General features: G+C 41.0%; 6 protein-coding genes, 4 long non-coding RNA genes and 4 pseudogenes across 65 annotated transcripts in view; 6 read left to right on the top strand and 8 right to left on the bottom strand.

Moving 5' to 3' along the window:
• Nucleotides 1-37,854, bottom strand: part of TCF7L2 (transcription factor 7 like 2) — a 198,607-nt gene extending 160,753 nt beyond the window's left edge. For 20 of the 33 annotated variants that reach the window (XM_041745003.1, XM_041745006.1, XM_041745004.1 and 17 more), the window contains exons 1-4: nucleotides 37,550-37,854; nucleotides 37,174-37,240; nucleotides 36,840-36,964; nucleotides 24,741-24,809 (exon numbers count right to left, since the gene is read on the bottom strand). In XM_041745003.1, the coding sequence (XP_041600937.1) occupies nucleotides 24,741-24,809; nucleotides 36,840-36,964; nucleotides 37,174-37,240; nucleotides 37,550-37,738 (450 nt within the window). In that variant the 5' untranslated portion in view covers nucleotides 37,739-37,854. The remainder of the gene's footprint in view (nucleotides 1-24,740; nucleotides 24,810-36,839; nucleotides 36,965-37,173; nucleotides 37,241-37,549) is intronic. The other 13 variants (XM_041745010.1, XM_041745012.1, XM_041745013.1 and 10 more) reach the window with 1 other exon arrangement.
• A 73,558-nt stretch (nucleotides 37,855-111,412) lies between these two features.
• Nucleotides 111,413-112,444, bottom strand: LOC121476794 (annotated as a pseudogene).
• Nucleotides 112,445-157,780: 45,336 nt separating this feature from the next.
• VTI1A (vesicle transport through interaction with t-SNAREs 1A) lies at nucleotides 157,781-506,782 on the bottom strand. Of its 10 annotated transcripts, none has more exons than XM_041745792.1 (9): nucleotides 506,512-506,781; nucleotides 494,895-494,953; nucleotides 490,035-490,145; nucleotides 427,446-427,523; nucleotides 420,987-421,007; nucleotides 416,194-416,278; nucleotides 302,071-302,141; nucleotides 301,353-301,414; nucleotides 157,781-161,156 (listed from the first exon to the last, which is right to left on the bottom strand). In XM_041745792.1, exons 1-9 carry the CDS (start codon nucleotides 506,603-506,605, stop codon nucleotides 161,063-161,065), a joined length of 675 nt encoding a protein of 224 aa, XP_041601726.1. In that variant the 5' UTR covers nucleotides 506,606-506,781; the 3' UTR covers nucleotides 157,781-161,062. The 10 variants fall into 10 exon arrangements, with proteins under 10 accessions (XP_041601726.1, XP_041601731.1, XP_041601728.1 ...); XM_041745797.1 differs by having other exon boundaries at nucleotides 301,342-301,414; XM_041745791.1 differs by lacking the exon at nucleotides 157,781-161,156 and adding an exon at nucleotides 210,923-211,690 and having other exon boundaries at nucleotides 506,512-506,782.
• Nucleotides 429,418-453,706, top strand: LOC121482866 (annotated as a pseudogene).
• A 259-nt stretch (nucleotides 506,783-507,041) lies between the features above and the next one.
• Nucleotides 507,042-523,369, top strand: ZDHHC6 (zinc finger DHHC-type palmitoyltransferase 6). 3 transcript variants are annotated; one of them, XM_041742452.1, is made up of 11 exons: nucleotides 507,042-507,295; nucleotides 508,337-508,818; nucleotides 510,361-510,452; nucleotides 511,675-511,834; nucleotides 513,490-513,651; nucleotides 515,281-515,334; nucleotides 519,631-519,798; nucleotides 520,808-520,849; nucleotides 521,536-521,681; nucleotides 521,772-521,818; nucleotides 522,743-523,364. In XM_041742452.1, exons 2-11 carry the CDS (start codon nucleotides 508,552-508,554, stop codon nucleotides 522,844-522,846), a joined length of 1,242 nt encoding a protein of 413 aa, XP_041598386.1. In that variant the 5' UTR covers nucleotides 507,042-507,295; nucleotides 508,337-508,551; the 3' UTR covers nucleotides 522,847-523,364. The 3 variants fall into 3 exon arrangements, with proteins under 3 accessions (XP_041598386.1, XP_041598387.1, XP_041598388.1); XM_041742453.1 differs by having other exon boundaries at nucleotides 507,042-507,231; XM_041742454.1 differs by lacking the exon at nucleotides 507,042-507,295 and having other exon boundaries at nucleotides 508,772-508,818; nucleotides 511,767-511,834; nucleotides 522,743-523,369.
• A 1,214-nt stretch (nucleotides 523,370-524,583) lies between these two features.
• Nucleotides 524,584-566,319, bottom strand: ACSL5 (acyl-CoA synthetase long chain family member 5). Of its 2 annotated transcripts, none has more exons than XM_041742451.1 (22): nucleotides 566,159-566,319; nucleotides 549,010-549,194; nucleotides 546,190-546,298; nucleotides 541,756-541,820; nucleotides 541,537-541,638; nucleotides 539,635-539,734; nucleotides 538,457-538,635; nucleotides 537,660-537,692; nucleotides 537,510-537,561; nucleotides 536,644-536,717; nucleotides 535,962-536,039; nucleotides 534,718-534,852; nucleotides 531,935-532,069; nucleotides 531,320-531,415; nucleotides 529,228-529,300; nucleotides 528,865-528,953; nucleotides 528,581-528,697; nucleotides 527,411-527,554; nucleotides 526,663-526,764; nucleotides 526,083-526,154; nucleotides 525,571-525,717; nucleotides 524,584-524,861 (listed from the first exon to the last, which is right to left on the bottom strand). In XM_041742451.1, the coding sequence occupies exons 2-21, from the start codon at nucleotides 549,163-549,165 to the stop codon at nucleotides 525,577-525,579; spliced, it is 2,052 nt and encodes a 683-aa protein (XP_041598385.1). In that variant the 5' UTR covers nucleotides 549,166-549,194; nucleotides 566,159-566,319; the 3' UTR covers nucleotides 524,584-524,861; nucleotides 525,571-525,576. The 2 variants fall into 2 exon arrangements, with proteins under 2 accessions (XP_041598385.1, XP_041598381.1); XM_041742447.1 differs by lacking the exon at nucleotides 566,159-566,319 and adding an exon at nucleotides 563,328-563,569.
• An 11,374-nt stretch (nucleotides 566,320-577,693) lies between these two features.
• LOC121476803 lies at nucleotides 577,694-624,603 on the top strand (annotated as a pseudogene).
• Nucleotides 624,604-626,359: 1,756 nt separating this feature from the next.
• Nucleotides 626,360-654,320, bottom strand: TECTB (tectorin beta). Of its 3 annotated transcripts, none has more exons than XM_041746237.1 (11): nucleotides 654,074-654,320; nucleotides 644,753-644,917; nucleotides 643,807-643,997; nucleotides 642,394-642,536; nucleotides 642,216-642,318; nucleotides 636,352-636,455; nucleotides 636,131-636,214; nucleotides 632,062-632,224; nucleotides 630,516-630,588; nucleotides 629,293-629,325; nucleotides 626,360-628,129 (listed from the first exon to the last, which is right to left on the bottom strand). In XM_041746237.1, exons 2-11 carry the CDS (start codon nucleotides 644,826-644,828, stop codon nucleotides 628,080-628,082), a joined length of 1,020 nt encoding a protein of 339 aa, XP_041602171.1. In that variant the 5' UTR covers nucleotides 644,829-644,917; nucleotides 654,074-654,320; the 3' UTR covers nucleotides 626,360-628,079. The 3 variants fall into 3 exon arrangements, with proteins under 3 accessions (XP_041602171.1, XP_041602170.1, XP_041602172.1); XM_041746236.1 differs by lacking the exon at nucleotides 654,074-654,320 and adding an exon at nucleotides 645,073-645,384; XM_041746238.1 differs by lacking the exon at nucleotides 654,074-654,320 and adding an exon at nucleotides 645,073-645,312 and having other exon boundaries at nucleotides 642,216-642,288.
• LOC121485620 lies at nucleotides 632,162-667,310 on the top strand. 2 transcript variants are annotated; one of them, XR_005986332.1, is made up of 4 exons: nucleotides 632,162-632,283; nucleotides 664,645-664,886; nucleotides 665,213-665,353; nucleotides 666,050-667,310. It is a non-coding gene; the product is annotated as an uncharacterized LOC121485620 (long non-coding RNA). The 2 variants fall into 2 exon arrangements; XR_005986331.1 differs by having other exon boundaries at nucleotides 665,213-665,291.
• Nucleotides 667,311-680,898: 13,588 nt separating this feature from the next.
• On the top strand, nucleotides 680,899-743,646 carry GPAM (glycerol-3-phosphate acyltransferase, mitochondrial). 9 transcript variants are annotated; one of them, XM_041746226.1, is made up of 23 exons: nucleotides 706,071-706,606; nucleotides 706,895-706,973; nucleotides 707,285-707,306; nucleotides 708,139-708,269; nucleotides 709,394-709,516; nucleotides 712,849-712,922; nucleotides 715,610-715,723; nucleotides 717,641-717,787; nucleotides 718,756-718,852; nucleotides 719,503-719,639; nucleotides 721,934-722,033; nucleotides 722,549-722,761; nucleotides 726,611-726,724; nucleotides 727,993-728,078; nucleotides 729,493-729,608; nucleotides 731,519-731,589; nucleotides 733,182-733,446; nucleotides 733,999-734,141; nucleotides 735,470-735,547; nucleotides 736,180-736,320; nucleotides 737,598-737,787; nucleotides 739,094-739,152; nucleotides 739,836-743,646. In XM_041746226.1, the coding sequence occupies exons 1-23, from the start codon at nucleotides 706,149-706,151 to the stop codon at nucleotides 739,950-739,952; spliced, it is 3,075 nt and encodes a 1,024-aa protein (XP_041602160.1). In that variant the 5' UTR covers nucleotides 706,071-706,148; the 3' UTR covers nucleotides 739,953-743,646. The 9 variants fall into 9 exon arrangements, with proteins under 9 accessions (XP_041602164.1, XP_041602165.1, XP_041602166.1 ...); XM_041746225.1 differs by having other exon boundaries at nucleotides 706,072-706,606; nucleotides 707,282-707,306; XM_041746230.1 differs by lacking the exons at nucleotides 706,071-706,606; nucleotides 707,285-707,306 and adding an exon at nucleotides 680,899-681,113.
• LOC121485621 lies at nucleotides 688,861-707,275 on the bottom strand. The gene is made up of 3 exons (XR_005986333.1): nucleotides 707,093-707,275; nucleotides 694,000-694,094; nucleotides 688,861-690,991 (listed from the first exon to the last, which is right to left on the bottom strand). It is a non-coding gene; the product is annotated as an uncharacterized LOC121485621 (long non-coding RNA).
• Nucleotides 743,647-747,954: 4,308 nt separating the features above from the next.
• LOC121480079 lies at nucleotides 747,955-962,759 on the top strand. Its single transcript, XR_005984891.1, has 6 exons — nucleotides 747,955-748,048; nucleotides 849,481-849,603; nucleotides 850,888-850,981; nucleotides 852,676-852,842; nucleotides 944,793-944,840; nucleotides 961,671-962,759. It is a non-coding gene; the product is annotated as an uncharacterized LOC121480079 (long non-coding RNA).
• On the bottom strand, nucleotides 817,250-848,981 carry LOC121480084. The gene is made up of 3 exons (XR_005984892.1): nucleotides 848,875-848,981; nucleotides 822,185-822,318; nucleotides 817,250-817,368 (listed from the first exon to the last, which is right to left on the bottom strand). It is a non-coding gene; the product is annotated as an uncharacterized LOC121480084 (long non-coding RNA).
• Nucleotides 962,760-1,052,656: 89,897 nt separating the features above from the next.
• LOC121476813 lies at nucleotides 1,052,657-1,056,246 on the bottom strand (annotated as a pseudogene).
• Between the last annotated feature and the right edge of the window lie 97,187 nt (nucleotides 1,056,247-1,153,433).

Raw genomic sequence — 1,153,433 nt, forward strand, 5'->3', positions numbered from 1 at the left:
AGGCAATCTTTTTACTGTCTCTGGCAAACAAGTCACATTTTATTCTCTTGCCCAAGACAGCTAGCACATCACAGAATCCAAGGTTTTAAGTTTGATAGTCCCTCAAAAAGTTAAACACAGTTATCAGAGAAGTCAGCAATTCCACTCATTAGTACACATCCAGGATCAATGAAAAAGTCCACACAAAAATTTATGAATGATTAAACAAAATGTGGTACATCCATATGATGAAACATTATTTGGTCATAATAAGATATGAAGGGACACCTGGACGGCTCAGTAGTTGAGTGTCTGCCTTGGACTCAGGTCGTGGTCCCAGGGTCCTGGGATCGAGTCCTGTATCAGGCTCCCCCGCAGGGAACCTGCTTATTTCTCTGCCTCTTTCTGTGTCTCTCGTGAATAAATAAATAAAATCTTAAAAAAAAAAAAAAACAGAAATAAAGCATTGACACATGCTAAAACATGGCTGAACCACAAAAACATCATGCTGAGACGCCAGACACAAAAATTTTATGATTCCATGTATATGAAATGTCAAGAATATATTTTATGATTCCACATATAAGAAATGTCAAAAATAGGCAAATCTACAGCAACTGCCAGGAACTCAGGGGAGGAGAAGATGAGGAGTGACTGCTAACGGGCAGAGGGTTTATTCTGGGGTGTGATGAAAATGTTCTGGAATTAGACAGTGTTGACGATCACATAACTCTGTGAATATACTGAAAATCACTAAACTGTACACTCTAAATAAGAGAACTGTACAGTTTGTAAATAGCTCAACAGAGCTACTGCACTCAAAAAGAATCTGAGGTTTTACTCACAAGAGCTTGAGAAGCAGTGGGTGTGATTTTGCTGGGCCCCTTCTTGTGACTAGTACCCATGTGCCAACACCATGTGCAAAGCCCTCAGGAGGATGACTTACAGGCAGCTTCAAGTCAAGCTGTACCCAGGGGAACCTCACAATCTACGTTCAGGGCCGATGCAGGGTGTTAAGCAGGAGACAATATGTGGCAAAAACCATTTTTACGAGTGTGTTAATAAAGACATGTTCCTAGGTGCCACCCCAGAAGATCCCAATTCAGTAAATGGGGTGGGGTGGGGGTGGGGACACATGATAAATCTCAGTTTTTAACAAGGTAAGAGTTCCTTGATTAAGAAAGTCTGAGAAATGCTAAAAATGTAACAGAGAACCGAACTTTATTCCAGAATCTCAGAAAGAGATCAACTCAGAAACTGATTCTCCAGGAGAGGCCTCCGGGGCCGGAACAGAAGCCCGGAGTCCTGCTCGAGATGCTCCAAGCACCTCCCATCGGCGTCCGAGGACTCCTCCCTGGAGCTCAAAACCTTTGGCAAAGACAATGCAGTCTTAGCGCCCAAGCAGCATCTAGGTCCCATCGGCCTCCCATCGGCCTCCCATCGGCCTCCCATCGGCCTCGTGGGGCAGGCTGCACTTCTTTTGATTCCAGAAATGTTAGCCCAGCGCCCAGGCGATTGGCAGGGAGCTGGAACTCGAACCCAGGAATCCCAACGCCCACAGATTCTCACCTCCAACTCCAACAAAGGTCTCTTTGTTGGGTCTGGGTGTCTCCCGGAGGGCATGTTTCCCTCCCAGGGCTGGGGAGAGGAGGCGAGGGTGGTGTGTGGAATGGAATCCGTGCCACCGACGTGCATTCCCCGGTCCCCAGGTTGCCCAATCACACCGCCCGCGGGGACGGATGGGCAGCCGTTCCCTGGACTTGGCACCGGGCGGCCAGGAGGGAGCCGGGCCCCGCCCACCGGGCCTCGCTGCACCCCGTGTCCCAGCCCGACCAACAGGCCGCCCGGGTCCGCATCCTGCCAGGGCAACAGAGCCCGGAATGAACAACGGGGCTCTTGTTCAGACACGTTTTTTAGCCAGTGAGGTTACCCTCTAGAAATACTTCTGAATAAATACATCGGCCAGCCCCTCCTGAGGTCTATGCTGGGCCCTGCCATGGCACCGTGCCAGCCCCGGGGCCCTGCCAATCACCTCTGTCCTGTGGCCCGCTCCACCCTCACGGTGAGGTATCCTCTGGATCCTGGAGGCAGAATCCACAGGCTCCCAAGCGTGGGGCCAGGAGGCAGAGAGCTGGAGGCCAGGGGATCACAGCAAGCCCTTCTGCTAGCAGGCACAGAGAAGGGGAAGCCCACCATGGCTGAACAGCCTGATAAGAGGCCTTCACCATCAAGGCAACCCACCCCATCTCCGCTCCAGAGGCCATGCAGCCCTGGCTGGGTGACGGGACCACCCCAAAGAGAGATTGCAGTCCCTGCAGTGGTAGCTCAGCCTGAACACTTCACCGTGCGGTTCTTCCTCCCCTGGGGGAGGAGTACCCAGCTTTCTGAACCACCTAGGAGCCTCACACAGTATACAGGGATGTGCACACCACTACCAAGGTCTCTGTAGCATCCCCACTTCCCAGACAGGGAAACTGGGAACTTACCCAGTGGGTGCTGAGATTAGCTAAGTGGCCACAGCTCTTGTGTCCCCAATTAGACATGTGATCTCTATCTGGCAAGAAGGAATCCAGAACCTGAGGGTTTCGAGGGCCACAGAGATCACCTTGATGGGAGAGTTATATATAAGAAGCTGCAAAGGCAGGTCTGAACTATAAAAACACAGGATTCAGACACTGGCCCAAAAGACAGTTGAATGGTCTCAGAGTTAAAGCCTGTCTGGTAACATTGTCTTCCCCAGAGCGCTTCCATCAAACCATGCCCCTTTCAGGGCTCAAAACTACCCACTGAGATGAGTATGGAATATTATTCCCATTTTAAAGGTGGGAAATAGACTTGGAGACCTAAAGAAGTATAGGAAGCTGATGAGTTCATTTTTACCATCCCTTCGGATCCTGAGATTGTTTATATGCCCAAAAAATTAACAGATGGAGATGTGTGGCAGGGAAAAGATGGGGGAAATGAATTTTACAAACCTGAACTACACTGACATTTGATGGATATAATTAAAAGTTACCCTTCAAGCAAGAGGAAAAAAATAAATATATTCGTGTCTAATCTGAGTTACCCTGGGATCTGCAGGACAACCACTAATAAAACACACCAGTCCCCCATTGCTATGTGTCTGATTCCATGGAGAAATAACTCTCTGTTAGCCATGTGCAGGAGTCTTGAGAGGCAGGCAATTGTCTTTATATTATTAACAGTAATAGGAACACACTACCAGGAATAATCATTTCTGCATCATGCCAACCTGAACCTTCATTTCACTGTATGAGCTGCTGGGCATCAAAGCCAACAAATTCGCAGAAATGCTCAGGGAAGGAAGGAGGGGGAAGAGAAGAAAGCCCAGCCTTCTGCCCACCACCATCCCCCTCCCCATCCATTAGAAAACCTATTCCTAAATAAATAATGAGAGAGCCCAATCTGCAAAATATACCACAGTCCCAGGTGAGCAGAAAACCCCAAAACATCATCCCCCCCAAAAAAATTTTAGACCTCCATCTCCCAATTCATCCACCACACCTCGGTTCATATTAAATGAAATGCTAGCATGCTGCTGTGTTTTAAAACAGTGTCCGAGAAGGTAGAAAAGGTTACCCACAGCAAGCAAGGACTGCCATCCTCACCATAGCAACGCGCCTATTTATAATATGGTCTACCTGCATCAAAGGGTTGTACAAGACACTCAAGGCAAGGCTAGTGCTACATCCAAGCCCGAAGATGAAGCTGGAAACTCTCATGAGCACGGCAATGAAACACTTCCAATTACATTACATGCCACAATTATTAGCATTGACTATCATTTTTTTCTCTCTCTCTACTCCATTAAGAGTAAAGGAGAAAATGAATTTAGACAGTTTGGAGGACATATAGAAACCCAGCATGGGACTTTCTAAAAGTGCTGTGGCTATTTTTTTTTTAATGGTTAACCCCAGAGGCAGAGACAGGAAGGAGAGGTTGCGAAGAAGAGCCACACATGAGGTGGCTGACTCGCCCCTGGCAGCAGGCGCACACAGCCTGGTAAGGTGCCCGCTGGTTCACAGGCAAGGCCTCCGCCACTCACCCTGGGGAAGAAATTCCAGAGCAGCCCAGACCCAGATATACACTGGACCTGGATTGTGGAGGGGAAAAAAGAGGCTTTCCCTTAGAAGGGAGCACAGGTGCCCACAATCGATCCCTTGCACGCAAGGCCACAGAGGGATCAATTCTCATTCGCCCTCCAAGGCCGTGTTAGAACTTTAAAAGAGAAACCCAACTAGCATCCCAACAGCAGGCTCCTTGTTTCCATGTCAGTACAGCAAGTGTACAGCCCACCAGGGCCCTGGCATCAGGCAAAGCCCAGATTCAAACCCCAGGGTGGCCACTTACCAGCCATGTACCCTTGCGCAAGTTCCTAACTTTCCTTTAGTTTCCTTAGCTGTATTATGGGGATGATATAGAAAGTTGCTGTGAGCTAAGTTTAAAACCTAGGGGTGCCTGAGTGGCTCAGTTGGTTAAGTGTCTGCCTTTAGCTCAGGTTATGATCCCAATATCCTGGGGTTGACCCCTGAATCCAGCTTCCCTGCTCAGCAGGGAACTTGCTCTTCTCCCTCTCCTGCTCCCCCTGCTTGTGCTCAGTCTCTTTCTCTCTGTCAAATAAATAAATAAAATCTTTTTTAAAAAAAAAGTTAACAAATCTATAGAATTTTCTAGAAACTGGCACTTAGCAAGAGCCCAACAAACAACATCTATTCTTTTTTTCTTTTGATACCATCAAGGTTCTTTCTGGAGCAATGATGCTAAATAAACAAAACATAAGTCCCCACAGATAACAGATCCACAAGAATACCTTAAAAATGAAGTACTCCCCACCCTTAACCCACAGGCCATGGAATAATGCTAGCCCCATTTCATAGCTGGAAAAATTGAGGCTAGACTCATATGTACACCAGGAATAATGCAAAGGTTCAAAACTGGTAGACCTGGAGGAGGTTGAGAGTAGCAGGGGGTGAGCAGCCTACAGGAACCATTAATGGGAGCACAAGAAGAGTGATCCGCTGTGTTTTTATTCAGTCAAATGCAAGAAAGACAAAAAAGCATCCCTTCGACCAAGGTGAGTGGCACATAAGACAGATGGCTCCACAGTTCTGGACACCCTCGTCTGCTGAGTATTTTCTTTTCCCAACAGACTGTACATTCCTACAGGTCAGTGACTATGTCACTGTACCTAAGCACCTCCAGAGCAAAAGAGGCATTACAGACCCTACATAAATATTCGATTCTGTGTAATGGGTTTGGGGCAAAAATAGCTTTGACTCCCTGGTATCTCCTCCAAAGTGGTTTTTTTATAAAAAAGCAAAACAGGGGATCCCTGGGTGGCGCAGCGGTTTGGCGCCTGCCTTTGGCCCAGGGCGCGATCCTGGAGACCGGGGATCGAATCCCACGTCAGGCTCCCGGTGCATGGAGCCTGCTTCTTCCTCTGCCTGTGTCTCTGCCTATCTCTCTCTCTCTCTCTCTCTCTCTGTGACTATCATAAATAAATTAAAAAAAAAAAAAAAAGCAAAACAGGTAGTATCATTTAATTTCATTATTACAACAATCCTTTGAAGGAAATAGTTTAACTCTGCCTAATTTACAGACAAGCAAACAGGGGATCAGGGAAGCACTTGTTCAAGCTCATACTAAGTCACAAAATAGCAAAGCCAGGATTCAAACATGGGTAAGAATCAAGCCCTTAACCACTTCCTTATTCTTGGTATTTCTCTTGATAGATCATATACAACCAGCAGAGTTCTTAGCTACAAACAGATGCTCAGTTGAGTATGTTTTAAGTAAAAACCCCAAAGAAACACCTGCACCCCAATGTTTATAGCAGCAACGTCCACAATAGCCAAACTGTGGAAGGAGCCTCAGTGTCCACTGATAGATGAATGGATAAAGAAAATGTGGTCTATATATACAATGGAATTTTACTCAGCCATTAGAAATGACAAATACCCACCATTTGCTTCAATGTGGATGGAACTGAGTGAAGTAAGTCAATCAGAGAAGGACAAACATTATATGGTCTCATTCATTTGGGGAATATAAAAAATAGTGAAAGGGAATAAAGGGGAAAGGAGAGAAAATGAGTGGGAAATATCAGAGAGGGAGACAGAACATAAGAGACTCCTAACTCTAGGAAACGAACACGGGGTGGTAATGGAAAGGGAGGTGGGCGAGGGGTGGGGTGACTGGGTGATGGGCACTGAGGAGGGCACTTGATGGGATGAGCACTGGGTGATATGCTATATGTTAGCAAATTGAACTCCAATAAAAAATAATAATAATAATTTTAAAAACCCAAAGAAATGGACAACTCAGGTTGTAGCTTCCAGTGCTCACAAAACCCTAGATCAGCCATAGCTGACAATGCTTCAACTTAGCTCTGCAAACTACGTGAGTAAATTCCTTGCTTGTAGACATTTTGGGAAAAGAATTCAGCACAGGTCTTCACCCACCAATCTCTGCAAGAAAAAGCCCAGAAGCGAAACCAATGACGTGAAATGGGCTGGACCTGAGATGCTGAGGTTCAGGTATTAAATCATGCCACACCAGAAATTTCCAAACCAGGGATCCAGCATCACCAGAGAAAAGAGAGCAGGAGGGCAATGCAGCACCCACCTGGGCGGAGTTTCTCAACCATGATAGCTTCTCAAAATCTTCCCAGGGAGGAGTGGAGGCCTCAAGAAAGGGAGGTACGAAGAAAATGCTCTAATACATCCTCTTAACCACAGCCCGAGCATTTCTCCACCAGAGAGAAACACCAAGTGCAACAACAGTGACTTCTAAGTGTGCAGGCCGATTATAGCTTTACTTTCAAAAGAGCTTTGATTGATCTTTTTTGATAGACCTGAAATAAATTAAACTAGATTGACTCACTTGAGAATGGACTCTAATCCCTTAGTCAGATCCCGGAGAACTCAAACCAAACCAGCTGTTAATTTAGGCTTTATAAGATAAAGCATGAGAAATCCAAGTTGATGTACCCCAGAGCAAAGCTTACATCATCTCTGTAAGCAATCAACTTACTGCTTCTTTTAGGAACTAATCAGTTCTTGGGTAAGTGGGTGCCAAGTCTGTATTCTCAGAGCGAAACTAGCTCAAAGAAAGGAAGAAAGGCAAGAGAGGAAGAGAGAACCCGAGAAACACTGACTGACTCACTCCTCGAACAAGCTCAGAAGCAGCCCAAGACATTTCCATTTTACTTTCTGCAAGTCATCAGTCCTGTGCTCCAAAAGGGCATGGCTTGACCAGAGCCTAACCACCAAGTGAGAGAAAGCACTAACACTCCTAATATTTCTTTTTAAAAGGTGGGGAGCAGAATTACCTAGAAAATATCCCCCACTACTTTTTTATTCCTCCATCTTTGAAGATCACACTGTCCCCTTTATCTCTGCTTCTGGGTGCCTTTGATTTGAATATAGGAAACCCAAGGCTTTCAAGTGGCAGCTGCCCATGGCACTAATAGAGTTAATAAGCACTGCATACCCACGAGTGTGCATGCGCACGCGCACACACACACACACACACTACAGGCTTCTTCCCAAGCTAAACTCTGCTCACTCACAGGCAGCCCTCCCAACTTTCACTAGCATGTTTTGGAAAGGGATTCAGGTCTTCATCCCTAAAGAAGGTGGGCATTCACCTTCAAGGAACCTCACCCACTGCCTCACCCCAGGAGGCTCCAACACAGTGCCTCCCCTTCTGGGGGCGGGGGGCGGGGGGGGGGGGACCAAGACTCCCAGCCTCTCCCTCCTAAAGAATGATGTTTCATAGATCACTCTGTTTACCGAACATAAGGGGATCAAGAATTGAAATCCAATTTAAGGAATTATGGTGCCTTCAGACTGTTTTTCCTCAACGATGAAAAAAGACAGGCATGTTGTTTCTGGAATGAAGCCAGAAGAAACTGATCCTCGTAGTAATACCAGGGAAAAAAAAAAAATCAATGTGTTTATATATGTATTGGGGGGAGGGGATAGCTAAAAACACGAGTTAAAGTCTGAGTAGCAACGAATTTGTCCCCTTCCACGAAAGGATGCTCAAGTTCGTTTCGGTCTTATTTTGGTATCTATCAGACAAGTGGAATATGGTTCATCTCTTACTGCTTCTGAGAAGAGGAAATTTAACCAGAGAAGATAAAACCAAAACCAACCACAGAGTCCTTCCACTTGCCTTCACTAGTAGCAAAATGGACAAAGTACCAGCAACCCTTTCAACTTGCTAGGATTACACGTCATTCCCCTTTATATACAACCACTGCTGCTCTATCCTCCACACACGCTACTGTGTGTCGGGGTGATCATGTAGGCTATCCCCATTAATCCTCTGAGACTGGCTTTACGCCCATTTTACAGAGAAAACTAAGACTCAGGGAGGTTATGTAAGTGGCCAAGGTCCCATATGCAAGTCATGGGTGTGACTCGAGAGCCCAGGAGCATCTAACATCAGTGTCGGGGCTCCGATCCATCACCCAAGAAGGCCCCCTTGTCACATCAAAAACTTTCAACTCCAAACAAAAGAGCACTTTTGTGGCTGCTAATGGGTCCCACTGCTGCACACATCCTGTGGAGGCATTTCACAGATGGGCACACTGAGACCAGAGAGCATGGTACCTACAAGCAGGGAATTTAGTAACTGACCTAGCCGTGTTCCGAGCTTCCGGGCCCCTAACTGTCATTATTAAGCATCATCCTCAACCTTAATTAATTGTGCCCCACTGCCAACCCCAAAGGCAAAGTCCTCCCCAGGGAAAAAGGCCTCATCTCACCATCCACTACCTGGAGGAAATAGTTTTGTCAGGGGCGGGGTGGAGGACCTAAAAGGGGGATGACACGGTTAGATAAAGTCAATTAAGATATTTCTAATACGTGTGGACAAAATCATCACTTCGTGGAACTAACCAATTAAAAAGGGACAGCACTGCTCTTGCCAAAAGCCACGCCACCAGCCAGGATGCCCAGGACAAACTGCAGTGGAGAGGAGAGAAACTGTAAACACCTGCCACAGCCTAAGGCCACTGAACAGCTACAAAGGTCCGGCCATGCCAACAAAAATACCAAAGCTTTCTGATTAACAAAGGCGGCTAAAATACAGTGCTTTTTTTTAAGGGGGGGAGCAGGGGGGCGTGGAGGAGTGGCGGGGTGTAATCATGCCAGCCCATTGTTTTGCACCTCCCAAAGCCAAACAGGGCAGTGAGGATTTAAAAAAAAAAAAAAAAAAAGTCCACTGATGAAGACCGCTTTCTGCCTCATTTATCATTCCATCTCTTTGCCTGTTGCCCCCCCACCCCCCTGCCCCAGAAGCTCAAGAAAGCTGGCAAGAAACACAGACCAACTCCAAGCACTGTTTTCATGCAGCCTCCTGCAAAGGACGGAGGTCCAGACCGCACCTTCTGGAACCAGGGGGTGTTAAAGGTCCTGGGGCTGCCGTCAAGTCCCCTGGGAAAATCAGTGCCGCATCTTCACCACCACTGCGAGTCAATCACGGAGCAGGAGCTCCAGGCTGCATCGCGGGTGCCCACGTGGAGGTGTGAACTGGCCCGCCCTGGCCGTCCCCTACCTGATTTCTCAGGGGGGGCCTAGGGGGGGCGCACGGGGAGGCCCAGAGAGCTGGCCTGAGTGGTGGGCACAGGCGTGCCTGCAAAGACCCGGCCCTTCCTCCTCCCCCGGTGCGGCTCTCCGGCAGTGAGCTTCCGATCACAGGTTCCCAAGGTCTCCTGGCCCCAGGAACCCACTAGCTGTTCGGCTTTGAGGCAAATTGGGAGGAGGAGGGGCTGTTACACGCTTATTACAAATGCAGACAAACAATAGCCTGGCCACAGCAGCCCGAGGAAATTCCCTCATAAAGAAAGAAGTAAGTGTTATTAGGTCTGCGAGCCAGGAGCCAGCCCTCTGCCTTTCAAACACCAAAGCGGACGCCTTTTAAATCTTTTTTTTTTTTTTTAATGAAGTTCTAAGCAATAGAAATGCGACCAAAGAAGAGAGCAGACACTACATATAACTAAAAGGCCACAAATTCCTGTCTTGCTGTCACTAATTTCATGCCCATCAGAAGCTGAGTCCAGTCTCCCGCATTGGTTTTTGTCTTGTCCCCCCGGGGAGATAAATTATGTCACAACAAACTCTTTCCCCCCAACACTCTTCAAAAGGTGCCCTGGCCTCCTGATTCGGCCCACTAGCTCACAGGAGAAACTGGATTATTGGGGGCAGCGGGGGGTGGGGGGGGGGTGTCAGGAGATGGAAAAGAAATAAATGCATGAAAAAATACACCGCTTGTCAGTTTGGCAAGAAGGGAATGACAGTGTCGTCGGGGTGACCAGCTGCCCCCGTCTCCCAGGAGCTGCCCGGTTTCCCAGGACATCCTTTTGGTAAGAGGAAGAACACCACTCACACCTTCCTCCCAAACCCAGCACTGGGCAAACTAACCCCCTCCCGCCTAGCCTCCCAATAACCCGCCCAGAAGGCACGTCCTATTAGTAAGCCCATTTTTCACAGATGAGAAAACGGAGGCACAGAGCAATTAAGTAATCTGCACAATTTAAACTTTTCAGCTTTACATAAAAGAAAAAAGTGATGGAAATCAAATACTGGAATAAAGAAAAAGTTCATACTTTATGGGGAAATTCTGACCTGGAAAGTAGTTAATGAGCAAAAAAAAAAAAAAAATTCCTGCCAAAGGAGATGACAGGAGAGCAAGAGAATGAGGGCAAATACACGGAACAGGAAGATCAATCACAAGTTGGTCTAGATGTTTCCAAAATAGTCCTTAGAGGCATTATGTAAGTAACACAGAAAGAGAGAGAAGAAACCCCAGGTGGGGGAGCGTGTGACAGCTGAGGATTCAGGACAAGAACAATGACAATGGCCCTGCAGCACCTCACCAGGGATCTGACCACGCAAGACATCCACCAGCTCCACGGTCCCTGGGAATGGTGTCCCAGGGCTCCCTCTCCTCGCACTTCCGTGGGCCAGGAGCCTAGGCTACTCTGCTTCCCAAGCAGCCAAACTCATGAGCTGTGATGGCAAATGGAAACCACAAACCATGAACCAAAGCAGAAGTCAGACCCAAAGATAAAAATCCACTCACACGGAAAAAGAAATGATAACAGAACCACGGAGGCTAAAATCAAAACCATATCTGCTTTGCATGTGGCATGTGGTTTGTGTGTACTTTCTCCACGTCGGGTTGTCGGTTCCTGGCCACATGTAAGTCACGGTGGGGCTCCTTTCTCTATGGTGCAAACCGGGACCTGCAGAGGATCATCTTGTCCAAAAACCCCAAGAAGGGTGGAAGAAGGAAATCCCAAACAAATCTCAACTTACTACTATTAAATACCAGTTGGGGATGGCAGGGGCGCCCAACCCAATCTACAAAAGCAACACGTTTGGTGCTTTTTCCTAAACTATCCCAAGATGACAAAATCAGGTCAGGAGTAGCATGCTTGTGGAGGAATGACAAGTAAACTGACATTTATTTTCTGATGGAGATAAACTGGCAAAATTAACCCAACTGAAAAGCTACCAAAGAAAAACAGCTTTTTTTTGGCGGGAGGGAGGAGGAAGGGAAGTTCTCTCCCAAGGAAAGAGCCCTACCATATTACTGAAGCCTATTCCTCACTAGAGAATTCAAGCACTGAGTGCCAATTCTTCAGAAACAAATGGTTTCACAAAGCAGGTCTTCTGTGGGGAGACATTTGTCATCTGCTTTCACTCACCATTATGAAAACGTGACAACAGTGACAGGTTCTTTAAAAAAACACAAAACAAACTAGGGTGCATAAAGCACGCTGGGAGTTTGGTAAACATGTCCTTTAGCTGAGAAGCTTTTCCAAACCTTCCTTCTAGATTCTCTTTGGAGAAAAATGTCTGTGTACCCTAGGTCAATGAGTTTTTTAGAATGAACAGGGAAACTCTTGGCTTCTTCAGCAATGATTAAGAAATAAAAGCTGCTGGATTACCGAATAAAAACTAAGCAACTGAAGACCAGAAGGAAGGAAGAGGGGAGGTTTGGTTTTGATTTTAAGGATAAGAATTAGGTTCAGAGCTTTATGAGTCCTGAAACACTTCTGAATTGAGTCTTATAGATTCCATACATCAATAAAGCCCTTATCTAGAACTTGATACCATAGGGAAGCTAATTTTTTTTAATTCTACAGAAAATAATTTATTTTAAGCTAAAAAGTTGATACTATCTCACTATTTGATGTAGGTCTTTTGCTATATGTTTATTACCTCTTAGGATCTAATCAAAAGGATTAGATTCTCTTTGCAGAAATTCCTCTTTGCACACATTCCTTGCAAGATTTTGCTCTGCTATAATACCAGAAGGTAACAAGTCAATCAAGAAGGCACCCCTCCAAAGCCCTGAAGAACCCTAACACATACAGGTCATTCTACCCACAAAGTGGATGCCTTCTTTTCCGTTAGGATCTGTTCTCCAGAAATCCCCATATTCACTGCCTGTTCAATTCACATGGTCTATACCCCAAGCTCAGGAGTATAAATCTGAACCACACAAGGCAGAGCCCCCATAAAACCCATGGGCCACAAGAGATGCTCCTTCTTTCAAAGCAAAGATCTTCAGGTTCAGAAGCGCTTCCCAGTGTTTCTTCTAGGTTCCAGTTTAATTACATTACTTCCTTGTTCTGAACTGGAGGTCGACCATCAGGCAGGTCAAATTGAGGGCTAAATGTGCTGGTGGTTTTTCTGGCAAGGATAGATTAAATTATCCCAAAGTGTTTTTTACCTAGTTTCTACTGGTAAACTAGATTAGAATATTCAGATTCTCAGAATTCAGTGTTGAACCATTACTGGAAAGTCTTAATTGTTTTATTATCATCCCTTTAATGGTTTTTCAACTGAGTTGAAAGTTGGAGAAAGCCAGAAAGTAAAATCCTAACAAATCTGCTTCTAGGAGAAAAGATTTGCCTGGAGTAGACAAAAAAAAAAAAAAAAAAAACCGTACACCACAAGCCCATACAATGAACTGTACCCCAATTACAGGGAAAAACTCAGGGCTGTAACCTCGATTCACGCCCAGCATTCCCAATGGTTAGATTTATGGGCATTGGGGGCAAAAGTGCATAACCATGAATTTCTTGGCGGTTCACTGCCAAGTTCCTCGTGCACTCCAGTCTTTAGATTCTCTTTTCAACAAGCCAAGTCTCCGAATCCAGTCCAGTCCACAAAAGAAAAGAAAGGAAATGCCCAAGCCAAAAGGAAAAAACAAACAAACAAACAAACCGACAACAGCTCATGAGGGGGTTTTATCAGCTCCTTCCAAAATAAAAGGAAGCTAGAGTCTTCTAAAAACATCCTTGGCTAAGCCAACAATATAGAAGCCATAATAAAAAGTAAAATCATAACTTTTCACATAAAACTGTAAAATTCCTGGGAATGCAAACTCCCAGGAACTGACCTCATGAAACTGGGGTCCTAAGGTCCTTACACATCCTAATGAGTCTGAGGTGTGGGAAATACCAGCATTTAGCCCTGAAAGTCACTTCTCTAAAGTTCAATGTTTTCATTCATCTAATCAGTGTATATAAACCACCTACTACATGCAAAGCTAGGTCACCCCTCCCAAAGCTATTTAAAAAAAAAAAAAAATTGACAAAACCTTCCACTCTCTTCCAAATACACATAATATTATATATTATATATTTCAGAATAATCAGCCCCTCTTAACTGCTTTCTGATAGAGAATCAAATGCCCCAAGATTATCAATTTAAATGTAGCTGCCCCTTTTCTCTCTCTCCCTCTTTGCAATCCTCATTAAGCAAAAATAAAAAGCATTTCCTAGGCCTCCTGTCACAAGGCTTGGAAAAACCCAGAAGGGTATCTGGGATGGAAATACAGAAGAGGAACCTCAAATTTCCTTCATGTTTTGGACCGTCAGTAGCATTTAGGGAAAACACCTCCTTCATTTCTGCTTCATGTGCTTTCCTTATTGGTTCATTTACACAGCGCCGCTCTCCTAGCAGCACTTAGTACATCGTTTTGTCATTTCTGCTCCCCCCCACCATTAGCGCAGGCTCCTGAGCCGACACCCCAGCTGCCTCCCCGGGGCGGCAGGCAGCCCAGGCGCATCCCCTTCCCCCAGGTGGTCCCCCCTTTGACTAATGTTCACCAACACTCATACATCATTCCCAAATTGGTCCAAATGAATTAAACACAGCTCTGCTTAACATTACGAGATTTAAATGGATTTTCTCTCTACAGGTCTGCCCCATAATTGGGTTTATCCATCTTGTTGAAGTACAGTTTACACTTGCTAACATCACGCCAATTCAAGCTACATTTTCTGCTCCAGTGGCAGGAGCAAGGCAGATTTGTCATCGGATCATAACAGGTAATTCAAACAACAATTAGTTTGATGACGGCCCGTATGTCAATGTCTGCTCCCCAGCAGCCCGGCTCACACCCGATGTTCTCTGTTCCTCAAGATGAATTGTCTTCACAATTCTTCAATTTCAATCATCAACAATGCTTCCCAAATCAACTCAGAAACTTTGACACGAGACTCTCTTACCGACAGGGTAGCCTCACCAAAGCCCTGGTGAAAAGAATCCCCCAGTCCCCCTAGGCTGGGCTGCCAACACACATACACACACACACACACACACACACACACACACATTCTCAAGTCTTGGACAGTTTCTGATTTCCAATCAAAGCTATTTATTTATTTGGGTCCATTTGATATATATTACTTATTATTGTGTACAAAAGATAATAAGCATATATATATATGATATATAATATTTATTATTCCAGGAGGTACAAGGTTTCAGAACAAAAAAATAAATTTGCTTGTGTAGGATCATCCATCCACAAGTAGGAAAACACTTGTTTAAGTTTTTTGAAGTTGCCTGCAGGAATTAATGACAGTCGTCATATTCTGAGAAAACATGGTATGATCCAAGGACACTACTCATCCTTTAAAAAAAAAGCTAATATTGCTTTTAAAAACCAACTAACCTCCAAGCATTTTGAAAATTAGAAAACAATCATATGAATGTTTTACATATTTATATATATTTATTATACATGTTTTAATATATCTTTATATAATATTTATAGGATTTATATTATAGAACATACCATAAATTATTTATTATTATTTATATATGTTTAAAAATCTAGAACAGTCCAACCGTGGTTAACCATTATTTGAATGGTGCCATAGTCATTAACAAAAGGTGCAAATTGATGCAATGATGGAGAGCTGAGATCAGGCTAGGAGATACCAGGGAAGAAAACAAAAGGGTTGAAGGTCTATCTCAAATTATTTCATTGTGTACAAAAGATAATAAGCATATATATATATATAATATATATTACTTATTATGTATATAACTGCCCATCATGTTATGGAGGGGCTATTAAGAGAAAAATGCAAAAAGCTGCCCCTAATACACAGCCACCCAAGCCACTTATGTCCTCTGTTCCCTTTCTGCCCTCAGTGTGCATTATTTAAACACACTCACACCCCTAGTTGTACACCTACAATGTCCCAGGCACATGTGCAAGGTGCTCTAGGGACAGGAAGATGAGAAAGACACAATCTCAGAAGGGCTTATATTCTAGTCAAATGTTACAAGGACCAAGCAGAATTTTTAAGTGACATAAAAGAAATGCAAACAGCAAACAACAGGAGTCATAAATCTTTGTTACCCAGCAAAGATAGTGCAGGTTATCAAATTTATCATGTGTGATGTTTCTGACAGGAAGTAAAAAATATACAATGCGTGTCGGGCGAAGGCACATTCTAAATCTGCCAACAAGTGCCTCACACTTGGTAAAAACAGCAGCTTGTATTTATCAAGTGCTCTTGTCTGCGCCATTGCCCTGCCCACCTCACTACATGCCTATATCTCATTCCATTTCTCAACAACCTTCAGCAAACAGGTTACTACCATGATCCCCATTTTACAGATTAGGAAACCGAGGCTTGGCTGAGCCAGGACTCTAATCCTGGTTATGGGACTCCAGAAGAAAGAGCTGAACCCACCTACCACCTCTTATACCTGGTCCATTTAAAATGGAAAGGTAGGAGATCCCTGAGCGGTTTAGCTCCTGCCTTCAGCCCAAGGAGTGATCCTGGAGTCCCGGGATCAAATCCTACATCAGGCTCCCTGCATGGAGCCTGCTTCTCCCTCTGCCTATGTCTCTGCCCCTCTCTCTCTCTCTCTCTCTCTCTCTCTCTCTCTCTCTCTGTCTCTCATGAATAAATAAATAAAATCTTTTAAAAAATAAATAAATAAAATGCAAAGGTACTGCTACTATGGCCTTAGAAGCAGGGCGCACACTTCAAACTGTTGCACTAAATGAGTGGTTCTCAACAGGTTTGGGGGGCAGGGATCTGGACCCCCAGGGGACATCTGGCAACGTCTACAGACATTCTTCTTAGGTGCTAGTGGCGTGAAGACATTAGAGGCCAGGAATGATGCTGCACACACATCCTACAACCCACAGGGCAGACCCCTGTTGAGACAAGAACCTTCTGGCCCAAGTAGCCACTGATGCTGAGGTGGAGAGACATTGCACTAAGCCATCCCATCTCATCCACTCCCACTACTAGCCAGCAGGCAGACACACCCATTCCCAGTCCAGGCCTCAATGGGTGGAGAATCTGGCATAACCGAGTATTGTTCTAGATGCACTCCTTAAAACCAGAGGTTTTATGAAGATACTTCAAAGAGTACACAAATGTTTGATTCTAATATTTCTTTTTATAACATGATATAGACATAAAGCTATATAGTACATGCACCGGAGCTTTTACACTTTTTTTTTTTTAATTTCAATATATTATTCACTAAATTTTAAGCACACTATGAGCCACTCAAGAGTTTTGGTAGAAACTTCAGGGGCAATGGGCTGCTGCCCTGTTGGTTTAATTGAAGAATGTGCTGAGATTTCCATGTAAACTGTAAAAAAAAAAAAAATGCAACCACTTATCTGTCCAATCAGGATTTGATACCATGCCACCAAACCAAATTCCAGAGACAAATTAAGTGCTAAGCTTGATAAGCCTGCATATGTGAGCCACAACCCACTTAGAAATTTCTGTGCTTTGGAGCACCTGGTGGCTCAGTGGGTTAAGCACCTGACTTTGGCTCATGATCTCGGCTCATGATCTCAGCTCATGATCTTGGGGCCCTGCTCAGTAGAGTCTGCTTCACCTTCTCCCACTCCCTCTGCTTGGCTCTCTCTCCTCCTCTCTCTCCCTCCCAAATAAATAAATAAATAAATAATCATTTTTTAAAAAGAAGAAGAAGAAATTTCTGTGCTTCACTAAACAGCCTTATGATTCTCAGGAGCTTTTTAAAAAGCATGTATTATAAAATGCAACCTCTAAAATAAAGTTCCTAAGAACATAGAACCAGCTGACTGCCACAGATCAGACTCTATATCCTCGCTATGGCCCCTGAGAGGCACACACAAGGCTGACAGAACAGGTGAGTTCTTTAGGTATTGTTCTAGTCAAGGACGACTACCAGACACTCTCTCTGCATCCTTACCAGCCCGCGTACAAACCACACAGGCTGGGCCCCAAGTGCTATGATGTAGTGGAGAATGAACAGATACAAATATCTCAACCCCTACAAATACAATGATACAATTAGAACAGTTAGAAGTTAAAAAAGGATATAAGTGAAAGCCTAAAACAAGATTGTTGTCTCTTATCTGGCAAACGTAATACAATTGCTGTGGGTTTAAAGGAGCCAGTAACTTCTTGAATGACAGACACACAACCACGCTGGGCTCCTGGATTCTCATCTTGGCCCTGTCTCCACAAGATGGGGACCTCAGATGAACAGTAACTTCTTGAATGACAGACACACAACCACGCTGGGCTCCTGGATTCTCATCTTGGCCCTGTCTCCACCAAGTTGTGGGACCTCAGATGAACCAATCACCTCTTTGCACCTCATTTTCATTACCCTTCAAAAGAGACTCTAGGGACGCCTGGGTGGCTCAGTCGGTTAAGCATCCCACTGGGTTTCAGCTCAGGGCATGATCTCGGGATCATGAGACTGGGGGCAGTGGGGGGGGGGGGAGTCTGCTCAAGATTCTTTCCCCTCCCTCTCCCCTCCTCCTCTGTTCCCCCCTGCTTATGCTCTCTCTCCCACTCACTCTCAAATAAGTAAAATCTTCTTTGAAAAAAAGAAATAATAATAAAATCACCTGGGAAGCTTGTTTGTAACAGGAATGCCCAAGCCCTACCTCCTAAAGATCCCAATCCAGGAGGCCTGGAGCGGAGCCCGGGCCTGACCACTGTTTATACCGCTCCCCCAGGGGCCATGATGTGCAACCAGGGACCGGGCAGTGGAGCCCGAGCCCGGCGCTATCTCAATGTCTCTCATGAATAAATAAATAAATAAAAATCTTAAAAAAATTAAAAAATAAAAGAATAAAACATCCGTAGGGATCTTGGGTGGCTTAGCGGTTGAGCCTCTCTCTGTCTTTGGCTCAGGACCTGATCCCGGGGTTCTGGGATCGAGTTCCACATCAGGCTCCCTGCATGGAGCCTGCTTCTCCCTCTGCCTGTGTCTCTGCCTCTGTCTCTCATGAAAAAAAAAATCTTAAAAAAATTAAAAAATAAAAGAATAAAACATCCGTAGGGATCTTGGGTGGCTTAGCGGTTGAGCCTCTCTCTGTCTTTGGCTCAGGACCTGATCCCGGGGTTCTGGGATCGAGTTCCACATCAGGCTCCCTATGAGGAGCGTCTTCTCCCTCTGCCTGTGTCTCTGCCTCTGTCTCTCTGTCTCTCATGAATAAATAAATAAATAAATAAATAAAAATCTTAAAAAAATTAAAAAATAAAAGAATAAAACATCCGTAGGGATCTTGGGTGGCATCTAAGCATTCTCACTCAAAATGAGAAAAAGTTATCCCAACTGAGTACTTGGCCAGACCTCAATTTTAGGCTGGCACTGAGCAGCCAATAAATGATCAACTGATTGATTTCAAAAGACTCTACGGCAGCAATTCCCAAACTTAAATAGGCTGAAAATTAGAACTCTGATTAACAATACAATTCCCAGACTGCAACCAAGCCAACCAAGTCAGACGAAGGAAAACGGGGTGCTTACAAATCAGTATTTTAAAAATCCGTAGCCAGGGATCCTTGGGTGGCTCAGCGGTTTAGCTCCTGCCTTCAGCCCAGGGCATGATCCTGGAGACCCGGGATCGAGTCCCACATCAGGCTCCCTGCATGGAGCCTGCTTCTCCCTCTGCCTGTGTCTCTGCCTCTGTCTCTCTGTCTCTCATGAAAAAAAAAAAATCTTAAAAAAATTAAAAAATAAAAGAATAAAACATCCGTAGGGATCTTGGGTGGCTTAGCGGTTGAGCCTCTCTCTGTCTTTGGCTCAGGACCTGATCCCGGGGTTCTGGGATCGAGTTCCACATCAGGCTCCCTATGAGGAGCGTCTTCTCCCTCTGCCTGTGTCTCTGCCTCTGTCTCTCATGAATAAATAAATAAAATCTTAAAAAATAAATAGATAAATAAATAAATAAAACATCCCTAGATTTTAAGCTCCATGAGAACAAGGGGTTTTTATCCATTTTGTTCTCCGACAAATTCTGCAGGGGCCTACCACACAGTAGATGCACAATAAATATTTCTGAATGAATGAATGAATGAATAAACATTCTGAGGCAGGGACTTCAATTAGACAATTAGGCTACAGCTGGAGCAAGTGAATGAAGCGTCTGAATGAACTGACTGGCATCCAGAAGCTTTGTCAAACTACCCTGGTGAAATGACATCTGTGACACTATCATTCTCCCAGCCACACATATGCGCACGCACACTTCACTCCTTGTGGAAAAGGGATGTCAAATCTCCCAGCTAGGTGGGCCAGTGGCACTGAGGGAAAATTGAGGAAGTGACTATACTAAGAACTATGGTTGTTTCTGGGAGTCCCCTCAGGTAACGCTGCCCCTGAGCCGAGAAAGCGAATCCTCGTGAGAACTGAAAGGCCATGGAACCTGTGGCAAGAGGCGAGGCAGAGAACACAAGAGACCACCACCAAATTGGGTAGAATTGGGTTAGCCCTTGCAAACATCCTGGCCAAATCCACTGATACTAACCTCCAGCCATTTTTACCTCAAATGCCAAGAGTCTACCTGGACGAGGAGATGGGCTGCAACCCACAGTACCTCTGGAATCAGCAATTCTAAGACATGGACAAGACTAAAGATCAAGTGCGCATCCAGGAATAAGGGGCCAGTATGGGGCCAGGACACTCCGCAGTTTCTACCCTTCCCTCCTGGACTCCAGAAAGCACGCAGGCCCCAGAGAACAGTCCTTGGGGCCATATGGAGTCATGGCAGGTGAGTTCTAAGACCAAGCAGAAGGGATATGCTTTGGTAAAGCTCAGATGGGACTTGCAAGCCTGAGGACAAGAGGCAAGCAACACCCACTGCAAAGTCTCCACCGCTCAGCTGTGTAAACAAATAAAATGGTCCATTTCTCCTGGAGCCTCTCCTAGTTGTCTTTGCACAGGCACATAAGCTGGTGCATGTGCACGCGCGCACACACACATGCGGGTGCGCGCACACACAGACCACTTCACATCTTAAAAGAAAAACAACCAAGAAAGGTCTACACAGTTTGTTTTTGCTGTGTGTGGAGTTATTTTTTCCTAAATCACATCTGACTTGGTGTTAAAACATCAACCTTTGGCCAAAATACTCTTAAAACAAAGGCTTAATTGGTTCTGAAGTAGCCCTTCTGAAAACCAAGGGAAATCTCTTCTGTGGGTCTTGACCTTGATTACAACACTGCTCTTGGGGCTGGAATAATGATGAGTGGAGGAGTCTCAGAAGAGCTGTCTTCAGGGAGGCAACAGGGATGCCTAAACATTCATCCACATTCTCTGGAAGACATCTGCAATGTGTGGGTCACCTCTGCATTCAGCCTGCAAAATCTTCCCAGGTTAATGGAGACAGTGGGAAGAGTTCCTAGGAACGGAGGCCAAAAGCCAAATGGCTGTGTGAAGGCAAACTGGCCTTTGACCACACCTAGCTCATTTTACTGCTCCCCCCCTGTGTATCACTCACATACCTACAACCACTCTGCCAGGGCACTTCAGTGAGGACGCTTGAAATCCGGCATTCAAAGCTCTCTCAAAAGATCGATGCAAAGCTAAATACACATGTTACCCCATGTCTCTCCAAGGCCACTCTTAGATATGAAGAACAGAAACGGACACACAGATTTCTCCAAAAGATGGGGGTGAGAATGTTACTAGGACCTTATTTATAATAGCAGAAAACTGGAGGCAATCCAAAAATCCAATAACTCAGAAAGGATGTGTGCATTGTGTCATACTCCTAGTAGAATACTAATGGCCATAAAAAGAGCAAACTATTGCTATACACAATAGCAGGAATATAACTCAGACATAATGCTGAGTGGGGCCAGACATGAGACAATCCATTCTGCACAATCCCATTTCAATGAAGCTTAAAAAAAAACAGGCAAAACTAATCAATGGCAAAAGATAAAACTATTCCATGGTGAGATTTGGAGGGGGGTGGGTAGATGACTGGGAAGGGAGGGGAACAAGTGAGACGTCTGGGAGATTGGTACTACCCCCTCAGGGACCAGCGAACTACAGTTGGTGGGCCAAATCCAGCCACTGCCTGACTTTATAAATAAAGTTTTATTAAGACAAGTCCACATCTATTCCTGTAAGTATAATTTTTAATTGCTTTTGTACCACAATGGCAAAGTTGAGTAGCTGCCATAGACATTATATGGCCTGCAAAGCCCAAAATATTTATTATCTGGCCCTTTACAGAAAAAGTGTTCCAACTCCACTCTATATATTGGTCACGATGATAGTTTCACACATGTTCACATGTGTAAAAGTTCATCCACCTCTCCACTAAAGATCTGTGTACTGTGCTATGCTTCCATTGTACTTCAATAAAACTTTTTAAAAGTCAGTAGAGCTAAATAACTATGCTTTTTTTAAGGCCTGTTAATTATCATTCCAGTTATACGTGTGTTAACCACTTAGGGAGGATATGGCCATTTGTGCTACTCTTGTCTTTTCGAAGCTGAGAGGACTTAGGAGATTGTCAAAAGCCAGGAAGATCCCAAAACAGCAATGAATATTGTGTCCGAACTTTTCACAGGAATAGGACGTGGCTACAGAATGGCTCGGAGGCCATTCATATAAATGGTGAACTTGGCCAAGACCTGAGATTACAGGAGATGGGAAGGGAAAGGGGGTATGGATCTCATGTGATGCAAGGTGTCATACTACTTCAGGTTATTTTAGGATATAGCTTAGAAGAGCAACAAGCTCAGCTCATATTAAAATACAGTATTTATTCAGGTTAAGCAGTTTTAAGTTTCCAGGGAAAGAAAATTCTGCCCCAACAATCACATCACATGTAAGTCTTATGCGGAGAATGACGCAAATGGATGTCAGCTGTACTCTACTCCAAAGTAGCACCATCCTCATCTCTATCCCCCACATTGCAGTCAGGTTGCCACATGCATTGGGAATAATTTTTATTGTGTCTGGGGTTTCCCCTCCTCTCCCTTTGCTTCTTCTGGTTTTTGCCATTTATCCTTTGATGATTAAACTAAAATTACAGCTAGATGCCATCTGGCTTGGCCTCCTTCTGGTCTAGCAGAGATTGGGGGAGAATGAACTCTGAGAACATGCCGGTGCTGGGTCTCTAATAAAATGTCTCTCTGTTTGCCCACATGGGCATCAAGCCTTAGCAAACAGAGGCAGAAGAGAACAATACCACCTGTTCATGGAGGGATGGTAATGGTCTCAGTCCTCCAAACAATGAGGCCTGTAATTCACTCCATCTTCCTCCCGAGAAAGAGCTTCACATGGCCTGCATGGTGCCAGGTGGTTTCGGAGAAAGACGACCTGCTCAGTCTAACAAGGGACGCTTCAGCAGCGGGTGTAAAGACACAACAGCTGCTCTGGTCTCGGCTGGTCTCCCAGTGACATGGCCCCAGCCAGCCTTTCCACACCAAGATAGGGATCACTATGCTATTCAACCTCAACAATTCCCACACCCCGGGCAACAGGATTTTCCAGCACTCCTCGAGACATAGCAGGCCTCAGGACACTTGCCTGTTGCATCCATCCACTCATCAAGATTTGGGGTTTGGGCTCATGCCCCAACCAAGCCCTGAGTCTGAACCAGTTTCTGTGGGGCAAGACTCACGATGCCACTAGTCAAAAGGAAGAAGGGTCTGCCAGGAAGTGTGCCAGCAAGAACAACTGCAGCATCTAGTTCAAGAACATCAGGCTTGAAAATATCTGGGACTGAGAGGGTAAAAATCAAGATAGCACTTTCCTCACCTAAAAGACATAGAGGTCAGCAGCACACTGCAGAAGTAAACAAGATATTTTAAAAAGAAGTTGCTGTTGCCTTGAAATAAGTACAAAAACAGGAGGGATCCACCAAATAAAAATGTCTGCTGAGTCATACTTTTCAATGGGGCAAGAATTCACAGCTTAGGTGGGGCACAGGGCTGCTTCAAAGTCTTATCCAGGAAGGTACAGATTTGAAACAGCAGAACTACCAAGATGCAACGTGGCTAGAGTCTGGTCAGACCACACACACACACACACACACACACACACACACAAACACACACACACAAGCTATCTGCCAGGAATGACTACAAGATAGGATTCAACGGAACAAGAGGAATTATTCAACCAACTGACATCAACTTCCAAGGAGAGAAGACCTAGAGCCAGAGCTCAACATCACAGCAACAGGTTTCAAAAGCCTCTCTTCAAAGGGTTAAACCAGAACACTCAAGAAGTTTCGGTACCATTAGTTACACCCTGAGTAACATCCATCCTGGCAAAGCCAGGCAAGGCAGACAGACGAAAATCGTATTAGTCTGCTCTCCCTCCACTCCTGCATGCTGCTGGCATCAGTTCAGTTCTGAGTCTATATTAGTCCGTGATTTGTTTAGCCTTTGGATTTAAGAGAATGGAAGTACTACGTGAGCAGGAAACAGGACACTCATCAGAAGCTGGGACCTGTCACCTCTCCCTTCCAGCACTTTTAATGACATATATCAACAGGTCCAAGAGAAATCAACATTTCAGGACAATCAGGTCAAAAGTGATATTCTTAGCACCACTTAACATGATTTGGATCCACAGGAAGCAACTCTCTGGCTGTCACACAGCCTCCTCTCCCTCCCCTCGGCTAAATTCTTCCAGTTCAGCTTGCCACTTCATCTTACTTCCAACTGAAGATTCTTCCCTGAGCCAAAAACAAGAGCCAAGCTAGGGTATATGTGCCCATCACGCCTGATCAAGAAACTTAACAAAAAACACACGCTCCTCTTTCTCTCCAAATCTTTAAATCATTTTTGCAGCATTTCTGCTCATTTCTTTGTTTCCCACCCTCCGCCCAGTGAATCAGCCACCACAAGCACCATCATCACCATCACCACCATCACCATCATCACCACCATCGTCATCATCACCACCAGCATCATCGCCACCAACATCACCATCATCCCCATCACCACCACCACCATCATCATCATCACCACCATCATCCCCATCACCACCATCATCCCCATCGCCAACATCATCCCCCATCACCACCACCATCATCATCATCATCATCTAGATTGGGGGAAGGGACAGAGAATAAAAGACACAAGAGACCTACATATTGACAATTCAAGCTTCAGGATCTCTTGCATTTCCTACCTGAATTGCAATCTGGTGTTCAATCGTTTTGTACGCAGAGTAATGTGTGCTCCCGGACTGAAAATGGAGCTGTAGAAAGAAACCAAATCAAAGCGTTCTGCTTATGTCACAAACTACAAGAAAACATCTTAAGCAGTTTATGAATAGCAGACAAACCTTCCTAGATTGAACTGCAGCCTTGGCATTCAATCAAGACCTGTGTATTTTTATTTGTTGCTATGGATAAGATGATCGTAATAATCTAAGGTAAAGTTTAAAAAAAAAAAAAAAAAGCACCTATTCAATAAGCAAAAAGGGAGGGGGAGGGAGCCAGGAGTGAGAATCAATGACATGAAAAGGAAAGACGGATGCCCATTAAAACATACAGGAAGCCAGTGTGCTGAGCAGGATGCTGCGGAAAAATTAACTGTGTGCTGCAAAAAGTCATCAGAATTGCGACACGTAGGCAAGAGGAAAGGTTGTGAGAAAGGATTCTGAGAAGCCACAAGACTGTAACAGGTACAAGCTCCCCACAGTTCTAACAACTGGGCTCTTGCCCCTAAACGCAATTCTATTTTGGGGAAAAATAAATGTGCCAGGCAGAAGCCAGGGGCCACCCAAAGCCTTATACATTCTTTGGCAATGACTAAGGTATCAGTCCCAGGACATCTCTACAGCCTGCACTCTAGGAATCCACACTTCCCCAAAGAGGGAGCCAACCACTGCCAAAGTGGCCCCTGGCTCCCCTACACTCTCCACAACAGAAAGTGAGGTCTCTCTTGGGCCTGTCCCTCGGAAGCCCTACAGATCCCCCACCCAAGAGATGGGTGTTGCCAAATACAACGGAATACTGAGATCCCTCACCAAGTTCTCTTCTTCCCAAACAATACTTGTTAATCTTAGGATCCTATAGATGGGGAAAACAAACACCATCTAATTTATTTTATAAACGATACAACAATCACTAAAGAATCTCAACAATATGGGAAAATGCATTTCAATTTGCACTATATGAACACGAATGAGAAGGAATTAGATGGTCCTGGGAAATCACTCCCCCTTCCCCACATGGCAACAGGCATCCATTGCGATTCCACACCACTGCTATTACTGCTCCTGTCCTACTGCTGTTGCCAGAACACTTCTCTGTTACTGAACAAAATGTAACCTAGCTTGCAAGGGGGCTTCAGATCCAATTATTTTGTATCTTGGTCCTTGCATGAAAAATCATTCAAGTCCACACGGGCTTTGGGGGACGGGGGGGGGGGGGGGGGGGGGGGACAAAAAGAAAAAAGAAAGAAAGAAATTCATAAGAACTTTTGAACCAACTGAAAACAAACACAAAACAGAAGTAATCAAATTTTTTAAAAAAGGTCTAAATTTATATTGCTCAAGTCCCCACTTTAGCATACAATGGGCTCTGAGATCATTTTATCTGTTCCAAATAAACAACCAAAATACTGCCTATATACAAGTCAGCTTGCCCCCAAAGCTTATTAATCAAGGTTAAAAGGGGGAACAACACAAATGAGGCCAAAAACACATTTTTTTTCTTTTACCTGTCAAAGCAGAGTGATTGAATCACTGAATCAAGCTCCCTAAAACAACGGCAAGATGTACACAGAGCAAGTGAAGATGAGCCCACCCCCTCACAGCCCCCACCCACTCAGAAGCAGTTCATCTAAGTGAATCTTGGAAAAAGAAAGATGAATTTGCGCCCTTTGCCCCCCTGTCCTCTCTGTGAAAACTGCCAGTCACTAAACAGTGATTGCACTAATTTCTGTGACAATTCCACATCGTCTTAAAACAATGTTTGTGCTAGGAAAGTTTGGAATTCTTGGCTAGAGAGCAGCTCTTGGGGGGGGGGGGGCATGTTCCTCCTTCTAAGTCGAGAGGCAACAGTAACAAGTTGTCCCCCTTTTCAGCAGGGTTTTATTCTCCTCTTTTCCAACTGCCTGATTCAGAGCTTAATGGAAACTTGTCCAAGCTTTTCTTCCCACAAACCCTGCAGAGCCCCTAGGCAATCTGTACTCAGGGTAACCACAGGAATCTTAGATTGTCAATTAAAATTGAATGGACACCTGATAACTATGTATATGTCGTGGAAACAAAATTTCATATAATCACAGTCTTATGAATAAATTAATGAAACTGTGGCTAATCCAAACTCAATTTTCACTTGTCCGGTTCCATTCTTAATCCTTGAGTCCAATCACCACCCGGACAACACAATCCCAGAGAGAATGCCGCAATTAAAACAGTAAAAATGCAGCTGCAAGGTCCTTAAGGATCTAGTTGGACAAAGTTAACACACACACACACACACACACACACACACACCCCATTCTAATACTACCAAGCAATGTAACTTTCCTCCTCAGGTGTCCAGCCACATGGAACAACCTGGACCAGCTCATAAATATACACTAAACAAGCTCCAATCAGATCTTCACTGCCAGCCAGCAACCACTGTGTTGGGAGAGATCCGGAGCTAAACTTCCCCCAGCTACACTGACAAAGACTTACAATTTTCTCGTTTCTCCTTTGGGTTTCCACCCCCTCTTTTCTCAAATACTGTTTTCTTAAACATACACTTCAACTGCTTTTTTGCTTCCCAATAAAACACAAAGATGCCTTGTTCGTTATAGTCTAGCTTTTTAAGACAAAGACAAAATACAAGGACCCAGTAAAAACTTGGCATTCTGGACTGGAGCAAGAATTCATTTATCTCTCTGTAAAAATCTCTAAGGAAGGAAAGAACAAGAGATTTTTTTTTTCCTTTTTCTTTTTCTTTTTCTTTTTCAGAAGAGGAGGGGAGGTTCTGAGACCCAGCATGAGGCGGCCACCTAAGGTTCATCTGAGTTTCAGAGTCAGGCTCCCACATGCCTCCACCCCTAGGACCGCCCTGCTCCTGGTCACCTGCAACACTCTGCGTCACTTCCTTCGCCAGCGACTGTAGCTGTAACCCCATGGGCATGCAATGCGCCCTCAGCATGGTGCCTCCCTGGAGCATCCTGGGTCATCACCAAATGAGAACTCCAGGGTACTTTTCATTTAATTCCTTCCCAATGAAACTTTCAACAAAATAAACCTTCCCTTCCTGTGTGCTTGTTTACAATGGCCAAGCCCACCCACCCATTCGAACACCCCCAGATGATCTGGCCCTCACTTGTCCAGAGGAAGAATCATGAAGATGTGATTGACACGGGCTTGCACAATTCCCCAGCAATTAAAAAACCAACAATTTACAATGAACTGCTTCCCATATTATTACCATATCTAGATGTCTCTTGTTTTATTTCTAATCACTACCACTGGCCCTTAATTTGATGTTTCAGATCCAAGACATCAGAGATTTCCAGAGAGAGAGAAAGAAAAACCACTTTTTCAACCGCAGAGATCTCATCCTCAAAGGTATAAGTAAAAACCCTGTGTTGGTTTTTCCAATACTCCGTGAACGTATGATGACGTTCAATTCCTTATACCTCTTCATTCCACTAAATTGCGAAGAGGTGGAGCATATGCTTTATGTTCAGTTTTTATGAATCACCTGGATTTCTTTTTTATTTAAAGAAAAGAACCCAGATTAATTCCCCTTTTAAAAGGTTTTGGTTTGGGGGATTTAGGGTCTACTTTTACGCTGTAGCTACTACCATGAGCCACCTGAAGTTTAATTTCCATGTCATTAGCTTAAAAGACAGAATTTTGCTGTCATTAGTACATCTAAGACTTTTTCTTAGGTCATCAGTCACTGTTCAGGACAGAGACAGCATCTCTAGTCCTATGCTGTGAACCTCTTAGATCTAATGGAAAATGAACTTCTGATCAGAACTTTGGGTTACTGCAGCCTTTTCAAAAAAGTGCTAAGGGGGCCTCTGACTTCCCCAGGGAAGGCAAAACCAGTACTGACTGGTAGGTATGCCGGCTTAAACAGTCCTCCCCAGATCTAGACACCGAACACTTGTACCATCCTAAAACAACAACTTAACAAAGGCATCCCCTTTTCACTTCCTGGCATTCTCCTTCAGAAATTCTGCTGCAACAAAACGCATGCCTCTAGACACAAGAACAATCTCTCCTACTGTCTCGATGTTCCATCCAAGGTCTATTTACCCTCATTAATTTTTCTTTTCTTTTCCTCAACCTGAAACCATCAGCTATGAGTCAGAGAATGATCATTAACTTTTACAGCTTCCATACACATCCACCTACTCACATTTGGGGAAAGAAGACTTGCAACATTGCCTGAGACCAAAATCTTCCATGAAAGAAAAGGGGGGGGGGGGGTGGAAATCACTTCAAGAAAGCTATAGATGTAGGTCTATGGGGGGTGGGGGTAGGGGGTTACATTCACTGTTTTTCCACTTGGTACTGCAATCTGGTGCAAAAATAAAATAAAACTTCAACTTGGTTACAGTGATAGGCATTTCTGGGCTGATTTCTGAAGAAAAACGAGAAGATTTTCTTCAAACAGCAAAACATAATTAAAGTTCTTAAACTGGGGGGAAGGGGCGGGGTGGGGGGCGAGATGAAGTGAATCAAGTTTCCTGCTCTTGTACGAAACACATTTCTAGCGTATAAAAACACGTGGGCTAAGGTGCTGAGACATGTTCCTAACACAGCATTTTTCATTAAAAGTTGCTACATTAACACTCTTAAAATGATGCCCTATCATTACTCCACTTAGCAGTCACAGCTCTGCAACTCATAACGAATTAATTTGCATTAATGTGGGTTTCATGTGTCCTTCCCTGGGTATGCCATTGTGATTTGGGCTTAATAAAACTGACAAGACAGTAACATAGTGCCTTTTATTTCACTTTCCAAAACAAACCAACCCACCCGAAGACCCACACAAATCCTCCCGATTTTTTAAGCATTTTGCTAATATATTTAGTACATCATAATTGGCCCAGCACGCAGGGACCTAGTTATCTTCTCAGTAAATATTTATAGCATCATTCTTTCCCATTCATTCTGCATTTTCTTGGAGAATCTCACTGTAGCCTACATCTGCAATTCATTGACTTTACAATTTACCACATGTTGGGATGGGAGAGGTCCTAGCTCCATTTGAATCACTACACAAATATGCAAGTGATTTATCGGTTTCAAACTGAAGGCTGCAAGAGAAGGGACTCCACTTTTCCTGAACATTACTTCTTCTGGCAGACCATGAACAATTACAGTTCGTACTAATTAAGCTCTGTAAATGTGCTGTGCCCTGCTAATGCCTACCAGGCCTCAAATTTATTTTCATGATGCCAAACTTTAGTGAGCAATTTTAACTCCTTCAGAGCTGATCCCACTAATAATAGACCTTCTTGCCCCCATAAACAGAACTGTTTGGGGCTACTTCACGACAAAAAAAAAAAAAAAAGAAAAGAAAAGAAGAAGAAGAAGAAAATATAACAGGCTGAATGACCAGCCCGAAATCAGATGTGCCTAAGGAAGAAAAACCTATCCTGGGAAAACCGAAGAACACCACGGCTGATAACCCGTTCATAGATCCCACAGCCCCATCTTTGTAATGAGCTGTTAAGGGATTCATATCTGTCCCTGAGGGCTAGTAAGTTTCTGCATTCCATTGATTAGAAAATAAAACCTTTCAGCCTCAGTCTTTAAATTTGGGCTGGGTGGAGGGAAGAATCCGGCCAGAAATGACAAAGCCATCAGCCCCCTTTCAAGACTTACCTATGCACCTCACAAACCCACTCCCCCTTTGCCATGTGGTCCCTTTGTAACAGACACACTGGAACAGCCCACTTTTTAAAAAATAAATTAAAATCGTCAGGATAATTGGCCCCCCCTCTCTCTCATCGGGGTCTCAACCACAGATGCCCCACCCCTAGACCCTCATACAAATAACTGATATGAAACATATCTGTTGCTAGATAGAGCATTTTAGGTGAGGAATGGATTGGAGCTACTCTATGCTGAGCAAAGCAATAGGTTTTCACAGCAAACCCCCCCCCCCATGGTACTCTCACTTCTCATAAGAAACTTCCAATTCCCAATTTCAACCAAGCCATTCCCCCGAGCGCAATTTTTTTCCCATCCTCTCATATTTTTTCTAGACTTTCTTAAACAAGCATTTATGCTGCCTCCCTGGTTACTTTTCTGTTAACTCCCCCCAGATAATAGTGCACTTTTCCCAAATGAGTGGCTTTCTCATCCCCAATGAAACCTGGAACTTTTTTTTTTCTTATCCATTAAATTCCTTTAATCAACTCTCCTCACCCACCCAACTTTTTTTTTTTTTTTAAACCCTCACAGTAACTAGTGTACTATGCAACGTGCGTATCTGCCCTTCCAGCTCAGTGGAACATCATATAAATTAAAGAGCCATCTCTCGTATCAGGTTTCTTTAAGTGTTCTGGGAAATATGCACAATATAGGCAACACAGTCCAGGGGGAAGGAAAAAAAAAAAAAAAGAATGAAAGAGAGAATGAGAAAGGAAGAAAGAAAAGGAAAAAGGAGAAACCAGAGGACAAGGAGAAAGATGCAAACAGCTAGAGCAACTTTGCTTTTGAAAAAGGCATTTGTGCAGAGCCCCCACTGAATTTCCATCCCTGAAAGTGCTCTTTATAAATGTGTATAACAATAGCCTAGAGGAAAAAGTACAAGTCAGCTGCCAAAGGAGAGGGTGTCTGTCTCAGTAAGCTCAGATTGTAGAGGTGGGGGTCACGGAAGGGGGAGGGCAGCATCTGAGATGGGCTCCCCCCCCACCCTGCCCCCCCATCTCCCTGCTTATAATTAGTGAGAGAAATCTGAGCTACTGCCAATGTCTGCGGACCTTGAATATTATAAGGCCAACGTGGCGTCAAATATCTTAACATTCATAAGTGTTATGGGCTGTAAATAAAGCCTGTGGATTTATGACCCGGTGGCGCTTGCCAGCAAAGGACTGGGGCACATTTCTTTCAGCAGACCTGTCGAGGTGCAAGTTTGCCTTTGGTTGTAAAATTAACCATTTCCTTCACAAATGTGCTCAATTATAAGTCAGAGCTGAAGATTTACTTACACGGGTGCCAATATTCCCTCGCAGGAGAGACTCAGACGCCCACATTACACACCCCTTCAAAAAGAAAAGCCTCCAAGAATTGATTTGCCCCTCCTTTCAAAACTTCTGAAATGTGTCACCTTAGAACAGTTATAAACGTGGGTTACAGATATTATCTAAGGCCACTTACCAAGAGTAAAAAGCTTACACCTACCTCCTTGGAAAGTGCTTATTTATTTGGCAGCTCCAAGGTTTAAAAAACAAAACAAAACCAGAAAAGGAATAAATCACTCCTTGCCTGCAGCCCCGTCCCTTCCCCCAATATAATGTCATCTACTTCCTGTGTAGGAGAGAGCTTCGGCTAAATCCAGGTTGTCTCATACTTAACTGCCAATAAACCAACTTCCACATAACTTCCAGACAGCTGGGGAAGAGGTCCTCGGAGTTTTAGTCATGGTCCAGAAACACGCGTCCACACAAAAATTTGCAGCTGTCCTTTCTCTACAGTGCATTTTTAATGTGATTCGGGGGCCCCTGTTGTGAAACATCTGACAAAATGTAAAATCCTCTTAGATACCTTCTCCTTTACCCACTGTGCATGTGTAAGAGAAGTTGCACCCGGATTTCTCAACCAAGGAAAATCTAGGCACTTTTTGCATGCACACAAGCACCTCGTGGGATGTGTGGAGGCATTCAAAACCCGCAAAGGCTTCTACTGTAATCTTTGAAAGCACAGCCTCTGGTGCAACTATTAAAATGCTAGTTTTCTAAAGCAAATATTTTTTTAATGGCGCGCAGAACTGCAGTTATCCTGCGCTGCGAACAGAACAGCATTCTTGATTTGCCAGCCCCCGGAAACCTTCCTGTAACTTTTTCACAGCTTGCTAAGAAACAGAAAGCTGACCAGCTTCCAGCAGTGACTCTAAATGAAATCCGTATCAGTAAAACTAAAATCAAGGTGGAAAACTCCTGGCAAGAACCGGGATTGTCTGCCTCCAAATCTTTTCTCAATCAGATAGGGGGCATCAGTAAAAGCTACTTCCCTTAAGCAGTCCAAAGTTTCCAAAAACACTTCTTCCAGATAAGCACTTCAGCCCCCCCCACTGCCTAATAGCTTGTTTCTGGGGGTTTCAGAAAGCTTTAATTTCAACAAACTGCAAAGCGCTGGCATATTAAATTTATAATCATTAAAATATGACTTATGGGGTGAATGTTGAGCCCATAATCCATACTGCAGACATTAAACCCCAACCTATAAAGATTAGCACAGAATTAATACTGTTGCACTGAGATTGGAATCTAAACATGTTCGCCATAAATATTTCTGAAGGAGATGAAAAACAATTAGCATAAATACCAAAGAAGGGCAAGAACACCTGTTCTTTTTCAGGGCGATAAGCATTTTATTGTTCTCTATTTAAAATGTAATGACCTGTGTAATTACAGTAATATTACATTGTTATGTAGGGGCTTGGAATGTCACACTTTGAAAAGTGTTGTCAAAACAATCAGGGGTAAAGGTGGGGGGTGGGGGGACAAGCAGGGAAGGACCACCATTAACCCTTCACACTCTAAGGTCTAAATCTTTTGTATTAGAAAGGATTATGTTGTTTGAGTGAGGAAAAAAACATCCATTTTTCACAAGCCAGAAAGAGAAGTTGTTTGCCGGGCTAAATAAAACCCCCAATGAATAGGCCCCTCTCGGTTTCTTTTAAATGCTGGATTCCAAGTTCAAAAATGAATTCAAGATGCTTATTTATTTGTTCAACCTAGTAGCAAACAGCTCAGTTAAAAAGCAACTAACTTTGGGATAAAAGGGAGATGTGAGAGCTCTAATAATCAAGTCCTAAAAAGAAATCTCAAACCTAACAAGAATCCCGACCACCCTATTCCTACTTGTCCTTTGGCAAGAGGGAGAAAGAACCGTGAAACTACTTTTTCCTATCAACTTTAATATGGTAACAATACTCTTATCTTTAGTATACAAATGTTACCACAGTTCTAATATTTGCTGTTCTATCACTTCCCATCAACTTCACTAGATCTCTCTCCCTAATGTAGTTTTGTATTCGAATCTGTCTTTTTAAAAGCCATTCCTATTACTGTATCAAAGACTAAATTAATGTTATGCAGAGAGCCTTGTCGTTTTAAAATAAAATTATTACTATCGAGCTTTATGGCGTCTTTGGCAATTAAAGCATTATTCTTGAGATAATGTATTATTCATCATAGCTGATTTAACGATACTCCTCAATTCTTTACATTCTTAAATAGAAAAGCAGGAATCAGGGATCCAAAGAGTTGGCTTTTTTAAAGGATGCAGCTGCTCACAGGTACACTAATAAGGAACAGAAACCGTAGCAAAAACACCACCACCAAGGAGGGTCGGGTATAGAAGAAAGCATACAGCTAGTTTGTCTTTACACCTTGCCCTCAAAAACACACTCTATGAAGCACTGAGAATTTCAGATGAGCATGAAAAGACCCCTATCTTGCCTATAGATGCCCTCGGCAGCTGTATCAAATCTGGAATTGCAAGCCGGCCCTCTGATCGAAGACGTCAGGAGTGACACGCAACAGCCTCCCGTCCCCATTTCCATCGCTCTGCTTACTGGCCTAAATAAATAACTTTAATTTTGGAGCACAGAGCCTAACCCAGGTAACAGGGAGCAAGGAGGAAGGGGCAGTTACACACAAAGATGTCTGTTGGTGTTTGACATGCAAATCTCAAAACTGCCTACTGAGTTCAGAAATGTCCTCTCCTACTCAATCTGATGTCACAGCACAAGGCCACCCGCTACGTCCACAATTAAAATAACTAGAGCGGTCTATTCCTATAATGCCCACAAAGGGGACCGAGGGTTGGGAGCCTTCCTTTTCGCACCGGGAAATCATTTATGTGCCTTTAACAATTTCCCTGTTTCCTAATTACAGCACAGCACAACTGTGTTCAAGTTTTAGGCGACAGTATGGCAAGACTGCCAGCGGGTCAGACCCGGAGTTTGCAAAAGACTCAAGAAGGCCAAGAAGCCCGCCATCAAGGCTCAACATTCAGATGGCCTTTCTGATGGCGAAGTGGGTTTTTTTAAATAATACCAGGGAGGAATCCATCGAAGGGGGAGGGGAGGAGAGTAGGAAATTCTCAGGGTTACTCTGGAATGCGGCTTGGTCGGGTTGGTTGGGACACAAACCCTCTGATTCTGAGCCGAATGCTCCGGTTTTAAGATGAGCTCTACTAGGAAACCGGACAGAGCCTCTCCCTGCAGCTGCAACCCCACAGCCCGGCCCCTGCGGCCTGCGAGCGGGCCCTGCAGGAGGAGGTCGGGCTGAACCGCTCGACCAGCTTCCCAAGCCTGCAGAAGCCTGGGTACAGGGAAGGAGGGGGGTGGGGGGGGGAATAATTATTTCTCTTTCCTAGCCATAAAAACTGACCGGTCTAGCATGCCCTTGCCCTTTTTTGCCAGGGCCCAAAAAACAAGTAAAACCTGATAGTTAATATTTTAATGCTTAAAAACACTTGTAGATCGGATCGGCTCCCGACCGGCAAAGCCCTCGGCCATGAGCACCGAATCCACGGCTGCTGAACACTGGATACGTGATTTCAAATTGCTACCTCGAGTTACCGAAAAATACAGGAGTCGTGTGTGTAAATAAGGAGTGGGGGCGGGGGGGAGTGGGGGGAACCAAAACCAGAAAAGGTGCAAAATGACAATCCCGGGAAACCCGGCACGAATGTCCAGAGGGTTGCTTCCAGAGATTGGCAATCCAGGCTTTTTAGAGAAGGGTGGGGTTGGGGGCCTGGAGGGGAGGTGGTGGAAGGGGGGGCAGCTTGGGGGAGGGGCTCAGGGCGAGGGCAGGGGGCAGAGGCCGGTGGGGACAGGGGATGCGCCCTATTACCGAGCGTCGGGGGTGGGCGCGGAACGCAAGCTGCTGCGGGGAAGCACCCGGCGCCGCCCTGGGGGCCCCCAAAGTTGGGTGTCCCGCGAGCGGCAGCCCAGTCCCGTGAGGGGGGGCGCCCCGGGCCGCCCTGACCCTCCGCACGCCCTCGGGGCCGGCAAACCCTAGTCTCCGCTGCCCCAGGGCCCGCTGAGGGCCTTCTTGGAAGCTGGCGAACGCAGACCCGGCTCTAAACCCCGAGGCACCAAAATTCCCTAGAAATGCATCGAATCCGCTCGGAGGAGGCCCTGCCCGGCTGCACACACGCCGAGGGGCCGGTCGCAGGGGCCTCCCCGCTCCGCGCGGCCCGGGAGAGCCCGCAGCCAGCGCGCCGGGCCGCCGAGCCCGCCACCGCGCCCAGGGCCCCCCGAGCGTGCAGGGGCGCCGGTCTGGGGAGCGTGACCTTGGGGGGGGAGGGGAGGGGAGGGGAGGGGAGGGGGCTGCGAGCCAGCGAGCGCCACCGGAAAGCTCCGTAAAGAAGCAGCCGGGAGGGAGCCGGGGCGCTCCTGCAGGGCCCCGGGCTCCGCGCGCTCCCCGCTCCCCGGTCCGACGCCTGCGGGGCCACCGCGGCCCGCCCCGCGCGCAGGGCGCAGCCCGGCCCCGGCCCCCGGCCCCCGGCCCCCGGCCCCCGGCCCCGGGCCCCGGCGGCGGCAGCCAAGGGGTTAACCGGGGAAAACCCAAGACGCCACCGAAGAGGGAAGGAAGAGAGAGGGAGAGAGAGGGAGAGGCGCAAAGAAAGAGCCACACAGGCATCTTCCCAGGGTGAGGAGACAAACGCCACCGCCGCGGGGGGAGGGGGCATCGGAGCGCAAAAAAAAAAAAAAAAAAAAAAGTTCCCTTCTCCTCTCCTCGCCCCTGCCCCCCGCCCCCGCCCGCCCAACAAAGCCCTGCGCGGAAAGAAAGGTCTCCCCGACAGCACGAGGCAGCAAACTGAAAGCAAGAACATGGCGAAGTGCAAACAAATCCAGTCCACAAAAGGCAGAAAAGTTTGGAGAGTTTCGGGCTGCCTGGGCCGCGAGCGGGGGAGGGGCGGCGGGAGGGGGAGGGGAGGGGGAGGGGGAGGGAGGAGCGGGGGGGCGGGGAGGGAGCGGGGAGGGCGGGGGAGGGGCAGGGCCGGGCCGGGCAGGGGCCGCATGCGGGGCCGGGCGGGCGGGCGGGGGCCGCGCGCGGAGGCACTTACGGTTCGGGCGGTGGGCGAGAGCGATCCGTTGGGGAGGTAGGGGCTCGTCAGGTCGGGGATCATGATGAAGGGGTAGCCGGGGTACGGCGGCCCCTTAAAGAGCCCTCCATCTTGCCTCTTGGCCGCTAACATGGCGGGGCGGCCGCGCCGAGCGGGAGAGAGCGGGAGAAACTTTTTAGAAAGTGCCCGGAGCCGCCGCGCGCCCCGGCAGGGCCGGCGCGGGGCCGGGCCGAGCGGGGCGCGGGGCGCGGGCGGGCGGGCGCGGGGCGCGGGGGCAGGCGCGGGGCGCGGGCGCGGGGGCAGGCGCGGGGCGCGGGGCGCGGGGCGTACTCACCTTCTTCCAAACTTTCCCGGGATTTATCTCGGAAACTTTCGGAGCGAGGCGGAGGCCGTCTTTCCGCCTTCCCGGAGGGGTGGAGGTGGGGAGGGCGAGGGGCAAACGCCACGCAGAGGGGGTGGGGGGAGAGGGGGGACAGGGCCGGAGGGGTGGGGGGTCCGGGGCGGGGGGCAGAGAAAACAGGGTTACAAGTGTGCGCGGTGCTGCCCGGCCCCGCCGCCCGCCCGCCCGCCCGCCCGCCCCGCGCGCCCGGCCCCGCGGCGCCCCGGCCCCGGCCCCGCCGCCCGCCCGCCCGCCGCCCGCCCTCCCGGCTCCGCGCCGCCCGGCCCGGGGACGGGCTCCGGACCCCGGCAGCCCGGGGGGCTTCTCCTACCTCGGAGTCGGAGGAGCTGTTTTGATTCGTTTCTGACTCATTGACTAGAGACGACTTGACATCAGCTAAATCCCTCTCTGCCGAGGAGTTCTCGGAGCTCTTCTCCTCCTGCTCGCCCTCGTCTTTGAAGGAAATCAGCTCGTCGTTGGCGCCTAGGTCATCTCCTCCACCGCCGTTCAGCTGCGGCATTTTTTTTTTCACCCACGAGCAGCAATTTTGGAAGAAAAATGAAGGGAGGAAGAAAAGCCAAAAAAAAAAAATAATAATAATAATAATACCCCCGAAAAAGTTTTGCTTCCCTCCCCCCCCAAAAAAAAAAAAATGTTGCAAGAAAAAGACGAGTCCAAGGTGAACTTTTTTTTTTTTTTTTCCTCCTGCTTTGGGGTCTTTTTCTTCTGGGGAGGGGAAAGAGGGAGAAGGGGAGGGGAAAAGGGGGGGAGATCTTCTGCACGCGTGAGTTTGGGTTTCTTTTTTCTCTCGTTCCCAAGGATCCGATCAATGTGCAAAAAAATAATAAATAAAAAAAGGGGGGTAAAAAAAAAAAAAAAACACACCAACAACAACAAGAAGTCAGATATAAAGAGCAAGGGGGGGGAAGCCGAAGATACAGGAGGAGCTCGTGCCGCTCGGATTTGAGTGAGTTGAAGTTAGACTGGGAGCTTTTCAGTTCAAAGGCGGCGCTGATTGACAGATAGAAAAAGGGGGATCGAAATCCGGAGGAACGGAGTAGTCTGGGAGCGGAGATTATTGACAGGGCGAGAGGAACACACTCGCTTAATGAGATGCCGGGGGGCGGGGCCGGCCGGGTGACGTGTGCATAAATAAACAGGCGGGGTGGGCGGGGCGGGGGCGGCTAACAATGATCCTTTCGGGCGCCGGGAGAGGGAGAGGGAGGGGAGGGGAGGGGAGGGGAGGGGAGGGGGGAGGCGGAGGGAGGAGTGTGCAGGGGGAGAGGCCTGCGCTGAGTGGGTGCGAGCCCGCGAGTCGGCGAGGGTACGGGGCTCGCTCCGGGAGGGGGCGGCTGGGGAAGGACAATGCGGAGGGGGAGAGGAGGGGAAGGGGAAGGGGGTGGCGACCGAGGCAGGAATCCGAGCCGAGGAAGGCGGAAGGAAAGCCCACTTGGGGGGCGGGGATGGGGAGAGGCCCAGAAAAAGTGCACTTTGGAAATATTAGAAATAAGTCTTAAGGAAGGGGTGGGGGGAGGAGGAGGAGGAGGAGAGTACTGTGGGGGGTGGGGGTGGAGGTGGGGGGGGACGGGAGGGGGTGCTTAGTGGTTAATCCAGCAGTGAAATCAGCCACCCCTGGGCGGGGATCTAACAGAAGTGGTCAAAAAGAAAGATCAACCCTCCACTTTTCAGAGAGCTTGGGGAAGTGGGGAGCTGGGCAAAGTTCCTGGTCATCTGCAGTGAAAGAAACTATTAGCCCACGAGGTCTCCCCTCCCCTTTTTGTTTATTAATAGCAAGTCATTTCGTTAAATCTAAATCTCACCAGAATAAATATACCAAGATGACATGTTATCCAAAAAGACAATCAAATAACTGTAGTGTGTGTCAGGGGCATTAAAAATATCCTTAAGGAAAATTACGTGGTTCTTTTTCGATGTAAAGTGTGGTGGTTGGGTTTTTTTTCTTTTTTTTTTTTTTTTTTTCCCCTTTGGTAACTGACGTTGGAGGTGGTAGGAAATGAGCTAGGATTCAAAGTCCTTTCTGCCTTTGGAGGTGAAAAGTTTGGGCGTTAACACCGCCAGGGAAAATAAAACTGAAAGTTCACCAACCCCTGGGGATCAGTGGTACTGGAGTCTTTCTCCAAGGGGGTGTGAAATGAAATCCCCAAAAGACTGGCCAAATAATCAAGATGTAGATGGCTCTGGCAGGAAATTGCTAACCAAGCTGATGCTGAAAGAGCTCAGGGAGGAGGTGGAAAGCCTGGGGTTTGAGGCAGGTATTGTTGTTTTTAGGCACTCGCCTGGGGAGCAGATTTGCTACAAAATGGGGAACAGAATTATGTTAAAGAAGAAAAGGCCTGACTCCCAAAACGTAGTCTTCCTGGGTGATGGAGCAGGAACACTCATTTTCTTGCAAATATCCAATGAGAAGTGGACCAGAAACTACAACATGAAAAGGAGGACCAAAAAAAAAAAAAAAAAAAAGAAAAGAAAGAAAAGAAATCAATAGGAGTTAGCAAATTATCAGTTAGGAACAGTGCGTGATGTACTAAATTATCCCGCCAATCCCTAAAAAAAACTCACATACGTTCCAACTGGCCCATCAGTACCTAAGGTTTCTAAAAGAAAGCAAATTTACCATGTAATATTTAGAGAGTTTGGGTTTCAGCAAAACTGTTTTATAGGCTAAGGTCTCAGAAAGAAGACTACTAAAAATAATGATACCAAGATTGACAAGGCCAATGAATTCCCCTGCACTGGGAAAAATTCACAACCACATTAGCACACTAAAGAGTGAAGATGCAGGCAAAATAATATGGGAGGGGGGCCTACGGAGGAGAATCACTGTAACTCCCAACTTTAATATTAATCAGAAAAATCAGAAGTACAGTGAGAAGGAGCCAGAAAAGAAGTAAAACAAATGTGTACATTTAATCAGACAGGATTGCATAGGATACAAAGCACAGGGCTAATTAGTCTCAGCAGGTAGGACTAACCTTCAGACTTCATAAATAAATAAGGCGGGCACAGTTTCTAAGAGGGAGAGTGGAGACAGAAAGGGGATTATTTCAAGACACCGAGTAAAAACATGAAGAATGAAATGCTTCACTGTTAAATCCATGTACAAATGGATTTAACAGTTTCCTTTTCGTAGGTCTTTTCACTTGGTTGCCTTTAGATTTACACATTTAGCGAATGACCATAGCTTTTCACACTTGCTAATTGTCACCTGCATACCTAGTGTGCCTGAGTCTGTCTGTGTACAGCGTAGACTTTCCTAAAGCCTGTGTTAAGGGCTTATTTACTTAAACTGGAACACATTCATAGTAACTCAATTTTATGGCAATTTCTTTGTCCTGTGCGGTGGTATTTTTTTTTTTTAATCTAACCCTGATCTGAATTAAGTTGGCTAATGAGGTCTTCTATGTCCTCTATAGGACTACCTGGATAATAAAAGCTCATAAATATACGGAATGGAAATTTTAAGGCATGAACTTATTGTTTTTAATGTCCTGGCCTGCATTTTTTAGCATATGTAAATACCAAGGGCTTTCTTCCAATGATTAGTAACCTCATCCATTTTGGCATATCCTTAATATTTCTCATTCAAAGGAAACTCTTGAATCTTTCCTTCTTTAAATCTCTGACTTAATTATGCAATTAAAAGTTATTCTATGATAGCACACGTGCCACATCTAATTTCATTGCTTCGTGCCATTAAAAGGCTTGGGGAGACCCGCGAGATCTGTAGAGGGTCAATGACCCCCAAGCCTCTGAAAGGGCTTCAGGTGATGCCCGGATGGGAGGTGGGAGAGGGAGAGGATGTGGGATTGCAGTTAGCAAAAAAATCAGGGTAATACAATACATTTTTTTTAAAGTCAGGTTGGCTCACAATGCGGACATGTATTCTATAGATTTGGTGTGAAATCTTAAACAACAGTTGGCTTGTGTCCAGGTGCTGAGGCAACTTCTCTCTCCAGATACTGATGACTCCCGGTTTACGGGACCATGAGTTCTGCCCAGATGGCAAGGGGTTCGAAGAACACCAGGAGGGAACCAGACCCCTTCTGACTTTGGCCTGAGCCAAGGGGTTTTTGCATATTGGGAGGCAGGCAGGGGAGGGGAAAAGCTGTGACCTCTTCCTTTGGTGCCCATTCCCGGGGCCAGCCCAGGTCCTGAACTCTAAGGAGGCCATGCCTCAGCCTCTGTCTCTTCCTGCTTCTCCTCACCTGCTGCACTTCTGCATCTTCACTCCTCTGCTTTCTCCTCCCTTCCAGCTGTCCCCCTATTAAATCCCTATGGGCACGTGTTGATATTGGTAGTCTGCATTTTACCTTGAAAATAAAGTGAACAGGTCACCTTTCCCAGGGATATTTCCTTCTCCATCCCCGCTGGGGGGGTTGCGAAAAGGAGATTTCAGCCGATATAAATCATTCTTCGGGCGTTGGTTCCACATGCGGGAGCCACGGTGGAATGGGGGTACCCTCCAGCATACGGGAATGTGCTTGATGGGGGGGGGATGGCGGAAATTGGCCAACTGTTACCTGTGTCCTCTTAGAACTGTCTCACCTGGCAGATGAGGTGGTTGGACTGGTATGTCCCTGGGTCCTTCTTCAACACTCAAGGGGCTCATGATTCCATAGTTTTAGCCCACACCCCAGCTATGCTAAGAAGTTCACCAGCACACCAGCAGGGGACAAAGCATGTTGGAAGTTTGGCTTTGGAATTTGGGAAAGACAAGGATAGTCTGCTCAGATTCATCAGAGGTGGAGAATACATGTTGACAAGCACCCGCAGCTCCCCCAATCACTCAGCCAGATTCCACTAGATGACCCTGGACGGTGACTTGTACATGTATGCGGTGTGTATATGTGTTCCATGTGATTTTTTTTTTTTCCTTAAAGATCCGGGTTCCAAGATGGATGATCTGTTACCCACTGTGTTGGACTTATCTATGCAGGGAGCGTGCTGACTGAGGGAAGCCAAAAAAAGAATCTGAAAACATAAGGAAGCTATAAAATGGGGAAATGTTTTGAAGCCAAAGTCCTGCTTCCACTGTGAGATTTTCTGTTTGCTTTTTGTTCTGCGTGGGTGATGGTTCCTTATTTGGACCTTGAGGAAAGCTACTCCCTTAGCCAACATAGGAACACTCAAAATTGGACACCTCTGAGAGTTTTCAATTTTAGCAGGAGGAAGGGGTAGGCACAAAAGGGCCACTTCACAGGCATCCTTTTATTTTTCCCCAATGATCCTGTCAAGGGACATGGAAAGGCACATACCCTCCTCTTGAAACCCTGAGGAACACTATTCTGTTCTGGCATTTTTCTGCAGCGCCTGGCTTGATCACCTTGCTTCAGCTAATGACAGGTTTGGGTAATAAAGTGACAATAATGCCTGATGATCCAAGGGTTAATGGGGAGATGTATGCATTTGTACAGAGTTTCATCATCTGCCTTCATAAGCTGATCACTACCGCTATAGGCATTTGTGACAGGAGCAGCCTTTCGAAAGACATCAGTCCTCCATAAATATACCTTTCTTATTGACAAGATGTCTTTTAACCCTAATAGTAATGGAAGAAGGCCAATAAATGAAACATTTACTGCATAACTTGCCTTATTTTGGGGTGGTGTACGATTCCTTTCTAGCCGTCTCTAGAAGATGTTTTCAGCCTAATTTGCTCCCTAGAAATTTCGCTTGCTACAGTTATACGTCTATGACGTTTTATTGCCTGAAGCCAAGTCTGCATAAGAACTTTCTTAAGATATACTTATCCTAATGCCAGGCTACAGGAACTGGGCTGCTTTATGCTGAATTATTTGTGCTACCCTGATATACAGGATAGAGACTTCCCGATAGTCGTTGCCATAGGGTAGGTCTAAATGTTTCTGAGAAGGGGGGGGAAAGGCAGAAAAAGGTGAAAAAAGTTTCATCTAGGTTGATTTGTAGAAGTCCTTAGAATTAATAATTGGGTCTGTATTTAACATATTAAAATGCCTGAGGTTTTCTTTTCTTTCTCTCTCTCTTTTTTAAATAGCTTCAGTGACCCTATCCTTTCTTACAAAGCATCCTTGCTGGCCCAAGCCCATTGTTATGTTCGGAAATGTCACGCATATCCAAGCACCTTCCACAAAAACGTGGCCACTTTAAACTGAGGCAAAGACAATGTCGGCCAGCATGCAGCAATCTCACAAGGTGGTTTACATCTGATCAAGGGACAGAGCAGGTGAAATTTCAGGAAAGGACAATACCATTGTTCCCCTTGTAACTTATCTAGGTGTAGGCTGGCACACCTGCTTCTGGCCAAGAGCATCATGGGATAAAGGAGGTGAAGGGAGACTTCCAGATCCAGAGTGTGAAGACTTCATTCAGCCTGGGTACCCCAACCTCCCCCCAGGAATCTACAAACAGCTTCGAGCCCTCGTGTGTCCTTGAGGAAGGACTAAATCTCCGTTGATCGAATCCCTTGAGACTGGACTGGAATCAGCTCCCCTTCCTTCTCCCTTACAAAAACCCCAGTCGTTTCTGTAAATTCCAATGATATTCATGGATTACGTTTCCTAATGAAACTTTCATTTGAACAGGGAAAAGGAAGAAGGATAAATGATGAGTTCCGTGGTCCAGAGTGAGTTTGGATTGCAGTATAGACGACAGCCTGCAGCACAAGGTTCAGCCGGAGAGAGGTTTTCCGGTTGACTGTCATCTTGAGCAAACTCCGTTTCTTGGTAGCCTGAGGGCACACTGTAAATACCTAGAGCAGGAGGGAAGGCATTAATCGTTATTTCTTAAAGGTTCCAGGATGCCAAGAGTGAGAGGTTATAATGACCTCAAAACCCCATAAGAAGCACAGGTGCCCCTCCTAGCAACCCCTGGCTGAGAAACGTGGTCTTTCTCTATGTGTGTGTACCCCGGACACTGATTCTCCCACCCTTTCTAGCGATGGTCCGGGTTCTTGACATCTGTTGGTAGCACAGGCATAAACATTTCTTGCTCCTACCCAGCCGAGGGCTCTGCTCCTGGAGACACCCAAGTCCTGGGAGAAACCCAGGGAAGAGCCAGCAGGGGCCCCACCCACTCTCCCTTCTCTTTCCTGCGGGCGTTCATGGGGGCAGGAAGCCTTGTGAGTGATGGTGCCTATATATGCCTGTCAGACCTTCCTAGCTCTGCAAGGCCCTGCCACCCGCCCCCCACTGCCGACGGCCAAGGTGATGACTATCTAGAAGCCTGATGGGCATTTCTTAGGGAAGGATCTGCTGTCAGTGACTTTCAGCCTTCTGTTCTTTGGAGGAACCTTGCCTACCCTTCTGTAAGAGAAGCATCTTTCTAATGTGATCTGGCTGTTCATGTTATTTTTTTTTTTTTTTTTTTTTTGCTGGCTAAAAAACAACATGTACTGTAGAGTTCTTTTTTTAAAAGTGAAATTGCTCATTAAAAATACTTGAAAGGATGTGCTCCAAAATGTCAACAGCACTTTCTTTTCTAGACATGGAATTTTGACTTTCATTCTTATGCTTTTTTTATACTATCTGGTTTTGTTTGGTTTTGACAACTGGGCACAGGTTATTTGCACAATCACAAAGGAAAGTAATGCTTTTTTTCCCCGCTTTTCAGAAGTAAATGCCTTGACTTTCCTTCTCCTCTCTTGTATGCATTCCAACCCCCTCAAACTGGGGATATTTCAAGGTAGTTGTTGCTGACATTGCATCTAATATATCACTTTGAACCTCTGTTTGTCAAATTTACTCTCAAAGAGACTATGTCAAAGCACATGTATGATAAAAGATTCCATTTCATGCCTTTAATTTGAAAATTAAGTATTAACCCCATCTGGGTGTGCCTGGGTGGCTCAGTTGGTTGAGTGTCGGATTCTTGATTTCAGCTCAGGTCATGATATGGGGGTCCTGAGATAGAGCTCCACATTGGGCTCTGTGCTCATCAAAAAGTCTGCTAGAGGGGATCCCTGGGTGGCTCAGCAGTTCAGCACCTGCCTTTGGAGTCCCAGGATCGAGTCCCACGTCGGGCTCCCGGCATGGAGTCTGTTTCTCCCTCCTCCTGTGTCTCTGCCTCTCTCCCTATCTGTCTATGTCTATCATAAATAAATAAATAAATCTTAAAAAAAAAAAGTCTGCTAGAGATTCTCTTTCCCTCTCTTTCTGCCCCTCCCCCCTTGCAAGCACATACATGTGCACTCCCCCAGATAAATAAATAAATAAATAAATAAATAAATAAATAAATAAATAACCCCATTCACCCAAAAGGTGCTCAGAGACCTGCCTGCAGGTTTCATAGTGGTGGCATCCTCTGTTCATTAAAGGGGACGGTCTTTCTACAACCTTTTCTCATATATTGTCTTACTTGCTGCTCACAACACCTTGTGAGGTAGAGGGCAAATATAATTAACCCACTTGACAGGTAAGGAAACTGAGAGTCCAAGAGGTGCAGGCTGACCAAGCATCCCATGGCTGGTGATAGCCAGGCCAAGACTGGAATTCAAGTTTCCTGATTCCCAAGTCCAGGTCTTTTTTTGCCACTGGCTCCTGGGTCAACCCAACAACAGAATTAGCCTCACGATTTTTCTGTGATATATTGGGGTTATAAAGAGGATCTTGGCAAAATATAAATAGTTTCCTTTAATGTAGAACTCACACCCAGCCCTCAGCTACACTGTGAAGTGGATAACATTTGTCCTCAAGCCTACACACACACACACAGACGCACGCACGCACACACACTTATGCTTCTGGGATGTCCAGGGCTCTCTCCTCAACTTATCCCATTCCTTATACTCCCGACCCCAAAACAGTGCCAGGGTTTGTCACCCTGGGCTCTGATGATGTATCGGACTGAATAATTATTTGTTGTATGGCACTGTCCTGTATGTTGTTGGATATTGAACAGCATCTCTGGTTGTTATCCACTAGTTGACATTGGCACTGCCTACTCAGTTTTAACAGTATAAAATGTCTCCAGAAATTGCCATATGTCCCCTGAGGGTGGAAGGTATGGAGCAAAATCACCCCCAGTGGAGAACCACTGCTCTATACCAAACTCCCTCTCTGGAAGGAATATGATCAACTCAGTCATTTTAGTAAGTCAATTCTCTGAGCATCTCTGCCTTCCTCTAGTTAACCAGGGGCTGGCTCAGAATAGCCTGGGGAGTTTCTCTACACCAGGGCACTTCTACTCCCTGGTGAAAACCTATGCCCCTCACAAGAGGACATCTTGGTCTTTCCAGAAGGGTTTAAATCTTGGCTCTGCCATGTCTAAATGTGAGCCCTGGGGCCCACCTAAAAGTTGTCCTGACTCTCTTTACTCAACTAGAAAGTGGGGACATAAGACCTACATCTGCATGTTATTATTAGGATCCCATGAAGTAAAATGTCAAATTGCCTTGATCACAGAGGCCTTCAGTCAAGGGCAGATTTTGTTTCCTACCCCCTATGTCCAGATGGAGATCAAATGCCTGGATTCAGCACCGAACTGGCACCATAAGAGGGCTCAGGACGCCTCAGCTCTAAGTGTTATTCTATCCCTCCTAATCAAAGGTAGCTGGATTGTACAGAGAAGAAACACTTGCAGTCAAAACAATGGAATGGTGGCTTGCTTTTTTTTTCTTTTAAGATTTTATTTATTCATTCATGAGAGACACACACAGAGACAGAGACAGAGAGAGAGAGAGAGAGGCAGAGACACAGGCAGAGGGAGAAGCAGGCCCCACGCAGGGAGCCCAGGACCACGCCCTGGGCCGAAGGTGAAGGCAGGCACTAAACCACTGAGCCACCCAGGGATCCCTGAATGGTGGCTTTCAAACCAAAGATAAGCTGGACAATTGCAGGGAAGACTTTTTAGGATCTCTCTGTGGTGCTATCCATCTGGAGGGGCAGCCCCTCCATAAGAGTGTCCCCAGTCACCCTCCTCTCTCTGTCCCTTCAAGCAAATCCCTACCACCCATTAAGGAAGGGCAGCAGGACAGATTTCAGAAACCCCCCAAGGCCATCTCCATTGTCTGGTGATTTAATAACACGCAGCCCTTTGTAAACACTAATTAAGCTAGAGCACCGCCCCTGGATCAGGGAGGCCTGCCACCCTCTCACCCCAGGCTCTTTCTTTCAGAAGGGAGGCCATGGAGAGGTGGCCCCCCAGAAGTGGTGTGCCTAGGGCTGGCTAGAGAAGAAAGAAAGGAGGAAGCCAGGTCAAAAGGGAAGAAGAGGAATTCCAGGTGAAAGGACTTCAGGTGTTCGGTACAGTCAAGGCTGTTACTGGCTACTCTGGACTGGAGCATCTCTTTCAGATCAGAGGCTCTGCTAGGTCTTCCATTTCTTAGAGAATGGTGTTAGAGACCCCTCTGAGAATCCCAAGCTAGCTTCAAGGCTTTCTCACCTGCTCACACTAAATATTGTGCAAATACAGGGCACTTGGGTGGCTCAGTTGGTTAAGCAGCTGACTTTAGCTCAGATCATCTTAGGGTCTTGGAATCGAGCCCTGCATTGGGCTTCATAGTCACCAGGGAGTCTCTTTCTCCTCTCTCTGCCTCTGCCTCTTTGCCTGGTCTTACACACTCTCTCTCTCTCTTTCAATAAATAAAAATCTAAAAAAATTTTTTTGCATATACAGTTGACCCTTGAACAATGCAAGGGGTAAGGGGCACTGACCTCCCACGCCCAATAGAAAATGCACATTTAACTTTTGGTTCCCCCCAAACTAACTACTGACCAGAAGTACTTACTGGTACTTCTGACTGGTATACTGGTATACTGACTACTATTGACCAGAAGCCTTACTGATAACATAAAGTCAGTTAACACATATTTTGTACGTTATGTGTATTGTATACTGTATTCTTACAATAAAGTAAGCTAGAAAAAAGAAAATGTTATTAAGAAAGCTATAAGGAGAGGTGCCTGGGTGGTACAGTCAGTTAGTTAATTGTCCGACTCTTGGTTTTGGCTCAGGTCGTGATCTTAGGTCATGAATTTGAGACCCATGACCATTCTGGGCTCAGTGCAGAGTCTACTTAGAATTTCTCTCTCCTTCTCCCTCTGCTCCTCCTCCGCAGACCCCTCACGCTCACACATGTTTGTGTTCTTGATTTATCTGAGAGAGAGATTGAGATCAAGAGCGGGGGGGTGGGGGGTGGGGGTGGCGGTGAGTAGGGGGCAGAGGGAGAGGGAAAGGCAGAGGCAGCCTCCCTTCTGAGCAGGGAGCCCATTGCCAGGCTGGATCCCAGGACCCCAGGATGATAACGTGAACTGAAGGCAGACACTTAACTGGCTGAGCCACCCAGGCACCCCTCAATAAATAAAGCTTTAAAAAAAAGAAAGAAAGCTATAAGGAAAAGAAAATACATTTACAGTCCTGTACTGTAAAAAAAAAATTCACAACTAAGTGGACCCATGTTGTTCAATGGTCAACAGTCCTCTCTGAACTTCTTATTAAAATTTCCTGCCCTAAAGAATTGTAAGTCAAGTCTGACATTTATTGAGCCTTTTACGGTTTTAGGAGCCCTTTGCAACAGGCAAGCAGGAGGATGAGGAGGTGAACCACGTGGGTTCTAGAATGATGGGTGTGAACCTGGCAGAGCCACTCACCAGCTGGGTTGCCTGGAACGAGGTATCTCACCTCTCAGCACTTCCGCTTCCTCTTGCACAAAGGGCAGGTAGTAGGATAGGTCTTATTAAAATGATTTCTAGGGCACCTGGGTGGCTCGGTTGGTTGGGCGTCTGCCTTCAGCCCAGGTCATGGTCCCAAGGTCCTGAGATGAGTCCCGCTTCAGGAACCCTGCCCAGCGAGGAGCCCACTTCTCCCTCTCCTTTTGCCTGCTACTCTGCCTGCTTGTGCTCACTCTCTCTCTCACTCTCTGTTGGATAAATAATAAAATCTTTAAAAATATGATTTCTGTTTTACAGATGAAGAAGAAACCAAGACTTGGAAAAAGTGGACTAGAAATGGTATGATTTGAACCCAGGACTCCTTTCATAAATTATTCCAGTAAAACTTTTAAAACTTTCTGTTGAAGGACAACATTCATAAAGTAAAGTACACAAATCATAAAATTCACCTTGCTAAATTCTTACTAATGGATACACCCATGTAACTACCATCTAGATTAGGATAATAGGATATTATCAAAACCACAGAAGCCATCCACATGTGCCCTCCAAGTCAATATCCTCCAATGGAGGGTTGCCAGATTTAGCCAATAAAAATAGTGCCTAGGACGTACTTAAAATAAAAGATTATTTGCTTTTGGGGAACCTGGGTGGCTCAGTAGGTTAAGCGGCTGCCTTCAGCTCAGGTCATGATCCCAGAGTCCTGGGATTGAGCCCTATGTCTGGCTCCCTGCTCAGCAGGGAATCTGTTTCTCCCTCTCCCCCTCCCTCCCCACCTCCCAGCTCATGCTCTGTCTCTCTCTCACTGTCTCTCTCAAATAAATAAACATAATCTTTAAAAAATTATTTGCTTTTAATCTGAAATTCAAATTTAGCTGGGTGGGCTGTATTTTATCTGGCAATCCTACCTCAAAAGCAACCACTAGTCTTACTTTCATGATTCTAGATTAGCTTTGCCTCTTGTATGTCCTAGAAGTGGAATCATATAGTATGCACTCTTTTGTTTCTGGCTTCTTTTGTTTAACAGGTGCATGAGATTCAACAACGAAGCAGGAGCATTCGGTACTCAGCCAGCAGCCTGGGATCGGGGACATGGACGCCCTCTTGGTACACGCCTGAGGGTCATGGCCAGAGCCTGCTTGCTAGCCCCAACTCAAGAGGGTCCTTCTGGACCTGGGAATGGACCACCACGGTGACCTACAAGAGGAAGCCCTTCTAACCAGCCCTCATCTGCTACCTGAGCTCTGGCCCCATGGTGGCCATGGTCTGGGAGGGCCCCAATGTGGTCTGCTCCTCGAGGGCCACGATAGGACACGCTGACTCAGCTGAGGCTGCCTCCAGCGCCATCATGAGGATGTCAGCATCCACCTCAGCAAGAGTATCGTCTATACCAGTGACTCCATGAAGGAGGCTCAGAGGAGATCCAGCTATGGTTCCAGAACAATGAACTAGTGGACAGGGCAGATGGACACTACCAGAGCAGCATCCGCCCAGCCTGAGCACTCAGGCTGCCCTCAGCCACCCCAGAAGCCACCCAGGATCAACTACCTTTGTTGACAAGGACTTGAGCCCACACCTATGGTCTGCCCATCTGTCCCAGACTACCTCCCTGTCCACTTTTTAAATGCCTTTAGTATCCTAAGCCAGCATGAAATAGGACAAAATCCTTTCTGTACCCAAGTGCCAAACAATCTTTGGGGTATCTACAAAAGTCTGTAGTATGACCTCCTCTCCCCCGAAGGGAGGAACCCAGACATTAAATTCACTGTATTGTGCAGGGGGGTGGATCTCTCATTAAAGTTTCTGCCATCTCTGAGGTAGGGAAAAGGACTTTATGCAAACTTGTAAGAGTTTGAGAGTTTAAATAAAGCTTACCCTCTTTCTCTCTCTCCCCCTCTCTCTCACACACACAAACAACAACATTTTAGCCACAATTCTTTTTCATTACTATACAATATTTTACTATATACAATGGAAAACACATTTATTTTTTTTAAGATTTCATTTTTAAGTAATCTCTACACCCAACATGGACTTGAACTCACAACCCTGAGTTCAAGAGTTACATATTCCACATCTGAGCCAGCCTAGCACCCCATCTACAGTGGAAAACAAATTTGTGACATGTAATCAATGTAAGTTTATTCATCATATATTGTAAATATATACATATACAATGAATATGAACTTTTAGGTTGTTGCTAGCCAAGATAAGGAGGGGTACTATAAATATTCTTGTACATGTTTTTTGTTAATATATGAATGCCTCTTTACTAGGTATACACCTAAGGGTAACATTTCTGTGACATCAGGGTATACATCTGTTCAGCTTTAATAGACAGTACCAAATTTCTCCAAATTTGTTGAACCAATATATTTGAGAATGCCCAAAAAGATCCATCTGCATCACTTGGTATTGTCAATTTCCTCCCTTTTATGGTTTGAATTTGCATTTCCCTCATAACTCGTCTTTTCACATGCTTATTGATGATTTAGATGTCTTCTTTAGTAAGATGCTTGTTTAAGACTTACCCATTTAAAAAAAATGGCATGTCTTTTCTTATTGATTTGTAAGAATTCTTTACATATTGTAGATATAAGACCATTGTCAAACACAGGTTTTGTAAATATCTTCTGCCTATCTGTGGCTTGTTTTTCATTCTCATAATGGTACATTTGGATGGACAGAAGCTTTTAACTTATATGAGTATTACTTTTGTGTGTGTGCTGTTTAAGAAATCTTGACCTCTCCCAAGGTCATAAAGATATCCTCCTATGTTACCTTCTAAAAGCATTTTCATTTTATTATTCCCATTTAGAGTTACTGGGCCTATTTCTTTGTCTATCGTATGTAAAATCCAATTAATTTAAAAATTATTTCCCAGCTTCATAATCCTACAGAACATATGTTCATAATTGCTAATATCTTCATTAGATAGTTCCTTTCAATCCAATAAAGAATCACTAAGTATATTCCCATGTGCCAGGGCATTGTGCTTAATCTAAGAATTTAAAATTTGAACTCAGGACTCAGGTGGTAATTTTCTCAGAGCTCCTAGTCTAGTGTATGATCTGTCCAGATCCACCTATGCCTCCTGCCTCCACCCACCATGTCTCTCTCCATAGATTCCCTTTAGGGGCAAAGTTCACTCAGATTTGCATCTAAGGCTGGGGCTTGATGCTTGTCCTCCAGAGTCTGGGCAGAAGATGTAGCGCATACTTGCAAGAGTTAGTCCTTTGCCAGCTGGAGGTTCAAAGAGAGAGCCTGAAACCTGGATCATTTGTGAGTTGCAGGTCCCTGTGCCAAGTAAGAGCCTACATTCCAGCCAAGTCAGTGGTGGCAAAGATCCATTGTCCAGTCACTTGGATTGGCTCAAAAATGCTTGGAGCAGCTAAAATATCAGTAACAGGAGAAATGATAAATATGAATGATTTGTGGTAGCTCATCGCATCCTAACTATTCTGCTTTGCTGGCCTCACTAGTTCTTCCCATCAATCATCAATCACATAACTAACACCCAGCTACCAATTCTTAGACTGGGGAAGGTGGTCAGTAAAGGAATAGCAGCCTCTACCTCAATTCCAGGGTCTTTTTTCCTTTGGAGACTTATGAAGCTGGTCCAGAACATAAACCTTTAACATAAACAAGCCCAGCCCAAGACCCTTGTATCTTAGACTCCTTGTGTCTTAGGACTGTCTTTGGGGATTAGAGCTCCTTACCTGGTTCTTCCTGGCCCCGACCACCTCAAATTAGAGTATCCCACCCTCCCCAGGAAGTCCCACCCTCCAAAATTGTCCCACCCTACAACATTGATGGCTATCATCCCAGACAAAACGGATCACAACTTCCGCAAGAGATGGAGTCTAGACCTTGTAGGGAAAGGGGCCTTACTCTTTCATTTTTCCTGGTATTTTTTCTCCACTTTCTTTCACCAGCTTACTTCCCAATCCCTCCAGCAAAAACCCTGAGATACTCAGATGATGCTTCTCTACCTAGTACTTTCTTCTCAAAGGAAGTCTTCCTGGGTGGCAGATAGCCTTTTCCTAAATAAAGGGAAGATTACAAGAATAAGGGGTCAAAGGCACAGAATTGAAATGCAAATGTGGGTTCTTAACTCTTGATGTATTTTTAAAAAGTAAGGAAAGACTGAGTTAGATTTTTCTGAGAACACTTTAAACATGAAGAGAAGGACTCCTGACTGGGTCATTTGGTAAACCATTGGACTCTTGATCTTGGGGTCGTGAGTTCAAGCCCCCATGTTGGGGTAGAGATGACTTTTTAAAAAAGTTTGGTAGTGCCCGTAGATGATGGCTAAAAGTTGAATAAAGATTTTTAAATAAATAAATAAAATGTACCAAGAATCTCTAGCAGTACTGGTGTGTGTTTTTGATTTGATGGAGGGACAGCAAGGTGAGCTCCTGTGATGACCAGGCTGGAGGCAGGAAGGAACCTTTACTGGACCTTGTAAGGAGGGCAGTTGAGTGGTGCAAGACCAAACGGTATTCTCTGAGCCAACAGAAGGAGCCTGGAAGAAGATCACAGACTACTGGGAGGCGGGCCTCCAGGGTGGCCTGACCATGAATGGGGCAGGGAAATAGTCCAATCCTTGTTGCAGGCCAAATACAGGCATTTAAAGGGAATTAGGGCTCCTATGAGCAGCACGAGGGAAAACTGAGTTAACTGTGCTCTACGCTCCAAAGCTAGCAGCTCCCACTGGGAACTCAACAGGAAAGACCTGACCCCTTCAGAGACAAAGGACTCAGGAGGGCTGAGTCCTATGATCACGGCTCATAGAAGGTGCTGGAACCAAAGGGGACTGTTCTCTCCATACCAAAGCCAAGGGGCCCCTGGCAACTCCAGGCTCTATTTAACTCTGCTCTACTTAATTTCCTCAAGATAAAGTGCCCACACTGTGGACTTCAGGCTTGCTTTCTCTGGAAGCAGCTGGGGGTGGCCTTTATTAAGGAAATGTTTCCTCTCTGACATAGGAATGGCTCTGAGGAGGGAACCCAAGGCTGGCGATCTATTCTGGAGGTGAAGCCAAGGGGGTGGAGTGAGCATGTCCCATGTACCCTCCTAAAGAAGCATGCTACTTATTCCCAGGGCTCAGGCCTTTATTATTATTATTATTATTATTATTATTATTATTATTATTATTCCCTAAGGCCATCAACTCTATTGAGAAAAGAAAGAGAAAACTGCTGAATGCTATTTTTGGAAAGAGTTCTCCATACTGAACTGAGTCTCCTACCCCAGGTGGATCCCAAAGTCTTCCCAGGGGTTTCTGATGTGCACATAATCCAGGGGTTTGTGTACTTTGAGGCAAAACATTGTGTCTTTATTCTTACTGAGCTCTCACTGAAATTCAGTATTTCCTTCTATTATCAGTGTGGGCAACAAACCGTAATAGTAGTATAGTACCGTAACCTTTAAAAAAAATTAACTTCATATCTAAACATTCCTAATTATTTCAATTGTTACAAGCGTATATTATTTATAATATGGGAATATGAATAGTAAAATATAATTTCTATATATATATTTTAAAGATTTTGTTTATTTATTCATGAGAGACATACGGAGAGAGGCAGAGACATAGGCAGAGGGAGAAGCAGGCTCCTCGCAGGGAGCCTGATCCCAGGACTCGATCCCAGGATGCCTGGATCATGACCTGAGCCAAAGGCAGACCCTCAACCACTGAGCCACCCAGGCGTCCCATAAAATATAATTTATAAAACCAAAAATCTATAATTCTCCAAACAACTGCTAGGCCCAAATGTATTTCCCATATTACATAAACAAACTTGCACAATATAAGAAGGTCGAGAAATCACCTAATCCACATTTGAGGATGAGGCTAACCTTAATCCCCAAGCCAAAACTAGACAATGGTAAAGGGACAAGGCATAAAAATTAAACTTGAGCTCTTCTAGCATGCCTGCTCCAGTGATGATGATGTGAATGAGACTCAGTTTCTCTCTCCATCTCTTGGTTTTGCTTCCTTAGTGTTGGCCACGGTAACTTTAACACTCCTGGAAATCACAGATTTTTTTTTAAAAGATTTTAATTATTCATTTGAGAGAGAGACAGAGAGAGCATAAGCAGGGGGGAGAGGGAGAGAGAGAAGGAAAAGCAGACTCCTCCCTGAGCCAGGAGCCCAATGCGGGACTCAATCCCAGGACCCAGAGATCACGACCTGAGCCAAAGGCAGTTGCTTTATCATCTGAGCCACCCAGGCACCCCAATCACAGATACTTTTATGTCATATTATGACAATTATGAAACCCTCAAAATATCATTTATATTCATCATTAATTCTAAATCACAATAGTTCTTAGACTTGCCTTAAGAAACACTTAAAGTGATTATATCACAAATTGTTTTTAAAAATATTGTGATAGCTGTATTTCCTTTTTTTTTGATAGCTGTATTTCAATATAATTGGACTCTTATAATCCTATGTGTTTTTTCAGCTTGTTTTTTATTTTTAACATCTTTATTGAGGTATGACTGAGCATATGATAAGCTACCTGTATTTAGAGTGTACAGTTGATAAATTTTGACATAAATCTACATTGGTGAAACCACCACCACAATGAAAATAATGACCTTGTCTAGTGCCTACTATGGTTTCTTCATGTCCATTTGGAATTCCTCCCTCCCACCCCTCCTCAGACCCCAAGCTTCAAGGAAATCTAGTTCACCTTTTCTAGAACTTTATGTAAATAAAGTTACATAGTGTGTACTCTTATTTTTAAATTATGCTCTTTTTATTCAGCATAATTATTTTGAGATTCATCTACACTGCTTTGTCTATCACTTGTTCGTTGTTTTTTTTTTTTTTTTCCTGAGTGGTATTACATTGTGCAGTTAAACATTAATTGTTTATCCATTCACCTGCTGATGGGCCTTCCTGTTGCTTCCTGTTCCTGGCTATCACAAATGAAGCTCCACTGAACATTGGTTTATAAGTCTTAGCGTGGATATAGGCTCTCATCCCTAAAGATTGTTTATTGATTTATTTGAGAGAGAGAGAGAGAGAGCAGAGTGAGAGAGAACACAAATAGGGGAAAGGGGCAGAGAGAGAGGGAGAAGCAGACTCCCCTTCACGCAGGGAGCCTCATGCGGGGCTTGATCCTAGGACCTCTGGATCATAACTCAAGCAGAAGGCAGACACCCAACCGACTGAGCCATTCAGGCACCCCTAGGCTCTCAGTTCTCTTAGGTAATCACCTGCAGGTGGAACAGCTAAGTCAAATAGGAAGTTTGCGTTTCACTTCACAAGAAATGGTCAGACTTTTTTCCAAAGTGTTTGTAGCACTTACGCTCCCATGGGCCATTGCTCCACTTCCTCATCAATACCTGATGTGGTCAGTCTTTTTAATTTTAGGAGTTCTAAGAGATGTGAGGTGGTAACTCACTGTGGTCTTGCTTTGTACTTCCTAGTGACTGGTGGTAGTGAGCTTCTCATATGCTTATTTACAATCTAGATACCTTCTTTGGTGATGAGTCTGCTCAAAGGTTCTGCTCATTTTCTGTTGGTTTGCCTGTTTTATTATTGAGTTTTGATATATTCTTGATATAAGTCCTTTATCAGATATTGATTGAAAAATGCTTTTTTCCCATGTTTGGTTTGCTCTTTCATCCTTTTGTCAGTGTTTTTGGAAGAGTAGAAGGTCTTCACTTGATAAAGTCCCAGCTTATCAATTTTTGTGCGTATGTGGATTATCTTTTCAGTATCAGATCTAAGTCATCTTTGCCTAACCAGGGGTCACAAAGATTTTTTTCCTGTGCTTTCTTCTAGAAGTTCTACAGTTTTAGGTTTAACATACAGGTCTGTGACCCATTTTGCGTTAATGTTTTCTATAAAGTGCAAGCAAGGTATAGATCTAAATTCTTTTCTTTTTTTTTTTTTTTTTCATATAGATGTCCAATTGCTCTGGCACCATTTGCTGAAAAGATTATGCTTTTTCCACTGAATTGCTTTTGCATTTTTGTGGAAATGTTTGATTATATATGTATGAGTCTATTTCTGAACCTTCTATTCCCTTCCATTGACCTATTTATCTACCTTTACATACCAAGACAATACCATATTGTCTTGATTACTGTAGCTTTCTTCTAGAAATCTCGAGGTCAGATAGTGTTACTCCTCTAACTTTGTTCTGTTTTTAAAAAAGTTGCTTTTGCTTTTCTTAGTCTTTTGTACTTTCATATGAATTTTAAAAGCAGCTTGTTGATTTCTATGAAACAGCCTCCCAGGATTTGAATAGGGATTGCACTGGATCAAGGGATTCACAAACTTTTTCTGTAGAGGGCCAAATAGTAAATATTTTAGACCATGCAGTCTCTGTTGCAACTACTCAACTCTGCCATTGTAGCATGAAAGCAGCCATAGCCAACACAGAAACGTAGGAGTATGGCTGCGTTCCAATAAAACGCTATTTATAAAAACAGGTGGTGGGCTGGATTTGGCCCACAGGCTATGGTTTGCCTATCTCTGCTATAGATCAGTTTGGGGACAACTGACATCATAACAAAATGGAGTCTTCTTACCCATGAACATAGTCAATTCCTCCATTTATTTAGACCTTCTTTAATTTTTAAAAAATAGACTTTAATTTTTAGAATATCCTAGATGTACAAGAGAATTGAGAAGTTAGTACAGAGATCTCCATATACTGTGTATCATTTCCTCTCTTATTAATGTCTTACATTATTATGATACATTTTTACAATTAATGAACCAATATTAATATAAAATTATTAGCTGAAATCTGTAGTTTATTTAGATATTCTTAGTTTTTAGCTAATGTCCTTTTTCTGTTCTGGAATCATATCTAGGATATCACATTATATTTAGTTACCATGTCTCCTTAGATTCCTCTTGGACATGACGATTTCTCGAATATTCTGTGTTTTTGAGAAAGTCTTGGTCAAATATTTTGGAGGATACCCCACCATTGGAATTTTTCTGATGCCTTTCTTACAAGACTAGAGAAATAGAGGGGTACTTGGGTAGCTTGATGGGTGGACGTCTGCCTTCAGCTCAGGTCATGATCTATCTAGGTCCTGGGATTGAGGCCTACCTTGGGCTCCTGGCTCAGCAGGGAATCTGCTTCTCCCTCTCTCCTCTGTTCATGATCTCTCTTTGTCTCTTTTCTCTTTCAAATAAATAGATAAAATCTTAAAAAAAAAAAAACTGGAAAAATGGGTTATTAGAAGGAAAACCACAGTGGTAAAGTGCCGTCTTAATGGCATCATATCAAATGTACATATATCAACATGATTTGTGACTATTGATATCAATCTTGATTTTCTGGCTGAGATGGGTTGTCAGGTTTCTTCATTGTCGAGTTACCCTCTTTTTTTTTTTTTCATCTTTCTATACTACACACTTTTGTTTTTGTTTAAAATTTTGTTAGCATATTTTAAAGTAAACTCTACCTCTAACATGGGGCTCAAACTCATGATCCCAAGATCAAGTCACATGCTCTACCAACTGTGCCAGCTAGGTGCAAGTGCCACTACACTGTACACTTTTGGAGGAGGTCACTACATGCAACTCATACCTAAGGAATGAGAAGTTAGAACTTCTCTAATTTATATTAACACATTTTGTGAATTTTAGTGCACAACTTTTGTCAGATGTATCCCTAATATTTTTCATTCGATGTTAGTCCAAAAACTACATTTTCATGCTATTGTAAATGTTATTTTTACAGTTTCAATTTCCAGTTCTTTGTTAATATGTAAAAATACAGTTGTGAAATGATTCTATTTCTAGTAGTATTCTTTGCTCCTAAATCTACTCCGATGCTAATTTAGCTGCTCCTTAAAAAAAAAAAAAAAAAATTTTTTTTTTTAATTTGAGAGGGAGAGAGAGAGAGAGAGCATGAATGGGGTGGAGGGGCAAAGGGAGAGAGAGAAGTGGGTTCCCCACTGAGCAAGAACCCATTCCTGGGCTTGATTCCAGGACCCAGGATCACAACCTGAGCTGAAGGCAGACACCCAACCGACTGAGTGAACCAAGTGCCCCTAATTTAGCTACTCCTAAAAGTAGAGATTCATGTATTTGTTGTTGTTGTTGTTTTTAAAGATTTTATTATTTATTTATTTATTCATGAGAGACACAGAGAGCGAGAGAGAGGCAGAGACACAGGCAGAAGGAGAAGCAGGCTCCATGCAGGGAGCCTGATGTGGGACTCAATCCTGGGTCTCCAGGATCACACCCCGGGCTAAAGGCAGTGCTAAACCGCTGAGCCACCCGGGCTGCCCAAGAGATTCATGTATTTGATTCACATTAGCATTGTATATCTTTTTCAATTCTTTTGCTTTTAAACTGTGTCTTTATACTTATTTTTTTTTAAGATTTTATTCATTTATTCATGAGAGACACACAGAGAGAGAGAAAGAGAGAGGCAGAGACACAAGTAGAGGGAGAAGCAGGCTCCATGCAGGAAGACAGATGTGGAACTCGATCCCAGGACTCTAGGATCACACCCCAGGCCAAAGGCAGGCGCCAAATCACTGAGCCACCCAGGGATCCCTGTGTCTTTATATTTAAAGTCATATCTTATAGGCATCATATAGATAAGACTTGCTTTCTTATGCAATCTGACAATCTTTGCCTTTTGATCAGAGTGTTTAGACCATTTATGTCTAATGTGGGTATTGCTATTTTTGGATTTAAATTTACCATCTTGCTATTTGTTTTCCATGTTATATCTATTCTTTGTTCCCTTTTTCTGTTTTTCACTTTATTTTCAATTAAAAGGATATTTTAATGGTTCCATTTTATCATTTATGTTAGCTTATTAACTATAACTTTTGTTATATTATTTGGATGGTTGCCTTAGGGTTTTTAAAAAAAATTTTTTTAAAATACTTATTTATTTATTTGAGAGAGAGAGCATGCTAGAAGGGGAAGGGGAAGAGGGAGAGGGAGAGAAGAAAGAATCTCAAGCAGACTCCCTACTGAGTATGGAGTCCAACATGGGGCTCAATCTCATGACCCTGAGATCATGACCTGAGCTAAAATGAAGAGTCAGATGCTTAATTGACTGAGCCATCCAGGTGCTCCTGCCTTAAGGTTTATAGCATATACCTTTAATATATCACAGTCTTCCTTCAAGTGATATTATTTTTCTTTACCTATGGTGTGAGAAACTTACAATAATATACTTCTATTTTTCTTCATCCAGCCTTTGTGTTACTGTTGTCTTATATTTTACTACCACATATATTATAAACACCACAACACACTTAGTATTTTTGCTTTAAATAATATCTTCTAAAAATATTTAAATAATAAAGAAGACATCTTATATTTACCCGTGCTATTAACATTTCTAGTACTCTTTATTCTTTTGTGTAGATCTGGATTTCCAGCCGATAATTTTTCTTCTTCCTCAGGGGCTTCCTTTAATATTTCTTGTACTATAGGTATCCTAGTAATAAATTCTTCCAAATTTTGTACATCTAAAAAAGGCCTGTTTTACTTTTGATTTTGTTCTTTTATTATTTTTTAAAGATTTTATTTATTTATTCATGAGAGACACAGAGACAGAGAGGCAGAGACACGGCAGAGGGAGAAGCAGGCTCCACGCAGGGAACCCGATGTGGGACTCCATCCCGGGTCTCCAGGATCACACCCTGGGCTGAAGGTGGCGCTAAACCGCTGAGCCACCCAGGGATCCCTACTCATGATTTTGAAAGATACTTTTGCTGAGTATAAATTTCTAAGTTGCCAGCTGTGGGTTGGTTTTATGTTTTGTTTCAGTAGAAACACAGATTTTAGAATTTTCTTTAGGACAGTCCACTATCTTCAAGTTCATATTGTCTTCCACAAGAATTCTCCTGTAATCCTTATCTTTGTTCCTATGTGTATAATGTCTTTTAAGTATGGCTACTTTAAATTTTTCTTTTATCACTGATTTTAAGCAATATTATTAAGATATGCTCTGGTAGTGTATATTTATTCAGGTTTCTTGTTGGGCTTGTTGAACTTCTTAGATCTTTAGGTTTATATTTTTTAAATTAAATTTGAAAGATTTTTGGACCATTATTTCTCCACATTTTTTGTTCTTTGTTACCCCAGTCACATATTTTGGGGACTATATGAGGTTGTCTTATAGCTCAATGATGCTATATATATATATGTGTGTATATATATATATATATATATATATATATATATATATATATATATTTAGCTCCATGCCCAGTGTGGAGCTTGAACTCATGACCATGAGATCAAGCCCTGAACTGAGATCAAGAGTCAGATGCTTAACAAAATGAGTCACCTAGGTCCTCTATCATCAGCATCATTTCTAAGTCAGTTTTGATCGATCTTCATATGCATTATGGGTTTTATTTTCCTTTTTCTTTGCATGCTAGTAACTTTTTACCACACACTAAACATTATGAATTTTATTCCTTTGGGTACTGGATATTTTTGTATACTTGTAAGCATTCTAAGTACTCATGAACTTTGTTCTGGAACATGGTTAAATTGCTTGGAATCAGTTTGATTATTTTTAAATCTTATTTTTAAGGCTTGTTGAATGGGATCAGAATAGCATTTAGATTAGAACTAAATTTTCCCAACTATTGAGACAAAACCATTCTGAGTACTCTCCCTGATAACCTGTGGATTTTGAGGTTTTTAGTCTGGTTGATGAGAAGAGGAACCATTCCTGACCCTGTGTGATCTCTAAGAATTGTTCCCTCTAGGCCATCTAGGTGTTTCTTTTCTTGCCTGGCACAGTTTCTTCATACAAGTGTTCTGACTAGTACTCAGTTGAAGACCCTCTCCAGGTCTCTAGAGTTTTCTCTTTGTGAAGTACTCTCTCTTCGATATTCTGCTTTACAAACTCTAGCTGCCTTGGCCTCCCCTTTCTCTCAGCTTCTTCTCCTTGACTCAGGGAGACCAGCAGCTCCCTGTCCTGGCACATAGTTTGGAAACTCTCCAGGCAATCACAGTGCTCACCTACTTTGTTTCCCATCTGTCAGGGGTCACTGCTTTCTGTTGCCTGATACTCAATGTTTTGAAAACTATTGTTTCACATACTGTATCTAGCTTTTTATTTATTTCAGGCAAAAGGATAAATCTAATCCTTATTTTAATATTCATCAGCAGTGGGACTTTGCAATCAGTTGTATATATTTTATTTAATGCATTAAAAAAAAATAGACTCTGAAAAGGTATCCATACCCTTTACCAGATGGCCAGAGGGGATGAGAACATGAAAAAAGGTGAAGAACCTCTGCTCGGTACCTCAGGTACTAGTTCATATTTTTTAAAGTTATCTCTGTGCCCAATGGGGGTGGAGGGGTGGGAGCTTGAACTCATGACCCTGAGCCAGTCAGGCACCCCATTACTTTTTTTTTTAACCTTTCCCCATTCTGTGTGCATAGATTTTGTCTGGGACAGATGGGACAAGGTCTGCATTGCTTTTAGGCCTTCAGGAGTTGGTGTCCAAGTATGAATGGGAGCATGAGCATGTTCTTCGGAAGGACTGGGCTCATGGGCTTCTCCCTGGAATAGGTGCAGGAGGAACCTGATTTCTGCTCTGCTCCACGTTGGTTGTGTTTTTGTTGCTTCTTGCAGAGAGATTTGTAAATCTGCATGCTGTGGGCAAATGTGTTATGGAGTTTTAATTTCACTTCAAAACTGGTTATGAAACTTTTTTCTTTCCCCATGCCCCTCCTGGAAGCCCTTCCCACCCTGTTACAGGCTCTGCCCCATTTCCCCCTCCTCCATAATTAGGGTTTATGCTTCCTGAACCTGAAAGCCTTTGCCTGGTGAAGGAATCTATGTGCACCCTAGCAGAGCATGTTTTGTTAATCCTGGTGCAAAGTCAGAACAGGTTGGAGGTCTCTCTTGCTTGACTGACAAGGGAGCTGAAGGTAGGGCTGGCTCCCACCTGGAAACTATTCATTAGTCCTGTATTTTTTTTTAAGATTTTATTTTATTTTATTCATGAGAGACAGAGAAAGAGAGAGAGAGAGAGAGAGAGAAAGAGAGAGAGAGAGAGGCAGGCAGAGACACAGGCAGAGAAGCAAGCTCCATGCAGGGAGCCTGACATGGGACTCAATCCCAGGACTCCAGGATCATGCCCTGGGCTGAAGGCGGCACTAAACCACTGAACCACCAGAGCTGCCCTGTACTTTTTTTAAAAGATTTTTATTTATTTATTCATGTGAGACAGAGAGAGGCAGAGACACGGGCAGAAGAAGCAGGCTCCACCCAGGAGCCTGATGTGGGACTCAATCCCAGAACCCCGGGATCACATCCTGAACGGAAGACAGATGCTCAACTGCTGAGCCACCCAGGTGTCCCATTAGTCCTGTATTTTGCCTGGAATTCCAAGTCTCCCTGAATTTCTTTTGGAAGACTAGAACTATCTGAGCTGCTCTAAAGAGACAAATGAAATGAACTCATTAGCATTTGTAAGCAGATCCATGGGAGCCAGGCAGAAGAGATTCATTCTATAGAGATTAACCCTAACACCTTCTCCAATGGAGCTAAACTGCTACTCTAGCATCAAACTCAGAAACATCTTTCTCTCTTTCTCTCTTCTTACCTGAATTTAATAGTTCTGCCCCAGGGGTAACACAGCCATCAGCAAATCATAGCCCAGGATAAGGGACTCCAAAATCCAGCCTTTGGCATCTGTGCATTTTTTTCATTCAGTAAATTTATGAGCATCTGCTGTATCCCAGTCCCTATACTAGCCACCGATGATAGGGCGATGAGCAAAACCAAACCCTACAGTTCCTCTTTATGTGGGGCTTACCATCTAACTGAGAGATAAACACTGGTGTGCATGTGTGTGTCTGTCCACATACACATCTACGTATGTATGTGTATAAATATATTTATATATACATACACAGATATATAATTATACACATATATAAAATATAACTGGGACAAGAATCAGAAATCATAAACTAGGGGAACTGACGTGGTCAGGGAGTTTGGGAAGTCTTCCCTGAAGAAATGATGACTCATTTGAGATACAAGGGAGGGGTAGGCTTTAATTAGAGGAAGAACGGAAGGGAAGTTGCAGGTAGAGGAAACAGAATGTGCAAAGGCCCTGTGGCCTGAGGAAGCAGGTGTGTGTGTCAGATTGTATTTTTTTAAATTTATTTATGATAGTCACACAGAGAGAAAGAGAGAGAGGCAGAGACATAGGCAGAGGGAGAAGCAGGCTCCATGCACCAGGAGCATGATGTGGGATTCGATCCCAGGTCTCCAGGATCGGGCCCTGGGCCAAAGGCAGGCACTAAACTGCTGTGCCACCCAGGGATCCCTCAGATTGTATTTTTTAATGATGACTGCATCACTATGGGATATCTCACAGCTCTTCTTACAATGTGATCCTGATACTCATCCATGAAAATGTGAGGTCTACATTTCTTCTTAAATTTCAATGGGCCTGCAACTACAACAGAGGCAAGGCCATATGACTTTCACAACTAAATCTAAAAATCTTCCACCTGGCCCCCTTGGGGCCTAGCCACCATGCTGTCAGGCAGCCATGCAGCCACATGGAAAGTCCCAGCTGATGACCCAGCTGGCAAAGGGTGTCACCCTCCAAACATGTGAGTAAATGAGACTTCAGATGATTTGAACCTCTGAAGCTGATGTCAAGTGGAACAGAGATGAATTGTCTCTACCAGGCTCTGACCAAATTGTATGCTTATGAGCAAAATTAAATATTGTCATTGTTTTAAGCCACTTAGTATCGGAGTGGTTTGGATAACAGTATGTATGGGGAACTATGAGAAGGTCAGTGGAAAAGAGCACAGACTACTGGGAGTACCACTCTGCCAACTAAGAACAGAAAAGGGAGTAAATGCTAGATCCAAAACTTGCTAGAAGCCCAATGACACTACAACAGGCACCCTTTCAGAGCACACAAAGACATGGGGACAAATGGCTTGGCAATTGGAGTGAAGGCTGGATTTCAGCCCTTACTCACTTCTCATCCAAACACTTTTGATCACTGCACACCTATACAACTATACTTTGGGCCCTGTCTAGATCATATAAGGCCTCTGAAGCTGAGTTTAGGGATTTTGGTCTTCATTTTAGAAGCAATGGGGAACCAGGTAAAGTGACCAGAAAAGTGATTCTTATCACTTAAGTTCAGAAGCTCCCAAGGGACTTCCATAGCTGCCATCTATAGATTTCAATTTCCATTCCAAGGTAGAAAATGGGGCCAGAAAAGTCAGCCTCCCTGTTCTTCAATATTTCTCTTCTATAAAGGTGGAGATAATTTCTACCTACATACTAATCCCAGTTTTGGCCTAACAGAATAATTAAAAGACAGCTCACAGAGATAATCACACTAAAACTTAGTCCCTTTTCCTTTTTAAGCTCTCCATTCTCTTGGCTTGGTTCTGACCCAGTGTTTCAGATACTTTGGATCTGGGTTTCTCCTCTTATCTTTGCATCCTCCTTCCCCTCATTCTGTTTCCTGTTACTGATAACTAGGAGAATGACCTACAGCATCCCCCAAGAACATGGTCAAGCTCTGAGCCATGCATGACCAGTACCCTCCTACATGGTGAGCCATGTGCAGAACAAAGGATAAGATGAATTAATCATGGGGTGTGTGGTAGAAGCTTTTGGCTTTCTGCACAATGCATTCTTTCCTATCTTTTGGGATAAGAACAACCTGATTTTATTCCCCTTTACTTAAATGATTACAGCTTATCAGAAGGGTTGGACTTCTCTTAGAGCCAGAACTTTGAAGCTTGATTGACCCAAACAAATTATGGCGATCTCATCCTTCTTACCAAATGAATGGTTTGGACTTGAACCAAGAAGATGTGAAGGAAACTCTTCTGGGGAGCCTCTCCGAAAGATTTCTTTGCTCATGAGAAGGAATACAAGAGCTTGGAGGATGCTCCCATTTTCACAAGATTTCTAGAACTGTAGCTGCCATCTTGAGATTATGAGGGAATCTTACCTAAGAGGATTAGTTAACAGGCTAAGGATAATAAAATGAAAAGATGGAAAGACCTGCTTCCATCAACAAAACTAAAAGACAGCCTACAGAATGGGAGAAGATAATTGCAAATTTCATATCAGATAAAGGACTAGTATCCAAGACCTATAAAGAACTCATCAAACTTGACACTCAAAAAAACAAACAATCCAGTCAAGAAATGGACAGAAGACATGAACAGACATTTCGCCAAAGAGGACCTACACATGGTCAACAAGCACATGAAAAAAATGCTCCACATCACTTGCCGTCAGGGAAATACAAGTCATATCCACAATAAGGATACCACTTTACACTGGTAAGAATGACTAAAATTAACAAGACAGGAAACAACAAATGTTGGCGAGGAAGTGGAGAAAGGGGAACCCTCTTGTTGGTGGGAATGTAAGCTGGTGAAGCCACCCTAGAAAACAGTGTGGAGGTTCCTCAAGAAGTTAAAAATAGAACTATTCCACAACCCAGCAATTGCACTACTGGGCATTTATCTAAAAGATACAGATGTAGTGAAACAATGGAACACCTGCACCCCAATGTTCATAGCAGCAATGCCCACAGTAGTCAAACTGTGGAAAGAGCCACAGTGTCTTTTGACAGATGAATGGATAAAGAAGATGTGGTCTATATATACAAAGGAATATCACTCAGCCATCAAAAAGGATGAATACTGACGTGGATAGAACTGCAGGGTATTGTGCTGAATGAAATAAGTCAGTCAGAGAAAGACAATCATCATATGGTTTCACTCATATGTGGAATATAAGAAATAGTGAAAAGGACCATAAAGGAAAGAAGGGAAACTGAGTGATGACAAAATTAAAGAGGAGGACGAGCCATGAGAGACTCTGTACTCTGGCAAACAAACAAAGGGTTGCAGATGGGGAGGAGGGTAGAAGGATAGGGTGACTGGGTGACAAGTTCTAAGGAAGGCACATGATGAGATGAGCACTGGGTGTTATACTATATGTTGGCAAATTAAATCTAAATAAAAATAAATAAATAAATAAAAGATAATAAAAATAAATGACTGAAGTCATTGAATAAAAATGAATAAATGAATAAATGAAATGAAAAAATGAATAAATTCCTTGAAGATGTCATTGAGCAATTAAATTACCAACCCTGAAGTCATTCTAACTCCAATTGGTTTGTTATATAAGGTAATAAAAGATCTTATTGTTTAAGGCATTTCATGTAAATTTCATATTGCTTTTGACTAAAACATCCTAAACTGATCATCTCCTTTTGTTGTGAAATCCAGATCATATACTTAGATTTTTCTTCTGCCTCTGAGCAGATGAGGAAGACACCTTAATATTATAAGCACCTACTGTGTGTCAGACATTATGCTAAATGCTTCCCATTTAATCTTTACTTTAAGTTACTTCATGGGTTTTATTAATTCTTTAATGCTTTTTCCACCAAGAGATGGGGTTGTTCTTTCACAACTGATCTTTTTGCTTATATTTAATACATAAAGTTTCGGGATCCCTGGGTGGCGCAGCGGTTTAGCGCCTGCCTTTGGCCCAGGGTGTGATCCTGGAGACCCGGGATCGAATCCCACGTCGGGCTCCCGGTGCATGGAGCCTGCTTCTCCGTCTGCCTATGTCTCTGCCTCTCTCTCTCTCACTATCATAAATAAATAAAAATTTAAAAAAATACATAAAGTTTCATAATCACTGAGCTCAACAATAATTTGTGAAGTATGCATAAATAATGGCAATCTGATTTTTCTCTTAAATACAATGATTCGTTTATATATATATAAAAGGTGGGATCTATGTCTCTCTCTTTTGGATCTGGGTAGTTATGAGTATTTTAACCAACATAACACAGTGAAAGTCGCAGTCTTAAGTTGCACAGCTTTCTCTTCGTTCATTAGAGCAATGTAAGAAGTTCGATTATCCTTCACCATGCTGAAAGTCCTTTGGTTGACAATGCCAGCAGAGGCTAGCCTGCCAATCATCCTTGCTAAGGCTCCAGACATGTGATGATGTCATCAAGAACTTCCAGAGCAGCCTACCAGTCACCTATATACCACCAAGTGACCTCAATTGATGCCACATGGAACAGAAGAATCGCCAAGCCATGTCCTGCCTAGAATTGCAAGATATAATAAAATGGGTTTTGTTTTAAGCTACTACATCATTGAGATGCCTAGTTGTATAGCAATAATCAGCATAAGATTGGCTTCATGACTTTTTCTTTACAGATAGGAATAACTAAACCAAAGCTCAGGCCATTAAGTAGTGGAAGCAGGATTCAATCTCAGTTTGTCTAGCTCCAAAGCCTAGACTCTTCCCAATACACTGTAATGCCTGGATCTTTCCTTGATATTCAAGCACCAACCCTGGCCTTTTCTCTGTTTTGACTTCTGGTTCACAGTCTGGCTTCATTAGCTAGACTTATGGTTCCTACACTGGCACTTCTTTCTACACTGTTAGACTTTCCAGCTTATACCATTCATTTTGTCCTTCTCTATCAGCCTAATCAGTGGTGTGGCCATTGCTGCCTGCCCACTGGTACTCCTATGTCCTCCTGGGCTCCTCCATTGTCTTCCAAGCTCAATCCCTGCCAGATGTAAAGTGCCATGCTCTTCATTTAAACCACACAACTTTAGTGAGGGTCTGTTCAACTGCAGATACTCTGATGGGTACTTGGGAGGTAAACACAGCATTCAACCTCAAAGAGGATGGAATATAGAAGTCTTACATTTGATTTGTTAACAGAGGCACGCATGTAGAAACATCTAGGTGGACACTGTGTTCTTTCAAAGGAAGTAAGACATTCATTCCAGAGTTGTGACATGTTCCACACCTCCCTAAATACTCATCAGTTGTCATTAGTTTTGTCTTATTTAACATATGAAAGGCATTTCTGGCCTCTGTCCCTAGCCTGGTTCAGACGTGGCTCTGGAGACCCTCGGATTGTTCTTCTTCCCTCTCTGAAAGAGTAAAACTTGGTCACCACTGAAGAATTTGAAAACATGCAGTGCTGGTAATCAGGACAACCTTTGCTTTCTCCATAACTCTCATGGGTTTCCTTTGTGTTTCTTCTTTTGTCCTTATCTGTTCTTTCATCTATGTTACTCACTGCCTGTGCTTATCCCACTGGGATCTTGAGTCCTTGGGCCTTCAGGGATAAAAAACTAGTTGGTCCTCGGGTGGCCTCAAGACACTGACCAAACAAATCCTCAAGCTCACATTTCCTTTGTGCCCCCTTCACCAGTTAGTACAGGAAACTAGAGGCCTTCTGGGACCAAGAGAGTCTAATAAGACCAGACTCAGAGCTACACCGAATGTTTTGAGTAGAAGTGGGCACATTTTATTTTATAATTCCTGTGGATGAAAGGAATGGAAAAAGAAGATAAACACACACTGGCCCAGCTCTACCATCTTACCAGTGGGATGACTCTGAAGAAGATTCTTAACTTTTCTGATCCTCAGTTTCCTTTTTGTAACATGGGGATTATAACCATATCTACCTCACACACTGTTGTGAGGATGCAAGAAACTCGTACAAGGCAGCCATGAACCACAGTGCCTCACGTGGCAGAGGCTGAATGAATGAAAGCCATTAATCATTATCATCATCACATCCTCATGGTTGTTTCCACCTTCCTACAACATGCCCTCTCAGTGCCTTGAATGGTTTCTATCCTGCACTCGTGAACAAAAGGGGTTAACTCCTAGAAGGCACCTTCTATTTCCTGGTAAAATGCAGCTCTGAAAGCCTGGATCAAATGACTCTAGGGTTTTCCTTTCCAAACCAGTGGTTAGGGGCTCTGACTGCCCCACCTGCCCCCAAAGGGGTGGGAGCATGTTCAAGAAGGAGCCAGGTGGAACTGGATTTTCTTCCCCTGTTGCTTTAGCATGATTTGTCTCATGGTCCTTTGTTCTCCCAAACAAAGCCGAAGGAAAACTTGCCCAGCTTGTAAATACTACGGCTACAAACTCAGGCAGTGGTATTGTGCTCAGCACGTCCACCTGAGAAGTGCACAGAGCATGCCCCTATCCCCCCTACCCTTGCCTGAGAAGGAATGAATGAAATGAGTGAGTGGATACGCAGAACGCAGGTGAGGCCACTTTTTAGTCCTAGGCAATCACTTCATCCCCCTAAGAGGCTAAACCTTGGGTCCCCTTCTCTCCTCCTTCCTTTTCCCTTCTGTCTCCCCCATTTCCTACCTTGGTCAGTAGGGACTTCCCTACTATTTCCCCTAGGCCTGGAAAATAGATCTATTCAAAGTAAAAAAAAAAAAAATTGGACGGGGACCTTGAGGATTATGCGGGAGATCTCGGGCTACCTCATGCATCACCCTGACTTCATCAGCCTCTGCATAAACTTTGGAGGAATGCAGCTGGTGTAGGAGGCAGCCTCCTTTCTTAGACTGAAGCCTTGGATGGTTAATGGAAGGCAGATAATAGAGGGTTCTTATATATCAATTAAACTTTAGACAAAGCCTTTCCATCTCTATTGAGGACTCACGTCTGGGGCCTGAGAGATTAGAATATTAGGAAAGAACTGTCAAAAAAATGCATCAAGCTGGCTTGTTCTACAGCCAGGTATTTATTTGTCAGAAAAAGAAAAAAAAAATCTCAGCAGGCAAGCGGTCAGAGATAGTGGACATTGCTTTGGTTTGAGAAAGCTCTGGCTTAAGCTGCTTCCTGGATGTGGATAACATAATAGGCTTTGGGGAACATATTTAGTTGCTACCCTCGGTCCCCACCCCCACTTTTGGTAGCAGCTCTAGATGTGAATTATGCAGTTCTGGATTGGTATGTTAAGGACTTCAGTGATCTCTTCCAGTGTCTTTGCAACATCGGAGCCATCTTCTTTATGCTTAGGGCTAGATGGCTCATCATGTATGGAAACATCCTCCTCCTTTTGAATAAAAATAAAAACAGCCAAATTAAGAAGTCTGGTTAGCATTTGGCCAGAAAAAAATGTTAGCTGGGAATCTCAAACTGCAGATCCTTCCATCCTATGAAATGACTTCAATGATAGGACTGCATATTTTTAGTTTTCAAAATATTTTCATATTTGGTCTTTGAGGTAAGGATAGGAATTAAAAGTCTCCTTTTAATTATGATACGCATTAGTGCCATTTATAAAAAAGGAGACTGAAGTCTAAAAAGCAAATGGGGTTTCTCCATGGGAATCTAAATGCAGGAATAGGATTCCATTGTGGCAAAATACAAGTGTACTAAAAAGAGATTTTCACTTTGTTTTTTTCAAAGGGTAGTTGTGGCTATAAAAATCACCTGAAAGGCCTTGGCCTTTACCCTTAGAAATTCAGATCTGGTGGGGCTGGGATGGGGTGCAGAGCCTTGCACATTTTGTGAGTTCCCTCCATTGATTCTCAGGCAGGTTCCTTGGACCATATGTGGAGAGAGGTATATACTAGGCTTATTCTTTTCCAGAATGATGAGGTCAAATCAAGAATATTTAGTTTCGGGGCATCTGGGTGGCTCAGTTAGTAGAATCTCTGACTCTTGATTTCAGTTCAGGTCATGATCTCCAGGGTCTTGGGATCAAGCTCTGCATCAGGTTCCTAGATTAGCAAGGAGTCTGGTTGAGATCCTCTCTCTCCTTCTGCCTCTACCCCTTCCCCCTACACATTTTCTCTCTAAAATAAATAAAATCTTTTAAAAAAAGATTCATTTGAGACAGAGAGAGGCAGAGACTTAGGCAAAGGGAGCAGCACGCTCCCTACAGGGAGCCCAATGTGGGACTCGATCCCAGGACTCTGGGATCGTATCCTGAGCTGTAGGCAGACCCTCAACCTCTGAGCCACCAAGGCGTCCCTCCTTCTTCTTGTTCTTGTTATTCTTATTCTTCCTTTAAAGATTTTATTTATTTAAATAAATCAATCTAAAAAAAAAAAAAAAAGGATATTTAGTCTCCTCTTGGGGTGCCTGGCTGGCTCAATCAGTAGAGCATACAACTCTTAATCTTGGGATTGTGAGGTCAAGTGCCACATTGGGCATAGAACTCACTTTAGAAAGTCAATAAATACAGAAACATTTTTTAAAAACGAATATTGAGTCTCATTGTCTCCAGGGCAATAAAGCCATCTCTGAAGATCAAAACTTGCTAATTCCTGAGATTTTTCTGGCAAATTGTAGGTAGTGAGCCTCCCTCCCCAAGCTCTAGGTAAACCCAAACTTCAGCAATATCCCATCGTATTGTCTGCCAGGGAAGAAGTGAATCAGAGCCGAAAAGCCAGGGCGCCCTCCGTTCAGGGAACATTTACAAACATACTCTTAAGAATTCCACGCTGAACAACTGAAATTTCAGACCGGGAATTGAAATATTGAGACTTATCATGAGCAAATGACTGTCTGAATTCTTTTTTACTAGTTATGCTGGAAATTCTACTGCCAGATGTCTATTTTCAGCAAGTAATTGTGAACTCTAGAAAGTTTAAGCTGCTTGTATGATATGAGTTACTAATTTACTAGATCAATTACCAAAGGGTTATGGTGGTCAGTCAAGAGAAATATGACAGCTAAATTCCGCTCTGACTCAAGCCAGACATTTTTGCAGAAATCATTTCTAAGAGCCTGAGAAACTCTGCAGTTTCACTTTCACTGATTCTTAAGTCCCTTCTCAATTATTCTGGGAGGATGGTTGCTGATCATCAGCCGCTGTTGCAACTCTGTTTTAATAGTTACTTTAAATCATAGTTACTATGTTCTCAGTTGTGGTTTTAATGTACTTAAAATGGCAGCTATATAATGAAAAGAGGTAACAATTCACAACCAGGGCTTAATACCAGAATCACCTATGGAGCTTTTAGAAAAATCCAGATGCTAGTGACCCACCCCAGACCTAGTGACTCAGAATCTCATGGGATGGAGTCTGGGTGTGTTTGTTTATTTGTCCTTTTTTTTTTAAAGCTTCCCCAGAGTGTATACCCCACCCCCATCTCCACCCTTAAGAACTTAAGATATGTTTTTGTGCTTCTCGTAATAAAATCTGCCATTTGTGACACCCTCTCACGTGCTGGGGACTTTGGCTATAACACATCTAATTGTTCCAATAACACTGTAGGCTAGCAAAATTATTACTTTGTGCTTATTACCAAGGAGGCCCCTAAAAGTTTAAGCAAGTTGTCCTAAATCATGGAGGTATTTTTGTCCCCAAATCCATTTTTCTTCTATGTGAAAATCCATCACTACCTTGAGACTCAGGGCTCAGCAAGGTGAATTCCTTTGCTCAGTAGAGTAGAGGATACATTTGTGGAATTTTTTTTTTTTTTTTCTGAAAAATATCTCACTTCCATCCTTCCTCCTTCTTCCTATCCTTTAGGTCTTGGCTTAGATAGCATTTCCATCTGAAATGTTCTGGCCCAATTCTCCTTTGTGCCCTCCATGAGCTCTGTACTGGACCTGACACTGTACTGCAGCTGTTTCTTTATCTATATCTCTCCCCAGACGATCTCCACCCAGAGCACAGATATCCAGACTTACCACTATATCTTTACCTACTCACCTTGCTGAGTACCTAGCTCATACTATGTACTCAATAAATATTCATTGAAATAATGGATGAATGGGTAGATGGATATGTGGGTGGATGGATGGATGGATGGATGGATGGGTGGCTGATTGGGGACTGAATTAACTGGCAATGGCAGCAAGAGAGCAAAAAGGTGAACTGATTCATGAGCATGACTAAAATAACTGAAATTCTTTGAATAGGAGAATCACTAAAAAAAAAAAAAAAAAAAATGGGAATCCTGTTAGTAAAATGAGTGAAGACTCAGAGCAAACAATTTTTTTTTTTCTGAGAGAGAAAGAGAGAGAGAAAGAGAGAGAGAATGTGTGTGAGCTGGGGGAGGAGCAGAGGGGAGAGGGAGACTCTTAAGGAGGCTTCATGCTCAATGCAAAGCCCAGTGAGGGGCTCTACCTCACAGCCCTGAGATCATGACCTGAGGCTAAATCGAGATTTGGATGTTTGACCGACTGAGCCACCCAGGTAGCCCAGATAATTTTTGATATTAAACATAAATAAGCTGCCTCATGCTCCCAGAGGAATATATAAGTTGCAAACAAATGAATGAATGATTGAACCCACATATTGTTCTTGCTCAGTAGTGACAATAATGCCACCTTGGTTTCTAGACAATCTCTTTTTCCTCCAAGGAGGTTAAATCACTTGGTGAAGGGCAAGGTTTGTTACTTCCCATTTCAAAGAACTTTCTCAACTATCTGGTTATTCCAAGTGTTTCAAAAGAAGAAAGGATGAAGGGAGAATAAAGATCATCTGTATGGCAAAGTAGGAAGCTTGTTCACCCTATTGCTTCATGATGGATCATATAAAGAGAAAAGATTTTGAAATAATGGCAGGTCTTCAAGAGTAACAAATGGTATCTTAGAAAACAAAGCAAAAACAATAACAGCATAATACAGCAAGGAAGGCCGCATAAATGCAGAGGAAAGGAGCGTAAAGAGCTCTGGATATTGGAGAAGGAAGCTCCTTGGAGCCATTGCTCTAGGACTTGGATAATCTGTATCAAAAGAAAAGCTTTATGATATTTTGGGCAGATCTTCAAGAGTAATAAAAGGCAAATTAAGGAATAAACTTCACTGGATGTTTTACTATATATTGGCAAATTGAATAAAATATTTTTAAAAAAGAAACAAAATTCAACGCATACACACACAACCCCTACCTCAACGCCATCTTCATTTCCCCTCCCCCTCCTCTTTGTAAATTCTGTATAGCAAGGAGTCCAATGTAAGATTAAAACTACTTTGAACATTACAGTAAATACCAGGCCCCCCCAAACCAGAACATTTTCTTCCTCATTATCACCTCATTAAGATGCCCCTAAGGCCCTCACTCTTTATATGATGATATCATGCAAGGAACAGGTCCTGTATGCCTGCGATGAAGCATGACTGATATTTAAGACCAACAGCTCAAGAGCCTTTGATTGCTTTTGTGTTTATTCAGAATGGCACTTTTATGTGGGGCCATAAAGTAGTGAATTTCCTATACAGAGCTGAGAGTGTGTGAGTTGGGGCAGGTGGTGTAGCGTAGGTGAGCCATGAGACTGCTCTCCGAGTCCGGCCACCAGACTCAGGCAAGAGACTGTATAACTTCCCAGTACATGGCTGTGCCCATGTTGCCAAATCCCATAGCCACTTCTGAGATATGGAAAGGAGGAGGAAGTGATGTCAATAAGGAAAAAGACAGATAAAAGCAAATTGTCCCTGACAAATCATGAGTCATATACCTTTTAACCAGCTAATTCTGAGAAAGGCAAGCCATTGTTACTTGAATTTAACCTCTGAGATTCCAAACACAGGGCGACTTAGGAGGTGGGACTTTATGTGGCAATAGAAAGATTATCAGCTGTATAAATATACTCTGCACACAGGACCCCCACCCCTACCCTCCCTTCCCACCACCCACTTTTGGCCATGAGCTCAAACTCATCTGCCATTTTGGCTTTTGGAAGAAAGTCAGAAGAACAGGTGCTACTCCAAATTGAGCGACTATACCACCTCATCTCCATTTGGGGATGTGGATAATGATTTCTCAGTCCTACCAACACCGCTATCTAAATATAGCTTTAATATCCCATTGGACTAGATTGTAGCTCCTACCTCTTCTTTTCTTTCTTTCTTTCTTTCTTTTTTTTTTTTTTTTAAGATTTTACTTATTTATTCATGAGAGACACAGAGAGAGAGAGAGGCAGAGACACAGGCAGAGGGAGAAGCAGGCTCCATGCAGGGAGCCTGATGTGGGACTCGATCCCGGGACCCCAGGATCACACCCTGGGCTAAAGGCCGGCGTTAAACTACTGAGCCACCCAGGGATCCCCTGGATTTCTCAATCTTTCAACCAGGATTCAAAACCCAACATGGCACCAGACTCTTCCAAGGCAGGGGTAGAATGTAATGGTCCTGAGCAGCTGTGGGGAGCCAAGGAACAAGGGCCCAGGTGGGCTGCTGTGGATTGGGACTGAGAGACCAAAGGGCTACCGAGGGACCACAGGAAATCTTGACCCCCACCCAGCTGGTTCCCTTTCACTGTGCTGAGCCCCCACCTCTGGGGGAGCCAGACACAGAGTAACAGCTCAGTGACCTGAACCAGGTGCCAATTTTCAACTCCATCCTTTTCTTGCTTCTCAAATTGCAGCATTTAATGAGGTAAAACATCAGATTACAGAGAACTTTTAAAAAATTTTTTAATGAGAATTCAGGGAAGTTTCTGGGTGAGCTGAGAAGTATGAGAGTCTTTAACCTCCGTTCAGCAGCCTGCCCTTTATTAACATTTTCCCTCCTACTGTTGCTCACAAAACTGCACTTTCTCAAGCAAGTTCACCATTTGGTGTTTGGATCTGGTTATAGCCAGACGGTGCGTATCACCGTTACAGCATACAAATCAGCTGGAGCTTGATTGAGGGACCAGAGGACTCTTCAGGGTAAGTGCAGCGGGGAAGGGAGGTGCTCTGCGAGTGGAAATGCGGCTGCTCACGTGGCCGTGGAGGCTGGCGGCGGGCACCCCTCCCCGTGTGTCATGATGGGTGGGGGATTGTGGCCGTGGAGACCCGGTCTTCGGATAGATGAGCCCGAGTGTCTTCCATAAATCCCACTCAGAGTGGCTTTCTGACTTTCCGCAAGGTCAACCCCTTATTTTGCTCTCTTCCCTGGGGACGGATGACAGTGGTAAAATGGGTGGAAGGAGAAGCAGTAAGGACCTCGACAGAGCACTACCTCCCCCCACCCCATGTACTCCTCTTTGTAAGCAACCAGGGGACAGAAACAGAAAACTGAATTCCCTAAAGCCACAGATTGTTAGAACTGGAAGTCCCCGCAGAGCCATCTGGAGTGGACACCTGCTATTCCCGCCTTCCTGGCCTCCCTCCTCACTTCTTTTACTCACTCTGGTTTTCTTTGGGAAACTTGCTCTCTGGCACCCTCTGACCTTTGGATGGGGCTGACCTACCCCCTGGTTCCCAGGGCTTGGCCCATAATGCAGCCCTGACCAATGGGCATATTCAGATCCTCTAATTCCAGTGATTCATTTAGGATGGGCACATAGCTCTAACCAGTCCAGTGAGGTTGTTTTGTTTTGTTTTTGTTATTGTTTTTGAACTATTGGGATAGAAAAGCCCTGTTTCTGATGGAATCGCTGGACATAAGGATCATGTCAGGCTGCAATTCCTGGAGTCTCCACACAGAGCGAGCATGCCTGAATAGAAGAGTGTGAAGAAGAGACCAAATCATAGGAGCTTTCATGAAACCCTGGATCCAGCTGTACCTGAAGTCAAACTTATCTCTGACCTTTTCAGTGTGCGAGCCCCCCCCAAAATCCAGGTTTTGGCTTAAGCCTGTTTGAGCTTGTTGTCTTTCCTTTGTAATCAAAAGAGCCATGGCTAATACACCATCTGGCTCTTTGATTCTGCAAACCAAAATCAGGAAGTGGCTTGCCCAAGGTCTCGTGGTCAGGGATAGACCTGGATTAGCATCTAAGCCCCCTGATGTCCACTCCAGGGCTCTTTCACAGTTTTTCTTCCCGTTTGAGGCAGCACAGCACAGTTATTCTAGATTTGTTGGAATCCCAGTAACAAAGTTTTAGGAGACTTTGGTGGCAAGGCTCTCCTATGATTGGCAGGGACTGGCCTCTGCAGATCTGACTGTTCAGTTGAGGCAGTTATGATTCCTGCACCATCTCAGGGGATTCCACAAGCATAGCTCAGACACACCGCCCTCAATCTTTCTTCTTTTGATGGGGAGGACAGTTCATTAGACGAGCATCCTGATACATGGGGTTCACCATCCTGAGGTTCACCACCCCACACGGATATGGCTGGCTGTTAACATGTTGACATAGGTCCATCTTGATTGGTGAAGGGCCCCTGCCTTGAGCTCCCAGAGGGCCTCGTGCTGCTGCCATTACAGGGTTAACGTCTGGATTATGGGGAAGGGCCTTCAAATCCTATTCCAGCACTGGTACCAGAGTCTGTTCTGAATTTATTTTGAATTTTAGCTCTGTACATACACACATGCACAGCCCAAGAGGGAAACACAAGAAAGAAAAGTCACAATCTGTTTCTCCTCATAGAAAGGGGACTCCTGCAATGGTTTTAACAGTTTTTTGGTGCCTTCTCATCTGTCCCCATAGAGATATTGGCTCATGGTGGTGGTTTTATAAGGAAATGAGTATTGGGGATGACTTGGTGGCTCAGCAGTTGAGTGTCTGCCTTTGGCTCAAGTCATGATCCTGGAGTCCCGGGATTGAGTCCCACATCAGGCTCCCTGTAGGGATCCTGCCTATGTCTCTGCCTCTCTTTCTATGTCTCTCAGGAATAAATAAAGTCTTAATTTTTTTTTAATTTTTTTTATTTATTTATGATAGTCACAGAGTGAGAGAGAGAGAGAGAGAGGGGCAGAGACATAGGCAGAGGGAGAAGCAGGCTCCATGCACCGGGAGCCTGACGTGGGATTCGATCCCGGGTCTCCAGGATCGCGCCCTGGGTCAAAGGCAGGCGCTAAACCGCTGCGCCACCTAGGGATCCCCCAAATAAAGTCTTTAAAAAAGAAAAGGAAATGAGTATTGGACCAGGAAAGAGTATGCCGGGATTCTAATCCCAGCTCTAGCCCCAAACCCGTGTGGACCCAACCCAACTTTTCTCTGCCTCGTGCATTAGGAATCTGAAGGCAATGCCTGCTGGCCCCTCTCCTGGGATGCTGCCATGATTCTTAAAAAGCACCGATGAATGGGTCATCATTATCTTGTTTTAAAGAGTCAGTTTTATAGGGGTTCCTGGGTGGCTCAGTCAGTGTGGTAGGTCTGGCTCCGCTCGGTCATGATCTCAGGGTCCTGGGATTGAGGCCTGCATCCAGCTCCCTCCTTGGAAGGAGTCTACTTCTCCCTCTCCCTCTGCCCTTTCCGCTACTCCTGCTCTTGCTCTCTCTCAAATAAATAAATAAAATCGGGCAGCCCCGGTGGCGCAGTGGTTTAGTGCCACCTGCAGCCCGGGGTGTGATCCTGGAGACCTGGGATCAAGTCCCATGTCAGGCCTCCTGCATGGAGCCTGCTTCTCCCTCTGCATGGAGCCTGCTTCTCCCTCTGTCTCTGCCTCTCTCTCGTTCTCTCTGAATAAATAAATAAATCTTTTAAAAAAATAAATAAATAAAATCTTTTTTTTTAAGAGTCAGTTTTAGTTAACATCTCTTGAGTGTGTGCTATGGGCCAGGCACAGGTGAGGCACAGGCATTGGGCCTTGACACGTATGGGCTCATTCAGTTCTCCCCTCTGGGAGGCGGCCACTGCGCCATCACTACGTGCAGGTGAGGAAGCTAAAACCGACAGCGGTTCAGTTACTCCAGGCTTACACAGGACATGCTGCCACCCTTGAGGCCACCTACCACAATGGGAGTGGCTTGGGCTTGGGAATTGGAACCTCCCCCACAACCCTGGGTTCAAGTCCTGGTTCTGTGGTTTGTAGGGTCTGTGCTAAGTTTCCTTTTCTTTTTAAAGAGATTTTACTTACTTATTTGAGAAAGAGAAAGAGAGAGAGAGCACAAACAGGGGGAAGGAGAGGGACAAGCAGACTCCACGCCAAGCACGGAGCCGGATGCAGGGCTCAATCCCATGACCCTGAGATCATGACCTAAGCCAAAAATCAAGAGTCAGATGCTTAACTGGCTGAGCCACCCCGGTGCCCCACTAAGTTTCCTTTTCTGTAAAACAAGAATATTAATAGTAACTACTGGCTACAGTAGTGGATTAACTGGATTAACTGAAATAAGACCAAGGGTTGCCAGATTTAACAATCGAAACCAAACAAACAGCATACCCAGTTAAATTGGAATTTCAGATAAACAGTGAATTTTTTCTTAAAAAAGCATAAGTTGGGGATCCCTGGGTGGCTCAGCAGTTTAGTGCCTGCCTTCCGCCCAGGGTGTGATCCTGGAGTCCTAGGATTGAGTCCCACATCGGGCTCTCTGAGTGGAGCCTGCTTCTCCCTCTGCCTGTGTCTCTGCCTCTCTCTCTGTGTGTCTCTCAGGAATAAATAAATAAAATCTTAAAAAAAAAAAAGAAGCATAAGTATGTCCCATGCCATTTTAGGTATATACTTATAATGAAAAACTATTTATTACTTATCGACAACTTAGATTTAACTGGGTGGCCTGGATTTTAGTTGGCAACCTGCATAAGAGCTGCTTAGCATGGTGCCCGGCCTATAAGGAATATCAAGAAATGGTAGGTGTTCCCTTGGGGACCTGAGTTCTGAACGAAGGTTTGGTGGGATTGGGGAGTGACAGATGCAGGGAGGGCCAGACTGGGAGGCTCTAAGTCACCAGCACTGGTCTTGGACCTCAGTGACTGTTTCTGGAGGCTGATGAGAAGCCTAGAGCAGACATAGGCTGCTGGAGAAATGAGACTTTGATGCAGAGCCCTTTGGCCTTCATCTCAGTTCTGGTCCCTGCTGGGCTTATAGTCCCCACCTACATGACCCGGTGTGCTGTCTGGGGCCGACCCAAGGGACTGGGCCAAGCCCGCACCTGGGGTCCCCACCAGCTCCCTGTAACTCTGCTCCCTGTAGAGGCCAGTGCTGCTTCCATGCTAATAGTTCTCAGGGGCTCCCTGGTCTGGGAAGACAGTGTGTCCCCAGCTTCAGAGCATCCTGGAAGCTCTGGGGTCATTCTGCCACAGTCACACAGTGAAGAAGAGAAAGTGAAATAACAAAACCCCCAAACACCCAGAGCTCTCCAGAAAAGGGAACAAAGCGAGGGAAGAAAGAAAATAGTCCTGAAGTGAAGGTTTGCACCAAGTCATGCCGGGTTTAAGGAACCTGACCCAGCAGAGACTGGAGTCACCAGACAATGATGATGCCGGTGCTTTACCTGAGCACTGTTCGTCTGACATCCAGCACCTTCCAGGCCCTCACTTCCTGGACCAGGCAGCTCTTTAGGGGTAATACCGACTCCCAAGGCCTCCCTGGTAGGCACACGCTGTGGCCAGGTCCTCTTAACCACCTCACTGGGTCAGCTTGCGAAGCCAGGGGAAGGCCTTGTACTGCTCACTCCCTCAACTCACAGCTTCACTTCAGTTTGGCTTCAGAACATAGTCATAAAGAGCACAGACTTTTAAGATAGACTGAAGTTTGAATTCTGGCCTTGCCACTCTTTGTGTTTCAGGGCCAGTGTGTTAACCTCCCCAGGCCTCAGTTTCCTCAGCTGGAGGATCTACTCCCCCCTCCTGCCTTGTTGGGTCATTGGAGGAAGCAGCCAGCAGATCACAGCCGGCTGCCTCCTGAGCACCTGGAGATGCTGCAACCAAAGCGTGGAGTGTGGCCTGGTCCCTGCAGGCATGTGGTCAATGGCAGCTCCTCCGACTGCCACACTGAGCCCTCCTGGGGTGCCCAGAAGCTTGGGAGATACGGATCCAGGTGGCAGGAGTCCCCACCCTGGGAGGTTTTACAGTTTGGATGGGAGGCATACCATGAGATCCTTCGAGAAAAAGACATAACTACTTTCCTGTAATTAAACTGCAGAGCCTGGGATTTGGAATGGAGATGGCGTGGCCTGGGGTCTGCGTGGGGAGAGTGCGGTGCTGGGCACTGGCAGAGATGAGTGGGGTAGGGGCTGGGTGACTTAAAGAAGATGCTAGGCCACTGGCCCCATGAGGAACCTACAGTCTGGAAAGCCAGCCACTCTTGTCTCAGTTTTTTTTGGCCAGCATTTTTTGGTGGAGGATCCCAAACCATGTCAGGAATGGCTTGAGCCATTCTTCCTCACCCATCGACAACATTCCAAGTAACCATGCAATGGCTGCCCAAAACCACGGCCTTCTCCCGGCGGGTCAGGGAGCCCAGAACCTTCTCTGCCCCCACCCATGAGCACAGCTTTTGCGGATGTTCCCACCACCTGCTCACCAAGCCCTGCCTCCCCACCTTCCAGTGACACTAGGTGAGGGCTGCCGAGGAGCTGCAGACGGGGTTGTGCTGCCAAGCCGCTTCCAGTCTAACCAGGGGAGACAGAGCTCAGCTTCCCATCGTTTCTCAGTCAGGTGATGTGTGCAGTTAAATCATTTCTTGGAGGCATTCAAGAGGATGGTAGTCTCGCACTTTCCAGATGTTTCTGCGATGATTGGAACAGTTCGGTAGAGATCACAATGGTGTTTTTTTTTCTTCTTCATGTGCATCATTTCTGGTGAGTCACCTGGTCATCTAGTGAGAAAGGGCAGGAGGTATTGCTGTTTTAATCCCCACGTAGCAGACAGGAAACTGAGTTTCAGAGAAGCAAAGTGCTGTGCCCTGGGTCACCAGGGGGAACGTGAAGTGTACCTCCTCTGCATAATCATCAAGCCCACCACGTCCCTCCTGGAAAGCAGGGCCTGTTCTATACAGATCTGTCCTTGTCCTGCTGCCTATGTTTTATACAGTGGTGTGCTGGTAAATGCTTAACAACTGGCTCTCAGGGAAGAAGAAAAATCCCTGATTTGCAGTGTTTGCCCATTTCTGTAGTGTAAATACTCACGGAGACCAAATTCAAGCTACCCCTGTGATATCAGCCACTTGCAAAACTCCTGAACATTTAATAATTGGCTCTTATAAGCCAGTAGGAGCTGGCCCAGCATGCTGGTGTGCACAGAGTGCCTTACATAGAACGGAACTAAGACACACTGATGAGGTCAGTGATTACAATGTTCCTCAATCCTTCCGAATTCAAATGCTCTAGGAGAGGGGGCGCCTGAGTGGCTCAGTTGGTTGAGCATCTGCCTTAGCCTCAGGTCATGATCCCAGGGTCCTGGGGTCAAGGCCCTGTCCTGGGTTCTCTGCTCTGCTGGGAGTCTGCTTGTCCCTCTCCCTCTGGCCTCCTCCTTGCTCCTGTGTGCTGTCTCTCTCAGATAAATAAATAAAATCTTTGAAAAAAACACCCTGGGAGCCCCCTGTGTACACTGAAGGAAGGATGGGGTTCGGAGGGCTTCCATCCCCACTGTGGACGGTTTCCCAGAGGTCAAGTACTGTGATTGGTTGGAGGCCCCCGGTGCTGGCAGAGAAGGAAGGAGGCCGATCTGGAGAAGGAGAGAAGGAATATGAGTGAGAAGAAGAGAACAGGAGAGAGAGAGAAGACAGCAGCAAGAAAGGAAGAATGACAGGAAAGGCAGGGGGAATGGCAGGAGGAGGGAAGGGGCCCAGACCCAGGAGATGGGGAGCAGCGCTCCGGGTGGATGCTCCTGGCAGGTGCTGGCGTGGGAGGGCATGGGAGACGCTCAGCAAACACTGCGGTGCTGGGATCCCGACCTCATCTCCCAGGGAGATCCCGAGATCTGTGAAAGCGGAGACTCTACCCTTCATTTCTGCATCCGCGGTACAACTGCCTCCAAGTGCTCACAGATATTACTTAGCATTCTCACTACAGTTTTGCAAGGCAGAAAACAGAGGCTTGGCAGATCCAGTAAATTATTCAAACTTACCCAGCCATAGAGTGACGGGGTCAGGATTCAGACTCTGCTCTTGTATGCTACTTCTGGAAGGATCTGACATCTTCAGGCAAATGAATGGTGAATGGTCTTCACACCCAGAGACCTCTCCATTCTCCTTCTTTTCCATAGCACACATTTTTCATTTGGCAAATTAGAACCTCAGTACATCGTCACAAGCCTGTAACCTGGATTCTCCAAACCCTGAAGCATGCGCGCTGGATATTAACCCACTGGGATTAGGAAACGATGAAACTTCCTAAGATAACATCTTCGTTCTGTAGAGCATGCAGTGGACACGGGGGTAGGGAGGGAGCAGATGCACTTCTGGATTTTGCCATTGTGGGGTTCATTGCACATTATTACTCCCTGACAACCCTGCGAGAGGGGATATTGCCACCCCCTTTACTGGGGAAACAGGCTCCTGTAGGGTGAGTCATCTGCTGCTGTAGTTAAGCCCCATCCCCCAAAGGCAGATCCCAAGACAAGGACTTGGGAGGAGGCAGTTTCCTTGGAAGGTGATCCCAGGAAGCTGGAGTGAGAAAGGTTGCAGGCACTACTCTGGGCAAGTGGGGCTCAATCCTGCTGGGGCCCCTGGGAGCAAGCATGTGCCCAGAATCATTGCAGACCCCCAAAGGATAAGAGAGCTGAGATATTTCTCTACCTACCTGTCCCTCTTCAGGGATGCCTTCTTCTTATATATTTTTTAAAGATTTTATTTATTTATTCATGAGAGACACAGAGTGAGGGGGCAGAGACATAGGCAGAGAGAGGAGCAAGCTCCATACAGGGAGCCCAATGTGGGACTCAATCCCGGAACTCTGGGATCACACCCTGAGCCAAAGGCAGAGGCTCAACTGCTGAGCCACCCAGGCATCCCTCAAGGATGCCTTCTTTGCAAGGGCTAAATCCAGAACTCCCTGGTTGTCCCGCACTAGGCTGAGAAGCTCCCTTGGTTCCAGGGAAAGCCCTCCGGTCACCAAGCAGAGAGAGGCCCCACGCACTCGAGGCGGGAGATGGTCGGGACACACGCTTGAAGAGGAGCCTGGACATCGTGGCGAATGCTTGTTCAAGGTCATGCTGAGAGCTCAAGGAACCAAACTAAGATCCAACTCAGGCCTGCTGCTTGCCAAAACTCTTTATTTTTCTGTGACACCAAACACTTCGGACCAGTTAATTAGGAGGCCGAATCCGCAGATCCTGGAGGTGGGCTGGGTGGGCTGCTGAGGAACAGTAGGGTGTCAAAGAGGAGTCCCCGGGTTCCGGCTGATTGAACTTGGTAGCGAGGGCTCATTGTGTGGGAGACAGGATGCAGGTCCCAAGGGCTACCACGCTGGATGTTCACAGGCGTAATCTAGCTGCTCGGGGCACCTTCATTCCGGCCACATTGGTTTCCTTTTAAAAATCCAATCTCTTTATTTTATAGCCCAAATCTCCAGGCAAGAACAATAAGACCAACACAAGAAGCAAGTCCACAAAAGCCCCATGGGAGGGGAATGAGCTAAGAATACAGGCCTTCCCAGGGCCACCCAAGCCCCTTTTGAAGCACACAGAATAACAAAATACCCAAAACAAAACAATATGAAACACACACACACACAAACCAACAAAAGTCAGGGATTCTGTTTCTCAAGGCTCCTTAACCAGTGATGGTGCTGGGACCCATTTTAAATGGTGCTGTTTGTTTAAGAGACAAGCAGGTGCTCTCTTCTCTTATTCACACCACAAACAAAGCCATATCCTGGCCTAGGCTGCTGGGGACAGCCACAGCCATTAGTAGTAAGGGAACCAAGGGAAGGGAAAGCTCAGCTAAACTTTCAGTGTTGAAAAGGTTTTGTTTCAGTTAAAAAAAAAAAAAAAGTTGTTTCTTCTTGGCAAAGCCACTGGATTGAAATCTGACTGGACTCTGTAGCCAAATAAAAATAGGGAAAATTGAAATCTTAGGGAAGGCAATGCCAGGTGTGGCGGATCCCATGACTTCCTTGTCCAGGCTGGCTCCTCTGTCGTCTGCCCTCACCTGTCCTCACAGGTTGGCATTATGAGCTATGGGCCTGGGGTTCCTTGTTGGGAAGGATATCCGGGATCACCTGAGGGACAAGTCCTCTTGTCTTGTTTGAAGGAGCAGAAAGTAGGCCCAAAGATTTGGCATTTCCTGACTTCTCAGGAGAGAAGGAACTGGTCATATAAATCACTTCAGGTACTCCCAAGCCACAATGTGCCTACTCCCCAGAGTGAAGTCTTCTTATGAGAGCCAGAGGCATGAAGAGTGTGTTCTTGGCCAGAGACAGAGCCAGGTTCCAATCCCAGCTGCTTTTTAACCTTGTGACCTGGGGTGACTTTTCCTCTTTGAGTCCCAGTTTTCTCATCTGTAAACCGGAGATGATAGTACCTACCTCACAGGATTGTTTTGAGGCCTAGGCAAGAAGATGGGAGTTGTATAGTGGTTTGCAAATACTGTGAGCTCAGGATCCCTTTGCACACTTAAAAATTATTGAGTCACTGTTGAAAACCAGAATTCAACTGAGTAAATTTTGGAGATCTTACTGGCTTTATTCAATGGTTCATGAATAGGGGAGCATCACATCTAGCAGATGGAAAGGAGCTCCAAGGAGCTGTACAAAGTGAAAGACGTTTATAGGCAGAAGGGAGTGGGAACAGGAAGTTATACTAGCACAAAGTGGATTGGCTGTGGCAAGGCCACCTTCCTTTGGGGGATGGGCAGGGTCTATTAGGCAGATTACCTCACTAGTTCTGATCAAGTTATTTTTTTTTTTAAGATGTATTTATTTATTTTAGAGAGAGAGAGAGAGAGAGCAGTAGGGAAGGGCAGGGTAAGAGGGAGAGAATCTCAAGCAGACTCCCTATTGAGCACAGAGCCCAATGTGTGGCTCTATCTCATGACCCTGAGATCATGACCTGAGCCAAATCAAGAGTCGGATGCTTAACTGACTGAGCCGCCCAGGTACCCCTGACCAGGTTATTCTTGATCAACTCATTTAAGATTCCATTTCTGGAGGACAGCCCGGGTGACTCACCAGTTTAGCACCTGCCTTTGGCCCAGGGCTTGATCCTGGAGTCCTGGGATCGAGTCCCACGTCGGGCTCCTTGCATGGAGCCTGCTTCTCCCTCTGCCTGTGTCTCTGCCTCTGTGTGTGTGTGTGTCTCTCTCATGAATAAATACATGAAATCTAGAAAACAAAAAATAAAAGGATTCCATTCCTGGGAGAGGCCAGGACTGTAATTAAGGTAGGCCTTGGTTTGGTGATGTAGGGCTTAGCATAAGTAACTCCATTTTGGGCCTATTGTCTTGTTTTTAACAACCCCAAAGACTTCACTTTTGAAAATTCTAAAATGTACATTCCCTTGGCCATTAGAGTGAAGACATCAACATGTATTCTATATTTTCTGGAAATTTCTATTATCTACTTAAGAGAGAATGAGAGTTTAGAAAAAGTAAATAATGTTTTAGTAAAATTGTGGAGATATTATGAAATAGTTTTGACTTTATAGACCCCCCTGAAAGAGTCTCTGGGACTTTTAGAACCACCTTCCTAGTGCCTATGAAGACCACAACCATGAGTCATGTGGTGTAGGCTGGTGCATATATGTTGTGTAGAGCAAGCTGGAAGAAGAGGCAGCCTGGCGGGCCTCTGAGGGCTCCCTCTTGAATCCTGTTGCCAGGTCCTGGAGAGCAGAGATTTCCTCTCAACTACTAAAGCCTCAGTTTCCTCTCACGTGCAACAGGAATAGCATTTGCTATGAGAATGAAATGACCTGTGTGAGAAGGGCTAGTTGTGCCAAGGAAAAGGGATATTATCAATCCACATGTTTACTGAGAAGATCTCCCTCAGTTGGCTAAATCCAGCACATCACTTTAGTTGACTTCATAAGGATGGTTGCATTTGGACACTTGGTGCTTGACTTAAGAAGGCAGGAGTGGGATGTATGGCACTGGCCCTGAACTTGCCCTGCTCCTTGGTGTGAAGGGTCTTGTACTGTCTTCCACAGTCGAGGTGGCTCATCACCTACTTTGTTCCAATGATTGACCCACAATAGTGGGGCTACTTCTCTCTTCATTGCCCCTCATCTCTGGCTCCCAAGAAGAGCTCAGCCACTCTAATCCTGCATCCACAGGTCTGCTTTCTAGGCCTGCTCTGCTCTTAACCTGCATCTGTGGTCTCTTCTCCCTGGGCATGAGTTGCCATCTGTCAGGTGACTTGTAGGCCTCCAAGGGCTGAGGCTTTTCTGGTCCTGATGGGGGTGAGAGGTGTTGTCAATAGCACCTACTATGTACTCAACAGCATGAGGAAAGGCCCCTGTTCCCAGTGCAATTGCCAGCACTTAGAATACGAGGAGGGCAGGGGCCATGAGGGAGTAAATAAGTAAGAGAAGCAAGACTCACACTTCTGAAAATGAAAGCCAACCCCTGAACCCCTGGAATGATAATGATGAAATTCACCATCACCTTTGTCATGTGCTGACCTTTTATGAAGCACCACACTGTGTTGCTACATGTCCCAGGAGTCAGCAACATTTTTTGGAAAGGGCTAGAGAGTAAATATTTTAGGCTTTGGGGGCCATATAATCTCTGCTGCAACTTCTCAACTCTGCCTTTGTAGCATGAAAACAGCAATCAACTATAAGTAATATATGGGCATGACTTTTTTCAATAAAACTTTATTTAAAAAAAAACAAGTAGCAGCTGGATTTGGCCCGCGGGCCATACTTTGCTGACCTTTGACAAATACTGTGTCTAATCTTGGCACAGACTCTGCGAAAGTACTTCTGTTGATTCCATTTTATAGCTAACTGGCTCAGAGAAGTTGAGTAAGGTGTGTAAAGTCACACAGCAGGGGATGGCCAAATCAGAATGGAAACCCAGATTTGATTCCAAAACTGACGCTTCTGATACCCTGACTTGTGACCAGCTCTTGGTGGCTTTGCAAAATCCTGTGGTGGGGAGTCCTCAAGCAGACAGATGAGAGAGGCTAGAGTCCCACTCTCTGGCCCTGGGCCTTCAGAGAGAAGGCTCAAGGCCTCTACCCATTGTCATCAGACATCACTGTCTTCCCATGAAGAAGACCACAGCTGGGGTGACAGCTATTGCATGGCCAGCATGACTCTGCTGGAACTGGTCTTGGCATCAGCACCCTGGCGCCCAGTTAAACTTTTGACTTTCTAAATTAGAGAAGTTGAAAGTTCTGTCCAGGCCTTTTTTTTTTTTTTTTTTTTTGAGGGAGATATTTTTTGTTGTTAATTATTTACCAGAAATGGGTCTCTCTCTGTCTCTCACAGTCTCTATCCCTGGCTCCCTCCCTCCAGCCGCTCCTGGAATTGTCTCCCCTCACTACCATTTAACACTGTGTTAAGAGGCATTCAGGGGCTTCTCTTCCCAGACAAAGGAAGGGCGAAGCGTGCGCAGGGAGAGAGGTGGGGGCCCGTGAAAGCCTTTCTCTGCAGAAGTTGCTTCCTATTGGCCCCCGCCAGCTCCCCTTGCATCTGATGTATAATTTAGCAATCCGTTTTCTCCCACCCAGCTCCATCTGTTATCTACGGGTATTTATCGACTTCTTCACCCAAGGAGCTGCTTGAGAAGGGTGGGGAAGGCTTGGAGAAGGTTTGCAGCCCCATTGTCAGGGAGGTTAAACATTAAGTTGGACTCAAAGTTTGCTCTCTACCCCCACTTCCCTTAAATTCCGCCCTCAAAGTCCCTTTTGGCCACACCTCCTGGCCAAACTGTGAGGTGCTAATGACCTGATTTACATCTGTGTAAATCCGAGCTTTGGGGCCCTAATGAGGTCTGAAATGAATGGAACCGCCCTGGCTAGCTGGCTGGGCCAGCGGGTGGAGACACCATGGAGCGGAAATCCAGCTGTTGCTTGCCCAATACAAACCCTGGCAGAAGCCCACAGAACAGATCTCCAGATCCAAACCCTTGTCACTGAGGCAGCAAGGGAAGGGTTGAGTGAGAGGACAGTGATCCAGACCCCAGGTCTTTCCTCCAGTTCCCAGGGTACAGGGGCCCAGCCCAGGACCAGGCATAATGAATAGCTTCAGCCAGGCCCCTTCCCCCAAGGTGGCTGTGACAGTGACTATTCACCTCGTTCTAAGCAGGACCACTGAGCATCCACCTCAGTCCAGCACTTTGGGGATAGGATCCCTCTCCTCCCACTAAGGAGCTGGAGGGAGGGGAAGGAGGTCCAGCCCCAGGCTGTTCCCAGGGCCCAGGTGCTCACCTTGGCTTCAAGTCAAATTGATGGAGACTTTAGTTTCTTCTCGCAGCTTCCTTACTCTTGGGATGACCTTGAGAAAGTCACCCAACCTTCCTCAGCCTCATTTTCTCATCTGTAAGGTGGAGCAGAAGGGGGGGGGGGTCTGTCTCTGTCCTGGAGTTTTGGGAAGGCTTCACGGGCCTGTACGGGCGAGCACTTTGTGTGAGCCTGGCACGAAGTTGTGTGATCACTCTATGCATTTATTTCTAAGTGGTTGGTACTGAAGGCAAACAGAGGTGGAGGGAAGATTGAGAAAAGAATAAGGTCTGAGAAAAAGGGGACTTGAGAATTTTGAGAATCCCTTTGGGCAGAGGCCATTGCAGAGCTGCCATCATCAGGTGTCTTATTGGGGGCATGCCCTGGGTTTGATCTCCCAGAGATCAGGTTTCTCATCTGCAAAACGGGAGTTGAGGGGGATGCTTAGTCTCCTGCCTGTAGGTTTTGAGGCCAGGTAAAGAGTGTGGGAGGGCTTGGGAACCTATAAATCCTTTGTGGATTTGTTAAGGGCATCAAGGTACCATTGATTGCAGTGCGCTCCTGATAATAACAAAGGTGCTAGTGATGGTAACAGCCCATGAGACGAGGTGTCCAGGGGTAGGGTTGCACCTTCTGTGTCACCCTCAACTTTCTCCCCGGAGCAAACACATGTGAGGGACTCAGGATACAACTGCACACATGCAGCTGAACCAAATCTGTGTGATGGGCCGGCCTCACTTGTAGGGCTAGATAAGCAGCCTCACAGAAACAGGGGCCAATCTCACTCTTGTCCCCAGGCGGGACTGTTCCTCCTCAGTGACCAGCTGAGTGCCTGGTGCCTTGTAGGTGTTTGGTCAATGTTGACTCCTTGGTTGAAAAAAATGAATGGCTGAACAAGTCATATTTGCTGTTACCAATTCAGTCCCCCAGAAGAATCCTCTGTTACACATTTTCAAAGAATAGTACTCCTTTCTTGCCACCTGCCTGTCCTTCTCTCGAATCTATATATTTTTAATCACTCTGGGGGAATATGGTGGTTATTGCAACTGATTGATTGGATAATCTTTTGTTTTGTTCCTTCTTCTGTGAGTGGAAGCCAAACCACTGAAAAGAATGATCAGCGAAATGTGTAGCTGTCTGAACGCTGAACACTGTCTGAAGTGCAGTCATGATGGTTAGCTCTCTGTATGTCCTGAGAATTCTAATTAATTCCTCAATTTTTTAAACTTTCATTTCAGAAATTTTATATGTCAATGCACATATTAAAAATATATATTTAGAAAATATATAGGGAGGTATAATTGACATACTATATATCATTTTCAGCTGTATACCAGTCATTCGATATTTGCATATACTGTGAAATGATCACAATAGTCTAGTTATCTGTCACCACACAATCACAAAAAATTTTTCTTTTTTTTTTTTTTTAATTAAGTCAGGTCTTTTTTTTTTTAATTTTTATTTATTTATGATAGAGAGAGAGAGAGAGAGGCAGAGACATAGGCAGAGGGAGAAGCAGGCTCCATGCACCGGGAGCCTGACGTGGGACTCGATCCCGGGTCTCCAGGATCGCGCCCTGGGCCAAAGGCAGGCGCTAAACTGCTGCGCCACCGAGGGATCCCACAAAAGATTTTTCTTTCTTTTTCCTGTGTGAGGCCTTTTTTTTTTTTTCTTAAAGATTTTTATTTATTTATTCATGAGAGACACAGAGAGAGAGGCAGAGACACAGGCAGAGGGAGGAGTGGGCTCCATGCAGGGAGCCTGACGTGGGACTTGATCTCAGGTCTCCAGGATTTCCTGTGTGAAGACTTTTAAGATTTACTCTCTTAGCAACTTTCAATATATACAATATGGTATTATTAACCAAAGTCACTATGCTGTATATTACATCCCTATGACTTAATTATTTTATAACTGGAAATTTGTACCTTTTGACCCCCTTCACTTATTTCATTTTCTCCACCCATCGTCCCTCCCCTCCTGGCAACTATCTATCTGTTCTGCGTATCTACGAGCTTGGCATTTTTTCCCCCAGAGTCCACATATAAGTAAGATCATATACAGTATTTGTCTTTCTCTGCTTGACTAATTTCACTTAGCATAATGCCTTCAAGGTCTATACATGTTATTGCAAATGGCAAGATTCCATTCTTTTTCATGGCTGAATAGTACCTCATCCTATATGTATACCACATCTTCTCTACCCATTCATTCACTAGTGGACATTTAGGTTGTTTCCATATCTTGATTATTGTAAATAATGCTGCAGTGAGCATGGAGGTACATATATCTTTTTGAGTTAGTGTTTTCATTTTTTTCAGATAAATACCCAGAAGTAGAATTGTTGGATCATACAGTATTCCTATTTTTAATTTTTTGAGGAACCTCTACACTGTTTTCCACAGTGGCTGTACCAGTTTACATCCCCACCAAAAGTGTATGAGGGCTCCCTTTCTCCACATCCTTCCAGACACTTGCTATTTTTTGATTTTTGGATACTAGCCATTCTAACAGGGGTGAGTTGATATTCCATTGTGGTTTTGATTGGCATTTCCCAGATGATTAATGAGGCTGAGAATCTTTTCATGTGCCTGCTGGACATTTGTGTCTTCTTTGGGAAAAATATCTATTTAGACCTTCTGCCCATTTTAAAATCAGATTGTTTTTGTTTTTGTTTTTTTGCTGTTGACTTATAGGAGTTCTTTATGTATTTTGGATATTAATCCCTTATCAGATACATCATTTACAGATATTTTCTCCCATTTAGTAGGTTGCCTTTTTGCTCCTCTCTTCTTTTTTTTTTTTTTAAATTTTTTATTTATTTATGATAGTCACACAGAGAGAGATAGAGAGGCAGAGATACAGGCAGAGGGAGAAGCAGGCTCCATGCACCGGGAGCCTGACGTGGGATTCGATCCCAGGTCTCCAGGATCGCGTCCTGGGCCAAAGGCAGGCGCCAAACCGCTGCGCCACCCAGGGATCCCGCTCCTCTCTTCTATAGAAAAATTATTCATTCATTCTTGCCAGTTTTTCTGATGGTTCTAAAAATGGCCACCAATACTTTGATCCTCCTTCTGTTGTCCCTCCCTTGTGGATCTGGGCAGCTAGTGACTGCTTTGCCCAGAAGTCCAGGCCATATGGGGACACTGCAGACAGCTCTGGGCAGCATATTCTCAGGTCATCCAAATCTTCAAGCATTGCAGTTGAGATGCCAGATGTGTGAACAATGAAGTCCCAGATCTGTTCTAGTTACCCTGGCCCAGTCTTCCAGCTGAATTCTAAATAGTGTGGAAAGGGGATTGACCATCCCTTCTGTGTTTGCTGAATGCTTGACCACAGACTCTGTGAGCACAATAAAATGGTGTGGTTTTACTGGGCTATGGTAGTGTGGTTGGGGTGATTTGCAATAGTAGTTGGAATGTTGGTAGCTTGTCTGTCTTCTACCCTAAGATATAAACTCTCTGAGGACAGAATCCATGTCTGGTTTTGCTGGCTCCTCTATCAGATCTGGGGCTAGGGTGAGGTGAACTGATGCCTAAGGCACAAGATTTAAGGAGGCATTCACTTTCAGGGTACAGAAAGTGCAGGGGAAGCATCTGAGAATGAGTGCCTCCTTAAACATAGTGCCTCAGGCCACCTCTGTCTAGGTCCTCATCTCTAGAGAGTAGCAGAGTGCTGGCCCACAGTAGGCACCCAATAAATATTGAGTAGATGAATGAATGAATGAATGAAATGGACTCTGAAATAGTAGCTTCCTTAGAGCAATAACAGAAAGAATAGCCACTAGATTTGGAATCAGATGGTCATGGGTTTGAATCCCAGTGTTGCTGCTCATTAGCCACAGATCCTTGAGCAAGTCACTTAGCTTCTCTGGGCCTGCGGGTAATAACACCGTCCTGGAGATTATTGTGAAGAGTAAGTGAAATTACATGTATGTAAAGTGCCTGGCATGTATGGGGCACTCAATACATGTCATTTCCCTTCTGCCTCCCTCCTGCCTTAAAGTAGGCAAAAAAAAAAAAAAAAAAAAAATCAGTGTTTTCACGAAATCACACCATGGAAACTCTGCTGTGCAACATTCCTGAGCCGCAGGGAGTCATGGTTTAGAAACCCTAATTTTGCTCCATTAGGAGGTTTGTTTTCATCTGTTTGCCTTTTTTTTTTCTTAGCTGAAAGGCAATATGTGTAGTAGTTAGAATCACAGGAGTAGGAGAGATAGCTAGGTTTGAGTTGAAATCCTAACTCCCGACTTTTATGTAACTTTCCTGAAGCCACTCAACCTGAACCCCAGTCTCCTCACATAGTAGCCTCAAGTAAGTAAAATCCCAGTGGCTAAATGAAATAAAAATTTACTTTACGATCATATTGTAGTACAACGCAGGAATATTTGGCAGGTGGCCTTTCACCTGGAGCATGCTTCGCTAACTCAAGCTCTTTCCATTTTATGGCTCCACTGTCCTCTAGGCCTTGAGGCAATTGGCTGGATCCTCTCTGTTGCCAGAAAAGAAGACAGAAGGGTGCAGGGGAGGTGTTTTATAGGCATGGCCAGAAGTGCACGTACTACCCTCTCTTGCATTCCACTGGGGAGAACTCAATTACATGATATATCCAACTGCTAGGAAATCTGGGAAATGTGGTCTAGCTGAGTGCCAAGGAGGGACAGGATAATTCACAGCAAACTCTGCAGCATCTCACTGTTCAATGAAACAAATCACTGAGGGGGTCATTGGAAGATTTAAGATATACGTAGAGTGCTTAGTCCAGATCCTGCCCCAGAGTAAGTGCTCATAAATGGCTGCTATTTGGGTCACCATTCACAGTGGCCAGTGCCATTCTTTATCGACTGCGTTACACCAGAAGTATGCCACCAGAGTGTGCTAGGGTGACTTTGCTTCCTGGAGCCACATGAAGATACCCTACTTCATTATTAATAAACATGGAGCACATCCTAGGCTGGGGTCCATAGGAGATGAAAATAAACAAAAACTAATCCTTCTGCTCAGAGAGCTGATTCTCACTTATTGTGAGTGATGGACTTGGGCTCAATGCTCAGTATACAAGCAAAATATATTAAGTGTCCAGACGGAAATATGACTTAATTCTAGCTACTGGGAATGGAGAAGCCATTAGAGGATGCGACCTTTGAGTCACACCGTGAAGGTTTCCAAAGGGTGAGATGACAAGAAGAGGCATTCTAAGGGAAGGGTCTGGAGTGAGAAAGACACAGACAGAGGAAAGATCAGAGACAGTTTGGGGAGCAGCAAATAATTCAAGTGGTGGCAACATGGTATGTGGATATTGTGAGAAGTAACGTGGGTAAGGCAGGTGGGAATGTACACAGTGGGCGTGCAAGCCATGACAAGCAAGGCTGGCTGTGTTCCATGGGTGATGGGGAGCTATCAATAGTTTATGGTTCACGGCAGTGTGAATTTGACTTTGGCAATGGGTAAAGTTTCTCACAGCTATTACTTTGTCCTTATCACATCCTTGAGAGTTGAGTGAGACAGGTACTATATTTTCATTTACAGATTAAAAAAAAAAAAACAGATAAAAAACTGCCTAGCCTACTGTCACAGAGTTAGTAAATGATTTCATCTGTAAAATCAGTGGGTTGTACTGGAGACTCTTTAACATCCTCTCATTCTGTATCAGTCAGGTTTTTGTTCAGTAATGCTGCATGACAAATGGCTCCTAAGTCTCAATAGCTTACCACAACAAATATCTATATTTCTAGCTCATGGTCATATGAGTCGGCCAACATAGCTTGCTTCAGGCAGTGGTTTGACTGGGCTCGGCTCTAGGCCCTGGGTTAGATCTAGGTTTGCGCCATCATGTCTCTTATTCTCCTTGGGCAGGTGGCTTCCCAGGGCATGATCTTTTCATGACATGTGGCAGAAACAAAAGCTGACAAGCCAGATGCACATATGCATTTAGTCCTATTAATGCCATATCCATGTTAGCTAAACCAGTGGTTTAGCCCCGCCTTAGGGTACAGAGAGGTAATGGGCTTCCTATGAAAGCACAGAAGGGAGATTGTAATTCTATAGAAGGGAGAGTGAGAAGAATTGGGGAAGATACTCTCATTGATCACTCTCATTGTTAATGCCCAGTGACTTTAAGTGGGAGAGCCCACCATTCTACTACATGGCTCGGGAATTGGCGGTGAGAATCAAGAATGGGCCGCAGTACAAATGGGCATGTGGTGGGTTCCCATTAAACTCATGTAAGTTCTAAGAACTCGGCTACAACGGAGAGAGTGACAGAAAGTGTGTGCAATGTAAATGGCGTAGCTGATTGCATTTCCTTGGGTAGGCCTGTGCTCCCTGGGTCAGAGGCTGCCCCTAGGGTGAACGTGTCACCACACTGAAGATGGAAGCCAGCATTTTGTGCAACCCGGCCCTTAGATGCATCTGAACACAGTGATCTGTCCCTGTGGGAGGAAAGGAGGGAACGTAGATTGTGCTGGGTTTATTGAAACAAAGCTCTACTGCACACTTTGAGAATGATTTCGGGGATTTTCACGGTGACAAAGACCACAGTCGAAGCCTCGCTGTGTGCTGGGATCTGGGCAGAGGTTGGCAGTTAATCACAAAAAAATCAGCCAGAATAAGAAATCTTTATAAAACAACACATGTACACTAAACACTTTTAATTATTCAAACATAATAAATGTCCATTTTCTTTGCCAATCTTTTGATGTAGGACTGAGGTTTTATGGAGGTAGGAGTCGTTCTTTCTAGTTCCAGCTTCTCTTTCTTGCCCAAGACAGAGGTACATCATTTCTAATTTCCCAGTTGTGGTTTTCTTGAAGTGAAATCTTAGAGACACTTGCAAAATAATCAGAAGGCAAGAATCCTCGAGGATTTTTAGGTTTTATTTACCCCAATCTTGTATATTGTCTCACTTGCACTTATTATTTTTCCTCTCAATTTTATGGAGGAATAATTTACATATAATCAATGGCCTCTAGTTACAATGCACAGCTCAATGAGTTTTAACAGTTGCATAGTTTTCTATAGCTGTGAAGCCACCATCAAGATGTAAAGCATTTCCATCACCCCTAAAAGATTCCTTAATTTTAAGGTTTTTTTTTTTTTTTTTAGCAGCTTGCCTTTATCTTTCCAAAGCATTCACTTAATTTTCATAGAAAACCACAATGCTCTCTTTTCTTACTTCTCTTTCACTGATTCCTGTATTTTTTAATTAAACTGAGGGACTGCAATGTAGCATCAGAAACAGGTTTGGGTACAAACCGGGTGCACTCACGGTAAGCATCAGCCTCAGCCAGGGAAGCAAATGTGCATGGACACCCTGGCGAGTAGCCTAGTAATCTTGAGCATTCAGAGGACCACGGGCACATAGACCCCGGGATGAGATGTTTTACAGAGGGCAGGAGGAGTAGCCGATAGGTCAGAGGCAGTTAGGGGAGGCTGACTAGGGAGTCTTGTCTCAGTGCTGAAGACACAGTGACCTGTTCCTGTGGGAGGACAGGACATACTGTTGTTCAGTTTGCATACTGCTCAAGATGCCTGCTTACAGGGTAAGTGGGCAATAAAATCCTGTTTGAGCTTCTCTTCCCAAGCCTTGTGATCTGCTGCAGATTATTCTGTCCAGAGGAGGCATCTTTTTTCTAGTCCAGAAAGGAGTAAAGTGGGCGCCTTTTTCTAATTTGTGCCAAGGCCCTATAGAGGCTTGCAGCTGTTCTACTCCCCTCCACCAGTGACTTTGACCTTAACACTGATCTTACAACTTGGCCAGCAAATAAGATGAGGCTTCACTTATCATGATGGTCATCACCCTCTATGAACCTGAAATCACAATGTGTGGGGTTCCTCAACATCACTTCATGAAGTGAAGTGTCATGATGTGATGTTGTGTCACATGAAGTGACATCACTTCATGTCCAAACAAGGACCCACGAGTGTTCGGGCTCCTGGGGTTATCCTTCTGGAATAATGACTTACTCCACTCAGGTCAGGTTACTGCCTGACGTGGGGACTCTCTGGACCCCAGCTCCCTTCTGATAGGAGTGCTGTAGCTCTGCAATAGAGTGCTGTAGCTCCCGGTTAAATTTGACAGCTTCTAGGAGATTCTGTAAGGTTCAGCCCCAGATCAAGGTTTTTTTCATCATAGCCCCATTGTCTGGATAAATCTGCTGCATCTAATTTTTGTTGTTGTTCATATTTATTTCCAGCTTCTGAACCTGAATGTCTTCTGAACACATTACTCTGTGGTGGGATCTGGGCAGAGGTTTCATACTCATCTGCACTGTGGTGAGGAAAAGCAGAGGGGTCAAGAATCCTGCCCCAGTCTCCTGCGTTAAGGCAATGGTCATTTAAATGTTAACTAGAATTTCTTCAGTTAACCCAATTCATACTGCCTTAAGCAAAAAGGGAATTAATAATCAGCTCAGGTCATTGGGAGCCAACTGTGAACTTCAGGCATAGCTGGATCCAGGGGTTCAAGTTATGTCAGCAGGACTCAGTTGTTGTTTCATTGTGCTTTCCTGGGGATTTCTTCTTCTCAGGCGGGCTCTTACCACCTCGTGGCAAAGTGACTGACCCCCAGCAGTACGAGGCCCTTCTGCTTAAAACCTCAGTGGGAAACTGCACTGTCTTTTGGAAGGGTTCTGAAAAATAAATCATGAGATGGGCTCTGATTGGCCAGTTGGGGTCGTGTGTCTCATCCCTGGGGCAAGGATAGGGTCAGCGTCATGTGAATGGACTGAATGGGATTCTTACAGAATGCGGGTGGGGTTGTCCCCAAAGAGATGTTGCCCTAGAGAAACAATAATGCCCACCACCCTCACAATACATGTGTGCACATACACACACAGAGAGACGCACACAAGGATACACACATACCCACGTACACACATACACTATACTTGGCCAGGAGATTTTAAGCTCTTGAATTTACCCAAACACACACATTAATTGGGATTATTCCTTGTTATTTATTGCAAACACATGTCTCACCCTCTTATACACGAGCACCAGCAGGAAGGATTAGCTCTGCCATTTGAAACATCCAACTGTTACCTTCTTTCAGAAATCAAAAGCCAAATTACCTTCCTTTTATTAATCATCTCTTTTCTTACAAGATTTCACCTTTTGTTTTTCTGCACTTTACAAGGAGACGGTGTGTTTTTATGCTGTGTGTAGATCTTGGCGGTTAATGGAACCCTTTGATTTTTAAGTAAGAGTGAGTCCTGCATGCGCAGACGAGGCGCCAATAGGCTGGGGACGGTACCCTAGGTTCATGCCTTCCCCCAGAGCTGGATTGGAAGGATTGGATTGAAACTTTAAACATTTTGAGCAATACCTAGAATATGTATAATTTATAAGCCACACACCGTTGGCTGTCAAATAGGCGATTGATCTGACTCGGATCTTGTTAATTATCTTCCACATACATTACGCCTTAACAGATCTTCAGTATACTGTGTATCAATATTAATAAGATTATAAAACACTATTGATAATTAGGAACAGAAGACACCAGGCCTTTGATTCTAGCTGTTACAAATGCCCCTGCCTCTCTCTAGATTAGAAAGCGGCCACTTTCCATTTAATAATATCAGATCAGAACATCCATGTCCTAAAGTGGGTTATTAGGAGATGGCTCAGGTTTGCACCGGGATGTAAGGGGCTATTTGAAAATGAGTCCAGGATCAGCACTGATGTGTGAGAAATTTGTGTCACCTGTCTCCAGGAGGCCTAATAGGGTGGGAGGAGTTTAAGGGGGAGCTGTGCCCCCTTTGATCAGCTAAATTCCTCATTTTCTTTGTCCGGAAAAATCAGATTGGTTTGGTTTTGCAGGATTTTCACCAGGATGGCATTTTATCTTGATTTCTTTAGCTGGATGAAAGGGGCCCCATTGGGAAGACAGAGAAGATGCTGGTGAGGTTCAAGGCGAATTTTGAGCCCATCCCATTTTGGATAGCACTTTATTTTCTATTTTCTCTCTTTGGAAGATCCTCATCTTTTATGTTTTTGTTGGGTTCACATACTCATTAACATCAAACAGGCAGATCTGCCACCAACTAGGAAAATGCAAGCAATTTCACATATAAATAGAGAACATTGAAGCTCAGGTGCTGGGGCCAGGGATCCTCCCTAGGGGTCTCTCACCTGGCAGGCGAGCGGCTGGAGGGAGGCATGGAAGGATGCAGAAGGGACACACGGACAGACTCCGAGCAGCCTGTCCTAATGTGTGTGATCAGGACTCCCAGGCTTGGGTGTACATAAGAATCCCTGGGGGTGTCTATTCAATACTCATAATCCCTGGACATCTGTGCGCTTAATAGACTCCCCAGTGATTCTGAAACTAAATGGGACTTCTAGTCCAGCTATTCTTATCATTTATGATTCTCTCACTTGCAAATGATAGAAAACTCTATCCAGACTGTTTTAATAAAAGAATGGCAGTTCACTGGCTCTTGTCACAGACAGGAAATAATCTGGTTTCTGATGGAGCCAGGGACAGCTCAGACCATATTTCCATTTCTCAGCTCTAGCTCTCTGGTTTGGTTCCCTTCTTAGGTAGACTCTATCACAAGATCACAAGACGGCTGCCGTGGTTCCTGACCTCACACCCTCTAACCCCACCATTAGAGGCTCTCTGTATCTCTTCCAGAAAACTCCATAAAGGTGATGTGGTTGTCTCTCTTACTGGGCCCCAGGATCAGCCCCATATCTCTCACTCTGAGTTTGTTACCTGTGCATACCTCAGCCAGTCATTATGACTGCGGGTGGGTTAGGCTTATTAGGCTTAAACCCCTTAACCTGTGGGTGAATTCAGCTTACTCTAACCACACAGCTGAGAGTAGAAGAGAGTTGCATCTCCAAAGGAACGTTAGGCACGTTTCCCAGAAGGAGGGAAAATCTATCCTGCAAAGTCAAGTACAGAGGTCCACCATCTGCATCTTCCGAGTGACACTGGCGTGCCGTGAAGTTGCCCCCTTGATTCCTACTTCATCTTCTGGAAGCCTCTGCTTGAATAATTGCAGTCTCAGAGAGCTCACTGCTTGTACCCTCTGCCCCCTTAATCTTCAAACAATGCCCTAGAATAAGCTATTTGGAGTTCCATCTTAAAGATGCATAGAGCATCATTAAAAATGGTCCCTCCGCACATCCACTTTGGGTATTCAGCACTTGGTAGCTGGCTGTCATACTTACATCCTCTGATAACCCTATCTGGACACTCATTTATTGGGAGGTGCAGAGAGATGTGTATTTCTACTGATTTTCTGAATTTGTCCACTGGGACAAATCTCAAGGACCGCTCAGTGCACATTATTGTCAAGGAACAATCTTCTGGCAATCAAATTAGGTTTTTTTCCCCAAACAATAATAAAAAACCCACTATGTTCTAGTCTCAGAAATGTGCTTACTTATTACATTCTCCCAAAGAGGGATTTAAGGTGATTTAGAAAAATATATACCTGGCTAATAAGGCGAAACACAGATAAAGACACAAGAGCAAGGGAAGAAAGAAATAGGATACGATAACGAGAGGATGTCAGAAGCAAAATTGACATGTTGTACGGACAATATTACCTACGGGTGGTTTTATTTAATTTTTTAAAGGATTTATTTATTTATTTGAGAGAGAGAGAGAGAGAAGAAGCGAGAGCATGAGAGTGGGGGCAGGCTAGACAGAGAGGGAGAGAGGGAGAATCTTGAGCAGACTCCAAGCTGAGCTTGAAGCCCCTCTCAGGGCTCAACCAGGGGCTCGATCCCATGACCCTGAGATCATGACCTGAGCCAGAACCAAGAGTCAGATGCTCAACCAAATGAGCCACCGGTGCCCCACTGCAGGTGGTTTTAAATGTAAACTTCCTGATAACTAAAGCAAAGAGGTGACCATGCTGAGTTGCAAGATTCACCTTGTCAGGGAGGAGGATGTATCAGTTAAGGCCTCAGGTAGCTCAAGACTAGTTTGGGTTCTTTCTCATCCTAGCTGTATGGCTCTGGACACCCTATCTACCAGCTCTTGGCCTCAGTTTTCTCATCTGAAAACTGAGGTTAATATTCTAGAAGTCCATACTGGCATAAATGAATAATTAAAGATATAAATGAAAAGAAGCAGAAGAAGGGTCTTCCCTGGAGTAGAATTCCAATCCTCAGTATAGAAGGAAATAAAGAGAGAATCAGTTTTTGGCAAATATCACAGTAGTAATTGTTTTCAAGCAAAGAGCATCAATTGATGCTAAAATGAGTAAGCCAAAGTATGATAAAAACTTGGATAATTATATAGCCTCAAAGTACTTCTCCACATGATATATTTTTTTCAAGTTTTATTTATTTAAATGATCTTTACACCCAGCATGGGTCTCGAACTCACAACCCTGAGATGAAGAGTCACACATTTCTCTGACTGAGCCAGCCAGGTACCCCTCCCTAAATGATATTTTTTAATTACAAAGGGAAAAATTGCTAACTTTGTGGTAGCAAAATCCGGCAGATTATCACTTCACCTGCTGATCAAAGCTGACATTCCCAATAATGAGATATATTGACATCATATATTGAATGCCCAATAAGATGCATAGCATTTCATGATTTTCTTGCCCAAAAGATGTAACCCAGATCTAGTCTTGAAACACCAATTCCGATGGAGGGATATTCTACAGGTAACTAACTAGCCAATAGTCTTCAAGAAAAATATTAAGTCTCCAACTAATGTGAGCTTCATTTGTATCTTTTTCCCACCTTACATGTGTTACAACTGTGTGTCAGCTTCAGCTTCATTGTATTTAAAAAGAAAAAAAAGTCCATAAAAGACAAAGAAAGGAGGAACTGTCTCAGGTGAAAGGAAACCAGACACATGACAACTAAACCCAACACGAGATCCCAGATCCTGTGCCAGAAAAAAAGTACAGTAGTGGTATAATTGGTGAAATCTGAATAAGGCTTGTAGATTAGTTAATGGGATTGTATCAGTGTTGATCTCCTGGTTTTGACTATTTTGTTATGGTTACTGGAGATGTTAACCTTGGGGGGCCTTTGGTAGAAGAGACGCAGAGATTCTTTATATTCATTTTGCAACTTTTCTGTAAGTCTGAATTTATTTCAAAATGTAAAGTTAAAAAAAAATGTAAAGGGGGTGTTAATAGTCGATGGTCCCTAAGAGTGTGAGGGTGATAAGCACAGATGGGGCTTAACTTCATTCTTTGAGCAGTGAGAGCTCTGCCCACGTTCACTCTTGTTAGAGTTATTATCTGTGGGAACTCTGCAGGGCAGGAGGGTGAATTATTCATGGCTGCACCCTGGAGGAGCTGGTCAGGATGACCGGTGGGTATGCAAACAATCAGGCCGTAACTCTAAGTGCTAACAGAGGTCAAGGCTCAACATTTTAGGTGTCTTTCTTCTGCTCAGGTGGGAAGTGCACACCATTAGAGCAGAGGGGTTTGCTCCAGGCTGGACAGCCAGAGCTGCCTTCGGATTCTACAACCTTTCACCCCTCACCAGGGAGTCCCTGAGCCAGCCTGAAACCCGCACTTAGGGACCAGTGAATTCTTTTATGTGGACAGCTTACGTGGTGAGAAAAATTGAGGCCGTGGGCAGGGAGCCATTGGTGGCAGGTCATGAGTCTCGGGCTTGGCTGTCTTCTTGGACAGCTTGGACAGCAGCTTGGCTGCTGCCCGATTTCTAGGTGTGGCTTCTGGGGGCTGAGTGGACGTCGGAGGGCTGGGGCTCACCGTGCACTTTGGAATAAAGGCCTGAATGAGTGAGAATGATAGCCATACACACCTCCTGAATCCAGTGCTTTTAGCAAGGCCGTGACTGGAAATTCAGGCCTCAGAAAGGAGAGACGGGAAGGGGTACAGGGAGAGGGGACAGACACTGGTGTGAATGAGTTTTGGCAGGTGAGGAAGCTGTAAAGCCTTCCCCGCATCCATTCCTGAAGGGGTTCCAGGAGGGCTTGGCAGGAGGAGGGGCTGGTTTGATGGGTTGGAATCCCATATTTGTTCACCAGAGCTGGGCAGTGACGGGATGCTTGTGTGTCCCCTGTCAGCTGCAAGGCCCCATAGCACCACAAGAATCACAAGGCCCTGGAAATGCTTGCAGAATTTTGGGCATTTTCTCTTCTATGGAGAGAAAAATTTTAACATAGTTTTTAACGTAATTCTTCAAGGGCTATGTGACTTCTGCCCCCCAAAAGTTAAGATATAGTACCTACCCTAGAGGGGAAAAGCCCAAACTTAATCTAACTGGTCAGTTGTGATGGAAGCTTCTTCTTCTTTTTTTAAAAAATATTTTATTTATTTATTCCTGAGAGACACAGAGAGGCAGAGACGCAGGCAGAGATGCAGGTAGAGGGAGAAGCAGGCTCCCTCTGGGGAACCTGATGCAGGACTTGATCCTAGGACCCTGGGATCATGGCCTGAGCCAAAGGTAGACACTTAACCACTGAGCCACCTAGGTGTCCCTGGAAGCTTCCTTAAAAAAAAACATTATTTGAGAGAGAGAGCAGGCACACAGGGGGAGGGGCAGAGAGAGACAGAGAGAGAGAGAGGGAGGAAGGGAGAGAGAATCCCAAGCAAACTCCACACTGAGCGCAGAGCCAGACATGGGTCTGCTCAATCTCATACCCCTGAGATCATGACCTGAGTTGAAACCAAGAGTCAGTTGCTTAACTGGCTGAGCTACCCGGGAGCTCCACGAGGGAAGCTTTTACACAGTTTATTCTGAGTCCTGTTCTTTCTAGAGGTAGGCCTGCAGAACAGAGTAGAACCTACAGTTAAAGGATTCGGTAGAGGAGATGTTTTGCTGAATAGTGAGGACAACAGAGAAAGTTGTCTAAAATCTTAGAAAATCCAATCTCTCTGTGGTGTTAGACGTTAGGACTGCTCTTTCCTTCAAAGCACAAAGGTTTGTAGCTTCAGGATCCTCTGTCCACCCAGATGCCCCACAGAAGCCTGTACCCGGTTCTCTCTAGCACCTCACCCCCACCACTGAAACCAGTCTGGCCTAGGTCACAAATGTTGTCAAATCCAATGGACACTTTTTGTCCTTGTCTTGTTTAACATGTTCACATCATCAGGTGCTGTTATGTTTGTTCCCTTCTTTTTTTTTTTTAATATTTTATTTATTCATGAGAGAGAGAGAGAGAGAGAGAGGCAGAGACACAGGCAGAGGGATAAGCAGGCTCCATGCAGGGAGCCCGACTTGGGATTCAACCCGGGGTCCCCAGGATCACACCCTGGGCTGAAGGCGGCGTTAAACTGCTGAACCACCGGGTCCGCCCGGTTTCCTTATTTTCAAACTACTCTTCCCTTGGCATTCCTTAGAAAAATTCACTGAACGTAACAAAAGGCTCAGCTCAAGCTTGCGTAAATAACAAAGAGGGTTTATCAGCTCATGAATCAAAGGATCAGCGGTAAGTGGTCTTCAGGTACAGTTTGATAAATGATAAATAAAGCTTTCATATCCAAGGGGGAGAAGGAATCTATCTTTGCTCTAAATGGACTGCCCTGAACCAATTGCTATGGCCAGGAGAATGCCATATGCCGTTTGGCTTACGCCTGTGCCACTTCCCCCAATTACTATCGCGAGGGCCTGAAATTAGCCCTGCGGCTAGGGATGAGGGGGATCCCATCTACAGTACAAGGCTGAGGGGCAGAATGGATAAGGGAGAGATGATCAAAAGGCCCCACATGCCATGGCTCTTCTTGTTTCTATTTCACATCTGCTCCTTATTGGCCCTGCAACTCCTCCTCCTCTTCTACGCATCTTCTAAATACCTAGCCCATGTTGAACCTCCCATCATAGGTTCTTGAGTTCCTTGTACTTATCCTATCAGATTACTCACACGTTTTGTTTGTTGACTGATAACTCACTTCCTCATCAGTCTAAGGTCCACGAGGGTAGAGGGCATGTGTGTACTGTTCACCTTGTCATGAGTTATAAGGTCTATAGCAGAGGCCAGGCTCAAAACACATCTGTGTTCAGTAAGGACAGGGGTACCTACTATTCTAAGTGATTTCTTTTTCTTTCTTTTTTTTTTTTTTTAACTAAGTGATTTCCTTACTGAAGTTGGTAATACATCGACATCAGAGCCCTTGTGGATGATGCCCTTGAGTTGTACAGGGCAAAGCCCGTGTGCCCAGGCACGGCAGCCCAAGTAGAGTGGTGTCATTTCCAAACAATGGCGGAAGACATCCAATCCCAAAAGATACAGCTCTCCCCAGAAAAACTGTTACTTACTAGCCACATCTTTCCTAAAATCACCAAACAGCAATACTCTTGGGGTTTAGTTTTATAATTAGCATCAAGTGTCAAAAATACAGGTTGGCCAGCATTCTCCACCAGGAAAGAGCCAACCGTCAAGGATGTGAAATAATTACTTCAATTGACAATTCTAAGATAATTTATCACCACTAATGTAGAAAACATTCTGCCTTTTCCAAAGCATTTGCATGAAGATGGCAGGTGCTTTGGGAGGAATTCCCTTGGTTGAGGCAGCTCCAGCAAGTGAAAAGTGACTTCATTTAAAAAGGTGAATTTAGGGGAATTATTTGCTTTATGAAATCATGCTTCACTTTATAAAAATATTTCCCTCCAACATCTAGACCATGTTAGCACATTAATAACATGAGATCATTTTATAAAAATAGTGATGGCCTCATCACTTTTAGGGGGCACTCCTGTGATGGGGATGATGAGTGTAGGGATTGGGAAATGTTTACAGACCAGGACGAGACTTCAGCTGTTATTAGCAAGGACTCTTTGTCTCCAATCAGATCTATATTCTAGTAACTCAAAGTGTTACCAGCTGAAACCTCCTGAGGCTCCCAGGAGACAGCTGTGGGGCAGAGATGCCATCGTGGATTTCACAAGAGGGAGGGAAATCCCGGCTCTGAGAGACTGTGTGACTCATCCAAGGTCACCAGCAAGTCAGTGGGCAGGCTTGGGGCCCTCCCTGCTGGCAACCCTGCCCTAGCGTGCTGCGGATTTTTCAAAGCTCAAAAGTTCCTTCCTCGAGAAGCTCAATTCCCCTCCCCTTGAGTGTAGGTTCAACACTAAGGGATAGAAAATGGAAAGGGAAATGTAGGAAGAGAGAGAAATGTAGGAAGAAAATGGAAAGGTTTTGAGCCTGGCCTCTGCTATTTATGAGAAACCTCATAAATCCCACCTTACTGAATGGTAACACCAAGGGTAACGTCACCAGTAATCAGATAATCGCTGTCATGTGCCCCTGAATACGATGCAGTGAAAGGCACCTCATCTCTATAATATTCTTCTCAAACCCTGTAATTTCAGTTTAATTATGAGAAAACATCAGTCAACCCTAAATGGAGGGACATTCTACAAAATATCCGACCACCGCTCTTCAAAAGTGTCAAGGTCATAGAAGTCAAGGAAAGGCTGTGACACACTGTCACACACTGGAAGGGACCAAGGAGACATGAAGCACGAAAAGTACTGTGGGATCCTGGTGACGCTGGAACAGAAGACTGGCATTAGTGGGAAAAACTGGGGAAATCCGAATGTCTGTTGTTTTGTTAGTAGTATTGTAGCAGTGCTCACATCTTAGTTTTGATAGTGTACCATGGTTATATAAGGAGGTAATATTAGAGGAAACTGGAAAAGGAATTTGTACTATCTTTGTGACTTTTCCATAAATCTAAGATTTTATTTTCAAACAAATTTGTTTCTGTTTTTAAAGTCCGGAGGTAGGGATCCCCGGGTGGCACAACAGTTTGGCGCCTGCCTTTGGCCCAGGGCGCGATCCTGGAGACCCGGGATCGAATCCCACATCGGGCTCCCGGTGCATGGAGCCTGCTTCTCCCTCTGCCTGTGTCTCTGCCTCTCTCTCTCTCTCTCTCTCTCTGTGACTGTCATAAATAAATAAAAATTAAAAAAAAAATAAAGTCCGGAGGTAATTTAGATGTTCAATCCTCCCATATTTTTTCCTTTTGGGAAGAGGGTGGGGGCAGCATCATGGCTGGGGTGCATTTGGCCAGTCTGAGAAGTATTGACTTCTTCTGGGGAAAGAGCTGCATCACATTCCCTAAATTCTACAGAATGCCACACCACCCACCCTGTCTTCTGAGATTAGCCCAGCTGCCTATTGGAGTACGACAGTGCCCGGGAACGTTGAGGAGGCTCAGCCAGACAGCTGGGCCAGCAGAACCAGGGAGGAGAATGAACACAGAGTCTCTGTAGATGCAGGACTCAGGATGCTTCTCAGAGTGATTTTCAAGACTTAGGGAATTTCATGATTAAAGAATATAAAGTTAATCAGGGTCTATTAATCCCACTTTTCAGTATGCATACATTATGGTCAAAAGGAAAGGAGTGGAGCTCAAGAGTTTTGGGGTTCTATGGGGGGAAAATCAAAGTTTCTTGCCCACCCAGCGAGTCTCTAAAGATGGCCACTATCTAATTTCTTCTTGTTAGATAGTGCACACAGCTCAACCCATCACTGGGTGGGGGCTCTTTTCGCCTATCCTTCAATCTGAGTTGGCTTTTGAATTGCTTTGGCCAATAGAATGTGCCAGAAGCGATGTTGTACTGATTCTAGGTCTAGCCTTTAAGAGTCTGGCAGCTTCTGCTTTTTCTCTGGAAGCCAGCTCTGACACCCCAAGACCACCATGCCATGAAGCAACCTGAGTTAACCAGGGGAGAGGCCAGATAGATAAACAAAGAGTTCCACACATATGACTGAAAACTTGAATCTTCCAGCTCAGTTCAGCTGATGCCAAAAAAAGCCGAAGAATCGCCCTGCTGATCCCACTTGATTCACAGAATCACGGGAAATAATAAAACATTGTTCTTGTAAACCACTAATCTTCGGGTTGATTTGTCATGCAGCAATGGATAACTGAACACTCGCTGATGTGCTTTTTTCCTTTTTATTAAACTTTTACACTTGTTCTCATACATTTCAATGCTTCTTTAAACTTAAGAAATCAGAATAAAAGGAAAGGTATGCCTCATTTATATAAGGTTGTGAAATATTTTAGACAGGTGTTAAATAAGGAATTGGATACCAGACTGCGTTACTTCTCAGCTCTTATCCCCCATCGCCTTCCCATTGCACTCTGGATAAAAGCTATCCATATGCCTGGCAAGACCTCATATGACCTGTTCCCTATCCCTTGCCTCCCTGACCTCAACCTCTACCACTTATTGCCTTTGATATTCCTTGAATACCAAGGGCACGGTGCACATGAGGGCCTTTGTATTTGCTGTTCCTTGTCCCCAGAATGTTCTCCTCCTAGGTATGTTCATGACTTGCTCCTTCCTGCCTTCAAGTCCTTACTCAAATGATACCTTGTTAATGAAGTCTTTCCAAACCTGATTGGAAATCGCTACCCTCCCCTTCCCTGACTCTCCTACCCCTGCCTTGAATTTTTCTCTCTTCCATAGCACTTAAGGCCACTTAGCATAATATATATTAATATTCAACTTATTTGTGGTCATCTCTCTTCAGTAGAGCTTCAACTCCAAGAGAGGTTTTTGCTTGTTTCTTGTACTGTTAGAAACCCAGAACTTAAAGCAGGCTCCATGCCAAACATGGGGCTTGAACTCATGACCCTGAGATCCAGACCTGAGTTGAGATCAAGAGTCAAAAGCTCAACCGACTGAGCCACTCAGGCTCCCCCAGAAACTCAGAATTTAAAACTGTGAGTGGCACAAAGTTGACACTCATTAAATTTTCATTGGATGGATGAATGAATTTTTCTAAAACCCAAAACCTCCAATCTGGGTGATTGTAGGCTGATGTGTAAAGGACAGCCTCACTTCCTGGCAATGCATGACATCGTTGTTCAGCTTTATTAGACAGGAGGGAGCCACAAGACTAGTTAGGAGAACCACAAGCCAGAGGTCAGCTAACTTTTTCTCTAAAAAGCCAGATAGTAAATATTTTAGGTTACGTGGGCCATACAGCCTGTATTGCAAACGGTCCTGTCATTGTAGTGTGAAATTGGCCACAGGCAAGGGGCAAATGTATGAGTGTTACTTATATTGTGATAAAACCGTACTTCTGGGCACTGAAATTTGAGTTTAATTTTATGTGTCACAAAATATTACCTTTTAAAACTTTTTTTCAACAATTCAAAATGTAAAAACCGTTCTGGGCTTGCAGGTCATGTAAAAATAGATGGTGGACCAGATTTGGGCTACAGTTTGCTGACCGATGCTATTAACAATCTCCAAGTGACTCAAAGTGTGGGAGAGGAATTCAATTTCCAGGGAGACCAGCCAGAAGATTATTCATTTTTAAAGGAGTATTATTTGTAATATGACTTCATGAATATTCATAGTGATTTTTGCATTCTAGGCACTTTTATAGCCAATATGCCTGGATGAGAAAGCACAGGGCAGTAGCCAAGGAAGAGACAATCTTCAGGCTGGATATGCCAAATCCGCTAACATCTTCATACTTGCTTCCTCTGAGAAAGAGACGGCCCCATGTGGGAGGAAGCAAGGGCAGGCCACCACATAGAGTGACCCAGGAATCAGGCTGATAAGGTGCTAAGGCTGTGAGTTTGTTTCTTGTGTGGGTCAGTTAGCTCTTGACTGGCTCCAGGCCTATTGTCTCGTGTAGGCTGGAAAGGTGGGCAGGGGGGAAATCTCACTCAATGGCTTTCTGACCACAGGAGAGGGGAGCCATTTTGCTAATCAAAACATCTGATGGTCTTCATATCTCTGGGCATGGTGCTGGCCTGTTGTGACCTCGGGAGGTGTACTGTGGGAAGGACAGGGACAAAAGATGACAAAATGTCCCTTTGTACTGAGAAGGAGCATTTTATTTATTTATTTATTTATTTATTTATTTATTTATTTATTTTTAAAGATTTTATTTATTTATTCACTCATGAGAGACATACAGGGAGAGAGAGAGGCAGAGACACAAGCAGAGGGAGGAGCAGGCTCCATGCAGGGAGCCTGACGTGGGACTTGATCCCGGGTCTCCAGGATCACACCCCGGACTGAAGGTGGCACTAAACCGCTGAGCCACCGGGGCTGCCCGGAGAAGGAGCATTTTAGAAAAAAGTTTTAGAATGAAAAATTCCAAACATATACAGAAGTAGAGAACAAAGTGAAATGAGCCCCCAGGTACCCAATCACCCAGCTTCAAGGGCTGTCAGCTCAGAGCCAGACTTGTTTCATCCATAGCCCAACCCTAGATGACGGGAGTAAATTCCAGATACCATGTCATTTCATTAGGTAAAGGCATTTTAATTACACAGGAATTCATTATTTAGAATTCCAAAACTACTCAAAATTTATTTAGAAAAATGAAAAAGTAAGCAAAAGAGAAAAGCAATAAAAATAATCCATACTTTTACGACCAAGAGGTAATCATTGTTAAATGTTTTTCCTTCCACATTCTAAGAAACAAAAAAGTATCTTACTATAGATAGGCTTTGGAACTTGGTTTTGCTCTTTCCTTTTTTTTTTTTTTTAAGATTTTATTTATTTATTCATGACAGAGAGAGAGAGAGAGAGAGAGAGAGAGAGAGAGGCAAAGACACAGGCAGAGGGAGAAGCAGGCTCCATGCAGGGAGCCTGACGTGGGACTTGATCCCAGGTCTCTAGGATCACATCCCATGCTGAAGGCGGCGCTAAACCGCTGAGCCACCGGGGCTGCCCGGTTTTGCTCTTTCTTGATATAGCTATGACACATCTTTCCATACTAATAAATATACATCTGCCTTATAGTTATTTTGTTGTTTCTTTGGCTGTGTATGTATACTTTATTGATGGTACATGCCAAGGTAGGGCTACCCAAGGCTCTCTCTTTCTTCAGGGAGTCTGGGATGGAAGCTGTGGAGGTTGGGAGATTCTCAGCATGTTGGAGGATGAATTGGGGCAGGGACTTCCCAGCAGCTGAGGGCCTCTCTCTTCCTCTTGCTCTTGCTGGGGTTGGTGGTCCACAGGGCTCTTACTCCTTGAAGGCCATGTGGACCATAAAGTTGCTGTAGCCAAATTCATTGTCATACCAGGAAATGAGCTTGAAGAAGTAGTCACTGAGGGCAATGCCAGTCCCAACATCAAAGGTGGGCGAGTGGGTGTCACTGTTAAAGACTCAGGAGACCACCTGGTCCTCAGTGTACCCCAGGATGCCCTTTAGGGGACCCTCCAATGCCTGCTTCACCACTTTCTTGATGTCATCATATTTGGCAACTTTCTCCAGGCAGCAGGTCAGATCCATGACCGATATATTGGAGGTGGGGACATGGAAGACCATGCCATTGAGCTCCCCATTCAGCTCAGGGATGAGCTTGTCTACAACCTTGGCAGAAGCAGGAATGATGTTCTGGGCAGCCCCTTGGCCATCACACCACAACTTCCCAAAGGGGCTGTCCATGGTCTTCTGGGTGGCAGTGATGGCATGGACTGTAGTCATGAGTCTCTCCACAATGCTGAAGTTGTCATGCATGACTTTGGCAAGAGGGGCCAAGCAGTTGGTGGCAAAGGAGGCATTGCTGACAACCTTGAGGGAGTTGTCATACTTCTCATGGTTCACGCCCATCAGAAACATGGGGGTGTCAGCAGAAGCGGCAGAGATGATGACCCTCTTGACCCCACCCTCCAAGTGAGCTTCAGCCTTCTCCATGGTGGTGAAGACCCAAGTGGATCCCACAACATAGCACTAGCATCACCACATTTAATGTTGGTGAGATCTCACTCCTGGAAGGTGGAGATGGGCTTTCCATTGCTGATAAGTTTCCTGTTCTCAGCCTGGACTATGCTGTGGAAATTGTAGAGGGTGGAATCATACCAGAACATGTGGACCATGTAGTTGAGCCATGTAGTTGAGATCAATGAAGGGGCCATTTATGGTGACAATATCCACTTTGCCAGATTTAAAAGTGGTCCCGGTGACCAGGTGCCCCATATGGTCAAATCCATTTACCCTGACCTTCTCCATCATGTCTCAGGGATGTGGCTGGCACTGCATCAGAAGATGCTGCTATCTATCTGTTGGATGGGGAGGAGAAAGCATTATTGTTCTTAATGGCTCTGTATGTATCCATTATGTAGCTCTTCCTTAGCCTTTTTTTAAAAAAAGTTTTTTTTTTATTAGTTCATAAGAGACACACAGAGAGAGGCAGAGACATAGAGGGAGAAGCAGGCTCCCAGCAAGGAGCCTGATGTGAGACATGATCCTAGGACCCCGGGATCATGACCCGAGCTAAAGGCAGATGCTCAACCACTGAGCCACCTAGGCACCCTGCTCTTCCTTAGTCTTAAAACCTTGTCCTTATTGGTGTGCATTTAGGTTAACTTAAACTTTTGCTGTTATAATTATTTTGTAATAAACATTTTTGACTAGATATCCTGTATACTTGCTTGATCATTTCCCTTGGATAAATTACTAGCATTCCTAGGGCAAAGGGCATTCACATATTTAAACATTTTTTAATTTATTATTTATGATCATCACAGAGAGAGAGAGAGAGAGGCAGAGACACAGGCAGAGGGAGAAGCAGGCTCCATGCTCCGGGAGCCCAACGTGGGATTCGATCCTGGGTCTCCAGGATCACGCCCTGGGCCAAAGGCAGGCGCCAAACCGCTGTGCTACCCAGGGATCCCTAAACATTTTTTTAAGATTTCATTTATTTATTCATGAGAGACAGAGAGAGAGAGAGAGAGAGAGGGAGAGAAAGAGAGAGAGAGAGAGAGAGAGAGAGAGAGGTAGAAAGAGAAGCAGGATCCATGCAGGGAGCCTGATGTGGGACTCGATCCCAGGTCTCTAGGATCACGCCCTGGGCTGAAGGCGGCGCTAAACCGCTGAGCCACCTGGGCTGCTCTAAACATTTTTTAAAAGATTTTATTTATTAATTTCAGAGAGAGAGTGAGAGAGCACATTGCACACACACACAAGTGGGAGGAGGGGCAGAGGGAAAGGGAGACTCTCAAGTAGATTCTCCACTGAGTGCAGAGCCAGACAAAGGGCTCAATCCCACCACCCTGAGATCATGACCCAAACCAAAATGAAGAGTCAGATGCCCAACCAACTGAGCTAGCTAGGCATCCGTTAAAGATTTTTATTCATATTGCTGAGATGCTTACTAGATGCTTTCTAGTAAGGTGACACTAAGGCCATACCAGGTAAACCAGGAATGCGTAAGAAGCCCATTTGCGACATCCTTCCCAGCACCAAGCATTAACATTCTTCTAACCTTTACCAATCTGATAGGTTGAAATTGTACCTTGTCATTTTAATTTGTATTTCTTTGATTACTAGGGAAGCTAACTATTTTGAAAATGTTGATTGGTCAAGTTTTCAGATTTCTTTCTTCCTTTTTTATTTTTTAAGATTGTATTTATTAATGAGACACACACACACACACACACACACACACACACACACACACACATAGAGGCAGAGTCACAGGCAGAGGGAGAAGCAGGCTCCATGCAGGAAGCCTGACTTGGGACTTGATTCCAGGTCTCCAGGATCAGACCCTGGGCTGAAGGAGGCGCTAAACTGCTGAGCCACTTGGGCCACTCTCATATTTATTTCTTAATTTTACTATGGAAATTTTTAAAAATTTAAAAATGTAAACTAAAAGACAATCCCAGGTAGCCGTAATCCACTTCAACATTTATGACACATGGTCTGTCTTGCTTCACTTATATCATCCTCCTTCCTCTTCACATACAAGAATATGACAGATTATTTAAAATCAAATATCAAACATCGTATTCATTGTAAATTTTCAGTATAGACATTAAATGTAGAGGATTATTTGTTATTAACATAACCAGGATATGATCATCAAACTTAAAAATAACAAATGGGGTGCCTGGGTAGCCCAGTTAGTTGAGTGTCCAACTCTTGATCTCTGTCTGCATCTTGATTTTGGGGTCATGGGTTCAGGGCACACATTGGGCTCCAGGCTCGGTGTGGAGCCTCCTTAAATAAATAAAATAAGAATAACAATAATTTGTTAATATACCAGCAAGAAGCTAATGTTCAGAAATCTCTAAGTGTTTCATGATTGTTTATTTTTTAAGAGTTGGTTTATTTGAGTGAGGATCCATATGAGGTCTACACATTTACACGTCGTTGATATGTCTTTTAAATCTCTGCCTCTCTTTTTTATTTTTATTTTTTAAAATGGGCTCCAATCCAGCATGAAGTCTAAGACAGGGCCCAAACCCTGAGATCAAGACTTGGACTGAGTTCAAGAGACTGAGCCACCCAGGTGCCCCTATCTTTTTCATTATTTAATTAAATTTTATCTTATTTTATTTTTTAAGTAAACTCTGACCCAGGTGTGAGGCTTGAACTCACAATGCCAAGATCAAGAATTGCATGCTCTACCGATTGAGCCATCCAGGCACCCCTCTTTTTTATTTGGCCTGAAATTCACCTACCATACAATTAACCATTTTAAAGTGTATAATGCAGTAGCATTTAGTGTATTCACAATGCTGTGCAACTATGACTTATGTGAGGACATAAGTCTATGTGGTTTGATATTTTACTTATAGTGACTATCTTCATTTAGCACTAGTGGCACATCAAAATCATATTTTTTTGTAACTGAAAAAGTTACAACTTTAGTATATATTTAGTCTCTTTTTTTAAAGATTTTATTTATTTGAGAGACAGAGCACTCACAGGAGCAGGGGAGGGGGCCAGAGGGAGAGGGAGAAGCAGAGAGGGAGGGAGCCCAGTGGGTGGGGTGCGGTAGGGGGGTTCCATCCCAGGACCTTAAGATCATTCCCTGAGCCAAGGACAGATGCTTAACTGGCTGAGCCACCCAGGTGCCCCTACTCTTTTCTTTTTAAGGTTGCTTTTGAAATGTTGGCATTGTGTTAACAATCCTCACTGAAGCAGTAAAATAAAGCCATATATTGAAATTACAAGTATCGGTGTAGACATTCTACAGAAAAGACCACACTGTTGATGGAGAAGTCCTGGTTAATCATAACCTCAACAATTTATTGGGCAGATAAAGGCTTAACATGCTGTAAAAGCAGAACTTTCAAAGAAGTCCTGCAAAGCCTGAGTCTCTCTATAATTACACACAAGATAACAATGACTCCAGGGCTGCTTTTTTTCCATTAGGTCTGGTTAAGGCACGGTACCACCTTCTGTCACCAGACTGAGTTCTGGGACAGCCTTGGAGGCATGCTCAGCGCCCCTGGGATGCCTCGCCTTCCCCCCGCCCTCCTCCTTGAAATGATGCCTCTTGTCTCAGGTGTGTCTTCAGAGACCCCATGAAGCATTTTTCAGTAAAGAGGGATTGATTAGAAACTGTGCATCATTTCAAGGCAAGAAATGACCCGGAGATTCAGTAACCAAGGCAGTTACCCTCTCTTCTTCACTGGTGGTGGCCCGGTCTGCTTTCTGCTTTCTCTGTTATTCCTTCTTTGAGGCTGTATGATCCCATGTGCGTCTCAGCTGCTTGTTTATTTCTCTTCGCTCGTTCATCAGCGTTCCTGCATCCCAATCACTTGCCCAGGGTTCCCTGATGGGTGCTACAAAAACGGCAGCCTCCATCCCTGTGTCTGTGTGACCTGTCAGCTCAGCTCCCCAAAGAGAGCTGATCTGTTCTCAATGCTTCACATCCAAGTTCCTGCGGGAGACAACCTGATGAGCTCAGTTTGGATTAATGGCTGGAGGTAGGGTGGGATCGCCAGGTACCAGGGCTTTGTCTCCAGGGTGTCTGTATCCACAGATCACCTATCAGGAAGAGCCTGTAGGAAGTAGGTGTGGGATAGGAAGGAAATGACTGGCATCTCTAGTCCAAGGCACAAGGAAGGACTCCGTGGTAGCTGGACAGATGCCCTCCTCCTTCATGATTCCTTGGTAATTAGGTCGGCCACCTTTTTACCACTGAGAACCATCCTGCCAACGTGTTGGACCCAAAGGTCTTTCCTACTGTCCACATTCTTCCTTCTGCTTGGATTGTCTCTTTTTTCATTTAACATTTGGTCTGATTGACCTCTCATCTTTTAATAAAATAAGTTCTGGTCTCATCTCCTCCAGGAAGCTGTCCTGATGCCCTCCAGATTAGGTGGTTTGAACCACTTTGGTATTCACCTGGTCACTGGGGCAGGGCTCACTTAATGCACTGTATTTATTTATTTTTAAGATTATTTATTTATTTATTCATGAGAGACACAGAGAGAGAGAGGCAGAGACACAGGGAGAGGGAGAAGCAGGCTCCATGCAGGAGCCTGACGTGGGACTCGATCTCGGGTCCCCAGGATCATACCCTGGGCTGAAGGCAGCGCTAAACTGCTGGGCCACTGGGGCTGCCCTAATGCGCTATATTTAAATGATGTCTTTCTGCATCTGTTTCGTTTACTTGACTATAAACTCTTGAGGATGGGGGCTCTGGGTGGCTCAGTCAGTTAAGCATCTGACTCTTGATGTCAGCTCAGGTCATGATCTTTGGGTCATGGGATTGAGACCCGTGTTGGGCTCCATGCTCAGTGGAGAGTCGGCTTGCCCCTCTCCTCTGCGCCTGCCCCTGCTCTCTCTCTCTAGTAAGTAAGTTAAGTAAGTAAGTAAGTAAATAAATAAATAAAATCTGTACAAAAAAAACCCCTTGACGATGAAGTTATGTATCTATGTACCTTTTTCCTCTTGAAGACTGAACAGCATGGCAATGAAAGCAAAGGCATTGAAACTATACAGACTAGGGTTCAAATTCCAGGGTTGACACTTGTTATCTAGGTGACCTGGGACAAGCATTCAGCTTCTTTATGTCTCAATGTCCTCATCCAAAAAATGGGGCATAGCGATTGACAGAAAGCTATAGTGTGGTTGGGACTCTTACATGAGAGGCCACAGGGCTTAGATATCATAAAGGCTCCATAAATGGTGCCTTTTTATTGTGCATAAACATTTGCCTACAACCAGAGAGATGTTAGCTGTTGTGCAAGTCACAGTGGGGAACATACAAAGATGAGTAAAGATACAGGCTTACTCTGTAGGAACTCACACCTAATAGAGGAGGGTCGGGTGATAAGAAGCAACTCTACCCTGTGTTCTTTGGTCCTGAAGTTCTACCATGGAAGTGTCTTTGGCATAGACATCTTTGATTTGGCTAAAGCCTCCCTCTAACATATAGGAAACCAGGATCCCAACCCAGCCACGATATCTGTCATCCTGCAAGCATCTTTAAGGATTAGAGATCCAAGTAACAGACACCAGAAGATCTGCAGAGTGTAGACAGTGCAGAGTCCCCTGAAGCCTCACTTCCATCAGGCAAGCTTCCCATGTCACATCCCATGACATGCTGGCCACTTATGACACTTTCCTTATTCAGGATCATCCTTAGCTTTCGAATATAGTAGGGAGGTGGCGAGACTCCACCAAATCTTCCACAAGGTCAGAACCATATTGTTCTCGAAAGGAAAATGCAACACTCCTCTTTCCCTATTTTCAGTTTCAAGATTTGGCCTATTTAAAATGAGACTGCCCTTTGCCTGCCTTGCATTCATTACAACACTTAATTTTAGACTTGGGGATGTGGTGAATGAAGCTGAAGGGGTATTTTTGTGGTCTCCAGGAGGTGCCCCCTGGTTCTCGGAGGGGAGACCAAGGCCGAGCCTTCTCAAGTCTCCACCTTCTCGCCCCCAACCTTCACAACATCCCATGTGCTCCATCAGCATATGGCTTGGTCTCTCTGCTTTCTGCTTTATCTGGAAAACAAGTTCTGGCAGGAGTTGGCTCCTCCTTTTCCCATCTGGGGGGTCTCCTATAGAAAAGGCCCACTTAACCATGTTCATAGATCCCCAATAACCACCCCGCTTGACTTGGTGGTTACAAGACTTGCTAAGGGCTATCATTACAGCAACCACAATTTCTAAACCCATTATCAGAACTTCAGAGCCGAGGTCTGGGAAAAGGGGGCAGACCCTATGAAATGGAGTCATACCTGGGAAAACAGGACATGTCCAGGCAAATGTGGAGATAAGATGTTGAGCTTTGGGAAAGCAAGGAAAGAAACAATCCATTCCAAGAAAAGCCAGAAATAGTAAAAAACATCTAATTGAAAACAGGCTTCCCAATGTACATAAAGATAATTGGTCCAGTCAGGGTCCTGGGGCAGCTCTGGGGCTCCTGAGGAATTGCCAAATGTGAGCACTGACTTTCCAGTAAATCAACCAGCATTTGCTCTTTTAACTATAATAACAGTTACCATTTACTGAGGACATAGCATGAATAGGGCACAGTGCTAAAGGTTTTATCTGTCCTATATCATTGAAGTGTGGATACTAAGGTGGCAAAATGTTTTATCTGTCGTCCGTGCATCCATACATCCACCCATCCGTCCATCCAGCAAGCATTTATTGAGCAAGTGCTAAGTCTACAAGAGGCCAGTGAACAGACGCCCACCTTCCCACTCCTACAGTGACTGGGGGAGGCCCATGTACCGACAAATAGCCGCAGCACAATGTACTCACATAACAGGAGCTGGTTTTTCCAGGAATCTGCCAAGAGCCCTCACTTCCAGCCCCACCTCCCACCTTGAGAGCCAGAAATTAAAACGCATTCATTAATGCCATCTTAAAGTCCCAAACAGCCCTCTGCTTCAAGTGGTAATAAATATTTCATGCCCAATTGTGCTGCGTTCCTCACTGTGTTTATTAAATGGAGTTTCTCATAATTCCAGTTATTCATTTTAATAGGTCAGGCCTTGGCTGTGATTTAAACAGACCGCTGAGGAAACAGCCATGGTTAAACACGGTAACAATATGGATTATTAATTTAATTGGCCGGCTATTACTTGTGTGGACTCAGAGCTAACACATTTCGTTCAGTCTCTGGTGGCCCATAAACTGCAAAGGTCGTGACTTCAACATCCAGAAGAATGGGAACGAGGAATTGAGGTTGAGATTAGGAGGAAAACTTTCACAGCAGCGTGGAGGAGACCGCGTGGGGCAGCGGGGGGCTTGCTGGAGGCAGGGCGGGGGCAAAGGGGATTCGTTTGTCGGCTTCTCATTAGAGCTTCTTGAGCGAACACTGCCTGGCTTGGCAACTCGCTGCCAGGAGCCAGGTTCTCGCTCAGATTCCTGAAAGGGCCAAACCCTCAGCTCTGGTGACGGGAGCACCACAAACCCAGTAAGGCCTCGCCTCTCTTCTGGATGCCCGAAGGAATCCAGGGAAGGGCTGCGTGCCACGCAACAAAGGCAAGCGAGGAGGCAGGGGGGTGGAGGGGCTGCCAGTACGGCCAGTTCCTCGACGTCCTCCAGCTTCTCAGACATCAGAGCTATGAGTTATTGATTTCCTCCTATGCAGAAGGCTCTGTGAGCTTTCTAGGTGCCACCCAAGGTCTGCAGGGGCCCCCAGGACCCTGAGATCTGAATGAGATCAGTGTGGACCTGCACCCCACGACCCGTGGAGGACCAAAGCCCTGCCTGAGGGTCTACAGATTTCCAGGTGAGCCTCACTTCTCTGTCTCAGGTTCCCACTTCTTCAGCTGGATCGGTTCCATTGACAGATATACAGTCCCCCCCTCCACTGGATTGATCCCATTATGAAATGCAGCCCCTTCCTTGATTTCTGCTACAAACCCCACTGGCTCTAAGCACATACGGGAGTGGGGAGACTTAGCTGAGGATTTTGCCAGGAGCACAGGGTCTGTGTCATTCCAGCCCAAACACCGGGATGAGGACGGTCTTGTACGGTAAAGGCCTTCCTGCGCTCTGTGTGCTGAGATGGTTTCATGGGCTGCCCTATGTTTGGAAGTTTCCAGATTTGTGTTGTCTGGCTGATATTTATCTCTGTTCCTCATCGCCTTCCCCTAGGAGGGTGGTTCTTAACCTGGTATCCACCTACTTCCAAGGTGTTCTGTGGGGTCTGGAAACTTGGATGGGAGGAAAGGACATCTTTTTGATAATCTCTGGCTGAATTTTGGTATTTCCTGCCCCTGAGAGTAGGAAACAAATCCAAAGTATTAGCAGTACCTGTGACTTTGTCACCATGAGAAATCCAGATACGCTTCTATTGCAGTACAGTTAATGCAGATCTTGAAATGGCATCCGTACTCTACTTTGACATGATGTTAGTTATTTGACTGCCCCTAGACTGTAGAATATCACCGTGCTCCTGTCTGCAGACATTTAGGAGTCGTAACTTGTCAACTCTGGAGCAACTCGGAACCCTAGCAGTTCAGCCACCCAATGGTGGTGTTGGGGGCACCTGGGTGGCTCATTGGTTGAGCATCTGCCTTTGGCTCAGGGCGTGATCCTGGAGTCTGGTGATTGAGTCCTGCATTGTGCTCCCCGCATGAAGCCTGCTTCTCCCTCTGCCTCTGTCTCTACCTCTCTCTATGTCTCTCACGAATAAATAAAACCCTTAAAAAATGGCAGAGTTCTGTGTTCCCACAATTGGAGATTAATTCCATAAACTTCGGAGGACTCAGGTGTTCCTTGTGGAGGAAGCTGTGGACTTAAAATAATTTTGCAACAACTTCTCTTTGTGAATTGACCGTTGGAACCATCAAAATTAAAAACAAAATCAATTGAGTGTCCAACATGACGTGTGCGTTACTCTTTCCAAGACAAGCATGCCACACTGGCCAGGATCAAGCCAAGAAACAACGATCATAGGAATATGTCTTTAAAAATAAAATGTGAGTTAATGTTAACTATTTTCAATATATGGCTTTGTTATTGAAATGTGCTAAAGCAGCACTAAATTACCCTACTACAATTAAAAAGTATTTTGATAATTGCATTCTAATATAATTGGCTTCCTTTCCATCTTATATATTTTGTTTCAGAAATTTACAAATATTAATCTAAGAAGGGGTTCATAACCTTCCCTGGGTGGCCAATGGGGTCCCTGGCACCAACAGTATAGGAATTCAAACATTTTTTCCCCAACTATCATGCACAGCAATTCAGCTGCTTTAGTGCACCCGACATCAGTAACGTTGGCCCTTCTCTGAGAAAGATCCAGTCTGTGGCTGTGCTGGCCATCTCTTCCCCATTCACCTTCACGCGCCCCATCTGCTCCCTGGATCCTCACCATTATCAGTCCTCATGTGCTGCTGAGGAAAACAGAGGAAGAGTGACTGGATGTCTGCTTCTCATATTTGGAACCATCAAGCCAGTCATCTAGTAGCAGGAAGACAGTGTCATGTTCACCAGCATGTGACCAAGACATAGGAGAACGGACCTGAAGTTTAGAAGCCAGAGTTTGTCTAGCAGGGTTGTGTCAGTGTCCTAGTTCCCCTCCTTGTCTCAAGACTTGATGGCTTTTATAGTTCTTAGATTCGAGGTGGGGAATAAACCTCTGAAATGTATTATCCCAGTAGAAAGGCTCGGGCTGCATTGTTAGCAGGGAAAGAAGGTTGGGTTGAGCATTATATCAGATGTACGGCTGGTGCTGCCACACAGAAGCTCCCAACACATTGTTGCATTAATGAGCAGGCGAATACGTGACTGAGGGAAGGAACGATTGACAAAAATTACTCAGGAAAGGCAGACACTAGGAGGGAGAAGTCTAAGGAGCATTAGCCCTAAGGATTCTGGAGCCTAGTCTCCTCTGTGTGTGTGTGTGTGTGTGTGTGTGTGTGTGTGTGTGTGTGTGAAATCAGATTACAATAAACACCACAAATATCTTTTTTTTTTTTAAAGATTTTATGTATTTATTCATGAGAGACACAGAGAGAGAGAGAGGCAGAGACACAGGCAGAGGGAGAAGCAGGCTCCATGCAGGGAGCCCGATGTGGGACTCGATCCCGGGTCTCCAGGATCACACCCCATAACGCAACGCTAAACCACTGCGCCACCGGGACTGCCCAACACCACAAATATCTTGGGAAGAAAAAAAGTCAGAGATGTGATGTGTATCGTTTCTTTCTTTTTCTTCTGTGCTCAGTTCAATGCCTCTCTATAGGTTCTTTTTTTTTCTACTGATGTACAATTGACATATAACATTATGTTAGCTTTAGGTGCACAATGTAAGGATTCAATACTTGTACATATTGGTTTTTTTAAGATTTATTTTTATTTATTTATGATAGACAGAGAGAGAGAGAGAGAGAGAGAGAGAGAGAGAGGCAGAGACACAGGCAGAGGGAGAAGCAGACTCCATGCCGGGAGCCCGATGTGGGACTCGATTCCAGGTCTCCAGGATCGCGCCCTGGGCCAAAGGCAGGCGCGAAACCGCTGAGCCACCCAGGGATCCCCTACATATTGTGAAATGATCACAATAAATCTAGTTAACATCTGTCACCCTACATAGTTATAATTTCTTTCTTGTGATGAGAACTTTTAGGATCTACTCTTAGCAACTTTCAAATATGCAATACAGAATTATTAACTATAGTCACCAGGCTATACATTACACACCCTCATGATGTACTTATAGCTGGAAATTAGTACCTTTTGATGTCTCTCCCCATTTTGCCCGCCCATCACCCTGCACCATTTCTTTTAATCCCAAGAGAAACCCTACAAAGTGTCACAATGCATGGCATTTCTACCATCTTGCTGCCGCCCCAGCAGACTGCTGCTGGTGGTCTTTGCACTTGTCACTCGCCATACTGTCTGTACAGCCAGCTCCGTGTAGGGGGACGAATGGGGCATTTGGCTTCAGGGCAGAGACCACCAGCCAATGTGCTGACTCTGTAGGGTGGAGGTGGGAAGTGGGGCAGAGAGACGCCTCCAGTTTCAGCAGAGACTGAGTTTGGAGGACGGGGAGTCTGGGCAGAATGAAAGAGAGGCCTCTCTGCATCTCACAGGGACAGATAGGATACAGGATGGCTTGTCTGTGGACACAGACTCTAATGCATATCTTACAAAGATGTGTGAAATGGGTTCGGACCCCCACAAAGAAGGAAGGACCTGCTTTCCTCTTGCTGAGACCCTCATCCCCGCCGAGATGGTCTTGATGATACACTGCAGGTCTCTGGAAAAATCAAGCTTGGCAGCTGCTTTTCTGAGATTGTAAGGGATCCTGTGTGTGTGTGTGTGTGTGTGTGTGTGTGTAGGGGGGTCAGGAGTGGGAGGGAGGCTAGCTCTAGCAGATCACCTTTCAACAGGATGGACTTTGAAGACAGGGGTGGTAGTAGATTAGGATTGTCACCTGCCTCCACCTGCCGCCAAGACTGTGGTTGAGAACCTTCTCAGGATACTCACTGGGGGCTCTCAGGCTGGAGGAGGAGACTGCTATTAAGATGGCTTGCCAGCACCTCTTCCATTCCAACTGCATTCTATTCTGGCTACACAAGACAAATCTGTGTCCCCTGTGCCACCTGTGGGGTGCCACCATGAGCTGCCCACAATGATGGGATAAGCCTCACAAGCAGCAGCAGAAGCACCATCTTAAAAACCTCCATGGAGGGGCATCTGGGTGGCTCAGTCAGTTAAGTAGCTGCCTTGGGCTCAGGTTCCCGGGATCGAGCCCCGCATCGGGCTTCCTCCTCAGTGGGGATCCTGCTTCTCCCTCTTCCTCTGCTCCTCCCCCTGCATGTGCTCTCTCTCTCTCTTTCTAATAAAGAAATAAAATATTAAAAAATAAAAAAAAATAAAAATAAAAGAAAAGCTCCATGGAGCCATGGACCCAGGAGGTGCCTGGGGCTGAGCAGTGATCCTCCACAACATCTTCCTCAGGCAACTCAAATCCTCATTAAAGGTTTCTTTACTCACACACAGAAAAGAAAAGAAAAGAAAAGAAAAGAAAAGAAAAGAAAAGAAAAGAAAAGAAAAGAAAAGAAAGAAAGGGAGCATGTTTATCTCTAAAAATTCTTCCAGAGTGGGACTAGAGGCAGTGTCCTTAAATGGGAAACCATTCCCAAATTCATAGAGATGGTTCTCCATATTGTTGCTTCAGCAGTGATGACTAATGAATCCAAGGCTGAGCAAAGAATTTTTGAGTTCTTATTATGGGCTGGGCAGAGAGGGGCATCCACAAATGAATCCACAGTGCCTTTGCCCTGCACAGGGAGATCCCAGGTGAGCCAAGGAACCAGGCAATCTCAGCCCAAGCTCTGTCAACAGGTCTTTGAATGTATGCGCTGCCATCTGTGTGGCCTTGTCACCTGATGTCTTAGGAGAAAGGTCCCCATTTCCTATGGCCTAGACTACTGGCATGGCCATGCCAGTCTCTCAGTCACAGGCTTTAGAAAGACTGGGTTTGGACATCTCCAGGTGTTTATTTGGTTTTTCCTATTTCTTGGTTTTTAATTGGTTTCAGATGTGAGTACCCAATAGAGGCCCTGAATAAATAAAACAGATCATAAAATATGGCCAAGCAAAATGGGCGTGAGTAATCCCAGAGTGCATGGAAATGCACTTCCAGAAAGGCTCATAAATAATGAGGTGGAAACAGTAGTCTATTTTCTCTTTAATGGAAAGCCAATTAGGAACCCTCTCTGGACTGGGGAGAAAGAGCCAGGTTCCTTTGTTCTGTAATGAGGAGGTGGCTGTGGGGTGGGTGAGGGGAAGCCACTCAGTTTGCCAGAACAGGGCAGAGAGAACACCATGGTCACTTGGAAATTTGCAGACCCTCAGGCAGGGCTTTGGTCCTCCACAGGTCTTGGGGTGCAGGTCCGGATTGATCTCAGGGCCTGCTGGGGATGACAGGGCAGGAGGTTCAAGGCCTGGGCTTCCCATCCCATCTCCAGCTTCTCCAATTCCTTCCCAGGTGAACTAGGAAGATCTCTAGGCCCAAGGTGTTGGGAAAAAGACCCAGCAGGACTCTTTGGAGGCCCAATGCACAACGTCTGTCACAGTGCTTCCACGAAGAATGTTGTAGATGATCTCACTCTACTGAGGCAGAGGAAATGTCCCATCCCCCACCCTACAGAGGTGGAAATTCAGAACCAGAGAGGAGATGCCACTTTCCAAAGCCTTCCCGGCTGAGCAGTAGAACTGGAAATCAGTTCTCTTTCCTCTTCATGATCTCTGGGTGGCTGGTGGCTGCCTGGTGACTGGGGGGGGGGGGGTCCTGGTGGGCTTCCCCCCAGGAGTATGGGAGACACAGTGGAGCACAGGTTTCCCAGTCATATCAATCTGGGTGAGATTCTTTACTCTATTCCTTATAGCCATGTGACCTTGGTCAGGTTTCTTAATGGTTAAGCCTGATTCTGCATTTATAAGGTAAAGCTGATGAAGTTAGTTCCTACCTATGTGAAGCAATAAGCAGCAATGATAGCACTAGCAGTTGTTATTTTAAGAAGACTCTTTGGACTAGCCAGTGGGTTCCCCATGGAGTCCACCGTGGGCTGGGGAGCATCACTAGTTAGCTCCCACTCTCTTATAGAGACACCACTCTCTGGGGACTGGCTCGGTGTTACACAAGGACCCAAGGAGACAGCCGGGCATGTCCAGCCACATCTAGCTCCAGGCTCATGCTGACCAGGGCAGAGGATGCTTGCTGAGTCTTCTTGGAGGATGGAAGCATCTTCAGTGCCCACCAATAGTGAGTCACCATGGGAAACAGCAGGCCCCTCAAAGCCAAGTCTGCTTGTGCATATGTTCTGAAAATAGAATTGGTTGCAGGTTTATGGAGGGAGAAATCTACCAAGCATAGCAGCACTTTTGTTTGGCAAAGACCACAGCCAGAGAATCGGATGTCTTCATCCCTCATGATAAGTTTTTTCAAAATTTTGTTTCTCCCTCATTGAAATGGGTAAGCCACTGCTCATCCTTTGGTGACAGCCTAAGGTATTCCTTGAAAGGCAGAGAGGTCAAGTAGAACATGAGGTCTCCAGAGACTTCGCCATTGATGCTTGCCACTGGCCACTTGTGGAATGGGGGCAGGTTCCATCATCGTTGGAAGGTTATTTGTTCCACTGGGAAGGAGGGATGAAATCTTTGTGGAACACCCATGACGGAGTAGGTGCATTGGCCCTCACCCCATGGCAGGTGTGCTGGTATCTCCATTATACAGATGCAGAACCTGGAGCTCGAGGAGGTTATATAACTTCCCCAGAATGGAGCCCTGCATTGCCTGGAGTTTGAGGGTTGCAGCAACCGAAACTCATTCTTAAAAAACCCAAGGAAAACCTAAGCATGCTGGCCATGAAGGACAAAGATGAGTTCTACCTTGGGGCTGGAAGTAGTAGGAGCAGACTGACAAGCTCACTGGGGGCTGTAGGCAAGAGAATGAGCTCCAGCTCGTCACCCCACTCCAAACCTACCCTCTTGGAAGAGATAGTCTCATGGGTTTGGACAGGTCACCTGGCCATGCCCTGGGCAGAGAGGACCATGCCACTTTGAAAGTCCCATGCAGACTGGAGGAGTAATCTCCCAGGGAAAAGCTGGGGTGCTGTTATCAAAGGCAGGGGAAGCAACACTGTGCTGGCTTGGTCAAAGCAGGTGTCCATTGGTCAAAGTAGGTGAGTGGTAAAGTGGGAGTCAAGCCAGTAAGCCAAGGCCTCTGAGGGCTGCCCATCATGCCCGCACGCCAGCCCTCCACCTCCACTGGTCCTCACTTCTCTGTCCAGGCTTTCGGCTTCCTCTTTAGTGGGCCCCGTGATGTTGGCACTGCCTGGGAAGGGTTCATGCCCTGCTGGAGAGGAAATCTCCACCGAGGGCAGTGTAGAGGGAAGTGAAAGACATACAGTGACAATTTAAGAGCAAGAGAGTGCCATGGAGAAGTGGGAAGGGCCTGTGGCTTTCTCAACGTGGGAAAATGATAAAGCACCAGGGAGTTGTGTGGGGGATGGGGGAACAGACAGGGACCAAGTGCAAGGAAGAATCGGAGGTAGGCCCTGTTGGGATGATCTCCTGTTAACCAGAAGCCGAAGTAGATTTACCTGCCACTTAAGAGTATACGAGGTGTCTTATATTGTAAAACATTTCATCAATAAGAGGGTTAAGTTAGACATCATGGGTGTAAAGAAGTGCAGAAGAGGACAGATATAACCAAAACCTGTTATTTGGGAAGTTTGAAATTTCGTTCAGAGCTTCCTGGCCGCTAAGGCAAAAAGGGAAACGTGATGGGTTATATAATTCTCATTGTCTCCCTAAAAGGAAGTGAATCTGCAAGTCAGAAAACACAACGTTTCTCCTAAGTTATAAAAAGAAATTAACCCGGTGGGACATTACATATCCAATGGCCAGATTTTCTACTGTCATTTTACTGAGCATGAAAAACATGATTTCTAAGCCCATTATCATGTGAATTGTTGAGAAAAGTAGAGTGTTCCCATCAGGTTTTCCTCTCAAGGCTGGAAAGATTCGCAGAGGTTTTTGCATTCAGATGCCCCTCTCTGCCTCCACCGGCGGCACTCCCACTCCCACCCACTCCCACCCACTCCCACCCACTCCCACCGGCGCCCGCACACAATCCAGGGCTGATTGGTCCTAGGTCCTCTCCGGGGGGCTGGTCCCTGGCAGGCTGTGGCTCCCACCTGTCCTCCTGGGTTAGGCCTGGAGGGACACTGGAGGGAGACGGGATGGGGTAAGGGAGGGCCCCATCTGCTGCTGACAGAGACATCCTTTCCTCCGTGGCTCTCAGACAGACCCTTGTGGATGCAGCTTCGCCCAGACTCCCTGGCTCCCTCTGTCCACCTGGCTCCCCACCCCAATTCCTCCGGCCCAGGGCACTGCTGGCTTCCTGGCTGCTTATCAGGAGCTGGACCCAATGCCCCCTGGCCGGCTTTCAGCTCTTGCATCTCCTGCAAAGCCATTTCTGACATTCAAGCCCGCCTGCTGTCAGTACCTGAGTGGCCTCTGTTTCCTGGGTGGACCCTGCGGGCACGCTCACTGCCTGGTGGCCCAGCCCCAAGCCAGAGACATTCCAAGAAGGGGGCTCCTTACTTCCCAGTTCGGGCAGCCTATTTCATCTTGAAGGCAGGGCCACCTGAAGGGAACGCTTCAGCAGGGGCCTGGCACGTGGGTAGGGCCAGGATGAAAGAAGGGGGTAGGGAGAGCTGCTAGGAGGGGAAGAGATGTCCAAAGGTCTGTCATTTGTAGTGAGTGCGGCACAGTCATAGGACCCCGTGCCCTCTGTCCAGTTGGTACAGAGGCTGTGTTTATCCAGCAGAGATGTTTTCAGTAACATCACAGCTCGGGGGCGTGGGGAACCCAGGCAAGGAGCAGTTGAGGCCCAAGCCCTCAGGGAACACCCTGAAATGATTCTGTCCAACACACTGGGGGTTTTAGCACTGAGCCACAACTTCCCCAAATGCCACCCCAGCCCCAATCCCTGAATATATGACAGATTCCTTGGTCTGCCCTAGTTTCTATTTGCAAATGCAGTCATTCATCTTAAGGCCTTTCTTCTACAAAAAAGTGAGATGCAGGAGGCCCAGCCCTCCATACGGGAGGAGCCTCAGGCCCACGACGCTGTGACAAGCCTGACTCAGGAGGTTGGAAGAAAATGCTCAGTGGAAGTGCGGGTTCCTTTGGAACTATTGGCATTCTCCAGAAAGTTGGAGAAAAGGGCAGATGCAGGTTTCGTAGGGCACGGAGCCAGGCTTGGCTTCATGGGTGTGCCACCGGGGTATGCACACGGGGCCCCGTGGTGCTCCCGAGGGCCCCGAGCCTGGTTTAACGCTCTGCTGTCACCATCCTGAAATTCCTCATCACTCTGCACAAAGGACTGCAGGTAATTTTGCACTCAGTTTGACATGAAACAAAAACAACACAAAACGAGTGAAATAAAATGAGGCACCAGGCCTTGGAGGGCACCCTGAAGAAGCTGAAGTTCCATTAGCTTCACAGAAACCCCACCTGCGCTAGAGGGTAGGGGCAGGACTGGCTGCGGAGTCCTGGGGCCCGGTGGATGGGGGTGTCAAGTGGACCCATCTTTGCTTCCCACTTTTTCTTTCACCGGGAGACTCCGCTTTGTTCTGAATTAGGAGTTTAGCTTTAGGCTGTGTGGTTTGGGTTTTTTGTTTTGTTTTGTTTTGTTTTTTTAAAGGGTCCCATGACTCACGTAGTTTGAAAACCACTAGTTAAGACAAACCACATCACACCAGGCTTTTTGTTGCAGGGGAACTGTCTTATTTCAGAGGGCCCCAGGTGACCCGCTGACCCGGGGTGTCTCCAAAAGCCAGGTAATAATAGGCCGTGCTCTAATCTGAGGAGACTCTGCTGTATTTGCAGAGAGCTTTGAAATGTTCTGGGAAAAGGGCTGATCAGATGTGCAAGGTATTATATTCACGGAGAGAAAAACCCTCCCAACTCTTTATAAAATGGATTAAGCCAGTTTCTAAGGGCTGCAGGTCTGTGTGATCTTAATCCTGCTCCTTACTCCTGATCCTCCACCTTCCTCCTTTGTTTCCAGGATATGTACCTTCCCGGGCGAGGGCTGGGATGCCTTCCGGGGCAGCCCCCTCCCTCGGTGGCTCTCCCCAGGGGAAGAACGGGGGGCTACCCTTGCCCTCGCACCCACCCCGCCAGGGCTTCCTTTTTCCGTGGGCACATTTCACATTCACGTGCTCTGATCCGATGGTCGGACCCCGAACAAGATATGGTAATTATGCTATTGTGCATTCAGTGACTCAGACCAGAGCAGCAGATGGGAAAAGTTGTGGATCGCAACCCCACGCGATATTTGACAGAGTATCAGTCAAATACAGTTCACCCGGCATCATGTTTCTGCCGGTGCCTCTTAGCTAACGCTAATTTAAAGTGGCAAGATTGACATCTGCTCTTTTCAAAGGGGTAGTGCCTACCTCAGGGCTGCCCCCACCAGTGGATGCCCAGCCAGAGCCCTCCATGGTCAAAGGGTTCTCTGAGGGGCACCCACTATAGACCAGGAGACTTGAGCCACCGCTCAAGACCCACGTTGGTCAACCTGCTGGTGCTTCGGTCTGTTTACTCTGTTGAGTAAGGGAAGGGGTTGCCATGGGCACCAGCTTCCTAGGGAGGCCATCTCCAGAGATGGGGGTCTCAGAACCGAAAACTCGGCCGCAGGCAGAGAGAACCACACTGGGGGATGAACGCCCTTGCGTGAAGACAATGTAGAAGCTTCTCCAGCAGGTGGAGGGGCCCTGAGCCAGCACCACCACCACCACTTGGGAGTCTCATCTCCCAAGATCTCATCTCCCATCTCCCGTTACAGCTGCCAACGACCAGCTTCGGATGTGTTGTTTTCTATTTCTTCTTCCTTGGTTCCGTCGATGCACCAAGACCCAGAGAAAAATACAACTTCTGCAGCTGGTCAATCTGACTGGCACTTGTGACGTCTAAGGTTGCTTCATGCCAGGGCCCCAGTGGGTGCTGTCATCTTCAAAGCTGATGATGAATCCGAGAGCTCAGCTCCACCCAGCATCGAATCAACACACTGTCTGTTGGAAGTTGAGCGTGGAAAGCTGGCTTTGTTCTTCTACCTCTGAGTCAGGTAGGCCCATCCACAAACCGCGGGCTGCCAACCATTGAAGGTATGCCCCCACCCTTTGCCCTAGTGAACTCTCCAATTTACCCTTCAAAACCTATCTCGTTGGTCACCACCTCCTGCGAGGCTTCCTGGACCGCCCCAGAAATTGTCACTGCCTTCCTCCCCAGAGCGGTGTCTGGGCTCTGTATACACCTCTGTTTCTGTGCTGATCACACGACATCACAACCACTCTTTTTCTTTTCTTAGTTGCTTTCCCGGCTGTAGTCGCCAAGCCTTGGTAAATAAATGTTTACTGAATTAAACAACGGAATTTTTTTTTTTTTTAAACAACGGAATTTTAATTGAATAAGGTAATAGTTCAATTGGTCTTATCCACACTAAATGTATGATTTCATGTAACTACTGTGATATACTTCTCCAGCTTATGGAGAACATGATCACTTCTTGCTTGTTCTCAGTGATTTCTCATGACACCCCTTATATATGAGAAGTCTCCTCTGAGGCCCCCTCTTTCTCCAGGGTTTGATCAGGATCATTTACCCAAACACCCAAACTCTTCATTTTGACTTTCCCAGGGCTGAGGTGACTTTTCCTGGACTTCCTGTCCACTGATTTACCTGGGACTCTCCAGATATATCAGAGGGATCCAAGAAATGGTGGTCTTCAAAAAGGAAGAGGTTGTGGTCTGAGGTTTTTTTTTTCTTTCCAGGAAGTTTTTTTGCTCTTTTGCAAATTTGCTTACTTTTTTTTTTTTTTAAAGATTTTATTTATTTATTAATGAGAGAGAGAGAGAGAGAGAGAGAGAGAGCAAGTGGCAGAGACAGGAGCAGGCTCCATGCAGGGAGCTTGACGTGGGACTCGATCCCAGGTCTCCAGGATCAGGCCCTGGGCTGAAGGCAGTGCAAAACCACTGAGCCACCCAGGCTGCCCCAAATTTGCCTACTTCACCCCCAGTAACCAGCCCTGCATCCCAAGAGGTGTGATATGGGGAGGGACCAGCAGGGCAGTGGCTGCCTCCTTGACTTATATATGCCCCTCCTGTGACTCATTCCTGAATAGTAAGTCCTGGCCCCAAGATGGCTTGTTGTGCCCATCTGCAGTCATACAAATGGTTGGTGAGATTTTTAACTTCCTCTACATTGTTCATCCAAGACAAATGTGTTTGATCCCTGTCCTCAGAGTGCTGCCATTCTCATGTTGGGGGAAATCTGAGAAAATGGAAGTATCAGCTCTTTCTGCTTGTTCTAGCCTCACCCCCGCTTTGCAAAGCAAGGTCTTGGAGCATAAAGGGTATGAAGAGATCCTTTGGCCTGTGCGTTTGGGGATTGACTGGCCCCATGGTCACGGCAACCCTAAGATCAGGGCATCTTCTGTGAGTGATGGCACGAGGTGGGGGCTCTATGCCTGCAACTGTCCCAGAGTCATCTGGGGCTTTCAGGTTATAAGGTAACATAGTGACAGATTTCAAAGATTTGGAAGGCCATTATCCTGTTCACCGCAGTCATAAAAGTGGGGGGGAGGGCCTGAGAAGGCCACGAAAATCACCAGGGAAGACTGTGAGCCATCCAGGACCTGCCAGGACCCAAGGAAAATTGGGGTTGGGCCCTAAGATGCAGGAACAATACTGGGTGGGGACTCAGGACAAATACCATTTATTTAATGTCACCCATGTATTTTCATATACCCCAGGCCTCTGTGACATGGGGGAAGCAGCACGAGGACTCTGTTACCTCATGGATCCTGCTCTTCCCGGTCTGCTGGGATGCGAACAGGTCACCCTGGAGAAGTCCGTGTCACCTTGAGAGTCTGGACAACCTCTCCCTCTTTCTGGGGCTCAGCCACTTCGATGAAAGGGCAGGACTGTGCTGCAAAGATTTGCCACCTTTTGATAAACACAAAACTCTAACTTTCCTGAAGGTTTGTATTATGCAGAACTAGGAATTCGTTCTTGTTTTTCAAACATAAAATGATAAAGCATAGGCTTTTGCAAACTATACCTCCCAGAGAGCCCAATAAGATATGTCAACTAGTGAGACCCCCTGAACCAAAGAATATCTAAGGTCTCTTCTTAATTAGACTTTCTAGAACAGCACTGTTCAATACAGAAGCCACTAGCCAATGTAGCTTTACATTTAAATTATGAATTCATTTCCTCAGTCACACTGGCCACATTTCAAAGCTCAATTGCCACATGGTATTACACAGCACAAATGGGTTCCATTGGACATCATCAAGGCAAGTTCTATTGGACAGTGTTTTAGTATCAATAATGTATGCTTGTGCCCACCCTCCCATTACTCCTGCTTGGGCAAGACTGAGTCACTTCCCCAGGTTAATGAGGTGTCCATTTCTTTCTTTTTAAAAATTAATTAAAATGAGAGTGAGTGAGAAAAAGGGGCAGAGGGAGAGAAAGAGAATCCCAAGCAGACTTCATGCTGGGTGCCCAGACTGAAGCAGGGCTTGATCTCAGGACCCTGGGATCATGACCTGAGCCAAATCAAGAGTGTGATGCTCAACTGGCTGAGCTACCCAGGCACCCCAGTCAGGTGTCCATTTCTATAATTTGTGACTTACTATGGCCCTCAGAGGGGATTGTGTTTTAAGAGGAGACCAGGAAAGCTCTGGTAATACAACGCACGCTTCAGTATCTGGGGAAAGACTCCCAAAGTGAATGGAAAACGGTGTGGAAGATGATTTGCTTATTTTAGAAGGTTAAACTTTCCCGCCCTTGAGACAAGGTCCTTCATGCCAGGCTCTGCCTCATGCTCTCTACTCTTCTCCAGAAAGGACACCAAGGTCCGCACTCCTGCCCTCTGGGGAGCAGCTCCAGGGTGAACCTGGAGCTAGGGAGAAGGGAAATGTCCTCAACTTCCCTTCCTATTACACTGAGGCACCTCCTCCTGTCCTGCCCCAGACCCTCTGACTCCAAGGGGCTCTCAGAAAGGCGGGGCGCCCTTTCTCCTGTGGGCAGGTCACTGTGCCCTCTGGCAAGAGGGATGCCGAAGCACATGTTAGTTCTGAGAGCTCTTCTCCAGAGCCAGGCATTAGTGAAATGCAGACAGGCTCTTTTGGTGGGGGAACTGGGGACCCACAGAGTAAGTGAGGCAGGGGCATTTGGGGACCACAAGCCCCATCCCCCTCTTGGGGCCGAAGCCAACCTGGACCAACCAATGGAAGAAGGGGATCCTCTCAGGCTCCAGCCAGTCAGCAGGTGCAGTGTGCACACGCTCAGTCCTAGCCTGGCTGTGCCCTGCTCAGGGCTGGGACAGGAGGGCTTCAGTCGAGGCTCTTCTATGAGGCGGGTCAGCACCTCACTGGCGCCTGGACTGACACCGGGCAGGCTCTGCTGGTGGGGTGGGCAGGGTTCCAGCCGCTTCCTTCTCAAGCCAAGCCCCCTGGCCCAGGAGGACCCCACAGAGCAGGGGCAGAAAAGTGGGCTCTACCCACAGTCTTCAAACGAGCCACCCTGGGCTCTCCGCAAACCTGTCCCTTTGCCTCCAGCAGGGAATAATGAAAACGAACTTGTCATTTTCCTGAATGGACATATTTTTTGGCTGACTCAGACTCTTCTAGAGCTAGTATTAGTGGGAACTAAGTGAAACTTCAGCAGGAAGAGGAACAAAAGGGCTCTTATTCCCCAAGATGGAACTCCAAAGTACAATTTGAGCAGAAAAACCTATTTGAACAGTTCCTCCTGTCTTAAAACAACAACAACAACAAAAAATTTAAAAAACCACAAACCATAAAAAACCAGATAGTAATTGCGGTGTCATTAAAAACAGTGACAACTCAAAGCAGCATGTTCCCATTTCTCCAAATATTGCACTACAACGTATGGTAAGGGAAAAGCCGAGTACCTCTCGACTCCAGGATGTCAAGTTCTGAATTTTCTATGGTTCAACGTGTTTTTCAGCTATAATGAGAAGAGCACCAGATTTTGGGAAAGGGGGGAAATGACATATTGATTTTATTTTCCCCTGCTCTTCTACATGACCTCACAGCATCTCATAGTGACAAGAACCAGGCTTCAAGTTTGGTTTCAACTTCAGCCCAAGTTTGGAAGTTAAGATGGAGACTTTGCAATTCTGATCTTTGGCAGAGAGGGGATGGAGAAGAAAAGACAAAAGGAGGTGGGGAGAGAGAAGGGGCTGGTGTTTGCGGAGACAGGCAAACCAAGACATCTGCAGGTAACCCTCAGGGAGGACCTGTCCAGAGGTTTGCAAGTCTTTTATTGATTTGTCTGTCCATTTAGCAAGCAGGACTGCCACCCCCCTTTCCTCAAGTGACATCTTAAGCCAAAGCACAATATCTAAAACTGATGAAAGTAAAGTGCCTCCCAGAGCACCTTGCCTTGGCTTTCCTCCAAACCTCCTCCTCTGAACACTCTAGGCTTTTAAATACACCATCAGCAAACCACAGATCTAAGCCAACTCCTGAACATGAGGATGAGGAAGCCAAGGTGCAGAGAGGGGAGCTAAATCACTGGAGAAGAGATGGAAGCTTCCTCCAAGATGATTGTGGTAAAGACCTGGTAGAGACGGACCTAGAAACTTACGAATGAAGTGAGGTGGGGGGCAGAGGTTAATAGTGGGGGGTGGTGGTGAAAGAGCTGACTATGAGATGACCTTGAGGGGCTGACTGTGTGGATTGTGCAGAGCATGGTTCCAGGAGGCTGGAGGCTCCAGAGGTTCCCCATGTCCCTTCCTTACTCCTCACCAGCTCTTCCAACTCCTGTGTCCTCCACACATAGATGGTTACAGCTTATACATTCATCGGAGGGAGAAAGGAACTTTAGAAAGTCTTCCAATGGCTGGGGGTGCGGGGGGTGCATAACTGGTTAGGCATCCATCTCTTGGTTTCAGCTCAGGTTGTGATCTCAGGGGCGTGGGATCGAGTCATGGGGATCTGTGCTGAGCATGGAGTCTGCTTAAGATTCTCTCTCCCTCTGCCCCTACCCCCCCCCCACTGTGTGTCTCTCTCTCTGTCTACAATAAATAAATTAATTAAAAAAAGAAAGTCTTCCGATCATTAATTTAGAGCACCATTGCAAATTTGTTGCATGCGATTTCCACTTTCCTTCTACGCCCATGACAGGCATTGCTAATCAATCACAGCACCTTTCCCTGCTGAGCGTAGATACAACCTCCAAATTGTTTCCAACGCAGCACTGCAGATCGCCATCACCAATTAATCAAGAGCTGGCTCTGAGGGTGAGGTTTCTTTGCTTACCCTGGTTTGTGGATGTGTAAACAAGTGTATCGTCTCTTGTGCCCTGACATCATGGCCACACACTTCGACAGCCTGCATGTCAGAAGCTTGGAACTGCATTTCTTAGGATCCTTTTCCCTATATAACTTCAAGTTAGAGTCCGCCAATGAGGCATTCCTGCAAGAATTGGGAGGTGGGGGAGAACTGCTGGCATTCTCTGGTGACGGATGCAGCTAGATGCCTGGGCCAAGCTCAGACTTGAGAATTGCATGCTGGGGTGCCACAGGCTGCTGGGGATGGTGGTGGCGGCAACTGCTGACATTCTGGGTCCTTTGCAGCTTCCTAGGCAGCTCCTGTCTCTGGTGGCTGCTGGCCTGACTTTTGCTCCCTGGGCCCTTCCAGCAACCATGCAAGTCTCCAATTCCCTGTAGTTGAGCCCTTCCTACTTGAAATACCTCAGTGGTTTCTGTTTTCCTGATGACCCCCCCGACCCCCCCATGACTGCAATAATATTCACACTTTGAGGACGAGGAACAGAACCCGGCAGCAAGATAGATATTCCCCACCTTGCTAAACACGAAAGTCAGGTTCTTGTTGAGTTTAACCTTTATTGTTTTCTATACTATTTCTGTGGTCCACGGGTGCAGGATGCAGAAAAGGAAGCAATGGGAGAGAGGGTTCCAAAGAATCAGAATAAGGCAGCCCGGGTGGCTCAGTGGTTTAGCGCCGCCTTCAGCCCAGGGCCTGATCCTGGAGACCTGGGTTCGAGTCCCACGTCGGGCTCCCTGCTTGGAGCCTGCTTCTCTCTCTGCCTGTGTCTCTGCCTCTCTCTCTCTCTGTCTCTCATGAATAAATGAATAAAATCTTGAAAAAATATACTTAAAAAAAAAACAACAACAAAGAATCAGAATAGTGGCATCACAGAATTTGGAGCTGGCAGGACCTTCATTTATATCGAAGCATATGGGCCCTCTTCATTTGACTGATGGGAAAAACCGGCCAGGAGAGGAGAGTAGTAGCCAGTTCATCTCAGAGCTGGGGCTAGAATCTAGGTCTGCTGACCTGACCCCAGGCTCTCAAACAAGGTGACTCATGCGAGTTTGCAAGGAAGGCCCAGCCAGGCTGCCATCACCCCGCAGCAGGCCGCAGGCCGGCCACTTTGATGTGAGGTGGGAAACACCTGGCTGCAAAGGGAAGCCGAGGTGAGCGCAGTGACTGCACGTGCGTTTTCTACTCTGCCGGGGGAGGGGAGCGCAGCCTGGGGCGGGTCTCGTGACAGCACGTGACAGCAGAACAGGAGAACCTCCCTGCCCTAACCTGAACCGTGCCGAGGTTCTGGCTGCTAACAGGCAGCTCATCTTAAAGACAGCCCTGTCCCTGCGTCTGTGTCCGATCGTTGGGAAGCATGTCCTGGAATCAGAAGGAACTGTGTTGCTCTCCTGCCCTCGCCCGCTTGCCTCCCCGTTGGCTCTGGGGCTGTGGCTCTATCCCATCAGATTCCGGGTGGCCAGCCACCTCTTAGCAGAGGAGGAGTTTTGGGGAAGCAGGAAGGCAGCAGAACGACACTTGGGCAACTGTGCCCCAAACCGTGGGTGCCGCGGGGGTGTTGTCGAATCCTGGGTGCTGGCACGGCCCCTGGACGCTCTATCCTTTCCAAGGCTGCTGCCTCTGAACATGGCTGGGGCTGCCACGGGTACTTCGGGAATGAATTCTTCACCCACTTTCTATTTTGAGTTGCCAGCTCCAGATTCATTATCTGCTTGGGGCATCTGGCCTCTCCAGATGCCCACTTTTCCCTGACCTCTGGCAGCTGACGGGGTCCTCTAATGGGCTCTGATGCTGGATGCTACACGGCCAGTGCCCGTTTCAGCTTCCATCTTTGTGCTGTGGCTTCAGAGGCCCCCCCTTCTCTCAATGTAGCACCACTTGTACCCAAATGCCTGAAAGCACACATTAATGGGGTTTCTCGGGACTTAGTGCTTTGCCTCTTATTAAAATATAAAAACGAAGTCTCTATTGGGGCACCTGGGTGGCTCAGTCTGTTAAGTATCTGCCTTCTGCTCAGGTCATGAGCCCAGGGTCCTGGGATCGAGTCTTGTGTCGGGCTCTCTGCTAGGGGGGAGTCTGCTTCTCCCTCTACCCCTCCCCCCCTACTCATTCTCTCTCTCTCTCTCTCTTTTTCAAATAAATAAGTAAATAAAATCTTTAAAACAAACAAACAAAAAAGACTAAGTCTCTATTGCTTTCTCCTCAGTGTGAATGAACAGCGAGTGGATTATTTTCCAGAACACCCCAGTTGAGCCCTCTCACATGGGAGAGACATGGGATGCTGCACATGGGATGCTGCACTAATTTTTTGTGCACTGGGGTTCATGGTGGAATGTCACCCACTCCATCAGCCCTCAGGGAAACGACACTTGCTTCCCTAGGGGGGGTACCCAGGTGGGGAGATGCTCCCCGCTGTGGCCCCGGGGTCCTCCAGCTTGTCTTTCCTTCCCCTGGGAAAGTCCTGGGGTGAAGCCTGCCCCACCGAGGCAGCAGACTCAGTTCAGGGGGATGTGCCCACACAGTTCCTGAACCCTGGGTAACTCGGTCTGGCAGCCACACGTGCCCATTGTCACCACCACTCTCGGCTGCCAGTTTCTGTTTACGGCACATTTCCTAGGTGCCAGGCGGTGTGCTAAGCATCCAACCCAAATTAGCTTGTTTAATCTTCCCCACTTCACAAGAAGACAACTGTTGCCTAAGCTACGCAGCCAGCCCAAAGCGGAGATTTGAACCCAGGCAAACCCCATTCTCTCCCTACTGTCCCAGGCTCTTACCCCCTGAAGGTAGCCCCCTCCCCAACTCTCTGCACACTGTACACAAGGACATAGGAAATCATCTCAGGTTCACTTGCCCCACAAGGCAGACGTCCCACGACACCGATTGTCGCAGCACCCGGACTGCCTGGCTACTCGGGGTTCCGAGACACGCTCTCGGGCAGGCAGCAGGGTGGCAGGTGTCTCAGTGGACGGAGCAGGAGGGACAGAACCTCGCCGAGGTTTACCCATTAAGTGCTGGGAAGGCTCTTGGAGCATTTCACACATTTGCACCGTGGAAGTAAACGAACCAACCGAATGAGAAAAGCAAGGCTACTTATTCTGAGCTTTACTACAGCAAGGGAGTCAGCCCCCGTCGTTTGCCCTCTGGCAGGGACTCAAGGGCAGGCAGAGGAGTGGGAAAGCTTCCCCGTGGAAAGAGGGAAGCTTCGAGTGGGCTCTGGTTGGAGGCCGCCGGCCGGGCTGCCCAGAAGCACGCGAGGCGTCCCGGGCGGTTGGTGAGGGATGTGTTGGGCTTTCCCCGACTGGCCCTTAGTTGGGATCAGGGACGACAGCTAGAGAGGCTGCCGGTGACTAGCTGAGTCCTGGCTGTTGGGGCTGACGGTACAGACGAGCCCCGTGGATTGTCACTGCAGGCAGCGGCCTGGCCTCCCGGGCGGGTGAGGGGGCGCTGCGCACTGTGGGTCACAGTCCTCTTTCTACCTGTGGTCGGGCCATCGTGCCTTTGGCTTTTCCTTCTCTGCCCACTTAATCCTCACGCAGCCCATCCTACTGCTGGGGAAACTGAGCCCCAAGGACGTGAAGCCTGACCTCCGTGAGCCGCAGGGGCAGGTGAAGCCAGGCCCCCCTGACCCCTGATCCCATGTCTGTCCCTGTCTACCCCATCCCTGCGCACCAGCCAGTGACCCTACGGACATGGATCCGATGCCTCGGTCCTTGGCTTCCGGCCCCCCACCCAGGGTTACAGCCCACAGATTCGGTCCCACCCACCTACCTCAGCACCCCCGCCCCGGGCTCCCCCAGGCCCTGTTCCAGCCTCCCCAGACCCCACTTCTCTCACCTCGGTCAGGGGTCGGGGACGGAGCTTTGCTCTCACCTTTCCCCCTGCCTGCCACCCCTTTCCGGGTTCTCAGCATCCTTCAGGACCCAGTGCCAGCATCACCACCTGTACCCTAAACAGCCGCCTCTGCAGGTCAGGACCCTGTCACCCCTTTGTGGGACCTCTCACAACCTGAAGCAACAGGAGCCCTCAGTGTGGCGTCTCCCCCCGCCCCCCCACCAGACTGAAAACCCCACCTGGGAACTGACTTACCCTGTTCGGTTCTCTGTGTCTGGTCCGTAGTAGGTGCTCAATAAACACCTCGTGACGAAATCCATGAGTCTTTGGCTCCTTCCTCCCATGGCTGCTCTTCATATTCCCAAGACAGTGCTCCGGCTCCCTCCCCGACCTGTGACCAAGGAAAAGGGTCACATCAGAGCCAGCCTTGTGCTGCGACTGCGGGGGCTGCCCGTGGCCCCTCACTTTGGGGTGAGCCAGGTAGTGACCAGCAAGCAGCCCCCCAGGGAGGACTGGGTGTGCTTCCAACAGCAGGCGCCCGAAGTAACCGAGGGTCATAAAGATCCTGCAAATCCCGGTGACAGTCTTCCAAAGTCGGGGTTTCCAGCCTCCCTGTGTCGCAGTCCCTGAAGTGAGGCTCGGGGACACCACTGGAGCCATCTGAAGGGCCTGGCTCGTGAGGCCGAGCTGGGATTTAGCCGGGATCTTCCTGACGCTGGAGACTGGGCCTCTGCCTGACGCCTGGAAGCAGAGGAACTCCCGGGGGTCAGGGGCCTGCTCGTCCTCGCCCGGCCTGCCCCTCCGGGTCTTCCATCCTCTGCTCCCATCCCTGCCCTGGAAGCTCGTTTCAACTCGCTGTCACCTGGTGGGGGGCCAAAGGGGTGCTGAGCCCCTCCCCGCTCCCACCCTTCCGGCTGCATGTTGCTATGAGGTGGGCGCCTACAGGTGGTTTTAACAAAATATTGGACGCATTAAATACAAACTAGTTGAGGAAAGAAAATCTACACTATGGGATTGTTCCCAACTGTAATCTTTACAACATATATGACATAACCTTGTGCAATTTTATAAGCACTTTTTATTTTTCAGTGACTCCAGTGGGTACCATATCCTGGTGTTCGCTCAGCCTGTCTATGCAGGAGGCTCAGCTCCCAGGTCCCTGGGGCTCCCAGCAGCTGTTTGCGGGGGGCTCTGGCTCTGACTCTAGGAAGACCCCAGGCTAGGCCAGGGCCTCCTTGGGGCTTGGGTCCCCTAAGTGGGCCTCACCGAGAGCAGAATGGACAGGGCAAGGAGGGGTTCTGGCTTTGGAGGCTTTGCCCAGCCCTCTTGGGTTTGTCCTGCCCGGGGCAGGGCTGCTCCAGTGGCCACGGGGACAGCCAAAGAGCCAGCCCCCGGCCGAGGAAGAAGCACTCGGTGCCATGGTCAGGTTGCTCAACCGCATGCCTGAGCCTTAGCACCGCACGGACTTGGTCTCTTCATGCTGTGTGACTTCAGCCTCAGACCATGTCGTGGCCCGGGCTGGGGGCTCCCTGATGCACCCCCACCTCTGCCACCTTCTCTACTGCCATCCTCACATGGCTTAATTTCTTGATGCCCCTGAGACAAACCGAATTCGGGTGTCTGTTCTGACCCTGCTATTTGGAAGACAAAACCTAAACTCCACAAAGCCCCTGCAAAGCCCCCAAATGTGACTTCAGGATTATCTGTGGCTGGGAATTACCTACACATCTCTAGGGACATGGCGATGACAGAGCTGCTTGTCCTGTGTCCCCAAGACCAGCAGCTGCTCCCAGGGAGCCATTCTGCTCACAGCCTTGCAGGCCAAGCCCTCCCATTTTGCAGATCAGTAGACTGAGACCCAGAGAGAGCAGCTGGCTCAGGGGCCTGTGGCTGCGGTGGAGCAGCAGCAGGACCCAGGATGTCTGAGGCCCAGGGTGGAGCTCTCTCCATGATGGCCAGCGGCTCTGATGTAGAAGTACCAGGTGGGGTCCCCTCACCGACACCTGGAAGTCAACAGAGTTGCCTTCAGTGACAGAGGTGTTTTTGACATTTTCAACCATCCCTGTTCCAAACCTTCCACCTTCAGCTTCTTGATCTCTTTGACTCTTCCAGCAGCAAACTTTCTCTGAGACCCTCATTCCCCTGGAGGTGGCAATGACAGAGCCACCGATCGGAGTACGGTTTCTCCTCTCACCCAGGGGACAAAGCCAGGATGGTGGAGTCCCCGCATCAGCCTCAAACCACTGATTCCCACGACCCCTTTGATGTCTCTTCTATCCAAAGTCAAGTGCACTTCATCTTGCAACTGAAATCTGACTCCATTTTATGTCAACTGCGGGGTGGGGGGGGGGGCGGGAGAAGACAGACCCAAGTCATGCTATGCGTGGCCCGATTCCAAACCTGGAGCCTTGCTGGTTTGTGCTGACGTCACCCAACCGAGATTTGATGTGAAACTGCAAGAGAGAGCCCGGGGGTGGGGTGATGCTCGCTGTGAGGAGCCAGGGGAGGAAAGGTGAAGTTCTGTTTTGTAATATTGGAGAAGGGAGCCCGTGGGCACGGGACCGAAAGTCAGCAAACCGCTGTTCTGTTCTTGGCTCAGCAATCAGCACGCTGGGTGGCCTTGGGCAGGTCACTTCCCCCCTTTGAGCCTCAGTTTCCTGATTTTATAAAACCAATTGGAGGATCTCCAAGCTCCTTTCAGTTCTAAAGAGCCCCTGAGTCTAGCTCATTCCTTGGCCACGGGTGAAGAAATGAAAGACCCAGTTTTGTTTCGGAACTTGGGCTCCTCAGCACTTCCCAGTTGGGGCTGGGAACAGGACCAGACGCTCACCTACCAGGAGAACGGGCCAGCAGCCTGGGCTGTTGGAAGCCTCACCCGAGCCGAGGGGCGCAGGGGGTGGGGTTGGGGGGTGGGACAGGAGCCCCGGTCCTGCTACCCCAGGGCCGGGATCAGTGCCCCAGCATCGATGTGGATTCGGGCTGGAGCTTCAAGCTTCTGGAGGCTCCAGCATCATTAGATGCTGCTTTTGATCAATGGAAAACAAGGAAGGCAACAAATAATAACATCCATTTGCTGGCAATTCCAGTCGTTTGTGGCATTTAATTAGCATAATTGACCTGAACCGGACCTTTCTCTCCACCTGAATTCAAAAATACATCACTGCTCCCCCACCCCACTACATCTGAGAAATTTTCTTTTTTTTTTTTTAATGAGGTTTTAACTAAAGCCCAATATCAAAAAACCATCTAATACTTTTATCTCATTGAAGACATTTGATGCTTATTAAAATATTATTGCTTTAAGGCTTATTTTGATTTTTTGCCCAAGAGTGTATGCAGAGCCTTGCTACTCAGATAATAACAAAGAACCCTTAAACATGAAGAAAACACATGAAAGGTAATATGTTCCCCATTAGTCCCAGTATCATTTCCCCAGGATTACTGCTTTCCAAATATAGCATTAGTTTAAAAATAAAAAGCCGTTTACAGTAATGGGACACTTGCTACTACTTTGGAGCATATGGCCCTCCAAGGGACTTGCACAACAGCTTCATTAAGAGGGATTGCAGGGGAGCCTTTAAAAAACCCCCCAGCAGGTCTGCTCAAAGGCCCCCCCACAGGCCACCTACCCTCACCCAAGACCTATGTTGAACCAGCCTCTTATTCTTCTCCCAGAACTGCTTTTCTCGATGTATTGTTTCTTCCAAATGTTTTTGGGGAGTTGACAAGTAATCAGTTGGGCACCACCCAACAAACACCACCACCCAACTCCTCTCCTGGGAGGAGAAGTGACATCCTGGAACTCTGCATTCCGGTCTCACAAGTGGAAGAGAGTGTGGCTGCCATCCATGGGGAAGGGGTCCTCTTGGATGTGGGGGTGCCTCTTGTTCTGGGACGCCGAGGGGAAGGAAACTCCAGATGGGAAGATTTAAGTCATTCAGGGAGCAGGCATGTCACGTGCACAGGTCTGGTTTCTTTGACCCAGACATCTAGAATTTTTTGGGCCAAGGATATCTCAGATCCATTTTCAGCGGCATGGGCTAATCTAGCTAAGGGACAGAACAGTCATGTACACAGAAGGGCTCTCTCAAGTGCAGTGAGGGCCACTCCGATCTGCTTCCACGGGCTGGCCTGTGTCGAGCACCCACCGGAAGCTGCCAGCCTGCGGAGGGCCCCTGAAGAGACTCATGTTACACGTTTGCTATTTTGGTCCAACAATGCAGGCCCCTTCCGGTTTTGGGAGCTGGGCTCCTGGCACTCATCAAGTACCCAGCTTCGAGAGGCCTCAGAGAGCCAGGGAACGAGCTTCCAGCTTGAAGGGAGGGAGAAACTCTCCTGGTTTTAAATCCCCAACCAAATGCCAACCATATCTTGTTGTCAGCGGACACGGGCAAGATCAAGAGGGAACCATGGAAGAGAATGGGGAGGTGGTAACAAGAGCAAAAACTTATTGCCCTGAAGCTTGCATTCTCTCTGGAGGCAGGTGGCACTGCCCATCGGGTAGGGGGCTCTGCTCCACCTTGTCCCCAGGGAGTGTCCTTGCACGCAGCCAGTTACAAGCTGGGCCAGGGGTTGGAGGCGGTGTCTACGTCTACTTTGGACGGTCAGAATTTGGATCTCATGGTCTGACCTCAACTCATTACCGCTCCCGATGCTCTAAATTCCTCCTCTGGGCCAAGAGTTGCTCATTCCCCTTTGCACTCCTAGCCCAGGGGCTGGCACAGGGCCCGCAGCCACCTAGAACCGACAGTGGGCATCAGTCTCATGAAAAGGCCAGAGGCCTTGAGGGCGGAGCCAGCCCTCGGTTGGTTGCCTCAGGAGAACTGTGACAACTGCTTCTATTTACAGGGCACTTACCGCCGTCCAGGTTCAGAGCTGAGTGCCTTACACGGTTCTCTCATTCAACCCCGACACCCCCACCCTGACCCAGGGTAACCTTGCCAGGCCTCACTTGCAGGGAAGGGAACTAGGATGTGGGGAGGTGGATGGACTTGCTTGAACTCACATAGCTAGTGTGCGAGGCAGCAGCCTGGCTCCTGCGCCGGGGCCTTGGCCACCGCGCTCACCATCTCTCTCACCTGTCCTGGGCTCACGGTGTGGCATCCCCAACGGGGCCTCCAAAGCCCCTTGGAGGGGTAACAGGCGGAGTCAATCCCTTTGGAATAATGCTTACCTTGGTGTCACTGCGTTTTTCTAGGGACTCTCCTTCCCTGGGAGATGATCACATCGTGGGAATTAAATGTGCGACCAGTGGGCGGTGGAAGGAGCAGGGGCCGACTGGCCCCTGGGGAGGGGCTGGGAGGGCCTCCAGGTAGAGAAGGTGGCACTCACAGGAGTGTGTGGGGCCTGGGGACATAGTGGGCCGGGCAAGTAGATCGTATCCCCCAAATCCACTCTTATTGTGGATCAGAGGCTGCGGGGAAAGTGGGGTTGAAGAGGATTCTGAGGACGCCAGAGAGCCAGCATCAATTATCAATGTCAGCCAGGAGCGTGGGAGGAAGGAAGCGACCTCCTGCCACATGCTTGTCATCCCTGGCATCAGGTATGCTTAGAGGACAGTAACACGTGTTAGCTCTTTTGACCTCCTGACAGATTCCTGATTTGGGGGTGAAGGGGAGGGGAATGCACTGCTATTTATTAATTTCCCTTTCGTGGACGATCTCCTGCGCCCTCGGACTCACCAGGTGCTGATGTCAGCAGGTTTCCCGCATCTTTTCCTCCAGGACCATGAAGGGCCAGAGCCGGGCTGCCAGCCCTGCAGGGGAGGCGGTGGGTGCCGCGGTCACAGGAGGGCCCGGGCAGCGGGGGCGCCTCCGCAGAGCTCCAAGGCCTGAGAAGACCCGCCTGTCCCCTGCATTTCAAACGGGTTCCAGCGGCCACTGCTGGGAGGTGCCCCAATTCTGCCGAGTAAGGCCTATTTCCGACTCTGTTCACCTGTAATGAGTGAGCTGCTCCGGGAAGCATTACCATATGGACTTGGGGGCTGCCACGTAAGGCAAGAGGACAATCTGAAAGCCAGAGGTTATGACTTTTGATCGAAGCGTTGGCTTTGAAATATTTAAAACTCCCTTGGAACCAACCTGGGTCAGTGCTGTCCTTCACTCTTCTGAGAAAGAGAAAAAGTCAGTCCGGAAGGAAGGAGGCTCTGGGCCGCGTGGCAGGCTGCGAGATCTGGGGGGGCCTTGGGCTCCAGCGGAAGAAGTGCCGGTGGGAGCCCGAGTGCACGCAGGTGCCGGGGCTCAGGGGGGCTACCGGCCCCCAGGGCCTAAGTTCCACAGGGTCCCTCTCCAGCCAGGGCAGGAGCCCCGGCCCGCTGGAGGCAGAAGGAGACTTCCCAGGCCCCTGGTTCTTTTCGTTTCCCGCGGTGTGTCTCCCCACGTCGTGAGGGTCATCTGGCCCACCAGCGTGGAAGGCTTCGGAGGTTCTGAACTTGCCCCACATCAAATATGCCCCCTCCTCTGCTCCGGAGAAACCCCCCCGCCACCCTGCCACAGACTCAGAGGGCATTCGATTGTCTAGAACACTTCAAACAGCCCAACTCTCCCTTGTAAAAGTTTTATAAGAAAATCACCGAAGACCAGAAGAGCTCCCCTTCCCCTCTCCTCCTCCTTCAGTCTCAGACCCCAGCCGATATTCTGGATTCCCACACTTTGGTGTCGGCCGTGGGCGAGAGCGTGGGGCTGGCGGGCGGGCGGCGCTGCAGATCGCGGCCCCCGGATCATTACGCTTTCAGGCCATGGCTTGTGGGATCTAGTGATTTGGACATATTTTATTTAACCAGCTTAGTAAAAGGTAATATTCAGCAGCTGTGATCTATAGCAGAATTACAATTTTCAGGGTCAAGGAGGGATTTTGATATTAGGAGGTTGGGCGGAATTGCTATGAAATCTCATGAGCTGTCTTTAAAAATAAATGAGAAAATAGGTTATCCAAGAGTCATTGTAAGGGAAAAATCAATAGGCAGTGTCTATTCACTTGGGTTATCAAAATCCTTGAAATTTGAACAAAAGTTTCACGTTTAGTGTACTGTAGGTTTTGAAATATCAGCGCTGGAGGCTCAGTGGGTACAAATTCATGGTGCTGTGCATCCAAACGAGGCAGGCCTTGCGAAGCCGCTCGGCGGCCTCCTAGGACGGGCGTGTGTCTTGGTGACCGACTAGGATGGCCAAGAGGAGACTCCCGAGGAAAACCGTTTGGTCCATGGCAGGTGGCCCCCCTGGAAACACCCTGGACCCCCACGCTGCCAGGAGTAGGTGTGCCCGGGGGCCAGCGCCAGGGCGGGTCCCATGTGTCCTCTCGCCCACACCAGTCCACAGCATCTCTGCCCCCAGGTGGGAACAAATGACAATTTAATAGGGAGCTTCCTGGTGGTGAAATTCTGATTGAGCTGGCCATCTGGACTGACAGAAGTTGCCTTCATTCATTCATTCATTCATTCATTCATTCATTCTTAATCAATAGTTTGTGTGTGTGTGTGTGTCTCAAATGCGTCTTTCGGCTTTGCGCAGCGGCAGGCAGTATCACAGCCAACAAGCTCTCTCAAGGTGCCATCATTGCTAACTAAAACCTTTTCTCCACTGTGTCTTCCAGGACGGCCTACCCTTGGCACTGACCAGGCTCTCAGCAGCCCAAGCCTCGGAGGCTGACCCCTCCTGGAGTCCCACTCTCCAGGCCTCCCCCTGACTTAATCCCTATGGCAGGTGACCGCCAGGTAACTGCTGGGTCTCCCTCACCGGCCTGTGAGCTCTGGGCAGGGCAGGCTCTGGGTGGCCGTTCAGTGCTGTTTTCCAGTCCCTGTGGCCATGTCTGACATTCAGTGTTAAAAAATAATTTGACAATGGAGGCACCTGGGTGGCTCAGTGGTTGAATGTCTGCCTTTGGCTCAGGTTGCAATCCCAGGGTCTTGGGATCGAGTCCCACGTCAGGCTCCCTGCAGGAAGCCTATTTCTCCCTCTGCCTATGTCTATGCTTCTCTCTGTGTGTCTCTTATGAATAAACAAATCTTTAAAAAAAAAAAAAAAGAAAACATTTTTTTAAATGAAAAAAATCTTTTTAATGAATGAAGACAACGAATATCTTCCCTTTACTATTATTAATATAAGGCATTCCTAAGGAATTTTAAGGCCATAATTATGAGCAATCTTTAAAGAAAACAAAACAAAAACACCCTAGACTCCCCACTCTCCATGTTTGTCCACCACGATGTTACAGAGCAGCTCATCTTATCAAGATGAGGCGGTTGGTGATGGCTTATCACATGCCGGGTGGTGCTTTCCATGGGTTACCTAATGGAATCTTCAAATCAGTCCTTGGGGTGGTGGGTGGGTATTTCCCCTATTTTACAGTCAAGGAAACAGAGGCTTCGTGAAGAGATGGGTAGATTATTCCAACTCACCAATGAGAGAAGCAGGGCTCACATCCAGATGTGTCGTCACCCTGCAAAGCCATCTCTGGGGCAATTAAAGAAGATGGTGGGCGGGGGAGGGGGTATTCAAAAGCAACCTTGAACATGATCCTTTCAAGTTCCATCATTAAAACAAAAAATGACAGGGTCTATATTCACACTACAGAAATTGTAGCAAGTACTGAAGATTTATAACTCCCCTTTATTTAGAAAGGGAATGAAAGTAAGATAAATAATTCAACTGCACAGGGTGGGAATAGCAGATGTTGGATTTAGGCATTTTATTTAACTCATCAAATAATACAAGTTGGTTCAGGAAACAACAATCAACACATATTACTTGTACTAACGATTTGTAGACCCACATTTCCAAGAAATGTAATGAAAATAAATTACTTTGTGGAATACAGCAAATAAATATATATATATTTTTTTAAACAAAAAATAACCCTATGAATAATAGGGGGTGGGGAAGTGAGGTTATGGGGAGGGAGACCTCGCGGAGCTTTGGGAAGTTGGATCTTGAAACAAATGCCTGAATGAGATGAAGGAATAGCACGGGTTAATGACAATTAACAACCAACGTTCTAACTCCTTTCCCTGGTCCCCTCGGTTTTAGGAGCAATTTCTCCCCATCCCCGAGACAGGCTCCGAGCACCGCTCCTGACTCGCACCGTCTGCGTGATCCAGATAATGTAATCGCAGCATCATTAGGAACCATGAAATCGCAATTCCCCGGGGAAGGAGCGCTGGCGTTCAGTTCCGCACGGAAGAGCCATTAATTAGCAGATTTCAGTTTAAAGTGACTATGTACTACACGGGTTCTAATCCCACTCTGGAGCAGCTCTCAGGCCTAATGAATTAGCTGGGGGAAGTTGAGCTGTAGCCGGAACACACCACTCAAAAGGAAATGAAGTGAAATAAGATAAACTTAAAACTGCAAAACTTGGGATCCCTGGGTGGCGCAGCGGTTTGGCGCCTGCCTTTGGCCCAGGGCGCGATCCTGGAGACCCGGGATCGAATCCCACATCGGGCTCCCGGTGCATGGAGCCTGCTTCTCCCTCTGCCTGTGTCTCTGCCTCTCTCTCTCTCTGTGACTATCATAAAATAAATAAAAAATTAAAAAAAAAAAAATTAAAAAAAAAAAACTGCAAAACTTTAAAATGATCAAGAGATCATCCACTATTCGGGAAAAGCTGTAGAAGAAGCCAGATGGGGTGTGGGGGGGGGTGTCATCCAAATTCTCTTCTCTTGAAATGGCACTGCTGAGTATGCTGTTTAATATCCAGACTCCACCTGAGGCTAATTGATCTAAATGGACTCATTCATTCATTCATTCGTTCGTTCATGCCATTCATCCCTCACTTATGTTCTCTTAAAGTAATAGCGCTTTTATAGCAGATGACAGGTTGCTATTTTGGACACATTCATCCCCGACAGTTGAGTCCTCAGACATCGGGCAAGGCAGGTTGAAAGTTGCACTTGGAACCTCCATGACAGTGGCTTGGGGAATGCTTCTGAAATGGAGACACCCTCTACCTGGAAGTATGAGTGGAATCAGGATTTTTACCATTCTCGAGAAGATGATCCCTCAAGCCAAACCTGCTTGGCACATATACTCCTCCGTGCTGGACACTTTGTACTGAGCTCTGCAATTCTGGCCTCACTGTTAATTTAAGGGGTGAATGCAGAGATCAATGACCAGTCTTTGCACGCTGGCCCCAGCCCTTGGGTTGGCTGACATCTTTCCATTTCACAGCTTGCTGAGATTCCAGATATAGGGGTTATACTGTCTGTACGCCAGGGAGGACAGTGGGTGGCTCTTAGACGGGTGCTTCAGTCCCTACGACGCAATACCAGGGACAATACCTGGAGGACAGACCGACTTGTCGATGGTTAAACCTACAGGAGAGGGGCTGAACTCCTTTTTAAGAAAGCAGGGCCCTGTTCCAAGGCCAAGGGTTGGCACCACACACTGGTTTCTAAAACTCATTCGTGGGTTTTATCCAAGCGCATCTTCATATTGTGCCTGTGAGCAAGGGAGGAGCAAGCGCAAAGTTAATGGTCTGGTTTCCTGATAGGGGAATGGGTGCCCCAGAGGGAAAGTGACTCACCCCGCAAGACCGGCTCCACAATTGGTGAGATCCGAAGCAAAATGAAAATACGGAGCCCCTGAAAATGCTTTTTGCATTTCTTCCCTGGTCTCCGTCTCTTGTCACAGTATTTTAAAATTTCTAGTTCGTGTCTTCCAAGTAAAGACAAAACTTTAAATTACTAGCCCGAATTTTACTTTTTATTTTTATACAGCACAATGCCAGGTTTAAAGGCAAATATCAGAATATTTACGTGTGTGGAATCACCAGTTACACAACATATTTTTGGCTTGTTTCAAGAAAGTGCCTCAACCTGGCCAGAAGAGACAAGCTGGGAAGTTGGAAGAAGGAAGAGAGGGTTCCCCCAGGCATACGGGTGCTCTCAGGGGGAGGCCAGCCCCTCAGGGTGCTGGTCCCTGCCTTGTGACTTGGGCATGCACTCGCCCTCCAGCCTGGTGGTCAGGCTCCCTTCCTTCCCAGTGGCTGGACAGACAGTTGTGCCGCAGGCCTGGGTCAGGACGTCAAGAGAGGCATCTCCCTCTTCTGCGGGGTCCCTGCTCCAATCCTCAGCAGATGGGCAACCCCGGGGGGTGAGTCCCCCACCAAATGTGCCCCGGATGCTGCCAGCAGAGGGCAGGGACTGAGGCTGCCACACCCCACCCCAAGATGCTGCGGGCTGCACATGTCCAAACCTTGACCCTTCCCATGCCTTGACCCTTCCCATGCCTTCACATGCAGGCTGTGTGGAGGTTGGAATGGAAAGGCCGAGTGGAACTGAGACTCTGGGGAGCTGAGAATCAGACCCCAGAAGCAGGGAGGTGGTGGGAGGCAGGACTGCATGGTCAAGGCTCCAAGCTCCCTGTTCATGCTCCACTGTCTCACTGGACTTCATTTACAAAATGCAATTATAAAGGTAACATTATCATGAGTTTCAAGACAGCGACTGTACAGCATTGAACCCCAGTGTGGGGCCCTTCTGAATGTGGGGTCACATGTGTGACTGCACTGGTCACAAGCCCGTGCCACCAGTCCTGCCTCCGAGACCACTCAGAAGCTCAGCACACCCAATCTCCTGCTCTTCTAGGTGGTTCTCCATGCCAGGGGCTGCCAGCTTACCCCAGGGCCTTTGGCCCTTGCACTATTAGGAACATTCCCTTTTCACTGGTGTGAATGACTGGAGGCTGGAGTTGGCAGATGCCTACCTTCCTGAGCCTTTCCAACCAACTTTCCCATCTGCCCGGAGAGGAACTGAAGCCCCGAGCAGGCTGTGACTCGTTACTGTGAGGCCACTTGTCAGGTTGGTGGTCTAGGGCTCTGTGCATCTCAGGCCTGGAAGGTGCCAGAACTTGGGAAAAGAGCAAAGCCTCCCTGCCTGGCTCTTCCTGGGTGGGAACACACCGCCGCCACAGCCACCAGAGAACTTGGGAAAAGAGCAAAGCCTCCCTGCCTGGCTCTTCCTGGGTGGGAACACACCGCCGCCACAGCCACCAGAGGCTGGAGCATTCTAGGGCCTCCCCAACTCTGAAGCAGCATCGCCTGAGCATCATGGGCAGCTGAGGTGTTTGCCCGAGACCTCTGTGGGCTCTGTGTCGGGGCAGCGGGACTCCAATTCTTACTTAGTTGTTTCTCACAAGATTCTGTTGCTAGTGGATGTGAGTAAAAATGCCTCTCCCAGGGGACATTCGTAGCTCAGCTGACGGGACACCCAGGGTGTCCTCTTCCAGTTCCTCAAGAGAGAAAAGATCTGACATTTAGGGAAAAAATGATCACAGCCAACAGGGAGGGAACCGAGGCTTTCTGTGCATGTTGCTTTAAAAAGCATGTAATGGAGGAATGTTAGCCCCGTGGTGTGAAGGCCACCGCTACCAAAGAGGCCCCGTGGCTGGGCCGTGGCTTCCAGAACGTGGTGCAGTTTGAGCTACACCTTGAGCGGAGGAGGGAAGCTCAAGCAGAGGCTGCAGACCTGGAGTCCACGCCTGGACCCACCACCCATTTGTAGGGCGGTCTCCAGCAAAGATTCGTTCCCTCTCTGAACCCCATCTCCCCTCTGAGCCAGCGGGTGGGCCAAAGGTCCCTAGAGCCTGCACACCTAGAGGGTTCTGGGAACCTGAGCCCATCCACCTGGTTGGCTTTTGCCATCCAAACCGGTGGCCAGCATGGAACTCAAGGGACGCCGGTCCCACATTTCCTCATTTCAAATCCCCCTCCCCCTGGCTCTCCGTCCCCTGTGGGGAGCTCAGGGAGGCCCATCCGGGGGCCAGGACCCCGTGGCAGCCTTTGCCGGGATGCCCAGGCTCCTCCTGTCCCCAGATCAAAGTTTCTCCACTGTCTGGGGGCTGGTGGTGGGGGGAGGGTGACCCATCAGCCTCGTGCCCCAATCTGGATTCTGCTTCTATTTTCCCCTTTCTGCATGGGGGACAGAGAGAGAAGAAGGAGAGAGAAGCCTTTGAAAAATGTCTCCTGCTCCATCGCTCAGCAATTCACCTCGCCGCCGAGCCCACTGACACTCCCGTGGTGCGCCTCTTAGCCACTCGGCAACTTTTTTCCCTTTTATGATATTTTGGGTTTCTGATTGCCTGCCAAGTTGAACCTTTATCATTTAATAAGCAGAAAAAAGAAAGAAAGAAAAAAGAAAAAGGGGAAAAAAAAAAGCCCTCCAAGTCAGTCCCAATCTAAAGGGTCCCCATTCCTGTCCCCTGCCTCTCGGGGGCAGGTCCTAGATACGGAGCCAGTGCTCATGGGGACTCAACCACTTGCAGGCAAATGTCAATGCCACGCTACTCCAATGGGGCCATTTTGCACACGTTGTGGTGGAAACTGCAAGGAGGAACGAACACACAGCACTGGAGGGCTTTGCAAGGATTCGTGGAGGTGGGGCGTCCGGGGCAGCGCCGGGAGGTGGCGGAGGCGTGGGCAGCGCAGCTTGATCCCCAGCCCCTGAGAGTGACCTGCCTGAGAGCAGTTAGCAGTCAGGGCTCTGGGAACCAAGACAGCTTTCCCGCCTGCAGCCCCCAGGGCGATGGGACTGTCCTACTTGTTTTCTTACCTAGCGCATCTTTGGGGCCTGGAACACGGTGGGCAGCCCGTAAGTATTTTTTGAGTAGACGAATAAATCTGATTACACCTCTCGTACTTCAAACAGGGAAAGGCTTGTTTGTTTAGAAGTCTTGTCGGGGACACGGATGAGCCCACGAAGCCCCTAGCTCTCCTCGCTCTGAGGATTCTTGGCAGGGGAGAGGGGGATGTGGACGAACAGGAGATACAAATCAGGCGGAGACAGTCTCCAGAGTCACACTGTCCCTGCTGTGCTGAGACGCTGGATGGGGCAGCACGGGGAGGGGCTGCTGGGGCATAAACAATCAGTTTTGGGCTCTTCCCCAAATGCCTTAGCCTCATCACCTCAGCAGGGCTGGGGGAGGGGGTAGGCTGGAACAGCTCCCCAAGGAAAGCAGTTGGCTGGAACCCACTGTCTACTGTTCTAACTACCCCTCCACCCTTCACCTTCCTGCCCTGTCTCCTTCTCCTCCTTGGCAAGGGCACTGCTGTGGGATGTGCCAGGGGAACCCCACCCAGTTATTCTGCCTTGGCAGAGCCCATGTGTCCTCTGACCTGAGTGCTCATGGGCCCCGGGCTAGGGTGTGTGTGGGCTTCTATGGCAAGGCTGTGCCCCCCATAACCCATTCGTGACCCAAAAGGGCAGCTGGTCCTGGAAGACACCCCCAAGGAGCTGGTCCCAGGCAACAAAGGTCTCCTTTCCTTCTATCCCTTCTCCCAAAGACTACTAAGCTGCTCCTTGCCATGGTAGGTCTTTCTTCCCCCAAATCCAATTCTGCCCTCAGGAAACAATCAGACAGTTTATCTGAGGGATCAGTGGTTCATGGGATTGAAGCCGACCAAGAGGAAAAAGAATCTGCATTTTTTTCCAGGTCTCAGGGGCAGAAACCAAAGGAGTGGTCCGTTAAAGGTGGGATTTCAGGTCTCCACCAGCTCACAGGGTGTTACTGTGCAGAGACCTGGCTCATCTTTCAAGTGTACAAGGCTCAGTGGGCCAAGGCCTGGGCCACCTCCTGTGTCCAGAAGAGATGGGAACAAGGAAGGGGAGAGTGTGTTTGGAGCCTCACAGTGGGGGGCTGGTGGGCTTCAGGCCCCGCACATTTAGCAACCTATGGCTGATGCTTCTCTCTGAATTTGACAACAACCCCATTCCCCAAAGATGGGATGGATTCTGGCCACATTCTCGGCTCCTCTCTCTTCTGATGATGTTAAGACAGAAAATTAACAGGACCACGCAGGACGGCATGCCAAGGTGCTTAGCCTGATGCTGGGCATGCAGTAGGCCTCCGTGTCAGCTGAGCGTGCCTCTGTGGCCTGGCTCTTTGGCAGAACCTTCTGGAGAGAAGCTGGAGCCTGAGGATGTATTTCATTCTCAACTCTGTGGGGCTTCATGCAAAAAAACATTTCTCTCCAACTCAGGTACTTTTCTTGGCAAAAGAAGTTAAAAACAAAAAAGTTGAGGCAACAAAGCAGCCCTGAGCTGGAGATGGGCCCTGCTCCCCCCATTACTGTCCCCTCCTGAGCACACCTGCGGGGGGAGAAGGTGGGGGCTGCGCTGAACGATGCTGTCCTGCCCCCAGGAAAAGTCCAGGCAGCTCTCAGTGGAGCCGTGTGTGCAGTGGATCAATATGGGCTTCGGGGCCGCTGAGCTATTATTCACGCCAAAGGGCCTTGTTTGGATGAAGGGAAGGGGGGGTGCACGAGTTCACAGAATCACAGTCTAGAGCTCTGCTGCTTGGCACTTCCCCCTCTCTCTGTGATGCCTTCGTTATTTATGTAGCACGAGTAATGAGGTGATTCAGGATGAGGAAGTGCTTTTCCCACAGCATGCTGGGAGCTCCTTGAGGCATGACAACAGGGCATGTGTGTGATTTGGGCCGGGGTCCTGGGAGATACGCACCCTGTCTTTCCAGTCCTATGGCTCCTCCTGAAGGGGACCAATAATGGGCTGAGGGTGGCATAAAGTGGGTCCTAACATCTGGGCCCTTCCTTCTTGACTATCTCCTGGGACGAGTCCCACTAACCACTTCCTGTCCCCTGGTGCTGGGAATCCATCCTTAACCCCTCCACCATCTGCTCCTCACCTCCTCACACATTCCCAACCCACCTGTCCAGTCAGTTTGGGTTTGTCCCACCATCTTGTTTTTGCCCTACTTGCCTCTGGTAAGGGGGCTTTGGAACATTCACCTAATTACTGACCTAGAATCCTAACGAACATGGGCAGCTTCTCTCCTCACTCCCTGTATCTTCCCTCCTCTACACAGTAGAGGGTGCTGACCCTGCTTCCATCACCTACTTCAGGACCCTATACCCAGCCTTGGCTCCAATCACACGCACTATCCTCCTGCCTGCGCCTGGCCACTCGTGTTTATCTTATAATGTCTCCCTTCTTGGGTGACAGTGCCCGTGGCTTTCAGAATTTCTCTGAGCTGTCCACATAGACACCTGCCCCATTTTTAAAAGGCTGACACCTTGTCTGAGAGCTACCTGACTTGTCACAAAATGGGGATGCCCCCTGGCAGGCACTACTGGTTTGAGCCCAACGGGTTGCAGGCAAAGCCACATAAGCAAGGTTTCCTGGAGTTTAGTTTAAGGTTAGTGAATTAGAGCATAGGACAAGGTCAAGTCTGATGGTTGGCGGCTCACCTCAGGCAACCAGTGTCTCTGGGAGTCAGACTGGGGATGGCTTTCCACAAAGTCTTCCTTCCTGTTGGAAAAATAACTCTGAGCATATCTCTTGCTGAGGTGCGGAGTCCCTTCCAAAGGTGGCAAGTTGTCACCTTTGTGGCTAATTTGGAACACACTGAAATGGAGGCTTGAGAGTCCCCAAGACCCTGGTGTGTGTGCCATTCCTATGAAGCTTAGGGCAGGCCTCGCTCGGCTCACACCTGCTTGACCCACCCCTCCTGTGCCGCAGCTTCTGCTGGACCGTCTGTCCTTGGGTGGGTGATGCTGAGAGATGGTGGCTGAGCAAGGGACATGCGCCATCTCTCCCCTCCACATCCATGGAGTGGCTGTCCAAGGGGTCTATCTTTCTGGGGCTGGGTGGATGGGAGTAAAGCAGGTTGGCAGAAAAGTACTCCTTGTTCCCTGGTATTGGCCAGAACACCCCAGCCCTGAGGTACCAATGAACCAGGCCTCTGAGAACGGCTTCCACAGCTCTGTGAAACTCATCGAATCAAACAGGGTGACCAGGTGCAGCCAGCTCTTCCGGCATGGACACCACCACTGACTTCACACCTGGGATGCTGCTGATGACAACGACAGGGATGATGATGATGTTGGAGCTTTTCCCCTCAAGCTCAGAGCCCATGGAAAAGCTGATGGTTTCACCAATGGCAAGTCACAGGAAGGAAAAAAGACAGGAGGTCAAGCCCAGCAAGGCACCGGTCCTATTGTCTACTAGGGAGGCACTGTTCGCAATGAGCTCGCCGACTCCACAGAGATGCCCCATCACACCCTCCCACACCAGCCTCCTGGACACACAAGTATCCCTTTAAGAAATCCCTACTTACTCTCCAGACCACAGTCCTCCAACCACACACTCAGCAGACGGAGGAGACAAGTGGGCCAGAGACAGGGGACTCACAGAGGTTCCTTTGAAACCAGTCCCAGCCACAACCAACCAACAGTCCTTGGCTCTGGATGTGCGTTTCTCCCAGGAAAGCCACCTCCACTCCCGGGGACCGAGTGCCCCACTAGGCTAGCAGTTCAAACCAACACGACGAGGAAATCATTGCTCGGAGTTAATTCTCAACTACGTAGACAAACGGCTATAAATATTTATGACGGGAAATTTCATTATTTAAAAATTCGGCTCTAAATTTCCGGCGAACTCCATGAAGAATGCCTGCTGAACAGGTTGCAAATTAAGAACAATTATTTTTCTCCTCTGCATTTGAATAGAACTTACAGCTAAAGTCATTTAAAGGGGTTAACATCAACCTTAATTAAATATTAAAGTGTGCCTGTACCTGCCGCTATTGTTGCCCCTTCGAATAAGATATAACCTATTTTTGACAAGTTTTCATCTTTCTCTGTGGAAGACGCTACATGAAATCAAATCAGTGGCAAAGAGGAGAGTAATGAATAATCTATTTCATATTCCAACAGTACCCAGAGCTCGGGAGCGGAAAAATATTCAGGCGGATGATGGCAAGAGGCTGCTCGGGTACCACCTGACCCAGCTGATGTTTAAATAATAATAATAATAATAAAGAGCGATAAACAAACCATTAGCCCTTCGCAGTTGCTTAATGCAATTTGTTAATGAACGTAACGGTGGGGACGAATAATGAAAGAAAATAAAAACGTCTAAACAGGCGCCAAGTTGCTGGCGATGCGCAATTATTTCCTTGTCAAGTTTTTATGATTTAATGAGCCCCTCTGGGACTGACGCCTGTCAGTCAGTCGTGACTTTTTGACACCATTACAACTTCAAATACAGCAGCAGGCAGGCTGTTTTCCTCGGATTTGAAATACTGAAATGATCTGACAGTTTTAAAGAAAAGAGGTGCAAAAAAAAAAAAAAAAAAAGGAGAGAGGGAGAGAAAGACAGTTGCTTTCCTTTCTTTCTTTTCCACCCCCGTCCCTTCTTCTACGGGGTGGATAATCTCGGGATGCTGTTTGGTAATGAAAATCCAATCACCGAGGTCATTATCTGATGAGGTTTTGGGAACAGGCAGGCTTTTTTTTTTTTCCCCCCTCTTTATTTCTTTACTTAATGATAACCCTCAATGGGCCTGCCCCGCATGGGACGGCCAGAGCCGCACAATTTTGTTCACCATTAATTTCAGCCTTTGAAGCTCAGGGCTCAGAAGCAGTAGCAAAGCAAACCCCCCACCAAGCTGGTTCCAAAATAAGACAATCCAGCCTGCCTTAAACAGAATAGCAAATGGCCTCCCAGCCCAGGCCTGGCGGCTGACGTCAAGCCCAGTGCATCTGCAGGCATTCGCCTTCAACACGGAACATTTAAAACTCTTTACAACTTAAGAGACTTTAATTAAATTGCTTTTGATTCCGGAGCAGGATAGCAGCCGCTTTTATTTATTCGGTCAGGGAGACTGTTTAGTCTGCATGAATTTTATATGGCCAAGGCTTCCTCCTCCTCTTCTTCCTCCGCGTCTTCGTCTTCACCCCCTCCCCACCCCATCTTCCCATGGAACATCCTTTTTAGCACAGGTGCCCAGCTGTAGAAATATTCATTGATCAAAGTCTACATGCTAAGTTCCTAGAACCTTTCACGGATCTAGGACCTGCTTCGCATTGGTGGGCTTCATCCCTTCCCTGGTGGAGCAGGGAAGGGGGGAGAAAAATGTGCCTCTTCTACTGGGTTTCCTTTGCATTTCTCCTCCGACATCCATCCGCCAGGGCCAGGCAGGAGTTCGGGGGACTTCAGATCAGCTTCTGACAAAGCGCTCACTATTCGGGTCTTGGGGGGCGGGTGGTCACTCTCAAGGTGGGTTTGATGGGGCCGTTAGGCCAAGGGTTATCTATCTGTTCAGCTTCTCTCACTCTCGAGGTTGAATTGGGGCAAAATCTCAGGTAAGAGCCTGATAAAGAGATAGAACTGGAAAGAAAAAGCCATCGAGAGGTGAGCAGTGCACTCCCTCCCCATTTCATCTACTTCAACATGAACACAAGGTTTTAGTGAAATATTTAGGAGCCAGCGGGTTTGAATGATCAGATCAACCTGGCTTGCTGGGTGGCCTTGGGAAGAGGCGTGAGGTGTAGGCAGAGAGCTGGTTATACACTTTAGCTAAGATCAACAGTTTCAAAAGAAGCCACCGGAGAGGCTGGTGTAATACTTCCCTGCCATTAGTGTTTCGGAACAAGAAGGAGGTTGTTTGTTTGTTTCCTCCTTTTTAATGGTTTCTCCTATGTGTTCAGCATGTACAGAATTCCGTTCTTGGAATAAAAGAATCTTGCTGAGATAGATCCCTTAAGCTGATAGGAAAATGAGCACTGCCTTCCCAACTCCTTCACTGTCCTGCTTTGCTCTGCCAAAATCCCCGTACCATCCCTGCGAGGTAAAGGCTGCAGCTCTATTTACACAATACTAAATGATTTATCTGGACACATGCAGGCCCTGGCCTGTTTCGCTAAGTACGATTTCTCTGGTGGATTTTGCCATTCTGCATTTCCTCTCTAAGCCATAATGGTTCTTTTCTGAGTTGGGGAAAAAAAAAAAAAATAAAGTGCTGCATCCAGGTGATCTCAGTCTACGGGCACAGGTGGTTAGCATTTTTTATGAAGGGAACAGGTTTGCTTTTCAGGGATTCGAAGCTTCCAATTATATTCAAAAGATGGTACGGACCTTGTAAGTGCCTACGAAGTCTTAAGAAAAACACATTTTGCTTTCTGACTAGGGGGAAAATGACCTCAGCTTGGGGCAGCTTTAAGCCTGATCATAAACGAACTCATTTTGAACGCAATTCCCCGTTACCTCGGACAGAAAGAAACCAAAGGAAATCACAAAGCACGTCAGAGGTTTGAATGCACAGTGAACTCAGGAAGGCTGTGCTAACATTTTTTTTCTGCAGAAAATCCAAGCCGTCCTTTGTAACACGCTGCAACCCCTTGTTCTTTTAAAGGAGGTTAGTGAACATTTTCCATAAAGTTTATTTCTAGTGGATCATCCTATAGGATTCTACCATATTTATAACCACATTTGAAATTTCACACTGATGGACTCGTGTTCTTGCTCTTCCTGAAATATTCATGTTCTCTTTACATACTGGGATGGATGTGGAGAGAACCTTGTCAGACCTTTTGCATGTATGAGGGCTGCTTTTGGCAGTGCAGATATTAAAACCGAAAGGATACAGAGATGCTTACACAGGTCAAGGGAGAGGAGGTCACAATTAAATATCGTGCCAGGGCTCACTTTGCCAGCAAATTCTGGGGACTAGGGGATTTGGGGAAGGTAAGGAAATATTTCATGTAGCCAGTAATCAAAGTTGTGAAAAGTGGATCTTGGGCAGGCTCAGCAAAAATATTCTTGGCTGTAAAAAAAAAAATTTATGCACAGAAAAACAGAGAAAGTGCTAAGTCAATTTCCTGCACAACTGACATTAAATATCCACCTTTTCAATGAAAGCACTCAGGCAGGTAGACTATATTCATTATGCCGGGGTAGGAACAGGGCTGGTTTGCTGGAGCCGGTCACTGGCTCTGGCTCCTGTTTTTCTCTGCATTTTTATCCTTGGACATCACAGAAGGGCAATTTGGTGACAAGAGATGTGTGACAAACAGCACAGACCATCAGATGCCCCACAGCTGACTCATCATGCCCTATCCCAAACCGTGACCCTTGACATGTCCACAGGGCAAGCAAGAATGTCACCAAGGCTATTTTGGTTAGTAGATGAAATCACCAAAAGGCAAATAAACATTCACCTTCCCTTATAAAAAAACAAATCTGGGTGAAGACAAACCTAGGAAAGGAAACCGACCCACATGCAAACAGGAATAGAAAATATTTTTACACTCTTTGCACTTCAGCTGAACAGTGGTGAAAAGAGGGAGGGTCATTCAGGGCCTGTCAGCGCAAAAGAATGATTCATGTGACCATTTTGTCTTAATTACTCAGAACAAGCCGATGTTGCTGTTTATCAGGGAGGAGCAGATCCATCAGTATCTTCTGACAGAAAAAGTGATCGCCATCAGGATGGTGACGACCAGGATGATGGCCAAGATGACGACCAGGATGCGGTTCTGGATGATTCTAGGAAAGAGCAAAGGAAAAATAAAATTCACACAGATAAACGAAGGGTTTTCTGACAAAGGCCACCGAAGACCAAGTTGGCTAATCAAATGATGGCTTCACAGGTGGGGGTAGGGAGCCCAGTGTGGGGCTCATGTGTGCATGTGTGTTTTGCGCACAGACACACACACACACACACACACACACTCGCGTGTGAGCTTTTGGTTCTACAAACGATCCACGAATGACTCCACAGTGCCTGTCACACGGCACCCGGAGAAATGCTTACTGCAAAGCTAAAGCAAATCAAATGGCTTTCCGGGCTCGGGGTACCATGTAGTAATCTTTAAGCGATCAAGGGCCCCATGTGAGCTTCTCTTTTTAATTTAAAATGTGAGACAAGCCTCATTTTTTTGCGGTGTTTCCTGTTAAAGTAAAAGACTCCAAGGAAACATATGTCAGTAAGGTACTTACCTGTACAAAAATACCCGGGGAAAAGTGAAAGAGAGATTTAGGAAGAAAAGGACAGGATTAAGAAGCAAGTGTCAACCTTGCAGCTCAGGCTGTGAAACCGTCATCTGTCACCGGGGCTCACTGCTCTGTTACGCCAGGAGGAAACGTTACATTTGTTCCGTAACAAAAAGAGATGGAAATGAGAAATTGCACCAAGAACCCGAATGCCTCATGTGCTTGGGTTGGTGGGCCCTCACTCTGGGGATCCCAGCCCCCATCAGTTCTGGCTCTGCCAAATGCTGCTGGGGAACCGGGGAGTCAGGAGGAGAACAGGACTGGAGACTTGCCTCTGAGATGCCTGCAGAGTTTCTGATGAAGTTGCCTCCTAAGGTGTTAGCTCATTCTGAGAAAAGAGACTGACCCCCAGAATGCTTTGTTGAGCTAGTCCAAGGGAACCCAAGTGAAGTGGCCTTGCCCACACTCCTCCCGCAGAACCAACCATATGGTGATGGAAGGGCTGGTCTGGCCAGCTGTCTAGGTGCCTCACACCCCACAGCAAACCCCATCCACCTGTCCTGCAAATAGTGAGGAGGAAAAGGTCTGCTGTCTTAGTCTCACAGGGACCCTGCCCTGTTTTGTATCTCTGCAAAGAAATCTCTGCAGGGTGTTGGCAGATTTTTCTAGCTTCTGGATGAGTTGCTTTCTCGGAAGGAAGGCGACATCCTTGTGGCTTCAGCTGGAATCCTCCTCGCCCACCCCCTTCTTCTCCAAACCTAAATGGATGGATGGAGACGGTCGCATCAGACAAGCCCACTCCCTGGTGGCCCCCTGGAAGGACTAGCTCCCTCTCCTCCTGACAGGTTACAAAATGATCACATTTGCTGACACGTCTTCCGCAAAACTGCTTTAGTGCCTGTGTCCACTTTCCTCGAAGGAGATGAATGATTCGCTCGGTCCTCATTTATCACGTAGGGCTCAGCTAAGATCTGTCTCCTTTATTTCTTCCCTTCTCCACTAGAAAGGCTGTGCCCTGACATTAATTCTTCTGCAATGACAGCTAATTCAGACTTAACAGGCCATATTTACTCAGGAGGCAGGGAGAGTCTCTGTCCCCAAAATAAATAAATAAAAACAGGACTTCATGGCTTGTTAAAGTGAGGCTAATTATGAACACTGATCGGTGCTACTTGGTGGCTTGATTTAAAACCCAAATTGATTTTTTCCCCTTTTCTCTGGAAGGGGCAGAAGTCTTCAGAACAGTCTCGACACGTCCTGTTTGCCCAAGTCACTGTCACAATCTCTATTTACCACAGTCATCCACGTCAGCCTTGCAAAGGAAATCAGCCAAATTGAAACTCAGCAGTGAAACAGATTAAAAGCATGAAAACTCTTTAAAATTCTGCCTTAAGTAATATACGGTAGTGTGTCTCTTGGTTGACAACCATTTTATTTGTGGGTTGAGGGCCCCAAGGCATCCGTGATGCTAATTTATAAAGGATTAACTGTGGGTGTTACTTGTTTAATCTGAAGCATGGTTAGAAAAATGAATACACAGGAATCCCTAAATCCTCAGCTCTTTCCTGGTCTTCCTAATTGGGCTTCCCTCATCTCAAGGCAAAGAGGGGTACGGTTCACCCAAGATCATTCTTAACAGGTTCTATCTTTAATTCGCTCAGCACACAACCGATCCCAGGACAGCCTGACCTCTCCGCTGGGTCACAGACACTCAGGAAAACTGCAGTGTCCACGCCCTCCTTGGTGTGTCCAGAGCCTAGAGCCTTCTCCTCTGCAGCCCCAGCATATGGCACAGTTGCTGGCACCCAGCACTTGGAGGAGACCCATCCAAAGGATCATAATGAAAGAATGCAGCTCCTGTAATTGTAATCCTTCCATTCAACAGTGAATGGAGAAGACATCTGTGCAAACTCAGTTTGCAGGAAAATCTCAGCGAGTCTGTGTAGATAAGGCTGAAGTTAAAAGTTGAAGTAAACCCCGTAAAGATGGAACTTAATGCCATATGCCTTCTCAGAGCACTACTGGGTCTTCCCCCTGAAGGTAAGAGAAGGAATGATTCTCACGGCAATGAAAGAGGTGGGCAGGAGAGAGTACTTGCTTTCCAACCAAGGGCTGGCAGATATTTAGGACAGAGGGTACAGAAGGGCAAAAACAAAAAAAAAGAAAAAGAAAAAGAATAAAATTACAAAGAACTGGAGCAGGGATTAGAAGTAAGCTTGACTCAGGTCAAGCAACCCAGCTTTGGACCTCAAAGGTGTTAGGTTGATATGTACCTCTAAGGACCAGAAAAGGGAGCTGCTGGGGCCCTTGAATGGATAGGAACAGGCCAGCCTGGAGCAGGGGAAACAAAGGCTGGCATTGGTGGGCCCCATCTGTGAGGGAACCTGGAGGACAGTCGCGGCCACGGGCTGCTGGCAGGTATTGCTGTAGGCAAAGCAGAAAGGAATGCAGAGTTCGCAGAGAAGCCAGGAGAGGGGTTCCCAGCTAGTGAGCCAGAGAAGGAACTTTGGGGAAGCCCAAAGTAACTTCTTTCTAACTTTGGGCAAAGGGGACTTTACGTTCAACTAGGTCTGCAGCAAGCTGTCTTAATCTCCCTTTTGAAAATGCAAAGTGTGTTTACTCAGTAAATAATTTAAGAAAGAATATACACTTGAAAGAAGACATCCATTGAAACAGCCAGGCGAAATTGCCTCCGGGCAAAAACTTGTGCATTTGCATGCTGCATTCTATTAAGTGAGCACACTGTGGCTTTAAAAGAATGCGGAGCCAAATTAAAAGGAATGTGGGCCCGAAACATCAAGGATTCTCCAAGTTTACATTATGAATCACAGTGCTGTTGATACAAGATGAATTAACCATTTACTTTGAGGCTGAACTCACAAAGTACTATTGAAAATACTGATCCCCGCGTGGAACCCTGGGAGCGGCTAATCTTTCCATTGCCAGTCTCCTCCCCCTCTGGAAACAAGCTCCTGCGTGTGGCAGCGGAATCAGAGGAGCCTGGTCAGGCAGGGCGGGGCACCTGGCGGGCTCTCCCTCCTGCTTGAGAAGCCCAGGAATTCCACGTCGCAGGAGGCGTCACCAGCACTCGGGTGGCCTCTACTTCTAGGCACGACCCGCCCTCACCTGTCCCTTGAGGTCAGGCGTGGCAATGTGACTCGGTGTTGGTCAATGAAATGTGAGCAAGGGGCCCTGGCTGCCACTTCCGTGCCAGGTGGAGGCACCTGACTTCCAGTGTCGGACTCTCCGGTTGGCTCTTCCCCTGCTGTTCTGACCCAGGAGGCTGGGTGTTCCAGGGGTGCAGTTACAGGACAGGGGACACTGCGTCTGCCTGGATCCCTGAGTCACTGCCTGGAGCATCACTGTCCTGGACACTCCCCTGGACTCACAGCAGACTCGTAGCAAGGCAGTGAAACATGGCTCTAATGAGGTGAGACGCAGGCATGTGCCTCAAGCCAGTCCAACAATCTCAGAAGCTTTGCCGTGAACGCTGAGTCACCTGGATCCTGTGGTGTGTGGGTGTCAGTTCTGGATCCGCTGCAGCCATTTTGTTCCCATGAGGAAGCCAGACTAACGAAGCAGCTGACCCACGGAGGACGGCGCAGTCAAAGGAGCGGCGGAGACGGAACCCGGGCCTGAAAACACAGTGAACCTCCCTATCAAACCGCCCTTCCTCTAGACTTTGAGTTATATGAGAAACTAAATTAACTGAATTTTTCGAGTCTTTTTGAGTTAGGCCTTCTGTTATTTGAGACCTTAAAGCAATTTTAGGTTGATACACCCTAATTCCCAAACCAAGTCCTTGATCTAAAGCATATTTTCTCCTTCTTCTAAGAAGAATTTCCTGACCATGCTCTCATTCTTGTACTTCCCCTTGCATCCCTTATCACACGGTTTTATGATTCTCTGTTTCTCTGCAGGTTTCTCCAATAAAAAGTAGACCTTCTAGGGTTTGACGCTCCTTTGTCTTTTGTATTCCTAGTGTCTAAAGCAGAGGTTGGCATGGATGTTGTCAAAAAATGCCTGCTGAATGCACGAACGAGAGACTCTAGCTACATAAGCTCCCCCGAAGGTTCATGTAGTCTGCTTCCTGCTTTCCAAGGGCTGCTTGTAGACAAGCACAGCCTTAGGAGTTAGCTGTTAGCCACCCTCCCATTAAGGATGCCAGCAGTGTCCCAACGCTTTTACAAGCCTGCATTCATTAGCCGGAGAGTGCACGACACTCCGTAGGTTCACTGCCCCGTCCTGCACATGCTTTCCTGCCTGGCCAGCCAGGCCTGAATAATGATGCCCCACCTCTGGGATCTGACCGAACAGTAACAACTGGTGGAACAATTAGCAATCATGAGAGCGTGGGGTAAACTGTGCAAAGGAGTCCATATCCGAGCCTCTCTGGGAAGTTCGCAAAACATGGGCCAAGGGAAAGGCTCGCCAAGTTCTAGCTCAACTTTGATGTTAGTAGTCACCAGAAAGAAATGAAAAAAGGAATAGGGGGAAACGGTTCAGTGCCATCAGCCTCTAACACTCACTTTAGTTTGAGGCATTATCTTCAAAGGCCAATACAGGCCTTGCCTCCAAGCCAATTCTGCTTGCCTCCATGCTAGAGCTATATGGTTCTTATAAATGCCCCTTGAAAATGCCCATCCAGGTTCTTCTGTGTCCTGCACCTTTGGGAAGAATCCTGCCTCACCCCAGGAGTCAGGTAGGGCTGATCCCACTCTCTGATTCCACAGGGAGACATATGACCCAGGCAGGCTCAGCTAGTTACAGCTCTCTACCCCTTGCACAAGTGTTTGTTAAGGAATTGGTTGGCTTGCCACCCAAGCCAGAGAGACCTCCGGGGACTTTTTTCTTGGAAAATCAAGTAAAAGGTAATCTCTTTACTGGGATTGACTACAGGGACCATGGGAGCCTAGAACAGCTGGAGGCCATTCTTGTCACCATGCAGGATGGGAACCTGCCTGAAGGATGCCAACACAGAGGGACATGGAATCCAGAGATGAAGAAAAGAGATGGATCCTGAACAGCATTCTTTGGACCCTTGGATCCCGCTGTGTGCCTGAGACCTGAAGAGTCACATTTAAACTTTCTAGTTATAGAAGCCAAACAATTCCCTTTTGTGAGCAAGTTTGGTTGAGGCTTCTCTCACGTTCAACCATTACAGGTTGAAACTGTATTGATGTCAATAGTGTCCCTTCCAACCCCACCCCATTCAGGTCCACCCGGAACCTCAGGAGACCTTATGTGGAAATAGGGTCTCTGCGGATATAATCTGTTGAGGATTTTTTAAAAAAGATTTTATTTATTTATTCATGAGAGACACACAGAGAGAGGCAGAGACACAGGCAGAGGGAGAAGCAGGCTCCATGCAGGGAGCCCAATGCGGGACAGGATCCCAGGTCCCCAGGATCATGACCAGGGCAGAAGGCCATGCTAAACCGCTGAGCCACTTGGGCTGCCCTCTGTTGAGGATCTTAAGGCAAAATCATCTTGGAGGTAGGTTGGGCCCTAGATCCAATGACTGGTGTGCTTATAAGAAGACGGGACACAGAAAGATGCAGGGAGAGAGGCCATGTAAGACTGGTAGCAGAGGTCAGAGATGCAGCTAGATAGAGCCGAGGAATGCCTGGGGCCATAGAATCTGGGACAGGTAAGGAAGGATTCTCTGGAGCCCTCAGAAGGAACATGGCCGTGCTGACTCCTTGATTTCAGACCTCAAGCCTCCAAAACTGTGACAGAATAAATTTCTGTTGTTTTCAGTCACTCAGTTGGTGGTACTTTGCTCTGAAAGTGCCAGGACACAAATACGTGGACTTCTTAGATCCAGAACGGGATATGGACCTGGTCACCCATCTTGGGTTGGCCTTTCTGATGACTTTTCTCTACCTTCTTTCCCCTGGCTGCATGACACATTCACTTTGGAACTGTACAAAGTCTTCCTATGTACTGAGGACAGGACAGTCCCAGCCCTGGTTCCCTGGAAGCTCTGACCATAGCTGTGGGGCTCATAATCTTCAGGAGCTATTGGTTCTTTCCTCTCAAAATGAGAATTTCCACTCATGAATCAAGCAGGCAGCTGCCCAAAGCCTCGTGAAATGAAGCTTCATGTCCCTGAGGGGACATGTCTCACAGGACTCTTGCCTCTGGGATAAGACATTTAAAATAGGAGGAAAAACCAGATGTCATCTCTAGGTCAACTTGCTAAGCCATTGTCCACCATTCATAGTCTACATTTACTGCCCTAAGTTTAGGAGATGTGGGTTATCTGGGAGCCCTGAGCACACAGGGCACAGGAGAATACGTCCTGATAGGTGGAGAAGTAGTTCTGGCAAGTAGCTCTGGCACTTGCTCTGGCAAGGAACCGACGAGATAGGGACGTGTGTCTGTGCCCTAACACACCCACCGAGGTGAGATCCTGAGTGAGGGTCAGAGTAGCTAACCCCATTTCCAAATTTCCACTTAGTTCAACAGGGATAAGCGAATGCTGTCTGTAAAGGACCAGAGAGTAACTACTACTTTACTAGAGCTGCCATAACAAGGGAACACAGTCTGGGGGCTTACAGAACCAAATTGTATCGTCTCACACTTCTGGAAGCTGGGAGCTGGGGATCACGGGGTTGGCAGGTTGGTTCCACCTAAGGCTATGAGTGAGCCTCTCCCTGGCTTCTGTACTGTCAATATTTGAGGTTCCTTGGATTGTAGATGCATCACCCTAATCTCTGCCTTCATCCTCACATGAACCCCTCCCTGTATATCTGCCCAAAAGAGGAATCTTTTTAGAAGGACACTAGTCATACCTCATGAGGGGATCATGGCTCCCGTATGCCTCATTTTACCCAGTAACATCAGCAAAGACCCCACTTCCAAATAAGGTCACATTCTGAGCTACTGGGGGTTAGGGATTCATCATACGAATGTGGGGGGCCAGGAGGTCCGGGGAGAACACAGTCCAGCTCATGACAGTAATGTTTTAGGCTCTGTGGGCCCTATGGTCTCCGTTGCAACTGCTAGCTTTGCCTTTTGTAGTGCCAAGGCAGCCCTAGACAATGAGAGTGTGCAAGTATCACTGTGTGCCAAGAAAACTAGGAAGTTTTCGGAAACTAGAATTTGAAACTAGTTATTCGGAAACTAGAATTTGAATTTCATATAGTTTTCCTGTGTCGAAAAAATTATTTTGATTTTTTTCCCCATCATTTAAAAATGTAAGATGATTCTGACTCCACAGGCCATACAAAAACAGGCAATGGGCTAGATTTGGCCTTCTCTACCCTGGTTTGCTCACTCATGGTCTGAAAGCTAAAAGCCAGGTAAGGCTGGCCCTCATCTTCTGGAGAACAAGGTGGTCCTCAGGCCACGCACAGACGGATATGGCAGGTCTGGCCAAGTCCTGCTGAAGAAAAAAGGGATCACGCAGTCCCTGCCCAGTGGGAGCTTAGGGTGTCACAATGAGCAATTACAGAAGCCTGACAACAAAGGTGTCATTAGAGCAATGCCAGCGCGGGACAGTTTGTTGTGTGCCCACAATCCTGGATTCGCCAGGGGTGACCTGGAGCAACACTCCATGACACCTGGGTTTCAGTTTCTTCCTAAGCAAAATCAGCCAGCTCCATAACCACCCCAGGGAGAGAGGATTAACTCATTAAAGATTATAAAGCACTTTGAAAACGTAAAGCCCTTGACATGCATGCAGTTGGCATATAATTCTGTGAAAGAGGATGCCATTTCAGGAAAGGTGAGAGGCAGGAGAAAGCTGCCTGGGAAACTTCCAGAGGCTGGTTGGGAAGGTGGAGGCAGCAGTCCAGGAAGCCTCTGCCATCAAGCCCCACCAGGCTTCTCGTTCCCCCAGGCCTGGCATCCATCAGGGCCTCGTGGTGACACTCCCATCCAGCCACCCCCGCCCCCAGCAGGGCTACTTTCTCTCTGAGGTGGGGTCCCATTGGCTGGCTCGGGAATCCCTTCCCGGCCTGGGAAGGCAGCCAGCGAGTACCTGTCAGAGCCCACCGGTAAGACCCAACGGTTTTGATCAGGGATCTGCAGTCACAGCGCACTCTTTGTTGCCAAATGTGGACCGCAAGTTTCAGCCTGGGCACCAAAGGCCACTGCCATTCGGAATATGGACTTGACCATGGCAAGGGGCCTGAGGGTGGCTTTGCTGGCCACTGGGCTTTCAGACAGAACCAAAGAGTTTAGAAGGAACTGGAGAGGAAGGAAAGAATGATGCTCTAGAAACGCGCACTCTACTTAATCCCTTGCAGGTTTGCAGACTGCTAGAGGGGGCGCACGTCTCCACACCCTGGTCGAGATTCTTCTTTTTAGAATGGAGGACCCTGTGGCTGGGGAAGGGACCTGCCCAAGGCCGACCATCTCGGGGGTGGGGGTGGGGTGGGGAGGTGGGCAGCTGGGTCTTCAGACCCCCAGGTCCATTCTGGGTTCACAGTAATGCTCAGGCTCATCCAAGTGGCCCGTGCCACCACGGTGACGGCACACAATGGCCATTCGCAGGCATGCTGCTGCTTGTGAATTCAAGGAGAACAGAGGTTCCCACACTCCAGGCTGAAGCCAAAGCGAGAAGAGAGGAGCAACAGGGAAGACTCCTTCTCCCTGAAAACTCGATGACTCAAATGGAAGGACTTCCTGTTCCTCCGAGATTGTGTCCTTTCTACTGCTTTGGGGTTCAAATGTCCTTCATCTTATGGTGTGATGGTGATAGTAGGTGGCAATGACCCAATGACCTTATTTGGACATTGGAAATATACTCTCTCCTTGGAAATTATTCTCTTCTACTTGGCAAAATAAAAAGTGGATAATCCTCTATCCTGTTTTTAAAAAGAAGAAGTCTCAATCCGAGAAATGTGAAAGTTTTTGAACCTGGGAACTAGACAATCCCCCCTACCGGTCCCCCAGCTGGACTCTGGCACTCCTGGTGCTAGTGGACAGCGGCCCCATCGGGAACTGGCCACAGACACAGCCACGCCACGCCAGCAGCCTGTACTGACTGGGTATGTACTCCAGGCCAGGGGCTGTTCTGGCATCTTTATACTCTGCTGAACCTTCACAACAATCCCATGGGGTAGAAGCTCATCCTCACTTTCACCAAGTACTCCGATCACCCCTCCTAGTATATCTTCCACCCCTGCAGGACACCCCAATAATACAGTGGTTATTCATAGAACCCGTGTGTCTTGGGTTCTCCACCAGATTCTTCTTGGTTGTTTGAAGGGCAAGTCTTTGACATCTTCATCTTTATATTCTACTCCATAGACACAGTAATTGGGTATGCGGGTTAATTTTGTTGAAAATGCAGAACGCTAATTAACCAAAGTCAACTCTTCTTCATGCCTGGTGTAAACGCACAGGAAATTATGGAGATAACGTTCATTTTTCATCAGTAGCATATTGTCAGCTTTCTTCGCTCTCAGGCCCGTTGGCTGTTGTCCTTTCTGCCTCTCTCTGCTGGGTAAATGCATCATCACTGGATCCCTCACTGGACTCGGGGACAAAGGGAATGGCAATCGTTTTCTGGGGGGCTGGTCACCCATGACTGCCCATCGCCCAGTGACCTCGGACCACGTGATTTTTTATGATGTCTTCATCACCTATCATACAGATGAGGGAATATGCTACAGGAAGACGCCAGGTCTGCGGAAGATTTAATTTAATGCATCTGTTGGAATAGAGTGCCTGACAGAAAAGAAAATCAGGCGGGAGAATCAGCTAGACTCACGGTATGATCCTGGGAAAGGACTAAAGGTCTCTTCATCCATGAAATGTAATAAAGGAATCTCTCCCAAGTATTCTCTGCATGGGGTGTGGGCAGCCATGTACTTCCAGACAGTCTTAAAAAGGCAAGGTGACTTTTTGTGGTCTTGGATGCTTACTGCATGTGTGATGTCATTTAATTCTCACAATGATCCTGATTTATGAGAACCCAGATTTGGTGGCTCAGGCCCACCGGGGGAGGAGGGCAGACCCACTCCCCATGTGGCCCTGGTAAAGTTCTCAGCGCAAGGCAGACTATCATGATGTCAGGCCAGGATGATGCCCCCTTCCCAGCCCCCAGTTTCAGCTGCTCCTGTCCCACCCCTTACCCACTCCTGTTGGAGTGCCCCGAGGTTTCCCACTCCTGCTGGACCCTGCCCTGGCCCCACCAGGGCTCCTGGCGGAGGGCTCCTCACCCTTTCACCCTCCAGAGAAACTGTGGGCACAACAGCTGAAGCTGATCAGCTACCTTCATTTCTGGAGCCAAACTGTCTGGATTTGCATCCAGGATCTGCCACATACCAACTGTGCAGGTTGCTTCATTACCTCTCTGAGATTAAGTCCTTTTGACTGCTTTAGTGTGAAAATGTTCTTATTTTATGATGTGATGGTGATAGTAGGTGGCCGTGTTTCCCCCAGTGTCCTTACATGGACATCAGAAATGTACTCTCTCTTACCTGGCAAAACAGAAAGCGGACAATCTCCTTTGGCCCTCTAGTTAAAAAAGAAAAACAGAAGTACGAATACAAGGAATCTGAAAGTTCCAAAGAACCAATGTTTCAGTTTCCTCACTAGAAAAAAGTGGGGCTGGGGTGCCTGGGTGGCTCAGTTGGTTAAGTGTCTGCCTTTGTGAGCCCCTCACATACCTAACATACTCTTGACTGTGAAAAGAGAGAACTTTAATATACTGAAAAAACATGCCAGGGATGCCTGGGTGGCTCAGTGGTTGAGCATCTGCCTTTGACTCAGGGTGTGATCCTGGGGTCCGGGATCGAGTCCCACATCGGGCTCACTGCAGGGAGCCTGCTTCTCCCTCTATGTTTCTGCCTCTTTCTCTCTGTGTCTCACATGAATAAATAAAATCTTTTTAAAAAAACAAAAAAACATACCAGTAATCACAAACTCTTGTATGCTTAATGTTTGAAGCAAGCTCAACCACGTTTATAAGAAATATTTATGATTACAGGCCTTTAAAAAGAAATATTTCTTTGACACGAAGTCACAAAGCACATAATTAACCCATGGTGATTATTGAGTCTCCCATAGCTCGTAGAGGTGTTGCTCACTGATAATTTTAGCTCAGAGAAGATTTTTCAGTAAAATCACCAAAGACTCATTCCAAATCAACCACAAATAGACATGCACAGAAGTCTGAAAATATTTCATCATTCTCTTCACCTGTATGGAATATTTCTGACACACTTGGTACTGGTTCCTTTGGGGGATGCAAAATAATAAAGTCTATCTCTATGTTTAATAAAAAGCTTACTTAAAAAAAAAAGAGAAGTGTCTGCCTTTGGTTCAGGTCAGGATCTCAGGGTCCTGGGATGGAGCCCTGCATCGGGCTCCCTGCTCAGTGGGGAGTCTGCTTTTCCCTCTGCCTGCCCCTCCCCTGCGTGCACACACACACACACACACACACACACACACTCTCTCTCTCTCTCTCTCTCTGTCAAATAAATAAATAAAATCTTTTTAAAAAGTGGGACTAATAATAGCAGCACCTCAATGAATGACATGAATAAATAGATGAGGTAATTCAACGTGAAGTGCTGTAAGGCCAGTGCTCGGTAGCAGTAAGAGCTCAGTAAATAGCTGTAAGAATCGTTATTATTCCAGTCCTATTATCACTCACAGGTCTCCCCACAGTGGGCTGCTCCCCCTCCCCTTGAAGCGGTCGACTGCCCCCCACTTCAGGAAAGCTGACCGACTCCTGAAGGGCACACCCTGGTGCTGACTCTGATTAGCTTGCCTGGTGGGGTCCGGGCAGAGCCACTGTCCTGGAAGCCCCCCACCTTCGGCAGCTACTCAGCTACCCAGGAGGGGGGAGGCTGCCCTTCCCAGCTCTGGGAGTCTCCCCGGGAACACCCCGTCACAAGGCAAGATGGCTCTTCTGAGACGTGGCTGGTTGAGATCACTCTGGTGGAGACGCAGCGGCCTTGGCTCTAGTGATGGGCTCTGACACTGTTTCCCTGCAAGATACGACGTTAGATACTTATCTCCTAATTGTTATGGATTTACACCTTTCTTCTTTCTCGATGTCAGGAGGAAGAAATATTTTGGCAGAGGTTTATCAGCCACCTGCATCTCTGTCAACTCTTGAGAGATGTGGTTCCAATTTCTAGATTATAACATCAGGACCTCTTGTCTTGTCCAGATTTGGTTCTGTGGCAAGCCGAATGGGATGTCTTAATCGTTTCCCACTGTGCCCGTCCCGAGGCTGCCTCTCCTTAGGTCCTCTTCTCGTCCCTCTATGGCTTTTCTCGGCATCCCAGGGAGGCTGGCTCCTGCCGCCATGCCCACCCCTGGTGGCTGGCTTCCCGCTGCATTCAGCCCCTGGGAGGCACCAAGGGTGGGAGGGGGATGAGCAGGGGTCGGGGTGGGGGGGGGAAGGTGGGGAGAGAAGCCATGGTATTCTCTCCTTTCTTTCTCTGCCTTCTCAGCAGCTCTGTCTCCACTGCGGCTCCGAACAGATAGGCCTCCGCGCTTCCAGCGTCCATCGGGTGACCCCAGTTCTGGACTCCCGGTGTCCTGATCTGCCCCCCGTCCCTCCCTTCCAGGCAAGGGACCTCCTGCCGATGCTAGTCCCTGGGCTACTCTGTCTTCCTGGTGGGAGAGTACATGACGCCCCCAGCAGCGTGGGCACTGACCGTTCAAACTTACTCGTCCTTCACAATCCTTTACCTTAAACTCCTCTCACCTTCCCCAAAGCAGTATTAATCATTTCAGAGCAGGTGAACTCCAGGTTAAGAAGGCTTCCTCTGAAGGCTTATTAATGATAAGCAGAATGCTTGACTCATAATTCTTCAGTAGGAGGGGGGAAGAGGGTGGAGTGGGGTGACGATCAGATGGCCGGATACCAAGGTTTGTGCCAGGCAAAGCCATGTCACCTGCTGGCCTGAAAACGCGTGTTCTTCTTCTCTCTAACTAAAGAAGGAAGTCCTGCGGGGAGGTGGGGGGATATCCAGCCCGAGGGCCGTGGGCATCAGGAGTGGGAAGTGGGGGAGCAGGAGTGCTGGCTCTTTTTCTCAATCGAGCGGGCTGCTCCTGATTGCTATAGGACTCATCGTGGGCTCCGTGCAGCCGAGGCTTCTGATTTGCCAAGAGAAGTCAGCCATTGTGTTCTTTCTGTGAAGTCTGCCCCAAGTTTTAATTATTGGCAACGGAGGAAAAGTTTTCCAAAACACTGGGTGGCCAAACAAAGCACATCTGTCTGTGGGGCAGAGAGGGCCTGTGGGTCTTCAGTCTGTGACCTCTGACTGGTTATTAAAGAACAATTTAAAAGGAAGGGGGTGGGTGGATGAAAGCATCCTGGCCTACCACCGTACTGGGGATTCCCTCGGAGGCCCTCCTGACCCCGCAGAAGTGTGAAGCTCAGCCTCGAGAGGAGCAGAAACACCACGGGCAACACTGAGTGTGTTCAACTTAGCCCACAACCGACTCCTAACTACCGGGTCAAAGGCCAGCGAGAGGTCAACAGAAGCCATAAACCAGCTTGTGTCTGCCTTGTGGACCTCTCACAAGGTGATGAAAACCCAAATCTGCAGCCCCCTTGGCCTTCGCAGTCTGCACCATGCACCGAAGAGCCCAGCTGGTGATTCCCAAGGAGGACGGCACACGTCTGACACCAACGTCTCTTACAAGGCAGTAGGCTTGTGAGGGGAAACTGAGCCGTCTCTATTGGAGGGTAAGTGGCAAGGAGAGATTTGCAATCTACTGAGTGATTCTGTGAAAAACAAGTAAACATGCCTCAGTTTCCCCATTTCTAAAATGGTAGTAACTACATGTGACCCAAGTGCTCCTGGGGATGGATGCTAAGGATTCTCTTTGTGGACTTGATAAAAACAAGGAAAATAAATTGCTGGGGAGTAGTGTGGCCTTTGAACATGTTCTCAGGCTCTTTATTTCACTGCGATATGTAGCAAAACCAACCCTTAGTTCCGAGGGTTCTTTCCGGAGCTGACCCCAAAAGGAGTCTGAATGTTACAAAGAAGGAGCTGCTTTTTTTCCTCACTCATCCTTTGGAGGGTCTGCCCTCAAGCCCCTCGGCCTTAATTTCTCAAAAGCAGATGGCGAAATCCAACCCCTTAACTGGCCACTAGACAACACGAGGGAGCCTCATTACCAACATGAGGTGGTGCCCTTCCAGGGTCTTCCCAGGGGGCACGACCCCAAGGTCCCCCTCTGAGCATCTGTCAGAAGTCCAGCAGAGAGAAACAGCGTTGAGTGAGGAGCCTAATGAATGGGGTCCACCTCTCCCCGAGACACCAGGGTCTCTCCCCCGGAGCAGCGGAGCCCCTGGGAGTCCACCTGTATGGTGCCGATTAGGTTCGCACACGCGCTCTCACCTGTGCTTGGCGCTTCCACAGAGGAACAGTAAGAAGCAGCCCTGTGGAACTCACACTTCCTGTAAGGATGCCCTTGAACATGGTGTTTATTGCCCTAAACAGCGTGTATCCCTGCAATGAGGTCCCACGGGAAGGTGTTCTCGCTCGTCGGGGTAGGGGAAAGAGCTATGTTTTTATCTTATGGGTATTGACTCATGTAACTGAAACCATCTCCCTCTTCAAGTTGGCTGCCAGGATGCCTCGAGATAAACCTGCGGCCCACCTCTCACAAATGAGTAGGCTATTCCAAGTTTGTATACTGACCTCACTCCTGACTTCATTTCGTATATAGAAAACCTATTGAATATATTTAGGTAATTTGCCATAAACCCTTTTGGGACCAGACAAGACAGGTTTGCACATAGGCATGGAAGACCTAAGAAAACGAGAGGAATTCATGTCCTCATGGGTTGGCTACCTTAATGATTCTGGCTTTATTTTTCCTCCTATCCCCAAACAATCCTGTATCGTGTGATACTTGGAAAAGCGAGTTAGCACGTTTACCAGAACAGGATATTTCCATTTTCCCCCTTGAATCTCCTTTCGTGGCCAGCACAGGGCGATTTCCAGAATGAACCCAAACTTGGGACTTGGGGCCCCTGGGTTCCTCGGTAGTCAAGTGCGGTGGATCGTGGGTCCCCTTTGTTCGGGGATTTATTTCACTTGTCTTAACGACATGGACCTCTTTTGTGAAAACTGAAGGCGTTCCAGCAAGTGTTGGCTGCAAAGACACTAGCCGAAATGTTACCACGGTCACGGCTCTTCCTTGAACAATCTAAAGCATATTTCTCTCTGTATATATTTGGTTTTTCAGATGCTTTAAAGCCTGGAAAACAATCATAGCTAAGGCCATTTCTGAGATGGCACTAAAAGAACCTACTCGGAGACAGATAAAAATAATGAGAATCTTTCTGTCAGGAAAGATTTAGAAAATATCACTGGCATTATTAAAATTTAATTTTTTACTCGGCTTTTTGGTTCCCCTTTCCGGTGATAATGAGCAGGACTGCACACCTCCGCCTTGCTAGTACTTGTTTTGTGCAATAAATTCAGCCTTCCAGTCTGAAGACATTTCAGACAACAGTTTTGACTGCTATAGGCTTATTTTTTACCCTGTGCTGTGCTTTGAGTCTTCCTATAAAAACCAGTTCATGAGATAATTTTCCACAAGGCCGGTGGAACTAATAAAAATCAATTTTGCCCAACTGGTTCAGAGAAATCTTGGGAATAGCAAAGGCAGAACCGCAAAAAAGGAAAAAAAAAAGAAAAGAATCAATGTATTCACTAATGGTTTACTTGATAGAGAACTATCAAATTAGCTGACAGGAGATGCTTGGCTGTAAGAATTTTCCTTTCGGCCTGAACAGAACACCTTTTAAGAGTCTAGGAGAAGCTTTTCTTCCCAGTGGTTGAAGATACTCGAGAGTAGTAATTCTGAGCTGCCCATGCCTTGGGTGACAACAATCCTGATTTCAAGCCTGACAGACGGTGGCCTCTGCTGAAGTCTCGTCGGACCCTCTGGTCTTGTGAATGGTTGGGTGGAGTTTTATACAACTTGCTCCAAGGCCACAAGATCAGTGGGCTAGGGACCCAGTGCACTCAAGTACGTCAGGTTCTTGAGACAACCTCATTGTACCTCCACCATGACCACCCATCCGACCCCCTGTTTTGGCTTCCTGCCAAGGAAAGTGCGAGTCCCAAGGGGCACCTCTTTTATAATCTGGAAACAAGAGCAGAGTGTGGTGGCCTGGAGAATACATTCTCTAAAACGCATGCCTTAACTAACCACCTATATTTCATTAGCTTGTGGTAATAGTTGATATGTCTAAAACAAATGGCAAGCCTTTGTGCAGGGGGAAAAAAAAGACTGGAAGGAAATGTAGCCAAGTGTTAACAGTGTTTGTATGTAACAGGTGGTAGGTGTTTTCTTTCTATATGTATTTCTCTTTTTCTGTGCCTACTACTATTTAAGCACTTTACACAAGTTATTTATTTTTTTAAGATTGTATTTATTCATGACAGAGAGAGAGGCAGAGACACAGGCAGAGAGAGAAGCAGGCCCCCCACAGGGAGCCCGATGTGGAACTCCATCCCCAGACCGGGATCATGCCCTGAGCCAAAGGCAGACGCCCAACCACTGAGCCACCCAGGCGTCCCCACAAGTTCTTTTATTTAATTCTCCTAACAAATCTATGACAAAGGTATCAGTGTTCTCATTTTCTAAAGGGGGAAACTGAGGCTCACGAAGGTGATTTGCCCATGATCACACAGCAAGTCAGTGGCAAAGCTGGTATTTAAAGTCAGGCCTGATTTCAAAGACCACATATCGTACATGGTGCAAAGAGCAATCACTGGCATTATGTTGCATCCTACATTCTAGCTAACTTTGCATTTATGAATAAAATCAGGAGTAACAACATCTGTTCTTTTTTTTTTTGCCTACCTTATAGGTTCTTGTGATGTTCAAATTAGATCATGCATGTAAAAAACAGAAAATGCAAAGTTCTGCTCAAAGGACTATGGTGATGTGATAATATTTCATATAACAATGGTGTTGAGAGTTGCCACAAATGCTACTTAGATACTGATAATTTTCAAAGAAAAAAATACACTAAAATAGAATTAATACTAAAAACACATTGAACAAATTAGTTCTTAATGATTCCAAAGGCATAAGAGGATCTTGAACTATCCCACTCCCCTTGAAGACCACCAATTTTCTTGCCCATAATATATTAGCTAAAAAGCAAAGGTTGTAAATAGTAGGTATGTTATGACCCCAATTTTGCAAAAAGGAAAATACATATATAAGCTTAAAGTAATGATCGCGGCTAGGTACTGGGATCAGACAGATTTTTTAAAAATCTTGCATTTTCCAAATAGGTTTCTGCAATGAATATGCACTAATTTTGCAATCAGAAAAAAAAAAACATTCAGTCACAACATACATATACAAGAACATCACCTTCCTCCTTGGATATTATTGTAAAATAAATTCTGAGCTTTGCAATTGTTCGAATTCTGGTGAAATAAAAGTTGATTTGGAATGCATTTCAATCCTTAAAATGAGGAGTGTAGACACCTCATTTTCTTTACACAAGTCGGGCTCAGTCTCTTGAGAGCTTTTGCCACATGCAACTTGACTGTGAATCATCAGGGGTCAAGAAACAAGAGGCAACCCAGTGCAGTCAGAGAAAAAGAAAACCTGCTTGGGATTGCCATGATGTTGATAGGACCGTAGTGCCTGGTCTGATTTCTAGAATGACTTGATCATCTGCATGGGGCTCTGGAGGGGACAGGCCTCTGGTCCAAGCACACTAGCAATAGCTTAGCAGAAAAGTGTCACCCGGTTTGGCAAAACAAGGCCCAGTTCAGATTTCAAGCAGTGCCACCAAGGAAGCTATTTTTAAGTATCTAATTGCATTTGTAGCATCTGGCATTTTGCACGCTCCATTTTTATGACTTCAGCATGATACATGTTCCCTAAGACAAACAAACAAAAGACAGATTAAGTGTGGGACACTGGAGTCATGTCGAATAGTCCCAGTACAGAAATACTATAATATGCCCTAGAGATTATTCCAGGGCCAAATAAAACATTACCCAATGTATAGAGCTGCAGAACGAGGACTACTTAGCAGCTGAGGAGAACAGGGATTTACTTCATTTATTAGGCCAGTACACAGCTTCAGATGCTAACGCACACTGATAGGAAATGCCAACATTTCAACTTAAATCAAGACTAGAGCCCAGAACATCGACACTTTGCCTTTCAGCAGAAGATCACAAACGGCACAAATCTGGGTTTCTTGTACTAATTGGGGAGGTTTTCTAATTTGCTTATGATATCTGCCTCATGTCGAGCTAATCTTCCTCCAGTTACCTCCTAACACTGTCTGAAATAATCCGCTTACTACTGGTCTGTCTGCAGCACTTTGTATCAAATAACCCTGGCTCCCTGCACACGGCGGCGGCAGCAGAAGGCAGCGGCGGCCCCGGCCCCGGGCTTCGGCATCTCGGAGTGCGGGCCCGGGACCTCGGACGCCTGGGTGGGCAGGAGCGGGGGGCGAGGCCCAAGGGTGCAGAGGGCCTTGCGAGGAAGCCCGAGTGATGCCATGCATGCTACACAGCACTCATTAACAACCGAGAAAACAACTGTTTTGAAAAGGCTGCGACAGAAAATTTTGCTTTCCCAGACAGGCAGGCGGAATATTTCGGGGTGCTCAGCAGTCTATGTCCTTATTATTATCAACATCCCAACTTGGTCGAAGAAAAACTTTTCCCTAAATAGAGCACCCCCACCCCCCGGCCCCCACCATCCACCATCCTTTTTTTTTTTTTTTTTTTAAGATTATTTATTTATTTATTCATGAGAGATGCACAGAGAGAGGAAGAGACACAGGCAGAGGGAGAAGCAGGCTCCACGCAGGGAGCCCAACGTGGGACTCGATCCTGGGACTCCAGGATCACACCTTGGGCCCCTGGGCTGAAGGCGGCGCTAAACCTCTGAGCCACCCGGGCTGCCCCTCACCATCCTTTGTAAAAAAGCTCATGTAAACAATGATACAACAAGGAGGCTTCCCTGATCCAGGGCAGGCAGTGACATTTCAGTAGTATCACTGCCCTGATCTTGACCCAGTTTTAATGTGTTAGATTTTTAAAAGGATTTTAGGGAGAGAGATGTTTTAATTTTCACAAAGCAGAAGGGGCTTTGAATTCTCACACTCATCAAATGCTACATGCATGTGTGTCGGAATCCCCGCAAACAAAATCCACACTGGGCTGTGGTGCGCAAAGTGGTGCGGAAAGCATGGTGCAAAGTGGTGTGCAAAGCATCCCAGGTGAGCACAGCTGTGTGACCTTAGGCAGAAGGTTGGCTCCTTCTGGGCCCCCATGTACCTAGCAAAGGGCTAGGTGTGGGGGGCGTGCAAGGACTGAGGGGGTTCTAAGATTCCTTCTGCCACTAAGAGTCTACAGCCATTGATGAAAAGGTTCTTGCTCTTCTTATGTGTCCATTCTAAACAAGCAGACCCCGCATCTCTTTCCCCCTTCTATGCAACACATATTTGCAGACATTTTCCTTGCATTTTCAGAGGGGACCGAAGAGGAAAAAAGTTATACTGTTTAATCCTACTTTATAGGAGTTTGCTCTTTTATTAGAAGACAGACCCAGAACAGTGATCAGTAAGGTATACGCACCCAAAGTGGGGGAGAGGAGGTGGGGGGGGGGGAGAGGAAGGAAAAAAGGCTGCCTTCAAGTGCCTTGTGGAAATGTATAAAACAAGCAGCGAGATAGTCCTTTGCCAAACACCGTCATAAATTTTTTATTTGGCAGCTAACATTCTCACTAGTTTTCTTGGCAGCAATTGGGACCTTTAGCAAGAAAGGTGCAGGAGAAAAATACCTTGTTTAGAGATGTTTTCAACACTTTCTGGGATTTTTCAGAACTTCTGCCTGCAGCACATTTTTACAACTATAGTCTCCAATCACCCGACGAGTGGGTGGTGGGGTTTAAACTTTTTTCTTTAAAAAAAAAAAAAGAATATACAGAGAAAAAGGGAACAAGCAGTGCTACCCCCCTCTGGCCTTCCACTGAGCCCATCTTTCTTATTTTTCATGGTAGGTATTTCTGATATCTAAGCTCTTAGTCTTCTCTGTCTAGACAAAAAACAGAAAATAATATCAGGATGTACCTTTTGTTGGGCCTGATACTATCTATATTGTATTCCCAGATGACGGAGATAAATGAAAGTGAAACAAGCTGACGACTAGCCCATTTTTCTTCAACAGTTCTGTCAAAAACAGGTCCCGCCTGTTGCCTTTGGGTCAGTTAATGGGCAAAGAGCTGCCCTGGTTTCACAGCCAATGTAAGCCCATGTAGATAAGACTGCAGCAGTCAAACTCTTGATGGTGGGATGGGTGGAATGAAAGGATGAGGTCTTTCATTACAAGCAGATCCTATATACTTTATACAAAGACATACTTTATTTGCTGTTTAAAGATTTTAAAGTAATTTCTACGTGTCACGTGGGGCTTGAACTCACAACCCTGAAATCAAGAGTTGCATGCTCTACCTACTGAGGCAAGCTGGCACCCCACAAAACACACTTTATACAGACCAGCAAAATTCCTTGTACTGGGGTACTTCCGGCTACGAGTGAAGGGGTCAGCAAATTCACTCTTCCCAAAACAAGGATAAAACTAAACCATTGTTAAAAAAGAATCCTCTCAGTTCTCTGGATAATGACCAAAGGCAAAAAAAGAAATTGAGAAGTGTTTATTCATAGAAAGCTGGAAGAACTTTGTGTAAGAACATCCCCACTTCTTCCCCTAGCTTAGTTGGCTAGAATAATGGTTTTATCAGGGTGGGGCTGCCAGAGAAGGCTGACTGCACTTGGAGCAGAAGGCGAAACCCGTGCCCAGTGGCACGTTCAGTAAAAGCAGCAAACTTGATAGGGAAATACAGAAGGGAAAACCCAGAGTGTTTTGTTTTGTTTTAAAGGATTTTATTTATTTATTTGAGACAAGCAGGGGGAGGGGCAAAGAGAGAGCAGGGAGCAGACTCCCAGCTGAACAGGGGGCCAGATGTGGAGCTTGATCCCAGGACCTTGGGATCATGACCTGAGCCAAAGGCAGATGCTTAACCAGCTGAGCCACCCAGGCACTCCAAAGCCCAGAATTCTGCTGGCCTGAGGTTGCAGTTCTGGTTTGGTGAGTGATAGATCAACCAAAAATGTGGAAGAGGGATCCTGGGAATGAGAGAGCCATAAAGTGCCAGATAAGCTCTCCGCATATCTCCTGTTGATCGACAAAGTACGTGCATGTGTTGGGGAGATCTGAGGGACCCCAGTAAAAAGTCAAAGCCAAGGCAGGTTTGAGAACAGGCTGAACTTCGAATGTTTTCCTCAACCCACATATAGATCACTTGCCAGAGGACAGAAGACTTACGGGCTCAAGGTTTTTGAACACAACCCTTTCTCAATCATTGGCTGGCCACTAAGCTATGCACATAAAGGAGCAAACCCTAGGAAGTCAGGCTCATAAAATAAAAATAAGAAATAAAAAACAAACAGAAAAGCAACAACAGAGCAGACTGCAGGGGAGAAGGATCCTGCAGATTATGTTCAGGCAAGCTGTTTAAAAATATCAGAACCCTGAGCTGTTACAATATATCATCTAAAATGTTTAGTTTTCAACAAAAAATTATGACATGACAAAGAAAGAAAAAAGCGTGATCTATATTCAGGAGAATAAAAGCAGTCAATACAAACTGATTCTGAGTAGGCTCTGATGTTGGATTTAGCAGACAAAGACTTCAAAGCAGCTATTATAAACATTCAAAGAATTAAAGATACTGTTTAAAGAATGAAAAGAAATTATGATGATAATGCTTCAACAAATAGGGAATCGTAGCAGAGAAAGAGGAACTCTAAAAAGGTTCTAGAGTTGAAAAATACATAAATCACATGAACAGGAGTTAGCGAATCTGAACATGGCTCAATAGAAATCATACAATCTGAAGACTAGAAAGAAAAAAAAGATGGAAGAAAAGTGATTATGAGACAGCCTCAAAGACTTGTGTGACAAATAATAAGCAGACTAACATATGTGCAATGGGTGTCCCAGAAGGAGAAGGAAGAGAGAAGGTGGTAGAAAAATACATTCAAAGAAATAATGGCTTAAAGAGAAAATCCTGAAAGCAGCAAAGCAAAAATAACTCATTATGTATAGGCAAACAAGAGTATGATAAATAGCTGACTTCTCATCAGAAACAACAGAGGGAGAATACACTGGAACAACATATTTAAAGTGGTAGAAAGGGGAGGGGTGGGGGTAATCTGTCTACCAAGAATTCTATATCTAGCAATATTATCCAGCAAACATGAAAGTGACCAAAGATATTTATAGAGAAGCAAAGAATGAGAAAGATTTGTTGTTGTTGTTTTTTGTCAGCAGACTTGTCTTACAAGAAATACTACATGAAGTCCTTTAGGCTGAAGGACAATGACCCCAGATAGTAACTCAATTCCACAGAAAGAAATGAACACTGGAAATGGTAAATATTTGGGTAAATATAAAAGAGTGCATAGCTATATATGTTCTTTTTGTTCTCTTAATTTCTTTAAAAAAATTTAATATTTTAATATTGTGAGGTTTATAACATACATAGATATGACAGTTATAGTACAAAGGAAAAGGGAAGAAACTGGCTGTATTGGAAAAGAGTTGCTAAATTTTATTAGGATTAAGTCAGTAAGAAGTTGAAGGAGATTGTGAAAAGTTGGGATATATATTGCAATTCTTAGGGCAAAGACTAAGAAAATAATAACCACAAATGTAGTTTAAAAATCAGCAGATAATTAAAGTGGTATACAAAAAATATCTATTTTAAAACAGAAAGCAGGAAAGGGGAGAAAAAGACATGATGCATATGGGAAAGACAGCAAAATAGGAGACATAAATCCAATAAGATCAAAAATTGTACAAATGCTATAGGACTAAATACTCCAATCAAATGGCAGACTGTCAGACAGAATAAAAAAAATTCAACTTTATGCTGTCTACAAGAGACACACTTCAGATTCAAAAGCACATGTCAGTTGAAAGTTAAAGGTATATATACCATGCAAATAGAAACCATAAGAGAATTGGGGTATCTACACTAATATCAAACAAATAGACTTTAGGACAAGAAATATTCCTAAAGACAAAGAGAGACATTACATAATAAATACGAAAGGGCCAATGCACTAGGAAGATATGGCAATTACAAACATATACATACCTAACAACCAATTCCTAAAACAGATGAGGCACAAATTGACAGATGAAAGGAGAAAGTTCAATAATTATACTTGAAGATTTCAATACTCCTTTCAAAAAACTGATAGAAGGGGTGTCTGGGTGGCTCCATTGGTTAAGCACTAACTCTTGAGCTCAGCTCTGGTCTTGATCTCAGGGACATGAGTTCAAGCTCTGATTTGGGCCCAAGCTGAGCATGGAGCCTACTTAAAAAGTCCAAAAAATTACTGAGAGAATAACTACACACAAAAAATCAGTAAAGATAAAGAAGGCTTCAACACTATCAGCCAACTTGACCTAATTAACATTTCTAGAACACTCCGTTCGATGACAGCAGAATACACGTTCTTTTCAAAACCACACGGAATATTCCCTTGCATAGACCACATATATGCCATAAAACAAGTCTCAGTAAACTGAAAAGAACTAAAATGATAAAAGGTGTGTTCTCCAATCACAAGAGGACTAAATTAGAAATTGGCCACAAAAGAAAGTAATTTGGGAAATTCCCAAATATTAGAGAATTAAGTAACATACTTCTAATGAACCTGAGTCAAACGAGAAATTACAATGGAAATTAGAAAATGTTTTGAAATGAATGAAAACAAAACTGAATGATTTCCTCCTAGGGTTAGAATTGAGGCAAGAATGTCTGCTCTTACTGCTACTGTTCAACTTTCTACTGGAGGTTCTAGCTAATTCAGTCAGGCATGAAATTGAAATAAAAGGCATCTTGACTGGAAAGGAAGAAATAAAATTATTTTCACGTAGAGATGACATATTGCTATATGTAGAGAATCCTAAGGAGTCTACAAAAAGCTACTAGAACTAGTAAATACAGCAAGATTGTAAGACATAAGAACAATATAATTTTTTTTAGATTTGATTTATTTATTCATGAGAGATACAAAGAGAGAGGTAGAGACATAGAGGGATAACAATATAATTTTTTTTAGATTTTATTTATTTATTCATGAGAGATACAAAGAGAGAGGTAGAGACATAGGCAGAGAGATACAAAGAGAGAGGATAAGACATAGGCAGAGGGATAAGCTCCCTACAAGGAGCCTGAGGTGGGACTCGATCCCAGGAGCCCAGGATCACTACCTGAGCCAAAGGCAGACACTCAACCACTGAGCCACCCAGTGTCCCCCAATATCCAAAAATTAATTGTATTTCTATATACCAGCAATGAATAGTGTGCAAATGAAATTAAGAAAATTTAATTGATGACAGGATCAAAAAGAATAATAAAATTTAGGAATAACTTTATCGGGGATGCCTGGGTGGCTCAGAGGTTTAGCGCCTGCCTTTGGCCCAGGGTGTGATTCTGGAGTCCTGGGATCAAGTCCCACATCAGGCTCCCGGCATAGAGCTTGCTTCTCCCTCCTCCTGTGTTCTCTGCCCGCCCCCCTCTCTCTCTCTGTCTATAATAAATAAATAAATAAATCTTAAAAAAAAAAAGGAATAACTTTATCAAAATAAGTATAAAACCTGTACACTGAAATCTATAAAATATTGCTGAGAAAAATTAAAGATCTAAACAAATAGAGAACAAGTTCATGTTCATGCCCTGGAAAATACAATATTGTTAATTAAGATGGCAATTCAACGTAAGCCTTATTAGATCTTAGCAGGCTTTTTTTTTTTTTTTTGGTGGGATTTGAAAATGAATCCTAAATATATATATATATATATATATATATATATATATATATATCCTATATATATATATATGTGAAAAGAACTAGAATGGCCAAAACAATTTTAAAAATAATAAATTAGAGGCTTCCATTACTGGATTTCAAACTTACCATAAAGCTATAGTAATTAAGGCAGTGTAGTATTTATTGGTGTCAGGACAAACACATAGATTAATGGAACAAGATAGAAATCTCAGAATTAAACCTTTACATCGATCAATTCGTTTTTGACAAAGGATCCAAAGCAATTCCAAAGATGCTACGAGAAGTGGATGTCTATATTTTGAAAAAAATGAACTTTGACCATTTTCCAAACTATCCACAAAAATTCAGAATGGAACATAGACTTGAATATAACAGCTAAAACTATTAAACTTTTAGAAGAAAACCTAGAAGAAAATCCTTGTCACTTTGGGATAGGCAAAGTTTTCTTAAGTAAGACACTAAAAGCATGATCCATAAAACAAAGAATTGATAAATCGACTTCCCCAAATTTAGAAGCTTTTATTTTTAAAAAATTCACCATTATGAAAATAGAAAGGCATAGAAAGGCAAGCTGTAGGCTGAGGGAGAGTATCTGCAAATCATGTATCTAGTAAAGAACTTGTGTCCAGAAGCATAAAAATAAAAACTCTCAAAATCCAATACTAAGACAAACAACTCCATTAAAAATTGATACAATTAGAAAAGAGCTAAATAGACATTTCACCAAAGACTATATACCAATGGCTAAAAAGCATATGAAAAAAATGATCAACCTCATAAGTCATTAAGAAAATGCAAATTAGGGCAGCCCTGGTGGCGCAGAGGTTTAGCGCCGCCTGCAGCCCGGGGTGTGATCCTGGAGTCGGAGTCCCATGTTGGGCTCCCTGCATGGAGCCTGCTTCTCCCTCTGCCTGTGTCTCTGCCTCTCTCTCTTTCTCTGTCTCTCATGAATAAATAAATAAAATCTTAAAAAAAAAAAAAAGAAAATGCAAATTAAAATGAGAGAGCATAACACATCCATTGAATGGGTTTAATCAAAAAGACTGACACTACTGCGGACATGGAGTCCTGGCACTCTGCAGGTAAGAACGTAAAATGGTACATGTGCTTTGCAAAAACAGTTGGCAGTTAAAAGGACGGGGAGCACCTGGGTGGTTCAGTGGTTGAGTTTCTTCCTTGAGCTCAGGTCGTGATCCTAGGGCCCTGGGATCAAGTTCTGCATCAGGCTCCCTGCAGGGAGCCTGTTTCTCCCTCTGCCTATGTCTCTGCCTTTCTCTCATGAATAAATAAAATCTTTAAAAAAATGTAAACATAATACATACTATATGTTTGTATACTGATTGATCCTACTCCCAAGCATCACCCAAAGGAAATGGAAAAGTATTTCTACACAAATGCCTATAGGCAAAGGTTCATAGCAACATATTCATAATAGCCCCAAACTCAAAACAATTCAAGGGTCTACCAGTTGGTGAATGGATAAACAAAATGTGATACAGGCATACAATGGAATAATACTCAGCAATAAAAAGTAGCAAATGACGGATACACGCTACAATAGGGATGAACCTCAAAAACATTAGGCTACGCAAAAGAGGCTAGACATAAAAGATATTGTCTTGTGTGATTCCATCCTTAGGAAATATCTAGAAATTGGATCAGTGATTGCCTGGGGCTGGGAGCAGGAGCAACATTGACTCAATGCAAACAGCCATGAAGGACTTTGGGATGATAGAAATATTTTTAAAATAGATTATGGTGATGGTTGCACAACTCTATAAAGTTACTATAAATCATTGAACCGAATGGGTAAATTTCATAGCTTATGAATGATACCCCAATACACTTGTTAAACAGAAAGTCCATACGTCTGTGTTTCAGGGCAGATGGTGTACTAGTGTAGTAAAGGCAACCTTCCAGGCTGAAGTAGCCCACCCTCCTGTCTCCCCTTTTAGTAATGGCAGCCTCTTTATTTATTCCAGTCTGTAATTGGTTCCTTGGCTGCCTCCTTTATCAAGTGGGAAGTGCACAAGAGCGAGGTTCAAGCCTGCATTGGTCTTTGTTGTGGCCCATTACTTATTCTACTGCTTGACACATTATAGGTAGCAATAAATATCTGATGAGTAGATGAATGATGTTGAGAAAGAGGAGAAATATTTGAATTTTCATTAAAAAAATCAACACATGTTTGCCTGGATTGTTTACCAATATCTTTATCATGGAATCTTACTCATTTCAGCAAAATTCCCCTATCAACATATCAGGCATTATGTGCTTGATACTAGCGAATGAGATTAATCAGAGCTGGTTTGTGTTCTCAAGAAACTCATGGCTTAGTGGAAAACAAGACATGGCATTCTGACATCTGAGGAACATGAGTGGTGTGGCTCAGCCTATAGGAAATGTGGAGAAAAGGGGCAGAGAACCAAGGGTTACCTTGTGGCTACAAGGTAAACTGTTTCATAGCTCAGGACTTCTGCCTCCTTTACTCAGATCAGTGTGGTTTTGTAAATATCAGCCATATTTTAGGGCATGATTCTCAAAATGTGTTTCAGGGGCCTCTTCACGGGTTCCATGAAGTTAAAACCATTTTTGTAGTAATACTAAGACGTTATTTGCTGTCTCTGCATTCCTTCTCTCAGGAGTGTACAGAGGAGTTTTCTAGAGGTTCCACATCACAACTGACATCACAGCAGATTGAATGCAGAAGCACCTATGAGACTCCAGCTGTCCTCCATTAAGCCAGACATTAAAGAGATTTTCAATAACATAAAACAATGCCCCCTTCTCCCTAATTTTGTTTTAGAAAATAGTTATTTTTCATAAAAATTTGTGTTCATATGTGATCAGTTGATTATCATGATTTAAAAATGACTTAGTAAATACTTAAATTTTTGTTTCAATTTTTAATATAAAAAATATTAAAATCTTTAAAAAAAAAAAAAGGGCAGCCTGGGTGGCTCAGCGGTTTAGCGCCGCCTTCAGCCCAGGGCCTGATCCTGGAGCCCCGGGATCGAGTCCCACATCGGGCTCCCTGCATGGAGCCTGCTTCTCCCTCTGCCTGTGTCTCTGCCTCTCTCTGTGTGTGTCTCTCATGAATAAATAAATAAAATCTTTAAAAAATATATTGATTGAAGTAACCCATACAAAGAAGGACTTTTTGGGGGCTCCCAATAATTTTTAAGAGTGTAAAAGTGTCCTGAGACTTAAAAGTTTGAGACCTGCTGTTCTATGGGGAAGCAGAGGGGAGGGATTTGGACACTTTATTTATAGAATCCATCAGACTGGACACCGAAAGATAATTGATAGGGCATAAGTGAGAGCCACTGAGGGCCATGGACACTTACAAAGATATACAGAATTAGTTCATTGGAGAATCCTGAGGATGTCGGTACTAGGTCAGACCTCAAAACGCAGGTTGGGGGCACACCGGCCCAGTGGTCTGTTTATCCCAGCTCTCAAAATTGTGCAAGTGCACTGTGGTAGCAAATACTTTAGCACTTTAAGCAAAGCAGTTCAAGAGAACAGTAAATTACCTGAAGTTAGTGACTTATAATGACATATTTCACCCATTGGTGAGATATTGATAAGTGGAAGAGAATGTGGCAAGGCAGAAAAATGTGGATCAGGTTATGCTAAAAGACAAGAGAAGGCAGCCTCTAAAGAATGGAAGATGACACAATATGAGGTTGAGAATGTGAGCCCTGCAGCTGGACTGCCTGGGTCTGATCCTGGCTCTCTGCCACTCTTGAGCTGTGTAAGCCTGGACAAAGTCCTTTCCTCTTTGGGCTTCAGGATGCTACCAATACCTATCATATTGGGTTGTAGTGAGGATTAAGTGAGATAAGCCATAAAAAGGGATTAAGCCATAGTGACCACTATAAAAGTAAAGAGTTGATATTATTATTTCCATAATCATTATCCTGTGTATGTGTGTGTGTGTGTGTGTGTGTGTTTTGTCTTTTTTAGATTTTCTTTTTAAATTTATGTTAGAGAGAGAGTGCGGGTGGGTGGGGAAGAGCAGAGGGAGAGAGAATCTCAAGCAGACTCCCTGTTAACCGCAGAGCCCAATGCAGGGCTCAATCTCACGACTCTGTTATCGTGACCTGAGTCGGATCAAGAGTTGGATGCTTGAACCGACTCAGCCATCGAGGCACCCCTGTCTTGTATAGTTTCAAGGGAAGGTCTTATAAATCAGAGCTGCCTTTGTAGGGGAGGGGGTACTTCCATGGTCATTGTGCTGACAAAACCTTTCAGGAAAGTGGCAGCCTCTGGGAAGGCACTTGGGGCACCCTAGTGAGTTTCTCATGCCCATCTACCACACTCATGGACCTCTGCCCCTGTTCCTTACCTCTCCCACCACTACTGAGTCTTGCTTAGCTATCCCACTGGCATGTGTGGGAAAACATTAATGGCCATGCTTACATTCAGGGCCGCAGAGGTCCTTCTCTGTGTAAGTTTACAGTGGAAAACAAGGGAAAGACTAAATTCCAAAGCCAACAGGGGCCAAGGGATCTGCCTACATCTTGGGTTTTGCCATGATGTGAAAACACATGGCTTCAGAGTGTAACATGAACAGCCCTGAGATCTCTCCAGGGTGGAATCTATGTTTTCAGCTATGCAGAAATACTTACAACGAACCTTTAAAAAAGTCAGTGGGAGGGTGTGTTAAATGAAAATCAAGATAACCTTTCTCAGGCATGCTTTCCCTATAAAACTCCAAAATCTTGCCTTTTGGAGGAGACGAAGAGTTGGAGAAACGCCTTAAAACAGGAAGCGTCTATTTTTCTGCAACCTCACTTGAGTTGGGCGCTCTTGGGAAGGGGAGGTTTGCCATTTGTAGACAAGAATGAAGTCTTTTGTGAACAGCCTAAGTACACCACTGACTTGCTTTAAAAAGTGTCAAAGGCTATTTTCGGAGAACATGTGGTTCGCTGTGCCAAGCTGAAACGTTGACTTCTCGCCCGATTTAGCATTAAAACATTAGAACTTACAATTAAGACTCCTCTGTTTACGCCAAATGAGTTTGTCAACAGGCTGCAAATATACTTCTGTTATCATAATGAAACCAAGAAATGGGCGGGGGCGGGGTCTCACTGCTGCAAGGCCATGCTGAAAAGCACTTCAGAACACTGAAATTTGAGCTGCCCTATCCTATAGGCAACTTCTCCCCCCCCCCCCCCCCCCAAGAGCCAAGAGCCGGATGCTGGGTGTAGCTACGTTAGTGCATAATAGGTTTATTCTCATTCACAAAATAGTAATTACTTTATGGTTCCAAAGTAAAACTAGTGTAAGAAATACACCGGCAGATTTGCTACAGATGTGGTCTCTGACACGTACACACTATTAATCACACGGTAAGATTTGAACATTATAAAGTACAAGGCGGACAACCATTAAGTTCAAGGTCTGGACTGATAAAAAAGAGAGAGAGAGGAGAAAAAGGATTAGCATGCCCACGTCTGCCATTGCATTTGAACATATCGCTTTAAAAGATATCATTTATCTCTTTCCCCGACTTTGCCCCATTTTATTTCAAGGTTGGTCTGCCTTTTGTTTGGCTCCTTTCACTCGGACCCAGATGACAGGTCTCGGGAAAAGTGCAGCCCTTCGGCGGTCCGGCTCGCTCGCTGGCCTGGGACAGGAATGTGCTTGTTTGGCATTTGCTCAGGAGAACCAAGACTCCCCGGACACCGGGGCCCGGGGGAGCGGGGCGCACGTGCGGGCCGGCCCGGCACCCCAGCCCCTGCAGGCCTTTGTCACCACCTGCCGCAAGGGTTAGGGTGGCCACGGTAATTATGCCAAGGCCATGCATTACTCTGACAAAGTAATCCATCAAATAATTTCTCACAATTTCAATTCACCCTTCGAATTTTCCTTACCTCCAAAGCCAGCTGGATATTATATTACTGAAGCTGTTGAAAGGGTGGAACACTAGCCATGGAGCCAAAGGCCACGGCAACTATGCGATGCATAAATTTTTATTGTTTGCTCAGTATTGAAATCTCATTAGGGTCCATAATTCATCTGAACACCGTGAACATTTACATCTGTGGATCATGAGAACTTAGAAGGAATGTACACCTTTGGCTAACTTGTTTTTAGAGGAGGCAGTGTGTGTGTGTGTGTGTGTGTGTGCGCGCACGAGCGTGTGTGCGTGCACATATACTCATATGTTTTTAGTCCTTGAACAGCTGTGGTTTAAATATCCCTTACTCAAACCAATTTCCAACCTGAATTTAAATATCCCAAAGTTGTTTTCATTTGGCAGCTTTTAGACAAAGACTCAGTTCTCCTCGAGTCCAGCTTAATCAATGTTGGAAAATCCCACTCATTGCACATGGGCCTTAATACAGCTCTGCTGTGTTAATTACATCAGAATTATCCCAAAGATTACACGCCTTTCATTCGATGTATATGTGTTTTTGTCTTCACTTAACTGTGGCTTCAAAATCCACTCGAGAGAGAAAATACAATCGTGACTGTTTGTGGGTTCTAAGGATGTTCAGATTTGTGCCCACATTTTTTTGGGGGGGGGTGCATGTCTACTTATGGATCTTTCCTACCAAGTTCAACCCTTTGATCTGGCAGGTTTTTCATTTACAAGGCTCTTAGCAGCTCCATGAACACCATATTTTGAAGGTGACAATCACAGAATCACAGAGTCAGAATTGGAAGGGCAAGGGGCCTTCAGGGCCATCGAGCCAGGCCAGCCCCTCTCCTGAGCCACGACAACACCCCTGACAAGTGGTCCTTCAGGAATGCATTCATTTTTGGAATGAACTATGGCAGCAGCTGAAAGGCTCTTAGCAAACACTCCCTAGCAGTTCAGGGCAGAGATGAAGAATACTGTGTCCGATGAGAAGTCCAGAGGGAATTTAGGTAGACCAAATGTAATTACCCAGACTGGCATCTGGCAAGGGCGCCAGCTTTCACAGCCCCACCATAATTCCGGCTGATGGCAGTGACACCTTCTGATGAGAGCCTTGTCCGCTGCAAGCTGCTCTTTAGCAGGACTTCACTAATACGCTGTGACGGGAAAAATCGGATACAGATGTTTTCACTCAGAAGGTTTTGGAAATGCTAAAGTCCTATCTTCTCCTCAAGGAGAAAGGGCATGCACTTCCACTCAGGAAAAAAAGCCAAAGGGCCTTCACACAGGGGCCAGCCTGATCCAGGCCTCAGTGCAACCTCCTTTTCCGGGGACTCTCCAAGTCAGTGCTAGGCTCACTGTCCCACCCTCAGGGGGGCTTTGGCAGACTCAGCGCTCAACTGCCTACAGCTGGTGAAGTGGCCCTGGCCACACAGGGGTGGGAAGGCCCGGGAGCCGGGCGACTGGAAGTTATGTGGCTCACGTGCAGTGCACATGTCTGTCTACTCTGGGGCCAAAGGCAAGCCCTGGGTCTGGAGATGCAGTGATGAGCAAAATCGAACAGGTGCCTGCCTTCATGGAGCTTACAGACTTTATACCAAAGCAGCCACACTCACCCAGTATATTGTGTCAAACTGTAAGTAGCACAAAACTGGGCAGTGCTACAAAAGGAGAAGACCCAAACCTCTGAGAGGCTCACGTCACTTGGGACTTCTAGGAAAGCAGATGCTGAAATGGAGTTAGGAGTGAAAAAAGTTTATTGAATGGTAACACCTGTGGAAGATAGGTGGGGAAGGAAGCAAGACTGGGGGATGAGGGGAGAGGCTCCATCATGCAGATCTGACACCAATGATAGCAAAGGAGAACATCACATCACATGCAGATGTGACCATTTCCACCAACCCAGAAGAGCTCTGGGGGTAAAGCCGACTCCATTCCATTAAAGGAAGTCCATGGTGGGCCTAAATACCTTGGACCTGGGGCCTCCACTGTGCTCAGTCCGTGGCTGGGGGGGCTGCCTAGAAAGAGGCTGCCTCAGTTCTGATGATGAGCTGGGTACCTGCAAGTGCGAACACCTCGAGCAAGCACATTCCTGGAAGCTGGCTGCCTGCACTCTTATGGCTGCTTATGGGATGGAGCTCATCTAGGGGCCCAGAGAGGGCTTCCCTAAGGCAGCAATGATGCTGACTTGAGAACTTTATAATGCACTGGGTTAATAAGAAGGGGAGGAAGAGGGTGTACATGGGAAAATGACTCCAGGCAGGGGCACAGCATGTGCAAAGGTCCTTTATCTGGAGTGGCATCTGATGGGACCAAGAGAAGGCAGTGTGTCCAGGGAGGAGAAGGATGGAAGGAGGTGAGAGCCCAGGGGGAGGCAGAGATCATACCGTGCTGGCCTCGTGGATCATCATCATAAGGATTTGGTTTTCTATTTGCGAAGCGGCTCTGAGGAAGTTACTAATTTTACTGACATTTGGTTTCCTAATCTGTAAAATGGGAACAACGATATATGCTTTGTAAACTTAATGTGAGAAATCGAGTGAGATTATACATATTGAGCTTTTAATCTAGTACCTGGTACACAGAAACACTTGGGAAATGTTGGGTATTACAGAAAACATAACTGGAAATGCCTTTTTTTTTTTTTTATTTATTTATGATAGTCACAGAGAGATAGAGAGAGAGGCAGAGACACAGGCAGAGGGAGAAGCAGGCTCCATGCACCAGGAGCCTGATGTGGGATTCGATCCCGGGTCTCCAGGATCGCGCCCTGGGCCAAAGGCAGGCGCCAAACCGCTGCGCCACCCAGGGATCCCCTGGAAATGCCTTTTGAAAGAAGGCAAAGGAGAAATATGGACTTACTTTTGTATTTTATTTTCAAAGGTTTGAAAGTTTTAATCTGAAATAATGTGCATGCATTTGAACAAACTATGAGCTAAATCACTCAATTTCCTCTCCACCAAAAGCATGGTGTTACCTCAACCCTCAATTAATGGAATTCCAGGCATACAAATAAGCTTAGAATTAAACAATTACCATTGGCAATTCAGAGATGGATGAGTAATAAATAGCTTGTAACAGAAAACAAGTCCATGAGAAATCCAAAGAACAGGGGAGCTTTTAGGTGGAAATAGCACGTTATAAATGAGGATGTGGCTACATAGAGTATGACAGCTCCTCTACAACAGTAATATTGAAAATATAGATATCTTCTCCAATCTCACCTGTTTATGGGAGTTATCCTTCAGATATCTATTTTCAGATGATTCCAGACCATAACATGCAGGAAATGAAATCACAAAGTGATGAAAGATGAATGCTGGCTGTAGTTGCTGAGGCCGACTTGATTGTCACAGAAAATTTTTTCCTAGATGGTCATTTTTTTTTTTTTTTTAAGTATTTGAGCATGTGCTAACAGACTAAGGAATATTCTCTAAATTCATGTCCAGATGATCTGAACCGGCTAAAAATAAGTCGAGCCCCTACACTATTGGCCTTGAATGTATATGAGTTTGGAATAAGCTGCCTGATGGGGCGAGAAGGAGACAATCTCTTAAGGAGATGCATTTACCATAGACTTGTTTCCTGGGTGGCCGTTAGCAAAAGCACTGGTCATTTCACGACTGTAATGCCCCTGCCATGCCTGTTGCTGTGTCAAAATCCGCCTCCCCTTAAAACATAAATCCCTGCAGCCGCTGTTTTATGAACTCACACATGACTCCCTTTGACTTCTTGGCATCTAGCAAATACGCAAAGCTCTCATTCTCCTCTGTTTATCCCCTGGTATATTCCGCCTGAGATGATTCTGACTACCGCTGACACTTAGAGGAGTGAATGGCAGTGAAAATATCTGGCCTCCACTCGCGGAAACCTTGAGATGAGATGCTGGGTTAGTCTCATGCAAAAGAACTGCAAGTGTGCGTGTTCTTTGGTGATTTCCCTCTTTCCCCTGTTTAAGCGGTGATAAAGCAAACGTGAGGTTTCCACAGCCACCCAAACAAAAACATCTTCTTTGAAAATTTGAAAGTATTCCACACATCAACTTAGATTATCATTTTTCCCCCCCTAAGCTCCTGAACTTCTCTTGCATATTTCTTTCCTGTGCCAAAGCTTATCAACTCTGAGGTCATCTTGATTTGTCAAAAACTGCTTGGATCACAGGGTTGAGCCTAAGCAGATTGGACAGGAATTTCTTCATTCAGACCAAGAAAAGTCTGATGAGAAAGTTACTTACGTCTCCCAGCGGAGGAAGGAGTGGCCCACCTTTTCTCCTAGGTTGTGTGTCAGTATTGACTAAACTTTCAAAACAATTTTTTTTTTTTTTCAGAGGGACTGCTACCCGATGGAATTACTCCATGCTCTGAACCTTTCATTACAGTGAGTCATACTGCAAGTAATTTTTAAAAACCCTCCCTAGTTTTCTTTTTTGCTATAGATTTGCCAAGAATTCTTTCAGTAAAATAGGAGTTAACAGGGGGAAAAATACCCAACCACCCTTTTAGTTCTCTACAGAATAATTAAATCTGTTTAAAAATATAAGATATGGTGGCAGTAGGAGATTCTGTGCAAGACTTGTACTCAGTGTAGCCTGGGTCACATGAGGGTTTGTGGTTATTTGTGGGTAACTGGTTCACACAGCCACGTGTGACAAGCTGGGTCTTGGGAGGTCGGGAGACCCGTTAGTGCTGGCCACCTCTGGGAACCTGTCCCATGACTTTCCAGTCCTCCCCGGGCGGAAATGGGTTTTCTACAATGGGGATGGCAAGGAGTCTTCCAGAGGCAAAAGACAGGCACTGATGTGGACTTCGATTTTGCTTTCTGTAATTTAAAACCCAGTCAGCCGTATGAAAATGGTTTTTAAAATCAAGTTGGGGCAGCCTCTGTGGCCCAGCGGTTTAGTGCCGCCTTCAGCCCAGGGCGTGATCCTGGAGACCCGGGATCGAGTCCCACATCGGGCTCCCTGCGTGGAGCCTGCTTCTCCCTCTGCCTGTGTCTCTGCCTCTCTCTCTCGTGTCTCTCATGAATAAATAAATAAAATCTTAAAAAAAAATAAAATCAAGTGCAACTCGAGATTTGGAAGCAAGAAAGTGACAATTATGTGACTTCTGCAGAGGTGACAGTAGCTCCTGCCTAGATGGTGAATGTTGAGCGTATGGTGGAGTGTGAGAGGCCATATCACCCCACCCAAACGGCCGGCCGGATGGACGGATGCGCGACAGACAGCAGCCGTGAGAGAACCTGTCCCCTCCTAAGCACCCTGTTTCCGGGACACACGCAGAACAGGCCCTCCCGCGCTAGCCCAGGACCCGCGTGGGCGCTCCTTTGCACCAGCCCTGCCTCTGAGCTCCCCGAGGTTGCAGCAGATGTTAAAAACTCAAGTTGAAACCTTTAAGCTGTAATGAAGGAGTTCACAGGGTTCATAATCCCAGTACCCCACCCCGATTCTCCAGCGATCCCGCTGAAATCTTTCAAACGGTCCTCAGCACTAACACGGTGCATGCAGCGCGTGTTGAACACGCCGATCTGCCCATGATTACCCTCGGCTGCTGTAAAACAATCTCACTCCTCGAGTGAATGCAGGCTGCAGCAACAATGGTGTTATTGACTTGTTGCTCCGGCTCTATTTAGTTATTACCCTCGGGGCCACAATCAATAGACTTTGCACCAAGTCAGCCTAATAAATCCCAGGCTCTCACTGGAGGTTTGCCAGGAACGGCAAGAAAATCTATGGCAGGGAAACTCTTAGAGTGCAAAGAGAGAAAGCTGCACTGACAGCTGTATAAATTAATTAACAAGGAACTGTTTATTCTTCTAAAAGATCAGATTGCACATTTATCATCATTGAAGAAGTCACAGATAGACTATCACGAAATTATCTGGTAATATAAAAAACTCCCACAAATTTGGATGAGCACACAAAAGAGAGACCTGTATTCTATGGCAACTTGTTTCCGTCTTTATCATATTTTCATCTACTCGGCTTGTAAATTTGCTTTCTTTGCACTAGTTCTGGTCAGCCTATCGTTTCCGGCTCACTTGGACAAGCGCAGTCAGCCTTGATAATTCTTTAAGCTTGTAGCTGAAACAGTCAACACAATAAAAATAACATGTTGATCATTAACATTGTTGTGTTCTGGGGTTTGGGGTTTTTTTTTTTTTTTTTTTTTTTTCCTTTTCTGTTTTTCCCCCTGCCGTCAGGAATTTGAATCTGGCTTGTAATGCAACAGCGGAGGGAAAAATGCTTTAGGTGATACAAACACTAAGAGGTCACGGAAGTAAATGCCAGGTTATTTCAGATCATCGTAAAAGAGTTCTAGAACAGTTCTCCTTACTTCATAAGCAAATGGTGTGAAGATTCAGTGGCAAGGATCCAGGATTCTGCTGCTTTAAGACACTTTGAACTGAGCTTGGGCCAGCCTAGTTACGAGACTATCTTCTTCCATAGATTGAAAGCAAATGTAAGTGATCAATGGGGCCCGTGGAGCTTATTTGCTACCGCAGTAGTACCTTCTAGAATCCTTACAGAAACTTTCCTTTTCCCAATTCTGTCTATGCTATTACAGAACCCGTAGCTTGACAGAAAAAAAAAAAAAGTCTTTTTAAATGCTGAGCGATTTTAGTTTTTAAATTCAAGGGTGAGAGTGTTAGAAATGGTCTTTAAACAGAATCACAACGTCCTACCTCAAATATCACTCAGCAGATTGGCCAACGTTTGGTGAAAGTCTATTAGCTACAAGGCACTGAAGCAGCCATTGACTGGCTGTGACACAGGCATCATTGTTCCCAGGCGTGGAAAGCTTATTTCATTGCTTCGGTCTAGCCTGGGATATGTCAGCCCTACTGCATGTTAACACACTCCTGTGAACACAAAAGGGCACAGCAGCCCCCTCAAACACGTACCCTTTAACTTGACAGGCCCTCAGGAGATGGAGGGGGGGGGCAACATGCGCACACATGAAACCCGTTTTATTGTGGGACTGCTAATTGTGTTGTCCCAATAATTTATTGCCTCTTATAAATGGTTTCCAGGTAATAAGAGTTAATTGACTCAAGAGACTTTCATCCATTGCAATTATCTCCTAATATCGTCCATTAGGCTCATGTACTTTCTATTAATCAGGTCAAATGTATCACCTGAATAGATGCATTAAAAAAAAAAAGTGGTGGAACTTGAAGTCATCATCCCAAACTTATTTCTAAATATGCTCACAAAAAGTTGTTCATCCTCAGATGAGTGGAGTACCCTCCACACAATCTGGCCTTGAGCTTGGAAAGTAGGTAGAACCACAGGCCTCCAAAGCACACCTGCTTTACTCCTACCTCATTCTTCACGAGAAGCCCAAGGTTCAGAAGGGGAAGTGGTGGTTCTGGGGAGCCCTTGCATGGTCAGTGGCAGAGGCAGGCCTAGGTCATAGATTTCTCGCCATCTTTTTCTTACATTCTCCAGTTTTGACTGAGAGAGAATATAAGTATGAGAATAACCCGTCGCCAAACAGAGATGTAGGGGAGTGTCTCCTAGCCCACGTACCTCTGCCTCAGCCTATTTCTGCTTCCCTCTCCCCAGGAAAATAGCTCCTGAGCTATGCTACCGTGCCCTCAGCTCCAGACCTGAACACCCAGCCTCTTTTTGTGATGCCCTCTCTGATACGCTCCACATTGAAATATTTCAACGCCAGGTTCCATGGCCTTAGGGCCCAAGAGCATGTGCACCAGGTTCCTAGCTCTGTTGCTACTCATGGCCTTGCCTCAGCCAAGTCATTCCTTGTCTCTGAGATTTAGTTGTTTTCTTTTCCCAAGTGAGGGAGTTGGACAGAAGATTTCTAAGATTTCTTATCAGCTCTAACATCCTAGGATTCATGCCAAAGGCCACTCATGGGTTTTCATGCCTTGTCATGTCTGCATAGCTCTTCCGACTGCTCCCAGTGTCTTCATGTCCACTAGCTTTCTGCGGCTTGCCCCAGGTAAGATAGTAGATTCTGGTAATGACACTATGCCTTAACCCATGGGCAAGACACCGCTGGAAGGAATTTCAAGCCCAGCGGGGAAAAAATCTCAATTCACACTCTGAAGATCCCTCTTGGTCCTTTCTTCACAACATGCAGGCTATGCCAGATGGGCTGCCACTAGATCTTACAGCTGCAAGTTTTCTTTCCAAGTAACTGTCTCTTGCCAGGCACTGGGGGCATTACTTGCAATAGTGAAATAGGTTGAGCCCTGGGCACCTTCCAAGCACATCTTCTGCCAAGTTGAGGTGTGTCTACACATCATTCTTTTCTTTTGGTTTCTTTTTTTAATAAATATTTTATTTGTTTATTTGAGAGAGAGCGTGCACATGAGTGGGAGGAGGAGCAGAAGGGGAAGGAGAGGGACAAGCAGACTCCATGCTGAGCATGGACCCCAATCCAGGACTCAATCCCAGGACCCCAAGATCATGGTCTGAGCTGAAACCAAGAGTTAGACACTCAACCGATTGAGCCACCTGGTGCCCCAGCATCATTCTCTTTCAGTGGTTAATGCTGTGGATAGAGGAATGGGGCTGGCACTGGATAGTTTGTGGGGTGGGTTTGTGCCTCTGGAATTTGCTACTATATGGGGTTCTAAGGTTCTGGCCTTGATGATCTGAAGTAGCAAACACATAGTTAGCTTTTAGCTTGATCGACGGTGAAAAAGAGGAGAAGAATATGACAGTAAGCAAACATCCTTTGTGCAGAAACTGGATACCAGGTACTGTGGGCTTTTCCATACATAACTGTTTTCCTTAACTCATTCAATAATATTGGAAGCTGGGCAGCCCAGGTGGCTCAGTGGTTTAGCGCCGCCTTTGGCCCAGGGCCTGATCCTGGAGACCCAGGATTGAGTCCCACATTGGGCTCCCTGCATGGACCCTGCTTCTCTCTCTGCCTGTGTCTCTGCCTCTTTCTCTATGTCTCTCATGAATAAATAAATAAAATCTTAAAAAAATAATATCGGAAGCTTTATATCATTCCACTTTAGACATGAGAAAACTAAGGCTCAGAGAGGTTAAGTGACTTGTCTAAGGTCACAAATGTAGCCAGGAATCAGCTCTTAGTCTTTTGACAGAAAGGTCAGAAAGGTCAGTTCTCTTTCTGTAACACCCTACTTCTGCCTCAAAGGCCTGGAGATGGTAAGAGACAAGTATGAGTTAAGGTGATTAAATCACTACCTCATTGGTTGTTTTTATATCCAATTAATAGGCTCACTTTATGAGCTATAGAGATATATTCTATGGTTTCCAGCCTAGAACTTCTGAGATGAAGTGGCTCTCCTGTTGTGAAAGTTGACTCTGCCCATCCTGCTCTGATTGGCCAGTGGACTTCCAAGGTAGACTGGGCTGAGGCGTGTCTTAGTGGATGACCACATCGTCCCACAGTTCTTTTTCTTCCTTCACAAACACAGTTGTATAACTGGACATCCATATGCAAAAAAAGAAAGTAGGACCCTTACCTCACACCATATACAAACAATTCAAAAGTGGATCAAAGACCTAAATGCAAAGCCAAAACTATAAAACTCTTAGAAGAAAACACAGAAGTCAATCTTTGTGACCTTGGATTTATTAATAGATTCTTGGATAGGATACCAAAACCAAAAAGAAATAGACTATACTTCATCAAAATGAAATACTTTTGTGCTTCAAAGGACACTATCAGGAAAGTAAAAAGAGAACTCATAGAATGGGAGAAAATATTTATAAATCATATAGTTGATAAGCGACTTCTATCTAGACCTTACGAAGAACTCTTACCACTCACTAATTGATTGATTTTGAAAATAAATTTCAAAATGGGGAAAGAATCCGAGTAGACATTTTTCTAAAGAAAATATGCAAATAACCAATAAACACATGGCAAGATCAATAGTCATCAGGGAAATGCAAATCCAAACCACAATGAGATACCACTTCATACTCATGAGTACGGCTAGAATAAAAAAGTCAGATAATAATAAGTATTGGTGAGGATAAGGAGAAATCAAACCTTCTTATGCTGTTGTGGGAATATAAAATAGTACAGCTGCTTTGGAAAATAGTTTGGCAGGTCCTCAAAAAGTTAAAACTGGAATTACCCTTTGACTCAGCATTCTGCTCCTAGGTCTGTACCCTAGAGAAATGAAAACATATGTGCGCACAAAAACTCGTACATGAACGTTCATAGCAGCATTATTCACAATAGTCCCAAAGTGGAAAAAACTCCAATGCCCATCATCTGATGACCGGATAAACAAAATGTTATTCCGCCATTAAGAAGAATGACCTACTGACACAGGCTACAGCATGGCTGGAGCTTGAAAACATGCTGAGTGAAAGAAGCCAGTCCCAAAGTATCATTGAAGATATGATTCCATTTCTATGAAATGTCCAGAATAGTCCTTAGAGAAAAGAGGTTAATGGTTGCTAAGGGCTGGGGAACAGTGACATTGGGGAGTGCTGGCTAAATGTGAAGGGGCTTCTTTACAAGGTGATAAAATTGCGCTGATGGTTGCACATATCTGTAATGTACAAAAAGCCACTGAATCACGTATTTTAAAAGGGCGAATTGTGGGGTATGTGAATTATCTCTGAAAAAACTCCCTGAAACAACCCCAAACTTGACTATACCTTAGGAACTGCTCTTGTGGTGCAGCACCTTTGCTGTGTAGCAGCCAAATCCTACCCCACATGCCTTACCGGCTCCGACGGTCTGCCCCACTTGGGCAGGTGTGCTGCTCATTTCGAAAGTGCCTTGTCCATTCACCCTCTGAGGACAGAGAGAAGGAGCTCAGTGCCAGGCCCTATGGGAAGTGCTGTGCAGAGGTTACATCATCTTACAACTGCTCCCCATGATAGGTACTATTCCTAGTTCCACCTAAACATGGGGAAACTGGAGTTTAGGTAACCTGATCCAAGGTCACACAGCTAGTGATGGCAGCAACTGGATCTGAACTCGAGTGCATCTGACTCCAGAATTGGGCACATGGGGGCCTTGGCTATGTATGAACACGTGACATTGTCCTGGTGGTGGTAGTGGGGGTTATGCGTGCACTTACAGAAGCCCCCCCGCTTCCCTTTGCAGCCTGGGGGATCTTGAAGGCTTCTCCATTCTAATTTGCCCAGTGCTTCCTGGGAGAGCTAGAAACATCTTTCGAGAGAAGTCCTATCCATCCTGTTTATTCCTAAAACAAGTTATTTAAAACCGGAGGGGGTTCGTTTTCCCCTGCAGCAGTTATAGCTGACACTTTGAACCCATCTTTACACGTATTTGTTTCTGAAAACCAGTTTGTTTGTGGTTAGGAAAGAACATCATTGAATTTTAAGGAGTTATTTCTATAAACATGTGGCAGAAGTAGGATGTTACGAGATTTAACGATGGAATTAATTTTCTTTTTAACAAACATTTGGAGTTAATTACTCCTGTTCATGAGGCTGCATCTTTTAGCCAAATTTTTGTTTTCATGTCAAACCAGAAGACTCACTATACAAGTTAACACTTTGATGCAGTGTGCCCACCTCTGCCATTAACTTGTGGTGTGACTGTAGGCCAGTCACTTGCCTCCGTGGGTGCCAGCACCCTACTGGAGTCCAATAATTGTGGAGTATCATTGTCAAACACGTAACATGAGTGGGTTAGATCAGATCAGAGGTTGCCAACTGGCAGCCTGTGGCCAGATCCCACCTGCCAGATGTGTTGGTTTGGCCTGCTCAGTTTTTAATTAAAAAAATTTTTTTTTTCTTTTCTTGCCAATCTTTGCAAATGGGGAGATTTATAATCTAGAATTCAGGCATTCTGGAAAACCCAGAAGACTGGCCTCAGTAGACCCACTTTCCCCCACTGCAGTGGTGGAATGGATCCTAAGAAGCTTTTTTGGTGGGGCACATATGCACTGGTTTCCTCATCACTTCCTGGCTTGTTTTACTCACCTATGATACCCATTCGGTACCTATGGGCACTAGTTATGCCCCCTCTGAACTGGATCCTTCCTCTGGTTCCTACCTTCTCTCTCAGGCTATGCTGTAAGCTTTGTAGGGTTCCAACAGGAAGGTAAAAATGAGGTGAGACACCAGGACCTCGCTATATGCTTTTCTAAATACCATGCAGAGGAATGGGACACAGAGATTGGTGCCCATAGCCCAAGGCAAGAAAAGCCCTAGCGGATACCACTTTGGCTCTCATGCTTGACACCACACCTACAGCCAGAACCTCACGAGACACCTGAAGGGCTTTTGGCTCTAACCACCCCTCTCCCTTGCTCGGGCCCTCCAGCTCTTGGATGGGCGTGCACCCATGTATAAACCAGGAGGCTGCTGTTGGCAAGTCTAGCTCACTAAAGAGGAGAAGACAGGGAAATTCCATGGTTTCATCTAACATTCCAAATGGACTTGGATTCCAAGTCAACTCATTTCCTTCCTTATGAGAACTGGAGACAAACAGGTCCTGCAGTTTAACCAACAAAGCCTTTCTCGACACCGTCGGAGGAAGCGTGGGTCTTTCCGTGCACACAGAGGCCTTGCTTCCCAGGCACCCCGTAATGAGGCCCCCACGAGGGTCGCACCCCGTGCGGACACAGGCAGGGCCTGCGTCTGTATTCTCAAGTCAGCAGGGCGGCGGGGGCTGATTTGGATTTTCTTCTGACTGGTGGATCTAATTAATTGCAAATTTCAGCTCTCCCTACTTCACACAGAAATGATTTGGAGTGTGAATGTTACTTCTCTTTTCTGGCCCTCCTCGTTTTTTCTTTTAAGAAATGAATAATTGTCAGTCCTACAAGGCCAGAATTACTTCCTAATGTGATTTTTTTTTAACTTCTTATTTTGAAATAATTCCAAACTTAACAGGAAAGTTGCAAGAACAATAAAATGAGCTCCTATGCACTTCGCCGAGATTTACTGATCGTTATTATTTTGCCCCATAAGCTTTTCCATTCTCTCTCTCTGCATAAATGCATATTTCATTGGGGACCACTGGAGAGTCAGCTGCAGACCATCATACCCCTCTATGTTACCAGACACATTTACCCACGTCAGGAAATTTGCCAGTGGTATGAGACTCACACTGAATTGGCAGCCTGCATTCTAATCCTGCCACCTGTCCCCATAATGTCCTTTATGGCTCCCCTGCCACTCTCACCCCTGCCCCCAGGACTCAGTCTAGGGTCACTCACTGCCTCTAAGCTGTCTAGTTTTCAGGTCCCTTTGACCTCCTTTAATCTGAAATCCTAAACGTGGTTTTAAAGATGTGGCACCAGAGAACCAGAACACACAGAGGAAGGCGATGGGAACAAGCAAGAAAAAGAAAAAAAAAACCTCCCTAAATGTCATGGCAAACAGGTCAGTGGGGGAATCCCGAGCGGTCCCTTAGGCTTCAGCAGTTTCTCCAGGAAGTGCATTATTTGCTTACAGTCGACAAGGAAGACTTGTGGAGTTCAGAGTCTTCCATTTTGGTCTTGTGCTTTCCTCCAGAGACAACTGCCATGTCCTGCTCTAATCGCCCTAAAGCCTCTCCAGAAAGAGCTCTGTAGAGCCTAATTACATTGCCAGGGTGGTAGAGGAACTTCCCCCCAGCCTTGTGTCTCACAAAGCATCTAAATCACGCCATTATACCACAACAATGGATTCTCACACTCGTCAGGCAATTTGTTTTAATTATGTAAATCACTTCATTCTCTTTTCAAATATCTGCAGGGAGCTGCAAGCCGCTGCAGGTCAAAATAGGATGTGGAATACGTGGGGTAGGGACAGAGAGGGGCGGAGGGAGGCCTGGCTTGGTCCTGATGGTCCCTTATCATATGGTGTTGGGGTGCAGGGGGAGAGTGGGGCACCGAAGTCCCAGAAAAGGTACCAAGATGCAAGGGTGAAGTAATGTGGAGTCAGCCCTCGGTGACAAAAGCACACGGCACAGAGCATGGTGATATATTTTATTGGCACCTCTGGGGAGAGCAGGACCCCAACAGGTGCCGTGTCTTTGTCCTGCCACACACTCTGAAGCTGCCCCATGCACTACTGCTGAGCCAGGTTCAATAAAAAGAGAATCAGGAGTCACCCAAACACCAAGTTCACCTCTCCAAGGTCAGCCTCCAAGATCACCCTCTCCAGCCTACTGATAAGACTGGGTCCTGGGAAGGGGCTGAGTGTCTAGAACATTCTAGATTTCACACCATCTAACCACGTCTTGGATGGAGTTAGTGTTTTAAGTAAGTAGGTTAAATGTCCCCTGGATCTGCAAGCAATTTTTTAAATTATTATTTTTTTTAATCGTAACTAAGAAAATTGGGAGAATACAGAGAGCCAGAGGAAAAGAAGGAGGGGAAGGAGGAAGGAAGAGAGGGAGGAGGGCAGGCAGTCAGGCTCCTTTAGTTGAATACCTCGAAACAAATGTATTTAACATTATAGGATATTTGCTTCCATTGTTCCAGCAAACTCCACACTGTCATTATTAGTTTATGCCTCCCTGTTCTCAGGACTAGGACAAATATATTTTGTATAACACACTAGACAGTTTTCTCTATTGTGCTTTTAATCTGACAGCTTGTACTTCATACTCAGCACTTCCTTCCTTTGAGGCCGGGAGCCTGCGGTTAAGGTCTGCTGCCCCCAGGTGAAGAAAGGACTTGGGAGGCAGGAGAGCCAAATGGTCAAGAGTATGGGTTCTGTGGTCAGATCATCCGGATTCAAATCCCCAAATCATGTCTTATTACTTGTATGATCTTCGGGCCTTGGTTTTACCACCTGGAACATGACATGATAAAAGGTCTTACCCCAAATGTTGGTGTGAGAATTAAAATGAGATGATTCCTATAAAGAGTTTAGCACAGTACCCGGCATATAGTAACACTCAGTACATCTTCGCTACTACTACTACTATTATTACAACATGGTTTGAAAAGTCAGTCTTAAGCCACAGATTAAGAAGCTGATAGATTTCCCTTCTCAAGAATAAAAGTTCAAATGGCTAAGAAATTAGTAGCTTAAAAGCTCTGTTTAAGGGCATGTAATACATACGGAGCAAGACCTAACACACACCTGAATGCAGCGCTGCTACTCCTTTCTCACTGAACCACAACTGGTGTGAATCTTGTCCTGTTGCCTTTTTCTCTTTATGGCTTCCAAAAAAGAAATCTTGGCTTCCACCTCATTCAATGTAACTGCCACTAAACCAGGCTCACAGCACCTCGACATACTTATACCTACTTAGAATATCTATACGATCTCAGGTCTCTTTTCCCTTATGGAACAGGTTAATGAAGAAGCATACGGGACATATTTTGCAGGACCTTTTATTAGAAAGCTACCCCTACCCTCTTCTTTATGACAGCAATCACGGGAGAGGTTCGAGCACTCTTTGTTAATCTGAAGCAGCTATTTTTCTCTCTTCTTTTGAAGGGCACTAACACTTTCTTCTTTCCAATGGGAATTTGGGTCCTGGTTTTTCTCCTGTTAATTTGATGGCAAGGGTTTCCTCTTCAGGTGAGGCTGCCTGGAGCAACCAGCAGGTAAGAATCAGATACCAGCTGCTTCCAGAAACAGCCTCTTTCTAACTATTAGGTCTAAAATTGTATTTGAACCTAAGTTTATGAACCAGCTTTTAATGGAATTTAGTAAGGCTTAGAAACAGAAATGTCAAGTAACTGTAATAAGACTGTTTATCTTTGAAAGCACCAGTTTTTCATTCTTTATGGTCATTTACACCCTTGATATGTTGCTTATAGTCAATATTCTAAAAAAATATTTTATTTATTTATTCATGAGAGACAGAGAGAGAGAGAGAGAGAGAGAGACAGTAGGAAGAGGGAGAAGCAGACTCCCTGCAGGGAGCCCAATGCAGGACTTGATCCCAGGACCCTGGGATCATGACCTGAGCCAAAGGCAGACGCTCAACCACTGAGCCACCCGGGGTCCCTCAAGTACTGCTTCACCAGGAAATCTGCCTTGGTCTCCCTGTTCAGGAGAAATCTCTAGACCAGAGGTTCTCCAAAAGTGCTATCTAGACCAGCGCCATCAGCACAACCTGGGGTCTCCTTAGAAATGCAAATTCCAGGCTCACCTCAAACCTACTGAATCAGAAACTCTGGGGTTAGGGTCCAGCAATCTATGCTTTTTACAAGCCCTCCAGGTGGTACGGATGCCTGCTGAAGTCTGAGAATCACTTGCTGATAGAGTTCTGTTGCACTTTGAAGCCCTCCTACATGGCATCCATGACAATTACACTCTCATATCTGGGTGATTATGTGGCTAACGTCTGTTCCCCCACTGAACTCGGCATGGACTGTGTCATTCTTGCCCACCATTGTTTCCCCAGGACCAAGCAGTGCTCAGCACATAGCAGGTGCTCAGTTAAGTATTTTTCAATCAACTAACAAAATATGTAGAGGTTACCTTTAAAAGGACAAATACTGGGATCCCTGGGTGGCGCAGCGGTTTGGCGCCTGCCTTTGGCCCAGGGTGCGATCCTGGAGACCCGGGATCGAATCCCATGTCGGGCTCCCAGTGCATGGAGCCTGCTTCTCCCTCTGCTTGTGTCTCTGCCTCTCTCTCTCTCTCTCTCTGTGACTATCATAAATAAATAAAAAATAAAAAAAATTAAAAGGACAAATATTATAATAGAAGATATGGGTTAAAGACATAAACAGGTACTTTTAAAAAGAAATGAAAGTGGCAAGTATTTTAACATGCTCAATCTCAACGACTAAGTGGAGAAACTGGTAAGCAGTGCGACACCATTTCCTCCATACCTACTAGGCTAGTGAAGGTGAAAAGTGAATTATGACACCAGCCAGGACAGGGGAATAATCGTTGTTGTGGGCATGTGCATTTGTGCAGCTTTTCTCAGCCACAGTTTGCCATCATTTTGAAAACCGAAAATGACCCAACAACGCCACCCTTAGTTGTGAACTCTAAGGAGGTATTAGAAAATGTGTGCATAGATATACAGATGTAGAGGAGTGTACACTGTAACCCTGTAAATAACCATAATTTTGAAATAATGCAAATGTTCCTCAATAGGCATTTGTACAAGCAAATTGCAGTGCCCTTAAAACTCCAAATGCCATGCAGCTGATAAAAAGGATGATGCTGAGATGAATAATTGATGTGGAACAATGATCATAATATTTAGTAAAAAACAAAAAGCTCAATGAAAAGTTGGTATCTATATAAGTACGTATCCCGAGAAAAATGTCTAGATGTATATTCAGCAAAAGGTTTTCAACAGTGATGAAAAGTGATCTTTATGTTTCTTATAATTTTCTAATATTTTAAATACATTACTCTATATAATATAAAAACTTAAAATAGAACATTTTAAACACCAAGTTCAGCTTAAGCAAAATTAACTAGGAAGATAAAGCAGTTCTGTAAAAACAGAACTAGGTAATTCTCAAAATATGACTCTTTTGCACTATTCACGGTTCTGGATTAGCCATGCCACAAGCCTCCTCCATTCCTACAATCAGAGTTGCCTACAGCTGGCTACGATGATCAACACATCAGGTACTAGAGGCACTGATTGGGATTAAGTAGCTGGTGATTGACAGCACACATGCACAGAGTCCAAGAATTTCTGGCACAGAAGAGGAAACATCCCTAGCCTTAACTAAGAATTCCTGATGGTGCCATATCCCTGGAGGCTGAGTACCATCCCCAGCACTGCATCATGGGCATCTATGGGGAACCTCTAAGTAACTCCCAACAATGCTGGAGATGCTGTTACTGACAGACATGGCTGCAGCATTTACACATTCACTTTTCTTTTCTTTTTTTCTTTTCTTTTCTTTCTTTTCTTTTTTCTTTTCTTCTTTTCTTTTCTCTCTCTCTCTCTTTCTCTCTTTCTTTCTTTCTTTCTTTCTTTCTTTCTTTCTTTCTTTCTTTCTTTCTTTCTTTCTTTCTTTCTTTCTTTCTTTTTTAAGACCTTATTTATTTATTCATGAGAGACACAGAGAGACAGGCAGAGATATAGGCAGAGGGAGGAGCAGGCCCCATACAGGGAGCCCGATGTGGGACTTGATCCCACGATCCTGGGATCATGCTCTGAACCAAGGGCAGATGATACCCAACTGCTGAGCCAGCCAGGTGTCCCTAGACATCTTTCCTTCTGTCTTTCCCTTGAACCATACACAGCCTTTTTTTTTTTTTTTTAAGATTTTATTTATTTATTTGAGAGAAAGTGAGCAGGAGAGAGAGGGAGAGAGAATCTGAAGCAGACTTCATGCTGAGCGCAGAGCCTGATGCAGGGCTCAATCTCAGGATCATGAGATCATGACCTGAGCCAAGACCAGAAGCTGGATGCTCAACCGACAGAGCCACCCAGGTGCCCCAAACCATACACATTCTTGGCATGCTGTTTCTCAGAAAGGGTTCTATGACATGGACGAAATGAATGGACAGTGAGATGGTTACAAAAGCCATGCACAGATGTCTGATTGGCACCCAGTTCATGACATGTTCTTGGGTATCATACAACAGTAGGTGGCAAGAAAAGTGGGGATGGAAGTCAAAGGCAGAAACTCAATCATCTTGTAGCATATATATATTTTTAAAGATTTTATTTATTCATGAGAGATGGAGAGAGAGAGAGAGAGAGAGAGGCAGAGGGAGAAGCAGGCTCCATGCAGGGAGCCTGATGCAGCACTCGATCCTGGGTCTCCAGGATCATGCCCTGGGCTGAAGGCAGCGCTAAACCGTTGAGCCAACCAGGCTGCCCTCTTGTAGCACACTTTGACAAAACAACATCTGAGAGCTATTTTGAGAGGTTTCGGGATAAAATAGGTTCTAAAGAAAGAGAACTTAATATAATGCCTCCAACTCCCAAACATGGGACTGTAAAGTCCCATAACCAGGGAAGCAGTGTCCTAACTACCACCAGAACATTAAGTTCACTTAGTGAAGTTACAAAGCAGAGTAACATTGCTCTTAGTACAAACATGCAGGAAAAATAGCAAGAACTCTGCAGGTGGAGCGCGTATAATTATGCTTGGACGTGAGACTTGCAGCAAGGGCCAGTGCTGTATTTCAAGTCGACCAAGAGGCCACATGCTCAGCCATTCATTCTCTACTAACCAAAGTGGCACCGCTAATGGGTTTTGGAGTCCCATGCCAAGTGGCAGGCACTGTCTGGGTACAGAGTTTTCAGTGCCTGAAGACAGCAGTGGAGGCTACATAGAACGTCCTCCAGTTGTGACTCCTAATTCCTTTTTTTTTTAAAACTAGCCTTCCCCCAGATCTTTTGGTTGTGAGGAGCTGGATCAGTGATATTTTAATGTCTCGATCCATCACACATGTGTGAGACTTGGTCCTGAAGCTTCAGGGATACTGCTGTCCAGGCAAGGCACATCATCAATTCTGGGAGCGGCCGGCAGTGCAAAGCAGCCCTGTTTTCAAGTAAAAATGTTCATTTTCAGTCAGTGATAGCTTCATATTCATCAACTCTTCCCCAAGTAGATATTAATGAGAAATCTGTATATTGGGGAACTAATGATTGCATATCCTTTGCATAATTACAATGACCTGAAAGTGCTTTCAAAATGCCAAATTAGCTGACTAAAATTTGTCCCATTTAAGTTATAAATCCTAATTCAAATCTCCTGCCCAAATATGCTTGCAGAACCTCACTATATTTAAAGATGGATTTAGAGAGCTCAAAAAGCACTCAGTGCTTAATACAGGGCCAAAGTCATTTCAAATTCACTTTAAGAAGCCTTCTCTGTGGCTCCCATTCCAATCTGTAGGAACCTCCCTTTGTCTTCCTGTTTCTGGATTGTTATCTGCTTTCCATTTCAGAAAATTAAAAAAAAAAAAAAAAAAAAAAGGAAAGCTTTCAGTCTAATTTTGTCTAACTTCATTCCTGATTTCACTTTCTTGTTCTTTTTTCCCCCTACCATTTACACCTTGCGGCCATGGAGGTGCATGTGGGAACACTGGCTGCAGTATGATGGGCTCAAGCACACTCCGTGAGTGGAGTCACAGCAAGTGTGCCCACAGCCCTTCAAGCCAGATGGAAGACCAACAGCATCCATACCAGTGGTTGGCTACTGCCTTGCTAAAATCACATAACTCAGCTGGCACCAGAACTTTCTGATCCATTTTATTTACAAGAGACTTTAAATAGCATCTACTAAGTCAAACTATAATGTACCTAGTGCAACATACTGTCAAAGAACAGCCATTTAACTTTCTGGGGGAGGAAGGCATAATACTGTACAGGGCTGGAGTAAATCAATTCATTGTAAAAAGAATTTATTGAGATCACAGAGTAGATACCCAGAAAATGAAGTAAGATAGTTTCTTATTGAGCAGCCCACGTGGCTCAGCGGTTTAGTGATACCTTCAGTCCAGGGTGTGATTCTGGAGACGCAGGATCGAGTCCCGCATCGGGCTCCCTGCATGGAGCCTGCTTCTCCCTCTGCCTGTGTCTCTGCCTCTCTCTCTCTCTCTGGTCTCTCATAAGTAAATAAATAAAATTGTGAAAAAAAAAAAAAGCACATCTCTGCTAAAAAAAAAGATAGTTTCTTATAACATGAATGAAACTATCACATGGGTACATACATATATATTTAGAGATATATACATAGTACATCTAATATATTTAATTCACAAATATATTTAATATATATATATATATATATATAGAGAGAGAGAGAGAGAGAGAGAGAGAGAGAGAAAGAGGGAGAGGAGGAGAAGGAGGGAAGGAAGGAGGAAGGGAGAGGCCAACTATCAAGGGTAATAAATACAGCAACAGAATCAACAATTTCAAGACTCAATTGTGTAGGATCGAACTTATTTTTCTAGCTTATAGGATTAAAACTGGATTTCAACCTAGAGGTAACACATTGCATTGACATTAAGAATAATGTCAGGCTGTGTAAATATTTTTTTAAAAGAATACATGGCATTATTAGCCAGAGTAAGACATAACTGTTATGTTTGAGGAAAGAAAGCCTTTATTTGTTCCCTATACAATCATAACTCAATCAACCAAACAAGGTCCCCCCCCCCCCCCACCTCAAGCCACCATTATAATGGCAGTTTTGTGTAAGCTCCTTGTTTGTACAAAAGCCTGACGATATAGTCTTGAGGGGTAATCCTAAAGCTGTTAGACCGAAATTAAAACAAATCTTACCGGTAGATCTGGGTTTTAAAAAGACAGCTCTGTTTAAGAGGGCCATGCTGATTATACCAGAAGATAAGCTCCACACAATCTAAGGGTGATCACTTGAGCAAACATGGGCATGGCATTGTAATTTTCTAGTTTTTCGCCCTACAGAAGAGCAAAGATCTCACAATCACTTTGTTTAAAAAAAAAAAAAAGAGAAGCAGATTTCTCAAGACTTGCAGTCATGGCACACATAAGCCTGAGCAAGAAATTGACTTTATCTTGTTCTTTGACTTTAAAAAGAAAGAAAGAAAAATTAATGCTCACATGTAAAACTGGGTCACCTATCACTAAAGCAGAGCCAGACTGACAAGGAAGGACATTATCTCCTATTTCTGCATTCTTAAATCAAATGGGAACTTAATCACTATTATGGATCAACAAACCTTTGGATTGTTTCCAACTTTTTGGTTTTTCTTAAAATAAAATCTCCTATCTGTTCCCACTCCAACTCATGCATACCAGTCATCAACATGCCACAAGTGTCCTGCATTGTGATGGTCTCAGCACCACCTTTTGAGATTTTATTTTATTTTTTAAAAGATTTTATTTATTCATTCATAAGAGAGAGAGAGAGAGAGAGAGAGAGAGAGAGAGAGATATGCAGAGACACAGGCAGAGGGAGAAGCAGGCTCCATGCAGGGAGCCTGATGTGGGACTCGATCCTGGGACTCCAGGATCATGCCCTGGGCTGAAGGCAGCGCTAAACCGCTGAGCCACCTGGGCTGCCCGAGATTTTAAATAGAACTACTAAAAACCACAAAGCATTGGGGTGCCTCAGTGGTTCAGTCGACTCTTGGTTTCTGCTCAGGTCATTATCTCAGGGTCCTGGGATCAAGCCCTGAGTCAGGCTCTGTGCTCAGTGTGGAGTCTGCTTGAGATTCTCTCTCTCTGCTCTTCCACCCACTTGTGTGTGCGCCTGTGCATGTGCGCTCTCAATCTCTCAAATAAGCAAATCTTAAAAAAAAAAAAAAAAAGAAAAAAAACCCCAAAAACTGCACAGCAAATATTTCTCCCTCCCTAGATTCTACTTCTTCATGTGGACTTCTATGGATTTTTCCTTTTTTATATCTTCATTATCTCTCTTTATTTCTGCCTCTTTTCAACCCAGCCTTAGAAGGTTCCAGTATTTTTTGTGCTGCTTTCTATATTCCACCTCTCAAAACTGCATTTTTGTTTTGCTTGAGTACAGCATCCACATTCAGTCACCAAGCACTTTGAGAATACCTGGAGTAGAGTAGACCCTGGCAATGCACCCCGAGTCTTCTGACCTGGGCAGCACTGGTGTTGGAACAGTGAGGAAATGGGGTGCCATTAGTGGCAATGGGAGTTTGGGGGTGGCGACAGGTGGGAGCTTCCGTGGGAGTAGAGAAGCATGAAGTTCCTTTGAATCTGCTTCTTGAACCAATAAAACAAAATTCCTTCATACTTTGTGTAGGTGTTATGGTTGACTGGGAGGATGCCCTGAATTCAAATGGCTCTTTGCAAGCTTGAGACGGGAGAAAAGAAGCCTTTTTGAGAAGTGTTTTGCAGTTGAACTGTGTCCGTTGTCTGTTTCCAACAAAAATACTTTCTAACACAGTGTCACTAAATGTTGGTTCAGCAGTGCATGTGAACGAACTTAATACACTAGGGAAAACAAGAAATGGATTTTATTAAGTTTATTAGCAGCTAAAAACACGATACTTCAACAGTGGGAGGAAAGTGATCCACCCACACAATTTGAGAGGAATGAACATTTGGCTTTAACTACAGCTAATATGTGAAACCTAAAACCTAGTTTTCCATCTAAAGACCTTTGGGGTCCATTTTTACACTACCTTGATCAAACCAGGAATTAAAGTTCAAGCTGGCTCCCCCAGTCCTGGAGGGTACTGGTGTTTCTCCAGTCACACCTCTTCACGTCAGCATTTCCTCAGGCTTATCTTTCCCTCCCACCTTAGCTTAACTTGGCTCCCAACCAAGGATGCATTTCTACCAATCAGTGGCCACGGCTCCCCTCTCGTGCCAGGAGGCCTAGGGAAGCAGAGTAGGCACTGGCGGAAGGCATGGTAGGGGTCACGGCAAGAGCCTTGCAGGGTCACTGAGCTCTGAGGCCACTCTGCAAAACAGAGTCTCAGTCAAGACAAAAAGCTAAGGAGGGAGGCCTACATGCTGCTCATGTTCTAAAGAATGGCACACGTGGACAATAAGAGCAGCTACCAGACATGCCTGGGAAACTGATCTTGGGTTGGGCTCAGCGCTTCTGTCTTGGGTCTTCATTTAATCCTCACAAACCCTCTTGGAGGAATGTCTTATCACCATTTTCTTTTGACAGGTGAGGGAACAGGCTCAGTGAGCAAAGTGACTTGCCCGAGGCCAAACAGTGGTGACTGTGGGGCCCAGGTCTGTCCTGAGCCCTTGTGCTTGACTACTGGGTGCCCAGCATCACGACTGCGACCTGCACTTGCTCTTGTGTCTTTGGATCTTGGACCCCCTGTGCTGGAATCACTTCGATGCCTGTTTCCAAAAATTCAGGTTCCTGGGCCCTACCCCACAGGTTTTGATCTCACAGGTCTGGAATGGGGTCCAGGAATCTTTTTTTTTTTTTTTTTTTCCAGGAATCTTTTGAACTTGCATCCCAGGTGGTTCTGAAGCAGAGAAATATTTATGGATTACTGAACTAGAGGTGTAGTGTAGACGTGGGTGATGGACGCTGCCAGGACTGAGCTGATGGGAAAAAGAGGTGCTCCTTACAGATGCTCAGGAGAAAATGCAAGCTGGGGTTTTGAGATAATCCACACTAATACAGGACTCTAAAAAACTGGACCACCCTGCCTTCCCTATGAGCCTTCCTGTCGGGCTAAGCTCCCCAGTGAGCAACTTGTTCTCCAGATTTATTCAGTGTGGGTCCCCTACTTTGTATTGTGTAGTCTTCCTTTATTTTATAGGTGGTTATTGCATAAATACTATTTGCACATAACTGTGGGCATATAAAATGTGACAATTCTTACACACAAAGCAACTCAGGGCAGTATTATTTATAATGGTGAAAACCTGTAAACAAACGAATTGTCCAGCAGTCGAAGATTAGTTAAACAGTACAGACATTTTAAACAGTGCTTTGAAGCATATTCAATGGTATGGAAAATGTTGGAGTGGAAAAAGCAAAAAATTATGCTATTTATATAACTTTGTAAAAAAAAAAAAAAAAAAAGACCAGCAAAATAAAACCAAAAGATTGGAGGGATACAGATCTAAATGTCAGAGTGGGTATCTCTGGGTGGTCAGACTACAGCTGATTTTGTTTTTCTTTTTATATTATTCTGCATGTGACTAATTTTCATCAAGAAACAGTATTTTCATATTAAAAATGCCATTAAAGAACAGCAGCAGGAAAGAAAGAGAAAAAGCGAAAGCAAAAGGGAGAGACACTGCTTTTCCTTAAGGAGCTTAAATTATAATGTATTGTGCAAAGCGAGCAAGGTATGTCTGGAGTAGTAACTCCCACCCTGAGCTCCCACCATACCTTCCCCTTCCCCTCCTGGCTCTGGTCGGGTAGCAATTCTATCTCACTGACTGCCCGACCGACTGCCTCTCTGCTAGATGGTGAGGGTGGGGGCCGTGTCCTCCTCGGTCACCCCCCCACCCCACCCCTGTCCCCATGGCTCCTAGCAGAGCACCCACACATGACTGCCTCTCAATACCTTTTTTTTTTTTCTTTTCTTTTTGCATCATGAATGGATGACTTGGTCTCACTTCCCCAGCTAACGGTGTCCAGAGGGCAGGGCTCACATCACGTAGAATATTTCTGAATTTGCCGCGAACACCAGTGTTGGGCATATAGTAGGTGCTTAATAAAGACTCGCTTGTCTGTCGGGGACTGTATCAAAAGGAAGCATGCCCGCTGAGAGGAGCCAGCCTGCTGAATGCCTCCCCCAGAGTTCAGGCGCCACTCCAGGGTGAGTGGAAGCCAGCCTGCCTAAGTGCCGCGTGGAACTGAATAGCTGATTTTGTTTGCCGGGAGAAGCCCAGCAAACGAGGTAGCCCCGGATCTTTATCTGCAAAAGCAGTCATGCCTTAACACACTGCTCCACCCTACCCCTTTTGGAAAAAGATTGATAAGCATAATGATGATGTTTTAATGAGCTTAATTGCACATTCCTTATGTTCTTGCAGAGTTGCCAACCAGCTACTTCAACATCCAGCAGTTTACTTGTAATAACTTTCCCCCTTTCTCTATGCCAGGGAGCATAATTATTCCTGCGGTAATCCTGTAGTTCGGCTCGCTCTCTCTCAATCTCTCCCTCTCTCTCCCTCCCCTCCCCTCCCCTCGCTCTCACTTTTTCTTGCTGCTTTTCCCCTTTCTGGGAATTAGTCTAAATGGGCATCTTTGAAAGGAGGGTGGCAGGCTGCTTTTGGTACAGTACTTACCAAGAACCCTTTCATCAAAGAAGCCCTTGTGAGCATGCTCTGGACGTGGGCCAATCAGATCATCTCCCTGTCTGTTTCTGAAGCGAAGCTGACCCTGGTATGCAAGTCAAGCCCGAGTCTGCAGACAGGCTGACTGCACTCCTAGGCCAACCTGTCTTAGCTGACTGAAAAAATGCTGAAGGGAAATTACCTGTTTGGCTCCAGACGGAATTAACATTTTTTTAATACATACACACAAGTATGTTTATTATTTTTTGTTTAAAAGCGTTTGCCTATCTAATATATTCATTAATGTTATCTGGTCAGTGCTTGAAACATTTTGAAATATGTGCAAATGCAATAAGGCTACAATGCCTGGAGGCAAAATAAGATGAATTTTCCAATTAAGTGACAGAAAAACTGTTTGGGGATTAACGAATGGCCGTTCCGTAATCTGTTTATGGGCGCTGCTCTGTGCAGGGACGTTGGGTCCACCTGCAGACCCTGGTGGGTTAGGAGGGCCGGGATGCTGAGTGCTTCGGCCCCTGCATGCCCCTTCTTCAGACCTCACTCCGCCTTAGATCAAGTCCTGAGGGTAGCCGACCCCAGCCTTGGCAGACCCTAGCCCCTCCTCAAGCAGCTCATCTGCCTAGAGTCCACTTTCTCAAACACACATCTTCCTGTCACAGGTGCTAAAGATATGGTGCAGAATTTTAAGTAAACTAATCTGTGCAAAGTCCCAGAAACTCCAACCTTCCTTAACACTCCCCCTGCCCCCCCCATTATCTTATGAACACATTTTTGACATTTCTAGATAATTCCAGAAAAGGTCGTAATTGAGAACTATATTTCATAGTTGCTATTTGAGAAAAAGTACTAACCCATTTCTTCCTTCCTGCACTCATTCTAGAGTATTGCTTTCTTATTCCTCTGAAAACGCAGGTTTGTAGGGGGCGCACCTGCCTGCTGGCCACTGGGCCAGCTCCAGCATGTCAAGATGCAAAAGGCAGAACTTTCTCGCCCTCAAGGGCAGGGTCTGGACACCTCTACTCCTGGTATCTCCAGAGTTAGTTTGGATGCTAAAAAAATAATGATAATTTTATATTACTGAAGTGTTAACAGTGGCACAATACACAGGTGATAGAATTACTGTGCCATGTATTTTTTTTTTTTTTCTTGGTGCTTTTCAGAACTTTCCCAAATTTCTACAGTGAACTTTTACTTTTGTAGATATAAAATAAGCTATTAAAAAGAAACTTCTTGGGAGCACTGAACAGGCACATTCCTGAATTATATGGAGTCGACTTCGGGACAACAGGCCAGGCAACATCCAGTAGTGGTAGAAAGGGGTCTGAATCAGAAAGGGGGAATTTTAACGAGCAGGGCAGCTTGAGAGTCACAGCTGGCTGGGCTAAGTTCCTGGAGTGTTAAATCAAGTAATAACAAAAATATGACTGTGTTTTACATATGAGATTTCATAACTTCCTGAGAAGTAAACAGTCCCTTCCCCCTTGGTTGTTCCCTCCTAAGGAATGTCTACGTTCTTGCCTTTGGCTCAAATTTTCCCTAAGTTTTCTTTGTCTACGCAGAAGTGCAATGCCCCAAACAGAATGCCAGGCCTATTTTCTCTGTTGGCCCAGCTTGTGTGTTTATACAATAACAGGGCTTCGTCAAGCAGCAGGAAGATGTTTGTGTGCTCCATCTCTCCCTGGCTTCTAGAGCCCCACCTGTGCTGTGTACAGAATTCTTGTTACAGCTTCGGTCCTGGGAGGCACCTGTGGAAATTCTCTGATGGTCTGATTCACCCTGACCTAAAGGGTTTCTTCCTTGGGAGGGTTTTCTCCCTCTTTTACTATTCCCAGGAAGTCATAGATAGAGGCTCAAATTGAGGCTTTTGCATCCGTAAGAGAAAGAAATGTCAAATTATTTTCATATAAATATACTCACAGAGAAGATTCTTGCTTGCTCCTGGCTACTTCAAGGCTGGGTAGGCAGAAGAGAAATCAGGGATGGGGTGAGGGAGTCTATTTTTGCCCTTACCCAGTCTCTTTTCCCATACCAAGGGCAAATAGCTAATTTTCATCACCAAATTGTATTTCTGAACTACCAATGAAAAAACTGATGGAAAAAATTCCTTGCAAATAGTGCATGGCATGCTATGAAACTATTAGATAAGAGTAATTATAGGTTTGGTCTCAACAGCAAGCAATTACTCTGGAGGGGAAATGCCCACTTTTTAAGCAGAATAAACTCTTTCTAGGATTTGCCTCCTGTCTACCATCCTAAGGACAGTAACTCTGAAAAAAACAAATAAACAAAAACCTCACGAAAACCAAACCCAAACCAACATCAACCCAAATCATTCCCCTTCCAAAGTTGAGAAAAGTGCCTTGGGATGTCTGCTCTTCTGGTATGGGATTAAGGGTTGTATTGTTATGATATTCAAAAAGTGAAGATTCTTGGTGATTTCTCCCATGTATATAAACCTGGTGAGGGGATTCTCTCTGCAAATAGAAGTTGTAAGTCTAACAACTGCTAATACGTTTTGGTCTGCATATGTTATAAGTAGAATGTCCGTACAGTGCAATCTTCTTAGGACAGTATATTTTTATCTAATCTACCTTTTTAAAAGGTGATTTTTTTCCCCCAACATATAATTAAATTTGCTTTATATAAGAGACTTCCTATAAAAACTCATGTACAGAATCAGGAAAATATCCTTTTGCAGGCCACATGTCTTTCTGAAAAGTAAAATATGGTTTTAGTGTCCATAAATCAAAGATCTTTATCATACAAAAAAAAAAAAAAAAAAAGAGGACGGGACTTCTGAGTGTCTCAGTGGTTGAGTGCCTGCCTTTACACCCAGGGTGTGATCCTGGAGTCCCGGGATCGAGTCCCACATAGGGCTCCCTGCATGGTGCCTGCTTCTCTCTGGCTATGTCTCTGCTTTTCTCTGTGTGTCTCTCATGAATAATAAATAAAATCTTTAAAAAAAAAAGGAGGAGGCTAAGTGGGCCGTGGTAGGGAGGGGGGAGTCCCTATAAGTGAAATGAAGGATGAAGAAGAAGCCTGTATAGTACTCAAACCCCATTACTGCCCTGCAATGGGTTTTAAGGAGGTAAACAGCAGAACACCAACCAGGCACCACAGTTCTTGCCCCACACTAATACTGGTGTGGGATAGTCCCATATAGAAAACAATCCATGATTTATATGTGGAGGAGCTATTCTTCACCTCAAGCAAACAGGCTGCCGTAGCAGGGAAGAAATACACTTTATTGGGTATTTTTCAGAAGCATATTCCCACTGAGGGAGAATCATACCTTCAGCATGTTCAAAGATTTATCAGATAGCATAAAGGTCAGAAAGTATTAGAGCAACAGAAATGCAGTAGATGAACTGTGGGAGTTATTCTTTTAGCAACTGCAGCTGGTGAGATGGAGACCTCTCTGTAATTAGGATACTAACTCTGTTTCAGAGTAGTCCATGTGTAATGAAGAAGGGACATGGGAGAGGATCAGAAGACAAAATAGAGTCTGTGTGATGACAAAGGAGGAGACTCTGGTTAGAGCCAGTCTGGGCTCAGCCCTGGTAGCTCCTGACCCTGGATTTCATCCCAGCTCAATGGGCAGGATTTGGTAATTAACCTGCAACCTCCTCATAACTGTACTGTATGGCTTCTCCATACCTGTCTCCTGTTCATGGTTGTTTATGTTACCTATGCATAGTTATGTCTATACTGTGACTTTGGTTCCCCTCAACCTGCGAAAAGAGACCCGTCTTCTCCCTGAGTGCTGAATTAAAAGAACTCTTTAGTTGTGGTTAAGGAGATGTACCTGGCATTTGCTGCTAATGGCTACAGGTGGTTGTAGGCAGCACAGAATGCTGCCGAACCTCTGCCCACTCTACTAATGTGAAAACTCATCGATGAGCAAAGGAAGGGCTGTCAACTGCAAGGGTTTAAATATCCTAAAATGACTACATGGACAATGAGAGTAGAGATCAACTCCTCAATTTCGCAGGTGTGTGCTATGAAATTCATCCTTTCCTGTGACTTGCTTTTGAGTCCCAGACATTTCTTCATTTTATCAGACAGAAAGACGAGTTTAGTTCTTTTATCGATCTTACGTAAAAAGGTGACTATAATTGCCTCCAATGAGACTCTAAATTTTAGAAGAAATGGCCAATATCTTAAACGATGTCTTAAATGGTCTCCCATCATGTCTAACAGGGCCAGAACAGTTTTACAATTGCCCCTCCTTCTCTCCCAGGATCATCTGAAGGTAAGACAATATACCTCTAACTGTTTCTTGAGTTATTTGGAAGAGAATGTTCTGTAAGTCCAAGGAATGCTAGGATTTCTATGCTTCCACAAAGACTTTTATTGGATTCACAGGGATAATTAACGTGTTCCTCTGCCCCTCTCACTGCCTATCAGGATCTCTCTTTACCTCTTAAAATGTTGTTAATATTCTCTCAAGGTGCACACTTCACTGCCACATATAAAATTGCTTAATGCTAATGAAATTGCAAAAGGCTTTGCCCTAACAATTTCAATCATACTATTAAATGTAATTAATGAAATATGAGACAAAAGGAATAGTTCCCGGAATTCAGCCTAGGTATATCTAGGGCAGAACATCTGCAAATATTTGAGGCCATGTGTTCCAGCAGGAGGTACTTGGGCTAATCGTTCTTAGAGCAAAAAAATCTTGCGGCCAAGAGGATTTGTATTAGAAGTGTTTAGGTACAACCAATCAGGCATTCTTTTGATGGTGCCGTTAAAGGGGCTCTAGGAAATCACCCCAGGGAGGCAGCAGGATGGACAGAAAGCAGCGGTTGACCTGCCAGTTGTCTAAAAACGGTGAGCTGAAGGCCACATGCATGTCAGCGGACCACAAACACTCAGGCATGCTGCTCTTGCCTCCTACCTAGCCTTCTTCCTAAGGTGCAGGCTACGTTGCTGGGTACCATCTCCCTTCCAGGCGGTCTTTGGTGAACATCACATATGGATTTCAACGAGATACCAATGCTTTTGAGAAGAAGAGCCTGGTGCTTCCAGGACCGGCCTGGCACATTGCTGCCTGGCCCAAGTCTTACTACTTACTAAAGAGCAATGCCCCTGCAGAGTTACCTGTTCAAAACTGGCATGTGGTAGGAACGGTCCTTACCCTGTTTGGGATTTGGCTGTCTCTCACTGGGAACAACACAGTTCTGAAATTAGCTTTCTTTACAGTCCGGGCAGAAAGCAAATTACTGTGTTTTGTTCGTCTTAGTTGGTGTTTGAAAAAAGTGTGGATGGAATGCTTTAAGATAGGCCATATGCACCTTGGTTTACCCCAAGCCCTCCACTTCCTATTGTGTAACATCAGCTAGGCTCACCCTTGCACATTTACATGACCCACCTGCTCCCACTGGCGTCTGACCTCTATTCTAGAAGCAATGATGTGCCTTGCGGCATCTTTTCTTAGTAATTATAAATATTACTGTCTTCTCTTTATGCGATTATCTAAGCAGCTGGGAGTTAATTATTAAGCACCTACTGTGTGCCTGCAATGCTAGATGCAGGACACTCTCTGAGAGAGAAGTGAGGATACTTTCTGTCTTCTAGAAGCTTGCTCTCTTGTTCATGCCCTGGCATGTCAGTACTCTCTCTGCTAAAAATACAGACTGCATTCCCAGCAAACCTTCCCTGAGTCCTTACGCAGAAAGTGACCACAATCTCAATTCTTTCCTCTCCCCTCAAAAGATAAGCTCCTTACACCACACATGAGTTTAAGCATTGACATTATTCAACAGGACTACGAAGACTTAGGTATTCATATTTACAGTCCAGGCAGGGAAAAGAGGGGGAAAACCAACCCAAATCTAGGAGGTAATAGAAAAAGAAGAGAACAAAACACACGTTAATACACTCACTCTTAAAAATAGGGGAAAACCAACTGGGAAACTTTCATTTTCTTCTTGGATGTCTATTAAAAAAAATCCCATGTGACACGTGTATCTATGGAAACCTTCGTTATCTCAAAGATAGTGAGGTACTAAAGGCCGTTGTTGCCATGGAACAAGCAGTATTTGCTTTTTATTCTATTGCACAATATCTAATTACAGAGACCCTGATAAAATTATGCATTCCTAAGCACAAATTAAGGCCATTCTACAGGAGCCTCCATGCACATACTTTATTTGTCAAATTTCATTAAAAACAAAAATCAGGGATGACTCTGCAGAGTCTTAGGGATAAGAAGACTAACTAGATTCAGCCCCTTCCAAGATGGAAATTCTCAGAAACCTGTAGCTGGGGCTGTTGTAGGGTCCCAGGTGAAAGGGCAGTTCACTTGGATTATTCTCCCATGAAAGCCCAAGTGAGAACTCTAATGCCGCCTTTCCCACTGGACTGTTGCACAGGACACAGATTTAAAAATCATTCTCTTTGTTTCCTTTTGGAATACAATAATCAATTTACTGGCACGGAAGGAAGACTGTGCTGCTCTTTTAAAAAGATAACCTGTTACAGATACAATTGGTACTCCTTCTGCAGTAGGAATGCTTCTGTCCATGGCTTTATACTTTTACTATATACTTATACTTCTCTAAACATGTGTACTATTTTTTAACATAGCTCTATATGTAGCACTTCGAAAATTGGGCAGGTTAGTTTCAAGATGCATGTGTGTACATGTGTGTAGAATTCATTTAATTGTTGTGTATTTTATCATATTGATCCCCCCCCTCCTCTCATTGCTGAACATTCTTGTTGCTTTTCAATTTCTGCTCTTCCAGTGTTGCAACGAACATCCTAATAACTAACAAGCTAGTCCTACCACTGCCTCTGCCATTTCCCTTATCCTGTCCTTCTTCTGGAACAAGTGGATTGCAGGATACTTCATCCTCTGGTACACTACCTTCTGTCCATTGTTAGTACCTATAAGGATTTCTCTTAAAGTCTTCAGATTGGAGTATACTTAATTTTAAGAGAACCAGTTTCCAGATCCCTAACTCCCATATGTGTTATCTGCTGAAACCAAACTTTTGAGAACATCCCTGATGTAAAAACCTCCATAATGGCAAATAAAGAGGCCATGTGCACTTGTTCTGGAAGTAGCTACTTCTCTAGTTAGGGAATAGAGATCCAGGCTGGAGTTTTGAGTTTCCTCCTGTTTACACATATTCCTGGTAAGAGTGAAGCATGATGTTTTAGCTTGTGTTGCAATGGTCTGAATTTAGATATATTGTCAATTGGTGCAAATTTTGACAATTTTTGCTCACTGAAAATATAGTGACTTCACCTTTCCCATCTCTCAACTTATCTTTAGAGAATATAACTTTCCTTAGTCACGTGCAGACAAAGCAAAGAGAGCATCAGGGGGATATATTGATAGCAGCAGCACCTTATGTTCATCTTGTGACAACTTTGCAGAGGGGCTTGAAGCTCTATGCTCTAACATCTACCTAAGTCCTCTCTTCTAGCTACCCATCTACCCTGGAATCAGAACTTAGAAGTGACCCAGTTGTCCCAGGGACATGTACTAACATTTATTAAAATTAAAAAATAAAAAGAAGTCTGACTTGTTCTATCAGAAAATGAGTCTACTTTGGTGGTTTTGACAGTGAAGACTGGTTTTGCTAATTGGGTTATCCAGTGCACATTTCCATAATTTGAGGAAGAGAAATCTGTTGCTCCAAGTTTTTTTTTTTTCTTTTTAAAATTTATTTTATTTATTTGAGAGAGAGAGACAGCAGGAGCAAGTGGGGTAAGGGGCAGAGAGAGAGGGAGAATCTCAAGCAGATTCCCCACTGAGTGCAGAGCCCAATAGGGAGCGGGAGGTGAGGGCCTTGATCTCAGGACCCTGAGCCCATATCAAGAGTCAGCTACTTAACTGACTGAGCTGCCCAGGTGCCCTGATCCCAAGGTTTTTATACGAATATATTTAAAGCATAAAAGTGTTTTCTAAAAAACAAAAAACAAAAAATTCTATGGGCAAAGATGGATTGATGTGAACAACAATTTGATTTTCCCCAACTTTTCCCAAGTATATTTAGTGAAATAAATTACCTCAAGGAGAAAATGAGTAACAAGTATCATCCATGTGAAATACTTGTACATGTGTACAAGAACAAATGTACCCAGAACATTTCTTGCTTTCAGAATAAGCAATAAAGAATTTGCTGGGCAATCTCCCTGCATCTCTGCTATGGAATATAAGTCTGGAAAAAAGTTGATTGGCTCAGGTAATATGATAACATGGATTACTATAGATGAGTTACCAACTACAGGAATAAAATAGTTTATTTACCTATTTTTCTTTCCTTTCTTTCTTTCTTTCTTTCTTTCTTTCTTTTTTTTTTTTTTGCTTTTTAAGTTTTTATTTTAATTCTAATTAGTTAACATATGGTGTTATATTAGTCTCAGATATACAATATAGTGAGTAATTCAACACTTCCATATATCACCTGGTACTCATGAGAGGTGCACTCCCTAATCCCCATCACCTTAAAATAATCTATTTAAATAGTTCTTTTATTGCTATACACTGGGAATCTAACCAGCTAAGAATAAAGGGCATCACCTCTACTGGTAATCGGTCTTCTCAGTACAATTCTCAAATGCAACCCCAAATCGGATCACTGGATGACAAACTGACATGAAGTACATAGGATGTACCGTGGAAGGTACCTATCTGCTTGGGTGATGTTGCCCTGAGGCCGGCATGTCAGCAGTGATGGCGGAAGGAGTGTCTTTGAAGGAATCATAGTGCTGGTTTCACCATGACTAGCTGAGTAATCTGCAGTAGGTCACTTCCTCTCCCCGGGCCTCAGTTTCCCCAAGTATAAAATGATGGGGCTGGAGCACATATTCTCCTGAGGTTCCCTCATGTCATCTTGGCCTTGGCCCATCATGTCTTCTCCAATGTGTCTACGAGCCCTAGAGCAGTACTTCCCCCAGGACCGTTGGTCTGAGTCTTGAATTGTCAGCATACCCATACCCTACCTACAGCTGGACCATGTGATTATGGCTTCCCTTCCTGAGAACTTGTAAAAACCTTCCTGGCAGAGATTTTAGGTATAAATGGGTAACATACTGATTCAGTCCCTAAGATACAACCTCAGGTACCTCACAGTAACCTGAGTTTGCCAGAAAGAAGCAGCCGCACTCTCTTTAATCCTCATTGAGAGCTTCCTTTTACAGAACCTGGGCTTCCTAACAGGGGTGAAGAAGAATCAAACATAGATCAGTGCTTTCAGGGATCAATAAATATTTATTTTGCTCCCTTGCCAATGTTCTTATGTTTTATTCTAGATACCCTAAGAGAAAAAAAATTAGCTAATAAGGGTATTTGTGGCAGATGATACAAATAGCCCTTGTTTGCTGTTCACATATTATAGGGTAATGTTCAGAGAGTTTCTCAAAGCATGCCCTCTCCTCTGGGAACTGTTTGGGGAGGTGGGGTCAGAGTGAGCAGGGAGGTAGCAATAGGATGACATGGATCTCTCTGTGTACAACAGAGCAGGTAAGTTTGCAGGCTCCAAGTCAGCTGCCTTGGTTCAAATCTGGCTTTGGGCACTTGCTGGCTGTGTGGCTGGGCTGGCTAAGTGATTGACTCTCTCTGAGCCTCATTTCCTCCATCTGTAAATTGAAACAGCCTCATTGGGTTCTTGTGAGGATGGCATGAAATACAAAATGAAAACACACCCAACCTAGGGATGAGCAGAGTAAGGACTGAAGTATTATTTTTACTATATTTTAATCCTGGCATGCCTTCGATTTCAGGCATCTTTGAAAGTGATTCCACTGACTTATTTAGCAGAAAAATCCAGCAGATAAGCAGTCAAAGCTGTCATTCATCACAGTAATTAACACTGAATTTTCTTTCTCCCTCGGAATTTTTTTCCATTATAAAATGGAAAGCCAAATCAAATTTGCTCAGCTAATTTTGGCCTGAGAGGTATACTTAGGATGCTCAACATTTGCCTTACAGGTCAGGCTTATCGGTTCACACTTGTTAGTGTGAAAAACTCCTTTCCTATCACTGCTTCTGCCACTTCCCTTATCCTGTCTTTCTTCTGGAACAAGTGGACTTGCAAGACACTTTACCCTATGATTTGGCAAACACACTTGTTCTGAGAGAGAGTTCCGCCTATGTGCATGACAGAGGGCTACAGACGTTGGAAGGTTTATCGGAGAAAACCTTTCTTCTGCAGGTGCCAGGGCATGGAGAGCAGGACCTCTGTTGGCTGTCCCCTTTCTAATTGGGACTGTCCCACCATTTCCGAACTATGGCTCTTAGGACACCAGAATAAACGTAAGAGGATGGTACTATATTTATCAGCCCTTTGGACAGACTGAAAAATATGCCTACTGAATGAGGAGCAGCATGACTTTTAGGACATGGTTGGATAGAGGCAGCGAGTTTGTTTAATACAGAGTTATCTAAAATTCTCTGAAATTATCATGATAAAATTTGTTTCACGCAGAAATTCCAGAGTCTTAAAAGAAGTTGGCCCATGGATGATTAGGAATAGAGCAAATCTGTTTCAAGATTTGGAGGCCCGTTTTTTTATATAATAAATGTTGAGTAATGTCCATATGCTATAAGCTGGCATACAGAAAGGAAAGGTTTTGCAAAATAAGACTTGAATTGATACAATTCAGTTGGTAAGAGTTTGTCCTCTAAAGACTGGGTTCAAATCCTAGTTCTGTCACTTGCTACCAGAATGACCTTGAACACGTTTCCTGTGAAGTGAATATAGCTCCTCATTCCTTTCCTGTCTTCTGGGTCAGCCCCTCACTTGTTTAGGCTCCTCCCAAGGCCCTAGAAATACGTTCACTGGGTCAAATATCTTGTGCAATACGTAAAAATAAGATATATTAACTGTAATCCATCCATTAACCATTTCTTTCTGCTCTCTCTCTTACGTTGAGTAGCACTGGAGTGCCGTGGGCATTTCTGGGATCCAGCTGTGGGGAGGTTGAGTTGGAAATAATCTACTTTGGATGAAGTGCAAGTCATCTTCATGTTTTTTTGCAGTCATCTCCATGTTTCACTGCTAGCTGTCCTGGGCTGCTAACGGCCAACTCGTCTAGTGTTAAGACATGGGCCAGGGCCCAAGGTCATACCATGACATGAACATCTTAGAGGTCCTGGTCCCAGAGATATGTGAGGAGTAGAGGAAAAAAAAATATGGGGCCAGAAGCTAGTCTATGGGAAAAAATTACAAATCCTACAGCTCATATCTGGGAAAGAAGTGAGAAAAAAAGTGTTTGATAATAATTTAAAAAGCTTATATGATATTACTAATTTTGAGCTATGAAGAAAAAAAGAGACTTTCAAAATACTTTTAATAATAATTAACAGGTTTAGCTCAAGCGTGTTAGAGGGAAGAGCAAAGTATCTTTCTATTTTCTTCATAGAAAATGCTAGTATGCAATAATTGTTATATGAAGAAACAACCAACAAATATGCAGCTAAATACATACAGAAAAAAGAATTGCAAATGTCTATCAGTCAGATAATAAAATTATGTGATTTTTCTGGACTTTGTGGTGTTTTTTTAAAAAGTTTTGTTGTGGGGATGCCTGGGTGACTCAGTCAGTTAAGCTTCTGCCTTCAGCTTCAGTCATGATCTTGGGGTCTTGGGATTAAGTTTCCTACCGGGCTCCTTGCTCACCGGGGAGCCTTCTTCTCCCTCTGCCAGCTGCTCCCCCTGCTTGTGCTCACTCTCCCTCTCTCTCTCTGATAAATAAAATCTTTAAAAAAGTGCTATTGTGTTTTCTTTTCTTGATCCAAACAAGCACTATCTTTCATAACTAATTTTGAACTTTATCTCTCTACAGCAGGGTATCCCAGACTGTATGAGCCACAGACCCCACAGGATGTGGGTCTGCCCCTTGCTATCTCACAGCTTCTCTGCCATGGCAAGAAAGTGGAGGAAGCTCAGCTGGAAGGGGTGGAGAAACCAGGCAGTGCAGGTAATTCTGAGGCTCAGGTAATGATCTACACAAGAGAAAATGTGAGCTTGATGTTGGTTTCCTCTGCAATGTACAACGGACATTTGTCTTCCTGCTATGAGGCTGACCACATAAACTGTCCCTTCTGAAGGTTGAAGATAATTGAACATCAGTGATTTCTTATGGATCAAATATTTGGAATAAAAAAATTCAATCCAATGAAAGAAAAGTACATTTTCCCTCCATGAACATCATCTTGCTTGCCTCTCACAGGGCAGTTCTCAATATTTTATCTGGATTTCTTCAAAGTGCTGCAGTCTTGGTCTTTATAATCTTTTCCTGAGGTCGAACAGGGGCTTCCTTTGTATTTGCGAAATATTAATTCTTAACCTTGTGCCAAGAAGGGTGTCTGCTATATTATATCCTGTATTTTTTTCCTTTCTGAAATATTTGATTAAAAATATGAAATAGGGGCACCTGGGTGGCTCAGTCAGGTGAGTGTCTGACTCTTGGTTTTGGCTCAGGTCATGATCTTGGCGTCATGGGATTGAGCTCCTCATCGGGCTCCACTCTCAGTGGGGAGTTTGCTGGAGATTCTCTCTCTCTCTCTCTCTCTCTCTCCTTTTCCCTCTGCCTTTTCCCCTGCTCATGTGCACATGCTTTGTCTCTTTCAAAACAAATACATAAATCTCTAAGAAAAACAAAGGTAAAATAGATGAGGTGAAATAGATAAAGGGGATTAAGAGGTATAAACTTTTAGTTATAAATGAAATAAGTCACGGAGACGAAAAACAAGTATAGCATAGGAAATAGTAATATTGTAACAATGTTGTATGTGACAGATGATGACTATACTTAATGTGGTGAGCACTGAGGGATGTATAGAATTGTCGAATTGATATGTAGGAAGAAAATGTATATACCAGAAGTCTTATTTTTTATTTTTAAAGAGAGTATTCCCTTGAGAGAGAAAATTGACAGGCAGCAGAAACTTCTCTGTTCTACTGGGGTGGGCAGATCATGAAACTGGGGCTTGCCATGCAGAGTTTAAAGCCAAACCTCAGGAGATCCTGACTTTCCACAAGCAGTGAGGGCTCCCCCTGCCCCATACGTCCATCTAACAGGGTGCCGGCCAGCTGGGGCAGAAGTGAAATGGCTCAGAAACAGGAGCTGAGGATGTTGTTGTTAATAGTTAATAGTTAGTGAGTATTGACAACTTGCAATGAGAAGCCACATGGCAGGACAGATTAGCTCCAGCCCTTGTCCAAGCACACAGCCAGCCAGAAAGTGGATGGCAATCCTTTTGTTACAAATACCTACGGACAACTGAGTGAAATAGTGAAATAAATAAGAAGATTACTAAGTGAGTCATCTCTGGCAAGTAGTAAACATTTTCAGGTTGATGAGCTTCATATTATATAAGAGTTAATGTGAAAGAAGATGATTTATAATGGGTCTGCACATTGTTTCAGAGGAACGTTCATGGACTTGATGGCGGGGATGGTAAATTTAACCTCTGAGTCCTAATAATGTTCTGTTTTACAGATGAGCTCAAGGCTTGTCATATTCTAGACCTGGAAAGCATAAATGGTATTATCTTTGTATATACAAATAAAAATCAATTCATTTTCCAAATGCTTAACTCATTCAGGAAGAGACACACACGAATAGATCTCAGCTAAATCAACAATGTTAGCAAAGCTTTTTTCACTTATCAAATCAGGATATATTAGGTTCAATAAAGGTACTTGACTTATAAATCTACAAATAAACAGTTATTTTCCTAAGCAGCATTTTGATTTATCATCTGAAACTACATTTCCTGTTTGTTTATAATGGCTTTTTGTAACTTGCCCCTTAAACAGAGGGATGTAGTACATCTGTAAACAAAAATATCTCAATAAACTATATTTTCTACATGATGAAAGGACTACATCTTCTTCCTGTGAAAATGATCACAGAACAGAAATGCTAACTAGAAACATTTTCTCCATAGTATTTTTGAAGGAACACCAGAGACTATATTTGTTTATAGACTTAACTGCCTGAGAAAACACTAGAACACCAGATTTAAGCCTACTAGTTATTTACTGCAAACCATCTAGCAGCTTCCACTCCTGGAACATTTCTGGCTATGTGTGGAATCACTTTTCAAATCTACCAGGCTATTTCATACTAGAGGGGGTAAGACAATTTTGGGTTTCTTATGCCCTGTGAATACAGCCATATCTTGAAACAGTTTCAGGCTCCCCCAACTCCTGTCCCCTAGCAACTCTGATAATCTGACCTGGCTAGGAAGGCTCGGAAGCTAGGGTTCCCTATCAAGCTGTTTACTTAACACATGTCACATCTAAAATAAGGATTGCTTTAGCTAAAAAAGCAAGTCATTTATAAGTGTGCATTTATAAGGGCAAAAGTCAAGGCAACTGTGCAAACCACTTGTCAACTTATTTAGAGGAAATTGTGTAATCAACTTAACATACCAGTTAGCCTTTACCTGCAAGGTCAAGCTCAGAGTTCCTGTATGTCACCACACTGGCCTATTAATCACTCTGCAGGAAATTCCACATTTTTCTTTAGATTAAACTATAGAAAGTGGAGTAGAGAAAATAGAGAGGATTTCTTTGCTTTTTCTGACTTGGTTGCTGTTTCATGATTTAAATTTTGTTTTATTTGCTTGCTACAGAATTTAAAATAGGTTCAAAATGATAAATTTCAATATGCATTGCTAAACGGAGTTTTATCGTACAAAGGTAAATCTAGGTATTTGATGGCTGGGTGCCAACTTATTGCTGTAGATTCCAAGTAGAGATAGAAAGCGTTGACACTGTTGAACAAGTAACAGATCTTTCATTCCCGAAAAGAAAAAAAAGGATATAAGCTATTAAATTTAAAACCATTTCCCCTTCTTTCTTGTGCTGCCAAAGAAGCTCAGATATGTGATTTCTGAAGATATCCTAATTTGGAGCATGATTTTCTAAGAAAAAAAAAAAACACCTACAAACACCTTTTAAAAATTTTACTTAAAAAAGTCTTTAGTTTGCCTTCATTTTATTTTTTTTTAATATTTTTTTTAATTTTTATTTATTTATTTATGATAGTCACACAGAGAGAGAGAGAGAGAGAGAGACAGAGAGAGAGAGAGAGAGGCAGAGACACAGGCAGAGGGAGAAGCAGGCCCCATGCACCAGGAGCCCGATGTGGGACTCGATCCCGGGTCTCCAGGATCGCGCCCTGGGCCAAAGGCAGGCGCCAAACTGCTGTGCCACCCAGGGATCCCAGTTTACCTTCATTTAAAACAGATTTATTAAGGGTTAAATCATACACCATACAGTTTACCATACAGAATATTAAATTCAATGGTTTTCAGTATACTTGACAAGTTGTACAACTACCACCACAATCAAGTTTAGAAATTTTTCCTCAGTCTAGAAGGAAATCCTATACCCAGTAGTAGTCACTCTTCATTTTCCATCAATCCCTCTAGTTCTAGGCAACTAGTAATCTACTTTCTGTCTCTACAGATTTTGGACATTTCATACAAATGGATTCATACAACACATGGTCTTTTGTGACTGGCTTCTTTTACTCAGCATGTTTTCAAGGCTTCATTCCTTTTTATGGCTGAATAATATGCTGCATTTCATTTATCCACTTATAAGTTGATGGACATTTGGGTTGTTTCTACTTCCTGCTGTTTTTTTTTAAAAGATTTTATTTATTTATTCATGAGAGACACACACACACACACACACACACACACAGAGGCAGAGACACAGGCAGAGGGAGAAGCAGGCTCCATGCAGGGAGCCTGACATGGGACTTGATCCTGGGACTCCAAGATTATGCCCTGGGCCAAAGGCAGGCGCCAAACCTCTGAGCCACCCAGGGATCCCCTACTTCCTGCTATTATGGATAATGTTACCATGAATATTCACATACCAGTTTTTATGTGAATGTGTATTTTCATTTCTCTTGAGTATATATACCTGGGAACAGAAATCCTGGATCATATGACAGTTCTATTTTTACTGTTTTCTAAAGCGGCCACATCTTTTTTACATTCTTATAAGCAGGGCAGGAGGCTTCTGATGTCTCCATATCCTTGTCAACACTTGTTATTGTCTTTTTAATTTTATCCATCTAGCAGGTATGAAGTGATATCTCACTGTAGTTCAAATATTGTTTAAAGAAAATGTTCACTAAAAATTTCTGCATTGTTTTCCCACCACCAGTACTATGAATGCCACCTGTTCTATGGTTGTGGTATCTTAGATGACAGACAGGATGGAAGGATGTACAGGAAACAGAAAGCTCAAAAGAAGATAGCCCAGAGACTTTGGATGATCAGGGTCTTATCTTGAATCTACATTGTTCTGAATTTCCACACATTTATTTATTTATTTTTTTCCACACATTTAAAAACACAAAATGATGAAAACATTACCAAAGGCCATTCAAACGTATAACTTCTTTTGTTGTTGTTTGGCACTTTCTTTGCATGACTTACTTTAGAAGAACAAATTAAGTCTTAATTGCAATGTGTAATTTTTTAAAAAAATTATTAATTTTGCTTCTGAAGAGCCATCTGTAGCTACTGTGCTATTTGAATAGCTTCCATGCTTACATTTCCACTTTCTAGGGGGCTTGGACCCAGCAACAAGGAAGATAATCCTCCTTTGTGGACATTCCCACAGTTAACTCCACTCACATCTGGATGTCAGTTCAATAGTCCACTGTTATTCAAACAATTTGTAATCACACATACTGTGTGTCAGCTAACAAGCCAGGGTGTATGGCTTTTCAGTACGCCGTAGCATGCAGCACGCACAATTTACAAATAAAATAAAAATCTACAGTAAAGACAACGGCACATTCTTTGTTGGACAGCTGAGTAAAAAGAGCGTCTCTGTTGAAAGACAAGACATCACTTGTTATTTTGACGGTAAATGAAAAGAGGTCCAGAAAACCATATTTCATCTGTTAAGTCTCTTAACATGGGAAAGTCCCATATCTGTAGCAATGAATAATCTAGGGCCATATGTTTCTCTAAGCTGGGCTTGAAGCAGGGATGGCCAACCACCAGCAGTACGAAATGCAGCTGATGAAATTCGACAGCCTTATCCCCCTAAGTCATGGTAGACTGGGGAGAACAGGAAGATGGACATCCTCATCACGGTCAATTGTTTTTCTCATTACTTTCAGCTGCGAGGATGTAGGGAGGGAGGAACTGAGTTTAGCTCCTCAAGTGGCTGAGTAACAGTTTTGGAAACAAAGGGTCTGATAAGGCCAGAGGAAGTGAGGTTGAGCTTGTCCTGAGAAAAAAAAGGGCTGGAGAGAGTCTTTCCACACGCACAGCCACTAAGACCCCAGACATGTAATGACAAGGTGGCAGAAATAGCTTGCCGATGACCGATCATCGTGGAACACGAAGGTGTTGGAAAATGCAAGCAGGGGTGCAGCTGTGCAACATTCCACCTGCCCCTGGCTGATTGGCGGCACAGTGGCCTCTGCCCCCAAGGGGCTGCCTATGTCACTGGGAATCCAGAGCCCAATCAGAGCAAGTTCAGGCTTTGGAACACACAGTGAGGCACCACTGTGGGCTAAGTTGGCTAGGTCATTGCTTCATTCCCTGTTCATAAGGACACAGGGACCAGATGATAAAGCATTTCTTATCCATGAGGTTTTGTTCCCCAGGCCTTCCCCACTGGCTTTTTGCCCATGATGCCATAACTTGACTCCTAGGCTCTGCTGAAAGCTTCTTAGTAGAGGACAGCCCCAAGTCCAAGGTAAACACAGTTCTGTCATATTGCAAACTCAACAACCTTGTAAGAAAATAACCATTATGATCCAGGTGGCTCATGAGAGGAAGAAACTGTCACTACTTAATCAGGATCGGGAGAAAAGATTCGTTTCATATTGAATTTCACATGTTTTGATAACCCTCCCTCCGTGAAATATCAATGCCTTTAATATTTGAGGTGTCTAGCCATCCCCCCCACCCCCACCAGCCCAGTTCATCAGGCATTCATGGAGAACCTACTAAGTGCCAAGAACTATGCGGGATTCTGGAGCTTTAAGAAAAAGGGAACATAATACCTGCCCTCAAGGTTCTCACAGCCCCAGGGGAGAGCCATGTCAGCAGAAGAACCTATAACATGAACTGATAAATGTGAGATCAAGGAGAATGAGGAGGCTGTTCTGGAAAGAACGGTTGTTCTGCCTGAGGGCCTGGGAGAGCTCCAAAGAGAAGGCACCACTTCAGCTGGGTCTCGCAAGATGAGTGAGCTCTCTCTAGATGAGGAGAGGTGCACGAAGAACAGAACATCAGTGACCACTCTGCCTTCCATGGTCCAACTCAGCCCTCCACCCCCCGGAAGACAATAACTCAGACTGGCTAGATATCAGGTGAGGAATCGAAATCCCTCCCATACCCCATTCTCAGCATCCAATCACCCCAACAACTGGTGAGGGAAAGAACTGGTTTGTGATGCAGTGAATAATCTAAAGCTCATTAACCAGATAGAACATTAATCTTGATCTCTGGACATTTGTGAACTTGTAGGGGGGCCTACACATCCATGTCTGGATTGGTCTGCTGGGAACAGAGCTCCATCTTGAGCTCTCTCCCTCACAGACACTGGAAGGCAATGATTCCATAGTTCAGGTATCAAACCAACAATAAACAGGAAAAACAAAAAGAATGGCAAGAAAAGTGACCTAGCAACAGAAAATCAATTTGTAATTTTTTTTTTTTGATCCCCAGAAGTATGTCCTGAAAGGGTAGGCGGCCACAGACAGCTTTAATTTACCAGATTACTGTAGGTCCCAGTGACCTTGCCAGTCATCTTCACATGGATGGAGTGCTCTTGTTCTATTTTGGAGGTACCACTGTGTTTCCCACATAGAGGCTTTGCCTGGAGATCACAGAGCTAGATTGAGACCTTACGTGCCGTCCCTGCCACCCCCTGGGAATGTAGGCTCCTTGCTCACAATATACCTAAAATACTGCATGCCCCTGTCTAAGGCATCCCAGGGAACAGAAGATGGGAAAGAGACTTTCAAAATTCAGCCCTATTATTTTGCTAGAACATTTTCTTTCAGTTCACTTTTTATCATTTTTTAGTTATCTCCTTATGGGACAAAATGAATAATCCAAATCTCATTGGCATTTCTCTGTTTTAAAATAATTGTCAACTATTGAGCAGGTTTCTCTTTTGATCATGATAGAATCATAGAGCTCCAGGGGCCAGACAAGTCCTCTAAAACCACAGCACACTTGATGCTATCTCCCCTATGATAAGCATCCTTGCCAAATATTTAGGAACTGTATGTATGAATACCTTCACCAACATCATCTCGCTACTCATTTTCCATTCAGGGCAGCTCTCTCAGAAAGTTTTCTTAATTTATGCCACAATATTGTTCCAGTAATTTCCACCCACTGGTCCTAGGTCAAGCCTTGGGGCCACAGAGACAGATCTCATCATTTTTCTGTAGAGCAAACCCTTGTTAAAGTTGAAGAGGATTCATTATGGGACCCTCGTCACCATTTCTCACCTCTGAATTCATCCCAAACTGGAGAGATGTCTCCAACTTTGGAATTTTTAAAAAAGATTTTATTTATTTATTTGAGAAAGAGAGTGACAGAGAGCACAAGCTGGGGGAAGGGGAGAGAGAGAGAAGGAAAAGCACCCCACTGAACAGGGAGCCCAATGTGGGACTTGATCCCAGCACCCTCGGATCATGACCTGAGCTGAAAGCAGATGGTTAACCAACTGAGCCACCCGGGTACACCCTGCAACTCTGGAATTTAGAATAGGCTTTGGCTTTTTATCAAAGGAGCTGCTTTTAGAGTCATGCCCTTACTAGGATGCAATTTGTCTTACCTCTGCTGCTTGTCCCAACCAACATAGCTTTATTCCTTCATTCACCCCTTTATTTTAGCTATTCATCCATCTACTCATCTACCCATCCACCATCTACTCACCCACCCACCCATCCACCCATCCATCTACCCATCCATCTAGTACTTATTGAGAACTCACCATGTGTTAGGTACTATTCAGGGTTATAGTGGTGAAGATAAAAAGGGTGTCTGTCCTTGCATAGATTGTAAGCCAGTGAAGGCATCTCGAAATAATCAAGGAAATAAATGAAGGAGAATGAATTATGATATATTAGGTAAAGTGGACAGGAAAAGTCTTTTTGAGGAGTGACATTAAACTGAACATGGGGCAGCCTGGGTGGCTCAGTGGTTTAAGCGCCTGCCCTCCGCCCAGGGCGTGACCCTGGGGACCCACGATCGAATCCGACGTAAGGCTCCCTGCATGGAGCCGCTCCTCCCTCTGCCTGTGTCTCTGCCTCTCTCTCTCTCTCTCTCTCTCTGTGTCTATCATGAATAAATAAATAAAATCTTTAAAAAACAAAAAAATAAAAAAAAAATAAACTGAAACATGAAGGAAAAAGAAGGAGCCAAGGGCTGGCAGAGAAAAAGCAGTAGAAGATGGAGTCTAAGAGGTATGGAAGGGTGTGTGTATATTTATACAACTATCTATCTATATCTGTTTTACATATTTTAGATATATATTTAAATATATATATATATAAATAACATATTTAACTTCATGGCTCAATACATATTATATATATTTAAAAATACACAAATATATATAAATATATATCTTACATATATATTTATATATATTTAACTTCATGATTCAAATAGAGTCCTTTATAAATTCAACCTTACCTGCTCATAGCAATAGCAAATCAAATTCGTTGATCCCTGTCTCTCTGTGGTCCATGAATACTATTTGTTGCTTTTCTCCATAATTTCAATTAAGGAGGTCTTGTAATATGTTAGTGAAGTGCCATAGGGGACTCAATGACCAGACTGACAAAGTATTAATTTCAACTAAATTACAGGATTCTTGAGTAGTCAAGGAAGAACAGTGTATTTAAATGAAAAGCCAATTCACATAACTTAAGAACAGGCTTTATGTGTTCTAACCAATTACACCTCCTCTTCTAGTTTTTAACAGCTTTGCTTATGAAGCCCATATTGAAAATTAAATGTTTATTACCATTTTTTGAAGGTGAGGTATAGAACTTGGCAAAGTATTGATTAATAACTTGTGGATGGCTGGTGTAAAGAAACCCGTTCTGAACCCCGCTGTAAACAATGCATCAGCAGAGTGTTTCAGCTATTTGTAGGCTCAGAGCTTGCCAATTTGTAATTAGTTGCAGATTTTCAATTACTTCTCAGCAAACAAAATAGTTTTATTTGCATTGTTTACTTGGCATTTAGTTTTAAAAGAATCCAATTGATTATTTTTGAAGACAGATGACTTTGGAGGGTTGGAATAAAATAAATAGATAAATTTTTGAGTAGCCCTACATCTGTATTTTTGTTTTGAGTGATGTCAGGGTACAGAACTTGGCCTAAATTCAATCAACTCTATCACACAATCCCAAAATGCCTCCTGTGCAATTTGTCAAAAAGATTTTTGGCAACTGCATATAAAACTCTTGAGATTTGTAATGAAGAACATAATCTGGGGGGGGGGGGGAGCAAAGTTGCATTTTCTGCTAATTGAAACTGGTAAACCACTGTGGGCAAGTTTAAATTCAATAGAAGATCAAAACAATTACTATTTTAACTGTTAGTCCATGTTGCTTTCTCATCAGAGTGTTTCTAGCCATAACTTGGGGCTCCTTGTGGGTCTGTAACTTTTTCTTTGAGGAAGAAAATTCAAATCATTCAAGAAAACATATATTGAGGGGATCCCTGGATGGCTCAGTGGTTTAGCGCCTGCCTTTGGCCCAGGGTGTGAGCCTGGAGTCCCAGGATCAAGTCCCACATCGGGCTCCCTGCGTGGAACCGGCTTCTCCCTCTGCCTGTGTCTCTGACTCTCCTTCTTTCTCTGTCTCTCATGAATAAATAAATAAAATCTTAAAAAAAAAGAAAACATTTATTGAGGACCTACATAGTGGTTGGTGCTAGAGATACCACCAAATGAGTAAAACAAGACTTCTGCCTTCAAGATCAGAGGCTAGTGAGGAAGGGACAGAGATTTACAAAGAACTCTCATTAAGGGCTGGTTATGCTAAGTATATGATAAATGAAAGGCCATGGGATTAAGAAGAAAGGGGGAATTCATTCTGACTAGCGGATCCAGAAAGGTAAGAAGGTAAAATGCAATAGATGGTGAAGGAAGGATGGATTTTCAGAGTTGTGGGGAGAAGAAGGACCAGGCTGTGTATAAGGAGAGAGAGAACAGGCTGAATAAAGAGCAATTGTGCACCTTGTTCAGAGAGCCAGGGGCTGGCTCATGTGGTTGGACAGATATGCACCATGTGAGGATGGCAATGAAGGTGAAAGAAGTGGAGGGACAGCTGTGGACAGCCTTGGGCAACACTGTAAGAAGCTTGACTGCTAATATGAAGGTGGTGAGGAGCAGGGAAAAGCACTGAGCAGGGCAGTGGCAGGACCAGATGGGTCTGTGCTTGAGAAAGACTAGCTGGGGAATGAACAGTGTCTGCAAACAGGGTACAGGCTGAAAGAAAATAAATGAGAATTGATTTGAGGTATTCTGGATGTAGACTCAACCGAACTTAGAGAGTAAGTAGACACTAGTATGAAAGAAAGAGGACGGGTCCAAGCTGATTCTCAGGCTTCCACGGATGGTAACAACATTATCCAGCACAGAACATGAAGAGGAATCATTTTGATGGGGCAAGTATCACACACACACACACACACACACACACACACACCCCTCAGAAAATGTCAAGGTAAAACAAATATGCAAATCTCAAAAACATGCTACATAAAAGAACAGTCATAAAAGGTCATACATCCTATGATTCTATTTATATAAAATATCCAAGAGAGCTAAATCTATAGAGATGGGGCTGGGGTAATTTCCTTTTGGGTAATGAAATGATTTGGAACCCGAGAGAGATGAGGGTTGCATAGCATGGTGAATGTACTGAATAACATGAAGTGATACACTTTATAATGGTTACTTTTACGCTACATAAATTTTATACAAAAAAAAGAAAGATAATAGGAAAACCAAAACCAAAACCGAACCCAGAAAACATCAAGGCAGGCCATGGCACCCCCGTGTTCCAGAGTTGCACATACCAAACATCTCCTCTTAGACATAAGTGAGACCAACACAGAAAGAAGCATAAGGGAAGGCGTGTTAATGCCCCTTCACTGAGAATAATCGTGTTTGGTTCCTGGTGGACACACTCCTTCCTACCCATTATTATGCACATTTTCCTTGGCAGGCCTGGGCTGACAGCACTGGGAATGTTTAATTGGCAAGAGCCTTATTCCTTGTAGGTATATCTTGTATTTGGGGACCATCCGCCTTTACTTTGTCAAACTCTGGCTGACCTGGTAATGTGAGTAGTCAATCTGTCATGTGGGAGACATGTTAGGGGGAGTGGGGGAGGGACAAAGATGCAAAGCACATAGAGAGAGGAGCATGTAGGTCAGGAAACAGTAAGGAAAACTTTCTGGCATTCATACTGGTCATCAGTAGCCCCGGGGGAATAAAGGGCTCCCTGATGCTCAGTGCATCATCAGGAAGATTAATTAACATTTGTAAAGGCCACACACAATGTGAAAGGCCCAGTAATGGATCTCCAAAAGCTGGAGTCCCTGTATTCCAGAAGGGTCATGAAACAAGGAGTGGAAAATATTCCCTAGAAGACAGAGCTGGGTGACCTCGGCCATGAAGAACATTGCAAAGAAACGACTGGGCTTGTCTGGGATTCTCTTCATTCTCAAGTTGAATCTGATCTGACAGATGTGGTGAGTAATTAAGCCCTCGTCCATTCAGAGTCTGAATGCCTGCACTGCGCGGAGAATGGGGCAGGAATAATGAGAGGCGCAGCCCCTCCGGGACTATTCAGGAGTGCTTGAATTTGCATGGTCACATGAACCCGAAGGAAGTGGATTATGCTGGCCCAGCCAGGAAGTGGAGACCGCCAAAGCTTTCTGATTTGCATAAATCAGAGGGCTGGAAGGCAGAGGCTGGAGGGTTCTCAAAGGAGGCCAGGTGTAGCTGCCTTTCCTCGAACCCAGCACATTTCTGTAGCTAGACGCCTTCTCACAAACATTGCCCAGGTCATATAAGGCGTGATGTCATTTGCTCAAGTTTCCTCAACAGGTAGCATTAAGTTTCAAAAAAATGCGACTTTCACAGGCAAAGTTGCTGCACAGTCTTCTAATGAACACATTCTTTTAATCACCTTGAATTAAAGGTGATTTGGAAAGGGGTAATGCATTTTATTATGATTACTGTTGTCAAATAATTTCTAATTGTGTGACAAGGTGCTTAAGTGAAGAATTGTTTATGGCTTTAAAAAACAGTTAATGCCTCTCAAAAAAGGATTACTGCCTTTTTAAGTTTCAAATGAAGGCTACCAATTAATTAATCCATTTACATAAAAATGTCTTGGATCAGCTACCTGCAAAGATAAAGGATGAAATCTATCCTCTAATTGGAAAAAGAAAGACTGCTATATATGGTAATAAACATATATAAGTACTCTACAAAAAGCAAATAGAAATAATTAATTAAAGCTGAAGTGCCAAAATGTTCATTTTATTCTATACAATATTAAAAATGGTGGTAATGTGATGTACTTTATTGAATAACTTTGTTCTAAAATGGCTTTCCACCTACACTGTTTTACTCAGGCTTTTTCTTTTTAAATTTTTTATTGAAGTCATGCCAAATTACACGATGGTTTTAGAGACTGGAGGTAAATCTCCCTTCAGCCCCCGGCCCCCCAGCATGTAGCTAACTTTGTATTATCTCCCAGATTCACAGACATCAGCCAACCAAGATCGGTGAGAGCATTCAAACCTTGCTCACTTGGGTTCTGCACGAGTCCTCCACTTGATACAAACAGTCATTACAGACCCAGAATGGAACAAAGAAGGCAGATATTTACTAGTGAAAAACCGAAGTTCCTTAATCACCTTAATATATATAATCAAACGGAAATTATACATTACCCAGACTAATTATATATAATTTCTCGGCATTAGGTATAAATTATTCAGACTATATCAAGGGAGAAAAAAATAAAAAAGATTCTTCTTCGTAGCAGAATTTTCATTGTAAAATAGATCTTGCAGCAAATCCCCGCGTTCTGGTATCTCTTCTTAAGTCTTTGATGACTTGTTTCCCTCCACTTTTTCCAAGCCCAGGCTGTGCTGCCCTTCCTGAAGTTGGACTTGGTCTTTTCATGATCACTTCCTGGACTGATGAACATGTGGTACTGGAGTAAAATGTTGAGAAGAAAAGTGTAGAGGTGAAGAGAGAGAAAAGAGGACACAATAAAAAAGGGGAGCGGAAGGAGAAAGAAGGAAAAAGAGGGGAAAATGAGGAGGAAAGGGAGACTGAAGATTAAGATAATCTGAAAGGTACAAATTGTGATAAACAGGAAGGAGGAACGCTCAGTGTCAGAGACTGGTACGAGACAAACTGCCAGTGTGGACAGGTCACCTGTCAAAGGGACTCCACGTGTTGGTGAGCAGGCAGGACGTGACACCCAGCATCCTGGCTTCGCACCATCCCTCGCTCTAAGTGAAATTAAAGGGACCTCTCATGGTCACCCTTTTTGGACTGACCAGTTCAAGCCACAAGGTGACTATCAATTGGCAGGGCCCTCTCTCTGCTTTATACAGGCAAGAATCACCACCAACCTCCAGGAGATGCATTCTCACGAGTAGAAGTGGAAAACTTGAGTTCTAGCAGCCTTTAAGAGATGCAGAGACATGAGGGTCACACAACAGAGGAAATCCATGGTTTACTGGTGGCTGTAATCTCTCTCCCTTGACAAGCCCATTTCCACCTCTAAAAAGAACTCAGACCGTTCATGTATTCTTCTGAGGAGCTCAATGTGATCTGTACCAGTGGCCAGCATTATTTTCATGCCATGTTGGTGAGAAATATGCCCTCTCTTATTGTCAGTGGGACCCAGGGCTAGAGAAGCTAAATGACTCATCCCAGGTGAAGCTGCTGGGGAGAGAGGTCATCATGCTGGGGCTCCTGGATTTGAGGTCGGTATGCCCGGCCCTTGGCCCTGGAACCTTCTGGGGGAGTATCAGGTTTGCTACCCACAAAGAAGGTTAGAGGAACTCTAGAATCATGCCCAGACATGACCCTTGGCAGTACCATTGCATCCCTGAGGAGACACAAGTCCCTTCTCTAAGTCTTTGTAGAGAGCATTTTATAGGTTACACCAAGGGTGTCCAGCCCACAATCTGACAATTTTCAAATAGAGTGCTGACCTGACTGTATTTTAATTGCTGCACGTCCCCATCAATGACAATGTGCTACACCATAGGAGGTGCTGATCCTTCATTGCTTGCACTGTAAAAGGATATTTTTGTATAGATCCCTTGGAAGTGCTCATCAATCTGTGCCATATTTCCTGCTACTTCTGTTGGATAGGCTCAGTTTCATGGAGGGAAAGTCTTCCTAAGATTCTACGCAGAGATATAGAACTTCTTTACCTCACAGAGCCTTAGTTTCTTCATTTGCAAAACTGAGACAATTCCTACCTTTCAGGCTTGTCGATACTTAACGATAAGCACATTGCTTGGCACAAAAAAAGACCCACAACAAGTGGTGATTATCACAATTATTATCACAGGAAAAGAAGTGTAAGTGGTTGTAGAAGGCTATGAGAACAGCTTTATTTTCCAATTTTTTTTCCCCAGAGATTTAAACTGTTCAAGTCTGTTTGCATTTTTTTTTTTTTAGTCTCTGCTGATATCAACGCATTATTTAAAGAGTGTTAGAAAAGTTAATCCAAGAGAAACATACACTTGGTGTCACTGACCTCTTTAAGTGACACTTTTGTCATTAATTATTACCTTTCAGTGATAGTGCTGCGGCCAGCTTCCATTCCCTCTGATGAATTCTAGGATAAAAAAGTAGTTTGGAACCTTTCTAGTTAAGGAGCATAGGAGCCTCTCTTTTAAACTTCTAAGAAAAAAAGAAAAGCAAAAAAAACCAAAAAAAAAAACAAAAAAAAAAACCAACCCATAAACAAACCCTCAAAACCCAAACAAACAAAAAATCCCCTACAGATCAGCTAATTGTTAAGGCTAAGAAGTTAGACCAGCTTGGCCACTTATAAGCGACATGATCTGAGTAAGCTGTTGCCTTACTTACTTATGAAATCATAAAACATTTATCTCTTGGGTATATTAAAGGCTTTTAAAATCCACTAACATAAAGTGCTTAGCCTATGCCTGGTACATAGATGCACTCAATAAATGGTTACCATAATCATGTTACTATCAGTAACCATAAAACTTCCATGGAACAGTCAGGGCATTGGTGCAGGAAACATTTATTGGTAGGGATTATTGTGAACACTAGGGGTAACTGAAGCTCCCACCTACCCCAAATTCTCCCCTCTGTTTATACAAAGAGTGATTCTGTTTCTTTTCTTCCATTTCAGGAAATTCATTCATACTTGAAAATAGTCATTAGGCTGAGCCTTGTGTGTGATGTATGTGTTTAAAAAATGTGGTGGTGACACCTGGGGTTATCAGTCTTTTTATTTGTGGAGACAAAGGTCATATCAGACTTGAGCGATTGTGCGTTTCTGGGCACATGTACTGTGGGCGAACTCCTTTATCCCCCTCGGTATCCTGTGCACGGTAAATAGGACAAAATTTTCTTTGGAGGGGGGGGGTCTCTCTTTAATGAGATAGAGCAAACATGAGTTATTTAGAAAGGATGTTAAACAGCAAAGTTATTTCCAGAAACTTCTAGTTCACTTAATAATTGTTGATAAATAGAAACCACTTGTCACTGCGTAGCATATGCCCATACACCGTCTACTACCCATTTCACTGATTGTGTGAGACAGCCTCAATTTTTCTTCTTCAGTTACCATTAGCAGATAGTATTTCTAATTCTCCTCAACTGAAAGGAAGGGAGGAAGGAAGAAAGGAAGGAATGGAAAAAGAAAGAAATCTGTCTCTAATTCAAGCAGGGTCTGGATCCACAGAATCTGAGAGGTTGTCCTGTGGTAAAATCCCTTTCTCTGGTAAGGCAGACAGCTGGTGATTTCCAGTTCACGCTGCCTCCTCTGCAGCCTGTGTCACCAACGCACCACGTGGTGTCAGGGCCCCTGCAGAGTGCACCAAGGCTTGCTGGGAGTGTGGCGTGGAGTCTGGTGGTGCCGGGAATGAGGAGGGTGGGCAAGGGCTGGTCTGTTCTCAGGCCAGGAGTCTTGAGAGCTAAAGGTGACTTTTCACAAGCCCAGTTTTTAAAGACAAGATTTTGGAGTTCTTCAAAGAGTGGATTTTACTAATCCTGGATCCACGGGGAAGATAGATAGAAGGTATGGGAGAAGGGAAAAACTGGGCAGGGAATACATTACTATTTTTTTTTTTCCTTTCCTTTCTAAAATCTTATTCTGGAGGTTAAATACATTATTTTCTTCCCCTCATTACTGGTATTATATTTGAGACCACTCTAATTTTTTCTGCCCTGAAAATGGATCACATTTGTTACTGACTTGTTAGTTAATTCACACACCCTTTACACTGAAACAGAAACCATCTCAAAGGCCTCACAGCTTCTGTGAGGACCAGCTACTTAATGTTACTCTACTTATCTCATGTTCTGGGAGACTATTCAGTGAACAATGACTGCTTATAATTTATTTCCTATCATACTTTCTTTAAGTAGGGAACTCCAACTTCTTAGGAATTATAGGAATTCCCTTCCCCCCCCTACCGCCCCAGGGTATCATTAGGAAAAGAAAGTGCCTTCTCTCTTTGGAGAGCTGTTTTGCTCAGTTGTGTCTTTATTCAGTTAAGACTTCCTGAATGCCTACTGTGTGCCCTGTTCTAGATAAGCTTTAGAGAGGTAGCCAATGGACAAATCCAAAGCAAGTACCAACATAATCACAGGCTAAATCAACATGGTAGTAAGCTGGGTTAAAGTATTCTAGGTTTCACTGCTGTTGCCTATTACATCATCATGAGATGAAGTACCGGTTTTTGCTTTAGTTTTTAATTTCCAACCGTTGGGAACTGGTAAGGGGTCCTAGTCACATGACAAGCATGCAGCTCCTGCCACATGCAACTCACCAAGTGCACTCAACAGCATCCAAAATGGCTTATGTCCTGTTCAATGAGACAACTCTACTGCTTGGACGTTGTAGCAATGCCAAGTTGCTACAAATGTTTTTATTTATTTATTTTTAAAGATTTATTTATTTATTTGAGAGAGAGAGAGAGAGAGAGAGAGAGAGAAAGAGAGTGTGTGAGCACATGCGTGAGCCAGGGAAAAGAAAGAGAATGTCTAGGCATATTCCCACTGAGCAGGGAGCATGATATGGGGCTCAGCCTCACAAGCCATGAGATCAGGACCTGAGCTGAATCCAAGAGTCGGATGCTTAACTGACTGAACCACTCAGACACACCTGCTATAAATCTTTTTAAATGCTTACTCTCTACTTCTATACTTAAGATGTCATGGACTGACACCAAATAGTTCATGGACTGGCATGAAGAGGAGTTCTAGACCAAAGGATTAATAATGTTCACTGGAGTGATTTAAAGCTGCCACCATTGGTTCTAGCTATGTGCCTTCTTACTTGGACTTCTGACCCACCTCCAAATCCTGCTGCTTCCAAAAACCAATGCAAATAGAGACCTAGTCTGTGAAAACATATTTAACTTCAAGAGAATTTGAATTCCTCGAAGCCAGTGAAATTGTCTACCGAATTTCGTGTGTATGTATCTTCTTCTACAAAGTCCATGGTTTTCATCATATGTTCCAATGGGTATGTGGCCTAGAAATGGTTAAGAGAAGCTAATGCCTCAATACTTTTTCATTACCTGGCAACTCTAGTTACAAATTTCAACATGCAACCACCTGTGCTTCCCTGGGAAACACACTCACCTGAGGGGACTGTTCATTTAACGAAGGCTCTAGTGAGTGGGCTAACCATTTCCCTGGTGTTTCAAAACACTATTGTTCTGCATTAAAAAACAGACTGGATTTGTCTACCAAAGATTTGAGTAGTGACAGGAGGTTAACTTTCTTGAAAAAATAATTTAAAATAATCTGTTAAAAGAAAGGGTATCAGAAAAAAAAGAAAAAGAAAAAAAAAGAAAGGGTATCAGTATTCCTCAGCATTATGGAAGTATCCCCCACACTGGTGTCTTAGAAGGTTGGGGGCAAATAAGACATCCAGCTTAGAAGGGGGATGAAATTGTAGAGTGAGGCGGGTGGGTCTGATTGGAGGAGAGGTGAGCATTGGCTGTTATAAGTGATGGAGGACAGAGTATCCAGGTGGAACCAGATGCCATAGAGGTCAGGAGCAAGGAGATAACCGGGAGGATGAAGTCACCATTACGTTTTAAGAAGGAATCTTCTTCTAGTGCTCAGACTGTGGAAAGGAACTAAGATTCCTTACAGAAATGTTTCAGCCAGGAACTCCCCATATCTTATTCTGCCAGAAAAGAAGACTAGGGGAATTATATTAAAAGGTGACTAGAGGCAACTAGAAGGGGCTCCTGTTGATCAAAGACGGGACATTTGAGCATCAAAAAGAATAATGACTACAATGGACTGATGTAAATGAGATAAAAGATCCAAGTGTTTATAATAATATTTAATGACAAATTAACAAGCCTCTTTAGTCACTTTCAGAGGTTGTTGGTGTAATTTAGTGTTTTGAAAATTGGTAAATAAATGGAAAGAAGCATTTATGCTGCTTTTCTTGTATGGACTATATTTCAGAAAAACCAAAAAGCTGATATAAGTTCTTCTGTATGGAAAAAATAGCTAATAAATGCAGACAGAAGGATAAAAATCACCATTTATAACCCCTGTGGATGCATACAGTGATATCAATGTTTGCTGGTTGCTAAAACTATTGGGTTAATTGGTTGACAGAGAATTTCATAATGGATGAATCAGGCTAAGCATACCGGAGCCTACTGATCAATCTTGATATTAATAAAAGTTGTTCTGTGCCTCCTAACCTGATGGTGCACAGGTATCCTGAATCTCACTAAGTTTTTAAATAATGACTCATTTATAGAAACTATGGAGAAGAGAAGAACATGCTGAACAGCACAAGGAAAGTGCACAGGCCAGATATACAATTATGAAAAGTTTTACAGGACAATCCTCTGATTTTCTTCAACAAATACAGTAAAAACTGGAGGAGGCTCTATAATAGGTCAAAAGACAATTAAGAATGGATCGGCCAAATGCAACAGATGCACCTTGTTTGGACCCTGATTTACACTGCCCAACTATGTGGGGACATCTGTGAAACAATTAGGGAAAATTTGAACCTGGACAGATTACTATTATCATTATTAATAAATTATTATTAGAGTCTGGTAGGTGTGGTAAGAGTATTGTGGTTAGGTTTTTAAGAAGTTATGGTATATCAACTAGAGTTACAAACTTTAATATTTACAGGTAAAATCAGATATCTGGGACTTGCTTAAAAATACTCTAGCACAAAAGCAAAGAAAATAAGAATGGTCATATGTTGGTAACTGTAAAAGCTAGGTGTTGGGGAACACAGACTTCACGACACTATGTTATCAGGGTATGTGTATGTGTACATGTGTGAGAGAGTAAACTACTGTAATGAAAAAAAATTTTTTTTTTAAAGAGAATCTCAGAAAATAAAGGCAGGCAAGCTGATGAAAAATGCAACGCTTATCTTTTGAGTCTTTGAATTCAGGCCCATACTTGCCCCAGCCCTGGGGTCTGTGGAAGGGTGAGCACAGGTCACAGGGGGGAGTTCAGTCTCATTGGTCTCTGTGGGGCAGGGTTACTAGGTGCGTGGGAACTCATGGGGAGAGAGCAAGCGTGCTGAATCCACAATCCTCAACAGAGGCTGAGGCAGCTTTCTGATTGGTGGGAGGGAAGGAGACGGTCAGGATCTACTCTGGGAGAGGCAAGCAAGAGGATCCCAGCCACGGTCTAGCGTCCTCTTTAACCTCATTCCCAGAGCAAATCCAAAACAAGTACCAACAGAACATGCCATCTGGAATTCTATAATGCACTCCTGGCAACAGGCCATGGCAAGCAACCCTCAGAATTGTAGACGATTGGCATATTTAAAGGCCACACACATCTTTTCTTCAACCCTCTGACTATCCTCTTGTATGTTATTAATGTGTTTAAATAACTGTAATAAATTTGGACTTGGAAGGAGTTTGGTCAGAGGCAATAATACCAAACTTGATACACAAATGACCTACTGGGACCTGTAATATCTCCATGCCAGCTTTTTTCAATTAAATGACCACAACTAGCAAACAACTATTAACATGGGGACTGTGTGGGATACAAAGATATGCAGTGTCTGCAATGGTGAGCCACAAAATGCTTGTAGGAGAAAAGGGAAAAAAAACAGTTTCTCATATAAGTTCTTGAGACAAAGATGTTATTCAGCTTTACAGTCCTTTGAGCTCCTCCCAGGAATATTCCACCAATTTCCACAATTGCAATTGGAGGCTGTGTGCTAAAGAACCTGTAATATCCATATAATGTCCACACTTGTCCTAAACCCAGAGTCAGAGAGAGTCAGAGACTCTTGCTACTGTACCCTTGGTGACAAGAGCTACCTCAAATTACTCCTTTATCAACTGAAAATGAAAAAGAAACTGTCTGATTGTGCTCTTTAATTTTTCTCTGGGGCTATCCCACATATTCAAATTGTGTTTACTTTTTGCATGATTAGTCCAGGACACTGGTCTACTAAGCTATCGCTTCTTATTCAATAGCAACCACGCTTTCTGAACCACAGATCCAATCATTCAGCAGGGGGCAGGCCATTGAAACTGAGATTGTCCTGAGGATTCAGGAGGTCAATCTGCCATATTATAGTGCATGCTGGACCCAACCATCCAAGAGAAAGTCAGCATGACCCATCAGTCTAGGCCCCTGGGCTGGAAGAGTCCATTCCTAATACAGAATTAAGAGGTGGATAGAACTGCGGAGCTTATCTGGTTTAAGCCTCAGCTTCTTGCAGAAAACCTGACACAAAACATTCTACAGCTCACCCTTAACTCACGATGGGGTTACATCCCAATAAACCTATTGTAAGTTGGAAATATTGTAAGTCAAATAAGCATTTATCACACCTAACCTACTGAACCTCATAGCATAGTTTAGGGTATCTTAAATGTGCTCAGAAGGCTGACATTAGCCTACAGTTGGACAAAATCAACTAATACAAAGCCCACTTTACAATAAAGTATAAATAATATGTCTTGTGATTTATTGTAAACAAAATCATCAAACGCAAGCCTATACTAGAATAAAAAATAAATAATATGTTGACTATGTCATGTGACTTCTTGAATACTGAACTAAAAGTGAAGGACAGAGCGGTTATATCAGTACAGGATGGTTCTAAGTTTATCAGTTGTTTACCGTCATGGTTGCATTGCTGATTGGGAGCCACCCCCGCCCACCATCATGAGAGAGTTTCCTATGGCATATCTCTGGCCTGAAAAAAGATCCAAATTCAAAATATGGTTTCTACCGAATGCATATTGCTGTTGCACCATCATGAAATTGAAAAATCTAAGTCAAACCATCATAAGCTGGGGACCCTCTGTACTTCATTGGGAAGTTCTGAATCTGAGGAAGCACACTGTTAATGTTGCAGCAAAGAGTCCTTAGTTTATAAGAAAGGTCAAGTCCTGTTTGAAGTCCTGTACAGGATGAAATATTTCTTCAATGGATACTCAGCCCATATCCCTACAGGACTCCTGCCACTATTGCTCCTACTACAACTGACAACAGAACAATGATGATGATGGTAATTGTAATGTCAAGTATGTAGAGTCTTTATTTTCTTTTGGGTCTTTACCTTAACATTTATCTTTTTTTTTTTAGTCTTTTATTTTTTATTTTTTTATAAATTTATTTTTTATTGGTGTTCAATTTGCCAACATATAGAATAACACCCAGTGCTCATCCCATCAAGTGCCCACCTCAGTGCCCATCACTCAGTCACCCCCACCCCCCGCCCACCTTCCCTTCCACCACCCCTACCTAGTTCGTTTCCCAGAGTTAGGAGTCTCTTATGTTCTGTCTCCCTTTCTAATATTTCCCACTCATTTTTTCTCCTTTCCCCTTTATTCCCTTTCACTATTTTTTATATTCCCCAAATGAATGAGACCATATAATGTTTGTCCTTCTCTGATTGACTTATTTCGCTCAGCATAATACCCTCCAGTTCCTTCCACGTCGAAGCAAATTTAACCTTTATCTTATAAGTACTATTATTACCACCACTTTTAAAACCTGAAAAATAACTTGTTTGAAGTCACAAAACTAGTTAGTGGACAAGGCCAGACTGGCTCAAGAGGAGTAGTGTGACCCATTATGAGATACTGCCTCTTATCATACCTATGAACATTGGCTTTGAATTAATAATCTGAATTCTAAACTGGACCTGAATTACAAAAGCAAATTCCAGATTTTACCTGAGCTCATGCTCAGACCAGACTAGTTCTTAACTCTGGTTCCAAGTAAGAATTGTGTGCAGAGCCTGGGTGGCTCAGCGGTTGAGCATCTGCCTTTGGCTCAGGGCATGATCCCGGGGTCCTGGGATCGAGTCCTGCAAAAGACTCCCTGCAGGGAGCCTGCTTCTCCCTCTGCCTGTGTCTCTGCCTCTCTGTTTGTGTCTCTCATAAATAAATAAACTCTTAAGAAAAAAAAAAAGAAAAAAAGGAAATTGAAAAGGAATTGCCTGGAGAGCTGTTAAGAAATACTGATGCTGGGAACATACCCTTAGAGATTCGTGTTCATTGGTCCAGGGTGGGGCGTGGTCATCTGTATTTTTAAAAAGTTCTCCAGGTGATTCTCACATTCAACCAGAGCTGAGAACCACTGGATGAGACTGAAGTGCTTTGCAAAAGTAAAAAATACATTTGGCATTGCCGCATACCTTCTCCTCCCTCTTTGATTGTCGCAAAGGACAGTGGTGTATTAAAGGCTTTTATTACTTACTTGAATATGGAACCCTTGTACACAGTGTCTACAAATATAGATGGGAACTGCTGTTCTAACCATTTGGAAACCAGTAATTTAGGTTAATAAATTTGGCATCTCTCTTTTAAACACAAAACTTGGCACCTTTAATGTCTAGGATGAGGATTTATCAGAGCAAAAGTCTCTTTCTTCAATGAGGATACAGAGGCACCTGGGTGACTCAGTCAGGTAAGCATCTGCCTTTGGATCAGGTCATGATCCCAAGGTTCTAGGATCAAGCCCCACATCAGGCTCCCTGCTCAGCCAGGAGTTTGCTTTTCCCTCTGTCTCTGCTGTTCCCTCCACTTATGCTCTCTCTCTGGCTTGCTCTCTCTCTCTCTCTCTCTCTCTCTCAAATAAGTAAACAAAGAAATAAACAAATGAGGACACAGAAGATCCTTAGGCCAGCTTATTCTTTTAACTAAAAACAAAGATCTACCATCTCATAGTCGAAAGGAACCTTTAATACCACCTAATTTCTCTTGGAAACACACACACACACACACACACACACACACACACACACACACCCCAATGCAGAAATCCTTTCTAGAGCATTCTCCCAGATGGTCATTTAGCTCTAGCCTGAACAGTTCAATGACAAGAGACCTCACTCCTTCACAAGACAACACACTGCATTGTTGGGCAGATCAAGTCTTCTTTATATGGGCTCCAAATTGCCTCCCTATAACTTGTACTTGTTCATAGCCCTGTTGTTATCTGGAATAATGGTATAAAGTCTCTTTTTCTTTCAAATGAGTGTCCTTCAGCACATCATTAAGGCAGAGCATGGTACACTGGAGGGAACACAGGACTATGTAGGAGCCAAGCCACCCGGGATGTGAGATGGAGGTTTGCCTCAGACTTTATATTTTAGCAAATGAAGCATTTCAGGCCTTAGTGTCATTGTGGGTAGGAAAAATACATAAAAACAAAGACAACAGAAAACTTGTTTTGTATAATTATAAGCCTCAAATTAGAAGTCTAAGTGAAATGCTTTGTAACTAAAAAGCACTCTATGTTATTGTATTAATAAATACTTTAAATTATTGTGTTTTTTATACTGGACAATTCTTCTGTCATTTGAAACATATATTCTCTTTCCAAAGTTACATATATTGGATTTGCTAAATAGTTATATTAATGATGGTGAGTGAGTGCTCCATGATGCCACCTATCTGTTACTTGTGTTGGTGATCCAGTGATCAGAAATAAAAGCTGTCCAAGCCGGAAAGGGTCACAAGGTGCTAATGCTGTCTTTTAGTCGGCTGGCAGAGCAAAACAAAGAGAAGTCTGGACTTGAAATCAGAAGGTCTGGGTTAGAATCTGCCTTTTACTAGCTAGGTGCCATGAACACATCAGTTTAACCGGTTTCCCCACACATATAAGTGGAGGATGATAATAATGATCTAACATGCACTACTCTTAGGATAAAATAAAGCGAAATACGTGCAGTATTCAACAATAAACACTGTTGATTCTAATTTCAGAGCATTATACCATTGTTATTTTTTCAAATGAGTGAGAAACCATCAGAAAAGTGTATTATATGGGGATCCCTGAGGGGCTCAGTGGTTTAACACCTGCCCTCAGCCCAGGGCGTGATCCTGGAGATCCAGGATCAAGTCCCACATCAGGCTCCCTGCATGGAGCCTGCTTCTCCCTCTGCCTGTGTCTCTGCCTCTCTCTCTCTCTCTCTCTCTCTCTCTGTCTCTCATGAATAAATAAATAGAATCTTAAAAAAAAGAGAAAAGTGTATTATAGTCTCTCTAAAGTATATGGGGACGCTCAGTTACCTGGATTCCATCGGGACAGAGTTCTTAATTTGTAAAATGAATTAATTGGACAAGCTGATCTTTCAGCCCTTTTCTAGGTATGGTCTGGGGCCACCAATATCCTTACTGCAAATCAAACTGAAAAAAGTTTCAGAAGTAAATTGATTCCTGAGATCAATCCAGTTATTCCACAATCCCCAAATACTTCCGCTGTGAAAGCCACGTCTTCAATTTGCAAATGTGTTTGAAAACGACTCCCCTTAGGAAGATATATTTGTTTCCAACTTAGTTCTGCTAGCCACATTCCTGAGGTGAGGTACCGGAATATTAAAAAAAGTCAACAGAAACAGACGTTTCTCCAAAGAAGAAATACGAGTGGTGAATAACCACACAAAAAGAAGCTGGACATCTTAGCCACCAGGGAAATGGAAATCAAAACCACAATGGGATATTCTCACACCCACTGGGATAACAGTAATCAAAAAGACAGACAATAACAAGTGTTGGCGAGGATGTGAAGAAATTGGAACCCTTGCACATTGCTGGTGGGGGTAAAAAACAGTCCAGCTACTTGAGAGAACAGTTTGGCAGTTCTTCAAAATGTTAGCGCAGAGTAGTATCCTATGACCCAGCCATCCTACTCTTAGGTGTGCAGCTAGGAGAAATGAAAACATATGTCCACACAAAAAACCTGGATGTGAATGCCCATAACAGCATAATTCATCATGTCTATCAGTTGATAAGTGGATAAATAAAGTGCACATATTCATACAACGGAATATTAGTCAGCAATAAAAAGATATGTAGTACTGATCAACGCTGCAACATGGATGAGCTTTGAAAACCTTATGCTCAGTGAAAGAAGCCAGACACAGAAGACCGCATATTGTATGACTCCATTTATATGAAATGTCCGAGTAGCCAAATCCATAGAGACAGAAAGTAGATTAGTGGTTGTCAGGGGTCGGGGAGGGGAGGCTAGAGGGGCAGAGAGTAACTGCTAATGGATACCAGATTTATTTTTGGGGTGATGAAAATGTTCTAAAATTGAGTGTGGTGATGGCTGCACGACTCAGTGAATACACCAAAAGCCACTGAACTGTACACTTTAAATGGGTGAATTGTAGGATACGTAAATTATATCTCAATAAAGCTGTTACAAGACTCAATAGAAACACGTAATCATAAAATTACAAGGATCAAGGATCAACTCAATTTAAATCAAAGTGCAAAGAACATGTGTGTTTGTGTAAAGTATTTTCTGTGGATAATTGCTTGGTATGTTCAATTGCTTGAAACCCATTTTTGCATTTGGATCATTTTTCAAGGAGGAGCTGAAATTTAAGGAAGTAAAATAGAATAAACAAGGCTATTGTGGCATAAAAAATATATTTCTTTTATTTTACTACCTAGGATTGACTCAGCAGTGTAAAATGCCATTTAAAAAAAGAATGACAAAGTTTGAATGAGAAAATGTATTTCATCGTGGAAGATAAAAGTCTTTCCTTCTCTACAGTGAATACAGGTAATTTCAGAAGCAGCGGCTCCTAATTATTCACTGTTGAAAAGCTAAAAAAAGGTTCATATTGAAAACAGTGACCTCCAGTTTGCTCCGTGAATGAAGGCAGACACAAATTCTCATTTTCCTAGAATCCTGGTTGATAACTGAGTTGGGAAAAGCATGCATTTCTTCATTACAGTGCAGTCGACTGTTCATTTAAATAACAATACGCTGCATAAAAGTCACAAAAGCATTATCTAGCAGTTCCACTGTGTTGAAATGCATTATTAGTACTAACAATGCCAAGTAGAGTAAATAAATGACTGTCTTCTTATTTTCAGCATTATTCCTGATTACTTAGCTTTATGAAAGGGTAGCATTATTATTAGCGGTGCATTCGACACCTTGGTCAACATTATTTGCTTGGATAACTCTTGAACTGGAAGGGATTTTAAAATAGAGCTATGTTTTTTTCTAGGTTATCCAAGAGCGGAAAAAACCTCCAATCCAGTGCTTATGTATCATACATTTTTAACAGAAAATATTTGAAGAACTCAACTTCTGTTCACCATATATGTGTGAAAAGTGGAATTAAAGCCCTCATTAAAGACAGCACACTTGCAATACTACTTATTTAAAAATGTAAAATTTACATCAATAGTTTAACTTTACATCAGAAGATTTCCTACCAAGAACATGCTAATGCTTCCATTTTTAAAGTTCCTTGAGCCCAAAGTCTGGGCCGTTTTTTTTTTTTCTTCTTCCTTTTTTTCACTCCCTGAAATACGCAGTACTCTACAAGATGCCACCGACTAAACTTGTTATGAGAGCACCATCAATCGTCCAAGTGCATGCCAAATAAAAGGAGAGATTTCAAATTGTTCACTTGCGAGTCTCTAGTCTGCCTTGGTTAGATGAAAAGAGGCATCTCAGTTAAAGATCTGAGCCATATTAGGTGTTTACAGTGCCTGATCGGAGTACAGCTCCTCTCAAGATGGGGTCACAGAATATAAGCTTATAAAGCGTTATCATTTCGTGGGGAGTACACTGCACACCAGGGTGATTGACTCTTGTCCAGGAAATGGAAGTTTTTGGGTTTGTGCAAATGCACTTAAGTCTTATCTTTTGGTGTGGGAAGGGAGCAAGAACAGTTGCAGGAAATGACAATGTGTGAATTAATATTCAGGTAAAGGATTATGTGAACAGAGGGAAAGATTCTTGAAGAGTGTGTCACACGTGGTATTCTCTAAAATTGGTCACAATGGTATTTCCAATCCTACTGGTTTTCCACAACTTCGCCATCCCTGCATCATGAGATGCCATCTATGTCTCACTCCACTGAAACCTGGTGGACCCTGGTGACTATCTTACTCATCTTCAGGGCCCTGTGCATCTGAGCCGGAGACCACCATGCTGTGAGGTAACCCAAACTAGCTCATGCAGACAGACTGGGTGGCTTGAGACAATGAACAGAGAAAGGGCATAATGTCAGCCAGTCCCTAGCTGCCCTGGGATCTCATCTCTTCCCAACTGCTGGAGCTCCGGGCTCTGTCTGCAGACAGTGTCATGAGAGACCGGGGTTAGGACACTTGGCCAAACTGCTCCTTACTTCCTGACCCATAGGAACTGTGAATTACGTTGACTGTTGTTCTAAGCCACCGTCTTTTGGGGTGATTGGTTACAGAGCAGGAGATAGATAGCTGAGAGAGAAGAGAAGGACACTCATTACACGGAGGGTGTATCTGAAGCCAAGTCTTTCAAAGTATGACCTCTAGACATGCAGATAAAAACTCCCTGTATAGGGATCCCTGGGTGGCGCAGCGGTTTGGCGCCTGCCTTTGGCCCAGGGCGCGATCCTGGAGACCCGGGATCGAGTCCCACATCAGGCTCCCGGTGCATGGAGCCTGCTTCCCCCTCTGCCTGTGTCTGCCTCTCTCTCTCCCTCTGTGACTATCATAAATAAATAAAAATTAATAAAAAAAAAAACTCCCTGTATATCAACAAGTGAGGCCCCAATTTGGTCATGATTCAGAGCTTATTAAACTCCTCTGCGGTGGGTCAGTGTCCCCACAGTGGAAGCTCTAGGTATTCCAGAGAGTGGCAGAGCGTGAGCAGTGTGAAGAAACTTGCCTTGAACCCCGATTTATGCAGCAAGCATGGTCCTCCTGTCTACGTTTGCTCAGGGGTCCCGACAGTGGTGGGCAGGGAAGTGATAGCCTCTCTAAGGTACCCATTGGCACAATCACTGATTCCCACTTGCCTTTAGTGCTGGAATAAAATTGGACAGTTTGTAGCTCCTGGGCACATGTTATTTTAACACCTCCATGTGTCTGTTTTCTCGTTTGCCTAACTCACGCTTAAGTCTTCAGAACCCAGGCCAGGCGTCAACTCTAGAAGTCCAACAAGGGCTGAGAACTGCTCATGTACATCTATTGTATGATTGCATCTGCCACATTAAAAAGTTATGAATCTATTAAATAGATTAATTGATTATTACTCAACTAAGAGATACATAGTATCTGTCACATTAAAATTTATTATACAAATTCTTATTCAGGTGTGTTTTCTCACTAGATTGTATATATTAAGAAAGAGATACAAATTATTTACATTTGTATCTTTACCACATAAAGCCTGCCTTGTCACAATAGCTGGTGCTCCTATATGTTTGTGGACATGAACAACTAAAGATAAGCTGGCTTCAAAGGACCCATTTGGTGACAATGTCTCCAGGCATTTCAAACATCTTGCGTTCTTCTCTGATCTCATTTGGAAATCTCTCTGTCTGGTAAATTCCCAGGAGACCACTTCATCAGAATTTCATTCATGGCACTTCCCCTCATCTTCGACCCTTGTCCTCCAAAGCCTTCTTTCTATCTGAGAACCATCTCTTTACCTTGGACCATACTTACGTGTATTCCTACTAGATCTGCCTTCTAGATGGTCTACTCCATGGTGGTGGGTGCCCATCCCTAGCATCAGGAACAGCACTTCACATGCTCGGGGTGGGTTTGGGAAACAGTGCATCTCCCTTGTCTTGGGATACTTTTACAAAGTCATAACTGCCTCTGTCGTCTCTTCCCTGGGGTTAGCAACTTTGCCTCCAATGAGTCTGGAAATGTACTAGTCTTAGATATGTTCAACAGGTGATATCAAGATGCACTCCAATGATTTAAGGACAACCTGCCAAAGTCCTCAGAAGCTGACTGCGCCCTTGAAGTAGGTCATCCTCGGGAGCAGTTGCTTTTCATCTACCCAGCAGGTGTGTGTCATCAAATAAATATCTTAAAATGTCTTCCAGCCAGGAACAAATACCTCGCAGGGAAAGGAAGTACATAGGCTCACTGGCTGGAGGTCCACATGGAGAGCATGAAATGCCTTTTTTCAAATATACAAAAAATGATATTTTTATTAAGCACACAAGTCCACCCTCCTGTTTACTGTTCCCTTGTCTATTTTCTTGCCTTATGTCCCTGACTCCCAACTAAAAAGCTTCTGAAAGAAACTAGTCTCAATTTTTAAGCTTCATTTATGAAGGTTTTAACAAAGAGGATCCATCAAACCTGGTACCACAGAGTACATTTTCCCCCCTCAGAAAACTATGATTTTAATAATAATCATAATAATAGGTAGGCAAGCTTGGCTCACTTGGGATTATCTCTCCTACTTCCTGCCTTTTTTTTAGTGTTTAAATTAGTCATTAGTGTTATCTTCCTTCTTTTTTTGCTGAGAGATTCAGGAGATATTAAAATTCAGTAATTAGTGGTATTTCATTTTTGTAAGATTAGATTTTATAAAATAGTATGACAATTTGTTCCTGAATATTCTTGAGCCTACCCAATCACTACTTCTACAAGCCAATTAGCAAGTATCACTGGACCCAAATATTTAAAAAAATATTACAAGAAAATACAAGCCTGTGGTTTAACCCTGACTTCAAAGTTATGGGAACAGCTTAGAAGAGGAAATATTTGGGCTCAATGTGGATAAGTTTTGGCTTTAATTTTATGCACATTACTTATAACTTCCAAAGCCAAAAATAATTCTAAGAACCATGAACACAATGCACATCATGTGAGATTGAAAAGGTTGGCTCATAATTATTTCAAGATGAATTGTGTAGACCACTACATATTTTTTTTTTTTACTCACATGAAGGTTATTCACTAATAATAATGTTGGATTTTGTTAGATCAGTGTTTTCTGAACTCACTGTTTTCTACAAACTCATACCATTTTCCTGACCTTACCTGAGCATCACCTGAGCTAGTATTTACGTAACTGTTTTCTTTATGTCAATTTTAAGTTAGCCTTTTAAAGAAGAAAAATACCACCTCATCTCAAGCAATAATGGCAGTAAAACTATGGGTCTGATGGCTTCTTCAATTTGTTCTTTTAGATAAAAAAGGGGTAAAGTAAAAGTTGCCTCTCTCAGGAGAGGCATAGTAGTTGATCTTTTCATTTGATAAATATTTATTAAGTACCTACTATGTGCCAAGCCTTCTGCATATGCTGGGTTGACAGCAGCAAACAAAACTAGGTTCCTGCTGTCATGGGGTTTATACACTACAGGGGGAGATGGCAATAAACCAACAAGTATATAATATGATCCTTTTTTTTTTTTTAAGATTTTATTTATTTATTCATCAGAGACAGAGAGAGAGAGAGAGAGAGAGAGAGAGAGAGAGAGAGAGAGGCAGAGACACAGGCAGAGGGAGAAGCAGGCTCCATGCCGGGAGCCCGATGTGGGACTCAATCCGGGGTCTCCAGGATCAGGCCCTCGCCGAAGGTGGTACTAAACCGCTGAGCCACCCGGGCTGCCCTATAATGTGATTCTAGGTATATGTGCTATGTGCTCTGAAGCAAGATGAAGCCAGGGGAAAGGCACAGAGTGGTGAAGAGGGTATTTGAGCAAAAATCCAACACAGCCTGGAAAACAGTGGTCTAGTCTGAGCAGAGATAAAGTTCTAGAGAGTTCATCATTTTACCCATCTCCATTTCTACTCCTCTTATAAAACTCAGCTATGCCCCAAAACTCAATTGCAGCATATTAAGACTGCTTTTTCCAGTAGCGGAGATCACTGTGTCTCCTAGGCTGAGAGTTTTCACTGGGGAATGCCTTTCTGGGACATGGCTGTCCTGGCAGGGGTTGCAGGGGGAGATTCAGGACATCAGAGGGGACGATGGTGCTGGGGAGGGAAAAACGGGAGGAAGTAGCTGGGCTGGAGAGCACCAAAGACCTCTTTGGCCATTCTGCTATTCTGTCTGCGGTCTTAGGGTAGCAATCTCCATGTGCCTTAAGGAAATTATTTCATAGGCCAACCTCAGCACATGTATGTGAGTAGTTTGGGGCCACTATGGCACTTTCCCCTCATATAGGGTGAGAGGAGCTGGGAAACATGAGCCTTATACTTTCTTCAAACACCGATTCTCCAGTTATTGAGTGAAAACATTAGTGGTGATCTACATGGAAAGTATGAATAGAAGCAAAGTCTGATTTTTAAGCAGACATTTTAGTTCAACCACATACATTACTTATGTTCCTTGGAGGCTGACTGCGTGATGAGAACCCAGCAGGTATCAGGTTTCGGGCAAGGAGAGCTGAGCTCTTAAGGCTGAAGGACAGGAGAAGCTGCAGTCCTGGCTGAGACTTGATAGCTGTGTGACTTTGAGCAAGTTACTGAACTTTCTAAGCCTCAGTTTTCTCATCTGTAAAAGAAAATAATAATGCCTCCCTTATAGGTTTGCTCGGAGTGTTAAATGAGATGAAATTATGTAATGGTTATGCAGCACTTAGCACGTAAGTGCTCTTACAATAGATGGCAGTTACGATGACAACAGCAATCAGGAGGATAATGATGATTAAGAAATCATACGCAAGGCGCTTTGGTTTGTAAACCGAGAGGAAAAGCCCTGGCTTTGATATTCCTAAGAGGTTTCAGCAATAAGGGATGGTACTGTAGGTGAAGACTAGTCCTCTGCTAGGCCGGCGAGCCTGGCAGCACAGTGGTCAGGCAACACAGGCATGAGGGAGGAAGGAGTCACCCACGTGGACCATGGCCCAACATGCAATCTCAGGGGGTTTAGAATGGGATGGGTAGTGGGGGCCACTGCAGGCAGTCTCAAGTAGGCATGGAAACAGGAGAAGGAGCTCCCTAGAGCTAGGACTGGGGCCCTAGATCAGGAACAGAAGATGGGAGAGGTCAGTGGAATGTGTCCCTTGCACGTGGGGCTGGTTTCAGAGGCCTCCTCATGGTAGCTGTGGCACTTGTTCCATTGAATTTTAAAGGTGCTCAACATGTCACCCCGAATTTAAAAACAACAGGAGAGCACGCGTCCTGATGGTCTGAATTCATTAAATCTGCACACAGCGCAATGAGATGTTATGTCATCAAAATGCCTTGGACCTGTACCAGCCTCCATCTGTGACAGAAACAAATCAGTTTGTGTTTGGGGGAGGATGTAGTGGAATTGAAACAAGTGGAAATCCAAGTTGGACAAATCTGTCCTGTGTGAGGTTTTCCCTAATGGGTCCCATGTTGTGCTGAGTACAGCTTCTTTGGGAAGGGAAATGACTTTCTACTCAGTTTCACACGAATCCCTTCCTCAATATTTATTTTTTCCTTTCTTTCTCTCTGGGTGATAATTGAATTGGATTTATGTCATTGATACATGTCTATGTGTTTGTGATACAATGTTTTATATAACATAGCAGGATTATATCATTTAGTTGACAGGTAATTATTAAGTCCTACTGTGTGTCCAGCAGAGAAATCTCTTTAAGAAGGTAAGCATTCCCAGGAAGACTTTACTTTTTGTATTCCACAGTCATGAGCTTTTGCCAAGAATACATGAAAGGCCTCCACTTTGCTTCTATACTGGTCCAGTGAGAGGAGAAATGCAAGAATAAACTTCTAGTTACCGAGTGACCAGACCAATATAAATGTGACACCTACAACTTTCTGCCTGGTGAGGGAGGGTGAGTGAAGACACTCAGGCATGATGTACCTGAAGTAGGTATAGCAGCTTATGAGGCATGAGCAGAAAAGTAGAGCCAGGGGATCCAGGCTGGAGGACTAATTTAGTCCCTTGTCCAAATATTGAAGGAGTAGTAAGGGGCTTCAGATTTCTCCTTGAATGGCCATGAGGCTTGAGCAAGCAATGCTTCTAAGTGTTTTCTACCTCCCTGAGACTAAGTACTAGCTATCTTCAGCTGAAGAATGGATACAGAATTGATTAGGATAAAGAGAGACAAAGATTAAAACAGAGAACCTCACGGAGGCAAATGGATTCTGGGGCGGGCTGAGATGGTGCCTGCTCTGTGGGTTTCTCTCAAGCTGTAGCTTCAGTGTGTTTGGGAAACTCATTTTCTGTTGTTCCAGAGGACAGTCTATGTATGAGCTGCTGGCGACTCAACAGTCATCACTTTGTTGGCTTATTTTCCATCCTGTCCTCCTCAGAATTCAAGTGGTTTACACGAACACACACCCGTGGTGTCTGGAAGGTCACTGGGCTTGGGCTTGGCCAGCTCTGGTTCCGCTTACTCACTGTATGACCCGAGAGCAACCGTGAAGCTCCCCACGCCTGCGGACAGGGCACATGGGAGTGATTAGCCAATAAGAGTTTGCTGTGCAAATGTCAGGGGTGATTTTATTAGTAGCAGCAATGCTTTTCATCTAATAGGCTAAATGGTGAACAAACATAACTATGAAAACAATGCATGAAGACTGGCCTACACTGACCTTAACCGTAGAAAGTTTTTCTCAGAGTAAGCAAAGCCATGGTCTGGCCCTAAGAAACAGTACATTTGTTAACCTGAAAATACTCCAAATGACTCCATCGTAAGGGCTATTCTGCACAATCTGATGATTTGGGATTTCGTCAAATTAATGTCACTAGATATGCCTTATAATTAGGATAAAATATTTGAAAAGTTTTAAAAATGAGGCTATTCATTAACTCATTGATTTTTCCTACAGATTTAGAGCCTGAATTTAAATGATACCCAAAAATATAACTAGGTGTGCTCAAAGAGAGAACTGGTTGTGAGTCCTTAAATGGAATGCAGGAGTTTAAAATGCTATTACTATTCAGATTCTCTGAGAACATTAAAACTGCCCATTAAATGAAAACCTAATAATTGGCCCTACTGAATTGTGACATTTTGTAACCTGTTCAGAAATGCAGAAAATTGTGGAAGAAAAATTCTTTTGAGGCAGAATTTGATTTGCAATGTAATATTATTCCAAAAGCCAAGGTCCCCATGCTCATACACACAAAAGAACAACAAGGTAGACTGACTAACAAAGCTGAGGAAGACTCTGGAAATCAGAGCAAAGGCATATGGCTCAAGAGTCTTCTGGTAAGTTATGTGACTAGTCTGGAAAAAAATCAGCAGGCATGGCATGAGCTCAGAGTAAATTTCAACATGGTACTGACTTCTCTTTGGGCATTACTTGAAGATATAACCAAGACAGGCCATTTTTGTTCTTTCATATAGGCCATCACAACTTTTAAACTTACTCTGCAGTATCACTAAATAAATAAAATGTAAGGACATTAACTGGGGGAGAGTCAATGGCTTCAAATCAGAAGTTTAAAAATTCTCATGGGCCAATGGTTAACAAGCAACCTTCAAGGTGCAGGGAACTGTGTCCAATGCTCTCAAGAGTCAAATATGAGAGACATGTTCCTTGCTCTCAAGGAGCTTACAATGTAGTAGGGTGGATGAGACAGGTTCTGACATCAAGAAGATACAGGCATGCTAGATACACCAACAGGAGCAGTACAATCAAAGCACCATGGAGCCCATCTTGTTGGAGGGATCCAGAGCATGTGGTCTCCTCTCTTGGAGGACAGAGCATGGAGACATGACTCTGAAAGATGGGTAGGGTTTTGATGAGGGAGATGGAGGGTAAATGTCTAGGCAGGAGGATTGGCATGAGACATGTCTGGAGATTGGCAGGGGGAGTTCAGTCTGGCTGGAATGCAGGTGAGGAGAGGGCAGGGTAGCTGGGAAGAACATAAATGGAAAACAGAGTCTGTCCAAGGCACCAAGGGCACAGTTCTGTCTGAAGACAGACACTGTTAGGGGCACTGGAAACTAGGGCAGAAGTCTTCATTCATAAACTCTTTATCCATGAAAATGTCAGGCTCCAACTTTTTGTACTGAGGCATCTGTCAGCAAAGCAAGCAGATGCTGACAGAAGAGGAGGCCCTCCAAAAGGAACTCATTATTGGGAAGAATTGGTAATTAAAGGGGACGAAGACAGAATAATCAGGAATTTAAAAGGAGGAAGGTGAGTGGGGTAAGGGAGAAAATGTGCTGGAGAGAAGGTGGTCCAGTCAGGAACACAATGGAAACGACAGAGGAGGAGGATGAACAGAGGTCCCTCTCATCACCTCAGCGTCCCAGGCTAATCCCTAAGAAAATTTACTACAGAAATCTGAGGGCCAGCAAGCTGGTGGTCTAGAAAGCCACTGGTGACCATGGAGACAGAACAAACTTGCTAGCTATGGGTTTCCACCCATACATGGACAATTGCTCTCTGCATTCCGATGAAGGGAACTGTAAGAAACATCATTTTAGGAAAATGATTAATGTTAAGGGGAAATGACTAAGTGGAAAAGCCTACAAAATAGATATGTGTACAGCAAGATTTCTGTAGAAGTGTGATGAGTAGCACTTAGTGGCGTATTCGGCCATCAGAGGCTAGATCACTGAAGGTGAAAATATTTGAAAAATGTCACGTCATCAGAAATTTTTATTATTATTTGGGATATTCAGTGACTCCCTTTGTTGGAAGTACTGTGTAATGCTTCTATTAGTATGCAGAACACCTCCCTTTTGAAATATCTCTAATAAGAAGAACAGCCCAAACAAAGGATCTTCTGGAAGGATCTTCTTCTAGCATGGCATCAAACATTACAGACGAGTGTTTCCACTTTTACCACTTCTAGGAAAACAGTCCCCTATGTAAGGGATACATGGGGCCATACTTGAAGAACACAAATATTCCCAAACTTACACCCGCTCTCATAATCAATGTAACTTGTTTACACAGCCTTGTTACTCCACTTATCTAAATATGCCCATGTATAAACTATGAGAACTCTGCAACTGTGCATGGTGGAAGCCCAGTCTTTTTCAAAATACAAATGTTTCTGGGTTCTTGTGCATTTCAACAAACCCATACTAATACACATACCCTGCATACACTACAGTTTTACTCTGTTTTGCATGTGAGATTATATATTTAATAAATCTGGCTAATACAGTGGCGGGGTGAGTCCATTTATAGAAGAGAGAAACCATGATTCTTCATGTTTAACTTTTTGAATGTTATCAAGATAGTAGTGTCTAACAGAAAAGAAAGAAAGAACTTTCTTTGGCGTGAAGAATGTTATCAATCGTTTACCTAAATAAACTTCACCAGGAATAGGGGTGAAAAAGTGGACTACAGACTTAGACTTAATAAAGTGCTACAAGGATTGTAGCTTGCTAATTTTGGTTTGATGCTTTATAGCTGAAGGTCGAAAAAAGCACTACAAGGCAATTTCATGATCCAAAGAGACTTTTACAGTTTATAAGTGAAACTCAAAAAAATAATTCTGACAGATTCTATATTCTTTATGTTAAAATACATCATCTGCCAACTTAGGGCAATGACTTTAAATTTTTTATCCACAGTAAGTCATAGGCAGGTTTCTAAACCTGCAAATGTCAATGAAATATTTAATTGTCTCTATGTAAAATATGCCTAGAAAAAAAAGGAAGGAAGAAACATGTATGAAAGTGTTAACAATGGTTCAATTGATGATGAGGTTATAGAGAATTTTATCTTATTCTCTACACCTTTCTGAAGTTTCAAGATAGTCAACAAAAAATATGCAATTACATTTTTAAGAATTTAAAAATTATGAACAGTTCAGCTAACTCACCTTTTTTTTAGGTATAAGGAAACTATACAAAACTGAAATAGTCTGAAGCCTATTTTAAGCATGTGGGAGCAACCTGACAAATGGCCTTGTGGACATGAAGAAAATTTCTAGTATTTAGAGCAACGTTGGGCTGCTGGTCTGTTTCTGGGATACAGATGCATGAAGCACATGAAAGATGGCGCAGCAGTGGATTGGCAACTTAAAGCCCAGGTTTCCTCAGCACATGGATCAGTTGTGGTTCACATGCTGCCATACACGGGGTGCAGGCAGATATTCTAGAGGAACTGCAGTGGTAAAGCTTCCAACCAAAATCTTTTCCTGGTGACTGATATATATGGAGGTAACAGCTTTATCTGTCTTCTTAATTTAGAGATTGTTTCCTTTCAATTTAGTCTGCAGGGCAAAACACTGAAAGTACAGAGACCGAAGTAGGGGAGCCTTACTAAGAGCTCTCCGCCATCTGAAACAGGCACTGATGGCATAGGCACACCAGTTATTTAATTAGCACACATTGATTAATTTAACCTCATGTAACCACTGTCTTCTGCTACTGCTAATTTTATTTTTGAAGTTAAATGAAATAAAGTAGCTGAAGAGTAATTAAATGTGTCCAGTCCCTTCATCCCTATGGCTATAATGACTGGGTAGCCCTCCACCGCTGAGGTTTTCTGAGAAGATGTTGGAAAAGCTTTGAAACAACTCAAAGGAATATTCTCAGGAGGTGGTGACTTCACATTAAAAACCCTAATATGAATGGGCCTGTTAGCACACTTTTCCTTAACTAACTAATTTGCTCTGGAAAGAAATACTGGGCTATACTTGTTATAACCTGTCTAACATGGAAGGTAGTAGGTAGAGGATAGAGGCATAGATGCAGGTTAGCAGCGGTTTGAAGCTTTAAAGAAACAAACACAAAAAATGAGAGAACTTTTTGCAAACAGACTACAGACTTACTCAAAGATAACCAGATTAATGTGGAGCTGTTCCAGATGAAGCCCTGCCTGCTTGGTCTCTTCTTCTTCCTTGGCAACCTTAAGATGGGTGGGCCAACTTTTAGGGTTCCTTGAAACACAATTTGGGAATCACTACTTCACAGCATCCCTCGGGGGATGAGGTGTGTGGTAACTGCACATTGGCTCATTCTATAGAGACGTGGATCCCTTTTAGCAGCTCTCTTTGACTGCAAAGGCTAGAAAGCTGAGAACTATATTTTTGAGATTCTCTTGCAACCAGGCTCCAGATATGGTTCTGGTTTTATGAGGCAGATGGTGCAAAATTTGGAAAGTAGATGTGAGCAATATGAGGCAGTTGCATGGGAGGAGACAGGTACCTGTGGTGAGACAGAGTGTGTGTGTGTGTGTGTGTGTGTGTGTGTGTGTGTGTATGTGCACGTGTTCATGTGCATGCACATTCATGCACACAGGGGAGGGGACTGCATTTGTTTTTTTGTGGGACAGTTTTGGCAGAGACTACAGAGTCTAATTCCTGCATCGCAGATGCCATGTGCTGGAAGACTACTGCAGTGAGCTCTCTTGGGTGGTTGGGTTGACTCTTCTGCTGTTGCTGTGTAGCATTCAAAAAGCTTCACTGGTTTTCCCAAAGAGTTTATAAGCTACTTTAGCAAATCTCTTTCTGTTTAAGTTAGATAGATGATTTTATCCTCCTGAATCTAAGACTCTTAAACCAATACAGCGTCTAAAAATAGACCCCAATTATCGCACAGTCTCACATGGGGCATCTTCAGTATCATCCCATGTTTGTCTCTCTACTGAACGTAACACTATTTTATTTTCATTTTAAAAAAAGATTTGTTTGTTTATTTGGCAAGGGGGATGAGGGCAAGAAGGGCAGAGGGAGAGCGAGAATCTCAAGTAGACTCCCGCTGAGAGCAGAGCCGGATGCAGGGCTTGATCCCACGACACTGAGATCACAACCTGAGCTGAAATCAAGAGTTGGATGCTTAACTGACTGAGCCACCCAAGCCCCCCTATTTTTATCTTGTAGATACTAAATAAATACTGGTTAAATCACATCTCTATAGCCATAGCATTGTGCTGGACTAACTGTAACATTATTCAGCTCCTTATTAGACAGTAAGATAAAGCTGAAATGATATATGTAAGAGACCCCTCAGTGATAAAGGAGTTGAACCTGTAATTGTTAACTATGTTCACTTCTCTGGGCACAGAAAGCAAGGCATTAGAAGCAACGGTCTTGACTTCCTGTCATTTAAAGGGGAAGACAGAAACGAGCCCAAAGCGATCTTTTAAGATATAATAGAGAAAACAGGAATATAATATTGTTATGATAATTAAAACGAACCTGAATTTGGTCACTAAAGAATGTCGTGCTTAAATTTCTATGTCTTATTGAAAAATAAGAAAAAAGGGAAAGAAAAGCTGGGCCCTTTACCTTAAAAAAATATATTGTCAGCATGGGGTCATATATATATAAATATTATCTAAGTATTTGATTACTGACAGCACAACTAGCTTCTTCATTGAGGAAAGACTATTTGAAAGGACTTCTCCTTCCCTCGATTCATACACAACCTTTATTTCATTTTCTATAAGTGGTTAGACAAAGGGTCAAATGATAACTTTAAATATTTAAACTGGTCAATGACAGTCAAGCAGTTAGATATTTCTCTAGTTTATTGTTAAATATGGATTGCCTTAGAGGTAACCTCAGGTACACTGCAAGGCTTCCTAATGAGTTATTAGTTATGAAACTATGAAGTAATTCTGAATTTTAAATAAGATGGAAGAACAGACTGGGGTACAACAAATTAAAGGCACCATAATTATGCAATATCATGAGATGTAGTAGATAGTCACACTATGCATATATCAAAAAATACATTAATAAACTGAACATATTAATAAAAAGCTAAGTCTGGCCCTTCAAGACCTCAACACTAATTGGAAAGGATTTTGACAGAACATCTTGAATAACTTCCATTATCAGTTTTGGCAAGCTATTTTCAGCTACCTAAATAACGATTATTTCTACACTCCACAGTGCATCTCTTAAAATCTAAGATCTGAAAATATCATTAGTGAGGATGAGTGAAGTAGCTAATGTTCAAATGCCACAACCTGAATTTGAATTTATTAGTGTGATGTAAAAGATATGTGTTTCATTTCATTTTCCTATAGTTTACTTTTATAGTGTCCACTTCAAGTCTATTTGCAATTATATATTGTACGTTAATTAAACATTATGCATCATATTACAAATTCTGGCAATCTTTTTAAGATCATACATTCTGATCACGTTAAAAACCCTCCCAAAGTCTGATGATATAATAGATTTAATTCTTAAAGAAAACATTTCGTAGCAGGGACAGATTAACCTCACAATGAAAACAAACACATTAGTGGCAGATATTGGTGAGAAAGTTATAAAAGGTAAATTTTATCTAGAATAGCTTACTCCTATAATTAAGACACAGTTTTTATCACTTTTCTCTTTGTTGTTGGAAACAAAGCCATTGACTTAAAAAAAAAAAAAGAACATCAGATCACTGTTTAGTTTAAAATAAAGTTCTAGGGCTGTCTGGCTGGTTCAGTTAGTAGGGCATGTGATTCATGATTTCGGGGCCATGAGTTCAAGTCCTACGTTGAGTGTAGAGCTTACTTAAAAAAATTATAAAAATTTAAAAAGTGTCTAGCCAAAAAGGAAGTCCAATTAATTAATACACCTGTTTTAGGAATATGGTTTATTAAGTCTATAAAAAAAATAAGGCAGGTGTGTGACACCCAAATGCCTCTAACTATTCATGATTTAATATTAGATTTGGTTCAACTAAAGATCCCCCCTTGAGGTGAAATGTCTGCTATGTGTATCTTTTTCATAGATGGCCATAGGCACTCTGTTATTTGAAGGATATTATTTTGTGAATACCTAGATTTTAACTCTCACTAAAATGGGAGCCTTGCTTGCTCAATAAATATGGGACTTGCCGCCAGCTCATGAAGTTAGATATATCAGAAAAAGAAGGAAGAGATTGCAGCTCGAGTTGACTATTGTATCCCTACCCCCATCCCAATTCCCCTAGACAAGGAGGTCTTTACTTCCTGGTTCTTTTAGTTGGGAGTCTTGACTCATGGACTTCTAATGCTCTCGTTTCCTTTTCTCAGTGGAACGAAAACCCTCATACAGCATACGCATGATCACGCTGCAATAGTATAAATTAAGTTTATGAATGATGTCCTTCACTTATTGCCCCTTTCTCTCACACAGTGATATTTGTAACTCACTAGCTATAGGACTTCCAAAGCTGAGTGATTTGTAATGTAATATTTCTTGAATCTCCAGAGTAATTTCAGCATTAGTTACAAATAAAAGTTGGCTCTCTGCATCTCTTAACCTTGGGAACATGAACCTTTAAGACTTGGAGATCAAATACCAACATTCCCCTAGGACTGCTGTGCACATCTGCATTTCTGGACATAGGACTTTTTTTGTTCCCAATCAAGTATAATCTCACTTCATAACTTCTAACTTTTGGCTCAATGCTACCTAGATTTCCAGGCAAGCAAAGAAATGAAGCCTGAGGATTTTGTGCTCAGCGGTTTGGAAATCTGGCAAATGCTACATTAAAATGCAAGTATTTGATCCTGAACCTCAACATAGTGAAATGTAGTTAAAATACAAAGAAACCAAAGTGAGGCTTTACATATTCCAAATCTGCACCTGTATTTTGATGTTGCCAGGTATTTTTGTACTAAGAATTCTGTGTTCGGGGCAAAATGGAATGAAGAGTCCCCCAAATTTTCCTCTGGGATCTTCCAGCCATTCAAATTAATCACTAATTCCTGCTTCATCTTCAAGTCAGGCATCCAAGGGTTGCTATTCCTGGCTGATTTTGTTCTGTGTTTAAATAGTCTGATTGTTAGTCTCTGCATCTGGGTCCAAACCAATTTAACATGGAAAGTTAGTTCAAGGATTCCAGTCACCTTTAAGTTACCTTTAAAGCCAGCTATGAAGATAGCTTGAGTTATTAATATACAATAATGAAAAATGCCTTTCTGACTCACCAAACTCAAGGGTTTATATGGTTTCCTTAATATCGACCTTTAGGATACAGTCAATGGGGATCCCTGGGTGGCGCAGCGGTTTGGCGCCTGCCTTTGGCCCAGGGCGCGATCCTGGAAACCTGGGATCGAATCCCACGTCGGGCTCCCGGTGCATGGAGCCTGCTTCTCCCTCTGCCTGTGTCTCTGCCTCTCTCTCTCTCTCTGTGTGACTATCATAAATAATAAATAAAAATTAAAAAAAAAAGATTTAAGATACAGTCAATGAAATAGAATTTATTTTCAAATAATTTAATTTAGCATCCATCCTGAAAGTCACAGAATTTAATTGATTCTTATATTCAGATAATTGTGAGCACAGGTTACACATAAAAGAAAATTTCCATGAAAATTTAGCTGGGCAGCACATTTTATAGTCCTGAATGTCATTACGGTGCTGGTATAGAAGAACTGTGGATTCAGTTTACAAATGCTCTCAAACAATAGCCATAACTTTTATTTCTTGCTATGTTTATCCACCGTATAATAATGTTAAAAATGAAAAAAAAAAAAACAACCCAAATAATCACACAGCAGCATAATCAGGAATGATTAGGGGAGGAATTTACTTCAACCAAAGCTGACTTCTACAATAGCTGTTGTTTGTCTATGGATTCATTTATTATTGTTGGTTGAGAGCCAGTATGAGTAATGGTTAAAAGTATGGATTTTATCTGGAAACAGCTTGTGTTCAAATTCTAGTTCTGCTACTTATTAGTTCTTTGACTCCAGGTGAGTTAATTATGCTTTTTTAGGCCTCAGTTTCTTCCCCTGTCAAATCAGTTGTAAATATCAGGAGAGGATGATTTATTATAGAGTACATTGTATATGGCTGGCTTATAGTTCTCTCTTAATAAATGGAAGCTATTTCTCATTTGTCAGTATATTTCCTCTTCTGTAAGCTCTTTGATGGGAAGGGCTATTTCCGGTACTTATTTGTACATCATACAGAACTTAGCCTTGTAACACGATAGGAAAAACACTGACTTAGCTGTCAGCAGATCAGCATTCAACATCTAACCTTGCTACTTACTAGCTATGAGATTTTTGGCAGAGGTATGATGATGTATATGTCTTAGTTTGCCTACCTGTGAACTGGGGAGAATGTTTTACCTTATAGTGTTCTGAGAAGAATCTAAAATATGTGGCTAAAAGATATTTTATATACTGTAGCATTCTGTTTAAATATAGGCTATTGTCACTATTTTATTCTACTTGGATTAAGATCTACTATTCTTGAGCACTTACTATGTGGTAGATACTGTATAAGTGATTTATAAGTGTTGTGTCCCTTAATCTTTATAAACAATTCAGTAAGGTCTGTTCCACCATTCTTCCCATTTTACAAATGAGGAATCCTAAGCTTGACTCCAACCTGAGCAGTCTGGCTCTGAAACATCACTCTAAACTACTGTCACAGAGCAAGTCCGAGAAATTTAGGAAAACAAGCCAACCTTTTCTGAATCCACCAATGGTAGGTTTAGGTGGTTGGAGTGAAGAGGAGACAGTCACCTTGCCTAGGGTGATAGCAGATACCACAAGGAAAAAGAGGAGAGAGAATTCAAACCATCAGACTCATGGCCAGAGTTTTTCCACTTATGTTTAGATTTCTGCAACACAAATAACCTGTTCTGGTATGTATATTTTCAACTCTACTGAAATTACCAAGTAAGGCTAAAGGGGGGGGGGGGGCGGGGGAAATCACCTCAATTCTACATCTGGCTGTGAGTAAACCTTCGGAGCTCGGGGGGTTGAGAATATATAAGTGGACTGGCCAGGGTGGAAAATAATACTTTGCGACATGATACACCCGTTGCTGAAAAGCCACGACTCAGGGGTAACGGTAGACACAAATGACCATGGTGGTGGTCACCTCCGTGAGGATTCTCTTCTCAGACAGACTGAGGAAACCCAGAGTGGAGGTCATCTAGCAGAAAGAGCTGTTACTTTACCAGGTACCAGTCTTTGGCTGGCCACCAACCAATGAACTGCTAGAGAACGAGACCCAAGACAATACTCTGCCTGTGTTCAACAATGAGTGCACGAAGGGTGTCAAAGCATGTGTTTAAGCATATGTGAACAAAGAACATAAAGATGTGTGAGACGGGTGTTAAAACATCAGTTCAAACATGTGTTTAACCATGTGTGAGCAAAAGGGTGTTAAGCCATGTGGTAAAGCAAGTGTTAGAGCATATTCTATTACAAATGTTTCTCATTTGGGAGCTTAAATTATTTTCTGCCTAATCCAGTGTTGCTAAGCAATAGTTCTGTGTTGTCCTAACTTAACACAATAAGTTATTAAACTGAAAAAAAATTGAAGTTAGAATTCTTTCTTCCTGTCTTGGTTTCATCACGAAGAATTTACATCTATAGTTTTCAATAAACACAGTGGTGGTGTTCTGCTAGCGTAAGCAAAAACTGGGATAATGCTACATATGCAGGAAGGCAGCAGCCAGACACTGGGGTAAAGCACGCTCTGTGTGGGAAGACAAATACACAGTGTTTGGAGGAGACAGTGGGGTATCATTCTAATCTTAAAGTTTGATAAGCCGCGTGGTTCACTGACTTGGGGTGACTGTCTCATCGAGGGAAACTTGCCACAGCCAGGTTCTGCTTTTTGTTTTCATTTTTGAATATATAAAAAAGGCTGCTCTAGAGAACAGAGATACTGACAGTTCTTATTGGCAATAAAATGTGATAGAGACCAACTTTAAGGTTCCTCTGACATTATTTGCTAAATATATTAACTTATGAATCTACAATGCAACTGGAAGCTTCCATTCCAAAGCAAATGAATCTTCTTAAAGTATGAATACACAGTCCTGGATGTTACTTTAAAAAGAACGAAAGTAGATAAAAATCAGAATGTGCTATTGATGCCTTTCTGTAGGGTAAAGAAAAAGAGCTGAAAACAAATGTACATATACCAACAGAGATAAAAAAAAATTTCAAGTAGCTATCTTATTTCTTATTATGAAACAAAGCCATAAACTAAATAAGCTAGTAAACCTATTTAAGCCCACTCATTTCTCTGTTGGGAGCGGACATATAATCAAATATTCTTTTTTAAACATACTAAAAAAAAAAAAAACAGAAGAAGAGCAAAAGATCTGCAAGTTTGTGCTTAAATTCCATTTCCTATGCAGTAAATTAATATGGCTCTTTCTGCTTCACTAGAACTATTTGTGTGTAAATGCTATTTGATTACACCTAGGAAAATACTTTTGATCATTCTTGAATAAAGAAAAATCGATATAGCCATTAAAATCAAAATATTGCCTTCCCAATCACCTTTTGCCTCAAGATCACGGAATGTTTTGTTGAAACAAAAATTGGCAAGAGAGAAACAAACAATTAAAGCTAGTGTCTTCTATCAGCCACCCTTGCAGCAAAGGTCATAGGATTTTTGAATACTTCTCTCTGCCTGTTTGCTTGTTGTCACTTAATGATTTGTTCATGTAGTTCCGTATGTACCCAAGAAAATACAATTCCTCAGCGGGAAAAAGCGTAGTCTCTGGGTGTTGTGACCTGACTCTTTGCTTCAACAACTTCCAGAGTATACACTGACAAAGTGGTGATTATTATTTTTTCTTCTGGGAGATGCAGCCCAAATAGAGAAAACTAAGGACACAGGAAGGAAACACTAGTGGAAGGCTTTGCAGAGGCTCTCTTAATTTGTGTTTAGTCATTTAATTGTCGACCAAAACAAATGCGCCGATGGGCAAATTCATTATAGCAATCCCGCATTTCTGCATTAGTAAGGCATTTTCACTTTTACTTATTTATTTATTTATTAAAAAAAAAGATTTTATTTATTTATTCATGAGAGTCGCAGAGAGAGAGGGGCAGAGACACAGGCAGAGGGAGAAGCAGGCTCCATGCAGGGAGCCTGACGTGGGACTCGATCCCGGGTCTCCAGGATCATGCCCTGAGCCAAAGGCAGGCGCCCAACCACTGAGCCACCCAGGCATCCCGGCATTTCAGTTTTAATGGTGCAAAACGAATACAGAAGGCAGACCCTTTATTTTTTGTCCCTACTAAATCCACCCTGATAGCAGAAGCTATTTCACTGAGGTTAGTCTCCAAATGCATGTAAGTCAGGCTCAGGAATAACTTCTGCAAAATTAGAAAACATCCATAAATCTCATGAGCTGATGGAAAAAACTATAAATGGGTACGCTTTGGGATCCTCAGAACCCGCTGGAATTGTCAGTCAAGTTCAGTTAATGGGAAGCTCCCTGTCGACAGCCAAACAAGCATGCAAACACATCCTACTTTGTAGAAAACGGAACAAGACAAATGGCCCTGTTGCAGATATAGCCTTGAGATAATGCTTTTGAATTTCTCTAGAGGTGCCCATCTGAATACATATAATCATTTTGCCTAATTACATTTTCCTCTAGATATGGACTACTCAATAAACAGAACACACTGGGGGCAAGTAAGGGTGAGGGGCTCTTTCTGTATAAACAGAACACACTGGGGGCAAGTAAGGATGAAGGGCTCTTTCTGTAAAAACTCTTCCCTAGAGTACGCCATACAATGTTAGGTAGACTAACGTGGCGCAAAGTAATTCTTGCCTAACAATTTGGCCTTTCAATCAAATTTTTCAAAAGGCAGCAGAAATGATCAGAAAAGTAATTTTAGCCTCTTCCGCTTTCTATTTGAAGTGACCATCATTAACCTCAGTGGGCGGGTCACGTGCGGAGGGAAAGGACTCTTGAAGGAGTAAGTTTTCCCAGTTTTACAATCACTGGGCGTTTTGCTCTCATGGGCTGTCGGGTGAAGGGAAGTGCTGGCCCAAGGCATCTTCAGGGTCTCTGCTCCCTACCTCAAGCTCTGGGCCTTTACTGGAATAAACCTGCCAGAGTTTCTAAATGGTGCAGGGAGGAACTCTCTATCCTAAACTGGAACCATATTTGCAAGTGTGTGTTTAAAGTAAGTTAGACTTTCACAATGTCCCAAATCGAGACTGGGCAATTGCCTCTTGAGGTTGGCACCACTTCCCTTTTTATGAACAAAACAACCTCAGCAATTATGGGAAAAAAGCAAAAGCAATGCAAATAAGCCAACAAATCCATTTATCTTTTCCACCTTAAACATTAAAAAATATAGATTTTTTTTAAAGGCTTAGGAAAATTAGACGCCTTTTATAATAGGTTTCACTTCTTATGTCTCTTTCTTCTACATACTATGCTTCTGACTACAGCTTACAGAATCAACCCCAAATTAGAAATCGTGAACTTTTAAAATACTTTATATAATTAAATGCAAATGCTTCAGTCTGAAATGACAGCAGTAAATACCATGTAGGAAAGTTCAAGGTAGGTACCATTTAAGATAAATATTTCTTTAAATTGCAAGTTTTCATTTTTGGAAACTAATGGAAAGACAGACCTCAAAAAACTCATGTGTTGCATTTCCCATATAATTTAAAGATAATTCAATGAGTGGAAGATAGATTTGTAATTTATTCAGCGTTGACTTTGCAACATTTGCTTTCTGAGATCAACTCAGATTATTTTTAAGAAATGGAATCATCAAACTTTCTTTATAGGAGATTAGAAGCAAAAACTTAGCTCCCCAAAATGAGACTAACTCTGTCATCCACAGGCATGCTTCCAGACAGAGAGTTTTCTCCTAAATGTGTTCTCTTCCAGATCTTTACGGAAATGCAGGGCAAGATATATGTAAACCCAAGTCATAACTCACTTGATTCTTTTGTTTGATAGTTCCTTCATTTATTCATTCATTCCCCCACCGTTTCCTTCATGCAAATACTTCCTGAGTGTCCATTCTGTCCCAGGAGCTAGCAAAGCACAGAGGTGGTAAAGCCTAGTAAGTTCCAGTCCCTGCCCTTGAGCAGCAAAAGGGTTGTGGGTGCCATAGAATAAATCAGGCAAGTCTGACACTGAGCTATGGGGTGAGGGCTGGGGGATGGAGGTGGGAGGGGAGAGTTGACATTAAAATAGATAAGCTATTTTAAGTTTGTAAATCAGGAATGCCTAGTTGCTCAGCAGGACAGGAACTGAAGAGCACATGTGATCCCTGCGAGACTCTGCAGGTACACAGCGCCTGTGGGTCAGAGTATCGCTTAGGTCTCCAAGGGTGGCACTCAGGAAAAAGTAAGCATGGTACTTGGAATTCACTTTTTGAACTTTCTCTGGGGATAATTTGATCATTGCTTTTTCAATCACCATTTTCTACTTGGAAACTTCCTCTTGACGTTCTTTACGTTTTCCATAGTTGCCTTGAGCCTTGTGTCAGGTTAAGTTTTTATTTGAAAAAAATCACGTATAATTTTAACTCACTTGACATTAAAATTGTCTACAGTTTTAAATTCTCCTTAACTTGAAGGGAATTGAATGAATGGCACTTCTGTCATTTTTAAAAAAAGTTCTAGGAGACAGGAAGACACACATCACTTCACTTATACATGTTTTGGTACTTCCTCTTGTTTTTATTCCATGTCTGAGTGCTTAAGTATCAGAGGTTAGGAATCAAAGTGAGAGAATATAGAAAATATTTCTATTTGCTAATGATATTTCACTTGTGATAGTGAGAGCAACATTTATTCATCAAACATTTATTGAGTGTATATTATGCACCAGGCACCAGGCTTACTGACATGGTGATACAGAGATGAAAGCCAGTCTTCTCTCCAGGGACTAGTGGTCTAGTGGAGGAGATGGGCAGGGACCCGACGAGTACAGCACAGCAAGGGTTCCCACAGTGCTATGTGCAGACTGCTGGAGATTTGAAAGCTCATTTTAGGTAGGACAAAGATGATTATTTTTTTATTTTAAATATTCGTAACCACTCAACGTTTTATTTAGGATATTAAGTTATGCACTTAGTATATAAAAAAACATAACTAGCACATTCAAATCATGATTATATGGGTAATTCTCTGTGAAATAGAGCTAAAGAAGGAATTTAAGATTAAGCAAGAGTGTGCCAACTTAAAGAAAAATAGCAGTAGAGGTATTAGATGGGTAGGGCCAAGACCAAAACTATGATGGTACTACTCAAGTCACTGAAGTTTGGGAAATAATGAAGATCAATGTGGGTAAATCGAAAAGGATGCCATTTTACAAGGGTTGGAACCCTCACTGTATGTTCCCTGGCCTGAAATAAGATGCCATGAAAAAGGCATATACTTCTAGGAGAGCACAGGGAAGAGAAGAGCACTAATATGGCCTGCGGGATTCAGAGGGGTTTCCAGAAAGAGGAGACTAAGGATGAGAAGAAGTTATGCTGAGAGCAGTATTAGGGTCCTTTGTATGTAGAATGGTTGAATCTTAAGTTTGGATGGAACCTTAGGGATCATCTGTTATACTGTCTGTAATTAACTATAAAATACTTCTGTATAGATAGCCTGACAGATATGTGTGTATTAGTTAGTTTTAATCCATACCCTGGGGGTAGTCAGTTTATAATTGAAGTGGCCTAATGGGAATACACACTTCAGGGGTGTTTAGTTCACATTTAAAAGACTAACGAAAGGCCACATTCCAGAGGCAGCTACTACAAGTATCTTTATCTTATTAATTAGTTACTCTTAATTAGCATAACTAATAATTATTAATGAGGGCATTAGAAATGGCATTGAAGCTATGTGGAAGGGCTAGAACTATTGTCCTTGGCACTCCCACAGCCTGCATGGAAAGGGCATTAGAATCTAGTGACCCTGGAATGGTGTTTTCGACTCCGGATTCTGACTGAGTCATTTAGAGGAGTCTTTCATCTGACTCTGACTAGATTAGCCAAGTCTTGTTGCTAGAATATTCTATCTGCCTCTAGCTATCCTTTCTGGCAAGTTGCTGTCAATGCACTCTCGTATCAGGGCAGAGGACAGGGACATCATTGGGCCCATAGGACAATCTTGTCCTATGGTGGTTTTTGTGCCTGCTTGCAAACACATGCTTCTAGACATGCAGAATTCAGAGATTTGCCTGAGATTTGCCTTCATCTTGACATATTACTTGGGAAGCAGGCATACCTTCCAACCACCTCCATCTCATCTGTCTCCAACTGTAGCCACTGTCTACCATGAAAAACCTAGTAATTATGAAAGACCAAATTTACTAGAGTCAGATCTAAGCTAAACTTGCTGTCTCAGAGAGATTAAGGGATTTTCCCAAGGTCACACAGCTCGTTAGTGATAGAGCTAAGTTTAGGATATAGGGCTCCTTGTTAAAATCTTCCGGGCCAACCAATGGTTGTTGACTAGGGATGCTCACCCCAATCATCTGCAGAATTTTTAAACCATGCACATGCTCACATCCAGCCCAGAAGAATGTGACTATAGAAGATCTGGCAGTAGGGGCACAAGTTTCTATGTTTTCTAAAAATCTGTGCAAGTTACTCTCTGATGTACACACACAAACACACACATACAAGTGAGAATCCCTGGACTATCCTATGATACTAATAAGTACGAAATGTGAACGAGGTATTGCATAATTTGTATGGACCTGGCCGTGTGCCGCGTACTTGGCATGCTCTGTATTATTTTATTTATTTATTTATTATCTTAAAGTAATCTCTATACTCAATGTAGGGCTTGAACTCACGACCTTGAGATCAAGAGTTAGGTGCTCCACCAACTGAGCCAGCCAGGTACCTCTGTATTATTATAACAAATCACTGAATAAGATATCCTTAGCATTTTGCAGACGTAGAAGTTCATGCTGAGAGAAGTAAATTGTCCAAAGTGACAGCTTGTAAGTGGCAAGACTGAATTCAACTCAGATTTGCCTTTTCCACCAATCTGCTCTTAGCCATGATGCCCTGCCATGCACCATGGGACATAAAATTGCTGGGGAGAATTTCTAAGGTAGGGGTAATAGACCCACGGGTGAGAGGAGGATGACATAAATGAGCAAAATGGATCATACAGGAACTGTGGTGAACTGGAGACCATGTACCTCTCTAAAGGGGTCTGAATTTGTATGTATGTATGTATGTATGTATGTATTTGGGGGGGGGGAGAGAGAGAGAGAGAGAGAGAGAGAATAAGCATAAACAGGAGGAGCAGCAGGCAGAGGGAGAGGGAGAACCAGGCTCCCTGCTTGATGTGGGGCTTGATCCACAGAACCTTGGGATCACGACCTGAGCAGAAGGCGGGTGCCTAACCGACTGAGCCACTCAGGTACCCCTGGGCTCTGAGTTTTAATTGTTGACAGTTATTTTGAATGTTTTAAGAATAACTATGCAGAGCAACTGGAACTCTCACACATTGTTATGGGAAGGCAAAATGGGTCAGCCACTTTGGAAAGGTTCTTAAAAAATTAAACATATACTTAACTTATGACACAGTAATCCTACTCTTAGATATTTACCCAAGAGAAATAAAAATCTAAGTCCACAAAAAGATGTGTACACAAATACATATAGTGCCCTTATTTATATTAGTTCCAAACTGGAAGCAACCTATACCTTCATAAACTGGTGAATGGATAAATAAATTCTATTAAATCTCAACTCAGGTGTATAACCTAGCCACTAAAAGGAATGAAACAGAAACACACAATGACATAGATGAATTTCAAAAGCTCTATGCTGGTGAAAGAAGGTATATGCAAAAGACAAAATACTGTAGAATTCCATTTACATGAAATTCTAGAGAAGGCAAAACTTAACTGTGAGAAAGCAGATCAGTGGCTGCCTGTGACAGGTAGGAGAGAAGGGAACTGGGAGCAAAGGGCCCGGAGGAAACTCTCTAGAGCAGGAGCCCCGTTCTGTCCTGATGCATGTATTGTGCAGGTTACACAAGTGCATACCGTGACTCAAACTCATCGAACTCTAAATGTGTGAATTCTGCTATATGTAAGTAACACCTACTAACTCAATTTAAAAAACAAAACAAAACTGTAGACCACAAAAAAGAAAAGGAAAAAGTTCTGCTGGCCACTTGCAGGCCACAGCTGATAGTTTTCAATCTCTCGTCTCAGTAGAGAGATTCCGTTTTAGCTGCCCTCCGCTGCCCCCCACCCCCCAACCAAGGAAATACAAAAGATGACAAGAAGTCATCCATCATTCTCCCCAGGCTGGGCTACGGAAAACCGGTGAAGTTGTGTTCATCCCTTCCTCCTCTTCTCCTCTTTCATCAGGTGCAAAATGCTTCCATGCTGCCCCCTGGCTGTCTGGCACCTCCTACCACGGCACCTTTGCCTCCTTTGGAGGCAGCTCCAAAACCACCCTTCCCTTCAGCCCGCCTCCCAACCTCCTTTACTCAGAGGCTACTCCTCAGTGCTCTGTGCGCGGCCAAGGCAAGCTTCACTGGTTGGCACACCACCAAGCAGGTGCCACGACTGATACTGATTAAGTCACCACATCGGTACTGGCATTTGACAAAGACAATGCATGAAATCCTAAGATGAGTGCAGTTATTCCTTCTCAGTCAGTTAGGGAATACTTTGGGGAAAGGGGGCTATTTCTGGAACCTTCAACATTTATCTCCACCACACAGTGGCCTGCCTGCTTTGTTTATACATACGCTTTGTCACCAACATTATCATGAACCACCTTTAAATGAATATATGTAAGACATCTATGTGGATAGTATAGAAGGGTATGAGGACACCTCAGTAGTATTTATCAAAACTCACAGTGTTCCTGAGGTGCCTCGATGGCTTAGTTGGTGAAGCATCTGCCTTCAGCTCAGGTCATGATCCTGGGGTCCTGGGATCAAGCCCTGTCGCATCAGTCTCCCTGCTCAGGGGGAGCCTGCTTCTCCTTTTCCTGCTTGCCCCTTGCTCTTTCTCTCTCTCTCTCATAAATAAAGAAAATTTTTAAAAAATCCCCTTACAGTGCTCTTAAATACCAGGTTGGGGAACTCTAAGTCATAGGAGAGTGAGCCCTTCTGTTTTCTGAAAAACCAATGAATACCAGCCCTATGCTGTTGGGCTTTCCTGAACCTTTACAAATGTCCTAATCACTTGATTAAAAAAGACAAGATAACAACAATATCAAATTGAACACAGTAGCACAAGCTATCACGTGAAGTTAAAAAGAAAAAGGCAGAACTTAATATTTGTATTAATGCCACATAAAGAAAAATGTTAACATATGAATAAACACTAAAAAAAAGAAGAAAAGATAATTGTAGGTGTATTGGGTTATGAGTGATTTTTTTCATTTTCTTTTAAAATATGTTTTCTTTTCCTTGATAATATTATTGATGTAATAAATACAAATCGAAGAAGAAAAAGAAATCACCCAGGCTGGATCACAGCTAGCACAGTGTGCTGACCTGTCACCCATTAGTTAATGTCTGTTGACTGTTCACACGTCCTTCTCCTTATAGATTTGAAGGTGAAGGCATTTTGTAGCAGAAACATGTCAGTTATATGCAAGAATTTTATCAACCCTTTAGTCAATGTTGATGAGGACAGTAGCTTCTTTTAAGGCTGGCTGCTAACCATCCCCATTTGCAAGTGGAAATGATAAAATCCAGAGAACCTGATTAACAAGGCAGGTGTGTACCCAGAAAGAGCCTCAGTGCCAGAGATGACTTTAACTTGGAAAAAAAATTAAAATGATATCTTGGCAAGACACATGGTTAATATCTCTTTCCCCAGGAACACCTGGATGGCTCAGCGGTTGAGTGTCTGCCTTCCAGCCCAGGGCGTGATCCTGGGATCCAGGATCGAGTCCCACATCTGGCTCCCTGCATGGAGCCTGCTTCTCCCTCTGCCGATGTCTCTGCCTCTCTCTTTCTGTGTATCTCATGAATAAATAAATAAATAAATCTTTAAAAAAAAGCCTTTTCCCCAAAACAAAACTGAATTAAAAATTTTAAGTCCTATCAAAACAAAATTGTTGCTTTTAAAACAAACAAGCAAACAAACAAACAAAAAAGGTAGCACCATGCCTAGGCCAGTTTCAGGCAATGTAATGAAGTTTGATTTCAGGCCATCCAGACTCTGATACATGATCTAAAATCCTCCAGGATCTAGCTCTGCTTTACCCCTATGCCAGCCTATTCTTAGAGAAGAATCTGGCTATGTCCTACTGGTGCCCACACAGCATCTGAAGAGACAGCCAAGCCTAATGATTAAGAGAACAAGCTCTACAGGAAGGATTCCTGGGCACTGGCTCAGAATGGTATTTCTGATGGCGAGGGGCTCCGAAGGAAAAATCCTACCAGCAGGATTTGGTGGAGTAGGTCCATTCTGCGTTCACATAGAGCTACCTGTACTTGCAAAACCTTTCAGAATCCTTAGGAAAACAATGGAAGGAGAAAATAAGACCTTTGAGACCAAACTCATCAGTGGATTACATGAAAGCTATGAAAAAACATGGCCTTTTAATAAGGTTTGTTCAGCCTAGAGCACATGGTAGGTGTTCAATAAGGAATAATGATGGTGAGAAAAGATGGACCATAGGTTTTCAGGCCATTATGACTCTGCCAAGCTTTCATCTCCCCAGTGGAGAGTAAAGATGGGAAGCAGATGACAGCTGGACACAACTGCAAACATGTTGTGAGGTGACCCACATTCTACTGTTGAAAGGCGAACATCAGAAAACTAAAGGCAAAAATCATAAAGTTGACAATAAAGAGCTGATTTGAATGATCTTCCATGCCTGCCTTGCAAGATGCTACCTCCCTATTCATTCTCTTTCCTCAGCCTGGAATCCCTTTTAGCTTTGCCTGGACAAATGTTAGCCCTCCTTCAAGGGCGATCACACATGCCATGTCATCTAGGATACCCATCTTGATTACTCCAAGCTGCCAATAATCTCGAGACTCTGGGAACTGTGCACTGAGGTTTCTGATCACCACATGTCTTGAGTTAGTACTTCCACACTCCTTATCTCTTTCTGATTAGGGACTGAATTTTCTGAAGGCAAGACTCATCCGACATCCCTACATACCCAGAAAAGTTCCTCTCACATGTTCATGGAGTAAATTATCACTTTCCTAATAAGTGGTTCCCAGGGTAGAAGCTTTTATAGGGGAAAAGAGTTCCTGTAGGTAAGTTGTCATTATTGTTGGAAATTAGACTTTTCCACATGAGGAACACAGAAGAGAAATGAGGGGTAGGGAAATGTGTGAGGATGCCTGGTCTAGGGTAGATGGGCTTGTATGAGGCTGTCATGATGTTGAGCACAGGCAGTCATGCCTTGTCTACAAGATGCATCAGTCATCTCCATCAGTGAATAGAGATGCCACAGCGGACTTTCCCAGGCAGTATTTGGAATGACCCCCTAAATCCTGCCTTACTATATTACTGAGAGGGACACTTAAACGTCAAAGAAGATTCATCTAAAGAAACTGGCACGTGGGATTTCATTTTCCCTAAGGCTTCTATGCCTTGTGTCAGTAAATCATCAATAATTAAATAGCAACAGTTAAAACAAGACCACCCAGGCATACAGGCCCAAGGGTTGAGCTACAGAAATGGTTTATATGGTCCCCTTATCTAGGGCAATTTTAAAGATCACTCACAGTCTCCAGTTTAAAATGGTGCCTGGTTGATGGCTCCTGATGTTGCATCTATCAAAGTACCCATTAAACTGGGATGAAAAAATACAAGACAATGATAATTTACAACACCAAAACTGACTGAAAACCAATCATAAATTGCCAGAGCCTGGAAGGATTTTCTACCACTACAGAAAAACGAATAGGGATGAAATATGTAACAGTAGTCCACCCTCCACAAAGTCTGCTACTAGATTAAAAAAAAATGCAATGTCTGTAAAAAGCAGAAACTGAGCAGTTGTCTCTCTTATGAGTGGATGTTGCAGCTTAGGAGCTATTTGGACTGCCATATTCATTCCTCTTTCTCCATGCTCTCTGCATCTTGTTTTCTTTCTACAGCCACTAAGAAACTAGAGGTCCCAGGAAGATAATAAATCAACATTGAAAAGCAATATGATGGGTATGGTGTAACACACTGAATGCTGGGAAGTGTGCTCTTCCTTAGTAAAGTGTGCCTGTGTGGGGTGGTGGAGGAGAAGACAGTTGCACATCCAAGGGCTGGACATTTCTCCTGCCAGAGTCATGGAGCACGGGAAAGGAGAATTTCCATTTCATTCCCATAAAATCTGGAGACAAAGGACTATCACTAGACAGAGCCGAACATAAAAAGCTGCCATCCATTTGCAGATTCAAGAAGAGGTTTTCAAAAGTAACAAACCAAATAAAAACTCAAAAACAACATGAGGACGATGGAAAAAAGATCCTACAGAACAAGGGAAAGGAAACGATATTTTAAGAGTCAGAGCAAGAACGTGATTCTTTATAGATTTCTATATATCATACTTATCCTGAAAAAGTTCCTTGAGGTATATATCCCTGCTGACCACAAAACTAGATTAAGATGAGAGACGCAAGAATGCCAAAGTCATAAATGAGAGAAACATTTATTCTCTTCAGGGATACTGCCTTGAGAAATTAATATAATCTATGAATGCAGACACAGCATTAGTGTACAGCAAGAGTTAGAAAAAACCTACACATTTAACATAAAGGAAATAATCCTATGAGAGAATATTATGCAACCATTATAAATAAGAATTATAAAGAGTTTTTCATGGCATGGGAAAATGCTTTCATATAATCTTAATGTAAAGAGTGGGAGGATATAAAATGGTGTATATTGTATGATCTCAATTATATAAATAAAATACACAGGAAAATACATAGAAAAAGCTTGGAATGAAATATGCCAAAACTTTATAGTTGCTACATGTCACCACTGTAATTATAGATGGCTTTCTCCCTGTTTCTTGATAAATTTCTTTTCCTACAAAATAAGAGGTTTTTAAAACTTTTATTATTAGAAAAGACTTTTTAATTAGGAAAAATATAATCATGAAGACAACGTGGAAACAAATATGTATAAGACATAATATTAAGTGAGAAAAGCAACATAATAATCTGTGGGGATCATGCCTGAAAGAAGGGAACACCTGTAATCAAAGAGGGTAGTTTGTTTCAAGGCGGAGGAATAAAGTATGATTTAAAAAATTTTTTAACTTTATTATTACTATTTTGTGTTTTATAGCAAAAAATCTGACTTCAAAAGAGTGCGCTGAAAAAAATATGTTAGTCATGTCCTCAGAGTGGTGGCATTACAGAAAAGAAACATTTCTGAGGCCAGCAACTACTTTAGATCTAGCCACAATTTCCCAAAGATTACTCAGGTTCACTATCATGTTCCAAACAATTACTATTATCACAGCTTAGGCTAAGCCCTTGAGGACAGGGCCCTTTTCTGGCTTACACTCTAGACAGAGTGCTCACAAAATATTTGGTGATGAGCAAATGAATAAAAGAAAGAAAGAAAGGCTGTACACCACTTCATAGGTACAGCCTTTGGTAAAAAAGGTTTTTTGCATTCATTCAGTTTTTAGAGTATCTCCAATGTTGAAAACTATAAAGATGCTTTGCTTCAAGGATACTCATCATTCATCATAGATTACATGCTCCATGGAAATCCACTTGGAGCCAAAACCTGGTGCCATATTTTTATTTCTCTTTTTCCATTTCAAAAGAAAAAGCTGTAGTTGATTCTAATTTTCCTGCAGGCAGAAGGAAGGGGAACTTTTTATGTATGTGAAAGAATGGCACCCCCCCAGCCACCTGAGGACAGTTCCTCCCAGGAACACCTGTTTGCTCCAATTGAAGCCTGTCCAAATTGAGTCCTGGGGATCGGGAGCTTGCTCTTCAAATGTCCCATCATTCTACAATATTTATTCCCCACCTGTTTGATGGCCATGATAGCTTGGGAATGCTCCAGCCAGGGAAAGCTGTTTCTTGGCCCTGACATAGCAGAGCTAACAGCAGCTAATGTTCACCCAGAATCTGGTCTGGATCCAGTTGCCCCAGAATTTAAAAATGCCTTTCCCCCCCTTCTCCTTTTCATACTCTACCAGGCTTAGCAAAATTTCTTAAGGAAGAAGAGGTAAATAATTTTTCATCTTCATACCAACATGTTGCAAAACCAAGTTATACCTTTCACTCTTTCTTTCTTAAATCTGATTTTTGGGTTTTCCACTCCTAGGCATATTGAATAGGTGCCCAAGAGTAAAAATGAAGATTAGTAAATTATTTTCTCCAGTAAGATAACTATTAAAATCCAGAAGGTAAAACGTAATAAAGACAATCTTAAGCACATAATTTAACATGTAATTCGGGGAAAGGAAAAGATGCCACATCAAACTCCAATTATAATAGTGAAATAATGTTTTATTTAAAACATCTAGCCATGAGAAAACTGTACGTTTGAAAAGCTTACATAAAGCCTTATAAAATAAGAGACCTTTTATCTCCTCCACATCCATGAGAGCTTGAAAATACTTTACCTATGCAATTTCAAGGCACATAAAAACCTCAGTGAATAAATAAAATGTTCTTTTTTTGCTTTATACAGAAGCTTTAAAAATTATCCATATAAATAGCTTGGCCTTGAACAAACAGATTAAAAGACCTAACAGGCTATGGTTTCAGATCATGTATACAGAATAGAAAATGAAAGCTTTCCTTTATTGGCTGGGCAAGTTTTCCACTAACTAAATTTCTATAAGCCCATTTGATGAGAAAAGTTTAATTGGAATATATGAAAAAATTCAGTGTTTTAAAGTGATACACTTTATTTTTAATCAAATAATATGCCACAATAAAAAGTCACTGTACTCTGCCAATATTCTTTGTATCTATTCGTATAATAGTCAACACACAGTATAATTTCAAAGGTCTTAAAATTTTATAAATATGTGATTTTAGTCAAGTGCATGAAAATTTTCAATATCTTTCTAAAACTGGGTACAACATGTGAAGAAATTTTTCAAAATTGTTTAGAAATCAGATTATTTAGGTGATTTCAAGCTTGTGTTATTTGCCTGAAGAAAATCTTAAACTTCATTACACTTAAAAAAAAATTCTCAATGAGTCTTTGGATCATACTTATTTTCTGAGCAGGCGCAGTTACAAGATGTTGGTTAACTTCCTACGTGCCCTCAACATGGCAGAGGCCAAACAGATCTAACAACAACCTCCAACATTCTAATTCTGTTGCTGGGAGTTACAACCTTAATGCTGCCATAGAAAGGGAAAGAGCAAACCCCACACGTGGGTTGAGAATTGAGCAGTAACTTTCAGGCCCGGACACCTGCCACCTCTTCTATAAAGTCTCTCTAATCACAGGCCCCAGGGATTTCTCCTTCCTGTCCTGGCATACTGCATTTATCTTTCACTTATATACAGCACAAGTTACTATGTATTGTTGTTTCTTAAAGATATTGAACTACCTGGGAGTAGAGTTCTAAGCTTATTGAATCTCCAATGCTAACACATTCCTTTGACACAGGAAACGTTAAATATTTGCTTTTGAAGATGCTGCTGTTGCTGTTACTGCTAAAATGCTGCTAAGAACATGGCTTCTGTCACTAAAACCAGGACTGTGGGCCAAGTTCTGCCCCATTTGGGTGGAATGACTTTGGGCAAGACTCAACTATGGCAGGTCTTATAACGGCCACAGTTGACTTATAAGAAAGACAACAGTGGCAATACCAATCCACAGAGTTCTTTTCAAGATTATATTAAATGAAATAATGTATTATGAATAGGCCCTAAAAATCATAAGGCCCTCTATAAATTTTAATGTGCTGTGATCATCTTTCAGGACATATTTTTGATACATGATCTGATTTCCTGGGGGAGTTATCCTGCCAAGTCTCTTGTTGAATTTTGTGGAAACTTCAAAATAAGTGTTTCTTATAGGTCAATGCATTTCTAATACTTGAAAATAGCAAAGTAATTAAGAGGTATTTAGTGAGAGAATTGTACATAGTTCTATAACCATGTCTCATTTCTCAATTCTTTGGAGTTAGTTGTGGATTCTTGAAAATTTTGTGAAAAATCCCCAGAAAGATACATATGCACACATATGCAAACATTTTCAGAAAATTCTGATGGTTCAGAGACTCTGGGAAGCCCATCCCAGGAGACAGGCCACTGCCCTGTGGCTTGAGACAGAGAGTGTGGTTTCATGAGAATACCTAGGGACCTGATTCAAACACCTTTAACTGATTTGGGGATTAAAAAAGCTGATAGTTTTTTCTTCCTCAGTGTAAAATCATTAAGGTATCAGAAGCAGAAAGCAGAGTCTCTTTTTTCCTAAGTAAACGATAATTTTATAGCAGACTACAGTGCTGTTCTTTCATAAATTCCAAGCCTCTTCAATTCTCTCTGTAAATTTTTGGTAAAATTTAACATTCTGTCATTTTCTCCATTGATATCCGCACTTTAGTTCCAAAGTTCTTTACATAACTTTGCAAAGAAGTCACTAGCTTTTTAAATAGGGCATTGAGGTTAAAAAAAAAAAAAAAATGATGATGTCTCCTCTCCTTTCAGCTTCTATCTTGTCCCAAAACATAAGGGACAATTTAAAATAAAAACTGAAAACAACTTCAATTAATACCAGCAAGGTGGCCAACTTCTGCAGCTTAAGAAATATTTTAATTACACTTTTGGATATTGACTATATTTCTTCACAGTGTTTTTTTGTTTTGTTTTGTTTTTTTCCTTTTGAAAGCAAAGAATTCTTTCTTAATACCTAGATGACAAACTCTCAAGATGTACACAGTTGTTTCTTATTATGGCTTCCCTGGAAAACATTTCTGGGAAAGCACAATTCCCAGCCACTTACTTTGTTTACAACAGACAAAACTGCTTGTGTGGTATAAATAGGAGTCTGTCCTTAAATGCTGCTGAAAAATAAAATGCAGCCATGAAAAGGAGCCATTTCCTGCCTCAAAGGTGGCTTAAAAAAATTCTTCGCTACTTTAGGAACAGCACCAAAGCATAAATAATAATTATCAATCACCACACAATAAAAGACTAATTTTACCAAAAAAAAAAAAAAAAAAAAAAAAGTGGGGTGGGAGAGGGAGAGAGAGAGAGAGAGAGAGAAAGAAACAACAAGCTACATATTCCAGAGATGCCCTCAGAATTGTCAGCACTGGAAGGTTTTCTTATCCCGCAAGATTATGAAACCCCTTCTTGTCCTCCTGCATTTGTGATGTATATCTATAACTCGTTCTTGTTTGTGCAGATAAGCCTTGCCTTGTCTCCCTAACTGCACTTTCAAAAGAAGATTCACAGTTGTTTGACTTTTGATCTGGGTAGCAGCTAGCTCGACCACCTGCACTGTACATGAGCTGTTACTGAGCCCGCTTTGTCCCATCTTCCAACACAGCAAGCCTTTTAAAATTGATGTGTGAATACACTAATTTACAATGTGAGCGTTCAAACAAAAAAATATGGTGGTGGTTGTGGTGGTGGTGGTGGCGGCGGTGGCGGCAGTGGCAGCAGCAGAAGGGGGACGTTTGTGAAGAGAGAAGCCCTGACACTTGCTTTATAAAGTTCAGATATTGTTCACTGCCTCTGGCATTTAATGAAACAGATGGCCAGAGGCCTCCCTCAACTTACAATGGAGCAGACAGTGGTGTAAGGGTGCGGGGGCCTGGCATCGTAAAATGTTGTTTGGGGATGGTATATGTTAATAAATAGCCATTTACAAGGGGGGCCGAGGGCTCCATTACTTGTTTATAAGGAAGGCCTAGGGGCTCCTTGCTTCGAGTTAACAGCTCAAGGCTGCGTTCAAAGAAGGCATTGATGGTGAAGGTGAAGTGCAACCTTTACATTCTACATCATGCTAAAGAATGGCATGTATCCCAGGGACGAAAGGAAAAATCATAAAAGAAAAGTAGTTCAGGAATTAGGTCAAATTGTGGCTCACAACTGAGGAAAATATAAGGTGCTTTTCTATTGTGATGAAATAATGGGCAGAAATATTCTGTTACTGTGACGTTACTTATTTTCTCTTTCAATGAGCATGTTTACATTTTTGTGAAAGTGCAACAGATAAAAACATGCAGGGTTTCAACTAAATTATACCCATGTGAACCTACATAGCAACTGTGAAGCTATTCTGGACCATTCTTCCAAGGATCATTCCACTGATCAGGCCTCTGCCAGGGTAACGTGACCTGGGGCTAAACTTGACAAGGTTCCTGACTGAGACTGACTTACAGTCCAGAGCTGAGGACACTGAGCAGAACCAGATATACAGAAACTTCTCATTCCCTTCAAGGTGAGGATGTGCCCGGGAACTGTCACCACCACCCCAAAACCATTCCTTCCAGGGCCAGTCTCTGTGGCAAGAAAGGCTATACTTGGCCTCAGCGGAAGGTTACTTTTACCTTATAAAACACCTGACAGTGTTTCCTGCTTTGCTTTCAGCTAGGACATTCCCCGCCTGTCTGGATATCTGCACAGAAGTGCATTCAAAGTCTATGCTTTGGCGGTACTAAAGGGATTCCTTGGTTCTGTTTCATTTCTCTCTCACTTGGATTTCCGCCCCTATTTGTTTCAGCTGGTTGCACAATGTGGTGGGGAGCTCTATAAAATCCTTTGAGGGATGAGGTAGGGGATGAAAAAGGTCTAGAAGAAAATTAAGACGTGTAAGATGTAGAACTACAATAGACACAATGCAAAGCAGATGTTAAGGCCTCGTAGGAAGTACAAACTACTGTGAAGAATCAGGGCCAGGACAGATCATTTCTGGATGAGAGACTGATAAAGGCTTGACAGACAGAGTGGTATTCCAGGTGAGATACAGAGTACAGATCAAAGTTTATCTAGAACATTCTGAAGATACTATCTGTTGTTTTTGCCTGCCCACTATCTATTCCCCTTTCCTGCAAAAGCTCCTGCATTTTTCTGAGGAAACTATGCTTTGTCCATTCTCAGACTGAGTGTCCATCCTCTGCAGGAGATCCCAGGTCTAAAATGACCAATTGTAGATGAATGGGATTTTTACCCAACCAGAGCCAAATCAGAACCAGCAGCAAGACTCCATGCTATGACTTCTATTGGAGCTACTGGAGGAGGGAAATGGCTGTGTTCAGCGGGTGTTATAGAGGGGGCCAGCAAAAATGGTGTCCATGAAAAGAAACCCATACACAAGACAGCCGGGTTGGGAGATGGAGAACGAGAGACCCAGTCCTGATTCTGCTCTTGGAACCTTAGATTCCACTGTGTTTGAAGTTGCTTCTGCCCTGGAACCATTTGGTTACATGTGGCAATATATTTCCTTTTTGTGGCTTATGGCTACTTGTTTCAGGTTTCTGTCACTTTCATCCAGAAGATTCCTGCCTATAATAGGGAGGAGAAGGAGTATATTCAGGAGGAAGTAACAGAAGAAGCAAAATATAGGATTAGTGAAGGGTTAGGGCTAACTTTGGAGATGAGAGGTAATGACCTTTAGTAGGGGCATGGGTCTATCCAATGGGAGTAGGAGCAAAGGAAGCTAGAATGTTCACTGAAAGACCTTAGGGATTAGACTAAGGAGGAAATGTGTCAGCAGATAGTGGGAAACCACAGGGGGATTTAAAGCAGGGAGGAAACAGCACTAGTTTGGCACTCTGGGAGATAAACTGGCCAATAGTATTAGGAACATAAGAGGAGAAGAGGCAATAGAGACCACCCAAGAGGCTCCCTCTCTAAACAGTCTAAAGAGAGGGATGGAGAGGGATGGACTGTCATTTGGGAAGGAGTGAGCTTGCAGGGTCTTCCTGCTCTGGACAGTCCTGTGAGTACTAGGGGGAAGACCAAGCAGCACTGCTGAGTGAAGGTTACAACATGGGGAGGGAGGCATATTTTTATTTTTATTATTACTGATTTTTAATTTTATAAAAATTACTGGGGGAAATATGGCAGTGGAAGAAAGATAATTTAAATGTATCCATTTGAGGGACACGTGGGTGGCTCAGTGGTTGAGCCTCTACCTTTGGCTCAGGGCGTGATCCTGGGGTTCCGGGACTGAGTCCCATATTGGGCTCCCTGGGAGGAGCCTGCTTCTCCCTCTGCCTGTGTCTCTGCCTCTCTGTGTCTCTCATGAATAAATAAATAAAATCTTTACCAAAAAAAAAAAAAAAACAACCCATATCCATTTGAAATTCATCAACCTAAAATAACTATTAATTAACCATTTGATTTTAGTCTTTGCCCCCCAGGCTATTTTTTAAAGCAATGATGATAATAATCAATATTTCAGCATTTATTGAAACCTTACTATGCAACAGACTCTGTTGTATTTTACATGTATTGACTCATGTAACCCTCATAATAATTTATGAGATACAGACTCTTGTTTTCCTTATTTTATAGATGGGGAAACTGAGGTATAATAAGTGGGTTTCCTGCCAAAAGTTAATAGCTAGAAACTGGCAGAGCCTGTGTGGCTGCAGAGGCTATCTCTCCTCTATGGAGGTATATGCCTCTTGATGCGTATGCAGGAATTTCATTTTGAATAATTAAACAAAATGGGGGGATTGCTTTATCCAGTGAAGATAAGGCCCCAGTGAAATAAGGTTAGACATAAAATTTCCTCACCATGATACTTGCAGAATGCTGGAGGTAAGGGAGATTAAAGATTCATCTTTGCACAGTGCTATTGGTTCTGGCTAATGCCCCACAGTCTATGGTCAAAAATAAATCTTAAGGGACTCCTTAAAAACACCCCTCCCCGCCCCGGGACACCATTGGTACACTACAGTTTTTGTGTCTAAAAGACCAGACCAAGTGCCTTCAGGCCCATCTTAACTAGTGGGATCTGGTCAGGCTGGCTCACTGCTTTCTAGAACAACTAATTGTCTGCTCATCCAGAAAGGTTGTCTATCTGTGAGGCATAGTAGGAAAAAACAGATGCTAGAGGCACACCACTTATGTATAGCTGAATGACACCTAATAATAGTTGCTTATTTCTTAAAATGGGAGTGATAATCTCTGTCTCCTAGGGTTGTCATGAAGATGAAATAAGATAATGTATAGTAAGTGCTTAGAACAACGCCTGCTACCTAGGATCTATCGGTCAGAGTATACGTAGTAGTGTTTTTGTTAATAAAAGACACAGTAGAGTGCAGAATAATAGATCTTAAAATTCTGACTTTCCCAGAGCAGTATAATGTGGGGGGAGGGGACAAGGTAGGACCACTGATGCAGGAAGCCAATGTGTCTTACCAACTGTCTGTTTTTTCATTTGCTCTAACAATCGACTTCTAAAGGAAGTGGTTCACTACCACACTTATTTCACAGAAGAAATGGAATTATAATACAGATAGCATGTGACGTTAACAATTTGTGTAATGAAAACTCATCAGTTTGTACTCTTCCCATCCCAGCACTAGTTAGTGAAAACTGGCTCTGGAACCTTTTGGCACAGTGCATTCAAAAGAGCGAGCCAAGTGCACATCCTATTTCTGTGCCTTTCTTATGTATGTAACTATCGGCAGTTTACTAAGCATAGGTATTCTCATCTGGAAAATGGGAATGTGATACTTTCTCCACAAGCTTCTTAAAGACTGAATTAGATAATGTGGGCAAAGTATAGTTAGGGTCAAACACACTTAGGGCAGCTGGCAGAGCTGTCACTGACAGATAACCCCAGATGCTGTGTTTAAATGTCTGACACAGGACCAAAATTCTATGTTTTGAGCAATGAGACTGTTGTCAAAGAGAAACACATATAAAGAAATCCAATGCTGTGCTTTGGTTTGGTAAAAGCACCATCCAGGTCAGCCTTGAAAAGGGCATAGGACAAAGTCAATGAGTTAAGTGAATAGTAATACATTTACTCACATAAAAAGAAATAAGATTTTTTTTCTTAAATTCTCATTGTGGCATTATTCTAATCTCAGATCCTCAATCTGTTAAGTCTAAAGAATCTGCAGCAAATTCAATTATTTTATTCTTGAACGAATATGCACTTGATAAAAAGCTGAAGAATATCTTGGAGGTTAGGATTGCACTATATTAATTTCAGGTCAGGGCCTATGTTCAACGCTTGTAAAAACAGGCCAAGAAAGGGGGAACAACAGGGATAAACAGAGAAAAGCAAAAAAGGAAGAAAAGTGAAAATGTAAATGTTAAAGATACTGCAAGGTAAGACATACTTTTCAGTGCATAAAAATTGAGTATATTTTCAAGGACATCTTTCTTACAAGCCCTGAAAACTCTCCACTGTCGAATTTTTAGACATTATAAAAAGAATAATTAAAATACAATAAAGTGTTTTTTTCTTTCTTTCTTTCTTTCTTTTTTTTTTTTTTTTAAGATTTTATTTATTCATGAGAGACACAGAGAGAGAGAGAGAGGCAGAGACACAGACAGAGGAGAAGCAGGCCCATGCATGGAGCCTGATGTGGGACTCGATCCCGGGACTCCAGGATAACGCCCTGGGTGGAAGGCAGGTGCCAAACCGCTGAGCCACCCAGGGATCCCCCAATAAAGTATTTCTTGAGCAAAAGGACGGGGTGAGGGGAGCAAGAATTTTCAAAGATTAAAAAAAATCTAGTTGTAGCATATTTCTTTAAGATACATTTAAACAAATACATTTTTAAAATACATTTTAAAATACATTTAAGATACATTTAAACTAAAAATATTTGTGTTTCCAAGGCTTATAATGGTCTTGCATTGGTATTTCTGGTATACCTTACTTTTGCAAATCATTTTGACAGTATATTTAAATTTTCTAGATGTTTCACCTGTCATTCTACCAAAGCAACAAAACCATGTTTAAAATGTAAAATGTGATAGCAATGATAGGTGGCAATTATTCCCCAGACTGACTCAGAGATAGCTGTAACAAAAATACAAGTATAAAATAAGAACCTATGAATAGTGCTAGCAAGGGCAGCTGCCTTTAATACTATTTGGTTTGTTTATCTTATAGATCGGTTACCAAAGGCCTCTCACCAGCAACTTGCTTAAACAAGTTACTACATGCATGCTGGAAGGATAAACAAGAATTCACTTTTTGAAGGAAACATTCTGATTTTTTTAAATTAAAAATTAAAAAAAAATGATTTAAAACAGTGGGGGCACATATAGGTCGTGTGTGGGAGAGAGGAAATTGTTTGATATTAAGGTAATCATATGGGAAGAGATGTTAAAAAACGTTTTGAAAAAGCTGTTTTAAAAGAAATGCTGTTTCTTTTCGTAAGCCTTTTGCCAGCACCTAATATGCAGTCAATGAGCCAGCATAACGCGTCCTCCAAATTTATGTCGGAGGAGATCTCAAATCATAACTTTGTTATATTCCTAGGAAATCCTTCAGATACTTTTAGAAATAAATATACCATTACTGATAAATTATTCATTCAGAGGTTAAAAAAAAAAAAGAATCATGAGGTCTTTTGTTTTCTGACTGAAATCTTGCAAAGTTCTATTTTCATTTTCACTGGCCGCCCGCTCTGTCTACTCTAAGAAGACTTCCCAGTCAGCTGTACAGGAAATAATATGCATATAACACACGCAAATATACAAAGAGCAACATGTGAGCCGCTCAGTGCTGTTTATGATGCTTTAAGACAAGCAGTTGTAATAATCACATTTTGTGAGAGTCAATGAAAAATTCATTTCTTTGGCTCCAGTCACCACATGAATGGCCATTTGTTTCATGACCATTTTCATTATTATCTGAATAGCACTTTATTCCAAACTCTGTCCACAGAGTCAGGAAATGAGTAGTTTGTCCCTAGCTAGTTCTCCATCTTCTGTCAAGACAGAAGAAAAATTACTTTCCAGGGAATTAGCGATATCTGTGTTTTGATGTCAAGTTTCCCCATTATAATTTCAAATGGGCCAATTTTCTCCTTTGCTTTCTTCCTCTTGGCAATATAGTATGGTTCCATAAAGAATTATTTATTTATTTATTTATTTATTTATTTATTTATTTATTTATTTATTTATTTTGGTTGCATCTGCGGCTATCTCACTAAACTGGACATGCCCCCAGTACTTTTTGCATGTTTAGTTCCTTTCAGAGCTTATTTATGAATCTATAAATCATCTCCTGCATCTCTAAACCTTTGAAACACATTGGTTTTATAGCTACTTAAATGATATTTCCTATTGGTTGTTCTCCTCACACCCATTTTAATGACTAGTAAGCATTCACTGGAGTTGCAGAATCTTCGAGAACTTCCTTGAGAATTAGGTAATTTTAGGAATTCCCCCAGGACTTTCTTCTTTCTATTTTTTTAGAGAGAGCACATGAGTAGGGGTAGGGGGAGAGAGCAAGGGAGAATCTTAAGCAGGTTCCACACCTTGGGTGGAGCCTGACGCAGGGCTTGACCTCACGACCCTGAGACCACGACCTGAGCCAAAATCAAGAGTCGGACACTTAACTGACTGAGCCACCCAGGTGCCCCTACTTAGCTCATTTTTATTTCCCTATCTGTTTTTGGTCTTACAGATAATCAGGTCGGTTCATACACAGACTTTGGTACTGATAGGACACAAGTTTCACCTGTCTTCACAACAGACTAATCAAAACAAATAAAATGACCCAAATGAGGGGACCATGGCATGCTATTTCTTTTTTTTTTTTTTTAAGATTTTATTTATTTATTCATGAGAGACAGAGAGAGAGAGAGAGAGAGAGAGAGAGAAAGGCAGAGACACAGGCAGAGGGAGGAGCAGGCTCCATGCAGGAAGCCTGACATGGGACTCAATCCCGGGTCGTTCAATATACAAAATTAAAAACACTCTAAATTTAAAAAATGAAAAATAGTCAGCAACCTTTCTTTTAAATAAATTCATTCCACGGTTTAGTATATTGTAGAATATTCTCAGTCATACAGAATCTATCATGAAACTCAATAAGCTTATGTCGTGTGGAGGTAAACATCTACACTGCACAAAGAGGATATTAATTTCTTTTAATTCATTTGTGAAGGTGACAGATGGGTGTGTAGTTCAATATTATACCTTGACTTAAATCAGACACAATTATTGACACATGATGGAGCTAGGCAGTTTTGGAAAGAGAATGTGAACTCTCTTTCTGAAGGAAAAATCTCACCAGTGCTGGAAGGGAATGCCATGTGAATGGGAGGGATATAACAGACGAAGCAAAATCAGAGCATTAAATTAAAGACTTTGGTACATAAAAGCTGGCTCCGTTTCTCTAGAGACTGGTTTTCCAGGGAATAATAAAAACAATGAAGTGAAGAAGTTGATAAAATATTTTTGCCTTTTCCCAAGTCCAAAATAAATTGTATGTCATGTGGGATAGTAATTAGAAACTGAACAAAACCACCACCTGCATGCGGCTCCCCAGAGACTCAGTCAGGTTACAGCACTGATTAAGAGTATCTGGATACCTTGGCTGATACTAAGATCCCAGTTGAGCCCTATAAAAAATACAATCACCAATATGCACCAGAGGGCCTAAGCCTTGGCTCACCATAGCAAGGTGATGTCCACCTGGGGGTTTTTATTTCTGTTCATACCCTCATCAGATCCCAAAAGGAAATGAGTCAGTGATTGACTGAGTCTGCCTACAAAGAGGACCCCAAGTAGATTTCAGCGGAGTAACTTCCCTCTGTAGGCTTATGAAGCAGGCGCGTTAGTACGATTGCCCTACAGAAAGCCCAGTCAAAGGTTGCAGGAGTGTTTGTGCTTCACCTTCTCTAAATGACTTGCAAATTTATTCAAACACAATATGAGGAGATGCTTTATTTGTTGAAATAACTGTCTGCAGTGTCCTGCACAAAAGGGTGAGGTACATCAAGCAGAAACATGGACAGAAATACATTGGTTTAGAAACTCATAAATCCTTATTTGAATCTGCCAACCTGAAAGCCATACAGAGCCCGAACAAACTATTTTTCCTAAATGCTACATCTGATTAAGCCATACCATTAAATGACAGCTGAACTTTAACATTAATATGATATTATTTAAATAACCGCATGATTTTTTTTACACTAAAAATGATGAATGATTTCTGGACAGCTCAATTGACATAAAGCAGAAGGACTCTTTAATGAGATTTGACAAAATGGAGACATATGCAGAATATTCGTTACAGCTCACATCGCAGGGGCCCTCCCAGGGAAGCAATAGAGGACTTTTTTCCTTTTTTTTTTTCTTTTTTATTGTCTATAAGCACTGAAGCATTCCTTTCAATTGCCACTTCTGTGTGGATTTTGAGTGTTTCTAGATCATTTACATATTATTCTTAAGCAGAGAATTTGGTGGCTTATGGTTCTGAATCGGCACTGTGCCCGTAGGAAAAGCAGGGGCATGTGGAGTTAGGTCAGTGTTAGTTGGAGGTGTCTCAGGAACTCCAGGCTCGCTACTGATCAGCCTGATAGAGACCAAGTAACTATCTACTGCTTGTGCCATCCATCGCTAATGCAGCAAAAACACTTCTAAGAAATTATCATATACAGATACCTGAGTAGAGATGATTTTCCTTACTCTAAAACAGTTGTCTCTACAGTATCAGTGCTAAAAGATTTCTTCTGTAAAATTCCAATTAAGCTATTCTAGAGGCGATTCTTGACATTCCTCATTCACATTTCCAGCTACAGTCCCAAACTGAAGGTTATGCTAGATGATAATCTTATTTGGTAGATACTGAATGTAAGAAAGTACCATGCTAGATATCCTAAGTAAAAAATGGCTCTGATTTTCAGAACAATGAAAACATTTCTTACTTCCCCCTTGAAAAATACAGAATATAGTGTATTACCCAGGCATTCATTTATTTTCACTTACTTTCCCAAATATCTTCCATCAGTCAAAGGTTAATTAACACACATAAAACACTGACATTTGTTTGCTCGCACATGTGAATTCAGATTCTTTAGATAATATTTAAATTTTAAAAATCATCTTTAAATATATATAAAATTGAAATATTTCCCCAAACAGCATCTCTTAAGGAAATTAAATGAAAACAAGGCAACAGAGAGAGAGCACAGCTAATACCCGCAGGCCCGCATTCCTTCTATAAGAAGGAGGCTATCGAAATAGAAAATAAAATCGGTCTGTTCCTGCCATGGGGACTTCCTCGGGCTATGAAAAAAGACTTCATGTCTAACCCTAATTTTTTCCATAGCTTGAGGTAACCCCCCTAGCTCAAACCTTCTCTCTAATCTAAGCTACTCAGTATGTGTCTCTGTCCAAACAAGAGTTAATATCAGTGCTCTGTTATTTCAAAAGGGTCTTGACCCAGGGTACTAAGAGCAGAGGCTTGCATGCCTAGAATATGGCCAGTTGCAACTAGATGAAAAACTGTCGTTTCAAAAAAGGGAGAGAGAGGAAGATAGGTCCCTACCTTGCTCTTACCTTCGCAACATCCCTGTCAGAACCCTGGAGCTTTTCCCCAAGTTAGCATCTGTTTCCCGAAGCTAGGAGGAGAAAAGGAACGTTAAAACAAAACTTCGTGCAGTTGGATCATTTTGCAAATGCACTGGCAAGCAGTAATTGTTTTTCATGGATGGAAATCCAATTAATAATAGATACTTAAATATATTAAAATACATTGTGACACCTACACAATCTCTGAAAATACTTAGATTTAAGAAATTACATGTAATAGATGATCCCAGGAGCATTAAACTGGATACTTGAACTAGCTATAAAAGCATGTCTCTTAGGCTGACAATGCTGAATATACATCTCGTAATTAAAATCCAATTTTGAATGCGTGAAGTCCTAGATACATGAACGGAAATGAAGTAAACTGAGGGAGGATGAGACATCACTATCTTTACAGCTTTCACTCTGTAAGACTTGACATACTCCAAAGTCTGACCTTCTCAGTTATAGAGCTAAATAAAATATCTACCTGGGGGCATTCAAGGATGGGGAAAGAGTCAGCTTCTTTCTCCATTCCACTCTTTTTCTTCTCCCCTTACTCGACATCCCTCAACTACCCTTGCCATTTTTATACACACTTACATCTATGTCATCACTACTGTCTTTGGATGTGCTGAAGGCCTTTTGTTTTATGTCTTATCATTTACTGAATTTATGAAAAGAATTTTGTATCCCTTCTACTTACTCGTTCACGTGCACGCTGTATCTTTTCTCTGTCATGACTGAGGTTTTCCAACATCTCCTGGCCAATTTGCTCTATCGAAAAGGAAATGTGAGTGAGGAAGGGTGGCTTTTGGTGTAAGTGGAAACAAACTCTAGGAGTACCACGATGGCAGTGGCATAGACTTCATGTTTAATAAGTGTACATTACATATCGGACACATAGTTCTTATACATGAAAAATATTTTTAAAGTATTTAATAAATTTACCTATATATCTTAGATATGATTAGATGGGATTTACAATTCAACCTATAGAACATAACCGACAAGGCAGTGATGATTGAGAGGTGATACGACTTGCCGAAGGCCACCTCAGCATATTTGTTATCCGCCAAGATGAGAAGCCCAGGTCCAATGGTCTTCCAATAATTTTATCATTACATAGGAATCTAGTCTCTGGTTTTGCAGGTTACAACTAATGTTAATGATTCTACTCTACCTCCCCCACTTTATTATTGCACTGCTTTGCGTATGTAGGCAAACCTCCAGTTAGAACAATTTTGATTTTAATGTATTCGTCCCATATACAGTCCTCAGAATCTCAACTACTGCAGCTTATTGCTAGTGGAACTCTCTCTAGGCTTTTGCTCTCTTGGAGCAAGGGCTCTGTTAGTGTGTTCTTAGCTGCTGTGGATACTTGAGTCAGGATGAGGTGCACTTCACACATGGCTGAGGAAAGCTCAAGCTGCAAACAGAACTTCCATTTATACAGGAATAGGCAGGTTAGAACATTCATTAAAAAGCACACTGCTGAGTTCCGATGAGGTTTTCCTCTGCCGTGATCATCCCATTTGGTTGGTACTGGTTGGCTCTCCTTCTTTTACAAGACTCTAGGTATGTCCTAACCTGACAAATATTCAGCTGCCTTGAATTAATTTTTTTTTCAGACTCATTCTCCATCACCTGGGAGGTACCTTATTCTATAATAGAAAAATGACAAATCTGACACACTTGTAATACTGGAAACCTATCTGACTACCAGGTATCTACATTTCTTTTTTTTTTTTTTTCCTTTTGTATTGTCTCTTTACCTACAACCTATACAACAACTATCTCTGGCTTATAAATTTATTGCAACACTCCACAAGCATCTATTACAATGATAGCAAATAATTTAATGAAATCATTAGGAAGTCACCATGGTAGTTATTTGGCTCATGGATGTATACCAACAAACTTTTCGGAGGAACATCCTAAAAACTGTGGAGCAGTGGTTAGGCCATATTGAGAGCTTAGATTGGGAACTCACACTGTGTGAGCCTAATCCTCAGTGCTGACGCTTACTGGCTGTGTGACGTTGCATATGTTACCTAGCTTCATTTTGCCTTAGTTCTTTACTTCTAAAATGGAAAGAAGATTATTCTATGTCAAGGGGCTGTGGTAAAGGTTAAATAATTCAGTTAGAATACTTAACACAGTGACTTGCCTATAGCAATAATAAGCATTTGTTGAATGATGATGAATGATATTAAGAACCAATGGACTGTTCCCCCCCCCATCCTAGGGGATTGGGCCCCCTCCCATCCTAGGTCTGCCACAACCCACTGGAACTGGGTATCACAAGATAAAAGATCTGTCCTACCTTTCTCACAAAATTGTTGCTATAGTCAAATGAAATTAACCTAAGTAAAAATGTTTTGAAAGCTATAGGATACCATACAAATGCATGTAATTGCATAATACATGGGAATCAATGCACTTAGTAAAAAATCATATGTTGTGGACATGACCAGTAAGGAAGATCAAGCCCCTGCATTCATGAACTTTTGTGCTAATAGTGAAGATTTGGCAGCCAAAGGGGCAAATGCTTTGTTTTTCATGGCATATCAGAAAAAGGACTGTATATTCCGTTCATGATAAAAAAAATTCTAGTAATAAAAAATGCTCAAATGCAATAGCATAAATGTATTTTGGTACCTATATAAACTCCAAAAATTCTTTCCAGTGGAGTACCTCCCTAGTTTAGTGTCATCTCTCAGACAGATGTTAGCTTTTTATTAATTCTATTAAATATATTCTAAAGGTAATTTGGATAAGATATGTGGCTCCCAGTAGAGGCACCAAAAAAGTAGAAGATGATACCAATAATGAAGAAGGAAAAAACAACTAGAGTAGAATATTTCTTTTTTGCATATGAACTACAATATTCAATTTTATCACACTGTTAAGTATCACACTGACTTCCTTTAAGCAACATAATTAAGCAATCTTAATTCATTTTAGCTCAAAATCTCTAATATTTAGAGACACCATTAATACTCTAATTACTTCAGCAAAATACCACTTCTATATTATTTTCTCCTATCAAGATTAACAGTATTAAAACAAATAATTTTAAACAAATAGGAAATAGATTATCATTTTGCCTGTCACCAGCATCATGTTTCCAGTAAATGTTTGTGGAAGGAACCAAGGAGAGATTGAAATAAAGTACATGAAAGGAGTAGATAAAGTGCATGAAAGGTTTGTGATCTGCTCTTGCTCTAAAATCATATCCAGTGTGGCACGGGAGAAGTCAACATTGGAATGCAGGTAACAGATCCACAATTCTAACAGGTTTGCTAGGGGAAAAACTATTCTGAATGGATCCATAGTCTGCTACTGAAGGAATCAATAGAACAAGCAGTAAAGAGCTCAGGTCTTTCCAGTTGTTAAATCACTCCCTCAATCTCCTTGTCTCTTGGGAAATATCTCAGCATCTGAAGTCCTAACGCATCTGGCAAGAGAAGAGATATTGCCAAGAGTGCACACTTCTTGGTCTTAATACGCAGATATCATCCGTTTGTTGGAAACAGAATTCTTTTTTTCATTTCTTACTTGCTACCTTCAGATTTAATGCCCCAATAAAGCAAACTCCAGGCCAAGCATATAAGAAATGCTCACACTCTTAGAATGAAAGGAAAAATTCATGCAAACAAAGTTCTGTATGTTTTTTTCATTATGTGTTCCCCTACTCCAATCAAAACAAAACAAGACAAAATTGGAAAGGATTATTTTTTTTAAAACAGACTATCCTTAAAATAGTATTAGATATTTAGGGATAATTTTATTTAAAAAATTAGTAATACTTTTAGGTTTACTTTTTTTGAATAATTTAACTGAAGATGTAAGCACACACCGAACTCCAATAAAGAAAAAACACAATCTCGTAGGTCTAAACTAGTGTATGTGATACTCCCAGTCCAGAGTTTTTAGCTCTTTAAATACTCACAGTGCCTTTAGAATGGGAAACAGCCATGCTATCTCCACTGAAATAACTTGAGAAATCATAAATTTTATAAATACTGCATTTGTTGACTGTGAGGATCTTCTTGAGAGTAAGAAACAATGAAAAGCATAAAAGAAAATCAAAACTGATGCCGTATGCTGGAATTCTACATGTCAGTGTGAGCATGACAAATGAATTCCTGGAAAGGAAAGTTCCTTCCTGCTCTTCTTCTATCCTTCCCACGGGGGTCCTGGGAATTATCCTGGGAGTACAGCATTCAAACTCACTGAGTTTTTGTTTTCACATTATCCAGAATGAATCATATCCTTGGTCTAGGGCCCTTTATTAAAGGGTTACAAACTGCAAAATGCATTTCGGCTAACATTTCCTCTCCTTTTCAATATATTTGGGGTGGGGTTGGGAGATATATACCAGGCATTCTACACTTTCCTGCGAAGAAGCAGGAAACTACAAATCCAGCAAGATACTTCCTGAAGGACTGGCCTGGCATCACAAAAGATAAGACTTAGTTTGAGGAGCCGGTACCATGGAAAGCATCATTGCTCTTCATTCAAAATAATAATGTCACTTGAACCATCATAAAGCCAACATGGATGAACTTTAACAAATAATTATTGGGCTTGTATTTTGGAGATGAATAGATTAAAATATTTTTCATAGGAAGGCAGAACTGACTGAGGCTCACATCATGTTAGAATACAAACATGACTGAAAGGGAAGGAGCCTCAAATATGATTAATCAGAAAACATTCCATTGGTAAATTCAAAGTATCAAAAAATTGTAGGCATTATGCTATAAATAGTACACTCACCAGAAAAAAAAATATTTTTTATCACACTTAAATTGAACTCTCTTATTAAGGATGTGGTTCCTAGCGAATTATTTTAAAAAGTGAAGACATCCAGTCGAGCCTTCTTTAATGAACTAAGTTTATTTTTTCTGGCACTCAAAACTTTATTAGCAATTTTAGTAACAGGTAAAGGGTATTCATAATTATCCAGCTATTGTGCATATAGTGACTTCACTGAAGTGCAAGACTGCATGGAAATACTGTAAAAGAGCTATTTTTTGAAGCATGTGCTTTCATATGCATGCTGCAGAACACTAACGTGACAATTGAAAAATACAAGGTAATATTTCCTAATAACTTGAAGTACTGAATTTTGGACCTGACTTCGGAACTTCTGGCCACCAGATCTAATAAAAGTATTGCTTTCGGAAAGCAAAGAGAGTCACACATAGCCTTCCCAGGAGGGAGTAGCTCATGGAGTGGTTGGTTAAGCCATTCTTTGGCATCTAGCACACCTTCTCAGACAGTGATTCTGGTATCATGCCCTGAGAGGGGGTAGGTTATCCACAGTATTTTTAAAAAAATATTTCATTTATTTATTCATGAGAGACAGAGAGGGCAGAGGGAGAAGCAGGCTCCATGCACAGAGCCCGACATGGGACTCGATCCTGCGTCTCCAGGATCACGCCCTGGGCCGAAGTCAGTGCCAAACCACTGAGCCACCTGGGCTGCCCGGTTATCCACAGTATTGATGTTACTCAGATATGAGGAGTATTTTGAATTCCTGACGCCTAGAAAAGTAACAATGGAAAAGATAGTTCTTTCACCAACTTTCATTATTTGACAATTCAAGACACGTGAGGAACTTCTGCTTTCAGTTAGGATGTAGAAAGATGTAAATGACTCTCCCAGAAACAAGAAAAACTTGTGTGGGAGAAGTGTGATGTGTGTAAGGAAGCTCTGATAGATTTTAGAGAGAAACTAGTACCTCATGTGTGAGCAAGGAGCTATGGCAATGTTCATACCTAGGGTGAATGCCTCAGTTAAGCACAGGACTGCCATTCAGAGACTTCTCAAGGATGAAGAGAATACCTTATAAAAATGTAGGTGTACAGGACAGAATGAAATCTGGATGAGCTATAAACATAGAAATAAATTGCTTGGTCTGGTAACTCTCCTTCAATCTCTAAATTTGCCAAGGAAGAGGCAGTAGAGAAGGGGCTGGTAAGTAAAAAGAAAAATCACACATTCTTACATATTCTTGTGGTGCTTATATTTTGAGACACTGGGAAAGTTAAGCCCAAATATGAACCCAAATTATGGAAAACTACAGACCAATTCACTCCAGATCAAGTATTGATAATATTAAAAAAAAAAAAAAAAAAGCAGCCAAGACACAGGTTGAGGATGCACTCATCTCAGATAAATCCAATCTAATTAGAGATTCAGCTTAACGCCAAGTCACTTAATTTTGGAACGAATCTGATCACACCCTTAATCAAATATAAGATAAAGTGCTCTCAGAGAAAAATAAATTTAGACACTACTGTTCTTTTTCACTGTGTCTAGAATACTACACACATTCCATGGCATGCAAAAAAAATAGAGGGGGAAGGAGAATAAAAAAGTGAAAACACAGCCTATGTAAGTAGACTAACAGATGGCTTATTTATTAGAGTTAGCAGATAAAGATTTGAAAACAAGTATCATACTGGTGTTAAAAAATTTCTTGGGGGCAGCCTGGGTGGCTCAGCGGTTTAGCGCTGCCTTCAGCTCAGGGCGTGATCTTGGAGACCCCACATCGAGTCCCACCTCAGGCTCCCTGCATGGAGCCTGCTGCTCCCTCTGCTTGTCTCTGCCTCTCTCTCTCTCTTTCTCTTTCTCTCTCTCCCTCTCATGAATAAATAAATAAAATCTTAAAAAAAAAGTTTCTTGGAAAAGGTAAGCATAATAGGCGAAGAGAGGGGTTTTTTAGGAAAGAAGTGGAAACTCTAAAAAGGAACCAGGGCAGCCCTGGTGGTGCAGCGGTTTAGCGCCGCCTGCAGCCCAGGGTGTGATCCTGGACACCAGGGATGGAGTCCCACGCTGGGCTCCCTACATGGAGTCTGCTTCTCCCTCTGCCTGTGTCTCTGCCTCTCTTTCTCTTTCTGTGTCTCCCATGAATAAATTAATAAAATCTTAAAAAAAAAAATAAAAAGGAACCAAATGAAATTCGAGAATGAAAAAATAAAGCTTCTGAAACCAGTTTTCTGGATGGACCCAAGAGAGTATCATTTACTACACAAGAAAGAGTCCTTGAACTTGAAGATGGGTTAACAGAAATTATCTAAAGGAGGAAATGAAGTCTGAAAAAAAAAAAAAAGGACAGAGCATTAACAATAACAAAAGATAATAACAAGTGGTTTTAAACACATATAATTAGATTCCCAGAAAATGAGATTCCCAGAGACAAACAACAGGATAGAAGAAATAACAGTCAAAACTTTTCAAACTTTATTTTAAAAAAGTCAATCCATAGATCAAAGTAGTTCAAGCAAGATAAATCTTGCTGAGCAATCTCTGAGCAAGATAAATACAAAGACAACCACACCTTGTCACATCATCATCAAATTTCTAGAAACTAAAGATAAATAAAAAATCTTATAAGCAGCCAGAGGGGACAAAACAACATGTAGTAATGGTAAGTATGAGGGTTGAATCTTCATCAGAAAACAATGCAAGAAGATACTGAAGCAACATCCCAAAGTGGCGGGGGGTGGGGGGTGGGGAGGGAAGGCAGGGGGGTAGGGCAAAGTCATCTTACTCATCTGTAATCAGTGAGAATGTCCTTTAAGAGTAAGGTTAAGGGGTGCCTGAGTGGTGCAGTCAGTTAAGTGTCTGCCTTTGGCTCAGGTCATGATCCCGGGGTCAATCGAGTCCCACACTGGGTTCCCTACTCAGTGGGGATCCTGCTTCTCCTTCTCCCTTTGTCCCCACTGCTCATGCTCTCTCTTTCTCTCACTCTCTCGCTCTCTATCTCAAATAAATAAAATCTTTGAAAAAAAAAGTAAGGTTAAATAAAGATAATTATAGATAATTTAAAACTGGGAGAATCATCCAGAAGAACTGAACTACAAGAAGTGTTAAAGGAAATTCTTCAGGCTGAAGGGAAATGATAATGGATGGAAATCTGGATCTACAGAACTCAGATTCAAATAAAGTAAAAATAACAATATATATAGAATTAAATATATGAAAACCAGAGCACAAAGGATGAAGAGTAGGAAAACAGGAGTATACTGTTGACTGGTTTTGAAGTTATATGTGAAGCACACTGATAAATTAGCAATGAAAACTGTAATCCCTGAGCTTCTCTGTTCAAGATGGTACCCACTAGCCACATGGAACTATTTATATATTAAAATTAAATTTAAAATTCAGTTCCTCTCTAGCACTAGTCACATTTCCAGTGCTTAGTAATCACACGTGGCTAATAGTTATTATGCTAGAGAAGACAAATATCTCTAGAAGAGTGTTCCAGATCCCCCTGTATTTAGGACTCCCTTAAAAGAAAATAAAAGAAGTGGCCATTTGAGCTTTAATTTAGGTAAAGCACTTCCCTTCTCTGGGCCTCAGTTTCCTTAAAGGCAAAATGACCATCTTGGGCTGGGTATTCTTCAGTGCCCCTTGTGGCTGTGAAATATCAGAACTCAATGATTCTGTAGAATCTTAACGCCTCTTTTTCTCTATAGAACATGTAAACAAACTGAAGCACAAGGCCCAAATCAGGCCCACAGAGGTATTTCCATCCCCAGGGCACACCTCCCACTCTGGCAATGTTAAGAAAGAAAGAAAGAAAGAAAAGAAAAGAAAAAGAAAGAAAGAAAGAAAGAAAGAAAGAAAGAAAGAAAGAAAGAAAGAAAGAAAAGAAAAGAAAAGAAAAAGAAAGAAAGAAGAAAGAAAGAAGAAATAAAGAAAGAAAGAAAGAAAGAAAGAAAGAAAAGAAAACATGAAACAATTCGAACTTGAATGCTTTTAAGCATGTCATACACTCTCCAGATTGCCCAAGTCTGTTAACAGTGGACTGCTTCATACAGTAGCCTGCTGGGCCTCTGAGGACATTCGAATTTACTATGTAGTATAAAATATTTACAAGCACTTGGATGATGACATTATTAGAGAAAACTATACATTCATATAAACTGAAGGTAAACTTATGCATTCTTCATAGACATACAGCAAAAGATGTACATGGCCTAGCTTTCTTTCTCTTTTCCTTTCTTAGCAATTATGATTTAAGATTATCTCCTTAGCAGGTGAGTATATTTTCTACTTTGCTTTAAGATGATCCAATCTATCATTAAGCAATTAAAAAATCATCAGCACTACTTTCATTGAAGTCATAGTAGCGGAACCTCCCCTTAGTTACCTGGTTTGCTGCAGATAATTAACAAACACTATTCCCAGAGCCCTTAGACATCAGTCAATGAAGCTGTGCCACCAATAATGATGCTCTGGAATGAGCAGGTACTGGGTAAACTGAACTTGTTAAACAAAAGGAGCCATGTTAATTACAGCTTCATTCAAAAACGAGAATGAATCTGTTCTATTCTATGAAACAAGACCAGAGCAGCAGGAAGGACATACCCTTTTCACAATTCAATAAAGAATGTAAAAGCCAGGAGATGAAGCAGCAGAAAACCTGAATGGGCAAAATTGTCAAAACACATTCCAAAGGCTCACTTGTGGAATTTGCCAAACATGTATTTACTTAGCAGACAAGAGAGACCTGTTCAGCATCAGCCAGATCTCTAGGTTGAATGAATTACTCAAAGAAAACCCCAAAAGTGCTGTAAACTATGACAAGTGACTAGAAAGTAATTAGAAAGCCTTTTTAGAAATCATTATGGGCAGAGTTAATCACTATCTATACCCTTTGTGAACTACACATGCTTCTATCACTGAATGTATAACATTCTAATTATCCGCTTATTCAGAAGTCACTACTGGGTACACTGCAGAGCTTGTGTGGCCAGCAAATATATTTTGCTTTTAGGGAACACTGTTTAAGCACTTCTGAACTGGTTGGCGACAAAACATTTTTTTTAAACAGGAGATTTCATATAAAAAGCTGGCCTTCCAGTCTCTTTTGAAATTTGGAATACATGGCAACACTGAGTCCCCACTCCCAAATGGTCAACTGGCTGGGACTGAGATACGGCTACCCCCTGTAGAAGAGCCGGGTACCATGGAGCTTGCCACCTTCCCATCTGACCTGTTTCACTCATTTATGTTCCAACTTTGCTGCTATGGAATCTGAGTTTGTGACTCCTTGCTTATATATTCTTTCTTCCCCATTAGATTATAACCTTCTCTAAAGATGAGGCCATTTCTTATTCCTCTTAGTCTCTCCAGCATTTTCAGAGGCCATGCCTGACATATATGCAGGTGCGCAGAAAATTTTTGTTTGTGGGAGCCACTGAGCTTGAAAATACAGCTGCCTTCTATAAATTTATAGTAATAGATATACAGATTTTTAGAAGTATGAGCCTTAAAAGTAACGGCACAGATGAACAAACGAGGGTACAGGGATTTGGGGGTGGAGATCATCCAGGTCAGATCGCTAATTATCAACAAAGCTGCAACTGTGGCCCAAGCCTCCTGAGTCTTATGTCACTGATCTTTGCAGCACTAAATAAATAAATAAATAAATAAATAAATAAATAATAAAATTTAAAATGTCCAGTCTAAAATGCATTACAACGTGGGGGATAAGGAATTGTAATACTTTAGTATACTTTTAAACTGTCAGTGTCTCTGGCTGATGTATGGAATTTTTTTCTTTTTTAAAGATTTTATTTATTTATCCATGAGAGACACAGAGAGAGAGAGAGAGAGAGAGGCAGAGACACAGGCAGAGGGAGAAGCAGGCTCCATGCAGGAGCCCGACGTGGGACTTGATCCCGGGTCTCCAGGATCATGCCCTGGACCGAAGGTGGCGCTAAACCGCTGAGCCACCCGGGCTGCCCCTGAGCCACCCGGGCTGCCCTGGAATTGTTGAATGACTACATTGTATACCTTGAAACTAATATAACACTGTATGTTAATGATCCTGGGATTTTTTTAAAAAAGACTTTATTTATTTATTCATGAGAGACACACACACAGAGAGAGGTAGAGACACAGGCAGAAGGAGAAGCAGGCTCCGTGCAGGGAGCCTGACGTGGGACTCGATCCCAAGTCTCCAGGATCATGCCCTTGGCTGAAGGCGGCACTAAACTGCTGAGCCACCTGGGCTGCCCTGATCCTGGGATTTAAAAAAAAAAAAAAAAAAAAAGTAAAAAATTAAAATGTCAGTGCCCAAGAAAGGCCTTTCCAATAGCTTGGGCAAGAGTGGGACAGGAGATAGTCTCTACATTTCTTGAACATCATTCCCACATAAGAACCATAGCACTCGGGATCCCTGGGTGGCGCAGCGGTTTGGCGCCTGCCTTTGCCCCAGGGCGCGATCCTGGAGACCCGGGATCGGATCCCACGTCAGGCTCCCGGTGCATGGAGCCTGCTTCTCCCTCTGCCTGTGTCTCTGCCCCTCTCTCTCTCTCTCTGTGACTATCATAAATAAATAAAAAAAATTAAAAAAAAAAAAAAAAAGAACCATAGCACTCAACAGGGAAATGTGCTGTGATTTCATGGTCTTGACTGAAATAACTTTCTATTCTTTGCGAATTATACAAACAGCAAAAGTGTATTATAATTATCCAAACCTTTTGGCTTCACTATATTCTTGTTTTTTTTAAAAAAAATAAGGGGCCAATTCTCATACAGAATTGTAAAATGTCCATACCACTGACCCTTTCTCTTCTCGCTATTCACATTGGCAAGTGAATTGGTTACTCTTAACAAATGAACCTCGGAGGTGGAAAATTTAATATATTTAAATTGCTCATTCTTGCTGTGAAAAGCAGGTAATTGGGAGATGACATTCCAATCCCCGCTGCCCCCCCCCCACACCCACACAAGTACACATTTATGGAATAAAACATATTTACTTGGCTTCAGACCTATGTTCAGAAAGAGAACACTTCACTCACTGTTCTGGAATGGACTCAGGAGCAGATAAAATCACAGAAGCTCAATCGTCATATGTGAATGAAAGATACTAGAATTTTTGGCTCTGCCATTCCTTTTCTTGATATATTTTTTTTTTTCCTGGTCTTAATTTTATCCTTAGTTTGAATTGAAGCTAAAAGGGAAAGATGGCCTGAATGACGGAATCACTTCTCTCCTGATTCGGGTATGTGGCAGCAGATTCATGTTAATATATAAATATACACATAATAGACAAGCATAGTTTTGATGTTCAGATTAAACACTAACAATTACTTAAGTCACACCAATTTGAAATATGAACTGGCTTCTCTCACTTAGCTTAATGATTCCAAGTTTCATTCATGTTGTGGCAGGTATCATTTATTTTCATGGTTAACTATTACTCCATTGTACAGATAAACCACATTTTTTTAACCCAATCATCCACTGACGGATATTTGGGATATTTCTACCTTTTGGCTACTGTGAATAGCACTGCTATGAACACTCATGTACAGCATTTCTATGACTATCTGTTCTGGGTATATGCCTAGGAGAGGAATTGCTGGACCATATGGTAATTCTGTTTAACCTTTTGAGGAACCCAAAACTGTTTTCCACAGTGGCTATACCATTTCATCCTCAAACTAGCAATGCACGAGGGCTCCAAATTCTCCCTGGCCACACTTACTATATTTGATTTTTAAAACTTATAGCCTTCACATCTCATTGTAGTTTTGATTTGTACTTTCCTAATGACTAATGATGTTGAGTGTCTTTTCATGTGCTTGGCCATTTGTGGATCTTTTTTAGAGAAAAGTCTACTCAAATCCTCTGTCCATTTTTAAGCTGGCTTGTCTTTTGGTTGTGGAAGTTATGAGAGCATTTTATATATTCTGGATACTAGACCCTTATCAGATATGTGATGTGTAAATATATTCATTCTCTCATTGTGTAGGTGTCTTTTCACTCTGATAGTCTTTTGATGTTCAAAAGTTTTAAACTTAACTGAAGTACAATTTATCTATTTTTTGTTGTTGTCGCTTGTGCTTTTGGTGTCATATATAGGAATCCATTGCCAAATCCAGGCCATAAAGATTTACCCATATGTGTTCTTCTAAGAATTTCATAGTTTTGGTTTTCACACTTAGGTCTTTGATACACTTTGATTTAATTTTTTAAATTTCTGGTATGAGGTAGGAGGCTGCACAGTTATTTTTGATTCACAGAAAATATTCACCTGGAAAAAGTTATCTTCTTATATATCTTACATCTAATTTATACCCTAACTTAAAAGCCTGGACCGATGTTTTCATTGATTTATAAATTAAAATGTTATATTTTGTACAATATTTCTTCACATCTTGACCCTTCTGAACACACTGAAAGCAGACACATAGGTTAAAAGTAGGAGGAGAGAGCATGAATATATCAGATAAATGAAAAAAGAAAGTTATTAAATCTGAAGTAGCACAGGACAATAGGTACAGGCAGAGACAAGGCCTTGAACATTAATGCTGGTGAATTTTAGCATTAAGAAAAACAAAGTTTTTATCAAAACCCCCTGATCAACATTCAAGAAATATCAGGTTGGAAACCATGTTGGAAATTTATGGGGAAAAACAAAGCAAGTGAGACGACTGGCATTAAAAGAGGCTTAGAAATTAAAGAAACGATTAAGGTTTGGAAATACAACTTCAGAGGGATAAAATCAGTTTCTTTTAATTTTCAACAAAGTGTCATTTCTGCTACCCACATATCTAGTCCTGAGAGCAAAGTCAACAAACATATGCCATATGGCTGCCACTCTTTGATACCAAACACCTGGAAGATATTAATCAATCACATTGCCCCTGAACATGCCTTATAACTACCTCTCTCTTCACAACGCTCCAGGCAATCAACTCCAATTGATCAGAGTGGGCACAGGGGATAAGACCTACTTGCTATCCTGGATCTATAGCATTGGGGTCTTTTTTCAATTGACAACAGAGAATACCCACTTTTCAGCTTTCAGCTAGTGCTTTCATTCTTAAATTTTCTGCCATTTATTTCTTTCAAAAGCCTGAGGATGATGACTATAATTTAAAGGGGATGGTCAATGGCAATCTGGTAGTGTGTGTCTCTGTTTCTGGACTAGACACGTTTATGGAACTTTTAATAAACAGAGTTGTGTTTAGGCCTCATTCTAGGCTGACTAAATTAGAATCCTTGGAAATGGGGTTCAAAATATATTATTAAAAATTTCTAGAAGTCACGTTTAACTCTTTGTTAAGGACAGGCAGCTCTTATTTTTCAACATTCTCTAGTGCTACATATCTGGCTCCAATATAGAATTTACCCCTTCAACTTTGGGTCTTTGATACTTATGAGATTTACTTAAATTATGAAACAAGGGATATTTCTACGCTATTTTAGTTAAGCTGATTTCAAGAATAGGATTCATTGCATTTCTTGGTTTGTTTTAAAGACCACCCCCACACTTCCTCTCCTTTCTGATTAAATTTTTTTTAACGGTACAGGAAATAATTCATTTTGTACTATGGAAAATATAAACTATGTAATCCAACATACTTTCTTCTTTGGCCTGAATCCTAGGAAGCTCTGCGTGAGTTTAACCCTTAATTGTTAGAGCATTGCTCTAGGATTTCTTCATAGAATGAATTCCTCCTCTTGCTCTCCACCCCTACCCAAATCTTCCCTTTAATTCTTGGCTTCTATCTTCTCCCTTGAGTTATTTTTTTCTGCTCTTGGTATACTTGTCTGATCTTTTATGGTAAGACTCTTTTTGTGTGTGTGTGAAAGAAGGTGGGTCAGAGATCAATCATAAACACATCTAAGCCATATTGTTAACACACAAATTCCTAGACCCCACACCCATAGTTTCTAATTCAGTAGGTCTGGAGTGGGGCCCAAGAAGTTGCTTTCCAACAAGTCCCCAGATGCTGCTGGTTCCCTAGAGCTATGCTTTGAGAACAACGATTCTAGAGTAGAAATCTGCAAGGGCCCTTCAGCCAATCTAGCTCACGGCCCGTTTTTGTAAATAAAGTTTAAGTGAAACATATACAAACACACGGAAGTAATCCAGAGCAATCTATAGATGACTCTAAAACCTAAGGGGGAGAATTTTTACTATATCATGAAGCAGCCAAAAAGATAGATACATTTTATTCCTGAATAACTCCAAAGCAGAAAGGCCCTGCACTTTAGATGCTGATATTTAGAGAGATAGAAATTAATGAAACTCAAGATAAGGTAATCAGTGAACAAAAAGAGGATGGATGGTTTTATAGTATATTCTAGCAGAGTTTTAAGGTAATGTGACCTTAGTATTATTTCTCAACTTGAGATGTATAGCTGATAAAAGATCCAAACTGAGCTTAAATTAGTCTTCCTAAAAAAATAAAAGATAAATGAGGGAGTTAAAGATTCCCTAATATTTATGCTATCCTTCTGACATTAAAGAAAAGGCTAAATAAATATGGATTTGGATAATCTAACTCATCAGATGGTAACTGCTGGTCAATGTCAGGTGAAGAACAGTTGAAAATCATTCAATTTTGTAAACTGAAATATCAGTTTGACCTTAGAAGGATAGTATATAACGAAGCGTGCACTTAGAGACTTCTTTTAGTAAAACTCCTTAAAAAATAGTTTTACTATTGTTTGCCTTTCTTAGCAAGCACTGTGACACTGGGAGTTTCTAAAATATGGAATAAAACAAAGCCACTATTGTTTTTAAATACAATAGAGAATTTATTAGGCTTCATCGGCAAGGCTGTATATTGAACTTATTAGCATAATTCTAAGTAGATTTTTAAATTATATCTCAATAGGCTCTGTTAGGGAACCACTAAAATTGAGTCCTTTACCAAACTTCCGTGTAAGAGTATTAACAAGTTGAGATAGGATTTTTTTTGGGGGAAAAAGGCATGCAGGTTTAAACCCTTGGTGATGAAAAATGACTTCATTCATTCAATATATACCCAACAAAAGTTTATTGCTTACAGGCTGTGTGTAAAATACTGCAATGAATGTTTCCCTCTAGGGAAAGTTTTTTATTTTGGGCTACTATTTATTGACTGCTTCGTTATATGCCAGACACTGTGCTAAGCACCTGACAGATACTGCATTTAATCTTCACAACCACCATATGAAGTAGATTATTATTAACCCCTTCTACAGACAAGGAATCTGAAGCTCAGAGAGTTTACATAATTTGCCCAAGGTTCAAATCAGTATTCAAAACTCATGTCTGCACATCCAGCAACTGCTTAATAAGAATTAACCCTTTTGAAACTAGACTTGGAAAAAAACAAACCAAACCAAACTAAACCACAAAAACCATGTCTGATTGATCCCTAAGTTGATGGTTGTGGCCACTGGCATACATGTGCTTTCACCACCCCATAAAAGGCCAACATCACAGGCATTATGGCCTCACAATATGGAGCAACACTTTGGACAAACAGAACAAAAAGGGAAGCTAGACATTTTATGGCTTCCTGAATGTCATAAATCAATTACAAGGATGAGAATATAAGGACAAATGAAAAAAATTAAAAATGACTCCTACTTGAAAGGAAAAAAAGCAAGATGGGTTTTCTAAGGCTCAAGAACCTCACATATGGTATAGTTCCCAGCTGGCTTCTTTTTCCAGCTCTTTCTTTCCCCCGCCACTTCAGGATTTCCAGCTCCTCTCCAGGACCGTGTGCATTTTGTTCTTGGTGAGACGTGCAGTGACTGCATACACATGGAGACAACAGTGACTGCTGATGTAAAGAACATGCATTTCTGAGGACTGGACTATCTCTCTGGTCTGTTTCCACCACCAGTCTACCTGCACTGCCTTGTGAATATCTTTACAGTGTTACTCATGAGGGTGGTAGGCTTTGATTTCACTGAGCATTGTCTAACTCAAGTTCAGACACTGCACTAAGTAAGCACCAGCTCAACCATACTTCCAAGCCCCTTCATATCAGCTTTGATTCACAGAGTTGGTGGGTTTTTTTCCTACCTGAACCAAATAAATATCCATCAGTATACAATTATCCACATTCTACTACACTCCATGGTAAATGTCCTTCTGGGAGTTGTAGCAATTTTTCAATAGTGAAAAAGCAAAGAACTGTGCTCCTTTTCCATTCCTGGCTGAGGCCAGGGTTCGAAGGTTTTAGGAAAAATTTGAGTAATAGCCCTATTGCTAAAAATTTTCCTGTAATAAAGCAGGAATGGAGAAACTAGATCTTCCCAACTCTCTTTTCTTTCTTGGAGGAACCATTCTTGGAAGTGGAAGTCCAAAGTCCATTTATTTATTTATTTATTTATTTATTTATTTATTTATTTTTTATTTATTTATTTTTGATATAAATCTGCTTTCAAACAATTTTAAACATTATTATTGTTACTACTATTATTGTATTTATTTTTTAAAGATTTTATTTATTTATTAGAGAGAGAGAGAGTGAGAGAGCACAAGGAGGGCTAGTGGCAGGTGGCAGAGGGAGAATTCCTGGGAGAGCAAGGAGCCGATGCGGGGGTCAATCCCAGGACCCTGGGATTGTGACCTGAGCAGAAGGTAGATGCTTAACCGACTAAGCCACCCAGATACCCCAACTCCTATTGTTATTTAATATAGACATCTATTTCATCAAAAAGAAACGGATTATTAACTACTAAAGTCGCCAAAAGAGGATGCCAATGTCTTTTCTACTCAATTTAGACACTGAGATACTACAAACTATTTTGTATGATTATAATCTCATCTGAAAACTTAAGCATAAAAGAAACTCTGAAGTCGGAGCTGCTCTCCTATGTCGACCTTCTAGCGCTAAGGAGGACTTCATCCCAAATATAGCTGAGCACAACAGACTAACTGGCCTTGAATGTTGCTTCAGCCACAGAGCAGTACTTAAAATTATGTTCAGTATGAAGAGAAGAAACATGGGTTAGAAAGTCAAGCTTAGCGGAAACCCAAGAAAATATCTTCTATCTATTTAGTGTAAGCCAAACTTCAGGAGGGCTATGTTCAGTTTTGGAAATCTTCACTGGGAGGACATATTTAATGTGATGGCAGATGGCTTTTCCTTTTGTAGCCATATTTGAATTTACAGAGACAATATTTGAAGAGGATTATAAGAGCATCTAAAACCTCTTCTAGCAGAGATTGTATCTTGTATATCTTCCTCCCTCCTCTGTGTAGAGCATGTTGCAGAGCCCATAGTAGGCACTAAATAAATATTATACATGATGTCATGTAATAAGCCACACTTCAGATTATCCCTATCAATCCAGTTTTGGGGACTGATATACCTTGAGAACCCAGATGATGCCTAAGTATAATGAAACTTCTTTTCTTTTCCACACAAACAGAAAGCTCCGGAAGCTGGTGAACAGCTCAGCAACCTAAAAATGGCTGTGCAGAGCACTCTTTGAATACGAATTAGCAGTGGGGAATGGCAGCATATTTATGAGGTCTCTTGCCGGGTCCTTTCCTCCTGTGAATGCTGTATAATTCATTGCGCGCGCCCTGACCCCAGTGCGCTCCTGTTCTGACAAATCATACTTGATTAAGACAAATCTTTATTAGTTAGCTAGTCAACTTCCCCATTTATCACTGGCAAATCCCATTCTCCTCTTCAGGTGCAGGAAAAGTGACTGAAGCCTTAAAAAAAAAAACAAAAACCCACACACCCAAACATCTAAATACAAATAAAATGTGTGTTATACAGCAAGTAAAACCATAAGTCTCAAAGTCTTAATAGATGATTAAACATAGTATTTAATAGGTATAATATTATATCCACTGACAAACTCCGATCCATTACACATTTCACCCAGGCTGAAGAATTGTTAATTAGAGATTTTTATCTGCTACTAAACTCTTGTTTGAAAGCAAATGCCATCTTTTAAAAAAATGTATTACAAAGTTAGAAGCTCAAAATCCTGGGGAAAAAAAAAAAGAAAGAAAGAGGGAAAAAAGGACTGCTGAGTAGAGAGAATGTTTAAGGCTCCTACTAAAAGAATAACAACAACAAATCTTTAAAAAGTGAGACAGAATAAGGCAGCATGAATTCAAAATTATTCTTGATTCTTCAGTACCATAGGAAAATGCATTTCTTTTTGAACTGTCTGCAATGTTTTCATGAACTTCAATGTTGGTTACCCTAAAGAGGATTTAAGGTGTTTATAGTGGATGATGCTCATTTTAGAGTCTGGTGCATTGAGTCTGGTGCCAGAACTGTTCTCAGAAACCTGACGATGAAGCCCTCAGTAACAAAGAAGCATGCCATGTCCTAGGACTGCCACTAAATATAATAAATAGCATCTTTCGACAAGTTTCAAAAATTCTCTAGTTTCACAGAGGTAGGAGTTGGCACAAACCATTAACTTTCTTCCCTTAGTGAGAGCAAGATGGAATGAGAATGATATGGTTTGAGCTGATTTTCATTTCTCGTATTTTTACTCTTACACCCTGATTCCCATGAAGGTGGAAAATCTTTTTACTTTTCCCTAAGGAGCTCCATGTTAATTCAGATGTGTAATTTCTACAGAGATTAGCTCATTGTTCCCTTTAAAAAAGAGAGACAATGTGTAATATTGGAATTATTTTACAAAAAGTTCCTATGTGAGATCTTAAATATTCTGCATTAGCAATAAAAGAATCTACATGTAACTTCTGAGGAAAACCCATTTTTAGTCTTGACAATTTTAATGAAATGCCAGCTAATACCATATAGTATACATATCATACTTTACCTTATGGATGCCTTTAAGTGTTAAATGGAAAGTAACATTCGAAAATATTTTGGATGTTGGGGCTGCCTTATGTTTGCCAAAATCTCCCATTCAGAAAATGTGGATACATCTTGATAAATGAGGTCAGAGCTTGGTATGAGAGACTTCAAAAGAACACCTAATACAGTGGGAAATGGTGTGTTGATGATTTTATAAGCAGACTGTCTCTGATTGTATCTATGGATTCAGAAGGGAATCACACCTAAACATTCCCTCCCCCACTCTACAGGTCTTTTATCACAATCTCAAAGCACTGAAAAATACTCCAAAAGTGAAAATTGCCATGGTCACATTGGAGAATCTTTATTTCATTTGAGAGTAGGATAGAGAGTGAAGTAGTTTACAATATGCCCACAGTGGGAAAGGGAAAGTCTGTATATCACTTTCATATGTCCATGGATGCCCCATCCATTTTTTTCTTAGAAATCTTGAACTCTCCCAGAAAGATGAAACAATTTGCCCATGGAGACAAATTTGACACCTGAGGTAGGATGAGACTTCAGTTCAATAAACATTATTGAGAGCCAATTATGTGGCAGGCATTGTGAAGATAGAAAGAAAAATAAAGCATGCCCCCAGTAAGCAGCAGCTCATGCTTCTGTGGGGTAGAATGATAGGAGAATCACCACCCCTAGAGTAAAGCATAAGACATTGCACATACAAGTGCTAAACAGATGAATGTGCCAAATGTGCTATATCAATTAATTTGTTCATTGTCTTTGCATGTCTCCAAGAATCCACATTTCACAACTTCCACCCCAGGATTCCCCCAATCCACCATAATTATCTACCTCACAATGATGTGGATATGTTTTGACATAATTTAAAAAAAAATTAGTGTCTACTGACCACCTAACTGTAACTGATGTTATACTGTGCAACATAATTCTTTCCAAATCTTAGAAGACAAAGGTAAGGACCTGTGGAAATGCTGATTCCTATTTTATTTTTTCACTGTAGCTTCAGATTCAGAACAAATAGAATACTTATAGGAAAGTAACTGTAAACAATAAATGTTGAAAATAATTGTTTGGGTAAGTTGGTTAATCTAAAAGAAAGGTTTTATTTCTAGCAGTATTTGCAGGTAAAATATTGAAAGCCATCTGGTCCAGCTACCCCTACTTATAAACACACACACATATATATATATATATATATATATATATATATATATATATATATTACCCAGTGGCACATAAATCAAAGTGGATGATAAAAAGACAGTATGTTCTCCTACCCTCTATTTCAGGCATCTACTCAACTCTCCATCTCTGGCATCAGGTAACCAAGAAGCATTGGTGTTGTTTTTTTTCTACATAATGCCTGGAACATAATAGATGCTTAGTATATACTTCCTGGATGGATGGATGGATGGATGGATGGATGGATGGCTAAATAGATGAATGGTGGGAAGTCAAGAGAAACAAAGTAGGAGTTCAAAGAAAAGTAAAAAGTAGAGAACATTAAAAGTTAGCCATAAAAAGGCTAAAAGGATAAAGGTGGTAGAGACTCATTTAGAGAGCTAGACACTGATCAACAGAATCCTAGAGTCCACAGAGATTTAGAAGTTATTTATTGGGGGTTGGATTAGTTGACCTGGAGAAAAGCAATTTTTCTAAATGCTTTCTCAGGCAGAGCTCGGATTAGAATCCAGACTTCTTAATTCTTCATTTCATATCCTATGTAACACATAATACACAAGCAGAAAGTTCAAGACCATGTAATCAGTGTGGACTCTTTCTTATTAGAGTCAATGAATGGCCCTGGGGCATGGCTCCTTAAAATAGCCCTATCACTTCTGCAATCGTGGATGAAATGCTAGGGAGGCAGATTTCCACCAAGGAGAATCCCACACAGCACTGGTCTAACTCATCATTTTAGTGATGCTATCTAAAACTAGCCAGAAATACCAAATATACATCCATTTATACCCTATAATGAGTAACTGGGTCAAGACAGGTGGCAGAGGGGACAGGAAATGTACCTTTACCTTATACTTCACTTATTTAGATTTTATTTAATTTTGACAAAATAATTCAAGTAGGTTACATACTCAGCTATTGTGAACTGATTACTCATTCATTTAACAAATATTTACTTTGTGCTTATTACACACCCAACAGGCACAGGAATAAAAACCCAAGCATGCCATTGGATGATCACAGTGAGATGTTAGGTGAACACTGGTTCTTTAAATGTTAAAGTTAAGAACATTTAATATTATAAAATCCTCTTGCAAACAACACACAAAAAATTAAAATCTTTGGCTGAACAGTTTGAGGTTATTACTCATCTATACATTTTAATGAGATAGTTTCATATGATGAGTGCTTTCAACTTGCAAGCACATTCCTAGAAAGCAAAAATAAATATCAAGTAATTGCACTGTTGTGTTGTTATGTCTAACTACTCCTGAAATCAAACTAGTTCTCACCACAGAGTAATTTTGCTATTGTGTTTAAGGTTGGTAAGTCAGTATCATCAGATATTCTAATGCAAAGACTCAATAGAGAAACCCAATTCTGCTGCAAATTTTCAGAATGTGTTAAAATTGATGTCAATGTCTCAGTAATTTCGCAGTTTAAAAAACAGTTAGAAATGTAATGACTACACTACACTTGATTAAAGCATTTACAGCTCTAATCAAAAACTGACAGCAAGATCAAAGATGTTAACTTAAATCTCTCTTCTAATTATGTTTAAAATGCCACACCTCAGGCCTGTCTCTCCTCTTCTTTTTCAAACCAAATTCTGCTTAAGAAAGATCTAACACTTCTTAACAGTTCATTATCCAATAAAACTATTCAAAGCTTAAAAGCAATCTACACAATTAGTCAGGACCTCAGGGAGTCCACCGGTAGTCTTTATTACAGGACTTCATATTAAAACACCTTAATTATATTTGTCAAATGGATTTCATTAAAACCCATCGTCACTTTAATTTTCATATTTTGACAGTGCTGGCATAGGCATTATTACCACCTGCCAGGCTAGGAACTACAACAAAATTGTCAAATTCCTTCAAATCCTAAGCAGTTTCTTTTGTACCTGACTGATAGCTTTCCCTATATGGGGAATCTATCACAATTAGGAGAATTAAAATACTCCTACTTAAATTTGACTCTGAATATATATGTTTCTTGCAGGTGCAGGGAAAACAAACTACATCCGTGCCGGGTTGCCAGGTGCACTTTGCAGAGAGGGTGATGCACATACTTTGCAGTGTATCTGAATAGCAAAGCCCAGACATCAAACAGAATGCACTATGATTCAATCACATCAAAACCATCAGGACTTGAAAGCTAGGACATTTTTTTTTACCTCCTATTCATTATGCTGCCATATTTCATAAAATATACGGTGTTTCTGGCCATTCACTTGAGATTCAATTGTATTTTCATTTGCCACTGCGATTTAGACTATTGAAATAGCAAATGGAAAAAATACATGCATCCCTTTCTTTTCAGCTAGGCAGTGTTCAATGTCAACAGAGATACAATGTTTATAGCACTGCCCTAATTTAGTTAGTTATGCAACTTTAGTAAAATGAAGATGTGTACACTAATAAGCAAAGCATTTTTGTCTGTTTTTCTCTTGATTTTCTAAGTCTTTGGTAGCATACACAATACAGAAAGAGAATTCCTCAATGATACTCCCTTTAGATTGTGCACATAAAATTCTATTTTTCAAGTGTCTAAGATAGAACAGGAATAGCAAAAAAGGATAGACTTTTTTTTTTTTTTTTTAACCTAACAGACTCATAAGATATAACAAAGGAGAGAGGTTTCTGGCCTATGTCTAACACACTTCAGGGCTTTGTACAATGGTCTCAAGAGTAATAATCACCTTGCATTATGAATACTTTAAATCACAGTAAATGATCTTGGACTATTTTCAGTAAAGCTGGAGTTTTAAAGATTTACTTATAAAATCACAAGATATTTAAAACATTATAAATGACCACTGACTTAAATGTCTCAAAATGTAATATAATAGAGAAAACATGCTCAGAGAATTATGCATAGGGGAAATACATTTAAATACAGTTCCAATGTCATCACTGCCTAGAAGCCTTTCACGATCAACTTTGCTGGCAATGCTTCTCCTAGCACTGGACTCAGATCAATTCATTATCTGTACCACTATTATGGCACATATCCCAAGGCTTGGGATTTTGTTCTATGCCCAGAGCCTAGTAGAGTGTCTGGTACTGTGCACAAATTGTACATCTATCAAACAATGACTGACCATGCTCATGCCTATCTCCCCTCCCAGACTGTAAGGAACTCCCCTGTGACAGGGAAAATCTCAATATCATTCACTCCCCCAACCCGTATGATTTCTTATAAATGGTAAGTTATTTGGTATCTCTATCTCCATATAGATAGGATCTATCTACGTAGATATACAGAAATAGATGTATAGACAGTACATTTATGAGTATGTGTATGAGCCACTCTAGTGAATTCTGTTGAAATTTATAGAAAAGCTCCAAAATTCCTAAATTAAAAAATATCCAGATCATCAACTCCTTTAAAATTTTTATCAACTGTCACTATAATCTTGAACCACAAATCCTTGACATTTGCTTCATCTTTTCCTTGTTGATCCTTGAGCACCTCTGCTTGGGATGGCTGATAGCTGGTGGAACTATTGAAGTAGATGGGTCAGAGGAACAATTTAGACATTCTGCAGTGGGAATCAGAGTTCTTTTCCAAAGAGCTCCTCATGCTGCTTGAACGTACATTCCATTGCAACCAGTCAATAATTTATTTGAAGCCATTATTATTAATAATCACAGAACACATGGATTTTTCTCATTAGGAAAAAAATTGGAACAATCTAGTATTTTAGAAATGTTCCTAGAGGGACACTTCAAAAATGAGGCCAGATGCGGTCTACGTTCTGGAATATTTGAAGTTTATTTGATATAAATAGAGGCCTACAGAAACCCTGCTGACACAAAAGTCACAAGGCACATATAAGTTTATAAATACTGCATTTATTACATTTTAAATGCAATACATGTTAACTTGGTGCTCCAAGAGTGATTGTGATTATTTGAAAACATTTCTGTCTTTCCACGGTGCTATCAATTTCTGCTCAGTGGAACCTTGGCTCTGGTCATTCACAAAGGCTAACATGGTTTCTTTCTCTTTGTTGTGTGTTTGTGTTCAAAGGGGTGCAAGCAAGGGAGTTGGCTTGTAGATGAAAAACTCTACCCGATTTACACAATGGATTGATACAGGGATGGGTCAAATGTGGTTTGTAAAAGTGAGCACTTTGGGCAACACATAAAATAGAACCTGACGTCTGGGTAATCTAGGGCTCCCACTGGAGAGGGATCACGGAAATGGGGAAGGAGCATCTGGAAAGGACAGGGACACTAAGGGTGAGGAGTAGAGAAGACCATTTGTGGGAGAGCTCCTGCAAGTGGGGCTCTGGTATGGAGGCTGGGACCCATTTGGTATGAAGGCTGGGCCACTGCTTTCTGAAATTTCTGCCCAGGACCGACCATGTTTACATCCTCCAGATGGCTAGGTCATGTCCCTTCTTATGCCCACATGGTTATGTACATCATCACTTGATTGCCTGCTATGACCTCTGCAAGTTCCTTCCAGTCCCTCGGTTGCTGAGCTCATGAGCCCTGGGGAGAGTCCTCAACCTTTCTAAATCAGGCAAAATAAGGAAAGTGACTATCATGGCTTTTTTTCTTATCAGCAGTAAGCATGGCGTATTTGAGCGATGGGGTAGTAGGGAGGTAATGTGGGACATATGGGATCATGAGAGCCTGCAGGAAGACTGGAAGGAGAGTTGCAAAGGCTTTCGAACAGCATGATCAGAGAGAGAGCCTGAAGTGCCCAACTGACAGCTCTACGAGCCTGTGTAGATATTGCTTTTTCCAACAGGAGAAAAATCCGTGACTTTTGCTGTTTTCTTCCCCCTCCTTGCAGAATGATTACCTTGAAAAAAAACCTATCGCTTTCTCTGTAATAGTCAGAAGACAACAAAGCAGTACTTACTATTCTTTTGAAGTTATACAAAAACAGCCAATGAGACTATACGCCTGATTGTCCACCGTCGGCTAGAAACTAAGAGTTTGCCTTCATCTTGAGTATCTGGATGCTAAACCACAGCATTCATCAACATCTTTCAGAGCCCAGACAATGAATGACACCAAGATCTGTTTCTGGAATGAGCATCATATTTTGCATTCAGACTGCCCTCAGGGCTACTACTCTCTTATACACAAAGGAATACTGATTGTCTTTAAATAAAACAATGACTGAGTAATTCAATTGTTGATGGGCCAATATTAAAATGCTTTTGCTATATTTTTCTTTTGGGACTCAACATTGTAGCCCTAATGCAGGGCACTAATAAAGGCAAGCAAATCACTTACGAAGTAGAACTAGATCCACTTAAAGATTTATCTACAGAAGCATGAGTGTGTGTGCATGTGTTTTCTTAGAGGGCTGAGATCCTCCCTACTGACCTCAGGCTCTACAAGGGCTGATCCCCAAAAGAGCTGGTCCACTGATTCTAAAGCAGAGGTGGTGGTGGTGGGAGCATGGGGCAAGCTATGGGCAAAATAAAATTTTAGTCAGGTTTATAGACTGCTATGATTCTGGATAAATGGGGAAGTTTCTCATTATTCTCTCTCTTTTTTTTTTTAAAGATTTTATTTATTTATTCATGAGAGACAGTGAGAGAGAGAGAGGCAGAGACATAGGCAGAGGGAGAAGCAGGCTCCACGCAGGGAGCCCGATGTGGGACTGGATCCCAGGACTCTAGGACCACACCCTGGGCCAAAGGCAGGCGCTAAACCACTGAGCCGCCCAGGGATCCCCTGATTATTCTCTTTTTTAAGCTCACTGGTTTTATTCCTAAAACAGTAGGACTTTATGCTTTATAGGTAGATAATATTTTCATGGCATTGGTAGATATCATTATTTAAAGATACATTAATGTGACATTTTTAGCATCTCTGTAGTGTACATGCAACGTAAGCACAAAATAAATAGTTTATAATATGATAAATTCTCAAATGGCCATTTAAAAATAAAAACTGTTTAAGAGATATTCTTATATTCTATGAACTTAATTCTTTGGGTAAAGAAAAATAATTTCATCTTTTTATTTTAACTCCAAATGGCCCTTTGATTATTACTCTTCAAAGTCCCCAGCTGAAGGTGGATGGCAATGATTATTCCTAATTTCCTGGTGAAGAAAAGCTGCACAAAGGAGTTCAATTACTTTTCCATTGTCATAAGTGAGGAACGGAATCATGAAATGATACTTTGTCCCCTGGTCTATGTTTTAGTCTTCAAAGCAGAAAGCTAGCACAAACCATACTGGAAATATGTGCAGTGTCTGGAAATTTGTTACATTTTAGCCTAACGTGGAGAGTTGGTGAGGATTTCAAATAAACCTTTCCTTTTCATAGCAAAAGCAGAGTATTACACTAAGCTAACCTTTGCTTTTTACAAAAATTCCCATATTCTGTATATATTTTTTCAATGTCAATAAGTTTCTTATATTCCCACATGAATTTAGAGGTAAACAGAATTGCTGCCAGGGCTTCAGTGTTTTCAAACTCTTAAGTCAAAAAATGTCATAGAATGTCAGCTCTTGAACATTTCAGTGAATAAGGAAGTTCTTTGCATATGCATATTTATTAAATTTCATTAATAAGTCAGCCATGTAACTTCCAGGTATGAGTATGCCAAAATGATGATGTTCATATGAGGAGGGAAATATAAACATGTTCAAAGATCTACCCATTTTGAAATGTTTAAAACACCACTGTTATAGAATAACTATCCAATTAGCAATTGTCTATGTGACTCATCAAAAGAATAAACATCAGAAAATCAAAGTCTCTAAGTCCAAAGGCTCAGTACTTAAATAATCTTTTGCTTTTTATAATCATGTCAACTTTGATTATGCATTTTTAATTGTCAATGAAATTTGGTAATAGAAAGGGAAAGCCTTAATTGAAATGCTTGTAAAATCCTCTTACTTGGAGAGTTTGTGTGAGTTGATTAATTAAGAGACTTTCACAGTTTTCATATTGATTGCCTTTGTGTTTCTGAACTTCCTGTCTGTTGCTCATGTGCAGAGTAGAAGTAAGAAATCCTGGAGGTAACAAGATGTAGGATTTCTGGAGACAGGTTTCCACTTTGATAAATTGAGTGGTTCCTCCTCCTCTCTTTTTCGAAGTATTTCTCTGTTATCCCATTTTTTTTTTTTTATTTTTTTTTTTGTTATCCCATTTTGTAGAAAGGAATAGCCTTTTATAAGCTGACACTTTTGCTTCGGTGGCATAATTTCACCAAATGTTCTTAGGAGGTAAGATCTAGTATAGTATTTATTTATTGCATTACATTTGAAAAATAGAACTAGAAAACAAACAAGCAAGCTTGTTTTGCTAGGACTAAGACAAAAGGAAATGCTAGTATCTCTATACTAGATCTCTGTAGTAGAAAATATTAAAGAAATTGGTATTTTCTGCCTATATTTGGGTGTTGAAGTACATTGGTGCTATAATTTTCCAAAGATCCTGAGAAAAAGAAAGGTTTACCACCAATCTACCTACAACAAAGTTAAATATTTCCCTACAGTATCACTGGAAAGTATTTTATGGAATTTTACATAACAAGTTATATTTCAAAATAATGAAAACAAAATTGATTTTTGGTATTTTTGATTAGTCTTTCCTCCTCCCGTAAAATATTTAGGAAGGCATGGTAAGATAAAATAACTAAATATTTAGGGTGTTGCCACAAGGTAAAAGAAATTTTTAGGATGCCATTGTAAGATAAACTTAAAAATTTTCTGGTTTGTTTGTTTAGGAATTTTTTCCCTATAGCAAGACAAGATACTTCTCTCTTCTTTTGAACATTTCAGCATATTTGTCCAGCATTATTTTTTCATTCTCTTTTATCCCCGGGGCTCTCAATGTTTAAATAGCTCCCTCCCATGTAAAGCTTTGCACCGATATCGATCAGCCTAGGCTGGAAGTTACTATGAGGCATTTTCAATAATCAGCCCAGCTGTTCAGAGAGCTTCTTGAATATAACCCTTAGGTAAACAGCATAATACACTGAGAACTCTCTGCCAGCAACCAGCCCTTCTTGGCAATCTCAAAGATTGCTATTAATGCTTCACTAAACAAAGAACTTAATTCTGATTTTAACAATGGAGGCTAAAGGGTAATTCAAACAAATCCCATCTTTGATTCACATATGTAGAAACTATAAGGGGTCCCCCCCCACCCCGCCTACATGCTTGCATATCTGATTAATTCGAAAGCCCATGTGCCAAGTAAACCATTTTTATAGGACCGAAAAGCAACTGCATGCAAGGCAATTTTTTAGTATTACCATTTTACTCCTTAATCCTCACATTCAGATTTAAGTTTATTCTCTTAGATCTTTTAGGGCAATTATATTATCTACCTTTATGTAATGTACAGCAAAGAAATAAAGATGCAATTATTTATACTTTTACATTACTTTTTAATTTCCTCTTTCCTTAAGACTTAAATGCTAAAGAGAAAGAGAAACTTTTACAAAGCACTTCTGATTGTGATTCCCTGCTGACATGCAACAAGGGAACCTTAAAGGAAGCACAAAAAAAAAAAAAAAAAGACACTATATATAAAGTATAATGTAAAAATAGTGTTAGGTAGCCATGCAGTGAAACCCATAATGTTCACACCCTTCAGTGGGTGAAGAATAAACATCATAAAAGTAAACAGCATTCCAAAATAGATGGCACCTATAAAGTCTTGTGAGTCCCCAGACTGTTTTGCTTTTAGAAAAAGAAAACAAAACCAAATAGAAGTTAGGTATAAACAATTCCTAATGTTGCTATTGGAACCACTCAAAAAGACTTGCAGTTCATTATTTAAGTCAAATTAAACATATTTGTTTGGTTAAGGCTATTCTGAGATGTGGTGGTCACAGAGGTCTCTAGGTTCTGGAAGAATAGACTAGTCTTCTGATAAATAAGAGATTTGAAATGTTTCCTCTGGTTTCTGACCCACCCCAAATAGCATATCCATGACAGTAAATCAGAATGACCTGATTTTCGTTGGTTTGTTTTGTTATTGTTGGTTGTTTTCCCTTTATTTGGGGAGAAAAGAATTGTTCTATAGCATTTGATTTATATCTACTGTGCCCTGTGGTAGTATGACAAAGAACAAAAGACACAGTCTCTTCCCTTCAAATTTGTTTGAAAAGATGGGACTCTGCACCCACCTCAACATACTAATGGCAGAAAAAATTGCTGACCAATTACAACAGGTACAAATAACAATATTAAGTAACATTAGTTGTAATTGTGCATCCCTTCACAAAGTCCTGATACTGAAAACAAACAAAAAAGGAAATGCACCAGCTGGTTAGCTCAAGATTCTTGGTCTACAGGAAACTACTACAAAGAGCTCTCCTTGGTCTATAGGACACTACTACATAGAGCTGGCCTGGACTTGATAGCTATCCACCCATAGGTGAATCTATGCAGCCTGCCGATTGGGAGCAAAGCACTTCTCCTGGATCTTTCTCTCTTGCAGGTGCCTATAAGTGTTGGCAATTTGAGTTTTTACTTTGTATTTCTTCCCCACATTCTCCAAAATATCTTTGAGACTCTCATTCTCTTCCATAGCTTTAAAATATCACCCTCACTTCTATGCCTTCCTATTTCCTGTTACATGCTAGACACTTCAGCCTGGTTGTCTCAACAGCTCCTTACATTCAACGGGCATAAAACAAAAATCCTGTCTTCTCGCTATGTGCCTCTTTCTCTTAGCTATCGGCAGGCAAATCCAGGGGGTCTTCCAGGACCGACACCTATCAATTCATTTGGAATCTTCCTTCCTTTTGTTTCCCACATGGAACCCGGCACCAGATCTTTTCAAATCTATCTTGAATGTATCTCTCAAATTTGTTTCTTCTTTTTCGTTGCTGCCATTGTAACCTCTCACCCAGACTCATGTCTCCTTCCTGAATTGTCCCTGTTGTCTCCAATCAGCCATACCTCTTGATTGCTTAATCTCCCTAAACCACCAGACTCCACCTGCTCAGAATGCTTTATATGCTTACCAAGCAAAATCCAAGGAATAAGCTGGCATTCAGAATGGTTCAGAATCGAGGCCTAAATACTTTCAGACTTCTCTTCCAATTCTCTCTGGCACAGAATTGAGCTTCTAGCCCAGGGTTTTCCACCTTGGCACCTATTGACATTTAGGGCTGGATCATTCTTCATTTGATCTTAGCCAAAAGGCCAAGAAGTGACGGGCTGGATAATTCTTTGCTGGAGGGGAGGGTCTGGGTCTGTCCCATGTATTGCAGGATGTTCAGCAGCATTCCTGGTCTCTAATGACTAGGTGCCAGTATCAGCCCCTCTTCCCGAGTTGTGATGACCAAAAATGTCTCCAGATATTGCCAAATGTCCCCAGGGGACAGCTTCATTCTCTGAGGCTTCTCTGCTTGCCTATCTCAAAGGACAAGGAAGCCACATAGCAAACTTTGACCACTCCATCTAGGGTCCACCCTTCAGAGAAACAAGCAGGCAGACTGTGGGGGGAGGCAAGGGGCATGCATAGTAAATGGATGACAAACTTAATGAAAAGCAGACAGACTAGTGTAAGAATGCCTAAATGCCTTTTAGAAATGGTAGGTATATAAAACAGTCATAAGCAAGTGAACCACAAGGAAAAGAAGGTGGAAGATTGAGAGTCAAAAAAGATAATTACATGGAAAAATTTTTAAAAGATTTTATTTATTTATTCATGAGAGACACACAGAGGGAGAGAGAGGCAGAGACACAGGCAGAGAGAGGAACAGGCTCCATGCAGGGAGCCCGACGCGGGATTCAATCCCGCGTCTCCAGGATCACACCCTGGGCTGAAAGCAGGCGCTAAACTGCTGAGCCACTCAGGGATCCCACATTTTGGTTTTAAAAGGGAGAAAACATGAAATTTGTGCATTGGTGTAAAATGGAGTGTGTGTGTGTGTGTGTGTGTGTGTGTGTGTGTGTGTGTGTAGTTATTGGGAGGGAATGGTATGCTATTGATAAACTTTGGAGAAAGAAACCATCTGTACTTAAAGGTGAGGTGACTTAAAACTTGAGGCACAATCCAAAGCAAGAATTAAATAGCTCAATGTGGTGTAGTCAACACCATATGAGAAGGTGCCTCTGGGGCACCACACACTGCTGCTAGAAACACCAACCCAAAAATGGACAATCAGGATCTCAAAAGAGAGGAGGCATCCACAGGATCTCTATAGGACCAGCCTAGTTCCTCAGCCTTGAACCAATGTGGTCTTGCCACAGGCAAGGAAAATGTTGCACTCTTGCACAAAGTCGATTCCAAATGCATAAGCCTCCGGAGCATATTTCTTATGAAATGAAAATGGAGAAAAAATAAAGACTGAGTAATAAAAGCATGAGTACAACACTAATTTTCAAGTAGCCAGTCTTGCAAAAATACTTGCAAGTAAAAGGGAAGAAATCCCCATGACTCTGGAAAAAGGTATCTATACCACTAACAAAGGAAGCCCGAAAGAGACTTTTTTTTTTCAAATATTGTTTGACTGTAGTCTTTTTTTTTTTTTTTTTTTCTTTTCCTCTTTTGCTAATTAATGGTATACTCTATGGTGGATCCTGACATTCTGGTTTTTATTTTGGCCTAGAACCATCTTGATAATGCTACTCAAATAAATTAATTGATTGAATGGCTAGTTGTACACTTTTACGCCCAAGAAATCATGGGGAAATTGGGAGGCCCAGGAACAGGGGTAAAATGGGAAAGACATGTACTAGTGTTTGGCTAGAGTCAGGCAAACTCTCTCAGTGACACATTTACAATCCCAGTGTTCTCTGAATGGGGGAATATTACTTTCTGGGATAGTGTCTTTTTCCTCACTACTATTTTCCACTAATCTCTTCTCTGACTTCCTTTCTGGCTGCTCAAATATCCTGTGGTATTGTCCCCACTCTTGTGCTTTGCCTCCTGTCTCCTTATAGTGTTTGAAGATCGAGTGTCCTTTCTCAGCAGGTAGAGTGGGGTCCTATTTTGTAGTCACATGCTGACATGGGGTGAAAAGATATTATGGGAACTACAAGTTTTCCAAGATGCTTGAAAGAGGACAGTCAGCAGTCCTCACCTGTAAAATGGAGAATTCAGAGGTTGCCTCATAGGCTTCTAGTCAGACAGAAGCAGAGAATTTATTTACAGGGCTTGGCTTAGTGCCTGGCACATAGGAAGCACTCAATAAATGTTAGTTAATAGTCTTTGTACTCTTATTATGTAAGTCCTATAACTCCTCATGACCTACAATATGCTCTGGAAGATGCTGAAGACCTAGAAAAGCAGCTTTCATTCCCATCAAACCTTTTTATTTATTTATTTTTTTTATTTTTTTATTTTTCCATCAAACCTTTTTATAACAAATATTTTTTCCCATGCCCCCTTATCCTCTTGAAATGGAATTTGGAGCTAATATAACCAATGGACACAGATAATTTAAAAAATAATCAATTGGGCAGCCTGGGTGGCACAGCAGTTTAGCGTTGCCTTCAGCCCAGGGCGTGATCCTGGAGACCCGGTATCGAGTCCCACGTCAGGCTCCCTGCATGCTTCTCCCTCTGCCTGTGTCTCTGCCTCTCTCTCTCTCTCTCTCTCTCTCTCTCTCTCTCTGTGTGTGTGTCTCTCATGAATAAATAAATAAAAACTTAAAAAAATAAATTAATTAAAAAAATAAAAAAATCAATATAATGCCCTACCTGCAAAATAAGGAAAATATACAGGAAAGCAATAAGATGTATCTCTGTATGTAAATGTGCAGGCACTGCTATACCAGTGGATATAGCATATGCTTGTATTCATATGTAAAGTTAACCAAATGTGACAGGTACACATGCAAACCAATACTCATACCACCTAATGGTGACTCAAATACAACAAGTGGCATTGCCATGAACGCATCCAAGCTTCCCATCTGCTCCTCGTTTCCTAGTCTTCTGTGCTTTGGAGGGACTATATGTTTGTTCTGGTCACTGGGCTATAGATGTGCCTCATTCTTGGGCAAAAGCATGGAGGAGCTGGTGTGCAAGCCCCTTCCACTCCTGCCTGAGATGGCTGAGGACAATCCCCATGGTGGAATTAGTCTTTGGACTTCTGATTAACCATGAGCAGAGCATGCTGCCAATACATGATGCACTTGTAGCATAAACAAAAAATAAACTCTATTGTGTTAAGGCACCAGGATTTCTAGGCTAATTTGTTTCTACAGCATAGCTCTGTATCCCTTAATTGTGAGCAACTATTTTCAAATATGCCCTGGTTTTACACAATTGTTGTATACCTGGAAAATTAATGGATGAGAAAACTCTGTAAAAGTTACTGTGTTTTTAATATTGGAAACTAGGTTCAGATAATTATAAACAGTGTTTTCACCTACTTAAATGACCAGTAGGATAGTTGAGAGTTTGTGTAAACCAGGGACTGTGTTGAGAAGGAATGTCCAGTGCACTGTAGAACACTTATTATCCTTTTTTTTCATCATTGGGATAACCAAAATGGACCTGCATGGGTTCAAAATTTTCCCTGGATACCCCTAGGCCAGTAATCTAGGGATAAGATCAACATGGACTCAACTAGCAAAGCTGTGCATAGTGGAGTCTCATCAATGAGTGGTTCATAGATTATTGGATCTTAGATATTGGATGATACGCCATAAGATATAAAAAATATTAGTAAAAATATTAGCAAAAGAAAGGGGTTCTCTAGTCATAGCTTGGGGAATGGAAGGCTAAAGAGTAGAGTGTTTCAGAGTCTTTAGGGCAAGGAGTACTGCAACTCTCCATTAGGGAGAGACAGCAAGCACTATTCCCCACACTTCTTTGAGCAGTCAGGCCTTTTGTTCCAGAGCTTCCTGCAGAACTCAGATTCAAAAGAATATGCAGTCTCCCCTTTCCAGATGAGCACACCAAGACCCAGGGAAAGTGGAGGCTTATGTCAAGTTTTCAGTGAGGTAGTACCAGTGCTAGACCTAGAACCTCACCTAAAAATCAATATTCTCAACTATAAAAAGAACCACAAAAAAATTCTCAACGAATATTCTCAACCATTAAGTGAGATATATGCTCCCATGTGGAGGAACCTCAAAAACATTACATGAAGTGGAAGAGGCCAGACACAATTGGTCACATATCATATGACTCCATTTGTATGAAGAGACGAGTCTACAGAGACATGAAGAATGCTGCCTGCCAGGGGCTGATAGAGCATGGAAAGGGGAACAAGTGCTTAACGGATATGGGAGTTTCCTTTTTGGGCAATGAAAAATATTCTGGAAAGGGGATCCCTGGGTGGCTCAGCGATTTAGTGCCTGCCTTTGGCCTGGGCATGGTCCTAGAGTCCTGGAATGGAGTCCAGCATCGGGCTCCCTGCATGGGGCCTGCTTCTCCCTCTGCCTGTGTCTCTGCCCCACCCCCCCTGTGTGTGTATGTGTCTCTCATTGATGAATAAATAAAAATCTTTAAAATCTTAAAAAAAAAAAAAAACAAGAAAAATATTCTGGAAATAGATAACGGTGGTGGCTACCTAACTCTGTGAATGTACTAAATGCCATGGTTTGTATACTTTAAAATGGTTAATGTTTATGGTAAAATGGTAAAATGGTTTATGTTATGTGACTTTCATTAAAAATGAATAAATAGACAAGGTTAAGAAAAAATACTCTTTTCTCTATACTATGCTCTTATCAATTTGAGTTCTCCAATATACTAGAAAATAGCATAGCAGTATGATCTTTTCCATATGCTTTCTCATATTGTTACAAATATTATTTTATTACTTTTCTTTTTTTTTTTGGTTATTGTGTAAGGAAGTGGATGCCATAAACCTACAGTGAATAGAATTTTATGGGGATTGATTATAGGCTGAAAAAGATAATTCAGCTACTTTGAATGGGATAGAGTGGTTTTTCTATCCATTAGCTACTACAAGCTAGAGTCTGTGTTCTGCAGAATAGAAATATTAGGGCACTGGAGTCAGATGAACAGAGGTTCAAATCCTGACTTCATTACTTCATAGCCATACAGTTACAGCAATCTATTCAAATTCTCTGAGCTTCAATTTCCTCATGTGATACGGAACAGTAATACCTACAACACAGAGACACTGCATTGAGTTAATTGCAATGACATAGGAAAAATGTCTAGAACAGAACCTGAATCCGTAATATGAAATCAATCCAAGTTCTAGTACCTCCAAGTGTGTTACTTTCCTGGGGACCATATCAGTGGTGCCTAAAATTTCCTTCAGCCAGCCAGAGAGGTGCCCCAATCCAGGCCAGGGATTTTCTTTCTGAAGTTGAAGACATAGTCAGCTCCAGGAAAGAATTTCAGAGTGAAGATTTTCTTTGTTCTTTGACTCCATGGGATGCTCTGTTGTACTGTGCACATCAGAAAGTGGGAGTATTGGGCAGAATATATTATGCATATGCATGTGTTTATAAAATAACAAGGATCTCTAGAAGGGAACCCTACACATAATCAAGTCTGTCAGAAGAAAGACTCTCTGGAACCTTCATCTTTTGATCAATTGGGAACTAAGTGGGCATTTTAAGGAAAAACAAACACCTTTAGGCACAATTAATATGCTTTTTTAATACACTATGGTTCCTTTCTTCTCTACTCAGTTTTAATAGTATAAAATGGTGTCTTAGAAAAAATATTGAAAAGGTTATCTTCATTTTAAAATAATCTGGTAGTCACACAATGGTACACTGTACTACACAGGAGGACTTATGAATTGCATATGGTAGATTTGGGAGATTTGGTTCAGAGGAGGACGGAGCACACTGAAGGCTAGTAGATTTACCTGCATCCCAACCACCAAACTGTTTGGTACTGTTATCCAGTTTTACAAAAAATAGGCAGTTACTAACTCCAGTCACTGGAACTCAGCAAACTTAATTCAACATTGCTTAAGCCATTCTGGGAAACTGAGAAGCAAATTAAAACATTTTCATTACTTAACTGCTGTAACAGAACCTCCTTTCCAAATAACAATTCCTGCGTTTAATAAACATCCACTCCCAAAACACAGAATGTGTTACACTGGCCCATCATGGGCTATGCAGGAGCCTGAAGACAAGAAGCCATCTTCTAAGGGAAGCCGATCTGGAGAGATGGTGAGTTAGCTCCAATTTTTCCAAGATTCTGTTTGTTTTTAATTCCAAGATGAGGGAAAACACAAATACGCTTCCAGTTAAAAGTCAGCTCTTCTCCCAGGTTTAGTAGTGGTGAAACAGAGAACAAGAAGAATGAAGGGCATAGGATAAATCATGTGGGAGGAAATTCTTTTTTAAAAAAAATATAAAACAAGTTCCCTCAGGGCCTAGAAATAAAGAGAAGGAGGGGCATAAGAGAACATTCTGGCACCCTGTCCCCAAAAAAGGATGTGAATCATGGGCTCAAAGGCTCCCCACATGTAGATAGACCCAAAACCAAGATGACAGCCCCTGGGCAAGTGTCCAGGGGTTCTGAGTGTTGCACTGATGTCACCTGCCATGCCAGAAGCCATTCACTTGGTGATCTGCAAGGTGTGTCTATTCAATTGACAACATAGAGAAAGTCTGCTGGGTTATTCATCATAAAGTGAGTAACTAGCAACAGAAATATGAGACATAACTAACTAACTAACTAACTAACTAACTAACTAACTAACTAACTAAATGACAGTTAATGGGTCTGTTCCCAGGTACATTAAAGAGGGGTAACCCAAAATGAAAACTCAAACCTAAAAAAATAAAAGCTAAAACATGTGCATTGAAAGAAGGAAATTAAAAAAAGAAAAACTGGCAAGATTATTTCTGGGTGATAGTCTTATCTGAATTTTATAATTATGGAAAAATTTTAATAAGAAAATTTTACGTTTAAAAGAAAAATATAGTTTGAATCAAATACTTTGGGCTCAACAAACAACATAAAAGCAGCAGCACTGAAGAAGAATTGGATGATCCAATATTAAAAAAAACAGTCATAAAAATAAAACAACCCAAATGGATCCCAGTGAGTACTGAGAACCAGTCCCTAGGCAGTAGGCTGAATAACTTAAGAAATGGAAAAACAGTAAAAATATGGTCTTTTATGATAAAGACATGATTTAGAATTCTTTGATGACCCAATTTAAAGTTAAAAATGATTAAGTGGCTTTTACCTCTACATGTAAAATGAGTACTATATACTTTTGTGCCCCAAGGTCTGGTTCTTGTATACCCAAACAGTAATTCTGTACTTGACTGATATGATCTAGATACTTAAAATAATCTCACTGTGCAACAGAACTAGAATACTAATCCTGTAATACCTACATATCAAGATTATGATCCATAAAATTTCAAGTGGTATTGCTGGTAATGGTAAAATGTAAAAAACAAAAAAGTCCAATCAAATGTGTAGTATTAAATTAAGGCATAGATGTAGTGTGGAATACTAAGCAATCACTAAAAAAGAGTAATTCAGATTCATATAAACAAACACTGGATATATGTATACAAATTATCACTGAATTGAAAAAACAAGGCACAGGATGGTATGTGTAACATAATTTTATGTTGTTGAAAGAAGGAAGTGTGATTTTGCACAGGTAATCCAGGAAGAACTCGGCCTTCTCTTCTCCTTGCTGTCTCTTTTCCTTCTGGACTCTTGCCTAAAAGTCACCTTGGAGAGGCTTGCCCTGACCACCAAATCTGAAGCAGAACCCCCTGAAATTGTCTACCTTTATCCTACTGGATTTTTCTTTATAGTATGCATTACATTTTTATTGATTTATTGTTCTATCTCCCTATTAGAATACAGGTTTTGTGAGAAGGAACACCTCATCTGTTTGCCATTGTTGTTTTCTCAGTACCAGTTCGTGGTACACAGTAGATGCTCAAATATTTGTTGACTGAATGTACAAACAAATGTAAATATATATATATACACACATACACACAGATATATGTATATATACTTATACATATAAATATATACTTACTTACAAATAAAATGCATAAATATATAGAAAAATCTCAAAGCACATATACCAACTATTAACGGTGGTTACTCTTGGGAATGGGAGAGGGACAGGTCGATAGGTAGGGAGGAGGGATCTTTTACTTTTTATATTATATGCTTCTATCTTGTTTGGATAATTTGCAATAAGGATGAATTATGTTATCATAAAAAATATGAAGAAAATTTTCATATAAGGACCAGGGTTTGTAGAACCTGGATAAATTGCTTTAAAATATGTCTAGTGATTACACTTAGTTATCCAGTTTCTCAGCTGGACTGATCAACTGAAGATATTTTAATCAGATACAATTTCAATCTTTTTACTTTAGGCAGTGGTTCTCAAACTATAGTGTGCATGGAATCTTCTGTCCAGTTTGTTTAAAATATAGACTCTCAAGGCCTATCCCCAGAGATTCTGCATAGGGGTTGTGGTAGCAGGAATTTCCATTAAAAAAAATTTCACCCAAGGTGACTAACTCAAAGTTCACCATTTGAGAAACTGGCTCAAGATAGAGTTGAGACAGGGAAGATGGAATCAACATATATTTAATGAGGACCGATTATCTGCCAGGCAATTGTGGTTAATTAACATTAGATAAGTTTAATTAATTGGTTGTTAGTGGATGAGTATTTCAGCTGGTTGCATTTGCAACTAATTGGTAAGTGGTTAAACACTATAACAATTTGAATAGAATAAAATACCTTGGAAGTAAAATGTTACAATGCTGGTTTTGTGGTTCCACTTGTGTGAATTTTTTTTTTTTAAGATTTTATTCATCTATTCATGAGAGACAGAAAGAGAGAGGCAGAGGGAGAAGTAGGCTCCCTGCAGAGGAGGGATGCAGAACTTGATCCCAGGACCCCGAGATCCAACCCAAGCCAAAGGAAGACACCCAACCGACTGAGCCAATCAGGCGCCCCCATTTTTGTGACTTTTTAAGTAATCTTAGAGCTAATAAAATGATTACATTATGCTTTTATCTATATATCGGGATGGCAAATACAAGGTATCCGAAAACAAAGGCCAGAGCATATCCCCACCGCACAGTAACAGTAGTAGACTACCAGTTAGTTCTAGCTCTTTTTGACCACCACATATGTACCTTCACTAGGGACTCAGGTTTCTTATTAAAAACTGCTAGAGTTGAACCAGATGGCTACAAGATCTCTTGTGGCTCTATCAATCTATTTTCCCAATGTAAACACAGACCAGCTTTTCCTTTGTGTTACACAGGATACTTCGGTGAAAGGTGCCTCCATACATAAGGACTGCAGATGCATTCCCAGTCTTTTAAACTCATGCACACAGCATAACACAAAACACAAATATAGGTATATACATAAGAGTTTTCAATACAAAACAAAACAACAACAACAAAAAAGAGTTTTCAATATACCTAACTGCAACTCCAATACGCGTTTAGCCTTTATTCTATGATAAAATACCCATTACAGCAAACAATTTCAAGAGCTTAAGTGAAAAATAACTTTGGGATGACTTGGTGAAAAAGGTATCAGAAACTGTTGACTTAGAGACCTAAAATATAATGACAGCAGGAGAAAACTGGTGTTCTGAGGCCATGAAGTTCTGAGTCCATTTTAAGTACCCTAAGATGGTGTCTGGACTTCTCATCTTTGAAGAAGATGAGAATGTATAAGTATGATAAGTGCTATCATACTTATCATACTTATACTTCCTTTACAAGGATCTATCCCAGTAGGAATGTTTCATAAAAAAAAAACATAAAAATGACAAGGTATATTAAACAAATGGACAAACACACCCAGTTCCCAGGAATCCTAGAGATCTTGAGGTAAAATGAATCACCAGCAAATACATCAGCATCCACGAAGGTATCAAAATAACATCTTGAGAACAAGGAGACACAAGTGCTCAGTTCATACGTTTTCCCCTTCACATTTCATTCTAGACTGGTCAGGGGGCTCAAACGGCTCTGCTGCCAGAATAATCCATATTCCATTTAGCGCTGCTGCTGCTAGAGAGGAACGAAATGAAAGAAAGGGGATGCCTCAAGAGGACGGCAGAGAACAAGATCACAAGGACGCTGACTGCTAATTAGCAACATATTATAAATATGGGCAAATGCACTAGTCTTTCGACTTGTGAGCCCCTAAGTTCATGTCTTAGATGGAAGTGAAAATGTGTTTGTCAGTACCATGCTGGTCTCTTTTCTCGAAAGATGACGGACAACAAGGAGCTGGGCGGAGGGCCGGTGTACACAGATGTGTTGCTGCAGTAGCTGCCACCTTGGCAGCAGAGGCTGCGTCTGACCAGGGCCGTTCTCTCCTCCCTAAGCAACTTGTTTATCATCGGTTCTTACAATCTGAAAACAATCTGTTCTTTCAGCAGGGTCAGTTTTCCCCTCTTTCCCCGAACAGTGCCTAGATTGTTCATCAGCAACTGAGAGCCCTTGCTAGTAGTATTTTGGAGTCTCTCCTGAAGCATTGAAGATTTTGTCTGAGTCAGAGGAACCCTGCAGGAATGGATTATAAGGCACCTCCGGGCTTGGGTACTAAGTCCCAGTGTCTTTTGGGAAGCAGAATTCAATTTATAGCCCCAGTCTCTTGCTCTAAGACCTGTCGGAGAGAACATCCCCTTGGCTACACAGGAGCCCACCCCATAGCTGTTTAAGATGATGGGATCCAAAGAGAGTTCTTGGCCAGGAGGCTGAAGATAATGCTGAGGCATCAAGTGGTCCAAAGGAAAGAAAAGATTCAGAGAGTTCTATTTTGTTTTTTCTTTTTTAAAGAGCTATTTTAATACTGTTTAGAAGAAAGAAAAATATATCTACATACACACACATACACACACACTTTGGCTTTTTTGGACTGCTCTAATAAAATGGGAACATGGTGTTTTTAGCTTTCTCTTAAAAGCCTCTAGCCTGTCTCTTTCCTGCTGGATTTACAATGCTAAAAAGCAAAATCCCAGAAACCTATTTCTGTTTACTTAAGAAGGATAAAGTGTTACCCCAAAACAGAGGGGCCTTTTACAGAGATTGGAAAACAAATGGTTTAAGAGCATTAAGATCTACATATCTCTCATGCCAGCACATTTAAGGTCATCAATCAAACATAATCCTGAACATACGAGGTGCAAAAGTGCTAAAAAGGCCCCATTAAAATCCAAGCCTTTTCAGGTGTACCACCCAATCCTGAGAGTTATATACAAGGCAGAAACAGCTCTAGTTTATACACACAATACCATTAGGGACAATTTATCATGTCTTTAAAAGTGATCTATGGTACATTGTGAAATTGCTTATTAACTCCAGAAATAACAAACCCAGCTTGTGTTAATGCACTTGAATACCCAGAATTGGAATTTTGAAAACTTAAGCTAGAACCTATTCATATTTACAGCTTAAACTTTCTATTAATCTATCCCCTAAGTTGTATTTCAGATTTTTAAACTCATAATTTTCAAATTTTCAACTTGCATTAGATACTAGAGCTATCTTAGCAAAAGTTAAAAAATGTTTGAAATGGATTTGCTTTACCAAATGCCTAAGAAAGCAAAGACTATGCAATCAGATGCACTCTGGGTAAAAATCCAAATTATAAGACTTAAAATTTTATCTTTCAAATCTTATTTTTTTTAAATGCTGCCAACCTGCACTTACTTCCTGATTTTCTTTAGTCTATTATAAAGAAATGTTTGTGACTGCCCGTAGCCCTGACTCATCCAAACTTCGTTACACCTTTTTTTTTTAAAGGTACTTTTTGTTCTGTAAATATAAGATTTCATATGTAAAAATAGCACTCTTAGTCTGTATTAAGATCCACCAAAGCTAAAACTGTAGAAGTAAGTAAAAGACAGAGGAAGCTCGAAAACAGGACAGACCTTGCTGTATCTGAGTGTGCTTCATGCTCATTAATGTTAAACTTTATGATGTTCCTCGACTTATGATGGGGTTGTTTTAATAAACTCATTGTAAGTTGAAAATATTGTAAGTTGAAAAATCCATTTAATACACCTGCTGTACCAAACTTGTTAGCTTACCCTAGTCTACCTTAAACATGCTTAGAACACTTACATTAGCCTACAGTTGGGCAAAAGCATCTAACACAAAGCCTATTTTATAATAAAGTGTTGAACATCACATATGGTTTATTGAATACTAAACTGAAGGTGAAAAACATAATGGTTGTAGGCTTATTGGCTGTGGCTAATGGGGAGCTGTGGCCATAACTGTCCAGCATCATGAGAAAGGATTGAACAGCATATGGCTGGCCAGGGAAAAGACTCAAGTTCAAAATTCCAAGTACAGTTTCTACTGAACGATAATTGCTTTCCCACCATCATGAAGTAAAAAAACTGTAAGTCAAATCATCTTAAGTCAGGGACCAACTGTATATTCTGAGGCCCCTTTGGTCAGCACAGGTCCTGGCTTCTGGGTTGACTTTCAGGTTTATCAATTAGCTTACAACATGGTATTGGTACAATTCTGTGCTCATATTCTGATGACAACTGTATGTTTCTGTATTAGATGATTGACTACCTACACACAGAAAATATCACCTTTTGTGTTTCTTGGAATGCTGACCCTGTAGCACAATGAGAACCAGAGCTAACTGAACAGCCGGTTCTCTTTGTCTTGACTCTCGCATCGGAGAAATGCTCTTCTTCAAGTGCTCATTCAGCAAACAAGCACTGATACTATGAAGTCAAGAGCTATGCTAGATGCTCCACCTACTAAATGTACACCATATTTAAGGAACACAGAGCCAGAAAATGGAGGCAAGTGTGCACAAAAAGTATAATGTATCCAGGGATTCTGTAGTGGTCAGTTCCACGTGGAAGAGCGTGTGTCAGGAAAGCTGTTGCACTGTGGTTGATTAAGGATTTAGGGCTACAGGCCATCTCTGGAACAGCCAAGGGAGAGCATTTATTTTAAAAGACCCCGAAAAGGCATGGTCCAGAACCAGTTAGGTTAAGATATATTGTGGAAGATACGCATGAATCTAGGCAGTAGCAGAATGTGGTGGAATGGTTTGCAGGTTAGGGGAACTAGGATTCACTTTTTGGCTCTTGGTCTGTGAATTTAAAGTATTCAACTTTCCCTTTTCATCTGAAAAATGGGCACAGCAATGTCTATTTCATAAGGATGTTGTGGAGACTATAGATATAAACACACTTAGAAAGTGTGCCTTACTCCAATATTTCTCCAATCTTGTTTTGTGAGATGTTCGCTTCTCAGACCATTAATATGCTAATGTCTAACCTGACTCTTTAAGAGAGGGGTGCAGCATATAGCATTGCATACAGACACTTGACTATGAAGCCTTCCTTTGGCAGAACACCTACTTCCACAGGGGGAAACACTTGGGAAACAGTGCCCTAAGTCTTCAAATATATATCTACTTGAAGTTTATAAGTGAATATCAGAACACTTATTTGAAATTACCAAAACAAGAGAATGAGACAGAATAGATAATTTTCCAATAAATTTCAGCTGTGGTCAGCAAATAGCAACCAACTGGGTTTCTGAAACTCTCTATTCGTAGTATAGGTAAAACCCACAATGCCCTATATGGAATTAAGCCCTGGCCTACAATCAAAGGCTTCTGACATTGGCCCTGGCCCATTACATGCAGTACTGTCCATCTGTACCCCTAACTTCACTTCTAAGGTACTCGTGCTCCAGGACACCAACTTTCCCTAAGTATCTCTTATTTCTCCTGTTTCTCTCCATGGCTCAAAATTCCATTCACAAAGCATCCCCTCACTCTCTCCAGTCTGTCTGTCCAAGTCCAACTTTTCCTTGAAAGCAAGGTTTAAAATTGACCCCAACCAGAAGTCTTCTGATTTTTCACCAGTGGAATCCATTTCTTCCTCCCCTATAAACCAATGATAAGTGGTCTGCGCCTCCGTTGTAGCTATCAGCCTGGCAAGCCAGCCTTCCGCAGAGCCTGGCTGCATCTTCCTCCTATCTCAATGCCTGGTACGATGTATTACACATAAATGAAAAAAAAATGCTTATTGGATCAAATGGCTTCAATGTTCTAATCAGTAATAGTAAGAGCACAAAGAGTAAGAGATTATATTATCCCAATAATGAAATACAAATTCTATTAAAGTCCAATAAGAATTAGGTGAAAGGAACAACACGCACTGTTAATGTTACATATGGTCACTTACCAGGCCTAAAAACAGTGTGCTCTTACCTATCAGAGAGGTTTCCACACTATTGCCAGAATTATTTTTGTGGAGAGTTTTAAAAGTCCTGGGAATACTTCCAGATTGTTGTTGAACAGTTTTAAAATGAAAATACAGTCCAGGGGGTTGAGGCTCTCCACCTCATCCCCTGCCCCCCAGCCGCTTGGATGTCCACATTTCTGATGCAGGATGTCCTTTCAGTGATGCCCTTCCCCAGCTGGTGTCTCCTTCCCCTCCACTTCTAACTTCCATCCTCCCCACCTGATGATCCCTCCACTCATGAGTTGGCAAACAAACCACTTTTATTGTCAGGAATAAGGTATGAAAGACCCCTGCACTTTTTATCCCAAGCCTTACTAACAAGGAAGGAAGTTAATTAAAGTCTCATCTAGCAGACATTCTTCCCCCAGCTGTGTCTAGTCATGAGCAGAATGATGATTATGTGCATCTGGGCAAAACATTAAAGAGGAATGCTCTGTCAAAATTAGGTATGGTTTGGAAATAAGAAACAAACATAGTCTGTATATTCTGTAGAAGCAATATTAAAACAGCACCAGGCCAGCTCTGTAGCTTGGGTGCCTGCAAGGTGGAGACAGGGAGTGGTTCAAAGAAGAGCTATGAGGATGTCAGGCCAGTTCCTGAGATGAGACCGTAAGATCCTTGAGCACAGGACCCACATTGGCTCCAGCCCTGGGAAGCTCCCCCATCCCCAAGCGCTTGTGCTTGCACAGGTGCTTGGGTCAGAGGAACTATCCTCATTAGCATATCTGCCCTATTTTCACGTATTTCTTTCCACTAAACCCCCTTCTACTGCTTCTCCCAAAAGAACAATTTCATTCCAGATGCAATGGATTGGCTCAGACCATGCATACACTTATCCCTTCAATTGTGGGAACCAGGTGGAAAAAACGAACAACAAAACTAGTTTAGTTTCATGTGATATAATCCTTATGACAATTTTCTGAACCCACTGCATGGTATATATTAGTTTTTTAAAAAACAAAGAACAACAAATACTCTGTTTACTAATGTGTCCGGCATTATTCCAGAGGATCTATTTACCTTTCCTTAGAGATTCTCCTAGACATTTACTTGTGATCTGACAGCTGATTAGTATTTGGCTCAGTGTCAATAGTGGGTTGTGCTAAGAAAGTTCACTTCCATCACTTCAGTGTAGTTCACTAACCTATCCCTCCAACCTCACCTCCTCTCAGCCAGCCAAGCTGGACTACCCACATCGGCCATTGTGCTTTCTCACCTTCCCACTATTTATGTTGGATGTCCTAATAATATTCAATCAAGGTAGACTCAGAAATGCGTGGTAGACTCTGTATGCCCTTGACCCCAGCACCCCACCCATGTTTTGCATATTTTAGCTATCAATATTTTAAGGCTCAACTGGAAAATCATGTTATTTCCCAAATCTAAGTCATAAATATATAATTTTACAATACTTTTTTAGAGTATTGTAAACCTAAATTTGCATTTAGGTTTAATTTCTTGGTTCACTTTCCTTCTTGTATCTTAGATCTTCCTTCTGGAGTCATTTTCCTTCCTTCTGAGTATTTCTTTTAAGAAGTTCCTTTAGTGAAAATCCACAGATGGATTTTCTCTCTCAGTCTCTGTTTACTTAAAATGTTGTTCTTTTCTTAATATGGAAAGATACTTTGCTGGGATGACAATTCTAAGCTGGTAGTTATTTTTCTCTTACAACTTGGAAGACAGTAGTATACCGTTTTACCACTTTGATTCTTGAGATGCCTACTTTCAATCTAACTTGTCTTTTGTTTACAGGTGATGTGTCTTTACCTCTGGCTCCTTTTACTTCTTGCTGGTTCTAGTGTTCTGCCATTTTGCTACAACGTGTCTAGATGTGAAGTTTTTTGTATTTATTTTGGTTGGTATATATTGTGTATTTGTGGATTTAAGTCTTTTGCCAGATGTGAAAATTCTTAGCTGTTATATTCAAATATTGCTCCTCTAACTTCTCTTTCTGGAACTCTGATGTTTTCTAGGTCTTTTCATTAGATCTTACAGGACTCAAAAGTTCCCTCATGTTCTCCATATCATTTTCTCTCTGTGCTCAGTCCTGCATAATTTCTTTGAATATATTTTCCACTTCACTAGTTGTCTCTTCAGCTTTGTTTAATCTGTTTTAACACTCATTCACCCAAATTTTAATTTCAAAAAGTTCTAGCCAGTTCTTTATGATCATATTGTTTCATATTCCTTGATCATTTAAAAATTCCATTTTTATTTTTCTGTAAATATTATATATACATTCCTATTTATATTCTATGTTGATAACTCCAATATTTGAGAACCATGGGGGGAGGTCAAAATGCATTGTTTGCTGACTCCCACTTACAGGAATGCTTTTTTCTTTGTGTGTTTGGTAAATTTTTTATTATAAGCTCATATTTTGTTAAATTTAACCTGTAGGAATCCAGACAGCCTAATTTAAGGATGTTCTAGAAAAAAAAAATTATTTACTTTTGCTGGAAGCCAGCAGGTGTGATTTACCCAGGACTATTCTAACCCTTTCAATTGTCCTGGTTACATAGAGTTCCAAGGTTAGCTATCCCACTCTGTGTGTGTGTGTGTGTGTGTGTGTGTATTTGCATGTGTGTGTGCACTCTGCCATCCTGGGTTCCCAAGTGCAGTCCTGGTGTTTGCATTTAGTCCCTAGGCATCTTAGATTTTCTGCTTCACTTTTGCTCACTGCTCTTTGTTCCGGTTTTAGCTTACTAGTTCATTGAAAATACTTCAATGCATCAAAATCATATGTTTTAATTCATCTCATATCCAATTATGTCATAGATTCAGATACCTCATCTGTCTCAACTAATGTAGCTTTTTGTTTGTTTAGTTCAAAAGTTCTGAGGTTTGAGCATTCAATAAGATCACTACCATTAGTTTCATTGTTTTCTAATGGTATGCATTTTACTTTTAATTTACAAAACAGTAGGCTGTTATAGAGTGGCAAGGCATCAAAGTGATTATTTAACACAGCTTTCCCTAAGGTAGGCACTGTTGGTATTTTGCTCAGGATGATCCTCCCTCTGTTGTGACTGTCCCAAATACTTTATGGCAGTTAACATCCCTGGCCTCTACCTGCAAAGACAGGTAATTGAAATGATTAGAAACACCAATCATTTCCAATAGTTTTCTAGGTTGAGAACTTTGATGGTTAATCCTTCCATTTTACAGATGGAAAATGTCTGCTTTTAAGATAAAGGATAAAACCTAGAGATGAACCATGACGAGACTACATGGGATCTAGCTCTAATCTCTGTCTCTAGGCTCATTCCATCGCACTGTCTTTCAGTTCCTTGGTGTGCTGTACTCCTTCCTGCTGCAGAGTCTTTGCATTTGGCTCTTTCTTCTGCCTGGTGGCCTATTCCCATCTCCAACCCTTTTCCACTCACTTGGCCTACTCACTCCTACTCATCTTCCCGATCACACGTCAAATGTTGCTTATTTAGGAAAAGTTCACTGACCCCCCGAGACTAGGATCAGAAATCTCATTTTCTATGCTTTAATAGCCCTCTGGATTCCTATCAAGCCACTTAATACAGTTTAAAATTTACATATTGTAGCAACTGTTAAGTCCATGCGGGTAGAAACACCTCTTTTGTTCAACACTGATTCATCTGTACTTAACAAGTGACTGCTATATAACAGAGGTTTGAAAATATTTGTTAAACACACAAACAACCTAAAAAGTCATTGACGTGTGGCCCATCCAAACAAGAAGGAGTGTGATCTCTAGGAAAAATTAAAGACTCCATTGACAATATCCACCAGGACCTTAGGTGCAAAAGAAATATTTCTAAATACTAATTTATATTGCCTTTTTGCTGCCATCTCTTCTCCAAATGGAAATCTCTCAATCTAGAGTATCTCAGAAAAAAAACTTTTCCTTGCTAAACTACTGTGGCAGTTGATTCTTGCAAACAATGTCTCACTCAAGATGTTCAATAACTTCACATTTAATGCATAAATATTTCCTCCAGAAAGTCAATATCATGGACTGCCACACTGTCTTATTGGAAATCCTTAGCCTATTGCCAATATGAACTTTCAATAATTATGGATTTTTAAGTTTTTCAGTTAATAATTTCAACAATGATCCATTTGCCATATATTCTGGAAATGTGAATCCCATTATCTACCTACTCCAACCGTTTTCTTGAATTGATCCATCAATATGATTCTATTTAAAAGTTACTTATCTGTGCTGGTTGTGTACTTATGAAATAAAAATACCCCCATACTTTTTTGTCTGTATTCTCATCCGTGACACTGACCTTACTTTCCACTCACTGTGAACCCCTTCCGATGCCACAGACCTCATGAGATTTACACTGTGTGATCCTTTTATACCATGCCTTGTGACCAACATCTGACAACAGTCTCTTCAATTGATTTGACTTTACACACTGACCAAGCCTATAAAATTTCCATAAATCTTCAAGATGCCCAACTATCTCAAAGTCTCCTAGTCTTTTTTCTTAAAAGATGATTTATTTATTCACGAGTGACACAAAGAGAAAGGCAGTGACACAGGCAGAGAAGCAGACTTCCTGCAGAGAGCCAGATGTGGGACTTGATCCCAGAATCCCAGGATCACAACCTGAGCCGAAGACAAATGCTCAATCACTGAGCCATCCAGGTGCCCCTGTCTCCTAGTCTTTTAAAGCACATAAGAGCTCTTTGGATTCTCTATAGTTATCCAGAGGAAAGAGAAGAAAATTTCTCTCAAAGACTCCTATTTTTTGAGGATGCCCTCCAAAAGATAATTTCTCATGAGACTAACTTGGTCAACCATCCACTCAGAATATTGAAGCCATGGGTGGTCTTTTTGTTTTTTCCCATCAACTTACGGTAAACCACAAAATAGTGAACCAAATATAAACTATTGCTGTCTGCACTTTTTTTTTCCCCCTTCAAGTGTAGTAAGGTTTCATTCTACTCTTAAAAAAAGCAAACTGCCACCCCCTTAGATGACAAGCGCATGAGTAAGCAAAACAGGTTGTGGAGAGAGAAGAGAAATATTTCATCATTTTGATAAAGCTGGACGCCAGTGCCCTAGCACTCTTAAAAGGCCTGAAGAAACCTTGCTTCCTAAGACTCGAGACCAGGCCTGGCACAGGTACAAAATGTCAGGGAGGGTTGCCTATAATTCCCTCCCTTAAATAACAAACTCCAGTGTTAGCTGAGCATATTTCCATGAGTTAAATCCGCTTTGGGGAGCCTACATAGAGGGGTTATTTCCCCTAAAAACCATTTCTCTTTGTATAAAGCTAAAAAACCAGGAACGTATTTTCACCAAATGAAACATGGACTTCGAGAGAGAGTTGAATGGAAAAAAAAAAAAAAATGGGAGGAAAAAATGGAACAACAAAAAGAGCTGGTTAACAGGAGGCTATTGCATTTCCCCAGCAAGCACTATGAGTTTAATTGAGGCTGACGCATGACAGACTCGCGTGTCCGGTAGCGCCCGGGCCCGACTGAAGCTGCTGACAGAGGGTAAATGGCGCACGGCGGCGGGGCCTGCCCTGGCCTGGCATGGCGGCCGAAGTGCGCAGAGCCTGTCAGGAGGTAGCAGGAGGGCTAATGAAGGGCAGCCCTTGGTTTTAAAATTCTTCTCACTTAGTTTTGGATCAGACTCTACACCAGAAAGCCTTCGCAACCTTTTAGTGCTCAGTTAAGGATATGTGACACTTATTTAAAAATTAATGCATTCTAATCAATTTCAAGTTAGACAGCAAAGAGTCTGCAAAAGAGGGGAGGCCAAAAGAGAAGGCAGAAGGAGAAGAGAAATAAAGCGAGAGAGAGAATGAGCTCTATAAATATGGAAGGAGGTAGAAGGCACGAGAAATATGGCGTAAGGGGTACCTAGGTGCTTTTGGACATCTTTGTAGAAAGAATTTTGTAGTGATAGGCATGCCAACAGAAGAAGGCAGTGGGGGAGTAGTGGTGGTGGATAAAGCAGCCTTTGTATATTTTCCCAATAGTATACAAAGTCCAGGAACCAAAGAGTGAAAAGACAAATGCAAAAAGAAATTTTAACATTTGTAAAAAAACCCCACAAATGTAACTTAAAAAAAAAACGCAACTGTTTTCCCCCCTGACCACCACAAGATTACTGTATATCCCATTATTAAAACATTTTCTCCATTGCCGCATGGTGGGGAGTCTTCTGAAATGACTGAATATACATATCGAATATGTGCCTTAATAGAAATGGTAATATTCATGTACCCAATTGAATAAATATCAAAGAAAAATTATCACTTGTTTTAAGTATCCAGGCATGCAAGCCTAAGTCTAGCTTTCCCGTTTTATTTATACTATTGCCAATATAGGAAAGTGCTTAATTACAATATTATTATTTATGTGTTCTAGGTACTGGAAAATCACACATACGTAATCCACATTTTATTACTTAGAAAAGACTTAAGAAGGTGTTTGCCATTTTAGTGTAAGTAGTGGAAGGTAGAAAGAAATTATCAAATTCATTTAATGAAGATCACAGTTTAAAACTGAAAACTCTGTCACCTTGTTTTCTATTATCCTAACTAAAACCAAATGTGCCTTTCTAGACCTTTCTAGAGATAAATTCCTACCTAACTAGATTGGCTCTCAATAACAGAATATGAGAATACACTCATTTATAGTCACATGAAAATCCTGATACCTGTTTTTCAAGCTCATGACAAAATTGCCTTTTTTTAAAGGAATTTGTGAATCCATAGGTTTGTACCCCCCAAAAAAGAACCTTTAATAATTATCTTTCTCTATAAATAAGCTTTACCAAAAATGACCAGTTTGTCATATTTTAAAATAAGCTTTTTTTTTTGTTTTGTTTTCTAGATTTGTTTTTTACAAATTCGAAAGATATCAATTTAGGGTGTTGACATTAAAATTTAATTATTTTTCCATGACCTCATCTTGATTGCCTCTGAGTAACTCAAAAAGCTATTTAAAGAATCTCATACTCACCTTTATAACATGCATTGAGAAAGCTCATACACATGTAGAATTTATACAAATGACCAAAATAGCTTGCTGAATTACCAGGGAGCTTTTAGGGAATTTACATACTGGAAGCATGGGCAACCAATCAGAACTTCTAATCCTTTCACAAGTTATTTGCTCAATAGCACGATAATGAAAACAATGAAGAGGAATGGCAATAGAGTGTAGCAAATAAAGCTCACAGACACACTTTTTATTCTGTTTTACTTATGTCTGACAAGAGATCTTATTTGTAATTCATTCCTAGAACCACTGGGCTTCAGCCAAAGCAAGTAACATTACTCCATTACTGTTTCTTATTGAAGATTAGTTTTTGTCAGTGTCACCATGCGGGGACAGCTTTCATTACAAATGGCTGGGATTAAAAGCAGTCCTAGGTTTCTTTACGGTTAGCATAAAGCAATCTAGGAGGAGGTTAGAGTCAGCCATATGGAGAAAGTAGTAAAAATCAATCTGATGACAACTGACATTTTCATTTCATTTGTTTGCTGGACAGTCTAGATAGTCTAGATGCATCCTATAGTTTAGAGATAAAAAAAATTCTTGAATAGGCATTTTGTCTAAAGTGCTAGATGGCAATGAGCTATCGAAGCCAAGTAAAAGAAATGTCAATACAAACAATGTTTCCTTTTGGTTAGAATTATTTTATTAGTTAAATTGTAATATCAGAGTCAGTTATCTAAGAAATTTGGGTAGGAGATAAAAATTGGACCGGATGACTTCAAAGATCCCTTCCAAAGCGAGGATTCTTTGGGTTTATGCCACAGTTTGTTTGGTGTTTTTGGCATGGGAGATGCCCCTGAAAGGCAAACGAGAAAACGAGGCTCAGGAGATTATTGATTTGGGGCTTTTACCTAGAGCATCAACTGTAATCACTGGACCTTTTGATGCTCTTAGGGACCCTGCTGGGGCTGCCTGTGTTTTCCAGAGGCTTAGCCACAGAGCAGACCTATGGGACAGTCTTGAAAAAACGTGAAAACAAAATGACTAGAAAACTATGCATTTTCTGAGGATTTTAACCAGAACAAGACCAGTTAAATGTGATGCTATATGTTGTATGCCTGAAACTAATGTAACATGGTGTGGCAACTACACTCAAGTTAAATGAATGAATGAATGAATGAATGAATGAATGAATGAATGACATATACATACAAATAAAATGAAATAGAATAAACTTGGGCAGCCCGGGTGGCTCAGCGGTTTAGTGCTGCCTCCAGCCCAGGGTGTGATCCTGGAGTCCCGGGATCGATTCCCACATCCGGCTCCGTGCATGGAGCCTGCTTCTCCCTCTGCCTGTGTCTCTGCCTCTCTCTCTTTCTCTCTGTGTTTCTCATGAATAAATAAAATCTTAAAAAAAAAAGAAATAGAATAAACTGATGCTTCATGTACATAATAAGCATTTATTTGGTCTAGCACCTCTCAAGGCAACAAATTTTTATAAGTTCAGTATCTGTGAAGGGATCAGGTTTGTCCTTCTTTCCTGTGTGTTTCCAAATATTTTACGTAAAAGCGGGGGTATGGTCTTCTAAAATGCCTAGGAATAAACTCATTATTTCATGATAATATGGCTAACTTTCTCCATCTTTTCACAAGTGAGATTCACAGTCCCTTGCAGGACAGAGTGACCTGCCAAAGGACTGCCAGGACCTTCACCAGCAAGCCCCCTCTGTGTGGACCCGGGACCATCGTTCAGTGGAGCACCAATGAATCTGCCAAATAAAACTCGTTTGACTCACCAACACAATTTCACTTTTTTTTCATGGAGGGGTGACAATGTGGCAGGGAGAGCTGAGTATTAAATAAATGCTTAAGATAATTGTATGATGACAGAATATTCAAAAGACTTGAAGAATTAGGACGTCTGATACTCTTTTTTTGGAAGATTTTATTTATTCATGAGAGACACAGAGAGAGGCGGAGACACAGGTAGAGGGAGAAGCAGGCTCCATGCAGGGAGCCCAATGTGGGGTTCGATCCCGGACCCTGGGATCATGCCCTGGGCCGAAGGCAGATGCTCAACCGCTGAGCCACCCAGGCGACTCAGGACATCTCATTCTTAAAATGAGAAACATGGCTTCTATGCAGAGTCATGTAACTACTTAGTAAAGTCTACCATATTATCATCTATCTTTTTAAGATTTATTATTGGCCTACTATACTCCAAGTATTAGATTCAGGAAAGGGATTTTATTTATCTATTTATTTTGAAGTTTATTTACTTAAGTAAGCTCTACACCCAATGTGGCGCTTGAACTCACAGCCCTGAGATCAAGAGTCACATGCTCTTCCAACTTGAGCCATCCAGGCATCCCAGATTCAGGAAGGGCATTTTAAAAATTAATAAGATATGACCCCATCCTCACAGAGTTTACATTCAAATTATTTTGTTTTTTTTTCAACATTACTATACCTGTAATTATTTCATAGCTATTCTTACACATCCCAAAAGACATTTTTGTATATTTCTAGTAATCTTCTTCTAAAGCTGAGGCCATCTTAAGTAATTTAACCATTTAAAATGCTTGTTCAATTTTACTTGCTTCCTTTACTTAGCATAAGTTTTTATTTTAATGAATTCTCTTTCATAGAGCAAAAATATACCTCATCACTTAATCCCTCCCCAAAGCATATACCAAGTTTTTCAGGAGCATTAAGCAGCATAGTAAAAGAGGAACTTCTTAAAATTTACTGATATATAAATAAATTAGGATCCACTAAATCTTTATCATAACCATATATCTCACCAAAAAAAAATTCCGATGAGAATTTTTTCTATAGATTTTTCTTCCAAGCCCAATTTTACTAGTTAACCTAGTTAAAATGGTTTCTAAAGTACAAATATTTAACCAAAGGCATAGTGACTGCAAAAGCTGCTAATCTCCTGATAGCTACACCAACCGACAAACGCTAATTAAAATGCAAAAGGAGTGAAAATGCATCCTGGTCACTTAACATCAGTTTCCAAGCAATGTGCAAAGAGTAGAATAAGAAACCAGAGGTGTTAAAGATTTTATTTTTCTGACCAAGAAAGGTCAGATATAGTGCATCAGAATGCTGCATCTTAAGAAAATCATTATTTTAATGCTGAGATCCTAGTGAATAGAATAGTTTTCAAATATTAAAATCTCTGTGGTAGGCTCTGACCTCAGAATAACAAGAAAATGACAGGCGCTTATTTTTCCACATATAAAAATGACACTTATTGTAAGGTCATTATATAAAAGGCCTATTTCCCCTTCGTGAAATAAATAATTATACCACTGATTCAATATGCTTGCCAGCATGTCTACATGTGGTTTAAGTGGTTATTTCAATCACCTAAATATAGAAAAGAACTAATACCTACAAACTTAAAAACTATGGTCCAAGTGGCCCGTAGCCTTTGTGTATCATTTTTCCCCGGGGTAAATCACTTTCACTGCTTCCTCAAGAACCCCACAAGTATTCTATTTATACCCATGGTGCTTTACTGATCACATCCAGAGGACCGGGTGTACTGTGCTTTAAAAAGTAAACAGTTGGTTAAACAGACAGGTGACCGTATTGTAAATGATGCTGGAGTATTGTCTAATTCTGCCAGAAGGATGCTTCTTTAAGAAATCCTAAAAGAGGTTAAAGTAAAAATGTTCAAAGGAAGGAGGTATGAGGTGACTGTATTACAGAAGTGGTTTACGACAGAGTGCTGTGGAAGCCAGCCTTCAACATGCCCCCCAGAGACTCCCACTGCCTGGTATGTATTCCCTGTACAGTCCCCCTCCCACATTGTATCAGGGTTGGTCTATGTGATCAATAGAATACTGCAGATTACTGCAGGATACTGCAATACTCTCTTGGATCACTTGATTTGGCAGGAGTCAGTATACTCACTCATGGAGAGGCTCCAAGGTGGAGTGAAACCCTGAGGTCTCCAGATAGCGGCCATGAGAGACACTAGAAGCAGATTTTCCAGCCCCAGCCAAGCTTTCTGATTACTGAGGCTCTATGCGGGGGTGTGGGCAGCAGGACTTGGTGAAGAAGGGGAGACTCAAGCTCGTAGGTAAGATTTAGATCAGAGCAGCACACAATGACCCAAAGAGTACATGTAACCTGCAGATGAGTTTTGTTTGGCTCACACAGTGTTCTAAAAATCGGCAATTTCAATGAGAATATCTGAATTTCTAGCTTTGCTTGAGAAGCTGGACCATTTCATAACCTCAGATTCACTCTCATCACAGCTACCCCATCTAGGGACATGATACATGCTCGTCTCCACCATGCCCCTTTGTCCTATGCCTGGTCTACATTACTCATTTCCTTAACCTGTCAGATCCTTCTAAGTAAGCATTATTGATGAGGTAAGAATTATGTGGGACTGCAAATGCAGGCTGCACATGACTAGGTAAGGAGTAAGTCTTGGCTCTACTGTCTTTACCCTATCTGTCTTGCACACATGTATTTCCTTAGTGGCCCCAGATATTTGAGTTACAGACTCCTGATGTGGATAGATGGAGATGTGAGTATCTAGTATATATAGAACTGTCTCTGGAGGTAGGCAGGTCCATGCAATTAAAGACAGCATGCTTGGGGCACCTGGGTGGCTCAGTCGGTTAACATCCAATTCTTGATTTTGGCTCAGGTCATGATCTCAGGGTTATGAGATTGAGCCCCACATCAGGTTCCATACTCAGCACAGAGTCTACTGGAGATTTTCTCTCTCCCCCTCCCTCTGCTCTTCCCCTCGCTCTCTCTCTGCCTAAAATAAATAAATTAAAAAAGCAGCATACTTGGCTAGTGGCTAAGAAGTAGATGATCCTACTTCTTGGATCGGGGCGGGGGGGAAAGCTATGATCCTGTCCTTTGTCTCCTGCCTGGAAAAGTGGAAGAAACCAATTTTCCTTTCTTCCTCTACCTCCTAGATTACTTGTTTACACTCCTGTATTTTCTTTTCCCTTCCAACGCTATTCCTAGTGTACATGATGACCCAGCCTTCTCTGGGTAAATATGTCAGGGTGAAAGGAGGAGAAGGAGACACTGCATGGACTGTTCCGTCTGTCACCCCCAAGAGCCAGGCCTGCACTTGTCACACTCCTGGGTATGAGGTGAACTGGAAGGGGTAAAATAAAAACATGAGGAAGGTGGAGTTTGAGTGTGGTGAAAGATCAGGTTGGAAAGGCAGCTGAGCAAGTCTCTGGGGGTCAGGAACACAACCAAGACCAAAAATAACCTAGCTCCAATGGGGGGAAATGTTATAGGATATTCTAAAAGGAATTTCAATCCCCAATTGACTTGGGGATTTTTTTCCTCACACAAATTTTCAGAAGAGACTCATCACAAGAGAGGTATAATTTCTAAATGAATAGATGGACACTGTTATATATTTAACTAGCAAATTAATTCAAAATCAACAAACTTCTATGAACTTCTATGTACTTGGAAACAATGTCCATTTTGACACATTTTAACCTTATCCTAAGTGAGAAGACTATCTCATTTACTTAGACAAGGTCGTTTCATAAATTAAACAGGAAGCATCAGAAATGTGATGTTTTATAGCTCTTTGGCTTTTAACTTTCACATAGTATTTTTTTCCTAAAATTCATTCCTTTGTTCTCTAGAAATAGCCTGATATACAGTAATATACCCAAACAGCTCCATAAGAAAGAGGTGATATGTAGAACCAGACTGAAATCTAGAAGCAACATAATCAGTAATTTCTGTGTATATAGGAATGTCAAATTATCTGAAAGCCTCAAAGGCAGATCCATGGACTGTGAGGAGGCAAACATATATAAACACTATGAAGCCCTTTCAACCAGAATGCCAGATTTCCTCTTTTCTTGAATTTTCCAGTTTACCATGTTAATATTCATAGGCAATTCCCACTTGCAGAAATACTGCATCTGGTGGAATGCCAGTTTAGCAAGATGCTCTGTAAAGAAAGAGCTTGTGATCACATCAATCTGGGAGCACTGCCTTAGTCCTGTATTTGTTTGAATTTGAGAAATAATGGGAAGGAAAATGTTGAAGACACTGTCCATCATATCCCATGGCATTCCTGTTGTGAGAGCCCATGAAAAGAATGGCATATAGAACTCAGGGTTAAGAAGAGCCGTGCTTTCCCAAACCAACTGGTAAGTTTTATCTTTTGGTTACTTTGACTCTTATAATTGGTCAGACTTTCATCTTTGGCCAACAGAAAGTTCAGAGGCAAATTTATAATAACCCACTTCTCATTAACAATAAGGCATTACAGAGTGCATTTCTGACCAACTTCACTTTGTGATTATTTTCTCTTTGTCCTAATTTTCTTTAATCCTGTTGCACTTTACATTCTTTCTAGAAGCAAGAGAAAGCACAAGTGGAAAGAGAGGAAGATAGGAGAGCAGAGAGAAAGAAAGAGGGGGAGAAAATGAGATAGAAAAATAGACCATCACAATTTACTTAGATCCTACTTTGTGTTAAGTGTTGTTCTAGCTCTTTACATGTATGAATTTTAACATTTTACATGTATTACTCTTTTTTTTAAAGATGTATTTATTTATTTGAGATAGAGAGAGCATGCACACATGAGTGGGTGGAGACACAGGAGAGGGAGAGAGGGAATCTCCTGATGTGGGTGGGGCATGATCCCTCAACACTGAGACCATGACCTGAGCCAAAACCAAGAGTAAGATGCTCAAATGACTAAGCCACCAAGGCATCTCTATATGTATAACTCTTTCCCTGGGTGGCTCAGTGATTGAGAGTCTGCCTCGGCTCAGGGTGTGATCCCAGGGTCCAGGATCCTTGCGAGGAGCCTGCTTCTTCCTCTGCATGTGTTTTTGCCTCTCTCCCTCTCTCTGTGTCTCTCATGGATAAATAAATAAAATCTTAAAAAAAAAAAAAAAAGAGGCATAACGAGATGGGATAATTCCCTTAACCTAGCATGGTTGGTAGAGGCAATGCTTGGATTCAAACCCAGTCAGGCAGGCTCCAGAGCATCTCCTCTGCAAAATTAATGGATAGATTAAAGGGTTTAGTCTTCACTCTGTACTGGTTTACTCTTATCCTTGAATCTTTGGTTAACTTGCAGACCAAAAAAAATAATTTTTTAAGATTTATTTATTTATTTATTTATTTGAGAGAGAAAGAGAGAGAGAGAGAAAGAGAATGAATGAATGAGTGGGGAGCAGGGCTGGAGGAGCAGAGGGAAAGAATCTCAAGCAGACTCTCCATTGAGCACAGAGCCCAACAAGGGGATTGAACCCAAAACCCTGAGACTATGACCTGAGCCAAAATCAAGAGTTAGATGCTTACCTGACTGAGCCACCCAGAAGCCCCAAAATGAGTCTATTTCCAAAGCATGTTGAGAACCCCAATCCTAAATGACGGCCCAGTAAGCAAAGGGAGATGCTACAGGGAAACCGGGAGGCAGGGCTTGACTTAATTGTTTTTAAGAGGATGAACTCATGAAGGTTTTACACTTCTTTTTGTGTGTGGTCAAATTTCAACAGTAACTGTTTTTCTCCTTTATAGGTAACCAGACATATAACTGGGCCTTGTATGTCTGGCAGCGTGGAGAGTGTAGGTGAAGTGGAAGGTTAGGGGCAGGAAGGCCGTGATAGGAAACTATTCTTGTTTATCACTTACTGAGCTAGTCTGAAGACATAATATCCCTCTGACTATCTAAGAAATCTGTGAGCATCTTATGTAAAGAGAAGGGATTCTGGAGACTCCTAAGATATATTGTGAGAGCCAACGTGTAAATAAGTCAGTTTGAAGTAAAACAGCATCTAGTTCCTATGGGGGAAAGATCCGAATGAGACAAATCTTGGCAACTAAGAAAAATACTATTGGTATTGAAATGGATTAAAACCAGGCCAAGCCAAAAACACAATGAAATGAAATAAAATAGTGACTTTTTATACTCAGAAATAAAGACAATGAATGCTATTGAAAAGTTAAACAAAATCCTCCACACTTCTGCTGTACATCAGTGGCCAAAAACAGCCCTACACCTTTAGGACCAAAAGACTTCTGTGGGACAAATGTTCCTCAAAGCCTTTGTGGTATTAAGAAAAGGGCTCTTAATCTCATTACACTGTCAACAAGTTCCCAGTTAATCAGTGTCCACATTCATTTGGGGTTAGCCTGTTATACTTATGCTTGCAATTAAATTGCCACAAGGTCCAAATCAGCTTAAGAGTCGTTTTTTTCCCCCCTGGTATGGCTGACTTACCAGCACGGCAGTACAACCTGGGTAAAATATATCATAATTAATTACCAGAAGCCTGAAGAGAACCCATTTCATGAGTCTGCATAGTGTATTTAATGGATTAAAAATAAAATACTATTAACAATAAATACTCCTGACCCCAAATAACTATTTAGTTGGCATTAAAAATGTTTCAATTGTGTAATAGGTTTTTAAAAAATTAAGCAGTGCATTTGCTTAGCAGACTGTGTGAACAATATTATCAAGTAGTTCTATGTGACCAGATGATTTTTAAAATTGATCCTTGATATCTTTCTTCCACAAAGGTGCTTCTCTAAAGCCTAGTCAATCAGGAAAAAAAATCACCCAAATAAATGTTTACAAAATTAACATAAATATTGATGTGAACTAGCTTGAACTCTGCTGTTTTACTGTTTGACATTTGACCACAATTTCCCAGCTTATGCATCCCTTATAAACATATGTTGGTAGTTGCTTCCTAAAGGCTGCCTGTTAGTAAAAACTCTTAATTGTAAGTCTACAGGAATGTCTTATAAATCCATTAGCCCCAATATTTCTGTATTAAAGACATAACAATTCGAGTTTCACATTTATTTGAAGCATTTCAAAATTTGTTATCAGGAGGTATTAGGACTATTTTAGCATTTAAAGGATTTCAGAATTAAAGATAAACATTCCACGATTAACGATCAATCCGAGGGAAGGCTTTGATAAGTCTCCATCCTCCTTAACTTTTTGAGTATTATTCTTTAAGCCTTGGGTCGCCTCAGCTGAATTTCACCAAACTTTTGCATATCAATTGCTCATTTTCAGCAATATCCAGGCTATGCCCCTTGCCATTTGTGGACCTGCCTAAGCAAAAGATTTGAGAAAAAAAAATTTTTCATTCGCTCAATGAACATTAAATCCTGGGCACTGGGCAAGGTTGAGGTCAAAGGGTGAATAAGACCTAGTCCCTGGTATAATTACTCTTAATTAGGAAAGGAATATGTTAGAATTAATGATTTAATTTCCACTTTTGACATTCCACTGCTCGTGTTAACTTTAGAAATGTTCACATTAAAAAACGCAGTTTATGAGATGGTCTACTATTTGAGTAACTGTCATATGAAGAACAAATGCCTGAAGTTTTTCAGTTCTTCCCATTCTTAATGGCCTGTAAGCCCAGCAATCGGAAGAATGTGACTCAGACTCCATCCACATGCTTTCTTTAGAATTTACGGAAATGCACTGTCTTTATCTATATGTGAATAGTTCTAAGCCACCAAAGGACCCTAGTTATGATAATTTGTGCTCTATCAAAACTGAAACCCAATTTCAAATGTGTTTGTATATTCAATTTCCCAAAGGCCTTGAGAAGAATTACTTCTATAAAGGCTAAAATGTGGACGATTCTCATTAATTCATAATGATACCTTACAGCACATGTCACTTCCCTTTTCTTGCCTTATTGAGGATATCTGATGCAGACAATACTTGTTTTATGGTTGAAATACTGGTGAGTTCCTATACTTATCAGCTTAAAGGTCAAGGGTTATGCTGGTTAGTCACACTTAAGAACACAAACAGGACAGATCCACTTCCTAGGATGAGGCATTGGACAAGTAATAAAATTGACCAAATACCAGAGAAACCGTAAATAAAGAGTGTTGACAAAATGTGGAGTGAGTACCTGCTTGGTATCTAGTAAGTTAGGCCAGATCCATTTAGAAGTTTCCTTCTGGAAACAGATTTTAAATACAATAAATACAGCAAATAATTTTGAGTCAAAATTTTAGTCCAGACATTCCGAATATTAGCAAAATTGTTTATGCATAGCAGACATGCCAACTGGTTTTAATGAACATCAATATTTACTATCATTGGGGTATTATTGACTCTGGTTTCTTGTTGGTCAATATTTTCCTTTAGAAAAGCATCTTGGACTTTCCTTCCTCTGTACCTCTGTTTAGGTGGTTCTTTCACCCAGAATGCCTTTTCGTTAAGTTCCACTAAGTAGTACTCACTGTCCAAAACCCAGGCCAAACTTCACCTCTCCTTTCATGAAGGTTTTCCTAATCTAGCAACTAGATATGAATGCTCTTTTCTTGGACTCCCATAGAACTATGCTTTCAACATGATTACAGTATTTAGAGTCACTCTAAGTTATACTTGTCAGCCTAACATTTATTGAAATTCACCTTTATTAGACTGTAAAGGCCTTGAAAGTAAACCAGGGATTGTACTTTATTCATCATTGCCTATTCAGAAGCCTTAGCATAAGGAATCGTACACAGCAGATGAAATATTTGTACCTACATACCCATACTCTAGATGAAACAGTGCAAATAAATGCCATAATGTAATTCTCACCAAACACTAATTTTAAAGTTGTAAACATTCATTCATTCATCCATTCATGATTTTTTAAACATTCATCTTTTGCCAGGCACTATGTTAGGAGCTAGAGACTTAGCATAGAATAAAACAGACCTACTCTCCTTTAAGACTTTACATTCTGATGGTAAAAAACACAATAAACAAACATGGACTATGAGGTCAGTAGTGATGTGTAGAATAAGGCAAAAATGAAGATAGTATTTTAGACAGGGTACTTAGGAATGAGCTTTCTGAGGAGGCCACACTTGAATGAAGTGAGTGTGAGTCATGTGAATATCTGGGAGAAGAGCTTCTGGGCAGAAGAAATAGTAAAACAGAGACCCTGGGACAAGGACATACTAGGCATTTTTGAGGAACACACAAAAAGGAGAAGTAGAAATTATAGTTAGAGGAAAAAGTGGCCAGATAATAGAAGGCCTCCTGGACCACACGAAGTACAGACTGGAATTTATGATCGGAGGGTTACTTAATCTTCAAAGCATCACTCTGGCCACTAATAAGGACCAAAAAGATTATGCTGGGGTACTTGTAGAAGGGGGAGCAATTAGGAGGTTACTATGACAGTGCAGGGTGGAGGTGCGGGTATAGCCTGGATCAGAGTGCAAACAATAGTGTAGAGACAACTGGTCAGACTTGGAATATTCTTTGAAGATAGAGCCTCTAGGATTTGCTGATAGATTGGATATGAGGCTTGAGATAGAGGGAGGAATCCAACCTGTCTCCAGGGGTTTGGTTTGAACAACTAACTGAAAGTTGTTACCTTAACCAAGATGGAAGAGATGGGGTGGGAGAAGGTAGGGTGGTGGGGAAGGGAGGGTTCTATTCTGGACACATGAAGCTTGAGCCAACAAACAGCATCAGTTGGACATGCTGAGTAGGTAGCTAGATATATGTCTGCACTTGGAGATATAAATGTGAAATTTGTGGGAATATAGCTGCAATCTATGAATACATATATATGCTTTTGAGGCTACAAGGTTAAAATTAACTGGTATACTTTTAAGCCCACTTAAAACCTATTAAGGCACACTGAATTTTAAAAATAAAGTTACTTTAATCTGTTGCCTACCACATCAACAGTTGACCCTAATCCCAAAGGCATAAATAAGCATGCACATTTTGGGCAAACTTTAATCATAAAAAAGAATAAAGTATATTCTACCATGAATATTTCAGCAAATAGTCATGTGAAGGAACATGAATGTTTAATTTAGACATCACCTCTGTCACTGTATGTTAGATAGCATGTCTGTGATTTCCTCTGGAAATTCCAAAATGCAGTCAAGTTTTTCCATGTATGACTTAAAGTAATATTTCCCCACTATACAGCTATACTTTTCTTTTTTTAATTCCTCATCCCCTAGTCCCAAGCTGTACACAGAATGCTTAAAAGAATAAAAATCCTTAAAATTTTATTAAATTAAAAAAAGTTTATATTCTCCTGGCCAGCTTTGTGCCATAGACTCAAATGGAAAAGCCAGCCCAATACAGGTACCTATTCATTGTATATCATACATACACGTGGCAAAAACAAAGATATGGGGAGACATGAAAACTCACCATTTTCCCCCTTAAATAAAATTAGGTAATTCTGCCCATATGTACAATTCCCCCAAAGAAATTCTCCTTACTTATTTTCAAGTGAGGCTGTTAATAAGAAGGAAAAAAAAATGAATGGAAAATTTGCCTGTCCCAATTATGATTCGTCAACCCAAAAGATACAATCTATAATCTATGTTAGGAAGGAAATAAAAAGCGAAGAGAGGAGATAGTTCCTGGTCACCAGACGGGGAGTGGTTGCAACGGGACTCCTCAGTCTCTCTGCTGATTCATTGCTGGACCAATCTTTTAAAAACACAGTAGATTATTGCTGCTATAACCAAATTACCAAAAACTTAATGGTTTAAAAGGACACAAATTTATTTTCAAAAATTGGAAGCCAGAAGTCTGATATGGATCTCCCTGGACCCAAATCAAAGTTTTGTCAGGGTCGTGTTCTTTGTGGAGGCTCTAGGGAAGAATCTGTTTCCTAGTTTTTTCCAGCTTCTAGAAGTCATCTGCACTCCTTGGCTTACGGTGCCTCCCTCCATCCTCAAAGTGAGTACCCCACTATCTTCAAACCCCTCCCTGTCTGACCTCTGCTTCTATCATCACCTTCTCTGCCTCGGATACTCCTACCCACCTCTTGTAAAGACCCTATGATTCCATTGAGACCACCAAACAATCCAGGATGATCTTCCTATCTCATGATCATACACATTTGCAAGGTTCCTTTTGCCATGAAGATCACATATTCACAGGACATATTGGGGGAGAAGGGCAATATTCTAACTGCCACACATTGTTTTCAAATATTTAATTTCTCAGAAATGTTTTGCAACCACGGTGGTTAATAATTAGGGTTCTGGAGTCAGCCAGCCATGGATTTAAAATTTGCTTCATTACCCACCCAGCTGTGTGTGTGACCTTGGGCATGATTCTTAATTTCTCTAAACCTTAGTTTCTGATTTTATAAATGAGGAAAATAATAGTATCTACTTCATAATGATAATCCGATAATGAATGCCAAACACATAGCATGATTAATTTTTGAAATATTTACTTGAGTTAATCTCTATGTGCCAGGCCCTGTGCTGGGATATTATTATTCTTTTTTAGTACAGAACGAAGTCTCTATTACTGAAAGCACTCCACAAAGGCTTTCTCCTCCAGTGCTGATTGGCGGTCTACTTACTGGCATTCACCATTTACTGCTTTTTGTCCTGATATTTAACTTCTCATTTACATACAGACATACGCACATATATACTGGAGAACAATATCTACCTGGCTCTATTTAAAAATGAGTAATAAAGTCAACCCAACTTGACTTTCCAACACTCAACCAACACCATGGGGAGTCGCATTTTGGAAGCCTGCTTCTCTAGCCTATTATGCTCTTACCCTAATCAGACCCCTCCCTGTGACCTTACTGTAGCCTCACTGATCTGTGAATCCCACCCTGCTAGCTGCTTCTCATTTCAGTCCTTTTCAGGCATTAAAATCTTGGTTTTTCACAGTGGCTCTGACCTCTTGTCTCTCATCCTAGTTTCTTGGAGAAGTTTCTAGATGAGTGGCTCCTGTTTTGGGTGCAGATCTTCACAACACAGTCAAAGAGTGACTGGTATGTTTTGAAGAAATGGTGAATGGAAATGAGTAAGGGAAAGAAGGAACAGAGTAGACTCTTACTGCAATCCAGTCTTGTTATTGCTAAGTCATATATAATGTAGGTTGATTCTTTCATCTCGAAAATAAAATCATTTCACAAAAGCAAAGCCAGAGAAAACCAGATAAGCCTAATTCACAAATGAATATGTAGCAGGCCTTTCCTTACATACCAGCATTACCAAGAGGGTGGACAGTATATAGGAAATCAATCATGAGTCCAGGTTATTTAAAAGAATGGGAGCTTTTCCATCTGACACCTAATGGCGACAGCAATAATACAAAATAAGCTTTTAAAAATTGTTCCCCATTGTTCTCCATTATTTGGGGCTTTGATGTATCCTACATTATGAGCTATCAAAGCAAGGCAATACATCCAAGGGAGGGAACACCACTAATGAAGGAAACATTAAAAGGTTATGCTTTCTCTCCATTACTTTTGTCTTCTTTGCAAATGGTTTTAAAGGTCATTTTAAAAATAGCCTGCGAGGCTACAAAGGCCTCTAAATATTTAAATAACACAATGCAGTTTATTTTTACATAGTGTTCTAAATGGACATCACAAAATGCTTCACAGAAATGTCAGTCAAAGGCTAAAGAGAATAGAAAGGTACATTTGAAGACGAAAAAGAAGGAAAACAATGGTTCAGCAGAGAAGGAAGAGGCCTTTCAATAAGTGGTACATAAACTAGTTGCATACATGAAAATGCAACCATACAGTTTGGATAATTTGAGAGACCTAAGAGACCAATGACAGAAAAGGGTTAAACTGGAGACAGTCCAAAATCTAGGTGTCAGAATTTATTGCAGGAAACTTGAGTATTGGTTTTGGATCTTTGAATGCTAGTCTGATAACGTTCCTCTGAAGAAAGCGACCAGAGTTTTTTGTTTTTTGTTTTTGTTTTGTTTTGTTTTGTGAACATTTACTATGTGCCAGGCCCTAGGCTCAGGCTCAGTATTTTTTTTTTAAGATTTTTATATATTTATTTGATAGAGAGACCGAGAGACAGAGATAGCAAGAGAGAGATCACGAGTGGGGAGAGGAGAGGAAGCATGCTCCTTATAGCAGGGAGCTTGCTGGAAGGCTTAATCCCAGGACTCTGGGATCATGACCTGAGCCAAAGGCAGATGCTTCACTGACTGAGCCACCCAGGTGCACCTAGGCTCAGTATTTTTTGTTACCTTACATTTAGTCCTCACAGGTTGGGTTATCCCTGGAATACCTATAGGCAGAGAAACAGATCCCTAGAGGTTCAATTAATTCTCACAGGTAATAGTAAGTGGTAGTGTCTCTTCCAGATCTGTCTCATTCTCAAACCTCCAATTCAAGTTAGCTTCAAAGAATGAGAACCAGATAACAACCCAAGAAGCAAAACCATAAAGGAATTAGAAAGAAAATATGAGTTTGTTTTTGATCTCACTTATGGCAGGGACAGCTTCTCTGAGCAGAAATTCAAAGGGAAATATAATAAAAAAAAAGAAAAATTTCATCATATCAAATTTAAAATTTCAGTACTTCAAGAACAGAAGAAAAAGCCTACTGACAAATTTGAAAAAAGTATGCCACAAACATGACACACAAAACAGTTACTAGAAGAGCTCTTATGTAAATCAAGAAGAAAACCACAAACAGATCAACAGAAAAAAATTAACTTTCAAAGAAAAAAATAAGCAAAAGAATTACAACGATTAATAAACATAAGAGAAAATATCAGCCTTACTAGTGATGAAGAAATGCAACAAAAACCACAAACACATTTTCGCTCAGTGTGAGTGAAGGTTTAGGAAAGAAAAATTAAACCATTTATAGCTTTATAGAGGACAGTTTGTTATTACATATTAAAAAATCATGAAAAGGGGTGCTTGGGTGGTGCCGCTGGTTGAACATCTGACTCTTGGTTTTGGCTCAGGTTATGATCTCAGAGTCCTGGGATTGAGCCCTGCACAGGGCTCTGTACTCAGCATGTAGTCTGCTTGAGAATCTCTCTCTCCTGCTCTCTTCCCTTCCCACTTGTGCTGTCTCTATCAAATAAATAATAATAAATAAATAAAATCTTTAAAAAAATCATGAAAATATTTATGTTCTTTGGCCTAACAATTCCACGCTTAGGAATATACTATTAAGAAAAAAACAGAAATTTATGTAAGGAATTATGAACAAATATTCCTATGCAACATCAGAATAGTAAAAAATTAGAATGTCAGAATGTCCAGTAATAGTGGTCTGGTTAAATAAATTTATGGTATGCTCACAGGATGCAGTTGCAGACAGACATTAATTTATATTTCTCAACAGAACATTTGATGATATGGAAAAGACTTCATATTCTATTAATTTTTTAAAAGTAGGCTTCAAGAAAGTTATCTGTATTTTAGGGGTTACTAACCTAAACACTTACAGAGAATAGTAACAAATGCACAATGATACACAACCACGTTTTTAAAAGGGCAGTCACATGTCCTGTATAAATGGTTCACATAGACATGCATCCACCAGCCTGTGACCCTTGAATATTTGCCAAAAAATATTTAGAATGGTTGGGGGATTATGAGTAAGTTTTACTCTCTTCTGTGTGATTTTCTACTTTTCCTAAACTTTTTGTACAGAAAAAAAAACCCAGATTCCACTTTTTTTTAAAAAAATTATTTATTTACTTATTTACTTTTTAAGAGAAAGAGCAAGAGAGAGTGTGAGCAAGCATGGGGGATACACATAGGAAGAAGGGGAGAGATTACCTTAGGCAGGCTCCTTGCCCAGTATGGAGCCCAACCTGGGACTCAATCTCATGACCCTGAGATCATGAACTGAGCCAAAATCAAGAGTTAGACACTTAACCAACTGAGTCACCCAGGTACCCCAACCTTTTATAATAATCACTTTTATAATCAGAAAAATTCTAAAAAATGTCATGGAAAAAAAAAAAAGGACAATCCACCCCAGCCTGCTTTTAGACAGACCTACTGATCCCAACCCACTGGGAGGAGGCTTTTTCTGCCCTATTTGAAGGGCTCCCTCTGCAGAAGGGGACTTCACTGTCTGTACTTCACAAGCCTGTCTATCCTCTGACCATGACACCTGAAAATGCACTAAAAATGCCAAAGTAGGGGTTCTCAGTCTTCACTAGCATCAGAAGTAGCCAAGGAGCTTTTAAAAATATTGTTGCTTACACCTCACCCTGGAGATTCTGATTCAATTGGTCTGGGATGGGGCCCAAACATTAATAATATGTAAAAGCTCTTCAGTTGATTCTAATATTGAGCCAGGGTTGAAAATTCCCCATCTGACCTCAAGTCTTCAGACTGCAGCCTCATTTCACTTCTCACATTTCATGTCTCACTGCATCCTTTAAGAAGATGCAAAAGACCATTCTCACTCTTGATATAAGACGTTCATCCTTATCTCTAATCTATTTGAAATTGCTGCTACGCAGTCTCTCCTTTAAGCTGAATCAATCCGAATTGTTTCTTTTTTCCAATACCATATAATCATTCCTTTGACAAACACTTGAATAGAAAGTACTACACCCCAGTACTATAACCCTTTTCTTCCTGGCACTTAACCAAGTCTAATTTTAGGTTTACCTTTTGGATTAATATTTTCCTTTACTCCAGTGGACTGTCAGCTCCACGAGGGGAAGAGCAACACCTGGTTTTATTTTCCATATGGCCCCATAATTTATAGACTGAGTATCTGTATGTGGGCACCATGTCTATCTGTTTGTAGATTCTCTGAGGATGGCATTCAGAATGCAATATTTATGGACTGGGAACCTGCTGCATACAAATACTATGTGAAATAATATGTCGATATAAACCAAAACACAGACTCCAAGTGCTACGATTTAGTAGGGAAGAATTGAAGGCAAACAGCTAAATGCAACACCAAGCCTAGTGAAGAAATGCCGTCAAAGAGGCCCAAACCCAACAGTATCCACAGATGGAAGAGTGACTTTTGATTGGGACTTCCATGGAAGCCTTCATGGAGGAAATGCCATTTGAGTTAAACCTTAGAGGATGAACGGATAATTAGAAAGGATGAAGAAAGGGCATTTGCTGTGATAACAAATTACATCAAACTTAAAACAACACAAATTTGTTATTTCACGGTTTTTAAAAAAGATTTACTTATTTTAGAGAGAGAGCACGTGAGCAAGCGGAGGGGCAGAGGGAGAAGGAAAGAGAATCTTTTTTTTTTTTTTTTTTTTTTATGATAGTCACAGAGAGAGAGAGAGAGAGAGGCAGAGACACAGGCAGAGGGAGAAGCAGGCTCCATGCACTGGGAGCCTGATGTGGGATTCGATCCCGGGTCTCCAGGATCGCGCCCTGGGCCAAAGGCAGGCGCCAAACCGCTGCGCCACCCAGCGATCCCAAGGAAAGAGAATCTTAAACAGGCTTCACCCTCAGCATGGAGCTGGACTCAGGGCTTGATCCCACAACCCTGAGAGCATGACCTGAACCCAAATCAAGAGTCGGACGCTCAACCGAGTCCCCCAAGTACCCCTATTATCTCACAGTTCTAAGGGTGAGAGGTCCAGATGGGAATGACTACTTCTTTTGGTCTGTATCCTATAAGGCCAAAATCAAGGTATTGCCTGGGCTGTGTTCACTTCTGGAGGTTCTGGAGATGAATCCACTTTGAAACTCATTCAGGTGGTTGGCCAAATTCAGTTCCTTGCTGTTATATGACTGGGGTCCCTGTTTCTCTGTTGCCTACCAGCCAGAGATCTCTCTCAGCCCCTATCTGTACTCCTCATCGCTTTGCCCACTCCACCTTAAGACAGCAAAGGTACTCAGAGTCCTCCTTACAATTTGAATCTCTTCAGCATCTCCTTCAGCTTAATCTCTCCTGCCTCTAATCAGAGAAAGTTCTTTAAAGAGTTCATGTGATTAGACTGGCTCACCAGGTTGAAGAAACTCTCCCTATCTTAACTTCTGTAACCTTAATTGCCTCTGCAACGTCTCTTTTTTCATGTATTATAAAATATTCTCAGGTTCCAGAGATTGGGCAATGGACATGTTTGGAGGCCATTTTGTCCACCAAATAATGTGCAGGGTAGTCCGCATGATATGGTTGGAGCATAGATGTTGAGAGATAAGGTGAAGGAGCTCCAGGGCTCAAATACCAGGCTGAAATGTCTGGATTTTTATCTTGCCAGTAAGAGGCAGTAAAGATTCTGAGAAGGTAAACTTCATAGTCTAAGCAATATGAAATTGTTTTTGAAAGCTAACTCTTGTAACATAATTCTGAGGAAACAATAGAAAACTTGGCTCTTGTGGTTTATATGCTCCTACCATCAAAGCCTGAAACAGAGATACCTTTGCTGAAGTGAATTCTTCCTCAAGTTGGGGCTGTCTTTCTATACACTTAGTATTCTGGCTGAATCTTCTGTTCCTGTCTCCAATCTCTGGTCTAAGGCAAAAAATAAGTTTTATATATTTATATATATGCCCAGTACTTGACTTTCCCCTTTAGAACTCTCATTTATTAAATATGCCTTTCCATTATTAGCACTGAATAAGGAAAAAATTCTTAGTATCAATTCACCCATATACAAGTTTTTGAGCAGCTACCAACTTGCATATCACACTCAACATCAAGAAACATGGCTAGGACTCAAAATAACTCTAATGGAGATTTGGGTAAAAACATCTGAGTGGAAAAGTAAGCTAGGTTCAGTTGCTGAGTTCATATTCTAAGTACAAAAATATTGTGTCATGAAAACTAGAGATCTCCACTTAAATAGCACCCTAACATTAAGGTTTGGCCCTTCAATCCCTATACACATTAAATCTATAAAAAGGAAGAAAACTATAAATCACCAAGTTTAAGGAAATGCACATTGCAATTGTCATGAAATAAATTCGGGCTTTTGTAACATAAAATTTTCTCTCTTCTGACTTAATACTCTTGTGTGTTGTAATATTTTCTGGTCAAGAATGCAGATTCTGATGTCAGATTGCTAGTTTAAATCCCTGTTCTACCATATTCCAGTAGTGCTACGTTTGGTGAATTACTAAACTCCCTGTAGCCTCCTCACAATGGGGACAAAAGTATAAGAGAGTTGTTGCGAAGACTTCATACATGTAAAGCACTTACAACAATGTCTACACGTAGTGAGTGCTTGACAAATGTTAGCTATTATCATGATTATTATTTTTAGATGTCAGATGTTACTCTCTGCAATCCATTTCCCTTCCTCTACCCCCCCAAATTAAGAGAAGAGAGGTTTTAGTTTTATGAAAACCAACCAGTTCTCAGACACCATAAGGCAAACAAAATAGTTCTCTTAAAAGCAAAGATCTTCAACATTTGCACTTTCATTTTTATAAAACTTTGAAAAGAAAAAAAAGATGATAAGGAAGCCAAGAGTAGAAATCTGTAAAAAAAAAAAAAAAAAAAAAAAAGCGGTTATAGGAAACTGCACCAATGCTTTCCACTGAAATAAATACTTCCATCTCTGCCAGGAACTGTGTTCTGCAAGTGAGTGAAGGTGTCAGGAGAGGTAAGAAAGCTGGACAAAGCCTGGAATAAAGGAGCGATGTTATTAAACACACTCATGACACAGTGATGACGTGCATGCAAGGTAATGCTGCCAGTTGAGAGAAAGTGTTGAACACACATTATGGTGCATGAAAGCCCCACACAATGATGGCCTATATGAGGGACGCGGACTTACAAAGCTAATATAACTTAGTTTCACGCCTTTCTACTCCCCACTACTTTCTACCCACAGTTCTAAGGCAGGCTCAGGGAAGAGTGAAACATGGCCTCATCCTTCTTTATGCTCTCTATTTGTAAGGGGGTATTGTCATTCATTTCAAAAGAAATTGAAGAGTAGCTCCATACTGAATAGAGAAACCTAATTTTCAAACCTGTTACAACATAATATTATCAGTCTTTCACTGAATGACTTCAAACATTCAACAAGTAGTACTTGCCATGAACATGCTATCCGGAAGTAATACTCTGAAATTTATTATATTTACTACTTTTAGTACTGATTTGCTTTAGACATTAGTGGTGGGTTTTTTTTCAAAAGGAAAAAATAAAGCCCTTCATAATGATACTGCCTAAATTACAAATGTACTATATTTACTACTTTTAGTACTGATTTGCCTTAGAAATCAGTCTTTTTTCTTTAAAAAGAAAAAAAAAAAACAACCCTTCATAGTGATACAGCTTAAATTACAACTATTTTAGATGAAATGGGAAAACTATATTTATTGCTTTTTGCTCCAAAGCCACTCATATTTCCATATATATTTCTGTCGCTTGTCTACTTTTTCCTTTCATACAATTAAATTCAATGTAGAAATGGCGAATGCACAATCGCAGCTTAGTTCACGTTAGAAGACACTGCATAAGCTCCTTTAAAAGCTCCGTAAAGTTTTCTTTACACAATTTTCCTGCCTAAATCCACCTCATTTTTCTTTCATGACATCACAGCAGCAGTGGTTTTTAATTTCATTTCAGTGGGAAAGACTTGGCTTTTAAACCTTATTTTACTAAAACCAACAAAGCATGAGTTCAGGATAAACACACACACATATACACACACATACACACCCTTCTCCTGATTAAAACAATGCATTAAGAATGTAAGAAACCATCAGAAGCACTTAAAATAGTTCAGGAATTTGGAGGGAGGGGGAGAAGAAAGGAAGTCTAAAAGTCATTTTCTTTCTGTCTTAACATCGAGGGGAAAATAACCTTCAAAAAAATCCCATTACGTTTTTGTAATACATTTTTATAATTCCGGTTATGCCCCTCAGAATCTAATTCTGAGTATTAGTGGCATTTTTACATTTACTAATTAATCCATTCAAATTATGGGGAGACCCCAGATAATGTGCTCACTCCATTTAGTTCTTTAAGAAATGCAACTTAATATAAGAAGTAAATTTTCAACATTTTCTGCCAAGGTATATTTTGATATCAGATTTCAGGGAATTCCATTTAATGCATCCACTTCACATGTTCTCCTTCATCAAAAGCTTTATCTTTTTTTCTTTTTTTCCTCTTCAATAATGTACAACAGTTAGAGCTAAGAACTTTTCTCTCGATTTTCTTTCCAATTCCTTCCCCTTAGTCACACTCATTCTCTGAGCCAGTCCCAGCTCTTACTTTGGTATTGTTTAACTCTCCTATATCTATGCCATCAACTCCTGAGAACATACATTGTACACCTCTGAAGTTTCCACAGTAACTACTGCAATGGTGTGTACATGGCAAGTATCTGTGAAATGAATCTTTGGAAAATAGTGTTCACTCAGAACATTTATAGACTGAAGGAACCTTGAATACGCTTTTGGAAATGCCAGAAATAGAAAAATAGTATTTTCCCACAAATTTTATTTACTTGAAGTATTCTTGAAACAACTGATTTTAATACCTATCAAGAGGATTCGTATTCCATATATAGCATCAGGACTTATTGAAACATAGGACATCCTCCTCAGATCCTAAATCTCATGCCTAAGAAAGTCAGACAAACAAATGACAATGTGAACTTATACATATAAATGGATGGTGCTAGAACAAGCTAAGTTTATGGATATGGAATTTCTGAGTTTAAAATTTCAAGGTCCCTGAAAGAATAAAACATGTTTGCTGCTAAAAACCACTGGCCATTTTTAGACAACTAAATCACCAGTGGTTACCCTAAAACTAAGTGCCATAATAATAGGATGTGCAAAATGGAGATGTTGGAAATGAGAAATTGTGAATTTGTTTACTTTGGTCTTTTTTACCATGGCTATGAGAGTAACTATTTTGACTTCCGACTCTGTTAACCACAATTGTTTCTAAGGAGATTGGCGAGAGGAGGGAAGGCAGAAAAAAAATGACAGGAATGAAGAAAAAGGAAAAGATGAAGGAGGGGAAAAAAAGAGATCAGAAAGTTAATGTCAAAGACTGGTAATAAAATTATTCCTTCTTTTTGAGATTTTAGGTCAGATCCCATCGCAACATTACCCATTGTCTTATCTGGATGAAGAACTAGCATGTCTGTGTTAAAAAGAATTGCTTAATTCAGAGCCCTGTAGGAAAACAATGTTTTTTTTTTTTTTTTGTACCTATTACATTCACTTATTCATTTCTGACTAATAATGTAAAAACTTCTGCTTCCCATCATAATTATTTTATTGTCATGATTAGCAGTTCTAAGAAATAGCCTTAAAAAAGTGGTTTATTTCTCATTTTAAAATGAAATGAGTTTATGCCGATAACACGAAAGGTCCAGAATAAATAGCAACTGAGGAGCACAGAGCTTCCTTGAATGCTTTTTTGGCTGTGAAAAAGAATGTTGCCACAAAAATCTGTTTTGCATCATCTAAATGCTTGAAACAAGAACACATAATTTAGAAGAAGAAGAAAAAAAAAAACCGGTGGCAGCCACTTAGCCATAAAGAGCAAAGTCGTGTTAGAAATAGCTTTCCTGTGATATTTTGGTACATTTCTTGGTTTTTTCAGCAATCGACGTAATTATGCGGTTGGAGAGGGCAGTGTTTATCCACATTACCATTTATACACTGTATACAAACAGAGGACTTGACTCCAACAGTCTGATGAGCACACGGGTTTGCGGCCACATCCTTGACCTCAGCCACTGAGGAAACCCAGGTGGTTTTATCAGACAGAAGTGTGATCCTTAAGCTAGAGAGTATTGATCTCTGACTCTGCTTCTGTCTGTCCAAAACACCCAGTGCTTTTTCTGCTTGAGTGCTACGTTACAGTTGTGGAATACTGTTTATATGCAGTGTGTCAACATGCTAATTCATTCCATAGTTACTGACATTATAATGCAGCAGCGGGGGAGGGCGTGTGACACAACCCCCTGAAAATCCATAATCTTTTGTTGTTTTTGTACAGCTTGATGCCAGAAATAAATGCCTATATCTTTCTCCTTGGCCACTCTGAAAACTTGGGGATAATTTCTAGGAAGCAGAAAAAGGAAACTTCTGCCTATTAGAATATTCAAGCTTATCAAATCATTGCATATGTTAGGATGACTATAAATGCTAACTTCATTGTACAGAAAGTTCTCTTGTGAAAATGACATTCTTTTTCAGTTAAAAATGTTCATATGTCAAAACTAGTGCAAAGAAAAGTAACAAGCTGTAATAGCTGTTCTACACAGCAAAGTACAAAATCATGTTTTAAATATACAACTGCATCTACTCAGCTGGCACCCTTCTAAGTGGCACACCCGCTTCATTGGGCTGATGGCCAAAGAGCTGCATGAGTGATTCAGAACAGTGGCACACCTCGCCCATTCACACATGTCTAGTACTGTCTGCAACACTATTTACACAAGTTAAGAGACATGAATTGACATTTTGTAGCATACATTTTCTTCTGTGTGGCCCTTTATTAAAACTGGGCTGGCTCCCAGTAGCATTATATAGTCTACATAAGTTTAATAATGGACCCAGTTCATGTAGCCCATGCTATTAAAATGATTTGTGGGACAAAATACTAATACTTCATTCCATGATAAGATTCTGGAATCTTAGGACAAATTTACACAATTCAGTTTCCAGAACACTGTCAACTATCATTACAAATATATCATGGTTACTTTGTTCCAGGATACTGTAGAATTAAATGTACTGTATGTATATACCATAGTGTGTGTGTGTGTGTGTTTATCTATCTACACACACACACACACACACACACACGGAGAGAGTGTGAAAATATCATCCCAACTCACTGCATATAAGAAGGCTATGGAACCTCCCTGATTCTGTTTCCTTCTCTGTTGAATGGGGATAGTAATTCTTTGAATACTCCATAGGTTGGTACAAAGATTAAATGAGGAAATGCTTATAAAGAGTCTAGCACAGGGGCCGGCCCGTAAGAAGAATTCAATATCTAAAACCTGAGAAGAGCAGTTTGTTGTCAGTCATCACTTGAATTGGGACAGTAAAGCAAGCAAAAGATGGTGGAGGAAGTTGCTGCTTCCAGCGGCACATCCTGTCCTATACCTGGCATCACAGGTATACTATATCTGACATTATAAAGAGATGATGCATGGCAGTCAACTTGGTGTCCTTCCAGAAGGGAACCCAAGACACATTATTTGGAGATACTAAAGTCATCTTGGCATGTTTGATCCTTTTTATTGTGCTTTCACTCATTCCCTCTCGAGTATTTCTCAGTATTGTCTGGAGAAACAGCCTGACATCACAAGTTTTTGAGGTAAGGAGAAAATAAGGTTCCTAAATTCTTACCATTCATTTCTATTACCTATTCTGATGCCAAAGTTCAGCCTTAATTACTCTTTTAGTATGCCAGAATTTTCAGACTAGTAGCAAAACCACCCATGATAGTAAGTAATACTAAGGAGAAGAGAAAAAATAATAGAAGGCCAGGGACATACATTCTTCCTGAACCCACAGTAATATGCTCTTGAAATACTGTTACGGACTATAAACAAATGGTTTTCCCAAACTTTAGTGCATTTGGCCCCTATGCCAGTTAGATCTGAACTTTGACACAGTATGTTTTTACATATAGGGGAAGAAAAGAGTACATTATATGTGACTGCCATACCACAAGGCAATGCTGACTATTTTGAAAAGGAGCTCTTTTGGCAGTGGGAGAAAGTGTTGGCAATGTGCACCCACATAACCCGTCTGTCACTTTAAGAGCCGAAATAGGAAAACCTGTACCATTTTTGTACTTTTGTTCATTCTTTTCAACTCATTCGAAGTTGCCCCCTGGGAGTTAGCCCTCCACCAAAAGTCTCTTTCAGTACACAACTAGCTCTCTCTATTAAGCGTACCCACCCCTACTCTGCTATAACACTGCTTCCTTTGTACTTGCCTGGTGAACTGACCAGCCATCCAGTACAATGGCCACAATGACTAAATTACACTGCCTGTCACTGCCTTTTGTATCACACCTCTAACAGGTGCCATTACCATGATAGGCAAATTGTAATAATCCATTCACAGCATCCACTGCCTTAATAATGTATTTTTTTTTATTTTACATAATCTGTGTGTGAATACCACAAGGCATTTGAATAGTTAGTAAATACATGAGGCTGAAAGACTGAACCGCATGGAATGCAGCCACAAACAAAGGCGCTTAGGACAACAGACCTGAATGCAACCACATTCCTGATAAAGCGGATAGACACATAAATATATCCAATGGAGAAATGGCCTCTGGATTTGAAGGTTTTCGAAAAATCAAATTTAGGGAACTGAGAGGGTGACAAACAAGACATTACCAAACTCAAGTTGTTATCCCAGGCTTAAAACTACATATGGCGCCTAGGTGAGTAGAGTCTCTTGTTATCATCGGCACCAGGTCCAAGAAATGCAAGAGAATCACAAAATCACGAGTTGAGCCCTGGGAACTCTGCTCCAAATCCCTGCTTACCGTTTTACCATCTCCCCTCCCCTCCTGTATCTCTCTGAGATGTACACCTACATGCACCTAGGACATGAAACATGAAACCATTGAATTGTTTTGTAAAGTTTACAGAATGGCTCCGGTGGATGCATATAAATAAGTGCGAGTATGTGTCTTAACAGAAATGCCCCCTTCCTGAGCATCACAGTCAGTGGCAAACTTGAGTGGGCTCCTGATTAAGGCTTAGTGGGCCTTCTTTGCCTAGAGGTTGTAACAGCTAAGAGACACTCATGGGTATCACTCAAAGTCTGGTCCATGATGGTGGTCATGGCCTCATAGAAGATTCATGTTCACGGTATAACAATGTCTACACTTTTGAAGTGACTAAAACACTTTCAAATTAAAAGGCACTAAGCAAGTGTAAGATGGCATCATTATTATGGATTGATAATTCAGAATACTTGACCAAGTCCAAGTATTGCCTTGTTGAGTCCTAACAACTGAAAGAAGAGTTTTTGAATTTCTCCACTAAAGTTGTTTTTGAACCTCCCAGTTTAAAAAAAGCCACTACTTTCATACCACCTAAAAGACACAACCATGCCTTCAAAGGTCTCACAATTAGCTGTGTAATCAGGAGAACCAGAGAAGTCTTCACAATCAAGAGGACCGACAGGTGTTGGCTCTACAATATGTCAAAGACAAGAGTAAGGGAGGACATCGTGAAGCTGCATTTGCATATGAAGCACACTATTTTCACTTAGATTGTATATTATAGACTCCAATTGTGGTGTAGAGCATTTTGCATATTTGGTTTCTTCTTCCACAAATTAAGTTATCAATCTAAAGTGCCTATGGCAGGAGGGACTAATAGAGATTAAAAAGAATTTTTTTTTTAAAATGGAGATTATAAAGGTGGCTAGATTTTCTCCTTCCCCAGTTTGAGTTCTCTTCAACTCTACCATCTATGAGGATACCTCAGGAAATAATACTTGCTAATATAAACATTCAATCCCTGATCTATAGATCTCTATAAATCTACAAGCGGATGAATGGAAATTCCAGACTTTATACGACATCATCATCATTTATTAAGAGCTTACTAAATGCCCTGCATTATGTAAAGATTTTGCATGATCACATCTCATCCTTCTACCCAAGCTACAAAGTAGGTACTATTATTATTTCAATCTTGCAAATTAGAAAAGTGAGGCTGAGAGCCTAAGCAATTTGCCCAAGGTGATTTTTATCAGAGGTACCAATAGAAAACAGATCACATAATCAAATTGGGTAATTTAAGCAGATTACAATAAAGAGACTATTTAAAAGTGTGGGAAACCACAAGCCCTGGCACATTAGCCTGGGGCAAGTAATAGTGGGCAGGTTACCACCCCTAGGCTTGAAGATGGGAGGAGAGAAAGTGGTTACCAACACTGAAAGAAAGGGCCATGTAGACAGAATGATGCAGCCAGCCCACTACAATCCCACAGGAAGAGAGCCAGGATAATTTATACCCCAACCCTATTCTCCTCCCAGTGTTCTATGTTCTGCTGGTGCTCCCCGCTGGGTGAACTTAACTGGAACCCAGAGGGCAAGAAAGCTCATTGGTGTGGTCTATTCAGAGTCAGTCATCCAAAGAACAAAGCAGAGTGGATGTGGGGAAGGCAAACTTAGGTCCAGAGTGGTCACACTGTATAAATGTTAGTCGGGCTCAGATTTGAATCCAAATCTATTGCTATTAGCCATCAGGCTACCAACTGCTTCTAGGATGACATGTATGTATCTAATTCTGGTACATAGTTATTCCCAAGTCTTCTATTTTTAAAATCTCTTGCAATTCTCAAACTCTCCATTCACCCAACTGGATTCCCACATTCCTTCTCTTCCCTCTTGGTTCTCTGTGCACACTGTGTGTCAATCACCCAAGGCCCCCCTTTTCTTCCTGTCCATCACTGTGATTTGGCCTCCCATTGCCTCCCCATCTGCCTACCTCCCACAGTTCGCCATTTCAACTTTGCACTCACTACTACCCTACAATCACTCCCCTTTGTTCTCCTGTCATTCCTACTCTGCCAGTTCTCAACAGGCATCAACTTTCCACTGTTTGCTTTCTTGGCTCCTACTCCTGGTCTGCCAGGCAATCCTGAGGAGGCCTGTGAAATCATACCAGTGAATTCATGCTCCCAGAACTCAGCTGGGCTCCTGCATAGTTCAGTCATTTCTGACCTACTCATGTTGAGTCTCCTTGACATTTCCTACAACCATTTGTTCTAAACCTTTTCTACACTCTTCCTAAGACCTTGACTCTGTCCTTCACCTTCAGGGAGTAATTTGGTTACTTGTCTGGAATCATGGTGATCCTTCCAAAGTTCCTTCCTTTCTAACTCAACATTATTCAGAATCCATTCTAAACTTCCTTTTTCTTCATCTCTGCTTCTGAGGAAGTGTTTCTCCTTTCTAAGGTTACATCTTCAACTTATGCTATTGGTTCCATCCCTCTGCACGTCTTCGGGGCCTTAAAATGATCAACTATTGTCCTTCATGATGGCAACAATAGTTCTCCGTCAGTTCCTACCTCGAGGTCCCAAAACATGTTCAGGGCTAACTTGACCTTAAGGAAAAACAATTCTGATCCTTATGAAGAATCACCTTTTTATTTCTCTACTCACTTTTTCTAAAAAGCAAAGTCTGCAATTAATACCCCCCCACCACTGCCGCCCCCACTACTCAAGCTCTTGTAATTCTCAAAACCACCATTTCTTGTCTGTTTAAATACTCTCCAGGTCTTCTGAACTATTTGATTATTCTAAGTTACTTTTCTTCCTTGAAAAATCACTCCTTTGGCTTCCATGAAACTGTACTGCATAGAGTCATCCACTAATCCTTTTCAGTTACTTTCTCTGACTCCTCTTTGTCCCACAGAATGTAGACTTTCCTCGGCGTTCTAAGGCTCTTTTCTTCTGCATAAATGTTCTCTTGGTGATCTTATTTATCCCCCTGGTTTAAATGTGCTTCCATAAAGTAGTATTTATGAGATAAAACTTTAAGTGGAACATGAACTGACATTTTTTTTATTTGGATACTTTGTTTAATCTGACCTTGGATAGCATACATTGTAAGAAGCACCAGCACCATTTTTTAATATACTACTTAGAAAATGGCTCTCTTATCACTTAGTATTTTTTATTTTATATTCTTATTCAAAGAGTTCTTTCAGATTACTCACTTATAGAGATTCTCTTATATACCACACACCATTCTTGTGTATTCAAAGAGGAAAATGTAGACAAAACAAATGAGTTTTGGTTCTCCTAAAATTTTCTGTGTCCAACTCTTTATGAACCAATTTTAAACTTCTAGGCAACAATATTCTCCCAGCCATCAAGAGTACCAGGAACACAGCATTTCTTAAATGTCTTCAACTATTCTCTCTAGGAGTCTCTTCTATGTTGCCAATACTCATTCTGCAAGTTTCCACGTTAGTGTTTCTTGATTGTACTGGACAGTAAGGTTTTCAGACAACAAATAAAATTTACATTTTTTTCTCTAAAGATCTTTCAGTGGTTTGTTGACTGAAATGTTGAGATTGCAGGTTTTTACTCATGCCATTGGGACTAACAACCATGATTGCTCATGTGTTGGCAATGACAAGTAGATCACCACTACAGTTTGTAAGACGTCATCAACTGTAAAACACCCTAAGTTCAGAAATGTTAAAGTGTGAAAGGATGTACATCTTACAATCATGAAATATAGTAACTACATATTTATTTCAATGAGTATCCTAAAAACCGCACCTATTACATGAAACCAAAGATTTCACAGATATTAGTGTTTAGAATGGGGCGGCTATACTTTAAAAAGTCAATAAATAAATATATATATAGTATATTTTAAAATATTAAATAAATAAGAGTGTAAGTATTGTTCAAACATGGCAAAAAGCTTATAAATAGGCCTCAAGTAGCTAAGGTTTAGAATACAGAGGCTTAAATCATCATCACTTCATGGATGACTTATGTTTATATATCCAACTCTAACTTTATTCCTAACTTCAATTTTCAGATTGCAATAGCCAGATCAAAGACGTTACGTGGGCACCTTGTTGATATCTTGAACTCAGTATCTTTTCCCTAAAACCTATTCCTCCTCCTGATTTTCCTTTACTGTTAATTGCACACACTCCATTTGGAAAATGTAATATAAGAACATTTTCATGTTCTGTGGGTTCCGAAGTTTGTATTTTGAGAATGGCACAGTTCTGAAGCTATTAAATATGAGTGCTGCCCACACACCAGCATAGTACATCGTACCTATTAGGTACTTAGAAATGATCTGATAATTAAATGCATGCTCTAATAGCATGTATGTAGAACACATATAGGAAAAGCCACTGAAAATAGAAATGGGTAGTTTGGGTCCTTTTAGAAGAGATAGAATAGGAATGGACAAAGGAGAAACATACAGAATGAACAGAGAAAAATCCTTAAGGAAACCATGACAGGTTTACATTTCCTGTACAATAAACAGATAATTATAAACTATTCACTTTAAGGGAGACATCATCTAAAATAAGGTAATAGTATTAATTGAACAGAACAACATAAAGGCTTAAAAATATGAAGTCTATTTGGCAAAATTGCTTAAATGGCTCCAGTACTGCCTAGAAAATAAGGCAATGAAATAATTTTATGAATGTATCATTGTAAATAACAGGAAAAAGAGAATGCCATCCTTCAAGTTATATAGTAAACATTAATTAATTTCATAAAGTAAAAGATAATTTAGTTCTGTAATTACTTTAAAAAATTTCTAATTTAAGTGAAGGTGATATTAATTTAACTGAACTAGGAAATGAAACCAGCATGATTCCCTGGAGGGCACACACAACAGGGACGAAGAGGAACCAAACATTCTTGAAAACAGGATCAACGTGAACAAACATTTACTGAAGAAGGAAGAAAAGCACTGTACTTCTGGCTGTTATCAAAACCCACTCTTGCAAAGAGATGACAAATATCAATGATATTTAAATCCACATGAAGAATATCTTGATTTGTACATTTATAAAAACATCTACAAATATTATAATGAAAAGATCCGGAAATGAGACCTGTATCAGAAAATCAGACACTGAAAATGAGCCACAGAAACACTACCAACTTGCATCAGTTTGCAGTGCCAGGGGAAACACATCATTAGGTGAGGGAAAGCAAGAGGAGTTTTAGGCTGTGAAATCTCAAGAGAGAAATCAATCATTCATTCCACAGATATTTATTTAGTGCCTACTATTAGCACCAAAGAGAGACACAGTAGTGAGCAAACCATACAAGGTCCCTGTGGTCATGGAAATTGCATGTTAGTGAAGCAAAGTACAATAGTGACCTGGAATCTGGATCTTTCCTTTGCCATTCACTGGTTGTGTAAACATAGTCAAGTCACTTCACACATCACAGCCTCAATTCTTTTATCTGTTAAAATGGAATGGGTGAGCTGAATCATTTCAGGGAGAAAATGCATATATCAGGGTTTAATACTGGGGTCCACCATTCAAACAAGTCAGCAATAGAATCTTGGACCAGCCGAGCCAAATTCATCTAGCATTTTCCTTTGTACATCTGGAAATTTCTGTAATTAGACCAGGACACTGAAGCCTTTCCTGATGCAGTACTCGCCCTCTACACTCTGCTCACTGATTTGCTTGTCTTGCCTGTTTGATTCATGCTCTTACCAGGGCCTCATATAGTACTTGTCACTTAATTTATTTGATTTTTGAACTCAAATTTCTGCGAAATGATGATTTAGAATACACAATAATTTAGAGTATTGTAATATAAGTAACTAAGATAAAATGGAATAAAACTACAGTATTTACTAGGAACCTCAGAGATCTATGAGGATAAAAGGTTACATTCAGAAAAATAATTAACGCTTTAACAATTTATTCTATTGTATGTTGAAGCTTCTGGAAAGCACTATTAAAGTACAAAACCAAAGTTAAAGTAGAGCCTGGCATTAGTTCTAGTTCATTTAAAAAAAAAAGAAACCAGAGAAGGAAAGCAGTTTTACTGTTTATTGGAATAAGACTTACTGCCTCCCTTCAGACAATCTGTTGTTCTGAAGGACCCTCTCACAGAGCGTGTGCATACCTCTACTACCATGTGTTTTCAATGCATTACTGCTTGCTAGAAATATGGGGATCTCCAGGAGAAGTGGGAGGAACTGGAGAGTGGATGGCCTTTCTAAAGCCACACAAACATACATGGTGAAGTCGGAATTAAAATTTGAATCTCTGTGATTCTATGGTCTCTCCACTTCCATGATACTGCCTCCCAGGTAGGTAGGGGAGATAGCAGCTGAGTGAATCTCCTTTGTGGTATTTTATTACCTTTTCATTTCTTGGGGTCGAATATTTTCATCAAACATATTGTTCTTTTATGTCTAATGATGAAACAATTTTATGGATATAGTTTTCATGAATATGGCTTTTTCCCAATAAACACATCCTCTGTCATCAGCAAGTGTTGTAGAACCATTGAGTGCAGGATACTGGGCAGGAAAAGGGGGTGAGAAAGAGGTCTAAGGCTTAGTCTTCACTCTCAAGGTGCTTAGAGTAGTTCAGGTACTGGGGAAGATAGCACACAAGGTGAACATGTACACAGCTAGTGAGCATTAAGGGCCATGGACGCAATTCTCACTCCAGGACATTCACTTTGGGCTCAATATCGGCTCCAATTGCATCTGTTTGGCCAGCACAGTGTTTTAAAACACCGAATGTTTTTAGGTGAGGGCATGCTCCCTCAAGTTCAGCCATAGTAGGCCCAACTCACTATATTACATGTGTGAACCTAGTGTTTGGGTCCATCATCCCTAATAAACTTAGTACTATAGGGGTTGGGTACCAACTCATTATCTAGTCTTGTGGTTAAACGAGGCATTTTAGGAAAGAGAACTTTCCAGATATTTAAAAGTGATTTAACTTCAAGCAACAAATACTTTGATTAAGTAATAAGAATCTTCTAAAAGACATGATTAGCATACACTTCATTGTCTCCTTAAACAAAGGATAGAGAATATTTCCATTTTTTATTGATTTAAAGTTATTACTATAAGTAGCCATTATTTGATTAGTTAAGGATGGTTTTATGACCCTTTTTTAATGGTAATTCTCTTATTTCCTGGTGTCTATCCTCCTTACTTTCATTTAACCCTTCTGTTGAGGGCTGAGAAAAAAAAAAGCAAACAATGAAAGAACTATAAAAACAAACCTTTTCAAGGATTTAGCTGTAGGAGTAACATCAACAATGCCCACTACCACTAATCCTTTTCACTGAGAGCTTACTAGGTACACAAAAATGCTATCATTACCTGCATTTAACTGATGTTTGAAACTCAGGCACAGGGAGATCACTTTTCCCAAAGTCACACAGCTAGGAAAGTAGTAGGGCAGGACCTAACCTGAAGTCTCATTCAAGGACATGCTCTCAACCATCACCGTATAATGGATGTTTTTGTTGTGGAGTTTTTAAAGGCATCCTCACATATCTTTCCAAGGTTATTGTTGTCCCCGAGAGAAGAATAGTTTTCAAGATGGATCACTGGATGTGTGTGATATTTACTAGTCTTTTCTTTGGAGTATAAGCACGGAAAGAATAAACATGATAGGGACGATATTTTATTTTATTTTTTAAAAAGATTTTATTTCTTTATTCATGACAGAGAGAGAGAGAGAGAGAGAGAGAGAGAGAGAGAGGCAGAGACACAGGCAGAGGCAGAAGCAGGCTCCACGCAAAGAACCGGATGTGGGACTTGATCCCCAGACTCCGGGATCACACCCTGAGCCAAAGGCAGACATTCAACCACTGAGCTACCCAAGCGTCCCAGGACGATATTTTAAATGCAGCTTAGGACAACCATAAAGTAGAATGGGGAATCAAGAGGCCCTGAATCTCTAATATCTACAAGTTACTTGTCATTTTGAATAAGCCACTTGGTCCTTCAACTTCAATTTCCTCATATGTGAAATAAAGATAAATACCCAAATACTACAACTAGAAAGCTTTGAGGATTAGGATAATATAGGGAATACCACAGTACAGTACCAGCACACAGAAGATGCTTGATAAATATTAGTTGCATCGGTTGCTGATTTTCTCATCTGTACAGTGAGGATAACAATACTCATAAAATTATTTTAGAGTTAAATGAAATAATCTATGTAAACTCTTTAACACAGTGCCTGGCACACAGTAACTGCTTAATTAACGTTTGCCACTGCTGTTAATATTAGCTTATTATTTGTTAACTCTCTCACCTCAGTTCATTCAGCAAAAACTAGGAAGGAGAAATGTGGAAGAATTCGGAGATAGATAATAATTTCAATGAGATAAAACATGCTGACTTCCTTTACTGGCACCAGAAGTTGGTGAGAAAATGAACACGAAAAGTCAGCTGGCATTTGAACCTCTTCAGAGAAATGCTGCACACAGAGATAGTCAGGTTGCTATATGAACACCACTTCACTTTCAAATTTAAACTTTATTGAAGTGCTTTTATCTCTTCATTTAAAGGTGTTACCTTTTTGCTTATGTCTCAAAATGTGAGTCAATATTCACTGAACCTTTAATCTGAGCATACTGTGTACTAATTTACCAACTGAACATTACAATTTCCAATATTCAAAAGATTACAAATTCCAGGCTCAATCTATACCAACGGAATGCCAAGATTGGGCTTTCTTTTATTTCCTGCATTTTTTTTTTTCTAGGAAGTCTTGCCTTGCTTTGCCATAGGGTAAAAATGAAGAAAACAGGGAAACTGACCTTAAATATGCGACCTTCAGGCAGCCATTGGTTTCTGAAGTTAAAAAAAAAATTGTGTACAGTTTAGAGTTTGTTGGATTTCCAGATATATGCCCCGATCTCATTTTTTGCAAAAGGTAATTTTATATTTTAAAATGATGGCTGCTCAAGGCAATATTTCACTTCATATTTTATTTTATTTTAAGATTTTTATTTATTTATTCATGAGAGACACAGAGAGGCAGAGACATGGGCAGAGGGAGAAACAGGCTCCCTGCAGGGAGCTCGATGTTAGACTCGATCCCAGGACCTTGGGGTCACGCCTTGAGCTGAAGGCAGACACTCAACCATAGAGCCACCCAGGCCTTCCTCACTTCGTATTTTAAAAAGGACCAAAAAATAGACAAGCTATATAATTGTACAAGATACCGTATAGTAGTCTTTTAAAGAAGAATCCCCCTTAATTAAGTCTTTGAGTGTTTGAGCACCAAAATGTGGGGTATTAGTGGTACTAAATGGACACTTTGAACAGAAAAGACAATTCTCTAGAGAAAAACAGACTTCACAGGCAGGCACAAGCATTTCAAAGCACAGGTTCTCCGAGTTTCATATATGCTTCATCCATGAAAGCAGGGCACTCAGAAGTTAGTATGCTTCAGAAGCACCCGAAGTTCTTAGAAGTGAAAGTCTGGGCCACACCCCCAGAGATCTGGATCTAGTCATTTAGCATTGGGGCAAGCAGCTGCATTGTTAGTAAGCACTCAGTGATACTGATGTGGGTTTTTACCCACTTTCTGAAGCATGTTCACAGTAACATCATATCACCACCTTCCAAAGTGTTCCCTGGATGCCGTCTCCGCTAGTCAGTTCTCAGGCTCACCAATGTACTCATACCTGCCAGCAGCATTATAGATAATTCTGCTATGGGAGTTGGCTCAGGGAGAGGGCAAAATACCAACCTCTGTCTTCAAAGTATTAACTCAAGAGATGTCCCAAGATGCCTTTCCATTCTGTTTTCTACACTAGAAGTCAATCGGGATAATTAAACACTTTATCTTTAGCATGTGATAACGAAAAAAAGATGGGCCTTCATTTAGATTGGGTACTTCTCTGGATCTCAGGCTTTTTATCTGTGAAATGGGAATGATAGCACTTACCTTCTAAGATAATTGTGAAGATCAAATGAAGTGTATGCTTAGCACTCAATAAATGGTTGTTCTCCTTCTCAACAAATCTCTTATTAGGGTTTCTAGAAAGCATATAATTAACCTATTTGAGTTTTACCTCTTGAGTGGGCCTGCTCCATGGCAGAAAAGCAGCCAAAAGTGCAGAGGTAGTCAAAGGAGAGTTACAGGAAGCAGGAGGAGAAGCATGAAGCCTTGATAATCCTCAAATTGAGTAAACAATATAAGTAAGTAAAATATGACCATTTAAATGAGTTTCAAGGAGAGAGCATAATTGTACGTGGTCATTTTTAGCTGTTGGGTGGTTGCTATAGGATAAGATTGGGACCTTATTTAGAACTCTCCAACCTTTCAAAGGAAAATCATTTGCCATCATTTGGTAAATAATTGTCTTGGCTCCACACCTGGAGCTCAGCTACACAGAGCTACTAATATGAAAAGCAGCTCCATCACATCTTGTTGTGTGTAATTCCTTCTGGGATTTGTAATTTGGTGCCTATATTTGAAACCGTACACTTTTCCCCCCACTCCGTCCACAGTATCTTAACATGTATGGCATATTTCTCGACATTTCAGTTTCAGCTGCTCTGAAACAGCTATGAAATAACACCTGGGGACCCAGGTGAATTTGGGGTACATTACATAGCCTTATTTTAAGTGAGATGAGCAGAAATATAATCGCCAAATAGCGAAAATCTATCTAGTCATTTTCAAATATAGTAACATAAACAAAGGCCAATCTAGTCCCGTGTACTACCTCGGTGTGTGCTGTTTAAGTGTTAATTCTGATTACTCCTTTTCAATTAAAATAATCTTCCTTTCCAGAAAGATCCATATAATCTCAGGTCATTAACAGAAAGACATATCATTAACATGTCTATGTTCTATCATACCTTTTAGAATAATTGTTATTCTTGGATTTGGACAGGTTACCCATGTAGCACTTACTGAGTATCTCAAATCAGACCACAGAGGTATTCTACAAGTAACAGACTAATGATATCAATTTATCCAACTTGGCAGATACCCAATGCAAAGTTTTTAAGTTACAAGAAGAATCATCTTCCCCCAATTATACTGCTAATGCTTTGATACCATTGTGCACTCTCAGACAAAAATTTGATTACATGAAATACACAAAGATATAAAATACGTGTTAACCTAATGCTGTAAATTTCAAATCACTGTTAACCCTAAAATGTTTATTTGATATCACAGACTTATTTTTCATAATAGAATTAAGATGATATAAATATAAGCAATAATAAGTTTTCACATCATACTATTCTCAGTAATGAGAAATAGAACTGTGTGCCCAGATTTCATTCATTTATGAATGCACAAAATGGTGAAAATCATACTCCTAACAAACCACATTTTATAAAGTAAATGACACAATAAACTATGAAAATGGGATTTTGCAAAAACATGTTGCAACACATTAAGAATCGATTTTTAGGGCAGCCCGGGTGGCTCAGTGGTTTGGTGCCGCCTTCGACCCAAGGCATGATCCTAGAAACCCAGGATCGAGTCCCACGTCAGGCTCCCTGCATGGAGCCTGCTTCTCCCTCGGCTTGTGTCTCTGCCTCGCTCTCTCTCTCTCTTTCGCTCATGAATAAATAAATAAATAAAATATTTTTTTTTAAAAAGACTCAATTTTTACTAGCTATAAGATTTTTTTCTCTTATGATAAACTTAGATATTATGTCCAAATTGGCTGTAGGTTAGCCTCAGTATAAATTAACGCTGGAGAAGACCTCCCCAACACAGAACTGGTTGAGGAACATACTTTTATAAACTCTTCCCTGAAGATTCACGTATGAAGTCATGGGGTGTTCAGAAGGAGGTGGCGTTTATGAGCAGGAGCATGTAGGGGCCTGCATGCTGCAGATCCAAGCAAGAGCCACACTTGGCAACAGCACTAACAGTTTTGGAACTTGTGCTTTATGTTAACTAAATATTAGATTTTCAATCACAAACTTCTCCACTACTAGCAGAGAGAGAAGATACTGACTGCACTTTTCTCAATAAGTCTCTCTACTAAATACAAAGCAATGTTTAAACAAGATGTATTTATGCCAAGAAACAGTCCCAGAGAGCTCCCCTTTCAGAATGTACAGATCTACAAAATGCCAAGATCAAAGAATGACGTTGTACCCTACACACAAAGTTTCGTTTTCTTACATATTTAACAAAAGTACTTGATTATACTTAAAATTTATGTTCCAATATATAAAAGTAAAGAAACATCTAGGTTAAAATGCAATATAGTTGTAAATATTATTTCAATCAATTATTTTAAAGTATTCTTAAATCAAAGGGTAAACATATAATAAAGACATTGCTATAGTCTTTTATATGTCTGCTAGTCCCAATATTAATGGAAATTAGTGTATTCATAATAACAAACTAGTTCTTAATTTAGATTTTTTGAACAGTTTCTTATATTCCATCAGAGAAGATATTGATTTTGACTTCACAAATTTCTCATGCAGATATGGAAGTTAAAATAGATTTTGTTATTCATTTTGAGTAAGACTTTAATGTAAAATTTCTCAGCATACATTTATGTTAATTATATTTGACGCTTCAAAGTTATTTTAAATAGTGTATCTTTTAAATTATAATAAATTTTAAATAATCTTCAGTCATATAAAAATACTACAATGACCCCACATACTTAAATGAAACATTGAATTCTTCTAGATTTATGTTTTTCTTATATATTTTCTAATGTCTGTGGGATGTAATAAATAAAACTTAAAGAGTGTGTTTTTAAAAAGCATTAAATTTAAAATTATTAGGAATTATCTTAAAAGATCCCAAACTGTTTGACAGGTATATCAAAATATGCTTCTTTTTTCTGTGTTAATTTTGGTAACAAACATTTAAAAAGCTTTCAACCAGTCACTCTCATCTACTCTGCATTTTCATTTCTACGTAAAGCAGGCAGCACAGGAAATATTCCTTTAACTAGTGGCTCAATGGCGCAGCCTATGTGTAGAAAAGTATAACACCACATTAACTGGTGTGCACACTACAGTCAGTAGTAGTGTAAGTTATAAATAGGGTTTAAAAATACAATATAGTTTTTAAAAATGAGAGCTCTTATGAAAGAATTCAGTTCCTATTGCATAACTGCTATTTGTGAAACTAAAGTAAATCAAGAAGAAATATAAATAGAACATAGTCTTTTCATTAATCATGAAACATTATACTTTTTAATTGACTTTTACACAGCCTCTAAATAGATTTAAAAATGTTCTATATCCTTTACTGTCAAAACTCTAAAGAAGTATGGTGTTTTGTGGCTGAACTAATATTTCCATAGTGTTTTCTGTCAGGTTAACTATGACACTGTGATTTGTAATCTCTTTAAAATAGTTACTTTCCCCAAAAAGAGACTAAATATATACATTGAAAATTTTAAATCAGAAACAGGATTTCAACTTAGCAATTGTATTAGGCTTATTAATTTTATGGTGTAGGAAGGCTAAATAAAACCTGTTCTGCTACCTCATGTATAAACTTGATAAACACGTTACCTCCCATAAATCTCCTTCAATCAACACATCCTATGGGTCTCCATCCAAACATAGAGGGGGAGCTGTTTCTCTTTAAGGCAGCGCATAATGATCATCTCGGACAACTTTTTTAACATTAACATACAATGAGTAAAAAATATATATGTATGTATACACATGAAAATTTTAACTAGCTTATCTCCTCAAAAAAATAAAAACAAGAAAAGAAAAGAAAAGGAAAGAAAAAAAAAATCATTGACAAAGACCCATAGCTACTAGTAAAGTCTGAAAAATCAATGAAACCGTTTTTGGACATGTAACAAAAGCCAGCATCCCATTTTACACAATTAATGCGCCTTTTATTTTTTGTGAGCATTTCCTTTAAAAAGCCAAGAGCCATCATCTAGGGAAGTCCTTTCTATATGCCCCCAACTTTTCTCCCTTCATGCAGAGCTGGCTGCTAATCCTAGGAGAAAAGAACTGTGTTCGAAATTTGCACCCACTCCTCTTCCGTATTAGTTTTTTTTTTTTTTTAAAGGAATGACCCTATAAATTTACTCAAGTTGTTAAGAAGTGCAGTAACTCAGACAGCCTCTGTGGCAAAGTGAGTGCAATCAGAAAAACTGTTTTAGTGGCATTACAACTTAATCATTTTAACTTCACAATATGAGAGGTTTTAAAAAAGTGTACTTCAATCACGCAGCAGAGGTCTGATCAATTTGACATCGACTATAGAAAACTGAACTCACAGTGAAGAAAAGCACAATGCACTGAAAAATTATTTCTATTAGGTTCACTCTTACTTCATCTTTTCTTTCTATTGCTTTTGGTACAAACAGATCAACAAAGTGCTGAACAAAATTAAAACAAAAGCCACTTAAATGTTTATTTTTTCAGTCACTGCCAAATGATTTAATTCTGAAAGCTCTTTTCATTCCATAAAAGTTATGATTGCATTCTTTTTTTCTCCCCCAAGGTCAGATTTGTCAATTAAAAAGAAAAAAAACAAACAAACTAGTTTCAGGATGAAACTGGAATTCTTTTCCACTCACTGTTATTTCACTAACCACACAGGTCAGATAGTTCTTAGTATTTTAGTAGATGTTTTAAAACAAACTTTACGATGGCTAATGTTTAAAACTCTACTGTAAATGTACTGACAATTTACAAAGCTGAGAACCAGAGTGATATCTTACACCTCACCATGGAAAATGACTTATTGCCCAAAAACCACTCACAGATATTCCCATGCAGAGGAGTCAGTCCATATCGAAGGGGTTATTCTGCTTTGAAATAGAGATACGTATATCCTAAGAATAACCCCATGGAACAAATTAAAATTAAATTTGCCAGCAGTTTCTACTTCAGTAGTTTCTGAACTTAATTGTGTAAAAATATCTTGGTGCTGATTTGACGTTAATAAATTAAGACCATTAGAGATAGTCTTTCATTGTTGGCCTTCAACAATTGTCAATGACACTGTTTTCTGTTTGCATTTCCTCAAGCGTGTTAATGTATCTTTGTTTAGGCTCGCAAGTCGACCGGTCAATGTAAACACAGTCAATGAAACATCAGTACTGGAAGACAAGTCTACGGAGAGGACCTATGGAAAGACTATTGGTCTATTGCCAAGTATGTAGTTAGGCAACAGCACTGAAAGGCTACTTTAAAAAATTTTTTTATATGATGAATAAATTACGCTTTAAAAAATTCTCAAAATTCTTTGTTTTGCATACAAAGTCCATCCAGGATGGAGGTGGTCTGCAAGTTGAACTTAGTGCAATGTGGGTTATAGTCTTTGTTTGCAGTCTTAACTGGGGATTGTACCTTAGCTACCGCAGTTCAAGCGTAAAAATACTTTGTCTGTAATACTATATACTGTTGCCAGTGACCCTCTAAATCCTTGAACCAACTGTGTCTTCTGGTGTCACAGAAGATAATGCCAATTTATTGCAATGTGTGGCTTTTTTAACTGATTAAAATTAAGCCGTAAACACGTGACAATGGAATTAGCACATTTAGAGAGTCTGTTTTCCCACATCCCATTTTGCGCTATTGCGGCTGGTCCCGGCAACTCTACGCGGGTGCAATTTTAATGACTTTGCTCGGTTTTGATGTTCTTATGAAAAAAGCACTGCTTGGTGTTTGTGGAGAAGGTAGATATGGGGGCTGAAGAGCTGCGATTGGGAACATGGTGACATCGTTTCTGTTTTCCGATAGGATCGGTGTCATTTTCCTCTCAGCGATAAGACACCTCCACTGACAGTGCCCGATTAGGGAAAATTTTATTATAAAATTCACTTTTATTGAATGAGGATAGAGTGATAAACAGTTCAGCCTCAGGGAAGGAATAGGAACAGATTTCCTCCCTTTGCAAATTCCACCTTTTCCCTCTTCTCTTTCTCTCCCTTAAAGAGACGATTGTGTTTTAGTTATTATTAATGGTACAAAAGAGCTCCCTACAACATGTGATTGCTATGATAAAACTAGCTGAATCAAGAGACACTTAGATGTTGTTATAAAAGAAAATCTATTTTATATAGTTATATATATGCATACGCGCGGCGTGCACACACACACACACATACACACACACATCCTAAAAACTGCCATCTAAATCCTACTTCTGGAAGTTACCTGGTATTCGTTACTTAGGAAAAATATAACATCCTAAAAGAAAATCAAACTGAGGTACTACTGACTCTATTGTCCTAAATATGCTCAATTTTACTTACTCTCAGAAATAAACATTTGTTAAGCAGAATTGCAAGGTAAATATAAAGAAACAGAAGATCTTGGCCCTCTAATTCATGAACAAATACTAATGCATCAAGGAAGAATATGACAAAAATAACCACATTTGTTTTAAAATAATAAAACATTATTGCTTTTGAATTTTGGTAGTTTAATGATGATACTTTAAACCTCCAGTGTCCAGCAGTTATGTCTGTTTACTCCTGATAAACCAGGACTATTATGTATGACAACTATTTGAAAGGTCATCTGAGAAGCTGAAAAATAAGCACTTGATGTAATTTATTTTTTTAAAAATTGTTTTTCCCAAAGAAAAATTCATCAAATCACTCAGAATACTCCTCTGCCTTATGAAATAAAAAAATAGTGTCTCAGGGCTAAGCATGTCTAGTGATGTTGGTAAATTCTGGTACATTATAAATAAAGTTCAGTGATAGATTTTTATACTTTGGGTGTGTGTGTGAAATGTTGATGATAAAAACAACTCAAAACATATTCTTTATTGATGGAAAATACTTCTGAGGGGCAAATAAGAGATAGTAGTCTTTAGTTTATAATATTCTTCCAAATATTTCAAGGGTATCCCTAAATTTTCTCATTAAAGGCTTTTTTTTTTCAAGAATGCTTTTTCAAATGCTAATTATAAGCATGATCTATTTTGGTGTACAATTCCCTATATTATTCAAATAGATTTTTTTCAGTTACAGTGATCAGAGAATCATATTAAAATATCTTATTCCCTTTAGAGTTAAGCTTCTAAATTTGCCCCCAAAAAGCCATTCTCCAAAATCATTGCTATGAACTGAAGATGCTTACAGCTGAAAGTTGAATAATTTAAGTATTTATCTTTATAAGCAGCAAACAAGAAACAGTTACATGCTTTGCTCATCACATAATAAAGAGGAAAACTGAGGCTTACACAGCAACAAAGCCACTATTAGCAAATGCTCCTTAGTCCAAGCCATTTCTTCCCATACTTGATTCAGGGTCTCAGTGAAACAAACATTATATCCAAAGTCATGATGAGTCCACGTTATTATACTGCAACCTAACTTCACTATTAATTTTGTAGCCTAGAAACAATGACCACAGTGAACTTAGGAAATTATAACTGGTAAATAGTGGAGAAAAACAAAGCTTAACAACTAAAGTACGTAGTGAATGAAAAAGGGAATCCAGACTCATTATTGGCTTAAAATCTTTACCACCAAATGCTTATTCATGGGTACGCACCAGCTGCATGGTGGATTGGCTTAAGTAAGGTATACTTTTCTTAATTATCACTTTGCTGAGTAAAATGTAATGTTTTTTTAATGTGCAAAATGTTATTTTGGCGAGAACTACTTGAATGTAGTAAGAATTTCAACGCAATGAGAGACAGATAGAACTAATTCCTAAGATGTCACAAAGCCACAGTAGATCTCCTTGAAAGCGGTCTGGGAAGAGGCTATGATTATTGTAATGTTTAAAGGTTAGTGAGGAACTTTGGAAATAAGCATTTTTCTTTGTAATGAAAAACGAGCTGTCCAATTCTTTCAGTTACTCAACAAAATGCCCCTCAGGAAGCTTCCATTCTTGTGCAGAAGTGAGTTATGGATTATCCTTATTTACAGTCAATGCTATGAGGGAGGAGTCTGATAAGACAGGAGGGCAAAGCTGCTTTAAATGGAGTGGTCAGTAGAATCTTCTCTGAAAAAGTAATATTAAACTAGAAACCTAAACAATGAGAAGGTGCTTACAGAGAAGAGAGATACACAGTATCCAAAATGTGAATGTACCAATATATATGTTTTTAAAAGGTGTTTCTAGAAAGTTGCATCTTAACTTTTATGAAAAAAATCAGTGAGCATTCTAAAGACTTTATTGTTATTAACATAAATCCAGTAATAAAATGTCTTCAGGCAAAGAATTCTGAGTAGAAAATCTGTATATATTAAAATACACCACTGACTGTAATTTTTCCAATTAAAAAGGCACCTCAAGACCATACTTTCTTTAAAACAGACTCATCATGGCCAGTTACCCCTATCTGGGTCACTAGAGAACCAATGACAAAGTAGTTTGTTTGTTTTTTACTCTCCTATGTCTTACATGCTGTACCCATTTCTTGGGGTACCCATGAGCACATTCACACACATATGCATGCCACACACATCTATGTATTAATGTGCCTACTCTGGCAAATCAGTGCTGTATAAAATGGAATACCTTTTTCACTTCAGACACTATTACGAGTCCTGTTTTCATCTACTCAAATTTTTGTTTTTCTCACAGGACCCTCAGCAGAGGCATCCAAGTCTGGGGAGCATGAATGTTTTTCTGTTCTCTGACCAGCAACATCTAGAATGGCTGTGTGGATCTGTGTGTTCTGAATTCACATTTTATTGATATAAGCACCAGTCTTTCCTAAGAGGGCTGCCTGATTGGTTAGTGGAAAATGGATGGAATGAAGGGAGGAATAGCTGATAAAGAGATAATCCACTGTGGCACCATGGCCATGCAGGATTGTGGCACTCGGGGGTGCATGCAGGGTTGGGGGAAAGGACGAAGGGCTCCTTTCTGTTGTTGCATTTGAAGTAGGAAGGAGGCCTGCAGTGAGCAAACTTCAGATGTAAAGAACAAAAGGCCAGGTTTTCCCCTTACACCATCGCTCTACCTTTTTCTCAACACTGACTAGATGATGAGGTCTCAAGCTGAAGCCCTACAGAATTCCATTTTGACAGCCTATATTCATTAGTCAAGTTTATCTTCCAGACATATTTTTATTCTGTATAAAACAATTCAAATGAAGCAACATTGCCCATCCATAGTTGGGGAACATTTAGAAGTATCTCCATTCTTTACAGATGGATCAGGGTACATCAGTATATCCAATATATGTCATATGTTCATCCAAAATCTTAAATCATTTTAAAAAAGAAAACAAAAAACTTGTGGTCAATAAATATGAATATCACATTTGTCAATTTGACATTTTTCCCCCTGTTCCTCTAAAGGAATAATTTGGAGAGGAAGGTACTTCCTAAGCTGATGGTGGATCTGAGGATGCCAGTTACGGGAGCACTTAAGCGCCCATTGGCACAGCAAGATTCAAAGCCCTGGTAGGCTTCAAAGAAACACTTTTTTTTTCTTCTTCTAGAACTCTTTGCTTTCTAGTAAAGCTGCAACCACAATGTTCTCTCTCTTAATGCCACCATAAAAAATCAAAACACTTTAAAACAAATTGATGTACTCTTTAATACAGTCATCACATCATCACAGGACCCTTGCACCCTGCGTGGCGACAACCGTGGGGATGCATACCACACATCTCTCTCTTTGTTGCCTGCTTCAATGCTTAAAGAAAAATGGAGAGAGAGTGTGTGTCTCTCAATCGAGATATGGGCACCTTTGATTGACAAGACCTAATCAGCTTATCTCTACACTAATAGAGTTGGGGCCTGTGGAGCTGGTATATGCCCAGCACCGAGTGAACTTTCCCTAGCCCAAGCCTTACCGGCCAGGTCTCAGGCTCTGCTTCTCAAAACTGATACAAATCAGTTCTTAATGGGTTATTTTCATCTTGATAAACCTCCATAGTCTTCATTCATGATGGCATTAGAGTCAGTTCAGCTGGATGAATTGTCTAAAGTGATGGTTACATGATAAGCCTATGGTACGAATTCATATATATTGACTCAATAAGCTATCTCTTCCAAGCTGCCTGTAGGAAGGAACTTCTTCTGAATTATTATTCATTTTTTAGGTTGCTATTCATTGAAGGGAATGGCTTCTTTTTAATTAAAAAATGACAGGATCCTATGCATATTAGGTAACAAGCAGATCCCTTTAATAATTTCTGCTGCCTAATACTATTAGAAGATGCTCAATTCCTTGGGATGGAGCCAATGCTGACACAACCATAATCTGTCTCTACCATTCCAGAATCTTGTGACACTAATTTGCTCATCTCAGACACCCACTAAACATGTCTTGATTAATTGGTGGGAAAAAAAGAACATAAGGCCAGGAAACACACACATGAACCAGAGTTTTTGGGGGTGGGAGAGGGTGCATACACACAAGCATGTACACACACTTCAAGTTTACTTGTAGAAAGTTCTCTGAAACTAAGGACTTTCCACATAATTTAAGAACAATGCCTTTATTCTTATCTGTTTGCAATTGCTATGTAAAGGCAAAACTCAAGCCCTGAGGTATAAATAAAGTTAATAAAGGACCAGATACTTCTTCAACTACACAATGGAGACCTGGAACAGAAGTTCCTCTTTACATGTGCCACAGTGAGAGTGTAATACACCGTGTACATTTTGATCTTAACTTTCATATGCAGTTATCCAAAGAGAGAGAGAGGGTCACTGGATAAAGCAAGCTTCATAGAAAGAACTCCAGTAGCGGAGAGACTTTTTGAAATGATAACAATTTCCCAAGAATGAAAAAAATATATATAAATTTGTCCCTTTCACCATACATAAATGGTCATTAAAACCATTCAGTAATGCTACTTCCAAACTGCAATTTACCTTAAGTCTTATAATCACTTGTATAAAATGAGACAATTTTAAAACACATCCCAAAATGAAGTTTTCTACAGATTATAGAAAATCTTGAGCAATATTTTTTTCATTCAGATTGTGGTCTTCATGCTGTAATTGCCTTATACAAAATCCACTCCAGCCTTATCATTCAATATTATCTTCACTGCTGAACATCGGAAGATAATTTTGCAATAAAATTTAATTTACAGAGCTTATTTTCCACTAATCTCCTAGCAGAGGAAAAATGAAACATGCCAAGGTACACACTCCAAGCTATGACCCTAATAGTATTTTTTATTTCTGGAATAGTAAGACCCCAAACATATCAGTTTTATCATATTGAAATGCTGGCATATTTTAATTGTCATAACTTTGTATCCAAGAAAAGGAAATAGGCTATTAGGACCATGTATGAAAATAAGCCTCTTCAAGTGATAAAGTCCCCCTGGGGAAAGCTTTTTTTCCATAAGAAAGGAAATACTTAATATAAAAATATGAGGCTGGTAAAGGTATTTTATTTCAAACTATTAATATGCCAGCAATAGTCAACAATACTTGAGATTTTTAAATAAAAAATTAAATCTACTAGCGATAAATAGGGACTGGATATCAAGATTCAGTTTCCTGTATAAAATGACAAAGGTAAGCTTGTCACCTCTAAGGCTCATTCATTCCAGCTCTCAAATTTAAAATCTTAAAGGTATAGATGCCATGCGAACTTTAGAAGAGTAAATTAATAGTTGAAAGTTTACTTCTACAGGCCATTTGGCCTCTATTTATCATTTATATCCTAGAAATCCTTCATCTTTTGAATAAAGCTCTTTTTTTAAATAAATATTGAGAACTCCATGACAATGAACTAATATCACAAAAGAGTGTAAGATATAAGCCAATCCTGTCACTCAAAAATGAAATAGCTTCATTTTTTGTACTGCTGCAAAATACTGAAAGGATTCTTATTAAAACTCAAATTCTTCACCAAAATGGTTACATATTTTTTAAAAAGATTAATTACCATTAATGAGTGAGAGATTAGTGCTTTAAGCCTGGAATGAATGAGACTACCACTTCCTAAACCAGATTTAAATCTCTCTGCCTCTTTTTAAAGTTGTATCATAACAAGGCCAAAGTGATACTGAATCATTTATGAGGTTTTTAGAGTTGAAATATCAGAGTCATATATGTGCAGAAGTATTGTTCTGACATTTGAATTTCAGCAATAGGCAATTCTGAGACATTTCAAGTTATGCAAAACTTGACATTTCCATGTTAATATACAAAACAATGATGATGTGAAAAGCCACTTCTCTACCAATACTTAAAACTTAAACACTTAATAAAACTTTAGAAGCATAGGCCTCTAAAATTCAAACCCACACAAGAAGTACTTATAAAAGCTTTCAATGTTTATCCATATAAAAAGTACCTGCTGAACATTCATCTGCATTGATCTTTTTTATTTATACTTTTATGGAAAAGCAGAAAACATTATTAATTGCTTTTCAGACCACTTATTTCCAATTTAACTTTCTCTCGTTCCTCATATATACACGTCAGACTATTCCTGTCATGAGCTATAGATCATTTGAATTGCTTCTAGAGTGCTAAAAACTACATTAAATAAAATACAATTAAGTACATTTCACTTTCCTGAACAGCATGAATCTCAGCCAGCTGTAATTTTATAAGAAACTGAAATGAACCACTCACGAATGCCCACCATGCCCAATGATTATCTCCTTAAACACCAAAACTAAAATGTTTTGACAAGATGATCTCTTGGTAGAAACAGTAAAGACATTTTTTTTTAAAAGGCTGAAATAAGTAAGGTAATAATGAAGAACAAAATGTATAACATTTTCAAGCTGCAAATTAACAAGCAGATATTGACTTTTCTTTGAGGTCAATAACAGCTCTTATTGATCTAAAAAGTTAATACCCACTAAGGTCAATATAAGATCTCAAGGGTCAACAAATCTGGATTCGAACTTCCACTTTCTTTCACATATAAATATTGCTGAAATGGGTACAATTGTGTGTGGAGAAATCAAGAAACATCACTATGATGCTGGAATAAACCAAAGAAGTATAGTTCTAAAAGTCAGTCACTGTAGAATTTTCAGACATTGACCTTAGATGCAAATCCTAGTATTATACAATTTGGAGAGAGAAACAAAAATAATAGGAAAATTATGTTTTTACAACTGTTTTGTCTCTTCGTGGTATGGACATATGGAATCTCTTTCTTTTTCTTTCTCTAGCTGTATGTTTTGAGAAATTATGATGTGAAATGACTTTCAAGAATATATTTGAGGCATTTTTAAATCTAGGTATTTTTTTTTAGCTTTAAAATTAAACAGTAACATTTTGGGAGATTCAAACTGGAAAAATTACCATCTTACTATTCTTACAAAACTGTTTCTATTGTCATCGTATAGTCTGTTTTGTTTTTCTTAACGGAAAAAGAAAAAAGTATAGACTGTCATTCTTGTAATAAGCAAAATGGTCTACTCCCTGCACATCATAAACAGGGCACATGCAGATGAACCACATGAACACTGGGACCATGTCCCAATAATGTATCTTTTACTTCCTGAAGCTATAAAATAAAGTGATTTATTAGTCTGATCTTTTTTGATAGCCAAATAAAAGTTCACATTGTTCTTTTAAGAATGACTAGAAGCATTGAGGGAGGGAGAGCAAAGAAAGGGGAGCAAACATTCCTGGGGCATTTCCAGTGCCACAATCTGAGCCAGATGCTTTAAACAGACATGGGTTCTGTCAATTACTGGGAAGGCCCTGTTATTGACACTGGTGATATAAAAGTTCAAAAGGAGAGGCCAGGTCTGCAGCAGTGGCAATATTATACTATGGCTATTGAGCAAATATGAAGACCACTATGATTACAATGTACTTAAGGAAAAAAAAGTAAACTCATTTTAGGACAGTTTTAGATTTGCAGAAAAATTACAATAGTATAAAGAGTTCCCATATACTTAACACCTACTTTCTCATAATATTAACCTCTTACATTACTATAGATTTGCCACAGTTAATGAACTAATATTGGTAAGTATTATCAATTAATGTCCACATTTTCTTCATAGTTCCCTCATTTATGTCTAATGTCCTCAGACGTTTGTCTGATGCTTCAGGATCCCACCCAGGCTAGCAAAGTTACATTTAGTTACCATGTCTCCTTAGGTTCCTCTCAGCTCTGACAGTTTGCACTATTCTTTAAGCACATACTTTAGAAGTGGTATAATAAATAAATTTGCTGACTTGTGTCTATTGTCAACACATGGATGAAAATACATGCAGCAGAAGTATCTTTTTTTACAGATCTAAGGAATATAAATTTGAGAAGTGAACAGAGATAAATGCTTGGTAGAAAAGAAAGCAAATGATATTGACTCTTTACTGTGTCTATTAACAGAATATACGTAAGAGAGAAAATGTCATTTGTCACAAATTCTCGAAGATCACATGCACTGACCTGACCCATAAGCCATCTCCTCCTCCACCTCTCCCCATTATGTTCTACTAGCCAGGGTTTTAACTGATTGGATTATGAGGAAGTAAAGTGGGCAAGGAATACCTGATATGGCAGAGGGTAAGCTCCTCGTCTATACTGGTACAAAGTAGTGATTAGAAAGTGGTTATCCAGTTGGAAGTAGAGGTCCTAGCCCCCTCACATTTTGGTGGCACAATCCAACGAGTCCTTGCCAGTGGAATGTATGCAAAATCAATGTGTGTCACTTGGTGCCTATGGAGCTTTAAAAGCAGGAGTGCCTTCTTCTCCACTCTCTCTTTGCCTGGTTGCTGGCAAAATGTAGAGGACTCAAAAGCCTCTAAGTGGGGCAGAGCCACAAAGTGGGAGAAGCCTGGTTTTCTGAAACATTGCCTGAAAGGCCATCTGCTCACCAGGAAGGAACACTTACGCTGGATGTTCCCAAGAGTGAGCAATAAGTTTTACTACCTCCAGTCACTTGGGCATTGGGTTTTATTTGTCACAGCAGTTGGAGTTATTATATAAAGTAGCACAGGTGGAAACTACCATTTCTGAATACCTATGATGAACTGAACATGCAATGAGTGTTTTATAAGGTTTACCTCACTTAAATCTCAGAACAACCTCAGAACAATCTAGAAGACCTGCAAAGATTTTGTAGATTAGGAAATGAAAGGCTAAGGAATTTACCCAAGTTCTCCTGGCAAAATATGTGGTAGAACCAAGATTTGAACTTGTCTAGTTACGAAGCTCCATGAACATTCCATTTTGCTTCACTTCAGGTGAAAGACAGGTGATCTGACTTGATTCTTGGATTACAAAATAATTCTTCCGCATTTTATATGCATGAGTATTTTTAGCCTCAAAGGAGAGCAAAAATTGTACACATGTTCTCCTTACTTTTTATATGGTAGATAGGAAGTCCTCATCTACAAGGGGTGGGGATGAGGCAATTACTTGGCTTAAATGTATTAACATTTTCCAGATCAAGACGATGTTATACAAAAATACAGGATGTTATACAAAGATACACTTCACCTTTGTAACCTGCTGATACTCTTACAGTGTTTAATTTGAGCACAGTCCAACAACACAGGGAGGGCAAGAAAGAACTGTTGCTCCATGAGGTATATAGTTAACAAAGAGAGAACAGAAGGACTGACTTGTTCTCACAACAGTCTGAATTTAAAGAACTATATGGGGTGTGCATTCTACAGGAAGCCCAAGTAGGAAGAAAAATGAAACACTGTACCTTGCACACAGCAATAAAAATGAGGGGTCTCATTGTAGTAAGAGAATTCACAGCTGGCAGGCAATATCAGGGAGGCAATAAGATATTTGGTCCATCTTCATGCTTAGCTTATAGGGTCATAGTGTTTGTTTTTTTTTTAAAGGTCTCTTTTTTATATTAACAAAGTCACTCCAGTCAATTTCTTTAACTCAACCTACATGAAAAATTTGGATGACATTGTAAAAGTTCTATGCTAACACCAGTGAAAAAAATTGGTGCATCCTTTAAATTTGTGTAGCTTTCTTATTATGACAGTTTTGTTTGCTTGTTTCTTTGTTTAAATAATAGGCCTTAATCATCAACAAGTCACTGCATAGAGCATTGAACATTATAGATAATTATTAGATAATTTATAGACATTCAAATGAGGATGAAGGAAACAAAATACTGATTCCTTCATTAAACCAAATGAAACTTAATATCCACTCTGGCTGGTAAAAATAGATAGCAATAGTATTCAGGGGAACAGTCTACTAAGTCTGAACAAATAATTTCCATTTCAGATAAATTAATTTATCGATTGATAAAATGAGATAACAGATATAAAAGTAGTCTGAAAATTTCAAAGTAGATTATACAATGTTATTCTTAATATTAGCATTATTATTTTCAGCACATAATACAAGGTTAAAAACTACTAAAGTTTATAATTCAAAGCATTAAGAAACTTCGTAATGTACTAAAAAATAATTACACATCTGACAATTAGAATGGATAGGCTAATTGGCAGGATTACTGTGAAATAATAAAAAGTTTGAGGGAAAATGTTTTTAAAACAAATGTTATCACTTTCAAGTATACTTAATAACTAAGATGAATGTTAGCTATGTCATAGGACACACTGTAGAAGTCTTCATAAGCCACATATTTGCCCTGAAGCCTGATTTTGCTCATGCTTTACCCACTTCATCTTGCTCACTCTGCATTCTCTGTATTTATTCTATAAGATCCACCTTTCCCAACACAATGAAATGGACTTAATTACTCCCTGCCTTGCTTTTAAAACAAAATGTCCCCGTAGATGTTTTGCCAAGATATTTCCCCTTATGAAAGAAACTTTGTACTCTAAGTGCCTAGGACAGTGCCAGGGTCTGCTTCTTTCTAAATTACATAAAAACCATTTTTCCTTTCGGGTGAGTTGAGTATCTCCCCTATCCTACTCCCAAATACAATATTGCTAATAATATTAATTTAAGTCAGTATTTCCTTGCTCTTTTAGAGATCAGCTTAGCTTAGTCCAGGTCTAATGAACCCTAATTCTAATTTCTTAGGACTCCAATAATTGTTTTCTGAACAAATGTAAAGGCTCCAGTGCGCTCTTTTCCATACTACAAATAGCACTGGGAAAGGAAATAAAGAAAATTAGCTCCATTTTAAAGGTGTACTTTATGTGGACATAAATATCAACCTTTCAATGTGGACTGGAACCATAGGCAATTGATCGTGATGGGACTACCAACATGGAGGGTAATGGGAGGATTACTCAACAACATGCTTGGTTTTCCTCTGAAAGGAACAGTCTTCAAAAAGCTTCCTTGTCTGGCTTTAGGGTGGTTTCGTCTCTCTAAATAAATAGATATTTATTTAACTATGACTTAGAGTTTATACCTCAAGATGCAAAAGGGCAACATAGTGCCATACATGAATGATGACCCACCATGACAGTCTCTTTGATAATAACTTGACTTGGAAAAATATATTCTTCAATAAAAAAATTATTTTTTAATGTTGACTTTGTTCTCTTACGGCAACGCTGGAAAACATTGTAGCCCAACAGGAAATACAGGCGAAAGCTTCAAATGTAGAGCACACACAAAAAAGACATTTTAAAAGCTCATGTCCATCAAGTTTCCCACTTGATATAAGTCGTACACAAAGTCTTAGTCCAATGTGAACCCATGCTGTGAAAATTCTGTAGCACCCACCTCAGAAAATTCTGTTAAATACATAAACACCGCTGAAAAGAAAACTTCTGGGCACTAGAAGTCAGACTCAAAGGGAAAATAAACCTGATTAAAAAAAATCCCAAGGAAAGTTATATAAGTACAGTGCAACAAGGTCATAAGCTTAACCGTCCTTCACTGTAATATTTGAAAGTAAATTGGCATTTTAGCGATCTGCTTTGGTCGTCATTCTTTTTCTCAACTCACAGAGATGCAACAGAATAAGAATGGCTTCACGTGTATCTTACAAACCAAATGGAAAAGTGATAGGCATTATGGGGTAAGACACCTTTAAAAATGAGTATAATACTTTTTAATGGATTAAAAATGAACCTATGAATTCACTTGGACCACCTAAGGAGAAGGTTCTCCAAATAGGGAAAAAATGACAACCTTTTCTTACTACTATGGAGCTCACCAATATTTCAGAGAACCTCACAAAGTAAATTTAAGTGTAACTTGAAAATGTTCTTCAAGAGCTTCACCCAAATGACAACCTCCTCTGTTCTTTTCAGAGCAAAACCACAGCTTTTTGAGACGTAAGACTTTAATAGGGTTGTAATTATAAAGTAAGTGATAACTACACATTAAAAGTGATTATTTTACCACCGGGTAAAAACTCTTATAAACTCACAGGACATGGTCAAGTAATTCTTATTGGCATTTTTAAAAATGCATTTTTAAGCAAAGGTATCTTTATGATTCTGAAAGTATAACCACATACTCCACCAGCCAAAATAATGAATAGAGAAACTTCTTTCTAGCAATCATTTTTTCTGTCAAAAAGTTTAACATTTCTACAGGAAAATATTTTCTCTAATATATATACATACGCACTTGGATAAAATAGATGGTTAGGATCAACCCAAATTTATAATCCCACATTCTGTTCCTATACTGTAGAACAACATAAAGTGTTAATTTGATATTGTTGCAATAATGTGGACATAGCAATGCCTTTCTAAGTTCCAATCTGTGCCTAAACAAAATACTTAAGTTAAAAATCAGAATCAGTGTTTATAGGCATAACATTGTGTACTCAGATAACCCAGGACTAGGATATCTTGTTTTTCTAGTTCTGCATCCCTGAAGCATCTGACACTCAGCAGAGCTCAATGAAATCTTGTTGAAAACGTGAAATACAATGTGTACCTTCTTTTATATAATGTATATCACTCCCACTAATATTACCGAATCTGAAATTTATTCTTCTCCCAACTGATAACAGCTCTAAGAGCAAGAAACATACAGTTAATACCTTTTGGATCTATTTTCCCAGAAGTCTTATAAATGGCGTACTAGTAAATGGAGAGAGAGAGAAAAAAAACAACTTTCTTTTATTTTGTGCAGGAGATATATTTGCTCAGTTTCAAGCTAGCTTAAAACTAGCTTGAAACTTCAAAAATAGTTTTATGTACTACATTGTATTATTGTGCATTGTTTTACCCATCAATCTTCCTGTAGATGATAAAGTAATACATTCAATGATTTATATTTCTGAATAAAATTATTACACTGTACCCAGCAATGAACACCCAAAATATTTCTTGAAAAGAAGGGAAGAGTAGAGGAAGGAGAAAAAGAGAAGAAAGAGGTTAATATGAATGATGAGGAAGAGGTAGAAGAGTAGGGAAATGTCAGCAGACATGGGAAAAACTAAAATGATATAGAAAATGACTGCCTTCAGTTTGATAAAAACCTTGTTTCACTAGATACTTCCAAGACTGATTAAAATTTCAAAATGAGTTCTATAGTGAGTTGATCAAAATATAATAATAAGGTGAGTTGAAAGACAGTATCAAGAACCAAAAGACAGAATGTGATAAAGCTGCAGTATTGTGGTCTTATACTTTGTAATGCTCCTATAACCCCATGAAACTCTCTGGAAAACTCCATCAGGAGTTCAGCCAAGACTCTGAGACAATTAAAGATACAAAGGAAGGGACTTTATTATCTTAAATGCATTTGTTCTAATTCTTTTAAAAGTTTCAAACATGAAACACATCTTGCTTGACTTTTAAAAAGGTAAGCTGATACTTGATTGCTTTTCTTATATGAACTCTTAAAAAAAAGATGTAGGCAAAGAGGAGAAACAGTGGTGTACATAAGATACCCTATCCTCATGAAAATGCTATAAGTCTAAGAATTATTTGTTTTCCAGAAGAAAAAAAAAGTATTCCATATGTTTCTCTGGCTTACTCTATTAGGTCAAATAAATTCGGATTTTGGTAAGATATAATCAAAAAGCAAAAACAATCAACACATCAAGTAAAACAGGCCTGTGGAAGTATATTCCTAAAATGGGGAATATTTGCAGCTTAAAATTAGGTTAACTATTACAGAGAACTGAAATATTGAAATTGAAGTAAAATCTATTTTTTTAAATTAAAAAAATTTGTAAGGGGTATAAACTTTGGGAAAAGGGTACAAAATTTCAGTTGTAAAATGAATATGGCCTGAGGATCTAACAATGGTGATCATAGTTGATAACACCATATAGTGTTATCATAACTGGAACTTGCTATGAGAGCAGAATTTAAATGTTTTTACAACGAGAGAGAGAGAGAGAGAGAGAGAGAGAGAGAGAGAGAGAGAAACACACAAGAGTCTTCATAGAAGAAGAAAAAGAAGAAAGAAAGAAAAAGAAGAAGAAAAAGAATGGCACTCCCAAGAAAACCCTTAAACATATATGGAAGAACCCGTTATATCATTTCTACAACAAATAAGGATTAGATAGAAAATATTTCTTTTATGAAAATAACATAAATACATAACATGTGTATTGTGGTTACTCAGAAAATCTATCTTTGCATTTCCCTAATGAAATAAGACACACAGGAAATTGTGATAAATGTATCACTTTTTTAAAAAATGTAAGTAGTGCTCAATATAGGGAAAAACATAGGAGTTTTAATAATTATTTACCTTACTTTGTTTAGGAAAATGTGAGTAGGCATTACTTGGCAACTAGAATAGCTAGTAACCTATCCGGTAACCCAAAAGAGACTCATTATGCCACCAGTATTAACAGACACACCATATGGATTACTTCATAGGGATTGTAGGTGTTAACTATACATGGCTAGCTGCCTAAGTTTCTGCATACATGTTCAGATATGTATATCTACACATGTATAGGAGATTCAGTGACATGACCTTTATTCAGTTTAAACAGACACAGACTAACTGCTAACCCTGGAGAATGGATATCTAATTAAATTTTGATTTAATCTTGGCTGATCTTGTTAAAATGCAGATTCTGACTCAGTAGATGTGAAGTGGGACCCAAGATTCTACATTTCTAACAAGCTCCCTGGGGATGTTGCTGGTCCTGATCCCCACTTTGGGTAGTAAGGAACTAACCCATTACTCTTTACACCAATAGAAAATTAAACAAAGTAGTAATATATGTTTACATTCAGAACCTACCTAAAGTGAAGATTTCTAGAGAAAAAGACACGATACTTTGATGAGATAATTTACAAAATCTTTCTACATACATTATTTAATTCATGCCTCTCATAAACTCTAGGAAATAGGTATGATAATCATAATTTTTCAAATGAAATATTATCACAAACCTGGTTTTAAGCACAGATTTATAATTGCAGTGGCCATCACCAACAGCCCAGTGAACTGGCCGTTGTCTAATGTAAAGTCCAACCAGGTGTAAGGACTAGTAAGTCTCTATTTGAGGGGGGCGTGATATCCTTAAGGAAGAATCTTTGGAATCTCATGCCAATTGTTTAGGAAATTAAGGACAAATTTCAAGCTCCTTGCTCCTGAATGGCTTTAAAAATGATTTATAATTTCCTTGTTTCCATTACTTTGCCACTCTACCCCTATAATCCCTGATTTCCACAACACAGATCAAGCCACTTGTCTGCTGAAAGCTCTCCAATGGCATCATACTCTAAGAGTCAAATTCAGGCTCCATCCCATGCTCTGGGACCCCAGAGAATCTGTACTTTACCTGGCTCTGACCTAATCATGTACGATACCCCCTTGTTGACTCTGATGCAGCCATATGGGTCTTCTTTCCATATGCCTGAATACCCCAAACACCTTTTCATTTTAGAGGCCTTGTGTTTACTTTTCCCTCTTGGAATCCTCTGCTCCAAATCTGCTTATTGATGGCACCTTTGTACTGTTCAAGACTCAGGTTGCAAAGCACCTCTCTGGGAGGTCTTTCCTGACTAGCTAGTCTAAAGTAGCCTTCATCAGTAACTTTTTAATACCCTGCTTAATTTTGCCACTATCTTAACTGTACTAGTCTATTCATTCATTAATTTAACAAAATTTCTGTCTCATTTTGCCCCCAAGTCCTATCCCCATACATAAGCTGCTTGGGAACAGGGACCTTGGCTATCTTGATTACTACTGTATCACAGCACATGGCACACAGTTTCCAATAGTAGTTTCAGAAAAAATTATGTGAAAGGAAGTTAATAGATGTGAGAAAATGACGTATTTTTACTACAACAGATCAGCTTGGAAAACCTAGGTATGTTAGACCCATTCATATCTAAGTTTTGTCTATTGGTTAAGGGCATGAAGTCAGATAGTCTAACTATACCATTTCCTAACTTGGTTGTAAAAGTGGGCAAATAACTTAATCTCTCTGTACCCATTTTCCCATTTGTAAAATGAGAAGAGTAATGACCACACAGGGTTGTGGTGGGGACTAAAGAGATACTGAAGGTAGAGGATTGAGAACAGTGTGTGACCCATGTTAAGTGCTCAATAAACATTGCATCATTTCTCCATTAGGTCCAATCACTAGTCCACGGCGAGGAACCTACAAAGGTGGATGGAGCACGTTTTCTTCACACCAGGAAGCTGGCAGAGGTCGAGCACCTTGTTGTAAGAGATCAATGACCAAAATGAAACACCAGAGCTAGGTGGCTTGAAGTGAGAAGGAGTGCTGACTCATAAGGCTTGGATACTCAGAGATGGCAGGAGCAAAGTTCATAATTGGTATAGGCTACTCTTCAAAGATGTGAGGCTACTAACTGTAGACAAACACTCTTATGGTTCCAGAGATGTACTAGCAGGTGCCCTGGGCCTACTTAAGGTACAGGGTAGAATACTTAGGACTATCTTAAACTATCTGCTTACCTGTTGAAAGGAGAGAGTGAGCCTTGTATTTCTGCACTTGTATAATTTCTCTTTCAACCTATTTTGTTTATTAATCATATAGTTTCCATTAGTTTTGTGCCTGTTGTAATTCTGGTATAATTTGCTTCAGAGGAAAGAAAAATCATCATTTCAGAATAAAGGGCAGATGACCCAGAGTTTTAAGTATAAAGTCCCTGACGTCAAACAAAATGGTTATCTCCACAGCTAAGAGTCATCCCTGACTATTAGTAGTAAATGAAGAAAAGGAAGAGTCACTTTCTATGCACATATTTTAGAATAAGAACTTATAGGAAATGCCAAACTGGGTCAAGCCAATGGCTCATACAACTGCCACAGTGTTTGGTCTTTGATGGTCACTCTCAAGGAAGTCTGTTAACAGGTCTGATAATTGTCCCTCTTGATGCCAGTCTTAGATTAAAATGTCCTACCAATAGCTCTTTAGTTTAATATCATATACTCTTTCCTCTGTCTCTTCTTTTCTAGATAGAGCTATCTAATTAACTGGTCATCTCATCAATTTTCTCAAAAAGGAAGGGATTGGAAAGAAATTTGATAGGCATTAAACTCAATATATATCAAGGTGTAAATGGCACATGGAAATAATCATGTATTTTCTCTCAAACCAAAAGCATTCTGGACATGTGTCCCTCTGCTGAGAAGCAGTTCCTAAAGAGACAGTAACTGCCAATCAAACTTTTAAGAACATAAAAAATATTTCAAGAACTTTAGAAGATGAATTTCATTATTTGCTAGGAAGACACTAGTGGTTAAACTAATATGCTTTCTATGCTGTTTACATATAATTGATTTTATATAATAATCAAACTCTTTTATATTTGCCAATAATAGCTATCAAGTAAATGAATAGAAAAGTTTACAGATTTTTGTCAAAACCTCTTGCCAGTAATTTTGAAAGATGAGCACTTTTGCTGACAATAACATAAAAATGTTGACTTTTACAGAGCCATCTCTACTTTCTAAAGAACCTAAATATATATACATGACCTCATTTTACTTTATAACAACCTTAGGAGATACATAGAGTCTGGTGTCAGGTTTACATTTTGCAAATACAAAAATGTACACAGAGAGGTTAAGTGATTTCTCAAAGTCACACAGCTGATTAATTACCAGGCCAAATAATAGAGTTGCTCTCTCTTTCTCCAATTTAGTCCATCACACAGTATTTTCCTAGATTTTGTGGACAAGTAAAATTTCAAAAAACATTTTAGAAGACCCAAATAGGGTTGTCAATTTTGTTATTTTTCCAGAGAGAGGGAAAAATAAATATATAACTTCTACCTGCTATTTATATCATATCATAAAACTATCTTGTCTTTTATCACCCCAAAATAGGAGAAACATCATCTTAGGAAAAGTGCAGTCCTTTTAATTAATAAAATTTGCCTTATGAGAAAGTTACTATTTTGTCATTTTTTTCTCATTCTGCTATTACCCACAACTCCTGCTGCGGTCTAAGAACTATTTATTAGACCAATACTTGTAAACCATTTCCCTCTTTTGTGCTGTTTCAAGTCTTACTAGCTTTTCTACTTCGTTTGCTCCTTGCATTTCATAGTCTTTAACAAAAAGAAACCAATATGTGCCAAGTTTTTCCTTTTGAAAGATATTGTTCTTCTACTAATATCTTAACAAAAATTATTAGCATCACATATTTAATCCCAGTCAAAACAGAGGGCTGTTGGCTGACCAGGTATGACCAGGCTGAGGGCTAACAAGGAAACAGGAAATGCATAAACAACATAGGACCTGTTACAGTAACATCCCCCCCTCCCCATATTACTTTGATAAGAAGCAAGGACAAGACAAAGGCTTTCTGCCTGGCTTCTCATTTCTCATTCCACTTCCAAACTCATCCAAGAAAATGTGATGGCTCTTGTCTATGCAAAGGCTGTACCATATCTTTCTTTACTTCCACAAAGCCCGCCATGTTCCTTCTTCCAGACTTGGTTTTATAGTCTGCAATAATTTCCCAAGCCTTATATGACAAATAGATATTTAATTTTACAAAACTTTATAAACTACCATTGTATTCTACCAAAGGGATGGAGGTTGGTTTTGGGAACACTCTTAAAGTGACATTTTCCATGTTGACTATATTGATAAGCTGATGTGAATGTGATGTTTTAGTACACATCAAAAGGAATAACCATCAAATCCCATTCAATCTTATCATCTTGATCAATGCAGTATCTGTGATCTTCTTTGATGACTTCCTTAAGCTTTGGGAGGGAAATATATGAATGGTACAGTGAAAGAGAAAAGGTAGCCCAATCCGACAAATCAAGCCCTGTGATCAAGTGTGAAAGCAAGAATATCCCCAACCCAACCAAGTCCCATGTAGAAAGAGGCTCACCAATAGGATGGTTTGTCAAAGAAAGTCCCTTAATGTTTGGCTAAAGACTACATTCTCCAAGGATGTCAAAGTAACATTTTCTAAAAAATCCTTAAATATATACAAATTTCGACCATAATAAAACTTTTTTCTATAAATAGAGAAAGATAAATGCCTATATATCACCAAATGATCACAGATTCATAATATTTTTATTTGTGTAGTTTTATGGTATACAAAATATTTTTAGCATATGGTATCATTTCTTAGGAATATTCTGAGACAGGTGATATTATTTCCATCTACTGAAGAAGAAGCTGAGACTCAGGCATTGTGTGATGTGTTCAAGGTCTCACCAATAAGAGCTAGAACCCAAGTCTGGTCTTTTGACTTCATGTTCAGGGCTCTTTCTGTTACTGACATTCTTAACCAAGACAGTGACTTCTAAAGGTGAGCCCAGGCACAAAAAAGAACAAATGAAAGCTGGCTTTTATTCCAATCAGGGCAGAAAGCCAATCTATTAATAATGTCAGAATGAAGGGCTGCCCACACTGTTAAAGAATCTGGAGGGGTCACAGTTTTCTTTAGGTTCTTCACTATTACTACAATGCCAATGCCATTTGTGTTCTTCCTATTCAGTTCCTTAGAACTCATCACATAGTAAGCCAGTATAGGACAGCCATGAGCTCAGGGCAAGAGAAAACATCAGCCATTCACAAAAAAAATCATTTGGAATAATTTTCATTATACCTGTTCTTCCAAAAAAAAAAACCAAACATTTTTATGATGCTAAATTTAAAATATTTAAAATTTAAAATATTTAAAATGGAGTTATTGCTAACCACCTATTTCTGTGGCTTATATACAGGGCAAGAACTATCTGAACTACGTAAAATAAATTTTTATACAATCTATACTTCACTAAACAAAACAAAAAACATAAATTATACAAATCGGATGACTATGCAAGATTAATAGATATTTATTTACTGTGTAAAAATACACAGTTGTTGCATAAAATGTTTATAATGAAAAAGCTTGTCCATTTTAAGTATAGACAAGTCTTAGAAGTCAAATTAGGGCTGTATTTTCTGAAATTAATAACTAGTATTAACTCAAACCAAAAGTTTGGACAATTATTAAGTAATGCTATTAAGATTATCATGAACATTAGTCTTGCTGCTTATTATGACTCTTCTTTTTCCATATCTTTTTCCTATCTTATGATTTTTAAAAAACAGAATCATTAGGAATCATTTTCAACACCAGGGCACATAAGGTAAGGTAGATACTGTTATTTCTTTGCCCCCAGCTCACATCATTTAGACTGATTAAAATGTTAATTTTTCCATATGTGAAGAAATGTAAAGGAGCAAACAACTGGAGACTGCACCGTGTGCTAGCAATCATTGCGGGTGGGTAAACTGACAACATGTAACTGCATATTAAGACAAATGTAGAATTTAGACAAAGTATTCCATCTCTTTTCAGATGTATACTTTTAAACCTCAGGAACTGTTTTCAGTAGATGTCATGCCTTTTAACTTGAAAAAAGATAAGCGCAAATAAGCTCCCAATTGTCTCCCCAATATGTAAACCACATCTCGGGCTGCTGTCTCTGCTACTCCTTTGAAGTTTCCCTGAAATGTCATGTGTTGTGAAGACTGCTGTGCATAAGCAAGACAATTTGCTCACTCTCAGAATTCTTACCGGTTTCCACTGCTATTTGGTATCCAGCCTCTAGTCTCCGAGATGACCTTTCCAGCCTCTCTGTGTTATCGAGCAGATGTGCCCTCTGAAAAAGAAAAAGGGAAAAAAATCAGACGGCCGTCTACAATGTTCTTTTTTTGCCTTAAAAAAAATTAATGTCTTCTTATGTCCTATCACTTCTGGGGCGGGGGGAGATACTATGCATTATAGATAATTTTTAGCAAATCTCCTATGGGCAGATTTCCAATCAATCAATTGTGTACGGATCATCCAGTTTTTTGTTTTAAAAGGCAGATTCATGTTGTATGTGGTCACATGAATCGTATTCCCAAACACTGACAAATGTACGAAGACGAGAGCCAACTGGATCTTTCCTGTTTCAGCAGAGTAGATGTATGAGACACTTGCATAGATTTATGATCCTTATTTTGTATTTATTTTTTATAAAATGCCATCATTAAAAAAACTCATTTGCTCCTTTGATTCCTGCAGATAGTAAATTTTAAACAGAAACTTTATTTTCAAGAGAATGCTCCAATTTTGGATGTGTGGCAAGATGCCATATAGAACAACATTTGCTACTAGAACAGAATATTAAACAGCAGATTTGGTTTTAAGACAACTCGGGGCAACCACCAAGAAACAAGAGAAACACATTTCTGCCTGCACACAGATACACAAAAATGTGAGTTAGTTCCAAATATAGGACACTAGATTGAAGGTGAACTTTTGACTCCTCTTGTTTTAGACTGAACTAAAATGATAATAATTATATGTACTCTTTTATGCTATATTTGATGGGGAAATGAAAGGATTTTCCCGTAATTCTCCATGTCTCAACTTTCTTTTCTACACTGAGGCTGATTTTTTGGTTTTGTTTTTTTATCCATAGTGATCAGTCACTCGATCAGTCAGGTTGACCAACATATTCATAAACTAATCATAGCTGTGAATGAGTAAGAATGTATGCATGCACATGTGAATGTGTGTGTGTGTACAGATGCACATACGTCTGGATACTAGAAATAGATGAATATGTGTATCTGTATATTTCTGTGTGTGTACACGCATACATGTATTTGTATAAATTAGTACTCCCCCTCCCCCCCAAATCAGTTTTGGTATCTGGTCAAACGGTAAGAAAAAAATGCAGCCACAACTCCTATAACTTTGTGTTGTTGACAGATGTCATTTAAAATCGAAGAAATGCTTTCTAATAATAATAAAAAAGGAGGTGCCACACATATTATCTGAGTGGCTGTCGAGCGAAACGATCTACCTTGCTCTAATGAGCCCCCATGGATCGTGGAGATGCAAGCTGTATTGACATGCACACTTAAGCTAATACACCTAGACCAGTGCCTCCAAGCTCTAGCAGCCAGGGATGCTGACAGACTATCTCGCTTCCATCTTCAAAGAAAGGAAGTGATTAGTATGTTATCATTACCATTCAAAACGTGATTTCCTTATTCCCTCCCGGCATAGGTGACACATCTGAGATGCGGCCAGACGTTGGAGGCAGCTAAAGCCACATCAAAGCTTTCCTTGAAAATTTTTTTTGGGGGGAAGGGCCTGGGGGGGGCGGGGGGGGGGGGGAAGAATCATTAAAACAATGCATTTCGAACAGAGAGATAGGACCTGATGTGAAGGTCAGGAAAGCTGCAACAACAGTCTATAATAATTAATAGAGTTGTCTAATATACAGTGGAGAAATTAAGAGAAAAGCTGCCCCTCCCTCTACAAAAAAAAAAAAAAACTAAATAAATAAAAGGGAGGAAGGAAGGAATGCTTATATCATGAAAACGCTAAATCACTGAAGGCTGTAATTGAGAAAAAGAAAAGCAAGAGGAGCTCTCTGTGTTTGGTATACATGACTATTTTTAAATAAAATTAAACACTTCACTCAGCTTATCAAAAATAGCTTTCTTCCTCCTAATTTTCTCTATACGCATGTTTTAGGAGTAGGGAGTATTCTTCCCTTCTCTGAATATTGTTCTCTACTCTAACAAAGGACTTAATTTCAAACTGGTAATTCTCATAAAAATATATCACATTTGTGAAATCAAGAGTAAATCTAAATTGGAATTCTGAATAACAGAACAAAAATTTTGGGCTCATTTTCATATTGGATGAAATCCCTATATTAAAAGAAAACACTTAGCTACTGTAGAATTAAAAAAAAAATCAAAGATCAATACTGGGAATGGACAGTCTAATTATATGATAATAGATGGTGTAAGAAACAAAGCATTTAAATGTAAAATGATTCTTGGAATTCCACGAAGGGGAGCCAAAGCGGATTATTAAGTGTATGGCTCTAACGGGGAGCAAAATTTCTAAAAGATTGTTTTTTAAAAAAAGATATCTTCCTAAATAATGGAAGCAACTCTTCTTCAGGACAGTTTATCAGAGCAAATCTGCACACAAGAGGACTACCAGTTTACCAGCAAGCTTTCCAGCAGGACCCCACTTTGTATTTTGGAACCTCTTCACTTAAGTCAAGCTAAAATCAAGTTCTTGTAACAGCTGTGCTATTTACATTGTTCCCTTAGTTGTGCATTGCCCTGGTCTCTGAAAATGAAAGGAAATACACTACAGTAGCAGCTGATGCTTTCAACTTGCCCCCACACTCCATCCCAAACTCATTCTCTCACCCTCTCCTCAGCCCTTTCAAAGCAGGTAAGTGAAGCTGTGCAGGAGCTTCAGACAGAGCTCCACTTGCATGAGGAGCTGTGCAATGTGGCGAACTGGAGATGCAGGATTCAGCACAGCCAACACCAGTTCAGCTGCCTGTGCACACTAGCCTGCCTCCAAGCATGCCCCGTTCCCAGAACTGAGCCAGGAAAGAGCATCACAAGAAAGGGATGGGGCACACTCTGTATCCAAACACAACCTAACATCCTATTTTGAAGCAGACTAGTGCCTGTGTTCCTAGAAGAGGTACAAGGAAGAAATCTGGGGTACACTCACTGTTCGATTACTATTTGAATCCTGGCTGAGAAACAATCTCTTTTGAGCAAACCATATACCAATGCACTGCCATCATCATAATCTATTTTACAAATATTGATGCTATATACATATCAAAGACTGTTAAAAGAATATTCCAGAGTATATTATTCTATTAGTTGAATGATTTAATTCTTCCAAGTACAATTCCATTCCGGGTTATAGTTTTGGAAACACGCAGCCCAGAGCCATTATTGATGAAACGGTTGCTATAGGCACAACAAAAGAATTAAGCCAAAAACGATGATAAAACTGTATTTTACAAGAAATGCAGACGTGAGGTTTTCAGCTTTTAGAATTAAGATTTCTAAGTCCATACAATTCAGCTTAACAAAAATAAATCTGTCAAAAACGCCGATTGTAATAAGGCCTAATATTTTATTAATTATATTCACTAAATTCAGGAGAAAAGCTTCGTGTAGTTTCTTCATATAGAGGTTTGTGCGTCTATTGTTAGTTCCATTAAGATTTGAAAACATATTATTTACCTAAGCATGAGTATACACAAATACACATAAAGCAGATATTCTGGCTTGCAGGAAAATAATGTTGAGTATCACTCACCTCAGGAATGATCTTATACAACAAAACTACAATTGATTATATTCACTTAGCATATACATCTGCTATCATAAAAAAACACAAAAATGTTGGAGGCTAAGGGTTTTATATATTTTCACCCTTTATTTTATATATCATTATTACTTTTACTAAGAGAGGACATCAATGGAGTATCTTAAGTCAAAAGGGTTGGTGAAAACCACTGTCTACAAGCCTCTCATTTAGCATTCATGTCACCTATAGAATGATGACATACTAATAAAAAAAAATTCTAGGAAAATCTCAATCAATGCAGTCAGTCTAAACTCAAAAATAATTCGTAGTACTCTTTATAAGCAATTAGCTTTCAAATTGCAATACAGGCCATTATTTTATGTCCTAATATAAAAGCAACAAAACTCAACCTCACTAAGCAAAAAAAAAAAAGAAAAAAAAGTAACCCTAATTAAAAAAAAAACACACAACAATATAGAAAACAAGGCCAGAATCATTCAGCATCCCTCATTGATACAGGGATAAAATGATAAACTTTGCTGTAAATATTTGCTGGGACACAAAAAAGTCCAGAGCTGCATTATAAAACAGGCCAGCAACTCAGGAAAATGAGAACTCACTTGGGTGCTATTTCCTACAAAAAGGAAAGTGTTTAACAATGAGGAGAGCTTTGGCTATTCTTAAGTATCTGTGTACACAGTCTAGTAGAGCATTTATAACATATGTGTGTTTCTCTAAAAGGAAAACAGATTCGTGGTTCTTGTGTTGAACCTAAGAATTTTGGGTGAGGGAAAAGAGTATATTTAAAAAAAATTTCAGTAAATTGGAATGTCCGGGGGAAAAAACATTTTAATCACATTGACTTCTTTGAGAAACCAATACAAATAAAATAAACCTGAAGTTAGTCTACATTAACATTAAAACTACACTTGGATAAAGTTTTAAGATATCCTTTTATTTTTCCTTCCTTTTTTGGCCTTTAAAATATGAATTTTCTCCGGATGCCAACCAACAACAACGATCACTGTGATAAGCATGATTAGGGTTTACTTGTTTTTTAAAAGATAGTCAGCAGAGAACATTGCTAGCCATATAATCAATATTTTTGCTATGTGTAAATTTTCCTGGAAAAAATGAACCCAAAGATCTTACTTCAGATTTGGAAACTCAATTTTATAGGAAAAAGCAGAATTAAAAAAAAAAAAAAAAGCAAGCTAGGAAGTACTCACCTCTTCACGTAATTTTATCAACTGCAACATGAATGCACAAAAAAAAAAGATAAAAAGGAAAGAAATGGCAGGAAGGAAAGATCAGTTGTGTGACAGGATACAGAATTAACATTGACAATTTATCTGTTTACATGTTTAGCATTTAAAAATCACAGACAAACACATTAAAAGAACCTAAACATAGACTACATGCAGAGTTTTTTGAACGAATAAAGATCACTTTCTCACACTGTCACATTAAACAAAGAGAATAGTGTGAAATTCTCTTTTAAAGTACATCTAAGACACCATCATGAAATAAAGGGGAACGGCTTCATAGAAGTCTATATTATAAAGAAAGAAAACAAGTTTACTGTTCCTCTCTTCTAAGAATGTACCACTGAAGAGGTTTTGTATATACAAGTTTTCAGGATGTTTCTCTATTTTGAATCTTGACAACTGATTTCAGATTTTACCTACAAATGAAAATGATTAATAGTTCATGCTTTTGTCCCAATAAATGTTTAAAACAAATAATTATGTTAGTTAATACCATACATGGGCCCACTCTAGTAATAGGATTGTATTTGTATTATTTTAATTGGGAATAAAGCATGCCAAGGGAGACAATATTCAAGACATAGTACCCAAATATTTCACTATCTTTATAAATATTGTGTGTATCAGTGTTAGTTTCTAGGATTTGTTTTGCTTAAGAGGCTACTGAAATCATGCGGTGTTTTTGTTTTTAATTTTTGAAGTTTCTTCATTTTTCAATTTTCATCTTGTAAACCAGGTCATCTCAAAGCCATGAGCTATGCTATGAGCTCTCCTACTTCATTTGTACTGCTGTCTATTCTCACTGAAGTCACACCAAAAAAACACTCTTTACTTGTAAGTAAATTCCCTATGATAATGTTTTAATTCTCCTATGCAGAACATTTTTTACTTGCCTTAAATATAACAGATAAAATATGTTACTTAATTCTTTAGAAACTGGAAAATGGATATATAACCATATATCTGACTCATTCTTTGTGTGTGTGTGTGTGTGCGTGCACTGGGGGTATGTATATGTTTCACAGTATTTTAAATCAAATATCATTGTGTAGTTGAGATGACTGCCATAGTTTCTGCAATGAACAGAAACTGAAACCTATATTGTGAAAGACTATAAACCACATTCTAGGTCTGAAATTTGCATCCTCAGCATTTCAGGTCTACAACTGATAATTTTTAAACATCCAAATATCTGTAACATCTGTTATAATACTTGACATATACAGGCCAATAAATTAAACTACTGCTTTGGGAGAAAACATGCCATAAATTGCTCACTATAAGTCTCTCTAAAAGTTTCATGTTTACTATTAGTCCTGCTTTCTCAATGCTTAATGCTGTTTTTGTCTTCAATTCAAGGAAGGCAGTATGCATTCCAGCTCATTCTGTTATTTATTACATGAAAAGTATTTCAAGTACAAAGAATGAGATTTCAAAATCGTTATGAATCTTTTAGAGAAAGGGTACAGAATCTATTACATAATGTCTCACAATGCATTTAGTGGAAATGAAACTTTTAATACTGTCCTTTCAAAATGTACAGGAAGATGTAATTATTTTTAATTAATATACTCATTCTCTCAGCAACCATCCAGTGTCTATGAGTCAAGCATCCTGTTTCATGTGAAAAGTTACCATTCTTCCCAAGAATAAGTAAAATTTTAAACTAAAATACCTGGCTTATCATATATAGGAATCTTTCTCTGTGCTATCTGAACATCATGGGAGAAAAAGGCAAACATTAATTCTCAGAAAGAGACGATCTGGGAATTGATCGCACAGCTATCTTTTCTTTCTGGGGGCACCATTCTTCAGTTGACTATGATACTTAAAGGGCCAAAGTTTAAAACTACTCCTCAGCAATTGAGACCATTTGGGGCATGCCACCCTGCCATAATCAATGAGTGTTTAAAAATGCTACCCATTTGTTTTTTCAATAGGTTCCAAACAAAAAACGTTCTATCTTGTTTGTGCTGCATGGCTGCATTCAAGCTCTACACCGGATTTGTAGCTAAGCTAGGTAATGGGGAGGGGTTTTAATCTTCATCTTCTTCTTTTTTTTTTTTTTTTTCTTTTTCGTTAGGCTGGGAGTTTTCATTCAAGTAAACAAAAGATGGTCTATTTTTGAAAATTAACAATGCTTAGACTAGACTGAAAGTAGTGATTTCGTATTTTATTGAGTTACTAGCTCCATCATAGGCGACTTGAAAATGTGCCATGCCACCATGTTGAGTTATGATAATCAACATCTTTTTTGAAACAAAGATGGTTTTTTTTTTTTTCCTCTCCCCCAATGCAGAATTTGATACAAGAGGTAATCTGTTCCTTTGTGGGCTGAAAAAAAATCTGGTTTACGCTGGTTTGAACCAGTGGAATCTCTTGTGGTTAAGCCTTCTGCTGTGGCTAAAATCAAAACTGCACTGCAGCGCATGTGAGGGTTCATGCGCGAGCCTGTGTGTGTGAGGGGTGTCACGTGACCCCCAGAACTACCGATTTTAAAAAAAAAAAAAAAGCTGATAACGCCACTGCCGTCTCTGTCCGCATACAGATAACGAATAAATGCTGAACTCTATTAAACGCCCTTTACACATTATCGTGGGTCGAACACACAATTTTCTGAACTTATGATGACAGTCTATTTATTTTGCTATAAACCCTCAGCACGTAACGAACAGATTTGTGCCTGGTAATGATCTGCTCTGCCAGGGCTATATGAAATGATACCGACCTTCTTTAGATCTTGGGGAATTAAATTGACCGACTTCACCCCCTGGTCTGTGGCTGAAGTTTGACACACTTTATGCACAGCAAGCCCAAATCGGAACTTAAGAGAACCTCGCATTAAAAAAAATTAAGCAATCGTATCTGCTAAATGTTGCTACGCCACAAAATTTTCGGCACGTTTAGGAATATCCTACTCCTTAGACACGGATTTGAACCTTCTATTTAGGATTTACTAAAATTTCATTTACTCACATTTATTCACCGATCAGTAATTTTGCGTACGGAAACTGAGAGACCATTAGTAGGGTTCAAACGTAAGAGTCTGGAACATTTTATGCGCCCCATCATCAGACTCCACTATATGAAGGGGATTAGGGGATTTAATTCGGTAAGATTTTTTTTTCCTTTCCTGAGAATGATTTTCATGAAACTAAATCAAGGTAACAATTATTAAAGTTTCCACTCAAATACAGCACTGCTACATTTCAAAAACGCAACTCTCTCAGGGAATTACAATGTTGCCATATGGAATGGAAAACATGGTATTTTAAAATAATAGAATGATAATGCCTAAGACAATAGTCCTTGGAAAGCTGATGACCCAACAATACTCGAATGTGCAATGTAGGTAATTTTGTCCCTTCTTTGTAAATGAGGGATGAGCTATATTTGATTGTATGAAATGGATATGAATCAGAAATGAATTTATACAAAGCAATTAATTTGGAATTAAATGAAACTGTGTACTGTATGAGGGACGTTAAAGATGCACTTGAAAAATTCTTAATTGCTGAAATCTTGACATTTCTAATCATGTCAGAAATGTTTATATAAGAGTAAATTAATATACTTTATAGTTAATTGGCAGATTATGTGCCTAACAGATTTTAGATGCCTAAAAAAAAAAGCATTATAAATGACCAGAATGAGAAATAATAGCTATGGCATTCACATTTGCCTAAATCTCTACAAAGAAGCCACTATAAGGAGGATGTGTATGTTGCATCGAAAATAACTAGTCAGCAGTTAGTTTATTTGACCTATTTGCAACCATTGTTATAATTCTTTATTATTTCCCTTTTCTGATATATATATTTTTAAGTTGAGATATATCCCAATTTCAGTGAAACATATATTTTGGTTTCATTTTATTTATCTCCAAGTTTTCTCTGTTTATTAAAAGTTTATCTTAAATATTACATAGCTATAAAGTTCTAAAAATTTATCAACAATTAACTTGAAGATAAACTTAGTTGTGGGCAGAAAATATTTTCTTATGTAAATTATAGGTAATCCTACCCTGAAAAAAAACAAAAAACAAAACTATCTTCTCAGCCCCTGAGCTACAAAAATTAATACATAAAGAGCAAACTTAAAATCTTTTCTTCCTTTAAAGAAAGGGCTTCTGTTTTGATTCCATAGTCTGACTGAATACTGATGCAGAATAAAGAGTAATTCTCAAGTGACCATTCCTGGCTAAGGGATGTGGTTTAGTTTGAGGGATTTTAATTCCTATATTATGATAAAAAGCCTCAAAACAAAATTTAATGATTTCATTATGGAATAAAAATTTTGTTATGGTTGGCGACAAGATATCCAAAAAGTTAAGTGTGGTCTCTTTGAACTTTCAAACCTAATTCAAATTTTGGACTGAAAAGTTCACATAACTAATAATCTAACAGTTACACTGTCTCATGACTATAATTTATCATATTCTATTTATTGAAGTGACAGCTCCTTACAACTAAACTTCAGGTTCTCCAAGCACATTCAGAATTTGTAAGTTTGATTTATACAAGTCCAGAGGAAATCTCTGCGTAATCACTTTAAAGTGACAGGAATATAATTTGAAAAATTCAGAAAATACGAACTCTATCTATTTTTGTGGAATATTTTTCTTTAGGCATAAAAAATCATACTTATATGTACATGAGGCAAATGTTTTAGGCACATAAAATGTCCATTAAGAGAAGTGAACATGCCTTAAAAAAAAAAAAAAGGGATCCCTGTCAGAGTACTACAACATCTATTAGAATAAAGGAGTCTGAGTTAGACAGGAACACCCCTTCCTTTCTATTTCCTCTATATTAAGCAGTAGTTTCAAATGAGGGAAAGATCTATAGCTTTCTAGAGAATTGACATGGGAACTCTGCATTCACTTTTTTTTTTGCAAAAAAGAGAATACTTTTTTTTGTAGTAAAGATATGAAATAAAATTATGATTCACTCATTCAAGAGACATGAACAATCTAAATCACACTTAAAATAGGAAGAAAATATTTTTCCTCTCATTCTCGTGTTATTTAACCTATTATGAGTAAGACTCTTTATCCCATCAGCCTTTTATGTTTGATGTGCTCCTTATTTTTCTTCCCCTTAGCTGTTCTCACATTTCAATCAGAAAAGCTGAAATCCCAAGTCAAATCTTAACATGTTTACATGTCTAAACTCAAGCTGATGACATTCAAATGGTGGATGAGGTGAGATATTTCCAAAATCAAATATAATCAGCTGAGTGATTCTTCTCCTCCCCCCATCCTTTTTTTTTTTGGGGGGGGGTGGATGGCTGGGAGCCTTAATCACATAAACAACATCCCATTTATAATATTTACATTAGAGTAGATAGTAATAAAGTTTTAGCATATATAGACTTAAAATATAATCTATTTGAAATGTTAAATACAATTATACAAGTCTTATAATGTGTATCAATATGTTTTACCATCTTATTAAAATTTTGGTTTACTCAATGAATGATTTATGCTCATTTTTATTTAGGCAGAGTAGAGACCTTTACAATACTTGTCAAAGGAATATTAATAAACACGTTCAGGTCTTGCTTCTGAAGTTCCCATCATTTACTTTCTCTAAAAGTGTCAAAGAGATAAGTCTCTAGGGTTGTTTGAGACATTTTAAAAGTCATCTCTACACGGAGGTTCTTAAAACATTTTTTTAAGTCATATATATTATCTACAAGAATTAATGAAGTCTGCAGTATTAATTCAAAGAAAGAAGTGGGACATTAATTAGACTCATGACACTGCTGTGTGATCCAATGAGAACTGACAGCCAAGTTGTAAGGCCCTTTTAAGAAGAAATTGTATCTTATTTTTGGCCTATGCAGATCTTAAACTGTAGAAAGACTTTTCCTATTATTATTATTATTTGACAGAGGCAGGACCTCTCTCTGAGTATCTAAGTTCCACACTGGTGCTCACAATTTGCATTTTGGTGAATGTATTTTAAGAAGCCCCACAATAGGAGACCGAGCTGCCCTGTTGAATTTTGAAAGCTTACTTTCATTTGTTTTGCTGCAAGTGTTGATTTAATTATACTGCATTATTATCAAAGCTGCATTATGTACTGTTTTATTCCTTTTACATGTGTTTGAGGTGAAGACCTTGGCTTTGTCTGCAAACAGTGTGTTTCAAGTTATTCCTTAAGTACTAAATAATAAAGAAAAGAGAAGAAAAGATTTTTTTAAAAGATAGCAGACAGTGATCACAAGGTAAAGGGTTAAATGTAAGATCTCCAAGAAACATTTTGAAGTTGATTAAGACTCCAGCTTTGCATTAAACAGTATCGCTTCCACATGAGTTGCTGCTAATACTGTTAAGGAGCAGCTTGAGAGCCCAGTATGCCAGTGACCTCCTTCACCCTCCAGCCACCCACCGGGCCTTCCTGATTAGCATTCTACCTGGTTCTCTGAGGAATTCCCATCATCCCCTAGGAGCTCATTCCGTACTTCGTCACTGTAGGCGATCCGTGACCTTTTCTATAAAACAAAACAAAAAGGGAGAGAGCGAGATGAACGTTAGAAAGTAAAGGCTTCGAAGCATTATTGGTATCAAGGCTGATCATTTCAAACCTCGAGAGCCCCCTAATGGAAACCTATTTGCTAAGATCTGCCGAGCAAAGTTGTGTAAAGTTCTTGAACTTGAGAAGTTTGATGTAAATTAGAAGTTTTTCAAATGCCAGTAATGAAAGAAAAATCTGCATTATGTAAGTACTCCATTAATATTCACAAGTGGATCAGAACTGGTATATTATTCCATATGTAGTCATTCAAATAAGACCACTGAACTGAAGGAGATATAGCTGTCTAGCTGTATATTGGCAAAACTCACCAGATTGTAATTAAAACAAGTGTATATTGAGGTCTTTAAAATTGTGGCAGGAAATGAACTATATAATATAGGTCTTTTAAAATCTCTAATTCTAGGATAATATTATGACTCCAACTGGAATGCCTGGAAAACAGTTCATCTGTATTGCCTGCATTATCGTAATGTTACTAGGCAGAAAGAGATGGAACTTAAAAGTCCATCCTCTTTCCAAACAGTAACTTAAATGTCCCTAAGCCCTCCTCAAATAATGGCCTAAGGAAAAGAAATGCGTGTGTGTGTGTGTGTTAAAATAAATTAAATTTCCCAATCCCAGTAAATAAAGGCAAGTGGGCTGAGTCAACCTTTCTCAATCCCAGTAAATAAAGACAAGTGGGCTATGAGTCAACACTTCACTCAGTGAAATTTTGTTTTATAAGAAATCGACCTTGACCTGTTAAGTCAGAGGGACATGTCTATAAGCAATTCATGACTTATCTAAATGTCCACACATTTGGAAAAGCTAAAGGCTCTGAAAGTTAGTTATGAAGCTAGAGTGCCATCCTCAGATCCTCCTTCAGCATCACCCTTTCAGATCCAAATGCAGATTTACAGGTTACTTTGCTGCCTTTTCTGCTTCTGAACTAAGCAAAAAAGAGTCAATTTTAAAATGGCAGCTGGGAAATAGTAATCTTTTCTCACTTGCAGACTATAGTTTAGGCCTTAAAATTTCGTACTTGTTCAACTATGATCTGAAAAATTATTGTAGTTTAAAAAGGACTCTTCATAATCCTTGAGCAGAAGTCAACAAGATTTTTAATTAGATTTTTATACTAGTAAGTAACACCGCTTTGCTACATAGAGATCATAATATCTTAAATGTAAAAATCACACTAAAATTTAAAAGGCCTTTTGACAAGAAAACCACATAGATTTTGAATCATTTTAAAGTTGCAGGCTTTTTCAACTGGGGTTCCTTATCTGAACCACAAAACAGAAAATTATTTCAGTGACTGTTTTCTCAATCTCCCAAGGATGGCACATAAGAGAGAATTTAGTTCATTACATAGAATAGAAGCCTAAGGGCACTAGGGTTTAACTCTCTGGTAGAATTTAGCTGAAAAAAGGCTGACTGGAGTGTAAATAATAATAAACAAATCTAGACATCCCTTTATTTTTTCAGAAAAACAAATCAATCTCATGGAATTCTACAGATCACTTTGGTTAAACTGAAACTAGAACCTGTTCTCATTCTACCATGCAAAATTTCCTCCTCACTTTATTGACCTCTGAATACACTCAGGAAAAAAATGCAAACATTGCAAAATGTTTCAGTACAAAGGAGATGATGGCATCCTTCTCTGCCCTAAATCTCTACCCCAAGCCCCCTTCTCTGCTGCAGTTGTATCTCTTGTACCTTAGCAAACGCAGCAAATAGATAAATAAAACCAACAGTGTTGCAGAGGACAAGGTAGCAAAGTTAAGTCATTAGCCTGGGGTCAGTAATGACATCTATATCACATGTCTTAACAATTCAAGAGTGAACCAACTCATTCGGTCGTGAACATGCCAGACTTTTTACCACCACAAACAGCATATATTAAGCCTGCTCCTCTTACTGTATTTACTGAAGCTACTATTAATTATTTCTATAGACTTCATACAGAATGTGTATTGAAAAATGCTAAACTGCAAGGTCAGTATCCCTCATGGCCTTACAACAATATTTAGATCAAGCCAAACCTTTCTTTTGCCCATTTGGAGATCCCCACTACAGTAGTCTCAAACTAGCAAAGCAAAAGTATTTTATAGCATTAAAGGAAATGAGAACCTTTAAACAGGCTGTGGTATCAGAGCTGCCTTTTTAATTATTCATTTCATCACTATGGGAGACTAAAACATTCCACAGTATGCAAGAATATCATATGGAGATTGTTTTTGTTTTTCCCCCTTTCACCAAAATACCAACAAATTGGCATAGATTGTTCAATTACATTATATTCTTATTTTGATTTACTAAACTTCAAAAGAAGAAGAAAATTACAAACATGTATCCCTAAATATCTAATCTTGTTTTGGTGAGAATCCATTGCTTTTGAAAACCAGCAATTAAGAGTGTACATGCTCAGCAACAGAGAACTAAGGATTTATCCACAGTTGAAGGGTGGTCTCTATAAATGTCAGTCCTTACTATTGGGATGGTAAAAACTGGTCATTTGGATGGCTTTCTGGATGTAATTAAGAAAATGATATGCTGAGTTTATAAAATGTTCTCTGATTAAACTAACTTCTCTTAAAGAATTAAAAAAACCCTCATTTCAAATATCAGAAATAGTTTCTCTTGAAAATGACACAATTGATGCAGAAAATTGAACTCTTTACACTGGAGTATCATTTTACAATTAAAAAAAAACAAGACTTTGTTTTATTAAGAGTTATATTTAAATGCCTAACATTGGCATTTTCTTTTAATTTTTTTTGTGGTTTGAAATTTTAAGTAAGCTGATTGTAATCAGCCATAATTTAGACTGCAAGATCATCACTAAACTGACTGAATACCAAAAAAAGGCAAATTCCTTTGAATGACAAACTGCTTATTTTATTGATAATTTCCCTCCAAAACATTAATAAATAATTTTACCTTTTGTGGAATTTTTAATAACCCCACTCTCCATTACTAAGTATTATGTATATTTTAATTCAGCTGACTGGAAGTTAATGAAACTGAAACATCAACTGTATCTTCATAAAGTAACTAAAATATTTTTACTTTATTATCAACTGTATAAAATCTGTATTTTAGCCAAATGCAAGCATGAGAATTTGAGCTGGAAATGTCACACACTCAGCTACAGTTTGAAGGAACCCAATTCATAATGCATTTTATAAATAGTTAATGACTTCTATACATAAGCTAACCAGGCAAATCAAGAAATTGTCAACATTTTTAGTCTTAGTTGTCAGTTACCACTGTCTACTGGTGCTTTATATGTGGCTTCTGGAGAAGACAGAAGCTCTATGCAGTTTGTAATCTATTGCAATTTCAGGTCTGTACCATAAGGGTGGAAAGCTTCGACTGACAATATTTGCCCACCGCCCCCCCCCACATGCGCACACACGCGCGTGTGCGCGCGCATACACACACACACTCACAGTTTAAATACAACAGCACTCCTCACTTTTAGTTATGTGTTTTTGTAGAGCTTATTCCTTCTAACTTATACTAAACTTAGACAGACTAGACATAGTTGGGCAGAAAAATCTACAGACTGTATATGAGCTCTAGAAAATATACAGCAAGTTAACAATTGACTGTTAACCCTAAAAAGTTAGGCACACAAAGTTTCAAGGGCTATTTTAAACTGATGACAGAAGTGAGTTCTTCATTATGAAAGTGAGGATTTCAGATTCCAAACAGTTTTCACTTAGTATATGGATACTGATTGGCTGATTTTGCACACTGATTGGCTGATTTTCTTAAAGCCAAGTTCAAACAGATACACTTGCCCAGTTCTGTCTGGAAATTTGGCTTGAAACAATCTGTCTACTTGACCCAAGCCTTAGTATTTCCCAACTGAACTGAATATGTTTCTGGATAGGCACTGCTAGACTAGAAACAAAACGAATTAACCTAGCTGAAACTAATTAAGAACTGTGATCTGTGATGCAGCCTTCTATATGATTCTACATGTGAGATAGGGTACACATAGCCAGAATGAGGATTCTACAATCCACCACTCACATAAGCATAACAATGCAGTTAGTTTATTACTAAAGCATATATGAGAATTTAATTTCCACAGCGTGCACATGGCAAAGCAATTGCTTAAATTGCCTCACCTGGGAATTTAATACAATGTTATCATCAGACCAGCCACATTGTAAATAGATTTATAATGCTTTCCATGTGCTGCACTCTGTTGCATATGAATTAAGTAATGATCTGGTATTACAATAAAATCAGCTAGTTCCCACACCTGGCAGACAGGATATTTCACTAAATTAATACCCATACAGCTACATCACAAGGCATGGGAGAGGAAACCATCTCTAAGGCATTTGACTTGAGCTTTACATGGGAGGCAAAGACTCCATGGCTGTGTAGAATGTCACTATGTTGAATGGGCTGCTCAAGACAATCTGTTTCTAACATCTGTATCGCAGAATTAAGACTTTCTCATTCGCATTCAATTTTGGCCTAATTTTCTTCATTCAGTACTTTAATTACTAATCAGCAATCCGCAACATTCACAAACACTAAGAAAGCCCTTTATTCTAATCTATGTGCTGCAGACAGCCAAATAATTGATACAAAGTGCAGTACGGTTTTGGTAAGTAATGAAAGAACAGCTTGTCCTACTTCCTAATCAAATTGGTCTATAGAAGAAATGGTTAATAGATTTCTCCATAGGTCTAAAACAAATTACTCAGTCTGGCCAGACTTTTCCATTGCTTCTACCATGTCTTTCAATCTCCATATATTTAATAGTGCCCAAAGTTACCAGGTGATTAGAAACTGTTATGCTTTCATAGCCAAAGAATTTAACTGGTCTAAAGAATTTAACTGCTCCTGTTACAATTAACACTTTGGGATATCTTACAGAATACCATGAAATTATATTTATTAGCCAGTCATATAATTGCTGGCATTCATTTCTTACTGAATTCTAGCTGGTTCAAATTAAATAATATCATACTTCTCTAATGCCCAGATGGCATTTTCTAAAATGCATCTATCTTTGGCACAAAGCATTCCATTTTTAACCTCACTTCTATTTCTCCATGACCAATTTCAGCTTTTCATACACACTCCACCCCTGACCCAAGACTTAAAAAAGCTCATCAATCCAGGACAGGAAACTTACATTTTGGAGGAAAAAAAAAAAGGAAGTTATGAAATTTTGTTCATCACAGTGCTCATTGTGCCACATTAATTTCTAGCAAAAAAAAAAAAAAGATTTATGATTAAAACATACCATAGTACATGATCTAGGTAAAGGCAAAGTATACTATTAGGTAAATGTTAGATTCTTGGAAAGTAGTTAGGATAAAAAAGCACAGGCCACTGAGCAAAAAGAATGGAGATAACATTTCAGTATGTGATCTTGGTCAAATTATGTTTTCTGAATATCACTTTCTTCAATATATAAAAATGGCAGCAATATTTATTTCTTGGGGCTGTTGTGTGAATTTAAATATTATAAACAAATGGAAACCAATAATACCTTGAATGTGATAACCTTGCAAAGGATGTTCAACTAAATATTAGTAATATTGGAAAAGATGCAATAAAACCAGTACACATACATGGCTGAGAGTACAAATTAATGTACCTTTCCTAGAAAAAGATATGCCAATACATATCAAAAATAACTTTTAAAAGTTCCTGCTATTGGGGTGCCTGGGTAGCTCAGTTAAGTGTCTGCCTTCTGCTCAGGTCATGATCCCAGGGTGCTGGGATCAAGCCCCACATCAGGCTCCCTGTTCAGTGCAGAATCTGATTCTCCCTCTTTTTCTGCCTCTCCCTCTGCTTGTGCTCTCTCCCTCTCTCAAATAAATACATAAAATCTTAAAAAAAAAAAAGTTAACATTATTTAAGTCAGTAAGTCTACTATATTGTTTTGCCCAATTCCCTGTTTTGTGATGCTACCATTTTTGGATGACTTTCAGTGGGAAAAACTTTACTGCATTTCTTTAATGTTATTAGAGAAAGTAGGTTCCAATCTGTTTCTTCTAAGTAATCATTCCACTAAACATGGCTTGCTTCTGCTCAAGGGACTGTTTAGAGTTAAAGGTCAAGCTTATTCGCTGGAAAGTGCACAGGCCACATGTCACCAATATTGTAGCATTCATAAAGGGAAAGCACACTTTCTATCTATCATAAACTCATGGCCAATGGACCATATGCAAGCCACCAGAAAGAAAATACTAACATGCCCTGCTGCTAGCTACCAACAGTTGGAAAAGCAGGTTAAAGTGAGAATACTGAAAGAATCCATTGTTCTTAGTATGTAATACCAGGAAAAGGTATTTAAATATTTTTTTTGAAAAAGACTAATGTCTTTCTAGCATAATCACTTTCACTTCTTATTTTTGCTTATACTTTCAAAAACATTTTACATGTTTGAAGTGGATATTTATGTTTGGGCTGTAAATAATGAGTTAGATTATACACACTTTTATTTTTAAAAATTTATCTATAACATCACATGTGAATATTTATATGCATATAATGAGGTTATATGTGTGTGTGTGTGTGTGTATATATATATACACACACACACATATACATACAGGCTCACACAAACCCATATGCAATCCATATGGAATAATAAGTCTATTTGTGTTTCACAATGCTAGAATAGACCTTTATTTATACTAGGAACTCTGACCACATTGCTGCTACATCATTTAATGATTTGCAAAAGAGAGCCCAGAAATCATGTAACTGTACTTCTTCATTTCCTCCTCCAGCAATTCTAAACTTAAGCCTACAATTTAAGTTTAGCGCGTTGGTGCTTCGAAATGCAATGTGAGTTAGTTAGTATCATGGCCTCGCTTGCATATGCGTGTATTTTATGGCTTTCACATTGCTATTGAACACAGTGTGGCTTTGCCATAAATCATGTTAGCTTGTCAATCAATAATTTAGTTACTTCATTCAGAAAATCAGCTCATGATAGAATGCCCAGATGTTGTTGTCAACATCTGGAATAGTGTAAGTTTTCAGTGGAGGAAATCTAATTTTTAAAAATCTTTCTGAATATAAAATAAAATCACTCTATAGACTATCTTTGAAATAAAATGTCAAATGTTTATTGTTTTGTTTGATAATAACTTATACATACCCTACGCACTCCCACTGGAAAAATGATACTCTGATAAATGAATGCTATATAACATATGCTTTATTTGTATTTTTAAAAGAATTACTGAAACAAAGTACACAAATTACATAATTAAGTTGTATGTTGATTTCCCTACATAATCTGCTAAGCATTAGGAACAAAAAGCAATTGTTCACTGAAAGTCTGTCCATAGCCATAATTTCATGTGGTCTAGATCTCCAAGAGCAAATGATCTCAATAAAGAACTAAGATATCTCAAGAAAGAACAGAATCTTGACAGTGACATGAGGCATCATCTGGGCCAGCCTACCATATTTAGAGATGAGGAGTTTGAAGTCAGATGAGTGATCTCCCCAAGGCCACATATTTGAGAAAGACTAGGCAAAAGAAAGATGGAATCTATTTCCCAATGTCAGTGCTCTTTTTACTTTACCACATCATCTTTCATATTACAAAACCACTGTGGCAGGCTGAGGCCGTCCTACTGCTCCTTCCCCAAGGCAGGTTTGGCTGCACCATTCATCTGGTTCTAGGAATTGATCACCAACTATAAAGTTGATCAGTTTATAGATTTTGTTTCTTGTCACCCTCCTCCAAAATAAATAAACAAAAAGCAAGCCTTTACTTATACACTGTTGTCAACATCTGGAATCTTGACAACAATAAATTTGGAAGTTCAAGGGTGATGAATGCTTAAGGCAGAATATTTTATATCATAGAATAAAATGTCTGATCTGAGGGTGAGTCACAACCACACTTATGGGTGTAACTTAGATATGTTTCAAGACTAATCTTCAAAGGCTCCACCATAAAGCAACAATAATCTACCCAGATGGCAGGAGAGGAGCTGCACTAGTTATTAAAATGTGTTAAGAACTGCCTCCTTACCCATGGGATCTGGTGACTCCCTATACAGTTACTCTACAATTTTAGATTGGAACCAGCCATCTCACGGGCAAATAATTTTTACAATATTTTTTCCCTAATACTTGCTTTTGAACCCATGTTGTGACAGATTCTTTATTATAGTATATGCTGTGTTGTAGCGAGGTTACAGTTCTCATAATTTATAGATGCCTTTTCATGCTTTATGAATATGGCTAATAAAACTGTGATGCTCAGGCAATAAAACTAAATTTTTTAAGCCCAAGTTCTCTATGGAAACATTCTGAAGATTACTTCCCTATCAGGGTGACCCCAAACTATGAAGTATAATAAATATAAATATTCATACCTGATTCATAAACAACATGTTACTCCTATAAGAATCTCCATCTTCAGTTGAATAGAATAAAATCCTGCCTACTAAGGCAAAGGCTTTGCTTCATCAGCTGAATGTTTCTTTTATATCATCAGTGTGTCACTTTGCACTGGTTCTTTCCTTTAAGGATATAAACATTCTTAAGTGTATCCAGCTTTATATATTTCAAAATGTTATTTCAGCCAGTACTACACTCCCCATCTAATACCCAACCTCTTCTTCATCCTTCCCTTCCTGGCCAAGCTTCTTGAAGGAGTATTCCATGAACATCAATGCCACTTATTACGCCCCAGCCCCTTCTCAACTTAAAACTTGATGCTTTCCTGCCATGCCACAGGATTCTCTAGGATCACCAGTATCTTCCTCGTTGACAAAATCATTAGCCATGTTTTCTAAGTAAACTTTTGAAGTTTTAGAATAGTTACAGAATTATAAAAAAATTACAAAGATAGTAGAGTCCCCATGTAACCCACACTTAGTTTCCCCTATTATTAACACCTTACTTTAATATGATACAATTGTCATAGTTAATGGATCAATACTTCATTATTACACATTATTATTAACTAAAGTACATACTTTTTCCAGGTTTCCTTAATACTTTTTTTTTTCTGTTCCAGATACCATCTAGAATTCCATGTTACATTTACTAGTCATGTGTTCTTAGGATCCTTTTGGCTGTGACAATTTCTCAGACTTTCCTTGTTTCTGATGATTTTGAAAGTTTTGAAGAGGACTGGCCAGGTGTTTTGTAGAATGTCCCTCAACTGGGATCTTTCTGATGTTCTTCTGACTAGACTGTGGTAGTGTTTTTTGGAGGAAGACTCAAGAGGTAAAGTGCCATTTTCATCAGATCATATCAAGGTACATACTATCAATATGACTTATCACTATTGATGTTGATGTTGGTACCAGACTGAAGTAGTGTTTGTCATGTTTCTCTACTGAGAAGTAACTCTTTTCCCTCTTCTGTACTGCACTTACTATGTGCAGCCCACACTTAAGAGTGGGGAGTTATGCTCAATGTCCTTTCAGAGAGGAGTATCTTCATAACTCATTTGGCAATCTTCTGTATGAAAGATGTGTCTCTTCAATCATTATTCAGTAATTTGTTGATATCTGTATGGACTTATGTATATTTATTTTACTTTGACTTATAGTCTAATACTACATCATTAGTTTTGTTGCTCAAATTGGTGCACCAACTTTGGCTCCAATGGCCACCTTTCAGACATCTTCACATTTGACCTCTTGATAGCATCTGACACTGTTGCCCACTTTCTCCTTAGCAGTTACAGCACTGTCTTCCTTAGGAATTCCTCCCACCCTTCTGGTCTCTCCTTCTCAGTGTCCTTCATTATAACTTCTCTCTTTGTCCGGATAGGTCTTCATCCTTAGATCTATTCTCACTCATCTAAATGATCTTATTTTTACCCAGTGTTTTAACTATCACCTAGAAGCTGGCAAAGAGAGACATATTCTCTGCAAATTCTTCTTACCAATCTAATTCCCATTGGGCACCTTAGAAAACCTGAAGGCATCTCAGACTAAGCACAGACACAGTGGGGCATTTTCTTTCTCTTACGCTGGCTCCTCCTTATGTTTTCCCTAGTTTGATGTATGGTATTACCAGGCACACAGTCTCCCCAGATAAGAACCTAAAAATTATTCCCAAATCCACTACATCACCAAGCACTATGGATTATTTTTCAGAATATCTACAACTGGACCTCTTAGCCCTACTTCCAGGGTGTCTGTTACCTTATGAACTAGTCACAGCTCTTTCTTTATAACTGTTGTTAGCACATATTTCATCCTTCTTTTTATATATGAATTATATTTGAGGGATATCTGCGTGGTAAGCCTGACATATTTTAAGGCAGAGGTAAGCCAAAAGGTACAAATTCTCAGTTCCTCATCTTAGGAACTAAAGGAGACCCCCTTTAAACCTATCTCTTGCAGAATATCAAAGCTCCAAAGGAATCACTGTCTAAAGATATTTCAGAAGAGAAAATGTTAAAATAGAAAGCAAATACATTTGACAAAAGCCAATACAGGTATCCCCTGCTTTTGGAAAACTCACATTATGCCACTTTACTTAAAGGCCTATGTTAGTAACTGTTTTTGCTAGCTGGAAGAAATCTGAAGAGGATTTTTACTTTTACAAAAAAAAAAAAAAGTGAAAAGCGAAAATGACAGCGTTTGTTTCTCAGTGAACCATGAGGAAGGCAGCTCCCCCCAAAGCAGTGAAAGTGGCCCCACTTGGCTCCCTCCCTAGGAACAGCACTCAGCATCTCAGCATCAGGCTGCCAGGGTTCTGAACTGTGTCTGTCAGCATCTGTGCTTTATCTCAATTTATTTTGTGTGTCCATTAGCAAGATGTGTCTAAGGTATCAGCAAAGCATACGAGAGGTTATTCTTTGGGTCTGGGAATGTTAAAAAATCTTGCCATATAACAATAATAACTGTTTCTTTGCTTTTTTACATCATTTCGGCTTACGAAAGCTTTCACAGGAACACTCAACTTTCTGATAACAGGGGAAACCTGGATACCATGGGAAAATGCTAGGCAACAGACCTCTCGCCAACTTTATAGGTCCATACCATATTTCTCTTTAATTTCAAATATAGCCATATCTCATATGAGCTATTTTTTTTTGTTCTCCTCAGTTAGATATTCCCATTTTTTATTATGTGGAAGCTAAAAGACCACTGTTTCAAACGAGATGATGTGCATGCATATATCTCCTTTGTTTGTCTGATTTGTGTACCTCAGGAATATGGATTACTTCTGTTATCTGCATGAAGAAGCTCTGCTACAAGAAGCCTGGCATTCAGTTAGCTTTTATCTCTGAGACCCCAAATTGTACTGTTAGGCCACAGAGGGCACTTATCTAGATTGAACTGTCATACAAATAGATTTTTGTCAGCCATTCAATTTGTATTGGGGAACACGCCAACAAAAACAAAACCTGGCAATTTAAAACAACAAACCTATCCTCTACTGACAGGAACAAATTGCTGTATTTCAAATGAATAAGAATTATTATAGATCGTACATGTTGCATGTGGGTGCTACAGAAGGAAAAATATTCTTGAGACTAATTCTGTCCAGTTTTTCTGGCAGTGGTCTAGCATAAAGCAAGCATACAGTCAACTTAATACTAATAAGCACACAAGAAAAAAAACCTAACAGACAGGAATTACATGTTATCAGAGGAGAATGAGGCTTTCTAATAAAATTTCAGGTCAAAATTCAGTGGCTACATGAAAAAGGCAATATTGTACTGTATTTTGACTTTGTTCTCTGAGCTATGGTCCTTCTGGGAATATAGGTAGCACCTCTGCCACAAAATATTCAATTTGAGTAGTAAGACCACATTCCTCCTGAGCCTAAATTGATTCCGGCTCTATGTCTTCAACATGTATTGAAAACTTTACAGAACTGACTTCACCATAATTATACCTCTTCCATATCTCAGACGATTTGGAAAAATATTCAGTCCATGTATTAAAAGCTGGTTTTAGTCTCAGATAATAAAGATACTGATAAATTACATCAGTGAAAATATATAATAAAATTTTCACAACTTGAAAAAAATTTCAATTTGTTTATCAGTATCTAAACCAGTTTTACCCCTTCTCCTATTATTTGTGTTTGACTTGAATTTCATTCCCTTTTTTATAAGCTGCATCTTCATTTTGAACTTATGCAACTACTCCTTCAGTGAACTCCAGTCTTAGATTTGTGGAATTATAAACTACTGTGAGGGAAATAAGCAAACATGAAAATTCATCCCTGTGAATCAACATCAAGATGAAACAGAAAATATTCAAACAAATATTTACATTTAAAAAAGTTTTCTTTAATAAAAATAATGTCACTAGAATTTGGCACTACAAAATTCTGTAACATGTCACATGATGAAGCTATAATATTATATATTGTGGCAATAGGTGCCGGTGTCAAGTCTTCAGACTTTATTAAAGCACAATCTGAAAAAATAGTATACTCCAGACACAAGGCATGAAAAGGACCTCATGAATGGTAGTTAAAATAGATAACAGGATAAAAACAAGGTGAAATATAATAGTTCAAGTTGCCTCTACATTTTGGTAAATAATAGAGCTATCTGAGAAAAAATATTTTTACTTTGAAGAAAGGTATAAAATTATATTACTTTAAAAATATGAACAGATGCATGATGTATGCAACTACTTTCAAATGGTTCAGGAAACAGACATATGTAGAGCATAAAAGATCAGTAGAGAAAGCATATACAAATGATAAAGCAAATGGGACAAAATGCTGATAGGTAAATCTAGGTAAAGAATATATGTATGTTCTTTGTACTATTCTTTACACTTTTCTTTAAACTCTTTTGAACGTGAGATTATTTCCAAATTAAAAGTTTAAAATTATTAAAAAGTACGAAAAGATAAGTGGGGGAAAAAGTGTAGAGGCTCTTGATAAGCAATTTTTCTACAACTAGTTAAATGTATGAGATTAATTAAATGTCCAAATAAATCCTTGATTAGATATATAATTATTCAAGTTAATAAAAAAATATGGTCAAAATCAGACAACTTAAACTATTAATTTTTACCATATATGATGGGGTTTTCCTTTTTTCCAGTAAAAAAAAAAAACTTTATTGGCTAGTTTTAAATTAGCAACATCTTTTTTTTTTTTTTTGTATGTAGTTCACCTATTAGAATGGACTGAATTTAAATCATCCACAGTCAGAGAAATTCAAAGCTATCAAGTTAATAATAACAGAATATTACCTACCATTTAAAACAGTTTGGCAATAAAATCCAATTCTTTTTTTCCTTCTGAATTAGAAATTTTGAGTCAATCATTCTAAAGTTGGTTGCTTGATAGTAAGAAATGACTTATTATTTTTTTTTTAAATAAAAACACCTAGAGGAACCTAATACAAATCTTACAGGAGTGTTTGCAGTAACTAAAGATCTTGTGCCATGCTATTAGGTCATTCTCTAACATTCTTGAAGAGCACACACATTCTCAGATAGTTAGACATGTACCTGCTAAACTTTGACTTGATTTGGCAACCAAGGTATTGTTGATCTAATTTTGAGTGTGATGGCCCTGGACAGGGAATGAATGCAATTCTATGCCCTGAAAAGAACACAGTCAATTTTGGTGCTCTATAAATATGCAATCATAATAGAACCTTAGGGCTAAAAGGGACCTTGAGAGGTCCTCCAGTCTGCCTTGCTCCCTCATATCATCCTGCTCTAAATGTATCTTATAAAAACCTACAGAAGGAGGTGCCTTAACTTTCACCAATTAGGTTTACCAACAGTCACTGGCTACTGTCAGGAACTAATTCCCTACATTAAACTCAAATGTATGGCACTATAGTTATACATACAGTACAGACCAACAACACCTGCTGCCCATACTTGGCAAGACAGTTCTTCACAGACTTGAAGACACTTAAAAACTCCACAACTTTCCATCATGGAAAATGATCGTGGGACCTTTCTTTATCTGTCTTGTTTTCTTCCAACTTTTTTCCATTCTTTTTAATCATCTGGAGGGCCCACCTAGAATTTTCTCTGAGTTATCTTTAGGAACGGTAGCCCTAATTGCACCCAGAGGTGGACATTAGTAGATTCTTCCAAAGTCTAATATGAACCAATGTGTACCATATCTTGTTGATGATATGTTAAGTTGAGGAGGTCACTCTTTTTTCATTTTCCCCTTATTTCTACTCTGAATACACTTAATATTCTTTACACATATTAATTTTTATTTGAGTTTGGGGCTACTTTCTGTTACTCTTATTTTCTTGTCTTTTGAAGAAACAATATGTTAAATCAGAGAGACCTCCAATTCGGGCATCTGATGAGTCTGGATTCAAATTCCAGCTTTGTCCTTTTCCAGTTGTGATTTTACTAAGCAAGTTTTTGAGTCCCTATGCACTTCAGGTCAAATCGAGATTAAGTTTATGAAACAGCTAGTACAGTGTTTAGCATGGAGTAGGCATTAAAGAAGAATAACTGCTCTGATAATAATAATAATTATTATTTTTTAACTCTGTTTTTTTTAAAGATTTATTTATTTATGATAGACATAGAGAGAGGGGCAGAGACAGGAGGAGGGAGAAGCAGGCTCCATGCCGGGAGCCCGACATGGGACTCGATCCCAGGACTCCAGGATCGCCCCGTGGCCAAAGGCAGGCGCTAAACCGCTGAGCCACCCAGGGATCCAATAATTATTATTATTGAGAATGCCAGCAAGTCTATTTCTCCAGTGTATAAAACTCTGGGTTTGCTGCTTCAGCTCTTTAAGATGACCTCACACACCTATGGCCCAGCATGGCTGGGTCAGTTCTGCTCCCAGTTGTCACATGAACTCCTGATATAAAGACGTGATTGCTATTCCATTCCAGTTCCTTCTGGCTCCTGGGACTCAATTTTGCCTCTTATTTTTGGCCTTTTTTTCTTTTGACTCTTTTTATACTTATATCTGAACTTAAGTTCCTCTGCTTTGAGCCTTAATGTTTTCTGAGCATTTAGGTTCCAACCCATTCTTTTGCTCTGTCTCTAGAAGAGAAAATACCTGTTTATGTTATTCCAAGCTCTAAAAAGAATTCAGGCAGTATTACAAGATAGAAGCTTCAAAGATAATGCACTTCATTATCAGCACATTATTTAGCATTATGAGTCTAACATGATTTAAATCCCAGGTTTGCTATTTATTATATGTGTGACTGCAGAGAGGGTGTCTAACCTTTCTGAGTTTCCATCTGCACATCTGCATAAGAAAAATAAAAACACTTTGTTGTAATGATTACATGGGACTTGCAATAAGAACACTGCTGCATAAGTTAACAGGTGCCTTCTAAGTCATCATTTTCCCTCTCCTTCCCCTCTACGATGGAGTGAGTGTGTGGGTGGGTGGGCAAGAAGAAAGAACAAATATACTCTGAATTCTCTATGCTTGGCAAAACTAGAAACCAGGTATTACTCATAGATCGAAAATATGTGGAGAGCTGTCCAAAAGCAGGTGAGGTCACGCAGAGCCACTTGGTAGAGGGTGACAAAATCTATGAAGGTTAAGGGGTCTCAACAATAGCTGAGCTCAACAGGCACCAGCCAACATATACTGCCTAAAGGTGGGAGACTCATTCTGAAGCATAAAATCTATATGCTTTGTTTGAAACAATAGGTGTGGGGACAAGTGTAAGTGGGTCACTGGCAGAGGCTTTCCCAGACATAGTATGTTCAAAGAAGCATTAGAAGCAGTGGTAATTAAAGAATAACATAGGACTTCAGTTTCCTAAAGAATATAGTAGGTTAGAAGACTATTGTTTTCACCTTAACAAACAAAGCAAGCTGGAGAAGTGACAAAAATCATCATTTTAAAAATCACCCAAGGGTAACATTCCAGAAAATCATGAGCATTTCATAATAAAGAAGAGACCTATGGCTGTTCTTATTCCTGGAGGGGTAGAACAAGCCTCCACAGATACATGTAAGAAGAAAATGGCCAAACTTCTAACAAACCTTTAGGGTTTGTATCAGGGCTGGCAAAACACATTAGGATTTTTTTTTATAAATTTATTTTTTATTGGTGTTCAATTTGCCAACATATAGAATAACACCCAGGGCTCATCCCATCAAGTGCCCACCTCAGGGCCTGTCACCCAGTCACCCCCACCCCCCACCCACCTCCCCTTCCACCACCCCTAGTTCGTTTCCCAGAGTTAGGAGTTTTTCATGTTCTGTCTCCCTTTCTGATATTTCCCACTCATTTTTTCTCCTTTCCCCTTTATTCCCTTTCACTATTTTTTTTTATTCCCCAAATGAATGAGACCATATAATGTTTGTCCTTCTCCGATTGACTTATTTCACTCAGCATATTACCCTCCAGTTCCATCCACGTCGAAGCAAATGGTGGGTATTTGTCATTTCTAATGGCCGAGTAATATTCCATTGTATACATAAACCACATCTTCTTTATCCATTCATCTTTCGATGGACACCAAGGCTCCTTCCACAGTTTGTCAATTGTGGACATTGCTGCTATAAACATCGGGGTGTAGGTGTCCCGGTGTTTCATTGCATCTGTTAGGATTTCAATGATCCTGAGCCACAGAATGAGGTATAAGGTTCACTAACCAATGTTTTCATATGAGTCATCACTGAGTACCCAGGACATGATAGAGCTGCTGAGAGATGTTTCCCTAGGCTATGCAAGGCTTCCTCAAATCTAAAGCAGCTGACCCTCTGAAAGTAGGATGTAAGGCAGCAGAGCTTAGAGAAGTCCATGCTAAGTACTCTGAGATCTTGGATATGTAGGATAGGGATAGGGAAAGACAACTGATAGAAACCTAACAGGCATTGCAGCATTTTAGCCACCAAAGGTTGGAATGGGAGAGGGGAACAGCAGTGCTGACAGAAAATGCTCTGAGGCATTCTGGGTCTTCAAAGAGTGTAAACCCACTAATTTCCTAAGGCTTAGTTTAAGTAGAAAAGAGAGAAATCTCCAAAGATATAGAAAGTCAAGATAGGACTGGAGAGCAAAGACAACTCCCCAGAGAGTCAAAAAGTTAGCAATGGGGCTATAAAATAGCAGAGCAAGATCCCACAAACCAAAAAGATGGAGATTTGGCTGAAGAGCAAAATGAGATCTTGGAAATTCACCAGTGCTCAAAGCTCAAGATCTGCTGACAGGAAAGGCTTAACTACAGCCTTAAAATGTGAATTAAACTGAAATTGCAAAAAATAAAGGGCCCACATACTGCCCAATTATATAGGTCAGATTGACTTAGCCACTCCACCATAGAAGCCTGAAAGAAAAGGGAGTGTTTTTGTTTGTTTTGCGTGTTTTATTTTTTGATAAAATTTTACTTTGCTCTCTATTACTCTTTTATTTAAAATATCCAGCACACATTCAAAAATGACAAGACACATGAAAAAGCAAGAGAATGTGACCCATGGTCACACACCCAGAGATGATCCGTGTATTCGGATTATCACACAAGGACTTTAAAATAACTATGGTAAAAATGCTAAGGGGTATGGTAGAAAATATGGACAATACACATGAAGAGATGGGGAATTTCAGTAGAGGAAGAGAGACTATAAAAATGAACCAAATATATAAAAATGATAACACAAAAATGTAGTATCATTAAATAATTAAAATGATACCATTAAAATCACTTAAGAACTGGAAACAGCAAAGGAAAGGACCCATAAAGTTAACAGGAGGTCAATGAAAAGTATCCGAACCAAAACACAAAGATACAAAAAGTGAAAAAAGCAAAGCAAAGCAAAGCACACAAGAACTGTGGCATAATATTAAATGACCTAATATATTTGTAATTAGAGTTAAAAAAGGAAAATAGAGAAAGTGGGGCAGTAGAAATATTTAAATAAATAATGGGGGAATCCCTGGATGGCTCAGCGGTTTAGTCCCTGCCTTTGGCCCAGGGCGTGGTCCTGGAGTCCTGGGATCAAGTCCCACATTGGGCTCCCTGTGTGGAGCCTGCTTCTCTCTCTGCCTATGTCTCTGCCTCTCTCTCTCTCTCTCTCTCTCTCTCTCTCATGAATAAATAAATAAAATCTTTAAAAAAATAATGACTGAAAACTTTATAAAACTGATGAAAGAGATCACCACATAGGTCCAGCAAGCTCAATGAATCACCAGCAAGTTCACACCTGCTACAAAGAAACCACACCTAGGTACAATATAATTAAACTGTCTGCTGAAACACAAAGATAAACAGCAAATCTTAAAAGCAGCCATAGGATAAGAGAACATTCATCACATAGAGAGTGAAGGTAACATAAATGATGGACAACTCACCAGAAACAATGGAGGCCAGAAGATAATAAAATTATACCTTTAAAGTGTAGAAAGGTAGGAAAATAAACAAATCTGTCAAACCAAGAGTCAATGTCCAGTGAAAATATTATTTAAAGCTGATGGTGAAATAAAGACTTTTTTTTCCCAGATAGATAAAAGCAGAAATAATTCATCTCTGGAAGAATTGCCCAAATGGATATGCTAAGATGAGTTCTTCAGACTGAAGAGATAAGACACCAAATAGAAATTATGAATTGCATGAAGTAAAAAGAGCCCTAACAAGTAAATACCTGGGTAGATATAAAAGACTTCTTCTAAGTATATGTCATGAGTCTCATAGGATATGTAGAAGTAAAATATAAAACAAGGGTACAAAGGGTGGGGGGGAATTCTACTATGTAAGGTCTTAACATTATCCATGACAAAATATGATATTGTTTGAAAGCAGACTGTAGTAACTTAAAGATACACACTGTACACTCTTATAGGAACCACTAAAAAATATCACAAAGAAGTATACTTAAAAATTTAATACAGGAGATAGAACATAATATTAGAAACTATGTGATTTGTGATTTACTCTAAAGAAAGTAAGAGGGACACCTGGGTGGTTCAGTGGTTTATGCCTGCCTTTGGCACAGGGCATGATGCTGGAGTCTCGGGATAGAGTTCCACATCAGGCTCCCTGCATGGAGCTTGCTTCTCCCTCTGCCTATGTCACTATCTCTCTCTCTCTCTCTCTCTCTCTCCCTGTGTCTCTCATAAATAAATAAAATCTTTTTAAAAAAATAAAGAAAGAAAAAAATAAAGATAGAAGGTAAGAAATAAGGATCAAAGGAACAAAGAACAAGTACAGTATATAAGTCACATGTCAAACATATGTCACATACATGTCAAGTATACCTCAATAAAGCTGTTTTATAAAAAAAGAAAAAAAAAGTGAGCATTAATACTACTGTTACTTAACATTTTACTGAATATATGAGCAAACATAATTAGACCAGCTAAAAGTATAAAATTGAAGAAAAAACCATTATTACTTACAAATGATATAATTGTATATCTCAAAAATTCAAGAGACTCAGCTGAAATTGCAAACAGTAAGTGAATAAGAGAGCAAGCTGAAATATTAAAATACAGGAAACAATTCATATACACAAATGACAACTAGTTAGAAGATCTAATGGAAGAAAGGGACAAATTTAAGATAAAAATATAAAAGATAAAACAACCAGGAATAATTTTACCTTAATTCATTTATAATCCTAAGGTGAAAAATCCTTTCTAACTATGATTCTAAATATAGAATAATAAAAGACAGATGATTTTGACCACGTAAAAGAAGTATTTTTGAATGGCAAAATATAAACAAAGATAGAATAAATTTAGTGTTTACTTATTAGTCTAAAGACAAACTATAAACTAAAAAGAAAAAAGAAAAAACAAATTGTATTTTGAACAATGGGTTAATCTTCAAGATATACCAGGCAGACCTTGCAGATATTGTGGGTTTGGTTCCAGACCACCACAATAAAGCAAATATTGCAAATATAAAGTGATTCGAATTAATTTTTTGGTTTCCTAGTGCATATAAAAGTTATGTTTACACTATCTTGTAGTCTATTAAATGTGCAGTAGCATTATGTCTAGAAAAAAAGTACATATCTTCATTTACAAATGTTGCTAAAACATGCTTACCAGCATCTAAGCTTTCAACAAGTCATAATCACTAATCACTGATCATCATAGGAAATATAATAATAATGACAAGGTTGAAATATTCAGTTAGTATTGAGAATTACCAAAATGTGGCATAGAGACACAAAGTGAGCAAATGCTGTTGGAAAAATCGCACCAACAGAGTAAAATTGCACCAAAAGAGTTACTCGATATAGTTTCCACAAACTTTTGATTTATAAAAAACACAGTATCCGTGAAGCACAATAAAATGAGGCATGGTTGTATCAAGAATTCTTAGAAGTTAATATGAAAAAGAGCAACGATCACCAGTCCTCCCCCTCTCCCCAAATAAACTGGCAAAGGGTAAAAACAGTTCCTGAAAACATTCCATTTCACTTATGAGAAAAGTTTAATGAAAACTACATTAAGCTACCCCTTTACTTCTATCAATTTGACCAAAATCCAGAAGTCTGATACTCAATGTGGTAAGTGAAAATTCATTTTATGAGTAACCTCTCATGTACTGCTATGGGGAGTGTCAACTGAGACCTCTCCCATAAAGGACAGTGTGAAAGGATTATCAATATTGCCAACACGCACTCTCTTCAAAGAAGTAATTGTTTTCTTCTTTGCCCACATGAAAAATGACAAAGTTCAGTGTCATTCACTGCAGAACCACATGCAATACCAAAACCCATCTACACAGGATTGATTAAATAAATCTAGTACATTCATACAATGGAACACACTATTCAGGTATTAAAAAACAAAAAAAAGAATGAATGACTTTTTTACATATTGCTCTCCAAGATCAACTGAAGAGTGAAGAGAGCAAGGTGTATAACAGTATGTACCGTTTAGGTTGTCTTTTGTTTGGCATGCCATCTTGTCGTTATTTAAAGGGGGAGGGAAAAGAATATACATTTGTATTTGCTTGTATATACAGAAAGAAAAGCTGAAAAGATATACGAGGAATTAATAACAGCAGTTCCCTGAGTTAGGGATTGAAGGGGAGGTGGAATGAGGAACTGAGACAGGCAAACACAGGAAAAAGGAAGAATTTTCTCTGTGTAAATGATAATCATCTTTATCAGTCAGTTCCACAATCTCCAGTATCTGCTGGGTAAAAGGTTTCCAACAATGCAACAAAGAACTTCAGGTTATATTTTTAGGACTTTTTGGCAACTGCCCGTGAATATTTTACCAGGATAGTTTAAATAATTGGGACATTTTAGGCATGAGATTAAGAAAAGTTCTCCAAATAGTGAGAACTTCTGCAGCATGGAGAAGTTTCCCACAGGAAAAAAGAAAGAATCACCATGTTTGACTCCATTGAGTGAAGTGGCTTGGGCAGAATGCTAAACACTGTGCCACAGGGTGCAATCAAACACTGGCCTATGGAAGAAGGAATATGTGATCCAGTAAATGTTGCCATCCATAATCTCTGTAGCTCTTGGACATCAAACTTATATGCATGGATAAAAGAAGAAATGGAAACTGAAGACCCAAGGCAGAACAATATAAATGCACTATTTCACATGGATAACAAGAAATAAGACTTTCAAAACCAAGCAATTAAGTGATAAAGGATGATTTCTATCACACAGGCCAGAAGAGTTAAACATTAATATAAGGGCTGTCCTCTTAAAGTGTCCCTCCAAACCATGATTCTGTTAGTGGAAGAAAACTTGGAAAATTTATTTAAAGAAAACATTTAATTGATATGAAAAATTTAAGTTTTAGGTTTCACTAGTTAAAATATTAGCACCTTATCAAATGGGAATCCTCTACCTTCTTAGGAAAAAAAAAATAGGCAACACGAAAATTTGTTTGCTTTCTTTCAGGAATGAGAGAAAGCCAAGGCAATTTAAATTTAAAGCATACTTCAAACTTCCATAAAATCTCTGTTTTGTTTGTTCCTGAGGAACCAAGATATAAAAACATAAAAATTAGTTGCTTGCAGGATACCAACATTAGAAATAGAATAATGGGAAAGAAGTTGAGTTAGCTGTGTTAAAAGAAACAAAAGAAGTAGGTTTAATTCTAAGCTACCAATAAAAAAGCACATATAGTTAAATTAGAGTTTATATTTTCTGGAAAAGGTCACGATCTCCCTATTCCTGAGCAAGCTGTAGACATTTGATTCCAGGGACTAGAGCCAATGTTAATAAAGCAAGATCATGCTATTGATTACAAACAGAACTTGTGGAGAAAATGAAGACAGATATATACAAGTTTAGTCTCACTTTTAGGAAAATAACTAAAAATACATGACCTGATGACAATAGGTCAGCAGTTATGTTCATAGGAAATTAACACATATGAAAATCATATACAGCCATCCTTCTAACATTCCACATTTATCGAATTGATTAACCACTCAATTCCATTTGATTTATGGACATTTTGTTTTTTTTTTTTTTTAAATAAGGATTATTGAGTTGGAGGTCATAGATATAAATAAATACTAACCACTGACTTATCTAGGACAGGTAAAAAAAATTATACTAGATTAAAAAAAAAAAGGTAAGGATTCTAGGATACCTGAACAGATACATATTTTGCTACTTAAGTTCAAGGCTGGCTAATAACATTATGTTTATTTGTAAAATAGCAAAGAGGATATACAACTGTAGAAGTTGGAAGACATAAAATCATAGAAGCTGAAGAAAATATCTGCTTTAAAGTTGCCACTTACAAACCTATCATCAACACGACTCCAAACTCATGCAATATCTTTTAAGAAAGCTATATTTTACTTAAGACATTATTTTAGAAAACAAGATACTTCTAATCCCCAACCAAAAAAAAAAATCTTACTATTCAATTTACAAGTAAATTTTTCATGTAAAAGTTCTAGATTTCTGAGGAAAAGGATAACCAGCCAAAAAAAAAATTGTTTTTAATCAGTTACTAAATCACAGAGTATTTGAAAAATGTGATTATTAATATAATACTTAAAAAACAAAGTATGTTAAAATATTGATCAGGAAAGAAAAGAATTTTAGAAGTAATATTTACTACTTCTTTCATTTTCTCTTTTTTTTTTGTAAATAACTTTTAAGGACCCTAATTTAGAATTTTCCATAAGAGAGAACAGAAAGATGTACAGTTCTTAAAATAGTTTACCATAGAAGACCAGAAATATTTGAATTAATTATAAAACTGAATATGTTATAATGACATAAAATAAGGATTGCTATAGTTTTTTAGAAAAAAGTTCAATTAATAAAGTCACAAAGTTTTACTGAGAATCTCATGCTCAGGCCAAAGAAGATAACAAATCTAAATAAGACTACAGGCATGGAGTTCTGCACCATTCACCAATTATTTCATTCATTTCTGAATTTATTTAACATTTTTTAACAACACTACATGCCAGGTATTCCATTATTAACAAAGCAGATTCCTGGACTGTGGACTTCTCAAGGACATCAGAGGAGGCAGCCATGAAGACAAATAACTATTGTTATATGTAAGTATAAACTTGTACTATAAAAGGGAGATTTATATTAGTACAGTGGAAGAAAGGAAGCAACTAGTCTGGTTTGATCAGGTCAAGAATGGCTTTACAAAGGTGCTCTGTAACCTGGGGCTTACATGATGAATAGTTTATCAAATGGAAAAGAAGAAAGGATAACCATTGCAAAACAAAGAAATAGCATACATATAATAATTAAAGCCCCAGTCTATGGTGCATGACACCATAGACTGGGGTACTTTGACACGTCTGGACAGAGGGTGAAAGGGGAAGAACTGTTAGAAAGAACAGAAGGGGAGGGATCATCATATGAGGCCTTGACAATCATAATCAAAAGTTCAAAGCTGAACAGCGTGTAAGTTTTTTCTCTAAGATCAGAAATAAGGCAAACGTGTCTACTCTCACCACTTCTATTCAACAGAGTACTGGAAGTCCTCACCAGAGTAGTTAGGTTAAGAAAAAGAAGTAAGAACAATCCAAATTGGAAAGGAAGAAGTAAAATTGTCTCTGTTTGCAGACATGATGTTATATATAGAAAACCCTAAAAAATCCATGAAAAAAAACTGTTAGAATTAATAAATTCAGTAAAGGTTCAGGATACAAAATCAACATACAGAAATCAGTTGTGTTCTATCCATGAACAAACTACCTGAAGAGAAAATCAAGAAAACAATCCCATTTATAATAGCACCGAAGATAATAAAAATCCTTGTATGCTGAAAACTATAAAACATTGATGAAAGAAATTTTCTTTTAAAGATTTTATTTATTTATTCATGAGAGACAGAGAGAGGCAGAGACACAGACAGAGGGAGAAGCAGGCTCCCTGCAGGGAGCCCGATGCAGGACTTGATCCTGGGACCTGGGGATCATGCTCAGCCACTGAGCCACCCAAGCATCCCTGATGAAAGAAATGAAAGAAGAAACAAACAAATGGAGAGACATCCCATGTCCACAGATTGAGATAATTCAATTTTTTTTTCTTTTAAAAGAGAGAGAGAGAGAGAGAGAAGGCGGGGGGGGGGGGGCAGGGCACCTGTGCATGCGTGCTGGGGTAGGAGGGCAGGCGGGAGGGGTAGGGGGAGAGGGATAGAAAGAATGTTAAATAGGCTCCACACCCAGCACAGAGCCCCATGTGGGGCTATCTCACAACCCTGAGATCATGACCTGAGCCAAAATCAAGAATTGGACACTTAACTGACTGAGCCACCCAGGGACCCCAAGAATTAATATATATATATATTTTTAGAATTAATATATTTTAACTGTCCCTGCTCCCCTAAATCATCTACAGATCTAACACAATTCCTATCAAAGTCCCAATGGCGGCTTTCACCTGGAGGTGGAGAAGATTGGCCTATAGGAATAATCACCAAAACCCACAAAGGAGACCGGGCCTTGGGCTCACAGAGAAAGAGAAGAAGAAGGTGATCAAAGAACCAGAGACTCAATAGTCCGTTTTAAACAGTGACAATTATTTCACTGAAGTCTGTCCCACAAGAGCCACACCCCTCTCAAAGAGTATGGTTCTAAGGCAGGTATCTGAGATGCCTCTAGTAAAGAAAAAGAAGGGCCACAGGACCCTCTGTAAGGAGCACCTAGAACCTGAAACCGTGTTATGTGCTAGGTGGAGAGAGAAGTTATCCAGCCCCAGGAAGCAGTCTCTTGGCTCATCTGAATTCCTAGGTGGGGAGAAGAAACAGAAAAGGTAGTCTTTACAGCCTCTGGCCATGTCCCCTGGCTCCAGGGTGCAAACCTCCTTGGACCCCAGGCATCACAGGAGGGTGACCAGAGTTGGCAAGAAGCCCAAAAATCACAACAAGAAGAAAAAGGCCCAGGAGGCTGTAGCCTCCTCTGCCAGGGACCCTTGGTTCTGTGAGTCTGGGGATGCTCAGTATGCTTATTTAGTAGGGAAGAATGGTAAGAAGCAGGTGGCCTCAGGTCAGAAATGGAAGCAGGGGAGCCCCAGGGAATATACTGTGAAGATGAATAAGAAAAAGAAAATCCACCAGAGGGGAGACATCTCCCTAGGGCACCTTGAGCTCTCCAAGACCATGAAGAGCATTTCTCAGAAAGAAAATAAGAAGCAGCCAATCCAAGTGGAGGCTCCAGAATACATCCCAATAGGACAGAACCCCAAATCCCTGGCAAAGAAGAAAAGGAAGTCCAAGGAAAAGGCAGAGTAGCCAAGCACTGAAAAGCTGGCTCTGAAGAGGAGGAGAGAGAAGAAGAAAGAGAGGAGAGTAGCAGGAGAACCCTGGGAAGAGGAGGTGGTGCTGAAAAAGAAAGGCAACACACACACCCACCCACACACACACACACACACACACACACACACACAGGCGTGCAGAGACCAGGTGAGGCGAAGGCCTTGCAAGAAGAAATTAATGGTGTGGCAGTCATGAAGGAAGCTTCAGGAGTTAGGAAGGGGATAAGAACTCAGTTCGGCCAGGGGGATACTGCTGGGTTTGAAAAGGAAACAGACATTTTTCAAACTTATGGGTGGCTTTAAGAATGTGTCCCCTTCATTCAGCTGCCCCTCTAACATGACTGGAAGGCCCACCTTGGCTCTCAACAAGAAGGTGGCTGCCAGTCTGCAGCAGAACCTGCAGCAGGACTACGACTGGGCCATAAGCTGGCAGTAAGATCAGGGTGCTGGCCTTGGCTCCTCCATCCCCCCAGACAAAATCTTTTATGTTGATAGGAGTACTTCCAAGTCAATCAAGTTTAAAGATTAATCTGTACTGTCTTGTCCTTCAAAAGCAGCTAGAATAGCTTTTATTATTCAGTTATACAGATGAAAGCATCTGACAGTTGTCTCTCATCAAACCTCTGTAGAGATTAAGGAAAACTATGCCCATGTGCTTGGATGTACTGGGGTCAGGGAAGCTCATGTGTCAGAAGCCAAGAGAACATGTGAGTGGCTAGTACCTACTATCTGCTTTGTGAAGCATTCTATTCCTGTTTGAAGACATCAGCATACATAAAGAGCTAAATTGGTTGAGTACTTAGTAAGTGCCAGGTACATACTAATGTGTTTCCCTTGCATTAGTGTATATAATCTGAATAATTACAAAATAGATGCTATTATGATCCTCATCTTACCAATGAGGAAACTGATTGGGGATGAAGTAATAACATTGCCCAGGTTCACCCAAGAAAAATCCTAATGGCACTTTTTACAGAAAGAGAATAAAACAATCCTATAATCCATATGGAATTGTAAAAGGCCTCAAATAGCCAAATCATTCTTGAGAAAGATTAAAGTGGAGACACCACACTTCTTAGTTTCTTTTTTTTTTTTTTTTTAAGATTTTATTTATTTATTCATTAGAGACAGAGAGAGAGAGGCAGAGACACAGGCAGAGGGAGAAGCAGGCTCCATGCAGGGAGCCTGATGTGGGACTCAATCCCGGGACCCCAGGACCATACCCCGGGCCGAAGGCGGGTGCTCAACCGCTGAGACACCCAGGAATCCCCTAGTTTCTAAATATATATATATAAAGCTACAGTAATCAAAATGGTATGATACTGACAAAAAGATAGACATATTGACCAATGGAACAGAACAGAAAGTCCAGAATAAATCCACACACATATGGTCAACTGATCTTTTGGCAAGTTATCAAGAATACCCAATGGGGAAAGGATCCACCAGCAAAATAACATTGGTCCCTTATTATACATCATACACAAAATCAACTCAAAATGGATTAAAGACTTAAATGTAAGATCTGAAATCACAAAACACACACACAAAAGAAAACATAGGGGAAAAGCTTCATGACATTGATCGTGGCAATGATTTCTTAGAGGAAATAATCAACAGACTGAAAAGGCAATCCATGGAATGGGAGAAAATATTTCCAACTCATATATCTAAAAAAGGAAGCTGAAAAGCTCAATAGTTTTAAAAAACTAAATATTTTTTTAAAAAATGCAAGCTCAGCTGTAGCTGTTTCCAAAATGCTAGATCTCCTGGAATTTTCAAAGAAATATGAAATTTGGGTGTTTTTGTGATCTCTCTCAATGTTTTAATGTTGGCATCCAATTTCAATATATCAAAAACACTGGGGAGGCAAACGATTTCTTTTAGCTGGATCAGATTCTTTGTGACCTCCTATAAGTATTGGAAAGTCACAAAAATAGAAGTTTGATCTAATCAGATTTACTTTTTTTTTTTTTTTGAAAGTTTCCTCTAGACTCAAAGTGGAAAATAGTCCAGAGAAGAACTAGAGTGAAGGCAGAAATTGCAGGCTTGATCTTTAGGGTTAAGAAAGAGACCATGTGGTCCTCAATGAACAGAACAACAGTGAGGATGGAGGGGAGAGAAAATGTAGAATCCATGGGACTTAGTGACAATTAGATGTGAGGTCAAGGCCAAGAAAGAAATATGAAGGGTCTCCCAGGTTTCTCATGTAGATAACTAAGTAGATGGTATATTCACCAGCATAACCAATATAAGCATTAACCAGTATAATGAAGGCACGAAGAGAAACAGATTTTGAAGGAAAGACAGTAAGTTTAATGAATTTAGGTTGGAACACTGTATCTGAATATCTGTAAAACTGGAACAGATGCAATAGATAATTGAAAAGAAAATGGTACAGTGCTACAATGTGAAAGTCTGAGCTACAGACATGATTTTGAAATCATCAATGTATAGGCATTAATAGAAGCCATGGGCATACATAAAATTAACCAGAGAGAATACAGAGATGACAAGTCAAAACAACAGTGACCTGAAAACACAAAAATTAAGGGGAAGACAGGAAAAGAAAACCCAATGAAGGAAATAGGTAAAAGCCAGGAAGAAACCAAGGAAGTATGGTGTCAAAGAAATTAGTTTCAAGAAGATGGGAGTAAAAAAAAAAAAAAGAAGATGGGAATAAAGGCGTGTGGGTGGCTCAGTCGATTTAAGTCTGACTTTGGCTCAGGTCATGATCTCAGAATCCTGAGATAGAGCCCCAAGCTGGGCTCCATGCTCAGCAGGGAGTCTGCTTCTCCCTATCCCACCTCCCCCCCATGCTTACTCTCTCTTTCAAATAGATCTTTTTAAAAAAAAAAAGAAGAAGAAGACAGGGGACACCTGGGTGGCTCAGTGGTTGAGCGCCTCTCTTCGGCCCAGAGTGTGATCCTGGAGTCCCAGGATCAAGTCCCACATCGGGCTCCCTGCATGGAACCTGCTTCTCCCTCTGCCTGTGTCTCTGCCTCTGTGTCTATCATGAATAAATAAAATCTTAAGGAAAAAAAAAAGAAGAAGATGGGAGTGAATCAAATGCTACATAGAAGGAAGACAAGTATGATAAATACTAGAAAGGGACCTCAGAAACAGGTCACATGTGACGTCAGCAAAAAAGTTTCAGAGGTATGAAATCTATCATAGGTGAAAGCAATGAAAAAATAACACACTCAAACTTTTCCTTACACATATTTTTAAAATGCAGTATCTCCCTTTCTCTAAATGTCGGAATATTTGTACAGTATAGACACAAGATAAGGCCACTTCCCAAAAGTTGGTTATTTCTTCATCTACTTTAAACCTTTCCTGACATCTAGCAGATGAATGATTGATTGTACCACCAGGTCCATCCCATTCTCTTTGGACAACACTCTACTGGATAACATTTTAGTCCCGGTGGTGAAAATAGAATAATTTCTATTTAGGGTAGGGACACTTAGGAAAGGAGACATTTGTTAAAGTGACAGGCTACCTGAATAGAACACCTACCACCTGAAGCAACAGCATTCCTAAGAAAATTGTTCATCTGAATATATAATAACCCTTGGAAGTCACATGAGAAAAAAAAGTGGTGGTCAAAACTCCAACAGCAAACAGAGGTCTACTCAATCTTTATTTGACTTGAGCCCCCTATGAATAAACTCAAAAATAGCCAATTGGGATGAATAAATCCCACAAGCTTTATTTGTTCTTTTCTGTCTGGTTTAAATATATTTGTAAGTTAGTCATATTAGTAATTTTGCTCCCATAGTCACAGCGTATTTTATAATGTTCCCCTAAAAAAAGCATTTTACAAAAGTACTGCATTCATTGGTGGGGGTGAGAAGGGAAGGGGGTTATTTAATGTGTGCTTGGATCCTGCCAGTAAATCAAGAGAGAAAATACCCATTTTCACTAAAATAAACCACCTCAAACAATCTTAAAGAATAAAATATCAGTATCATTAACATTTTATAAATCATCCCAAAACAGCACTTCAGAATTATAAGACTCTTTAAGAATAACTTAACCTCTTCCCCTTACAGATGACAAAAATGCAAATTATGGTCTAATGAAATAGAAAGAGCAGTTCCTTGGTCATTATAAATCCAGTTGACAAAGACCTGTCTCAGCTAAAACTCAAGTTGACTCTGAATGCTTGGACAGAAAGCATTTATATATATAGTACATAATCCAGTGGAGGAAGGACACACCAAGTAACATCAAATGTTCTGAATCATACTAGAAATTATTTAGGGATGATCAATTATATTATTTTATGATATTTAATATAAACAATAACTGAAAATGATGGTTTAAGTGATTTCTTGGCTTACAAGCCACAAATTTTAGGAGAGGATAATCAAATACCATATATAAAACTGACACTAGGGTGTTTTTCTGTATGTTGGTAAATTGAACACCAATAAAAATTAATTTATTAAAAAAATAAAAAAATAAAAAATAAATAAAACTGACACTAGTTTATGTGAGACTCTACATTAGAAATAAACTTTAACCTATTTACATATTCATCTAAATCGATTATCCAGAGCTAGAAAACACAATGCTGGTAAACTGTGCAATCAATAATTAAATGGTGTTACTACACTGGACAAACATGTGACTTAGAGGTTTACAACTAAGAAGTTGTTTCTCTTGGGGATTTTGGCCTAATTTAAATTATGCTTTAATCTGGAATTGAGGAGGTACTATTTAAAAACCAACCTAATTTATGTTTAAAAAAATAATAGCTAATATATCTTTTGAACTTACTATGTATCAAACATTGTTCTAACAGCTGTGTGTGTATGTGTGTGTGTGTGTGTGAATTCACTCTTCATGACAATCCCACTAGTAACAATAGTAGACACTACTGTTATTCCCATTTTGCAGATATGAAAACTGAGGCAGAAAGATTAAAAAGTAAAACATTTAAATTCAAACATTTAGTTTCAGTAAGAACTTAAAACCAGGCTAAGCTTCTAAAAAGTAAATCACTTTCTATAATGAATCTGCTCGCATTTACTCAAAGAGTTTTTTCTATTACTACCCTTCTTCCTCTATTGCTAAAGAAAGAATAGCCAAAATGTTTTGTGTTGTGTTTTGTCTTTAATTTTTAAAGCCACTTGTTTTAAACATTGGTCCAACTGGCAGCTGTATTGGTTGGAAATAAAATAAGTGTAAATAAGTGCTAAAAAAATTTGTAAGTGGTTATGACTACATATAAATGCTTTCTCAAACACTCATAATAACTTAGGTTCTTAGCTGAAACAGTCCTTTGTTAGTGGCACAGCCAGGATCGTACTGACCAAAAAAATTGTAGCATCCATTTTATCAATCTGAATTATCATGACCATTTAAATGATTTAAAATTAGCTAATAAATATCTGTTTAAGTAAAATGAACTTAATATTGCATTTGTTTAAGAAAGCAATAACTTCACTTCAATGATCTTCATACACAAACATTTCAATGATTATGGTTGAGAGTGACCAAGTCAGGCTTTAAAGGGATTTGCTAAATCTTAGTTCCTGCTACTCAAGCCACAAGTTTTTTCAAGGTCAATAGTGACTGTCATGCTGACAATCTAGTGGGCACTCTTTCATGTCTTCATTTTACTCAACTTCTCAACAGTATTCAATCTGGTTGAAATGTCCTCTTTTTTTAGTCTCTTCTGTAGAAATGATCTGGCTTTACTTCTACCTCACCAGCTGAGCTTTTTTTTCCTAATTCAATTCAAATCATTCTATATTTGAGCTCTAAATGCTATAATTGCTGTGAGCTTGGTCAGGAACCCTCTTCCATCACTCTCTTCTCTCCTTAAGTATTCTCATCTATTTCTAAGGCTTTAAATACTATCTATATGCTGATGTCAAAATAGATCTAACTCAATTTCTCTTTTGAACTCAAACTTGGTATTTCCAAGTGACTATTTAATTTCCCCACTGGGATGTCTCATAGGTATCTTGACTTTAAAACATCTGAGAGTGAATTACTGATTCTATAACCATTCTCCCACTAAACAAAGAAACAAGAAGTGACTTGTCCTACACTAGTCTTCCCCAACTCATTAGGTAGCTAGAAACTTGGGAGTTTATTCTTGGTTCCTTCTTGAGAAATAGTCATAGATTAAACAAATTAAGGAATCTCTCTCTGAAACAGAGAAAGCAAGTGAGGTAAAGTATTAACAGTTATTGAATTTAAGAAGAGGAACATAAGTGATCATTATACTCTTCTTTCAACTTTTCTCTATACTTGAAAACTTTGAGAAAAAAAATTTAAGTTATAGAAAAAAGGGCTTTGGTAAATTATTATCTTCAATAAAATAAACCACTGGCACATAGCCCATTACTGAGTTAATAGTCTTTTCTGTTTTTTGTTTTTGTTTTTGTTTTTTTAAGAGAGAGGGTAGGAGGAGAAGGAGGGAAGGGGAGAGAAAGAGAGAATCTCAAGCAGACTCCACACCCAGCATGGAACCCAACATGGGTCTTGATCCTGCAACCCTGAGATCATGACCTAAGCCGAAATCAAGAGTCAGAGGCCCAACCAACTGAGTCACCCAGGCACCCCAATGAGCTACTGTCCTTAAAGCAGAAGCACTGTGACTGAACACTCAGGCCTCTTCACTGCATCTAGAAAGATCAGCTTGTGAGTTTCATATATTTTAGAAAATTACTGAGACCTTAAGAGCCATTTACTCAGTATTAGGAAAAAACAAAGAACCCCTCAAAAACAAACAAAAAAACCCCAAAACTCTGATTCTTAGCTTCCCACACTTATTGCCAAATTTTATTTTAGCCTAGCAATATTAGTCTGGAAAATAATGCAGAAAATGGCCATGAGTTTAAATTTTTTAAAAAGCTGGTGAAGGGAAATTGAGAGCTTCAAATATTTATTATAAAAGGAAGGAAAAAATCTAAAAAGAAATCTGTTACCTCAGGAAGCTAGAAAGAAAAGAACAAGGGATACCTAAAGTAGAAAAAAAAGGCAATAATGAAGATCAAAGCAGAAATCAATGAAACAGAAAACAGATAAAATAATCAAAATCAAAGAAGCCAAAGATTATTTCTTTAAAGAGATCTAAAAATTGATAAGCTTTTATCCTGGCTAAGGAAAAAGGAAATACAAAATTACCAAAATCAGGAATGAAAGATGAGACATTGTCACAGACCCTACAAAAAGTAAAAGAATTATAAGAGAATATTATGAAGAACTTATGCCAACAAATTATGAAATTTAGATGAAGTGGACAAATTGTTAGAAAGACATAAATTTTAAAACCTGACTTAAAAAGAAAGAGAAATAGGTCTATAACAAGTAAATAAATTAGTAAAAGGATATTTCTAGAAAGAAAAGCCCAGTCCTGTTGCCTTTACTGATGAATTCCATCAAACATTTAAGGAAATAAACAACCTATACAATGACATTTACAAAGGTGAAAACAGTTCTCAATTCATTCTATAGGACCAATACTACAATGATGCCAAAGCCAGGCAAAGGTATGGCAAAAGGTAGACCAATATTCCTCATAAACATAGATATAAAAATTCTTAACACAGTGTGAGTAAGCTAAGTCTGGCAGCACATTAAAAATATAATATGACAAAGTGTAATTTATCCCAAGAATATAAAACTGGTTTAACACCTAAAAATCAATTAAGGTCTTATATGAATATAATACAGGACAAAAACCATACAATTATCTCAGTAGACAAAGAAATAGTATTTGACAAGCTCCAACACTTATTTATAATACAGACTGAAAGCAAACAAGAAATTAAAGGGAAATTTCTCTACCTGATAAAGAATATTTATAGAACAGCTGCAGCTAATATCAACCTAGTGGTGATAATCTTAATGCTTTTCCCCCTAAAAGCAAGACAAGCAAATCCATTCTCACTACTTCTATTCAACATTGTACTGGAGTTTTAAGTCAGTGCAAAAAGGTAAGTTAATTAATCAATGAATTCGGTACACATATTGGAAAGAAGTAAAATTGTCTTTATTCACAGATGACATGACCTTTAGTGTAGAGAATCTAAAAGACTCCACAAAGAAAATTAATTATTAAGTGAGTTTAGCCAAGTTGCAGGATACAAGACCAATATACAAAAATCAAGTGTATTTCCACATATGACCAATGAGCAAACCAAAAATAAAATTAAGGAAAAAATTCATTCGCAATAGCATCAAAAAGAATAAAATTCTTAGAAATAAGTTTAACAAAATAAGTACAAGATAGATCTTATACTGAAAACTGTTAAAACATTGCTGAGAAATTAAAGAATATACAAATAAAAAGATTGGAAGACTCAATGTTGCTTAAATAGTAACTTCCTCCATATTGATCTATATTGAATCTATTTAATGAATCCCTATCAAAATCTCAGCAAACTTTTTCATAGAAATTCACAGTTGATTCTTGAAGTTATATAATATAATGATATTAATATAATATAATATTAATAAATTTAAAATATAATATAATAAATATAATAGTTAAAAATATAAAACTTCTAGAAAAAAATCTTTGTATCCTTTGGTTGGGCAAAGATTTGTGACATACAATACCAAAAGCACAATCCACTAAAAAAATTAATAAGTGTAACTTTATCAGAATTTAAAACTTTCATACTTCAAAACACATCATTAAGAAAATGAAAAGGCAAGCCACACACTGGGAGAAAATATTTGCAAACCATATATCTGATGAAGGACTTGCATCCAGAATACACAAAAAACTCAATCATCAGAAGACAACCTAAATAAAAAATGGGCAAAAGATTTGAAAACACATTTGACCAAAGATATAGAAATATCTAATAAGCACATAAAAATGCTTAACACCATTAGTTATTAGGGAAATGCAAATTAAAATACAATGAGATGTTTTTACATATCCCGTAGATGACTTCAAACAAAAATATCAACTACTGACCAGAATATGGAGAAATTGAAACCTTCATACACTGCTGGTAGGAATATAAAATGATACAATCTCTTCAGAAACAGTTTCTTAAAAAGTATGTATTTACCATAAGATGCAGGAATTCTACTTCTAGGTAGTTTCCCAAGAAAAATGAAAATATGTGTCCACATATGTGGATTTTCACAGCAGCAGAGTCAGAATAGTATAAACTGCAATTAATCCAATGGATAAAATGTGTTACATATTCATACACTAGAATATTACTCAGTAATAAGACAAACTATTGATAATACTAGAATATAGATGGACCTCAAAAATCTTTTGGTAAAAAAAAAAAAGCTATATATAGATAAAGCAGATCAGTGGTTGCATGGGATTGGGAGTTGGAAGGAGGCTGGCTACAAATGGGCATGAGGGAATCTCTAGGAAGTGTTATAAAACTGGATTGTGGTAATGGTTGCACAACTGCATAAATGTCCTAAAAAACACTGAATTGTATATTTACAATGAAAAATTTTATAATATGCAATTATACCTCCATAAGTCTGTTTTTAAAAAAGAAGCTGGACTGTAAGGATATAAACTTCTAAGAAAAAAAAATCTAAAATTGTCTCAAAAAAATAATACTGGTTAACTGGAAATTGCCTACCACATAGAATTTCTGAGACTATAAAAGGCTCTTAAAATGTCAAAATCTCCTCCTACATTTTATATGAGTTTTGTTGTTGTTAGTCTTCTGGAAACACTTGAGTGTCCACATTCTATTATGTATCATATCCCTATTTTTAATGGAAGAAATAAAATCTGTCAGTCTCTTAGCTTCTTGTATATTGAGGGCCAACATTTTGGACCTGCTCTAAAGATCTTCTATACTCCTTATTAGAAAGAGAATAGGTAAGGGAAAGGTTGAGGTTATAGAAGCTTTCTTGATGGTGGGGAGCCTATGGAATAAGAAAGAGCTTCATTTAGAAGCATTAAATCCAGGGCACCAGTTCTTAATCCTGAATGAACACTGGAATAACTTGGAGAGCTTTAAAAATCCCTGTGCCTTGGCTGTACCTAGACCAAGGGGATCCAGGTAGAAGTATTTTCTAATGTTCTCCAGGTGTGTTCAGCCAAAGTTGAGAACCACTAGTCTGGAAGAGGTGGAGGCTCAAGAACCTTTATGTTCATGACCAACTGTCTTCTGGGAATGTGGTCTGAAACAGTTGCAGTTTCATATGGTAGCCACCAGCCATGTGTGATTACTGAGCACTTGAAATACGGATAGTCAGAACTGAAATATGCTCTTTTTGTAAAATATGCACTGGATTTTGAAGACTTAGTAAAAAAAAAAAAAGAATGCAAAAAATATCACTAATAATTTTAAACATGTATTGCATATTGAAATAATATTTTGTTTGGATCTATTGGGTTAAATAAAATATATTACTAAAGCTAACTTTACCTCTTTTCTTTTTTGTGTGATTACTAGGAAATTTGAAGTTACATATGTGGCTACAATAATATTTTTATTGGACACTGCTGATAATCATTCTTAAAAAGAATCATAAGATCTCAGAGATGAAATCACCTAGTTCAGTTCCTTCATTTTACAGCTAAGGAAACTGAGACCTAGAGAAAGTGGCCCTACAACACACAGCTAGAAAGTGACATAGCAGAGATTAGTCAGGTCCCCTGACTCCTGCTGTCTATGGCTATTTCCATCACACTTCCTCAAGGATTGTTAAAACAAAAGTGCTCTATCATCTCCTCCCAAAATAGAATGTTTAATTTAATCAACTGGTACTGAAATATGTACTTTTTATAGAGTGCCTTTTTTCCCTCTAGGATGTTCTATGTAAGTCTCATGCCTACAACTTCTGACTTTGGTGCCATACATCCAATGCACTACTCTTGGTGTCATAAAATAAACCAAGAAAAATATAAAAAGATCAAATCTCACATTCTACTTTATACTAGGAAAGGTTACATGTCAAAGGGCACTTGCAGAAATACCATAAAAATAAACTTAAGGGAAAGAAATTGGTAGGGGAGGGCAGGCAGGGGGGTTGAAACACAATGAAAATAATACTTTGTGTTCCTATTTTAAGTGCCTTTCTCAATGCTATATGCATAGCAGCTAGAGGCAAGCTGGAAAGCCGCCAGGTCCTGGCTGCCAGCAAAAATTTTGTCACCTCCTTTGAACATCTGAAGTATGTTTACCCAATAGATTTCATTAAATTACACTTCCATTAGGAAGCATACAATGTTGATACTCATCTCAAAGATCAAAGGGATCGCTAAGAGGCATGTCATCCTGCTCCCCAGCTGATTGCTATTTCTGGGCCAATCAAGGAAAGGAGCCAGAACAATACTTAGTTAAAAAAAAAATTGTAGCATCTCCCCAAGGACTATAGACTAAGAATCTGCAGCCCCATTATCAAAATGAGCATATCATTAATGACAATACTCATACAGTGAGTTATTTTAATACAACTCCTACACAACAAACAAGCTGGATTTGGGTCATTAGCTGAATTTGTAAAGCAGTATTTCTGAAGGCTGAAAAACTCTTTAGTAAAAATCTAAAGTTTAGAAAATGGAGAAGGTCCCATTTACAAATGCAAGAGACAGATTCCAGTTTTTATTAATTTCATTGTGGTTCTAAATAAACCAACAGGTAAGCCAGATTGGAGATGGTTAATTTAATTACTGACAGGTTGTAAGATATTTTTTTTTCTCATCTCACTAATTTTTTTGATGGGAGATTTAAAGAAACACCAGAAGTGCATTTTTTTTTTTTTGAAGGTAAAACTATTCCATCTTGGAATCCAACAACCTATCTTGAAAACATTTAACTTGGAGGAAGGGACACTAATTTCAAAGAATATAAAATTTGGCCATGGAAAATTAGAAAATAACACAAGTCATTTCAACTGGAAATAGAAATATTTAATGTTGGTTTAATAGAAAGATTTAAAAATATATATATATGATACTGAGAAACATCTACAAATCCCCAGTCTTTTATTTGATGTTAGAAAAGGTAGTTCAGCAATAGCTCAATGTTCTAAGCCTGATTTCAGGTAGTGGAAACTCTTCTCTAGCAATTTTATTGTGGCAAATGTAGTAATTTGCCCAAAATGGGATGAAAGAGGCAAGGTTCAGGCAAGTATACTTTCTACTTAAGTCTTTTTACAAGCTCTGGTGGCAAGTGACCCATCTATAGCCACAACCCGGATTTCAGCTGTCCTCTTTCAACGTGTAGTCAGCCTCTTGGTTGCCCATATTTGACACATCGTATGAACTCTAATTATCTATCTTTTGCAATTAATCATCTGACAATTACATTTCCTGTACTTATAAGCATCCAGCTGGGAACTGAGTTTTATTCTGAGAGAGAGAGAAAAAAAGGATTCAGGTTTCTAACAAATTACTTCTAATTAACCAGAACCTTTTTTAGTCATCACAATGTAAAGATGCCTACAGCTAGTGAAAGAATTTATTGTTTTGCATTCTTAATGATACTTTAAATTTTCATTTAAATTTCCCCAAAAGGCAGTTTGGGAAATGCACTGCACTAACTTTAGTTAAACAAACATTCTGTTTGGCAATACACAAAGAATGGGGGAAAAGAAAGAATTTCTAAGGAAAAGGAACTTGCAGCATGACCAGAAAGGGCAACCAACAAAATTAAATAAAGCAGAGATTCAAGGTGTACGTCTTCAAAGTGGGAGATACAAGCTATTTCCCAGTAAGTCCAGGAATTGGCAGAGCTGAGTCATACAAACGTTAGAGCTGGAAGGGACTCTAGGGATCATCTATTCCAGTGGCTCTCAAAGTATGATCTTAGGTGCCAGCTTCAGCAACCACCTGGAACTCTTTAGAAATTCAAACCCCCAGATCCTTGCAGGGCCCCACCGATGCCTTCTGAATCAGAAGCACTCGGGTGGGCACAGCAATCAGCTGTCCAGGTGATTCTCACCTCTGGTCTACTTTAGAAACTCTTGATAGTCTAACCACTTTGCTGCCTAGATGAGGAAACTGAATGTGGAGATTAGAGGCCAAAGTTAATGCACAAGGACAAAATTAAAGAATGATCTTGAGGAACTTACTATCATCTTTCATTTTTATTAAAAAGAAAATCTCTGTTAGTATCTAAACTATAATACTGTGGCCTAGATAACTTCTGGGACTACTGATCCTTGAGATCCCCAGCAGCTCTTTCCTCTCACAATATACTTAGCTCTTGAGCTCCTGGGACCGAAACACATAGACATTCCTAGAGTATTGGTTACAATGTTCCCTAAAACATAACATTCCACAAATACTAAACTAACAAGAAATGAAGACGAGAGAGAGGAGGAAGCCAGGGTCTTACATGACTTTAAACCAAAAAACCAGACAGCTGCAAATATAGCACTTGGAAGACAGTGTTATAATGCAAAGAACACTGGATACAGAATCAAAGTATCCTTTGGTTACTCACTCTTGCTCAGCCAATCACCTTGGGCAAGCTACATTGTACCTCTGGCTGGGGATGTGGCTCCTTATCTCTTAATACCTACTCTGCAGGGCTTCTGAAAAGATAAAATGTACACTGTCCTTAACACAGCTTTTGGTACTGAATCAGCACTCAATAAATGGTAGTCCCTTCTTTCTCTTCTCTTTCAATTTATAGAGGATGCAGATAGAAAGTCACATTCCCAGCTTTCTTGATTTGTGTTCTGAGAGGCTCTATCTAGCTCCATTCTTGAAATTCATGGTTCTGTCCAGACATGGACTTGTTCTCCATTACCCTCAGCCCTGTTTCTCTCCAATTCTCTCTACCAGATATCCAGAAAAGCATTGAAGGGCTCATGGGTTTTTTTTTTTAATATTTCAGAAAGATTAATAGTGATCATATACTTACTATTACAAGACTACACAGCTCAATTAAAACATCAAGTTGAGTTTTTTGTTTTTTTTTTTTTTTTCTTCTTCTTGGCCTGGAATATATGAACGTAGTTCTCTCATACTTATTTAGCAAACCTTGACTTTTCTCATATATTTAAGATCCCCCTTTGTTAATTAAAAAAAAAAGTAAGGAAATCAACACTCTCTTAATAAGTGTTCTTAATTTGGTTTCCCTGGTGGAGAAAAGACTGGGAAACATTAACCTAATGGCTTTATTTTAAAGATTTACATGGGAATTACTTGGAACTAACTCTGGTCTGTGGAAACATAATCTCCCAGGGGGAATCCTTGACTTGTGGTTGTTTTTCGTTTGTTTTGTTTTGTTTGTTTTTAAGTGCCACAAAGATTTTGATTGAGCATTCCTGGTCCTTAACTACTGCTAACCTGTACTATCTTCAATACTAGAAAAGGAGGAGCCATAATCCTGACTTCCGACTGTGACTGTCAGCTGCCCAAATGGACAAAGATGAAGGCAAAGGCAGTTGGGGTTGGGTAATGCACACTGAATTTAAAATTATGGATGCCAATCTGTGAACAGAAAGGTCCTTCTACACTCACCAGTGAGAAAGTGGTATATTTTCAGAAACAAAGGAAGAACTCAGAAAATTTCTAGTAACTTAAGAAAGATGGTAAACACAAACCCCGCAGGGTATTTTAAAACAAATACTGTTCCTTAGGGTATAAGGCTAAAGTTATGTATTGTGATTATTTTATTTTGTGTTTTAAGTGCAGAACATTATTGGATTGCTTGGGATATAAGTATGAAAATGTACTATTTTAAAGGAAAAACTTCACTTTCTTAGAAACCAATGGGCATAATTACACTGTTAAGTAACACCTCTGAGTCTGGTTCTGGGTTGATATGGGATAGCAAAGTCCTATATTTTAACCACGAGGAATACAGGCATTTTACCCAAAGTTAGAAATGCTCCATGTTGTAATGTACATCTCATAATACAGTCCAACTTGGTTTCTTCACCCACTTACTTCATACATTCATTCACAAATATTTATTTAGAATTGAGAGACTTTTGCACAGTATGATAACAGTTCTTATTCTAAAATAGCAAACAATGTAGTTAGAGTGACAAGACTAATTGCACATGGGAAAAAAGCAAACTGTAAGGCAGCATAAAGTTTAGCTGGCAGGACGGTGGACAAAACAATCAGAAACATGTTAGAGTTCCACTGGAAATAAGTGTTCTGACAATATCACAGTATTCCTTCAGTTTTGAAATGTGACTCAATACATCAAATCACCATCTAAATAGTTCTTTGAAACTTCTTTGTATGGCCACCAGCCTTTATTCCTGAGCCATCTACACAGGCAGAAAATTAAGGATTGGACCTATTACTACCAAAATATTTCTACAGACTTAAGTTAAATTTTGAGATGAAGGCCAATTTTTAAGCTAAATTATGTGAAAAAGCAATTTTTCCCTTTTAGATGAATTTATTACAAAAGATACATAAGGTAGAAGAGATTGTATCAGGTCAGAAAGACTAGCTGGAGCAATAATTTTTGAATCATATACTAAAGGCCATTGGGTGGGAAGCAGGAGGAGAAAATCCTGGACAAAACAGCACATAAATCAGCTATGTGAGAATACATGAATGAGTTGCACATAGCAATAACTCAAACATTAATTTGATTATGGGAAGCAAATACAGGCAATTTCAGCTTCTGAAATGATGAAGCTTAGAAATTAGGGAGAATTAGGAATGAAATGAATGCTAGAATGTGAAATTTGGATTTGACCCAATTGGCAATGAGAAGCCCTTGTATGCTCTTCAAAGAAGCAACATGGGAGAAACCCCACACCTCTTTTTACAAGTCCAACTCTATCATAGTGTTTCTCAATCCAGATGCACAGCATTTATAAAATATATATGCTTACACAATCATTATTATTCTGAGGTCACCTCGCCCCTTTAAAAAGTATTATCTCTGATATTTTACTGTTTTACCAGTAAAAGACACACACAATGCACTGAAGAACAGATTTAATGTGGTAATATCCAAAATATGATGCTATAAACAGAAGAATATGGATATGGAAATACAGAAATGATATGACCTAGAGATTGGCCATGGAGTTTAGAAAAAAGGCCTATGTGTAGGTTCAGAAACTATGGTATCTGAGTCTTTAATCTGAGCATGTTATTACGAGAAATATTATGGGTTATTTGCTTTTTCGGTACCTGCATATTCTTTGCACTTGTGACATTACTGCATGCAATCACTATGATCCAACTTACTATCTTGGATTTAAAAGTGTCTAAGACTCAGATTTCCAATTTGGATAGCCTGTAAGCATAAGACTACTCTTTCAAAGACCGAGAGGGTAAACAAGAAAAGGATACCCCACAAAAGGGCACACTATAAGAATTTTCTGACATGTCTTTTCCATATGTTTTCTAAAAATACATTTCCCAAAACATTTTTATGATACGTTATTTCATGCTTAGGCAGGTAGAACAGGGATTGTTACTCTCATTTTACAAATGAAGAAGGGATGACCCTAAAAGGTAGGAGACCTGCAAAAACTCTCAAAGGCCAATGGTGGCCAAGACAGGATGGATGGATGGATTGATTGATTGATTGATTTTTAAAGATTTTATTTATTTATTCATGAGAGACACAGAGAGAGAGGCAGAGACATATGCAGAGGGAGAAGCAGGCTCCCCGTAGGGAGCCGGATGTGGGACTTGATCCTGGGACTCCAGGATCATGCCCTGAGCCTAAGGCAGATGCTCAACCACTGAGCCACCCAGGCATCCCCCAAGGAAGAATTTAAATCCAGGCCTCCTGACTCAAATATCCAGTGCTCTTTCCAGCACACTCCAGTGCTGTCCCATATGAGCCTCTATAAGTCAAGTTAAGTGCTACACGACACTCTCAACTGTTAGATCTTAGCACAGACATAAGTGGCCAAGTGTTATAAGAAATGCTTTAATTTAAAGTATCTATGGAGTAGAAGGGGGATTCATAACGCTTTTCTCAGACTCTCTTACTAACCCAAAATACTTTGTATAGGTGGATAAAAGGATGCTATGAAAAGATTCAAGAGAAAAAAAAATAGAAAAGATTCAAGAGATAGGAAATAAACATGGACAGTAACATAAAGAATTAGAAAAATAAATACATCTTGCAGTTGCATTGTTTCAGTAGGAGCACTACAGAGAAAAGCCCTCAAGAGTAAATCTTACGGCAGTGTCTGCTTTCGGCGGAACATGAAACAGGAGTGGAAACAGGCTAAAAAATAATAAAAACTTTGAAAAAAGTTAAAAGATGCATGTAACTTAAAACTAACATCTTTTTCTACACCGAAAGGTTAAATTGTGAGGTTGACATTTGCATTTGTTATGTTGTCAACGCTTCCTGTCTATCGACATGTGTACAAACAATATCTAAAGATGTCATCTGCATATTTATACCAAAGGAGCTTATGAACAGGACCTGTCAGTATATTTTAACACCCTTCCAGAACATCAGCTTTCATCAGATATAAACACAACATGTTTAATTTATTAGTTTGGTCTTAATATAAAAAGTTGGCAATCATATGTCACTATAACTATTGATAAGGTAAATATGGACTACAGGAAAATGTCAAAAAGTTATTGAAATGTTTGCTGAAATACTACATCAAATTGTATTTATCAGCTCTTCTCTGCCAATGAATATGTCATATTTTCCTACACATGGCCATTCCTGAGATGTATGCAATGGAGCATTTCAGAAACTTCATTCTTGAAGCATCTTAATTCCCAGGTATGAGAAATTTAAAAGGAGTCAGAACACAGGAAACACACACTGTAACACATGGTGTTATTATTTTACTTCACTAGACAGAAATTGTGCTCAGAGAACAATTCATACTAGATGTAACTGTTTGGTTAGAAGACTTGTGTTTTGTGTTCTTGTCACTTACTATGATGTTTAAAACTGTGAATTCTTAAATTGAATTCAATAGACACTTATGGAACACCTACTATGTACTACATTTTTTTTGAATACGTGAGAAAACATGAAAAGTACAAGACCCAGACTCCTCTCTTAAAGATCTTACAATTTAGTTGGAGTAATAAAAAGTAAGTAAAAATCAATAAATCATTTCAGCACTGACATGGAAACAGTGTGTAGGTTGGTACAGGTTATAAACATATATACCAAGGCAAACGGGAAGTGAATAAAATCTATCATGATAGGAAAAATGATTACAAAAGACCTCACAAGGGAAGTGGATAAAGGGCTAAGGGTTATAGAAACAGAATATATTGATATGAGACTAATAGATTAAATTGAGCCAAAAGTTTCAATGCATACTTATTATACCAAACTGCATATAAAATAGTTTTAAAGCAATCTGAAAACTTTCACCAGTCTTGAAATACCAAGCATTCCAATTTTCAAAGTTGTTCAACAACACAGCTCACGGACCCTAGGGAGCACAGAGGTTGCCCCCTGTATATCTGAGCTAAAGAAGGAGAGACACAATGACTTGCCCAGTGGCACTCAGCTAGTTAGTTTCAGAGCTGACACCCAAAGCCAGAGCTCTAGACCTTTAATCCAATGTAATTTCCATTGCATCATACTGCTTCTCTTGGTTAACAGCCTGTCTGAAATAAATGAACATTGGTTAGCGAACCAAATTTTCTTTAAACTCTATACATTGGAATTTGCAGACTATAGTGATTCTTTAAAGATAAATGTCACAAAGTGGTATGATTTAGTAGCTTTAGAATCAGATAGATTTGATTTCAAGTCCTGGATCCAAATTATGAGACCTTGGGAAAGTGTCCTAGCTTTTCCTAACCTTGTATGTCTGGATTATAAACTGGCTGGGCAGATTAAATGATACATAACATGATGTCTAGCTTGTTACAAGTCATCAATTATTCTTCTCTAATCCTCTCCAGTCCTCATCAGTGATCCTTCTAGACTGAGGAGTTTTCAATCAGCAGTAATTTTGCCTCAAGGGGATATGTGGAATACCTAGAAACATATTTTGACTGTCATGACTAGAGTGGGGTGGCGGTGGTCTACAGGCATTTGGTAGGTAAAGGCCAGAGATGTTGCTAGACATCCTACAAAGCAGAGGGCAGCTTTCCCTCACCCCAATAAAAAATTACCCAGCCCCAAATTTCCATAGTACTGAGGTTGAGGATTTCTGTTCTAGACCAAAGAAAAGGACTACCCATTACCACTAGTGTTCTGTTAGAAAAGAGATCATGGGATCCCTGGGTGGCGCAGCGGTTTGGCACCTGCCTTTGGCCCAGGGTGCGATCCTGGAGACCCGGGATCGAATCCCACGTCGGGCTCCCGGTGCATGGAGCCTGCTTCTCCCTCTGCCTATGTCTCTGCCTCTCTCTCTCTCTCTCTCTGTGTGTGTGACTATCATAAATAAATAAAAATTTTAAAAAAAGAGATCATATCTTTTCTGCCCCCAAAGAGAAGCCTCCTAACTTCAGCAAAGTAGCAAAATCAAATTAGAAACATATCAGATCCCTAAGCTGGGGTACATAGAGTACAAAACTACAATTGCATTAATATTCCTTGCTATATGGAGTCTTCTATTTGCATGTGATGAATCTGCATGCAGATCTAGATTTCCAGAGACATGGAAAGATAATTTCCTTAGAATCTCCTTGAGGGAGTAACAATTAGTTAAAAAGAAATTTCTGAATCTTGATGAATCTCTCGCTCTCTCTCTCTAACTGGAGGACTGGAAAATTCTTCAGGCAAATCTGAACTTAATGACAACGTGAGTTTGTACTTTGAGATCTTTCTTAGTACTACCTGGATTCCAAAAAGATATTCAGCGTATCAGGATATAGCAGGAACAAGCAGATCATTGCATGAGTCCCAGCAAATGGGCACCCAAGGCAGTTGCTGCCGGCATCCTTGCCCTTCTGGTACATACCTGGGCCTTTCCCACCCTTTCTCTTACACTTTTATTTTCGACTCCTTCTTTCCCTTCTCTCTTTTTCTTTCTGCTGTCTATGCCTCTTATCACTTCCCAGTGACAGTTGTTTAGCCCTACTCATAGCAGAACTCAAGAGACAAAATGCTTGATTCAGTGGCAAGGTTTCAATGATGCTTCCTGTGAGATAGGAAGGAGATAGAACCATGTGTGTATTTTAATTTGCACTCTCTAGATGCTACACCTACAGAAAAAAAAATTTCACCGAGGTAGTATTGGAAAAGCCTTCATTTTGAAAAACATTACCAAGGGCTCAAGAAATATGGTTGCTCATAATCAATTTACTAATTTTTAAAAACAGTGTTTCTAATTTTGCTGGATTTAAAATCATTACTCTTTGGAGTGAAAAGTGAACTCTTCATACAAAGGGGCTATTGTAAATGAATTTGGTCTTGGAGATTTCTCTCAGAAAAATTCCACAATATGGTATATTTTTAAGTATCAGTGTGAGCTACAGTGCCATCTATGGCCATCTGAATTGGAAAGCATGGTTTTGCTACTTTGACAATCTCCGAAGACTAGGAAGACAGAAGGCCCTCTCCCCTACAAAATGCCCTGACAAAAATCTTGGCCCAAATCTGTATTTTCAAGACACATGGAAAGATTATTTCCTTAGAATCTACCCGAGGGGGTAATAATCAGCTAAAAAGACATATATTTGTGAATCGTATGATATAAACATTTTGAAATTATATACTTTCATGATGATAATCTGACTGTGGAGCCTATAGCAAAACAATATACCCATAAACCAAGATTCATCAATCAATTCCCTATGTTTAAAAAAAAACTGATAAAATAAGAATTATTTTAAGAAATAGATTTTAAGATAATAATTTAAGACACAAGAGTATTTTTTTCTAATCTGAGTCTTTTTTGACTACGGTTCAAAAATAGTTTAAAAGTTATTTCATAATCAAAAACTCTAAATACCATTTGACATGATGATCATAAGATTTAAGCTGATATCATAAGCTATGGGTTATATAAAATTAGAAATTTTTCAACCTGGCCACAAAAGGAACTTCAATTTTCCCCCTAAACAAGAGAAATCCTCTAGTAATTCTACTATCAAGTTGTAAGTTATTTTCCCCACACCAATGCACAGCTATCATCATTTGGAACCAAGTAGATTTTCTCTTTCTTTCTGTTCCAAATTCACTCGGCTTACTGCCAAGAGAAAATACAGACACAAGGGAGGCAAAGAGCAATTCTGTTAAGATCAATGAAGATGTTGGCCATAACAGAATCCTATTTATCCATCACATCCGTACTTCTTTTTCTGATTAGAGATTACTAGCAATTTCTTGACAATTCTTGTACAAAATTAAGTTACAATCAGTCTTGCAAGACTTCACAAGGGAAGGAAAAAAACACATAGTTTTTCCTGCTAAATCTAAAAACAATACACACACACACACACACACACACACACACCCTTTATAACTATTTCGTTCTTAAAAGGAGTTTTAATATGCCTATTTCCAAAGCAGTTAAAAGTGAATATTTATAGACAAAATATTCACATAAAGATGTTCTATTGGCACTGGCTTAAGAGGTCAAAGAACAGTCTACTTAGTAGTATAAAATTAAGGGCCAAGGGTTTTGTTTTGCTCTAAGCTCAAATGAAAATTTAAAATGCAAATTTTGCCACCTAGGGAGAAAAATTATGCTATGCTATGCTCTGGTTATGGCTTCATGCAATGGCTTCTCTGTTTTCCCCAAATAAAAGCTATCATAGCACGTAACTTTAAACCAAAAGGAAATTAATTTTTAAGCAATTTCTTAATTGATACAAAAGAAATGTGGGTAACTATTACTGTTAGATACTGAATTTGCCAACTTAAAAAAAATGTATGTAAAGTAAAAGCACTGAAGATTTGGGGGAAAAAATGAAAGTAAGTTAAAATGGCACTGCAACTCTCATGAAAGAAGAGTTTCAACGTTTCACAGTACTTACATTGGAAGTACCTGGTACTTCCAAACTGAATCAATCCTGCTTCTCTCACATTCCTTCTCATCCTTCAAGTCTCAGTTTGGGTGTGATCTGCTTGTGGCACCTTCATTTCCAAACAAACACACAGGTTGGACTCCCCTCCCTGAAAGCACACCCTTTCACACATGATCCCTTCAGAGCCTCTCCAATTTCACTTACCACATTATTATAAAGACTGTGAACTTCTTGAAAAATATGTCTTACTCATCTTTTGACCACTTCCTCAATGCTTGACACATAATAAATACTAAGTACATGTAAATTGTTTATAGTAATCTATACCAAAACAACAGATTGTTCAAAGCTACCAAAATTCAAACTAACTTTAATGAAGAGGACAGAAAGAACAATAGCTTGAAAGTTCTCTTCCTCAGCTTCCTCATTTGTTCTTTATTTAGTTTCAATATTTATTTATGTAAGTCATCTCTATGCTCAAAATGGGACTCGAATTCACAACCCCAAGATCAAGAGTTACATGCTCTTCTGACTGAGCCAGCCAGGTGCCCCCTCATTTGTTCTTTAGTTTGAAATTAATTCTAGTATTATTTGCTTTACTAGTGAGAATTTGATTTAAAAAATTTTAGCTCCCACCATATACTTCCTAGTTGTGTACTATCCTGCCTTATATATTTGGGTGTATTCTAAACCAAATTCTCAGTATATGACAACTTTTGGAACTTTTAAATTATAAAGCTATTTGGTTGTCTTTAGGCATGCTAAAGTCAATTCTTTGTTGCTCTTAATGACAAAATTTAACAGATACTATAGAATCTTCCCCCTTCTCCTCCTCAATGCTGATATGTATGTTACACCAGTGACGTAACAATGCAAAAATAGTGATTTCTGATAGTTTCTGGGAAATAAATCAGTTATCAGAAATTAGGGAAAGAATGAGAAGGAAATCCAAAGTAAATAACTTAACATGTATTTTTAACTCTAGATGAAAAACTCAGCATAACCATAACTCTAATTAGTAATATGATACATATAATAAAGTAATATAAAATTATATGTACTACCATAATTCTTCTACCTTTAATTCTCAATCTCCTACTACACAGCCAAAGAGAAACTGCCTGTATAGACTAATTTCTAAGATTTTCTTTTTTACAAAACAAAATGCACTAGAATATAAAAGCAATGAAACTTAGGTCATATCTGAGAATAAGATGGAAGATTTCAAGTCTCTGTCCTTTGTATAGATGGCAGTTAGTCCACTGAAGCACTGAGAAAGAAGGTTTACATGTTTAGAATACTCAAGGAATCTTCTGGCTTTACCATACCTTACCTCTAAACTCTTTAATTATAGGATTACTACTTATGCACAGCAAAGTCACTGACTAAAAATCAGCGCTGTTCTCAAAGTCTGTCTCAGTTCTTATTTTATTTGACATTCATGTTTACCGATTAGGTAGGCAGAACTGATATGATGATCTAAATTTGCAGTATGCAACTGCAGCATAGGATGAATATGCCACGTCTGAGGTCTCAAGCCTCCAGTTCCTGGGCTGTTCTCACAATTTCACACTTCCTCTTCTGACGAAGTAGTCCGTGACCAAATTTAGCTAGCACACAATATTAGAAAAATATGGGATGGACCATTTCTAACAAACGTCTAACAATATATACATGATTTTTTTGAAGTGTAAATAGAGCCGTCAAATAGGGGCCTTGGATCAGACAGCATTTGAAATGAATAGCACTGAATCATGTTCTTTAAAAAATGGAGAAAAAGAAAAATTTAAGCTTCACTGAAATGAGATAGAATATAATCTATAAGATTCTAACTGTGGAGATAGTTTTCTCCTAAGCTTCACTTTAAAAAGCACATATAAGCTTTCTAAGCTTCACTTTAAAAAGCATGTATAAATAACACAACCTTAGTCTTACTTTGGTTGAAATGTATTTGGAGACTAGGTTTATATAAAAAGATCAAAATAAGAAGACAATGAGACAAAAAATGTCAGTCATTCAATATGCAAAGATGCAATGCTCCATTACGAAAGTCAGAGCATCAGGTAAAAAATTTAGAAGAGATTAGCAAAGGGTTCTCTTATTTTAAAGTACAGAATACATTTTTCAGAAACTCATTTCATTTATATAATCAGACATTTCACACCAAGGCCAATGCTATGCAATGTAACTTTCCAAACCATAAACTCTGATACTCACTCCGTTTTAAGAATGCAATTACAGGTCACATTCTTCATAACCAATAATAGAAATCTCCTTCTTCTTTTTTCTCCTTTTTTTTTAAAATTATTTTTTATTTTAGTGTAGGGGTAAACGGCAGAGGGAGAGGGAGAAAGAGTCTCAAGGGAATCCGTGCTGAGCTCAGAGCCCAATGCGGGTCTCAATCCCTGAGAAAATGACCTGAGCCAAAACTAAGAGTCAGATGCTCAGCCAACTGTGCCACACAGGTACCCCGAAATCTCCATTTTCATAGTAGATTTCTAAGTCCTGGACAGAGATAATTTGTTTTAAACCACAATGAACAGAACCAAATGGAGAATGAGAAAATTTGGATATTTCCTTAGAATCTTCTGTGATGGAGATTGACCTGGAGCAGCTTTTGTGAATTTGCAGACATGAGAAGCCTCAAGAATTAATAAAATGCACTGAGGATAGAGTTCCATCTCTTGATGTTCCCCAATTTGACCACACTTAAGCATTTCAGAGAGATTTCTAGAAAAGCTTTTAATCCATTGTCTTATGAACTTATTAAAAGAAAAGCCAAAAAGAACAATTTGACTCCAAATTTGTTATTTGTTTTTATTCTTAAATATGATTCTTCCATTTTGGGAAACTAAAACATACAAAGTTAAACAAAACAATCTAAGCGAAAAAATGAGACCATCTCTACGCATTGTCCATTTCCTGGTAGGCTTTCAAGGACTTGGAATCAAGAGGAAAAAACATCTTTGGTTGAAATCTCTTGTAGCCCCATTTTAACTTGTACAGGAAAGCTTACGGTAGTTGACATGGCAAAGCTCTTCAACTACTATTACACAGTTTAAAACCTTTTACCCTAGAGATCACTTCTGGCTCATCTTCATCACCAGCAGCTCAATGCACCTAAAAGCAATATGCTAAGTGCCTAATCTGTTTTAAGTTTTGTTCTGAATCTCACAGGTGTAGAACTAGATAAAAGACAATAAGAATGGCATAAAGAGCAACTGAAGATTCACGGAGAAAGAAGTAAGTAAAAGTCAGAAAGAACCACCATGTGTCATTCCCAGTTGCTAATTTACTTCAATGTAGCAAAGCACAAAAGTGACACACTTGATTTGAGTATTTTTGTAACCCTAGGGCTTAGGTAGGAAACTTCTAGTTCAGGCAGTGGTGTTACATAATGCAATTGTGAATTTCAAGATTCCCTAGAACATAAACTTTAAGAGAGTGATGAACATGTGGGTAATAGTCCTGTGGGGAGCCATGACGTGGAAGCTTTAGGGTACTCCAGACCACCACTACCAGAGCATCACTGTACCACTTCCATGTGTGCCATTTACCAGCAGAGTGACGGGCAAGCACTTTGATAAAAAAGCATTTCATTTAAAAATCAATTACCTACTTTTCTTTCCAAGAAAAGCATACCATACATGAAAAATGAGAATGACTCAGAGGCAAAACCAAGTAAAAGACCTGTCTTTTAAACTACTTAGTGCTTTTTCCAGAGAATTAAACAGGTTCCACAACTCTTGATAACACAGCCTCTGACCGTATATTTACAGAATATCAGACTCTTTTTGACCACGGGGCAGTTTATAAGCAACCAGTAAAAAGTTTACTATTTAGAGGCAAACAATTTAACATTAAAACAGAGCTGGCTTTTTGACGATGGCAATTAGCTTCTTCATGTTCCAAACACCAAATAACATTTTCCCATTAATTTTTAAACCAATGTGGCTTTAACTTAAAATAAACTGTACATCAAAAGAATGGAAAATAAACAGCCAGGAACACAATTTGACGAATTGGATTTATTTAGTTTATTTATCTAAACAGGGACCATTGGATCTCTTTAATAGGCTGACAGTTGCACTGGGCTGGTTAATAAAACATTCAACAGTGTCTTCAGCCAATATAGAAATGCAAATCCCATCAGAAATATTTTATTCATGAGGCAGTAATTTCAGTTACCACCAGTTCCCTTAAAAAAAAAAAAAAAAAGGCACTCTGCAAATAAACAGTGCCATCTAGTGACTAACAATGAAGCCAAATTTGCCACGGGTTTGTGATTAATCTTTCAAAAATCTTACCTGTTTTTTTTTTTTTTTTTTACCTTTCCTCTGTATCTCTTAGGTAAGATCAAAGAGGCATGGCAAAACAAGCACACAACAGAAAAGCTGATAATAATTTGTGAAGTCATTTAAAAAGGATTATAAGCAGAGACAACTACATTAAAACCAATATTCTTTTTGTTTTAAAGCAGTTTAGCATTGTAAAATATACATTTCATCTGCTTAGAAAACTCAAACTGCTAGAAATGCCTTATATCATGACAAAAATTTGCTCCTTCTGCCATAAAATGGCATTATAACTTTAATTTCAATGATTTAAAAAAATTCATAAGTTTAGGTAAGAAAAAACATTCCAACAAAATTGCAAAGTCCAATCAGAGATCTGACACCAATTAAATAACCTACACACAGAGAATGTGTGAGTGTACACACACATACATGTATTTGTACCAGTACACACTTCAACTTGGTGAATCACTATAGTGGATGTGGAAGTTATTTTTGCAGGTCATCCAGCTCTACAGGAGCTAAAGACAATGATCTCAAGCCCAAAACAGTCATCATAAAAAAAAAAAAAAGGCACACTGGAAGAAAGTGTCCAGAGCTTCCGAAGTTGAGAAAATCTGTTAAGACCAACTTCAAATTCAGTACATAAGACCAATGATAAGATATTTAATGCACACTACTGTTCCATTCAAGTATATATGGTGTGGAGAAGGGTCAAGAACATGAACCTTTTACAGCATTTAGATTAAGAGGCCAGAGTGACATATATGTTCAGATCAGCCCCCTTCTGGCATCACTACAGCCAAAAATAGACTTTCGTTTCTTCCCAATCTGGTGGGTCCATTTCCTGTGTCAGCCTCTGGAATTATTAGAGGCTTCATGAGCAGAAGATTTACCAGGGTCAATGCCTGAAATGAGAATCCTACAAACAAAGAAGGCTATTTGCCTGATGATTTTTTTTTTTTTTTTTTTTTTTTACAGTTTTACCCAGCAGGGCCTTAGGAACAATGGTCTTAGGAAATAACTACAAACAAGGAAAATCACATATGTGCACATAAATGCAGTATTACTTTCTCCCTTAAGGACCAAGTCATATCAAGATAACTAAAATCCTGTGATTAAGAAATACTGAAAAGGTAAAATGGGTTTGGTTTTAAACCAGATATGGAGAGGCATGAATATCTGCTTACCTTACCAATATTAATATATCTTCCATAGAAGAGTAACTTAAAACAAGATCTCAGTTGTATCTAATTTTAGAGTTGTAAAATCTCCATAATGGCAGGTAACAGTATCTTTCTCATGTAATTGTGCATTAAATAAGCAATGTATTTTAAGTTGTTAGGCCTGGTTGGCCTATGATTTTATTTCTTATCACATTCTAACACAGAGAAGATATGGAGAAAGTACAACAAAAATGATCTAAGGAGTCCCAATAAAAATGTAATTCCAATGGATATTTATTTTAAAAAAATAGCTAAAATAATTCCAAGGAATATTTATTAAAAAATAAAAGCCATTATATTGTTGAAACCCTTTGACTTGGTAATTTGCCCTCTGAGAAATGACCCTGATAAAATAATCCTGTTCTAATATGTTCATCATGGCACAAGTTATAAAGGGAATAAATGGAAATATATTATAATTCAACAAAAGATGAACTAGTATCACTGACTGAAATATTATGCACCCACTAAAATGATTCTGAATTTATAGAGTTGAAAAATACCAATGTTAGAATTTTGTGTTAAAAATAAGGTGGAAAAAAATAAGGTGGAAAAAGCATGGGTTGAGAAACATCATTATTATGTAAAATAAAACAATAAATTATGCAAGGGAGATGGGAAGGGAGGAGGACTAAAAAAAACAAATCAAAATGTAAAATGTGGATCTTTGGGGGAATAAGGATAAGTGATTTTTTTTTCTTCTTTCTACTCGTCTTTATTTTCAGAATATTTTTGAATGAGCAGGTATTATTTTTACAGAGAATCAAACAACAAATCTAATTAAAATTGTTTTAAATAAATCATATTTATTAATTGCATATAGTAGAAGTAAATTGCTTTTCTGGAATGGTTCTGTCCACTTTGGCTGTCTAATTTCCTTCTAGAATGTACTTATGTTCCTGCAAGGAGGATACGTTGATGCTATAATTACAACATATTACCACTGACACTATTTAAATCTCTAAAACATGATTTCATGGTTTTCTATAGCTTCCACAGAATAGAAGTAAAATATCCCAGGGAGTCATAAGAACAGAAAAGATAAAATGTAAACAGAAGCATCAAGTTCTTGACCTTTCAACAAAAATCAAAATTTAAAAGAGTTCAGCTTTCTCATTTGCACTTCTTTAGTCTGTCTTAGACTTAAAAAAAAAAATAGAATACGGCTACTGGCTTCACTCATAAACTCAGACACTCAAGTTGTCCATTCACCTGTTAAAAGAGAGAGTGCAGGTAGTAGCAGTAAAAGCTTCAAGCTGTTCCACAACATCCTTTGAACCCTGACCTAAGGGACCAACTCCGATAGTCTGCAGGTAGTTGGGTTTCTAGGACCATTCAGCCTCACTGCTGAGACTGTCAATAGAAGTGCCATTCTCTGATGTAGACAGCTTTGCACTAGGAGCTGGTCTAACAATCACATCACATAGTCTGCCAAACAGGAAAAGGACAGCATTCGGTCGCCAATGACCTGGGATAGAAGTGAACTTGAGACGGGGGCTAAAAAGCTCTACTTCTAACATTCATTACAATCAGTTCCTCCACCCCAAATGCTGTGTGCGTGCATCCGTCTTCAAGGAAGTTCAGCTTTGTTACAAGAAAAAAGATCATGCAACTACACAAATATACCACAAGATGGCGCTAGCACCACAGTACAATAGCAGATGGAAAAGGCGTTCACCGCCCATGTCCTCACCTAACTTTTGGAACCTATCCTGGTACATCATGTACTTGTTCCTTCTTTTTCTACTTATGAGACTTGGTCAAACATTTTATAAAGTGTGAGGACTCTTTTGTAGGCGTTTTTTGTTTGATTAATTTTATTTTCTTAAGAAACAAACAATAATCTTAAACTTGAAAAACCCTCTACTAGTATTCCTCCCTTTGGGTTGGTTTGTTTTCCTAGAATATCCTGACATGACTCTGCTCTAGCTAACCTTACGTGAATATTGAGGAAAGAAATGACCAGATCAATGTAAAAATATGAATTCTAATTTTAAAAGTGTTTTCAGGGATCCCTGGGTGGCGCAGTGGTTTGGCGCCTGCCTTTGGCCCAGGGCGCGATCCTGGAGACCCGGGATCGAATCCCACATCAGGCTCCCGGTGCATGGAGCCTGCTTCTCCCTCTGCCTGTGTCTCTGCCTCTCTCTCTCTCTCTGTGACTATCATAAATAAATAAAAATTTAAAAAAAAAAGTGTTTTCAAATACATGAAGAGGGTGTTAAATTGATTTCTTATGGAAATGTGAAATTGGAGATGGGGGATTGCAAAGGATCATGGAGAAAACATAAGAAAGTGTGTTTAGACGATGTGATTCTGGCCCTGGCTCTAATGACAGTATGACTTGGGCAGCCCGGTGGCTCAGCGGTTTAGCGCCTGCCTTCAGGGTGTGATCCTGGAGACCTGGGATCGAGTCCCGCATTGGGCTCCTTGCATGAAGCCTGCTTCTCCCTCTGCCTATGTCTCTGCCTCTTTCTCTCTGTGTGTGTCTCTCATGAATAAATAAATAAAATCTTTAAAACAAAAATAACAGTGTGACTTTAAGGTAAGTCATTTGGTCTTCCTCGTCGTCTTGCATTTCCTCATCTAAAAATGAGATGCCTAGATTCTAATTTCTCAGGACCTAACATTCCTAGCTTCCAATGAGACCCTAAGAAGCCAAAAATGAACACCAGGAGGCTACAAGAGGCTAAATGTTCAGGATAATGGAGACAGGCGAATGAACAGAATCATCAGGAATACCAACAATATAAAAAGGAACACAATGATGACAATTGCCTTCCCTTAAACTTCCCACAACTATGAATACAAATTATAACCAGAATTTTAAATTCCTTTAAGTAGTTATTTTCTCAGTTACAAAGTAAAACCTATGATATGAGTCGTTATAAACAGGAGACTATTATTTATTTTCAGATGCATTATTTGCTAAATACTAATAAACACTAAAAATACACTGAATTTTTATGCCAGTCATGACAGAGCAATTGGTACAAGACTAATCCTCCCACTCTAAACGACTATAAAAATGGACAAAATGTATGTAATGATTGTTTTCAAAAACTACAATAGGCAGTGTAGAATTATAATCCTTTGGGGCAGGAGAAACACTTGAAATGAGCCTTACAGTTGCTGTGGTTCTCAGCCTATAGGTACCTTTCAGACTACAGCATGGGGAGGTAGAGCCCAAATGGAGCATAGCATGCCACTGGGCCTAAGAGGCAGACACTGGAATTTGGGATTGAGATGGAGAGAATTTAGCAGGCTAATATAGAGAAGGGAGCTACACAGAAAAGGGGCTCCAGAAATCTATAAAGAGGTGAAAATGAATATATGGTTGAAAATGAATTTGCATATGCAGAGGGCAAGATCCCACAGAGAACAGGTATTGGGGAGCTATGGATGGCATGGAGTTTCTGAAGGGCAGCCAGACAGAGAGACAGAATTCTGACCAAACATAAGGTAGAGAGGTCACTGAATGCTCTAGTCACTCAAGTGGAAACCAAGAAGAACCATACCTCAAAAGTAGGTCTACTCTAGACATGTCCCAAAACATCTTAACAATAGGCCTTGAGAGGATCAATCTAAATTGATAGTAAGTTACCTGCCTGCCCAAATAAAGCTCAACATTCTCAAAGGAGTGCCTGGCTAGCTCAGTCAGGAGAACATGTAACCATTGATCTCAGGGTTGTGAGTTTAAGCCCCATGCTAGGCATAAAGCTTACTTAAAAAAAAAAAAAGAAAAAAATTCTCTAAAACATGCATTTTCATCAGAGGTGATATCATACCACAAAGGCAAAAATTGATTCTTGGGAGGATGTAGATTTTTAGATATCAGAAAGACACAGGGCTCTCCAAAGGGTCATAGTATGTACAGATCTACAATATGTCTATAGTGTTAAAATTTCATGAGGGTGGGAGGAGGAAGGGGCAATTTTTAAAAAATAAATTTATTTTTTATTGGTGTTCAATTTACCAACATACAGAATAACACCCAGTGCTCATCCCGTCAAGTGCCCCCCTCAGTGCCCATCACCCATTCACCCCCACCCCCCACCCTCCTCCCCTTCCACCAGCCCTAGTTCATTTCCCAGAGTTAGGAGTCTTTATGTTCTGTCTCCCTTTCTGATATTTCCCACACATTTCTTCTCCCTTCCCTTATATTCCCTTTCACTATTATTTATATTCAGGAAGGGGCAATTGAAAAAAAAAGTCCAAAAAGGTTCCTTAGGGGGAGATAATGAAGAAAAGGTTGAGAATGCACTGCTCTAAAGGAAACCAACAAAATCTAGGCTTTTAACAATGTATGATCCACAGTACCAAGCATATGATAATAAAATTCCTAGATATGTGAAGAAGCAATGGAACAGAACAGAAAGCCTACAAGCTGACCTGGATATTATTCAGCTGGCAATGAGCACTCTATAGGACATTGTGGAACAATGTGACATATTCAGATCAGTGTGTTAGAAAGATAATTCGAGACTGGTGCAGAGGGTGGTTTAGCACAGGAGAAGAATTAGGAGGAGGAAAGGCTACTACAAACATTGAGATGGAAAAATATGAAAGCTTCCAGTAATGGAGATGAAAGTGAGAGATAAGTTGCAGGATTGCTAATTCTCAGTGATCAACTGGATGTGCAAAGTGATGGAGAGGAAGAAATTAAATATAACTTGGAAGTGACTAGAATTTGTCAAATTAAGTGTTTGTGTTTAAGGAACTGTGGAGTAAAGTAAGTAGTAAGAACTATGAATCTAGATCTATAGAGGTCTGGGTTAGAAATGCAGGTTGGTATAGAAGTGGTCATTGAAGCCACAGGAGTGGATGATGCCACACACAATAAGATAGTGGGAGTAAGTGGAGAAGCCTGAAGAATCCAGTTGTCTCCAATAAAAACGTATTCAGTGTCAAAAAAAAAAAAAAAAAAAAAAAAAAAGAATCCAGTTGTCTGAGGAACAGGCAGAGGAGGAGGAGGGACCAAGAAAAGAAAACAAGTAGACAAAGAAAGAAGTATCCAGCCGTCCTCTGCCCTTCTTCATTGGTACAAAAATCCCCCAAAGTCTCAGTGTTACAAAGGGAACAGCACATCTGCTTCATTTGCAATAAATGTTGCAAATGAGACATGAAGGACCATCTGTGCTATATTTCTTGGGGTTCAATGTTTCTAGGTGTATCACCATTAGAAAATGATCAAATATCTTTAAGAAGATATTCTTCATTCCCTTAAAAACAAAAGAAATATAAAAAGGATATACAAATCAAAAAGGAATTATGTAAATATTTTCTATATTCTGTTCAAATATCTCAGGCGATGGGGTACAGGAAAGTGAGGGAAGCTTTTAGAGAATCAAAGGACCACCCACTTCTCGAAGGCCCCCAATGGCTTCTCAACCAAACAGAGTAAAAGCCAAGGTCTTCATCATACCCATGATGCCCTTGTAGATCTTTCTTCTGCCTCCCTCTGTAAACCTTTTCCTTTTTCACTCACACCACAGAGAACATCCTAGCAAAAACAGCCACAACCACTGTGCTAGCCACTCTTACCCATTTACTTACTTTACTGTCATTTATAGCACTCATCACTACCTGAAATTATGATATATATGTATTTGTTTATTTGTTTTTTGTCTTCCCCACTAGGATTTAAATCCCATGAGAACAAGAACTTTATCTTAATTACAGCTTTTTCCAAGCACTGAGGGCAGTGTCTCACACACAGCCAGGCTTGAGAATGAGGATGTGCTGAATGGCATCCAGAATCAACTGGCACCTCTTGGTTCTATCATGTGTAAAATGGGGAGAGTCATCCACATTGACTCTGTTTACTCTTCATACAATGAAATGAAGTGGTGTATGTTAGAGCACTTTATAAACCGTAAGTCACAGGGCGCCTGAATGGCTCAGTCATTAAGCATCTGCCTTTGGCTCAGGTCAGGATCCCAGGGTCCTGGCATAGAGCCCTGCGTCAGGCTCCTTGCTCAGCAGGGAAGTCTGCCTCTCCCTCCCCCACTGCCCCTCCCCTTGCTCATTCGCGCTCTCTCTCTCTCTCTCTCTCTCTCTCTCTCTCTATCTCTCATTCACTCTTTCAAATAAATGAAATCTTAAAACTCTAAGTCACTATACCATGGAAGGTGGGGGCTGATAGTGGTAAAGCATGCTTTCTGACACAGGAGAAGAAAGTTTGCTAACAATTATACACATAAACACATGAATTTTTAATGATAGCCTGGAGAATAAATGTTCAGATCATAGTCACTGGTTCCATTTTCCTTTAGAACAGAAAATATGCCTCAGAAATACTTACCCAAGCATACAATATTCAAAAGGACTCTAGCCAGATTATATTCCTTAGGAGACAAAAAAAAAAAAACTGAAGATTGAGCTAATTGACTTATAAGCAATAGAAGGGATTTAATTTCTGAAAAAAAAAAATAGGAAGATTAAAACTACATTCAGTGTTATGAGCTGAATTGTGTCTACCTCAATTCATATGTTGAGGGACTAACTCTTGCACCTCAGAAAGTGAATGCATTTGGAGGAGAGTTAACTGAGTTACAACAATGCCATTAGGTCATTGGGCTCTAATCCAATGTGACCGGTCTCCTTACAAGAAGAAGAAATCTTTCGATGGACACCGAGGCTCCTTCCACAGTTTGGCTATTGTGGACATTGCTGCTATAAACATCGGGGTGCAGGTGTCCCGGCGTTGCATTGCATCTGCATCTCTGGGAAACGAACTAGGGGTGATGGAAGGGGAGGAGGGCGGGGGGTGGGGGTGAATTGGTGACGGGCACTTAGGGGGGCACTTGACGGGATGAGCACTGGGTGTTATCCTGTATGTTGGCAAATTGAACACCAATAAAAAATAAACTTATTATTAAAAAATTAAAATAAAATAAGATAAAATAAAATAATGAAATCTAAAAGATTAAAAAAAAAGAAGAAGAAGAAGAAATCAAAACAAAGACACAAGCAGAGAGAAGACCATGTGAAGACCCAAGGAGAAGATGGGCATCTCCAAGCCAAAGCGAAAAGCCTCAGAAGAAACCAACCCTACTGATTTCTTGATCCTAGACTCTCAGCCTCTAGAACTATGAGAAAATAAATTTCTGTTGTTTAAACCATCTGGTCTGTGGTACTTTATTATGGCAGCCCCTACAAACTAATAGAGTTAGTGATTTTAAAAACCAAGAAATAAATCTTTAATAAAGGCATTTCACAAAGATGAGGTTAGCAAACTTAAACGACCCTCATAAATACTTTACTTTCATCATTTAAATTGAAACATTAGGGGATCCCTGGGTGGCTCAGTGGTTGAGCACCTGCCCTTCAGCCCAGGGCATGATCCTGGAGTCCTGGGATCGAGTCCCACATCGGGTTCCCTGCATGGAGCCTGCTTTTCCTTCTGCCTGCGTCTCTGCCTCTCTCTCTATGTGTCTCTCATGAATAAATAAATAAATTTTTTAAATAAATTGAAACATTAATTTTTATTTTAATTGTCTAAGTATAAATTTGAGTTGTCAAGTTCTCAAATCAATTTAATTTTCTCACTATATCTAATATTCTTGCTAAGAGAACCCACCTTTCACAAAGCAGTTAGAGAAGGTTTTATCTAGCACAGAGCACAGGAGCTAGGCAATTATATTTCTTTTTTTCTTTTCCAACATTTTTTTTTCAAATCTATTCATGAGAGACAGAAAGAGAGAGGCAGAGACATAGGTAGAGGGAGAAGCAGGCTTCCTGCAGGGAACCTGATGCAGGACTCGATCCCAGGACTCCGGGATCATGCCCTGAGCCAAAGGCAGATGCTCAATCGCTGAGCCACCCAGGCATCCCACATTTCACTTCTGAATTTAGGACCATTGTGGATTCCAATTTTTTATTTTTTAATTAATAGAAACACAATTTATTTTTTTATTTTTATTTTTTTTAGAAACACAATTTAAAAGGCAATTGCATCAGAGTCACAGACAGAGCCTATCTCAACTTCATAGGAAAATATCCATCTAAATATAAAATAAACATGCATAACTACAAATCACCCTATCTCCAGATCCTAGGGGGATTTCTACTAGGTCTGGTAGCACCATAGCCTAGAGGCTCAGCCTCTGTAAGTGAAACACCTAAGGCAGGAAGAGAGGCAGAAAGATCTTATAAATTCTTGAATTTCTTTACAAATTTGGACTCCAGGGTCAGAAATAAAATTGATTCACACACCAAGACATGACTCCTCCATAACTTACAGGTAAAGCTCAGATCTTTCTTCACCTGTATCTTCTTTTTTTTTCAAGTAGTAAAATATACATAATATAAAATTTGCCATCTGAACCATTTTTAAGTGTACAGTTTAATAGTGTTAAATATATTCACATGTTGAGCAACAAATCTCCAGAACCTTTCGTCGTACAAAACTGAAACTTTATACTCATTAAACCGCCTATTTCTCCCTCTCTCCAGTCTCTTGCACCTGCCATTCTATTTTCTGTCTCTTAAATTTGCCTACTCAATGTACATAACATAAATGGAATCATATACTATTTGTCTTTTGTGACTGGCTTATTTCACTTAGTGTAATGTTCTCAAGCATATCATGTTATGCCATGTCATAGCATATGTTAGAATTTCCACCATTTTTAAGGCTGAGTAATACCCCGTCATATGCATGTATCATATTTTGTTTATTCATTCATCTGTTGCTGGACACTTGCGTTGCCTCCATCTTTTGGTATCGTGAGTCATGCTGCTATGGACGTGGGTGTGAAAATATAAAAACTCTGCTTTCAATTCTTTGGGATATACACCCAGAAGTGGAATTGCTCAGCTCTATCTTTTATACACCTACTACTTGCTAATTACTAACAATTTCAACATTATATGTTTAAATCTATATACTTAGATTTGCTATGAAGTAGGTAGAGTTGAAAGTCAGACATATAGGAAGAGAAAGCTAAATATTCTCATGGGGCAACTGGTATAAAGGACCACTTGTATAAACTATTAATTGAATCCCTTTTGTCCTTTTGGTGGGAGGAGTGTAACGTATCCTTTAAAGACTGTAATAGAGTCCATAGTGTCTAGCCCAGGAAAAAAGTGCACATAGAAATGGACATCCAAAAATACCTATATAATTTCAGGACATTCATGGGCTCCTGAAGTCCATCTATGAACACTGCATCAGAAAGGCTGCCAACTAAGAAAGGCCCAAAATTGAGTTTCAAATCTGTAATAATTGTTAAGTATCAACAAATACTATTTAAACTCAGAGGACAACCTGCTTTGGATCTGTAAGTCATGAATCCAACATACTTCATATTCCATCATTAGCTAGCTCTTCAAGTATTTTTAGCCCCCACCCCCACACTCCGAGCCATAAACAACAAAAGCCAGGCCTATGTCTTACACCAGCTCCTAGAGATCATGCATGTCAGGCTAACTGAGGCATGTGAAGGAAACAATAGAAAACAAGGTGAAAACTCAGTTGAGAGACTGGTAAATATCAAAGGGTGAAATCTGACTCACAAAATCTGTTTCAAGTTTGCCCATTTCTTGCTTGTAGCTTCGCATCCTGTTGCTGTACATTCCTCGACTTTGAGGTGGTATCTCTCGGACTTCCAGATCCATCTGTTCAAGCTGGCAGGGTAAAAGGAAAATGTGACTTCAACCATATGTTTATACTTCATTTGGCCAGACATTTAGAGCTGAAAGGATTTAATCCCAATTTCTCGTTTTACACCTGTGGGGCCAGGCAGAGAGAGCTAGTTGCCCATGATCAAGTAATATTGGGGCTGCTTCTGTGCTTCACTTTTGCACTCAGGAACAAATAGTTCCTGAGTGCTTGCTAGTGACATGCAGAGTGTAAAAGCACTCATGTTGTCAAGAATGGTTGTTGTTGTTGTTGTTTTAAATATGTATCAATTCAAACATTCTCAAATATAACAACTTTAATACCTTTAGTGTGTCCTATCCTTCAATCCAACCCCACCTGGTTTGGTCTTCTGGCCCCAAGCCACCAGGACTAAAGGAACATTAAAAAAACCAAACCATTTATTTCTACCCTTAATCTATAAAATGTCAGCCCAGCCTTAGTTATTTGGTAAAAATTCTTCTGGAAATTCTTTTCTGATTAGGAAATCACATGCCAACCAATATGTGATCTCAACCTCTAGCCTAACTCCTAACTTTATAACCATGTTGACATGGCATTAAATGGAAACAGTAATCTGCTAAATTATACAAAGCTCACTGAAATCATAGCAGCATACTTTTCAATAATCTGGAATTAATAACACTTTGGATAGAACACATGCACATTTAATAAGAGGCAATACAGAAATAGTGTGATGGTAAAGAACATAGGCTTTTGGGATCCCTGGGTGGCGCAGCAGTTTGGCGTCTGCCTTTGGCCCAGGGCATGATCCTGGATACCTGGGATCGAATCCCACGTCAGGCTCCCGGTGCATGGAGCCTGCTTCTCCCTCTGCCTATGTCTCTGCCTCTCTCTCTCTCTCTGTGTGACTATCATAAATAAAAAAAAATAAAAAGAAAAAAAAAGAAAAAGAAATAAAAAAATTTAAAAAAAGAACATAGGCTTTCAAGTCAGACGCCTGCGTCCACATGATAGGCTCCACTATGTACTCGTTGTGCAGCCTCGGACAGGTTTATTAACTCCTCTGGGCCTTACTTTTCTCATTTCTAAAAATAGTATGTCTTTTGTAGGACAGCTGTAAAGATTATATGTTCTAATTCCTCTAATGTGCTTACAACAGTGTCTCTTGCTTGGTAATCACTGGATGAATGTTAATAATAGTAGAGATGATTACTGATGATGCTGAAGAAATACACCAAGTACAGATACAAGGTATTAGAGGCAGCTTATTTATAACTGGCATTGAAAAATAAAAACCACCACCAACAGCAATTTGGCTCAGGCCATGTCAAATAAACTCACATCCAAAAATGCTGCTATATATTTTACCTTTTAAAGCATTCTAATGAATTACTTGCATGACTAACTAATAAAACTCTTACTTGTCCAGCGTTAGAGACTGAATAACAATAGTAGCTCTCAGATAAACCATGTTTCAATTCACAGGCCTTAATTTTTATTAAAGAGAGAGAGAGAAAAAGAGTGAGAGAGAGAGAGATTGAATTAGCCTTGATTTAAACAGTGACTACTTTATATGATTACCATGTCTCAACAAAAATGTGAAGCACCAATAAATTAAACAGTTACTCAGAAAGGTAATTTTTAAAATACTTCTCTGAGGGTGTCTGGGTGGCTCAGTCAGTTGGGCATCTACCTTCGGCTCTGGTCATGATCACGGGGTCCAGTGATTGAGCCCCATGTTGGGCTCCCTGCTCCCTGGGGAGTCTACTTTTCCCTCCGCCTCTGTCCCCCACCCCGTGCACTCTAACAAAAAAAAAGTTTTAAAAATTTTAAAAAAAAATTCTCTGAAATCATCATTAAGTACCTACTTCTAACAAGATGAGCAGGATTATCCAAGTAACTGCCTAAGTACATATAAGTGAAAATCTGAGCGTTAACTACACTTCTGCTTATAGCACTTTATAAACACACTGAAAACAAAATTAAAAGCAGATAAGAAAGAAAAAAAGGAAACACACTACAAGCAATTTCAATGAAACCAGAAATACGGCTAACATGAACATGTTTTGTGTTGTTACAACATTCAGACAGCCAACATGAAGCGGGAGACATGGTAATCACAAGACAGTGTCCGAGAGATTAATACAAAGCAGTTGTTTGGCAGAAATACAAGTAATCCTAATAAGTGAAATAAAAAAGAAGTTTTTCTGCCACGATCCTCATCCAAAGGAGAAGATGTAATGCAATAAACAGTGTCCTTAACAAGGATGTCATCGAAATTAAGTAAATCAGCTGTCTGATCATTTTAAACAAGTAGAAACACATATCTTAGAACTTTGGTGTTGGTCATGACTGGGGATGACTTCAAGCTCCATGAGGGTCTAAATATGTTTTACATTTCTTGGTACAGTAAAATCTTGGTTATTAGGAAATCAGCTTTCTAACATCATTGAGTACACTGATGGCTCAACAAGCCAAAACACAAGATTCTTTTTTTTTTTTTTAAGATTTTATTTATTTATTCTTGAGAGACAGAGACAGAGAGAGAGAGGCAGAGACACAGGCAGAGGGAGAAGCAGGCTCCATGCAGGGAGCCCGACGTGGGACTCGATCCTGGGACTCCAGGATCATGCCCCGGGCCAAAGGCAGGTGCTAAAGTGCTGAGTCACCCGGGCTGCCCCAAAACCAGATTCTGAGGCAAAAGAACTGCTCCTGGGAACTCAGCAACAATATAAGAGGTCAACTCAAGATCCAAACAACTGTACTGTACTATTTATGGTCATCTTGCCAGCCAGAAGGAAGGAGTGTCCTGACCGGCAGCGCTGGTCTCTAGAGGTCAGTCTTTTTACGTCAAGGCCAGGAAGCATGAGAGAATATAGTTGAATATAGAAAGAACAGAAAGTAAGGGGAAAAGCATTTGCTAAAAGGGAGAAACTTTCAAAAGTGAGGCAAACATTTGAAGCAGAGGAGTTGGAAGCAAAGCTGCCAGGGCAACAGCACTGCAGATGAGATGTTGATCTTGGGGGCATAGAGGTCATGCGACATTTTGACAGCTAGAAAAGAGCCAGTGACAAAGAGCAGTGGCAGCAGCTTGCTACCTTGGCCCTCAGAGTCACAGAGTGAAGTTGGGCACTCTGCTGTGCTATGGGGAATGACAGCCACCTATTTCTTCAGACCCCCTAAAGTGGCAGCTCCTTGTGTATGACCCTGTTAACAAAAGTCAGTCAGTCAAATAAGCTTGGAAATGCTCCACACTTTATATACCTCCTATGAATCTCCTTCTTAGAGATTCATAATGCCTCTCAGCCTCTTTAAGGGGCCAAGAAGATTCTGTAGCAAAAAAACAACTGAAAAATATGCCAACCTCCAATTCTATTTAAGCTAGTCAGTTTCCCAAACTTACTTGAACTAGTAACAGCAGTCACAAGAAACACACTTAGGGAACTGTTCTAGTACATAAGTAAGTACATACCAAAGGAACACCATGCAGTGCCCTTCAGTATTTAGGAAAGCAACATTCTTACTCAGGACCATGATGCAGTAGCAAGCAGAGTCGTACTTGTGATACTTGGCTTTAAAACCGAATAGTGGACAGAACATGAGAGACTCCTAATTCTGGGAAACGAACTAGGGGTGGTAGAAAGGGAGGTGGGTGGGGGGTGGGGGTGACTGGGTGACGGGCACTGAAGGGGGCACTTGATGGGATGAGCACTGGGTGTTATTCTATATGTTGGCAAATTGAACACCAATAAAAAATAAATTTATATATATAAAAAAAAAACAGTGGGACATAAAACCTTTTAATATTCTTTGTTCCCTGATTTGCAAATCTGTTTATATCAGAAAGTCATGGATGAGTTTACCATATTTAAATACAAGCCCGCAATCCACCATTTGCTGGTGTGGGACTTCAAAGTTACTTAATCTTTCTAGTCCTCGGTTTCCCCATCTACAAAATGGGGGCAATAAAAGCACTGAGAATCCCTCCTCCATGGGTCTCTCACGCTCCCACATGTCTTGCTGGATGTGCCAAGAATGCAAGGCCCTGACAGCTCCTTTCTCAAGCCATTTCTCAGGGTTGTATTCACACAGAGCAACCCTAGGGGAGGAAATCCTGCGTCCCTCTGGGACAAACAGCAAGCTTGCTCACAGGCTGCTACGAAGCTCAGGGCATTTCCCAGGCTCCAGGTTCCATCCCTAGCAGGTATTCTGCTGTGTTAGGCAGTCTTCCCAGTGAACCTGCGTCACCCTGTGGGAATTGGGGCTCAGGAACCTTGGAAGCACCTTCTGTTGTCGTAGAATTCTTTTGTCTCTGATCTAGAAATCTCCTATCTTCCGCCAACATCAATGTGGCAAGCATACCTGTTACAAAGCAAGTACGGGAACATCTCAGATCCTTAACACTTTCTGATGAATAGCATTTGTCTCACAGGCCTTGTGTGAAAATTAAATATTATAAAGCAAGTAGTATGCTTAACCCAATGTTTGGTACTCAGTATGCTTTTAACAAGCTTGAGCTATTTCCAGCTACTATGAAAAGTATTACAAAGGAATAAAAATTAAAAGTAGACCTTTAATGAATCACCTTTATTAAGAAGAATAAAATCCCAAGAAACTGTTAATTCTCTTCAATTTAACTGGTGAAGTCCAAATTATAAAATGCTAATCAGAAATGTTTCACAGTTCTGCATAAAATAAAACAGGCTAGAGCAAGGCGTCAGCAGAAATGGCTCTGGTTGTAAGTTAAAACACATGACCAAGTCTGTACCTACCAGTTCTCTTGCTTCTTCGAGCTGTTTCTCCACATTTGCAACCATTTGCTTCTTCTCATCTGAAACAAAAAATCAATACCAAGGAATTGCTAAGAATACAAGTAAATTTAAATGAAAACTTCTATTTTTATATACCTTTTCCTTTCTGGTCAGAGTAGAGAATTACCACATCAGGCAAATGACTGGATCATTCTTTGGTGGGTTAGGAACCACTTTATCCCACTGATGTGGAGATATATAATATATAATCCTACGGGGGATCCCTGGGTGGCGCAGCGGTTTGGCGCCTGCCTTTGGCCCAGGGCGTGATCCTGGAGACCCGGGATCGAGTCCCACATCGGGCTTCCGGTGCATGGAGCCTGCTTCTCCCTCTGCCTGTGTCCCTGCCTCTCTCTCTCTCTCTGTGACTATCATAAATAAATAAAAATTAAAAAATATATATATATATAATCCTACGGAGTACCTAATTATGAAAAGATGCCATAATATTTCCAAGAGAAAACAAAAAATTAGTTTGTCTTTAGGAGAAACTGTATCAACTGCAGCAGATTCAGTGCTTGCACGAGAAGTGTTCAGAGTCATGAGTTTAATAAACTGTGAATAAATGACTTATGAATACAATTTTTTAAAAAAGGTTTTATTTATTTATTCATGAGAGACACAGGCAGAGGGAGAAGCAGGCTCCCTGAAAGAAGCCCTATGTGGGACTTGATTCTGGATCCCAGGATCACTCCCTGAGCCAAAGGCAGATGCTCAACCACTGAGCCACCCAGGCGTCCCTTATGAATACAATTTAAAAGTCACATGGGTTAAATGTGTGATGGGTTAAGGAGTGTACTTGCAAAGATGAGCACTAGGTGCTGAATGTACGTGATGAATCACTAAATTCTACACACAATACTAATAGTACATTGTATATTAACTAACTGGAATTTAAATAAAAACTTGGGGAAAAAAGTCACATACCACAACAATTCCTGAAAATGGGCATGATCTTACGATCCTTTAAAAGACTGTAGTTTGATTAAGAATTTAGGGTAATATAAAAAAAAAGAATTGGGTGTAATGAGGGTCACCTGGGTGGCTCAGTCAGTTAAGTGTCTGCCTTATGTTCAGGTCATGATCTGAGGATCTTAGGATCAGCCCCACGTCAGGCTCCCTGCTTGGCAGGAGACTGCTTCGCCCTCTCCTCCCCACTTGCACTCTCTGCTGCTATCTTTGTCTCTTTCAAACAAATACATAAAATCTTAAAAAAAAAAAAAAAAGAATTGGGTGTAATGGAAGAAATATTTGAAGTCAGGACTATTGATTCTAAACCCAAAGTCACTACTTACTTGCTGGTTATGGGATCCTGAACTAGAAACTTTTTTTCTGAGACTCAGTTGGTACTTCCTAAAATGGACATTTAAAATGTCTAACTCTTTCTAGCTCAAAAAGCTGATGCAAGTAAAATTACTTTTAAAATTATGAAGTGCTCTTGGCAGGATGAGCACTGGGTGTTATATGTTGGCAACTTGAACTCCAATAAAAAAATTGAAAAAAATAAATAAAATTATGAAGTGCTAAGTAGTTTATTCAAGTTCTACCACTATTAAGTTATAACCCAATTGTAGTTACCTTTCCTGGGAGAGACATGTTCCAGCAGGTTTTTCCAGTTTTATTCAGAAAACTTCTCACTCCCATTCCAAAACAATCAGTCCATTTATTCAGAGACTACACGTAAGTTTTGTGCTAAGCAAACATATTGACCATTTATGGTTTTATGTCTAGCACCCTTCTTTTCTCAGGCAATAACCCAATTTTTTTGAGGCTCTCCTCTCCACCAAGGAGGTGATTGAGAGATGCAATCTCTTTTTATGACCTGTTCCTTTGGTCATAGTGACTTAGCAAAGCACGGGTTTCTCCCAGGCTGAATCAATCCCAGTAGCTCAATACCTCTTGCCACATTGGTCTGGTGGGTAGAAGTGGAATAGGCATATAACTCAGGTAGACCAATCAAAATCCTAGAGCAACAGCAAAGTCTTTTCCTCTCTTTTGGTAGAGTTATGACGACGTCAGTCTAGAAGCTCTTGGCATCCATTGTTCTAGCTATAAGGAGAGCCATCTTATAGTGGTTAAGAATGAAGTCTATATTGAGAAAGAAACAAAGCTGAGGGATAGGTAGGTAAGTAGATAGATTTAGTTTCTCATTCCAGATAACTCTGAAACAGGTTTTGCTTGACTTTATCATGATTTGTTTTCTTAAACTAACAGATTTCTTTATTTAAAGTTAGGTTTTTGGGGTGCTTGGTGGTACGGTCAGTAAAACATCTGACTCTTGGTTTTTGGCTTGAATCATGATCTCAGGGTCTTAAGATCAAGCCCCACATCGAGCCCTGTGCTCAATGTGGAGTCTGATTAAGACTCTCTCTCCCTCTCCCTTTGCCCCTCCCCACTGCATGCACTATTTCTCATAAATAAATAAATTAACAAACAAGTAAATAAATAAAAATAAATCTTTAAAGTTAGGTTTCTGTGAACCTAATGATGATCAACTAATACAACAAACTAGATTAGTCATGAAGCTTGAAATGAGTATAATATTCAGGAGATGACTAGCTCTTCAGAAGGCTAGACAATACTGAACCCCTAATTTATTTGCTCCTGGTACACGTCAATCTGTCCAACATCTCCACACGTTATAGCAGAGCACACTGTTTTTAAGCCAGAGCAGAATACGAAATAAGACAAGCCCATCTTGGACCAAGAGTGAGATTATGCATTTACACAGTGGAAGGAACATCTGTTTCCTGTAAGGTGTTCAGTTGTTAGGAAAGTCCATGCTGGACCTCCAAGACTAATAAGCACCAGTTTTTCTCATAAACAAAACAAAACAGAGGAAGAAGCTTTCCTTGTCCTGTATTTGCCTTTGTTACCAATTTCTCTCTCTTCTATCCACAGTCATGTTTTCCTTCCTCATCTCCCCATTTCCTCCCAGTAATCTCACTCTCACCGTCAGCCCACTGAAATGACTCTAAATCTGATGACTTTTCCTTTGCCCAAACCAATGCACATTCTCTGGTCCTACTTTCAATTAATCTTGTAACATCTGACATTCTGTTCCTCCCATCCTATCACTTTTTCCGCTCCTGGCTTCCAGGAGACTGATTTTCTGATCCTCTCTCACACTCACTTCTGACTCAGGGTCCTCTGCCAGCATCCTTTGCTTCCATTTATCCTCCAACCTGTCGGTATTCCTGGGAGTTCAGACTATGATCCATGTCCCTAGACAATTTCATCCACTCCCATTTTTAAGCTGTCATATTATACATTTATGATCCCAAGTCTTTATCTCTAATCCTGATATATTTCCAGGACCCAAGACCTTTAATCCCAATGCCTATGCCCAACTCCACTGTGACTGCCTGGCAAACTGCTATGCAAAACTTGCTTCAGAAATCATCACCTCTTCGAAGCCTTTCCTAATCCAACAAGAGAGTTAGCCACTCTTTCTTACAGAAAACACCAACAACTCCTATCTAATTTCGATAATTTATCTCTTACATATACAGGTCTGATTCATCTTCTAGGTTGGGGGTTTTAATCATGTCTAAATTATCTTTATAGTCCTAAAATCTAGCACTGAGACTGTCGTATTTTTATTTATTTTTTCATGGGAGACACACACACAGACAGAGAGAGACAGAGAGGCAGAGACATAGGCAGAGGGAGAAGCAGGCTCCTTGCGGGGAGCTGGATGCGGGACTTGATCCCCAAATTCTAGGATCATGACCTGAGCCAAAGGCAGACACTCAACCACTGAGCCTCCCAGGCACCCTATATGATCAGTTCTTGAAAAATGATGGTTAATTGAATAAACAATGTAGGACGGTAAAAACATTTACAAAAGAAGTTATGCTGCCAACCACCTTGCTTTCCCTGTCTTCATACTTGCTCCTCTCTACCACTTAATCTTACTAAAAGGTGGCTTTGATTGCATCACTTGAGCCCAGCAGTGAAGGTCCTCCACATTCCAGATCCAACAACCTTTTTAACTTTATTTCCAACTACTACCTTTCCAGTGTGCATGCTACACGCTAACCAGACAGACTATTCATTATTAGCCAAACACCACCCCCACCCTCTCTCTCTCCCTTATTCCTGCTAACTTTTTGTTTTAAGCTACCATTTAGGGTTCTTTGGTTGAATTGATTCTGGCTAACCTAAGCCAAAAAATGGAATTTATTAGAAAGATAGTTGTTAGAATTAGAGGGGGAATCTTATTAGAATAAAATGGAGTGGCTCATAGAGTCAATTTTAAAAATGAGCCCCCAGATTCAGAAAGGACAGTTCCTAGGGTGGCTCGGGGTACTAAGGAAGCAGGAACTCACTGACAGTCACTGCAAAAGGAGAGTCTTGAGCAGCAATGCCATGCTCTCTTCTTGGTTCAGTCTGCCCAAAATTTGAATTCCAGCAAACATTCTCTGAATATGTGCACATTGACCTGAATTGGGCACAGCAGCGGCCTGTCAGTTCCACCAAGACTGGGTTTAGGTAGTTTCTCACTGGAAAACTAAGGTGCTGCTCTCAGAAGACAGCATAGAGGCTTCTGGAGAGTCCAAAACAATAGATACTCACCACACCCACTTAACATACCTTTCCCCATTTTTGTCTGCTAAATCCTATCTCTCCTCAAGGTGATTTCCTGGGACAGATCTTATCTCCTCTGAATTCCCAGACCTCTAGTGGCTCTGATGGTCACGAGAAGGTGCTTTCTGTACTTTCCCCCTCACCTTCATTTTCAGCTCCTTGGAGGCAGGGATCACTCTTGACATAGCTCTGTCCTAACTCTGAATTTAGCCCTCTCCAGTGTTCCGCACGTTAAGAGAAGAACGAAAAGGTTATGATTTAGGAGGAAAGCATGAATGAGGAAGAAGGAAAAGTGACTGACTGAATGAGATGACCTTGGAAATAATCTTTCAACATTAAGTTTTGGCAGCCTTCTAGCACTATTCCTATGTAATTTCCAAGAGAGCTTCATGCTTTCCACACCAAATGTCATCCCCTTTACAAATGGCACGTTCCTAGGACTCAGAACTCCATAACTAACAGCTATCATTATTTTCACAGGGCTGTGTGTTGAACATTAGCACAGCCAATCCTCAAAACGGCCCTTTAGAAATACCAGTATTATCCCATTCTCAGGCAAGTACATAAACACAGAGTGATTAATTTCTCCAAAGTTAAACAGCTAATAAATTGCAGAGTTGGAATTCCAACAAGGTCTGCTGCCCAGAACTGAGCTCTTAACCTCTGATGTACTATATAAAATACACTAAACAAATTTCATCACCTTTTTTTTTTTTTTTTTTGGCAAATGGACTTGACGAATGCTGGTATACACATAAGTCTTTGCAGAGTATGATCTCTTCTTGTGCACTCAATATTAACAGAAGTGTTTAGTGCTATACAAACAAATCTACATAGCATGTTTTGTTAGTATTAAAAGAAGTGCTTAGTTAGCCTTGTACCCACCATCCCTCATAAAGTAGTATAAGTGTCAGAGCTAACTTGAATTCACTTACAGATACCTGTCTTTATGCAATGTAGATACTTTGAGATAAAATAGCAGAAGAAACTACGTACTGGGAACTGTGGAGTAAAACCACTAATAGAGGACCTTTTAAATTAGAGAACTTAAAAATGGATATATTACTAATGCTACACTATATAGCATGGTAGAAAATGATCAATACTGAAACAAAGCCATTCTAGAATGATCTATATAATAATGGATCAGAGCTGGTGATAGCAATATGAACTCCTGTTTAGCTTATATCTGTAAGCTTACATATACAAATACTTATTAATATGTATATGTACATATTTACTGTACACATGTACTTCCTTATCTGTCAGCTCAGAGGGACTAGAAGCAATAATACTCCAATAGCAATGAGTGTACCTTGTATCCAGATCTTGTTTTATTAAAGATTTTTTAAGGGGGGGGGGGCTGTGAGAGAGGGAGAGAAAAGAATCCCAAGCAGGCTCCACACTCAACATGGAGGCTGACATGGGGCTTGAGCTCATGACCTTGAGATCATGACCTGAGAGGCAATCAAGAATCAGACTCTTAAAGCCACCCATATGCTCCTATATCTTGGGGTTTTTTGTTCATTTGTTAAATATTTTATTTATTTGAGAGAGAGAGAGAGAGAGAGAGAAAGAGAAAAGCAGAGGGAGCAGCAGGCAGAGGAAGAAGCAGTCTCCCCGCTGAGCAGGGAGCCCAAAGTGGGGCTCAATCCCAGGACCCTGGGAGCATGACCTGAGGTGAAGGCAGATGCTTAACCAACTGAGTCACCCACGTGCCCCTAGATCTTGGTTTCTAACACCATTTCACAATAAATGGGAGTACGACTTGTAGAAATGACTGACTGTGGGACTGGAATAGGGAAAATACAAGATGCTATTGGAATATCTTATAATATTAGAAAGTAAGAAAGGGCTAAAAAGGAAAAACAAAAAAACCAAAAACCAAACCTGAAATGATAGGGGTGTATCAAAGGACACAGAAGCCAGCTAAAAGGGCTTCCAAAGGTTAAAGCTGGAATAATTTGAGCAACAAAATAAAGTAGTATTGGAATATAATACAAAGAATAAAATATCATGAATCCATGGATATAAATGACCAAGTAAATGAAGAACAGACAATATCTCCTCTATAAAGAATTCCAAATGATTTACACAGATGTTAAACTTTCAAGGAGGTAAAATGTGATCCCAACTCCTGTGTGGGCTATGCATAGGATTTTCTTCCAAAGAGTATGGAAAAGAGGCAAAAGAATAACTTTACAGTGGAGAAACCTGACAAACACTACCTTGGCCAGGCGATCAGTTAATTAGCATCAGTAGTGAGCGATTAAGTTATGTTATAGTATATTTTTGATATGTGATAAAAAAAAATAGTGTTTTATTTCTGTGATCTTCTTCCCCCAATCCTATAACTCATTCTGATCATGAGAAAAATATCAGGCAAATCCCAACCAAGGAATATTCTATAATATATCCTACTACTACTCCTCTAAACTGAAGTCTAGAGAAAAGCCTTAGAAAACTGTCATAGCTAAGAAGAACATAAGGAAGCATAACTGCTAAATGTTTTGTAGTATCCTGACTGGATCCTAGAATACTGAAAGGACATTAGATAAAATAAACAGATAAACAAACATAAGGAAATCTAAACAAATATGGACTTCATTTAATTATAATATATCAGTAGGGGTTCACTGGCTGCAACAACAAATGTATCATAGTAATATATGATGTTATCAATAGAGGAAACAAGGCACTGGATATGTAGGGGTTCTCTGTATTATCTTTGCGATTTTTCTATAAATCTATACCTGTTCTGAAATTAAAAGTTATTTTTAAAAAAATCAATGAAGGCATTATCAGCTTAATTACATTGTTGAAGGAGGAGCAGTCCCTCTGGGAGAAGAGTGTGGGAATGGGATTAAAGTATGTCAATTGAATTACTGCGCACCTAAATTCTTGAATTAGGACTGGAACCATCTCTTCAACTCTAACTCTCTAGAACAACAGAAATGTAATGCATGCAAGTCACATGTGTAATTTTAAATATTCTAGCATCTACATTTTAAAAAGTAAAAAGGAACAAATAAAATTAATGTTAATATATGCACATTAAGTTTTAATAATCTAGCTCCATATATCCAAAATATTATCATTTCATTCTGTATCCACATTTCAAGCACTCAGATACATGTGGATATTACAGCTCCAAAGCCACATACAAACGCAAACCACAATATTCATAAGTAAAAGCGGACTTTTCTGAATTCTCCCACCTACAACTACTACAACTACAAATGCAAGAGAAAATTATGGAACATTTACAGCTTCTTCCATTCATGGCTATGCCTAGATAGTCTCCAAAAGCCTTCAAGGATTGACATAACTAATGCGAGAGACTTGAGCATTTTCTTCCAGAAAGGACACCTGTCTTGCCTCACAACTTTCTCTCTTCTGCCTCCGTCCTTGATATCCTGAGTTCAAAGTTCAATTCCATTTCATATCCAAAAAACCCTGATCACTCATATCCTTTCAAATGTAGGCATTCAGCAAGAGAGATCCACCTAACTCTAGTCTAGGCAGAAAAGGAAGCAAGAATTGAGGTCCAAGTTTCCTTTAAGAGTTCAATTAATATCACAGTCTGTGAAGCTGGGTCCTGACTAACTCTACCACCTGTTGTCTTCAGCAGTGGGAAGAATACTGCTAATAGCTAATTTATTCTGCACATTTTCTGGGAAGAAAATTGTGCTAGTGTGTTCCAGGCTTTCTTCCATTTGATTTTTTTACAACACTGTAAGGTTGAAGCAATTATCTCCTCTCCTGAACTTAAAGATGAAGGAAGCAGGCTTAGAGAGGCCAAGTGATTTGCCCAAGATTGCACATCTAGTAAGCAGCAGAGCAGAGATTCTAAACAGATCCGATGTCACGTGTGAATCTTACAAGTGGTAGGAGTCACAAAAGACCATTATTCTCTCTGTAAATGAAGTAAGCAAATAATTGCAGAAGAACATTTAAGATTCTTGGGGGTGCCTGCTTGATGTAATGGAACCTCTGCAAAATATCCCCCATTTAGAATTCTTCACCAAAGGAAAAAGAACTTCATAATTAGTATTAGTTATGGTTTGCACCCACCCATTTTCTTGACTTTACCACAGAACTCTAATCACTAAAATTAAATTTCAAATACAGTGCCATAAGAATACTACCTAAGAAGGGACTGATTTGTTTCATTAATCCAGGTACTAAAATTAGTTAAATTCAAACACTTCAGTTTAAGAGCAAAGTCTTTTTATTGCTTAAAACATGTCACAGAATAATAAAATTTCTTTTTTCAAATGAAGTTTTAAGATACTCAATCTTTTCTATTCTCTCTGGTGATAACACTTTAATACATCATACATGCACAGCAGAGATTGAAGTTCATTATAATCAATCCTACTCACTCTACTTCAATTTAAATAAGTTAATAAGTTGGAGAAAGAACCACTCTGGCTGCAAAGTTTGGTCCAATTTTGAACTTCTCAACTCAAGTAAATTATAGTTTATCTCCTCTAGGTCAATCACTAATGCTATTCAGAAAGAGATTATAATTACTTTTAATTATACTTTTTAAATGGTGGTACATATTGTTAGTCCACAGACCTATATCTGAAATTCATAACGACATGGATATACTTTTCATTCATCCTTTTCTATTTATCAATTAGAAACAGATTATAAAGGGAGCAAGCATAAGTAACTATTAACAGGGAAACTACTACATTTTTAAAGAATTACTGTCATTCAATTAGTCAAATCAGTAAGCATTTTTCCATTGCCAGCTAAACAGTCTTCCTTCAATTCCACTGAAGCTCCTATGTTTGGGCTTTACATTATACCAGATGCAAGGCAAGTCAAGCCTTTATTTTTAAGGCACTTAAAGGTTTCCTTCTATATAGTAAGAATGGTTACATTAAAACATAAAGACAAGAAAAAAATCAACTGTAACAAAATCTGTTTTCTTAGAAACAGGTTTTACAACTTTGCACCCATGGATGACTTTGTTACTTTATATAAAACATCTTCCCAGTACAAAAATCTACTAGCCCAAATAGAAAATGCTTCTCTTTTAAAACTGTTACAATTAAAAATGAACAAAAATCCAACTGAAATCACAAGTCCTGAAACTCTGGGACTCAAGTCAAAGGAAGAAGTCTCCAGCAACCAGGATAATAAAAATCAAGATGGTCTTGGGCAGTGGAGAAAGGCAGAACTGAAGAGAAGAGGCGAGGTGATGTATCATGAAGTGATGAGGCCATCAGCTATTTTCTCCACAAAAATCTCTGAGGCAGCAGAGCTCGGTGATATATGCTACCTTGGTTTTCTCCTCCTGTTCCCTCACTTGGGCTCATAAACCTCTTTAAGACATCATCCACCTCTCCAGAACTAACTGGGACTTCAGGAGATGAGTGGGGTGTAAGTTCAGAGATCCTGGTTTCAAGCAAATGTCCCTATTAATAGAAAATAGGTGAGGGAAGGGGAAAGAAAAACAAATAAAGGAAGAAAATTATTTATAAACACGCACGTTTGGGGGAAGTAGGGAAAGGGAAATAGGAATGTCAACTTAGGTCCTGCAGAGGTTACTGCTGACATCAAGGATTGACTAACGAGGTGGGAAACAGGAAGCTGCCCACCAGTTCACAGATCAGTGAGCATCCCCTTTTCTACGCACTACACCCCAGAGCCAGGTAGGCCCAAATCCAGACGATGGTTCAATTTCCTTAACAAAACTAAGCTAAAAGTAATAATCCTATCTGTAGCTAACCACTCAAGTTAAATCTGTATTTAGGGAAAGATAAATCCTAAAACAGTGTCTCACATAACAAAGAAATTACCAAATGTCATATTCATCTGTTCATTTACTTAAACATTTTTTCTGAGCCCTTTCTAGGTAAATGCCAAGTTGACAGTTGAGCATGGAAAGTAAGTTATGCTAAAACACAAAAGCAAGGGGAGCCTGGGTGGCTCAGCTGGTTAAGTGTCTGCCTTCAACTCAGGTCATGATCCCAGGTGCTGGGATGGAGCCCTTTGGCAGGCGGCTCCCTGCTCGGGGGTGAGTCTTCTCCTTCTCCCTCTGTCCTTTGCCCCTGTGCCCATGCTCTAATAAATAAATAAATGAATAAATAAATAAATACATAATAAAATATTTTTAAAAATTTAAAAACCCACAAAAAAATCAAAATCAAGAACAGTTATAGGTAGGATACGTGGAATTTTTAAAGCGAGAAAAACTGTACCAGGTGTTACAGAAAATTGGGTTACGGTCTCCCAAGAAGGATGAGAAATAAGAAGTGGGGTGGAGGGGTGTGAAAGATACTAATGATTTATAGCAGCTTGCACCAAAACAGGGCTTTTCGTATGTTAAATCATTTAATCTCCACAACTCCACGAGAGAGACTGGCTAGCTCTCCCCTACTGACCGAGAAGGAGAAAGCTGGGAGAGGTTTAAGAAACTTTCCTTTTTTTTTTTTTTTTTTTAATGAAGAAACTTATCCTAAGTGCCCCGACTTTCAAGTGACAGAGCTGGGATCCGAATCCTGGCACCGTGGCTCCTAACCGGCCTGTTCTGCCGCCTGGGATACCATCATGGCTAACAAAACAACAGGACTGTGTATTGCAGACCCATGATCTTTTTTTTTTTTTTTTTTCCTCAATTTTTTTTTTTTTTTTTGGACCCATGATCTTGATGCATTCACTCGCTCCGTTTGAAAACTCGCATCTCCCTTTCACAAATGAAACAAAAAACGACACGAAAACCGAGGACTCCGAGAAACGAGCCCAAGGTAGTGCAAGGGACGAGGCGGTGAGGCGCGGACGCCAGCCCAGGAGGCTCTTCCCGGCGCTCCTCGAGCCAGCCCGGACGGTCCCTTCACCCTGCAGCGAGGGCAGCTGCGTCGCTCCGGGAGGGCCCCGGCACCACCTGGCGCCTTAGAGACGCCCCCCCCGCCCCGCCCCCGAGCCGCGGCGCCCCCGGGGCCACCCCCGCCCGCCGGGTCAGGGCTCTCACCAGGTGGGAGTCGGGGGACCCTCGCAATCTTGCCGGTGATCTCTGCCGTGAGCACCGCGAAGTCCTGCTCGTAGCCTTCGAAGTCGGAGGACATGGCGGCTCCGGAGTGACGGCCCCGGGCCGGAGCCCAGGTCGTGGCAGGGGCCACGCGGGACAGAGGAACGCGGTGTCAGGACCCCGGGAGGCGGCCTCGCGAGCAGAGCGGGGAGAACCGGGGACAGCTCCCAACCCGGCCGCTTCCTGGTTGTTCGTCGCAATCACAGTCCCCCCCGGAATTTGCCTTGGGTGCGTTGTTTTTTGTCCGCTCGGGCTTCAAGATTTAAAAATTCGCGAAAGAATAGCACTTCTATTACTGCCCCCCCCACCAAGAAGCTTTCGGAAACCTGAGGATTCTTGGGGGGGAGTCACTGGAAGCTTTTTTTTTGGGGGGGGGGGGCTTCTATCTCCTGAAAATCAGCTCCCGGTCCCCAAGCTCTAAGTCGCAGGAACTTGCTTCCCGAGGGAAGTCTGATGCGGCGAACCTCCCGGAAGTGGCTGTCGCGGGGACCGCGCACTGGGCGGGAGCGGGAGAGCAGCGGCCAGAGCGCCGGCTGGGGAGACGCGCTGGCGGCGCGGCGGGCTCCGCGCTGCAGCCCCGGACAACCGAGATCTGCTTTACTGCTTGCGCGGGCCTGACTTTCCCATGACGGAGTTGTCCGCGGAGGAGAAGACCTGTTCCGGGTGAGCCCAGGCCGCCCCGGAAATGCGATGGCCGAGGAGCGGGTACCGAGGACCAGGCTGAGAGGTGGGAGTCCAGGCAAGGGATGGAATTATGATCCGGGCGGTATTCGCCCCCCACCCGAGTGAGCCCGGAAGCTCCAGAAGGTGGAAACCAACCACGCTGGGCGGGATGCTTGTCCCCCGAGCGAGAACTTGGAAGCGCCCTGTTCTGCGGCGCCGGCGGGAAATTGAGGCTCGAGGCAGTGGCATCTGTTGCGCGAAGGTCCTTACGACCCTGTAGCCGAGATCTTCCCCCCGATCCACGGCTGCCCAGCCCGACTACCCGGCCACGGGTCTTCCGGCGCCCTGCATCCTGCCTTTCCTGTCCCTCGCTCCGGAGGCACTTCCTCATCGTGTTTTGTTTTGTTTTGTTTTTTCTCCCCCCCCCCCCCAAATATTTTCTTTCGTGTTCATCCTCCTGTGTTCCTCGAGCCCCGTCTCCTCCCCTCCTTTCACTCCGTCTTTGCTTTCACTCGCTCGCCTCTTAACCTTTGGCCCAAATAGACCCTTAAGTTGGTGTTTTGGCGCGAGCCCAGGCTGACGCGTAGACCGTGTCGGGCTCCTCCTACCTGACGAAGGGAGCCTCGGTTGTTGGAGGCTGTTTGAGACTTCGTGAAAGGATTTCAGCGACTTGGTTCGTAGTGTAGGTTCAGCTGTTACTTGTGAGCTTGGTGCAAGCACGTAGCCTCCTCTCCGGGCCAGATTTCTTTTTCTTCGGTGCAGGAAGCCATTGATTCCATCAACCCTCAAGCCCTCTGCTCCAGCTCTAAAACTCTTGGGTCTCCTCCCACCATTCACTGAACGCCGGACAAGCACTGTTCCCCTGATAAATTGGAGACAAAGGCATAAAAACAACTGCTTTAGAACCAAGTATCCAGTTTATTTACCGTTCAGACTTGAGCCCTACATTGGATCAGATAAAAATGATTCTCTTTGGCATTTGATGAGGCGCTGGTCCCATAGCAGTGCGTTTGTGGGATGCTTTGGTTTAGGTGGTTATGGGCGTTAAATGTAATACAAATTTTTTTTTTCTTTTAACTGAACTTTCTCATTTTGTTTTCTTTAGGTTGGGTTTCGAGCCAAGACCCTGGATTCTCCTAGTTAACATTAAAGAGCTCTGAGGGTGTACCCGTGAAAATGGCGTGATCTGCATTGGCCTCCCACAGTTTGAAGGCATGGCAGTTAAGGAACACACGTGGACTCGTGGCACATGGAAATGTGTGCACAGAAAAAGGAAATCTATGATTTTCTAAAAGTAGGAAGGCATTCTTCCTTACCAAAATGGATACATTCTGCTCAGTTATCAAGTTTGAAAATCTCCAAGAACTAAAGAGACTGTGTCACTGGGGTCCCATCATAGCCCTCGGTGTTATAGCAATATGTTCCACAATGGCCATGATTGACTCTGTGTTGTGGTATTGGCCTTTACATACAACTGGAGGAAGCGTGAATTTCATTATGTTGATAAACTGGACTGTCATGATTCTTTATAACTACTTCAATGCCATGTTTATTGGTCCTGGCTTTGTCCCTTTGGGGTGGAAACCGGTAAGAAAAAGATCCTTTAAGATAAGGAACTCTAATGATAATCATATATTTAGTTTATGGTTTATCTACTAACCAATAATATCAGACACAGCCTTCTTTTTGCCTTGGTGGAGGTTAAGCATATTATTCGAATTACTGATCATTTAAAGCTCAAAGTGTTTATTTTGTATCTGTTGGAAAGTATTAATCTAAATTAGTATTTCCCAGCAGAGTTTTAGTGAATACTTGTCCTGCATTAAAAGGAATAAAAAAGAAGAAGAAGAAGAAGAAGAAGAAGAAGAAGAAGAAGGCGGCTGTTGAATCAATAGTTCTAAATTTAAGAAATAATGCATGTCATGCACCTCTTAAAATTTCACAATGCAGTTTGGCTCTAGGATCTTTTTTCATGTAATACATTAACAGCCCTCAGAACTGAGAAAAACTCTTTAGAAATTGCTGGCTTAAATCGTAAGATTTTAAAACCATAACATTAGGAAGTACAGTATGAATCAATTTATGACTTTTTAAAAATTATAGAAAATTTAATGAATTTCCATATTGCTTGCTGAGGACTACCACCTGATAGCTTGTTAGAAATGCAGAATCTTGGTCCCTACTGCAGACCTAGAAATCAGAATCAGCATTTAACAAAATCCCTACATGATTCTTAGGTACATTAATGTTGAAGAAACACTTAGGAGTGTACTATTTAAAGTGGGTACAGAGATGAGTAAGACAATTTCATATTCTGAAAAACCTTGTAATTGCAGAAAGAAATCATGGCACTTGTATAAGTAACTAAACTATAGAAAAGAATGAGATGAACGCTGTTGAAGCTAGAAGGACCTGATCTTTTTCAGCTGTGGACCTGAGGGAGGAGTGGAAATTTCCGTGGATGGGGAAGAAGGCATTTCAAGTTATTGGTGGTGGAAGCGTATGACCAGATGTAACAGGTTATGTAGTGCCAATAAGGCTGAAACAAAGGCAGATTTTGGAAGGCCTTAAATGCATGAAGCCATAGGGAGGTATGAGAGGTTTTCAAGTCAAGCTCTGACCTAATCAGAGTTGTGTTGTAGGAATATTATTCTGACAATAGACAGTTTGGATTAGAGAGGAACTACAGTAAAGGAAAGTAGTTCGAAGTGATTAAAATAGTGTAAGAGAAATTTCCTAAAGAGTATCAGCTCTGGTGTTTACATCCCCACTGCAAAATACCTGCTACATGGTCAGCTACCTTTTTCCTGAACTCCTCCTGTTCTACTTAGAGTTTGGAAAGATAGGACTAGTTACACTCAGGAGCAGTGGGTTTAAGCGGAGCATGGGGAAGCGAAATTAAAAATGACTTGGGTAATTGGAAGAGCGATGCAGCTGTTACCAGAAACTCAAGGTTTAAAAATATTTCAGCTCAAATAAAAGGGCTGGAAACGCAGTTAGAATTCCATCCTTATCCCCACCCCCATAAAACAAAATCAAACCGTACCAAAGCATTTATTCATAAGACTTGACATGTTATTACTTAGGATCAGATATCTGATGTATTTCTGTTTATATTTTGCTACTAAGGAAAATTCTCAGGATAGCATGTACCTCCAGTATTGTAAAGTCTGCCAAGCATACAAGGCACCACGGTCACATCACTGCAGGAAGTGTAACAGGTACTGTCTTTGCTCCTCACTGGGGACTGATCAACTTTGTTATTGGTCTTCTGTTCTTTTTACCACATCAGTCTTAGTTTTAGTCTCTACAAGGTGGCTTCTTTATGAAAAAAAAAAAAAAAAAAAGTTGTCAAAATACTTGTGTCCATATCTCCATTTTATCCTTAAGTCATCAATTTTGATAATATATAATCCCCACCTTTTTTGTTATAAGTGAAAAGATTTTATTTATTTATTTATTTATTTATTTATTTATTTATTTTGGAAAAATACACATTTACTTTGCTCCATGCCCTCCAAGAATAAAAAGTTATGCCTTCATGTGTTTCCTAGATCAGGATTAGTTGTGCTTGTCTCCTGTCATCTTGACTAGCTTTAGAATTGTTCTGAGCCTAAATTATAAGACCTGCCCTTTCTGTTATTTACGTTGACTAACATTTACATTTTATACAAATCTAATAGATGAATTCAGGTGCATGTTATCACAAGTGTTTAACAAAAAACTTAAAGGGGAGAAAATTGAGTCACTATAAGAAATATGAAATAAACTAGAACGTTTTTAAACACCCAGCTATTCCACTGATTAATAAGAAATTTGTGTTGAGAATGTTTGAGGTTTAAGAAAACCATTTGTGGCAAATAAAGTTTGGTATGAGGCCAAGAAATTTTCTTATAGCAACAAGGGAAGGAAGTTCAGTAATACTTTGCTTGTTATACCTCATCTTATATTCCATAGTTAGCTTGCTTAGCTCAGAGAATCCACATCTAAAGGATGAGAACAGGAAGGAAGGAAGTTACAAGGTCTGCTGGGTCCCATCAACCCCAGGGGAGATTTAGAAGTGATTTTCTTGAGTCTCTGTTGTATTCCACTTCAGTCACTGCATTTCAGAGCTAGAGGAAGACCGGGAACCCACACATATTTATAATGAACCTCTCAGCGGGCCTCCTGACTTCTTTAAATAAACTCACTTGTAGCAGACATCTCTTTCTCAGAAGCTGTTACAAAGCCTCACTTTTCTTGTGCTGTTTAGAATTTAAAAGAAGTCATGGTTCAGAGTTATTTAAAAACTCATAAAGACTTTGCTTTCTGTTCCATGGAGTATAATTCCTCTGTGACTCATGAACATGCTGGATTCCTATTTGCTTGATCTTCTGAAGACCAAAGTTATTTAAAGTAGATTGGATTTTCTGCCTCATGTTTAATGTAAATTTTTCTTGTTAGATGTGTGATGAAGATGGACCATCACTGTCCTTGGATCAACAACTGTTGTGGTTACCAAAATCATGCTTCGTTCACACTGTTTCTCCTTTTAGCACCACTGGGTTGTATTCATGCTGCCTTCATTTTTGTTATGACTATGTATACACAGCTTTATAATCGGGTAAGTGACAGTGTTTGTTATAAAACCATTCATGCCAAATTAAATGGTAGTTATTTTTAAGAAGTCCCTTTTGGAAATATGATTTCTCTGAATTAGGTGGGGAAATAGAACTCTGTTTTACCTATATATGAATTTCTTTTTAAAAAAAGCATTAAACTTTAATTTTTAAAAAGATTTTATTTATTTATTTATTTATTTATTTATTTGTTTGTTTGTTTATTTATTTATTTATTTATGAGCCAGAGCATGGGGGCGGGGGGGGAGGCAGAGGGAGAAGCAGACTTGCTGCTGAGTAGGGAGCCTGAGGTGGGACTCAATCCCAGGACCCTGAGATCATGACCTGAGCTGAAGGCAGATGCTTTACTGAGCTACCCAGGTGCCCCAAAATGTAATTTTTAAGATGAGGAAAATTACTTTGTTTTGGAAACTTATCTTACTAGCTGTAGTTGAAGTTGGTAATATTTTATTGCTATATATAAAATTTATTAGATTTTACATTTTGTACCTATGATAAGAATAATTAGAGGGAAAAAAAGGAACAAAAAGAAAAAGACAACACTAATATTTTATATTTCCATCTAATTTATGAGGCAAGTTGTAGTTCTTTTGTTCACTTCTAATTCCAATGTCTGGGGAGGTGGCTCTTGAAGCAGATGCATGTCCCAAAATATCCTCAAGGAGATTAGGTTGACTTATGGGCAAGTTGTCCGCAGATAAAGTTCAGAGGTTACAAATTCAATCCCTAAAGAGGCTTGGTGAGTAAATGAGTTTCCCAGGGACTGTGGCCTCTGGAGAACACATGCCTTTCACAGGTGGGATAACCCATATTCACCTGATCCAGTTTCTCATGTTAGAAAATCTAGTCCAGTAATACTAAGTCTTCTAGTTTTTCAGGGAAACTCAGAAAATCTGGACTTTTTTAGTATCTCCTGCCTTTTTTTTTTTCTTTTTAAGATTTTATTTATTTATTCATGTAAGACACAGAGAGAGGGAGAGGCAGACACAGGCAGAGGGAGAAGCAGGCTCCATGCAGGGAGCCCGATGTGGGACTTGATGCTGGGACTCTGGGATCATGCCCTGGGCTGAAGGCAGATGCTCAACTGCTGAGCCACCCAGGCATCCCTATCTCCTACCTTTTAAATTTTGGGACCTGGCTGAATATTTTAAAACATATTACATATCAGCCAGTAGGCATCAATAGGCCATATTTGGCTGCATTTTGCCAATTTGTAACCTCTGGTTGTGCCACATAAGGGAAGAAGCAAGGAATTCTAAGCTCTTTTTGTTTCTTTTGTTCCAGTGGAAGATTCCTGTAGATATTGAAAAGCAAGGAAAAGATGGATGACACAGTTACAATTTAGATTAATGTCTAGTCCTATTCATGCATATTGTTAGTGAATTATGCCTTATGCTTTCTGAGGGGAAATAATTAAGAACAAAAAAAGTAACATTTGAAAATAACTAAGAATGATATCCTCCATATCAGTAGGAGTTCAAGCCCCAGTATTAATTAGAAGGAAATTAGAAATTCATTTGCTTTTAGCCACAGTTTCAGGTTATCATTTGTTGCTCTTTTTTGATCAAGTTGTTTAAATGTTCCAGTAGTCTGAACATTTACATAAACTGAGTATTTCAAGTGTGTGTTGTTTTTGTAGCTCTCCTTTGGGTGGAACACGGTAAAGATTGATATGAGTGCAGCCCGGAGAGATCCCCTTCCAATTATTCCCTTTGGATTAGCAGCATTTGCCGCCACCTTGTTTGCCTTGGGATTAGCTTTAGGAACAACCATAGCTGTTGGGATGTTGTTTTTTATCCAGGTAAGTTTCTTGGTTAACTCTAGCTAAAAGTTGTCAACTTTCAAGCTGCTTATAATGAGAAAGAGATAAAGCCTGCATTAGAAATGAAAATTATTGTTACCTGTTCCATCTAGGTAACTAATCTCTGTACTAGTCAGGTAATTTTGAAATAACTTCACCAGAATTTCCAGATAATTTATTTAATTTTTAATATGTTATCTTAGAGTTATATACCACTTTATAGTGGAGAAAGCTCTCCTCACATTTATAGTCTCTTGATCTTCACATCAATCCCCAGAAAGAGCGGAAGAGGAGTATTTTCCCTTCCTTACAGCTGAGTCTTTGAATCACAGAAAGGTGAAATGACTTAGCCCAGGATTACCCACTAATGTATTCAGTAGATGTAATTATTAATGCCATTTTATAATAGCATGTATTTAATCATCATCCTTATAATATAGCCAATGTTTATTGAGCACTTATTATGTACAAGACACTGTTTAGGGACATCACATGTAGTTCATTTTATTTCAATAACAACCCTATGGTACAGGTGCTATTTAATGCCTATTCTGGTGAACAACTGCTAATTTCTGAGGCTACAATAATGAAAATGAAGAGTCTGGCCCCCAGAGAAGTCACAATTAGCAGTAAACAGTTAATTCTGGCTCATGTGTGCATCATAGGTTTATGTACAAAGTGCTGTGAGAACACAGAGGAGGAGAATGTGACCCTTGAAGAGATCACAAAACAGTTATGACTTATTTCATTCACTTAATTAGCTTGTTCATGAATTGAAGGCCTGCTGTGGGCCAAGTGTTATGCTCGACCCTAGGAATGTGATGAAGACTCCTTGCACCTGAGTGTTTGTACTGTGTCACACTGCCTCTGGACACAGCCAGACTGAAAGGAAAGGCAGACCTCGCATAGAATCAGAAATGCTGGCTTCAGGACCCTTGTGCATCACCCCACTCTTATAAATTAAAACTCTTTGTTTTTAAAATATGCTGGTTTTGGCTATACTTCATGTTTTTCTATTAGCCTGGGATCAAATTTTTTGAAAAAAACTCCCCGAATGCCTCTAATTAATAATCACATTAGAAGTAAACTAAAACCCTGTGGTGTAAATGGCCCCATTAGTGGAATTTGTTATAGCTAGGAGAATTGATTAATAGAATCAAGACTGAATATATTCAGTTTTTGAGGCAAACAGAATATCTGGGTTGACTGAGATACTTTCTTAAATAAATTAATCATAAACTTAAGGTTAATTAAAGATAATGATAAGACATCTTAATAGCAAAGTGTACAAGTACTGATTAAATGGATTATACCAATGTTTTATTAATACTCTGGAAAACTTATTCAGAAGATAGCACTTAAAACATGAAGCTTTATTAAAATAGTGGATTCAGATTTGATTATGGATTGCCATAATCATCTTGTGGAAAGGCATTGTAGTTCAGGGCTTCAGAACAAAGACTTGAGAGTCAGATGGACCACACCCTGAGTGTGTTACTTAACCTTTGGTATCCTGGTCTCTTCATCAGTAGAATGGAGCAATAAAAACTCTCATAGGGTTACTATGAAGATGATAATCTTAACCAAAGTTTCATCATAAAATTTTACTGTTTATCATTTAATTTTCAGATGAAAATAATTCTCAGAAACAAAACTTCTATTGAATCATGGATTGAAGAAAAGGTAAATTTTAATAATTGTTTCTTTAATCTCAATAAAGATTAGTTCATAGGCCAGATTAACTAATAAATACCCACAAGTGAAAACTTCACTGTCAGATGGCTTTCTTAAGTCATTTGCTTCCCACATAAAAGGTAAATATAGGAAAGAAATATTTTGATTCATTCTTGGTTTAATATAATGCCCACAGAAATTTGCTTCTCATTCACCCCGAGTTGCTGAAGATGCCTAAGCCATACATTAAACCATTTGGCCATTATTTCTCAGATTAGGGGTGAAGACAGGCTATTTGGAAAGGAACCTCACTCCTACCAAGGTGCCATCAAGTTTTTTTCAGTGCTTTATAAGCCATATCAGATTGGGCTTATTATTGTTACCTGTTCCATGTATAGCTTGCTACAGACCTCACAACCTTTAAACGCACTCCATCCTATCTTGTGATTCTATTGTAAAAAGTCAATCTGACTACTTTGCTCCCTGCTTGAAGCTTCTCAGAGCTTCACCATCACTGTAGCAGGGGTTACAAACTCAAGTGCCTGCAGGGGGCCAGGGAGATAACTTCGGTGACGAGCTAGCCTGTGTACTAAAGCTGCCTCGCAGATGAAGTTGGCTGTTGTCATAGAAGTATTTTCTCTTCCTTACAGGTGAGTCTTTGAATCACAGAAAGGTGAAATGACTTAACCCAGGATTACCCACTAATATCTTCACTAGATGTAATTATTAATGCCATTTTATAATAGCATTGGTGGGTACTCACCCAGTATTGTGAAATCATCTAATTCTTTTTCTAGAAAAGTAATAGATCTGGATTTCTTTGACATCTCTTTTCTGTTTATAAATATTAGCGAGCAATTCAAATTAACAAAAATCTTTGGGGGCCAAATAAAACACACCAGTAGGACATATTTAGCCCCTTGGCAGCCAGTCTGTGAACTTTAATTTACAGCAGTAGGTTCTCAAACTTTTTGGTCTCAGGAACCTTTTTACATTCTCAGAACTGTTAAGGACACTAAAGAGCTTTTGTTAATGTGTATAATGTCCACCGGTGATTGCCATATTTTCTGAGAAGAATTTTGAAGATTTATTATTTCATTTAAAAATAACAAACCCATTATATGTTTTAAAAAAGCGTGTTTTTAAAAATTATATTTTTCAAAGTAAAAAATAAGAGTGGCATTGTTTTATAATTTTACAAATCTCTTTAATATCTGACTTAACAGAAGACAGTTGGATTCTCACATCTCCTGCATTCAATCTGTTGAGATATGTTGCTTTGATTGAAGTATATGAAGAAAATCCAGCCTCACACAGATAAGTAGGTAGAAAAGGAGAGAGTATTTCAATAGGCTTTTTAGTTAATAGTGAATGTTCTTTGATACTACATGAAAACTTAATAAGTGATAGTTTTGAAAGGTTAGTTGCATGTGAGATGTAAAGCTGTATCAGTAAACATTTTGTAGTCTTTTACATTTCAGTCCATCAGGACATCTTGCTCTTTGAATGGACTTTTTTTTTTTAGTATTTTATTTATTTATTCATGAGAGACACAGAGAGAGAGAGGCAGAGACACAGAGGCAGAAAGCAGGCTCCATACAGGGAGCCCGATGCGGGACTCAATCCCGGATCTCCAGGATCACGCCCTGGGCTGAAGGCAGTGCTAAACCACTGAGCCACCTGGGCTGCCCTTTTTTTTTTTAAACTCACATATGACTTTATAACATCAGGTATTGGTTATTTGGAAAATACAAAAATACAGTTTTATAGGGTTATTCAGATTTTCCAGATGTTGACACATTCATTCATATCACTACCAATTTTATGGGGGAAGATCTTTAGATTTTGGAAAACTGTCAAGCTCATAGTGGTGGATATAAATTTTCCAAAATTCTAATTTTCACTTGAAAGTCTTAGTTTTTTTTTTTTGAAAGTCTTAGTTTTTTATTGGCAACCAATAGTTGTTTATGTTGAAGTAACAGCTTGACTTCATTTTTGAGAAAATTTCTGCCTAATATTGAAGTTTCAATAACCTTAGTTTTATTACTCATTTTTTCAAGTAAAATTAGCATTATATAAAAACAGCTGGATACCCAGCATTTGTGAGTTCACAGCTCAAACACATGTATTCCTTGAGATAAGCACTTTGGCATACTTTATGTGTATTCCTATCTTGTCACACAGAATACTGAAAGGACATCTACTTGAGAGTTGAGATTTAGTAAAAATCATAATTTTTATTGCATCAAGGACATTCTTATGTTTCTTATGTAAAACTTTGTTTTTTGTTTTTTTTTGAGTTATGAGTATGTGTAATGGTGAAGAATACAATATCTACTTACACAAAGTGGTGCCACCACCTTGATTTCTGCTTAAGGTACTAGCAGTTTCACCCACTCTTGCAAATGTCAATGCAATGAAAAAGACAAATAACATCTTAGTATTAAAATGAAAGTTGTTTGACTTTGTTGAACTTCAAGAAAAGGTCTTGGGGACTGGAAGAGCTGTGCAGAGCATGCTTTGAGAACCACTGATACACATTTAAGTCCAAGCTCCTTAGCTTATACATAATTAAATCCTTCATGTCTTCCCTGTTTTTTTGCCTGATTTCTTCTGCCTCAAGACTTAGTTTAGGTGTCATTTCTTCTGAAGAACCTTCCTTGAATCTTCGTAGATTAGCTAAGTAGTTTTTTTTTTTGTCTTTCCCATAGCACCTTTTGTTCACCTCTGTTCCCCACCCCCCCTTTTTTTTTCTCTTTTTTGAGAGTGTGAGCAGGGGGACGGGGAGAGGGAGAGAGAGAATCCTGAGAAGGCTCAACACTCAAGCAAGAACCTGATGCAGGGCTCAATCTTAAAGCCCTGAGATCAGGACCTGAGCTGAAATCACGAGTCAGATGCTTAACTGACTGAACCACCCAGGTGCCTCACCTTTTAACACAGTATTAATAGAATCCCCCCAGCTTCGCTGAGTGCTTCTCTTAGGCAGAGACCAGGGCTCAGTCATTTTTGTAAACAACTCTTATCCTTACCACTATTCCTTTGTTAATAGGCTAGATCTCTGTTCTTTGAGACTCTTGTCCATTTTGAAGACTCTGAAACTTTTGTTTATTAAAAGGGAAAATAAATTATCCTTTACTGTTTGTGGGGACTTACAGTTTAGTAGATTCATACGCACATAGTTTGATAATAGTTTTAATCGAATTAACATCAATATTACTTTATAAGTAATTGCAAGAGGCCTTTCCCTAAGATATTGTCCCCTGATAAAAAATATTTCAAGGTATAATTTCTAGTTAGCATAATATATCATGATTAGATTAATAATTTTTTTTCTAATAACCAAGGCTCTTCGTAAAGTGCCATACCAAATCTAGAAGTTTATTTTAAAACTGGCACTCTGTTGCTGACTAAAAAGTACAAGTGATTATATTAACTTAATAGAAAATTCATCAAAATTAGGCACTAAAATTTATACAAATTTTAATTATACAAATTTTACAAATGTACAACTGGGTTTGTACACTCATGGGAGGAATAAATAAATAATGTATCTTTATACCACTAGGTGTCAGTGGAACTAAAGAAATTCTAAGCCAGTGTATCTCCTTACGTTTTTAAAGTGATCAATTTAAATGTCTAGAATTTATGCAACCTGAATATTTATATATATATATTCATAAAATGTACATACAAATACATGCATAAGTGAGTATATATACACGTGTAATGGCATAAAAAACTGAAAGAAGATCTACACATTTCTGCTAGTTTTTTAAAAAAATAATTTTCAGAAAATGATGACTCCCCTCATACCTCTTTACCTGGCCATTCCCACAGATGTTTTTGCACCCAAGAAACAAGTGCTGCCTTCTGGATCACCCCTGAAATAGTTCCTTTCATCCTGAATAAACTCTTGCTTTTTCTTAAATCTTTTTATCAACATCCCTTCTTTCCACCTGGATTCTTTTATTAGCTGAATGACCAAGAACAGTGAGGATTTGTTATATGTGGAATAAAGCTATTTTTTAATTTATTCAAGAATGCTTGTTCCTGAATAAGCCCACCTAGACATTTCCTGAATGACCTCATACGAGATTGGTGTTGAATAGCAAGTTCCTCTTACGTGATGGTAAATTTTGTCTATCTCTTTTATGTACACTGACACTACAACAAGGAGGTAGCATTTTTAGGAGTGATACAAATCTGAGGACTAAATGTATATTACTATCAAGACTGTCAATAATATATCACTTAAAGCCCTTCAAGGCAGAGACATCTACCATCTTACCTCTTTGTTACCCACAGGCTAAGGATCGAATTCAATATTACCAACTAGATGAAGTCTTTGTTTTTCCCTATGATATGGGAAGTCGATGGAAGAACTTTAAACAGGTATTCACATGGTCAGGGGTCCCTGAAGGAGATGGACTAGCATGGCCAGTAAGAGAAGACTGTCACCAGTACAGCTTAACAGTAAGTGTTTCTGTTCAGATAATCTTTCTGTCTTCCTTCTTCCCCTTAAGTTTCCCTTAACTCAGATGACATTTTATAGTAAAATAAGTCATAACATTTTTTTCAGTTTGGCAAAAATAAATCTAAGTTAACAATCCTAAAGCACTCCATATATCCTCTCTTTTTCTTTAAATCTCTCTGTAATTCTCCATACATGTGAGATAAAGTCCTGATCCCTTCACTTAGTTATAAAATCTGGCCTAAAGCTGCCTCCAACTACTTCCTAATGGAAATCACCCTTTCCAGTCCGCCTGGTTTCCTCAGTGAACTCCCTGTGCAATCTTGCACCTGCCTCTGTCTATGCTGGTTTTTCTGTCTTGTATTACCTCTTCTCTATAGGAAATTATCAAGGCCGGTGTCAGCCCCTCCTCGTCTGGATGTGGCCCTTAACTATGTGCCACTGTATGGCACACATGAGGTCTCATATTTTCATTTAATTCTTATATCTAATATCTTTAATTTGACAAGATTCTAGTACAGAGACCATGAGTTATCTTGATTTCCCCTACTGTATCTAATATAGTACCATTTAATAAATTGTTGCTGAATAAGTAAAGTGAGTTGAAATGATTTTTAGTGGAGACTTGCAGATGAATTTTGCAGTCTGTCTACCTTGTCTATAAGGAATCTGAATGTCTGGGTCATCTTCACCTTCAGGACTAGCCTAGAAGCCCCATGAGGGCAGTGAGCACATCTCCCTCTTCCCTGGGCCATAGCAAATGCTCAGTGAGTATACATAGATTAAAACAGTAGAATACGGAGAAGAAAGCCCCATGTCAGCTCCAACTCTCAATCATAGTGCCTACTTTTCTGAAAAAAACAAAAACAAAAAACAAAACATGTGGCCTTTGAATTGTCAGCACTGTGAAATGCTGGAAAATTGGGAGTTTGTCATGTCACTGTGATACAGTAAATGGCACAAGGCTGTTTTCAACACTAAGATAACATTTTTTCTTATGTCTCCAAACAGATTGAACAGTTGAAACAAAAAGCAGATAAAAGAGTCAGAAGTGTAAGTCATATTTTTTGCAATTATACTAGTTTCTTTTCCTTTTGTCAGGCTCTATACTTCTGTGTAGTTTTCAAAATTGCCTTTGTGTAGAAGCCAACTGTTGGCTTTTATTAAATAATATTTCTTAGTATAACCGTTGAAATTTGATACAATTCACTTTTGTTTTCTTTTAAATAGTTTAGACTGGAGGTTTAGAGGGAATGTAGTCCGCTTATATTGCCAACAGGAAAGTAATTATCCTCAATATAGCACATTAGTGTGAAACTCATCCTTAGACTTCTGCTGTACAATATGATGGCCACTAGCCGCATGTGGCTATTTAAATTTAAAGTAATTAAAATTAAATAAAAAATTCACTTCCTTGGTTGCACTGGCCACATTAGAAGTGTTCAATAGCTACATGTGTCTAGGGGCTACCACATTGGATACCACAAATATGGGACATTTCTGTCATTGCAGAAAGTTCTGCTGGACAGCACTGCTCTAGAACTTAATTCTTAGCTATGTGCTTAAAATGCAGGGTAAGAAAAGCCTGGAAAACTAGAAACATCAATTGCCTCCTATAAAGGAACTGGGAGGGAAAGACTTGTCACCTGATACTTTGGATCTGCCTTTAACAACTTAAATTCAAATTTACAGAAATTAAGGGGTAAATGTTAAATTGTTTTTCTGATTACTGATGACAGGTGCGGTATAGAGTAATAGAGGATTACAGTGGTGCCTGCTGTCCTTTGAATAAAGGAATCAAAACCTTCTTCACCAGCCCATGCACTGAGGAGCCTCGAATAAGGCTACAGAAAGGGGAATTCATTTTAGCCACAAGAGGGTTACGGTGAGTTGTAGGAAGTACTGAATTTCTTCTTTAATGATGAAATTAGCATCTAACCTAAAAAAATTAATTTTAATCTTTTAAATATTTCAGATACTGGTTGTATGGAGATAAAATTCTTGATGATGCCTCTGTAGAAGGTATGGAAATGGAAAGAAATGTTTAATAGACAAGGTTGCTAATAATTCCAAATTTTGCAGGAATAACTCTTATAAACACAATCCGTGTCACATGCATTAGGGCACATAATAGACACATCATCAAGCAAGAAAAAAAGACTTCTTATAGAAGTGCTTCACTTGTGATATTGAAGTCCCCAATAGCCCTTACTTACATTTCATTGGTGAGGAAACTGAAATGTAGAGAGACTGAGCACTTTGCCCGAGACCACACTAAAAACAGGTAGAGCCAGGGCTCCAATCCAAGAAGCCTGGCTCTAGAACCTGTACAGTAAACCCCTCTGCCATACAGTCCCTCTGTGAATGAATATTCCCATGAAGTTATTATGGAAACTAATGGATTTGAAATTGAGTCTTCAATTTTTTTTTTTTTTTTTAAGTTTTAGGATTGTTCTTTCTTAAAGCAAAGATTAATCCCAGATGCTTTTTCTAAAACACTGGGTTAACCGTGAATTAACCCCATATAACTGCTTAGGCAACCTGTTAGAAAAAAAACCTACATGTTAGTAAAAAACCTAAGAAGGAAATTCACAGAGGCTGCAGGGAGGTGGTTCCCTGGAACAGATAAAGTATGACATTGGGCCCAGAACACCACAAGCATGCATGTGCAAGTGAATACCCATATTGAGAAGTCCGTCCCCTCCAGCTCTACTTCAGGTTGTTCTGAATCACATAAGCACTTTTCCAGATAATGACATTTGGGAAATACTGGTTTTTTAGCTTGTGAGATAGCATTTTAAAACTTTTTTTTTCTCAAATTGTAAAAGATGGCAAAGGGAAAAAGTAAAGCAGAACTAAAAGCTTATTGATTTGAATAGGACTTATAGGGCTCAGCGGTATCATTGTTGTAAAGCTATTTCACGTCAGTTTCATTTCCTCCATCAGGTGTCTCACGAATCAGAGGCTGGTTCCCTAGAAACTGTGTGGAGAAGTGTCCCTGTGATGCTGAAACAGATCAAGCCCCAGAGGGCGAGAAGAAAAATAGATAGCCACTGTTATAGTAAAATTACTCTTTAAATCCTCTCCATTACTTGAAAATTGTACATATTACTACAGAATTATGCAATGACCCTACTCTGGGCAAGGTGTTCTTTTCTTCAAAGGTGCCCTAGTGCCATAATCTAAATATTTTTATTACCATTTTGAAATGGAGAAGCCATTCTGCACATGCCTTTGAACTTCTGCCCCCTCTTTGCCACCTCTTCCTCTCCTCAAAAGGAAAAACACTTCACCCAAGTAAGTCAGTTGCATTTTCTCTAGGATTTTTTTTATGCTGTGCACACTATGGACCTCACCTGCAGATAGAGTTCCCCCGTTTGCCAGGAGCATCTGCATGTGATGCTTTTATCTTGTTTCCCCCTCAGTTGATATTTCTTATATAATATTCTAGATACTATAGAACATAATAAGATTCAATATAAGCTTAAATTTTATTACCTGTCTTTTAATAATGCAAATTTTTGTCAAATCAAATAAAGATCAATGGATGTTCTATATAAATCCAGTTTTTACTTAAAGCCTCTTTCTTTGGGTTGACTAAAAAGATTTATCTTCATTCTTTCTGGAAAAACTGCTCTACTACTTGTGAAAAATCGGCATCTTTAATCATGAGTCTTAAGGTATTCAGTAAATGAATTAATGGCATATTGAGATCACAGCATTCTGGGAGACTTTCAACCTAGCGAGCTTCAGCTAGTCATGTACACTTGAATCTCTCAAAGCCCGAAACTCATGCAAAGGGAAGGATCTAAGCTGGAGGATTTGGATGCTTAACGTTGGGCTTGTCCAAACACAAGTAGAATGAGAGGAGTCACCTCCTCCCATACTAATTCTTTCCAAGGCAGGGAACTTGAGCTTTTGGAGGGTTGTAACAGTTAACGTTAAGGGAAGGGCACTTGGCGATTTAGCAGTATATGAAACATGACTCTGTCCCCTTCTGGTGATAGGTGGGGAGGTAGACAGCAGCAAAATATGCATCAGATGGAGTCATGGATTATGAAGAAAGCAGGTAAGATGGTCTGATGGAAGTGACCTTTGAAGCAGTTGAAGGGATAAGTCACGTGCCTCCGGGAGTAGCTGCGTCTTAGAAGAGAAGAGCCAGAACAGGCAGGAATGTGCCTGGCACCTTTGAGGAATAGGAAGGCAGCCAGTGTGGTTTAGTTGGAGGGAGGGAGTAGGAGAGGAGGCCAAGGAGGTGATAGGAGCTAGACCATGGAGGGACCCTGTAAGTTAATTCTTGCCTTCCCTTTGTTTCAGATACCCAAGAATAGACATTTCTTCAGTTTTTCTGGGCTCAGGGTGTAGAAGGACCATCCAGGAATGTTCTCCTTACTTCCAATTAGAGGACAGAAAGAAACACCATTCAAGACGAGAGCAACAAAGATGGTAAAGGAGGAAACTGAATAGTGTGCTTGGTTGGAGTTTAGGCTCAGCTGGTATTTGTTTTAATATTCACAGCTGGGGGATGAGAAGGTCTGGTCCTCTCCACATTGCCTTCAATAGCCACCAATCTTAGTTGTGTACTAGAATCACCTAGGGGCCTTTTAACAATCCCTATGCCCAGGCTACATTTCAGCCAGAACGCACCCAGTCATTTCTCGGATCTCTGTATACCCCTCCAGTGACTCCAGTCTGGGAGCCACTGGATTACTTGATTGCTAAGTGGTCTTCATCTAAGGCGGATTCTGATTCTTATCATAGTCTGTGAGGACACACACACCACAGTGTACATATTTGCAGTAGTTTATTTTAAAGACTTTACAAGTGGAAGCAACGTTTGTTGTCTGGGGGTAAGGCATGGAGGGAACTGGAGTCCAGCAGAGAAGAGATCAGTTAGTTCCTTCCCAGAAGACAATCCTGTTGTGGACGTTTCATGCTTGCCCATTGGTCTTTTATTCCCAGTTCAGATTATTTTTCCCACAGTTCTAGCTAGCTTCATTTACGGAAAAGTGCACTTGACGTGAGTTTAAACTCCTTCCCCCAGAGCTTCCGGCTCAGCAGCAAACTGTAAGGAAAAGATTTACAGATACTGCTGTAGATTAAACACTTAATGAACATTCTTTTTGGACATGTTATAGACCTCACTTTTTAATTCTCCCAAGTCAGAAAAACTAGTGAGTTTAGGAAATGTTCAGTATAATCAAACTTGCCTTCTGTAGACATGTTCGTGTACACAGAAATTAGTTTCACAGATATGATTGATATTAGTAATAGGTTAAAAGTTGATTAAAAATTTCAGTGGTTTTGAGGAATAGTTAGAAAACATGAATTATAATCAGCTTTTTAAAACTTAAAGGTCTCGTAATTTAACCCTTGGAAAGCTTAAGGGTTGGGACTGTGAATAAGGTAGGCTTACTGTAAAACAGCAAGGAAGAAGTCACTCTGGGCTCGTTAGTGAGTCACTTAAAGGTTAGAAGTTATGAGGAAGGGGCAAAGAATAACAAATGGACCTTGAAGAAAGGCATGTTGAAGACCTAAAAACCTAAATATCAGCAACATTTAAGATGGGAAGGACAAGATTTATTTAGTTCAGGGCCAAGCTTTTACATATAACTCTCACAATATTTTTTAAAAAGACTCCAGACTATGGTTTTTATTAATTTAGTAGGTAAAATAAAAAACAGGAGAAACGACAGAAAATGAACAGAAAATTCATTTTTAATACATGTTCCTACAAGGCAGGCTCCCTCTGAGCCCCCTCCAGCTCTAAGTACCTTGATCTACTCCTGGATGTTCTCATACAGGCTGTTGATTTGAGTTCGAAAGTACTTGGAAAGCTCTCCCCGCTTTGCTTTCAGTGTTGGTGTCAAGAGTCCATTTTCAATGGAAAATGGCTCTAGTTGAAGAAAGATGTTTTTGACCTGGAAGAGAAGATGCACACATACATACACGTTTATTAGTGATTCAGACTTCTTTGTAGAGCCCTCTGCATGCCATGTAAAGAAGTTGATACAAGTGGGATTGATGAAGTGGGAGGATAGACAACAGTAATGCATGCCCATTTCCCCAAACTGATAATTTGGGAAAGAAGTGAGAATGGATAATAAATGGCAAAAAGAGGATTGTACAAGTAAGTATAAAAGGTCATTGCCATTTGTACTTAATGAGTTAATGGTACAAAATCTCAAATCAATACCTTGGGAATTACATTGAAACTCTATTTTAAATGCAAACATTAAAACTTTAGTATGACTTGAGAGACCAGGATTACATCAGTAGTACATACCTGTTCAAAGGACTTAAGACCACCGTCTTTCCCAACTTTCTGCAAGTCTTCTAAAATGGCTTCCCTTACATTCTAAAAATACAACACACAACCTAAAGCATGGCTGGTTTGAAAAAAAAGACCAAATGAAAGGCTAAGCATGAAACAATTCAAAATGCCTACAAAAGCTCATCAGGGTAAAAGCCAGATATAGGCATATGTATGTACAAGCATGTCTAATGCTTAATATAGCTCCAAAAAAAAAATAATGAGAAGGAAAGGCAAATCTAAATGTTAACAGGGATATTTTCCTCTGAATGACATTTTTTGAATCTCTATTCTCCAATTTTTTCCCCCATAATGAACATACTATAAAAAGAAGAGAGGGTTTTGTTTTTGTTGTTTCTTTTTAACTTCCCATTCTATCCTCCAGTCAAATAAAACCAGTCAATCTATTTCAGCTGCAGCCACCTATCCCAAGTGCCAGAAAAGTCTGTTCTTCAAGAGAGGAAGGCATGATTCATGCTTAAGTTGGTGAGGCCTCTGCTCTCCCACAATGGGCCCCATGGGTGTGCATAGAACTTTCTTGGGCAAGACTTACATTGTTTTTGCACAGTTCTTCGAGGGAGCCTTTAACCCCAAGTTTGGCTACAAATGAGGGCAGTACTTCTGGGTCAGGAACCACCACTCCCACTAAGGAGGACTATAGAAAGGAAACAAGGCATGAGGGCATGTGAGAGCTGAGATTGTGGTGTCCCACAACAGATGAAGACACCAGGATTCTATCTTTGTGGTAGGTACTTCACAAGACCTCAATTCAATACAGTGTCTTTTATATCCTTATACATTCTTTTCTCACCATGTGTTTCAAACCCTTATGGAATTCTGATTCCATTTTCCTACTCAATATATTTTTACAAAAATGTTCTACTAAATTTGATGATTCAATAGGAAATGATGTTCAGCGTTAAGCCTAAAGCATCTCTGTTCTTTTTCCAACCCCTACACACTCCCCAAAAGTTAAGTGTAAGCACAATATGTACAAAATAGTTTATTGTGCCAGAGGAATTCCCACTGTACTGGGAACTAAGTGTGACATGAGGACCTTTGTTACTAAATTGTTACCCTTTAGAAGAACCATTGTAACAATTCCATTGACTTGTTCACAGACTCCATCATAATTTTTTTTTTATAACCTATGTATTGTCTTGAGGATTGGAGTGTGACTTCACTTCTTTGGTTTTATAAGCTCAAATCTCATCCTCAACCCACCTATACATGTTTCTTGTAGCTACAGGAACCAGCATGGCCTGTCCCTGAAAATGGCTATCGTTAATATAGTATATTACCCGTAAGCTGTCCCCGTGCACAAAAATTTGTGACACTGGTCTACTCCTGATGTAGATATTTTCTATCTTCTCTGGGGCAATGTATTCTCCTTGGGCCAGCTTGAAAATGTTCTTTTTACGGTCAATGATCTTCAGAGTTCCATTCTATGGGAAACAGATAACAGTATCAGTGTTTTTGAGCCCTATGGGTGAGGTCAGTGGCAAAGTCACAGGTATTTTCCTTCTGTAAACTTCATCCCTCTAGAGACTTTTGAGCACGCTTTCATTTCTCTTTGTTGGCTTTGGGGAAAGAGAAAGGGAGCAGCTTCCAGCAAGAACCTGTCTATACTGTTTTGTCCTTTTGGAGAGTCATTATGGAGCCTCAGAAAGCATCCCCAGGACCTTCTAAAGTTGTAGAAATGATTGCCTCATCCAGGGAAGAAACTTGGCAGCTCTGAATTTCCAATTACTTAATTTCCAATTATTCCATTTCCAGAACTCTCAGGAATAGGGAAGGAGTTATCTTTACTAAGACTTTGAATTAGTTAGATCTCCCCTCTCCTTGACTCCCTTTTATGTATCAGTCCTCTTAAATCCTGAAGCAGGCTAAGGTAGCTTCACTGTCCTAATGCTAACCAAGCAAGTCAATAATTGTGCTTGGTAGGGCTGACCAGCTACCAGAGGTCATTTGCGGCTTCATTTCTCTGAGTTAATTGGTCCAAGGGCTTAGGTTCTTAGTGATTTGAATTGTAGAACTGGGACAAATGGCAAATACAAGCCACATGATCACACCTCTGAAGTAGGACAATAGGATGAACCAACCATGGAACCATCAAGAAGGCTGACACCAGAAATCATCCTTCAATTCAGCCTAACGGATATTATCTGGAAGTGACTAATAAGGCTTGGCCCTCTCTAACTCTAGTGTGGAAACTTACTCAGAATTACATTTTTGGTCCATGAAAGAGCTGGGACTAGACCACAGATCTCCCACCTAAGTTCTTCAGCTGTATTATTCTCCTCCTTATAGTATGAAGATGCCACAAGCCATGTAGGATACAGATAGGATACAGACCCAACCCTTCCAGCTGCCTCATCTAATTAATCTACTTGCATCTCTGCCCATCTTGCATATTATAATCTTTTCAATCCAACAGCAGAAGCTCCTAGAAATTTTGAAGAAGCACCCACCGGGAGCCAACGACCAATGTCTCCTGTGTGAAGCCAGCCATCCTCATCCAGAGCTTCCTTGGTTTTCTCAGGATCCTTCAGGTATCCTTTGAACACATTGCTGCCCTTGATGCAGATCTGCACAAGAAAGCAGAGGATGGTTAAGAGTGGCAAAGATTGCACCTCCCAGCAGGGGCACTTCAAGGCAAACCCAAGTCTGCTCACATCACAGCTACGTGCTCTTTGTGACATAAACATCTCTACCGTGATTGTCTGGGCATGACTACAGAGTATAATCTACCCACCTCTCCTTCATTGTTCACTGAAAAGTAGTTCATGTCAGGTACATCTTCTAGCTTCACATGATTGCAAGCCAGGGGGACTCCAACATGCCCTAGAATACACCACATTGAATCAGCTGAGGAACCACAAAACAATGATAATTCCAGGCACGTTTGTGAGATATTTATGGATTGACTCTAAAAGAAAAAGACTGAAAAGCTACCTGATGTCAATGCTGGATAGCCAAGATAGAAACGTCTGGACTGAAACTTGAGTTTGGCATTTGTCACACTTGTCCAAAGCAGTGAGGTCATCTAACCTAAACCCCAGTTCAGTTAGAACCCTTCTCCCAACCGCTGCATCTGCCCAGTAGGTGGAGAACCTACCTGATGTCCAGTCCCCAGGTGATGTAAATGTACAGCCAGCAGTGCATTCTGTTTGACCATAAGCTTCAAACACCTGGGGAAACAAAAGAAGGGTTTGAGACTTAAGAGAAAGCATGAGGTGTGGTAACAAGGCCCAATGGCAAGACATGAGGAAAGCAAGATCTCAGGGTTAGAAAATACTTGGTGTCCTAATTCCTCTGACCCACACCTGAGCTGTAAAATCTCTACAACTTGGATGCAGTCGAAAACCAAAAGGCTCCAGAGATGGAGCAAAGTATAGAAATTTCTACTGTACCTTCAGGAAAGGTAGCATTTCAAGTTGAGCCTGGGCAAATGGAGCACTTCTGAAGGCACTAAGGAAGTGAGCAGTGTTTTTTGTTTGTTTTCTGGAGGGCGGGGGGTTGGTTTTTTTTTGTTGTTGCTTTTTAAGGAAAATAGCTTCAGCTGTGATATAGAACAGGAGTTGGCAGGCTTTTTCTTTACAGGACCAGATAGTAAATATTTTCAGTTTTGTGAGCCTCTGGGCTCTGAGTCACTTAGCCAATGTAGCACAAAAGCAGCTGTAGACATCATGTAAATGATTGGGTATGGCTATGTTCCACCAAAATGTCACTTCCAAAAAGAGGCAACTGGCCAGATTTGGCCTGAGCTGTGGTTTGCCAGCCCCTGGTATAGAGTATCGATAACCTTGACTGGAGACAAGCTGGTGGGGCAAACAGGTCGCATCAACTACTGCAGTGGGGTAGGGGCTGTGATAGGCAGACTTTGTAGAGATGGAGAAGGTGGTGTTTCTGGGAAGGGTGTGGCAACAGAACCTACTGATCCACTGGCTTTAGGGGCTAAGAGAAATGAAAGTCTGAAGAATGGCCAAGAGGGTGCTAATTTGAAAGAGTAGAGGACCTCTGACCTTGGCATCAGTTCAGAATCTTTTTTGATGGTGGATATACCTAAGGGGACTCTGTGAGGACAGGTCATCTATTTCATGCTGTGCATGTTGGTCAAATGGATGAACTAGTTAGCAATCTGAGGGAGAAAATCGAGAATTTCCATGCCCAAGTACCTGTACGCAATTTCATATGGAATAGAGACTTCATTGGAAAAAAGTAAAACCATAAGATTCTCAGAAAACATGAATGACAGCAGCCTTATGGAATATTGGAGTCAGGGCGTCCTGGGTAAGCAATTCAAAAACCACAAATAAAGATTAATCAGTGTGGTGAAATAAACGTTTGAAACTTTTAATATAGCAATATACAAGGCAAAAAGATGAGATTAGGAAAAATATTTCTAACAAGACAAAGATTAATATTATTACTATATGAAAAAAAATTTAAAAATATTATTACTATATGAACTCTTGGAAACAATGTGAAAAATAACCAAATTCTCATCGAGCCATTTTTCTATAAGAAAGTAATAGAGTAATTCATGGAAGAAATACAAGTGCCAATAAGTGATAGAAAAAATGGTCGGTGTTAATAAAAGAAACAAAACTGCAGTGAGATTTTTCACGTATCTGGTTGGTTAAGATTTAAATGACTGAGAAAGCCTGACACTGGCAAGAATGTGGGGAAAGAAGATTGCATGCATTTTTTGCAGCAATGTATAAAAAAGACAAGATCTTTCTGGAGGGAAGTGTGATAATCTACATTAACTTAAAAAGAAAATTCCTACATTTTGGCCCAGTAATGCCTACTTGCAGTGATTTCAATACCCAAGTTGATAATTGCATAAATGTAAAGGATATACAAATATCCTGATCACTTCGCTGATTATAATAGAGAAAAAATAGCAACTTAAGTGTTGATCAGTAGGGGACTAGTTACTTAGGTACATCCAATAATATACTGCAAAACCATTAAAATGATGTAGATCTTGATTTGACCAGGACCAATCTTGATGGGATGTGGTTTAACAAGTATTTTAGACCTGATGCCAGTTGATATAAAGGTTTCTATACACAGATGCATAAAGAAGGATTATAGGATTATTTTCTCTTGATTTCATTTTTTAAAGGGTGTCTTCATTTTTTAAAGAGTGAGATTTGTGCCCAAGTGAAATAAGCTATCTTCAAAGAAGATACTTGGCTTACCGGACATCCCAGTGCTGCCCGGAGGAACATCAGGACTGGAGAAGAGATGGGGGCGGCTCCAGTGACCACAAAGTTTATTCTCCCTCCAAGGGTGGCCTGTGCAGTAGAAACAAAAGAACTGTTGAAATCTCTTCCCTTGGCTTCCATTTCCTCCACTGCTAAATGGATAGAACAGCCTAACCAGTGTTTTGTTTTGTTTTGTTTTTTAATAAGAATTAAACTAGTTAGTTTACAAAGCACTTAGAATAGGGCCTAACATTGAGAAACACCACTCAAAATGTTAGCTGCTATTGTTGCCATCATCTGTAGCTGGCACTATACCTGCAGTTTTTAAAAAGTTCCTCAGATAATGCATATTCTCAGGCCCTTCACATCATTACATATATTCTCAACAGACCACCTACGAGAATAAGAGTATGTGCTAGAACTTGAGTAAAATCTATATTTTACTTTTTGACCAATTTCCTTCAGTGACAAAATTGTCCAAGAGAGATCTCAAAAAGTAAGTAAACACCATTAAAGAGACATTCAGCCATCAGAGAAAAGGCAAAGTATGATAAGCTATAAGGAAGCCCAGATATTTGCCTGGCTCTGTCCAGGCCCCAACCAGCCTACCTGGATCTTTGCAAAGATGAGCTTGTCCCAAATACTGTCACGCCTGATGATACCCTTTTTCACTTCATTGAATTTACAGGAAATAGCCAAGTTCAATAAGAACTTCTTCAAGGGTGTCTTGGCTTCATTTTGTACCTGTAAGATGATAGCTCCTCTTAGTTAGAAACCTATTGGATACTCACCAAAGCCATTTATCAGTGAGCAAGAGTGACTTCTTGCTTCACAAAGAAGTGACTTTCATTCATGAACTGGGTGCTAAATAATGATGATTCCACCAAACTATGGCCACACTAAGACATAAGTGTACTGAGTATATATGTATGGAGATTTCTTGTCCTTGGCAAACAACTTTGACAACTGAGAAAAGCATATCCTCAAAATGTTGTCAATATCTGCCTACCAAAGTCACCTAAGAATACTAGATTAAAAAAAAAAAAAAAAGCTCAATGGGTAATACCTTTTGGGCTTTTGAGTTAATAGATCAAAGACCTAGGGATTTGATTTTTTTTTTTTTAAACAAGCACCACCTCCCCTGACCCCCACAATACCTGATGCTTATATACATTAAGTTTAGAGAAAAACCACTTTTCTCCATAATTAAAGCTCCTTTAGCCATACCATACAAAACCCAACAGACTTTCCCACTTATTTCTTCCCTTTGGGCTTATTCTGACACCATTTTTACCAGCTCACATTATTTCACCAGACTCCTGTACTTTTGCCTCACTGACTAATCAACCATGCACCTGCCAAAGGAGAGCTTCAAGTACTACTTGAAATCCCCCCTTACTTCTAAAATTAAATCCTGAGCCCCATATTCTGGTCTTTGGGACTCCATCCTATTGGAAGTCAGATTAAAGGAAAGCAAAGTTCTTTTCCAGTTCAAAATGGGGAGAGAACTCGCTAGCCATATTCCATATTTATACTTCCATTTCTGAGTATATAGCTAGATGGAACTGTTCATTCTCACCCCCTAATGCCAACTGTGCTGTCAGCTCTAGGCATCTACTCGTGCCTATACCATCATTTTACCAATGTCTCACCAGCTTTCTTCAAGATTTACACTCAAATGTTGCTAGAATCCTGTCATTCCTGATAAGTGTTTCAACCTTAAGAGATTTATCTTCAATTATTTACAAGACAGCTCCTCCTAATAAGTCACTGACAAGAGCTGGAATTTGGAGCCTCACACTAATAAAGCCCTCCATTTTTAAAATAAGTGGCAGAAGTAAACTCTATGTTAAGTATCACCATATCACAAAAAATTATCAGAAGTAAAAATGTCTGGGGAGCCTGCTGGTCCAGTTGGTTAAGCATCTGACTCTTGGTTTCTGCTCAGGTCATGATCTCCGGGTCATGAGATCGTGCCCTGAATTAGGCTCCATACTTGGTGTGGAGTCTGCTTGAAATTCTCTCTCCCTCTCCTCTGTTCCTCCTGCTCATGCTCTCTCTCACAAATAATAAATCTTTTTAAAAAAATAAAAGTAAAAATGTCTAACAACATGAACAAAAACCATAACAACCACCAAATAATTCCATAGCATGTTGAGAGCTACTAGGATTGTGAACAGTTCTGTTAAAAACAGCACTTTCAATGTCTCAGGGTCATCCGTGCTCTAGAATGCTGTCTGTCCCATCATTGAAGTCCCAGCATAGTATCTTAAGATTCACAAGTGTGAAGGAGAGAGCTAGAACTCATGGGTGGAGTCCAAAGCATGTGAAGAGTGGCCACATGTTACTTCCTCGGGGCCTCAGGGCTCCTAGGTCTATGGAATTATAAGACGATCAAACACATGCTTAAGAGCCTGGGCTCTATTACTATTTTGCCTGGGTTCATATCCCAGTTACATGGGCTCCTTGGAAAGATTAGACAATCCAAGACTTGGGTGAGAAACATACAAGATAATATTGGGACATGTTATGTCACAAGCAGGGAAGCTATCAGAAACTACCAGGGTTATATCAAAAGGACACGTGAACAGCTTGATGGAGCTCCCAGCTTCCATGGTGGGACAATTTGGAGATCACAAAGAATGACTGAAATGGATTAAGCATAAAATTATGCAAATCACAGTTCATAATATTAAAAGGAAAAAATCTCAGTCATTTGAGAAGATCACTGGGGCACCAATTCATTATTCTGAAGATTGATAAATAAAGGGAAAGAGTATTTGTCATGTTTTTATGGAAGAATCTCAGCTAATGAATGCAAGAGAAGTGACTAAGTTAGAAAAATCACCATGTTGTAGACTGTAATGAAAAGCAGAGCAGTGATCAATCTAACTACTTTGTGACAATATGACTTTGGCCCAACCCTTTACTGAATGTCACTCTGGTCAAGTTGTTTTGTTTTGTTTTTTAATCTCTGAGGTTCAGTCTCAATAATAAGTGTAGATGTGATTTCCTATGTTTTTATGAGGATTCAATGACAGAACACATATGAAATGCTGACCGTGGGACCTGGTACCTCATTAAGAAGTTCAATAGTCAGTAGGTATGATGAAATTAAAGTAACCCCTCAGTGACTCAGCTTAATTTTGAGGGGCTCCCTAAGTCTCTTAATTGAGCTCTTTCTCCAGATCTGGTCCAAGTGATCATATCCAGATGAAAGGGGTTTCATTTATGATGTTTTTTCACAGTTGCCATTTGTGAATGTGGCCATAAGTGGATGCTTGTAGGGAGTGGGGGGTGGAAGTAGAAAAAATTTCTTAGAAAGATGGAGTCCCTCAGAGCCTTAGTTAGGCTTAATCTCAGGGCCAGCCCAGCAGAACCAAGGTTGGTACCTTATCATAGATCCTGTTGAGTAGTCGAGGCACAGAAGGAAAAAGTGTGGGCTTTAGAGTTTTCAGGTCCTCAGGTAGCAACCGAATATCTCCTTGGAAGAAACCAACTCTGGCACCACAAGAATATATAACAGCCTAAAAGCAAAACCAGAGAACAGGGTTCAGAGCCAAAGGTCCACTAAAGTTAGGGCCTGTCTTGGACAGAATTGAGGAACGAGGTTGACATTCATGGGCACTTCTCTCTGGATAGCACCTCCCCCACAAACATTAGATGCCCAGAATTCTGGCAGCCTAACCCCAAGACAGGTTGGAAACTCACTGCTGCTGGGGTGGCAGGACAGGTAAGACCAGCCGTGAGACTTAGGGCCCAGCCTACTCCACCTACAGCTCGGAGGGACAGTCTGAGAGCTGTCCTTTGTAAGAGAGGGTTCATTACGTAGCACTAAGGAAAACACTGCCAGTCAAACTGCAGCATGCCTACAATTGCAAGACCATCTCAGTTTCAGAGGTGTTAAAATGTGAAAAAAAAATGTGCTTATTAGAATTGATATTTTATTCATCAGATGTCAATACTTTAGCCCAACTGAACTGAATTGTTGATTTTGGCACTTCACACGTCCACAGATAAACTGGTTGAAGTGGTATTTAAATGGGTAGCAGAGAGGGGATTTTCCACTCTTACAACCACACATGTTTTTGGAAAGCCAACACTACTTTCAGTTCTCAGAACAGCTTCAGAGCTGCCTGGAAAGCCTGGAATCTACTCACAGAAAGGCGGCTCTCTGGCACACACACAACCCTGAGCAGCTCTACCTCACGACACTGAACATCCTACTTATCAGATGCTCCTTCTCTGTCCTTCCGTGGTTAACTTCCCGTTCTCTAACTCGAGATCTTTTTTTAAAAAATCCTAACCAAAGTAAAATTTAAAAGACAAAACAGTGTTTCCTATCTTGGCTCCAAATTAAGAGTGGATAGTAAGCCCCTGGGTAGGACTTCACCATTCCCAGGCACGCCGTGGGAAAGCAGGAGCAAGCATTTGTCCTGCTGGACATACACAGACATGGTGAGAAAGGCTTTGCGGCAAGTTAGGAGTAATGCTGGACTCAGCTGTGCCAGCTCCCTGCCTACTGGTTTCCCATTAGAGAAAGGACTGGAAATGTGTAGCTGCCTTTGGAATAAACATGGAACTCGCAAGTCAAGACCACCTTTTCACATATGTGCTGGGAACCTAGGACACTCACCTGTACAATCCTCTCAAACATATGAGCCAAGGGCAGGTAGGATATGGTCACATCTTCAGGGGTGGGCTTGAAAGTATACTGTAGATTAGAACAAGGAGGAGACATTGTGTTAATGCCAACTTTCTCTTCCAAAGGAGACTTAAAAGTAACTCCCATTAACTATAGTTAATAATACTGTATTGCATATCTGCAAGTTAGTAAGTGAGCAGATCTTAAACATTCTCATCACAAGAAAAAAAACTATAGCTATGTGTGATAATGGATGTTAGATTTATTGTGGGAACCATTTTGCAACATATATATGGAATCATTATGTTGTGTATCTGAAATTAATATAGTGTTATGTTAATTGTATCTCAAAATTTTTTCTTTAATTTTAAAAAACTGCTCCTTCCCAGGACTGCCACACCCAGTTGTACAGGTGGTGCACTGTATAACTCTGAGAGGTGCCCCTTAATTTCACTGAGTGTAGAGATGTGCAGTGATTCTAAAAGGCCAAGGCTTGAAAATGCACAGTCCTCTGGACAAAGATACACCACTATTTGTCCCTTCTTCAGGCCTTTATCATGAGTTTTGTTTTTGTTTTGTTTTGTGTTAGTCTCTGACTCCTCTTACATCAGGATTAAAATCTTATGACAGATTTACATTTTAATGAAGACCTCTTTGACAATTGACCACTGACCTCCATACATTTGAGGAAAGAAGAAACATTTGAAATAATATTTTGATGGGTCAGCATGGCTCCTTTAGGGTCACCTGTAGGAAACAGGACATGGAGAGAAAGATCCTTTAGATAACTAATAGGTAGCTTTTGGCTATGAAAGAAGAAGATGTGTTCAATTGGTTCTGTTCCCAAGAGCCAAGAGTTTCTCCTGTCACTGTGCCCTTTTATGAATGCTATAGGACTCTGTTTATAAATGATTAATGCACCCAGAGACACTACTGCTGACACCTTTATTAGCCTTCTACTACCACAGAGGGTAACAGCCACAATCTCAGATTGCAACAGTCAAAAACAAAAATCCAAATAATTTCATCTTGTGCAGTTTTTAAGACTTCAGACCTAACTATATTACCTAACTATCTCATCATGAACGGGTACAATGGACAGGAGGATGTGACTCTAGGTCATCATGGGCCATTATCAAAAGCTATTAGGAGTTTTAATAGAAAAGTAATGGCTGGGATAGGGTAAGGCACACACTGATCTGTGTAGAACTATCCCTGGGTCACCTTGATTGAGTGAAACTATTCTGGTGGTGTCAGGTTGATAGAGCGGGGGCTTGGAGAAGAAAGTTGACTTCGTGATGCCATCTGAATGGCTCCTGAAATCCATACCATGTAAACACCTCCCAGTGTGTTCAATGAAATGTACTTGCTTATACTTAGGTTTTTCTATTGGGCATCCATACTCAAAAGCTCTAGGTTATGAGATCCTAAGGATAGGGTTCATTATAGGATATATTTACCAGCCCACCAGTGCTCAGTGACTCAAGCTATGTGTTTTAACCAACCAGGGGCCTCTGGGACAGCTTCATGCACACTGACCTGTGGTCCCACTAGTGAAGCAGATGATACTCAGGTCTTCTGGTCTAGGAGGCTAGAGAGGGGAAGCACAAGGGTTAACTTACCAAGAGCTTTGGGAATTGAACAGGGCAAGACTGACATTTGAGCAGAAAAAAAAAAAAAAAAACTTACCACAGGTTTTCTGAAGTTCTCTTTGCCTAGATTCTACATGAATAGGAAGCCAAGAAAGGAGGTCATTAGTTATGATGGAAAGACATACGACAAACACCGCCCTCTCTCTTCTCTATGCAAACACCTCACTTTTATGTGATAGAACCAAAATTCTAACCTAGATCAGACCTGGAAGCCAACATTCCAGCACAGAGGAAGCCTGAGGGAGGAGCATAAATTTTCTCTAGGACGTCAATCTCAAGAGGGTAGATTCCAGATGTCCAAACTCCCCATTGTACTTCTGAGGTCTAGTCATTTAGAACCATTACTAAATCTTTCTGAATAACAGAAATAGTTGACATTGCATGGTTTACTACATACCAATCACTATTTGGAACACTTTATATAGATGAACTCATGTAACTCTTTACGACCCATCTGCGAGGTGGGGACTATTTCAGCCTCATTTTAGAGAGGGGAAGAGGGAGACGTGGAGCACCTTGCCTAAGGTCACCTAATAGATGTAGAGCTGGAATACAAACCCTGCAACCTGACTCCAAGACCTCTATATATCTATCAATATGGATAGATCCTCTGCTTAGAAGTCTGTTCCCATTGGCCACAGACCCTCTCCTCTGACATGGCTTCTGAATCATTTTAGGGACATTATTCTCAAAGCTTCACAGCATGAGTCTCATGGACTCCTCTCCTGCCACTGCAGGCAGACAACAGCCTGTGCTCTCATGTAGATGTCCTGAGTGTATATCCCCTGGTGTCAGGCCAGCCTTCAAGCCACTAGTTGAATTTAAAGCCCATACCTCCGCATCAAACAGAGATAAGATCTCAATTCCACTTTTCTCTGCTCTTTGCTTCAGGTCATCCTCAAAGGGATCCATGAGGATGATCATTTTCAGGCCCGGGGTGAGGCCCTTCTCCGCATTCTCTATCAGGGTTGATGCCTTTTGGGGAGTATCACAGATCACTGTGGCGATATCAGCTGAAAGCAAAAACAGAGCTGGAGGTCACCTCCTTGCTCTACTAGGTACCTGACTGCCTTGCAAGGAGGGAGAGATTTTTTTTTTTTTTTTGAAAATTTCAAAGCTAGTGGGTACCCAAAGGAGATTACACCTGCAAATCAGGTGTATAATGTGCAAAACCTGAAGCAATTCCATCAATAATAAATGAACTTAATCAAAACAGAAGCACATAGTTTGCATGCGTGCTGCCCAGACAGTTTACAGTTTCTAGAATAACGAAATTCCTTTTGCTAAAAAATACTGACAACACACATGGATCACTCAGGTATGGTCCTGTTAATGTGTTTTCTGTTGGGAAGGGAAGTAGGGCGTAGAAGGAAAAAGAAGGGACAAATGGGATTTTAGCAGACAGGCATTTTATGATTCTATATGTTAGCATGTTTTTTTGATACTTGTTTATAAAAATGTAAAACTTCTGATTGTGTCTATAGTCCCAATGGGTCTACTCACTTCCCCTACAAGTTCTGGGACAGAAAGTAAGATTTTAGATATGTGAACGGGCTGTTACTTGACCACTGAACTTGTCCTTGTTTCTCTAACAATGGTAATTTTTTCTACAAATCCACCATGGACATTGGTACATGCTGGCTAATTGTACTGACTTGAATTTACAACAACAGGAAATGAAATCAGTGGTTTCATAGTGATTTAGTCAATTAAATGACTTAGTCACCCACTCTATGACCAATTATCCAGTGTGGCCAAAGTAAGCTGTGTTATCTCTAGACTCTATTGTCATGCTATGCCACCTTGAGCATTTCATTGAGCCTTTTATCTGTGAATATCCCTGCTTGGCCTTTTTGTAATTTCCTTGTAAATTATATCCTTGGCACTCCAAGATAGGAAAGACTTCAGCAAATTCTGGCCATAGCATTCCAAGTTGGCTAACACAAGCAGATGTTGAGGAATTACACAGCATTAAAACAAAATCAAGTTATAATTTAATAGCAAAGTTTTACCCTTGTTGACAATGTATATGATGGCTTCTGCTCCCAAGGTATCATACAGGGGGACGGCTACCATGGAGTATGTGTAACAAGCCAACTCGGAGATGATCCACTGTATAGAGAAAAGCTCAAGTAAGGACTAAAGAATGCTTTGAAAAGGAAGAGTATTACTTCAATCATTCAGCCAATAAATGCTTATTTGATGCCTTTGTGTTAAAAGAAATCACCTGGGGGCCCTAGAGACTTCCACTGCTAATGTGATAGAGAACATTTAAATCAGGGAAATAAGCTAAGCACAGATGATTGCAATACAAAGGACCAAAATACAAAGGTAGAGCGTGGTAAGTTCTATCCATAAAAGGTATAGAAACCACTAGTTATAAGGATATTTTTCTTAGGTGGGGTGTAGGAGGGGCAGAAGAAGAGGAAGAGAGAGTCCGTGGAACCCGACATGGGGCTTGATCTCACAACCCTGAGATCATGATCTGAGCCCAAATCAAGAGTTGAATGCTCAAATGACCAATCTACCCAGGGCCCCAACTTTAAAGAGGTGTAAGAAGGGAGAAAACTCTTTTGGGGAGGGGTCGTAAAGGCATCTGGGACTGCTCTGGGGAAAGTGACGGAAATTGGGCAGGGCTTTGAAGGACTGGTAAGATTTGGTCATGAAGATGGAGGCAGAGCAGGCATTCGGAGAAGAAGGAAGCAGATGAAGAAAGGATAGTACAACATCACTGTGTATACATCAAGAGGCATGAGGAATAATACAAAACAAATTGGAAAGATGATCAGAACCTGCTAACAGTGGGCCTTAGGTGTCCGTCTAGATGTCATGTGCTGAACTGTGCAACCCCCAACCTTATAGTCATGTTGAAACCCTAACCCCCAATGTGACTGCTTTTGGATATCTCTTTTTAGAGGCCTTTAAAGAGGTAATTAAGGTTAAATAAAGTCATATAGATGGGGTCCTGATCTGATATGACTGGTGTCCTTATAAGGAGAGGAAGAGGCACCAGGGATGACAGAGGAAAGGCCATGTGAGGACTCACTTTGAAGGAGCCACTTGCCAGCCAAGAATAGAGGCCTCAGTAGAAACCAAACCTGCTGACATCTTGATCTTGGATTTCTAGCCTCCAGAACCATGAGAAAATAAATTTCCATTGTTGAAGCCACCCTGTCTGTGGTATTTTGTTATGGCAGCCCAAGGAGATGAATAGACTAGGTTTGGCATTAAGTTCCTAAACTAGAATCAAGGATATCTCTTCTTATTGAGGCCGGGTGGTCACAAAGGTGGATTATGTAGATTTGCCTAAAAGTGCATCTGGTGCGCTCTCAGGTCTTTGGTGAAGCAACTATCTCTAGGGAGCATAGGACATCCAACTACTCTGAAGCATACAAAGGCTTTGTCTAAGTATATTGGTCTAATGACTTAACTAAAGCTTAATTCCAATCATCTCAATGTCTAAAATCTGCTTTAAATCCCTGTGGAAAGATGGGGACAGCCAGTCTCAGTAGCAATGGGTACCTTGTTTGACAAGTTCAAATACAGCATGTAAGTTCCAATTCTAATACAAATGCCTCTTCCTTTCTACAATATCCACAAGCTATCCACAATAGCCCCACACAGCCTTCTTATTTTCCTCATACAACAAAGAGACTGAGTTAAAGTGAATCATTATGGGCTAGGAAATAAGAGAAATCCAGTTACCAGCTTAGAGCACTAAGCATTCAAGCAGGGATTAAGGAGGCCCTTGAGCTGTAACTCTTTACAGGAGGACAATATTTAAAGGATAGCAGGGCTTTAAATAGTTTTGGTAAGTCATCATCAGCAGGTGTCAGAGTGCTGATTTGGGGGTGGGGTTTAAGTCTTTAGACCTAGCCTTGACTTATTTCTGGAGTTCACTTGAGCATGGTTACCTCTGGCCTATTCTGAGCAAAGATGCCAACAGCTTGGTCTGATGATGGCTCATATCCTTTATGCAAGAGACAGGAGCCCAGGTACTCTGCGCGATCAGACACCTATGAGAGAGACAGAAGGGGAGGGGGGGGGGAAGCAGTCAAGACCTCAAAGAGACCAAATAACCCAGAATACCACATTAACAAAAGAATCTATCCCAAACCATGGGCATGACTTACCTGCCTGTAGGACAGCCATTTGTAGGGCTGGTTTGGTTTTCTATATCCCAAACAAGGCCCGTTGTCTAAAAATGTAATATTGAAAGAAAAATCAGTGCCAGCTGCAAATCCTTTGGTAATCATAGAAGGTAAAAAGAGATTAGGAAGAGACAAGGAACAAAGGAGGAGAAATTCAGTAAAGATGTGAGCCTCTCTTATGTGTCAAGGAAAGTCAAAGGCAGTAAGGACTCCATTCTCAAAGACAGAGTCTTACAAACTACATCCGAAACATTTAGGAAATGCATTGAAACATTCAGAGTGGTTCGATATTGGAATATGTGACCTCCATGGTTAACAGGCATTTGGAGAAAACCAGGAGTATGAACTACCCACATGATGTGAACAAGTAAAAGCCCATAAGTAAACACAAACAGCCTATGTCAAATGATAATCTTAGATTGAGCTTCCTTATAATAAAAGAAATGTATGCTCATAAAAAATGTAGAAAAAAATCAAAATATGAGTTGTCAATGATTTTATCACCTAAACACTATTATTAACACTGATATTGATTTTCATAGTTTCTTTGTATAGTTTTACAGGATTATGCTCATTCCAAAGATATATCCTGGATCCTACTTTCTTCCTCCATTTGATATAAAAATTCCCATGTTATTATTTCTTTTCTGTATAGATTTCAGTGGCCTTTTATGGCCAATGGAGGAAGGGCACTGTTGCAATGACTTTGTTTCATTGTGGGTATTAAGATTGTTTCCAAGCTTGACACTTGAAATAATGCTCTGATAAATATTTCCAAATTGCTAATTTCAAATTCAGAACATTTCTTAGGATAGAGTCTCTGAAATGAAATACCATGATGCAGAGCAGTTGTGAGAATGGAATTTTCTCCCATCAGCACCACGTCAAGCAGTAGTCATTCAATAGTATCTTTTTCATATGCCTCCTGGTTTGCTAAGTTTAAAAAGTCAGTACTTTTGTCTAAGTTTCTTTAACAGCTATAAAAGTGGGACCTTTTCCCTTGTTTCATTTACTCTCTCAAATCACTTGTTAATGTAATTTGCCTGTTTATATGAGAATGTCTCCTGAGATACTGAGGCTCATAAGCAACTCCAGGAACATATACATACTTGTGCGCACACACACACACACACAAGTATGCACTTGTACGCACACACATAAGCATTTGCCTTCAACATATTTACAATTGTGTCATACATTTGACAATCAAAGAACTAGACTCCTGAAGAGCTAAAGTTTAGGAACTCCACTTACTAGAATAAATAGTAATGTCAACCATGAGAGCCATGGCAATGGTGGTGTTAGGTTAGGGTGTAGCACTAACTGAGAAATTCCCACATCTAAACCAGAGTGAGATGGAGTTATCAACAGAAAAGTAGAAGGTAAGGAAAATTCTATCTAGAGGATCTAGTCAAATGGCTAGAGGGATTCAGGTCTTGCCAAAAGGTAGCATTCTGAGGCAGAATTCAAGAGTAAATCAGTGAACTTCCAATCTGAGTGACAGAAAAAAAGGGAAAGAAAGCTGGAAAGATAGAACCACTCTGATTAAAGAAGTATTTTTAAAATGAATGAGGAGGGCAGCCCGAGTGGCACTGCGGTTTGGTGCAGCCTTCAGCCCAGGGCGTGATCTTGGAGACCCAGGATCCAGTCCCACATCGGGTTCCCTGCATGGAGCCTGCTTCTCCCTCTGCCTGTGCCTCTGCCTCTCTCTCTCTCTCTCTCTCTCTCTCTCTCTGTCTGTCTCTCATGAATAAATAAATAAAATCTTTAAAAAAATGAATGAGGAGACTGTCCACAGGAAATGTTAGGACACTTTCTCTCTGCTGGAACAGCTGCATGAAATCTCAAGAAGCCAGGTCTCACACTGAAACTTCCCCAGAGGCAAGACAAGTCCTGCTTCAGAGGTGTTCACAACCACCGCTCCATCCCAGAGAATGTACTTCTGGCGGTCTACCACTGCAAGCACTGGTCTTAATACTCCTTACTAGTGATAGCTACCACTGTTGGAATATTCCCTGTACACCATAACCAACTGTTGTTATCCCTACTAAGCATTATGATGGACTGGGGCAGTTTCTTCAAGCTCACCCAGTAAGAAATGGCAGCAAAAAAATTATACATACTAATAACTAAAGATGAAAATTCTAGCAGAGGCCCATGGTCAAGGAACAAGTCAAATAATTGGCCCTAAGGGGCACCAACCAAAGTCTCATTAAACTCTGTCCCCTAGTCAGCTTCAGGCTATTTAGCCAAAGTCCTGCCCAGGCAACAGCCTAGCCTTTGATTAACTTACTCAACTCAGTTCTCTGTTCTAAGGTGTGGCTATCTACAAAGAGCCCACTGGCTAACTTCTTGGCAAAATTGCTGCCCTAAGCAGAAGAGTTGAAACTCTGGCCTGCAGAACCCCTGAGAAGCTTTGTTCAAGATTCAGATTCCTAGGACTCACTGTGTGGCAATATGATCCACTGCAACAAGGTGGAGTGAGAGGATCTATATTTTAAACATTATCCATAGATGATTCTCAACATAGGCCATCTATTGGGTAGAGATTAAAAGTATATGTTAGGGTTGGGGCACCTGAGTGGCTCAGTCGGTTAAGCATTCGACTCTTGATTTCAGCTCAGGGCATGATCTCAGAGTTATGAGACTGAACCCTGCATCAGGCAGGGCATGGAGTCTGCTTAAGAGTCTCTGTCTCCCTCTGCCCCTCTGTCTCTCTCTCTCCCTCTCTAAAAAATTTGTTTTAGAAAAGGTATATGTAGGGCTGATTTATTCAATTCCATCTGGGACCAGACCTATCATTTTTCTTTCTCATGCCTGCCTACAGGAGAGGCCATTTTAACTTCATCTGTTTAGTTGTAATTCAGTATTGAAAAACATATTCTAACTGAAGAATCTTAAATGCCATGTAATATGTGTTCAATGGCTTGTTTCTAGTTACAATGACAATGGGATAAAGAAAGCAACGAAGAAAATTTTGAAAAACAGAAAATTCCAAAGGAAAGTCTGTTATTTCAGCCATATGGTATCTTCAGTTGTAGAAAAGTAAGAAACTAATTGTTGTTTGGGGCTTTGTTATTTGCATGGAAGCCTAAAGTAGTACTGATTTGGAGCCAGAAATACCAAGTAGTCCCCTTTGGAGCCTTGGCATAGTTTTCTTTACAAGAAAACTTTCTTTGTCTGGAGAAGCAACTACTTTTATAAAGCACTTAGGAGCTGAGCAAAAATAGAACAACCGAGTCAGAAATATTTCAGTATCAGCTGCAACATTTTCTAATGCCGTCACCTTTGGAATGTTCCTGAACCTTTGAGTTTTTATTTCCTCATTTTAAAAAATAGAGGCAATAATAACTAATCCTTAAGGGTTAGGGGAAGTTAAGCAGCTAGGATGTATGTAGTGCCTGTTGCATAGTTTGCACTTGAGAGGAGTTGGCTATTAAATATTGTCATAGCTAAAGGGCAGAGGGGATAAGAAATCACATAGGCAGGGGCACCTGGGTAGCTCAGCCAGTTAAGCATCTGCCTTTGGCTCAAGTCATGATCCCGGGGTCCAGGGATCAAGCTCCACATCAGGTTCCCTGCTTGGTGGGGAGTCTGCTTCTCCCTCCCTCCCTCCCTCCCTCCCACTCATGCCCTTGTCTCACTCTCTTGCTCTCAAATAAGTAAATAAAATCTTTAGAAAACAAAAAGTACATAAGCAAATCTATGTCTGGACAGAGTGTCACAAGAAAAAAAAAAGATGTAGGGAGAAGTATAAGCTGGCTGATTTTGAAAGGAAACTAGTGCACCTTGAGTTATGTTCAGTAACACAGATATAAGTAGTGAGCCTTGATGTATATGTAGGGCTGATTAGCCTTGATGTTCCAAATGGACCTACCAAAGTCCATGTGGTGGCCTTTCCAAGGAAGTCCAAAAGTCATTGCCTTCTGTGATACTAGAGTGTTGACGTGGACCAGTACTGGGGTCAAGGACAAGGTTAGAGGTTAGGAGCCCTGAATGCTAATTTAGGCTCATATTCTGCATCTGTAAATGCAGAATTGCATTTATGAAAGTTCTATTTCTAAACAAATCTAGTGTACCTGTGAGTTAATCAAAATACTTTCCTACATATTATTGTTAGCTCTTTACCAACTAGCTGGGGAAGCTTTCCTCGTGTTAAGTAAGGAATAGATCCAGAGAGGCAGAGTGATTTTGCACAAAGTCACACAGCTGGAAATAGAAGAGCTAGGCTTCAAACTCGAGTCTGTCTTACCCTGTTTCCAACACCCATTCTGATACTGTATGCTACGTCCTCTGCATTTTGTATGTCTGCATTTAGACTACCACTGGGGTTTAAGAAATGAGATAGGGAAGAACAGGTATGTAACAAGACCCCATCTTGGTCTTCTTGTAGCCAAATTAGGCTGCCAAGCTTACCAGACACAGCAAGTCCTCTTTGGAAAATTTCATACATTGTCTTGACATCTGAGTAGTAGTAACACAGTGGGTCATTGGTCTTCTGGCCAGCACTCTTCCGTGCCCCTCCCTAAGACACAAGATCAAGTTTAGGCCAGGCCTGAGTCTCTCCCACCCTTTCCAAACTCTCATGGATTGAATTGAAGAGACCATAAATACTGAACATTAAGGTCACAGGAATTATCTCTTTATTATTCAATCAATTTTTAAATCCCCCAATTGTAGTATCTCAACATTATAGAAACCCAGTGAATGTCACAGTTATGTTTTTGGCAATTTTCCCCAACCCCTATAGGTGTATATGCATACACATGTGGAGGGAGGAGAGATAATATTATATTTTATGTTTAAAAAAAATCATACCAAGTTTCATCATCTACCAAATGCACACTATATTCCAGCACTATAAATGCAAAGTGAGTTAAGACAAAATCCTTGTCCATCAGCATCTCATTAATGAATCTTTGGAGTGGAGGTGAAGTGAAAAGGGAAAACCTACAACTATAATATTGTGATGATATAGGAAGATGCGTGATGCTACCCATTCTGTATTAAGTAGAAAGGTGGTAAAGAAAGAATACTTAATAAGGACTTTGAAGATAAGTAAGAATTTACCAAAAAGTTATAGTTTGGTAGAGGGGAGGGAAAGAAGGAACAATTCAGAGTGAAGGAACAGCCTGAATAAAGACACAGAGGTGAAAGACACATTGCAGAGTCTGGTGGGTGGTCTCTGTCCTGCAGAGAGCAGGGTATTAGAGAAAGAGATAGTGAATAGTGCTGTGCCTAGAAATGTCAGCTGGAACCACAGGATCAGGCCCTGATGAGGATCCTGGAGCAGCAAGAAGAGCTACAAGCGTGGTCCAACCCTCACACAAGTTAGTCTAGAGGGGACCCAGGCAAATAAAACACTCAAAAATGTAAGTTACTATAGAGATAATGGCTAAAAAAGTGCTGGGTAACACATGAGGCTGTAACAAGAGATCTAGCTTAGTCTAGAGCATCAGAGAAGATTTCCATATGTCACATTAAGTCGAGGTGTCAACAATAAAGTTCCCTGTCTAGTAACAGAAGACAGGGTTTTATTGTTTGTTTACACAGATGGACCTAAGAAGAAGGAAGAAGGAGGGATTATTCAGACTCAGTTTTAGGCAACTGGATGAGAAGAGAAGCATTTAACTGAGATAGAGCAGGAGGGGAAATAGGAAAGTTTGTGTAAGGGAGAAGATATGCAATAAAGAGACTTGTTGAGCTTGAGTGTCACTGAGATGGTCTAGGGCTGGGGAGAGTTCAGAATTAGAAAGCCAGATTCGAGTGTCATAAATGTTTAGGTACAATTTCATGTCATGAAAGAGGAAGGATTTTCTCAGCTAGGAAGATTTCACAGGGGTGGGCAGAATGTAATCTAGGGCCAGATCTGGCTTGTCATCTCTTTTCACAAATAAAGTTTTATTGGAACATAGCATGTTCATTCACTTACATATTCTCTGCTACTTTCATGTTACAGCAGCAGAGTTGGCTAGCTGCAACAGACTCCAGATGGCCTGCCAAGTCTGAGCTACTCACCATGTGGCCTTTAAAGCACATGTTGGCCAACCCTTGCTTTAGAGGAATCGAGGTGGTGAGACTGAAACGCTAGACAAGGGGGGGAAAGAAGCTCAGTGACAAAGACCACCTTGAAATTAGAAAGAAATCTCATTGAAGGACATTATGAAGGACAAAAAGAAATTTTAAGAAAGAAGAATTCTCAAGTCATTTGAGAGGAAAGCTGGAGGAGAAGTCATTGAATTTCAAGGTTACATGATGGGTGACCCAGAGAAGTTTGGGGAAGATGGTACCAGCAAAAGTCAGATCTCAGTGGGTTGAAGTTCAGGAAAGGAAATCGACAGGGCACTCTTAAAGAACTGTACTGGAAAAAGGGAAGACTGAAAGGAGGTGGTGGTCTGAAGCAGCGGATCAGCAGCATAGGAAGATGCCCGTGAAGAACATGCAGACAACGTCTAAATAAAAGTGTTGGTGGTGGAGAGTGGACGTAACATGGAGTAAGAGTCCCGAGTAGAGGGAAGAAGCTCTTGAAAAGATCAGAAGGGGTTAGCCTTATAAAGGAGCAGAAACACTTTCTTCTCTGAAAAGGATTGAACATACAAAAATGATGAGAACATTCTGGGAACTTTCCCTTTGCTCAGAGATGTAGAAAGCTGTGTGATTTGCTGAAAGTCAGGGAACTGAGAGGGAAAATCCCACTTCAACTTCTGCCAGTTTTCAGAATGGATAGTAACTCGAAGCCAGAATTTAACTCAAGGAAATAACTTCTTTATCATTCTCAGATATTGGGTATCTCAATGAGAACATTCTCCTACCCCCAAAGCACTGGCTCTGTCATCTAGAACATAGGTCAGCGAGATTTTTCTGTAAAGGGTTAGACAGTAAAAACTTTGTGCTCTGTGGAACACATATGAACTGTTTTTCTTTCTTCTTATATATATATATTTTTTATCACTTCTCTTTAAAAGTATAAAAAAACACTCTTAGCTTCCTCGTTGTGCAAAAAGTAAAAGGTGGATTTTGCCCACGGGCTCTAGTTTACCAATCCCGATCTAGATTACTGGCATCATAAACTCTAGCTGTGGTGGTTTCATTTTTCTTACAAAGCCAAGTGTGCCAGTGATCAAAGTGTAAATTTATAGGATTTGCTGGCGATCATGAACCTAAAAGGCTAACTTTCTCACCCTATATCCCATCCTCCTCATGAGTTCTCCCAAGGTAGAGGATTGGTTTGGTTACCTCAATTCCCACCGACTGGTTGTCCAAATCCACAAAAGGCAAGACGGGCTGAGGTCTATTGATCAGCCACAGGAAGATGGCAGCTCCAAAGGTCAGGATGCAGATTAGTGCCGGGGTTGGAAGTGGGGAAAACAAGAAGTTAAAGATAAAAAGCATCTTTGTGAGTAGCAGCAGGAAGTTCAGGCCTTTAAAAAGAAAAAAAAAAAAGGAAAGAAAAAAGTTAGAGGAAATGGCTGAAATTTTTACTCGATAGTTGTGTTTACAAAAGGACACACACACACACACCCCCAAAGTCTAACCCTCCAAAAAGCAGGGTTGGACCTCTCTAGCAGCAGAGTTTCTCTCACTGTTGACTTTAGCAATGTTGAAAATAATAGCTTTCTCCACTCCTGCGACTTGACTGTCCTCCCACAGTGGAGGGAGAGAGGAAAGGCAGAAAGTATCAAAGGAAACAAGTTAATCATTTCCCAGACAATTTTATGGAATGACTGCCCTTTTAATTGGGGCCCACAGGGCCTAGAGGAAACCTTTCTGGCTCCAGCCTAAGCTGGTAGTCAGAGGAGGGCCCTCTAGAGACCTTCACCTGTCCAGGCCAACCAGGGGGAAGGAGGGGTTGTTTGGCTTGGATTTCTCTAGTACAAAGCAGAGAAGGGAACATCTGGAGAGGTGACTCAACAGAGTTTAAAAATCAAGCATTCTGTATGAAGGACATTTCCTGCTGACCAGATAGGCCTCATGCATTGCTTTCTTTTTTGAAGCATCGGGAGAGTCTCAGAGAGCAACAGCATCTCACTTTGCTATGTCCAATGCCCTCTCCTCCAGGGAGCCAAGAGAAACCATTTTTACCAGAGGCAACGTCCACCATGTTCACAGAAAAGGTGCTAGAGAATGGACCCAGCACATGGTAGCAAGTGAGCATTAAAGATTTAGGCCAGGAAGAGATCTCAAGGAACTGAAACCACAAAGGTTTTCCCCAACCCAGCTTTTCTTGTAGTTTCCAGCCAAGGCAAGCTTTGAACTGCTCTGGTAGCAGGAACTAGTGTTTGGGCAGGTCCTAGGAACTTCGGCTGAGGCCATCTCTTCCAACTCTTGCCCTGGACAGCTTTCAGACCAGGCTGTTTGCATGGATCATGGAGTTCCATCCAACCAATGTCATGAAGTAGCATTTTAGAGATGAGAAGAATTGAAGCTCCCAGGGGTAAAGTAACTTGTCCAAGGTCACGCACCACTTCCCACTGCTGCTTCCCCGTTGAAATCTATAAAACCACTACTCCTCTTTCCTCAGGAGTCTAGTTATAGAGTTCAGGGAGACCAAACCTGCCTGGAACCTTTGCGTAACAGCAAAGGAAATTCAGAGTTTGCATTCTTCAGAGTTTACCACGATGCCCTACAGAACAAGATCTCAGAGATGAGGCCAAACTTTCCCACTTAAAAATCAAGAGAGCAAAGCATACTCAGTACAAAGTTTGATCTGATCAAGATCCTAGTTGCCCTGAGAACTTTGGGGCAGCTGCCATCAGCTGGCATCTGGAACTTTCTCCAAGAAGACAAACACTTCACCTTAACAAAGGCTATGGAGTCTGGTAATCATGTCAGTCATCTTGGCATTCTTCTGCTCCCTGACAGGTTATTACTTGAATTTGGAGCAATCCCTTTCCATTTTATGGAGGAAAGCTGAACTTCCAAACACTGGGATGACTGGCCCCCACTCCTTGGTTTCTTCCACATTGTGTTTAGGGGAAGAAAAAGAAGACACAACAAAAACAAAAGCGAGGCCCCATAGGTGCTGGGTTACCTTACAACTGGTGCTATTGTGACCATCTGCCAGGATTCTGAGAGCTGAGATTTTTTTAAATCAAGCCTTATCCGGATTTGTAGGGTCAAGTGGCACATCCAAGAGTCAGAATGTGTTCAAGAGCCAGCCAGGTAGAACTTTGTTGTTCCCAGATGGGGAACGGGGTGTCCCAGGGAAAATTGTGAAATTGGCAGAGTGGGGAGCAGCACCCAGAGGAAGAGGGACCTAATTTGTGCTTGGCCGTCCTACGCACCCCCAGCTTGAGACACTGCCCCCCATCCTGGAGTATCTTCTGATCTAGAATTCTCTCCTCTGTCTTAATCACACCTTCAAATTAAGAGATTCTTAACCTTTACTCACTTTCTCAGCTAAGGGAAGAAATTGTTGACCTAAGGATTTTGGCTTTTTTCTTACAGAGAGCAGATTTACATTTTAACCAGAGACTTTACAAACAATTTTTCAATTTTTTCAATTTTTTCAAGGATCTAAAGGTGAAATTTCTGCTTGAGGTAGCAGTGTGGGACCAGGGAGGAGGGAGGTTGAAAGCCTGGCAAGTAGCACAAGGGGAGGGGAGGAGAGAGAGAGAGAACCCAGGATCAGTCTAAGGGCAACACCTGCCGTCACCCCTCTCTGACTGTTAGCACTTTGTAATGTGAGCCCATGATCACCAGATTAGATTTTTTTTCTCCCTAGAAAACCTAGAACACTGGATTTTTGTAAAACCTCAATTTTAACTATTGGCTCAAGTAGTAGGTCTGGTATGGGACAAACAAAAAGATATCTGGCTTAATCTGGACCATGGTGTGTCAACTCTTGAGCCCTCCTTTTAGACACACTGCAGTTGCACCTCCCGCAAACGGAAGAGATGGATCCTTTGTTACAAACGAGAAGGGTAGTTATAAATGTGAAGACGGTGGTTTCAGGAGAATGAAATACCTTGCTTATGCTGGCAAGGGATTTTATTTGCAGAAGACACTGAAGGATGTGTCTATTTGTCAACTGAAAGAGCTTACTCACTTTGTTTGCTATGGCAAATCACCAAGCCAGTTCAAACAGGATTAGTGCAGAATTTCAGACGGTTCCTCTCTGCTGCCTCACATTTTTTAAAAATTGAGGTAAAATTCACAGAAGACTAAATTAACCAATTTAAAATGTACAATTTAGCAGTATTCGGCACATTCATGATGTTGTACAACCATCGCCTCTAGTTAGGTCCACGACATTCTCAACCCCGAAAGAAAACCAAGTGCCCGCTTATTCCCTCCTCCCGCCACCCCCACAGCCCCTGGCAACCACTAATTTACTTTATTTCAATTTGAATAATTGAAGAATTTGTTCTTACAAATTCTTAATATTTCATATAAATGGAAACCTGTAACAGTGACTTTCTGTGTCTGACTTTTCTCACTAAGCATAATATTTGCAAGGTTTATCCATGTTGTAGCACATATCAGTGCTACACTTCTTATGGCTAAGTAAATATTCCACTATATGGAGAGACAGTTTACTGATGCATTCACCGGCTGATAGATATTGGGGTTGTTTCCACATTTAGGCTATGGTGACCAGTGCTATCTATGAACATTTGTATACAGACTTTGTTTTGAATGCCAATTTTCAGTTCTTTGAGGTAAATATGTAGGAGTGTGTGTAATTACTGGGTCACATGGTAATTTTGCATTTAACCTTTTGAAGAACCACCAAATTGTTTTCCACAGTGGCTGTACCATTTTGCATCCCAAACAACAACACAGGGTGTTCTGATTTCTCTATATCTCCACCAACACTTGCTATTTTCTGGGTTTGTTGTTTTGTTTTGTTTTGTTTTTGTTTGTTTTGTTTTGGATAATATCTATCCTAATAGATCTGAAATGGCACCTCATTGTGGTTTTGATTTGCATTTCCCTAATTGCTAATGATGTTGAGAGTCTTGTCATGTGCTTGGTGATCCTTTGTATTTCTTCTGTGAAGAAAGGTCTATTATAGTCCTTTGCTCATTTTTAAATTGGGAGATTTGTCTTTTTGTTGTTGAGCTGTAAGAGTTCTTTATATATATGGATGCTAGACCCTCCTCATATACATAATCTGCAAATATTTTCTTCCATTCTATAGTCTTTTTACTATCTTGATAGCTTTTTAAAAAAAGATTTTGTTTATTCATGAGAGACACACACAGAGAGGCAGAGACATGGTCAGAGAGAGTAGCAGGCTTCCTGTGGGGAGCCCAGTGTAGGACTTGATCCCAGGATCATGACCTGAACTGAAGGCAGACGCTCAACCATTGAGCCACCCAGGCATCCCTCGATCACCTTTTTTATACATACACACAATTTCAACCTCATCATGCTAGTACCAGAGACGATTTGCAACCACATATCATGTAACTCTCTCACTGTTTAGCTAGGAGAAGCTGAGGGCCCAAGAGATGGTAAAACTTTTTGGGCTCTACCACTACTGGACTGGGAAGCTCTCGTTAGCCCTCTAACCTTTAGAATCTGCTAACACTTCCAGATATGCTCAAGTAAATGAGAAGAGAAACCACTGTCTCTTTTGTCATGTGTCCAATGTCACTCAGATTACAGTTCTGGTTTGGTCATTTCATGGGACCTCCTGCAAGCAGTTGATGTGGTGGCATTTCCTCGTCCCTTTACACTACTATTTGGAAAAAAAAATGAGGTAGAGAAAAGTATCATGGCAGTAAGGATGTGTTACACTGTACATGGGAGCTCCTCTTCCAGATCATCTACAGGTGGATGAGCAAGCCATACTACACATTAGGATGGCCCCATGTGGAAAGCTTCCTTCACTTTTTGATATAGTGATAGGGACACACCACAGCCCCACACAACAGGATGTCCATTTGTCCCCAGTCCTTCCCCAGGATTCACTCCAGGGCCCCCCTCCTCTGTGGTAGGTAGTCCCTCATCTACTAGTTTCTAACACATTTAATTCCCAAGCTAGATGAAGGATGCCTTCTGCCTTAACACCTGCTTTCCAACTCCCAGGACCGCGATACCTAGGTTTGGACCTTCCTATATTCAGCTCTGAGTTTTGCTCCTCTGAGGATTTGGGTTACCATTTCTTCATTAGGTCTCATTTTCTTTGAATGAAGTTCTTTAGATGGACCCTTGGACTACTCTAGTTTTTGGTCAACTATATTTATTGCTATAAAATCTTTCAGGCTATCCCTTTAGCCTACAAATAATGTTTGTTTTATAGCCCCTTTCCTTTCAGAAATTTATTTTTCTACATGTATTCAGCTCTCCAACCATAAGTCAATTCCCTTAGAGCTTCTGTATATGTTCTTCCCCTTCCTAAAAGACTATTCCCCAGATTTGAAATGGTTGTGCCTTGCTTATAACCTGGGCCTCAACTCAAATGTCACTTCCTCAAAAACTCACTCTCTCTGATTATCCTATTTAAATATCACCCTTTCCACTCCAATCACTATCACAGAAACTTGTGTTCTCTTTTCTATGACGCTGTTCACTTTCTGAAATAGTCCTGGTCCCTTATCATCCATGGCCCCCACTGAACTGATATTCTAATTAGAACAGAGATTTTTGTTTTGTTCACCACTGTGTCTCTAATGCCTCTACCAGGTCAGGCACATAGCTTACCATCAGTAGTTGTTGAATAAATGACCAGTTTTCTGGTACAGAATTGTCTGTTTCAAATACTCTGTTAACCCATATTTCCCTTAGTAAAATTTCCCACCCCCAAGCTCCCAAATCTTAAATCATCAAAAATCACTCTGACCAATCTTGAGATGGGTACTTCTAAATCAAACTTCTACTTTGGCACAGTATTGGATTAGGGATGGTAGGGAGTGAAGAGGATGTGTTTCTAACACAAATCAAAGACTACTCAGAATGAGTATACTCCTCTGTGTTTGAAAGAATCTATAGGATGAATCTTATCAAATGAAGTCATCTACAGTAGTAAGTGAGCAGGAAACCCAGCCTAGAAATAAATAATTGTGGTTACCCTAGGTTTCTGGAATTCAAAGAACAATAAGACAAATTATCTTTGCTTTTAGGCCAGGAGAACTATTTTCTGTGCAATAATGAGATATAAATTTCAATTATGAACTTTTGGGAGGAACAATCTACTTTCTAAAAAGTGATATACTAATTTAAATTTAATTGGTTTCCCTGTTCCCTTACATGTATGGACTCATTCTGTGGTGATAGAGAGCTCATTAAAAGAGAGACCACAGTCACCAAGTTCTTATCCAATTTGTTAACACACTCTTCTGTACTGAATGACTTGCTTTCTCCTAGAGACTAGGTCCCAAGGCTTCACAACTCATAATGACTCCAGAGGGGCTTGTGTGTGATTTAGAAGGCTGTGTATGAAGGTTTTGCCTTCTTGATTGGGTTTTAAGTCACCAGCCCAGCCCCCCTAGATTCCTGCCACCCTCAACTTAGGAAACCTCCATCTCTATTCTTAACCACATAGTCAATAGTTCTAGAAAAATTGCAAAGTAATGGTAAAAGGTTAAAAGAACATTATGAACTGACAGTTTTATGAATATAACCTTTTCCTTAACATGCAATGTAGAAGCCATGAAATAATTCAGTAAAGTGGCCAGTTACTAAATCAGTAGCCAGAAAATCAATAGCTTTCCTTAACTTCATTTAAATAACTAATTCAAAAATAATGGGGAAAATGTCATTCAAAATTGCATATTAAGAAAAAAATGTGTAAACACTTTGTTTAAAAAGTTTAGATCTTAGGGACATAAGAAGGTTTGAAAATTCCAAATACATACTCAAAGCAGTCAAGAGGACTCCATATTCCTAAGTGTGTCTATACATTTAATGCGACTCTAATAAAGACCAATGGGAATTAAAAAGCCAATTCTAAAGCTCACCCAGAAAAATAAAGCTTATTAAAAAGAGTCAGAAAATTTTTGAAAAATAACAGGAATTGCGGAGGGAGGACAGTTAAACATTACCAAATTTGCTTCCATAATGCTAGGGTAGTTTTCTATTGGACAAAACTATGTTACAAAATCATCTTGAAACTCCTAGTGGATGTATTATTATATACTAAATTGCATTTCAAATAAAGATAGATTTTTTTCATTTAAATAAGAGTATAGAGGGACGTCTGGGTGGCTCAGTGGTTGAGCATCTGCCTTTGGCTGAAGTTGTGATCCCAGGGTTCTGGGATGGAGTCCCGCATCAGGCTCCTCATGAGGAGTCTGCTTCTCCCTCTGCCTATGTCTCTGCCTCTCTCTCTGTCTCACATGAATAAATAAATAAAATCTTTAAAAAAAAGAGTATAGAGACAGCTGGCTAGCCATTCAGAGAAAAGACATGAAGTCAATTACTATCTTACTCCCACAACAAAAATAGTTAAACGGTGGGTCAAAGACTGAAATATGGAACAATGACAACCATGAGTATTTGGAGATAAAAAGTATGAGGGATTCTTTTTATTTTTTATTTTTTATTTTTTTTTTTTTTAGGGATTCTTTTTATAATCATGGCACAAGGAAGACTCAAGAAAGACACAAAATCTAGAAGTGATAAATGAAAACATTGGCAAGTTTGAACACATAAAATTTTTAAAAACATTTGCCCTGCAGGAAAGGTACCAGAGACAAAGATAAACTGGGACATGTATCAAGTACTTTGCCTGTCTAAAGAGCTCATTTCCTCAAAAGGAATGCTTCGAAGTCAATGAAAAACAAAACACAACACAAAACAAAACAAAAAGCAAATGTCATGACCAGAACATTCACAGCAAAACAGATTATTTATGGTTGCAGAAAGACATTCATCTTTGCTTGTAGTTTAAAAAATGCAAATTTAAAGGAAACGTCATCTCCTCATCCATAAGATTAGCAATGATGAAAGAGTGTAAAGTGCACTCTTAACCAGAGAAACATAAATTTGGTGAGGCCTCCTTCAAGATATGCCTTTTTCCTTCTACCACAATTTAAAATCTGTGCCCTTTGACATAATGACCCTACTATTAACTTCTCCTGGAGAAAAACATCAGTTCAGTGAAATATATCACAAATGGCTGTGTAAGGTACTGGTTTGGGATGTGGGCTCTGAGTCAGATTACTTGGGCTCATACCCTACGTGATCATCTTCTGTCTGACCTGGGTTAGAAAACCTCTCTGTGGTTTCTCATCTGCAAAAAAACAATGATAATATCTATCCCAGAATTAAAGGAGTTAATATGCCTGTAAAATACTTGTAGTAGTGCCTGTTGGATAGGCTAAGGCATTAGTTATCATGTTCATCATCATTACATCTATAGGATTGTTTATAATGCCAGAGACCAAGAAAGATCCCCTTGGTGGAGTAGCCAAATAAATTATAACATGTCTACACAATGGTACTCTTGGCAGGTATTAAAAACAATAGAGCAGATCTGTGTGTACTGATGTGGAAAGAGCTCCATGATAAATTGCCATGTAGAAAGAAAAAATAGAACCACTTGGACAAATGTGTACATGTTTGTGTTTCTAGAAGTATATTCCTCACAGGAAAAGACAGATGGAAGAGGAGAAGTCCTAAATGGATTTTCCAGAAAGTTTTGAGTATTCGGTCATTGAGCTGAAGATATTTAAGGGCTTAACTATATATTGGCATCATTCCAGGAGCTGGGGATCTAGCAGTAAAAACCCTCCCCTTGTGGGTTTGTATTTTATTGGTGAGTTTGATAACAAGTCTGAACAATAGCTAGATTATATAGTATATGGAATTAAAAAAATAGAACCAGGAAAGACGATTGTGGACAGCAGGGGGTATAAGTTTGCAAGTAGGTCTTATTGAGAAAATGACTTGAGAGTAGATACTGTTTAATCTGAAATATGCATGCTTTAAAAAAATGAACATAAAACCAACAACTCTAAGTTACCCTACCTCTGACCGAGACAGCCGACTCACAAACTTCCACCACCTTGGTTGGCGGCATTTCATGTGAACATGCCTGAGAATACAGCCTCAGCTCGGTTTCTGCAAGTGCAGCCTTCTCGCCACCAAAGCCACATTCAACACACATGGCCTTTTCGAGCACTCACGTCATGTGCAATCCTCTCAACTGCAGAGCAAGCTGGTTTGGACAGCTGCTCCAGGGTAGAAATGTTTTTCATTCATTTCTTTAGCACATGAAAAGCTAGGCCAAAGGTAAAGTTTGAGTCGCAGGGCATCTGTCAACAGTCACTGCAAGAAGCTGAGAAGAGAGGTTGGCATGACATCCTGACCTATGAGTCTGCAGATGACTTTCTAGCCAGTCACAGGCACCCAGGTGCTCAGGTCACTGCCCACAATGGGCTTCTCCAGCAAGCAGGGGCTCTCTCCATCTGGGGCCTGGCACCCAGGGTGCTCCAAGGTGCACACACCATGGGATGTGCCCAGGCAGATGGGAAGAGGTGTTCTTATCTCCTCAAGGTCATACAGGACAGAGAGGGGAGTCAGCATCACCAAAGGGGATCCCTATTCAAACCCAGAGGGTGACTGAGCAGTCATTTCCACACCATGGAGAGATTCTGCGAGCACTTCAATAATTAAAACAGGAAAGGGATATTAAGGTCACACATCTTGCCCTTCCCAGCCCAACTGCTAGGCTATATCCAACAACTCCACTTTGTAGGGCAGCTGGCAGGGTGAGGGGAGGGAGAGGCTTGAAACAGGTTTCCTGGCCTGCAAGCAAGCACATAAATAAATCATGAGGTTTCTGATGCATATCCATTGGTAAGGTCTTTGCTGCTGAATCACACAGGGAAAGCTCCAGGGACCAGAGCTCAGGAGAGTTGTATGGACTGGAGCAGAACTAGTTCAGCCTTGGGTTTGGTAAGCTGCCTATGACTCAGTGGATACCCCAGCTGTGAGGGCTCCCAGGCAGAGGTGGTCTCAGCCTTCAGATTCTACTGCATTGGGCACGGTGCCTGAGGTACAGTGGGAATCCACTGGGTGCCAGGGAGCCACTTATCCCTTTGACTCACCAGTGGCTTAAGTTAACTAGAGAGAGGCAGCAGAAGGGGGCCCACCTCTTCTCAGAAATGCCACAGCCAGGGGCTCCATGCCATGGCATGGGCAACGCTAAGCAATTCGACCTGAATGAGCTCGAGGGTCACTGATGCCGCAAGCATTTGAGTATACTATGTGCCAAGCAGCGTGTTCAGCATGGGGAAAGCTCCCGTAGGCTTCATAGTCTACCAGGACCTAAAAACAATTCCCCAGGCAGTACACAAACGTACCATGGCGTATAGCCCAGCCTCTGGAGCATCTGGTGGACAGGAGAAGTGTGTGTGTGGCAAGAGATAGATTATTCTCTGTGCTTTAAATTTGTTTATAAATTTATATATTTCAGTAAGGCAAACAAAGGTCTTGGATCAACTGGGTGCCCAGCACTCTGCCATGTGCAGAGGAACACATCCTATTTGGGAAAGGGAAATGGTTGAACGGATGTTTCTGTTGGAAGTAGAGAATCCATCTTTAGTTGAAAGGGTGTGGGGAAGAAGAAGCCTTTAAGAAGGTTGAAGGAGCTGGTGCAGGAGCAGCCTAGGTGGCTCAGCGGTTTGGTGCCACCTTCAGCCCAGGGCCTGATCCTGGAGACCCGGGATGAAGTCCCATGTCGGGCTCCCCGCATGGAGTCTGCTTCTCCCTCTGCCTGTGTCTCTGCACACCCCGCCCCCGTGTGTGTGTGTGTCTCATGAATAAATAAAATCTTAAAAAAAAAAAAAAAAAAGAAGGCTGAAGGAGACAGTATCTGGGCCTGGTGGAGATACTAGATGATAGAAGTTATATCAGTTCACAAACACTGGAGAGTCTTGGGGTGCCAGGTCTTGCCCAGTTGAGCTGAGTGGTATTTCACAAAAAAGTCCTCAAAATCAAATACCAAAAGCCTCTGAACTCAGTCCATGAAGTTAGCATAGGATGGTTGAGCCACCCATGGGCTGGTGGCAGGCAGTGACAAATCCCACTGGATCTCAGATTGACACAGTCAACCTTGGTCTACCAGGATGCCTCCAACAAACCACAGCCCAGCGGCCCTACCCTGTGGAAAACTTTGTCTCAGTTAACACCCCCAAAGGCTTCCCGAGCTTGTTGCTGACCGAATGGATTCTGAAAGAAGTGGGGTCAGGAGAATCGGTACCAGAAGTCCGCTGGACTTGATAAGAGAGCCTGTAAAAAGATAGTGTGGACAAAGTGCTAGGCCCCTGTCACCCAGGCAGGATAAAAGCAGTGATGTAAACTGTTGTGAAAGAGACCTTCCTGCCAGGGCTCCTGCAGAGTCAGCCCTCGTACTCCCTGGTCCGCCAGTGGTCAGGAGTCACAGATTCAAAGTGCAAACAATACGTTTTATTGCCAACAGTCTCATTTCTACCAGCAGACATTCAAGGCCATTGCCCATTCGGGTGTCAGAGGAAGAGTTCTACCACCTGGGTGACCCAGGGATAGTCCCATAACATCACTGAGCATCTGTTTCCTTCAACTGCACACGGGAAGGGACAGGTAAGAGTCCCTACTTGAAAGGGACACCCTACGCGGTCCCCTCCAGTGCAATGCTTGGTACGTGGGAAGTCCTCAGGAGGACCGGCTCCCTTTCCCGCCCCCACCTCCCTCAGTCTCTGACTCCTTATCAAGTATCAGATGTTCCATCCTGAGGCTTCCTGAAAGAGAGGAGGGGATCGAGACCTTTATACTCTAACTGCCCTCCAACTTACAAGCAAAGGTCTTCACAACTTCTCATTTCTGTGGAAACAGAGGATTTCTCATTGGAGAGGGCATCGAGCACCTCTGAATTCTGATGCAGCTATCTCCTCCGACCCTTCCCTACCCCTGCATCCTGCCTGCAGGTACTCACAACCTCATAAAATAGATTGACCCACGGAGATGCAGATCTGTGACCTGCTCCCCCAAAGACGGTTGAAACCTTGACCTGGCCACAGCCATGCAGCAGCTGCCTGACCTTCCAAACTCCAAAACTCGTGTGTTCATTCACAGAACATGGATTGAGAGCCTAGGAAATATCAGGCCTTAGGTTTTCAGGGGAAGAGCAAGTGAGAGAGTCCTTTTTTTTTTTTTTTTTTGGCTCAGATGCATGGTTGCATAGGGGAGAAAAAGACCTGCATGCATTTACAGCAGATGTGGCAAGAGCAATGATGGTTGACTCAGGGCTGCTGGGGATAAGTCACCTTTGTGGGGTGCTGCAATGCCTGAAAACAACCCCAAATGAGGGTTGGTGCGTCTGCTGGCCAGGAATATGAGAGAGACAGAAACCTCATTCCTGGTTTCTAAACAGCTGCCAAATCCTGGTTGGGGAAGTCACCTGCCTCCAGGTGAAGGGTTCTTTTTCCCCCAAGTGCAATTCATAAAACATTAATCCTTCAAAGTGAACAATTCAATGGCATTTAATATGTTCATAATGTTGTGCAACATCACTTCTATCTAGTTTCAAAACTCTTTTATTACCTCCAAAGGAAACCCTGTGCATGCTTCTCCCAATCCCTGACACCACCAGTCGGCTTGCTTTCTCTATGGATTTGAAGTGGGAAGATTTTCAAAAGAGGTTTCTCCCAATTTCTAGTTCTTTTGTCAAGGCTCGAGACTAGACTCTTCTCTCTCTCTCTCTCTCTCTCTCTCTCTCTCTCAAATAAAAATTAACCAGACTCATTTGGAATTTTTTTTTCAGATTTATTTAATTATTTATGAGAGAAAGTGAGAGAGCATGACCAGGGGGAGGGGCAGAGGAAGGAGGAGAGGGAGAAGCAGATTCCCCACTGAGCCGGAAGCCGGATGTGGGGCTCCATCCCAGGACCCTGGGATCACAACCTGAGCTGAAAGCAAGAGTCTGGCACTCAACCGACTGAGCCACCTGGGCGCCTCTAGCCTCATCTGGAATTGAGGAAAGTTTGCCTCTGGTGAGTCAGAGTCATGATTCCAGGGTCCTGAGATCGAGCCCCACATCGGGCTCCCTGCTTGGTGGGGAGCCTGCTTCTCCCTCTCCCTCTGCTGCTCCTTGGCTTCTCTCTCTCTCTCTCCCTCCCTCCGTCAAATAAATAAATAAATAAATAAATAAATAAATAAATAAATAAATAAATAAATAAATAAATAAATTTAAAAAAATCTTTTTAAAAATGTGATTTTTCTAGGAAATCTGAAGAAAGGCTAACTCTGCATAGGAGTAGTTGCAGCATGGTTTTCAGTAGCACTTGGACTACAGCTTCGAACTCTGTTTGACTTTGGAAGATTAATTCACTTCTCTGAACCTCCTCAGCCATAAAATGGTGAAATCATCCACATCATAAGTTTATCTTAATGAAACGTTAAGAGTAGCTCTTATGAGCCGGTGCTTAACTTGGCTTCATCTGCCTTTTCTCCTCCATTCATTCTCTGACCTTGAGCCTCACTATAAAGTCTGTGGCCTACACTATGCGTTTAGCCCTTAAACGTTCGATGATTCCCTGATGTTATGATAGGTGCTTTTGCCCTCAAGGAGTTAGAATATATAGCCTGGGAGAGAAGACTGTTTTAGGTCAGGACCTAGCCAAATACCTGGCTGAAAAACATTCTGTTTGGACTGGATAATGTGTTTTTTAAAAAAAATGGAATGTGTTTTTTCTGGGGCCGGTGCACCTACCTTGCATTTTGCCAGAGTCCTTACCACCTGCATCTTACTATATACCACCTATTTAACTCTATTATCTGCTTATTCTCTAAATATTTGTGGTCTTTGTGTTTTGTTCTCTTGATTGTGCCAAACGTACAAGTGATGCCTACAGAATTTTTACCATGTCTCTTACAAGACTATTCTGTGTTCATCTCAAATACGTATCCATTGGAGGGGACCCCCACCCCCCCATAGTTTACTCCCATGCTGGAATATAACTCCCGTAGTGTTACAATAGCCCCAGGGTCAAGTGAAACCAACTATTCTATTAAAAACATTTATTTTTACTTAATCAATCTTTTTTGAAATTAAATTTGGCTATTTTTTAAAGACTCTGCTGTTGATGGAAAACACCGATCTCCTACAAGCTCCAGATTCAATTTTACTTTTCAGACCACCAAACAGATTAATCCCCACATGAGGTAACAGTCCTGAACCATGGAATCACTTCTAAAGCTCATTCTTTGAAGGTCCTTGAAGCTCACCTGAGATTCAACTTGTGGCCCCCCTTAAACAGATCTAAGTTCATTCAGGAACCATCCACCCACCACTGATCCATCACCTCTCAGCAGAGGAGTCAAAGCTCACAATGAATATTGAGGAGGTCTGGCCTGTAGCCCACCTCCCCCGAGAGAGGCAGGAGAAAGAAAATCCAATCCACACCCCTTACACCCCCAGGGTCCTCCTTCCCTTTCGCTCCTCCTGATAAGGAAGGTTTAAAGGGGTCCCTTAGAGACCTGGGAGGGAGAGGAAAGCACTACACGTGCTCGGGGCACAGCAAGCTCTAGATTGCCTGGAGCCAGGGGTGACAGTGCCCTGTCGGCCTCTGCCCCATGCACACAAGACCCCTTGCTAAGTGCCCCCCCAGGACGGTTCCCCTTACCCTGGGAGGGGGGTGCATCTCTTGGCGCTTCCTGCGAATGGGGCTTCCAGGCTCCAGGTTCTTCCTGGCACAGAATCCCTGTCGCCCTTCCCTTAGCCCCAGTTCGTCCAGGGACAGGCTGGCTCCGGAGCATCCATGCAGGCAGCTGGCCACGGCTCGGAGCGCCCCGTTTGTGCCCCTGCCTGAGCTGTCCCGAGTCAGGCCATGGCCGGGCTTTCAAACGTGCTCGGGGACCTCACTTCCTGGTTTTTATTTCACAAATGAAAGTGGAAGCTGCTCTGGCCAGGAGGAGAACAGCCGCCCAGGCGCCCTGGCTCCTTTTCAAAGCCTTAACCCCAGCCTCTAAGGGCTCAAACAAAAGCCAGCCTGCAGCACACAATTCACCTTTTGCCCCTGTGTCTGACAACCTCGAAACCGAGACAAAAAAATCCAAACAGACCAAATTGACTTGAGGCTGCCCCAGCAGACAACCAGTGCCAGGAAGGGGACAGGGCTCCCCCTTCGGCTCCCAGGACAGGTCCAGCCCCAGGTCCCCTCTTCCTTCCTGATCATGGAGCACCTGGCAGGCTCACCCTCCTCCAACCCAAGCTCCCTCTCCACCTGCCTCAGTCCCCAAGCACTTCTGATACAGCCAACAAAACAAGCAAGTCAAGAGTGACAGGGACACGGATGGAGAGCCTGTTCTTTTCCTCTGACACAACAGCCCTTAGATTTTTGTACCTCAAAATCTAAGCTAGAAGTCCAGTCTGCTGCCCCCGCTCACTTCCCCCAAATTAAAACTGGGAACAGGGGCGCCTGGGTGGCTCAGTAGTTGAGTGTCAGCCTTTGGCTCAGGGTGTGATCCCGGGGTCCTGGGATGGAGTCCCACATCGGGCTCCCCGCAGGGAGCCTACTTCTCCCTCTGCCTATGTCTCTGTGCCTCTTTCTGTGTCTCTTGTGAATAAAGAAATAAAATCTTTAAAAATAAATAAATAAAAATAAAACTGGGAATGTTTTAAACCACGGGAATACAACAAGCATATATGCCATTAGCTGTCAGATTGATCCTGCATCTTGCAGCTTCTGGAAACCCCACTGGACACATGTGAATCAGCAACAGGAAAAGGCAAATCCCGTCTTAGTGTTATTGTAAAAATTGTTCTGAATGTGTAGACCGTCTGGAAGGGTCCCAGAGATTGGTCTAGAGGATAACAGGACCTGTAGTAGTCTCACTGGACTCCCCTAAGGCTGGGGCCACAAACGGCATGAGAGCTTCCATTCTTAGACTTAGAGGCAGAAATCATGAGTTCTCCTGCTCCCTCCTACCCCTCCCCCTGACACCCCAGAATTAAGTAACACTTTCTCTGGCCTTAGTTCTTTCTTTTTTTTTTTTTTTTTAAATATTTTTTTTATTATTATTATTTATTTATGATAGTCACAGAGAGAGAGAGAGAGAGAGAGAGAGAGAGAGAGGCAGAGACACAGGCAGAGGGAGAAGCAGGCTCCATGCACCGGGAGCCCGATGTGGGATTCGATCCCGGATCTCCAGGATCGCGCCCTGGGCTGAAGGCAGGCGCCAAACCGCTGCGCCACCCAGGGATCCCCGCCTTAGTTCTTTCAAGAAGGCTTACGTTAAGTTCAATATGAACCTGGCCCTTTACCAGAGCTAGGTTAGGATTCGTCTTCTCTACAGAGAGGAGATCCTAAAGCCTCCAAACTAAAACAAAACAAAATGCCAGTATGAGCTACATTGCAATCTCAGACAATGGGAGCTGATCCCTTGGCCTCACTCAGGAGTCCCCTTTAGACATGGAAGAAAGACTCAGTCAGAGAAGAGGAGGTGGGCTGCCCTGGCTCATCTCGCAGCTGGAGGGGCCCTTGGCTTTGCTTAGTGACGGGAGCTCTTCCTTCTAGAAGCAGCTCCCTCCAGCAGAGAGCATAGGATGACCAAACAGGGGTCCAGTCTCAGCTACCCTAAACACCCCGAGTGCTGGCTTCTTTTACCAGCTGGATGAATTGCTCAGGGCCAGATGAGCTTTACTCCCATTTTACTATTTTCCTCCAGGATCGGACACTCAAGTTCAGAATTGCCTCGGTCTTTCAAACAGGCTACGGAGTTGCACTCCTACTCAATCCTCTGTGCACACGAGGCACACTCAAGATTCCAGGAAATAATGGAAGGTTTCGGTAACCCAGCAGAATTCTGCATTCTGCAGCAGCAGCCTGGAGTGACAGACCAATCAGGACTGTAATCCTAGCCGCACCTCCTCCTGGGTAGGTCGCCTGGGGCCCGGCTGACACTTTAACAGCCCAGAGACACTTCATTCAGCTGTGGAATGGGAGCAATCCCACCTGCCTCATAGAAGGTGGTGCGTGGCCGAGGTAACACATGCCACACACCTAGCACAGACTCCAGCACCCAAGACAGTGTCTGCTAAGGATTCTCTTCCCCTAGTCCCTTCCAACTAGGATTCGCTGTCATCAGAAGCTGGCAAATAGCCTTTGTAACCAACCCAACAGGCAAATTTTTGAATGGAAGATGGAGAAACACAGCTTGGCTCTGTCTATAACCCTTAAGACTTTTAACCCTAGTGTAGTTCCATTTAGTGAAACTAATGACTTTCTCTCCCAAATCTACCTCCTGCCAGCATTCATACAGCCTCGATGTCTCTACTTCTTTTCCAACTGGTTTCTGTTTCGCCTCTGCACAAGTCAGCTGAGATTGCTATTTAAACAACTGTGATTTCATGTCAGAAAAGAGCCCTTAGACCGAGGAGAGACATGCATTTCCCACCTGTCCCTGTCCTTACTGTCCCTAGATGTATAGAGTAGGGAGCCATGCTGCAGCTTACCTTGCAAGAGTACACTCCCTTCCTGGGCCCAGGAAATGCACTCCTCACAGCTGGCTGCACTCGATCAGCACCACATCCAGACACCTCTGCCCCTTGCACAGCTCCTGTGATGAGGCCACATCTGAAGCCAATGTGTTCCGTCTTGAGAGTGACCAACAAGCTCCCTGAAACCTTTGAACCTGTTGCAATAGGGGTTCAAAGGTAGAAGTTAACCTGTTCAAACACATGGAGTAACCTCCAACAGTGACAAGTGTAGAATTTGGCAAAAGGTTAAAACCGGGATAGTTATGCAAGGGCTGAGGAAAAAGAAGGAGGAGAAGAAAAGACAACCCTCTTCTCTGAAAGCTGTCATTTAACAAGCAAAATCTTTATGAAGCCCAACCTCAGGGGAAAGGAAGTGGACAAGTAGGTCTTCACATCTGCTTTTGGGACAGAATCCTTGAAACTGTGATAGGAAGAGGAAGGTCTAGCTAACAAAGAGGGAAAACCTGCTCCTCGAGGTGAGGTTGAGAGGAACATGGGAAGCCACTTTAATTGGTTCAAGCTATAACTTTCAGAATCAGATAGGCAGAGGTCTGCATTTCAAGATCAGTCTTCTTCCAGAAGAGGCCAGTGACCCCCTCCAGAACGAGAACATCTCCAAGATGATGAAATAAGACAAATCTTTCTAGCATCTAGACTGAGGGGCAAGCCTACCTGGGTCAAATTCAGAATGCAGAACCACAGAGGCAGCCTGAACCCCCCATGGCTTAGGAAGGTCCTTAAAGGAGTACATTACTATTACATTGCTTTTCAACCTCTGCTAACTCTCTCTTGACATTTTTTAAAAGATTTTATATGTTTATTTTAGAGAGAGTGAGGAGGGGGAGAAAGGAAGGATCACAAGCAGATTCCATGCTGAGCTCGGAGTTAGACGTGGGGCTTGATCTTCACTACCCCGAGATCATGATCTGGGCTGAAACCAAGAGTCAGATGCTTAATCAATGGAGCCACCCAGGTGCCCCTCTCTCTTTCCATTCTGAGATCACTGGTCATCATTCTTAGTTCTAAACTCTTTAAGACTGCAGGGCACCATTATTAAACAAAAAGGAGATGAAAGAGGCTCCAGAGATCGTGTTCAATTTCCGTGTTATAGGCGAGGGCAAGGGCACCAAGGGCCTTTCGGGTGAAGGGAGTCACTCAGAATCATACAACCAGTTCGTTGTGAAAGTGACACCTGACTCTGGCCCCAGACAACCACTTCAGTGCCTTTGTCCTGATATGGTTCTGTTTCATTGATATGTAGTCATTTAACCACCAGGAGATTTTAGACTTGACCGCTTTCTGTGTACTGGGCTGGCAGAAATTTGTGGCAATGCTGCATTAGGTTTCTTCTAATTGTATTCAGTCAGTCAGCTAATAACATCAAAACCAGAAGGCAACACCTTGTCCTGTGGACTCCCATATGAAGCAGCTACCACATTAGGTTTTAGTAGGACAGACTCTTACCCAGGTCTTAGGTGCATTGGGTCTTTAAAATCACTCGATGGCACACAGCCCTAGTCCTGCCTTAGTATCTGAGGGAAAAGGGCTAAGAAATAACTAAAGAACGTGTGGGTTAATGAAAACTGGGGGCATGAGTTGAACCCATTTGTTGAATTCCTGTCAAACTGTGTTAATTAGCAACCTACTATGCCATACTTGCTTAGAGAAAAAGATGCTCCAGATCAGTGATTCTCAGACTTTAGCAAACATCACAGTCCCCTGGAGAGCTGGTTGCAACACAGATTTATGGGCTGGTGCCAGATCTTATGATTCAATAGGCCTAGGTTAGGGCCTTGAATCTGCATTTCTAACAATTCCAGGTGATATACATGCTGCTGGTCTGGGGACCACACAAGGAACACCACTGAACCAAGCAGCCACTTTGCCTTTAATGAGCCCAAGTATTGAAATGTCAAAAGGGACTGTGTCAAAAGGGAAGTCTTGGCTATGGTGACCTTGCAGGTGGAGGAAAATGGGGCCCAGAGTAGATCTCATTACTGCTGTAGAAGACAGATGTTCCTCAAGGTCATAGGCAGACTAGTCTCAAAGTAGCACCTTGGCAGTAACAGGAGGTACTGACACTCCCTGCCTCACTTCTCCTTGTGTAAATGTCAAAGTCCCGCAGCATCATAACCAGACAACCCATGTGGGTATGAGGATGGGGGTACAGAGGGTGTCATCTGATCCAACAACCTTAACTTTATTCTTAAGGATACCTGAGATAGTAAAATGTAAAGCAGCTGGGGCATAGACTCAGTAGGAGAAGGGAATCTGGAAGCCAGGTCTCCAGTGTCCCCATGGGCTGTCCAATCTCTTTATAAACCACGATTTCCTATATCATCTCTCTTCCAGAAAAAAAAAAAAAAAACTCAAAAACAAAAAGTTAAAAAAAACAAACCTATGTGAAATAAGGCTTCTTTACAGAGCACCCTCCATTTTTCCCACCCTTCCCACAGCCATATACGTTTAGAATTCAATACAAATTCCTTCAAGGTTTGAGCATCCCGTAGCCCCCACAAAGTGCAAACTTTATTGTTTTATGCCATTTATAGGTAAGGTGCTCCAGGTGTTATGAGTCTGACCCAACAGCCACAGTTTGGACACACTGACACACAGTGCTGGGGTCGGTTTGTTTATATGCCCTCGCCTTTGGCAGAGACGAAGAAACCACGTATTTCATATACAACAGTTCCAGAAGACCAGGAGCCAGTGTTCTAGAGTTTTATAACACAGCCTGTAAATAGTCAGAATACATCCTTTTTTTTTTTCTTTTTCTTAAGGGAGAGCAAGAGAAGGTGAGCAGAGGGGGAAGAGGAGAAGGAGAGAATGGATCTTAAGCAGGCTCTGCAGTGAGCATAGAGCAGGATACAGGGTTCAGTCCCACATTTCTGAGATCATGACCTGAGCTGAAACCAAGAATCTGATGCTTAACCCACTGTGTCACCCAGTCGCTCCCAGATACATCTTACAATAGTGGCTGATAGCTCTCTAGAAGAAGACTCCAGGTTTCCTTCATTTTTGAAAGCAGGGAAAGACAGATCTATAAGCAGGCTGACTTTTTATGTAGCACCACAGTGAATTTATGTAGCTCCTCCCAGTTTATAAAACATTTCCACTATCCTTTAACAAACCTGTGAGGTCTAAGTGGGGACAGTACCCTCAGCATCCAAACCTTCAGTATCTGTTGGGGCCTGTGACACAGGTGTCCTTTGGCCCTCACCATAAACCTACCAGATGGCTATGATTTGTGGCATAGGAAACACTTACTTAGGAAGAATCTTAGCCTGTTTCAACCGCTAATCTAACGTCTTTAGAAGTCAAGCAATAAGAGGAGAAAGAGCAGAGCCTAGAGCTATAGGCTGGATCCACTCATGTTAACTTAGTAATGGTGGCTCAGAAAGAAAGGAGACAAGACATTCCTCTCTAGAGGTGGCTGTATAGGAGGACACATTGTGATGGCATAGAGTGGGTACAAATAAAACTGTGAGGGACTGACCTTTAGCTTTCCACATGGCAGAGCTGACTTTGAAGTTTACCCTTCTACAGAGATGTGAAGAGGAAGGGGCAAAGTTCCTTAAACTCTTAACAAGGGTGCCATATAATTTGCCATTTCAACTATCAGGATTCTATACCCACCCTTCCCTTGGTTATCTGATGTTTCAAAAGGCTTATGGCGCTCAAAGTACATACACCTTGCCAGGTAGCAAGCTAAGGTTCTTATGCCAGCTCCTTTATAAAGGCCTTCCAAGGTATCAGGAACATTACTGAGCACTGTTCCAAGAGCTTTGTCTGCAATATCTCACTTAACTTCACTGTGTCCCCATAAAGAATTTATTGTTCTGTAGAAGAAAAGCTAAAAGAGGGCAATTAACTTGCCCAAGGCATGTGCCTAATAGCTGGCAAAGTTTCAGAGTTAGATTTTGAGTTGAAGGAGTCGAGTCTAAAGTTTAGGTATGTATCTATGAGTATGACCCATTCCATCAACCTCTTGCCATCTTGTGCATTTATATATATGTTTTATCTCGGGAATCTTTCGTTGGTCTCCCAAAGAAAATTAAGAGCTGTTGTCTTAGAGGAAGCAGGACACAATGCCAGCCTAAGGATCTGATGCCAAGGGTGAAACAACAGCTACCTTTTCCCTCCTCAGAAGGGCTTTCCATCTGCCTGGATATCCTTCCTGCCACTGAGATCATTTCCCACACAGAGCCTCACTTCACTCAACTCAAGAGGCCCAATGCACCATAGATCCAGCTGTGCAACCCTCAGGTTGGTCTGCTTAGTCGTGAGTGCCCAGGGCACTGCTGTCAATCTTGGACCATGGGGGGATGCCTGTGTGGCTCAGCGGTTTAGCGCTGCCTTCGGTCCAGGGCGTGATCCTGGAGTCCTGGGATCAAGTCCCACATCAGGTTCCCTGCATGGAGCCTGCTTCTCCCTCTGCCTGTGTCTCTGCCTCTCTGTGTCTCTCATGAATAAATAAATAAATCTTTAAAAAAAAATCTTGGACCATGGGACTTCACAACATGTGTGGGAGAAGCTGGCCTCCATTTCAGTGCTAGAGCAGCTCATTTTTCCTCAGCCTGGGTCATGAACAGAAACAGCGTGAGCACCCAAGCCCTTGAGGCCACTTGCTCATTCTTTGTGGGAAGGAAGTGTTATTCAAGTGTGAGCACTCAGTCGACAAGAAGAGTGTTTGCATAGATTGCGATACAAAGTTTTCCCTATTCCCAGATATGCCATACCTCCCCACGCACACAACATACACGGAGCACATGGCCTTGTAGACTTCGGTCTGAACTTTCTGACTGGTAAGCCACAGCACACGGATGGGCCATGAGGTACTGGCCCTCAGCCCTCACAGTGGCTGGTATGCTTGTGAACAGCCTCATCTAGGGTAGTGTGTCACATAATACGCTTACTCTCAGGTTCATGATGTCAGCAAGGTTGGACACAGGCAACTTGCTCCTTTGTCAGTGACAAAGTGACACAGGTGACTTGCTCCTTTGTCAGCAAGTGTTTTCCAGGAACATTTACGAATCAGATGGAAAGTGGAAAGATCCTTGAGAGAGGTTGTCAGCTCTAAATTCCCAGAACCCTCAATAATCTGGTAAAAATCATCGGCATTTCCCAGCAGGTTAGAAAGGTGGCTCAGAGGGAAGATTAAGATCTGTGCTGCCCAATAGCTAATCAGGAGCCACATATGGCTACTGAGCACTTGAAAGGGGGCAAGTCCACATTTAGATGTATACAAAACATATTCCAAAGTTTGGAGACTTAGTACGAAGAAAATAGCGTAACATGTCAGTTTTAAAAATACTGCTTACGTGTTGAAGTGAGAAGATCTAGGATATGCTAGATAAGTAATTCTCCTTGTTCCTTGTCCTCTTATAAATAGGTCTGCTGAAAATTTTTAAATTGTTGAAGGGACTTGCACTGTATTTTCCTTGGACAATGCTGATTTAGACCATAGGTTCTTGGCTTTAATGCCTCCAGAATATAAACAAAAGGTGTGTCACTCAGCAGCAGCAGCGAACATGTCATAACTGGAAGAACTTGAAGAGAGTAAGGTCTTTTGCTTTGCATATAGCTTTGGCATATTAGATCCCACGGAGGTAAGCCAAGTGCCTACGGGGTGTGAGGACCCCGATCACTGCGAGGTTTTCCTGACCTGCGAATTCAGACAGCGTGAGTTAAACATCCCTTCCACAGAGGTTATGACCTTGACTGGAGTAACAGTCCCATATTCTAAAGCTACTCTTCCATGCCAGGCACCAGCCTGTGTGTCCTATCTACATCTGTTCTTCCATCGAATCCTCACATGAGCTCATCAGGGTAATTAGAAATAAGGAAACCGAGGTTTAGACACGGCATAACATGTACAAGTCAGCTTAAATCTCATTGCAAACCGGTGCCCCCAACCATCTCGCTACACTACCTCCTCCAGGAGGGTGAGTGAGGAACGCAAATGGGGGTGTCCATACTTTGGGGGGCATGCCAACACCTCCCTCTTCACCAACCCCTTAAGGACATGGTCCTCTGTTTTGCAGTCTTGGTTCCCTGGGCTCACAGCATGAGAGCACAACCCTGAGAGCCTGGCTAGAGAGCTATTTGGGAACTTCTCACATGAGTGGAGCGGAAATACCAGGAAGTGGGAGGGGTTCTGGTCTCTCCAGACAAGAAGTTGAAGAGGGTGGAGGAGTCAGAAAGGAACATCCTGCCTCGCTTTAGATGGCTACACACCAGAGAGAAGCTGCTCAGACAACAAGCCTCGTGTCACACAGGCCCCCGATGGGATGGAGAAGCAGATCATGCTTATGGGTTTAAAGTGTATACTCATCAGAGAAAGATATATTAAGGCAGGGGCACTTTGTTTGCTCAGCATCTGGGACACTGTGGCAGGAAAGGTGTTCTTGGAAAACTTAATATTTTATTGAAAGTGGCTTGGGAAGTAATTGCGTCAATGTTAATATTATTAAATATCTTAGATTACTGAGCAGACAACTGCCCCTCTTACCCTCCACCTTCTGAATGTTTTTGCTAGTCATGCTAAAGCTTTATTGGGGGGTTGGGAGCAGTAATCTGGAAGGCAGGTCAAAGACCACAAAATGAATATTCAGATCAGGAATATGGCCTTTAGACTGGACCAACCTGCTAAACTTCAGGTTATATCTGTAGCCAGAAGAAAACTCAACAGTATGGAGTAGGATCCCTAGGTTGTAAGAAGCACCATTCAGGTGGCAAAGACTCATTCCTGGTGGAAACAGGTATGAGAAAGGGCAACCCATCACAGGCCAGAAGAAGCATATTTTAGCCTCCCAGGATAAATATCAGATGTTGAAGTACATTAAGAAGTCATGTCTCCATGAACAAGGATTGTTGGCCCCTCATATAAACATTTCTAGAAACAAGACCAGCATGTCCTCATCAGAAAGCCACAGTCAGTGCCTCATCCTTGGCCTTCTAGAACTAGTTGAGAAAGGTCACCTAAAGGAGATCCAAAGGATTTACTTTGTTTCAGTTCTAGAAAACACACTCTCTCCCTTTACACAAGTTCAACCTTTACCCCACTTTCCTGTGCCTCCTCAAACGTTTACTTACTAGAAGCTTTGTATTCATTGACTGCATCACAACTATTTGCAAGAGTGGAGAGCACAACAGGGAAGTTGGAAGTTCACACCCAGACAGGTAATAGCTGCCTTTTTACTTGCTCTAGCTTAGAGGATGGCTAGTACCAGATGTGCTAGATCTGTAGGATGCTCCCTTTTGAAATCTGTAAGCAGGACCTGGAAACAAACTTGTTGCTATCGCCAAGCATAGAATACTTGGTTAGTTATGAGTCCACCAGGGTCCTAGGGTTTTAGGACAAGAAGCTGGTAAAGTCAAAGGCTCTGCCCCCGGCCATTTTGCTACTTCTTCAATAAGAAAACGGAGGCTCAGATCTGGTCTTATTTACTTAGCAAAACCTGAGGCTGATGCCTTTTCCCAGAACACATGACAAGATGCGAGAGTGTGAGGACAGGGGTGATGGTTACCTCTCCCTCTGGCTTTCCCTCAAGGGGATTATAGGCTCCTCTTATACTTCAACACCTTTTTCTGCTTCTGGACCTTTGCTTTTTCTCTAAACATGATGAGGCCACTGATATACAAACTGAAGGGAAGCGATTGGGGTGGGGGAAGGCAGGTAGAAAAGCCAGAGGTCTTATTGAAACGCTAGCACCCTGGATCAGCTAATCTTATCTGATTGTGGATGCTGAACAGCTGGCTTTGTGTCTAGTTTATGGCACAGGCTGGTCACCATTGAGGAAGCCATAAATTAGGCAGAAAGAACCCTCCCTCTGTAATAATATCTTCAGAAAACAGATATGGAGGGCACCTGGGTGGCTCTGTGGTTGAGCATCTACCTTTGACTTGGGTCATAATCCCAGACTCCTGGGATCGGGTCCCACATCAGGCTCCCCATAGGGAACCTGCTTCTCCCTCTGCCTATGTCTCTGCCTCTTTGTGTGTCTCTCGTGAATAAATAAATAAAATCTTTTTAAAAAGAAGAAGAAAACAGAGATGGGTTAAAGTAGCTATGAATCAAAGCACTACCCCACTCACATAGAAAACCAAACTCTGTACCTCTGCTGGCCATGCACAGGCTACGTTTGTTCCAAACCATCATCAGATGAAACCATGTGGCATCCCCCATCAATCACCATGGCACTGGTAACTTCCAGACATAAGAAACTCCTAGAAGAAAGGAGTACTGGAGAAGCAAAGTGGAGAACAATGTGCCCCCTCTCAGCCACAACCATCCCTACAGAGCGCCCCCAGCTGCTTTTAATCTCAGGCCTTTCCACTCCAGCCAATCAAGTGTGCCCCACACAGTGGGTGGGCCTGTAGCTACAGCAACTGTCTTCTGGATAATGATTGCCATCACCTGGACCACCGCATCTCTGTTGCTCTCTTCCACTGAGGGCAATGGAGAAATGGGCGGGACCGAGCTCAGCAGAGAGTAATTAGAGCCCACGGAGGTAAGCCAAGTGCCCACAGGTGTGAGGACCCCATCACTGCGAGGTTTTCCGACCTGCGAATTCAGACAGCATGAGTTAAAGCCCGTGCTTTCACTCCACAATTGCAATTCTGTAGAGTTTATTTATTACTAATTAAAACTTTCATTTTTATTCCTCATTACAGACATTAAGACAAAAAACACGAAAATTAAATAAAGAGAAGAAACCACCCATATAATTTCCATCATCCAGGGAGAACAACTGTTAGTGGTTTAGTGTATGTAATTTTTGCTATGCAACCTTCTGTGACTTTTCAAGGAAATAAAAATAGAATACTGTACATGTCATTAAAAATATTTATTTATTTGAGAGACAGAGAGAGTAGGGGAATGGCAGAGGGAGAGAGTCTCAAGCAGACTCCATACTGAGTGCAGAGTCTGATGTGGGGCTCGATCTCATGATCCTGAGATCAAGACCTGAGCTGAAGTCAAGAGTCAGATGCTCAGCCGACTGCACTGCCCAGGTGACCCTGTACATGTTTTTATAGTGTGCTACCTCACTTAATACATTGTGACTATCTTTCCAAGTCAATAAATATACATTTAAAATACCATTCTGATTGGTATGAATCCCAGGTTATTTATCCAGGCCCCTACTATTTGACATGAAGTTTATGCTTAATTTTTTTTATTAAGATTTTTATTTTAACTCCAGTATAGTTACCATACAATGTTATATTCGTTTCAGGTATACAGTTTGGGCCTAATTTTTGACTATTAGAAAAAAAGCACTGTGGTTAAATTTTATCGTATGATTTCATTTCTTTAGGACAAATCCCTAAAATTGGAATTTCTGAGTCAAAAATGCATATATTCTAAGACTCGGATGCATACTGAGAATTAAGATTCCTACTCAGCAGTGTATGTCTATTTATTAAACTCTCATCAACACCGAACCTTACTGGTATCTTCTTCTGGTTTTCACCATACCCATGTGTAAGTGCTTGAAAATACAAAAAGAACTCATACAAATTATGATTAATATTAATTTGCATGTTTAAAGGCCCAACACTGTGCTGGATCTGAGGATCCAAGAAGGGACACAGACAGTCACCTTGGCCTCAAGGATTCTCGGAGAAAGATAATCTCTAAAAAGTGGGAGTATAAGTTTTAAGGAGTTTGTATATGGAAGGGGGAGAGGGGATGCAGAGCATGTAATAAAACATTGTTTCTAGAATCCTAGCTTTGTCATTAGGAGTGGTACAATGATACATCCATCAAGGATGCTCCCTTATTGAGTTCTTACTAAATGGTAAACAGCATGCTAAGGAATTATGTAATCTCACAATATCTTTACAACAACCCTCTGAAAGGGGTGATGTTGTGTTATTCTGAAATTGAGGAAATTAAGGCACAGATGTAACTGACTCACTCAGGCCCACAAACATCTGGTAAACCATCTGAGTCAAAGTGGTCCCTGAACTCTAACTATGGTTAGAGTACAGGAGTCTGGACTCAGATGATTTGCTAATTTGACCCTGAGTTGTCCTAGCAGAGGAGAGAAGGAATCTGTAGCTCAGTGAAGAACCAGTTATGATGAGTCTGGTTTGGGGCAAAGCCAACCCCTCTAATCCACAGGTTTGGAAATAGCCCTCTGAGGTAGGCAAGGTTCATTATTGCCATCCTGGGGACTTGCTACTGAAAGGACATAACTAACAGGTGGATAGTCATTGGCTAGTCTTTCCCTCCTCTCACTTTAGACTGTCTCAAAGTTTCTCAAACCTTGGCGTATGTAGGGATACATGAAGGCATGTTAAATGTAGATTCCCAGGGTAAATCCAAGACATTCTGGTTTAGAGGGTCTGCCTTGGGGCCCTTGAATCTATCTATCTGACCATTAGGAGATATTCATGTATGTGGTCCTTAGATCAAGCTTTGAGAACCACGGCAAGTTTACTGTGCCAAAATATATAATCCTGAGGTGAATAGGAGATGTCAGCCCCTTCCCTGCCAGTGGGATCCAGAAGAAAGCCTATGGTAGGGGGAAACTGAACCCTTTATACTGATGAGCATTTGCCAGGTGGTGGCTGGATCTTCTTACCTGGGCATAGCAATGACTTTCCAAGGGACCTGCCATCCCTGTAATGCTTCACGTAAAGTAGTAGTTCATATGTAAAATATTATATATGGAATACTTCATATGTTATTCATCAACAAAAAATTGTCTCCAGCTTTTCCCTGGGCTGTATAGAGGAAAAGTCAGTGTTATCCATCAGTAATCTCTCCCTGGTGCTGGGTGAGGGATACAGGCTGTACTGGGTGTTGGCAAATCCCCTCACAGCCATCAGCTCACTTAATCTAGGAGAATTTCCTATAAGATGGATTCAGTAGGTGAGGATCATCATCATTACGATGATATCAACAACATCAATCAACACTGTCATCATCATCACCACCACCATCATCTAACGTGGATGAAATGGTTCTTTGCTCAGGCATTGTGCCAGGCACTGGATCACTTTCAGTCCTCATCATGTCACTTTAGTAACGATCCCCTTATAGTTTTACCCCCATTTTATGGATTAGGAAATTAAAGCATAGAGAGGGGAAATAATATGTCCCAGGTCACACAATATGTGGTGGAGTTAGAATTCCAGCCTAGGCCATTTGCTTGAACTTGAGTGGTTCTCATGATTTTTCCTTTACTGGTGAGGGAGGGATCTGAGAATTAGGCAGATAATGTAGGGGTTATGTGACCTTCCCAGAACCATGAAATTTATCAGTGGTGTCACTGGATCCATTACCAGGGTCTTGCTGACTCCCTGCCTGAGCCTCTTTCTTCAATACTGCTGCTTCTAGATGTATTAGAACAGACTCTGAAAAGGGAAGGTTTTGGTTAATTAATGGTACTGAACAGAAGCATGCTGTGGTCCTCAGGGAACTCTGCATTGTCATTTAAGCTCCTGGCATGAGTGACCAGCAGGCTGAGTCTCTAAGTTCTGCAGTGATACTGTTGTTAGATGCCATCCACGGCTCTCAGGATAGGTGCCGAGGCCTCACTCAGATCTGGGCTCTGTTTGGGGAATGAATGTCATGCTGCCCACCCAACACTAGTTCTGACAGTCTTTACCAGTATGCTGGTGACTTGGCCTGAGGCTACTAACCTCACTGTAGGCTTCCAGGCCCCCTAGAACATCTCCCATCCAGTCAGTGTGCAAAGGTTGGGTTCAGGCCTCCAGACTGCCATGGACAAGATTAACTCAGAGACAGTGGACCTTGGAAACTTCAGCTGGGAGTTCACTTATACCAACTCAACTTGCAGCATCAAGGAGTCTCTTAATATTTTCACCAGTCAGGTCCAGAGAGAAGAGATTTCTGCCCTGTTTGGACCAGCATGCCCAGAAACAGCAGAGGTAAAGTATAGCCTTCTAAAAACTTTGGCTGAGTTTTCATTGAAGAGATGGTTTTAAAGGTAATGGAACAGATATGAATAATCTCTTGGCAAGGATGACATTATTATAGATAGGTTTGGGGTACCATTTCTTTGAGATGTAATTAGAACAGTTAATATTCTCTTTAAAAAAGGCCTTTCAAATCAATACTTGTTAGTTTGCTCACTAACTTGTGGATGGTCACTAACAAACTTGTGGATTGTTTGGACTTGGTGCTGTTGTGTGTAGACTTCTTACTATTTACTCAAATGTCAGCCAATGAATGTTTTGTTTCAAACAGAAAAACATCATTTGTTTGTGTAGGTTTCCCTTTGGTGTGTAATAGATTATTCAGGGGTGGTAAGAGTAAATGGGAAAGAGTGAAATACGACAGATTGCAGTAAACCAGGGCAAGCAAAGAAGACAAATGACTTGTATCTGTTTATTTTTTTCTATGAAATACTTTTAATGAATTTATATATGCCCACCACCTGCCTAGTAACTACTAACCCATATCAGCTACTCCATCCACACACCATTATAATTCTTTTACTGTTTTCCATATTATTATTATTATTATTGTTATTTTTAATAATAGATTTATTTTTTATTGGTGTTCAATTTGCCAATTTACAGAATAACACCCAGTGTTCATCCCGTCAAGCGCCCCCTCAGTGCCCGTCACCCATTCACCCCCACCCCCCGCCCTCCTCCCCTTCCACCACTCCTAGTTCGTTTCCCAGAGTTAGGAGTCTTTATGTTCTGTCTCCCTTTCCGATATTTCCCACACATTTCTTCTCCCTTCCCTTCTATTCCCTTTCACTATTATTTATATTCCCTAAATGAATGAGAACATACACTGTTTGTCCTTCTCCGATTGACTCATTTCACTCAGCATAATACCTTCCAGGTCCATCCACGTTGAAGCAAATGGTGGGTATTTGTCGTTTCTAATAGCTGAGTAATATTCCATTGTATACATAAACCACATCTTTATCCATCATCTTTCGATGGACACTGAGGCTTCTTCCACAGTTTGGCTATTGTGGACATTGCTGCTAGAAACATCGGGGTGCAGGTGTCCCGACGTTTCATTGTATCTGCATCTTTGGGGTAAATCCCCAACAGTGCAATTGCTGGGTGGTAGGGCAGGTCTATTTTTAACTCTTTGAGGAACCTCCACACAGTTTTCCAGAGGGGCTGCACCGGTTCACATTCCCACCAACAGTGTAAGAGGGTTCCCCTCTCTCCACATCCTCTCCAACATTTGTTGTTTCCCGCCTTGTTAATGTTCCCCATTCTCACTGGTGTGAGGTGGTATCTCATTGTGGTTTTGATTTGCATTTCCCTGATGGCAAGTGATGCAGAGCATTTTCTCACGTGCATGTTGACCATGTCCATGTCTTCCTCTGTGAGATTTCTCTTCATGTCTTTTGCCCATTTCATGATTGGATTGTTTGTTTCTTTGCTGTTGAGTTTAATAAGTTCTTTGTAGATCTTGGAAACTAGCCCTTTATCTGATACGTCATTTGCAAATATCTTCTACTTGTATCTGTTTAGTTAATGGGATTAGCTTTGCAGAAGTCCTTAGTGTCTCGTGCTCCGAGAGGTGTGGATACAGAAGCAGAATATGAAGCAGCATCGCAGCCCTCATGCTCAAAAATACTGCAGAACTGTCGTTAGTGGCTGCTTTCTAGTGAAGTTCATGTTTGAACTTGGATCTTAGTCTCTTCTGGAATTTTTATTTTGATACATTTCTAGCTGTCCAGAGCCTACCCATTCTTTCAGTGAAGTTCAAATGCCATGGAGTTTTTCTTCACTCCCCTACCCTCACTCTTTATATCCCTAATTCCCCAATCAGAAGTAATGTCTTAATTCTCTTACCTCCTCTAAATCCCTAGCCTATAAATATTGAAGGGTATATTTAACTCTGAAGCTATTTTTATATGTCTTAGCTTCCATAATAGTTGATCATAAGCTTCTTTAAGAGCAAAGTCCTCCAAGTTGTTTGTAAATAGGCTCCTAATGAAAAGTATTGAGAAACGAATAAGGAACACATCAGTCAATAAATCCTTGCTGTGATGATTATTCTTGTCCTTTGAGGTTTTGCATCCTCAAGATGGCTCCAAGACATTATCATCAATATTCCAAAAGAGAAGGTCCAGTATGACCCATAGATTTACTGAATCCTAAGTTTACAAAGATACCTTACAATGGAGTTCGAGTATAGTGTAAACTCAATTATGGAAAGACATTCTTTTTGTTCTTTTCAAGGTTATTGGCTTGCTGGCCTCAGAGTGGAATATCCCTGTGTTTGACTTTGTTGGACAAACTGCAAAACTGAAGGACAACTTCTTAAATGACACCTATGTGAAACTTGTGCTGTCCATGCACAGAATTGTTGATGTCCTCCAGAGAAGTCTCCAATACCTCGGTTGGAAACATATTGGGATGTTTGGAGGTCACTCTGGGACTTCCTCTTGGAATGGAGTGGATGGATTGTGAAGGTTGTAGAGAATGGACTCAAATCCCATTTCACCATCACTGTCAGTGTGAAATACACCAACAATGATCCAGCCTCGTGTCAAAAGAATCTCAGGGCTGTGTCATTGGTTGTCAGAAGTAAGTAGGAAAGAGTCATCTGTTGCTTATGTTTAGAGAGACTAATAGGAAAAGCAGATTGTTTGAAAAAAACAACTAAGAACTATTCATTTTTCTATGGGGGTAAAAAACAGAAGGAAATAGGGTGCAAAATTAATGATACATAAAAACATCACCAACAACAAGGTTGGTTTTTTCTTCAATCTAAAGTGAAATCCCTGACACAGTAGTGTTATGATGCACAGAGTAGGTTCTGGAAGCATATTCCAGGTGGTCTGGGTCCTCACATGAGGGTTATTGTTTAGAGCATGGGCTCTGGAGATAGCCCTAGGTTTGAAACCAGCCTTTGACACTTTCTAGCTGTGTGCTCTTGAGCAAGTACATTAACCTCTCTGTGCGTCAAATACCTTCCCCGAAAAATGGAGACAATCATCCTTACAGAATCATGAGGATTAACTAAAGTCATGTCTGTAAAGTACTGAACATAATGACTAGTCAGCATAAGATAGCAATTATTTTTATTGTGGTACTTAAGAGGCTCTACTTTCTAGCATGAATTAGTAACTGACTCCTTTCTGTTCTTCAAAGAACTTAAGCCCCCTCTAGCCTTTCTGGCCTTGGGACTGGGGACTTGCTGATCCCTTGGGGCTGGAGTGCTACTGCCAACTCACCCCACCCCACCCCACCCCACCCAGGACTCTTTCTACAGGTAGCTTCCTTTCATCCTTCCAGACTCAGCCCAGAGCCCACCTCCTCCAAGGGACCTTTTCTGACTACCTGATATGGAGCAGTACGCCCCCACCACACAGACACATTAGCATCAGAGCATCCTTCCCCCTCACCAATTAGAATCTTCAATGATCTGTTTAATGCCTTCACTTGTATGTTGTGTGACTGGGAGCTTCCTGAGGGCAGGGGTCTTTTCTCTTACAGCGGACTGCTGTATCCTGGGCTCAGCACAGTGCCTGACACACAATTGGGATTCAAATTGGCAGATTGTCATTTACCTCATTTAAAAAAATAAGTCACCACTTCATTTGGGTGTCCTCAAAATGCATGCTGATGTGTTTGGATGGAAGAAAAACACGATGGCCCGTTCCTCCTCATCCAAACTCAGAAGGTCTGAATGCTCCTGATTCTGGGTTATCTGGGAACTCCTCCCAACTGCTATGTGGCTGGTGAGTCACAAGCCAGGTCTGTTGCTCTGAGTGAATTAAATGAAGAAACTAGAGCACAGAAGCGGCCACCAACTTTTTTTGGCTTGTACTTTGGGAGAGACCCACAGTGAGGATTTTTGTTCTGCAGGCAAAAGCTGCCAGCTTGGGGGCTGCTGATGCATTTTAGGAAGCATACATGCTGGGGATGGTTTAGGCACTCCTGTTTCCTAAAGCATGCTCAAGGAAGGAGAAAGTTCAGGTCTCATTTGCTTATTTAAAATGGCTTCAGGCCACACTTTTTAAAAAGTGTGTATGCGTGTGTATGTCTGTGAGCATGTACAATTGGCTTTTTTTTCTCTTCTTAGTTATCATCTTAATCTGCAGCTCAGAGGATGCAAAAACTATTCTGCTGGCTGCAGAGAACCTGGGACTCAGCACAGGAGATTTGTCTTCATTATTGTGCAATGGTTGGAGGTAGGGGCTGATAAGCCCTCAGTGATCCCCACAGTAAGAAGTAACAAGTAGGGGTGCCTGGGTGGGTCAGTCAGTTGAGCGTCCGACTCTTGGTTTTGGCTCAGGTCATGATCTCAGGGTCGTGGGATTGAGCCCCATGTTGGGCTCCATGCTCAGCAGGGAGTCTGCTTGAGATTCTCTCTCTCCCTCTTCCTCTGCCCCACCCCTGTTCATACTCTCTAACATTCACTCTCTCTCTCTCTCAAATAAATAAATAAAATCTTAAAAAAAAAAAAGAAGTAACAAGTAATGAACACTTGCTATGTGCCAGTGCATTATCTCACTGAATACTCGCTCTACCCTATATGAGCCAGGCTCCCTTACATCTGCATTTTATGATCAGGGCACTGAAATGGACCTGAAAGAACGTACCCAGAGTTCTTCTGCATAGTGAGTGAGAAGTCCCTGTTGGAGCCCCAGCAAAGGCCTGGAAAAATCAACATACTGGTCCCATTCGGCAATTCTTAAGTGGTTTTATCCATGTGGTAATGATCGGGATGGCTAAAATGTACCACGTCCCTTCTTTAAGTCCCTATATGTACACATATTACTGGTATTTCTGCACTCAGTATTCCTGAGAGCCCTGAGAGGCAGATATTCCAGGCATGAGTTACACCATCAGGGCACTCATTTCCAACAGCCTTGTGAGGTAGATGCTATTAGCGTTCCAGACAAAGAACCAGAGGCTCAGATAGCTAAGGTACCTGACCCAAGAGCTCAGGGCTCCTGAGTGGCATAGCTGGGTCTTTTGGACACTGGGACTGAGCCCCAGTAACTCTGCATATGGAGTGTTTATTGGGTGCCAGGCCCCACTGTGAGCACTCGATATACTGAAATCCATTTCAACTCACACCACTCCATGGGGAGATACTTTTTATTTCTCTTATTTTATAGATAAGGAAACTAAGTCCCTGAGGGCTGACATAACTTGCCTGAGGCCATGTGACTAGCAGGAGGGAGAACTAGTCTTCAAAATTCAAACCCAGGTGGGCTGGCCTCAATGTCCATTTAATCACCACATCACACTAGCAGGCTTCTAAAAAACGTCATGTACATTTAGCTAAGAACACGCTATATAATTTTTATAGAAGTTTTATCCTTCTAAAGTGAGCTTGTTTTGTTCTATTTTTTTAAAACTTATTTCCTGGAGAGAGAGAACACGAGTGAGGGGAAGAGCAGCCGGAAAGAATCTACAAGCAGCTTCCCCACTGAGCAGAGAGCCCAAGGTGGGACTCAATCCCACGACCCATGAGATCATGACCTGAGCTGCAAACATGGCAACTCTTAACAGACTGAGCCACCCAGGTGCCCCATAAAGTGAGCTTGTTTTATATAATCATAATCTGAAATAGAGCAAAAGGGAATAAAGAAATGTATAATAATATTCTGGATTTCTTTTATTTCTTTATCAAGAAGTATTTTGGATTACCCAAAGTGCCTTAGATTTCTCTGGGCAGCCAGTCATAATTCTCAACATATGCCAGACTTCCCAGAACATCCTCCCACCTCCCTTTGTTATTGCTGGCCACCACTTTCTCTTCACTTCTGTTGCTCCTGCCTGCAGCAGATGAGGAGAGCTGGGCCCGGTCTTGTACTGGCAGGGAAGCCTTTCAGCCCCCTCATCACTTTCTCCCAAAACCTCGGGATGATTACATTCCAGTTGGCTTGCAGTGGCAGAAAGCTTACAGAACTAAAAATATACCACACAACATCCATGCAATTGAATTCACCCTGCTTTAAAAAAAGAATAGCATAAATCCACTCTATGAAATATTCCCACTATAGGCTTAGGTGGGGGAAAAATCAAGATGCAGAACAGCATTATAGTGTGATACTATGTATGTAAAATGCACAGGCATGCACTTACACACTCCTCTGGACAGGCCTAGAACAGCTGGAAAACTCTCAGAATAGACAGGAAGGGGCCGTGGGGGAATCACGGAGGAAACTGCTGTACTTCATATATATACATACAATGAGTGGGCATTAATTTCATAATAATAATAATGTATTTGTCATTTCTAATGACAAATACCCACCATTTGCTTCAACGTGGATGGACCTGGAGGGTATTATGCTGAGTCAAATAAGTCAATCGGAGAAGGACAAACATTATATGGTCTCATTCATTTGGGGAATATAAATAATAGTGAAAGGGAATAGAAGGGAAGGGAGAAGAAATGGGTAGGAAATATCAGAAAGGGAGACAGAACATAAAGACTCCTAACTCTGGGAAACGAACTAGGGGTGGTGGAAGGGGAGGAGGGTGGGGGGTGGGGGTGAATGGGTGACGGGCACTGAGGGGGGGCACTTGACGGGATGAGCACTGGGTGTTATTCTGTATGTTGGCAAATTGAACACTAATAAAAAATAAATTTATTAAAAAAATAAATAAAAAAAGAAGGAAAATATTGTAATACAACTACTAGATTACAAACAGAAAAAAAAAAAAAAAGCAGAGCGCTCAATGGAAAGATACACAAGTGGGCCTGGAAATATTTACCAACATTTAAAATGTTGTTTGGAAAGCTAGATGTTAATATGAAGGAAAATAGGATAAACCTATATATTTTCTGCAATAGATTCCCCCTCCTTTTTTTTGTATTAGAAAATAAATACAATTATATAAAATTTTATTTAAAAAAATAATAATGTAGATAATAATGATCCTAACAAACCACTGAAACCACAGGCAGAAAATTGAGAATCAACAGTCCTAAATGTTTAAAGTTTTTTTGCTACCGATTGCTAGAAGGTAAAATTTCTGAATCTAGGCTGCTTGACACCCCACATGATTTTTTTATTCTTTTCTATTATTTTTTGGCTTCTGTCCCACTGCTTCAGTGCTGGCTCAAAAATGTGGACCTAGCATGGCAGGCCTCCCAGAGTCATTGTGTTTCAGAGAATTACAAGGGAGAGATTCAAATTTGACATTGTCTTTATGCGGTTCCCTTGAACAGGGTTATTTCTTACAAATGGTTGCATTTATTTCTTTGTGTTTTAGGACAGTTTTTGGAAGGAGGTATTGACAAATCAGAAGGTGACACACTTCCCCACCATCTATGAGTCACTGCTTCTCATAACTCTGGACTCCTATGGAGAAGACCCTGGAGATGAAGGCTTCTGGAAACAAGTCTACCAAAGGCTGAGGATACCGCCCTTCTAGAGCTCCATCTCCGCGGAAGAGCAGGTCTGGTGTGGGGCCTCCCTGCCCCCTACTTGGGGAGTATTTGCGTTTGGCTGAGTCTCCCTCTTGTATCCCCTCTGCTTGTCCCTGTCCCCTAACACACATACACACAGATATACACACATGCATATGCACGTGCACACACACACAAACACACACACACTTTCTCATCTTCCAGAGCCCACAATAAACAGTTGTCTGATGCTGTCTTGTGAAATCTGCACCCCAGCACCACAGGGTAGGACAGAGGTTGCTAGGTGAAATGTCAGTGGCTTTGGAGTTAGAAACCTAGGCTCCCATCCCAGTTTTGTTATTTACTAACTGCAGGTCTTGCTTAACCTCCCTACACATCTGTCTCTTCACCTGCAAGTTGAGACTCCTGAGGACGTCTGCCTCCGGGCTGCAGTTTTGAGGATCTAATAATCCAGTAGATACATGGAGGTGGACTCAGATCACAATTCCCTTTCCCAGCAGGATGCCAGGACCAGGAACCAGAATGGAGGGATCAGAGATGTAGAGCTAGGACAGATCAAGGCAAGCAGATGGTTTGGGTTGGGAGAAGACAGGAGAGAGATCAGCAGCCAGTGGTGATCTCCGAATGTGTGGGACAATGGGACAAAGTATCCTATTTCCACTTTTGATGGAGACACCTTTGGCTAGAGCTGGAGCTACGACTCCCAGTGTGTGGCTGAGGTGCCCTTCAAGGTGGTGATGGGTCACTGATGACAAGGGTTCCATTAAGAACAAGGTGACCCATTGTGGATCCTAACACAGAAGAAAAGACGATCAATGGATAAATATTTGGGGGGCATCACCTACTAAGTGTTAGCTCTGTACCAGGTTCTACGGGGAGAACGGTGCCTAGCCCCTTGGTGGGCACTTATATTTTTGTTGACTAAATGAAGAGAACATATAATATTGAAGACCTGCTATGTGCCAGGCATTTAACTCTCCTGATATTCACCATGACTGTGGCTTTCTCTTCATTTCGTAAATAAGCGAAGTAAGGTTCGGAGAGATTCAGAGAGGTTATGGAACTTACCCCGAGCCTCACAGCCAGTAAAGTAGCAGAGCCAGCCTGGCTCCCAAATCTGCCCTCTTTCATTTAAACCATACTGCCTCCCACCTTTGGCTTAAAGAGGTGCTCCTAGATCACATGATCTAATTGGGATCCCCTGTCCCTAGGCCCCAAACAGGCAGTGTCCTCCGTGGTAGCACAGGCCCAGGCATGTGGGCGGCCGTCCTCCCCCCCTGGAGTGATGGAGATGAGGTGCCTGTGTGCATGTGTGCATGTGGTACGAGGGGAGGAGGATGGAGAGAGTCCTCCCTGCCTCTGCCTCCCCCACTGAAGGTGAGCCCTTACTGGCCTACCTTCACGATCCCGTGCTGCTGCACGTGGAGATGGTGCGGGCGCTGGCTAAGGCCGGAAGAGAGCTCCGGGATGGGTGCCAGGTGGTCCGCACCCTGAGGGCCTCCAGCCGAGGGGCACTGCACAGCGAGGGGCTTGGCTGCTGTGGATTTCCCTGCACCCCAGACACAGGCCTGCTGCTCCTGGGGCTTTGAGAGGCTGGGCCGGTGGCTAGGGGCCAGCCTCCTCGAGTCAGGGAGTCTCTCCGAGGGAGTTTGGTCCTCCGCTGGGGCTGGTTCAGGTTCAGCCTTCAGGCTGCCAGGGCCATTCTCTGTGCTCTGTCCAGAAGGCTGCCCAGGCCGGGGAGAGGGCCTGGGGCACGTTGCTCCCTGGCCAAAAGTGCAGACAGTCTCTCTCACAGCTCCTTTCCAACTGATTCCATCAAGAATAAAACTCAAGGATGTGGGACCTGATTCATGACTCTCGGCCTCCAGTGATGGATTTACCCTCTCTGGCTTTCCTGGCAGTGGTGAGGATGGATAGGCTTGGCAAGGACTCACTCGGTGTGCTGACCAACTGCTACTGCTTTTTGGTGTTCCAAGTTTCTCATTTCCAAGACAGAGCTCATAACCTCCTGCCACATATGGTGATCATAGCCAGAATGGATCAAGGGCTCACCTCATACCAAGCTGGGTTCCAAGAGCTTCTGTGGGCTTTCTCTTTTAATCCTCCCACAACCCTTGAGGCAGAACTATTACTGTTTGGATTATATTATCCAGGGGAGTAAACCCAGGGTAGAAAGATGATGCACTTGTCTGAGGCGACAAGGTCATTAGATGGTGAAACCAGAAGTCACACTCAGACCTGAGTATGACTTCCCCTAGTAGCTCAGGTTCTTACTGTTGTGTTAACACTGAGGTGTACCTGATACCTCCTGAGTGCTCTGCACATAGTATGTGCTCACTAAATGCTAGCTATTTGTGTTTTCATTGGCTTTTCACTCACCTGACACATGACAGCCTAAGCTTTGTCCTGAGACTTACAGAGGCCAGCAAAGGCCTGCTTTGGGGGGTTTTCACAGACTCAGTTCACGTGTGCTCCATCAGGTCCTTTTCCAAGAGGAAAACTGGTTCTCCTCCCTCCCTTTCTTTATGACCCTGAAGCATTTGCTTGAAAAAAAAAAAAAAAAAGAGGTGGGGTGAGTGGGGAGTGTGTCTTCCTGTTCTTGTTTTATCCTCTCTACCAGATTAATTTAGTTCTTCTCTCCTGCCCTTTTAGAAATTTCTAATGCTAGAATTAGGGGAGGGCATGAGAGCCAGCAAGACCCTTTAAGAGAGCCCAAGGCATGTCACCTTGGGGTTCTGGGGTGATTGGGCTTTCAGAGACTCAAGGCTGGAGGCCACTCACTCCTCCTAAACTGGCTTCTGTTCTCTTATGAGCTGTAGGACCGGCCCTTGACAGAAGCAGGATATAAGTCTCTGCTTCTTGTCTTCATTTCTGCCACACAGTGGCCAGGACCACAACCACAGAACTAGTTAGGGCTGCAGGTCTTTACACCAATCGAAAAGAGGCCCTTGGCCAAGGAGGTAATATTAGGAAACAGAGCTCGCCTCCCCTCTTGGTGCAATGAGGAAACTTCATGCTGAAAGCAGCAGTGCTGGTTGTGGCACTTGCCCTGGCCCCTCTGTGCAAACCTTAGCAGGGAGTTGCACTCAGTCCCTACATTCAGGGTGCCAGCACGCCTGTGCACAGCAAGGCCGTGTGGGCTGCTGGGAAGGAGGCGGGGGCCCAATAGGCCTGCCTCTTCCCGGCTCTGAAAACCCAGGGGAGTCGACTTCCTACCTCTGGTTGTTAAGGATCTGATGCCTCCTCTGCAAGGTCAACTGGGACAAGTTGTGTGAAATCACCATGACTTGCAGTGCTGGGCACGTAGCAGGCGCTGAATAAATGGTCCTCTAGAGTCCTGTCCCCATTGGGAACACATCAGCAGTGAGTCCCATGTCAGGCCAGGGGTCCTTAGTCGCAGGTGTGGAGGAGCTGTGCTTTACTCCTCTGGGATCCGTGATGTGCCCTTTGTGCGTGGGGTTGAGCACATCTAGCAGGGACAAAGAACACACCTTGGCCAGGACCAGGCCCCGTGTCAATGCCAGACACAAACCAAAACCAGGAGGGAAGGGACTCACTGAGAATAGAGTTTGCAAACTCGTGCCTGGAGCCTGGCATGTCACTGACCTCCTTTTGTCACATCTGATTGTTGTAGAGAAGCACAAATCTTGGGTTTTATGTGAAATTAGTTAAAAACAGCTTAGCTGTTGCTTCTTCCTCCTCCTCCTTCTCCTCCTCCTTCTCCTTCTCCTTCTCCTTCTCCTTCTCCTCCTCCTCCTCCTCCTCCTCCTCCTCCTCCTCCTCCTCCTCCTCCTCCTTCTTCTTCTTCTTCTTCTTCTTCTTCTTCTTCTTCTTCTTCTTCTTCTTCTTCTTCTTCTTCTTCTTCTTCTTCTTCTTCTTCTTCTTCTTCTTCTTCTTCTTCTTCTTCTTTCTTCTTCTTCCTTTAAATCCTGGATGGGCTCTCCAGCATAGGCCTAGCGACATATACCTCCCTTCCCAAAGTGGCTTTTGTGCTCCATAAGGGGACTCCTTCTGAACCATCTTGGTTTTCTCATACTCCTCCTTGACTATCCCTCAGATTCCCGGAAATGGCAAAAACCTCTGGGCTGGCTTTTGGTGGCTTTGAGGTGGGGGTTCTGCTGAGAGGAGCTGGCAGGCTGGCATTTTGAGCCACGGGCACCTCTCCCTCCTCTTCATCATAGCATCTTCTCTCTTCCCAGGAATCATTGGTCCCGTGATTGTGGACTCCCAGGGGGAAAGGCACATGGATTACTTGGTCTATGCCCTACAGGAGTCCAGAAACGGGTCCCTCTTTCTTCCTTTCCTGCACTATTACTTTCCAGCTACCAGAAAGTCATCAGGTACTGGGCGGACACTTCTTGGCATTTAGATGGTGCTACAGGAAGGGACCTGGGAGGGGAGGGTGGTCTGGGGGTTCCTACTGTGAGGCCAGTGTGGGATCTAGCTCCTGGAATCTACCACACAGGTTGTCTGTAGCTCTCTGAACTCTCATGAAGATCAACTTTGGGTCTTTAAAATAATCTTGCTCTTGATCATGGGTGTGGCTCAGCCACTTCAGATTCCAGTTTAGAACACAATACCACCCAAGTGCACCTCCATCGGGACCTGGGCCTCCTCTGATGCAGCAGCCTGGCAGTCCCACTGGCCTGTGATCTCGGGGAGAGGCCCTGGCCTAGGGGTGATAGAACACAGTGGCCCCCTTCAGGGTTGAGTTCCAGCTGGCCAAACCCACTCACCAGGCAGTCTGATTCCCAAATGGAGAGCTTGTGGACACCAGGACCTGGGTTCTGTCCTGGGTTCCTGTACCCAGGAATCCTTAGAAAACTCTATTTTTCCCCTCTCAGCTCTAAATCAATGAGAAAACTGAAAGGAAACCTAAAACTTAATTGAATTTCTATTTGTCCCCACCGTCACCACCCCTAATACAGATTTGATTCGACACTTTTTTCCTCCCTACTTTCTTGGAATTTTAATGTGCCAAAGTAAGTTGGCCCAGGAAATGAAATAACCTTGGCAAAATAGAACTTCAGTGTTGTAGGAGCAGACATTTTCCAAGTTAGGGGAAGATGCTTTGGTCTGTTAAGTGTCAGGTGCTCTGTAACAAGATTTGTCTCTATCAACCACAGGAGAAAATCCCAGCAGTGCTGGAAAATTGGCACATCATTTTTAAATCAAAAGTGACAGGGTTTAAATCAAAAGATTAGGCTTGCTTTTTTACCCAACAGAAAGATATTGCCCTTCCATGAATTAGATTATCTGCACGTGAATTTGAAGAGTCTAGGGCACCTGGGTGACTCAGTGGTTGAGCGTCTGCCTTTGGCTCAGGGTGTGATCTCAGGGTCCTGGGATCGAGTCCCGCTTTGGAGTCCCTGCAGGGAGTCTGCTTCTCTCTCTGCTGTGTCTCTGCCTCTCTCTCTGTTTCTCGTGAATGGATAGAGAAAATCTTTTTTAAAAAAAATGAAGAGTTTAGGTAAGGTGCAGAAATTGAATGGGTCACCAAATGTTTGAATTAAGAGACCAAGGCCTGCCTCTTGCAAATGACATCCTGTTTTAGTTGCTCCCATTAAGGTAGAGACACAGTGCAATAAATCAAGTGGGCACTGACCTTTAACTGTCTTTTTTTTTTTAACTGTCTTTTTTTTTTAAAGACCATAATGAATTTCTCCATGACTAGTTGGCTCCACAGCTCCCTCCCAGAAGACAGACACGGCTGTGGATTTTACAGTGTTCTCTGTGAACCTACACCTGCTTCTACAGGTCAGCGTAGGGTGTCTCAACAGCAGTGGTGCTACTGACATTTGGGGCAGGATGCTTTTTGTGTGGGGATGTGTCCTGTGCACTGTGGGATGCTTAGCAGCATCCTGGGCCTCCACCCACTACAGCCAGCAGCACCCTCCACCTGCAGCAACCCCCAGAGTCTCTCACATCACCTGCCTACCCTGCAGAGAACCTCAGCTCTCGGGAAGCCTGGCTCTGAGGATGTGAGTCTCAGAGACCTCATTTCTAAGGAGTTAGAGTCTGAACAAGGGAGTGTTGCCTGGTGGTGGGAAGCCCATTCTGGAGTTAGATGGATCACAGCTGAGAACAACTCTAAGAGGAGCAAATAGTAAATGTTCAGTAAAAGTGGCAGTGGTAAAAGCAGTCGGAAGTCATCACCATTCTCTATGATGGAAGTTTCTACAGATGGGGAGGTGAGTGTAGTTGCCACAGGAACCAGAGCGGAGGTCAGAAAAGAATTCTTGGAAGAGACAAGTCTGAATGGACCCAGTGTATCCTAGCTTGAGGCATCTGCTTGGCAGGACCGGCAGGGGAGCTGGGATGTGCTCACTTCCATTTTTGACAGGCTGTAGTAATGACTCGTCTCTGCCCTCCAGGTGTGACTCCTGTGATCCTCACAATGACCCTCCTGATTTCTGTCTTGGGAGCTGTCATCATAGGCCTGGTTTTACGGATGCAGAGTGGAAAATCGCAAAAGCGAAATAAAGACATTTGGTGGCAAATCAATCATGATGACATCACCATTCTGCCCCAGAACAAGTGAGGCCACACCTGGCTCACGTATCCATTTCCTGCTCACTGTGTGTGATTTGTGGAAGGGATCTCATCTAGGGATTTCTGAAAGCTGAAGCTGGCTCATTTATAAAGTGGGTGCATAACAGAGTCTTGAGCCCTGCATTCTGCTTGTGGGCCTCCCACTTCTTCCTTGATGAATATCTTTGGGAACGTCATTTCTGGGCCTCAGTTTCTGAATACTTAGAAATGATCAGATGGTCTCGAAGATTCCCTTCAGCTCTAATACCCTGTGGGTATAAGAACCCATATATCCTGTCCAAACATTAAAACTGACTCCTGGACAGCATTTAGTCATTTTCAAAACCACATTAACTCCTTTAATCAACTGATGATGAAGACAGTAGCATTCATGTGGTCAACACACACACATTAGACATTGGCTGCAGACCAAGCATAGTGCAAGGCACGGGGTCACACCGCAAATGATGTCTTCGGAGGAAGAAAAGTGCTCTGAAAGGTGTCTACAAGGTGAGACAGAAGCCCCGCGAATGGAGGGAGCAAATCCAGCATTGTGAAGGCTCCAGAAAAGAGGTGACATTTGGGAAGAGTGGTTTGCTAGCAGTGACCAGGAGAGAAGTAACACAGGGTGTGCCAAGATGTGGGGGACTCAGTGCTGGGGGGCTTAGCACACATTTAGTCAGCATAACATTATTTGATAAATATATAACATTTACATAATTTCAAAAAATACTATCGTGGCCATCTCTTATGACTTAGCATATTTTTGCTTGGAATTTTGAAATATCTTTCTTTCCATTTTTCTTTTTCTCTGTTTTTATCATTAATATTAAAGTGCAATATTTGCAAGCATATACTGATTATTTTGGAGCATTTATTGCCCTACTGGAAATGGTGAGAAATGTCCTTTAAAGTAGAAAGATAGACTTGGGTTTCTGTAGTTTAAGAAGAGCTCTTCGTTCTTGGGGAGTAAATTTTACCTTCATCTTAATTTATTAGAAACCTACAAGTGAAATGAATTTTATTTTAAATATCAATCATCTTAGAATTTTAGATAGTGCTTGCTTAGGAGTACATGCTATTCAAGATATAAAGAGAATAACAAGAACCTATGTACTTGATCAGATGTATGAATCTTAAATGGCTTAAAGCAAAATAAAAATGTTCTAGAATGTTGTTGCTTGTGAAAAAGCACTAAAAGTGGACCAAAGTATACAAGTTTGTTCTAACAGACATTTGGGTTGATTTTAAAGATAAGGAATACACTATGGATCAGAATCAAATATTTCTCTCATGTTATATACATGTTGTTCCTGTTATATTGGCTTTATTTTCAAAATTGTCATTTGTAGTATTCTTTTTTTTTTTTTTTTAAGATTGTTATCCTTAGGTATACTATTTATTCAATAAATGAGTTAGGAATTTCCAGAAAAAGGTGACTTGGAGGTACCAAAGTCAAGGAGGCTCCAAAATGTTAAGATCAGATTGAGATTCATTAGCAAGTCATTTTCAAGTGTCTGTAGAGATTCTGGGGCTCACTGGTCTGGGGGGCGGGGAGGTGAACGATAGTTTGAGGGTGAAGGTGTGACAGAGAAGAATCCTGAGCCTCCCTTTTCCCTCTTCAACTAAGGCAGCTCTGCTTTGTCCTACCTGGTTTCTGCAGTAGGGTTCCAGTTAAGACTCTTCTTGAAAAACAGGGTTTCTGGGTGTCAAACACATTTTCTGAACATTGGGGAGGCACTGGGGGTATTAAATTGGGTGGTAATGCAGTTAGATGCTCATTTAGAAAGAGGATTCTGACATAAGGTGACACATCTAGTTAAGTGCCAGAGCCAGAACTTGAATTTGGGCAGTTGGACCCCAGAGCCTGAACCATAGCATCATCTTAGTGGTATAGACACAAGAATGACATATATAGTAGCAAAGCACTCACACCTTGGGTCAGACGGATCAGAATTGGAGTCCTGGGTCTCCCATTTATTAACTGTGTGACCTTAGCACTCATTTTCCTCACTGATAAAAGCCACAGTTTCTTCAGTACTTGGTCATGCTGCTGAGAACAATGGAATTGCTTGGATGGAACAGCCATCCATCCCAGAGAGGCACCCCTGTGTCAAGAAGGGACAAAAGTAATTCATCTAGTGTGATGATTTCTGCGAGATCCTTTGTCAAGAGCCAGCAGGGGGAAGAGCTCTTTTATGCCCCAGGGGGGCTTTACCAGGTACTACTGAGGGCAGAATGGTGGCAAGTAGGTCCTAGTATGTGTCTCTGTCCCATTCCCCATATGTCCTTTCTGTCAGGCGGAGTATTATGAATAGAGGGACACTCTAAGTAAAAGCCAGGGTAGTACTGTGACTCCAAACTGGTGCTTCTCAAACTTTAATGTGGGTATGAAACACCTGGAGCTCTTGTTTAAAAAGAAGATGCTGGTTGAGTAGGTCTGGAGTGGGGCCCGAGATTCTGCATTTTCCCTAACAAGCTCCCAGGTGATTCCTATGCTGGCTTCTAGATTAGACTCAGCTCTGTCCAAGAGAACTTTCTATGAAGGTGAAAATATTCTAAATCTGCACAGTCTAGTATGGTACCATTACAAGACTATTAAGCATTAGTGTGCTGGGGAACTGATTAAGTTTTATATTATTTTAATTAATTTAAATGTATTTAGCCTTGTGTGGCTAATGGCCACCTTATTGGACATTGTCGTCCTAGAGCATGGATTACTGCATCCTTGGTACTTCAGCTCTGATGAATCACTTGTGGGTAATGATGTTGCTGTGGTGTAAGCATTGGCAGTTGCTGTAGCTTGCAGCATAATTTCTGCCTGCCTTTCTCATGCTCTCTCCCACACCCTAGACCATTATGGTTGCCTGTGCTTAGCCCTCCTTTAGAAGTTCAAGTCCCCTGGGTGAAAAATATGTGAAGAAAAAAAATCCCCTTATATTTATTCTTTGAAATGGAAGTTCTAGAGAGTAGGGGCCAAAAGCTCTAAGCAAGGGAAGACTTGTTCTTTGCCCTAACCTGGTTTTAGCAAAGATTGGAGCCAACACTTTCCTTATGGCAACTGAACTTATTTTTCTAGTAAGTGTTCAGTTGGGTTTTCCAGCTACAAAAAAACTGCCTTGGAGATTATCACCCATAAAACCCTATGGACCTTTATTCATATGAAACTGTATATTATGGTCAAGTAACCACTTAGAGATGGCAGCCATCAATCCAGAGTGTGTCTGGATTGGTTAATCCTCCTGAAATGTTGGCTCTCCTCTCCCTCAAGCATCGTTATCACTGGGGTCTCCACCTCTATTGCTGGTACGATAGTGTCCAAACTCTGTAATAGATGCTCAAGGATCTCTACTGCCTAGTCCCAGCCCACTTTCAGAAAAATTGTTTTTCCTAGCCTAAATCCTGTACTCATCCAATGGGTCTTGCTGCTTATGCCATGTGTGTTTTGCCCTCAGACCATGCCATGCCTGCCATCCCTGTCCCACTCCATCTGGAACCTTCTTGTCCTTAGGGTTCAGCTTAAACATTACCTTTTCCAAGGACCTTCACTTCCATCCCACAGGGGTCCCTGCCTCCATGGAACCCCCATCACAGTCCTGAGTTCTTTGCAGTTATCCCCATCCTAAAAATGGCAGATCTTGGTTGACATTTAAATCATGCTGAGGCTTACTTTCTCTTATGTCCAGATTCTCTCTCTTCTATGCAGATTTTTTATAGGTTGTCCTATGACTTGTGGTGATTGATGGACTCTCTAAAAGCAGACTCAATAGATAATGACAGACAAGAAGATATGCTACTGAGTGAAAGTTGATATGTGCCCAGCTTTGAGTTGACAGTGTTACATATTTTAACTCACTGGACCCTTATAAGAACCCTATGAGATAGGTTTTATTTTTAATCTCCATAGTACAGATGTGGAAATGGAAGCTTGGGGAAGCTAAATCCCTTGTTCAAGATTATGTAGGGAGTAAGTAGTAGAAATGGGCTTGATCCAGGTATTTGACTCTAGTCTTACTCTTAAGACCTCAGCCCACTATTCCTCTGAATGAAAATGGGACATTACTGTAAAATAGAAACAGTGTGATCTTGGAGTTCAAATTCTGGCTGTACTTCTTACAAATGTGTGACCTTGGACAAGTCACTTAACCTCAATGATCTCATCTGGAAACAGGCTAATCATACTGGCCTTCGCAGGACTGTGTTGTCTGTAAAATGAGATCTCATGTATTCAGCAGCTAGCTGAGCACCTACACGCAGCACAGTGCCTCCCTAGGACTCATGCGGGCAGTGAGGAGCTTGATGGTCTCTTTCGTAGATGGGTTTCTTACCAGTTTTCCTAGTCTTTTCTGAGTCAAGCTTTTTTTGGATCATCCTAGATTAAGAACATGCCACTCTGTCTCTGGTTCCAGGGAAGCCATGTGGCCATCTGCTATGTTGGTAACCAAGCAAAAGCCTGGGTCAGGAAGCCATCTGTGCTGCAGGAAATTCAGCTGGTGAGGTCCTTGCCCCTGGAGGAGAGAAAGTAGTGCTGTTCTCTGGCTCTCCGCTGCCAGCTCCCATCCCCATCTGGGAACATCCAAGTCCAAAGGATCAATGGTGGGAAACTGCTTCTGTCACCTTGGCCCACTATCCCCATCCCCTGACAGCTCAGACATTAGGCTTCAGATCCTTTAGCCTGACTCAGGCACCTGAAATCTGGGACACCTTCCAGCCTTGCTCTTTCCCCTTAATTCTTCTGGTCTTAATTCTGTTTCCCCATCCTCTGTGTCTTTGAGGGCTGCTCACCTCCCTTGAACTTGGATCCTTGGATAGAGGCAGATTCATGAGGTCTGATTTCTTGCTCAAAATCTATGTATGACCTTGTGGGGGCAGCCTGGGTGGCTCAGCGGTTTAGCGCCACCTTCAGCCCAGGGCGTGATCCTGGAGACCCAGGATCGAGTCCCCCATTGGGTTCCCTGCATGGAGCCTGCTTCTCCCTCTGCCTGTGTCTCTGCCTCTCTCTGTGTGTGTCTCTCATGAATAAATAAATAAAATCTTAAAAAAAAACCCTATGACCTGCCATGGCCCCTACACACTGGCATTGACAGCCATGAACATCATCAGGAAGCAGAGCCAGGTCTATTTACTGTGACGTGGTTTTAGTTAATCCCCATGGCTAAGGTTAGACCTTGATCATTCCTCTGGTTTATTTGCTAGAGGCAGACCTCCTGGGTTTACCTCCCAGCTCTGCCACTAATAAGTTGCATAATATTCAACACATTATTTTACTTTTTGAGCATCGATTTCCTCTTCTGTAAAATGGGAGCAGTCATAGTTCTTTTCTCACCTTTTCTCTTGCGAGAACTAACTGCGAGTATGTAAAGCACATAGCAGAGTTCCTGGCACAGAACACACACTATAATTGTAAGCTACTATTATTATTTTCAGGTATATGAATTAAAGCATGAAAACATCTTTCCCTTCTTTGGTACTTGCACAGAACCATCCAACATCTGCATTGTCACCCATTATTGCAAAAAAAAAAACAAAAACAAAACAAAAACAAAAACAAAAAACAAAACAAAAAAAACAAAAAAAACAGGGGAGTCTTAAAATAAGTAAACTAGTAAATCTTCCTTTAAGTTTGATTAGCAGCAGCTAATAAGGAACCTTACCAATGCTTCGTCCTTTGTCCAAGAACGGTTCCTCTCTGGTCTAATTGCAAGACCTGAATTATCTTGTTGGGCCACCTGCAGGGGGTACGGTTAGCAGTGGAATTGCCAACAGTCTGGTTTCCTTTGCTCTGGGTGGAAATTGTCTGAGCCTGTTATCATCTCCTAACACAATATGGCCACTTCCGAATTGTGTTTCTGGGCTCATCCTACCCATGGTGTTATGTGACCCTCAGCTTTATGTTAGGAATGAGGAAGTATTTATGACTCCAGACTGCATGATTTTCTCAACATTGAGTCAGGCTATGATGTCTCCTGGGAAATTTCCAGTAGTGGCTATAGAGTACTGTGCCTTGGATTGTAGTAGTTCTGGTCAAATCATCCAGTGGATTGGAATCAAATCCATTCAACATGTGAAGATCCCTGTGCTTCCAGTGAAGTCACTGGTAATAATTTGAATAACTGTTTTTTTCAGGATGTTTTGAGAAACTCAGATAATGAGATAGATTATCTCATTGGATGGATATTCAAGCTCTCGTTTGTGTATGACATAGTCAATGTAAGTAAAACTTATTTATTTTTATTTTATTTTTTAATTGAAGTTTGATTTGCCAACATATAGTATAATAGCCAGTGCTGGAGATGGGGTAACTGGGTGATGTAAAACTTATTTAAAGAACAAATACCAGAATTTCTGAGTTGTTCTGTGTCTTGGGTTAAACTGAACTGTAATCTTTCTGGAAAATTCTCATCTTCCTCAGAATAAAATACTATTAAGTAACAAAATACTACTCAAATAAAATTCACCGCTTAGATCAGATTTTCCATTTTTTTTCCTCTCTCCTTGATCTCAAGTAAATATTGAGAAATATTTTACACTAGAGTTGAAAGGAACTCTAGTTTATCCAATCAGGAAGGAGCAGGGTATTTACATGTCAGGTTGAACTTTTTTTACCCCAAAGGAAAGCTGATTACTAGGCCAGGATGCCAGCTGGGGGAAAGGATTCCTAACACCCCTTCCTTCTGCCTTTTTTATTCCTTTCTCCAGAAAATGCCCACAAGGCTGTTGACCAAAGAAGCAGGCTAGGGATGCACACCTAGGCAAAGATCATTGTATTGTCTGCAAAAAAAGGTTAATAATAACAGTAGTAGTAGTAGCAGCTAAAATATATTAATGCTTATTTTGCCTACTTTCCGTCACTTTGTATTCACTTATTTAATTCTCACAGCAAAATATAAAGTAGCTCTAGCATTATATCCATTTCACAGATGGAAGGTGAGTAGTGGGGCCATGTCAGTGTGGGCCAGCATCCTGAAGCTGTCCTCGTCACCCTGGGCTACAATCCAGCCATGCCTTGTAAACTCTGTGCTGGCTTTCACCGTAGGAGGTGACCACAGCAATGATGTGGGAGTCGGTCTCAGTGAGGAAGTCCCTCAGTCTGACACGTGGACAGAAGGGCATGGGTGGTCATCATCTGTCAACCAACAGCCCATTCATCACCAAACAGGGTCCTCTGGGCGAGGCCTGGCCTGGGTGTTGGAAGGGACACAGGGTAACACATGAGCTCTGCCCTCCTGCAGAAGAGGGCCACTGGCTCTTGGACTGACTTTGGTAAGTCACTTCCCCTCTCTGGACCTCAGCCTCCATGTGAGTTTAATAGATGAGGCTGGCTTGATTGATATCAATGAGATTTCTTTTTTTCCTCGAGTATTTAATCAATCTTTACTTCGGAGAAGATGAGTCTTACTTGTGAAACTTTGGTATCTTAGGTTATTACCAAAAAGATAGACAACTGAAGCCTCCCATGACGGCTCCTCACAGATGACCCTGGGCCACTACTGTTGGTTAGTATTTCAGTAAGACTTCATTGAGCATCTCAGAAGTGTTTGCCTTACTCTGGGCACTTTCATAGGAAGACGGGGACTTGTTTTTATCTCTGAGTGGATTAAAATGTAGCTACAGAAAAAAAAAAGGTCAGGAAATGTACATCTAAAATTGTGTGGTGGAATGTTATAAAATAGAAGGATCTGACTTGGCATCCTCTTCTACCCTACTCTTCCTTCCTTCCCTTCACCCCCTGTCCCTTTCCTCTCTCCCTCCAGCCCAGGGAAGGACTCTAGACTCCGGGGACCTGTCTCCTGACCCTGGCATTATATGTATTGCCTCTGAAGAGGAAACTAGTCAGTTGTCCCCAAGTAACTTATGAATAACTAATAGGTTCAGCTTTTTCAGTTGGCATTTGGTTTTCAAGAAGTGTTAACCCAAAGGTTTATCTGGAGAGATGCTGGGGTAGATGAGAATGGCACTGTGAAATGAAAGTCTCCCTGGTGCTCTTCAGTCTTGCGGGTCACTCAGTCTATCCCCTGCTCCATGCTAGGGAAACCAAAGGTGCAGCTTGGTACCTTGTCTTAGAAGGATTGCTGTCTTCTGAAGTGGGGCATGCATATTATGGGATAGTGTAAGGAACTCATGGTGAGTTAGGTCAAGGCACATAGAGGCCCTTTAAGGCCAATTTCTCTGCCAGCATTCCTTCAAAGGGGACTAATGGAAAATTCACTACAGCTTCTCAGAGCTTTCCCATTGGTGACTTTGACAGGAACCCAAGCACTGGGCTACACTCTGTGGGTCAGATTGTGCTTCTGGCCATCATATATCAATCATAAAAGCAATTCCTCTCCTAATGTCTATTTGAGCAGAACATTCTATGCCAGGTAACAGAGAGATCCTGAGATGCTACAGAGTTTTCAAGTGAAGAAACGTATGTTGGTTGAGCACCTAATTTGGCTCAGGACCAATTTTGGGCATGGGGGGCACAGAGGAATAGACTCATTGTCCTGTCCCTAAAGAGTTCAACCCAGTGGAGCCAGCCTGGGAAGGAGCTTTGTAGATTATAAAACTCTTCTTGAGTCAGGGATGGGCCTTCATTTCTAAATAAGAGAAGTCTTAGTGGATTAAGAGGAGGAGGACAGTTTGGCATAGAAATTGTCTTGGTGGTTTGAACTCTTCTCTCCACTAGTGGCCAGGTGACCCTAACTACCTTGAGCCTCAGTTTCCCTGTGTATAAACTAAAGAGTGTCCATCAAAAGATGAATGGATAAAGAAGATGTGGTTTATGTATACAATGGAATATTCCTCAGCCATTAGAAACAACAAATACCCACCATTTGCTTCGATGTGGATGGAACTGGAGGGTATTATGCTGAGTGAAATAAGTCAGTCGGAGAAGGACAAACATTAGATGGTCTCATTCATTTGGGGAATATAAAAAATAGTGAAAGGGAATAAAGGGGAAAGGAGAAAAAATGAGTGGGAAATATCAGAAAGGGAGACAGAACATGAAAGACTCCTAACTCTGGGAAACGAACTAGGGGTGGTGGAAAGGAAGGTGGGCGGGGGGTGGGGGTGACTGGGTGATGGGCACTGAGGTGGGCACTTGATGGGATGAGCACTGGGTGTTATTCTATATGTTGGCAAATTGAACACCAATAAAAAATAAATTTATAAATAAAAAAAAAACTAAAGAGAACACCAGTACTCACTTAATGGAATTGTTGCAAGAAGTAAGTATGCTTAGCACCATGCCGGCCCCATATCAGGTGTCAGGAAATGTTCATTGTTAGTAGGAGCAGTAACGTTACTATTATGGATAACTCCATCAGTAGTACTAACTAGTACTAAAAACATGTACATTTAAAAGTTTCATTCTCATGAGGGACCTGGATGGCTCAGTCAGTTAAGCATCAAACTCTTAATATCAGCTCAAGTGAGGGTTATGGGATCAAGGCCCATGTTGGGCTCCGCGCTGGGTGTGAAGTCTGCTTAAGATTCTCTCTCTCCCTCTTCCCCCCACTCACACACGAGTTCTCTCTCTCAAATAAATAAGTCTTGAAAAAGACATTTCATTCCCCCAACAATCCTCTGGGATAAGTCAGCACTGTCCAAACAATGCCAGCTACATGAGACTATTGGCTAGTGGCAATGTGGCAAGCTCAAGCTCACTTGTGCTGTGTGAAATTCACACCAGATTCAAAGACTTGATAAAAAAAAAAAAAAACAGAATGTAAAATATCTCACTATTTTTATGTTGGTTACATGCCAAAATACGTTTTTTTAAATACACTGGCTTAAATAAAATATATTATTAAAATTGATTTCACCTATTTAACTGAAAAATTGAAAATTATATGTGTGGCTTACATAGTGTTTCTCTTGGACAGTGCTCTTAATAATTAGCAATTAACTTCACTATTCTTTCTTTCTTTCTTTCTTTCTTTCTTTCTTTCTTTCTTTCTTTCTTTCTCTCTCTCTCTCTCTCTCTCTCTCTCTCTCTTTTAGAGAGAGCAGGGAGGGACAGAGGGAGAGAGACAGAATCTTAAAGCAGGCTCCATACTCAGCAGGATTGGATCTCAAGACCCTGAGATCATGACCTGCGCCAAAATCAAGAGTTGGATGCTTAACTGACTGAGCCATCCACGCACCCCCACTATTAATTTATCTTTAACTCCAATATTAATAATATTATTTACTACATTCTCAAGAGGAAACAGTATGAGGCTTGGTGAAGTGAAGTAACTGCCCAACTGGTAAGAGGCAGGGTGGGATTTGCAGCCAGTCTGCCTCTGAAGGCTAGATTCTTCCTTCCATGTTACATTTCTTTTCTGTCAAGTACAAGAGTCCCCAAATGTGGGATCCAGAAACAGGAGCCCTGTGGGCACTCCTCCCTCCCAACTCTTCAGTAGAGAAATAAAAGTAGTTAGCAGATAGGCTGCTAATAGAATTGCCAAAAGTGCATGGGATCTGGCACATAAATCATAAACCTCTCATAGTTCTATCTGGTCTGTAACAATATACATGAAATCATACATTTCCACCAAGGCGGATAAAAAAAAAAAAACCTAAAGAGATGTGTGCCATCTCTTAGAGAGAACTACATTCCTAGGATTTCAGCCATCCCTAAACACCTCATTTATGTTCTAATGGAATGAATTCTGGTAATAAACCTGGATATCAGGAATAATCAGTGGTGACTGAGTAAAATGTCTCCTGCCTGGGGTGGGCCTGGCGCTAGCAAGGGCAGAGACAGTTGTGAGTACCTGGGACAGGCCTGCTGCATGGGGAGGTCTCCATGAAAGGAGAGAGAATTCTGGATTGGATACAGGTCTCTGCAGATGTCAAGCCTCAACCTTGGCTTCTTGGAGCCTCCCTGGAGAATTCCAGAGGCAGCTCCAGCCAGGCCCCTTCAGGTTTGGGTGGGTGGGTTGCAGTTCTAAAAATGTCATTTATCATCTCAAAAAACAAACACTGAATTTTGGGCTGGGAGTGGTGTATCCTCTGTCCTGCTTTCTACGTTAGCCTGTACTACCAGGAAAGTGGTGACTCAGGTTTCTTGCTAAAGCAGGACAGTGACTCAGACTGTGATCACTGCGGGAGAGAGAGCTGAGTCCCTGATCTGGTGACCATGAGGCCCAAGGCCCCCTTCCTGGGTGCATAGTCCATTCAAGGGCTCCTCGATTTCCTCCTTGCTGGAACCCTTGGTACCACCGCTGCCTCCTGTACCACACCCATGGGTAACTTCACCTCCTCCTCAACTGGGCTTGAGACATTTGAACCTGGCTGTTCTTATAGAATGGTGTTAGGAGAATGGGTGTGCTTTTTACCCTCCCGCACCCCGTACAGTTTTCAGGGTACCAGAAAAAGTAAAATCTAATGATTTAGAAGCAGCTGTGCTTTGAAGGCAACCCAACCTGGGTTTATATTCCAGCTCTTCCCTCCCTCTGTGGGAGCAAATTAAAACCATGAGTTTCCTCACTGAAAGCAGAGAATGACAATATTAACCTATTTCCTGGACAGATGAAATTTGATGCTACGTATAAAGTATGGTGCATAGTACAAAGTGCTCAAAGAAAGGTTCGTTGCTATTTATTTGCTCATCATAGATCCAGATCAAGGTATGAATTTTCACAGAGCCATGTGGCTTCAACGCAATGTTCAGTCATTCCTCACCTTTGCCCTTCAGAGTGGTCTTTCATCAGCCACGGGGCATTTGTGCAGTTAGCCAAGGGTGGGGACTTGGGAACGGGACAGCAGCTTCTCAGCTCTGCTCCACCACAGGCCAGCGATGGGACTGGGGGCAGGTGAAATTCTTCGTTTCTCCTTTTCCTTATTCTTTGTGAAATGAGGTTGACAATAATACCACCTGCCTTTACAGGGCCACTGGGGGAATTACATGAATTGGTTTATGGAAGGAACTTACAAAAACCAATTACATAACCACATAAGGTTAGTGCTATAAACTTAAAAGAAAAAAAAAAAAAAGATCCAGTAAGACCCTTGGGAGAGACCTGGTCATGTTTGCTCTTGCTCCGAAACCTGTTGGGAGAGGCAGATGTGCTGAGGCCCATGCTTCTCAGGCTGATGCAGGTAAATGGCTCCATTACCTCATACCTGGGACATCCTGAAGCTGCTGCCTCTCTCCCAGCTCCCATGCTAAGTATTCTGAAAATGGTTCAGAGATTCAGATCAAAGATAGAACCTTTTTGTCTGTATTTTAAGTCTGAGAAACTGGAAATGTTAGATGAATATTATGGCAATGTCTTATAGTGAAGCCATAGAGGAAGGTAAGGAAATGAAGACCCCAGGATTCAGTGGGGTCTTCTGTCTCCCTGTACACCCCTGCGTACTTCTGAAATGCAGTCAGCCCTGCCCACTTAGCCTTCATTTCACTGCTGCTAGTCTGCCTTGGGAAATCTCAGAGAAATACCAATAACTCTCAATCTGATCCTGCTTCAATTGTGACAGTTCTCATTTTCAAATTTATCTCCTCTCTATCTGTCCTTCCCAAATAATTTGCTTCCCTCCTCGAGTCTAGGTCTTTAAGATGCTCCCTGCCTATGACAAGATCTGTGTGCTCTGCCCTCACCTCCTTGCCAAATGAGCATGCTCTCTACCTTGGTGACTTACCCTTAGTAAGTTCTTTCCGTTGTCACTCTTTCTTCCATTCTAATCATGCTCTTGCTTTGGATTCCTTAGGATCAGGCTTGCCTTGTACCACCTGTGATCCGTAGCTAATATAGGCTCTTATGTTCAGGTCTAAGCATTAGATTTTTCTTTTTCTTTTAAGGTCCACAGGTGACTTTAATGGGCAGCCAAGGTGTGGAACAATGTGTGTGGGGGGGTTAGGTGCTCTCAGGCTGTGTGCACATGAATCTCCTGTGGATCTGGTGAAAATGCACAGTCTGCTTCAGTAGGTGGGGGCAAGGCCTAAGACTCTGCATTTCTGCCAATCTCCCAGGTGATGGTGCTGCTGGCTCCCAGGCTTGATTTCAAGTAGTGGGCATCTAGGCAGTCCCATCTCATAGATGGTCAAATTGAGGCCCAATGAGATAAAGTATCTTGCTTGAAGAGACCGAGTGGTAAAGTGGAGACATGAATGCAAATCTTCAGACTCTAGTGTTCCTTCTGGGCCTCTTCATAAATAATGGTGCTTTATTATCTATTACAATAATAATAGATATAAACCCTTAAAACCACAGTGGATGACATGAGAATTTTTCAACACTCCTCATTTTATTGCCTTTCCCTTGCAAAATGCTCAAATCGGACCTTTAAGCATGTATAATAGAGTATAATATTCTGTTATTATAGAATCATTCTATGTAGGTAGGAGTAGAATATAATTTGTGACATGTAGATAAAAAAGAATATTCTTAATTACATAGTGTGTTTCCATATTGTCAATATACTTTATCATATTTATACACATTTTTCATGACAATTTATGGAGGGTATTTACTTTGTGTCATGGACCGTGTCTGGTGCCTCATGTACATTATTACATTTATCCTCCATGGCCATCCTGTAAGGTAGGGATTATTGTCACCTCCATTTGAAGGAAAAAAAATGAGGCCTACAGCATAAAGTAACTTGCTCTGTGCTCTTAGAGTTGGGATTTCAATTAAGGAGTCTGACCACTCAGTCAGCCTCTATTTTATTTAGCTTATTTATTTTAGGCTGGCCTTGCCTTCATAGGTCCACACTGGAAGGCCAGAAATAGTCTTCCCCAATCGGGTGACCCTACCCAGGTTGACTCATGGGCAGGGGGCTGTGTCAATAGCTCTAGAACAAATGAACATGGAGATGGGCACATTTCCCTAGCTTGAGTCTGTGTTTCTGTTTCTTCCAGCAGGGTCCAGTGGCACCTGCTCTAATTCATTAGCTTATTTTCACTCTTCCAGGGCATGCCGTTCCTCCACAGGAGCCTCCTGGGGTCCCATGGCAACCTGAAGCCTTCCAACTGCCTGGTGGACAGCCAGATGCATGTGAGGCTGACTGGCTTTGGGCTGTGGGAGCTCAAGTCTGGCCGGACCTACAGAACATACAAGGGATCGACAAACTATTTGGGTAACTGCTGGCAGACCCCCTGGCTATCAGCAGAGTGGTAACAGGGCGCCTGACCCCACCTCTTCCTGAAGCTCACTTGCACATGTACCCACTCGCAGGAGCCCTTCCTCTGGAGTTGACCGAGTGAGGCTGTTCTACTCACCCAAGGAAGCAAGATCAAAATAGCCTCCAGGGTGGTGAGTCCATGGTGTGGTGTCAGAGTTAGGACGCTGGGTCTCATCCTGGTGGAGCTGGGCAGCCAGAAGCAAGTCACTTCCCTTCTCTTTAGGCCTCTGTATTCTAATGCATCATCATCCTGTGTCCTCACTCAGCACGCACCACCTGCAGGCACTTTAAAGACGATGAGTGCCATCCTCTTGGTGCTCCAGTTTCACTTGAGAAGCTTTAAAAAATACGTAGGTGGCTAGGTCCCGCCCCAGATCGACTGAGTCAGAATATCAGAAGGTGGAATCCGGGCATGGGCAACTGTATGGTTTTTTAAAAGCTCTCGAATGATTCTCATGCCTCGCTCAGGACAAGACGTTCTGCTGGTAGTCCAACCCTCCTTTGCGTTTGTAAATGCAAACGGAGGCTTGGACTCTTCCTACTAGTCGTCCACAGTTAACTGAGCACCCTGGAGTCTCACCTTACTAGTATCCCAAGGCCCTGAGCACCCCTCTCTGGAGCAGCCCCTTGCCAGCAGCCTGGCTGTGCCCATATGGGGAGTTTCTGTAACATAGGACACCTGGATGCCTTCCTGAAAAAGACACAGTGGGAAGTTCTGAAAACCTGCTAGTAGCCGCCCTATTTCCCCACCCCTCAATATATTTTCTTTTAGCGATTGTAACCTACAATGAAATAAGCCTATAAGCCTCACAGCAAAAAATTAATTGTAGGTCATGTAAACTATCCGGAACACAGAGATCTGTAAAGCCAGAATGCGGCTTGGTGGTTCCCCAGGGCCGGGGGTAGGAGGAACAGGGAGCGGCTGCTTGATGGCTATGGGATTTTACTTTGAGGCCATGGACATGTCTTGGAACTAGATAGGGGGGCTGGTTGTACAGTATTGCGAATGTACCACATGCCACTGAATTGCTTGCTTTTGTGGTTAATTTTATGTCCTAGGAATCATACCCCAATAAATTAGTTTCTAAAATGTAGACAAGACAGAAAGGGCAAAGAAAAATGAAGACGTCTTATAATCTCACAGCCAGGTGTTAGCACAGTTGACACGTTGTTGTGAGAGCCCTTCCTGGCTGTTTGCTCTGTATTTGCATACCCAGGGATCCCCATCTGCCCTTCAAGTTAGGGGCCTTAGGGGCTAAGGGGCTGGAGGCTTGCAATTATTCTGTGCTTCCCTGAGAAAGAGGGGTGGCTTTTCTGGTTCTGCTTGCTCCTTTCCCACTGCATGCTTAGGACACATCTTGCTTTGCAGAGTTCCACTGGACGGTCCCAGAGCTGTTGTGGCTCCCAGAGGCCCCCTGGTCGGGCACCCCAAAGGGAGATGTTTACAGCTTTGCCATCCTGATGACAGAGCTGATCCACCACCAGGACCACGGGCCTTTTGACGATCTCGATGAGGTGCCAGATGGTAAAGATGAATGAAACTCTTTGACAGGCTTTGGTCTAGTTTTTATTTAAAAAAAAAATGTATTTGTTTATTCATGAGAGACACAGAGAGAGAGGCAGAGACACAGGCAGAGGGAGAAGCAGGCTCCCTGCAGGGAGGCTGATGCGGGGGCCCGATCCCAGGACCCCGGGATCACAATCTGAGCCAAAGGCAGACGCTCAACCGCTGAACCATACAGGTGCCCCTTACTCTAGCTTTTAAATGCTGGGTTTGTTTTTTATTTTAACTAAATGTTTATTACTTTATGGTTTATTTCATTGCTTTTCCTTTCTAAAGTCTATGGTGTTTTTTTTTTAAATTAAAAAACTAGAGGCAGTTGGCTTATAAAAAACAATCGTGGAATTTGGAATTACATACTTTATTCTATTACGGCATTCAGGGTGATCCTGTTGGAAAATGAGATAGGTCCCAGCACTTCTGTTCATGACATCCTCTCCCGGCTTTCCATTTAGGGAATGAAAGCTAAGCCCTTACAGTGGCCTGCAAGACCACCGAAGCCCTCTCACCTGGTCTCTGTGACCTTCTTTATTAGTGCCCTATCACTGTAATAAGTTAACCACAAACCTGCTGGCTTTAAATGATGGAAAACTATTTTCTTATGGTTCTAGAAGGCAGAAGTCCAAAATCAAGATTTGGCAGAATTTTGCTCCCTCTAGAAGCTTTAGGGAAGATCTGTTCTCTGCCTTGTCCGGTTTTTGGTGGTGACACTAGACTTCATCGGCTTTTGGCCAAATTGCTTCAGTCTCAGCCTTCACCATAACGTGGGTTCCTCCTCTGTATAGCTGTCTTCCATCTGTGTCTTATAAGGACACTTGTCATTGGATTAGGGCCCACCTGGAAATCCGAAATGATCTCCTTAACCCAAGATACTTAATTATAACTGCAAAAACCTTTTCTTCAAGTAAGGTTCTGGGGGTGAGGACATGGACATATCTCACTGGGGACCACCATTCAGCCCAGTATGCTTTCCGAATCTCACCCCCCCATGCTTTGCTCCTTTCATTCATTCATTGCTGGCTGTGTGCCTCCCTCATGCCAGGCACCTTCCTACCCCAGAGCCTTTGCACACATGATTCCCTCTCCTTGGGTAACTCTCACCTCATATTTATATATACAAATTTACTTTATTTTTTCTTAAGGACTACAGGATTTTTCATTATAAGGGCATGATGTTTATTATCAATTGATACACATTCTGGTTGTTTTCCATTTTTTTGCTATCATAGTTGCTACAATGAGCAGCCTTGTATCTTTGTGGACATGAAATTGAAGAGATAAATGTATTTTAATTGTATTTAATTTTTTTTAAAATAAATGCTACCCAATTGTCTCTATAGGATATATTCAGGCTTATTTTTGGCTGAGTTGTCTCTTAACACACATCCTGTCATGGGGTTAAGGGAAGAAGTAGTGGGAGATAAAGCAAAATTTGATCAAGATTGATAAAATTATAGGAGGCTTAACCCCTGACACCATTATTTTCCACCTTGGCCATATAAATTGCTTCAGTCTCTGCTTTCACCATAACCTGGTGAAATTACCTGGGGGACTTTAAAAAGTGCTGCTGCCTGGATCTTAGCCAAGAATATTCTGATGTCATATGTCATCAATCTGTGTAGCTGCCTGGGCATCAGGATTTTCTGGTAATTCCAATGTGCAGCCCACACTGAACACCACTGTCTCAGAGTGAGCCCAAGGAAGTGTGCATCTGTTGGTTTCTTTTTTTTTTTTTAAGATTTTATTTATTTATTCATGACAGAGTGACAGCGAGAGAGAGGCAGAGACACAGGCAGAGGGAGAAGCAGACTCCACACAGGGAGCCCCACGTGGGACTCAATCCTGGGTCTCCAGGATCACACCCCCAGCCAAAGGCGGTGCTAAACCTCTGCACCACCAGGGCTGCCCCGTCTGTTGGTTTCTAAGTAAACTCAGCTCACCTTTCTCTCTCGACTTTTTTTTTTTTTTAATCATTTTGCCTACAATTTCTAGCCCATTCCTAGGGGCCAATCTCAAGTCTCATCTTTAGATCTTCATGCATTCCCTGGAGACTTTTTTCAAGTCAGGAGCCTTTCGGAATGTATGTGGTTGCTTTAAAAGTGGATCCCAGTTTTTATTTTACGGCCAGGTGAAATAGAAGGGAGACTAATCCAAAAAGGTTCATCCCAAATCCAAGTGCTACTGATGTTGGAAGCAAGAAGCTGTACAGATCTTCCCAGGCTGAACCCAACCAGGAGCCCATCCACAGGTGCCAAGCTCAGGGCCATTGGATTACACCAGTTGGGGTGGGGAGACCATACACAGTTGGTATGTTTGCCTTTCACTGTAGTCCTATGCTCACATAGTTAAATGAAAGGTGGCCATATGGGATTTTGTATACACAGGACTGCAACCAGGAAAAGTACAAGGTGCACCTAATTTATGGGCAAATACACTTCTTCTATTAACTTCTTGTACTTCCCTACAAACAATCCTGGTACTGGGAACTGAATAGATATTGATTCTCTGCACATACACGACCAGTGGTTTTCCAATATTACTAGGCATCAGAATTACCTGGAAGGCTTATTAAAACACAAAATTGCTGGGCTACCCTCAGGGTCTCTGTCTCAGCAGGTCTGGGGCGAGGCCTGAGAATTGAGGTTTTTATCAATTTCCCAGATGATGTAGAAGATCTACCATTTGAGAGGTACTGACCTAGTGTGACTCTGGACTAGCAGTGTCAGCCTCCCCTGGATACTTGTTAGAAATCCATATTTTCAGCCCCAACCCCAGGCCTTCTGAGTTGGAAACTCTGAAGGTGAGCTCAGAATTTATGTTTTAACAAACCCCAATCCCTGATTCTGATTGCGCACCAACGTAAAATGATTACAGTAGAGTGACCCTGGATGGTTAAAGATTATAGGATAGCTGCACATTACTAGCTCATAAACGTGTGTACTCTGAGGTGCAGACCCACAATTTGAATCTGAACCCATGGTTCAAAGTTTTATATCATTTTATTTATTCTTTCATGGCATTTCTTAAAGCTAAATATGGGGAAGCAGAGGATGCAGCAATACTAATTCTCCAGTCACTTCTTTAAAACTATTGTTGTATGTAATATTCCTCAGCCATTAGAAATGACAAATACCCACTATTTGCTTCGACGTGGATGGAACTGGAGGGTATTATGCTGAGTGAAATAAGTCAATTGGAGAAGGACAAACATTATATGGTCTCATTCATTTGGGGAATATAAAAAAAGTAGTGAAAGGGAATAAAGGGGAAAGGAGAAAAAAAATGAGTGGGAAATATCAGAAAGGGAGACAGAAGATGAGAGACTCCTAACTCTGGGAAACGAACAAGGGGTGGTGGAAAGGGAGGTGGGCGGGGGTGGGGGTGACTGGGTGATGGGCACTGAGGGGGGCACTTGATGGGATGAGCACTGGGTGTTATGCTATATGTTGGCAAATTGAACTCCAATTAAAAAATATGTAAAAAAAAAATAAATCACACAGAAAAATAAAACTATTGTTGTACAATGTCTCAAATTACAATTTGTTTGGGACCAAACAAAACAAAACAAAACAAAACAAAAACCCCACAATTACTCACAGTATATCCTTTTTTAATGTATATTTTTTCAGGTTACTTTTAGGCATTAAAAATGTGCATTTAAACACAAGTATTTATATTGACAAAAACAAGATAATATTTTACACAGTTTTGTGACTTGTATTATTAAGCCACACTTTGTTCAGATGTCCTTAGTTTTCTGCTTTAGAGAAAAGGAGGGAAGGAAGGGCAGAGGGAGGAGAGAGAGAATCTTAAGCAAGTGCTGAGCCTGACATGGGCTCGATCTCACAACCCTGAGATCATGACCTGAGCCAAAATCAAGAGTCAGATGCTTAACTGACTGAGCCACCCAGGCACCCCCAGATTTCCTTAGTTTTTAACCCAATGTTCTTCATACCTCAACATCCTATCCAGGACACCACACAGCAATTAGCCATCATGTCTACTCTATGCTCTTCAGGAATGTTTCTCAGAGCCTGTCCTTAATTTTTACGACATTGGAGTTTTGAGGAGTACTGACAAGGGATTTTGTAGAATGTTTCTCATTTGAGATTCATCTGATTATTTTTTTCTTCATGGTTAGACTGGGCTTATCCTTCTTGGGAGGAAGTCCATGGAGGGAAATTGTCGTGTTCGTCACATCATGTCAAGGGTACAGCCAACCAACATGACTATCACTGTCAAGCTGGACCTGGATGAGGTTTGTCGGGTTTCTCCACTGTAAAGTTACACCTGCTTTCCCCTCTTCCTGTATGGTCCTCTTAAGAAAGAGGTCACTATGTGAAGCCCACACTTAAGGAGTGGGGAATTGTGTTCCACGACCTTGAATGGAGAATATCTAAGTAAATTGTTTGAAATTTTTCTCCACAGGAGTTTATTTGTTCTCTCCCATGTATGTGTTTATCCAATTCTTGATATTAATAATCAGATAAACACAATATCATTGTATTGGTATTGCATTATTACGCATATTTATATTATAATATGCGTATACATTTGTATATTCCATTATATATTTATTTTATCCTCGGAGTTATCATCTAACACGACTTTATTTTATTGCTCAAATTGTTTCATCTTTGACCATGCCATTTCAACTGGCTTCTATGTACCTTTGACATATATCCATTGCTGTGTTTTGACTTATTTTGTTAAGGACTGCCTTACTTCCTGGCGGTAGAAGATGCTCAGTCTCATCTTGTACTACCCTGTCATGACCCTAGAATCAGCCATTTCTTCAAGGCCTCTGGTTCTTTTTACTGGAGAATGATATTAGAAACCAAGCCCCAGATGCTGGGTGTGCTAGCTGCTGCTGGGGTGATGTTGCTTTCAGCACCTCCCAGTGGACTGAGCAGGAAATGCATGTGTGTGCACTAACCTCTGCGTACCGATTTCCATATCTGTATCTACTCATCTGTATCTATATTAAGCTAAACACGAGTTCATACTGACATTTCCAACATCATTGCCACATGGTTCATTTATTCTAGTCTCCCTATCGCTTATCCATAACCTCCCTTTTCAACAGTGAGATCCTGGCTCCCACCATCTGCCATCCATTTATTTATTTATCCAACCGCAGCATATGTGTGTAGGACTTTCAGAGTTGTTACTCTGTCCCCTTGTGAGAAGCAATCTTGCCGACTAAAATATCGTGATTGTGAATGGGTTCTTTCATTTAGCCTTAATGATCTTAAGTCATTCTTTTGTCACGGTCTTTGTTTATTCTGAGATTCTCCAATACCCTAAATGACATTGTTGAGGATTTTGTGTGCACAGAGAGGTTTACTCTCTGTGCTGTAAAGTTCTGTGGGTTTTGACAATTACATAGTGTCATGTTCCCACCTCTACAGTATCATATAGCATAGTCTCATCACTCTAAAAAAATCCCCCATGCCTCACCTGTTCAACACCTTCTCTGCCCCAAACTCCTGGCAGCCTCTCATCCGTCTTCTCTCTATATAATTTTACCTTTTCTAGAATGTCATATAGACACAACCATACAATATGTAGCCTTTTCAAACTACTTTTTATACTTAGTATAACATGCACTTAAGGTTCATTCATGTTGTTACACCCATAGTATTTTTATACCAAAACAGGTATACAGTTTTCAAATGATTATTTCCTCTACAAAACCTGGTTAATCAGAATGTTTAATAAATGTCAGTAGAAGTCAATGCAGAAGTGAAAGAACTAGATTTACAAAGTTGGACACGGAGGCAGCACGTGGGGGTAACACTATTTTTCATTAAAATAACTTTAATGTGCCTTTTCATATGGAATGCAAATTGTATAAGACGCACTTTGGGGATTTCCAACCCCAAATTCTTATACACTCCTGAAGTCACATAGACATATGCTTTATTTCAAGAGAACTTCTATTAGAAAAAAAGAACACAGCTTAGTCTAAGAACAGATTCATTAGAAGGCACTGACATGTTTTACAGATGGACTCTTCATTTTCCGGGAGGATTCAGAATATTTCTCATCAAATATTCAGATTTCTCCGACATTCCAATTTGTTCAATTTATTTAAAAATTCAGTTTACAGATTTAAGAGCACATATGTGTAAAGTGAAGTGTACTAAATGGCATGAAGTTTGCAGACATTTGGCTATCTACACCCCACATGAATTTCAGAAATCATCAAACGAATCAAAGACCCCATGGCATCAGATCCACTTCGACCTTCCCTGTCTGAGGAGGAGGGCAATGAAAAGATTGTGGTCATGGTGAGAGCATGTTGGGATGAATCTCCAGAGAAGAAGCCCACCTTTTCCTCCATCAAGAAAATTTTATGAGAAGCCAGTTCCAAAGGATGAGTCGGATGTGCAACATTTTCTCCTAATCATTTAACCATTAGAATTTTAAAACTATATGGCTGTGATTGCTCCTGTGTGGTTCACTCCATTCATTCATTCATTCTTCCACTCATTCATTCATTCATTCATTCATCGTATACTCACTCGATGCCTGCCACATGCAAAGCACTGCGTTCCATGCTGGCTAATGAGTGATAAATTCTGCCTTTGTTTCACAAATGATACAAAAATGTATCAGACATCAGCACTTCCATTGTCCTCCTTTGTCCACTTCAGATATCACTAATCAATCAAGGCTCCCTTTCCCAGGGAATTGTGACATAACCCCAGAATGTTTCTCAAACCAGTATTCCAAGGGTCATGTCTCATCCGTTGTGACGGACTATGGGATAAAAAATAATTCACCAGCCTTAGAATGAGTCATTAACTTAAATTATTCATGCCCCTCTCAAACAATTTCCTCAAAAGTAGTTTGCTTCATATTAGGATAATTATGTCATCTTTTGGCACATTGAACATATGCAGGCACAGCCGTGTTAGAAGTAGCTTGAGTTGATAGAAGAGCCCTGGGCTGGGAGTCTGGCATCTACTCTAAACTTGGCCATCCTGCTATGCATTCTTAACGCAACAGCCCTGTACTCTGCATTCTCCACACCAAAATTGTTTTAAATGGTATGTCTCAGGTCAATCACAACTTTATTTGTTTTAAAGATTTTATTTATAATTCATGACACACACACACACACACACACACAGAGAGAGAGAGAGAGAGAGAGAGAGGGATCCCCTCAATCACAACTTTAACTCAGAAAATCTGGTTTCCCGTGTTAAGGTGAGTCTATTTCCTATGTAAGCCTCAGTTTCCTCATATGAAAAAAGAATGATTTTTTAAAGACACTTATAAAGCAAGAGCCTACAGGATCTAGAAGTGGGGATCACTGGGTGGCTCAGTGGTTGAGCATCTGCCTTTGGCCCAGGGCATGATCCTGGAGTCCCAGGATCGAGTCCCACATCGGGCTCCCTGCATGGAGCCTGCTTCTCCCTCTGCCTCTCTCTCTCTCTGTCTCTCATGAATAAATAAATAAAATCTTAAAAAAAAAAAAAGGATCTAGAAGTGCCCCTTACATCTGTCATCTGAAAAGAAAATGGCTGGTATTATTTAGGGGTAAAAAAAGACCTGTCCTGTCCTGAAATCTGCATCTTTGACTCATGATCGTGATGATGATCTGGAGCATATTGGGACGTGGGGGAGGCCACCGTTTGCGGAGTGCCTGCTGACTGCCAGACACAACTTTCGATGCTATGTACCCATTATCTCTCTGAACCCTCAGAATGACCCTGGAAGTGTGTATTGTTTTCCTCATTTTCCAGATGAAGAAACTGGTGCTCAGGGAAATGAAGGGTGCAGGTCAAGGTCACAGAGCTGGTCGAGGGCAGTCTCTGTCCTGCTGCATGGCCTCATTGTCATTGTCATTTCACTGCTGTCCATTGGCAGCACTGAAGTAGGGAACCTTAATATCAAGACATATTTTCTTTTCTTGGAATGTATGGTTGGAAGTTCTGCTCCACTTTGGCCCTAAAGCTCTTGGAAAAAGGTGTTAATTATGGGGGGTTCTTTTAAAGCCACGTGAACATCCTAGACAGTATGGTGAGCAAGCTGGAGATGTATGCCAATCACCTGGAGGGTGTGGTGGAAGAGAGGACCAACCAGCTGATGGCAGAGAAGAGGAAGGTGGATCGGCCTCTGTCCACAATGCTGCCAAGGTAATCCACAGCTCGGGGGTGGCTTTCCAAAGGACCCAGGAAGCAATAGCATCACTAAGAGGCTCCACGTAGACAGGATAGCCTTTTTTCACCTTTAATAAGAGGAAGTCAAGTCCTTCTAAAATGGGTCAAGCATTTTGCAGGCATTTTGGTCATCCTGTAAAAGAAGATAGAAGCAAAGGCTCTTGAATTCATGAAACTAGACAATGTTTTTTACAGGAAAGATGGTGGCTGCAACAGCCGGAGAGCGACCACTAGATGGCGCTCTGGTCTCATGAGTCTGATTATTAGCTAACTCCCCAGTATTTCTGATCTACTCCAAAACCTTTCTTTGCATAATACAATATGCACCCATGACTTCAGACCCCAAAACTCGCTTCATTTTTGGCTCTGATTGCATCTGTACACTCTCTAAACACTTGGCAGGAGCATCTGCTATTAAAATTCCAGCACCCTTCCTGTGTGTCTTGAGGAAGAGACAGGGTCGGGGATTTGAAGGCGTTAATGCGAGACTGGTTAAAGCAAAATTACTGACTTGTGGGTTGGTGGTTGCTTACTTTTGCTCCCACAGCTGCAGATTGAATCTTTACAATCCAACTCTATAATCAATAGAGGAAAATGAGATGCCCTCAGGGAGAAAGTCTTTATCGTAAGGGCATTTCTGTGACCTGCTTCCACCTCCTCCAATTTATACTCACCAGTGGAAATGTCTCTTTAGGTAAAATGCAGGGAGAGAAATGGGAGTCAATCCCTTTAGATGATGGAATTTTGTTGACCAAAATCCCAATCCATTGAAACAAAAGGTCTAGAAGGATGACTTTGGAGGGGTTTGTAGGAGATGGGATAAATAAGAGTCTATTCAACACCAATCCCTATTCTGTGGTTTCAGCTTCATCAGAGAACAGCTCATAGCTGGAAGGTCCATAGAACCAGAACATTTTGAGTCTGTGACAATCTTTTTCTCTGACATTGCTGGATTCACAAAACTGTGTTCCCTCAGCCCCTCCTCCCCTTGCAAGTTATAAAGCTCCTTAATGACATGTAGAGTTTATTTGACCAGATCATTAAAAACTATGATGTGTATAAGGTGAGACATCTGGCTCCTGGGTTGGGAGGGAACACGTTCTCCTTGTCAGCTGACTCCAGGGCATGAGTGAGGGTGGACCCAGCCCTTGATGTCAGCCAGGGGAAGGCTCTGTTTCAGGCTAGCAGTCCATCTTGGTTCATGGCAGAAACTCAATATTTTATTCCTGTTTGTTTTCTTGGAAAAGGGCTAATGATTAATCACAGATGTATGTCCTTGTCAAGAATCACCAGTTGCTCCTTGATTCCTTCCATTATTTTATCTCACAGTAAACACATTTCCAAAGAGGCACTGACTTTCTACTGACTTATCCCTCCAGCTTGCTTCTGAATATATTTCCTTTGTATTCAGAGAATCTCATATTTACTTTATTAAAAGTTGTCTTTGGACTTTGTGTGAATCTCACTTCTGTGGCTGTGAGCCTTAGCAAGGCAGGTGAAGACCGACTCCCAAGTGTAGACTATCAGAACTGTGATGAAAATGAGAAACAACCATCTGCCTAGTGCTGCTCAGGAGGGATGTATGAATATGGTCACCCAGAGTCAAAAATGATCTTTTGGGGAAGGATAGCAAAAACAAATAATTTGGCTTCATTCAAGTGGTGGTAATGATGGCTGCTTCATGTATTTTCTGAGTTTTCTGATGAGGCCAGATGCTGACTACAGGGTGTCCAAGCTCACACATGCCTGGGGCAGCCATTGGTGGCACCAGCTCTGACCATGATTGGAGGACTCTGCCTGTGGCTCTGGGGCTGGGGAGGTTTGGGAGACAGTGCAGTTATGCCCTCCAGGGACATATTCTTAGTAGTTATTTCCCAGGGTTCCCCATAGATATGCCTCTGTTTAAGGTGGAAGAAAAGATGCTGTGAATAATCTCAAAGTGTAGGTCACATGTACTCTAAAATGGAAGCTCTAGGGATCCCTGGGTGGCGCAGCAGTTTAGCGCCTGCCTTTGGCCCAGGGCACGATCTTGGAGACCCGGGATCGAATCTCACGTCGGGCTCCCGGTGCATGGAGCCTGCTTCTCCCTCTGCCTATGTCTCTGCCTCTCTCTCTCTCTCTCTGTGACTATCATAAAAAAAAAATAAATAAAATGGAAGCTCTAAAAAATAATAATAAAATAAAATAAAATAAAATAAAATGGAAGCTCTGCTTAGGAGGACGTCCTCTGGGATTTCCTCTTGGTGTCATCTTCTCCATTATGTTTTGCATGAGCTAAGACTAAATCAGTTTCAGTGTCTAAAGGATGTTACCATGATGGGGAGAGGTAGCCAAGAAACAGTCAGACTTGTGCACTGGTTGATTTTGTATAATTCTGGGGTGGCCAATAGGCTGAGCTATTTTTACTGCCTAGCTAATGCCTGAAATCCCACCTTTACCACATCATCTTTGGATTCTGCTTGATGGCAAATGTATCCTTAAAGTTTACACTTGTCATTTATTTTCTATTGTGAATGAGGGATCTGAAAGCTGATTTTATTAGGATTTATTAGAGGAGAGAAGAGGACAATTCAGGCAGATACATGCATTTATACCTAAGTATAACAATGTATACATATGTATAAATGTACCTAAGAACTCTTCTATGGGGTGAAGACCTTTCAGGTTGGGTAACATGAATTCCACTTGATGGATGCATGGGATCCTTCAAGATTTACCCTTTTCATATGCTGCTGCCTGTTTAACTGGTTTTGAACTTGAGTGGAGGAAATATGGTCACCACCGCTATCAGATTTCAGAGGAGAAAGCAGTGACTGTGTGCAGGAGGGCGTACAGAAGGAAGGCTTTGTGGAAGAACCAGGACAAGAGCAGAAACTTGTAGAAATGCTGGGACATGGATGGAGTGGGGGGTCAGGGAGTGTGAGTCTTTAAAGTGGGGGGCCTCAGATGAAGGTCACTTAGTTGCTTTATTTTCAGGGTGAAATCACTGGAGATGCGTACTTGGCGCTAGCAGACTTCCCATCTGCAATGGAAGCCAGCATGTGGATGAGATTGCCACAATGTCTTTGCACGTTCTCAATGCCACTGTCTACTTCCAGATTGGGCACATACCTGAGGAGAAGCTCATGCTCAGGATTGGCATCCACACAGGTACACAGCACTGGGACTTATGATCCAGGTATGCCAGCAGGTGGTTCTGGAGTCAAGCCCTAGGTCTAAGGTGTTTAGGACCATGAGGTTGAAGGGTAACATCTTCAAGGGGAAACAAAAGGTTGACTTGTCTTTGTGAATGTATTTCCAGCTAGCTAGATTACTTGCTAACAGCAAAGACACCCAGAGACTCCAAGCTGTTGAACTGAAAGTTGAGGGGAGACAGGACAGTTATATTGAGGTGCCTCCCCCGTACCACCCATACCTCTACATCAAATGCCCTTTGATTTGGTCTATTTTTTGTCAAACTCATGGGCACATGACCCGTGCAGAAGTGACTAGCATTTGGTTTAATGCTCTTCTGTCTTAATTTCTTAGTTATTAATATAATAATAATATATCATAATATTACATACAATATACAAATATATACAATATATAATATAACATTGCTATAGTATTGATAATAATTGTTAATTTCCTTAATTTCTTAATAATTTTGGGATGAGGGGTTCCTTATTTTCATTTTAGACTGGGCTCTATAAGTCGTGTAACTAAACCTGCTCCTAACTGTCCTCCAAGGCTCGACTAAAATAAAACCTGACCCCTAATCAGACCTAATTACTCCCATGTTTGTGCTGCAGTTGCTTTGTTGACATCTCTAGTGCATGAATTACATCATCATTAACTTCTGTCTTGGCTTGGTTGTTATAACAAAATACCACAGACTGGATGGCTTAAACTGCAGTGATTTACTTTTTCACAGTTCCGGAGGCAGGGAAATCCAAGATCAGGGTCCCAGCATGGTTGGGTTCTAGTAAAGACCCTCTTCCTATCTCACCAAAGGCTGCCTTCTGGCTGTTCTCACATAGTGAAGAAAGAGAGAGAGCTCTGGTGTCTCTTCTTCTTATAAGGGCACTAATCCCATCTTGGGGGCCCTATCCTCACCACCTCATCTAAACCTAAGTACCTCCCAAAGGCCTTTGTATTGAGAGTTAGGGCTTCCACAAGTGAATGAGGGAGGGGGTTACAAGCATCCAGCTCATCATATTTGACTATTTGTTGTCAAATTTTGTTTTGTTTAGTCATAGCTGTTTCCCACTAGGAGTCTGGATTCTGTAGGTTGCCTCTTTGTAAACTCAAAGGTCTACTGCCAAGCTCTGCCTGAAGAGGGCACTTAAATATTTGTTGAATGGCATTTCTTGGCTTAATATACCTCAAACCCTTGGGAAATGCAGAATGGCTATGCCCTTCTGTTCTCCTGTGTGTAGGTCCTGTGGTGGCTGGTGTGGTGGGAACCACCATATCCAGGTACTGTCTGTTTGGGGACACTGTGAACATGGCATCCAGAATGGAAAGCAACAGTTTGCATGAGTATCATTTACAGTATTTTTCAAACACGATTTTTCACTGTCCCTCCAGTCCCCTATCTTTCGCCAGAGGGTATTTTTAGAAGACCCATTTTCATTTTGTCTACTCTTTTCCATTTGGAGGATAATATCATTATCTCCTTCAGACAAAGTTGATCACAAACTTTGTAGACAGGGTTTTGCACAGTGCTTTCTACGTAACACAAATGACTTCTTCCTTCTAAGATTTTCAATTCTAAATAGTCAGGTACACATATAATAGGGCCATTTAAAGGAAAAGCAGGAGTCAGCAAGCTTTATCCATTCAGAGCCAGACGGTAAATATTTTAGGCTTTATGGGCCATAGCCCCTGTTACTTAACTACTGTTTTAGTGTGAAAGTAGCCATTTATAATATGTGAATGATGGGTATGGCCATGTTCCAATAAAACTTAATTTGTAAGCGCAAATGGTGGGCTTGATTTGGCTGGTGAGTGGCAATTTACCCATCCCTAATGCAGAGTTTAGTTTTGGTGATGCAGAATGAATCTATGGCCAGGAACTCCAGGGGATATCATACTCTTTTGCTTTACAGTAATTTTATTGCATTAATTATTGCTAGACAGCATGTCATTTATTCACCGAGACATTTATCAGCTAGAAAAAAATTATTAAGGATTTAATTTTCAAAATATTTAGGTTAAGATTCTTTTGAATTTCTAAATTGTCCATAATATATGAAAACGTGCAAAAATATTTTTTTCTTCTGAGTACTTCATGGTTTAGGCTAATCAGCCAAGTCTCAAACACTGATTTATTTTATTTTATTTTTAATTTTTATTTATTTATGATAGGCACACAGTGTGAGAGAGAGAGAGAGGCAGAGACACAGGCAGAGGGAGAAGCAGGCTCCATGCACCGGGAGCCCGACGTGGGATTCGATCCCGGGTCTCCAGGATCGCGCCCTGGGCCAAAGGCAGGCGCCAAACCGCTGCGCCACCCAGGGATCCCAACCACCCAGGGATCCCTCAAACACTGATTTAAACCTCTCTTTAAACTTGTGTGTCAAGATTTTTAGGAATAAATCTTGAAAGTGGGGCTGCTGATGTAGGATCCAAACCTGATTCTAGACATAGTGCTGGTTGTGAACCACATTTTCAGTGATGTGTCCCAGCTCTGGTACCATTCCAGGAAGCTTGAGGAGTCCAGTGGACCTCCATCCATGGGGAGTACGAGATTGCATATGGAGTTAGTTCTGTCTACTGTTTCTAACCTGAACATGTTAAAGCTTGAGCAGTATCAATAGCATCTGAACAATGTCTGGGTTGTTGGGGGGCCGCACTCCAACTGTTCTAGACTTCAGAGAGGTTGTCTGTGATTTGCTTTAATGAAAGGTGCTGGCAGCCCAAGATTTTAAGCAGTGTAGCATTCCCTCTCCACAGCAGCCCCCAGCCCCCTGCCCGCTGACCCCCAGATGAAAGTCACAACCAAGTCAGTAACTAGGCAATAACTGGCTTATGGCAGCTCTCTAGATCCATGTCTCTCGGAGCACTGCAGCCATCCTGCTGGCATCGGGAGGGTACGATTTGCAAAAGAGAGTCACCATTCCAGTCAAGGTGAGACTGACTTAGTGCACCCCACCTGCCTCATTGGAGTCTCTGATGGAGATATTAAGGAAGTTGATGGGATGAGTGCATCTCTGTACTGTGGTATGTGGAGACTGCTGACGTCCATGTGGAGGCTCTTGCAGCTGCCAGGTCTTCCTCCTTCAGAGAAGATTTGTATGGTTCCCTCAAAAGGTAAATGCAGAATCTATAACAGAAAACATATTCGTTCCCACCTAGACCAACCCCTTGGGGGATGCCTCTTTTCTCTTGGTCACAAATGGTCTCTTGGCTTCTGCTTGAACACCCCAGTCTAGTCTTTCATTAAGCAACAGCAAGTAAAAGCCCAGGAATTATAATGCCCACATTTCCTCTATGGATCCCTTCTCATGAGTCTAATGTTCCCATATAGAGGAGACAGATGCCCATTGGCTTGGGGACACTAGGACCCTATCTCAATTCATATAAATGTCTTTTCCCTTTCCTCTTCTCCTTCTCCTCCTTCCAGGCTGGCTGAAACACGCCATGATGCAAACTCACCTTTCTGATAACCATCGGCCTTTGGTGAGGTTGGGGATGGATGTTCTCAAGAACATCTTGGAGATGTTCATGATGGAAGTGGTGGGTGTTTACCATGATGTTAAATGTTTGGGTGGGTAGGGGGATTCATGGAAAGACGTGAAAGAGAAGGAGTGAGCCTGGCTCTTGCATACTGTATTTGATCAATGGACTTCAGGTAAGGGGAAATTTTTTCTAGAAGGCAGTAGTCTAGACCTAGCTTTGAATCTTGTCTCACTACTTACTGGCTGTCTGATTTGGGGGCTTGGTTGTTTTGCCAGTAAATGAGAATAATGATAATACTTCCCTCAAAGGGTAGATGTGGGGATTAAATGTGAACATGTATATGAGGTGCTTCACTTGGTGCTCTACTGATCATAAGAGCTCAATAGATCTGATTATTATTTTTAAAAGACTTCCTTTGCAGCAAAATTCAACCTTAACCTCACCTCCTAGGCCATTGTAGACTACCCATTTAAGCTTATCAGTAAAGCCCACGGAAATAAAGATTTCATCTATAATGAGGCCTTTCCCTCACTGAGGCTGCTCCTGCCTACTTGCAGTTTGGCTAAGAACAGCATTTCAGTCACCAAGCAAGAGAGACCGACTGAGTTGTCTGTTCAGAGGCCACATTTCACAGGCAGCCTTTCCTCCTCTGTGACTCACCAGCACTCTTCTTTGCTTCCCACAGGGCAAAGGAGAACAAACAACTTTCTGGTTGGAAGGCAAAGAAGGCTTAACTATTCCACTCCCCGAATTTACTGAGGAGGAAGCTAAAATCTTGGAGAGCTTCTGAGGTATTTTCTTTAAAGATGTTTGTGGGATCCCATGAAAGTCTAAGGAGCAGTCCTTGTGATGCATTAAAAATCCCATTCAAGGGGGTGTAGATATGGGATATTGAGTGAATCTGCCAGTAGGGGGAGTCATCTAGCTGGCTTGCTCTTCCCACCCCAGCGCTGTGATGTCTAGACCAAATGTGGAGTTGGATGAGCTGGATATGGTGAACTCATTTCCTGAGGGACCAAGGCTGGGCTGTTGCTCCCAGACCTGCCAGTGAACTTGCCCTAGCTGCCAGATATTTCCGGCCCATTAGCTTGTGAATTTGCAGTGATTCCAATTTCATTCTGGGAGAAAGGAAAGCCAGAGAGCAAAACCTAGAGCTGCTGGTTCCACCCTGCCCTGCCTTATTTTTCTAGGGGCTGCTCCCTAAACTTTAGTTACCAGAAGGCATTCCAGAAATGTTTTCTGGAGATAAAGCTCTATCCAAGATGTGAACAACCACTGAAATCCAACAGGATCAGGCCATTCCAGGTAGACTGGATCTAGGCAGTCAGTCAGTCCCTGGAAGGCCTGATCCTGTGTTCTGACTTCCTGTGAGCACTGAAGTTTCCAAATGGAAATGTCACAGTCTCAATTTATTGCTTAATTTCTTTCTTATCCAAAGCAAAGGAATGAAGATAGGCTTTGCTTTCAATCAAGGCTTGAATTTTAAGTGGAATTTTCCATTGATTTATGAAGTGTTTAATTTTTTCCAATCTCCAGCAGACAAAGATGAACCCATCCATTCCGCTGTGAATACTTCCCCCTTTGCCCAAACAATAGGATTCCATCATGTCTGTCCGTGGTTTTTGTAGCAGACTTATTAACCCATTAATGCACTTACAGTATTTCTCTTTTTTTTATCCCTTGGAACTCCTCACATCCAGATTATCTTCCTGGTGGCTGCTCCTGAATGTGGGAGAGCAGTTTGGACGATATATTATGTTTGAGATATTTTCCTGGTGAATTTCCCAAGACTGAAGAAGTAAAAACCCGTGAGATTGGGAATGTTTTCTTTGTTACTTGACCTGTGAGCTGCTTTTGTAGAGAGATTTTTTTAGCTCTGTATAGGAAAATAAACTACCTTTTAGTGAGTCGAGGGTCTTTAATACCAAATCTTGCAAAAGGTTTGGTGGAATTCTTGCCTTTTGTCAGGAAGAAGGACACTAAGTAGGGCCCAAGGAAAGTGCTTTACAGACAGTCCCATCTCCACGGAGCTATTGTGTTTCCACTGGTAGGACTTTTCTCCTGCCCAGAGGTGGGAGACTGAACTCTAGGACCTTCACAGACTCCATTTTCTCTAACATGATCCCATTTTTATTGTGGTAGACTTTGCTCCTCCCTGTAAGCCATTAGCATCAAGAATTGAAGACATTAGTCAAAAGAAGGCATTTATCTGAAAGGGAAAGGGGAGCTTCCCGTTATCTCAGCGTGGAGACAATGGGACAACATCTGTCTTCTTCAGAACTTCTTCCCTTGTTTGGGTGCAGGGCTTCTGGATTCCAAACATTTTGTTCTACCATGGAAGGGAACAGAACGATCTCTGCTATGAGGTTTCTCAGAGATATAGGCCATTCCCTATGCATCCATCCATCCATCCATCCATCGATTGATCCATATCACATTTCATTAATTCAAAGAACATTTATTGAGCACTTACTCTGTGCCAGTACCACACTGGGGGAGATGATAATATGAAACTTTCCTTCATCTTTAGCTCTCAGGTTAGTTGAAGAGAGGTGGCACAACTAGTAGTACTGCAATATATTAAGGACTGATACAGGTATGTAGAAAAGTGTGGAAGTAGTTAAGCAGTCCAATGTTGTTATATTTAAAAGGCATTAGAAAACAAGATAATAAAAAAAAGAAAAAAAAAAGAAAACAAGATACTGATGTAAGGTTGGGTGGGATATAGTGATTGTCTATTATTATCTCATCTTTGTATTAGTATAGAGAGTGTGTGTGTTTGTTCCCTTTTGGCTCTAACCCACATGCTTACACAAGTTATATTTATATAATAAAGACTTTCTCTCTCTCTCTCTCTTTTTTTTTATAAAGATTGTATCTATTTATTCATGAAAGACACCACAGAGAGAGGGGGGTGGGCAGAGACACAGGCAGAGGGAGGAGCAGGCTCCATGCAGGGACCCTGACGTGGATCTCCATCCCGGATCTCCAGGATCACATCCTGGACTGAAGGCGGCGCTAAACTGCTGAGCTACCAAGGCTGTCCAACTTCTGCCTTTTTCATTGAACATTATAAACATTTGGCATCCATACGCAAACAAATGTAAAACATATTTCCACACATGTGCCTACACATACATTCATATGTCCACATATATGCACATATACATGCGTATATACACACACATAAATCTCTCTATAACTAAATCTGTATGTATTGATAGATCAGTTTTATGTGAATGTACATAAACTCAGTACATATGCATGTCTGTGCATATCTTTTCTTTATATTACTCAAATTTTAAGAGAGATAGTCTTTAAGGATCATAAGCAGGAATTGGATAAGATCAATTTGCTAAAATTTATATCCAGTGTTTTTTCTATGTCAACCAAGGATACCTAAGGGAGAACTCTTTCCTCATTCTCACATATGTTTTATGTCTAGCACTCACGAGAATGTATAACAGAGACAGTTTTGAATGTGCTCTCTTAATTTTTTGATAGGGAAGTCAGAAGACATGAAGGGGCTTTAGCTCACTTGAGGTTGAAACACATTTGGTTGCTACCTGGTGGTAGATGTTAGGGTGTTGGAGATGGGGAGATCATGTGGATGGCTTTGCCTCCTTGCATCAGAAAGCAAATGCTGGAATTTTTGGAACATAAATGTAGTGTAGAATGATGGAAAGTCTGTGGTATGTGTGTAAGTCTAAGAAGTTCTAGTTGTAGAACCCCTCAGGAAGGTGTAGGAATTGGCTATCGATATGCTACATTAACACCGTGAGCTGTAGTCATAGGTTATTATTTTAAGGCATTTTATTTATTCCATAGTACCAGGTGGAAATACAAGATCATTAAACATTATGATAAAATAAAGCAAAACTAATATAACATTGTTTTACTCTGACATGCCAAAGATTTGATTATGGCTCTAAGTATGCTATTTAAGAGTTTTTGATTAGAACCACACAATATGTCTTCTGTCCTTCCTGATTATAAAAATTCTGGATTTTTATAGAAGAAGAGACCCCAGTTGGTTGGAGCTCCATCTTTGAGACCAGTTTAGACTACACTGAGTCATTTAAATCTAGTCTGTTGCTCCACAAAAATGTACTCCGTGTTTCCAGAAATTTGGGAACTAACTGAATTTGTGAGTTCCATAACACAGCTATAAAAGACCCATCAAACTACAGATCTCAAAACTCCTCAAATATATTAAACACAGAGATACAAACTGATGTGTTTTCAAATTATAAGCCCACTAAGTAAGTCTGTACAAGACTAAGAAAAAAACTTAGAGCTCTGGCTTTTCCTATCACATTCTAACTTCTGGGGTCAGCAGTGCATCCTCGAGCTGCCAGTTAACTGTCTAAGAGGATTGGTTCATTCAGTTTTTATTTTATTGACAATGTAAATCATTCATATCAGTGCATTCTGGATCACTGGGGTGGCAGTGTTACCAGGATGTGGCACCATGGCCATTTTTGCAGTTGCGTTTCTGAGTCTTTTGGTAGGTTCCATTCTAACAATCAAGTTCAGGAGACAAAAACAAATATGTGCTTAACTGTTAGAGACTAAATGAGGTCAGACCATTCTGCACAGATGAAAATTTCTTAGATCGAATAGAAAGAAAAATGGTGAGAGCATTGAACATTATAAGGTGTACAGTAGGATTGGGTTGACAGACTTCACAGGACCTGTCACAGATGTCGTGTGTCAGTAGCAGTTTCATTTAATCAATGCCACATTATGATCTTAAATTTATGTTAATGTGGATATTATTCTTTTTTGTAGCCTTATTACTACATAATCTGTAATTTTCTTTTGATTTTAGAAATCTATATCACCTATAAAATGAGTTAATATGTATATAATGTTTATACATATTTAAGAAACACTGTAATAAAGACAAATTAGGTTAGCACTAGGGGCCTCTCAAGAATTGTTTTCCTTTATAATACTCAAGTTTGAGCCAAACTGTTATATTCCACTCTGATTCCCACATCATCATTTGAACGATGGGAACCCCTGCCTGGTAGCTAAACCCTGGTTCTTAAATAAGCATTGTGCAACATCAATGACAAAGGCCCCCCTTGGCAAAGTTGGCTATTCCGGTGCATTCTGTACTTAGCACTGACTTTGTGGTTATGCCCTACATTCTCCTCAAAATGTTCAGCTGTGCTTGGTTGGGTGTGCTAGTCTTTTAAAATTAGAATAGCTTTCACAGGAGTCCACTGCAGCCCTGACTTGAGCATGGGGAAAGGAGACTCCACCAGCTGCAGGAGAAGAACTGCAGGATCTCAGAGCCACAGGAAGTCACAAGAGGAATCGGGGCACCAAAGACCATCACTGAATTTCACAAAAATTATTGGAACACGTAATTGGCAAAGCACTGTTCTCTGCATCTCAACAGTACGCTCTTCTGTTTGTTCTTGTTGGCAGCACGATACATGGGAGTTTGTCACAGACAGAGGAGATGATGTTGAGTGGAGGAGATGTCACCGCCTTTCTGGCGATCTCCTACAACACGACACAAATCCCCAGCATCACGATGAGGTGATAGAGGACATCTGTGAGTCAGACAGGAAAGCAGACAGAGAAAGTTTACATGGAGCAAGGACAGCACAACAAAGAGTTAACTCAACAAAACAGTCAACTTGGGCATTAAATAGATTCTCATAAAAATCTCATAAAGTTTTCATTTTATATAAAATCAGTTTTGTTTATCTTTTGGGGTTTCGGGAGCTCGGTTTTGTCAGTGCAAGGAACCCAACAGATTAACCTAGGTTGTGGACCTCTGACAGATGGGAATCTGAATATGGGTAACACGGTGATGGCACATTTCACCTTAGGGCTTTTGCTGTAGAACTTCCTTTAGAAATGAGGATCTGGGATTAGAATTTTAAAAAGTTGGTTTCCATGATTTCCTGTAACTGGGAGAGCAAAGTCTACATCTGTGAGTTTATTAATAAGTAGAACTGTCTTACCCTATCTCCTCACATAGTTGTTCTCCTTATCATTAAGTTGAGATCTTGGGTCTTAGCTGAAATGTTTCTTCCTCTGAGAGGCTTCCCTGGCTGCTATCTAAATCATTCCTCTACCCCCACTCCAACGTGTCACACTATGACTGGGAAGCGCAGAGGCCTTGCCTATTTCTCTCTGCAGGAGCTCCACTGCCTAGAAGAGTAATTATGGCCAATCTTACTGGATGTTTGCTGCATGCAGGGCATTCTTTGGTGCCCTTCGTTGTAACATTTAGTCCATACAGCAGCCATGTATGTTAGGAGCAATGATTAGCCTAATTTCTTAGAGGAAACTGGGGAGTGGAAGGGTGAGTTCATTGCCCAAGGCCATTTAGTTAATGAGGGTCAGGGGCAGAGTCATAGCAGGGACTCAGAAATATTTGTTGAAAAAACACATCACTGAAAATCACATTCTCTAAATGCAGGAACCCAAGCAAATCTCCCTGGTGCTGCTTTTGTTGAGAGGTGGGACCCAATTCTGCTTCATCCAATTTATCCCCAGCCCCACCCTTCCTGCAGAGCTCAGGGGATGGCTGGAGAGACATCTGTCTGCCTCTGTGCCCCTCTGTCCCAATCAGGTGTGCTTTAAAGAGCAACTTTCAATTCCTAAAAGTTTTGCTGGGGCCAAAGCTAAGCTTCTTTGAAAACACATATCTACCTTTTAAAGGCATTGCTCCATGACACTTCCCAGAGGTGCCTCTTTTCCTTACCTGAGAAGCTATAGAGACTGGAGAATCCCCTGCCTGTAATAAGTAAAGAGAGAGAAAGCTGAAGGTTTAAGAAAAGATCATGGAAGAGCCTCAGATAAATGTTTCTAAAATACAAACCTGACCATATACTCCCCTAATTAAACCAACAGTTTCCCACTGCCTTTAGGGCAAAGTTTATAGCAGGGTTCACAAAATCTTCTTTGAAAGAAGAAGAAAACCATTTTCTCCTTGGCTTTCTAAGGCAGGGGTTGGTAAACTTTCTGGAAGGGACCAGATAGTAAATATTTCAGCTATGGGCCATATGGTCCCTATTGCAACTACTTGACATTGCCATTGTGGCGTGAAAGCATCTGGAGACAATATCTATATGAACACGTGTGGCTGGGTTCCAATAAAACTTTAGAGAAAGCTGAAATTTTCTTTCAAATCATTTTTCTGTGTCATAAAATATCATTCTTTTATTTTTTTGGGAACCATATAAGAAGGTAAAAACCGTTCTTAGCTTGTAGGCCAGAAAACAGCAGGTGGAAGCCTGGATTGGGCCCCTGGTCATGGTTTAGCAACTCTCCTCTAAGATGTGCAGCTACTAAAGGCCCCAGCCTTCCCAGTCCCTGCTCACCCTTCATGTCACACCACTCTTCAGGTCAGGCTGAAAGATGACCCACACAGGTCTTCCCTAGGCCCCAGACTCGGGTGTATCACCTGGCCATGAACTCCCAATGCACCCTGCCTCCTCCACCACCACTGATAGTCAGCTCCCTCTCTCCTGGCACTGAGCAGCTCTCTCCTTGCCAAATGATAAGTTCTTGAAGACAAGGGCCATGTGGGTCTCCTTGAATTCTGAAACCCCAGTGTCCAGCCCAGCCCAGGGCGGGCACGCTGAAGTTTGGTTGACTTGCTCGGGCTGTTCCCAGTACATCTCATTGTCTGCCATTATCCTGGACTGCATGCTCTGCCTGGAGGCTCAGCACTTCCTAATTCCTTGGGGGTGCTGGGGTTTAGGCTGCAGATTAGAAGAGTTTCAGGGTAGTCAGCAAACTTCAACTTGGTTTGGCGTGAGCTATGGCGTCCCCGCCCCCCAGGTGGGAAGCCTTGAGTCGCAGGTGAGGGTAGTGTCTACAGGCACAACTGGTTTGGCAATTCAGTGAAAATGCTCAAAGCGGCTGTGCCTGTGGACGCAGCCCAGAGTGAACTCAACCACTGGGGGAAACCCAGAAGCTTACTACGGAGGGAGAGCTCCACCACCAGGACGCCCCCTGTCTGGTCCCGCAGCAGGCGCTTCCGTTTGTCACAGGTCTGAAGAACCCCAGCAACAGCAGAGGACAGGGGAGGGGAGTGGAAGATGGGGGTGGGTGGCAAGAGAAATGCGCACAGGGGAGGAAAGAGAAAGACCACAGATTAAAAACAGGAATGCCACACTTGACAGAGTCAAAATTCTTCAGTCAACAGATCTTAGTTACCTTATTTGTCATTTATTTATTTATTTATTTATTTATTTATTTATTTATTTATTTATTTATTATTTCCCAGAGTGGTATCTTCATCCCTTCTCTAACTTGGGAAAAGGACAAAGCTTTACCTTGTTACCTGCAGTGACTCTCATTGCAGTGGTCTGAGAGGTGGACACTTGGAAAATATGTTCTGGTTCACTTTATTTTCTTTTTAAAATGTAATGCCAATAATTACCCTTTCATCAACTGTGAAATATCTCTCTGCTCCCTCCTCTTTATGGTGCTCCTATGTGACCATTTTCTGGCCAAAAAATAAAAAATGGGTAGAACTAGAGATTATAATCTTTGTTCGATTGGTTACTACAGGCTATGTGAGCAGGTGTCCTTTTTCAGAAACACTGTGTTCTTCTCACTGGGGTCTCCAAATACAGCAGGCAACAGTTCGCAATTTATCACTTTTAGGTCTAAGGAGGTGGTTCTCAAACCTGAGCATGCCTCAGAGTCACCTGGAGCAGCTGTTAAATCACAGATTTCTGGGCCTACACAGTGTTTCCAAATCAGGTGGTCTGGGGAGCCTGAGAATTTGCATCCCTAACAAGTTCACAGGTGATGCTGAAGCTGCCCCGACCACACTGTGGAACCACAGCCCTAAGGACCAGGTTCACACCTGGCTGCTATGGAAAACTGTCTCCCACCTGAACTCGCTATGCATGTTGGTGGAGTCTGCAGCAGCTTCTCAGATGTGGAGGGTAAGCTGGTCCCTGGCCTGGGCTGCACTGAACATGGCTGTGAACTAGGCCCTTCCTCTCACAAAGTCAGTTCAGCATTAAGTGGTGTTGGGAATTTCTGCAGCATCTCTCTGGCTCATTTCAGGTCTCAGAAACGGACCCTTATGTTGTCCAGGCAAGAGCTAAAAATACCCACCTTTTGCCTTCCATCCAGCACCTATTGCTACCACTTAGGTTTTGAATTTTCCTTGCACTTTTAACTTTTTCAAAGCATTTCCATGTCTGTTCTTGTGCTCATTTTACTTAATATGACTCTCTGAAAAGAGAAGGGCCATCATGACCTATCACCACTGTCTTTAAAGATGAGAAAACGAGGCTCCAGAGATTGTGACATATGCCAGACCATGTAGCTTGTTGGTGGCAGGGTGGACAGAGCCTGTCTGCCCCTACACCTAGTGCCCTTTCTTCCAGAATGCCCTCAGCATGCACATATGCTGATCTGGTGACAATTCCCAGCTAAAAATACAGCTTCTCAAATACCCCCCGCCCCCACCTCAGGTCATATTCTCATTCTGGAGAGAGTGGCTCACCACTGGGCAGGAGAGCTTCTCGCTGTCACAGATGAATGTCTCACAGTGTAACCAAACCTTAGAGAGTTTGGGGATGTTCTGGAACCGGAAAGCATTGAATTGGAAGGTGGCCCTGTGGTCTTTCCCATTCTCATGTACGAGGACTGTTTCATCTGTGGGGCAGCTGGAGCAGACAGGGTGAGGGGAGAAAAAATTAGCTCATGAACTCCAGCAAAACCTGAGGTAAGTTCACAGACAGCAGCAACACTTCCCTGGGCTTCTATACAGCACGTTACCCTTACAAAGCACTTCGACTGGCAGCGCCTTGCCTATCCTTATGATATGAGGTCAAGTTGAGGAGCTATGGGATGGGCGTGCTAGTCTTCACTCTATAGACAGGGGACCGTGGGGTGAAGGGGAGTGACTTATGAGAAGACGCACACCTGGTAAGTCACCATACCTCTGTCCCCAAAAAACAGAAATCCCTGAGAGATGAAGTTGTCTGAAAGACCAGGACATGGACCGACTCCTGTATATGTACAAGATAAAGACACTGGTGCTGAGAACTGCATTTCCCGAAGTACTGACAAAGCCACCTCAGCCAAGCCATATATAACATATTTCTCTGTGTACACTGTGAGGGTTTGCCACTGGGAGTTTGGATTTATGTTGTTATTTAAATTCTATATTATATAGTCACCTTTGTAAAAATTTGGTCATATTTTTAATACAGGCACAGGGCAAAAAATGACTGGAGGAATGCCCTCTAAATGCTAATGCTGGCCATTATGGAGTGGTGCCATTATGGACGGTTTTTGCTTTCTTCTTATATCTCATATTTTTTCCCAAATTCTCTATAATGAAAATGTAGTATTTGGGAATTTCCAAAATCCCAAAGGTAATCATTGATAATAATAGCAAAAATAATGACACAGATGGGTGTTTGTCAAAGTCAATGGTTCTTGCCTAGGGACCATTTTGCCCCCCGCCCCCCCCGCCCCGGAGACATTTGGTATTGTCACCATGGCTAGTCAGGAGATGCTACTGACATGTAGTCAGTAGAGGCCAGGGATGCTACACAGCATCACACAGCAATACACAGGACAGCCCCCTGTCCCCAAAAAAGAATGATCCAGCCCCGAATAATGTCAACGGCATTGAGACTAAAAAAAACAAAAACAAAAACAAAAAAACAAAAAAAACTTGGTTTAATCAAAATACTTTTTCATTTACCAAACATGTGCTAATTCTCTAGTTAAGTGCCAGACATTTAGCAGGATGTTGGGACCTGACATGATCGTTCTGGGCAATGTACAGTAAGGCCCACATGAACTTGGGGATTGTTGTCTGCAGGTGACAGGGAAGACCACAGTCTGTCCCAAAGCTTAAGACCAGTGGACAGCACCACAGTGGACTCCAAAGTTGATGCCCCTCCCAGAGCATCTCTCTGACTCCATTGTCAATCCAACTCAGGGTACATATACCAGAGATCCCTCCAGCTATCTGAGAGCCTTTGAGATGTGCCCTCCTCCACACATTCCATCAGAACCAGACATTAGGGGGCAAATTAGAAGTATAGGGCTGAAGGAATGTCAACTCTGTCAGTTAGTGATTAAAACAAGAAGTGAACAGTCTATCTTATATCTGGACCAGGGGTCAGAAGCCTGGCCACGTTTGTGGTGACTTCTGAGCAATGACAGAGCTGGAGGCATTTTCCAAGTTGTGAAACAAGACCTTGGAGGATCATTTGGTCAATAAACCTGAGATCCTTGTATGAACTCAAGATGTGAGTCCTTAAAATAGCTCCTTGCAGCTGGAGTGTCCAAGGCATGGTGTCAGCCAGTGGAAAACAATGTAAACAGAGCTTTCTGGGGGTGGTGAGGAGGCAAGGCCTGGGCAGGCTTAGATGTCTTGGCTCCGCTGCCTCTTGTCACTGGCTGTGGCACCTGCCCCTCTGTGACAGACATCTTGGGATGGTGGAAGGCCCAAGGGTGACTCTTACAACATCACCACAAGAGTCTTCTCCACATCAGATTAAAATTCCTAATAATATAACTCTTCTAACCTCTCCATATACTCTTGAAAACTGGGTTTTCCTCCAAAAGGGCCCAGTGTGAACCAAAACTTCTGGGAGGTTATGGGAGTGGATTTTCTCATCCCTCCCCTTGGCACTGGTTTTTGTGTATCTCCAACCTCAAGGGGCCATTTTAGCTAGGCAGAAAGTGGAACTAGATGAGGGGATGAGGGCTTCTTTAATTTTATTCTGCGTAGACACAGGTTCTCAGGGTTTCTCCGGGAACCCTCTGATGGGGTAGGTTAACTGTGTGCCTGCATGTGTGACAAGCACCCTAGGTAATTCCTATGCACACTAGAGTCTGCAGACTGCCTGTATAGACCACCACAAAGCCACAAGCATTCCTTTTTCTGCCATCTTGTACATCTGCAGGTTGGAAGTACCAGAGCGATTTGCAGGGAGATGCTTCCATGGTGTGGCCGAGACTTTGCCCGGTTGCAGCTATTGTTTGAGAGAGGTTCCCAATGCCTGATCATAATTTCAGGTCCCTGTAGGTCAAGAATTTATTTCACAATCTCCCTGAAGTCATTTGATCGCACCATTGTCAACAGACCCTAAATGAATCCTTCAGTGACAGGTGTGACATCCAAATTAAGCTACTATTTCTGCAGGAAGCTTTGCTAGGTTGTTTAGATGTGGTTCTGCTGACCTGTCCTATCTACATCGCTTAGTAAATAATGCTGCCTGAGTTTGAACCCCAGATCATCCATCCCCTGACCATCTCTGGACTTTGGGCAAGTTTCTGAACCTGTCTATCCTTTAGACTTTTCCTCTATAAGATAGTGCTTAGTATGCTACCTACTTTATAGGGGGTTTGATAACATTGAAAATAATATTTGTAAGGCCCCTACCTAGAACATGCTTGGTATGTTGCAAGTGCTATATAAGTGTTTGTTAAGTAAAAATAAATAGTTAAAGGTCCAAGTTGGCTCCACCTTTGTTATCTAATCATTTTTGTCCCTGGCCCCAATGTTTACTTAGCTCTGAAGGGTTCTGGCAGCAACATGGGCACACCGGTCTGTTTGGGGAACGGTCTCTTTCATATTTATAGTTCATTGTGTGGATGATGCCCACATCTCAGTCTAGCTCAAACTGTCCTCTGTTTTCCCAAGTTACGATTCTAAGTGTTTCTGGAAAATTGGTATCTTAAGCTCCACATGTCATCCCTGAATGCAAGGGGAACCCAACACATTTATCCAGAATCTTCTACCCTACAACAAACAATTCCTCACCTTTACAACCCACTGATTTGTAAAGAAGCCACATATTTCTCAGGCTTCTTGCCCTGTTCTTCTCTCCACCCCATATCTGATTGGTTGCTAAATTTTGATGGTTTCTTCCTCCCATGGATGACCTTTCCATTTACTTGGCTGCATATCAGTTCAGGCCATGCCCTCTAATTTGGTCTTTCCACCTCCCATGTACTGCTTCTAAATCACCCCATGGATGACTTCCAAAATCATCTTTCTTTTGTACAATCCCAATGCTTTCATCCTCTAGTCAAAAAATTTTAATAACTCCCAACTATCTCCTGAATTAGTAACAAAATCAATGATATTATTTAAATCGTTTGTATACTGATTAGGTACTACATGCTTAACTTTTTACATGGATTATCTAATTTAGTCCTCATCAGGGTGCTGGTGACAGACTAATTGGATTTGATTTCTCCATAAATACTTCTCCATGAATACACATACACTAAGAATGTGACATTACTTAACCCCTTCTGTGCCTCAGTTTCCTCACCTAGAAAAGAGAGATGGTAGTAATGACTGTCTCTTGTAAGGCAAATGGGCTAATAATACACGATAAAGCTCTCAGAACTGCCCCTGGTACCCAGAAAGCACTATATAAATGTCTGCTTGTATCAGTACTCCATCTGGAAGCACAGAGGGTGTCACGGTATGACCCTAAGAGGCTTCATCTCTCCTTCCCAAGCTATCCCAAGCCAAAGTAGCCCCAGATCTGCCTGACCCCACTTCTCAGCACTGTGTTCTGGGGCACGGGACTTACCCCTTATTGATGAGTTGCCACTGCAAGGGATACATGAAATCAGCTGATGGTGTGGCCCAACAGCTGTTCAAAACCACTTTAAACCTGGAAATGAAATAAAATGCATAACTTTGAGCCAGAGGGTTGTATGCCTAGAAACATCTGGTAATTAAAGCTTCTTGGCTAATCTTTTTTCCTTTTCTTTGGCTTTAAAAATATAAATATGGAGGAAATATACTTACCTAATGCTCAATCCTTTGGCTTCTACTCCTGCAAACAGATCTGAACCGATTTCAGATGTCTCCAGGACAAAGGGGGCTTCCTTCTTAGTGGAGAACTTGGCATTCTTTGGAAGGAAATTGACACTGGGCATTATGACCTCTCAGACTGAGCAGATGGGTGTGACAGGAGCAGATGAACTGGGGTGGGGTGGGGTGGGGGGCTCAGGCACATGAGACCACAGTGAGACCCTCCAGGACTAGAGAAGCTATACCTCCTAGGATGCTGGTGCCATCTGAGAAGGGATGAGGGAATCACATCTCTGGATTTGCTGGCCACAAGGGGACATATGCCGGTGAGGAACAAGATTTGGCTGACAGAAAAAAGGTGGAATCCAAGAATGCTGAAGCACTGAGCTTCACTTAATCACCCATGGAAATAGGGATAGAACATATACAACCTTGTTTTGCCCTTGCTCACCTCCACTATGTGCCTGAGGATATTCCAGCCTAGGTCAGAGGGCATATGATCTGATTCCAGTACAGTTAGCAACAATGGCAACAGCAGTAACCTACTGATAACCTACTATGTGTCAGGCGCTGCTCTCTGTTTGAGATAGTCTCTATGTCAGGATATCCTGTATATTGAGATACATCTGGGAACAAAGTAAAGATCTCTGTCTCTAACCACCTAACATTCCAGCAAGGGATGCAGACAATAGACATTAGGCAAGTAAATTATATAACATGTTAGAATAGAATGTAGTACACTATATAGAAAAACTGCAACACATGTAGAGGAGAGTAGGGTAAATTGGAAGTGCAAGGATGGGTAAGCTGCAACTTTAAACACTGTAGCAGTTAAGGAGGTCTCCTTGAGGTTGTGATAGGTGAGCCAAGACTTGAAGGGAGCAAGGAAGCCTGTGCTTCTAGGCTAAGTATTGATACAAAGAAATGCTTCTACAATATATGCAGGCATCTCTGGAAGAATGCTCCAGCCAAAACAAAGCACTGGGAAGACAAGCTGGCAAGACAGCAAGGAGTCGATATGCTGGAGCATGAGTAAGCAAAGGGGTGGGGGAAGGTAGGAAGTGAGAGGGGTAGGTAGTGAAGTGAGAGAGGCTATGGAGTTGGAACCCAGAGACTGTGGTTGCAACTCCAAGTACAGTAGGGAGTCATGACCACAATCTGAGCACAGAAACTGCAGCCTTTGGTCACAGATGTGGTGTGTGGGGTCTTCACTTGGCCTCTTCATTAGGCAGTTGTGGGTGAGTTATTAAAAAATAGTATGTCCGTTGACTTACCCAAAGGAGGCTGATACCCATTCATTTAGTTTCATTCAACTTTAGTAACATCCTTTAGCTACTCTGTGAGTTTAGCCTCTGGAGACAAAAGCATCATGACAGAAGGACAAGGTTCCTAGGCTAATCCTAGTTCCCACACTAAATTATGGGCAAGTCAGACTTTTAGGCCTCAGTTTCCCCTTCTGAAAAATGTGAGTGGCCTTTGCCTTCATCAGCCTTGGAGAAATGTTTTTATGATGGTGACTTTATGTAATAGATGCATAAGGCTTAAGCCAGGATATTAGTTAAAAGATTGAGTTTCATGGACTTAGAGATTTGCAAAACTGCAATGAGTAAACAGTGTCAGCAAGGATATCTAGTTACAATGGACTTTAGCCCCCTAACGGGGTCCAATTCAGGGCATTTGCTGAGAGGCCTCAGAATTATCTTGTAGTGGCTCTCACATTTATTTTCCCTGATTGAAGGTCCGGCTAGGGTTCCAAGTCAATCGCTCAGAAGTCAGTTCTTTTATTCCTGTCTGCCAACCCCCTGCACCACTTCAATAGTTGGAATAATTGAACAATAATGTTCTTTTCTTAATCATAAGTGATTTACTAGCTTACTATGCATTTGAAGCAGCGGATTTACAATGGTTGTTAGTGTTTAATTATTTTCTGAGATTTGTCATATTTCAAGAGACTGTTTACAAATGTGAGACCTAACCTGGGGACCTAGGTTATCTGCAGGTACATTTCCCAGCCCCATCTTCCAGGGACCAGCCAATGGGGTACCAGAATATTGGAATAATGTCTGTATTTGCAGAAGAGCTAGTATGATTCTGTTACAAAGTAGAGAAGAATCTGCACCATTAATTCCATTTCTGAAACAAAATACTTTGTTGGTCAATTTCTCCACTTCTCACCTTATAGCTAAAGCAATTCTCAGCATGATTTCCTCCTACTTTCTTTATAACATAAGTTAGAGATCTATTTCCAGATAACTTCATCCTATAATACCTAAACCATTTGTTTTGGCATTCCTGGAAACATAGAGACAGCACATAAACTACTCATTTGTGGAACAAGATGGAAGAACACAGGGCTTGAAAAATCAAGCCTTCCAGTCCCTACTTGATGGAAAGATTGAGTCACAATAGTCCGTTGACACAGTTAGGATGGGTACATCTGCTTAATAGCAGTTCGCGTGGGCAAGATCTGGGGGCTGGTATTGCTCACAAGCTCAATGTGAAATAGAAATGAAAGAAAGTTGCACAAAGCTAATATTATTCTACATGTTCCCAGAATCTTTCAGAAATAAGAAGGTCACCCCTGACCCACTGTGGCCCACAGAGATCTGAAAAGACCTACAATATAATATTTCAATTCTGGGCTCTGCATTTTAGCAGGGTCAGTGGCCAACTGGATCGTTCTCAGAGGGAAGGGTAGGATGATGGAGCACCAATGGTGGGGTGATGTTGGAGAAGATAAGCTTGAGATAGGTGAAGGGCCATCAACAACACCATGACTCAGTATTATTTCAGAACACAGACCATGACCAATGGGATATCAGATTTCACATGCTGATCTAAAATGAGAAGGGCTCACTTGCCCTTTTCCTTTGGTAAGGAGCCTACCCTCTAGCGATCTTATAGAAGGGCTTTGGACTTTGGGTGGAAGGTCAAGGTTGATCGCCTCTGAAGATTATTCTGGCTTTGGAAGTCTATGAATTTGGCCTCTATTGTTGCATTTGTTCCATCCCAAGCCTCTTCCTTGGTCTTGGTTTAACTGAGAATGGCTAACACTATTTCGATTGTATAAAAGTTAACCTAATCCCATACTGATGTTGATGGTACAAAGGTAACAACCGTACAAAGGTAACAACCCTATAAAGGTAACTGGTGGTGCTAGGAGCTCTCAGAGTTTTCATTTTAAAGGGAGTCAAAGGCTGTGATCATGAGTTTGGCTACTTTCACAGGCACTTATCTTGTGCCAGGTAGTATGCTAAGTGCTTTATAAAAATAATTTTATTGGGATTCCTGGGTAGCTCAGCAGTTGAATGTCTGCCTTCCGCTCAGAGTGTGATCCTGAGTCTGGGGATCGAGTCCTGCATCAGGCTCCCTGAGAAGAACTTCTCCCTCTGCCTATGTCTCTGCCTCTCTCTCTGTGTCTCTCATGAATAAATAAATAAAATATTTTTTAAAAATAATAGTAATTTTATTTAATCCTCCTAATAAATGTATGGGGCAAGGGCTATTATTATTTTTATTTAACAAATGAATACATAAAGGCTCAAAGAGGTAACTGCCTTACTGAATGTCACACAACTAGTAAATGGTAGAACTAGACCTTAAACCAGTGGGCCAATGGCAGACTATTTTCTTAAGCACACTGATAGTCTACTTCTACAAGCTGACTACCTTCCTTTATTTTGGATTGGGGACCAAAATGACTTTTCGCCAGGAACACCAACTATGGGCTATTGGCAAGAGTGAGTGAGAGGGGGTAGACGGAGAAGAAAGGAAGCATGTTGAGTAGAACTGGTGGCTTTGGAGTCCAGCATTCGGAGCTCTTGGAATCCTAAGCAATTAGCCGTGCATTGATTCTTTTGTGCAATCTAGGGCACAGCTCTGTCTCTGGTAATTTGATGGAAATGTATGCAGGGGGCAGCTGTTGCTTCAGAAACACACAAGAATGCTCTCAGAGCGGAAGGAGGGAGGAGAAGAAAAATACCAGTCTCATGGGTCAGGCATAGGAAACCAAGCCCATGGTAAGAATATTGATCAGTATAAAAGTTTTTGTTGCAACATCAGACCCCCTTTTTGTTGAGGTCATTGGTCCTGTAAAGGTCTTGATGGGCCCCAGGGGACGCCTTAGCCTCTTTCTAGAACAGTTCAAGGAAGTGTCCTGTTAAGTCTGTCTATCCAGCCCAGAGGATGGTGTGGGTGATGATGAGACTATACTTCTTTTTTTACTTCTTAAAAATTTTCTTTTCCAATTCTAAGATTTGATATTTATGTCTGAAACTTAGCCCAACATGGCTGATGATGGGTGATGATTTTTGATAATCCTGGCGCCTATTACAAGCTGTCATAAATCAGCATAAGATCATATCTATAATTTTATCTGGTTAAAATAACAATCATGCACATCTGGACGAGGACTCAGTAGTAAAGACAACCCATCACCATGATGTCCCCTGAGACTGTTGTTGATAAGTGAGCCTGTTTTTCTCTCTGGATAGCCTTCATCAGTTACTGCAATGATGTAGCCATCTTTTAATCCCCCTGCTGGTCCACACTGCATTAACCCTCCTGATTATAGGCCCAGGGCCTATACGGGATTCCTTTTCTCTGGACTTAACCATTACTGGTGTGTGGTCAGCAGCAGATCTAGGTTCTTTGGGACCTTAAAGCTTCTATAATTTATAGAGTTCTTTTTCATAAAGAGAGTCAAATTTTTGAATATGAAATTAGACACAGGGCCTTAAATGGGGCCAGCGCGAGATAGAGGTCATGAAACCTCAGCTCCATCCCCTTCATCGGAAGTAAGCATCAGAGAGCAGAGCTGAGAGATCTGTATGCTAGACTGGGCACTGCTTCACACTACCTGTGGAATCATGGGCACATCATTTCCTCCTTCTGGGCTGCAGATCTTTGTCTGTAAATGGACCAGGTGACTCTAAAATCCCTTTTAGAGGATCTCTCACCTTCTGAATTGGTAACTTCTAGGCAGTGGGTTGGTAGCTTCTAGGCAGCGGGTAAAGCAAGTTCAGAGTTCAAGGTCAGTGGAGTTCTAGGTAATATAGTCGTTTCCTTTGTGAAACGAATGGGCTGGACATGATGGCTTGTAAGGATATCTCCCAGTTCTAATGTTCTATGTAAAAGTTTCTATTTCTGCCTGCATCTTCCTCCAGCCAACTGGAGTGTCACTATAAGTATGCCTCCTCATTGGAAGCTGCAGGTTTAAAAAACAAAACACCCCTTCCAAACAGAAGGGCAGCTGGGCTAATGGCTGTTGCACATTTAGTTTTATTTTGAGAAATCAAAGTGTGCTTTTAACTTCAATGTCAATAGAAGCAGCATGCCCAAATTAGACCAAGAGGAAGCCCACTCTCTGAATGGCTTTGGATACCAAAGAACTAAGGAGCAGAGGGCAACCCTGACCTCTCTCCTTAGCTCTGTCCCAGGTAGGAAAGTCACAACTCTGTGCCAAATGCTTTAGCAGGAGCTAGTCTCTAATATCAATCTCTGGAATGGGTTGCAGTGGAAACTTAATCTGGCTTAAGAGTTAGATGTTGTCTGTCTTATTGCCTATTGACCTTCGACAACTCACAGGATTGCTCTCTCCTCAGTTTTCTTATAAGATGGGCACATAGGCATTACATCCCTGTGGCACCTTTTTTGGCTCCTCTGTCCAGTCTATGAATCTACCTTTCTGTGGCATCTAGTCCTTGAAGAGGGGTACAAGTAGACCAAAGCTGATGTCTTCATTTGAATTCAAGAATGGGGTTCTGCATAGAGATTAGGGAAGAGCAAATCCTGAGGAAGCATCCCATCATCTCCTGAACAGGCCACGGGGCACTAATGAGAACCCAGAGACCACTTACAGTGTAGAAGTTGAGAGACAATTGGCTTTCGAATGTGCCCATGCTCCCGTTCTTCACATGAACAGTGGCCACTCTGGAAAGGGGAGAGAATTTTGCATAAGGACTGAAACATACCTGATTGTCAGGGACTGCACGTCACACGCAAGGCAGCCAGCCCTCTACGCTCAGAGCCACTTACCTTTGGTCAAAGGCAGCCTGGTTTACCAAGTAGGTGGAGTGGTAGGTGCAGGAGAAGGAGTAGTTCACAGGCTGGTTCTTTACTATCACTGTGCTGTCATTGGAAACGATGTGGCTGTAGAAGTGGTAGATAGGAGGCTTGTACTGGAGAAAGAGGGAAGGCAGTTAGGGTGGCCTTGGACCCCATGACGAGAATGAGTTGGCTGGGAAAAGTGATCTAAGATGGTCAGACCTATGGGAAGGTGTCAGTGGTGAGCTGAGAATTTCTGCAGAGTTCTTGACTAACCAAAAAGTTCAACTAAGATTATTTAGAATAATCTAGGTCAAAGATTGTACACTTACAAGAAATCCATATACCCATTCGGCTTCTGGCCAAAAGAAGTGGCTAAAGGATCTCTGTGTCCCAGTATCAACTTGTTAATCCATTTCTCCCATCCAAGTAATCTTACATGAATGCCTTCACCCATCTCCTGTTTCTAGAACATTACATCATTATTTGTTTTTTCCCTTTTCCAATAATGAGCAGTATTTCTGTGACTTTTAACTCTGGCTTGTTGAACTCTAAGATTTCAGAATGCTGGAATTGGAAGGGATCTCAAACATCTGTGTGAGAGGTGACCTGCCTAAGACCACACAGATGATTTCTAGTTCCCTCTTTCAGGAGACTCAAACACATGATGATTCTGTTAATCATGTCCATGAGTCTCTAAATCACAGTCCTTGTGGGGACTTTAGGAAGAGGAAGTGACCCTGGGGAGCTCTTTGTTTTCATTTTATGAGACCCCATTTATGTCTAGTTTTTTGCAGTCAAGGTAATAGGAATACTAGGGGTGAGCAGCAGAGCAGCCTCCCTTCGTGACCTCACCCCTACTGGTTTTGTGGCTCCCAGCTTGTGACTTTACTGGGAGGTCTCCTATGTCTCCTTCGTCATACAAGGACATTCGGCAAGAGGTTGCATGTGGTTCCTTTCAATTATTATCTGTCCCAGGTACTTTACGAGACCCAATTATGAATTGTATTATACTTTGGTTACTCCTTTAAAATGCCTTTCCAGTTACTTCAAAGTCTTGGTCAGAAGAAGTCCCACCATCTAACCTGGAAGGATGGCAGCTTGTGAGCCCAAGCTCAGAACTCAAAGCAAGATGGAGATGGGAAATGTATGTTGTTTACTCATGGAAGGTGGCCTCGTTCGTTCAGGCACAAAATTAGGAGAATATAATTCAAATCCAAAGAGTCACTTAAACAAGGCAGATGAAAATAAATTAAATAACACTAACATCCCAGGATATAAAAGTGAGGATTGGCTTTTAAATGGAAATTGGTGAATTCTTTTTACGGGTGGGCCATAGATGTCTTATTTTCGGGGCCCAGTTGGGTAATCTTAGCAACTCCTCATTGGGTGGCCTGGACTTACCTCAGACTGGGTTCCACAATAGGACTTGTTTTTAGGTGACAAATCTGGTATCACAAACTGATAGTAACCTCCTTCGTGGACACCATTGTAACACAGCCCACCAAGTGCCAGCTGATGCACTTCCCAGCCATAGGGACACTCGGGGATTTTGGTGATGATGGTTTTGGGATAACAAAACACAAGAATGACATCTAGAAAGAGGATACACAGGGTTTGAAATCAGATATGAAAATCATATTAATCTTCATAGAGAACAGTGGGTTCTAGGCACACCTGAACATGAAAAGCAGTTGATTAAAAATACTTTTCTCACTATTCTTCATGACTGTGGTGAATGTTTTCCCTAAACCTCAGTCACTGAAGCTCTGCCTTTACAGTTTCTGTTACATTTTTGTGATATCTGCTCCATACTTAATATGTACTCAAGACTGGTCTACTTTTAAGCTTTCATCTATTTTCAGGGATATATCTGTGAAGCCAGATTGAATGGATTAGAAATATATTTCAATTTAAAAATATATACAAATTTGCATGCCCATGAAAGTGAGCACATCATTTAAAATTTTTAAAAATGTCCATTTCATATGTAGCACTGTGAAACCTAATTTATGGCACAGGACAAAAATTCGGTAGGTCAAATAGGAAATAGATTATGTATTTATGAAATTATAATACATTATTATTTATTGATTGAAAATAAATATTTTTATGTCTATTTATGTATCTATCCATTCATCTATCTGGGATTTTCAAATTTTAAAAAAGTCTAAGTTTATCCACTACACTGTTGTTTCCTACGGGAAAAGTCTGGCTGGGCCTGGAGGCTTCACTGGGTCTATGTGGCTACAATACTGCATTTTGATGAAAAGAGAAACAGAGCTCTGAGCTTTGCAAAGAGTCTTAGGAAACTTCCCTTTCCAGGAAGACCGGCTAGCCCAGGGCATACCTGCTTTATTCGGAGTGCAAGATCTCGCAGAGGCTTCCGCGAAGACAGCCAACAGGACAAAGGCCCTCATCACCATCGCTTCTCAGAACCCTCTCTTTGCCAGGTGGCCAAACCAAGCTGGCCAAAGGTTCACAGTCCTGCCAGAGAGCCCGAGCCTCGATCATTCTAGGTCAGAAACATGAGCGAAAAGTTAAAATCAAGATGAAAACAAAGCAGCACACACAGTCTTGGGGGAAAATTTTCCAGGGAGATCAATAATTCTGTCCCTCTTTCTTAATGGTTCCTTGTCTGTGCTGAGAGGCAAAAAGTGGGGCTCCTACCACTGGGAACGTCAATGACACATGCGGTTGCTCACGTTCCCGAATGTTTCATTCTCTCTGGACCGTAGAGGCTGCCTCCCAGATGCTCCCCAAATCTCCGACCTCAGTCCTCGCTCGACTTTATATCAGCTGAGGGTGTAAAAGAAACCGGCTCCAGATAAATCACAATGAACATGCATTATCCACTGTGGGGGGAAATAAAGGGAAACCTTGCACAATAATCCAATGGGAAGCTCAAGTTCAGCCACTTGAATCTAATTTCTTTTACTTCACAGAGTTGGAAAAAACCTTTTTTTTTTAACTGCTTCAACCAGGATTGGAATAAAAACTTCCCCCCAAACAAAAAATAACTCTGATTGGAGGCAAACTAATTTCTGCATGGCTCCAGGGGACAGTTTTCTTTCTTTATGTCTTACTTTCTTTGCTTTATTTCTTGTGTTCTTATCTTTATATGGAGGCTATCTAAACTTTAAAGAAGACCGACGTTCAACAGTGTTACACCTGCTACTCAAACAAAAAAGGTTGTTTGTGTCAATATAAACATGGTAAGGGGGTCCCCTCTAATATTTTTTAATAAACTCTGAACTAGAATGTCATCCTGGCATTTCTCTAGAACTTCATCCTGAAATATAACCTCTTATTTTAGATCTCCAGGCTCTTGAAGTTTTATTCGTCTCCCAGAGCAGTGATATTGGAAGAGGGAATTTAAAAAGGTAATCTTATGATTCAATTCTTAGTCAACAAACCAGATCCCACGGAAACAACAAATAAAATCCTGCTTGTGTGAAGCTTCTGAATATATTGCATGAGATTCTTCAGCACCCAGAAATTTAAGAATGAAAAATCAGGATTTGTTTTAGTTTTTGTTTTTAGAGGAAACAGACTCTTTCATCAATCAATGGAAGCCACTACATAAAGCCCTTTAAGAGACAGTTATAAAAAGCACACACACACAAAAAAATGCCCTGCTTGGCAGGGCTTTATAATGTAGCTGAGAAGTTAAGTCACCAATACACAATGACTCAGAGTTGGAATACTGGGTTAAATCATTGTTTTGCTACTTACCACATTTCCTTAGTTTGAAGATACCCATCCCTCCCTCCAAGAGCACATAATTTATGGAAACACTGGGATGTGTTCTATAAGCAACGTGCATACATAACACGATAGAGTTTCTTTATTTCCAAAAACCTACTGTTAAGTTGGTGGTATGTCTTACAATGATGGTGTCAAGAAAACAAGGAAGTAGCCATGTGGCAAGTCATTAAAAATTTCTGTAACTCACTTTCCTTCTCTCTAAATGGATGCCATAGCCCTGGGCTTACCTTACAGAGTGGGAGAGCAATGAAATGAAGGCTCTTATAAGCTATGAAGTAGACAATAAATAATAGATTACATGGACATATAATTAACAATTTCATGCAAATGTCTATGTCCCTGAGTTGGTTTTTTTGTTCCTCTCAAAAAAAGGTACATAACGTGTTGTATCTAGTTTCATGTAACAGGAGGCATATCTATATTATATAACAGACATGCATGTATTTTATGGATAAAGACCAAATGGGCTGAAGAGAGGAGGGGGATGGTTCATATTACTTTTTTAGTCATACACTTGGATCAAGTTTCATGTGGCCTGGAAACACCAGCATGTTTATACTCATCTCCACAGTTCATTATAGGCACTACTTCTTGAGCACAAAAGGCACTGGACTCTAACAAGTATGCGTGAATTCTTTGAGTTCCTCTTTCCTCAGGCTTCGCACTAACCTACCTTATTTCTACCTCTATCATTTTCTTAAACATTTACTGAGCCTCAAACATATACGTGTGCTGGGAAAACACAGACATGTCAGTGGTGCCAGGAACTGGGTGGGTGGGTGGGGGATGCGTAGCGATGAAATGTGGGATGGAGAGGAGGGAAAAGGGGGGAAATCATGATGCTTGGCAGAGGAATGAACCAGTAGCTCAGGTCACAGAGGCCAAAAGCAGCCTTGCTTCTAGAGAATGGCCCCTCTGATTCGACATAATGATTGTTCATCACTAATAACTCACTATTGCTACTCTATGTATGTTGAGATACCTGTTTCTATCTCAAGAAGATTCTTTTCACACATCTTCAAGTATATCCTTCCTTTCAGCCAACTTTGGCTCAGGCAGTTCAACAGGATCATCTAATCTCTGACCTGGAAGGGCAGAGTTCACTCAAGGAAAGTGTTGCAGTAGAAATGAAAACCTTTCTTGTCTCCCAGTGGAAATGTCGGATAAACACCTGCAAGATGCTGTGAGTTTGGGCAGATAGACCCTGCTGTTGGCTTGGAATCAGAGGCCCACCCATAGCATTCTCTAGCTGTGGGTTCTTGGGCAAGTTACATAGCTTCTGTGAGTTTTAATTTCCTCCACTCCTGAAAGGATATGATAATATCTATGACATAGTGTTAGGGTATTAAATAAGATATAAATTGGTTTATATAGACATGGTTTGGTTTCCTCTATTAGGGGTAGAGCATCATTGTTTTATGCTTTATTCTATTTGGGAAATCCAAAGAGGGGAGCCCATTAGGAGCGGGTCACCACTGGACAGTATATACATTATTGCCATCAATGCTGAATTATGTCACATGTAACTAAGAGCACAGGTTCTGAATCAGAGATTGTGGCTCTGTTACATTTCCAGTTGTGTGATCTTGGGCAAGTAACTTGATCTCTCTAAGCCTTCAGTTTCTAAATCTGTAAATTTGGGCTCCTATGGCCTAGGGCTGTGGCAAGGGACTAAAGAAATGATACATGTAGATTGCGTAGCACAAGGCCTGGTCCACAGTAAGTGCTCAGTGAAGGTTTGCTACCATTAAGTTTATTCGTCTGAGGTTGGTAGCCTCAAGTTGGGAAGACATGTCAATAGTGTTCCTGTATGAACTCTGGGCATTAGAATTATTTCTAATGGGAATAATTCTCTCTTTAGAAGCCCACCTTAACAAAGAGTAGGTGCTTTTGATTTCTAGAAAAGCCTGATAATGATAAGATCTCGCCTACAATTTCTTGGATGTAGGGGCCCAGCTAACAATCAGGTATATGATACTCCTTTCAAGGGCAAGTTGAATGAAGTTGGGGAAGTGGAATTAACTTTTGTGGCAGGCTGCTTACTAGATGTTGAATTTGCATAAGAAACAGAACAGGACAAAATGTACTGGGGCTGAACAGTATTTGATACTTGCTCTGATAAAAGGTAGGAGGCTCCTATTTTTTCCTGGTAATTATCCCACTGTTCTGCTACCCCACCCCATCCCCTCTCTGCCTTCCAACACCCCTCTCCCTTCTGGAGATGAGGATGCAGGCAAAGGGATGCCACTGGGAGATGGATCCCAAAGAAATGTCTCCCGCTGAGACTTATTGCTATTTCTCCATAAACCACACACACAAAACTGATGGGAAGATTTGAACAATCCTGGGATCTCAAAAGAATGCAGTAAAGGGGGTTTTATGGCGCTCATCTGAAAGGTGAGCTTGTCTCTCAAGTGTCTTTTTTTGCAAATTGCCAGGGAATAGAAATTATCTGTTCTATTTGAAGGTCTTGCATGATTTGTGAAAGCTGATTCAGACACCAAAAGATTTCCATTTGCAAAATTCCAACCAACATTTTCATTCATCGGTCAGAAATCATATAGGTGATGAATCCTGATGATAAACAAACCAGGAAACCCTTACTATGGTAACAGATGGTACTTTAGAAATAAAGGTAATAGGCATGCATTAAAGTTTAAAAGGCTGCTTTATTAACTTATTTTTTAAAGCACACTGTTTTGAGTTCATTAAATGTTGGCTTTGTTAAATGGACTCCATTGTTTCCTTTAAGCCCTGAATCAAGCCTTCTTCTACTTTGTGGGAGACTCTTTTGCCAATTTGCAAATGAGTGGGTGTTCCCATGCAGTCTTCAATGGCTTACTCCTTGGGAATTAATAGTTCTCCAGAGAAAGCGGTGTTCCCCTTAGAGAAAATACACTTCATAAAGGAGAATTGAGAAGTGAGAAAAGAGTCTGTGCTGATAGTGCATCAGAAATTCAGAGCAAGAAGCCCCACCTCCCCATCCCTCCCCAGACCCAGCAGCCACAAGTTTCAGGGAACCAGATTGCCTCGGGAAGGTAAACTGGTCTGTCCAGGAAATCCTCCAGTCTTATCTGGCTAATCTCTAAGAAGGGGGCCAGGGGTGGGGGGATAAATTCTTACCTTTTTCTCAGAAGAGTAGGACCCATTGGTTCTTCCCTGGCCTGTCTCCCCACCACCCTCCTTGACTCCAAGTATAAGACTAGAGAGTAAAAAAAATAGTTCCTCTTCAGATCAACATTAAGGATCTCATTACTGGTCAAAAACATTCCGTTCTTAAAACTTCACGAGATATCGTCCTTTTATTCTTTATCCATTTACTCATTTATTCATTCACCAAACATGTAATGAGTGTTATGTACCATGTAGTAATCAAATACATGCATGTGAATGTGTACATGGATGGTCCTCGGCTTAAAGATGTTTTGATTTAAGATTTTGTTGACTTCATGATGGTGCGAGAGTGATGTGTTCAGGAGAAAACCATGCTTCAAATTTGAATTTGGATCTTTTCTCGGGCTAGCAATACATGATCTAATACTCTTGTGATGCCGGGCAGTCCCATTATAAGTTGAGGAATATATGTGGATCTGGGGTAAATGTAAGGATATTGAGGAAGGGCACATGATTGTTATAAAGACAAAGAATACAGGACAGAGAAGAGGCATCTAAGTTAGATAATCTGGTCAAAATGGGGCCTGAAGGATGAAAATGCATTGGGGTGGGTGTCGATGGGATTTGTTCACATGTATACACACATGTATGTGTGAGTATATATGCAGGGACAGAATATTCTAGGCAGAGTGTTTGGCATTTAAGGAGACTCTGATTTATAAAATATTTGCTCAAGTTATTCTTTGGAAGAAGCCAAAGAACTTTCAAACTGTCCTCAAACCCAGGAGGGTATTATTCTGTATTTCTTTGTGAAGTCAATTACATTTTGGCCAGTTTGCCAAAAGAGACCCGGTCAGACTCCTTCTGAAGTCTGAACATGCGTGACTCTGATTTGCCTCTCACTAACTCTCAGTCCATTCTGCTTCCTGCAGCTCCACAGCCCCCACAGGCAGGCACCATTGTTGAAGTGTTTCTGAGGGGAAGGCCATTCCCACAGTGCCTCAAAGGGGTTTATGTGTAACTGCAGTACACAAACCTACCAACATTGTCCCTTTGCTCTGAGAACCAAATTGTATCCTGGGGTTGGGGAGGGAGTGTTTTCAAAACCTTGCAGTGCTGGTAGCACTCACCCTGCAAAATGTGTGCTCCACACATTTAGTTTACGAGTGTTAAATCGTCTCATGAACTAAATTCTGAGTAGTCCCATTTTTCTATTTTTCTGACCCTAACATGTGGGTCTCATTTGTTAAATAAACTGGCAGGATGATGTGTGACACTTTTAAGTCTGCTTTGCATCTCAATGCAGACATACATTGTGTGCTTTTGAACGCAGAGAGAGAATGACAATGCCTGTGTTAAACATTTGGGGAAGGTTGAAAACTTGGGAAGGTACAAATGTAGTTTCTATTATTCATAGAAAGTAGACATGCCAATTGATTTTATTTTATTCTTAAGATTTTATTTATTTATTCATGAGAGACATAGAGACACACAGAGAGAGGCAGAGACACAGGCAGAAGCAGGCTCCCTGCAGGGAGCCCACAGAGGACTCAATCCAGGGTCTCCAGGATCAGGCCCTGGGCCAAAGGCAGTGCTAAACCGCTGAGCCACCAGGGCTGCCCAACAGATCAATCTTCTTAAAGGGCAGCCCCAGCCTTAACAATTCACAACCTGAAAATCTTTAATGAATGCTCAGTAAATATATGTTAATTCCCTAGTGAATGAAAAGCAAAGGCCCTGACCAGGGTTCAAGGCTTCAGATTAGAGAATTATCTGGAAACAATCTGAGAGCATACCCTGGGGTCCCTGAATGTCCTAACATTCTGTGGGTAAGCCTGTGCTCAGAAACATAGATTCTGGGTTGTTAAAGAATGACTGAGCCTGGGTGGCTCAGTTGGTTGAGCATCTGCCTTAACTCTGGTCATGATCCCGGGGTCTTGGGATGCCTGCATCTTGGGGGGTCCCTGCTCAGTGGGGAGTCTGCTTCTTCCTCTCCCTCTGCCCCTCCCCCTGCTCCTCCTCCCTCTCCCTCCACTTCCTCTCTGTATCTCAAATAAATAAATAAATAAAATCTTTATATATATATAAATGAATAACTTATTTCTGATCTTCTTCTAGGAAGGGTTAGTTATCTTACTCCCTGAAAATTTTTAGATGTAACTGCACAGGCCCCTGTCTTTAGTAGAAGAGAGAGAAGAAACTGCTGTTGGATCTTGAATCTACTCCTCTGCACACATTCAATGAATATCAGCCTCTACACTACGAGCAGGGAAAGGGTCACAGAATGCTCCTGAGCCTGTGCAGGGTTTCTATTTAATTAATCTAGTGATTTATCTGGAAAAACTAGTTTATGCACAATGGCAGTAGCAGATTTTCTATAAGGAAGGGATTTAATGTAGCATTCTAGTTGAAAGGATAGGATGTTTCAGCGATAAGCTGACCTTACATAAGACTAAAATCTGGGAACCCTGGGTGGGGCAGTGGTTTGGCGCCTGCCTTTGGCCCAGGGGGCGATCCTGGAGACCCGGGATTGAATCCCACGTCGGGCTTCCGGTGCATGGAGCCTGCTTCTCCCTCTGCCTGTGTCTCTGCCTCTCTCTCTCTCTGTGTGACTATCATAAATAAATAAAAATTAAAAAAAAAATAAAAAAAATATATGAGGGTTCTCTTAAAGGAATGAGGTGGGAGCACTGGGAGGAAAAAAATGATTTTGGAGCTACATAGACATGGGTTCAATTCTGACCGTCACTTACTAGATCTGTGGCCTTTAATGAGTTACAAGGACATTCATCAGGTAAAGGCTCTACCTTCTCATTAAAAATAAAATAAAATAAAATAAAATAAAATAAAAAAGACTAAAATCTCAACTGTTCATGTTGAAGACTTAAGTGGTTGCTGTGGATTACACAAAAATGGAGTTCCTCCACTCCCCTCTACTACTACCACTGCGCTACCAACCAGGTGATGCTTTTTGCAGCACTCATGACCTCTGTCCCTTTTTCATCACCCAGTGCTCCACCTCTGCTTCCTCTGGCAATATTGCAAGGCTGTGCCTGTCAACTCCAGCTCCATTAGAAGTGCCCACCAATGGCCATCTCCTGGGCCTTGCACCAGCAGAATTGCCGACAGTGTAATGGTTACTTTGATGGCAACTGATTATGTGGGAAAAAAAGCATCAAACAGACAAATAGAAAGGGGCTCATTCTCCCTTTTGTGTCCTCTGCTGCTGAAATCTGAAGAGCAGAGCCTGCAGAAATAATGGGAACAGGGTTCAGTGTAAAGACTTTACACATTTTGGAGTGGCCAGGCCTTCTGACTCCAGGCAGCCAAGCCTCAGGTCTCCGAATAGGGTGGTAGGCTCCTGCCTTGGTAGGGGGTAGGTGGACAGAAGAACTTGGGGTCCTGGACTGACATGTCAGTGGCTCAGAGCTAGTAAGGATTTGGGTGAATGAGCAGGACAGTAAATCTTGGCACAGTGTTACTGTATCCTCTTCTTAAGCTCAGAGCAGATAATCCACTGCTTGCTGAGTTCCTCTGTAGATCACTGGTCATCCCAGTAGAGGATCTTCTTGGTCAGCTAGTACCTTATTGGCAGAGCTCTTTTGCCAGGCCAGCTATCTCAACGATTACTGACCAGCCTACAGAGGGACCAACTGACCCCTTGTCCAATCAGCTGAGGTTCAAGTTGGTTGAAGTATAGTAATCAGGTATAAGAAAAATTTGGCTTCTTTCCTTCAGAGGGGCGTTGTAAGTGGGTGGGCTTTAGAGTATTGTGTCCACTTAGACTGACAGTGAGACACAAGCTGTGTGTCTGTGAACCCATTACTTAACCTTTCTTTCCTCTACTTTCCTCATTTGGAAGAAAGTGATAATGCCAACCTCTGCCTCCAACGGTTGTTGAGAGACTAAATGAGATAAGATTGATAATGTACTTGGCATCTAGTAAGGGCTCAATAACCAGTAGCTATTGCCATCATCTTAACATCATTTCTCAAAGTCCCAGTAGGGCAGTTTTATCTGGCTCCTTCCTCTATGGGGTTCAGACCCCTCATGTAAAGGACATCTTTCATCTAAGCCCTTTGGGCTTCTGCTGGATAACCCCAGGGACTCATGTGTGTGAGGAGCTGGGGGGGGGCGCACCTTTCCTATTCCTTGCCAGGTGCCTTCAAGAGTCTGGGAGCGTCAATGTTCAAGATGCTTCTTGGCCCCAGTGAAGTCTTTCTGACACTGACTTTTAAATCACATCCTATGGAACCATTCATGCACCGACTCTGTCTTATCAGCCTGTGTCTGCTCATGTGCTGGGAAATCAGGTCAAAGCAGAACACACAGGGTCAGGGCTTGCAGGAGAAATTTAGGTCAACCCCCTCCCATCGTCCATCTGCCAGACTGGGACACAGGTGAGGTGTCTTTCCGGTTTTGTTCCCATTTGCTTCTTATCTTCATTGTCCATCTTTACAGAGCCCATTGATCTAGGGATTTTGTGCTCACTGAATATTTGTTATATTTAACAATTTGCAATTGAAGGGTTTTATCTGGCAGTGAGCCAGTGAGCCAATAGGTTGGCCCAAACAATGATACAGTAGCTTCCACTTTTCAAAAGTTTACACTCTGCCACTTTTACAAGAGATCGACGTTAGGACCTGTCTTCACTGACCAAAGGAAATCCAAGGAGGATTTTTGCTTTTACCAAAAAGGGAAAAAGCAAAAACAGCATGCAGTGTTTGTTTTGCAGAGGGTGGTGACAGAAGCAGTCCGCATCCCCAGCCGCAACGGAGGCCCCACTAACCTCCTTCCCAGAAGGACACTCAGCATCTCAGCATGGAACCTCCAGAGCTCTGAACTGTGTCTGTGACCACCCGTGCCGTATCTCCATTTATTTTTGGCACCCATCAGCAAGATGTGTCCTAAAGTATCAAAAAAAAAACCTAATAGAGAGTATTTTGTGGGTCTGGGAACACTTGAAAATTTCCCCATGTAGATTAATAGTAATTGCTTCTCTGCCTTATGCTTTTTCAGCTTATTAAAGCTTTCAAAGGAATGCTCTATTTTCAGATAGTGGGGGAAACCTGTATTGATTTTCTGGGACCATCCAGAATATACAGACAGCTGTGAGATCTTTATGGGAGAATTTAGTGCAGTGACTTTTTTTTTTCTCTTTCTTTCTATCTTTCTTTCTTTCTTTCTTTCTTTCTTTCTTTCTTTCTTTTTTTTTTTAGCAAAATAAAACAAAGAGTGGCCCAGTATTTTTGAGCAACTTGGAAGCCGCATAACCAGGCCTGCAATCTTTTTCAAGTATTGCAATTGCTGGATAGTTCTATGGCTTTGTGCCCTATGACCCTTCCTGGTTACATCAGACCATTTATACCGCTTTGGTTTCTGGTTTGAAATTAGCTCTGCTCTCTTACAGATGGATTAAACAGCTATGGAAATCAATCCTTCCCAGTGGACCCAAAAGATGGTTAGATTTGATAGGAAATCCATTTGCAGCTCTGTGCACACTCCAAGATATCCACAGCACAATGCAGTCTTCCCTTGGAGAACAGAAGCTTGGGCTTGGGAAGTACTTAGATTCCCCCTCCCCCCCCACCCCCGCCCCTGTTCTGGTCCTGCCCTTAGCTCCCTGTGCAACCTTGGCCAAATGGCCCCACTTCCCTGGCCATTCATTTCCACCAAGCTCCTTAAAAAGTTCTGATGAAGATCAGAGGAGAGGCAGTCAAAAATGATTTGAAAATTAGAAGCTGTACATTGAAGTACATAATTGCAATTATATATACACACACGTGTATGCACACATGTATATATTTACATTTATATAAAATTTCTTGCTTCTAAGCAGAGAGTCTGATAGAGAGGTAGGTGGAAGTTGTGAGTGTATTTTCAATACTCTAAGGTCACCCACATATGCAAGGTCCTACAAGAGACAGCCATTTCTAATAGTGAGGCTGGCTCGTGGTGTTTTTAGCTGGAGGAAAGGCCACCGGTTAGACTGCTGTGCTGACTACAATTTATTGGCTATGCAGGTGGAGGTGGTCCTTGAGTGGTGGCCCTGAGCTGTGGCTTGCATGACTCGAGGGGAGGCAGAGACATTTCCATAGGATCTTACCTTCTTCTACCAACCTCTTCCTTTCATTTTTCCTTGGACTTTCAGGATCACTTGTGAATAGTTTAAACCTCAAATATTCAGCAGTGGCTGCCAAGGGAGTCCTGATACCTATACCACTGAGGAAGAAGGGCCATTCAAGATTCTGTTTCTCATCCATCTTTCTTGACCTTCTCCCACGTGGAATTTGGTGACTCAGAGAATCACCTCATTCAGCCTCATTGCCATCCAGGGAGGGTGACCCACAGCAAAAGTCTCTTATTTTTCCAGCAGGTAAAAGGGGGTAGGGATAAAGCAATATGACCATAAGCTGGCCCCCAGAATCTCTCATCTGGGTTCAGTAGAGGTTTCCTATCAAATGGCCACTGGAAAAATGCAAATGTCGACCTCTCCCCTCTGCATTTGAGCTTATCCTGAGTGGAATCAGAATTCTCTCCTCCACATAACTCAAGCCTATGACTTCATGCCAGGGCCTCCTTTTGTGAACACACTGAAACCATGATCCTACCGGGTAATCCCTGTTTTTCTACGCCTGTGATTTCAAGGGAGCTGATAGCGCCATCCCCCATGGAGCCAACCTCATTGTCCCAGGCCTTTTGGAACTCATATTGAGTCACTTGGAGGTGGCCTGTTAGAGGCGGCTTACACATAGTAAGTGAGAGAATGACAAGAAAGTGGCTTTAGGAAAAAAGAACAAAGCCAAGCCAGTGAGTTCTGAAGCTGATTTGGGCGCAGGTTTCACCTGTCCCAGTACCACAAAAGGGCCGCAGCCCTCCGTAGCTCTTCCTTTGATGGCGGCCTGCTGGTTTCATCAAAGGGTAGGAGATAGCGCCACACTTCAGAAGAAGAGATTCTAGGGGTGCCCAGATTTTGTAAAATTTTTCTGCAGTCAAGTGTCACTCTTCTGCTTGAATGTGTTTAATGGCTCCTTATGATTTCCAGGATAAAATCAAATCCCCAGGATTGGTGGTCCCTCAGTGATCCCCCTTAATTTGTGCTTCCATGTTTTATTCCTTTTTCTCCATCCTATTTAGCAGATTTACTGTGGTCTCTCCATTATTAGCACCTCCTAACTGTGACTCAAGCATTTCTACTCTGCTGGTAATGGCTCCCCATCCCCTTCCTTTCTTTTTGGGTCATTTCTCACTACTTACTTAACACTTAACTATTTTTAAAAAAAATGTTTGTTTATTTGTTTTAGAGAGAGAGAAAGTGAGGGAGGGGCAGAGGGAGAGAAACTTCAAGCAGACTCCTGCTGAACACAGCCCACCGTGGGGCTCAATCTCACAACCCAAAAGATCATGACCTGAGCCAAAACCAAGAGTCAGACGCTTAACCAACTGAGCTACCCACGTGCCCCCCACCCAATAGCACGTAACTATTTACAAAAGAGCATATCCTTAGATCAGAGGTTAGGAATAGACAGGTCAGGTCACAGGCTAATTCAAACAGCAGACACATGACTTGTTTGGCCCTCAGAGAATTTTGTGAATTTGGGTCAACATTTAAAAATTGGGAGATATCACGTAACCTTGGACAAACACCTTTCGCTGAATCTGAAGAATGACAAACTCTGGCAATACTGTGCCTACATTTCAGCACAGTGGTAGCTGTGGTTGTAGATTAGCTCCCATATGCAGTTGACAGGTCACATTCTCTCCAGTTGTCACGGTCCCTGCCATTCACAGACACAATTTGTGTGTATGTTTCCACCTGCTTGGGCTTCTCATATTCATATTCCAACTGGACCCTGTATGCATTTTCCTTTGCGACTTCTGCCTTAAGAAAAATAGCAATAACTTAAAAATAATAAATGATGAAACATACACATGGATTCTTCCAAAGCACTATTAAAACAAATTAAAGCTCTGCCTAGAACATGGCATTGTAGAGTGGGAGGCGATATCTGGGTTGCAATCTTCTGGGAAAGTTTAAATCTCCCCATGCTGGTTGGTCTCATCAGCACTTACATGGGCAGGCAGGGAGGGACAGAGTGGAGGACATGGAAGACAGAGAGGACTCTAGGGTGATACCAGGGTTTTCACTCTGAAATTATGAGAATAGAGTTTCCAATGATGGATGGAGGGAAGACCATAAGAAAAGTAGACTGAGGAGAATTCAGAGCTTGATTTTGAACCTATTAGATTTGATGCACTTGTTAGACATCTTTTATGAATTGAATTGTATCCCCCCTAAAAGATCAGTGCATCACCATTTGGTCAAAATGCTGTACTTGGACAGTGATATCTGCTAAGAGCATTGAATTGAGAGCAAAAAAATGCATGAGAGACATTTGCATCCTTTGGTGAATGTATTTTGGTTGTCAGCAAAGCATTTCATGACCTCTATGGAGACCAGGGCACTTTGGTATATAATGTGATGATAGTTACTCTGTATTTTTTGGAATTCTTTCTGTTTTGTTTTTCCTTACATTTTTGTTGTTTTCTTTTTAAGTGAAAATGCTACTTGTTTTTAGCTGCACTGAAAGGATTACAGGGAATCCTTTTTTGACCTTTCTAGACACTGTGTTAAAAGGGGAAGACTGATCTAAGAGTGGGGGGATGGGGCTGACATAGGAATTGGGAACCTGGGCTAGGATCCGGAGGGTTGTGTTGTGAAGCCCTCCTTTCTCACTCTTGCTCATGCCAGGAGGTGTCTGGTTTTCACCTAAGGGAGGGGATATTTTTCTTATATGTCGTGTCTAACCAGTGTCAGCCAATAGCTTGTCCCCATTTTGGGGAGAATCTCTTGCCTTCACTTCCTTCTGCTTCTTCTCCCCATCCAGTCTTCATGGGAGTTCAAACCCAAAGGCTCCCATCCTTGATGTCTCAGAGACAGCTCTGGCTGAGAGGCCTGGACAATGGGGCTCATCAGCAGGCTAGAGGTACAATAGGCTGTGACTTGGCAGAGTGTAACCAGCTAATGGGTGCAACAACCTTCAAAAGGGCCCTGAAACACATCTCATTCATTACCCGATGGTTTTGTCCATATGAAATCCTCAGAGAGCACCAGGGGAGGGGGAGGAGGAATGGGCTGAGGGGTAGGGCCTGTTGATTCTTACCAGCATCATTGGATGAAGGACTTTTATGTATCGACACCATGTTGGGGAACTTTCTCTCTCAACTTTAGTAGGTTCAGAAGGAATGAGGTGGGCATCTGGGCAAGCATGCTTACTTCAGAAGGGCCCCTCTGGCCTCTACCCAACACAATCACAGTATGACTGGCGGGGCTCCACTAGCCTTCTTAATTTCTCTCTCCCTCTCTCTCTTTCTGTCTCTCTTGGTAGCCTAAATTTCTACCTCAGAGCCATTGCTTAGCCCTCACTCCAGTTATTTATTTTAAAGGGTTACTTACCCTTCGAAAGATGTTAGAGTCAGTGGAGCAGATATTCTATTCGAATGCTGGGAATAAAGGGCAGCCTGGGAGGCTCAGTGGTTCAGTGCCAACTTTAGCTCAGGGTGTGATTCTGGGGACCCAGGATCAAGCCCCACATCAGGCTCCCTGCGTGGAGCCTGCTTCTTCCTCTGCCTGTGTCTCTGCCTCTCTCTCTCTCTCTGTGTCTCTCATTAATAAATAAATTAAATTTTTAAAAAACACATTAAAATCGAATGCTGGGGATATGAAGTGGGCACAGCACTGATGCAGGACTGCCTCCAGGTGATTTGAGTCCTTCCCTTGGGTTTCAGCTCTCTCATTTGTGCAATGGGAGAACAGAATTCAGTGATACCGACATCATTTTCATTTATCTCTGTGTAGAATTCACTCTAAAGCCCTGCTACTCAGACCAACTAGGGGAAATCCATGCACCTTTCTCTTCCCTCACAGTCCTCCAGCTTCCAGTACTTTCCAGAGCTGAAAGGTCAATGAGAGAATCAAATGCAGCCTCTTGAAAGGGAAAAATGTCACAGAAAGTCATCATGCTGCCCAGGTGGGTGGTGAATGTGAATGTTTGGGGACAGGAGGCAGATTTTTTGATATATGAGCTGGGGACTTGGGGAGGCGATGCAGAATAAGGCTGCAGTAGACATTATAGAGACCCTAAGCCCTAAACACTCATGTCTCCCCTCTTCCTGTTTGTAATTAAAAATATAAATACTACACAGCAAAAAAACAAAACAAAACAAAACAAAAAACAAAAAACCAAGGATCCAATGTAGTTTTGAATTTTTAATGCTTTCTCAGAGATACAAAATAAATTCTTTAAAAATACTCACTCTCTCTGAGGGCAGTGGAGGGCATGGGGGATTCTTGGGCTTTGCTGAGGTCATTGCCACAGCCCTGGCCTTGTCAACAATTGGTGAGGAGCCACTTCCCTTTCCTGGTCACTGTGAACATATTTGACCTGGAGTAAGTCACGTTCTCTGGAGCAAGACTCAGGTGTCTCATTTGAAAAACAAGGAGTTTGGCAGGAAGGGTCTCTGAAGATATTCTGCAGAGTCAATGTTTGATTACTTTACAAAGAGGGCAGGTGTTTTAGTTTGTTTTTAAAAGTTTATCTGTCTGTGAGTCAGTGCTATAACAAACAGTAAGCTGAAACAAACAACAAATACAAAACACACAAAACAGCTGTAGTGTTTTCATGATAAACAATTAGGTTCTCTGCAAGCCTAACCTATCCATTCTATTCAGGTTAGGTAGACTGAGGACAGGAAGGGTGCCTTTTTTTTTTTTCCTGCAAATGTGGAGGAGGGGATGTGTGAGAACATAAGGAACATTCCATTCTGGCATCAACTGGCTCCTGTCCTAATGTTATTAGAGAGATCTTGTAACAGTTAAAGCATTGTTCCGAGAGGCTTTCTGTTGCTTTCTACTGCCTTCCAAAAAAAGTCTTTCACTCTCAAAAGGCGGTGATGGTGATAGAGACGAAGGGTCCTGAGGGAGATGTTGACAGATGTGGCTTGTTCCCTCGTCTCACCTCAGCTGACCCCTCCCCTCTCTTTCTTGAGGCCAAAATGGAGAAGGGTCTGCATTGGCTTCAAGCAGAACAGCTCTTTTCAGAGGTGGGTGGGAGGGCAAGGGAGGTTCTTATTAAAACTGGCCATTTTCCAACTTCTAAAACAGCCTCCTCTGTTGGAAGAAAACATGAGAAACTGGAAGCAAGGAAAATGGGATTTTTATCAGATTTGTAAAAGCAGTAGAGAGGTGGGCGTGGCGGAGAAGTTGGGGCGATGAACCAGAGTGAACGTCTCCTCTTGGCTGGTTTTAGAACCTCCTATAATCCTGGCTGCTTCTACATTTTTGGGTAGATTCGAAGTGATTGACAAAAACAGCATGTTGGTGAGTTGGTTCAGCAATAGGTGTGTTGTCTTGTGGGAACATCCATTGGATTTTTTTTTAACATCCATTGGATGTTAAGAGTGATGCCTTTATCAGTTCTTATGGATGATACCATCTTGAGGCACCTGGATAAACCCCTGGTTTTCCAGAGGAAGCTGGTGTCCTCCCTGGGATGGTAAATCTCTTTCTCTTAGAAATAAAACCAAATAAAAGCTTCTTGTTCTGAAATGCAGACTGTGGCTGGGTAGTTCTGGAAACCTTCAACAAGACATAGGTTGTGCTTGGTGCCTGCTGGCCCCTCACATCCCCAGACAGGAGCTCCTCTCCCCTCTGGGACCCTCTGCAAGGACTTCATCCTGTATCTCATCTGGAGGGGTCAGGTTGTCCTGGAGGGTCATGACTGGCCAGCCTGGGCTTGAGAAGAGCAAAGAACTCACTCGCACTAGTATCTGGTCTTCTGGGGAGGGGCTGATGATCAAATCTGGCTTGAAGTTTCCAGTGAAGTCCTTTGCCAAGTCCCAACCACTAAATGATAAAATTCGGGTGAGAATTTTATGGTGTGATCTGAATAGATTTCCATTCCTGGAAAGTTGCCTAGATTCATTTATACCTTCTAGAATAAAGGAAGTCTCCATCCTTTGTCAAAAGTGTCAGTGTTCCAACTGCAAAAATACTCCAACTAAAGACACTTCTAAGTGTTACATGTTGGGAAACATTGAAGTGCTTAGCAGGCATCATCTTATTAAATGCTCAGAGCAATCCTGTAAAGTAGGACTTCCTTCATCCTTGCTTCTCAAATGAGGACCTAAGGTTTAACAGTTCAGGTTGGTGAGTAAGTAGAGCTGGGATTATGGGCTCAGATAAGCCTGGCTTCAAAGCCTCTGCTTTTACCACTGTATCTTCCCTAGTGATGGACTGGGTTAACTGGAATGTTAAGGGACCTTACTGACTAGTAGGCCAGTGTCCTTTTATGAGAAAGAAACTGAAACTCAGCCAGATTTCATAGTGGTTAGGAAGGTGCCTGAGTCTGTGTTCTATCTCTTACTAGCTCTGTGACTTTGGGCAAATTACTTATTTCTCTCTGCTTCTATTTCCTTGTCTGTAGAATGGTGATGATAGTAATACCCACCTCATGGCATTATTGTGAGACTTAATGAAATAATCTTTAGAAAGCATTTAACACAGTAAAAATGAGCTATTTTTTGCAATAGTGAAAAATTAGAAATAAAATTTTATTTTTTAAAAATGGTTTTATTTATTTATTCATGAGAGACACATACAGAGAGAGAGAGAGAGAGAGAGGCAGAGACACAAAGGCGGAGAAGCAGGCTACCCACAAGGAGCCTGATGTGGTACTTGATCCCAGACCCTGGGATCATGCCCTGAGCCAAAGGCAGACCCTCAACCCCTGAGCCACCCTGGTCTCCCTAGAAATAAAATTTTAATAATATTGTTTAGTAAATCACATATGCACAGGTACATATATTTAAATGTATACGCAACTGCACAATTGAAAAAATATATATATGCTTTGTCTGAATATACAGATGGTCCCCAACTAAAATGGTTCGACTTATGATTTATTGACTTCACAATGCTGTGAAAGTAATATGCATGCAGTAGAAACTGTACTTCAAATTTCGATCTTTTCCCAGGCTAGTGGTATGTAGTATGTTCTTCACTTTCAGTACATTCTGTTCTTCACTTTCAGTACAGTCTTCAGTAAATTACATGAGACATTTAAGAATTTATTATAAAATAGGCTTTGTATTAGATGATTTTGCCTAACTGTGGCTAATGTAAGTGTTCTGAGCACATTTAAGATAGGCTAGGCTAAGCTATGAACCTTGGTAGGTTAGACATATTAAATGCATTTCAATTTATGATATTTGCAACTTGCAGTGGTTCTATCAAGATGTAGTGGAGGAAGTAAGTCTTCCTCCAATATAAGTGGAGGAAGATCTATATGTGTATTAAATATATTACCTATATTTATACAAATACGTTGCAATGAAAACAATGAAACTAACAGAAACCATAATTTTGCAGAATAATTAATTACATGGGGAAATGCTTATAATTTAATGTTTAGTGAAAAAATAGGTTGCAAAGCATTGTTCATAGTATGGTTCCAAATTTAAATAACACGCACATACCTGCATGAAAAGCTATATAAAAATGCTAAGAGTTACTCAATTATTATCTCTGGGAGAACAGATTTCGTGAGATGAATATCTGTGTTCCCTCAAAATTCATGTTGAAATCCTAACCCCCACTTGATGGTATTAGGAGGAGAGGCCTTTGGAAGGAGATTGGTTGTGAGGGTGAAGCCCTCATGAATGGGATTGGTGCCCAGAGAGGACAGAGACTACTTTGGAGGCCATTAATCTCTCTACCACGGGGCTTATGGTATGAGTGATCCATTTTATCAGGCATATTGTTGCTTGTTGGGAGGTGATACCATATAAGTCTGAGGAGGTGGGTCTGGCCAGATGGGAGAGTCTTGAGTATCTTTTGCAGTAAAGAATGATACACTGGTTATTAGAAGATGAGGGTTCAAGAAATCTCTGTCTTACCTCTCATGGTGTGGCCTTGGGAAATTCACCTAATCTTCCTTTGGCTTCAATTTGTTGCTCAATAACATTTTCATTTTGACCTTCATCAGCAATTTCTGTGGGCCACCAGCCCTGGGGCCTATGAGGTTCCCTGCAAGTCAATGGACCATGTGCACGAGTCACATTGCAGCTCCCATGGGTGCTATTTCTGAAGCACATGGTGATGCTGTACTGATGAATAAGACATGCTGTTCAGTGAAAAGTGTGACTGAAGTCCAGTAGCTATTCATCAGTCCCCAGACTCTGCAAATAGAAAACTACTCACACATGGGGAGACAGTGAATTTATCTATAAATGGGGTTTAGAGCCACATGGGTGGATGGATCTTTCCGGCATAAAAATTCTTATTGAATGGAGGAGGAATGGGGAAGACTGTTTTGTTTCTTGGTTGGCTGATCGGTTGAATTTGTTTTTTAACAAAATTGTGAAGCATGGGTGGAGCTGTGTTTTGGCAAGGTCACTCTGGGGGTGGTAACGGTGGTGGTGGGGGGTATTCCTCAGACTTGGAGACTGACAGGCACATTGCTCTTGTCCCAGGTATCAGCAGCCTGACCTCCCTCATTTCCCTTAGTCTTTGATGAAAACTCCTCTGCTTCTTGGAGCCTTTTCTGGCCTCCCGAGCACCATGCCCGATCTCCTCTCACACACCACTCCCTCCCTGTGTCTTCTTCCCACACTTGGGTGTTCACATGAATATCACTACAAACATTCTATGTCCTTCTTCACAGACCCTCTCCCCCACCCCAGTAACAGCTGCATATGAACAGATTTTAACTTTGCTATTATAGTCCCAGCACCCAGAACCTTTTATTTTAAAAATATTGATTAATAAAATTTTTCTTCGAGTGTAATGAGCAGTATTACGTTAGCTTCAGGTGTACAATGTAGTGATTCAGCAATTCTGTATGTTCCTCAGTGCTCATCATGACAAGTGCATTCTTGATCCCCTTCATCTATCTCACTCTACCCGCCTTCCCTCTGGTCACCATCAGTTTCTTCTCTGGATTTAAGAGCAGGGTTTTTTTGTTCATCTCTTTTTTCCCTTTGTTTATTCACTTGTTTTATTTCTTAAATTCCCCATATGAGTGAAATTGTTTGATATTTGTCTGACTCACTTTGTTCACTTGTCATTGTACCTATCACTCAAAACACTTGAGAAGGTGTCTCATAAATGATTGTTGGATGAATGAGTGAACAAATGAGTGAATAAATGAGTGAATGGTGATGTGGGGGATGGGGACAGCCTATATTGTCCAGCTCATCCCACTCACTGTCTGCCTTCTGGGCCAATCCCTGGGAAATTTCCATCTTGGGTGCTCCTAGCCTCTGAAACTCCCATTTTCCTGCCCCCTCTCCTGCCCTCAGATCTCCAGATGTCTCTCACTGTTGCACAGAAATGAAACTCCTTTGACTCTGCATGCCCCACTTGAGGGTACCAGCCATCCTAGAGTTCAAGAGAAATCAAACCTCGGTGTCCATCGAAAGATGAATGGATAAAGAAGATGTGGTTTATGTATACAATGGAATATTACTCAGCCATTAGAAATGACAAATACCCACCATTTGCTTCGACGTGGATGGAACTGGAGGGTATTATGCTGAGTGAAGTAAGTCAATCAGAGAAGGACAAACAGTGTATGTTCTCATTCATTTGGGGAATATAAATAATAGTGAAAGGGAATATAAGGGAAGGGAGAAGAAATGTGTGGGAAATATCAGAAAGGGAGACAGAACATAAAGACTCCTAACTCTGGGAAATGAACTAGGGGTGGTGGAAGGGGAGGAGGGTGGGGGTTGGGGGTGAATGGGTGACGGGCACTGAGGGGGGGCACTTGACGGGATGAGCACTGGGTGTTATTCTGTATGTTGGCAAATTGAACACCAATAAAAAATAAATTTATTTAAAAAAGATCTTTTTTATTGTTCTGTATAGATTGCTTATCAGAGGCCGCAACAGAAGTATATCCAGGCAACAAGTGCACAGTGCCGATGACAGTGTCTGCATGCAGTAGGTGTGTAGGTGAATGCTGAGATTCAGCAGTGCCACGTCACCTCACAGCTCCCACGGAGTGAGGTGCTATACAAATGTCATATTTCAGAATCTGAACACACCCCACTCTACCTTCTTTTAGTTACTAAAATCTAGTCAGGGAAGGGGGAAGTAGAGTCCGGAGGCCCTGGGGTACACACAGATGAGATGGATCCTGGCCCAACCCTCTATCACTCCAGGCCAGGCTCTGATAACATTTGCTTATAGCCAGGAAGGGGCTTGGCCAGAGGTGCTGACCCAGCACTGGGAAGGTGTATAAATATGCTAAGGTGGGCAGTGGCCTGGTGTTATTTCTGTCCAGGGCCTGAGCATTGAGGGCTCGAACACAGAGGGATTTTTGGGCTCTAATTCTCCACTCACCTCCATCTTGCTGTGTAGCCTTGAATAATATTTCCTCTCTTTCTGAGCCTCTGGATTATCTTTTGCAAAGATGGGACACCAGCAAATTAGAATATCAAGTGGTTTTCAAAGGTTGGGCTACGGCTCAGCACTTAGCGCTATTACAAGTGAGAGGCTCTGGATGGAAAAGTCTTTGTGTACAAACTTGCCTGAGACCTAAAGCAGAAGAGAGGGACAGCTGCACATCTGGGGTGTCAAGTTCTCAGGGAAGATGTAGACATCTTTTGGCAAAGCTTCTGGCATTGATTGCTTCCTGTGGGTATTTAGGGTCTGGATGCACAGCTTAGCTGAGCTTGTTGGTTTTTATCTCTCCCTTGTCAGTAGGGGGATCTGGGAACTCATGTGAGGAAGCAGGACTCTATCCTTGGCGCCCTTCTCTAACCCTTCATTGGATCACCAGTTTGGAGAAATTGCATGTCCTAATTGCCTTCAAGCCACCCACCTATCTTCGTTCCCCTGGATACCACCCTAGTGTAGTCCCCTGGGTTCCTGCAATAGCCTCCTATCCTTCCCCTAAACCCAAGTTCTCCCCATGGCTTTCACCATCCCCCATGATAATCCTGCCTGCCCTTTATAACTGGCCACATGGAGTCACTTGCCCCACACTCTCTCTACCTCCCACCATTTGTACCTGCTGTTCTTATGTCCAGAACCATCACCTTTGCCAGCTTCTCTTAGGTAACTCCTAATTGATCTTTAGGCCTCTCTATTTGGGAGGCATTTTCACCTGCCGATTTCCCTGACCTATGGTCTCTGGCTCAGGCTGAGATTTCTCCTCTTATGCTAACTCTGCTTCTCTAGAGCCATTTTCCTGGAATGATAGTTTGAGAAGGTTTTTGAGACCAAGGTTTGTGGGAGAGTGGCTTGAGATGTTTGCAGTGGGAGGAGTGAGTGTGTGCAGTGAAAGCTTAGCCATCCTGGTACGATCCTTCCCTCTCTGAGGTCTGGCCCACTCCTCCCCCACGAAAGCCTCTAAATGTTTCCGCTCCAGTGATCTTGCTTTCCTCAAATACCTTTCTGTAGAATCAGCACCATACAACTTGGCCCAGATTTCTTCCATAATTGTGTTAGCTATTGTTTTTGGCTCTGGCCCTAGCCTGGAAGCTTCTAGAAAATAAGAAGCTTTTCATCAAATCCTCTATGTTCCCATCCAGCAAGATTGGAACATAGTTGCTGATGACTGGATGGCTGCATGCCACCCTTTGCTCTGGCTCACCAAACAGCCTGATGATGGCCACTGGTCCTCCTCCCTACAGCCTCTGAGAGCCTATGCTTTTATTGCTCTCATCTCTGCTGTTGCCTCCCTACACCATACTTTAGCTTCTTGTGGCTTCCTTCTCCTTGTCATTCCAGTCTCCTCCCAAATTAAATTCAAACGTCACCTCCTGAAAGACCCTTTCTCACTACTCACTCTGTTCCCTTGTGACTCTCTAGAGCCAGACTCTGTTTCATATTAATTGTAGCATGTGCCCATTTTCTGAAAGTATTTATTGATGTGTTATCTTTTTTCCTATTTCTGTCTACCCTCCCCTATGTCCTCCAAATATAAGCTCCCTGAAGGCCATGTTTAATCTGTCTTGTTCTTACTATATCCTCAGGTAAAATACTCTTGTGAAGTGGACAGATGGATGAGTAAGTGAATGCTCAAGGAATGGACTGTCTGGCTTTGAGGTTGATCCAGTAGGAGAACCCTTTTACCAGATTATTAATTTCCCAGACCTCTGGGATTATGGCCTCTTGCTCTGCAAACTCAGGAGATTTATAGATGGCCTCTTGCTTTCTGGAAGAAAGCAAGAAAAAAAAAACTTTACAACACAAGGCAAAGAGAATGGCTCCTGGGTTGTATGTGGACCGGGCTCCCTGAAAGGCAGAGGAGCCATTGGCCACCTTTCTGCTCCCAGCTTCTCCAGCCTCCTGGGAATAAAAGAGTCCATGAAAGGGCCCTTCCTGTGGCCATATTTGCCAGAAAATAAGGAGCCACGTTTCCCAGCTGACTCACCGGGAAGGAACAAATACCCCTCTGTGGATCTCTGAGCCTTGGACTTGAGAATCCCCTGAAGAATGTTAAGGGGGTTTAATGTTTCTCAGCAGAAAGTGCTTTAGGAGAAGGGGAAATAGGGACAGAGGGAGGCATTTTCCTGTATCCTTTTTGGTCTTAACAAACAAGGCCTGTTCCCCAGGAGAATGTCTTGTTCTTTTTTTTTTTTTTCTTGGCTGCAATTTTTATCCTCCAAGCCTATTGTCCAGTGTGTCAGTAGTGTATGCCTGAGGGTAGACGGCTGTCTTCTAGGTCCAGGTGGAGAACCACTTGCCCGTGGCTGCTGTGTGTTCCTAAGATTTCTTACTGGGATCAATTTGGAAAATGTCAAAAAACAGAAGGAAAAAAAAACGAAAACAAACTATATTCCCAACACTCAGAGGCAACTCTCCAGGCTTTTGTTTCTCTCATATACATATTATTTGTTTCTCTTCTATGTATTTATGAAAATTTGGAACAGTTCATATACTGCTTTTTCATTTGACAGTGTATCATAAACAACCATGAATGTTCTTTAAGAAAACTTTTTTATTTCCTGATTACAAGACAATATACTCTTGTTACAGAAAACTCAGAAATGAAATTTAAAAAAAATTGCACAGAAAATATATTTTTAAAAACCTATCATTTCACCATTCAAGGATAATCACTATAAAAGGTGTACCTAACTATTCTTTAAAAATATAGTCTTAAAAACATAACTACATTTAAAAGCCTATTCTTAAAAAGATAAATACGGGGTATATCACACATTCAGTGAGGCCAGGGACATCGTGTCTTATAATATGGCTATTTAAAATCAAATATAGTTCATATATTATAGATTTAGTTAAACCTATTTAATCACCTTCTCCCTTGCCTTTCTCTGCTATGAAGGCTGGAAAGTGAAAAATACCCAGCTTCCTTTGCAGCTAGGGATGGCCATACGTTTTCTTCTGGTCAATGAGATAAAGGCAGATACCCAAGGAAGGCTTCTCTTCCCGTTTGAAAAATTATTAGCTTAAAAAGAGAAGAAGAAGAAGAAGAAGAAGAAGAAGAAGAAGAAGAAGAAGAAGAAGAAGAAGAAGAAGAAGAAGATGATTTTGGCCATTTCTACTTCCCTTGTTTTGTCTTCTTAGAATGTGGATATGATGATATGATGCCTGGGGTGCAGCAGCCATTTTGAAAACAAGAGGATAAAATCCACAAAGGACAGTACAGCAGGGAAATACAAACTGTTGATGGTTTTCGTAACAACTTCTCCAGCTCTGAGTTGTCTCCCTTTGGAATTCTTACTGAGTGAGAAAAAATATGCCCTGTACTAGTTTAAACTACTTTTTGTGAGTATTTTGTTACTTATAGCTGAATGCCTTTCTAACTGATTTGAGATGCATATGAAATCCAGCATTATTCATGTCTATCCCTTACCATTTTACGCTCTATGTAAAATTACCAAATCTTACATCAGAACTTGGTGGATCTGTTTTGACAGTAATAGGCTTAATCCAACCAAGGACCTATTTCAGATGTTCATTTCAGTGTGAGTTCATAACATCTGGCTATTTTCACTCAATCATTTTTTAAAAGATTGTATGTATGTATGTACTTATTTCAGAAAGAAATATATATAGAGAGAGCTTGAGCAGGGAGAGAGGCAGAGGGAGAAGGAGAGAGAGAGAGAATCTCAAGAAGACTCTTCACTGAGCATGGAGCGTGACACAGGGCTTGATCACAAGACACAGAGATCATTACCTGAGCCAAAATTAAGAGTTAGACACTTAACAGCCTGAGCCACCCATGTGTTCCCTCACTCCATCACTTTGATGTAGGTTTATAACTTCTGTTCCTAAACCTTCTTCAGTGACCAACTCACATCTGGAAGTCAAGGTCTGAACTTTATATTTCTGTGTATCAACATAATGCAGCATTTTGAGAGTGGTAGACACTCAATTAATATCAGGGGTTTGATTGTAACTCTGAATTCTCGATTACAGAACATGTAAGAATTTCTGAGACTATTGGTTTAGACAACTTTACAGGATCCACAAACACAAAATGATGCTTGTTTTTTTTAAATGCTAAGCAGAATAGTCAAAATGATACATTTATACTGTTTTGTTTATGGAGTATTTTCAGCTGCCCATCATTCATCATTTCACTATTGTTAGTGACAACTTATCTCAGCCCAGTGGTAAGATTACCCTTTTGAAAGAGAGGTTGTATTTCAAAAGACCTGGAAATGATTAGTCAGGAGGCTTTGATACCGTTCATATCATCTCATGATTGCACATGGAATGTGGTTAATTAGTTGCCCTATGCTCAGTGTACCCAGACCCTTGTAATTGAGGGGCTGGTGTGATGTTCTTGCCTGTTGGAGCAAGGAGCCTCATAGTCAGATAGACAAAGAGGGAAGAGAGCAGTATGGTTGTCCAATGAGCCTTTGAAACAAATTGATTCAGACTGTTTGTGGTTTCAAAAGCCACCAGGTACTTGTCATGCAGTTCTCCTTGGTATGTAATTGGTCGTGGTTAGAGTGGGGGGGAGGGGACCTTGACCTCTGCTTGTCCACTAGCAGCAGCAGGATGAGAACCAACAGCTTAATGAATGTCATCAGCTCATGTCTTCATTTACCTGGCTCAACCCATCTTCTTCAGCTATGGAGATCAGCACAATGAAGAAAAAGTCACTTGAGACCATAGTCTTGTTGGCTTCTGTCCAATGGGTGGCCAGAGGGCCAGAAGCCAAGGACTCTTGGTGAGTGCAGGAGCTTATTGAGCTTTGGCCTCATATCCAATCAGGTGAGTCAATTGAGCAAGAGAAGAACCAGGACAGCCAATGGCTGAGCTCCAGGATGGAGAGATGCCAGAGGAGAAGGTAGAGCATGAGAGAGAGAGAGAGAGAGAGAGAGTGCTCCAGGTTAGTTGGAAAGAGTTGAACAGAGAAACCATTGAGCTCTTTTATTCTCTTTCATTCTCCAAACTAATTTTCCCTAAGAAGCAAAATTTCAGGTTTAATGGACTGTCCCTTACAAAAATCACATTTATGAAAACACCGTGAAGTCATTTTTCCATGAGGAGACATTAGAAAAAGGTCCACAGGAAGCAAAGAAGGGAGACACTGTGTGGGTTAGGAAAGATCATAGATGTTTACACATAAAGAAATTTGGAGGTTGTTTGGGCCACCATTTGCCTTTACTGATGTGAAGAGGCCAAGAGAAGAAGAGTGGTATGCCCAAGGTTGCATGGGTACAGGGTATAACCTGGCTTCTTTTCACCAGGCCTGGTGATCTTTTCCTATATTCTTTTTGTGTCTCCTTTTATATTTCTAATAGGAAATGACTGTCTATTCCCCTCAACCTCTGGGTTCTGACTCCTGTGCTCTGCAAGGCCCTTCTCCATTCCTTTCCCATCATTGGCCCATGAATGACCCTCTTTTTAGGGTCAGACCACCTGGTTGCAGAAGAGCGCATATGACCACACTGGGAATGTGCTGATGCTCAGCAATGTCAGCTTTCTGTCTTCTTCAGCAACCTCTTGCTTCTTGGGTAGAAAAAGCTATCAGGAAGCAACTAGAAACCCAAACTGGATGCTTTGTATGTACTAAACTAAATTGCAAACTGCTTGAAGGCTAGGACTTTCCTTAGTTTCTCCTGTAAATCCAGGGCCTAACATATAACTTGGCACATCATAGGTGTTCAATAAGAATTGTTGAAAAGAAATGAATGAGTGTCCACAGGAAAAATGGAATGATCTTCAGAGTAGTCAGAGGAGGTTCCCAGAGTAGGTGTAGCCTAAGCCAGGCTCCAAAAACATGGCTACTGGTAATTCCTTTATTTATTTATTAAATGTATTTAATGAAGCATTTATTGGGCCAGGCATTCTTCTAAGTGGGGAAGGAGTTGCCATTGTTTATGTAGAGGTCAGTTAAGGTTTCATTTATGAAGAGAGAAGTGTGTCCTGTTCTATGAGAGATCACAGTGCCAGGATCCTACTAAGAATCTTCCTGCCCCCAACCCCTTGCTCCCTAGAACATTCTTTTTATTTTATTTCCCCCCATAGACATCCTGGTAGTGAATTGGGCTGGCTGACTGACACACCTGGGAGGGTGAAATTGTGGAATGCAAAGGTGTGGCAGTGACACCTGGACAACTCAGTGTCCTGAAGCTTTGAACCTCAGGCCCCAACTTTCCCTGGAGTCTTTTCTCCAGGAGCCAGTGGCCTTCAGATGGCTTATCCAATGCGGGGCTCTCCTCCAGGATTTTGAAATTGTGGGCAAATTTGTGCCTGTGTAGCAGGAACCTGGATTCTGCATTCTAGATTAGAAGCTTAAATCTGTTCTAGGGCAGCATCCACCTGTTCTGAGAGATATCCCTGGGGACTTCCCTAGGAGGCAGCTGTGAAGTTGGCAAAGTCATCCTAAGGCACATGCTCCAACCTAAGCTTATAAATGTTCTGCTTGATGACACAGAGGACTATGTGCATTCTGTGGAAATGATAATGATATTAACTAGTGTGGGGCTGTCATTTGGATATAAATAAAGAGGTGACCCTGGAGAGTGGGAAAGTTGGGGTGACCACAGTACATGTGCCTTTCCCATGGAGAAGATCCATGGATATCATCAGATTCTAAAATGGGTGGTTGATCCCAAATGGTGGAGTTGACCTATCCAGTGTGTATAAGGGAAGTTGGCTTCTTAGGGGCAGAGATGTACATTGTCAGTCCTGTAAAGGAAAAATCAATCTCCCATGTGTCTCCACTCTCAAAACTCATGACAACACCTCTTCACTTCTGACACACTTCTGTCCCACACATCAATTTGGTGACACCAGCTAGGTGTCCTACAATGTAACTCAGTTCTGATACTCCCTGGCATTATTGTCAGATCCCACTGGTGAAGGGCGCAGTTCCACAACACTACCCTCCTTCTACTTCAGACACCAATCTCAAATTCAAATTATCACCTCTATTTCTGACTGAATGGCTATAAATTAGAGGTTCGCATGACTCCCTCATCTGGTTCAATCAATTTGCTAGAGTGGCTCACAGAATTCAGGAAAAACAGTTTACTTACTAGATACTAGATTTATTATAAAAGATACAACTCAGAAAGAGCCAAGTGAAAGAGATGTTTAGGTCAAGGTGTGCGAGAAGGGGCGAGAAGCTTCCATACCTTCTCTGAGTCTACTGTTCTACCAGCACCTCGGTGAGATCACCAACCTGGAAGCTCACCCAACCCAGTCCTGTGTTTCTGTGGAAGCCTTATTACATAGGATGATTGATTAAACCATTAGCCATTGGTGATTGAACTTGAATCTCCAGCCTCTCCTCTCCCCAACCCCCCAACACCCTGGTCAGATTGCGAGGAGGAGCTAAAGTTTCAACCAACTAATGGTAGCTCTCCCAGGCAACCAGTCCACCTCCTAGGGGCTTTCCCCGCAAATACATCTGCGGTGTGGTTGAAAAGGGCTTTTTAGGATTAATGAAAGACAACTTTATCTTTCATTGCCTTTTTGCTTCAGAAACTTCAAGGGTTTTGGAACTCTGTGCCAGAAATGGGGATGAAGACCAAAACATACATTTCTTATAAATCACAGTATCACAAATCCTGTGTAGTTGTATATTTTACAGAAGGCTTTGATCTTTCTGCTGAACAAGTTGAGAGAAAATGTCAAGGTTGCCCTCCCAGAACGCAATGACAAAGCAGCTTCAAGGAGAGGCCAGCCAAAGGAGCACCTGGTGGTGCCCATGTGGGCTCTGCTTTGGACAGACCCTTGCTGAGAGGGCATCTAAGACAGCTGGCAACCCTGTTCCAGCACCTGTGTGGTCCTGCAGGGGAAAGGTGCAGACCTATCTCATGCCTCCAGCCCAGGGCCAAAGAGCCCAGCCCATCTCCTGCCAGTGGAAAAATAGACATTTGTCTGTGCAAACTAAGATGGTGAAGCCCTACTTTCCATTAGATAGGAATAGGGCAATAGAAAATTCTGACCCAGTTGTTCCCGCTGCAGAAAATCATGATCATTTTGTATGCAATGATTTAATTTATTATTATTTAAATATTGTTTCAAATGGCTGGTATTTAGCCCAGTACGCGTCAAAGAAGGGCAGTACACATTTTAAAACACTTTTATATATGTTGTCATGAAACACTGGCCTCAGTTCTCTCATTTAGGAGTCGTGGGGACTGAACAAGAGCGAGGGAAATGATAGACATGCCAGCTCAGCTTGATCTACAGCCCTGTATTAAGAAGGATTCTGAGGCCACTGGTGAGTGCTATAGGAAGATGCTTCCTGATTGGTCAGCTCTGCCAGGAGTATAGGAGGAAGGTTGTTGGTACCTTAACTTTTCCAACCATGAGATTCCATGACTCTAGGGTAAGGGTCAGCAAATTGCAGCCCTTAGACCCAATGCAGTCCACTACAAGTTTTCATTTAAATAAAATTTTGTTGAAACACAATTGCACTGCTTTTTCACACTATCTATGGCAGCTTTTGCCTACATGGCAGCTGAGTAGCTGTGACAGACACCATAAGGCCCACAAAGCCTAAAATATTTACTATTTAGCTCTTTACAGATAGAGCTTGTCAATTTTGTTTTACGGTACTTAAGACACGTTTTAAAAAGGTGTACATCCAGGGAAGTAAGAAGTAAGTGTTAACAATGATTAAGTAAGTCAGTTCATTTGATACAGACAACATTTATTTAACACTTCATGAAGCAGGCAGTCTCTGTTCCCAAGGGGCTGGAGAACTGCACAATGGTGTAGAAGGATGAAGAATAAGGTATAAGGAAGGGACAAATAGAAAATGAATAAAGAACGAGAAAGTAAGCGTAGAGCCCAGAGGTAACTTCACACTTGGGGATTGGCTGAGTGGATATACTACATTTCTGGCTGAGCAGAGCATTTACAGGGAAATGAACTTTATTGAAGATTTGGTTTCCTGCTGTGGCACCTGGGAACATCTCCAACTGGGGCCTAGAAATGTCTTTCAACCTTAGGAAGACCTTAGTAGCTTTATTAAGGAAGTGAGGCACCCCGAAGGAGAGGACCTTGCTCAATATCATAATGCCATGTACAACTACCTAGGTGTCCCATGGGGCGCTGATTCATTCCACTGCAACTCGTGGGCTTCACAGAAGAGAACATCTTCATTCAGGGCAGAATTTATTTAATTGGTTCTAGGGTAAGAATTTCACACCATGTTTTCAAATGTAACCTGGGAAGCCAATGATTTTTTGTTTGTTTGTTTATTTATGTGCAAGAAAGGAAGCATGGAAGTCCCTGCCTATTGGTGGAGTTCAGGCACTTTGGTTGTTCAACAGTTTGGGTTCTCCAAGAAGCAGGTACTGAAACAGGAGTAGGCAGGCAAGAGATTTATTGAGGGAAATGCTTTTGAAGGATATAGAGGGAGAGGGCAGAAGCAGGTAGGCCTTAGACCATAATGCTGGTCTGAGCCCTGTGAAGGGAGAGAGAGGGAGGAAAGAAGAGCCTCAGACCCCATGGCAGCTCCAAGAATGTCTTATCTGGGCTGATGGAGCAACGTTGCATGGGCAGGAAAAGATTGGCTCAGTCCCCTATCATGCCCAGCCATTGATCAATAGGAACCTATGGAAATGTGGCCTTGGCTGAAATGTGTAGTGGATTTTTAGGGGCAGCATCTAGAGGATGTTTGCCAACTATGCTCCTGTAGCAGGTTCTCTTGAAGAGGAGGCTGGGGAGTACATCTCTATGATGCTACAACATGCATTTTTTGCCTGCACACCCTTGCCAGGGTCTGTGTCAGGCCTGGAAGCTATGGGGATCTAAGGAACATTGTTCCCATCACCAGGGAGCTCATGATCTAACCAGGAAGATCAATTTGCACACCTGGACAAGGGAATGTGCATCAAATCATGGCACAGGCAATAATAAAAGGAGAATGACAGAGCAGTCTGAGATTGGCAGGAACAATGTGTGGTAGTGGTTCAAAGAGGCATCCTTGGAGGAGAGCTTGGAATGTTCTCATTAGGCATTACGACAGGCGTGTGTGCTGGATGTTCTGCATCATTTTCAGCCTTGCCCACGCCCACGGGTTGCCTCCACCTATTCAGCATTCACTGAGTATCTAACCAAGTACTAGGCTCCATGCCAGCTACTGTGATTATGTGGGTCCCTGGTCACAAACAAGCTCATGATATAGAGGGGCCTCACAGACACGGATGAGTCATTCAAAAAAAAAAAAAACACATCTACGGAAATATGTGTGGGTTTGTGTGGGATTCCTAATGACTGGAATCCAGCTACTATTCACAGTGAGGCACAAACAATGGGCAATTCCTGGTTTCTGTTCTTAGGGCTTCCAGGGTGGTGCCTGGAGATCTATGTGGTTATGATGTACCTGGAGACTTCCGATAAAAGAGTCCTCTGACCACACTTTAATGACTCTAGGGAGGCAAGAGAGAGAAACCCACTAGCCACTTGGAGGTTTGGCTGTTACAGTCTATTTAGAAACTTTGGTAACTGTAAAAAAGTATTAGTAAATATACGTGAATATGTATTTTGTTTACGTTATGGGGCAAAAACTGGCAGCCATAGGCTGAATTATCTTGAAAATCTGTGGGGATCTTTTTGGCCTGAACAGTTGCCAAATTTTAAAAAAATTTTGGAGGTTTCCATAAAAGTCATCTTTCCTGTCTCTCATGAAGATAAAGAGCCCTGACAACACAGCCTACATTTTCCGTGCAATGTTTGGCTGGAGATGGTAGATGCCCTTAGATGGGTTATGTACCCCCCATTTGACCTCAGCCCCCGCTACTCCCTATTAATTACACCTAACCCATTTTTCTCATTTATATTACCTGCCTGGTGCTAAGATGCTTTTGGATTTGTGATACATTGGACAGACTCCCCAATTCAATTGACAAGCGTGTTTGTCTCTGTGTGGTTCTGCCCTTAAGTAGTGCAGACCTGAGCCCAAATGGAAAAGGGTTTTTATCTGGCCACGACACAGCCATCAATGGTATGCATCACTGGGCACTTCCATTAACAGAAGTTTGCACAGATCTTCTCTGGGATGGAAGACTCATCCCAGGACCAGGTACTCAGAAAATGCCTGCAGTAGGAAGATTTACCTGGTCACAGGAGCCAATTTCTCTACTTAAGACTATCATCAACCAACTATTTAAGGACAAACTTTGACATAGCCTTAAGGAAATTAAAGCTAAAGCTGCTCTTCTCTGAAGGCAACAGAACTCATAGAGTCAAAAGCAAGGAAACACACACACAGATATGTACATAGATATTCTCACAGATATGTATGATATGGATCTAGATGCACATATGTATTAACATACACATGATTTGGGGAATGCCGGAGAAATCACTGAAAGGAGAATGGGAATAAGCGGTAGTTTGTGAGAAACAGAAAGGAAATGAATCTAAAAACTCTCTCTGTGTTTTAAAGGTTTATTTATTTATTTGAGAGAGAGAGAGAGAGCGCACATGTGCACACGTGCGAGCGCGTGAATGGGCAGAGAGGCAGAGGGAATCTTCAAGCAGACTCCCCGGTGGTCATGGAGCCTAACTTGGGCTCAATCTCACAACCCATGAGATCACAACCTGAGTCAGACACCTAACTGATTGAGCCGCCCAGGTGCCCCTAAGAATAAGAATAAGAGAATAAGAATTCTCTTATGAGTGCTAACATGAAATCACAGGAAGATAGGTTTTGGAGTCAGTTGGCCTTAGGTTTAAGTCCCAACTGCACCACATGTTAACTGTGTGACCTCAAGCATTTTAGTTAACTTCCTGAGCTCTACTATTTCATTCTCTGAAATGGGTGTACATATTCCTACCCTTTGGGTTTTCATGGGCCTGGCCTATGGTAGGTGCCAAAAGATATTGTTTCTTTTCACCAAGTTGAACCTACTGCCTTGTTTTGCACCCCGATGCCCAATACTCTCTGGGACTCTGAAGTGGGAGCAGATCTAAGGATACCCTTTCCTTTTCCATAAGTGGATCTTATAGCTAGCTCAGAGATATGAGGGACCTGGTACTAGCTTGGGACTGCTTCGTATTCTTAGAGCGTTTTGTAACCAAATTTTTCTGGTTTTCCTGGTGCATACTGTATTCTGCGAGTAATGGGCCCAAGGAAACCCATGCAGGTGGCATGATCTGGATGCAATGGGTCAAGATCCAGGAGCCCATGAGATACCTGGCTGGTTCCAGACTTCTGGTACTTTCATACCCCTCTGCCCACTCCATGATTCCTACTCTCAGGTAAGGAACACTTTGCACCGGAATCTCCACTTCAGAGGTGAGCTGTGGCCATGCCCATCACTTGTGCTCTCCTGGCCCACAAGACCGCCCTTCCCCCATGGGGAGTTTTGCCCTCCTGCTCCCAGGAGGATCCCTCATGGGTGGTGCTCACCAGGTCTGTGCTCTTTGGTTGGGGCTGGACTGGTGATAAGAAGCTGGGTGGGCTCTGTACTCTAATACCATACTTGCTATCCCTGGTTAATGTTTTTCTCACATCATTCCACCTGGAGCATCTGTTTGTATTGTTTATCAAACCTTAGGGTTTGGATGAAACATTGCTGGCCATGGGACAAGCTGGGAACATGGCCAGCCTTTGAACAGGACTCTCCCCACATTCTCTCTGTTACCCTTGGCTCTTCTCTTTATAGCCATCTTTCACTGCATCTTCAGACTTTCATGTTCCCTAATTCCCTGTGATGCCCAGCACCTTCCTCACCTTGGTCTTCCCTCACCTGCTGTGCCTCCTATGGGTTACCCTTCCTCCCACCTGAACATCCGAGACCTCAACTGCTCTCAGTTAAATGTTAGCAATAGAGCAAGCTGATCTAGCCCGTGTTTGGGAATCACATAACTGCCTTTCAATTGTTAATGTGTGGTTTACTAGGTTTGTGTCCTTAGAAAAAGTGTGTAATCTTTCTGGGCTGAATGTACACATTTTTAAAATGTGAATGCTAACCTCTATTTGTTGGTCTAACTGCCATTTTCTCCATAAATAATAGTGAAGTTCTTTTATTTCTTTCTTCTTCTTTCTCGTTGAACTATACATCCTGAAAGCCAAGGCTGAGTCTGCAAGAGAAGATTAAAGATGTTTTGTGTGTGACGAGCTGAAGTAGAAAAAAAGCATAGGACTTAATTCTGGCTTCAATTTTCAGATGGGTGATTTTTGGCAAGTTACTGAAACTTTCTAATTTTCTTTATGGTGTCATCTTTAAAATGATAATAAAAATAATATCTCCCTCATGCCTATGATTGTGGGGACAATTACATGAGAGGGAATGTGTGATGGTGCTTCTGCATGGTAAAAATCTGTGCAAACATCAGACTCAGTTGCTGCTATGATATTCTAACTTCTGCCTGGAGAGAAGCCCTTTGAAGGCTAGCTCTCGCACCTGCTTTGCTGCCTTCTTGCTTTTCTGCTGCGGGGTTGTGAATTTGTGGATAAAGGGGAGTGGAGACTTGTATGTGAATGTCCATGACAGCATTATTCAAAACAACAAAAATGTGGAAACCATCCAAATGAACACCAAGCAGTGAATGGATAAACAAATTGCAGTATATTTTCACAATGGAATATTATTAGCAATAAAAAGGAATGGAGTGAACCTTGAAAACATTATGCTAAATGAAAGAGGCCAGTTGCAAAGGCCACATAGTATATGATTCCATTTAAATGAAATGTCCAGAATAGGCAAATCCATGGGAGACACCACGTGGATGAGTGGTTCCCTAGAATGGGTAGAGGTGGGGGTGGGGGATGGAGCAAACAGGAAGAGGTTTCTTTCCGGGGTGCTGAAAGGTTCTAAAATTGACTCTGCTGATGGCCACACAACTGTGTGAAGATGCTAGAAATTGTTGAATTATATCATTTAAATGGGTGAGTTGTACGGTATGTAATTATATCTTAAGGAGGCTACTTTATATATAAGTATATATATTTTTGAAGTGGGGATACAACCTTGCTTTTCTTCTTTTTCCCCCTAGTTGGAGCCCTGCAGGGAGCCCACTAACTTGAGTCCACTTCCCGTCCATCGTTACTGGTTTTCCGCTGCTCCCTTTGGACAGGCCCAAACCATCTGTGACAAGTTGCCTTCACTGGCCCCTTCCTTTGGCCTGACTGCACAAAGGACTCTAATGAACTTCTGCTTCCTGTGCTGTAACAGTTTCATGAGGGCAGGGGACTCACCTTGGTGCTCCTTCCCAAGCCCACTCCGCCATCCCCACCCCGGGGATTACCTCAGTCCCTGATACAGTAGAAGCAAAATAAATCTCTGTTGAACAAATGGTTGATGGAGAGGTTGGAGTGGGGGTAAGGGGAAATGACTGCTAATGGGAAGGGGTTTCTTTCTGATGTCACTTGAAATGTCCTAAAATTGATTCTGCTGATGGGTAAGTGTTATTCGCCTAGCAAAAGGGTTCTGAGATTCCTTCATAGAAGAGTTCTACTGTATCAATACCATTATCCATTCTCAGGCCTGTTTAGCTGCCAACACCCACCCTCCTCATGATGCCCCTGTGGCATCATCTCACTGACAGTGTGAGGGGGAGAGTGATTGGGAAGGATGAAGGATATAGAGAAGTTAAAGTCACTGCCAAGGAAGGACCCAAGGAAAGGCATGTAAAGCATCTCCAGCATGTGAGGACAAGTCACTAGGGTCTCCATGACTTCTTCAGGGTCGCAGTCAATAAGTTGCTCATCTGGTGCCAAATACACTCACCCCTACTCCCCTACCCTCTCACGACCCAGCGCTGCTCAGCCCCACTCAGGCTTGGTTTCTTAGGAGCAGCGAGAGCTCTCTTGGCATCATGGAAGCATCCAGGCTGGGAGCTGAGTGCCCCCACGTGATTTCTCAGGATACTTAGCTGCAGCCCCTGGGTCGGGCTCCTCTACTGAGAATGAGGCTCCTGAGCTCAAAGCTTCACTCCCAAGTCAGAAAATCCCCACCAGCCAAAGCCAAGAAGACACCACTTACAGCATCATTAAATTATAACGAGGCCTGAAACTCACTCCAGAAGCCTGGGTCTGTTTGTCCTTGCGGTCGGAAGGAAGCAGGTGATTGGCTGGCCGAGCTCGGCCTAGCAGGCCTTATCTCTGGCTGGTTATTATTTGATTAAAGAGGCTTCCTCCTCCTGTGGTGTTTCAAAACTGTGCTGGGAGAGGTTTGCTGCTGCCTGGGGAGTTTTTCTGAGGTTACTCCCGAGCACCCAAAGTCCTTCGGTCTGCAGCCATACAGACACCCAGAGAAGCTACAGACAGGCAGAGGCTATTTTCTGATGAGTCTTCATCAGCTTTGCTAATCAGCTGGTTGAAAATAATCCCTCAAACACTACAGAGTCAAGGATACAGGTATTACAGGTAACTTTTTTTGCGGGGGGAGGTCTAATTTCCTAGAATGTCATGACATTTGAAATGGGGGGTAGGGTGGAGCTTTCGGGCCCAGAGTGGAAAGCAGGAGAGGCAGAGAAAGTGGAAAAAGAAAGTGCAAGAAAAAAAGACTCAGAATCTTGGAATTCTACAGAAAGGCAAAGCCAAGATGTGAGTTATTTGCAGCTGGAAAGATGTGTGAGCATGATTGCGACGTATCACTGGCATTTGAGTGTTTTGTTCCCTATGAAGTCCTTCCTGGAGGTCTGTCCCCTCCATTGGCATGTCTGTCATCGTCTCCCACTGATTCAGAACCCCAAAGTTCTGATAGGATTTGGGGCACCATATGAGGAATTCAGTTGCCTTAGCTTGAAACTTATCCGATCTGATTTGCAAATAGGACATGGCCTTTGAAGGTCCTGCTGGGTGACCCCAATCCTTGTGCTGTTGACCACAGAGAAAAGAGTGGGGCCGAGCACTGCATTTATGAGAATTTGTCTCCACTTTGTCAGAGATCTCTGTGTGAAGTACACTGTTCTCATTCCCACCAAGCTCCCAGCTCAGCAATGTTTTCTACACTTGGGCTGGTTGGATGGAGGACAAGTCAGAGAACTTCCTCGCTACAGATGCAAACTGAGCTCCATGTGGTGGCGGCAGGGATTGAACCACTTGGAATGAGGACAGAACTGTCCTCTCTAATTGTGAGGTTTGGCTGGACACAGTCAAGAAGGGGAGGATATGATGCAAAATAAGAAAAACATCATTTTATTTTAGCATTAAGTGGAAAAAGAGGCTTTTAGAGTAAGTTGGTATTAAAACTGGGTTTTCCCTCTGCATTTTTCTAATTTTTTTAAAAAAGATTTTATTTTATTTCAGAAAGAGCAGAATGTGAGAGAGCACGAGCAGGAGAGGGGGATGGTGCAGAGGGAGAGGGAGAAGCAGAATCCCTGCTGAGCAGGGAGCCTGATGCCAAACTCGATCCCAGGACCCTGAGATCATGACCTGACCTGAAGGGAGACCGACTGAACCACCCAGGCGCCCCTTCCTGTGCATTTAGATTACTGTGTTTCCTCCCTCTAGTCACAGCAGTTGTTTTAACTTCCAAATGTTGCCATCCAGGCTGTTCTACTTTTGAACTCTTTGTACCCGGGTTGTGCTTTGTTGGTCTCCGTGGGATGTAATCGTCACCTTGTCCTGCAAAGCTTCTCCACAGGGTGGTGGGAGGGCCCTTCTTCTTGTTGGTGACTCTGTGGCCCCCAGGGAATTATCTCTGCTGGGGACACATTGGATTTCCTGAGACTCTTCAGAGCAATGGTCTGAGTTGCTGATCACAGTAAATCCTGCTTCCCCCTCATAATTTTAAGGGAAATAGCAAGAGGGAAGAAAAGCCCAGGGCAGCAGATGGTACCCCCGGGGCTGGATTCTTTCCTGCTCTCTTGGGAGAACTTCTTCCATTTACCATCGTCTGGGTCCTGCTCACCTCTCCGTCCTTCTCCCTCACCGTTCTCCATCCCTGTCCCGCCACACAGACGCTCGTTCTTCACACCCGCCCCCGCTCCCTGCTCTGGCCAAGTCAACATATTAGTTGCGTCTTTGAGTAAAGCCTCTTGCTCTGGAACTGGGTTAGGGCCCCTTGCACCTCATTGGACCCTAATTGTGTTGTCTTAAGATGTCTTGCGTCCTTATCCATTGGCTCCCCTACACTGGGAGCTCTGTGGAGCATGGGGTCTTGCTTCCAGCTGGGCCCCCAAGGCCTAGTGGCATGTGACACCCAGTAAACTCTTACTGGTAATAGTAGGTAACACGGATGGAGTGTTTTCTCCCTGTCTGGCCCTGTTCCAACTGCTTTACACTTATTAACTCAATCCTCACAACAAGTCTGTGAGGAGTGTCAGCCCATTTAACGGACAAGGGGGCTATATCAAGAAACAAGTTCAGCTAGGCAATGGTGGACTTCAGAGCCCATGTTTCCCCTTCTGTGCTGCCCGCCAATCTGGTGCTGAGTGAGTCCATGAAAACCCAATGAGTGATATCAGGGTAATGAGCAGAACACTAGGCAACTCTCCCATCTGCTCTGTTGACCTGTTTGCCCAGCTGAGCAGATTGCACATGAACCACAGCGCAGGTTGTGAGCAAGGCTTTGAGGACATGGTAGCTAAGTGGGCACAGACCCTGACCTGAGTGGGTTCTAATTTTAAGTTTTGTCCTCTCTGTCAGGATCTGCTTTCCCTCTCAGCCTCTTGCCTACCTTTGTAGCCAGGTTTAACCACTTATGAGCTCCAAATCAACAATTTGGTCCAGCCTTGAAGGAAGAACTTAAGGAAACGATCATTCACTGGATGCTCAGAGTTGATTAGGGGCTGTACTAAGGGCTCTCTCTGCCCGATCTCATTCATCATCCTTCTAGGGGTGGGGGTCGGGGGCGGTTAGCATCATCCTGTATCTTAGAGGAACCAACTAAGGCTAAGAGAATTAACTTGTCCAAGCTGGTAAGTGTGAAAGTCGAGACTCCATTTCTGATGTATCTAGCCTCAAAGCCAGAACCCTCCCCACATACCAGGGGTTTCCACAAACACTTAGCTTTGGGCTCACTGCCATCTGGTGATGGGTCCCCTCTGAAATTCCTGTTGGGCAGATATTCCTGTTCCACTGTCTGCCTTCCCAGTTGCTGAGTGGGGCTCTCCTCACTGCTGTGTGTGGTCCTCCCCATCATCTTCCCTGCCTAGACCACAATCTAGCATGGGGCTTGACAAGGCCAGGGACTAACGGTTTGGGGGCATCTGGATCTAGAGCCTCATAGCCAAAAAAGCCTAAGCCAAGGCTCCCTGGCCTAAGGGAATCTACAAAGTCTGAAAACCTGTGTTAGAAGAGTCGTAAGCCATTAAAGGGCAGGGGGGCAGGATCATTCAGATCCACTGCTGAATTTTGCTTTTTCCCCCACTTGTTATTTACATTGTTTAAGCTCTAGTTTCTATCATCTGGAAATGGGTATAATACATCTCTCATGGGGTTACTTTGCGAATAGAGCTTCTGTTCTCCCTGAATGTGCATGTGTTCCTGCCATGTGTGAGACCCTGGGATATAATGGAGAATCAGGCAGAGGAAACTCCCTTCCCTTTAGAAGTTATAGTCGAATTGGAGGCAATAGGGATTTTTTAAAAAGTCACACAAATAACTAGGTCATTCTTGTTAGTGGTGAGAAAAAAGAACAAAGGACCTAATTTGGATGGAGGTGGAGAGCTAGACAGGAAAGACTTCTCTGATGAATCAATTGTATAGAAGCACCTAACATGTCCCCTGGACCAGAATGCAGTAGGTGCTCAGTATGTGTAACCCTGGCCAACCACCTGAAGCTCTCTGGGACTCAGAGGCTGTGAGTATAAAGTGTAGCATATGGACTGGATGATTCCCCTTTTTTTTTTTTTTTAAGATTTTATTTATTTATTCATGAGAGACAGAGAGAGACAGAGAGACAGAGAGAGACAGAGACACAAGCAGAGGGAGAAGCAGGCTCCATGCAGGGAGCCCGATGTGGGATCCCGGGTCTCCAGGATCACGCCCTGGGCCAAAGGCAGGCGCTCAACCGCTCAGCCACCCAGGGATCCCCTGGACTGGATGATTACTAAGGCTGAGTTTCCAATCTCTGGTATTTAAAATTCCCTTGATCCACAGCAAGATAGAGTCAGAGTAAAGGAGAATCCCGTGACTTCCTGTCCAGTGCTCTTCTACCCAGTTGTCTCCATGGATGGAGAAAGTCTGAAGTCCAAAATCAAGGAAGCCAGGAGGAAGACTTGGGTGATTCTGTCTCCTGGAAGCCTCTTTCTCTAGCACCTCCTTCCACTCCCCAGCTGGAGCCCAGCATCCTCACTCCCCATCCTGGATCCTCCTAGACGGAAATCCCTAAGCCCCTTCCTAGGGACAGAAACAAGTTCTCCATGTCCTTGTCCTCCAGATTCCTACATGTCCAGCTTGAATGATTCACTGGCCTGAGGCAATCCTCTCTGGTGAAATTCCAAGCACAGGGCTGCAAGTTGAGGATTTGGGGATGTGCGCATCGTCTTCCTTGACTGCCCATGAGTGCTCCCAAGGCTACCCCCTCCCCCACCCACTCAGCCGCCCCCCGCCCCCCCCTGCCCCGGGAGCACCATGTTCCTTTTGCACTGCACACAGTGTCTTTTGTGAGCTCTCTGGCCAGGGATTTAGTGACAGCCCTTGTGAAGAGCTGGTTAGCATTTTTTCCAGACAAAGCCAGAAGCTCTGAGAGGTGATGGAAAGGCTAAGCTTGCCAAGCGAGATGAAAGGAAATGATTAGTTTCAGGCTCCTGAAAGAATGGTCTTCAATCCTCTCCCACCTTCCCCAAGGGGGATCCTGTCCCCTCGACCTCCAGGGGCATATCAACTCTCTACCTCCTCTTCCTTACCTGGGGCCTCACTCTTGCCTTCAGCTGCCCATTAGCCAATCCCTACCTACTGCTTGCTGGCCAGGATGCATAGTAAAGACCTCCCAGGGACATCAGAGTTTTAACCAATGACACCTAAGGGAGCAATGATGGCAGAGAGACAGGCTATAGGATTGAAACTTCACAGAACTGTCTTCACATGAAATCAGGGTTTGAAAACCTTTATTTGGTAGGAGAGTCAAAGAGGACTGGATGGATATTGAGAAAGGCACAAAAATGCTGTGCAATAATACATCATGCCAAGAGCATTTCCAAAGAGACTTTGAATAGCAAGTTGAACCCTGAGGCAAATGCTCCCCAAAGGGTCATAAAAGGAAAGTGGCAGGATATTTGCAATGGAAAGCATACCCTCACCATTCAGTTCCCAGAACTTGAAGTCTTGCTAATCTTACAAGGTGAAGCTGGGTTCTCCAGTCATGAACAGAATTTCAGCTGTGTAATGGGGTTCTAAGTTAGCATGCTGAGCCAGTGCTAATGAAGATACTCCATCATTCCTGAGCTCTCAAGCAACAGGGGGCCAGGAGCCCTCTCCCCACCCCATCCCCTCCTAGCCTCATGCACTTGCTTAGTGAGCTTTACATTTGGCCTCCAACCCGCCCTACGGGCTCGGCAGGAAGTTTAGCTGAGGTTGGCTCTGTGCATTGAGAGCCTTGACCTGTTGCCAGAAATCAAGTTGGCTAAAAAAATCTACCCAAAACGAGTTTTAAGAGAAAGCAACATCCATTTCCCCATGAGCTGGACTTTCTCTGCAGGGAGGAGTGGTTGCTGTGGAACTTACGGTGGGGCTGCTTGCTAACAATGCGGATGATGTTTGCTTTGTGTCGATTCCAAATTAAGAGTGCCTATGAGGAGCAAGGGCCTGGGAAAATGCAAAATCTTGGGACTGAAAGCTCTTCTTCAACTCGGCAATGGGAAAACCAAGGGCATCAAGCAGCAGGCAGGAGGCTGGTGGCTCCACACCCCAGCCCTGCTTCTGCCCAGGCAGCTCAGGGACACGGGAGAGTTGCTGAGCCTTCACTCAGCGGTCCCCTGGCAACTCCCTGGGGCAGTAGCAGTCTTAACCCCCATCGCACTCCCCTTGGGGCTCATTTTAATTATCTTGTGGGATGATGCTCAGGGTGAGCCTGTTGGGTAGGATGGAGGTGAGGCTCCCTATCCACTGCACTAGCCAGAAACAGCATGCATGGTTTAGATCATAGAAAATGTGCCCTCTAATCGCCAATCGTGAGGTCGTATAGGTTCATGAAGCAGGACTGCGTGTTCCTGGTGCTTCACCATTGCTCTTTCCAATGCCCTCTCCCTACACTGCCACCTCTGCCCCCCAACTAATTAGTTCTGTGACTCAGGCAACAAGGCACAGCCACTGCTCTTAAGGAACTCAAGCAGAGTGGAAAAGATGGGTAATTAAACAAGCAGTTTAGGGGAGCATTACCACGTGTAGAGTGCCACCATAAAGCAGAGTGGCTTATTCTCAGGGCAACTTCTATCCTTCCACCTCTACTCCTCCCTCCTCTCCGTCCTTGCCCTGGAATGCCTCCTCTGTTCAATCTGGGTCTCAAACGTAATTTTTCTCCCAGCAACTCCAGTGGCTACTCCCTGTACCCACATTCCAAACTGCAGATGAGTGCTGGTCTATGATGTTTTTCTAATCCATGGGCATTTAAGAGCTAAGGAGAAAGTAGCCAACCTTTAGTACTATGTATTTAGCTGGAGGAACTTCCCTTCCTTCTGAGAGTCTATCCCTCCTGTTTGTTGGGATGTCAAAACATGCTTTTTTTTTTTTTTATGAGATGATGGCATTTGTAGATTATCAATTTATGTTGTGTTTAATTTTAATGTTATGACCAAGAAGAATAAAAAAGTCCACATCCATTGTTTAGTGATAGCTAAACACCCATGATACTCAAGGTCTGGGAGCACTGCCTAACAAACTGCTTGTCACCAAGGTTAAAACCTTCATCCAAACCCAAGTGGGAGCCCCTGGGGTATCTTTCTTAATGTCTGTTTCTCAGTCTGTAGCAGACTGGTGGAGCTGATGTATTCAAATTCTACCCACCTCCCAAAGACACTTAGCTGGCCGTGGAGGCCAAATCTTTAAATAGACACTGCTGTTTTCTTGGCATCTCAAGCTGCTGTATGTTTAATACCTTGAGTATCCAATTTCTGGGCCAAACTCATGAAAATCTAAAGGGGAATTATCTGTCTCAGAAAGTAGTTGCAATGGAAATAAAAGCGATTCGTACTCAGCGTTATCAGGATGTTTAATTTTTCATTGAAATTGCAAGATAAAAGTTGATCTTCAGAGTTGTGTTAACCCAGATCTCCATCTCCCACTGAGATGCAGCTTAGAAACTGCTGGAAAAGATGCCCGTACCTTGGCCTGGAATAGCCTTTTAGGGGGTTTCCATCCATCTGCTGAGGTTAGGAAATCTTGGGGTCAAAGGATCTCATCTAGTTAAATTAAATCCCATACTGCATTTGGTTATCCCACCTTTTAGATATGGTAGAGGGCATCAGAAGTCCCCAAGAAGCTTGACAGATCGAAGAAAATGCCCATCAGGCAAGCCAAATCTCAATACTATATGTGGTAAAGTCCAAGTTCTTGGGCTATAGTTGAATGTTTCTGTGTTGAAGGTTGGGGCACCTGGGTGGTACACCAGTTGGACAACAACTCTTGGTTTTGGCTCAGCTCATAATCTCAGGGTTGTGAGATTGAGCCCCATGTTGGGCTCTGCACTGAACACCGAGTCTCCTTGAGATTCTCTCTCCCTCTTCCTCTACCCCTTCTGCTTGTGCTCTCTCTCTCTCTAAAATAAATAAATAAATCTTTTAAAATGGGTTATTTAAAATAAATGATTCATGCTAGGTTTAGATAATTTAGCGGTAAGGAAGATTTTCCTTTACCATTCCGCAATGTTGGTTTTGGTCTGTGATGGCCAATACTAAAGGAGACTCTCATGCTTGGACTGAGTGTTTCTTGAGGTCAAGGATGTACCTTGTGCATGATATTGGTGAACACACTATTCTTCCTATCTCTCTTCTAGGACCTAACCCATCTCTTGGCATGTAAGATGCCAAAAAATTATTGCTGGTAATAACAATAATGCAAATAACTAGTATCTTTTGGAGAGAATCAGTTTCTGGCAATTTCTACCTTGACATGATACCACCACTTAATCATTCATATTTTAACTCGCCTATTTAATTATTAGAAGAAAATTATTTTTTAAAGATTTTGTTTATTCATGAGAGACCAGAGAAAGAGAGAGGCTGAGACACAGGCAGAGGGAGAAGCGGGCTCCATGCAGGGAGCCTGACGTGGGACTCGATCCTGGGTCTCCAGGATCACACCCTGGGCTGAAGGCAGCACTAAACCACTGAGCCACCGGGGCTGCCCCTAGAAGAAAATTCTTTCCTTGACTTGATAATTATGTTTTGGTTTGCAACACTAAGAAAAAGAAAAAGTGGGGGTGTGCAACTGGTAGGCAACAAAGGCTTCTAGTGAGCACTCTGTGTTCCAAGCGTTGGTCCCTAGTTTTCTGGAATCTGCCCTGGCTGCTTATTCAGGGTATGATCCAGACTGGGGGGCAATAGGCTTGGTCCACTTGAACTTACATAATTGTATTTGGTTTGCCTGGGCTATTTGGCCAGCACATTCTTTTCCACTGAACTCATCCCTCTTGTAGCAGGCAGCCTCTGGCTGGTCAGCAGCTTGAGGTCTGGCAAGAATAATGTAGAAAGCTTAAGCATGTTTCTCATCACAGATTTGCCATCAATCAATTATATGGTCCTGGGCAAGTCATCTATCTGTCACGGTCATGGTTTCTTTATCTGTAAAATATGTTGGAATAGATCAGGATTTCCCACCTTGGCACTATTGACATTATGGGCCAGATAATTTTTTTGTTGTGGGGCTGGCTGTCCTGTGCATTGTAGGATGCTTAGCAGCAAACTGGCTTCTACCCACTGGGTGCCAGTAGTATTCTTCTCCTGTTTTGTAACAACTGAAAGTATCTGAAGACATTTCCAAATGTCTCCCTGGGGGCAAAATCATCCCCAGTTGAGAACTATTGGATCAGATTATACTTATCTCAGTTTGAGAAACCACACTGAGTTGTTAATCCATCCTGTTTTATTGAACACCTACTATATACTAGGCACTATATTAGGTTTTGTAGCCTAAATATTTTTTACAGACACTCCATAAAGTAAGTGCTACTACTTCATGAAAATCTGAGTAAGAGCTAGAATGGTGTCTACGCAGGCATTGAGATAGAATAAAAAAAGAGAGAATCTCTCTTTGTATTCTTACTAACCTCATCTATAAAACATCAACCTTGCACACTGTTGTCAAGACCTAATGCTTACTGTATATAAAAGGCCTTAGATCATAATAGACATTCAATAATTAAGCTCATTCTCTTTTCTTCCCCACCCCTGAGAGAATCAGATCTGCCTGAATTGTTAACTTCATCAGCCTTGCTCTGCCATCTCTAAGAATCTACCCTTCTTATACCACATGGCCGCTCCCTGATTCCTGGTCAGGCCAATACTGATATGTCTTCTTAAAAATCTCCAACTGTCCCTCTGCCTTTCTCTTTCTCTGTCTGTCATGAATAAATAATTAAAATCTTTAAGAAAAAAAAAAAAACTCCAACTGTTTGTTTAAAGGAGAGCCCCCCATCCCAATCTCTTCTATTACCAGATTGTTTATTTGGTCCATTTTGAAAGAGTTGCCTTTCTCTAGCGAAGATTTGCCTCTCTCTAGCGAAGATTTGCAGAGGCCATTGTTTCATGTTCGCTTCTGCATGGTGACAATAAGGAACTGAGGAAGGGGGAGCTCATGCTCTGTGACTTCTCAGCATTGCTTTTCCTCTCCTGTCAGATTCTGACCAGGGGCTAGGGCAACATGAAGAAAATGAAGTTCTTGGGGGAAAAAAATAGGTTCAGGCTCAAATCCCAGCTCTGTCACTTATTCTTTGTCTCACTTTGGGACATTTATGTTACTACTCTGAACCTCAGCTGTTGTATCTGAGAAGTCTGCAATCACTAGGGTCTCTCTGAGAATGAAATGTTAGAATACATGGATGAAATGAATGAATGAAATGTTAGAATATATAGTGCAATCCTAGTAAATATTAAGTGCTCAATAGAAATCCACTTTTATTAATACCTATCGACCTAAATAATAACTATAAACAATAATAAATATGACAGGTATTAGATAACAAAAAGATGGACTAGACTGGGTGAAAAGATATGTATGAGATTGACTTGTTCTGTTGGTAATGAGAAAACAGGCTCAGACAGGGGAAGGGAAAGGAAGGGTGCCCAGGTTAGATCTGGGGCAGATCTTGCATCTGTAGGTTCTCCTTCACATGCTGAGTCTTCCATGCTAGGGCTGCTTTCCTGTGTTAAAGAAACAAAATATTCAATGACACTTGTAAACATGGTATGGCAGATGCTTTAGGACTCTCACCAGAGCACAGGGACCACCATGATGGGTTTTTACAGTGGGGAACAGAGATTGGACTCAACTCCACATACAGCCTGGGCAAGGAGCAGGGTAGCAGTGAGCAGATGGAAAAGTACTAAGAGGAAACAGTAAGGTTGGGGTGGGGGTGGGGGGACTCTGGCTAAACTGACCTAACAGGATTCTTCACTGAAGACAGGCTGGGGTGGTCAGACAACACCTGTGGGATGGTGGAGGCCGAGGAGCCTGATCAGATATGGGAGGTTGGGGACCTGGTGAAACTGATTTAGCAGCGTTCTCGCTAAAACTGGATTTTACAAAGAGGTGCACCCATGGGCTTAGGAGAAGATTCAGGAGAACTAACTAAAGTTTGAATTTTTGTCACTTGCCCAAACATTTAAAGCCCAAGTTTGGAAAAGTGCATACAAATTGAGGAAAATGTGCCTATTGGTTTAAGTACCACGTGCTGTTTCCACAGGCACTCTTTCTTCAGGGTAAGAGAGAAATGAATATTTGTCTAATGGGTTTCTGATGACCTAGGATTTCCTGAGAGAAAAGCTGAGCAGGAGAGGAGGCCTAGCCCCCCAGGGCACCCCAGCCACACTAGCCTGTCCTGATGCACAGCCAAGCGCTATAAAAACGACTGCCTTTGTCCTTCTACCTCCCACCTTCTCAAAGCTCAGCCCTTACCGTCTAGCCCAGGCCCAAGGGACTGGTGAGTTGATCTTTTGCTTTAATGCTGATATTCAGTCTCAAGAGCTCCTATGAATGACCATAAGCACAAATAGTGTGCCCCTTCCCAATGGGCTGGCTCAGAGCTGTGATTCATATCGAATCTTTCATCTCTTGCCAATAACTCATAAGCTTGCTTGAGAAGGAAAGACCGAAGGTTTTAGGCTCGCTATTGAAAGAGGAAGAATTTTAAGAGTGGCTTGCTACACTTGGTCCTTCAATGTTGACTCTTAGGAGCTTGCTTGCAATGGGAGGTTATGTGGTTCTGTTCAGATGCTGGCATCACGTATACTTCCCATGATGCGAAATCAGGTGTAATTACACTGTGAATGGAACCTTGGTAAAAATGCAATAGCTTAATTGAATTAAACTCTACTGTATGGCCATAATTCAGTCAAGAAGTTGAATCAGTAGAGTCCTGTTTCCTACCAGGACTCTGTCTTCTATTCCACCTTTTATATTCTTTTAACTAAGTTAAAACTTAACTGAAAATGGCTGTCTTTCTTATCTGAAAGGGGCTCACCATGTACAGAGCACATATTTTAATTTTTTCTTTTATTCCCCTCTTTTGTTTAACCCCCTTCTGCCATAGCATATATCAAATAATGATTTAAAGAACAGGTCTGAGACTATGGCCCTTGGGCCAAATCCTGTCTACCACTTGTTTTGTAAATAAAGTTTTATGGGCACACAGAGCATCCATTTGTTTATGTATGGTCTATGCCTGTTCTCATACTGCTTCAGAGTTGCATAGTTGTGACAAGGACCATATAGCCCCCAAAGGTTTAAATGTTTACTAGCTGGCCCTTTATAGAAAAAGTGTGCTGACTCCTGATTTAGTGTATGTGTTGGAGTCAAACATGCCTAAATTCAAATCAGATCTTGGTTACTTGCTAGCTTGTAACAAGCTAGCTTTGACATTGGAAAAGCGACATGACCTCTCTGAAACCTAATCTGTACCATGGGGATAATAGAGAAATACCTACCTTGGAGGGTTGGTGTGAGAATTCAGTGAGATAGTATTTGTAAAAACTACAACCCTGTGCCTGGCACAGAGCAAATGCTAATCCTATGCATTCATTCCTTTACCTCACAAATGTATATCTAGTGGTTTCTCTGTGTTAAGCTGGCAGGACGGGAGAGAGGGGTGGCCATGACAGTGATTGACATAGAAGCTCCCCTGCTCTCATTATGCTTACATTCTAACAGGGAAGATGGGCAATATAAAGACAACAAATCACAGATTGTTATCAGATAGTGACACGTGCTATAAATAAAATAAAATAGGATAGCACAGAAGAAAGTGATGAGGCAGGGAACAGGAAGTTGCTAAATAAGCTAAGACCTAAACATAAGACTGAGTCATGTGCATATCCAGAAAAGGAATGTTCCTAACAGCAGAGACAAATAAGAAATCCCTGAGCCAGGCATGAGCTTGGGATGGTTCAAGAAGAGGGGTGGCCTTGGGGACTGGAGCTGTGATGGAGAGGAGGATGGCAGATATCCACAGTGGTAACAGCATGTCAACACTTTTGGGCCTTGGGAAGATTTTAGAGGCAGAGGTGCAATCTGAGACCATAATGGAGCAGAAATGAGGTCCTTGGCCTCTTTCTCTGACCTTTGTTGTAAATATATTATTCTTCCTCTTTGGTCTCTGGCATTTGTCGCTGTTGGAAACTGGAGATGAGGAGGGGCCTAGGGAGCCCAGGTCAAAGTGGAAGCTTTTGGTTGTGGCAAGCCCATCCCACCACCTGGCTGATCCTCACTTGGGCTTTTCTCCTTACAGTACCCCTGACTCACCCAAAAGATCTTTTGGCTGATGCCATTACCTCTTTGAAATCTTTCTTATCAGGAGCCTTTAATGCTTCTCCAGGCAGAGCACTTAAGGTGAAAACCAGTTAATGTAATCTTAAAACACTCTAATAAATTTCCAGCAACCTAAGACCACCAGATAATCATTTTGTCCCTAGGGTCTCTCAGAATTCACAGCCCAGTTCTCATAATTAGCATTTCTTTTGTGTCTGAATCATTGAACAGGCGTGAAGAGCCCCAGTGATAATATTTTGCCTGTTGGAGGTTTTAAAGAAAGCCATAGATATAATCAGTTATTCAAACTGCCTCTAGAGTTGCTAATAATAACAGCCACGCAGTTTCAAAGCCCTGCTGCATACTTAGCTTACTTAAATTCAAAGTCTACCTTTAGTTTACCTACCTTTATCCATTTTGGAAGAGTCCTCCTCTTCTTCATTCTTCTTCTTCATCTTCTTCATCATCAGCAAAATCCTTTATTGGAAAGTACTTGCCTGGCTAATAGTAATTAATACTTCCTTTACAATGTGCAAATGTGTATTTCTGTCTCATCTTGCTTTAGACATTGTTAAAAGAACAAGATCCCAAATGCGGCTGTCTTCCAAGCCATGCTTTCAAACACTGCTTCTTAATCTGGGGTCCATGAATGACCTCTGGGGGGTGATGAACCTCCTGAAACCAAATGCACACTTTTACATGTACTTTTTCCCCCCTCAGTCTAGAGTTTCATCAGATTCTCAAAGTGTTCCCCTGACTCCAAGAAATTAGGAACTACTGCTTTCAAGATTTTAGTGACATAATCCATAGTGTAGTCATTGAAGGAAAACTCTATTTGTAATTGGAAAAGAGAGGCTGTTGGGGTTGGAGTTGGGGAAGCCTGGGATTCTGAACTACCACACTGATTGATTATGAACCTGGATCAAATGAAGCCTCTCCTGGACTAGATGTTTCCCAAGAAACTCTTATGATAATTGCAAACATTATATTTTGCTTGCTATACACCAGACACTGTCCATCAATGCCTTACATATTTTAACTCTTAATCTTCACAACTCCCATATAAAGCAGATACTATTACTAGTTTTGTTGTATAGATGAGGAAAATGAGACATGGAGAGATTAAAACCATAGATTTAGTTTGTATTTAATATTCCAAGATACTTCATGGTTCTGGGTAATGTAGTTTGTCAAGCTGTAGTTAGTAGTTGAGAATAATTACCATTTCAGACGTGTCTTAATGGTAGTCATGTTGTAATCTTCAAGCACATGCCTAATTAATAATAGGATTCCTGTAGGTGCCACTTCTGGTTTTGTGAATAAGAACAGATTGCAGGTCATGTGCAGAGGAGAGGCAGCTACTACTCTTTTAATTAGGATTTGTCTAAGCATCACTGTGTTTATAAAATGGGGTTACTAACTATATAGATAATTTTATTGTTATTATCACTACTAAAAAATTCAGGTCATGTACCTAAGGCATGCCATGACCCTATAGAACTTTAAGTTGACTAAACCTTATCTCTGGGAGGTTAAAATTTCATTCATTCCAGGACTTGATTAATTTATGGGGCTTTAGATATAATTCATCTGTTACCTAGATTATATTTTTCAACAATTAATGATCAGGTGACCTAGAATTTATGGACTATCTTCTAAAAACATTATTTATTATTAAGCTAGAGAAAACCAACATTGTGAATATTAAGGGTTTGTTTAAACCCTTCTGTGGCCTATAGTGGTTCCTAGCAATTCTACAATTCATGGATGCATGCTAAATCTACATATGTGTGCCAGTGATTTATGGAGGTAAAGTAGGAACCCTGGACCAGAACCAACAGCCTTTGGAAAAAGTAACTATAAAATAATTTGATAAAGGGGAAAGCTGTTTAGCCATATCCTAACAGAAAGGGAGGTACAGAGGAATGGGTGAGGTGTAAGTCACCCTGAATGAAGGGTCAAACTCATTGACCTGTGCAATCATCGGTATAACCAAATGGGGCTACCGGAGGGATTGTACCTTGTGACTCTGGATTATGGAAAGCCTATTAAACAATGTCTTACTTTCATGTTGGAGATCATCCTTGTAATCCATTTCAAATATTTTATGGAATAATATGATGACTACCGTCAGGAAAGATTTGGTAAAAATCACGGCTAATCATTAATACTATGCTTGTTCCAGTTTTGCTTTATATCAGGTAATTTAGAAAATTGAAAACTGTGTTGATAACAATCTTTGTAAACCTTTCATTTGGGGAAATCTGTAAGTTAAAAGCTAAAGACAGTTTAAGGAGTATGTTTAGAACATCCAAGAGAATACATTTTCTAAAAGAAAATCTTGGAGCTTCTATATCTCCAAAAGTAATAAGTCTAGATGTCTTTAATAGTATTCTAAAACTTACTTTGATCTCATTAGAATTCAGTGTAGTTCTGCTTCTCTTTGTCCTCTTCATGAAAACTTTTTCCCTTTTAGACAAAAACTGATTCTAAGGAGGAAATAAAAGTAAGTCTATCTTCAGCCACGTCTAGCTATCAAGTATTTTCAAATTCCTTCCTTCAAGTGTCCTGGGCACATGTGTGTTTGCCTCCCAGCCTCTGCTTTGCCTTGTTCTCAATTGCAGATACTCATCCATGGAAGACCATCACCCATTGTGTTACTGGGCACCACTGGAGAACTGGGACCCTATTCTCCTTGGTATTTATGTTGTTCCCTCTCCTCTGACCCAGGGAGTGGGAGTGGGAGTGGGGGGTGGGGAGCATCAGTAATCTGCTTCCTACTTCTCTGCCAAACTTGGATACATGCTTCTCAAGACCCATGGAGTCCTGAGCCCCTAAAACTCTATGGTTCATGTATTGCTCCTTGAATTCTTCCACTCTTAAAGTTATACTTGTCTGTGACTATTAATAATTATAATAGCCACTTACACTCTCCTTTATTAAATAATTTATCCCATCTTAGACACTCAACAAACATCTGGAACATCTATTTTGTGCAAGGCACTGTTAGGTACTAGGAAATAAAGAAGGAAATGAGAGAGGTCAAGAATTTAAGAGGGACAGGTAGATGTTAAATGACTAGTTTTATAGTGGAGTCTTTAATTATAATTATGATAGGTCCCATGGGGAAGAAGCACATGACAAGGGGTCTGACAGTCTGAGGATCCACGAAGATTGTCATGAGGAGGTGGGAACTGAGCTGTGTTATGAGGCATGAACTGTAGAGAAAAAAGGGGGTTGTGGTGGGGGCCACTGCCAGCAGAGGAAGCAGTATGTGCAAGAGAAGAGCAGAGCCATCTTTTGTAAGGAAATGAAAGCAAGCCAGTGTGGGCAAAGTCAGAGAGAAAGAGCAAGTGGGAGGAGATGAGGGTGGTAAGGCTGGCAAGTGTGGCCAGGGCTTAGAGGCCATGTTGAAGAATTTTTCTTAAAGTCTCTGTCCTAAAAGTCCAAAGCCTTTGTCCTTAAACTGCAAGAACAATAGAAAGGATTTTAATCACTCATAGTGGGGATCAGGCGGAGAAATGCAGTGTTTGAAATGCTCAGTGTTGCACACTCTAGCTGATGTGTGGGATGTCTGGGAAAGTGGTGGGTGGGAAGCTGACGACCAAGCAGGAGTCTTGGTAGTAAGTTTTGTGCTTCCCAGGGAACATGGTGATGGCCTGCATTAGGATAGTGCAGGTAGAGAGGAGGTAAATGGATGATGGGTTTAAAGCTATTTAGAAGGTTAAATTGCTAGAAGTTGGTGTTGGATTGGATGCAGGAAGAGGTTAAGAATGACTCCTAGGTTCCTGGTGTGCTGAGAGAGTAGGGAATAAGAATAAAGGAGGGCCTTTAGCCAACAAAATTTGCCAAGAAAAAGCACCCAGGTAGGGAGAAAGAAATCCAGGAGAGCATGGGGTTGTGAAAGCCAAGGGAAGGCCTTGTTCCTTCTACTAGAACTTGAAGTTGCTCAGCAAGCCCTCAGTATCTGATAATCTGACATCAGGTTGTGTAATAGTAGAAGGGCTCTGGGTAAGTCTGGGCACTCACAATCTAGTCCACATTCAGATCCCTCTTCCGGAAGACAAGATGCCTTGTTTCCAGGTAGCATCTCAACTCCAGAAACCACCTTTGACAATACCTTTCAGAAGCCAACAGTGATTTTCAGACAAGTGACCCTAAGCAATATGTAGGAAAAAAACTATATGTCTTCAGAAATGCAAACTTTTATGATGTCCAATAGGATAGTCTGGCCTGTCAGAAGCTCCAAAATATTTTCATTCCAGATTGGGAATTTTGTTTTATTCATCCCAACCAGAAGTTTCACTGAGGTTGTTCTGAAGGTCATTAGGGTTGTTCATAAGTATTTATCTTGTTTGCGGCACATAGTAGGATTATATTTCTTCACCCACTTGCTTTATATAAGGCTTTAGCTAATGCAATGGGAACACAAGCAATGTATGGATTAAGAGCCATTGCACGGTTTATACTCTGTTCTTGGCCTCAGCAAAAAAGGAAGTCTGTGTCAACAAGGAGCCTCCATCGGTGACTTTTATGAGCAGAGCTTCTATAATAAGCTGCAGTTTACATGTAGCATAGGTAAAAAAATAAACTTTGTTATCTTAAGACTCTGAAACGTTTGTTACTGAATCATAACCTAGCCCATCCTGACTGATACAGAGACACCCTTTCTAGAACAAAGTAACCTTAAGAGTTCATATGAGTTCCAGAGACTTGATGACAAATTCTTTGCCAGGATTTAAGCTCAGAGAATTTGGATCTCTCTCTTTTTTTTTAAAGATTTATTTTTATTTATTTATGAGAGAGAGAGAGAGAGAGAGAGGCAGAGACACAGAGGAGGGAGAAGCAGGCTCCATGCCGGGAGCCCGACACAGGACTCGATCCCGGGACTCCAGGATTGCGCCCTGGGCCAAAGGCAGGCGCGAAACCGCTGAGCCACCTAGGGATCCCCGGATCTCTCTTTTCTCTCCAAAAGTCTCTGCAAAAGGAGACTACTAACACTCATAATAATAGCTACTATTTAGTAAATCTTAACCATGTGGCAGGTGCTTTGCTAATTATCTTGCACACATTATTCCATATAATCTCAAAATAACCCAATAAGGTAGTGGTCATGACCAAATCCACTTTGAAAATGAGAGGCTCAGTGAAGTTAAATATCTTGCCCGGGGTCACACAGCTGGTAAATGGCAGAACCAAGATTGGAACCCAGGATGCCTGGCTCCAAAGTCCTTGCAGAGTTCTCAGACATTCTGCTAGAAGGAATCAGGGTTGGTTCACTGATGTCCTCACTCAGCTCAGTTCTTAAGCCAACCCCATCTGAGTATCTTATCTTTATAGAGTGGGATTTAACATTACAATATGCTTTTCAGACCTGGGACCTGTCCACTCTGACTACCAGGCTCTCATCTAAGCTGGCTGAAAATGTATGTTACGTGTTTGTTCTCTAGAATCAGATAGATCTGAATTCAAATTGAGGTTCTTCCAGGTACTGGATTCACCTAACCTTTCCACATGCTTCGGTTTCTCCATTTGAAAAATGAGGGTAATAATTATTCCTGGCTCATGGGGCTGTGAGGAGGATGGGAACCTTGTTTTTCTGTTTGCTCTCAGATCCATTCTCCATCCTTCTCTGCTCTACTTTATGTCTGGGAGAGGAGTGGTTCCTGCAAACTCATTCCTTAAGCTTCTTTACAGTTTGCTTCAACCAATAGGAGGGGCTTTCAGGTGGAGGGAGGGCAGAAAGTGTCTCTCCCTTTGCTAGGTGGTACCTCCAGCAGTGGCAGCTCTGTGGTTTTGGGTCCTCCTAAGCAGCCCCTCTCTCCTTGGTCCCAGATGTTGCTCAGGTGGTTCTGGCTCCCAGTTCTGTTAATATCTTACTTTGTTGCTCCAGTCCTAGAGTCCTAATCTGTTGTTGCTAATCTCTGGGCTGCCTCACAGTCCCCTTTTGCTCTTTCAGCTCTCCCAAGACCTTTCTAAGAAGTGTAGGAAAATCACACTTCCGGTGGTCCAGCATAGGCTCTTTTCCAGATTGTCATGGCTGATACAGAGGATTGCTGGAGATAATGCCTATGGATTCCTTAGAGTAGTGCTTGGCACATAAAACGTGTCCAACCAATGGTACCTTAGAAAATGTGCTTTCCTCTTACCTAGATTCTTTGCAGCCAGTTTGCCCCAGGCAGGCCCCAGCCTGCATCACAGCTCCTGAGTCATGGCATCTTCCTTCCACGTTGGCCAGGTCCACGAACCCAGGATTCTGTTTGGATTCATCCTTCTCAGGGGTCTGTGAATTCCTCCATGATATTTTAAACACATCTCACAATGTTATTTTTAGTTTTCAAAAGTTCTTACTATGGCTTAAAAAGCCCTGCTTTATCTGGCCCCTCTGGCCTTCCAACATCTTTCTCTGCCACTTTCTCACTTGTCCAACTCCTGCCCACACTGCTCACTTGTGTATGCCAGCTCTGTCTTCCCGCAGGGCTTTGGCACACGTAGTCCCCCTTCTTGGAAAGGTCTTCTCTGGGCTCTTATCAGATGAGGTCCTTCTCACACCACAGCCTTGGGGTTGCTGCCTCTTCTGCAGAGAGGCCCTCCTTGACCACCTTCTCTAATGCTGGTCACCTCTTTTGTCCTCTGTGACAGAGGCTGTTTGGTTCTTCATTGTCCTTTCCATAACTTGTTTCCCTCCCAACCTGCCAGAGGCCATTAGACTATTAACCTCACAAGGGCAGGATCTACGTGTGACCTCCCCAGATCTTCATCTTGTATCCTCAGTGACTAAAAAGACTGGCACAAAAGGGGCTCTCAGTTAGTATGTTATGAAAGAAAGAATGTTGAAATAATTTCCTGTTGTGGATCCGTAGAAGTCCAATAGTGATCATTTTGGGGATTCCCCTCTTCTCCCTTATCCTGGCACTTGGGTAGTGCTGAAAGCCTGACAGCCAGTTTCCTTCACGATTGTTCCATGCCCAGGTCCTGTGGTAGGTGAAGCTCCCTTCTCTCTACAACACATTTGGCTACTGGGATCTTCACTGAGGCTCTCAAGAATCTAGACTTCCAGTCCTTTGGGTCCTCATACGTGACCCTCTTTCTGCAGACTGGCCACCTCCGTGGCCCTGCATGAAGCAATCTCATACGCAATCCAGGACTAGCACCCTCAACATTTAGCCCCTTCTCAGTGCTTGGGCCATGTTGGTCCCTGTCCCCTTCTCAGACAACCTCTTCTCACACAGCCCAGCTTGATTCTACAAGAAAAACAAAAGACCCATTCATGTTTTGTCTTCTTGGTTACCAACCCAATCAATAGTTTTTCATTTTTTGACTTTCAGTAATAAAAAGGCAGTGAATTGCAATTACTCAGCCTCCCTTAAGAGCTTGGGGAATCTTGAGACCTAAACCAAAGAGCCTGGCTACACTCCTGGGAGAAAGGGAAAAAAATACCTTCCATTTCTTAGGAATGAACTAACAGCTATAAAATCAATCAATCAATCAAACCAAACCTCGATTTACGAGCTAATTTCTTAATTACCCTGCTCCACGAGTTATCTGATCCAGTGCCCCAGATCCCTTCTGGAACTGATGCACAGCTAATGGCTGAAAGACAGTCCAGAACCCCACCTAGTTCCTGCTGGCCTGCCTTCTTGGGGGTAGGAGGCAGGGGACTGAGTATTATCAGGTAGCCCATCCTGTAGAAGATGGCAAGGCAGTTCTCCCAGAAGCCTGCCTGCATCCTGTTTAGATTATTGGAATTTATTTATAGCTTCATTACTAATAAAGCAGTTTCGAGTAGAATTGAAGTCCTTATTCTGCCACAAATGTCATAAAAATGAGTCAGAGGTGTTCCATTCTCTTCTGGCCTAACGTACTTTCTAAATGACATGCTCTAAGGCCACTTTCATTGCCATAAACCCCAGCAAGATACACTGGTAGGGATTACTTCATAACTCTTTTTTCTTTTCTTTTCTCCCTACATATTCGAGTCTTTCTAGTGGCTAGAATTGTGCTCAAGATTAAACATGAGTCAGGAATGCACTTGCGTGTGAGTAACAGAAAACAAGATTTATGGGATTAAACAGATAGAGATTTAACAAAAATCCAGTGATGTGTGGCTGGTGGTGTTGGGTTTGTCACAGAACAAATGGGGAATATAGTGAAAAAGAAGTAGTGTCAGCTGCCTGTTCCCTTTTACTAAGAAAGAAAACTTTCTCTGGAAATCCTTGATTTGATTTTCTCTTAGGGTCACATTTCCCAAAACTGAGTCACACGACCATGTTGTCTATAGTTTGTCTTGTTTTTGAAATATATATATATATATATATACACACATATATATGTTATATTTTATTATATATATTTCATATATATATTTCATATATATATGGTAAAGAATTCTAGTTTGACAGTTTTTTCTTTGAGTATTTTAAAGATGCTGCTTCCCTGACTTCTTGTTTGCAAATTTCTGATGAGAAATCTGCTGTCATTTTATCTTTCTTCTTTTGCATAATGATGTATCTTTTTCTCTCTGCTTTTAAGATTTTCATTTTATCACTGGTTCTAAGCAATTTAATTATGATGTTCCTTGGTATAGTGCTCTTCATATTTCTATTAGGAGCTTGTTGAGCTTCTTGGATTTGTGAGTTTATAGTTTTTATCAAATTTGGGAAATTTTCAGCTACTATTTCTTCAACTTTTTTTTTTTTCCTGTCCTCCCTTGACTCCTCCTCATTCCCATATTTCTCCTGTCCTTCAGGGACTCCAGTTATGTGTATGTTAAGCTCATTGATACCCTATTTGTGTATATTTTAAGGCTTTTTATTCCCTGTATTTCATTTTGGATAGTTTCTACTGCAATGTTTTCAGGTTCTTTAACCTCTTTTTTTTTTTTTTCCAGTAATGTCTAATCTGCTCTTAGTCCCAAAGAAATGTAGTGGTGTGTGTGTTAAAAATCCCAGACAATGTTTTTATGATTCCTAGGTATTTGCTTTGGGGCTTTTCAAAGATTTTCCATATTTCTACTTCCTTGGCCATATAGAATGTGGTTATTATTATTTTTTAGTGTCCTATGTTACTAATTCTATAATTTCTGTGACTCCATTGATTTTGTTTTCTTTTTATTTATTTATTTATTTAGTATGTTTTTATTGGAGTTTGATTTCCCAGCATATAGCAAAATACCCAGTGCTCATCCTGTCAAGTGCCCCCCCAGTGCCCATCACCCAGTTATTTTTCTTTTTAAAAATTTGAGAGAGAGAGAGAGAGAGAGAGAGAGAGAGAGAGAGAATGGAGGGGGGAAGGGCAGAGAGAGAGGGCCAAGCAGACTCCCTGCTGAGCCAGGATCCCATTGTGGGGTTCCATCCCAGGACTCCTGGGATCACGACCTGACCCAAAGGCAGGGGCTTAATTGACTGAGCCACCCAGGGACCCCTCTAGGACTGTTTCAATTGATTGATTTTTCTCCTTATATGGGCCATTTTTTCCTACTTTTTTTTTTTTTTGTATGCCTGATCATTTTTGATTAGATGCCAGACATTGTGCGTTTTACCTTGTTGGATACTGGATATTTCTGATTTCCTATAAGTACTGTTGTGTTCTGTTTTGGGACACTTTGTTCTTGGAAACAGTTCAATCCTTTTGGGGCTGGCTTTTAAGATTTGTTTGGTAGGACCAGAGTAGCATTTACTCTGTCATTGTTTTTACCTCACTACTGAGACAAGACCTATTGAGCCATGACTTTTTAAAAAAATATTTTATTTATTTATTCATGAGAGAGAGAGAGAGAGAAAGAGAGAGAGAGAGAGAGAGGCAGAGACACAGGCAGAGAGAGAAGCAGGCTCCATGCAGGAAGCCCGATGCGGGACTTGATCCTGGGTCTCCAGGATCACGCCCTGGGCTGAAGGCAGCGCTAAACCGCTGAGTCATCCGGGCTGCCCATGAGCCATGAATTATGAGGTTTCTGATCTAGGTCCCAGGCTCAGGTCCTCTTCCTTGTCCTGTATGATCACTGGGTATCTCTCCACTCTGATTTGTGGGAACAGAAACAATTTCCTGCCTATGCAAGCTTTGGTGATTGTTCTCTCTATCTAGGTGGCTCTTACTCTGGGGTAGCTTACACTCACGTGCTAAACAGTTGAAGACTGGAGCAAGATCTTCTGTGGGTCTCCAGAGCTCCCCATTTCACTGTATAGTTCCCTTCTCTCCAGCACTCTATTCCCAGCTCCCACTGTTTCAGCTTTCCCGATCTCCCAGTTCTATCTCCTCAACTAAAGGAGACTGTCTAGGTCTTCCTGGCTTCCCCTCTCTGCACTGCTACCTGGCAGCTCTCTTAGGCAGTAAGCAGAGGTAGTCAGAGTGCTCACTGCATGCATCTGCTCTCCCTTATTGACCACTGTTCTGCACTGCTGCTTAATTAATTAATTAATTAAGTTGGTTTAGTAGGAGAGTAAATTTAGTCTGCTCCATCCTGGCTGGCCAGACTGGATTATATAAATTATTATTGTTCTGTTGATAAAACATATTGCTATGACAACTGTTTTTAAAAACAATTCTCATTATGTAACCTGAAATACTTGTACTGCAATCCACATCTCCTACAAGTACAGGATATTCTTGTGCAATGGGTGTTACAGAAGAGTTGCCTACAAATAAACTCTGTGTAAATTAATCTGATTTTCCCCCTCTGGATTCCATTTTCATTCCTGCAATGCTCTCTGTACTTAATTTCGTATCACTTTCTCTTTAGTAGTGACTTCAAACCCTGAGACTGTCCTCTGTTTTCTCCTCTCCTTGTTTCTTTCTCTTTTTGGTCAGGGACCAGTAGTCTTATTTTTTTTAAGATTTTATTTATTTATTCATAGACACACACACACACACACACAGAGAGAAAGAGAGAGAGAGAGAGAGAGAGAGAGAGAGAGAGAGGCAGAGACACAGGCAGAGGGAGAAGCAGGCTCCAAGCAGGGAGCTCGATGTGGGACTCGATCCTGGGTCTCCAGGATCGTGCCCTGGGCTGAAGGCAGCGCTAAACCGCCGAGCCACCTGGGCTGCCCAGGGACCAGTAATGTATACACAAAATGTCATGATGTTTTGGGATTAGAATTCATCGTATTCTCATCAATACAGTCCTTGAGTACTTAGGTGTGTGCTTGGAGTTAAGGGGTATGTTGGGTTGAATAAAGGCAGGGTCTTTGGCTTTAAGCAGCTCAATCTTTTTTTTTTTTTTTTTTTTTTAATGCTCCTACAGTTTGGATTGGTTTAAAAGGATATCTCTCCATTTTGAGACGGATTTAGGAATAGAAGCAGAAAGTTCAAGAAAAGGAATTCTTGTTTTTCTTCTTGCTCCACAGCTTCAACAGTATTTATTGAGTGTTTGCAACAACAAAGTGTTGTTGTTATTACCTAAGAGACTGAGACAAATCACTGACATTGATAGATTCATAATCTTTTTGGAAGAACGACACATATTGATAAAGACCGAAGGTGTGGCACCACAGTAAATCTGAGATTTCACAGAAGGGTGTGATTACTGAGGGCTGGAGAGATGAGGGAAGGCTTGGAGATCTAGTTCAGGGAAGAACTATAGAATTTAGGAAAAAAGCGGTGTGAGCATGAGAGTATGGGAGCCCATGGCTTGACTAGGGACTAGAGGAGTTGAAGTGGGAGCTCCTACTGGAGAACAGTGGGGAAAATAGAGCTCTACCAGTGGAGGCCTTATGTGCCAGGCTCAGGCATTTGGACTGTGGAGAGCTCTGGAGGGTGTTCGATGGGAGGACATGGAAGATGTGTTTCCAAGAGGCCGTTAGGGTTACTGTGCACAGAGATGAGGACTGGTGGCAGAGGTGTGAGAGAGGGATTTACACCGTCTTAATTATGTCCGTATTCCCATCTGTTGGTTCAGACTTAATGCTTGTTGCTAAGGTGCGTGTAAAAGGTTGTCTTCTGCTTTCCAAATTGCTAATATTCTTCATAACCATCGGCCTCGCCAACGGCATGACAAATACCGTGAAAACACTTCTTCGTGCCCCAGGAAGAACTAAAGGTAGGGCCAGTTTGGACCCCGGCTCTTTCAAAGCCTTATTTCTTCTTCAACTCATTTTATTCCATTGCTTGAGTCCATTCCACTGTGACTCAGCCACTGTCCCAGAAATTACACAACCGGGTCGTTCCCAAACCCCAACCGGGTCGTCCCCCAAGCCTGACGACTTGTGTATACGCTTCGAAACCTCACCAAGAGTGAAATGAGTCAGTCGGAGAAGGACAAACGTTATATGGTCTCATTCATTTGGGGAATTAAAAAATAGTGAAAGGGAATAAAGGAGAAAGGAGAAAAAAATGAGTGGGAAATATCAGAGAGGGAGACAGAACATGAGAGAGTCCTAACTCTGGGAAACCAACAAGGGGTGGTGGAGGGGAGGTGGGGGTGACTGGGTGACGGGCACGGAGGGGGGCACCTGATGGGATGCGCACTGGGTGTTACGCTCTATGTTGGCAATTTGAACTCCAATAAAACATAACTTAAAAAAAAAAAAGAGACCTCACGAAGGCTGACCGCACAGGCCGATGGGACCCCCAGAGGCCCGGCGAAGGCTCCCAGCAGCGCCGCGCAGGTGCAGACCTCCAGCTGGGCAGAAGGGATACAATGTAGCCCTAGACGCACGTGCACCAGCGCGCAGGCGCGCGCCCCACGCTCACGTGACTCAGCGCCTAGGCGGAGTGAGCGTCGGGTTAGGCGCCCCCGCCGCAGTTGGCCCCGCCGGCCCTGTGCGCGCACGCTCGGCGCCGTCGGCACGCGGAGCCCGGCGATCCCCCCGCTCCCCCGCCCCCCCGCCCGGGGTCGGCTGCGCTCACTCGCGGGCGCCCGTTGCGTCATCCCGCCGCGACGCTGCAGCAGCGCCGGCGGAGGCTGGAAGTGCCGGCAGCCGCAGGAGCCCGAGCCGGAGCGGGCGGAGCCGCCGGGCGTGCCCCGCGAGGACGAGCGCGGCTGCGGGAGGCTGCTCGGGCCCGGGGCGCCGCGACAGGTGCGTCGTCGCCGTCCCCGCAGCTCCAGGGGCCCCTCTGACGAGTGGGCCCGGCTCGTGCCGCCCGGGGTCGGGGGCTGGGCTGCGGCGGAGGGAGGCTCCGGTGGATGGAGCGTCCTGCGCGCCGGAGAAAGTCGTGGGGGCTCGGGCAGCCGCAGGACACAGGACGCGGCGGGGGGCTGAGCGCACACCGCGTGCCACGCGCCGTGTAAGGCGCTTTGTGAGTACCGTCCAGCCCTCCCAGCAGCTCCAGGAGGTAAGAGCTGTCATCTTGTGCCCATTTTCCAGATGGGGAAACCAAGGCATAGAAGTTACCCAACTTGTTCAGAGTCACACATGTGATCAGCAGTGGGGGATTCGAACTCGGGTATGTTGTGCTTCAGAGCTGACCCTCCTCTCTCTTTCTCTCTCTGTTCTTTTCAAAACCCAGAGCGGGTTCCTCCCCCCCGCCCAGGGTCTGGCGCCCCCAGATCTTGTTTTACTGACCTTGGATAAACGCCGTAGGGAGGGAGGAGCGTAGCGTGACTTCCTATTGGCACAAGACTCCTTCTCCCCCCCCACTACTCTCCCATCCCTGGGGCCAGCAGCGACTTTTCTGGGGCGGCAGTGGGGCTCCCCCTGTTGTAGCCACGTCCTGCAGCCTGCATGTGGAACTAATAGCTGATTTTTTTTCAGAAGCGTGAAGAGCTTTCTGGGCCAGGTGCGTTGCTTTACTGTTCTCTCAACTGGCCAATTACGCTAGGTTGATGCGTTACATCGTTAAGGACGTACCGGGTGGTTGTGGCAAGGATGCTGGTTACCGCAGCAAACCCACCTGGGGAGTGACACTGTTACCCTGGACGTGACCTTTCAGAGTTTTAAGGGAATACTTTAAGGACTGGTGAGAAATAGCCGAGAGCTAAGGCAATTTGAGAATTCTGTTAGGGAGTTTTTGTATTTTAGGTTAATCTCTGTTTTCTTTAGCAGCTCACTGTTCATGAACATTTTCCTTTAGGCTTATTGAAAAGGGGGAAAGCTTTTAAATCAGGTTATTTCAAGACAGTGTTGGTTTTGACTTAGAGCCCTGTAGGTGTATTAAAAGTGCAAATATTGCATTTAAGGCAAAACAAAAAAACTGGCCGCTTAATTCAAGTGGGAAACTTGAGAGTATGTAAGACCAAAAATTCCCAGCACATAATTTTAAAAAAGTACTTGTGTGCATACACATAACTTTTATTTAATTAAATAAGCACATGCCTTCATCCTTCCGGAATTCTTGGTCACGTACCTGAAATAAGCTGTTATTTACCCTTGCACATTCATGGCTATTTTTTTCAGGATGTCTAAGGATACAAATGTTGATATATAAAAAAAAAAACAGAATAGTTTACTGGAGTTGTTGAGTTTAAACACATCAAAGTCTACCTTTACACATTGACTGAACATGGTAGAAGTACACCAGTAGTTCACTTGGCATCCTATGATGGAACAAAATAATTTGCCACCTGGATTAGTCATTAAATTTAAATGGTGTATTTTTTTTTTTTTAATAGCACATGATTTGGAAGTTACTCTTTGTGACATGGATGAATCTGCACTGACCCTTGGCACAATAGATGTTTCTTACTTGCCAAATTCATCTGAATACAGTGTGGGTCGATGTAAGCATGCAAATGAAGAATGGGTAAGTTTAATATGGTAAAAATTCAACCTAAATATGTTTGTTTCAATGTTTATGAAGGAAGCTAGAAGCAACATAATATCAAATAGAAGTTAATAGCCAAAGAAAGTGCCTCCAGCTGTTACAAGATATATTTATGAAGCCTAATATTTAAATATTGTTATGATTTTATGTTAATTGGGAAGAAAAAATTGGGTGGGATATTTAAGCACCGTGGTTATGTTAAAAAGCAAAATATTTTGCATAGAAAAAAAAAACAACTAGGAGTTGTTTTGGATGGTGTCCTATAAGATACTTTCTGTGTCTATTTACCATAATGTAATAATGGATTTTGCAATGGAAATAAAGTTTAAAAAAAAATAAAAGCAGGAAATAAATATTAGTATGAATCTCAGTTCAAAGGACATGCATTTCCTTGTATTGTTTTTGTTTTGACGTAACGTGGCATGTTTAAAATGTTTCCTGAACACTATCTGCTTTATATAAAAAATGATGTCAGAGTTTTGAGGCTTTTTGGCTTACTTTTGAGAATACTATATCCATGGGATTTGAGCTACTTACGAACTCAATGAGCAAAATGTTTAGAACAATGAGTAGAATTTGACCCTAATTGGACAGTATGGCTATGATGTAAATTCCAGCCTTTAAACTCTGTTGTCAGGATAAAGGAATGTTATATAAGTTTACCTTGTTTTTTGTTTAAAATATTTTAAGCTGTAAATGACAAGTTACTGGCTGTTTAAGGCTTTGTAGTGGTTTTGTGGGAGTCTGTGATTGGAGAGGGATAAGGTTGATTATTAGCATATGGATCCAGGAGTCTGGTTTTGTTCATCCTGGTGTTGTCACAGGCTGCTTAACCTTGTACAACTGTTTTTGAACCTTTGTGCAGTGGACCTTGCTATTACTCTTAGGTGCTTACTTTTTGCTTGTGTTCCAAGTTTTGTTCCAAGTGTTGATGATGGAGGGGAGTACCATGAAGGAAAATTACTCTGAGAAACTTCTACTACCCAAAGAAACCTAAGTCCTAGGTTTCTCTCCTATCTGAAATATCTTAGTTTTAGAGACCCCAAGTGGACAAATAGAGTTCTCTTGCCATTCAGACCCTTTTTTTCATTAACATTTATTAGGGTGAGTGTGGTTTCAGACCTACTGTCTTCAGATCTGCAACCTTAAAATGGAAAGAAAGCCTAATGAGCCGGAAAAGGCCATTTGTTGGAAGATGTTGTTACTCCTGTACTCCCCAGAGCTGGGTAAGAATGTTACTGCTTGTTGACCTTTAATAAACACAGTGAAATTCCAGCTTTGTGTGAATTTTATTATTGGATAGTTTGAATGGACTTAGTTCATTTTTAGAACTTAGGCCCATGTGTATAAACCAAATATTCCAAGTAACGATGTTGACTCAATTTTTCTTTCCATTCATTTTTTTTTTTTTCAGTAAATATTGGTCAAACAGTTGATGATAAGTGATAATTTGGTTCTTTTTTAGTTTCTTTCTTTCTTTCTTTCTTTCTTTTTTTTTTTTTTAAAGATTTAATTTATTTATTTGAGAGAGAGAAATGTGTGCTTGAGAGCCTGTGAGGAGGAGCACTTGGAGAAACCGACTTCTTGCTGAGCTGCATTCTGGAGTCATGATGTTAGCTGAAGATGGACGCTTAACTAACTGAGCCACTTAGGTTCCCCAGTTCTTTTTAAGTTTAGCAGGACTTTAGGGGAAGACTAGTAGATCTTTTAAATTACTCTTTCTAAAGAGTTTAATAGGAACCTTCATATAACTTCTAGATGTTGAACTTTAACTTAATCTTAAAATCCTAGCAAGATGAACAAGAGATAGCAGGACAGAGTGAAGTTTTAAAGATGTGGCTCTGTCCTACTCTCCTTTTGCTAAGTTTCTGTTGAGGGGGAGGACAGGTAGGGAGGATGGGTATCTGTTGACTATGATAGTGAAGGATGGTTATGAAAATGTTAGGATGGGGTGCCTGAGTGATGCATTCAGACAGACATATGACTCCTGATTTCTGCTCAGGTCATGATCTCAGGGTTGTGAGATCGAGCTCTGCTTCATGCTCTGCTGAGTGTAGTCTTTGGAGTCTGAGATTCTCTCTCTCTCTCCCTCTCAATAAATAAATAAAAATCTTTTTAAAACATAAGGGGTGCCTGGGTGCACCCCTTAGTAGGTTAAGCATCTGCTTTCGGCTCAGGTCATGATCTCAGGGTCCTGGGATCCAGTCCTGTGTCTGGCTCCCTGCTCAAGGGGGAGTCTGCTTCTCCCTCTCCCTCTGCTCCTCCCCCCCATTAATGCTCATTCGCACGTGTGCTCACTTTCTCAAATACATAAATAAAATTTTCAAAAAAGTGTTAGGATAAAATTTTATTTTATTTTTTTAAAGATTTTATTTATTCGTGAGAGACACACAGAGAGAGGCAGAGACAATGGCAGAGAGAGAAGTAGGCTCCATGCAAGGAACCTGATGTGGGACTTGATTTCGGATCCTGGGATCATGTCCTGAGCCGAAGGCAGACACTCAACCGCTGAGCCACCCAGGCGTCCCAGGATGAAAATTTTAAATAGAATGTGTATGGGTTTGTTGCTTGTATTTTGGTGAAATAAGCACATCATGCAAAATCTTCCACATTACAGTTTAAGTATTTGAATAATCAGTTGGATGAAAAGTAAGCCTCTGTTGCTAATTTGCTAGAGGGATGAATTAGCACAGGAATGTAAAATCTAATGTGCCTGTGTTCTTGGGCAGTAGAATTACCTTTTAAAAGGTATGCCTGGTGGATGCCTGGGTGGCTCAGCGGTTGAGCACCCACCTTCGGCCCAGGGCATGATCCTGGAGTCCCAGGATCGAGTTCCATATTGGGCTCCCCGCATAGTGCCTGCTTCTCTCTCTCTGCCTGTGTCTCTGCCTCTCTCTCTCTCTCTCTCTCTTGAATAAATAAATAAAATCTTTAAAAAAGAAAAAAAGGTATGCCCGTATGTTAAGCTCTCTCTGGGATGGGATAGTTACCAGGATAGAAATTCTGCCTTTTGAGTGCCTTTCATTTATTGACATTGCTTATAATCTGTGTAGAGAGCTAACTCTCTATGTGAGTTTTCTACTCAGGGTTGTAGATTCTGAGTTGTATAAAGGGATTCACTAATTTGGGAGAGATTTGTGTGGGACCCAGGCAGTTTATGTTCAATATTCTGGTCTGCTCAAGAATATCTTAGTTATAGATACTGTTCCTCTTAAATCACAAGTGCCTTGTTGCAGGAATTTGGTAGTATTGAAGGACCATGATATTTCTAGTCTAGAAGTAAGGCTAGTTCAGATGAATAGGCCAGTAGAAATACAAATTTAAATAAACGATCATGTGGCTTTGACTTTAATGCATTCTTTTTTTTTTTTAAAGATTTTTTTGAAAAGAGAGCGAGAGAGAGTGAGCGAGTGCACATGTATGCACAAGCATGAGGAAGGGGCAGAGGCAGAAGGAGGGAGAGCCCCAAGCAGATTTTTTGCTGAGGACGGAGCCTCATGGAGCTTGATCCCATGACCCAGAAATCAGGGACTGGCCAAAAACAAGAGTCCAGTGCTCAATTGACTGAGCCACCTAGGGACCCTGACTCTAATATGTTCTTAAGTCAAGAGATAGTATAGGAAATTATTTGGTGGTGGGAGGGGTGTTTTGGGGTGGCATAGATGAATTGTATAGTAAATAATTGATTTTTGTGCTTAAATACAGAACCTGATGGAGTTGAATGTAAAGTTCTTCCTTTGGCATGTTTATTCAAAATAATTTTAAACAGTTTTTAAATAGTGATTTTTTGATATTTGTTATCCTTTCTCTGATATCTTGTTTTCCTTATCTCTAAAGAGATTCCACATAAATATTTTTATATTTTCTATCGAAGGTACATTATGCTTTCCCAGCATTTATTTGTTGAATGTTTTCTTTTTGTCCACACTGCTAAAGCTACAGATTCTCTTTTCAGCAGAACTATCTCTGAATTACCCTTTAAGGTTTCCCGTACAAAGAGTGACATCTAGCCATACACTTTCCAATTAAGTAAACAGTCATTTTAAAGAAATAGAAAGACCATACTCTTTCCAGCAAGATGTAGATTTGAAAATTAAAGTGTCTGTCAGCCTCAATTTTCCTATCTGTAAAATGGGGATAATAATTATTGTGTCAGGATTATTGCCAGATTTAGTTATCTAATGATAACTACATGGTACTTAGCATGATATTTTTGCATTTGGAGAACACTGAAATCTCCAGTATTCCTGGCAGTGATTTAACAAGCTTTCAGTAGTTTCAACCCTTTTGGGTTGGAGATAAGGGAGTGAGGCAGGAAAGGGAGGCACAATTTCCTTTGCAAGGTAGTGGGAAGCCTTAGTTCTGAGCTTGTGACCTTCTTTGAAGGCTGAAAAGTACTTTTTTTTTTTTCAACAAAACATAATTTTTCTTCATCACTTAGATTTTTGAAGCAATGCTTAACTTTAAACTGAGTTATAAAGGTTATCAAGAAGTAGTTATGTGAGCTCTTCACCAGCAGTCCAGTTGTATACTTATGTCTACATTTTGTTTCATGTAGGATAAATTTTTCAACTCCAGTATCCCATCTTTGGGTTTGCGGAATGTTATTTATATCAATGAAACTCACACAAGGTAAAAAGAAATTTCTTTTATTTCTAATACCTCTCAAAAGAAATGCTATAATGATGAATGGATATATTCTAAGAGGAATCTCTTCATCTTTTTTAAAGCTAATAGAATTGAGCTTTGGATACAAGGGGTTTTATCTAAAAACTGGAAGCAGCACAGCCCCCTGAGCAGCCTGTTACTATTACACTTTGTAATGATTTAGTAACTATTTTGGGAGAGTGTAGATTCTCTTAATAGCTTTCTTTTTTTTATTTGTATATTGATTTTATATCTGAAGTGTGCCAAAACGATAAAAGATTTGTCTGAGGAAAGAGTAGTTTCAAATGTCTTATCTATTATTATTTTATACTTAAAAATTGAAATTAGCCTAATTTATGGAGTTTTAAAAGATGTGTTCCTGCATTGAGCAAATGTTCTTTGATTTATTAGGTTAAGATTTTCTTTAGAATTCTTCGAGACTTCAGGCACACTGAAGATGGAGATGGGCTGTTAGGCATCTGAGCCAGAGAAAAGAGGCTTTGTTTTATGTGAATCTAGGCTAGGGGGAAGGGAGGGGGAAGGGAAGGTTGTGTGAATGTCTGTGAGGCAGAAGAGAATGGCAGCCAAAAATGCTGCCAGTCCTTACAACTAATTCTAAGAGTAAATGCCTGGAGTGGGTCAGCAAGTAGGTTCAGGTGATGAGACATGCTTGAAATTCTGTGAAAAATTGATCCAAAAAAGCCAAGTACTTAAATTTGAAGGCTTTCTGATGTTACTGCTCATATTTTGGTGATGAGATTATAAGTGAGCGTGACAATACCTGCATATAAAAGTTCTTTTTTTTTTTTTAATAGAACCAAAGTCAAGGGATGTATTTTTCCCCATTCCCATGCTACTCTTTTTTTCTGTCTTAAGTTTAAAGGAGAGAGGAGAAATTCTGGCCCACTATTTTTTTTTTTTTCTCCCTATTTGACTTAAGGAAAATCTCATAGGGTCTCTTCTTGTTTAAGTAGCCATTTTATGTATAAAGTCAAAGGGTTCATTTGTTGTCCTCAGTTGGAGGCAGTAAAGTAAAAAAAAAAAAAAAAAAAAGCATATGCTGTACTGACTAGGCAATCGGAAACCAGTCTGTGTGATGAGCTGCCTCTGCAGTTGAGCTGGCTACTTAGCTTTTTCTCTGCATGTTACATGGAGCAAAGCCTAGACAGTTTTATAAACACACACACCACACACTCCCCCCCACCACACACACACAAACTCAATCCATTGCAAAAGGATTTCATCAGGAGCTGGGACTTTGCACATTCTAATAACAGTTCTGGGGGATCCCTGGGTGGCGCAGCGGTTTGGCGCCTGCCTTTGGCCCAGGGCGCGATCCTGGAGACCCGGGATCGAGTCCCACGTCGGGCTCCCGGTGCATGGAGCCCGCTTCTCCCTCTGCCTGTGTCTCTGCCTCTCTCTCTCCCTCTGTGACTATCATAAATAAATAAATTAAAAAAAAAATTAAAAAAAAAAAAAACAGTTCTGAAAGTGCTCACTCAAGGAAGAATTTAGAAGTAAACACTTAACATAGTGGGTCAAGTTTGCAGAGAAATGAGACAGAGGAAAGGAGGTAGAAAAAGAATATCCGGAAAAAAGGTGAAGGAATGAGCAATTCATCAATAGTTCTTCCTCCAGTTACTTTTCCTCAACTGAGGGCTTTTCAAAATTCATGAATTTATATTTGAAATCCATTTGAATGTGCTTATGAGGAAATGATAGTGAGGCATTATATAATCATTACAAATGGTTTCAAATCCTTGCATGTGAAGGTTTGTAGCATTTTTATTTTGTGGTCTCTGTCCCCAAAGCCCTATATAAGTAACACATAGTCAGCAACACTGATGGGAATGTGTCCTAGGCACATTCAAATATGGGGGGGAAAGGTAAGAATTTCTGGCTTTGTAAGCCCAGTATACAAATGTTTAGACTGTACTTGAGCTATGCTTGACTTTTCTCAACTAATCAGCCTTGTCAATTCAATATGAGAGTCAGTGATACCTTAGATTAAAAAAAAAAATTAACTTTAATAAAAAAATAGCCCTTTGTGTAGAAAAGACTTCCAAACTTTTTCTTTATAGCTCACAGTTAAATATATAGATCTCATTCAACATACTTGCTTTTTTTTTTTTTTTTTTTTAATTTTTTATTTATTATGATAGTCACAGAGAGAGAGAGAGAGAGGCAGAGACACAGGCGGAGGGAGAAGCAGGCTCCATGCACCGGGAGCCTGATGTGGGATTCGATCCCGGGTCTCCAGGATTGCGCCCTGGGCCAAAGGCAGGCGCCAAACCGCTGCGCCACCCAGGGATCCCAACATACTTGCTTTTAACAATGTTTTAATAAAGTAAGACATTTTTATTTCTTTTGTTTTTATATTTGGTTTATTATTTGGCAGAGTAAAAACCAGGCATTTTTTTTTAAAACCAAGCATTTTAGTACACAAATTCCAAGTTGAAATTTTAGTTGAGAGTACATGAAAGAAATCTGGAATGAAACTGTCTATGCAAATCATTCTGAACTACTCCGGAGAATTTGCTATAGTATGCCACGTTTCAGGAATAGATGAAACAAGGGTTTGTTTTTATGGCAGGGAAACTACTGTATACTTCAAGCAACTTTTTTTAGGTCTTCTTAGTCTACTCTCTGCTAAGTCTTTTTTCACATTGCAGGCACCGAGGATGGCTTGCAAGACGTCTTTCTTATGTGCTTTTTATTCAAGAGCGAGATGTCCATAGAGGCATGTTTGCCACCAATGTGGCTGAAAATGTACTGAACAGCAGTAGGTAAGGGTAAGGATACTATTGTAAGGGGAAGAGGCAGGGATGGGGTGAGGGAGTGGGGGATCAATTCCTTTATTAACCTTTAGTTTCTCTGGGACTCTGTCTTAAGTGGGATTTCCATTTCCAAATGTTAAATGTTAAACTACAAGGGAAAGCAAGGAAAGGCAGGAAAACAGGTGGTTTTGCGAATAGTAGTCTTGTTTTATGCATTAACAATCAAATGGAGACAGAACATAAAGACTCCTAACTCTGGGAAACGAACTAGGGGTGGTGGAAGGGGAGGAGGGCGGGGGGTGGGGGGGAATGGGTCATGGGCACTGAGGGGGACACTTGACGGGATGAGCACTGGGTGTTTTTCTGTATGTTGGTAAATTGAACACCAATAAGAATTAATTTATTAAAAAAAAACAATCAAATGGGCTTCTAATATGTGAAAGGTGAGTTAGAATTCAGAGATGCACATACCTAGTTCTGTTAAGTTTTCTTTAATATGAATATTTGGGACATTATATTTCCTATCTTATAGCTGAAAGAGAAGTGCATTTGCTATTTCAGTTATTGAGTACGTAGGTACAAATTTTTGTGCTAGAAAATCCTTCCCAGAAATTTTAAGAGAATAAAATTCTGTCCTTGGTCTCAGAAGAGCTTGCTTACAAATGGGAGTGACTTGAACTCAGAGTGGGGAAATAAATCATTCTCAAGTTTAAGTGTTAGAGTATGGGAGTTTGCAGGAAGGTCAGTCTCTGCTCCACCTCATTGGTATGGCCCATGTAGGTATCTACCTGGATTTAGGGACCAGAAATCAGAGTGGTTAGAAAGACTGCTTTGAAATGCAGGCCCTATGCTGTGGTTGTTGAGGCCTGAACAGTGGTGGCACATAGTAGGTACTCAGTAAAGAATGAATGAATGAATGAATGAATGAATGAATGAATGAATGAATGAATAAGAAAATAGTTGATATGGAGATTTAGTTATCTTCTCAATTACTTGTAAAAAACATGCCTGGCCAGATTGAAATGAAGGTATTAAAGGAATAGGCTGAAGGTGCATCAGTGTCCTATGTAATTGATCTTTTGTATTAATGAATTATGGGACTATGTGGGGTTTTGCTGTGTACTAGTATGAAATCAGCAGCGGTGGGAGAAAAATGTAATTATTTGAAACTCCTTTGGGTTATTGTATATTCTGTTTTCTAGGTAAAAACCTTTAAGTATGTTTCATTCCATTGCCTGTTTTGACTAATAACTAGGATATTAAAAGTGATTTAAGGAGGTTTAACCTCACATGTTGTTCCCTAAGTCACATGGAAGATTTACAAAAACTAGGTTAAATCTTACCTCTTACTTTACCACTTATCACTGTGTGTTGTTTTAATCTTGAGCTATGACTTTCTTATATTAGTAAATTGATATGGGAAACACTTGTAAATATTTATACTCCTCTTTGATCCCTCCTAGAGAGTTTTACATATAGTTCTAATAAAGTCACAATATAAATGAGTAGTAAAGTCTTCAAGAAGAAAAATCACACTTCACCTTGGCAGGAGGCTTTGGATACCTCTGAGTTATATTCCTGAAAGGATAACCTTTCTTTCTCTCCCTCTGCTAGACTGCAACTTTGTATCCCTTGCAGGATACCTGGAACATTCAATTCATGTAGTTGTTAACCCAATGAATTTGAGTTAGATTCTTAAATCTGCCTTCCAGATACCTCAGAGATTCCTTGATTTAGGAGCGTAATATCCTTAATATTTAGTGGGCAGCCAAACAAAACATATCTAATTTGAGCTTATTTTCAGGTTCTATAAGTATATTAAGGAGATTTATAGCTTTTCTTGTGATTTATAGCTGTGATTTAGAAAATACTGAATGCAGAATGTATCCTAGAACCAGTTACATTGTCTTTCTGTTTTCAAATCAGAGTTCAAGAGGCAATTGCAGAAGTGGCTGCTGAATTAAATCCTGATGGCTCTGCTCAGCAGCAATCAAAAGCCATCAATAAAGTGAAAAAGAAAGCCAAAAGGATCCTTCAAGAAATGGTTGCCACTGTCTCACCAACAATGATCAGGTATTAAAAGGCAAAGCAAAAAGCTTTCCTTCAGAGCCATCTGGTTTTGAGCAAACAGGGACTGAACCATTGGACTTTCCTAGTGCAATGGTTTCCGTCCAAAGGAAGTTTGAGCATGTTCTGATGTTAAAACTAACTCCTTTTTATATTCTTATTCAGCTTCCATAGGAAGTAGCACTGTGGTAGGATTTGAGGTGCCTTAATCTTTGTTAATTGATAGCAACCATTGTACAGCAGCTGACATCTCTCTAGACTTGTGTGGTAGATTTCACATATCCATATCTTATAGAGTGTTGTTTTTTTTTTAAATATTTTATTTATTCATGAGAGACAGAGAGAGAGAGAGAGACAGAGAGAGGCAGAGACACAGGCAGAGGGAGAAGCAGGCTCCATGCAGGGAGCCCGACGTGGGACTTGATCCGGGGTCTCCAGGATCACGCCCTGGGCTGAAGGCGGCACTAAATCACTGAGCCACCCAGGCTGGCCCCTCCTCCCCCGTCCTTTTTTTAAAAGATTTTATTTATTCATGAGAGACACAGAGAGGTAGAGACATAGGCAGAGGGAGAAGTAGACTCCCTGGGGGAGCCTGATGCTGGACTCGATTCCAGGACCCCAGGATCATGAGCAGAGCCAAAGGCAGATGCTCAACCACTGAGCCACCCAGGTGCCCCAAAAGGGAGTAGTTTTGTACGGCATTCTGCTCACCTAAATATTCAGTTGATGATTTGCTTCTAAAGTGTAAAGTATGCTATTTGAGTGAAATGTAAGATTTAGTCTTTAATAAATACATGTATCTATACATATACATGTAAAAATCAGCTCTTTAATTCAGAAGTTCAGATACAGACATACACACTAAGTTGTTTATGAGCACTTTTAGGTTGTAGGTTCAGAAACTTTAGACAAAGGTCAGTTCTCTCTCAATGTATATAAAAATTTCCTTTTTTTCCTTTTTAAATTTCTTTTAGACTGACAGGATGGGTGTTGCTTAAACTGTTCAACAGCTTCTTTTGGAATATTCAGATCCACAAAGGCCAACTTGAGATGGTTAAAGCTGCAACTGAGGCAAGAATTTGTGTGATCTGTCATTCTGTTATCCCCATGTTTGTGGAGTGATGTTAGAGTTTTTTGTATGGAAATGTTCTCTTGTGTCCTGTGTGCATTCAACCCATTTGGAAGATTTCCCCCATGTGAGGTGACCACAGTAGTTGTACATTTGGGGAGGTGTGAGTAAAGGAGGACCTGCCAGTAATATGCTGGATTCCTTTTGTAAGTTACCTTGCAACAACTCTGAAATCAGGTAGAACAATCCGTATTTTTAATGAAGAAATAGAAGTGCAGATAAGGATTTCCCAATCATGGCTAGTGAGTGACTGCCCACGATTTCAACCCAAGCCAGGCTTGACTCTAAACCCTCTGCTCTTTTGACATGATCAGAGCTGCCTTTCCGAAGGTACATAAAGTCCATTTGAATTCTCGACTGCACTTCTCCTTTCCTAACTCATTGTTACTGTGGTGGTTGTTGCTTTCAGCTGTGGAAGTATTAAATTGGGAGAAATTAGTGGAAAATGTTTTTAAAGAATGAGTCATTGATCAATGAGCATTTGAGTGATTCTAACCAAATATAAAATTGCAATTGTACACAGATCAATGACTCATTGATTTGACATTCACATTTGAATTTTAAATTTGGCTTTTTTTTTTTTTTTTACTAGATGAATTTGCCACTCATATTCCTGCCAGTTCACAGATCACATATTGACTATCTCCTGCTGACTTTCATTCTCTTCTGTCATAACATCAAAGCACCATACATTGCTTCAGGCAATAATCTTAACATTCCCATCTTCAGGTAAGACCAGCTTATTTTGAATTTTAGGGTAGTGGAAAGACTGTATGTTGAATATTTATTTTTTCATTATATGTCTTGAAACATGAAACCTGTTACTGTAAAGATGGTATTAGCTTTTTTACTTTTGCTATATAAGTAATGCATGTTTATTGTGAAAATTTGAAAAGTACAAAAAAGCATTAAGATTATTAACCATTATTTCTATGTTTTATGTGGGGTACTTGGTGAACTGTGAATAACTCAACTTCATTGGCAATATTTATCAGATGGTTAAAAGGCCATTAGAAAGATGAGCTAGCATATTGTATAAGGCTTGGCAGTAGGGGAAGGTGGGGTGGGTATAAGGGTTGTGGTGATGGTAGGAAGTATGTAAGAAGAACCATACCTGTTAACTTTGCCCCGATAATTTAGTACTGCTAGAACATGTAATAATTATAGCATGACACGAAAAGTATAAATTAGAGGTTTTTGGGAGAATGCAAGGCATTCCATTCAGAGGAAATAGTATGTGAAGAGGCTGAGAGGTTCAAATGCGTGGTATGGTCAGAAGGGCAGGCGATTCAGTGGGATTAGAATATGAGATGCAATTAAATGGTCAAAGGCCAGAAGTGGTCATTGCATAGGGAGTGAGAGCTAGATCAGAACCAAGAGTTTTTAAGCCAAGAGTTTATAGAGTGTATCCTGTAGTTGGGAAGTGGTCAGATTTGCATTTTGGAAAGTCATTCTGGATTAGAGGGATTTAGAACAATTCTGGCTCTATTGCAACTATTGCAATAGTTTAGGCAAAAGGTAATGAAGGCTTAAAATTTGTCGTGGTGCTCTTGGTAAGGAAGGCATAGAGTGGCCACTAAGAGTACTTAGGTGAATTTATAAGATGAAATGCTAGTCCACAGTGGGAGAGGGGGAAATGAGGGAAGAAGCCTCCCAGATATTTACCACCTGGTGACTGGGTAGACAGTAGAGCTGATCACCAATGGGGAATTGGTGAGGAGTAGGTTTAGTTGGTTTAGGACATTGAAGGCTCAAATTTCAAAGTATAGAGCATCTCTGAGGTCAGCTCTGAGCAGTCGGGAATAGAACGAGAATGGATTCACAGTAATTGGTGGGGGAGTGGACTGGCAGATTGTGCATGTAAGGAAGGTCTCACAAAGTGGCAGTGTGATTACCTTTGTGTGCTGTGAAGTTTTACCCTCAGCCTCACAGTCCAAGGAGCTCCTTCCTAATCCTTTGCTCAAAGTTCTATGGCTGACCAGACTCATGTGAATGGCTGAAGGGAGGCCATTCATTCATGTGTCAGTTGATACTTACCCAGCTATGTTTTAGACAAGAGTGAAGAAGGTAACATAGTCCTTGCCTTCAAATAGCTCTGTAGTTTTGCTCTCAGAGGATATTGAAAATGTATGTTGATATTGGTATTAATATCACTCTATTTGAAAAGGGGGATGCTCTGAGTTTGGAAAGGTTGACTTAAGTATTATAAAATTTCATTTCAATGTCAGAATCCGTCAGTGTCATAGAAAGAACCATAGGGTTGAGAAAAGAATCATTTTATCCCCCTGTAAGTGTATATGAAGCACATTTTTGTTTCATGTTTTGGGAAAATGGTTATGCTTGGTTTTGGTTTGATAAGATTATCCTTGTCTTACTGAGGCACTCTCTAAGCAGTACTTTCTTTTTTTCAAAAAGATTTTATTTGAGAGAGATTGCACACAAGCAGGGGAAGGGGCAAAGGGAGAGGGAGAAGCAGACTAAGCAGGGAGCCTGTCATGGGGTCAGTCCTAGGACCCTGGGATCATGACCTGAGCTGAAAGCAGATGCTTACCAACTGAGGGACCTAGGCGTCCCTAAGCAGTACTTTCCGAGAACATTTGCCCAAAGAGCTTCTGCCACATCACATTCATTTTGTAGTAAATGTGCCAAAGGTAGATTTCAGGATATCTAACAGTCAATGTCCTGAGATCTTTGACAGTTTTAAGATTTATCAGTATTTCATCATCCTCTTTAAATCTATAACACCATCTTTGCAGGGTAATATATTGTACAAACTTCTTTTAGTTTGGAACAGATGTTATTAGAGCTTCAGTACATGAAGTGATATTCTAAAGGCTGACAAATGATGCAAATGATGGAAACATGTCAATAACATGGAAAATGGAAAAAGGCTCATGTTTTCACTGTCAGCTCAAACAACACATGTGGTTTATATTCATGTGGCATATGTTTTGAAGTAACCTAGAATTTGTGTATCCTTACGTTTTTCTTTATAAATAACTAATGCATTCCTTAATTTGCAGTACCTTGATCCATAAGCTCGGAGGCTTTTTCATACGACGGAGGCTGGATGAGACGCCAGATGGACGGAAGGATATTCTTTATAGAGCTTTGCTCCATGGGGTATGTACATTCTCTCATTCTTTTTTTTTTTTTTTAAAGGTTTTATTTATTTATTCATGAGAGATACAGGGAGAGAGAAAGGCAGAGACACAGGCAGAGGGAGAAGCAGGCTCCATGCAGGGAGCTGGACGTGGGACCTGATCCCGGGTCTCCAGGATCACACCCTGGGCCGAAGGCAGCACTAAACCACTGAGCCACCTGGGCTGCCCACGTTCTCTCATTCTTAAAGCCCTTATGGTAGTTGTCACAGTAGAAGGAAAAAGAGACTTGATTGAGATTTAAAAAATTGTCTGAGAAATTATTTAAGTGGTTACTGTTTGGTTATGGGGCTGATGATTATTTCTGTTATCACCAAAATAGAGCATTGGAGGAGCTGGCTTGCTATTATTCATGAGTAAAATATTTTGTCAGTAGTGAAGTTACAGGTTTCTGTTTGTTTTAAGATTTAACTTGGGTAAGCTTCATCTAAGTTGGGTGGTCTTGAATTCACATTTTACATTCTCCTTCCATTCCAGCATATAGTTGAACTACTTCGACAGCAGCAATTCTTAGAGATTTTTCTGGAAGGCACACGCTCTAGGAGTGGAAAAACGTCTTGTGCTCGGGCAGGACTTTTGTCAGTTGTGGTAGATACTCTGTCTACTAATACTATCCCAGACATCTTGATAATACCTGTTGGAATCTCCTATGATCGTATTATTGAAGGTCACTACAATGGCGAACAACTGGTAAGAGGCTTGCTTTCCCAAAAGTGTTCTTCACTGTCAACTCTTTTGCTTTTAGATATAAGCTTTTGGAATCAATTAGGAATTTTTTTGCTATTATTTTATTTAAAGCACTGTGGGAGACATGGTAGCGTGGTCATACTGAGTAGCTCTTATCTTTTGTGTCAGTCTGATTGGTAGTGCTGACCTGCTGTTTTCCTGCACTTGGAGGGACTGACATGGTTAGATTTTCAGTGCTGGCCATGACTGTGGAATTGGGAAAGGCAAGAGCACTTGGCACTGAGTTGCCATCTCTACGACGGAGGGTTAAATGTAGTTCTCCCCAGGGTTTACAGTTTATGTGTGGGTTTTAAGTTCAGCCCGAAGGAGTGGTGGGATCACATCGAAAAAGCAACTGTGAACTCGTTTGATAAGTGGCAGTAATTTTTTAGTAAACTTTTTATTGAAGTAAGTGTAATAGTTGGAGAAGAATGCACAAATAAGAAGCATGTAGGTTGAATGATTGCAAAGTGATCACACTTGTGTAACTGGTATGCACAGCAAGGAACAATATGATCATGCCCCTAGGAACTGCCCCCCCCCCGCCCACCATGCCCCTGTCATCACTGTCCTCTCAGGGGTAACCACTTATCTGCTTATAGAATAGATTAATTTTGCCTATTTTTGAACTCTTACATAAATTAAATTATGTAATATATGGATGATCTTTTGCTTCTGGTTTTCTTTGCTCAAGCAGGCGTTTGTGAGATGCATCTGTGTTGTTGTGTTTAGCCATGTACCATGATCTGTTGAAAAGCAATTTGGTTTCTGTTAGTTATTTATTTATTTATTTATTTATTTATTTATTTATTTATTTATTTATTTATTTATTATTTATGATAGTCACAGAGAGATAGAGAGAGAGAGAGAGGCAGAGACATAGGCAGAGGGAGAAGCAGGCTCCATGCACCGGGAGCCCGATGTGGGGTTCGATCCCGGGTCTCCAGGATCGCGCCCCGGGCCAAAGGCAGGCGCCAAACTGCTGCGCCACCCAGGGATCCCTCTGGTTTTTGACTATGGTCAATCTTGTAGATTTCTCTTGATGACCATATATATGCATTTTGTTGGGTATGTACCTACAAGTGGAATTGCTGGGTCATTAGGTATATGTATGTTTGGCTTTAGCAGAAAATGCCAGTTTTCCAGATTGCTTTTATCGACTTCCCCGCATTATGAGAATTCCAGAGGGATTTTGTTTTGCTCTGATTTAGTGTAGAAGTCTTGGATAAAGTATTGGTTTTGAGCTTAACTGCCCCTAAAATGCCAGAAGTTCAAGGATACTAGATAATTAGAGGCTTTATTACTTTTTTAAAGATTTTATTTATTTATTTGACAGAGCGCACAAACAGGCAGAAGGGTAGGCAGAGGCAGAAGGAGAGGGAGAAGCAGGCTCTTGGCTGAGCAGGGAGCCTGACTCGGGACTTGATCCCAAGACCATGACCTGAGCCGAAGACAGATGTTTAACTGACTGAGCCACCCAGGCACCCCAATAATTAGAGGCTTTAAAGATGAAGTGATAGACCGGATTATCATCTGTGTTCCTCTTAGAAGACTCCTCCTTGAATTGGTCTGTGTTGAATATGTACACCACTCACCCTGTTTCATGAGGCCATATCTGCATCCTGTGTCCGTTAGAGGCCATGATTGTGCCTTATGTATATTAATATTCAGTAAATGTTACTAAATGAATAATTGGATTAAAGGCCACTGTGGGGCTAGATTTGGCATTCACTTGCCTAATACTGGATAGGCACCTGACCTATTTTTATCTGAGAACTGCAGAACAGTTCTCCAGCCTGTTGCATCATTTTTATCCTTCGTTAGTTTGCAATGGTATTTTTTCTTTTTTGTGTGTTTTAAATTTCAATTGCAGTATAATTAACATAGTATTATATTAGTTTCAGGTGCAGGTAATGGTGATTCAGCAGTTCTATACCTTCCTTAGTGCTCATTATGTTAAGTGTACTCTTAATCCCCTTTACCTATTTCTCCCATCCCCCCCACCTATCTCCCCTCTGGCAACCATCTGTTCTGTGTAGTTGAGGATCTGTTTGTTTCTTTGCCTCTCCTTCTCTTTTCCTTTTGTTCATTTATTTTGTTTCTTAAATTCCACATGTGAGTGAAATCATATGTATTTCTCTGACTGGTTTATTTTGCTTATAATTATACTCTATAGTATAATTATAAGCTCCATCATTGTTGCAAATGGCAAGATTTCATTCTTTTTTATGGCTGAATGACATTCTATTATGTATATATGCTGCATCTTTCTCCATTCAGCAGTCTATAGGGATTTAGGCTGCTTCCATACTTTGGCTGTTGTAAATAATGCTGCAATAAACATTAGGGTGCATCTATCCTTTTGAATTAGTGCTTTTGTATTTTGGGGTAAGTTCCCAGTAGTGTGTGATTATGGGATTGTAGGCTAATTCTGTGTTCAATTTTTTGAGGAACCTCCAATGGCTGCACAAGTTTGCATTCCCATCACCAGTACATGAGGGTTCTTTTATCTCCACATCGTTGACAAAAGTTGTTTCTTGTTTTGTTGCTAGCCATTCTGACAGGTGTGATACCTCTTTGCAGTTTTGATTTGAACTTCCTGATGATGTGTTGTTGGCATCTGCATGTCTTCTTTGGAGAACTATCTGTTCATATCTTCTACCATTTATTTTTTTGTTAAGGATTGATTCATTTATTTGAGAGAGAGAATGTATGTACCCCTACAGGGGGGGAGGGGAAGGGGCAGAGGGAGAGGGAAAAAGAATCAAGTAGACTGACTACCTGTGCTGAGCCTGGAGCCTGATGAAGGGCTTGATCGTATGATCCTGAGATCATGACTTGAGCCAAAACTAAGAGTTGGATGTTCAATGGACTGTGCCACCTAGGCACCTCTGCCCATTTTTAAAATTTTTTTCTTTTTTTGGTGTTGAGTTGTATAAGTTCTTTTATACATTTTGAATATTAACCCTTTATCTCATATGTCATTTTGCAAATATCTTCTTCCATGTAGTAGGTTGTCATTTAGTTTTGTTCAGTGTTTCCTTTGCTGTGCAGAAACTTTTTTACTTTCATGTAGCCCTAATAGTTTATTTTTGTCTTTATTTACCTTGTCTTGAGACCTGTCTAGAAAAATATTGGTATGACCAGTGACAGAGAAATTATTGCCTGTGCTCTCCTCAAGGATTTTTATCATTTCAGGTCTCATGTTTAGTTCTTTAATGCATTTTGAGTTTATTTTTTGTGTATTTTTTTGTGTATGGTGTAAGAAAGAGATCCAGTTTCAATTATTTTGCAAGTAGTTGTCCGGTTTTCCCAGCACAATTTGTTGAAGACAGTTTTTTTTACCATTGCATATTCTTGCTTCCTTTGTTGAAGATTAATTGACCATATAATTATGCGTTTATTTCTGGACACTCTATTTTGTTCATCTATGTGTCTGTTTTTGTGCCAGTACCATAGTTTGCAGAGGTGTTTTTGTGAGTGGTGTAAACAGTGTGCTAAATGAATTAGTGTTCTGGTTTTCACTGACCAAACTGTCTCTCCCCATAAAAGGATTATGTCTTTTTGCGTCTTTGCATGCTAAGCATTTATGACAGGTATCAGTCAATGAATACTTTTCCTTCTTTATCCATTGTTGTCTCTTTTAATACAAACATCTAGTTTCCATTAAAAAAAAAAAATGGTGGGCACCTGGGCTCAGTTGATTTAAGCGTCCAAGTAATAAGTGAATGAATGAAATGGCATTTTTTGGGTAACAGAATACCTTGTTAGCTTTATTTCTTACCATGCTGTTCTTTCAAAATTGGCATTCAGGGAAAACCTAAGAAGAATGAGAGCCTTTGGAGCGTAGCTAGAGGAGTTATCAGAATGTTACGAAAAAACTATGGATGTGTCAGAGTGGATTTTGCACAACCATTTTCCTTAAAGGTGAGTATTTATTGGAACGAAGCAGTATTAAAGTGCTGGCATAGCTCTGTGTCAGAAGATGTGGGCTTTGGTTCTGTCTCTACTGCCTCCTCTCTGTGTGACCTTGGTATCTTCTCTTATAAAATGAGAGCTATGTCAAAATTGGCATTTCCTAAATTTTCCCACCCAAGTGTGCCTATTGACAAAGGACAGTAAATGTCTATCTCTGGGCGATGCCAGCATCAACATTTTTTGCTATTGTTTCTTTCTTAGTTCATGAGAATTCTGCACATTGATATACGTTGGTATCTTATAGTATGTTTTAAAATTGTCTTTAGAGGAAATTTTTTCAAAACCTGCCCCTAAAACCTGGGTAAAATCGACAGTCTAGGACCATGTTCTGTTCTACCGAGTGGAATGCAGCATGCATACATTCAAAGGCACGGTACCGTTTGTGTAGAAGCCTGGTGCTGGTGGGTCCCTGAGGTCCTGGCAGTTTTTCTTTCCTGAGATCACTGAATCAGTCCAGGAGAAGGGAGAAGAACGAGTAAGGGAATTGGGAGCCCAGGGACAGGGAGCAGAGGCCTCCTTTTCTTTTTCGTAGTTTTTCTTTAAAGATTCTGACTGTGGTGCTAGGTGCTTTCAAGAATCTTGTCCTTTCTTAACCACTTTATCTCTTCAAAATTATTGTACAGCTTCTCTATACTGTTAGGATTTGCTTTTGGATTAAGGTTCTTTTGAATATTATGTGACTTTCAGGTTGTCAGATTTCCTTTAAAAAGCAGGGTTGTGTTGATTATCATTATGATTATTATTATCACTATCATTATGATAACACAACCATGATTTTTAAAAGCATGGTTATAAGCATTATATTTTTAAATATAATATTGGAAATGTCAGATAGTTTTGTGTAGATATGAGAAAAGTTCTTGGTAGGGCATGCAACTCTTCATCTCAGAGTTGGGAGTTCAAGCCCCACGTTGGGTGTGGAGCCTACTTAAAAAAATTTTTTTTAGCTAAAAAAATATGTAATTTTGCTTAAGCATTCATTGTCCCATCCTTTGTATCATCAGTCCTTAGATTTCATGCTTGCCAACATTGTAGGTGTCGTTCTACACTTTTGAAGGTAGTTTAGGATATAGAAAGTTCTTCCTGCTCTGTAGCATGGCTCATTTTATAAACCACTCCCTTTTTGTTTTTTGAAGATTGAATTATATTTTATATAGGCTTATGTAAGCAAGACAATGGAAGTTAATGATTGTATTGTATTCCCTCCCCACCTCCAGGAATATTTAGAAAGCCAAAGTCAGAAACCTGTATCTGCTCCACTTTCTCTAGAGCAAGCATTGTTGCCAGCTATACTTCCTTTAAGGTAAGATTTGTGGACGTTTTTTATACTACCTAAACTATCAGATAATCTATTACTTCTGGCATTGTACAGAAAGATAGATTTTTTTCTTTTTGTTACAATTTGCTTGCTTGTACAACTTTTATTTTCCCTGGAGTTAATTATAGCTTAAATTTGTCAATGTTTACTTCTTTATGTACTAAACTCAAACTCATCCCCAAATTCTTCTAAAGAATTTTTTTAAATAATAAATTTATTTTTTATTGGTGTTCAATTTGCCAACATACAGAATAACACCCAGTGCTCATCCCGTCAAGTGCTCCCCTCAGTGCCCGTCATCCATTCACCCACCCCCCCACCCTCCTCCCCTTCCATCACCCCCAGTTCGCTTCCCAGAGTTAGGAGTCTTTATGTTCTGCCTCCCTTTCTGACATTTCCCACCCATTTTTTCTCCCTTCCCTTTTATCATCTTTCACTATTATTTATATTCCCCAAATGAATGAGAACATATAATGTTTGTCCTTCTCCGATTGACTTATTTCACTCAGCATAATAGCCTCCAGTTCCATCCATGTTGAAGCAAATGGTGGGTATTTGTCATTTCTAATGGCTGAGTAATAGTCCATTGTATACAGAAACCACATCTTCTTATGCATTCATCTTTCGATGGACACCGAGGCTCCTTCCACAGTTTGGCTATTGTGGACGTTGCTGCTAGAAACATCGGGGTGCAGGTGTCCCGGCGTTTCATTGCATCTGTATCTTTGGGGTAAATCCCCAGCGGTGCAATTGTTGGGTCGTAGGGCAGGTATGAAGAATGAGCACATTCTCATTTTCACATCCTCACTTTGGGTAACTTTTCTCTTGGTCTGTTAAAGGCTAGTGAAGTAATGCATTTTCATATCAGTCTGGAGGCTTTTGATTATTTGTGTTCTAACATCTTTTTGATTGTGTGAATCAGGTATGAGTTCTTACTTGATTTATACTTTTGAGTGTTGGAACTGAATTCCTTTTGGTAGTAGCATAGGTTATGCGTATTGTACCTAAGTGCAGTGTATAGAAGAATTCCTATGTAGATTTTCTAGAATTTAAGTTGAATCGTAACTTAGCAAAATTAAATATTAAGCCCTTCCCTTAATGTGTTCAATTTTAGAAATGTCTTAAATGAGGTATCTTGCTTTTTTCAGCCAGTGGATTTTGGAAGTGATGTATCAATAGATTACCTAGTCATGACTCAATAAAATCTTTTGGTCAGGAGAGTATACTACATATATAAATATAGTAAGGCATATTGTGGAGGGAAACAATGCATATAAATCTATTTGTGGTTTAAATTTACATTATAGAGTAATTGAAAGCATTTAAGACATTTATGCCTTAGTTTTGGATAGTTTGGTTAAAAGAGCTTGTAGAGTCTAATTAAAACAATTCTTTTCAGACCCAGTGATGCTGCTGATGAAGGTGCAGACACATCCATTGATGAGTCCAGAAATGTAACCGATGAATCCTTCCGAAGAAGGCTGATTGCAAATCTGGCTGAGCACATTCTCTTCAGTAAGCACAGTACCAAACCCTTTAATTCTGCAGTTGAGACCCAGCGTGGGGCAGGGCGCACCACACTGATTTTAGAACCTGCTGCAGTTAGGTTCTGCTTCTGGTGCCATTACCTACTACATAGGTGGTGATGGCAAGTTATTAGAAGGTGATGCTTTGGGGATTTGAAATAATTGGGTAAAACATCACACACAGTGCCTGATAATTAGTAGGTGCTCATATGATGAGTCTTATGCTTTTTACAAATGAGTACTGTCACAATGATTTATTGCCTCTTTTGTTCATGAATTTGTTTCTTTGAACTAATTAGTAGTATATTGCATGTGGGTTTATAGTTGCATGTCCCTTTCCCCTGCTGACCCCATGATCATTTTTATCCAGCAAATATTGAGGGGCTGTCGTGTGTGCATACAGCTTTGTTTCAGCCATGGGGGATACAAATGGAATAATTAGCAGTTCTGCATGAGCTTATGCTCTTCTTGGTGGCATAGCCGTGCACACGTAATTCAAGTGGATGTGAGCCAGAGCAGAGTGAGTTGAGTGCAGAATTAGCCGTCTCTGAGTCCCAAATGACAGTGTGTATCATGTGGTAGAGTCTGCTTTAAAATCCTGTGGCAGTGGCAGTGGTAGCGGTGAGGTCCCTTGGTGCACAGCCCAGGTGGGCTCTCCTTGTTATTCTCTGAGCCTCACTCCCAGTGAGGCCAGACTCTCAGCACTTCCTGGCAACACCAGTGTGGGGGCTTCCTCACCTCCTCTCGCTCCTGCCACTTCAGCTGCTCCTGCTCTTGCTTCACCCGAGGTCAGGGTATTCTTTCTTATGCACCTCTATTTGCGTCTCTTTCTTAAATTCTGATGCTAGAAATAATACACCTATAATGTGGAAAAGTTGGAAGATAAATAAAAAATCCCTTACTTAGATAACCAGGGATGTTGCTGTGTAGTCTCTAAAAATGTTTTGTATTGCACTGTTTTGCATTTATAACACAAATATTTATTCATTTTTTTAAAAACTATTTATGAATATTCTTTTTAATGGCTATAAATGTGGTAGTTGGTACTTTTTTTTGTTTTTCAAACGCTAGAGACAACACTGACTGTGAGTGAAGTATTCGTGAATTCATTATTATCTCAGAAAACTCACAGTGTGTTTGTTTCAGATTATTCCATAGATGTTCTTATATTTGATTTATGTAATTATTTCCTACAAATTCTGAGTATTGGGTTATGGACTATGGTCATTCTCAAATATATTTTTGCCCTCTCCCTCCATATCTCTACCTGGCAGGTGGGTCATTGCCTCCTCAGCCCAGTGAGTGAGGCAGCATTTTCATCTTACCAATGAGGAAGCTACGGCACGGGGGTTGAAGTAATTTCCCCCCAAGTTATGAAATTAGTCAGTTTTAGAAATTAGAGTTTAGTCCAGATTTTCTGACTTCAAATCTACTACCCCTTCTCCCACTGCACATCTGTTTTACTGTGATGGTGAATCTGCCTGCAAGAGGAAGGCTGTAGTGATGCAGCTACTAGAACAGTAGAGATGCAGCTACTAGAGTACTAAGTCAAACTCAAAAGTGGGAGACCCTGTAGAACTGCCAGAACGGCTTCTGCTTTGGGTCTTGGTATTTCCATAAAGGTGTCTCTCGGTCATTCAGTAACTAAATTCCACTGGCCTGTTTGGAAAGTGGAGCTGTCTTAGGCCAGATTCTGTTACATCATCATAGTGATCTCTACGGAGGATCTGTTGGCCAGAGCATGGTGTAATGCTGTAATTTCCCTTCAGTAAATTATAGTGACAGGAAACGTAGAGGTATTTATAGTTTTAAATCCTCCTATTTAAGGTTTAGGTACTTTTTAGAGACTTTCAGTGGTATTAAAAAAAGGGACCCTAAAGCTTTGTGTTTGCCTTCCAGCTGCTAGCAAGTCCTGTGCCATTATGTCAACACACATCGTGGCCTGCCTGCTGCTCTACAGACACAGGCAGGTATGTCTGCAGTGTCACCTGCACTTAAGGGGAAGCAGAGGATGCCGTGTCTGCTGTTTAAATACTTGTTCACTAATAAGTGTGGCCTCATCCTGGCTTGTGCTTCTGAGATAACCAGTAAAATAAGCTAAGCACTCTGCCCACAGGAGCTTACAGATCTGATGGAGGAAGAAGTCTATGTTAAAAAAAAAAAAAGAAAAAAAAAATCTCAGAGACTGCGTAATACAGATGACAGTAGGACTCTCTTTGAGTAATATAGTTCACGTTCACGTAAATAAGGCATATTGCATGGACATGCAGTAAGTGTTCTGACAACTATGTGACTTAAATTAGGGTCACATTCCCTTCATGCACTTGTCTAAGTACTGTGATGGAGAAGACCACATCTGTTCCACTCAACACCAAACATAGTGCCTACGTGTGTGTATGTGTATATATATTGTAAGCACCAAATAAGTAGTTGTCAGATAGATAGATAAATAAATATTTATTTATTATTTTTAAAGAATTTATTTATTTATTCATGAGTAACAGAGAGAGAGAGAGAGGCAGAGACACAGGCAGAGGGAGAAGCAGGCTTCATGTAATGAGCCTGACGTGGGACTCGATCCCGGGTCTCCAGGATAATGCCCTGGGCTAAAGGCAGTGCTAAACCGCTAAGCCACCGACTGCCCCAGATAAATATTTAAAATGAGGGCACCTGAGTGGCTTAGTTGGTTAAGCGTCTGCTTTTGGCTCAGGTCATGATTCCAGAGTCCTAGGATTGAGCCCAATGATGGGCTTCCTGCACAGCAAGGAGTCTTCTCCATCTCCCTCTACTACCCCCTGCTCGTGCTGTCTCTCACTCCCTCTCTCTTAAATAAACAAAATGTTTTTTTTAAAAAAAATATATAATAAGGGCAGCCCGGGTGGCTCAGTGGTTTAGCTTTGCCTTCAGTCCAGGTTGTGATCCTGGAGACCCGGGATTAAGTCCCATGTCAGGCTTCCAGCATGAAGCCTGCTTCTCCCTCTGCCTGTGTCTCTGCCTCTCTCTGTGTCTCTCATGAATAAATAAATAAAATCTTTAATTAAAAAAAATTTTTTAAAAAATACAATAAAATGAGGGAAAGTGGGGCACCTGGGTGGCTCAGTCAGTTACATGTCAGCATTTGGCTCAGGTCATGATCCCCGGGGTCTGGGGATCAAGCCCTGCATTGGGCTTCCTGCTCAGTGGGAAATCTGTTTGTCCCTCTTCCTCTGCTGCTCTCCCTGCTTGTGTTCTCTCGTGCTCTCAAATAATAAAATTGTTAAATAAAATGAGGGGAATAATTGCTAAAACATAAGCATTTCTTACTTTTAGATGGCTGCTTCTCCCCTTTGTGATCATATCATGTGTTGTGACCAGAGTGTTTTCTGGATGTATCTTGACTTTCTGGAGGACCAGCTTTTTCACTAGTATTTTGATATTCTGTGCCCTGATATTCTGGCCACTATATGACCAACAGTGGGCTGCAGGAAAGCCAAGGCAAGAAATAAAATCCTTGGACTGGCCTCTTCACCTTTTGGGAAGCAGTTTTCCACTGTTGTGAGACCATTTCTGTCTTTTTCTTTAGGGAATTGATCTCTCCACATTGGTGGAGGACTTCTTTGTGATGAAGGAGGAAGTCCTGGCTCGTGATTTTGACCTGGGCTTCTCAGGAAACTCAGAAGATGTAGTCATGCATGCCATACAGCTGCTGGGAAATTGCGTCACAATCACCCACACTAGTAGGAATGATGAGTTTTTTATTACTCCCAGCACAACTGTCCCATCAGTCTTTGAACTCAACTTCTACAGCAACGGAGTGCTCCATGTCTTCATCATGGAGGCCATCATAGGTACGGCTTGCCCTGAAATGGCTTCGTGGAAGCTGAAAGGGCCTAAAGCACATGGTGGCGTCTGTTGATTTGGACGGTAGCCCCTTGTTGGAGGGGATGTGTTGCTGTACTTTTAGTTTTCAAATTATGTAATCTGCTAAATCTAACTTATTTTTACATTTATTTATGGATGAGTTGTTACTGAATCACTGTTTGCATAGTGTTACACTTATTACTAAGGAGGAGAGGGAAGGTATTTTGCTATCAGAAGCTGAAAATCTGAGTGAGAAGTCCACATGGCAGTGAAGTGAGTGTAGGGGATCCAGAGGGAACAGAGACGGAGAGCGGGAGGGATTGAAGCCCCTGAAGAAGATGTTGGATGGCATTGGGATCACATGGAATTGTGAGGAGTGAATCTTGCAGGGATTTACTTACATTTTTCCCCAGTGAATGCAGACTGTTATTTCTGATTTGTTCATGATCTATTAAGGTAATTCAAGTTTTCTGAGCCTGGTTGAAGTTTTCCTTGGAACTGTGAGGCTGCCGGCTTCATTGATGTTTTCCTTTCTTTAGCCTGCAGCCTTTACGCAGTTCTGAACAAGAGAGGCACAGGAGGGCCTTCAGGTACATCCCCCAGCCTGGTCAGCCAGGAACAGCTGGTGCGGAAGGCTGCCAGCCTCTGCTGTCTTCTCTCTAACGAAGGCACCATATCCCTCGTAAGTGAAGACTTTTTAGTGTTGCCTCTTCTCTTTTCCTTGAGAACTTTAATGCAAACATAAGCCACCTTTGTTCTCGCAGAGAATGTTTGGTCTGTTATTGAAGCTTTACATTCTACTCCTGGGAGTCAGTGACCCTCGGGCCAGTATGTTGTTTACTATCTTTGTTTGCCATTGGGGTCACTGCTCCAGTGAACCCTTCATGTAGTTATAAGGCATGATAGGACAGATTGCTCAACATTCTCCATCAGATGGATCCCAAGTGACTGAGCTCTTATTGTACATAAGGCACTGGGTTAGAGGCTTGTAAATAATTAACACGCCCAGAAGATAAGAGCCAGAAAGTCTTAAAAATCATCTGTTCAACCCCTTGTCATTTTACAAATGGGAAAACTAAGTCTCTGCAGGGCTGCTGAGCATTTGTTACATTCAGTTACCATTAAACATCCATAATGAGGCATACATATTAAGCAATAGAATCTTGTTTCTCAGAATCATCAACAAATAGTATTCATATTCTATTTGAAGTCTTGCACTCTCTCTCACTTATTTGAATGTGTCCTGGGACATTTATGAGTATGTGTATTGTGAGTACAGTGATCTTTGCATATGGTATATTGTCGTCCTGTTGTGGAATCTGTTTTGTATGAACTTTGAGGGACAGGGTGGGATGGGATGGAGTGGATAAAGTTCCCAAGATTGACCTTGTCCTTTTCCTGGGTCATTTTTGAATGACTTGAATAGCATGTTTCCTCTTCCACCACCTTTACGTACGTGTGTTTACTGTAAGGTAGCATTTGCAGAGAAGTTGTCTTATGAAGGAAAAGAAAGACTATAGGGGCTTGATGAGCAACCCTTCTGAGAGTTGCCCCACTGTGGGAGGAGACAGTTTCAGGGCATCTGTGCAGGTGGTGCCACACTGGGTGCTCTACCAGATACAGAACAAGGGCTCTTCTTGAACATTGCCCTTGACCATGGAGGGTGGGCCTCAGGAATCTTAGGACTTGCCCAATGGAGTCAGTTGGTTGATATGGAAGCATTTAGCAGTTACCTTGTGTTTTCTGTCGTTAAAAAAGGTCAGTGATGGGGCACCTGGTTGGCTCAGTTGGGTTAAGCATCTGCCTTCAGCTCAGGTCATGATCCCGGGGTCCTGGGATCGAGCCCTGGTGTCAGGCTCCCTGCTCAGTGGGAAATCTGCTTCTCCCTCTCTCTCTCTCGCTGTCTTCCCCCCTGCACTGGTGTTCTCTGTGTCTCTCAAATAAATAAAATCTTAAAAAAAAACTTTTTAAGAAGGTCAGTGACATTATTTAAATGCCTTTTCTTTTCAGCCTTGCCAGACATTTTACCAAATTTGCCATGAAACAGTAGGAAGGTTTATCCAGTATGGCATTCTCGTTGTGGCAGAGGTAAGAAGAATGGCTTTCCTTTATTTGCCTTTATTTAATTTCTGGCTCTTCCTTATCTTTTCTACCAGTTATTTTAACCAGTGTTACAACCAATGATTTTAGCCAATAATTACATCTTGATATATATAGTCAAGTCCACATGAAGAGAAAGAATAGGGAGAGCGAACATCTTTTGGGATTGTTTTTAATATTTTGGTTTCTTTTGTGTAATTGGTGTCTAGAACATACCTTGACTTGACTCAGTGACACCCGAAAGTGTTCATTCCAAGATGAGATGTGTCTCATATCCATGTGCTTGTAGCTTGCACACACGCATTTTTCTCTTTTGAGATTTTGATTTTTGTACTGGGTATAGCAGGTATGGCCTGGGAAAGTAGATATCAGTTTAGGGGAGGTCAGGGTATTTTTATTTGCTCTACCTGGTAGCTTCCCCTGCTACCTCTTTCTTTCCTTCTTTCCCTCCCCACTGTCTCCCGAGTGACTGTTTGGAGCGGGAGGTGGGCTGATGCTGTAGGGGCTAACAGAGGGGAGTTGGGAGGGCAGGGCGAGAGGATGCTGGTCTGACATCCAGCCACGCAGATGTCTGTGTGCCCACACATGTTTGTTTGCTGTTTGCTATCTCTTTGGCATAGCAAGATGACCAGGAAGATATCAGTCCCAGTCTTGCTGAGCAGCAGTGGGACAAGAAGCTTCCTGAGCCTTTGTCTTGGAGAAGTGATGAAGAAGATGAAGACAGTGATTTTGGTGAGGAGCAGCGAGATTGCTACCTGAAGGTATTTCGGTGAAGAATTCTGGTGGACGTTATAGTGAGGAGCTGAGGTTTATGTTGCCCCTAGTCAATGAGGTTCTTAGCAACTGAGACTCTGCTGACTTACCCACATTTCTGGTACCCACAAACCAGCTGTGGTCCTTGCTGCCTAGTAAAGACACTCAAATGTTCGCGGTGAGCAAATACCCCCCAGTTGCTCAGTTTGGGTGCAGATAATGGTAAAGGAAACAAAATTTGGGAAGATGAACACGAGTGAGACGCTTCCTGACCCTCTCATCAAAATGCACAGGAAGCAAAGCTGTTTCCCAACACCTTCACTTCCTCCCGAAGAGGGGGACAGTGTTCGGTCCTCCACAAAGCCAGCAGCGCTGGACCAGGTGGTGGAGGGAGTAGGTCTCAGCTGCCACGCAGCCCGTGGCTCTTTCTGAGGCATGCTCAGTCTTGTCAAGCCTCCCCAAATTTCATATGTTGAGCTCTTTGCCTTCAATCAAAACAAATCCCATCACGGGAAACTTCAGATTTATGAAAGATTGATTGTCCCTGATTTGTAATATTATGTTAATAATGACCCATTTTTTTCTGAATATCCTAAATGGATTACTCAGTAACACCCCTAATTTACACACAAACACACAGAGATTCAGGAGGTGTCACTTCTGGAAAGTTCACCTGAGCTTTAGAAGTTTCTGCATTTTGGGTATTATCATCATTAAGATGGGGCAGTGATCTTGCTGCCACACTGCAGAGGGGCTTACCTGAATGTGCCTGTTTTGGGGGGTACAGTGAGAGCCCCCTCTGCCACCCAGCACCCCATCAGCACTACTGTCACTCCCCACTGTGCTGGGATATGGGCCAAAGGCCGTGTGGGGTAGCTGGAAGTGAGGGCTGGGGAGGATTGAGGTGACCTTGGTGGTCTTACCATGTGCCCTCTTTCACACTGGAGTGAAACCCTGGAGGGTCTGGCCTCAGGACCAGCTATGTTCAGTGATGACGATATGTCGTAACTCTGTCATTCAGGTATGCCGGTTTCTTCTAGGCAGCTGTGTAGGGAGTACAAACCTCAAATACTATAGAAAGTAGTGACTCCCAATAAAAGAGCCCATTTCAAAGCCAGAGTCCTTTTGAGCAGAGGGTCTGTGCCCCCGGAGCGGCCGGCTGTTTCTGTGAAGGGGCCAGAAGAGGCTGCCCGCTCCACTTCCGCCTCTGAGGAGGTTGCTGTGTCACAGGCTCGTTTCTTCTGTCCCTGCTCCATGACTTCATCTCCCACCCTCGCACTCCCAGGTGAGCCAGTCCAAGGAGCACCAGCAGTTCATCACCTTCCTCCAGCGGCTGCTCGGGCCTTTGCTCGAGGCCTACAGCTCGGCCGCCATCTTCATCCACAACTTCAGCGGGCCTGTCCCGGAGCCTGAGTATCTGCAGAAGTTGCACAAGTACTTGATCACCAGGACGGAGAGAAGTGTTGCTGTCTATGGTATGTAGCCTGACATGGGACTCAATCCCGGGTGTCCAGGATCAGGCCCTGGGCTGAAGGCAGGTGCTAAACCGCTGAGCCACCCAGGGATCCCCAAAAGTTAGGCCTTTTTTGATCACAGGAATCTGCTAATGGTAGACAAAAGGGAAAAAATGCAAACTTATCCTGACCTCTAACTTCCTAGATTGCTGTTATTATCTGTGTGGGGATGTTACATAAATGGAATGATACAGGTACTGTCCTGTGTGGCTTCCTTCACTTAGCATTGTAAGTGAGAGCATACATGATAGCACAGGTGGTCCTTTGGTTATTATTGTTGTTGCTGTATAGTCCTCCCAGGCAGAAACATTTACTATGTTTCATTTATTTCCATCATTGATGGAGAGTTGGGTTGTCTGCACCTTGGAGCTATGGTGACTAGTGCTACTGCGAACATGTTTGAACACTGGGCAAACATATGCCCTCATTTACACCAGGCTGCATCTAGGAATAGAGTTGCCTGTCACAGCTTCTGGGGGTATTGTGGCTGGTCCTGGGGTGATGTGCCAGTTTGCACGCCTGCAGTGATGTGTTTCTGGTGCTCCCCATCCAGCCACCGCTTAGTAGAGTCCATGTTTATGGGAGTGTGACTAGGGTGGGAGTAGTGTTTTACACAGTGATGGCTTAGGACTGAAACTGCTTGGAATCCATACTTTTTAGAGGCAGAAGGGACCTAGAGGTAATTTCTCTCTAGACCTATCTCTCTCTCTCCCTTCTTCTCCCCATAGTCTTATAGACCTATATAGTTATAGATTTATCTCTAGATAGATATGTAGAGATCGAGTACTCACTTTATAGATGAGGAAACTATTGTAGGTCACACAGCTAGTTCATGGGCACACCTGGATTCAGAACTCTTTTTTTCTGACCTCTAGATTTGTGCTGTTTCTGACTCCACTGCTATGGGAACATCTGTGCATCACTGTGCAGATTAACAGAATTTCTCCCCACTGTCTTGTTTACTTCTCTCAAAAAATCCTTCAAGATGGATGTTATAGGCATTTCTCCTTGTTTTCCTTTCTTTCTCGTTTCCCTTCCTCCCTCTTTCTTGCTCTTTTTGCCTTAAAAGGATGACAGAATGGGTTTAAAGAAACAGCAAATCCTTTGAGACCTCACAGGTTGCCAGTAGCAGAAATGGAGCTCGAGCCCGATCTGCTGACTTGTTCACACCCTCTCCAGGGCCTCCCACACTTTCATACTGTGGATATTGGGGTTTTTGAGTTTGTTAGGCTTGAACTTTTGACAAGGTCTTATCCTTTCTCTACAGCGGAGAGTGCCACTTACTGCCTTGTGAAGAATGCTGTGAAAATGTTTAAGGATATTGGGGTGAGTACCCACCGCTTATGGTATGAAGGCATGTGTTAACTTCTCTTTCTGATCAGCTCTGGTCTGTTTGAGCCACCTGCATCTGGGGTGGGCCCTGAGAAAAGCAGGTTGTGCTGGACTAGTCATGACCACATTTCTGGGGATTGGGAGGGGGACAGGTATGTTAAAAGTGCCCATCAGTACAGATTTATTTCTAATGTTCTAGTATTTCCCTGGCTTTCATTTTTATCTCAAGACCATTTATATATAACTGGTGGCAGTGTGTTTCAAGATGCTAGCTACTACAAGTTTTGACAGGGATATTAGTTATGCCATATGATTTTCAGTTACTGGGTTTTTACCAGTATTGCCAGACATACCCTCTAGTATACTTAACCTTCCTTCATGTGTCATATGGGACATGAGTTCCATGGAGGTACTAATGGCATTTGTAAGGAACTATTTGTGACTATCCTAACACAGATTTTAAAGTATAGTGTACTGATTGGACTCTACCCCAAAGAACACGACACCTACATCCATAACCTCTCCACCCCATACTTGTGAAAACCCGTAGTACATTTACTTAAAGCCAAGATACAGTTTTATATGCCTTTGTGCCTTTTGGGGTCTAGAACAGAGGTCAGGGTTGGTAATAGGAATGTCTTTTTTTGGTTTGTCTTTAATTTAAACTTTCTCTCTAGGTTTTCAAAGAGACCAAACAAAAGAGAGTGTCTGTTTTAGAACTCAGCAGCACGTTTCTACCTCAACGCAACCGGCAAAAACTCCTAGAATACATTCTGAGTTTTGTGGTGCTGTAGGTAACTCCTGGCACCTCTGGCAAGTTAAGGGCATGGGACGAGTCCCTGGTAGGCTCCAGCCTCTGGCTTGAGAGTTGAAGGTGCCAGCGTGTGGTCAGGCCTGACCTGTCCTAATCTGACGTGCTGGAAGACAAGTGCCTTCCCCTCCGTGGGTCTGTGCTTATCCCTACTCCGAGATGACACAGCAGCCTCCGCTTGCAATTCATCATCAATAGATGACAAAATGAAATCTCAAAAAATTATTTTGGAGTTTATATTAAAAGATTTACCTTTTAAGTATAGGACTAAACTACTGTGATGGGCACAAAAATGTAGATTCGTTCTAGAACTGAATCTTGTATACTTAATACTGTCGGATAATTTGTCGGTATACTTTCTGATTAATGGTTAATACTTCCTTTAAACATAATTGAGTCATCCATTCACTGTTGATTTTTTTTTTTTTTTTCAGTTTTTGTCAATAGTAGCTAAGTCTTAAAGGGGACACCTTTCATCCCAAAGTGCTTTACAAATAATGGGCTGATCTTTATCACACCCAGGTATCACTGTGCTGTCCTTCGCAGTCAGATTTAGAAAGTTTTTTAAAAGCTACCTGAAAACACAATATTAGTTTATGTCAGAAATAGAGCTAATGTGATTAAACTGTTACCATCAGGAGGTAAATTTGGCTGGCAAAATTCAAGGTGAACTTGGCCAGAACACCTACTTTGAACTTTTGCTCATGTAGAAAAAGTGCCATTGAGTTTTAAATGACCAGCAAGGATTTAGGAACGAGTCCTGTTTTATGTCTGTACCCCTTCCCACCCTCGGGTGGCACCCGCCTGTCACAGGTGCAGCTCTTTCTTGGAGATTCTCCAACCAAATAGCAGTTGTCCTAACCTGATTAGCTTGGCCTGAGAGACTGTGTTAGGGTAAAGTGCTGTGGTGATAGGCTGCTGCCCCAGGGCTCATGTACCTTGTACAGATTGTGTACAGCATCCTGTCCAGGTGACTGGTGCCCACTCAAGTCGTGTGGTGTACAACCTGTACCATATATGTCGTAGCCCTGTTGACTAGTCAGTGGTTCGAGGCATGTATGGATTTTTAGCTATGAGGAAAAACCATGGTTTTAAAAAAATGTATGTGGGTTACATGCCTACACCCTGATGCCACATAGTGGCAAATTGTCATGAAAAATTGTCTGTTCATAATGGGTAGGTGCCTTTTTATGAGCAGGGAGCATAACTGTGCATTGTAATTATGGTGATTTCATAAAGATCATGTGATATGAAAATATTTTCTAGCATCTTACTGTTCTTTCTCTCCACGGTATTATGGAATTAGGAATTTTTCTTGAAGAATATTGCATATAGTCTTTGAATTAGAAAGTACTGAGAATTTAGTTTGTACTTTTATAAGCTTGGACTTTAAACACTAATTGTATCGTCCTCTGTGTGTGTCAGGAGAGGAAAGGGTACTGATCGGTACTTCATGTTGTATGAAATATCTCCTTTGAAACTCATAGCAATAATGCTGTGCTGTCGTGATCTTTTTCCAGTCTTCTCAAATTCCGTGTGTAGGTTATATTTGTTCTTGATAGGAACTCATGTACCCTTAAGCCATTGTCAGTGTTGTAGTGGCTCTGGTGTGGAGTGGGGTCTCCACCTTGTAGCACTCTGTTTGACTAACGGGGACAGAGGAGCACTTCTGTGGACTGGAGCTGTGCCTGTGGAGGAACACCCAGGGAGACTTACTAATCCCCACGGGCGTTCCTTTTCTCGACTGGCCGTCATCGCACTAGTCTCTCTCATTCTCCCTCTAAATCATAGATCAAGGATTGCTCAGATTCTCTCAGTTACCTGGGAAGTCAAGGTTGGGAGTGACTTTGAGTGGAGTCTGCTGCCCTACCTGAGACTTCTGCTAAGAGCCACTGCTGTGCTGGCCTGAGCAGGGAACAGTGGCTCCTCTGGCTTTATTTTCCTTTTCAGTTGGTTTGTTTTCTGGAAATATAATCAGATGCTTTGAGGAATGCGATGTATGATTTGCTAGCTCTCTCGCAACTTAACTCACTGTGAGAATAAATATGCATGCTTTTTGTAATTAACTGGTGCTTTGAAAACCTTTTTTAAGGAAGAATAATCTCAACCAAAGTTATGCTCATCCAGACAAGCTGACCCTGAGTTAATTTTAGCACAACTCATTCTTCAGTGCCTCATTACTGAAAAAAAACATACATCATCACAGTAAGGCTTCCAGGTAGCACTGTTTTTGCTTGAAGATTTATTTTCACTGTTTTCCAAAAGCGAATGGCTTCCATGTAAGATTAAACAAACTAGGTGCTTGTAAATAATTTATTACAGTTTACTCTCCTGCATTTCTCTAACACTGAAATGCATGCCCTCCAGGGGAAGACTGTGAGTCAAATTAAAAAACAAACAAAATCCAATAATAAGCAATATGAATCTGCACGCTTTCCAACTGAGAATGTCCTAAGTGATTTCAGAAAGAGGAAGGAATTTTTTTCTCCCTTAAATTTCAAGAAAAACAAAGGGAAGGAATTTGTGTGTAACATGGAGAACTAGTAACAGAGAAAGTACTCCCAAGTCTTTCTTCTCAGACCTGTTCAGTCTCTCAAAGTCACGAGGACGAGTGGAGAAAATACATCAGGGATTGCCATGAATGTAAACTCAGATTGTGAAGCTTCCAGGCACCTGAAGGGGCAAAGCATTTCCCATGGTTCTCCATGAGATCTCAGTGCTCTGTGAGATGTTCATAGGTGTTTTGTAGAAGAAGTGTTGGTGATAAAATAAGTGTGGATCCTCTTTTTTTTTTTTTTTTTTCTTTTTTAAGAAACTCCCATTGTGCACTAGCGTGGTGAGGGCTCAGGATATGCCAGTCCCAAGCCTGTTTAACCCGGCATTTCCAAACCGTTGTGACCCTCTTTTCCCCTCGGCACCCCTATGAACCTCTCACTAATATGCCATGGAAAACATTTTGGGAACCACTACATTAGGTAGTTATTTAAGGGGACAAAACAGAATGAGATGGCAGGGAGGCAGAGTTTGCATGCATTGTGTATAGTCACGTTCTAGTTAGTGGGTGTATGTTTTCTCCCCTGGAGACAATAAGCACAGAAAACTAATATAGGCGGTCAGAGCTCTTTCCTTTGATGGAGAGATTGGCCGTCAATGATCCTGGGTTTTCTCCCCCGAAAGTAGCAAAATTAACACAAGGATTAACTGGGGTAAATAATGAAGATTTTAATTCAGATCTAGAAGAAAATAATGCACAACTGAATGCAGATTTTTATCCACAGGTAGTTCTAGTGTTTAGAAATGATAAGATCTATCATTGAAGTTTCTAAGACTTAATTTGGATGTAAATCTGTTTTTTAAAACACTCTTTTTAGGAACTTGAAACTTGGCATCTGGTGTTCTAGTTTAATACAAACTAATGATTGCATTTGAAAGAATTTTGACTTTATTTCTAAACATCTAAAGCTCTGAAATGCCTTGATGGAAGGTGTTATTTTCCTGTTGTACAAAGAAATGTTAAATTGCTGTAAAAAGAATTACTATAAAGTACTGTGAAATAATACTATGTGATTTTGTGAGCGAAACTTATTTGGAAACGTTGATTGATTTTTATGCCTGTTAATGTATTGTAAGAAGCACAGAAGTGTAGTTTTCTTTTAATAAACCAAAAAATGAATACATTCTTGATGTCTTGCATTTGTAGTTAAAAGTTCCTGACATAATTCATTATACAGTTGTTCTTGTTTGATTTTATATAGCACTTTATTAAAATGCTTATAGGAAATGATCTTACATAAATTTATGAGCCTGCGTGCAGTGCATGGTTTTATTACGGACCCAGAACTCTCCAACTGCGATCAAGCATTTGCTCTCCTTAGTAAATATTCACATCACAGAGATAGACTTTGAGTTTCTGTAAAGATCCCTTTAAAAGATCCCTTTAAACTGGGTGCTTCTGTCATATTTTTATGTACTGAAGTGTTTGTTTTTTTTCCCAATAGTTCATAATATTTGCTCAAAAAATATTAGTTGACTTTTTTGACAAGGCAAGTATTTTCTTATAGCACATTTTTCTGTGGATCCTTCACAGTCACTCCAATGCAGCCTTTCCAGGAGCATGCCCTTTGGAAAGGGAGCAAACACTTGCCTGGCCATGCTGTCCCTGTCCTTTGGGCATACGACATGGCTGTGAACCTGACATTCAAGGCCGTCTCATCTGTTCTCCACCAGACCCTCTATCCGAATGTTGTACTCTGCCCTCTGTGATTTGGTCTGGTTGTTGCCAGGACTGTGCCCTTGCCCTTTGATGCATTCATTCTTTTTCTGCATTAGCAGCTCTCTCGCTGCAGCCAAGTGTGACCTTCCTCTATCATACAAAATTCCATTTTTTACAACTGCTCACTCTAAGTGGATGTTAGTTTTGAAGGTTAATCTCTAGATGTTCAGTTCTGCACCCACTCATTTTAGTCTGTTTATTCCCTTTTGTACCACCTAGTCTGTCTCCTACACACATATCTAGTAAAATTCTAATGTCCCTCCTTGGCAAATAGATGTTTTTGTAATGTTGTCCACAGCATCCGCGCTGTCCATACCGCAGCCTGACCCCTCCTTGAGATGCTACTTTTGCTCTTCGAGTGTCCTTGGCCTTCTGGTCTTCTCTCTCCTTCAGAACGCCACCCTCTCCAACTCTTCCTTGCCTCCCGCCCTTTATCAGATGGTCCAGGCATTGTTGCTGGAGCCTCTGAGTATTAAGAAGCCAATTTTGTCTGAAATTTGTATTTTTTCAATATGAAAGTACCCGATTTTTACATGTTGGTACAACAAAGTATGTGGATTGTGTGTTCTGCCTTGCTGGGCCATTTCTGTCTTGTCAGCTGCCAGTTCATGCCTTCTGATTTGGGAGAAAGCAGCTATGAAAACACCAGTTCTAGATGCCCCTTCCAGGAGCCAGAAAAGGTTCTGTTGTTGGGGAAAGGTTGATCTTGCTCATCTGAGTTAGGCAGGGATGAAGTGTCAAAGCAAGGCTTTGATGAGGACCCCTGGGTAATGTTTAACCAGGCAGGCAATGGGCAATTGAGTCAGCCTTTGATGTTGGGCTCACTGCTGTGCCCACATCAAGGAAAGTGTACATCAAAACAAGCCAGTGTTGCCACTGCCAGTGGCTCTGGTGTTCCTGCCAAAGCTACTTCTGACAGGAAATGGTTAGAATAGGCGCACAAGCTCAATTTCCAAACTTCTGGGAAAACATCTTGCCACCTTCACATTGCAGGTCAGTTGAAAATTAGAAGGAAAAGAACCCATACAGACTCCCGCAGACACCTGTTGAAAGTCCTTAATTTACATAGCCAAGATACAGAACGTAGTAGAAGTGAGGGGTCTACATAAGACAATAGCAGATATGGATAACCTTTCCTCGGCACGCCCAGGTGGCTCAGCGGTTTAGGGCCTGCCTTCGGCCTGGGGTGTGATCCTGGAGCCCCGGGGTCGAGTCCCGCGTCGGGCTCCCTGCATGGAGCCTGCTTCTCCCTCTGCCTTTGTCTCTGCCCCTCTCTCTCTGTGTGTCTCTCATGAATAAATACATTTTAAAAAATCTTAAAAATAACCTTTCCACTTGCTTCCTTTTGGGTTCTTTATTGGTGGGCCCATCTGATACCTAGATTCCCATTTGCCTGCCATAGTCCCTTTGTGATTATTAATAATGCCGTTTTTGGCTCTCAGAAGAGTCTAGGTGAGAGTAATAGATTATATGGTCACTGTATCCATGGGACATCCATCTGCCGGTCAGTGACAGGATCCCACTAGAGTTGAGAAAGGAGCTTCTTTTTTGGGGTACCATTAGTTTATTATAAAAGAGACACAAATTATTTACATGATAAAAGATTTCACAACTTCCCTGGAATGGGCAGCTTCACTGGATGCCATTTCAATAATGAATTACTTTAGTCTACATGCTCTCTGAGAATGTCACCATCTCTATTCAGTGTCACGTAGAACTACTTTGGTGTCTCCATATTCTGGGCAAAGAACTATACCTACAACTTTCACACTCACTGGTTGAATCTCTCCCACTTTTTCCTTTAGAATCTGATCCAACTGCTACTACTGTTGCTTGCAGTATTTTTCCTTGAGATTTTTCTGGAAGCGTAATGCCTCTTTTGGTTACAGTTTTGGCTACACTCTTTCAACTAAAACTTAGCCAAAGAGGGGAAGAAACTTTCTAAACACTGTCCCACCAAGACTTTGGCCACTGTTGTTAGTACTCTACTACTTTCTTCTTCTTCTTTTTTTTTTTTTTTTCTCAAATATACTCGGGGGTTTACCACCTGAGAACTTTAACCATCTTCAAATTTACTTGTAAGGAAATGTTTATAATTGAACTGATCTGAGCACTTATGGAGAGACTGGAGAAACAGCCCGGGAGTTCTCCAAGGAATCTCTCAATTTTTCAGAGTTCCATTAAATCCATCTCTTCTAGTACTTTTGGAGGGTTTGAGGCCAAATGAATATGCTTCATTATTTCTCTATGGTTCAAAGGGTGAGCAAAATATCCCTGCTTCTATTTGTATGATTCTAGGCATGCATGGTGGGTGGAGAAGAGAGCTACCAGTCTCCTTTTATCTAATAAGGAAAAACCAGAACAACATGGGGCCTGTGATGAGGATTTCAAGGAGGGACTGAATATGGCTGTTCTCTGTTGATCAGTGGTTTTCAAGAAGATCACCAGACAAGTAGCATCAGCACCACTTGGGAACTTGTTGGAAAAACAAATACTTTTGGCTCCACCCCAGTGCCCAGCAATCTGTTTTGACAAACTCTCATTGATTCATAGGGTTGAGAACCCCTGCTTTAGATACACAGCCTTGGCAAAAATTGGGAGTTTCACTTTGTACTCAGGAAATGGAAACAAGGGACAGAGATGGGTAATAAATACCCTTTCCAAAATGGGTTCTTCTCAGGGAAGCATGAAAGCCATCAAGTCAGCTTGTCCAAACTGGGCTAGGGGATAATGGGCCTTGGCCCCTCTATGCATGTTGGGGTGTATCTACCTTGGGCAATGGTGATACTGAGCCTTGTCATTGCTCAGCCATCTCTGCAGGTGAGGGCAGGCATACCTTCTGCCTTGTGTGACTTGTCATCTGGGGGATTCTCAGCACTCAATTTATCAAAAGGAAGGCTTGTCCAAGTTTTGTTCTGTGTGCAAATTTTATACAGCCCTTCAAATCAGTATTTATTGTTTTTCATAATAAGTGTTCTCCATTGTTTTGCTGGAGCCAATAAACTTTCTTCTCGTTTCACTTTGTCATGTCGTTTTCCAAGTTTCACACTAAGTGCAGGAATCACCTTGACATTACTGCAGGGCCTTTGGGTTATTTCACTTACTGGTTTGCATTCCATGTGGCTGGTGGTCAGATGATGTCATTTCTGTTCTAGATTCTTTCATCACCTTCCTGTGTGAGCACGGGCAACTTCCTCCTCTGGAAAATGGGGCTGAATGCTGGGTGACTCCTCATTTCCCTTTCAGAGCTAAACTTTTCTGTCCTCAATCGGAAGCAGAGAAGAGCAAATCCCACCCAAGTGCAACATTTCCAATTCACAAAACACTTCCACATTCATTCCACCTAAGGTCTTCTTCGAGAATGCATTCATTGAGGGTGTTCCTGTGCACTGAGGTGATGTGACTCGCTCAGAGGATTTTGCACAAGCCCTCTCCCACCACGCTGCTTGCACACAGTGAGGCAGGAGGAGAGCCTCTGAGATTGAAGATGGCTAGAGTTGGCTACACGTATTGTGTATTTGTTATGGTGCAGAGCCAAAACTCAGCAGTGATTGCCATACATGTCGGAGGTTATTGAGAGAACATGATCTCCAGTTGACCTGCAGGCTGAACCAGGGCAATGGGAGGCTCCTTCCCCTCTTGCTGCCCCCTCCTTTGTCTCTGGAAAGTACATTTCCCCTACTATTCCCACCCGAGCAGCCATCTCAAGGATGTAGCATTGAGAGGAAAAGGTGTTGTTCAGATTGTCTGGAGGGCTTCTGTGAACCCAGTGAAGGTCTCTATGTGAGCTTTTAAGATTCCCACAGGTGAGTGTAGAGATCTCCCGTTCTTGCCATTGCCCAGGACAAGCCTCCTAAGTTCCCTTGCTTGTTGAAGGCGGCCACCTACCAATCTGGAGTGCTCTGCCTCTTTCTTCAGTGTCTCCTGGCCTGTAGTGTACAAAGGCCAGTGTGCAAACAGATCCTATGAAAATACTTTTAGGATCCTGTATATCAAGAGCCATGTGGATCCCTTGGTGGTGGTTCTCAGGACCCTCAGAGGTAAGCAATGTAAGCACTTAGTCCAGGTCGTGTTGCCAGCAGGCTTTGGGACTGGTTTTCAAATGCGATCCTCAGCACTGTGTTTTACAAATGCTCCTGAGGGCACTCAGCCTCCCTGGCCAGTCCATGTCTAGAAGAGAGAACTAATAACACTGAAAGCGAATCTGCCGATGGCATTTATTTGGGAGGCGTTTTGAGCACCGGGCAGGCTCTGGTTGGGCTCACTGTGAAGTCTTCTGCTGTGTTCACCGGGTTGGAAAAGTCACTGTCTCTGATGCGGAGAGGAGGTGGCGTTTCCACCCTGCCCTCCCCCAGCACAGCCTGCAGCCCTGGCCCCTCCGTCTGGGGTCAGGAGACATCCCCTCCCCTATGGAATCAATCACTTCTAAATCTGACTCCTGGGCCAGTAATGATATCAACAGGGTCAGAGCTACGTAAATGCTGTAAGGCTCAAAACCACAAGTCATTTTTCATGGAGAGTTTGTTTCTATCCGAATTGGGCAGTTGTATGGAATCTGCTCGGTGGGAGCCTTCCGGCCTCATTAACATTTCCCCACTGACGTTCCCGCTCACGGTAGGCACAAAGCAGGCAAATTAATTTGGAACGACTATCTCAGATGGGGAGTGGAACACAGCCATTGTTTTTGATCAAGGAGGAAACTTAATTTTTATTGGCAGCAGCCCTCCATTGAGGTCATTCTCAGTGAAAATTCATTGTGCTCTCTAATCTGTTGTCCCGGGAGGGTCAGCATCAATGCTGTGTCCGTGGCTGCTGTTTTAATTCAATTTTATTAACAACTAAATCTTGCCACTGCCCAAGAAATAGTTTTACATAAATTAAGGTGAAGTGTAAAGGTGGAAAGAGTACTTGTCAAGAAAGGGCATTCGGATTTCAAGACCCTGGAAGGGGCCAGAATGGGCCAGACACCCAATACAGGGTTTCTGTAACAAAGAGGACCCGCCAGCATACCGAGACGGATGACACCAAGAACCAGACACGTTCCCGAAAAGATGTGAGGAAATCAACTTAAAAATTACAAAATAATTTGCAAGGATGAAATGCTTTGCTATGTGAAGTAACCCCCTGGCAAGGCCTTTAGTGATATAAAGTTCAGCAAATCTGCAAATTAGAGTCAGTGACCATTTATATCACTCTGGGCAAACGGTTTCTTCCATTTGCCAACTCCAGCAAAGGGTCACGGCCCCATGCCTATCATGGGGAAGCAAGATGAGCCAGAGGACGATGCTTTGCAAGTATAATTCATTCTCTCAGTGTCATGAATGGGGTCTTCTGGAGGCAGAGTTCTTGTAGAGATTCTGTAGGACCCTGCCTATACCCTCCTGGCCACCCCCGAATGTTCCGGCACCCCTTGTCTGCCTGTATCTTCCTCTGACTGGGAAGTGTGAGGGCCCACAGAGCAAGCCAGAAGTGCTGGGGTGTTAACATCCCAAGAATGGCCCTCAACCAAGAAGGGGTGGGAACCAGAAGATAAGAGGTTGGCTTTTTTGCCCCTCATGGGAACAATTCAGAGGATTTCCAGTGGGCTTAACCTCCACTGACCATGGCAGTGACCCACTCATTATACTTCTCTCTTCCCTGTCTCCCTTTGCCCATCCCTTATTAGTGCTTCCCGGAGTCCGCTCACACGTAAATGACTTGTAGACCAGTTCTTGTCTCAGGAGCTGCTCTTAGGGGAGCCCAGACTAAGACAGCCATCATGACCACATGTCGTTGGCTAGATGCTGAGCTACAAAGCAATGTGAAGAGTGTTTCCAAAGACTGGTAAATTCGACTAACCAATGCGTTGGCATACCAGCGAGTGGAGCAATTAGAGGACCTGACGTTGCTAGTTCCCAGTTTGAGATCCGTGTTCAGAGATGGTGATGAGGAATGATCTATAAACATTGCCCTGCCTCTTTCGCTGCTTGCCAGTGAGAAAGATCAACAAGGTGCTTGGAGAGATCGGAACTCAGGGTGGCAAATGTTCGGGGAGTGTTATTGTTATCCGCAGCCAACACTGAGCGTTTAATAGGCAGGGGACAGGATACAAAGTGCAAAGTGTGGCACTCACCCCAGAGCAGCTCCCTGTCTCCTAGAAGACACAGGACTTTTCCCAAGAAAAGTTACTTGGAGGCAAATGCAGGAGCTGCTGTGGGAGGTTGAGTGGTAGTGCCCGAGGGGGTCGCTGGCAGAGTCAGTCTTCAACTGGGTCTGGAAGGAAAGGTGAGAATCAGGCGGTGGGAACAGGAATCCTTGGAAAATCTCACTTGATAATTAAATTTCACGGAACTATTAAGTTGCTCACGTGCAAGGCGCATGCCCATGGGTCACCTGTGGGCTTAATTCATCCCGCAGACCCGCCTAGCTTGGTAACTGTGAAGTGCCAAACAAATGGAGTCAATGTTCAAGGTATCAAAAGATTTCTAAATTCTGAAATTCTGGCTTTTGTTGAGATTCCTAGAAGATCTCTCAGCACTGGGTCTGCATTCCAGTGGGTTGAACAATGGGTTGAAATGAATAGAGGCCATTTACTTATTTTTTAATTTTATTTTTATTCATTTTTTATTGGAGTTCAATTTGCCAACATATAGCATAACACCCAGTGCTCATCCCATCAAGTGGAATAGAGGCCATTTAGATGAGGCCTGTGGCTTTTAGTTTGCTATAGTTCCCCCCGCCCCAACCTGATTGTCCCCTGACCAAGGGTCAGGGGTCACTGTGGCCAATGGTCAGGGGTCACTGAATCATAGCGCTTGCAGTTTTAAAAATTTTTTCCCCTCAATACTGAGTCATACCTCTAAATGCATGTCTTTACTTAAAATGACAAAAAGAAAGCCATCTGAATGTGCAGATGGGAAATTTATTTTTTTTAGGGGAGAATAAAATGGTACATATTGAGCATGAACTAATTGCCAGTCGCTGAGCTAACAGCTTTCCAGGCATAGCCAGCCCCTCCCCATTTTACAGATGAAGAAGTGGAGGCGTGAATGTCTCCAGAAACACCTCAAGCTTCTTAAGGGAAACGTGGCCCTGCCCTGGTGCTCGAACCTCTGCTCTTTCCACCAAGCCCCAGGGCTTCCTTGACCTTGAGCGTCTTCCTGAGTGCCTGACTTTCACAGTCTGGGTGTGGTAAGTCCCCAGGGTCACCACATTTGGGGGTGGGTTAGGGGTGAGGGTGGTGGGAGGGAGAGCAGGGTGATACACCCGGAATGGGGCCTTATGGTCACCCCTTAGGTTTGAAGCCTGCCTCCCAGGACCCACACGGTCTGCCTCAGGACTTAATCCCGCCCACTCAGGGCCAGAGAGGTATTTCAAGAGGGGAAGTGAGGGCTGGTATTGAGTGTGACAGATGGGCCAATCCCAAATCTGGGGCCTCTGGATGAGGAAAAGAAGGCCATGACCGGGAAGTCATGAGTTACTCCACGTTCGTGGCTTTCTTCACATTTCTTGAACTGCCAACAGAGTTTTGAACAGGTAGGGTCCCACCCAGGAGTCTGGGGGCTTCTTGGTTCACGGTCTCCTGACATGACTGCTCCTGAGGTGTCCACAGCTTTGTGATTCAGTCAGCACCTAGAATCTGCCCAGGTTCCCTCGGTTCAAGCCCCAGCTCCCTACTCAGCAGCCCAGAGACCTCCCACCTGTTCCTTGATTCCCCCTCTCCACCCATAGGGGATGCTGTGAAATAATGCAGCTTCAGGAAGCAGTTAGCACCAAGTCTGGCACCTACAAAATGTTTTACGTTAGCTCTGGGGAGCCTGGGTGGCTCAGTCGGTTAGGCGTCTGCCTTCAGCTCAGGTCATGATCCCAGGGTCCTGGGTTGGAGCACTGAGTTGGGCCCCCTGCCTCTTCCTCTGCCGCTCCCCCTGCTTGTGCTCTCTCTCTCTCTCTCTCTCGGTCAAATAAATAAAATCTTAAAAAATAATAAATGCTAATTCTGTAAAGGGTGTGTCCCTTTCCAGATGACTCGGAAACTTTCCCCGGGACCCTTGGCTTTATCTACTTGCATCTGCCCACTCTCTCCCTCAGCCGGAGACCTCGGGAGCACTCTACGCAGATGATCTATGCCAGCCCCAGTGACAGGGGCAGCGTGTTCAGGAAGAGTGGTCTGTGCTTCCCAAGCGCCCTCAGCCTTCCTGAGGTCCTAGGTCTAGGGGGCCCCGGAATCCGGCCCCACCTGGGCCAGGATGCAGCACGTTCCAGCTCTGTCCACGAGGTGGTGCTAGAACCTCACCTAGGGCTCCGGGCCCGGGATTAGCCGCCAGGGCCGCAGGTGGGACCTCAGGACGGATCCTCCAAGTGGAGGAAAGGGGAGGGCAGAGACAGCCCCGGGCCGGTGGGATGTGAGGGGCGGCCTCGCTCCCGGTCTCCCTTTGCCTGTCTCCTGTCTGCTGTCCCACCGGACAAGGATGCGGATGGGTGAGGCCCGAGGGGGCCGGGTCACCGCCGCCTTGGCCTTATGTCTGTAGCTGAGTCTCTGCTCGTCCTCTGTGTTGGGTCAGGCTCCTCTCTCTGGTCCCCCTGTGGGTTTTCCATGAGCCTTTCTGCTCCTCTGCTAACACCTCCCAGAGCCCTCCGAGACCACCTGCCCTGTCCTTGCCCTCACCTCCAGCATAGTCAAGCCCTACCACTGGAGCCACCCCTCCTCTGTGCCTTCGCTCCTGCAGCCTTGCCACCACCTCTGCACCATCAGATCTTATCTTTTCCCCTTGGGTGCCCTGGAAGTGAGCGTTCCTTCTTCCCAAACCTCGTTGCATCTCTCCTAGGGCACTGGATGCTTTCAACCATTCCACTGAGCACCTTCTTTGTGCAGCAGGGTGCTGGGATACAGTGGTGAACCCTGGCATCCCGGACCTCACGGAGCTTATGTTCCAGGTGCTGAGTTAGGTCTAGAAGGAGTGAGCGGAAGTGTCAATAAAGCACAAACGAGGATGTGTGCAGTGAACCAAGCTTATAGGGTGCTGTGAGAGAGCGTCACTGTGGGGTGTAGACTGGGGGAGTCTTCTCTGAGCAAGTGGACAGCTAAGCTGAGAGCCTTATGGCTGACAAGAGCTAGCTTTGCAAGGGGGCTCAGGAGTGGGGTGCTCCTGCCCAGGGGACACCACGAGGAGGGCTCGAGGACAGGAAGGTACTGGGGTAGAGAAGAGGGATGAAGGCTGGAGCCCAGCACCCGAGCACAAGGCAGGAAGTCACTGAAGGGAAATCAATAGAGTTTAGACCTTCTGAGGGTACTGCTGCTGCTTGGTGTGCAGTGGCCTGGGGGAAGGAAGGAAACCACACTGCACCGAGGATGATGGTATCTGGGACATGGTGGGGAGGAGCTGGGGAAGCAGGCCCATTGGGGTATGCTCTAGAGATTGACAGGCAGCTCTTCCCTATCACAAAGGGATGGGGTCTCCTGTCAAGTCGAATACCAACTCTGTTGGCTTGGGCTGGGGTGGAGGGGACATAGCCTCCCAGAGTACTGAGAGGGAGGTGTTCTGGGAAGCGAAGGGTGACATGATGGAGCCGCCAGCTCTGGGGTGGGTGCAAAAGGGGCAGTGTGGCCATTTGATTCGGAGACTCAAAACTTCCAGAAGGCACTTCCAGAAGTGCTTGATGAATTGTGTCCCAGAAAGCATTTCCTGGGGGGGGGGGGGCTCCCTTGGGCAAAGCAAGCAGCAAGGGTTGATACTGTTGGGGTCATGTGTGCCAATGGGGCTGGAGCAGGGTCCCTTTCGCTGCCTGCCACCAGCCGAGGAATGCTTGTGGTGGCTGCAGAGAGTGAGGGGCCAGGCTTGGCATCTCTTTCGCGGCCTTTGCTCTGTGCTCCAGGGGGCTCAGCCCAGTTGGCCCTCAACGCTATTGCTATTGCGTAAGCAGTGGGCTCCAGGCCCCTGGTGTTCTCCCTTGGTGGCGCCACCTGCATGCTTCTTCCCCTGGGGAGAGTCAGTGCTCTAGGAATCGTGTAGTCCAGACTGCCCTGCAGAAGGGGACAGTGGGTGCCTCCCACGCGGCCCAGGAACACTCCCTGGACGCCTGCATCATACCCCAACTTCACCCCTCACCAAGCTTTTGCTGGCTGTAAACTGCCTTCCTGTGGAGAAGGCCTGTTGGGCGTTGTTTACCGTAATTTTGCACCTTCCTAAAACTGCGATCCACCGAGCAAGCTGGCGATGGAGGGAGCAAGGACGTGGAATTTTGCATCTGGGATCTGCAGGAAGGTGGCAATCGCAGCGGAGGGGACGGGGGAGGGACTGGAAGCCCTAAGGGCAGTGTCCCAGCTGCACAGGGTGCTGTGGCTCTGCCTCTGGGAGGGGGACTGTCCTCCCCGCTGCAGGGAAGGGGCCGCGGCACTTGCGCCGCTAGAGGGCGCCAGCACCCTGCAGCGGGGGCTTGCAAGGCCCGCTGGTAGTGGGTGAGATTTGGGGTGTCTCAGGGACCTCAGGATGGAAATACTGTAGTGCCTGGACCTGCTGCCTGGCATGCCCTGCACCCCCTCCTCCGCTCTGGTGCTCAAACGTGGCTGCTGCTTCCTTGGGCCTCCCGCAGCCCAGCGCAGGCCCCACTATTGGCTGGGGAGCCCTAGAGTGGGGACCCCTGGCCAGAGCCCCCTCTCGGGGGCTTTGGCTGCTGTGGTGGACACTAGCAGGGCTCTGCAAGTTAGCCCCTGTGGGTGTAGTCGGATCTGCCTGTCCAGGATCCTGTGGTGCCTCCGGCCTCCTCCCTGCAGGGTGAGATTCCCCGGGGAGCCCCTGCCCCAGGCCTGTCTGTCCCTCTGTCCTTCGGCCGAGCTGGGTGCTGCACTCAGTAGGAGCTCATCCAATGCACTAGATCTGTGCATCTCCTAGGGGCTGGTCCCGGTGCGCCACCTGGGGTGGTGGCAAGGCCCTGGTGGACGATGCGTGGGTGAGAAGGTGGTGTGGCCGGGGCTCAGATGCAGCTGAAGGGCTGGGGACACTGAGGGCGGGAGGAGGGCCCGGCGGCGGGGGGACCTTGGGGGGTGGGTGGGACCACAGCACCTACAGGAGGACAGAGAGCCAGAGGAGGTGGGGAGGGCAGTGAGCTGCCCTCGACAGCAAGGAGGAGGACTCAGACAGGCGGGGGAGGACTATGGGATGAGAAGGTTTGGCCCGGTGGCCACCCTGGCTTGCCACTGTTGGAGAACCAACCCTTGGAGCCGGCTCTGCTTCTGACTTCCAAAACTGTTTCCTCCAGGCTGCTCTGGGCCAGGAAAACACCAAGGAGGGTGTTTAACCACAGGGCCGGGCTCCCTGGAGGGCTCCGGCAGAGCCACGGTCCTGGGCTGCTGGGGCCTGCGTGTCCCACGGGCCCACTGATGTCCCGACAGCTGCGGGCACAGGTGCTGCGTGTGCAGAGGTCTCCATGGGTGGCTCTTGCCACCAGCGCCTCTGAACATTGCCAGCCCGGGTACGGGGCCTGCAGAAAGTTCCTGGGCCCCCAGGCCTTAGCCGTGTGGGCTGTGGGCATGCCGGGCAGGCTGCGTGTTCTCCTCCCAGCTTCTACTACGGCAGCTGGAGGATGCTGCTTCTGTGCTAATCTCCAGCAGCCATTCCTCAGGGCTTGAAACTAAACCCTCCCTGTGTATAGGGCTTGTCTGAAATGTTAATATATTTGATTTCAAATGTCACTGGGGGATGATTATCATCATCAAGAGAGCCTTAGCGATGGACATTGTCCAGGGCTCGGGCACTTTGTGCAGAGTGTGTGTGGAACACGAGGGAGTCTAAGGAAGGGAAGGCCTGTGGCTTGGAGGTGGCAGGCCTGCTTCTGAAGGCCAGGATGGGTGGAGCGATTGCATTATCTATGCAGGTTCACCACACACCAGGAGGTGGTGGGCCCTGGCCGGGTGCCATTCATTCTGTAGTGCAGTGTGACAGTCAGTGGGACTTTCTTGGAAGAGAGGCTCAGAGAGGTTTAGATTCTTGCCCAGGGCCACACAGCAAAGCAGAGACAGACAAGGCTCAGGAAGCAGATTTCTGCCTCTAGATCTTCAGGGTTCTTTCTTCACAAAGGCTTGTTGGTTTCATTTGTTCACTTGGTCAAATAACCTTCACTGGGTGCTTACTGCATGCAGGTGCTGAGGACAGCTTGGGGACAGGCCATTACCACGTAAGGTTGGCGGCTACACACTGTGGCAAGCCCAGGCTGGGTGGCAGGGTGGCTCAGAGGAGGGATTCACCTTGGCTGAGTTGGGTCAACAGCCAGGCTTCTCAGAGGACGTGGAAAATAGTTGAACTCTGATGGAGGGTGATCCAGGAGTGTGATACCCCATTGAGAATGTCCCAGGAGAAACAGAGACGAACCACCAACTAAAGGACAAATAAATAGCAGAAGTTAAGTGACATGTTGGTGCTCTCACTAGACTCTAGTCCCTGCGAGCAGGAATCAGTAGCGCTGAGACGAGTGGCTCTGGGGGAGCTGGAGTGGCCAGGGGCCCCCAGCTGGTCAGTGGCAGGGCTGGGCTGTGAATCTACTGGCCAGAGGCCTTTTGTTTTCCTTTTTTTTTTTAAAAAAAAATTCTGTTCATCATGGGAAATTTCAAACACTCACAACAGTGGGGAGAAGCGCATAACAAAGCCCCACACTCACGTCAGCCGGCTTCAATAATTGCCAAGTTTGGGCCAGTTCTGTTCTGTTTCCTCCCTGCTCCCTCCACCTCCAGATGATTTCAAAGCAAATCCCTGACATCAGATCATTTTATCCATAAATATTTCAGCAGGCAGCTCTGAAGGATAATGACTCTTTAAAAAACATAATCACAATAGCATTATCACACCTAAAAACAGCAGTCGTTCTCGTCGATGTTCAACATCCAACTGCCTCATTTTTTTTTTTTTTTTTTTTTTACCAGTTGGTTTGTTCAAGTCAGGATCCAAGCAAGAGCCACACTTTGCAAGCAGTTAGGCCTTTTAAGTTTCTCTCGAGCTGTACATTTTCTTTCCCCCACCACGTGCCTGCCTTGCAACGTATTTGTTAAGACATCTCGTGCATTGTTGTGTGGTTTCCCACACCTGGCTCTTGCCGTTGGCATCCTCAGGGGTCCGTATGCATGTTCCTCTGTCCCCTGTATTTCCTGTAATCTGGAGGTCTGGTACTTGGAGCTGGAGGTTTGATCCCATTCAGGTGCATTTTTTGCATCTCTGGCATTCTTCAAGCACAAAATCAAAAGGCGGCCTGCCAAGCAACCTGCGTGTGTGTGTGCACGTGTGTGCCGGTGTGTGTGCACACATGTATATCCACCTGTGCACTACTTTCCCCTTCGGCCACGACCCGGTAGCCACTGCTTTCCACTGTTCACAGGCTCCTCTCAAAGTTGCAAAACTGCTTCAAGGCACCTGCCAAAGAGAAAGCCAGAAGCCACAGGAAGTACCCCCTTCTCAAAGCCAGTCCCTGGGATGCTGCCTCAAAAATGCCTTCTTCAGTGGGAACAGAATTCTTTGTGGTGTCTGCACACTAGATTCCTCCTGCTGCCTCCTTCCCTTGCTCGTATTTTGACATCGGGTCCTGAGCATCCAGCCTTCTCTTCCTGCGCGCCCCCATCATTCAGTGCCAGCTCTTTGCCAAAGCTGATGAGTTAGATGTGAGCCTCTGGTTCTGGCCTGAAGGTCCTGGGGACTGGTGTGCCACACTGGCATAATGCTGAAGTGACAGCAGTGACCCCAATGCCCAGACTGCCCTGGAAATAGGAGGGGGACAGGGGAAAGGTCAGGAGTGTGGGTCTGCTCTCTGCCGCTCCTGCAGGATGGAAAGCCCTACACAAGCCAAAGACGGAGACTGGAGGGGACAGCTCCAAGTGGAGACAGTGGCCTCATGCTCACTTGGGATTCCTGTCCTGGCAGCAGAACTGTGTGCTCTGTGAGCCACCCACCAACACGTGGCAATTAGGGAAGAAATATGTCATTTCATACCCTCACAGTGTGTCTGGTTCAGTGGCCAAACGACAGGGAGAAATTCTTAATCCCTCTCCTTTGTCCCTCACGTCCCATCCATGGCCAATGGTGTCAACTCAACCTCCAAGACAGATTTAGAATTCATCCTCTTATCTCCATCTCTCAGCCAGCCCCAGACCCAGAACCATCCCCACCCCACCCACTGCTCCTCAGACTCTTACTTTCCCTCATTCTCACCCTAATCCATCCCTCACACAGCAGCCAGAGTCAGAGATATGACACATAAAGCCTATCATACCCACCCCCGGCCTAAAATCCTATAGTGGATTGACTAGTTTCCCCAAAACTCACATCGACCTGGGATCTCACAATGTGACCTTACTTGGAAATAGATTCTTTGCATGGGTGATTAAGATGAGGTCCTGCTGGAGGAAGGTGGGCCTTAGACCCAATGACTGGTGTCCTCAGAAGAAGAGGAGAGGACACAGAGAGGAAGGCCACGTGAAGACAGGCAGATTGGAGTGATGCATACAAGGCAGGGAATGCCAAGATTTCTTCCCTAGAGCCATCGAAGGGAGCATGGCCCTGCCAACATCTAGAGTTCAGATCGTACCCTCCAGAACTGTGAGAGAATAAATGTGAGTGGTTTTAAGCCGCTCAGTTGGTGGTACTTTGTTATTGCAGCCCCAGGGGACTGATACAAACCCTTAATAAATGGCATTCAAAATTGTAGCTAGAATAAGGTGGCCCATCATGTCCTGCTGCTCTGGGCACGCCACCTCTTCCACCTGTCCTCTTGATCATCCCACAGGCTTCCCTTCAAATGCCTGTTCCCAGAGCGGCCTTCCCAGGACACCCTCCTCCTCCTGACCCAGTGCTCATCAACATTAGGCATCTGTCCGTCTCCCTCAGATTGTTCTCTTGTAACTTCCTTCATGGCACTTGTTCCAAGTGGTAATTTTAAATAGGATGTGATGTCGTCCCCTTACCAGATCGATAGACATGCATGTCTTTTTGTCCTTTGTCCCTGGCTCTTCATCCTGGGTCTGGCACACTGTAGGTGCTTCGTAAATATTTGCCAAATAAATGAACCCAACATACACACGTGAAAATGTTTCATGGGATGAGGCTGAGAAGAGGGTCAGTCAGTGAGGCATGGAGAGGAGGGGAGGTCAGAAATGACCCGACCCACGGTCCCTGGGTAGGACATACTGAGGAAGGCGGGTCAGGGCCAGGCATCGGTGTTTCATTGTGAACTCGGTGGTGGCGGTGGTGTGGGGGGTACCACATGTTTGCCACTATGTGCCGGATTCCTCTGCCAAAAGGACAGAATTTGGCTCTGCCTGCTAGTGAGGTGCGCCCTGCATCTGAGCGGGAAAGGCCTTTTGGCTCTCTGTGCTGTGATTTATGGGTCCCAGACAGAGGGCAAGTGCTCATGATTTACACGAGCCACAGACCCCTTGGGGCAGCGACTGTGGTCAATGACATCACCCGACGGAGGAGATTTATAGCAGAGGGAAGACACCAGAACATCCGGGAGCAGCTGCTCCAACTCCCAAGTTTACAGATGGGTCCACTGAGGCCACGAGAAGACCTGTGATTTGCTCAGGGTCAAAGGTGGGCATCCTCCCTAGGGCAGGCCTGGAAGGGCAGGGCAGGACAGCACTGGAATCCAGGTGTCTCTGGACATTTCTGGACTCTCCTGAGGACTTTCCTTAGGAAAACAGTCAAAACCAAGCAGATATCAACCCCCACCCCCACCCCAGCTGCTCGCTGGGAGGCTGGCATTTAAGTCACTTGATCTGGCCCAGCTTTTACTTAAAGATAATAAAAGTGACAGTTCTACTTTATTTAAAAGTTAAACTTTTTAGGGGCATCTGGGTCGCTCAGTCAGTGAAGTGTCTGCCTTCAGTTCAGATCATGATCTCGGGGTCCTGGGATGGAGCCCTGTGTTGGGCTCCCTGCTCAGTGGGGAGCCTGCTTCTCCCTCTCCCGCTGCCCCTCCCCCTACTCGTGCTCTCTTGCTTACTCTCAAATAAATGAATAAATAAAATCTTTACAAGTTAATCTTTTTTATTTTTTTTGTTTTTTTTTAAAGATTTTTTATTTATTTATTCATGAAAGACACACACAGAGAGAGGCAGAGACGTAGGCAGAGGGAGAAGCAGGCTCCAAGCAGGGAGCCCGATGTGGGACTCGATCCTGAGACTGCAGATCATGCCCTGAGCCAGGGGCAGGTGCTTAACTGCTGAGCCACCCAGGTGTCCCCAAGTTTAGCTTTTTAAAACTTCCTAGTTTTTCCGCTGATGGAGCCCGTGCTGAGAGGTCACAGCTATCCCTCTGCAGCCTCTGCCTTCACTGCCCTTCTGATCCTTTGATGTCTGGGAGCCTGAGACAGATGTGGGTGGAGGGGGCCAAGTGCGGCAGGCACAGAGGAGGCCTGCAGCCTCATTCACCTCGCCTGATTTCTTATGAGACTGCCCACCCCATCCAATTGGGGTCTAGAGCCTGGCTTTGTGCTGGGCACACAGTGGTGCCTAATTAAGGTGGATGGACAGATGCAAGGAAATAGCCAGGGATGGCTTGAGAGCCTGCAGCTCAGATGATGCTTGTGACTCGCCCCGCCCTCTGCGTCATCGTAGACTTCCTTACTGACAGACACGTGGCCTCTCAGGGCTAAGCCTGGGAGCCCATCTGCACCCCCTGCTCAAGTGAGAACCCCGTTAATCATTCTTGACTCTTTTCCTTTCTCCCTGGCATGTGCCATATATCTGCAAGAGCCATGGGCTTGATCTCTACAGGGTGTCTCTGAGGCCCCTCTGCTCTCATTGCCACGGTCACCGCATCAGCACAGCTCAGCTCGGCCCAGCTCGGCCCAGCTCGGCCCAGCTCCCTTTCCCTCAGTCCCTGCTGCCACCCTTGTCGCTGGTATAGCTCCTGGCGGTCATACAAGGGGTGAGGCTCCTAAGATGAAACACACTCAAATCATGGTAACTCTCTGCTTAAAACTGTCAGTGGCCTTCTGCTGCACTTGCAGTAAAGTTCTGACTCCTTGGATGGCCCACAGGGAGGCCTGCACATGAGGGGACCCCCTGCCCGTGCTGACGGCCCCTTTGGCACCCCACCAGCAGTGCCTGCTCGGCTTGGCTCATAGCCCGCCCAAGCCCTGGGTTCCCTCTACTGGGAGGCTCTTTTCTCTTGCTTTCCATGGCTGGCAGCTCCTCACCCTTCCAGCCTTAGTACGTGTGACTCTGTTAGGGACGGTCCCTCTACCTCCCCCTCATCATGCTCAGGGGCCACCAAGCTACATGGGCTGATTTCATACATGAGGCTCATTGGAACACAGCTCCCCCCACCTGTTCCATTACCTATTTGGCTGCCTTGGGGTTAGAGGGGCAGAGCCAAGAGGTTGAGACACAGGCCGTATGGTCCAGAAAGCATAAAATAGTTACCATCTGGCCCTTTTAAGAAAAAAACAAAAACAACTTGCTGACTCCCGTTCTAGCTCAGCCTTTTGTTTGCTTTTTTATTGTCACTTTTCACATACAAGAATCAATTTATATATTTTCTTGTTAGCTTTTGTTTTGGTCTATCTTCCAATAAAAGTTTAAATTCCCTGAGTGTAGGGGTGTTATATGAGATAGGTGACACCTGTACGCCTGGTCTGCATGGGGATGTTACAGGAAGCATTCAATTATTATCTGACCCAAATAAAAAAAGAATAAAGATGCTGTTCAATGTTTCCTAGGACTAATCAAGTAATAATTACTGGTCAGATTTATATTTTTGGATTATGTTGAGCCTACTTGCTCCAAACACACGTACATACCCCCGAGTGGGGCAGATGAATGTCGAGTGTGCATTAATGGCACTCTTGCCCACCTGCACACAGACTCTTCTATTTCTCTCTTAACTCTTCTATTTCTCTTCCTGGAAAATCTTTGAGAATGAATTGTCTACAAAGGGTGAAAAATGGGTAATACATTTCCCCTGCCAGGAGTAAACAGGACGGAGGATAGACAACGGATTGGTTTCTAGAAGAAGGAGACTGAACCCAGCATCATGTTCTGGTCTTGATGCCATGAACTTGTTATGAATGGCTTCAATTTCTTTGGAAGTAGGTAGATTATCGGTTATAGCTAGCTAACCATGAGAGCATGTTTTCTCTCTGCCATGGTGTCTTTATCTTAAAAATAGTCTCTGAAGAGTACAGATTACTATTTAGTTGTGTGGGGCTCTTGTGTTAGATTCCCCATGTGTGACCAGGTTATTTTGACTCACAGCCAGACCCACTGGATTAAAGGGAGTGTGGATTTTCTCCCATATCTCATATTCTTGATGGTAACTTCTGGTTCAGGTGTTCCCATTTGCTCTGTGTCTTTGGGCAAGACGCTGCACGTGCCTGAGCCTGTCTCTTAACCCGTGGTAGGATCATATTTAAAAAATATTAACTGATTGTTAACCCGTGGTAGGATCATATTTAAAAAATATTAACTGATTGTTATTCCTTTTTCTTTCTTGTCTCTTCCATCCATCAGTGGGAGTCCTGTCTTTCTCCGTATGTCTCCCTGTGAGAGCAGAAAGGAGAAGAGAAAATTCTCTCTTCCTTGCTTTTGAGTTTCAGTAGCCTAGGAAGGACTCATCTCAGAGGAAATGACATAAAATCCAGACTTTCTTTCCATCCCTGTCTCCGACCAGAAAAAGACTCTCAGTGCTGCAGGCAGGGAGGCACCCTGGAAGGGATGCAGGACAGGAGTTGGCATGGAGAGACCCCACGGGGGCTTGGCTTCCTGCTCCCCAGGCTGAGCCCTGGAGATGGAGCAACTTCCAGATGTGTCTGAGGGCAGAGGAGACCTGAGTCTGTCTTCCACAGAGGCAGCAGGACCTCAGGGGGAAACGGCATCCTAATGAGTCTTGATAAAGAATTCCTTGATTGCCTCAGTTTATCCCCATCCTAAAATAAAAAAGTAGCAGATTATTCCAGAAGGGTCATGAGGCCAACAGGGGCCTGGGGAGCAGGGGTGGGGGGGTGGGGGGGGCAGGAATTGGGATGACACTAGTGACCTGCAAGGGCAGATGATGACATCACCCTTCTCCCCCCACCCCACTGCAGCTTTGTGTGAACCTTCCTGAAACTTCTGTGCAAACTCGTGGCAAAAGGAGGATGGATCTGAATCTGCCCATGTGATTCCACTACCCCAAACAGGCAAAGAGTATTTTCACCCCTGGCTGATACACATCTGAGGTTGGGCTTAAAAATGGGGACAAAATTTGGTAGGGGGTTTTAAACCCATGAGAAGTTTGGCTTGACATTAAAACGCAGACAGGGAGAAGGGGAGAGAGGGAAAGAGTGGGAGTCAGGAGGGAGATTGAAAAATGAATCCCCCAGCCTCCAGCAGCCCAGCTGGTAGGCAGCAGATGGGAGAAGGATGATGTGCAGCTCAGGTGGTGTTAACAAGGCTGATAGCAACCATGGGAAGCCACCTGCAGCTGGCTTTGCGGAAAATCTGGCTCCCGAGCAAGGGGCTTTGAGTAATCCATCTCGGGAGCCACGGAGCCATGAACTTGCTAAGCGTAGCCACCGGAGCCCTGATCAGCAAACCCTCAGCTGCCAACGGTGGTGGAAACTCTGCCCGGGGAGGCCAGATGGTGCAAACGGCGCCGTGGAACCGTGGGCCCACTGCAGCGCGCACTGCCACCGACGTCTCGGTGGCAGCTCCTGGGTCAGCCGAACTCGTGGTGCGGGCCCCCCAGGGCATGGACAGGTGCGACGGTTCACTTGGGAATCCCGTTTTCTTCCTGCCGATGTCCACTTTCCTCCGACCAGCATCTGCTTCCCTGCTCCGATGGACCCTGGAGCTCCTGCTCACTTCCGTCTGTGAGGGTCGGGCTGGTCCTGATGAGGGTTGAGGCTGCTGCGAGCCCAAGGGATGGAGGGTGGAGCAGAGTGGATGCCGGGGCTCTGGCTCTACCCCAATCTGTGGGACTCTGGGCAGTGACTCAAAGCGGTTTATTATTATTTTTTAAAGATTTTATTTATTTATTCATGAGACACACAGAGAGAAGCAGAAGCACAGGCAGAGGGAGCAGCAAGCTTCATGCGGGGAGCCCGATACAGGACTCGATCCCAGGACCCCGGGATCATACCCTGAGCTGAAGGCGGGCGCTCAACCACTGAGCTGCCCAGGTGCCCCTGATTCAAAGCCCTTTAAACCTCATTTCCTTCCCCTGTCAAAGGGAATAGATACAGGGATAAAACGGGTAATGTGAACAGAGTACTTAGGTCAGTACCTGGCACCTAGTACCCAGTACCTACTCAGTAAGTATAACATGAAGACCACAACCAGCCATAACCAACCACACGCATGCAAGGCTTGCACAACTCATGACGCAGTAATGGCCTCTGGGACACTGGCACAGCACAGAGTCCCCACAGCACAGGGGCTGGGTGCTCGCTTTCCTTGTGGGACTGTCACTCTCCCAGACCTGGGTAATCGTGTCTTATCTGTTTCCCTTACTCCTCTTAGGATGTGCTTACTCTCCTCCTTCCCGGGACAGGCCTTGGGAGAGTCCCAGTTGCATGCGAGGGTGGGAGCAGACTCTTCCCAGGAGGAATTGTGTAAGAGGGCTCCCTTTCCTGCAACCTTGCCTGTCTGAGCTCCCCGGTTTCCAATCACTGTAACTATCTGTGATTAGATGGGAACGAACTGAAAAACTGACTTTCAGGGGGGCCATTGGTACTGGATTAGCTCCAAAGCTGTTAGACTCATTGTGAGTAATAAACATTTTGGTGATGAACTTTTGACCATGCACTCATGGAACATCCATTCCTCATAGATGCCCTTCACTGCAGAGGCGGTGCATGTGGTGGGAAGGGACTGCCCTTGGAATTGGGAAGTGAAAGTTCCTGGTTGTGCTTGAAAACTTAGTTCCTCTCCTTGTGGCTCCACTTCCTTACCTGTATAGCCTGAGAAGTTTAGATCGAATGAACCCTAGAGTAAAATCGCTTTTTTTAAGCTTCCACACCACCAAGATTTAGAGTGAGTAGCTCAGAGTGGCCGTGACCAATCAGTTGCCTTTGGTTTTTAAAATTAGTTTCTCTGGGAACAAACTTTGGTGAGTGATGATGCTTGGGGATCCTGTAGGACGGAGATGTTGGGAAATGACCCTGGGTTGACACAGTTTTCATGAGAATAATTTTCCATTCCGAGGATGCTCTGGACGGGATTAATCATGTCTTTCTAAGTAGTTCTTGACCTTGGCTTTTCATTAGAGTTATCTGGGGAGATTTTTTAAAATTTCAGTGTTCAGACCACACCTCTGAATAATCGCAACGGAGTCTTTGGCGGGAGGATGAGGCCTCAGTACTCTGTAAAAATTGCCCACGTGCTTTCATTGTGTGAGTGAGGTTGAGAATCACCGTGCAAGAATAGGACATTTTTAAACTTTCATGTGGACATGCATCACTAGGGATTTTGCTAAAAGGCAGATTTAGTTTTAGATTCAGTAGGGCTGTAGTGGGACCTAGGGTCTAACAAGCTCCTAGGTGATACGTGCTGCTGGTTGCAGGACCACACTTTGTGTAGTCGGACTTGGTAGGCTGATAGGCCTGACTCTACTGTCAGAGACTGTGAGTTCCTGAGAAGCTAAGGCTGCAGGCAGTCATGTGGTAAACTTCTCTCCCCATCCCCATCAGCAGAATGAGACTGGAAACTATGGGCACCCTCATCTGGCTAATAATTTGGCTTCTCTTCAAATGGATTGTCTTTAGATATTTGTTCAACTTTTTTTTTTTATTAGGCGTGGCATGAGTATTGGCAAATTGGCAAGGGTTTTTAAAAATTGTGACACGAATGTTCAGTTTGCCCCAAGGAGTGTGGGCATTTTGTTTCTTTCAGAGCTGCACAGCATCTAATGCGTCTTCATGTGCTTTGGGAATGATCCATGGTGCACCATTCATGGACACTGGTGTAGCAGCTTGGGGAGGATCTGGGCCTTAGCTTGGAAAATAAGGTGCTTCAGCCTAAAACTTTGACTCAACCAAGTCTGTGGCTCAAAGACACGAGAACAGTGAGAGTTGATCAACAAGAGTGGGTGTACCCAGGTCTCAGGGTGGTGATGACAATGGTGACCCACGCTTAGCAGTGTCCGCAGTTGTTGCTGGCTGGGCCATGACTGTGGTTTGCCCTGGGCTAGGATTCTGGCCTTCCAGTGTTGCTTGGTGCCAGGTATGGCCTGGAGCTACTCAATAGCCTTTCATTAAATGTATTTTCTGCTTAAATCAGCTTGCTTTCTATGGTGTGAACTCAAGATTCCTGATTGATACAGAGGGTTGTTGCTGGATTAAATGAGACAATCCATGCAGAGTTCTACCCAACACATAGGAAATAACCAGTCAGTTAGTTATGTTGATGGAGAAGGAGAAGAAGAAGGTATGGGGGAAGGGGAGGAGGAGGAGAAAACAAGCAGAGGAAGCTGAGAGAGACAATACTGAGGGGACTTGCTTTCAGTAGAGCGGTCAGAAAGACCCCTCTGAGGATATGCCATAGAAGTACAGACCTGAAAAATGAAAAGACAGCCTCTGGGCAAAATTAGGACCTGTGTGGTTTATCTTGGGGGTGGAGTGTCCACCTCCTTAGATGGTTCCCCTCGTTCAGGCTCAAGGCTCACTACATTCATCTGCTTGGCTGTGGAGGTCTTTCTTCAGAAGATATCCCTATTAGTCAATATAGGGTAGGCCACCCTGTGCCAATGAATACTCCCTGAATCTCGGGGACTTAACACAGTAGATGTCAGTCTAGCAACTCTCCAGGACAGCTGCTCTTCAGGCATAACTCAGCGATTCTGGCTGCTTTGATCCTGTGGTGCCATCAGCTCTTCATAAGGCTTCTTGGTCACTATGGCAAGAGATAAGAGGTAGAGGGCCAAACACCAGCTCTTGAGTCTTTCAGATGCAGCCCGTGGATAGGACTGGCTGTATAGCCTCGCTTAGATGCAAGAGGGCTGGGAGCACATGGGGTGTAAGGAGCATGCCCAGTTCTGCCACAAGCCCTCATTGAATCTAGTTGAGTTCCTTCCCTTGAAGGAAGGCATGAAAGGCCACCATGTTCTACTTGTTGCTGTATCTTGGTTAAACATCATCATAACCATAGGAGACTAAAAACTGATACTATCTCCACTATAATAGGAAGAAACAGAGGCTTAGAGAGTGAATTACTGGGGACTTGTGGCTGTGAATGTTAAGAATCCAGGTCCATGTGGGTGTGAGTGTGTATATTATGTTGGTGTAGTCATATAGGAATTTATTTATGTCAGTAGGGAGTCTAAGGCTTCAGACACAGCTGACTCTAGGGTCTTCATGGTGTCATCAGGACTCACTTATTCTCTTGGTTGTACTTTCTGCTGGGTTGGTGGGCTTCTTAGTGCACTGGCCCCAGCGGCTTTAGGTATGTGCCTTCTCAGTTTCAAATATAGTTAAAAATAAGGGAGCTTTTCCTTCTGAGAGGTCCCAACTCCAAGTCCCAGGATTGAGTGTCTTTGGTGTAGCCAGGGTCATGCTGATTGGATAACTGTGGCTGAAGGGATGAGCTATGATCCTGAGCTACGTGCCCACCTCTAGAGCCAGGGATGGAGTGGTTCACTTCCGTCAACCTGAAGGAAAATCATGGTTCTGTTATCTGGAGAAGAAGAAATAGGTGTTGTACAGGCGAGCCAGGAAACCAAAAAAGGAGGCATTTGTTTCAAGGAATTTCAGTAATGTGTGTGAATTTTTATAGCTATTAAGCGGCAGCTACAGAATTTGCACGAAGGCCCAGGGTTCCCCCAGGTGCTGCTCTAGAACCGTGTGAACTGTCATATGACCTCCCAGTTGCACAGTCACCCTGGTGGAGCCATAATCTCTCCAGTGGCAGGAAAAGGATTCCTGCTGACCTATTTGACTTTTGCAGAATGTTTATGTGGAGTGAAATGTGCTTTCTTCTTGTTAGGGGGAAGAGAGTTCCGTCCAAATATTCCCTTCCATTGGGGATGACAACAGGATAATCCTGGCTCTAGGCATGGGATGCAAGGAAGGCCCCCCCTCCCCCCGCCATGGAAGAAATTGGGGAGATCATTGTGGAGGAGAGGGCAGAGGATGTGGATATTCTTGAGGCCCTGGGATTTACAGCATGTCAGTGTCTCCTGCCTGTGCCCAGTATTTGAGGCTCCAAGACTCACTCTGAGTCCAGACTGTGGTCAGGAAGGCTGTTTGACACAGGGAGGTGTGAACAGAAACAGAGCGTAGTCCTCCATCCCCCTTATATATACACTTGATCCACTAACATGATATAGGACTTTGATTCATGTGGCTTTGTCCGTAGGTATATGGGTACACCCTCCTTGCAGAGGCTCCTCTTCCCTCTTCCCAAATTTAAAAATCCCTTGAGGGTAGGGACTGCGATTTCTATTTCCAGCAAGCTATGGGCTGCTTTAGAGATGCCATTTCTGAAAGCTCCTTGAATAAATAGGCCTGGAGGGGGGGAAAAAAGTAGGTGTCAGGCCCTATCTGTGTGCAACAAGACTGAATGAGTATGTATGTATGTAATTGTGTCTGTGTACGTGTTGTGTATATGTGTGTCTATACGTGTCCCTGTGTGCATGTGTGTATCTATTTCTCTGTGTATATTATTACATGTCTGTCTATGTGTGTATGTCTCTGCGTGTGTATGTGTGTCTGCTGTGTATATATGAGTATTCCTGTGTGTACATATATGTGTATGTATCTGTGTCTGTGTATATGTTGTGTATGTCATATATATGTGTGTCTTTGTGTGCATGTATGTATCTCTGTGTGCATGTGTGTCTCTGTGTGTATGCATCCATTGTGCACATGTGAGTATTCTTTGTGTATGTGCATGTGTACGTATGTTTGCATATGTGTGGATTCATGTGTGGATGATTCTCTGCGGGCAGCTGTTCTGTGTCCTGTGGGATGTTAAGCAGCATCCCTGGCTTTTACCCACTAGATGTTGGTAGCAACCCTCAACCCCCACTTCGCACAATCAAAAATGTCTCCAGACACTATCAGTTGTCTCCTGGGGTAAAATTGCCCCTGGTTGAGAACCACAGCCATAGACAGCGCTTCCGCTTGGGACCTGCAGTCACACACTCCAATCAACACAAACAGGTTGTTAGAAGAGAGGGGTTCACATCACCTCTGATGCGAAGATGCCTCTGAATGAAGCCACCCCATGTGGTGGGCTGTCTTTTGATTCTGATGGTAGCCTGAGAAAGAGGCAAGTCTCCTCTGGAGGATTCCTTGAGGGTGGGTGGGAGGAGTGTTCACCATAGCAGCACCAAACTCACATCCTCGTGTGACAGGGAGGTCCACTAACTTCTCCCAACTCCTGAGAGGCCACTTGGACATCATGAGCTATAGGAGCCACCAGGTTTCTTTGTCATGTTGGAGAGTCAGTGTCCCAATAACTGATGTTTATTGAGCACTTGCTTTCTGCAGAGCTCTGTGCTGAGTGCTTTGCATAGATGATCATTTTTGATCTTCCCAGCAACCTTATGATGTGGCTTCTATTACTATTCCTATTAAACAAATGAGAAAGATGTGTGTTAAATCATGTGTCCAAATGGTTGACCTGGGATTTAAACATGGACAATGTGACTCTAGAGACCACATTTTTTTTTTTTATTAAATTTCGATTTAGAGAAAGTGAGGTGGAAAAATTATAGAGACCACATTGTAAATCACTGCGCTGCATATATATTCATGTTTCTCCCCGTTTCCTGAAAAAATACACCCTAGTTCTGCCCAAATGCCAGAAAAATATAATTTTAGGTGAAAACAAATTATAATAAGCATTAAGGGATGTTTTGTGAGCAAATTTTAATAAGCATTAAGAGATACTTTTTGAGCTAAGCTTCCCTGACAGGGGACCAGGATACCTCAGCCTGGGAAGTGTTTTGCTCCCTGGGGAGCAAGCATAAGAATTGAATCTCACCTGGGGCGTGTGTCCAGGTGCTTCCTTTGTCCATGTTGCTGCTTGTGGAAAAGTTTTGGAGTGCCAAGGAGTGCAGAGGGGCAGTGGGCGAGGTGGGGGCGAAGATGAGGGCCAGAGGACACTGAATGGGGCTCAAACCCAGACCTACCTCCCCACTGGGAGGTTTTAGGCAAAGTTCTTTGTGAATTTTTACAAACGTCATCAGCAAGCCCCACGGGATAATAGGAGCTTTGGGTTGGAAGGTGCTGGGAGGATTCCCACTGTGCCTGGCTTTATTCCCTAAAGATTGACAAGTAGGGGAAAAGCAGAAGTATCATTTAGAATGGTTTTGCTTCTGCTAATGAGCACATTGCTAGAATAGTTAAAAACCCCTTAATTTAGATTTGGATTGGAAATAGAGAAAAGCAGGGAGAAGTAGAGCAGAAGGCGAGTGTGCCTGCAGAGCACCTGTGAGCTGGGGATGCCTCATGAGCTGTTGCCAGACTATGATCAGTGTGTCAAGGTTATTTGTCTGGTAGCTGAAGATGTTGAGTAGGTTGTGTTAAAGGAGCAGGATGGTGAGTAGAGTGGGTCGTGTGCTATCTTGGGACAGGATACAAATTCTTACGAGAGAAAGGAAAGAGACATTCATCATTAAGGGCAAGTCAGTGGGGAAGACAGTTGGCATGTTTAGTGGACCATGAGAGTGATTATTAGCCTTATCTGTATGTAGGGAGAGTATGGTCAAGGCACAAGCAGGCGTGTTCAGATAGTAGCCCCGGTGCTGAAGGGGATCCATGGGAGTAGGATGGTGATTGTAGGAAAAAAACTCTAAGTCATGTGCCCATTGGGACTTTTGTTTGCAAGTAACAGAAACTCGATTTAAGCTGATTTAAGCAAAACACAAAACAGAAAACAAGAGTGAGTGAGTGAGTGTGTGTGTGTGTGTGTGTGTGTGTGTGTATGTGTATGTAGGGGAAGGGCATTAATTAACCTAATGGAAAATTCTGGAGGCAATTCATTTCTGGCACAGGGTGTCAGGAAGCTCAAAGGTTATCAACAGTGTTCTGTTGCTCTTTGGCTTTTGACGATACTTTCCTCTACTGGCCACTCCCACAGGCAGGTTCTCTGCAGGATGGCCCCAAGCGTGCCTCCCTTCACGTCCTTAGAACGAAAAGTCCTCTGCTTCTTATTGGTCCAAGCTAATGTTCTGACTTTAGTCTCAGTGGTTTAGACTGAGTAGTCTCAGTGGTCCTGGGTTCTGGGCTTCTCTCAGCTCAGGGGTTTAGGCCAGCCCCGCCCCCCCAACCCAAACTGGGAGGCCTGGGAGTAAAGGAGAGGCCTCACTCAAAGCACAAGTGGGGAGGTGGGGGGTGAGGGTGGTGGTGGGGGGTGGGCAATTCACGGACTCTTGATGGATTCAGATGCACACCTTGAGCTCTTTCATTCCACATGGAACCCTGAGCTACAGCCACACACTTATCATGTGGGGGTCACACCAAGTATTCCTATACCCCAGTTTCCCATCTGTTCTATAATAGGCTTGCTGGTGATTTGATTTCATTGATAGTCACATCCTAACTGGTGATTTTTTTTTCATCCTAAGATTTTATTTATATATCATGAGTGACACACAGAGAGAAAGAGAGCTAGACAGAGCAGGCTCCCTGTAGGGAGCCTGTTGTGGGACTTAATCCCAGGACCCCGGGATCATACCCTGATCCAAAGGCAGATGGTCAACCACTGAGCCACCCTGGCGTCCCCTAACTGGTGATGTTAGATTAAAAAGATAGTAAGCACCAGAGTTGGGTTCACTGATAAATACCACATGAAGTCGTGGAGGTGAGTGTTAAATATCACTTTCTTTTTTTAATGTCTAAGCTTCTCAAAGTGAGACTATGTCTTTGCATGCCCTCTAAGCCTTCCATCACCCAACCCAGTGGTTTTTTGATTTCCTGTACTACAGGCTGCCTCACACAGACCTCAGGACCAGGGGCCCTACCTTGGCCTTCTGCCTTTTACCTTGCGATGCCTGCTTCCCTGCAGTGAGGCCGCCAGTGAGAGAAGGGGAGGGGAGAGAGCTCACTAACATTGACTATATCCAAGAGTGGCCATGACCATAGCCGTGATGACAGCTGGTTTGCAGTCCAAGAAGCTTCTGATTGAAAGGCTTAGGACAGCATTTCTGCTTTGGGGGTTACAACCTTGGAGCCTCTTCTTATGGTTCAATTATTGGTCCAAAGCCCCCTTTGGGATCAAAGCAAGGTCATGAAGGGGCTTTGTGCAAGCCCCTCTCAAACTCCAACCAGATTTTACCGCAAGCAAGTCAGCAAGACCACATGCTGCTCTGCCTCAAATTCTCATTTATTTTATCATATTATGACATTTTTCCTCATGAGATCATCCACACAAGTGCATGACTGGAACCAAGGGGGTGGTGCCTGCTTAGCAAAGCCTCAGCTGGAGCATCCCTGCTTGCTGGAACTTGAATGGAACTCTTAATTTTCTTCTCTCTAGAAGCCCAAGAACATAATTTTCCATCTACAGTTCATCTTGACTGCATTTTCCAGTGTCTCCCCTGGAATCACTGATGGGACTTTCAGGTTCTATTGCTATTATAGGGACCTTATAGATTCCTTGGCTTTCCAGTGTGGTTTATGTTTTCAAAAGACAATTTTTATTTTGATGTAGGGGGAAAAAGTTTGAATCATGTCCTCGAACTTTAAGCTTCAAAAAGCCGTGGACATCATTAGCCATGAGGGAAATATAAATCAGGACCTAGATGCCACTTAATAATCACTAGAATGGCTATAAGAAAAAAAGATAGACAGTAACAAGTGTTGGCAAGGACTTAGAGAAAGTAGAACCCTCAAACACTTCTGGTGGGAACTTAAAATGGTGCAATGATTTGGAAAATAGTCTTGTTGTTCCTCAAAAGATAAAACATAGAGTTATCATGTGTCTCAGCAATTCTACTCTAGGTATATATATATTTAAGAGAAATAAAGACATGCCAACACAGATATTTGTATGTGAATGATCATAGCAACTTTATTTGTAATAGGCAAAAATTAAAAACAACCCAAATGTCTATCAACTAACAATGGCGAAACAAAATGTGGATGAATGTTAAAAATATTATGCTTAAGTGAGAGAAGTTTATTGCAAAAGACTACATACTGTATAATCTCATTTCCATGGGGTTTCTTTGTAGGGTGATGAAAGTTTCTGGTATTAGATGGTGGCAGTGGTTGCACAACTCAGTGAATATACCCAAAACCATTGAATTGCATATTTTATTTATTTTTATTATTTTTAAAGATTTAATTTATTTATATGACTGACAGAGAGAGAGAGAGAGAGAGAGAGAGAACAAGCAGAGGGAGCTACAGCTGGAGAGAGAGAAGCAGACTCCCACTAAATAGGGAACCCAATGAGAGGCTCTATCCTAGGACCCTGGGATGTCAGGATGTCATGACCTGAGTCCAAGGCCTCACACACACACAGCCACCCAGGTGCCCCTTAATTGCATATTTTAAATGGGTTAATTGTATCATATTTGAATTATACCTCAAATATATATAATATATTTATAATATTTATATTTATAACATATAATATAGATTATAAATATTATAATATAATTATATATAATATAATTATATATTATATACATAGTACTAATTCATGACAATTCTTGTTAGTGAGCAGAAAGATGGAAAATTCTCAATTTTAAGAACATATAAGTAAATATTAATTTTGATGGGGTTGTTGCACAAGACCATTTTTGCTGTGGGAGATGGGCAGCGCCTTCTGATTATGGAGGAACGGGGAACACCTCACAGCTCCAAGTGAAAGGGCACAGGTGAGACTCTTAAAGCAAGTACTATTTCGTGTTCACTTAAGAATGGAAAAAGTTCAATTTATAAGAGCAATTCAAAGTGTTTTATTAATCTTAGGTCTCTCTTAGAGTGATGACTTTCTCGGGAGCTCTGTTTTCCCCATGCTGTGCTGTTTTTGGATTTAGCATTAGGGTCAGACCTGGAGGGGTACTTCAGGGGCTGGTCCAGGGAGACCAGAGGGAGTTTCTTTTCAGCGGAGTCAGAGTCCATGTCCCTAGCTAACCAAGAGGATGATACTGGAGCCACAGTGGGCTATAAGCAACTCGATGATAGAGATTGGGTCCCTGACAACTGGATATCCTTAGGACCCAGCATTTGATCTGACACACAGTAGGCATTTTGTATTATTTTCTTGGATCTTAAATGTTGACTGGAATGCAGTGGGCAATGCAGACACAGGCCCTTACAGAAATAGTAAGGGAGACGTTAATCAAATAATCACATACGGATGCAATTATAAACTGTGAAGTACCTTAAGGGGAAAGCATGCAGGGGCATGTAGAATTATTGATGACTGAATGTCCACATGACACCCTTGTAAACTTTGCCTCTGGCACACTTTAGGTCTCTCTAAACAGATGTGTTTAGACAGAGGAGAAATTAGTTCACTCTAGCTGTCATCAGGGCTCAGATGGTCAGGGCTAATTTGCTCAAAGGAAAACTGTTTATGCCAGCTAGCCTCCTCGTTGAAGGAGGGAAGGGCAAATGCATAGGGCCTCCTTGGGAACCATCTTGCAGGGTGCCCGTTGGTATCCTGGGCCACCATTCAGGGACTGAACACCTCTGGGAAGCCAGAACTGGTTCTGGCTTGAGGAGGAGGAGAGGAGACTCTGGTCTCCCTTGAGGAGGAAGAGAGGAGGAGACTCTGTGCTGCCCCAATGTGGTGAAAGTGGAGCATGTCCTCTGCTGCTGCCTCCCCTGGTTCTGGTCCAGAGCACCCGCCACACTGCCCATCAGACAACTCATGGTGTCCTTCACCATTGCTTATGACCCTTATTGTTCTGATATGTGCTTGTTGTAAGGAGTTCTGACCTTACATCCATCAGCCTATTGGATGTGGCTCTACTTAGAAGCCCCGTAGAAACCTGGAATTTAAAGTATCTGAAAATGAACTTATGCCTCTCTTCTTCTATACTCTTTGAGCTGATAAAGGGCATCATCATTCAGTTTCCTCCTCTCCCTCTGCCCAGGGCTAAGCAATCACATTCCTATGCACCACGACTCTATGACTCTATGTATTTTACTGAATTTATCCTCTCTTTCTCCACCCCAATACTGTTTGTCAGTAATTAAGTTGTTTGTTCAGGAAACATATACAGAGTATATAGGCCTGTTGCTTTATTAAAAGGTTATAAGTTGATTTGCTATTTGTTGGGGGTAATTGTTCTTGTCCAGAGGGAAGGCTTTCCTTAAAATAAGGAACATTGTCCTATTTGGTTGGAAATAGGCCCCTTGTAGGAATAGTACCAGTTCTTTGCTTCATTGAGCTGTAAATGAAATGTAAACAAAATGACCCCACCATTTTCTGATGGAGTTGTAAATTTAAACAGAAAAAGACAAAAGACTTCTTTGTCTGGAAATAATAGTGTATACCTTCTGTAAATGCCATCTGCATCTATCTTTGAGTTTAGAGGAAAGCGTTTTAAAGGTAAATCAAACGGTATAAATGCACATCTTGCAGAAATCCATAATTAAATGGAGTTTTCCTGATTAGTGCTTTATGTCACAATTTGCCATATAAATCCCAAATGCCTTGTGTACCACTCACTATTAATCAATTGATTGGTTAAAAAATTATAAAGAAGCAATTCTTATGAAATATTCATTATGTTTTTTTCTTATCTGGAAAAAATTTATTATTTCGTTTGTGATATTGCAATCTATGTTCCTAACAGTGATTTGACCCTTTTCAATCCTCAAGTCTGTGTGTCATCGGAATGGAAAAGATGGGTAGTGAAATTTATTTCTCTAGAGGTGTTTGGCCTTTGAGAGATCATTGGATTACTAAAGGTTTCCTATTGTTTTGATTTTACAAACAGCTGGAATTAAAGAATAAGAATCAGTCCTTCCTTTGGTGAAAATATTTCAAATTTCTCAGTGTCTCCACTGCTTGGGTACTATCTGTTGCTCTGATTGTTTCCATTAATCTTAGATATCTAGTGTTGCAGAATCGTAAAATGGTAGCTCAGTATAGTATTTTGAAATCATCCTCAAATAGAAGCTTCTGGAAAGGTTCACAATCTATTTTAATCTTTGATGTACAAAGCTGGAGATTCTTGGAGCTGTCTTTGGCCCTTCCCCCACCTTTTTTCTATAAGCAATACCAAAGGGATTATTGGTCACCTCTCATTCATTTTGCTGGTGGCCTTGACCAGGAGCAACAGTCATGAATTCTACTGAGACACGCTATTATTTCCCAGGTGTCTCTAGTAAATAGTGCTCCATGCGTGGTGAACCAAAGTAAATGAATTATCTGCTGGCACAAAACTGATGGCATGGAACAAGTTTTGTTTTCTTGAGTTATCCATCTTGTCTGGCTTAATAAGTTGTGCTGAAATTCTTCTCACTTCCGTCTTTTTTAGTTTAAAATTTGTGGGTTTTAATGAGGGTGGTGCTTAGAACAGTTGATAATATGACGTGTAATTATCTCTGTCACATTCACTTAGGTTTAAGCACCTATTTTCGTCCATAATGGGGTGAGTCAGCAGAAGACCGTGCCCTTTGCTTGAGAGTCCTACGTTAAATAATTTCGCATTTATTTCATAAATTATTTGTAATTCCAGGCAACCTTGAAACTACAAACTTCAGAAAAGAATCCCATTCCTATTCCCCTTGAAATAACTTGAAAAAGCTAGCCTCTCTCCACATGACCACAGAGTCTGCTGTTGAGTTGAATTTTTCTTTTTCTCTCTTTTACCATTGCTTTACTGTGTTATGTAAATCTAATTTCTGCCTTAGCATTTGCATCCTTTAATTACAGCAGATCTTTGGCATTTGTAGATTTCCAAATTCTTGGGATTGACTATATTCTAGAGACCCAGTAGTTATTTGTAGTTTTACAGAAGTAAGAATTAGAATTGTATCTAGTATAGACTGGTAAGCTAGAGACAGGTCCTTTGCTAATAAATACACTTGACTGACCCCAAACTTTGGCATGGGATCACTCTTCCATCATGGAAGGTTCCAGCTGCCTCTGGGCAATGTAATCTTTACTCATCCTACCTTAGAGATTTATGGACTACATTACACACTATAAGGATATATATGGATTTGGAGTTTGTGATCCTTTAGGATATTGTTTCTAAAGCTTTTAAATAATTGCTGATTCCTGGGAAACATCCCTAGAAATTCTGGTTCATTGTTCTGAGGTGAGGCCTGAAGATGTGTATTTTTAAAAAGCTCCTTAAGCAATTCTTATGTGCAAACAGAGTTGGGGGCCAATGGACTAGCAGATACTTGGATCCTTCATAAACCCCAAGTTCTACTTTAAAAAACTTGACTGGTTTCCCACTGCTATCAAGAGTAAGACCAACCCCTTAAATGTCTCCTAAACCAAAGTTCCTCAGGATCTGGACTCTGCATTCCTACCTCAGTCTCTTCTGGTGCCACTTTCATCTTCTTTGCACATCTTTCAGCATCTGGTATGCATCCCATCCTTCTTTCCATGGTCTTCAGATATGCTCTTTCCTTTGCTGGAAAGTGCTTTTCACCTCCCGTCCCCTGCATCCTACAGATCTTAGCCCAACCACATTTCCTCAGTGACACCCCTACTAAACCTCTTTCCCCACCATTTCTCACCCTCTCACTTCCTTTCAGTGCTTATAGTTGTGATTTGGGTGATTCTTTGCCTTGAGCTCATCTCCTCCACGAGGGCAGGACCATGTTTTCTTTTCTCTAGACCCCTCTTCCCAGCATGATGCTTGCATGGAGTTGGAGTTGAAGACATTCATTGAGTGAATGAATATAAAGTTTTCAGCATTCTTCATCTGTCATATTGACTATTCCACGATCAGGAGAGAAGGGGATTCGTCCATTTAGAACTAAATGAAGTCCATTCACTGCTGATTAAATACTGTTCAGAACATTGTTTTAAAGGGTTTCCCCTTTAATGTTCCCTTCTCTAGACAGGGTTTTCCAGTCTAGGCACTCAACATTTTGAGTTAGATTCTTTGTTGTGGGGGGGGGGCTGTCCTGTGTATGGAGGACTTTAAGCCACATCTCTGACCTCTACCTGCTAGAGAGCAGTAGAGCCCCTTCCCCGAATTGTGCCACACAAGAATGTCTATAGACACTGACAAATGTCCCCTGGGGTCCTAAATCAACCTTCGGTGTTCTAGGCAGAGAGACCAGGGTCAGAATTTACCCTGACTGCCAATGGTGGTGGACCCCAACACAATGATCAGTTGTCCTTTGAACTGCTGGGGAAGGAGGAACTTGGTCATTGCTCAGCTCATCATGAACTAATAACTGGAAATAAAAAAAGAAAGGGAAAAGAAGAAAAGAAGAGTTTGATAACATTGAGTCCTACTAGAGAGCTTTCTTCTATGTGCCCCTGACAATTGTGGATCTAAGATAAAGAAAAATAAGGGTGATGGCAATTGATAAGGAGTCATTTTTGTGGGCCACCAGATCCTTGTAATGAAATCTGAGGCATCGGTATGTGCATGAGGGAAGTGTGCTTCCCCTCGCACCGCCAAACCCTCCCCAGACAAGGTCCCTGCTTCTGTCTTTTTGACAATGTCTGGTTCCTTTGGGGTTTTCTGCTTAACTGATTTCCAGATTTGTCTAGTCACCAAAATAATAGGAGAGCCTTCTAGAAGTAGATATGCCCAGCCCTCTCCTGTGGAGATTCTGAGTCAGGACAGGAATCTGAACTTGTGAGGGGTTCCCTCAGTGGCATGGATAATCCCCTCCATTTGGAAACTGCTCCCCTGAACCATAGGAGCTGCCTGGAGCCAGGCATTGAGCAGCCTAACTGGCCAGCATAGGTGGGTACCTGGGAGTCAGGCTCTATGCTAAAGAGTCAGGGTTTGGGGGGATGGGCCAGCATTCTGTAAAAAGGTGGGGGGAAATAAGTGGTGCCTCTATGGAACTAGTAGCACATGGCCTACCTGATGTAGGGAAGGGCTGAAGTGAATAATCAGGGATAATATCCATGGCACCAGAGAACTCAAAGCCTTTATTACTGAAATCCATTTGGCTGCCAAGAGGGGTTCTCATTTTCAGTCTTCCTGCTTCCTTCCCTTTTTCTCTCTTAACGAAATAAAGCTTCCAGCATTTTCTTAGTATTTTTTATTTAGGGGAAAATGTAAGAAAGATGATCTAAGTGTTTTGCTACAGGCAACATTTCCCTTTATTCTGAAAGCTTTGAGAAGTCTAGGAACTGCTTGCCAGACAGCATTCTGCTGGAGCTGGACCACTCAGGGCAGTGAGAGTGGGTGTGGGGGTGTGCGCAGGGGCTCCTGGGCCTTTCCACTTTACCCAGAATTTCCACATGGTCCAAGAAGGGAGAGGGCAGGGTGGGGGCAAGAGCTCGTGTTCTCAGTGAGCAACTGAGTTTATGCAGTCAGATTTTCTTCACATATTCCAAGTAGCACTTACAGACTGTGTAACAAGTTCAATTTGTAAGAATCTCTTTAAAAGATGTCAACACACACATTCCCCCCGCCCCCAAAAAAAGAAAAAGAGAAATAAAGAAAAAGAAAAGAAAAAAAAAACCAAAACAAAACCATATCTCTCAGGGAAGGACTTAGTCATGTTTCTTATTGCAGACAATTTGGAGGAACAGGGTTTGGATTACAGGACATGAGTGCAATACAAATGTAATTGTTTGGAGGTAATTCGAAGAAAAATGAAGTGGGCTTGTACTGGGAGTTCAAGAACATCAAACAGTCTTTATATGATGGGGTTTTGGGTGAAAGCTCTCTCGGAAATTATAGTCTGAGTCCTGAGCTGTCAATCCAGGGACTGGGTCCTTCGTTGCAGGTGAACTCCCAGCTCTCTAAGGAGAAAGCAGCAATAGCTTTTAGAATACTAAAAATTCTTCACCATTCAGAGGCCTCTCTTGCCCTTCTATGTAAGTGGGTACTTTATTTCTTAGCACACAGTACAAAATCCCCGGGATGTTGTTTGTGATATTGTTGGTGTGTGAGGTTTCATAATGATAGTGTTTAGTTAGGTAGAAATGAGACAGTCTTTAAAAAGATTTGCATGACATACCAGTTCCAACCACGTCGAAGCAAATGGTGGGTATTTGTCGTTTCTAATGGCTGAGTAATATTCCATTGTATACATAGACCACATCTTCTTTATCCATTCATCTTTCGATGGACACCGAGGCTCCTTCCACAGTTTGGCTATTGTGGACATTGCTGCCATTAACATTGGGGTGTAGGTGTCCGGCCGTTTCACTGCATCTGTATCTTTGGGGTAATTCTGCTGAGTGAAGTAAGTCAATCGGAGAAGGATAAACATTATATGGTCTCATTCATTTGGGGAATATAAAAATAGTGAAAGGGAATAAAGGGGAAAGGAGAGAAAATGAGTGGGAAATATCAGAGAGGGTGATGGAACATGAGAGACTCCTAACTCTGGGAAACGAACTAGGGGTGGTGGAAGGGGAGGTGGGCGGGGGGTGGGGGTGGCTGGGTGATGGGCACTGAGGGGTGCACTTGACTGGATAAGTACTGGGTGTTATGCCATATGTTGCAAATTGAACTCCAATAAAAAAAATATACAAAAAAAAATAAGTTAAAAAAAAAAGATTTGCATGTTTTCGGGATGCCCGTGTGGCTCAGCGGTTTAGCACCTGCCTTCAGCCCAGGGCGTGATCCTGGAGTCCTGAGATCAAGTCCTGTATCGGGCCTGCATTGGGCTCCCTGCGTGGCGCCTGCCTCTCCCTCTGCCTGTGTCTCTTCCTCTGTGTCTCTCATGAATAAATAAAATCCTTAAAAAAAAAAGATTTGCATATTTCCCCCTTCTGTTAGCTCCTGTTTGGGGAATGGCTGACTAAGGTGTAAATTATTGCTTATTGATGTGCCATTGAGCATATGTTTGCATAATAACTAGGAGGTTTAACTTGGAAGGAAAATACCTGGGGAGCTCAAACCAGAACCACAGAATCTGGACACCTGGGAGCGTGAGCAGCTACTTGATTATGTCGCCCAAGTCCACACTGCCTGGGCTCCAGTCCAGTCCCAGCACTTATAGCTGTGGTAGATTAATGGTTTCCCCAAATCACTGCCCTCTGCAATGTGTCTTTGCTCCTCCCATGAAGCAGTAGACCCGGGCTAGGCTGTGACCTGCTCCAGCCAACAGAATGCAAGGGAAATGATACTGTGCCAACCCCAAGCCTCGACCTGAAGAGTACTTCCACATTTCCACATTTACTTGGATTAAATTTTAAATTTTCTTTTTTTTTTAAAGATTTTATTTATTTATTCATGAGACACACACACACACACACACACACACACACACACAGAGGCAGAGACACAGGCAGAGGGAGAAGCAGGCTCCATGCAGCGAGCCCAATGCAGGCCCGATACAGGACTTGATCTCGGGTCTCCCAGGATCATGCCCTGGGCCGAAGGCAATCACTTAACCGCTGAGCCACCCAGGGATCCCCTCCACATTTACTTGGAACGCTGCTTCTGCCCTGCGAGCAGGCCAGAGCCAGCCGGCTGGGGTGTGAGAGACCACGTGGAAGTTCATGGAGGCCCCTCAGCCAACAGCCAGCCGACAGCCAGCAACAGAGATGCCTAGAAACCTCCAGAAGCATCAACACACAGTTGATGGCAAAGCAGAAGGAACAGAGCCAAGAGGAGAAAAAAAAATGCATAGCCGAGCCTAGCTTGCATTTTGAGGGAGTTTTGGGGATTTTGGTAACATGGGTAGAATAGCTATATTAGTGATATAATGGCGATGTGCTGCTCAATGCTTCTGTATCTATATGGGGACAGTAATGTGACCTCGGAGCAGTGCTCATGACTGCTGTGCACAGTGCCCTGTGCGCACTGAGTGGTGATGGGTGTCAGTCACTATCCTTCTGGACAGATGGACAGTAAGGCTCAACCCCAGCTTATTTGGGGGTAGATGGCTGGATAGAGCTTCGGCATCCATGCTCCTCTGTGCAGGAGAGGAAATAGGGCTCGATGTGTGGAAGGCAGGGCTTTTCTCCCCCAGTTTTGGGAAAGCGGGAAGAGGGAAGGAAGCACCTCTTATCTTTGGAGGGAAGTCTGGCCTGGTTCCCGGAGGTGGTGGGGTGTGTGTGATCAGAGGTGGGGGCCACTCCAGGTCCTGGCTGTTGGTTCTCTGCAGCCCAGACTCTGCTTTCATGTGCTGAACAGATTTGGAGCATTCAGTAGTAAGCAAAGCAATTATTTATTTTATGGAACTGGATATTTCAAAGTAAGCGGACACCAGACAGGTGTTTATTCTATGTCGGAGGGTGGTGGTGTTGGCGAATCTCACTCTCTCAGCCTTTCAGGGCCCTAGAAAGAACCTGGTCAGATCTCACTGGGATGGCTGCCCAGGCCTGGGAAGGCAAGCAGTGGGCACTGAGATATAAAGAAGCCAGGCGGGTGTCAGGATGCGAAGGACGTACCAAGACCCGAAGGACACCGATGTCCTCAAGTGGAGAGCCGCTCCTGACCCCTGTTCCCAGGCCCCTGTTCCCAGTCACTGCTAATCTCCTTCTGAGATGCAGCTTGATTTTTACTCCGTGAGGAAATGTACCTCTAAAGAGATGAGCCCATGTTATCTGCTTTATAGATTGTTTTCCAATTACGGAAGAGCCAGGCCTTTTGTTTGCATGCCAGGCCTCATGTTTGCTTGCTGCTGACGAGGCCATCAAGGATCAGAGAGATGTAGTTCTTAACCTCAGGAAGGTGAAACTCTGATGGTGGTCTGTCACTCTGGATGTTAGAATCACCCAAGAGCTGAAAAAAAGTGATGTCTGGGCCACACCACAGTCTGATGAAGCCAGAACCTCTGGGGGTGGAACTACGGTGCTGCAATGTTTCAGATGCTCCCCATCCTTTACTACTGTGCAGCCAGAGTTGACAGTTGCCAACTTGAATGGCAGGCCATTTTCAAATTATTTTCAGATAATAAAAAGAAGAGAGTGGTTGCAGAGTTGATTAATATATGGCTCAATTACTTCAAGAACTCATGTTATTTTCCCATTTCTTCTCTGTCATCTTCACCATGCTGGCTTGGCCTTGGCTTCCTGGTTGCAAAATGGCAGCCATGGTGCCATGTATTACCTCATCACCCTCGTTACGTCTTGAGACATCAAAGGGATGACTTCTACACACACACACACACACACACACACACACACCCGTGAACAAAGTCCTTCTCAGAATTTCCTTGTCCACAATAATGTCACATGCCCAGGCCTAAATCAATCTCTGGCCAGGTAAATAAAACCATTGTAATCTGCTGAGATCAATTGATGACTCACCCTCCTGCGGCTGGAGAGGTAGCCACTTACTCTGACCACGTGGCCAAGTGGAGAGTGAACTGCAAACCACGTTGGGACTTTGCCAGGATGAGATGAGGGGGTAGGAGTGGCTGGTGGATAGTATCTGGCAGGATAGGGCAGGCTGTGCTATGGTGACAAGTCAACCCCAGCATCCCCGTGGCTTAGCATGACAGCGCTGACTTCACAATCACAAAGTCTGGCACTGGCTAGGAGAAATTCTCCATCTGGTGCCTTGGATCCATGCTCCCTTGCTCCTCCATCTCGTGAGGCACCCATCTCATCAAGGTTGCTAAAACAAGGAAAGGAGGAGTAGCAGAGGCATTTATTTTAACGCTCTCAACCCAGAAGCAACACACTTGGCTTCTGCTCATTGTCTATGGACCATAACTACTCAGTTGGCCCTGACTCAACTGTAAGGGAGTCTGGGAAGTGTTGGGGGACACAGGGAGAATTTCATGAGCATGAACTGTCTTGGGCATAGCAGGCAACTAAATCAGAAGTAGAGGCAGAAAAGGTAAATTGAGTTCAGAGGAACTTGGGTGTTGGGTCAAACATGCATGTTGGTTGCATGTTCAGCTTTTGCTTCCAATCTTGTTGGACTCCCACTGTCTATACCACAGAGATGGAATACCAGCTGCCACTGCATTAGTGAGGTTTTTGTTTATCACTTTGTAAAGAGGTTCTGAGTACCTCAGAGGCAGGAAATACATAAATATTTGGTGTCATTACCATGCTGTTTGATGGCCCTGGAAGCTCCAGTCATTGTTCAGTTGTGTGTTTGCATCCTGACATGGCAAAAAGTGATAATACTTACATTTAGAGAGAAAAATGATGTTCTTCAGCCTTGCTCGGCTGTGGTTCAGTAGCCCTAAGGACTCCTTTCTCAACACAATTAGTCATTTCCCCCTAAGTCCTTGAGTTATTTTTCAGAGAGCCATTATACTGACTCATTTGCTTTTCCAGGAGAAGATGGGTCATGTTCGTTTATGGATGCAAGTGTGTTTGCACCAAATATGGGGCTGTGGATTGAATTTTGGGGGTCTAGAAGTTTTGATAGAAACATCTTGATTAACAGAAACTATAAACTTTCCTAGAGCAAAAAAGATGACTTATCATTTTCTTAGAACCTAGCATGGTCCTGGCTTTACAATATGAGCGCTGTAAACCTCATTTAGTAGGAAAGAGGTGAAATGTTTAATTTTAGGGTGGGAATGTACTCAATTCCTAGAGGATTTTTGGTAATGTACAAAAAAGGTCAATTTTACTTTGTCAGCATGTGGATTATCTGGATTTCTGGTCTCTTTTCGGCAGAGTATTTATCTCAGGATGGCTTCTTTCTCCTAGGCTGACATCACACCATAGCAGTTTACAGATGCTCAAAAAATACCAAGTATTTTAAAACAATGTTGCAACACTTAGCTGAAGGTCATGGATCTGGCAACATCAGCCATCAGAACATAGCTAAGACCCAGAAGTAAACAACAAGAGACCTCTGGAGCAGATGGAAGGTGTAAGAAAACTCTTAAATTTCCTCATATCAGAGTTCCTTAGTTTCTTACTCACAGTCCAGTGATTCCTATTGTGCCCAAAGTTCTGAAAGAAATGGTCATATGGCCTCCTAGAATGGGATAGCAGAAGTCAATAGAGGCCTGGTGAAGGAAGTCATGATTTCCATGCAACGGACCGCAGTCTTTTAGAATAATATAAATCTATCTTGATTAGCACAGAAATATGTCCACTATCTGTTTTCGAGGAACAAGGCAGTATATAGAACAGCAGGTACAGTTGTCCTTTGGTTAGAGAGAGAGTGAGTGTGCACTGGGTACTTAGTACAGCAGTGAATTAGATAGACCTGGCCCCTCCTCTGGGCAGCTTAAAATCGTGGCAGAAAGAGTCAGTAGTGATTGCATTATTCTAGGGTGAACAGTACTGTGATTGGTGCTATAAGGGAGAGCCAACAACCCTAGCCCTGGGGAGTCAGGGAGGCCTCCCTGGAGGAAATTACATCCAGTAATTAGAAGATTATACTGTATTATTGCAGTGTACTTACTGTATTTATTGCATGACATATCATCAATGACAGGATTAAGTAAAAATTAATTATAATGAGGGGTGCCTGGGTAGCTCAGTCAGTTAAGCATCTGACTCTTGATTTCAGCCTAAGTCATGATCTCCTGGTCATGGGATTGAGCCTCACAAGGGGCTACATGCTCAGCGGAGAGTTTCGCTTGAGATTCTCTGTCTCTCTCCCTTTGCCCCCTTCCCTGTTCATGTGCGCTTTCTCTCTAAAATAAATAAGTAAATCTCTGAAAAAATTAATTATAGATAATGATAATAAGAAGAATATCTAAGTTAGGACCCCGGAAGAAGGTGTTTAGAGAAAATTCTTTCGGATGAAAGGACTGTTTGTTGGAAAGGCTTCAGAGGAGCCTGGTTGGAGGAAGTAACCAAAGCTCAGCCTGGCTTGCAGGTTTAAAAATGGTAAACTAGTACTTTGGAGTGTTGAAATTTGGAATTTTATTTACTTTCTTCTTTGCGCATAATCTATATTTTTTGAATATGTATAATGAGCACATTTTATTTTCCAATGGGAAAAGTGTATACATTTATTTTTGTTATGAAAATTAAAAAAGACTTTTTTGTTATTTGGAACATTTATTAGGTGGTTCAGAGCTTGTGTTCTGCAAATGGCATGTAAATCTTACTGAAGCACCATGAATTGAATATAATGAGGAAATTATTATATTATCCAAGGCTTTATTTAGATTGCCAAGGAAAGATGATTCTCTGCATCACGTGTTATTTTGAATTGTCCACAGAAATCCATTTTAATATCAAGAAGAACCCTGGGAAGGACCAGGAGTATGGATTAATTCTGCCTTTTTCCTTTTGTGAAATTACAAGATATAAATTATTCTTCAAAGATCTTTTTTCCTCCCTTAGTGGAAGCAGATGAGTTCTAGGGATTCATGGGGGCCCCTGGGTCCCAAGCCTCCCCCTCCTTTTTTTTTTTAAAAAGATTTTAATTTATTTATTCATGAGAGACACACAGAAAGAGACAGAGACACACGCAGAGGGACAAGCAGGCTCCCTGTGGGGAGCCTGATGCGGAACTCGATCCCAGGATCCCGGGATCACGACCTGAGCTGAAGGCAGATACTCAACCACTGAGTGACCCAGGTGCCCCTGGGTCCCAAGCCCTTAAAGGACAAGTGTTACTGAACTTCCCTTTCACTTCTTCCCAACAATGGGGACAGCTCCAGGCCCTTGGTCACCAAAGACTGACCAGGCTTGTTGTGTCCTGCCTGAATGATGGTGAGGTGGGAGTTGGGTGAGCCCTGGGTTATGGATGTAAGGGCTTTTGTGTGTCCTCTTGGCTTGGCAGCCATCCTAGATGCATCCAAAAGAACCAGAACATTATCTGGAGACTGTAGTGTCTGCATGTCATGTATGAGCACAATTCACCTGAATCAACTTCTGTCTTCTTGCTCTGTGATCTATTTTTTTTAAAGATTTAAATAATTTGTTTGACAGAGAGAGAGAGAGAGAGAGTGCGCGCACAAGTAAGGGGAGGGGCAAAGGGAGAGGGAGACTCCTTGCAGTGGGGAGTCTGGCTGTGGGGCTCGATCCCAAGATCCCAAGATCATGACCTGAGCCAAAGGCAGACACTTAACTGACTGATCCACCCAGGCACCCCTCTCTCCCCTTTTTAATAAGATTTTTATGAATCAACTCCTCCTGTATTCTTTTTCTGTGACCTATTCTACAATCCACAGACAGTGAGCAGATACAGTATGGTCGGACTGAGTGAATATTGAGGAATGATAAGGTGCTGCGGGAGTATGTGGGGAGGGGAACCTAATGCAGATCAGTGTGGTCAGTGAAGGCCTCTTCCTGGGGGAGCAGATGGCTCAGAGGAGGCATGAAACTGAGTAAGAGTGAGCCACAAGGAAAGGGAGAGAAAGTGGCTAGCAGGGATCCAGCGTGTGCTACAGACAGGGGGTGCTAAGCAGAAGACCAGTGAGGTGAGAAGAGGTCAGCTCCTGAAGTAACTTCTCTACTGCATTCAGAAATTTGGATTCTTTCCAAGGCCAGTGGGGAACTGGAAATAACATGGTCAGATCTGCATTTCAGAATTCCCGTTCTGATTCCAGGGGGACAGGAGACTGGGGGAGGCTTGGGGCTTCTTGGGGAGCTGGTAACAGATTGGGAGTGATAATGTGGCCTAACCCCGAAGGTGAAGGCTCAAGTCACTCCAAAGGCAGACGCTCAGCCACTCAGGCATCCCCAACTTTCATTTGTTTGTTCCTTTCTCCCGAGGAATTGAGATTAATTCAAACAGACGGGATTTATTTTTCAAGAGTGAGTGGTTGAGGGTTGAGCAGCCCTAGGGCTCGGGATGGTGCTGGATGCAGGATAATCAAGACAGTTTCATACTAAGAAGAACAGGCACGAAACAGCTGCTGAGGTCCCATCACCCCTATTCTTGTGCTGGGTTCCCAGTCGTCAGGTGCTGGTTGCTCTGGGGCTGTAGGGTAACTGCAGGGGCCCTGGGATCCACTTATGCCTCAAGCATCGCCTCTAACCTGCATAAACACATGTTGGGTACACAGGTACAAATCTTCAAATTTGCATGATAAATACAAGCTCATTTATAAGTGTAATACATTCAGAGTAGTTTCCTTTGTGAATGTTTTCCATCCAACAAAGTGAAAAGCATAATCACCTCTAGGTGGGGTTCTGGGAAGTATTTTGTCATTAACCAATATCCTCATCCATAAAGGCTGCCAAGCACCGTTGTGGAGGGAAGGATGAGACTGTCCCCATGTATCTCCTGGCCCTGATTGATCACCAGCTACAGAGTTGGATCCAACCAAAATAGGTGGTTTTAGGGTGGACTTCCATGAAGAACAGGAACACGGTGGGTGGATTTAACCCCGGTTCGAATGACTTGTTTGTTTTAATTCTTCTTGCCTCCTTTTCTTGTCCAGCACTGACGTTTCCTTGGTCCTTGCAAATGATTGTCCTTACAGCTAGCATATGGTGACTTCGCCTAACCAGGCCTTCAGCTAGAATGGCAGTCATCCGGATACAATTTCACAGCAAGCCCTTAAAATCTCCTGATTTGATTTGATGATGATATTAACAACCGTAACTAACACAAAAACACTGTGAATAACAAGAAGCTTGACATTTATGGAGCCTTTGAAAACGAGCCTTTGCCAAGCCACCCCAGTCTCTCCTGCAGGGGCTAAGCGTGCAGATTAAGTGCAGATGGTGCTGCCGGTGTTCCGGGAAACAAGACAGGTATGGAGGGGAAAGCAAACACAGCTCTGTCTCGGAGCAAACCTGCAGCACTTTGCACACCCCAGGGCAGTGCCTCTCAGTAGTAGCCAACTGTTAGAATCACTTTGGGAATTTTGAAAATAGAGGTGCCCAGGCCCCAGTGAGGCCAAACCCAATTAGAATCTCTGGAGTGGGGCGTGAACATATGAATTTTAGGGCTCACCCTCATGGGCATTGTTGCTCCCAGTGGCTTCTGAAAACCAGACTGAAGGGTCTCACTCCCAGAGCATCTGATTCAGTAGGTGTGGGGGGTGCTTGAGAATACGCGTCTCTAACAAGTTCTTGGGTGATGCTGTTGCTGCTGTGTGTCCCATTACTTCAAGCTCCTAGGACACCAGGGTCTCAGTGTGAGTCTACAACCCCATTCTGTGGGGGGCCGGTCTCAAGTCTTTCCTTCCATTGAATCTGGAAGAACTTTGAAGATAGATCAAATCAGGAGCCTGTTTTCCTTGGAAAGCCCTTGCTCCAGGAGCAATTTTATGAAGTCATGAATGGCTTGATGTACAATTGAGGTATGATCCTTCATGGCTTATGTTAGATGGTGTGACCAGATGCCCATGATTATTTTCCTACATGAACTCCACTGCATAACTTCACCTTACAGTGCTTATGTGGGCAAGTACAAATGTAGCTCTAGCGTTGGGCTGGCTCTCCTTTGGCCACAGATGTTTCTATCCTTTCAGTCGTCACCCGAAGCTGGGTTTAAGGGATGGGACTATGGGACTGTTTTTTAAGGATCATAGCTGCCACAGTGCCTATTGCTTCATCTAGCCATGGGGATCAGACTGGGACCAGGCTAGATCTGCTCCCTGCGTATGGACAGGCACCAGATGTGGTTTCTGGAAGATATGTCGGTAACTATGAGGTGGTTCTGCTGACTGTCAGCACCAGAGAGGGCCATTCCAGAGTGTTGGGGTGGAACAGAGTGATGAGGAACTAAGGGAGGATGTCATGTTTGGAGATCGACAGAGACGGCCCCAGAGAAGTACAGGGTTCTCTGTCATTGGGTGGGGATCTCTAGCAGAACTCAGAAGACCCGATGTGTTTAGGGTCGAACTTTCTTCCTTTGGAAAGAGAGGTCCGAGGCAGGAACTGAGGCATGGAGCATGAGACTAGGTTCTATGAATGAGGAATTGGGTTTTAGGAATAAGACAGATGCTGGGTTACTCAAATTGGGTTCAGAGTTGGGGTCCGAGTCCCATAAAGTGGATAAATATGATGCTTGAGTTGACCAAGAGCCTTTAGCATTTTTTTCCCCCAACAGGCTTGTTTCAAGAGAACAGGCAAGGTGGAACCTTACTCAGAGGCCAGCTGGCCCCCATTCTGGAGGGAGATGTTTTATAGAGGTTTGATATCATCAAGGTCTGGGGCAAACTTTCCCACATGCAGCCTTATAGTATTTCTCTTACCTAAGCCCCAGTCAGTTCAGTTGCATTAAAATGCTTGGATGAAACCTCACATCACTGCCTGAATGTCCTTTAGTAGATCATGCTAGAATATGCTTGCACAGGTGGTCAGTACACACTTCCAATCTCATGTCCTACAGTGAGGGAGATGTGCCCTACACAGAGGGAGTGGATGATGATGATGATGATGATGATGATGATTAACTTCCTGAGGATGTTCCCATAGAAATGGGTTTGGTAGGTGAGAACAGTTACTGTATTTGTCTACATAAAAGGTTTCCCCAAATTTCTTTCTCCGGAAACAGACTTTGTCCTTATGGCTAGAGGGTGGACCTGTGAGTGAGGCATGACTGATTATAATCAACCATGATTAATCTAAGGGATGACCAGGTAACCATTGCAAGAGCAATTAGAGTCCTTCTCTGCTACTGCTAGATGAACAACGAAGAAGAAACTTGTCTCTCCTTCTGCTGGGTTGGCTAAGTCGACTTTGCTGACAGCCATGCTCCCATCATGGAGAAATGGCCTGCCAGGAACAAAAAAGACCAAACTGATATGTAAGGTGTGGGGCAGAAGGAAAAGATACACAGGCCCTGCACATGCCCAGTGGCGTGGAATGTCTGGATCTGGTTCTTGCATCTTTTTCTTCCATTTTTTTGAGTGTTATTTCTGATGATGAAGGCCGGTACATTCTCCCCTATATTTTATTGAGTTTGCTTAATAACTGAGATCCCAAATTAATGGTGTGTGAACTGGAAATCTCAGAGGATAGAAAAGGAGCCCAGAGAACTAAAGGCAGAAGTCAGAAAACGTTTCCAAAGAGCTGTCTTGGAGGGATGAGCTACTGAGAAAGCACCTCTGCAAGGAAAGCACCACTTATGATGCTGAATTAGAAACCCAGAGAACAGAATCCTGGTCCTGCTCTCCACTGGATGGTTACATGACTGGCAGTTTCTTCCTCTGTAAACTAAGGGGTGGGAGAGCTAGATTTTATCACTGTCCATTCCAGGTCTGGCTAACAAAGCTGTTTACGTTCCTGAGAGGGTCCCTTATCGACGCACCCCAATCCTGATGCTGAATGCTCCTCCCATAGCCTCTCCAAAGCACAGCACGAATGGAATGAACTCTCCTCGACAATGCTAGTATTTTTGGCTCATTTAGCCTTGTGCAGGTCAATAACATTTTTGAAACCCATCAAACCTTGGAAAGTACAGCGTGTTGAAATGAAGTGATTTAATTAGCCTTTAGAAGCTAATAAAATACATTTTATTTTGGTGACACAGTTTATCTTTTGGAGATACAGCCGGATGAGGACATGGAATGGGGTGAGAAGTGATTTGTGCCAGAAGCCTAGATCTGTATATATATACATTACAAGAGAAGACAGGGCCAGCACTGAACATGTTTACATGCTGTGTCTTTTTAAGCCAGGATTGTGCTGGAAGCACTTGTATTTGCCTTGAAATTAGGCCATAAGATTGCCGAGAGCAGATGCTTGATTTCCTGGAAATGTGTGTTTTCTGGGCTTGCGAGACAGTAGGGATGGGCAGGCACGTGTCTTAGCCACCAGGGCTGGGCTGTGGGCTTCCTGTCTGAGACCACCCACACTCCCAGTTATTCCAGACCCCTGCACTTTGATGTTGGCATTTTGAGCACATGCTGTCACTGCAAAAGGGAACATTAGTGAGACACATTTTCCTGTCTACTGCATGCGTCTTCATTACAAAGATGAAAGCTGGGTGCTCAAGTGTGAGAGCACGTGTGCATACCCTTCACATCCATTACCCTTGCCCCCTTCCACTATGCCTACCCTATATCCTGATCAAGCCACCTGCACCCCAGAAGAAGTGATCTGTAAGGAAGGGATGAATTTCTGTTTTTGTTTTCCATGTTGGGACTCCAAGGGAGTTGGGACTGCCACATTGTGAAGTGGAGACAGCCTTGAGAGACAAGGAGGGAGGAGGTCGGCGAACCTGTGGTGGGCAGAGAGAATGAAGAACGAAGGAGCAGTGAGGACACAGGCAAGAGGCTGTCAGCCTGCAAGATGAGCCAGGTTATTTCTAACTTCGCAAAGCCAACAGCTGAGAGCTTCAAGATGCAGTTGTTCCTGTTTTCCATCATTAAACAATGTACCACAGAGAAATTTCCATTTAAAATACAATTAGCCAGGACATGAACCTATTTTGGTCCTGCAAATGCTCCTCCTGACTTAGTGATGGTCAAGAAAATTCCACAAGGTCCCTTTGAGGATTGAGGGTTGAATAATATGGGAAAGGAAAATTTTGATTTCTTATTTCCAACATGGTAGTTTAACTATCTTATTTGTTCTAGGTCTCCTTCACCAAGCACTTCACCAACCTTCCTTATTTTCTTTTATGACAAAACCTATTCCTAACCTCTGCTCACATGGGATCCCTGGGAAACTGACACTTGTACATAATTAGATGGGCGCCCAGGCCGCCTCAAACAATAATCTTGGGTGTATAATCTTCCATTGGGTGTGGATGGGGAGAAATGAGCAGTTTCCTCCCCTAAAGGATGAGACAGGAGGGTTTATATTAGGACAAGAGGGATTCATATAGGACACTGGGAATTCAAATTTAACTCATTTTACAAAATAGAAATCCTTCAAATCCAATTAGAAACTCAGGAAATTGTGGATTTACTAATCCCACATTTTCTATAAGATTTATTACAAAAGATGCAGTTCTGTGTGACACTTCTTTCTACCTCTGACCTTCATCCCAGAGGCAACTGCAATTAGCTCCTTACTGGGTTCTCTCTCCAATTACTTTCATATTTCTAAAAATCATACAAATATACTGTTATTATTGATTGTTCAATGTTAGATATTATCTACTGACTTTTACCACTGAAGATAATTATTGATTCAAGACCATTTTAATTTGCCTCATATGTTCCCAAGAAGGTTTGCCCAAGTCATATTGCAATTATGTGAGTCCTGTTTTAAAGGGTATTTGTGGAGGTATCATCAACATTGTCAAAAACAAAACATTTTTTAATTTCATCCATTTAACATGTTTTATTGAGCACCTATCGTATTCCAGTAAAGTGGCACATAGTTCAATGTATGGACTCACACAAAAATGAATCCAACAGACACTGTCCTTTCTCTGGTAAAGGTTACTGCCTAGTGGGGAAGATAGATATCCATCAAATAATCCCACTCTGGAATTTCACTGGCTAGCTGTGTGCCTATATTCACATTACCAAACCTCTCCAGGCTCAAGTGCAATGCTATTGTGAGGGTTAAATGAGATGATGCATGGAGAAGGCTTCACACAGCGAGTGAACCTCTGTAAGCTCTTGATTAAGTTGAGCTCATAGTATTTTCATTATTACTAGTTGTGAAGGAAAATGAATAGCATTCTGAGAAATTATAAGGGTGTGTGCATGCATGTGCATGCACGTGTGTGTGTGTGTGTGTGTGTGCACGCGCGCAAGATGAGACTCTCCTAGTTTGAGAATCACCTACTTGGCTAGGACTATAGTGGTTGCTAAAGGAGTTTGGTTGGATGTTTAAAAGAAACTTTTCTTACAGAGAGCAACTACTGTTTGATTTATTGTTTGTGTAAATTGTGATTTATCATGGAACATGTTTACTTGTATCTGCATCTGGAAGTTGAGCCAATTCCTCCAATGACCATGAGAAATTGTAAGTCAAAAGAGATGTAGACCCGTAACATTAAATTTTATGGGTTAGAGCAATGTGGCTATTTGTTTTTGTTTTAAAGATTTTATTTACTTATGAGACACAGAAAGAGGAGAGAGAGAGAGAGAGAGAGAGAGAGAGGCAGAGACACAGGCAGAGGGAGAAGCAGGCTCCATGCAGGGAGCCCAACATGGGAGTCAATCCCGGGTCTCCAGGATCATGCCCTGGACTGAAGGTGGCACTAAACTGCTGAGCCACCCGGGCTCCCCGCAATGTGGCTATTTGAAAAAATAATCAAGACTGCAGAAAGAGGAAAATAGAAGGGTTGGCATGGAGATGTTTTACAGGAGTCAAACTTCGAGGTAAAATATTATAAATTATTTCAGGGCGGGAGGAGACAAGGAGTATCCATTCAATAGAAGGAAAGGAGTTATCTGATTTCAAGTCCACTGCAATGAGAAAACAGGCTATTGACTAAGATCTGAGCTAGTAGACCAACCAAAAGTGTGAATAAAGGAAAAGATCATAGGAGATCAGTCAGGATCTCAGGGGATAAAAACTTTTGGCAGAAGAGTGAAGTCCAAAGGATCATGAGAATGGAGGGAAGGGGTATAGGAGAGGTAGAGAATGCATGTTTTGTCTGCAATTAATGGAGACATGAAGAATATTGATTTGTAGAAGTGTTCCTGGTTTGTTCCATACAAACATGGAAATATCTTCTAAATATAAAATATAAGCAAATAACTCTGGGACATAGGTGCCCTGTCTTTGCCTTTCCTTAGGAGAAATATGTGAAGCAATAAGAGATCGGAAGGAACTTACTAGAAGAGGACTAAGAAGTGAGGCATTAGCGATCCCATGTCCTGCCTCCCCCATCTTCCTTCTTGGTGTGACAGGAAAGTGCTTGGTGATTATTTTATATATATTTTAAATGTGACAATCATGGCTACTCTTCTTAAACCTTCTTCTGGGCCATACATTTCCTTTTGCATAAACTTTGCCAAGGCTGTGATCTCTCAGAGTAAATTTCTTGGCAAATATAAGTGATACAGCTTGAAAAGCAAGGGAATGATTCACATGCAATTCAGGATAGCAGTTCCTTCTGGGGAAAAAAGAAGAGAAAGGAGAGGGAGAGAGAGAGAGAAGTATGTGAGAAGAAAGGCCAAGAGCAAATGGGTTGGGCTCTACAGAGATGTTTTGGCTCCCTCCCTGGCAAACCTTTAGTCCCAGAGGAGCTATTTTCAACTTATTGTAGAAAATGACCTGAGTTCCTTCAAAACTTCTATGGATTGGCTATGGATTGGCTATTGATGTGATTTCCCAGGAGAGGCTTTTTGTTTTTTTGTCTTGCCAATCTTGTCTCACATACAGTAATTAAGCTATCAAAGCCCAAATCTGGATCATTAAGCCACTAGCTTTAGATCTCATTGGTGTTGCTCCAGTGCCTGGAATGTATCTGGGGTGAGGGTGTGAAGTCTCGGGTTCCAGTTCTGTCCTCTCCCAGAAACAAGGATGACCAAGGGCCAAGACCCTGGTCTCTAGAGTCAGAGAATTTAGGGTTCAAATCCCAGCTGAACTACTTCCTGAGTTGTCACTGGAGCAATTAACCTCTCAGATCCTGATTTAACTCATTTGTACAATAGGCACGATAATCCCTGGCCTGGAGGAGTCTTCAGAGAATTAGAAATAGGGATGCTCAGTGTTGCTATGAGTAAGAATCATAGCCACTGATATCTGGTCTTGCTTGTGAAGCATTAAGCATTAACTATCATGAAATAACCAGTTCCTGATAGGACTCAACATGACTTAGCATAATGACACACTTTGTGAAAAGCAGCTCAATTACAGTCAATTTGGGGCATATCCAATTATTTTCATAGCAGCTCAATTACTACCTGTGATTTGGGGTATCCACCCATACAACCTTTATTTAGGCCCCCTTTCTACAGCCATGTGATACTTGTGGCTTGTATTTTTTGATGAATAGTGCTCTTATTGCATCTCAGTTTCAGCTGCGAAATTTAGAATGGATTTCCTATACAGGTCGAGCCTATGTTTTAAGTCAGGCTGTTTCAAACACATCCTCCAATTTTGTGGGTAATCAGTCTAGTAGTTTCTCACCTGATTTAATAACAGGTATATATAGAAACCCAATTCTCATCCAAAGGATGAGATAGATAGCAGCAGTACATCTGCATCCATCTTTGTCATTCTCAGGGCTTTGAAGATCCCTTAAAAAAGGGGATTCTATTTTATTCATGTTTAGGTTCCCAGCGCCCAGTATGGAGATGTCTTGACTTAAATTATTTGCTCATTTATCCAGCAAGGCATATTCAGTGCCAGGTGAGTGCAGGATTCTGGGCTCTGACCCTGAGCAAGAGAGATGGGAGCCCACAATCTAGGAAGAGAGTGAGACATTAAACGGTTACACAAATGATTAATGACTATTAATGGACACTGAAGGAAAAGACATAGTTGTCATGAAACAACATGGAGAGCTGACAATGGCAGGGTATTTCAGGCTTGGGGGATCTGGGGGCTGGAAGAGTTGCCAGGTGAGCCCGACTACAGAGTGTTCTGCTCTGAGATGGATTCATGGGGACTCCTGTGACCTGCCTGGGCTAGATACCTCTGAAGGCCAACTTTTCAGCTAATGTCTATAGCCTAGGTGAAAATGAGGTGGAGTTTCTTCCACGCAACATGTTTAAAGTGCCTACTGTGTGTCTTGGGCTTTCCTCTATTGTGCCTTCATTAAGCCCAAACCAGTGTACTTGGTTAGTATAAGCCATATTTACACTTGAAGGTTCAGAAAAAATATGCAAGTTCAGTGTGTTTGGGGTCATACTTACACCTGAAGGTTCAGAAAGATCCTCAGTTTCCCATAGGCGATACATGACCGATCCTGGAAAATATCTTGTCTTCTGATTTCAAGCCGTCTTTTGTTTACAGTGCTCTTCTCTTCTTTAAAAGATTTTCTTAGTTACAGCACTTTTTCCTCAAGCAAAGCCCAATATACAAGCCTGTCAGAAGAAAGCTGCCCTGGTCTAACTGGGGATGGAGGGTCAGGTCACCACCTGCTAGGCTTTCCTTTGTCCCCGAGACAGCTTCTAAATTGGAGGACCTATGACTGTGTAAGGCTCGGGTTTAAAACCATGCTTCCGCACCATACAGTACTTCTCAGCTCACAAAAGCCCGAAGCTTAGTTACTGTTGGATAAGCACAATTAGATGCCAACAGTTATTAGAGTTTCATGATCGTAAGGGAGACCTCTCTAAACCCAGGTAATAAGCAATTCCTGTTAAATATTCATGAGTGTTAATATTGGCCAGGTCTTTCTAATCTCAGGCTCATTCGGATTTTCACCTGTGATGCTTTTATGTAAACAAGGAAGCTGAAATGGTCTTGGAGGAGTGTTTTGCCTCCAGCAGGTGCAAAGTGTTTGTTGATTTGATTTCCCAGGTTAACCCTGAAGGAGGAAGTATTTGAGTACCTACAATGCAGATCACACTCTTCCCACCAGAATTAGCAAAGATGTAGGCTACTTGGGCCCTTGAAGATGTCGCAATCCAGTTGCAGAACATGTGAGCTGAAACAATTAGACAGCCCTACAAATTGGCAAGTCATCAAGTGCTAAATCATATATTGCAGCTACTGGTGCTATGAGAGGTCAGAGAAGAAAGAGATTAATGAGAGGGAAATGGAGTAATAGAGGTTAACTGTAGAGCCAAGTGGTCCTCTTGATAAATTGGGTCTTGATAAATTGGTAGGAATTAGAAAAGAGAGGGCACTTAAGGCAGGGCAGCTACACATGGAGTAAAGACTTGGAGGTAGGAATTGACAGGGGAGGAATTTGAGTGATTGGAGAACCTGGAAGTTGTATAATGGGAAATAACTTTCGGGGGTCATTTGGGAAATTAGTAAACTAGATATATGTCTTAATGCAGGACACAATCACAGGAACTCAAGAGAGCAAAAGGAATCAGAGTTCTCATGACTGGGTCTCTGCCCCTCGGAGCAGAGGGAGTAGAACTGAGGTGTATGAAGCCAGACAGCACCTATTGCTTGATCTTATGGACAATAGGAGCCATTATAGGTTCTGTGAGGGGAAGCCATATTTTGGAAAGATTGCTCTCCAGCATGCTTTTGAGAGATTGGAGGGGTACTTGCCTCCCTTTAGCACACATTCCAAGTCTTCTGATGCTTGTAGGCTCCCAACGATGACCTAACTTGGGATTGGTTTTGTGAATTTCTCCATAAAATTGCTTCCAGTTAGTTTCAGTTCCAAATAAACTGCAATGTTAATCCAAATGCTCTTATGAACAATAATTTGGTAGAGTTAATGAAGTGCTAACAATGAAACATGAAGAGCCTCACTCAAGTAAACTGTTAGGAACTGTGATGTCCCTCTAATAGTATCCCTGCATTGACATTTTTGCAAACACAGGAAATACATTCAACAGATCCAACTGTTCTGTCAGGCAAGCACCAAGCCTGACGCTGTAACAATGCTGCCATTTGTGTATCGATTTCTGTGAATCAAGAACTGAAGTATTGCCTCCCTCTTCACATTTATTTTATGACCTGCATGTTAGGTCTTCACATTTCTGAGAGACGACAGGCTGGGTCCCTCAGATCAAAGTGCAGGGAAGGATTGGAAACTAGACATTGATTTGGTGTTTCAGAATTAGCCAATCACTGTGTTTAAATGGTGATGATGATATATACCACTTATCAAACTTCCAGCATTCAATGAGTAAAACCATTTACATTATTCATTCAATCTACAAAATGATGGCTTTTTTTTTTTTTATGGGAGAAGGAGCCAATGCAATGGCTAGTCTTTATTGGAAAGAAGAAACTTTACAGCACATTTTGAGTAAATTAGTGCAAAGGCTCAGTGGGCCAACTGGTGGGGCACCAGCTTGTAATGGGTTCCACAGCTAGGGCATCGCTGGGCCTCGCTTTTGTGCAGCCAAAACCAGATGACAGTACTATTGTCCTCTTCACAGATGCAGCCCACTATTCGCTTGTTGGTGATAGATGGGACTAAATTAGGGTCTTCTTTGGTGCCTGCAGCTGCCTTTGGGGCTAGAATATTGTATGGGTCCAGTCCCTTCCATGCAGCCAAATCTATTCACGATGGAGTCATCGTGTATATGTTTTTGTTACCTCTGTTTTCTAAGTGTGGTGACTGGAGCTTGGAAATTAACCAACTCACTAGTACACAGATAGGAAATGGTGGAACTATGGATATGAATCACATCTTCCTGACCAGATTCTATTCTTTTAGCTTCTTCCTTATCCTGCTTCTCCATGTTGATGATGAAGATTGAGATGATAATTTCTGTGGTGGACATTTTTGGTTGCTTAACCAATAGCTTGCTGTCTTCTTGTGTGGGTGGGAAATTTACCCAGCTAAAAGACTTACCTAGATTTCCTTGCACCTCAGGATGGCCATGTGATAGGAATCTGGCCAATGAGACACAAGTTGAAGACTCTTGCTGATTTCCCAGTATAGGCACAGATTCTTCCAGCAACTCCTTTACTCCTATTCCTATCTTGAATGTGGATACTTGCTGTGTAATAACCATCTTGCAATCAGGTGGGCAAAAGCCAGATGCTAAGGTAGTGGAACAGGAGTCTAGAGATAACATGAGTCTTTGATGATTCTCTTGAACAGTTGCATGGGTTTTGGCCTGCTTGTATCCTATCTACTGATTATGTGATAAAAATAAATCATTTCTTGCTGTTTCATGCAATCCTAACTGATAAAATTATTATGCCTTATAGCCCCTGACATACATCAATGCTTTTCAATTGCAACTGATTGACATTTTGAGTCTGAATAACTTTTTGTGGTTGGTGCTGTTCTGTGCATTGTAAGATGTTGAGCAGCATCCCTTGCCTCTACCCACCAGCTGTGACAGCCAAATGTGTCTCCAGATATTGCCAAGTGTCCCTTGTGAAGCGAAGGAGCCCTCGTTGAGAACCATTGCCATACATAATTTCATTCAATCTTCTCAATGATTTTGCTGGTAGGTAGAGAAGTTTAATTGGTTTAAAAGGTGAGGAAATTAGACTCTAAGAAATTAAGTGAGTTGCCAAGAGTTATGACATTAGTAAGTAGACTGGAACCCAGGACTTTGGGCTCCAGGTTCAGTATGTTTTCTGTTGCAGTACTTGGGTTATTTGCTTTGGCTAAGGCCGCTGATCTAATTATTTGTGAATGGACATCTGCTCAAGATGCTGACTGATTGTTGTAAAGAAATATTGCAGTTGGGTGAGGCAGAGTGTTCTGTGACAAAAAGATAGTAGTATAACTTCTCTGTCTTACTCCCTTGAACAGAAATGTATTACTCAGTGTTTCAAAAGACAGTTCACAGGTCAGGGCTTCTTAAGTGTGCTGACATCATTGTCCTGGCTGCAGTTGGATTACCTATTCTTATTTTCTAAAAATTACTTTCTGCAGATTCCAAAATTTTCCTTAGCCTTTTTCTATGTCCCAACAACTTGCCCTCAGTTAACTATGGGGAATTAAAAAAAAAAAAGTTAAAAAGATTACATTTGATTTGATTCTTTTTACCCCCACCTTTGCTTCCTGGGAAAGCAATCTGTAGCAAACAACAGCCATCTACTTACTCAGGCCTCTCTTGGAGTCAAACGCCTCATCTGGCTTCTCTGATATTTCCAGATTTCTCCACTGGGATTGCCTACTGGGGTGTGATCTTAGAGGCATCATCATGAGTTCTAGTTCTGGCCCATAAACAAAAGAACACAGACTCTCTTAGCCCATTAATAGCTGTCGAGAAAACTCTTTAGTGGGAGGATAGGGCAGGGAGTGCCTCTTGACAGAAAAGGATACCTTCAAGGGAACAGTGCTTTATCGACCCACTATAGCCTTGACCTTTGGCTCCTCCTCATTTTTTTTTAATGCTTTCAGACTAAAAGTCGATTTATTTTTAAGTACATTTCTGTCTGGTGTCTTTAGAGAATCCTTGGAAAGTCTGCTAGACTTGCTAATAGCTACCAAGGCTGAATCATGTTACCTCACCTACTACCAGCCTCCGTCAACATTGTCTGAACTTATTTTGGGAAGTTATTGGACTGTTTATACATAGTGAAATGTTCTTGAAAAGTTGTTTGCATGCCATCTTGCCACTAAGGAAAGTGGATGAACATCCCCAATGAGGACATTGTAAGAAAGGTGAAAATTTCTTGATGGCCTTCTTTCATTTTCCTTACTTAATTCTTTTTTTTTTTTAAAGATAAAAATGCTCAAAGTCCTTTTTTTTTTTTTTTTTAAGATTATTTATTTATTTATTTATGATAGAGAGACAGAAACACAGGAGGAGGGAGAAGCAGGCTCCATGCAAGGAGCCCGACGTGGGACGCGATCCCAGGGACTCCAGGATCGCGCCCTGGGCCAAAGGCAGGCGCTAAACCGCTGAGCCACCCAGGGATTCCCCCATCCTTACTTAATTCTTTTTTTTTTTAATTAATTTTTATTGGTGTTCAATTTACCAACATACAGAAAAACACCCAGTGCTCATCCCGTCAAGTTAATTCTTAATAGATATTTGTTTTCTTATATCGTATATTCTCCTCCCCCCCCCCCCCCACTTTTTAGAATAAGGGCATGGTTAAATTAATAGCAAATGTATGAGCCCAGTTTTGTGAAACAGGAGCCCATTACATTAATAGGGAATTATAAAATGATTTAAAGAGACAATTACAGATCTGGTTTAACCTGTTTTCAGAGAGGTAGACAAGTTTAAAAAATGCAAAATGATGCATCCGCATGATTATGGTTTGTAGTTGGAAAACCATACATTCCATAGAGTCTCAGGGTTTATTTTATTTTATTTTTTTTATTTATGAGAGACATAGAGAGAGAGGCAGAGACACAGGAGGAGGGAGAAGCAGGCTCCACGTCGAGAGCCCGACGCGGGACTCCATCCCGGGACCCCAGGACCGCGCCCCAGGCCAAAGGCAGGCACCAAACCGCCAAGCCACCCAGGGATCCCCAAGTCTCAGGGTTTACATATCAGTTGAAGTCATTCATTTCTTGATGGAATAAATATTTATTTCATACCAACTATGAAATAGATATGGTGTTAGATATGGGGATTTCAGGTGAAATTTAAAAAATGATTATTTTTTCTGTGAAGGAATTTGGCCTGATAAGCAAATCAGATGAAAAATAACTATCTGGCAATATAATGTAAAAGTATGCAGAGCTCAGTAAGAACAGTAATGAACAATGATGGAATGACAATGTAAACATAGGTATGCCTCTTTCCGTCTTATAATGAGGAACTCTGCTTTTCTTTCCCGGTGATTCTACTGGAGGGGACTCTACTTCCTTCCAAAGGACAGGAAAATGCTGGAGGGGACATTTTATCAAGTCCCTACTTGTTTTTCTGAAAGGAGAACAAGTGTCCAATTGATTGTAGGGAGCTTGGTTGGGTCACATTTTTCCCTTCTGAGTGCATAGTCACCACATTGTAAAGGTAACAAAGATTCATCTCTCATTCTCTCAGGTTCTCATTCTGCTGGCATCTAGCTTTTGGAGGCAGGCTGATCTGGTCTCTGACATGTACTCAGAGTATGTTTGCAGAGCTTACTTCACCACAGCAGATGCCTAGCTTTAGATTTGGGGAGGGATATTGTTCCCTTGTTCTGGCCTTGGGTCCAAGTATCATTCTGCAATGCCTCTTACTAGGGGAACCTTGTTATCAGATGATGGTTAACAGGGCTGATCCAGTGATCTTCATCTGGCTCTGGATATTTACCAGTTAGAACTCAGAAGGTATATGTTCTCATTCATTTGGGGAATATAAATAATAGTGAAAGGGAATAGAAGGGAAGGGAGAAGAAATGGGTAGGAAATATCAGAAAGGGAGACAGAACATGAAGACTCCTAACTCTGGGAAAGGAACTAGGGGTGGTGGAAGGGGAGGAGGGCGGGGGGTGGGGGTGAATGGGTGACGAGCACTGAGGGGGGCACTTGACGGGATGAGCACTGGGTGTTATTCTGTATGTTGGTAAATTGAACACCAATAAAAAATAAATTTATTAAAAAAACAAAACAAAACAAAACAAAACAAAAAACAAACAAACAAACAAAAGAACTCAGAAGGTATGAGAGATGCCTTATTAGCACTCCTTACATGGAGCAACCTTACTCAACAATTCTAACAGCCTTATGGGAAGGTTGTAATATGGATTATTTTCTCTTATGTTGCATGTGAAGAAGTAGGCAGAGACTGAGGTTATGTGGAATAATTAAATGATAGCACCACACAGTTGGGTTCAGATCCTGGTGCTGTCCTGGGGATAAGTTTCTTTATTTGATAAGCCTCAGTTTCCTCCTCTGTAAAATAGAGATAGCATCATCACCTTTGTAAGTTGTTATGAAAACTAGACATTGTGTATATAGAACACTTAGCACAATGCCTGATGCATAGCAGGTACTCCAAGAATATCTGACCTGGGGGGCGTTGGGGTGGCTCAGTTGGTTAAGTGACCTGACTCTTGATTTTAGCTCAGGTCATGATCTCAGGGTCATGAGATCAAGCCTCACATCAGACTCCACACTGGACATGGAGCCTGCTTAATATTCTCTTTCTCCCTCTGCCTCTCTCCTGTTATGCTCTCTTTCTCTCTCTCTGTCTCCAAAAAAGAGAGAAAGAATATTTGACCTGAGTTGGAGTTATGAAGCCATGAAGCCAAAGCAGGGAATTGGGGGATCCAGGAAACCTGAGACTAAGGACTAACTGAATGAGCAAATGGGAGGTAATCTTGTGGACTTCCAAAATGAAGTGCAATATATAGGACAGCCTTACGGGGGGTACCAGCATTACCTCAGGTAGGAATATTGATTTCATCTATAGAAGCTAAAATAAGATGGATATTTTAAGTTTTAGACTATATTAAACACACTGAGCAGCAGCTTCTTTCTCAGGAGAGATTCTTTTTTTTTTTTTTTTTTTTTTTGTGAGGGGTCAGTTGGGTAGTGAACAGTGTGGTACAAACACAATATGTTCCAGGAGGGGAAGAACCAGCCTGTCTTTCACTCTGTAGTATCTCCAGGGCCTAGAACAGTGATGTCTGATGTCCATATCTCATTGATCAATAAATATCTGGTGAACCAGTGAATAAATGAACTTAGAGATAGGAGACTGCTATGGGCTTGAATCACTAGAAAACTGCCTTTAAAAGGTGGCACTTGAGAAAGACCTGGAAGAATGAGGAGATTTTGTAGGGAAAGGGGAAGTGGATACTTTGGAATGGTTGATGACTTTAGAAAAAAATTTTTTTTCTTTTGTTCTTTGTTTTCATTTTGTTTTGTTTTGTTTATTGTTTTTGTTTTTGTTTTTTGCTTAGAAAAAATTCCTAATGTAAACTGAAGGACTAAGAGAGAACTGATAATTCACATGGGTCATCTCCTGTATTGGGAAGAATCACAACATAACGTTTCCAGCTATAGCATTCGTATCTCTAAGGAAGACGGCGCTGATAACGGGATTGGCTCTGTGGCTTTTCTGATTGGCCATATGAAGTCATATTTTACACTTGTGATTTTCCAGGTTGCTGGTGGCAACAATATTTCTTTAAAGCATACTATTTATGGGTGGAAGTGGGAGGAAAAATATGGCAAAATAAAGGACAAGCTTTGATGCATATAACTCCCTCTACAAATGTTTCCGAGTCATAACTGAGCAATCATGACACTCTCCATTAATTTAATGAAATTAATATTTTTCATACACCACTTTCAATGCTGCAAAGTACTTTATAGAGAGAGGCAAAATGAGATAATGAGATAATGTTTTATGGAACCATGCACCAGCTAGTTTCCTATCATTAGCAAGACAGAAGAATATATTAAAAACGACATGGAAAGAAAAAAACTCCAAAATAGCAACCAAAGAAGAGAGGGTAGGAACAAGATAAGGCTCTCAAAGCTCTTTGTCCTTTACTATAAAAATAGCTCAATTTATTGGCAGGTTTCAGAGTGAGCCTGGGGCAAGTGAGCCTAGGGGCTGAGCTCTTGCCCTTTTTACAGCAGTTAGACCAAATAAAATATATTTTTCACTTCTGTTTGCTCATTCATGAGCTAGTCTAATGTACTAGATTATGATATTTGGAGTCAATCAAATCTGAGTTCACATCCAGTTCTACTGTTCACTGGCTGCCTGTTTTGGCCTTCTTGTGACTCAGTTTTGCCATCCATAAAATGAGTGTGAAAACCTGTCTCATAGGGTTCTTATAAGTTTTAGGTTTATAAATTTACCATGCTGGTCAGCATATAGTAGATGCTCAACAAATGCTTCTTTAATCTCTGTTTTTGTTAGTAGCAATAGTACCAGGTCTAGTTGGGGTCACTCCTTTGGGTTGGTGGCTGATGAGTGGCCTGAGGAGGCCAGAGCCTGCTCTTCAGGAGGTAGAGAGAAGAGAAGGACTTGGCAGGAAAGGCTCTGAGGCATGGGGCCTATGAGAACCTCACTGGTGAGTGATTGTGATGTGTTGAGGCCTCTGTTGAGAGCCAGCACTCTGTGTTTCAAGGCCGACTGAGGAAGGGCAAAGGCTAGCAAGCTGAAAGACTCTCATTCCAGGGAATAGTTTGCTGAGTGGGTCTGCTTTGCCCTAATCCCTCCAGAAAACATTTAGATGTGGCCCTCATGTTTACATAGCCTCATATCTCGCGGAAGCTTCTGGAAGGTGGTGACCACTTTTCTTCTTTCATTGTAAATGTGCTGTTGATGATGCTCAACAGGCCTGTACATCTCCCAAATAATGGCCACAAGAAGAAGGATAAAGAAGCAGTGGTGTGCTGGTGAATGTTTAACAACTGGCTCTCTGGGGGGGGTGGGGGGGAGAAAAGTCTTGATTTATTTCATTTGCTACTTTCTTTGTAAATACTCTCACTATGGCTGATTTCAAGCTACCGATGCTATGTCAACCAATTTCCCGAACTCCTAAAAATTGTAGCAGTAGGTTCTTAGAACTGGTACAAAGTGGCTGCATTATATCCTGTCTCCAGCACAACTCTGGAAAGGGTCACTTGTGAAGTTGTTAGGCCCCTCGTGTAGCTGGAAGGAAGAATATGAGGGCTCCAGGTGATTTCCAGGTAATGAGGCCAGTGTCAGCATGGATGCTTTCTCCTAATGCTGGAATTCACTTTTTCTACCTTTGAGATAATAGGCTGATTTTTGGCCATTTCTCCTTTTCCTCCTTCCCCTCTTACAGGTTCCTTTTTACCTTTTACCTCTAATTTAAATACACACACACACACACACACACGTATGTATGTAGGTATATATATATATATATTAGGTATGTATGTAGATATATATATATATATATATATATATATATATATATATATTTAAGAAAGAACCAGAACAAAAATCTTGCTTTCTGTTTAAACAGGAAATATTTTTTTCAGGCTTGTTATTGATTTTTTTCTATTATTCCCACAATGCATCAAGTTAGAAAGAAGAGGTTGATTTAATTTTTCCGGCAAGGAAAAATAAACGCCCTCTGGGCTTTTCCTAATAGCGCAAACCCCTGCCTTCTGAAGTGCATTCAGAAGTGAACTGTTTCGCTCCAGGATTGTGGGGCTGCCTGACGAGGGTCTCCTATTTCCATAGACTCTAATTTTCAAAGCTGCTCCTTTCTTCAACATAATTTAGAATTTTACTTGTTCAGCCTGTGAAGTAGAGCTGGGCATATTATGGACTCAAGATATGAATCCTATTAATGAAACGGCATTTAGAAATGAGAGCATCACCGTCTTTGCTATAGATTAGTCATAACGTGCGGAGGACCCTGTCCGATCAGAAGCTCATTTTAAATAGCAAATTTCATGTGACTAAAGAATGCAATTATTGGTTGCTATCTTCGGAGGACATAGCAGGGCAGATAAAAAAATGAACATTTCTTAAAAAGCAATTAAATGGGCGGGAGACAAATTCTGAAAACAGAAGGAGGCAAAGAAGAAATAATGAACAGAAATAGAATGGGATTTGAAAATTAAAAAGCAAGTTAATTTGTCATTGTTAGGTAGAAAAGCCCCCAATGATGAGGTGATATCCTTTGCTGAACTGCTAAGTTTTTAAGGTCACGTGCTGTAGATGAGTATCTACTCTTTTTGTCTTGTCTTGAATAGATGGGAAGCATTCTTGGAAGTTAGCAAAGTTGCCTCTTGACTTCACTGATATAGGAAATCTTTGCTTATAACCACACTTGCCTAAAGGATGTTCTTACAAAACTCTTAAAAAAAAAAAAAAAGACAAGGAAAAGCCACTTTTTGGAATGAATAGGAAAAAAGGAGAGACAGAACAGATGGGGAAATAAATACTCATTTCCAGAACAGCCCTCCAGTGGGTGTAGCAAAGGAACCCCCAGGTCTGCAGTTAGACATACCTGGATGTGAATCTTATCCCTGCCATACCTTAACTGTGTGACTGTGGGCAAGTTTCTTAACCTCTCTGAGCTTCTATTTCCTTATTTGAGCAGTGGCATACTTAAGTGCACCAAGGTTGTGGGAATAAGATGAGGAATTGGTTGAACACATAGTACACATTCAAGAAATATCTTTCCTTTCTCATGGGCATGACTGGTCTCTGAGCCAAAATCCAGTTACAATTATGTGAGATGTGGTGAACCCTATGTATATTTTTATTATATGTCCTGACACCATCTGATGGGATCCTATGGAGCAAGGCTGGTGGCATTTGGGTAGAGAAGTGGGCCTCAGAGGCTGCCTTAGGCCTGCCAGATTCCCGCTGCAGGTGCAAGGGGAGATCACAGGTACCTGCCTAGGGACAGCAGTTGGGCTGTGGGGAGCAAGGATCAGGTTCATGATGAATCCGGGCTGTCAACTCTCCTCAACAGAAATAAATCCCAATCTGCAAACAAATGGTAGGGGGAGAGGAAGGAGAAGGGTAATTAATTTTGTTTGTTTGATAGAGTTCTTATTTTATTATTTTCTGTATAAATGTGGTACTGGCTTATTTTAGGAAAAAAAATAAACAAATTCAAATAATCCAAAAGAAGAAACTATAAAATACCCATAATTTTTTCCACCCACATTAAGACAGTGTGGTGTTTCTCAAACTTTTCATTTTTACTGATGAATTTGTTTTCTTAGGAATGAATTTAACTTTTTAATTATAAACCTATGTTTGTTTAAATAGACACATCATGCTTTATGTTAAATTATTTTAGCGTCTCTCATTCTCAGGTCCTTGAATATGACTGGCTTTCTGGCTATCCTATGGACTCCTCTACCAGTAGATACACCGAAGTGTCTCCTAGTTTGAGGTATATTTTTCCAGACCATTTCCTCATTTTCTGTGATTTTTATACACTACAGTGCTTGCAGCTGTTTGCTTTGGATAGTTCAAATCAAGGGTACTTAAAAATTAATATTTTGCTTATTTATTTTTGCTGATTTTTGCAAATGAATTCATATTGCTTTTAAAACAAGTGGTTTGCTTTTATATAAAACTTTACAGAAAATATATTGAAACCAGCTTACAAACAGAGCATTGTCTATAGAAGAACTGTAGTAAGGGCATTATATGTCTATATGTGTATGTATATAGCTATATAAACACTAAATAACTATATATTTATCTGTATACATGTATGTTTTAAAATCCCCATATATATATGCATGTGCATATGGTTTCTTATAGCAATATATTATGAACATATTTTTATATTGAAATACTTTATATTATTAGTTGCATAGTAATCAATAGCATAACTTTCTAATATATAGTGACAATATATAAATATATATATGACATAGATATATAATACTATAGATATAATGAAATCTATATCATTGTGTATTTGAATTTTTTCCCAATTTCTTACAATTACAAATGTTGCTCTGTTGAATATCCTTGTATACATTCTTAATTATTTGACATGTTGCAGTTGAAAAGTCTGGTAGTAAGTTTATACTAATGGTAAAACATGTTCCAAGTTACAATGTTATGAACAGTAGTTAGGTTCCCAGGGTAGCCCAGAACTATCAATTGAATGCGATGTAGTCATACTAGGATTTTGGTACTGTTCCACTGTAGTGGGTTGAACTGTGTTTCCCTCATGTCCCCCAAGTGTGTTCAAGTCCCTGAACCCTGGTACCTGTGAATGTGACCTTATACTGAAAAGAGTTTTTGCCAATGTAAATCAAGGTAAGATATGGTCATACTGGATTAAGCTGGGCCCTAGACCCACTGGTGTCTTTGTAAAAGAAAGGAGAGGAAGATTTGGACACAGAGACAGAAGGGAAAGGTCATGTGAATGAAGACAGGTGCTGATATTAGAGGGTATGTTGTCACAAGCCACAGAAGGCCAGGAGCCACCAAGAGCTGGAAGATGCAAGAAAGGATTTTCCTCTAGAGTTCTTTGAGAGACGGTGGCCATTCTGATACCTCTATTTCAGACCTCTAGCCTGGGATTATGAGAGAATAAATTTTTGTCTTTCTTTTTTTTTAAATTTTTGTCTTTTCTTAAAGCTACCTAGTATGTGATATTTTGTTACAGTAGTTCTAGGGAATGGATACATGTACTTGATCACCTTTCGGAATATGCTTCTTTGTAGAATGAATGTTATAAAGGGTGATGAGATCCCAGGTATAGTGCACAAAAGTATTTATTTATTTATATTTTTATTTTTTAATTGGTTTTCAAAAACTATTTAAATGCATAATATAATCAAAGCATAGTACTATCCCACTTAATGTCATTTAAAGGGGTTTTTCCATAAGAAAGCTCAACATATATAACTGGTGGGCTGAACTCTGTCTTCAGACAGACATGAGACAGTGCCTTATCCTGCCACGAGGGGGCGCTTTTGGCAGGGGGCTTCTAAGATGCAGGAAACCCAAAACTTCAGCAAATGTTTAATGTGCATCTGTTGTGCTGGTAGACAGTGGTGAACCAGACACAGTGCAGTCCACCATGGGATATACAGTTTAGTAGAGGCTGAGAAGGATGGGGACTTTGGGAGAACATTAAAAGTGAGCTATATAGAATCTGTAGCGACCAGTGAGGTGGGCAGGTGGTTGCAGAGGGAAGATGCTAGGACTGGGGGAGGTTTACTGGGATCAGCCTTCATGGCCAATACCAGCCACCTGGAATCCACTTCCTTCTCCTACTAGGGAGGGATATGAAGAGGAGGGTAAGTGTGTCAGTGTCTGTTAGATAAAGAAGATCTGAAAAGTAAAGTTGTGTTTTGAAGGTTTGTGCACAGATGAGAGGGAAATTCTCCCAAGAAAGAAGTCAATCTATCTCTTTCAGGCTCATCTAAGGTTCTAGCTACTTCTGTATCATTTTTAGTGCTTGGTCCACCCTATTTCTTATTCATTTCACGCCAAGGAAACCAATCTGTGACTTAAATTTGATTACCATAGATTTGTAGGCTTGGATTTGTGGATTGTGTCCTTGAATCCATTTAATTGGCCTAATCCATTCAAGCATAGTAACTGAGCACCGGCAAAAATGAGTCCCAAGCTAATGGCGATGGTTTGCTCTCCGGTAGGAAGATAGATTTAATGTGATGGATCAGTGTTTTAGAGCCATCAGTTAATTTCCTTTTATGTTCCGCATGTTAATTACCAAAGGAAACAATTTCATACCTAACTGAAGAGGATGAAGCAACATGTTGATTGTCATGTCAAATTACTTGGAACGAGAAATCTGGGAAAGCCACAGATGGGCACTGGCCATGTGGGGTCCAATGGCAGTGACTTGAATACTTCCATCTCCCAATAAGGCAGATGTGTATCAGCCTAAGAGAGAGTAAGATATTGACATTTCAGGGATAAGATCAGGCCATATGACCTAGACGTTTCCAAGGCAACAATGAGAATGGGCTTCCTCTTTTTGGACTTGTTCATAGCTGCTGTGTTATATGGTTTTACCTGAAATAGTAGGTTTCTCAAGCTTGGTAACCTCCAATGCAGACTCTAACAGTATGTTTATTGTGAAGTTACTTAAATATATGAAAACATAAAACTGCATAAACTCTTTGCTTCTAGGCAGCTGTAAAATCCCATTCCATTTACACAGTAAACAACTGCTTTTTATTTTATTTCAATTTTGTTGAGTCGCTGGTTTTGTTTGTATTTACTATGTCCAGTGATGTTGGTTAGCTAAAATGGAATCACTGAATGAACTTGGTTTTCTCAGTTCTCTGTGCCATTGCTGTGTGCTTCCTTTGCTTCTCCATGTCATGTTTTTATCATTCATGGCTCCGTCTTTGCTGTTCCGTTTTTAACATTTGAATAATATTTTGTGGTGGCTATATGCATACGGTTATTTGTATTTTATGTTCCTTGTGTATTAATGAGAGTAAAGAACACTCAAACTCAAAACTGAAACTTGCAAATTTCCATGCCAATGAACATGAAGTCTCACCCACCCAAAGTTTGGGATATTTCAGGTCCTTGAAGAGCCTCGAACACTTGTAATGGTGTCTGAAATCAAGCTTGACAGAGGCTCTTAACCCTTCACAAATGCCAGGGACCTTAGCTAGAAACAGCTGCTTAGGGAACTGCTCTTTCCTAGCACACCAGATGGAAAGATCAGGGCATGAGAGAGCCAAAGGTGGGCAGGAAGACGTGTATTGGGTGGGCTGGTGGGGAAGGTGCCACACCACATAATCCGTGTGCCGCCTCTGAGGCATGAGTCATGCCATTACTATAACTTTGACCCTGTGAGTTCAGCTAGCTGCCCAGGGTGACATAACTGTAAGGGACAGAAAGATTTCTAGGTCAAGGTAACTAGGAGATAGCCTGTGTCTAAGTCCTAGCTCTGCTGCTCATAACTGAGTGACCTTGGGCATGGTTTTGAAAACACAGGTGAGGCTGCTGGGACTGGGGGTCCCAGATAGTGTGGGTTAAGCAAGGTCTGCATTATAATTGTCCTTCACGTTGCAGTCTGAATGGGGAGTGCACAGCAGGTATGGCAGCCTGGCAGCACTGGAGAACAAGCTCCTACCATCTTGCTCCTCTGTCCACCCCACTTTCATCTGCACGGTCAAAGATGACCAGCTACTATGTTCACATTTTAGCCACAGATTGGGGGAAAGGGGCACTTCCTTTATTTCATTACCTGGAATTCACACCCATCACTTTTCACATGGTAGTGAGTCCTGCAATGCAGTTCATGCATTGAGCCAAACAGATATTCCTAGAAAAGAAGAAAATCAGTTGGGTGTGTGTGTCAGGTAGGGGTATGGGAGGGCAATCAGTAGTCTGACCAAGCTCCCTAAATCCTGGTTTCCCCATCTTTCAAATAGAGATGTTAGTCTACTTCATGGGGTGGTACTTGTGAATACTAAATTGGAGTTTCCTTGAAGAGCTCTTGGCATAGTACATGACTTTTATCAAGTGCTAAAGAAGAGGAGCTGCTGGTTGCAAACTTGGTGGATGTCACTCATGGCAGTGACATCCCATTCACATCAGATGATGTAGGTCACAGTGATGATTGTGAAGTGTTGCTCTCTGAGGCCATGCTGTACAGAATGCTTTCTGGTTAACCCCAAGTTGCCAAGGCAGCACTGCAAAGTGGTTGAGTGGCTTCTAGGGCCAGGATGCCTGGGCTGAGAAGCCTATCCTGCCCCTTTGAGCTGTGCCATGGGGTGCAAGTCACTTATGGCTCTATACCTCCATTGCCTCATGTCTACAATGAAGTTGACAATATCTCATGGGGTTGTTATGGTTTGTTATGGTACTTAAATGGACCACTATTTGTGAAGTGCTTATAGCAGCATGGAGCGCATAGAAATTTCTAGATAAGTTAGTCTATATGAAATAAATGAACTATTGAGGGTAAGCTATTGAGTCCTGATGTTATGAAGCTTTCCCTCTAACAGGACCTTCCAAAAAAGGATTAATTCCTTCCTTGTTGCCTGGAGGGGTAGAATTTGTCTTTCTCTATGCTCAAAGGCCAAGGCCTGGAAAAAATATCTAGTCCTTTGTGAGCCCTTAAGGAATAACTGAATTTTGGAGGCTGGGTGTTCCTTAGGGAAATAGCACGTGCCAAAAGTGACCTGTCATCCTAGTTTCTTATGATGTGTCATCTGGTGCTAAGGAGATAATTTGCCAGTGAAAGAAACAAGTCATGATCTTCATGCAAAGTCCTAGATCCATATCTCTGGGTATGAAGTTATAGAGCAGTGGAAAGAACACTGAGGGTGGTTGCAAAGCCTGCATTCAAGGCTTGGTCTACCCCCAACTACCCGTAAGACTCTGTGAATGTGGGGGCAGGTATCAATGCTTTAAAGTTTTCATAGGGAAAATGGGAATAGCATTTACCTATTGGTCATTTGCGGAAATGTGTATGTTCAATTCATTAAAAATATAGCAGATTTCTTATGTGCCTGGCACAGTGAATACAATATGTGTGTCTGTTGTGAAGGGTCCTTGCCAAATGTGGAGACTCTGCATGGCAGGAAGCATGACCTGCAACATAAGGTACCTCGACTCACATGAGGCTGTCGTTGAAAGCAGAGAAAGGTCTGGAGTTGGATATTTTACATTGGGACATCTAATAATCTGTCACTTGTTTCCAATAAGAGGAAGGCTGCCTTTTGTGATGTGAAATCATTTTGATTTTTAGGCACAGCTCTTGCTTCCAATTGAAATGATTGTTTCTAACATGAGAAGATTCTGTGCACTATTCTGAGAAGGCTGGCAGATGCTTTTTGAAGTGATTGTAATGGGATTTGCTGCATACATCAGAGGGTGAGGTAGCTGAGTCCTTCTTGTGTGTCAGGCAGATTTGATTTCAAACTCTGGAGGCAAATAAAGGAATCCTGGGAAGCAAATACAAAAAAAAAAAAAAATCTGAGCAAATGTGGAAATCTCAAAAGGGGAATGATGGGTCAGGGACAAAAGAAGGAATACAGAGGGTAAACAACAGGGCTCACTTTTGCATCCTTACTTTCTCCTTCTAATGAATGTGAATGGGACCTTCACTGAGTATTGTTTTGGTGAGATTTGCTTCACCTTGGGGACCCAAAGCCAGAAGTTTTCCTTGATAACAAACATACTAAAGAAATCTTGTTCATTACAAAAGGAAGAAGGAACAACAGAGACTTGGATGTTTTTTAAATGAATTCAGCAGAGACTGTTCCAGGTTGGGTTTATGAACAAATGATGAAACAAAGATATGGCAAATTCTATTTCTGGAGCGCAGGGAGCCTTAGGCATAAACTGTTTTGCAAAGCATAGTCTGAGACCCAGAAGCTGACCAAATGCTTCCGGGCCAGGGTCACTTCCAAGATAGGGGGTCTATCCTGGCTGCTGTTCCTCCCACAAAAGGCTCTTTTTGAGATTCACCAATTGCCCTGCCGTGTTCTGTTTGCCAATGGTCTACACACCAATCTGTGCATTTAATCCATGTAAACAAACATTTGTCATAAAATAGTGCGGGCATGTGCAAGAATGGGGGCATGTACAGGAGAGGAGTGAGTCTTCTTGGGAAAATAGGAAGGGAGTTTGACAAAAGGCCCCCTGGAGGAGGTGGCTTCTGCTCTTCTCTGCTGTGGGCATAATTGTGTCATTCTAACAAATGGATAGGGACACACGGAAGTCATGTGTGCACACGCATGTGTAATTCTACCTGCCAGAAGTTTGCAGGAGGCAGCAGCCTTGGAGACAAATGTCTAGGTCCTTGAGAAATTCTTGTGACAATGATGAGAATGAGTCATCTAGATGGGAACAACTTATTTATTCCAAGGAAAACAATGAAGACACTCTTCTTTCCGGTGGGAAGTTTGGAAGATGGAATAGATGAAAAGAAAGGACTTAGGCAGCGGAAACACCAAAAATTTAATAAGCTTATAAAGAAGTGGACTGGACAGAGCGGTTGTAGGGGAGGTCAGTGGGGATCTTAAATGGCAGTTTTGTTCCTTTCGCTTCTTCCAACTTTTGCATCTGATCTCAGTGTTTTTTCTAGAATGATCCATGAGGTCCAGCTTTCTGTGTGTAATCACCTGAGTCTGGTCTCAACCTTTGTCACTGAATTATATGTACCCAGAGGACAGATTGATTCAGAGGAAGGTACTGCTGCAATTGCATAGAGAGAAGATGGGCAGCCTGGTGCTGGTTAGGGAGCAGATGCAGGGCAGTGAGGGGAGCAGTGAGTTTTCAGCTCCCCTCCCCACCTCCCTTTTCCAGAGAAAACCACAGCCAACAGGTAAAACAAGAGATAGGGACTCTCTGCAGCATGGCTGAAGGCATCTGCGTCCATCATGGTTGTCCATCAAGTCTTCTCTCAGAGTCCATTTGGGGAGATGCATTCCTCACAGTCTGTTGTGAGCAGTATTGAGCTGATGTATGGAAAGCACTTAGGAGGGTACCTGCTGACACACAGAAAGTGCTCCGTACGTGCTGTTGTCACCTCAGAGAACGTCAAGTGTATGCATCGTAAATGTAAAACTGAGTTCTGAAGGAAGGGTGTGTGTGCGCGTGCACCTGAGTTGGGAAAGTTTGATAGAAGAATTTAATGCCTCCTCTATTTGAAAACTTTCTAGACCAAGTAATAATTGCAATCACAATGGAAGTGCTTCCTCTCACCTGGGGGCAAAGAAGTTTACACTTTCCATCTGTAACCATTGAGGTCATGGTCCTAGGATGTTAAAGCCGGGAGGAACCTCATGGGTCTCCCACCCACTCCCAGCTTTTATTGATGAGAAAACACTCAGAAGACAAGTCTCACCCAAGACCACCTGGCCAGGAAGAAGCAGAGGCAGATGATGGCTTCTCTTAGCTTGTAAGTAGAGGGAGCAGAGGGCTCTGAGTTCCTGTTAAGCCCTACTCACTCTCCAGGTGACAGGTAAGCCTGTGAATTATGTCCAGGGAAGGGCTGGCCCCTCACATACCAGTCAGCTCAGACAGTGGAGAATGGAGATGAGCTTGAGTAGTGAGAGGCAGACATGGAAACATTCCCAAGGTGCCTTCTGTTTCCCTTGTCTTCTGGATGTCACCTCTGCTGACCACATACCTGGAGAGGTTGGGTTGGTGCTATTGGTGATGTGCCTCAGGTAGCTCTGGCTGTTGGGCGTGTGTGTGTGTGTGTGAGAGAGAGAGAGAGACAGAGACAGAGACAGAGAGATAAAGACAGAGACAGATGAACAGAGACAGAACAGAGAGAGAGCCATAGACTATTGGAAGTCTCAAATGGGCTTGGGAGAAAAAGTTTGGAATCAAAGGGACCATTCTCATTACTCCACTTAAGAGCACTTTTTACTTGCTTGATTCAACGTGTGTGTCAAGAAAAAAAGTCTAAATAAAACTGTACTCTTAAAACACGCTTTTAAGTAGAGTGTCCCCTAAATCTTAACGCCATTTAAAACTGCTTAATCCTTTCCCTAAATCCTTTTTAGAGAAAGGATAAAGCATCCTAGTCCATAGTGCTAAGGGGGTGAGTGATGGAGGCTGGATGTGGGGTAGGCCTGGGGGCTGCACCCTGCGAGGGGCGGGCGGGCCACACATCTCTGGGCTGAGCGGGTGGGGAAGCGCGTTGTGGGCAGCAGGCTGTGCCACGTCTTGCAGGTGACTGTGTTGTGCAATGATTTGCTTCAGAAGTGCTTGACTTGAGTGGACCTTTTTGGGAACTGGTAGGGAGTAGAATGGAGAAAGCTGGTAAAGGAGTAGGGATAGGGACCAGGAAGGAAATCCAGCTGCGAACTAGCAGAATGAGGCTGGTGGTGCTCCTTGAACTTTCAAGCCACGGCAGTGGGGTTTGGGCCAAGCTCAGCCTGAAAGCCGAGGGACGAGGAGCCGCAGTGATATCTGGGTTACATAAATAATTCAAGAACTAGCTGTCTAGGAATCCAAGGCCTGAGGACTCGTGGGGTCATCCTGTCTTTTAATATTTAAAAACAAACAAAAAGGCTTGCACTCCTGGCTTCACAACACAGTGGAAGCCCAGTTCCAATCTGAATATTTTCATGACACTCTGAGCCTTACGATCCCTGCCTCACCTTTCTCTCCAATTTATGGTTGTTGCTGAATAATTCTTGAGCCTGACCCTTGTTCACCTCCTGTGGCTGTTCTTTCCATTTTTACCCCACATGAACCTAAATGTGCCAGAGACCCTTTTTAAAAATTTCCCGGAAGCATCCCCAGCTCAAGACGGCTGGTGTGGTAACCTTTCACCGACGAGGGGTCACAACACAGCCCAGACAGGCAGCCTGAATTATTTATTACATTTGCTAGTCCATAAATCTCCCTTGGCCTTTCTCCACTGCCTGGAACATCTTGCTGGATGTCTTCTCTTGCCAAGGCCCTTTCCATTTGGCTGGGCCCTTCTTCCTTCTTTTGTGGACAGTTCACATCTGTCAGTGTCTGCCTGGACACTCTTCCCCCCATTCTTGTCCTGGAGAAATAAAATTGATTTTATTTTGTTGATCTACTTACTTTTTACCATCTCCACTTTCCCGCTCAGAGTTAGAGCCTGCCTTCTCTCAACTGGGAAGGCCCTTGGAAATGTTTTTCTAAATAACGGACAGTTTCCTCCCTAAAAAAAAATTCTGGCACCGAGTTTTAAAATAACATGTTTTCACCCCAACATCATTAAATTATGATTTCTTAATTTAAGGAGGAAAAGGGGAAGGGATGAATATATCTTGAAGGCTTATTCAAAGTAGACCCTGGGCTAGTGCTTTTTAATGCAGTGTTTTATGTAATGCTCATTAAAGTCTTATGGGAATGGGGTTTGAGAGTGGGGGTCATCCCCCTGGTTTACAGATGAGGACAGTGAAGGTCAGGCAAGTAAGAATGCTCCAGATTGCACAGGCTACTGAATGGTGGACCTTGAATTAAAGCCAGAGTCTTTGGATTCCAGAATGCATGCTCTTTCCATCATTTTTCTTGCCTTTGAAGAGACGGCATGGTTATAGAAACCTCAGATGTAGACAGTGTTTACTCTTCTCCCTCAGGCTTATAAGGGCAGCTCCGATTCTCTCTTTATTCCCTCCTTTCTGCTCACTTCCAAGTGTCCTTGGTCCTGTGTTGTGTCAACTCCTCCTCTAGCAAGCTCCTGATCCTCACACCTCCTCACGTCAGCATCTATTCCCTTCCATTCCATACTTGTGGCCATGGACTGACCCCAGTGCCCTGGGTTGGGCCTGTGTAGGAACCTGAGCCAGGAGTCTGAGAGATGTGAGTCCAAACTGCAGCTTGGTCTCTAAACAGTTCTGTGACCTTGGGCTTGGGCAAATGAAATTATTTGCTTGTTTTTTCTTCTTTGAAATGGAGACATTGAGAGCACCCAACTCTGAGGGCTGCTATAACGGGCCAATGACAGGAAGTCGCTAAAGAGATCAGTGTGGGGCTGGTGAATAGTAAGGGCTCATAAATGGTAGTGATTGGTCTGGTTGTTGACATGGCAATCCTGCTATCACTCTCCTCAAACCCTTCACGGGCACGCATTGCTTGCTTGCCTGCTCAGTCCCCTTGGCCTCACACTCCAGTCCTCTGCCATCTGTAGTCTAGCTCAAGCCCACTTTTCTAGCTCAATCATTTCCTCTGAACAATCTTTTCTGACCCCCCTGGCCACTGCCATGGGAAGTGAGTCAACCCTAGCCTCTGTTTCTTCAACAATTTGTGCGTTTGAATAATACATATTTCCTGGTATCTAGAGGCATGTTTATTTACTCTGCTTAAGAATAAATTCTTTAGGTGGCTCAGTGGTTTAGTGCTTGCCTTCAGCCTAGGGCCTGATCCTGGACTCCTGGGATCGAGTCCCACATCGGGCTCCCTGCATGGAGCCTGCTTCTCCCTCTGCCTGTGTCTCTCCCTCTCTCTCTCTCTCTGTCTCTCATGAATAAATAAATAACATCTTAAAAAAGAAAACTCTTTGAAGATAGGGAATCATTTTATGTCTTTGGTATTGTGGGCAGTGTCTAAAATGAATTCAAGAGATGGGGAGACAAAGAGTTGACTAAGCAGCTTCCACTGTGCGGGCAGTTTGAGCCTTCACTTAATTCCCCCTGACACTGGCTTCATTTCCTGCCTGTCCCGGATTTGGTCTCTACCTATAGCTTACGTCATTTTCAAGATGAACATCTGATCTTTCACTCTAAGACATAGGTATATATATTGGAAGGGCTCCCATTATCTACTTGGAAAGTTACCTCTTTCCTAGTGGTCTCTAAGATAAAGTATACAGACCCAAGGCAACATACAAAGCAATTCACTAGGGAGTTGGGGTGTGTGTGTGGAAATATTAACACTTACATTTACTCACCTTATATATATTCTTTCCTTAATCGCTATTTTTGGATGCATACTTTATAACATATAGAATATACCAGGACAATGTAAGTGGCTCACTTATATAATTTATGAATAAATGTGAATATTTAAATTAAAAATTTTATAGGATTTTTTTATAGGATTTAAAAAAAAAATTTAAAGGATGCTTGCTCAACTAAGTTTAGGGTCCAAAGATCTTCTCTACTGCTGTTACTGGCTGAGAAAGAGAGTGAACATATCACTCCTGGGTCAAAACAGTTAATTGGTGCTCTGCTGTGCAAGTACACATGCCTTAACCTTCAAGGCCCTCTGTGATTGGCCTCAAGCACATTTTCTAACTTTAAATTCCACTGCTAGCATTCCCTGTATGCGCTCAATGCTTTCCCAGGCACGTGCATTTACATATCCTTCTTCCTTTTATTTGTTTTGTAGGGCCCTAGTGTAGTCCCTTTATCTGCATCACCTCTGTCATTTTTACAAACTCTTTACCTTCTATTTATGTAATTGTCTTATTCCCTGTTTCAGACTATAAACTCTTTATTTTTGATCCCATCTTTGTAATCTCTCTCTTACTCTAGTACCTGCACAGAATAGGTGCTTAATATAATGTATTAATAAATGGAATAAATGATGTATTGCTCACATTTTAAGTAGTTCTAACAAATACAACCATGATTGCTGTATTTCTGTCTTTTTAAAAAAGATTTCATTTATTTATTCATGACAGAGAGAGAGGCAGAGAGAGAAGCAGGCTCCTCCCAGGGACCCCGATGCAGGACTCGATCCTGGGATCAGGATCATGCCCTAAGCCAAAGGCAGATGCTTAACTGCTGAGCCACCCAGGTGTCCCAGGTATATATGTGTCTTGATCCAAGCCATCTCTTTCTTCTCTCTGAAAGCCTCCACTTCCATCTTGTTTTGCAAAAACAACTCTGCTGCTAAGCAAAGCCAAGTAACAAATGGAAGGGTGTAAGAGGCACATCCACACCCCTGATCAAGAAACCATTCTGCAGATGTACAGGCTGCCATCATGGGAGCTGTGTAGGACTGTGGTATTGGGGATGCATGCAGAGGGAGATCCTGGGCTTGGGACAACAAGACTGTTGGCCATCAGGGACTCTTCCTTGCATTACCTTTTTCAAGGGAGTGAGTCATGTTTGGCCCCCTTTCCAGAATCAGGCTGTCACCTGATTTTTCTCTCTCTAGCCTATAGGCACACCAGGAAGGTTCCGCTTCTTTAAGCGGTGCCACCACCAGGAAAGCCTATGTCTGCTCATCACTAGGATTTGTGGACAGTATCATTTGAAATCCTCAGCTCAAGAGGTCACTCACTGCTCTGAGTGATAAGGTCAATTTGTTTTGTTAAATATTTACTGATCTTCTAGGTATGGCTTTAGTGTACTGAGTATCTTCCATTTGCCCCTCCAACTCCATTCTTTCACCCTTTTCTACCCTATTCTACAGCTTTTGTTGTTAACATGTATGGGCCACATCAGTGGGTTCCCTTGTTCCCTGCCTTCCAGATAGGTTCTATTAATTAGGGAGCCCCAGCAGAAGACTGGAAGAGGGGAGAATAGGACATTGGTCTGGCTACCTCTTCCATCTGAGGTTCTCAGCTCCTGTTGGGTGGCCATCTCCATGAAACTAATGAGTCTCTTCTGACTCTGGGTTCTGGCGTGTTTACTCATTCTGTACCTCTTCTCAGACACAGGGGTGTAGGGGCGCATGATTGTTACTCTATGATTCCTTAGGCTTGTTCAATGCCTCTAAGTAATTCCTTCATTAACCTCTCCTGAAATTATTTGTTTGAGTATGGTACCTGTCTCCTGGGAAAAGAGGAGGGAGGGATGAATGGAGAGGTTGAGAGAGAGAGAGAGAGAGAGAGAGAGAGAGAGAAGGGAGAGAGACAGATTCTAACTAATATGAATTAATATGGGAAAACTGAATGATATTCACATAGATGTAAGGGATCTGTTGGTGTTGCATTTTAGAAAGATAATTCTGGTAGGGAATGGTCTAGAGAAGTGTTCTCAAAGTGGATCAGCAGCATCAGTATCTCTGAAACCAACAGGCTGAGGCCCAGGGCCTAGCAATCTCTGCTTTAATAAGCTTTCCAAGTGATTCTCATGCACTGAATGGAGAGGCAAAAAATGTCATTTGAGAGGCTGCTGTGCTAGTAGGGAAAAGAGAAAAGAGTGGTGAAGCTGGGTAGAAGTGAAAGACAGCGAAGGTTTAGGGTTGATTAGGCCCAGAACTGAAGAGATGTGAGGAAGGTTAGAGAAGAAGTTGATTCCAGGTATCGGGGCTTAGATGGTTTTATCTGCCAAATGAGGGGTGGGGGGAATAGACTGGAAAGGGAAGTGGGTACAGACACTAAGGAGCACAGTGGGGTTGAAGTCCTGGTGGGGACAGCAGGGTGGAGGGGTCCAGAAAGCCTTTTAATGTATACGGGCCTTGCAATCACGAGTAGGGTCCTGGCCACATTTAGCTTGCTGCTCTCAAGTACTTATTATGATTGGCTTTGTAAAATGTGAACTTGGCAAGGCCCATCTACATTTCCCAGAATTCTCTTTTGGGTACACTTTTAGGAAGAGTGGGTCACAACAGAGAGTCTTGGGAGATTTGAAAGGTGGAAGGGAACATGGCCATTCTGTAGCTCATGCATGTTGCTGCTGCTGTGCTGACTCACCACCCCCTCTCCACACACCCCAGGTATGAAGCAGCAGCAGAACCTGCAAGCTGCATAGCTTTTCCTTGGCTCCTCCTTCAGCTGCCCTAGCCTCTGTTTCAGGAATGTGTGTTTAGCCCCATGACCAACGGCTCCAGCTTCTGCAGAGCACCCATGCCTTCAAGGTGAGAAGCAACAAGAACTTTCGTCCAACCTCCTAAAGTGGTGGGTTCTTGCTTGTTCTTGATCTCCTACAGTTCACATTTACCTTCCCTTATGGATTGCCTGCCTGGAGAATTCGGGCCCCAGACTCAGACAGACAACAGACTTCCAGAAATACATGTCTCTGAGGGCTTTTGCTTCAACCATGAGGGCCTGGTAGCACTCTGAGTGTTGCACTCACTAAAAAAAAGAGAAAACAGAACAGAATAACAAGTGTATCCTAGGTGGGATCTATTCTATATATTGAGCATCTGCCTCCCGTGAGCCTGTGATGGGAGCAGGGCCGTGTGGCTCCTCGTCTTAGTTCTTATGTGCCTCTCACGAAGGGAGCATTTCACCTAGCTGAGTGTGGAAGCTCAAGGATAATTGTGATAATATTTGTAATTTTCACCTTGTTTTCTGACTTTGGGTCCTAACTCCTGTATGAGATGTGAGTCTACTGTATACATTTGGGAGCTGTGACTATAAAGAATAGGGGACATTCCTCAGAGAACACCTGCAAAATGAAAAGAGGGCTCTGGGAACTAATTTAAAAAAGATTTCAGACTGAATACAGATGAAAAACTTTGGTCACTTGGTCTTTACAAAAGACCCCTTTTTGTATTTCCATCTAGGTAAAAGCCATAAAATTCTAGATTTAGCAGTCATTAAAAAAAAAATCTTTAAAAAAAAAAAAAAAAAAAAAAAAGGGATCCCTGGGTGGCGCAGCGGTTTGGCGCCTGCCTTTGGCCCAGGGCGCGATCCTGGAGACCCGGGATCGAATCCCACATCGGGCTCCCGGTGCATGGAGCCTGCTTCTCCCTCTGCCTATGTCTCTGCCTCTCTCTCTCTCTCTCTCTCTCACTCTGTGACTATCATAAATAAATAAATAAAAAAAAAAAATCTTTACTGAAAAGTATAAAAAAATGAATTAGGGCTGTCCTAGAAGATTCCACGGGGGTGCACCTTCTAAGGCTCATTGGGAGCATGTTGCTGGAGAACATAGGGGGTTTCCTGACTCTGAGCTTAGAGTCCTTTGCTCTGTTCTTGCTTTCACTGAGTCCCTTGCTGTCTACACATTGCTTTAGGGGGAAAATAGCAATTTAAAACCCTGACAATATTTACTCATTTCCTGCTTGCCCCGGGGTGTCTGAGCTCACCATTACAGTGAATCAACAGCTTAAAAGAGAAGTCAGGATCTGGCTCTTTGGTTTTGCTTAAACTTCAAATCAAAGAAAATGGAGACTTTTCTTTTGTAAAGGTAGCCAGCCCCATTTGAGGACTCGAAACTGCTGGTGGACCAGAGAAGTCCTGGTGTACCATTGGCAGCTTCTTTGACCATCATCTTTGATAAGGTTTTGTTTTGAAATAGAAAGAGGCTTGTTTTGGTTTCAAGAATGAGAGAACGCTTAGTTTCCTCTCATCCCCGGCCAGTTCCTGTAAAGTAACTCATCGACCTGACATTAGCCCAGATATAGGGTTTCCTTTGAAAATTAAAGCTTGGCTTGTGTTCACAGAGAGCTATGATTTCCTGACTTCAGCTTTGCCTACTGAGTTGGTCTTCTGTTCCAAATGCTTCGAATGCTGGTGGTGGTGCCGGGTGGTGGTGGTCATGGTTCCTGGGGTGATTGGGAATGGTGGGGTCTCCTTAGGCAGGTCTCAGATTCCAGAATCCTCTGTTATATCCTCTGTCTAAAGGGCCTTCCCTCAAATCTCAGTTTTTCCCAGCTCTGTGATTCTGTTTCACGGTAGCAATGAAGTGCACTGCTGGCTGAGGAGCTGGTTCTTTCCACCACAGCTTCTTCATTCATACTTACCCATTCCCCCAATGTTTCCTGCACTGGCTTCTCATTCATCCATTGGTTGGAAATCAACTCTTGTCTTAAACACGGGGTGGGGAATGTATTAGAGGACATCACTTTAGGATTCTAGACAGACCTGTGTTAATAATAGTGTTAGCTATTGTTTTGGGCCTGTGTTAACTAGACCCTTAATCCTGGCAGGCACTGTGCTAAGCATTTTGTATTCATGAACTCATTTATTTCTGAACACAACTCTATGAGATAGATAATTATGATCCCTATTTTATATGTGAGAAAACTATTAAGCAACATTCCCAAGGCCACAGACCTTTTAAGTACTGGGGCCAGAATTCAAGTTCTACCAGATATCAAATCCATGCTGTTAGCCTCCTTCCTGCAACTTTTGCTTTGTTCAGATATCTTTATTTCCTCACTGCCTGGCCATTGGCTGTGTGTTTGTTAAAAAACAAAGCCCTAGATCTTATTTCAGCTCATCTAACATGACTTCCCTTGAGCATTTTGTTTTGAGGCTAAAAAATTTGAACATGAGCATCTAAATTAAAGTGCCCTTAAAAAGATTTATTAGCAGATTGCTTTCATCTTGACCATAACTAATCATAGAAAAGGGAAAACAAGACAAGTGGCCAGAAGTACCCTTTGAAACACTGCATTTGCTGAAACTGGCACAGAGTAGCTTTTAAGAATACATTCAGTTCTCACAAGCCTCCCTGGGGTCTAAGTGAAATAGAATTTGCAACACAATAAATAAGATGGCTATAAAAGAATCATGCCAAGCAAGGAGGTGGCGGAAACTGCATCCATTTCTGTAGTCAAGTCTCTAGAAATACATGTAATCAACTAATGTTGAACCTAAGGTGGTGGTATCACATGCAAAGGCTCCCCACACACTTCCTTCCTTCCCTGACTCCAACATTTCTTGATCTCATACTAATGCTAATTGCTAGGTGCTGAGGATTCAAAGGCAATTATACCAGAATCAGTGAGCCTTATTGCATGTAGGAGGGATAATAACAAATAAATCAATAGATACTAGATTAAGTCATGATAATTGCTGGGATGAAAAAGTAAGGTGAGGGAAGTTTGCTGCATGCCCTTTTAGAAAAGGTGGGCCAATGAAGGCCTCTTGGATGAAAGAATATTTGGGGAGACACTTGAGAGAACTAAGGGACTAAACCATTGGATTTATTAAGAAAGAGTTCTCCACAAAAGGGAAACAGCCAGTGCAAAGGCCCCGAGGCAGGAGCCTGTTTGTCATTTCAAGGAACTGTAGAGACCAGTTCCAGCCAGAGTGGGGTGAGGAGTTGGAAGATTGGAGGAAAAATAGTAGTTGTAGAATTGGGCAGGGGTGAGGTCGGGCCAGGGTAAGGAGTTTGCTCTTTATTCTAAGTATCGTGGGAGGCCATTGGAATGTTTGAAATAGGGGTGTGGCATCATCTGGCTTGCTTTTTGAACAAACACAATGGGAGAGTAGAAACAAAAGTGGACCAGCTGGGGAAGTTGCTGTTGTCATCTTGGCAAGAATAAGTGTGACTCGGTAGCTTGTGGACAGCTGGGACTCTCCCATTTTAGTGGTGTAGTACTGGCCCATTCTATGTGCTAAACATTTTGGCTGTTAGCTCCTTGTAACCTCTCAGCCAGGCACATGATCTTGAAGGATGATTGCCAGTAGCTCCTCTCCCTCTTATCCACAGGCAGCTCCTCCCACCAGAAGTCCTTTGTCTTCCTCTTGAATCTGGGATGGCCTTATGACTTGCTTTGGCCAATGAACATGGCAGAAACAATTTCAAGACATTTCAAGACATGTCCTTTAAGAATTCTGGCAGTTTCCATGTTCTCTCTGGGGAAGTCAGTCACTGTGTAAAGCAGCTCGGGCTGGACTCAGTATCAGATGCCAGTGGAAAGAGAGGACATGTGGTGGAGAAGCTTTCTTAGATTTCTAGATTGTCTCATTCTAGATGGCTGACAGGTGTTACCTGGTTCACTGTCAACAGCTCTGGGAGGTAAATATTCTCAACATATCTTCTCTGAATAGGGACCAGAAACACAGAGAAGTAACTTGTCCAAAGTCTCCAAGCTAGTAAATGATGGTGACAGTATTTGATTTTATGCCACTGTAACCCAGAAGCCATCACTTTTAACCTTGAGTAAAATGCCACTCTGAGAATGCAGGATGTTTTTGAATTTAAAGATGGAACTTGGGGAAAAAACAGTGGCTCTCAGGGACCACTACGTAAAACTAGACACACTTGCAAATTCTTGGGTCCCAGCACAGACCTCCTGAGACAGAAACTCTGGGGGTGGGGCTGTCAGCCAATCTGGGTTTTTGACCAATCCTCAGATGATATTTATGCAAGCTAAAGCTTGAGAACCAATGCTTTTAAGGTTTTCTTTTGGAAAGGGCTTTGTATGTAGTAAGTGTTAGGGCTAGCACAAAGGGAAGGATCTGGAGTGTATACATCTGGAGCCACCTTTGTGGCTCTGAAAGGTGCTGGCAGTTCCTGAGGGGATTTAACCATCTGGCCTCAGAGATTAGTAGGACAAGTCTGATTTCTCCTTCGGAAATACCTGTTGCTTCCCTGTATCTATCTCATCAATATCCCCCAGGCTGCTTATGCTCTGGCTAGACACTTTAACTTTAGAGGACTGTTACTTCCAAGACTTTTTACCATGATCTAAATTCCTATGATAAGTTTGGTCACTGATGTATTTCTCAGGTGTGCTGCCCTAACAGACCTATTGTTGCTTTATTAGTCAGTTAAAGCACAGCTTTTCTGTGGTAACAGCCCCAACATTTCAATGACTTAAAGCAGATAGAGTCATGTTCTTACCACACTCCTGCTCCCCCCAACACCAATGGACATGTTAATTAGCTTGATTATGGTCATGATTTCACAGGTATACAATTACATATGTCAAATCATCCTGTCATACATCTTAAATATATACAATTTTTCTTTGTCAATTGTACCTCATCAAACTGGAAAAAAAATGGAAGAGTTTCTCTACTCAAAGTTTTTCTGTAAAACCAGAAACAGAGGTAAGCAAGCTATGGCCCAGGGTCAGATGGCCCACACTGAGTTTATAAAATTCTATTGGAACTCAGCATGGACACCACTTATGGCTGTTTTCATGCTACATAGACTTGAGCAGTCATGGTAGAAATCATACTGGCAAGGTTTAAAATATTTGCTATTCAGCCCTGTGCTACAAATGTTTACCAACTCTACACAACTGTGGATTATTTTTCTGCATTCCACAAGACTGTTCCAAGTCATCCTCACTCAAGGACTCTGATTAATGGTAGCTCCACCATCTGGAACATTGAAGGCTACTGTGGTGCAGGGAAGGGAGGACCAGAGAATCTCACACTGGGGGTTAAACCTTTCACCCAGGGGACATGGTACTCCCTCTCTCACTCCATGGGCTGGAGCAAGTGACATGGCTGCACTTGACCCCAGGTGGCCAGAAAAGTGCCCTTCCATGTGCCCAGGAGGAGAGCAAACACTTATGTGGACTGCGGTCACTGCAGCTTCAGAAAGGCCAGGCCCAAGCAGGCTTTCAGGAATGGAGAAGGAGGGTTTTGAGCTCTAGAACGATTTTCTTTACAGACTTCAAGACTCAGGACCTGTACTCAGGGTACTACAGCATGGGAGAAGCTCTAAAGAGTGATAAAGTTAGTGTATTTCACCACGTAGCCATTTTGTGGACACCTTGCGCATCTTGGTGTACAGGATATTATCAAATTATCATTAGCATGTTGTAGGGAGTTACTTCTGTGCTAAGGAACACAAGCTGATGATAATAGTTGCTGGAATATTTTTGCATCTATAATTAAGTATTTTGCTCCAAATGCAAATAAATAAATAAAAAGAAAACAAACTCTAAACTTCACAGAAGCCAAATTACCCATAGTAAATAAACTTCAACAACACAGGCTGGGCATTTTGATTTGGATGTGGCTGGGAGGTTGACAGTAGCTATGCAGCTGTGGAGGCTGCTAAGAGCAGTCTATATTGGGGCCAGCCAGGAAGCTTCTCTGATGGTATGGAAAGATTGGGAAGGAACATTGCTCCCATGAGCTTCTTACGGAGGTGGAAAGATGGAGCCTTTCCTTATCACCCTCTATTCTCTACAGATGCTCATAACTATAAGCAGTAACCACATTCCAAATCCCCACTAGGCAAAGAACTTTGCCCAGACCCCTTAGTTAATAAGTGTGGAAACTTGAATTTGAATGAGGCAATCTGACCACAGAGCTGTGCAATTTACTGCTGTAATACAGTGGCACTCAACTATGTTTGATTGCGTTTTCTAATGAAAAATGTATCATCCCATACACACTCTTTTAGCCACGTGATACTTTAATGCTATGCCATTAAAGATCACTGAATATACATGTGTCTTTTAGTTCTTAGTGGCTGTACAGTATAGATGTACTAATTATTTCATTTATTGCTGATTTTCATGTTTTTCTTTATTTGACACTGTTGTAGATTATGTTCTGATGAAGACTTTAGTTTTTGCACACATCCATAATCATTCGTTAGGAAAGATTCTTACGACAGAATAACTGAATCAAAGGGTATGAGTATAGGATCGCTGCATATAGCCATGTAAATCCCACTTAGATGTCCACTCCACGTAAACAGTGTCCCTTTGGATTGTGCAAATCCTACAATCCATCACATTTTCTTTACATTTTAAAATCTGTAACTGCCAGTCTTCCATAAAATTTGTACTAATTAATGCTCCCGTGAGCAGTATGTAAGAATGTATTTCTGCTCAGGTTTGATATAATATCATTAATAATAAGGAAAACCTCTAGCAATTTGAAAAGTGATAAAAGGTATTGAATGTTTTAATTTTGCATTTCAATCAAGTATTTCGAAAATTGCATCAGTGTGTTCTCATGATTTGTTTCCTCTGGTCCAATTGCCTGCACTCAGAATGCTTCCCCCCCTCCTCCTCCCCAGTATGCAGTGATGCTGCCAATGTCTGATCAGAAAGAGGCTCTGTCAGGAAAGAAAGCATGACATGTAGTGTGTGTGCTAATGAATGATTAAATGAGAAAATGTCTGGCCGAAATGAGTATAGCTGCATTCTCATATCTGCTTCTTCATTCAGTATGTTGCAATGTGTTGTTTTGATTGAAGTATCTAAAGAAGATTTGGCCATATGTAGACATGTGGATGGAAAAAGGAAGAATATATAACAGCATTTCAGATCGTTGTTACTATTCTTTTTTTCATACTATACCAAAATTTGACAAGTGGCATTTTTTAACAGTCTGTAGTGGTGTGATATGGGAACCTGTAATAACGAAATTTGTGTATTCTGTTATATTAAGATCTATTGGTCTATCTCGTACTTTTGAATACATTTTTGAAAAATCATGCACACTTTTCTAATATCATTGGTCATTTGGAAAATATTTGACTTTCAAATTTTTGCACATTTCATACAATGACTTGTTATATCACATATGTTTGTATAACTGTTGAGCTCATTAGAAAGTCTTTCAGTTTTAAGAAGCTGGCATGTTCAAGATGGTAGATGCAAGTTTTCCAAAATTTTAATTTTCACTAGAAAGTTTTAATTTTAAAAGAAGCAAAACCAATACTGTCAATTGTTTTCCTTGAAATGATAAACTCATTTCATTAATTTTTTGAGAAAATGTCTGCCATATATTAAAGTTGCTAGTTTTTCAGTTATTCTTTCAAGTACAAATTATGGTCCATGTAAAAAGTGGCTAGTTCAACTAGCAACTCAAATAATCACACAAATAGTTTTCCATTAGATGACTATCAAACTTTGGTATGCAGCAGAAACATTTTATGCATATATTCCATTTTATCACACAATATGAAAAAGGCATGTACTCAAATATTGAGATTTAAGAAAATTAATATTTTGTGCTGCTTCATAAAGGACTTTCTTAAGTGAAACTGGCATAAAAAATTCTGAGTGTATGGTAGCAAAGAAAGCAATAACTAGTAGTACAGTTTGGAGCTATTGCTTTGATTTGTACTAAGGCACCAGCAATTTTACCCACCACTGCTTTTACGTCATCGTTGAAAATGCCAACGCAGTAACAAAAAGAAAGAACCAAACAAATAATGTTTAATTTTTATTATAAAAATAGTTTTGACATTTGATATTTTAACTTACTAAAAGAGTCTTAGCATATCCCCAGGAGTCTACAAACTACATTTTAAAAGCCTCTGCTACAGGATGACCTTGATAAAGTAAAAAATAGCTTTTTTACTGTATTCTCTGATCTACTTATAATTGGGGATATTATACTCAGTGGTCTACAGCTTCAGTCATTTGGTTAACATTTATGGGTACACTTTTAAGTTTGACAGGATTGAGAATGCTAGTTTTGAAATTTTTTCTTTTACATTAAAACTGTAGGATACAAAGAGAAATGAGACACAGTGATTTGATGAGTAAAGAAAGAGGGTAGGCAAAATCAAGGCTCTCCAGGAGGTGGGGGCACAGTGTACGTGTTGGGGAGATTCAATATTCTACTTTGGTTATGAGAGCTGCAAAGAACTCTCTGCAGGTGATTCTGATACTCACAGAAGTTTGTGAATATAGGCATACCTCGGAGATATTGTGAGTTTGATTCTAGACCACCACAGATAAGGCCAATATCATAGTAACAGGAGTCAAATGAACTTCTTGGTTTCCCAGTGCATACGCATGTTATGTTTACACTATACTATAGTCTATTAAATGTGTAACAGCATAATGTCTAGAAAAGCATGTACTTTAATTAAAAAATATTTTATCACTATCATCTGAGTTTTCAGCAAGTCATAAGCACAGGTAACTGTAACAAATATAATAATGATGAAAAATGTTACCAAAATGTGACACAGAGATATGAAGGAGCAGGTGATGCTGGGAAAATGGTGCCAGTAGACTCGCCTGTAAGGTTGCCACACACCTTTGATTTATAAAAAAATATATAATATCTGTGGAGCCCAATAAGGCAAAGTGCAATAAAACTAGGTATGTCTGGTACACCTGTGGGTAATGCCAGGAATATCAAAAGCATCTATGAAGACAAGACCAAGTACTCTGTCTTTAGAGGCTCGGTGATGACATTGGGTCTAAGAAGAGGCAATGAATCTTTTGCCAGGCGACTTCAGTCTCCTGGGCTGCCAGATATCCTCCCAGGCAGTGCCACTTCCCCCAGCAAAGTGAGCACATGGATGCTTCTCAGAGCCTAAAGTACCCAAAGCAGAGTATGAGCTGCCCTAATGAAAGTGCCAGCTTTTTCCTTGGCCAGAAAAAACTTAACTGTAGACTAGTCATAATCTTGTAGGTATTATGTTGGATAAAGAAATCAGATATAAAGGAACATAGATCATATAATTTTATATGAAGTTCAAAATAAGGCAAAACTGTCAAAATGACAAAACAGTGATAACTTCTGCGGGATGGCTATGGACTGGGAAATGGTGCAACAGAACCTTCTCAAAATGGTACCATGTGGTTGGAAGGTCTATGGGTGGATAGGTCTCATTGATTAATGCATGCTGCCAATTCAATTTCTTTACCTCAATAAAGATTAGTCATATAAAGGTAGAAAGCAGACATAAATAAGACAACTGATGAACTAAATTGGTTAAACCACACAAATGTGAGAAATCACCATGTTGTATCTGCCTAGAGAAGCTTCTCCTCTGGCCTCAAAGCTGGTTCGTACCTGGTTTTGGAAGAATGAATGTGAATGGTTAGATGAGAAAGATGAAAGCCTCCTTCAAGGCCCAGGCAGTGTGAGGAAGCATCCAGGATGCCGGGCTGCTCCCTGGCTCCTATGCAACCCATGTGTACAGATATATTTCTCAACATTAGGCCTTAAGTGCTTTCCAGGGAATAATTTCCAAAGCAATTACTTCCCGCTGTTAATAGCCAATTAACGAGTAGGAGATAATAACTCCTCCGTTGTATTGTGGGTAGGTAGAGCAATGTAAAGGCAACTAATTAACACCCAGTCTTTTAACAAACTAATTAATCTAGTGAGGCAAGAGCAGTTTATTTAGAATATGTTGAAGGCTCTTCATCCCCCAAATTTTGTTTTTCACCATGCTGATGAATAATTGAAGCCCATAGCTTTCATTTGTCCTGTTCATCCCTCTTCTTTGATGCCACTTGGCTTTGAAGCACCATCCCTAATAGGAGAAAGCTATTTCTCTCCTTCTTTAATAGCCTCATGAATATTTTCTTCCCTGCTATTCCTTGCTAGCATTTGCCAGTTCTTAACATTGCAAGTTTTCTCTCCTTAGTTCTATGTGCTCTCACCTCCTCTTTTGTTTGAGGTGCTGACTTTGGTCACCATAATCCTAGAGGTTACTTAGTTTTTGGTTAGGACTGGTGATGGCTATTTAGTGTAATACTTTCTAAACTTAACTGTGCTTTAAAAGCACCTTGGAAAGCTTGTTATAAAATGTAAACCCCTGGCCTTACCTTCTTCCTCCACCACCTCTTCAGCAATCCTGGTCCAGAAATTCTGGGTTGAGCCCAGAATCTGCATTTTAAATAGGCCTCCACTTCCACCTCCCTGGTGGTTTGGAGGCAGATGAGCTAAGCTAGAGAAACCCTGCATTGGGTGGACAACTGGTCATTGGTAGTCTTTCCTAGTTGAGCAGTAAACTTCTAGGAAATGGGAAGATAACTCTTGAAATGTGAGCTGCCTGTCTAGGTCTCTGACCTTCTTCTCTGAGTTGTGATCAGGTTGAAAAATAACAAAAGGGAATGGCAGACGGAGGCTCAAATACCCTCCTTATTACTGATAAGTTAAGATGGGGTTCAGTGCGAGAGCCAAACAGGCCAGAGACTAACCTCCAGAATGGGGAAGCCTGTCCTCAGCCATGGTGGATGGAAACAGGCCTCTCTGTACTGCTTGACAAAATTAGAAACGCCGAAGAGAAGAGGCTAGGTATCTTGATAACCTAATATACCTAATATATTTTACAAATGTACACTTTGTAATATACTTGGCTGTTTATAAGACACTTTCAATTATAGTGTTGCATGGGACCCTTCCAATTACCCCTGAAGTTGTATCACCTTTCCCAAGACTGACAGCTGTCTCTGCTTGGATGACTTAGCTAACTACATCAGTCTTTATTTAGACTTCCATGTCGCCTTCTGTCTTCCTTTTCAACACCATGCAAAGAATATGGGGAAGGAGGCCTGAGAGGTATGGGGTGAAAATGGGCTCTCTGGCTGTAGGCTTGCTGCTTGGGTACTGTACTGGCCATTCTGCTCCCAGCCACTGCTAATGGGTGCTGAAAATCTACATCTCATCTTTTCCAGCTCAGCCTGGGACTTGTTTCCTTTACCTGTCACCTTAGCATCCCCTTAGCATCTCAGGACTAGAGATCCCTCTGGAACTCTGGTGGGTCCATTACTTGGCCCCTAATCTGAGCATTCCCTTCCTACATGCCTCTTCCTGACCTTGGCAGGCTCCATGGCTGGTCTGTTAGCTCTCCACTTGGCATTTCTCCTGCACAGAAGACCAGAAAAACTCAGGAGAACAAACTTGGTCTTCTCTTTGCCTGACCCTCCCACTTTATCCTGCTAGCTGTGGGGATGAAATGGGGCTTGGGGCTTGCTATGTTGGGGCATGATGGCCTACAGGGTGATCTCCTAGGTCCCAAATACTGAGCTGAGTAAGACGCCAGCTGCCAATAATGTGTCTAGCAGCTCCTTCCTGTCCAGGACTTTGTGGTTCAGGGTACATGTCTGATGCTGTTGAGCTAGCCCTCCCCTTCTACCCACATTCCACTGGACCCACATTCCACAGAGCCATAGGTTATGTTCTCTGGAAAGCAGACTCTGAAATATAGATTAGTTTGAAGGTTTATTAGAGAGTTCTCTAGGGATCACCACCTGTGGAAGCAAAAGAAGGAAGCCTGACTGAACAGAGGGAGCAGCTATGCTGTGATGCAGTCCCAGCCAGCCCTATGGGATGCCAGGAATGGCCCTTCAGAGTTGTCCTGAGTTGAAGCAAGAGGGCTAAGCCTTTCTACTGCCCCATATCCACCAGGTGTCAGATGGGATCTGGCCTGGAAAGGAGACATAGCCTGGGCAAAGTGACTCTTTAGCTGAGGCATTTTCTGAAGAAGGCTGATAGCAGAGGGCTGTCTGCTAGTAGTATTCAGCTGGGAGGGTAGGTTTTTCAGTCCCAAGGAGGATGGATCTGTGGGACCATAGTGTCTGCTATAGACTGAATTTTCTTTTTCTTCTCCCATGTCATATCTTCCATCTGCTCTGGGTAGGCAACGTAGGTAGAAAGTTACATTCTCTACAGTATGGAAGAAAGTCTGTGATTTAAAATGCCAGGATTAGCCCTTGATATGTTAAATGGGAGCTAAAAGGATTTAGAACATTGTTTTATTCTCAACAATGTCTGGCTTATAACCACTTATCTTGCAAAAAAAATGCTATTTTGAATTCAAGAAGCTTAATTATAACCTTCTCTTTCTCTTTGTAGCTCTTCTGTAATAATCCTAATACCCCAAAAGCATCTGGTTAGATAATTTGGGCTAACTAGGGAGAACATATTGTAAATGGAAAAGCCCAAGAGAAACCTGCAGAAATATTTTTGAAAATATTTGTGGTCTACCTACATATATGTTTTCCTCTTTCCTTCTAGATCATAGTTACTTGAGAGCTGGGACCATGTTATCCTTATGCTTTTAAATTTCTTGCAGGTTATTTAGTATCATTAGTACATTATGGTGGACAGAGTTTTGTATCTCTATGATCTTTATGAAAGTGCATGTACATTGGTGTGTTTGTTACCCTAACACTTAGGAGCTTAGCAAACATTGTGGCACACAGCAGCTTGGGATCAGGAGTTTGGGAGGAGCCTAAATGGTAGCTTTTGTCTCAGGGTCTTTCATAAGATCATAGTTAAGCCAGTGTCCAGATACACAGTCTTCTCAAGGATGGATCAAGGCCAGAGAATATGCTTCCAAGCTCACTCATGTGGCTGCTAGCATGCTTTGGTTACTCACTGGCTGTTAGCCAGAGGCTCTACTACTTCATCAGTGGGCTTCCTCATAGGGTTGTTCACAACATGGCAGCTTCCTTTGCTGAGAGCAAAAGACCAGAGAGTTGAACCCAAAAGGCAAGGCACCGTCTTTATGATCTAATTTCAAAAGTGATATAGTGTAGTATCAGTGATATACTATAGTATAGTATCACTTCTTCCCTATGGAACTGATCATAGAGATCAACCCTGGTGCAGTGTGGGAGGCAAGGATCTGAATACCAAGAATTTGGGACCCTTGGGGCCATCTTGGAGGCTGGCTACCACAACTGGCATAAATTCTTGATCATTCAACTCTTGTGAACCTTGGCACGTTAGAAAAACCCTAGGTTTAGGACTCAGGCATGATTGAGGAAAAACTCTCTTTTGCCATCCACTACGTATGTGATGTTGGCAAATCACTTTAATGTGGCTTCAGTTTTCTTGTGAGTAAAATGGGGATAGTAATATCTTCTTTAGAGTCATGTTGTGAATAACAAATGAGTTAAAATATGCAGAAAGCCCAGCCCATGAAGAGCTTATAGATTATAATAGATTATAGATTATAACACATGATACTATTATTATTCATAACAAGAGTCAGCATTCTTTTCCCCACTCATACACCATGTCATGTTACCTGCCCCAAGGAAGTGGTCACCCTTAGAACCCAATGAGTGTTCCAGATAAAGATTTGCAGCACTGGGGAGTGGTCCACCGAATCCAAGAGTAGCATCTTCAGGGCTCTTGAATGGCCCCAGCTCCCAGTGGCGGGTGACAGTTCTCAGCTGAACTGAAGAAACAGAACTCCTGGTTCAGGTAACCCAGGGTAATTCTGCCTCCTCGTTTTTCTTGTTCGATGTCAAGGCAAATTAGCTATTGCAATTTAATTTCTTGAGCTGTGTTTGTCTTAGTCCCAGAACAACCCCAGGGGAGGAGACTGAAGATGTGATTCTAATTTGCTGTAATCACAGCTGATATTATCATTGTTTTTGAAGCATTTGTGTTTTCTGTGACAAAATGTCAAATACACAAGGCAAATTATATTCTGAATTCTAGATTAAATATTTAAAAATATGTGAGTGGTCTGAAAATAATTACCCTTTTAAAGCACTCTGGAACTCATACAGCTCCTAATGATGCCAATTGGCATACAGATGCCATCAATTAAAATAAAGGAGAAAATTCAGTCTTAAATTAGTTGTATGATGACAATTCTTAGCATGGGAAACAAATTTAAGTATTGCTTACCTCTATTGGTGTTGGGTATGTTTTGTTTTAGTTCTACTTAATGGTTCTAACTAGTCAAACATTTTTTGTTCTTAAATTGAAAGTCTAATCTTTAATGTAAGTAACAGATCTTCTCAGGGGTTTCTCTACATGTTGTCCAAACATGTCCCTTTGGAAGAAAGCAAATATGAAAACATTTAAGCTTGCCAGATGGAGAACGTAGTGGGTATTTTTTTTATATTATTCAAGGATTCTTGATTTCCCAAAGGATTCATTAAATAATGAATTCCCAAGTTCATTTCAAATATAATTTGATTTATGTACATCTTTCCAGGAAAATGTTTACCCTGAAAGAGAGCTCTGGTTATGATTAGGGTTAGCGTTGTATCTGAATACCTTTCCACACATGTAATACGCACATAGAACAAGGGTGTTTTGAAATCTACGATGTAATTCTAAATGGAAATGTGCTACGGAAATTAGCTCACTTCAGGCATCTTTTGATGCATATCTGAAGTTTAGAAGGCACCGTAGGAGAGCCAATAAATAATTTATTTTTCTCTTCAATCCCTTATGCAATTTTTTTCCCGTTAGCTAATTCTCCTTAAAAAGCATCTTTCATTAAGAACTTGAAAGAATTCTCTTTCTTTCACTCAGACTCATAAATATTTCCTTTTCTATTATCACTGATAGTTGAAACATGTTTAAATAAAAGCTTTTCCCTAAAGGTATTTTTTGGGTTTTTTTTTTTTTGTTTAATCTTTGTTCATGGGATGAAATGAAAGTAAGATCTGGTATATTTTGAAATGCATGATTCAGGTCCTCTTATTAAAGTGAACACAGCACTGTAGTTTTAGAGTCATCACTTTATTTTTTTGAAGCTAGTACATTGAAATCTCAGAATGTAAGCAGAATCTCAGAATCTCAATCTTTGTATTTTAAAAAATTGCTTTGTATTTACATCTTTTAGAAGGTTTTATCATTAGAGCACTGTCATGCATATTTATTAAAGCAAATTTGTAAAATACGGGAACATGAAAATGAAATACCTATCCTAATCATCCCTTTACTCAAAGATGAACACATGAATTTTTTTGTGTATTTTCTTCCTTTCCTCACATTGGTAAAAATATTTAATTGGATTTTTGAGTGTGATGGAAAGCCTGTGTGAGGGGAGATCTTTTCCAGAGAAATATCTAATGCCTGACTCTAAGACTTTTCTCATAGCAATATAAGAAATAGTTTTACCATTAGCTTTATCTAGATATCATCATAATTGAACATACTAGCTTTCCACATTTTTTTCCAGACTTACTAGGGTTGCCAGTAGAATCCAGTGGGATTGACCTAGGAGAGAATTCTCCTCAAGACTCTTGTTATAAGTTGGGTGTTATGCTTGTTGGGAGTTCTAGTAGCCAGTAAGCCAAGTTGTTTAGCCCCTGATATCATTATTCTTGATTTTTTTTTTTAAATTTTTATTTTTTTTTATTTTTTTATTTATTTATGATAGTCACAGAGAGAGAGAGAGGCAGAGACACAGGCAGAGGGAGAAGCAGGCTCCATGCACCGGGAGCCCGATGTGGGATTCGATCCAGGGTCTCCAGGATCGCGCCCTGGGCCAAAGGCAGGCGCCAAACCGCTGCGCCACCCAGGGATCCCCTATTCTTGATTATTTTAATTTTGATTTAATTTGTAGTCATCTGTAAGGCACCTTCAAGCAGTCTTTTAAGCAAAGGTAAATATCTAGTATATTTTTAGAGCTTTCATGTAACTATTTTTCCCCCCATCAGCTTCATATATGAAAAGAAGGGAATAAAATAGGATAGTTATAATTTTTAAGTTTTCCTTCTCAAAGCTGTAATTATTGCTTCATTGCCTTCTAGCATTTCTTGTTACAGAGTAAATTTTTGAGGCCAGAATGATTTTATATATTTATGTGTCATTTTTTAAAAGACTGGATGCCTGAAGAAATTTTCTTTACACTATAATGTTTTCCAGGATGGCTCTTCTTTTTAAAAATATATATATTTATTTATTTGAAACAGAGGAAAAGAGAGAGAGAGTCCTAAGTAGACTCTGTGCTGAGTGTAGAGTCCAATGTGGGGCTCAATCTCACAACTCTGAGGATCATGACCTGAGCCGAAATCAAGAGTAAGACACGTAATTCACTGAGCCACGCAGGTGTTCCTAATCTAGCATCTTTGTTCCTGGGTTCAAATTACTTGCTGTCCAAGTTTTCTCTCCTTCCCTCTTTCTTTCCTTCTCTCCTTCCCTCTTTTCTTTCTCTTTATTCCTATAAAATGAAGGTAATAATCTTTATCAGATTGTTGTAAAGACTAAATAAGACACTGCCTGCTGAGTGCTTATCTGGTAAATATACTCCTGCTCAGTTAAAAAAAAAAAAAAAAGAGTAGTCGTGTTTATTATTGGTCAAATCCTGCATCAGCAAAATATACTATAGTTGGAAAATGACTAGTCAATTGTCCCAATATTCAATACAACAAGCACATTCCAAATGTTCATTCATGTCTGTTGTAATAGGGTTGACTTATGTATATGTATCTATAATTTTTTTCAGGTATGTGACATTGTGCTCTGAACACAGAATATGGGAAAGACAAAATTTCTTAAAAATTGCTCAGATTTTTTTGAGGGGGTTAACCCCAAAGATATTTGTGCCTCTGAGTGTTGGGGTAGAGTGGGAGAAAGGAGGGCTGATGGTTGGCTCTTTTTTTTTTTTTTTTTTTTTGGTTGGCTCTTTTTATTGTTGGATTGATTGATTGAAGTCAGCAGGAGAAGGAGCACAGAGCTCTGAACACAGGTTGGTGGGAGTGAAGTGCTATTGCAGAGTGTGACTATTTCACCAGCCTTCTGATCCAGTTTGAAGCCTAGTAATCCTGATTCAATCTAGAGTGCCTATCTCCTCCCTTGTACACCTGGAGTTTGTTCTGATCTGTGTCTGAAAAATGTGTCTTTGAGTTGGGACTTCAAGTTGATGTGGGCTTCCTCTGAGGAGTAAATATAGATAATCCTCTCTTTTCTCTCCTCCTTCTTGCTCCCCTTTCTTCTTCTCTGCTCCTGCCTCTTTTCTTCCCTCCCTCCTCCACTTCTTTCTCCTTCCCAGAATTTGCACTGATTAAAGGAAATGACCTGCCAGGGTGTTGGAGAAGGTCATTGAGAGGATGTGACCTCTGGTTATGCTGTGAGCTGACCCAGGCAACTGGAAGCTCCTCACTTTCTCCCCTCTCCTTGGAATGTACGCTTTTCCCACTGTTCCCACAGTGGAAGCCATTTCAAGGACACAGTGTTGAGAGAGAAAGCTGTTGTTGAGACCACTAGGATGGTATATGTGATTGAACCCAGCTAGTCTCTGTATGAGCTTTAAGATTCTAATGAGTAGGCTTGGGGATCTACTCATCTTGTGGCCACCCAGAACAAGCCTCATATGTAAGTTCTCTTGCTTATGAAACCAGCTGCTGACCACTCTGGAGTGGCCTGCCTCTTCTTGCTCTCTGTGTATGGCGGCCAGTTTATGAACCAACAGAGTTAAGAATCAACACAAGAATTTCTCTCCATTTTCCAACTTATATGTCTCTTGTGGCTAAATTTTTGATATTCCATTTTTCTCCCTTGAGAGTCACTCTTCTATCTTCTGTCTATATATTCTAGCCAAGAAAATCTTATACTCTGTGGTCTGCATTATGAAAAATAATATGTTTTTTTTCATCTTATAACTTGTGAAATTATGTGAAAACATGAGTATGAACTTTTTAAAACTTGAAAAATTCCTTAAGCTCAAATATTATTCTTGGAGGCAGTGTCCTCACCTAACCTAACCTGCCCATTGAGGCTCACTAAGGTAAGTTGGTGAGGGAGGCTATCTTTGAAAATGAAATGAAACCTCATACATAAATCACTCTTACCAGATTCTCCAGCATCATGGGACCCTGCACATCAGGAGAAGGTGTACCCACTTGTGGGTGGGTGTTCAGTGAACTTCCAGGTCCTGACTAATCACTGTTTATTAGAAGACACTCTCCTATTATAACTTTTTTATTTCTAAATGATGTGGCTCCATGCATATTAACAAAGCTTTAGTGACTTAATAGTGTTGAAGAGTTCAAGTTTGAAGTCAGACACACCTGGATTCCAATACTGACTCCATCAGTCATGTTACCTTTGAAGTTAATTCACCTGTCTAAACCTCAGTTTCCTTACCTGTGGAATAAGGATGATGGCACCTGTCTCACAAGCTTGTGGTAAGGAGAAATAATATAATATAGCAAAATACCTGAAGAATACTTGGCGTGGAAGAAACTATTATTGAATAGTAGCTGCCGTTCCCCTTGGGCAACATCTTTCTGTTTTCTTCTCCTCCACCCCAACAGAAGGCCACCCAACTTTAGCTGACTTCCAGGAGTGCCAGCCATCATATACTTCAGCAAATCTGATTTTACAGCCTAGTCATGAACTTTAACCATGCCATGGAGAAGGGGAGGTTATATATTTTTTATTTTATTTATTTATTTTTTAAAGATTTTATATATATATATATATATATATTCTATCTATCTATCTATCTATCTATCTATCTATCTATCTATCATCTATCTATCATCTATCTATCGAGAGAGCATGAGAGAGGAGAGTGGCAGGCAGGCAGACGGAGCGAGAGAAGCAGACTCCTCACTGAGCAGGGAGGCTGATGTAGGGCCTCAATCCCAGGACCCTGGGATCATGACCTAAACCAAAGGTAGATGCTTAACTGACTGAGCCACCCAGGTGGCCCTGAAGGGGAGTTATTTCTTTTTTTATCTTTTATTGAATTAGGGTCTCCATACATGTCTCAGCTTTTGATGCATCACTTTTAGAGGGAAGAATGACGGGGGATAACAACAATCACTGCTTCCTTTTCAATTCTAGAGCATTCAGGTTATTAAACCAGGAGACTTCATGATTCCTCAGTGTTGTCATGTTGAGGCCTCAAAACCCTAGGACATTTTCTTTTTGTCAAAGATCCTATCGAATAGTGTGTTTTGTGTTTTCCTCCTCACAACAAATGTCTGAGTGTATGACCTGGAGAATATGGCTCTAAGCTCCATTTATAAGGACAGCTCTGAATTAAGTGGTATTAGTGTTGATGTGAACTTTGCCCCAGCAATAAAAATTTGAAAACTCCAGAAAGAAAAGGATTGCTTACTGCAGATACCTTGTACAGATATTGAAAAGAGTCTTACTTAAGTTTTAATTGGAAAGCAGCAGAGGGAATAAGACTGGGCACCTGCTGGTATGGATTAAGAATACGACAGGAGATAAAAGGTGGTTCCCAGGCCTGCAGTGAGCTGCAAAGGGTTATCTGTATGAGGGTTCCTCAAATTCAATACCACTGAAATTTTGGGCTAGTTAATTCTCTGCCTCTGCAGTTGCCAGTCTAAGTTTCATCCATTCTCATTGCAAACTCGTTTCCTTTCACACAGGCTGTCAGCTGCCACTAGCTCATATCTTGATACACTATCACTGAGAGGACAAGAGAGAGGGGTGGGGAGAGAGAAAGAGAGAGACTGAGATAGAGAGAAGAAAGATCCCAGAGAAGGGTTGTGATTGGCTGAAGATGAATAACTACAGTGATGGGAACAGAGGTATGGAGATGACAGCTTGTTCTATAACCATGTGGGAGGCGAGACACAGTGTGGAACAGACAAAGCAGTAAGTGTCCACAACACCTACTAAAACCAGAAAGCCATATAACTGAGGAAGTAACAAGTTAGCAGATAAAAAGGTTCAGAGGCTAGAATGTATGCCAAAGAGTATAATGAAATATATAAGAAAAGAAAGAGTATACGGAAGAAGTGAGTAGAGTAGACGATGGTATGTGTGCATAGGAGTTGCCTCAGACTAATACAAAACTAAGTAGTATTCAGTGAGTGTCTCTGGGAGCCCTCTGTCATGCACAAGTGTGAGTGAAGGCAAAAGGGTGTGAAAATTTAGAGACAGAAGAGCACAGAAGAGACAGCGGATCAAAATAGTAGGCTGAAGACCTTACCAATTTCAGAATGGAGGTAGCTAGAGATAGTTTTTGGTTTTGAGGAAGGGTTGGTGATCCAAGCTAAAGTCATTGAACTCCACTGGACTGTGTCTTATATATCATGTGTGCTATGGCATGTTCACAGGTGCTAAAAGAGGGGGTTTCTATGAAAAGTTAGGTTAGCAAAATGCAGAGACAGATTTCTTTATTATAGGACTTTCCAGAGCCATTAATACACTAATCTACATTACCACTTTGTAAGACAGAGTGTAGTAAGGAATATTCCCTGAATGATATGACAGTGAGACATACATTTATTATGTGCCTAAAAAGAGGAGCATCTGAATGGTTCAGTCAGTTAAGCATCTGCCATCAGCTTGGGTCATGGTCTCAGGGTCCTGAGATCAAGTCCCGCATTGGGCTCTCTGCTCATCAGTGAGTCTACTTCTCTCTCTCCCTCTGTGTGTTCTCTCTCCCTCTCTCTCTCCCTCTCTCTCAAATAAATAAATAAAATCTTATATGCCTAACAAGAGGTCCATATATCAGTGGACAAGATCCCCTTTCTTTGAGGTTCACTGGATGTAATTCTCCAAGTATTTTTTTTTTTTTTTTAATTCTCCAAGTATTGACTCGGTTCAGGGGCTTGTTCCCTCATGTCTATTGGCAGCCACTGGGCTATTATTCCTAACTCAGTCCAGTGTGTGGAAGAAATTCTTCTTACTCACAGGCCCTAAGGACCTCTCACCTTGGGGAAGAGGTCCCTGGAGTACTCAGTGGCCACAGAGATGGAGCTGCCATGATCTTCTACTTACTTGTGTGGAGGGGCTACTGGAAAGTCAGCCACAATGTCTACCATGTGTTTTTATAAGCAAACCTACTGATCAGCAGGAGGACCTCTGAAAGAAAGGATACCTTTTAGAGTCATAAGCTCTGAGGTGTAGGTGATATAAAAACTCATATTATCCCAGCTACTAAGACTTGCTGAACTTTTCTGAGAAATGTTGATGCCACCAATGCTAAAATGAGTGCCGATCTATATGTCCTTAGCAATCCTTGCCATTCTAGATTTCTGGCTATTCTTTCTCTATTCTCTCTTCTGTTCTCATTTTCCATCTCTTTTATTCTCTCTTTCTGACTCTGATTTTGTAATCTTGGCTATCATTTTAAAAACTATGTTTTCTTTTTGATTGTCTGGCTGGAGAAGAATATACTGTATATGCTTTTTCCAGGCCTTGGAGAAACAATGAGTTCACTCCTCTTTCATGAAAAGCCCATATCACAGCTATAGTGTGGCAGAGCTGAGATGCCATCTATCTGATTTCCAAGCCCAGATGCTAAACTTCTCTGAACTCCACCACCAGCCATACTGTAGTATTAACAACAGCATGCATCATTAAGGGGGTGCCATAAGGAGAGATCACTAAAGACCATCAGGGAAGAATCATCTAGGAGTGACCTTTTCTTACTGGAGTCTTGGGTTTCTGGGCCTTCTTTGTTTTTAGCTACTGTGAAACAGAATGAGTTGCCTTTCTACCTGTACATCAGAGAGATTAATAGCTGTCCCATTTTAAAAGAGAAACAGGAATAGCCACAATCAAGCTTCCCTGATAGTGTTTGCTCCATGTCTCTAACACAGTTGACTTCCTTAAATTGAGCTGCTGTCCCTGGTGCGCTCAGAGCTGAGGCTTTGTTCTCCCTGCTGGAGGCAGTACTTTACCTGCTCCACTTCCTAGACTAATAACACTTCATTTCCTGGAAGAAGTTTTTTTTTTCTTCCCCTGTGGGGCTCAAAGATGACTGGGTGCTTCAGCTACAGTAAGACCTGGATTCAATAAAACTGTTCTAGGAAGTGTCCTGTGAACAGTCAATCAGGGTAACTCACTGCCATTGCACTGGCCTCTTGGAAGTGTCCTGAATGAACACCTCATCACTCGGAGAAAAGGACCAAGTGGACGAGAGAACCTCTTCGAATGTCATTTGTAATCAAGGCAGTTTGCTGCGCTACCCAATCAGCCAATAAGAACACTTTTTCTTTTGAGTGTTTTTTTTTTTTTAAATGAATTTCTTCTTTATGGAGATGGGGGGCAGAGATCTAGACTTTGTTGAGGACAAATGTTATATAACTTTCATGTCTTAAAAAATAGGCTCTGAAAATCTATGGTAATGAGAGATTAAATCAGAATTCCATTTATTACTTTCCTTGAGGGAAAAAAAATGAACATTTTGGTTTTAGTGAAGAATTAAGAAGGATTAAGGAAATGAAGAATGAAAAATTAAATGTGGATCCCTTACCACTGGATATGGTTTATCTAATCATAAATGAAGATGATTATAAATTTTATTTCTTTGGTTTCATCTTTCTTTTAAGCAATGTCTTCCTCATTATATACCCTAGCTAAGCTGAAACCTCTGGTACAAGAGCTTCTGATGTAGAGTAGAATTGGAATGTATATTAGGTTATCTTGGGAGGCAACAGGGTACAGCAGAAAGCAGACAGGTTTGGAGATTGACGACTGTAGGTTAGTTTTGTATTCAGTCTCAGAAGATCTGTGATACAGGACTGTTTGCTGAACCTCTCTGAACCTGAGCTGAAGTCAGATGCTTAACCCGCTGAGCCCCCCAGGTGCCTCTAGAATGTGTACTTCTTGAAAGAAAGGACTTAATCTGTCTTTTCCAGTACTGTGTTCTTAGCAGCCCAGACAGCACTTTGTATATTATAAGTACTCTATAAACTTTTGTTAAATTAGTAGATGAATAAATGATGGTTACCTACTTCATAGAATATCTCTGATGGCTATTTCAAACAATATTTGTAAAGCATTCAGTACAGTGCTTAATATGCAGTAAAATCTTGAAAAATATTTATGCACACAGATTTAGCCCATGGGAAAGCTACTGTGAGGAGAGGTTGCAATGCTTATATGAGTCCTATAGGGTGAACATCCCCCACCGCAGTCTTATGTGGGGACTCTGAAGTAGTGCTCCTAAACTCAGGGTTTCTAAGTCATTTTCTATGTTTCAGAAAACCTAGTGAGAATTCTACATTAGCTTCCCTGAAACAGCATGATTTATTTTGGGCTGTAGTTAAACCAACTCAGTGTGGTAATGTGATGTCCCTGCTTATCTCATGCTGCTCAGACATGCTGCTTGGTGGTTATCTGTGTCTGTTTAATTAGAAGTGAAAATTAATTAATTGGATTCAATTGGTGCTGCTTTTTTTTTTTTTAAATGAACACGCTCTTTGAAATCTTGGTGGGTGTGCAAGGTAGAAGAGAATGAGAAACTGCCATGGTGGTGAATAGTTTGCACACCACTGAGACTAGAGGAGTTACAGGTGTCCCAAGTGTCAGGTTGGGTTGGGAGATCTTGGAGTTCATTTGAAGCCGATTAATTGAGGCTATTCTTAGGAACACAGAGCTTAGGAGGCATAATTTAGCAAAGAGAACAAACTCCTCTTTCTTTTGTCTTGATTCCCTAAAAGACTCCAACAACCCAGCTCATGGTTCTTCAGTTCTCCGTCTTTTGTAATAATTCCTATTCTCGTTGGGTGTATGTTGTTTGATGGGGTTTTGCACTGGGGAGGGGTATCAGAACTGCAGCCGATATAGTTGGTCCTTTCCTGTTCTCCAGCAGAAGCATGAGACTATTTCTGACTTCTTTTTATAGCAAATAAATAAATAAATAAAAGAGTGTTACAATTGCAGTCATGGTCAGGGGCATTATGGCTTGGGTTTATGAGCACACATCTCTTCCCTCTAGGAGCTCAGGTAAATTTCTCTTTAGGAAACAAAAAGCTTAGAAAATCATAGCTGGAATAGTTGATTCTCCTTCTCTCGCAGAGGTGGGGGAGTACATAAACTATGGCAAATTGCTTGTTTGATGCTGGATTTTCCCTTCATTATGAAAAGCACAGCTATAAATGCTACAGTTATGAAATCCATAGAGCAAGGTTAATCCTTAGGTGGGGATCCATATAAGTAATAATAATTCTTGTTTTCTTCATCAAAAACAAACTGCGAAGCATCATCATATTTAAATACAATGCCATTTGAGGTGTGTTTTGTTTCTTTGTGTAGCACGGTTGGTACTGCCTCATGAGGGTTCAGATATTCCATAATAATCAAAGACACTTAGGCAGCTTTTCTTCCTGTAAGTAATTTTAGCTGAGAAATCAACCAGAGTTAAGTACTGCGTTTGGGCAGGAAAATAAGGTACTTTAGGATTTATTTGTTATATGCTAATATCCCAGGGAGAAACATATTTTCAGGCACAGAACAAAGAAACAATAGATGTTCGTGAAAATGCAATTTCACAGCCATGTTTTACAATTCAAAGTTTCAGAGTCTTTTCATATGTCGTTAGTAACAATCTTGGAAGGATCTTTTTTTTTTTCTTTTTTTTAGATGTGCTCGAAAGTGCTTGCTTCTTTTAATCTTTAGTTTTAGAAGTACATACTGAGTGATTGCTGGATGTCCCAAGGTGAGATAAAAAGAGACGTGGGTATGAATCTCGACCTCAGGGGTTTTATTGTCTAACTTGGTGAGTGGGACAGGCTTGCGGAAAGCAAGTAAGATAGCACAAGCCACAGATCTGATGCAGTTGGCAGTGCAACTGGTTCCTGAGCGAAGGCATAGAGGGGGAGATATATGGCTGTCATTTTTCTGATGTATGTATTGGGCCTTCTGCCCACCATTTCCTGGAATCCTTTTTGACCTTTCCAATATGCCTTTCAATTTAAGGGGGTGATTTTCTAGGAGCTGTTCTAACTCTTTCACAAACCCTCAGCCAACTCTTCCTTGTATAGTTTAGCTATCCTTACATTTTATCAGATCAATTAAAAAGCATTACATCTGGGTGCGTGGGTGCCTCAGTAGGTTGGGCGGCTGCCTTCGGCTCAGGTCATGATCTCAGAAGTCATGGGATCAAGCCCTTCCTTCAGGGCTCCCTGCTCAGCCGGGAGTCTGCTTCTCCCTCCGCCTCTCCCCCTACTCGTGCTCTGCCTCTCTCTTCCAAATAAATAAATAAATAAATAAATAAATAAATAAATAAAACCTTTAAAAAAAAGCATAACAGCTAATGTTCAATATTACTGTCTGTTGAAAATTTTTTGAAAGGATTTTTAAATTATCTTTGCCTTTAAAATGATTTGGCTCCTTGGAATCCAATTTAGGATTTATTAGCAATTATTGCATGAATTCCTGGAGTATATATTCATACTCACATAGTGAGAAAAATCTAACCAAAATGTTGTTTTTATATAAAGTGAAAAATCTTTAATGAAACCTAGCTATTAAAAAGCTGCCAGAATATTAGATTTTGGAGACATTTAATTAAATATTTATTAAATTCAAAATTTTCAATTTTCTTGCATGTATTAAAGCCACAGTCATTTCACAGGCCCCTGAAATACCCGTCCTTAGGTTCTACACAGGACTTCAAATACCATGGGACAAATATGGAGGGAAAAAAAAGTGTCTTTCTTGTTCAGTAGGTAAGGTCTTTTCAAGAGAAGTTACACTGCCATCAGAGTAACATGAAATAGAGAGCCTGAGGGCCTTGATGTTTTGCCCATTTTAGCCATTGAACAAAACTCCAAATGACTTACATCTTTCTCTTCTTCCTTGGTAGTAGTTAGCTTGTGGTTTTAAACAGGGATGAGCTGAATAGTTTCTCTGATAGTTGAACAGAATATTTTCTTCAATGATTAAATGCGTGTATTTAGCTCTTTTTACATATCATGAGGAGGCACATGACCAGTGCTCTTCAGGGAGAAGGCATCTAATATTGACTTACTGCATTTCAGACTTCGTACTAGGTATCAGAGATATGTATGTTGAGAATTCCCAATATTTTAAAACCTGGTGTACAGAGGAGGCACCTGGAGATCAGAAATTAAGTATTGCATCCAGTTACCCATAACTAGTAAAAGAGCATAGTGGCAACACACCCACATGTTGTGAAGATATTCCTACACTCATATAGTTACCTTGTTTTTTTTTTTTTTTCTATTTTAATTTGGTCATTGCTAGTGTTGACTATTCTATCAATAGTTATAGTAATTTCACCATTTTTCCCTTAGAATTTTTTTGGGTGATGAACATGTTTACTGCAAATTATAATAGTTCTGTCATCTTCTTTTCAATTCTTGTCCTCTTCCCCTTTGTTTATCTTATTATTTTAATTAGGTTCTGAAAAACGATGTGACAGAAGCCAGAAAAACGGGTATCTTCTTATATTTTGTAACATTAATGCAAATATTTTCCATATTTAACCATTAAGTATGGCGTTAGATATAGGGCTTCAGGAGATTAGCTTTATTATATCTAAGAAGACACCTATTCCAATTTTGTTGGGATTTTTTTTCTAAACGTGTTTTACTGTTGAATTTTGCAGATGCTTCATATGATTTTTTCCCCATGTATTCATGCACATTTCTGCAGAGGCTGTAGGACTACAACATTAGATCCAGAAAATTCTAATATTCATCCTGAAAGCTTTTTCCAGTTTTAATTAGAGGTTGGCAGTTGTGATTTGGGGTTCATCATCTAGTTATAATGCTGTAAAGGAACAAAAGGCAAAACCTTGTGACATTTTATCCTATAGTCCATATGGTTTTAGTAATATTTTACCTTAGCAAGCAGATCTTCTTTATTTTCACAGGTCCAGTTGGCAAAAACAATAGCAGAAAATTAACTTATTTCCCCCTTCTTTTGAACTGTTTGTAGCAGGGGCAGTGTCACAGCCATCCAGATGAAATTAGATTGTACTTGGTTTTGTCTCCTGACGCACTCCTAATCTCTTAAAAGCTCCCTGCAGACTGGAAGCCATTTAGCCTGAGAAACCAATACCAGATTTTTTTATGTTGGAGTCCACATCTCTCCCCCTGGTGCCTCCAACTCTGGAAATATGGAGCCAACCTGTCTCTGAAAAAATGAACTTTTTAGAAGTTTCAAGGACAAACACTTTTGTGGTGGCTCCAAACCACAAATGCTTTCTTATGTGAGTTGTTCATGTTTGACATTTGGGCTCAGAGGAAAATAGTTTCCACTCCACGTGGCTTTCGGCGGCAGAAGTCCCAGTTCTAATTCTGGCTTTGTCATGTCATGCCTCTCGACCTTACTTATCTCTTCAGGAACAGAGAGCAACTGAACTCTCATAACGCGCTGACATCCAGGTTCTATTTCTAGGAACTAGAGGATGCTGATAGCTTTTATCTCTCTTCCCGTCTTTCCCAGTGGCCTGCTTATGCCTCCCCAAGGATGGCTGGGTACAAGTACAATCATAATCACTTGTCACATGTTGAGGATAAATGTGCCCCTCAACCCAGGCCAGACTACACGATGGATGTGAAGATAATGGTAAGTCATGATTATTTCATTTGCGAGTGAAAGAATGCACTCAAAGTGGCTTAAGTAAAAGACAGGCTGGTATAATTGCAAGTCCAGGGGGTAGACAGTTGTCATGCATGGCCGGATCCAGGTGTTCAAAGAATGGTGTCAGGAAGGAGTGCCTCTCCTTTTTTCCCTCCTCCTGGTTCAGTTCTCAAGGAGAGAACTGGATCCTTAGGCAGCTTTCCCCACACCAACTTCAGCTCACATTATCTCCTTAGTATAAGGAGATCTTTTTCTAATAGTCTCACCCAAAGTCTTGAGCAGGCTCTTGTTTCTGGTTGTCAGTTACTGCCATGCCAGTCAGAGTCTTAACAGGAAATGGTTCACTCAAGTGGGATGATTTGAGGAGAGTTGACAGGATTATTCTCAAATGTATAGGTGCTGTGTAGGGAAACTACAGGGAACTCTGGAGTCGTAACACTGGGATCTTATTATTATTCCTCGGCTTGGAAACAGAAGTGGCTGTCTGCCAGGAGCTATGACCTTTGGTTGACAGTCGCAATGAGCCCAGGTGAATATGTAGCTTACTCTTGATCTCCTTCCTCCTTCTGCTTTCTTGCCAGTATTTGGCAACAGCAGAATCTAACTAGAAGCTTGAAGATAAGGGAACATACTGATGAAGCCCATACTGGTCTTCCTCTTGGGCCACAGAGCAGGGTACAAAGGGATGGAGAGTAGACTCGGGGGAAAATGGGAGATATCCATTTCTATGCTCATTTTTTAATCAATCCCCATGACCAGTAGGAAAATAGCATCTGATTAGTCGGCCCTGAGTCATGATCATCCCTGGAGCCAAGAATGAGGTCAGAATGAACTTGAAATGGGCTGAGTGTGTGTGTGTGTGTGTGTGTGTGTGTGAGCGCACGTGTGTGCATGCATGTGCACACATGCAGGCTTATGTTTGCTCAGCAAAAATCAAGGTGAGCTGCCAGAAAAAGAGGCAAAGGGGCAGCCTGGATGGCTCAGCGGTTTAGCGCCGCCTTTGGCCCAGGGTGTGATCCGGGAGACCAGGGATCAAGTCCCACATCAGGCTCCCTGCATGGAGCTTGCTTCTCCCTCTGCCTGTGTCTTTGCCTCTCTCTCTCTCTCTGTGTGTCTCTCATGAATAAATGAATGGAGTCTTTAAAAAAAAAAGAGGCAAAGGATTATAGTCTGGAAAAAATAGCAGGGACCACCACGGGGCAAATGCATTCTTCTGCACTTGTTCAAATTTCAGAGATTCAGTATTTTTCCTTGGCCTTTTCCTCCTAGGACCTGAGTGAGGCTTGATTGGCAGAGATGGTCCTGGCTGCTAAGGATCAGCCTCCTCACCTTAAGCAGATTTGATCATGATCTCCAGCCAAAGGTCAGTCCTCTGTGCAAAGTTCCTTGGAAAACATGCCCCACATACTGATGGCCTGGCCTACTCAGGGCTTCAATTTGAGCTGACCTTGGGCTCCCTGTCTGCTGCCTCTAGGCCTTGCTCATTCCAAGCCAGTTTGTGCTGTTCTTTTTCCTATCACTTGATACCCACTTCCAGTTCCTTTTCTTCACCCACAGTCTCAAACTTAGCTAACAGTTTTTAACTCTGTTTTCCATTCTATGTGGTATTTCCCATTTCAGGTACTCAGATCCAGAATTCCAACTGCTTGTAGTAAAGCTAATTATTTGAGCTAATTGCTGGCTCTGCAAGATGGAATTCTTGGGACTCCAGCTCTAGATAGCTCCCTTCTCTGCCTACACACACACACACACACACACACACACACACACACACACGGATTATGCACTGCCCCAGTCCTCAGTCTACAGAGCACTCACTTGGTGACCAAAAGTACTTAGAATTGTGGTCACGGTGGAGTGAAATAGGAGAGGAAGAATAAAGAGAGAGGGAGAGAAGACTAAGGTGGAAAACTACTCAGTATAATCCTGAGCTTTGCTGGAAGAGTACCTTCAAACTCTAAACCAGAACAGTCCCTAGAATCTTATCAAACTCAAGTCCAACTTTTTCCTCATCCTTTCCTCCCTGCCCTGAGAGAGGAATTATTGGGAATTGTCACTTAAAGTGACAAAAGAAAACAGAGACAGCCTTGCTCAGGAAGTCAGCAAAATGCCTGTCACTGTTTACATGAGGTACCCAGTGTGTATCTTTAGTAGGGTCATAAATATTTTCTTGAGAGGGAGTGCAAGCGCTCTCTGCACTTGTTGCTATGGCAGCTGGGCAGTTTTAATAACGGGAAATAGCAAGTCATTGGTTCATTGGGGGTTCTTTTCTCAGGACCTGCAGCAATTTCTATTCTTTCCCAAGGATTTTTTCTTTGCCATTGGAGGCCTCCCTTGGGCTGCTCCTCTCTTGGTCTCCCTGAGACTATGATAGCTTCTCTTTACCCTCATCCATGTAAGGAGAAGTTGATCCTTACTTGCCAAGCCCACGAAGCTTTGTGACCTTGGGTAGGTAACCTAATTATGCTTGCCTCAGTTGCCTTATTGGTGCTGTAGGGAAAATTGCACCTACACTGTTGTGAAGATTGAGTGAGATGATGCAAGTAAGTGGAGAGTACTGTGCCTGGCATTAGAAAATTTGGTTCTTCCTATTAAAATGGAAAATAATAACCCTAATATAAACTAGGGTTTATAATACGTAGCAAGAGTTTAGATGGAGTAAGCTGAGAAGGGTCTGGGAGTTAGACCTGAGAACACAGGAGAGTGATGGATCCAGCCCCGCCCCATCACTTCAACTTTTCCCTGATCTCGCGTCTTGGCTAACTCTTGCTTTGTTGGACTTCTCTGCCTGCTTTATCCAGTAGGATTGCAGTGGTAGTAGTAGATGCCATGGGGACAAGGACTGCCGATCTAATGCCTCTCTGAGTCCTTCAAGGACCTAGTACAATATTTTGCACTGGGTAAGTGCTGAGGACCGATCTAGGATTGATACCTATATGGAAAAGAAGGCATTTCATACAGGGGAAAAAGGTGATAAATAACTGGAATTGGAAAGATTTTGGCCTCTCAGGGACATTCTTTCTTGGTCTCCTGACTCCCATTTTTCCTTTGGTCAAGGTTTAATTCACCAGGACCTTGTGGATTGGCCAACTGGTCCCCCTCCCAGCAACCATTCCAGAGGAAGATTCCGTGCTCCATGGTATTGTATTTTATACATTCTAGGACTCACCCCTGGTGGGGTACTGACCAGGAGTGGAGGAGGGACACCAAAGGAGTACAAAGCTGTACGTAGTCTTTCTTATTTTTCTTTTCCTTTTATGAATGCACTATTTTTAGTTAAGTAATGCATCCATATGATCTTAATTGTGGAAATATTCAAGCAAATAGATAAGAAGTAAAGGTGCCATTATATATACTATATACATATGTATATATGTATATGTACATATGTTACATATAATATTATATATGTATATACTAAATATTCTATATATTCATAAACAGGCCTTTGTGTTTTGTACATATTTTATTTAATAAATGAGATTATTCTATATTTATTGTCTTGCAGCTTGCTTTTTATCCTTAGCTATGTATCTTATAGATTTTCCTATGTCAGTACTCAATCTTTTCCTTAGTATCATTGTTTCATAGTTTATGCAATTAATCATCTACTAATGAAGATTTAGGTTGTTTTTAACTTTTCTGTATCACAAAGAATGTCGTAAAACATGAGTTGTTATACACAGATAAACTTGTTTTTCTCTAAGATAAAATACCTTGCAACATAATTGCTGGGCCTTTAATTAAGTCTTATTTTGTAGCTTTAAGTAAGTTTTTATTTTTTTCATAAAGTTTTAGAACTTTCCGTAAGCATTATTTTAAGCCAGTTTCATAATTTTATTTCTGTTGTGAATAGAATCTATTATTCTATTAGATTTTGTGATTGGTTAGCTTTGGTGTGTAGGAAAGCTACTGATTTTTAAGTGCTGATGTTCCTTTGATCACTTTCTTAAATTTATTTTTTTATTTGCATTTTTAATTTAAATTTAGTTAATTAGTATATAGTGTATTGTTAGTTTCAGAGGTAGAGTTCAGTGATTCATCAGTTGTATATAACACCCAGTGCTCATTTCATCACCTGTCCTCCTTAATGCCCATCATCCTGTTACTCCATCTTTCCACCCTTCTCCCCTCCAGGAACCTCAGTTGGTTTCCTATAGTTAAGAGTCTCTTATGGTTTGTCTCCCTCTCTGATCACATCTTGTTTTATTTTTCCCTCCCTTCCTCTATGTTCCTGTTTTGTTTCTCAAATTCCACATATGAGGGAGATCTTATGATAGTTGTCCTTCTCTGACTGACTTATTTTGCTTAGCATAACACCCTCTAGTTCCATCCATATCATTACAAATGGCAAGATTTCAATTTTTGATGGCTGAATAATATTCCATTTTATATCTGTATCTATAACTATATCTATCTCATATCTTCTTTATCCGTTTATCTGTTGATGGACATCTGGGCTCTTTCCATAGTTTGGCTATTGTGGACATTGCCGCTATAAACATTAGGGTGCAGGTTCCCCTTTGGATCACAACGTTTGTAACCTTTGTGTCAATACCTAGTAGTGGAATTGCTGGGTTATAGGGTAGCTCTATTTTTAACTTTTTAAGGAATCTCCATACTGTTTTCCAGAGTGGCTGTACCAGCTTGCATTCCTACAGTGTAAGGTGATTTCTCCTCACCCTCACCAACACTTGTTGTTTCCTGACTTGTTGATTTTAGCCATTCTGACTGGTGTTAGGTGGTGTCTCATTGTGGTTTTGATTTGTATTTCTCTGATGTTGAGTAATGTTGAGTATTTACTCATGTACCTGTTGGCAATTTGTATGTCTTCTTTGGAGAAATGTCTGTTCATGTCTTCTGCCCATTTCTTGATTGGATTATTCTTTGGGTGTTGAGTTTGATCATTTATAGATTTTGGATACTCCTTTTGACCACTTTGATGGATCTACTTCTGAACCCTAAAATTCTCTTTGATTTTCTAGTTAAATCACCATGTCATCTGCAAGCAATGATATTTCTCTTTCTTCTTTTCTAATGTTTACATACATTTCTTTTTCTTATTTTGTTGCATTTGTGGTACTACTTATATGATTTTGGCTAACTTCTCACACTCTTTAACCTCTTAGAGGAGAAGGGCATAGATTTACTGCTCTTTCATGGAACTTCTGAAGAGCAGTTATTTCTGCCATGAGAAATGGTTTCGTGATTAGAGGAAAACACACAGGGCTAGATTCCAAGTGAGAGGTAATGGGGAAAAAAGATTAGAATGTTCTTTGAGTTGAAGAGCCATCTAAAGGTTGTGTCAACAATATCAACTAACCAAAAATTAAGTGGCCTTTGTGGATATGGATATAAGCTTTTTACACATTTTTGTTCTGTGGCAAAGGGCTGTCTTAGACTTGTAATTGGAAGAGGTGTTTCCAGACCTAATGTAATCTTTCACGGGATAACATCCAGATAGATCCAAGCCAACACCATTATTTACACCTGTGAAGGTGACAATGTACCATACTCCTTTTTTTAAAGATTCTATTTATTTATTCATGAGGCACACACACACACACACACACACAGATAGAGAGAGAGAGAGAGAGAGAGAGAGAGAGAGAGAGAGGCAGAGACACAAGCAAAGGGAGAAGCAGGCTCCATGCAGGGAGCCCAACATGGGACTTGATCCCGGGTCTCCAGGATCAGGCCTGGGCCAAAGGCAGCACTAAACTGCTGAGCCATCCGGGCTGCCCTGTACCATACTCTTGACCTGCCATGGTGAGACATATGTCTTTGTGGTATTGAGGACTAGCTCCTCTGATCCATCTACCTCCATTCTGATCAGTGGCCTACATTGTAAGGTAATGTCAAAGGTTGACAGTATCAATAATAGAACAAAATAAGTTAATTGGATATAGATCTAACCTACTAACTTTTGTCTCTTTAGCACAAATCTCTGAATTATGGATTTAACTAGGCTAATTCTGTGGGGGTGGGAGTGGAAGCTGATCAATGGGCAGTTATCAGAGACATACTATAGAAATCAATAAAATGAGGGTCAGAAATTCTCCATTATTGATGTGACCACATTTAGTAGGCTTCTTTCATCAGAACTTTGAGGGATACTGTACCTCATACCTCATATTTCAGTGGTCACCAGTTGCCTACTGTAAAATGCTTCAAATCACAGCCCCCTTTGGGAAGAAGTTTTAAAGCTGCTCTGTCTCTATAAAAACTGGATTCTAATTTAATGCTTTAATTTTCATGCTTTGTTTAGAGTCCTTCCCTTCTCCCCTTAAAAAAATTATTTCATATGAGAAACCCCACCCCTGGAGCTCAGTAATGTAAGGAAGTTGCCAAACTTCAAGTGAAAACCTTAGACTTTAATGAAGTAGATTTTCTCATCTTCCTTCTTCCCTCAAGAAAACTTCAAACTTAGGAATTCAGAGTAGAACTGAAAAGTCTTGGGTAAATATGCACAAAGATGAAATGACAATGGACGCATCCTGGCTCCGGAACAGACGATCCTAATGATTTTGCTTCTGTGGGTTTTCTCCTCTCTCCCTCATGTTCATTTCTTTCTGAGTAATGTTTTTGGGCCCAGCGGAGAAGTGCATGATATTTTCCGGTAGCTGAAATGAGGTTAAAGTAATGAAATTCTGCCAACTAAAGTTTGGGAGGAAAATGCTTAGTATCTGCTGGGACACAGCCAGTTCCTGGGAAAGCAGTTGTGTAACCAGAAAAGGAACTCAGTGGTTTGTACAGCAGTGGGTGGTTCTTGGGGGTAGGTCCCAGCACTTTGACGGACACTGGGAAGATTCCAATTTAAAAACTGGTCAGAAATAAATTTCAACTGGATTGTAAGCTCCATGAAGGCAAAAGTGGTGTCCTCTTTTGGCCAGGGCATCCCTAAGGCCTAAGCCACAAATGTGCTTGGAAAAGTCAATCAAGTAAGTCCAAAGGAGAGAAATCTGAGTGATACACTAGGTACTCCCGACACCTGTGTCATGTCTCTTCTTCCTCTGAAGCATCTGCAGCTGCCTGGGAGGTTTTAGATTCACTTCATGCTGTACAGTGTACACAGCTGCGATGTGTCTTCCTACATTCTGCCTTTGGGTCTGCTCTGAGGTCATAGGAGTTGGCATAGCCATGCAGTGCAGACTAGAAGTGGGGTAACATTAATGCTTCTGGGTGTTAGGAAGACTGAGGCTGGCCAGTGAAGTCTGGGAGCTGGTGGATAGTCTCCTGTGTTTTAGATGGCAACTGTGGGAGGCATCATGTATGTGTGGAAGTGATTCCTCGTTGCTTAGGACAGTGACCTCAATAATACACCATGATGTTGGTTTTTCCACTTTCACTGTTCTGCTCTTCTATCTCCTTCAGTCCTGCTTTCTGAGATCATTTGCCCAAATAAAACACTTGCACCTCAGCCCTTGGTTCACTCTCTGCTTGGAGGAAACCCAAACTAAGACAAGTATGTAGGAGTGGGGTGTAAGCTTCAAATTTTTCAAATGGGTGTTCCCATGATTTTAGTCTCGTTAGTGTTCCACCATGAGCCACATTGTTGCCATCCTAACTATCAGGGATTTAGAAGATTGGTCCCAGGTCTGGCTGCTTGGGTTCACTACTTATAAGCTGTGTAACCCTGGGCACAGTCTTTAAAAAGATTAATGAAGTGCCTCAATTTCTTTTTCTGTAAAATGAAGGTAATAACAGCATATACTTACCATGGTTTTTATTTAAATTCAATGAGCGCATGCATATGAAACTCTTGGCTCCACACTGGCACATGTTAAGTGCTCAACTCACGCTAGCTGCTATTAGGACAGCCACTTCTCATCTATTGCTGCTCCCAGTCTTCTATGTACAGTGGCTATTCATGTCTATCTATTATCCCTCCAATTCAACTGTAAGCTTCTTAAGATTGGAACCTGTGGCTTTTCCATCTTTATGTAACTTGCTGTCCAGCATTTTGACTTTTACAGAGTAGGCATCCAATGGTGTTATTGGAATGAAAGGATGTCCTTGTTATTATTGGCAGTATTTGGATGTCTGGAATCACTGTACTGTCCTTTGGAAGCAAAGACTAGCCTCCCACGGCATGGACTTTTGAGTATATTTTCAGGAAATATCATCATTATTGGATGGCATTTGTAATTGATTGAATCATGTAGAGTAGGAATTTATTTTTTCCTCTCTACTAGTGCTATCCAATAGAACTTTCTTTGATGTTGGGAATGTTTTTTTCTCCTGTCTAATGCAGTAGCCACTAGGCATGTGTGGCTCTTGAGCACTTGAAATGTGAAGAATGTGACTGAGAAAGTGAATTTTAAATTTTATTTGATTTTAAATTAAGGACACCAGTCAGACAGGATTAGGGCCCACTCTAACAACCTCATTTTAACTTAATCTCCTCTTTAAAGGCCCTATTTCCAAATATAGTCACATTCAGAGGTACTGGGGACTTAGGGCTTCAATTCAATATGAATTTGGGGAAGATACAATTCAGCCCATAACATCCCAAAGAGTACTCAGAGACAAGGGCTTGGGTGCAGGTAGTTCATTTGGAGAGCACAACTGAGTTTATTTAGGGGAAAGTGACACATGTAGAAAAGCCAGTGAAGGGTGTGCTAATGAAAAGGTTGCTGGGCCTCACTCAGTCCTGCTGGAGAACACATGTCAGAATTGCCTGACCAGATCATGGAGAGAGACTGGGACATTCATCCATAGACTCCACATGGGGCATAACTCTCTCTGGAAAGAAGGTTCTTTGGGTGCAAGAGAACACCCTCCAGCTGACAAGAAAGAGATTAGGTGTTTAAGGTGGAAAGCTGCCAACTCCAGTTGGAAACTCAGTTATGCCCAGGGAATGTGGGGAGAGGGATGAGCAAAACATCAGCTGCCCCTGCTATAGGAAGGTGTGGTTATTATCCCTGATTTCCAGATGCACAAGCTGAGGGAGTTGAGTAGCCAATAGCAAAGGATGGAGTTTGAATTTGAATTTAGTTTATTCAACTGCAAAACCCACAATCTTAGCTATCACATTAAGGAAACTCATCTACTGATTGAATAAACTTATCTTGGGCATCTTCTATGTGCACACATGCCAATGCTAGGGATATAGCAACGGGCAAGACCCAGGAGGGGCTTACCCAGAATTAGTCAGTGGCAGACCTGCGATGCTAACCCAGGTCTTCAGACTCCTGGCACCATGTTCTTTGCTCTCTCTGAGCTAAGGACCCACAGGTGACTTGGCTGCTTCAGGCTATCTACATTCCTATTTGATTCTCCTTTATCGGTCTTAGAGATCATTCTCCTTGTTGGAATTAAACATCTCAGCTCTTTAGCTTTGTTCCAAAAAGAGGCTCCCTGGGAGGTGAAGTAAGAGGTGAATGTTGAGTTTATCACTAGGATTTGCTTTCTCCTACTCATCTACATTTGCTCTCCCCCTTCACTCTGCCTCCTGAATGCTCAGGCCTTACCAGGTGCAGCGGTTTTGCACATCTGTTTTCTGTGATGTGGCTCAGGTGAACATAGTCAAGATGGCTGGGATGCACAGGAGATGTGGGCCTCCACCTGTGATCCAACTGAAAGGATCCCATGGATGAAGCGGGAAGGGATGGACTGATTCTCTGTTAATTACTTGGCAGGAAAAGGAAGCATCTCCTTCCAGGTTTGAGCTTTTTTTTTTTTTTAATTCTAGTGTATTTATTCCAGGGTGGCAAGAATATGAAATCTATATTAGAATGTGTGTTTGTGTAGCTCTTGACTCTGTAAGCCTAACAGAGATCAATATGTTGTGTCTGTGCTTTTTCTGTCTCTAGCTGACAAATCCTTATTTTTTGTCCTTCAACTGTCCTCATTTGAGTTTTACAAAAACCTTAGGAATTAGCGAGAATGGACATTGTCTTCATCTTACTGTGTAGAAAGTAAGGTGGAGAGAGATGAACACTTGCTCTGCTTCACAAGGGTTTGGCAAAGAAAAATTATAAATGTGCACGGATGTCGGTAAAAGGTAAAGCACCACGCAGGTATTAATTGTTCTCAAAATGATAAATTTATTTCGTGACAGGGCTGGAATGAGAAGGCAAGCTTTTTGACTTCTAGAACAGCACAAGGGTTCTGAGGCTCTGTGATTGTTGTTTTTGTTGTGATCTCTTGGGATAGACAAAGGAATCTAAGTACTCATAGGTCAATGTAGAAAATCTTGTTGAGTGAGTCTGCAAACAATCCTCACTAGGTGTTCTGGTTACTACTGGCTCAGAGCAGATTACTCCAAATTTAGTGGAGTGAAACAGTGATGATTTTACTAAGCTTATGGATCTGCGGGTCAGTAATCATGAAAAGGGCACACAGTGGGAACGATTTGAATCTGCTTGATGTTTGGGGCCTCAGCTCAGGGCGAGGGACTCTACCCCTGGAGCCTGGGACGTCCTGAGGAAGATCAGGACTACTGATCTGACCTGGGGCTTCTCCTCGTGGCTGGTGCTGCCTCACAGCCTGGTTATTCTGGGGTACTTTGTCACATAGCAGCTTAGAGGTTGGGGAAGGTATTTCACTGGACGAGGCAGAAGCTGAAATGTCTTTTTGCTTCTCCCATACTCTGTTGCTGACAAGGGAGGCAGGGGTCCACCCAACAAGGAGAGGGGGGACACAGACCTTCCTTCCTGATGACAGCAATATCCAGGTCACTGCAGGATGGGAGAGAGCATTGCGTCTATTTTCATAAAATGCAATTCGCCACCCCTGGTTTCAACTTACTCTCTTATCTTTTGCCCTTTATCTTAATTTATTTTTTTAAAAAAAGCTCTAGAATCATGAGTTTATGTGGGACGTTTCCATCTTTGTTTGAAAAAAATTTAGAAGTACAAAAGGTAAAAAATATGTATACATATAAAGATTAGCCTTGTGAGCAAGAGAGAAAACAAGCATAATTTACATTTTTCTGACCGCACAAGTATGGTTTTTTCTATGAAAATTAAATTGGTCATTGGGTAAACATATAAACCATTCCACCTATTGTGGGTGGGATTTATTAGTAAAGCTATTCTCAGTAGCCTTAAGTGGTCTTCCAGAGTGCAGCTAGGATGTAGATACATGTTCTGCATATGTGTTAAATGCACACCTACCATCCCTTCCCCTTGAGTTAATAATACAGGTCAGGAATGTGTGAAACAGGTTGGCTGAAAGTTATGTTTTAGTGGTAGCGGTATACACATGACAGCGGTTGTAGAGTGAGGGATTTGATGGGCACTGGGTGTTCCAGAGTGACAGGTTGAAAGCAGTGTGTGGTATTACAGATAAAAACAGCAACTGATCAAGCACTTGTCAAAGTTTGATACTGACATGTATGTGTACATAGAAGCCTAACAAGGAAGAGATTACCCAAGAATCTCTGGGAAGGAATTTTATATCGGAAAAATCAAAGTGGAATGAGATGGTTTTCCAAAGTCCTGACTGGTTGTTTTGAAGGAAATGCCAAGACATCTTTACCAGAATGGCCCTAGCCTCTGTGTTCAGAGTTTGAAGGCGCCACTAATGTTCCAGTTAGTGCATACATACAGGTGTGGGCACCCACGTGCCACACCCAGTGTTTTGGAGTTAGGGTCACATTAGATTTCCACCTAATTATGGTTTTGGTTTGCAGAATTGTTAGGTGCATAGAGGTTTGATTTTCAACAGGATGCCTGCAAAATGTCTTCCCATTAAAAAACCTTTCTCAACAGCTATTGAATACCTACTCATTTCAAGAGTCTGGGAGGGATGTAAAGATATTTGAGGCTTGAATACTGAATTCTAGTTGGAGAGACAAGATACAAAATGTATGGTCTTGTATTGTTAACTGAATATGTGTTTAAGAAACAAACTGAGTGTTGCAGACACAGTTTGTTTTCATTGTGGCGGAGGATGTACTCCCTGGGGATGAGGTTGTCAGGTGAATATTCTCAGGGGAGATGCCGCCCAAAATGAACTTGTGTGGGGTAGGGTTCAAAAGGGCAGAGGCTAGAAGCATTCCCAATGAGCCTTGAGGAAGCAGGGAGTGGTGACTGACATGGGGATAGAGGTGTGGAGGTGAGAATGGTGTGTGTGGGCTCTCCCCAGCTGCAGCCATTAATGACAGCTGAACTTGAAAAAGCATAGCAGGCTCATCTTGTAGAGGGCAGTTGGCTTTTTGGTTGGAGGCAGAGAGCATCACTGCATGTTTCTGTTCTCGATAAGATGAGTTCAGAGCCAGAGCTGAGAATAGCCCCACCCTAACAATCATAACCATCTTGGAGGGACATCTTTGATTTTATGACAGCTTACCAAGTGACAGCACCGATTAGGACACTTGGGCCATGGTTTGAATTACTCAGATCAAATTAAAATCAAGAATCTCCAAGACAAATCCAACAGAGGTCAGGCCTGTTTCTGAGCTTAGCATCAGAGTAACTGAAGCTTCTGTAATGAGCCCGGCTGCTCAGAGAGCTGCTGTGTCCCAGGGGTCCAGTGCCACAGCAAGTTTTGTGCTGCATGTAGCCCAAGAGGGAAGGGGACGAAGTTGGCTTCTACCTCCACTCACTGCTGCTTGGCTGCACCAGGGAGGCTCTGATTCTCTTTTATCCAGAGGAGTCAGATTGGGGAAGGCCAAGGCAATGTGAGAAACACATGGAAGAGAGCCCACATGGGGCAACACCAGGTGACATCATGCTTACCTCTCTCCTGCTTCCCTGCTTACTATGGACGCTCAGGGATGCTTGTTAGCTGATCGGAAAAGCACAGTGGCATTAGCATATCCCTAACATTGGCAATGCAGAACACCATCAAACTTTTATTTTCTTTGAGCAAACAGCACAGAAGTGGAGAGTGAATGCTATTTTCAAGCAGCAACTGTATATAAGTTTTCTCTAGCAAAGTAAGGGAAGTTATCATTTTTTCCTTTGACAAGTGTTTATTGAGCACCCATGTTGCGGCAGGCACTGGCTTAGGTGCCAAGAATGAGATGCAGGGAATGAGACAGAGCCTTGTGTTGTGGTGCTTAGATGAGGTGAGGAATGCTACTGGTGCACACCCACACGGTGCTCTTCTCTCTGTCCGCTGCCCTGTGGCCTCCCAGGCAGCAGCCCTTGTCTTCAGCTTGCTCCTAGTTTAGGCCCATGCCCTTTGGGATGTCCCCTCTTTCCTGTTTTCCTCCATGGCTTCTGGTTCCATCATGGGAGGATTTTCCTGTACTACCCCACAGTATACCACTGGGCACCTGGGAAATATCTCATCACTAATGAGAAGAAAGTCTATGCTGGTAGCAACTGCAAAATGTTTGCATGTCACAACCTGTGAAGGGCACGGTTTCTGACCTCTAGTTTACCCCGAGCAGCAAAGGAAAAGACAAACAAGTTGCTTTTGTTTTATGAGCAGTTTGAGTGCTGATTTCTGACTTCCTAGCACCTGGTGTATAGTACCATTTTGATAAATGGAGGCTTTTTCCTACTTCCCTCCTCTTCCCCTCCTTTATGTTCTCTTATTTATCTTCTCGCCCCTTTCAGGCTTTCCCAGCATGTACCACATTCCTACTGGGCATCACTGTCTTTGTGTGGTGTGTTCCTGATTTCTCCTGAGCAGCCTCTGCTGATCTAAGTAGAGGCGACCCAGTGAGTGTCCCTTACACTCTCCAAATCTGGGGTTTTCATTTGGGTCACATTGATGGAGATCTTTCCCCCAGCAAGGAAAATTCTGCTATTCTCATTCTTAGAATGTGAATTTTTCAGATGTGTAGAAAGAGCACTGAAGCACGGTAAGAAACTTCCACAGCCCCACTGGAATGTCTAAATCAGTAGGAACAAGAGTTTCAAGTGCTGGTGAGGGTTTGGAGCTACCAGAATGGTCACATACTGCTTGCAGGAGTGTGAATTGGTATGGCCACTTTGGAAACCTTTGGCAGTATTTACTAAACTTAAGTATCTGTCTATCCTGTGACCCAGTACTTCTATTCCTGAGAATACATCTAAGGGAAATGAGTGTGCATGTCCACCAGGAGATATGTACGTGAATGTTCAGAGAAGCTTAATTGATAATAGTCCCAAACTGAGGGTAACCCTACTATCTTTGACAGGAGAGTATGTCAATAAGTCATGACATAGGATAGAACACTATGCATAAAGAAAAAGGATGAATTACTGCCACATGAAGCAAAATGCTGAGGGGAAAGAAGCCAGACCAAAAAGGGACACATTTTCAGTTAGAGTTTGTAGCAAGCATGCCTCATCTATGGTGATGGAGGTCAGAGCAGTGGTTTCCTCTGGGGAAATGTTGATTGGGAGAGGGTATTAAGGAGCCAGTTGGTTTGCAGCCAATGTTGTTTACCTCATTCTGGGTGGCAGTTAATAGCTGAGGACATATGTAAAAATTAATTGAGCTATACACTGAAGATTTATATATTTTATTGTATAACTTACTATTTGTAAGTTTTACTTTATTTCAAAAGGAAGAAAAGAAGGATTTCAATGAAAAGAGAGAGACATGGGCTGACCCAGCCCTGCCATCAACTTAACGTGACCATGGCCCAATTACTTCCTCTAGGGACCTCAGCATCAACTCTGAAGAACTGCACCTGGATTCCATCGCTCTTTGGACACTATGTGATGAGATCCATGACAGCAGTGAGGACTGGGATCTATTGCTCCCTTTTATCTCTACCAATATGTGTCTCTCTTGCTCTATCAGCCAAGGAAGCCAGCCTCTAGGCACCTCAAAGACCTCATCCTTGGATGGGCAACTTCCAAATGCTTCTCCTAACCTGTGGGAATGTGGGTTTCATTTCTTAAGACTCTGGAAAAGAATTCTCAATAAATCCAATTAGGTGATAGAATTTTCTCTTGTCTTCTTAATTAATATTAATAAACAAATTAAGATGGTGATATAAACTTGGCAACAATATTCCCACTATACAGAGTAATCAAAGGTGTTTTTGAGTGACATCATCATCATTATTTTCTCTATGAAATAAGTAAACCAAATTATTAATATTCAGTTCTGGTCATGAAAGTACTGGTATTCAGTATTCATCTATGATGATGCTGTCATAAATTGGCCCAGTTTGGAAAGCAATTTGGAAATAATTGTCAGGAGCCATAAAGATGTTTATATCCTTTGGGTCAATAAATCCTGCTTCTGGGAATCTATTTTTAAGAGACTAGTCAAATTATAGAACAAAGATACTGTGTTCACAAAATAAAGATGGGGTGAGTTCCTTCATGATGCTTCTCTTTACATTCTGAATCCCAGCTGCGCACAGGTCGTCCTAGCTCACTGGTTCTCAAAATGCAGTCCCTGGACCAGAAGCAACAGCGTTATCTGGGACCTCAACAGAAACATAAGTTCCTGTGATCCAATCCAGATCTACAGACCTACCAGTTCAGAAACATTGGGGGTGGAGCCCAGCAATCTGGGGATTTAGCACACACCCCAGGGGATGGCTGTTGCCTGTTCAAGTCTGAGAACCTCTGACCAAACTTTTAGTAGAGCCTCTGGGAATTTGACAAGAGCAGCTGAAAGGAGCGAGGGGGAGTGCATCCTGACTCTGCTCAGTCTGGACATCACCTCTCCCTCAGCTTATCACTGGCACACAATTCATGAGGCACAGTTCTCCTTGATTTCTTTGGCCGATTTTCAGAGGTTTCCAGCTCCTGCCAATCTGTATGACATCTCCACAAAATGGAGAGAGGAGAGACATGAGAAGCCTTTTTAATGAAGTTGTCTCCTGTTGGAGTTGTCAACAGGGAGTGCAAGATGTAGGGATTATTCCTTGTCACCCTAAAAAGTGTTCTGATAAACACACTAATAAAATGGTCATGCCTAAAGCTCTTAGAAAAGACAACCTCACTTCCTTCTTCCGCTCCCCTGGGTGGGAAGAAAGGAGAATTCTGCTGCAGGACAAACCCATCCCTCGATGAGCCTGACCTAGGGATGGCTCACACGAGGCCCCTGCTCACTGGCTGCTACAGTCTGTGGTCTCGCCGTATTCTCAGCCCCACCACGAGCATGTCTGCTTATGCACCGTGAATTAGATGTGGCTGTCCTGCTGACATGGACAAATTGGCAATTACAGCAGACATAATTATGCCCTGGACTTTCTTCCTGAGCTGGTGCTTGCTGGAGATTGCCCCCGCAGGTTGCCTTTTGAGTCCTGTGCTGCACACGATGCCTCCAGAACCTCTTCCTCCTCTTTCCCAGGAAAAGAGCAGCCCAGGCAACTTGCCAGCTCTGCCTTGCTCCTCCTCGGCCAGCTCAGCAGTTGGGACTGCCACCACCCAAGCACATCATCCATAGGACCAGTGACAGCAGGATCTGGGATTGGGTGTGCTCCACTCAGCCTGAGCAGGCTGGGCTGAAGATACATCCCACAAATTAATTAACTTACAGTGGGCTCTTATAACTTTGACAGTTACCAAATGGAAATGTCAGAATTGAACACACGGTGTCTATATGTTGCCTAATAACTGGGGTGACAGGCTGGATCTTCCTGCAGTCATGCAGCATTGAAAAAGTATTTCTTTTTGGTTTGCTCATGTGAATTTCGTTAGGTATTGGGGCATGTCATGGTTCTTTTTTCTGTCTAGTTGTGCAGAACTGATCTTGGTACCCACAAACAAATGGGAAGATTAAGGTCAGTAGAACTGTGCTTTTCAAATCAGACCATGTACACACATTACACAGAGATTGGTTAAAATGTAGGTTTTAATTCAGTAGTTGTGGGATGGAGCCCAAGGTTCTGCATTCCTAAGAAGGTCCCAGGTGTTGCTGTTGCTGCTGCTGCTGCTGCTGCTGGTGGTGGTGGTGGTCTGTGGACCACTATTTGAGTAGCAAGATTACAGAGCAGGGATGGCCAAACATTTGTACATCAGAACAACAGGAGGAACTTAAACAAGTCTTGATGGATGTCCCATCCACCCCCTCCAGAGATTGTGATATTTGGGCTGGGGTGTGGCCTAGATTTTGGAACTTTTAAGACTTCAGGTGATTGTAATGTTCATGTCAGTTGGGACCCACTATCGATAAACAGATGACTTCTAATGGATTCATCAGCAGCTTAATCAGCAAGGGAACCAGGTTGAGGGAGAATGTTAATGCCTGATAAAGTGACTTGTAGAGTAGGCTTGCCCTGGGTTTCTGAAGCTGGATGGGCCTTCAAATCACCTGGGAACTTGTTAGGAATTTGGAATGCAGGGCATCAGCCCAGATTTACTGAATTTGAGTCTGAAGTGGGGGCCTTGAAATGTGTATTTTTAACAGGCTCCTTAGGCACTTGGGAACAGCTATCCCAGCATGGGTTTGTGACTGTCTAGCTGAACCACTGTCTCCCAGTGGCCTGCCACATGAGGCTTTTATTGGCTTCTCTAAGCCACCTGCTGTTGCACATTAGATATGGTTTATTTGAAATAGTCTGTTCTGCTTCTATATGTCTTATAAAAATTCCATGTGGTATTGGGAAAATTGGACAGCCACATGTAGAAGGATGAAACTGGACCATTCTCTTAAACCACACACAAAGATAAAATGGTTGAAACATCTAAATGTAAGACAAGAATCTATCAGAATCCTAAAGGAGAACACAAGTAACAACCTTTTTGAACATGGCCACCGCAACTTCTTACAAGACACATATATGAAGGCAAGGGAAATGAAAGCAAAAACTGTTGGGATTTCATCAAGATAAAAGACTTCTGCACAGCAAAGGAAACAGTCAACAAAACTAAAAGAAAACCTACAAAACGGGAGAAGATATTTGCAAATGACATACCAGATAAAGGGCTAGTATCCAGGATCTATAAAGAACTTATCAAACTTGACACCCAAGAAACAAACAATCCAGTCATGAAATGGGCAGAAGACATAAACAGACATTTCCCTAAAGAAGACCTTCACATGGCCAACAAGCACACGAAAAAATGCTTCAAATCACTTGCCATCAGGGAAATACAGATCAAAACCACAATGCAATACCACCTTATACCAGTGAGAATGGCTAAAATTACAAGACAGGAAACAAAAAATTTTGGCAAGGATGTGGAATTGCACTGTTGGTGGGAATGCAAGCTGGTGCAGCCACTCTGGGAAAACTGTGGAGGTTCCTCAAGAAGTTAAAAATAGAGCGCAGCGGTTTGGCGCCTGCCTTTGGCCCAGGGCGCGATCCTGGAGACCCAGGATCGAATCCCACATGGGGCTCCCGGTGCATGGAGCCTGCTTCTCCCTCTGCCTGTGTCTCTGCCTCTCTCTCTCTCTGTGACTATCATAAGTAAATAAAAATTAAAAAAAAATAAAAATAAAAATAGAGCTACCCTACGATCCAGCAATTGCACTACTGTATATTTACCCCAAAGATACAGATGTAGTGAAACAATGAAACACTTGCTCCCCAGTGTTCATAGCAGCAATGTCCACAATAACCAAACTGTGAAGGAGCCACAGTGTCCTTTGACAGATGAATGGATAAAGAAAATGTGATATATATACAATGGAATATTACTCAGCCTTCAGAAAGGATGAATGCCTACCATTTACTTCGACGTGGATGGAACTGCAGGGTATTATGCTGAGTAAAATAAGTCATAGGAGAAAGACAATCATCATATGGTTTCACTCATATGTGGAATATAAGAAATAGTGAAAGGGACTATAAGGGAAAGGAGGGAAACTGGGGAAAAATTAGAGAGGAAGACAAACTATGAGAAACTTCTAACTCAGGAAACAAAAAAAAAGGTTGCAGAAGGGGAAGAAGGTGGAGGGAGGGGGTAACTGGGTGACAGGCACTAAGGAGGGTACTTGATGAGATGAACAAGTTGAATATAAATAAAATATTAAATGGGAAAAATATAAAAATTCCATGTGCTCCTGTTCCTTTCCTATAATAGCTGTTAATGGCTGGCCACAGTGCCTAAGACTGACATGATTCCAGAACTCTGGGACCCACCCCAGCCATTGCTTCCCCCAGCGGACTATTAGCATTACCTTGGTCTGACCTTTATGGAAGAGGGCACTGTGGTCTTGCTAGACAAAGCTGTGCCTGGAATAGGGCTCTGGGCTCCACCATAAGTCTTGGTCCTAATGAACTTATATGTTTTAGAGACACAGGTTCCCTCTGAGTTACCTTTTCTGGTTGGAAAGCTAAAGCTCCTAATCACTTTTTGTGGGTAGAGATTTCTATCTCCTTTCTGTTTTTTTAATTTTTTGTCCCTGTCAGAGACAGTCAGTATTTAGAATAAATACTCCTGGACTCTTGAGTAGAATTGAGGCATTTTAGAGTGGACAGAGATATGTGGGTATCCTCATCTCTCCCAGGCCTTGTTCCAAGCAAACCAGGCCTCTTAATATTCCTGGTTGCAGCCTTTCCAGTCATGTGACATTCCCCCATATCATTCCCCCTTACCTTTGAGAATCAGGTTCTACCTCTGTCTTTCTATTCATATCCCTCCGATTCTTCAATATTAGGCCAATTCCTCTTCCTCTGTGAAATTTGTCAGTGTAAAGGATAGTGGGATCTGGCATTGGAAATGTAAGACAGTCCATAGACTAACTAGCTGAGATGTCTGGACTTTTTTCTGCTAAGCATGGAGCACCAATGAGTTGGGAAATGTTAGGTCAGAGCTCTGCATGAGGAATATTGAGGTTAAAAGATAAGAAATGGGATCCATTTATGAGGTAATTGGAAAAATCCTAAGAGACAGCCTCTCTTAGGGTAGTACAAATGGAGAAATGGGAATAAAAATGAATACAATTATACGTCATAAAAAGACAAGCAATTGTTTAAATATACTTAGCGGTTGACTCCCCGCTTCCTAGGAGATAATGCACATGAAAGTAGTTTCATAAACTGGGAACTGGTACGTAAGAGTAGGATATTACTAGCTCATTCCTCATCATTTATATAAACCTTGGAAAAACTATTAAAATTAATAATTATCAAAAAAAGGTAGATAAAAGCCAAGGCCATAGTATCTATGATGTGATAACATGATATTTCATCAGAAGAAAGTTATCCAAATGACATATTTACTTTAAAGGCAATACAAATTTTAAGTCTGGAAATTCTGCTTTGAAATGGCATAAAATGGAAATTTCTCAAGTGAGTCATTCGATAGGACAGGCTGTTCCTTTTGGCTGTTCTATTCAACTACTCTCCAATCTCAAAAGTTTAAAAATACATATCTGTCCCAGTGGAGTCATATTCTGTGGCTTGGTATACCAATTTATGGTTTATATCCAGGAAACAACTTGACTCACCTATTTCTCCATTGGGTTTTTAATAAAACATTACTCAATGTAAACTTCTTTCAAATAGATGTCCGTGTATTATTTCCAATGGGAAAAATGGGAGATGAGTAGAACAGGCTACCATTAAAATCTAATGGGTTTCTCTCAAAAACCTGAAGTTTTAGAAATGTTTTAGGAAAGAGAATCATGTCTTAATTTTCTTAGAATTCCTTAAAGATTCCAGCATGATATCTGGCCCAGAATAGGTGACCAATACATATTTTTTAAATTAGAGGTAATTGCTATAATTCAAAAGAATTTGTCTACTTGCTAGTTAAGACAACAAAACATTCTAACACATTCATTCTTAAAATATGTATGAAATGCGTATCATGGAGTTAGGGCTTGTGGTATTTGATTAAAACTAACAAATCTTTTTATAAAAAATATTATTTATATATTCATGAGAGAATAACAGAGAGAGGCAGGGACACAGGCAGAGGAAGAAGCAGGCTCCATGTAGGGATCCCAATGCAGAACTCTATCCCTGAACTTGGGATCACGCCCTGGGCCAAAGGCAGATGCTTAACCATTGAGCCACCCAGGCTGCATCCGTGAAAGTAACAAATCTAACTTAAGATGGCCTAGACTTTTTTTTTTAATTTATTGCCTTTTGTAATAGGACAGGGAAATGTTGGGATACAATTATTTGCTTTTCATCTTTCAACTCTGCTTGCTTCTGTGTTGGTTTTATTCTTTTGCCAACTGTCTCCTTGTTATGGAAAGATGGCTCTAAGAGCTCCAGGCCTGCCCTCTATACGTTTCACTAACTTGGGGGGAAAACCCAAAAAACGTTTCTTTCACTTGTTCCAGAAGCAATCTCAGATTGACTTGAATTCATAGCCCATCCCTTAACCAATCCTTCTCACCAGGGGATATAAAAGTGACCTGGATCTGAGGAACAGAGCCAGTTCCACCAGAACCAGTTGGGCTGAGTCCAGAGACATAGTTCACACAAACAATCAAAGTGCTGCTACTAAAATGTAGATTTCAATTCTGGACAGGCAAAAAAGTAGTAGATACCCATTTCAAGAGTATTGGCACATTTATTTGGAAAAAGACCTCAACCTTCAAGGAGCTTATAGTCTGGTGCAGTACTTACACAACTTACAGACTACCACAAAATTAACCCACTTGTATTTCATTCATATTCCCAAATAGAATTCAGATGCACAAATATACTTTCATGGACTATTCAAATATGAGGCATTTAGTATAAAACTTTGCACTGGGGACTTCTCAACAAATGTTTGATCAAGTTTAAACCCAACTTCTCCTACAGTTAAAATACCTTTGCTTTAGCTTAACTTCATCTTATCCTCAAATAAGTGATTGAACTTTGTCTTAAATTAGATAGTAGCCTTCCTAAAAAACTTATGCAAATACAGGGATGCCTGGGTGGCTCAGCTGTTGAGCATCTGCCTTTGGCTCAGGTCATAATTCTGGGATCCGGGATCAAGTCCTGCATCAGGCTCCTTGCCAGGAGTCTGCTTCTCTCTCTGCCTATATCTCTTCCTCTCTGTGTGTGTGTCTTTCATGAATAAATCAATAAAAAATTTTAAAAACCCTTGCAAAATACATGCATTCCTAAGGCATATTTTCCATGGCCATCATTCCTTAGAGCGTGATTCCTGCTGGTTATATGGTTAAGTTTATGTGCCTATCAGGACACACCGAGCCTTTGAAGTCCAAGGATGCTCCTATTCTTTGATGCTGAAACACACCACAGAATGAAAATTAGAGACCTACACCTCCCATGGTAGGGGCTACCGCCATTGACATACAGATGTGATTTCCTATGCTTGGCCTTTCTCCTTACTCAGTACCTTAAGTTAGGATTCCTGGGAGCAGAGCTAGAGATTCCTGTGTAAATGATTTCTTGAATGAGTGCTCTCAGGTGTAGCCTGAAAGGAAAAAGAGAAGCAGGAGAGGTCTGCAGAAAACTTAGATAAGGATTGAGATCTAGCTTCAGTATGATGGTACAGGGGGCTGTGAAGTATGGGTAGCACCCAGAATTGTCCCAGGGGAAATAAAGGGGTCCACCTTTAATATGGCATATTATTTAGTCATTGGCTGCAGGCTTCATTTCTCCTGTGTGGGGAATTGTGCCTTGATTAACTCCCAAGATATTGCAAGGGAAGCAGTTCCTATTGATGAGGATAATTCTTTTTTAATTTAATTTAATTTTTTTATTTTGAGAACGAGAGAGAGCATGAGACAGAAAGAGCATGAGCAGGAGGGAGGGGCAGAGTGATAAGCCGAGGAGGGAGCCTGATGTGTGGGACTCGATCCCAGGACCCCATGATCATGACCTGAGTCAAAGACTCAGATGCTTAACTGAGCCACCCAGGAGCCCCTGATGCGGATAATTCTGAATAGAAGCGGGGCAGCTGTTTTTGAGTGCTGGAGGAAGGATGAGAGCACCAGACTGGAGAGAAGATCTGGAGGAGACTCCACAGCTTTTGCTGTCATGATGGTAAATTGTAAACGTGTGGATGCTGAGGTCAGTCTGGTAGAGAGTTCATTTGGTTGCAGAGTCACTTTGACAGCAACAGATTTTCAATACACTTACACATTTGTGGGTACAGTACCATTGTTGGAGATTGTAGGGCTGCCTGCCTCACTATGGTACATAATTGAAATTATTGTATAGAATTTATTATTTTACAAGGGACAATGGAATCATTGCCATACTGCAACAAAAGTGCTTTCCCCCTTAGATGCTACTTAGACATCCCAAAGATTTTCATAATCACTCTGTTTTATAAAGGAACATTAGGTTAAAATGTATTTTCTCAAAATTTTCAGGTCATTATGACTATAGGAAACAATCGAGGCTATAATCTACCCTTAGGTCTTACTGCTTTAGTGTCATTGGCATTTCTGAGTGAACAATGCAAGGAAGAACGACAACTTCCAGTTTTCATCTAAGACTAACTCCAGTTAATCAACTGGAGTGCGTCGTTGTATGGAAGGGCAGTTCCTAAGGAAAACTGATGAGAACACATTTCATTTGCAGGGAAGATTAAACTGGGCTATAATGGAAACATAGCCAGGAAATAGAAATGCAACTCTTTCTGACAAAGGCTTCTAAACTGGTCCATGCTGGACTTAGGGCCTATGGCATTCATTATTCTTTCTGGCTTTTTCTTTCTGTGTCCGTGAGAACATCCAGAGACTTTCTCCAACTGATTAAGCAGTTTTGAAAAACCGTGTTCAACATCAGGTTATAGTGCCTGCAATAGAGTACCATGGGAAGGAATTTAGGGAGTGAAGACCAATCCCTACTGGTTTGGGCTGGAGGGGACAGGTTGTGGGTGGCTTATAAGATGAAGTTGCTCTCATTTGTAATTACTTTGGAGTCTGGGAAATCTGTTCTGGTCTTTCTAAATTAGAAGGACGCTTGAATGACCTAATAAAGACTGCTGCTTTTTATTCACAAAAGTCATGCCAAAGAATGCTAACCTGGGTTTTCTACATTAAGTGGCAACAGCTAAGGCATCATTATCTTGCTTATGTGTGAAACATGAAGGTTAAGTAGATGAAAATTTCTTTTATAAAGGCAAAATGCTTTGACCATTTCTGTACCTACAACCCAACTGCCTCATGATAAAGTCATTCATGGTGAACAAGAGGCAAACCAAGGCCAAACCTGCCCATGTGTGCTCACACCTCTTAGATAAATGACTTTGTTTCTCTCTTAATTTAAATGCTAGGCAGAGCAAATGTGAGGTGGGGATACAGAGGCCAATTTCCCAGTGAAAAGATGGCCTTTAGAAGAACAGAGAAAGAGGCAGGCTAGTGAGAGGGGCTTGGATTACGCTTGCCTACTAGTGATGGTGGAGTCATGTGTTCCATCCCTACTCCCATCTTAACCCAAGAGAGAGTAACTTGTCTGAGATCAAACAACTAGGTAGTGGGAGGCAGAACCAGGACCTCACTATTCATATTCCACCTCATAAGGCCTTGTACTCTACTTCTACGACCCATGGCTATTACCAAAGAAAAACTAGAGCTGGACAGTCATGAAAAGTGGTAAAAATAGAGTTTACTCAAGAACTACATGATAGGGGAAATGCAACCTCCATACAGAACCAAGCTGAACTTTGCGTACTGCATGGGAAAGTGGGGACTTAGAGCCAAGGAACAGCTTGGGGGTCAGTGGATGGAAAATTGCTGAGAGGAAATATCAGGGATAAGGTGGGGGGTTTTCTGGCCTGACCTGGTAGGATTCCTGCTAAAGGCAGGTCAGAGGGATCAAACATCACCTAGGGCATTGTATCAGATATTGATAGTGGGTAATTCTGGCTAAACTAACCTCACAGGGTCCTTCTTAAAACTGGACTCCCCAAGAACAGAGATAGAAGCCCATTTTGGGGTCCTGAGAAGCAAAAGGCTCAAAGAATCCTAACTATAGTTTGGTCAAGAACAGAATCTTTGTCATTGTGTAATCCATCTCTCAAAAGACCCTTAATCATTTTCAGATTCTCTTCCAGAAGTGGGAATCCTACAATCATTCTTACCTCACTCACAGGGATTTTTAGGACAGATGGGAGATACACAAATGCTTTAGAAACTGAAAGCCACTATTTAAATATAAGGACCCCTAAGGATTGATCTTAGTACCACACTGCCTCCCAGACTTCTGAAAAATACTCGTTTTGCCAGGTTTCTCATCACTGTCTGTGGCTGCACTTTGAGGAGAAGGTAGAACCAGCTCTTTCTGATTTGGAATGGAAGTATTTGGAAATAGTCTCTGTCCTGCTGAGGAAAGGTGTCTCTCTTCAGAAAGCCAGGCATTTATTTAATGATGCATCAAAGACAGTTTTTGGAGCACATGAAGGCTTTTGTATTCTAAAGGGAAAGAGTGAGAAACATGTTTTCAGCAAAGAGTGAGAAACATGTTTTCAGCAATCAGCTTTCAATTCTTATGCTGGTGAGTAAGATATTACAAGGAAACCTGGAAACATTACAATGGACCAACATTTCTCTATGGTTTTCCCTGGCAGGGATGCCAGGAAAGAACAGCCCTCTGCAACCCATGCCTGACAAGGAACGGGATCAGCTCCCTAGGTTATGGATTCTATTTCCTTCTTGAGCAGTGAGTTAGCCAAAGACTGAAGAGCTCCAGTCTCATAAATCATTAACTCTTCAGTTAGCTTTGAGCACTATATTAGGCGGGGAGGAACAGAGGAAAGATGTTAAAAAGGCTTCCTCTCAACTCACTGGGTTTCCCTTTTTCCTTTGGCTGCTAGAGAACTCAGAGCCAAATATGTGGTTCTGAATTGCCACTACCCACAGAATTTTCGAAGTAAGCTTTTATTATTTTTTTTTCGCCAGTGGCTCTCAGGCTCCATATGTTTCTGTCCTTGCTTTTCTATCTTTTCCTCTACTCCATTGTTTTGTATGATGTATCCTGCTAAGCTGCCCTAAAGCTTCTTTGGAATAATGGTGGGTATAGGTTACAACAACTGTGGATTGAGCTGGCCTTTCCTCCTCTCTGAGACTGATTAGAACTTGGCTGGCATCTCTTCCTGCCCTAAGATGCAATGAAGCCATGAGTTTGTGATCAAATTAAGAAGATGGTACTAACAGCCTGAGAATACTACTCTGGAGACTGAACAAAATGGAATGAGCCAAGGACATAAGAACAAGACCAATGTAGAGACAAGACAGAGAATCTGACTATCTGAGCGTCTGAACCATGTTTTACAAAAGATGAGGGAACTGAGGCCCAGAGAGAAGCATGTTGCTTAAATTCATAAAATTGGTACTGCCAATTCTGGACCCTGGCAGGGCAGGATCCTCCCTTCAGCCTTTCTTATCCTCAGCCAAGGTGGGCAGGATGTTACTTAATCATCATCATCATCAAAGTTTGAAAAGGGAGGTGATCTATATTAGCAAAAGACTTTTTTTTTTTGAGTTTGTTTTCTCCTCTGATTCTTTTTTTTAATAATAAATTTATTTTTTATTGGTGTTCAATTTGCCAACATACAGAATAACACCCAGTGCTCATCCTGTCAAATGCCCCCCCCCCCCCCAGTGCCCGCCAACCAGTCACCCCCACCCCCTGCCCTCCTCCCCTTCCACCACCCCTAGTTCGTTTCCCAGAGTTAGGAGTAAAAGACTTATTTCTTTATAGATACTAATGGATGTGACTATCCTAGACCAAACTATGCTTGCCAGGGCCAGTTCTTGGAGTAGCAGTGTCAAACAATACCTACAATTTGTTAAGAGTCAAGAAGAACTGTATAAAAGTGGGGGGTTCTGAGCGTCAGTACATGGGAAATCTCAGTATGACCCTTGTGGGAGACTAGTAAGGAAAAGAGGATAAAGGGGGAAAAAATGGAAGGGTCTTCAAGGTACTTGTGGGCATATTCTCAGCAGTGACCAGAAAGATACCCAGAAGGAGCAAGGAAAGGAATATTTATTTTACCTTCTGTGCTCTGACTTGTGCTTCTCATTGCTTTTGAGTAAGCCTGGAATGTTCTGGGGATCAACCAAGCCTGTAAGTCTTTTTGACCATTGCGGGGCATAGTGATCAAGATACTTTTGGGTTGTTCCTCCTTCCTCAGAGACTCTGCTGTGTTTTTGCTCCTTGCATGCACTGGCTTGGAGTTTGACAGCCAGTCCAATCTGTCAATGCTAGTTTGACTCTAGATCTCCTCTGGTATAGTAAACCCTATTAGCTATTGGTCATCTGAACATTTAATGAGTAAACTTTCTATTACCATCTATGAAAACAAAACCCATTGTCTAAGAAGACTTTATAGAGAATATGAGACTTCAGGGAGCCTAAGAGGAATTGTCATAACTGATAGAGAGAAAACATTATTTTTAGCATTAGTAATTATCACCAACCACCATTCAAGAGCATCTTTCTGTAATTAATACATTTGGAGACAGATTCCTTGGTTTCAGCGATTTCTCAGTAGAAATGTCAACTTTGTCATTTTCTTCCTGATGTGTAGCGTCTCTAATTACAAAGTATTTTGGAGCTGAAAATTACAAATGCTCTTTTGGAGTGCAATTTTAAAGATGATTTTGATGAGATTCCAATATTTCTTACCCTCCATGACTGACCTTTTACTGTGTAAGCCTGACTATGTTTCCAGGTGGCATGGAATCAGGAGTCAGAGGAAGGAAAGCAGCTTGTGCTGACCTGAGGTCTTTATCAAGCAGAAGTAGAACTTGATGTTGCTGCTGCTGTACTGATCCAGAGAGGAGGCACCTGGAGAATTGAAGACATTGCTAACAGTGTTCTTCTTTATTTGCATTTTTCATATTTTAAAAGCATGGACAGCTACTATTTGGGGTAGTGGTCAAAGACGTAACTAACTAGGACTTAGGTAGACTGACTTTAAATCCAAATCCTGTTAGTTAGCTCATTTGGAATGTACAGAATGCATGAATTAATGACAGAAATTACACAGAAAGTAGAATTTACCCAATCTTCCATTTTTATTTATATGGGAGATTTAATGTTTTATTTCTGCTAAATAGGAGAATATAGACATAAATGATAGGACCTATAATAACTATACTAACAAAACTATCCCAAACCTAACATATTGATAGGTTTGTCCTGGAAATGAAATCCCCAATAGTAATCTGCCTCCACTAGAGAGCTCTCATCTAACCAGTCTCTGAAACTGGTACCTCTTGTAGCAAGCAGGTGATTTCAGGGGATAACATGCTCAGGCTCCATTGAGCTCTTGAGAAATATGGGACGAACAGGTTGATGCCCTTGCCTAGAACACCTGGACAAGTGGAAAATCTACAAAGGATGCCAGGTCCTTAGGGGTTACTTTTAATCCCACCTGAACTACAGAGAGGATTAATGCCATCAGATATGGAAATGGTTTCATTTGATGCGTTTCTGAAACTTTGTCTTATTAGCATTCTGGGTGAACCTTTTAGAGAAAAAGCTCTTAGTGGGAAAACAGAAAAGCTGTTATTATGCTACCTTTAAACCTTTCTTCCTTTTCTGTTTCAATTTAGAGATTTAAAATGCCCTCTTGTTTTCACCCCTTGGTTTGTTTCACTTTTATTCTTGCTAAAAGGAATAGCTGTTTAGAAAGTAAGAAATAAATCAATGGGTAATTTCTTTTCTTAAGTATCTGACAGTTTCCTTAATGTAGATAAGAAATGGATTTTTTTTTTTTAGAGATTTTGAGTGTGATTTTTATTTTGGGTTTGCAGTAAAGGTATAGGGTATATCTCTGATCTCAACAATAGAAAATGGAAGAGAGTAGAAAAAAAATCATTTGATTTGAGACCTGGAAAGGTGTTAGAAATAATTTAATCAAATGGCTTTTTTTTTTTTTTAATAGATGAGCAATGTGAGACTCAGAAAGACAAAGTATTTTTTCCAAGGTCACACAGCTAGATGGTCATGATGCTGGGTTCACACGTGATCAACCCATACACTCATTGGATCCTGATCAATAGTCATAAATATTCACAGTGGTTTAAGGTCCTATTCCCCTAGTCCCTCTCCTATCCTCCATACCATTCCTTTAGTCTCCTTTACCTAACCCTGGCCACTTCTGTTCCCATCTCTATCTGGTTCTATGATCTCCCCATCCCAGTCCTACCTTTGGCTTCTGATATTTGAGGTGTCCTCTCTCGTCTTGGGAATTTGATACTTGCCCTCTGATTCTCACTGCTTGTGTTGCCTTATGTGAGGTGCTCTGTTCCAATTCTAGCCCTAAAGAACCTAAGCCTAATCTAGGCCACCCAGCTACCGTCCTGGTTGCATTATTCAACCAGTCCTGGGTTCTTTCCATTACCCCATTTGATTTGGTTGGAGCACACTTAATTGGTAGCTGCTGAGACTTTTCAGCCTACAAAAGACATTTCCTTCTCTCTTCCTCTCGTGTTCTGGCATCCTTTATGACCTGCCATTTCTTTGAAAGTTTGATGAAAAGGGGCTGTGAACAGGGCTGTCCTGAGAGAGGACTCACCTTTAGAGCTGCTAATGTGTTCATGTGTTAAAATTCTCCTGCAAATGTGCAATTTTAAAGGCCTTCTGAAAATTCCTTTATCCCAAAGAGCAATGCTGGTGATGAAAATTTCAGGCAGTGTGGAAAGTTAGTGAAGTAAATGTGTCTGTTCAATTTGAGCCACCTGAGATCCCCTGAAATCACAACACTTAACAGAACTCTTCTCTTACACTGAGGAGAAATACTTGGCTAAAGAGCTTTGACCTTGGAGTGAGAAGACCTGGATTTGAATCTTGCTTCTATTCCTCATACTCTGCATGGCTTCAGTGAGGTCTTTTAGCTCCTCTGGCTGTCTATTTTGTGAAATGGAGGTAAGCATACTTGCTCTTTGTCTTCCTGAAAGGGTGGTAGAGAAGATAAAATAGATCCCTCATCACTTGACTCTTAAGACCATGAGCTCTTATTTCTTCTCCTTCCATGTTTATCTCAGTTCTTCCTCCTACTTCTCTTTTTTTGACTACTTGTTACATATGGTATACTCCAGTAATCAATACTCGAGAATAAAGAATCTCCTCCCATGGTCTTTGGGAGATTACTTCTGACAGGTGACCATCTGTTCGTATTTTCAGCCTTAATTTCTTTTCTAAGCTTTGTACCTTACCCTTACGCATTTAGGTATTAAAAACAGATCTAATCCAATTTGCCCATGGCCACACTTATATTCTCTTTCACCACTAGTCAGATGATGCAGTCAGATAGATAGATAGATAGATAGATAGATAGATAGATAGATAGGACTTGGCTCGTGTGATTGTGGAAGTCTCCTGTCTACAAGCTGGAGAACCAGGAAAGCAAGTGGGTAATTCAGTCCAAGTCTGAAACCTGAAACCCAGGAATGTTGATATCTAAGCCAGGAGAGGATGGATGTCCCAACTCAGGGAAGAGAGAGCAAACTCATCCTTCTTCTGCCTTTCTGTTATATTCCGTTCCATTGCCTTGTAGGATTATGTCTAACTCTTTCTTATGCTGAATTTTAAGATCCTTGAGAGCAAAGACTTTTCTTTTCATCATTGAACATGACATTTAGTAGGGCTCAGAAAATGTTTCTTAGTTGATGAGATAATTCATCCCGTGGAGCTTTGTGAACCAGAAACTATATTCTAGCTAGAGATCAAAAACATTCAAGAGATGTCTCATGAATGCAAGCAAATGGTATATCTTAGACATTTTCTATGAGGATAAAATAAATGATACAATTAAGGTTATTATTCATGCAGCAAACATTCCTTTGAACACCTGCTATGTGCCAGGGTCTCTCCTCCTAGCAATACAAAGATGAGTGAGTAACTTGCCCTCTTTTTCCCACTCGTTGAACTCCAGGATCTTAGCCAATTGAAGGAGCCACATTTTAGTGTTATAAACAAAGTTTAAGGACAATATAATGGGATATATCAAAATCTAAGTTCCTTAAAGGGTTTTCCATATCCCCCCTTTGAATAATAGGAGATCAGCAAGGTCATATAAAATGTATTACAAAATTCAAGTGCTCCTGCACAGTATAATGATTTATTGATAAAAAGAGTAGTGGTTCATTGTCCAATCAATGCATAAAAATCCATCATTGTATTTAGACACCAGCTCTTCATGTTTGGGTCCATAAGCTATGGTTCTTTGCTGCCAAATGAACAGCCAAATTTCTGGCAAATTTCATAACTCACTGAGAGAACAAGGTGGCAATATTATTACTCACAATACCATAGGTTTTTAGAATAGATTTGTGTTGAAATGTGCACAAATCAGCTCACAAACCACTCAAGTTTTTCCTTGTTAATTATAATTTAACAACAATTTTTTTTGCATGCTTTTACAGTTTCCATTAAACCTGATGTCACGATTCCTCTTCCTCTGGCCATTAGTAAGTCTAAGGACCCGTTACTAGGTGAAAGGCACAAAGGCAGAACATTTCAACATTATGACATATCCCCCCTTTCTTTTCTCAAGAAAAAAAAATCATCACAGAATCCTAGAACTCAAAAGGACCTTAGAAATCATCTAGCTCAAACCCCTCTTTTTAGAAATAAATGAGAATTTTAGGCTCAGACAGGATAAGTAATTTCTTCAAGACCGTAAAACCTAGTCAGTTCCAGACTCAAGTTCAGAAATCAGATTTCCATACTTGTAGTTCAGGGCTCAATCTTTTCGGAAACCAGTAAGAAATGTCTGCACATGAACAATTAATCCAGAATATCCTCAAAACTGAGTATAAGCGAAGCGAGTTATGCGGTGGTGACTGAATAGAGCACTTCATACCAAAAGGAAGTTGCTGGTCCCCACACTGAGCCCTGTTGTCTTTCTGAGGACTATGCTTTTCTGCAGGGCTGCAGAACACTGACCGGGGTGGTTCTACAGCTCCCTAATACTACTTATTTAATACTAGTTATATCATTACTCATAATACTGCATTATCCATGATGTTGCCTAAGAATATTGGCTTCCAATGACTCTCTTTGAGATTGTCACTGCATTTTGTTGATGACCACAAATGCAAGTTATACCCAGTGTATATAGGAAAGGGTGAATGGTAATTCATTTCCTAGTCATGTTAAGCTCACTTTTCAGAATTATAGCATAAAGGGAAGAATGTAACTTGATCTTCTCTTGAACTCTTTAGGCCATAATCGTTACATTTCTAGGATGTGTTGACTATGTCCTGAATGTCCACACACTTCTCCCAGTGGGAAGGATAGGTGAGGGACCATTGGTGGACTAAAAGGTGTGGCCCCATTTGTGCAAGAAATGTCTGTTCCTTGTCTGGCATGACTTCAGACTGACCCAAGAGTCATCACTCCATGAATAGAACAAGAGAGGACATCACTTAGAAGTGTCCTATAAAATTTGTGGAATAGGAGTTTCAAAAGCCCTTTCCAGGAGACTGCCTGTCGTGTGGTGTGGGAGCACACAGCAGAAAAGGTAGGATTGACTGCCCTAGGTATCAGAGGTATACATTGCTCATGGAAAAGCATGCCTGCCACCATTCCCTCTACCCTTGGTGCTGTAGACTGAAAGTGGCTCCACTGATAGAATGGGAATAGCCAGCACAAACTGGGCCCACAGATTTAGCTCAAGCCTGAGAGTTGGGAGTGGACCATAGAATAGTCTTGAGCCCTGGTTTTTTGTGGTACTGTCAGGAGCAAAGCAAGAGGAACAGCTTCTAGAAGGGCGTTAGGCCTGTGGTATTTGAGGTGCTCATAGGATTTTCCATCGGTTCCTAAATCAACCTTTAAGTGTAGGTTGTGGCATGGGGGGAAGGGATAGTAACTGGAGGTTCAATCCCATGACTTCTGTGGCTCTCTCAAATTCAGCTTTGGGTAAGGAAATTAAGAGTGAAGATATTTGTAAACGACCCCTCAAGACATATCCAATAAAGGCTTAGTATCCAAAATATATAAAGAACTTATAGAATGCAACACCAAAAAAACCAACTAATCCTCTTAAAAATGGGCAGAAGAGAGGGACCAGGAAGATAGTGGTAGAGTAAGAGGACCCTAGGGTTTCCTTGTCCCATGAACACAACTAGATAACAATCAAATCATCTAAATATTCTAGAAATAGACATGAAGACCAACAGAACAAACTCCACAACTAAAGAGAGAGAAGAGGCCACATCGAAGAAGATATCTGACATGTGAAAAAAGAAGAAAGGAAGAAGACATGAACAGACATTTCTCCAAAGAAGATATACAGATGGCCAACAGACACATGAAAATATGCTCATCATCATTTATCATCAGGAAAAGGCAAATTAAAGTCTCAGTGTGACTTTACATCTGTCAGAATGGCTAAAATCAACAACCTGAGGAACAAGTGTTGGTGAGGATGTGGCAAAAAAGGAACCTTGTGCACTGTCAGTGAAAATGCAAGCTGGTGCTGGCACTGTGGAGCCTCCATATGGAGGATCCTCAAAAAATTAAAAATAGAACTACCCTATGATCCAGTAATTGCACTATTGGGTATTTACCCAAAGTATACAAAAACACTAATTCAGAAAGATGTGTGTGCCTCTATGTTTATTGCAGCATTATTTACAATAGCCAAATTATGGAAGCAGTCCAAGTGTTCATCAAAACATGAATGGATAAAGATGTCACACACACACACACACACACACACACACACACAGGCGGGGGGCATATTATGCAGCCATAAAAAGAATGAAATCTTGCTATTTGCAACAACATGGATAGAGCTAGAGTGTATAATGCTAAGCAAAGTAGCCAGTCAGAGAGATAAATATCCTATGATTTCACTCATATGTAGAATGGAAGAAACAAAACAAATGAACAAAGGGAAAAAGGAGAGACAAACCAAGAAACAGTCTCTTGACTATAGAGAACAAACTGATGGTAACCAGAGGGGAGGTGGGTAGGAGGTAGGGATGAACAAAAAAGAGTGAGAAATTCATTTCCTAACAGGATTTTTTTTTCCTCGTTAAATTCCTCAGCATGAGAGAAAAAAAAAATCACTTCCTATTTTTTTGGTAAATTCTCCTACTATTGTGGCTAATCCAAGACTAAGATTTTTATTTTACTTCTATCTACCCGTGTGCATTTTTTTTCAAATGCTATTGAAAAGGGAAACATGACACTAAAGCCAAATTAGTACATTAGAACTCTTTACTATTTTTATTAGCAAATGGGAAATTCTACCTTTTGCCCAAGGCAATTACTTTCAGTTCCTGAAAGCATAATAATTTTGCATGTTACACTGAGGATGAAATTTCTGATGAAAATGCCAAGTACCCATCCTGTGCCCCATTGAAATGTTACACACTCGTTCTCAACAGATCACATGTAAGTCAGCATAGAAGAGCAATAAATTAGTTTGGGCTACAGCAACGTATCAACAGAAAAATAAGCTTTAGTATAAAAAAAGATAAGTATGAAATAGAAGGGTTTTACTAAAATCACAGACACAAAATATTTTTGCTTTTATACAACTAAAAAAAGGAACATTTGCTATTGAAGTAGAGATGGAGAATGTAAAGTCTGTTAGAGTGAAAAAGATAAAGGGCAAACTGAAACTCAAGGAAGACAAAATAAGAATGTTGCCTTTGAGAAATATGCATTAACCATGCTGGGTGCTTATTAGTTACTGAGGAGCAATGAAGAGACATCCTAGAATAGAGCTCTTCCCCAGCAGTTCCAAGCCAGTACTTTGTCTTGGTCACAGCCATTTGTACCCCTGGTCCATATCTTTGCCTGCTTTATTTTATATTTGATTGTTTATAGTTTTTATTAATTCTTAAGGGTGTTTATTTTAGAAATACTAAATCCATCTTTGATAGGTATAACTTATATATGTATGTGTATGTGTGTGTGTGTGTGTGTGTGTGTATATATATATATATATATATATATTCATATACGTATAGTAAATATTCTCTTTTGGTCTTTCCAAAAAGACCAAAAATATGACATCATATTTTTATGATGTCATTAGCTGACAGGAAATTTAATTTGTTACATGTAGATAGTAAAATATGACATGTTGGTTTTTCTTTTTCTTTAAGATTTTATTTATTTATTCATGATAGAGAAAGAGAGAGAGCGAGAGGGAGAGAGAGGTAGAGACACAGGCAGAGGGAGAAGCAGGCTCCATGCCAGAAGTGATGTGGGACTCGATCCTGGGACTCCAGGATCACACCCTGGGTCAAAGGCAGGCGCCAAACCACTGAGCCACCTAGGGATCCCCCATGTTGGTTTTTCCTTTATGGCTTTCAGTGATTTATCATGCCAAGGAAAGTCCTGCCCAAAATCCATTTTTCTGTAGTGTCCCCTAGGACCTGAATAGATCTTCTTTATCCAGTTAGATTTTTAAAAACAAACTTGTTATGTGTCTATAATACACATCCAGAAAAATGCACAATTCATAAGCATGAGCTCTATGAATTATCTCTGGTTAACTCTTTTTCAGAAGCCTTAAAAAATATATACTTAAATTTAACAAAGCTATATTGTGCAGTCATATAATTTAGTCATTAAAGTGTACCAATTGATGGTTTTACTATGTTTATAGGGTTGTAAAACCATCACTACCATCAATTTTAGGACATTTTCATCATCCCAAAGAGAAACTCCCTGTCTCTTAACAGTCACTCTCCATTTCCCAGCAACCCCTCAGCCCCTGGCAACCACCAATCTATTTTCTGTCTCTGTAGAATTCCCTATTCACTCCAGTTAGCTTTTTCATCCATCTGGAATCTATTTTCACGTGTGGTGTAGAGTTCTAACTTTTTTTTTCACAAATGGAAAAAAAATGTCAGTTGTCAATAAAAGTCTAATTGAGTAAACAAATGATAAATAGCCCAGAGAATTATAGGAATTAAGAAGCAGAAGCAACTGCTTATGAGTACGTAGTAGAGAAGGCTGCATGGGGCTGAGGGAGTTGCAGCATGAGTGTGGTTTGGAAAGATGAAAGAGGGAGGAAAGAAGAGGAGTGGCAGGGGGAAGATGTGGGAGAACCCACAGTGAGCTCAGAGCAGGTCCAGGAGTCCAGTCTCTCTCTGAGGCAGCTCAGATGTATAAGAAATCACCACCTGGAAGGCTGGAAAAGGTAACCTGGATACAGGCTGTGACATCCTTAAACATGAGTCTGAGAATTTCTGTTTAAATCACAGAGCAATATGAAGGTTTTCACAATGGAAATGAAGTAGGGGATGTATTAAAGAATATGAAAAATTTGAACCTTCTTTGCACAGATGAAGAATCAGCAGTGGCTTCTCTTGGTCCTCTTGCAGCTCCTCGTATGGCCCTCACTGGTTGTGAAAACTTACTGAGTAATTATCCCTTTGTTCCTCATCTGTGTTTGGGAAAGAGAGAACTCTTTCTAGCTTTGGGATCCAGGGATTTCTGGCATGGAAGATAAGTTGTAGATTTGAAACATTAGTAGCAGCTAACATCTGTCAAGCTCTGATTCTGTACCAGGTCCTGTTCTAAGCACTTCATCTGTTTAGTTACATCTGCTCATCAATTCTAAGAGACAGTTGCTATTACTATCAGCCCCTTCTACAAATTAGGGAACCAGAATCTAGCAGTTCAGTGACTTTCCCACAGTCACACAGCTGATAAGGGTGAAACCAGGAGAGGAACTCAGTATGTTCTCTTTCTCCTCCTCTTCCTCCACCTCTTTTTCCTTCTTGCTTTCTCTTTCCCTCCCTCCCTCCTCTCTGTCCCTCCCTCCCTCTCTACTTCTCTTCCTCTCTCCCTTCCTTTCTCTCTTTCTTTCCCCCTCACTCTGAGGGAAGTAGCCAGTAAGAAACCGCAGCCTGCCAAAGAACACATGAGTGAACCTAGAATTGGATTCTCTAGTTCCAGTCAAGCCTTAAAATGACTGGAGACCCAGCCAGCAGCACCGATGAACTCAACCTGCAGAGTATTTATAAAACTGTCATTAAAAAAAAAAAAACAAGCAAGGACACTTGACCATGAGATACCACCTCACACCAGTGAGAATGGGGAAAATTAACAAGGCAAGAAACCACAAATGTTGGAGAGGATGCAGAGGAAAGGGAACCCTCTTACACTGTTGGTGGGAATGTGAAATGGTGCAGCTACTCTGGAAAGCTGTGTGGAGGTTCCTCAAAGAGTTCAAAATAGATCTGCCCTATGACCCAATAATTGCACTGCTGGGGATATACCCCAAAGATACAGATGCAATAAAACACCAGGACACCTGCACCCCGATGTTTCTAGCAGCAATGTCCACAATAGCCAAATTGTGGAAGGAGCCTCGGTGTCCATCGAAAGATGAAGGGATAAAGAAGATGTGGTTTATGTATACAATGGAATATTACTCAGCCATTAGAAATGACAAATACCCACCATTTGCTTCAACATGGATGGAACTGGAGGCTATTATGCTGAGTGAAATGAGTCAATCAGAGAAGGACAAACATTATATGTTCTCATTCATTTGGGGAATATAAATAATAGTGAAAAGGAATAGAAGGGAAGGGAGAAGAAATGGGTAGGAAATATTAGAAAGGGAGACAGAACATAAACACTCCTAACTCTGGGAAACGAACTAGGGGTGGTGGAAGGGGAGGAGGGCGGGGGGTGGGGGTGAATGGGTGACGGGCACTGAGGGGGGCACTTGACGGGATGAGCACTGGGTGTTATTCTGTATGTTGGCAAATTGAACACCAATAAAAAATAAATTTATTACTTAAAAAATATGGACAAGGAAGGAAAGTATAATTGAAACTTTGCTAGTTTAACAAGAGAAAAAAAAAAACCAAAAGAATCCCTTTCTTGTAAACTTATGGACAAGTCTTTGTGGCTGTTGGAGTTTAGTTTTTATATACACAGAGTTATCAGATATTATTTATAAAACTTAGTTTTAAAAAAGATAAACTGGTGGGACAGTTTGGGACACTCTGTGTCAGAACCACCTCGCTACATCATTTCTGCATTTCTAACCCTCAGAAGCTGCATGGGATGATAAAGCTTATGGTTTCAGCCTGCTACATTTTGGAGATAATTTGTTACACAGCAGTAGCTAACTAATACATCCCCTGAAAATGGCTTGACTAAAGTGAAATTTAGTGTAAGAAATCATGGGACTTTTATAGAGCCTAACTTTAGGAAAGAGCTGAGCCTCCCACAAAATCAGTCAGCCACTCCTTCTAGCTTTTTGGAATGGCTCACCTCTTGTGTCTGCTGTGTACTGTTTCTCAATTCTGTATATTGATTTCTCATTGTTCTTGCTTCTCAAGAACAGTTTTGTGTGTGGTATGGGGTTACTGTTGAACCATGGCTGCCCTGACTCCATGTGTTTTTACACAGGGCTCTAAAAGTCTAATTCAGTCCCCAGGGTCCATAACACATTCTCAAGAAAACTGAGCTTGAATCAAATTGTCTTTTATTTTTAAGATTTTATTTATTTATTCATGAGAAACACAGAGAGAGAGAGAGAGAGAGAGAGAGAGAGAGAGAGAGGCAGAGACATAGGCAGAGGCAGAAGCAGGCTCCCCATGGGGAGCTTGATGCAGGACTTGATCCCAAGACTCCAGGATCACCTCCTGAGCTGAAGGCAGGCACTCAACCACTGAGCCACCCCCGAATCAAATTGTCTATCATGACAATCCATTGTGACCCAAGGCCAGGTCATGTGGCTCTGCTAGTTTCCTTTGTCCAGGTTGAAAATGGGCAGATTATGCTAAAATAAAACATTGCAGGCAAATTGATTACTACTTTCCAAGTATGCTGAGAAATTATTTATTAGCAACAATGAAATACATTAGGACATTTATTTTAATCTTTTGTATAAGGCAGAAGTCTTTTAAGAGGTAAATAGTTGTCCTTAGTTTATCTGATTGTAAAGTTTGTTTTCTCATTTTCAGAATTCATGAGATAGGAACACACCTGCAATTTTATGCACCAATTACTATGTTGGATAATACTGTGCTAAAGAGAACAGGTTTCCTGGGGGAAGAGCCCTGTTTCTATGTGGGTGCTTAAGTAAGCAGGATATAGTTTGTAAAAATTTCATGTCTTGGAAGGCAAAATATCAAATAACAGTCGTCCAGAGAAGGGAGACAGTCCGATGGGCCTAAATTTGCATCCTGAACTTATAACCAAATGATTAAGGACTTCACTGAGACTCCATCTCCTCTCGGTAAAATGGACTTAGTCATTATTTCCACAGATGCTGGGAAGAAGTAGATGCATTGGCATATATGATATGCATAACCCAGTACCCGCCATGTGTTAGGAACTTAATAAAAACACGGTCATTACTATGTTTGAGAAATATTTTTCAGCTCCTCAAAACAGAGATCAATTTCAGAACTCATTGTTTTCATGGGAAAATGGTAAGAGTGTTCAATGCCTGCTACTTTTGCTTTGAAGATTTAGGGCTGGTCTTGAGAAAATAAGTGAGCTACACATTCTACCTCTATCATGATCATTTTTGCAACTCTATGAAATAGCAGGTCAGGTGGAAACAGTCCCAGTGGAGGGCTGCATGATGGGCCAGATGGGGAAATGGAGAGAGCATGGAGCCTTAAGGCTCGTGGCAGTCATTGATGGACCTGAAGACCTTTCCTCCTCCTGTTCATCTAAGTGCAAATTCTACGCATCCTTCTAGGATACTTTTAAATGCCACCTCTTATAAGCCTTCTCAGATTCTTCCTGGTTTCAAGGGTGCTCTTTCTCCTCTGGTCCCTTACATTCCCTCCATGCCCATGTGGTACTTTGATTCACCACATGTCTAGCCCCTACTGTGGGTCAGCACTGCTGGCTGTTGAGGCAATGGCATGAGCTAGACCAGCCAGCTTCTTTATCTCTTAGAGACGCCATCACTGGCATCTCACCGTCAGCCCTGGGGACAGATGGCACATGCTTTATCTCAGCTGCTCCCACAAGCTCTCCTGCAGACCTTCCTTCCGTTGTTGAGGGTAAGTGGTGCTTTGGGACTCAGTTCTGTTTTCTTTTGTAGGCAATTACACTGTAGCAACCATAAAGGTTTAGGAGGCAGCCTTCTATATTATAATGAAAAAGATAAAGGTTTTGGAGTCTATTTGAGTCCTACCCTGAGTGCATCAGAACTGTGAAAATTGCAGCACTTTAGTGGATCTTTAGAACTCTGTGTCCTCATCTGTACAGGGAGATGATTCCCACCTTTACAGATAATCGTGAGACCTAGATATCAGAGTAGAGCGTCAAGGCCTAGTATTCACTGGCTAAGTGGAGCTAGTACTTTCCATTTTACATTATTTATTCATATCATTTCATTTAGCCAAATATTTACTGAAAGCCGACTTTGTCCCATTCCAGTCAACTCTGAAGGCACTAAAGGTACAGCAGTGAACAAAGAAGGTAAAGTCCCCGGTTGCATGGAGTTGAAATCCTCAGTGCTGGGAGACAGACGATAAACAAATGTGTCTGGTGGTAGCAAACATAATGAAAATGGGAAAACTGCCAGAAAGAACCAGGAGAAAGGAGAGTGGTGCAGCAGGTATTTTATAGAGAGCCCTCTGGGAAGGCCTCCTGGACGGGCATTGGAGCCAACCCTGGAATGAAGTGGTGGTGAGGGGGGGTTGGAACCCAGAGTCACATAAGCTTCAGGTACAGGGAATCATGATATGCAAAGATGCAAAGAGCTGGGAGAAGGGAGGGGGTGGAATGGTTGGAGTTTGAGGAACAGTAAGGAGAATAGTGAGGCTGGGATGGAGAGAGGTGGCGGACTCTGATTTAGGAAGGAGACATTTACTCAAAAGTATTATTGCTGTGGCCAAGTTGAAAAAGGGTGTTGCCTGTATTCTCCTCTAGGATTTTGATGGAATCTTGTCTCACATTTAGATCTTTCATCCATTTTGAGTTTATCTTGGCGTATGGTGTAAGAGAATGGTCTAGTTTTATTCTTCTGCATATGGATGTCCAGCACCATCTATTGAAGAGACTCTCTTTTTTGCCAGTGGATAGTCTTTCCTGCTTTGTCGAGTATTAGTTGACCACAGAGTTGAGGGTCCACTTCTGGATTCTCTATTCTGTTCCATTGATCTATGTGTCTGTTTTTGTGCCAGTACCACACCGTCTTGATGACCACAGCGTTGTATTACAACCTGAAATCTGGCATTGTGATGCCCCCAGCTATGGTTTTCTTTTTAATATTCCCCTGACTATTCAGGGTCTTTTCTGTTCCACACAAATCTTAAGATGATTTGTTCTAACTCTCTGAACAAAGTCCATGGTATTTTGATAGGGATTGCATTAAATCTGTAAATTGCCCTGGGTAACATTGACATTTTCACAATATTAATTCTGCCAATCCATGAGCATGGAATATTTTTCCATCTCTTTGTGTCTTCCTCCATTTCTTTCAGAAGTGTTCTGTAGTTTTAGGGTATAGATCCTTTATCCCTTCGGTTAGGTTTATTCCTAGGTATCTTATGCTTTTGGGTGCAATTGTAAATGGGATTGACTCCTTAATTTCTCTTTCTTCAGTCTCATTGTTAGTGTATAGAAATGCCATTGGATTCTGGGCATTGATTTTGTATCCTGCCACACTGCCAAATTGCTGTATGAGTTCTAGCAATCTTGGGGTGGAGGCTTTTGGGTTTTCTATGTATAGTATCATGTCATATGTGAAGAGGGAGAATTTGACTTCTTCTTTGCCAATTTGAATGCTTTTTATTTCTTTTTGTTGCCTGATTGCTGAGGCTAGGACTTCTAGTACTATGTTGAATAGCAGTGGTAGGAGTTGGCAGCAGCAACTTCTTGCAAGACACATCCATGAATGCAAGGGAAACAAAAGCAAAAATGAATTATTGGGACTTAATCAAGATAAAAAGCTTCTGCACAGCAAAAGATACAGTCAACAAAAACTAAAAGACAACCTATAGAATGGGAGAAAATACTTGCAAATGACATATCAGATAAACAGCTAGTACCCAACATCTATAAAGAACTTATTCAACTCAACAGCAAAGAAACAAACAATCCAATCACGAAATGGGCAAAAGACATGAACAGAAATCTCACAGAGGAAGACTTAGGCATGGCCAACAAGCACATGAGAAAATACTCCGCATCACTTGCCATCAGGGAAATACAAATCAAAACCACAATGAGATACCACCTCACACCAGTGAGAATGGGGAAAATTTAACAAGACAGCAAACAACAAATGTTGGAGAGGATGTGGAGAAAGGGGAACCCTCTTGCACTGTTGGTGGGAATGTGAACTGGTGCAGCCACTCTGAAAAACTGTGTGGAGGTTCCTCAAAGAGTTAAAAATAGAACTGCCCTACGACCCAGCAATTGCACTGCTGGAGATTTACCCTAAAGATACAGATGCAGTGAAACGCCAAGACACCTGCACCCCGATGTTTATAGCAGCAATGTCCACAATAGCCAAACTGTGGAAGGAGCCTCGGTGTCCATCGAAAGATGAATGGATAAAGAAGATGTGGTCTGTGTATACAATGGAATATTACTCCATTGTATATTAGAAATGACAAATACCCATCATTTGCTTCAACGTGGATGGAACTTATTATTATGCTGAGTGAAATAAGTCAATCAGAGAAGGACAAACATTATATGGTCTCATTCATTTGGGGAATATAAAAAATAGTGAAAGGGATAAAGAGGAAAGGAGAGAAAATGAGTGAAAATATCAGTGAGGGTGACAAAACATGAGAGACACCTAACTCTGGGAAATGAACAAGGGGTGGTGGAAGGGGAAGTGGGCAGGGGTTGGGGTGACTGGATGACGGGCGCTGGGGGCCACTTGGTGGGATGAGCATTGGGTGTTATGCTATATGTTGGGAAATTGAACTCCAATAAAAAAATTTTTTAAAGTATTATTGCAAGGGAGGAACGGACTATCATCATAGAATCTTATGATCATAAAACCTATAAGTGTCTCAGGAGTGAGGCACAAAGGGGTTTTATTTTAAAGAAGAGTAAAGCAGGCTAGGAAGAGCCAGGTGTGGGGAAGTGGGGTGGAAGGATGGTGGATCTGACAGTGGATCAGAGAATGCTTCACCCTGAGGACAGCCTGTTCTAAGAAGGGGCTGTGTGCTGATTCAGGCTGAGGGTAGGCCAGAGTTCCAGGGCCTGGAGGACTACAGAAGCATAACCAAAGCTTGGCTAACAAGCATTTTTGCTCCAGTTGAGCAGCAGGGGCAAGCCATTCAGTTAATAATGTTGTGAGGCAAAGAATAGAATTTGGAGGGTCTATACCTGGTCTTGGCATAGAAAAACAAGGGGCAGGAGGCCTCGGTGCATCTTATTTAAGTCATAGGGGGAGGCCAGTGCTTTGCAGTGCACTGTTTTCTGGAATACAGAGGGTCAGGCCATTTCTTAACCTTGACTGTTTTCCTGGATCACAGGGTTTAGGTGAAATATAACATCTTCAGGCCTTTAGATTTTTTTTTTCCATGTGAGAAATGAAATGAATGACATGTGACCTATTAACACATGGCCTGTAATTTTGGAGTTTCATCTGAAAAGGCTCCACTCAAAGAAAGTTTAGCTGCCTGTCACTCCTGGATCCCCAGGCTCTGGCTTCTCTTCCCTCTAGTCCACACAAGAGCACTCCCCCTATAACCAATGAACTCCCATATCAGCAGAGGAAGAAACTGTGTTGAAGACTTGGGTAACCCACCAGATACGGACATACCTTGAGGAGGGCTGAACATGGTGTCTGCTGTTCATTCAATTCCCCAAATGCCATCAAATGAGCACAGTTTCTGATTTATCTAGGATCCACTCAGCTCTTTCCTCCAATAATCACACAATTCACCAAATTCAAACTGGTGCCTTAACATGAGGAAGCGTGACCATGGGAAAAGCCCCAAGAAAGTTACTTTTATGCTTCAGGTCTTAAAGGATCGGCAAACTACGGCCAGAAGGCCAAACTAGCCCAGTTTTTATAAGTACGGTTGTATTGGCAAGCAGCCACACTCATTTATTTACGTGCTGTGTCTGTCTGCTTTCACACTCCAGGGCAGGGTTGAATAGGTGCAATAGAGCCCATATGGCCTGCAAAGCCTAAAATATTTACTATCTGGCTTTTTACAGAAAAAAAGCAGCTGGCTCCTATTTCAATGGTTGGCCCATTGTGCGGTTGATTGCCTGTACAGTATATTGCAGGGAGCGCTTTATTCTAGAAATCTCTAGGCCCTTCTTCTTACTTAAGATCACCAGAGATTGCCATAATCTGGTCCACCTGAGGGGGAGGAGGACTCTTCTGCATTCAGAACTTTTTACGGTGTTCAGGGTCTGCCTAACTTCCACCTTGCTTACTTTCTACCCAAGCCTACTTTTATTAGAGAGCTTTGCTCTTGTCTCAGGACTCTGGATCCCTTGTCTCTCCCCTGAGCTCGCTCTCTCAGTGAAAGCTCGGTGAGTCTTCTGTGCACCTTTGGTACCTCACAGGTGGTGCTCCTTTGTGGGGGGGCATTATCAGGGAGTTGCTTTGCAGAATAAAAACTCCTATGTTAAAGGCTTCCATTTCTGGTCTCTTTTACTTTGACCCAAAGCAATAATCATTTATGAAATTCTTTCCATAGCTTACTGTAGCATCTAAATCTTTTTTTTGTTTTGTTTATGATTATAAAAAGGTATAGATTTTATAGAAAATTTTAAATGTACAGAAAGGCATTTAAAAGAAAAAAATGACATATTCGTATTTTAGCATGTCTTAATTGCATATTTTTCTTAGATATTTAAAAAAATTGATATCATGATGAAGATGCCATTGGATAAACCTTTCTATTTTGATATTTCAAGCATTTTCCCTTATTATTAAATACCTTGGTAAAAGAATTTTTAGTAAATGTATATAAAATTCCATTTTATAGATATGCTAAGATTTATTAATTTCCCTAATTATGATACTCAGGCAGCTTTTCTCTTTTGATCTAATAAGAAATCCCATAATTTACATTTATGTATGAATCTCTGCCCTTATTTGCATTCTTTCTTTACAATAGCATTCTAGAAATGGAATCACCTGGACAAATAGTAGGAATCTTATGAGCACTCTTTATAGTTACCATCAAATTGCTTTCCTAGAAGTATATTTCAATTTATACTCCCTTAGCCCTTATAATTTTTATATCTGCTAATAGGTTAAAATGTTATTTTGTTTTAATTAACATTTATTTGAACTGATAATATTGAGCATCTGTTTATGTGCTGGCTACTCATTTCTATTCCATCCCCTATAATACTTTCATTATAACTTGTTCCCCAGTATTAAAAATCAAAGTGACCAGGTACTAAGCCTGGCTCATCCATTTTCCATCTGTGCAGTGTTGGGAAGTATTTTTGGTTTTGCAAGCCTCAGTTTTCTTATCAGTAAAATGGGAATGTGTATATGTACCGCCCTGTTGTGACAATCAAGAGTGCCAAGCACCATGTGTGGTATATAGGGATTCTTGGAAATTTTGGGGATTATGAGGGTTGAGAGAGAACCTCTCTGATCCCATGTCTAGAGTTTCTCATGCCTTTGGTTGATTTAAATTTGTTTTTAGTAAGTATACAAAAGTAACAAAAGAAGACAACCATAACCAAGATAAACTACCACAATTGCATGTACTGCTGAAAAATCCAACAGATGGAGGGTGTGTTACCTGCACAGATGGTGTGCTAGGGACTAAAATACAGAGATGAATGGAGGCTGCATCATACCAGCACTGCAGCTTGGGCTCTGGCCAATTGTGGATATGAATGGCTTAATCAGCACGTGGCAAGCAAGTTCATCACTCTGTATCACAAGTTCATCACTCTGAGGTGTCCCTACATATGTCATAATCTCCCCAATCTCCCCAATCTCTCTCCTTGCCACATACTGGCAGAGCTCCCATGCCTTCCCCAATCATTTGGGGGATCATTGTGGTGAGAATAGGTCAGCCTGCCCTGCAGCAACCTTCTCTGTTTTTGCTGATTGAAACACCACTGTGGGTCTCTGCCATTGTGCTTATCCCCCTAACTCCTGCCTCCCTGATGATTGCTCCTCCTCTTTATTTTCCAAAGCATTAGCACCCCAAGGCTGCTGTGTAATAGAGCTTAACATAGGGAAAAGGGAAAGAGAGATTTGGACACAAAATAATCTAAAATTTAATAGATGTCATTAAAATTTCCTGGTCTGTCCCTGGTCCCAGGGAATTTCTTCCTGATGGTTTTTATATGGAATTTCTCTGACTTTTCCAGGTGAAGACAGGTTCTTTTTTTCTTTTCTTCTACAGCAGGTGTTTTAAAGCTTAGGCCTATCGACATTTTGGGTGGAATAATTTGTTGCGGAAGCTCTCCTGTACACTGCAGGATGTTTGGCAAAATCCCTGGCTTCTACCCACTAGACAACAATTGTGCCTCTCTGCCCATTCCCATTGCGATTATTGAAAATGACTCCAGGCATTCCCAAATGTCCCCTTGGGAGTCAGATCACACCTGGTTGAGAACTACTGCTTTAAAATTGCCTTTCCTTATGTCCCTTTTCTTTCATTCTTGGGTTCCCTAGACTCCTTACTCCTCCATGTCATTCATGACAAAATTTTTGATACTTCATTATGTAGCACAATTTAATTTCTATCATTGCTCTCGTGTTAGGCTCCTGCCTTGACTTTGCGGTTGCAAAGAAACTTCACTGAGGTATTTGTTTTGACTAAACACAAAAGTTATCTGTTGAGCCTCCATCCTTAGCAATACAAAGAATGTGCAGACTATAGGCCTTTCTTTAACTTATCCTAGACCAAATTAATAATGGAAGGTCCTTATGCACCCTGCCAAGGTCATGGTTGTGAGTATGTGTCTGTTTCTATTTGTTTTCCTCCTTCTGGCTATTAAACAGAAAGGTTGACCTAGAGGTCTCTGAGGGTCTTTCCAGCAACTATACTCTAACTGAAATTCAAAATTTGGTTTGGATATTTGCTATTTTCAGGAGCATTTACTAAGCATCCAAAAGTTCCCCATACCTAAAATCTTACCCTTTTATAATCTGGCTCTTTCCTCTGAAAGTTGTAATTCCATTCAATATACTTCACCTGTGGGTCTCCGTGGGTCTTCCTTCCATGGGCCCTGCAGCAGAGAACAGTGTCAGTAGTCCCTCTGCTTTGAACCCTAGGATCCATTTCTCCATGTGTATTTCTGTATTTGGTTAATGTATTTCTGCTGGCAGGAATGATAAAAAGTGTAAAGCCATGAGCTTTAAAAAGTGCATTTTCAGAGTCTGCTACATGAATGAGAGGAAAGGCTGGGGAGGGGGGTGGGAATCAAAGCTGTAGAATGCTTCTTGACAATGAACAGCCTCTTTCCTTTGTCTTGTCTGAGTTTAGATAGCTGGAGTGAGGCTGCACCTGTAATTCCCTTGGAAAGACCCTGTAACAATCAAACGCACATCAGGATCCTGGTGGCATTTTCCAATTCACAGGTGTTTGTTCCTTTCCTCAATTTCACACCATTATTCCCACTTACAGAGCTTTCCCCTACATTGTTATCATTCCATTTTTTAGAAAAGTGGATCTGTGCATTATGGACTCCTTCTGCCATCTTCTCTCCAATACACTTAGGAGCTGTAGGCTCTCTGACAGCCAGGGCTGCATCTTCGGAGGCGGTGCTACATTTCAGGAGCTGTCTGCGCCAAAGCACCCCTTCACTTTCCACCCAGAGGAGGGTCTCCTGTGGCCTGAGGCAGTTTCTTCCCTTTCTAAAAATATGCAAACATACCTTCTCTTTCCTGAATAGGATGGCGATGTTTAATCAGAGAATTAAGGAAGGTTGAAACAGCAATGCTTTCTTCAGATCACCAGGGTAGCTTCTTAAGATTAATTATGCATGTGCTGGGTGCCTGTTTCTGTGCTCAACTCGGAACATGCAGCGTTTCATTTATCACTGTAGCACTCTATCAAATTGGTGCTATTATTCTTATCCCTATTTTATAGGTGAGGATACTGAAGCTTAAGAAAAATAAGTGTCATTTACCTATGATGGACTGCTATTCACCAAAAAAAGGGAAAAACTCCTACATTTTTCTATGCCATGGGTGATGGATAAGCCTCAAAAACATTATGCTAAATATGTCAGACACAAGAGACCTCATATTGCACAATTTCATTTGTGGAAGTGTCCAGAAAAGGTAAATTTATAAAGACTGGAAATATATTTATTTATAGAGACAGAAAATAGTGGCTACTTGGAGCTAAGATTGGGAATGGGGAGTAACTATAAATGGGAATGAAAGTTCTCATTGGAGAGGTGAGAATGTTTTAGAATTGGTTTACGCTGAAGGTTGCACCTGTTGGTAAAGTTACCAAGTCATTGATTCGTGCACTTGAAGTGTGAATTTATGACATACGCATTATAATTCAACAAAAATTTTAAAGCTGCAAAGAAAGGGAAGAAAGAAGGAAGGTGGGGAGGGAGGAGGAAGCAAAGGAGTCTTGAGGGAAAGAGCAGAACCCACATATAAACCTGGGTCTGCATGTGTCTGGAGGCCCTGGTACTTCACCTCTCTACTTGATTGTTTCTCCTGTTCTGTAGTCTCTCTTCCAGTTCCTCTGACCTTTCTCCTTTCTTTCTTCTCTCTCTTGAACCTAAAGGTTTGCTACCTTTTGTTCAGCTTGATCCTTTTTACAGGCTGACTCCCATGTACCAGGCCACTGTAGCCCACTTACAAGGAGATTTGGGCATCCAGAACCATTTTTCATTATTACTCTGGACTTCTTGACTGCATCCATTTGAATTAAGTTTTGCTGTGAATCTAGCCTGGTCTCTTTCCTTTAGCCTGGTCCTTTCTGCAGGTATATTTTGGCCTTGCAGGTTTGTCATTTGGCAATCTGTGAGATGTGGGGTGCCCTTCTTATCTGCCTCCATGTGCCCTTGGCTGTTCTGTGCAACCGTTGGGCTCTCAGGACATGTATGTGGCCTCTGCAGTCTTGGCCAGCACCTGTGTGTGGCCTGCCCAGGGCTGCTGGAAAGAGGGACAGCCAGTTCTGACAGCATCTGATTTTAATTCTTCAATCTGAGCTAAGACCAAAGTAATGTGTGGGAATCAAAAATAGATGTGAAGGAGAGCTTTAAAACTATCACTTGGAACTGGGCCCTCAGAGTCTGGTCCTGAGAGGGAGTTCAGCTGGCTCTGGAGACATCTGCCATGGCAGCCTTCAGCACCACCCAAGCTCAGCTTTGAGAAGTTCTGATGTGCCAAGCTGCAACCGATTCTCAAGTGACACCCTCAAACTGAGCATTCGAGGAAAGTGGCTGATGTCAGGGCACCTGTGTGTCTCAGATGGTTAAGCATACAACTTTTGATTTTGGCTCAGGTCATGATCTCAGGGTTGTGAGCACAAGCCCAGCATTGGGATCCCTGCTCAATATGGACTCTGCTTGAGATTCTCTCTCTCTCTCTTCCTCTGTCCCCCTCGTGCTCCCATTCTCTCTATATAAAATAAATATTTTTTTTAAAAGTGGCTGATGTCCTCAGCAGATGTAATGTTCTCTAACATGACTGAAATTGTCAACCTCTTCCACGTGTCAGATAAAAAGACACATTTAATTTAGAGAAAGCAACAAGCTAAGTAATGCAGCATTCACTGTTAGCACCCGTGATTAAACTGTGTTCATAGCATTGATTTTGACAGCATTTACTATTATCTTTATCCTGGAACTACCTATTTCTAAACAGAATGGGCATCTACCTGGCACATCTTCATTTCTCAAGCTCTTTCCAGGAAATTTGAAAAGGATTTTACTTCCTCGACAGTGGGGGAATCCTGATGAATTTTTGAAATGGTTGGATAAAGATCTTCGATGTTATAGACTTTAATTTTGAATGTCTGGGAGATAGCATTTATTTTCTATACCACTGGCATTACATTTGGGCTTAATGTGAGTCTCTCCTGCAGAACCACAAGGTCCAATTGAAGTGAGATGAGATGGAGGAGCCTGGTTTTATTAGCAACATGTATGATGACAATAATTTCCTGATTGGTAAAGAGTGGTGCTGCAGGATGTGGCAGGAGTGCATTATCAAACCAATTCTCCTCTTAGAATGCATGCACCTGGGCTTTAAAAAAAAGTCCTTTTGAGTCTCCTTCACCCTGACCCCTTCTGAATTTTACTGGCTGTGTAACAGGTAAGCTCCAGTGAGACTATTTTCTCTAAGCAGAATGTGCAATGATGAAAATATGGTTGTAATTGATGATTTTATTTTTTATGTGTAGGTCCATTTTACTTATTCCAATTACTAGCTACATAAGTGACATAGTGATATTAGGTTTTACCATGGCTAAAATTAAGGCCCATTCTGGCACCAAGCCACAATAGCCTATGTTCTTGTCTCTTAACTAAGATGACCTTCTCTCCTATGGAATAGTCTTTCTCTTTTGGCTTCAGTCCCAATGGCCAATGCATCTGGAAGCTATAGAATACAGTCTGCCAGTGCATTGGGCTGCGACTGACTTATTTTGGACTTTGATTAATGGGCTCTTTAATCTGCCATGATGGTCAAATGGCTATAATGGGAAGATTGCCCTAATGTCTTGTGGGGACTGAACATCTAGAGGATTCACAAGTTTACTGCTCCTACATCAGGGCTACTGGGATCAGCCTGCTGCCACGTGGAACCAGTAGTTGGAAACAGGTGATGAAAGCATGCCTTACAGAAAAATGCCATAGCTTCCTTTCAGTGGTACTTGGAGAGTGAGAGCATCCAGTTTTGTTCACTAAGCAGGTGCCTGGCTTTGTGCCTGACTATCAGCAGGGCTGGTGTGGAGATGGCCGAAAGTACAGCCAGGCTGCTCCCAGCACATCAGATTCTTTTCGAGGTCTCAGAACCAAAGGAAAATTGCCGAATTGCTAGTGTGTAGCTTGTTGACATGCTAAGCTTTGCACTGCTTAACATCCTGTGCTGTGAAAGGGTGTTCTTTGAAGTAACAACCTTTTAAAATTATTAGTGCTGTGCCCAGGCAGCTATCATTTTCTTAGAAATGTCACTCTTCACCTTTATTTGAATGATACTGCACTTTTAACAATAAATGGCACAAATCTGTTCAAGCAAAAAGAAAAAAAATAGGAAGAAGAAATCAAGAAGAAAATAAAAAATAAAACAATTAGAAAAAAAGAGTGACCAGCTTTAAAAGAGATTTTTCTCCATGGAGGTGAAGGCTTTTTCAGGAATCTGGTGGGAATGTAATTTGGAAGAAGCACCTGTACAGGTGCTTCCTAGAAAGGATTTAGAAACATGGAAGAAAACAAGATCAATCAAGAAAAGGGAGGTAAGGGGATCCCTGGGTGGCTCAGCGGTTCAGCCTTCGGCTCAGGGCGAGATCCTGGAGACCCGGGATCGAGTCCCAAGTCGGGCTCCCTGCATGGAGCCTGCTTCTCCCTCTGCCTGTGTGCCTGCCTCTCTCTCTCTCCCTATCATGAATGAATAAATAAATAAAATCTTAAAAAAAAGAAAAGGGAGGTAACAAATTTGATAGGTCCAGTGCCACTGTTTACTCTGGTCTATAATCTCTCATCTTCTGTGGTGGGACTGTGTCTTCTGCAAATCTACACCTGGGCTGTAGCATAGTGTCTAGGGCCTAGCAGAAGCACAGTGTTTGGTGTATGAAGAAATGAACCTTTCCAGTAGAGTAAAGGTACTTGACCTTGTACACTAAACAATTCCCAGGCCTCTGGTTGACCTACAAAGACCAAGCAAATTTGAGTTGAGGATATGATCCTGGCTGGGAAATAAACCACTTTTATACTATGACAAATAATGCTGCATATGAAAGCATGCCACGCTTAGTGGCTTAACACAGCAACTGTTTGTTGAGTTAATGACTTGGAGGGTTGAAAGTTTAAGTTGGCCTCAATGGGGCAGGTCATATGGTCAAGGCTGGGATCTCTCATGTGCTTGGTTTCCTCACCTGCAGGCCAGGTAGGTGGCTCTGCTTCTGGAGGTTAGCTGTATAGTCAGTAGGGAGTGTTGACTGGGCCATGTGTCTTTCATCTTCCTTCTTGCTTGCTTGTCCATGTGACAGCAACGGGCTTCTGAGAGGGAAGCAGATGCTATAGACTGACTGCATCCTTCCCCAAATTCAATATGGTGAAACGCGACCTCCCAGTGTGATGATACTAGGAGATGAGGCCTTTGGAATGTGATTAGGTCACAAAGGCAGAGCCTTCATGAATAAGATTAATGCCCTTATAAAAGAGATCCCTTCCACTACAGGAGGACACACAGAGAAAATGCCTGTCTATGAATTAGGAAGTGAACTCCAATCAGACACTGAGTCTGCCAAGGCCTTGACCAACTGTGAGAAACAAATGTTTGTTGTTTGAGCCACCTAGTCAATGGTATTCTGTTATAGCAGCCCAAATGGACTAAGAGAGTAGGGAATGTACAAGTTTTCTAAGGACTAGATCAGAATGGGCAATATCGCTTCTAGCACATTGTATTAGCCATTCCAGATTCAAAGGATGGTGAAATAGACTTTATCTCTTAATGGGAATACCTGCAAACTCACACTGCAAAGGGATGCGGATATAGGAAGGGAAATAATTATGGTTATTATTGTATTTATTTATTATTTATTTATTTTAAGATTTATTTATTTATGATAGACATAGAGAGAGAGGCAGAGACACCGGAGGAGGGAGAAGCAAGCTCTGTGCAGGAGCCTGACATGGGACTCGATCCCGGGTCTCCAGGATCACACCCTGGGCTACAGGCGGCGCTAAACCACTGCGCCACTGGGGCTACCTGGTTATTATTTTAAAAATCAGCTCTATTGAGGTGTAAATAAAACAAACAGCCTATATTTAAAATGCACAGTCTGATACATGTTGACCTATCCATATGCTTGTAAAACCAACATCTCAATCAAGATTATGGACATATCCCTCATCTTCAAAAGTTTTCTCATACCCCCTTCCCCAACCCCAGATAACCATTGACTTGCTTTCTGTCCCTTCAGATTGATTTGCCTGTTTTAGAATTTTAGATAAATGGAATCATAATGTAGGTACTCTTTTTGTCTGTCTTCTCCCCTTAGCATAATTATTTTGAGATTTTTATCCATGCTGAATATTTAGCCATAGTTCATTCCTTACTTGTGAGTGTTCATTTGTATAGATATAAGAGTTTACACATTCACCTATTAATGGGTTTGGATTGTTTTTAGTTTTTGGTTATTGTAAATAAATCTGCTATGAATGTTCATGTTTGGGTCTTTGGAGACATACTTTCATTTCTCTTGGGTAAATGCCTGAAAGTAGAATGACTGGACCATAAAGTATTGTAATGTTTAAGTTTTTTGAAACTGTCAAACTATTTTTCAAAGTGATCGTAGCATTTTATACTTCCACCAGCAATGTATAAGTTCTTCAAAATCATAGCTTTCCCCTGTAATTCATAACCCTTTTTTTTTCTTTTTTTTTTTTAATTTTTTTATTTTATTTATGATAGTCACAGAGAGAGAGAGAGAGAGAGAGGCAGAGACACAGGCAGAGGGAGAAGCAGGCTCCATGCACCGGGAGCCCGACGTGGGATTCGATCCCGGGTCTCCAGGATCGTGCCCTGGGCCAAAGACAGGCGCCAAACCGCTGCGCCACCCAGGGATCCCTCATAACCCTTTTTAATTTTTAGTTACTCTGATAGGTATGCACTGGTACATCACTGAGGTTTTAATTTGAATTTCCCTAATGATTGATAATGTTGAGAATTTTTTCATGTGCTTATTTCCCACTGGTATATCTTTTTTAGTGAAGTATCTATTCAAATCTTTTGCTCGTTTTTGAAAATGTTTTTTTTCTTATTACTGACTTTATTGATTTTATTATTCTTGACTTTTAAGAGTTATTCATATATTCCAGATATAAATCCTCTTTCAGGAATATAATTTGTAAATATTTTCTCTCATTTTGTGGCTTTTCTTTTATTCTCTTAGCTATCTGTTAAAGAGCAAAAGTTTTAAACTTTGTGGAAATCTAATTTATCATTTTTTTATTTTATAGAGTATACTTCTGATGCTGTATCTAAAAACTCTTTACACAAAGTCACTAAGGCTTTCTCCTATGTTTTCTTCTGGAATTTTCATAGTTTATAAAATTTGTTTTAGGTACTACATTCGTATTGAGTTAACTTTTGTATATGGTGTGAGGTATGGATATCCAATTGTTTTGGTATCATTTGTTGAAAATATTATACTTTCTCTACTGAACTGCCTTCAGATTTTTGTCAAAATCTCGATTGTCCATGTGTGCATGCATCTGTTTCTGAATTCTGTTTTGTTCCATTGAAGTATTTGTTTGTCAGGGTGTTAATACCACACTGTCTTGCTTATAGTTTTAAAATAACCTGAAATCAGGTAGTATTTTTCTTTTATCTTCATTCTTTTTTAGAGCAATTTTGGCTTTTTGGAATGATCACTGCTTCACTGCATGCTTGAGGAGACTTCTGCAGACCTCTGGGATGCTCTCTCAGTGCAGCTCTCTCATTTCTGGTACTCTCTGTCCTTTAATGCTAACCATCTTGGTGTTCCCAGACTCTCAGCTCTTTCTCCTCCACTCAGTCCTTTAACTTCTGACGGGTTGCCTTGACCTATGCCATGTCCTGAAAATGCTCTCAAGGCAGGAAGCAGGGGCAATCATAAGGCTTACCTAACTTGTTTCTTGTCCCTCAAGTGTTTTTTTTCTCTTTTGCCTGATATCCAATGTCTTGTAAACCATTACTTCATAGGTTAAGTTTGTTTTTTGGTTGTTGTTGTAAAAGTGTTATTCCATGGGATGCCTGGGTGGCTCAGTGGTTGAGCATCTGCCTTCAACTCAGAGTGTGATCCTGGAGTCCCGGGATCAAGTCCCACACTGGGGCCCTGCATGGAGCCTGCTTCTCTCTCTGCCTATGTCTCTGCTTCTCTCTCTCTCTCTCTGTCTCATGAACAAATACAATCTTTAACAAAAAAGTGTCACTCCATCTTCACCAGTGTGAAGCCTCAAATATGGCTATATTTGCAAGTAAACTCTTAGAAGAGATATCAGAAAAATTGAGATAATAATTATTCTTGATTTTCTATTTTGGCTTTGACTATTGGGCTTTGGAAATATTCTTAAGAGATTTGGTCAGCAATGGCTGGGTCAAAACAACAAAATGTAATTGTTAAAATTTCCACGGAATTGAATGAGAGCAATTTTTGGTAACTTGTGCGCATATGGTGTGTCTGATACAGCAGAAATAACAGTATATTTCCTAGAAATGCTGCTTGCCAAGGTCAGTTCAATCTACAAAGCTTAGAGTTGTGATATAGTCTGTTGTTTGGAAAACTGAAATAGTTCAGTCTGGAGAAGCATATGTAGTATATGTGGTGGGGAGGAGGAAATAGAACTGAAAGGATCAAGTGGAGTTATTTAAAGAAAAGGCTAGAACAGTGTGCAGAGTCTAGACATGGTAGCACAAGTAGTCTTGTACACAGTGGTATGGAATTTGGATTACACTGAAGGTATTGGAGAATCGGTGGATTTTAAGGAATTTAGTGACATGCACACTTTAGAAACACCATTTTGGAAGAAGGGTATGGTCAATGCTTGAACAGGATTTGGGTGTAATCAGGTATTATACAAGAGATTCATTAGGTGGATGTTGGAATAATTCTACTGAGAATTAAGGAAGACTTCAAAGAAGCACTAACATGGGGTTAAAGAAAAGCAGATGAGTTTAAGAGATATTTAAAAGACAAATTCAATAGAACTTTGGGATTGTGTAAAAATATTTAGGAACTGGAAGGTGATAGGGACAGAGGAATCAAGGATGATTACTAGGTTTTTTGATTCAAATTAATGGGAGAAGTTAGAACAATTGAACAAAGATGTGTGTGTCCACCACATATGTGTGTATCAACAAACTCTCATGCGATAATTTGCTTTTTCTTAGACATTTCAGCGTTATTAAGCCTCTCAGTTATGTAACATAAATCCAATTCATACTGGCTTAAAGAAGAAAGGAAATTTTATGGTTCTCATAATGGCACAAAGTCTGGGGTATCTTGCTTTAGGTATAGCTGAACCCACATGTTTAGTAATCTGTAAATTGTTACTCTTCTTCTTTTGGCTCTGATAGATTTCTGTCTTGACTTTGTTCTCTGAGAGCTTATTTGTGTGTGTGTGTGTGTGTGTGTGTGTGTGTGTGTGTGTGGTGGTGGTGGTGGTGGCAAACTATGGCTTCCATTCTATCAGTTAAGTAATCTCAAAGTAAAGGGAGTAGGTCTTTATCAATGCCTCCAGTATGGGTAAGAAAACAAACTCCCATTGGATCTATTTGACTCATGTGCCCAGTCCTAAGTCAATCACTATGTCCAGGGAGATAGGTTATTCTGATTGGCTAGACTAGAATCATGTGACCCCTCCAGAAATCTGAATGTGGGGTCAACCATACCAGAATCACACAGACTGAGTATGATTCACCTTCCCAACCCTGCCAGGGAAAACTGAAGTGCTACCACAAGAATGGAACTGGGTGCTAAGCAGGCAAAAACAACTTCTGTCTTCCATAATTCACTTCTAGTTCTAGAGCCACAGCTGCACATTTGATGAATGAAATCGCTTAACTTCAGCCACTCTTGAGATCCTGACTCACATCTGTGTCTCTATCATAGTAGCCTGTTTCCTTGTCACTGCTAATTGTGACTTCTTTCAAAGAGGGAAGATTGATTATGTACATTGTCACCATGCTTCCCTACAGTGGAGCTGGCTTCAATTGATTTTCAAACATGCAAGGAAAGAATCCATATCCCCAGTCTATATTCATAGAGAGAACTCAATGTGACTAATAAAATACCTCCTGAATAACAATGTCATATTGGCAATCACATTTATGAGATGTGCATAGAAATAATATAATTGCACAGTTTCACTGAGATAGGGACACTGAAAACCAGCAGGCACCTGAGGAATCAATCATCCAACCCAGTGTTGCTCACACTTTTGAATTCTAGGATGATTTTTAACATTGTTTTTTTCTGCCTCCACATGAGAGCTTTTAATTCAGATGCTTGCATAGATTCAAGACCTTCTGATGTTGGTTTTCTGCCATTTTGGGAACTCCTGATCTTGTTCAGCCACAATATTGACAATCAAGGAAATTAAAGAAATTGAAAATAAAGAGAAGTGATTTATGCAAAGTCACATGGCAGAACTAGAACAAGAACTTGTGTCATTTAGACTCTTTTTCTAATTACAAAGCTTTTCCACTAAAATTGGCCCTTGAACAATGCAGGAGTTAAGGGCTCCATCAACCCCAGCCACATTTGAAAATCCATGTATAACTTTTGGCTCCCCCAAAACTTAAGCGTCTGATAATATAAGTGGTCAACTAAAACTATTATATGTATACAATAAAACTATTATATGTATATGTGTATAATGTATTATGTACTGTTCTTACAATAAGCTAGGGAAAAGAAATTGTATTAAGAAAATCATAGAGAAGAAAAAATACATTTATAGTACTCTACTGTGTTTATTGGAAAAAAATCTGGATGTAAGCTAAATGTTCTTTAATGAACATTTTCTATAGGAAAGCAAGGACACTTCAAAGGGTCCTTGGACACTGAAAAGGTCATTGGCTATTTATTTAATAGACTGTCAGGGTGACATGTAACCAAAAACAACAATAAAATAATCTATAGCACTAAATTCTTTAGAGTAAGAATTAATACCTAACCTTTCAGATCTTCAAATAATGCAAATAAATAAGAAAGAAAGAAAGAAAGAAAGAAAGAAAGAAGAAAAAAAAGAAAAGAAAAGAAAAGAAAAAAGAAAACAAGGTGAGAAAAAGGCATGTGTTGGCTTCTAGGGGCTTCTAGCTATCTAAGAATCTCCCCTTTCAGCCAATGCAGGGATCAGCAATTTAGTCTAGGTGAAATTCAGTCTACTACCTATTTTTTATAAATAAAGATTTATTGGGACACATCCATATCCATTCATTACCTATTGGTCATGGATGCTTTTGTGCTACAATGGCAAATTTGAGTATTTCTGATGGAAACTGCATGGTTTACAAAGCTTAAAATATTTATTAACTTGCCCTTTGCAGAAAAGGTTTGCTGATCCCTGAGCTAAAGGAACAGTTTGCAAATTGTACTCCCCAGAGACTTATAGTTCACTGAAATGGAACTCAAAAGTCTCTCTGTTAAGAGACAAAGTAATTGGGGCTTAATTTACTTCAAACAGAGCAGGTCTGCTATCATCTCTATTACATATTGAGTTTTCACAGTTGAATCTCTGTTAGGTCAGGGTGATGGGTGGACTGGAGACACTGGGTCAGATTCCTGAAGAATCTTATAAATGTTTGTCTAACTGATGAACCTGGTACAAAAATCCAGGTGCCTGTGAAAAGTAAATTTGAGTATTTGGCACTTTCTTTCATAAGTATGAGAAACAGAAATTCTTCTGCCTACTGCAAAATTGTATTTACTTGAGAAATCAAAGGCTTCCAAGTGTAATTGTATTGGGTGTTTTACTTAGGAAATATGTCCTGTAATGACCATAAAGTTTGGGTGGAAGATAAAAAATTGTCTATAAAAATGTTTTAGAATCGATATTTTGGTTGTGAAGAATTTGATGATGCAAGAAGCCCCTGAGGCATATTGACAAGGCACTGGAAGTCTGAAATCAAGTTCATAAGAGCAATAATAACGAACTACCATTTATGTAGCACTTACTCTATAAAGAGGTCTAGGCACCCTTTAAACATTTTGCCTGAATTGTTTCATTAAATCCTCAGAACAAACCTATGAGTTATGTACTAAAATTATTTCCATTTAATATATAAGAAGCCTGAGGCTCAATTTCATACAGTAAAAGAAGGTGGAGCTGGGACTATAATCAAGGCTGTCTCACCTTAGCACATGTACTTACCTATATACTGCTGCCTCAGTATAATGTTGAGGATTAAGAATGACTATGGCTAGGAGCTGATTCCAATCCACTATCAGAATGACCAGGACTTAAAAGTCCATAGAACATACCTTAAGACCTTCAATCAAATGCCAATATCTGTTTCTATAAAGGCTGAAACAACCCTGCTTGCCTACTCTGAAATAATTGCAGCAGGAGCCAATGAAATTTTGTTTTGGCTCCAAGTCTGTGCAAATTCAAAAATATGTGTCTTTTGAAAATTTTACAAAAAAAATATGACCATGTTATTTATGTATATATATATATATATACATATGTGTATATATACATATATATACACACATATATACACATAAATAACATGGTCATATATTTATATTTATATATTTATATATTATATATATTTATATGTATTATATTATTTATATATATTTATATATGTGGTCATATATCTCCATGTAAACACATAGCCAGTGTTCCTTTAGGATCTTGGAAGGAGCCATGAATGTGGAGAAGCCCAAAGATTAAGCTTTTTCAGTGGTAGTTAGCTGCTAGCTGTGTATCTGGGGATCACATGATTTTACAGTTTATGAGACCTTTATTAATGTCTATCTTCTCATCTAGAAAGAAATTTCATAAGTACAGAAAATATGTGGCCTTTGTCACTTTATTTTATTATCACATAGTAGATAATCCTTTGTGTTGTAAGGTTCTACTGAGCTTTAAAATTTGCCTTCTGTTAGAATCCTCTTTCTGACATGAGGATGTAGCAATCACATTGTAGTAGGGAAGCAGAACATATTCTGTCTTTCAAAGAGGAAAGTTAGTGCAGGGAATTGGGTAGCCAAGTGATGAAAGAGCTAAGACACCAAACAGAGGATGTTGAAGCACATCAGAAGTTAGAAACTACAGAAAGCTTTTTCCACCTTAGGGATGGAAGGTCAAAGGAAGGAGATGGTTACAGAGCCAGACCGCAGGATTATCTGACAGGAGATACAGCCATAGCAAAGACTGCTTAGGAGGACTGGGCACCAGGAAGCCAGAAGAAGAAACTTCCTGGCTGGTGCTGGAACAATGGACAAGAGTCATCCTCTGTCAGAGGGGCTGCTTGGGGAAGAGGGAAAAATGTGCTGGCTTCTTTCCTCCTCTCACATTCATTCTTCTCCCAGTAGCTTTCTATCAATCTAGAGCCAGTTGGCAAGGGAGCCTTGAAAATGTAGTTTTCTGCAGTACAGAACAGAGAAGAATAAAGATTGGAAATAGAACTGAGAGGAAAAAGTCTCAGCGCAAGTCATAATACACTTAAGGAATATAATGGGCTACATTGTATCATACCTCCCACCCCCCAGCTCATATGTGGAAGTCCTAATCTAGTACCTAGGAATGTGGCTGTATTTGGAGATAGGATCTTTAAACAGGTAATTAAGTTTAGATGAGGTCAATGGGGTGGCCCTAATCCCCCTAATCCGGTACAACTGATGTTCTTATAGGAAGAGCACAGAGGGAAGATCATGAAGAAGACAGGGAGAAGATATCCATCTATAAACCAAAAAGAGACCGGAAGAAACCAACCCTGCTGATTTTGGACTTGTAGTTTCTAGTATCATGAGATAAATTTTTGTGGCTTAAGAAACCTAGTCTATGGTACTTTTTTATGGCACCCCAGACTACTGAAACCTCCAGAATACTCCAGTTTACATTATTCTCAGATATAGTAAGTTTTATTATTGCCTCTGGAAATTATCTTTAACACTCAGTGGTTAAACTTGTTATGCCCAGGTATCTTTAGCTTCCAAGTTGCAAAAATCATTTGGATCACTACCACAGATAGAAATCTCATCCATCACCATTTAATTCTCCTTCTCTTTCTTGAGGTTCCTAGAGATCTGTGATGTCTCACTCATGCACATAATACATCAATTAGTTGTCTAATTTCAGAAAGTATTCCCTTATCTGTGGGCCAGGAAACAAAGAGGTGGTAAAATTTCCTTCTGAAATGGTCCAACTCCTCAAGGAAAAACAAAAATGCTTTTTGGAGCTACCTCAACTTCTACATGGGAATAGTTAAATAATAAATTCCTTCAGACCAGATGGCAATTTGATGCTTTAGAGGCAAACTGCTACCTTTTCATTTTCCCTTTGCTGCACCACAATTCATGTGGATCAGGACAACAGAAGCAGGAGGAGGAACGTTCTGCATTTTCTCCCCATCTGTTCCTGTAAGGTCAGTGTGATAACAATATGGCATTCACTGCGGGATGACAACACAAGACTCTAGACTCAACCAGCAGAATCCTATTTTATTATAGGAATTTGTACTGCTAAACCCTGAAGGGAAATGTGGCCAATTCCAGAGCCTGAAAAAATGATTACTGAGCCCAATTATGTAATAAAAAGAATATTGTATTTGGCCACAAAATATTAAGACTCAAGGGCTTGCTATGGGGCTTCCCATCTGTGTGACCTTAGGCAAATGACCTTTTCTCTAGACATAAGGCTATTATCTGTCAAGTGGGGGCAATACTTGCCTTATTGACAAATTTAAAAAGTCAAGCAAATTGCAAACTTGATAATCCTGAAGAAATCCTCACTGAGGTACATCATAAGGAAACTTTTGAAAATTAAAAAAAATGAAATAAGCTAAAGAGAAACAATGTATGGGGTGCATCAATTTGAATTATCGAAGATTTTTCATATGAAATGGACACTAAAAGGAAGCAACTCAATAGTTTTCAGCTGTCAAAAGAAAAGAACTATAAATCATGAATTCTATATCTGGCAAAATTATCCTTCAGAAATGAAAAGGACAAACATTTTCAGATGAAGGCAAACTAAAATAATTTGTCATTAACAGATTTACCCTTATAACTGGCTAACAGAACTTCTTCAAATGAAAAAAAGTGATAAAAGAGGAAATCTTGCAGCATTAGTAAGGAGGAAGAGATCATGGAAAGGAGAGAAATATGAGTACAAACAATAGATTATCCTTTTTCTTATGAGTTTTGTAAGTCATATTGATGACAAACAAAAATTACAATATGATCTCATACTTAAGACAATATTTAATAGTGAAGAAGATAAGAGCTTTTCAATACATTGAATTTTTCACACTGCTCAAAATGGTAACATATTGATACTAGTGGACCATTATAAGTCACCTATGTATATTTGTAATGTCCAGAGAAATCATTAAGTAAAATTTTACAAAGAGGGATATTAAAAAGTATTATATATAAGATGAATCCTAAAATATGTTCAAATGTTCCAGAGGAAGACAAGAGAAGGAAACGAAAACTAGAGAAAACAAATAGAAAATACAACAACAAAACATGGCAGCCTTAGGCATTAAGATATTAATAATTATATTAAATGGAAATGGTCTAAATACACCAATCAAAAGGCAGCCATTGGCAGCATTGATTAAAAAGATTATAGATCAATTTTAAGCTGTTTTACGAGAAACTACAAATTCAATAATATAAGTAGACTGAGAGTAAAAACATGGAAAAATACATGTAAACATTAGTCGCAAGAGCAAGATTACCTGTATTAATAACTGATAAAGTAGACCTCAGAGCAAAGAAAATAACTAGAGACAAAGAGGGACATAATGTGACAAAAAGATCAATTGTCAAGAAGCCATCACAGTCCTAAATATGTATTCACTGCACAAAAGAGCCTCAAAATATATTAAACAAATGCTGATAGAGCCAAAAAGAGAAATATACAAATCCCCAATTATAACAGGAACATCAATCCTCCCTTCAAGCTATTGATAGAATCAGTTAGATGAGATAAGCACCTAATAGAAAATCAACAAGGATTTAGAAGATGAACAACACAATCAACCAACAGCATTTATGTAACATATACAGAAAGAACACTTTACCATAGTAGAATACTCTTTTATCCCTCAAGCACCATAGGACATTCACCAAGAACCTTATCTTAGGCCATAAAGTGAATATTGACTAACTTAAAAATCCAACATTCATTCATGATGAATTCTTTCTGCAAATTATGAGTAGAGAGAAACTCCTCAACTTGATAAAGAACATCTATTTAAAAATTACAGGTAGGGGATCCCTGGGTGGCGCAGTGGTTTGGCGCCTGCCTTTGGCCCGGGGCGCGATCCTGGAGACCCGGGATCGAATCCCATGTCGGGCTCCCTGCATGGAGCCTGCTTCTCCCTCTGCCTGTGTCTCTGCCTCTCTGTCTCTCTCTGTGTGACTATCATGAATAAATAAATAAAATTTAAAAAAAAAAAATAAAAAAAAAAATAAAAATTACAGGTAGGGGATCCCTGGGTGGCGCAGCGGTTCGGCGCCTGCCTTTGGCCCAGGGAGCGATCCTGGAGACCCAGGATCGAATCCCACATCGGGCTCCCGGTGCATGGAGCCTGCTTCTCCCTCTGCCTGTGTCTCTGCCTCTCTCTCTGTGACTATCATAAATAAATAAATTTTAAAAATTAAAAAAAATTTAAAAAAAATAAAAATTACAGGTAACATCATACTTTTTAAAAAAGATTTTATTTATTCATTAGAGATGCAGAGAGAGAGGCAGGGACATAGGGAGAGGGAGAAGCAGACTCCCTGCATGGAGCCCGATGTGGGACTCAATCCCAGGACCCCAGGATCATGACCTGAGCCAAAGGCAGATGCTCAACCACTGAGCCATCCAAGTGTCTCAGTAACATCATACTTAACAGTAAAAGACCAACAGCTTTTTTCCCAAGAGCAGGAAACAAGGCAAGGATGTCGACTTTCCCCACTCTTATTCAACCTAGTACTGAAAATTCTAGCCACTGCAATAAGCAAGGAGAAGAATGAAAGTCATAGATAAAAAGGAAAGAGATAAAACTATTTCTATTTGCAGATTATATGATGGGTTGGATAGACAATTCCAAGGAATCTACAAAAAATTTTCTTGAATAAATGAGTTCAGTCAGATCATAGGACACAAAATCAACATACAAAAATCAACCACATTTCTATAAACTTGAAATAAACATGCAGAAACCAAAATTAAAAACACAATACCATTTACAATTACTTCAAATAAAATTACTTAGGTGTACACTAAAGAGAAAAGGTACTTTACCTGTGTGCTGAAAATAAAATACTAATGAAAGAAATCGAGAAAACCTAAATAGGAAGGGAAACATACAGAATTCATGGATTGGAAGATACAATATGGTAAAAATGCCAATTCTTCACAAATTGATCTATAGATTTAGTGCAACTCCTATCAAAATCCAAGCAAGGTAATTTGTAAGAATAGACATGTTTATTCTGAAATTTCTATGGAAAAGCACAAGCCATAGAATAGCTCAAATCATCTTGACAAATTGTCAAAGTGGGAGGAGGAGTTACCTCATTTTAAGACTTACAATGTAGTGGGCAGCCCGGATGGCTCAGTGGTTTAGTGTTGCCCTCAGCCCAGGGTGTGATCCTGGAGACCCAGGATTGAGTCCCACAGCAGGCTCCCTGCTTGGAGCCTGCTTCTACCTCTGCCTGTGTCTCTACCTCTCTCTGTGTGTCTCTCATGAATAAATAAATAAAATCTTAAAAAAAATAAGAAGACTTACGATGTAGTTACAGTAACCAAGACAATAAATGGAAGAGCATAGAAGACCCAGAAATAGATCCATGTAAATAAGACCAACTGATTTTTGACAGAGCCACAAAAGCAATTTGACAGAGGAAGGCTTTTTAGGAAATGATTCTGGAGGAATTGGTCATCCATAAACAATAAACAAAAACCATAAAAAAAAATCAAATTCACTCAACCTAAACCTCACACCTTATACACAAAAATGACAGATCATGGACTTAAATATAAAACACAAAACTACCAAGTGATAAAACTCTTTGGCAGGAAAAAACAGGAGAAAATCTTCAAAATATAGAACAAAGTTAATTTAATACTGAAAGCACAATTCACAAAAGGAAAAATTAATAAATTAGGCCTCAACAAAATTAAAAGCTTTTATGGTGCAAAACCTAATGTGAAGAGGATGAAAAGGCATTCTGCAGACTGGGAGAAAATATTTGCAAAGCACATATTCCATAAAGGACTAGTATCTAGAATACATAAAGAATTCTGAAAACTCAACAGTTTTTACTCTAATTAGAAAATGAACAAAAGTCATGGAGAGACATTTCATTAGAGAAAGTATACCCATGGAAAATAAGCATAGAAACAGATGTTCAACATCATTAGCCACTAGAGAAATCCAAATTAAAGCCATGAGATACCACTACACACCTATCAAAGCGGCTAAAACTCACCACCAACAAAATCGGTAACAACAAATGCTGGTGAAGTTGCGGAGAAATCAGATCATCTCTACATTGTTGGTATCTTTACCAGTCTAAATTTGCACTGTCATTCTGGAAGATAGTTTGGCAGTTTCATATAAAACTGAACATGCCATTACTATTTGACCCGATGTTTTTATTGCTTAGACATTTATCCTTTTTGTTCATACAAAAACCTGCACTTGAATGTTCCTAATAGCTTCTTCCATAATAGCCAAAAATTGGAATAAGCCCAGCAATGAAAGATTAAACAGTAGGATATCCATACAATGCCTAATGTTCTGAACATAGGATCAGCCTTCAGAATTGTGAGACAATAGAGTTCTGTTGTTTATACTACCCAGTTGATGGAACTTTGTTCTATGTCAGCCCTAGAAAACAAATGGGTATGTTTATAAGAATGCTAGGTAGAGATCCTTGTGCTACAAAAGTATTCTGAAACTTGACTGTATCAAAGTCAGCATCCTTGTTGTGATGTTATGCTATAGTTTTGCAATATATTACCATATGGAGCACTGCATAAAGAGCGCATAGAATTTCTTTGCATTATATCTCACAATTGTACCTCAATCTATAATTAATTACTCAAAAGTTTAATAAAAGCATACCTGATATGCTAAGAAAATATACATGATATATTGAAATTATGTTTATTTACATGTATTTAACCTTAAAATTTAAAAAGTAATCATCATTTTTGCAAAGTACATATTTTCTCAAAAACTTTTAGGGGTATATACTAGGGAAGAGGTTGGAAGACCACACTGTAGACTCAAACAAGGGTTGTTTCTCTGAGAAGCTGGCAGGTAGGGATTGATTGAGAGCAGTTCCTTGGGGAGTAACAATGATTCCCTGAAAATAGGCTCGGGTTGGAAAGAAGAAATATTTAAAAATGGAGCAAAAATACACTTTATATTGATTTTCCTCTTGTGACTGTGTCCCTGAAAGGGGCTTTGAGTCTGTAGGGCATTGCCTCCTTTAGTTAACCTAATGAATGTCTCTACCCTTGCCTCATTCTGTTACTTTCTCTTACTACATTTAGAGATTTTCTTCGTTTTCAGCCAAACACAAGCTCTGAAATTCTCCCCTAGTATGGAACTAGTATAGAGAGAGTGTATATGTGTGACATATATATTTATATATATTTCCTGCTCTATCTTTTGTGTCTCAAAGATGGGCACAATATCTATGCTCTTAGCGTCTGATGATCTGTTTTCTTTCTTTAGTACACTGTACTTAATTAAATGAGATAATGCAGAAAAGCAGCTGTCAAGGTACTAAACACAGAAGAGCTCCACCCTTAACAGTGTAGTTTGGTGGGAAAATATTAGCTTTACAGGCTGTGGGGCCTGTGTTCAATCTTCAATCTGGTGCACATCAGTCAGCTCATTTAAGTCTCTCTGGGCTCAATTTTCTTACCTGTAAAGTGGGGATCATGCTTGACCCTCAAAGGGTTGCTAGGAGAGTGAAAAAGGAATAAGATGTCATGTGTAGAACTCCTAGCAGATGACTGGTCACAGTAAACACTCAATAAGCCTTAGTTCCCTTTGGCCTTCAGTTAATTACTGAATGAGTAAAACCATCTGATAAACTAATTTATAAGAAGGCCATTGGAATGTCAGCAATTGATTTTTATAGGTTTAATATAGCTCCAGTTAATGACTTATGGATTCCTGTGTGGTCAGGCTCCACTAGAGGTGTCTATTAATGTTGAAAAAGGCAGTGGGTGCCAGGCAGCCTCAGGGCTAGATGCCAGACCTTTCTCTGGGCCAAGATGAGCAGGAATGCTCGATCAAGATGTTGTAGTGTTTTCTTTTGTGTGTAGGTCTGAATCTATGACATAGAGCCCCTTCCTGTGAGAACCCTCAGAGCTGAGTGGCAATGGCCTCTGGGAATAAAAACACATTGTTTCCCCAATTCTGAGACAGTCATCTTGAGAGGAGATGTAGAGTTGCACAGATGGAGAATAGCTTCTTGCGCCAGGCTGCCAAGGGTCGTATCTTAACTCTACCACCTACTAGCTCTATGAACCTGGGCAAGTACTTAACTTTTCTTCTTTGCCTCATTTCCAATAGTAATAGTGTCCAACTCATGGGGTTGTCGTGAAGATTAATGAGTTAATTTAAATAAAGCAATTAGAACCATGCCTAGTAGAGAGGAAGCACTATATAAATGTTGACTATTATTATTATTTCAAGCTTGGGAGAACTGCTCAAACAAATTTGGCTGCAGTTAGCCACCATGCCCCTGAGCAATCATACTAAGGACAATGGCAGGAGGTACGAGGGGAATAGCAGTGGCTTATTATAATAGTTCCAATTTATTGAGCATAAATAGTACCAATAGAGTTGGAACACTATAATATAAAGGTCTAATGGGGAGGGGATGGGAAGGAACCACTTAACTATTTAAAAAGAAAGACAACAGAAACCCGGGAATTGGTTACATAGGTGGTAAAAGAGTTGACAAGGCCTTCTGGGTTATTAGGGAACTCAGAGATTAGCTCTAGCAGAGGGTTACCTCCACCCCCAGGTTGGAAAGACAAGAGAAGAATTTTAGGTAATTGCAGGCATTGGATAGGGCTTAACCAGTTGGAGCTAGAACCATGGTAGACCTCTCTGCTGGGAGCTAGGGCCATGGCAGAGAAATCACTATAGGAATGCACCAAGACAGAGGGAAGGGGAGAGAATTCCATGACTTCTCTCTTCCTTGAAATCTCCAGGCTTCCATGGGGCCTCCCATAAGTCAACCCAGCCACAGCCAGCCTGTAAGGTAGATCAAAGGAAAGCCAGAGGAATGGATCTGAAAACTTGAAGGTCCAGGACCAGACAATGCGTCACTGGCATAAACATATGAAGGAATTATTTTTATTCTTCTTTTTTTTAAAAAAAAAAAAGATTTATTTATTTATTTATGATAGACACAAAGAGAGGGAGAGAGAGAGAGAGGCAGAAACACAGGAGGAGGGAGAAGCAGGCTCCATGTCAGGAGCCTGACGTGGGACTCGATCCCGGGACTCCAGGATTGCGCCCTGGGCCAAAGGCAGGTGCTAAACCGCTGATCCACCCAGGGATCCCCTATTTTTATTCTTCAATTTATGGATGCAGATGCGGAGACTGAGGGTGACTAGGTTAATGGTTCAAATATTCACAGCTGGTGAAGTGGCAGTGGCTGGACTAGAATCCAAACTGGCCTAACTCCAAAGTCCTTGTCTTTCCAGTGAGACTTCCTGACTCAATTCTACAGCATGTGCTCCATCCTTAGCCTTACCTACATTGGGGTCTGAAGTCTCCATATAGAATCTCCTCCTTGGGTTTGATTATATGTGGGGACTTTTGGGTCATGCTTGGCCTGAAGGGGTATTGCTTTCATGGCAACTCTTCAAGTATTTGGGCAAGTAGATGAGACAGTTCTTTGAAGCCTGAAGACCTATTGGTTTTCTTGTCGCCCCATGGCTCCACGGCTCTGGGTCCCCCATACTGGGGACCAAATCAGACACATCATTATCACTTTTTGGGAACTTTGTAAGCTTAAATCTCTTTATCTTTGCAGATTCTGAATCAGATAGACTAAGAGGGGCCCAGAAATTTAAGATACATGACTTTAAAACTTTCTAGATGACTCTAAAGTCCTGCATTGACTAGGTTTGATATATGTTCTGATGGTCTAAATTGGTAGTCAGGAGTTTCAAATTAAATTAGTCATGAGAGGTCATATTCACATCCAGGCTGCCTCTGCAGCATCTGGAGTGAATATGGGGAAGACAAGGGGGACCTTTCTGGCCCCAGAGGCCAGCAGCCTAGATTAGAATGCTTTGGTACTTGCTATTAAACTTGTTTTGGTATGCAAACACACCAGTCAGTACTAGGTTGTCTTTGAAACCAGGACGTTTCTGTCCTGTATATGTTTTGCTGCTTCCATTTGATATGCCAAGATTTTATATTCACTTTTTAGAGTCTGTGAAGACTCCAAGAGGGACTGCTTGGCGCACAAAGCTGTCTCATTTACTTTGTTCCCAGATACTCAAACTTCTTGGGCTAGCCTGGAACTATCTAATGGCTGAGAATTTAAGGACATAGTAATTCAATGCATGATCATCTCTAAATTGGAATCTTATCTAGAAATTTTTTTAAGAACTAAATAAATGAATTCCAAGTTGAAATTCTACCAATTTGTAAAAGTCTCAGTTTTGGTTGTACTTTAGAATAAATGTAGAGCTTTAAAATATTGATGCAAGGGACATCTGGATGGCTCAGTGGTTGAGCGGCTGCCTTTGGCTCTGGGTGTGATCCTGGGGTCCCAGGATCGAGTCCCACATTGGGTTTCCTGTATGGTGCCTGCTTCTCCCTCTGCCTATGTGTCTCTGCCTCTTTCTCTGTGTCTCTCATGAATAAATAAGTAAAATCTTTAAAAAATATTGATGCAAATAAATATTTCACCCCTGGGCATGCTGATTAAATCAGTCTGTGGGATGGGTTTGGGCACTAGTAAATATATTTTTAAGTTCTCTAAGTGATTCTAATGAATTAATGGATTTGGAAGAATCAATTGCAGTACCTCCCTACTTCTATTATGTGCTTTGAAAATAGGTGAGCCTAGCTTCGGATCTCGGGTCAAGCATGTAAGAGCTGTGTGAAGTTAGCCATTTAATTTCTCTGAGCCAGTGGCATGCTAAGTGTGTGGGAGGTGGGGGGCAGTTAGAAGGAGCAGCTTGCCCCAGGTGTTGGTAATAAAAGGATACACTATCTGTAGAAAATGTAATGCAATAAAGCAAATTAAGGTCAGTCTGCTTTTTGTTTTCACTAAGCACTGACAATTTTAAACAGTGTTAGTAATAAAATACTCCTCCCTGGAGGGCCGGGTCTTCCCTTCAAGTCTGGTATGCCATGCCACTGAGCTTAAGTTTCCTTACCTGTAAAGCTGTGTAAAATAGAGATAGAAGTACCTGCTTTTGTAGGGTTGTCTTTGCAATTTAGAAATCATGTTTGAATTATTTCTTGATCAGCCTCCTAGAGTGGCTCTCTAACTAGACTGTTTGGTTTGAATTCCATGTCCATCATCATAACTTTGAGCAAATTCATCTCTCTGCCTCAATTTTTCCTTACCTATTAAATGGGAGGTAAGAAATATCTACCTCAGAGTGTTACCTCATCAATGGGATAATAGATACAAAATGCTTTGAATCATGTCTGGTACATAGTAAGGCTTAATAAATATTAGCTATTGTTATCTGGCTTATATTTAGATATTTAGTAATGATTATTGTTTTATAGCTATAAAGATTTGAATACTTATGCCTCTAAAAAGTGTCATTTGTTTCTATACAAGATAGAAGGGTATCTCTCTTTTAAAGATATCAAGACAGTGGATTCAACCAGTCTCTCTCATTTTTTTTTAAAGATTTATTTATTTATTATAGACAGAGAAAGAAAGGGAGAGAGGCAGAGACACAGGCAGAGGGAGAAGCAGGCTCCATGCTGGGAGCCTGACGTGGGACTTGATCCCGGGACTTTAGGATTGTGCCCTGGGCCAAAGGCAGGCGCCAAACCGCTGAGCCACCCAGGGATCCCCCCAGTCTCTCTCATTACCAGATTCCTTATCTACTCTAAAAATCTCTTTCTTCTGTCCTTTTAAGTCATATTTATGCTGGAGATAGACAGGATCTCATTGTCAATGTTTCAAGTCAATAGTCACAGCAGGCCTCCAGTTACCTGCCTCAAACATAGTAAGATAGATCATTTTTCTAAAGCAGAATCTGAGGAAAGTTGGAAAACAGTAAGCTAATAAATGTGCAATTCTGGTTAAACATGAAATTTGGATTTACCAATCCCAATTACATCACTTAATCTTATTCTAATAACATTATCATAACTAACAATCACATTCATGGCATATTAGCTCTGTGCTAAGAGCTTGACATGTATTATGTCATTTAATGCTCATTACAACTCTATTATGTAGGTTCTATTTCTGTCCCTATTCTACAGGTGAGAAAACTAAGCCAAAGAAGGAAAGTACTCCTACTTAAGTACTGATAAGTACGGCTAATAAGTGGTAGCCTTGAATGAGGGTTTTTAGCTCCATATTCCTTTTTTAAAAAATATTTTAGTTATTTATGAGAGACATAGCAAGAGGCAGAGACACAGGCAGACAGAGAAGCAGGCTGTCTGTGGGGAGCCGGATGCAGGACTGGATCCTGACCCCCACCCAGATCATGACTTGAGCCAAAGGCAGACACTCAACTGCTGAGCCACCCAGGTTTCCCTAGCTCCATATTCCTAAAAAAAAAATCACCATCAGTGCGGGGGCACACAAACAATACTTCCTTAAAGCACGTATTATCTGGTTTAAGTTTCAGCAGACATTGCAGCAGGTCTAGAGATAGAAGTTCCATCTGAGTTAATTCTGTAGATGGAATAAGCTAGGAAAGTTCTATGTTTGGAGTCTCTCTTACATAGAATTCAGAGTCTGCACATTCCCTTCATAAGGTTCTTACCAACATGGTTGGGCAGTTTTGTGGTCTTCTCCCCACTTGGTAAGGCCCGCCCCTACCATGTTCATCCCTAAGCATCCAGACATCAGCTGGTATTGTAGGGCATCTTATATTTGCTTTTCTTACCAGGATCTGGTCCTGTTTAGTTCAACTCAACCTATTTCATGGGAGAATGGCCTTTGGTTGGTTCTTCTCTTGGAATCCTTTCTTGGCTGGCTCAGTGTTCTTGTAATTTATCCATCTCCACCACACATAGACCCTCAGCTCTCCCTATATATTCTAGTTCCTTTCCTCATGAATTCATTTGCATACATTTATTTTCTAGCTCATTATTGGAATGACCATTATGATTACAACTGGCTTGTTCGTTCATAGCTGTTCTGATAATCAAGACAATTATAGTTAATTCTCAGCAGCTCTTATTGTTATCTTTAATATTCATTTATTGTTTCATTTTTAATATAATTATGGCTTAAAACAGGGCATTCCAAGCATGTAAGAGGTGAGGGCACACCATGCAGTGTGATGTAATCAGAGTAGCATGTGCCTCCTTATTGCAGAAATAATATTATAATAATAAAAGAAGTTGAAAAGGGATTTGACCACTCTTGCAAAACTGTTTTAATTGTTCTCCATTTCTTTCTAAATTAGTTGAATGCTTTTACTCCATGGTAATTATAGTGTAAATATGATTTTGTATATATTTCCTTCTTTCAGTTAGCACTATATCAAATACAATTTTCCATGCTGTCTTACTGTTTCTATACATTTTATGTTGGATTAGAATTTGGATCCCTAGTCGCACAACTGTCAGCTTATTGACATAGCCTTTCTGAGCTATACTGATAACTCTGTTACTCTTGAGGCTTTTGTGAGGAGTCAGTGAGAGGATGAATATGCAGATGATTCCAAGAGGACTCAAAACAGGGAGTTTCAATACTTGCTAACTTGCATTTCATTTCCTCCCAAGATTTGGCTTTAAGGGCTCATCTTTGATCAGTATTTCCCTCTTTGGGACTGAAAAGCTCAGTTGCTGAGATTTCTTGGAGAAAACAGACATTTCTTGGAGTTACAAAGACTAATAAATTAGCAGTTGAATGTGCTGAGCCAGACCCACTGGAAACATAGCCCTGTAAAGTCATACTTAGCCATTTTGCTCGGCCTGTAAATAAAATTTCTTGGAGATCGCCATCTTCCTTCATCCTTTCTGTCACCGGGCCAAAATACCTGATTCTTTTGTATTTTTAAATCTTTAATTCTGCAACTTTACCAATTGCAAAAAAATTATAAACTTTAAAATGCATTTAAAAAATGTTGGCCATCCTCCTTAACTTCACCATCCTCATACAGCTGCTTTATTTTTAGACAGTAGTAATTGTGATCTACATGAAATTTGGTATGCCTTTTCACATTGCTTCTAAGAATCACAACTTTCATTTTTAATGCCTGCAATATAGTCCATTCAGTTAATGGCCTCTACTTTACTAATTCATCTCCCCGTAGTTGGTCATTCAAGTTGTTTTGAATGTTTTATTATTATATAAAGTATTGCAATGAGCAATTTCATCTAATGATTATTTATTTTTTATCTTTAAGGTACTTGTCCAAGACAGATCCCCAGGAGTGGGATTATGGAGTCCTAGGGAATAAGCTTCCTAATAGTGCTTGGAACATACTTATGCAGCTTTCTGAAGATTCGCACCAATTTAACCCTCATATCTTTAATATAGCAAATGCTTTCCTGATATGTAGGGTGGCTAATTGATATTAATTCTTTAAAGTCATAGAAAAGGAGATTAAGAAGAATTTTGTAAAATGAAAAAATATGCCTTTTTTGAGTGAATCATCATTCAGGGCTTTTTCTTCTTTCTCTTTTTATTTCACTTTTTTTTTTTTTTTTTGTCTCAGCCCTATCCTAAGTTTGTGTTAGGTGCCAAGAAGAGCGATGTGAGAAGAGAGTGAAATAGAAAAGGAGATTGTTATCATTCGTTATGGTTTAAGGACAAATAATTCTAGCATGAATTTTAACAATGACCCTGTAAAGACTAACAGGTAAAGATCATTCCCATTTTGCAGATGACAGACTGAGACTCAAGAAGGTTCAGTGTGTTGGCTAGAGTCCCCTGGCTGGTCAGCTCTCCCGCATAAACATTAACTTTCATCTCTTGGTCTTCTGACCCTTAAGTTAGTACTCTTTAGATGGCACGTTTTCTGTTGCCCAAACATGGTTTACCTATGAAGTTGTCAGAGAATAAATCAGGACGTATAGTTAGAGTGTTAATTTCTTTGATGATGATGATGATGACGACAACGACAAAAGTAGCTTACATTTATTGCCTTTACTCTATCAGATATGTATATTGTCTTGTTTAATCCTCTTGTTAATCCTCAAAGTAGGTGTAAATGAGGTAAGAGGGTAAGAAAAAAGTGAAGTAAATTGTGTAAGATCAAAGAGCTAAGAACTGACAGAGCCAAGATTTAAAACCAGGAAGCCTGACAGAGACCTTGCTCACACCTGTGCCGAGAACCTTGAACACACTCCTTCACTGTGCTAAGTTCCTTCCCTGATTGGAAAAAAGATCTCCTTCCACCTGTCCTGGTTGGAGAAGCAGCAGTGGGACTGCCTACAATGTCAAAAGTAGCATTGGGCATGCAGAGGAGCAGGTCACTGACACTTCTGAGCCTACTAGATTGTCTACTTATGTGGCAAAAAAAAAAAAAAAAAAAAAGTTCTGCATTCCCTTTGTTCTCTGCTTTTATGTTGCCCAAAGGAAAACTAAAGCGAAAAAATGCCCTTTGATGCTATCTTCTAGGTGAAAAAATAAGCAGATCCCTTTGCAGTGAGATACTCCAACATTAGAGCAGAATTTCAGTAAAGTTGCCCTGAGTGCCAATGCCCTGAGGATGATTGTTCTGTGGGAGGATGATAGACACAAGACCCAGGGGCCACTCCTTACCTTTCTTCATCTCATTCATCAAATTCTGTTCCTGAGAATTTCCATTCTTTTAAGCCATGTGAATGAGATGGTTTGAGCATTCTTTAAATAATAAAAAGTCAACTAATATGCTAACTGTTAATAGGCTTGATTCTTTTCCTATATTCAGAATGGCAATGGCTATGCTTTAAACTGATGGACAGAGTATGAAGAGCAGGGAAGGAGATCTGGAAGAGTGATCTCTGCAGCATCCTTGAGGATTTTGGTAGAATCCTTCTTGCCCACCCATCTCCCTATACCATTCATGCACACGTGTGTACATAAGTGTGTGCACACACACACTTATTCCTTTGATGACACGAGTACATTTGACTGCTGTGATCATTGCTTACCCTAAATAAGGGCTATAACAACAACATATTCCTGTGCCTAAGACTGGTCCTCTGTGAAATGTCAAGTTTCCACCATGCATCTAGTGAGCCCCTTCTTTTGGCTTTCTTGGATCTTGCAATACATATTACTCTCCTTGGAAACCTACAACCTATGTCTTTCATTCCACTTTCTCCAACTCCCAACAAAAGGCAATGGGCCTCAATTCCTTGGGGCTTTGACTTGGAGCTTTGTATTACTGATTCTGCTGTGGAAGGCTTTCTAGGCTGGCTAAAGAGTAAAACAAATACCCTATGCGGTGGATCCTACTGGAGCATTTTGTTTGGCCAGTGCAATGACTATTAAATATTAAACCTCATGAGATTTCACATGAAAGTTGAATGTCTTAGCTTTTTGGGGGGATATGGAGATCTCATAATATGTCAATTGCCACCTTCCCATTTCACAGCACTTGGTTGGCACTGAGCAGAGGCAGCTACTTCCTTGACTACAGTTTCTGTTTGCCCCTCTTGATACACTTATATCTCCAATTGGTTCCTTTGGGTTTGGGTTTTCAATGATGATTTACAGGCCTGAGGGTGAAAGTAGAGTCTGGAGTCTTGCTGCCTCTGTGATCATAGCCACATTGGCCTGCCAGACTCTGTCTAGACCGTGAATCAACTCTGCCTGTCATTCCTACCTGATGGGTAACCATTGGTTGGCCAGGACAGGAATGGTGTTGCTGGTGAGGTAGAGGCTACCCGTCATTCAATCTATAGGTTATGCACCTTGTGCTTTTCACTCTGCACACCATTATTGCCTAGTGCTGGGCCATGCCCAGTGGGGGAGTATGTAGAAATTATGATCAACCTTCTGGGCACTTACCCCTTTCTTGAGAGCCACAATTTGGGGGCTGAAATTGTTTGCTTTGTTGACAAGATCATTACATGAGCTGTTAAGGTAAAATGATTTTATCCTATGTCAGCTGTTCCTTTCACAGTATCCTCTCATGCTAGAGGTTTAGGTAAACCTCTACTCTTATAGGAAAGTGGATGTTGCATCCATTTCGCACACACACATATATACACACAAATATTTTGCCTTACTCTTGCCTTCCCTAGTCCCAACCTTTTTGTCCCAGGGCAGGGGTCCAAATTTAAAAGACTGGACTGTGAGGGGAATAGCTGCTGGTCCCTTGTTTCCCTGACCACCAGGACCATTCACCTTCCAGTTAAGGACAATGAACTTTTTCTTTCTTTCTTTCTTTTTTTTTTTTTTATTGAAGTTCAATTTGCCAACATGTAGTATAACACTCAGTGCTCATCCCATCAAATGCCCTCCTCAGTGCCCATCACCTAGTTACCCCATCCTCCCACCCGCCTCCCCTTCCACTACCTTTTGTTCATTTCCCAGAGTTAGGAGTCTCTCATGTTTTGTCACCCTCTCTAATTTTTCCCACTCATTTTCCCTCTTTTCCCTTATAATCCCTTTAACTATTTCTTATATTCCACGTATGAGTGAAACCATATGATGATTGTCCTTCTCTGATTGACTTACTTCACTCAGACAATGAACTTTTTCTATTTATTTTTTTCCTTGTGGCATCAAAAAAATACCCCTCTGCTGCTCTGATGCAATACTTAAAGGTATTTGGTCATCTCATTAAGGATCTGATGCCCCTATGCTTTAATACTCTTACCCAAGCAACTATGTCTGCAACCAAGTGTTTCTTTATCTAGAGTATTCAAACTGACCATAGTATATATATATCATTTTCCCCAGAATACAAAGCAGGCTTTTTTTTTTCTTCCTCTCAGCAGTTTTAGGTTCATTGAGAGGTTAGCATCAAAAGACTTTGATCCAGTCCTATTAGACCAATGGCTCTGAGGCTGTTTGAATGCAAATGATTTCTCTGCAAACTTGCTCTTGTTCTTGTGCTTACATTCTCGTCACTAATTGCTTCTTGAACCTTTCATACCAAATATTATTCACTGGGTGGCCAGGATGCTTTTAGAAGATAGTCTCTTTCTAGTCAAGTTAAGATAAACATAAAATAGAGCAAATAACTGCCTTGAGAGGGCCTCTACCAACATATGTCTCCGTTTTTACTAACTCACTTTACAAGTTCAACAAAAACAAACTCAGGGACTAAAGGTGAGTCTCCCAGTGTCCTGCGGAGGCATCCTACCTGTCTGAAATTACACTGGCCCATTTTTCAAAAGAGTTACACCACTGGACACATTTCCTTCAGCTTCCCTAGATCAAAAATAGAAGACGAGATTAAGAATGCCAGGAATTAAGGTTTGTTTTTTGTTTTTTGTTTTAAGTAGTTTGAGGAGACAAGTCGAGTCAATTGTGTATGGAGAGATTAAGGAAACAGCATTATTATCAGAGCTGGTACCTTCTTTTAAATTCACTGCCATTGATTAAAACTTGGCAAAGGGATTCTTTGTTAATTTGCATGACATTCACATCACATGCTGTCAGATAACTGATTGTGTCTTCTAATTCTTATCCTTTGTAACCCTGAGATGTCAGATAACATGATGGATTTGTTCTAAATTGGCTTAATTTCCAGCCTAAACCAGCTGAGATCTGAAAAGCCGGTTAAGAATATCACTCAGAAAATAATCTCCCAAATAACTCCTATGAAATGTGAAATATTTTCCAGGATGGCTCAATTTATTAATCAAACCTGATTGCTTGCATACATAAACCTGTGTTAAAAAGCACCTCTATTGATCATTAAAATTTCCTCTTTCATATTATAAATTGGCAGACACCCATGTATCACATGGGGGTGTGATATAGTAGTGAAGATTGAACCACAGTGTGAGTTTGCTACATGCATCCTGCCTTTTTAGGTAAAGAAATTAGATGGCATTAGCTACTTCTATGTTAATTTTACACATACTCCATAAGAATTATCTGTTGAAAATAAAACTCGTTTTTCTCTTCTAAACTCTCTTCCTCCTTTGTATTACCTACCATGATGAGTGGCACCATTACCTATTCCACACTCAAGGAAGAAATGGGAGAAACCTTACTAACCACTCCCTGTAGCTTCCACATCCAGTCTGGTACCATGTTCTAAAAGTTCTTCCTGAAAGTTCTCTGTAATTAGACTCTTCTTTCCCATCCCTCTGTGGAATCCTCAGTTTTAGTTCTTATCACCTGGAACAATAATAGATTAAGTGAGATGCCTTCATCTTTCTCTCTCATCTTATCTCCCCTACCCCAGCTTTGCCACCAGGATATTCTAAAACCCAGGCCTCCTTACGTTACCATGCTGCTCAGACAACAAAAGCAGCTTGAGTGGATTCCTATGTTGTCTATAGGGTAAAAGCCCCAATGAAGGAGGAGGGCCGAGCCTATCATGATCTTGCCCCCAATCTACATTTATGGCCTATTTTTCTGCTTCTTCACTTTCACTGTAGGATCAAACCAAGCAAAGTTTTAGCTCTTCCAAGTTTCTGGGATTTTGCAATGCTCTCTGCTGGAGTAAGTGGGTTATACTTACCTGAAAATAAGGACAGGTATTTTTATCTCATTGCCTGGGCTGGGACATGCAGTCAATTTCTTTTCTTTCTTGTTACTGTTTCACAGCCTTCTAAAACCCTGTCTTGTCCACTCAATAGATTAGACCATATCGTCTATATTCCCTTTTGTTTTTGTAATAATAGTGGAGTCAGAATTCTTTCCTTTCTCCTTATTTTGAATGGAGCAGACCCTCTAGGCTTCCAAGCAGTATTCTCCAGCACCTAGAACTGTTTGGCCCAGTGGTTCTGAAACTTCAGCATGCATTGGAGTTCCCCGAAGAGTTTGTTAAAACACAGACTGTTGGTCCCCACTCCCCAGGTTTCTGAATCAGGAGGTCTGGGGTACGGCTTGAGAATCTGCATTTTTTTTAAGTTCCCAGGTGATGGCGATGCCAGCTCATCTGAAAACTGCGCATTGAAAATCACAGAAGACTAGAAGTGAACTCAGAGAAAACAAACACGTCCTGGGGGAGAAAACTGAACTAAATTGGCATTGGCATTTGGGGGCAGTTTACCCTGTTTTTTTTTTTTTTTTTTCTTGTTTTTTGTTGTTTTTGTTTTGCTGGTGATAGGATGAGGATTACATACAGAGATAGAAGAGGTTCTGATGCATCTCTGGGAAAAGACTTGTCACTGCAAACAAGGGTGTGCCCAGTGTAACTTGTTGTTAAAGTGAACTACCTAGACCCTGACCTTGGGTGTCACTTTCCCTTTTTCTGTGCCAGTGGAAATCGTAAGGCCACTGAACATCCCTAAGAGTTGGTGAAACCCACAACTCTCGGTCCTCCCTTCCACTGCCTGGCTTCCCCATGAAGCCCATGGTCATCAGGGTGAGTGAGGGACGGGGCACCTTGACAGTGGTGGTCCTTTTGCCTCTGCCTGCCCTGTACCTTCCTCACAACCTCCCAGACATTTGTAAGACAGCTCCAATATATTTTCTCCAAATCCTTCCCAATCCTTCTAGGGTAATCATTTACTCCTGTATATTGAAAAAAGCCTGTGCTTTTTACAGCACTGATGAAATGATACTATAATGATTTGGTCTAATGATTTATCACCTCCATACTGGATTAGTAACTCCTTTGAGGACAGAGCATATGTGTATATATGCGTGTATATACATATGCTATGTGTACATATGTGTGTATGTGTGTGTAAAAATGTGAAATGTATACACATATATTTTCTCCTCAGAGCCAGTGTATATTTGCTGAATGAATGAATGGGCCCTACTTTCATGCACTATGCAGTTTCCTCCCTTTTCAAGTGTGTAAATCTTGTTTTGATACAGATTTCAGGCTCCTCAGGTGGGTACTATATGTTCAATTTTTTTCTGAGTCCTCTACTCATTTTCCAGCCCTAAACTGAACATATGGTCAGAAATAAACAACAACAACAACAACAACAACAACAACAACAACACAACTCTATGATAACTTGACTTTCATCTGCTTCTGGGAAATGGGAGAACATTAACAAGGAGGGTTTCTACTTTCTAGCCTCTACTTTTAAGAGGCCGGAAAGATTAAAAGCTGCTGGATGCTTCAAAGTCAAGGTGCATATTTGAGAGAGGGATGAAAGTGCTCAGACTTGGCTGTGAAAGTCTTCTCTGATTGAGATGACTATTGCCTTCGAAAGATCAAAGAGTCACTCTTTCTCCTTTCTCCTGGAATCATTACTGCCATTAATAACCCATGCTGACTCTTTCTTGGGTAAATGGAGAGCTTTTACCTCATCCTCATCCTCATCCTGATGTGTAGCTCTCGATTCAGTCCTGGGCTCAGTTGACTTGCTTTGGTTTAACTATAGGTCTCCTGTGAGAGCCAGAGTGGATGGAAATGGGATGGGTAGGATGTAGACACCTGTGTCAAGGTAGCAATAAGGATCTGCGATCCTCTGCATCAGGGGATGGTCTACTTTTTTTCTAACAAAAAGCTAGATAGTAAATATTTTAGGTTTTGTGCATGATATAGGAGGTCACAACTATTCAACTGTACCATAGTATGAACACAGCCATAGACAATCTAGAAATGAATAAGCCTGCCTGTGTTCCAATAAAACCTTATTCACAAAATCAGGTGGTAGGTTGGATTTAGCCCTCAAGCTCGTGTGACAGCCCCAGTCCTGGAGCTCATAAAGCCCTGGCTCTGGGTCTGTAGGGTCTCCCAAATGTTGGTGATTTCACATTAACCACAAAACTTAGGGTAACTGGAAAACAAGTAATTAAAAACTTTTGCACTCAACTAACCAAGTTGCACGTGCCTGAGAGTAGTTTCCTTTTCAGATGAAAGAGAAAGATGTTTTTCAGAGTCCCAGACCCAGCACCACAAAGCAGAGCATGCAGTGGTGGGCTTGGGGCAGAGAGACAAGAGCTGGGTAACTGTCCCAGACTTCACCAAGGTTATCAATACTGTCGACATGAAATGAGCCCCAGTGGAGCTACCAAAAAAATAAGATTGCTTTCCGAGAGTTAAACTGGTAAAGCCTACATACACTGTGGCTTCTTATTACCCAGCTGCAAGATTAAACTGTGGTTTCACCTCTAACTCTGGCACTGCCGGCAGTTATGAGGGTGCACAAAACTTTGCATAAGGTTATCTGAGTTTATCCTCAGAGAGATGAGACTGGCATGTAATTGCAAGTCATTAAGTAGAAACCTACTCATTGTATCATACCATGTTGAGAAAGGGACGGATGTGAGTGGAATGGAGCCCATTAGCCTAGAAAAGACATCCAAAAAGTGTGTGAGTGCACTCAGTAATGATGGTGGGCCTGATGTTCACAAACAGACTCTTTGAAGTGATTATTTAAACTGTGGCTTGGCAGAAATTGAATATTCGAGGTAATGAGTTTAATTGATTATGAGAGAGTGTTCCTTTTAATAAGATGCAATAACTGCTAAGGGCAGGTTGGCTGCTTGAAATGCACACAAGCAAGAAGAATTTGAAGTTTAAAGTAATAAGAATGATTGAAGTATTTAAATATGTAAATGTGATTGGCTTCTTCTGCAATCTCAGGTGCAGCCACCATCCTCATCCCCAAAGGGGATGCATAAAATAGGTTATGCCCACTCCACCTTAAATGTCCCTAAAAGAGGTTGTTTTGCTGATTGAGATGGGACAGTCACTTCAGTCGAGACTTAAGCCAATCAAAAGTATTGTGTCTGAGGAACGCCAGCTGATGAATGAGTCCCCAGAAGCCCAAGATGGCCAGCATCTGTACTTCTCCATTCTTCTCTACCTGCCGTGCCAACACTGGGGAGCTAGGTGGGTGGAAGTACCTAGGGTACCTATTGTGCCAAAGCCTCCCTCTCTGGGAGGCTAGGAATCAGTGGTAGTGGATATTGGCAACAAAATGTGAACATGCTTGATCATTTATTTTCCTGCACCACTAAAACAGTCTTTCCTGTTGAGAGTATCCTTTGGCATTTCATGTGAGTTTATCTACAGGCAGAGAACACTTCAGTCATGTCTGCGTAAGAGCTATAGGTCACATGACATGCCTATTTCTCATCACATGAACAAATCACTTGCGCCCCTGGTTTTAGAATCAGTCTCACTTAGCTTGGGCTAACTTGAGCCAACTCCACATCACTGGGTCTGCTTTTGCAGGGCTAATAAAATTTAGGTTCTGAAATGTCAAAAGGCAGGTGCCAGAGATGAACCATGGTGAATTCACCAAGGTAAGTGACTTCTCTGCAGTCTCCTGAGCAGCTGACCAATGGAATCTCTGATCTTGCTGGGCGCTCTTCTGCTCAAGCTATAGCAGATTTCAAAGTCCATTTTAAGGTGGCCTTTTCTGCAAAATAAAATGCTAATCCTTCCTGGAGCTTAGTTTCTGGCAATAAAGCTCAAATCCCTATGGCTTTATTGCTGTTCTTTTGGGTATAAATAAGTGGGATTTTTTTATTAAAAAGAAAAAAGAAGAAAACTCCACAAAACGGTAGATCTCTTTAAAAAATGAACTTACAGATCATCTGTAAACTGATAAGAGAAGCTGCTCTTTTGAAGCAAGGTTGAGGCCTGTGACCTGACCTGCCCAGACTCAGTGGGCCTCTGAAAATCATATCTATTTTATTGAAAAGGCATGCAATGGGGAAGAGGTAAGGTTTTTATTCAAATCTTCTGCCATTCTCCGTCTTTAGATCTCTGCAGATTGCAGAAATGGAATTAGCTATGTTGCCTTAATTCAGAATAAATGCTGTACACACTGAAAAGTTCACAGAATGTTCTATAGCTGACATTTTTTAAAATGGTGATATTTAATCAAGGCTATGGCTTCAAGAGCAACAATTCTGCTTTCCTGCATCTCTTCACACCTCATTGACTCTCCATCTTGTAAGATCTGATTTCCAGGCCCTTTTGGTCTTCTCTGCCATCTCTTTTCATTTCTGTTTCTTTCTGCTAATGGTTTTAAGACCGCATGCTCCAATTTTTCTCCATGCAGCAAAATGCATTGTTTTATATAATTCATAGCATATAGTATTTTCTGCACTAAATTATTTACCTTTGGGGAGTGGCAGATGATACCCATTACTTCCTAAGGGCAGTGTAAAATAAGCTGTGAATGAAGCACAGTTTATTTCATTTTATAACATTTGAGACCCAGGCCTCCTCTCCACTCTGACTTACTAAGACCTGCTGCCTTTATTTTATTTTATTTTATTTTATTTTTTTTTAAGACCTGCTGCCTTTAAAGACGTTCCCTACTCCCAGGAAAAGAGGGGTGCTCTACAACCAGCCGAGTGTCTTAAGTTTTTAAAACTTAGCTTTTGAGAAGAAAGAGAGCGAGATTGGCTTTTACAACAAAAAAAATTTTTAACTTAAAAACAAGGTTCCTGTCTCACTTATAAGGAAATTATTAAAATATTTGTCTTCTCACATGAATATGCCGCTTGCTTTTAAGAATGAAGAAACAACTGTGCCTTATTTTTGCTTTGTCTGCCAGGGAGCTCAGCGTGAAAGTCAGTGTCCTGCAGATCTCAGCTTATTTGTCACTTCCTGAGAAGGGGGACTTCATCCAGCCTAATTACACTAGCCAACTTCTCTTCCGGTCACTCTAACTTATTGTATTAGTTTCTCGGGATTGCTGTAACAAAGTACCACAAACTGGGTGGTTTGGAACAAGAGAACTTTATTATCTCTTGGCTCTGAAGAATGGTAGTTCTGAAGCCATAAATCAAGGGCTATTGATTTATAGCTCCTTCCTTGTCTTTTCCTAGCTTCCTAGCTTCTGATGATTGCTGGCAATCCTTGGCTTTCCTTGGTTCCAGTTTCTGACTCTACCTTTGCATGGGTATCTTCCTCTGTGTGTTCACCTACCCCTCCTAAAAGGACACTAGTCTGTGCACTTAGGACCTACTCTAACTCAGATGACTTCATTTTTACTTAACTAATTATATTTACAAAAGCACTAGTCCCAAATAAGGGCACATTCTTAGGTCCCAGTGGACATACCTTTGGGGATATGCTGTTCGATCCACAGCACTCATACTGCCTTCATGGCACCCATCACTGTCTGGGATATTTTGGTATTATATGTGCTTCTTGTATTTTTTTTTTTTAATATTTTTTTAAATTTTTATTTATTTATGATAGTCACACACAGAGAGAGAGAGAGAGAGAGAGAGAGAGGCAGAGACACAGGCAGAGGGAGAAGCAGGCTCCATGCACTGGGAGCCCGACGTGGGATTCGATCCCGGGTCTCCAGGATCGTGCCCTGGGCCAAAGGCAGGCGCCAAACCGCTGCGCCACCCAGGGTTCCCTATATGTGCTTCTTGTTAACTGAGACCTTCTACTACCTTCCCTGCTCCAACATACTAGAATATTAGTTTTCTGAGAGCCGGGAATTTTTATCTCATTCCATACTGACTGCATGGCATCTAGTAGGAACTTGAAAATATTTTTGTTCAATTAATTATTTAACTGATTTAGAGTTCGATTTTAATAGCTTATCCCTGCCACAATATGGCTTCCTTTTAAAAAATGACTTTTGAGTTCTCCTATTTATTTTCAACTCACTGCTTAAAATCCTTTTGAGAACAAAAGGTAGAGACAAAACTATGAACAAATAAAAGACAGTTGTTTGGAACTCACAGTGTATTTTTCCTAAGGCATAATATGATGAATCATGATTAGATTCCCTGGCCATCCTTAAAAGTTTTTAAAGTTAAAGACTTTTTAACTTTAATGTACCAGAAATTTATATTGGCGTGGAAAAGACTGAAAAATAATCGTGTCTTCTGTGTAGTTTCTTTTGATGAACATGGGAGTAGGGCTGTTGCGGGTACCTGGCATAGAGTAGGAGGCCAATAAATGTTAAATCGATTAATTAATAAAAACCAAAGAAGCTACTAAGGGACGTAGCCTGCTATGGGCTCTCTTTCCTTGCTAAAGAAAATATGGTGGGATGTTAAAGGATAGTGGGTGGGGCTGGATCTGAAATCTTGGTTTTTTACTACTTTTGGCTGCCTGCTGTTTTTAGCTCCCCTGGAGAATCTTTCCCATGCCTATGGAGAGACCTCTATGTTTGGTTGTGATGCTAAACAGAGCCCCACTTTGGTCTAAGTTTTCTTTTCTTTTCTTTTTATATGTATATTTTTTCTTTACTTTTTATATGTATATTTTTTTTATTGGAGTTCGATTTGCCAACATATAGTATAACACCCAGTACTCATCCTGTCAAGTGCTCCCCTCACTACCCATCACCCAGTCACCCCATCCCCCTACCCACCTCCCCTTCTACTACCCCTTGTTCATTTCTCAGAGTTAGGAGTCTCTCATGTTTTGTCATCCTCTCTGATTTTTCCCAATCATTTTCTCTCCTTTCCCTATTAATCCCTTTTACTATTTTTTATATTCCCCCTATGAGTGAAACCATATAATGCTTGTCCTTCTCCAACTGACTTACTTCACTCAGCATAATACCTCCAGTTCCATCATGTCGAAGCAAATGGTGAGTAGTCATCATTTCTAATGGCTGAGTAATATTCTTTTTTTTAAAATAAATTAATTTTTATTGGTGTTCAATTTACCAACATACAGAAAACACCCAGTGCTCATCCCGTCAAGTGTCCCCCTCAGTGCCCGTCACCCATTCACCCCCACCCCCCGCCCTCCTCCCCTTCCACCACCCCTAGTTCGTTTCCCAGAGTTAGGAGTCTTTATGTTCTGTCTCCCTTCCTGATATTTCCCACACATTTCTTTTCCCTTCCTTTATATTCCCTTTCACTATTATTTATATTCCCCAAATGAATGAGAACATACACTGTTTGTCCTTCTCCGATTGACTCATTTCACTCAGCATAATACCCTCCAGTTCCATCCACGCTGAAGCAAATGGTGGGCCTTTGTCATTTCTAATGGCTGAGGAATATTCCATTGTATACATAGACCACATCTTCTTTATCCATTCATCTTTCGATGGACACCGAGGCTCCTTCCACAGTTTGGCTATTGTGGACATTGCTGCTAGAAACATCGGGGTGCAGGTGTCCCGGCGTTTCACTGCATCTGAATCTTTGGGGGTAAATCCCCAACAGTGCAATTGCTGGGTCGTAGGGCAGGTCTATTTTTAACTCTTTGAGGAACCTCCACACAGTTTTCCAGAGTGGCTGCACCAGTTCACATTCCCACCAACAGTGTAAGAGGGTTCCCTTTTCTCCACATCCTCTCCAACATTTGTTGTTTCCTGCCTGGTTAATTTTCCCCATTCTCACTGGTGTGAGGTGGTATCTCATTGTGGTTTTGATTTGTATTTCCCTGATGGCAAGTGATGCAGAGCATTTTCTCATGTGCGTGTTGGCCATGTCTATGTCTTCCTCTGTGAGATTTCTGTTCATGTCTTTTGCCCATTTCATGATTGGATTGTTTGTTTCTTTGGTGTTGAGTTTAATAAGTTCTTTATAGATTTTGGAAACTATCCCTTTATCTGATATTTCGTTTGCAAATATCTTCTCCCATTCTGTAGGTTGTCTTTTAGTTTTGTTGACTGTATCGTTTGCTGTGCAAAAGCTTCTTAACTTCATTCCATTGTATATATAGACCACATCTTCTTTATCCATTCATCTTTTGATGGACACCAAGGCTTCTTCCACAGTATGTCTAATGTTGACATCCTGGTAGAAACATTGGGGTAAAGGTTTCTTGGCTTTTCACTACATCTGTATCTTTGGGGTCTAAGTTTTCTGAATCACACCTTTCCCTGAGTGTCTCATTAGTATGCTGAGCATATCATACAGCTAAGAATTTGGGAACAATCTTTAATGAAAACCATCCTGAGAAGTGAAACAATGTAGCATATGATGTCACAATTCATATGCGTATTTACAAATGAGTCCAAGGGGAAAAAAGGGAGGTGTGAGACAATGCAAAAGGCAGATCATCTGTTGCCTTTGCTGTCTTATTTAGTTACAGAGGCCACTAGAGGAGCAAACAGAAAATATTCTTGAATGATTTTTACTACAGTGGTAATTTCTTTGCTTTATACCATTTCATTGACCCCTCCCCCCTTTTTTAATAGAACAAGAGCACTTAGTTGTGGAATAGATGAAACATCAAAGAAGATCACAACCCGAGTCCCCTTGTAGGAGAGTGGGTGGTTGACAGACAGTATCTGTTGAGTGGATGGTAGAAGTTAACACATTTTAGTGGTTCCTGAAAGTCATCCTGGCAGATGACATTACCTATTGCAAGGAACAATCATATTGGGTATATGGTAGTAACCTTTGTCATTATGACTCCTGCCTGAATGCACTGACATATTCTCTGTAAGACATTCCCTCTTCAAAGCAAATAGGAGCATGTCCTGTAGACCTCAAAGACAGTTGTTCAAGCTGGAGTGACTTTGGGTGCTGTGGTTTGGCCTCACCAAAAGAACATTACACTTTTCACCGATATTCTTGTGTGTCATGTGAAAGCAACCAAACAAATCCTATAATTCACCCAATGACCCAGATTTCTGCTAAAGGCAAGATTAAGGAGAGCAGCATTCAGTTTCTTTCACCAATTCCAGATATCCAGATTCTTTCTATATTTCTTTTTTTTTTTTTTTTTAAGATTTTAATTTATTTGCTTGAGAAAGGGAGCAGGGGTGGGGGCAGAAGCAGAGGAAAAGAGAATGTCAAGCAGACTCACACTGAACATGGAGCCCAGTGCAGGGCTTGATCTTACAACACCGAGATCACGACCTGAGGCAATACCAAGAGTCAGACACATAACCGACTCAGCCACCCAGGCACTCCGTCTTTCTAGATTTCATCTGCTTTACTTTATGACATGAAAACAAAAGGGCTCCCAGCCCCTGCCTAGGGGCAATACACTTCTTCATGTCTAATGGAGAGACACTAGTTTCTGAGTCTGCTTCTCCCTGTGTTTCATTGACCCAAACTTACCCAATGTGCCTTTCATCTCTGAACAAATCACTGGCAAGGGACTCAGATAGCATGACTGATTGGCTTAACTTCAAGTCAATTGCTATAAAGTAGATGATAAAGAGTCAACCACAAGGTCTTTTGTAGACACCAACATTTCTAGGCATAAACCTGATTCTCATGCATTGCCTCCGTAGCTTGTACAAGTGATACATGGCAGTTCATGGTATTTCCTCATAATGAAATGACATTTTAAAATGTTGGAGCACTTTTACATATGTTGTCTCATTTCCGAATTAGTAGGCAGGATAAGTTTTATGATTGCTACTTCTTAAATGAGGAAACAGGTTCAGGAAGTTTGGTTGTGTGTCCTACAAAGCCGCACACTAGTTGGTATGAGAGCAAAGATTTGAACCTATGTCTCTTAACTCACTGCAGCTATTATCAACGAACTACTCTGTCTTCATTAGATATGAAGTCACACACTGATAAGCAATCTCTGGGCAGAGTAGATATCTAACTGGGTCATTTTAGGCTAATTTTATTTATTTTGACATTTTTTATAGCAGGACTTAAGCATTTTGTATTTGTCTTGATTCTCCTGGGCAATTTCTAACTAGATTTTGCCTCTTATACTCTGTCTAAATGTTCTACTTTTTCAACCCCTAAGGATTTGGGCTGTTAAAAATTTTTAATGCTGGAAGTTTCTTGTGCATGAAGAAAAAGTTTAGGAAGAATGTTACAGCAGCCAAATCTTCAGGACATGATGCACTTCCTTTGCAAAGAACTAAAACTTTTAGATATTCTTTGTTTCATTAAAAGTATAAGAACAAGCATTAATTAACAGGAAAATTATTAAAAATAATGCATAAAACATGTCCTGCTGGTCGCTGGAGTCTGACAGTCTTAATTTTCTTTTTCTTTTGCTCTGTATGTTCTATAAATAGAATCCAAAACTTAACTAGCATGTCACAAATTAATTCATTTTCAGGAACTAACTGTAATTATAACCATAGTGGGGGTGTGACTTTTAGCATTGTCATGTTCAGAGATATTGGAGTTTATGATGTAGTGAAGCCAGGAATTGGTGAACCATGGCCCTGAGGGGTCAGTGTTTTTGGCTCTGTCATGACCCTTGTTAAGTTTTGAATATTACAGAAATGATAAAAAGAACTGGAAACATTGTACAATGCTTGGTGCATAGCAGACACCTAATACATATGTATTTATTGCATAAATGCTGAATAAATGAACTCCCACCTTCTTAAAAATAAGAATAGCAAAAACTCAGAGAGGAAAAATACTGGTTCCAGTTTGTGGCAAAGCCAATACCAAGATTCAACACTTTTTTTTTTTAAAGACTGATTTATTTATTAGAGAGGGTGAACTCATGTGCAAGTAGAGGGGTGGGGTAGAGGGAGAAGAGAGAATCTCAGGCTACTCCCCATAGAGCATGGAGCCCCACACAGGCTCAATCTCATGATCCTGAGATCATGATCTGACCTGAGCTGAAATCAAGAGTTAGATGCTGGGCAGCCCGGGGGGCTCAGTGGTTTAGCACCACCTTCAGCCCAGGGCCTGATCCTGGAGACCTGGGATCGAGTCCCATGTCAGGCTCCCTGCATGGAGCCTTCTTCTCCCTCTGCCTGTGTCTCTGCCCCACCCCCCTCTGTGTGTCTCTCATGAATAAATAAATAAATAAATAAATAAATAAATAAATAAAATATTAAAAAAAAAGAGTTGGATGCTTACCTGATTGAGCCATCCATATACCCCAAGATTCAACACTCTTGATTTCTAGTGTAATTCTCATTCTACCATGATGTGAGTTGGGGTAAGGCCTTTATGCCAGTGTCAAAGCAAGTTATATAAACAAAATATATAAAATAAATGGTTAGGCAGAGTTATAAGAAAGGTGCTACTTACCTTTAAATATGGGGTTTGATTAGAATTACGTGAAGATCATGATATAATTAAGTTTAGGATGGGTAGAACCAGCAAAGTGTGGATTTTAAGTGAAGGTTTCAAAGGATGTTGGTGGGCAAACTGTTAATATTTTCTATTGAAGAATTCTGGGAAGTTTCTATAATGAGCAAATAAGTGGTTTACCTGGGGAAGCATTTTATGGAATGGTAAGTTTGTATTGATGAAAACAATGGAATAGTGGGATGCCTGGTGGCTCAGTGGTTGAGCTTCTGCCTTTGGCTCAGGGCGTGATCCCGGAGTTCCAGGATTGAGTCCACATCAGGCTCCCCCCAGGGAGTCTGCTTCTCTCTCTGCCTATGTCTCTGCATCTCTCTCTCTCTGTGTCTCTCATGAATAAATAAATAAAATCTTTAAAATAAAACAATGGAATAGTAAAGTCATATATACAAAGTAAGCTGTATGGCTTCCATTCCTGGAAGGAATATGAATAGATGAGTAGAGCAATTGATAAAGTAGCAGTGACTTAGGTTAAGACTCAGGAATATTTCTGTAGGGTGAAAGAGCCTGTGATGTATCTCTTTGCACTTAGATTCTTCTTGAGTGGGAACTCTTTCATGGAACACCTAAGAACTGGGGCACTTGGATGGCTCAGTCATTTGGGCATCTGACTCTTGGTTTCAGCTTGGGTCATAATCTTGGGGTCATGGAATTGAGGACCCCATCGAACTCCACACTGAGTATGGTGCCTGCTTGGGATATTCTTTCTTTCTCCCTCTGCCCCTTCCTGCTTGTGTTTTCTCTCTCTTTCTTAAAAAAAATATTTTTACTGGATAATTTGAGACATAAAGAAGTAAAAATGTATCATTTTGTAATAAGGAAATAAGAAATGGTTTTGAAAACTAAGCAAAAATCAGATATCTGCAGGACAAGGCTATCATGCTGAAAATTATTGAATAGCAAAACAAAACAAAACTAGCCCCCCAAATCCCAGCTACAGCAATAACAACAAAGCACTTTTAATCTCAAAAAAAAAAAATTTCACTTGCAACCTTTGCAAATGATGGTTGGTTAACTGATCACTCTAAAACTGTTTTCTAATTATTGGTGTCTAGGTCACAGTTATTTTTATAAATACTTGGTATTTATACTAAGTATAATATTTAATTATGACTCAAATTTTGCAAACAGTTTTATATCAAAGTGGCCCAAGAATAGAAGTGGATGTACCTGAAGTAGATTTGAGATGCAAAGGATTGGTTAATCCCTTTCCAATGAGTTCCGTAGGAGTACCCTTGGTCTTAGTATGCTCATTGAGAATCCTTAGGCTGGATAACATAGTGGAATCCATTTGCAAAGGTCTAGAAAGAGCTACAACAGGTGACTTTTTAATGTATTTTTAAAGATTTTATTTATTTATTTGAAACAGAGAGCAAGTGACTGCACAAGGGATGGTTGCAGGGCAGAGGGAGAGGAAGAAGCAGATTCCTTGTTGAGTGAGGCTCCATCCCAGAACCCTGAGATCATGGCCTGAGCCTAAGGCAGATGCTTAACTGACTGAGCCACCCAAGAGACCATTAGGTAAAATTTTTAGGCTTTCCAGTTTATCAAGTTCTTTTGATGTCTGCTGTTTTCTCTTAGTTTTTGTGTCTTTTCAAACACAAAATAAGGTGTTTGGGGTCTGACCAGTCAAGTTTTCTGTTTTCTGACTATTCTACTTATTGTAACCCATCTTCCTTCTCCATGATTCTGCTGTCAATGATGAAAACAAGGGCTTTCTTTCTCTAATATCCAAGAATACCTAGGTCCCCAGGCCTGGAGGCCTGGCACTCATTCATGAAAAATCAGTTACATTTCTTGCTTTCCACTTTTCTCCTGACTACATCACAATTCAATGTCCTCAGATTGGATTCTGAATGTCATAAAGTGGGAAAAAACTGTAATCTGCAGGAAAGAACTTGTCTATGAAGTCAAATCAGGAGGTCCAGAGCTGAAACCATCTCTATACAGTTACCTAGCAGGAAAGCTCAAATACAAGAGTGTTGAAATGCTTAAGGAACGATCACTCTTCCCAATGATCCCGTTAAGTTTTTATAATTACTATGTTATTTATTTGTTTGTTTATTATTTTAATTCCAATATAGTTAACATACAATGTTATATTTGTTTCAGGCGTACAATATAGTGATTCGTAATTTTATACCTTATTCATCAGTCATCATGCTAAGTGTACTCTTAACCCCCATCACTTACTTCACCCCTCCTCTATCCATCTCCTTTCTGGTAACCATCAGGTTGTTCAGGTAGTTAAGAGTCTGGCTTTTTTTTTTTTTTTTTTTTGTCTCTTTTTTGTTTATTTGTTTTGTTTCTTAAATTCTACATGAGTGAAATCACGTGGTATTTGTCTTTCTATGACTGACTTATGTCACTTATTTCATGTCTAGGTCCAATGATGTTGTTGCAAATGGCAAGATTTCTTTCTTTTTTATGGCTGAATGATATTCCATTGTGTGTATGTGTGTGCATATAGCATATCTTTATCCATTCACTTATCAATAGACACTTCAATTGCTTCTATATTTTGGCTATTGTAAATAATGCTGCAATAAACATGGGGATACATATATCCTTTTGATTTAGTGTTTGTGTATTATTTGGGTAAATACCCAGCAGTGCAATTTTTGGACCATAGTGTGGTTCTATTTTTAAGGAACCTCCCTACTGTTTTCCACAGTGGCTGCATCAGCCTGCATTCCCACCAATAGTGCAAGAGGGATCCTTTTCTCCACATCTTCACCAACATTTGTTGTTTCTTGTGTTTTTTATTTTAGCCTCTCCGACAGATGTGAGGTGATATCTCCTGAATGATCCCTTTCAATGCCTTTATGGCACAGATGAAGAAACTGAGTCCCCTTGAACAGAAAGGAAAAGTGACCTGCTCCAGAAAACATCATGATCTCTCACATACTTTAACATAAAAATTAACTTTGGCAATGTGATTGAATTATGTAGGATTTTTCACTACCTTCTGTGTTCAAGAATTCTGTCATTAAAATGTGTAGTTATATTTGTGATTATTCATGGCTTTGGAGACAACAGCTTGAGTACAGGCTGGGTCTTTCTTCTAAAAATGTCAAACCACTTTTGAGTCTTTTATTTCAACCGGCAGAACCTGACACATATCATGCTCATTCTAGCAGATCTTAAGAGCTATTAATAAAATATTAATAAACATTCTGTATATATATTCATATTTCATTGTAAACATATTTACCAATTTTGTTCTTCTCAGATATAAGACTTCATGAGTTCAAGGAAGAAAATCCTGAGAGAGAGAGAGACATTGGCTGTCCATGAACAAATACAAATATCAAAATGTTCACACTGATTCTTTTAAATTTATCTTTCAACATTTGAATATTACTGGTCATATCCTTCATGCAGACCTTGAACACACAGGCTGGAGGGATTAGGTAAAACCACCCCCCTTCTGAGCCCCTAGGAAGCCTAACTTAGCATTTTGTGTATATAGATGGTGCCTTCCTGCGTTGGTTTTTTTTTTTTTTTTTTTCCTTTAAGGTGGAGAAAGCAGGACTCATGACGTTAATGTCCTGTTGTAAAAGGACAAAAATAGACGTGATGGAGAGGTCTCCAGTTTTTCTTGCCTCTGACCCTCATCTCTTTAATTTTCCCCTTTCTTATAGGGCTGCCTTCCTTGCCCTTGAACCATGATTAATTAAAGAAAACTACTAGACTTGCTAAAACAGTTCTTAAGAGTAATGTTCTGACATTTATCAGAACAGCATTGCACAGATAATCTTGAGCAAGAGGCACAAAAACTAGAACAGAACTCAAGCAATCACCCACTGTTCTGTGAGTTTTCTGGCAGCAGTTAAAGACGAACAGTTACCTGAGTCCCACTGCAGAGACATACTGCCTCTCTTACACTCATTCTTATGGAACTCAGGCCCTGCTTTGACTCAGAGTTACCTCTCACACATCCCCTCTGATGTGCATGAGCTGAGCAAAGCTTTTATTCAAGCCACTTCAACTATTTTCTTTTCACACTTTGAGAGAGAAATCAGCCAAATCCTGTTCACCCTAATATCTCCTCTTGGAAATCCTCATTCACCCCTGAAGACTGGGTAGATGCCTGCCCTATAGTGTCTCTCAGCCAATCCAGAAATTCCTTTATTATGGCATTTAATGTACTGAATGACAATTACCTCTGTACTCTCAAGAGAACATAAACTCCCTGAAGGCAGGACTTTGTCTTATGTTGACACATAGGAGACACTCATATATTTCCTAAATGAATTACTGACTGACCTGAGTTATACAGGTACAAAGCGGTGATGCATTCTTATTAAGCTTGCTTCATTTGAAGTCTAGCCATGCTTCTTAACCTGGCCAGATCTCAGTAATCAACTGTGTCAAAAGAATGCGTATATGGAGAAACAGAGTAACTTAAGAAATGCTCATTATCACCAATCACTAGGGAAAACTCTCTGGGTTTCATTTCCATAATTCAGTTGTCACCTTGTGGTTCAGATGATGTCACATGAGTTAATCACTATCGATTTGTTCTTTGTGAACTACTGCTGGACATTAAAGCTGGTAGCATTGTGCTTATGTTACGGTTATCTCTGCCCTCACCTTCCCTATCTTCCCTGTGACTTGTTTTGATAGGCTGTTGGGGTAGTTTTAAGTTTCTGCACAGACCCAGTGGTATTGACCTGGTAAGTGATGGTTCCTTTGGATGGATGAGTGCTGTCATTTTCTAGACGGGCTGTTTCTTTGATGACCCAAGTCTCTAAAATGTGACTCAGTATCCTTGGAGATAAGGTCCTGGTTGATTCAACTTCTCAGTCTCAGCTAAGAAAAATGCTCTCTTTTATAGAGTATGGAATATAGGATATGGCTTGTTGGACTTCATGTTAGTGGCTCAGAAATTGGCATGTAGTAGATGTTCCTTAAGTGTTTGCTGAGAGGAAAACTGACAATTAGAGATTATAGGCATTGCAGCAAGTCATAATAGAAATGAGACCAAAGTGCCATTAGAGGTCAGAAGGGAAATAGGGTTAACACAATCATATTTAGTGTCCTCTGTTCCTCCTCCTCCTCCTCCTCCTCCTCCTCCTCCTCCTCCTCCTCCTCCTCCTCCTCCTCCTTCTTCTTCTTCTTCTTCTTCTTCTTCTTCTTCTTCTTCTTTTTAATCACTTTTCCTCTCCCTTCAACCTAACAGGAAAAATAATCCCTAGATTGGTGTCATCAGATTTTATTATTCTTTAAAACTGTTCTTGAAAGTGTGTGCCAATGTGATTTTAGTTCTACAAGGTGCAGATATCACCTTGTCTCACAGTGTATGGGCAACCTGGCAATAGCCACTTGTCTCTTCTCGGCATACATTGTTCCAGGAACTCATGGCTTCCTCCTGCTAGCTCCTGGAACTCTGTATCTAAGGGCTTTCTTTGAGCACAACCCATATGCAGGACAAAATAGAGGTGCTGAAGGGTTGATAGCCTTGGGCTTAGCCTTTGGCCAAAGATGGGAGTTGGTAGATGAAAACCTCAGCTTCTTTCTTTGCCTTTTAGGTGAGACAGCACTCTGGTGTGTTCAAGTCCTGAAAGAGATCCAGAGAGGTAAGCTGCTCATTAACATACCCTATATTTTCTTTCTTCTCTGTCCTGTTTCCCTTCTCCACAATATTTAGACTCATATCCTTATCTTAGTTCCACTACTCAGGGATCCAATGCTAAGATCAAATGGCTTCCTAAGTTAAAGAAAATTGGAAGATATTGGGTTAAAGTTACACAGGTGTCTACTTCTCAGAGTCCTTAATATGCTAATATTTATTGTGACTATCAAAGGGAATTAGTGTAGGGATTATTCCCAAACTTAATTAGGATTGTCTCTCCCCCATTCCCAAGCATTTTATGAGATTAGTTTGTGAGGAACAAACTTGGGAATTATACTTTTGGGACATTCTAACTCCAGCAAAACCTCCTTATACAAAATATTTTGTGATAAGATGATTAGCCTTAAAGAATTAGGAATTTTTATATTAGAATTACTATTTATGAGTGGTTTGAATAACCCATCATGGTTTTCAAAGGGTAAGACACTGAAATGTTATGAGGCCATAACTTTAGCTTCATTGTGGGTCATCACCCTTGGTGAGTAGACAGTTAACTTAAATGATGGAGTCACCTCAGTCCCCACGATCCCAGCAAGGAAGTCATGGAAATGATAAATGCAGTAACATTTTCTGTGGCTTTGATAGAAATACATTTTTGATCTGGAGAGACAGATACGATTCCCATGTTATAAATGAGGAAACTAAAGCTCTCAGAAAGATTAAGAGAAGTCTCCAAAGTCATACTGCTATAAAAAAATGACAAGTCCAGGGCCAGAAGGTTGAGCTTCATCCTAGTCCACTGCTCTCTCCTCTGTTCCCTATTGCTTCCATGTGATGTGGGGGCAAGAAGATTAGAATGGAGAGATGGACTGGACTAGGAGAATCCTAGTTCAAAAAAATCTGGAGAACAGAACTGAGGGTTTGTTTTATGGGCTATTCAGTCAGTGGGTCTTTGTATCTTTGGACAGAAATCAAAGTCCATGTTCCCTTTCCTATTCATTTCCCTTTCTGTGATGTTCTGCTGCTTCTTCCTAAAGTACATTATGATAGACAAGGTAGTGAAGAGGATTTCCATTCCAATATGTCTTATGTTACAACCCCTTCTCTCTATACATTTACGTCTTTCTGAGAAACCTAATTTGTGGACTACACATTTGGTTTCAGGAGAGGGTCTTGTGTTAACATTGCTTTCTTGGTCTTCAATTAAAGGACCAGTAGCGATACAAGTTTTTGTTTGTTTATTCTATTGTTTGTTTGTTTGTTTACTTAATCCTTAAGTACTTATTATTTTAAATAGTATTTTAAAGTATTTTAAACAGTGAGAGCTTAATGATCTAAACAGGAAAATTGGAAGCAAGGCTTATAGTTCCAGGTCTGGGAAAAAAAAAATCTACTGGAGACCTGTTAAAATAAAATAAAATAAATGTTGAGAAGCTGCCCTTTAAGTTTTTCTATTTTGTCTTGGAGTTTCTGCATAATAAATTTGGGTGCTATGTCACTAACATAATTTAGCCATACATCACTTAGTCTTTCTCTAGCTTCTGTGGTTTTTAAGATGTCTACTACTCTGAAGATAATTCTAAGAGATTCTGACAATGACAAATACTTTACAAATGCTGGAAGGTAAAAAAAAGAAAAACAAAAAATAAAAACCATACCAAAGACTTAGTCATATAGAAGTTCTGGTTCTTGGTATTGGGGTACAATGCAACAGTTCTCAGTCCATTGCACCATAATACACAGGGTGGCTAGCACTTCATGATGCCTCTATTATGGGCATACCCAAGACTGACTAAGGTGTCATTTCTTTCTCTTTCATTCAATAGAATATGTCCTACGAAAAGTTATCTATTGCAAATTTAGTAACTTATCACTGATTTTATTTTAAAGAATATGTTAAAAATAATAAAACATTTAAAAATAATTATTTTTTAACACTAAAGCTTCACCTCCAGTTGCAGAGCATGAGTCTATACTCTTGTAAAAAATTAAAACAGATACATTTGTAGATTAAAAAGTAAAAGCTTCCCTTTAGCCTACTCTACCCTCTCAATTCTGTTACTTTCCCCGAATAAGCACTCTACGGTATGAGGTTGTATTCTTTCTAGGAGACCACTTACGGACTTTTGTTGTTGGTATTCTTACTGTTAACAAGCAATGCTGCATTGTGTCCACATGGCCAGTATTTCCCAGGCTGAAGAATACACTTATTTTAAACTCTCGCAGATACTGCTGATGCCTCCAAAGGGCTAGAACAACGTACACATGCATCCACAACCTGAGATTTGACCCATTCCCCCACGCCATTGCCTTTGCCGATACTGAATGTTATCACTTCATTTTCTAAGTTGGCAGTAGAAAAATGGCATTGCTATTTCAGTTTGCATTTGCTTGGCCACTAGTGAGATGAAAAACAACTTTTTCGCAATCTTTTTGGCCATTTGGCTTCTTTAGGAATTATTTATTTGTTACTTCGCTGATTTTTTACCTGTTGTAGCTCAATTCCAAATCCACCCTTCTAGATTTTAGCTCTATTGTGCTGGAATTGGAGCTCTGAAAACTGGGTTCCTCAGTCATTCTTACTCCTTGAGTCTAACAGTGTAAGGGAGGCTGTATTAGGGGAGATTAGAAAGTGGCAGAATGGGAAAATGGACTTACATCACATTTTTTCCTGTTGCTGTGAGCATTGCTCCAGGAGCAGCAGTGAGCTGCAACTATGGGCTTCTCTAGCCTCCCCAGAATGAGTCACATCTGCCCCCCTTCACAGGTTCTGGTAACTTTACCTCTTTCTTTTCTTGTGTCCTCAGCTCGAGAAGTGATAGTTGGTTCCTACAGTTAACACATCTAGGTTACTCCAGTGTTACCCATTTTCTCCCTTAGCCCTCCAACCTGGGGTAACCAACTTCCTATATCAAATCCCCTCTTCAAAATACTTAATGTGTTTCTGTTTTACTGACTGGACCTTGACTATTGGCTGATTTATCAATTAGCGTATTTGTATTGTTGTTCATTTTCAAGAGTTCTTCCTTTTTGTTGTTGTTGTTTTTAAGAGCTCTTTCTGATTTAACACATTAAGTGTTGTAAATATATTCTCTCCGTGCAAAATTTCCATATTCTTATTTTTGTGTCTTAGCTTGGGATTTTCTAGAACACATAATCTGAGCAAGGTTTATATGAAAACAATTTAGTAAAGGATGCAAACCATGGCCCCCAGAATATGGGGCAATAAAAAGGTGTAAGAAGAGGAAAGTAAATGCAAAATGGTCAATTACTGAATTGGCCATTAGCTTCAGGAGAAAAAAGAAAAATCATGGCCAATTTATCAGTCCTTTGAGGCTAGTAAGGCTATTTGGGGGGAAAGAATAAGAAATTTAGGTATAGGCTTCTTTCTTAATCTTGTCCCCTACCTCTCATTGCTCAAATTTTGCCCCACGATGGTCAGCTTTGAAGTACTTCACTAGCACTTCTCTCTCCGAGTCCAGGGAAGTCAGAACCGCTGTAGATATGACAGCAGGACCTGGGCACTGAAGTTACTAGGACCCCACTGCAGCAGGGGCGACAATGCCATGCTGGAACCTAATCTCAAGTTCCTCAAGGAGAATGAGAAACGCAGCAGTATTAGAAGATAAGTGATGGCTGGGATCTCCTATGTATCCACCAAATAGATGGTCCAGACCTGGGAGCAGGTGGGCCTGAACAAGTTTTTAGGGAAACACAAACCATCTACACTGTGGATAAATATACTACAATATGGATCTGTTTTTTTTTTTTTCTGGAAAAAAAAAATCACCATGGGAAGGGATATGCATAAATAAAGAAGTATTTCTTACATCAAAAAAGTCCCATGAATCACAAAATCTGCAGAAGCTTGGTTAATCAAATACTGCAGTACTGATTTAATCAGTATAAAATCGAAAGAGCTTTAGATCTGTAATAAAAATCCAAATTTGGGTTAGGGCAAACTTTAAAACAGCAGCCAGTAGAGAAGGGTCGGGAAAGGAGGGGGCAGGTGAACAGGCACGTTGGAACTGTGGGGACATGTAATCGACCACTGTCAAACCAGTGTAAGTTTCTTGGTTTCTCAACTCGTGCCTACCTGGATCAGACAGTTGTGCCTATTTTATTACAGGGCCTTGCTGTGCTTGCAAAAGAAAGACCACCAAATCCCATTGAATTTCTAGCATTATCTTTTAAAAAACAAGGCACAGTTTGAAGATCGAAACTGACTTAATTGGGAAGAACAGAAAAATTTGGTTTCTACTGTAGATTTACATGATTAAGAGGCAGCTTTAATTGCCATGATCCCCCCCCCCCCCTTTTTGGAAATATAAGAACCTTCAGGACAACAGAACTTATTTCCGGAATTGCAGAAGAAAACATATTTCCCTTATTTTGATTTAATCACCATACTTATTTAATGAGTGTATTCTGTGCAATTTTTTTCTCAGATTGTCTTTAACTTTGTTTTTAAAATAACCTTCAAAATAAACCGTTAAAGCGTCAAAAAAAAAAAAAAAAAACGAATTCTGCATTCTACAATCTATCCCACTGATCTATTTGTCAACAAGTCTTTATAGTTATATTGTTTTGTAGAAAGATCTTTCCTATCCCTGAGTATTTTACATTCTTTCTAATTGTAGAATCCCAAATCTTCTTGAGATTTTTATTGGAAGTGATTGATTTACTGATAATTTAAATATTATTAACATTTGTAAGTCTTCCCAAGCAGAAAATGGCTTGGCTTTCCATACATTTGGGATAGAGCTTTTACATTTTTTCATCTATTTTATTTTATTAAAGTTTTATTTTAATTCCAGTATAGTTAACATAAGTGTTATATTAATTTCAGGTGTACTATATAGTGATTCAACAATTCTGTACATTACTCAGTACTCATGATATGTATATTCTTTAATCCCTATCATTTACTTCACTCATCCCCACCCCCCACCTTTGATAACCACCAGTTCATTCTCTATAAATAAGAATCTGCTTCTTGGTTTGTCTCTCTCTCTTTTTCTTTTTTATATTCCTTTGTTTTGTTGCTTGAATTCGTATGAATGAAATCATATGGTATATTTCTTTCTCTGACTGACTTATTTCACCTGGCATTATACTCTCTAGTTCCATCCATGTTGTTGCAAGTGGCTAGATTTCATTCCTTCTTATGACTAAATAATATTCCATTGTATATATATATACCACATCTTCTTTATCCATTTATCTATCAATGGACACTTGGATTGCCTTTATAATTTGGTTATTGTAAATAATATTGCAATAAACATAGGAGTGCATATATCTTTTCAAATTAATGTTTTCATATTTTTTAGGTAAACACCCAGTAGTGTGATTATTAGATTGTAGAGTAGTTCTATTTTTAATTTTTTCGAGGAAACTCCATACTGTTTTCTACAGTGGCAGCCCCAGTTGGCATTACTGCCAACAGCACATGAGGGTTCCTTTTTCTCTATGGCCTCACCAACATTTGTTATTTCTTATTTAACCAAAAACTTGCTTCTACAGTTTTTAAAAAATTATTTTCTTCTCATTTTGCATATTCCCTCTTGGATTTTGCTCCAAGTTTTTACTGCATTTTGTGATCTCTTTTCCCATAATGCCATTTTCTACTTTGTTGTTTCTGGATATTTGTATATTATTGGTTACCCAATTCAGTCACTTCTAGAGCTTTCCCATGAGTGATAATAGTTGGCTAGTAGTTTTTGTTGGATTTTTGGTAGATAGAAGCAGTACAGATTTATTTCTTTTTTCACTATTTATACATTATATTTGTTTCTATCTTTATTTTCTCATCTTCCTGTTCCATGTTGATTAGCAAGTATAATAGTAGGCATTCTTATTTTAATTCTTTTATGGTAATGCTTTTAGAAAGTAATGTTAGTGTAGATTTTTTTAATAAGTATTTTCTCAATCTAAGGAAAATAACTACAGACATTTTATTAATCTATGCTTATTGGGAGGTTGATTTCAAACATAAAGTATTAAATTTTGTTAAATACTTTTCTAGCATATTTTTTATTTAAAAGATTATATTGTCCTTCTACTTAAATCTGCTAATTGTGATCTTTTCTATAGTAGATTTCCTAATGTTAAGTATCCTTGCATTATTGGGACATAGAGTTTCTTATTCTTTTGATATACCACTAGATTGGGTCTGCTAATACTTATTTAAGATGAGAGATCTATAAACATAAGTGAGATTGCTCTTTTTCTACTTTTGTGTTGTCCTGATGTGTAAAAAGTACTGGGTTACACTGGGCTTGTAGATGGAGTCAACATGATTTTTTAGAAGAATTTGTAACATAGGAATTAGCTGTTTTCTTGAAAGTTTTGAAGAACTAACCAAAGAAGCAATTTAGGTATGACAACAATAGAAAATTGAACTCTTCTTCTTTTTTTTAAAGATTTTATTTACTTATTCATGAGAGATAGAGAGGCAGAGGCAGAGTGAGAAGCTGACTCTGTGGAGCAGGGAGTCCATTGTTGGACTTGATCCCAGGACCCTGGAATCACAACCTGAGCAGAAGGCAGATGCTTAACTGGCTGAGCCATCCAGGAGCCCCCAAAATTGACTACTTAAAAGTATTTCTATAGTTACTGCTTTGTTGATTTAAATTTGGAATTTATATTTTTCTATAAAGTCAGTTATTTCAATAAAAAAATTTCAAATGTATTTTTATAATGTATGTAATATATATTTTGAATGCCTCCTCTATATTAGTAGTTATTATTGTCTTTTTCATTCTCAGATTTTTTGCCTTCTTTCTTTTTTTCTAAGCAGGTAGCCTACAAATTTAATGAATTTGTTGGTTTTAAAAACAAAAGCAAGATTTTAATCAATTGAGAGTTTTTGCTTTGGTGTGTTTTTTTTTTTTAAGATTTTATTTATTCATAGACAGAGAGAGAAAGAGAGAAGGAGAGGCAGAGACATAGGCAGAGGGAAAAGCAGACTCCATGCAGGAAGCCGGATGTGGGACTCGATTCTGAGACTCCAGGATTATACCTGAGCCAAAGGCAGACGCTCAACCACTGAGCCACTCAGGCATCCCTGCTTTGGTGTTGTATAGTATTTACATATGCTTTTATTCTTATCAATTCCTTATTTCTATTTATCTTACATTTGCATGGCAGTTCCCTTGTAGCTTCCAGTGTTAAACAAATTTTCAATTTTTTTTCCCCCTTCAAACACAAGCACTTATGGCTACTCATTTTCCTATGAAAGTAGCTTTATTATTTTTTAAAAAATATTTTATTTATTTATTCATGAGACACACACACACACACACACAGAGGCAGAGACACAGGCAGAGGAAGAAGCAGGCTCCATACAGGGAGCCCGACGTGGGACTCAATCCCGGGTCTCCAGGATCACACCCCAGGCTGAAGGCAGCGCTAAACCACTGGGCCACCGGGGCTGCCCCCTATGAAAGTAGCTTTAATCTCATTGCACAAATTTAGTATTTAGTGCTCACATTGCTATTTACTTATAAAACATTTTAATTATGGTGACTGGGTGATTCAGTCAGTTAAACATATGCCTTCAGCTCATGTCAAAATCTCAGGGTCCTGGTATTATGCCTTATGTTGGGCTCTTGGGCTCTCTGCTCAACGGGGAGCCTCCTTCTCCCTCTGCCTACTACTCTGCCTGCTTGGACACTGTCTCTCTCCCCCCCACCTCTCTCTCTGTCAAATAAATAAATAAAATCTTAAAAAAATAAATAAAACATTTTAATTTAATTTCCATTTTTTAACACCTTAGTTATTAAGGTATAATTGACATACTGACCATATGTGAAATGTAAAATTTTACAAGTTTTAACATGTATATATAATATACATATACATATATGTATACCCATTAAACCATCACAGTCAAAATAATGAACATATCTACTATCTTCAAGTTTCCACATCTACCTTTATAATTTTCCTCTCTTGTCTATCTACCTCTCAGGTAACCACTGACTTCCTTTCTTTAACTATACATTAGTCTGAATTTTCTAGACTTTTTTTTTTTTTATAATTGGCATCATAAAAAACATATTCTTTTTTACCCAGATTCTTTCACTCAGCATAATTATTTTGAGATTCATTCATGTTCAACTCATTCTTTTTCATTGTGATATTATATTTTATGAATATGCCACTATTTGTTTATCCATTGTCTGTTGACAGACGATTGTTTTCAGTTTGAGACTGTTATACATAAATATGTCTTTGGCCATGTTATGTGATATTATGGACATAGGCTTTGATTTCTTAGGAAATATCTAGGAGTGGAATGTATGGATCTTATATATGGGCACATGTATAGGTTTTAAAAGCACCACCAAACTGTCTTACAAAGTAGTTGTATCATATTACACTTTATCAATAGGATATGAGAGTTCAAGGGTTCTGTAACCTCATTGATATTTAATATCAATATTAAATTATAAGTCTTTTGAATTTTAGACATTCTAGTGGTATATAGTAGCATTTCATAATGTTTTTTTTAAGATTTATTTATTTATTTATTTATTTATTTATTTATTTATTTATTATAGACATTGAGAGAGAAAGAGAGGCAGAGGGATAAGCAGGCTCCAAGCAGGGAGCCTGACGCGGGACTCAATTCCGGGACTCCAGGATTGCGCCCTGGGCCAAAGGCAGGCACTAAACCACTGAGCCACCCACGGATTCCCTCATTATGGTTTTAATTTGTGTTTTTCTAATTACAAGTAATCTTGAGCATATTTTCATGTATTTCATTGTGATCTGGACATCTTCTTGTTAAAGTGTCTGTTCAAATCTTTGTCCATTTTCTATAGGGTTTCATTTTCTTAAGTTGTATGAGTTCTTTATATATTCAGGATACATATCTTTTATCAACTCTGATTTATAAAGATTTTCTCTTGGTCTGTGCCATGTCTTCTGAGTCTCTTAACAGTGTTTATGAAGAGAGTTTTTAGTTTGATGAAGTCCAACTTAGCAAATGTTTCTTTTATGGATGGAACTTTTGGTGTTATATCAAAGAAATCTTTGCCTCATTCATTGTTCAGAAATATTTTCTTCTATGTTTTCTAGAAATGTCATAATTCTATGATTTTGAGTAAATTTTGTGTGTGGTATGAAGTATGGATTTAATTTTTCTTTCCTTATTAATATACAACTTTCAGCACTATTTGCTGAAAAGATGATCCTTTCTTCACTGAATTACCTTTGTAACTTTGTTAAAAGCCAACAAGTATGTCTCTGTGTGTGTGTATCTTTACTTCAATACCATGTATCTTGATATATGCAGATTTATAGTAAGTCTGAAATCAGGTAGTTCTTGTTCTCCAACTTTGTTCTTGTTGATCAAAGTTGTATTGTCTATTCTAGGTGAGTTGTATTTTCACATGAAATTGCATGAAATCTGTACTCAGTTTTGGGAGAATCAATATCTAAATAACGTTAAATCTTTTGAAATAGTTTAATACTCCATTATTCAGAATTTCTTTCATTTAGCACAGCATTGTTAGTATGATTTTTTTTTGACTTTCATTGTATAGGCCTCACACATATTTTATCTGATTTGTTATATCTATGTCATATTTTGATGATATTATAAATAGTATCAATTTATAATTTCAATTTATGATTGTTCAAGGTTAGAAAATAAAAATGTAATTGGGTTTTATTGGCCTTGAAATATATGTAAAAATGTAAAATAAATAGTAGTCTTTTGACGAGATCGGGCGCGTTCAGGGTGGTATGGCCGTAGACTAAATAGTAGTCTTTTGATAATAGCTATCATAATAGATGTGAGGTGATATCTCATTGTGGCTTTGATTTGCATTTTCCTGATGATGTCTTTGGAAAGATATTTAGATCTGCCCATTTTTTAATTGGATTGTTTGTTTTATGTTATTAAGTTGATGAGTTCTTTACATGTTTTAGATATTCTTTATCAAATATATGATTTGCAAATATTTTCTCCTATTCAGTAGTTTGCCCTTTTTTTTGTTAATTTTGTTGTTGTTATACAGAAGTGTTTAGTTTGATAGAGTCCCACTTGCTTATTTGTGTTGCTTTTGCATTTGGGGTCAGATTAAAAAAATCATTGCCAAGACCCATGTCAAGAAGATTATTGCCTATGTTTCCTTCTAGGAGTTTTATGGTTTTGGGTTTTACATCCAAGCCTTTAATTCATTTTGACTTAATGTTTTGTATATGATTTAAAATAGTGGTCCAGTTTCATTCCTTTGCATGTGGCTGTCTAGTTTTCCCAATATCATTTATTGAAGAGACTGTACTTTCCCTATCATATATTCATATTGCCTTTGTTGTAAATTAATTCACCAAACATGCATGGGCTCATTTCTGGGGTCTCAGTTCTGTTCCATTGACCTACAAATTTATTTTATGCCAATAACTTACTGTTTTAATTATTATATCTTTGTAATATAATTTAAAATTAGGAAGCATGATACCGCCAGCTTTGTTCTTCTTTGTCAAGATTGCTTTGGCTATTTGAAGTCTTTTATGGATTATATGCTCTGTTTCTGTGAAAATGCCATTGAAATTTTGATGGGGATTGCATTGAATCTGTATATTGCTTTGGATAATATAAGAATTTTTTTTAATAAATTAATTTTTTATTGGTGTTCAATTTACCAACATACAGAATAACACCCAGTGCTCATGCTGTCAAGTGCCCCCCTCAGTGCCCATCACCCATTCACCCCCACCCCCCGCCCTCCTACCCTTCCACCACCCCTAGTTCGTTTCCCAGACTTAGGAGTCTTTTTCTTCTCCCTTCCCTTATATTCCCTTTCACTATTATTTATATTCCCCAAATGAATGAGAACATACACTGTTTGTCCTTCTCCGATTGACTTACTTCATTCAGCATAATACCCTCCAGTTCCATCCACGTTGAAGCAAATGGTGGGTATTTGTCGTTTCTAATGGCTGAGTGATATTCCATTGTATACATAGACCACATCTTCTTTATGCATTCATCTTTCGATGGACACCGAGGCTCCTTCCACAGTTTGGCTATTGTGGACATTGCTGCTAGAAACATCAGGGTGCAGGTGTCCCGGCGTTTCATTGCATCTGTATCTTTGGGGTAAATCCCCAACAGCGCAATTGCTGGGTCGTAGGGCAGGTCTATTTTTAACTCTTTGAGGAACCTCCACACAGTTTTCCAGAGTGGCTGCACCAGTTCACATTCCCACCAACAGTGTAAGAGGGTTCCCTTTTCTCCGCATCCTCTCCAACATTTGTGGTTTCCTGTCTTGTTAATTTTCCCCATTCTCACTGGTGTGAGGTGGTATCTCATTGTGGTTTTGATTTGTATTTCCCTGATGGCCAGTGATGCAGAGCATTTTCTCATGTGTGTGTTGGCCATGTCTATGTCTTCCTCTGTGAGATTTCTGTTCCTGTCTTTTGCCCATTTCATGATTGGATTGTTTGTGTCTTTGGTGTTCAGTTTAAGAAGTTCTTTATAGATCTTGGAAACTAGCCCTTTATCTGATAAGTCTTTTGCAAATATCTTCTCCCATTCTGTAGGTTGCCTTTTAGTTTTGTTGACTGTATCCTTTGCTGTGCAAAAGCTTCTTATCTTGATGAAGTCCCAATAGTTCATTTTTGCTTTTGTTTCTTTTGCCTTCGTGGATGTATCTTGCAAGAAGTTACTGTGGCCAAGTTCAAAAAGGGCGTTGCCTGTGTTCTCCTCTAGGATTTTGATGGAATCTTGTCTCACATTTAGATCTTTCATCCATTTTGAGTTTATCTTTGTGTATGGTGCAAGAGAGTGGTCTAGTTTCATTCTTCTGCATGTGGATGTCCAATTTTCCCAGCACCATCTATTGAAGAGACTGTCTTTCTTCCAGTGGATAGTGTTTCCTCCTTTATCGAATATTAGTTGACCATAAAGTTGAGGGTCCACTTCTGGGTTCTCTATTCTGTTCCATTGATCTGTGTGTCTGTTTTTGTGCCAGTACCACACTGTCTTGATGACCACAGCTTTGTAGTACAACCTGAAATCTGGCATTGTGATGCCTCCAGCTATGGTTTTATTTTTTTACAATTCCCCTAGCTATTTGGGGTCTGTTCTGATTCCACACAAATCTTAAAATAATTTGTTCTAACTCACTGGGGAAAGGCTCCCAGTGCTTTCTCATTGAGAATGATATTTGCTGTGTGCTTTCTCTAGATGGCTTTTAAGATGTTGAGGAATGTTCCCTCTATCTCTACACTCTGAAGAGTTTTGATCAGGAATGGATGCTGTATTTTGTCAAATGCTTTCTCTGCATCTAGTGAGAGGATCAGATGTTTCTTGGTTTTTCTCTTGCTGATATGATGAATCACACTGATTGTTTTATGAGTGTTAAACCAGCCTGTGTCCCGGGGATAAATCCTACTTGGTCATTGTGAATAATTTTCTTAATGTACTATTGGATCCTATTGGCTAGTATCATGTTGAGAATTTTTGCATCCATGTTCATCCGGGATATTGGTCTATAATTCTCCTTTTTGGTGGGGTCTTTGTCTGGTTTTGGAATTAAGGTGATGCTGGCCTCATAGAACGAATTTGGAAGTACTCTATCTCCTTCTATATTTCCAAACAGCTTTAGTAAAATAGGTATGGTTTCTTCTTTAAACTTGTGATTGAATTCCCCTGGGAAGCCATCTGGCCCTGGACTTTTGTGTCTTGGGAGGTTGTTGATGACTGCTTCAATTTCCTCCCTGGTTATTGGCCTGTTCAGGTTTTCTATTTCTTCCTGTTCCAGTTTTGGTAGTGTGTGGCTTTCCAGAAATACATCCATTTCTTCTAGATTGCGTAATATATTGGCATACAGCTGTTCATAATATGTTTTTAAAATCGTTTGTATTTCCTTGGTGTTGGTGGTGATCTCTCCTTTCTCATTCATGATTTTATTAATTTGAGTCTTGTCTCTCTTCTTTTTAATAAGGCTGGCTAATGGTTTATCTATCTTATTAATTCTTTCAAGGAACCAACTCCTGGTTTTGTTGATCTGTTCCACAGTTCTTCTGGTCTCGATTTCATGGAGTTCTGTTTGAATCTTTATTAACTGTCTTCTTCTGCTGGGTGTAGGACCTTTTTGCTGCTTTTTCTCTAGCTCCTTTATGTGTAATGTTAGCTTTTGTATTTGAGTTCTTTCCAGTTTTTGAATGGATGCTTGTATTGCGATGTATTTCCCCCTCAGGACTGCTTTTGCTGTATCCCAAAGATTTTGAATGGTTCTATCTTGATTCTCATTAGTTTCCATGAATCTTTTAAATTCTTCCTTAATTTCCTGGTTGACCCTTTCATCTTTTAGCAGTATGGTCCTTTACCTCCACATGTTTGAAGTCCTTCTAAACTTCTTGTTGTGATTTAGTTCTAATTTCAAGGCATTATGGTCTGAGAATATGCAGGGGACAATCCAAATCTTTTGGTATCGGTTCAGACCCGATTTGTGACCCAGTATGTGGTCTATTCTGGAGAAAGTTCCATGTGCACTTGAGAAGAACGTGTATTCAGTTGAGTTTGGATTTAAAGTTCTGTAGATATCTGTGAAATCCATCTGGTTCAGTGTATCATTTAAAGCTCTCATTTCTTTGGAGATGTTGTGTTTAGAAGACCTATCGAGTATAGAAAGCGCTAGATTGAAGTCACCAAGTATAAGTGTATTATTATCTAAGTATGTCTTAACTTTGGTTATTAATTGATTGATATATTTGGTAGCTCCCACATTCGGGGCATATATATTGAGGATTGTTAAATCCTCTTGTTGGATAGATCCTTTAAGTATGATATAGTGTCCCTCTTCATCTCTCACTACAGTCTTCAGGGTAAATTTTAGGTTATCTGATATAAGGATGGCTACCCCTGCTTTCTTTTGAGGACCATTTGAATGGTAAATGGTTCTCCAACCTTTTATTTTCAGGCTGTAGGTGTCCTTCTGTCTAAAATGAGTCTCTTGTAGACAGCAAATAGATGGGTCCTGCTTTTTTATCTAGTCTGAAACCCTGCGCCTTTTGATGGGTCATTAAGCCCGTTCACGTTCAGAGTTACTATTGAAAGATATGAGTTTAGTGTCATCATGATATCTATTCAGTCCTTGTTTTTGTGGATTGTTCCTCTGGACTTCTTAAAGGGGAATTTTAAGAGTCCCCCTTAAAATTTCTTGCAAAGCTGGTTTGGAGGTCACATATTCTTTCAGTTCCTGCCTGTCTTGGAAGCTCTTTATCTCTCCTTCCATTCTGAATGAGAGCCTTGCTGGCTAAAGTATTCTTGGTTGCATGTTCTTCTCACTTAGGACCCTGAATATATCCTGCCAGCCCTTTCTAGCCTGCCAGGTCTCTGTGGAGAGGTCTGCTGTTACCCTAATACTCCTCCCCATAAAAGTCAGGGATTTCTTTTCTCTTGCTGCTTTAAGGATCTTCTCTTTATCTTTGGAATTTGCAAGCTTCACTATTAAATGTCGAGGTTTTGAATGGTTTTTATTGATTTATAGGGGGGGATCTCTCTATTTCCTGGATCTGAATGGCTGTTTCCCTTCCCAGATTAGGAAAGTTTTCAGCTATGATTTGTTCAAATACAGATTCTGGACCTCTGTCCCTTTCGGCGCCCTTGGGAACCCCAATTAAACGAAGGTTTTTCTTCCTCAGGCTGTGATTTATTTCCCTTAATCTATCCTCATGGTCTTTTAGTTGTTTGTCTCTTTTTTCCTCAGTTTCCCTCTTTGCCATCAACTTGTCCTCTATGTCACTCACTCGTTCTTCCACCTCGTTAACCCCCGTCGTTAGGACTTCTAGTTTGGATTGCATCTCATTCAATTGATTTTTAATTTCTGCCTGATTGGATCTAAATTCTGCAGTCATGAAGTCTCTTGAGTCCTTTATGCTTTTTTCTAGAGCCAGCAGTAGCTGTATAATAGTGCTTCTGAATTGGCTTTCTGACATTGAATTGTAATCCAGATTTTGTAACTCTGTGGGAGAGAGGACTGTTTCTGATTCTTTCTTTTGAGGTGAGGTTTTCCTTCTAGTCATTTTGTGCAGTGCAGAGTGACCAAAAACAAGTTGTATTGGGAAAAGGAGAAAAAGAGAGGAGAGAAAGAAGGAAAGAAAAGAGAAAAAGAAAAAAGAGAAAGAAGAAAAAAAGGGAAAAAAGAGAAGAAAAAGAGAAGGAAAATGAAAGAAAAAAAGGGTGGGGAAAGCAAACAGAAATCAAAAAGCAAAAAAAAAAAACCAAAAAAAAAAACAAAAAAACAAACAAACAAACAAAAAAAACACGGGGGAGAATCTTCTGATTCTGTATACTTTAAGTCCCTTGACTTCCCCTGGAACTTGTCGGTCTCGCTGGTCTTCTGGGGGAGGGGCCTGTTGTGCTGATTCTCAGGTGTTAGCACTTGGCGGAGCTGCTCTGCCCCCTGCCTGGTGCAGGGCTCAGTGGGGGTGTTTGCCCCGTGAGGCCCCAGGAGGAACAGCCACAGTGGGGCGGCAGCTCTGCAGCCCTGGAGTCAGCTCCCGCAATAACTCCGGGGCTCTCCGTCTGCAGGGCCTGGAGGCTCCGGGGCGGGGCCACTGATCTGCTCAGCTCCGGGCAGGAGCGTCCTCGTTGTCCTGGGCCCTCCCGGCCTCTACCTGTCCCGGGGGAGGCCAGATCCTGGGCTGTGTCCCGGGGCCCTGTGCTCTGGGGCCTGCGCTGGTGGATTCGCGCTCCCGCCCCGCAGCCAACTCTGCGGAGCCACCGCCCGAGCCCCTCCGAGCTGCTCCGGGTCCCGCCGAGCGCTGCAGCCCTTAGGGAGCTTGGTGCACTCTCCCGGGGTGCAGGTGCCTGTTAGTGTCCCAGGGAGCCGGAGGGCATCCCCGCCCTCCTGGGTCCTGCTCCAACTCCCTGCAGGAGCCTTTCCGCCCGGGAAGGTTGGTGCAGCTCCTGCTTCTCCGGGACGGGGCTCTCCTGTCCTGGGGACACTCCCCCGGCCTCAGCCCGGCTCCTCGCAGGGCCCGTCCCCCTTGGAGGCCTTTTGTTTCTTTATTTCTTTTTCCCCCGTCTTCTACCTTGATAGAAGCGCAAACTCTTCTCACTGTAGCATTCCAGCTGGTCTCTCTTTAAAAATCTCAGGCCGAATTCGTAGATTTTCAGGATGATTTGAAGGATGTGTAGGTAATTTTGGAGGGGACAGGTGACTTGGGGACCCTACTCTTCCATCGTCTTGCCCCTCTGGACTGCTTAAACTTGTTACACAACTCACTGATGCTCTTTTGATTTCTTTTGTGTAATACTATTTTTATTTGAGCCTTTTCAATAGGTATGTGGTTATATGCCATTGTACCATTAATTTGCACTTCCTTAATGGTTAATGATATTGAATATCTTTTTTTGTGCTTACTTGCCAATGGTATATCACCTTCAGTGACATTTTCCTTCATATCTTTTGTCTATGTTCTGATTGGATTTGCTAATTTCATATTGAGTTCTGAGAACAATTTACATATTCTAAATACTAGTCCTGTATTTGTTATGTCACTTGCAAATATTTTCTCTCACTCTGTAATTTATCCTTTTATTATCTTAATGAGGTTTCTCACAGAGCAAAAGTTTTTAATTTTGATGAAGTCCAGTTGACTAATTTTTCTTTTTGTGGATCAGATTTTTGGTGTCAAGTTTAAGAACTCTGTGCCTATACATAGATCCTGATGACTTTGTACTTTTTTTCCCCTAAGAGTTTTATGATTTGGGATACCTTTTGAGTTAATTTTTATATAAGGTTTGAGACTTAGAGTGAGTTCATTAATTTTTTCTTTTCTTTCTCTTTCTTTTTTTTTTCTCCAGGAAAATTAATTCAAAAGGTCATCTTTCTTCCATCGAGGAGATTTTGACACCTTGGCAGAAAATAGTTGATGATATTTGTATGAATCTATTGCTGGGTTCTTTGCTCTGTTCCATCTACCTAATGTGTCTAATTTTCTGCTGTTACACACAGTCTTGATTGGTATATCTGTACAATAAGATTTGAAATTGAATATACTGTTTCTTTCCACTTTTTTCTTCTTTTCCAAAATTGCTTTAGCTATTATAATTCCTTTCCTTTCCATGTAATTTTTAAAACAATCTACCTATACCTACAAATAATTATGCTGATGTTACAATAAGAATTACATTAAATCTCTCTGTCAATTTGGAGAAAATTGACATTTTGAGAAAATTGAATTTTTCAATTCATGATCATGGTATGTTTTTCCACTGATTTTGATTTTCTTTGTTTTATTTCACCAGACTTGTATAGTTTTTAGCATATAAGTCTCCTATGTGTTTTGTTAGGTTTATACCTAAGCATTTCATTTTTAAGCAATTGTAATGATACTGTATCTTTGGCTATAGTATCTCTGTTCATTGCTTGCATATGGAAATACAATTGATTTTTATATGTTTGTCTTGCATCCTGTGATTGTGATCCTGCTGAACTAATTTGTTAGTTGTGATTTTTTTGTTGCTGCCTTTTGTTTTGTTTTGCAGATTCCTTGGGGTTTTCTAGGTAAGCAATCATGCCCATATCGGGTCAGTCTTATTTCTTATTTCCCAGTCTTCATGCCTTTTATTTCCTTCTCATCTTATTACACTGGCTACAACTTTTAGCATTATGCTGAATAAGAGAGTTAAGAGCAGATGTACTTCCGTTGTTCCTAATCTTAGGAGAAATCATTCAGTTTTTCATTATTAAGTATTACTATAGGTATACTTTTTAGGTAGATGCTTTTTATAAAGTGGAGGAAGTTTTCCTCTATTCTTATTTTTCTGAGTTTTTATCATGAAAGGATATTGAATTTTGGCACATATTTTTCTTCCTATGTTAATATATTCTTATGATATTTTCTTCATCTGTTCAAATGGTGGGTTACATTGATTGAGTATCCTGGTCCTGTATCCCTGAAATAAATTCCATATAGTCATAGTGTATCATTTTTAAAATATATTGATGAATTATTTGCTACTATTCTGTAATGGACTTTTATATCTCTATACATGAGAAATATTTATAGTTTTGTCTTTTCATAACATTGTACTATATCTATCTTTGGTTTTAGGGTAATAGTAACTTTATAAAATGAATTGGTAAGCTTTCCATCCTCTTCCATTTTCTAGAAGAGATTGTATAGAATTATTGTTAATTTATTTATTATTATTATTTTTTAAAAATATTTTATTTATTAATGAGAGACACACACAGAGAAAGACAGAGGGGGGCGGGGCAGAGACACAGGCAGAGGGAGAAGCAGGCTCCATATAGGGAGCTTGATGTGGAACTTGATCCTGGGACTCCAGGATCACACCCTGGGCCAAAGGCAGACACTCAGCCACTGAGCCACCCAGGCATCCCTGTTAATTCCTTTTTAAAATGCTAGACAGAATTCTCTAGTAAAGCCATATTGCTTTGGAGATTTCTTTTTTGGGAGTTTTAAAATGATGAATTCAATTACTAGTTATAAGGATAAGTAATCTATTTTGTATTGAGTGAGTTGTGGTTTTTGAGAAATTTAACCATTTGTCTTTGTTATAAAATGTGTGAATGTAGAATTGTTTATAGTTTGTTATATCCAGTTGTTTTTTTTATGTATCACTTTGAATTTTTTGTCCCCATTGTTCCTATTGCCATAGTTGTAATAATAGACAATCTAAACATATCTTGTCTGCTGCCACTTGGAGATTCAGCAGCATTTCCCTAGATCAGAATGAATGAATGAGATTTAGAGACCATTTAGAATTATAGTTCTCAATCCACTAGGAACTATAAATTTTGATTTGTGGAAAAACTTTCTGAGGGAATCACTCATTTGGGGAAATGTGATTCATATATTGCTAAACCAAGGAGAAATAATCCATACCCCTATGTGGCAACATATCCACAGATGAGAAGGGATGTCTGAATTGACTGGGATAACTGATTGAGAACACCATGATCATAGCCAACAGAGGCAATATCTCAAATGACTTTTTCTCCAGGCATAATTAATATTAATACAAAACACCCAATACATGGTTCCCATCCATAGATAAAGACACTTCACTTGTGTTTTCCTCCGTCTTTTCCCCCTCATCTTTTCCTCCATCTTGGAAGCAATCACTGTGGGGAAGATCAAGAGAAACGAGAAGGACAAATGATGCTGAATAGTCTTAAGAGCTGCTGGCACAAGCAGCTGGCTTTTCTCCTCTCTTACTAGGCCATGAAATTTTTAAGGGCAGGATTACACTTGAACAATCTACAGGATACTCAGAGCAGTGCCTGTTACAAGGTGGGTACTCAGGAAGCACATTTTAATTGAAGGAAGACAGGGAGACAAATTTATATTTTGACTAATGGTCCAAGTTATCTAATTTCTTAGGAACCTAAGCTATTTTTAAATACCTGCAAAATCCCTAATTACTTTCAAAATAATTTTATCCTAAGGCAGTGGTCCTCAACTTTGACTGCATAACGGAATCAGCTGGTGTGGTGATTAATTTTATATGTCAGTTTGGGTAGACTGTGGAGCTCTGTCTAGATGTGATTAATATTTACAATCAGTTGACTTTAAGTAAAGATTATCTTTCACAATGTGGATGGGCCTTGTCCAATCAGTTGAGGGAGTTAAAAACCAAAACTGAAGTTTACCAGAGAAGAAAATATTGTGCTTCAGGACTATAAGAAAGAAGTGTTGCCTGAGTTGCCAGCCTGCTGATCTGCTCTACAGATTTTGGACTCATAGACTGCAGCATCAACTTTTACCTGAATTTTCAGCCTGCCAGTGTACCCTACAGATTTCAGACTTGCCAGCTCCCATGATCACATGAACCAATTCCTTAAAATAAATGTATCTAGATCTCTACAGATACATCCATGTAGATATCTCTCTATGTAACTATCTACATAGTCATATCTATATAGAGAAAATAAGATATTTGTTCTATTTGTGATTCTCCAAAGATTTCTGACTGGTAGACTTGGTGAATTTAAAAAAAAAAAGACACCTGGGCTGACCTCACCCCCAGTGAGTCTGTTTTTGTTTGTTTATTTGCTTGGGGGAGGTGGTTCTTTCTCAATTTTTATCTGTATCTTCTGTGTCATCTAGCAGTTCAGGAGGACTTTTTTTCCCCTCTCAAAAAATTGTTTGCTTAATGAAAAGCAAACTTTCATTGAAAGTTTAGACTAGGAAATTAAAATCAGGTTCTATTTCCTAAGTGAATATCTCATTTATTTTTCATTAAAAAAAGGAAGTGCTCAAACTCCAGGTGGGGTTCATGCCACAATAGAAGAGCTTCTGTGAGTTTGCAAAAGCCTCAGGATTCTGGTCAGCATTTGTCCCTAGGCTCAGTTTAGGGTCACGTTTTTTTTCTCTGCTTTACAGCCGTGCAGCACCTGGGTTACTCAGAACTTGAGCTATGAACAGTTGTCTCCTTGGCAAGACAGTGGGATTTCGAGTGTACAGAGTGAGTGTAGAGCCGAGGTGTGAGCAGAAAAAACAAGCACTTCTTGAAAAGAGTAACAAGAGGGGAAGAAGGGACTCACCACCTAAATAAGAGGCCATCTCCTTGAGGGTGAAACGGACAAGAGATCAGTTTTTGTTGCTGTTGTTTTTAAACTTTATTTTTATTTTTGTAATCAAATAAAGGAACATAAAAGGCAGTTATTTTTTGCTCTTGTGGAATTGCAAAAGAGGCTGTTAGCAGAATTTCTTGTATCCCGTCTCTGTGAAGATCTAGGAAAGAAGCATCAGATAGAAAGCTCCTAATGAGCGCCAGACAGCATGCAGAGTGTGAAGGGCAATTTAAAGGTAAGAAAAAGTAAAGGCCTCTTTTGATTAGTTTAATCATCCCACTGAGAGGGAAATGGAGCCCTAAGGAGAAGGAGATGGACCCATCTCCTAGGAATTTTCCTACTTCCAACTGCAAAATGAAACATAAAGTCTTTTGGTATCAACATTGAAAAAAGACCACTTTGTTTTCAGGAGCCCAGAGATAGGGGGCCCTTTACAATCCCTAGAAAGGAATATCCTGGAGATTGAATGAAGATTTCTCTTTTTGTCTTTGCTGCTTGACAAATGGACTCACTTTATTGAGTCTAAGGCTGAGATGAAGAAGAGGATCCTGCTGATGCTTTTATGTTTTGGAACTGATATTCTGCTCTCAGTGTGGGGTCTGAAGACACCAAATGGAACCTATGGATCAGTGTCCCCTGAACATACAGTGCCTTGCTTGAGCTTTAGGGATAATGAACACCATACACTGAATGAAGAAGGAAAAGAAATAAAGTCTCTTTTAAGTCAAGACAATTTTTGTTCAAAACAACTTTAGTTTTCCTCCCCGAAATACTAAGTAGTGGTTTGTAACCTCTTTCCGTTGCCTGGTAGGAGACCAACCTTGACTGGAAAAGAAATACATGCTTTGGCTTTCCTAGTGTGGGAGATAAGGAATTGGGTAGGACAGTTGTGCTGGTAAACTTTCTTGGGGGTGAGGAGGAAAGCCCTGCTTTGTAGCATTTGCTGGTTTTCACGGTATAAATACTCCCACAAGCACTGTTGCAAGCTACTTATGTGAAATCACTGAAAGCAGAATTGGAAAGAGATGCATACAGTGGACTATGGAGAGAGGGTGGGGGAGTAGCCTGTCACGAGCCAGTTGAATGCCGGACTCCTTTGGCAGACAGCTCTCCGTTTGTCTAGTTGGGTAACTTGATTTTTCTAAGCTCAACTGTAGGATCACAATTTTTACAGTCCCATGGTGCCTCAAAAGGATGAAATTAAGTATACAGATTTATCTGAAGCACCTTGTCCAAGTGTCTAGTACATAACAGATACTCACAAATGTTTTGTTCTATGCCTTCTTTTAATAACTGTTACTGCTTTAGAGCTATATACTTTTCTTCTTTAAAGTTTTTATTTTAATTCCAGTTAATAAATATGCAATGCTGTATTAGTTATATTAGTTTCAGGTGTACAATATAGTGATTCAACACTTCCTTACATCACCTGGTGCTTATCATGACAAGTGCGCTCCTTAATCCCCATCATCTACTTAACCCATCCCCACCCACCTCCCCTCTGGTCACCATTAGTTTGTTCTCTATACAGTCAGTTTCTTGTGTTTCACACTCTCTCTCTTTTTCCCTTTGTTCACTTGTTTCTTAAATTTCACATATGAGTAAAGTCATATTTTTTTGAGCTGTATCATGTTTTTAATCTATCCCTGATCTAAGGGAACAGGAAGTACCAGCCTCTGTTGCAACATATGTGAGTAGATCCTTAAATGAGTATGAGGTGTGGGTGGTTGATGGGGTTTCACCTCATTCTCTTTTTGGAAGTTTCTTCTTACATCTTTTCTTATTCCTAAACAATCACTGAGCTACTGAGGCTCTTACTCAGAGATAGTAAGTGATTTCTTCATGGGCACACAGCAAGTAAGTAGCAAAAGTCAGAAATCCCACTCATTGTTTCTTATTTCCAGTCCAGCTTTCCCATTGGCCCTGTTGCTAAAGCTGGATCCCCAGATAGTCTTTCACTGTGTGGAGGCAGCAGCCAGCCTTCTCCATCTATGCTTATGACCAGCTGGCTACTCCTTCCTGAAAAGGTAGACTGAGAATAAATAATTGCAGCAAGACCATGTAATGTAAAGACAGTGCACTGAGTGTCAGCACATGAAGCTCCGTGTCCCAGTTGTACCACCTGTTAGGTCCCCAAGTCTGTAAAATGGACAGAGGAATGCTTACCTTGCTTACCTTACAGAAAAGTGGGAGGACAGCCTCTGCAGTGGAGAGAAAAGTGTTGTGTAAGCTGGAAAGCACTAAGCAAATGTCAAATATCACTGTCACTGTAATAGCCCAGCATAGTGGCAAACACCTGGGCCCAGACCTTAGACCAGTCTGGGTTCGAATCCCAGTTCTGTCACTTACTGGTTGGCTAATTCTGGGCAAGTTACTAATTGTATTTGAGACCCAGTTTTCCCTCAGTTACCTTGGTGTAGGGATGTTGGTGTTTCCTACGTCAGATGGCTGGTTTAAATGTAAATGTGGATGCGTCTCTTGGTATTGCACCCAGCATCTTGAAAGTGCTCATTAGCTGCAAATTATGGTCATTATTATTATACATTGTTTTGGTTCTGCAGGTGGTGCCGGTCTTTACATAAGAATAGGGCTTAAAAAAAAAGTGCAGCCTAAGGTATACAGAGGGGATGCTGCCAGGGCAAACTTGTGTGTCTTCCTGGGTTTGGCACTGATGAAACCTTACCAGAGTGCACAGGAAAGATGTGCCTTGGCTGCTCCTGTCACCACCATTCACCACCTCTGTGGAGCCTGCTAAGGACATGCATGTGTTCGGCTGCATGCCCCTCTCCTGCACGCCCCTCTCCTGCACAGCAGCACTGGGAGCAGCTGCTGTCACTCATCCACAGAGGAACCATGCATCTCAGAGAGGTTAGGGCACTTCCACAGGGTCTTGCAATTAGCGGAGCTACACTCAGGTCTGGCTGATTCCAGAGCTCACTGCCTCCTCCTCTGTGGGCAGATTGGTCTAGACCACAGTGCTTAAGTGTGGTGCCTGAACCACCACCAGCAGCAGCAGCAGCAGCAGCAGCAGCAGCAGCAGCAGCAGGACACTTGTTAGAAACCAATCAGAAACTCTGGCCGGAGGGCACCACAGTGTGTGTTCTATCAAGCCCTCCAGATGTGCTAATGTTTGCTGAGAATCACCTGACATGCTGGATCCTCCTGAGGGGTTTCTTTCAACCTCCTCCCCTGTCCTAGATTTCCCTGAGCTGCCCTTCTGGGGTCAACTTCCTCATTAGACCTGAAACAGCATTAGAGCTGCTTTTTACCATTCCATGTCTTTCTAGGGAAATTCCCTGTAATCAAGGCATTACTGTAATTAATTCATTAGAGTAAATCAACAGCACTGCTGACATTCTTAGCATGCACCTATGCCAATAGTATTTTTAAATTTTGCAGTGCTATATCCCCAAGATGCACAGAGGAAACAGGGCTTCAGTGCTTATTTTCAACTTAAGTCCCGGACTTGGCCAGCAGAGGAGGAGACCCAGTTGTTGCCCAAGTATCCCATGTGAAGAACTGCTGGACAAAAATTACTATCTATTCTCTCCTTTTATCTGAGGACACTAACATAGAGTCTACTATCTGATGCTAGATAGATGATTTTCTTCCATGAAAAATTACACTTTTTTTTTCCCCCTGTAGTCTTTGAACTGGTGGGAGGCAAGGTCTCTAGCATTTCCTTCCAAATTTTGTGCATCTGGCAAATGATGGGGTTCGGAGGGAACTGTCAGGCAGGTGGCATAAAATGGTGTTGTTTCAAACCAAATTGTAGGCATGCAAAATTCAAGCATAAAAGAAATGATGTGATGTTTAAGGTCACTGGTTGGATCCACAGGAGGTGCCTAGACTACAGCTGTAGTAAAAATTTGAGAAAATGGAGTTTCTTTTTCCACATCCTCCTCTTCCATGGATTTAAGTTCCTTTGTTTATGCTTAGTGAGGAGTAGCAGAATATGCTACTTCACAGTATGCCACTTTGGCATATTGATTCTTTTTCCTTTTTCAGAAAAAGTTTTTATTTAAATTCCAGTTATTAACATACAGTGTAGTATAAGTTTCAGGTGTAGAATTGAGTGATTCATCACTTCATATAACACCCAGTGCTCATCACAGCAAGTGCCCTCTGGCATATTATCAATATTACTGATTTGGCATTTTGAGCTGTAGGCACTGGAAATACAGCAAATGAAGAGAGAGGCTTTCTCTGAACTCTCCTTATCTGACTAAAGATAGATCTTCCAAAATCAGTTCGATAAATTGTCTTCTCCAGAGTGTCATCAGCCAGTTAGGATTGAGCCTAGTCATGAGAGAGGAGACTGGAAGCCAACACCACACCCAGACATACTTTGTCGCAAACTATTATACCATCCATCTTTTTCTCTACAAGCACATTCATTTTTCCTAAAAATCATTTACTCTTTCCTAAGAGGTCTACCCTTTCCTGAGTAGGATATTTAAGCCTGAATTTTAAGCCACTTCTTTGAGTTATTCATTTTTCTCTGGGTATCTTCCCTGTATAAAGGAGACATACATGTTAATAAACTTACGTTTTACTTTGTTAATCTGTTTTTCATTATAGGGTTTCAGCTAAGAACTCAGAAGGGAAGAGGGAAAATTATTTTTCCTCCTCTACAATGGCATCCTCTTAAGATGTTGGATTTCATAAATGGATCTACACTCACATATTCATTCTTATTGGCCACAGCACAGCTGAGAGCCCCTGCTGAGGCTGAGCCATGTAACCCTGAGGAGGAGAGTGGTGGCAGTGGTAACTACTGGGCAGGGGTCAGAATACCTTGCTGAAGGTCCAGTTTGGCTTTGGTGTCACTGAAAGGGTGGCAGGGGTTTTGGTATCTCAGTGTTTTCTCATCTAGAAATGGAGATATTGAAATCAGTCCAACCAATCTCACAGAAGTAGTGGCATAAAGTACATATGAGAGCACAAACATGAGTGTGTTTTGAAAGTTTAAAGTACTACATGAAGCTGGAACAAAATGTATTAAAACAAGCGTTTCCAGCCTTTGCTGAACTCATCATGCTGGCATTGAGAGGACCTAATCTGCTTATTCAGCTCCTCTCTCTCCTTGTCCTTCTCTCTTTAAAATAGGAGTTTTTCCTCCTCAGCTATTCTATGGGATGAAGGAGGCTATAGGCGCAAGGGAGGAAAACACAGATTCTGAGGCTTTGGAAGCTTTGGAGGCAAAAGGAAATTGTGGATTTGAGAGTATGAGGCTCTGAAGCAGTTGCTGAGGTGCAAGAAAGGTAGAGGGTTAGAAAAGCCTTAAGGAGGTTGAGGGTATATCAGGAACTCAGTTCCCTTTTATGTTCTTTAAATGATAATTGGAATTTCTCTTAAAATATTTATGGTCATTGGACTGTGTTTCTTTGACTGTAGCACCATATCTAGACAGAACCATATGGATCCTTGAGCTTATATTTGGTTACATTTACTTTTAAAGTACGAAAGGGAAAGTTAATTATGGGAAATATTTGAAACTCAGAGAGATGAAAGGATGATCTAGGTTAGACCTAGGAGTCCTGTTTCCCACCTCTGATTCCCTGGCTTATGTAGTGAGATGTAAATAGATGTTTCTGTATATAAACAACTGAAAGCCTGTGCCTCTGTTTAAAAAAAAAAAAAAAAAAGTAACCAGCTTCCAAGAAAAACAAATGTCATTCATACCGTTCCCTTTTACATTTAACTAGACCTAGTTGCAGAGGAACTTGTGAGTTTAGTGGCAACTTTCTGGGGCTGAAATGATCATTTAGATGAAATGATCACCTTTCAGCTCACTGTTGACCTCTCCTCCTTCCTGACCTCCCCCCTGTTCTTGGTTTTTGGGCTTCTGCCTGACTCTGGTGTTGATACATCCCAGAGTTTCATCACTCCTACCTGTCCTGGTGCAGAGTATCTTTGCCTTTGGCTTCACCTACTGACTACATACTGATGACTTTCTAATTCTTAACTTAATCCTTGACCTCCCTCCAGACATCTAGACCTATATAGCCATAGATCATATGAACATCTACATCTGATGATTCACAAACTACATGTTTAATCTTCATGTTCCTCTCCAGTGTTTCCCTCCCTAGTGAATGCATGACTCCAATCAGTGAAATCAGTCACTTGTCATCATTGACCTTTTTTCTTTTCAATCTCTGCTTTTTGACCTATCATAAAATCCTCTTAATTCAATCTCCTAAACATCTTTCTTTTTTTTTTTATTAATTTTTATTGGTGTTCAATTTACCAACATACAGAAAAACACCCAGTGCTCATCCCATCAAGTGTCCACCTCAGTGCCCGTCACCCATTCCCCTCCAACACCCGCCCTCCTCCCCTTCCACCACCCCTAGTTCGTTTCCCCGAGTTAGGAGTCCTTATGTTCTGTCTCCCTTCCTGATATTTCCCAACATTTCTTTTCCCTTCCTTTATATTCCCTTTCACTATTATTCATATTCCCCAAATGAATGAGAACATACACTGCTTGTCCTTCTCCGATTGACTTATTTCACTCAGCATAATACCCTCCAGTTCCATCCACGTTGAAGCAAATGGTGGGTATTTGTCGTTTTTAATTGCTGAGTAATATTCCATTGTATACATAAACCACATCTTCTTTATCCATTCATCTTTCGATGGACACCGAGGCTCCTTCCACAGTTTGGCTATAGTGGCCATTGCTGATAGAAACATCGGGGTGCAGGTGTCCCGACGTCCTAAACATCTTTCAACTCAATCCTTGCCTTTCCATTTTTTCCTGTGCATACTCTAGTTTCATACCATTAAAAAGAAGAAGAAAAAGAATATATGAATTGTTTCAGTAACTTCCCAAGTGGTTTTCCCCACCTATATTCTTGTATTCTTGACCAATCTATCCTGCCCACTGCCATTAGGCAAACTATATATATATATATATATATATATATATATATATATATATATATGTTTTTATTTATTGATTTGAGAGAGAGAGAATGAGAAAGAGAGCAGGAGAAGTGGGTGGGATGGACAAAGGGAGGATGAGAAGTAGACTCCATGCTGAACAGGGAGCCTGATATGGGGCAAGATCCCAGGACCCTGAGAGCATGACCTGAGCTGAAGGCAGATGCTTAACAGACTGAGCCACCCAGGTGCACAGACTTTTCTAAAATGCAGGTTAAAGAATTTCAAATTTCATCAGTGGTTGAAGTTTCTTCATTGGTTGTCCATGCCCTCAGGCTAATGTTCAAATCCTTTATCATGATATTCAAGGCCTTTCAGGATCTTACCTACACATCTGACTTCATTGCAACTACACCGAACACGATACCCAAATGTACAGAATTTTTGTACATACTTTACCTCTGTTTGGGGTGCTTTTCTTCTCTGTCTTCCCCCTTGTCCCTCATTGAGCTTCCATAGGTGTTGTATATCTTCCTCTAACAGCAAATATTTCTGCAGATTACTGCTGAACAACTGGTTTGTGAGCTCTGGAGACAGTTTGGTTAAACTCTGTGTTTTTGATAAATGGCGCTATCCTGGAACAGGACAAGAAAAAATCTATAGATGTTTGCTAAAATTACAAGATTCAACAAGGACACTGGACTAGAACTATAGGAGTTCAGAATTCTCTCCAGAAGCTTATTTCTTCTTTAATTCCCAAGGACCAGCTCCTTGAGTTTCAATTGCTCACCCTTCACTTTCTCTGGAGAATACTTGAAGACAGTGTTGCTCAAAGAAAAGAGTATTGAAATAGTAGTCAACAAAACCACTTTTATTTCACATTCTGATAATTCCTATGTTAACTAGAGCTAAAAACACTACCTCATCTTTCTCACATGGTTGATTTATAACTTTAATAACTCAAATAAATGTAGTTTCCTATGTTATAAATTTGTAAGTGCTAAATTTTTTTCAATTCTTTGGGGGAAGAATATTTTCAATCCTTTCAGCCTCAAATAAGGGTACTGAGATATTTAAGAATATATGGTAAGGGTTTTTTTTTTCCCCTGCTTCTTGCTTCAACAATTGTGGGGGTTCTTAGTTTCATGGAAAATAACCCAGTGGATATTCAAAAATAACTTTTTTTCACACATGCACAACACACGTGTTTGTCACAGCCAATTTATCTCCCTGTTTGTGCTTTGCACTGGCCATGCTAAAGTAAATGTGAGTTGCCTGCACTTGAAGGCCAGTGGCACAGTGGAGTAGCAGAAGTAGAGCAAGGGTAGCTTCAGCTGTAAGAGCAATAACACTGCAAGAGGTATAGGGGGTTAAATGTGAAACCTTCTGAAACTTGTTGATTTCAAGACCTGACAATTAGTTTGTCAGGCGGCTGGGCCTCTGCGAAAGGATTTGACAGTTTAATGACACTTGGCAACTTTAGCACCACTCAGCCTTGTAGGGAACACCCAATTGCTTCTTGGCAACTGGTACCTTGAGCAGGAAGGAACCCTGTTGGAATCTCCATTCCTTTGGGAAAGTTCGTAATTGAATGAGAAGGCTTCAGAATGTCAGCTTGTAGTGGTCCTTTATAGCCTAGTTGAAAATCTCTATGGCAAATTGTTTACAACAAACTGCTAGTGTTAGGATGACTTCAAAAACTAGGCATGACTGAGTGCCTGCCATTCAGGGGAGAGCTTGGATTTGGAGCCAGACTCAGTCAAGGATTCTACCTTTGTCACTTTTCTTGTGTGATCTTGGGCAAGGTATTTCTCTTTTAGATTTCTCATATGTTAAAGGAGGACAAATGGTAGCCACATTATTTTTGTGAGAAAGAAATAAGATTAAGTAGTTAGTAGTACATTATAGTGGCTCAACAGGGTGAACTCAAAATCAAACTGACTAGATGGAAATGTGTTGATGATTGATTATCTATAGTTGGGGGGATAAGCCTAAGAAGTGAGAGTTCGGCAGAGTAGAGTTCTCTAATTATTCGAAGTCCCAGGTATTTCTCGCTTGAAGAATGATGGAGAACTAAAAGACAAAACCATTTTACCACTCCTGCAACCCTCTGCCCTGATTTATAAAAGTTGTGTAATGTATTGGAGAGCACAGGGACTTTGGATGCAGACCTGCATCTGACTTTCAACTGAGCCTCAATAAGCTATGTGTCATTAAATAAGTTACTTAACCTCCCTGATTCTCATTCTGTTCATACAAAGGCAATTAAATCTAGCATACATTGTAAGTGTTAAATGAGAGAATAAATGAGAAAGTATTTAGCATGAACTCTGACCCTGTGAGTTTGGGGTTTACTTCACTTCCTTTTCCCTATCTTTCCTAATGATAAAGAGTTTAGACCTTCCCGTCAGCCTATGATATGGCCCAGTGGTGGGCCATTTAAACAACCAAGATAAAGAGCAGCAGAAATGACATTGGTGATATGTCTTACCAGGAGTCATGATACCAACCTCTCCTAGGTCTCTTGAGGAGAGCAAATAGTTTTGGCAATTAAAAAAAAATATTTATTTTATTTTAGAGACACAGAGAAAGCATGTGCACAAGTGTTAGGGCCAAAGATAGAGGGAGAGAATCTCAATCAGAGTTCAGGCTGAGCATAAAGACCAAGGTGGAGCTCAATCTCATGACCCTGAGATCATGACTTGAGCCAAAACCAAGAGTCAAGTGCTTAACCAACTGTGCCACCAGGCACCTCAGTTTTGACAATTCAAAGACCTTATTAAATAACCAATTATTACAGAGTTGATCAAACAGCATCAGGAAGGTCTCCTCAGCAGAGTGCAAGCAGATCTATGAGCTGCTGCTGCTCTGAATGGCATTTCCCACCCCTATAAGGCTCTATGTCTTTTCTTATGTAACATGGTAACAAGTGGGCTAGTTCTCCACCCATCACACAGTGGAGATTCAGTAGACACTAAAATGATTTATCTTCAGTCTAAGATTGACATCCTGAAATTAACTTATTGTAATGTCACAAACACTGCAGATCAGGGTAACTGGTTCCCTAATGGAGCCAAAGATTTTCTTTGTAGCTTATCATTCTGTTCATTCAAATGTCTGCCAATTTGAGAACGTGTAACCACTCCCACATTGAATACTGAATCAAGATATCCATTCAAGAGATTTATGGAAAAAGAATCCTGAAGCTGATTTTCTGGTTCTCAAAAATATGGCCCACCACTGCCCCATATCCTGTAACTATACTCCACCAAGGCTAGTCTAATGTTCTCTACTCTTGCCATTCCTGCCAGTTGGAAGATAGCCTTCCTTCCTCTCAGGGCTACAATCATGCCCTTCCTATATCACTCAAGTTCTATCTCTTCCATGGGGTGGTCTCTGAGAGGGAAGGTTTATTTGAGTTTTATTAAAGATATTGCATTCTTTTCTGCTAGGATTAGGACAACAGTTCTTAATAATTCTCTGAGCAACGAACCCAGTGAGGTGTTTAATGATTATTACAAAAGGTCTGTGAATCCATATGAGCACCAAGAATTGTTTGTAGATTGAATAAATAGGATGTCTGGCACATACTTAAAAGGCTATTTTTCAACTATACGTAGATGCCTCTGTGATTAATAATTGTGCTAAAGCTTGCTGGATTCATAGTAGTTTTTGTTATTATGTATTTTCTTAGCTGACAATGTGTACTTGAACACTATTCAGGTAGTCTGATATGGATCTGCTGACTCAAAACCAAGCCGTTTCCTGGTTCCTCTTAATAATGGTTCCTCTGGCCCTAATAATGGGTCAAAAGTCAATATAGCATGTTGCAGAGGCTCTGTGTCCCATTGATTGTGTATGATTTGAGATAAGTCACAACCTTTCTTGATGCCTGTAATGAACATCTCTTGATTTTGCCTAATACTATTCATCTGTCTTTTAGGGGGACAGTAGCCTTATTTACCTTTGGCGACTTTTTTCTCCCCTGTAGTCCATGGTTTTAGAGTGGGTATGTGGTCAGGTCTGGTCACCAGCAGTTTCCATCAACTCCAAGTACATGAACCCATAGATACATGACCAAGGTGCCAATAAGTATGGTCCCTAGGGTTTTTTTTGTTGGAATTCTGGAGAAGAGGGCCCTATCCTGTTGGAGTTCTAGGCTTTGTTTTTTATTATTTAAATCCAGTTAAATATTACCCCAAAGATACAAATGTAGTGATCTAAAGGGGCACCTGCACCCCAATGTCCATAGCAGCAATGTCCACAATAGCCAGTCTTTGGAAAGAGACCAGGTGTCCTTTGACAGATGAATGGATAAAGAAGATAGATAGATAGATAGACAATAGATAGATAGATAGATAGATAGATAGATAGATAGATAGATAGACACGCATGCACATCACAATGGAATATTAGCCATCAGAAAGGATGAATACTTATCATTCACATTGATGTAGATGGAACTGGGGGGTATTAGGCTGAGTGAAATAAATCAATCAGAGAAAGACATGGTTTCACTCATAGGTGGAATATAAGCTTTCTAGATGTAAGTCGGGGGTGTTGCCAGACATCGTTGTTTTCTTTTTTTTTTTAAATTTTTTATTTATTTATGATAGTCATACAGAGAGAGAGAGAGAGAGGCAGAGACACAGGCAGAGGGAGAAGCAGGCTCCATGCACCGGGAGCCTGATGTGGGATTCGATCCCGGTTCTCCAGGATCGCTCCCTGGGCCAAAGGCAGGCGCCAAACCGCTGCGCCCCCCAGGGATCCCCACATCGTTGTTTTCTTAAAGAGAGACTCTCATCTAAAACTAAGGCAATACAGAGACAAATAGGATGAGGAATTGAGACAGATATATGTCAGATGCTGCTCCTAAGCACTTTGATTTACCCATGTTGGAAGTTTGCATTACTTCTGGACTTTTCAGTCATTTTCATGAAAGTTTCCATTTTGCTTTAAGCCAGACTGAACTAGGGGTTTTCTGTCACATGTATCCTGACTGATCCTCATTTGTAAAATAAGGAGATTGGACAGGTAATTCTAAGGGTGCTCCCACTGGAGGATCCCTGGTATCCTAAGGCTGATTTTCAAAGTTTAGTAGCAAGGGCATAAACCCCCAATTACTGGAATAGAGCTGACTACAAAGTTCTAGTAAGGTGGTTAATTGATCTATTTGGGATTCTACAGTGAAAACTGTCATTGGAATATCAGAATACTCTTTGATGGAAAACATCTTTGAAGAGCTGATTCATTTCGCCTGGGGATTTACTTTGAAATATAGATGGGGTGAGAATCATCTCATCTTTTCTATTTTTTTTCTCCCAAACACCCTTTCACTAGCTCATCGTCATCGTCATTAAAAAGAGTGAGACACATACACAAATTCCAGAACTCTCATTCCCAAGTGTAGTGTAAAGCATTGATACTATAGTCTGTAGGCGTATGTGTCTGTATGGATAAGTACATATCCTAGAAGGAGTTGTCTGAACTTTGTGTTTTGAAGATTGCTTTTTTTGTTTGTTATACTCACCTCTGGAGCCTGATTTAAAAAAAGAAAAAAAAAAAGATTGTACAGCATCATCTCAGATAAGCTACCCTTTATTTTTCTCTGTAGCAAAAACAGATTCCAGGTGGCATAATGGAAATTTCCAAACTGCACTCCAGCTATCATATTGAGAAATAAGCATGGGGAACATACTTTTGGAGGGAACTCTCTACTTTCTTGCTCTTGCCTGAGTCCTTCAGCCACAGTTTTATTTACAAAATCCTCATGTGAGCAGACCTAAAAGAAAATAACTATATGTAAGTCCAGAGAAAAATCTTTTTAATTTGCACTTAAAGGCCTTAATTATCTACCAGAGAACAAAGCTTTCGCTGAGAGATTTTTGAATGCACTAATTCTTCGGAAGACAGATCAGCTCAGTGATTCATAATGTCTGTGAAGGGACACAGCAAAATGTCTCTGAGTCCGGCATAGACCATATGTATATAGTGATCATGTTGAAAATAGTTACAAATTATTGATCACCTGTGTGCCACATACTTTCCATCTGTGCCCTCATTTAAGTGAATTCTCACATTCATTTTGAGAGGTCTTTAGCATGGTCCTTACATCATTGAAAAGGAAACAGCCTCACAGAGATTAAGATCTAAGGTCTGAGGTGGATTCCAAAGTCTGTCTCCTCAACCACCAGATTACTCTGTCTCCAAGTGGACCATCCCATAGATCCTGTTTAATTAGCAGACAAGGCCTTTCCCATTTTCATAACTTCTAGTTTCTCTTGAGGAAGCCCATCATTCTTTCTGCTTTTCCCTGCTCCCCTATCATTAAGGTTAAATGGCCCCACTGAGTGTTTACAATTACATTTTGGATATTATCATTAAAGTGATTATTTTCAGAAAACCAATGGCCTCATAAAAGTCCTTTATGTGGCACTGGGAGACTTCAGAGCTGCTGTTTTTAAAAGCATCTCATTAGTGGCAAGATCTACAGTGGTTTTACAGTACAGAAACGAACACTGTTAACTGGTGACCCTCTGCATGGGTAAAAATACGTTTTTAAGTGAAGGACTTAGTCTTATTCATGAGAGCTATATTTTTTTTTAAATTATATATTGTAGAAGATAAGATCTACAAAGATCTTAAGATACTAGCTATAAGATGTCAAATGTCATGGTTGCCCCACATACTGAACTAAACAGAATATGTAATCAGGTTGCCCCCAGGGAGGCAGCAAGGCAGAGAGCTTCACTGCTGACAGTTACTGAAGGTTGGTAAGTGCCAGACCCTGGATGAAGGATTTTACACGTTGTCCCATATAACATGCTAAGTAGCCTCCCTTTCTGACTCTGCTCCATTACCCTGGAAACCTCTTTGACTCATTCTGGTTTAGGAAGGATTATTTTCCAGGACTCTTTCCTGTCCATGACTCAATAATATTCATGTTTGTGGCATACCATGAATTCTCCTGGCAAGTAGTCTACTATAGTGAGTTGCTATAGCCTCTGAGATGGACAAGATTCAGGTGACTATCTGCATGAAGAAGGGAGAATGAGTCTGTTTTTCTCTGAGCCAGGACATCAGGGCCCAGGGAGGTTAGCTGAAGTTCCCATGCTGCAACTAGAAGTTATTTGCAGCTACAATAGCATTTGCCCAGCCAGGGAGGGCTGTTTCCCCACCTTATTTGACCTGGTTAATTCTTACCTGTCCTTCAATACCCAGCTCTGGTATCTACTCCTTCCCACCCAGAATCTTTCCTAATGCCATCTTAAGCTTTCCTCTTTTTTTTTTTTTCCTACATCTTTAAATGTTCCCTAAAATGTGCTTATACAGCCTTATCCTCAGATAAGCAATGTGTTCTTTTGTTCTATGTTGTTATATACAAACCACAACATCCTTTGTTTCTCCTTCTCTACTCTCCACCATGCTACTCCACCTAGGGAATACCTTGAGTGCTTAGTAGATGTTTGGTTTTGATGTGCATATCCAAACATACAGGGAAGGGGAAAAGTACAGAATTCTTGACTCACATTCAAAAATTGCTCTAAGTTAATTTTTGTTCTTTGAGGATGACTTCTCTGAAAGGGTCACCAGAAAGCCAGGCTGCCTGGTGAGGTTGTTTATTCCTTTTCCATCTGAGTGATTAGCCCTTGGCGATAGCTCTTTGAGAGTGAGAGAGCTGAGCTCTGTGGGTTTGCTTTGTTAAAAATTGCTGCAGCTTGAGGTCCTCATGGTTTCTAGATGCTTCCATAGCACCTCCTCCCCACTTTGGCAGAGTTTCCTGAACTGAGCCCTGGGATGGGATGCTTATTGTCATTCTAAAGCAGGCTATGCAATAGACTAGGTTGAGAAAGAGTAGAAGTACCTCTAGATAGATTGTCCGTTCAGCTGGGTCCCTCAGAGCCATCTCATCCCATGTCCTGCTACTAGCAGGAACAACGTGAAAGACTTTGAAATGGGCCAAACATTACTTGGATTCTTTTGAAGAAACCTAGGTCTTGCCTGAGGATCCTTCCAGGGTTATCTGATGGAAGAGGAGCCTTTGCCTTTCCTTGTCTTTGGCTGTTTTGCAATTCTACGGAGGTAGAACTTAAGCTAGGGAGGGAGACCTGATGATAATGCAAATGATTCTTGATCCTAGAAAGGCAAAGAGATTGTGTCCAGCTAAGCTGCATATGATTTCCTTTCCCTGGAAGATATCAGTGTTGGCATCTTTTAGAAAATTTACTTGCACATTCCTGAATACACATATATGTATGTGTCCCTCAGCTTCTCCTCTGATCCAGTTATAACATCTTACTGATTTTCTCATTATTAACTAAACTAAAAATAAAATCTTTGACATGTGTTCTTTTATATTTGTATGTGAATCATTATTTTACCTTTAAAAAATAATTAGGGCAGCCCGGGTGGCTCAGTGGTTTAGCGCCGCCTTCAGCCCAGGACATGATCCTAGAGATCCACGATCGAGTCCCACATCAAGCTCCCTGAATGGAGCCTGCTTCTCCCTCTGCCTGTGTCTCTGCCTCTCTCTCTCTCTCTCTCTCTCTCTCTCTCATGAATGAATAAATAAAATCTTTTTTTAAAAAAAATAAAAAATTACCCTTAACACTCCTATACCCTATTAGTTGGTACAGTAGAAAAGCACTAAATTCAGACTTTTCAATTGCCAGGTTCAAATCCCTACTTTACCATTTGCTGGTTCAGTTTCTTAATTTTAAAATTATTTTGCTTTACTATTTGTAATGCTGTGATGGAAAATTAGACTTTATAGGACCTTTGGGGGCTGGAATAAAATAATCTAGTACATTTCTTATAGTTTGAAATTTGCCTTCTAGCAAACAGTTATGGGTGCCTGAGTCTTCTGGGTAATCTAGAAGAGACAAAGACATGCCTGGTAGATAGGAAAGAAAAAAAATTTTCTCCTTGAGCAAATTCTACTTGGGCTTCTGTGAGCTCATATTCAACTAGGCTCCATCCTGAGGCATATCCTCAAGAGCCCAATTTTAGCAAGAATCTTGCTAAATCAGCTTAGCCAGACTCCCTCACCATCAACATATTGATTGCCCTTGATATCTGACCAAATTTCTCATCCTCTACCATCCTGTAGGTGATGTCTGATCTCTACTCCCCTTACTTCTGGTGTTTTCTAGAGTAATTTTCCATCTGAAGACCCTTTCCCCAACCCTTGGCTTTATATCCTCACATTTCCCTATTATTCAGAGTTGAGCCCAATCTCTCTCCCCTAGGGCAAACCCCATTGCACTAGTTGTGATAGTCCTAAATCACATCTGCCTTTCTGTTTTCATGTGTTCTGAATAATTTTTTTTCTTTAGCAGGAATTTGGGACATTTTATTATCCCCATACAATTCCCCCAAAGACTCCAGGAAAAGAGCAAAATAAACTTGAAATTCATATTAAAGAAGAATTTTTTGACCTAGGTTTAGAGAGACCACAAGAAACTCTTTTTCTGCAATGTGGAGTCAAAGAGTAGAATTCGATGTCTGCCTTTCTTGAGCATTGTACATTCCTTGTGACTTCTGGAGCAAACAGCAGACTGGACTTTCTTTCTTTCTTTCTTTCTTTTTTTTTCTTTCTTTCTTTCTTTCTCTCAGATTTCATCTATTTATTAAAGAGAGAGAATATGAGGTGAGGGGGCGAGGGAGGAGCAGAGCAAGAAGGAAAAGCAGATTCGCCGTTGAGCAGGGAGCCTGCTCCAGGGTTCAATGCCAGGGCCCTTAGATCATGACCTGAGCTGAAGGCAGACACTTAATTGACTAAGCCACCCAGGCACCCCTGCTCTGGACATTTCCTGACCATCCCAATGCTCTTTACAGTGAAGATCAGCAATCCAGGTTTGAAGATCCCACTTGTATATTTCATGTCATTCTGTGTTATGGCCAATACTAAGGAAATAAACATACAGTGGAATACAAAATAGGTAAAGTTGATTCCTTCTGAGTATTGAGTCTAGAAGGGAATCTAGGACCCTATGAAGGCCTTAAATGGTAAACAAGCAGTAATACATTGGAGAAGTAACAGGCAGCCTGTAAATATTAGCTATACTGACCAAAGAAAGAAAAAAGAAACTTTATATATAGATTTCTGGGTTAATAGGATTAATGAGAATGAGGAAAAATTCTAAGTTCTCTTTGCCGGCATGATTTAGTCTTTTCTATTTTTATATTTAGCCTTATACCCTTCAAATATTTATTTTCTAAATTTATTCACACTGAGGTTTGCTCATTTATTCAATAGATAAATACAAAGGACCTTTAACACACCAAGCTCAGTGCTAGGTACTGGAGATAAAATGATGAGTCATAAGGGCCTTGGCCCAGATTAGTTCAGAGTCTAATGGATTTACTGGTTACACTTCCCAAGAGAATTATGTGGTCTTTTTATATTTATCCCAAAAGAATAAAGTGATGACCATGACATTTTAGACATCAGTTACAGTCCAGGAATGGAGATATTTAGCATGTATGGTGGTGGCTGGTATTCTTATGAGTCCCTAAGATTCTTGCAGACAGCAGATTATCTGTTTTGCCTCACCAGCAAACCAGTCTTGCCTGAGGTGGAACAAGAAGCATTTGGCCCAACAGAAAGAGGAGGATTTTAGGGTCTTACCCCCAGTTTCATGACACACAGTGTGATTTTTAGTAAAGATTTAATTTTTCCTAACTTCAGGAGTTTCATCTATAAAATGAGAATGCAAATGTCTATTTCACATTATCATTGTGAAAATTAAACAAAATAACCTATGCTATTATAAACATATGCAGAGTAAATAATATAGGCAAGTTCTGTATATTGGTCAGCATTTAACATGAGTTCTGCCAACTATTTCTGTCTTCACAATAGACACACTCCAACCCACAACTGTGGTTTATGACCTATTTATTTAGTCTATGTTATTCTTGTCTGAGATATTCTTACAAGGAGATGAAAATCACCATAATGTCCCAATCGGCACTTGACCCCTTCAGCTGGTGACCAATAAAGTTGTACTCATTTTGAACTGAGATGTCTTTATTGCAGAGTACTGGTACCTGGTTGTATCCCCTCAATCTATTGAATGGTCAACAGATATTTTATGGCCTCCTCAACTTCTCTGTCTAGGGGTCTTCTCTGAGTGTGTAATATTGTCAGCCTGTAGGGAAAGCTGGATGCCCCACGGAGGTCATGCTGCAGAAGGAACCTTCTCTAGATAGAGAGAGGTAGGAGTTTGTGGGTCAGTTCTTCAGCTTCTTCACTTAACCATGGGACAACTCTATGTTATCTCCATACCATTTCTTGGGCAATGCCTAGAGGGTCTGAGTACAAGTTGTTTACAACAGTAACCTGTGCATTGATACACCCTTTCTTGTTGGATTTCTTGTCTTCCCTCACAGAGCTTTCTGGGATTATTTTGTACCCAAATCCTTGCCTCAGTGTCTGATTTGAGAGAATCCAAACTAAAATTCCATTTACTTGTCACTAAAGTAGACCAAACTGGTACAGCTGGAAGTATAATTCTGAGCCACAGTCTTTGAAGGAAGGACTTTTTAGGTCTGGAATACTCATCTGAACCTCGAGTCTAAAGGGCAAGATTGAGGTTGCAAATGGAAGTTGTGGCTAACTGTCAGAATCCAGACAGGAATGGGATTGGATATGATGTGGGCTGGAGTGCTCTTAACTCGTCTTTATTGCCTAGCTGATGTGTGGTGTGTCAAGCCAGTGTGAGACAGTCAAACAGCGGTGCTAGCTGTAGTACTTTGGAAGTTGAAGCTAAGTGGTATGGCTTCCTACCTGCAACCTCCTTCCAGGAGGAAGAACTGTCCTTTGTCCCAGCTAGACAGAACAGTTGAATGCTGGTGGTGGCTGCTGAGACTGCAGAAACTTTAATATTTTATTGGTAGGTCCCATCCAGATATGATAAACCCCTCTCTGGATGAGATTCAGTGCAAAATCTGCTCGTTCATGGGGACTTGGGGACTACAGCAGATATTGGGATCTGTACAGATAAATTTTTTAACCTTGAAAGAGTCAGTGGGAGTTTAATGAGTAACAGAGATTATAGCAAAGGAGATAAATATGTAGGCGACCAGGAAATATAATTATAACATTTCCTTATTTCACTAGACTTGGGAAATGAGATGAATTAGGACTGAAACATATTCTAATTTGAGGACATACATGGATGAGAATGTGATCGCCTCTCTCCTCCTCCACTTCTCCTCCATCAAGAAAATAAAAATGAGCATTTTGTGCCATGATGCAGGAGGAATTTAATTGGGTGCTGATGATTCAATTTAGCTTGTAAATTAGCTGCCAGAGAGATTACGAGTGCCAAAAAGAACTAGCCTTGCTGTCTTTTTGTTAACTTGCTGACACATTTGATGCAAATTAGATACCGATTTATGGGGCCACAGATGATGGACTTCACAGAGCTGTGTGGTACATGTCCTGGAGAATATATGACCAAACTCAGGCAAAAAGTAGATTAAGTGATCTCAATGAGGCCAGTTCCTTCAGGGTTACTCTTCATTTCAGCCTTTAACAAATGAGTATACAATTCTGATCTGTGTTACCCCGTTAAGTGGCAACTCAGCTTTTAAAACATGTGTCATTTTTTTAGCTATGCAAAACACAGACCTTACAATTTAGGTGTGCTCCCAGCAGATGGAGAACATCTTCTGATAGTATGTCTGAGCTAGGAGGTGGAAAACACTCAAGGTAATTACCCCTATTTAACCTCCACAACAACCCTGTAAGTTAGTCTTTCTTTCCTTTTTCAGATGAAAAAGATTCAAGTAACTTGTCTAAGCTCATACAGCAGCAAAGGGCAGAGCAGGAATTAAAATCTATGATACCCAATGAAAATCCTGCTCAGGGGACTTCCACTGAGTACCCTTGTCCCTTTCCCTCTACTGTCTGCCTTCCAGTTTTGTTTGGATTAGATATCCCTTCAGGCATCATTGTCAACAACCAGACAATTCTCCTTGGGTATATTTCAAAACTGTCACTTCCAAGAGGCCTTTGGAAAATGAGAGCTAATGGGATTACCTGATCCCACCTCTAGTTTTGAGCCAAGTCTCATTAGCTGAGCAAACACTTCCAGAGTGGAGGCTGAATTTCTTTTGTCCTGTGTGTGAAAGCATCAACATTGGCTGGGCTTCTAGTAAGAATGACAACACTAGCATCCGAGGGTGCAGAGGGCTGCTGGGATCCACTCTGGGTAAGATAAGGAAGGGGCACACACTTGTCCACCCCAACAGTAGCCTCTGAGCTTGAGATGTTCACGAGAAGCCTCACTGCTCAAGCTTGCCTCTTAATTTGTGAAAGAAAACATTCACTCAGATCTACTTTGCCTTTACCAGCCCGGCTCTGCTACTCAGTAGGGACACGATGTCTGAGTCCCTGAGTTCCTTAGCATCCTTCCATACTCGTACTTTTCCTTCCTTCTTGGTTAAGCAAATTTGAGAAAGAATAATCTCAGTTGCCAGTCTGGTTTCTAATTATTCCAGTGAGTCTCAATTTCCATTTATGGACTTGGCAACAGAAATTGCCAGTGAAAAGTCTGCCCTACTAATGACTCAGCTGACGTCATTTATCATTGCTTTATTGCTTTAAACATACACCTGACAAGCCTCTGATGACTAATGAATTCAAAGAATTCCTACCCATTATTTTGGGGTTAGAACTAGTTATCTATCACTCCTAAATATTTGAAATCTACTGCCTTCTTTGTTGAAGAGCTCATTTAGCTGTCTACTCCCAGGATGGAAGATTTTCAGGATTTGGATTGATGGTTCATTGAATTTCACCAGGCATTAGGGTCCATATTTCCCTGATGTTTCTTTCCCAAGACAGTATATCCCATGTCTGGGAGAAATATTGTTTATCCTCACCTTAGAAACACGAAGTTAGGACCAGGGACAGGATATCTATAATTTTAAAATGCTCTCTGGGTTTTCAATTATAACCAGAATGGAACATCATTTTCCCAAGGATCCTTGGATAGTCCAACACTTCTACCCTGTACCAGAATGGACTCATTCCCCATGAAAACATGTACATGTGTTAGTTTTCAAATCAAATCATTCATTCATTGGTTCACTCATCAAATTAAGTATTTGGTTGGTATTAGAGCTAATCATTGTGAAAGAGTCAAGTATGGGAAAAATAATAATTATTCTCTCAGAGTTCAGAGCTCTGCTGTATATCTTGAGAATAAAGTAAAATAAAAGGAATATCCAGCCCACTTCTCTCAGATATGGGTATATGATTTATTCAGAATTGGCTTGATTATTTGTATCTGTGTGAAGGCCCAAAAGTAAATTAGTCGTTTTGGTGAATAAAATGAATTTCTGACAAATTTTACTAATTCTAGCTAATTCTGCTGGATTGCTCTGTAAGTCCAGGCTTTGGGTCTCTTCAATGTATGCCAAGTCTCTTGAAATTCATATTTCCTGGTCTAGAAGATTGTTTCCCCATCTTGTTTAAGGAAGTTGAAAAGGAAATTGCTGCTTACTATACCAAAGGTATATTCTCAGTTCACTTGGCACTAATGGAGCATTCCAAAGACTTCTTTTTTTTTATTAAAGATTTTATTTATTTATTCATGAGACACACACACACACACCACACACACACACACACACACACACGAAGGCAGAGACACAGAGGGAGAAGCAGGCTCCACGCAGGGAGCCCGACATGGGTCTTGATCCCGGGTCTCCAGGATCACGCCCTGGGCCAAAGGTGGCGCTAAACCACTGAGCCACCCGGGCTACCGCCAAAGACTTAAGACAGCCAGGAACAGGTGGTCTTAGTGCCCTGATACCTTAGGACGTCACTTGGACAGTTATACATATGCTTTCCTATGACCATTCAGTATTCACAGTTGGTATATTCAAGAACCAAGACTGTGTCTCTCACACTGGGTGCACACATTTGTGCATGAATTTGAGTAGGTATGCTCGACATTCACTGAGATTTTGGCACATTCCTTGCACTGTGCTAACTGTACCACCTACCTTTTTTTCAACCTCTCTGTGGGCCGGTGGAACAGGTAGATATCATTGGTCTGGTTTTATAGATGAGGCTATTTAAGTTTAAAGAGGTTTAGTAACTAGTTGGTAAGTTGGAGAACCAGCATGGGAACTCAGGTCTGTTTGGCTTTAAAGTCAAAGCCTTTTCCTGTGACAATGTCATCTCAGCTTCACATTTATACACAAGAACAATACCTTCAGTGGAGACACATTCAGGTGAATGTTTATAAAAAGGGAAAGCTTAACCCAAATTTAGGGCTAGAACTTACCATCAGAAGTACAATCTTTTATCTGAAATGAAATCTTTAATTTATTAGAGTGCTTTCATTTAGAGATAATGTACTTGAAAATTTCAAAGATGGGCAAATTGCAATCTGCAATTTTTGAGGACCTGCCTTACCTAATATTTTCATAGAATAAGAGTTCTCTAAATGGCACTGTTATTTAAACTGACAGTTACTTCCCTTTGCAGTAGAATTACAATAGGCCTTACATTTTATCTAATGAAGAATTCAATAAAAGCCATTTCCTGTTACAGACATCAGTCTAAATGAGAGTTTTCATTTATGTATAGATACCATGTACAAACTTATGTGGTTCATCTTCTACTGACCTCTGCTCCATTCTCCAATAGAAATCACACTGACTTTCCTCCTTAGCTACTCCTTCCACTGAAAAGTCTGCTCCTCTCTCCTTGTTCAAAGCTAACTCATCTTCCTGAGCCTTTAGCTCAGAGCTTGATGCTTCTGTGACACCCTACACAGTTCTGCCCGTTGTCCTCTTGCTGCCCTCTCAATGCCTCTAGCTCATTATTGCCCAACAGAAATATGATAGAAGCCACAGATGCAAATCACATATGTAATTACACATTTTCTAATAGCCACATAAAAAGGGAAAAAAGAAATAGGTGACGTTAATTTTAATATATTTTATCTAATCCAATATATCCAAAATATTCTTATTTCAATATGTAATTGATAAAAAGTCATTTTTAAGATATCTTGTACTTCTTTGTTTACATTTGTTTACAAGATTTCAGAATGTGGATGGCATTTATATTTATAGCACACATATCAATTTGGACTAGGCACAAAGTATTTGGAAAATATATACACCTAGTGGCTACCATACTCGAAAACACAGCTTGAACCCCACCTTATGTGACATTTCCATGTCATTTGTTGTATATCCTGCTAGGCATGCCATTCTCAGTGTGGTATAGTGACAAAAAGAATGGATGAGTTTGGCCCTCCATTTACTAAATTGTATGACTTTGGGTAATAGTCAACCTCTGTAAACTTAATTTTTGTCATCAGCAAAATGGAAATATTTTTATTGTAGCTACCATCACATTGGACTTTTATGAAGAATGAATAAGATATGTGAAGTGTTGAACACAGGACTTGGTATATAGTAAGGAATTTAATAAATACAGCCAGTAAGGTAATGGTAGTGAGTAGTACTATCTTCTTAATATACTTTTTTAAATCCTTATATTTTTGGCTCAAATGCTCTCTCCCCATGAGGCCTTCTCAAAATGTTCAAGGTTGAGAGACTTTATTTTAGCAAATATTATAGTACATCATAGTTATCATAGTTGGCTTTGGATTTTTGTCATTGATACATGAGCATGTTCTACTCTCATTCCTATTTTAAGCTTCTCAAGGGCAGAGTCTCTGTTTCATTTTTCTATCAAAGAACCTAGCACAATGTTTATCAAAGAATAAAATATCAATAAATATTCTTTGAACAAGTGAATGAAAATTAAATTATACTATTATTTTTTTTCACATGTGGATACCTGGCTTCCCCAATGGTAAGGGGCCAGATTTTAGAGTTATCCAATGAATTAATGAAAAAAAAAAACTCATCAAGATGTATTGATGGTGAGAGATGAAAGAATAGAATTATCAAGAATGGTTTCTGACTCCTGTGAGTATAGTACTAGAGGCATCTTTCATTGAGATAGATATTTGGAGACATCAGATTTGGGGGAAAACACTGGTTATGTTTTAGAAGTTTTGTACTTAGGCTTCGGTGGGAAATCAAAGTATTGATATCCAGCAGGCAGTTGGATATTCAGGTTTGAAGCTCAGAAGAGGAACATGGAGTGGAGAATGGGTTTGACCGTAATCCTTTAAATGCTATTTTTGAAATCATGGGCAAGGACAAGATTCTAAGTTTCTGCCTTCAGCCATATTTTCTTTTTCCTAAGAGAACACTGTATACAAGAGTTGACCAGAAGTAGAACATGAGATGAAGACTGAGAAGGAGATGCCAGGTATTCAGGAGGAGGTCTAGAAAGGAGTATTGTGAGAGCAGCCCAAGGAGGAAGCCTTTAAGATTTCTTAAGACCTAGATTTGCCAAGCTCCTGGTTCAAGTTCAATTCCATTTTTAAGTTTTGATTTCTTAGTCTTGTTTCCTTCTTAGATGGCTTTCAATCTCTCATTGTTCTTTAGTTTCTGATGTTCATTTCCCTGGTATAAATCATGGTAGTAGACCGTTCCTAGAGAATTTACAAGGACTTCAAGAAATAGAGTGCTGGCTTTAATTCATCTAGGTGACTTCCAATAGCTGTCAGTTTGCCAGTTAATGGTAATAAATCCATTTCATCTCCTGTTTCAGAAAATAAGGCAAGAAAGAGATTTTAAAAATTATGTGGTGTCTACATTTGAATCACTGTGTTAGGAGTTTTATATACATTATCTTATCTGATTATTAGCAATCAACTTGTGAAAGAGGTATTATCCCATTTTACAGATGAGGAAATTATACATTTGAGAAATGGAATAGTTTACCTAACTAGTACAATGTAGAAGTCAGACTTGAATTTGGATTTCTTTGCCTTAGAAGTCCAGGCTCTGTCCAGGGCCTTCACCCAACGATTTGATGGTGTCATTTTCACTTTACTGTTTCCTATAGAAAAATAAATTTTTAGGGCAGATGCCTTTTGGTAGAGCATTCAGCCTCTATATAAATGCAAATTTGACTTTTCAATTGGGATTTGCATGAGCTCTAAATTAACCTGAGACTAAAGTAAATATATCCTGTTCATTAAAAGGTATGATGCATTGTTCTTCCCTGAAAGGCATAATTTTCTCAGGAGTGCTTTGGGTCTGAGTTCATTTCCTTTGAGCATCTCCTTCTCAACAGGCTGCAATTTTAGCTCTTCCCTGGGAATGATGATTCAGATTTCTGAGGTTATAGCTAAATAAGTGTCAAGCTCACATACTGCAGTGTCTGTACTCATTTCTACCTGTCTGAGTGTTTAGAGGCAGCAACAGGAAGCAAAGCAGCACACCTTTTACATATGTTAGTCAGGTTGGCAAATAAGTATCTTTCAATGCAATGGACAAGACTAGGAATCTTCTCAGAGTGCTCAGGTGCTGATGGCTTATCCATTGGAACAATTTTTGCCATTAGCCTTAGGCTTCTGCTGCTTCCATATAGGAAGATGAGCTTGGTAGAATTGGAAACCAGGTTTGTGTTGGGTCTTCCCTCCTACACATTTATAGTTATTCTTGACTGGCTGTATGTTCAAGTTGCTTGGAGAATATAAAAAAACCCCAAAGTCCAGGCCACTCCTCAGAGCCATTAAAATAAAATCTTGAGGAGGGGTGGGAAGAGACTCAAGACTCAGTATTATTAACGCTCCGTAGGTAATTACAATGTACAACCAGGGGCTGAGACCCACTGTTTCCCAAGTTTTAGGTCTAGAAAAATGACTTTCAACTCTGGCTGCACATCTGAATAATCTAGACAGCTATTACAAATACACACTGTCGGGTGACACTCATGATTTAATTGATCTATGGTGGAGCTGCAGCATCGATATTTTAAGGAAATTTCCAAATAATTCTAATATTAAGCAAGGGTGAGAACCACTGTTCCAGAACTGAATTTTGAGTAGTGGTCCTCAGGCTACTTCTCATGCTTGAAGGCACATGAGAATCCCTTAAGGATTTTATTAAAATACAAATCCACCTCACCACCAGAGATGCTGATTTAGTTGATATAAGGAGGGGCTTATGATTTTGTAATTTTTAATAAGCTCCCAGGTGATACTGCTCATTCCTAGACCACTATGTAAGTAGCACTGGCCAAGCCTCTACCTTACTGTGATTTTGCCACTCAGCCTGGTGGGCTAGGTATGAGTTAGTAGATGAGAATACACTCTCTCTTCTTTGAATGCCTGGTGGATATCTCTTAGTCATCAAGTATATTGACTTGAGAGTCACAAGTTCTTGAGTTTGTTCTCCAGCTCTGCTTCCATGCTTTCTTGCTATAAGATATAGGCCAGAGCAAAAGAGATTACTTGTGTCTCCTTAACTGTAAGATGGAGATGATAATAGCACCTACTTCATAGAGTTACTATAAGGATTAACAGAAATGCTACATATAAAGTTAGACCTAAGTTTTGACACATTCTAAGTACTCAATAAATGGTACCTGATACAGATGTGCATCCATTACATCCATGGGATGTTAGGTTTTTCAGTATATTTTGGCCACAAAACCCTTCTTTTAATTGTAACTTACATGGAAGTTCCATATATGCAGACCAGATAAAGTTAAATCCATTTTTTTTTTTGTTAAATCCATTTTTAAAGCAGAGATGTGTACCCAGTACCTGGAATCCCTCTGCTTCTCCTCTAGCCTTCAAAACACTTAGCCAAGACAGTAGATGTGCTATCTTCTTTGAATTTACCTGAATTTAAAAGAATAGATTGTATTCATTTAAATTCAATAGATTGAATACAATATATTCATTTAAAGAAAAACCCATAAATGACTTACCTCAGGTCATGCAACTAGTAAATAAATGATAGAGCCCACTTCTGACCCCTAGGACCTGGTTTTAGTAAGCTCTTTTTGGTCACCAAATTATAGAAGAATTAGAACTAAGAGCAACACTACTGGATCTGTGTTTTTCTGAACAAAAAGGGGCTTTTTATTAACTGAATTTTAATCTTATAATCAACACACTGAAAAAAAAATAAAGACAAAGGAAAGTGTAAGCTTCTCTTCGCATTTTTATGACTTCCATTCCCATTTCTAAAACTCAACCATTATAGTTTTTCAGAATTTTGAAAAATGTATGTAAAGTGATAATATATAAAAATATATATATAAATATATACTTTTATATGAATGGAAGCAAACTATATCTACTCTTCAGTTTCTAGCTTTTATTTCACTTAATAATGTCACTAATCATTCCATACAATGTGTATAGATCTACCTATCATTTTTCATGGTTATAAAAGATTCATTTTTTTAAGTTAGCCCATTTTCTTGGGGATGGACATGAGATTGCTTATCATTTTAGCTGTGGCTAAGTTTACATACTTGAGTAACTACTTCTAGATTCCCAGAAGAAGAATTTGGAGGGTGAGTCCACTTGCACACCTAGTATTCCTTCAGTTTTGCCATACTGTATAGCAATTTTCTTTCATGGCTCTGGGAGGTAATCATCTTTGGGGAAAAATAAAGGAACTTCAGGTCTGAAGTACTAGATTTAGTTCACATTAGCCTTTTCATCTTGGTCCAGTTTGTAGAGGCTGAAAGTTCCAGCACTAGCTGTGGGGATTTTGTTCTAAGGACTAAATGGAGGAAATGTTCTACCCTCGACTCCCACTAGGCAACTAAACAGATATTTACAGGCCCAAATTGCTCCTGTGTCATTCACCTCCCCCAGCTCCCACTCATTCAGTCTCTCTTGGCCAACCAGTAACTGGATGTCTTCAAAAAAAGCACAAAATGCCATGACTTCCCATTAGTAATTCTTTCTGCCTGCTTTGAGGTTTGCCCTGAAAATGGAGGTATCTGAAGCATGCACCCTGATCTATGAGATTTCTAGTGGACAAAGTTGTTCAGTGATTTTTCAAATAATGCAACTAGAAAGGGAGAAATGGTTTAAAGGCATGATTAATGCTACTATGTCCCCAGATGCCTTACTTCCTCAGCTCATCACTGTAAGTAATTACCTGCCTGATCCTGGACAAGTCCTTCTGCTTGGCTCAAGTCAGCTATTGATCATTTATTTAAGAATTGCATACTCCAGGGAAGGTGGAAAAAAGCCTCTAAATTAATTTTTTTTGAGCCCACTGTGGTCATGAATAAATATCTTTCATTCAGACAATTTACATCAGCAACTGCTTAGCAGTGGGAATTTGTTTACCACTTCTGACCCGCTCCTCTGAAAATTGGTTTTCTAACCAGTCTGTGAGTGGCAGTTTTAAATTGACACATTAAATTTTCAAAATCATATTTGACTTATTGTCTCCTGCTCATGATGTAGCTTAGTACTTTGACAAATACACATGCTGGTGTTCTGGTTATAAAATTTAGGAGGCTCCTAGTGCCTTTCTTTTGGGAGCACATGCTTATCTTACAGGTTAAGATTCTCGCTAATAGTTTTCTTAACTGGAGGATCCAGGCATGTGGTGATTTTTGAACAATCATAGAATGAAAAATAAGAAAAAAAAGTCATCCAAGTAGGTTTTTTTAAAAATATTTTAGAACTAGCTAATATTTATTTTCACTGGAGCTCCCTAAATGTTAATCTTTATGAGCACTGTATAGTATAAAATCGCTTCTAATAATTTTAAAAATATGTCTAAATATGCAGCCTGAGTCAGAAATGTTGCCATGAGAAAGAAACCGTCTTCTTTACAGTGTAGGAATCCGTGTGTGTGTGCGCGCGCGTGCATGCATGCATGCACTTACCTGCTTTCCAAGTGTTAGGCAATTTTAGTGTTGGCATATTCCTGTTAATCTGCAAGCATTCGCTTATTATTAATTACTCAGTGCTAACAACTCCCCCCGGTTTTAAAACAGTTTTTTTTGACAAGGACTTTGCTGCTACTTCGAAATGTAATTCTGTGCCACCATTTAGTAGGCAAGCCACAAGTGTCCCTGTGTGAGTGCCATTCTGATTGGTTGAAGCACAGAGGGCCCTTGAAACTGAATGTGGCACTCAAATACAATGAAAGTCATGTTTAACACTGAGGAGCTAAGACCAAGATACAACATTATGTTCTTAAAGTTATACAACTGAAATTTTCTGACTCAGCCTCGGCTTCTACAACCTAGTGGGTATTCCAGCTTGTTCTTTAATAATTGAGTTGTATCTCTAGTGTTTGAGGAGATGTTTTTCTACAGTTTCTTTCCTTTAAACTGGATTCTGCAAAGTCACAGACATAATCCTATTAGTATCCTCTTTTAGGAAACACAGAACTAAAAAAAATGCAATTATAGAATTTCTAAAGAGGTAAGAGCTTAGTAGCTGGGAAGAAGGGTGGGCTAGGATGCAGGCATGTCGAAGTTCAGCAAGATGGCTGTCACTGGCTCTTGTTGGTCTCGCTGCTACCCAAATATGTTCAAATTTGCTAATCCTTAAATCTCAAGGACATAATCAATACCCAACATTTATGCAGGTTGGGGAAAGTGCTTTTTTGGTACAGAGGGAAAAGATCAGGACAAAATTTTATTAAAAGGATCACATGATATAGACATAACGGGCATTGGTAACTAAAGTCCATATAACGTTCCATAGTTTTGAAGAAACTGATTTAGTATAAAATAGGAAGAAAATTCCTATTGTAAAGGTAAATTTTCTCTGTCCTCAGAATGATGGATGAAGCAGAAAAAGCATGCCTCCCAAGCAAACCCTAAAGTTGACCCTTTTTGGTGGATATACAGTGACCACTTTTATGAATTAATATATATAAAAAGTTGGACTAGAATATTGTGCCAATATGGTTAAAAACAACTCCCAGATCCCAGGAAGGAATACATACTGTGGCATACTGTGGCAAGAGAATCTAAATATATTACAAATGTATGAAACAATTTTACTGATCTAAGTAACTTTAGAAAAGAGTGGCATCTGTAAGTTTAAAGGCAAAAGGAACTGCACACGAGACCTACACTCTAGTTGATAAAGTTATTTCCCATGAAAATATGAGTTATAAACTCTGATACTACTCTACATGTAATTTTAAGTAAATGGGTGGTGGGTAGTGGGAACCATATTTGTCACTGTTGGAGTAATAATTTGCAGATAAGCGAGGGGAGGTGAATAGAATGATCCAGTGATAATGGATTAGAGCAGGAGACATCAGTAAGAACTCATGTTACTTTGATATACATATAGATGGTTGCACATAGAAATATTTTTAGATAAATGTATTTATACAGGTTAGTATTCACTCATATATTTGCTCCATCATTTGAGGGGCCTAAAAGAAATGATACCCCAGTAGTAATGAGTATACCTAATACCAGCTCTTGGTTTCTAATACCACTCGCCAATAAAAGAACCAGGATATCTCAGAGAAATAGATGTTATGAGGACTGGGGTAGGAAATAAGCAAGATAATCCTGAAACATATTGTAGCGTCTTTGAAAGTAAAAAAGTATTCAAAAAACAAAACAATGGGGCATGTCAGAGGAGCATAGGAACCAACTGAAAGATCACTCAATGTGCAAAGCCTCAAATTCTAACCACTTCTTTGAGTTACATTTCTTGTAAAATCCCATGCCTACACAAGTGATTAAATTTGTTTTCTTTTTCTCCTGTAAATGTATCTCTTGTAATTTTGATTCATGTGTCACAGCCACTGAAGGAAGCCAGAGGAAGAACCTTCTTTCTCCCATACATTGCTCTTTTGTAACTTTGAGGGAGTAGTTATGAAAAATGTCTATAAAAGCTGAGATGGAAGGCTCAGACTGAGTAAAGAGCTAGTGATGAATTGAAAGAAGAGGAACCACTCCTGAAATTCTACTTTTCTTTAGACTCCAAAAAGCTTAGAAGATAAACCCTAAGCTCAAGGAAAAAACTATTTGGAGCATTCTTCTGGATTGCATGAGCACATATGAGCAGCCAACAGTAAGGATATTTTACTTGGGTGTCATTTGAGTTTCCCCATATAGTTTTCTTAAGAACTGTGAAAGAAAAGCAGTTATTCACAGGTAGGTGAGTTAATAGGGACTCAAAGACATGAAAGTGGCTTGTCTAAGTCCACATAGCTACAAAGTGCGGGGCCCCAGATTCAAATTTAAGTCTCTTTGATTCCCAAGCTTGTCTTTCTCTTCACCTAATCTCTCATGTACAGAGTGGTGAATTAGATGATGACAAGTCATGGGAGGAAGGCTGGCGGCACTGCTGGGGGACAGGCAAGTGTTCTGAAAGCCTAAACTGGTGTGATGGGTGTTGGGATGGACTGGAAGGAAAGGAATTGGAAGACTTGTAAAGAAACTAAGGTGCTACCTGAGGACTGACTGGCAATGGAGGAGAGAGGGAGAAGGATCCCTAACTACCATAAAATATTGCAACCTGTTTCACAATAAGTTGCATTTTTTTACTGGGGCCTCAATAAATGTGAAAATATTTTTAGACAACAAGTGGTTCAAAAGATGGTTGGCCCTAAAGCCAGGCAGTACCAAGACATCTATCTCTGAAGGAGAGGCAGCATGGACTAGTAATATTTAGCCATTGTAACATCTTCATTTGACCAGTGGTTAAGTAAATGTTGTACTCATTCCATCCCTACAAATGACTCTGATGTTTATTACACAGATTAGATATGAAGTGTGAGGAGTAGCCTTCAATGTCAGTGTACACAAAGACCCCTTAACATTTCGGTGCTTCTGAAACCAGGATTGGAGAGTTTCCATTTCTATTTTTCTTCCTAGAGGACAAATGTATTTTATAATTCTAATTTTCTAATTCTTCCCAAATAAATCAAGGAAAGAGTAATTTTGTTTCAAAATGTACTTCAGTATCAAAGGCTACTATTTATCCCTTCTCATTCCAGCTGAAGTGATTAATATTCAAGTTGGTGCTATGTAAAAGATTAAGCTTACTGTGTATTCTCCAGCCATTTATGTTAATTGCAGCCTCTCATTTGTATGGAAAGATTCATAAAAGTATCAAGAGACACTTTATACTGAATTAAAAACTATTGGACTGGGTGTTTCAAGGCTCCTGCTCAGAAAAGAACAATTATTAAAATGTATTATTCAATTAAACATGGAAATCTATATTTACCTCCAGAAGTTGGAAGTATAGGCAAAAGTACTACCAGTTAGAGGTAGCCCATTAAATTTAACAGTTGTAGCATGTCCTATTTTATGTGAAGCTGGGAAAAGGGACAAGGAGTAGAGAGAGACTACTGATGGAGTTCAGTACAAATCCCCCCATATATGGCACCATGGCGTATTGGATAATTTAAGCTGAAGGAGTTTGATAAAAACTACAGAAGCAGGAAGGTCACTCTGATCTTCCCCTCATTCTCTTTCTTCACTCTGATCTTCCCCTCATTCTTTTTCTTCAATAAAATGCTCATGTGAGAGGTGCCCTCCCTATATTAGGAGGAAAGGAGCATCCTTATTTCCAAAGATGAAGTGATACCAGGTAAGAAAAATTCTAACAAACAGACCTCTTTAAGTTTCTCCCTATTAACTACAATTACCTCATCCTCCTTTTTTTAATTTTTATTTATTTATGATAGTCACAGAGAGAGAGAGAGAAGGAGGCAGAGACACAGGCAGAGGGAGAAGCAGGCTCCATGCACCTGTAGCCCGACGTGGGATTCGATCCCGGGTCTCCAGGATCGCGCCCTGGGCCAAAGGCAGGCACCAAACCGCTGGGCCACCCAGGGATCCCCCTCATCCTCCTTAAGCAATGATATTTCTCTACGACTACTGACTCTTTATCAAACCTTGCATAGTGATACACAGGTCTATTTCTTTGAGTCTTCTTTCCTTATGAAGTCCTTGCATCATGTAAGACTTAAATAAACTTGTATGCTTTTTTTTTCCTGTTAATCTTTGTTAGTTTAATTTTCATACCTAGCCACGGACTCTAAGAGAGTCAAGGAAAACATTTCCCCAACCTTAGACTAACAGAAGGTGGTGGAAAAATCCTGAGTTGTACTGTTTCTCTATTTCCTAATAGGTAAAAATAGTTCTAGTTAGGTAAGAAGCCCATTAGATTTTTTTTTAAGATTTCATTTATTTATTTGAGAGACAGTGAGTGAATAGGAGGGAGAGAAAATCTGGAGCAGACCCCACACTGAGATCAAAGCTAGACACAGGCCTTGATCCCATAACCCTGAGATCATGAGATTATGACCTGAGCCAAAATCAAGAGTCAGATGCAGGGCAGCCCCAGTGGCTCAGCGGTTTAGCACTGCCTTCAGCCCAGGGTGTAATCCTGGAGTCCTGGGACCTGAGATCGAATCCCATGTCAGGCTCCCTGCATGGATCCTGCTTCTCCCTCTCTGCCTGTGTCTCTGCCTCTCTTTGTCTGTGTGTCTCTCATGAATAAATAAAATCTTAAAAAAAAAAAAAAGAGTCAGATGCTTAACTGACTGAGCAACCCAGGTACCCTAGCCCTCTAGATTTCCAGAACTTTCTTAAACTAGTCATCAATGAACTTTCAGAAAAGGTCAATCATCCACTGAGTTAGAAAGCCACCTGCAGATACTTGCTTAGAGAAGACAGTGACATGCCAAAGGAAAGAGCCAGAAATAGAGACCAGAATGAAAGATTCTTAATTGAGAGCAGATTTCCTAGGTACATTTTTCCCTCTCCCAGGAAACATGAGCCAATGAAGTCCATTCTCCAAATCTTTGGTGCTGCTCATGGTTTAGGCTTCCACTTACACTCCCTGTTCATCACCGTGATTGAGGGGTTCTGAACTCACCTGCACTCCCTATTTTACTATAATTTTGTCAGGCCAAGGCATCCAGCAAGTTCAGACTCCTCTGGCACAGAGTCTTGGCCCCCTGGTCCTGAGCACATTTGATATGTGTTGGCTGCTGCTTTCTGCTTCCTGGCTTGGCCAGAGCTTTATAGAACACACATTACATAAGAATGGAAAATTGTTAGGAGGAAGGAAAATAGATTGTATTATTTTCAAAATCCCTAACCAAAGGGCTTGTTTGCTATCTAAATAAACCATCCTGCTCTGACACACCTAGATATTTGGCATTTAGGACGTATAATATAGGCACCGATAGCTACTGCCTCCAGAATCTGTCAAGTGTGAGGAAAGGACTTTCCCCAGGCCAAGGTGTCTGGCATGTTGTAGATTCTCAATAAATATTGGATGAAGTCTGGATCTGACCATCATCTTTGGAGAATAGTCCCACTTGGCCAGGGATAGAGTTGCTTCAACATTTAGCAGATATGTCTGAAAAATCCTCAAAATGAGAACTTTTGAGGCTGACGTGGTCATTGTTAAATAATTCCATTGGAGCAGTTTTGTCTCTTGGTTCAATTGGGTTTGGTTTGTTAAATGAGTATTGAATACTCATACGGCCCAGCTGCTATTCCAGGCACTGGAAGAAATACAGGGTGAGGACCCAGGCTCTGCTCTTGAGAATTTCTGAGCCTCTGACCCACATAAATTAATAAGTAGCACATCTTTTTAAAGATTTTTATTTATTTATTCATGAGGGACACAAAGAGAGAGAGAGGCAGATACACAGGCAGAGGGAGAAGCAGGCTCCATGCAGGGAGCCTGATGTGGGACTCAATCCCGAGACTCCAGGATCAGGCCCTGGGCTGAAGGCAGGCACTAAATTGCTGAGCCACCCAGGGATTCCCCAATAAGTAGCATATTTACTGAGACATTACGTGAGCTCAGTTTTTCTGTGTGAGACACCATGAGAACTAGAGCAGAGAAGAAATCCTTACAGCGTCCCAAGGTTATAAAACATATACATATGAACAAGGGTCACTTTAACACTAATGTATCTTGTGCCATGTCTGGGTGAAGGAGATCAGCTATATATGCTAGAGAACTTTAGAAAAGGAGAAACTGAGTATGTTTCTGTGCATCTGGGATTTTCCCATCATCATTTTTTTTTAAAGATTTGTTTGTTTTTTTATTTATGAGAGACACACAGAGAGAGGCAAAGACATAGGCAGAGGGAGAAGCAGACTCCCTCTGGGGGGCCTGATGTGGGACTCAATCCCAGGACCCCAGGATCATGCCCTGAGCCAAAGGCAGACACTAAACCACTGAGCCACCCAGGTGCCCCTTCCCCATCATTTAAAAACAGTGAAAGCTATCCTACTGAGAGAGGAAAGAAGGAAGAAATAGAGACAACTATACCTCCAGCCCTTTCCAGTTACCATCCATCTTGTTCCTTCTCACTTCAGCCAATTTTTTTTAATGTTTCAAGTTTTTATTTAAATTGTAGCTAGTTAAGATATAGTGCAATATTAGTTTCAGGAGTAGAATTTAGTGATTCATCAGTTATATATAACACCCAGTGCTCATCACAAGTGCCCTCCTTAATCCTCATTACCCATTTAGCTCATCTTACCACAATTCTCAGTTTTTTCTCTGTAGTTAAGAGCCTCATGGTTTGCCTCTCTGTTTTCTTCCCTCTATGTTCATCTGTTTAATTTCTTAAATTCCACATATAAGTGAAATCATATGGTATTTATCTTTCTCTGATTGACTTATTTCAGCCAGTGTAATACACTCTAGCTTCATCCACGTCTTGCAAATGGCAAGATTTCATTCTTTTTTATCAGCCAAATTTCTTGACAAGTGGCCTTTATTGTGTCAGCCTCCATCTTTCCATGAAACCACTCTTGCTAAGGTCAATGGTGATCTCTACATTGCTAAATCCTATCTTTTTTTCATGTCCCATTGTATTTGAGCCCTTAGCAACAATTAACACAAGCTATTTTTTTTTTCTTTTATGTGATGGTTTCAAAATCTAACTGACATTTGTTCACACTCCTCCCATGGAAAGGTAAGGTCTGTGCCCCCTTCCTTTGGTCTGATTGGCCTTGTGATTGCTTCAACCAATGGACTGCAGCATGAGTTAGACTGTTGACTGTAGACTGTAACAATAGGGCAGGGAGCTTTTGCCTTGTTCTCTGGGGGAAACCAGCTATCATTTACAAAGCTCAACTGCCCTGAAATCACTATGTTGGAGATGCTCTGTGTAGGCATGCCAGTCAGCAGCTCCAGCTGAGCCCCCAGCTGTAAACCAGTGTCAGCCATGCCAGGGAGCCACCTTGGATGTCCAGCTGCAGCCCTAGCTGACATCTGATTATATCTGTAAGAGAGACTCCCAGGTGGGAACCACCGGCCAAGACCTTTGCAAATCCCCAATCCACAAAATCATGAGCAAACCAAAAAGGTTGATGCAGCAATAGTAACTGAAATTCCCTGGCATATATGATAACCAGTTTTCCTGGGTTGCTTACTAAACCTTTATTCTCCTATGTCAGTTCATCCATGCCCATGTGCTGACAGCATGGAGATGGCCTCAGGATCCAGGTGCTTTCTTCTGACTTCCAGTTCCATGGATTTTCAAAGCTGATACCTCAAAGACACAATACTGGCTTCTTTGGATCCTTGGCCACATCATGTTTCCTTCCACTGGAGGACCTTCATGCAAGCTGTTTCATCTCCTGGAATGCTCTCCACTCCCTTTCCTTAACTTCTTCTCATCCCTCATATCTGAGATGATCATGTCTCAAGAAATAGTTCATTCTCAGGAAAGCTTCCCCTAAGATAAGGTTTCCTTGCTTTATGTTCTCCTGGAGCACTTAACTCCATTTTTAGAAGGACATTTATTAATACTATATTTCCTTGCAAAAGTAAAGTCTGACTGCAGTACTATTGGTACATTAGGGATGGCATCTGACTTTTGCTCACCATTTTCTCTCCAATGCTAGCATAGGGCCTAAGGCAGAGAGTTGCTCAATTATTATTCATTCAGTCCACCCTCCACTCTAGTCCCATTTCATCCATTCATTCATTTATTTAGTTGTTTTCTCATCCAACAAATATTAACCATAATAGAGGCTACCATTAATTAAATCCCATTATGTGCCAAGCCTGAGCTAAGCACTTTGTAAATGCCATGTCATTAATTTCTCATGCTAACACTGTGAGGAAGGCATATAATAATATCCTTCCTCGTTTTATGAATGAGAGAAATAAGACAGAGAGAAAGCAAACAAACATTTTTTTAAGGCCATGCACTTAGTAAATGGCAGAGCAAGGATTTGATCCCAGGTCTGGCTGGATTCAAGTCTCATGTTCTTGCTCTGCTCCTATGAGGAGTGGCAGAAGCAAGATCTCCTGGTGGTGAAGGGATAAGCCTGAAGTCAGCAGTCACCTCTTTCCTCATCTTTTTGGTGGAAAGCAAAATACGGATAGTCCCTGATGATGAGTTTAAATGTAGGAGAGCTGACAAGGCCAGAGAGCCATGTGTCCCAACTCTTCTTTTCCCAACCTCCACCCCAGCATCTCACCCACCATCTTACCTAGACTTTGTTTCCACCTGCCACATTGGCTTCCTTGTTGGGCCTCTAGCTGTTAGGAAGGGAGCATGAGGGGATCCCTGGGTGGCGCAGCGGTTTGGCGCCTGCCTTTGGCCCAGGGTGCAATCCTGGAGACCCAGGATCGAATCCCACATCGGGCTCCCAGTGCATGGAGCCTGCTTCTCCCTCTGCCTGTGTCTCTGCCTCTCTCTCTCTCTCTCTCTCTCTCTCTGTGACTATCATAAATAAATAAAAATTAAAAAAAAAAGGAAGGGAGCATGATCTGCTTCAAGCCTCTAGCCTGCATCTGCAGGAGGTTTAGGGATTCATAGAGGAAGGGAATCTAGTTGGGGAGTAGCCCAATCATCCTTTTGGCAAATATGCCTGCTCATTATTTGGTGAACAAAATGACTTCGGCATCTAATTTGTCTAGATAAACAGGGGCTTACGGTACCCTGCCTGCCTGGTAACCGAATGCAATGTGGAATACTTCATTACTTTTCTGCTTCTACACCTATTCTAAACCTAATTATTGTTGTTGCCTCCAACTGCTTCGGGTTGAACCAGCTGACAACTTATTATGGTTGCATCAGCCTTTTCTGTCACCTAAAGATGTGTGTCGGCTGTGGCCTCCTGGAGTTTAAGGGATTGGTAATGGGCAGGAGATGAATGAGGCTGAGCAGAGAGACATGGCCTCTGATTATGAAGTTTGATGTGTTAGACATGTTGCTTTCCAAGTGTGAATTCTGATACAGTTTCCCAAAGGAGATGTACTGATTCTGAGAAAAAGTTCCAAACAAATGGAACAAAGAGAATGATGTCCCATGAATACATGGGAGTAATACCTGGCATTTACTCTCAAATATACAACCTCATTGGACTCTCACCCCTTATTGAAAGGTTTATTACTTTATGGTGCCAGAGCTAGGTCCCTTTCAGAGGGATCAGCCTTTTCTTTACAAAGCCACCTGCTATGCAAGCAGCTCTGAACAGATCACTCATATGGAAATTATATTATTGATATCCCAAACAGGGACACTTTTTGAGAATAGAAGGGAGAACTAAAATAATCAATAGGCACTAACTGATCTGTAACAAGTGTAAACGGGGCCTCTCCTGGACAAACAAGCACAATGACACAGTAGATACATTGATATCTGTCTCCAGTAAGAATCACAGAGAAAACCGCTGTTAGCAACACCTGGTTTTAAGAGCAAAGGGAGGCTGTGTGGCATAAAACATAGAATTTATTTTTTTATTTTTTATTTTTTCAAAGGATTTTTGGAGAGGAACTAACCTGCTGGTGGAAGCGGAAGTGGTTCCCTTTTAAGGGATGAGAGTTTTTTTTTTTTTTTTTAATTTATTTATGATAGTCACAGAGAGAGAGAGAGAGAGAGAGAGAGAGAGAGAGAGAGAGGCAGAGACACAAGCAGGCTCCATGCACCGGGAGCCCGACGTGGGATTCGATCCCGAGTCTCCAGGATCGCGCCCTGGGCCAAAGGCAGGCGCCAAACCACTGCACCACCCAGGGATCCCAAAACATAGAATTTAAACTGTATTTTGACCATGAAGATTAGCCACCTTCAAGTCCGTGCCACTGTGGAGATCCCAGTGACAGTCAGATGAGAAGAAATGATTGCCACTGGTGAAGAGACCAGGCCAAATAGAAAACTGGTTGAAAAATGTGGCCCCATCACAAATGACTCAGTGTATAATAAAGAAGAAATGGCCTCAAGTTTTCCCAACAGTGGCCAACCTAGGACCCTAGCTTCTTCCCATCCAAGTTGCTGGATTGCTGAATTTATAATGAAGGTCATATCATGAAGCTCTTCAAGTTAAGATTTGGGCGGAGGATTCTAAAATCAAAACCTAGTCTAGTAAATATGACGAGAGATTGCATCCAATTTGTTTAAGGGCAAACATTAAGCTTAGAGAAGCAATTCAAGATGGGAGAGCAGAAAGCTGCAGAGCTTTGTAGAACCTGTAACAAAAAGGAGAGTATTATTCTCTAGCAGCCTAGAAAGAGTGCACTCTTTAAACACACAAGGATTATGTCAATTTTATACAAGTAGGTCCTTAATAAGCTCTGTAAAATATGTTACCTGCCAAAAAAAATTAGATGTTACCAATAACAGTTAATGTTTATTGAGTACTAACTCTGTGCTAAGCACCATTCAAAATACTTTACATATATTTTAACATTTAGAGGACCTATAGAGGAAATAAAAGGAAACTGAATGAATTTAAACAAAAATAAAATTGAAATTAAAATTGCAGTGGTAGAATTTGAATCCATAGGAGAAATACCAAATGACTGATTTGATACCTGAAAAACTCCTCCTTGATATAAAAAGAGTTTCTTTTAAAATGCATTGGAAGAAGGAAAAAGGATGACAGTTGTTAAATATTATGACATCAAAATACATAAAGGAAAGGCTAATAAAAACACAAGGTGAGATAATGATAGACAAAAAGGTGGTAGATGACTTGCACACATTTCTTTGCATTTGACAGGCCCAGTGATAAAAGTAAATGAGTAATTAGAGATTCTGAAAAATAAAATTTTAACGTTAATTTAGCAAACATATACCCAATTTTATACTCTGTAAAGAATATACCTTTTTTATTCAAGTTCCAATAAAGCACACACCAAAAAAATAAATAAATAAACAAAAAACAAACAACCCATCCATATATTAAGCCATAAACAAAGTTCCAAATGATTCTAAAACTATCAGAAATCAGATGGATCATATTCTTTAACTTCAGGCTTTAATGTTCTACCTTAAAGGAAATAATGTTAAAAATTAATTGCAAACACATATTTTACAAATCTAATTATTTGGAAAATGCAAATATAATTAAATCTTGGTCAAAGAACAAAGCATATATATATAGTTAATATATATATTAGAAATTATATATATGCATATGTAATTTAAAAGTTAATAATAAGAATATTAAGTATGGGAATTTATAGCCTAAGTTAAACTCAGAGGCAAACTCTTATCCTTAAATGCTTTTATTCTTAAACAAAATAAAACAAAAATAAGGCAAATACTAAGCATAATGAATTAGATAAGGAAAGCAAACAATAGGAAGCAGGAAGTAGAAATTAATAAAGATAAAAGTAAAATGATTTGGGTATTTAGAGTAAATCATCTCAAACTTTAAGAAAAGTGATAAATATATGAACTAGTAAAGAATGTAGGAAAAGAATAAAATTTCCTTAGTTGATTTTATAGCTTTAAACATGGTAGTAAAACCTGAGAATAGGATAGAGCAATTGAAATAATATATTAGTAATTTAAATTCTATAAATGTTAAAATGATACTATTGTAATCCAGAAGTGTAAAAGTAGTTTAATATTAATAATCTATTAATACAATCTCTCATATTAATGGTCAAAGGAGAAACATGATTTGCTATAAAACATGCAATTCAATATTCATATCTGTTAGACATGTTTAGTGACTTGGGAATTTAAATCCATATTTCCTCTACAGTAACAGGTAGGCTTTTCACCTGAAGTCTATAACTCACATTACCTTAATGTTGGACCTAGCAGAGCTATCCCCATTGAAATCATGAATAAGGGATCCCTGGGTGGCGCAGTGGTTTGGCGCCTGCCTTTGACCCAGGGCACGATACTGGAGACCCGGGATCGAATCCCACGTCGGGCTCCCGGTGCAAGGAGCCTGCTTCTCCCTCTGCCTATGTCTCTGCCTCTCTCTTTCTCTCTCTGTGTGTGACTATCATAAATAAATAAAAATTAAAAAAATTAAAAAAAAGAAATCATGAATAAGGTGGGATATGCCCTGTCTCATCTATTTAAAAAGTAACTTAGGGAGAAAATACTTGCAAAAGACATATTTGATAAACAGCTTACTCAGAATATACAAAGAACTCTTAAAACTCAACATCAAGTAAATGAACTATTCACTTTAAAAATAGGCAAAAAATCTGACAGACACCTCACCAAAGATTATATTTATATATATACACACAGATGATGTATGTATGTGTGTATATACACAACCATATATATATACACAACCTATATATGATATATACAACCATGTATATATATATATATATATATAGTTGGTAAATAATAAGCATATGAAAAGATGCTCATCATCATACATCATTAGGGAATTGCAAATTAAAACAATCTGGTATCATTGCATACCTATTCAAATAACTAAAATCCAAAATATTGATAACACCAAATGCCTGTGGTGATGTGGAGCAACCAGCACTCTCATTCATTGCTGATGGAAATGCAAAATGGTACAGCCAATTTGGAAGACAGTTTGGTAGTTTCCTATAAACCTAAACATGCTATTACTATATAATCCAGCAATCGTGATTCTTGGTATTTACCCAAGAGGGTTGAAAACTTATGTCCACACACAACCTACACAGTGATATGTATAGCAGCTTTATTCATAATTGCCCAAACTTGGAGTCAGCCAGCATATCCTTCACTAGCTGAATGGATAAACTGTAGTATATCCAGACAATGAAGTACAATTCAGTTCTAAAAATAAAAGCTATCAAGCCACAAAACAAATAAAAGAACATGAAGGAAACTCAAAGCCGTATAGCTAAATTAAAGAAAGCAATCTGAAAGGCTACATGCTGCATGATTCCAGCTATATGATATTCTAGAAAGAGTAAAACTAGATCTGGTAAAAAGATCAGTGGTTGTCAGGGGTTCAGGAAAAGGAGTGATGAATGAATAGGCAGAGCAAAGGGGAATTTTAGGGAAAGAAACTATTCTAGATGATACTATAATGGTGGTTATATGGCATTATACATTTGTCAAAACTCTTGGAATGTAAGCACAAAGAGTGAACTTGAATATAAACCATGGATGTCAGTTGATAATGATGTATTAATGTTGGCTCACTGATTGTTAACAAATGTAATATAATGAATGATGCAGGATGTGGATCATGGAGGAGGTGGAGCACAGGCGTATAGGAGGACTCTACTTTCTAGTAAAGTTTTCTGTGAACCTAAAACTGCCTTTAAAAATAAAGTCTACGGGTTCCAGGGTGACTCAGTCAGTTTAGCATCCCACTCTTGATTTCAGCTCAGGTCATGATCTCAGATTCATGGGATCAAGTCACTGTTTCAGCTCTACACTCAGCACAGAGTCTGCTTAGGATTCTCTCTCCTTCTCTCTCTTGCCCCTCCCCTTACTCACGTGCACAAACTCTCTCTCTCCAAATGAATAAATAAAATCTTTAAAAAAATAAAAATAAAGTATAGTTTATTATTTTTTTTTAATTTTTTTTTAAGTATTAGTTAAAAGCAAAAAACAACCAATCGTAGAAGTTCTAACGTTATGACATATGAAGAATCTAATAGTCAACAGGGCACCTGGGTGGAGTCAGTGGTTGAGCATCTGCTTTCAGCCCAGGGCATAATCCTGGAGTCCCAGGATCAAGTCCCACGTGGACTCGGGCTCCCTACATGGAGCCTGCTTCTCTCTCTGCCTATGTCTCTGACTCTCTCTCTCTCTGTGTCTCTCATGAATAAATGAATAAAATCTTTAAAAAAAATCATAGGGGGGATTCAAAATTGCCCTTTTTTGTAAATAGTATTCCTCAAGAACCCAAAAGAATTAAACTGAAAAAAGGAGATTAATAGGACTGCAATAAATTGATAATTATTAAAATAAATATACAGATGTCACTTTACTATGTGCTACTAAAAACTAATAAGAAAATACTAAAAATAAAAAATATCTATAAATAACCTTATCAAACATACTTATGTACAACCTACATAATTTTTTAAAAATTTCTAAAGGAAAAAATAAACTTCTAAAGGCAAAGAAACATATTTCAAAAAAATTAAGTAGAGTTTAATTCACTAAGTGGAAAAGCTTAAGACATTGAAAATTATTACTCTGTACAATCTTAAATTTAAGTTTAATATCAAAATTCCTTTTGTACACTTTTTCCCTTTTTTAAAATTTAAATTAAATTTGCCAACATATAATATAATACCCAGTGCTCATTCTATCAAGTACCCTCCTTCCTTTGGCACACTTTTAAACATGAAACAAGGGTAATCAAATTCATCTGGGAAAATAGAATTTTAAAAATAAATATAATCAAATATATATAATTAAAAAATTTAAAAATGTAATAGGCCAGGGTTGTTCTCTCTACAAGATATTAAATAAGGTTTATCAAGTAACAATAAATCAAACAGTATTATATGAGCATAGTGTTGGAGAAAGTAATAAAATAAAATAAAATAGAAATTCTAGAAATAAACCCAAGGATAAAAAGATATTTTGTACATGATATATATAGTATTGCAAATCAACTGTAAACATGGATTGTTCAGTAAATGATGCCTAGATACCTGGTTAATCATTTGCAACAGTATATATATATTTATATAAATTCCTCATATATATAAACAGTATATATATATTTATATAAATCAACTGTAAACATGGATTGTTCAGTAAATGATGCCTAGATACCTGGTTAATCATTTGCAACAGTATATATATATTTATATAAATTCTTCATTTATATACTAAGCAAAACACACATACAGTGTTCTTACAGTTAACTGTGAGAAAAAAAATCATAACAACCACAGATTAATTGGAAAAACAGAGCTCAGGAAAAGATTAGTATACCTTCTGTATACTAACAAGTTCCATATGCAGTTGACTTTTGAATAATGTGGAGATTAGGAGTGCTAACTCCTTGCACAGTTGAAAATAATTGTATAACTTTTGACTGTCCAAAAACTTAACTACTAATAACCTGCTATTGACCACAAGCCTTGCTGAAAGTATTAATAGGCAATTAACACATATTTTATATGTATTTTAGAATGTATTCTTATAATAAAGTAAGCTAGAGAAAACATGTTAAGAAAATTAGGAGGAAGGGAAAAACTTTTCCAGTACAAAACTGTATTTATTGATAAAATCCATGTATAAATGGAGCCATGCACTTCAAACTTGTATTGTTCAAGAGCCAATTATACACAACTGAAAAAGAAAACAGTAAAATTGGGAAATAGTTGTGTTATATATGAACAAAAAAGGATTGATAAATTTAACATATAGTGAACTATTATATTTTAATATATATCAGTAAATCCCATTTGGAAATTACATTTTTTAATCACAAAAAAATGTAAAAAAAATAAAAAGTATAGTATCCAGTGTTGGTGTACAGAGGAAATGGGTCTAATGTTTCTGCAAGGCCGTCTATCAGTATGTGTAAAAATCTTTTAAAATACATAGACTTTAGCCAGGTAATTTCTTTCTAGGGTTTTCCCATAAAGACATTCTGATTTATCATAGTGAAATACAAGAAAATTCTTTGAGCTCAACAATATGGGATTTATTAAACAAATAATTATATGTTCACACATGAAATATTTTCAGTTTCTGAAAGTCAAAACTGAAAAAATATGTTTGAGAAACTATACACATGATGTATTACTAGTAAAAAAAAAAAAAAGCCAAATTGGAAATATTACAAAAATATGGAAAGTAAAAGTTCAATTTTGTAGGGTAAGGGAGGAAAAGATGTGTGTTGTATGTGTCCATATGTGTAGGTATGTGTAATTGTATAGTCATTATTTCTGAGAAATGGGGTCATGGTTGATTTTAATTTTCTTCTTTATATTTGTGTTTATTTTTTCTCCCAATTTTTACCATTTCATAATTAGAAAAGAAACACATAAATATCATATATAAAAGTTGAACAAGCCAAGCGAAGAGATAGGGATCCCACAATCACATGGAAAAAGCAGGAGCCATGGCTTATGACTCAGAGGAAAGCAAGTTCCAAGGGCACCACAGACAGCAAGTCAGGCCAGGAATGGAGGAGAATTCTTTGAGTTCTAGATGCCTCTCAAGTTTGGCTGGAACATGGTAGGAAAGCAGTCAAGGCAGTCCATGGACTAAAAAAATAGTGACAAAACTGGCCCAGACACAGGTGCCCTGGTCCTAACATGGTGATGGAGGACACGCATGTGGGTAGTAAGGACACATTAAAACAAATCGTAGATTTGGTACTTGCAACCTGAAGATAGCATTGAGTGTTATTGGTATAACTCTATTCATTTTTATTTGCATGTTAAGAATTTGAGTTCTGGGACCAAATTGCTGTCGTGTTTTGAAGACGGCTTTTATGGAGTCAACTCTACAATAGACTTTGACTCTCCTCTTTCATCCCTTGTCCAACTTTTCCCAAACATATTTCCTGCCTACTTCCCTGTTCCTTTGCTCACCATGGCCTCTTCCTCTGCCCCTCTCAGGATACTAATATAATGGAATTCTATGGACACACACACACACATATCACCATCACACACATGTACGCTCAGATTACACATTGCACCCACATATATACACACCACTTATACCCATATAGCTCTATTTCTTAGTGTTACCTCCAATAGTGATGGTAGTGTCTTTTGTTCATTCACTTATTCAGCCAGTGTTTATTTAATACCTACTTTGTGCCATAACTGTGCTGGTACTTAAGAGACAATAATAAACACGGGAAAATCCAATCCTCCAGCTCTTCAAGTTTATTCTAGTCCAGTGCAACAGGAGAGACAATCAAATAATTGACTTATGAGCAAAAACTCACCCTTTTTCAGGCATTCATTCCAGAACATTTGGCATGTGCTCTTTTCCTAGGAGCCAGCAGCATGCAAAGGTGAAACATGCAATGCATGGACTTTGTCCCTGAAGAGTATAAGGAGCAGAGGCACCAGGATGTGAATATTTGGGAGAATCTCCTAAGGACCAGGGATGCCTGGATGTCTCAGTAGTTGAGCATCTGCCTTTAGATCAGTGAGTGATCCTGGGTTCCTGGGATCCACATTGGGATCCCTTTGGGAAGCCTGCTTCTCCCTCTGTCTGTGTCTTTGCCTCTCTCTTTCTGTGTCTTTCATGAATAAGTAAATAAAATCATAAAAAAAGAAGCCCTTGAGGATATTAATTAAAAAAAAAAAAGGAATCTCCTAAGGACCATACCCTAAGCTAGCTACTCACAGATATTAGGCCACCAACTCTTCACAGGACTTGAATGTAGGCATGTCCAACTCAAAAGCACATGCACAGCCAAATGGCAACATGCATTTTTCCCCATGAAGGAGTTAAGATATAAGTAGCATAATATGGAATAGGACATAGGGACATTAATTAGCTATAATGGTGAACAGGCACTATGTGCCATGAATAATGTGGACTGCCAACAGACCCCAATACTAAGTAAGGAGCATGATGCCATCCCATTGCTCCTACCCCATCAGGAATATAGAAGTAGGGACACCTCACAGTATAGTCATGACCTCTGTGGTTCTTCTCTGTCTACACTCACCTGCAATAACTCCAGGCAGCTAGAAACTGCTTGGCCATCTACACATTCCACTGACTTTGCCCAAGCTTGAATAAGCTGAAATGAAACCAATTGTTAATGAGAAATGCAAAGCACAGATAGCACTTTACTGAAGAATAATGATGAAGCACATTTGGCCATATGTCAGCAAGCTTAAAGGGAAGAAGCTGACTGTGGTTATTACCATGTACATTCCCCTCAAAGAGTTCCATAAAACTCTTTCGATTTGCAGAATTAAACTATGGTTTGCATGTAAACAAGACCTTAATGTTTCCTGGAAGATCCCCACATTTTAAAATAACAATCTTGAAAACAGAAACCAAACATCAGTGCCTACAAATGCTATGAATTGTAATCTATGTATCTTAAGACATTAAAAACCTCCTCGATTTGTTAGAAGAAAATGCATCAATTAACATCTCTATTGAATATGCAAGACTGTGTCAAACCACAGATACTGTGTAGGAGGTGGTGCAAACCTGCTGCTTTTAGCACTTGGACCATATATATAGGCCAAAAATGATTTACACAGAGATGTCTTGATAGAAATGGTGATGAGAATTGTTCCTGGGAAGATGTGTCGAGCTATATGGAACTTGGAAAAAATGTTGACCTAAAACTATACACACACACACACACACACACACACACACACACACACGGAGTAAAATGCAAAAATCAGAACCGTTTAGTTTGCATGTGACCAAACCTGCCAAAATTGTAAGTCAAAGTGGCTTAATCACCACAAGTGTGTTGCCTCAAAGCTCCAGGGCTTCTAATAGAGCTGGATGTAGGATCTCAGGCATATTATCAGTAGAATCTGTTTCACTAGTCTCTGCCATCCTTTCTCATGCCTCTAGCCTTTTCAGGTTTATGTTTTCCTGACTTTAGGTCCGGACAAAGTGAAAACTCCTTTTTTCTAATGGTTCCAATTAAAGCCAGAGGACTGCAGTTCTTTGGCTTGGGTTGGGTCATGTGCCTTTCCAAAAACCAATTACTCTGACAAGGACTTAGTTCCATCCTTACCCCCATGAAACCAAGGAACAGGATCATTGGAAAGCTAGTGCCAGAAAAGGGAGTAATGGATGCTGGACAAAAACACAAAAATATGTCTGCAAAAACTCTGGAGGGGGCTTAATCTCTTCTTGTGTGAAGTGGTGATGTGATGATATTAACATAATTAGTATTGGTTATTAAATACCAACTGTACTCTAGTTCTCTGCTAATAATCCTTATTACAACACCATGAGATAGGTGTTATTTTGCCCATCTTACTAGTGATGACACCGGAACTTTAAAAGGTTAAAGGAATTGCTAGGACTCTATAGCTAGTAAATGGAGAAGCTAGGATTTTCACTCAGGTCTATCTTAGGATCCTAGCTCTGTCCATTGTGCCTGTCCCTAAGTAAGTATTCTTTACTTCTGATCTGATGGAAAAAAATAGTGCCTGTGTACACGTGCATATATATCAATATTGAGAATTATGAAACTGATGGAAAAGGAAGTAAATGACGAAGGGAAAGAGGATGCTTTCAAAGTAGGCACCCCTGACTGGGTGGGAGCATCCCACCAGCAGCATACTCTGTATCTCCAGAAAAGCCCAGACCCTTTGGGCCCCAGAGACCCTATCTGGGGAGACTTTGGGAAGTGGACAGGCAGTTTTTTTTAACCGTCACGTATTTCTATGGCTTTGTTTTCCTTGTCAAGTTCCCAGCAGCTGCGGGACTTATTAAGACAGAATAATGTTGCATATTCATCAGATGACTTGTTAATCATCTGCCAAGCCCCTCTGGAGAGCAGGAGTCCTGGAGCTCAAATGAAGAATAGCAGACAGCATGTCCTTACCCGCTCTTGAGCAATGTGCTATGGGTAATTATATAAAAGTTTTCAGGAAAGTGGGTTTAAACCGGAGGGAGAGTTTGCTGTTTGTGGGTACAGCATACTTTCTTTCTGATCATCTATTTGGTATCTTATCCTCCTCCTACTCTATGGGTGAGGAAGGAATAGTCTCCAGTGTACAGAAGAGACAGATTGAGTGTGAATGGTGGAGAGCTTCAGAGGAGGGCATATGAGAAGTCAGGTCTCCTAACCCTTCATTTAATATCCCTACTGGAAGGGATCTTTCATCTCTGCTTTGCTGCCAAGAAGCTGCTCATTAAAACACATAATTCTTTAGGATGCATATCCTTTGTCTGTTTGCTTCCTTAACAAATCCCAAATCCCTACTACAGTGCTTGGGCCCTAGAAGAGATTCAAAAACATATTTGCTCAATGAATGAATCCAAATTCCCCGGGTCCCAAGTGGGTACCTTACCTATAAGATGCAATGAACACAGCCTTGCCTCGATCCACCATGACTTTCAGGAGCAAGCTTTCCCAGAGAGCCTCAGGGACTGCTGCTAATTCCCACAGACTCAGTCTAATTTCAACTCCTTTCAAGAGGCTACTTTAGGTTTCTTGGTGGATCTCAAAACGGTGCCTGAAAATTGTTCCTTCTGACCACTGTGTTATCTTTACCATTTATTGGAAAGGATGGGCCCAGCTCCAGCCTTAATTCTTCCAAAACACAGGTACTGGGAGGCTGTGGCGTTTAGTACTAAGTGTCCTCTTCTGTAGGATGAGCGCAATAATGATACATTTTATTTCATAGTAATTATCAGGGGGAAATGAGATAATGTCCCTGAAATATCAAGCTTCCACAAAGTAGGCATGTGGTACAAGTTAGCCATGATCATTTATCGTCTATAGGTTCTGTTAAAAGAGCACAGACTCTGGAACCATATCACTGGGTTCAAGTTCCAGCTCTGCTATGTGGTAACTGTGTGATCTTGGGCAGGTTGCCTCTCCCTGCCTCAGTTCCTCATCTGTGAAATGGGGATGATAATAGAATTTGCCTCACAGGGCTGTTATGAGGCTTAAGTGGGTCAATCTGTAGAGAAGACATTTCCTGAAACAGAGGACAGACCATAGATGTAGCAGTGGTATTATCCAGAAGATCCAGTTCTGGGTATCTGATAGTGTTGCCTCCTCAAACCTGGAGTCCAATGCTCTCAGGGGCCCCCGTTTTTCTACTTTCCTCTTTACTTACCACCATGTAAGAATTCCTCACCTTTACCCTACCCAGCCTTTCACAAATGCTGTGCCCCCTACCTCTACTTTCAGACTGTACCAGAGGAAGAACAAAAACTGGTAGAGCCAAGATGTGCTTGGTCCACAGTGAAGATAGCCTCTTATCCTGTTGACTGAAATTCTTAACATCTCAGAAGTACCTGCATTTAGATTGCTCTTTGGGTTCTGCTCCTCCCCATAAATGGATGGACACATGAATAAAAGGACCCTCTAAACCAGTTCCTCCATAAGAAAGCAAAAGATCTTCCCCAAATTCCATCTCCTACCCTAAAGTGCATAAACTGCTTTTGACACCCAGAATGTTCTTTTCCAGTTTCCATGACCTTAAAATCCAGACTCTATGTCCAGTTGCAGGAAAGTAATTGCTGGAAATCTTCAAATGGAACCCTGTCCCATTTTCCAGAAGGGCCCATCCTATAGCAATTTGTAGTTCTCAGAGTGTGGTCCCTGGCCCAGCATAATCAGCCTCATCTGGGAATTTGTTAGAAATGAACACTTCAGAACCTGCTTTAGACTTCCTGAATCAAAAGCTTGAGAGTGGGGTCCAATAATCTGTTTTTAACAGGCTCTGCAGTGTTTACAGGGAGTCTTCATGCTGAGAAGCATGACTTTACTAAGTTAACCTTTCTAGTCTGCTGTCCTAAATGCCTAGAGACATCAGGCTTTGCTGACTGCCCATCCCCATCCTATGTCTCCTTCTCTCTTCTTGTCCTTGCTTCTGTCCTTCAGGGTACACAGTTCTTATTGACTTCTTTCAAGTGTTCTCACTTTTTGTGAGGAAGCATACTAGGATATTGTCTAAGAGAACTGTCTTCAAAAGCATACAGTCCCAGGTGGAAGTCTTGATTCTGTGGCTTAAACTCCAGGCAAGGTGCCTTCCTCTCTGCTCCTCAATATTCTCATCTATAAAATGGGCATACTAATGGCTACCTTATTGTGAGGTTTAAATGAGTCCTATGAAAGTACATTGTGTGGAGATAGGTAATAACATGGCAGCTGTGTATAAAATGAAGTGATCCCTCTAGTTTTTACTCTAACCATACAATAAATAGCAGATCATTCTTACACTTTGCTGCACATTAAAATCACCTAGATAGATTTTAAGACCCTGATGACCATGCAGTTCCCCAGACCAATAAAATTAGAATCTCTAGGAGGAGGAGTGGATATCAATATTTAAAAAATTCACTAGGTGCTAGTAAGTTTGGGAACCAGTACTCTAGATTGATTCCTTCTTTCCTCTTTTCCTTCCTTCCTTCCTTCCTTCCTTCCTTCCTTCCTTCCTTCCTTCTTCTTTTCTTCCTCTTTGAAGATTTTATTTATGTGTGTGTGCATGTGTGTGTGTGTGTGTGTGTGTGTGTGTGAGTGAGAGAGAGAGAGAGAGAGAGAGAGAGAGAGAGAATGAGCGGGGGTAGGGGCAGAGGGAGAGGGAGAAGCAGACTCCTGGCTGAGCAGGGAGCCTGATGTGGGGCTCAATCCCAGGAACGTGGGATCATGACCTGAGCTGAAGGCAGGCACTTAACCCTTTGAGCCACTCAGGTGCCTCTCTAGATTGCTTTCTAGTCTCTTTGCAAATAGCATGAACCAAGGAGTTTGGCCCAGCAGTATGACACAATACTGTTGTAGCAAAGGCCATATTGTCTGTAGATAGTATGTTACATGTGTCTCATCAACCTGACCAGAATGTAAGGGCTACCAGAGCTACCTGGGGCCCAGGCCTCCTTATTTTCCCCATTCTCGAACCTAGAAAGATACATGGCATGAATTCAGCAGTGGCTTGCCTTTGATTAACTAATTGAAACAGAAATTGAGCTGGTAGAAAAGAGTCCCCAGTAGGCCATCTCCAAGAGGTTTAAAATGAAGAACAAGGGCTCTAAAGCCAGGCTGCTTTAAGTTTGGGCCACGATAGAGCACTCACTAACTGTGACTTTGGATAAGTTAATTAACTTCTCTGTGCCTCAGTTTCCCCATCTCTAAAAGGGAACTAATCTATTCATAAGCTCTACCTCTTAGAGTTGTTGTAAGGATCAAATACAGTAACATGGGTGAAGTTTTTAACACAGTACTTGGCACATCAGTAAATGCTACCTGTTACTATTATTAAACTGGAGACTTACTCTAAACTGCCACAGGCTATAGGCCTGATGTGATCACAAGATCTATCTTTCCTTCTCATTTTCCTTGGATTGGATCTAAGACAGCAGAATTGCTTTATTTGAAATTCCATGATGCTTTAGTATCCTTCCCCTTTTTAGTACTCATTACAGTGCCTGACACACACTAGGATTCAATAAATGTTTCGGTGAAAAGAATAAGTGGATGATCTGGTCTAAAAAGAACTATTTCTCTATTAGACATGACTACTGTCCCTGTGGAGTCAGAGAAGGCAAAGTGTCCACTTGAACAGGAAATACAAATATAGACAAAACTCAAGGATGGAGAGAAAAACAGACACCCCTGGCATTTTGTCATTTAAATCATCATAGCATGCCATATGTCTTTTTGTAAAATCTCTTAATTTCAGCCTTTGCTGGATCCCCATGTAACCTTCACTAATTCATTCAGTCGTTAAAGTGACAATTCCTAATTATATACTACAGTGAATCAAGTCTAGAAAGGGACTCTGTGGCAAGAGGGGCATAAGTCAGCATGTGGCTTAGATGCTCCCTGCTTCTCGAATACATCAGCTCAGTTACCAGGTCTATGGCCATGTCATAAAGCACATGTCCTAAAGGTTGTGTGGTTCCTTCTTAAACTAATGTGTTTGTTTGGCTCTGAGAGAAAATATAAACATTTTTAAGGGGCACCTGGGTGGTTTTGTCAGTTAAGTATCTGGCTCTTAATTTCGGCTCACATCATGATCTCAGGGTTGTGATATTGAGTCCTGAGTCAAGCTCTACACTCAGCAGGGAATCTGCTTCAGATTCTCTCTCTCCCTTTCTCTCTCTGCCTCTCTCCCCACCCACGTGTGTTCTCCAAAGCCATCAAATATTGTGTTCAATAAATTCATGGAAAGCCTAAAGGCAAATTTTACGTTGGAACCAGTTGTCTGGACGTCAGTATACTCAAAATTATCTCTGGTATCTTTTTTCTCCTATTTTCATCCCCTGGATGGTCTTGAGCATGAGTGGTTGTTTCTTCTGGGTTGTTTCCCGCTGGCTGCAACTCCCATCCTCGCCTGTTTAGACCCTCTTCCTACACTTTTCTTGTATCACTCTGAACATCTAAGAGGATTTTTGGTGTTATGGCCCCAGCAAATGATTCTTTAAGGGCCAACTGACCTACAGTAGAAGAAAGTTGTTCTCAGGCTGTCACAGGTCTTTGATTGCAGAGACAGGTACACATACATAGTAGTTTCCCTGTGAAATCTCAAAGGTACCCTTGGAGGATAAGTGGAGGTAGAACTGTGTTCTATATCAACATCTTTCAAGTATTTTCATTCTACAACTTCCCGTCATGTTTTTCTACTACAAAATTTTAGATTTTTCTCTTTTAGCTAAATGACTACACACTTGCTTTATATTACCTCTAAATTAATCAGAGCTCTTTTGATTAAAGGTGACATAACTCTAATCAAAGTAGCTTAAATAAAAAGGAGAATTTGTTGATTTCCATGGCTGGGAGGGATGGAGGAGATGCTAACTTGAGGTGTGACTGAATCTGGGGACCCAAACAATATCCTCAGGGCTTCCTGTCTCTCAGCTCTGCTTTTCCTTCTGCTTCTCTTTGTTGATTTCATTTTCTTCTGCAGATTTATTTCTTCCCAGTAGATGTAATTGGATGCCAACAGTTCAGGGTGGGGGGCTGTCACATCCTCATAGCCTATAATCCAGGGGACAGAAAGCTGCCCATCTATGAAATCTAATTATAAAATCTCAGAGTTACCTGCCTGTCTAAAATCAGGTGGCTAATTATAATAATCAACCAAGACTGGGTAAGTGACACTCCTGTCCATCTTTCCCCTCCCTTTAGAGCCAGAATATTGGAGAATTGTGAACTAAAGCCCCAACAGAACAACGCAGAGTCAGAAAACATTAAATTCTTCAAAGGAGGGAAGAGATGTTGGGCTGATTTACAGAACACACGTGTTATAGAATATTGCAGGGAGAGGGTAAAACTTAAAGACATAATGGAGCTTCAAACAAAATATAAGGGAGCTAGTAGGTCGTGTTAAGATCATTCAAATTACTCAATATAAGAAAAATACCTTGTCTGTCTAAGGAACTGACTAGTCTTTCCTATTCAAACTTCTCATTATTGTTTTAAAACTCACTTTGATCTAAGATAAAAACCCTATTCCCCACATTGTCAACAGAGCATGAATTTTCTCATCACAGCTTGGCATTGCTGATGAACCCAACTTTTCTCTATGTCATTTCTCTTAATGAAATGTCTGCCACAAAGTAAATGTGTAATGTGTATTCATTATATCCACCATTTTGACTTACGTTATTATATTACAAGAACAATCACATTAAATATTTATAATAGCCTTACATGTAATAACCTTATATTATTATAGCTCCTATTTTCACACGAGGAAACTGAAGCTCATAGACTTTGTGACATTCTTAAATAATTGGTGGGGCTGATATTATCCAGGTTTGTCCGACTCCAAAGCTGAAGCTCTTGATCTCTATGTAATGAATTCAATTTCTGGTAGTTGGAAGAACAGAGGAGAAAATTGACTTTCTTGATCTAACTCCAATTCCAAGTCCATAGCAGTAATTCATACCCATCGTGGCCTTTGGGCACCTGCTTCATCATGATTACAAAGCATTCATTATACAAGGACCCTTTATTTAATTTTTAAGACTATGGAGTAAAGGATGCTTCCTTGACAGCCAAATCCAATAACATGCAACAAAATTTCCCCACAGACATTTCTTGCTTAAATATAGATGCTATATCCTATTTAATTTGAAAAGCTGAAACAAGATTGGGCTTGTTTTTAAAGGTTCCATTTGACCTTTTATTGGTATGTTTTTGTTAATAATAATCTACTCCCGGGTTGTGGATAATTTTAGCTTAACTGAAGCTCCAGGTTGTCTCATTTCTGTCATTGCTGGTTGCCCATACTTGTTCACTTTCTACCACCTGCTAAGATGTTCATCTTCATTTTATATGTGTCACCAGCTTGAGAGCCTGGGAAGATGTAACCAAGGTTTCTAAAGAAAAAATAAATATCAAATTCTCTCTGGTTAAGGCAGTAATAGTGATTTTTCTTCCTCCGCCCATTGACTCTCAAACCCTCTCTGGCTTGCATATATATTTGGAAATGAATTAACATCTGCAAGAGAAGGCAGATTGTCTGCTTGAAAGTCCCCGATCAGATGTATACTTTCAATATCTTACAATTTTGTCAATTAGACTTCAGTAACGTTGAAAAAACATCTTTGGATCAGAATTCAAAGGGAGCTGAGAGTCTCTGTATTGGGTCTCTTCCTTAGAATCTAATGTGTCTCCTCTCTCCTCTCCAGCTTGTTCCACCTCTTTCCCATTCCATCTCTTTCCCTGGCTCCCCTTATCTCTGTCATTTCTCAGCTTCCTGTCTAATGTATTAGGATGTCTCAGCACTAAGTGACAGCTGACATCTTAAAGACATTGGTCTCACATATCAAGGAATTCCTACATCAGTCAGGTCCAGGTTGGTTAATTCAGCAGCTTAAGTCACTCCTTTCTTTGTTCTGTGACCCTCAGCAGGTTGGCTTGGTGCTTAGGTGTGTCCTCCTGTTGTTGCAATTGGCTATGAGTCCCAGGTATCACATTATACAAGCTGGCCAACAGAGATAGACACTTTTTTGTCTCACTCTCTTTTCCCCAGCAAAGAACACTGTCCCAGAAGTACCCCCTAGCCCTTACTTCCTACTAGCCAGAGCTGCATCCCAGCCCAAACCTTTCAGAGTGGAGTACTTTCATAGACTTAGACTAATCAGATGTATGCTCTGTAGCTGGGAAGAGGCCCTACATTGAATATCTAACCATATGGAGTGAGAAGACGGGCAAAAAAGTCTGGATTCTATTGCTAAAAAGAAATGAGGATTCAACAGGTAGTATCAGCCTTACTCTTGGGGAGACTCCCAGGTAGGGTTTATGGCCTTCACTATAACCAGCAGGGTAATGACTCCTAACATATCTTTAGCCTGGATTTCTTCTGAGAACCAGAGAGGAAACTCCAAATATCTGCTTAGCTATTCCATATACGTATAGAGATCTTTCTTTTGAATAACCTCTATCCCTCCAGTTACATGCCACTTATAGATCCCACAAGCTCCTTCCAGGAAAATATCAAATATTTTTTAATTGGCCTCCTTCATTTCCAAACTGTGTCTGGGCCATTGGAACCCTCATCAGAAGTTTGTTGAAGGAACAAACATCATCCAATGGATCTTGTTTTCTCGTGCGTGATAGGAGCACCTTTCAGTGGCTATTATTTTTGTATTATGCCTTATTTGAGCAGAACTCCTCACTGAAAGAGCAGGGAGATACAGGAGGTCCTCACTTTGCTTGGCAGTGTGCATCTGTAAAAATGACCGGGCAAAATGATCTTAATAATCCGTGGGGAAATTTATTGTTGTTCTGTGACCTCTAAAACTTCCTATCAAAACATTAGAAAGCTTTCTTATAGTCATTTATAAATGTATGAGGAAAGGGGAAAAATAGTAAAACTGCAATTTACTTAATGCAGTGTTATTTAAACCATTAGAAACATTGAGAATCAAAGTGTTTTATTTCTTATAAAGAAGTGATAAAGAGTCGTTTGAACCATGCCTGCCTTCTCATCACATCACTTATAACACCAAGCGAACATCCTCTCTGTGCTTTGGCGGATTGTCATGCTTCTCTCTAAGTTTGGATTAGCTTCCAATGTTTTTTTTTTTTTTTTTTTTCCTTTGCGACTTCAAGGTTGTGAAATAGCTCTGAGAGTTCCTTTCATGTGAAGTTTTTGAAGGTGCCAATTTCTCTGGGATATTTTCCTCCTTTTCCTCATTTATGTGGATAAGTCACCTTCTCTAAGTTCCTCTAACTGGCTGGCTGTAGTCTCCCAGTGGCGGCACACAGCATTCCAGGGTCAGCTATCACCGCTCCATCTATATTCAGTTAGAAGTTTCCTCCTTCTTTTTGAAAATAGATATTTAATTATTTGTTTGTTTATTTTAGAGAGAGAGTGTGTGTGTGTGAGCAGGGGTAGAGGAAGAGGAAGAGAATCTCAAGCGGACTCCATGCTGAGTGTGAAGCTCCACATGGGGCTCAATCTCACAACCCTGAGATCATGACCTGAGCCGAAATCAAGAATCAGATGCTCATCTGACTGAGCCACCCAGGCACCGCTGAATTTTGCTTATGATTTGAATTTTGTTTTTATTTTTTGCTTCCTTTTCTTCTTCTTTGTTGGCCATCCCCCTCTTTTGATTAACTATTTCTGTAAAATGTCCCATGAGTTTATCATCAAGAGGGACCAGGAGGCAGCACAATTCCAAGGTTTGCTGGCTGTTCACAAACACAAACACACACACACACACACACACACACACACACACACACACACCGAATGACCAGTTCCTGCCAGACTTTGAAAGATATGACTTGATTGGTCACTGACCATGAGGTGTGTCTGTTATTTTCTAGGTGATCTGTGAACTAAAAGAGCCAGCAGCAAAGTTTCTACCTTATTCAATGACTCCTAATTACTCTACTGTAGTAACTGGAAATTAATCTGTGTTGTTGGGGAATTGATGCCTATTGAACCAAACCACAGCAACTGAAATCTGTATACCAGGAAGAGTGAAGGCTGCTTATGTCGTAACTCAGGATACAGCCACTCAGTGTATGTTTCTTTTAGCTCTATGCTTCTGAGACACCCCAGGGCAGCCCCTGACCTCCAGGAGGCTGTGGACTAGGCAAAGCACAGTTTCATCCAACACACATTTCTAGGTGATATGCCTGGTCTCTGGCTTTAGGAAAGGATCTACTGGTAGCCTTGAGTCTATGCAGCAGGCTTGGATGGAAACAGCTGTTAATTAGAGAGGTGACATATAGTATAGCACTGCTGAGAAGCAGGAATGTCATTAGCAAGTTTAATAAGCCGAATAACTGCCCATGTGTCAATCAAAGATGGTAAAGGGAACCAATAAGTAGCCTACAGGTTTTCTTTTCTCTTTGTTTCTGGTCCTTTAGCAAAAATGAAAACTTAATCTCTTTTAGCACGTTGGCCTTTGGAACCTAATGTAATCCAATCTAATAAATGGAATGCTAAGAGATGGCCTAGAAGACTCTGGCACAGCCTTTGCTGTGTGGCCTTACATAGAAATCTGAGCCTTAGTTTACCTGCCCTGTGTCTGCCCCTTGCTTTCAAATCCTCTCCTTGCCACAGGCATGGTGCAGGCACAGAGGTGAGCCTACCCTAACCTCCAAGGGGCTTGAAATAGTGAGAAAACTTTCTATCAGCTGACTTGGAGCAGATAGAAATGCCACCTATGTCTTTTAGGAAAAATAGTGTAGATACATTTTTGGTGTGTGTGTGTGTGTGTGTGTGTGTGTGTGTGTGTGTGTGTATTTAATTACATGCTTTCTTTTCTGTGGTGAAGAGAAATATTAGGTTATGGTAAGAGCACAGACTTTGCAATCAGAGCTGAGTTGCGACCTGGGTTAGCCCTGACCACTGACTGTACTCGAGACACTCTATGTCATCTCACTGAGAAGGAATTCAAGATGTGGTGACTGCTGCTCATCACAAGCTGATGTGTGGTCAAATAAGCTGATGTGTGTATAACATTTCACACAATCCCTGGGACATTGAATGAAATCAAAATGCTATTTTCAGGGATGTCTCGGCGGCTCAGTCGGGTAAGCATCTGCTTTCTGTTCCGGTCATGATATGAGGGTCCTGGGATGGAGCCCCACATTGGGCTCCCTGCTCAGTGGGGAGTCTGCTTGCCTCTCTCCCTCTGCCCCCACCCCTACTCATGTACTCTCTCTTGCTCACTCTGTTCTCTCTCTCAAATAAATAAAAAATCTTTTTAAAAATGCTATTTTCATAATCTCTCTATTCTTTCTACTGTAGCTTCTGGTGCCCAGAGAGAAAACTATTGTTCAGTTTTAACAATTAATCAATCCTAAGTATTTGGTATAGTTAGATTTCTGCTCTAAGTATTCAATTACTTTTCATTTTGTGTGTATGGTTTTGATCTTGCTTCTTTTTTTTTTTTGATGTGATTTAATATTAGAAACCTGCTCAAATTGTTTGCAGACATATACATGGGGATACAAAAAATGCATGAATAAATAGTAATATTTCCATTTGAGTCCCAGTGGTGTACAAATCATTCTTCCCTTCTTTCATCTGGTCTGGTAACATGTTGTGATACACAGCAACATTCTTCAGCTCCTGGAAAGCTTCACCTCTGAAATAATTCAGTCTTTTTCTGCAGGTATTTTGTTGCTGCCATACAGTTGGCACAGAGTCAAAGATTTTGACCATGATATTTTATTTGCCAACTCCTCATAGACAGCCTAGAACAAGTACTGGTGTATTTTGGAATGGCAAAAAGAATGCTTTGTGTTTTAAAAACCCATCTCATTTGTTCTTCTTGGGTATTCAAAAAGACTACCTTTCCTTTGTAATTAGTTAGGCTGGGGTCATGACTGGGTTCAGGTAAATAAGATGCCAGTCGAAGTGATGGCCTGACTATGAAACTTTTCAGGAAATTGATGACACTATGTTACCATTATCTGGTGACTTCTAAGGCCATGTTTTTCAAATGGAGAATGATAATATGAAGGGGTACTGGTTACTGTTAGGAGGAAAATCACCATGGAGAACCACCTGGACCTGTATCAAATCATGATGTCAACACATAACCATTCTCTGTTGGGTTAAGCTTCTGAGATATCAGGACTTATTTGTTACCAAAGCATAGCCTACTGTATGCTAACTAAAATACTTCCTTATCTAATTCATGGACTTTTCTGTTGATATAATGATACTGTCCTCATACTGTATTTGGTAAAGTGTATATGAAAGAAAGATGTTAATGTAGCATGTTGTTATTTGGGGAAAATACATAGGTTTGGAAGGTGAGAGACCATGCTCTTGCAAGAATGTCAAATCCTTGCATCTCTCTTGTCTGTAGCCCTGTAATCTATAAAGTAACAGTCCTCATCCTTGTCACAACTGTTTCTCAGGGTTGTTACAAGATGCAAATGAAATCATGAATGTGTAAGAACTTGGTAAACTGTAAAGTCCTGTCAAGTAGAAGGCACTGTAATTATTTCTCTGGAGCTTTGAGCCTCTCTCAGGAATACCCTTTCAGATGTTTTCTAGAATGTCAGCGCAGAGATTTGTTCACAAAATCATGAGCCCAAACTTCCTAAATGTAATCTGAAACACTTGGCTGGCAGGCATTTTCTGCCTCAAATATCTACTTGAAGCTGCAAATAGAAGTGGCTAGGATTTTAACCACAGAATGTCTGAAGGGGAGATACAAGAACCTTGCTCAGAATTTTAATCTCTCCTGAAGAGCAGAGTGGAGACGTAAGAAAGAGAGTGTGGGGATGAAGTCTGGTATTGGAGAGGGAGAAAGATCAAAGTTTCCTCTGGGAAGGACAGGGAATGGTCATGGATACATGCTAAGCCTCCTACAGGACAGTTTCAATGAAGCATGTGGAAACAAAGCAGATGATTCACAGATGTTAACTTCAGGGCCAAGGTTGACCAACAGTCTCCTGAATACAACTTTCCCCTGTGGGGGCTCTGCTCCAAGTGCAGCTAGGCCCTCTGAACCTCAGCGTTCAGCTTCCTAGCTCTTGCTATAGGCCAGGCACCCTGCTAAGTGCTTCACAAATATTAGCTCATTTATTAGTCCTGAATAATCCTAGGAAATAGGTACTACTATTATCTTCACTTGAGAAATGGGGAAAGTGAGGCCAGAACAGTTAAACTCTAGGACACAGAAACCATAAGTGGCAGAGCCAGGATTCCAACCCAGGCAGCATGCTCTAAACAATAAATACACTATGCCACCTCATCTAGAAGTGGAGTAGAACATGTTTGTGTACCTTGGAGGTTCAATGACTTTCAACATCCTGGAATTCTTGGACTTAAATTCATCATATGAGAGTCCATGAAAAACAAATCAAACAAGAAAGTCACTTCCTGACGGGTTCAGTTTGCGCAGATATGTGGCTGTATCTTGCAGAAATAAAATGCAAATCCTCTGCTAGCTACTGGAATTAGCAATTCCTTGCTACTGGAAACAGAGCATCACTCATTGAGGTTCCCTAGTGATTATTAGATAGCTCCACTGGAGAGCCCCCAGTGCCCACTGCACGGAAAGCCAGACCCAAGTGAGCTCATTACCTATCACTTGGTTGTTGGCCAAAAGAAATAAATAAGAAGAAAACCCTCCTGGGGTTATGCTTTCAGTCTGGGGTACTAAGATTCATTAGCATAGCTTCATAAAAATGTGTGTCTGAGGCATTTGTTTATTGCTCATCACAATGCTTATACGCACTCATTAATTACCAGTTGCCTTTAGGCATTTATTTGAAGACAGTCAAGTACTATGTAATCAAGTAGAGCTAACAAATTACTTTTGTGGAGAATCTGGAAAAAAGAAAAATGTGAGATTAGCAATTAGTATGTGTCTCCTACTTTCCTTGCTGCTTGGTTGCTTACCTTATAATGTATTAAGCATCACACAACTGGGTCTCTGTGAGTCCTTCTCTAGACTTGGTGTTTCTATTTCCCAAATGAATGCTTTTCTACCATATTTCCTCCCTACTACTAAGTGTTCTTTAAAGCATAGCCCAAACCACCTGCATCCAGTTTATCTGGGGGTATTTTATTTTATTTTTTTGGGGGGGGTATTTTATTAATGTTGGAGAGTCTCTAGCTCTAGCACTGACCACTGAATCAGAATTTGCACAAGTGAGGTCTGGGGGAGCTGATTGTGTAAACTGGTTTATACTCACTCAAAGCTACTTTCAGTCTCAGAAATGTTTCTGCTTTGATAACAAACTATATGGACACATTAGGCCTGCATTTTAACATATGTCCCAGGTGATTTTTATGCTTATTAAAGTTTGAGAACTATTACTATACATGTGGTTGAGGGATTGGATTGGATATGATTGTTAGTAAATGTGATGGGAAAAAAACACTCAAGTATCATTTATAAAAATCATATTCTTACAAATATCATTTATCTAAGATAGAAAAAAAGATTTTGCTAAGAGAAAAACATGCAAAATATACTATGCAAAATTTTAATTATGAGACTAACTTCTCTGACTGGCCTCAACCAAGACAAGAAATCTGGAACATCAAGTAAAAGAACACAGTTGCATTCATCCCTGCATAGAAATTCTATGAAGGCAGGTATGGACTATACACAAACTGATGAGTCCTTCTGAACTGGCCCCTGAGAAGTGGTCACTGTGGGAAGATATCCTAACATTGTCCAAATGGCTGAGAAACTTTGCGAGCAGAAGTCACAAATTGGCAGTCCCTGGCCCATAGCCACCCACAGCTGTGTTCTGTTCTGTGCACAGCGATTTACCCATTTTGTGTCATTTTCAAACACTTAAAAATCCAGAGATGTCATATTCAAAGAATTATTTCTAACTTTTTGTGAACTATCAGAGGAATTGGCAAATATGGACTTTGTTCCCATATGGCAGGAGTTGACTAGCTGAGTAGTGGTCCTCTTTAGATGGAGCCAAGGTTTTGCTTCACTAGAGTCTCCAGCTAGCCTGCTTCCTTCATTGTCATTGCCTGTCAAGCCTTATGGCTAGGATGTTGCTGCCCCTGCTCTGTGACCTGGTCATTCTCATTCTTGGCTGCATATTAGAATTATCTTGGAAGCTCAAAAAAAAAAAAAAGAAAAAAGAAAGGAGAAGGAAGAAGGAAGAAGAGAGAAGGGAAAAAGAAGAGGAAGAAGGAGAAGAAAACAAAGCAAAGCCAAAAAAAAAGACTAGACTTACTACAGATGATTGCTACAGGACCTCAGGGGCTCAGGCATTTGCATTTTTTAATCTCCCCAGGTGATTCTATGCCAATAGAGGGTTGAGAACCACTGGATCACCCTGAGAACTTTCTAGAAGCTGACTCAAGAGAGGATCCCAGCATGTCCTCAGGTACTGAGGGCTCATCTTGACTACTTTGTTTAATGTACCTGGTACATTATTTAATTCAATTTGCCAACATATAGTTAGTACATCATTAGTTTCAGATGTAGTTTTTAGTAATTCATCAGTTGTGTATAACACCCAGTGCTCATCACATCATGTGACTTCCTTAATACCCCATCCCCTGACCTACCTCCCCTTCAGGCAACCCTCAGTTTGTTTCCCAGAGTTAAGAGTCTCTCATGTTTTGTCTCCCTTTCTGATTTTTCCCCATTCAGTACCTGGTACATTTGACCTTGAGGTGTTACCCTCAGAAATTTTGTTTAAGTCGAGAGGAGGGAGTTTTGTGCCAAGGTTTGCATTTTTCCCAGGGGGTTTGGTGCAGATGGTCCAGAGCCTGAGTAGGATATTTGCTCAGAACTCTCTTTCCCCTTCCCCTGACAGGTTGGAACTAAGGATAAGCTCAGGAAAATCAGCCATCTCGTGTCATAAACAAAGAGAGCTGGGATGATTATGTGGTGAATGTTGCCTGAGAGAGCTGACTAGGCATTATTTCTGGAAACTTGTGTGGTATTTTAAGTGAATTCTGTTCATGGCTTCTACCCTGTTCTTTCAACCTGACTGCAGTGAATAGCTGATCTCTGAGAGATGAGCTGTTGACATCTCAGCTTGAAATGTAAGTGCCAGAAACACTTCTTGATCAGAGCTAATTCTCCCCTTTTCTGCCTACTTGGTGCCATTTGGACTTTCAGAAAATCTGTTCCCCTATGATGAAATGGTACAAATGGAAACTCATCAGAGGAAAGGCCACTTGTGTTTTTCCTGACTCTGATTCAACTCACTCCATCTCACCATTGTGGAAGTGGCCAAAAGACCTGATGAAGACTCTTCATTTCACAGTTTCTTTCAAAGTCTATAAAAGGAAGAAAAATAGGAAAATACAGGATAAATTCTTTGTGATGTTGAATTAAGTAAAGTTGTCCTGGATAAACCACCAAAAGAGTAATTTATAAAAGAAAATAAATAATAATTTGGACTTTGTCACAGGAACTTCTGCTCTTTAACACACTAAAGATAACATGGAGAGACGATTTGCAAATCCCATACTTGACTAAGCCTTATATCTGGCATGTATAATGAATTCTACAATATTCTAATTTCAAGAAGTAACACACTCATTTTAAAAAATAGGCATAAAGGGGGGCACCTGGCTGGCTCAGTCAGTAGAGCATGTGACTCTTGATCTTGGGGTTGTAAGTTCAAGCCCCACATTGGGTGAGGAGATTACTTAAAAAATAAAACCTTTGTGCCAGTACCACACCATCTTGATGACCACAGCTTTGTAGTACAACCTGAAATCTGGCATTGTGATGCCCCCAGCTATGGTTTTATTTTTTAAAATTCCCCTGGCTATTCGGGGTCTTTTCTGATTCCACACAAATCTTAAAATAATTGGTTCTAACTCTCTGAAGAAAGTCCATAGTATTTTGATAGGGATTGCATTAAATGTGTAAATTGCCCTGGGTAACATTGACATTTTCACAATATTAATTCTGCCAATCCATGGGCATGGAATATTTTTCCATCTCTTTGTGTTTTCCTCAGTTTCTTTCAGAAGTGTTCTATAGTTTTTAGGGTATAGACGTCCACATGCAGAAGAATGAAACTAGACCACTCTCTTTCACCATACACAAAGATAAACTCAAAATGGATGAAAGATCTAAATGTGAGACAAGATTCCATCAAAATCCTAGAGGAGAACACAGGCAACACCCTTTTTGAACTTGGCCACTGTAACTCCTTACAAGATACATCCATGAAGGCAAGAGAAACAAAAGCAAAAATGAACTACTGGGACTTACTCAAGATAAAAAGCTTCTGCACAGCAAAAGAAACAGTCACCAAAACTCAAAGACAACCTACAGAATGGGAGAAGATGTTGGCAAATGATGTATCAGATAAAGGGCTAGTTTCCAAGATCTATAAAGAACTTATTAAACTCAACAGCAAAGAAACAAACAATCCAATCATGAAATGGGCAAAAGACATGAAGAGAAATCTCACAGAGGAAGACATAGACATGGCCAACAAGCACATGAGAAAATGTTCCGCATCACTTGCCATCAGGGAAATACAAATCAAAACCACAATGAGATACCACCTCACACCAGTGAGAAAGGGGAAAATTAACAAGGCGGGAAACAACAAATGTTGGAGAGGATGCGGAGAAAAGGGAACCCTCTTACACTGTTGGTGGGAATGTGAACTGGTGCAGCCACTCTAGGAAACTGTGTGGAGGTTCCTCAAAGAGTTAAAAATAGACCTGCCCTACGACCCAGCAATTGCACTGTTGGGGATTTACCCCAAAGATACAGATGCAATGAAATGCCGGGACACCTGTACCCCGATGTTTCTAGCAGCAACGTCCACAATAGCCAAACTGTGGAAGGAACCTCGGTGTCCATCGAAAGATGAATGGATAAAGAAGATGTGGTTTATGTATACAATGGAATATTACTCAGCCATTAGAAACGACAAATACCCACCATTTGCTTCAACGTGGATGGAACTGGAAGGTATTATGCTGAGTGAAATAAGTCAATCGGAGAAGGACAAACATTATATGGTCTCATTTATTTGGGGAATATAAATAATAGTGAAAGGGAATAGAGGGGAAGGGAGGAGAAATGAGTAGGAAATATCAGAAAGGGAGACAGAACATGGAGGACTCCTAACTCTGGAAAACGAACTAGGGGTGGTGGAAGGGGAGGAGGGCGGGGGGTGGGGGTAAATGGGTGGCGGGCACTGAGGGGGGCACTTGACGGGATGAGCACTGGGTGTTATTCTGTAGGTTGGCAAATTGAACACCAATAAAAAATAAATTTATTATAAAAAAATAAAAGAAAAATAAAGCTTTCAAAAACTAAGCAAAAAATTTGAATAGACACTTCACCTTAGAGGATAACAGGTTGGAAAAGAAGCATGTAAAAGGAATTTCAATATCTGTAGTCATTTGTGAAATGCAATTGCAACTACTTCTAGATAGCACTACGTTTGTTAGATTGTCCAAAATTGAAAACACTGAACACGTCAGATGTCAGTGAGGATATAGAGAAACAGAAACTCTCATACATTGCTGATGGGAATTAAAATGGCACAACCACTCTGGGAAACAGGACTGCAATTTTTCAAAACATTAATCCTATACCACAAGAATGCAACCATTCTGCTTCTAGATATTTAACCCAAGAGTAATGAAAGTGTATGTCCATCTAAAGACTTGTACCTGAGTGCTCAGAGCAACTTTATTTTGTAATGGCCTCAAACTGGAAACAATCCAAATGTCTATCAACAGGTTAACAGGAAAACAAACTATGTCATTTATATATAGTGGAGTACTACTCAGTAATCAATATGAATGAACTATGGATACATGTATGGATGAATTTCAAGATAATTACACTATGTGAAAGAAGCCAGACGAAAAAGTACATACTATATGGTTACATTTCTATAAAATCCTAAAAAAGAAAATGCAAGCTGTGAAAGAAAGTAGATCAGTGGTTGCCAGGGAAAAGGCTGGAAGAGAGAAGGAATAAGAAGAAGGAATTATGAAGAGATAGAAGTGAACTTTTGAGTGAATATATTCATCATTTTAATGGTATACATGGCTTCCTGGGCATATACCTACATCAAACCTTATCAAATATTATACTTCAAATATATGCAGCCTATTGTCCACAATCATTCCTACATAAAACTGTTTGAAAAGGAAATGAAAAGTGAGCACAAACAAAAAGTTAGTTCTGTGATTTTTATTGTTTTTGTTAAGATTTTTTTTCTTATATATTTTCTTTTTCTTAAGATTTTTTTTTGTTGTTGTAAGTGATAGAGAATTGAATGCAAACCAGCTTAGGTGAATCTGAGTCCTTTAGAAGATGTTTGTCTCATTAGAAGGAATAAAAGTAAAATTAAGGAAGCTAGAACTAAGAAAATGTTATATTTAACTCTTCTCCATCTGGCTCAATCAGAAATAAATGGGTTCACTTGCACATTTATTTTCTAAAAAAAGTGTTTTTTCTACTCAAAGCTCAGAGGCAGAAAGAGCACAAGATCTTGGCTGGGTATCAGATGCTATTTCCTCCAGAAGAAGGGCAGGACTGCAAAGCTTGAAAGAATGTCTTTTTCTTGCTTTCATTAAGGTCTTTGGATAAGCCTTTTCTTTGGTCTTTCTTTTGCAAAGGGAAAGGTGTAGGTCAACTACTTAGAAGGCAGGCCACACTAAAGAGATGGAAGTCATAAGGAAGCTAGAGGCTCTGTGAGGACAAAAATGTGTCCATGGCTCTGGGTACCAGATTGTGCTGGAAAGATGCCATGCCCTTTACATCCATCAGTGTCTCATTTGAAAGGAACCCTCAATTTTGGTCATTAAAGATAAAGGACTGTGTGATGGTAATGTGAATGTCCAGACAGCCCATGATGTGGGTGAGCAAGAGAATGCTGACTGCAAAGGAGATGAGTTTTCAACTGTGTTGTTCCATACGAAACTGATGTTATGAAATCCATTCCATTGATAGGAAAGATGAAATACCTGGAGAGCTTACAACTTAAAAAAAAAAAGTTAAACTTTTGGTTATACCCTTCCTTCTGCCAGGAATAGTTAATATAATTTTGATCATTATCCCCATCGTATCCCAGAAGGGATACTGAAAGCAGCACCTATTACCATTCTAGAGAAGTTAATCCACCACAGCTTCTAGAAAAGTTAGCCCTCCAGACTGCATGACCTTGCATGTCTATGTTATTTCCTGTTATGTCCTTAAAGTAAACCCTTCATTGAGTTGGTCTGGGTGGGCTCCTGTCAGAATCTATTGATCCCCATTGATCAATATTATAGGGCTATAAGTACCTTAGAGTATATAAAAGCACTTTTTTAAAAAGATTTTGTTTATTTACTCATGAGAGACAGAGAGAGAGAAAGAGAAAGGCAGAGATGCAGGCAGAGGGAGAAACAGGCTCCATGCAGGGAGCCCGACATGGGATTTGATCCCAGGTCTCCAGGATCACGCCCTGGCTGAAGGTGGCGCTAAACTGCTGAGCCACCCGGACTGCCCCTAGAAGCACTTTTATAAGCATTTAATTTATTCTTCACTATAAATGAGATAGGAATTCTTAATTTTATTTTGCAGAAAGAGACTAGGGAAAAAATATATTTCAGAGAGGGGAAATAAATGGTCCAGGGTCACACAGGTCATCTGTGGTGGATTTGGAATTCAATCCTAGGTGCTTTGAGAGGATAATGCCATTTCCACCATAGCTAATCATTTTACCTTGGTTCAGTTACAATATAGGTTTGGCTACATGTTATAAAGGTAAAAAAATAAGTGACTTAATATTTTTCCATGATGTAGTTCTTGATAGATAGTTCAGTGCTGGTGTAATGATTTTGCTTCCTGTGGTTATGCAGAGAGCCAGGCTCTTCTGTCCCATTGCTCTACCACTCTCAGGATATTGCCCTTGCATCCTGTTCTAAGATGGCTTACCTCCATGACCATGGAAGTAAGCAAGCAGGATCAAAAAAATGGATGCAAGGAAGGGCCTACCTCCTCCCTTTAAGGATGCCTTAGAAATTATCATATGACTTCTCATCACATTCCACTGGCCATTATCTAACACACCTAACAGCAAGGGAGGCTGAAAAATATAATCTTTTTTCTCAGTAGCTACATCCTCAGCTGGTAATTGGGCTACTATTGCTGTGGAGGAGACTCAGGAGCTAATAGATTTGGGGTGACAGTTACGCATCCCTACCTATGTACGTGTTTCCTCAAAACCCAAGTTGTTCTCTCTCTCCATTTGAAGAAGGAAAGGATCATGCAAATTTGCGCTAAGACACAAATGACTGGTGATAGAGGCTGCCTGGGAGAGGATCCTGTAGACAGAGAATACCGAAGAACAAAAGGGAGGGTAGAGCCCTGAACCCTAGAAGACATCACTGGGGGAATTCCCATGGGGAAATTCATACAGAAAAGGAAGCCGGAGGAACGAAAGACAAGGTGTGCTAGTTCCGCAGTTTTGCAAATACCAGTTCCGTTCCTCAAGTTCTTTCTATTCTCTGATTTCAAGGATCAATGTAGGTACGATAGTAATATGTCAATTAAATCAGTCTCTATCTTTTCCACTAGGAGCGAATTGAATTTCCACACCAGATGCTGGGCACTCCGTCTGGAGTTAAAATGCAGGCTAGCTTAACCTCCATGGATTTAGTTTCCTCTTGTTCGTCCTTCTTCTTTAATGAGTGAAACCCAAAGGAACCCCGGAATCCTCATGGCTGCTATAGCAACAGTTTTAGTATTAGAGGTTTCAACCTGAAAGGTAGGGATAGCATTGCTAAATTTCAGCCCCTAAGTGTCACCTCCCTTTTTGGGTCAAGCTGAAGGCTGAGGCTTCCATATCCTCCAGATTCCGTGCTAGGAATTTGCTCCCAGGTGGAAGATGTTTGATGATATCACTCATCACCTTGATGATTGGTAAGAGCCCCAGACACCAGGCAGGTGAGCCCATCTTCATGGCCCGAAAACTCAGTCTGAGAGAGAGGAATTTCACAATCATTTCTAGAAGAGCTGAGACTAGTTCCTGTCACTTTTCTCCCTCTCCCATCATGCTTTCTGCCACACCGGTAGCTTTTATCCTTCCAGGCTTCACTTTATTAGGAATGCTCTTTCTAAAATTTATAGGAGTGACCCCAGAAGAACCAGCAAGGATCTATACCACCCCACTCTTAGACTTTCTCTACTCAAAAACAAGGACTCTGATAACTCCAGCCCACCCACCCACACCACTTTGTGGCTGTGGAGAAGTGCTGATGTATGGATTTCCTACGTTGAAAGCTGGGCCCAGGAAGGGCCCAATCCCAGCTGCCAGAGCATTAAGAAACTCTGTGGCCTCTGTATCTCTTCCTTGCCCCTCAGGCTGTCATAAGTCGGCTTGCTCACATACTTCGTGAGCCAGTATGCTTCCCCAATTTAGAAACCCAGGAGCAGATTTGGGCTAATTGATTAGCTTGGGAAAGCCCTTGTGTTGATTTTTACAACCTCCAGAAATAAATACCATATGAATTTGACATGATTAATGTGGATGCAAATGCCAAAGAAAGTAATAAAGATTTGACACTTATTAAAAAGTGTTGCCAGAAAAGTATGAATGATTATTTTAATATAAGCACTGTGTGGTGCATATCCCTCTGCTTTTCTTTAATTTCCCCACAGATAGGCTGCTGTGAGTGCCATACCCTTGTGAAGCAAATGAGAAATTGTATTTGGAATTAAATTTTAAAAAGAAATTGCAATTGTTTTAATTATAAGTCACCCAGTGTGGGTCCTGAGCTAGACGGGCTTTCAGGCGCTAATGAATTAGGGTGCCAGCAATACCATGGGATTGATATCTGAAGCATGGAACTTGGCTTTACAGCCAAGGTATTCATGCCTGTTCTTGACTCCCATGGGGAAAAGTATATTCATTAATAATTATTATTAAATGGGAAAGCAGGTTGAGAGCCTTTTTCATTGTAGCATCCACAGCCCTTGTAGCTATGTAAATCCTATTAAACCTAATGGGGTTCTTCTGATTAAAGCTCCAAGCTTAAATCCAGAAGATACTCTCTAGTGCATATGTTGAGGGAGTCCCTGAGGTCTACCAGGTAAATAATCTATATATTAAATAGTCCTTAAGTTGCAGCTCTTCTGATTAAAGCTCCATGCTTAAATTCAGAAGATGATCTCTAGTGCATGTGTTGGGGGGGGGGGTCCCTGAGGTCTACTGGGTAAATAATCTATACGTTAAATAGACCTTAAGTTATCATATGTACTATGATACTCCTCCAGCATATGTACTAAATCCCCAATAGGTACTAGGAATTCCAAACTAACTGGTAACCCTTTGTACTTTAGCATAGTCGAAATAACACACTTAGGTTTCCCATCTTTTACTAGGAGACATTTGGTTTATTTCCACATCTTAACTATTGTGAATAATGCTGCAATTAACATGGGCATGCATATCTCTTTGAGAGATATCTCTTTGAGAAACTGATTTTTTTCCTTCGGATATAAACCCAGAAGCGACATTGGTATATCATATTACATAAATAAGTTCTGAGGATATTATGTACATCATGGTGACTATAGTTCATAGTGATGTATATTATATTATAGTATATACTACATTGTAGTATAATGTAGTAAGTGTACTACAAAATTGTTTGTTCCTTATCTGCAATTCATATTTAACTGTGCATCCTGTATTTTATCTGGCAATTAGACAGGCTGGGGTGTTCATTCCTGTTCCTGCTGAGCCTGGCCAGGGTTTTATAATGACCATGTTCCTTTGACAGCAGCTCTTATTAAGAGTCTTCTTCTATGGCTTCAGTTTTCACTGGGCTGGAAACTCAGTCGCCTCCATTGTAAGCCTCCCCACTATTGTCAATGCCTAAGAGCTTCACCCTACCTTGCTGGAAATAATGCCTTACAAAAGTTCACTTTAATAAAATCCTTTGGGATAGGCCATCTGCTTCCTGACTGATATAAGTGCCACCCCTCTTAGAGGTCTTTTTGAAGCCCCTGCTATGTCAGGGCAGGGCTCTCCTAGCTTGGAGCTCCACACTGTGTCGTTCTCCATGACAGCAGGCCAAGTGAGTCAGTCCAGTGGTCAATCACCAGCACATCAATATCTACTGTGAAGATTGGAATTAGAATATAATACAGATGGAAATGATTGACAGGATTTTCTAGGCTACATCTTGAATGGATTTCTAAAGCATAAGACATATTAGTGTCTGGATGTGTCTGTGGATGTGTGTACATACATACATGTGGATGTGTATACATACATACACACGCATGCACATATATACATGCATACATATATAATACATATTCTTAAAAAAATCTTAAAAAAACCCTATTCTCCTATGATAATCTGCCAAATCTGCTATGAAGGAATAGTGAAGCAAATCAAGGAAGCTGCATATAATCCCCTGAGGAAGGAGGGGCCAAGTTTCCATCAGCTCATGATGCTCAGGCCAATTTCAAGAACCTCTGAGGTGATTTATGTCATCTATTGGGTGATCAGTAGTCTTTGCCATGTCTCTTGATTTATAATTTCAGCATGTATTTGTGAGATGCAGTTCTTTGTGTTTTTAATAAAATAAAAAGCATTTGATTTCTTCAATTTGTCATTTTTTGTTTAATCATAAAATTTTAGATTTGCACATAAATCAAAGATAATTTCCATAATACTGTGCAGCGATTCATTTGCACGATCATTTTTTGATGTCTACTTTGATCTAAGCATGAATTATATCTCATGAGGCCCATTGGTATCCCATCAACAATGCATTATAACATAAAACATGTCCTTGAGGAAATAGATCAGGAAAATGCTGATTAGTGCTTTCTCAATGCCAGTGCCTGAATGATCTTCAAGCCACAAGCTCTGATCAAGGTCCCTCATCCCCATTGTGTGTCCCCACTTCCTCTTTCTGAGGTTGGCAGGACTGCATCAGGGGATGGGGATACCTCCTTTTCTGCCCTTCTCAGTTGCTCCACCCCTTACCCTCAAAGGCTCTTTCTTCAAACCTTACTCTCAGTTTTATTACTTCTTTATTTTTTATTTATTTTATTACTTCTTTATTTATTAGGACTTCTTTATTTATATAAAGGACTTCTTTATTTCCTTCCAGGGACATCTCTGTCATCGTTACCTGGGCTCATGTCCTTTGGGTACAGGTACTCAGTAATTTTGAGTCTTTAAAGAAATTAGGAGCTACTCCTCCCTAAAAAAATATCAATAACCATGGTATTGGAGATCCTGATTTTGCAGTAGGAGTTCTTGACTCAGAAGGAGTCTAGAGAACGGGATAGCACCCTACCTTACTTTTTCCTAAGTGTTGATTTCAGGCAAATGTAACTGTCCTAGTGCTCAACCTGCTTATGTAAAATGGACATAATACCTACCTGGCTAACCCACAGGACTCTGGCTGGGCCCAAGAAACTGATAGACTTGAAGGTTCATTGAAGTGTTAAGAAGCTGATGTAAGTCCACTCTAAGGTTCCTGTAAATAGATCCCCTTGACTAAAATGAACAGCAATTTAGGAAAACAACCAATTTTTTTTTTCTCATGGAACAAGTCATGGATTGACTGCTGGTTGTTTTGGCCTTGTGTGAAGAAATTAAATTTTCTTTTGTTTAACAAATCTGAATCAAGTTCACATCTTGTGCCAGGCACAGTGGCAGTAGGAATAAAGTGAGAACTTAGTTACAAACCCTGCCATTTAAGAGCTCACAAGTTAGTTTGGAAGCTATTATCTAGGACATAATATAGTAAGAACAATCAACATGTCTGCAAAGCGCTCTGGGAGTATGAATGACAGAACAATACAATCTTCCTGGAAACCAGAATAATGAAGGAAGGTTTTGTACTAGACTTTTTTTTTTAATTTTATTTATTTATTCATGAGAGACACAGACACACACCACAGAGAGAGAGGGAGAGAGAGAAAGAGAGAGGCAGAGACACAAGCAGAGGGAGAAGCAGGCTCCATGCAGGGAGCCCGACGTGGAACTCGATTCCAGGTCTCCAGGATCACGCCCTGTACTGAAGGCAGCGCTAAACCGCTGAGCCTCCCGGGCTGCCCTAGACTTTTATTTGTTTACTCATTTATTCATTGAACAAATCTCTTTTGAACCTTGGCTATTTTCAGGCTCTGTGCCCAATGCTGGGAATTCAGCAATGAGCAGGTCAGATGTTTCTGTTCTCAGCAGCTTATAGGGTAATGCATTAACTGAGCATCTTAATACAATTATAATACAATTATAATATATACATGTGTATATAATACAATTATAATATATACATATATAGTACAATAATACAATTATAAACTATATATTGTACATGTATATAATATAATTATAATATATACATATATATTGTACAATAATACAATTATAAACTATAGTAAGTGCACAGTGGTAGTACAGGATAATTTTGCAAGAGTCCAGTTAGCATGGTGGTCCAGGGATGGAAACTGACCTAGCACAGTGGTTCAAAGTTTTCCTCTAGGGAACAACACCCAGGCTGGCATCTTAAGGATGGATAGGAGTGAGACAATGGGATGAGCAGAAGAAGGGACAGTGTGTGCAAAGGTACCGAGGAATGACAGAGTAGGGTTTGCTAGAAGAACTAAAAGATACTTTCCTGTACAGGAGGAAAAGCCTCACAAAGGTGTCCTAATCTTTCTGAATCTGGATTCATCTTATTTTCTGTCTTGTTCTATCATCTTTTCTCCGGTTACCAGCGAGGGCATCAGTGTCCACCATTTTTTAGACATCTTGCACTCTTTTAGTTATGCTTCCTTTCCTCGGATGTATACGGAGTTCTTTTATTGCACATGTATATTGAGTCATTTCACAGAAAATTGGAGACAAACAGGCAAGATTGGAAAGACCAGGAACTCAGGAGCAGGACTTCAGAGACATTTTCTCAAGCTACCATGAATGTGACTCAGTTCACGATTTGATTTCTGTTTCTGGTTTATAGTTCTAAGTAGACAGACTTTAAGTGGGCTTCCTTGGGTGAGCTATCTGTCCCTGGATCAGTCTCCATGGCAGGGGGTAGCAACACATATAGAGAGTGTCTACCACAGGCAGGTGTGATCTGAGTGCTTTTGACATGCATCTCATTTAATCCTCAAAGTAGCTCCAACGTAGGTATTAATGTAATCTCCATTTCACGCAGGAGAGAGTAAGACAAAGTCAGATGAGACACTTACCAAGGTCACAGCTAGTAAGGAGAGCCTGGCTTTGAATTCCAGGAGTCTGATTATAGACACTGTACTCTTAATCATTGTTCTGTGCAGGGACCATTCCATTATAGACATAGACATGGTTCCTTTCCTTGTGTTTTCAAGCAATTTCCAGAAAAGGAGGACTTGTTATGAGCCAAGAAGACATCTCCAGGCTTGTTGACCATAGTTATTCAGTTCAAGTTTAAAATTCCTCTTTTCTTCTTAAAACCAGGTCTACCCCAGCTATCAAGGCCACAGCTGAAAATAAAGTACAAAATTCTAGCCAAGTCAGGTGTCTGCACAGAAAGCACACACAGAAATACACAGCAAGCGTGGCAGGCAGACTTTCCTGATGAGATGCAGGTCATTCTCTCACCAGCGGAGATGTAAAAGTACAGCCAAAGGTGGGCTGTAATCTCAGATGCTTCTTGTTCAACTCCATTCTGTAATATCCTCCAGCATTTGTGTTCAGCTTTTACCGTATCTGAATGTAGTGCTGTCTCACCAACTCCCTTTATGTCTTCCTGAAAGGAACTTTCTTCCTTTTGTCTTTAAATCAGAGCACGGAGAATTCATTATCCTATTAGTTGGGAAGATTTGAGGAGGTCCTTCGGGGATAATAACATTTCTATTTATTTTTTCTGTCAGAGAATGACAAGGATGAAAACACAATTGATAAGTTTTAAGAGTTTGGTGGAGCTTCCTTAGTCACAAACCTTTTTTTTCTTTGACAATCTTAAACAGAGGAGTTGGTGAATGGATCCCACTGCCTAGCTCAGGAAGTATGTCAACTACTCCTTTTCCTTTGGAAATTCACAGAGCCTTTAAAAGGACCTTGGAGGGTATTATGCTGAAAGAAATAAGTCAATCGGAGAAGGACAAACATTATTATATGGTCTCATTCATTTGGAGAATATAAATAATAGTGAAAGAGAATAGAGGGGAAGGGAGAAGAAATGGGTAGGAAATATCAGAAAGGGAGATAGAACATGGAAGACTCCTAACTCTGGGAAACGAACTAGGGGTGGTGGAAGGGGAGGAGGGCGGGGGGTGGGGGTGACTGGGTGGCGGGCACTGAGGGCGGCACTTGACAGGATGAGCACTAGGTGTTATTCTGTACGTTGGCAAATTGAAAACCAATAAAAAATAAATTTGTTATTAAAAAAAAAAGGACCTTGGGAGATAATAGGAATCAGAATTGGACAGTGCCTTTAAGGAGTACACTGGTCTGATTTCTATACCTGGTCTAGCAACAGAGAATTGGAAGCAACAAGAGGCATGACCTCAGGAGTGAAGAGAACTTAGTGGCCACTACATGGTAGCAACTCACCACTGTCAAAACACCCAGAAGGAATTAGCAGGACTTTTATATAACTGTAGATGTGGATTAAGTCAGAGAAACAGTTGTAAAGTAAAAAGCTGTATATATTTAATGTATATGGTTTGATGAGTTTGGAGTAAATATACATTAGTAAAACTATCACCATAATCAGTGTCACAAACATATCCTATAAAACTATAAAAGTTTCTTCCCACTCTATTTTTTAAATTGTTTTGTGTGTAGTAAGAACACTCCAGTTCTACTCTCTTTGAAAAAAATTTTTTTTTGAAAAAACATTTTTTAAAGATTATTTTTGAGAGAGAGAGAGAGGAAAGAAAGAGAGCAGAGGAGGTGCAAGGGGAGAAAATTTTTTGAGCAGACTCCCTACTGAGTGTGAAGCCCAGCACAGGACTCCATCTCACAACCCTGAGATCATGATCTGAGCCAAAATCAAGTCAGTTCGCTTAGCTGACTGAGCCATCCAGGCACTCCTCTTCAAAAAATTTGAAGTATATAATACAATATTGTTAACTATTGGCATTAGGATGTATAGTAGAGTTCTAGGACTTGTATAAATGAAACTTTGTATTCTCAGATGAATACATCTTCATTGCCCCCCTTCTCCCACACATGGCAACCACCATGCTAGTCTCTGCTCCTATGACTTTGACTATTTTATTTTTTTATTTTATTTTATTTTATTATTTTATTTTATTGACTTTGACAATTTTAGATGCCTCATGTAAGTGGTACCATGTAGTATTTGTCCTTCTCTGGTTTGTTTCATTTAGTATAATGTCCTCCAGGTTCACCCATGGTGCCCCAAATAGCAGGATTTTCTTCTTTTTAAAGGTTTAATAATATTCCACTGTAGTAAATAGTACGTTTTCTTTATCCATTTATCCATTAATGGATGGGTAGGTGCTTCCATGTCTTGGCTAGTTTGAATAGTACTGTATTGAATGTAGAAATGCAGATATCTCTTCCATTTTCAGTTTCTTTGGATATCTGCCCATAAATGAGATTGCTAGAACATATGTTCTATTATTTTAAAAAGAATTAAGTTTTTGATGAGCCTCCATACTGTCTTCCATATTGGCTATACTGATTTCCACTAACTGCTTATAAGGGTTCCTTTTCTCTACATCGTCACCAATGAGCATTATCATTTATTCTTGTTATTGGTTATTTGTTTTGTTTGCTTTGATAATAGTCCTCCTAACATATATGATGTAATATTTCATTGTGGTTTTGATTTGCATTTCCCTGATGATTAGAATTGTTGAGCACTTTTTCAAATACCTGTGATATAGTCCCATTTGTCTATTTTTTGCTTTTTTTCCTGTGCTTTTAGTGTCATTATCAAAGAAATCATTGACAAGGCCAATGTTCAGAAGCTTTTTTTCTACGTTTTCTTCTAGAAATTTTAGTTTCTGTCTTACATTTAATCTTTAATCTACTTGAATTTATTTTTGTGTATGGTATATGATAAGGGTTAAATTTTTTTTTGAATGTGGATATCCAGTTTTCTCAACACCATTTATTAGAGAGCCTAAACTTTCCCTATTGTGTATCTTGGCACCTTTGTCAAAGATCAGTTGACAATATCTGTCTGAGTTTATTTCTGGGCTCCCTATTCTATTCCATTGGTCTAGATGTCTGCATTTATGTCAGTATCACACTGTTTTAATTACTGTTGCTTTGTAATAAATACAGAAATCAGAAAGTATAATGCCTCCAGCTTTGTCCTTCTTACTCAAAATTGGTTTGGCCAAAAAAAAAAAAAAAAGGTTGGCTATTCAGGGTCATTTGTGTTTCACATGAATTGCAGGATTATATATTTCTAGTTCTTAAAAAAAATGCCACTGGGGTTTTTATAGAGATTTCATTGAATTGTAGATTGCATTAGGTAGTATGACATTATGACATTTTAATAACATTAATTGTTTCCATCCATGAATAGAGGGTATCTTTCCATTTATGTATGCTTTTTAAAATTCCTTTCATCAATGTTTTATAGTTTTCAGTACAATTTTTTTTTACCATCTTGGTGAAGTTTATTCCTAAGTATTTTATTCTTTTTGGGGTTATTTCTTGATTTCCTTTTCAGATAGTTTACAGTTAGTACATAAAAATATAGCTGATTTTCGCATGTTAATATTGTAGCCTGCAAATTTACTGAATTCATTCCAACAATTTTGGGGGAGTCTTTAGGGCTTTCTACATACAAGATCATGTCATCTGCTAAGGGAAATAACTTCACTTCTTTCTTTCTAGCTTATATACCATTTATTTCTTTTTCTTATCTAATTTCTCTGGCTAGGACTTCTAGTACTATGTTGAATATAAGTGGTGGAAGTGGACATCCTTCACCTGTTTATAGATTTACAGATTATAGAGGAAAAGCTTTCAGTTTTTCACCATTGAGCAAGATCTTAGTTGTGGGATTTTCATACATGATCTTATTTGTGTTGCGAAATTTCCTATCAAACCTATTTCGTTGAAAGTTTTTTTTTTAGTCATGAATAGATGTTGAATATTGTCAAATGCTTTTTTCTGCATTTATTGAGATAATCATACAATTTTTATCCTTCATTGTGTTAATGTCACATAGGTTTATTTGTGTATGTTGTATCATTCTTGTATCTCAGTGCTAAATCCCATTTGGTCATTATATATGATCTTTTAACGTGCTGTTTTGTTTTATTGAGGATCTTTGTTTCTATTATTAGTTAAGGATAATGACCTGTAATTTTCTTTCTTCCTGTGTCTTTTTCTGGCTTTGGTATTAGGATGATGCTAGCCTTATAAAATGAGTCTGAATGTATTCCTTCTTATTTCATATTTTGGAAGAGTTTAAAAATTATTGGCATTATTTCTTCTTTAAATGTTTCACAGAATTCACCTGTGAAGCCATCTGGTCCTGGGCTTTTCTTTCTTTCCAGGTTTTTGACTGCTGATTTTATCACCTTATTACTTATATTATCTCCTAACTAGTCTGTTCACGGCTTTTTATTTTTTTCTTGATTCAGTCTTGATAGGTTGTATGTTTCTAGAAATTTATCTCTTCTAGGTTGTTCAATTAATTGGTGTATAATTGTTCATGACAGTTTCTTATAGCTCTTAACCTCCTCCCTGCTTCATGGTTTCAGTTGTATTATCTCTTTCATTTATGCTTTTATTTATTTGAGTCTTCTCCTTTATTGGTTAATATAGCTAAGGGTTTATAAATTTTGTTTATCTTTTCAAAAACAACTGAATTTCATCAATTTTTCTGTTGTTTTTCTTTTTTAATTTTTATTTTTTTTCTGTTTTCTATTCTCAATTTTTTTTCTTTGTTTCAAGGTATTTTTCCATTTTAATTTCTTTAATCCAGTGGTTATTGAAACGTGTGTTGTTTAATTTTCATGTGTTTTCAAATTCTCCTGTTTTTTTCTTATGATATTGATTTTTAGTCTTATTCCATATGGTCAGAAAAGACACTTGGGAAGATTTTATTTTATTTTATTAAATTGTTAAGATTTGTCTTGTGACCTTATGTGTGGTCTATCCTGTAGAATGTTCCATGTGTGCTTGAGAAGAATGTGTATTTTTCTGTTGTCAGGTGGAATGTTCTTTATATGGTGCAGTACTGGTTAGGTCTGCTATTTCCTTATTGATATTCTGTCTAGATGCTGTGTTCATTATTGAAAGTGGGCATCAAAATTATTCCCAGTCTCCTGGATTATGGTGTCATTCATCAATCTTAGGAATACAAAAGGAAGAGTGTTCAATTTGGAGGAGGAAAGCTATTGTTGTTGCTTGATCAATTTAATTTACTTGTTTATATTTATTCCTTTGCCCAAAGTTTGAGTTTGGCCTTTTATTGTTAAGGAGGTTTTTATCTCTACAACATACTTAAAGAAAACACTTGTCATCCTGGGGATGTCTTCTCCTGATGTTTACAAGGCCCTGGGAACTGTGTCTCTCTCTGCTTTGCTGAGAGCACTCCAAATGCTCTGAGGGGAGGTTTAACTTCTTATTTCAGTACTTGCTGTTGAGTTGCAATAAATGCATAGGTGGTCTTTTTCCTGAAAAAGTAACTTCCCAATTTCAATCTGAAACATAGTATCCCATGGAGCAGAATCATCAAATTACAATAGCTTGTCAAGTATGCCAGTATTAAAAATTTCTTTCTCAACCCATAGAATGTTTGTATCATTCTTCTCACTTTTATGTACAACATAAGGAAGCCAAAAATGTTTTCATTCTAAGTGAATAGTCCACAGGGCTTAGATTTCTTTCTCTGCTGCCCATATTCTGGCCTTTTAGAGTCTTTTAGCACATTCAGGGATTTATGTCATAGCTGGAAAAAGAATCCCAGTACTCAAGTATTACTTTAAGTTACAAATTTAATTTTGTCTCTAAGATTAACTTATATAGTGTAATTACTTGATAGGCTTATATAACCCTAACAAGAAAGGAATATATACAAAATATAGGTAGCTTTAGCAAACTCATTGACAGAGTGTCAGCTGCAATTTGAAAGAAACATTTTTTTTCCCATGCCTTTCTCTTCCTTTCTTCTCCCTTCCTTGGTTTCCTTTCCTTCTCTCTTTCTTTCTCCTGCCTTTTAGGAGTGTGTTAAAAGTGAGTACAACCCTAAATTAAAAGCAGTTTTGAGAAGTTACTGCTGTTAATGTCTTTTTAACAGCTGGCTAAGTTTCAGGATTCCTCTTTTCACTGTGATGGAGATTTACAACGATTAATCCTTGGCCATGTGCTCTCTATTCAGTTCTTTAGAGAAAGATTTCAAAATATGGGGAGAGAAAACTTCTGCTTTTCTAAAGCTAGGCACTCTAAAATTTCCAATGCAGATTCTATGCAGGCCATCTTTATCCCAAATTGAGGATTAACATCAGCTCATAAGATGCCAAAGATGAAAGTCAACCCAGATTTGAATCATGCCCTGGTGACTAAGGTAGAGCAGAATTGCGCTCATGCTTTTGGAAATACAGAAAGTCTGTTACTCAGTTTAATAGCCATGGCCATATTCTTGACATGAACTGTATTTCATTTCCAGAGAAGCCTTTAGAAGCAATGCCCTGAAAGAGGGTAAACCACATTTTCTTTATTGACTTGCCATGCTGAATCATGCCTGTGGCAGTAGGGCCCTCCTCACCCTTCCTGCCTGTAAAACCATGTGTTTGAAAGTTTTATTTTTGTATTGACCATATTTTGTATTGACTATTAAGTCATATTATAAACAAAAAGTAAACAACAGAATTATTTTCAAATATATTCCTCCTCTTGATTCTTATTGTTGAACAGGTAGTTCATACAAAAGCTGCAATCATTATGCACTCCGGGTGTACATATTGCCTTTGTTTCCTCTTTCATTTTTTAAAAAAGATTTTATTTATTTATTCATGAGAGACACAGAGAGAGAGAGAGGCAGAGGGAGAAGCAGGCTCCATGCAGGGAGCCAGATGTGAGACTCGATCCAGGAAGTCCAGGATCATGCCCTGAGCTAAAGGCAGATGCTCAACTGCTAAGCCACCCAGACATTCCAGTTTGCTCTTTTAAATAAAACTTAAAATAAAAATTAATTCTTACTGTAAAAATGTCACATGCAATTTCAAAGTGTATACCATGCAAAAAAAAAGTATACAAAGAAGAAAGCAAAAATGATGCCATAAGATTGTACTATCTAAAGAAAATGAGTTTTAATATTTTCTTGGGCAATAGATTGCATTTAAAAAGTCATCTTGAAGATTAGATGTGGTTGGGTTATGATGTGTAGCAATGTGGGAGAGGGGGAAAAGAAGCAGGCAAGAGCTACCATTAATATTTTCTACAGTTAAGAAGCACCTAAGAGGGGAGCCTGGATGGCTCAGTTAGTTGAGGTCCAACTCTCGATTTCAACTGAGGTCATGATCTTGGGATGGTGAGATTGAGCCCCATTTTGGGTTCTGTGCTTGGTGGGGAGTCTGCTTGAGATTTTTTCTCTTCCTTTCCCTCTTCCTCCGTGGGCCCTGCTCACTCTTTCTTTCTCTCTCTCTCTCTCAAATCAATCAATAAATCTTTAAATAAAACAGAAGCAGCAAAGAAACCACATGTTCAGAGGAGAAGGGAGGAAAGTTTAGAGGATACAGTATGTGTCTGTGTGTGCATTTGTGAATAAAAAAAAGCGAGCACTGAGGGTGCTGGAGATGGCTAACAGTATATAAATCTAGACAACACATGGTTAGAACCAACAAGCAAAGAGATTTTTGTCTTTGGAGAGGTTTCCCAGGCTTGCTGCCATCAGTAACACACAAGACTAACCTGTGTCTACTCAAAAACAATTTAAACATTTTTGAATTGGACTTCCTAATTAAAATTTTAAAGTCTTTTTCTTGAACTGCTAATTAAATTGAATTGAAAATGTCCACGTGGGCTTATCTTCGTGTGTATGTGTGTGTGTGTGTATGTGTGTGTGTGTGTGTGTGTGTGTGTGTGTTTTCTATGACTGAACCAATCAACAGAGATACAGATCTGTTGCTTGGGTCTAATTTAAAAAAAATAAGTTCACATAGTTTGCAGCTTATCCCTGGGGAGTAGGACTCAAAGACCCTTCACTCCCCACCAGGTCTCAAGTGTATCTCTTCTGGGTTTATCTTTCAATGTGAAGAGACCTCTTTTGTAGCTCAGCCCAGATCCTGGGTGCGGAACAGTTGGCCTGGGATGGTTCCTTGAAATCCATAGAGACCAAAAAGCAGAAACCAGCACATTCACTTGGAATACCAAATAGTTTTGTTTTGTTTAGCTTTTTTTTTTTTCTTTTCCTTCCCCTATGAGGCCCTGCCTGCCTCACAAGGAGCATAATAAACACATCTTAGATTTAATCAATTACAGAGTCTCTGGTCTGTTTGCTGACTATTTTAAATGTATTGAATTTTCTCAGTGGGCAGGGAGGAGGAGCAGTGGCTTATAGCCCAGGATGGATCTTGACTTCTTGCATGAATGTCTCATCCTTTGTTTGTGACAAATCCAGTAAAGATTAGTTTTGTAACTCTGCTGAATGGCTTCTTGCCTGCTAACTGGCCCCAGACAATAGTTTGATCACACCAAATCACCATTGTAAGAATCATTGCCAATGTTTCCCCTGGATAAATAGCTGCTTTTTGACTAAGCTTGCCTTTCAGGGTAAATGGTTAAAGACCTGTGTGTCTCATGTCATTCACAAGTTAGCAGATACATAGTCCTATTCAGTAATTTTATTTGCTGATCTACACAGTTATAAATTCACATAAATGAAGGAGACAGTTTTCATTTGCAACCCCCACTTAGCATCTTGTGTTACTGATGTTGCCAGATAAAATAAAATATAACCTCTTTGTTTGTTTGGCAAGCAGCTAACACCCTCTTGCTCTGGTATTATTTCCGTTACTGGTACTGGAGTCACCTTGAAGTCAGAACATTTTTAACTCAGGAGCCAGTTGACCTCCTACAATTGACCTTGTAGAATCGTACTCTTTGAGTGTAGACAGAACTCTGGCAGAGAATAGCATTCATCTGTCTATGTGTGGTTCCCTGCAAAATCCCTTCTACAAGAGTAACTAGATTTGAATTAGGAAACAATAAGAACCACTGACCACCAGAGGAGGAAAAGACCGTAAAAAGGTACAATCTTTCCATGTTACAGATGCAGAAAATTGGTCCAAGCGCAGGAACATTTCTTGCCTAGGGTCACACAATTAATCTAAGCTGGAGCAAAAGAAAAGTCCACATATCAGTCTTTCAAGAAATGGGACTCCCTCCACCACCCTTAACATGATGTCTTTTGGGTTAGGGTGTCAGTTTCCACACAGGATCTATTAAAAAGAAAAGGCTGCTTGGGAGAGAGAAATTTGAATGTCTTGTCCTTCCACTTAAGCAATTAACAAAAGTTTCTTTATCTGGGAAATTACCAATGACAGCTCAGCCAAAAAAAATTATGTGGAACCTCTCTAACTTCTGTTGAAGTTGGACTCGTCCCAAACTTCTGAGACTAAAGCCAAGAGAATAAACCAAACCCTGGGAGCTATGCCCTTGCCCAGCACTTCCTTTGCTTGTCTGGGAGTCTTCCGCCATTCCTGAAGCATTTGACATTTTTGAGCAAACTCCCCACCCCCTTTTGGACTTTTTCTGTGTAATGATTCCTTTGCCTCCCTAATAACTCTCTTCTGATTTCTCTTCTTTGCAAATAAGGTCTTCCCCCTAACTTGTGTTTAATCCTGATCTTGATAAGGTATGTTTGGGAGAAACTCAGCAGCTCAGTACCTACCTCATCAGCCCAGCTGCTGGACCCATTCTGACCTTGTGCCCAACTTTAATGACATTTATGGTGACCAAGTCTCTGACTGATGGATGGAAAACAATGAGATAGTAGCAACTACCTCTTAAAGGGTTCAAATTCAGAGCTTAGCCTCACTCAGGATTTCCCTCCACAGGAAGTTCTGTGGCTAGAGAACTGGGTGTGCCTGTCTACCTGGCCAAGTCCACCCACAGCTTGAAAGACAGATGGCCAAGGTGGATGGGGCTGGAGGAGGTAAGCAGCTGAACAGCCAGGAAGTCCCATGCAGAGAGTTAGAAGACAGATCTTAATGCCAAATGTCCTTGGCCATCCAAGGCCAGGAAACTCAAGGCATGCTGGGCAACTACCAAAATGAAATATATCTTTGAAGTCTATGCTGAAGGACATAGGACCCAGAGGTTGCCTTTAGCAAGAGAGCTGTGGAGTCTTTTCCAACCATCTCCTCTATTTCCAGGACCAATGAGGAGGCTGATTTATGAGATGTCAATGACCTATCATGTAAAATGGGTAGATAAAGGATAGAGAAAAGAACATCTAAAATCAGTCTTGAGACACCTGATTATAGCTTAATTTTTCTGTAGAAATGTATTTTCTTTTGGCACTCCTTATTTCTAGCTTAGGCTAGAAGGTTTCATCCTGACAGGAAAGACCCTATATTTAGAGAGATTATTATTATCATTTGTTTAATGTTGAGAGATAAAGGGCTCACTTTGACATGCTCCAGAAGTTTGTATAATTCAGCTGACAATTTGGCCACCTGAGGATCTTGAGATAAGATGCTAAGCAAGGAAGAAACACAGTCACTTCACAATTACTGACCTTTCAGGGTGTTTATTTTAAATTTTGTGAAAGACAGAAGAAATGCAAAAGGAGTGTCTTTTAGTCACTTTGGGCTGGTACAGTATAAAATATCATTGACTGGCTTCCTTAGACAGTAAACACTTTTCAGGGTTCTGGAGGCTGTGAAGTCTAAGATCAAGATACATGCAGAAAAGTGGCTGGTGAGGAATCTTTTTCCGGTTTGCAGAGGGCTACCTCCTTGCTGTATCCTCAATATGCTGGAGAGAGAAAGAGCTCCGGCTTCCTTCTCTACCCATAAGAACACTAATTCCATCATGGGGCTCCACCAATATGACATTCTCTAAACCTAATTACCTTCAAATATCATCACATTGAGGGTTAGGGCTTCAACATATGAACATTCAGTCCATGGCATGGGATTCAAAGTTTGACTTCAAAAAGTATAAGAGGTATGCCTGGAGGAGCTCAGTCCACTGAGCATCTAACTCTTGATTTTGGCTCAGGTCATCTCAGGGTTTTGAGATCAATCCTGTGTCAGATTCTGCACTGAGTGGGAAGTCTGCTTGAGATTCTCTCTCTTCCTCTGCCTCTTCTGTCTCTTCTCTCATAAATAAATAAATAAATAAATAAATAAATAAATAAATAAACAAACAAAAAACATAAGGGAGGGAGGCAGAAAGTAGCTTTTTTTTTTTTAATGGTTTTATTTATTTTTTCATTAGAGATGCACAGAGAGGCAGAAACAGGCAGAGAGAAAAGCAGGCTCCCTACAGGAAGCCCAATATGGGACTCGATCCCAGGACCCCGGGATCATGCCTGAGCCAAAGGCAGATGCTGAACCACTGAGCCACCCAGGTGCCCCAGGAAGTAGCTTTTTGAATGCTGAATGCTCGTTATGTTTTCCAAAGCATTGTATTTCATATTTGGCCTAACTGAAGACTCAGTTTTGTTTCTCACATACAAAATAAGATAAACAGTCCTATATTGATGATTTACTGCTGTAATAGTGCACTTTAATGATCAGTAGCTTACAAAATAATCATCTATTAGTTGTGTATGAAGAAATCAGCTATGGGAAAAGAAGGTAAGTTCATAGGATAACAATTTAGGTTATGCTGGGCTAGACTGTTCTCCTGGCCTCAGCCAGACTTCCTCACATGTCTGGGCTTGATAAGCTATGGCTGATTTTGTTTGGCCTCATTGTAGATGGCTGTGGTGACTGGGGCCTCTCTCCATGCACCTCTCATATCTCTACAGCAGGCTGGCTCAGGCACATCTTTATAGACATCGTAGAGAATCAAAGGTGAAAGCAAAAAATGTGCAAGTGCTTCCACAAATTTCTGCTTGCATTATTTGCTACTGTTTCATTGGTCAAAGCAAGTGACATGGCCAAACAGAGTCTATGTATGAGGGCATTTCCAAAGGCATGATAAAGGGAAGCTATTAGAGCAATTAATGCCATCATTCTATAATACCATAGGAAAATCCAGCCTGATCTATAGTGATATGGTCAACTCCTTACCAGTTTTAGGATATTGATGGCATTTAGACAGATTGCATCCATAAGAAATTTGGCTTCACCAAGGTGAACATTGATTGTAAGGCTAGTTTTCCCAAGAGAACTTTGGTTCCTTCCCACTCTTTCCTTCCAAACTGATTCTAAATGACTTTTAGTCATACATAAGCACCTGATTACTGGAGCAGCCACTCTATGGTCAGAACCCAAAGCAAGAGCCCCTTATCTCTTCGTGCAATGTTAGCTTCCTTTTCTGTGTGCTTGAGGGAGATGAATGTTCAGAAAAGCCCAGGGATAAAGGGAACCTTATTACCTAGGGCTGTCCCAAGAAGCAGAACCAATAGGATATATTATATATAGTAATATATATAATATATATGCTATATAAACATATATAATAGGTATTTTATATATGTATATATATATTTTGACAGAATAGTCTAGATGAATTTATTGTCATTCAAAGATTTCATAGAAACAGGAATGTAACAAAAGGGGCAGGGCAGTGTATGTGTGCTCTATTTACATCAAGATCAGACTCTCCCCCACATCAGGCACAGCAGCTACACTTGTCTGATACCTCCTTGCAGACACAGCCCTGAGCACACTTGGCACAGCCCACAGGGCAGCAGGAGCAGCAGGTCTTCTTGCAGGGTATTTGCACTCCTTGTATTTGCAGGAGTCAGCACACGTGCAGGAGTCACTGGTGGAGCAGGAGCAATTGGGGTCACATATATCACATATATCTATATATATATGTATATCTATCTATCTATCTATCTATATATTATATATACTTACAATATGTAGATATTGGGGGTAGATATATACATACTTACAATAAATCACTTTATATAGAAAGGATTGATTGGTTTCTGTGGTTAGGGAGTCTAAGAAATTCCACAAACCACCATCTGCCAACTGGAGACCCAGGAAACATGGTGGTGTAGTTCCAGTTTGAGTCAGAAGACCTGAGAATCAGGGGGGGTGATAGTGGTAAGTGCAGACTGAGGGCGGGAGAAGACCCAGCTCAACAGGCAGGAGGGGAGAGCATATCCATTTTTTCTCTACCTTTTTGTTCTATTCAGGCCCTCACTGGATAGGATGATGCACACTTCTTGGAGGATGCAAGATGCTTTACTCAGGGCACTAATTCAAATGCTAATCTCACCCAGAAACACCCTCACAGACACACTCAGAAATAATGTTTAATCAAATATCGAAGCACCTCATGGCCTAATCAAGTTAGTGCATAAAATCAGCCAACAAAGGAATAATAAGTGTAAATTGGAGAGTGAGAACCAAACTACCTTGTAAGTTCCTCCCAAGACTCTGTATGTCTGAGGCACAGGTGACCAGAACAGGAAGGGACCTTCAAAGTCACATCTCAGTGTCAGTGATATTCATGATGTGTCACCATAAAATATTCAGGGAATCTCAAGTTATAGATTTCAGCTGCTTAGAGTCTGCTACTACTTTAGTCTTAATGATATATGGGAACAAAGTGTGCAAGGTGTCTGGGTTCACAATATTGAGGAAGAGAGTTGATTATACATCCTGATGTATTATCTCTTACTCTCCCTCCCCACTCCATACAGGGGCCTTCACCCTTGGCATACTCCTAGATGCACCATTTCTAGCCTCTCCTACTTCCTCTTTCCCGATCTAGATGGAATTGGCTTCATCCTCCTGTTCTAACTTGCTACTCTTCCAGCTATCACAGAATCCATTCTGTTTTTGTTCCTCTTACTTGGTCTGCTTCTTCCACTCCCTTTTTGCAAGGCTTAGGCTGCACCTCTATATTTCCAGACAAACACCTCTTGGCTAGTTCCCCATGTAAGGTAGGTAGCAGAGTGACACAGTAGTTATATTCTCTTATGTAGTCCTGAGCAGGGTGGAGAAAAAAAAGAATATTCTTTGCATGTGAAGCATTTAATGTCACTGAAATTTCATAAATGCCATATAAGAAATTATTTAATCCATCTTCCTTGCTTTGCAGAATAGGAGCATGAAATTCAGTCAAGTGAGGGATCCTATATCTAGATATATAGTCAATTTCTTGGTAGGGCCTGGACTCAAGTCTTGACTCCCAGCTCTGAGCTCTTCATCCAGTGATGACATTTAGAAAAAGCAGATGTCTTCTTACCTCTGAAACTGTTCAAGCAAGAGACTTATAACTATTACATCAAGGAAAGATTGAGTAAAATGGTCCTTGAGTTTCTTTCTAACCCTGAGATTCAGAGATAGTGAACAACTTGCCTACATCCCATTGACCTTGAGGTTAAAAGCTAAAACTGAGTCTTCAGTCCTTGTCAGTATTTCCCTGCATTGTCATAGGTGTATCTCACCTAGAAGAGAATCCTTGTCTTGGGTTCTTCACATTAATTGAATATAAGTGCTACAGAGCAGAAGAAAAGATCTTGTGCTCCCCATTTGCATTTGTTGGATTCCTTACGTTGTTCCTGGGCCAGAAACCCATTTTTTAATATTTTCTGTAAAGTTGCCCAGCAGCACTGCACCCTAGTTATTTGGATCATTCAAAGCAATTGATTTTTTTCTTCACTTTTTTCTCTTATTCTTTCTCAATTCCTTTGGAAGACTCCAAATGAAAACACAAAGAGAAAAGCAATTTTTGAAAGAATTGAACATCTTGAGTTCCTTTCTCAGATGATGGTTTTCTCATTCCTAATGATCCTCTTTCTATTCCTTAAGTAAATGCGACTAAAATTTTCCACCAAATATCCTCAATAATGAAGAATAGTGAGTCTGTACCTCTGGAGGTCTGGAAACACAATTCTCAGTTCTCCCCAGTTACCTTGAAATTTCCTTGAAGCCTTTGTCTTCTTTTTTTAAATGAGAATTTCACATTCAATTCTCCAATCTATGCATTTTATTTAAAGTGTTTCAAATTATATATCATGAACTAAAATTGATTCTGCAGGAAGGGCTGCCATGTTTATTTTATGACATCATCTGTATTACAGCTATACTTTCACCTATCCGTCCCACATTGTAATAAATATTCTTGAGTAAAAAAGTATGACTTTACATACCCAATAGAGATGGATATTGATCTTCCTATCTTGTCCCCCAAAACCATAAAACCACCAAAGGATGAATTTAAAAATTGCCAATATTTGATCTCCTTCAAAGATATTAAAATTACATTCTACCCCATTAAGGAATAACACCTTCCCCGATATGCACATTATAATACAATATTGTACAAGATTAAAAACTAACATTTATTGTCTTATGCATAATCTTACTTCATCCTCACAACCCTACACAGTAAGAACAGTATCATCAGCTCCATTTACAAAGATGAATTGGAGCCACAAAGGAGTTCTGTCACCTGCCCAAGGTCACAAAACAAGTAAAGGGCTGGAGGTAGGGGGTTGGGATGAGACTCAGTGTATCTCAGAATCACCACACTTTCTAGCTCTTCTCTATAAATTCCTTCCAGTTCTTGGCAAATATATGCTCCTCCAGTTGATATACCTGCCTCCCCAAGAGTGGTCATTCTAGAAGCAATCCCACAACCTGTGTTCCACAAGACATTTTGTTGTTTCTTTTCTGCCCCTCCAGTGAAGAAAAGAACAAAGAAACTCCTTGGCCATTTTCTGATATCTTTTGTATTTTTAAGAAAAAGGAGGACATTTGTATCAAAGACAAAAGCCAAATCAAACCAAAATTAAAGTGCAATGACTCAGATACTGTAAGGAACTAACCCTAGAGATACTCAAACTGATAAGGAAGGTCAGAGAGAAACAGCAGGGAGAACACTCAATCCATCCTGATAGAAAAGGCTTCAGGGGAGAGAATCTCTCAAGATGCATTCTGGTGTTTTCTTGCCTTTGCACTGTGCATTGTCTATGTGCCTGCATTCCCTTCCAACCTTTTTTTTTTTTTTTTTTTAAACCCCTTCAGATATTAGCTATGTTTCCTGGCTTGTATCCTGTAAGAATGTTTTAGCCACTGGGAACAAAGATGGTGCTATCATTTTATCCACTTCTTCCTAGAGACGACTATAATTTTCCCCAACTCTATACCTTTGAACATGGAGATGTCTGGCACCATATGACCAGCACCCCAAAAGGGGAGCTTTGGTTCTCTCAACTCTGGTTCTCTAGCAGTCATGGAGCTTCTTATCATTCTACTTTGTTTTCCCTTCATTCAATAGTATTTATTAAACCTCTACTATGTACAAACCCTGTGATGGGAACTGGAGATAAGACAATAAGCAGAACAAATATGCTCCCATTTTCTGGAAGAAAGGGAAACCCAATTAATAAATGATACGAATATATGAAAACTTAAACTAGAAAAGTACACTAAAGAAGATGTATGTAATGGTACTGTGAGAGCATTTAGCAGGCACACCTGACCTTGCCTGAGAGAGTTGGAAAAGATTTCTGCAAAAACTGAAAAATGGACAGATGTAAATTGGGGGAAGGTAAAGGGAGGACAGAGAATTCCAGGAAAGAGAACAGCACAGAATACCTTTGAGGCCAGAATGCAGGGACCACAAAAAAAAAAAAAAAAGTTATAATATGAGGCCACAGAACTGGGCAAGATCATGCATAGTCTTCTGGGTCATGTGCATGATTTTATCTTAAAATCATGGGAAGCCACTGAAGTATTTAGGGGGCTGGGGGAGGGCTGAGTGTGTCAAGTAATCAGAGTGATGGTCTGGAGAGATTACTCTGGTCTCGGGGGAGAATGAATTAGAAGGAAGGTAAGTGGGAATTAAAGGAAATCAATTAAAAGGCTATTAATAAATAATTCTACCCCTGAAACTAATGATACACTATATGTTAACTAAATTGAATTTAAATTAAAAATTAAAAAAAAAACAAAAAAAGGTAAATTAAGAAAAGATTATTAAAGATGTTCAGGCAAAAAGGCTTAGACTGAATATTGACATTGGAGCTGGAGATGAATGTTTAGATTAAAAATATATTGGAATATAAATTCCAGAGGAATTGTTGATAGATTGATATGGAGGAGTAAAGAATGACCTACTTTCTGGTTTGCATGACTGGATAAATTATAGTGCCTTTCAGTGATACAGGGAACATCAAAAGAGGGCTAGGTTTGGGGATGAAAATCATGTTCAGTTTCAGATCATTTTTTAATTTGGAGCAACTTAGAGTTTGAAATAAAGGCATTAAATAGTCAGATATACAGGTCTTCAGTTTAGGAAAGAACTCTGAATCAGAAAGGTAATATGAGTCATTGATACAGAGAGGATAATTAAAACCATAAACAAGGAGATTGTCTAAGATGCACTGGCATCAAAGTGGGGTCAGGTTGGAGCGGATGGAGGAATGGTGGAGAGATAAGGAAATAAAGAGCAAATGTAGGCAACAGTTTTGAAAAGTTTGGCTGTAGTGGGCAGATGGGAGACAGGGTGATAGGTAGAAGAATACATGGAGTCTTTCCCCCACCTTGGCCTGAGCTCTCATTCTCACATCTTAATTTCAGACAGTGAAATTAAGAGAAGACAACTTCCCTTCCTCAGTCCAGACTTGTCTGTGTGTGTCTGTGCACATGTGTAAGTGCATGCGTATCTATTCATGTACACCTCCGTGAGGACTTTTTATTCACCTTCTGGTTCTTTGCGTTTCTGGCCATAGTTCCAGTTGACTGCCTATCATGCATGGTCCCACCCTCACTCATGACCCCTCTCCCCCTGGCCTGGCTATTGGATCCCTGATACTGGGTCTGCAAGTTTGATAAAAATGAAAAGAATTATGTGTGTGTCTTGACTGGGGGGATGAGAAAGAAGAGTTGGATTGATCCCAGACTCTTGACCTTGCTGTAATCAGCTGAATTCAATCATCAGCCCCATCCCACAGCTATAATATGCTGGAAATCGTAGCCTTGACTGTAATGATTGATAGCAATTACTGAGTTATTGCTATGAGCCAGGTGCTGTGCTAAGTGTTGCACACAAATCTGATCTTCTAATCTTCACACCTATCAGGTAAATACTATTATCATCATCTCCATCTTACAGAAAAAAAAGAAAAGTCTAAAGGGCAATGTGGTTTAGAAACATTAAGAGATTTTCTGAATATCACACAGAGCCAGAAGTGATAGGGCCCATGTGTCCACTCAGTCAAGCTCTAGAACTTGCGCTCATCACCACCCCTGCTCTACCTCCTCTCAATCCTCCTGTCTCCGAGGTAGATTACCTCCCTCAGCGCCTTGAAATAGCTACATTCTAGTGACTAGTTATAAAAAAAAAAAATTACCCATGACTTTCTGTCCTTGGTAAGGTAGAGGGAATGAGGTTTAGTGGAAAGGGTGCTGGGTTCAGAAGAACTGGATTCCATTTTGACACTGTCTCTTGCTAGCTGTGTAATCCTGGGGAACTTAATTCACTTTTCTGAGCCTCAATTAGCCATTGGTTAATTGGAAAGAATGCTCATTAAGTGCTGAGAATATGCAAGATATTTTCGTATCCATTGTCTCATTAAACTCTTACTCCCCCCAAAATCCCATGTAAGGTAGTTATATCAGTATTCCCCTTTTACAGTTGAGCAAAGGAGTCTTTTTTTTTTTTTTTAAGATTTTATTTATTTATTCATGGGAGACACACAGAGAGAGGCAGAGACATACGCAAAGGGAAGCCTGCGGAAGCCTGATGAGGGACCCGATCCCAGGACCCCAGAACCACATGAGCCAAAGGCAGCAGCTCAACCACTGAGCCACCCAGGTGCCCCCAGCAAAGGAGTCTTATTGAGGTAAATGCATGGTACATTTCTCTGGCTATAACTCCCACCTGTGTGCAGGGCCGGCCCCCCCATTCCTGCCTGTGGAATCCCTCCAGCCAGCTCCTTTCCATGACCCTCTGGGAAGTTATGTTTTGCAAACATTCAGTCCTCCCAGCCACCTCTTTCATCTCCTCAGTCAACAAATAAGAACTGAGGTCCCACTCTGTGCAAGTCCCCATATCACTGAGGGAGAGGGGACTCTCTCAGCACCATTTGAAGTTGGTCTGATGGACAGCTTGGTAGAGCTGCCATCTTTTTAGGGAAGCTGCATCCCTCCTGCTAATTCCACTCCATCTCATCGTAGCCCATTTTTATTTGCATGTCTCCCGCCGAAGAGAAGGGAGGCGGTTGTGGCAGCGGATGTGTATCAGGGAAGGATCATTAGTCCGCGCTAATGCTGTCTGCATGGAGATGGCCCACACGCTGCACAGTGGGCCTGGCATCCGTGGTGTTCTCTCGGGGCATCCAGCTGGCCAGAGCCTCCACTCCATGGGCAGAATGAGCCTGATGATCATGGTTGTAAGAGGCTAATGTGTTCATTAAAAAGTCAGTTCCAAGCAAGCAAGACTTCCAAACGGGAAGGAAACAAGAGCTGTTTGTTGTGGTGACATTTTTTTTAAACTTGGAAAAGCACAGTCATGACCACAGGCAACCATCACCCTTAGAAAAGCATTTGTCCTTAGATAGTCACATGTTAGTTCCTTCTCCTTGAAGCCATGGAAATTTCAGAGAGCTTTCCACTTTGTGGTGGGGGCAGGAGCCTACTAGAAAGAGCTTGCACTCAAGCAGGAAGTCTTAGTGCAGGGTCCTCTTCACCACTCAGCTGCTGCTGACCTGACTGGCTTCCCTCACTTCTCTGCACCCATGGTGTTAACAGCTGATGCTGCTCCCTGGTGTTTCCTGACATCCTTCAAAACCAACTGCAGGAAGGAATGTTGTGGTTTGTTTTTTTCCATCCCTTTTCAGGTTTTTAATTGCACAAATTCCATATGACAGTACATCTCAGCCAATACCCTGAAGCAATTTTAAAGACTTCTCAGTAAGACTGGAATGTGTGCCTAGTTTGTGCCTGTATTCTGACACTGACTGCAATGACTTTTGCTTTGAAAAAAAAATTGACTTTGGAAGGGCTCTCCAGTTAACAACTAAGAATGTTAAATTTTGCATCAGTGCCAAGGATTTAAAATTAATGCAGATTTAACTTTAAACAAATTTAGGTGAAAATAACCCAAAAGCAATGGAGGGGGTAAAGTGTGGATTTTGTTTTCTTCTCAAGGATGACCTTTCTAGGCATTTAAGGATGAGTGAGGGTGGCTCAGGTGCTCAGGGTCTTGGGATCAAGTGCTGCATTGGGTGTCCTACTCAGCAGGAAGTCAGCTTTTCTCTCTCTCTCTCTGCCCCCAACAACTCGTTCTCTCTCTCTCTCTCTCTCTCAAATAAATAAATAAATTCTTAAAAAAATAATGAATGGGAATTGCAAGCAAGTAAAGATGGTGTCAGCATCAAAGGGCAATTGCCCCACAGACCCATCCTTCCCTTGCCGGAGAAGCAATGGCTTGCTACTAAAATTTTGGGTGTTATTATCCAAAAAGTCTTCCAGCCTGGAACAGCAGTCTGTATCCAAAATAACTTTCTGGTTTACTTTCTTTGTTTTTCACTCCAACCTTAATACATGCATGCATACTCGGTTAAACTGGACTTGGTAGCTTCTTACCCTTACCTTACCTTTTTCTTCCTACTCTGTGCTTTTGTTTTCTTCCTTCTTTTCCTCCTTCCTTTATGTTATGACAAATTTTACTCTAATTTTGTCCTATACAGCAGATGTCTGAAAAGACTGATTGATTTTGCTAAAAATATTCATTTGTGCATTTGTATGTATACTTGTATTTGCTGTGGCTTTTTCAGTATTTCTCATCATTGTTCCATGATTCTCTTTTATCAGTGGCATACAAAGTGTTCTATATACTAACCAAGCTACAATTTGGGATTCTTCCTGAAGGTTAGCATCATTCCTTTTGATAAACATTATTCTTGTTCTTTAGAAGAAGCCTCCCAATCTGCTTTCTTGTTGTGTAGCTATATGATAGGCACCCCAACACTCTTTCCACAGAACCTCTAGTTTTTCTTGCATATTTTTCCTCTTAACCTTTTTCCTGAGGTCTATGGACACAGGTTAGGTATCATCTTGACAGCCTAGGCCACTGTCATTAGGCAGACAGAGAATTAATGGGCAGATGGTTGAAATCCTGCATGTTGGAGCTGTAGGAAACTGTTTCATCAATTTAGTTCTCAAAAAGCATATGCTGACCAAAGGAGCCTTTCATAATGTCTACATAATCCATCTTGCTGTCGTTTTGACATGTTTTGGCCTGTCTCCTATACATATTTGGAGTTTCTTTTATAACCAGGAAAAATTTGTCAGCTTGAAAATTTCCCAAGTTTTCCCAATTACAAGCACACAAACTTTGCACAAAGATTTTGGGGACTCCTCTTGCAAGATATGCCCTCACATCTCCAAGAATTGTGTCCTCATTGTTCCTCTACTACCCCTTTGTCACAACAAAGTGAAGATAACCGTGCATTTTCAGATTTCAAAATTCTCAAGGAAGAATTTTCAAGGCAACTTGCCAGGAAGTTGTCTTGAAATATATTGCCTTATAACCACTAGAAACCATCCCAATATATGCCAGAAATAAGGTCCCTATCTAACATGATTGTTCAAAGAAACCAGACTGGAAAAATCTTACCTCTAGTCTTGATTTGCTCCTTTGTGCCATTCAGATCTTAGCTTAAATATCACTTTTTCAGAAAAGTCTTCCTGACTATTTAATCCTAAGAAGTTCTCCAGTTATTTGCTATTACATTGCCTCACTTCAATTCTGTATTATCATATCTGATATTTCCTTCCTTTATATCTATCTATCTATCTATCTATCTATCTATCTATCTATCATCTATCATCTATATCTATCGATTGTTCTCCCCCAAAGGAAAGGTTATCTTATGAGAGTAAGGGCATTTTCTATTTATTTACTGTTGAATTTCTAGCACTGGTAAGTTAGCTCTTGCTGTGTGACAAACCATCTCTGAAACCTAGTGACCTAAAACAACAAGCCATTTATTTATTTGCTTATGGTCCTTTGGGACAACAATTTGGGACTCTGATGAGACAGTTTTTCTCTGCTCATTATGTTGTCGACTGGGTTAACTTATGCTTTTGCTGTCAGCATATGGTAACTTGTCCACTCATAGATCTAGGGGTTGGCTGGTTGTCAGCAAGAGAAGTGGAGATAGCTGTGTGCTCTTCATCTGACAAATAAGCCTGGACTCACTCATAAGGTTATGGTCAAAGGGTTCCCAAGAACAACCAGAGAAAGTAAACTCCAATAATCAAGCATGTTTTTAAGGCCTTGATTATATCATACATGCTAATATCTCCCATTGGCCAAATTAAACTTAATATCCAAGCCCAGATTAAAGGAGCGGAGAAATGCTCTTTTCTTTTCATGAAAGAGGCTTCAAAGCCATATTGCAAAGGGGCTACAGAATGGAAAGATGGGAGAAATATATGATTATTTCCACAATTTATAAGATACGCATGGTGCACGGTGAGCACTCAATAAATACTTACTGAGTGAATGAATGAATGAACAATGAAAAATGAACTATCCAAATCTACCAGGTGTAATCTCAAGTCCCTCACATGAGTTCCTGACATTAAGTATCATGTTTATCAGGTCATGGTTTCCGCCCTTAAAGAGTTCATGATCTAAAGCAGTGTAACGTTTTGCTAGAACTTATCCTCTGGAGTGTGTGCTTGTGTGAGTTCCTGTATCCACAGTGGCGGACACACCTCAAAAAGAATGAAAGACATTTGTGCCTTGGGCCATATCACTAGAGGCATAAATTTACCAGTCAGGGAGACGAAGGACAGTGAATTTAAAAGTCAGTTGCCAAGAGGTCAAGTTTTTGCAATTAGCAGTGATTTGTTGGTTTTTTAAAAGATTTTATTTATTTATTCATGAGAGACACACACACACAGAGAGAGAGAGAGAGAGAGAGGCAGAGATGCAGGCAGAGGGAGAAGCAGGCTCCATGCAGGGAACCCAATGTGGGACTCGATCCCAGAACTCCAGTATCACGCCCTGGGCCAAAGGCAGGTGCTAAACTGCTGAACCACCCAGGGGTCCCAATTAGCGGTAATTTGTATCTATGTCCTGGGCACCCCCGGTGGTGCAGTGGTTTAGCGCCACCTGCAGCCCGGGGTGTGATCCTGGAGACTCAGGATCAAGTCCCATGTGGGGCTCCCTGCATGGAGCCTGCTTTTCCCTCTCCTTGTGTCTCTGCCTCTCTCTCTCTCTCTCTCTCTCTCTGAATAAATAAAATAAAATCTTTAAAAAAAATTGTATCTATGTCCTTAAAGCCATCTACTTGTATATATACAAGTAGAATAGAGATGCAGATGAGAGGAATCCCCACTATGTTGCAACAACCCTGTGATCTCTCAGTCATCTCACATTTCACAGTTGAAGACTCATGATAGGTCAGTCCAGTTTTATTTTATTTTACTTTTCAGTCCAGTTTTAAAATCTATGCCACACTGCCAGCCTACAGAGGTGGTGAACATTTGAATAAACAAAAAAAAACGAGTTGAGGGAAAGCCTTTCACTGCTTAGCATGTCAAAATTCTGCCCTTCTTTCTGCCCGTTCTCATCTTATCTACCTCTCTTGTATGGAAATCTTGATGATAACTGCATCCTTTCCAGATCCTGATAAAAATGATATTTGGACCAGCTACATTTACCTCTTAATTTGATTCCCCTTATTTGGAGGCTTTAGGGACCCCCTTCCCCTGTTAGACTGAGAGGCAACAAAAGCAGGTAGCTGGAAGGCAAACTATCAGCTGTATTGCCAATGAAATTGCATCATGGGATGTGGTCAGGTATGTAGCAGCACAGACGTACAGATACCGAACCCCCAGAATTAGACTCTCCACCTAGTTGCAAGCTGCCCTGTACAACCACAGTCCTCTCCTCATGGTAACTTGCTCTAAACATTGAGGCTAGGATGAGAAAACCAGAATTCTAATTTCCAGGAGAAAGAAGAGCGAAGTTAAACCAAGAATTGTCTTCTTCTTTTCTGCAAATGAATTTCTTTCTTTCTCATCTCCCTTCTTCTTCTTCTTCTTCTTCTTCTTCTTCTTCTTCTTCTTCTTCTTCTTCTTCTTCTTCTTCTTCTTCTTCATCTTCTCCTCCTCCTCCTCCTCTACTCCTTCCTTCCTTCCTTCCTTCCTTCCTTCTTTCCTTCCTTCCTTCCTTCCCTCCTTCCCTCCTTTTTCAGAGAGAAGTTAGGATAACAGTAGAAAATTAAGAGAAATAGGCCAAACAGATTTCTCTTGTCCCAACACCTTGAACCCATCATATGTTTTCTAAAGTTTGCCTTGGAAGATCTAGATTTCTCATCCTGAGTTGCCCAGAAGAAATGCCAGTGCCACTTAAGTATTACCAGGTACACCAAATACAACCATCCTTGTATTGAATGTTATTGCCATAGGTTTGGGATTCAGAAAAACTGAGGCTTTTTTGTACTGTATTATCTGAATTATTGCTTCCTGCGTCGTTCAAGGCTTTTATTTGCCAGGCTGCAGCAGAGAGGGAAGAAGACAAGAACCCATGGCTGGCTGACATCATTTTTGACTGTAGCCACTGAGTATTCCAACTGTATTTTGAACTAACAACTTCCAACTCTCTGAGGTCCCTAGCTAAACTGATCAGTCAGACCAGGACTTAAAGAGATGCTTCTCTGCACCAAGTGAGCTGCAAGTGCATAGAAGTTGCTAAGTTGGGTCAGGATGGCTTTCAGCATACTCCCCTGTGCTATGTGATTGATCACTGAAGCAGGCCAGACATTCCCATCCCCCATATCACCAAACTGACAAGGATATTATTTCCCAAAGTGTGGGAAATATTAACATTTTAAAATAAAATTGTTGCCCTGTTATCTTAACAATGTGATACTCACTATCCTCCGTTTAAAACACACACATACACACATACACACAAGAATAAGTTCTTTAACAGTTGGAAATTTTACATTAGTTCCTTTTCTCCTTGAATTTAAATTTCATTCCACTTCCCACACAGAATTTTATCCTAATGTATTTTAAGCCTGAAACTGTTTTATAGAAAACCCTTTTATGCTTTTCTGCATCAAAAGTATTACATATAAATGGATATGTAATTTTTTATTGCCTGTGAGCATTAGGTTATATTAACTTTTGTGTGTGTGAAGTATCATTAAAACTATTATTTTGTACATTAATCAAAACAACAAATATATTGTAAATTCTGAAAAATATTTTTAAACAAGTAACATTGTTAGAATGAGGAAGGATTCAACATTAATTCTATTTGTCTCTCCTTTTATCTTCAAGAGGTAAACAAAGACAAGCCACATCTAAGATTTGTTCTAACAAAGCCACTAAATTCTCTGCACTCTGAGTTACATGCTAAAAATCACAGAGATTTATCATTAACAATAATTATTAATGATCTATTTATTGACAGCTCAGATCGAATTGTCCCTTAATTGTATTGAACACAAATTTTATTAGAAACTATCTTATGAAAGGATGGATTTCTAAATTATTAGTCGTTTACTTTCTCTACACCAGTAACAGCATTTCAAACTGTATCTTTGTTTAGTGCCCTAGAGGTTTTTATTCCCTGGGGTAATGCTTCTTGGTAAGAGTCAGAATAGTGTTTTTCTTTTGTCAAGTTGGGGGAGAAAGAAACATCACCAACTCAGCCACTTTATCGGGCAATCTTCAGCTTAAAGATTGATTTCCATAAAACTGCACCTGCCCTGATAACCAACGTTATTCTGGTAAATCTACTCTTTGAAACAGAAAAGCTCAGATTTATAGTAATTGCTGAGTTCCATTTTGTAAATATTCCCATGGTACTAATCAGACATTACTGAACTGCAGAGATGAGCAAAGATGCACATGAGCCAAGAACCAGATTTCCTACTTGCAGAGTCATGTTCAGTCCCTAGGTTAGTTCCTTATAGAATCCTACAGTCTCAAAGTTGGAAGGGACCCTATGGAATATTTGGTTCTATGTCTGTTATTTGCAGGAATGCCCCTCCATAGCATTCTCTAGAGGCAAACATAATTTCTGGTGAAATGTTCCCATAATATTTCTTGCCATCACTGTGTGTTCAATTCCAGTTTATGACCAGTGTTAATTATTTGCTTTTTCTTTATATCAATCAAATTGCATTCCATGTTAATTTCAATAAGCTGTTTCTGATCTGCCTTCTGAAGGCTCCAGAATAAATCTAACTCCTCTTTCATGGGGGGAAGACTTCAATTATTAGAGGATTTTAATTATAATGCAGCCCCCTTCTCTTATACCTTTCAGTGTATAAAATGCAGTGTATACAATGCAGCCAGTGGTTTACTTTGCAGTCCATGGGCTATGAAAGTTCTTGATCATTGAAGGAAGTATTTCTGATATTGTTTACAGATACACTATTTTACTTTTGGCATTGAAACATAAACCCTCTATGTAGATAGACAGACACTGGCATAAACATCTGTAGTAGTATACAGCGGAAGTTAAGAAGCTATGTTACTTCTAAATCATATCTAAATCATCAGTTACCCCCAAAGCATATCTATTATCTATATAGACAGATACCCTCTTGTCTTTAGTTAACTGACAGATCTTGGTAAGGTATACAGGTTCACCAACTTGTACAGAATCATCTTCTGAGAAACGATTGGACACAAGCAAGTCTGAATGGGTTATGACTGCGTATCCAGCTTTATAACCTTCTTTTTGAATTCATTTTTTAAAAGATTCTATTTATTTATTCATGAGAGAGAGAGAGAGAGAGAGAGAGAGAAAGAGAGAGAAGCAGAGACACAGGCAGAGGGAGAAGCAGGCTCCATGCAGGGAGCCTGATGTGGGACTCGATCCTGGGTCTCCAGGATCACACCCTGGGCTGAAGGCGGCGCTAAGCCGCTGAGCCACGGGCTGTCCTCTAAATGGGTTTCAAGAAGGTCAAGGCAAGACAAGAAAAACTCCTGAGTAAGAGGTTGGCAGTCATGAAATTATATCTCCTTTGAGTGTAGGAGGGTGGTTGGGTTGAGTGTTACAATGATGGAGAGAAATATGTATGGGTTTGGGAAGAATCTGATGATAGATTGTTCTAGAAGCAGAAAACTTCCAGGTATTTTAGTCAAGAGTAAGGTCTGAACAACTGAGGCATCATGTGGTTAAGTGAATCTCGTAAGTCAGCAGAGCTTTCTGTTAAATGTGTAGTTGCTGTCATTGTATACAGATAAGGCGAAGGAGGCTTTGTTTTCTGGTAAAGTGCGAGGCTATAATAAGTGACATGGATCACTGATATCCATTGTGCTGTTGTGTAGAACCCTCAAAGTTTATCTTTAATTTACAAATAGAAGGGGAAATGATCACTGGTGACACCAAGACAAGCAGGTTTTCAAATGAGTCCTTTATGTTACAGCAGATAGTTTCAAGGGAGTTTTTCAGCACAAGGACTCATCTTGTGTATCATCCTTCGCTGAGTTATACAGAAGGGAAGCAGTTTGGAAATGTTACAAATCAAATGCCTATTTATCATATAACACCAAGTAACTATTTATGTTGTCTGCTGACAATTTGCCCAGGGAAGTCAAAAGTAGCTTACAGTCTTTGAAAGGAAAGAGTCTTTAGATTTTGCGTTACACCATGGCCTAGATAATGTATTTGGGTATGACAAAATGGAAGATATCCCTAGAGATAGTGTCCCTCATATGCTAACACTGTCAACAAATAGAGGAGATCAATTCTGCTAGACTTTTAATTTGGAGAACATAATGGATCATCCATATATTATTTAAGATCAGAGTCCGGAGTGATTTAAATGTTTCTAAAGCTATGGTTAAATAATTGGTAAACCAGTAGGGCAAATGTGTGTGTGTGTGTGTGTGTGTGTGTGTGCGTATTTGTGTGTGCATTTATATATGTATTTATTTAGCACTGATTTCCCCAAGTAAATGCAAATAGACATGTGACTTTGAATACCTTTTTACTTTCCTACAACCCCAGTCCCTAATACCATCCATCTGCAAGATTGTGAGTTGGAGCCCCACATTGGATGTAGAGATAAATTAAATATAAAAAAAATCTTTAAAAAATAACCATTTTGGGATTTTGATTGATAGGCATTAAAATCTATAAATTTATTTGGGTATACTTGATATAATAATGTTCAGTCTTCTTACCAAGGGACCAAGGTATAATTTTCCATGTATTCAAACTTCCTTATATAACCATAAGAAAATATGTATAGTCTCCTATACATTCCAAATATTATTATATTTATCCCAAGCTGTTTTGTATTTTTATTGGGGAACTTTTTCATTATATTTAAAAATTGGTTATAAAGAAAGATAACCTTTTTGTATGTTTGTAATGAATCCGTTTCCTGAGCTTTTAGTAATTCCAGTACTTTTTCAGTTGTTTTCTTGAGTTTTCTGATTAGATGAAGATGGGTCCATTCAAATGAGCCTCCTAACCCTCCTCCCACAACTCAGAAGCCTCTTTCTTCTTGCTTCTGTATTCATGTATTATTTTACTTCTTCCAGAAGATATGGTGGGCTAATCTGGCCAGAATCCTAGAGAGTTGATTGGATACAACAGCAGTGGAAACAGTCTGATGCCCCCTTTTTTGTGTGATGTATTTATCCAATTTTGGTTATCAGGATTATATATTAGCTTCAAAAAAAACCCCAAATTAGGAATCTTTTCATCTTTTTTTTTAATTAAAGAGTTAAAGGAACGTGGGTATTACCTATTCCTTAAAGGATCCATCTGTTAAATTCATGTAGGTATATTAAACATCATAGCGGTGTTTGGTTTTGTTTTTAATTGGAGAAAGGGAGAGAAAAGCTTCCTTGATTATTGTCCAATTCTTTTTCTCTAATGTAGTCAATTTTGATCATTTATATCCTCTACAAACTTCATCAATTTTATTCAAACATTTTAATGGCATTTAAAAATAATTTTAGATTTTCTCTATGTCATAAACTTTTTTTCATTTCTAATGGAAGATAGCCCTGTCCCCTTACCATCCCACTCTTATTCTCTCTCTCTCTCTCTTTCTCCTTTTTTCTTCAGGATGCATATATATCTTCAAGGTATATGATTATTATATAGAGCCACTTTATTTTTATTGGTAATTCTCTTTGCTTTCTAATTCATTCCTTTCTAACTCATTCTTTTTTATTTTCTCCTACTTAAGAATATTTTTTAATTTCCTAACTTTTTTTTTAAGAGAAACTCACACATTTATTTCATGTAGCCTCCTCATTTGACAAATTGGAGAAATAGGATAGAATCTTATTCAAACCAGTAAGTTACAGAAAACAGAAAAGCAGGAGAAATATTGCAACTCCACTATCTATACAAACTTGGAGAAGGTCAGAGTCAGCTAAATCTAATGATGTTTTTTCTAGAGTTTGGGAAGACCCACTGAGAATGTTTCAGTAACATGAAAGTCAATTATCAATTTTTCACATATCAAAAGTTGTCTTACTTCATAGGATTGATATATACTAGAATTTAAAAATATAATTTCCATGTTGTACTTGGTACATTGTCTGGAACTTAAATTATTATTATTATTTTTTTTTAAATTTTTCTTTATTTAGGATAGTCACACAGAGAGAGAGAGAGAGAGAGGCAGAGACATAGGCAGAGGGAGAAGCAGGCTCCATGCACCGGAAGCCCGATGTGGGATTCGATCCCGGGTCTCCAGGATCGCGCCCTGGGCCAAAGGCAGGCGCCAAACCGCTGCGCCACCCAGGGATCCCCCCATTGTCTGGAACTTAGAAAATATTCTTTTGCTTCTGCCAATACCTCCAATACTATGACTAAGTAATACTATTACTAAATCTAACATTATTAGGTACACTGTATTTTAAATTTAAAATAAAAATTACATTGGTACACTATTACTAACTAAAAACTATAGGTCTTACTAGAATTCCATAAATTTGTTCACTAATGTCCTTTTCTGTAACTGCATTAGCCTGGAATTTATACAAATCACTTCTCAGAGCCAGAACTCATTACACAATTCTAACCAAATGCAAGGAGGACTAGAACATGAGGAAAGGACATGAATATTTTGTGAGAACAAATGACTTCTGCTTATCATTTTCTTTAGATAGTTATGTGACCAAATAAAATTCACCTCTCCAAGATTTCTAGGCATGCCTTCGAGTCAGAGAACTTTGATTCTAACAACTTGTGTGAAGTGGGAGTTGCCACACCTAGGGAATTGTTTATTTTCCCTCTTCCTATCTATTGAGAGTCTCAACAGAGTAATTTCCTAACTTTTTGAATTTAATAATTATTTCCTCTATACTTATTCTTTGCTATATAAAAATAAAAGTATTTATGACAGTATAATTTCCTTTGAGTGCAGTTTTGATCACATCTCATAAATTTGATATGTAGAGCTTTTAGAGTAGCTATTCTCTAAAAGTCTATAACTGCAGTGCTCATTTCCTCTATAATCTGAAGCTTATTTAGAATGATATTTTAGAATTTCCAAGTTTTTTAAAATTAAAATGTTTATTATTAATTTTAATTTTCATTGCTCTGTCTACCCATCATCCAGTTTAAGGACATCTGTTTCTTAAAAAGGTGCAATTCAGCTGTATTTTCTCTACTATCTTTAGTTATTCTATCTCTGAGTAATCCTTGTTTTCTTTGATCCCCTATAATGCTTAGCTCGGATTGCTTGATGTCATTGTTTTCTTTTGTTTGTGTGTTATGTCTGCCTCTCTACCTCTGTAAGTAGTAAAAGCAACTTGAAGGATAGAGCCCACATTTTATAATTCATTGTGTGCCCCTAGCATCTAACACCTCAAACACGTTAAGTAATTCATAAATATAAGGGTATCACTTTATATTTCAGGAAGGGCAAGACTGATACACAATGTAGAAAGATCGAAAACCTTGCTAAGTAATTATGTGGTCAGTCATTTTATTAAAATACGTCTACATTATGCATTCTTCTGTCCTGAAAAATATTGCTCATCTGACAATAATTACAATCATGGTAACTAATATGATTATTAATACTGATCATTGGTTGAGCACATCTACATTCCAGGCACTGTTTTGAGAACTTAATATGCTGTACCTCACTCCATAATGTTCACAATTGCTCTCACAGGTAAATGCGATAATTATCCTCATTTCCCAGATGAGAACAATGAAGCTTAAGGTCAAGCCCACGTCCAGGATCTTCCAGGTGGTGAAAGTGAAGCCTGGATTAGATTTCACATTTGCCTGTTCCTTCCACTTCTGGTCCACACTAGTTTCTGTACATTTATTCTCCCAGTCGCTCACTCATTCTTTCTTTTGGTCCATCCTACATTCAAATAACTAAGAGCTTGCTGGTTTACTTTGCCAGAAACTGTACTAAAAGACAGGAATATAAATGTGAATAAAATATAGCTCCTGCTTCTGGTGGCCTTCCAGAGTCCAAGGGAGCTTTTTCTTTGACATGCACTAAGTTTTAAAATGTTGCAGAATGTGCTAATTGTATCTGGGCTTCCCTGCAGTTTCTCTGTGTCTCTGTTCTCTGCTCCCATGATGTTCAGGTGTTTACTTCAGCACTCAACTTATCCAAGCTGATTCAGATCCTGGCTGCCAGGACTAGGGCAAGTGAAGTCATTGTATGTTCTTTGTAGGTGCAGAAAGAACCCAGGGTTTTAATAGCCTCTCTCCACCCACCTTCAACTTGGTTTCCCTCAGGACAATAACATAAGCTTTAAAGCCAAAGACAATTATGACAATGTTATTATTTCTTATGGGGAAAATTGGTGTTGCCAGCCTGAAGTAGGTTCCAGACTTCTGAAACTTATGCAGAAATCACTCTTGCAGGCAGGGAAGACAAGCTTCAGAAATATGGTTTATAGGAAAGAAATAACCAGGGTCTTTGTTTGCTTAGACTAGACTTCATGGACTCTCATCTGTAAGATCCTCCCTGCCACATGTTGTCATCCACGCACTCAGCTCAGAGCCTACACAAATGCCACACAGCTGCAAGGCTGCCACCACGCACTGCCCACAGTGACAAAGATTGAATCACAAGATAAACATGAAGGGGGGCCCGCTGGAACCTACCTCTCAGATTTGAAGTCTTCACAGGTTTTAAATTTTGCTAAGAGATTTCAACTGACCTGATCATCCTCACCATGGTCAGTGCCACCTCATCATTTTCTGTCCACTCACTTTACTTTTTTTCTCACCATCTAAAACTCTAGTAATTCTATGACTGTTAATCTATGTGTGGTTTTTCTCTCAATAACAAATAAGGCAGTTACTTAGTTTTGTTTATTACTGTATCTGTCACGCTAGAATGGTGTCCAACATATAGGATGCTCTCAACATCTCTTGGTTCATTGATTGAATGGATCATGATGAATCGTCATAACCAGAAGAAACTTTTGTGTTCATCTTATTTACTGCTACCTTCTCCACTTTTTTTTATCATCACAATCATGACCTTTACCATCATCAATATGTCAGTAATGATAATCCCATGCTGCCACTTTTTGTCACCTCCCTGATATTCTCAGCTTTTACTCCTGTTCTAGGTGAGGTACACAGGGAAGATGAACACCCTCAGCCCACAAATAAGGGAGCTGAGCCACAAATGGGTAAATAAACTCTCTTTGGGTCACAATCTGGGCCACTGCCCTGTTTGTTCCTCTCTTGTGAAGGGTTATTTGTAAATAGTTTCTGAAGCAAACCCCATTCCTTCTTGTTCCCTTATAGCCCTTTACATAGTGCCTGGTGCACTGGAGGCACTTGAGGATATTTACTGAAGGACCACATGGCACCAGAGTCCTCCATGATTTGGCCTCTAGCTTCCTCTTCAGGCTTTGCACTCATGCATCTCAGGACTTCCATCTTGGCAATTCTTGCTGTTGCCCATTACTTTTTAGCACTAATCCACCTGCTTGAAGTATCCTTTAGTATACCGCTCTGTTGCTGCCCAATCTACTTAATGAAAATTTTCAGGCTCTCTCAGCTTAAATGGCCTACTCTTCCCTCGGATGATATCATACTCTATAACCATTCCTTTGTACCTCCATGGAAAATTAGTAAGTGAGACATAGTTAAAGCCCCTCGAGTGTGGCAGGCATATCAATATTGCTCATCATACTTTCCTACCCCAGCACCTAACAGTGAATGCTAATAGCAGGTAGCATTTACTGAACACTTACTGTCTGTCAGACACTAGGTTTGTCAATGTATATAGATTATCTAATTTAATCCTCATAATAACCCCAGGAAGTAAGTATCATTATTGTCCACATTTTATGAATGAGAAAATAAGGTTTGAAGTTGTTGCATAAGAAGTCAAAGTCGTCTTCTAGTAGTATCAATAAACAGGGAACACATTCAAACACTTTTGCCATGTGTGAATCTGTTCGTGAATAATAAGCACCTAGCCAGGAACATTTACAAATGCTTAATCAATGTGTATTAAATAATTTAAAAATTACATGGAATGATTTCTTTGTGCTTTATGCTTGACCTGACTTGGGATGGGTATCTTCAATCCACCCCACTTGGTGGGTAATGTCACATTGCTTGAATGGAGGTCTCCTTCATATCCAAGGCTTCCTTCTTCTTTTGTGTTTAAAAATAAAGAAAATTGGCTTCTATATTCTTAGCAGCTCTTTCTGTACCTGTTCTGGTGGTAAGGTATGGTAGGTGGTATTTGTGGTACTCAGGGTTACATGGTTGACTTGTCTTTCTTCTCTAAATGCATTTCCTGTCTTATAAAGGTTGCCCAGTGGCAATTCTCAATTGCAAGGATTGTGTGCCATTTTTTTACTCCTCTGCAGGTTGCCCTCACATGAATGTAATCTAAGAAGGTAGTATTACCCACACAGGATGCCTTCTTCAACATACTTAATCAAGTCATAAGGCCTTCGCCTGTTTTCTTAGAGTCTAACCTAAGAAAAGTAGCTTCTTACTAACCTCTCCAAACCCATAATTATAATAAGGATTTCCTTGTGTTCAGGGCACTGTTTTCAGACTTGCAGAATAAAATAGATACATATAATGGTAATTCTTTTCCCTTGACTCCTGGAAAAATCAAGAAGTTATCAGCACTTGGGATGAAGAGAAAGAATATACCCGTTTTGTTTGGTTTTGCTTCTTCCAAATGTGGTCCTTGTCAAAACACAGGGAGTACATGTAGGTCCCCACAGCTCTTGACTATCCCTATCTTTGTGCCAACCTATTTAAAAGAAGGTTGGGAATCTCTTTCAGATTCTGTAGTCTAATTAGACACCAATAATGAGTGAATAAATAAATTGACAAACAAAACTGCCATTTGTTAGGAGAAGATTCTATATCCCTATTTTATAGAAGAGGCTACTGTGGCCCTGAAAAAGTTAGTTATGTTTACCCTGCTCTAAAGCCTAGTGGTTTGGGGCATAGACTATTGTTTTGTTTTGTTTTAGATTTTTTTTTTATTTATTCATGAGAGACAGAAAGAGAGATGCAGAGACACAGGTAGAGGGAGAAGCAGACTCCATGCAGGGAGCCTGACGTGGGACTCAATCCTGGGTCTCCAGGATCAGGCCCTGGGCTGAAGGCAGCGTTAAACCGCTGAGCCACCTGGGCTGCCCGGGGTATAGACTTTAGAATCCAAAGCCCTGGCTCTGCCATTTACCATTTACATAACCTTGGGTATGTAACCTCTCAAAATGTTGATCTTCTCATCTGCAAAATAGTGACAATAATGGCACCTATCTGTAATAGTAGAATTAGAGACAGAATAGGCCATTTCTGTCTTCTTCAGCTGTATCTTTAGTTCCTAAAATGATGCTTGACATATAGAAAACACTCAGTTTATCTGTGTAAAGGAGAGCAGTGACCAGCACAGTGCATGGTATATAGTAAGTCTTCAAAAGATGTTGGCTATTACTATTATTATTATTATCCAGTTGAATGGTAGAAGCAGGTGGCAAATCCCAGTCTCTGTCAACTCTGAGAAAAAACATGGAAAGTCTTTCCTAAATGTTTCCCCTTACGTTTCTCTCATTCTTTATCTCCTTCTACCACACATGAAGAACTTTATCCCTCAACCAGTGGAGTGGCTTTCCAAATAGAATCTCTCACTTAATTCATTCTGTATCCAATTTCCTAAAATAAACCCAATCAAAAGCCTTGAAACTTTCCAATCATCTATACAGAAAAACACAGATTTTGCAACCTAAGTCTCAAAGTCCTTTTTTTTTTTTTCCCTAGACCCACTGGCACCTCTCCACTTCATCTCCAGTTTTTATTACAAACTGTATCTACCAGACTGAGCAGCTCCATGCGTCCCAGAGTCCTGTCTCTGCCTGCCCTCTGTCATTCCTCCCACTGTCCTGTTCTCACCATTTTTCTCAGACCAAAGTTGGCTCACTTTTTAAGCCTCAGCTCAATGAAACATGCCCTTACCACCTAAACCACAGCTATCATGTTCTTCTTTCGAATTTGACATTTTGATCTATGCTATGCCATACGTTCTTTATTTTAAAACATGCTTGTGGTCAAATTTCCCATGCTACTTGTATTATGGATTTTCAAACAAGCATGACTTCCTGTTCCTTGGAGAGGCATATAGCTACTTTTAGTTATAGTATAATGATTAAGCAAGCTATTGTGTGAACATCTATTTTTTTCATCTATAAAATGGGAATAGTAGTACATACATTTTTGGGTTGCTGTGAAAGTACAACAATAAATGTAATGTGTTCCTTCCATCAAGTACCTTGCACATAAAATGTAGTAGCTACTATTGGTAAATATTATTTGTTTGCGTAATTTTTTTAAAGTATTATTTGCGTAAATTTGAGTAAAGATGAGCAGAGTATGTTCTGGGAATACCAAGGAATGATGGCAAACGTTTCTTCAGTTTATAAAACCAGCCCCATGTTCTGTGTCTTGTCTTTGGTAGAACCTGATTTCCTATATGCCAGGCACCCATAAATTAATGATTACTCTAGTTTTATGTAAAAAATATAAAACCCGTCATGACTTCCTTTGTTAGTAAAACTCTTTCACCCCCCTCCCTACCTCTGCTTTCTTATTTCTATACTAGTGACCCAGGCAAGGGCCAGTATGTGCAGGAGGCAGACCGGTGCGCCAGGGTTGGAGAACCCACAGACCTTTACCTCACTTCACCTCAGTTTCTGCAGTGGGTGCCTCCCAGAAGGCCTGTTCAGGGTGCCTCCTTTTTTTTTTTTCTTTCTCTTTTGGTCTGCCTGTTTTGATAAGATTATTTTTTATGCTAAGCTTGGAAGCGGAAGGGCCAGGATAATGTCAGGAGGGGCTGGCCCTTTTGCAATTTCCTATTGTTGACTAGCAATGGAACAGAGAAATCTTCCTGGCAGTTTTATGAGATTGAGATTTCTCACTGCCAAAGGTCAAGGAGGAAGAGCATGGGGGTGGGAAAGAGATTGTGATGAACTCCAACCTTGGAAGGAATCACAGTCTCCCAGGCCTGGCGCCACGTTTCCTGGAGTTCCTCTCTCCAGGAAGAGAGAGGGAAAAATTGTAGGCCCTGTACACCTGAGCATACCTACTGGAGGGTTGCTTGAGCAAAGCACTGGCTTGGGCCATTAACCCTTCAAGAACTTTATACCTTCCCCCACTATGGGCAACAATGAACATCTTAACAACAATGCTTTCGCATCAACCAGGGCTTGACAACTCTAAACTTCCTATGAGTCACATGGGGAAAATGTACTCAAGTGATAGCAAAGCATATTTCTATTATGTTAATACTAGTAGGCACCAGACAACTGGGTTGCAGGATTTAAGGTTTGCATCAGGCCTTGGCTGCTTTCTTCTAGTGGAGAAACAAATCTTTAGGACAGTTACGGTCTTAGGCTCTTGAAATCATCTACATGAGAACAACTTGAGATTTTAGCCACTTCCTCTTTTTTTTTTTTTTTTTTTTTAGATTTTATTTATTTATTCATGAGTGACACAGAGAGAGAGAGGCAGAGACACAGGCAGAGGGAGAAGCAGGCTCCATGCTGGGAGCCTGATGAGGGACTCCATCTTGGACCCCCCGGGATCACGCCCTGAGCCAAAGGCAGACACTCAACTGCTGAGCCACCCAAGGCGTCCCTAAACTACTTCTTTAAAATGTAGCTTTCTGGGCCCCCACTGCAAACCTGCAGAATTAGGCATTTTGAGGCACTGACCTGGGAATCTACATTCAACAAACTCCCCAAAACTCAAGTTTGGTCGTAACTGAAGTACCTCAGGGTGCTGAGGACTGCGTTCTTACGAACTTCTGTGTTATGAAACTATGGCTTTGTTTTTCTGCATTATTCATTGCCTGGAGGAAATTGACTCCCAGTTTTAATCTGATTTGGAAGAATACACACATTTTAAAAATTGTATCACTTTTGCATTCACTCTTTACACATACACCTATTGAGCACTTCCTATGTGCCAGAAACAACACTAGATGTCTGGCTATGAAGAAGAATAAGACATGGTCCTTGAATTCAAGGAACTTCTAATCTCTTAAGAAAACATATATGTGCAATTAGGTGTTAGAAGAGCTATGGAAGAGGTCCGCAAGGATAAAATAAAACCAGAAAGGGGAGGGCAATCAATTAAACCTGGGGAACATGGCAGTCATCAGAAATATCTTCACATAGTGAAAGATGTGTAGGTATTCACCAATCAGACAAGTTGTAAGAAAGTAGCATTCTAGGGTGATGGGGCAAAGACATAAATTCTAAGATAGCAAGACAGTTTCTGGGAGCTGAAGGTAGTTTAGCACAGCTGAAAGATAAGATGATGGGTGGTGGAGGAGGACAGGGCAATAAATGATCCCTGGGAGACAAAGGGGAGCTAGATTATAGATATCCTTGCTAAGGTATCTTATTTTTTAATTGAAATATACTTGGCATGTAATGTTACATAAGTTTCAGGTATACAACATTGCGCTTCACAACTCTGTACATTTGGCTCTGCTTGCCACAAGTATAGCTACTATTTGTCACCAAACAGAACTATTACAATGCCACTGACTATATTCCCTATGCTGTGCTATAGGGACTGACTATATGCTGACTTTATCCCCATGACCTATACAAAGAATTTGAGATTTTCTTCTAAAATTGTTTTCTCAAAGTGTGGACCTCAGAATTTCCACAATAGAATCACCCAACTGAATCAGAATTTCTAGAGGTGAGATACTAGATATTTGTAAAGCACCCCACATGGCCAGTACATCAAGTTTGGAACCCACTGTTTGGTAATGTGGAGCCACTGCAGGATTTTGTGCAGAGAAGAGAAATTATCAGAAATAGTATTCATCAGGATAGATGATGGATGGATTAGACTGAGTTTGGAGACAAAGAGAGTCCAGGAGGTTAGTTAGCAGAACATAGCAATTCTCAAGGTAAGAGATGTTAAAGGATTCCACTAATAAGGATGGGGTTGGATTAGAAGGTATACTAAGAAAAAAAAAAAGGTATACTAAGACTGTAGGATTTATAGCACAGAGTCTAAATGGAAAGAAAGAGATTCCTGAGTATATATTGCAGTCAGGTGCAAAATTTAGTATTTGTTGAAAGGTTAGCCAGTTTCTGGGTAATTTCTATTTTGTATGAAAAAAAAGAAATGTTATTTTTTTAAAAGATTTTATTTATTTATTCATGAGAGACAGAGAGAGAGGCAGAGACACAGACAGAGGGAGAAGTAGGCTCCAGGCAGGAAGCCTGATGTAGGACTCAATCCTGGGTCTCCAGGATCACGCCCTGGGCTGAAGGCAGCGCTAAACCACTGAGCAACCCAGGGATCCCCAGAAATATTCTTTCATCAGAACTTTCTTTGTAAAAATAGACACCCTTATTAATTCTTGTGCATGCACATTCATGTGCATGGAAAGCCACAGTAGTTTCTGAGCAATTGCAGGTGATATTACGGATGCTGCTAAAAGCAACTGTCTCTTCTCAGAGACATAATTCTGCCTCACATTTTCAAGAGTGATGTGGCTGAAATGTTGTCATAGTCTGCTTGGGCTGCCATAACAAAATGCCAGGCTTGGTGTCTTAAACAACAGAAATTTATTTTGTCATAGTTCTTTTTTTTTTAATTTTTTAAAATTTATTTATGATAGTCACAGAGAGACAGAGAGAGAGGCAGAGACATAGGCAGAGGGAGAAACAGGCTCCATGCACCGGGAGCCTGATGTGGGATTCGATCCCGGGTCTCCAGGATCGCGCCCTGGGCCAAAGGCAAGCGCCAAACCACTGCGCCACCCAGGGATCCCTATTTTGTCATAGTTCTGAAGGTTAGAAGTTCATGATCAAGATGCCAGAAAAATTTAGTTTCTGGTGAAAGTTCTTCCCTTGGATTGCAGATGGCTGCCTTCTCACTGTGTGTTCACATGTCCTCTTCTTTATGTGCATGCTCAGAAAGAGAGGGAGAGGGAGAGAGAGAAAGAGAGAGAGAAGGCAAAGAAGGAGGGAGGAAAGCGAGAGCACATGATTTCTCTTGTGTGTCCTCTTGTAAGAATACTAATCCTATTGGATCAGGGCCCCACCCTTATGACCTCACACAACCTTAATTATTTCCTTAGAGGCCCCATCTCTAAATGTGGCCATATCAGTGGTATGGCTTTAACATATGAATTTTCAGGAGACAGAAAAATTCAGTCCACAGCATTCCACCCCTGGTTCTTCTTATATGCAAAGTATATTCATTTCATCCCAACAGACCCAAATGTGTTAATTTATTTCATTATCAGCTTTAAAATCTAAGGTCCAAAGTCCCATCTAAATATAATCAAAGTCAGGTATTGGTGAGACTTGAGATAAGATTCATCCTGAGGCAAAATTCCTCTCCAGCTATGAAACTGGACAAATTAACCTAGACTAAGTTAAACAAATCTAAACTAGAATGCTGGGACAGATTAAGGATAGACATTCCTATTTCAAAAGGGAGACATTCCCATTCCAAGAGGGAGACACAATTTAAGCAATTCCCAAAGCTAGCAAGGCAAAACCTCTATTATACTTTATTTTTTTAATAATAAATTTATTTTTTATTGGTGTTCAATTTGCCAACATACAGAATAACACCCAGTGCTCATCCCGTCAAGTGCCCCCCTCAGTGCCCATCACCCATTCACCTCCAACCCCCACCCTCCTCCCCTTCCACCACCCCTAGTTCATTTCCCAGAGTTAGGAGTCTTTATGTTCTGTCTCCCTTTCTGATATTTCCTACCCATTTCTTCTCCTTTCCCTTCCATTCCCTTTCACTATTATTTAATTCCCCAAATGAATGAGAACATATAATGTTTGTCCTCCAACTGACTTATTTCACTCAGCATAATACCCTCCAGTTCCATCCACGTTGAAGCAAATGGTGGGTATTTGTCATTTCTAATGGCTGAGTAATATTCCATTGTATACATACTTTAAACCCTGATAAGAATACTCTTTGGCTTAATACCCACCTTTCAGACCCACTAGGGCAATGATCCTGTCCCCAAGCTCTCCAAGCCATTCCTGCCTCCCAAGTTTTAAGGTATAGGCTGTTTGGCCTTTTGAAACCAAAGAGGTAGCCCCACCTTTTGAAATTGAGGGGACATCCCTGATGATCTCTGAATAACCTTTGGGTCTTTCTTCCCTTTTCCTGAAGAATAGTACACACTCATAGTTGAATAGCTTTATAGTTCCATTCTTTAGAAGCCAAAAAATTCAACAGACATCCTTAAATCTGTCCAATCTCCATCTGGATTTGAATCTTTTCTACACTAATTACTAGCTGTGTTGGGTTGGCAGTCCATACTTTCGCATTTGTAAGTTGTGTATTTATACCTGTTTCATAGGGCTATTCACTCAGCTATCAACTCATTCATTCCACAAATATTTATTCTTGTTTCATTTCATAAATGACATGGAAGGGAAAACCAGATTCCCTGCTCTCATGGGAATTCATACAGAAGGATATAGACAATGAAACAAATAAACATATGGTAACAAATGCAAGGAGACAAATAAAAGCAAAGTAAAAAGGACAAAGAGTTACTAGAGAGAGGAGTGGTAACTTTTAGAAGGTGTAGTCAGGCAGGTAAGCCTCTCTTAGAATGTGACATTTGGACAGAGATATGAATGAAGTAAGGCAGTCAGTGACACAACTGAATGTTTGGAGGATGAGTACTCCAGGGAGAGTAAGCAATGAAAGCCAGAAAGCCCAGAGATAGGCTCCTCAACATGTTGAAGGATCAGCAAGGAGGCTAGTAGCTGCTGTGGTTCTAGCAAGGAACAGCTGGAGCAAAAAAAAAGTGAGCAACAGAGAGAAGAATTATTCCCTCTGCTTAGGTAGGCAGCTAGCCATTAGCTATCTGAGAAAGGAAACTTCTAGGCAGAGGGAACAGTGAGTATGAAGGTTCTAAAGTGAGAAAGTATTACCATGTTTGAAGAAGAGCAAGAGGACCAGGCAGGCTGGAGTGAATCCACCAAGGTATAAACTGGAAGTAGATGAAATAAGAGGGAAAAGAGCCCTATAGGACATCTGATGCCATGAAATGAACTGTAGGTTTAGTTCTGAAAAGGGAGGAGTTATTAGAGCACCCTAGGCAGAAGAATGACACAATCAGAATTACAGTGTGATGGAATCATTCTTTGAAATGGGCAGTATACTATAGGGGTTAAGTATGAAAACTAAGAGATCAGTAAGGAGACTAAAACAGTAAGTGAAGCAAGAGATGATGATGGCTTGATTGAGGCCCTAGCAGAGGAGGTGGGGAGGGTAAGAAGTGTTCAGATTCAAGATACATTTAACAATTGGAACTGATAGGCTTCACTGCTAGATTGGATGAGAGGTGACCGTTTCTAGGACACACAACCGCTGGTTAGAAAGGAATTTGCATTTCCCCTATTGGACTTCATGGAAGCTTTTAAATAATTTCATTTGGCCAGGAAATGGTGAGAGGAGACCCAAAGAGGTTTTGATTCTGCAACCAAGGGATCCATCACTAGGCGCGTTTGCTGAGTCATCATGGATATTCCTGTTGATCCAAAGAACAGGAGGAAATAAAATTCCTTTTTTCATGCTACTGTCTGTCATATCCCTATCCTACTCTTAGTCTTAAAGAAGATCAAATCTTATCCAGAAAAGTTAAAAAGACTTCCTGTTTTCTTACACTACAGAGGAAGACCATGAAGAAAGGAGAGAAACATAGGTCTTTCCTGATTGTACAAAGTATGGTAAAATGGTGCTTTTGTAGCAAAGTTTCTAGAGCAAGTGTCCGTGGGAAGGAATTTCTTGGGCAATTGCATCAAGCGCCATAACTTAAAGCTGTGCAGAATGGAGAGTTCCCTTTTATGGGATGATACTTTTCTCACTCTTCTTTTGCCCATCTGGGCCTGTTTGCTGGGATCCAAGCTTCAGTCTTCTAACAGAATTACCTGGGAGGCAGGTCCAAATCCCACAAAACAGGGAAAAGCCAGGATGGGTATTCATATACAGGCCCATTTGTTCCAAATTGTAGCAGGTCTCCTGCAAGGCTGGGCTCTGCTGAGGGGTATACTGTATCTCCGTTCCCTCTACATGCTTCTCTCCCAACATGACAGCTGCTGGCTCTCAGGCACAGAGGCATGACCATCTCCTCACAAGAGTGGGTTTTTCTTTTTCCTGCCTACTTAGAGAACTGCACTAAATTTTATTATTACTCCATGTATTAACAATAATGTTAATTTCTAAAAGATTGCTGTCATTTTATACACAATAAAATAGCATGAACTCAGGGAATAGATTTTTTTATAACTGATGATTTAAAAAAGGGCTTTTTTACTGAGCAGTAATAACTAGTGCTTCTAGAGTGTTTCTTTTTCTTTCTTTTTTTTAAAATTTTTATTTATTTATGATAGTCACACACACAGAGAGACAGAGGCAGAGACATAGGCAGAGGGAGAAGCAGGCTCCATGCCCCGGGAGCCCGATGTGGGATTCGATCCCACGTCTCCAGGATCGCGCCCTGGGCCAAAGGCAGGCGCCAAACCGCTGTGCCACCCAGGGATCCAGAGTGTTTCTTTTTCTTGACAACAGAAACAAAATTTAAAAGAGTAACCATTCTAACATAAGTGCTTTCCAGATTAAAATGCCGTTTGTTGCTAAGCAAATAAGGTGTCCTTATAGATCCACATGTTGATGAGCTATGACAGTGTTTGGACTTTTATCACCTTGTTAATTAGGAATGGGAAATTCAGAGTAATTTAGTAAACTAGTGGCTTCTCTTTGGGACTGATATGAAATTATTAGGAAAATAAGACAAGTACCTGCTATGGCTAGAGGGAGAAAGTATGGAACTGCCCACTTGAAGACTGGAAGCATAAAAGAATGAAGAACAAACAATCTGTGACAAATGTGTGGAAGCCACACACCTGTCCTGAGAAAGTTGAGGTCCATCTCTTGGATCAAATTAACTGTTATTTCTCCAGCTCCAAGCAGGGTGCCTGGTTCAGATTCAGCCTTCAATAAATATTTGTAGATTAAATGAATAAGGGTTAATTAAATTGGCACTAGAAGTTGTGGAAGAATAAAGCTGGCTCAGATCCAGGATGAAAAAAGTGTCTTCTGTGATTTCGATTTTGACTCTGGTCTGGGACAATAGTGGAAGTTTATGTTAGTAGTATAACATGAGGCTCGAAAGATCTCTCTTGGATCCAGTCCAAGTCCCAAGAAAGTCAGGTAAAATCACAGTTTTTAGGACAGTGTGACAGCAGAGGAGTGACAGGAGCCATTTATCTTCCATTCCGTTTCTTAGACATAGACCAGCCCCTACTGACTGTAAAATTAGTCTCTACTAATTTTTTCCCGTTTTCCAGCTCATAGACATATACTTTTGGTCAAAAGGTGACCCAGGAAAAGATCATTGAGAACTCATGCTTAATACTAAAGAAAATATCAAAGCAATTATCCTACATTAATAAACTAAGTTAAAAGTGACATCTTGTTGTTGCTATACTATGTGCAAAAAGGAAGTTGTTGAAACATTCTTCCTACACTGAATATGTTTATCTCCTCCTATTCAGCTATAAAGATCGACCATCCAAAACTTTCACCAGTTTGGCCTTATTACTTGGTCCCAAGAGATAGGAACCTCTTTTTCGCCTCCTTTTAGGGTAGCTCAACAAGACTATACTCCCAAAACAGATACTGCTGTATACACTCTAATTTGTACTTCTCTCTTCAATCCATATAGTACTGGTTGAGGAAGAACATTAATGATCTTATAACTGGTCCTAAATCTCTATTTATTTGATTTTAAATTTACTGCCTGGACTTGAATATTTTATAGGATAAGAATTTCAAAACTGACAGAAAAAGGATAATTTGATATTGATTCTGAGTCAGTGAGAAAATATCCTTGAGAGAACAATGAATATACTCAACCATAACAAAACCCCACGTGAAAAAAACGTGTCCTCACTGGAGAGAAAAATGTACATTATTGTCTTTCTTCCACACTCTTTCTTCATGGCTGAACTTTTGTCAGATGAAAACTTTTAGCCTTATTCTCTGCCTTTCTGATCTATAATTGCTAATCCATTCTGGTGATATGCCAAATTCATCATACAAAGTTCAGTCATTTGCACTTTCCCCTTTACCAGCTCCCATCACCTATGGAACAAAATTCTAATATCTTGATCTTTATCTGGGCGTTGATGACCTAGAATCAGTTCCATTGTCATTACTTCTATTTCTAGCACCATCATAAACATGTAATGCATATTTAACATGCAGCAAGCACTAGGCTGGGTACTTTATCTGTCTCATCTCATTTCATCCATACTAAACCCAATGAAGAAGTGTTATTATTGTCCGTATATTACTGCCCTAATCTTATTCCTTAGTTTCCAACCTATGGTATCCTCAGGGATGACATTTTTAACCTTTCTCTAGCCCTAGTCCTCATTGAATCATGCCCTTCCCATCAGCTAAATTATATTTTCTTTAGGTTATCTCTATCACTGCAGCCCAAGCTCTCCTCTCTTGCCTTTGCAGTCAGCATACTTACTAGCTTGTTGCTGTTTAGTAGGATCTGTTAATATTAAAGTGCGTGTCATAAATTACGTAACATGAAGGCAGGAATTCTTATTGATGATATTTATTTTATCTGTGTCATTATGTCAGTTCTTGGCACATAAAATAAGCTCAATAAATGTTTGTTGATTGAATGAGTGACTATAAAACCACAGAGTCAATGAAAGGTTGTATAAGCAAGTCACAGTTGTGAGGTTAACTTCAGGACCCTGGTACTACTGTGGCTTACACTTATATTATGTAAAGCAGCAATATGATTAATGATATATATGAATATGATTTAATCATATCTGGTTTTTTCATTATGATATGATCAGATAAACACAGTCATTGAGGTCTAAAAGATCTAGTTCAAACTCTATCACTACCCAGCTGTGGAAACTTAGATAGGTAGGTCTGCTTAGTCCCTTCATCTCTAAACTAGAATTAATATGCTGCAAGGTTGGTAACTATACCAACCTTGCACTAATATATATATATATTAGTGTGTGTGTGTAATACTTTTAACCTTTCTCTATCCCTGGTCCTCATTGAATCATGCCCTTCCTGTCAGCTAAAGTATATTTTCTTTAGGTCATCTCTATCACTGCAGCCCAAGCTCTCCTCTCTTGCCTTTGCAGATATTTGCTTTAATATCCCAAAATATTCGTGTGAATGGGACTATGTGGCAAAACAAGGCAGAAATCTGTAGACAAGTACGTCTCACTCTGAGGAAAGAACAGATCAGAGAGAAGGCACCAGAAATTGCATTTTGCTGGATCACATGTAAACAATTAATGGGGGAAGAATTCACCAAAGAGAAAGGAACTTGTGCTGTCATTTCATTGGCACATCCTAAGGATGAGAAATGGCCTCACTAGCTGATGTTCAACCTCCATCTCACATTGTATAAACAGAAGGTGGTGCTAGGGAGACAAAACCCACAAAACGGCAGGGCTCAGGGGCATGAAAAGGGAGGGACATTAGCAAAAGCCCCTGGGTCCTCTTTCCCTCATGGCATCTCAATTGGCAGTGTTGCACTAATGTGCCATTCATCAACAACTGGTTAGTAGAAAAAAAACAAATCCTAAAAAGCCTGGGTAAATACATTTTGTTTGTGTCCATGCTCTTCGATCAGAATACTTGGAGGGTCCTAGGGTAGAGAGATGTACTGCATCTGGCCTGTCTTCTTAGGTGATAACGGTGGGTGCAGTGTGTCCTGTCCTCTCTGGAGTTGGGACACCTTCAGACCAATGGAAATAAGGGGGGTTCCAAAAAAAAAAGAAATAAGGGGGGCCAACATGACCTGAGGGTCCTGGTAGATCTTGGCGATGTCCTTCTCATAGCTGTCGATCTACAGCCGAATGGTGGCTCCTGCACTCCCAGTGCCGCTCAGTTGGAAGATGATGTGAGAGCCATCAGCAATATATATATATATATATATATATATATATATATATATATATAGTGTCTAGAGTAGACACTCAGTAGATGCTAGCTCTTCTATTGGAATTAAGAGGCAATAAAAAATAATTATATATCCTGGAATAATAGTGACAGTAAGTGTAATATTTAGATTCTTCCTGAATCCCTCCATTAAATTAGCAGGATAGCTTTAAAAGAAAAGAATAGAAAAGAAAAGAAAAGAAAAGAAAGAAAAAAAGAAACTAAAGACCCATGGACATCTACAGCAAACTTGGGTGATTTGGCCGTCTCCATGAGACATAAATATTAAAAAAAAAAAAAGTGGAGACAAATCACTGACAAGACTCATGGAATATCAGCACCAGTGAAAGAAGAAGAGAGGAGAAAATTAAGTTTATTATGGCCCTGAGGATAGAACAGCCTCAAAATCTTCAATAGGGACTCAGCGAGAAATATAATAGCAATATAATAGCCAATACAAGAATAGCAGCAGAAATGGGGAAGATTTTCTGGAACATGTAATTCATGGGTGAATGAAAAATAATTTTAATACAGTAAGATCTGAAGGTAGTGGAGCACTCTGGATCCTATAAGTTCTTTGAATTAACAACTAAAACTTCCTTTCAAAAGAAAGACTTGGATTTTAAAACTTCCACTTGGGATGGAAAAAGCTGGGAAGAGTATCGCTTCCATACAGTAAAAACAAACCAGATAATAAGTCAATAATAAAAAATAACGATTAAGAAAAAGATAAATAATCTACAAAGCTATAGAACCATATCTTTTCTAGAACCTGAGATCTGAAGTCTGACTATTCTTAAGTCTAAGGAAAGACAGGCAAAAAAGGAGAAATTGAGAAACAAGATGTAAGCCATATAGAAAACAAATAGTGCAATGCTTGAATTAAATTCTTCCCTACACTACTTAAAATGTAAATTGGATTAAATGGCCCAATTAGAAGACAGAAATTGGTAGATGGATTCAAAAAAAAAAAAGACTTAACTATATGCTGTCTACGAGGGACACACTTAGCATCGAAAGACACAAACAAGTTGAAAGTGAAAAAATGGAAAATATATTTTATGTAAACATAATATTTGCATATTACATCAAAAGAGAGCTAGGGTCACTTGTATTAATCATACAATAGACTACGGGACAAATTAGTTGAAAGAGATCAAGAAGACCTTATATATTGATGAAAGGGTCAATCCCTAAAGAAGATATAACATTTATAAACATACATACACTTAAGCATAAAGTCCCAAAACATGTAAGGCAATAACTGACAAAAATGAAAGGAGAAACAATCAGTTCTATAATTTTATTTTATTTTTTTTCAGTTCTATAATTTTAGTTGGAAACTTTAACATTTAACCTTGAATAAGGGATAGAACAACTAAACAGTAGATTAACAAGGAAATAAAGGATTTGAACAGTGTTATAAACCAACTAGACCTAACCAATGTATATAGAATACTCTACCCAACAATAACTGAAAACACAATTTTCTCAAATGTACATAGAAGAGTTCTGGATAGGCTACCTATTAAGTCATAAAACAAATATTGTACATGTAAAAATCATACAAAGTATCTTCTCTTTCCACAGTGCAATGAAAATAGAAAACAATAACAAAAAGAAACCTAGAAAATGTACAAATATGTGGAAATTGAACAATATAACCACTTGGTCAAAGAGGAAATTCCAAGTGAAATAGAAAACATGTAAAGATGAGTTAAACACAGTTTGCCAAACTTTATACAGCAGAAGCAATGTGCAGTGGGGAAAAATTCCTAACTATGAGCATCTACACTGAAAAAGAAGAAAGATCCTAAAGTCCGTAACTTAACTTTGTACCTTAAGAAACAAGAAAAATAAGATCAAGTTAAGTGTAAAGCTACCAGAAAGAAGGAAATAATAAAAATTAGGGCAGCGATAAATGAAATAAACAACAGAAAAACAATAGAAAAAAAATCAACGAAATCAAAATTTCATTCTTTGAAAATATCAGCAAAATTCACAAAAGCAGGAAGAAACAAATTATTAATATCAGGAATAAAAAAAGGAATATTACTGCAGTTTCTATAGACACTAAAAGCTGAAATGGAATAGTAAACCATTGCATGTCTATCAGCTCAACAACTTAGATGGGATGGACAGATTTTGGAAGATACAAATGACCAATCAATTAATTCAAGGAGATTAGATTACCTGAATAGTAAAGTATCTAATAAGGAAATTAAATCTGTAGTTAAAATGCTTTCCAGAAAGAAAACTTTAGACCTACATGGCTTTGTTAGAATTTCCACAAAACGTTTAAGGGAAGAAATAACTCAAATTCTACACAAACTGTCACAGAGAATAAAAGAGGAAAGAGTGTCTCTAAATTCATTTTATGAGATCACAGTTACCCCCATACCAAAGCAGACCATGAAATCAGAGGAAAAGAAAGCTACAGGGCAATATACTTTATGAATATTGATGCAGAAATACTCACTACAATATTTACAAATCAAACAATATTAAAAATGATAATATTTCATGCCAAGTATGGTTTACTAGAGGAATGCAGTTAGATCAGCATTCAAAAAGCAATCAGTATAATTAGCTATATCGATAATTAAAGACAAAAACCATATGATCATCTCAATAGATGCAAAAAAAAGCACTTTAAAAATCAGCCTCCAGTAATCATAAATACTCTCAGTAACATAAGATAGAAAGTATCCTTAAGATGACAAAGAACACTTTGAAAACCTGTAGTTAACACAATACTTAATGGTAAAAGATTGAATATTTTCTCTTTAAAATTATAAACAAATCAAGGATGTCTACTGTAACAATTCCTATTTAACATTGTATTGAAGGTTCAATAACAATAATAATATGCTATGAATTACCTAAGAAGGAAAGGGATAAATACAAACATACTTACATTAAAGAAATAGAAAGATAAACTAAAAATTCAGGAAAAAATTTTACCTACAGTGAAAAGCCAGGGGCATGGTTAGAAACTAGACTTCTTTGAAATACTTTATTTGTAGATTTTCAAGATATTTTATTAATGATAAAACAAAGTTTTACCTTAAAAAAAAAAACCAATTTCTGAAAATCAAAAGTAAAATGAACAACTAGCATGACTGTGTTTAAAGCTGGTGGAATAATCACCCAGAAAGAAAGTGTTCAAAGTCACTTGAAAGCATGATTAATTGACTGTGTATCTCTGGTGGGGGATAAATGAATCCCCCAACCTGCCAAATCTTATACCATATTAGCTATAGCATTGGTGATATAATTCCAATGTAGGTTTCTTGTGTGTTAAAGAATGTTTACTTTGATATGTTTGAGGATTGAGATTTTAATGATTTTGATATCAAGTAAAAATATCAGGTTAAATATAATTCTGTAGTTCCAAATTTGGATTGGAATAATTAATACAATTTCATTAAATGGTGTATCTTAAAAATCATGGTTTTTTTTGTTTTTTTTGTTTGTTTGTTTTAGTTCTAGCAAATAAAGTTACTAGAAATCATGACCAACTCAGTAGGAATAAGTACCCCAAGTGTCCAGATTGTGATTTCTAAGTATCATTTCCATTAAATGGACCAGGAATCTTTGAAGTGACTGTTTCTAGGTTCACAGAAGAAAGTGCTCAAGATTATCCTGGAATATTTTATCAGACAGAAGGCAAGGGAGATATCAAAGTCAATTAGGGTCATGACAAAAGAACCTAGGATCCAATCTGATTTTAAGTTCCTGCTGACCAAAGGAGCAATGTGTCCATCAGTAAGAATAATAACTGTAGTAAACTAAAGAACATTAAATATGTTGGCATCCGTGAGTTTGTACTGATAGTATTAATGAAGATGAGAATGATAAAATCAATAAAATTGTTGGTCTTTTCAAGATGGTAAAAAACTCATTATTTTGAAAGCTGGTAATTAAAGAATAAAGATTTATCTTGTCTTTCTTCAAAATATATACCTCAGAATGACAAACTAGTTAATGAGAAAATTTTTCTCTTTTGATGTTTTCAGCTAACAGTGAAGAAGAAGGAATAATATAATTATAAATCACCAGTTTACAACCACTCTTGAATTAATGGTTCCAGACATAGATTATCAATGGCTGCTACCATCACAAAGAGAGATAACTATACACCTTATACTTCCTGATGGAAGTTCATTTATAAAGCAGACCTACAACCATGAAAATGACAAAATCAAACCTGAATATGATCAAACCTCTAGTTCTAACTATCAATTAATAGGAAATTAATACTGTGGTAGCGTGAATTGTTTCACTAAGTGTAGTAGTTAGTTTAATTCAAATTATAATCTGAATGTGTCATTACCAGGTACTTGGAGGATAAACACAGAAACCATAGATCTTTCTATCCTAAAAGATTTCCAAAATGTGGGCATGTGTACGTGTGTGTGTGTGTGTGTGTGTGTGTGTGTGTGTGAGAGAGAGAGAGAGAGAGAGAGAGAGACAGAGAAAGGGAGGGAAAGAGAGTAGGAGAGAAAGAGACATTGAATGAGTATTTGCAATTTCTCAGGAACCCTAATAAATTCTTCGTGTATGTTCTATCATTTAATCCTTGCAACAACTTTGTGAATTATCTTATGTGATAGAGCTCTGCGAAGTTAAGTAACTTATTTCAGTCTATAGTTGCCTAATTCCCAAGCCTATGTTCATATCCATTACAATGTAATTACTTTCTTCTCTAAATGACTATAAAGAGGATTTGAAAACTGGTGGCCTATGGGTTCAATGTGGCATGCAGACATGTTTCATTTGGCTTGAAGACTCACATAGGACTATCTGTCTATCCATTTATATTTCAGATTTTAGATATTTTTATATATTTAGAATCTTAAATTTAGATATTTTTATAATCCAGATCATTGTATTCTTATGGAAAATGAAGAGATTGGCAGAAGATGTCCCATATTCTTACCTGACAGCATACAACTTAAATGAGTAAAAACTGCTCTTGTTAGGTAGTAGAAATACTCTGGAGTTTGTCACAATCCCCACCAATCCCTATTGCTTGCTTCACAGACCAGTTTTACCTATCCTTCATTTCCTGCTACATCCACTAGCCTTTTATGTTTGTAAATCCTGATCCATACCACAGCATTTAACTAATTAAATAATTCATAAGACATATATGTACTGTTTTATATCATAGTTATTAGTCTATGTGTCTCATTTCTCTAATAAGACTGTTAGCTACTAGAAATTTCAATATCATCATTATTTTGTATTTTCATAGCATGAAATGTTTAGATATTTGATGAATAAATAAATTTAATTAGTTAGGTTAATGAAAAGTAAAATGAGTAGTTGCTATTTTAGCTGGTAGTGATAGTCTTAGCTGATTTCAGAAGACTTCAAAACACTCATTCAAAATGAATTATTATGTCTTCTTCAAGGAAAAGTAAGTCACTAAAAACAGGATTCAGATATGGGGTCCTTTGTTGCACAGAGGAAAAAGGTGGACTAAAAATTTAGACTTTTTATTTTTGAAAATCCATCTTATTCTCAAAACCATCATGGAACTTGTATTTTACAGCTGAAATAATCAGTTTCTATGGGGTGTTATTACTTACACTATCTTTTCTGTTGAGAGAAAACATGTTTCCAAAGCACAAGTTCCCAATCTTTCAAAATAAGTCATCTTGCTAGAAAATGAAAATGTAACTTTAGTTTGTCCAAATGTCAGCATACAAAAGGAATACTTTTCCAACTTTCAGGTACCTATGGGGAGCTATTGTGGGCATTTCCACAGACCAGCTGCCCACAGGGATGTGTAGAACAGACAAAGCTTTGAATGGCCCTACCCTAAGGAATGATATAACCAAAAACACAAGACAAACACAGTAAAGGAATCTTCCCACTTGTCTGTACTTTTTTTCTTCCATATGACATACTAGGAACATAATTTTTCTATTTCTAAAAATTTTAAACACTTGCTTCTTCATAATATACTGTGGCTCAAAAAAGACTGGAATTAAAAGTCCAGTCTGTCTTCTGGGAAGTATTGTTAAAGGCCTCTCCTTGCAGAGAATGTTCTAGGTTCAGCTCTACAGTTGAATTCTGAGATCCAGGTAGAGTAGAGGGCTGGGAGTATAATCTTAATCATCTCAGTGTGCACAGTCAGAGGTAGAGGGAACAGACAAGATATACAGCCCCAGACCAGGGTGGGAGTGAGATAGTAATGAAACACAGGATCAGAAGCAAAGCTCTGGCTTAAAGTGGCTATAGTTTTGGTATAAGTAAGGAGGGTCTAATGATTACAGCCCTGAATACTGTAGCCACCTTTATTGGAAGGTGGGACCACGATGCCAGAATGCCAGAATGAAAGAAAGCAACGAGGCATTTCCTGGGACCAGTGGGATCACCAGGACACTTCCATCCCAGATGATGGTATGAGGACTTGAGCAATTTGAGCAGATCTCTTGATCTTATCTTCTTCTCATCCTTAGATTACATTTTCTATGGCATTCAGGGTCCTTACTTACCTGATTCTAAGCTACTTTTCCTGTCTTTCTTACTTTTCCTGATTTCTTCATGCTCACCATTTAGGTACATGACAGTCAAGCTATATACACAAGCCCCATACATTCCTTCATATTTTTGTTTATGGTTTCTCTTTGGGATGGTCCTTTCCCCACCAAGCACTCCTAAAATTCATCTTTTCCCTCTGTGTATCTCTCCCCACCATGTGTCTCTCATGAACAAGTAAATAAAATCTTTAAAAAAAAAGATTTTATTTATTCATGAGAGACACACACAGAGATAGAGGCAGAAACATAGGCAGAGGGAGAAGCAGGCTCCACACAGGGAGCCTGATGAGGGATTCGATCCCAGGACTGCAGTATCACCACCTGGGCAAAGGCAGAAGCTCAATCACTGAGCCATGCAGGCATCCCAAATGTGTGATTTGCTGGATGTTGCTCTGTAGAATGATGAGAGAACTCAGACCTCTATTATTAATGAATCTCAAGCTGCTTGCCAATGGACATGAGCTAGTAAGTGGATGGATTAAAGAAACTGTAGGGAAGGGAGAATTCTTCATCTAGCATTCAGGATCTTCCAGCTGGACTAAGAATTCCGTTTACATGAAACCGATTAACAGGAGGAAAAAATCCCAAAATTTTATTATGTGTGCATGGAGGTCAGTACTGAAACTGAGACCCAAGAAATGTCCATGCAGGCAGTTTTTATACATTCTAAACAGACACTAACTGCGAAGAATATACAGAATAAGGAAAATAGGTGCTTGAGAGCTTTAATTAGTAAGGAATTTGGGGCACTTTGGTGGCTCAGTGGTTGAGCGGGTGGTTTTCATATGAGAGATTTGTTTCTTGCTTTCAGCAGGAGGAGAGGATCTGATTGTTCTTGTACCAGTTGTTTGCCAAATAGCTTCAATTAAAAAAAAATCAATATGCCATTGAGGTACCTTTTGGGGCATCCTGTCCTGGGTCCCTATGAAGCCAACCTGGGAAGAAATCATTAAACAAGGAGGAGAAAATAAACTTTTTTAAAAGACCTCTACAATCTGCTTTTGTTTAACCTAAATAGTTAATTTCAATCTGGTAAGTTGCCATTTTGCTTAACTATGGCCTTGTTTTAAGATGTCTTATGTTCTGGGCTGCCTCTTAAAGATAGTGTAATCAAGAGCCTTGGCTGTGCTTGCATTGTTACCTTGCTCCATTTGGAAATAAGAAACAATACAGGTTTGAGTAAAAAAGGAAGTAATAAAAAGAGAATAGACCTCAAATTCTGCAGACCTGGGTATTGCTATATAGATCTACCACTTGATATATGGGGCCTCAGGCAATTTACTTAATTTTACTGAACTTTTGATTTTGACAAAATACATATGCTAGTGCCTGCCTTGAAATATTATATATGCACATTGTATGTGATGCATCTAAAGAAGTTGCTTTCAGTGAATAATTTTCCTACCCCTCCCCCACACTTCCAAAAGGGAATATGAAATTAGAAGAGATACTAAATCAAAAGCAACATCAAATGAGAACTTCCCATTTTTGTCTAGATATAGATTTGGATTAAAGGACATCAAGAAATCATCTTCATTTCATCTCGTGCATTAATACAATTATTGTGGAAAGAGAACAAAAAGTGCACCTAACTTTCCCTTCATACCCATCTCTGATCTATGAGCCTCCCTGATCTGGGCTGCTGAGAAGCTCTGGACTCTGGATTTTGGTCTTAGCAAGGTGACTCTAGGTGACAGTCTACCTAGCAGCTTGAGAGATCCCCAGAGAATTGGAATGTTGTGCATTCTGGGAAAACTTTGGCCCAAGAAAATATGAACCAGAGGTTAATACATAAGTATTCCTGGTGTCCTAAATCATCAAGAAGCTAAAGGACCATCGAGCAACAAGATAAGCCTGCTCTATTTTTGAGGCTGGAATTATTCAAGGACATGGAGAACACCACAGCCCACAAGGCATAAAATAATTTACTTCTCATTCCTTTCAAGATTGCTGTCACAGTGCAAGACCTGGTAAGCTAACAGAACAACTCATCTATGGGACACAAGAGTCAGAGAGAAGAAGATCAGAATAGGTGTGCAGCAATACAGAGCTACAGGACAACAAGAACAAAACTGAAATTATTCAAGAAGCTTCAGATACAGCACAGAAAAACATAATGAATTCTTAATTTTTAAACTAAAAATTTCAAAATATGAGCTGAATTATCAACAATGATCAAATAAGTAAAAAACTTGTATAGATCAATGGCCACAGATATTGGTAAGGCATGCAAAGATCTACTGTTGAGAAGGCACCAAGCAGATGAGCTCAAGAATGAGTGTTCTTTAACTTGAAGAAATACTTCTAGAGTTATTTAGGCTTTACTTTTATAAAAATGGAAATATTACCACTTCATTTTATGAACCAACATTATATTGATACCCAATCTGATAGCTACTGTACAAGAGAGAAATCTGCAGGCTAATCTCAATCATGATTTAAAATATAGCAACTCTAAATAAGCTACTAGCAAATAGAATCTGACAGTGTATCAAAAAAAAAATACTATAACATGACTAAAAGGTTTAATTTGGGAAATGTGTGTATGGTTCAAGCCAGAGAAGTCTCAATATATCCCAGTATATCAACTAATAAAGGACAAAATATATATAAACTTGCCAGTGTCAGATACAGGCATTTGATAAAATATACAGTCATTTCTAAAACTTACTAAGTATAATAGAAACTAGTTAATGAAGTAACTTAAATATAATATTTCCCCAAACCCAATAGCACTTAATAGTCTAAAGACAAAAACCACAGACCATTTATAATGATAACAGGAGATAATACAGTGCTTACTATCAAGATTATTATTTTTTTTATTTTTTATTTTATTTATTTTTTTTTTTTTTTACTATCAAGATTATTAATCAACATTGTCTTGGCAATTTAAATGCAGTAAGATAAGTAAATAAGATAATGGGTATAAACATTGGGAGAGATACAGCTAAATACTTTTTTAAGACTTTATTTATTTATTCATGAGAGAAAGAGAGAGAGAGAGAGAGGCAGGGATAGATATAGGCAGAAGGAGAAGCAGGCTCCATGCAGGAAGCCTGATGTGGGACTTGATCCCAGGACTCCAGGATCATACCCTGAGCCCAGGGCAGAGGCTTAACCGCTGAGCCACCCAGGCAGCCCTAGCTATCTATCTTTTGCTGATAACATGATCATGATAACGTGACCCAGAAAATCATAGAGACTATAGAAAAACTCTAAAAGTAATAAGAGCATTTGGTAGGCAGCTATGTATAACTATATTTGTGTACATGTGTGTGTGTGTATGTGTACCTCCCATAAAGTACTTTATAGAATAACACTAGCTGATGTAACTAACAGATAAACACTGGAATTCAGTGGTCTGTCATAGGTGAAGTTAATTTTCCCTTCATGAGAGTGGGATGGGTGGCTCGGCTAAGCGTCTGCCTTCAGCTCAGGCTATGATCCCAGGGTCCTGGATTGAGCTCTGCATCAGGCTCCCTCCTCAGCAAGGAGCTTGTATCTCCCTCTCCCTCTGCCCCTCCCCCTGCTCATGCACTCACTCTCTCTCTCTTCAAATAAATAAATAAAATCTTTAAAAAAAATGACAGTGGGATGGGTAGAAGGAACATCCAGAGAGTCATTCAAGGAACTCAGGCTGATAGAAGCTCTGACAACTTTATTTCAAGGCTCCTAAGGTTGCTTGAGGTATTAATATCTAAATGACTGCAAGAGAAAGAGAGAAAACCTGGGATATTTTTAAGCCAGGTCTGAAGCTAGTGAACAACACTTCTACCTCATTCTGTTAGGCTAAAATCACTCATTTATTTTAATTTTTTTTTTAATTTTTATTTATTTATGATAGGAACACAGTGAGAGAGAGAGGCAGAGACATAGGCAGAGGGAGAAGCAGGCTCTATGCACCGGGAGCCCGACGTGGGATTCGATCCCGGATCTCCAGGATCGCGCCCTGGGCCAAAGGCAGGCGCCAAACCGCTGCGCCACCCAGGGATCCCTAAAATCACTCATTTAGAACCATGCAGATATAAAGGAATCTTGGAATCATAGTATTTGAAGGGCTGGACAGCCATTCCCCAGGGATAATTTCTCACTCAGAGAAAGAACAGAAATCTTCGGGGGATGGCTTACCTCTCTGTTATAAGTAGGCCCTATTACTTCCATTTTACAGGTGAGAAGACAGAGGCACAGAAAGTTTAAATAGCATCTCCAAAAACACATAAGCAGTAGTAGTAGATCCAGGATTCAAACCCCTGCAGTCTCATTTCAGAATCCATGATCTTAATCACTACACTACATTAGACTATGTCATACAGCTTTTGTATTTTAGAAATAAGCACCAAGAAATGAAGGTAGGAAAAAAACCATCTCGACTAGGAAAAGAAACTACAAAGTTATTAGGCATGGATTTAATGAGAAAGAGGTCCTATATGATGAAAACTATAGGATGCCACTGAAGGGCACAAAATGAACAAATAAAAAATACTGCATATTCTTGGATAAGACTTAATAGCATAAAAGTGTTGATTCTCCCAGAAATAGTAACCCCAAAAAAGTGCATTTAAAAAATTAGATAGACATTTATATGAAATAACAAATTGCTCAATATTATTCTGCAAAAACACAACACTTGGGGGGATTGCTCTGCCAGATATTACAGTATACTATAATCAAATTAAAATGGAAATATCAGGGAACTAGGTAAAATAAAATAGAGAATCCAGGGACAAAATTTCACCATATATTAACATTTAATAGATGTTAAAGATACTATTTTGATTCAGTGGGAAAGGATAAATTATTAAAAATGGTGATAATATAACTGCTCTTCCATTCCATGATGAAGAAAATAACATTGAGCCTTTATATTATATCACTTCTGAAAATAAAGTCCAGATGGATGAAAGTCTTACATGTAAATAATAAAAATGTAAAAAAAAAATCTTAGTAAAAATCAAGGAGATTATATATTTTATCTAAAACCAAGAGAAACTTTGTTAACCAAGACAGGAGACCACAAGCTATTTTTAAAAAATAAACATACTTGCTTATACAAAAATAATTTATAAAATGTTTCCTGCTTAGCAAAATATAAATCAATAAACTATGTATGGGAGGGGGTGGCAATGCAGCCACCCCCTTTAAACATATGCAAATAGGTCTTACAAAATGACTAGAAAAACAAATAATTGAACAGCAAATGAGCCAAAAAATATGAATAAACAATTCAAAGGAAGAGAAATTCAAATGGCTAGCATACACATTTAAGACTTCTCCAACTCACTAGTGGTCAGGCAAATACAAATTAAAGTAACAATGAAATGTCACCTACCTATCAAACTGACAAAAATTGTTAAAGCCCCTATTACTTATTCCTGATAGGGAAGTATACATTCATCCTTTGCTGATAGAAATCTGAATTGTTAGGTTCTTTGGAGAAAGCAATCTGGAAATATCTATTTAAAAATGTGCCATTTGACCAGGCAATCCCATAGAAATAAGCAAATCTTATCTCAAGATATAAGTGGTTCAATCAATCATAAAAAATAAAGTGAACCTGTGAGTGATAATATTTTTGAAGAATAAAAATGATCCATTTATTTATGTGACCACTCTCCTTTCATCAGTAAAGATCTGCCACTCATCAGTATTATCTTCATTCTAGTTTGAAGTGTCAAAACTAGTATATCTCTGTGGTTCATTGGTCAGTGCTCAGTTAAGGCTAATATACAATGACCTCTCATATTTGGCTCAATATCTAGACCTCTATTATCTAGACCTCTATTATCAAACTGAAATGATGAGAATAAGATCTTCCCTATTAGGTTTGGGATAGAATGGAAGGGTGTGTTCAAGGACTTCCTCTGAACTCTCTCCAAGGAAAGTGCAGGAAAGGGATAGAATCGGGAGTAAAGAGCAATATAGGAATGTTAGAATAACTGACCTTGCTGCTTGTGATTCACTGTGTCAGTATCAGTCCCAATGTATATACACTACCCTTAGGTAGTCTCCTCCCATGCCAACTCTGGGCTTGGTCATATGGCTTGCTTTTGTCAAGCGAGTAGAGGCTTGAAAAATGCTTACACATTTGGGCCTGCTTTCTCATGTTGTCCTTGGGAACCCCCAGACCAACACAGGGTGAACAAGATTGGTCCAAGCCACTGGATGATGAGTGACATTTGGCCTAGTTATCCTAACAGCCAGCCAACCACCAACCAACTGCCAAACACGTGAATGAGCTCATCAACCACCAGGTGATGAAAGATGCCTAAGTGAGCCCAGTTGAGATCATTAGAACTGCCCAGGTGGGCACAGCTCAAAATGTCAACCCACCAAATCTAGAGCTAATGAAATGGCTTTTAAGAAATGAACAAGGAGTAGTGGAAGGGAAGTTGAGAGGGGGGAATGGGGTGACTGGGTGACGGACACTGAGGGGGGCACTTGATGGGATGAGCACTGGGTGTTATATGTTGGCAAATTGAACTCCAATTTAAAAATTTACAAAAAATTTAAAAAATAAAATAAATTTAAAAATATAAATAAATAAATAAATAAATAAATAAATAAATAAATAAATAAAAATTTTTAAAAAGATACTAACTTTGGGAATGGTTTTTGTTGGGAATGGTATAACAGAAAGGAGATAGGAAAGAAAGGCAAAGCTTATATGGAACAATAAGAATATCTAGTTCATTCAGCTTGTGAAAGAAAAACTAAAGTATGAAATGAAAGCTTTGAAAAAGTGTGAGGCTTAGGTTGTATGAATAATGGAGTTTCATTATAAGCATATCTATTTTCTCTAATATTAAATTAAAGTAGTTCTAAAAACATATGGTACCCTAGATGTAGAAACAGGAGACTCAGAGAACTGAATTATTTTTTTAATTGAATCATTTTTGTAAAAGATCCAAGCAATACCTAATTAGTTTGAATGAGTACTATGATGTATAGCTTGGAAAAAAATTATTTTAAATATGAGGCATACAGTAAGGAACTGGGGAATGATGGTGAGTGTAGATCAATCCAAATGAATTCCTTGCCCTGTGAAATAAGAATTATTATCACAAATTTCTCCTGAGTTTTGTTTTCCATTACTGTCATCAATGAGAAATAATTTCCTTCTCTGCCCAACTCTTTGTCTTATTCCCAAAGGATCACCTTAAAAAGCCTTTATTAAGTACTTTGGGTAGACTCAGAAAGATAAGACCTGTAGCTGAAAGAATGGTGTCCAACCTGTGGTGGATGTGGAGTCACACCCTTCTCCAAAATATTTCTCAGGAAAAATGCCACTCTACAGTGATGTACATATTAGGCATTTGAACTCACGTACTACTATGTTATCTACTGAAACTTCATTACTGTCCTGGGAAGGTAGGCATTCGCTCCTTTGTATGGATGAAAAAGTTTAGACCTTGCAAATTGGCCAACACCCTGGCTCTTGTGCCAGGTGCTGTGGTTCTTAAGATAGCTAACTGCTTCCAACTGCTAAGTGGCTGGAAAACTCACTCCTAGTTTTTGAATCCCCACTGAGACATTAGTTTGAAAAGTTTAGTGAGAAGCCCTACTGCTAATAGAAGTTCCTCATCCCAGATGTCACCTTCAAGTCCCCCAGTGGATCACAGGTTTTACCCATGCTTGAGTGCCCTCCTCATTGTGGAGATGTCCCTGCTTACCTTCACTGTTAACCAACACTCTCTTTCATCAGTCCTCTTGGCCTTTGCTGTTCTGTGCTCCCTTTAGATCTATTACAACTAAGTCAAATATGCATTTTTCCAAATATGGGTGCAATCGTTTTGCTAAATTAATTTGTTCTGCAATTGCAAACCTAAAAGTTCCTTTGAAGGAAAACAAAAGAGCACATAAAGTTGGATTTTGATTTTTGGACACACAGACCATGTTCTCCAGAAATTTAATTTTCTAGATTAATGAATCATATCAGATATTGTAAATTAGAAATTCCTTTTACAACATGGAAAACAATGTGAATAAATTGAATCTACTTGCTGAAGGAGACATTGTGGTACCCACATGTCACACACACTTAAACAAAGCTTTGTGTTTTTCAGGCTGTGTTGGATTGGTTCTTTGCAATTAGAAATCCCCCTTTGCAATTAGAAATCCCCCTTTTTGAGCTTTTTATAAGGTTGGTCTCTAAATGGACTAGGGTTTCCTTACTTCCTCCCTGCCCTCCTCTACTTTAGAATTTAGGAAGGATCTGAACCATATGGAAATGATGAAATATCAAAAACTTTAGTCCAACAGGCTATTTATGCAATAACAATAGTATTTTACATCTATTATATTTCCAAAGCATGACTACCCATGTGATTTCATTTGAGTCACATCAATTTCTAAAGCATGTACAGAGAACAAGCGATTGGGAAAAACTAGCATTTTATCTCCACTTCAACAACAGGAGCATTTAGAAAGAAAGATAAGGGGATTTTGTGGCCACCAGTGGAAGGTTTGCCGAGAGAAACTTTTTCCCTCCAAACCAGCTCACTGTCTCCTACAGCCTGCAAGTCTTATCAGAATTACTATCCCAAGGCAGAGAGGTCTTTCTGACTCTTCACAAGCACTACCTCTCCATATTGGAGAGATACTGGAAAGTTCCAAGGGCAGGGTATCAGGAGACTTGACTCCACCTTCAGCCTGCTCTAAACCACGTACATTTATTTCTTAGGCCCAGTGTCTTAAAATGGGAATAAGCATACTTGCTGTATTCATTAGCTTGTTATGATAAAAATATTAACTTAAATATTAATATTATAGCCTTCTGTGAACCATAAATAACTACATATATGTCAAAGGCAGGACAGGAAATCTGAAAAGAAGGGAGTCTTCCTTCTCTGAGGCCCTAATCTAGCCTCTGGAGCCAGACACTATGCAAGATGGTTTAGATATAGTATCTCATTTAATCTTCACATCAACCCAGGGATCTGAGTAGTATTGTTATTAGGTCCCTGAATTTCTTTGCTACTTATTTTAAGTTATGAAATAATTTGAACATTTAAAAAAAAGATTTTATTTATTCATCAGAGACACAGAGAGACAGAGACAGAGACAGAGACAGAGACAGAGAAGCAGGCTCCATGCAGGGAGCCCGATGTGGGACTTGATCCTGGGACTCCGGGATCCAGGATCATACCCTGAGTCAAAGGCAGATGATCAACCGCTGTCCAGGTGTCCCAATAATTTGAACATTTTATAGCACAAAATACACTAGTTCAGAAAATACAACACAAGCATCTTCCCCACCCAGATCTGCAGATGTTAACATTTTACAAATATTCTTCAGATGTCTCTTTTTTTCTCCAAGAAATAAAATGTTACAGAAATAGCTAAAGCCCTATCCTCACTTCTCCTACCTTCTTCATATCCCTGTACCTCGTGTACATTTCCTCCCATGGATATTTTTATACTTTTACTATTTGTATCTGTATCCATAAAAAGCACACACTAAATTTTTTGTGTTTTAAAAATTTACAGGTATTTTAGCCCACACGATATGCCTTCTTTTATATTTTTTCTTTCAAGATTATGTTTTTGAGGTTTATCCATGTTGATAATCTCAATTTGTTCATTTTAACCATTGTATGCTATTCTAATGTTGTAATACATCATGAATTATTTATCTGTCTCCTCACCAATAGAAAACTTGTTTATACTATTTTTCCATCACACACAGCAAAACATATTTATAGTAAGCATATCAGTAAATGTCTTCCTATATAATTGTGACCAAGTTTTTCTTTTTTTTTTTTTAAGATTTTATTTATTTTTTAATGAGAGACACAGAGAGAAAGGCAGAGACACAGGCAGAGGGAGAAGCAGGCCCCATGCAGGGAACCCGGTGTGGGGACTCGATCCTGGGTCTCCAGGATCAGGCCCTGGGCTGAAGGCGGCACTAAACTGCTGAGCCACCCAGGCTGCCCCAAGTTTTTCTATTAATATATTAAGAAGTGGAACTGGAAGCTTATAGAATATAAGGTGTTGCCAATTTCTGTACAAAATACAGTAATTACTCACTCTTCTTCACCAGGGTATGAGTTACCATACACCACATCTCTGCCCACACTTGGGGTTATCAGAGTTTTAAATATGGATCCATATGACAGACATAAAATGACAATTCATTGTTGTTTTAATTCCTTTTCTTTTTCTATTCACAAAAATTCAAAATTAATTTTTCAAAGACTGACTATGGAGGTTCCCGACAATGAAAGCATTTGAGAAGTTCAATACCAGTCTAATCTAAGTCTTCTGTGGATCCAGTAGAGTCTGGCAAAATAGAGCCTGGGAAAGCCCTCGTTCACATCAGTCAGAAGGTTTGGAGTTACTTTCTCTTCCCAAAACCACAGCCAGAAGGTAAGCCTGATCACCGACTGCCTGAAGTGCTGTAGAAGCTATTAGACTGGCCTCCTTGCCTGTCCTCACTCTAACTCTGCAGTGGGCATTCACCTAGACGTTGCTGGGGACTGAATTGTGTCTGCCTACAAATTCACACGTTGAATCTTTGATGTGATGATTATTTGGACATGGGGCATCTGGGAGACAATTAAGTTTTAGCTGAGGTCATGATGTCGGGACCCTCAGGATGGCATCAGGGCCCTCAGAAGAGACACCAGAGAACTTCTCCTTCTCTCTCTCTGTCCTATGAAGACACAGTGAAAGGACACAGATCTAGGCCAGGAAGAGAGTTCTCACCAGTAATCAAATCAGCCAGAACGTGGATCTTGGGCTTTCCAGCCTCCAGAAATGTGAGAAAATCAATGTCTACTGTTTAAGCAAGTACTTTGTTATGCTCCCACTCACCAAGTAGACTAAGATAGAAGTTAAGAATTCAGACTCTTGAGTCAGATTAGTTGGCTTAAATTGTAGTTCCCCAATTTACCAAACATACGGCCTTGGGAAAGTCTCTTAAATCTCCTGGCCTCAGTTTCCTTATCTATAAAGTAGAGTTCTTAATTGTTTTTATCTCGCAGGCTTGTCATGTAGGTTAAAATGAGTATTGAATGTGAAATACTGAATCCAGTGAGGCAGTTGAAAGTCTCAATATATCTTAGCTAAGGTCGTTATTTACATTATTAGACAGGAGCTTTTGTTACATTGTCCCCATCCTTAATAACTTCATGTTTTCCCAGTAACTACAACATAAACCATAAAATTGAGGCTTCCTAGCATCTGGGTCACACCTTCCTTTCTAGATTGATGTTTCACAGTGGCCCTCCGTGAGCCATCTGCCAGTCACACCTGTTTATACACTGTCCTCCACCAGTCAGTGTGCTTTCCTGCATTTGTCTCTGAACTTGCCAACTCTGCTGCCTAGAATCCCTATTCTTCATGCTTTTCTCTATTCACCTCAGTCCTATGCAGCCTTTGAGAGTCTGGCCCAAATCTGTTGCGTCAGGTAGAATAATACCTCCTTTACTTGTCCACATCCTAATTCTTGAAACCTATAAATATATGACTTCATATGGCAAAATGTGATTAAGATGAAGGATCTTGAGATGGGGATATTTTCCTGGGTTATCTGGATGGGCCCAATGTAATCAAATCCGTTCTCAAAGGGCAGGAAGGTCAGAGTCAGAGGGAGATGTGATCATAGAAGCAGAGGTCAAAGTGACATGAGACTACAAGCCAAGGAATTTCAGTGGCTTCTAGAAGCTAGAAAAAGAAAAGGAAACAGATTGTCCCCCTAGAGGTTTCAGCAAAAAGGCAGCCATGCTGATCCATTTCAGGGTTCTGATGTCTAAAACTACGAGAATACATCTGTGTTGTTTTAAGCCACTAAGTTTACAGCAACAACAGGAGACTAATATTATCTCTCCTTGACCATGGAGAGATAATACCTTAATGTTTCTCTAAGCTTCCTTGGCAAATGTCCTTACGGCTTGATTTGAACCCATGCCAGCCATTTGCTCTCAGCTCCCCTTCGCACACCCAATGCTAACTTCTATGAACAGTAAACAGCATATCTTTGACTTCATTGTTACAGGCTTAGATTCTGCTGATGGGGGGAGCAGGCACAGGTGGGAAGTTGGAAGGTGGCTCTTGGCTATGTCTTGCAGCAGAAGCTATGTTGGTGGCAATAACAATGGTGGCAGTGGATCCAGCACTGGCAGCTGTAGCAGAAACAACCGTGTCCTGGGAGTTACACTAGGCAGCTGGGCTGCAGCAGCAGGAAATTTAGTAACACAGCACCCTTGGCCTCCAGGTAGAGTTTTTGTTCTGAAGATCCAGAAACATGAGTTTCCTACAAATACTATGAGTGACTTTATTTTCCCCTCTTTTAATAACTCAGTCTGCAAAATACCATTGCAACCAATTCCTGTATTAAATGTCTTCTGTGGGGGGTGCCTGGGTGACTCAGTCTGTTAAGCATCTGCCTTTGCTCAGGTCATGATCTCAGGGTCCTGGAGTCAAGCCTTGCATTGGGCTTCCCGCTCAGTGGGGTCTCTTTGTTCCTCTCTCTCTACCTCTGCCCCTCTCCATACTCTCTCGGTCTTACTCTCAAATAAATAAAGAAATAATCTTAAAAAAAATCTTCTATTTAATATATCCAGAATTGTTTCTGCTTTCCTGATTAGATTGTGATGTTATAGTTCTTGACATATTCTTCAATGTTTAAGACGTATTTTCATGCATGCATATTTTATATCCTAGGCTAGTTGGTAAATCCTTTAACAACAGAGACACTATCTTAAGCATAATGGGAGAGTTATGATGTATTGTGTTAATGATTGTTAGATACCATATCATACCACAAAATCATACTGGCTTAACACTATAATAAAGGATACTAAGCCATGTAAGAACTAAGGGATTCAGACTCCCTTAGTCAGTGACACATTATATTAGCATATGCCTTCCATGACAGCACAGAGAGAGATGAAAAAGTATCACCAAAGCATAAATATTCTGGTCTACAAATGACTCCTAATTTCCCATTTGTTTGTCCCAATGCAATGGCAAGGGACGTTGAGAAATATAAGGAGCACATGATTTTTTTTTTAACTTTATGTCTCAGCCATATAGAGATTTTCAAACCAGACAGATTTGGGTTTAAATCTGCATTTTGTCTCTTATTAGCTATGTGGCCTGCATCAATTTACATAAGCCCTCTGAGCATTAATTTTCCATCTAGGATAATTCTCAATATCTTGTTGAGATGATGGCCATGGTGAAAGAAAGGATGATGATGATGTTTTGGACTACTTACAATATGCAGACGCTGTGCTAAGAACTTTACATACATAACCTCACCTCATTCAGTTCTCAAAATATTCCTACAAGGTACTAAAATATCCCCATTTCACAGATGAGAAACTAAATTCTAATTGTGAACTTGCTTAAGAGCACATGACTAGAAAATGGCAGCTGGTATTTGAAACTAAAGCTGACTTTAGACTCCATGTTCTTTCCACGATGCTTAAAATAGGAGTCACAAACTCTAAGGCTCTTAATCCATGTCAATCCTGGATTCTGCAACAACCATCAAAACAACCACAGTAATCATTTATCACTTACATAGTACTTACTATGGGCCAGGCATTGTGAATATATACTCATTTATATATTTTTAATATATATTCTTATTTTCCCCATTCTGAAAATAAAGGATACAGTTAGGTAACTTGCCCAAGGTCACACAGCTAGTAAGTGACTCTTATAAAAGACTTTGCAAGTTAATTCCACAGTCATTTAGGTTGTAGAACCACCATTTGCTATAACCATCCTTTTGGAGATTCACAATTTCCAGCTCTCAGAACCTCTGTGCTCATGAAACCCAATTATGTCCTAGACATATTTGCCATGCACTACTTTGTATTTTCTTCTAGCATGTAGAGGAACTAGTTCCTTGGACCTCTGGCCAGGAATGTCTGGACTGGATTGTCCAAGTTAACCTGTTCTTCTAGTGCTTTGAGGAAAGAACTTGGTGTTTGCTCTTCCAAAAAGGATCAACCAGTATGAAACCAGTGGCTGCAGCCTGGGTAACAATTCAGAGCCTGCATACCCTTTCTTCTGAACAAGCCCCAAACATTACCTTCTCCCTTTTTCCTGATCACCACATCCTCCCATTTTGAGAAAACTCAATCCATCCTCCCGACAGGTCAATTCTGTGAGACATAGGCCTGCTGTAACATGCTGTTAGGAGGAGTATTCTTGGTTAAGTGGTGATTTGGGGCAGCTCCCGGCAGGGTACCCTCACACTTCTGCATGACCTCAGAGCCCACATGATTCTCAGATTGTTTCAGATGAGACTGGCCCTGAACTACTGATCATTTCTTACTGTGTGCGCCCTTCAGCTGAGAATGAGTGTGAGAAGGGGAAAGTTTGCTCAGGACCTTGATCAAGTGGGAGGGAGGGGACTGTGGAAATAATAAATGCCCATGTATTATTTATCACTATTGTTGCTTATTGCACACAGCTTCATTCCATTGACTTCTCACTTTTAAATGAGCTGGGAAGAGGGCCAAGGTTGTTTTTCAGATTCCCCTGAGAGAATGTGAGTGAGTCTGTGCCATTTGTATTTTATTAACTCAGAGTTTTTCTTTTGTTTCTTCCAAATAATATAGGGGAAAATTAGACTCTTATTTTAAAGTGATTTCAGGAAAGCCAGTAGACCCTTAATCATACACTAATTATTTCTTTCAATATAGAAGCATTAGGAGCCCCTGAACCAAAAAAATATGGGCAAGGGGAAAACAGAAGATAAAATGTCACCCTCCCAAGGCCCCCTGGAAACAGAATATATAAAAGTAGTGCCATTAAACATCACGAAGGGGAAATTTTTCTTCAAAGTGGGCATGTTACTAGATATATTTTGAGAAGAGGGATATCAAAAAAGCTTTTTATTTATACAACTGCAAGATCATTTTGTGACTATGTTCTGAACCTGCAGAATGTAGATTTTGAATATACACTAGAAATTTTTAGGATATTCACAGTGTATTCTGATAGCCAGGCAAAGATACAGAAACGGATCGGCCAAATGCTAATTCTCCACTCATTTAAAAGGATTGGCCTTAATCAGCTAAGAAATAAGACATGCCTGGATTTTGCAAGGTAACTATTTGCAAATCAGGGGAAAGAGAAGGCATATGGCTTGTGGCATGCTGGTCTCTGGCTTTCTAAAGGCTCAGTGTTGTCCACGAGAATGCCCTGGGTACAAAACCTTGATCTAATCAATGGGGTGAGATTAATGGGGTGGGTATGTCATAACATGCATGGCATAAGATGTGTAATACATGTAAGACACAGAGAAAGAGAGCAAGAATTGGAGGCAAGGTTGCCTGAGAAAGGAGTAATAATAGATCAAGATAGATTGATTCTTTCTTCAAAAAATTTTATGGAGTTTCTTATTTCCCAGAAGTCTCAGGGTATTCCTCATCTCCGACGACTCAAAAGAGCTATTGTGTTTTCTCTTTGCCTTTTCACTTCCCCAGTGCTTGGTTTCAGACATCAGAACAGAAAAGATGCTGGTGAGATGTGCAAACCTTTCAAGCACCAGGTAGAGAGCCATCTAGGGAATCTAAAGTGAGGACTAGGCCCTCCCAAAGGCTCACAGGCCAGCATCTCAGACAGGGCTACACTCCCAGACCCTTCCTCTTGACTCTATTCTGATGTAATTGACTGGCTCAGAGTGTGGGGGAGGCTGGAGAAGAGGCAATTGGTAGAAGGAGAGGGATGTGATGGAAAGAGCAGAAGCCCTGGTGCCTGCCAGACTCTGGCCAAACCTCAGTTTCATCACTGACAAGCCATGGACTATTTTCTCTGTAAAACTTAGGGTGACACCGAGTGGCTCTAAGTTTTTCATTTAAGTTGTTTAGTTTGTTGTGTTTTAGTTTCAGAGATAGAGCTTCATGATTCATCAATTTCATATAACACCCAGTGTTCATTACATCACATGCCCTCCTTAATGCCCAACCCTCAGCTACCCCATTCCCCCACCCATCTCCCCTACAGCAACCCTCAGTTTCTTTCCTATAGTTAAGAGTCTCTTATAGTTTGTCTCCCTCTCTGATTTCATCTTATTTTATTTTTCCCTACCTTCCCCTAGAATCTGTTTTGTTTCTTAAATTCCACATGAGTGAAATCATATGATAATTGTCTTTCTTTGATTGACCTGTTTCATTTAGGATAACACCCTCTAGTTCTATCCATGTCATTGCAAATGATAAGATGTCATTTTTTGATGGATGAGTAATATTCCACTGTTTATAACTTCTTTATCTATTCATCTTTCGATGGATAAAGAGCTTAGATAAGTTTTTTCCATAGTTTGGCTATTGTGAACATTGCTGCTATAAACATTGGGTGCAGGTGCCCCTTTGCATCACAATGTGTGTATCCTTTAGGTAAATACCTAGTAGTATAATTGCTGGGTTGTAGGGTAGTTCTATCTTTAACTTTTTGAGGAACCTCTATACTGTTTTCCAGAGAGGCCGTGCCAGCTTGCATTCTCACCATCAGTATAAGAGGGTTCCCCTTTCTCTTTATCCTTGCCAACATTTGTTGTTTCCTGACTTGTTAATTTTAGCCATTCTGACTGCTGTGAGGTGGCATTTAAGTTCTATTTTATTTTATTTTATTTTATTTTATTTTATTTTATTTTTTAAACATTTATTTGTATTGGTGTTCAATTTGCCAACATATAGAATAACACCCAGTGCTCATCCCATCAAGTACCCCCCTTTAAGTTTTAAATGAGAAAACCTGTAAATGTCTAGCAGAATACTTCACAGTGTTAGCTCTGTACTCCTCTCCACTAGCCTGCAGCCTGAATCAGGGCACAGGGTGGTCTTATACATATTCAACTCCACAACATAACACATAACAACAGGCCTGTGCCTAGCACAGGGCTTGTATTCTGAGCAAAATATGCAATCTCTGGCCTTACAAATCATACAGTCTGGTAAGGAAATAACCAGGGATCACAATCATGGAAATACAGGAGCATAAATAAGGATAAATGCAATAAGAAGAAGATGAAATGTGCTGTCATGGCCCATGGCAGAGCACAAAAGGGCTTCTGCTGGCCAAGGGATTGGTTTGCAGGAGGAGGGAAGGTGCTCATGCCCCCAAAGACTTTGACCAACTCCTGCTACCTAGATTCTCCTTCTCAGGTTATAGAGACTCTTCCTCCTTAGTCAGCTTTAAAAAGCAATTTGTACAGGGAAAGGTGAGACACTGATTTATAATCCCAATTGAAAGAAAAAAGGCAAGTAAAAAAGAAGAAAAAAGGCAAAAAAACAAAAACAAAAAACAAAAAACCTGCAATTCCAAAGAAACACTGCAACAATTTCAAAGTGCTGAACTGGTTCTTGACAGTCCTTCATTACAGGCATTTATAGGCTAACATGTATGGTCCAATCAATATGCCAACCAGTGGTCAACCTGTACCAGCTCTAGAGGACAGCTCTACCCTTATAAAGCATCCAGAAAGATGTACAAAGTACAAATTGTAATTCAACACAGTAAGAGTTAAAACAGAGACATAGGGACTTTGTTATGGAAGACTGGAGGACTACCCTGAGAGGGACATCTGAGCAGAGCAAGGTTCTGGCCACATTTTCTTCTTCTAACCAAAAAGATTCAGTGGGATATATGGATAAGTTAGAGAAGACTCAACCATGCTGCAGTAACAAATAAACCCAAGCCTCTGTGGCTTAACCACGGTCATTCAGAAACTTAGGTCCCTTTCATTTTGTAGTACCTCCATATTCAAAATGTGTCTTCCAAAGTCACCATGGAAAGAGACAGGAACATCGAGCATGGGAGTTTTTATGAGCCATGAGTGGCTTATATTATTTCTGACCTCATCCTATTTTATGTAGACCCAGTCACATGGTCCAGCATATCTCAAGGAGTCTGGAAATAAAGTTTAGCTGTGGAACTGGAAGGAAAAAGGAAATGAGTTTTGCAAACACATAGCAGTGTCTCTGACAGAGTATGTTCTCACACAAGGGACTGACCCACACACTGGGCAGGCAATAAAGTATTTTGCTTTTGAGAATCTACATAGGTAGATTCAGATAAGGCTAATCTGAGTTTGAATAAGAGTTCTACTCCCTTCCTATCTTTATAAATACAGGCAGTTTCCTTGCTATAATGATGAGGTTAATAATAATGCCTAGTCCATAAAGTTGTCACAAAGATTTGACTGATAGTTCCTGCCATGTCATACATACTTAATAAATTGTAGTTATCATTTCACAGTGTGAATTCCTTGCCATGACCTACCTGTATCTGCATCAAATGGTTTCCCAGGGTAAATCTACCGTGATTTTTACATAATATTCTGGCTTCAGGGTGAATGCCTATTGCCTTTCTCATAAAGTAAACCTCTCATGAAGTAAACCACAGCTATAGCTAAGGCTGTGTTGAAGTGAGCTGTCTCCCTCCTTCTTGCAGAATCTCTGAAGTTTCTGAAATACTTAATATATTAATATTAATATATTGGAAAATTCAGCATCTGAACCTTCATGAACCTTAAAATTCATATATTGGAAAATTCAGCATCTGAACCTTCATGAACCTTAAGCTTTCATGTTTTCATTAAATAGTTGGAGATTCAGATGCTAATTTTTTTATATAGTACACTTATCGTGATGAGCACTGAGTAATGTATAGAATTGTTGAATCACTATATTGCACACCTGAAACTAATATAACACTGTATGTTAACTACACTAGAATTAAAATAAAAAACAACAAAATTTTAAAAACATTATAAAGAAATAGAGCGTTAAATTTTCTACTAGCAAAAATCCTGTGGTTCTCAGGAGACCCTAACATCATAGAAGACAAGAAGTAGTTGTACCTGTCTCTTCCTTTCCCAGGGAAAAGAGAAGCATCTGTGAGCCAACAATGTATAAGGACAATTTTGTTCCATGCCTAATTCTGTGTTCAAGCAGATGTGAACATGACCCAGTAGTATACTAGAGTATCATAAAGGCTCACAAAAGTCTATTGTGAGAATATCTTCCTAAAATCTTGTTCCATGACATAATGTGGGGTCTTTTGTTGGAATAGCATTTGCTGTTTTATATATTAAGTAACTGTTCTTGTAAGGTTTCTTTATTTATTAATATGGAAATTCTGGCTTTTGGATTTTTTTAATACATGAGGTACCATGTTTAGTGACATGGTATCTGTAGCTTGAAATTGCCACAAAGGGAATATTTACACCATGGAAATTGACAAAGAGTAAAATTTAGGACTTTGTTTCTTTTTTTTTTTTCTTTTTGATGGGAAAGCAAGCTGCAGAACCACTTGTATAAACACTTACTCACACATCACAGGTGTAAGCCTCTAAAACTGCACACACACAATATACAAAGAGGATGTAGCCCAGTAGTCAAAGGAATTTCAAGTCTTTTGATGACAACAAGGTTGATCTATCTATGGGTGATTGGATTTGTTATTATGTTTCAAGTATAACTTTTGTTGTTTATATCTTTTTGCAAAAAATGACATGCTTATTGTGTAAAAAGGAGAAAGTAAAAAATTGCCCATAAGTCTACCATCTCAAGATAACCTCAGTTAATATTTTGGCTTCCTTTCATTTATAAACAATAATGTCAAAAATACTGTCATATCATATATGTAGCTTTCCTACTTTACAATATATTTGATCAACTTTCCAGGTAATTATGTATTTTTTGCAACACTACCTCTAGTGGTTGTTTGGGATCAGTAGGACATATATTAATTACAAGCATTACACATAGTCAGTCATTTTATTGTAAAGAGAAATATCTCTCTTAACTACCAAAGAATGGAAAATTTCCCATGACCCTCTGCCATATTCATATATGGACAGGTCAGAATAACAAGCACAATGGCATTCATTTAATCACCTGGCTAGAGCTCACTTCTCTCATCTATGTCTGATGATTTTTGAGGTTTCTCACAAATCCCACTCTGCTCATCCAGAAAGGATAAATGAGAGGGTGTTTCTAGGCAAAAAGAACTGCTCATGATAGGGTTACTTTGCATCCAGAAGAGAGATGTGAATGGAAAATCCATTTAAATAAATGAAGTCTAACACCCATGAGCACAAACACACCTTCCCATCCTACCAGTGAGCTCACTGTCTCTCTGATACTCAAACATCAATTAAAATAATTATTCTTAAATTATCATTTCACTCCACTTTTCGCACAAAGCAGCATTAAACATCTGCATATTCAGCTCAGAGCTATTATCTCTGAGGGGATATTCATTATGATGCTGGTTGGGTGAGTCTCTCTGAAAGCCAGTTTAAAAACTGTCACAATCTACCCCATCCCCCAGGCTCCTAATCCCTTACCCTAATCTCTTTTCTTCTTTATTCCATTGCACTTTGATCGTTTTCTCACATGCTATATAATTTACTTATTTATTCTATTTATTATCTTGCCCTCTGCTAGACAGTAAGCTCCATGAATATAATCCAGTTCTTCTGCCTTCCTGTTTAATGATTGATGTTGACATCCAACATCAGTATTGCTATTCCCATTTTACAGATGAACACATTGAGATGGATAAGCACTGAGTAGCTTACTCAAGATTGCACTGGGCAGGACCATGTCTGAGCTGAGCTGATCTAAGTCCAGAGCTATGGTCTTACCACAAAAGGCTCTCCCTTGTTACAAGATTCTGGGCATCAGATTCTGTCCTCCTCGGTTTTTTAATCCATAAAATGAAGATAAAACTGGGTTCTTTGAAGGTTTGGAATAAAGATTGAGACATATGCAGAATTTGATTATTATAGTGCCTGATATTCAGTAAGTACAAGTTTCTTTCCATATTTCCCCTTTGATAAATAGAAAAACCAAGATTTCAAATGATAAAACAGCTTAGCTTAAAGTACTGTTTACAGTGGTAAGCAAATAAGACATGAGTCCAGGTTTCTACACAGGCCCATCTGTGCTACTTCCTGGTCCATCCAAATCCAAATCCTGGCAAATCACAAATTCACGAATTCAACCAGAGTAGCAGGCACATCTTCACGGTGAACATCCTTTCAGCTTCATGATGAGGGAGGAAAAAACACACACAGGAATAACAAACACAATAGCAAAAATGAATTTTAAAACACTTGATTCATTTTCCTAGTGCTGTTTAAAATCAGAAAAAAGAGTAGTTGTTACTTATTATGTCCCTACTACTGAACCAGCTCTGCTAAAGCATCACTTACAATATGTGCTATACATCTTATTATACAGATTTAGAAACTGAGGCAAAATGAAGTTAAGCGAATTACTCAGTCATAAAGCCAGTGAGTGATGGAGGTGGAAATTGAATCTAGATCTGTCTCAGCTAAACACCCTATGTTTAATCTGTCTGTTGAGTTGCTGATGAAATTACTTCTGATTTTGTGACATTGACTCCCCAGTGATACTCCACTTCCTTGTGAGCTTAGCCATCTCAGCCACAAAGATAATTATGACTATAAGCCTTTTAATGACAAGGACTGAGCAATATTATTACATATATCACTCATTACATCTAATACAAGGTTTTATTGCTTATGAATACTCAATAAATATTTTTGGTTGATTCATCCACGAAAGACCACAACTTGAATTCCTTGGGGGAAATGTTGATCACTCAGGGCTAACTCCATAGTAAAGAAGACTCCTTACTATGAGATCTATGAGATAAATAGAAATGAAAAGCTTTGAGATCACATGTTAAAAAATGTTGCATTTTGGAGTTGATTCTCAATGACAACAACTTCTTATTTTGCACAAGTTTATTCTAACACTTCACCACTCAATTAATTTTTCCTAGGCCACTATAGTTCTGGTGCCTATGTAAAGATCCAAACTGTATGCCATGCTCTTTGGCCACCCCAGGAATGTGCTGTGGTGTCATTTGCAGCTACAACCTGGGTGCATCTGGTGAGGCTGACTTTCAGGTCCTGCTGGAGATGCATTTGTCTTTGTTCTGCACCTTTATCTAATAACAGATCCCTCTTAATCATGTTATGAAGACAGACAAAGTTTAATAATGCCATTCATCATGTTTGGGACACAATGTGCTAAGAAGGGCACTTTATTGCATTGTCTAAACTGAGTTTTAATACAAATAATTTTGACAACTAGGAGGTGCTATTATTTATCCAATCAGGATATTACTACAAGTATAAATCTGTTCTAAATTCTGAATTGAGAGTAACAAAATGAGTTCTATTTAGTCTCAAGATGACTTTCTCAAGCCTTTGAAAAGGTTCCTAGTTTTGACAGCCAGGACTGTATATGAATCCCTCACTTGTATCTTGAGCTAACCCCAGATGGAGAAGTGAGCACACAGCTGTGCCTTTATTGCTCACACAGGGACTGCTGTTGGCAGACAGCACTGCTGTTATATCATGACTCATCTTTTTGTTGCCTTTGTTATCACAAAAGAGATAGATAGTAGGGAAATCCTTCCCCAACCCCCATTTCCAATCCCAGGGGGGCTATGAATCCCAGTAATTCAATTTCAGGAGTACCAGTTACTTGCTCTACTCTCTTCTCTCTCTCCAAATCAAGGGGCATTAAGAGAAAAGAATCTTACATGTGAGCCCCAGTAACTGACTATTAGAGAGTTCTGAGGTCATACTGAACTCAGTAATTACCTCCTGATTATGTAGATTTCAAGGAAGGGAAGGATCATGAACAGAATAATTCTGGAATAACCAAAAACAGCCTGGCAGGGAACCTACCCATTTCTTGGTTTTTATGCAATCTTAATATATTTCCTTTGACCATGATAGTGATGATAATGATGATGATGATACCACCACATAAACTGCTGATATGTATCAAAGAAGTACTGTTGCAAAGATCAAATACTACATATTAGGAGATTATACTTATTCCTTACTCTTCATGTTTCCTAGAGGAGAAAAAAATTCTCCTTTACTTCTTCCTCTCAAATTCTATCTCACTCACTCCTTTCCAAATTATTGGAGGGATGTATCCAATAGTAAAATTGGGAAGCAGAGATGGAGCAGACTGTTAGAAACTGTCCTCTTCTTTCAGAACATTCCATTGGAAGACCTGTGCACTGTCTTTGCTCCTAATTTCTCTACACACCAAGGCCTAATCAGGTCCAAGGCTGGCCTTTGAGAGAGAGATCCTGTAGTCTTTTTCTCTCCTTCCCTCCTATGGAAACAAATGAAGACCAACCAAATGAGAATAAGCAAAGGCGATCTATTTTAGAACTTGCCATAGCAAGAAAGTCAGCCTCCTTTACTTGGTATTTTGGCAGACATTTTAAGGCAGACAGGGAGTGGGAAAGCTATTTATAGTGGAAAAAAGAAAGGCTTCAGATGAGTTCTGATTGGAGACTTGCCACAGGGACGCTGTAAGGGGACTAACTAGAAGCAGAGCAACCTACATGATTGATTAGGAAAGCATATTTAGCTTTCTCTGATTGGTCCTAAATGGGAAGTGGAGACAAAAAATGAGAAAGCTGTCAATTATTAATCAATTTCTGGCCACTTTAAGCCAATTGCTGCAGGGATTATTGTTTGGCTTCCTGGATTGGTTACTAGAGGTGGCAGACTGACTTCCTACAAGTCTCATAGATAGTAAGCTGGCTTCCTGGACTAGTTACGGTAGATAATGAGTTGGTTTCTGGTCTTGTTGTTCCACATTATGGATAAGAATTCTATTTTACATATAGCCTGGCCATTATCCATTTGTACATTCAGTCTCTCATTCTCTACTGCAGAAGTGAGGATCATCAATATGGAATGTATCTTCTTTTATATTCACACTCTCAGGTGAGACCTCTCTGAGACAATTTCTTGATTACAGAGACAAATATTAGGATACTCTATGTTGTTCGCATATCCAAGCCACATCTTGCAATCAGCTTTACTGCTAATATGGCTAATATATTGATCTCCATCTATCTGACATGTGGGTTTTTCAAGTAGTACTAAACTCAGGGGTGAAGACAGGGATGAAGTCAATTATTGAACCAATAAGTCCCTAGCCCTATGGAGGACTAATATTCAAACAGAATTGAGGAAGTATTTTAATGGTCAGAGAACTTATATCTGTTCCTTCTCCTTTTCTTAATACCTGAACTGTCTAATGCCCTTTATTTCAAACTTAAATCCCTTTATATTTACATAATAGTTTTCATTTTGTTCCCTTTTTGGCTCCAAATTATTACTTTAAAGTACCTTAGATTGCCAATTTTTCTTTTTTTATGACCCTATTGATGGGGCTGCCATTCTTTTTATTCCAGTATATAAATTATATATTACTTGGGACTTAGGTTATAGGATGCAGACATTAAGAGAACACATAAGGCTATGAAGTGTTATGGGCATCAAGGTTCCTGGGCAGGTGATGAGTCTGAGCTCTCTCTTTTCTTTCAGCTTTATTATTACTGTTATATGACATATGTAAATTTAAGGGGTATAATTATGATGGTTTGATTTGGTCCATGTATATATTGGGAAATGATTACAATAAGATTAGTTAATACCTCCACTTCCTTATATAATAACCATCTTTTTTATGGCAGTAACATTTTTTTAGAGGAGGAGGAGAGAGAGAAAGAGAAAGAGGGAGAGAGAGAGAATCTTAAGTAGGCCCCACAACTCAGGGCTTGATCTCACAACCCTGAGATCATGACCTGAGCCAAAATCAATAGACAGATGCTTAAGTGACTGAGCCACCCAGGTGCCCGTGGAGTTGCTGTAACATTTAAGATCTACTCTTTCATTAGCTTTCAAGTATACAATACTGTACCACTAATTATCATCACCGTGCTCTATATTAGATCCTCAGAGCTTATTCCTCTTATAGCTGGAAGTTTCTACCCTTTGATCAACATCTCACCATTTCCCCCTTCCCCAACCTCTGGAAAGCATCTTTCTACTTTCTATTTTTATGATTTTGGCTTTTTAGGATGCACATTTAAATGAGACCATATAGTATTTGTCTTCCTTTGACTTATTTCACTTAGTACAAAACCCTCAAGTTCTATCCATGTTGTCACAAAATGCAGGATTTCCCTTTTTTGTGGCTAATAATATTTCATTACATATATAATATATAAAATATGTTATTATATATACATATATATATACATAACATTATATATACATTACATTTTCTTCATCCATCGATGGACTCTAAGGCTGTTTCCATACCTTGGCTACAGTGAATAATACTGCAATGGACATGAGAATATAGATATCTCTTCAAGATAGTGATTTAATTTTCTTTTATGTATACTCAGAAGTGGGATTACTAGATCATATGGTAATTCTATTTTCACTTTTTTGAGGAATATCCATATACTTTAGCATAGTGGCTATATCGATTTACATTCCCACCAACAGTGCATGAGGTTTCTTTTTCTCTATAACCCTGCTAACACACTTATTGCCTTTTGTCTTTTTGGTAATAGCCATTCTAACAGGTGTAGGTGATATCTCGTTGCAGTTTTGATTGTATTTCCTTGATGATTAGCGATGTAGAACATCTGTTTATGTACTAGGCATTTGTATGTCTTCTTTGGAAAACTATCTATTCAAATCTTCTGCTCACTTTTTAATTGGATTGCTTATGTTTTTTGCTATTGAGTTGTATGAGTACCCTATATCTTTTGCATATTAACCTCTTATCAGATAGATGATTTGCAAATAGTTTCTCTAATTCAGTAGGTTGTCTTTCATTTTGCTGATTGCTTCTTTTGCTGTACAGAAGCTTCTCAGTTTGATATAGTCTTATTTATTTTTAAAATTATTTTTGCTTTTGCTTTTCCCATCATATATTAATCTAATATTTTCTATATTGTTTTGGGAGGGGTGTAGTGAAGAGATAAGTCTGAACAAGTAAAATACCAGAAACCTTAATTCCTGCCCTTTTATGTCAGTCATATTGGTTATGGATTATTATGCTAATTGAAGAAAGAGTTGGGCTGGATTAAAAGTCAACACAGAAAGATTTTGTAATGAGTAGGGAATCCCATTGAACTCTTTGGTGATGTGAAGCAGACAATGGAGTCACCTACCCTGAGAACCTGTGATTCAAATGTTTCTTTTCTCACTTCCATTAACTTTGAATTCCTAAGGCCTATGATAATGAAGTGGAGGTGGTCCAAAGAGGAATAAATTTTCTTTGGTGTATTTACTGAAATAATGTCACATATCAGCTCATAAATTCTCATCATAATCCTGTGAGATAGGAATTACATCCATATTTTTCCAATCTGGACAGCTGAGGAACAAATAGGAAAAATACCTTACACAAGTCCACATGACTCACAAAGGAAAGAAAGATGAGATAAAAGGAAACATGTAGAATTACTGAGGTGTGGAAATAGAGTCTAGAAATCAAATTATTTCCACTGTATCCATGTGAAAGGAGGAAACTGTAAATGAACTAAAGCAGATATGTTAGAGAATTCAAGCTTCCCTTGCTCCAACACTTGATTCCCCTCCTCTTACCTCCTACCACTTCCTCCCCAAATCTTAACAAATGGCAAAGAACTTCTGAAAGAATTCTCAAGCAAATTGTTCTGACAGCTGCCAGGATGGGATCGCTCCAACAATCCAGACAGGATGCACAAAAACTAGCATAATTTCCAACTAGTCTGATCACAAATTTTGTTGGAGTTACAGATGAAGAAAACTGTCACCTAAGTCAGAGCATAAAGACAGTATTTTTTCTCTCTTCTTACCCTATGAAACTCCAACCCTGCTTTGATTCAATTTTTTTAATTTTTATTTATGATAGTCACAGAGAGAGAGAGAGAGAGAGAGGCAGAGACACAGGCAGAGGGAGAAGCAGGCTTCATGCACCGGGAGCCCGACGTGGGATTCAGTCCTGGGTCTCCAGGATCACACCCTGGGCCAAAGGCAGGCGCTAAACCACTGCACCACCCAGGGATCCCCTTGCTTTGATTCAAAGTTAAGGTCTTCTGGTGCTCCTGGATTCACACCAGCTAAATAAAGCCTTGAATTTCTATTCGAGTCACTTAAGCTATTTGTATTCTTTGATCAAAACATAAATTATTTTTGAATAGGTGACACCAGATTGAGAAGCTTATTTGCTTGGGGGAGTTAGGGCTCAGATGAAATATGGAGACAGTAAAACAAAGATATTGACAAATTGTTCATCAAGAAATTAAGAGCATTTTAGAAGATTGCAAATAAACCAAAAAGAAGAAGAGTTCAGAAAACAAAAGATGGCTGGTGTTTAGAAAAAGTTGGGAATGTGAACACTATCTGATCATCAATAACCAAACACTTTTTGGAACATGATGTCTAATATTAAATCATAAAATGTTCACAATTCTGTGGTGTAACCCCATGCCACATTTTCATCCTGACCTTTAGTCAAGTCTGTTAGAAACACAAACTTGGGATCCCTGGGTGGCGCAGCGGTTTGGCGCCTGCCTTTGGCCCAGGGCGCGATCCTGGAGACCCGGGATCGAATCCCACATCAGGCTCCCGGTGCATGGAGCCTGCTTCTCCCTCCGCCTGTGTCTCTGCCTCTCTCTCTCTCTCTCTCTCTCTCTCTCTGTGACTATCATAAATTAAAAAAAAAAAAAAATTAAAAAAAAAAGAAACACAAACTTATGTCAGTGATTTAGAGGAACTAAGGAGAGAGGGCTGAATTTGTGCCATGTAGGTCCACAAAAAATAGTAGAGAACAAATTAACTCAGTGGCACATGAAAAGAAGATTTTTAGAAAGAGTCCACAGTTAGCCAGAGAAGGTCAGGAAGCTGTCAGCTGCCAAGAGCTTTTTTTCCAAATGAGGGGCAACTTTCTTAGTATTAAAAAAAATGTGTTTAATAAACAAATAAGTAAATTTATTTATTTATAGAAGTGTTAGATTTACAGAAAAATTGCAAAAGTAGTACAGAGATTTTACATATAGCTCACATAATTTCCCCATTATTGATATCTTACATTAGCATAGTATACATGTTACAATTAATGACCAATGTTGATACATTGTTTTAAATTATAAGTCCAAAGTTTACTAAGATTTCCTTAATTTTTTCTTTTGTTCCAGGATCCCATTCAGAATACTACATTACATTTAATTTTTTTTATTGTCGAGTTTCAAGAGGTTTTTAATTTAAATTCAATTAACCAGCAGATAGTACATCATTAGTTTCAGATGTAGTGTTCAATAATTTATCCATTGCATATAATACCCAGTGCTCATCACATCAAGTGCCCTCCTTACTGGCCATCACCCAATCACCCCATGGCCCCACCGACCTCCCCTCCAGCAACCTTCAGTTTGTTTCCTATAGTTAAGAGTCTCTCAATGGCTTTCCCCTTCTCTGATTTCTTACATTCAGTTTTCCCTACCTTCCCTTATGATCCTCTGTGTTGTTTCTTATATTCTGCATAGGAGTGAAACCATTTAATTGTCTTTCTCTGATTGACTTATTTTGCTCAACACCCCCCCTCAATAATCCAGTCAAGAAATGGACAGAGGACATGAAGAGACATTTCTCCAAAGAATACCAAATTATATTTATTTTTTCTTTTTTTTTTTTACATTTTTTTACTTAAATTCAATTTGCCAACCTATAGTATAACACCCAGTGCTCCTCCCATCACATGCCCTCCTCAGTGCCCTTCGCCCAGTTGCCCCATCCCCCCATATGCCTCCCCTTTCACAATCCTTTGTTTTTCAGAGTTAGGAGTCTCTCATGGTTTGTCTCCCTCTATAATTTTTCCCACTCAGTTCCCCTCCTTTCCCTTATAATCCCTTTCACTATTTCTTATACTCCATGAATGAGTGAAAGCATATGATGATTGTCCTTCTCCGACTAACTTATTTAACTCAGCATAATATCCTCCAACTCAGTCCACTTCGAACCAAATGGTGGGTATTCGTCTTTTCTGATGGCTGAGTAATATTCCATTGTATATACATTTAGTTGTCATGTCTCTTTGAACTCCTCTTGACAGTAACAGTTTCTCAGAATTTCCTTGCTTTCGATAACCTTTCCTTGGTTTTGAAATTTTTTTAAAATTTTTATTTATTTATGATAGTCACAGAGAGAGAGAGAGAGAGAGAGAGAGAGCAGAGACACAGGCAGAGGGAGAAGCAGGCTCCATGCACCGGGAGCCTGACGTGGGATTCGATCCCGGGTCTCCAGGATCGCGCCCTGGGCCAAAGGCAGGCGCCAAACCGCTATGCCACCCAGGGATCCCCTTTCCTTGGTTTTGAACAGTAGTGGTCAGTTACATTATAGAGTGTTCCTAAATTGGGATTTTCTGGTATTTCTCTCATAGAGTTATGGATTTTCAGAAGGAAAACCTCAGAGATAACGTGCCAGTTTCATCACATCATATCTAGAGTACATACTATCCAGTAACTTATCACTGTTGATATTGTCCTTGGTCACCTGCCTGAGGTAGGGTCTGTCGGGTTTCACCCCTGCCAATTAATGTTGTTTTTCTCCCTTTTTCACACTTCCTCTTTGGGAGGAAATTACTGTGCTTAATCTACACCTAAGAAGGGTATCTGCCTAAGTTATTTGGAATTCTTCTCTGTGGAATATTTATTTATTCTCCTTTATTTATTTATTCAATCACTTATTTCAGTATGGACTCATGGATATTTAATTTATACTATGGGCTATTATCAATGCTTTATTTTGTTGATCAAATTGTTCCAGCTTTATTCATTGGGAACTCTTTCATTTGGCTGCTATGTCCCTTTGATAATCCTCCATCGTTGTGTTTTGTTGTTGAGCAGCTCATTTTTTGGAACTACAAGACGTTCCAGATTCAGCTTGTATATTTTCTGGCCCCGTTCTAGAATTAGTCATTTCTCCAAGGAGCTCTGATGCATGTATGAGAAGAAGGCATGAAAAACCAAGACCTGGGTATTAGGTGTGCTTATAGCTACTGGAATGTCATTGCTTCTAAGTCCTCTCAGTTGAGAGAGCAAAGAAAAATATCTGTACACTAATCGTATATACAGACATACTTTAAACATGTGTATGTGTAAACATCTATATCTATATTAGGCTAAACATGAGTTCATACTAATGTTTCCAACTTCTAATCCATTACCATATAGATTATTATAGCTTGCCTTGCTTATCTGTAATCTACTTCAACAGTGAGAAGCCTGCCTCACAACCAACCATCCATTTACCTAATTGTTCAATTCAAGTACACCTGTATAGCAGTGTCAGAATTAACTTGTATTTCCCCTAAGAAAATTTTATCAATTAAAGTGCTTATGTCCTTTCTCTTTCTCTCTCTCTCTCTCTCTCTCTCTCTTTTTTCTTTTTTGGCCAGACTCTATGCATTTCCAAAGTTACTTAAGTCAATACCTTTTCCTCCCAAGATTGTTTCATTAATTTTGCTCTGTATTTTATCCTGGGATCCACTGACCTAAGTGAGTCTTAAATTTTGCATATAGTAAAGTTTGCTTTTTATACTGTCAGATTCAATGGGTTTTGATGAAGGCATTGTAAAGTGTATTCGTAATTACAGTACCATAGAGAATAGAGTTTCACCTCCCTAAGTTATTTGCCGGATTTCACTGCTCCCTTCCCTCAAATCCCTGTTAACTACTGATGATTTTACCATTGCTATAGTTTTTCTATCTCCAGAATGTCATATAATTGGAATCATAAAATATGACCTGTTGGACTGGCTTCTTTCACAGTACTTATTTAAGGTTCATTCATATCATTTCATTGCTTCATAGCTCATTTTTCTTTATCATTGAATGGGTGTAGCACAGTTGGTTTACCTATTCATTTTTTAATTTGTAGTTTCTTCTAGTTTGGGGTGATTATAAACATGGCTGCTGTAAACAGGTGAGTGCAGGCTTTTGTGTAGACATATGTTTTCAAACCGGTAAGTAAATGGATAAGCAATGTGATTGCTGAACCATATGGTAAGATTATGTTTAACTCTAGAAAAACTGCTAAACCATATCCCAAAGTGGTTGTTCGTTTTGCACTCCCACTATCAATGAGTGAGAGTTCCTGTTGCTTCATACTGTGTTGGTTTTTTGGATTTTAGCCATTCTAATCAATGTATGTCATTCTGATTTTAATTTGAAATTTTCTTGTGACAAGTGATGTTGATCATCTTTTCATATGTTTACTTTCCATCTTTGCTGAGATGTCTATTCAGATCTTCTGCCTATTTTTTTTTTTACTGAATTGTTTTCTTATTGTTGGATTTTAAGGTTTTCTTTGTATATTTTGAATACAAGTCCTTTATCAGATATGTGTTTTGCAAATATTTCTTCCAGTCTGTGTCTTGTATTTTCATTATCTTGACAGTGTCTTGCACAAAAGAATTTTTAAATTTATTAAATAATCTAGTTTTTCTATCATGGATTATCCTTTTTGTATTGTATCTAAAATTGTGTTTCCAGGGCCAAGGTCACCTATATGTTATCATATTTTCTAGAAGTTTTGAGATTTTGCATTTTACAGTTAGATCTGTGTCCATTTTAAATTAATTTTTATGAAAGGCATAAAGTCTATGTCTGGGTTCATTTTTTTGAATATGGATATCCAATAATCCAGCAAAGTTTGTTGAAAAGAATATCCTGTTTACATTGAATTGCTTTTGATTCTTTGTCAAATATTAGTTGATTATATCTGTATAGGTCAATTTCCTGGACTCTCTGTTCTGTTAATCTATGTGTTTATTTTTTTTTCCAGTTACATACTGTCTCAATTATTGTAGCTCTACAGTAAGTATTAAAATTGAGTTGTGTGCATCCTATAACTTTGTTCTTCAGTATTGTGTTGGCTATTTGGGGTCTTTTGCCTTTTATATAAACGTTAGAGTCAGTTGGCATCTATGAAGTGATTTGCTGAGATTTTGATTGGGATTTTGTTAAATTTATAGATTAAGTTGAGAGTGATTGACATTTTATTGTCTTCTAATCCCTAAATTTGGAGTATGTCTCTATTTTTTAGTTCTTCTTTGATTTCTTGCATCATGGTTTATCATTTTTGTATATAGATATATATTTTGTTATATTTGTAGTTAAGATTATTACTTTAGGAATGTTATTGTAAATGATACTTTTTAAAACTTAAATTCAAATTGTTTATTACTGATAGATATGAAAGCAATTGACATTTGTATATTAACCTTTATTCTGTTACCTTGCTGTTAGTTCTAGAAGTAACTAGATTGATTGATTTTTTTAAAATCAATTTTTGGGGTTTGTACACAGATAATTTGATTATCTGCAAACACAGACCATTTTATTTCTTCCTTCTCAATCTACATCCCCTTTATTTCCTTTTTTACTTATTTCACAAATTAGGATTTCCAGTATGACGCTCAATAGTAATGACGAGATGTTACATTCTTACCTTATTCCCAGTCTAAAGAGGAAAGCATCCATTTTCTCATTATTATGTATGATGTTATTTGTAAGGTTTTTGTACATATTCTTCCTCAAATAGAAGATGTTCCTCCTCTACTCCTACTTGCTGAACATTTTTCTTATTACAAATTAGTGTGGGATTTTGTCAAATGTTTTTTATACATCAGTTGACACAGTCATGGGATATTTCCTTTTGAACCTATTAATGTGGTGGATTAATTTGGTTAATTTTTGGATGTCAGGTCAGCATACCTAAAATAATCTTTCTTTGTCATGGTATATCCCATTTTTATTTATTGTTGGATTTCATTTGCTCATATTTTATTCAGGATTTTCGCATTCATGTTCATCAGAAGTACTGGTCTACTTCTACTTTCTTGTAATATCTTTATCTTGTTTTCATCCCCAGTTCTATTTTCTGGAAAAGATTGTGGAGAACGGGCTTCATGTCTTCCTTAAATGTTTGGTTGAATTCCCCAAGAAAACCATCTCTGCCTGGTACTTTCTTTTAGGAAAGTTATTAGTTGTTCATTCGATTTCATGAATGGATATAGACCAATTTAGATGATCTATATCTCCTTCTGTGATTTTGATAGTTTATGTTGTCTTTTTCTTTTTTTTTGTTGTTTCAATTTTTTATTTATTTATGATAGTCACAGAGAGAGGGAGAGAGAGAGAGGCAGAGACACAGGCAGAGGGAGAAGCAGGCTCCATGCACCGGGAGCCCGACGTGGGACTCGATCCCGAGTCTCCAGGATCGCACCCTGGGCCAAAGGCAGGCGCTAAACCACTATGCCACCCAGGGATCCCCGATAGTTTATGTTTTCAAGGAATTAGCTCATCTAAGTTATTAAGTGTGTGGGCAGAGAGTTGTTCATACAACTCTTCCTTTATTTTCCCATTAATGTCTATGGGATCAGTAATGATGAAGTTTTTCCATTTTTGCTATTGGTAGTTTGTTTCTTCTCTCTTATTTTCTTGTTTAACCTGGCTAAAGATTTATGACTTTCACTAATATTTTCACAAGGTAAGAATGTAACCATAGCCCTAGATTGTCTTCTCCTAGATTTATTAGATAAGAGCATTTTCAAACCTTTATTTTGTTTGAGCCATAACTATTTTTTTATGAGCCATTGAACTTAACCCTTAACTGATAAACTATCTCCCCTTTCCACATCTCTCATCCTTTGTGAATCTATTGTCTGTCCTAAAGTTTAAGAGTTACATACTATCTTGCCCCCTCTTTTCTCCTTCTTCCCTTCTCCCTCTTGTATTTGTCCTATCAATTAGTCCCTGTCAATTGGCACCTAATATAGTAGATACAAGATAAACATTGGTTGAATGAATGAATAAGTTATCTTGATTATAACAATTGCTAAAAGTATAAGAAGGATAAGAGCTCACTCACAAATCCATCTCTGGAATCTGTACCATGGAACATGTCCTAGGAGAAACTGACATATATAAACATCCTTAGCTTACCTAAAGATTAGAAAGTTTCCAAAGCAAAACTAAGGCTTGAATAAATTACCAGAATCATTTGTCAAAACAAATACTTTAGCCAAATATTCAGTCCCCCAGCAGGATATATTTCTTCCCAAATTATCTGGATAATTTGTTCAGCCTTCCAGTTGGCTTCTCTATGGCCTCCTATGGTCCTTGTAAGCTCCTAAAGCTGTAGCTATGCCAGTGCTTGGCTCAGGGATAAGTGAGGTAAGTGAGGGCGGAGAGCCCTGAAAATCCAACAGCAAGGTCTAGAGGCAGTTTTTCTGGGTATTTCTGTGTGTGTGTGAGTGTGTGTGTGTGTGTGTGTGTGTGTGTGTGTTTATTTCCCCTGGGAAGGCAGAGGAAAAAATGTAAAATGGAAAGAGAACTCACCTATATATTGCATTTATCTTCTTTACATTATTTGAGGTTATGTTTTTCTTTAAGCATGATTTTCTTCCCTTTCCCTCTAGAACGTGAGCTCTATGGGGGCAAGGGCCATCTCTGCCTTGTAATTCTATTAACATGAAAATTTGGCACATAGGAGATGACCAGTAAATACTCCTCAAATGAATGGATATATCATGAATGTTGCAAAAATCAACCAGAGCCTCTGGGACAAGCACAGCTCCCTTCTGTGGACTTTTGTGTTAACTTTACTATTTGGAATCAGACTACTCAGGTTTATATTCTGATACTATTACCAGCTTGCAACTGGACTTTTTTCATCACACTGAATCTATTTCCTTATTCATAAAATGAAGGCAATAATTATATTCTCTAATGTACTCAATATACTACCAATTACAAGTATAAATTTATTTTTTGCTCCAAAGATTATGCTGAAAAGATTCTGAAAAGGAAGTACCCAGGATCAATTTGCAGTGTGTAGAACTAGAGATTCATATCTGTGTGCTAAGCATCACCACTTCTAATTAGCAATTCCCTAATCCAGCATATCTAAACGACCTCTTAGGTTTCCCTTGGCTTCAGGATCCCATAACCAGGCGACCAAGTGTGCAGTTCTGAAGGACTTCCCTGCACTTCTTCCTTCTCCTCTCTCCAGTGAAAAGCTACTTGAGGTATCCTGCTTCCCTATGAGAACTCCATCATCTCTCCCAAGTACTTGGGTCTCTTAGTGGCCCAAGTACAGAACACATACTTTTTCTTTGGCCTGACTTTGTAGTATCTTGTAGTGAGTAGAATGCATTTGGCGTACCCATGTATCCCTGCAGGGAAAGGCAGATGAAACAAAATCTTATTTATCTCTTCCAAGTCAGTATCTGATGTGGCTTGAATGAGAGTGATACATCATTGTTTTATGTGTGTCAGAAAAGACTGAGGCCTGTCAAGGAGTGTCTTAGTGGCTAATGTAACACAGAACAACACTAGAATATCCATTGAATTATTCAGAACATATTAATGTGTCCCTCTGTCTGGGGACATGATTCACAGGTCTCCCATAAATAAAAGGCAAACACAAGTTTCTCAGACCTTGCTCATTTTTATGGAAAGGTATTCCTAATAAAGTCAATGTTCTGCTAAAACCAGTGGGTGTGAAATTATAAATCCATTCTTCCCTCATATTTGTCTGTGCTCTGATAATCAGCAAAACAAACATTTTATTCCCAAGTTAAGTGCCTAATATTGTTCATTGAAATGCCATCTACATATTCTGAAGTATTTAGTTGATGAGTTTTATATGTCCATGTTTCTGGAAAAAAGCATAAGAAAAGGCACAACTATCCTAACTATCCCAGTTGAGCCCTACTCCCAGCATCTCTTCAGCTGCATTCAGCCATATGAGCAAATCCAGGAAAACCAAACCCAGGCAAACCAGCCAACCCACAGAACTGTGAGATGTGGCAAATTGTTGTTTTAAGCCACTGTTTTTTTTTTTATCCCAGTGTAGTTAATATACAGCATTATATTAGTTTCAAGTGTACAACGTAGCAATCCAACAATTCTACACATTATTCTGTGCTCATCACAATAAGTGTACTCTTAATCCCCTTCACCTATTTCACCCATTTTCCCCCACCTACCTCCTCTCTGGTAACTACCAATTTGTTTTCTATATTGTGCTTTGTTTATTTTTCTCTTTTCTTCTTTATTTATTAATTAATTTATCTATTTATTTATTACATTTTTAAAAATTTAAGTTCAATTTGCCAACATATAGTATAACACCCAGTTCTCCTCCCATCAAGTGCCCTCCTCAGTGCCCTTCACTCAGTTACCACATCCTCCCACCTAACTCCCTCCTGCAACCCTTTGTTGGTTTCCCAGAGTTAGGAGTCTTTCATGGTTTGTCTCCTTCTCTAATTTTTCCCTCTCAGTTCCCCTCCTTTCCCTTATAATCCCTTTCACTATCTCTTATATTCCACATATGAGTGACACCATATGATGATTGTCCTTCTCTGATTAACTTATTTCACTCAGCATCATACCCTCTAGTTCCATTCACATCGAAGCAAATGGTGGCTATTTGTCTTTTCTGATGACTGAGTAATGTTCCATTGTATATATAGACCTCATCTATCTATTTATCTGTTGAAGCACTTCGTGGCTCCTTCCACAGTTTGATTATTGTGGACATTGCTGCTATGAACATTGGGGTGCAGGTGTCCCGGCGTTTCACTACATCAGTATCTTTGGGGTAAATACCCAGTAGTTGCAATTGTTGGATCATTGGGTAGCCCTATTTTTAACTTCTTGAGGAACCTCCACACTGTTTTCCAGAGTGGCTGTACCAGTTTGCATCCCCACCAACAATGCAAGAGGGTTCCGCTTTCTCCACATCCTCTCCAACATTTGTTGTTTCCTATCTTGTTCAATGGAGGAAAGCTGAGAGCCTTTCCCTTAAGATCAGGAATATGACAGGGACATCCACTCTCCCCACTGTTATTCAATATAGTACTAGAAATCCTAGCCTAAGCAATCAGATAACAAAAATAAATAAAAGGCATTCAAATTAGCTAAGAAGAAGTCAAACTCTCCCTATTCGCAGAGGACATGATACTGTATATAGAAAACTCAAAAGACTCCACCCCAAGATTGTTAGAACTCATATAGCAATTCAGCAATGTGGCAGGATACAAAATCAATGGCCAGAAATCAGTGGCATTTCTATATACTAACAATAAAACTGAAGAAAGAGAAATCATTTTTTTTGTTTCCTAAGTTTCACATATGAATGAAATCATATGGTATTTGTCTTTCTCTCACTGACTTATTTCATTTAACATTACACCCTCTAGATTCACCCATGTTGTTACAAATGGCAAGATTTTATTATTTTTTATGGCTGAATACTATTCCATTGTGTGTGTGTTTATGTGTGTGTGTGTGTATATATATATATATATATATCATCTTTTTTATCCATTCATCTATGGACACTTAGATTTCATCCATAATTTGGCTATTGTATATATAATGTTGCAGTAAGTTTCTAGGGGTACATATATTTTTTTTCAAATTACTGTTTTCATATTCTTTGGGTAAATATTAGTAGTAGAATTATTGGATCATCTGGTAATTGTATTTTTAATTTTTTGAGGAAATTCCATACTGTTTTCTACAGTGGCTGCACCAGTTTGCATTCTGACCAACAGTGCACAAAAGTTCCTTTTTCTCCATATCCTCACCAACACTTATTGTGTTTTTTATTTTAGCCATTCTGACAGGTACAAGCTAATATCTCATTGTGATTTTGATTTGCAATTCCTTGATGATTAGTGATGTTGGACATCTCTTCACATATCTGTTGGCCATCTATATGTCTTCTTTGGAGAAATGTCTTTTTATGTCTTCTGCCCATTTTTTATTGGATTATTTGGTTTTTGGTGTTGAGTAGTATAAATTCTTTTTTTTTAAAGATTTTATTTATTTATTCATGAGAGACACACATACACAGAGAGGCAGAGACATAGGTAGAGGGAGAAGCAGGCTCCATGAAGGGAGCCTGATGTGGACTCAATCCCGGGACTTTGGGATCATGACCTGAGCCAAAGGCAGACGCTCAACCACTGAGCCACCCAGGCATCCCTATAAATTCTTTATGTATTCTAGACACTAACTCCGTATCAGATATATCCTTTGCAAATATCTCCTACCGTTCAGTAAGTTTGTCTTTTTGTTTTGTTGATTGTTTCCTTTGCTATGCAGAAGCTTTTTATTTTGTTGGAGCCACTGGGTTTGGGGGATGTGGTTATGTATAGATAGGTAGCTGGTACTGTGACCTTGCACTACTTTCATAAGTCTTGGAAAGCTGAGTTTCCTCTTCCATAAAATGGGAATAACAGCATTCACCCTACAAGGATATTGCAAGGATTAAATATAAAGAAGTTGATTGTCCCTAAAACTGAGCTTGGCACATAGTTGACCAGAGGCTTTTAATACATTACATATTTTTACTACTATTTTTGCTGCCTCTATATGTGTAGGAGAAAAGTGAATTGGTTTTTATCATTAAAATTTAGTGTATTTTCCAGGAAAATTGTTTTATAGAGTATATGAGGAATGACTAATCAAGATGAGAAAAGTTTCTGTCTCATAGGAAAGTTTTAGAAGTTGTTTCATTAAGGAAAAATGACTTTTATCAGAGCAGCAACATTCACCCAGCTAATGTTGATTTTTTCAAATATTTCAATGGCCTATGAACTTTCACTAGACAGTAACCACAAGGAGAGACTATGTGGTGATACTAGTTTAAAAAGACATATAACAAACTCAGAACATAATTGAGGGAAACAGTTTATTCATTTCTGAAACAAAAATAATCACCCATCACATACCTTACTGATTACTGAAGCCAAAATATGGCACAAATGATTTATTATGAATATAAATTTGTAGAAAATGAAGTTTAATGGTATAATTATGGAGAAAATCACAGTCTTGTTTATCAGGCATTTTAAACAGAAATTTTCTAAAGAAGTGGAGTGGTAGATCAGTATATTTGAAAAGATGATATACTTTGAAATAGCTGAAGGATTCAGAATGGTTCAGTCCATTGAAAATAGATTTACTGCAATAGAGAACATCATTAGACCCAATGGACATTCAAGATGAGATAAACAAAACAGGAAGAATATAGGATGATGAAATTACTTTGGCCTTTTCAATGTATTGTGTAATGGGATTCTCAGGCTATTATTGACTGAGTTGGTGAAAGCTAGAAAATATATGCAGCATTACCAGAGAAATTATCAGTATAAAAACACAAAACAATCCAGAAGCTAATTTGGGTCAGACTTCCAGAGAGGTTAGAAATGATTTAAACTATTTTTTGATTTGAGATTATTTGTGGCTTATTTTGGCCAATTTCTGTAACTTTCTTGTGATCCAACAATAAATATTTATGGTAACCTGGATTATGGATTACACTTTAAACTGCAACAGAAACATGGCAGAGTAGCAAGGGTAATTTTCTTGGACTCGGAAGGCCTTGTTTCTATGTGATCTTAAACAAGCCACCTCATTGGATCTCAGTCTCTATATCTTCAAAAAGAGGATACTGGAAGTTAGTTATTAGATATTTTTAAGATCTTAAAAATACTTGATTTTGACTAATTTTGTGATTTAAAGTTAGGCATTTGTGTTATGCTAAACAATGGACTCCCCAGAGATATCCCGGTCCTAATTCTTAGAACCTGTAACTGTTACCTTTTATGACCACTTTGCAAATGTAACCAATTTAAGGGTCTTTTTTTTTTTTTTATGATAGTCACAGAGAGAGAGAGAGAGAGAGAGAGGCAGAGACACAGGCAGAGGGAGAAGCGGGCTCCATGCACCGGGAGCCCGACGTGGGATTCGATCCCGGGTCTCCAGGATCGCGCCCTGGGCCAAAGGCAGGCGCCAAACTGCTGCGCCACCCAGGGATCCCTAAGAGTCTTGAGAAAGAATGATTTTCCTGTATTATTTGGGTGGGCTCTAAATATAATCACAAGCATCCTCATAAGAAAAAATCGGAAGGATATTTGACTACAAAAAAAGTAGGAAACATGACAAAAAGAAGCAAGAGATTAAAGGGGTCGTAAATCAAGGAATACAAGCAGCTTCCAGAAGCTAGAAAAGGCAAGGAAATATTCTTGCCTATAACCTCCAGAGGAATCAATTTTGCTGACACTTTAACTTTAGCCCAGTGAAACTGATTTCAGACTTCTGGCCTCCAGAACTATAAGAGAAAAAAATGTGTGTTTCTGTAAGCCACCAAGTATGTGGTAATCTATGGCAGTAATAACAGGAAACTAATATAGCAGTCAAAAACCTGAAGACCAACTTTGAGATATAAATGACTTAAATCATGAAATAGTAACTACTGATTTGGTCATTTATTAAGGGATTTATTTGCTCCTAACCATTGGACAGATATGAAACCTGGTGCTGGAGTTGAGACATAAGTCAAAGTTGTATTATTTAGGATGTTTTGGTCTTGAGTAACAGAAAACTCAACCTAGACATGCTTAAACATTAAAGGCCATTCATTAACTCATGAACTGAAAATATCCAGAGGCAGGACAGAGATTAGGAATGATGCTTTTCAAATATGGGAAATGGATTCTAGGAAAAGAACTAGAACTTTCTATTGCAAAAGTCTTCACAAATACCATGAACATGTGAAGTGGCAGAGACAAAGTGCAACCAAAGAAGTGCAAGATGTTGTGATAAATGCAATTCTAAGGACATCTTAAAAATACTGTGGATAGACGTAGAAACAATGTGGAAGAATGGAGAAATCTGACTGGTATGATTTAAGGTCAGTTTCTTGGGAAAGAAACATATAAAATGAATCTTGAAAGATGAGTGAGTTAGTCAGATAGAGAAGGGGGGTGGTATTCCAAGAGAAGAATATAGATTGTTGGGCACCCAAGTAGTTCAGTCAGTTAAGCGACAACCTTTGGTTCAGGTAATGATCCCAGAGTCATGGGATCAAGTCCCACATCCAGCCCCACATCCAGCCCTGCACTGAGCTCCCTGCTCAGCAGGGAGCCTGCTGCTCCCTCTCCCTTGACCCCTCCCTCCCCCTTACTCCTCTCTCTTTCTCTCTCTCTTTCTCTCTTGTGCTCTCTTACTCCTCTCTCTTTCTCTCTCTCTCTTTCTCTCTCTCAAATAAATAAATCTTTTAAAAAAGAACCTAGATTGTTCAAGGCTAAGGAGGCATGAAAGCATGAGCTCAGTGAGAAGTGCAATGTGGTCGAAGAGTACACAGTGGGACCCAGGGTTGAAGGGTAAGTGTTCCATAGGACATGAAGCAGGAAAACAAGATTGAGGCTGGAGTTTATAAATGTCAGTTTCTATGAATCTCATAGGTCATGGTGAGGAGTTTGTTCTTCATCCTGGTAACAGTGGGAATCAGGGTCCCCATTATTGTAGATCTACAGAAGAAGGAACTGTAGAATAGACAACATTTTGCAATTACTGGAATTAGAAGCTTACTAGAGAATGAGCTGGGTCAAGGACTACTGTGAAGGATCTTGCTTAAGTGAGGGATCTGTAGATAACCAAGAGTGAGTCTGAAGTGCACCAGAACCTGAGGTAGAGATATGCAGCGAGCTGATAAAGCTGTGGAGGAAATATCTGTCTCTCCTGCACATAATGAGGATAGGGAGTGTGGAGGTGTAAAAGAATTTGTACAAAGTCATAGGACAGAACGTTTCTGAGTCGGCCAGATTCACTCAAAATTTAGGCAAGATTCAAACCCAGGTCTACCAGACTCCAAAGCTCATGATTTTAACACTTCTGCCTTATGGCTTACAGTAGCTCTTTCTATAGAGGTTAATGAACACCTGTTTTGCAGATAGAAACTGAAGCTCAGAGAAGATTTGTTCAAAGTCATTAAACAGTAAATCTTCGCCTTGCAAACTGATCTTTTAACTTCAAGTCCAATGCTATTTCCACTACAAGGCATTGTCTGTCTGTAAAATTTTGCTTTCTAGGGATCTTTCTAATTTTTTTCTTTAGAACATGTACAGGCACATCTTTGATGAGATTGGATCAAATAAAAGTCTTTAGAGAAAAAAATTTAGACTAGAGTAATTCCTTTTGGCAATAGAGATTCAGCCTGGGTGGCTTTGATCCCCAGGGGACATCTGGCAATGCTAGGGATGATTTTTAATTGTCACAACTGGGATGTGAGTTCTACTAGCAGCTAATGAGTAGAGGCCAGTTTTAGTGCCCAATATCCTACAGTGCACAAGCCAGCCTCCCACAGCAAAGACTTTCCCATACTCAAATGTTAATAATGCCGAAGTTGAGAAACTCTGGCCTATGGCAATAATGCTTTTGCTTGGTAGATGGGGTCATTGTTGACCGACCACTCTCTGTCCATGTATCCTAAGCACCAAAAACTCTGATTTCCCTCTCCTGTTTCAGCTGTTAAACTGATTGTTGCCTCTGTAATTGCTGTTCCCTTACCATCATTTTAAATAAATGCAGAGTATTAATAATCATGTCCCTAGAGACTGTAGAATATATTTTCAGAAGGAAACTTTCTAGGAAATATTTAGAACTGTTTTACTCTTAAAAGTTGAGCTATGCACCTAATGACACCATACCTTAAGGAAAAGCCTATCTTTTCTAGTTGAAGACAAGTGGTTTAGACAGCAGTTGTAGAGGATACATAAATAATTGGATTGGTGCCTTACCCCAGGGCAGGTTCAGTGAAGGGTTTCACCCTTATTTCCATTTGTCCTTTCTTCCTTGTCTACCTCTCACAGGGTCATGCCTCCTCCTTCTTTTCCCTTAAAGAAACTCTGCAAATTCCTGTGAGCTCCGAGGAGACACAATTTTGATCTGTGTTTCGGTAAATCCTTTCTCTTACAGTGATTTATTTTTTTAATTTGAATTGACAAAATTATACATACTCATTTTCAAAGTTATCAACATCAAAAACGGCAAAGAAGCAGGAAAAAATAATCATCCGTCATCTCATAACCCAGTAGTAATTGTGGTTAGAATTCAACGTTTTAAAAATATTTTATTCCTTTTTTGATATAGGTAATTTAAATATGTTAGCTTCAAAGTTTTGTGTCCTTTTATTTTTCTCAGCATTATTTTATAAGTATGTACCCATCCCATTAAAAATTCCTTGGCAATCTTTGATTTAATGGACATAGATTATTCCATTTATGGGGCATATCTTTTTTTTTAACAAATATTCCTATTTTGAGTATTTCCTCGTGCCCCTCCCCCACTATAAGTAAGTCTGCTGTGAATATCTTCGGAAATAAATCTTTACCTGTATTTCTGATTATTTTTTCAGTGCTCAAGCTTTGGGTCAAAGGGCATGAGGACTTTTAAGGTTGGCCAAATTGCTTTCCAAATTACATTAATTTGTAATCCCACCAGCATGTATGAGAATGCTTAATTTTGTAAGCTTCCCCAGATCAATAGAAGTTTCTTTAAAGAAATACCTAAGTAGAGTGTAGTGGTCTGTACCAGAGTTTTTAGATTGGAGAACAGAATCCTAAAAAAAAAAAAAAAAAAAAAAAAAAAAAAAAAAAAAAAAAAAAACTTAAGAAACAGATCATTAACAACTAGTTTGGGGAAGTTAGATGCAGATGTCCACCTTTCTGTTTTTATACAGCCAAAAGGGTGATCACTGGCTTCTCCTTTTCCTTCACCAGCGTGTCAGCTCCCTATATGAAAATATTTGTTGACTTCAAATCAAGTTTATTTTAAACAGGTGGAATTTTTTAAGAGCTGTCTTCATATTTCTATCTAACTCCTTGTACTAGGTCAGGGGCCAGTTAAGGTCACAAGCAGAATTAGCTGAGACAAGCCAAAAGCATTAAGTGATGGTACTCATAATTTATAAAGCAGACATTCTTCTGATTGGAAGTGTCTATAAATTATTCTTTCTTCAGTGTCTTTCAGTAATGGGCTTATTGTAGATGAATAAGGAGTGTTCCTTGAGGCCATAGATGTGCTTAATAAACCAGTGGAGAATGTACAGTGATTGACAGATGGAAATGAAGAAAATGATTTGGCCTCTGTGTTACATTAGATGGGAGTCTAAAGACCACTGCTGGGGAGCAGAGGAGGGAACATCAACCCTGGGAGATCATGGTGCTTGGGAAAGCTGAGTGTCACTTTGATATTTAAAAAGAAAATTAGGACATACCTGATCATATCAAGACTCCTTAAGGATGATCCCTAAAGAGTGGAAAGGGAACAGAGTATCTGGAAGCAAGGTGACAAAGGAGGCAAATGTCAATTCTGTTGACTTTATTTGACTTGAGATTGTATCCAATCTCCTTCTGAAAAGACGACATAGTTACAGATTAAAAGCAGAATGCAAGAGGTAAGACTCATAAGGTCTTTGACCCAAAGTAGGAGATGTACATTTTTGGGCCCTGTGGCATGAGACAATCTAGCCAGTGGGATCCAAATAGAACTCCTCTGCCACTACCTCCACTTTGCAATCACAACATTTAGCTGAACTTTCTGTATTTGCAGCAAGATGTGTCTTACTCAAGCTTAAAACCAAATACCTATGGATCTCATAAGTTCACAGAATTTTCTCATACCGAGAGTCTATAATCACAGGGAAAAATGGCATTATTGCGCAATATGCTGCTGAGGATGCAGTTCCCTCTACTTGTAAGCTTTTGTGCTGTAGATCATCCATAAGAGCTTGATCCTTATTCCAAAAGCATCAAGTGAATGCTAATGAGAGGAAATAGATACTGTTGCTCCCAGACCAGGTTCTCTTTACTCCTTTTCATTGGATCACTTACCCGTCCCTTAGCTGCCCTGGGTATTGTCAGCTAAGAGCTCTTGACTGTCTATTTTCTCCAGAGTTATCCTCTGCTATGGGGTGACTCCTACCCTAGGAAAGAAGACCCATCCACAAACCTGGGGTTGTCCATAGCCAATGACTGGCTCATAAGGAAATAAAAAAGGCAGCCTCCTTGCCTTTAAAGGGAACATATATGTGGTTGAGGTTATCCCCCAAAACCCACCACCACTATCCTTGTCCCCAGGTCCAGTCTACCTGAGACCGCAGCTTTGGTTGGCTCTTGCTGTTTCCTTATTTCCTTTTTCTCTTCTCTAGCTTCCCACCCCCCACCCCCAGGAGCACCCCATCAATAAATTACATACCAAATCCCTATCTCAGGCCCTGCTTCTAGATCTAGGACGGGAGAAATTATTTTACAACAATTATTTATCTTTTAGTCTCTCAGACTAGATTGTAAATTACTTTAAAAATAAGGTCTGGTATGGTTTGTTTGTTTGTTTTCCTCATCCTTGTAACCCTCTGGCCTCTTGTAACTTCTTCCACATTTTAGGTCCTGAAATAGTAAGGTGAAGCAACAATTGATATTGCAGAAATATATGAAGGATCAGTTTTAAAAGAGCCAAATACTATTAATAATGAATTCAACTATATTGTGGTATACCTTTGAATTAATGGGAGACCACAAAAACATATCCAAAGACCAAAATGCCTTTATGGTCCCCTACTTCAAAATTTATTTATTTTCATAGCTCCTGATACATTGTTTTTATTCCACCACTATCACCAAACTTTACTCAATTCTGTAATTCTTGGGACGCCTGGGTGGCTCAGCAGTTAAGCGTGTGCCTCGGCTCAAGGTGTGATCCTGGAGTCCCACATCGGGCCCCCTGCATGGAGCCTGCTTCTCCCTCTGCCTGTGTCTGTCTGTCTGTCTGTCTCTCTCTCCCATGAATAAATAAAATAAAAAATCTTTTAAAAAATTCTGTAATTCTTGACAAAATATTTTGAACATCTAACACATAAATGTACTGGTAAATTTTTTTGTTGTTGATGATGCAAGTAAAGAAAGCAATTTGAACTAGCATAAGTGGCAAAAGAAATTTTGAGGGAGTATATGAGGGTGTCTTATAACATTCAAAGAAGACCCTGACTCACAGACCTTCTCTTAATATGACTTAGTCACCCTCGGCCTCTAATTTTTGCATCAATTGGTAAAACTCCTAAATACACAAGATCAAATACACAGTTTATGTGTCAACCGACAGGATAGTCAGTTATGGTTTTAAAAAAAAATGTCTCAAGTCACCTGCCTGGCTGTTGGGGGCCCATCCTAGAGAAATGGGAATTTTTATGAATGGGCAGATTTCCTGAAGGTGTACAACCTGAAAAGGTAGCATGCTAGACATTTTAGGTCATTTCCGGATGATTAGGAGATCCCCACGGGGGCTTAAAATTCTCAAAGAAGAACCAGAATGCATTTTCAAATAGTTATTCTCAACTAATGCAAATAAAAATTGGCAAATGTAAAGTGCATAAAAGCATAACATTTTAGGGGATCAAAAGAAGGGAAAAAAATTTTCAGCATGCATGAACAGGGATAAAGCTAGGGTGGGGAAAGAAGATTTTAGCGCCAGAACAGTACAAGCAAAGGTATAAATAGGCAAAGTGTGGTATTTAGAGGTGGGTTGACTTTGTTGGAGGCCCAAGAACATTTTGCTGAGTGGCCAGAAAACAGGTACAAAAGGTGAGACTTGCCTGGCTGATGAAGAAGCTGAAATGGTATTTATCAGATAATGGGGAGGCAGAAGGTTTCCGAGCAAAGGAATGAGGTGATCAAAACTATGCTTTTAGAAGATCAGTCTACTTACACCCACATTTCCCAAATACTGCTGTTAGGAGAAATAAAGTCCCAATTTCCTGTACTTTCTGGATGTTTGATGATGCGGAGGCAGTCACTGTGAATGATTTCACCACCTTTAGGGAGCCCATGTGTGGGAAGGTGTAGCTGAGGCTTCTCAGGTAGCACGTACTCATGCAGAGTGAAGAATTAGGACAATTATCCAAAAAAATTTTGACTACAAGGCTCACATTCACTTGACAAATCCCAATTGTTAATGAAAAACAGTGTGTGTATGGTTTTTCACCTCTTAGTTTCGTTCAATTTGGGGTTGTTTACTTGAGTCATCTGGATAATTGCTTCACTTGTCTACCTTTCCTGGTTTCTGTAGTCCCAACTCTCATGTGTCAGAGTTCAGAAGGGTCTGAAGGAAGCCCTCAGCCCAGGGTATGTGAGGAGCTCCTTTCTCAGGCTGGACCTGTTTGTCGGTTTCCTTGTCTAGATTCCATTCTCAGGAGAGGAACTTGAAGCCAGAGCTCTGTTTAGATTGAAATTCAGCCTCTTTTCTCTTCCAGTACCATTGGAGATTTTGGAATTATTTCCCTTGGTAGACAGGAAGCAAAAGTCAGCAGGAACCTACTGAATCATGGCCAGGGAAGTTGCCTCCATAACTTGAATGCTGCCCTCTCAGAAGATGACACTCCTTCCACAGAGACCTGGATGCTAAGATTGTTTTTTTCAATGTTTCTAGGTTTACTGCAAGGGGGGAAAAGAACAAAGGGGGGCGGAGGATATTGGTGACCTCTGTCTTTTCATATGAGCTAGGTACATCATTGGGTAGTGGATGTGAGTCCCCTCCTCATAACCCTTTAATGTAAGAACTGTCTTATAAGTTTATTTTTCTTAATAAAATAAAACCTAGTCTGAGCTTCCATCTATAAAAGCACTCAGGAGTTTCTATCTCTGCTGTTTTGGGTCTCTGCTGTGTATTGGGAAGTTTGTTGCCAGTGTGGGAGCCATGACAATTCTGAGGGGCTTATGTGGTGCCCAGAAAAGCGACGATGGGCCTCAGTTTGCCGTGACCATCACTGCCATATGAGTGGGTGACGCCATTTTGACCATATGCCTGTTGTGAGGTCTTCACCTTAGAGATTATATCTCTTGCTATTGCTTTCAGGACTTGGCATTTAAGGTCTATCACCCAAAGACATCCCACATTTATGCACCATTTGGGAAACTGTGGGTTGGGGCCTGGGTCTCTCCCATTCTGAGAAATACCGCAAACTGCCATCCCTCCCCTAGTAGGTCTTCCCTGTCTGACTCAAAGTACATCATCCCCACCTTTCCCCTTCAGTGACTTTGAAACAGATAGAAATACCTGTTTACTCTTCAAGGGGGTATGTGTGAGAGAGACAGAGAGCTAGTTTTAGGTTTGTGTAGGAAGGAAAGACTGATCAGACCTTTAGAAATATAATTGTTACCTCTCATTCCTGGAGTGAATGTTGTGATGTAGACACAAAAAGAGTTTTTATTGTTTTTGGTGAGTTCATAACTGCTTCCTCCAAAGCTCTAAAATGCTTCTGGTAGGTTTTATTTGCAGGGGAGGGGTAGGGAGTAAGGAGAGTAGCAGGCATTTTAAGTGATTCTCCTTAATACTTCACCATATATTTTTGTTAAAAACAGCAATAAGTAAAGAACCAGAGCAAAAGCGAGTGTAGGAGGAACCTGAGAACAAAACATTAGTATTGTGGGTCCAGGGTGTCTACGATGTTTCTTATTTCCTCCTGCATCAGCCGGTGAGCTATTTCTAATTCTTGTTTCAGGAATAGGAACAGAGCAGGTAGTTCTTATGACTTCGGGTTAAGGCAAGGAGTTCATCACCAGCCTACCGAGGACATGAGGCCTGCTTCTCATTCTCTTTCCAAGTTCAGTACCTAATCCACAAAGTTAAGACCTACATCTGATTCCCCATAACCCATGGCTTCTATGCCTATTGATACTCTGAATTTTCTCTTCATTTTGAGCACTGTAAGAATTTCTTCCTCTTGATTTTAAGCTTAGTTATATACTCAACAATTATTTTGTTTTGTTGTATCCAGGACTTATGAGTGTTGGAAAGATTCATTTGTTGTGGTAAGTTCTTTGATTATGCATTCAGTTTCTTTAATAGACAAGACTATTCACTTTTTATTTATTTTTATTTATTTTAAAGATTTTATTTATTTATCATGAGAGACACAGAGAGAGGCAGAGACACAGGCAGAAGGAGAAGCAGGCTCCATGCAGGGAGCCCGATATGGGACTCGATCTCGGGACTCCAAGATCACACCCTGGGCCAAAGGCAGGCGCTAAACCACTGAGCCACCCAGGGATCCCCTATTCACTTTTTAAAATCAGATTTTGTAAATTGTGTTTTACAAGGAATGTTTCCTTTTCATTTAAGTTTTTGAATTTTCTGTCATGTGGTTGTTCATTATTTCCTCATTACAATCTTATAATATCTGTAGAGTCTACAGTGATATGCCATTTTTATTTCTGGTATTCGCATTTCATGTTTTTCACTCTTTTTAAATTTTTGTTCTTGCTAGAAGTTTCTCAATGTTTTAGATATTTTCAAGAATGAAAATATAACTGTCATTTTTTTCTGCTTTTTGTCTGTTTTATATTCCATTGATTTGCTCTTATCTTTATTACTTTTTCCCTCTACTTATTTTGGCCTAGCTCTACTTTTTCCTAGCTTCTTAAGATAGAAACTTAGGTAACTTATTTTAAGCCTTTCTTCTCTTCTAATATATACATTTAAAGCTATAAATTTCCCTCTAGCCATTGTGCAATATTGCATCCCAAAATGTTTCATTATCACTCAGTCTGACATATTTTCTAATTTCTCTTATTTCCTTTTTTTTTTTTTTTTTTTTTTTTTGAGAGAGAGAACAAGTGACAGAAGAGGAGCAAGAGAGGGAGAGAGAGAATCCTAAGCAGGCTCCAAGCCCAATGCAGAATCTTATATGGGGCTCAATCTCATGACCCTAGATCATGCCCTGAGCCAAAATCAAGATTCAGGTACTTAACCCACTGAGCCAATCAGACACCCCTAATTTCTTTCATTTCCTCTTTAACCTATATGTTTCTTACAAGCCTATCACTTAATTTCTAAATATTTGCAGACTTCCTTGATACTGTTACTGGTTTCTAATTTGAGATTATTGTGGTTGGAGAACATACTATCCAATATTTCAATCTTTTGGAATTATTGAGATTCATTTAATGGCTCAGAACATGGCCTGTCATGGTGAATATTCCGCATGCCTTTGGAAAGATTGTATATTCTACAGTTGTTGAGGTGTCTGCTTCTCCATCATAACTCCAAACAGCAGTCCGGAAAATCCTTTCTGTAAGTTGAGGACTCTGGCCATGAGTATTTTTCATGTTAATAAATATTAATTAAAACATTCAATGTAGTTTATCACAACTTCTGCAACCATTTCTTTTTTCTCATTTACATTGCTTCTTCCTCTTCTTCTTTCTCTACTGTTTTATTTCTTCTACTCATCCTCTACTAGTTCAAAAAACAACATTTTGTGCATATTCATAATTATTTTTTATGGTAGAATTCTAGATTGGGTGAAAATATATGGGATAATCTAAGATTTTTGCCACTTATCACAGAAAGTTTTCACTTCTTCCTATTCACAGAATATATGTGTACATTTATCTCTGCACTGCCTCTACTAATATATATTTTAATTTTTAAATTTGGCAGCTTGAAAGGTGAAAATGTCTCTGGTTGTTAAATTTGCATTTTTAGTTACTAATGAGCTTAAATGCTTTTACATGTTTATTAGATAGTAATATTTCCTTTTTTGTAAATTATGTCTTTTGTCCATTTTTATATTTAAACATTTACATTTTCTTGTTAATTTATAAGATTTTTTTCATTTGCAATCCAAATATTTCTTTTTAAATATTTCTTTGAGATTTTTTAAGGCATAAATAGTTCTACTCGTTAAGTAATCCAAGCTATTTTCTCTTTTCTCTGATTTTTATTTTACTTATATTTAGAAAACCTATCCATATCTCAAAAATTATATTTCTGCATAATTTATTCAATATGGATTATGCTTAATTAATCCATGTAGAGAGCATTTTGTTTGGTATAAAATAAATAATTTTCAAAAAATTTGTTATATTACCACCCTATTGAATAATATTTCTTTTCTCCATTGACTTCTGATGTTGTCTTCATAATTTACAAAACTCTTATATATTCTAAAAGCTTTTCCTGAACTATTTTGTTCCATTGATTTTGTCAGTCTATTTTTGTGCCAATATAAAATGTTTTAATTGCTATAAGTTTAAAATACTTTTTAATATCTGCTAGAGCATATCTTGTTTCATTGTTTTTCTTTTTAAAGAAGAACTTGGTATTCTTAATATACATACATGCCTATATCTATATGTATACATAAACATTAATATTATATATGACCTATTCTTTATTCAGTAAGCATCCTATTGAATAGATATATTATTATAACTATTTTGTTCATTAAAAAATGAAAGTTTAAATTAAAATATCTTAAGGGTCTTTTAGGTACCACATTCAATTCTTTTGCTCTTCCCTTTACTCCAGAGGCAGTGAGTTTAACATATATTCACTTATAACATCTTAAAATAATTTGGCATGCATGTATATGTAATCCATGAAATATATATAGTATTTATTGTAATACTTTTAAAATTACATAAATGATATCACACTATATATCTTATCCTGATTCTGGCTTTATTCGTTGTTGTTATGACTTTAACATCTCTCCATTGACATATATATATACATCTAGATCCTCCTGACAGCTATATAGTTTTCTATTTCATGAATAATGCAATCTTTCCATTGTTGTTAAGTATTTAGTTTGTTTTCAGTTTGTTTGCAATTATGAATAACGTTGCAATAAATACCATTCATATTTGCCCTGTAATCAGATTCAAATTTTTCTTGGATTATATTTCTGAAAGTGAATATGGGCTGTAGGGTATTACCTTTTCAATTTCATGGATGTTGACAAGGTGGTCTTCATGCAACTCTACCAGTTTGACCTTCAGTTAGTAGAACTAACTATTACTCATGTCCACATCAACATTCACTATTTTAATAATTAGATACTGACATTCCAGTGAGTAAAAAATGATACATCATTATTCTATAAATTTGAAATTTGCATTTCCCTGGTTACTGGTAAAGTTTAGCACCTTTTCATATGCTTATTGGACACTCATATTTCTTTTCATGTGACTTGCTTATTTATATTCCTCGCCCATATTTATTTTGAATTTGATTTTATTCTTATTAATTTCTAAGATTTCTTCAGCTATTCTGAGTATTTTGTTATTATATACATTGCAAATCTAATGTTCTGTTTTTTGCCACTTAGCCTGCTTAGAGGTGTACTTTCCATAGTGAGAATTTTAGTTTTGATGTAGTCACTTTTGTCTATGATTAGTTTCCTAGTAAATCCTTGATATGTTTTAAGAAATGTGCAATTACTAGAAATTATATAGTTTATACTATTGTCTCTGAGATTTTTAAAGAATTTTTTTCATGTTGTTTTTTAAATGCATCTGTAAATTATTTTTTTGTGTTTGCTCTAATGTAGATCACTTTTTTTTCTAGTAGAGAGTTGAGAAGTCTATCCATTCCTCATTATCCTCATTGATTCGTGATAATCCCTCCATTCTATAATCTCTCATTTATGTGTAAGTTTTTCCCTGAGTTTTCTGTTCTATTCCACTTATCTATTGTTTATTTTGCATCAGCTTCGCATGCTTTTAATTATCATGGCATTATTACAAGACTTGAAATTTGGTAGGGCAAAGTCCTTCCTGTCATCTTTGTGAAATTTGCTCCTTTATTCATATGAAGTTTAGAATATGCCTGTCATATTTTGTATTGCACTGACTTCAAAGATTAATTGGGAATTAAAGGGCATGTTTAACATGTTGAGTCTTCATCTCAAGTAACAGAATGTATCTCCAACTTTATTAAAGGTCTTTTCCTGCCTTTCAGAAAAGTTTAACACATTTCTCTATAAGGTTTTTAATTTCTTATTAGATTTTTTCTTGATAATCTTATCATTTTTGAAATATAGAAGATTTTTTCTTCTCTAAAGTTATTGATGAATTTGGTTATTCCTAGTATAATGGAATAATGATAGTTTCAGTTAATTCCATTGTTTTGAGTATGTAATGTTGAATTATAATAATATAGATATATAACAACTCTCCTTTATGATCTTGGATTTTCCATATTGGGCTCCTATCTACTTCGAGGAGTATACTTGGAATAAAAAATAGCTATGTCAGAGATGAACTAGATGTTCACTAATACCATGTGCATATCTTAGCCTATTTTGTACTTTGGTTGAGGCCATGTGACTGCCATGCAGACAGACGTAATTAATGTAGGCTATTTCTAGACCTGGCTATAAAACTACCTGCAAGATCCTCCTCACTCTTTTTTTCTTACTTATTGACTGACTACAGGAAATCCTACCAAGGACTTTGAGAAGTCCTAAGAGGATAACAGAGGCACAAAAGGGTAAGAACTTAGTTTCCTATTTATTTTTCAGAGGAGAGCCGTCAAGGATAATTGCTTGATCTTAGTAGGATATGACAATTTTCCTTTGTTAAGCCACTAAGATTTTGAGATTGTTTCAGCAGCTCGTGATAATCATCCCAACTAATATACTAGCCTTTGACAAATAACTTATCACCAACTTCTAGAAAGGATTCAGATTTAAGTTCTGTCCATGATTAATGACCCAAGCCTGAAGAAGAGCTGTAAGACTGAATATTTAGATGTAGACTCTTGGGTAAAGATTGAACACGAGGACATGCTAAGAAACAAAAGGTCATTCTAAGTTGTCTGGTCTGGTAGGTTAGTGTAGCAGTGAGGGAAGGAGGATGGCCTTTGTTATAGTAGATCCTTATCCTAAGAATCCTGGAAATTTGAAAGAAACAACATCAGATTCCTGTATGTCATACAGAAAAAAGAACCCTTTATCTATATGTTACTTTCATCCTATTCAGCAAACATTCAAAGCACCTCTTATATCATGTTCTTTCCTGCTCGTACACATAAGCATACACACATGCCCAAACACTTACACACACACACACACACACACACACACACACACACACACACCAGAATCACGTTCTTTCTCAGAATCCTGGTTAATTTTTTCTAAAACCCCAGGGAAGATATTCCCAGAGTAGAGTTATTCTAAAATTGTTTTTCTAGACTCTAAGTTATAGGATAAAGAACACAATAGGCCCTGGAGACATTCTTGTCTATATCAGCTGATACCAAAGCTAATTAATACACAGGAGAGCCCTTCCTCTTTAGGAAGATACCAACCCATTATGCAGACAAAAATAGTGATGTTGATTTATTGTGTGTGTAATTTCTAGTCACATAAGCTCAAGTTTCCCATGGAAGTACTTACCCTTTTGTGGTCAAAATTGTTATAAGGAATACCAGGAAGATTTTCTTTTCCTCTATCTAAATTCTATAGGTGTAGACTTAGGTAGAAGAAAAATTAAGAATAGGATATGATCTTAGCTAGGCAATGAAGTCATGTCTTATGAGGGAAAAATATGCTTTATTCATACTAATTAACTTGTATTTGACACTCTTGCATCATAAAGTAAGGGCCAAATTAATTTTTTGTGTCCTGTAATATTCAGGATTGGCTGCAAACTTTTTGGCCTCAAGAGCATTCTATTTAGAGGTCATTAGGGAGCACACATAACATAGACAAGTCTGACTGATAATGTATAATGTGCCACAGAGATTAAAGGAAACACATTATTAACCATTTAACAAAAATTATGGCATACCTAAAATGTGTACTAACCTATTAACTTGCTATGTATATTGTGCATCTCTTCTGGAAAGTAATACAGCAGCATGTACAATAGAAGGCATTAAATTATTCATATCTTGGATGCAGCAACCTAACATTTTCTAAAGAAATGATTCAAAAGCAAAAACTTGAGTAGATATTATCATACATTTTAATTCATTTATTCTACAAATTTTTGCATTATATCTGATCCATGTCAAGCACTGCACTAGGTGCTAGGATTCAATAATAAAGAAGAAAGCCAATAGTAATGGCTTTTATTCTGGAAATATGACTGATATAGAAAGTCAGAAACTCTCCTCTTACAAAGAAACTAAAATTCCACATAATATGAAATTTTAAAGGACTGTTTAAATAAATGAGTGAGCTTGGCAGAAACGTCAGGGAAAGAATAGGACAATCACTCAGTGGAAATGAGAAAACAGTGAGGCTGTAGGCTGCCTTGGGGGTGTGTGCTAATCCATATGATTGGCTTATATTTTTAGTTTTAACAATCTCATTAGTAAGAGACAGGTGACAGAAATATTGGCCTAGTGAAGGGCATGAAGTCAGACTGGATACCCCTCTCCATGGATAAAGTATAAAATCACAAGGAATGGATGGAAAAACCTAGTTTTAAAAACATGCTCTGCAGAAGCAGAAAAGAGAGAGAACATTTTCAACTTCAGCATTGGCTCTGGTTGAAAGTGAAGAAAAAGTTGCCTTTGAGATTCTATAGCTTAAGGTCAGCCCTCATATGAGACTAGGGACTGAATTCACACATTTGGAACCTTGAAAAACTATAACCTGAGACTTTCACTTTAAAATAGATGAAGATAGTATTGTCTCCAAGCATCTGGCAAAAACAAATACAAATATTCTCTAGGGGAACTTAGAATCTAGGAGATTCTTAAAGAATTCCTGTAAGTAGAGTTCTAAGAATATAAAATAATAATAATAATAATAATAATAATAATAACTTCTACACAAAATTCCTACACATGAATGAAAGGAACAGAAGAAAAAGGAAGGAAAAATAAATGGAAAGAGACACATTATTTCTCACAGAACCTATAGACTAGCAGGAGATATAAGTGAGTCATTTAGGTATTTGGAATATTACATACCTAGTGCCATAATTGGTGGGTTGATGAGTGGGCAACTGCAGGCAATGCTGACACCTAACCTCCAATTTAAGGATTCCAAGAAAGTTTCCTGGAGGAAATAGTATCTAAGTTGAGTCTTAGAAGATAATGAAGAGCTTAACTGTCAAAGAAGGTGAGGGATTGAGAAATCAGGAGCTAATGAGCAGTAGTAAGAACACGTGCAACAGGACAGAGAATGGACCACAAAAAACAGTTGGGTTTCTTCAAGTATCAGCATGATCTGAGTACAGAATTTGAGCTTGAGAGAGGCAAGAGAAAAAGCTGAAGATGAAAGCAAGGCTCAGGTTACAAGAATCAGAATTATTATTTTTTGTACTATCTATATTATAAAGTCAAAAGGAAATAAAATCTGAAAATAATCTAAATATCCAGAAATTGGAGAAGGACAAGAAGAGTTATATGCTTGACTATTGGCAAGTATTAAAAATTGACAAGATGATTATGAACTTTGTAGAAAATTGAAAAGATCCTTACTATTCTAGTGAAAAAAATCAGAACACAAAATCACACTTTACCATTTAAACTGTAATTATAAATTTATAAAATATGAATGCATGAAGACAAAAACAAGAGGGAAATAAGCCAAAAAGAACATTGTGTTAGTAGATGGTGGAATATGGCTGGATTTTATTTCCTCTTTTTCAAAAATGGTGTTTAATATATTCTTATTTAAAATTAAAATAAATAGAGATAATAACTTCAATGAGTACAGGGAATGAGGTTTTGCTCATTATTGAATCTCCTCTGCCTGGCACATAGTAAAGACTGAATAAAGATACTTATTGAATGAATGAAAGATGGCCATCATTTCAGGCTTTCTGGAAGAATTGCTGATAGTAACCTAACACAGTGTCAGATGAGTCAGAATCAGGCTTAAGCACCAAATCAGAGATAAATGGATTGAACTTGAGCATTTTGAAGATGGACAGCTACTTGACCTTGTCTACCCAAGGCATATCTACCAGAAAGAGAAGACGCTTTCTCAACATAGGGACTAGAAATAAAGGAAGAGTTGAAAGTGAGGTTTGCTTTTTTCTTTTGGGAGGAGAGTATAAAGGAGATGTTGTTTTAGTTGCTCATGTTTAAAATAAAATAGAATATCCTTAAATAAATATAAGACATTTTAAGAAAAAAACATTTTAAGAGAATGTACTTGAATGAAGGAGAAAATCTGCAAAACTACAATTTTCTATTTTGGTGGTTCTTTTTGAGTTTTTATCACATGTATGGTCATTATCATTGTATATGTTATTTTCTATTCTATTTTTCCCACTTAATATTATTTTATTAAACTCTTATAATAGTTTAAAATTCATTTTTCCCTTAATAAATCTCTATTTTATTTTTATTTTATTACTTATTTTTATTTTATTATTTTTCCCTTAATAATTTTCTATTCTATTTTTCCTATTAATATTATTTTATTAAACTCTTATAATAGTTTAAAGTTCATTTTTCCCTTAATAAATTGCATAATATTTCAACATTTCAACCTGTAATTGGGTTAACCCCAGTCCTTTGTTGCACATGGAGGGTTCTGTTATTGTTGATTGGATTTTTCTTTTAAAAAAATCATACTATCTATATTGCCAATTTTCTGCTTTGAATTATTTTCTTCAGATAAATTTTTAAGAAGGAAGAAATTTCAAGGTAAAAAAAATAATATGGTATTGTGATTTGGAGAGTTGTCTCCAAATTCTGCAAAAGAATAATTGAAACAGAAGTTTTCTTGTCTATCCTGATAGAACGGGATAGGCTCATTCAGTCAGGATTCTAGGAGGAGGTTGTTTTTCTCAGTATGTTGAGCTCTACATTTTATAGATAGAATCTAATGAAACCTTTTTGGAATGTGTGAAGACAAGCCAAAATAATAGCAGTAATAATTTTTCATATTGTTATCTCATTAATTTTCCATAAAATATGACCTAGTAATGTTATCCTCATTCATTTTCCATAAAATATGATCTAGTAATGTTGTACTCATTTTACTAGTGAGGAAACTGAAGCTCATTGAGATTAAATAACTTTTTCACAGTTAGAGAGCTAATGGCAGGTCTTAGCTAGAATTTAAGTTGCTGAATTTGTGGATCTCAATGCCAGGGTACTCATAAGCAAAAAATTCAATAATTATAAATTTCTGTCAGTAGAAAGGGAGTAACAGAAGAGATATTTACTGCCTGGGATCATATGTAGACTAATCGCCAACTGTGTGATTTTGATCAAGCCCCCAAAACACTCCCTCTTCACAGATGACATGATACTCTACATAGAAAACCCAAAAGACTCCACCCCAAGATTGGTAGACTCATACAGCAATTTGGCAGTGTGGCAGGATACAAAATCAATGCCCAGAAGTCAGTGGCATTTCTATACACTAACAATGAGACTGAAGAAAGAGAAATTAAGGAGTCAATCCCATTTACAATTGCACCCAAAAGCATAAGATACCTAGGAATAAACCTAATCAAAGAGGTAAAGGATCTATACCCTAAAAACTACAGAACACTTCTGAAAGAAATTGAAGAAGACACGAAGATATGGAAAAATATTCCATGCTCATGGGTTGAAAGAATTAATATTGTGAAAATGTCAATGCTACCCAGGGCAATTCACATATTTAATGCAGTCCCTATCAAAATACCATGGACTTTCTTCAGAGAGTTGGAACAAATCTGCTTAAGATTTGTGTGGAATCAGAAAAGACCCCGGATAACCAGAGGAATATTAAAAAAGAAAACCATAGCTGGGGGCATCACAATGCCAGATTTCAGGTTGTACTACAACGCTGTGGTCATCAAGACAGTGTGGTACTGGCACAAAAACAGACACATAGATCAATGGAACAGAATAGAGAATCCAGAAGTGTACCCTCAACTTTATGGTCAACTAATGTTCGAAAAAGCAGGAAAGACTATCCACTGGAAAAAAGACAGTCTCTTCAATAAATGGCATTGGGAAAATCGGACATCCACATGTAGAAGAATGAAACTAGACCACTCTCTTACACCATACACAAAGATAAACTCAAAATGGATGAAAGATCTAAATATGAGACTGGATTCCATCAAAATCCTAGAGGAGAGCACAGACAACACCCTTCTTGAACTTGGCCACAGCAACTTGTTGCAAGACACATCCATGAAGGCAAGGGAAACAAAAGCAAAAATGAATTAATGGGACTTCGTCAAGATAAAAAGCTTCTGCACAGCAAAAGATACAGTCAACAAAAACTAAAAGACAACCTACAGAATGGGAGAAGATATTTGCAAATGACCTATCAGATAAAGGGCTAGTATCCAAGATCTATAAAGAACTTACTCAACTCAACAGCAAAGAAACAAACAATCCAATCATGAAATGGGCAAAAGACATGAACAGAAATCTCACAGAGGAAGACATAGACATGGCCAGCAAGCACATGAGAAAATGCTCCGCATCACTGACCATCAGGGAAATACAAACCAAAACCACAGTGAGATACCACCTCACACCAGTGAGAATGGGGAAAATTAACAAGACAGGAAACAACAAATGTTGGAGAGGATGTGGATAAAGGGGAATCCTCGTGCACTGTTGGTGGGAATGTGAACTGGTGCAGCCACTCTGGAAAACTGTGTGGAGGTTCCTCAAAGAGTTGAAAATAGACCTGCCCTACGACCCAGCAATTGCACTGCTGGGGATTTACCCCAAAGATACAGATGCGGTGAAATGCTGGGACACTTGCACCCCAATGTTTCTAGCAGCAACGTCCACAATAGCCAAACTGTGGAAGGAGCCTTGGTGTCCATCGAAAGATGAATGGATAAAGAAGATGTGGTCTATGTCTACAATGGAATATTACTCAGCCATTAGAAATGACAAATACCCACCATTTGCTTCGACATGGATGGAACTGGAGGGTATTATGCTGAGTGAAATAAGTCAATCGGAAAAGGACAAACATTATATAGTCTCATTCATTTGGAGAATATAAAAATTAGTGAAAGGGAATAAAGGGAAAGGAGAGAAAATGAGTGAAAATATCAGTGAGGGTGACAAAACATGAGAGGCACATAACTCTGGGAAATGAACAAGGAAGGGGAGGTGGGCGGGGGGTTGGGGTGACTGGGTGTTCGGCGCTGAGGGGGGCAATTGGGGGGATGAGCACTGGGCGTTATGCTAAATGTTGGCAAATTGAACTCCAATAAAAATTTTTTTTTAAAAAGCCCCCCAAACATCCTGACCTTTGTTTCTTCAACTAGAACATTGAGGGGGATAATAGTACTTGCTTCATAAGGTTGCTGTGAAAAGTGAATGAAGCAACTCATGTAGAATATTTATGCAGTGCCTGCACATAGCTATAGTTAGTAAGTATCTGTGATATAGCCAAGGTCCAGACTCTTGAAAGTTGGCAAGAAAGTCAACCTAACCATTAATATCCATCTTTTTCTTCAGGGCAACTTCAGGACTTAAGATACACCTTGGCGATTTTTGCAGTTACAGTTTCCATATCTAGAGCCTATAAACTTTACAGCCCTAACACTTGTCATCCTTTTGCCCTGGCAATATTCTAATTTATTAGAGGGGAAAATATTACTTCATGCTATTGTTGTGTGTTGCTGTGTTCCTGACCACTCTTCTAGCTCTTCATTTTAGATCCAAATCTAAAAGATTTCATTGTTCCCTGTACTCTATCCTCCTGCCTTGTCTATGCCTTCTGGATCCTTTGTTGTATTATATCATTCCGTGACTGTAAACTAGACATGAGTCATAAAAGCAATATTGTATTGGTGTATTCATTAGCATTTCAGGCTTATTGCTCTGTTTTAGACAATGATATACTTTGTTTTACAAAGTTTCAATGAATGATTGTATAAATAGATAATGTTGGCAAGTGAACTTGAATAACTATT

This window comes from Vulpes lagopus, chromosome 2 (assembly GCF_018345385.1).
Source record: "Vulpes lagopus strain Blue_001 chromosome 2, ASM1834538v1, whole genome shotgun sequence".
In the NCBI taxonomy this organism is placed as follows: Eukaryota; Metazoa; Chordata; class Mammalia; order Carnivora; family Canidae; genus Vulpes; species Vulpes lagopus.

Coding starts and splice junctions, on each gene's coding strand:
- ACSL5 (XM_041742447.1), bottom strand. CDS start 563,460: ATGCTCCGGAGCCAGCCTGTCCCTGGACGAACTGGGGCTAAGGGAAGG. Junction 539,735..541,536: donor TTGCTCAGAATAGGCCAGAG/GTAACCATGCTC, acceptor TTCTCTATACAG/TGGATCATCTCCGAGTTGGC. Junction 528,954..529,227: donor ACCTGGGGACTGGACATCAG/GTAGGTTCTCCA, acceptor GGTGTATTCTAG/GGCATGTTGGAGTCCCCCTG.
- GPAM (XM_041746225.1), top strand. CDS start 706,149: ATGGGACCCCCAGAGGCCCGGCGAAGGCTCCCAGCAGCGCCGCGCAGG. Junction 706,974..707,281: donor AGTGGGGGATTCGAACTCGG/GTATGTTGTGCT, acceptor ATTTTTTTTCAG/AAGCGTGAAGAGCTTTCTGG. Junction 728,079..729,492: donor CCAGCTATACTTCCTTTAAG/GTAAGATTTGTG, acceptor AATTCTTTTCAG/ACCCAGTGATGCTGCTGATG.
- TECTB (XM_041746237.1), bottom strand. CDS start 644,828: ATGGTGATGAGGGCCTTTGTCCTGTTGGCTGTCTTCGCGGAAGCCTCT. Junction 630,589..632,061: donor AGAAGCTCTCCTGCCCAGTG/GTGAGCCACTCT, acceptor GGGGTTCTTCAG/ACCTGTGACAAACGGAAGCG. Junction 628,130..629,292: donor CAGTCTCTATAGCTTCTCAG/GTAAGGAAAAGA, acceptor TCTGACTCACAG/ATGTCCTCTATCACCTCATC.
- VTI1A (XM_041745791.1), bottom strand. CDS start 506,605: ATGTCCTCCGACTTCGAAGGCTACGAGCAGGACTTCGCGGTGCTCACG. Junction 302,142..416,193: donor CCAAATAGCAGTGGAAACCG/GTAAGAATTCTG, acceptor CCTTTTCGATAG/AGCAAATTGGCCAGGAGATG. Junction 301,415..302,070: donor TACAGCGTGCACGTGAACGA/GTAAGTAGAAGG, acceptor TTCTCCTCCTAG/CTTCGGGAAACAGATGCTAA.
- ZDHHC6 (XM_041742452.1), top strand. CDS start 508,552: ATGGATACATTCTGCTCAGTTATCAAGTTTGAAAATCTCCAAGAACTA. Junction 513,652..515,280: donor GGATGTTGTTTTTTATCCAG/GTAAGTTTCTTG, acceptor TTTAATTTTCAG/ATGAAAATAATTCTCAGAAA. Junction 519,799..520,807: donor GTCACCAGTACAGCTTAACA/GTAAGTGTTTCT, acceptor GTCTCCAAACAG/ATTGAACAGTTGAAACAAAA.